This window comes from Dasypus novemcinctus, chromosome 5 (genome assembly GCF_030445035.2).
Source record: "Dasypus novemcinctus isolate mDasNov1 chromosome 5, mDasNov1.1.hap2, whole genome shotgun sequence".
Taxonomy (NCBI): domain Eukaryota; kingdom Metazoa; phylum Chordata; class Mammalia; order Cingulata; family Dasypodidae; genus Dasypus; species Dasypus novemcinctus.
This window is the reverse complement of record NC_080677.1, coordinates 66,349,122-67,502,554: the sequence shown is the minus strand read 5'-3', so window position 1 is coordinate 67,502,554 and position 1,153,433 is coordinate 66,349,122. Positions and strand designations below refer to the sequence as shown.

The following is a 1,153,433-nucleotide window of genomic DNA, read 5'->3' as shown; positions in this document are numbered from 1 at the left end:
TATACTTCAATAAAATATTTTTTAAAAAACAGATCTAATGGTGATAAAAAGCACAATGCTTATACCCTATAAAAAATTAACTCAAGATGTATCAAAGACTTAATATAAGAACAAAGACCATAAAGATCCTAGAATATAATGTAAGGAAGCATGTTTGAGATCTTATAATAGGAAATGGTCTCATAAACTTTACATAGAAAGTAGAAGCAATGAAGAAAAAATAAAGGGACCTCCTCAAAATTAAAAACTTTTGTGCTTCAAAGGAGTTTGTCAAAAAAAGTGGGAAAGCAGCCAATTCAATGGGAGAAAATATTTGGGAACCACTTTGATGAGGCCCTAATATCCAGCATACATAAAGAAATCCTATGTCTCAAAAATAAAAAGACAAACAACCCATTCATAAAATGGGCAAGCAATTTGAATAGACACTTTTCCAAGAGGAAATGTGAATGGATAAAAAGCAGACAAAGAAACAAGACGCAGCAAATAGACACCAAGAACAGACAACCAGGGGAGGGGGGGAAATTAAATAAATAAATAAATCTTTTATTTAAAAAAAAAAAAAGCACATGAAATGATGCTCAACATCACTAGCAACTAGACAATACAAATCAAAACTACAGTGAAATATTATCTTACAACTAGTAGTCTGTGGCTATTTAAAAAAACAGAGAACTTCAAGTGTTGGAGAGGCTGTGTAGTAATGGGAACACTCATCCACTGCTGGTGGGAATGTAGAATGGTACGGCCTTTGTGGAGGATTGTTTGGCAGTTCTGCTGGAAGTTAGCTATAGAATTGCCATATGATCTAGCAATCCCACTACTAGGTATATATACAGAAGAACTGAAAGCAGGGACACAAACAGATATATGCAAAACAATATTCATAGCAGTATTATTCACTATTGCCAAAAGTTGGAAGCAACCCAAATGTCCATCAACAGATGAATGAATAAGCAAAATGTGGTATATATATACAATGGAATATAATTCAGCTGTAAGAAGGAATAAAGTATTAACATGCAGGGCAACATGGGTGAATCTTGAAGACCTTATGTTGAGAGAAGTAAACCAGTCACTAAAGGACAAATATTGCATGGCCTCACTGATATGACCTAAGCATACTGAGCAGACTCACAAACCTCAAGTCTGGAAAACAGGTTACCAGGAGGCAGAAAGAGAGTAGAGAGTGGTGAGCCAATGCTCAATCTGGGCAGAACATATGGTAAGGTCATGGTTTGGCAGTGGATGGGGGTGATGGTGGTACAGGGATGTGAGTGGGGTCAATAGTGCTGGAGTGTGAGTTTGAGCAGAATTAGGGAGTGGGTTGACTATGCATGGAACTGGCAGGAGGTCTGGAGGAAGGAACAGGTAAACTCTGGAGAAGTGGAAAAATTCAATTGTGAGAAATGTTATTTTAGCAAATATGCCAGGAAGGGCCACTGGTGCAGAGTATCAGTGGTGGGAGGATGTGTGGGAAATGATGCACCCGGGACATGTCTACATGGAATATGAATGTGTTCATCTTGTCATGGAGTATTACCTCAGTGAGTAGACACCCACACAATAAACAACAAAATAAACTCTCATCCTGGGGAGTCCTACTACATTCTTAAACAGAGGAGCAAGAATCTCTTGAGTACATAGGCAGTGCCTAATAAAAGAAAACAGACCAATACATCAAGCTCTGTGGCTCTAAAACCATCCAGAGCAAAGCGCACAACCCCATGAATCAGTACCCCATTGGAGGACCTTACCTTGGAATATATGACAGCTTATTTCCCCAAGTAACAGAGTGAGAGTCATTTATAATTTCCCTACACATGATTCTTCTACCCTTTCATTTGAACCTCCCATTGGTTTTATACCCATTAAATATATATCTCAGAGACTTAAAGCTTCAGTCTGTTCATATGCCAGTTGAGCCCTGAATTTCAGAAAAGTTTTAGCCAATGCCTACTCTCTAGTTCATCAGACTTGCCCAGGACAACTACCAAAAAGATTGTGATGGACAACCCCCATCCCAAAAAAAAGATAATATCTACAACTATAAGCAAAACTGTTCCTTCCCTCTACCCCAAAAGGCCCCTCTCAATTTGAGGCAGAGCAGGCATCACCATCTCCAAATCCTCAAGATTAAGGAATGAACAATCATAAGGGAGGAATGCAACCATGACCAAAGTAAACATTTTAATATTAGAGTAATAGAACAACATGTAACATTTATACAAAGATAGTAGTTACCAGGGTTTCTGAGGGGTGGAGGAGAAAATAATAGATGGAACACAAGGCATTTTTAGGGCATTGGAGTTAAGTGTAAACCACAATATAAACTATGATCTTTGGTTAGTAGTGCTGCTTCAATATTTATTCATCAATTGTAACAAATATACCACACAATTGCAAGATATAAGATGTTATTAATAGGGAGGGTGTGGAACCAGAGTGTGTGGGGTAGATACTTTCCATGTAACTTTTCTATAATCTAAAACCTCTTTTAAAATAAAGTTTATTTTATTTTAGAAAGTGTGTGGCATTATTCACAATTGCTAAAAGATGGAAACAGCCCAACTGTCCATCAAGAGAAGAATGATTAATCAAAGTGTGTTATATACATACAATGGAATACTCTTCAGTTGTTATAAGAAATGAAATCAGGATGCATAAGGCAACATGGATGAAACTTGAGGACACTATGTTGAGTGAAATAAGCCAGATAGAAAAGGACAAATATTGCATGGTCTCACCCATATACAAAATGTACTAAATACAATGAGCAAACTCAAGGTGTTAAAATCTAGAGTACAAGTTTAGGAGATAGAAGGAGGGTTGAGAAGGGGAAGCTGATGCTTAGTGTATGTAGAGTTTTCTATAAGGTTGATTGTAAATGTTTAGAAATGGATAGAGTTGATGACAAAGTTTTATAATGTGTATAACTAGCCCTACTGGTTTATAAATGTGATAATGGTTGTAAGAAGTAGTCTAGGGACATAAATGTCAATTGAAAGAAGGCTAGAGGATACTTCAGGGACTGTATGACATAGTAAACTCAGTAGTGGATGAGGATTGTGTTTAGTAGTACAAATACAAGAATGTTCATCCATGTTAAAACAACTGAATATCTCTATTACAAGGTGTTGATATACTGATACATGAGAAAGATATGACTACTGTAACTTATGGACTATAGTTAATAGTAATATCGTAATATTCTTGCATCAATAGCAAAGAAGGCACTGTATCAATGCTAAGAGTGATAAACAGGGGTTATGAGGGGCTATGGGATTTTTATGTTTGGAGTAATGAAAAGGCTCTAAAATTGATGAAGGTGATAACAGCACAATTCTGATGAAACTGAGAGTTACTGCATGTACACTTTGTATGGACTGTACAGGCATGGGACTGTATATCACAGAGAACCCTGTGGCATGATGGATTGTGGTTAACAGTAAAAATATGAAAATGTTCTGTCATGAAATATAATAAATAAGATAACTTATGGCACATTTATAAAAACTTTTTATTGTAGTTAATTACTGATGAAATAGTATGTAAGTACTCCTGTTAAGCAACTGAAAAAATTTCACAGTTACAAAATAAACTATACACAAGGAGCTGCTAAGTTAAAATGCCAACTAAATTCCCAGATTGCTCCCTGAATTCTATATATCTCAAATAACCTCCCCAACTCTGTGACAGAACTGCTTGTAGTACAGAGTTGCTGTAGGAGTCAAAGATGCACACTCATAAATATAGCATATAAATTATGTAATATTCCTCTTATGGGACATTGTAGATTAAAGTATCTGTTAATTACCCCTTCTTAAACTGTGAGAATCCATTAGGATAAGTTAACATATTATCAATTATTGCTCTGAATTCTGTCTGTAAGGAGTGTAAACTAATCTGTAGTCAAAGAAATTATCTCAAGTTCCCTTTAATGAATTGCTTTGTCGATTGAATCCTACAGATGCTAGGCTAATAGCAGAATTTCAGAATGCATCATCATTTCAATTGATTTTCAAAAGCCAAAAGATTTTGACCATGTGTTCATGTATGTGCATGGAGGGGGTGTTCTTGGGCCCTTGTTTATGTGAATACATATGCAGAAAGATAGGGCTGTTGAAACTTCTGCTTGAAGAAAATAAACACTAGCATTTGAGGAAATAATTTTCTTATTGTGGAGTGCTTCAGTCATGAATTATTCTCAATTTTAAATGATAAGATAAAAAACATTCTTTCAGAGAAAATATTACTGTTAATACAAAGAGAACACAAATTAGCATACATATTAGCTTGAAGACATAAATCATGTACTCATTCTAAAGTAATGCAAAAAAAGAAAAATTATACATGAGTTATATTGATAATAATTTTCATATATTTATGCACTAAAAACAACAACAAAATGCCATAATTAGATAAACAGAGATGCTGTTGATACCAGAACTGAACTTCTATTATGAAACAAACTCACTTAGATCATGTGCAAAAAATAAATTTTACAATTTCTTTGTTCACTTTTACTTTTCCAATCTAAAAGTTCTTCCACTTTTTTTCCTTGAGTTGCTTTAACCTTGATGTGCTAGAACGTTCGTATTGAAAGCCTTGCTGTGGGAGCAGCAAGGAATAGGGAAGCATCAAGATACAGAGGGGAACCTAAGGTACAGAGCCAGGAGGGGCAGCGCCATTCCGTTCCGCCAGGAAGAAGCCTAAGGAATTCCATGTGTACAAAATCATAAGTCTTCAAACCAACAAGGACTCTGAGTTTTCTTGAAATCACCTCTAATCATGTGTTTGTTTGTGGACAAGGGGAAAGTTAAGGAAAAGTGGGACCCTTATTTTAACAGAACAACTGTGCTTTGAGCTATTTTGGCTTTCATACATGACTTAAATAGAAAAGTAGAGCAGAGGGTGATTTGGGAAACTTTGGTCCAAGTTATCTCTAAGGTCCTTTCTATCCCCATAATGCTATGGGTTGTGGGGGATGGGAATGTGTTCTATCATTGTCCAAATAAACAGCCATACTAGGGGAATTAATTATTCTTTTCTCCTCCCAATGATGTGGGCTATGGGTGGGAGGCTCTTTTTCTCTTTGGAGATAACCTTAACCTAAGCTGTCTGCCCTGACTTGTGGGTGTGGGATGGTAAGAGGCTGCAGCCCTGCCCTTGGTAACCATGGCAACGACTCAAGTCCCAGGAAACAGTTTATCAATGCAAACTCTATAAACTTTAAATATTCAGGGAAAATGCAAACCAAATGTGCTAAAAGCTTGTCTAGAATGTATGAAGTCCATGCTAAAAGCTTACCTAGGATACCGGAAGATACATATGTTAATTCAAACCTATTGAGCACTGAAACAAAGAATGATTTAGCCCTTTGTCTGTATAAAAATAACTCAAAACTCTTGTTTGGGGCTCAGGTTTGAAACAGAAAGCTCCCGAATCTGGCTGGCCGTCAATAAACCATTTTTCCTTCTCAAAATCATTCCTGAGTCCTGACCTTTCTATGAGCAAATAATTGAACCTCTATGACTGCTACAACACCAACACATCTGAAATATTTGACATCCATTTTAATAGTCTGGTCACCACCTGTACCCAAGCAAACTAATCACTGATTTCTAAATAAGGTACCCTAGGATGCTACTCCACCCTTAAAAACTCCTACTTATTCTACTCTGTTATCACGAAATACTATGTTTAGTTAAATTCAAGATTGTTTTGTTCTTAAAAGTAACTGCATCCATATAGTTTCTCTACTGAAAAGGCAGAATATTATAGATTGAACTTTCTATACCTTGAGAAGGTATTGCAATGAGTCATCAGGTAATATTATTAATATAATTTACTGGCCTCTATTCTCTGCTCTAGGACATAAAATGCGAATAAGACTTATTTGGGTTTTGTCTTGTTTGCTCTCTTTCTGTGTCTTTTGTAGTATATCTTCAAGCAAAAAATCAATTCAGTGATAGGTAATCTGGAACAACTATCTTGTCTTTCTGCCATTTTATTGTCTTTTCTGCTGATGGTCCTGAAGAAAATGGCAAGACAACTGATCGTAGCTGCCCTCCATTTACGAGATTCCCATTCTGTTCTGAGGATGAAGACTCTCTTCTCCCTAAATCTCCAGAATATAACTGATACCAGGCTGTGTTATCTAACAGAACATGCTGAAAGCTTGGAAACAACAGAAATAAAATGCAAAAAGTAACCCTAAATTTCAATTATGATTAATTTCTTTAGTACCCCAACTTGAGACATGACTTCAGACTTCCTTATGAGACCCAATCAGGCAGGCTGATGGCCTCACTAATGTTTATTCAATCAATTCTAAGCCTCCACAGGACTCAGAAACCAGAGTAAACTGTCTCTTCATCTCCTACTGTAAAATCCATTTCTTTCCTTCCTCCAGTCTAGCTGCTTCTCCCAGGAAACATTTATTCCCTTTGGAGGCCAGAGGAACCCAGGTTTCTGGACAGGCTGCCTAGTCTTGAGCATTTTAATAGCTAACAGGAAATATTCAAATTCTGGCTCGTTCAATTCTATGTAAATCAATGTAGGAAATTGGCCCAGAATGTGCTATAACAAGGCCAATTCAGTTCCTCTCACAGTGTTTTTTTTCTAGTGTGAGATAAGTGAGGCTTCCATATGTCTCCTTCCCTGAGGTTTATATTTTGTGCTACTGATCCCCTAGGAGCAATTACTAGCCTTAGAATTTTTAGCCCCATGCTATGCTTCCAGTTGTGTGATGATTATTGGGAAAAACTTACCTGCATCAATTATATTCCTGACTGCTCATTTCACTCTTGACAAGAAAAGCATAGCTCTGCCAATGATCTCTATCTGTATTATTAAATAGAATTTTTAACATCACAGTCTGAATCATCTGCCTTTGGATAACCTTTCTGAATCTAGAGCTTGAGAAAAATACACAAGTAACTTTCATATATTTACACAAATAAAAGGAAAGCTATCTATAAAAGTGTCTCCCCTCATAATAAAGAAAGGGTCTATCTCAGACAAAAATGCCAATATTCATCTCAGAAGTGTATAGCTGTCTGTAGCTCAACAACCAATATAAGTATTTCCGGATTCATAAAACCGTAATGTCCAGTTCCAAAGAACATTTTTGCCAATTAAATACAGACTCATATTTTAATTTAGAGATTAAAGTTGTATGGTGCTATTCTAAGACCTTTGCATTCAATATCTCAGTTAATCTACAACAACATTTTAATAGGTATTATCACTTCTGTCTTAGAGGCAAAGAAATGAGTTGAGGGAAATTCCCCAAGGCAGTAAGACTTGTGCTAGGACTCCATATTTGATTCCAAGAAAACATGGCTCTTTTAATCCAAGTGTGACATTACATATATGGAGTTTAAAATGCGTCTATGAGGGAAGCCGGCTTGGCGCAGTAGATAGGGCGTCCATCCCACCACACAGGAGGGCCACGGTTCAAACCCTGGGCCTCCGTGATCTGTGTGGAGCTGGCCCATGCACAGTGCTGATGCGCACAAGGAGTGCCGTGCCATGCAGGGTGTCCCCTGCGTAGGGGAGCCCCATGTGCAAGGAGTGCGCCCCGTAAAAAAAGCCGCACAGCACCAAGAAAGTTCAACCAGCCCAGGAATGGTGCCTCACACATGGAGAGCTGACACACAAGATGATGCAACAAAAAGAAACACAGATTCCCATGCCGCTGACAGCAACAGAAGCAGACAAAGAGGAACACGCAGCAAATGGACACAGAGAGCAGACAATAGAGGGGAGAGAAATTAGAAAAAAAATGCTTCTATGAGCACATAGAAAGGGAAGAAGAAACAAGTGCAGCTTCCTTATGTGATAATGCCTAGTCCATAATCTGCTGCTTTGAGAGCCCTATATCACAAAGGTCAAGATCTCAGACAGTGGAGATAGACTGACTGGATTTAAATCCCAGATTGCTTCCCTTGCTCTTTATTTGATCTTGAGGTATTTAATCAACCTTCATTGGTCTCAATTTTCCCATTTGTAGACTTGAAGAAAATTAGTACCTACCTTATAGGGCTGTTTTGAGGATTGAATTTTTAGGTTTCATTACTATTATCTCCCTGAAACATTTTATGAACATTTTCAGAAATGCTGCACTGGGCAGAATAATGGGGTAGGATGTTAGGAGATAGCCTACCTTTATGGTTATGAGAGGCTATGAGATGCAGACAACAAAAAGATGACTCAGATGGTTAACAATATTTTGTTTTAGAATATTTTATTTTTGAGCAGACAATGTCCTTTCAAAGAGAAAATTTTGAGTTAGTCTCCTAACAAAAGAAAATTGAGAAAAACACTTTGCAGCAGAGATAAATGAAAGAATGACACTACAGAAAGAAAAAAATGTGGTAGGACAAGCACAAATGACTAAACTAAGGGAATCACCATCGTTTCACTTCAAAATCAATGGGATTATGAACGAATGTGCACTTTTGAGAAATGTTTTAAAAATCTCCTTTTCTAAACAATCTTTTTCTTCAGGGTTGTCTTATGTTTAATTCAACCCAGCCAACTCACCTGTTGTACCTTAAAGCCTAGGTATTTCTGTTGAATGCAGAGAATGTTTAACAAGTAATGATACTGATGGAAGTGTTAGGCTTTTTTCAGGAACTATCACATAAATGAAACACAATAAGTGTCAAAAATCTTTCAGGTTTCAAATGGATGGGCAACCCAAAGGTGGAGAAAACTGAACTTTGGGGACAGTTCTAACTACATCATGGCTATTTGTGCAATCAGTGCACTACAGAATGCCAAGGTTAATGCATTCTGCAGCCCTCTTCATCAACACAAGGAGTGAACTTATTAACTTTGCTTCTCAAAATGAGGGATAATAGGATAATAGACCATTTTCACACACAAAAAAATGAGAGGCAGCAAAAATTATCAGAAATTGTTTTCGAGTGTTATGGCAGTTCGATATTATTTATGAATTCCAAAAAGGAGATATAGATTATATTTGTAAACTGGTCTTTTTCTCTGGGAGATTCAGCTGAGATGACTTTGATTAAATTATGTTAAGATTAGGGCTTTAATTCAGCCAGGTCATTAGAGTGCAACTAGGCATTGAGTCCCCTCCCCCCATGGTAGGCTATATAAACAGAAGCTCAATCAAGAACACACGGAAGTAGACACAATGAAAAAGACTCTGCAGAGGAGAGAACTTGGTTTTGATGCTGGAGCCCCAGTAAAGTTGGGCCATTCACCTGACAGTTACAGCTGACATTGTAAAGTGAAGAGAGCAGCTTAGCCCAGAAGAAGTAAGCCCCTGGAAAAGAGATAAGCCTTATGCCAGCCTACACCTGAGATATGAAGAAGCTGGACCCATGGAGCCTTAAGAGGGAAGAGGAAGGCTGAATCCTCACAGACATTGCCCACCATCTTGCATCAACACATGGCAACAGCCTTTGGGTGAGAAAGTACTTTTTATGGTACCTTCAGTTGGACTCTTTAGGGCCTCATAACTGTAAGCTTCTATCCTAAATAAATACCTAAATAAATACCCTATGTAAAAGTCAACAGATTTCTGGTACTTCGCATTAGCACCCCTTCTCTTTGACTGACTAATGCAAGTGTGGAGCAGATTTTTTATCTAGTATCTGAGGGATAAGCAATATGATATGCAAGAAAACAATCCAAACCTGAGGTTAGAAGATTTGAGTTTGAATCTTGCCTCTGTGATTTACCTGCAGAGAATTTTTTTATGCTGTGCAAGTGTTTCAAGCACAGCGCATGGCATTCAATAAACTTTAATGCCTTTCCTAAATTGGGTTGATAACTTGAAGATGTTGAGATCCAATCTACTTATACATAAAGAACAGATAAAATGATAGAACTTATATCCTGCATTCTATAATGTACCAGATATTTTGCAAGTATTATCTCATTTGGGATACAAAACTATCCTAAATATGTAGGAACTATTTTCTCCATTTTATTGATGCAGGAATTGAGGCTGAGAGACATATTACTTGTACAAAATCATGTAATTATATATAGCAAAGTCAAGATTCAAATAAATATGTGCCTTCCAATTCAATATTTTTAATAACTATTCTGCACTTTTTCTTATAGGCCCATGCATGCTATGACAGTTTAACTTTTTTTGTGAATCCCAGAAAAGATTGTTTCTGAATTAATCCATTCTTCAGGTGTGGGGTCCTTTGATTGCATTAAATTCAGTTAAGGGAGCTTTAATTAAATCACTTGATAGATAGCTTTAGGGCTTTTGATTGGACTACATCAGGGAGGTGTGACTCACAGTGCATCTTCACCATCTTGGTGGGTCTTATATAAACTGAGAACACATGAAGAAGACAGAGAAAGGGAGTGCTGCCATTTTGACCCAGCCTTGTGCGAGAGTGAACTACCCGTTCACCAAGAGCTGTAGAAATACAGAAAAGCCCCAAGAGGCTCAAGAAGAAATTCTTTTCTACATCTATTTTTGGGAAATGTTTTTAATCATCTTTTATTACAAGGTATTAATCACATTTCCCTTTAGTTTGCCCTTTTTTTGTTAATTGCTTCCTTTAAAATCAAGAGACTGTGTTTGGAAGTAGAAAGAGGGCAAATACTAAGCCAAAACAAGAGAAGGAGTAAATAATACAGAAACAACATGGACTATAAGAAAGTTTTGCATATCTTTTATTTAAAGAGTGAAAATATGGGTTATAAACCAGGAGAAGATATTTACAATGCACAAAACTGATAAGAAGTTGATATGAAAATTGTAAAAAAAATTTCTACATATTAATAAAAATAAACTATATCACCAATGATCTTTGCAAAATGATCTTTACAGAAAAAGAAGCATACTTGCTCAATTAACTTGTAAAGAGATACACTGATGCAACTGGTCAAAAGTGAACAATAGGGATATTGTTTACAAGATCAAAAATGTGGAAACCACATTTTTGTGGTTATCCATGAATGAATAACTGATAAATAAATTATGTAATAAGCATACAATAATATGCTAATAGTCAAAATGGAAAAAATTCACCCCACATGCAACACTCAAAAAATGGATAAAGCTGTCAATATGATATCATAACAAAGAGTAAGTTCCAAAAGGTTTTATAAATATAAAATATATAAAATAATTAAGATAAAAATATATACCTTTAGGAATATATATAGATTTTGCAATAAAACCATAAGCAAAAGCAAGGGGATGATCAACATGAAATGTTGAATGATGTTTGCTTTGGCAGAGTCTTAGGGTCTACCACATGGATAGATATATAGATTATGAATGAGGTATTAGTTTTATTTTAGAAAGTGGATCTATGTATCTATTAAATTAACTAATTAAAATTACTACTTAACTAAATCAAATTAGGCCATGATTGAAAAAAAATGCCAAGAAAACAAGCAGAAATTCAAATTTTGAGGATTATATATTATCTCCGAGGTCATCATCTGCATCATCTGAGTGGTAGAGTTAAGGAGGAAATAAGATGTTCTCGTCATATTATTGGGTCTTATGGCCTTAGATAATAATAATAGTCAAACAATAAATTGCCTTTATTAATTTTTTTATGTAATAAACTTAATTTGTAAAGAAGTTTTAGGTTACAGAAAAGTTACATAGAATGTATGAGGGATTTCTGTGTACTCCCTTCCCTCTTCTATATCATGCCCTAATTTTTTAATGTAGAAGTACAATTATTATGATGTATCTGTAAAATACACTTGTTAAAAAAATGTACATTTTTAAAATGACTTGTTTGTGGTAAGGACTAACTTACCTATATTAATAACCTAAAAAATAAAAAATCATTCTGACATTTATTAGTGCTTCACACATCTAACAAATGCTAAAGGATGGAGCTATGGTTGTTATAACTTCCTTAAAGCCAAAAATTTAGGCATAAATCAGAATTAAGAGAAACTTTAGAATGTTCACATTTGCATGCATTTTTGACTGAACTTTCAAAGATTCCATATATAACAATACCATGACTTGGAATCAAAAAGAACATTGAAAACATTTAAACCTTGTGACAAAAATATTCTACAGAAGCAAGGAAAACAGTAAATAGTAACAGCGGTATATTTCTAGAAGAGAAAGCAATCACTTATTTCCTTTATCATAAAACAAAAATAAATCAATGAGTCAACATTTTAATAACACTGACCAAGTTATTTGCTATTCAAGAATTTGCTTTTCAAGTTGTGTCTTTAAAATATATGCATGCATATATTTGGATTAAATTAAATTTATACATCAAAAACATTTTGCTCAGAATTCTAATCTTAAGCGTAGTCCAAACACTGTGCAATAATGCTACCATTTAGATTTATATGCTTCATCTGAAAAAACTTATCTTGCAAACAGGAGTTTTGCCCTGTTTCTCCAGAATAAACGTCCCTATGTCTAAAACTTTAAATGATTATTGAAAAAAACAGATTCAAATAATTCATGCAATGCGTTTTCCTTCATCAGGTTTTGATAAAAACAGAACCATCTAGTGTTGGAGCACCATCTTCCTTCTCAGTTAGTCTCTACAGTCCTAGAAGCAGACACAGTAACCATTGTTGTATTTGTTGAAGCTGTCTCCTGTTTCTCAGCAATAGCTACACATACTGTAACAATCTCATCACTTTCAATGCCATAGTCAGGAACTGACTCTAGTGAGAAATCTGTTACTTCTGCTGATGATTCACTCACTTTTTTTTTCCTTTCAGGCTGCAGCCCCCTTTCAGTATTGCAAATCTGGTCTTTTGGCAACATATTCTATCAGTTTTTGTTTGTCTCTGAAGACTTTGAACTCACCCTCATTTTTAAAGGACAGCTTTGCCAGAATCAGAATTCTTGGCTGGCAGTTTTTCTCTTTAAGTACCTTAAATACATCATATGGCTTTCTTCTTACCTCCATGGTTTCTGATGACTTTGGCTCTTAATCTTATCGAGTTTCCCTTGTATGTGATGCTTTGCTTTTCTCTTGCTGTTTTCAGAATCCTCTCTTTATCTCTGAAATTTGTGTCATTCTGAACATCAGGTGTCTCCAGGTAGGTCTATTTTTATTTATTCTATTTGGGGTGTGTTCTTGTATATTGATATTTATGTCCTTCATAAGGGATGGGAAGTTCTAGGTCATTATTTCCTCAAATATTCTTTCTGCCCCTTTTCCATTTTCTTCTCCTGGGACACCAAGAATGCAAATGTTTGTGCATTTTACATTGTCATTGTGCATTGTCATTAAGTTTCTTGAGACCCTCTTCCATTTTCCCATTGTCTTTCTGTTCTCCTGTCTTTTCCAGTTCAGATGTTGTCTTCAAAATCACTGATTTTGTCATCAAGCAATTCAAATCTACTCTTACGTGCTTCTAATGTACTTTTAATTTTTAAATTTTTTAAAGATTAATTTAATTAATTTATTTATTTCCCACCCCTTGTTGTTTGCACTTGCAGTGCCTTTGAGTATTCCTTGTTTCTTTAGAGTCACTGGGAGCCCACGCAAGGACTTCTGATGTGGGAGGGAGGTGCCTAATCGCTGTGTCTGCCCCACTCCCTGCTTCGTAGTGTCTCTCATTGTTGCACCTTTCCCCCATTTCAACTCTTCCTTCTGACACTGGGGAATTATAAACATAAAACATCCTACATTAATTTCTAATATACATTCAGATGGAGAAGTAACTAAAGCAATACCCTAAACCAACCCAAGAGTAACATCAACAAAAACCTCTTTTTTCTTCACTGCAAGTTTTGTTCAAACTCTAATAGTAATAGTTAAATTCAACATTTCAAGGGTTGCAGTTGTCAGGATAATGTTATTATCTCTGCCTGGAATTTGGGGAATCAAAGGACTGGGCAACAGGGGCTATATGAGGCAGGAGATAGCTGAGGAGCCTTGTTTTGTTTTTTATTTTTGTTTGTTTGTTTGTTTGTTTTCCCTTGCTCCTCTTGTGTGCAACTCCCAGCATGGGGGGAGTACCCAGCTCCTTCTCTCTCACTAGTCACCACAACTTAACTCTAGTTTTTGGCATCTCTCCGTTCCTGCATCCAGCATCCTATCCTCTGTAGAACTGGGTTCGTTGGTGACTTAAGTGACTATATCCAACAGAGCTATAAATATTTGACTCCTTCTCCTCTCTGAAGTTTGGTTATGTGTGTAGGACTTGGATCCCTCTTGAAAATAGGGAAAATTTGACCCCATTGTCAATCTTTAAAATAACTGAGGCCAGTGTAAAAAATGTAAAGAGATGAGAGGAAGAGGAAAAAGTGCTCATACCAGTGAGTATGGTGCCCCCAAAACCAAATCCTGGCTTCAGGGACTACCAGACCCTTTCTCATTCTGCCTAGAAAAGAGACCGACAAACCTCTACTGTTTCACTACATTCAAAACCCAATCCCAATGAGGCAGACTAGTTTAAGGAATAAGAGGAATCAGGGATCTGGCAGAAAATCTGCTTGAGAGAAAGAACCCCACCCCCACCCCCACCACCAAGAAGCTGCTGGAAGAACCTCATAAGAATCTTCCATTTGGAACAGGACCAAGGGAAAAGCCCTAGATATTCTCAAAGTGCTTTATTATCACCCCCTCTTGGGGGAATTGAGGAGTGAGGTAACCCAGTCGAAACAGTAAAGAGCTGGCACTCCTCCCCCAAACATTCACACAGGAAGGGGAAATTAGTGGTTTAAAAAGCAACCGCACCAGCCCTCTCACCCTCTCTCTGCTTCAACCAGGCTACATGTATACCTGGGGACTAGTAATCTGTTACTTTCTCCCATTTCTATTGTCTTCTCTTAGTTCCTTAATAAACTACTGGCCTAACTGAACTGTATGCTCTTAATTTCTTTTATGTAAGAAAGCCAAGTACCTAGAGGAATTTGGTTGCACCAGCATTGGACATTCCTGGACCCTTTGCCTACAATGTGGAGGAAAGGAAAAATCAAATTGGGTTGCTTGTTTTACCTTGCCTGACAGTACCTTGTGAACAAACCTCTTCCCAATCCTTCCTTTTTTAAAAAATTTATTTCCCTCCTCCATTGTTTGCACTCGCTGTCTGCTCTATGTGTCTGTTTGCTGTGTACTCACTGTGTCTGCTTGTCTTCTCTTTAGGAGGAACCAAGAGCAGAGCCTGGGATGTCCCATGTGGGAGAGAGGCACTCAATTGCTTGAGCCACCTTGGCTTCCTGCTTTGTTGGGTGTCTCATTGTCTTTCCTCTTTGTGTCTCTTCGTTGCATCATCTTGTTGTGTCAGGTTGCCGTGCCTGCACATCACACCAGCTTGCTGTCTTGCTTATCTTCTCTAGGAGGTTCTGGGAAGAGAAACTGGGGTTGCCCATGTGGTAGGCAGGAGCTCAATCACTTGAGACAGCCACTTACCCCAATACATCCTTAACAGGTAATAAAATGGAGGAAGTGCCAAACTTTGAAGGGTCTAATGTATGACCTTGCAGGTAGGCTAAAATGACTCTGGGTCAGAGAGTCAACTATTTATTTAGTCACAGAGCATTTTGTGTTGGTTCTGTGTCCCAGTTTCTCCACAAGGCAATGTGATGTGGGCAATATGTCCCTGCAGACACAGGGGTTTGAGCCACAGGAGGCGAACCTTGAAATTATAAAATTTTGAGCTTATATAGAAATTGCTGGTATGTCTGACCATCCTCTCCTCAGGAGAGAGAATGGTGTTTGCTCTAGAAAGGGTCAGGACATACCTTAGGGCATGCTTTAGTTTGCCTGATGTACTATCACAAATACCACATACTGGGTTGGCTTAAAAAATAGGAATTTATTGGCTCATGGTTTTTATGTTTGAAGAATTCAGAAATCAAGAAATCGGCGAGCCTTGCTTTCTCCCCAAAGACTGTAGCAACCTGGTGGTGGTTGCCTGCAATCCTTTGGATTTGTTGGCTTGCATTTCTGCTGAAATAACAATGCCTTTCTCACTTCTGCAGACTTCCAAGTTTTCTTTAGAAAGTCCCAACTAATCAAATTAAGACACATGTTCATCCTGGTTCCACAGAACTGAAAATAAGACCTTCAGGAGACCCTATTTACAATGAACTCTTGTCCACAGAGGTGTGGATTAAGAACTTATCTGAATTTGGGTACATATTTAGGTTTTTATTATCCTTTGTAATATAAGAAAATGTGTAAATATTTTCTGGAGAAATGAGCTATCATTAACTTCCAAAGCATGTTTACCATTCAATCATACTTGAACATAGGTTGTCAGTAATTTTTGTTGAGAAAACCCTAACTATGCAGAAACATGATAAGATTCAGAATATTGTCTCCAAACACTTAACTACTAGTGAGACTGAGCATCCTGTTGTATGTTATTGGTCATTTGTATTGCCTTTTCTAACACACCTCTCACATTTTATTCTTTCTCAATTTCTTTTTTCATTTTCTTTTGAGTGTCAATGTTACCCAATGATATCTTTTATATTAGTATAAAATAACATAAAATGTAGCATTCCTTTGTATTTATGATTGAATTAAATAGATTTGAGTTGACTAAGTTATGTAACCTATATTTGCTACATTGTATCAATAAAGTCTCAGTTTTCATCTTTTCTGTTAATACTGGGCATGATTTCCTCCTGGCAAAGTCCAATATCAGATAGAGAACTTAGCAAAATCTAGGGTATTATACATATAACTCCCATTTCCAAAATTAATAACGAGGCACATGTGTGAATATGGTCCCAGCATAAATATAATAGTAGAGAAAAAATATTTTACAATAATTTAAGCTTCCATTGAAGAGTTTTGTTCTTTATCTGGCTAATGACTACTGGCATGGGGTATGGTCATCTCATCAGTTTTACATGTACATGGTTTCTATAAAATCACATCCATCCTTTATTTCTGTTAGAGAATATCATTCAAATTAGAATGAAGAATATTCATGACCACCATTATATCATGTTCTTCAAATATGAAGTGATTTTTACTGCTCACCATTTATTATGAAGCTCTTCAAAACAGTTAAATAATCAATTAGTTGTGAGAATATGTGGCTTCATCATTTCACACACCTAATGTGAAAAGTGTACTGTTAAGATAGTCAGGGAAAGAAAATAAATTAATGGTTTGGAAAGTTGTATATTTGTCAAGTTCTCTTGTCAAGTATTTTAAAATTCAAGTTTTGAAAATTGTTATAATGTGAGTAGTAGTGGCGCTAGTGAGAACTAGCTCCAAATATCAGTAACATTAAGAACAGAGCACTTATTTGTTAGAAGCATCCCATGTACCAAGTTCTGTGGTAAGCATTTTACATGCATTATTTCCGTTATTTCTTGCAACAACCCTATTGGAAACATAAAATCTATCCAAATTTCACACATTAGGAAACCCATGCTGAGAAAGCCTTAATAAGTTTCCAAGATTACAGAAATAGTAAGTGATGGATTTGAGATTCAATCCCCAATCTCTCAAACGAGTGCTACATTGTTTGAAATCCTATTAACATATGACACATATTCCTCATTTCTAAAAGGCTGCAGTACTAAAGTATCTTTTCTGTAATGAAAAAACAAGTCACTTTCACATTCTTGTTGATTTGTTTATTTTTAATCCCAAAAGCAAACATATTTACAAATTGAAAACAAAATAACACATGTAGGAGTGATACATTCATTATTGATTTATTGATTTGATTGTGAAGAAACACTGTCCAGATTCAGTAGACAAGAACAAAAGTCATATACAATAAAAATTTTTACATGTTCTTGCCAATTAGTAATCAGAAATACTTAATCTATTCATCCACACAATTTTCATGAAAGAAAATCTAAGTAGGAATATTGCTAGTTCAGCTAACCTCAGAAATAAACTCCTTTCCTCTGTAAAATGTTCTCTTACTTTTCCCAATATGAAGAGTTATAGTATTAAAAATATTCTTAGAAAAAAATATAAAGAAAAATCTTAAATGCAATTTGATTTTAAAGTTGAAAGACTGCTATAATATTCCAAGCATTTGGTATTATCTCAAATATTTTTCTCCCTAAAATAACATCACTTTACCATATTTCAATAAAGCTAATTTTCAGTAATCATAAACACTTCTTCAAGTACATTTCTTGTCAGATCTGATAATCTCCTTGCCCTGAACAGTGAAAGTTATTTTTTAGAAATGTTAAGCATATATACATTGTCCCGGCAATGTCAATTTTAACTCCATTGTGTTGTATAATTTGTGCTTTTGTTCCTTTCAAAATCCAAAATCCTAGAGCAAAGTTTGTAGTTCATTGCAAGCAAGATCTTATAAGCAAACTGACTAGTGGACTAAGATCATATAGAAAGATAGGCAGAGCTGAACATAAGATAGTTTTCATTGTTCTTTTTGAGAACCACAAAACAACTTAGATTCTGTTGTTTTCATTGTATATAAAAGTCAATTCATTTTATTAATTGATTTTAATTTATACGTTAAATTAATTAAATGTATAAATTATATTTTAAAAACATCCTAATATTTCTTTTTAACTTTCTGTTTAGAAGAAAATTTAAAATCCAGCTGATGTAGAGTACTGTGATATTAATTTCATGTGTCAGCTTGACTAAGTTTTGATGCCAGTTGTTTGGTCAAGAAGCACTGGTCTGATAATTACCATTAGGGCATTTCATAGATAGATTAGCATCTATAGCCAGTTATTTCATCTACTAGTGATCACATCTTTAATAAACAAAGGAGATTGCTCTCAGCAATGAAGGGAGTCCCATCCAATCAGTTGGAGATCTTTATGCCAGAACTGAGGATTCCAGAAAGAAAAATTCTTGGCTCTGTTTGAGCTAGCCAGCTTCTCCTAGGAAATTCAACCTTGCCTTCATCAAGGTTTCCAACTTGAGGCCTTACCTAAAGAATTCAGACTTATCAGTCTCCAGGGGCAGGGGCACTTGAGCCAATTTCTGTAATAAATCTCTTAATATTTACATATTGATGTAAATTTACATACAAAATTTAGCCAATGTAGCACTTTGATATGGTTATGAAAATTCCAAAAATAGATATTGGATTATGTTTGTAATATGGTCTGTATCTGGGCATGATTAAGTTATGATTAGGGCTTTGATTGAGCCACATCATTAGGGCATTGAGTCTCCACACCTTGGTGTGTGGGGACTCACAGATAAAAGGCATGGCAAAGGACAGAGTTGAAGGTTTTTGATGTTGGCGTTTGATACTGAAGCCTTAAGCTGGAGCCCTGGGAAGTAAGCTTATAGAAGAAACAGAAGCAAGTCCCAGGAAGAGAGGAACTCTGAACCCAGGAAGAAGCAAGCCCTAGGAAGAGAGGAACCTGAGACCAGAGAGAAGCAAGACCCTGGAAAGGAGGAACCCAGGAAGTCTGAACCCTTGCAGACATCAGCAGCCACCTTGTTCTAACACAAGGAAATAGACTTTGGTGAGGGAAGTAACTAATGCTTTATAGCCTGGTGTCTGTAAACTCCCACCACAAATAAATACCCTTTATGAAACCCAACCAATTTCTAGTATTTTGCATCAACACCCCCTTGGTTGAGTAACACAGCTAGTTTATAGGTGGCTGCACTATTCACATATATACAGTCAGTTCTGTTCCCCAGAGAACCCTAACACAAATATCAGTTTGACTTCGAACTCAGGTCAACAAAATAGACAAAAGAAATGATTTCAGGCAGTATACAAAGGGGAAAGTAACCCCTTGAAGATAAGAAGCATATTAGGTGAATCCTAATATGGTCACCCCTGCTTTCTGCTGAATATACATTCCAGACCACTTCCCAGTTAAAAGAAAACAAAGAAAAGCATACCCTTCTCATTGAATTGAGAAGATGTATAGTGAATTGCTGGGTTGTGGAAACAGGCTCAGGCACAACAAAAGCTTTCAACAAATGGCCACTATATTACTCACACAGCACAAAGGGCCCAAAATAGCAAGGAAGAAAACTCAGTGTAGCTGATCTTCCAGGAAGGCCAAAGTGCTTGGGTCAGTGGATGGCAGCTCTCTGCACACAACTAGAGAGCACGCGGGGTTGCCACTCAGAGTTCCTACAGTGATAAGCAGCTGGGGCTGCCTGTTCCTGAGTTTAAGGTAAATTTGGGCCAATCCATTAGTACTACATGTCTGCCTGGAATGGAAACTTACTGAAACATCTGTACACTATAGAAAAGAGGAGCTGGGGACTAGAGAGGGCTGAGCGATAGTGGTTGCCTTGTTTAGTGACTTCCCCACAGGAGACCTATATCAGTGTCTGGGGAGTCTGATATGACAAAAATTATAAGGAGTACCAGAAAAGAGGGAGCTAGACAGACAAAGGGTTATGGAAAGCTGTTGGAGGAAAGTGAGGAGTTTGGGGGAGGGGTGATAGCTAAGGTGATGTGGGCTATGGGTGGGAGGCTCTTTCTCTCTTCAGAGATAACCTAAGCTGTTTGACTTGTGGGTGTGGAAGGGTAAGAGGCTGCAGTCCTGCCCTTAGTGACAATGGCAACGACTCCAGTCCCAGGAAACAGTTTAACAATGCAAGGTCTATAAACTTTAAGTATTTATGGGAAATGCAAACAAAATATGCTAAAAGCTTATCTAGAATGTCTGGAGTCCATGCTAAAAGCTTACCTAAGATGTGGAAGATATATATGCTAATTCAAGCCTATTGAGAACTGAAACAAAGGGACCACTTGGCCTTTCCTCTCTGTATAAAAGAAATTTGAAAACCTTGTTCCGGGCTTGGGATTCAAACAGAAAGCTCCCGAGTCCGGCCGGCCGTCAATAAACCATTTTTCCTTCTCAAAATCATTCCTGAGTCCTGGCCTCTCTATACACAAATAATTGAACCTCTCTCAAATTCTATGACAAAGGAATGTATGGTTTATTTTTTAATTGATTAAAGTGTTCTAAAATTGACTAGGTAACAGTTGCACATATCTTTGAATACACTGAAAATCAATGAGTTGTACACTTTAAATGGGTAAATTGTATAGTAAGGAAATTATATTTCAACAAAGGTAATTAATTAATCAAATGTTTAGATACAGAAATTTTGATAAGTGAGTTTTAGACTGTGTTAAAATGAAAAAGATCTCATCCAGGGAGTGTAAAAGCAAGATAAGTTATGGAGAAATAATTATCAATATGCATATTTGACAAAGACAGGTAACAAGAATACAAAATGAAGTACAAATCAGTAAGAAATTGGTGAACCCACTTTGAAAATTGTTTGACAATATTTACTAGAACTTAAAAAAGACCCTTTGGCCAACAATTCCATTCTTAGGCACTGTCCCAAATAAATGTATACATTTATTCATTCAAATAAATGTATAACATGTCTAGAGCTGCCTTCAATATTCATATAGTAAAACTGGAAATAAGACATATGTATATAGCAACAATGGAATAGACAATTCTGTTTTGTTATACTTACATAATGAAATACTGTGTCATAGTCAGTATAATAGTCAGTATAATAAAAACATAACACTGAGGAAACAAAAGGAAGTTTTTATTGCATATCCCCATCTACTGTGTACATCCACTTTTTTAAGGTGATATACAGATACAATTAAAAGCCATAATAGTGTTTATATTTAGTTAGATGTAATGACACACCTTGCTTGCTGGAAATATTCTATTTCTTGATCTGGAGTCTGGCAAATTGATGTATTCACACTGTAAAAATTAATCGGGGAAGTAGATGTGGCTCAAGCAGTTGGGCGCTTGCTTCCCACATGGGTCGTCCCAGGTTTGGTTCCTGGTGCTTTCTAAAAACAAAAAAGCAAAGGACAAGCAAACAAAAGAAAAAAACCAACTCAGGGGAGCCAATGTAGCTCAGTGAAGCACTAGCTTCCCACATAGAAGGTCCCAGGTACCTCACAGAAAAAAAAAAAAAAGAAGAAGAAAAATTAATTGGGATTTTTTTGCTTAGGCTCAGCTCACTTAATCTGTTATCCTTCAATAATTTCAAAAAAGGTATTTTGATTGTCTATGTGCATTGAATAAGAATTCTGAGTTTCTTAGTGAAAAGCAATATATGTTTACCATTATGACAAGTAAGTAGTACTAAATATCCCACAATTGAAATGATTTCAGAAATTTGGGAAACCCCACATTTCTAGGGATAAAGCAATACAATGATTCATAAAGCAGCTTGCACTGTGTTTGAAATATGCAGAGTATTTGTGGCAACCACTCACTTAATGGTAATATTTGACTTCAGGCAAAGTAACCAAAAATTTGAGTGTTGAATTAGCATATAAAATCATATGTGTGTGTTGTAAAATAAGTTTAACAATTAAAAACAACATGACAATAAAGACTCCTTAATCACCTATTGAAAGCTCACTTATGAAGTGTTAAATTAGATCCATCCTTGTGAAAGACACATCATTCAAATGTTGGGATTATTATACACAAGTGAACTTTTTCATGGACTAGTTTTATTTTAAAAAATCTAGATGTTTGCTTTTAGTGTTCATTTTCTTCAACTCACTAAAACTTCAATTTAGTATTAATATTTTCTGATTTTCACTACTGGGAGACATTAGAAAATCAACTAATGTCTTCTGCTTTAGTTTTAGCAATGACCTTACTCCTAGAAACCTTTACCTCTACCTGGCTGACTGACTTAAGATGTCTTAAAAAACCTGGTCCAGTTTCACGGTCTTTTATTGATTATTTCATACTCAACATTATCTTAACCAAGTAAGACTATGCTAAAACGGAAGTCTTCAGGAGAAGTAGATTTATAAAGGAAAATTATAAAAGAGACTGAAAGTTCAAAGAATCAAATTAGTAGGACATGACACTTGGTCAACATGAGAGCATCAAATGTATCAATTATACTAGAATAACAGAGTTCCAGGCCAGATATAATTAATTCATGTCACACTAAAAGATTGCGCCAAAACAAACAACATCCATCATTGTATAAAAATGTTGTTTTCAGGCTACCTAATGGCCATGAAATAATATTTTTAGCCCAACCAAAGACCAAATCAAGACTTTAAAGGCTTTTACCATTCATTCCTTTTCTTTAAATAAGTTCTCTTCCTTCATTTGTCACTGTTTAGGACCAGAATCCACACCTCTGCTTTACTAGAAATCTGAAAGAAAAACCAAAAGAACAATGCAAGTATGCTCTTTCTAGATGGCTTGTTAACTTATGTGCAGTGTTTGTAAGAGTGCAGTATCTTTGAAAACATTTATTTTCCCTAAAGGATAAGGAAACAAATTAAATCTCAATTGATTTTTAGCCCAACAGCAAAGGAAGACTCTCCCAATTGGTATTTTTATTCAAAATTCAATATTAAAACAGCTCCAGGCAAAGATAGTGATGATCAAAGGCAATGATTATGAAAACAGGGATTTGTTTATGAGGGAAAAGAAACTATTTTTGCCTTGCCATTAAAAATAAAAATGACACTAAAATACTCTCCATATGGACAGGCAAAATGTCCTGGTTGGCAAATGCTTGCATAAATCACCATAACAATATAGAAGGAGATAAACAAGGTAATCTCTCAGAAAATGCACTCATATCTTTCCATTCAGATTTAACCCTGCTTATACATTTATGCATAAAGTTAGGATTATTTATCATTTTATTAATTTATTCAGGAATAATTTATTAAATACCTACTAGGTGGTGGCCAGACCCTAGGAACCCAAAGATAAGTAGGATAAATCTTCATGTTGCTTAAAATTAATTATGTTAAAATAGAATCCTTGTTATGACTGTTCCAATTTCCAAATATTTGGTTATTTGCATTTTATTTTTGAAAATAAATGGAAAATCAAGAAATAGATATGATAAATTTTTACTAAAGCTTATTGTGCTCAACAATGTCCAGACATAGGGCATATTTCAAGGCATGATCCTAATGCTCTGTAGAATAGAGAATTTTTATCATCAGAAGCTATAGAGTACAGAAAGCACATGATCTTTAAGTAGCTGGAAGGAAAAAATTATCAACACAGAATTAAAAATGAAACAGAATTCAAAATGTCCTACAGGAATGAAGTCAACACAAAGACATTCTCAGAGGAAGAAAAATGCAGAATGTGTAACAAGCAAATCTGCTCTGAAGAAATTGTTAAAAGAAGTTCTTTAGACAGAATGAAAAGACTAGCAGAAGAAAATGTGGAACATCAGGAAGAAAGGAAGAGCAATGGATATGATAAATCTCTGGATAAATATATTAGACTGTTTTTTCTCATTTTTATTTATTTGTTTATTTTATTATTTATTTATCTTTATTTTTTTTAAATATTACATTAAAAAAATATGAGGTCCCCATATAGCCCTCAACCCCTCACCCCACTCCTCCCACATCAACAACCTCTTTCATCATCACGGTATATTCATTACATTTGGTGAATACATTTTGGAGCACTGCTGTACCACATGGATAGTGGTTTACATTGTAGTTTACAATCTCCTCCTGTCCACCCAGTGGGCCATGAAAGGATGTACGATGTCCAGCACCTGTCCCTGCAGTACCACCCAGGACAACTCCAAGACCTGAAAATGCCCCCACATCATATCTCTTCCCTCTCCCTACTCTCAGCAGCTACCATGGTCACTTTCTCCACATCAATGCTACATTTTCTTCCATTACTAATCACAATAGTTGAGAATAGAATATCGGTAAGTCCACTCTAATCCATACTCTAGTCCTCCATCCTGTGGACTCTGGGATGGTTATGTCCACTCCATCTCTATATCCAGAGGGGGCTTAGATTCCACATGGATGATGGATGCAATTCTTCTGCTTGCAGTTGTAGGCACTCTTGGCTCCATTAAAAGCAAAAATTATATCATCACCTGATGTGGTTCTCAATGAATGTACAATTAATATTTAAGAATACTATATCCTATAGGAGGAGGGCAAATGGTGGCATAGTTCCAGCATTCTACTTGAAGTGGCAAAATATTTAACTGTAGTAATTTGTGTTCTCTAGAAAAAGATTTCTTGGCATTATTGATGATTTATAACAGATAATTCTTTTTTGTGAATTTTAAGATGTTTAACAGTATCCTGGCCTCTACCTACTAGATCCCAATATCATTCACTTCTCCACATTGTGAGTAACCAAAATGGCACCAACCATCACCAAATGGCCACTGAAGGGCAAAATCTTTCCTGACTGAGAACCACTGCACTAGACTAACCAATAAAATGTATACAAATAGATTCAAATACAAACAACAACAAAAATTCATGTAACCCACAGTAAGTTAGTAAAGTGGAAAAAGAGACAAACAAAAATTATGGCAAATATGTATATTAATATAACAATAGTTATACTTATTAAAATGATCAAACATATGTATTAGAAGACAGATGTAGAAATTTCATAAAAGCATGAAAACATAAATCAAAAGGAAGCTCGGGTGGCTATATGAATATCAGATAAAGTACAAATCAGAACAAAGAAAATTACCTAGTGCAATGACAGACATTATATAACAGACCAGTTCATTAAGGAAAACATAAAAATATTAAATGTGTATGCACCAAACAAAAAGTTTCCAAAATACATGGAAAAAGAAATCTTATACAACTAAAAGGAGAAATAGGAAAATTCATATTTTTGCTTAGGGCTCTCAATAATTATTGGAACAACTCAACCAAAAATCAGGCTTGCTATAGATAATTGAGCAACACCACTGATGTACTATAAGAAAATTTTTATTAAGAATTGTGAATTCACAGACTTTCTGATCAATAGTCTACTGTTTTAGCCTAGAATTGTGAATGATTAGCTTGTCCTTTGGAATGTTGTAACACTGCTGTGCAGGCAAACCCCTCACCTATTGATAAAACTAAATGTTTAAGAAGAACTAAATCCCAGATGTGGCATTTGCATGTCCTGTTTGTATCCCCTGTAAAAGTAAAAGCTGAAAACCTTTATGTTCCTTTCAGTGTACATGAATAGAATAGAACAAAGATCCCTGAAGACACCATGTCTTTCCTATGGAGGGCTGACCACCCTTCCCAACCCTCCCCTGCCAAAAGGATTCAGTTACTTTTAATTATGTCATTCCTCATGAGTTGCACGACTCATTGGAGTTCTGAGGTTTGGAACCCCTTAAAAGGGATAGTCTTCAAGCTATTGGTTGAAGTCTCACCCAGAAGGGAACACTCTACCTGGGACCGTTTTTATGGTCAGGACTTTGATCAATTGCAAAGGAACTTCTCAGCCTTGTGAGAGATCAGATGTTATGTTTTCCCCTGATTTGCTGACTGGTTGTGTATACTTGTATTCTTTCCTTCATCATTTAATTGATTACTCTTCTTTCTTTGATAGCTCAACTGGTATAATCATTTGATATAACCTGAAACTCACTTGATTGTATAAAGCTCCCTTTGCATAGCATTTAGAATTTCTGCCTCTTTCTTAGCAAAACAACCATCAACCAAAAGAATATAATTAACATCATGGACCATTCCACCTAACATTAGCAGAGTATATATTTTTTCCATCATACATAGAACATTAACCAAAACTTACCCAAGAAGAAATAAGTTTAATTGTACACAAGTATTTAAAAAATAAATTTTCAGTTAAAAACTTTGCAAAAAATAAATTCTCCAAACATAGTTGGTTCATTGGTAAATTCTACCAAACATTTAAACAAGAAAATATAAGAGGAAGGAATACCACCTTAATCATTTTATAATGCCATAAATACCATAATATTAAAAGCAGCTAAGGAAAATAAAAAATAAGAAAACTGTAGACAAATATCTTTCATGAACATAAATTCAAATATCCTTTAAAAAATTAGCAAAGGAAATATGCAATATATAAAAATAATATTACAACATGACCAATAAGTATTCATTTCAGAAATGCAAGAATGATTTCAAAATTTATATTTGAAAACCAATCACAGTAATCCACCATATTAAATATCTAAAGAAGAAGAATAAATACCCCTCATGATCAAGTCATGATACAGAAACACATTTTGGTGAAATCCAACATCCAATCTTGATTTCTTTTTAAACTCAACAAGCTAGAGAATAGAAGGGACTTTTGGAATCTGGTAAAGAGCATCCAAAATAAATCTATAATTGACTCATTCTTAAAGAAAAAAGATTAAATGTTTATTGCCTAAGATCAGGAAGAAGGGAAGGATGTCCATATGTACTGCTTCTACTTAGCATAGTACTAGACATCTTAATCAATGAAATAAGGTAAGAAAAGAAAATAACTACAAAAAGATTGGAAAATAAGAAGAAAAACTGTACTTGGTTTCACAGGTTATGAATATACATACATAGAAAATATTAAGGAATCTCCAAAATCTTTCTAGAATTAATAAATGAATTTAGCATGGTAACAGGATGAAAGATAAACAAATGCAGCATTTTTATTTCTACGTACAAGCAATAAAAAATCAGAAACAATATTTTAAACACATAATAATTTATTATAGCTCCAAAACATGAAAAGCTTAGATAAACTCATCAAAACATATATAGGCTATATATGCTGAAAGCTACAAATGCTAATGAAAGAGATAAACTAAAACCAAAATAAATTAAGAAATGCATCATGTTAATGGGTTAGTAGACTCAACATAGTAAAGATATAAATCATGCTCAAGTTAATCTATAGGTTTATGCCAATTCCTGTCAAAATCATAGGAGAATTTTTTGTAGATATGGACAAGCTGATTGTAAAATTTATATCAGAAGGCAATGGAACTGGAACAGTTAAAACAATTTTGTAAAAGAAAAACGAAGTTGGAGGAATTCCACTACTGGATTCTAAGGCATATTAGAAACCTGCACAATCAAGACAATGTGTTACTGGTGTAAGGATAGACAGAACAATGGAAAACATTAAAGAATCAAGAAATAGACTCAATTGAGTACAACCAACTGATTTTTGTAAAGGTGTAGTTGCAAGGCAATGGAGAAAAGATAGACTTTTAAACAAATAATGTTGTAACAATTGAATATTTATAGGCAATAAAGTAGACCATGACAAAAATCCTACATTTTAAATAAATATTAACTTAAAATGGATAATAGATCTAAATGTAATATTAAAAAACTCTTAGATAAAAGCAGGAGAAAATCTTTGTAACCCTGGACTAAAAATATCTGAAACAATATGTAAAATAATTGTTACAAACTATGAAAGAGCATTGTCAAAATATTATTACTGGCTGTAGCTAATATTCTATATTTGTGTATTTTTCCTCCAACCCATCAAGTTATTGACACTATGTATTAGTATCACATTATTCAAGTTCTCTGTTTCCTTATTGATCCTTTGTCCATTTTATCCTTTGGCTTTCCATTGACCTATCACACTCTTACCTATCTTTATGCACTTTTTGTTACCCTTGTTAATAATCTTCATTTCTACACTCTTCTCCGGGCCTCTCTCTCCTGACTTTTTCTTTCAGGTTACAGCACTCCCTTTAGTATCTTTTGTAACTCTGGTCTCTTGGTGACATGCTTTTTTAGCTTTTGTTTATCTACAAAGACTAAATTCATCCTCAGTTTTGAGGAATATTTTTACCAGATAAAGGAAATCTTGGCAGGAAGTTTTCAGAACTTTTAACATATCCTCACACTGCCCTCTCACCTCCATGGTTTCTGATGAGAAATGAGTATTTAGTATTATTGAGGATAACTTAAATATGTGATGAATTATTTTCTTTTGCTCCTTTCAGAATTTTCTATTTCTGGCATTTGACATTCCGAATAATGGATGTCTTGGAGTAGGTCTATTCTGGTTTATTCTCTTTGGGGTACACTGTCCTTCTTTGATATTGATATTTATGTCTTTTATAAGCATTGAGAAATTTTCAGTAATTATTTCCTCAAATATTTTTCTGTCCCTTTTTCATTCTCCTCTCCTTCTTTGACACCTATATGCATATGGTTTTTAAAATAGGAAAATTAAACAGGTTTATAGTCCCATGGATATAGTCTAGGAGAAGGTAATATTTAATGATTTAGGAGAGAGCACAACTGCTGGAGTTATGTCTCTAAGTAAGGGAGAATTGATGGGGAATTATGCACATGTGCAGATTTTGGCAGTTAATCAATATATATCAATATATATCTCCTTTAGGAGACTGGGGGAGTGAAAAAAGTGATGATAATCTTTAGAATTGAAAAGGAGTATTAAGTTCCTAATTTGAAATTAGTGATCATGAATTTTAAGTAAGATAAGTTGGTTTTGTGTTTTCATTTTCCTTTAGCTAATTTGTCAGTGAGGATTTAGCAGGGATGATGTTTTGCTCAGGAAAGCAGACAAAGTGTAGGAAAGTTAACTAAGATTATTTTCCAGAGAGTTAAAATAATGATGGATGTTGGAGTCTAAGCTGGATAAGTAGGAAATCAAGGATTTTATAGCTTGAATGTTAGTGCAAAAGTTGTAGGATAAACAACCATTGCCACATTGTTTTCTCTGAGATGATCTCTTATACTGCTTTGTATATTCCCTTTTTGTCCATTTTAGAGTTACATTAGGATTGTGCCTATAAAATACACATAGAATTTCATATTTTTACATATATCACTGTGCTCCTGAAGCCAGGAAAATATGAAGTTCTTCTATAAGATATGACTTGGTGGGCTAATTTTTAAATTCCAATTGCACAGTTACAAAGCAAATTAAGATGATGCCTTTTCTACTCAAAAACCATCACTTGTATTTGGATCCTCTTTGGAAAAAATTAAATACTTCGTTATATATCCAAATTACAGTCTTGCAAAGAGCAATTTTTTACTGCCTTAATAACAAGTGGCAATTTCTAAAAGTATGGAAATAAATTTTTTCTGTGTTATCAATGCATTTCCTGCAAAGGAATAACCTAATTTAAAATACATGTAAATAATGTTAAATGTACTTTTTAATATTTTAATATATAGGCAGCTTTTATTGTTAGAGGTATTCCTTTATTATTTTGTGCCTAACATAATAAAACTTTTTTTTTCATTTCCAACACTTTCAGTAATCCTTTCAAATTTATTAATTAGGGAGTAGGAATTGTGTTTACATTGTGACCCAGCATCACACTTAGCTACTGCGAAAGAAACAGAAAAGAGTAATAAATAATTAACAGTTGTTCATTAAGAAATTCAATGACACATATTTGATATTTTATTAATTCCTGGTATTGCAGAAAATAACCACATCCCATGAATGATTTCCTCTTTTTTGATTAACATTAGGTTTCATAGCGTGGAAGATATTTCTGTTTCCCTTACTGACAAAGAAAGGCGTTAGGGAAAAAAATCACCTCTGCAGTTTCTTTGTGTGACATTTCTGTTTCATATCTTTACTCTCCACTGCATCAATACTGCCTTAGAATTTGCAACTTGGTCTTACAGAGTCTAAACCTAGGCATAAAATTCGTGCTTGCACAGCATGCATGCTTGCAAATTCCATAAGTAAGCCATTGACGTTTGGAGATGATGTGGTAATTGCTACCATACTACAGACCAAAAGGAAACCCTTATCTGAAAAGTACAGTAAATCCTATTTTGATATAAATAGTTCCTAATAGAGTCAGGTCTCTAATTACTATCTGCCTGTCTGCCTATCTACAAAGAAAACTTTTATCTAGGTCAGTATGAATTAGTACTAGTGGAAAAGGAGAAAACTACAACTCAGCAATCACCACCAAACACACACACACACACACACACAAAGAAAGAAAATAAATACATCATAAAAAGAATTACTTCTCAAAATTCAAGCTCAAGTAAACTAAAAACTTATTTTAGAAAATCTCCCTAACTGAGGAGCAGCAAGAAAATCACTTACAAAATTAAGAATATGTGGTTTGACTAATTACTCTTTCAGTAAAAGAAAAATATTTATGCAGATGAATTCCCTGAATTTAAGACCAAATACATCTTACCATAGATCTTACTCCATCTTAATTATATTCCTGGGAACCCTGATCATGGTTTCTGAGAACAGAGAAAAATAAGTTGGCATTCTCACAGAAAAAAAATGCCTGTTTTTTTGCACCATTCACAAATTGAAAGTCATGAGGCTGAGACTTGGGTTCGGCATTCAGTAGCTGTTTGATCTTGTTTGGTCATGGAGTAATAAATAACAAAACGTGCTAAGTCCTTCAGAAGATTGTGATTACAATCAATGAAGAACTAGGGCAGAATGGTGGCTCGCGAGGCTCCTGGAGACCACGCGGCGGTGGGCGGTGGGCGGTGGGCGGTGGGCGGGGAGCCGGGGAGCCAGAGAGGCGCAGCGGCGGGGCCTCGCGCGGGCGGGCCTGGGCTTGGGCCTCCCTGGCCAGCCCTGGGGCAGCAGCAGCAAAGGCGGGAGGGGCTGGCTCGTCCCTCTTCTCTCCCTTAGCCTGAACCCCGGGAAGGCCCGGCGACCCAGAAAACTGGATGGGGATCTGCTGCCCGAGAATGGGAATTCTCTTTACCAGGATATGGGGACTGTTCAATCACCAGGAGTACAGTTATCCTTGCTGGGCTGGAAAAATGCAGGGAAAACTCCCATCCATTATGAATTTTCAATAAATGAAGTTATTCATACATCACCTGTAATAGGAGGTAAGGTAGACGAGATAGTGATTAATAATACACTTTTAAAAATGTGGGATATTGGTGGCCAAGAATCTCTTTGTTCTTCCTGGATCACTTACTATACTAACACTGAGTTTGTGATAGTTGTTGTGGACAGTACAGAGAAAGGATTTCTGTACCTAGAGAAGAACTGTGTAAAATGCTAGCGCATGAGGACCTAAGAAAATGTGGTTGGCTAATTTTTGCTAATAAACAAGACTTTAAAAAATGTTTGACTGTAGTAGAAACGTCCCAGTTTTTGAAGCTAATTTCTGTTAGAGATCACTAACGGCATATCTAGGCAAACTGCGCTCTTACTGCAAGGGAATGTGCCAGTGAATGGATGGATGACGTCATGATTTAAGATGAGACGCTCTCGACTGACCTCTTATAGACTTTGTAGAAAAGAAATGCTGGACTTCACCTGAAAGCGGAAAAATTAATTGTTTAGAATATTTATAATAAACTGATTTAAACTTTTTCTATGAGAAGAAACATTAAGATCACTTATTTAAAAACAAAGATGAAATCTCACCTTCCGATTTGCTCGTTCATTAATTCCTTTCAAAGCAAAGGTCTTAGAGCTGTGACTGACTTTTTTTTTTCACAAGGACCCCTTACCGTGGTAATTATAAAGGGAGAGGAAGACACTTGACTTGAAGAGCTTTACTATCAGTATAACCCTCCCCAGCTGAATGTTCTTTTCTTGTTCTAAGTCAAAATGCAAATCAGCATAGACACTCTTTCCAATATTTTGAAGTGTTTTGTGACATATGAAAAGTATTTTACAGAAGGTCGTGTATGTATTGTGTATATACCTCAAGTTCAACTTAATGACTTTGATTTACATTCTAAAGAAAAGTGATGAATAACACAAAAATAGTAGATTACTGGCATTGATGTTAAGTGCCATTTTGTACTTTTCCCCTTAGGCTGTCTGTATTGTACTAACCAACCCCCAAATCACTGAACTGTTCTTAAAAAATAAAGAAAGGGAGAGACGAAGGGAAGAAGGGATAAAGGGAGGGGAAAAGGAGGAAATAAGAAAGAAAGGAAAAGGAAAAAAGCTTCACATTATGTTAATATTTTTTTGTTGATCAAATCACATATAAACATGTACCATAACTGAATGGAACAAATATCAGATTCTTGGCTTCCATATAACTAATGGGTAGAATTACACAGCAAATAATTATCAGGTCATTCCTTCTATAGGTCCATATGCCATCTATAGTCTGAATAAATTGTTGATTCACTAATCAGTCACTCATTAATTGTGATTAATATTATAAATAATTTTTTCAACATTAACTGAAAACTGTTGGTGAAATATGTCTATTCAGAGAAGTAACAGAATTATACATGAGCATAAATTTGAGAAGAAAAGTGAATCATATTTTCTAAACAACAACAGTGACTTCTTATTTTGGGAAAAGGAATAATTTGAGATTTTTAAATTTCTACTAGTTGTCTAGTATCTTCTTCTACCACATGAATACACTGTTTTGCAGTTAGAAGATGCAAAGGTTTTTTTAATGCTTTGAAGAATTTGATTTATGGATGTGCTGTATCTTTTACTAAGAAACAACTTGACCCATCTTACCTTTTATTTACCTAAGATAAATTTTTTCAGTATCTGAAACTTGAAGATATTTCTGTCATAGCTGTAAACAAATTTATCGTAACTATATTAAAACATATTCTGCATATTCTTATTTGCATATCTTTTTGGCCTGGAAACCTAAAGGCTAATTCTAACTGCCATGTTTTAAAAGATTCAAGAAATAAGAAATAACTACTTTTAATACCAGGTTTTGAATTTCCTGAAGATTTTAGTGAGAAATAATAGAACATACATCAGCAGTGACTAAATTTTGGAAGTTTATTTCAATAAAATAAAACATTTAAAGTCAAGTCACACTAGATATTAGTGTTTGACATTGGATGCTTTGTGTTTCAGATTTAAATTATAAAGTTTAAAGTGCATATGATGGATGTAGGATGACCAAATACCTGAAAGTAACTTGTTTCTCTCCCTGTTGTTAAGATATAAAGAAAATAATTGTATGTAAATCAGAAGGTAATAAAATGCAACCCTCTCTTTGGGCCAAATTCCGCTTTTAGTGGTCAAGAATATCTTGTTGAAGCAATGAAGTATGAAAACCAGCTTCAACCAGTTGGCCGGACGTGCGCAGAAGTAGCCCCTTGCTGTCTTCATTTCAACTTGTTTAATTAACATAGTAAAATTCCCACCCAGGTGTGGAGTTATCCGCCCCTTTCTTGATCATACTATGTATGTGTAAGCGTGATTTCCAGATCATGCTAATCATACAATTATATAACCAGCTATCTGTGTTCATCCATATGTATTAAAAACTAATGCATAATCAAAGCAAATGCTAAGTAGTAACTTGGGTATTTAAACAAGAGTGAAACTGCCGCACAGGGAGTCAGGTCTGAGTCCCTTTGGACTGGCCTTGGCTCCTTACCTCTGCAGACGTAATAAATGTGAGTTTGCCTAACTCTCGTGTTGAAGTTTTCTTCATGCTATCTCTGGTTATTCATAAAGGCCTTGCTGTGAGGCCTAACACACACATAACATTTTAATATTTGTCAATATACTTTTACAAAAGTAAATCCTAAATAACTAATATTTATTTACTAATGTTCTCAAAACTGTTTCCAATCACCAGAAGAAATTCCTTGTATATTAAAAATTCCCTTAAACCCCCACCTCCCAAAAAAGATCAATGGACAATAATCATAATCACTCACATAACACTAACACTTACATAGCACTTACTACACGGCATGCACTCCTTTAAATACTTTATATAAATTAACTAATTTACTCCTTACAACCAGATGAGACAGTATTGTCGTAAGTAACATTTTTCAGATGAGAACACTGAATTCTAGAAAGGTAAAATAATTTGCCCGAGATCACTCAAAGATCTTAACAACAGAGCTAAGGTTCAAACCCAAGTACATGTGGCTCTAGATTTGTACAAATTAATTTATAAATTATGATCATAAAAAGCCCTATTATCTTAATAATGTATAAGGTCATAGGAATTGTGTTGTCAATCAGAATGCTGTCAGTCACACAAAATCCCTTCCTTTCATTATTAAAAAACATTAGATACATTAGAAAGAATTATGGAGTGATGTTTCTACTGTACTCCAATGCTCTTGAGGCTCCAAACAAGGGAGGGGGTAAAAATGGGTTCTAGGTCATCCAGTATTTGGAACTATTTAGTAAACATTGAAACTCTGATTAAACAAAAAACCCAAATTGCCCCCATAAATTTTTATCCATTTATTCTTTAATGTATGTCTGTTTTCAGGGAACTGAAATCTCCACGTTTAATTTCATTTATCAAAATGTTTCCAAGGGCTATGAGCTATTGTAGAATATTTCTGATGTTTCTTTGAGAAAATAAAAGTATTGTGACTATTAAAAAAGCTGAATATCATAAGACTTGGTTTAAATGTCCTTGTGCAGAAAACCTCTATATTTGCAATTTGATCTCACAAACCAAATTAATAGCATTTTCACTTCTTAAACATTTATTGAGGAATAATTATTCTATTAAGACAGCATTCTTATTGAACACAAATCATGGGATGGAACCCATATTAATACTATATATAAGATTCTCAAGACCTTTTTTTTCTCTTTCGTATCCTCTTCAATTTGAATTGAGAGGGCCCTACAACTTACTTTGAGGTTATTATAGAAGTAGCAAATATTATAGTGAAGCAATTAATTTTGAAACTGAAATCATTACAATAGTTAAAGAAAAAAATCACTCAAAATATTAGTGGTATGATTAAACAGATAAAGGAAATAGTGCTTAAAGCTAAATTCTTTATATGTTTTTAGTGTGATATTAAACCAAAACATTCTCCCCTAAGTGAAGCAAAACCAATTGATTCTTTCTATTTAGTTACCCTTATTTTCAGGCCAACAGTATTCTTGTGTGATAAAAAATATGATCAAATAAGTAGAGTATATATGATCATCGAAGTATAACCAATCTGGTTGAAATAAAGGATTTACTCATTTACATATTAATTTATGTTTTTAGCTTTAAATAATCATTACTAATTATGGTCAAGCTATAAAGGCCACTAAGGAAACTGTTGTGAACAAAGCAGATGTCATAGCCTTCAAAACACTTCTACTGGAAAAATTAGATAATATTGAAGTTAAAATATTAACATAATTATATTTTATGATAAATGTTTTGGCTTTAAAGAGTAATGGTAATTGCCACTTTAATTGGTTTTGTGTGATAACTAGTCTCCAGAGATGCACTACACACCCCAGCATGAACCACTTGTTCTTGTGTTATATACATGAGAAAAAGGATGCTTCATAACTCTCAGGCTAGATTATTAGAAACATTACATCTTCTTTATGGGTTTCTTGGAACATTTGCTCTGATAAACCTAGTTTCTATGCTGTGAGAAGATCAAGTCACACAATGCTCTTTTCAGCAGCCCCAGCTGGGCATCCAGCCAATACGTATGGGCTTCTAACCATAGGAATACAGCCATCTTGGAAATCCAGCCCAATAGAGCCTTCAGATGACAAGAGTCCCAGCTGACATCTGACTGCAACTGTGCAAGAAACTCCAAAAGAAAACCAGCCCAGTCAACTGGGCTCAAATGAGCCCAGTAAATTCATTTAGTTATGAGTGATTATAATAAATTGTTGTCTTAGGCCACCAAGTTTTGGCATGCTTTGTTATACAGCACTGGAAAACTAAACTGTTGAGTACTTAGAGTATTATTTTTAATATAGTATTCTGTGAAGATATATAAAGCAAAATCATGAAATAGTGAAGTTTGTCTTTTTCATCTATCTTTGTGATACAATCTGGGACCTTTACTAGAACCACTGGAAACAGTGCAATAATCTGTGCAGGAATTGAAAAGCTGTTAGAATATTGCATGGTATAATGGTTAATTTTATGTGTCATCTTGGCTAAGTTCTAGTGTTCAGTTCTTTGGTCAATCACTGGCTTAAGGTATAGCCGGAAAAGTATTTTGTAGGTATGATTAGCATCTACAATCAGTTGACTTTAAGTAAAAGAGATGGCACTCTATAATATGGGTTGTCTCAACCAATCAGTTGGAGGTTTTAAGAGGAAAGAATTGAGGGTTCCAAAAGGAAGGAGGAATTCTACCTCAAGGCCAAGCACATCACCTCCCCTATGGATTTCTAGCCTGTCAGCCTCCTCTACAAATTTCAAGATCAAAACTGGAGCATCACCTTCACTGAAGTTTCCATGCAGAGGACCTGCTCTATGGATTGTGCCAGTTCCCCCACAATAACTTGAGCCAAGTCCTTAAAATATATCCTTATATATATCCTCTGGATTCTGTTGCTCTGGAGAACCTTGCCTGAAACACATGAATATACACAAAATATTTAGGACATACTTATAGTAAAAAAGTATTCATTATTTACGTGAAATTCTAACTGAAAGGCTTCCCTGTATTTCTATTTACTAAATCTGGAAACCCGACTGTATTAGTCAGCCAAAGGGGTGCTGATGCAAAATACCAGAAATTGGTTGGTTTTTATAAAGTGTATTTACTTGGGTTAGGAGCTTACAGATACCAGGTCATAAAGCATAAGTTAATTCCCTCACCAAAGTCTATTTTCATGTGTTGGAGCAAGATGGCTGCCAACTCTACAAGGGTTCAGGCTTCCTGCGTTCTTCTGGGCTCAGCTCCTTTGTTTTCTCCACAACGTCAGCTATAGACTATGAGGCTTTTTAGGCTTTGCCTCTCTCCACATGGTCAGCTGTAGACTATCAGGCAAAGGGAGCTATCTCTTTCCCCAAGGCTCCAGCTTAAGACTTCAGCATCAGACTCCAACATCAAAACTTCACCACTAAGAACCCCCAACTCTGTCCTTTGCCACAACTTTTATCTGTGAGTCCCCACCTACCAAGGGGCAGGGACTCAATGCCTTAATTACATGGCCCAATCAAAGCCTTAATCATAACTCAATCACACCCAGGTACAGACCAGATTACAAACATAATCCAATATCTAATTTTGGAATTCATAACCATATCAAACTGCTACACTGACCCAACAGATTATCTATATGATTAATTATTCTTTCTATATATGCTAACATGTATGTACTAAAGGGATGCTTATAAGTAAGATGAAAATAAACTGATTATAAAACAAATTTTATATGGCACAAATGATACTCCAAGTTCTAAGAATTATTTGAAGCTCTTTGCATGTAATAACATTTAATCTTAGAAAAACCTCGTGAATTACATAATTTTATTGTCCTAATTTTATAGATCAGGGAATTGGGCAGAGCTGTTAAATAATTTGTCCAATGTGATACAGCCTGTGTTCTATTTCTTGACCCTAGGAGTTTGCATATTCTATTTATTTCATGTAAGTGTGGTCATACAGTATTTGTCCTTTTGTGTCTGGCTTATTTCACTTGATGCCTTCATGTTTCATCCATGTAGTAGCCCACATCAGATCCAGTTAATTTTTCAATGGTGTCATCTCTACTGCATTCCAGCATCAGGATTAACAAGCCTTGTTAAAGAGGATGATGGCATTGTGTGGCAGATCACTCTAGGCAAGACCGAACTTTTACTTTTCTGTTTGTATTTTCAATTTTCTAGTCCTATACTTGCAAACAATATGAACGGTTCGATATACTTGAATTCCAAATATAATCATATATTTTATTAAATTAAGAAGACCCATTTGCCACATGGCAAAATCTTCAGTCTCTCTCTCATTTCCAAATTATCTCCCCAAAAGAGTGTAAATCTGGCTTCACCGCTAAGGATCTTGTCTTACCAAGCCTCAAGAGAATTAGCTACTTGCTGTTACCCTGTGCTGTCCAGGGGAAGACCAGTCCTTAAAACTGTGGCAGATGAGGCTTTTGAACTGCTGTAATTGGCACTTATTGTGGTTCTGCTTCCATGTACAGAACACAGAACCTCTTCAAGAGAAGAATTAAACTCAGCCATGGGTTGCCATGTTTAGGGTATGGGTCTTCAGTGTCTTAGCCAAAATATTTTTCTATCTCCCTAGGAAAAATCTGGCCTCCAAAGCCAACTTTCACTTTATAGACTAAAATACCCACAACCCTTTGAATTCTGAGAAATCCTATTCTTTTAGGTTGCGCTGCTTATCTCTTCCAGGTACTTATTTTATGGTAAACAATTCCAACATTACCCCTTATGTTATTTCATAATCAATAGTTGCATTTAGTAAGAAAGAAAAGGAAACTAAAATTGGTTGACTATCCCAATGCAGACACTCCCTTCGTCACTTTTCAAATCCTGGGTGTTCCGTAAATGTTGAGGATGAGAAATCTTTAAAGAAAATTTTATTATAACGACTTGATTCCGATTCTGGGCTCTCAGAGGAATATATTTTACTACTGCAGCTTAGTGGTCAACAGAATTTCAGTTAGAGGTCTTAAACTAGATTTATGAAGACATTTTTAAAATTTTCAAATAGAACTTGACATTTTTCTGGATGCTTAGCTACCATCAAAATATTCATAGATTCCTGGTTTATTTTCAACACACTGCCTGAAATATGTCATTTTAACATAAGTTTACTGTAACAAAATTATCTGATTAAAAAAATGTGCAACCTAGGTGGTCTTTTAGGGTCAATTAAGAAGCCAAATTCCCACATATGTACAAAAATAAAGATTTTTTAACCCATTCTATATAAATTTCTCAATAGTTCTTAGCAAGAGAAATTGGAGGGAAAATTCATACATTGCATGGGGTCATAAATCCTACCCTTCCCAACTCTCCTCCAAACACCAATATTAACTTTCTATCAGAGAGAGTTACCATAATCTAATGAAAAATACCTTTGTACAAAGATGTTCACATGGTTAGCAGAAGGTATTTATGCTTCCAAGACAGACAAAGTTTTAAAATAAATTTGCAACCAGCTACAGGTCATTGGTCTGGCTAGAGGGGAAAGACACACTGCTGTGTCTTATTGCCTCTCACTCCCTTCCTTCCTTAGCACTTGTGGCAGTTTGGTATTGTTTTTGCATTCCAAAAATACATGTTGGAATGTGTTTGTAAACTGGTCTGTTCCTCTGGCCATATTAAATTGTATTAAATTCAGAAGTTTCACTTTTACTTGATTAAATTATGAAAAGGACTTTGATTAGGCCACACCAGTAGGACGTTGAGTTCCTACCCTGGAAAGAGAGAGAACCTGACAGTCTACACCTGATCTTGTGGAGAGACCAGAGCAGCTGAGCCTGGGAAGAAATGAACCCTGGGGACAGAGACAAGTCTTCTACCTAGCCTACAGCTAGGACTGGAAGAAGCTGGGACCCCAGAGCCTGAACAGGAAGGCCTAACCCTCACAGAGACTGGCAGCCATCTTGCTTCAACACATGGCAACAGACTTTGGTGAGGGAAGTACCTACTCTTTATGGCCTTGTGACTGTAAACTTCTACTCCAAATAAATACCCTCTATTTTTTTATTTTTTAAGATTTATTTATTTAATTCCGCCCCCCCCCCCCCCCAGTTGTCTGTTCTCTGTGTCTATTTGCTGCGTCTTGTTTCTTTGTCCGCTTCTGTTGTCATCAGCGGCAAGGGAAGTGTGGGCGGCACCATTCCTGGGCAGGCTGCACTTTCTTTCGCGCTGGATGGCTCTCCTTACGGGGCTCACTCCTTGTGCGTGGGGCTCCCCTATACGGGGCACACCCCTGCGTGGCAGGGCACTCCTTGCACGCATCAGCACTGAGCATGGGCCAGCTCCACACGGGTCAAGGAGGCCCGGGATTTGAATCGTGGACCTCCCATGTGGTAGACGGACACCCTGACCACTGGGCCAAGTCCATTTCCCTAAATACCCTTTATAAATGCCAACAGAGTTCTGGTATTTTGCATCAGCACCCCTTCGGCTGGCTGACTAATACAGCACCTCAGCTGCTCCTGGTGTGGGTAGAACTTGTCTCAGTATGTATTAACCAAACTTTTCCATTAGGAAGGAAATCAAAGTTAGAGATCTGAGCTGCTACAGAAGTGGATGGAAGAAAAAACCTTTATGTATGGTTTCTTAAAGTCAAGTCCTTGGCCATTTTTATTTTGATCACTAGATTTCTTTGTTGAAAATATTTATTCTTTAGGATCACTGTAGGGTGGCACCGTGTGGGAGCGCGGCGACAGCAAGGGTCGGCTCGTCTCCAGGCGCCAGTGCGAGTTGGACCCGGGTGGCGGGAACGGGCGTTAAGGCCCTCCACTTGGGGTTCGGGCGTACTGCCCGCCCCTCTGCCCAGCTGCACCCGCTTCCCCCTCGGTGGCCTAACCCCGCCTCTCCCCCGAGGGCCACCGCCGCACCATGACAGCCCCGCCTCGCTGCCGCCGAGAACCCTGGCTACCCCGTCTTCTGCCCGCAACCAGTGATGCACCCCTGCACGAACCTATCAGCCATCTGCCGCCCCCGGCCACGCCCCCTGTCCCTCCCCCATCTTCACCCTATATTAACTGCTGTACTTCCTGAATAAATCAGACTTGCGCACAGATCCTGGTCTCCTCGGTAGTCTTCTTCCTACCGCGCATCCTCCGCACCTTGCCGGCCCCGGAGCGCCTTCTCGGAAGGCCCCTCCGTGTGTTGCAGCCCTCCGCCTGAGCCCACAACGCCCATGCAGCGGCCCTCCAGGTGAGCCCACACTGCGACATTTGGCGTCCAACGTGGGGGCAACAACTTCCCGGCCGGACCCCCACCCGCCTCGCCCGCAAGGTAAGGACCCCCGTCTTCGCTAGGCCCCGCCGTCGGCGCCATAGGCGGCCGTCTTTCCTCCCGCCAGGCACCTCAGGTTAGGGCCCCTGCCGGCCTTTTAGACACCAATCATATGAATGTCTCGGTAAAGCAGCTCCAAACGTACTGGAACCTTTTGCTGCCTTTCAACCCCTGGCTCTCCACTTGCCAGCTGTGGGACCCAGACACATACACTAACCTCATTGACCGCGTCATGGTGGCTATGGAGTATGAGAACAAGCGTTTTCCCCCCAGCCTTCTCCCCACGCTCATCGCCATTCGCTCGTGCCTCCAGGGCACCCCCGTCAATCGGGACCCTTTCCACTGCACCTGCAGTAAGAGCAAGGGAGAGGGGTCTCAGTCAGACAGTGATTCCAACACCGAGTCCTTGTCCAGCCACCTCAACAACGCCCTGGACTCTTGCCCGCCCAAACCGGACGCGCCTACCTCGCCCCAAGATGGTGAACTTCCGCCTTCTTCTTGGGAGGATAAAGGGAAGTCCCTCCCCCGATACCCGCCCCCTCCGGCCACGGCGCCATCTTGGCCCCCGCCGGAAGAGGAGCGGCCGCCATCTTACAAGCCGCCTACCCCCTGGGGAAGTCCGCCATCTTGTGCAGTGCCGCCATCTTGGGACGAGCCACGTTCTCGCCCCACCCCCTGGGCACCCCCCGCCGCGGATCCCTCATCCGCCAGAGGGCCCATGGGTACTTGGCCCCCGCGGGCAGAGGCCCCTGCACATCAGACGCCGCTCTTATACCCACTGAATGCCGCCCCCTCGCGGCCGACGAAATAAAAAACCTCCGCAAGGCTGTTAAAGAGGACGGCCTCAGTAGCCCGTACGCCCAACATTTGCTTGAGGAGCTTAGCACTCAGCTCGCGGTTCTGTATGACTGGGTTTCCCTCACTTGGGCCATTCTAACCCCCGGCCAATTCATCGACTGGCGTGCTCACTTTACATCAGAGGCAGAAAAGCAAGTGGCACACAACGCCCGTGTCGGGGCTCGCCATCCCCCGGACGCTTACACAGGCACGGGCCAATTCGCCAATCCCGCCCAATATCACAACGCCCCCCCGGAGTTCTGGCTCCAACTTCGCGAGCTGGCTTTACGCGCTTTCGCAGCTGCTCCGCCACCAGACCTGAGCCACTTGCCAAGCTAGTCCAACGAAAAGACGAAGACTTCGCTGACTTCGTATCCCGGGTTCAGGAGGCCTGCAAACGCAAGGTCCCTGGCGAGCGTGCGCAACAAGCCCTTGCCCGGGAACTCATTCTGGAAGAGGCCACCAATGCCTGCCGACAAGCCATCCTACCAATGAAGGAAAGGGGAGTACATGATTGGATCCTGGCCTGCTCCCACATAGACCTGCAGGCCACCACGCTGGCTCAGGCCATAGCCACGGCCATGTCCCTCTCCTCCGACTGCTTCAAATGCAGACAAACCGGACATTTTGCCCGCGAATGCCCTCATGCCGCCCGACCACGACCATCCACGAACACGCCTTGAGACACCGGAGGAGCCAGACCACGCGTGCCTCCCACCCCATGTCCCCGCTGCGGCAAAGGATACCATTGGGCCCGTGACTGCCGCACCACCAACAGCCAACGGCAGCCTTTAAACGCGAGAGGGGGCAGGCCTCAGCCCCGCCAGCAAGAGGCTGCTCATCCACGCCACCACCCCCTGCCGTAATGTGGACCGTTCCACTGGGACCCAAGAAACCAATAATGGAGTTAGAGGTTGAAGGCCAATGGTTCGAGGGAATCCTTGACACCGGGGCAGAAATATCCTGCTTCCCAGAAACAGCCGCACACACCTGGGGTGTGCTCCCTGGCCCCCGCGTCATTGGAGCCACCGGAACAGCTCCCTCATTCCAAACCAGCCGAGATCTTATTTAGAAGGACAAGGAAGGCCGCCAAGGCACCTTCCGCCCCCTTGTCCTGCCCGGCATCGACAATATCCTCTGGGGCCGGGATGTCCTCTCGAACTGCGGAGCCATTCTATCCACGGCTCCCCCCCAATGATATACGCCACTGCTCGCATTACACCTCCAGCACCCACTCCTCTTGAATGGGATACCGAGGAGCCCATTTGGGTGGAGCAGTGGCCCATCTCATCCCAGAAACTGTTAGTTCTCCGAGCTCTTGTCTATGACCAACTCAACGCAGGACACATTGAGCCATCCACCAGTCCGTACAACTCACCCGTCTTTGTCATTCAGAAGAAGTCAGGCAAGTACCGGCTCCTCCACGACCTGCGTGAGATCAACAAGCACATGCCCCACCCCACGGCTATACCTAGACACTGGTGCGCCGCCACCATTGACATCAAGGACTGTTTCTTCTCCATTCCACTGCACCCAAAAGACGGTCCAAAATTCGCCTTCACGCTCCTATGCACCAATCACCAAGAAGTAGCTGAGAGTTACCAATGGCGAGTCCTCCCTCAAGGAATGCGAAACAGCCCAGCCATCTGCCAGCTTTATGTCAATAAGGCAATTCAGCCTTTAAAGAACTTTGCATACATTGTTCATTACATGGACGACCTTCTCGTGGCGCATGAAACCCCCAGAGGCCTCCAAGCCATCGTCACGGCATTACTGCGCCATCTCAACGACCTTGGCCTACAAGTCCAACAAGATAAGGTACGCATGGAGCTCCCCTTCACCTTTCTAGGCTTCAACATCCACAACACCATCACGCCTGCGGCCCCCCAACTGGCCATTCCGCAGAAGCTATCTCTGACAGAGCTACAGCAAATCTGTGGGCACATCAATTGGCTCCGTTCGGCTCTCCCGATCACCACCGCTCAACTACAACCCCTCTTCGCCCTCCTGCAAACCGACCAAGACCCTCCGCAGGCCGTAACAAAGAAAATCGCTATTACCTCGGCTGCGCAGGAGGCCATCCGAGCTGTCAATGATGCCCTGCGAGAATGCCAACTGCAGCGTCACGACCCCAACCGAGCCATCTTGGCGCTGATCCTGCCTACCATGGGTACGCCCACCGGGCTCCTCTGGCAGAAGGGGCCCCTTCTCTGGCTCCATACCGCCAAAAGCAAGCTCAGAAAAATCGGCCCGCAAGTCACCCTCTGGATCTCCTTGGCCATTGACCTCATCTGGCAATGCACCCACACATATGGTACTCCCCCTGACACCATTGTGTGGCCGCTTGATGCCAAGAAAACCACCGCGCTGCTTCTGTCCAGTCCAGACATGCAAGTCCTTGCGGAACTCTTCCATGGTGAATTTGACAACCACTACCCCAGCCATCGGCTGCTTCAGGGCATCTCCCAGTTATCCTTCATCCCTCCGCTGCACCACACCTTCCCGTCTCGCCGCCCCTACCCACATGCCACCACCGCCTTCACTGACGCCTCCAAGCACAAGTTCGCAGCTGTCATCTACTTGCCTGGTACGTCAGAGCCTCAAATACTCATCCACATCAACGTGAACTCTGTCCAGGTAGGAGAGCTCCAAGCCGTCATCCTAGCTCTCCGCGCCTGTCCCGACAGACCCCTCAACATCTTCACCGACAGCCTGTACACCTTGCAAGTCTGCCAAGTCTTGGCTTTCGCCACGTTTTTTCCTGCCAAAAGGCCTATCGACCAAGCACTCCTAACTCTCCAGAGTCTCTTGGAAAACCGCACGGTGCCCTGGTACATCGCCCATGTGAGGAGCCATTCTGGCCTTCCTGGACCTATCGCCGCCGGCAATAACCTCACCGATCAAGCCGTCCAAGCCCTCCCAGCCTCAGTAGAGCGCTCGGGAGGCCGACCGCCCGCCCCTCCACCTGGCGACCTCCTCAACCAAGCCAAGCTACTCCACTCTCGATTTCACTTCTCTGCCAGGAGCCTTCACAAGTTGTTCCCGGAACTTTCCATCCAGGCCTTCAAGCACATCGTCAGATGCTGCCAAACCTGTGCACCCCTTCTGCCCCTTGGGCCGCTACAGCCGCAAGGAGTTAATCCACGCGGGCTACGCCCCAATGCCCGATGGCAAATGGACATCACCCACGTGCCCCAGTTCGGCAGGCTCAAGTATCTCCATGTGGCCATCGACACCTTCTCCCACCTGTGCTATGCCGTTCCCCTCCCAGGAGAAACAGCCAAGCACTGCATTCAGGCCCTCAGACAAGCCATCCTCTTCATGGGAGTCCCATGGGACCTGAAAACCGACAATGGACCAGCATATCGCAGCGCTTCCTTCGCCGCGTTCCTGAGGCTATACAACATCACTCATCACTTTGGAATTCCGTTCAACCCCCAAGGTCAAGGTATGGTTGAACGCACTCATCTCTTCCTCAAGCATCTTATTCAAAAGGAAAGGAGCAACCATCCCCACCACACACCTGGAGAAATTGTCACCTCTGCCTTAATCCACCACAACCTCCTCTGCTTTGATGAGGATGGCCTTTCCCCAGTACATGCTCATTGGGGCCCATCCTACCGGCCCACACAGGGCCCCCTTGTTCAGTGGAAAGACCCCAAGACTAATATCTGGTCAGGGCCTGCCCCCTCCTTGCCCAGGGAAGGGGTTTTGCTTGTGTCTTTCCAGATGACGCCGCCCAGCCCATCTGGATCCCAGGATGCCTCATCCAGCCCGCCACCACCGAACCGCCTGACCCGGAGAGAGAAACGTCGCCAGCGACACCTCGCCCCTCAGATGGCCATGATGACCCTGAATGCCGAGCCCGACCCTCTCCGCCAACAAGTTCTGCAGCTACTCCACCTAGCCCAAGTTGAAAGGGCCCGGCGGCCGCTGCCACCCACCTTCACCCCCCCCCAAGACAGGCTTCTCGAACGTGCTGCCTGGCGAGGCCCCCCCAACAAAATGAGCGCTGGCCCTTCCTCTTCCACCTTCTTCAGTGCTTAATAAAAGAAAAGGGGGAAATGTAGGGTGGCACCATGTGGGAGCGCGGCGACAGCAAGGGTCGGCTCGTCTCCAGGCGCCGGTGCGAGTCGGACCTGGGTGGCGGGAACGGGCGTTAAGGCCCTCCGCTTGGGGTTCGGGCGTACTGCCCGCCCCTCTGCCCAGCTGCACCCGCTTCCCCCTCGGTGACCTAACCCCGCCTCTCGCCCGAGGGCCACCGCCGCACCATGACAGCCCCGCCTCGCTGCCGCTGAGAACCCTGGCTACCCCATCTTCTGCCCGCAACCAGTGATGCACCCCTGCACGAACCTATCAGCCATCTGCCGCCCCCCGGCCACGCCCCCTGTCCCTCCCCCGTCTTCGCCCTATATTAACCACTGTACTTCCTGAATAAATCAGACTTGCGCACAGATCCTGGTCTCCTCGGTAGTCTTCTTCCTACCGTGCATCCTCCGCACCTTGCCGGCCCCGGAGCGCCTTCTTGGAAGGCCCCTCCATGTGTTGCAGCCCTCTGCCCGAGCCCACACCACCCCTGCAGCGGCCCTCTGGGTGGGCCCACACTGCGACAGATCACATCAGATCAACTGATCCAAATCTCTCTGGATGAGGCAAAAGAAATTACATTTTTTAAAAATTTAATGCAATCTTCTAAAAGTGAGGTATTTGCATACTTATGTGTGTCAGTGTTACAGAAGGCATAGAAAACTGTAGTATAAACTTGGCACATCATTCTAAAGGGTATGTTTGGGAGAAAAGCCTTATAATGGCATAATAAAAATTATATTTTGTGCTTTGTCATCCTGCAATGTTTAGTCATAAGTTGCCCTTTGAGGAGGCTCCCTAGTTAGCCCAGCCTTTGGAGAAACCACAACTAGCAGGGCCTGTTCCTCCATATGATTTAGAAGACAAGAGCTGCCCTTAGCTTTCCTGAATGGTCCCTGCCATTTCTGTTTTTTGCCCATATAGTATGAAACTTCAAATCTTCATGATCCATGGGAAAGCCCTATCCCTCCCCTCTGGGTCATAACAAAAGCAAGATCCCATGACCCACATGTGCTTCTCCCGCTCTCCTCCATGGAGTCTTGCAGAACCAAGGTTGGAGCACCTCTGCTGCCTTCATTCTCCTTTTCCACCTCTAGAGCCATTGATCCAAAAAAGGTGTCCTTTCATATTTTCTAAGCTGACTGGCTATCTATGGTTATGCCTCATCCTCCAAAGAACTTTCATATAACATCCAAAACATGCCTCTGGAGACAAAAAGGAATGGGTTCAATTCTGACCTGCCACCTCTAAGTTATGCATTACTTATCCTCTTTGAGTTACCTGAATTGTTGTGAGAATTCAATGAGAAAGTAAATGTAAAGCAAATTATTGGCAACCTTTTTTATTAAGGAAAAAAAAGGCATATCAAATAAAAATATTATTGAATAATATTCATAATATCATGGATTTCTTTTACAAAGCAAGAGATTTTAAAGACATTTCATTTGAAGCTGATTCTTTCTATGTCTCAATCTCTGTCATATTCACATTTTCTTGAGGATTTATGAAGTCCTGGTTTGAAACAAGAATGACTTTTACTAGTTTTCTTTTTTCTTTTTTAAAGGATTGCCATTAGCTAGTTCTTTCTTTGAAGACCTGCAATTGTAAAGGCTCAGGAGTGACCAGACCTGAAAAAATGACTGATACTAACTAAAATACAATTGAGACCAAGTTTGATACCAGAATGCCAAATCAATAAATTTAAATGGAAGAAACAAATGTCACAGGGATTGTGAACAAACACGCCTATTGGCATGACCAGCATATTCTTTCTCTTGGTCAATTTATAGAAAATGCAAAAATGTTAAAAGGATCGGTCTTGGATTCTAAATGAAAAATTATTGTCACAGAATTTTTTTAATTACCAGAAGCAAATTCTGTTCTATAGTCTGAATACATAGAAATCAGGTCATTAATAAGGGCAGTGACTCAGAAAAAAGGACTTCCATAAATCAGAAGCTAAATGACAGGAGGGAATGGTATAATTTAGTTACTGATTCTGGGATTCTCACCATCTATTGCTTAAAATTCCCATAGCGATCTCCACTCTGGATTCAGCTTTGTCATCAATACTGGAAAGTTTGAAATTCACTAGCTAAGACTTCTTTTCCTTTTTGTCAATTTTTCCTCTTTTTTTTTTCTTTTGAGTCTGCAAAATACACTTTACCCAATATGAACAAAGTCACTTTTTAGTTATGTTAATATATTAAACTATAAAGAGTGACCGCTTCATGTACCAGTCTATCTGACAGAATACTGTACATCTCTCCAGCTCAGTATATATATATATACATGTGTGTGTGTGTGTGTGTGTGTGTGTGCTTGGGGGACTCCTATGACAATTAACAACGTGTTTCCTTAGTTCCATCATTTTGTAGCCCTAAATTACGGCTTTACCATGACACAGATGCTAGAGCTTGTTTATATTACATATTATAATGCTAGGGTTTCTGGCTGCCTTTGCTACTACAGCTCAATGGATAGACCTAATCCAGAGGGTATCATATATTCTTATCAATTATGATTTTTCCTATAAAACAATTTACTAAAATAATGTTTTCATTAAATGCTAATGAGGGTAATATAAAAAAACAAATCACATTTTAAGGAATAGATATATGTTAACACCAAAACAGATATTTATTCATTTCTCTCTAATTTCAATTGCTTTCAAGGTGTTCACATCTTTCTACACTTGCAGTTATTCTCTAGCTAAGTATTAATTTTCATCAAGTCACCTTGAACATTTTCTTAGTGTCAGAATCATTGAATTGTTCTTTGCACCAGTGAGATTACTTTAGCTTCATTATGGGTGCTGGTTTTACATTGCAAGACTCGTTCTTAGCTTCATCAAATGTTTGTTCAATACTCACTATTGAGCATTTGCTATGCATCCATCTACATTACTGGACAATGGGAGTATAATGTTAAATAACCTATCTGTGTCCTCAAATACCTTATATTAGAAGTGGCCAGAGAGTCATGGAAACGTATGCTTAAATGTCACAGGTATTCTGACAGATACATAATGCAGCAGTTAAAAAATCTGGCTTTGACGTACCAGCATCACTATTTACTACCTGTGCAGTCATGTATAAGTTATGTAACTTTTGTAGGATCTATGTCTTCAGTTGTCAAATGGAGATGATCTTCTAATTAAAGTGGTGGTTGGGAGGATTAAGGAAAACATTGGGTACAAAATGCTTGGCAGAGTACCTTAGTAAATATTAGGTGTTTTGTACTGGGGTACAATTTCATTATTATTATAATTGCCAATTTGCTTAATTAAATATGCTAGCAGAATGGCAACATGCCAAGGGTAAATATTGTACATGCTGAAATCAAACTGGCACAAATTTTAGCTCAGCCATTTTTTAGTAAGAGGACGCATGACCACTTACTTAACTTGTACCTCAAAAATAGTACTTAATCCTTAGGATTGCTGTGAGGATTTTAACCAATATCTGCCATATGGTGAACTCGCAATACATATTAGACATTGTCATCATCATTCTTATTATATTTTGATGCAAATGAAAAATTGTTAACACTAATCTGGAAAGAATTCTCCAAATTGTGCCACTCAAATTCTAGTTTGTGAACAAGTAGCATCAAAATAATCTAATAGCTTATCAGAAATGCAAAATCTTGGGTGCTGCCCCTAGCACTGAAGAAAATTCCTGGGGATAGAGCCCAGGGAGAATGTGGGAGAGTGTGGGCTATGATGTGCACCACTGACCATGAGGTGCAGTGGTGCTCAGAGATGTATTCACCAAATGCAATGAATGTCTCATGATGATGGAGGAGATTGTTGTTATGGGGGGAGGAGTGGGGGGAGGGGGTGGGGGGTATATGGGAACCTCATATTTTTTTAAAGTAACATTAAAAAGAAATAAATAAAGACAAAAGGTAAAAAAAAACAGGTTCTATGATTTTTATACATGGTTAAGGTTGAAAAACACTAGTCCATGTGAACACAACTAATAAACTATTCTGAATTTCAATTTTATAAAACTTTTTTTCCATACTATCATTTTTGCATATTAAATCCCTTTAGCAATTCACAATCATTTTCAGAATTATATTTCTTAATCAATTTATGCCTTCTTTGCATGAAAATCTGCCATAACACCATTTATTTATACAAGAAAATATAAGATTACACTAGATTTATCAAGGAGTGTTTGTAAAAGAAAAGAAATTTTTAATTTTTAATTAATTCAAAATCATTTCCTTTTTCTTCATTCAATAAATATTTCAGTAGTGTGTTTTATGCAACAAGCACTCTTCTAAACATCAGGAGCATGGTTTTAAGTTTTGAGAGCAGAGTGAAAATGAGGGAGACAGGGGTAGAATATTAAGGTTGGAGTGTTAGGAAGTAACTAGACTATAAGGGCCTGCAAGCATAACAAGTTTGAATTTACAGCCATGTGAATCCATCAGATGGTTTTAAATAGGCACTGGGACAAGGTGATGGCCAGTACCTTAATGCAAAAATAACTCTTACTTCACCGAAAATAACTCTTTAGTCTCAAATTTTTTACCCATTTATTTATTTATTTGTTTATATTTCTAGGGTAGATCATATATATTAAAATTTCTTTGAAGATCATGGATGTTTGTTTCTTTGTTCGTGATGATTATTACAATGATTTTTGTTGAGAGTGACAAATTAGGACCAAAAAGGGGTGGGGAGAGAAAGAAAGAGAAACACAGGTGGGCAAGATAATGAATTTTTGCCTCAGAGACAATCTGAAACATTATTTTAGATTATCCTCTTATAGCTCAAGGAACTCTTTAGAATAAAATATTAAAATAATTATTCTTGTATTTAATTAGAAAATAATAAATAATAAAGCAAAATCCTAATTTAGTTCCCTCTCAATTCAGAATTTTTAACAATTCATAAAGGATGGGATTCCATTCAGTCTCACTTTGGCAAATTCATTCTTCACACATATGTTTTAAAATCACATGGAAAAAAATATAAAATATATCCCTAAAAAAAAAAGATTCTGAAACAGGCTTTTCAAATACTTTCTAATTCATGATATTGACCAACTTCAATACTTTTGCCTTGCAATTCCTTATTTCTGGAGGAAGTACAATTCTTAAAATCTATGAAGCTCATAGATAAGTTATTTGCTGAATCATTACTGAACAGGGAAATTAGAGTGCATGAGTATTTTTCCCCTCAAACCACAATGCTCCATCACACATGCTTGCATTATTGTTAAAAGCACATGATAATTCTTTTCTAAATATAAATTCTTAGAGAATCTGGACAAATTTACTTTTACCTGATGCCCCTTATATTAAAATATCTCCTCAATTCAGGCTCTTGGTATCATTCTTGGGAACTATTTAGTATTTGGCTGGTTGAAAGCATACAGACCTCAAAGTCTGGCTGAAAACAAGATGATAGGATTCTTATTATGGTGCCTTTATATTCACCCAAAATGGGTTCCCAAGTATTATAAAATCTTCATTTATGGATATCTCTTCCTAGTGATATGTACACCTTCATTTCCTACAATCAAGTACATGTTTGCCAAGTGCATTAATAAGGAATTTTTGACAATTAGATATTAGGAGTCTGCAGACTGGTTTAAAGTTGGAGTTAAGAGGAATTGTAGAATGATACAGAGCAGCATCCATACAGAGTCCAGGGGTAGGAATACAGCCTTATTACAGGAAAGCTTTACAGCAGAAACTGGAGACCAGGAAGGAGTACCTCTGATTCTCTTTGTTTCTTCCTCTTTTCTACCCTTTTCATTTATTCTTCTTTCCCTTGTAAATCCAGCTTTTCCTACTTCTCTGACCTTGTGAGTCCCACAAATCTCTCTTTACTTACTGAGTTTTAAAACACACAGAGATATATTGACTTCTTTTCTCTGAGTATCATAGTCTCTGTAAGTGTAAATCTGACTAGCTAACCTCTTGTATGAAGTCCTACCATCATCTAATCAGCTATAGCTGGTGATGGGAAGTTGACAGGGTTGCAGAGGGCCAGACCTGCAAATGGTAGAGCAGTCTCCACCCAAGAAAATAAGTCACTGGCTCATTAGTTAAAACTCTCCAAATGAGCATAAGTTTTTTTATTTCTTTAAAAAAAAAATATATATATATAATGATACTTAAATTACACAAAATGTTACACACAAAAAAATAAGGGATTCCCATACACCCATTCCCCACACCTCTCACTCTTCCCCGCATTAACAACTTTTTTCAGTAGTGTGGTATTAATACATTCGTTGGAATTGATGAACACATTTGGAGCATTGCCACTAAGCATGGATTATAGTTTTCATTGTAGTTTATAGTCTCTCCTACTCAATTCTGCAGGTTATGTCAGGATATATAATGGCCTGTATCTGTCATTGCAATGTCATTCAGGACAATTCCAAGTCCTGAAAATGCCCCCATATTACACCTCTTTTTCCTTCACCCTACCTTCAGCACCTCCAGTGGCCACTGTCTCCACATCAATAATATAACTTCTCCCATTGCTAGAATCACACTAAGTCTATAGTAGAATACCAGTAAGACCACTTTAGTCCATATTTTATTCCCCAATCCTGAGGATTGTGGGATGGTGATGCCCACTCCACCTCTAATTGAGAGGGGGCCTCAATCCCATATGACTGATGAATGGCACTCTCTTGCTTACAGGTGTAGATTCTCTCAGTTCCATGGTTTGATGGTTGCCCATCCTCACCTCCTCGTTCACTGTCCTGGGTGAGTCCAATGAACAAGAGAGTAGGTGTTGCAACTCAGCTGAGGCTAAGGGCCCAGCTGGCACACAGACAGTCCAAAGATTCAGGTCTTTTGGACATACACCTACCAACCCAAGCACCTACAATTGGTTCAAATAGAAGGGAAAATAAAGGCATGTGTAGAGAAGTCACAACTTGCCATAGTCGGGAGCACAAACTCCAAAGTAGGGACCAGTGGCAAGGCACCAAACTCTGAAGCTATCTGCCATGACCGTAGGATCTGGATGTCTCCAGAGCCCTCAGGAGCCCCACTATTTGTGGTAGTATCTACTTTGGCAGTCTATGAAATCCTGCTGAGACATGCATAATCGTTACCTCTGGGATGATCTCCTTACTCATGTTGAAGTGTCAGCCATATAAACTCATTTGTCTTTACCTTTTCCCCCTTTTATTCAAGGTCTTTTTCCAGTTGCACTGCTAGTTGGTGCTCGTTAGTAATCCCTCAGTGCCAGGGAGACTCATCCTTGGGAGTCATGTCCCACGCTGGAGGGAATGTAATGCATTTGTATGCTAAAGTTTGACTTAGAAAAAGTCCACATTTCAGCAGCCAGAAGAGTCTCAGAAGGTAACTTAGGCACCCCACAACACTAGGCTAAGTTGTAATTTCAAGAGCAATGCCTCATAAGTATAATCATCAATACCAAGGGTCCATCAATGAACCATCTTTCTTCACTAGTCATTGCCCCTATACTTGGGGGGTTGTTGCTCTTCCATTAGATAATTTGACAGAGCTCTCTAGAATGGGAATTCAATATTCTTTAGGTTATTGTGTGAATCTCCACCCACTTTGACAATGCCCCATGAAAATTTGAACACTTATATATATACCTTATATGTATGCCCAGGTGAACTTTCTCCCATATATTCATCATCACAGACACCCCACACAAGTCACCTTCTCTTGCCACAGTTGGATCCCTTCTGTGACCCAAAACTTCAAAAATGAAATCAAGGGTATCATCAAATACAATTTTTAGGAAAATGAAATAATAAGATTTAAACATAAGAAATAAAATATGTAATAATTAAAAAACTAAAACTAAAATAAAATTTTTAAAATTGGGATATTAAAAATATAATGAAAAATATTTTTAAAATTTTTTGATGTTTTGCCTTTCATCACTGTAATATCTGTTGTCCTTTATGTACAGTGACATTTTCTTCCATGTCTTCCCCATTATCTTACTTTTTTTCATTTTGTCTTCAAAGAAAGTTTAGGTCACAGTAAGGGCACATACAAAACCAGGAAACTCCCATATACTCACATCCACCCTTTTTTCCCCCTTCCCATGAAAATAACCTTTTTCTATGCAGGTGGTATATTTGTTATTTACAACTGATGTATAAATATTGAAACATAGCCACTAACCATGGTAAATGGTTTACATTTTGGTCTGCACTCTAGACCACACACTTTAAAAATTTTTTGATGAAATTCAACATGGCCTGTATCCATCATTGCATTAGCATGCAGAACATTTCCATTGTCCACTAAGTACGCTTTCTTCCATCTACTCTATCCTCCCTTCCCCTCCCCTCAGAGCCCATGGTGACCACCAGGCTTCACTCCTTGAAGGACAAGATTCATAGTTACTTACAATAACCCTGAGGGCTTGACACACTGGTCTGTCCTCCCCTATTAGGAATAGCCTATGCTCTTGAGAGATACCCACACTCTGTTTGAGAACATACCTGTCCTCCCCAGATGAGAGTCCAATTCCTTTTCATTCATTATGTGGATCTCCACTAACTGATACAACACACTATGAAAAAATGATCATTCACACATGCTCTAGAAGACTGCCCTAAACCAGTAACCCTTCTTTGTCATATTGCCATAAGAGCTTTACCAATATTGTGGTTTCAACCACATACCCATGGGTCGCCAGTGTTCACCTTCCTCCCCTAACCCTTCCCCCAGTTTCATGGATCATCCAAACTCACCCTACTCTCCCTACCCACCTGTCAAACTTGCAGTGCCCAACTCAATAGTATCAATACATCCCTGTCATATACCTTTGCTGTACAACTACTAACTTCCAATTAATCATAGATTTAGCCCATATGGTATTGATTCACAATCTTCTTCTCCCTTTCTATTTCTTGTAAATCTATCTTCCAGACAATAGCTCTCTGGGTCTACTTGTTTTGCTTAATTCCTATCAGTGAGGTCATGTAATATTTGTCCTTCAATGCCTGACTTGCTTTACTCAACAAAAGTTCCTCAAGATTCATCAAAGTTATCCTGTGTGTTAGCACTGTATTCCTTCTTACAACTAAGTAATATTCCATTGTATGTATGTGTCACATTTTGCTTATCAATTCATCTGTTGATGGGCATTTGGGTTGATTCCAACTTTTGGCAATAGTGAATAATGCAGCTATGAACATTGGTGTGCATATACCTGTTTGTGTACTTGCTTTAAGTTCTTCTGGGTATATACCCAGCAGTGGAATTGCTGGATCATATGGCAGATCTATAGTTAGTTTTTTGAGGAACTGCCAACCATTCTCCATAATGGCCACACCCTTCTACAATTCCACCGGCAGTGGATGAGTGTTCCTATTCCTCAACATCCTCTCCAACACTTGCAGTCCACTGTTTTTTTAATAGCTGCTAGTCTAATGGGTATAAGATGGTATCTCATTGTTGTTTTGATTTGCATTTCCCTAATAGCCAGCAATGTTGAGCATCTTTTCATGTACTTTTTAGAAATTTTTATTTGGTCCTTGGAGAAGTGTCTTTTCAAGTCACTTGTCCATTTATTAAATGGGTTGTTTGCTTTTTATTCTCAAGGTGTAGGATTTCTTTATATATGCTGGATATTAGGCTCCTATCAGATACATAGTTACCAAATACTTTCTTTCATTGGGTAGACTGCCTTTTTACTTTCTTGATAACCTCCTTTAAGGTGCAAAAGTTTAATTTTGAGGAGATCCCACTTATCTATTTTTTCTTTTGCTGCTCATGACTTGGGTGGGAAGTCCATGAAATCATTTCCTATTTCAGGGTTCTGTAGATGCTTCCCTACATTGTCTTCCAAAGTCTTTATGGTCTTGGCTCTTATATTTAGACCTTTGATCCATCTTGAGTTGATTTTTGGATAAGGTGTGAGATGATATTCCTCTCTCATTCTTCTGGATATGAATATCCATTTCTCCAAGAACCATTTGTTGAAGAGGTCATTCTCTCCCAGTTGAATGGGCTTGGTGAACTTGTTGAATATCAGATGACTATATACGAGAGGATCTATATCAGAACTATGTTTCATTCCATTGGTCGGTATGTCTATCCTTGTGCCAATACTATGCAGTTTTGACCACTGTAGCTTTGCAGCATGTTTTAGAGTCAGTTAAACTGATTCCTCCAATTTCATTTTTCTTTTTCAATATGTGTTTGGCTATTCAGGACATCTTATCCTTCCAAATAAATTTCATAGTTAGTTTTTCCAAGTTAGTAAAAATGTTGTTTTGCTTTTTATTGGGATTGCATTAAATCTTGAGATTAATTTGGGTAGGATAGACATCTTAATGATGCTTAGTCTTGCTATTCATGAACAGGGAGCATTCTTCCATTTAATTAAGTCTTCTTTGATTTACTTTAACAGTGTTGTGTAGTTTTCTGTGTATAAGTCATTTACATCTTTAAACTTATTCCTAGGTATTTGATTCTTTTAGTTACTATTGTAAATGGTATTTTTTAACTGATTTCCTCTTCAGATTGCTCATTATTGGTGTACAGAAATGCTACTATTTTTGTGCATTGACCTTATAACCTGTGACTTTGCTGAACTCATTTATAAGTTCTATAAGCCTTGTAGATTTCTCAGGGCTTTCTATGTATAGGATCATGTCATCTGCAAATAATGAAATTTTTACTTTTTCCTTTCCAATTTGGATGCCTTTTATATCTTTTTCTTGCCTCAGTGCTTGAGCAAGTACTTCTAACACAATGTTAGATAATAGTGCTGATGGTGGGCATCTTTGTCACGTCATTGTTCATAGAGGGAAAGCTTTTATGATTTCACTATTGTATATGATGTTAGCTGCAGGTTTTTCATAGATACCCTTTATCATATTCAGAAAATTCCCTTCTATTCCTATCTTTTGCAGTGTTTTTATCAGGAAAGGGTGCTGTATTTTGTTGAAAGCTTTTTCTGTGTCTATAGAGATGACCATGTGATTTTTTTCTTTGAATCTGTTTATGTGGTATATTACATTGATAGATTTTCTTATATTGAACTATTCTTGCTTACCCAGGATGAAACCCACTTTGTCATGGTGTACAATTCATCCGATATGTTGTTGAATAATATTAGCAAATATTTTGTTAAGAATTTTAACATCTAGTCTTCTTAGAGTGATTGGTTATTAATTTTCCTTTCTCGTGGTGTCCTTGTTTTGCTTTGGTATTAGGGTAATGTTGACATCATAGAATGAGTTAGATAATTTTCCTTCTACTTCTGTTTTTTGGAAGAGTTTAAGGGGGATAGATGTTAGTTCTTTCTGGAATGTTTGGTAGAATTCAACTGTGAAGCCATCTGGTGCTGGGCTCTTCTTATTTGGGAGGTTTTTGATGACTGATTCTATCTCTTTACTTGTGATTTGTCTGTTGAGTTCATCAGTTTCTTTTTTTGTCAATGTATGCTACTTGTGTGCTTCTAAGAATTTGTCTGTTTCCTCTAGATTATCCTTCTTGTTGGCATAAAATTTTTCAAAGTATCGTTTTATGATACTCTATTTCTGTGGGGTCTGTGGTGATATTTCTTATTTTGTATATTTGCATCTACTCTCTCTTTTTTTTATTTGTCTAGCTAAGGGTTTGTTAATTTTATTGATCTCAAAGAACCAGCTTTTGGTTTTGTTTATATTTTCTAGTACTTTCTTATTTTCTATGTCATTTAGTTCTGCTCTAATCTTTGTTATTTCCTTCTTTCTACTATCTTTGTGGTCAGTTTGTTGTTCTTTTTCTAATTCCGCCAGGTGTTCAGTTAGGTCTTCAATTTTAGCTCTTTCTTATTTTTAGATATTTGCATTTATGACTGTGAATTTCCCTACTCAGTATAGCTTTTATTGCATCCCATAGGTTTTGATATGTTGGTGTTGTCATTTTCATTCAATTCAAGGTAGTTACTGAATTCTTTTGAAATTTCCTCCTTGACCCACTGTTTGTCTAGAAATGTGTTGTTTAAATTCCATATCTTTATGCCTAATCTGGTTTTCTGGCCCTTACTGATTTCTGCCTCCATTCCATTGTGATCAGAGAAATTACTTTGTATAATTTCAATCTACCTGAATTCATTGAGAATTTTTCTGTGGCCTGGCAGGTGGTCTATATTGGAGAATGTTCCATGAGCATTCAAGAAGAATAGATATTCCACTTATTTGGGTGTAATATTCTGTGTCTGTCTATTAGGTCCATATCCTCTAATGTATTATTCAATGTCTTTGTTTCTTTATTGATTATCTGTTGAGATATTCTGTCTAATCATGATATTGTTGTATTAAAGTCCCCCATTATAATTGTAGATGCATCTCTTTTTCCACTTAGTTTTTCCAGTGTTTGCCCATGTATTTTGAGATGCCTTGGTTTGGTGCATAAATGTTTATTGTTCTTTCTTCATGAATAGTTACCTCTTTTATTAATATATGTGTCCATCTTTGTCTCTTACAATAGTTTTGCATTTAAAGCCTATTTTGTCCAATATTAGAATAACTACTCCCACCTTTTTTTGGTTGTTGTTTGCTTATAAAATTGTTTTCCTGTCATTCACTCTCAGCCTCCTTGAATCCCTGGGTCTAAGGTGGATTTCTTATAGACAGCATATAGAGGTGTTATATTTCTTTATCCATTCTGCCGATCTGTGTCTCTTGACTGGTGAGTTTAATCCATTAACATTCAGTGTTATTACTTTCAAGGAATTACTTGCACTAGACATATTTTCTTTGGGTTTATGTATGTAATATGTTTTTTTAATTTCACTTTTCATCTTTTTAGATGTTCTTACACTCTTCTCAACTCTCTTTCTCCTGTTTTTTCCTTTCAACCTGCAGAACTCCCTTTAGTATTTATTGAAGGTAGGTTTCTTATTGGCAGGCTCTCCTAATTTCTATTTATCTGTGAATATTTTGAACTCTCTATCATTTTTGAATGTCAGCTGTATTGGATAGAGACTTCTTAGTTGGAAGTTTTTTTCTTTTAGCACCTTAACTATGTAATGCCACTGCCTTCTTGCCTCCATGTTTTCAAATGAGAAATCAGCACTTAATCTTATTGAGCTTCCGTTGTATGTGGTGACTGTTTTTTCTTTTGCATTTTTCAGTATTTCCTTTGTCTAGAGCACTGGATGTTTGACTAGTACATACCTTGGACCAGTACTATTGGGATTTGTACTGTTTATTTATTCTGTTTGGGGTACACTGCACTTCCTGGACATGTACATCCATCTCCCTCAATAGATTAGGACATTTTCAGCTATTATTTCCTCCAACACTCCTTCTGTCCCTTTTCCCTTCTCTTCTCCCTCTGGGATGCCCATAATGTGTATATTTGTGCCTTTTGTATTGTCATTCATATTCCTAAGTCCCTGCTGAATTTTTTCTTTTTATCTATAAGTTCTACTATCTGATTGATTTTAGATGTACTGTCTTCCATATCACTAATTCTTTCCTCTGCCTGTTCATATTGCTGTTATGTGCTTCCAGTGTATTTTTGATTTCTTGGATTGTGCCATTCATCACAATCATATCCATTACCATTTTATGTATGTTTACAATTTCTTCAATATATGTTTACAAGTGTCTTTTTAATATCCTTAATCTATTCCTTCACTTCATTAAGTTGGTCTATGATATTTGTTTGGACAGTTTTGATTAGCTGTTTGGTGTTCCACATATCTTCATGGTTTTAGTTTGTTCATTGGAATGGGCCATGTCTTCCTGTTTCTTTGTATGATTTGTAATTTTTTGTTGTTTTCTGGGTCATTTCTTTATCTGTTGGGTTTATTCAATTGATTAGCTTCTCTCTCTAGGGTTTTATTTAGTTGCTGTTTGTGTGTGTGTGTTAAGTTTTCTCTTTGACACTTTGTTCCTTTTATTCTATTTCCTTGCTGTTGTCTATGTTCCCTTGAAAGAAAAATAGTAAAAGTTAGAAGAGGAACTTTATAAGCTCTATGAAAATGAATGTTTAACTCATTTAAGTAGTATAGAGTAATAGGAATAAAAAAGTGGAATATCAAGAATGAAATGGAAAACCAAATGGAGAAAAATATACACAATGATTTAAAAGGCCAGAATGATGAGGAAAGAGGGAAAGAGAAAAGAAAACACAAAAAGAAAAAAGTTAATAAAAGAAAGAAAGCAGAATAAATGAAATAGAAATAAAAACAAGAAAAACTGAGGACTAAACAATGAGGTTAATGTAAGAACAAAAACAGAAAGCAGAAGATGGAAAGATGAAGGAAGGAAAAGAGATGGCACTGGTAGACAAAATCATTATACAGAATCAAGAGTAAACACAGCAAACAAGAAACAAGCCAAGCACCTAAATTTTTAAAAATGGGGGAAGGGGGTAAAGAGAAAAGAAAAACAAAATAGCAAAAACAGTCAAGAAAGCAGTCAAACAAAAACTAAGGAAAAACAGCCTTCCCTTCTAGGCTCCTGAGGAGATTCTCAGGCTGCCAATGTCCATCAGTCAATTACCCTGCAGCCTGCCCTCTGCAGGTTTTGAAGCAGCTTTTAATGAGTAAGCCAAGTTAAATTTTTAAAAAGCAAACTTTTTTTTTTTTTAGGAAAAATAAGAGACCCAAGAGAAGCTAATACAAAAATAATGTCTACAGCAGTTTCCCTGTCCTAAAGTATCAGCTGGATGTTTGATATCCCAGTGAATTACTACTCTAAGAGGAGCCAGGAATCGAACCAGGGACTTTGTATATTCAAGGTGGAATCTTCCACTACTGAGCTTAACTTTCTTGTTGAATCAGTTAGCTCATCAGAAAGCTATTCCATCACTTTCCTTCAGGCAGTTTTGACTCTTTGCAGTTGGGTAGATTCCTGTTGATAAGTAGCCTATGTGTTCCTGCACCCTTTCTATTCTTATTACTTTCTCTCACAGGATGGCAGGACACAATAGCCTGTGTGAGCAGATTCCCCCTCACCTCTCCTGGCCAGTCTGAGTTCCCCTCTAAAATTCAAATGGGACTATGGTGACCAAATTCACTGCAGAAAAATGATTCTCAACCCTCTTCCAGACCTCCCCCTGCTCCCAGGGGATCCTAAATAGGCTCTTGGAAGCTTATTAAGTGCATCCTACTGCCTGCCTCCCTTAGGAGACTTGAAATTTTGATAGTTTCGACACAGAACTAGTCAATTGCCTGACTCCAACCTCTCCCAAGTTTCTCTATTCCAGGATGTTTAGGTAAATCAGGCTGCCTCAGCAGATTCACCTTTCCCCTCTTCCTGGTGCCACTCCAAGGCAACTGGTATACTCTGCAAAGTTCAAAGGGGGTCCAGGCAACCAAACCCACAGAAACTAAAACCCTCTCCACTCTTTGCCAGAACCCTCCCACTCTCAGAGAGCAGGGAGCCAGGGCTTGCTACAGCAGCTTTTTGCCTTGAAAGTAGGGCTTAGCTGTCCACTGTTTCCAGTCACTGAGAAACTCATGGTTTTACCTTGAGTAATTTATCTGCTTGTCCAGTTCCATGCCATGAATTTTCCTGTTCTGTGGAACTTGGGCAGGATCTTGCCCCTACTCAGACATTTTTGGCAAGAGAGATGGTGAGTGCCTAATTAAACTGAAGCCATTTTCCTGCCTTCACTCCAGTGTCTTCTTAATATTCTTAATCTCTTCCTTCACTTCGTTAAGTTGGTTCATGATATTTATTTGGATAGTTCTGATTAGTTATTCCATGTTCTGCATCTCCTCATGGTTTTTAGATTGTTCATTGGACTGGACAATGACTTCCTGTTTCTTAATATGATTTTATAATTTTTTTTAATATTTAGGACATCTCTTTATTTTGATAGGCTTATTCAGTTGTTATTATAGGGTTTTATTTAGTTGCTGTTTGTGTATGTTAAGTTTTCTCTTTGACAATTTGTTCCTCTTATTCTATTTCCTTGCTGTTGCCTATGCTCTCTTGAAAGAAAAAGATTAGGACCAGAGAAAGGGAAAGAGGTAAGAAGAGAAAAAGGATAATAGATATAGTATAATAAAAGGTAGAAGAGGAGCCCTGTAACACCTAGGAAAATGAATAATTAACTTATATAAGAAGTGCAGATGTATAAGAATAAAAAAGTCAGGTACAAACAAATGAAATGAAAAACCAAGTAGAGAAAAATATCTAGAATGATTTAAAAGGCCAGAAAAATAAGAAGAGAGGGGAAGAAAAAAGAAAAGACAATAAGGAAAATAGTTTAAAAAAAGAAAGAAAACAGAATAGAGGAGAAAGAAATAAAAACAAGAAAAAAAAAACAAGAAAAATTGAAGATTAAACAAAGGGGTGGAATGTAAGAACAAAAAAAGAAAACAGAAGATAGGAAGATGAAGGAAGGAAAAGAAATAGCATAAGTGACAAAATTGGTATACAAAAAAAAGGGGGGAAACAAAAGGAGGGGGAAAGAGCAAACAAGAAACAAGCAAGCAGCATGATTTCCCTTGGGTTCTTTATACAGTTCCCTCCAAATCTATGTCTTGAAGTCTCCTGCTCTGTGTGTTCCCAAAACAGCTCACCTAGACAGGATCTTGCCCCTTCTCAGCCATTTTTTTGTGAGAGAGCTGGTGAGTGCCCACTTAAACTGACGCCATCTTGCTGGATCTCTGAACATAGGTTTTTATCTTCTTTATTTTCTATTGCCTACAAAGATAACAGTGTAAAATAACCTAGGAGCTACATTTTGTAGTTTATTGAATATCAGAGAGATTCTATGAATTATTATAGAAGTTCATCTTCAAATAAAAATAAAGGAGTCATTTTTGTTATGTCATATAATTATGCCCTTGAGATTGTATTATAACATTTTTTCTCCAAGCCAAAGTTAATGATGCACTTATGAAAGGATATGTTATTAGTATGAAAACAATAAGGCATGAAGAGTATATAGCATAAGTTAATTTTGTGTAAAAAAAAAGAAAGAATAAAAATAAATACATATTTTTTTGTAATTGCAAAAAGAAATGGTAGAAGAATAACCATAAATATGATTACCTATGGGAAGAAGAAAACAAAAGGGGATAATCAAGTATTGAAATTAGTATTCTCTGAATATATCTGATTATATATTTTGAACTTGGGATCATGTAATGATTTACATATTTAAAAATAAAGCTAATCAAAAAGTTACTGAAATCTCTAAAAGTGAAATTAATTTGTATATCCAAATTATAACAGTTATAAATCAAACTGTTGCATACCCACGAAAGAATAAAGTAATTTTGAGTGACTTATAAATTTAATATTTTAAATGTACATCTAAAGTAGAATGCAAAGTACAAATAGATTTTAAAGAAATTTCAAACTTCATTCTGTATTTTTAGTGAAACATTGTTATTATTTTGAATCTAATATATATATGCCAAATGTTTTCAGTATAAAAGAAAATATATGTATATAACATTAAAGGATACTGTAATTATATATTGATTTGGAAATACCTGTATAAAGCAGTTTTTTTCTCATAGTAATCCATATCTGCTAGCTCTTTCTAAAAAAAGCCTAGAAGTAATATTAGTCCAATAGGAATAACTACCCCATTCCCAAGACTCCGAACTTCGAAATTCTATATCATCCAAAAGTTTCTATTGCACCTTAAAGGATTGGCTCATCCTATGACTGTTAAAAGAAGTACTCAGTGTGAGTCTGAAATATTTGTTTGAGAAAGTAATGATGCATTAAGTCTGATGATGTTATAACAAAATGACCTTGGGCCTAAAATGATGGGGTTCCCAGTGACCAAAGATGGGAAAATTTGTACAGGAAAAGTAAAATGACTTCAATTGATTAACATATATGGAGTATATATTTTTGAAAAAACTAGTCAATTATTGAGGATAGTTAGAGAAAAGATACAGTCAAGCAACAGTAAATAACAGAAGCCAAAACACTCTATTGACCACCTACATACCTAGGAATCTAGAAAACTGCTTTTTTACCCTGAAATTAGCAATTAAAGGAAAATTTAATATCTTGCCTGCCATTCCCATATTAACTGTATTTTAGTATAAACCAGTAGCCAGGGTAAAGATAAGAAGTGCTTTTAAAGAAGAATGTAGCTTACAAATGAGTAAGAAATACCAGAATTAGAACATTACAATTTTTTTTTCAATTTTTTTCCTCCCCCCACTCCTCCCCACCCTGCTGTTTGTGCTCTGTGTCCATTTGCTGTGTGATCTTCTATGTCTGTTTCTTCTTTTTTGTCTTCTCTTCTCATTTTCTCCTCTAGGCATCACTAGGATTTGATTCTGGGGAACTCCAATGTGGGAGAGAGGTACCTTGTTGCTTGAGCCACCTCAATTCCTGGTTACTGTGGCATCTCTCCTTGACTCTCCCCTGCGTCTGTCTTTGGTTATGTCATCATCTTGCTGCATTACTTGCCATACATCTCTTCCCAACAATGCAGTGATGTCATGTTGCTAACTTTTAATTAGCCAAAGGGGGGAGTATTTATATCACTACAATTGGCAAATACGAAAAATATTTACCAGCACACTATTGGTTTTATGATATATTGAGTTTGCAGTAGTTCTCAAGAAATAGCTTCTTTTCTTGCCCATATTAGCCTATAAATATCAAAAGCATTACCTTTATTATTGATGAAGTTGATTCTCAAGGAGTATAATTAATTGAGAGTCTGATAAGGTTACAACTGCCTATTCCCTTTCCTAGATCAGGAACAACCCACTTGAGGAAAACTTTCAAGAGACTTTCAAGAGAGTATAAATTAATCCCATTGTACCAGAATAAAAAGGAAAAGTTAAAAAAGAACAAATCTTCCAGGTTTATAATTTTGAGGTGATTATTCTAGTGAATTAGTAACATCAAACCAGAAAATGCGTGTCTGTAACTAACAAAGAAAGCATCTTTTTTCACCTTTGCTTCCATAATAGGTTATATAGATTTGGCAAGAAAACAGGAGTTTAAAAAACACACAAGCAAAAAACAATAAAATAACTTTCTCTTGAAACCAGATTGTTGATCATAGACTAAACATTTTTTTATTTTAAAATAATGAAACATATTCATCATTTAAAATGGTCCTCTATTTTATATTTACTTCCCAACATATAAACTCTTAAAGTGTTAGACAAGTATATATATGATATATGTATTTTACTTTTTGGGTGATTTGCTAATCTGAGATGAATAAAAGCATTAGATAGTATAGACTAGAACTGTTTGGTTCAATTTTTAATTATTTCAAATGAAACATGTTTGATTTTGTATTAATTATGCAGTTACTACTTTCCATTGCATGAGAAGCAAGGAGAGGATAAGAGTAATCCTTTTGAAATTTGTCCAGAAGCTTCTCCATAACAAGTGCCCAATCTCCAGTGAAAAAGACATTATCAAAACCTAGTCCAAAGTAGTAGGGTGAGGGCATTCTCACTCTAGGACCCTATAGCATTTATGTCTTGCCAAAATGGGGAAGGGCGTAGCTATGTAAGAAGAAACCATATGAAGGTCCTAGGCCCACAAAAAGAATGAGATTTAACTGGCGATCATAGAATGCTTACCCCCATACACACTTTATTAACGCACCAGGCTCCCGTATAACAATAGTGGATTAAAGCTGAAAGGGCAGCAGGACACACACTCTCTATGAGGGCTTAAGGAAGATCAAAAATTAAAAGGATCAAAACAGGAGACAAAAACAAGAAATATAAGGACTATGAAAACTCTTTAACACCTAAAGCTACAGCAAATTTAAGCAAAACCCAATACCTAACCAGGTAATGTAAATCTTTACACTAGAGACTTATTTACCAGTTACCTTTCCCTATTACCTCTGGCTTGCAACAAAGAATTAGGTGTGCCAAAAGGCAAGGAAAAACACTCTTAGAAGGAAAACACGAAGCATCAGAACCAGACTCAGATATGGCACAGATGTTGAAACTGAAAACAACTTATTCATAAGCTAATGGCTCCAACGTAAAAAGTAGAATAAATGGAAAATATAAGCATAGAAATGAAGTGGATATTCTAAAAAATAATCTAAAGAAAATGCTAAAATTAAAAAACAAACAAAAAACAATACAGGGAATCCAGCCAGGATGACTGTGGTACAAGTACTATTGTTCTGGGGTTTGTGGGATGCTATGGGAGTGTCAAATTGGCTGTCTTTATATGTGACTCTGTGATGAAGCTAGTCAATACACACCATGACATCAAACTGCACTCACACGACGCGCACTATGGGTCAGGCAGTGGGCAGCAGTCAGTGACAGGAGTAGTTACTGGAAGATACAAGGGAAAACTGTCACAGTATGTGAAAGGGGAACCCCCTCAAATGTGGCTAGTCCATCCAGCTGATGCACATCAGCACTAGCCGAAACCTCCAATGTCACCACTACACCTCATCTTTTTCTGAAAACCAGGAAGTGAGTGCTTTTGGTGAGGAAGTGAAGACAATTATCTGGATGACTGGAAAATTCTCTATAATGGGCCCTACTGTGTGAGGAATGGTGATATGTAGTTCAGACTTTCTTCCACTGAGGTGATGCTGTTTATCACAGGATAATAAGTATGCTTAACCCATCAGCATGGCATGGTCCAGCCAAGCCATACCAACTACTGAAAAGCTATGAAAGGCATCTTTATGAAGTCCAGTGAATTACTAAAGGCAGAAGACCCCCATGCAGAGTTATCATCACACAGTGTTCATAGACATCTGCTGCTAGAGTCTCTGACACAGGCTTGCTGGACAGTGTTGATATCAGCACTGAGATGAATATGCACAACAGAAAACAGTGGCTGTGATTGCACACTTTAGCCCTCACACTTGAGAGATTGGTTGTTCATCCAGAAATTATCAATCAGAATAAATACCAAAAAAAAAATTCTATACCTAGTTATATAATATTCAAACTGCAGAAAATCAAGACATTAAAAAATTTTTGAAACCAATTGGAAGGGGTCACTTTACCTATAAAAGCACAAAGATGAGTTTGTAGTGAATTACTTATTAGAGGTCTGACTGGATTGAAAATTTAAAATGTTTTTAAAAAACATACCTATATAGAATTCTATATGCAGAGAAATCATATTTTAAAAATTACAGATAAATACATTCTCAGGCAAACAATATCTGATGCAATTCATTGCAGTCTGTGTTTACCTGCAAAAAAATGTTAAAAGAATTTCTTCAGGAAAAAGAAAAATGGTATAGATCAGAAATTTTGATCTACATAAAGAAAAGAATAGCATCAGAAAAGAATAAAGGTGAAATAAAGTCTTTAATTTTTTTAATATAACTCATCTAAAGATAACTATTTAAAGAAATCATAGTAAAAATGTCCCAGGTGTTTGCATAGTATGGATAAGTGAAATGAATGACAGCAAGGGAAAGAGGGAGGAACTGGGAAAACTCATTTAAGGTACTTCTGCTAGGTGTAAAGCAGGTTAGGTTATTTGAAGCTGGATTTAGCTTAGCTAAATATGTACATTATAAGCTCAAGGGAAACCAATAACATTTTAAAAAATGAGTAGAATTGATATGCTAGGAGAAGAGATAAAATGGAATCATAAGAAATGCTAAATAAAACCAGAAAAGAATTGTGGGAAGATGGGGTTCGACTAGGTAGACAGGGTTCAAGTCTTTCACAAAAACAGAGAAAGAGCCAAAAGCTGTGTGAAGGACAACTCTCAGAAAGGTGAGGGTCAGAGAGACAAAGAAACCAAAACAACAATGTGAGTTACCAAACCCACATTACCCAGGGAAGGGCTCCCCTCCACCACCCCCAAGATTTTAAGCTGGAGTAAGACCCCTGATTCACAGCAGCTGATTGAGAGAGGAACAGATATCTTTCTCCCTGTTAGCTGATACAAGGGAAAAGGGAGGGGAAATCAGGGAACTTTACTACAATGAATTCAGCAGCTGAGCCCACTGTGACTCTCAACTTTGGTCAGAACAAAACACAGGAAAACAGAGATTGAAACACCCATATAGAAAGGTAGTTTGATAAATGCAATCTGCTGGCCCATCTGAAAATTGCATGGACAAAACATGGTTTTGGTTCCCTCTGTACCCTATTCCTAGGAGAAAAAAATCTGTGCTCCATTATTGAGTCCCTGCTCCAATTTTGATAACTTAAGCTGGACTATTTGAAAGATTTAGAATAAGTTGAACTAAATATCAATGAATAGTAGTTGTGATGATTAGACTATTGTGTCAATTTGGCCAGGTAATTGTGCCCAATTGTTTGGTCAAGCAAGAACTGGACTAACTGTAATACAAGGGCATTTATGGACTTTAGTCACCATTCACTTTACTGCAGTGGTAAATCATAGATAGCTGATTACAATTACATCAATCAGGGAGATTGCCATAAGCAATGAGTGATGCTTAACCCAATCAGCTGAATGCCTTAAAAGGGGAAGTGATTCCAGCATTGAGAGAGAAATTCCCAGCTCATCTTTGGACAGCCAACATCTCCCAGAACTCATCAAGAACTTTCACTGGACTTTCATTGGAGCCCCTGGTTGTGGCCTGCCTGCAGAACATGGACTTGTGCATCCCCATGGCTGTGTGAGAGACTCTTATAAAATCACATACTATTGATAGATCTCTTGTTGATTCTGTTTCCCTAGAGAACCCTGACTAATACAGTATGAAGAAAAAAAACAATAGGCAAGAGATAGAAGTTGGCCATTAGTGTAAATTCACCAACATATTCAGGTGCCTAGATATCAGCAAAAATTTACAGACCTTACTAGAAAACAGGAAGAGATGGACCAACCGAAAAAAAACAAATATACTGAAGAGATATAGGATTTAAGACAATTAATCAATGATAATCATACAACTCTCGTAACTAAATTCAAAGAATTGAAAGAAAATATGACTAGAGACATAAAAGGATATTAAGACACTGGGTGGACCTTAAGAACAATGTGAAAGCCTGCAAAGAAAAGTACAGAATTTATGAGAACGAAGGAAATGCTGGATTTGATTAAAATTACATTAGAGGCACATAACAGCAGATTTGAATTCCTTGAAAAGAGAATTAGTGGTTTCAAAGAAGAACATCTGAACTGGAAAAGACAGGAGAGCAGAAAGAGAAGGGAATGGAAAGAGGCAGAAATAATATTTGAGGAAATAATGACTGAAAATTTCCTAATCCTTATGAAAGACATATATATCAATATCCGAAAAGGAAAACACACCCTAAACAAAATTATGTATTTGGCAAAACTGTCCTACAAAAATGAGAGTGAATTCAGGCTTCAGAGACAAACAAAAACTGATAGAATATGTTACCAAAAGATGAGAATTACAAGAGATACTAAAGGGAGTGATACAGCCTGAAAGGAAAAAACAGTGGTGAGAGACTTGGAGAATAGTGTAGAAATGAAGATTATTAAGAAGGGTAAATTAAAGGGTAAAAAGACAGACAATAGTATGATATGACAACAGAAGGCCAAAGGACAAAATGGATTAAGTAAGTATTGTTTTACTATAATAACATTGAATGTTTGACAATCAAAAGAAATAGAATTATAGAATGGATTTTTAAAAAATGACCTATCTATATGTTGTCTACAAGAGACTCACCTCAGATGTAAGGACACAATTAGGTTAAAAGTTTAAGCTAAAAAAAGATATTCCATGCAAATAGTAATCAAAACTGAGCTGAAGTAGCAATACTATATCAGACAAAATAGATTTTAAATGAAAAACTGTTATAAAGGACAAAGAAGGTCATTATATATTAATAAAAGGGGCAATTTGCCAAGAAGAAATAAATATACTAAATATGTATGCACCTAACCTGAGTGCCCTAAGATATATGAGGCACACTTTGGCCAGGGAGAAATAGATGTCTCTACAATAATAGTTGGAGGCTTCAAAATAGCACTCTCAGTATTGGCTAAAACATCTAAACAGAGGACAAATAAAGAAACAGAAAGCTTGAATAATAATATAAATGAACTAGACCCTAAGGACATCTCTAAAGCAATGCACCCCAAAACAACAGGATACACATTCTTTTCAAGTGCTCATGGATCTTTCTTCAAGATAGACCATTTTGTGGGTGACAGGACAAGATCCAATTAATTTTAAAAGACTCAAATTATACAAAACGTTTACTCTGATCCCAAAAGAATGAACCTGGAAATCAGTAATGGAAGGAAAAGGGTAAAATTCAAAAATATATGAGATTTAACTACACACTCAAATAATCAATCTGTCAAAGAAGAAGTTGCAAGAGAATTCAGTAAGTATCTTGAGCCAAATGAGAATGAGAGCACAACATATCAAAACCTATGGGACACCAGAAAGGGAGTGCTGAGAGGGAAATTTCTAGCCCTCGATGCTTACCTTAAAAAAAGGGGGAAGAGCTAAAATTAAAGATCTAACTGCACACTGGGGGGTAATAGAAAAAGAACAGCAAACTAATCCCAAACCAAACTGAAGGAAAGAAATAGTAAAAACCAGAGAAGAATTTAATGAAATCAGGAACAACAAAAACAACAAAATAATAGAGAAAATCAACAAAACCAAAATTCTGTTCCCTGTGAAGATAACTAAATCAACAAACTCTTAGCTATACTGACAAAGAAAAAAGAGAAAACATGCAAATAAACAAAAGCAGAAATGAGAGGGGGTCATTACCACTGACCCCATAAATCATAAGAAGATACTATGAACAACTGTATGCCAAAAAACTAGACAATGTAGATGAGATGGGCAAATTCCTAGAAACACACGAAACATCTACACTCACCTCAGAAGAAATAGGACTCAGTAAACCAATCACAAGTGAAAAGATTGAAATAGTTATCAAAAAACTCCCAAAGACAAAAAGTCCAGAACTAGATGGCTTCATGGGTGAATTCTACCATTCAATGATCTAAAAAAAATCTTGCTCAAGTTCTTCCAAAAATTGAACAAGAAAGAACACTACCAAACTCATTCAATGAAGTCAACACCTCCCTATTACCAAAACCTATTAAAGATTCACCCTAATACCAAAACCTGCTAAAGATATTTTGATAAAAGAAAATTACAGACCCACATCTGTAATGAATATAGATGCAAAAATCCTCAACAAAATATTCACAAACTGAATCAAAAAGAACATTAAAAGAATTATACACCGCAATCAAATAGGTTTTATTCCAGGTATGCAAGAATGGCTCAACACAAGAAAATCAATTAGTGTTATAAAACACATTGATAAATTGAAGAAGAGAAATCAATCATATAATCCTCTCAATTGATGCAGAAAAAGCATTTGACAAAATACAGCATCCTTTCTTGATAAAAAATGACTCTAAAAGATAGGAGTAGAAGGAAACTTTCTCAATATGATAAAGTGCATATATGAAAAATGTTCAGCTAGTATTATACTCAATGGTGAAAGATGGATATATTTTCATTGAGATTAGGAACAAGACAAGGATATCCATTGTCACCATTGTTATTCAATATTGTGCTAGAAGTTCTAGCTAGAGCACTTAGGCTAGATAAAGAAATAAAAGACACCCAAAATGGAAAGGCAGAAGTAAAACTTTAACTGTTCTCTGATGATATGATCCTATAGCTATAAAATCCTGAAAAATCTGCAAAAAAAACTACTGGAATTAATAGATGAGTTAAGAAAATATCAGGATACAAGATTAATACATAAATCAATAGCTTTTCTATCCATACTGTTGTGCAATCTGAGGAGAAAATCAGAAAAAAAGTCCATTTACTATAGCGACTAAAAAGTTTATATAGGAATAAAATTAACCTAGGACATAAATGACTTTTATTCAGAAAACTACAAAATATTGCTAAAAGAAAGAGAAGACAAATAAATGGAGGGACATTCCATGTTCATGGATTGGAAGACTAAATATCTTTAAGACGTCAATTCTATCCAAACTGATCACAGATTCAACACAATCCCAATAAAAATACCAACTTGTTCATAGATATGTGTATATACGTGAGTTAATATATACACATATATCTCTTTTCTCTGTCAGCTGAGAGTGCTAAAAAGCAATGACATTCCAGTAGCTATGAGCTCACCTAACACCCAGATCTTTATTTCTCATACCATTATCCAATAAAATATACCATAAATCTTTGGAGAAATGGATGAATTTAGTACGGGGCAGGATATGTACAATGTGGACCTAGAGCATCTTTTAGTGCCAAAAGAAGTGCAAAAAAAGAAAAAAGACATGGATATGCCCCACAGATATAGGAGTCAAGGGAAAGATCTCTCAATGGCCAAAGCTAAAATAGTTTGAGTAATAAAATAAATAAATAGCATTGGATATTAACTCAAAGTGTAAAATAAATATTCATGAGTCCATGCTCAAATAAATGATTGAATTAAAAAAATGGGGAAGAATAGACAAATCTCCCATGCAGAAGAATTCCAAATACTTTCTATAGCTACTCAGTTCGTGTAGTGATGGATAATAAATAACCACTCCTTCAGTGTGTGTTGCACATAGTAATTTTCTTCCAAGGTAAATACCTTGGAAAGGGAGAAAAGAAAAAGAGTAACTTTACAGTGGTGAAACCTTTGAAGTGATAATTGATATTGATTGCATGTATCCTTGATATGATGTGATGAGAATGATACTCTACCTCTGTGATCTTTCTTGCCAAAACACATTACCCCAGTCGTGAAAAACATCAGACAAATCCCAAATTAGGTGTATTCTACAAAATACCTGACTGGTAATGCTTAACATTTCCAAAGTCATCAAAGAAAAAAAGTCTGAGAAAGTCTTAAAACTAAGGGAGCCTTCAGTACATATGACTACTAAATGCACGGTAGGCTGAATAATGGCCTCTTAAAAGATATCCATGCCTAATCCTCCCCAATATGTAAAAGTCACTCTATAAGAAAAAAAAACTTTGCAAATGAGACTAAGGATCTTGAGATTGGAAGATGATCCTGAGGGATTTGAGATGGGAAGATTATCCTGGATTATCAGGGAGGGTCCTAACTGCAATCACATACATCCTTATAAGAGGGAGGGAGGGGAAGATTAGACATAGACATTAGAAGAAAAGGCAATATGACCACAGAGGCAGAGATTGGAGTGATGTAGTCACAAGTCAAAGAATGCCTGCAGTCACCAGAAGCTGGTAAAATCAAGGATCAGGTTCTCCTCTCTATTCTTTGGAGGATGTATGACCCTGTAGATACCTTGATTATGGTCCAGTGAAACTGATTTCAGAATTCTGACCTCCAGAACTAAGAGTGTTTTAAGTCACTAAGTTTGTGATAATGTGTTACAGCATCCAAGGAAACAAATACAAAATGCAATGTGCCATTTTGGATAGGATTGTGGAATAGAAAAAGAACAATAGGGGAAAACTGAGAAACTCTAAATAAAGTAGGAACTTTGATTAATAATAATGTATCAATATTGAGTCATTAATTGTAGCATATGTACCATACTAGTGTAAAGTGTTAACGATGGGGCAACCTATGTATTAGACATATGAGCACTATCTGTACTCCCTCAATAATTCTGTATTGCTAAAACTATTCTAAAATTTAGTGTTTATTTAAATTAAGAGAATAACATCTTCTAATTTTGGTAAATTTCTATACAACCATAGCTATATTATGACATGCAATCTATTTCTCAGAAAACCCTAAGGAAATTTACATAAATCAACATGACACATTAATAAAAATTGGGGGAGCTCTTAGATATCTACTCTGAAATACTCCTGATATTTGTATAATTGCATTTAATATTATAATGTAGCCTCATTTTATTCATTGTTAAATTATCACTCTTGCTTTCACATTATTAGCACCTGACAACAGACTTATAGTGATGGTCCATCCCCATACTGGAGATTATTCTCAGAGTGCTATCCTCCTTTTACTATCTGGGTCAGAGAATAATCTAATTCAATGCAATCTTGAGATGACCTATAATTGCGAAGGAATTGGACAGATAACTTTGTGTATTTGCATTTTTTACAGTAGTTTGATCATATGGAGCATTTAGAGCATCATTGAAGTACAGAGATTAAAGAATCTTGAAGAACATTTATTTCTCATTTACAGAAAAAGGCACTGAGACCAATTTTCATGAAGTGATTAGAACCTGAGATTTGAAGACAAAGTATAGTTCTATAAGACAGGACTATTGAGTATCTTCCATATAAGACGAGACTATCGATTATCTTCCATACTAGCAGGGGAAAAAATCAAAACAATTGCCAAACTTTCTCACTGAAGCTTCATGCCACATGCAGAAAAAATATAGAGGATTTCAGACAAATTTTGCAACATATGAATGTGGCTTCATTTATAAATAAAATATTACATAATTAGGCCAATGAAATCTTTATGATATGTCCATATCAACACTCAAATATATTCACAAGTATAGGCGTCAATGTGACTCTGAATTTCAGAGCCTGAATAAAAAATTACACTTGTTTTGTAAAAGTCGTTTTAGGTATTTTCATCACTAGAACTGTCTGGAATTCAAACATAACATTCACACAGATACACGAGTGACTTTTTCTCTAACTGCCTTCAGATCCTTAATCAAATTTCATGCCCTCAGTGAGGTATTATACTCTAAAATAACACTCAACATTCCTCGCTATCTCTGCTTTTGCTTCATAACATTTTAGCTACCTGACTTTATATTACTTATATTTAAATATTTATTGTCTCTTTCTTCTCAAGTAGATTGTAAAGATTTATCAGTGCGGAGATTTTTGTACTTTTTCATTGCTATATCTCTAGGCTGTAGCTTTCGTAAGAGTCTGGTGCAGAATAAGAACTCAATACATTTTGTTGAAAGCATAATGATTATATATTATAATGATATTAAAAGTTTAAGACTTCAAAAGAGTTCTCTGTAAAGAGTAAGTGAGAAGTAAAATCATTCACAGAAATAAAATATTTTTCCTTCTTAAACTGGTATATGAAACTCAACACAGGGTCAGGTTTTCAGAGGAATGAAGCAAAAAGATGATATTAAGTATCTATTAAAATCAAGGGAATAAGAACCCATACCCTTTGATTCAGCAACCCCATTGCTAAGAATTTAAGTAACCCATAAGTGGGCAAATTTAAGCAAAAGAATGTCATTGCAGCAACCTTTCTAGTTAGTGAAAATTTACCCATCAGTCAGGGTTGTGTGACAAAATTAGAGAAAATCCATCATATAAGACACTGTAAACACTTTTAAAGAATCAGGTAGATCTATATGTTGTCCAAAATTGCAATGTGTTAAATACAAAACACCTATGGTTAAAAATAAATCTAAATGTATGTGTTCATATATGTGAGAAAATGTATAGAAAAGAAACACCCCAAAAACTGGTGAATTCTGGGAAGAAGTGAGATATGCAGCACAGAGGTCTTGAAAATGAAAGGGAGTTTCACATTTAATCTTTAAAAATGTATATGTTTTAAAGGTAGTATCTAGAGATTAGATAATTGTTAACAATTTCAACAAAAACAAAAATAACAAATGTACAAAAATATACCTTTCAAGAAAAACAAGAATGAATCAATTTCATACAATACAACAAAAATATATTAACCATAATAAGAAATGTACAAAAATGATTAGAAGATAAAAAATGAAAGAAAATGGCTTTCTGCCAAAAAATATCTTTGTGGTTCAGAGGACAAAATCTGGAAGTCAATGAGTCACAACAAGGTAAATTCAAACTCTGATATATATGATTTTTAAAAAAATGTAAATCCCTTGCTAAATTTAAAATCAGGACATATTACATGGAGCTCACTGTATAAGGCAAAGAATGTGATGATTTTGAGGCTGGAGCATTAAGCTGGTAAAAATGTATGATTCCTTCAACTTTTTAGTATATTTTGAAACCAGCAAATTTGTGTGGTCAAAATGTGTGCTTCTTTTACAAGACTGTTTTTACTATTCTGGGTCCCATGGATTTCCAAATGAGTTTTAGGATCAGCTTAACATTTTCTGTCAAAAAAAAAAAAAAGGAAACAGATTTTGACAGGGATTATGATGAATGTGTAGATCAAATTTGGGGAGTGTGGCCATGTTCTATATTAATTTTTTCCCATCTATGAACATAGGATGCCTTTCCCTTTATATAAGTCTTCTTTACTTTCATTGAACAATTTTGTATAGTTACAATTTTGTGTAGTTTACAATGTACAAGTCCTGCACTTTTTTCCTAACTTTTCCTGTTTTATTCTTTGCAATTCTTTTATAAATGGAATTCTTTTCTTAAATTAAACAATGTTCATTATAATTGTATCAAAACGCAGTAATATTTGTCTGTTGATCTTGTGTCCTGCCACATTATTGAAACCATTTATTAGGTTTAAAGATTTTTTAGCTGATTAGAATTAGAATTAGAATTTTCTATATCCAATGCTATTTCATCTGCCGATAGAAATAGTTTTCTCTTTTTCCATTGGATGCCTCTTACTTCTTTTTACCTAGTTGCCAAGGCAAGAACCACAAAAACAATGTTAAATAGAAGTAGAGAATGAGTGGGCATCCTTTTCTTGTTCCTGATCTTAAGGGTAAAGCATTCACTCTTTCACATAAAATAAAATGTTTTCTGTGTATTTTTTATAAAGCCCTTTATCACATTGAAAAAGTTCCTTTCCATTCCTATTTTTTTGAGTAAGTTTTTATCTGCATGTTATATGCCCAACACTACAATTATATATGTACTGTTCTATTCCATTGCTTTTTAAATTGACCAAGAAAGAAAAGAGAAGAAATATGAAATTATACTGTTTTCTGTAATGGTACTCTTTGCTTTTCCATGTGGCTTTGAAATATTGAAACACTATCTGGTGTTTTTACCTTCGATCTAAAAATTTCCTTTAGTATTTTTGTTACAGGTGTCAGATATAAATTCTCTTCATTTTCATCTGTGAATATCATTATTTGGTCTTAATTTTTTAGTTTTGCTATATAAAAAGTTCTTGGTTGGAGGTATTTTAATTAATATACGCTTTGAATATGTTTTCACACAGTCTTAAGGACTCCATTGTTTCTGAGAAGTCAGTTGTTAATTTTATTTAGATTCTCTTTTACATGGTGAATTATTTTTCATTTGCATCTTTCAAGATTTTTTCTTTGTCTTTCCACAATTTGACTATGAGTCATCTTGTAAATCTCTTTAAGTTTATTCTATTTGGTGTTTTTTGAGTTTCTTGGATGTAAAGAGTCATGATTTTCACCAAATTTGAGAAGTTTTCAGGCAGTATTTCTAAAAATTTGTCTTTCCATTCCTTTTCTCTCTTTCCTATCCTTCTAGTATTCCTTCTAGTATTAAGAATAGGTTAGTGTGCAAAAAATGGTGTCCCTCATTCCTCCAAGTCTTTGTACAGTGAGAGTACTTTCAACCTGTAGAACTTGGGGTGAGCAATAAATTTATTTAAGTAATATCTAAGATTTATCTAAGATATGTACCAGTGTAGAGATTAATATAAATTTTATGTCATATTTCAATGTGAAAATATCAAAACTAAAAAAAAACAGAAGAGGAAAAGAGAAAGCATAAGTTTAATATAAGTAAATATTATATATATATATATATGTGTGTATATATATATATGCTCAATGATTGCTGAAAGGTAATTGGTCATAGTCCAAGTATACCATTAAAAGTTGAAAAAACAAGAGTAGACGCTGATATGGAGAGTTCCAGTTGCTGCACATCCTCAAGAATATCTGCACTGTTTCTTTTAAGAGTATTTCATTGTGATCTTGGGATAACTGAAAAAGTATATAATTGTAGCAGTTTGATATTATTGATGGATTCTAAAAAGAAATATTGGATTATGTTTGAAAACTGATCTTTTCCTCTGGGCATATTAGATTATTCTGGATTCATAGATTTGCTTGATTACATAATTATGCCAGCTTGTGCCAGTATGGTGGAAGGAAAGTGGATGTGGCTCAAGTGACCTACCATTTTATTAGATTGTGTTTATTTTCTTATATGAGTTTTAAGAGGTCTTTATATACTATTCTTTCAAAGTCTTTGAAGTCAAAGAAGAATTTGTTTTTTTCCATTAACTGAGGGCCTTTGGTTCAAATGTTAACTGTACTTCCAAAGCAATGTTTTTCTTCCAGTATGAGCAGTGACACAACCCACAAAGTTTTGTGGCATTGGTATGCCATCACATTTCCTGTCAAGGGTATAGAACAAAAATATAGAAAGTTTCATTACCCTAGGATTGCCATATTTATCAAATGAAATTACAGGATACTTTGCTACATTCCTATGCCCAAACCATCCATGGCACAAGCATAAAAGAAACTGGAACCTCATTGTTGGTGTAGAACAGTTATAACCCAAGACCTGAAAGGAGTGAACAGGTGAATACAGGACAAAAAGTTCTCCTACAGAATGCTTCAATATATGTTCATTAGTTGTAGCAGATGTACCACACTGATGAGGGATGTTGTTGGTAGGGAGAGTGGGGAGAGGGGGTGTATGGGTATGCCCTATACTTTTTATGTAACATTTGTACAGTCTAAAGCTCATTTAAGAATAAAAAATAAAAAACTGGTGCTTGTATGAGGCAAGATATCATATCACAAAATGCTTGTATAAGGTACCAAAAGACTCACCCACACATACATACAATCCAGACACATATAAACATGCATACGCCCATGCACACCCAAAGGCAAAGATACAGCATGCCACTTTGGGTATAATTTATTCCAGTAATATGCTAGAATTCAGAGACTTTGGGACCATGATGGCATAATCCAGAATTAAATTTGTCTGAAATATAAAAATAAAGTTCTACTATATGTTTCTAATATATTTTCTTTCTATGTCAACTCTTCTACCTCCCAACATAACAATTCTCTCTCTCTTCCCCACTTCTATCCTTTTTTCTTTTCCTTCCTACCCTCCTCTTTCCCTCTCCTTCCCTCACTTTTCTTCCTTCCTTCATTTATTTGACATATCATTATGAGTATAGTCTATGGCAGGCATTATCCTTGTCCATGTAGAAAAATCAGTAGATAAAATCTCAACAAACTTCTCTTAGCCCACTACTTTTCTACACCATCTGCTGACTCTACTTGATAATTGAGTAAGACAAAAGAAGTCATTGTATGGGAAGGATTTATTCATTTTTCCATCCACCAGTATTTTCTTCCATATTCTTCCACTTTTCTTCTGTGATGATAGAACAAACATCCCTTTTATGTAAGGACAACTCCCCCACGTGTGCTCCAGACCCATGATTACCATGCATACATTTTCAAAGTCTTACTTCTTCTAGGTTCCTTCTTTCTCCTCCATCATCAATCCCTTCCTCCTTACTGGGTTGTTCCATCAGTGTACAAGCATATTATAATATTCCCCATTTTTAAAATACATTCTTCCTCAACAAATGCATCTTTTTCCAGCTACCACTCAATTTCTATACTATTTTAAAGCAAAACTTCTGTACAATACTGTTTATACATTCTTCCAGTGGCTCACTTCACATTTGTTCTTCAACCTACTCCAGTCTGGTTTGTGAACTACATATTCCATTGAAACTGCTTTTGTCAGCACGATTAACAACTTTTCTGTGCAAAATTTCAATGGGCATTTTTCTGTCCTCAGCCTAGTGAACATTTGATTATGCCTCTGACCACTGAATTCTTCCTAAAATACCTTCTCTCAGTTTCTGATGCCTCATTCTTTTTTTTTTTTTTTTCCCTTCTTAATTTCATACTCTTTCTCATTCTGTAATTACTGTTACCTCCTTCCAGGAGAGATTCTTCAGAATTTGTTTCTGGCCTCTATATTCCTCCTTGTTATACCCTCTTCCTTGGTGATATTATAAATTTGCATTTCTGTAGCTACCATCTATAAGATGGTATCTCATCTTGATATCTCTCTTTAACTATGGCCTAATGCAGCACATTAATTACTTGCTACTTCTACGCAGATGTCTCATAAGCATGACAAAATTAACAAAACAAGGCTCTTGATTTTCCTTTTTTCTGCTTTTCCAATAAAAAAATCAACCAGTTAGTACTACAATTAGTGGTAATAGTCTGATAATGTTCTTTCATAATCTGTAATAAATGTTTCACAAAAATGTAAGGTATTGGTATATGGATGATGTATGGGAATTCTGCACACTATGCATGATTGTTTTGTAAGCTCACAACTTCTCTAATAAGAAAATAAATTAATTTTAAAAGTCAACGAGCTAATAATCTTTTCTGTCCTCTAGTAATTCCCATCTCAGTGAATTCCTGGGGAAGTCACACAATTATTTCAATCTGAATTCCTCTCCTATCATCACCAATTATAAACATATATACACATGTACATAATATCACTTGTAAATTCTGTTGCTTCAACATTAGAATATATCACAAATTTTCGACTTCTCTTCAACTCCAATACTATCACCTTATTCTAATTAGTCATAATTTCTCATTTGGAATACTGCAATAACATCCTTTAAGGAGTGGCATGTAAAATATCAGTCTGATTATCCTGAGGAAAATCAGTTAGGGAGGCCAAGAGAGAAAAAAGGAAACCTTTCAGAAGCCTTATACTTTTTGTAGAATTATTAAGAACATGGACTTTATGTTGAGAGCTTATAATTTGCCTTATATAACTAAACTGTCAATGTAGTCAATAAATTTTTAATTCTTTAATAATTTAGTGGTGAAATGAAGATACACAACATGTGGAACCAGCTAAGTTCTTTACCCTTAGAATTGCAAATTGTTCCTCACATTAGACTAGTGTTCTTAATTATCACCTTGGGTTCAATTTGACCCTAATTTATTGTACAGACTTAACCTAAAACAAGAAATTTAAACATTTCTCATTCTTACATTATCATTACTGCTCATTATTCAAATCCAATGCCTTTTTTATTCTAACTGTTCAATTCAGAAGTTTGCTTAGATAAGTAACTGGCACATTACAAGGCATTGAAATATTTTTAAAAAATGATAAGATACAGTTTCTGCCCTTAATGAGCTCAGAGTCTCAAATTCCTTATTCCTGCTACTCAGTACTAGCCTTTTTTCCCCCAAGTCCCCATCCCTATCTGTCCATCCCATCCAAATACCTAGTTCATATCACAGTTCTTTAGCTTTGATTCCTGTTTCACTCTTCCTTTATGGAACCTGCCCAAAGGTAAGTCTACCTCATCACTGGGTTTGAAGTCCTTTGTTGTATTTTCGTTATTTTCCTAGGTTCAAGGGTCCTGCTACTACAACAGATCTAGTTCTAGACTCAGTTTCAACATGGCAATTAATGAACTGATGAAGCTTTTCCTTGAAATTCCCTACTTTCCTGTCTTTCTACTGTTTTCTAGAGCAGTAAGAGAAGTTACTGTTTTTCAAACCTCCCCAACAATTCCAAAAATACAATAAAGCAATGATTATTACAGAAATAATAATGTTACAAAACTGCTTATTTCATATACAAAATACCACGTTATGATATATTCAAGAGAAACTGAATAGATTGGAAATTATGCTCCCTAACAAATGAAAGGATCTATTTTACCTAAGTTTTTCCTAAAGAAAATCTCTCTGAGGAGATAATTAATGCCAATAATTTGCCAAGGTTTGTATTTCACTCTTCAGAGCAGTTTATAAACAATTCAATTTTAGGTGAAGGAATAGATATTTTAAAGTGAATATGTTTACAAGATCTACAAATTCAGAGTTGCTCATGAAATTATAAATTCAAATGAAGAACTTAGTCAATTGATATAAATTTGTGATTATAATGTCTCACAAAAAACATCATTCTAAAATAGTATAGTAAAAGAAAATGGGGGACAAATATTGGTTCCAGCTTGGAATCCAACATTTTTAACTTTATGACTGTATCAGTTTCCTATGGCTGCTGTAACAAATAACCATAAATGTGGTTTAAAACAACACAGTTATTCTCTTACAGTTCTGAACGTCAAAAGTCTGAAATTAATTTCACTGGGCCAAAATCATGGTGTCAGCAGGGCTGCACTCCCTTAGGAGGCTCTAGGGGTGTATCTGATTCCTTTCCTTTTACAGCTTCTAGATCTACATTCCTTGCAATATTTGGCCCATGGTCCCTTCTTCCATTTGGGCCAGCAGCATAATTTCTGCAATCTCTTTCTGCTCCATCTTCATTCACATCACCTTCTTCTCCAAAGCAGTGTGGTGGTTTAAAACTGTATGCACCCCAGGAAATGATCTTTGTGTGAGTGTGGACGTCTTGTAAATAGGCACTTTTCAGGAGGCTACTTCAATTAAGCTGTGGCCCACCTAATTCAGGGTGGGTCTTAATCTTCATCCCGGAGTCCTTTATAAAAGAATAAAATTCAAACAAAAGAGAGAAATTCTCACAAGCCAGAAGCTGAAAGTAACAAAACCCAGAAGAGAAGGGAGAGACCAGCAGACATTGCCATATGCCTTGCCACATGACAGAGAAGTCCAGGATTGCCAGCAGATGGTTGTCAGGAGGAAGCATTATCTTGATGATGCTTTGATTTGGGCATTTTCATGGCCTCAAAACCATAAGCTTGTAAGCTAATAAATACCCATGTTAAAAGTCAAGCCATTTAATGGTATTGCTTTCAGCACGTAGCAAACTAAAACAAGTAGTATAGTTTTACTCTGCCCCCTCTTATAAGAGCCCTTGTGATTACACTTATTGCCAACTAAACAATACAGAGTAATTTTCTCACTTCAACATCTTTAATTTAATCACATCTACAAAGTTCCTTTAGTCATGTAAGGTGTCCGAACCGGCAGGGGCGGATTCCAGGGGCTTGTGGGAAGTAGTGGGGGCAAGAGATGAGAAGAATGGAGGCAAGACAGGATTCTGATCAAGCCTCGTTTATTGGGGGTAGAGCATCAGAATATATACTGAGGGAAGGGAGCGTGTCCATAGGTGATAGGCTGGTCTTGCGGGTGGCAGACGTCCAAGGAGGGGATTGGCTGAAAATTCGCGCCGGGTCTGCAGAGTTTCGAGCCTTGCGCATGCTTATTGCTGTGGTCACCAGAGTTGTGGCGGGAAGGAGAGAACAAAGAAACAAAGAGGAAGAAGAAGAAGGAAATGGTGGGGCAGGGCTGTAGTAGTTATGAAATCCGCCATGTTGTTGGAGGCTGTAAACAGACCTCACAGTGGGTGGCTCCCCACAGTAAGGTATCAGGGATGCAGACCTAGATATCTGTTAGGGCTATTGTTCATTCTAACACAATGACCTTGGACAACTTGTTCAATCTCAGCTTTTTCTTCTACAAAATGGCATAATTTTGTTATTTTGAAAATTAAATGAAATAAAAATTTTAAAGCACTTAGATACTTTGTAATAGAAACAACAAATTAAAGTTTTCATATCACAGGAAATAATGTTTCTTAATATACATTTATTATTAGCTTTATTGTTTAATATGATAACCTCTTATTTACACTTGATATTATCATATTTCTAAGAGAGATTGTTGTTTAAAAAAAATAAATGAGTTTTCCACACTTGTACAGGGGCATCTAATTGCTGCTCAAAGCATCCTGCTTCTCTGGCTATTTTCAATTTGTTATTATAGGTTACTTAATGTTTTAGCATATCAAAAGAAGGGAATCAGTTGCCTTATTGCCTAGACATAATACCACAAAGGCAAGGGTCAGCATAACTATTAATGTTCTAAATAATTATTTTGAATAAATTGATGAGAATTATTTAGACTTTGCTGTTAGAATTGCAGACACATTTGTTTTATAATAAACATATCGTTCTACTCTTATCACTGCCATTATATGTAGACTCAGTGACAATAATACTTAGTTACAGAGTAAATTTAAGGGGAAACATGTCTTCTAATCAAGTCTAAATTATATATCTCAAGGTCTCTGAAAGTTATTGAGCCTGCTAAAGATTTTTCAATATGTCTGAAGTACAGAAACCTGTTAAATTGGTACAGACATTTGAGAGATAAGTTGCTCCCTAGAAAGAAGGCAGCACTGATTAAAGGCATATCAACTTAATCGTATCAGAGACCTAGACTGGGTCTTAGAGCAGTATATTCATATCACAAGTTTAGCTCTGATATAGATATCATCAGTTATGCCAAACTCGTGTTTATTTAATCACTTTGTTATAATACCATATTTTTTAAAAGCCTAGAATGTTTTCATATAAATAATGTTGATGTCTGAAAGTTTAGATTGTAAGAATCTTTCTATCACCAAATCCCTGGGAAGGTTGTTTATTTCTTGTGAAATAGATCCTGAGATCTAAAATCAAGTCCCCCAGATTTTGCATGTTTTACTACTTCTCATTATTCAAGTCTTAGTACAGATATCACCTCCTGGGGGGAGTCTTTCATGAACACTTAATGTAATTAGCAAATTCTACACAGTTATTTTCTGTAATATCACCCTATTTAATTTTCTGCATAGCATTTGTCTCCTTTTTATACTACCTGTTCATTGTTGTCTCTTTCCATAGCTTATAAGCTCCACAAAAATAGAGATCTCTCTACCTTAAAAGCTTAATGGAAAATCTAGTTCATTTAAGTGCTTACCAAAATCTTGTTGAATAAATAAAAAGCCACAACAATTTCATGGAGATTAAAATACTTTCTTCTATATTGAAATATTGTGATTTACATATGGACTGTCATAGTTTTTTCTCTAGGACTGGCCACCTCTCTAGTGATCTTCAATATTCTTGTCTCTTGGCAAGTTCAGAGTACATTAGAGATCTTGCTTCAAAAGGACCCTGGAATGCCTTTCAGGTATTGGTTGAAAAGAAGAGTTTCAGGGTCTGTTCTAAGAAGCATGACTTACCAAGCAAGAGCTCTGAAAGAGTCCTAACCTAGACAAATGTTCTTTTCTTTTTGTGATAGGAGAAGATAGAAGGGGAAGTTTACATTATTTTCCTTTTGAAATCTTCCTTGATAGAAAGATCATTAACTGACTAGAAGATAACTGCATAAAAGAGATTTTAATACATAAGCTGAAATTCTCTATTGTACCTCTAAAGATATAATGAAAAGATACAAATTGTTCATTTCTAGAATTTAAACCAGTGGAAATATTATATTTGGTGCCCTTTCCTAAATCAGTATTTCTCATTCCCTTTCAAACCAGTCCATCATGCAAAATGCTCTAAGGCTTCACCAATGTCAAAGGGAGTGCATGCTGGAACTCATGACTTTCATTTACGAATTTATTCACATATGAGTTGAATACTCCTAGCAACAAAAAGAGTAGGCTTATTCTAGGAGCTGTACTCATCCATCTTTAGGCTTGTTGGTCCCACTAATTTACTAGAAGCAGTAAGCTGAAAAAAGTGCCACATTAGTATAGAAATAACATAGTGGGAGTTGTTGCTTGGCCATATCCAATATTCACTCTTTTCCTTATTTAAAAAAAAAAAAAAAAAAAAGAACCACAATCCTCCCATTCTGAACCTATGCCTGGTGGTTAGGACTTGAATATATATTTTGGGGAAATACAATTCATTCCTTAGCAGCCATTATTAGTGGATTATCTTCCACATGCAACTAAAACATTATTAAAATACTCTGTGTTTTAGGTATGATACTATGAACTTTTCCAAGAAGACTATTCTTAGGACCAAGGGTGCAATTCAAGACTAGAACAAATGTTATATCAGGATTTTGGAAGAATCCAGGTGAAGTGAACACTAACTGCAAATCTTATTTATGGCTGGGGTTAGCCATAAGATCCTCCACTATAAGTTACATTACTTGAAATATTTAAATATGAGAAAAATATAAGACAAAGCTGTTACACAAACAAACATGCTTAGTAGCAAAGAGCAAGTATCTGGAGCATCTAAACAACAGATTGTGTTTTATTAAAGTTTTTTTAAAAAATCACATGATCAATTAGGGGAATATCTAAAATTATAGGATAGCAAGTCTTTGGCATTAACTCCTTAGGCTGAGACCAACATATTTTGGGAGCAGGAAATTCAATTAGTGAATAAATAGTCTGCCAATCCTTGACAGATTCCAGGCCCAGCACAAAGGGCTTTCTTGATCTATCCAAATATTCAAATAGGTATTTGAAAATTTCAGAATAGACTATATCGTTGACTATTATACCTCTTTGCAAGTATTCATTACCATCTGGAGCATCTCTTTTATGATAGTTGTGCTATTTGAGTATCCCCCCAGAAAGAGTAGAACTGTCTATTAAATAGTCATATAATCTGCATCCCACATCCCACATTCCTGAAATATGCCAAATAAATGATAAACGAAAATAAAAATCCCACAATCTCCCAATAGGAACAAAATTTACCAAATCTAATATAGCAATCTATTATTTTAATATTTAAACATAGATAATACTCATTTTCACATGCAACTTAATGCTGATGTTTTTCCTTTTGAAAACTTCTAAACAATGCTCATTTTCTGAAAGATAAGATCTTATATTTTAGATATAAGCCTGTATTTTACTAAGAAGCTAGCTCTTAGTAAAAGAGAGCTACAGTTCTCTTTCAGGAAATGAAATAACCTGAAAAAGAATATTACTGAAATATATAAAAAAGTTATCCCTCTGATTATGAATGCTTTTAAAACATAAGAAGAAAGTTGTTTGGAACTCTGAAGGCAGGACTAATTTGAGCACAGCAGAATTCAGAGTGCTCTTTTAACCTCAAGTTTTTTATTGCCAGGACATAGTCAAGGTAGCATCTAAAGGTTTCCAGAAAGTAATTTCCCTTAAAATGGAAAAAAAAAAAATCTTTTACACCTGCTGTAAACAATCCAACTCTCTGTTCTAGCCTAAGCAGAATTCATGTAAACTCTTCAAGCCATTCCTTTGTCCTAGACTTTAAAAGGCATAGGAAAAACTAAGGTTAATACAGTAAATTTCCAGTGATCTTAATTTTAATAGGAATTTTTATTTGTATAGCTCCCCAGAATGCATGAAGATATTCCCTACACTTTAATTTGAACTTCTAAGTATGCTTATGCTAGAGCCTCAAGAAGTATTTCCTTTGACCCTTTATAGGAAAATTATTCATTTTTCCAGAGTTTGTAAATACAATATTTAGGAAGCCTTTCACAGAAAGCTCTTTGGAGCACAAAACCCTTACCTATGGGAATGAATATCATGATTAATAGATATTATCAGCTCTCATGATGTGTGCCATATAGAGAAAAATGGCATTATTCATGTCATTCCTTATAAAAGATATCTACAGGAACAGTAGTATTTATGAAGGTATTTTTTGCTCTAATTACTATTTAATCAAATTCTTTTTCACCACTAGATCAGTTACCTAATACTGGAAATACACTAAAATTTAGTGGCTTAAAAACAATATTCAGTTATTTTGTTTACAAGTCTTCAGTTTGGTTAGGGCTTGGTGTGAACAGATTGCTTCTGCCTCGGCAGTGTCAGATGAGGTGGCTCAACTGGAATTTTGAGGAACACTCTTAGGATGACTCACTTACATAGCTGCCTAGGTTGGGACTGTTTGCTATTTAGAAATTCAGCCAGGGCTGCCAACCAAGGATGTCAGTTACTCTTCAGGTTGGCCTGTGTGGGCTCCCTCATGGTATGGTGGCTACTTTCAGAGAGCAAGAGTTCCAGGAAAACCAGGCAAAGCTACCTCAACTTTCGTGACCTAAGCTCAGCAATTATTAGCATCAAATCCTCTGTGGTGACGAGTCTGCCCACGATGAATGGGAGGGATCATGAAGTGATAGAATGAGATGTTGTGGCCATTTTAGAAAATAATATTACAAAAATTTTGTACTTAAGCACTTAACTTTCAGAAAGTTGATTTAGATACCATCATGCAGTTATGTTACATGACAACCTTTTAAGTAAAAATTTTGGTCTGGTGTTTGTCACAGTTTTTCTTAATTTTGCCTTTTGTTTGCTCTCTGCTGGCATTTTTGAAAACTGAAATTTTACCAACATAAAAATATCCTGGTTGATAGTTTTTAGTAAAAATAAAATACTGCATTCATGATGAGCCATAGCATTTTAACACTTTTTTACATGCTTCACTAATATCTGACTCTAGCTACTTAAAATGATATTGGTATTTGTAAAATTAGTTTGCCTAGCCAATGATGTCAGTCTTAATTAAATTGAATCAATTTGACTTCTTATGAATTTAGTTAATGATGACTTTTCATGTACATAAGAATTGAAAATCAAAACTAATTGTAGGAAAAATTTTTCAGTATTAACTTTAGCTCACTTTCCATTCTGGACCATTTGAAAATCAATTACCAAGACAGAATATTTTAGTTTGTAGTTCTTAAGAATAAGGACTGTCTCCTACATAACCAGCCTATCATCCCTAGGAATATTAACTAATATGTAGCCTATATGTGAATTTCCCTCAGTTGTACCAAGAAAGCATTTGTAGCTATTTTACATTTGGTTGTTATGCATTTTTGTCTCTCTTATCATAGAATAGACCTCCTACTCATTTATGATATTGAAAACTTTTTATAAGAGTAAGATTTCTAAGTTGTCATAGAAAGTTTCAAAACAACAGAATTTCCAATCTTAAAAAAAAATTATACCTTATCACATTTCCTTGTGACAATATTAAATGCTAGGGATTTTGAAAAGATGCTCTAAAGATTCTCTTTCTGCCATAGTTTAGATTTTAAAAAATCTATAGAAACCATTGACTTCAACCTGATTAGTTAAGAAAACAAAATAACTATAACCTTTCATTCACACATACACTTGATAATAAATTAAACAGTATCATGTACTATGATAGATATTTAAAAGATCATCAAGGTTTTATATCATTTCAGATTTGGTAAAGCATGACAAAACATTGCTTGGACTAAAATGAAATGGACCTATACAATATTGAGTATTGTGCTCTATGAATATTAATTAGATTAATACAGGTGGTAGTAAGTTTTCTAATCATGTATCTCTTTACTAATTAACTATAATTTTCTATCAATTGCAGAGAAAAATATGTTAAATGTATCCTAGTATGAGTGTGGAATTTTCTGTTTCCCTGTTTGTCAATTTTTGCTTCCTGTATTTTGAGGTTCTGTTTTTAACACATACACATTATGAATTGTCATGTCTTCCTTATAAATTGATCCATCTATCTTTATAAAACATACGTCTTTATCTCTAGAAATACTGTCTTGAAGACTACTTTATCTGATATTAATATAGCATTCTAACATTCTTATGCTTACTTTTGCATATTGTCATTTTCACCCATTACTTTGTATCTATATGTGTCTTGTCTTTATTTTTTTTAGCACCCCTGTTCTATCAGAACCCAGGCTTTTATACCAACACATTGTAGCTCTCCAGGTTACACATGCACCTAATTGCTTCCAGAGCCCTGGCTAAACTCATTTCCAATTATCTAAAAGTACCCAAGTTCCATTATCTTTAATATTTGATGTTAACATTATTTTAACTTCTGCTCCATGGTATGGGGCACATGGACTGTCTATATTTACTCAGAGGTCCACTTAGGACTTGGATTCAAGGAAATTAAAGAAGTTAGAGATTCTGTCATCACTAGGGATGCATGTTATGTTGATACCATTTCCCTGGCCTGTCACAATGCCCCTATTATATCCTGGAGTCAAAAATATAAAGATATTTCAGGATCTTTCAACCCTTGTCACACATCTCAAAGCCATTTGATGCACTAAATCTGCCCTTCTCATTGGTGTTTTTCTCTTTCCAGTCTGTTTGATACCTTGATTACATCTCATTATTTAAAAGAAGCCAGAGAAATAATCAGAAATCTCAGTTTTAAATATAGAACTTTAATATTAAACAGAAACAAAAGTTTCAGTGGGATTAATAATCCAAGTGTCTGGCCTCATCTTTTTGTTCTTCATTTCTTATTTATTTTCACATGATATGGCTCAATTAAGTAAAACAGCTTCATGCTTCCAAAAACAACCTATAATTGCCAACATCTAATTTTTTTTACCATATTGTTCCTAAAATATCTTTCCCTTACATCTATCAAAATTCCACCCATATCCAAGATATTAATAAAATATAATTTGTTTTGCACAACTGCTGTTTATATCTCCATTTTCTTAAATATTTATATCCTTAAAGGATATTTCTCTTGCAAGTTCCTTTATAATGTTCTTATTTTATTATGACTTTGTGCTTCCTCTACTTGATGTGAGCAGTTTGAAGACAAAAACCCTACCTTCTTCATTCTTCTAGACCTAGGGTTCCATCATGTATCCAATTAATGGTGCTGGGATACGTGGATCAATGAGTATTTATCAGGGTTCCCTGACAATTCACAAGATCCCCTTCCTAGAAACAAAAGGATATTGCCAATATTAACTTCCAGATAAAATAAGGCATAAGTATTTAAATTTATTACAAAAGAAACTGGAAGCCTCTTTTGAAGACAGAAACCATGCAAAACTAGGCAGGATGGCAGGTTAACCAAGCTGAGTCTTCTGCTTCCTTTAATTCACCCTGGCCATGACAAGATCTCATGGGCAAACAAAAGCAAAATAGAATTCTGACAACTAGGGCTTAAATCTGCTTCAGCACACATTATGGAAACCAAAACTGAAATTAATCTGTATGTAAGAAGATTCAAGGTAGTTATCTGAAAAAAGGAACACTAGACTAGACCCAGACTTTCCTTGGAGATTTTTATCATGTGTTTGCATGTGTGTTCGTTTGCTAGGCTGGTCAAAGCAGATACCATGGAATGAGTTGGCTTAAACGAGGGGAATTGATTAGATTATGGTTTGAGGCCAGAAAAATATCCAAATCAAGTCATTATCAGGGCAATGCTTTCTTCCTGAAGGTCAAAAAACAGGGATCCCTGACTCCCCTCTGCCACATAGCAAGACACAGGGCCGGATCTCCTGGTCTTACTGCCTTCTCTGCCAGTTTTTGTTGATTTCAACTTCTTGCTTACATGACTTTCTCTTATTCTCTCTGTATTCATCCCATTTATAAAGGACTCCAGTAGTAGGATTAAGACCCATCCTGAATGAAGTCGGTCACACCTTAACAGAAGTAACTTCATCACAAGGTCCTACTTATAATGGATCTATAACCACAGGAATGGATTAAACTTAAGAACATGTTCTTCTGGGGTATATAAAGCTTCAAACCACCACAGTTTCTGTTTGTTTTTTTTTTGTCTTTCTTCCCAAATAATGTGGGAGACAAAATTCTGGATGGGATAATAGTCTTGGGAGTAACTGCCAGTTGTACAAGTGAATAGGATTGGACAGAGGCCATGGGTATAGATTTTCTTAAAACATCAAATTAACAGAAATAAAGAAAAAAAGCATTCAACTGTGAAAGATTCACAGCAGAGAGCCATCAAGACAGCAGGTTCAGGTGGAGGATTCTAGTATATCTCTAAGGACAGTGGTAGATGGATATAAGGAGTTTTAATGATATGATGAGGACAGATATGAGACTAAGAAAACAGGTTCTAAGAGTACAAAATTAATACAGGAATTTGAAAGCTATTCAGATTCCAGTCACTAGTTTACATCTATATACCTAAGCCTAAAATCCATTTTAACTGTTTGAAAATTGTCTATAATAATACCAAACAGAGCTTTGAGATATTATGGTAAGTACATGTCCAAACATTCCATGAGTTTTTATCATGGGAGCACAGACATTTATAGACACCACTTAACAAAGACAAGGGTAAATAAGAAAGAAAGGAAAATAAACAACAGAGATGAAATGTATTTTCAATTTGCCATTAAGGATGCAAATGAATAAATTAATAGGATGCATTTAGACAATTTGATAAAGGGATAATTTAACCTATTTGTGTGTGTGTTTAAAACTTCTTAGTAATTGAGGAGACCTTTAAAGACATCTTGACCAACAATGCATTTTATATTTGATAAAGGCATTGAGTTGAGACTGACTGAAAATTTCCCAATAGATACTCTGTTCCCTGGGGGCAATCTATCTCATCTTTACACGACTCTGCTTCCTTGTATTATAAATATAAAGGCCATTATTCTGTGACATTCATGCAGTTATCCTAGTTCACTTTTATCCAAATAAATATTGAGAACCTACTACATTGCAGGCAGTATGCTGATTCAAGCACTAAGTTCCAAACATTTTAAAAATAATTCCTCTTACATATGAAACCCTTTCAAATATTTGAATTAATTTGTAAGAATTTCAGTGCAGACACAACCTTATAATAAAGATGCCAGGGAAGATAATGGAAACATTTAGTTTTTTTAAAACAAAATATTTGCATTTATTATTACTTTGTAGCTATTACGATTATAATGATGTGTGGGAAATTCAGTAGAGTTGATTTTTTGGAAACTATTTATCATCACAGTTTCTGTTAAATTATTGTAACTCTTAGAATTTAAGAATTGTCAGAAAAAATGAATTCCTTTTTTGTCTTGGATTCTTTGGCTAACACCTAAATTTAAATCAAGGTTCTATATGATATTTACATTATTAAACATATATATAAACACACATTGGAAAAATGTTAATATTTCATAGTAAAAAATACTGTGAAACTTTAGTAGTGACTAAAATAAGCAGTCTTGCCTTCTGCATTTGTTCTGGGTGCTGGTTGATTGCCCATATTTCTCAATTGCTGAATGACCTCCCACTATATTTAATTTGAATGCTGTTCTGACAGCTTTAATCAACCATAAAATGCAACCAGTAGATAACAGACTGAAAACTTCAGACAATTTTGCATAGCTATTCAACATTGTCATAAATAATAAGCTCTGTTTTCCAATGTTCACTCTTCCCCTACTTCTACCCCACTTGTGCTTTTCAAATAAAATTGTGCTACACAATACATAGCTTGCTTGAGTATGATTAATTAACATCCATTTTCCCCAACAATAGAGCTTCCTATTCAGAATGGGAAACAAGTGAGAAACATTCTTGCTGAACAAATTAAGCCAGGAAATCTCTTTCACTAAATAAAAAAGTATAAATATATGAATTTAGTATTCAGGTATTCACATGGAAAATATATACCCGTTGATATACTGCCTACCCAGACTGAAATCCTTACACAAAAGGGAAAGTAATGAAAGATGAAGCAAGAATCCCATGATGCTTTACTTCCATGAAGCCAGGCAGTTAGAAGTACTTGACACTGGTATGCTTGTGTGGGCTCTATCTCTACATACCAGGTAGTCAATTGTCATGGGTAGTTTACAGAAATCTGGCAGACTTCCAAATCACTCTGCCCTAGCAAGGAGTTTTTTGACCCTTACCTTTAAAAATGTGTTGTACTACCTCAATGGTAGCAGTGCATAACAGAAACTGTTGCCACACTCACAGCTATACAAAGAGAATTCTGAAATCTGCTCTGTTAATAGGTGATTGTCTTTGGTGTTTGGTGTAGAAGAAAAGGCATGCAGAGCCAGTAAGTGTTCAATTTCAGAGTAGGATAGGCAGGCCAGACATAAAAGGAAGGGCAGTTGATGTTTCACTGATCTGAGAGAGGACAGCTATCTTACACATTTTTGTACCAGGTATGGGCTTTTTATGTATACAGGAAACCATTCAGATGGGTGAACTTCAGTAATCACAGACCACTCCATGTATCTCCATATCACAAGCACAAATAATATTCCCAGCTTAATAAATTTCTTGTTCTTATTAAGACTTCCTATCAATATTAATATGACATTTAATTTAGAATAGGTTCACAATGCCTGAATCGTTTTCAGCTGTATATTACATATAAATCACTTGATATTTTTAGTTAGCATTTTTGTGAATTTAACTTTTTTTTAAAAGATTTATTTATTTATTTATTTCTCTCCCTTTCCCCTCCCCCACCCCGGTTGTCTGTTCTGTGTGTCTATTTGCTGCTTCTTCTTTGTCCACTTCTGTTGTTGTCAGTGGGCATGGGAATCTGTATTTCCTTTAGTTGCGTCATCTTATTGTGTCAGCTCTCCGTGTGTGTGCACCATTCTTAGGCAGGCTGCACTTTCTTTCATGCTGGGCAGCTCTCCTTATGGGGCGCACTCGTTGCGTGTGGGGCACCCCTAAATGGGGACACCCCTGCGTGGCATGGCACTCCTTGAGTTCATCAGCACTGTGCATGGACCAGCTCCACAAGGGTCAAGGAGGCCCGGGATTTGAACCGTGGACCTCCCATGTGGTAGACCATGTGGTAGGCCCTAACCACTGGGCCAAGTCCACCACCAGTGAATTTAACTTTTAAAAACTTTAATAGACTATTTTTCTGAGCAGTTTTTGTTCTAATTTAAGCAGTCAGTACAGAGTTCCTGGTTATCTCTTTACCTACACATAGTTTTTCCCTATTATTAATATCTTACAATAGGCTTGTAGCTTTGTTGCTATTGATGAACCAAAATTGATGCATTATTATTAGTCAAACCTTAGGATTCACTCTTTGTGTGGTACAGTCCCATGGGTTTTGACAAATGCAAAATGTCATGTATCCACTGTTATAGTATTATACAGAATTCTGCCACTGCCCTAAAATTTCCTGTGCTCCACCTATCCATTCCCTTTTCCAAATCCCCTGGCAACCACTGAAGGTTTACTGCCTTTACAGTTTTGCCATTTCCAGAATGTGATATAATGGGAATTATACAGTACGTAGACTTTGCATTTAATTTTCCTCCCTATTTTTTTGTGGCTCAATAACTCATTTCTTTTTTTATTAAACTTTTTATTGTGGTAATTTTATATCACTAAATACTATGATACTGTATAGAAGTACCATAGTTTATCTCATCACATTTTGAAGAATATTTTTGTTGCTCCAGTCTTGAGCATTTATGAATAAAGCTCCTAAAACATTTATATTTGGCTTTTGTGAGGACATAAGTTTTCAACTCATGTGGGTAAATACATGGGAGAACAATTGCTGGATTGTAGGGTAAAATGTTGTTTAGGTTTGTAGAAACAAATACTATGCCAAACTGTCTTCCAAAGTATCTGTGTCACTTTGCATTACTTCCAGCAGTGAATATACATACCTGCTGATCCCAATCTCCCAATCATGGTCAGCACTTATTTTTTGTCTGTTTTTTCTTGCTTTTGTTTTTTTTTAAGCCATTTTAATAGGTAGCAGTTGTGGCAGCTTGAGTCTTTTGTGGACCCCAGGAAATCTTGATCTTAAAGCTAATCCATTCCTGTGCCTGTAAAACTACTGTAAATGGGACCTTTTGATTAGAGTCAGTTAAGGGACCTACCATTTTTTCCTGCCATGTGTCTTATTGCTCCCAGCTGCAGCTCTGGGAAAAGTCTCTCCTGATGATGCCTTGATTTGGACACTTTCACAGCCTCAGAATTGTAGGCTTTTAACCTGATAAATTCAATCTTAAGAGTCAACCAATTTCTGGAATATTGCTCCCAGCAGTTTTCAGCAAACTGAAACAGTAGTGTTATCTTCTTGTTGCTTTAATTTGTAATTCTCTAATTATATATGAGATTGAAAATCTCTTCATATCCTTATTGCCATCTGTATATCTTCTTTGATGAGATATCTGTTCAGATTGTATTTTTAATTGAGTGGTTTGTTTTCTTATTGTTGAATTTTTTGAGTTCTTTGTACATTTGGATTCAAGTTGTTTACAAATATGTGTTTAATAAATATTTTCTTTGAGTCTGTGGTTTGTCTTTTTATCCCTGTAGCACTGTCTTTTACAAAGCAGAAGTTTTTAATTTTAATGAAACCCAATTCATCTATTCTTTCTTTTGTGGATTGTACATCTAGCATTGTTATCAAAAAATGTCATTGCCATATGCAAGTTACCTAGAATTTATTGGATCTTCTACTCTAAAATTTTTATCATTTTGTATTTTACCTTTAGGCCTATGATCCATTTTACCATTTTTAGTTGATGTAAGTTCAGAGTCTAGAATTTTTACATGTGAATATCCAGATGTTTCAGAATCACTTGCTGAAAAGCCTATCCTTTCTTCACTAAATTCAATTTACTCTTTTGTCAAAGATTAGATGCCTATATATTTATTTGGGTCTAATTCTGGGCTCTCTGTTCTGTGACACTGATCTATTTGTCTATTCTTTCACCAATACCCAACTGTCTGGACTATTGTAGCTTTATAATGTCTTGAAGATAGATAGTGTCAATCCTCTGACTTTGTACTTATTTAGTGTTGTGAACGTTGTTTTGGTTCTTTCATCTTTCCATATAAACTTAGAATAAGTTCATCAATATCCACAAAATAACATGCTGTGATTTTGACTTAGATTGGGTTGAATCTATAGATCAAATTGGAAAGAACTAATGTCTTAATGATATTGAGTCTTCCTAACCTTGAGCATGGAATAGTTTTCCACTTATTTAGCTCTTCTTTAATTCCTTTCATCAGTTTTATATTTTTCTTCATATAGATCTTATAAATACTTTACCAGATTTATTTCAAAGTACTTCCTTTTTTGGTGTGTTTTTACTTTCAAATCCCAATTTTTTATTGCTGGTGTATAGTAAAGTAATTGACTTTGTAAAATAGCCTTATTTTCAAACTTGCTATAATTGCATATTGGTTCCAGGCAATTTGCATAGACTGTTTTGGGTTTTTTACAGAGAAAGTCCTGTTATTAGTGAATACAGACAGTTTTATTTCATTATAGATTTTCTTTCATTTTCTTGTCTTATGGCACTAGCTAGGAATTTCAGTATAATGTTGAATAAGAGTGGTAAGAGGCAACCTACTTGCTTTTTTCACATTCTTAGTGGAAAGGTATAGTTTCTCAGCATTAAATATGGTGCTCTTTGTAAGTTTTTTTTTAGATGTTCTTACAAAGTTGAGGAAGTCCCCTCAATGTCCTAGTTTGTTGAGAATTTCTATCATTAAAGCGTGTTAGATTGTATCATAAGCATTTTCTGTATCTTTTTATATGATCACATGACTATTTTTAGCTTGTTGATGTGATGGGTTGCCTTAATTCTTTTTTTTTTAAGATTTATTTATGTTATTTATTTCTCTCCCCTTTCCTCCCACCCCAGTTGTCTGTTCTCTGTGTCTATTTGCTGCATCATCTTCTTTGTCTGCTTCTGTTGTCAGCGGCACGGGAATCTGTGTTTCTTTTTGTTGCGTCATCTTGTTGTGTCAGCTCTCTGTGTGGGCAGCACCATTCTTAGGCAGGCTGCACTTTCTTTTGCATTGGGTGGCTCTCCTTATGGGGTGTACTCCTTGCACATAGGACTCCCCTACACAGGGACACCCTTGTGTGGCATGGCACTCCCTGCGCACATCAGCACTGCACATGGGCTAGCTCCACACGGGTCAAGGAGACCCGGGGTTTGAACCACAGACCTCTCATGTGGTAGACAAATGCCCTAACCACTGGGCCTTGTCCACTTCCCTTAATTCATTTTTGAATGTTAAATTACTTTTGAATGCCTGCGTAAATTCTCTTGGTTGTGGTATATAATTATTTTCATACATTGTTGGTTTTGATTTGGTAATACTGTGTTGAGAATTTTGCCTCTAATTCTTGAGAGATATTGGTCTCTAGGTGTCCTTTCCTGTCTTTAGTGGATTTTGATATTAGGATACTGTTGACCTCATAGAATGAGTTGAGAAGTACACTCTCTGTTTCTATTTTCTGGAGGAGATAATGGAAAATTGGTGTCACTTTTTTTCCTTAAAAGTTTGGTAGAATTCATTAATGAAATCACCTTGGTCTGGTGATTTTTATTTTGGAATGTTACTAATTATTCATACTATTCCTTTAATAAGTATATACCTATTTCCCCTTCTGTAATTTTTGGTAAATTGTATCTTTCAAGTAATTGATCCATTTTATCTGTTATCAAATTTATGGGCATATAGTTTGGTAGTTCTTAATAATCCTTTACTTTCCTTTGCATGTCCATTGGGATCAGTAGTGATGGTCCTGCCTTTATTTCTAATATTAATAATTTGTCTCCTCTCTTTTATTCTGATTAGCCTGGCTAGAGGTTTAAAAATTTTACCAGTTTTTAGTTTCATTAATTTTCTATCTTGTTTTCCTGTTTTCTATTTCATTCATTTCTTTTCTCAATTTTATTGTTTATTTTCTTCTGGGTGCTTTACATTTCATTATATATATATGTGTATGTGTGTGTATATATATATAATATATGTGTTATATATATAATATTGCTCTTCTTTCTCCAATTTCCTAAGATGACTAGTGGCTTTAGATATTTATTTTGCAATATTGTTTTCAATACTATAAATTTCCCTATAAACAAAGATTTTCCTGCATCTTGTACTTTTTATCTTTTCTTTGTAATTTTTTTGCATCCCACACATTTTGATAAAGTTTTTTTTTCATTAATTCAAAATATTTTTAAAATTTCTCTCGAGATTTTCTTCTTTGACCCATGTGTTCATTATAAATGTGAAGTTTTATCTATGAATGTTTTGGTGTTTTCAGTTATTTTAATATTATTGATTTCTAATTGAATTCCATTTTGGTCTGAGAGCATATGTTGTTTGATTTCTATAATTTTCAAATTTGTTGAGACATATTTTATGGCTGAGGATATGGGCTATCTTGATGAATAGTTCATGGAAATTTGAGAAGAATGTATATTTTGTTATCACTGGATAAAGTATTCTAATAATATCAGTTAGGTCTACTTGGTTCTCTTCAGTTCAACAATATCCTTACCAATTTTTATGCTTGCTTATGTAGCAGTTTGATATGGTTATGAATTACAAAAATAGATATTGGATTCTGTTTGTAATCTGATCTGTACCTGGGCATGATTGAATTATGATTAGGACTTTGATTGGGTCATATCACTATGTGTTGAGTCCCCACCACATGGTAGGTGGGGACTCGCAGATAAAAGGCATGGCAAAGGGCAGAGTTGAGGGTTTTTGATGTTGGAGTTTAATGCTGAAGGCTTAAGCTGGAGGCCCAGGAAGTAAGCACACAGAGGAAACAGAAGTAAGCCCTAGGAAAAGAAGAACCTTGAACCCAAAGAGAAGCAAGACCCAGGAAGACTGAACCCTCTCAGACATCACTGGCTATCTTGCTCCAACACATGAAAATAGACTTTGGTGAGGGAAGTAACTTATGCTTTATGGCCTGATATCTGTAAGCTCCTACCCCAAATAAATACCTTTTATAAAACCAAACAACTTCTGGTATTTTGCATCAGCACTCCTTTGGCTGACTAATACACTGTATATGTCAATTACTGATAGAGGGATGTCTCCAGCTATTACAATAAATTCCTCTACTTCCCCTAACAGTTCTCTTAGCATAGCTAATGAACTTCCCTTAAAATATATCTTAAAATATATCCTAAAATTTGCAGTATACATTATATTTAATGCAGTATAAGTCCACATTCAAATAACACTACATATTTCATTGATGTGCAGGTAGCCATAATAGAAAAAGACCAATTTCTCTCTCCAATCTCTTATAATATTGATGTCATTAATTTCACTTATCCACATGCTCTAATCACCCAATACATTTTTCCTATTATTATTTTGAACAATCCTCTATTTGATCAATTAAAAATAAGAAAATTTAAAAGGTTTTATTTTACCTTCATTTTTTCATACTCTAAACCCCCTCTCTTTATTTAGATCTGAGTTTCTGAGCTATTTAATTTTCCTTATTTTTGAGAAACTTCTCTTTAATATTTATTTTTCAAGAGAAGTTCACTGGTGACAAATTCTCTAGGTGTTTAACTGAGAAATGTTTTTATTTTGAAGATAATTTCAGTGGATACAGAATTCCTAAGTTTGTGTTTTGGTTGTGGTTTTTTCTAGTCTTTTGTTGTTGTTGTTGTTTTCAATTTCACTACACTTTAAATATTTTATTCTGCTCTCTTTATATTTGCATGGTTTGTAAAGATAAATTCAATGCAATTCTTGTCCTTGTTCCTCTATTGTTAAGGTACTTCTCTTCCTCTGACTTCTTTCAAGATTTTCCCTTTGCCTTTCATTTTTTGCAGTTGGAATATGATATGCCTAGGTATAGATTTCTTTGATATTTGTCTTGCTTGGTGTTCTCTGAAATTTCTGGATCTGTGGTTTGGTATCTTTCATTAATTTTGCAAATTTTTCAATTCTTATTACTTAAAATAATTATTCTTTTTTTTTTCTCTCTTTCCCTTTACATGTATGTAACACCCTTTGTAATTTTTCACTTTCTTGAATGTTCTATTCCATTATTTACATTTGTTTTTTCTCTTTGCATTTCATTTTGGGATATTGATTTTGGCATCATTTCAAGCTTACTGATTCTTTCCTCAGTCATGTCCACTCTAATGGTCAGTGCATCAAAAGCGATCTTCATTTCTGTTAAGTTATTTTTTTAATTTCCTTTTGGTTCTTTCTTAGAACTTAAATCTCTCTGTTTATATTACTAATCTACTCTTGCCTGCTTTCTACTTTTGACCCTTAGAAGCTTAGCATATTAATCATAGTTATTTTAAATCTTGGTCTAATAGTTGCAGAATGTCTGTCTCATCTAAGTCTTGTTCTGTTGCTTGCTTTATCTTGTTAGACTCTATTTTTCCTTGTTTTTTTTTAAGCAAACCTTGGAATTTGTTTGAAAACTGAAAAATGTGTTAGGTAAAAGGAACTGAAATAAGGTAAAAGGAATTGAAGTAAGTCTTGTAGTGTGACCCAAGGCAGGCAGAAAGTAGAATGCTCTAGGCATATTGCAAAATGGTTTCCTTTTTGCCTGGAATTATTTCAGAATGGTTACTTTTTTCTCCTGTTGCTAGAAGCTTGAAGGTATTTTTCTCCAGTCTTCACCTAAGAACCTGGTAGAGGTTCTGGATATAAAATCCATAAAAGTGAGAATAACCCCTAAGATTGGCTTTGTAGAGAAATTGATAGATATAAGTTTAGTAAGTCAAAGCATGTAAAGTATATACACAGTGCAAGATATAGAATACGCGATACAGATCTCAACTACTGTTGCCATTCTATATTTTCTGTTTGGTAAGCAGATTTTTTCACTTAGCAACATGTCCTGATATTACTTCAGTTCAGTGAATATCTTTCAGAGACACTGTATTTAATGTTATAAAGCAGTCCATATGTCAATGCCCTAATTTTATACAACCATCTACCTAAATGGAAATTCTATGGGATATTAAAGAGCTAAAAGGACCCCATCAGTAGAAAAGGAGGAAAACCAGCAGAACAGTAAATAATCAAAGCTCATAATAGATGACAACAGATTTGAGAGTTGATTTACATCCAGATTTTACTTCCAATTGTGAGCTGTGAATTGGTAGAAACTTCCTATTTTGGTAAGTTCAGTTTTAATGATTTGTTTCAATGTTTGCTACAAATTTCCTAAATAAGACCTTCATAAATACTTATTATATCTACTTTCCTATTAATTTGCTAAAATGGTTTGAGAAAAATCACTTTAACCATTATGATTTTATACCACCAAAAGTAAAAATAAGGAAAAAATGCTTTGTTTTGTAGTATGGAGAAAGTTTTGCTACAGATTTAGTATTTATCATCATCTACAAAATATGAAAGAATTTTAAAAGCATGAATTGTACTCCTTCTTGGTTAAATACCCTTAACACAGAGTCCAAGAGCAGATATTACATTTTTTCATTATTTACCAAAAATTTCTTACGTAGTAAATGTAGGACAGCATTCTCCCTTTGATTCAACTTTTAATTTTAATTTTTACTGAATAAACGTTCCTGTGGCAAATTTATGCTTATATAATTTCATTTTTCACATTTTAATTTATTTAGAATAAATATTTGACTTAAATCTGCACATTAGATGTTTTCTCCCCTGTGCTAATCATGTTTTTAACTTTCCCTCCCATCAGAGAACCTCAAGATGCATCAACCATATTCTGCTGACCTTCACATCTCCATTCCTAAAACATCTTTTAAGTTTGGTTCCATATATACCCTAACACTTGTGCATCTTCCTTATATTCCTAGGCTTTCAATTCTGACTATGAAATAGTGAAAACCACAAAATGTATCATGGGAGATGTGGAATTGTCATTGATCAGTTTAACTTTTCTTGGAGCGGTGACTCTAAGTAAGGCACTGATAAACTAAGTTACCATGGTACTGTACCCGAGAGACTCATTTCTAGTGGAGTCCTTTTGAAAAGTAACATAAAAGTACTAAATTTAACTTTGATTGCCAACAAAAAACGAATTGACTTTCTTGTATGACATCACTGAAAATCTCGCTGTTGGGCTTTAGACTAGCATCCACCATTATTGAGGGATAATCTTCCATTTATAAACCATGCTCTCTTGCCATTAAAAGAAATATGAGCTGTACAAAATATGTACACATTCCATCTAATGCTGAAATATTATCCTGGAACATAAAACCTTCTCTTTGCCTTCAAAGTAATCTTTAGTCTCAAGTCCAACCCATTTTTGTTAAAATAAAAGAGCACCTTCCTGCTCGCAATGTATATTCTCCTCATCCTACAACCCAAAGTTAGCTTGATTAGCACTACAATCCTTAGCATATTAGAATTACTCCCTCAATTTGTTCTTTTATATCTAATAGTCCCAGCTCTAGTTTGATCTGTCAATCATTTCTTATTCAACACTCCTTTCTATTAACAAAGATATTGTGGAGAAAACAGAAATCTAAACTTAACTTGTGATTTCTTCCCCCATCAATTAGAAATTAAGTTGAATGAGAGCAAGCTTCTTGGCAAAAACACTTGACATTATGGACAAAATGCAAAATAAAAATGCATGTTTAAAAACATTATAGTAGTAAAGATTTGAAGGGCTGTGAACCTGAAGAGAAGAAATTCTTGAGGAGGTGAGTACTACATGAAACAGTGCTTTTCCTCTGGAGTAGGATGCTTCATCACAGTGCTATTGACAGTTCGGTCCAGATGATTCTTTGTTGTGGTAGGTAGTCCTATGCATTACAGTGTACTTAAAAGCATCCGTAGTCTCTACCCACTAGAGGCAAGTAGCATCAAGGCAGTTTGACAACCAAATATCTCTAGGTAGTGCAAATGTCCCTTTGGGTGCCAAAATCACCCCCAGCTGAAAGTTACTGCTTTAAATGCATTTGTTGATTCAAGAGAACCATCTAAGAAGATGGACAGATCTTATGTCTGTTTCATAGTGGTAGGGCACAAATTTTGCTGTTTAGGTCACTCGAAGATGAGCTATCAGGCTACACCCCTGTGGCAGTTTCATATTACTGATGAATTCCAAAGAGAAATGCTGATTATGTTTGTATACTGGTCTGTTCCTCCAGGTTTATGACAACCTTTTGACTGTATTAGATTCAGCTGAGATGTCTGATTAAATTAAGATAAGGGCTCTAAGAAAACCACATCATTAGAGTGTGACTCAGCATCAAGGGCCAGCCCCTTGGGCTTATGAAAAAGACTCTCACACAGAAGGAGACACACAAAGAGTTGGAATTTTTGATACTGGTACCTGGGGAGTAAATACACAGAAGATCACAGAGGAATAGAGAGAGCTCCCTACACACAGCAGAGACCCCACAAAGAGAATTAGCCTGATAGCCGAAAGCTACAGCTAAGCCCAGAAAGAAGTGAGCCTTGGGAGAGAGATGAGCCTTATACCAGCCTACAGCTAAGAGGAGAAGAAGCTGAGACCACGGAGCCTGAAGAAGAAGGCTGAACCCTTGCAGAGATTGGCAGCCATCTTGCTCCAATACGTGGCAATGTTTTTGGTGAGGGAATAATTTACTCATTATGGCCTGCCACTGTAAGCTTCTACCCCAAATAAATACCCTTTATAAAAGCCAACTCATTTCTGGTATTTTGCATCGGCACCCCTTTTTCTAAGTACTACAACTTCCAAAGAGTCAACATATATTTCTGGTATACCAGAAATAAATTCAATTAGGTGCAAAGCCCAACTTTGAATTAGCTTAATTCCAGATTCAATTAAGATCATCTATCATAACCATAATTGCCTAGCACAATCAAAGATTGATACTCTCTGGGAAAAATAATAGCCAGAGCATCAAACTATGGCAACAACTCTTGCATACAGTATCTAATCTTTGATTTTTTTTAAAAGGACATGAAAGAATGTAATAATTTCCCAAATGCTAAAAGTTTTAAAACAAACCAAACAAACTCACAAAATTTGTATGTATTGTCTTAACAGATACAAACACAAAAATCATGTATAAGAAATTTAATTACAGGATGGATAATAGAAGAGAACTGATGAAAAATGAAATTAAGAATGAAATATATGGATTTAACACCAGTTTAGACACTGTGGAAGTAAGTATTATTAAACTTGAAGACAAAGCAAAGACATACAAGTGAAGCACAGAGATAGGAGATAAAAATTTCAGAAAACAGCAAATTTCATATAGTTATGGTGAAAAAATATAATGCATATATAACTGTAGTACCAGCATCAGAGGAGAGAGAATTAAACAGAAACAGTATTTGAAGACATAATGACTTAGAATTTTCCAAAATTAATGAGAGGCATCAAAGTATAGACGTCAGAATCCTTAAAAGAGCAAAAGGACAAAAAGGAAGAAATCTACACCATATCTCTTCCTAGAATGCTGCTGAAAACCAAAGACAAAATTAAAACCTTAAAAACTAGAGAAAAGAAAAATTTGAAAAATGGACCACTAAAACAGGAAGCCAGTTTTCCAAGTTAAACAATGAAAGTTAGTAGGCAATGGAATGTTATTTTCTGCCACTTTCTAATTCTATATCCACTGAAAATATCCTTCAGATATGGAGGCAAAAATTTTTCAGATAAAAAATTCAAATATTTTTAATCTATATAATTGCACTGAAAGTGATATTTTCAGGTATTCATTAGGCAGAAAGTAATCCTTGATGGAACACTGGGAACTAAGGAAGAATATAGAACAATAGAAAGTATAAATATTTTTTTATTAAATCAAGATGAAATAACTGTATACAATAAGATAATAATTAACTTTGTTTGGTATTAAACAAATTTATAAATAAATTACAAGGCAACAATTTCCAAAAAGGCAAGAGGAAAGTCTAAATGTTGGGAGTGTTGCAAGGTTCTTATATTAGCTCAGAAATGTAAATGTATTAATTCATGCTACACATATGTTATAATCTGAAACTATTAAAGGAATAGTAAAAGAAAGTATTACTAAGAAATCAGTAGGGTCATAAAAAGGAAAAATAAAGCAGCAACTTATCAAAAAGAAGGCAAATAAAAGAGATAAAATATAAACCAAAAAAAGTCAGATTGCATAAATGAAAAATTAATGGTAAGAGAGTAGGGGTGCATTAAAAACATCAGTACTTACATTAAATATAAACTGACTTTGCCATTATTCAAAAACACTTATCAAGCACTTACTTCGTCACAGTTATTCTATGCTTATTAAGTGACAGTTATTCTCCTGGGTGACTATGTACTACAGAAAGGCATAAATTGTCCAGCTATGGCTATGTTGTAGGCATTGCAATAGAATTTAAGTAATTCCCTTAAGAGATCTCATTTAGAGATATAAGCATATTTTTTTTCTTCATTGCAATCTATTCATAAATTAGTCTTGACAGGTTTACCAACAATATCTTTTTATTATTATTATTAATTTAAAAGGAGATTTAGATTACATAAATATTACATAAAAAATACGGGGGATTCCCATAAACTTCAGTCTCCCCCTCCCCCGCCATTTCCCCATTAACAACTTCTTCCATTAGTACTGTACATTTGTTACAATTGATGAATACATGTTCAAGTACTGCTATTGACTATGGTCTATTGTTTACATTATGGTTTACACTTTGCTCTACACAATTTTAGAGGTTTTCACAAAAAGTATGATGGCTTGTTTCCATCATTGCAGTCATGCAGAACAATTCCAATACCTTTATATCAATGTTACTAGTTCTTCCATTACTAGAATAATAATGTCTATTTAATCTATAGTTGTAATTCCCCTTATGTTTGTTTATTCCTCGATCTATAGGATTTGGGGATGGTGATGTCCTGCTGCCGTTTGAGAGGGGGCTTAGATCTCATGGGACAGATGGATGAATTGTCTTACTTGCAATTGTAGATATGCTCTGTTTTTTGGAGTTGGGCATTGTCCATCAACGTTCTTTTGTTAGTTGTCCTGGGTGAGTCCTATGAATTGGGGGGTAGGTGTTGGCTGCAACTCTGCTGAGATTCAGAGCTCAACGGGCATATGAACAGCCAGAACATTTAAATCTTTTAGACATATTTAATGGGATATATTGCTAACTATAGGTTCAAATAAAAGGATCAGGAGAGCCATGTGTAGGGAAATTATAAATTAGTCCAACTCCAATATATTGGGGGCATAGGTTATCATATATTCCAAAGTAAGGCCCACTGATAAGATGCTGAATTTCTGGAGTTGTCTCCCCTGCCTATATTGTCCAGATGTTTCTAGGGCTTTCAGAATCCCCCCTGTTTACTGTGATACAGTTTACTTGGCAATCAGTGAAACTCTTAAGACCTGTGTAAGCATAACCTGTGGAATAACCTTCTGACTCACTTTGAAATCTCTTAGCCATAAAACTAATTTATATTTAATATTTCCCCCTTTTGGTCTAGGTCTTTTTCAAAAAGCATCACTAGTTGGCACTAGGCAATTTCTCAGTGCCAGGGAGACTTATTCCTGGGAGTCATGTCCCATGGTGAAGGGACGGTAGTCACTTTAAAAGATGAGTTTGGCTTAGAAAGAGGCCATATTTGAGCAAGAAGGAGGCTTTCAGGAGGTAACTCTTAGGCAATATATAATACTAGGCTAAGTTTCAATTTCAGAAGAACAAGGTTCATAACCCAAGCATCAATATCAAGGACCTGGTGTATTACTCTCTACTCCTTCAAGAGGCACTGCCTAGGTACTCTAGGGATTCTTGCCACTCTATTGGAGAATGTTACAGGACTACCTAGGATGGGAATTCAATATGCTTTCAGTTATTGTACCAAGACAACACCCAATGACCATATGAACACATTCATATTCCACAGAGGCTTGCCCCAGGTATACCTCTCCCCAAACATCCCCTCATCGCCGACACCCCACACCAGTGATCCTTCCTTGCCACAGTTACATCTCTCTTACAATCCAAAACCTCTCCAAAAACAAGCCTCCTAAAAAATAAATAAAAATAATATAAAATATTCCTATAAATTTTAAAATAAAAATTAAGAAAATAATATCTTGCATTCCTGTAAGATCTGTTAATTTTTATGTACAGTGACAATTTGTTCTATATGTTCCCCATGTCTTTTATTTTTTTTACTTCATTTTCAATGAAGCTTTAGGTAACAGAAAAGTCACATAGAAAATAAAATAAAGGGGGGAAGTGGATGTGGCTCAAGTGATGGGGCCTCTGCCTACCACATGGAAGGACCCTGATTTGACCCCAAGGCCTCCTGGTAAAAAAGAAGAGAAAGCATGCCTGTGCGGCAAGCCAGTGTCCACATGGTGAGCTGAGTGCCTGCATGGTGAACCAAGTGCCCACGAAGTGATCTGAGTGTCTGCATGGTGAGCCAAATGCCTATGTGAGTGTACTCATGGCAAGCCAAGTGCCCATGTAATGAGCTGAGTGCCTGCACGAGTGCCCACATGGCAATCTGTTGCCCGGGTAGTGATCCATGTGCCAGTGTGAATGCCCATGTAGTGAGCCAGTGCCTGTTCAGCAAGCCAGTGCCCACATGGCAAGCTGAGTGCCTGTGTAGCAAGCTGAATGTCCATGCAGTGAGCCAGTACCTGTGCAAGTGAATCATGCAGCAAGATGATGATGCAACAAAAGAGATGAAGGGGAGAGTTGAGGTGAAGTGCAGCAGACAGCAGGAACTGAGGTGGAACAATTGACATGGAACCTCTCTCCATATCAGAGGTACCCAGGATCAAATCCCAGTGAATCCTAGAGGAGAAAGATGAGAAGAGAAGACAAAAAGAGAAAATGATATAGAAGATCACATAGCAAATGGACACAGCAAAAACAGCAGGATGGGGGAGGGCAGGGACGGGAAAGAAAAGAAATAAAATTTTAAAAAATAAATTTTAAAAAAGGAAGTTTAAGAAAAAAGGAGGAATATAAAGGGGACTCTCATATACTGCAACCCCTCTCACATTCACATTTTCCCTGTTAATAATATCTTAGATGAGTATGATATATTTGCTATTTTTTTTTTTTAAGATTTATTTTTATTTATTTAATTCCCCTCCCCTCCCCCGGTTGTCTGTTTTCTGTGTCTTTTTGCTGCGTCTTGTTTCTTTGTCCGCTTCTGTTGTCGTCAGCGGCACGGGAAGTGTGGGTGGCGCCATTCCTGGGCAGGCTGCTCCCTCCTTCGCGCTGGGCGGCTCTCCTTACGGGTGCACTCCTTGCGTGTGGGGCTCCCCTACGCGGGGGACACCCCTGCGTGGCACTGGCACTCCTTGCGCGCATCAGCACTGCGCATGGGCCAGCTCCACAGGGGTCACGGGTCTACCCATGTGGTAGACGGACACCCTAACCACTGGGCCAAAGTCCATTTCCTTGTTATAATTGAAGAACATATATTGAAGCATTGCCACTAAACATGGTCATGGGCTTACATTATGGTTCACATTCTGTACTGTACACTTTTATAAGTTCTAACAAAATGCACAATGCCTTGTACCCATCCTTGTAAGATAATGCAGAACAATTCCAAAGTCCTAACAATGCCCATACTCTATCCATTTTTTTCCTTCCTCTCCCCTTATAATGCATGGTGACCACTAGGTTGCAATTTTTGAAGAATAACATTCATAGGTATATGCATTAATATTGAGGGCTTAGAGTAGTTGCTGAGGGCAGGGAGAGGGTAGAAGAGATGTGATGTGGGGGCATTTTGGGGATTTTGAGTTGTCCTAAATGATATTGCAGAGTCAGATGCTGACTTTATATATCCTGCCATAACCCACTGAATGTACTGGGGGAGAGTGCAAACTACAGGGTAAACTATTATCTGTGTAGTGCGGCAGTGCCCCAAAATGTGTTCACCATGTGCGATGAGTGTGCCACAATAATAAGGGAGGTTGTTGGTGTGGGAGGAGTGGGGTTGGGGGGTTGGGGGATATGCAGGAACCTCATAATTTTTAATGTAACTTTTTTATGTGTGATGTATATATCTTCAGAAAAATACAATTCACAAAAATGATGTGGTGGGGGTGGGGGTGGGTTATATGGGAACCAATGTTTTTTTTGTTTTTTTTCTGTTTTTTTAATGTAATATTACTTGTGATCTATTAAATTTAATTTTTTAAAAATATTGAGGACTTGACATATTGGCCCATCCTTTTATTAACCACTGCCTATGTTCTTGAGAGACTTTTGCCCATCTATTTAAGAAACTGCCAGGACTTCCCAAGATGTTATATGGTTCCCCACTGAGAACACCCTATGACAAGATGAACATTTTCATATTCCACAGAAGTATACCCTGGTATGCCCTCTCCCACATATACATCCACCCCTGATGCCTGGCACCAATAATCTTCCCCTGCTCTATTTACTAAAAGAACATTACCACCATTGTAGTTTTAACCAAAGGACTACAAGTTCCCAGAGTTCACTTTTTCCTTCCTCTGGCCTTCCATCCAGTTCTATGGATAGTTCAACCCAACTCCCCCTCCCTGCTCAACCTTACATTCCAGCGCCATTGACCCTATTCACATCTCTGCATCACTATCAACCCCCATCCACTGCCAAAACACCCACTTCCACCTTATCTTAGGTTTTGCCCATATTGATCAGCTCACCACATCTACTCCATTTCTGTCTCTTGATAACCTATCTTCCAGACTCTAGCTCTGTGAGTCTGCTCAATTTGCATAGGTCATATCAGTGAGGTCATGTAATATTTGCCCTTTAGTGACTGGCTTACTTCACTCAACACATGGTCTTGAGGATTCATCCATGTTGCCTATGTTTCAATACTTCTTTCCTTCTTATACCTGAGTAATATTCCATTGTGTGTATATACCACAATTTGCTTATCCATTCATCTGTTGTGGACACTTCGGTTGTGTCCAACTTTTGGCAATAGTGCATATATCTGTTTGTGTCCCTGCTTTCAATTCTTCTGAGTATATACCCACCAGTGAAATTGCTGGTCATACTGCAGTTCTATAGTTAGCTCCCTGAAGAACCAGCAAACTGTCCTCCATGATAGCTGCACCATTCTACATTCCCACCAGCAGTGGATGAGGGTTCCTTTACCTCCACATTCTCTCCAATACTTGTAATTCTTTTTTCTAGTAGCCACCAGATTAACAAGTGTAAAATGATATCTCATTGTAGTTTCAATTTGAATTTACCTAATAGCTAGTGATGCTGAGCCTCTTTTCAGGTGCTTTCTAGCCATTTGTATTTTCTCTTTGGTAAAGTGTCTATTCACATCTCTTGCAAAATTTTTAAGTGGATTTTTGCCTGTATTTTTCAGATGTGGGATTTCTTCATATTTGCTGGATATTAAGCCCTTATCGGGTAAATGGTTACCAAATATTTTCTCCCATTGAGTAGGCTTGTTTTCACTTTTTTTACAAACTCCATTGAAGCATAACAATTTTTAATTTGTGTAAGTCTTATTTATCTATTTTTTCTTTCATTGTTCGTGCTTTGGGTATAAAGTTTATGAAAGTCTTTCCTATTACAAGTCCCCATAGATGCTTCACTAGATTATCTTCAAGGAGTTTTGTGGTCTTAGCTCTTTTATTTAGACCTTTGATCCATCTTGAGTTGATTTTTGTATAGGGCATGAGATGGTGATCCTCTCTCATTCTTTTGGATATGGATATCCAGTTATCCCAGCACCATTTGTTGAAGAGGCCATTCTGTCCCAGTTGAGTGGGCTTGGTTTCTTGTTGAATATCAATTGACTGTATATGCAAGGATCTATACCAGAGCTCTCATTACAGTTCTATTGGTCAGTATGTCTCTCCCTGTGCCAATACCATGCAATTTTGATTACTGCAGCTTTGCAGAATGCTTAAAGTCAGGTAGTGTGATTACTCCAATTTTATTTTTCTTTTTCATTAAGTTTTTGGTTATTTGGGGCCTCTTGCCCTTACAAATAAATTTCATAATTAGCTTTTCCAATTCAGTAAAAACTGCTGCTGCTACTTTTATTGGGATTATGTTAAATCTATAAATCAATTTGAGTAGGATAGACATGTTAATGATTCCATGAACATGAAATATTCATTCATTTATTTGTCTTCTTTGATTTCCTTTAGCAATGTTGTGTTTTCTGTGAATAAGACCTTTACATCTTTATTTAAGTTTATTCCTAGATATTTGATTCTTTTAGTTGCTATTATAAATGGAATTTTTTTCTTGATTTTCTCCCTACATTGCTCAGTATTTGTGTCAGAAATGCTAGTGATTTTGCATATTAATCTTATCTCCTGCCATGTTATTGAAGTTGTTTATCAGTTCTAGGAGCTTTATTGTAGATTTTTCAGTACCTTCTATGTATAGGATCATGTCATCTGCAAATAGTGAAATTTTTACTTCTTCCTTTCCAATTTGGATAACTTTTATATCTTTTTCTTGCCTTAGTGCTTGAGCAAGTACTTCTGATACAATGTTTAAAAAAAGCAGTGACAATGGACATCTTTATCTTGTTTCAGATTTTAGAGTGAACATCTTTAGCATTTCACCATTGAACATGATGTTAGCTGTGGGGTTTTTCATATATACCTTCTATCATGTTGAGGAAGTTTCTCTTCTTGTCTTTTGAAGCATTTTTATCAAAAAAGAATACTGTATTTTGTCCATTTTTCTGCCTCAATAGGGATGATTGTGTGATTTTTTTCTTTTGATCAATTAATGTGGTATATTAAATTGATTGATTTTCTTATGTTGAACCATCCTTACATACCAGGTATGAACCCCACATGATAATGGTATATAATTTGTTTGATGTGTGGTTCAATACAATTAGCAAGTATTTTGTGAGGATTTTAGCATCCAGATTCATTAGAGAGATTGGTCTGTTGTTTTCTATTCTTGTGGCATCTTTATGTGGCTTTGGTATTAAGGTGATATTGGCATCATTGAATGAGTTAGGCAATGAGTTAGTGTTTTCTCCACTTCTATTTTTTGGAAGAGTGCAAGCAGATTTAGGGTTAGTTCTTACCAGAATGATTGGTAGAATACATCTGTGAAGCCATCTGCTCCTGGGCTCTTCTTAGTTGGGTGGTGTTTGGTGACTAATTTCAATCCTGTGATTGGTCTTTTGAGTGCATCAATTTCTTCTTTTATTAATTTAGACTGCTGGTGTGTTTCTAGAAATTTGTCCATTTCTCTACATTATCCACCTTGTTGAAATACAATTTTTCAAAGTATCCTCTTTTGAAAGTCTTTATTTCTGTGGGATCAGTGATGATATCCCTTCCTTTTTTTTTTATTTTATGTATTTGCATCTTCTCTTTTTTCTTTGTTAGTCTAGCTAAGGGTTTGTCAATCACATTAGTGTTCTTCAAGCACTAGCAAATTTTTCTAATCCTTTTTAAAAATTCTTAACTCCATGTAGTTCTGCTCTAATATTTTTTATTTCCTTCTTTCTGCTTGCTTTGGGATTTTTTTTTTTCTTTTTCTCATTCCTCCAGGTGTGCAGTTAGGTCTTTGATTTTTAACTCTTTCTTCTTTTTTAATGTAAGCATTCAGGGCTATAAATTTCCCTCACAACTCTCCTTTAGTTGCATCCCATAAGTTTCGATATGTTGTGTTCTCATTTTCATTTATTTCAAGGTAGTTACTGATTTCTTTTGCAATTTCTTCCTTGAACCACTAATTGTCTAAGAGTGTGATGTTTAACTTCCATATCTTTGTGCCTATTCTGGTTCTCTGTTCCCTATTAATTTCCAGCTTAATTCCATTGTGACCAGAGAAATTTCTTTGTACTATTTCAATCTCTCTGAATTTGATGAGAGTGGTTCTGTGACCTATGATGTGGTCTATCCTGGTGAAAGAGGAGTGGGAGAGGTGTGGGGTATATGGGAACCTCTTATATTTTTTAAGGCAACATTTTTTGTGATCTATATATCTTCAAAAAATACAGTTAAAAAATAAATTAAAAAAAAAAAAACTATAGGAGATTCCCATATGCTCTACTCCCAATACCCTCGACTTTTCCCACATCAACAATTTCTTTCATTAATGTGGAACATTCATTGCATTTAATGACTACATTCTGGATCACTGCTGCACAGCATGGATTATAGTTTACATTGCAGTTTACACTCTCTTCCAGTCCATTCAATGAGTTATGGCAGGATATATAATGTCCTGCATCTGTCCCTGCAATATCATTCAGGACAACTCCAAGTAGGAAAATGAGGCAGTATTTATATTAACCATTTTTAATTTAGTTTTATATATGCCATATTATGTTTCTATTTCTCGTTTTATCCTTTTCATTATTCTTACTAGTAATCTTCCTTCTACACTCTCCTCCAATCTTTTTCTCCTGTTTTTGACTTTCAACCTGCAAGAACTCTCTTTAATATTTCTTGAAAGATAAGTTTCTTGTTGACAAACTCTCTTAATGTCAGTTTATCTGTGAATAATTTGAACTCTCCCTCATTTTTTGAATGCCACCTTTGCTGTATACAGAATTCTTGAATGGCAGTTTTGTTTTGCTTTGTTTTCTTTCAGCACTTTAACTATGTCATACCACTGCCTTTTTTGCCATCATGGTTTCAGATGAGAAACAAGCATTTAACCTTATGGAGCTTCCCTAGTATATGGTAGATCTCTTTCCTTTTGCTGTTTTCAATATTCTCTCTTTATTTTGAGTGTTTGACAATTCCATAATATATGTCTTGGGTTAGGACTGTTAAGATTTATTCTGTTTGGAGTTTGCTGTGCTGTTTGGACATGTACATCCATTTCCCTCAAAAGAGTTGGGAAATTTTTAGGCTATATTTCCTTAAGCACTCCTTCTACCCCCTTTCCTTTCTCTTCTACCTCTGGGAGGTCTATAATACATGTTTGTGTGTTTCATGTTGTCATTCAATTCCCTGAGTCCCTGCTGAATTTTTTCTACCTTTTAATCTATCTGTTCTATCTGTCTGATTTCAGATGTCTTATTTTTGATGTCACTAATTATTTCCTCTGCCTGTTCAAACCTGCTGTTATGTGCTTTCAGCATATTTTTATTTCTTGCATTGTACCTTTCATCACCATCAGATTTGTTATCTTTTTGTGTTCATGATTTCTCCTATATGTTCCCCTAGTGCCTTCTTAATATCCCTCATCTCTTCCTTCACTTCTTTAACTTTTGTTGGTGTCTAGGCATCTGTTTATCTTGATGGGCTTGTTCAGTTGGTTATCTTCTCTTTCTACTCTAGGGTTTTATTTTGTTTTATTTTTGCACTATGGTGCCACTTCAACACTTCATTTCATTTATTCTATATCTTTGTATTAATAGTTATCTTTATTCTCTTGAAAAAATATTAAGACCATAGAGAAAGAAACAAGAGAAAAAGTATAATAGTAATATTTAAAAAAAAAGATAGGAAAGGAACCAAAAAAGAGGCAAAAAAAAATGATTGAAATATCATAAAAATACAAAGGAATAAGAATTACAGGAGTCAGACTTGGCCCAGTGGTTAGGGGGTCCGCCTGCCACATAGGAGGTCCACGGTTCAAACCCCGGACCTCCTTGACCCATGTGGAGCTGGACCATGCACAGTGCTGATGCACGCAAGGAGTGCCGTGCCACATAGGGGTGTTCCCTGCATGGGGGAGCTCTACATGCAAGGAGTGTGCCCCGAAAAGAGAGCCGCCCAGCGTGAAAAAAAGTACAGCCTGCCCAAGAATGGCACCACCCACATGGAAAGCTGACATCAATATGATGACGCAACAACAACAAAAAAAGAAGCACAGATTCCCAGGCAGCTGACAACAACAGAAGCAGATAAAGAAGACGAGGCAGCAAATACAGACAGAGAACCGACAACTGGGGTGGGGGTGGGGGGAAAGGGGAGAAAAATAAAATAAATAAATCTAAAAAAAAAATTACAAAGGTGGAATAAAAAAATGAAACAAGAAAAAATAGAATAAAAGACCAGAAATATGAGAGGAAATGAAGAAGACAAAAATGAAGACCAAACAACAGAAGGTGAAATGAAAGAAAAACAACAGAAGAGAGGAAAATGAAAGGAAAAAAAAGAAATAAAGAAACTAAGGAGAAAAAATAAGGAAAAGAAAAAAGGAAACAAAGAAACAGAAAAAAAAAGAAAGAAAAGACAGATAAACATGCTTCCCTCTTAGTCCGCTAGGAACCATTTTAAGCTCGTGGTGCTCATTAATCAATCACTCTGCAACCTGCCCTCCAAAGGTAAGGGACCCAGTTTTAGCAAACAAAATAAACAGAATAATAATAAAAAATATAATATAATAGATCAAAAACCCTAAAAGAAAAAAAATCTCAGTCTCTAAGTTCCCTGTCACAAGGTGCTGGCTGGTTGCCTGACAACCCACTGAATCACTCTCAGATCCCTTCTCTTAGTAGATACGCATTTCAAACTAGCATATGAGGCAAGCATTCCTCCACTGAGCTCCACCCATTCCACAGATTAGGTTTGCCTTCTAAAGCTTATCTTCCTCTCCCTGCCCTCTTTTCCCTCAGGTGAGTTGTGCTTCTAACAGCTTACTGGTGATCTCTCCTGACTTCCTTCTCCCCTGGGCTGGTTGGATGCCCATCCACCTACCCACACGATGACCTAGTTCCTTTCTCTCCCAGGGCAGTTGGGTGTGACAGCCTGCCTGATCCAATCCCCCCTCCCTCTCTCTGGGGCTGCTTTATGCTGGCTGGTGTCATTTTTGAGATTCAAAGGGAGATCAGTTGGCCAAACTCACTGAAGGGAAACCACTCTCTGCCCTCTGCCAGAACCCTCTTCCTTCCAGGGAGGAGGTCCTTCTTTCTCTACTCAGTTGGCTGCAGTGAGTAAGAGGTTTTATCAAGGCTATTTACCTTGAGGGTGGGACAGATGTGCCATTCTCAGCCACAAGGTTGAATAACTCAAGGTTTTTTGTTTGGCCTCTTTTTCTCTCTGTCCCTCTCTTCCTGGATAATGCATAGTATCCTCCTGGTCTGCAGATCCCCAAAGCAGCTCCCTCAGATAGCTTTTTGCCCTTCCTCCATTGTTTTAATGATAGAGTTGAGACCTGCTTAGCTACTCTGAAGCCATTTTTCTGGAAGTCCTCCCCAAGAATATCTTAAATAACATTAATGGCAGTGGCAATTAATCAAATCTGGCATGAATTCCACCATTATTACTTCAAACTATGCTTTTTTAATTCCATCCTTGACTCCTTCTCAAAATGTTCAGAGCTTTATTCTTTAAATTAATCTGTGTGCTCTACCTTTAAACTCTTCTCTAACAATAAAAGTCATATGCCTCATATTTTTTCTTCTGTCTTAAAGTTAATAAATATCTTTTATGGAAAAATACATATGAATGCTCAGGACCCACCTCAGACCAATTAAATCTAAATGTCAAGGACTAAGGCTCAAACATTGGCGATTTTTATGCTTGGAGACTGAGAGGTGCAAAAGGGAGCCTCCTATGGTATTGGAAATGTTCTATTCTTTCAAGTGGTTAATAGTTATACAGGGCAAGACATTTAAAAATACTCTCTAGGCTGTATTCTCAAGGGGCTGTGCTTTTTAACTTATTTAAGAAATAAATCAATATTTTTTAAAAATTAAAAACTCCCTGGATGATTCTGATGCATGTCCTTGCTTAAGAACCTCTGAGGTTGAGTAGAAAAAATGACTATGAATGTGGGTAGAAATGGAAAAAGATATAAAATATATGATATTATATATTAATAGAACTAGGCAATGATTGAAATCAAAAGTGAGGTTATAAAGAGAAGAGAAACATGCAAGTAATTAAAAATGGAGCATAGATTGGAAACAGGAAATGTAATGTGAAATGTAACTGATTTAGGAGCATTGTTGGAGATTACTGTTCTTGGAGTATACCAATGACTTTAGTTTCCACTAATTCTTCAAAGATCATAAAAATACACAAAAACATTCCCTGAGTATATTTTGAAAGAGTGACATTTGAATGTCAAGAGTTGAGTTTAAAGATGCAGATTTGTAAGTTTTTGAGTTTCAATTAAATGGTCTTTCCCAGATTGTTGATGTTGCCAGAGAACAGCAGATGTTTTAGTATTAAACCCAAGGGTCCCACCAGTATCAGCACCCTGGGAAAGAAGAATATTGAACTGAAGAGAGTAAGAGCAACATAGAGAAAGAAGAGAATCAGGACCCTCAGATTCATGGAACTGAAGATAAAAACAATTTTAGTCAGAAAAAGTAATGTGTCAAGGGATGCTGAGTAAACCAAAAGGAAACCGAATCATTTCAGAAAAATGTGACATAAAAGAAAATAGTTTTGTGATGTAAAAACAGCAAAAGACAAACCATGAACTATTTTGAAAGGAATCACGAGAAAATGAAGTTAATGTGAATTGGATAATTTTTTAAAGAAATTAGATATTATACATTTTAGGAAAGAAAAATAAATAAATATGGAAGGTAGTAATTATTCAAGTAATTATTCACAACCTGTGGATACATAAAGAACTTGAGAATTAGATGTTAAATGCATTTTAGCTTCTTGAATTTAATATGGCCACCCACACTAATTGCTTAATATGTGTGAACAAATAATTAATATAAATATTGGACATAAATAGGGAAAACTTATACATGCATTTCTATTATTTTCTGGGCATCCATTTTGCAATCCAGAGAAGATGAAAATCTCTTGATTCAATAAAAATATTTTCAAACTTTATTATTAAATACCATTTTATCTCAAGTTTTATTTGGGAATACTTAAATTCAAGAAAGACCTTTGGGTAAAGTTGCCAAAATTTTGCAAATGTAGCTTCATTTACTTTTTAAGTGTTCATTTATAGGAATAGAGTGGTCTTTTTTCACAATCTAATTTCTGCTCCCTTCAAAGAAGTCAATTTTATACTTAGAATCATTTGTTGGGAGCTTTGATAAACTGCCTTTTGGAACTAAAATCTATAAAAGAATTGCAAGACTCAATAACTCTCAAAGAGAATTTCTAAAAGGATACAATTTCAAAGGTAGAATTTGTTTAAAGTCAGAGATTTCCCAACCTAGTGAGTAAAGATGAATTAACACCCAAATATCCTTTCCCTTTCAAAAACTATCAGCTTTAACTTGACTTTATAAAGTATTAGACTTAGGGAAGCATTAAATGTATTTCTCTAGGAAGTCTGGATTGATCATATGAGTCTTGTTTGTCGTTAATCTATAAAAATCCACAGGTGGAAGTCAAGGTCTAGAAATTATTTTGAATTTAGAACTATTCTAAAGAAGGAAACAAGTGGGGTATGTGTGTGTCTTTAATTTGAAGCTTCCCATAAAGCAGACTTGTGTCTTTAAGTCAGTTCGGAATTTTTTAAAAAGTGTTCTTTTTCATTTTCTTTACTGAAACATCTCACATAACATCTCAAAATAGCCTGATTTACGTCCTCAAGGCAGGTCAGAATCAAAGAAACCTGAAGTAAAGTGGGGTGATGTCAAACCCTGAACACAAAGTTATATTCATATTCAGTAGTGCATCATGGTTAACTACAAATCTCTCCTAGTATTCTTAAAAATTTTAGGTAGGAAAGCAGTTGGATATTAAGTGATTTACCAACCATCTCCCAGCAAATTAGCAATGCAATATTCAGTTATTTTTACCACTCCATTCTTTAAATCAAATTGATTTCTAACTGTTTTTTGTTAAAGGCACAGGTATTTTTAGAAGAAAAATTTAAAAATACATTAAAGTACAAATAAGGAAATCTAAAATTAATCTAGCTCTCATTACCCACATATAATTACTATTTATATTTCCATTAATATTCCTTTAGTCTTTTATTCTTTGCATATAAAATCAATTCTCTTTGCTGTCTTTGTTCTTCCAAATACTTATCTATTCACTAAATAGTTTTGTGTTTTATTTTTATTTTAGGATTTACCAAAATATATTCTATTCCATATTGTTGGAAATTTTTACAATTTCCAAATTTTACTCCTTTAAATAACCCTGTATTAAAAACAAAAATATAAAAAAAGAACAGATAACAACTTAATTTTTTCCTTCAAAAAAGCTAGAACTAAAATTACCAGGACAGTGAATGTGAGCATTAATAATGTTCACTATATAAGTCACCATTCAGAAATGTTGTATCATTTCTCTTTTCTAGCTGATTACAGACACAGCCATTTCACTGTACCTTAGTTAATATGTAGTGTTTTTCTTAAAATCTTTTCTATTTTAGCTAGCAAAAATACAGTTATATTGGTATTTTAATAATAACTCTTTCATGATTTTAAGGAAAAATGTGTCCAGTGTGTATTAGTTATTTGTATTTCTTCTCACATGATTATCTGGACTTGTCTGTCTATAGGTCATATGACAATCTTAGTTTCCAAAGTTATGCATGTTTTCAATTAATTTTCTGTGTAGGGAGAATGATAGAGACTACAACAAGTTATGCTAACAAATGTCACTCTTAAACTGCTAAGCCTAGTAGCAGCAGAATGAGCAATTCAATTAGAAATAAAAATGAATTTTCAAGATGTGAATGAGTTTTGATATATTTAAATGCAAACATATGGCAGAATAATCTTCACTGGCTGTTTTTAAAAGGAGTAAATGGTTAAGTGGTTTTTCAATATTAGTGAATATTCAGGTACTTTTTAACTTCTATATGTTGTCATTCTCTGCAATAGCAGTCGCAACTGAGCATTTTCTAGTCCTCAGCTTCCATATTCATAAGATCTGAGCGATCATGTTGTTTTCTTCTCTTTTATAGCATCTTTGTTGGTATAAAATAAGATAATTTTGAATGATAAAGTTCTTAACAAATATAAAATATCGCCTTTGAATGTGTTACTTCCTTTAGTTTGCTTATGGTTAGCAAAAGACACACTTCACACAAACAAAATCAAGTAAAGTGGTTTTTAAGTAAAACAGTAGGGTTGTAAGATTATTATAAGGAAAGCAGTAAAGGGGACAGAATCACAATGACATCTGAAAATGGAAACTGATAAGTCTGGGACTTATCGAGACTTGAGCTAAGGATGATTCAGTTTGTATTGTGTTGCAGTAGTTTTCATTTTGATTTTAAAATGGGAGTAAAAGGCTTGGAATTTCCCACATTGTAACAGTCACTTTTGAACTATAGATCCTATCCTCCTTGGTCATCAGGATAAATCAGCCTGTTCTAACACACAATTCCTGCTCCAATTTCCCTACTGAGGGAACATAAGAGGCATGCATAATAATTATCAATTTTTTACATATTCCTTTATATTGTGTATTTTTAGTGTTAATAGAACTTACAGTGTTTACAGTTTTGTATACTGCCTTTTTACTAAATATTCTATCATCATTATTTTTATATTGTTAATATTATTTGGCATATATTATCAATGGTTGCATAATATTTTCTTTATATTTGTCCTGTTTGGTGTTCTCTGAGCTTCTTGGATGTGCATATTCATATCTTTTGTTAAGTTTGAGGAGTTCTGTCATTATTTCTCTGAATATTCTTTCTGCCCGTTTCTCCCTCCTTCTCTGAGTCTCATAATGCAAATACTGGTCTGCCTGATGGTGCCCCAGAGGTATTTTAGGCCATTTTTGCTTTAATATTTCTTATTTTCTTTCTGCTAATCAGTCTGACTCATTTCAAGCATCTTGTCTTCAAGTTCACTGCCTCATTTCTTGCCAGCTCCAATCTTCTTTTGAATCCTTCCTGGACATTGAGTTATTGTAGTGTTCAACTTCAGTATTTCTGTTTGGCACCTTCTTAAAAAAATTTTTGTCTATTTATTAAGATTCTCGTGTTGCTCAGTAAGCATTTTCCTGTATCCTTTGTTCTTTCTCTGTATTTTCCTTCATCTCCTTGAGTATTTGTAAGATCTTTTTTAAAAAAAAATCTTTGTTTGGTATTCCTATATTCTCATCTTGATTGTTGCTATTTTCTGGAATGTATCTTTTTCCTTTGGAGGGTCATCATTTCCTGTTTCTTTGTCTTATACTCTTTTGTTGCACACTGTACATTTTAACATTTTAAAATGTTATCTTTGGAATTTATTTCCTGAGATATCTATTTCTTGATTTTGTAACCAACTGGTGGTAAGATAGAGATTTCCTTGAGCATCAGCTCTCCTATTAGTAATGTCTGACCAAGGTGAATTCAATGTGTATGGCTTCCCCTATCTTTCTGGCCCTCTGTCTTGTCCTGGGTTTTTGCTTATGAGTTGTTTGGGAGTCCCCCTCTTTAAAGGAATTTGGTTGTCCCCTCTGTTTCTCAGGAGACAGAGTCCCTCTCTCAGGTGTTTGAAGCCAGCAGGCCTTTGTCCCAGACTGTCTGCTTCTACAGATTTTTATATTTCTCTCATTGTCTCATGCCATTTTTGCCTGGAAAGCAAATTGTAGGAAGAGAGGAAGACTGGAGAGGAATTTCCCAAGTCTGTCTTTCCCAATCCTACTCAAATAGGGCCAGAGCCCCAAGAAGAGAGTGCTGACAGCTCCATAGTGGCCTGGGGAATGGATCAGGGAGGGAGCCAAGAGTTTCTCCAATGACTCCCCAAAGCTGAGCTTTGCCGGCCCAACAAATGCTGTCCTTAAATTAACTGCCCTTTAACCCTAAGGAAGCCTAGTGTCTATAAGTCTCCAGTGCTACCACTCCTGTTCAGGCCTAGTTGAAACAACAAGTCCCACCACTCTTATCCAACAAAGCTTGAAACAATGGTTGCCAACATCTTTATCCAGGGCAGAGTTGAAACTAGTTGCCCTCAGAGCCTGACCCCCAGTGATCCAAATTCTCTAATCAAAAGCTGTGATCAGTGACTGGCCATGTCCACCCCTGTTTTTTGTGAAGAAGATTTTTATGTTCCTTTCCGTCACCAATGACCTAGCCAGGTCCTGGACATACAGCAGCCTGTCACTAGAATGGGTGATGGGAACTGGTAGCCACTGCTTGGAGAAAGCAATTTACTGTTCTTTACCATAATTTATCAGCCTCTTCCTTCTGCTCTTTCCTGGATTCTGTACAGTGTTCTTCTGGCCTCCAGAGTTTTAAAATAATTGCTTCAGACAGTATCTGCCTATTTGATAGCTGTTTTTGCAGAAGGACTGATTATTGGTGCTTACTACTCTGCTGTCTTCCCACAATTCTCCAAACAACTCTCACTAACTTTTTTAATTGTATGAAATAAAGTGGTTTTCACACAGTGGTTTTGACATGTATTTTATATGTCTTTTATATTTCAGTTACAATTTTGATATCTTTACTTAGCAAACCACATAAATATCAAAAACTATATCTCATATGTTTCAACCTTTAAATAGTCTCTGCTGGCAATTAACAATTCATTACTAAACCCATAAAGGAGTGTGTCTGTATATCTGCATGTATATGTGCCTGTTTGACTCCTAAGACCCTCATATAAGAATGACTTGGAATGCACACTGTAGAAGGACATTCAGCAATCTCTGGAAATACAGGGACAACATTTATTATATTTTTCATTTCAGATGCATTTTGACGCATGATTTTGAAGCTTTCCAAGTAAAGCCCAAGGTCATTTTCAAGAAAATAATGATTAATCTAGGAAATAAGGAGTTTTAAAAGTCCTGCACATCTATACAAGTTAAGTACCACTTTTGAAAGCAAGGAGAATTGCATTTGTCTAGACTGTAAGACCTAAGTTTTGATAAAGAATCCAGAAATGAAGCTGAAAAGCAGAGAAATAAAAGGAACAGGGTATTATTAATGCTTATCACTCCGAAGGTCTGTGGAGTTCAATGACAGTTTCAGAAGGATGTACTGATAAAGGATTTGTCTGTAGTTTGACACAGTATGTGGTTGTTCCAATAAGCCTGTTGCAGAACAAAGACAGTTAACACACTTCGAAAGTTTGAATAGATGAATGACAGCTCTGGCCAAGTGGCAGCCTTTCCTTCAAGCACTTGTTATAAATAAACACACACACGTGGGCACACATATGTATGTATGTATATATGTGTGTGTATATTTTTTTTTCACAACTTACTGTGGTAATACCAGAGCTGTAATCTAACTTACTTAGTTCCAGAAACATCCTAAGTGTTCAGGAAAATGTCATTGTTTTCACCTCATTAAAGATTTTAAATTTACTAAATCTTGCTAAACTGTATCAGTGAAGATAATACAATGTTAGTAGCAATGACACAAAATATGCCAGAAAATACAGACTATGTGGTTTTATTTATTCTAGCAAATTAAATATCTTTCAAAATTTAAAACAAATAATTCCAGCTAATGATAGATTATCATTTTGAATATATATGATCTGTTAAACAATAAATACAAATAGTTTAAAGCTGAATCAATATTTAACTCATTTGATTTACCTGATGATCAACTTATTTAGACACTTAATGATAAATATCCTTTATACAGGACTTACTCTGTAAATGACAGAAAATTTTTTTAAAAAATATGTCAAATTATCAATTTACTTCTTTTATCTTTATGGAAATTAAATAATACTTTGTTTATTCAGGTTTACTTCATATAATCTGGAAAACATTAACTATATATTTTCTATAATATATATTAAAAATATAACTACCATTAACATTATGATGCATTTAATATTATTCTTTTTTTCTGCAGATTCATAGTTGAAATCATTCATAATATATATTCTGAAACTTTATTTTTCACTTATATTATCATGAGCAAGAGTCCAGAAGTCATGAGAAAATGATTGGATATGCTCAAGGAAAATTTTCAGTAAGCCATTTCAGAAAATGTGTAAGAGGGGGAATAAAAGAACTTTTTAAATTAATTTCTTGATTTAAATATAATAAATGCAGCTGTTCAAACATTCACATATATTAAAAATATAGATGATGAAAATTAGAATTAGTTTTCCTCCTCTCTTCAGAACCACAGTAATTTACCTAAGAGGCAACCATTTTTATCAAATGCTTTTTTACCTTTCTAGAAATGTTGTATATTTAGCAAAAACTGTCTCCCTATCTCTCTATCTTGCTGCATGCTTGTATGCATGTATGTGTGTGTGCAAGTGTGTGTTTATAAACAAATGAACACAAACACACAAAATGTTTTAATAAAACATATAGAAACATATATGCAGTGTTCTGCACCTTGATTTCTCCATATTATAAAAATTAGTTACATTTCTATTTCTGCACATATGGATCAATTCATTAATTTTAACAGATTTAAGGGGATCCAAGGCACTAGCAAAAATGTTTTTAACTATTTACATTTTCAAAGCTATTTAAGTTGATTCAGTACAATTATTTTTAGAACAATGGTGCAAAGTCAGGATGCTAGTAACAATTATTCCATATAGCTACTGTGCAGATTATTTAAAACAGATTGTGTGAATGCTTAATATATCTTAATACAGTGGCAATCTATTAATATTATCACTTAAATATTATTCAAATATCAGTCTTAAATTGATCAATCTTAATGTTCAGACAATTTCTGTTCTTCAGGTTTTCTCTCAGATATCATTTGAAATAAAATGTGAAGCTATATAGCATATCTATGGAAAAATAGCTCATTTTAGACAAGGCCCAATGTCTGTCTGAACTAAATTTCTGAGCACAGCCTCCTAATGTAATAAGCAACTCAAGACTTGAGCACCAGCCTCTGTTCCTATCTCTTTAAGTTCCTGTCTTTCTTCCCAAGGAACAACATTACTTGACCATTTGCCCTTTTTTTAGATAATAGGTACAAAGATTCAAACATCAGAACAAAAAGTCTCTGGAAGAAAAATATTCTGAAAATGAAAAACAAAAAGTAAATATGAAAACTATTTCACTCATACAGAGTTTTTTGGTCTGTTTTTTTGTAACAACAATAGAATCTGGATTATTTCCCAATCTTTTACATTTCTGGCTTAAAATTTCTCTAAGGGGGATCACAAATAATTAAATTTATATCCTTAAGAAACATACTGAAATGACTGGACAGAATTAATTAGAAAGGTATCATTTAGTTTTTGAATGAATCTGCGTTTTCTGTAACTCATATGTTATATACCGTTCTTACTGAATATAATTAACCAAAATAGACTTATATGGATTTCATATAAAATCGAAAGATTCACAAAGACCCTATACAATGTATGGGTTCAAATTTATTTTTCTTCCTTAGGACCCAGTGTGGAATATTGTAAAAACATTTTTTCAATTTGTAACCCCATTCTACTTTTAAATCACTCTTATCTACTGTTCTCTGGAAATCTCATTAAGAAAGGAATAAACCTGGATTCTTTTCCATTTATTCTTTGATGATAATTTAGCTTCTAAAAAGTTATATTCGATTTCTATTTCACAATATGCCTGTCAAGAACCTTATTTAGTTAAGGTTATAAAGCAAAACAAGGCTTCAGAGAGTGAGCTTTATTTATTCATTTTTTTTCAAAATGGAAATGTATTCTTATTGTGCAAATTTGAATTTTCATATATTTATTAACCTTTTCTTTTGAAATAATTATAGAGTCACAGGAAGTTGCAAAGATAGTATAGAGAGGTCATGTGTACATTTTGCCAAGCTTCCCTTGTCTTAGATATTTCTAGTATAATGGCTAACCCAGGAAATTGACATTGATATATGGTGTGTGTATAGTTCTTGTCATTTTATCACACGTGTAGATTGGTATAATCTTTTCTGTAATCAAAATACAGAATTATTGCTTCACCACAAAAATTTACCTCATGCTGCCCCTTTATAATTCTACCCACCACCGTCCACCCACTGTCCATAACCTATGTAATGCATTCATTAATTCCATCTATTTTTGTCACTTCGAGGATGTTATATAAATAGTCACACAATATGTCACCTTTATGAGATTGGCTTTTTTCCACTCAATGTAATGACCTTGAGAGCCATCCAGATTGTTGAATGCATCAATAGTTTGTTCCTTTTTTATTGCTGAGTAGTATTTCATAGCACACATACATCATGATATATAACGTTTGTTTAACCATTCACCTCTTGTAGGATCTCTTAGTTGTTAAAGTTGAGGTTAGTACAAAGCTGCTGTGAATAACTGTACAGAGCTTTTTGTGAACATAAATTTTATTTATCTGGGACAATGTTCAGTTATGCAATTTCTAGTAAGTAAATGCTTAATTCTTTAAGAAACTGCCAGACTATTTTCCAGAGTAATTGTTCCATTTTACATTCCCATCAGCAATGTATCTCTGTATCCTAATCAGCATTTGGTATTGTCATCATTTTTTATTTTAGTTGTTCTAATAGGAGTAGTTTGATATCAAATTGTGGTATTAATCTGCATTTCCATAAAAGCAAGTAATGTTGAACCTCTTTTCAATGTTTTGCTGGTATCCATATATACTCTTTGGTGAAATATCTCTTCATGTATCTTGCTCATATTCCAATTAGATTGATACAAAAATGAAATTTCTAGAATATCTATGACCTAAGAATCTCTATATGCTTTTCTGGTTATAAAAATATAGTAGATATAAATATATATTTATAAGCAAAATACTACATTATTTTATAATAAGCATTTTTACCTCACATTTTCCATGATGATTGTTCTATATCAATGAGCCTATATGCATGACATATAAATTTTTTCGATGTCTTATATTGAAAAAAAATACACCAATTCATCCCTTTAAAAAAAGAAAAAGTCAATAAGCAATAAACTTGACTAAACCTTGTTTTGAGAATTTAACAAAACATCTTCAACCATTAGATTTTTTCTACACTGAATATATAAACTATTGTTTTCCCTTTTAGTCAAGCATTGATCTCTCAGCTAATATAATCTAAACTTTTCTTATAAACTATGTAATCCTTTTTAATGGAAATTTACATTTCCCCCATAAACTGGAGTGCTAGTCTTTTATCTATGCAAAACTAGAATTGTTTCATCAAATAGCATTAGCATATCACATTTTCACAAGATTTTTCTAACTGCTCCCAAGAAAAGTTGTATGAATGTACTCTTTACTAACAATTAACTGGTATGGGGAAGAGAATGCTGCACTGCACTTCCCAAATCCTCCTTTCAGGATCAAGGTAGTCATCCCCAGTTGCTGGGAATGTTAATTGCTGATAGCTCACAGCTGCTTGGTCCATATGACCTGCAGGAGCCTCAAGTACTCAGGATCTTTAAGGCAGGAAAAGACGTTATGTATCCGAAACGTATGACTCTGGAGCAAGTCCATGAAATCTATAGCAGATAAATATATATAATTCAAAAATTCCTATCATTCTAGTTGGTTATGATGAAAAGAAATATACTACCAGGTTACATCAAGTAGAACGAAATAAAAAACGCTCATCAAGAGATTGCTGTTAGACTCACAAAGTTAAAAGTTGTCCCACACTCTCAGATATACCTCCAATGTTGACCTGGTGCCTTCACCTCCGCTCACATCATGGTCTCAAGAGCTTGATAGCCATGGTAGCAGTGACAAAGTCTATGTGTGACTCCAACAGCATAAGCTCTTAACCACCAAGGCTGCTATTATCACTGAAAATTAAACCTGTCAGGCAGTGACCCCACCCGCCTAATATGTTGAATACATGGCATATGTTTTATAGTGGAAAGAGCAGTGAATCCTGTCAATTAGAATCAACATATATACTGGGTATTGTTCAACATTCCAATATTTAGAGCCTGTTAGCCAGCACCTCTGTCTAGGGTGTACAGAGTGTTGGAGTAACAAAACCAGTATACCACATATCAAATCAAACCAAGGAATCCACTTTAAAGCAAAGGAAGTGTAGCAGATCTTTGGAGAAACACTTGTTTGGTCATCTTGGAACTCTCTTGTGAACATGCAGCTGAGAAGACAGGACATACGAGATGCTTCCCTATGAAGATGGGCCACCATCCTCCAGGATGCTCTCTGTACTCTCAATAACCATTATTTTACCTACAAGCTACTTCCAATAAGTAGAATTCATGGTTCTGGAACCCAAAGATCAGAAGTAGAAGTGCCCTTCTTATGATTCCTTGTGACTTAATTGAGGAATTTGTGCTTTCTGCCCCTGGTTTCCAGTGGGAAAATACTTCCACCAAGGTTTCTGTTAAGTAAGTGTTCTTTACATTTTAAGTTGCGCCTGCTGTCTGGTTGCTTTAAGCTCTTCAAGCCAAGACAAGAAGTCAAGAAAAGGAGTCACCATTTGGAAAAAGTAGTTAACCCTGATCATCAGATAGAGGTTCTGTAACATGCTGGGGCAGGGAAGAATATATTCAGCATCCAATAATTAACCAGGATCTACGCTGTCTCTTGCATTTTCCCTGCCCAATTGTTACTTTGGAGAAGGCTGAAGACAGTCTTATTTTCAATCTTTTAAATAAAATATTTTCCTCCTGGGATACTCATGACAGTCTTCATTTTCTCTAACATTAAAAGAATTCCGAATATATTTCATTATGAGTCATTCTCAAATGACATTAAGGAATCTGAAGTGTGTTGACACCCTATTCTAATTTGCAAACTGGGTGATGCCAACCTCTAAAATGATAAAGAATAGTGGAAAAGCAGGTAAACAAGTACGTAATATTTATCATTTACTTTGACTTGAACAAAACCAACAGAGAAGCCCCATTTTAACACATAATCCCTTATTACTTTACTTACAATTACATTCTTCCCCTTATCATCCTTCTTAGTTTAGAAAATAACCCTTCCAAATCTTCCCCTAAGGTGGAAATTATTAGAACAGTCCTTCTCAGACTTTATTTGCACATGAATTACTGGGTCTATGAATCATATCTAAGGTCCCTGGAAATGTCAGTGCTACTGATCTACAAACCATACTTTGAGTAGCAATGTACCAAGCCTCATATAGCATGCCACTCATGTTTATTTCAATTGCATAAATTTTTCATTAATTTCTCATTTACATAATGAGAGACCATTTACCTGGGCAACTGTGATTTAAAAGGCACAAATGCTTTTAACTAAAATGCTTAAAATAACTTAGATTCATTCTGAATTTTTGGGTCTCCTCAGTTTATGCTTAAAACAATGCAAAACATCCCCAAGTTCTGGCTTTTTTTTCCTTTCCTTATTTTCATCCTTTTCCCTCAATGTCTGTTTTACCTGATTAAGTTTTTAATAATTTAGACATTTAAGTTTCTAATATAGTTTTGGTTTTCTTCCTACTAAATAATAAATGGCCACTTTTACCAACACTTCTGCATTAGCAGGGTGTCTTTTTGATCAGTAGATTGAGTTCTCCATTCATTATAATATAATCCACATATTTATATCTCTCATTTTTTATTTTCCCTTTGTTCTATTCTCTAATTTAAGTCCTGTAGCAGTTTGATATGGTTATGAATTCTAAAAATAGATATTGGATTATGTTTGTAATCTGGTCTGTACGTCTGTACCTGTGTATGATAAGTTATGATTAGGGTTTTGATTGGGCCATGTCATTAGGGTGTTGAGTCCCACCCCTTGGTGGGTGGAGACTCACAGGTAAAAGATATGGCAAAGGATAAAGTTGAGGGTTTTTTGTTGTTTTTTTAAATTTATTTTTATTTCTCTTCCCCCCTGCCCCGGTCATCTGTTCTCTGTGTCTATTTGCTGTGTCTTCTTATTTGTCTGCTTCTGTTGTTGTCAGCAGCACAGGAATCTGTGTTTCTTTTTGTTGCATCATCTTGTGTCAGCTCTCCATGTGTGCGGTGCCATTCCTGGGCAGGCTGCACTGTCTTTCATGCTGGGCAGCTATCCTTACGGGGCGCACTCCTTGCGCGTGGGGCTCCCTGCGTGGCAAGGTACTCCTTGCGCACATCAGCACTGCACATGGGCCAGCTCCGCACTGGTCAAGGAGGCCCAGGGTTTGAACCGCAGACCTCACATATGTTAGATTGATGCCCTAACCACTGGGCCAAGTCCGCTTCCCCAGTGGAGGGTTTTTGATGTTGGAGTTTGATCCTGAAGTCTTAAGCTGGAGCCCCAGGAAGTAAGCACACAGAGGAAAGAGAAGCAAGTCCTAGGAAGAAAGGAACCCTGAGCCCAGGAAGAAGCAAGCCCTGGGAAAAGAGGAACCCTGAACCCAGAGAGAAGCAAGGCCCTGGAAGAGAGGAACCCAGGATGTCTGAACTCTCACAGACATTGGCAGCCATCTTGTTCCAACACGTGAAAATAGACTTTGGTGAGGGAAGTAACTTATGCTTTATGGCCTGGTATCTGTAAGCTCCTACCCCAAATAAATACCCTCTATGAAACCAACCAATTTCTGGTATTTTTTATCAGTACCCATGTGACTAATACAAGTCCCAAGCTATCCATACATTGTTTTTTGTTATTTAGGCACTCCCCCCCCATATGTACACACATACGTATATATATATATATTCATTTGCTTTCAAACATTTTCTTTTCTTTCTTTCTCTCCATTCAATGGGATTTTCCTCCAGCCTCTATGTCATCAACCTAATTTATTTTCTAATGAATTTAATATTTCAGTTATCTTATTTAATTTTTTGTGCTTGTCTTTCATTTCTGAGCTATGCAATGTGCCTTTACTTCTTATCTCTCTCTTCTCTTAGCTTTCTCATGTCTTGTTTTATAACTCTTATGTTCTCAAAATTTTTCTTCTCCATTTGTCATATTGTTACATGTTATATATTTTTTGTTTAATCATTCTGAATACTAGCCTCTTTATGCTTTATATATACAACAAATATTATGCCTATATCCCCATTGATTTATTCTGATCTTATACTTCTACAATCTACCTAACATTCTTTCTGAAGTACTTTAGCTTGTCTGTTTTCTAACAGAAGGTGAGGAGGTATTGCGAATTTGAAAGAATCACAGTACCCAGAATTTAATGTCACTCATTTATATATTGCCCATTAAATTTCATAAGTAATAGTTTATTTAAAATTACATTTCTCATATAACAAGTAAACAAATATCTTCAGAAGTCATGTTTTACAAGTAAACTTGTATTTTTATTCCTTATTCCTATAGACATGTACAAATCCATTCTATAACCATAAGAATCTTATTGGCCAGAGAAAATACTACAGTTACTCTGATGTGATATTTTCAATTCCAAGAATTGTAAAATGGAGAAGACCCTTTAGTTTATTTTAAGTCCCATCTCATTTGTACTGGTTTTTATAGTATTAATAGATGAAAATTTGCTCTAACATTCTTATTGAATAATATACATTTAATTTTTGTGTGATTTTTTTAAAATTAAAGTTTAATTTTGAAATAATTGTAGATTCACATGCACTTGTATGAAATACAGAGAGAACCCTGGAATCTTTTACTCGATACCTTTAATGGTAGCATGTTAAAAACAATAATACAATGTGAAAACCAGGATATTGACATCAATAGTCAAAATACAGAACATTTTCATCACCATAAGGATTTATTGCATTGTTTTTTTTGTTTTTTATAGCCACACATGCTTCCCTCCCAACCTAGTCCCATTCTTAGCCCTTGGCAACCACTAATATGTTCTCCATTTCTATAATTTGGTCATTTCATGAATGTTATGTAAATGTAAACATACAATATATAATCTTTTCAGAATGGCTTTATTTTTTCACTCAGCATAATTCTCAGCAGACTCATCCAGGTTGTAGTATGTACCAATGGTTTCTCATTTTTTGCTGGGGAGTATTTCATGATATGGATTACTATAGCTTGTTTAATCATTCACCGATTGAAGGACATCTGTATGGTTTCCTGTTTGGGGCCATTATAAATTAAGTGACTATAAATATTCATGCATACGCTTTCATGTGAACATAAGCTTTTCTTTTCTCTGGGTTAAACTGCCGGGAGTGAGATTGCTGGGTCGTATGATAGTTGCATTTTCAGTTTATTTACAAAATAGCCAAATGGTTTGTCATATTACATTTCTACCAGCAATGTATGAGAGATTCAGTTTTTCCACATCCACCAGCATTTGGTGTACTATTTTATATTTTAGTCATCTTGATAGGTATGTGATAATAGCTCATGTCTCATGGTTTTAATTTGCATTTCTCTTAAGGCTAAGGATGTTTAAAGTTTTCATGTGCTTATTACCATTTTATATCCTCTTCCCTATAATGTCTCTTGATGTCTCTAGTCCATTCTTAAATTGGGCAGATTGCTCTTTTACTAAGGTTTGAGAATTATTTCTACATTCTAGATCTTAATATTTTGTTGGGTATGTGGATTTCAAATATTGTCTCCCAGTCTGTAGCTTGTCTGTTTATACTCATAATGGAGTCTTTTGTAGGACTAAAGTTTTTATTTTTGGTGAATATAATTTATTAATTTTTTTCCTTTCATGATTTGTGCTTTTTGGTGTTAGGAAGAACTCACTGCCAAACTCTAGATCTTGAGGAGTTTCTCCTACATATTTTTCTAAAGGTGATATAATTTTACATTTCATACTGAAGTCAATAACACGTTTTGAATTTATTTTTATATAAGGTGTGGGATTGAGATCAGGGTTCTTTTTTTCTTTTGCTGTGTATTTCCAATTGGTCCAATACCATTTGTTGAAATTCTGTCTTTTCTCCTCCGGATACCTTTTGTGCACCTTTGTCAAAAATCAGTTGGACGTAGTTGTATGGGTGTATTTCTGGGTCCTTTGTTCTATGCATCTATCCCTCTGTCAATAACATAGTATCTTGATTACCTTAGCTATATAAACTGCAAAAGTATATATACATGCTTTGCCCCACTTTATTATTTTTCAAAATTGTTTAGCTATTCTAGTTCCTTAAAATTCAAATATAAATTTTAGAATAATCTTGCTTACATCTACAGAAATATTACTGTAATTTTGAAAGCAAGTTTGTTGAAACTGTGTTTCAATTTGGCAATAATTGATTTCTTTATAATGTGGGGGTTTCAAGTCATTAATGTGTTTTTCCCTTTATTTAGTACTTTGATTTCTCTCATAAACTTTGTATAGTTTTCAGCATACAGTTTTGTACATGGTTTGTTAAATTTGCACCTAAGTATATCAGTTTAATTTTGAGCAATTATAAATGGTATTTTTAAATTCAATGTCCTTGCATTGATTGCTCATCTGTAGAAATACGATTGATTTTTATATATTTATCTTATATCCTGTGACCTTTATGAATTCACATGTTAGTTCTAAGTATTGTTTGTTGTTTTTTGTTGTTTTGTGGTAGATTCCTTGGATTATTGCAGCAGTCTAGGATTATTTATGAAGTCTGAACATATTGGATTTTGTTTGTAAAGTAGTCTGTCCCTCTAGGCATATTAGATAATATTGGATTCAGAGGTTTCCCTTTTAATTGATTAAATAATGGTTAAGACTTTGATTGGGCCACATCAATAGAACATTTCTCACAGAGAAATCACATCTCAGAGAAGGGAATTTTGATCCTGGAGCCCAGGAAGTAAACACACAGAGAAGCAGGTAATTGAGGAAAGAATGAAGGCTTGATTAGATAGGGCCAAGGCCACTGGAAGAGAGATGAGCCATTCGCTTGATAGTCTACAGTAGGCCTTGTGGAGAGACCCCAGAGAGAAACGAGCCCCAGTAAGAGAGAAACCCTGGAAACCTGAACCCTTGCAGACGTTGGCAACCATCTTGCTCCTACACATGGCAACAGACTTTGGCGAGGGAAGTAATTTGTGCTTTATGGCCTGGTAACTGTAAGCTTTTACCCCAAATAAATACCTTTTATAAAAACCAAAAGATTTTGGGTATTTTCCATTAGCACCCCTTTGGCTAATATAATTATCTAAATAGATACTACGTCATCTGAAAATAGAGCAGTTTTATTTCTTCATTTTGATATGTTTTATTTCCTTTTCCTACTTTATTGCAATTGACAAGAACTTCTAACACTATGTTGAAGAAAAATGGTGAAAGTGAACATCCTTGCCAAGTTCCAGATCTTTACAGGAAAAGCATTCAGTCTTACATTTTTAAGAATAATCTTTGCTGTAGTGTTCATTTGTACTCACATTAAGGAGGTTCCCCATTATTCCTATTTTTCTGAGTTTTTATCATGAATGAATGCTGAACTTGGTGAAGTGTTTTATGCATTGATTGATAAAATCTTATGATTTGTCTTATTTAGACCGTAAAATGGCAGATTTCATTGATCATTTTTCCATTTTTTTATTAGAGAAGTTTTGAGCTTACAAAACAATCATGCATAGTGTGCAAAATTTACAAACATCACCCCTCCATCAACACCTTATGTTGTGGAACATTTGTTATGGATTATAGAAGAACATGATCAGACTATTACCAGCAACTATGGTCCATAGCATGCCCTTGGTATATATTTGCCATACACCCCTTATTATTAACACTATGTATTAGTATTGTATTTGTTGTAGTTAATGAGAGAACACTCTCATATTTGTACTGTTAACCACAGTCCTTTTCCAACACAGGGTTCACTGTATTATACAATCACATGCCTTGTACAGTATCCAAAGTCTGCACTCATTGGCTCTCATTTTCATCAGAGTTATGTAGTCATTGCCCCAGTAAACCTTTGAACATTTAGCTTAGTCCAAAAGAAAAAATTCCATACCCTCCATCATTGTCCCTTAGAATTGATATAACAACTTCTTTGACATTGATGCAATAACATTACAATATTGCTATTAACTATAGAGCATAAGCTATATTAACTGTATATTTCTCATTCATCACTATATTCTTAACCACTTTGTAATAGTGATTTACATTTATTCTAGTTCATAGAAGAACATTTTTATATTTTTATTATTAACCACAATCTTCATCCACCTCTGGGTTCACTATGTTATTCAGTTCCTAGATTGTGCTCTACTTTCTTTCAATTGATATTTATATCCCTAGACTACACTTTTCAGCCATTATCCCATTTATAAACCAGTTGTGTAAGTTATACCCACTATAATGTGTTGCCTTCAACTCTATCCCTTTCCATACTTTTACAGTCAAGCTAATTGGAAATCCCTCATACATGAAGCATCAGTTGCCCTTCTCAGTCCTTTCCTATCTCCTAGTAACCCAAAGTCTAGATTTTAAATCCATGTCTTTATCCTTCGTATTTATTTCATATTAGTGGGACAATATTTGTCCCTTTGTGTCTGGTTTATTTCACTTATCATAATGTTCTCAAGATTCATCTATGTTTTCATACATGTATCAACTTCATTTCTTCTTAAAGAAATATGATATTCCATTGTATGTGTATACAACATTTTGTTTATGCATTATTTGGTCGTTGGACACTTGATTGTTTCCATCTTTTGGCAGTTGTGAATAATGCCACTATAAACATGTGCAAATGTCTGTTCATGTCACAGTTTTCAGATCTTCTAGATGTATTCCTAGTAAAGGGATTCCTGGATATACAGCAGTTCTATATTTACCTATCTGAGAAACCACCAAACTGTTTTCAACAGAAGCTATACCATTTCACATTCCCACCAACAGCGAAGGAGTGTTTCTGTTTCTCCACATCCTCTCCAGCACTTGTTGTTTTCTGTTTTTTAAGAAATGGCTATTTTATGAAGTGTGAGATGAGAGCTCACTGTAGTTTTGATTTGCAGTTCCATAATAGCTAGTGATATTGAATATTTTTTCATGTGCTTAATCCTCATTTGTATTTCTTCTTGGGAGAAATGTCTATTTAAGTCCTTCATGCATTTTTAAATTGTATTGCTTGATCTTTTATTGTTGAGTTGTATGATTTCTTTATATAGCATGAAAATCAAACCCTTATTGGATATGTGGTTTCCATATATTTTATGTGATTTCCATATATTTTATCCCAGTGGGTTGCCTTTTCACCTTCTTGAAAAAGCCCGTTGAAGCACAAAAATGTTTAAGTTTGAGGAGGCCCCATTGACCCATTTTTTTCTCTCATTGCTGGTGCTTTTGGTATAATGTTTAAGAAACCAACCATCACCTACCACCAGGTCTTGAAGAGGTTTCCCTACATTTTTTTTTCTAAGAGTTTTATGAGTCTTGCTTTTATATTTAGGTCTTTGATTCATTTTGAATTAATTTTGTATAAGGTGTGAGATAGGGATCCTCTTTCTTTCTTTTGGTTATGGATATCCAGTTCTCCCACCATTTGTTGAATAGACTGTGTGCTCGGGGGGGGGGGGGGGGGGCTGGGGTGGTGATGGCAGTTGACAGCCTTGTCAGAAATCATTTGACCATAGATGTAAGGGTCTGTTTCTGAACCATCAATTGTTCCATTGGTCTATATATCTATCTTTATGCCAGTACCATACTTTTTTACCACTGTAGTAAGGTAATATGATTTAAATGCTGGAAGTGAGAGTCCTCCAGCTTCATTCTTCATTTTTCAGATGTTTCTGGCTGTTCAGGACCTTTTACCCTTCCAAATAAATTTGATAATTAAGTTTTCAATTTCTGTGAAAGAAAAAGGCTTTTGGAACTTTTATTGAGATAGTATGGAATTTGTATATCAATTTAGGTAGAATTGACATCTTAATGATAGTCTTCCCCTCCATGAACATGGGATATTCTTCCATTTACTTAGGTTTTTGAATTATTTTAGCAATGCATTATAGTTTTCTAAAAGTGAATGCTTTCATCCTTGGTTAAGTTTATTTCTAAACATTTGATTATTTTCATTGCTATTGTAAATGGACTTTTTTCCCCTGACCTCCTCCTCAGATTGTTCATAACTAGTGTACTGAAATTCTATTGATTTTTTTGTATTAATCCTGCCACCCTACTGAATTTGCTTATTATCTCTAGCTATGGTTTTATCAATTTTTTTTTATCTTCTCAAAGAACCAACTTTTGTTTTGTTAATTCTCTTTTGTTTTTCTGCTCTCAATTTCATTTATTTCTGCTTTGATCTTCATTATTTCATTCCTTCTGCTTGCTTTGGACATAGTTTGCTGTTCTTTTTCTAGTTTCTCTGGCTGTGTAGTTAGGTCATTGACTTTATTTCTTTATTCTATTTTAATGTAAGTACTGACTGCTATAAATTTCACTCTTAGCACTGCATTTCACTATATCCCATAGTGTAGCAGTTTGATATTATTGATGAATTCCAAAAACAAATATTGGATTATGTTTGTAAACTGATCTTTTCCTCTGGGCATATTAGATTATATTGAATTCAGAGATTACTTGATTAAGTAATGAGGTAAACCTCTTATGCCAGTATGGCACTGAGCCCCCACTCTTGGTGGGTGGGGACTCACAGATAAAAGGTGTGGCAAAGGACAGAATTGGAAGATTTTTTGATGTTGGAATTTGATGCTGAAGCCTTAAGCTGGAGCCCCAGAAAGTAAGCTCACAGAGGACAAAGCAGCAAGTCACAGGAAGACAGGAGCCCTGAACTCAGAGAGAAGCAAGACCCTAGAAGAGAGGAACTCAGGAAGCTTGACCCTCACACACATCGGCAGCCATATTGCGCCAACACATGGAAATAGACTTTAGTAAGGTAAGTCACTTATGCTTCATGGCCTGATACCTGTAAGCTCCTATCCCAAATAAATACCCTTTATAAAATCCAACCAATTTCTGGTATTTTGCATCAGCACCCCTTTGGCTGACTAATACAGAATTTGGTACCAAGGAGTGGAGAAGTGCTTTTGCAATTACTGAAATGCTGGAATGGTTTTATAAATGGGTAAGGACTATTTTTTTTGGAAAAATTGTGAGATACTTGAAGAAAAGACCTACAGTGCTTTGAAGAAACCGTTGCTAGCAATATGGATGCTAAAGAGACTTTTTATGATGGCTTAGAAGTAAATGATGAAATTATTGTTGGAAACTTGAAGAGAGGTAATCCATGTTTTAAAGATGCAGAGAATTTAGTAAGATTAACTCCTGGTGTTTTATGAAAAGCAGAATTTGAAAATGTTGAGCCTGGGGATTTAGCTGAAGAAATCACCAAAGTAAATAAAGAGAATGCAGCCTGACTTCTGCTTGAAGCTTATAGCAAAATGCTAGATGAGAGAGAGATGCTGAGGACTGAACTGTTAGGAACAAAGAAAACAGAAACTGATTCTGGAAATTCCAAGCTTCTGGAAATCAAGCTCCCAGATGAAAGTGCTCCTTTGGAGGACTTAACTAGTTTGGAACTTGTAAATCAGGATTGAAGAAGCAGTTATGTCAGAAAGACTTGTGAAAAGTCTTACTGTCTGATGGCTTGGACCCCTGGTTCCTGCATGCTAAACCAACAGATTTTTTGAGAGAGCTGTATGGACAAAACCATGGATGGAATATGTATGTAATATAAGGGACATGGAAAAGAGAGATTAAAGGAGAAATGACTTCAAGAGGAAAACCATGGATGCTGAGATCTGAAATTAAGACATCACCTTGGGCCAAGAGAGGAATCCCACCCATGTGTACAGAAAGGGTGAATTTGTCCCAGCAGTTGAAGAGCGTGGATGTTCCTGTCTGATGTTCTGGAAGAGTTTTGCTGCCCCAGGCTATAGAGAGGGTGGAGCCTGTATGCCAAAGGTTAGGGAAGGTCAGGTAGTAAACTTATTGCTCAGAGAGGGTTGAGCCTTATGCCAAAGGTTAGAGGGAATGTTGTCTTCATGTCACTGTACTAGGAGGGGTTAAGACTCCAACCCAAAGATTAGATAAGGTATGGCAATCTCTCCAACATTCTTGGAGGAAGAGGTCTGGAGTTTGGTTGACACCAAGATAATTGATGAGGGTGGAACCAAGAAAATAGACATTGGGTAAGCCTGTGGAAAGGGTGGGCTCCCATAAGGCCCCCAGGAGAAGAAACCATCATCTTAAGAATGACTTTTGGGCGGCAGACTTGGTCCAGTGGTTAGGGCCGACCACATGGTCTACCACATGGGAGGTCCGCAGTTCAAACCCCGGGCCTCCTTGACCCATGTGGAGCTGGCCCATGCACAGTGCTGATGTGCACAAGGAGTGCCCTGCCATGCAGGGGTGTCCCCACGTAGGGGAGCCCCACACGCAAGGAGTATGCCCCATAAGGAGAGCCGCCCAGCATGAAAGAAAGTGCAGCCTGCCCAGGAATGGTGCGCACACACGGAGAGCTGACACAACAAGATGACTCAACAAAAAGAAATACAGATTCCCGTGTCACTGACAACAACAGAAGTGGACAAAGGAGACGCAGCAAATAGACACAGAGAACAGACAACTGGAGTGGGGTGGGGGAAGGGGAGAGAAATAAATAAATAAATCTTTAAAAAAAAATGACTCTCAACTTGAAATCAGATAGAGGATGACCTGCAGGTCTACTGAACTACAGAGAAACTGTGATGACTCATGTTTCCCTCCAAATTTCTCCTTATTGTAATGAAAATGCTTATCCTTTTTCTATCCATTTGTGTTTTGGAAGCAGATAAATTGTTTTGTAGTTTCAGAGGTCTATAGCAAGTGGACTTTGCCCCAAGACAAACTGTATTTCTTTAATTTGATTGTGATATGATTTAGTGCTTGCATCATTACTGATATAAGTTTTTTTTTTTTTTAATATTGTAATGTCTTCTTGGAACTCAGAGGGTGGAGTGTAGCAGTTTGATATTATTGATGAATTCCAAAAACAAATATTGGATTATGTTTGTAAACTGATCTTTTCCTCTGGGTATATTAGATTATATTGTGTTCAGAGGTTTACTTGATTAGATAATTAGGTAAACTTCTTGTGCCAGTAGGGCATTGAGCCCCATCCTTGGTGGGTAGGGACTCAACACATAAAAGGCATGGCAAAAGACAGAATTGGAGGATTTTTGAAGTTGAGTTTGATGCTGAAGCCTTAAGCTGGATCCCTGGGAAGTAAGCCCACAGAGGAAAGAGAAGCAAGTCCCAGGGAGACAGGAACCCTGAACCCAGAGAGAAGCAAGACCCTAGAAGAGACGAATCCAGAAAGTCTGAACCCTCACAGACATTGGCAGCCATCTTGCTCCAACATGTGGAAATAGACTTTGGTAAGTGAAGTAACTTATGCTTTATGACCTGGTATCTGTAAGCTCCTACCCCAAATAAATACCCTTTATAAAAACCAACTAATTTCTGGTATTTTGCATCAGCATCCCTGTGGCTGACTAATACACACAGGTTCTGATATGTTACATTCTTGTTTTTATTTGTCTTGAGATATTTATTGATTTCTCTTTAAGTTTCTTCTTTGACCCACTGATTATTTAAGACTGTATTGTTTAATCTCCATATATTTGTGATTTTTCCCTTTTTCTGCCTGTTGATTTCCAACTTTATTCCATTATGATCACAGAAAACACTTTGTACAATTTTGATCTTTTTAAATTTATTGCAGTCTGATTTGTGACCCAACATGTGTTCTTAGAGAAAGACCCATGAGCATTTGAGAAAAATGTATATCCTCCTGTTTTGAGATGCAATGTTCCATATCTGTCTACTAGGTTTAGTTCATTTAGCATATTATTAAACTTTCTGATGACATCCAAGGATGACAGTGATGTATTGAAGTCTTCAACTATTATAGTAAAGACATTTATTTCTCCCTTTGGTTTTTCCAGTGACTGCCTCATGTAATTTCATGCATACTGGTTAGGTACATATACATTTATAATTGTTATTTCCTCCTGGTGAATCGGCCTTTTTATAGTATATAATGATATTCCTTGTCTTCCTTGACCTTCCTTGTTCATCCAGTATGAGTATAACTAATTTTTGTTTTTGTTTTTGTTTTGTTTTTGATTACTTCATGCAAGGAATATCTTTTTCCATGCCTGCATGGACTATCTCTTTCACTTTCAATCAATTTGTATCTTTGGGTCTAAGAATGAGTCTCTTGTAGAAGCACATAGGTGACTTATATTTACATATCCATTTTGCCAGTCTCTGTCTTTTGACTGGGGGGTTCCATCCATTAACATTCACTGTTATTACTCTAAAGGCAGTTCTTACTGCACCCATTTTTATCTTTAGGTTTCATCTTTTATATCTTGTTTTCACCACTCTTTTTATAATTTTAGTTACTTTTACTGATACAATCTTAATTACTAGACTTTCTTCCACACCTCTCCTGTCTTTTCTTTTCAGACTGTAACATTCCCTTTAGTATTTCCTGCAAAGAGTATCCCTTGGTTAAAAATTCTCTCAGTTTCTGTTTATCTCTGGATACTGTAAACTCACTCTCAGTTTGGAAAGACATTCTTGCTAGATATAAGATTGTTGGCTAGTCATTTTTCTCTTTCAGTATCTTTAATATATCATACCACAGCCTCCTTGTATCCAAAGTTTCTGATGAGAAATCAGCATTTGATCTTATTGGGCATCCTCTGTATGTGATGAATCTCTTTTCTCTTACTGCTCTCAGGATTCTCTCTTTATTTTTGGAACTAGACATTACGATTAGTATGTGTCCCAGAGTGGATCTATTGAGATTTATTTGGATGGGAGTTTATTGTGCTTCTTGGACACAATATCTATGTCCTTAATTAGGGTTGGGAAATTTTCTACCATTATTTCCTTAAATATTCCTTTTGTCCCTTTTCCCTTCTCTTCCCCTTGAGATATATGTTTGCATGTCTCAGTATTGATTGCAATTTTTTGTTTGTGTCTTAGCATCTGATTTACTAGATATAATTTTTCTTGTTTCCTTTTCTTTCTTTAGTCTAAGGCTTTATATTTGATTGGCTTTGTGCTACAGCCCCTCCTTTGTACTTGATTCAACTTGATTTCAATCGTTATAATGGCTCATGTTTAACCAATCTAAATTTTTTCAGCTCTTTTCATCTGTTTCTTGCTCTTTCTCCCCTGCTAATTGTGGAATAGGAGCCTAGGATGCAGTTGGTACTGTATGTTGTGAAAGCTGAAGCAGGCCATGTTACCCTAGGAGTGATGAAGTTTCTTCCATCTTTTTTCCCTGCCAAGGGTAGGGACAGAGCCACAGCCATACAGGCTAAGACTGTCTATGGTTGCCTAGAAAGAATGATGAATCTCCATGTCTCTTTCTTCCCAGGTCGAGGCAGGGATCGATCTGTAGCACTATGCAGCAAACTAAGCCATGTGAGTGACCCCAGTTGACCAGGCAGACTGATGAAACACTGGCCTCCCTTCTCTCCTGTCAGGAGCAGGAATAGAGGCTCCAGTTTGCCCAGCAACCTGGTCCATGGAGGCCGAAAACAACTGCAGTTGCCCAAAGAGGGTAAGAAGGCACTGACCCTTCTGCTCTGTCAGGGGCAGGGATGGGTCCACAGGTTTGCCCACCAGTCTAGTCCATGCAGGTTAAAAGTGCCTACAGTTGCCTGGAGATGCTGGTGCAGGTAGCCCCAGTTTCCTTCCTGCTGGGAGTGAGGGTGGAGCCTAGGCAAGGGCTGCAATCCAACCAGGGTAGAATGAAGCCACTTCCTGTCATCATTGTGATTTTCAATCATTTCTGCTTCCCCTCATACCAGGTGCAGAGTTAAAATGGAGGCTACCAGTAGCAAGAATCCCTAGGGCACATAGGCAGGACCTAGCAAAGGAGAACAGACAAATATAGCAGGCTCTTGACATTGATGGTTGTACTTATGAACCTTGTTCTTATGAAATTGAAAATAAGCCCAGTATTATATTTTGCCTAAGTGTTACCTCCTGAAAACCTCATTGTTACTCAAATGTGGCCTCTCTCTAAGCCAAACTCAGCATTTAAAGTCACTACCCTTTTCTTGGCATGTGACATGACTCCTGGGCATGTGCCTCCCTGGCAAAAAGGAATTATTACCAAGAGCCGACCAGTGATGCATTTGGAAAAGACCTTGACCAAAAGGGGGAAGTATTTAATACAAATGGGTTTTTGTGGCTAAGAGATTTCCAAGTGAGTCAGGAGGTCATTCCAAAGGTTACCCTTGTGCACTTCTCAGGAGGATCTCATTGACTGCCTCAGTAAACAGTGCCTGAAGCAGGAGTGTTGATGAGGGCTTTAAAGATGTCTAGATACTACAGGTAAGAAAATCTCAGGAACTCAGCTCCTTGTCAGTGGGCCTTACCTTGGAATATATGTTCCCCAATGAAACAGAGTTAGTCTCATTTATAATTTCCCCATACATGGCTCTTCTGTTTCTTTTATTTGAACCTATAATTAACACTATACATATTAAATATATGTACCAGAGGCAAATCTTCAGTCTTTTCCTATGCCAATTGAGTCCTGAATCTCAACAGTATTGCAACACCGACTCTCCAGTACATCAGACTTGCCCAGGACAATTAACAAAATGATGATGATAGACAATGTGCATCCCAAAAATCAGAGTATCTACTACTGCAAGCAAGACAGCTCCATTCATCTGCCCCATGGGATCTAAGACCACCTCTCAATCAGAAACAGTGGGTATCACAATCCCCAAATCCTCAAGATTGAGGAATGAACAAACATAAGGTGGGAATGCAACAATGGACTGAAACAGACTTATTATTATGCTAGTAATTGAAGAACTAGTAACGGTGATATAAAGGCAGTGGTAACCAGAACTTCTGAGAGGAGGGAGAGGAAAGAACAGGTGTAACTTGGGACATATTAGGGACATTGGAATTGTTCTGAATGACAATGCAATGACAGATACAGGACATTATACATTTTGTCAAAACCTATAAAAATGTGCCATGCAAAGTATAAATTATAAGGTAAATTATTGACCACGGTTAGTAGCAATGCTTCAATATATGTCCATCAATTGTAACAAATGTACCACACTAATGAAAAATGTTGTTAATGAAGAGAAGTGTAGGAGGGGAAGGAGGTGGGGTATATGAGAATCCTCCTATACTTTTGATGTATCATTTATGGATCTAAAGTGTCTTTAAAAATTAAATTAAATTAAATTTTTTAAAATAGATGCAACCGGCCTCTTTCCACCATGGACGGATCAAACTTTAGCTGTACATGGGATTGGACTTTAGCCAGCTAAATTTGTTACTAATTTAATACTAATCAATAGCTGAAATTTGTGCCCAACTGTCTCTTTCTTCCCTGTTCTTGGGAAATGGAGCTTCCAACTCCAGCCAAGGAACAGCTTTGTAGGCAGAGGATGGGCACCAGCCTCTGCAGCATGACGTGCTCTACTCACAAATCTTCAGTGAAGAAGTGCAGTCTTATGCTTCTGTTCTTCCAAGGATGTTGCAGAATGCTCTTCTGGTCTTCTAGGCCCCCCAAACAGGTGATTTAGAAAGTTCTGGCTGATTACTAACTGCCCTGTAGAAAGATTTGACTCTTGTAGCACCTTACTCAGATGCCATCTTTCCCCTTTCTCATTGATTAATTTTTGAACACTAAACTAGTTTTGAATCTCTCAAATACATCCATTTGCTCATCGTCTACACTTTTTTATGTTATTGAAATCATCATACTTATATTTTATTAAGAATTTCTATATCTACATTCATGAAAAATATTGGACTTTATTTATTTTTTGTACTGTATCTGGATTTGATATCAAGCAATTATTACCTTTCTATAATGAATTGGGAAGTGTCCCTTTCTCTTCTATTTTCTGAAATATATTGTATAGAACTAATGTTAATTTTTCTTTAAATGTTGGTAAAATTCTCCAGTGAAACCCCTTCAGCCTGATATTTATTTTTGTGAGTTTTAAAATTATTAATTCAATTTCCTTTATAGTTATAAGCCTTTTCAAATTATCAATTTCTTACTGGTTTTGTTGTGCTGTTTGTGTTTTTAGAAGATTGTTCCATTTAATCTAAACTATGCGGATTTTCTGTGTAGTATTCTCATTATCATTTTGATATTCTAGGGTCTACAGGGATATCCCATTTTATTCTTGATATTGGTTTTGTGTCTGCTTTCTTTTTCCTTGTAAGTGTTGCTAGAAGTTTGCCAATTTTATTGATTCTTTCAAAGAATCAGTTGTTTCATTGGTTTTCTCTATTTTTCTGTTTTCAAGTTCATTGTTTTCTATTCTTATCATTTATTTCCTTCCTTCTACTTGTTTTGGGTGTATTTTGCTCTATTTTTTATAAATTCTTGAGGTGGAAGTTTAGATTAATTATTTGAGACTTTTCCTTTTTTTCTAATGTATTTATTTAGTGTTATAAATTTCCATCTCAGCTTTGGTTTTGGTGTTTCACAAATTTTGATATGCTGTATTCTCACTTTCATTCAATTCAATGTATTTTTTTTCCCTTGAGACTTCCTTTTTGACCTATAGGATTATTTAGATATGTGTTATATACTTATTCTCCTAGTGTATGGAGATTTGTCTGTTATCTCTCTGATATTGATTTATTGTTTGATTTATGTTCTCTGAAAATATACTCTATTATTTCAGTTATATTAAATTTATTGAGCTTTGTTTTATGGTTTAAGATATGGCTGATCTTCATATATATTCTATGATAAAAAATGTTTTATATTTGATAAAAATATGTTTTCTGCTGTTGTTGGATGATATATTCCATAAATGTCAATTAGATCCTAGAGATGGTGGAGTCCTTGATGATTTTCTAATTGTCTATCAATTGAGAGAGGTGTGTTAAAGCCTCCAACTATAATTGTGGACTTGTCTACTTCTTTCAGTTCTATTAGTTTTCCTTAAAATATTTTCCATTTCTGTTATTTCATTCATAGACATTCAGGATCACTATGTCTTCTTGGAGGGCAGAAACCTTTATGGTTATGTAATGTCCCCACCATATTTCTGGCATTTTTCTTTTCTCTGAAGTTCCTTTATCTAATATTAATATAGCCACACCTCTTTATTTCTGTTTATGTTTGCATAATAAATCTTTATAAATTCTTTTCATTTTACCCTGCCTGTATTGGTATATTCAAATTGACTTTCTTATAAAAAGCATTTATATGGGTTGTGATTTTAATCTACTCTGGTAATATCTGCCTTTTAATTGGTATATTTAATTACATTTAATATAACTTTTGATTTTGTTGTGGTTTAACTATTCCATTTTATTGATTTTGTTTTTTCTTTTCCATTTTCTTTTTATCCCCTGCCTTCCATGGGTGACTTGAACACTTGTCAAAATCTCATTTATCTATAATGTTTTTAGTGTATCTCTTTATGTAACTGTTTAGTGATCACTTTACATATTACATTATGTGTATATAAATTATCACACTTTACTGGGGATGTCATTTTACTAGTTTGAATGCAGTGTAGAAATTTTACTTCCCAGTATGCCCTACCCTCCTCCTTTATAATATAATTGTATTAAATAGTCCATATACATACATTTAGAACTACATCTGACAATGTAATAATTTTTTCTTTTACCATTAAAAAAGTTTAGAAAGTACAAGAACAGAAAGAAAGTTTGTTATGTTCATCCATATTTTCGTCTACTGTATTCTTTCTACCTGATGTTCTAAGCTTCCTTCACTTTTGCTTTCTTTCTTCTTAGAGAATTCTTTTAAATATTTCTTTTAGGGTGTGTCTGCTATCTACACATTCTCTTAGTTTTCCTTCTTTTGAAAATGCCCATACACTTTGGGAAAACAGGCCAGAGAACATTTGTTATGGCCTCATACTTAGAGTTTAATTAAACATATAGTTTAATATCCCTGCTGCTACAGTCTTTGAACTCTCTGCTTTACAACAATGAAATGCCTCTACATGCAGCAACCATCTTTTCCATTGTCTAGACCCCACACTTCCAAATTTGGGAATTTCAATATGGTTCTCTGAGATTTTAATTTCTATTTTGCATTCTTTCCTCAAAATTATCCTCATGTTACCTTTATCACCCTGATACTATCCTCAATATCAATTACAGAATTCCATGACTTATATGGCAAGGTCCCCTTAAATAATTTATACTTGCTAAAATTACTTGACTTAAAAAAAAACAGAAGGAAGATGCTGCCACCCTATTATTTCTGAAATTAGAGTTTTGAAAATTGCTTCTATACCTGTTTCCCTAGAAATATCTTGCTAATTTATTTTTAAAATATAAAATGAAAACTATATTGTAAACTATAAAACCACAATTTATGTAAATATCTCCATAAGGCAGAATATTGAGTGTTGATCAATGTGTTTCAGGATTTTTTCCAGTCAACATTATGAGAAAAGTTATTTTATTTGGAAATAATCCAGCTACGATAAAGTTCAAATAGTTGCACTTATTTTATTAGTGTATGGACAAATGTAGATAATGAATAGGAAATCTGTCCCAAACCTTCATATGCCAGGTAGTTAGTAAATTTTCTTAAATTTACATCATCTGCGTACTCATAATTCATGAGAATTCTACTCCTGATGCCTACTGCTACTACAAATATATATATATATTAGGTACTGGGGCCAGAGATTGAACCCGGGACCTTGTATGTGGGAAGGTGGGCCTCAATCACTAAGCCACATAGGTTTCCCTGATCGTTGTTTTTTTTTTTTTTCATTTGTTAGCTTGCTATTTGTTTCTTTTTGCTTTGAGGAGACACCAGGGACTACTCCCAGGGACCTCCCATATGGGAAGCAGGCACTTAAGCACTTGAGCCACATCACTCCCACTAGTGTACATGCATATACATATACATATACATATACATATATATATATATATATATATTAAGATTTATTTATTTCTCTCCCCTTTCCTCCTTCCCCCAAGTTGTCTGCTCTCTGTGTCCATTCTCTGTGTGTTCTTCTGTGACCACTTTTATCCTTATCAGCAGCACTGGGAATCTGTGTTTCTTTTTGTTGCATCATCTTGTTGTGTCAGCTCTCCGTGTGTGTGGTGCCATTCCTGGGCAGGCTGCATTTTCTTTCACGCTGGGCGACTCTCCTTACGGGGCGCACTCCTTGTGCGAGGGGCTCCCCTATGCCTGGGACACTCTTGTGTGGCAGGGCACTCCTTGAGCGCATCAGCACTGCACATGGGCCGGCTCCACACGGGTCAAGGAGGCCTGGGGTTTGAACTGCGGACCTCCCATGTGGTAGGTGGATGCCCTATCCTTTGGGACAAGTCCACTTCCCCTGTTAGTATATTTTTAAGTCAGGGTGCAGACTTAGGATACCTGCTGTAGAAATAGCAAATGTTTTCATAAACAATGCTTTTAGTTTTCATTTTGGCTTTTCAAGTCTCTAATTTCGCATTTTCTTATAGAAGTTTGTTGCTTGTGTATAGCCTAGCTATAAAGAACATTGGAAATTTAGTTAGAGGAATCTACCTAAAGGGAGAAGTTTTTTGCAGAAGATTTGGGGCATATTGTTTTACACTTCCTAATAACTAAACTTTCCAAAGATGTTTGTATACACACATGCACACAAATATACATACATACAAGTATTACTAATTCCCAAGCAATCCCTGTGAAGGAATGCCAAAATATAGTCCTATTTAATCAGGCATTTCCTGTGTGGTAAGGAATTGAAGTGACCTTTCTTAGCTCCCAGCAGGAGGGCACTCAGTTTGGGCACAGAATCATCTCCTAAACGGACCGTTTCTACATAGTATTCAGATCATGATCTTTCTTGTTCTGGGAAGTTGAAATCAATTACACAGGCTTTTCTGTTTAAATTCTACTAATGTCACACTCAAGTTAGACTTTCAGTACTAGCATAATCTCATTGCAAATGTGCTGAAGACCAATCCATATATAATATATAAGTAAATGTCTATAATAGACATTTACTTCAAGAGAATTCTTAATATTTCCACCTACAGTTGGCATGAAATCATAATAAAAGAAAGAAAGAAGTGATAAGAATTTCAGGTTATACCCTATTTATCAGGGAAGGAAGGAAAAGATTTAATGGCCTAAAATCAAGAAACAAACTGGAAAGCTTAACTGTGAGAATTAACCATGAAAGTAGACTTTAAAAGTAATCCCAATAAAGGGTATATCAATTTTCCTTTTCATTAAATTAGGGTTCTGCCCTAATGAATAAAAGGCAGATACTGATTTAGATGTTTTTGTTCCACAATTTCCAATGTGATTGAAAAGAATGCTGAGTATATTAAATCAATAGGATCAATTCCCTGTCCTGTCATACTCATCCCTGTTAGGGATCCAAGTATAGAGAACCAGATAAGCTCAGTTTTATTAGTTTCTACAGTCACAGTAAAAATAATAATATGAACAGAGTGTGCTTTTCTTAAAAACCACTCAGAGTTCTTGAAAATGCTCTCATACTTAGAGAGCCATTTAAATTCTTATCTTTAGAATTGATTTGGCAAATGCATTACACATGTAATACTCTGTTATGGTTTATCAGTCATCTTGTCACACTCACTACCCCCTGGAAGGAAATTCTCTCAATGCTGAGATTTTAATTGAATTGCTATTTGGAAAATTAATTTGGATTAATTTCTACTATTATTTGATATGTCTTAAAAATATTAAAAATTATTTTATTTTTGTGGATTTGTACTTCCATACTTTGATCCTCTCTTCCAATTTGTTTATCATTTCTTTGAGGGCAGAGATTTCTTTTCATTCTCTCAGCATCAGCAAAATGTCTTAAATACAGGTGAATATTGTTTAATTAAATACCTTGCTGATCTTTCATCTTACTGCTATAATGGTCTACTGTAGATATTTTTAGTTCAATTTAACATTTCCCTAGAAACAAGAATTACTACATCATAAGAAAAGACAAGGTCAGTTCTGCCCAGCAGAAAATTAATCCCCTGCTTATACAGAAGTCAAAGGAATTTTGGGAATATAATTAATGCAATACCAATTCCTCAGTTTTCCCTGCCTGACTCTGGATTGATAAAAGCCCAGGAATCACTTCAACTGTAATAGAGCATGAGTAATCTTATGGTCTCTGAAGGGAAGCATAAAGGCTGAACTAGACCATAAAAGGAGTTACAATTTAGAATTACTCTTTCTGGAAATGAGCCTTAAATTTCAGTGTACAAGCAATCAAAATGTGTGGCTCTATTACCAGAACAAAGAGAAATAGGATGAACTATATAAATTCAAGTTGCCATTGTGCATCTATAAGAATTCTATATAATTTGGCATAGTATTAATTTTAGAAAATTGTTTTTGAAAGATCTTAAAGGAATATTGGAAACAATGCAAAGTTTAATTTTCTCCCCAGGAATAATCAAGGCTGTCAGCAGTAATAAGAATTATGCAAATTAACAACATTAACAGATATAAAAATTAAAACGTTTTTTAGTAGTGAGGCTGCTCTACTAGTGAAAGGTAGCATAAATTCTATGAATTTATAATTGTGCTCAAATAAGCCCATTGCCACTACATGAAAGTTAGTCTTTTTAATAAGTAGTCATTATTTTTGCCAGTTTTTGTTTATTGATTTATACTTTATTTTATTTTTAGTACCCTGTCAAGGAATTGGACACGAGTTTTCTTAAGCCAATGAACAAAAGGAAACCTTGTAAATGACTCATATGACAGTGGGGTAGGTAGTGTCATTTTTGCTATTGAGATGTATTGAGGTAGTGAAAAATTACTTAGGTAAAAATCAGTGAGTTTAAGGCTCATAGAACTTTCTCCTTTAAAGTGTGTTAAGTCTTTCCAGTGTGTCAAGCCCTCAGTGTTATTGCAAATAACTGAATCTTGTCCTTCGAAGAGTGAAGCCAGGTGGTTGCCGTGGGCCCTGAGGGAAGAGGAAGGGAGGAATAGAATAGATGGAAGAGAGGGTATTCAGGGGGCAATGTTCTGCATGATCTTGCAATGATTGGATGCGGGCCATGTTAAATTTCATCAAAAATTACCCACTGAATGCACTGGGGGAGAGTGTAAACTACAATGTAAACTAATACCATGTGGTGCAGCAGTGCTCCAAAATGTATTTACCAGACGCAATGAATGTGCCACAGTGAGGAAAGAGGTTGTTAATGTGGAAGGAGTGGGGTGAGGGGGCAGGGTGGAGGGCATATGGGAACCTCTTATATTTTTTGAATGTAACATAAAAAAAAAAAAAAAAGATTGTAGAACCAAAAAAAAAAAATTCATAAAAGTGTATGGTCTAAAATGTAAACCATAATGTAAACCATTGACCATGGCTCATAGCTATGTTTCAATTTTGTATATAATTTTTAACAAATGTACCATCCACAAATAAAAAGGTTATTAATATGGGAATGAGGAAATGAGGGAGGATGTTGGGTATATGGGAGTCCCCTATATTATGTATGTGACTTCACAGTGACCTAAACTTCTTTAGAGACAAAATGAAAAAAAGCAAGACACTGGGGAAGAAATGAAAGAAAATGTCACTATACATACAGAACAACAATATTACAGTGATGAAAGGCAAAATGTCAAAAAAAATTTCTTTTAATATTTTTCATTATTTTTTATTATCCTAATTTTTTAAATTTTATTTTATTTTCATTTTTCTAAATTATTATGCATTTTATTTCTTATGTTTAAACCCATCATTACTATTATTTCATTTTCCAATATTCTTGGATTCATTTTTTAAGAAGTTTTGTGCAGCGGCTTGCTCGGTCGGTAGAGGTGGGGTCTGGCTGCGGACGAGGGGTCGGTCCAGCTCTGGACGAGGGGTCGGTCCCGCTTGGGACGAAGGGTCGGTCCCACCTGGGACGAGGGGTCGGTCCGGCAGCAGACGAGGGATCGGTCTCACAAGGGGTTGCGTGGTTCGGCTGACGGGGTCGCCCGGCGAAGCCGGCGACAAAGGGGTCGCCCGGCGAAGCCGGCGACGAACTGGGGACAAGGGAGGCCAGGCCCTTGTCGGGGGCTCTCAGGACTGGAGGGCGCACGGCAGAAGAACTACCGCGGAGACAAGGTAAACACGCAAGTCCACTTTACTGAGGGAGAGGCAACAGTTTTATAGGGGCTGGGGAAGGCTGATTGGTTGAAGCCACGCCCTGTTCTGATTGGTTGCCGGCGAAAGGTCAGTGGGCGGTACTGGACGGGGGAGGGGTGGTGGTTAGGGATTGGCTGTCGCTGTTGCTGGAGGAAGGGGCAGGGTTTAGGGATTGGTGGCTGCTGTTGCTGGGGTGGAGGGCAGACTTGAGTTTCCCGCCCACGTCTGGCTGTTGCTGCTGTCGGGGGAAGGGAAAAGGGCGGGCTGGATTTTTCTGCCCTGCGCCTGCGCAGGGAGAAGGAAGAAGAAGGGTGCCGCCCCACAAGGCATCGGGTGGCGCCATCCGGGAGGAGGGGCGGCCGCGGAAGCATGGCTGCTGAGAAGGGGAGACCCGAGGGCACTCTGCGCCCATGCCGAGCTTCCTTCAGGGGTGGCGGTGGGCCCGACCAACCACCCTATTAAGGGGGCAGCAGCTTGGCCTACCGTGGCCGCTCCCCTGCCAGGCCAGCAAACCACGCTTCAGCCCGAGGGGTGACCGCAGTTTTGGATCACAGAATGGTTACAACTGTGGCAGGGAAGGATCACTAGTGTGGGGTGTCAGTGTTGGGGGATATATGGGAGGAAGTTCACCTGGGCATACATATAAATTATATAAATGTGTTCAAATGCTCATGGAGCAGAAAATGGCTGAAGCTCAAGTGATTGAGCTTCCATCTACTATATAGGAGGACCTAGGTTCGATCTCTGGAGCCTCCTGGTAAAGGAACTTCCATGCAGTGAGCCAGGTCCACACACAGCAAGCCAGTGCCTGTGTGGCAACTTGAGCAGTAAGCCAGTGTCTATGCAACAAGCCAAGTGCCTGTGCAGTAAGCCAAGTGCCTGTGCGTGAGCACACAAAAAGAGAAGAAGGGGAGAGACAAAGCGAGATGGAACAGAAACCAGGAACTGAGGTGGCACAAGTGACAGGGAACCTCTCTCTCCACATCAGAGGTCCCCAGTATCTAATCCTGGTGAATCCTAGAGGAGAAAATGAGAAGAGAAGACAAAAAAGAGAAATAGACACAGAAGGTAACACAGCAAATGGGGGGCTCTGCCACATTCTCTAATGGAATAGCAACAATCCCCTAAGTACAGGGGCAATGACTAGTGATGAAGGATGGTCCACTGATGGGTCCTTGATATTGACAACTATGCTTATGAGCCTTTGCTCTTGAAATTGCAACTTAGCCTAGTGTTGTAGGAAAGGTGCCTAAGAGTTACCTCCTGAGGGCCTCCATGTTACTCAAATGTGGTTTCTGTCTAAGTCAAACTCAGCATACAAATGTATTACCTTCCCCACAGCATGGGACAAAACACCCGGGGATGAGCCTCCCTGGCACCGAGGGATTACTACCAAGCACCAACTAACAATGCAACTGGAAAAAGACCTTGAATAAGAGGAGGAAAAGATAAAGACAAGTGAATTTATATGGCTAAAAGACTTCAAAGTAAGTCAGGAGGCCATCCCAGACATAAAGCTTATCCAGCAGGATCTCAGTGACTTCTGAAGTGGATACTACCCTAAATAGTGGGGCTCCTGAGGGATCTGGAGACACCCAGGCCCTACGGTCATACAGGTAGCTCCAGAGTCTGGTGCTTGCCAGTGGACCCTACTTTGGAGTTTGTGCTCCCATGTATGACAGAGTTGAACTCAGTTGTGACTTCTCTACATATGCCTCTTCTGTCTCTTCTATTTGAACCTATAGTTAGTGCTGGAGTTGGTAGGTGTACATCCAAGAGACATGAATCTTTGGGTTGTCAATGTGCTGGGTTGGGCCCTGAGCCTCAGCAGAGTAGCAATACCTACTCTTTAGTTCATGGGACTCACCCAGGACAACTAACAAGGAGGTGAGGCTGGACAGCCATTATACCAAGGAACCAAAAGAGTTTAAAACTACAAGTAAAAGAGTCCAATCCATCAGCTATCTGAGATCAAAGCCCCCTCTCAATTCCTCAGGATTGGGGAATAAAATATGGAAAAGAAGGAACTTACTGGTATTCTACTCTAGACTAATTGTGATTCTAGAAATGGAAGAAATTATGTCACTGATATGGAGACAGTGGCCACTGGAGGTGCTGAAAGCAAGAAGGAGAAAAAAGAGGTATAATATGGGGGCATTTTTGGGACTTAGAATTGTCCTGAATAACATTGCAATGACAAATACAGGCCATTATATATTCTTCCATAACCTACAGAATTGAGTGGGAGAGAGTGTAAACTACAATGTAAACTATAATCCATGCTATAGTGGCAATGCTCCAAAATGTGTTCATCAATTGCAATGAAAGTACAACACTAATGAAAGAAGTTGTTAATGTGGGGAAAAGTGGGAAGTGGAGGAGTGGGGCATATGGGAATCCCTTATATTTTTTTACATATTTTATGTATCCTAAGCATCTCTTATAAAACTTTAAAAATATATTAAAAAATAAATAAAGTGTGTTAAGTCTTTAACAACAATTTCACTCTGAAAAGAGGGAATGAGAACTAGGAAATGCAGATGAATTAACTATGTTTTAGTAATTTTACCTGACATTAGGCTAGGATATATATTATAGATGGTTATAATAAGGAAGAAATATGTGGCATTCATCTATTCATTCTTTTCATTCATTAATTCATTTTTTTCACTCATTCTGCAAATATTCATTGAAGAGTTAATATATCAAAAGAACTGTTTTAGGTGCTGGAATGCCTCCCTTTGTGGAACTGACAGTCTAGTGGTACTACAAGAATTACTATGAATGCTGTGTTTTAGAATTAGATTAAATATCATTTTGTAAAATTTAATTGTAAGACAATACATAATCTGACCACTTCTTCCCTGCTTTACTACTCTCTTTCCAGTACAAGAAACTACCATCTCTTACCTAGACTGAACCTACAACATGGACCGCCTGCTATATTCACACAAATGCCAGAATGTGTTTTAAAAATGCAAGTCAAATATTTTCCCCCCTCTGCTCAATACCCTCCTATGATTTCCCCTATCACTGAGAGTTAATACATTTCTTAGCTTAATTTACCAGGATAAACTTTGCTATCCCTCTGATTTCATTTACCACCAATATCCTTTTGCTCACTCCAACCATTACAATGGATGCCTCGTTGTTACTCAAACACGCCAAACATGCTCCTACTTCAGGGCTTTTGCATTTATTTACTCTTACTTCTGTCTGAACATTTCTTCTCCAGGTATCCATATGACTCAACCCCTCATTTCCTCATAATCTCTAATCCAAAGTACTCATCAAGAAGTCATTCCTGATCACACTTTATGAAATAGCTTTCATCGCAATTATTCAACACCTCCTTTGCATTGCTAAATTTTTTTTGGCACTTAATACAAGCTAACATAAAAACACTTGTGTTTTTCGTCTTGGAGTTTCATACAGAGGATAATTAAACTAAGCATTAACATATATGTAATGATTATGAAAGCATTCTGATGTTAATATTTGGTTTCTCTTTTGAAGTCTAGTGAGATTCTTTTCCAGTATCAGTAAGGAACTATCACTCTTCTTGCCTCTGTGACCTTTTTACCTAGGTTCATCTAATCCTCTTCCTTGTCTCTTTTTCATAACATTCTTGTTTCTTACATTACATAATTTTATGATACTTTGTTTCTAGTCCTATATTGATACTCTGCAGAAATTTCTTTTTATATCTGCACCTATTTGAAATTCACATTCAGTACAGTATCAATTTATTTCTAGCAGTGTAATTTTCCAATAAATTATGCAAAATTCTGCTGCTTCTTAGTAAATTACAAGAAATATCTTTTACATGTCAGACACTGTTTAAACATTGCAAATACCTAGAATAGTACACACAGCTTGCAATCAAGGGAAAGGGAATATGAAGCGCTACCTCCTAAAAAAAAAATAGAGTATCAAAGAATTTGTGGATATGTTTTAAAACTCCCATCCAAACAGTCATATAAAAGAATAGCTGATCTCATCAAGAAGTAGAGGAACTCCTCTGTGGCCACACACACACACACACAAAACAGAAAAAGCTGAAAGCAAACAGGTAAAAGAGGGACTCTATCCAAGAGTAATCTGCCAGTTCCAGAAACCTAGCATAAACCATTCATAAATCATTACAATAAATATCTGTGAGTTCATTTCCTAGATGCTCTTGCAATAAGCTAAGCCTAATCAGGTGACTATTCTGACCCATAGACTATGGCATATTTTGCGTACCAAGATGAGTAACTATTTGGTATGTCCTACCAACTTTTCTCTCTTCTCTGTTTAGATGGCACCAAATACTTTCATAAAATGCCAGTCACATAATTGAAGAAGTCTGGATTTCTGAATCACTAATTGGAGGAGACCTACTCAGGAGTCCAACTAGTATTGGACTTTGCACTAGTGAAAATTATACTTTTATGGTGGCAAGCCCCTGAGATTTCAGGCTCCATCAGTTACACTAGAATGACCCAATCATTGTAAAAATCCAGAAAGTTATACTTTAAGGTGATCTTCTCTAATAAAACATAATTTACATGGTAAGGACTTAGACATGGGATCTGCAAACTTTTTTGGCAAGCAAACAAATTATAAATATTTGGGGCTTTAAAGACTATATGGTCTCTGTGCACTTAGCCATGAACAATGCATAAATGAGTAAGCATGGCTGTGTTCCAATATGTTGTTTACAAAAACAAGCTAGAAGCTGGATTTTGCCCACAGGCAGCAGTTTGCCAAACCATGGCTTAGACAGTGAAAAAGAAATAGATAGATGAAAAGTGGTATGTGGTGGCAAAACATTTTAACATCTTTTAACACAACAGTTGAATCTGTGATATTAAAGGCAGACCAAGAGCCCTCTAACTCAGTGATCCCCCAGATACGGTTTAGTGGTTAGCTCATAGTGTTTAAGATTAACAATGTTCTGAAAGAAAAGAGTTGAGCTAAAAAAGAAAGAGTCAGCAAGTAAAACTGAAAAGAATATCATGGACTTGAAGAAATGGAAAACACTGAGTATTTTCAGACCCCAAGAAAAAGATAAGATTTTAAATGACTTTGGGCAACAATGAGGTAGAAAATTTTCTCTGTTGCTAAAAGCAAATAAGAGATCACAAAGACTAGATTTAGAGTGTCATCTTCCCATTCACACCTCTAAGTTTTTAGGAGTCACCATTGGGTTGAGGGAAAGATAAATGGACCAAAAGCCAAAACTAAACTGAATGAAAACACACATATAAGATACTTAGGAAATTGAGAAGATCTTTATTACCAAAGAAATTACAAGTTAAAAAAAAAATCATTTGGAGAGATTTCAGGGTAGCTGCAGACAACATAGGCTGCTAATAAAAAAAACAAGACTGCCTGAATCCCTTCCTTGCTAAACCACAGGAAGTAATGGTGCATCTACGAAAAGGCTATGCAATATCCTCAAGACTTAAAGAGATAGGCACAGTTATCATGCTTCCCATTTTAAAGAGGCAAGCTAACTAGGCAAGCACATTTAAAAGAACAAGTATAAATTAAAGGGGACAGTATTCCAAATATAAAGCTTATGGGAGAGGAAAAAGGAGAAAAAGGAAGGAAAAGCCGCTCTAGCATTTAGATAACAAAATGGAAAACAAGAAAAAGTAGGAAATTAAGGGATCTGAGAAACAAAGAGATGCAACCCCTTCTCCACCACCAAAAGTAGCCAACCAAATAAACAAATAAACAAAACTCCTGCTGAATCAGAAATTCCAAAACTAACAATTGAAATTGACAAAAAACATGGGGAAATTATTTTTAAGAAGTTCATTGAAATCAGGAAAGAAATAGAAGAAAAAGACAAAATTATCTCAAAAATAAAAATAAATTATCAGGTGCCCAAGGGAGAGAGAATATGGCCATGTAAAAATGTAATAAAGCACATTGGGGAAATAAAAACAAACAGAAAAACAACAATTTAATGAGAATGACATAAAGAAAATATGAAAAGGGTCAGTGGTAAGATAGTGGAAATGGAAGACAGGCAAAATGGAATAAAATTCATATTATTAGGTTTCCTGAAGAATAAAAACAAAACAGATCTAATATTATGGTAACTTATAATTCAAGAATTCTTTTAGAATTAGAAAAATCTTGAATCTATGTATTGATGAGGACTACTGGGCATCTGGAAAAGTTAACCTAGAATGATAAACTCTTAGATATATCCTAACAACCATTAGATTTCGAAGAAAAAGATAAAATCCTCAAGGTTACCAGACAAAAATATCAAAATATGAAAAAGGCTAAAGAACTAGAATAAGCATCAGACATTTCAAAACCAACATACAAAGTAAAGTAAAAATGAAGCACCATTTAAATATATATATCAGTAGAAGAGAGTGTAAACCAAAGATTGCAAATCCAGCCAAACTGTTCTTCAAATATTAAAGCTAGACAAAAAAAAATTTTAGCACAGAAGAATGGTAGGAAATCTGCATACATCACACCTTCCTGAGCAATCTACTAGAGGTCAAGCTTTATCTAAACCATGTTAACTAGGAAATTTTCAGAAAACAGATAACATTTTAAAAATAAATGAAATACCTATAAGACTAAAATGAAGGTGAGGATGAGGGGAAGACTACTGAATAAATGTTATATATTGCAATAATTTAGAAATAGTGCAAATAAAAATGGGAGTGAAAAGAAGAGGAAAAGATGAAAATATAAAGGCTTATTGTTGCATAAGCAATAGGAGGATATTGAAGGCTGCCCTTCAAAACAAAACATAAACAAAATGATGAAGCAGATAGTAAAATTTTAATAAGGCAAGAGTGGACAAGGGCATTCAAAGAAGTATAAGTAGAAATGTAACCCCCCCCAAAATCCTTTCAACCTTACTAAATAGCCTTTGTTTTTAAAATGAAAGAGCAGAGAGTACACATTTTATAGATAAGAAAACAGAACAAATATAATAAAAAGACTCATAATTACAAACTATTATGATAGAACTGAAACTATTTTCAATTGTGCTCATATAGGAATATGCATATATACATATATGTATGTATCTGTATACATTAATGTATCTATATATACAATTTGTTTACAAGTCCAAATATATACACTGCCACACATTTTACAAAATTATTCCAAGAATTAAAAAGGCAAAAAATAAAGCTATAGAAAAAGGCATGCCAAACAAAGGGAAACTAAAAGAGAGCAGGGTTTGTGACCTCAATATTAGACAAATTAGAATTCAAATCCAAACACATTCAATGTGACAAAGAAAGTCATTTAAATGCTAAAAGCCATAATAGACAGTGATGTTTTATTGCATGATATAGTTATATACCAGCTGATACAGTCACAACCTTAATAAAAGCAAAATTAAATGAGATGGGGAAGTGGACATGACTGAAGCAATTGAGCACTTGCCTACTACATGGGAAGTCCTGGGTTCAATTGCCAGTGCCTCCTAAAGAACACGAGCAAGATAGTGACCTGGTGTGACAGGATGGCATGGCAAGCTGATGCAACAAAATGACACAACAAGAGACAAGGAAGAAAACATAACGAGAGATACAACAAAGCAGGGAGCAGAGGTTGCTCAAGAGATTAGGACCTCCCTCCCACATGGGAGGTCCCAGGTTTGGTTCCTGGTGTCTTATTAAAAAAAAAAAAAAAAGGAAGATGAGCATTCAATGAACAGATATAGTGAATGCAAACAATGAGGGGATGGGGATAAATAAGTAAATAAAATAAATCTTTAAAAAAATGAAATGAGATGCATGGAGGCATATATAATAAGGCACTTTTAATAGGAAACCTTAATATACCACTCTCATTACATGACAGATCAAGTTGCCAAAATAAATAAATAAATAAGTGAACATATAGACCATGTAAATAATATAATTAATAAAGTGGATCTTAGACAGATATCTAACTGAACATCCTCTTGATAGAGAATACAGATTCTTCTCCAAGTGCCAATAGCACTTCCACAAAACTTGATCATACAGGAGCTCAGAAATGAAGCATCACTAACTTCCATAAAGCAGAAATATTGCAAACAGTACTCTGATCACAGAGCAATAATACTAGAATTTATGAACAAAAACAAAAAGACAGAAAAGTTTCTCTATATTGAAATTATAAAACCACCAATGAACAAATCTTGGGTGAAAGGGAATTCAAACTAAAATTACAGAATTTAAAAATAATAATGAAATTGACAACATTGAATATCAGGATTTCTGGAATGAATTTAAAAAAGTAAATAGAAAAATTCATTGCACTGATTGCTTTTACCAGTAGAAACGGGAACAAAAATAAAATGAAATAAAATGAAATAAAATGGATTGCCACCTCAAAGAAAAGGGGGAAAAAACTAGAACAATAAAATATACTGTAAAGTAAAATTAACTGGCTACTGCATTGAAGTTGCCAGAAGTGACTCCCTTTCCGAGAAGCTGACAGGGACTTTTCAAACATCAAAGATAAAAGTTAGGGATTTGGGGAAAGAAAGAACATTCTCTGTAAAAGCTGCAGTTTAAGCAGCATTTGGAAATAAGCTTGTATCTGTCCAGTACAGATAACTTATCAGAAATAGACAAGTATGCTATAATAACCAATCTATAATTGCTCCCTGCTTTGTAAGGCATTCTTTTGTAATAAGGAACTTAAATGTCAACCAATTATTGTAACTTCCCCTTTGGAAATCCCCTAATTGCCTTTTTAAGCCAATGTAACCTGCTTGCCATTTTGACATTCTTACTTTGGTTTGCTATCTCCCAGCTTGAGTAGTTTCTCTCCCAATAAATCTGAAGCTTTGATTATATTGGTGAACTTGTTTCTTTTGGTGAAAACATTGTAAAGAAGAAGGAAGGAAATAATAAAGAAAAATGCAGAAATTAATAAGGAAGAGAATAAGAAAACTGTAAATCAAATTAGTAAGTAAAAATTATCTTTTCCTAAAGGTTAATGAAGTAGACAAGAAAAAAAAAAGAGAGAAAGCAGAAATATACACAATAAGACATGACAAATGGAAAATAACTGTTGAAAGAAAAGAAAATTTCAAAAAAAATCATGAGAATATTTGCAGACCTCTATGCAAAGAAATTGGTAAATCTAGATAAAACTGATAATTTTCTAAGAAAATACAGATTACCAAATTTGGCCACATTCAAGTTAACTTAAATAAAACTGATTTCCATATTAACAATAGAGAAAGTTATTAAGGAAATAGTCTATCAAAAAGCATCATGCCCTGATGGTTTCACACTGGAATTCTATCAAACTTTCCACCAGAGAATCCCAATGTTCTAAATTACACTGGAATTTTGAAAAGGAAGGCAATTTCTGATTTTATTTAGTAAGCAAGTGTATAACTGACACTAATACCAAATAATGACAAAGAAAGAAGACTACAGATCAATATAACTTATTAATATCTATGTAACATTCTAAACAAAATATTAATAAACAGAATCCATATTCTGTTTTATATTAGGAAAATAAATCACCGTGACCAAAGGACATCTATTCCAGAAATGTAAGGTTAGTTCAATATTAGGAAATCCATTAATATCATAAATCATATTACCAAATCTCAAGAAAAAAATAATATGATTATCTTTATAGACCTTGAGAAACTCTTTTACAAAATTCAAAACATTCTTGACAAAAACACTCAAGAAAATAGGAATTGATAGACTGTTAATTAACATGAATTCACACACGCATACCTCCATACACACATACCTTGGTCCTAAAGTTAGTATTTTATTTAATGGAGAAACTCTAGAAACATTTCCACAGAGACCAGGACCAAGGTAAGTGAGCCCCATATCTCTGGTCATATTTAAAATAGTATTAGAAATACTGAAAAAGAAAAACGAAATTGGAAGAATCACACTACCTGACTTCAAAACATACTACAAAGCTACAGTAGTGAAAACAGCATGGTATTGGCACAAGGAGAGACATACTGACCAAAGGAACCGAACTGAGAGTTCTGATATAGATCTTCATATATATAGTCATATAATATTCGATAAAGTCACCAAACCCTCTCAACTGGGAGAGAATGGCCTATTCAACAAATGGTGCCTGGAGAACTGGATATCCATAAGTAAAAAAATGAAAGAGGATTACCAACTCACACCTCATACAAAAATCAACTCAAGATGGATTAAAGACCTAAATATAAGAGCCAAAACCATAAAGACTTTGGAAAGCAGTGTAGGGGAGCATATACAAGACCTTGTAATAGGAAATGGCTTAATGAACTTCACACCAAAAACATGAGCAGCAAAAGAACAAATAGATAAATGGAACTTCCTCAAAATAAAAGCCTTTTGCACCTCAAAGGAGTTTGTCAAGAAAGGGAAAAGAGAGCCTACACAATGGGAGAAAATATTTGGTAACCATATATCTGATATGAAATTTATAACCTGCATATATAAAGAACTCCTATATCTTGAATATAAAAAGACAAACAACCCATTTAAAAAATGGGACAAAGATTTAAACAGACACTTCTCCAAAGAAGAAATACAAATGGCTAAAAAGCACATGAAAAAAAATGCTCCAAATCTTTAGCTATTAGGGAAATACAAATCAAAACTACAATGAGATACCATCTTACTCCCATAAAATTGGCAGCTATGAAAAAACAGAAGACTACAAATGCTGGAGAAGATGTGGAGGAATAGGAACACTCAGCCACTGCTAGTGGGAATGCAGAAGGATCCAGCCATTCTGGAGGACAGTTTGGTGGTTTCTCAAAAAACTAGCCATAGATTTGCCATATGACCCAGCAATTCCACTTCTAGGTATATACCCAGCAGAACTGAAAACAAGGACACAAACCAATATATGCACACCAATGTTCATAGCAGCATTGTTCACTATTGCCAAAAGTTGGAATCAACCCAAATGCCCATCAACAGATGAATGGATAAATAAAATGTGGTATATACATACAATGGGATACTACTCAGCTTTAAGAACGAATACACTACAAACACACGTGATAACATGGATGAATCTTGAGAACCTTAGGTTGAGTGAAGCAACCCAGTCATTGAAGGACAAATACTACATGACCTTAATGATATGAAATAAGTAAAACAAGCTGCCTCAGAGAGCTAAAGACTGGATGATAGGCTTAAAAGAAATTGGGGGGTAGAGGAAGGATGTAAGCTGGCACCTACCTGGGTGAAATCTATGATAAGCTAGAGGGAAGTATTTGTACAAGGAAGGGATAAAATAGGGGCATACAGTTACCTTTGGGTGGGGCTTTGTGGGCTTGGGGGGGACTAGGGATGGGAGGATGGGTAATATTGCCCAAGAAATTGGGGGGAGGATAAGGAAACATACGAACATAGAAGATTGTCAGGTATTTGGTTGAGACTGTAATGCTGAGAACTGAGAATACTTTTTCAAAAATATAATAAGGAAGGTTACCTGTGCAAGATGCTTAAAAGGGATAATCCGATGCAGGACAGGCTCCTAGGGACTCTGTGAATGCTCATCTTACCATAGTGGGTTATATCATTAGATAGAGACCCATATAATGAGAGTGAAGGTATACCCACATCCTGGGGAGGACTGATGTTCTCAAACAGAGGGAATTGTATCTCTCGAGAGAAGTGGAGGCTCCTAATCCATTAGGGCAGTTGAGCATGTCAAGCCCTCAACACTGTTGCAAGTATCTCTGAACATGACCCTTTAAGCAATGAAGATTGACTGCCACTGTGGGCCCAAAGGGGAGGGGGAAAGAGGTATTGAATAGATGGAATCAGTGTAACTGTGTGGGTAATAGAAGTGTTCCACAAGATTATGCAAGGATGGATTTAAGACATGTTAAATTAAACCAAAAATGTATAGGGGCCTATAGGCTAAAATTTAAATCATAATGTAAAACATAAGATAACTAAAAATTTACAAAATTGTATAGTCTAAAATAAAAACCACAATGTAAACCCAAATGTTACCTTGTTTGAAAGCTATTGTCTCAGTATTTGTACATCAGTTTCAGTAAATATAGTATGAATATGTAAAAAGATTATTCCTATGGAAGGGAAAAGGTTTTATGTTGGATATGTGGGAGTACTGTATATTGTATATATGAATTACTGTGATCTAAAATTTTTGTGAAGATAAGCTGAATAATTAGGAGAAAAATATATAAAGAAAAAGAAAGGATGCAGACACTGAGGAAAAGATGGAAGAAGTTGCCTTGCCAATTTGCATACAGGGCAACACTTATTGCAGTGATGGAAGGCAAAACATCAAAAACAAAGCTTTTGCATTTTTAAATTTTTTGATACCCCAATTTATTTTTACCTTAATTTTTCTAAATTAATATGCATTCTATATCTAACCTTTAAACTCATCACTATATTCCATTTTACTATTAATGGAACCTGGCAATATATTGGGCTTCATTTTTTAAGAAGTTTTGGATCATTCCATTTTACTATTAATGGAACCTGGCAATATATTGGGCTTCATTTTTTAAGAAGTTTTGGATAACAGAGAGGTTCGACAATGAATACAGGTGTGGGATGTTATTGACAGGGGACACATGTTTGGAAGGTGGTTCTCCAGGGCATATACCCAGGGTACATAAAAATGTTTGGATATTTTCAAAGTGGTTACAATTAAAAACAACTGAAGGAGTGCTGAGTTCCTAGCCAGGGACGTTCTATCACAGTCCCTAAAGGAACAACAACAATCCCCCAAGTGCAACAGCAAATACTGAAAAAGAAGGAAGGTCCAACAATGAGCCCTTGATACTAATGACTATGCATATAAGCCTGTGCACCTGAAATAAGAACAAGGCCTAGAGCTGCAGGGTGCCTAAGAGTTACCTCCTGAGAGCCTCCGTGTTGCTCAAATGTGGCCAGTCTCAAAGCCAAACTCAGCATGTAAATGTGTTGCCTTCCCCCCAGTGTCGGACATGACTCCCAGAGATGAGCCTCCCTGGCACCAAGGGATTACTACCCAGTACCTGCTGATGATGTAACTAGAAAATGACCTTGAATAAAAGGGTCAACTTGGACCAGCAGAATATCTCAGTCTACATATAATACCAGGAGTTAAAAATGCTTTTTGACCTGAATAAAGGGGGAAATGGAAAGGACAAATGAGTTTATATGGCTATGAGTCTCCAAAAAGAGCCGGGAAGTTATCAGAGTAGTTGCCCTTATGCACACCTCAGCAGAGTCCCAGAGACAGATAAAAGTAGATACAACCCCAGGTATTGGTTTCTGAGGGATATAGAGACCCACAGATTCTATGGTCATGGCAGATGGAGTTCAGTGCCATGTCAGTTGGCCCTGCTTTGGAGTTTGTGTTTCTGTGTGATGGAGCTGGACTCAGATGTGATCTTTGTCCACAAGCCTCTCCTGTTACTTTTACAGAACTGTAGTTGTTGCTGGGGTTTAACGTATACCCAGGGGACCTGAATCTCTGGACTGACCATGTGATAGCCAGGCCCTGGGCCTCAACAGACTTGCAACTCCTACACTCTGGTTTATTGTGCTTACCACACTCAGCTAACATGGAGGTGAAGAAGGTCAACCACCACACCAGGGAGCCAAGAGTGCCTACAACTGAAAGCAGGAGAAGTGCATCCAGCATCCATGTGGAATCTAAGCCCCCTCTTGATATAGATGTGGAATGGACACAACCATTCTAAGGTCCACATGATGGAGGAATAGAGTATGGATTAGAGTGGACTTACTGATATGCTATTCATGAACTATTGTGATTAGTAATCAAAGAAAATGTGGCACTGGTGTGGAGAAAGTGGCCATGGTGACTGCTGGAGGTAGGAAGTGGGAGGAAGAGATGTGATGTGGGGGCATTTTTGGGGGTTGGAGTTATCGTGGGTGGTGCTGCAGGGACAGTTACTGGACATTGTATGTCCTCCCGTGGCCCACTGGGTGGACTGTGGGAGAGTGTGGGCTATGGTATGAACCGTTGACCATGAGGTGCAGCAGTGCTCAGAGATGTATTCACCAAGTGCAATGAATGTCTCATGATGATGGAGGAGGTTGTTGTTATGGGGGAGGAGTGGGGTGAGGGGGTGGGGGATATATGGGGACCTCATATTTTTTTAATGTAACATTAAAAAAATAAAGACAAAAAAATAAATAAATAATTTTTAAAAACTCAAAATAAAGTACTAGAAATAATAGCCAACACAATTAGAAAAGAGAAAACAATTAGAGTCACAAAAATGGGTAAAGAAGACATAAAATTATCTCTTTTTGCAAATGATATTTTGTATATCTGGAAAACCACAAGGAATCAATGATAAAATTATTGTGAGCAGTAAAATAACACAGAGACATAGCAGCATACAAAACTCTGTAGTTTTTTCTACTTCAACAATGAACAGTTATAATGAAAAAACATAATGAGAAGACTCCATTTACGGAAGGATCAAAGATAAAATACTTAGGAATAAATGTAGTCAGCCATGTGCCAAACCTACATCAGAATGATTTTAACACACTTCTGAAAGACATAAAAAATATCTTGCACTAATGGCGAGACATTCTGTATATAAACAGAATTACTCAATATTATAAATTATGTCATTTCTTCCTAGGTTAATTGATAAATCCAATGCAATTTCAACAAAGATCCCAACAGCCAATTTTATGCATTTGACAAATTGATACTGAAGTTCATCTAGAAAAACAACTGTAGAAGAATAGCCAGGAAAATACTGAGAAAGAAAAACTAAGAGGGGAGATGGGTCCTATGATATGTTAAATCTTAGTATACACTTCTATAAATATTAGAGTACTGGCACATGAATAGACAAATAGACCAGTGACATGCAATAAAAAGTCTATAGTTATGCATAAATACATACAAAAGCTTACTTTTTGTAAAGGTGGCATCTCAAATGACTTCAGTAAAGATGGACTTTTGAATAAACAGCGCTGAGACAATTGTGTAAAAAAAGAGATAACATTAAATTCAATCTCAGACAATAGACAAAAATAAATCAAAATGAATTAGGGATCTACATGTGAAAAATAAAACCATATAAGTACTAAAAGAAAACATAGGTGAATTTCTCTTTATCCTTGGTGTAGGGAAATGATTTCTATATTTGACTAAAAATCCACAGGCAATAAAGAAAAATATAGGTAAATTTGACCACATAAAAGTTTTTAAATATATCTTTGCATATCAACCCTATAAACAAAATCAAAAGATAAATGACAAACTGAGAGAAAATATTTGCTGCATAAATCACACAGACTAGTATAGAAAGAACTCTTAAAACCTGAGGGATAAAAGACTCCCATTAAAAATTGGAAACTCAGTCAGGCTTGTTTTAGTTTGTTAAAGCTGCTGAAACAATATACCAGAAATGGGTTGGCTTTTACAATGGAGTATAATTGGCTTGCAGGCTTACTGTTGTGAGGTTGAGCAAAGTGTCCAAATCACAGCATCAACAGGTGACAGTCTCTCCCCAGAGACAAGCTACTGGCGAACCTGGACTTTCTCTGTCTCATGGGAAGGCAGGTGTTAGTCTCTTCCTTTTCCTCTAGGCTCCTTTGATTTGAATTTCTGGCTGCTCCATCTGTGACTTTCTCTCTCAGCTTCTATGGGTTTCTTTCTGAGTTCCTGTGTCTCTCTGTTTTCATCTTATTATGAAGGATTCCAATAAGGATTAAGACCCTCCCTTACTGAACTAATCTAATCAAAAGGCCCTTAACTGAAGTGACCTAATCAAAAGGCACCACCTAAAATAGGTTCACATCCACAGGAAGTATTATCTCTAAGGATATAATTTTCTGGGGTCCATCGAGTATCAAAACTTCATGAGGCTATTCACAAAAAAAGAGGTCAAAATAACCTTGAAAGATATGCAATTCTTTTTGCACTCACCTTGTAATTAAAGAAATTAAAATTAAAACAACACTGAGACATCCATCATTTATCATCAGACTGTCAAAAATTATATATATATGCACACATCACACTCACACATTCACATACACATGCAAACACATACATAAATATATATATATATATATATGATGACACATTATGTTGGCAGGCTGTAAGGAAACAGATACTCCCATGCATTGCAAGTGGGAATGCAAACTGGTAGAGCCCCTTCAGGAAGAAAATTTTGCAATGCCTAACAAAACTACATAAGCATTTCCCTTTTGATCCAGCAAATCCAATTATGTAAATCTTCCCTGAAGATATAAGTCCAACAATATAAAATGCATGAACACAAAGTCATTCACTGTAGCATTTTTTTGTAATTGGAAAATATTGGGAACAACCTAAACACCCACATATAGGAAAACCACACATAGGAGAATGCTTGAATAAACTATAGTATATGTAGAAAATGATTGCAGCTACAAAAAAGAAGTAAAGATGACTTTTATGAACTGACATGGAATGATTTCTAGGACATATTACCAAATTTAAATAAAACAAAACAAAGCACAAAAGAGTTTCTAGAGTATACTACTCTTTGTGTAAGAATGAAGGGGGTAAAAGGAAATACAGTTGTATGTGTTCATTGTGCAAAAGAAATCAGAAACTAAAGAAATCAGAAAGTCAGACTATTACTGCTTACTGTTATCTTTGTGTTTCTTTACATTTCCTATACTCCTTGGTATTAAGTTGGTCACACTATTATTTGTTACCCAAGGAATATGAGTGAAAATGATGAGTGATTTACAGGTCAAGTTTGTGCATTCACCATTTTCCCTTTCTTCTTTACCACATGGTTAGAAGCTAAGAATAGCCAGATGGCAGAGCTGCCCAACTGAAGGGGTCCAGGTTTTCTTAAAGGTGTCCCATTGAATTCATCTGAATTTAGCCTAGTGAGAAATAAAGGGTTACTTGGCAAGCAACTGAGTGTATGTGGGGTGGAGGGTAGGGGAGATGAGGTGAGAAGTAATTTTTATAACAGCTAGACCTAATTATCCTAACTAATACACACTAAAGATGGAGTGCAATATATAAGACTGTATAAGTTACAAACTCATAACTGTGACCCCTGCATAAAACTGGAATCCACAAGAATCATATTTTCAGTGAAATAATGAGCTAGAAAAATTCCATTTCCTAATAAAACTCTTTAGAAGGAAATGGTTGCCCTCACAAAGGTTTGGATTTAAATTTATACTGTCTGTGATATAGAAAACTTCCATCATAGAAATTAAAATGCTTCTGGTTTGTTGGTATTCCAGGGTACATGGAAGAAGACAAATTCAAACCAGATCTCTCAAATTTGCTACAGATTAAAAACAATCAAAATTACCAGACATAGAGGGAAATAAACCAATACGCTCAAGAGTCAGTAAAGTACTACACAGCAGGATTAGACCTGCCAAGAATCTCCAAAAAAGGAATGATCAAATATCAAATATGAAAAAAATATGGTTAAAATATTTACAGTACTAAAAGGTAGTATTGAAAAAGAAAGCAAAGCATATTAGGCTATCCAAATGCTGAGGTAAGTTTGAAAAAGAAGCTAATGAAACTCACAGAACCAAAAAAAAAAAAAAAGAGATCACTAAAATTTAAAACTAATGAAAATGGTTTTTAAGCATATAGGTAATCTGATTAAATAAATAAATAATTTGTAATTGATTTTGTTTCTAATGCAGGTAGTAGATAACAAGGTTTATTTGGGAAATTCAGATAATTTTGTGGATTTTAGTTTAAAAAAAAAAGTGTGAGAAATGAAATTGAAAAGTAACAGAGTAAGATCAATGATGTAAAATCAATGTGATGATTGTGGATTAAGACAAGAAGTAAAAAGGATAAGATAACATGGTAAAATACCCACTAGATAGAGTTCACATTTCAGAGGTAGAGCAGACTTTGTAATGATGGGTTCCAGGGTGTAGCCAGAGGCATGGGTGACTGAAATAGAAAGAAGGTGGCCACTAGAATTGAGCGAATCAAAAAAATGTGAGGCAACAGTGCTAGATGTGTTGTCTACCCGGTAATTAAAGTCACCCAGGATGGTGTTAGATCTGTGAACTTGATTCCTCAGTTAATGACATAAAGGATTTTACCAGAAGACTATTGAGTTAAATCAATAAACAGGAAGGAAATTGGTACAATCAGGTGGTGGTGGTGCTTGTTTACAAGTCAGGATGGCAGTGTACCCATTTGGAAGGAGTATGGATTATCATAAGGAGATGAATTCAGTCCTTGCCTCTACCCCAAATGTGCTCTGAAGCGCCTCTATAGAGGGAACAGCAGAAGTTGTGTACTCTGAAAGATCCAGAGTTTAATTAAGACCAAAAGATAAAAGCAGGATTGTAAGGATGCTTTTGGTATATTGTGGTATTTGTTTTGTCTGAGATCTAGAGGACTCAATGGAAAGGTCTGAGAGGAAGAGAAACATTGGCAATTTGGATCAGTGGAGAAAAAGCACTTAGATATATGGCAGGAGGAACCTGGAGAGCAATGGATAAGATGTACTTAACTTTGAAATAACAATGCCTTATGACAATCTCTTAAATCAACATTTTTTTTCAAAAACCCACAAGGCATTTTAGTTGCAACTCCTTAATCATAAAGTAATCAAGGAAACAATATAATAATCCATGTTCATTAGTATGGTATTGCTAATTCATCAGCATCTGTTTTCAGTTGAGCATTGGTATCTTTTGGGGAGATAAAAATAAAAATATTTTAATTTATTTAGAACTTGCTCATCTCATCTAAGACATGTGAAATTTAGCCTCCACACACGCATCCACCATCTCTTCTCTACCATGCCATCACAAATTTTTAATTTTTGTTCTTCACCCTAATCCAGTTAGTTGCATGTTTCCTTCCATCTTTCATTAAAATAATACAATAATTTAGCTTTCTTTCTCAGTGATGTCTGCGTCATGCTGGCATTGGTATTTTAATAATTCTCCTTTTTTATCTGAACTCTTAGAAAATATGGTCACAATTAGCATTATTTAAAAGTAAACTAGCAGTATCTCCACACAAAACCCAAGAGTTGATCCACAGACAAAGTCAAATATGGTCCATTAAAACAATGAAAACACACTAAATTTTACACTTAAATTCTGTTACTCAGAGAGATATAACAATAGACAATCATTTTTGGGACCACAAATCACGGTTTCCAACATCAGTCATCAGGTGAAAAAAAAACAAAAACAGAGGCAATGACTACAGAGATCCATAATTGAAGTTGTATCTACTTAAGAGCTTAAGGGTAAAATTAGTTGTTTTCAGCCTCATTTTTGGCCCACCATGTGGGTTTCATAGTTTACCCCAACCTTGTGCACACATCATAGAAAACTGGCCCTTTTTGCAGTCAGGGAATGTGTTTCCTGGAACACAGAACTTTCAGAGCTCAAAGCAAGACTTTCCCAGGTAAACTGGAACACTTGGTCAACCCACATAACATTTCCTGTACAACAGTCTTTAACAATCCCCTCACAACAGCAAGAGATTAGGGAAACTTCTTTAACCAATTCAAGGTCACATGTGCAGATTACACACAAATTCAGGTTATACACAATACAACAGCATATGTGAAAACTCACATAAGTATATGCATTATAGCAGTGGTCTCAGCTGGAGTCAATTTTAATTCTGACATAATGTAAGGGCATTCCAGGAAGTTTGATAGAGTCTGTTTGCCTGAAGTACTAAGAAGCTTCCTGCAAAAGAATATATTAAAGAAGAAAAACTAAATTAAAAATTATATATCTTACTTTTCCAGGCTGCTATGACAAATACCACACAGTGGGTTGGCTTAAACACCAGCAATTTATTGGTTCATGGGTTTTGAGGTTAGAGAAATCCAAAATCGAGGCATCAGCAAGGAAATACTTTCTCTCCAAAGTCTATATAAAAATCTGGTGCTGGCTGCTAGCAGTTCTTGGGATTCCTTGGCTTTCCTCTCATGTGGTAATGGCCTCTCTTTTTAGCTTCTGTGACATCCCATTTCACTTTATCAGCAATCCAGATTAAAACCCACCCTCATTCAGTTGGATCATACCGTAACTAAAAAACATGTTCAAATGGTCATATTTAAAAATAGTTCAAACTCACAGGAATGCTGATTAACACTGAAAACATGTCTGCTCCCCTAGGGTACAAAATTCAATCTACACACTATGTTAGGCAGATGAGTTTAGTTAAAAAAAAAAAAAAGTCTTGAGGGAGAACAGCTAACATCAGAACTAATGCAATGCAATAAGATGCTTGGCTCAGGCTTAGGCTTCCCACACTATTTTTTTAAGTTGGGCCAGGTTTTAGTTTGCTAAAAGCTGCTGGGAGCAATATACCAGAAATGGGTTGGCTTTTATAATGAGAATTTATTGGGTTAAAAGCTTAAAGTTCTAAGACCATGACAGTGTCCAAATCAAGGCATCATCAGAGATACTTTTTTCCCTAAGCAGCAGCTGTGGGCTGTCAGTCATATGGCAGCATTCACTAGTCTCTCCCCTGTCCTTTGGACCTCGCTGCTTTCAGATTTGGGTCCTCCAGCTTTGGCTTTTCTCCAGCAGTCATTAATTTCAACTTCTATAGGCTTCTCTCTGTCTCTGTAGCATTTTTCATAACTGCAGCATTTCTTTCCTGTGTTTACAAAGGACTCCTCCTGTAAGAGGATTAAGACTGACCCTCAAGCAATCTAATCAAAGGCCCTGAACTGAAGTAATTTCACCAAAGGTCCCACCTACACCAGGTTTACATGCACAGGAATGAATTAGCTTTAGGAGCAGGATTTTCTCGGATCCACAAAAGCTTCAAATTTGCACAGGCTACAAGAAAGGGAAAAAAATGGAAAAATCTTGTTCATAAATAACAATAACACCAGGAGATTTTGTAGCATAAAGACAAATTATATGTCCTCCTTTCATAGAATGTATTAATAACATGTGAAGAGAGTGAGGCATTCTCATTTTCTACAGAACACAGCACAGTACAGAAAAGTTGCTACATTACACAACTCCAGGGAATCTGAGCAGCTGCACATGGCAGCCCTGATTTATCAGGAATATAAAATTGCTCCATTCTTGATCCCCTCAAGAAGAGACAACAAGGTTCAGGATAGATGGTGGTGGCTGGCAGAGCTCATAGGAGCCCATCCAAACCTGTAGTGCCAAGCAAGTACCCTCAGTCTAGGTTAAAGTTATGTAACTATAATATGACAATTTGTCCAGATACTACTTCTGATTTTCAGTGGCTCATGAAATAAAATTGCTTTCTCTGGGCATTGATTAGTAACTCTCCCTGGCAAAAGGCTTCTTCAAGTTTATTCTGTTTTCCAAGTAAGTGGCAACAAATGGTAGAAGCAGCATGTAAAGAGTTGAGCAGGAGTTTTAAGTTCCTTTTGATGAAAGCCTAATGATACCCTGCAACCTAAGAGGAAATCAGTTACCTGTCAGTGGTATGGAATGAAATGTTTAACGAAACAGTCAATGTAGTAGCCAGAATGTGTATTCCTTCAGTGTGCTACCATCTTTCTTAGGCCCTAGGGATGATTCTTCTGAATTTTTCTGGACTCAAAGAGGTACAGTGTGTCTAATTAATTTTTTGTTAGTGTTAGAAATAGTGTTTATTGATATTTCTAGTGTTAGAAATAGTGTTTATTGATATGTGCATTTAATCTTGGGTATGTAAGATTACTGAGTTTAGAAAATTAATTCAACAAGTTACTTAATATATAGTAAAGATTAAAGGAGATCTGGAATGGGAAGTAGCTGGCATCATAAAAGTCTCCAAATTTATTCATAATAATATTGTATTATCTAAGTGTGCCTACATAATCTTTGATGGGGTATTCCTTTTATTAGCTGGGTATTCCTTTTATTAGCTGGCCATTATATTTGTATGTTAAAAGTTTTCATAAAATTTCCCATGCTTCTCTGAATAAACTTCAATTTCTGATTGTTACTTTAATATCCCTGACCTTAACAGTCAAATTCAATACAATTTATATACCTCCTTTGGAGGTACCTATTTCTTTTTCTTACAAAAAAAAAATCCCATGTAAAAGTACCTAATATAGGTTTTATAACTGGTATAAAAAAATTTTTTTTAATTTAAACCCACAAATAAGTGTTGAGTAAAAATATTTCTCACTAATTACTTTGATAAATATGGGCAGGATCTCCAGAAAAAAACAAAATGGAAAGACTGAATAAGGCAGGAACAGGAATATTGTAGGGCGAAGATATCTGTAGACCATTAAGACCTTTTAATTCTTTTATCTTATCACCCCTGCTTTACCCCAAATTATTTCATGAAGCATGTCATCCTTAACACTTCTAAAGGAAAATATTCAGTTGGTGAGCATTTGAATAGATACTTATTTCCTAAAAGTGAAACCTCAACTGTGTTAGTGTGTGTTCAAAGTCTTTGGGCTACTAATAACAACACACATCACTTCTGGGCAGCAGAAGTGAATGTTCATTAAGAGTGCGGACTGAAACCACCCTGCCAGACTTTGAATTCTGGCTCTGCAAGTTAAGTGAAAAATGCATTACCCTCTATTTACCTTTGTTTCCTTAATTTTAGATGGGGATAATAGTGCTTACCTTATAATATTGCTTTTAAGATTAATTAAGTCATTATACCTAAAACATCTCAAAGAATACCTGGTGCATAAGAAGCTTTAGCTTTTTTATGATTAAAACATAATTAATATGCAATAGAAGATTGCACAAGATCATTCCATCCCACCAAATTAGAAGGAGAATCAGCTTTCTAAAGGTGATTCAAGCAATAAGCAGTCTATTGATATATGATATTAATAAACTCTCAGAGGTTCTTTGTTAAAATCAGATGTAAGTGCCAACAGAATAGTGAATCTCTGGCTCATTCCCCAATTTTTTCAGCATTGCAGGGTATGATGTCTATAAATAACTATACATTTGGTTTTGTTTCCTTTATTTGGCTTTATTTGGAAAGTGACTTTCTTATATTCCCTTTATGTTCAAATAATTATATTATTATTCCAGGGATCAAGAAACCCTTAATAGGAGCCTGACATACTGATGATATATAAAGCATAGGTAACTTTTTCTGTAAAGCGCTAGGCTGAATACTTTAAGTACTATAAATATTGCATTAGGGACCTCTTCACTTACTTAGAGTGATGGAAGAGTAATGGAATTGGGAGAAAATTGGACAAGTTTTTAATGACATGGTAGAATTACAAATACCTCTGGAAATTTTCTTTTTCTTCCTGAATTGTGCCTAGACTAGGATGTGGCCTAACTCCCACAGCATATTAGATTTCGCAAGCCAATAGCATTTCCTTAGGTCATGCTTATTTAATGATCCTAACCCCAATTTGTATTCTTTTACAATATTCCTTGTATTCTTTGAACCTAGGGGTCTAAAGGTACATTTTATATAGATCCCAATAGCTGTAATACACTCAGAAATATATCGTTTATGAGAAAAGTTGTCCTATGCTTGCATCAGAATAGCATCATCATTCTCTCCCAAATAATCTTTCCTGTATATTTTAAGTATATATTTAAGTATATTTTAATGAATAATTTATTTAGCCTAGACATTTCCACAATCTTTAAATTTACTCTAATTAAAATGTAATATTCCTATAAATGTTAAGTGGCCATTTCAGATTAAATGTTCATTGACAACAACTTAAATAACCAGTTTACACATTAAAAATCAATTGTTTAGCACATGCAGGGGATAGAGAACTTTCAAGAATGAGCCAAAGGAAAATTCATCCAGATTAAAGCCAAAGAACAATAAACTGTAAGACACCAATATAAACATTCTAAATATTTTGCCTGAAGTTGCTTTTTTCTGGCCATTTATACAATCCAAACTGTAATCTAAATAGATAATTTAATGTTGATGTATTATTCATTGATGCATAGCAAGGTCTTACAAAGGACTTAGTTTATAGTAGGAACTGAATAAATATTAAAAGGTTAATAAGTGACTGAATAAAGAAATTAATAATCATAGAAAGTAGAACTGGTTGTTATAATTATTTCACTTGGACTCTGACTTGGACTGGGTTTAAAACGCCATTAGTTCTTCAAAATGCAGCCATCATATCCTTTATTAAGAAATCATTTTCTTGGTTCCAGTCAACAAAGATAGGGACATAAGACTCCAGGTGCTGCACATCCACAGAATCTTTGAACGACTAGTAAAAACTGGCAGAACACTCTTCCTCAAAATGCCAGAAAGCAGTAAAAGGTTGCAGTAACTGGGCCGGACTGAGTCAAGAAAGCATAGCTTTAAAAACAGTAGAAGCTCATGGTGCCCTCCTCCCTGGTGCTGTGTGGAATCAGCCTGTGCTTCCATTGTGGGTCTCTGGTCCTGTTCCAGAAGGAGCAGAGTAACCTCTATACACACACTGGGGTATGTGTATGTTCATACCAATATATTGGGTGGCCGTCTGAAAGACTGAACCAAAAAACTTCTCTTGGATTCACACACACCTTCCTCTCCCCCAGAACTTGCCCTACAGGCAGAAGCAACTTCTGGGCAGCAAAAGCAGTGAAAGAAACAAACCCAAGGAAAAGTACTACCTGCTTGAAGTCATAAAATAAGACACCCAGGAGAGGAAGAAAGTCTATTTCATAGGGAGTAGAAGGGGAATTCAAATTCCTATAAATGGGAGAATTCATAAAGCCATGAGAAAGCACAAGCCCAGAACAAGACACAGACTAAGAAAAATCAGAGGATCTTGCACTTTGCTTTTGCCTCACAGTGATCTTGATAGGATGGCCTACCTCTGAAGAAAAGCAATAGGCAACGCTGAGACAATTTGCAAAGAGTGTCAAAGATGTTTTTTGCATTGATTTGTTTATAAGTGGTGCCTCCTTACACTCAATAAAATCTAAATGGTATCACTAACTGAGGTAAACTAAGAAACAGACTACTCAGATACTAAAACCCAGAGTGTAACACTTTAATTTGTTAAAATGTACAGGATACTACAAAAGATTACTAGACAAAGGATCAGAAATGATGGTCCATCCAAAGAAACAAGATAAAAATACAAACACCATCAATGAAGAAGACCAGACTGTGGACATAACAAAAAAGATATTTAAAAAATAATGATCCTCAATATGCTCAAGAAGATGAAGGAAAACACAAAGAGCTAAAGGATGTCAGGCAAACAATGACTGAACAACAGGAGAATCACATTAAAGAGATAGAAACTGTAAGAAGGAACTGAACAGAAACACTGGCATTGAAGACCACAAGACTGAAATGAAAAATTACTTAGAGGGTTTCAACCACAGATTAGAGCTGGCAGAAGAAAGAATCAATGAACTCCAGGACAAGATAATTGAAATGATTCAGACTGAAGAGCAGAAAGAATTAATTTTTTAAAAGTGAGCAGAGCCTAGAGATCCATGAGACACTATCAAGCATATCAATATACATGGTATGTGAGTCCCAGAAGGAAAAGAAAGAGAAAAAGGAACAGAAGAATATTCAAAGAAATAATGGCATAAAACTTCCCAGATTAAACAAAAGACATGAATATGAATTTTCAAGAAGCCCTAAACAGGATAAACTTGTAAAGAAGCATGCCTAGATATGTAATTGTCAAACAGTTGAATGTTAAGACAAGGAGGCAGTTCTGACAACTGCAAGAGAAAAGAAAAGTGTTATACACAAGGATGTTCCAATAAGATTAAATGCTGATTTCTCATCGGAAACAACTGAGGCAAGAAGGCAGTGGGACAAAATATTTAAAGTACCACAAGAAAGCAATTGTAAACTGTGGCAGTCTAAGAATATTTTATGAATCCTAAAAAGAGAAAGATTATGTTTGTAAACTAATCTATTCCTCTGGATGTGTGATTATTAAATTCAGTTGAGGTGCCTTTGATTAAGGTTTCTTGATAACATCAGTTTGGGCCTTTTGATTGGGCTATTTCAGAGCGTGTGGCCCAGTTGAGTCTCCACTCCCTTGCTTCGGTCTGATATAAATGGACAGTCTCCAAGATAGACAGGGAGGAAAGAACACTGTCATTTTTTCATCCTGCCATATGACAAAAAGGAGAAGGCTCAAACAGCAAAGTCCCATTTTGCCTGATAGTTACAGCTGAGATTTGGGAAGAGAGCTGAGGCTGATATAGGAAGCCCAGAAAGAAATGAGCCCTAGGCCTGGAAAGAGAGAACTTCCCTTAAGCACAGAGCCTCAAGAGGCTGGGCCCATGGACCCTCAAAAGAAAGAGGAAGACAAAGAAAAGGAAGCCCAGAGGGAAAGGCAGAGACCAGCCAGAGACCAGCAGCCATCTTGCATCAACTTATGACACAACACATGGCAACTAACTTTAGTGAGAAAGCAACCTTGAGTTGGACTTTTTATGGCCTTGTAACTGTAAACCTTTACCTTAAATAAATATCCTTTATCAAAGCCAATAGATTTCTGGTACGTTGCACTGGCACCACTCTTGCAGATTAATACATGAACTAATAATTTTACATGACAAAATTGTCTTTGAAATATGAGGAAGAGATTAAAACATTTCTAGCTAATCAAAAGCTAAGGGAGTTCTCTACAAGCTATGTAAAAGGGAATTATTTGAACTGAAAGGAAAGAACAACAGACAGGGATTGAAGTGGCATAAGGAAATTAAGACCTCTGAAAAAGGTAACCATATGGATAATTTTTAAAGCCAGTACTATTTTTTATATTTTTGGTATGTAAAACTACTTTTTACTTCTTACAGTTTATTAATACAAATGCATAAAAAGTAATAAGAAATCTATGATTTTGGACATAAAATGTATAGAGATGTAATTTGTAACAAGTACACACAAGGGTGAGGAAAAGAGTCACATAAGAAGATTGCATAAGTATTAAAATTAAGCTGGTATCAAATCCAATGTTATTGGTATATGTCTATGATGTTAAATTTCAGCCCCATGGTAACCAAAAATAAAATACATGAAAAAAATATATACATATATATCCAGAAAGAAATGAAAATGAAGGAACTCAAAATGGCACACCACAACAAATCAAATGAATGTGAAAGTAGGCATTAATGGAAGAGTTGAGGGGGGAAAAAAGAGAATAAGAAAAAGACCAAATAGCAAAATAATAGAAGAAAGTCATGCATAGCAGTAGTTAAATTTAAATTGGATTAAATTCTCCAGTCAAAAGGCAGAGAATGGGAGAATGGATAAAAAATTAGTATGAACCAACTACATGCTATATGTAGTATTCTCACTTAAAATTCAAAGACACAAGTAGGTCGAAAATGATCAGATGAAGTAAAAATGCCATGTAAATAGTAACCAGAAGACAACTGAGCTAGCTCTACTAAATAGCAGGTAAAATAGACTTTAAGTCAGAAACTGTTATGGGGGACAAAGAAAGCATTATATACTGATAATGTGTCATTCAACAAGTACACCTATTATGAACATAATTTGCCTAATGGCAGAGCCCCGCAATATATGAAGCAAAGACTGACAAGAAGAGAAGCAGATGCCTCTATATTAATAGTAACTTCAATAAACCACTTTCAATAATGGATAGAACATCTACACAGAAAATGAACAGGGAAATAGATTTGAATGATAACATAACTAACTAGACCTAATAAACATATCCAACACTTCACCCAACACCAGAAGAATGCACATTCTTTTCTTGAGCACATGCATCATTCTCAACATAGACAATATATTAGGACACATAGCAAGTCTCAATAAGGTCAAATTGTTGAAATCATACAATGTTTCTTCCCCGACCACAATGGAATGAAAGGGAAAATTCACAAATGTATGGAAATCAAACAACACACTCATAAACAACCAATGTGTAACAGGAAATCACAAGGGAAATTGAGAAATATCTTGGGATCTTGAAACACCACATACTAAAACTTATGGGCTGCAGCAAGGACTGTAGGGAATGGGAAATTTATAGCTCTAAACATTTACAGTAAAAAATAAGAAATATCTCAAATCTAAAAACTACACTCACACTGAAGTATCTAGAAAAAAAAAAAGAGCAAGCAGAAAGAAGGAAATAACAAAGAATATAGAGGAAAATTAAAACCTTCCATCAACAACAACAAAACTCAGGACCAGATAGTTTCACTGGTGAATTTTCCAAGAAAAATTAAAATCTATCCTGCCCAAACTCTTCCAAAAAAGAAGAGGAGGGAACACTCCCTAACTCATCCTATGAGGACAATATCACAGTTATACAAAGCCAGATAAAGAAACCAGAAGAAAATTACAGACCAATATCCCTCATGAATATAGATGCAAATTTCTCCAAAACACCAGATCTAATACATATCAAAAGACTGTACACCATGATAAAGTGGAGTTATTCACAGGAGTACAAGGGTGATTCAATAAAAGAAAATCAATTAACATAATAGAACATATTAATGGGATAAATGAAAGAGAAACATTGTCTCAATTGATCAATTGATACAGAAAAGGCATTTGAGAAAATCCCACACCACTTTTGGATAAACAGGGAATAGAAAGAAACTTTCTCAACATAATAGAGGACATCTATGAGAAATCTACAACTATCAGCATTTCAATGGTGAAAGACTGAAAGGTTTCTCCTTAGGCTCAAGAACAAGATAAGGATGCCAAATGCCACCATGGATTATTCAACATTATACTGGAAGTTCTAGCCAGAACAATTAGATAAGAAAAAGAAATAAAAAGTGAAACTTTTCCTATTTGCCTATATATAGAAAATCTGAAAAATCCTCAAAAGGCTACTAGAACTAATAAATTATTTTAACTAAGTGGCAAGGTAAAAGATCAACATACAAAAATCAGAGATATTTCTATACAGTTGTAATGAAATTATGAAAAGAAAATCCATTATAATAGCAATGAAAAGAATCAAATATCTAGGAATACATTTAACCAAGAATGTATAGGATGTGTACATAGAAAACTACAAAACCATTGCTAAAAGATATAATGAAAATCTAAATAAATATAAAGAATTCCATTTTCATGGATTGGAAGAATAAATATTCTTAAGATATCAATTCTACCAAGAGTGATTTACAGATTCCAAGTAATACCAATCAAAATTCCTACAGCAGAAATGGAAAAGCCAAATATCAAGTTAAATGGAAGTGTAATTTGCCCTGAACACTCAAAATATTTTGAAAAAGAACAGAGTTGGAAGACTCACACTCCCATTTTAAAAAAATTATTACAAATCTACAGTAATCAAAACAACTTGGTATTGGCAGAAGGACAGACATATATGTCAATGGAATAAAATGGACTGTTCAGAAATAAATCCTCACTTCTATGGCTAGTTTATATATATATATATATATATATATATATATATATATATACATTATTTTTTTTTTTAAGGTGGCACTAGGGATTGAGCCCTGTACCTCGTACTTGGGAAGCAGTTCTCAACCACTGAACTACACCAACTCCCTGGCCAACTGATTTTTGACAAAGGTGTCAAGTCTGCTCAATTGGGAAATGATAGTCTCTTCAACAAATGGTGCTAGGGATACTGGATACCCATATGGAAAAACATGAAGGTGGGCCCCCATCTCAGACTACATACAAAAATTAACTCAAAATGGACCAAAGACTTAAGTATAAGAAACAAAGCTAAAAACTCCTAGAAGAAAAGTTTTGGAAACATCTTTAGGACACTGGGTTAGGCGATTGTTTCAAAAGCAACAATAGAAAAAATAGATGGGACTTCATTAAAATTAAAAACTTCTGTGCATCAAAAAACTTTCTCCCTGAGTTCAGCTGCAAGTTATTAAACATATGGAAAATCTCTCCCTGGGCCTCAGCTCTTTTACCCTCTCAGGGGCTTCTTCCGTTGCAGCTCAACTGTGGGTGAAACTGGAGTCCTTTCTCTCATATGAAAGGGTCAAATACTGCTGTTTCCTTTTTCCTGTGTCTCCATTTATATAAGATCCAGCAAAAGGGCAGAGACTCAACCTGAGTCATGCCTCCCTGGCATAGTCCAAAACATAATCCTTCTTTTTTGTGATACATAAAAGAATTTCAAACTGCCACATACCAGAAAGAATTGAAAGCAGGTACTCAAACAGATAATTGCTCCCTGGTGTTCATAGAGGCATTATTCAAAGTGGCCAAATGATAGAAGCAACCCAAATGTCCATCGACAGTTGAATGGATAATCAAAATGTGGTATATACAAACAATGGAGTATTATTCAGCAAGAAAAAGGAGTGAAGTTCTGATACATGCAACAACAACATGGATGAAGCTTGAAGACATTGTGTAGGGTAAAAGAAGCCAGGCACAAAAAGGATAATTTTATGATATCACAGATTGAAATAATTAGAATAAGCAAATACATAGAATCAGAAACTAAAACACAGGGGCTGGGGTTAGAGTGGGTATAGGGAATGGGGAGCTAATGTATAATTCGTAGAGAATTTATGGTAATTTTTTGGTAATGGATGGTGGTTATGGTAGCACAATATTGTGAATGTAATTGAAACCATTGAATTATATACTGGAATGTAAGAGGGGAAATTTTAGGTTATATAAATATCACCAGAATGAAAAATGTTAAAAATAAACTTTATGACTGTACAACATAAACTGTGTAAAAATTGACTCACTTTGAAAGTCACTGTTAAGAAAATAGAAGGACATGCAACACACTGGGTGGAAATATTTGAGACGCACTATCTTAGGAAGGTCTGGAATCCAAAATATTGCATTAAGGAACCCTCAGAACTCAGTAACAGTAAAGTAAACTTTTAAAATGTGCAAAAATGTGTACTAGGGCTTCATTAAAGATGAAATATGCATGACAAGCTCAAGAATAAGTGGCCCACGTAATTATTTATTAGAGAGTACAAATTAAAACCACACTGAGATAGTACACACCGTCTAGAATGGCAAAAATTTAAAAGCCTGACCATACCAAGTGTTATTGAGGATGTAGAGGAGTTAGGACTCTCATATACTCTTTGTGGGAATGTAAAGTAGTATTACCACTTTGGAAAACAATCTTGCAGTTTTCTTACAAGTTAAACATACACTTATCATATGATCCAGCTATTCCCTTCCTGGGAGTATACCTAAGGGAAAAGAAAATTGTATATTCCTACAAGCTCTTGTACATTCGTGTTCATAGCAGGTTATTTGTAACAGCCAGCACTAGTAATAATCCAAATATCTGTCAACAGATGAATTGATTTAAAAAATTGTTAAATAGTCACATTACTCATTGTAATAGTGTTATCTAGGGAAACAGAATCAACACAAGCTACCTATAAATAATATGAGATTTTATAAGAGTCTCTCATGTGACCATAGGGGTGCCCAAGTTTAGTTTCCACAAGCAGGCTGCAAACCAGGGGCTCTGATGAAAGTCAATGAAGGTCCTTGATGATTTCCTAGGAGATGTTAAATGTCCAAAGATGAGTGAGAAATTCTCTCCGAATGTTGAAATCACTTCCCCTTTTAAGGCATACAACTGATTGGATAAAGCATCACTCATTGCTGACACAATCTCCCTGGTTGACACAGATGTTATCAGCCATCTATACAGTGAACTCACTGATGAATAAAATCCATAAAAGTCCTTGTATTAAAATTAGCCCAGGGCTTGCTTGACCCAACAACTGGGCACAATTTCCTGGCCTAGTTGATATACTAGCCTAACCATCACACTCAGAATTTTTTTAAAAACTATTAGTACCTGCAACCACATGGATGCATCTCCAAATTATTATATTGAGTAAAAGGATCCAAGTAAAAAAATGCATACTATATTATAAAATTTATATAAATGTCCATGTGCAAACTAATCTATAGTGACAGAAAGCAAATAATCAGTTTCCTGTGAGGAGACAGGGGTGGGATGGAAGATCACCAAGAGGCACAAGTAGACTTTCAGAGTGATGGATATGTTTACTTATTAAATATGGTGATAGTTTCACAGATGTACACATATGTCAAAACTTACAAAATGATACTTTTTGATAGTAGTGTCTATTGTATGTCTATTACACCTCAATAAAGATTATGAAGTAAAAAATAAACAGGCTGAGAAGTAAGCAGAGAAAGAACTCTTTAAAATATGCTCCATGTAGCCACAAATTATTTTTACACAATTATATGCAATGGCCATTACCCATAACTAAGACTATTTGATTCTGTGAACACTTATTTTGTACATTATTCAGTGTTCCCTGAGTATAAGATGCTGCACTTGGAGTTGAGAGTTTAAAGAGGTCGTAGAATCCATTGTGGAATATTCCAGGATAGTGGTGAAGAGCATTGAATTTATGGCCATACTGACTGCACTCACCATCCGAACCACTCCGGCCCACTCAAAAAACCATAGGTGGAGCATTTAAATTATCTAATCTTTAGTTTCCACAAGTGTAAAGCAAGAGTAAATGAAATAACGCGTGTAATGTTTCAAATAATTCTTAGAGTATAGTATGTATTCAATAAATTATTACTCTTTTACTATTATTTTTTAAAGGTCCTCTTGAGAATACCATCAGAACTCTAGAGAAGTATTAGAGAAACTCATTTGGGGGGGCACTGGAAAGGTTTAAAATAGCTTAACTCCACTCACAGAAGGTATAATAATTTGATAGTCAAAAAATACACTTCTGAAAATCTTCTGCCTTTAATTTCCTATTCTTCAGTGGCTAAAAAAAAGATTTCCTTAAAATAGCAGAATGGTACACATGAAACCAACTAGAGCTGTCTCAGCAAACTGCAATTTAATTATCCTCATAATTGGAAAATAAAATTTCAGAACCCATTTTAAATTTAAGGCCTTCCATAAGCTGTAGCAAAGATCACCTGTTTGAAAGTTGTGACAGCCAAAACATCTAATATACTTTCAAAATGTCTCTTTTTTTTTTTTTTTTTACCTTTCAATTAATGTATAGAATGTCTTTACTGGAAATCCTCAGAGCTTTCTCAACAATGTCAAATATTTTTACCATAAAGCAAAGTTATTTCTGATCATCTCTTTTGGAATACAGGCAGGAAGGGTGAAGAAACAAGTGGAAAAAAAATGCAATGCTTCTTTAAAGTACATTTTTCCTTTGAGAACAGCCACAGGTAAAGACAATATAAGGTAGAACTTAGCCTTGTATTCAAAGCAGATTCCACTATCCTGATTTCAGAATTTCCAGGCTGAGCACTAATTTCAGTGGCCAAGAACAGACAATATTCAGAGGCAAAGGTACTTTATAAAATAAATGAATCCTACAAAATATCTGTGTAAGAGGACATTATGTTCCAGATCTCAAATCACTCTTCAAATCTAGTCGCATGCATCTTCCTCCAAATCTTGCAGGTACATATCAAATAGGTCTTGCATTTCCTTTGGGATATAGGCCCTTTCCTTCCTTATTGCATCCAGAGAGTACTCAGCTCATCTATCCTGTTACTTAAAGATAGGTATATTTAAGCAGAGAGGATTAGATTTGATTTGCTAATATTTTGTTAAGGATTTTTTGGTCTATACTTATCATAAATGGTACACTGTAGTTTTCATTTTTGGTAATGTTTTTGGTTTCATTACTAAGATAATGTTGACCTCACAAAAGAGTTGGGAAGTTTTCTCTCATTCAGTTTTCTGAAAAACTTGGTGTAGAATTGGTACTATTTCTTCCTTCACTTATGAATTCACTAGTGAAAACTTTCAGGCTGGGAGTTTTTTTGGGGGAGAGGGAGATTTTATTATGAATCCACTTATTTAACAGATATGTTTATATACAAAATTTTTATTGTTCTTGAAGCAGTTTTGATAACTGGAGTACCTCAAAACTGTTTTAATTTAATCTAAATTATGGAATTTATTGGCAAAACTTAATTCATAATATTTATGTATATTATACTTTTAATATTTATATGATCTATAAGATGCCCCTTTTATTTCTGTTACATAAATTTGTCTTTCTTCTTAGTCTAGTAATTGTTTTCAAATTTATTGAATTTTTAAAGAGCAGGATTTTTAATTGACTTTCTCTATTCTCTGCTTTTCTTTTATTCTCTTCTTTTTCTTTAGGTTTAATTTGATCTTCTGTTTTCTAGATTTAAGGTAGAATCTTTGATAAATGATTTTTAGATCTTTCTCCTTATCTAATATCTACATTTAAACAATTCTTTTCTTATAATCATTATTTAGCAACATCCCATAAATTATTATGTTGTGTTTTCATTTTCATCCTGACAAAATATTTTCTAATTCCTCTTGATAATCCTATTTTGATTCATGTACTAATTCAGAAGTATGTGTTATAATTTCAAATATTTGGAGATTTTTATGATATCTTTTTATTTTGAACTCCCTGGTGGTTTGGAGTTGTATGTATCTCATAAAAACATGTTTTTAAACTTAATCCATTCCTGTGAATGTGAAACCATTGTTAAGTAGGACTTTTTGATGAGGTTACTTCAATCAGAATGGGTCTTAATCCTATTATTGTTATTATTATATGTTATTAATCCTATTAATTATAAATGAAATGGTATTCCAACAGAGAGAACACCACAGGAAGCGGCCAGAAGCCGAAATTCAATTAAACTCAGAAAAGAACAGAGTAGCTGGAAGAAGTCACCATGTACATTGCCAGGTAACAGAGGAGCTAATGACCAAGAATCATTGGCAGTCAGCCCCAGAAAGCCAGTCTTAGAGAAGAAAGCCTCGCCTTGATGATGCCTTGATTATGAGTTTCTTTTAGCCTTAAAACTGTAAGTTAATAAATTCCCATTGTTTAAGTCAACTTATTGCATGGTATTGGTTGAGCAGCCAAGGAAACTAAAAAAAAAAACTGTGAGTCAAACAATGAAATCTTTATGAGTTCTACATTTGTATATTTCTATAGTCTTGTTTTGTGACCAAACACATGATGTATCTTGATGACTGATCCACATATTACTTGAACGGAAGGGCATTCTGTTGTTGAGTAGTGTTCTCTCAATGTCAGTTACATCAGGTTGCTTGATAATACAGTTTGTCATTTATTTATTGCTTACTATGTGCATTATGAATTACTGAGAGAAAATTAAACTCTCCAAATATAATTATAGATTTGCCTATTTTTCTTTCATTTCTCTCAGTTTTTACTTCATTTGTTTGGAAGTGCTGTTACTAGGCACACACACATTAAGATTTATTTTTTTTATGTCTTCTTGATGAATTGATTCCTTTATCATTATAAAAATTCCCTCTTTATCCTTGGTAATATTCCTTGTTCTGGAATTTACTTTTTCTAATATTAATATAGTTCTTTTCTCTTTTGATTAGTGTTTGCATGGAATATATGTTTTCATCTTTTTACTTTAACCTACATATGTCATGATTTCTTGGACACCATATGTTTGGATCTTTTGTATATAGTTTGGCAGTGTCCAGGTTTCAGTTGGGAAAGAGACAATTTTCAATTAATATAATTGCTTATATGCTTCTTTAAATTCTTAAAATATTCTTTAATTCTTTCGTTTTGCTTTTGTTTTCTATTTTCCACTTAGGTTTCTAGTGGTTATTATAGGGTTTAGAATGCATGTTTAACCATGTGGTGCATAAGGGACTGTGATTAAATATACAAATACGAGAGCATTCTCTCTTAAATATGACAAATGTGCAATACTAATAAATGGTGTTAATAATGGGGAGGGTATTTGGAAAAAATATACCAAATGTAAGCTAAGGACCATAGTTAGTAATATTTTGATGATGTTCTTTCATAATCTGTAACAAATGTTCCACAACTATGTGAGATGTTGATGGAGGAGTGATATGAGAATTCTACACTTTATGCATGATTGTTTTGTAAGCTCACAACTACTCATATATATATATATAAAATGCATGTTTAACTTAACACACTCTAACTTCAAATAGCATTATACCACTTTACATATAGTGCAGAAATCATGCTATCGTAGATTCCCATTTCCCCCTGATTTAGTCTACTAGACTGCCAAAAGCAATATACCAGAAATATTTGGCTTTTACTATGGGAGTTTATTAGCTTATAAGCTTTGAGTTCCAAGACTGAGAAAAATGTCCAAATCAAGGCATCATCAGGTGATTCTTTCTCCCCAAAGATTGGTTACCAGTAATCCTCGGCTTCTCTGTCATATGGCAAGGCACATTGTTGCATTTGCTGGTTTCTCCCTTCTGGATTTCCTTGCTTTCAGCTTCTGGCTTCTGTGGCTTTCTTCTCTCACTTCATCTGAATTTCATTCTCTCATAAAAAACTCCAGTAAGAGCATTAAGATCCATCCTGGGCCATGCCTTACTGAAATAACCTATCAAAAGGCCCCTAATCAAAAGGCCCCTCTAAGAAAAGGTTTACATCCACAGGAATGGATTACTTTTAAGAACATTATTTTCTGGGGTTCATCCAGCTTCATAGTGTCACAACCCCTTGCCTTTATTTTCCTATCATTGTGTGCATTTTATTTATAAAAATATTATAAATCCTCATGTTTTAGTTTGCTAAAGGCTGCTGAGGCAAAATACCAGAAATGGGTTGGTGTTGACAGTGGGGCTTTATTAACTTATAAGCATACCGGTTCAAGACTGAGAAAAAATGTCCAAATCAAGGCATGAGGTAACGCTCTCTCCCTGAAGACTGACCACCAGTGATTCTGCACTCCTACCATGTGGCACAGCACAATGGCAGTGTCTGCTGGTCCCTGCCTTCTCCTCCAGGCTCTGTTGCTTTCAGCTTCTGGATACTCTGTCTGTGGCTTTCTCTCTCAGCTTCTGTGCCCTCTCTTTGTGCCTCTATGCTCCACCAATTCCAACCCACAACCTCTGTAACCATCTCTCTCAGCCTCTGGGAATTTTACTCTGAACTCTTATGTTGCTACAACCCACTCTCTCTGTATTCATCCCTTTATAAAGAACTCCATTAAGAGGATTAAGACCCACCCTGAACCATGCCTTACTGAGGTAATCTAATCTAATGGTCCCATCTACAATAGGGTCATACCCACCTGAATGGACCAGTTTAAGTACATAATTTTCTGGGGTCCACAAAGGACTCAAACTACCACACCATAATTTATTATTTTTGCTTTAAATAATCAGTTTACTTTTAAAGGATTTTAAATTATCAACTATTAATACTGAGCCACATTTCTTTCGATCCAAGTTACCACCCTGATATCATTTACTTTCTTCCCCAGAGAAATTTTCTTTTACTACAGCTCTTCTGGCAAAGGATTCTCCGAAAAATGCTTTATTTAGCCCTCATTTCTAAGAGTATTTTTACTCGATAAAAGTCTAGCCTGGCAGTCCCTTCCCTTTACATATGAAAAATATTTCATTATTTTGGGGCTTGAATAGTTTCTGGCCAGATGTCTGCAATAATACTTCTTATTCTTCCAATGTAAATGATGTCTTGCATATGAGGTGCTCTTTAGATTTTCTATTTTTTACTGGCTTTCAGCAATTTAATTGTCATGTGACTGTGTTTTAAGCGTTTGTATGTGCATATTTTACTTAGGGTTTATAGAGCTTACTAGATGTGTAGATTTATAGTTTTAATCAAATTTGAAATTTTTTTTCATGTATTTTTATCCATTCTTCCTCCTCTCCTTGTAGAATTTCAGTTACATTAATGGTGTAATGCTTGATCTTGTCACACAGATTTTTGAAACTCTGTTAATATTTTTTTCTGATTTCTCCCTAAGTTATTCAGTTCAGAAAGATTCTATCACATCTTCGAATCCACAAATCTTTACTGCTGGTATCTGAACTCTTTTTCTTTTCAGTTATTATATTTTTACTTCTAGAGGCTTCATTTGGTTATCTTGCCGTTTCTCTCTCTTCCTTTCTGTTTATATATGTGTGTATTTATATATATTTTACCAATATCTTAATATTAAATTATTATTTCATTATGTTAGTTTTTCCTATAAATTCTTGATAACATTTATAGACTGTTTCAAAGACCTTGTTTTTATTTGTATCAGTTCTATTATTTCTGTCATTTCAAGATCAGTTTTGATAAATGTTCTGCTCTTGTTATAGTACATTTTCCTTTCTTTCACCCTTCCTATTAACTTTTTATTAAATTCTGGATACTGAAAGTTACATTGCTGAGGGTCTGAATTTGGTTCGTTTGTTTGTTTGTTTACTTTAAAGAGTTTTGCTTTATGGTTATATTACTTTTGAATCAATTTGTTACGTTTGAAGCCTGCTTGTAAGATTTGATGGGGTGAGTCTAGAGTATGCTTTATTCCCAGGATAATTCCATCCTACTGCTAAACTGGAAACTCTCCACTCTAGTTGGTCAAAGATTAAACTTTTGTCTATCCTGTGAGAACTCTGGGATTTATTCAACATACATCTAACTTCTTATTTCAATTGCCCATGAAGTTTCAGCCTATATATTCATAATATATATGAAGAGTCAAGGGGTGCCACCTTAGATATCTGGAGATCTTTTGTTCATGATTCCTTTCTCTCTGACGGTCTCACCCATAGCTTTCAGGTAACTCAGACTTCCCAAATGTAGATCTCTCTGACCTCAACTCATCTCCTGAACTCAGTGAAAGAGCTAGGGTTCCTTCTCCATGACCCCACATTCTAGACTTTGCCTCCACACAGGAATCCATGTTGATCATAGAACTCACTGCATTTTTTTTCCCCTTGATTTCCACTCAGAGATGATTCTACACTTTCTGTTGTACAATACCAGAAACCTATTGCTTCATATCTTGTACAGTTTTCTAGTTGTTTATGGTAAGAGAGTTAGTGAAGTCCTCATGACTCCATTAGGATCAGTAAATAAATACTACTTTTCTTTTTTTTTAATTTGAAAGCTAACACATTTTAACATTATGTGGATGAAACAATTTTGCAACCCAAATCTCACTGTCAATTATTAATATTTTATATGGGAAAGACATAATTGATTACCTATCCCAAAGCCCTACATCACTTATTCTTTTATAGCAGAGCCCTTATTTGTTTGGGATTTTAATCCTCAATGTATGTTCAAAAAATGTTAACCCTTCTCCTATTTCAGGAAGTAAACCATGATTAGTAGAAGACATTTGTGGTTTTGCTATTACCACACAACTGAACTGAATATCTTCCATTTGCCTCTATAGCCACATTCTTCACTTTCCCACCATATTCCATGCCTTAAGTTCTTGTTCTCTGAGGATTTTGCCCATATTTCCTTGCCCTCTGGCTTCCAATTGGGTTTGGTCAATGGGAAACAGTGACAGGAGATTGAAGGATGGAATGAGACTCCTTTCCTGCTGAGCTGTTGCGTGGTACTGGTTTTAATCCCTTTTCTACAATACAGTTTCTATCACATACACCCTCTTCTATAGCTCCATATTTCTCTAGGTTCTGGTAAATTCTCCTCCCTTCAGTCATGGGGTAAGGATTGTTGCTAGTTATTGGATACGTTACCATTTGTTCTCAGTTATCTTAATTATTCTAAAACCTTTGTACATATTTCTTCATTAAGTTTAGCTTAATTACATTTTTTATGGAGCCATTTGTGTCCTGCCATTATCCTAAAAGATATTTCATGTGACTGTGATTTGCACTGCACTATTATAATCATATAGAAATATATTAAGTACTTTTCAACTGCGACAAACAAAAAATAAGGAAAACTAATGAAGCAGCAGGATATACCTGGCAGTAAATTGTCAATGAAGTAGATTCTGTTACTAAAATCATAAGGTGGATAGTTGACCTGGATGACTCAAGTGTGAACAAGCTGGCAAATGGGTGAATCTTTAAAATTATTTCTTTAAGACTTACTTACACAAACAGGCTAACTTAGAATATCTAAAATTACATTCTAATCTAAATAAATCAAATAATTTAGTTTCTACCAATCTGAGACATTATAAGAATGATGTATAATACTTTTAAATAAATAATCATATTCCCATTTCAGTTTAGAACTAGGCAAAACTAAGTTCTGATATGTAATACTTTCATTGCAATCTAATCCTAACTATTTTTTAATTTTGAGTATTCTGCTAATATATCCATAAGTATATTTTAATTCCAAACACGGTATTTAACTAATTGCACAATTAAATTATTTTATAATTGTGATGTGGCAGACTCTGAGATGTGCTGCTCTGTCCCACTTAAAGAAATAACTCACTGTCCATCTGCACAGTTTATGGTTAGTTTGTAGCCTTCAAGCTGTTAGTTCCTTCAGGTTCTCTCTGAGCTTTTGAGTCACAGTACTAAATCATTACTGTTTATTAGGTACTCTTTGAAAGGGCTCTCAAAATCCCAATTTGTCTAACAGAAACAAAAAGTTGATGTAACATTCTGCTTCCTAGAGAATCCAACTAAGACATTTGATGAGAGATTTTGGTATATGAGAAAGAAATTGTTTTAAATTTTTGAGTCTCCCTTTGTGAATGAGAATGAGGTAAATTGTTAAAATATTCTAGGTATAGTTGAAAACAATGAGAATATATATTTTCAAAAATAAATTTTCTAATTCTGTGCACTCCAACTATCTCAAAGCAATGTTAGCCTTAGAGCAATGAGGAATCCTAATATTCAGAAGGTAATCTTAAATACGATTTCCCACTCAAAAAAATTATAGCTCCTTGGAAAATTGACTGATACCAGTTCTGATCTGGGAATGGTACAAGGTGACAGAAACCACAGAAGCTTTCAAAAATTCATATGGCCGTTCTAAAACAGTAAAAGGAATGAAGGACAATTATAATGGCCAGGGTCATGGACATTTAAACACTAAAGAATTTATGGTTCTAATCAAATTGAAATTTTTTGGATAAAAGAAACCCGTTATTCAGGATAAAGAAATTCCCCTTCTAGTGAAATTTTCTTTTCAGTTATGTACTTTTCAGCACCAAAATTTCCATTTGGCTGCTATAGCAGTTTGATATGGTTATGAACTCCAGAAATAGATATGGGATTATGTTTGTATCTGGTCTGTACCTGGGCATGATTAAGTTATGTTTAGAGCTTTGATTTGGCCATGTCATTAGGGCATTGAGTCCCCACCTCTTGATGGGTGGGGACTCACATATAAAAGACATGGCAAAGGACAGAATTGGAGGATTTTTGATGTTGAAGTTTTGATGTTGGAATTTGATGCTGAGGCCTCAAGCTGGAGCCCTGGGAAGTAAGCTCACAGAGGAAACAGAAGCAAGTCCCAGGAAGACAGGAACCCTGAACCCAGAGAGAGGCAAGACCCTGGAAGGGAGAAACACAGGAAGCCTGAACAGATGTCAGCAGCCATCTTGCTCCAACATGTGAAAATAGACTTTGGTGAGGGAAGTAACTTATACTTTATGGCCTGGTATCTGTAAGCTCCTACCTCAAATAAAAACTTTTTTAAAAAGCCAACCAATTTTGGTATTTTGTATTAGCACCTCTTTGGCTGACTAATATAGCTTCCATTTATATTTTCTGTATTTTTATTGACATTCTCATTTTGTTCATGCATTATTTTACTGATTTCCTTTTTCCTTCACCCCGTCTTTTTCTTTAACCATTTTTTTAAAGTCATTGTCTAGTAAGTCCAATGTCTGGATTTCCTGAGGAATGGTTTCAGTCACTATACTTTGTTCCTTTGAATGGTTCATCCTTTCCTGTTTCTTTGTATGCCTTTTGAATTTTGTTGAAAACTGGACATTTGAATATTATAATGTGATAACTGTAGAAATCAGGTTTTCCCCCCTTCCCAGTGGTTTGATGAATTTTTAAGTTCTTTTTCAAACTATTTTTACGAAGAACTGTATTCCTTGTGGTCTGTAGTAACGGAAGACTCTGTTCTTTTAGGTTATGTTCAACTAGTGTTTTAACAGCAATTCCTTTGAACTCCAGAATCTACAACAAACAAAAATAACAATGTTTCAGTCTTACTGATTGACTGTGTGCTGGTGGACTCCTTGAAAACTTATCCAGACTTGCCCTGAGTCAGAAAACAGCCTGAGATGCAAGCTTAGGTGTTTTCTGAGCATGAGTCTTTTCCAGGCTGTGGATATGATTTTCTAAATTCCCCTGTGTACATGGTACTTTTGAATGACCTAACTAGCCCCCCTCAAAAAAAAAAAAAAAAATTCTGCTTTTCCTGCCAGACATTAGATGGTGGATTCTATGTTTCGAGGAGTGTCTTTTGCCCCAGGTTGTTGTGAGTTGTTTTTGAGCAATGCCAATTCTTTTTCTGCCCTGATGGAGTTTCCAGTTAGGCAAAACAAAGATGAGTGCCTTGAATTAGTCCATCAGCTAGCCACTTGACAAGTTAGAACAGACATAAACAATATTTGCAAATAATGTCTGTTCTGTTTCTCCAGAACAAGGCACTAGGTTCCCACACTAAAAATAAGGTCTGCTGTCTTCAAGACTGCAGAGAGGAGGGTGGGGCAAAGGCAATTAAAAATGGCACAAATTTTCCTGCTATTTTTAAGTTGACTTTTTCTTGATTCAGCTTTTGCTTGTTTACTGTAAACCTTTAATGATTTCCCAGAGTTCTGACAAAGCTGATTCTGACAGTTTCTGCTTGTTTTTCAGTTTTTTTTCTGGGAAGACAGGAGCTTAGAATTGCCTACTCTCCTATCTTGCCATCATTACCAACTGCTAGTTTGGAGCCTTCTTTTGCCATCTAACTTTTTAAATATTTACTTATTTTCTGTCTTTTGAGAATTATGTAGCATTTTTAAAGTTCCCAGATGTTTGGAAAATATAAATTATATTTCCAGTCTATTCATACAAGACAAGCATTTGCATTTTAAGAGGCATACTTAATTATACACTATACTTTTTAGTCTAAAGTTATTAAAATATCTTCTCCCTCAACATAAAGATGTTAGAAACCTTACATCATCATTGAATATTCCCACTATTTTATTTTTCTTAGATTTAACTTTAATTTTTACAACAAATAGGGGTATTATTTTTATAGTCAAGAATAAATTTAAATTTACCAATTTATTTTGTTAATTATATCATCTTTGTCATTTTGTATATGCTATATCATATTCCATCTTCATTTTCCCTTTTACTGAAGTATATTTTTAACAGTTCTTTAACAAGTTTCTCTGCTTATTAAAATATCATTTTAATATCTGAATAAATCTTTGCTTTATCCTTGCTCTTGAATGATAATTTGGCTGGGTACAAATTTAAAGACTGACAGTTCTTTTTCCTCAGCACATGTAACATTATTTCGCTGTATTTCAGCATGTGTTGCTTGTAAAGTGAAATTTGTTCGATTTAACTCTCATTTACTGTTGATTTTCTGGCAGCTTTTGAAATATTCTCTTTAATCTTGATAGTGTGATAATCTACAATGATGTGTCCACATGATTTTTTGTTTGTTTGTTTTTAATATTTATATTTCCCAGGACTCTAAAAGATATAACAGATTGGAGACCTAACACTTTAATATTTCAAAATGCTTATCTATTGTCTCTTCATACATTGTTCATTTAACTTTTTCTCAGTTATCATTTTCTAGAACTCTTGGAGTCTCTCAAGATATCCAACATGAGTCTCATTTTTTGTTCATTTGCTTGTCTGTTTATATATCAGTGATGTGTTGGGATGAATCTTTTAGTAATATATTCTTATTTCCTATTTCCTATTTTATGTCCAGTTTAGAGCTTAACCTGTCTCTTGATTTTTTATTTTAATGAGTGTATTGCTTTATTTCTAATATGTTTATATCTCATGCCCACCTTTCCTTGTTTCTTTCTGCCTGTTTTGCTTTATAATTTATTTAATAGATATGATTTCTTCACTTATTTCTCAAATAGTCTAAGCGTGTTTATTTTACACTTCATTAGACTACTCTATTAATTGATTTTAGAGTTGATTTATCTTCAGCTTTTTTATTTTGCTTTTCTTAGCATGCTAGTTCTTCATTATTTTCCTTATGTTAATTTATCATTTAATATATTTTTGTTTATATGGTTAGATTTTTTGTCTTCATGAGTTTTTGAAATTTGGTTTGTAGAGGCTAAGAATGAAGCTTTTGTCTTCCTTCTTTCTTATCCCCTCTCCTCATTTCCTGTGCACCATTTTCTGTCTAGTAACTTCCCAATAATCCAAGTTAAGAAACTTGCTTTGAAATAGGAAGTTAAGGTGGTTTTTATAGAGTTTGAGTATATGGCACATCCATTCATGGAACCAAAACTTCTTTTAACAATAGTGTCTCTAGGCCTTACCACCTCACTAAACCCACATATCTATTAAAATGTAAGTCTGGAAAAGAATCACAGGATGTTTGTTTGCTTTCATTTCCTTTGAGGTGGGAGAAGGGAGTGGTCAAATTTCAGGTATTGGTTTCATGATGTGAGATGGTTTAGCCCCACATCTTGAGTGTTGTATTCTTCATGCTGTCTTAGTTTGCCACAGGGCTGCTGATGTAAACTATCAGAAATGGGTTGACTTTTTAATGGGGATTTTATTTGGGGTAAAAGCTTACAGTTCCAAAACCACACAATGTCCAAATCAAAGCACCATCAGAAATGCTTTCTCACCAAAGAGACCTATTATTGATCCTAGCATCCTGACGGCAGGTCTGAGGGTCTCTTACTACTTTCTACTTGAACTCAGCTATGACCAAACAATCATCATCCCCTGGGCCTCAGCTCCTTGAGTCTCTTGGGGCTTCTTTCTTTGAGTTCAGCTGTGGGTGAACCTGGAGTCTTTTCTCTCTCCTGGCAGGATCAAAATGGTAGCTTCCTTTTTCTCTGTCTCTCTGTTTATGTCAGACCCAACAAGAGGGCAGAGACCCAAGCTGCTCACTGATGTAGTCCATTCAAAAGGCCTCATACCCACTGGAATGGATTAGTTCAAAAATTTAATCTTTTTCGTTTTGGGATTCATGAAAGAACTTCAAATTTATTGCTGAACATGGAGCCTAGAAAGCCAACGTTTTCAGTTTTAATCATCACTTTTCTTTACTTTTTCTATTAAATAGTCCAGGATTCAGTTTATATGATTTTTTTTAAAATCAATAATTTTATTTCATTCTCAGTAATATTCATTTGTGGGGAAAATTAATTTCTATTTGTCAACATGGGTTTTTTAGATTATTTAAAAATAACCTTTAACCCAGTTACTAGAGAGACAATAGAAAGAGAAAGAGCACAAGAAGAAGATTTAATTCTGTGAACATTAAGAGATTTATCCTAGGTCTAATATGTCTTCTTGAGTTTCATAGCTAAGTAGGATGAGGAAAATTAGAAGTGACCCCACAAAAAGAAGAAACAGAGATTAGGAAAACTGACCCTATGAGTAAAACCTCCATAATCAAATGATTTAGACTAAAGATGAGCTAAGTGAAGAATTGTTTAAGGTGATTATCAGACAGAGTCAAATGTACATTTGACTTAAGACTATGATCAACAATTCAGTATCTATTCATGATAATAAATAGAGGTATAAATGCAAGGGAGGGAGGAAGAAAGGAGCAGGAAAGAGAAGGAGAAAGGAAGGAAGGGAGGATGAAGAATGGTCGGATGAAAGGGAGGAAGGGAATTTAGTTAACAAACACCCTGATTCTGGAGATTTTGAAGATATTAATGCAAAGTTTTACCCACTGGGGGTTATTTTAAAAATGAATACAGCTCTCTTCCTGAGTTAGTTTAAATATACTTAAATAACAGTGTTAGCTGGGGACTTAAGAAGTTTCTTTTAATTTAGGCATTCTATATCATGCCTTGGAGCTAGCTGTAGTACCTCTTAAAAGTTCTTTTAACTTCTGCATATTCTAGGCATGAAAGTTTGACGCAGTTTTGCTGAGATTCACACTTGAGTATTACTGAGCTAATTGGTTTGTGAACATATTTAAACCTTTGGATACTATTTGAACTACACTCTAGGGCTTCTGGGGTTGTCTGCTACTTAATTAGACCTTCTACATAGGAAAAGAGCAATGATCTGGTATCCCAGCTCCAACAGATGCCTGCACCAGATGTTAAGAAAAATGCGCACTCCGTTTCCTATAATTTTGTCTATTGTTCATCTTTATACTGTGTCAAAGAAGTATTCCTGAAAATATGTATAGAATTTACAATGAAAACAAATAGAATATAAACAGTAAAAGTGCTAACCTCCATTTCAATATTTTGCTACATATATTTTCTTATGAACAGTCTCTCTTTTCCATTGCTTACCCATAAACTCCTTTCCTCTTTTTTCTTTTTTGTAATTCTAAATTGGATTTAATTTGTACCAAAAAGGTCCTGATTATCTACAATAAGCTATGATGCCTGAAATTCCACAGTCAGGCATGAATCTGTCCACCTTAGGACTTTGATAAGAAGATGTGATGTTGAGGGCACTGGTATCTAGTGTTTTGGAGAAAGAGAGAAGAAAGAATGTTGCCGATAGAATGTGAAGATTTTGAATAAAAATAAAGCTAATGATAAGTTATATTCATTGTATTATTTTGCCCAAGGCAGTCTGTGTGAAGCTTCCCAGGAAGGCATTAATGAGAAGAAACCAAGAAGGAGAAAGACATCCAGTCAGGCAATAAGTCCCATTCATTTAGAAACACTACATAATATCATTTAAAAGAAAAACACACTAATATTGCTGTTTCTTTCTGATATTACATTTGATAAAAGAAAATATTAATGAAAATCTTCCTAGAATTAGTTGAGAATCTGTGTATTAGTCAGCCAAAAGGGTGCTGATGCAAAGTACCAGAAATCTATTGGTTTTTATAAAGAGTATTTATTTGGGGTAAAAGCTAACAGTTAGAAGGCCCTAAAGAGTCCAACTCAAAGTACCATAGGAGATATTTTCTCACCCAAAGTCTGTTGTCATGTGTTGACTCAAGATGGCAGGTGAATTCTATGAGGATTCCGCCTTTCTCTTTCCTCTTAAGGCTCTGTGATCCCAGCTCCTTCTGATCACAGCCATAGGCTGGAGGACTTGCTTCTTTCTGGGATCAGCTGCTCTGTTTTCTTCACAAGGTCACTGTAAACTATCAGGTGAATGACTCATCTCTCTTCCTGTAGCCACAGGATCCTCTTGCATGTCTATGGAGCTCCCTTTCTCTTTTCTCACATATCTGCTTCTTCTGTGTTCTTGATTGAGCATACATTTATATAGCCCACCAAGGGGGCAGGGACTCAACACTGCGTGCCCTAATGATGTGGTCAAATCAAAGCTCTAATTGTAACATAATTAATCAAAGCCATCGCAGCTGAATCTAATACAATCAAAGAGCATCATATCCAGAGGAACAGACCAGTTTACAAACATAATCAAATATCTTTTTCAAAATTCGTAAATTATATCAAACTGCTACAGTCTGTATTTAGGAACATAAGAAATCTGAAATTGCAGTCATATTCTTACCTTATATACTCGTGAATATAGAATGAGGCAGAGTAGAGGGAGCATAGGTTTGAAAGTAAATAATTCCACTCTATCAATTACTAGCTATGTTACCAGTATCTCTTCAACTTCCTTAACATGTCACATGAAGATTAATAACTGATAAAGAGTCATTGTTCAGTTCAAATGAGGAAAATATGTAAAGTATCTAGCACACTACTGAGTACCTAGTTGTTGCACAATATATATTAGTCTTCTGCCTACCCCTACCACCAAATGGCTCCTCAATGATTAATATTCTGTAGTATATGTCTGTTTATATAAGATGTACCAAAGATATCAGCTAAAGACACTCTTCTTTGGATATTTAGATAAAACTGCCTTCTACGTGAAATCCAGTTCCCTCTCTAAAATTCTGCAAATTCCCAAGAGCTTGCATGCATCATCAGGTCTGGCTCCTAGTTCTGCCCCAATGAATTCTCAAATTCCCTTACATCTCACCATCTGCTGCCATTCCTTTCTCTGTCGTCCATGCTAATCCATATGCAGAGCAAAGAATCTTTCCCTTGATTTCTAAAAAAACCCAATTACAAATATAAAAAGATTTTTAAAATAATCAAAATTTTAAAATAAATAAATAAATAAGAAAACCCATTTACATAAGCCACAAAGATGCATACATTGGTTATAAAAGGACTTAAAATTGAACAATAGCTACTCTTTTCCTTCACTTATCTTGGCTCTCCAGAAATGGAAATTTGTTATTTAACATCTTTTTCCTCAGGATTCTGCCTCTAGCCCCATTGTTTAGCCTCACCTTCTTTATCTCTTTTCCTCATTATTCTCTTTTGCTTTCTTCCATCACTGAATTTATGTTCATTTCTAAGTCTTTAGATATCTTTCCTACATTTTTCCAACCTGTTACCTCAAGAGATAACTGTTCACCTTCTATTAAAATAAGTTTCTCTACTGATATGAACACAGGCTCCACTTTTTAAAATTATGTTCTTCAATCACTTTAAATGTATGGAATACATATACTGAAAGTGAATGTTATTAATGGCAATTTTTTGTATTTATATATGATAAAAATATTGAAGTGAATAATCTTTTCCACAGATATCAACATAGGCTCTTTATCCTTTCTTTTTTTCCTTACTTTTTTTTTCCTATAGATGAACTGCTTTTAGCATCCATGGATTATTTGAGCCTTGAGTTTTCACTTTCACATTCTACCCTGAGTCTTTGTATAAGAATAATGAAACATAACTTAGCATGGTCAAAAGAAATTTGCTAACAAATAACTCTGAATATTAGAATGTTTCAATGTGCTCTATACCCACATAGGCAGCAAAGATCATGAGGGCAGCAACTACATTTTATTCACTGTTATATCTCTAGAATAATTCTCGGCATAGGAGGTACATAAAATATCTGTTAAAAGAAGGAATATCTTTGAATCATTCTTCATATTATTCTGCCCTTGGTAATACTAAGAGTAACATATTTTTTCTGATTATCTTTTGCTGCACAACCACCACCTCAGTAAACATAATGGCTTAGATTAACAGAATATCTGCTTGTTTTTCATGGTTTTGTGAATTACCTGTGCTCAGCTGAATACTTGCTTTGGGGTCTTTGATGCCATTGTACCATTCCAGAGAGAGGGATTGACACTGAAGTTATCTGAAGACTCAGCTGAGATGTCTGATAGGGGCCCTGCACTCACCTGTCTGGTCCTCCAGTACTTTTCAATGTGACCTCTCTCCAGGCAGATGTTTGGACTTATTTTAAGTTGGTTCAGAGCTCCAAGAGACTAAAGCAGAAGTTACTTGTGCTCCTAAAGGCTAGGTATGGAACTAGCATAGTATCACTTTTGCCATAGTCTAGTAGTCAGAAAAGTAGCATATGGGCTAGCCCTGATTCAAGGGGAAAGGAAAGAGACCCACTTCTTGATAGGAGAGTGAAACAATTTGTGTCCTCTTTCATAAGCCACACACACATTGAGCACTTAACTACGGATCATTTAATGCCCACAAGAATTCAGTAATGTAGATACTGTCATTGCTATAGATACACAGCCAGTGAGTTGTAGAGTGAGCAATTGATTCTTGTGGTCCAACTGGCTTTGATGTCCAGGTTGTTTTATCAAAAATGATATACAGGCTCTGATTTATCTCACCAAAAGATACCACTAGGAAGATTTATTAGCATCCATTTTCCAGTGCATGACCAGTCCAGATGATACCTTCATATATGGTTGAAAAGTCCATACAGTTGTATTTGCAAAGATAGCATGAGTTTGTGATTCAACCCACAATGGAAAAATTTTTATTTATTATTTATATAGTTCATTATCAAATGACTACATGAACCTACTGATAAGATTAGAAGTTTCAACTTGATCTTGGTTGCTTTTGAGGGACTAAAGGTCACCTCTATCTATTTCCTGTTTGTTTTTAAAATTTATAATAGACATGGGCTTGAAACTTTATTACAATTTTAAAGCAGGGCTCAGAGCCATCTTCTTGCCTAGGAGCTTCCCAGACTTAAATGTATGAGAAGTTATATTTGGTGCAGTAAACTAATACAATGGGGAAATATTATAGCTTTCTTTCTTTCATGAGAATCTTTCAAAGTAATCTAGAATAGTCTGTATGTGGTAAAATAATAGCATTATTCATTTTTGGCAGGAAATGTCTTCTTGACATTAAAGAGTGATTTATTTTTTTCATAACTGAAAAGAAACATTTCTATTAACTTTTTGTTCCTGTTTTATTTTCCTGGGCAACCCTGAACAAAAATATAAAGAAAGTAAGAAGAAGAAAAGAAAAGAAAAGCTTTTCAACCCTGTAGAAATTAATTATAATTGATTAGACCAAAATTTGTTTTTTAAAGCATTTTATTCCTTGTACTATACAAAATAGTCCCAAAATATACAATAAAACAATTTTATGTAGGTCATGAGAAAATTTTATAATATAAGCATAAGTAGTTTAATCCTTCATAAATATAAATGGTTTAATCTACTACATAGATATAAGAAGTTTAATCCTTCATTTTGATTAGAAACTAGTCTGACAAACTGATGGTCACAAAATCTGTGTAATTACTTGTCATTCTGAATCTCACCATTTCTATGATTTCTTGTAGTTTTACTGTATAGTTTGCCATCTGTCAGGAACCCATGTGCTTTGAATAACGTTTATGATTGATTATTCCCAACAGTCAATTCCAAGTGGATCTGCTTAATAATGAGAAAGAAATTATTAGGCACTCACATCAATCCTCTAAAATGTTTCCCCAAGTTTGTTTCAGTACATTGTGTTTTAGAAATGTAGATCTAGTAGTTCAAATTTCCCAAGTATGAGAACGAATTCAGTGATGGAGGAAACTCAAAGGAAAATGTGAACTTGCAGTTCAAACTTAAAAGAATATGAGAATTCGTGGCAATCAGTCTCATTTCTTTTCCCCATTCTCCAATCCTCTTTAGAGACTAAGAAAATGGAATGTGGCCCAGAATTATTATAGCCCTGAGCATAATCATATAATTAGGATACATAGTCTGATATCTTCAGTTCATTTTCTGGCTTGCCCCTAACTCATAGAAATATGTGGATGCCTGTGTGTATGCAAAACCTAAATACATCTTTTCTCTAAAAACGCAAAAGATGATGCCTTTATTCAATATTCTTTGAAAGCTTTAATTAAAATCTATAGTGTTGAAGGTGATGGCAACTATGTAAAACTTAGTCTAATATTAGATGAAGAATATAGGATTAGGTAAACCTTAGTAGAATTTCAGAATAAAATAAAACTTTTTATCTAGAGATTAAAATTAGCACCAAGAATAATTGCAAACTTTATAATGAAATCCTTTTCAAAGTGAAGTTATAATTTTCTATCCACACACCATAATCAAGATACCATCTTTGAATAATAATCAGCACTTTTTAAAGACGATTTTAAAATATGGTTTAAAATGTGAATGTTTGAGTTCCCTTTTGTCTCGGGTGACTTGACTAGTTCAAATTCTAAGCCATGCACAGGTGAATTGAATGAGTTATTCCATGTGAGAGAATGTGAAAACCAGTGACCAAAGTTGATGAATACTGGATTTAATAAAAACTAATTCCTCCCTCATGCATTGTTGGTGGGAATGTAAAATGATACAGCCATTGTGGAAAGTGACATGTCAGTTCCTCCAAAAGTTAAATATAGAATTACCGTATGACCCAGAAATTCTACTTCTAGGTATATTCTCAAAGAAACTAAAAATAAGAACTCAGACAGATGCTTCTACACAAATGTTCATAGCAGCATTAGTCACAATAGAAAAAAGGTGAAAACAACTTAAGTGCCCAAAAACAATGAATGAATAAACAAAATGTGGTACATACATGCAATGGGATATTATTCAGCTGTCAGAAGGAATGACATTCTAAAACATGTTGCAAGTTTGATGAACTTGAAAAAGTTATGTTGAGTGAAATAATCAAGGCACATAGGGACAAATATTGTATAACTTCACTTACATGAAATGTCTAGAAATAGAAAATTCCTAGAAATAGAAATTAGTTTAGAGGTTACCTAGAGATAGGAGAAGAGGGAAGAGGGAGTTGTTGCTCCATAGCTATAGAGTGGAAATTTTGGAAATTTTTAATAAAATCAATAATAATAAAACAATTTCCTCCTGTGAGGAAGAAAGAATGAAGAGCAGTTGCTTCTTAAATGAGCATTTATTGAAATGCCACAAATAGGCAACAAATAGTAAATATTGAAACACTGTCATTCTAAGCATAATAAAATGCAAATAAAATAAAATACAATGAAAGCCTAAAAGAAATTGCACTTTAGTATATAATTTAGACAGTTATGCAGACATTCCTATGAATCTATATGAAGAAACAGATAATCAATTCAAAATAGCCTACTTAGGGAAAATGAATGCCTTTCTTTCTAAGAAGAATGTAGAGGGGCAAATGAGGTGATAGGCAGGATAATAATAGGATAGAAAAGAGAATATAATACTAAAATCCCATTCTTCAATTTGTTCCCATTAAAAAGTATCATGTAGCACAGTGTCAAGAGCAAATCCAAGGCAATGTGGATGTGATATATTTGTGATATGGTTGCTTGTGGCTGGGATTGGCCTTGTATTATGTCAGGACCATTCTGCATTCCTTATTATCCAAAAATCAAGATAATACAGTTGTTATATTTGGATATGAAAGGTTAGCTGATGAATGTGAGCAATATACGTATCGAATCTGTTTCAGACCAGGGAGAACAGTTCTGCCTACTACTCAATTCAACTCTGATGATTCCTCAATTCTCTACATAACTTTAGCTTGGAATAGAATGTCATTTTATGCCCTCACTCTATGTTAAATTATAAAATTTTATGTGTATTTGTTTGAATTTAGATAAAAAGAGAACAAAGTTGAGATATAGCCAGGTAGCTCAAGCCACATTTAAAGATACAGAAATGCTAAATACTTATCATATCTTAAGACCTTGGAATACCCCTCTTTGTGCTAATACCTGCCATTAACATTATAAAATCTTTATTCATTGAGCTAAGGTATAGTTGAATAACAAACATAGTAGATGCCTGAAAGTGCATTGTATGATTTCAGATACTACTTTAAATTCCCTGTGATCATATCTTTTTCCAATTATTTAACTAGGATAGCAATTTAAAATTTCATGGGATATATGTATGATGTTTGCTTTTTAAGTTCACAACTTTTAATTATACACGTTGTTTTTGCATGTTCATGTATAAATGATATAAAAATAATAAGAGGGTGGGTTGGGGAAAAGTAGACCAAATGTAAGATACTTTACATTTAGTAGTAATATTTTGTTAGTAGTAATATTTTGATGATGCTCTTTCATCATTAGTTAAAAATGTTTTACAACAGTATTGGTGGTAGGGTGAGGTATGAGAATCCTGCATGATATTACGTATGTTTTATAAGTTCACAACTAGTACTATACACTTATTGTTTATGTATGTTTATATATGAGTGATATACTTCAATAAATTTTTAAAAATTTCATGGGGGATATTAAGTAAATATGTGGGGAAAACAATTGATATACTAAACAATTAATTGGAATATTGAAAAGGAGCATACCTTCTGTCTGCATTCACAGATCATCCAGAAATTTCTGAATCACCTTGATAAATAACATATATGGGTACATTTTAAATAATTTTGTGTCACTAAATAAATATGAGAGCAGTGGTTTACAGATGAAGTCTAAGCTTGAATTACGATTGTGAATATGTCAGAATGAAAAGGTATAGACTAACAAGATGGAAAGGTTTTTCCACAATGAAAATCTGAAAATTAGTCTTACAGTTTGAGCAAGAACCTTCATTCAAACAATGAGGAGAAGTAAAACTCAAGTGCTAAAAAAAAGAAAAATGAAAAAGAAAGTTGTTTAATTTGTGTTACAAAACCACAAAGAAGTGAGGACAGGAAAGAGATGGATTCCTCTAGGTTCTTGGGTAGGTTGAAACTAATGAATTTAAGAATATACCAGTTTAACTTTGGCCCAGTGGTTAGGGCGTCCGTCTACCATATGGGAGGTCCGCGGTTCAAACCCCGGGCCTCCTCGACCCGTGTGGAGCTGGCCATGCGCAGTGCTGATGCGCGCAAGGAGTGCCGTGCCACACAGGGGTGTCCCCCGCGTGGGGGAGCCCCACTTGCAAGGAGTGCGCCCGTGAGGAAAGCCGCCCAGCGTGAAAAGAAAGTGCAGCCTGCCCAGGAATGGCGCCGCCCACACTTCCTGTGCCGCTGACAACAACAGAAGCGGACAAAGAAACAAAAGCAGACAAAGAAACAAGACGCAACAAATAGACACCAAGAACAGACAACCAGGGGAGGGGGGGAAATTAAAATAAATAAATAAATCTTAAAAAAAAAAAAAAAAAAAAAAGAATATACCAGTTTATTTAGGCCAGTAAAAAGAATTTATTTGGGAAATGCGGGAAATAACAGAGTCTGCTGAGAAATGGTAAAGAAAGATGGAAATATACACCAAGATTTGTTGTAGACTAATCTAGGCAGAAAGAATGAGCTCTGCCTTGTGTGGCTACCTTTCAAACTGTTAATTATTCCTCCCCCTTGCTAATGCTAAGGAGATGGCCCTAGGTGTTGTTACCCTACCTATGGTGGGGGCCAATGGTGAGGCCTGTTTGGAATATCCAGGGCCAAGAGGAGGTCTTGGAAAGAGAAAGTCGTACCTTAAGGTTAAACTCAAGGTTTCAAGGAGGTCTTGTGGCCATGTTGTCTGTTGGCCATGTTGTGGCTCATCTTCTCATTTTCTTGGCTAACTTGGCTAACCTGCCTCAGAAGGACTTGCATGTTCCTGAAATTAAAGGGGACATTTATGTTCTACCTTTTTACACCATTATAAAGGTCCAGCTCTCAGAATGCAAATATTTAAGCTGATAACAAAAACACAGGTAACTCTATGTTAATTCATTCTTTTTACCACAATTTGTTTGCAATATAACTTTGCACAGAAGTGAAAAAATCATACTAGTATTCAATGACAACTTGCTTTGTCTGTTTTAATAGTTCAATTTAAAGAGAAGCAGCAGTTCAAAAATTAATCAATTAATCATTATATCTTCTCTGGAAAACATAAAACTTAACTTTTGAGGAGATGATTATCTTTGCCAGTCAGAATAGTCTGGGTGCTGCAGCTGAGAATACTCAACTGCTTAGTATGACAGAGTTTATTTTGTGTTCACTCAAGTAAATAGCAAAGCCATTGTTGGTGGGAGCAAGGTACTAGCTAAAATTGATATCCAGTATAACTAAAATAGAACTGGACAAAAATAACTTAGTATATGAAAGTTCTAGAAGGCATCCAGTGCAACACTCTACATTGTTTGGCATTAAAAAATCTCCTCAGATAGTAATTATTTTTTGGAGTCACTTCATCCAAAGGTTCAATAAATATTGCTGTCATGGTATATCTCCTGAGGGAAATTTTACTATTGCTTTTATATTTTCCACACTTTACTCCTTTTTACAGTTTTCGAACTCGGTTTAACCAGCTTTGAATTTAACAACTTTGGCACATGTATTCTGTTTTGTAAAGTTTTTGTAAGTCTTAGAAATTATTCATGTGAAGGCCTACTCATCCCATTGACAAGGTTTAAGCTCACATTTTTCCTAGACCCAGCATATCATCTCTATATTGAGAAGACAATATAAAAAGGTTTCTCGTCTGTACCATGTCCTAGCCACATGATCTGCAAGACAGCAATAGCCATTGCTACCTTCTTTGGTTTAAGAGAATGAACTGAATCATGCATATGAAAATTATTACACGTATTTTATTTTGATGTGCAAGAAAAAACATGCATTGTCTCAAATATCCATTTGGTAAAAAGAAAGAACAAAAACCCCTTTTTGAATAAAGTGAGATTCCCACTTGGGTTTTAAATTAAATCTATTGGAATCTTTTAAACTAGTTTTTACTTGGTGAGTAAAATAAATTCTTATGACAAAAATACTTATAATTTAGGTGTATCAATATTCCAGTGAAGGTCCCTCAAGAAATAATTATAGTTTTAAAATTTTAAGGCTAAAGTCATTCAAACTACTGCAAGAAACATTTTAATACTATTAGCAATCCTCTTTGCTCCTTTTATGTAAAAATACTTAGACAGATATTGAACTTAATAATGACTTGATCCAGATTAAGTACTGATTTAACTTAAAATTTACAATAACTTTTATAGTCAGTAATATTCTTTTTATCTAAAGAAAGGATACCTAAAGAGACAGTCAGAGTTTGATACTCTCTTAGCATGTAGACCTTTCCATTAATTGTCATTGAGACTTATGCCTTCTGATGTCAACTGTAATATTAATTACTGCTGATCCAAGATTCTTAAATTACGTTATTAGGTCAGCATTTGAGGTAATATTATATCACATTTTTATTAATGTTTTTAGGACCCTGAATTCAACCATGGACTCTCTTTTAAAGTTACATTGACATATTTATCTGTTACAGAGAAAGGTAGAATACATCTGTAATGGCTACATACTCCTTAGCAATCTAGGAGTCCTGTATCTATATACTATGATCAGATAACAGATTTGTTCTGATGCTATGGCTTGAAACTATGAAAGGGAACATGGTTCAAGGGCAAGGAGACCTAAAAAGAAATTCAATGATGAATACTCCTGAAAGTAGGGGAAAGAAGAAGTTAAAGAAGACAATGCCAACTTACAAGGAAACAAATTTCAAAAGTGAATCTATAGGAAATGCACAGAGTTATACATATCAGGACCGGGAACAAATAAAGAAGATGGCAACTAAATGCCTTCCAGGAAAGCTAATCTCTATGAGTTTCAGTGTTGAGATAAAGAAGACCTTTGTTTAATTCCAGAGTTTTCATTTACTTTAAGTCCCTGGACCTCTACTTCCAACATGATAAAGCAAAAGGATAATTTATTCAAAAAAAAAAAAGCCCTTAAGTTATTAAAAGATTGAACGATCAGCTCTTCAGTGAATGTTGTCATTTCTAACCATATATCCTCAGCTCTTTTCCAAAACTTCAAATGGTAGAGTTCCTTGGCCCTTCACTATTTCAATCATTCTTATTCTGTGCAGAGTATGTGAGTAATTTTACTTGTTTGTTTTAGCAAAGGGCCCAAAATAAACCTAAAGTTATAGACCTTGACTGAGCAGAACAGAACACATTGGTACTGTCTTATTTTAGAAAAGGTTTTTATTAATGTACCTCAGGCAATGTTACTTTATCTTTTCTGCTAACCAAATCAAACTATTGTGTTGTACTGAGATCTGAATTAATACAGGACATTAATTGCTTTTACTAGGTTCATAATTATTTTATCTACATTGCATTTGTGTATCCAAATATTTGGCAAATCCTGAAGCCTTCAACCTACCCCACTACAAGGCATGACACCTTTATGCGCCCAGTACTTTTTGTATGAATGATGGAATGATCACTGAGAAATTTAAAGATAAACTGAAAACACACAGACAGAGTCGACATTAACTTAATATATCACTCATTCACTTCATTAAATGCATAAAGTGTGTGGTTAAGAACTGTCTTCTTTAAGAATTCATATGTTCATTCCACTCATGATTTCTTCAAACTTTAAAAAATAATGGACGAGGGAAGCAGCTGTGGCTCAATCAGATGAGCACCCGTCTACCAAATGGGAAGCCTTCGGTTCACATCCTGGGGCCTCCTTGTGAAGGCAGGCTCGCCCGCATGCTACTGAGAGCCCCCGGCCCACAGACACTGTGGAAAGCTGACTCAGCAAGGTGAAGCAACAAAAAGAAGAGAGGCAAGCGTGAACACAGAAGAGCACGCAGCAAATGGACACAGAGAGCAGACAGCAAGCAAAAAGCCACAAGGGGGGGAAGGGTCTAAAAAATAATGGACAAAATCAAACGTGATTTAGTAATAAGTCCATTGGTAGGTAAAGAAAGAACTTCTTTCTCCCCAACACTTACATGTGATTTTGTTTTTTCCAAATATATCTTCACATCATGTTCCTGATATTTTTAAAAAATAAGACCCCCCATTATCCAGTTTCTCATTTTGATTTTAAAAGTAACTGAAAAAAAAACCAAAATTAGTACTTTTTTAAGGTCATCCAAATGACTATCGAAGGTTGAAAAGAAAAAAATAATGTCATGCAGAATGAAGTAATAATTGTGGCTCTGAATTCAGAACCAGGATTAGAATATGAATTTTTCCTTTAGTTCTGGCATTGAACTTGCTCTAAGAAATTAAAATTAAGGAATTTGATTATTTCTCAAAAAATTAATCTAGTTAATAATATAACTTGAATTATCTTGTGATTCTAGGAACATATACACAGATGAGAGACCACAAGTTTTGATAGGATGAAGTGATTAAATATCACTTTTATCACCATTAATCATATGACCTTTGGGTGGCTATTTACTCCCTGCCTGAATTCTACTGGTAATCTTGAATATAAATATTCTTCATAACTTAGAGGATCAAGTAAAAACTTCTTCCATCTTTGTTTCAACATTTTATTCTTTTAACTCTGCTTAGTTAATAGTATTGACTTTTATTATGTTAATTTTCATCTAACCGCTGATGAAACCTAGATAAATATATCCAACAGAGAGTTTCCCTTTAAATTTCATAAGTGTTTATATAACTCCTTGCTAGAGATTTCTATCTTTGCAGCATAGGCTTCAAACTCATCTTAACCCACCTGAGCTCACAATCATCCTCCTTTTACTTTGTTTTTATCCTTCTCCCTCCCTAGGTATTATCACTGGCTTTCACTTGACCGATTACAGTACCTCCTGACTGACATTTCCACTGCCATATTTGTCCTCCTGCACTTCAGCTGCAAGAGTGATTTCTCTAAGATGGTAATTTAAACTTGCCATTCTCTTGCTTACACACTTTTGTGAATCCCAATAGCTTACAAGTTATATTCCAAATTCTATAATACTATCTTCCAGGACCACTAAACAGTAAACCTTTCTACCTCTCTAGTTTCCGCTTTCACCATCCTGAATCTCTTTTTATTATGCAGAATTGCTTGTAGTTCTCCACAAACATCATGACATTTCCAATTACTCTGCCTTTCATCATGCTTCTTAATGCATTTATATTTTTCTTCTCTCTCCATCTAATTAACATCATCTCTTAAGACACAGTTCAGGTATAATCTCTTGCAGAAAACAAAACAAAACAAAACTCAACAAAATTCTTCTGTAATTCCTTTTCTTCCCTCCTCTTAACTATGTGTTATAAAAAGCAGTAATGATTTTATTGTTACATTTCCAGGTTATTTTTTGAATTGTTTGTTGCATTTTTTCTTTTCTATGGGTCTCAATCAGTTGACTCCTAACCGTACAGGAAAGATTCAATGTAGTCCCAGAGAATGAATGAATATATAAATGATATGTGAGTTAAGCCTTAAAAGATAGGCAAATGATGACTTCCAGGAACATGGAGGATTAGAGAAGCAGAAAGATCACTTCTTTCCCAGAAAATAAATAGCTCGTGGACCAGTGGAGACTGTCTAGAGGACTGCTCTAAGATCTAGGATACCACATAAGAGATGGGGAGGAAGGAAAGAAGCATTGGCTTGCCAGAAAAATCCCATGAGTAAAGCTGCAGGACCAGCTGGCACCCATCCTTCACCCTTGGAACAAACAGCAATCTAGGGACTAAAGCAGCTGCAATTTAAGGAGGTTTCAGGGATCCTCTTCTCCAAAAGAAGGGAGAGGGAAGGGCAGAGCCTATAAAAAATTCATATTTTGGCCAGAGAGCTTGGTCTGCTGCATTAGAGGGTTCTCACACTTCCACGCTAGGTGGAGCCATGACATTGTTTACCCTGAGAGCAAAAGATAATTTGCCATCTCAAACATCTTCCCTACTGTTGTTGACTGGTTTCTGAGGAGGCAAAAGGAGGGAGGGTGCCACTGGTCAAGAAAGAACAGTTTCTGAGAAAGTTTGTTTGTAAGGCTTGGCCCAACCTGAGGACATTACTTCTGCACCACCCATCTGCTGTGGAGTTACAATGAATGCATTTTCCCCTAGGGCCTGTGGTCAGCCATCTCCTCGAAGATCAGAAAAGTTCATGAAGAGAAGGGGGAAATATAAATAAATAAATAAATAAATAAATAAATAAATAAATAAATAAGAGGAAATCATGTGCCTTTATTGCATCCTTCTCCAAGACCCTTGGAAACTGACCTATACCCCATTACTCAATCCTTAGCCCTGGTCTGAGCAGTTAAATAAGGGCAATCCTAAAAATCTAGAACAAGTTGAAGCAAGAGTCAAAGAACAGTGGTAGTATACAGCTACTAATGATAAATCCCTAGGCAAGAGAGAGAAACTGAACATCAGAATAAACTCAGCATTATGATCAGATGCCTAGACATCAGCAAAAAATTACAATTTATGCTAAGAAAAAGTAAGATATGACTCAGGAAAAGGATTAAATCAAAGCTCCAGATGAGACAAAGAACCTGAAACAACTAATCAATTAGGTTCACACAAATCTTCTAAATCAAACCATGGAGTTGAAGGAAAGCATAGCTAAAGAAATAAAAGACATTAAGAAGACACTGGGTGAGCACAAAGAAAAAGTTGAAAACTTGGATGGAAAAATAACAGCACTTATGGGAATGAAAGACACAATAAGTGAGATTAAAAATACAATAGAGGCATACAACAGCAGATTTGAAATCATGGAAGAAAAGGATCAGTGACAAAGAGGACAGAAAATCTGACACTGAAAAGAGAGAACAGAGAAGAGAAAAGAATAAAAATAATTGAAAAGGGGCTCAGGGAGTTGAATGATAACTTGAAGTACACCAACATATATGGTGTGGGAGTTCCAAAAGAAGAGAAGGGAAAAGGTAAACAGAAAGAATTTTTTGAAGAAATAGTGGCCAAAAATTTCTTAGTGCTCTTGAAAGACATGAATATAGGTGTCCAGGAAGCACAGCATACTCCAATTAGAATAAATCCAAATAGACCTACTCCATGACACACAAAAATTCAGAATACCAAATTGCAAAAAATAAGGAGAAAATTCTGAAAACAGCAAGGGAGAAGTGAAACATCACATATATGGGATGCCAAATAAGACTTAATGTGAATTTCTCTTCAGAAACAATAGAGACAAGAAGGCAGTGGTATGCTATAATTAAGGTATTGTAAGAGAAAGACTGCCAGCCGAGAATGATGAGTTTAAAATATCCACATTTGAAGAGAAACCAAGAGAGTTTGCAAACAAAAATCCAACTCTGCAGGAAACACTAAAGGGAGTTCTGCAACCAGAAAAGAAAAGACAAGAGAGAAAGGCTTGGAGGAGAGTAGAGATGATCGAAAGGGGTAACCAAAAGGGTAAAAAGCAGACAAAAATAAGATATGACATATGAAAGCCAAGGTATCAAATAATTGAAGTATGTGATGCCTTTACAGTAATAACTTTCAATGTTAATTAGTTTAACTCCCCAATCAAAAGACATAGGCTGATAGAATGAATAAGAAAACATGATCCATCCATATGCTGTCTGCAGGAGACTCACCTTAGACCCAAGTGTGCAAATAGACTGAAACTGAAAGATTGGAAAAAAGACATATCATGCAAACAGTAATCAAATGAGAGCAAGAATAGGTATTTTGGTGTCATGAAAAAGCAGATTTTAAATGCAAAAACAGTAATGAGATGCTAAAGGCCCTTACATATTAATAAAAGCAACATTTCACCAAGAAGGAATAGCAGTCATAAATATCTATGCACCCAATCAGGGTACTACAAAATTCATGAGGCAAACTCTGGCAAAACAGAAAGGAGAAACAGACATCTCTCAAATAATCATTGGGAACTTCAATGTGACATTCACATCAATAGATAGAACAACTGGACAGAAGATCAACAAGGAAACAGAGAAAATGAACAATCTGATAAATGAACTGGACCTGACAGACATCTACCAAACATTGCAATTGAAATTAGTGGGTTATACATTCTTCTCAAGTGCTCATGGATCTTTCTTCAGGAGAACATGTTGGGCCACAAAACAGGTCTCAAAAAATTTAAGATTAATATCATACCTAACTGAAAACCTGGAGAAACTAGAAAAAGAAGAGCAAACAAGTCCAAAAGCATGCATAACGAAAGAAATAGCAATATTAGAGTAGAAATAACTGAAATTGAGAACAAATAAATAAAGATAATCAACAAAACCAAAAGCTGGTTCTTTGAGAAGATTAATAAAATGTACAAACTCTTATGTAGACTAACAAAGAAAAAAAGATAGAAGCTGCAGATACAGGAATGAAAGGGGGAACATTACAAATGACCCTAAAGAAGTGAAAAGGGGGAAACGGACTTGGCACAGTGGTTAGGGCGTCTGTCTACCACATGGGAGGTCCGCGGTTCAAACCCCGGGCCTCCTTGACCCATGTGGATCTGGCCCATGTGCAGTGCTGATGCACGCAAGGAGTGCCGTGCCACAGCTGGGGTGTCCCCCACGTAGGGGAACCCCATGCACAAGGAGTGCACCCCTTAAGGAGAGCTGCCCAGCACGAAACAAAGTGCAGCCTGCCCAGGAATGGCTCCGCACACACAGAGAGCTGACGCAACAAAAAGAGACAGAGACTCCCGTGCTGCTGACAACAACAGAAGCGGACAAAGAAACAAGACGCAGCAAATAGACACAGAAAACAGACAACCAAGGTGGGGGGAGGGGGCGAGAAATAAATAAATAAATCTTAAAAAAAAAAAAAGAAGTAAAAAGGATCATAAGAGGACATTATGAGAAACTGTATGCAAACAAATTAGATAATCTAGATCAGGGATTCTTAACCTTTTTTGTTCCATAGACACCTTTGCAGTCAGGTGTAAACCATGGACCCCTTACTAAGTCCACACAATACTGTGTTAATGTAATAAATATATCACACCCATACCAACATGTCTCCACAAGAATGTTGTGTTTTTTTCATATTTCAATTCAAGTTCATGGGACCCTTGTTAAGAATCCCTGATCTAAATGAAAAGAACAAATTTTTAGAAATGCACAAACAAACAACAAATACAGGAACTCAAAACCAATCACAAGTAAAGAGATTGAATCAGTCATCAAAAATCTTCTAAAAGTGGGCAGATGTGACTCAAGTGGTTGAGCACCCATGTCCCACATGGGAGGTCCTGTGGTCAGTTCCCAGTGCCTCATGAAAAAATAAAAAGAAACAAGCAAAGCAAATGAAAAAAACAACTAAGGGAAGCCAATGTGGCTCAGTGGTTGAGTGCCAGCTTCCCACATATGAAGTCCAGGGCTCAATCCCCAGCCCTGGTACCTGGGGAAAAAAAATCTTCCAACAAAGAAAAGTCCAGGACCAGATGGCTTCACAGGTGAATTCTACCAAACATTTCAAGTACTATTAATACCAATCCTGTTTAAACTTTTACAAGAAGTTGAAAAGGAGGGAAAATGATCCAACGTATTCTATGAAATTAACATCACTCTAATAGCAAAGCCAGATAAAGATATTAGAAGAAAAGAAAATTACAGACCAATCTCTCTAATGACCATAGATGCAAAATTTCTCAACAAAATACATATGCAACAGCATATTAAAAGAATTATATACAACAATGAAGTGGGATTTATTCCTGGCATGCAGGGTAGTTCAACATAAGAAAATCAATTAATGTTATATACCACATTAACAAATTAAAGGGAAAAAAAATCATCCACAATAAAAAAGTTTAAATGTCAAGAAAAAATAGGCAGTTACTGCCACATAGGACTAGATTAAGGGACTAATCCTTCCCTCCCATGAAAACTCTTCCTTATGTGTAAACAAGGAAATTAGTGGAGAAATTAAATTTGCTTTGCAAAAACAAGTCTTATGTGACCAACTCTACTGGAACCCATTTATTACATGAAACGAAGAGTGATTGAAAAATGGTTTTTGTGCATAATTAAGTCATGATTTTGAAAAATGTTCTCTCTCTTCCAATACTGCTTGTGGCCCATCAGTCTCCTCTTTATTTAATTGTTCTGACTTTTATAATGGCCTGTGAAATAATGGTGTGTCTCTTGAAAACCTCACTTCAGAATGAAGGGAGTTTTTGTTGAAATAAAAAGATGCTTTGGAAATTAAAAAAAAAGGGGGGGGGGGGAGGGAATCACATGAACATCTCAAAGGATGCAGAAAAGGCACTTGACAAATTCCACCATCCTTTCTTGATAAAAAACACTTCAAAAAATAAGAGCACATATTAAAATCCCACAGCCAACATCATACTCCATGGGGAGAAGCTGAAAGTTTTTCCTATAAGATCATGAATAAGACAGATACCCTGTGTCACCACTGTTATTCAACATTGTGCTAGATGGTCTAGCTAGAGCAATTAGGCAAGAAAAAGAAATAAACGTTCTAAAAAAGGAAGTAAGACTCTCACTGTTCACAGATGACATGATCCTTTATTTAGAAAATCCCAAAATATCAACAGCAAAGCTAATAGATCAGTTCAGCAAAGTGGCAGGATACAAGATCAACATTCAAATTAGTAAACATTACTAATCAAAATTAATAATGTTTCTGTACAATAGTAATAAGCAAAACTGAGGACAAAATCAAGAAAAAAAATTCCATTCAAGAGTAAAAAAAAGACTCAAATATGTAGGAATTAATTTAACCAGGAAGGTAAAGGATCTGTATTAAGAAAACTACAAAACACTGTTAAAAGAAATCAAAGAAGATATAAGCAAATAGAAGGAAATTCTGTGTTCATGAATTGTAAGACAAAACATCATGAAGATGTCAGTTCTACCCATATTGATTTATAGATTCAATGCAATACCAATTGAAATTCCAAGAGCCTCTTACAGTAATAAAAAAGTCAATTACCAAAATTATTTGGAAGAGAAAGGGGTCCCAAATAGCCTAAACAAAAAGAGGAAAGCCAGAGGACTCACACTTCCTGACCTAGAAATGTATTTTAAAGTACAATGGTTAAAACAGCATCGTGTTGGCATGAAGATAGGCAAATTGATCAATGGAATCACCTCACCTCTATATTCCAGTGATTTTTATAAGTCTACCAAGACTACTTTTCTGGAGCAAAACAGTCTCTTCAACAAATGATGCTGAGAAAACTGGATATCCACAACCAAAAGAATGAAAGAGGACCCCATATCACTCCCTATTCAAGAATCAACTCAAAATAAATCAAAGATCTAAACAGAAAAGTCAGAACCATAAAACTCCTAGTACATAAAGTAAGGAAATACGTAAAAGACTTTGTAGTAGGTGCAGGTCTTTAAACCTTACATCAAAAGCATGAGCAACAAAAGAAAAAAAATTAATCAATGGGACCTCCTCAAAATTAAACATGTTTATATCTCAAAGGCCTTTGTGAGGAAGGTAAAAAATAGCTTACTCTATGGGAAAAGATATTCAGAAATAACACATCTGACAAGGGTCTAAGATCCATGATATACAGAGAGATCCTACAACTCAAAAGTAAGACAACAAAGGACCCAAATTTTAAAAATGGGCAAAAGACCTGAATAGATATTTTTCTAAAGAAGAAATACAAATGATGAAAAAAAGCACATGAAAAAATGTTCAACATCACTGGCTATTAGGGAAATGCAAATCAAAGCTACAATGAGATAACGTTTCTCACCTATTAGAAGGGCTACTACTAACAAAAGAGAAACTTACAAATGTTAGAGAAGATGTGGAAAGATAGAAATACTTAGTCACTGTTGGTGTGAATGTAGAATTGTACAGCCACTATGGAAGTCTATTTGGTGGTTTTTAAGAAAGTTAGAGATCTACCATGCAAACCAGCAATACTTCCACTAGGTATGTACACAGAAGATCTGAGAGCAGTAATGCGAACAGACATCTGCACACTGATGTTCGTAGTGGCAGTATTCGCAGTTGCCAAAAGATGGAAACAACCCAGGTGTCCATCAACTGACAAATGGATAAACAAGGTGGTATATTCACATGATGGAATGTTATTCAGCTGCAAGAAGATATGAAGTCATGAAGCATATGATGAACCTCAAGGACATTATGTTGAGTGAAGCTAGCCAGGCACAAAAGGGCAAATATGGTATGATTTTGCTATTATGAACTTAATATAATGAGCCAACTCATGGAGTTAATAGCTAGAAAATAAATCACCAGAGAATATTATTTGTGCTGAGATTTAATCTGTGCAGAATTTGGTAAAAATTTGTTTGTAGGGAATCAGCTGTGGCTCAATTAGGTGGGCTCCTGTCTACCATATGGGAGGCCCTGGGTTCATGTCCCGGGGCCTTCTTGTGAAAGCAAGCTCACCCACACGCTGGCCAGCCGACAAGCTCTGCAGAGTGCCACCTGGCCCACAGACGTCACGGTGTGTCACCCAGCCCACAAACGCCATGGTAGGTGACTCAGCAAGGTAACACAACAAAAAAAGGGAGACAAGCAAAAACATAGAAAAGCACACAGCAAATGGACACAGAGAGCAGACAGCAAGCAAGCTGCAAGGGGGGAGGGTAAATAAACACAGACACAGAAGAATGCACAGCGAATGGACACAGAGAGCAGACAACAAGCAAAAAGCCACAGAGGGGGGAATAAAATTTAATTAATTAATTAATTAAAATAAAAAATTTGTGAATATTTGGAAACGAATAGAAATGTTGAAGTACATCATAGGATTTGTAATTAGTAGCACTAACATATGAGTATGATAGTGGATTGTTTTTTGTTTTTTAGGTTTTTTTTGGAGTAATAAAAATGCTCTAATATTTATTGAAGTGATGAATGCACAACTCTGATTATGCCAAATGCCATTGATTGTACACTTTAAATAAATTGTATGGCTTATGAACAAAAAATATATATAGGGTCGGTTTGGGGAAAAATACACCAAATGTAAGATAAGCACTAAAGTTAGTAGTAATTCTTTGACAATTCTCTTCATAATTTCTTACAAATGTTTCACAACAATACAAGGCATTTGTTGTACAGTGATGTATCAGAGTCCTGTATGATGTTATGCATATTTGTTTTGTAAGTCCACAACTTTTATGTATGTTCATATCTGAATAATATACTTCAATAATTTTTTAATAGAAAGTAGGCAAGAGACTTGTACAAATGGCAGAAAGATTGTTTCAAGCAATGACACAGACTCAGTAGAAGCATGAGGAGGAAAGCTGGGAGCATGTGCAAATTAAGACATATCTAGTCAAAAATGAAGATAGTTAAGATGACATGGTGCCATTGCTACCACCAAAATGGCTTTGCCATCCCCAGGCACTAGAAATTGAAGAGCCTATAAAATCCAAGTATCCCTTTTTACCTCAGCACTTTGTAGAAATAGCAAATGTATTGCAAATGGTTGAATTCATACTACATAATAAGTACCATATTAAGTCAACAAAGCATAATTTCATACATCATAGAGAAAATATACTAGAGTTCTCTGTATTTCCCATTTCCAATTCTCACAAGACCAGTCATTGATGGAAGCCTTGTTAATGATTATACCTAAGAGAATACTCTCTGGTCTAGGCTGTGGTGCTCTCTCACATTTTTCTCATGCCTCAAACTTCTATGCTGAGTGTCTTCATCCTTGTGTCACAGGTTTTCTTCAGTCTTTGCTTTAAGGTCACCTTAAGTACATTTTTTTAAAAATCAAAGTGATTGCTAATCTAATTTTGTTTCTCTACAACTATGCTGCAAAAATATCTGGCCTTCATTACTTACTACTTTGGACTGACTTCTTTCTATTTGGGGGCACCTCAAGTGTTCTGCCTCTAATCTTAGGACACTGTTCCATTGCCATCTGTTCCTAGGTTCTGCCTACACAGTGGAGATGGAATAAAATATTTTATACCTTATTTTGTTGGGAAGAGTAACTTCCTGATGGAGTTTGGATTTATAGGTAACCCCCACTGCATAGGAATGTATAGGTCCTGATATTTCAGGAGTGATACAAGTAACCCCACCACAAAACCAGAAACTCAGTTTATCCTGAGATCACATTAAACCCAATGCCATGAAAACATCAAAGGGAATATTTTTTGCAGGAAAATTGAGTTTCTGAAGTTACTATTTTTGAAAAGTCAAATGAAGTAAAAATCACAGAGGGTCTTAAATAAAGGGCAGCATATACAGACTAAATGAATAAAGGAGTGGAAAAAAGGCAATTTTATGACCTTAATAACATCAAAATAAGGATATTTCTCACAATAAAGAGAACAAAATAAATTATGTTCTTACTTTTTATATTGAGAACCTTATGTGGGATGCAAGTATATGTACATTAATTTGGCCTAAATAGGCTTTTTAAATATTAGTTAGAATTTTCCATTAAAAGATGGGACCTTTACTCATAACTAACAATAAATAATAGGGTTTTTTAACAATAATAATAGGGTTTTTTTAAATACTAAAAACAAATTGCTCCTCAACACCCATGAATTTATACCAAGATAGTATGCACCATATTTATTGCTAAAAGACAGCAAAACCTGCTGAACATATATAAAAATTGGTCTCTATTTACTCCTGGAAATTGAATATTCTTAGTGATATATGTTATTTTTGATAGCAAATATTACTTGGAAGAATTAACTAATGACTGTCAATCAATATCAAAGATATACATTTAAACACATCACAGTAAAAGTTAGGTTGACACCTTAAAAATTGAGTGAGTACATAATACTAAACAGATTCATCCAAGTTTACTTAGACTCATTTTAATCAAGTTTGAGCTTTTTTAGACAAATGTTATATCTACAATTTTAATATAGTATGTTTAGCATTTAGTCAGTTTATTCACTGAAATATTTCAGCTGTTGTGGCACTTTAATATGTATTTTTAAGTTTTTATTTTTTATTTTTTGCTATTTCTCAGTTCCTCATATGGTGCACACACTCCCATCTAAAATCTGAAGGAAAATGGACACTAGGTCTTAAACTATAAGACATTAGATAAATCACATATTTTAATAAAATTAATATGATATTTTAAGTGTTTACCTACCTTTTCTATAATATAATTAGTATGTCTGTTTTTAAACAATGTTACTAGACACTATCACAAATGTTTGAATAGTACATAGAAATAACTAAACCATATTAATAGTTTGTTATTTTCAGTTTTCTATATATAAAATTTTGTTACCTCAATATTTCGATGTTCCTTGATATCAAAACCTCATGAGACGTTGAGAACAATGTATATGAATGTTTTCTTTTTTTTTAAAATAGAAGCATAATGAGGAAATATAAAACCAATTTCAAATTTAAAGTCATGAGAGGTTGACGGGCTCAATATTAGAGGGAGCATTTGCTCCCACTTATGATTTGGTAAAAAAATAAAGTAAAAAGCTACTGAATATGTCAAAATCTCAATATGAATGGATATCTCCAGCACTGTATAGATACTTTGGTATGTCATCCTGATCTTTCCTTTAGGGCTGAGGAAGCCAGTCTACCAAGATCACAGACAAGCCCCTCTTCGGGAATTGCTCTCTGTTATAAGGGAGCTATCTCATCCAAGGTTACATATTCTCCCCAGGGATACCCGATATCCCAGGACTATTAAATGGGAGCATAGGCATCCAGACTTCCTGTCCCAATGCGGAAAACATCCGAAGGACTGTTCCAGCTCAGAGCTCCATTCAGCCCTCTGCTGAATATATACTATTTATCAAATTCTCTCTCTGCCCACTTCTGCTTCCCTCACTCCCTTACCTGCATGCAAATGTCCATCTAGGCATCTATTTCCTGTGGAAATTGACCTATGAAAATTGGTGTTAGAAGTGGTTCCAGGAATCAGGCTCTAAAAATGAGATTTTGGAACTGCTTCACTTACTGTCCAGCTTGCAAATGAGATGCCATCATTGATGGTGGATGAGGCACTGATAGATCCTGGCATGCCTCAATGGTTAAACTCTTTCCCCATTGGTGAGCTGGGAGAAGATACCAGTGGAAGGGAATGAACTGGTGAGCATATCTCCAATATTTGAGAGCTTCAGGAAAGCAACAGTTGTAAGTAGAATAGAATCAAATGGCTTTTGCTAGGTGCTATTGAAGCATTAGATTTTTTTAAGGCAGAAGGGTGATTAATTACCAATTAAAGGCAAAGGATGAAAGCCACAACACCTCTTTGGGGAAAATTTTATTTTCTGTAGCCTGAAGGTAGAAAAAGCTGAGGATCAGGCCTAGGACTTGAAAAGATAGAGGAGTTTTAGAGAAGATTGATTTCTCAACCCTGTCAAGTTTACTATGCCAAGATAAGATCCATGATTGAGAGGGAGTGAGAGTCTATAATTAAGAACTAAACTAAAATATATTCTATCCCCAGATGCCCCAGAACCCTCTGGCTCTGCAACAGTGGCTCACTGCTCTCTCTTAATTGCTATTACTCGCCACACTTGCTTGAACATGAAGTTAGAATTTATTGATTTGAAGAAAATACTCATGATTCAATTATTTTTAAAATCTAGCAAGGACTTCAGTAAACAAGTGCTAACAGTAATGGTGCACCCTCTGTAAAGTAAAAATTATGAAAATGCTATGGAGGATAGGAGAAGGGTTCATACGGCTCAGAGAAGTGGATATGGTAGAGTACATATACTATGTAGGCCGGAAAACCCTACAGACACTCTTTTCTACGGAGAGGGCCTGGAAGGGTCTCTGTTTGCTAATGCGATAAGAAATGAATTTCTGATAAGGAACCAGCATCATTGAGCTCAGACATGGCTGTCCCTTGTAGGGCAGGGCACTGTAGTCCCTGAGAGCAGTGAGGATGATGACATACCAAAATAACTAGACCATATGGCATTACTTACCTGTCAGCAGAAAAGTTGGAGTGATTATCTTAATAAGCAGCAAGACTGGACTGGCAGCAAAGGCGACATGACTAATGGAGAACCTTGGAAATTGTTAAGAGAACACATTGTACCTAGGGACAGGACAGATAGACAGCCAAGAGGGGTAATACTCAATACATATGAACAAAAACAAAAATAGGGAAATCAAGGATGGCAAGAAATATTCATGATTTCTTGCCAAGTATCCCAGGCATGAGCCAGTTTTAAGACCCAGAACTCTTTGACTGAAGGACAGGCTAAGTTCCCAGGAGGAAAGACCCTGTTCCTCAGCTGTAAGGGTATTAGCGGAACTCTCTGGGTTCTGGGTTTCTAGGTTCTTGGCTGTGAATTTAAGAATATGCAATAGAGTAGGCAAGGAAGTAAAGAGTTTATTAAGAAATGAGAAAAAGAAAAAATATACACCAAAGACATGGGTGCAGGCCATGCTACAGTGTAAGCTGTGCACCTGGGACCCCAGGGTAAGCCTTTTAAAGGCCTTTCCTTCTCCCCCTTTACCATATTAGGAGGGATCTCAGCTATTTGCTGTCTTCTTTTCGTTTTGTTTTTTTTAAGATTTATTTATTTATTTCTCCCCTTCACCCCTACCCCCATTGTCTGCTGTGTCCATTCACTATGCGTTCTTCTGTGCGTCTGCTTATCTTGTCTTTAGGTGGCACTGGAAACTGATCCTGGGACTTTCCGGAGTGGGACAGAAGTGCTCAATCTCTTGCGCCACCTCAGCTCCCTGGTCTGCTGCATCTCTTATTGTCTCTCCTCTGTGTCTCTTTTTGTTGCATTATCCTGCTGCACCAGCTTTCTGTGTGGACCAGCACTCCTGTGCAGGTCAGCTCGCCTTTACCAGGAGCCCTGGGAATTGAACCCTGGACCTCCTATATGGGAGATGGGAGCCCAATCACTTGAGCCACATCTGTTTCCCTATTTGCTGTCTTGATTAGTTGCCTTTCTACCTTCACTTGTTATGTTTAAGGAAACCAACAGGCAGGCCTTTCTATTTGGAATTAGCTGGGGCTTCTTTTGAATCCTGGAGTTTTATTAATAAATGGGACTTCATGGCCAGGGTCTTCGGCAGGCTTTTTGGCTGTAACAGTTATTGCTTTGTTCTCAATCAGCTGCCTCCACTTAGGGAGTTACCAGGCAGGGTCTCATAGCTTTGTTCAGACCAGCAGCCTTCCCTGTTTCCTATACTGATCTGCCTCAAGGGTATATAATAAAACTTGCTCCAGCACTTTCCCAAAGTGTTCATTTGCCATTTACTTAGGTAACTTTATTTTAGAAAAGGAGGAATAAGGGCATTTTTATGACTATTGGACAGAGTGTCTGCATTGACATTGATACCCAGAAAACTGAAATGTTAACAAGCCTACCTCCATCCTTGCCTTATTAGCATGAGGAAACATAAAGGTTAGGTAATAAATCGAGTCCTGACCTAGGTCTGGTGTCAGTGGGTCTATTGAGTCCACAGACTTCTCCTATGGTAGTTCCCCAGGTCCTTGAATATATAATTAGGATGATGTATATTGGAATTGTCAGAACGCACACAGTGGTTCCATAGTATATGAGGTATGAGCTTTCATAGTGGGGAAAGTCATGTGGAAACCTTCCAAACTACCTGTACCCCCAGCCAAGGTATTAAATTACAATCCATATTGAAATTTTAGGATTAATTTTTAGGATTAATCATGTAAATATCGAAAGGTAAAGAGCTAGTTATCCCCATCATATCCTCATTTATTTTTCTCTGCTAGCCCTCACACAAACTAGACCTTTAAGGATAACATTGAACTACTGCAAACTCAACCAAGTTGTAGCCCCACTTGAAAGTGCTGGGCCAGATGTGCCAATTTTGTTAAAAAAGGTCAACAGCCTCAGGGATACTGTCATTGATTTGGAGTATGTTTTATTTTTCAAACCTATCAAGAATCAGTTGCATTCAAGTGGAAATAAAAACAGTACACGTTTTGAATATTGCCCCAGGGCCAGGTTTGCTCACCTGAATTCTGTTATGATATGACCTTAAAGTATGGGTTCTTAACAAGAGGTCCATTAGCTTGAATTGAAATTCAAATAAATATTATTCTTGTGGAGACATATTGGTGCAAGTATGATATATTTGTTAAATGATACACAGTATAATATGGACTTAGTAAGGGGTCCATGGTTTTTACCTGACTGGCAAAGTGGTCCATGGAACAAAAAAAGGTTAAGAACCCCTGCCTTAAAGGGACCTATAATATCCAGATAGTCTGCAGAATATCACATTGGCACAGACATCGATGGTAGCATGTTAATCAAACCAAGTAAGCAAGAAGTTCAAAATTTGTTGCCAGGCTTCAGAAGAACATGTACTCTAGGGGAAGGAAGATAAATCCCATGATGCTCTACACCAATGAACTTTTATGTGACCATTGGTCTGGGCCATCCCATAAAATGTTTTTTGTAAAGGACAAATTATTGTATCACATATCTCCCATTGCTAAGGAAACAACACGATACCTGACTAGACTCTTCAAAATGCAGTGACAGTATAATCCAGACTTGGAAATATTGCTTCAACATACTTATTGAGTTACATGAAAGACTGCCAGCTCTGAGTGTGATACAGCAAAGAGAAGAGGTCTATAGCAAGTCCAAGTTTTAATACAAGCATTCCTGCCACTTGGGTAATAGAACCCAACAGACCCTATCTTTTTAGAGCAGGGTTTCTTAACAAGGGGTCAATGTGCTTGAATTTAAATGCAAAAAAAACATTATTCTTGTGGGGACATGTTGGGGCAGGTGTGATATAGTTATTAAATAATGCACAGTATGGTGTGGACTTAGTAGGGAGTTCATAGTTTTCACCTGACTGGCAAAGGGGTCTGTAGAACAAAAAAGACTAAGAACCCCTGTTTTAGAGGGATGTGTGGTAGAGAAAAATGCAATGTGGAAAATTATCAGGCAGAAAAATCACAACATAAATTCCTAGGGTTCTTGGATCAAGACCATGCCATTTCAGCAGAAAAGTAATTATTTGAAAAATAGCTTATGCTGTCCTTCTAGACCTAGGTGGCGCAGAGTGTCTGATATGTTAAATGAAGAGTGCCCCGTCATGAACTATGCTTGTCCTAATACAGGGTGAACACGACAACAAGTCTTCATAAATTGGAAGCAGAATATACAGGAGTGAGCTCAAGCAGGAAGAGAGGGCATAATTAGATTCCACAAATAGATGACACAGATTTGGGGTGCTTCATCCTCATCTTACAACTATGGCTGCATATGAGGTAGGATCCCTTATGAACAGATGATGGAGGAGAAAAAAGGTTGACTTTGGATCACAGATGAGTCAGTTCACTATGTGAGTGACAGAAAAACTGACATTGGCTGCCTATCATTTTCATTCAGGGGTTGCCATGAAAGTCATTCATTAGGGAAATCCTCACTATGGACAATGCTTCAGACAAAATAGGTCATCTATGTTTGGTGGGGAAAAATCAGCAGAAATAAGAAGATGTACAGCCTCATGGTTGGTAGTAAAAGACTTGGTGGTTAGACCAGGGACTTGGAAAGAGAAAGATGGAAAGATCATGTAGGGAAACAGACTTGGCCCAGTGGTTAGGGCATCTGTCTACCACATAGGAGGTCCGCGGTTCAAACCCCGGGCCTCCTTGACCCGTGTGGAGCTGGCCCATGCGCAGTGCTGATGCGCGCAAGGAGTGCCCTGCCACGCAGGGGTGTCCCTCGCGTAGGGGAGCCCCACGCACAAGGAGTGCGCCCCGCAAGGAGAGCTGCCCAGTGCGAAAGAAAGTGCAGCCTGCCCAGGAATGGCGCCGCCCACACTTCCCGTGCCGCTGACGACAACAGAAGCGGACAAAGAAACAAGACGCAGCAAATAGACACAGAGAACAGACAACCGGGGGAAGTGGGGGAGTTAAATAAATAAATAAATCTTAAAACAAAAAAGTTCTCCTTTAAAAAAAAAAAAAGAAAAGAAAGATCATGTAACCAGGAGGTGGGGGCAGAGGGGAGTGTGTAGATAGATCTATGGGAATAAGAACAAATCTTGATGATCTTTGAACATCTTTGAACAAATCAAGAGAATCTACCACAGAAGTGGCGCTAAGGTCAGAAGAGACATAATGAATGCATTTGACATCAGACTCTGTCACTGAGTAGGCATGACAGGGATGGATCCAATACATGGATCCAACAGCATGGGCTCCCACTCACTAAGGCTGATTTACCTTCTGACAATTCTGAAAATCCAAATTTTCAGAGAGTGACCAAATTAAAGCTCCCATAATGCAGCAGAATGCTAGTAAATGTTTAACAACTGATTATACAGGGGGAAAAAGCCCTGATATGAAGCATTTGCTAATTTCTGTATTAATACTCCTGGCATATGATTTTTTTTCCCCAGCATATGATTTTTTAAGTTGACAAGCTGACATCACTGAATGGAGAGCTGTGGAGAGATGCACAAAATCAGACCTCAAGAGCCAATTCAAATCTGTTCTAGCATATAATTACCAATATGACACCATCTCTTCAGGAGGCCAACCAGGCTTTTAGTGGCAAATTGATTATGTTGGACCCTTTCTATCTCTGGAATGGGCAATGAATCATCTTAACTGGAATCAACATGTATTCCAAGAATGGCTACTTTCCCCACCACAGAGCTTTAGCTAGCATTACTATTTGAGATTTAGCAGAATACTTGATTGCCTGTCATAGAATTCTATAACATCATATTGGATGAAACAGAGATTCTTTCCTGCGAAGAAAGTGTGGTTATGAGCATATATTTAGGGGATACAGCAGTGTTATCACCTATCACACCATCTGGAAACTGCAGGCCTGATAAAGCAAGCAATTAAATGGTCTTTTGAAGGTGCGGGTACCTCCTTGGAAATTATTTTCTTGAAGGAAGTTAGATCATCTTTCAGGACTTAGAATATAACCAAAATCGGTGATTGTTATATGTGTCCTTACTAGGAAACCAGGAAGGAGTAAGTAGAAGAGATCATATTTTCTAGGGTCCTAGTTTCTTGTTAGGAAAATTTATGCTTCCATTTCCTGAAACTCTAGATTCAGCAGTTCTAAATGCCTTACATAGAAATAAGGGGATTTAGCAAGAACCCCATTTAACTGCAGGCTCTAATTCTCCAGCTACAGGGCCTTTTGTGTGATCAAAGTCAATAGCTGAATTGCCCTCTGAGGAAGAATATTGCCTCACCCAAGTTTACACCCCCTTCCCAGTCAAATGACATCCAATGTCCTCCACCCAACCTCAGTTTGTCATACCTCTGAAGGACCATCCTGATCCAGAGCTCCACTTGTGTCAGATGAGGACTCTGTTGCCATTCTGCCAGCATTTGATTTCTTCCTCTGCCCAATCCTGCTTCCCTCCTTCACAGGTGCTGGTCGCCAAGAGCACTTCTTATCAAATGAATTGTATGGGATTCTCAATTTTAGCATCTATTTCCAGGGAAACCCTGAATTTTATTTTAGTTTTGATTCATTCTTCCTCCCTCTTAACATTATTTTAAATACTGGAAGCTGTATTCATTCAATCTGGCATTCAATTTTTGGTTTGCCTTTATATGCACTAAAAAATGACGATTTTCTCAGGAGCAAATATCCAATGCTGAAACAAATTTCTCCATTTCCCTGCCACCTCACCATAGATAGAATACAATCTGACTTCTCTATAGACCTGAGTGTCACCAACAGGAAGCAAAACAAGCATAAAAGTACTGTTCAATTTAAAATAAAACCATACACTTTTAGCCAAGTCCCACAAGTCATCTTTTGGTCTATAATTGCATTACTATAAATGCCAGTTTCTGTTTTCCTCTAAAATTGTTCCAAAGGTCAATGTATATATTTTCCTATAATTTTAACAAATTTGTAGTTAGCAAGGCCTTCCTCTCTACCAGTGGTGAAAATAGTTTTTGTGGATTATGAAGGTTATTTGGCTTTTTATTAATGAGCTGTCTATATGTGTCTAACACATCATTAAGTCTTCACGTACTTTTAGAACTTTCTGAAAAATCAACTCACTTTTTAAATCCATTCAGGATATAAGCACTGTTAAAATAAATAGGGCATTAAAGAAAACTTCTAACTAGGCCATTATATAGGTGAGATAAACAGCATTTCCAGGTAAAATTTCTATTGTTAAATTTGTCTTCATTTCCCAAACCTCCTACTTTTTTCTCTTAAAGTTATCTAGTGTCATGCAAATTCACAGATATCAGGTACTGGTTTAATTATCTTTTCATTTCTCCCAGTTTTTCAGAAGGATTTCATCCAGAGCAAAGAGGAAATGTGTGGTTAGCTCCTAAAAGTACATTTTAAAGAAATTGGGAAAACCTGAAACGGATAATGACACAAATTTGTCTCTCTGTATGTTGAAGAAATTATAAGAAATCTAAGGTTTTTCTTGGCACATCAATACGTGATATGGGGGCAAGACATATTAGCAAGATATCAATTTCACTGCAAATGACACATCACGATATCAGTATCCTGAATCAATCTCTAACCCCATCTTCCTTCCCATCTTATCCTTAAAGTCTCTCATCTCTAGTGATCATTTAATCCTGAAGTCAGATAAATTCTAGAACTCAACTCCCATTTTTTGTCCATTATTATATATTATTCCTACCACAGATGTAATTGCTATGCTATTTTTCAGATGTGTAAATAACTTTACAGTATAGTAGATTAATCATATTATAATTGGCTTTAAGGTAAAATCAACACTTAAAACATGCTGAATTTAAGACAGGAAACATTCTTTACACTTTTAGAAAGCTATTTTATAATTTGCAATTCATGACATCTAATTAATACACCATTTAATGCATATTTAAGGAAATTTAATTAAAGAAAGATAAATATTTTATTATCTGTTTCTTAGCCCTCCCCCATCCATGTGATGTTTCTTTTAAAACTTCAAACATATAGCACTGCACAATTCCTACAGAAGCCTTTTAACAGGAAATTACTGATTGATTAAATCTAAAATTGACTGAATTTAAAATAAGTTTCAACAATAAATCTGAATCAGCAGAAAGGCAAACCTATTACCCAAACATGATTAATAAACGCACAAACTGCATTACATGACTATATTTAAAATGAAAATATTTAAGAGGCTTACAAAATAATATGTAAAAATAAATCTCATTCTAATTTTCCTGAGTTCTTTTGAACTGAAGGATATCTTTCAACAAGATAAGATGAGTTTGGAAAAAGCTTTCATACTTTTGCTTTTGTGAGTTGAAATTCACATAATTTCACATTAGTAGTATATTTTCTCATATTTAAAGAAAGATTAAACTGATACTATAAGACATACAATTTAAAATATATAGTCCCCAACATTAAAGCCAACTCATGGAAATTGAAGAATATCTATTCACTCAGACATTCACTGTCCAACAAAACATCTCTGGAATCTGGGCAGACTGAGTGGAACTAGCAAAGCAATAAATGAAAAGTCCTGAAGCCTTTAAAAGTGAAATCCACAAGTAACACCAAACTGAACACTGTAATAGCTTTCTTACAGTGCATGACAGGAGGAAGTATCTTTTACACAAGAATCAGTATGGTTGACTAGGAATTTAAAACCTTGGTATGATTTTATGAGATTAAGGAATTCAACTAGACTTTATTCAGTTCACTAAGTGAGCAAATCACTTCTTTCCTTGCTTGGGTTACCTCCTTTATATTTTGGTAATAACCCTATCTTGCCTATCTTGCCATGACAGATGTCATGAGGTTTAATGGGGGAAAAAAAATGCAGGGGAGTGAGGGGGAAGTCTATAAAAAACACAAAATGTTTCTCCTAGAGTGAATTTCATTTTTAGGGACCATTTAGGATAGTTGCAGTTGTGTTTGAAATCTATTGCATGTGTGTCACATACCCTGGGGTTTTCTTACTGTCATTTATTTTTCTGCCTTTTTTTTTACTTTAAACATAAAAGAATACTGAATAATTTAGGAGACTTCTGACAAAAGACTCAGCCTTTAGCCTTACACTGTTTTTATCCTTCCTGGACAACTTCCTAGGAAAAAAGACACCTAAAAACTACCTGTATTTAGAGGAACAATTGACTGATTCATTCATTTATCTACCAGACAGTCTTTAAATATCTAGTATGCATCAAGCCTACTTTTAGACTTTGGAAATACAAAAATCAATATAATATAGTCCCTACTAAGGGCACTAAGGTCTCGGTCTCACAACCCCCAGGGTACAGATTCCTATAGGACTTGACTGCAGGCCTCTTGAGAAGGCCACCAATTTCTCACCCAAAGCCATTCACTCTGAGAAGCACCAGCCTTAACAAGAGGCCCATTCATTGACCTTTATCTTTTTCCTGTCAGATTCTCTTAGCCTCTGTACACTAGCACACAATTCAGTTTAATATCATAGTGAAATGGATACAATGCGGCTCTACCAAACATATCTAAACGTCGGCTGTTTCATTTACTGTGTGTGCTTCAGGCAAGGGTTAAGTCTATTATGCTTAATTTTCTTCATGAAAAATTGGGATAAAATACCAAGGGCTGTTAGGAGGATTAATGAGTTACTATACATAGAGCATTTAGAATGCCGCCGGGCATACAGTAAGGACTCCATGAGCGTCACTGTCATCATTGCTGTCATCATAGTCATCATCACCATCGTAGTCACTGTATACCATGGATGAAATTAGAGATGGTTGGTAAATGCTTAAGACTGAAGAGTCTGTTCCTGAAGGCCAATGACCCAGTTAGGTTAATATAGCCTCAAAATACTTTCTTTATTAAAACAAACGAAGCATGGTATATTAGGGTTTCCCAGACAAACAGAACCAACAGGATATATATTAAGAGATTTCTTATAGTAACCGGCTCATGCCACTTAGAGGGATTGGCAAATCAGAATTCTGTAGGACAAGCTGCAAGCTGGAAACTCCAGTGAAAGTAAAGTTGAATTTCCCAGAAGTTGGCTAGCATATGTGGAAGCAGAAATTCTTCTTTCTGACTTCTGAAATCCTACGTTCTGACTTTTAAGACCTTCAGTTGATTGAATGAGGAGATTCCTCACATTGATGAGGGCAATATCCTTCGCTGAATACAAGAAGACAAAAACACAGTCAGCTGATTACAGATCAAACTCCATCTCTGATATACAGTCACAGTAACAATCAGGCCAATACTTGCTTCACCAAACAAGTGGACATTACAACCTCGTCAAGTTGACACATGAACTTAGCCATAACATATGGTTAAATTGATATTAGAAAAAAGAATTCCATAATAAATTAATCAGATTTCCTAAGACTCACAAAACTGGATGTTTTATAAAAGGGAGAGGAAGTTTCTGAATCACCCTTCTGAGTTTAAAGGAACTTGTACTTACCAAAGGCCAATGCTTATGATAGTAATGTCTTTGTATATAACATATGCAAAGTTAAAATCTTTTCTCAGAAACCCAGTCCACCTTCAACATTCCTTCTGAGCAAATGGTCACTCTGACCCATAGGATTTCATAAACAAGGAACCTGGCAGCCATCATTGATCCATCCCTCCCAGAACTTGACTTTCCACATCTATCTAATCAGAGTCCATTGAGTTCTATCTTTAGGATATCTGTGGAATCTGTGCATATATTTCCTTTTCTATTCCCAATCTCCATGATCCTTTTCCTGAATGAAGGCAAGTGATAACAAGTCTATTTCTCTCTAATACATACTTCTTACCCCACCAGAATAATCTATCAAATCTTTTCATAGATCTATTAAATAATCTCTTTTTTAAAAACTAAATTTCTCACCCCTGTCCTTTCAAAAAGTTTTCACAGCTCCTGGAAGGAAATCCAAAATCATTAACATGAAATACAAGGCTTTGCAGGATCTGGTGTAACCAGATCTGGTTTAACTCAAGCCACTAAACATCTGCCCCAGGCTTCTCTCAAAGATGTTCTTTTTTCAAATCCTCTGGGTTTATCTTCTTTCTTCACCCCCACGCTTGCTATTCCTTCAGCCGGCAAATCTCCTCAGCCCACACCCACCCCATTCATGCCAATTCACAATCTTACCTTTTAGATCACTTTCTCAAAGAAACCTAACTAGGGCAAATGCTCTTACCTGACACCTACCACTAATATAATTCAATTTTTAACAGTATAATTAATTGCATAATACATTTTTTCCAGTTAGAATGCAAGTTCCATGGTGGGGCAGGGATGTAGTATCTTTTATTCTCAGCAGATTCCCATATAGCCTCAATATTTTTATATGAAAATAAATATTTAAATCCTGCATTATATTCTCTTAAGATTCAGAAGAGTTACCCAAAGACCATTTAATGTTTCAGAAAGTCTGAATTTCCAAAAATCTAAAACTTGGTTCCTAATTCCACATTCAATAAGGCAGAATCACCCCCACTACCTATTGCTTCACTGTTCCTTTATTAAGAGCAAATTCAGATCTCTCAGTCCTGGAAAATTGCCCAACCCTTCACAATAGAAAAATGATTAGTACTTTAGTCACCTGCTAAAGAAATGAACACCATATTTTGCACAAAAAAGAAGATATAATAAATTCCCCTCCCTCTGAGGGAGCTGCTCAATCATTTTGCCTGAAATGGAACGCAGTTCCAAGGTCTTCAACAGAGTATGAGAAATCTGATACTAATTTCAGATTTTCTAGGAAAACATGTTCTAACTATGAAATTAGGGAGAGATTTAAAAATTATTTTTACCTTTATTTGAGAGTATATCCAAGCCCAGGATATATGCATTCTCTTTGATTTACGTTTGCCTGTGGCAATGCATCTTCCAGAGTAATCTTGTTGCAAGAAATCTTTAGGATAATAATAAATTTCAGCAAATGTAAAATTGATGTATAATTTTTAAAGTCACTAATTAATTTAGAAAGGAAATATTGCTTCCTATCTTTATTTCAGGGAAAACACTTCATTTGAATGTTCTACTTTTATTTTTGACCACTCATTTCAGTTTTCTTGACATGTGTTCCTTTTACAAGAGCTCCATAAGTGTTTATGTTCTCTAGGGTTCTGACTTGGCAATCACGGTAGATTTCACTATTGTTTGCCAAATATCTGTTTTCCTTCCCTAGGAAAGGATTATACTTTCCCACCCCCTCAGAAGTCAGTTTTGACCTTGTTACTTGCTTTGACCAAAGAATTACGAGAAGTTTTGTGTGTCACTTCCAGGCACAAGCTGTAAGAATACATTCAAGCTTCATCACATTCTCTTTTCTGTATATTCCATATAGAAGATATACAGGATGGCTTGCTCAGAAATAAGAGCAGAGTCAAATCCACCTACAATAAACAGGTTGCAAATGTGAGAAGTAAATTTTAGTTATTGAAAATCATTGAGGTTTGGAGATGGTTTGTTATTTGAAGTATAACCAAACTTATTCTGATTGATAATGCTATCTTCTTTTATGTTTCTATTCCAGATCTCTGTAATCATGACTTTAGTTGCCACCTATATGTGAATGATTTCTCCAAATAAATGTTAATCTCCACCAGGAACATTCACCTAAAGACTGTAATCATTTTCTGCATGCTTCTGGGACAGTCAAAACTGAATATACCATATTTTAAAATGTGATACAATTTCCCCTATTCCAATATTACTCACTTGTGCATGTCTTCCTCAACTTCTCTCTCTTGACTGCACCCCAAATCTAATTGCCTGTCAAGTCCTGTCAATTCTGCAACTCAGATATCTATTGAATCTATTCCATTCTCATTATCTTCATTGTCAATGTTTTGATTTAGACATTCATCATTAATATTCTATAATTTAAAAATAACCCACCAAGTTGTCTCTACTCCCAGTCTTTCACCATTTCAATACATTCTCCCAATTGTCACCTGTATGATATATATGAAATTCAAATCTGTCTTCATCGCTACATAGACTGGAATCTGCAAATGGCACTCCAAACATCCTGGCAGAAGTTCAAACTCTTGTTATGACATTTGAGATTCTTTATGGTCTGACTCCAACCAACATCTTTAGCTGATATATACCCATGTTCGTTCATTTTCCAATTTGCCAAACTATTTCCCTCTGTTACTTTTTAAAAACTTTTGTTCAATCAGTATTGCTCTGCTCCCATTATTGGTCTGGCTAACTCACCTTCTCCTTGTGAGCCAAGGTCACAATTCTGGAAATCACCAAAAATAGTAAGGAGATATAGATGAACCCTTCTGGACCCTATACAACTCATGTATATAGGATGGTCAGAGAGATACAATGACGAGAACCAGGAGTCTGACAGGTCATAAATCAAATGAATTGTACAATCTTCCAAAGGAAGGACAAATCAAAAGAATGAATGTAGAAAGTTCCAGTTAGATAAGAACAAAGAATTTTCTATTGGATTTATCTATTTGATGGGATGGTGGGTGCAGAAGCCAGTTTGCAGTAAGTTAAGGAGCAGAGCAGGAGGTGGAATAAGGAGAATTAAATGCAAACATCTCACCTAACTAGTGTGGATCAGCCAAGAAGGAGAGAAGTAGTGAAGAAACTAAAGGAGACAAAATAGGAGAGTTTTCTCAAGATGGAATATCAGAAGTGGATTTGGAGACAAGTTGCTTTGAGTTGCTAGAGGGGAATTATAGTCAATAGTACTGATTTTTGAGGCTGGGGTTCTGAGAAAGTGGAATGACTGATAAAAGCGAAAAAGTTGAGAAACATGTTATTTTATCAGAAGTAAGAATATAGGAAAGAAGTTTGGGCTTAATCATGTTGAATTTGAAGTGAGAGCAGAGCAGTGAAGTAGAAATACCCTATTGATTTGAAAATACTGCTGCGATAGTAGGTGAAAAGTCACAACTGACCTTTTGAAAATCATATACATTGATTTCCTAGAATATTGTGCTCAGAGGGATGAAGCACAAAGTTGCATTTATCATGCTGCAACCTATTTTCAAAACAGGTTTAATAAACAGGTTTAATATTACTTTAATAAATTTTCACCAAGAATCTTTAACAAAACTTTGACAACATTAAAATTAATTTATGCCTTTAAAATAGTGAATAATATTCAAAACCATGTTTTGAATGATGTAAAAAGCTAGACAATATGTCAACCTTAAGAGAGAGAGAGACTATAATAAATCCTTGAAAGGGGGTAGAGGAAGGAATGGAGGGAAGGAAGGAAGAAGGAAGAGAAAGGAAGGTAAAGGGAAGAAAGGAAGCCATTTGTCAGCTGAAAAACAGCCTTATTTTGTGGTGTAGAACCATCTTTCCATCTTTTCTTCCTAGTGCCATTTTATTATTTCTCCTTTACTAAACAATTTTGGGACATCATCCTCAATTCTTATAGATATTTTGAAGATTAATTAGATGTTGCTTATGAAGCAAAGAGTCACCTTAACTAAAGGTTTACTCTTTGTAAAAAATAATGAATTTATATGCACACATACAGGCATAGACAGGCAGAATTAAATGCTAGCTATAATAGATAGCATGGGGGGAGTAATATTTGTAAGAATTCAGCATTATTTCTAATTAAAACTATAGTTTATGAAACCAAATATCTAGAGATTCTGTAGATTTCTTTTGCCTAAAAAAATGTTTTTAAATCTGCATGTTGGCAGAGTGGCTCTCACCTTTATCTTTTAAATTGGAGTATGTTTTTGTTACAAATGCTTAAGGTTGCTATTATACATATTTGAAATACTTTATTCTATTGAATTTTTCTATACAATTTTGACTATTTTCTTAGAGATATAATAAAAGTGGACGTGGACAATTACATAGCCCATTGCTCTATCAACATTTCTGCATATATTATCATTAAAAACTGTGTTCATATGTTTTTAAAACGTCCAGACACCATAAAATATATGAATGCTGCAAGGATTTCCACAAACAGGTGATTAAACACAGCACTTTCTTTTACTTTTTAATTCATTGAAAATTTTTATATAATAAAAACATAATGTAGCTCTGCTATTAGGAGAAAGGGGGGAGGGGAAGCAGAAAATAACTTTTTTTATGCTTTGGTTAATAATCAAGGCATTTTATTTCAAACATTGAATACATAGTTTCTGATTATTTTAACTTCTAGCTTTTATGGCCTTTTATAAGCTCTTTGGTTTCCTTTTTATTCATGCTGTCGTCACTCCAATTTACCCTCATTACTAAATTCCAGAAGCAAATCAAACGGCTTTGGACTTGCAGGGGCCATCTGACCAATTATGAGTTGGCAGAGAGGGAAAGCACTTACACAGAGCTCTCTAGTGGCCTATGTGACACACTTCAGTAACCTCAGTCTAGATTAGTGAGTAAATGTCCACCTCAGGAAAATACACCAACGCAATCGATACTAATGAGTCTCAGAGGAATTTAACTTGAATGAGAAAGTTTCAGTTCAATGTCTTTTATCGCATGTAGTCACAACACTGTGCTACATTTTCTCTGTAAAATATCCTGGGTCATGCCATCCTAACTTTACCTATTGTGAAAATTATAAGCTGTTTCTTGCAGTAATTAACATGGGTAGAGACCAGCTGGCCATTATAGGATGAGAACTTTTATTCCATTCTCTTTAACTTCTTTGCCAGTGTCCTTGTTTAGACATTCAGCATTAATTTCCTATAATTTAAAAATATCTCACCAAGGTGTCTATACTCCAATGTAAGGAGGGTATGTTATAGATCAGAAAGTCATTTTTAAACATGAACTGGGGCCAGAAAAAACTGTCATTGCAGAATGATGAAAAAAAAAGTTATCACCTTATGACAGACCATATTGGTTCAAGAATATTTCTGTTGAAGGAGCAGGAGGAGAGGAGTATTTATCCTTATTGGAAATCATGCTATTTATTATTACATATTTTTCAACTTGGTGATTATCTGTCTCTCCTCCCTTCAATAATGTAAGCTTAATGAGAACAGAGATCACATCAGTCTTTTTTTTCATTTTAAAAACAATGTTTCAAAGTATATCATTCATACATAAACATACATAAACAATAAGTGTATAATAAAAGTTGTGAATTTACAGAATAAACATGCATAACTTCATACAGAGCTCTGATTCATCAGCCCACCACAAATACCTTGCATTGTTGTGAAACATTTGTAACAAATTATGAATATCATCTAAGTATTACTACTAACTATAGTCCATGTCTTGCATTTGGTATATTTCCCCCCACCCACCCTATTATTATTTTTGTTCATAAACCATATAATTTATCAAAAGTGTAGAATCCATGTCATTGATATAATCACCAAGTTGCACAATCATCACTTCAATTAATATTATAGAATTTTCACCACACAAAAATACAACCACTATATCACCATATGTTAGCATTACTAATTACATGCCCTATGATGTGCTTTCATCATTTCTATTCATTTACAAACATTTACAGACAACATTTTGCCAAATTCTGCACAGATTAAACCTCAGCTTTCCATTCTCTAACCACATTCTATTATCTGCCTACTTATAGTACAGCTATTAACTACATGAGTTTTCTCATTATATTTAGTTTTTTTTTAAAGATTTATTTTATTTCTTTATTTCTCCCCCCTCTCATTGTTCTAATTAGTTCTTTTTTGTTTGTTTGTTATACTTAGTCCTTAATAGTAAAATCATACAATATTTGTCCTTTGGTGCTTGGCTTATGTAAAACATAATGTTTTACAGGTTCATCCATGTTTGCATATGCTTCATGACTTCATTTCTTCTTACAGCTGAATAATATTTCATCCTGTGTATATTCCACAATTATCCATTCATCAGTAGATGGACACCTAGATTGTTTCCATCTTTTGGCAATTGTGAATAATGTTGCTATGAACATGGGTGTGCAGATGTCTGTTCCTGTCACTGCTCTTGGTTCTTCTGGGTATATACTTAGTAGTGGTATTGCCAGGTCACATGGTAGATCTCTATCTATCATCCTTAGGAACCATGAAACAGACTTCCACAGTGGCTGTACAATTCCACATTCATACCAACAGTGAAAAAGCATTCCTATCTCTCCACATATAGTTTTCTGTTTTGTTTTTTTTTAGTAGCAGCCATTCTAGTAGGTGAGAAATGCTATCTCATTGTAGCTTTGATTTGCATTTCCCTAACAGCCAGTGATGCTGAACATTTTTTCATGTGTTTTTTTCATCATTTGTTATTTCTTCTTTAGAAAAATATCTATTCAGGTCTTTTGCCCATTTTTTAATTGGGCCATTTGTCTTTTTATTGTTGAGTTACAGGATCTTTTATATATCATGGATTGTAGACCCTTGTCAGATGTGTAATTTCCAAATATTTTCCCCCAGAGACTGGTATATCTTTTCACCCTCTTCACAAAGTCCTTTGTGGAATAGAAATGTTTAATTTTGAGGAGGTCCCATTCATCTACTTTTCCTTTTGTTGCTTTTGCTTTGGGTGTAAGATTTAAGAGACCCCCACTTACTACAAAGTCTTTTAGATATTTACTTACTTTATCTTCTAGGAGTTTTAAGATTCTGACTTTTCTGTTTAGATCACTGACCTATTTTGAGTTGATTCTTGTATAGGGAGTGAGATGGGATACTCTTTCATTCTTTTGGTTATGGATATCCAGTTTTCCTAGCACCCTGTATTGAAGAGATGTTTTGTCCCAGAAAAGTAGTCTTGGGAGACTTATAAAAAACTCTGTGGAGTATGGAAGTGAGGGTCTATTTCTGAACTCTCAGTTTGATTCCACTCTTCAATGTGTCTATCTTTATGCCAATACCATGTTGTTTTGACTACTGTAGCTTTATTATACACACATGTACCCCAGCCCCTATAATAGGGTCTGCCACATGGGAGATGTTCACATCTTTGTAGAATGAATGATAATATATAAAGTAACAGTTGGTTATTTCCATAGAAGTTTACTAACTTGGGGTTTCAATTTTTTTAATTTATAAATTTCAATTGCATTGGAATAACTTACTTTCTCCCTCCAAATTATAATAACTGAAATAAAGAAAAATGCACAAATATATAACTTTCTCATCCCAATAAAATATTCCTTTTATTTTCATTCTTATAATGTCTCTAAGTTAACGCAAGGCACACAGCCTCTGCTTTTGATATGTATTTGGGGATGTTGGGGGAGGGTATTACTGTCTGGCATTGGCACCATTGGAGAGGTTAGCTTCTCCAATACTTGATATTATCTTAAAATGTTAGAGCAAATCTGCTATAGTAAATACCTTTACAACAGCTGACCTGGAAGAACTCATAGCAAATGGAAAACATTAGTATTGATGAAGTGTCTACTTGAGCACCTTAGAATCTAGTGATGTAGAAGTGTTAGGTCTTGTGTTACTCATTTCTGTGTGTAGCTTGTCTTAGTGACTTTCTTCAATTTAAATAAAATTTAGCACTATGAATTTTAAGTTTTGTCAAATATGTAATTGAGGTCATAAACATATTTAAGTCAAAAAAAGAAAAAAATTTAATGTACATGATATTATTTATAGTGTCAATGTAATACATAAATTCCCAAATATGGCCAATGGATTTATCTTCAGGATAACCTCTGGAGACACCTGGCCTCACATTCAGTTGCTCACCTTTTCATGGGAAAGAAAAAAAAAAGAAACAAAGAGGGAAGGGAAAGTAGAAATGGAGATTGCAATTTATTCAGCACTCTAAAACCAGCCACAAAGCACAAACAGGTTGAAGTCATTATTGCATTTCTTGGGTGGTTTCATAGAAGGCCATGATCCACTATATTGCTATCACACCAATTCTTCTAATATGCAGATTGATAATCGTATTTCCATTCTTATTACCATAAATTTACATTTCCTGTTAATAATAGTAATAAATACACTTAGAGGAATTGTAATATTACTGTGATTAATTAACCTTATTTATGGAAAAGGGAAGAACATATAAAAAATTGAAAGAGTTGTGAGACTCAAAAGAACATTTCATCCATTCACAAAATGACAGCTTGTACGCTCCTCTCCTTTTCTCTGTCAAACAAGGAAGAAAATTCTAGGAATGTTTTTGGTTTTTTGCTTATTTTTATCTCTACTACATTCAGATCTGATTTAAATAATGATAAATAGACAGTTAATAGATATACAGATATGTAGATCTATACATACATAGATACATAGATAAATGTAAATATATAGAGAGAATCTAGTCAAATCATGACTAGAAACTTGTCACCTGTGGCATCTTTCCAAAGTCCTCTTGTCTTATTTTGTCCTTTCTTTTCACCTTTTCGCCTCAACCCAAACCCCTGGGGTCAGGAACCACCTAACAGACTATCTACCTTGTGCAATGTATCTTTCAGAAAATGGAACCAATATTTTTAGTAGTTATTATAAGCAGGTATTTTATATTTACTCTATTGTGTAATCCTCACAACAAATTTCTGAGTTATTATACCTATTTCACACATAAGAAAACTAAGGTTTAGCAATTTGTTCATTTTCACCTAGTTTATTAGTGATAGATCTGGATTCCGGTCCTGTTTATCTGACTTTAAACCCTGTGTCTTTTCAATGTACTTCAACTGCTTCATCCTCTTTCCCCAGACTTATACTAAGTTGCTCAACAATTGGGTTGAATTAACTAGTTTCATCAGAATCTAAAAATTAAGTGAGACTTAATATGCTCTCTCTCCAAGGAGTGCACCTCTCCAAATGGGAAAAATCCTTAAACTACTTAATGAAGGATTTCCTGTGGAAAGTGGGTTAAGCCTCACTTTTCTGGTGGAATGACTTTGGGGTTGAATGCCCTACTTGCTTAATTCAGCAGGTCATAGCTATCAAATAGTCAGATACATTTAGTCCAAACAGCCAGCTAAGCAGTATATGGCACAGTATATTTTTTTTCAGTTACTGTTACTGGCCCGCTTTGAAGCAGTTGCTGTAACATTTGAGAGAACATTGTTTGCTGTGGGATTTTGATTCCTTTCTTAATAAACACATTTGTCATGTTTTTAATTTTCCTTCTATATGTTTTAAACGCTGAATTTTCAAGACTTAAGTCAAGATAACATCAGCTTGACGTTATTATTTTCTCTTTTGTCTCCTATAGGATATCTTGGGAAAGAGAACAGCAACAGGAATACCTAGCAGTAACAGACTTTCCCAAAAGTACAATGCATCACGTTCAATGGTCATTTGAACTTCTTTAGTCAAGTGAAAGGAAGTAATATATTAATCTCACTTTGTAGTTACCTTCTTATCTATAAAATGGTGTTCATATTAGCACCTCATGGACAGCTGTCTAGAGCAATCAGGTTCACATATATATATCATATATATATCATATATCATATATATCATATAGTAGAAACGTCGAGATTGAATACAGTATACCTGCTTCATTGCTCATATGGTTATATGTGTGATGCATACTAAGCATAAAAACATTGACAGATACATTGTGTTAGCTATGTGTGAAATTGCTTTGTAACTCACTTAGCATTTCTCAAATACGTGCTGTTACTGTGTTGCATCATCTGTTACAAGAGAGGATTCATTGTCACCTTTTCAGGATATGAGGAATCAGGATTTATATGAGGTTAGTAGAGCCATGTGGCTTGACATTGCCTTAATACCTGTGTAACAAGGCAGGTAGTGGCCACCAATTGCATAAAGTTAGAGACTGGAAAAAAGAGGAGGCTGGGACACTGAACAAAGCATAAAAATTTAAGTAACCACTTCTCAGAACCAAAGAGGATAATGTCCCAAGAGACCTTACAGAAGAAAATCAAACTAGAAAAAAATGCTAAATGGAAAATCACATTTCCATTTGGGACACAATGGTAAAAAATAAAATAAAAATCTAGAAGTTGACTGAAGAGCAAGGGTTATTAAGGCAATTATTAAGGCAATTATCACGAGTTATTATGGCCAAAAATAACATGGTTCAGGATATTGGCTCTGATTTATATTAGTTTAACAGCACTAATACAGTGGTTAAAGCACAACTTGAAGTCCCAAACTAGACTTTGTAACGGACCCTGTCTTCAGATTTGTGTATTGTACACTCTCTTATTTGCAATGAAGAGAGATTCGTTCACTGAGAGACTGGGATGAGGTCTGCGGAAAGCAGAGGAAGGGAGTAGAATAGGAGATAAGGAAATGCCAGAGAGAAGTTTATCTGTATGCAAAAAATGTCTTTCACTAGCAATATTCCACCTGCCACCAATCTCCAGAGTATCTGCCATGGATTGTTGCATGTAAACACTCAAAGAAACATTCAAACCAAACATTTCTCAGAACCAAAAAGCACTTCCTTCTAAATGACTTTTAACAAATCTCTGTGTTTGAAAATGTAAAAAGGTAAGAATAGATAAAAATCAGGAACATCCCAGGAGATTGGACCATTAGTGAAGAAAGAACCTCATTCAGGGACTGCCTACAAGTTTGCCATCTAACCCAAAAAATTTTCCCATGTGACACAATATAATATACCATCTGAATGTCCTCAATTAGAAATTTATTTGAGATATTAAACATCTTCTAAAAATGAAAATGCCTCTGGGAAGTGAAGAAATTTGCCTCCTAAACATTTAGAATAGATTAACTGCCCTGAAGAATTGGAATATTCATCAAAGCAGAGTTGAAGCAAGTAACTTAGAGGGAGGGAAAATTTAGGAAGAAAGTCAGACCTCATTATGGGTTTGCCATAGGGCAATAGAATATCCCCCACTGTGTGTCTAGGAAAGTAAAAGCAAACAGCAGAAAGGGAAATAGGGAAGCACGAGAGTTAAATTTTGTCTTAATTTTAACTTTTCCTTTAGACTATGCTTGTCTCAGAAAAACAAAGAAACTCTCTTCCTTTGGTATTTCCTTCTAAATGGCATGGCCCTCAGAATTTGGATTAAATTTTAACATTAATATTTTATTTCAGTTATATTCATTGTTGTTTAATAGGCTTCTAGCACTGGTTTTAAACCGTAATATGGAGACTTCTCTGGGAATGTGTACTCTATGTGTCAAACAATAGACACTGTCTTAGATGATTCCTGAAAAGCAAAACTTCTGGAAAAGACTACACTCAAAACTGTAGGATTAAGGGTTAAAAACTAAGAACTAATTTAAAAACTTTAAGAGTAATGAGCCCGTGGATTCTGTACCATGGAACAGATACTAAGAAAGTACAGAAGATAGCAATTAATAAAATCAAGATGATGGAAATTGGGAGAATTCCCAGTAAAGATGGTGGCATGAAGTAGTCATCAAAACTTTTCTCAGATATCAATGACAGAATCTGAAGAAAATGTAAACAATAAAAAAGGAAAATTAAAATCACTAGAAAATATTAAAAAATCAGACAGAAGCTAGAGAATAGCTTACTCTTAACAAACTGCAACTAAAATGGAGAAAAAAGGAACATAGACCCAGGAAATTGTGGATAAATGCCTTTAGGACCAGGTGTTTCCACAAAGGAAAAAGGGAGATGGCAGGACTCCTCAACCTATGCAGCTATAGAGCAGCAGGTGTGAAAGTCTCAGCCTTACCAGTTCTAGGTGCCAGAGAAGAGATTTCAGAGTAGGCAGGACAGCTTGAAATTTTTTTTAAATTACCCAACCCCCACCCCCGCCTTGTTTGTGCTCTCTACCTGTTCTCCATGTCCATTTGTTGTGTGCTCTCTGTGTCTGCTCATTCTTCTCTTTTAGGAGGCACTGGGAACCAAACCTGGGACCTCTCAGGTGGGAGGGAGGGGCTCAATTGTTAAGCCACCTGACCTCCCTGTTTTGTTGTGTCTTTCACTGTCTTTCCTCTTGTGTCTTTTTGTTGCATCATCTTGTTGCATCAGCAAGCTGCACCTGCTCATCGTGCCAGCTCAATGTCTTGGTTGTCTTCTCCATGAGGCACTGGGAGCCAAACCTGGGGTAGATAGGAGCTCAATCACATCCGCTTCCCACAGCTTCCCACAGCTTGAAATTTAAAGAAGAAATCCTTGCAGCAAGAGAATTGAAGGGATGAGATACAAAATTTGATATAAACTCTGCCTAAATACCTGATGGCAGCAAAATTACTCATGCATAAGTAAGAATTCAAGAATCATGGCAAAAATTTAGACAGAGACCAGAGAGGAATCTACTACTGTGAGTTTGATGCATTTGTAATTCAGTACATTACTAACATCTGCAGCTCAGAAAGCAGAAAACTGCAGCTAGTTTGTGAAGTCAAGAGGAGAGAATTTGAGACTAGAAGGGTCACTGGAAGCTAGGGAAGAATTGTTTAAAGCAAGAGGTGTGATATGGGGGCATTTTCACGACTTGGAGTTGTCCTGAATGATATTGCAGGGACAGATGCCGGACATTATATATCCTGCCATAACCCACTGAATGGACTGGGGGAATATGTAAACCACAATGTAAACTATAATCCATGTGGTGTAGCAGTGCTCCAAAATGTATTCATCAAATGCAATGAATGTGCCACACTGATGAAAGAGGTTGTTGATGTGGGAGGAGTGGGGGAGGGTGGAGGTGGTGTATATGGGAACCTTTTATATATTTTTTTTATTTTTTTATTTTTATTTAATTGTCTTGAACATGCCCTCTTTTTGTCACACTCTCTCCAGATCGATGTCCAGAAACCTTCTGCTTTGTGTGTTCCCAAAGCAGCTCAGTTGGCCAGGATTCTGTCCCCACTCAGCTGTTTTTTTGCAGGAGAGATGACACGGGTACACTCAACTAGACGCCATCTTGCTGCCTCCCTCTTATATTTGATAATGTAACATTTTGTGTGATCCATGTATCTTTAAAAAAAGACAATAAAACATTTTGTTTAAAGAAAAAAAGAGAGAGAGAGAATTACAAAGGGGTGAACCCCAAAAATCTGAATGCAATCTATGCCAAATCCTTGAGTAAGTGCCAGATTAGGACAGATTAGGAAGGTGTAGGACAGAAAAAGGGCCAGGTTACAATAGCAATACCTAGAAGCTGATAAAATAAACCAAAATATTAGTGCTGCATTCTCCAGGGAGACAAAGTCCATATTTTTTGTATCTAGAGTCTAGGCAAGGTAACAACAGTTCCCTAGAGCAACACAACAGAATCCAGAGTTGTAAAACATAATTATCTTCAATATCTCATTTTCAGTGATGAGTTAATAGACATGCAAAGAAACAGGAACATGAGACCCATAGTCAGGAAAAAGACATTTAATAGAAACTGATTCTGAGTGGGCACAGACTGTTGGGTTTAACAGATAAGAACTTAGTAATAGCTATTTAAAAATGCCCAAAGACTTAAAATAATTATACTATTGAGTAAATATATAAGGAATCTCAACAGAGAAAGATAAACTAAATATATATATATATGTTTTCACCATCACTAAAATGAAAATTTTAACTTAAAATGATCCAGGAGCACATTGGAAATGCAGAAGAATCAGTGAATGTGAATATAGATCAATATATATTAGCTGGGGAGTGGATGTGGTTTAAGCCATTGAGCACCTGCTTCCCACATGGGAAGTCCTGGGTTCAGTTCCTGGTGCCTCCTAAAAACAAACCAAAATATGAAAAACCAACTTAGGGGAGCCAATATGGCTCAGTGGTTTAGCACCAGATTCTCATATAAGAGGTCCAGGGATTGAACCCTGGTACCTCAAAAAAAAAAAAGTTTGAAAAAGTATATATATATAAGCCAATGAAAACAAAAGACAGAATAAAGAGAAAAATGAACATAGACTCAGGGAACTTTGGGGAAATGTCTAAAGGTTCAAATACAAAGGCAAGGAATAAATAAAGGCATACAGATATATTGGAAGAAGTAAAATTTCCTTTATTCACAAATGTCATGTCTATGCCATAGAAAATCCCAATGAATCTACAAATAAAAGTGATTAGAACTAATAAGTAAATTCAACAAAGTTACCAGATACACAATTAATATATAAAATTAATTGTATTTTGTATAGCAAACAAATTATAAATGAACTAAGAATTACAATGCAATTTAAAATATAATCCAAAAACAGTATATATTTAGAACTAAATTGAACTAAGTACATATAGGACATGTACACTGAAAATCACAAAGCAATGCTGAGAAAAATTAAAGATAATATAAAGAAATGAAATATTTATTTATTTATGGGTTGGAAAACTCCATATCGTTAAGATATAACGTTTCCCCAAATTCATCTATAAATTCAATGGAATTCCAAACAGAATTCCAGGAGGCTTTTATTGGTAACATAGACAAATTGATTCTAAAACCCATGAAGAAAAGTGAAGGACCTCGGTAGAAAAAATTTTGAAAAACAGAAACATTCACACTCTCTGATTTCAAGACTCATTATAAAGCTACAGGAGTCAAGAGAGTTTGGTATTGTCCTAAAAATATACATTTAACTTATTGGAAAAATAATAGAGTGTGAAGAAATATATCCATACAAATATCAATTGAATTTTAACAAAGATACCAAGGTAATTCAATTGAAAAAGGATAGTATTTTCAAGAACTGGTGCTGAAACTTTTGGACATTCATACACAAGGAAAATGAATCATACTCCTTGCTATAAACAAAATTCAATTTGAAAGAAATTTTAGGCCTAAATTTAAATCCTAAAACTAAAAAGCTTAAGAAGAAAACAGGGAACTAAAACTTTGTGACTTTGGGTTTCCTTTTTATTTTTTTAAACAAATCAATTTTATTGACGCATATTAATAAAGCATAACTCCATCCAAAGCATACAATCAATGGTATTTGGTATACTTGCATAGCTATACTTTCATTCACTCCAATCATTTTCAAAACATTTTCATTATTCCAGTAATAATAATAATAATAATAACAAACCAAACAAAATTCATGACCTCTCAGTCTCTCTATGCTTCCCCTGCTGTACATAGCTTCTATTCTGTTTCTTTCTCTCTAGTTTTTTTGTAGTTATATTTTGTAAAAAACAGTCTTATATAAGGACTATAATCCATATTCCTATTTTACATGAGGTTTCCCTATGTTTATACAGTCCCAAGTTACCTTTTTTAGCTTTTCTTCTAGTAATATAAATGTCCTTATACTTTCACTTTCAAACACTCACATACGCAAATAATAGCTCTGCTAGTCACAAACAGTATGATGTGCTCTCACCATTTCCACTCATTTCCAAAGATTTACAAACAACCTTTAACCAATTCTGCGCATATTAACCATCAGCTTTCCATTCTCTACCCACATTCTATTTTCTGGTGACCTATGATGTAATTATTAATTCCATGAGTTTACATAATATATTCAGTTCATAATAGCTCACTCATAATCTATTTGTCCCCTTTTTGTCTGGCTTGTTTCATTTAACATAATGTCCTCCAGGTTCATCCATATTGTCATATGCTTCACAACTTCATTTCTTCATACCACTGCATAATATTCCATCATGTGTATACACAATTTGTTTATCCATTCATCAGTCGACAGACACCTGGGTTGTTTCCAACTTTTGGCTATTGTAAATGATAACACTGTGAACATCAGTGTGCAGATGACTATTCATGTCACTGCTTTCAGTTCTTCGGGGTATATACCTAGCAATGGTATTAGTGGTCACACGGCAAGTCTATATTCAACTTAGGAACTACCAGTCAATCCACACAGTGGCAGTACCATTCATTCTATATTCCCACCAACAGAGAATAAGCATTCCTATCTCTCCATATCCTCTCCAACATTTACAGTTTTCTGACTTTTTAACAGTGGCCAGTCTAGTAGATATGGAATGATTTCTCATTGTAATTTTGATTTGCATTTCCTTAATTGCTACTGGAGTTGAAATTTTTTTCATGTATTTCTTTGCCATTTGTATTTATTCTTTGGACAAGTGTCTTTTCAAATGTTTTGCTCATTTTTTAATTGAGTAGTTTGTCTTTTTATTGTTGAGTTGTATAATCTTTTTATAGATCATGGATACTAAACCTTTATTGGATATATAACTGCCAAATATTTTCTCTCACTGAGTTAGCTGCCTTTTTGTCTTTTTGACAAAGTCCTTTAAGGTGTAAAAGTTTTGAATTTTGAGAAGGTCCCATTTATTTTTTCTTTTGTTGCTCATGCTTTGGGAGTAAGATTTAGGAAACAATTGTCTATGAAAATATCTTGAAGATATTTTCCTAAAATATCTTCTAGGAGTTTTATGGTTGCCACTTTGATATTTAGGCCTTGATCCATTTTGAGTTAATTTTTCTATAAGGTGTGAGATAATGGCCCTCTTCCTTTCTTTTAGATATGGCTATCCAGTTCTCCCAGCACCACCACCAATTGTTGAATAGATTGTTCTGGCCCAGCCCGGTGGGGTTAACAGCCTGGCTGAAAATCACTTGACTGTAGAAGTGAGGGTCTATTTCTGAGTTCTTGATTCAGTTCCATTCGTCAATCTGCTTGTCTTCATGCCAGTACCATGGTGTTTTTACCATGGTAGTTAAGTAATATGATTTAAAGACAGGAAGTGAGAGTATTCCAAAGTCATTTTTCTTTTAATTATTGACTTCTCAATTTCTGCAAAAAAAAAAAAGACTATTGGGTTTATTTTTATGGCGATTGTGTTGAATCTGTGAATCAATTTTGGTAGATTCAACATCTCAACAATATTTAGTCTTCCAATCCATGAACACAGAGTGTCCTTCCATTTATTTAAGTCTTCTTCACTTTCTTTTAGCAATGTTTGTAATTTTCTGATTACAAGTCCTTTATGTCCTTGGTTGAGTTTAATCCTAGCTTTTGATTGTTTTATTTGCTATTAAAAATGGAATTTTTTTCTGATTTCCTTCTCAGATTGCATGAGTAGTGTATAGAAACACTATTGATTTTTAGCATATTGATCTTGTATCTTGCCACTTTGCTTAACTCATCTATTAATTCTAGTAGCTTTGTTGTGAATTTTTCAGGATTTTCTAGATATAGGACCATATCAGTGAATAGTGAACATTTAACTTCTTTTCTATTTGGGTGCCTTTCATGTCTTTTCTGGCTTAATTGCTCTATCTAGAACCTCTAGCAAAATATTGAATGACAATGGTGACAGTGGGCATCCTTGCATTTTCCTGATCTCAGCAGGAAAGCTTTCAATATTTCACCTTTGAGTACAATGCTAGCTGTAGGTTTTTCATATTTGAACTTTACTATATTGCGAATTCTTCCTTCTATTCCTATCTTTGAAAGGTGCCTTATTTTGTCAAATGCCAGTTCTGCATCAATAGACAGGATCATATGATTTTTCTTCTTCAGTTTGTCAATGTAGTTTATTACACTAATTGATTTTCTTATGTTGAACCACCCTTGCATAACTGGAATAAAAGCCACTTGATCATGATATATAATTCTTTTAATATTCTTTTGGATTCAGTTTGCAAGTATTTTGTTGAAGATTTTTACATCTACATTGATTGGAGATATTGGTCTGTAATTTTCTGTTTTGTAGTATCCTTTATCTAGTTTTGATAGTGTTCTCAAATTGTTCTTTATGCTCACCCAGTGTCTTCTTAACATCCTTTATTTCTTTAGTCATATTTTCTTTCAATTCTTTAAATTGATTTAGGAGAACTGTATGATTGCCATTGATTGTCTTAAATCCTGCATCTCTTCAGAATATTTGGTTTGTTCCTTTGGCTAGGCCATCTCTTCCTGTTTCCTAGTATTGCTTGTAATTGTTTGCTGCTATCTAGTCATCTTAATATATTGGTGCATTTACTTTCATGGCCAATTTCTCTCTCTTGCCTACTATTTTTGTTTGTTTGGTTGCTTGTTTCCCAGCTCTTCTTTGATATTAGGTCCAACTTATTCTAAGTCTTTAAAATTGTCCAGCTTAAGTTATCAACATCATGCCTGGGATTCACTAATGGGACACAGATTTTTTACTAGGAGTTAGAGGTACAAAGAGAACCAAAAGTATTTGTCCATGCACTTTCCAGATTGGGCAGCAGAGGATGCTCGTTGGTGCATTTCTCCATGGAGGTGTTTCTTTCAATCTCTGTTTCCCTGTGTTTTGGTCTGTCCAGACCCAAGATTCGAAGCAGACTCTGAAAGCCAAATTCACTGAAGAAATGCTCCCCAATCCCCCCTCTTTTCTCTTCTAACAGCTGACAAGGAGGAAGATGTCCGTTCCTCTCTCAGTCAGCACATTTTTACCCCAACTTAATATCTTGGGAATGGGGGAGGGGAACCCTTCCCAGCCACGGTGGGGGTTTGGTAACTCACATTTGTGTTGTGGGTACTTCGTCTCTCTGTCCCTCATTGGTTCTGTGAAGTACTGTCCTGGTTGGCTGACCCCCAAAGCAGGTCACTCAGACAGTTTTTCACTCTTTCTCCATTGTTTTAGCAAGAGAGTTTTGCCCTGCCTGCCTAATCCAATGCCATCTTCCCACAATTCTTGGGTTTTCTTAATAGGACACAAAAAGTACTAATCATAAGAGAAAAAAATATTGAGAAATTGGACTTCATTAAAAAAAAAAAGTGCTCTTCAAAAGGCAACATTAACAAAACAAAAATAAAGCCACATAGTAAGATAAATATTTGCAATACAAAGGACTTGCTTCCAGAAAATAGAACAAACCTTTATGATTTAATGATGGGTCAAACAACCCAATAAGAAAGTAGAAAAATAATTTGGACAAACACTTTGCAAAAAGAGATGTTCATATAGACAATAAGCACACAACACCCACACACACAATGCTCAACCCCAGTAGTCATCAGGCAAATGTAAAGTAAAACAATAATGAGATACTACCACTTGTTAATTAGAATGGCTGAAAGTAAGAAGACTGATGATTCCACAGATTGGTAAGAATGTAGAGAAACTAAAACTCTCATACATAATTGATGGAAATGTAAATTTTGTATAACCACTTTGGAAAAGAGTTTGACATCATCTCAAATTCAAATGTGCACTTACTGTGTGCCCTAGCAATCACACTCATAGACATTTACCTAATAAAAATGAAAATATTTGTCCACACAAAGACCTGTAGATGGACTTAAAAGGGTAATTGGAGAAACTTTGGGAAGTAATGGAAATTTTCTGTGTCATGAGTGAAGTGGTGGTTATAGAGCTGTACACATTTGTAAAAATACAGCTAACTACACCTTAAACTGGGACAAACCTTACATAGACTATACTTCACTATAGTTAATATAAAAATAGTAGCTGACAACTTGTAATTCATAGAAGTGATTCAAAAGTAATTCTTCATATGCCTTTAACCAACTCTTTATATAATCTAGTTCTTTATAAAAATAGCAATTCAGTGATACTTGTGACTAGAAATCAGAAATGCAGCCTATACTATTTATTTGATATTTGAACATTCCTTGCTTTCTCCATTTCTCCATTATTGGTTTGTACAACATTCCCCTTGCTCCCACTACTTCTACTTTCTCCTTATACTTCTGACACTAGAAATGCTTATCATTGAAAGTTATTTGAACAGTTTAAAAGTTCATTTTATAAAACCTTGGGGTCTCCAGAAGAAAACCTTTTACAGTGAATAAAGGAATTATTAGGGATAGGGGGAATAAGTGAGGTAAAGCCTGTTTGTTTTTATTTTGATGTAAAAGGGATGTTATAAATCATATCATTCCCTGTGGCAAAGTCTGTTAGTTCCATTTTCCCCTTCTTTTTTATTAAAAGAATAATAATTTTGGTTTGGTATGGCATTGAGCTCAGATGAAAATCCCCCAAACAAACCAACAAAATACTTCCACTTCATTTTCCTGCCTCCATGATAAGTAGGGGTGCCCACATGAGACGGTTTTGGTCAGTGAGTTATAAGCAGAATGACTGTGCAGAACTTATGGAATCTCTTAATATGGGTTGATGCAACTTGGATAAGATTTTTATTCTATGCTCCCTTTCTTTTTCTTAAATATAGACACAGTGCTGGAGTGACAGCAGCCATCTTGCAAGTTCCAGGATAGATACATAAGAACAAAAATGATACCCTAAGTTCATGGAGCAGAAAGTTAGGTAGAGCCTGAGTCCTGATGACATCCTGAAGTTAGGAAACCAGCTCTGTGTTTTCTAGATCTGAACTCTTCCTTATGTGGGGTTAAAAAACAAAAGAACTGACAGTGACCAGGCCATGTCAGTTGAATCTTCTATGTACAGCTGAACCCATCCCTAAATTACAGCTGCATCCCCTCCACAGCATTTAGGTTTACAAATAATAAATTGGAAGCAAAGGAGATTAAGTGGTTTCCTTCACTAAATTTCTGGGGTTTTTTTAGTTAATTACCCCCAATTCTACAATCTATGTTTCTTGACTCTCAATAACATAAGAGTTATTCCAATATATGAAAAAGGTAATAGAAGAAAAACAGATAAGGCAAATTCTTTTCTTTAATCATACAAGTTTAGAAAAGCTAAAAGGCACAATATTAAAGGCTAACACCTTGAACTCCAGATACTTTAAAAGGATCTTCAATATATATTAAGAGTAGTTAGAATTTGGAGTGGAAAAGAGAAAAGAGGTGTTAAAAACACCAAAAATTCAAATATGTATACTTCTGACATAAAACTAGATTATGAAAATAGACTTAAAATATATTATGACCTTGGATAGGAGACTCAACACTACTAAAATACCTGTTCTTCCTGATTTCATTTAAAACCCCCGTAAGAATAAATATCAAAAGCTAGATCAGCAGAGCGGGTGTAGCTCAGTGGTTGAGTACCTGCTGCACAGCTAGTATTTCTTTTAGTAATGTATACTTTTAGAGTCCACATTGTTAGTTCCTTACTGGTCATAAAGTTATTGTGTGTATTATACTTAAAGTGGATGGCCTTTGTGTGTGTATGTGTGTGTTTCTATGCGTGTGTAACCTGAATAGTTTCTATATAAACTAGTAGAGTTTGGAGAGAGTCTAAAAGCCTTTCCTCACACAAAAGTGTAAAGATAGTACAGCTCTTGCAGAATTTGTGGTTTAAAAAGAAAAAACTAAATTTAAAATACTAACATATGATTATTTCTCACTAAAGAACATTTAAATCTCCTAACTTTATGCCTGCACACACGTGACAATAAGATTGCATTCCCTTAATCCCCTTCCGATGCTGAAAATACCTATATAAGTGTCCTGTAGTTTAGATGTAAAACTATTTTGACTATTACATGGGATGGCAAGATATTAATTACCTCTTTTTTTAATATATTTTTATTTATTTTTAAAAGATATTTAGATTACATAAAATGTTACATAAAAAATATAAGCGATTCCATATCCCCCACTCCCCACACCTCCCATTTCCCCACATTAACAACTTCTTTCATTAGTGTGGTACATTCGTTGCAATTGATGAACACATTTTGGAGCATTTCCACACGGCATGGATTATACTTTACATTGCAGTTTACACTTTCTCCCACTCCATTCTGGAGATAATGGCAGGATATATAAGGGCCTGCAATGTCATTCAGGACAATTCCAAGTCCCAAAAATACTTCCATATTAATTACCTCTTTAGAGTATGTATTACCTCTTCATTGATAGTTAATATAAAACCAGGTTAAGATCATGCTATAGGGAAACGGACTTTGGCCCAGTGGTTAGGGCGTCGGTCTACCACATGGGAGGTCCGCGGTTCAAGCCCCGGGCCTCCTTGACCCGTGTGGAGCTGGCCCATGCGCAGTGCTGATGCGCGCAAGGAGTGCCAGTGCCACGCAGGGGTGTCCCCCGCGTAGGGGAGCCCCACGCACAAGGAGTGCACCCATAAGGAGAGCCGCCCAGCGCGAAGGAGGGAGCAGCCTGCCGAGGAATGGCGCCGCCCACACTTCCCGTGCCGCTGACGACAACAGAAGCAGACAAAGAAACAAGACGCAGCAAAAAGACACAGAAAATAGACAACCGGGGAAGGGGAGGGGAATTAAATAAATAAAAATAAATCTTTAAAAAAAAAAAGCCTTGAGTAACTCAACATAGTAGACTCTAAGATAAAAAATATTAAAAAAAAAAAAGATCATGCTATATTACCAAAGGAACATGCTCATGGCACAATTACTCATATTAAGTTTGATTAGTGGATTTAATGGACAAATTAATTTAAGTAATGCACAATTAAATAAACAGACCATCCATAACTAACTGTTGCCTAAAACTAGAGGCTGCCTAAAGTTAGACACTTGTTTTCATTATTTTGGAGAGAAACTTTGAAATATATGGAATTTTCAACCTGTTCTAAATATTTTCCCATTCTAAGTCAGCAATTCTGAAATTATATCAGAAGTCATGAATTTTATATGCTCTTTAAAATAGGAACAACAAAAAAGTAGTGAAATATATCTACTAATGAAAAAACAGAAGCACACCATAACAATCCAGTTAGTAACTTAGGAAAATTAATGAATTACTGGAGTTTGCTAACAGAATATCATTAGACTCCATGTTTTCTGCTTCACTGATGGGCCATATGGTGATGCATTTATTCTATATTGGCAGGAGGAAATTTTTATGGAAGAGAAATTAATTGGCATTTTATTTTTGCACTCTGCTAAGTTTAGTTATGAGCTAATTATATATTGAAATATGGTGTGTGTTGACGTATGTCCTTTGAGATTTTAATCAAAGAAATAATTTAAAATATATTTCTGTGTGGCACACATCCATTCACTGATAACCACTGGAGTGGATGAAAAAGGATAGAGCTAGAGAGCATAGGGGGTCGGAGACGCACGTTGTCTGCATTTGTAGAAGCTCTCTTTTATTTGCTGTTCAATCTCCAGCAAACCTTCTGGACTATGTTAGACTCCTAGCATCAGTCTGGGGTCAACCTGGCATTGAATAAAGTAGGATGAAGTTGCCAAGGATGAGTTGCCTTTGGTCCTGGCCATAGAATATGGTACAGTTCTGCCACCTAGTGGTTACTTTCTCACACGTGACTTGCAGAGGTGCACTTGTATATATTATGTCTGCATCAGCAAGCAAAACAGTGATGTTTAGAATGACTGGTAAAAGCTTGGCAAATCACTTTCTATCACGTTAAAAGAGAAATGCTATAGGTTTTAACTAAGATAAAGACAAATGCTCCTACATTTAACATACAAGACAGTTGAGACCCTTCACAATATGGTCTCTTTCTGCCCACTGCCCATCACTCATCATTTAACTCAATAAAAAATACTTACATTATCCAAATGCACTGTATTCTGTCATTTGAGTGCAGATGGGTGCATCTTTGCTGCACTGAACATTGCAACATCTTTTAATTTGAGAACTACCACTCCATGAAGCCCGCATGACACCTAGGCAATTTGCCCCATGGGACTTTGCCATATAACTGATACCATTCAAATTGTCCTTTTACATGTCTGCCTTGCCTTTTTGAAGGTAAGTTATTTGAAGGCATGGATTTTATTTATACATCTTTGAATTACCTTAGCACTTAACACCGTACCTCATGCCTATAAATACTTATTGTACATATTGATGTATGTATCACTTTGTAAGAGGTATTTAATTCCAGAACAATCGTTGTTATATAAATTAAAACATACTATTTGTTAGACATGGTTTTCTAATGCTTTCTAAACCAGATTTCTCAGTATTTTCACATGATTTAAGCACATTCATCTCAAATACATGGCCAATTTAGATCCTTGGTAGTAAGTGCAAGGAATGTAATCTTGACTAGTGCTGGGATTTGTTTTCTTTTTAAGATTGATTGGAAAAGAGAATCTAAAGAAATTGTAGCAACTTTTCAAGCTTCATCCTTCCTGAATGGATGAAATTTAAAATAAAATAAAGTATGTATTCTTTATTTGAAAAATAAGATCTTTTGGATTTCTTCAATATGAGCAAAAATTTTTCATCTTAAATGTGTAATATAAGATGTCATGCTTGTCAGAAAAGTAATTAAGTAAAAATCACCAATTTTATTTAATTTAGCTCAATCCTGTCTTATCTACAAGCCACACCTGCTTGCTGTATTGACCAAAATAAACATTTACTCCTCACCAGATTGCATAACTGAAATAGTTATGAAAGAGCCAGCTTAGATTTATTTTCATTATCTGCTTACCTTACAGGTAAATCTTGGTTTAGAATTTTTATTTTCCAAAGATATACTATGAAAGCTAAAGCTAGATGATGAAGTTGTGATATAGTATTTACAGAACTATTGGTTATGGAAAGAAAGGACTAGTGCAAGTATATGGGACATTTGATATGGAGATGTATAAATAGCAAAGGTTTAAAAGGCTATGATGGGAAACGGACTTGGACCAGTGGTTAGGGCGTCCATCTACCACATGGGAAGTCCGCAGTTCAAATCCCGGGCCTCCTTGACCCGTGTGGAGCTGGTCTATGCGCAGTGCTGATGTGCGCAAGGAGTGCCCTGCCACGCAGGGGTGTCCCCCGCAAAGGGGAGCCCCACGTGTAAGGAGTGCACCCGTAAGGAGAGCTGCCCAGAGTGAAAGAAAGTGCAGCCTGCCCAGGAATGGCACCGCCCACACTTCCCGTGCCGCTGACGACAACAGAAGCGGACAAAGAAACAAGACGCAGCAAATAGACACAGAGAACAGACAACCGGAGGAGGGAGGGGAATTAAAAATAAATAAATAAATCTTTAAAAAAATAAAATAAAATAAAAGGCCATGATAAGTGATTACGGACAACACTCTTTACAAGCAAATGGGTTTAATCCATCATCAAAATGCTCTTATGTGAGTGTTCACCTGCCTCATTTCTCATGTCTTACATGACTGTATTGCAGATAGCTTTGATAAATTTAGAATAAGAGAAATATCTTCTGTGACAACTTTTGTCCAGTAAGTTTTAAAAGAGATAAAGGTAAAGAATATGAATTATCAAAAGTATCATGTATATCACAAATTATAGTGAGATTTTAGTTTATTGGGTCTACTCACTTTTTTGGGGGGGAGGGGTCTATTGACTTTTAAGGACATGTAAAACTCAAAGCAATATCATCTTTTGAAAGGGAATTGATGTTAAATATAAATGTCATGTTGGCTTAATTTAGACAAAATAACTAATATTTCCCTAAATAGGAATTAGCTCAATTATTTCTCTCTGACTTTACATCAGAGGGATGTTTTATTATTTTCTTATTGTTAGGTTATTCTGAATTTTCAAACCTAGAAAAGGTCTATGTGACTACATACAAACACAACAAGCCTTAGCTCTATATAAAGAAGTAGTTTCTAGGGGAGTGAGTGCAGATCAGTGGTTGAGCACCCGCTTCCCAGGTTCAATTTCTGGTACATCCTTAAAAATATAGTCGTTTCTAAACCTTGTTTATTAGGATAGTACAGGACATTTAAAAGTACATAGATGCTTCACTTTAGCCAAGATGTACAAAAGCAGAAACTCTAGGGGGTAAGTCTTGGAATCTGTATTTTCAAAGGCTTTCTAGGCAATTATCATATAGTTTTGAGCAATGAGTAAGCTGGTATTTGAGAACAATTGGTTCTCAAAGTGTGGTCTTCAGAACAGCAATGTCAGCATCATCTGGTTTAGAAAAATAAATTGAAAATGGATGGTTCTTTTTTTTTGATATATTTTTATTAGAGAAAATGTGAACTTACAAAATAGTCATGCACATGTGTGAACTTCCCATCCATTACCCTTCCACCAACAGACCACATTGTTGTGGGACATTTGTTACCAACTATGACATAATATCATCAATTACCACTAACTATGGTATATAGCATACATTTGGTATATTTTTTCACACCCCCCTATTATTAACACAGTATACTTTTGGCACTGATGCAAGAGTATTAAGTATTACTGTTAACTATAGTACATAAATTACATTAATTGTATTTTTCGTATGCTTCTCCACATTCTTACCACCTTGCAATAGTGATATACACTAGTATTTGTATTATTAACCACAATTCTCATCTTCCTCTTAGTACTATATTATTCAGTCCATAGATTATTTTCTAGTTTTCTTTCAATTGACATCTACATCCCTAGACTATCATTTTCAGCCACAATCCCATTTATAACCCATCTGTGTTAGTTCTACTCACTATAATGTGCTACCATCAACTCTATCCATTTCCACACTTTTACAGTCAATTTAATTAAAACCTCTACATACATTAAGCATCGGTACCCCTTCTCAGCCCTCCTCCTATCTCCTAAAAACCTATACTCGAGGTTGTAACTCCATGCATTTATTCTTTTTTTCCCTTAAAGATTTATTTTATTTCCCCAACCCCCATTGTCTACTCTCTGTGTCCATTCACTATGTGTTCTTCTGCATCTGCTTGCATTGTCAGGCAGCACCAGGAAACTGCATCTCTTTTTGTTGCGTCAATTGCTGTGTCAGCTCTCCGTGTGTGCAGTGCCAGTCCTGGGCAGGCTGCACTTTTTTCATGCAGGGCTTCTCTCCTTGTGAGGCACACTCCTTGCATGTGGGGCACCCCTACTTGGGGACACCCCTGCGTGGCACGGCACTCTTTGCACATGGCAGCACTGCACATGGGCCAGCTTACCACACAGGTCAGGAGGCCCTGGGTATTGAACCCTGGACCCTCCATGTGGTAGGTGGATGCTGTATCAGTTGAGCCATCTCCACTTCCCCAAGCATTTATTCTTCATATTTAGTTCATATTAGTTAGACCATGCAATATTTGTCCTTTTGTGTGTAGCTTACTTCACTTAGCATAATGTCTTCAAGATTCATCCATGTTACCATATGTGTTCCAATTTCATTTCTTCTTACAGCAACATAGTATCTCATTTTGTTTATCCATTCATTAGTTGAAGGACTTTTGGGTTGTTTCCATCTTTTGGCAATTGTGGATAAGACTGCTAAGAATATCAATGTGCAAATGTTTGTTTGTGTCACAGTTTTCAGTTCTTCTATATATATTCCTAGAAAAGGAATTGCTAGATCATATGGCAGTTCTATATTCAGCTTCCTAACAAATCACCAAACTGTCTTCCACAAAGGCGACACCTTTTTACACTTCCACCAACATTGAAGGAGTGCTCCTATTTCTGCACATCCTCTCCAGCACTTATTGTTTTCTATATTTCTTAATAATGGCCATTCCATGTGGTGTGAGATGATAACTCATTGTGGTTTTGATTGGCACATCCCTAATTATTATATAGAACATTTTTTCATGTCTTTTTGGTCATTCATATTACCTCACTGGAGAAATATCTAAGTCTTTTGTCTATTTTTAAATGGATTGCTTACTCTTTTATTGTTAAGTTGTATGATGTCTATATAGTATGGAAATCAAACACTTACTGGATATGTGGTTTCCAAATATTTTCTCCTATTGAGTGGGCTGCCTTTTCAACTTCTGGAAAAAGTCCTTTGAAGCACAAAAGTGTTTTAAGTTTGAGGTGGTCCCAATGATCCATATTTTCTTTCATTGCTCGTGCTTTTGATGGAAGGTTTAAGAAACCACTGTCTACCACCATGACTTAAAGCTGCTTCCCTACTTTTTCTTCTAGGAGCTTTATGGTTCTAGCTTTTACATTTAGTTCTTTGATCCATTTTGAGTTAATTTTTGTATAAGGTGTGAGATAGGGGTCCTCTTTCTTTCTTTTGGATATGGATATCCAGTTCTCCCAGCACACCTGGGAGACTGGAATAGACTGTTTTGACCCAACTGGGTGGGTTTGATAGCCTTGTCAAAATTCACTTGACCATAAACATGAGAGACTGTTTCTGAACTGTCAGTTTGATTCCAGTGGTCTATGTGTCTATCTTTGTGCCAGTGTCATGCTATTTTTACCACTGTAGACAGGTAATTTAAAGTCCAGAAGTGAGTGTTCTCCAATTTTACTCTTCATTTGTAAGATGTTTCTGGTTATTCAGGACTCCTTACATGTCCAAATAAATTTGATAATTGTGCTTTCCATTTCTTTAAAAAATGCTGGTTGAACTTTTATCGGAATTACTCTGACACTTCATATAAATTTGGGTAGAACTGACATTTTAACAATATTTATTCTTCTAATACATGAGCATGGAATGTTCTTCCATTTATTTTGGTCTTTTTAAAATTTCTTTTAGCAATGCATTTCAGTTTTCTCAGTACAAATGCTTTACATCATATGTGAATCTTTTAGTCTCTATTGCAAATGGAATTTTTTTCCTAAATTCCGCCTCAGATTGCACTTTACTAGAGTACAGAAACACTACTCTCTTTTTTTGCATATCAATCTTTTTAATTTATTTATTTATTAATTTATTTATTTTTACACAGGTTCACCCCACATTAATGGATTAAGTTTAATTGTCTTTTTTTTAAGATACATAGATCACAAAAAAAGTTACATTAAAAAATATAAGAGGTTCACATATACCTCACCCTCCCCACTCTGCTAAATCATTTATTAGCTCTAGCAACTTTGTTGCAGATTTTTCAGGACTTTCCAGGTAAAGAATCACATCATCTGTGAATAGGGTAAATTTTATTTCTTCCTTTCCTATTTGGATACCTTTTTTTTTCCTCACTTGATGGCTTTAGCTGGAACCTCTAGCATTGTATTGAACAACAGTGGTGTCAGTATCCTTTTCTTGTTCCCAGTCTCGACAGAAAAGCTGTCACCACTGACAACAAGGTTATCTGTGGGTTTTTCATATATGGCCTTTATCATGTTGAGAAAATTTCCTTCAATTCCCATCTTTTGTAGTAATTTTACCAAGAAAGGATGCCATATTTTGTCAAATAACTTTTCTGTATCAATCAATAGACTCATGTAATGTTTGTTCTTTGATTTATTAATATGGTGTTTTACATTAATTTATTTTCTTCTGTTGAAACATCCTTGCATGCCTGGTATAAAACCACCTTGATCACGATGAATAACTATTTTAATGTGTTGTTGCATTTGATTAGTAAGTATTTTGCTGAGGATTTTTACGTCGACATTCATTAAGGAAATGGGTCTGTAATTTTGTTTTTTCATAATATCATCTGGTTTGGGTATTAGAGCAATATTGGCTTCATAAGTTGAATTTGGCACTCTTTCTTTTGCTCAGGTTTCGGAAGAGTTTAAGTAAGATTGGTATTAAATTTTCTTTGAATTCGTTGTAGAACTCACCAGTGAAGTCATCTGGTCTCAGGCTTTTCCCTTCAGGGAGTTGTTTGATGACTGTTTCAATCTCTTTACTTGTGATTGGTTTGCTGATGTCTTCTATTACTACTAGTTTCAGTGTAGGTCATTTATACATTCCTAGGAATTTTTCAATTTCATCTGCATTGTCTAGTTTGTTGACACACAACTGTTCATAGTATCCTCTTATGATCTCTTCATTTCTGTGGGATCAGCAGTAATGTCCCCATTTTCAATTTTTATTTTATTTATTTGAATCTTTTCTTTTTTTCTTTGTCAGTTAGTTAATTAAGAGTTGGTCAATTTTGTTAATCTTGAAGAACCAACTTTTGGTTTTGTTAATTCTATTTTTTTTGGGTTCTCAATTTCATTTATTTCTGTTCTGATCTTCATATTTCATTCCTTCTGTTTGCCTTGGGAATAATTTCCTGTTCTTTTTATAGTTCCTTTGGCTGTGTAGTTAGGTCATTGATTTTATCTCTTTCTTCATTTTTAATGTAAACATTGAGAGCTATAAATTTCCTTCTCAGCACTGCCTTCACTGCATCCCACAGGTTCTGATATGTTGTGTTCTTGTTTTCATTCTCCTCGAGATGTTTATTGATTTATCTTACAATTTCTTCTTTGACCTACTGATTATTTGAGTGTGTTGTTTAATGTCCAGATATTTGTAAATTTTCCCTTTTTCCAAGTTGTTGGTTTCCAACTTTATTCCATTATGATCAGAGAAAGTGTTGTGTGTAATTTTGATCTTGTTAATTTATTGAAATCTACTTTGTGACCCAACATATGGTCTATACTGGAGGATAATCCATGAGCACTTGAGAAGAATGTATATCCTGTTGTTTTGGGAGTGCAATGTTCTGTATGTGTGTATTAAGTTTAGTCTATTTATCATATTATTCAAGCTCTCTGTTTCTTTATTGATCCTCTGCCATGATGTTCTATGCAATGCTAAGAGAAGCATAATGAAGTCTCCTAATATATTGTAGAGACATCTATTTCTCCCTTCAGTTTTGCCAGTGTTTGCCTCATGTAATGGATGGTTCTTTTCAATTAAAAAAAAAAGCATGTATGAAATGCTTGCTATTTGAGAAAATATAAACAAATGAGATAGGATCCCTAACCTTATTGGATGTCAAAGTATTATCAATTCTACTATGTCATTATTTTGATCAGTTTTGTGACTTTTTATTTTCATATTTAATATCTTTATTGCAATATCATTCACATTACATAAAATTAACTTGTTTTGCATTGTGATTTTAAAAGTTAATTTATTTGTTAATCTCCTCATTCATGACCACGACTTATTGTCTCTAGATTACTATTACATATCTCATATACAATAGGTTAATGTTACTCAATTTTATTGAAAGGACTATATCTCCTGAATAAAATGTTCTCAGATATATCCCATTTGTTAATTTTGCAAGACTCTTATTTTGTGGGAATCACAGTATTAGATGGGCTGGTAAAGGTGGTACTTTTTTCTCATTTTTAGACTATAGAAATAATAAGCTAAAATACACTTTGAAAATGGAGCAGAAAGTCTTCATATGATAACAAGAAAAAAACCCTTACACAGATTTCCCATATAGTCTCTTTTTTCTCATTTATTTGTGAGATAGGCATTACTGCTATAACCACACAAATGGAAGTGAAGTTAAATGACATTTTTGTGGACAATCATCTGGTAAGTATTTGAGCTAAGACTATAAAACCATATGCTGTAAATTCAAATCCCATACTCTTTTACGATAGATCCCACTATCTGTCCCATTGCATGCATAGTAGGCACTCTCTATATAGTTGTGTAAAATGTACTGAAAAGACAGTCCCATTTCTAAGATGAGAGAAAGCCAGTCATTGGGTTTCTATTCTATTAAAGTAGACCCATTGGAAAGGAGCATTTTAAGAAATAGCGTTTTGAATTTACAGTCATGAGTATAAAATAAGAAAGGTAATTCATCTGCATTGAGATATGCTTTATGGTAGTTCACAAATGAACTAAAATTGGAAAGAATTCAGTTTTGTATCAGGACAATATACAGGTTTAACTGTTTTCCAGAATCAGAAAGTGTGAATTCACTATTCTTCAGGCTATAAAACAAATGAGTGCTACTGAAATTTCAATTTCTCATGTTTTTAAATACCCCATCAACATTTACAATGAACCATTTATTTTTCTAGATACCTGAGTTCAACTGAACTACAAATTACTTTGAATTTTTTGTGGGTAATTAGTGTGAATTGCTCCACAACATCAAAATGACAGATACCTAACATTTCTTTATTTTTCTCATTTAATTCATAACTGGATCCTAGCCACCAATCATTATAGTTAACAAATCCAATATCAATCAGTTTTCAAGTCTTGTTCTCCACTGTTAATCAGACAAGAACACTGAAGCTTACACAGTTCAGAAAAATAGAGCTCTGCTCCTTCATGCTCCTTCATGTTGGTCCTTCCCTGAGGGATGATTAGAGAATAGCCAACTTTTCATTCTTCCAATCAGTTCCAGATCAAGTCATGTGGCCTATTCAAAGGTCCCTAAATTGTGGTTCTCAACACACGTCTCCTTAGGGACCCATATAGTCCTCTTTATTGATTCAAGTATTAATACTTAAAATTTCAGAATGTGCCATTACCTCCTGATTTACCAATCTCAGGCATTTCAAGTCTTTGTGATTGGCTTTTCACAAGCAGTTCTTCCTTTCAAACTTTAAAGCACAAAGGCATTTCTCTTCTGGGTTTCTTAAAATGCAATTAATTTGCTAAACAAGCCAATACTTCACACCTTCAAAACAAAAGAATATATGGATTAGGTATCTGAAGGCAGGCTTCATTTTTCTTCTCACATTATATGAAAACTTTCCTCTCTCCCTGTCTCTCATTAAGATGGGAAGCTTTTCAGTAAAAAGATCTTAAAATTGTAGTGAGTTTAGTTTCAGACATGGAATTTAAAGTGCCTTTGAGACAGGCATGTTACCTGGGGAACTTTCAAATGGATGTTTCCAATAGAAAACTATACAAGTTTGGAACTCAGGCAAGAGCTCTGAGCCTTAATGCTCCAGCTTCATACAAAGACTTTCTTTTACAGGCATTAGAAACTTTAAATGGCCTTTTAATTTTAATTATTTAATCATATTATTACTAAAATCTTATCTGTCTCAGCATCCTGCTAATCTCCAGAATTTAAATTCCTACACAGTCTTTTACAGAAGAGAACTAACGTTGGATACAACTTCTTTCTTTTAGATGGGAAAAAAACTTCTTTTGAAAACTAATGCTGAGAATTTTTTAAGTTTTAAATAAAATCCCAGAGACCCACAGTCCTTTGATTAGAAGAAAATTGAAAAGTAAAATATTCTCTGGCTTTTGTGGTCTTATCAAAATTCCAGGGATTCAGAGACCAATTATTTTATGGGGCTAATAGGCAAATACGATGATGATACACTTGATACAATAGTGTAAATAAGTCAGCTTTGAGTCACAGGGATGGTTTAATCTTGATACGTTGTCACCTCACTCATTGTTGCCCCCAGTTTTCTTCAATGAAGGAAATCACTATGTAACCAGTCTATTCAAATCAGAAAACTCCTTCCTTAACCACTAAAGTGGTTTGAGTCTCTCTCTACTTCTCCAAATTCATCCCCTTCTCTATAAACATGCTCTTACTGCTCTAGTTGGATTTCAGTGTTTAATGAATAGCCATCAAGGTCTTCCTACCTAGAGTTTAGAGCAGACGATTTGTTTTGAATCCTTGCTTCTTTTACTATCCCCCACTTCAACCTCCATCCTACATATTACTAGCTGGGAAACCTTTGTCAAATTATTTAGCTGCTCTGAGGATCCATTTCTTTACATGTAAAATAGGTGTTATAATCTCTTTTTTATGGGGTTGTGAAGATTAACTCATGCTGTACATTAAGACACTTTGCATAATGGACGGCACAAGATAAACACTGAAACATGATTTTTGTTCCTTTCTTCTCTTTTGCCCTTTTTTTCCTCTTTCTGCCCCTTTTGCATTCCCTTGTTTCTTTTCTCAGCTATGCATTTTTCCCTTTTTCCTTTCTTCTTCTCATCATCCCTCCTTCCTTGCCTTTCTAATCCTTCCTTTGCAGTTCTGACAGGTATTTTTATACAAAAAGTTCTGGTCATAACCTCCTAGTTGGAATTTTTCAAATTCTCTCCAGTGAAATGAAGAACAATCTCCTTCAGTCTCAGTTCTTAATCTAACACTCCTGGAGTATGGTAAATGCAGTAATAATATCAATGAACCTACATGTACTGTGCAGCTACTGTGCTCTAATCATGGAGCCACGTAATAGAGATATTCATTCCTAATTCTTATAACAATCTTGCGAGGAAGATATTATTACTCTTACTTATAAATAAGGAACTGGAAGGTCAAGGAAAATAGCCAAGTTGCCCCAAAACAACTTCTACTCTCTAATCTACAACTATCTTTCTGCTGGCACAATGTCACCACTTGTGTGAAGCTTTTTTGTGTTGCCTAAGGCAGAGATGATAGGAGCTTTGTCTTCCCTAAGCCCAGGGCACATTCTATATAACTGTCTATATAACTATATCAATTAAATAATCAGTAAACTGCGAAATCATCAAGGGCAGAAGCTCTTTTATTCATCATTGTATCACAGTACCTAGCACAGTGCCTAGTATATATTAGGGTTTCAATAAATCTTTCAAAGTCTTACACAATGTCTCATTTCCACTATTTCATGGATCCCTCCATAACTACTTACCTGTAAATGTTATCATGCTCCAGAGCTCAGTCCTCTGATGACTTTCCTTTCATTTACATACTTGCTTCCTGGATGATTTCAACCAGTCTCCTCATTCCATATACTATGTAAATGCTAAAGATGCCCATATTTATTTCTTCAGCCTAGACCTCTCTCCTGAACTTCACATTCATCTCTTTAATTATGATTTAACACCTCCACTTTATTTAACATTGTATCTCATGCTTCAAGTGCCTAAAACTAAGCTTAATCTTCCCCAGAACATGTTCTTCCCACAGCCATACCCAACTATATTAACATCAACTTCATCCTTCCAATTGTGGTCTTGGAGTCATCCTTGATACCTCACTTTCTCTTGCACCCTATGTATAAACCATCAGAAAACCCTATTTAAAATGTAAAATATATCCATAATCTTACTGTTGCTTCCTTTTCAATTACTACTACTTTGATCATGTAGTCACCATGGTTACATCTGTTTTCTTCTATCCTTACTCCACAGAAGATTATTCTCTACATGGCAGGAAGCCTGGTCTCTGTAAAATATAAGACAGATCACCTCTTTGAGTAAAATACTCTAATGGCTTAATATTTCATTCAGAATCAAATTCAGAGTATATACATGGACTACCAGTGCCAATAAGATCCTCACCCACTTCCCACCTGATTTCATCTCTCACTCTTCTCCCCATATCCCATCCCTCTACTCTGGCCTCCTTAATTTTCTTACACAAAATTTTCCCATTTTAGTGTCTGTGTACTTTCTGCTTCCTTCAGAACTACACCTGCCTTATAGGCTTTATTTTTCTTGGCACTTATTACAAGATGGCATAATGTTTATCTACTTGATTATTTGTTCATTATCTGTTTTTCCACTGAATATAAGATCCATGAAAGATGGAACATTTTTTTGGTTCATTGCTTGTCCTCATTGCTAGGACAGTGCTGAACTAATAGTAATGCTCAAAAAATATTTATCAAAATAATGAAAGGTTAATAACTTATACAATGATATAATGAAACTTAATAATGCAGTATTGACTAAAGCCACATCTCCCAATTTTTTGCCCAATTTTATTTTGAAGTTCACAATTCCTCTATCCCTCACATTGTAGTATAAAGTGCAGTGAAATATCACAGGGAAGTAACTACTTGACACTCATACCCTGAATCAAATCCCATGATGCTTTAGAATACATGGAACACTGAACAAATGGATTGGTTCCCATTTGTTCAACCAGAAATTCAACTTTGAACATTGGCTATTTTCTATACAGGGAATACTGATGGGGCCCTCCATAAGGAGAAACCAAATTCAGTCTAGAGCACCTGGAATTCACCCCAAATAAAGACAATGACAAGTTGAGTGGGGGGAAAATGGGTTGAAGAAGGGATTTATCAAGAACTTAACAGAGAGCTGTTCAGAAATATGTTCTCCCCAGGCTTTCTTTAGATTAAGTTTAGTGAAAAGACCTAGAGGTAAATCGCATCTAAATCATCCTGGTGCCAGTTTCAAGAGGTAATCAAGACATATAAGTGTTCTTGAGTAAAGGCCAAGGAATGTTTGAAATCTTTTAAAGTGAAATGAATTATCTTCCATCAGATAATATAATATAATATAATATAATATAATATAATATAATATAATATAATATAATAAATGTTGGCCTAACTTCATAAAAAGTAAATACCCCAAAGAGGTAGAAATCTTAGCTTAAGTTCTATGCCAGCATAATTTTTAGGTCCCTAGAAACTCTTTATGCCCAGTTTATTATCTAAGCAATTTCTTTGGAGTATAGAGCTATTAAAAACCAGCAGTGCATGGCAAAAAAAAAAAAAAAAAAAAAAAAAAATTACCCATATAATAGAGTCTTTCTGCTTTAATAAGTGAATATAAATTAGAAGTTACTCATTAAAACTTCTTACTCAAGGGAAATATTAACTTAAAATTAAGCCTGCTCTAGAACATTTTAATCACTGGAAGTGTATAGCCACAGAAAAACTCTTGGAACAAAAGCATGATCACATCATGTACAGGCACCAGAAAATCTAGGACCTTACTGTTGAGGTCAAATGGTTCCAATTTTTTTCTACAGGTTCATGCTCTCAACGAATTAAGCCGTTAGAGGAACAGGCCATAGATGTCCATTGAAAACAAAAAACTCACAAGATTCCTGAAATGAGACTATTTTAGAACTAAAATTATTAGATTGATTCTTGGTGGCTTCAACTAAACCTGTTAGCAGAAAGGAGACATCAAGATACAGATGAACATAACCTTTGCATGAAAAAAACAGCCTCGATTCAATTCAATAAATATGCACACATTTCTCATTTTGTAATCTTTACAGTTCTTCCCTCATGGAAGAATAGAAAGGAGAATAAGAACCAAACTCTACTTTTAGGGCCCATATAAATGGATAGGTCTGTAGGCTTTGGCTACTACAACAAAAATCAGGAGATTGTATGTGCCTTTAGATGTGTGTCAAGAGCTTTGGGGATGTAACATTGGGAAGATCCCATCTGGCTGAAGTATTCAAGGAAAAATTCACATAAAGAAATTTTAATTGAGGCTTGAGGAAGGTCTTTCAGAAAGAAGAAAACCCTTAGACAGTAATTTAAACAAAGCCAAGCCAGGGATATATTTAGGGAATAGATGATGGTCCATGTGACAGGCAGCTTTCAAGGTGGCCCTCAATGATTCCTACCTTCTGGTGTTCTCACTATTGTGTCGTCACTTCCCCTTGAGTGTGAGGTGGTTCCTGTAACTTACCTATTCTGAATAGAATAATGCAAAAATAACAGAATATCATTTCCTTGATCAGATTGCAAAAGACTTTCATTTCCAACTTGCTGCAATCTCTCTATTGCCTCTTGGCTTGCATGCTTTGAAGAAGCAAGAAGCAATATTAGAGAGACTCACATACCAAGAAATGAGGGGCGACCTCTGGCAAATAGTAAAGAAATGAGACCCTCAGTCCAACAACTCACGAGGAACTGAATCCTGTTCAGTGTGAGCAAGCTTGGAAGCAGATCTTTTCTGAACTTAGCTTTCAAAGCAGATCTTTTCCGAGTTTAGCATTTAGATTATTACAGTCCCAGCTGGCACCTTTATTGCAAACTGTGAGAGACCCTGAAGCAGAAGACTTAGTTAAGCCGTGCTCAGATTTCTAACCTAAGAAACTGTGAGATAACTGTTATTGTTTCAAGGCACTAACATGTTTTTCAGTAATTTGTTATACAGCAATAGATAACTTTTTCAGTCCAGATTGACCACAGATTATTGCATGAAATAATAATTTACATGGTGACTATTTTCAAAGTACTTCCTATACATTTTCACTGATTTTTCACAATCCTCTGAGGTAGACAAAGCAAGTACAATACTCATTTTATAGATCAGAAAAAATTGCTCTGGAGTTACAGTTTATACTCAGTGTCACACAACCAGCTAGTATTTTGCCTTTAGTCCAATGATATTTTCATTATAACATACAGAGGGATAGAACATTCAAAATTTGAAGGATTTAAGATAAACTAGGATTATAGTCTTTAATATGGATGAACAGGAATTGCTAGTACCTGAACACAAGAGAATTGGTTTTTGCTATTTATCTTTGCCTTCTTAACTTTTAAAATTTGAATGTGTTGTAAATGAATCTTCCACTGTATTTTATAGCTTTGTTTTTATGTCTTTGTGCTTCTCACAAGCATGTCACCAAAATGTCAAAATGCATTGACATTTCAGTTGAATTTTTCTGGAAACTTATGGCCTGCCTGTTAAATTCTCAGACAATTGAAGTTTATCTCTCACACTACTTATATTAATTTATTTATATTATGAGGAAATAATAAATTTATACTTCCTTTGTCCTTTCTTGAATGAAGTATACAGAACAAAAATTAAACTTTCTTGATAAATTGATTATTAAGATGAATTCAATTCCACTCTAATATAATAATACCTCAACAGTGCTAAATGATGAGGCATTTAGTAACATTTACACTAAAAAGTGCTCATACTTGCGTGACTTTTAAACTTTGAGGGATTTTTATAGTCTTTATTCTTAAACTAGGGTTTACTACCTTCAATGTTTTTAATTCCACTGGCACTTTTCATTCCCAATTTACTACTTTTTCTGAGAAAAAGGTGCTCAGAAAACCATTGATACTTTAGTGGTGATGTTAAAAATAGGACTAAATACAGGCTCTATGCAAGAGCCTAAGTCAGCATGATGGTGCTGATAGGAGCTGGTCTGCCTGGGTGTGAAGCCTGCCACTTAATAACATTGGACACTTCCTTAAAAAAAACTCCGTTTTTTATAACAGTAAATCTACCTTATAAAGTTGATATGGAAATTAAGTAAGCTAGCTGTTTAACTTTTTATTTTAAAAAATTTTCAAACTTACAGAATAGTTGCAAAAATAATACAAAATGCATACTGAGAATTCCAACATATCCCATCCCTCCAGACATCCAGATCTACCAATTTGAACATTTTGCCGCAATTGCCATATTATTTTATCTATAAATCATCTGGCTAGCTAGCTAGCTATTTTTTGAATATTTAAGAGAGGTGGCATGCAGTGCACTCCCTGAACACAAAATACTTCCATGTGCATCTACTACGAACAAGGAAATTCACTTATGTAATCGCCTAAATACAGTTATAGAGTTCAAGATATTTAACATTGATATAAACCTTACATTCCATATTCCTTTTTTTTATACCTCAATAATGTCCTTTTACTGTACACAAGTCCTTTTTATCCCTGGTTAGATTTCTTCCTAGATAATTTATTCTTTTTTTGGTATTGTAAAAGGAATTTTTTTCTTTCGATTGTTCATTACTAGCGTATAGAAACACTATTGATTTCTGGGCATTGACCTTGTACCCTTTCACTTCAATGAATTCATTTATTAGCTCTAGTTGCTTTGTTGAAGATTTTTCAGAATTTTCTGTATATGGGACCCGTCATCTGCAAATAAGGGGAGTTTTACTTCTTCCTTTCTGATTTCAATGCAAATAGAGGGAGTTTTACTTCTTCCTTTCTGATTGCAATGCTTTTTATTTCTTTTTATTATGTAATTGCACTGGCTGAAACTTCAAGTACACTGCTGAAAAACTGGTGAGAGTAGGCATCCTTGCCTTGCTCCTAATTTTAAAGGCAAAACTTTCAGGCTTTCACCATTAAGTATGACAGTAGTGGTAGGTTTTACATATATGACATTTAACATGTTGAGGAAGTCTCCTTCTATTCCTAGCTTTCTATGTGTTTTTATCAAGAAGGGGTGCTAAATTTTGTCACTTGCCTTTTATCCACCAAATTGAGATAATCATGTGTTTTTTCCCTGGTATTTATTTATTAATGTTCTGTCTAGGTATTCTATCCATTATTGAATATGGTGTATTAAATCTACTATTAATGTAGATCCATCTATTTCACCATTCAAATTTCCTTCATATCTGTCAATATTTGCTTTAAATATTTGGGAGCTCTGTTATTAGGTGCATATATATTTTAACTGTTATGTCTTCTTATTGAATTGACACCTGTATCATTATATATGACATCTTTGTCCCTGATAACAGTTTTTGACATAGAGTCTATTTTATCTGATATTAGTATATCTACTTTGGCTTTCTTTTGGATACTATTTGCATGGTTATTTTTGTCAGCCTTTCACATTCAACCTTCTCAGGTCCTTGAATTTAAGGTGAGTGTTTTATAAACAGCCTATAGTTGGGCCATGCTTTCTTTTAATTGACTCTATTAATTTCTGCCTTTTAACTGGAGAGTTTAATCTATTTGCATTCATAGTACCTATGATAATGCAGGACTTTTTTGTGCCATTTTTCCATTTAGTCTTTATAAGTCTTATACTTTTTTGTCCCTCAATACTTCCATTAATTTCTACTGTCATATTTATTTGATATTTTGGATTATACCATATATAGTCTCTTATTTCTTTCTGAATATATTTTGCATATGTTTTCTTTGTGTTTACCATGGAGCTAAAATTTAATATCCTAAATCTATAACAATCATATTTTATTTGGTACAAACTTGACTTCAAAAGCATACTCATGTACTCCTTCTATATCATTCTGTTTACCACCTATTTTGTATTTGTTACAAATTATTCCTTTAAGCATTGTATATCCAAAAGCATAGATTTATCATGACTTTTTATGCATTTGAATTTTAGTAACTCTAAGAAGTAAGAAGTTGAATTACATACCAAAACATACTATACAATATTACTGGACTTTATAATTACACATATGGTTACCTTTGCAGAAATTTTTATTTCTTTATGCTGATTTTAACCACTGTCTAATGTCCTTGATTTCCATCTAAAGAACTCCCTTTAGCATTTCTTGTAGGGCAAGTCTAATGATAATGAACAACTTCAGCTTTTTCTTATCTAGGAATGTCTTGACTCCCTCATTTTTGAAAGAAAATTTTACTGGATATAAATTTCTTGGTTGACAATTGTTTTCTTAGCACTTTAAATATTTCAATTCACTGCCATTTTGATTTTATGGTTTCTGATGAGAAACTGGCATTTAATCTAAATGGTACTCCCTTGTATATACTATGTTGCTTTTTTATTTTTTATTTTTTTGTAGTTTTTGGCACTATCTTCTTATATTTTACAATCGAAAGTTTGGCTGTAGTCATAGATGTGCATATTCACATCTTTTGCTAAGTTTGGGAAGTTATCTGTTATTCATTATTTGAATATTCCTTCTGCTCTTTTCTCACTGCTTCTTCTGGGACTTCCAAAATGTATATATATTGATATGCTTGATTGGATGACAGGTCTCTTAAGCTATTTTCCCTTTTTTTTCTTTCTGCTTCTCAGCTTGACTCATTTTAGTTGTCCTGTCATTAAGTTATCATGGTCTTTAACTCTAGTATTTCTGTTTGGAGCCTACTTAAATTTCTATCTCTTTATTGAGAGTCCCATGTTGTTCATTCATGATTTTCCTGATATCCTTTAGTTCTTTCTTTGTATTTTCCTTTATCTCCTTGAGCATATTGAATCTCAACTTCTTAAAAACAGCTTTGCCCAGTGTGTTCACAGACTAACATTCTTTGTTGATGCTTTCTGGATTTTCATCCTCTTCCTTTGTGTTGACCATCATTTCCTGTCTCTCTGCTTGTCTTACAATCTTTTGTTGTACACTGTATATTTTAATACTTTAAAATGTTAACTCTGGGGTTTAATCCCTGAGATGTCTGTATCTTGAATTTGCATTCAGCTAGTGATATGGCAGAAATTTTCTTGAGTGTTAGGTGCTAACAAAACCAAATAAACCTAAGCAAAAAATACCTTTCACACCTTTCACAAATTGGCTTTGTGTTGGCTGGTGCTTTCCTTCAGTGTTCAGCCCTCCTATCAAAAAGGTGAGCCCAAGGCAAACACAAAGTGTAGGTCCAGTCTGCCTTTCCTGGACTTGTGTTTTGTCCTGGGTTTGTGCTCACTAGTGGCCTTTGGAGTTCCTCTATTTACAGGCATTTGAATGCCCCACTGCATCCCAAGAAACAGACATTCTCCCTCTCAAGGGCATTACATGGCAAATCTTAAAGCAGGCAAGTCTTTGCCCCAGGTCACCTAAGTGAATTCTTTCTATATCTGCTTTTGTTTACTGTTTTTCTTATCCTTCTTGGACTCCCACAATGTGTATATTGGCAAACTTGATGGTATCCCACAGGTTTCTCAGGCTATTTACACTTTTCTTCAATTTTTCCTCTTTCCACTCCTCAAACTGGATGATTTAGGTTGTCTTATCTTCATGTTCATTGATTCTTTCCTCTGTTAGCTCCAATTTTTTCGTGAACCCCTCTAAGGAATTTTGAATTTCTTTCCTATGGTCTTCAGATCTGTTTGGGTCTATTCATAATTTCCATCTCTCTATTGATATTCTCTTTATGTCCATTTATCCTCTTCCTGATGTCCTTTACTTCTTTGTCCATATTTTACTTTACATCTTTGATCATTCTTAGGAGCAGTTTTTAAAAGTCATTGCCTGGAATATCCTAGGTCTAGTCTTCCTCATTAATGATTTCTAATGCTTTAATCTTCTCCTTTTCCTGGGCCATCTTATCCAGCTTTTTTATGGGTTTTGTAACATTTTTTTGAAACTTAGACATTTTGATATTTTAGTGTTACCACTAGAATATAGACCCTGAGGCATCCATTCCTTAAGCTTGTATTCAGCTGGTGTTATGACAGTGCTTTCCTTGATGACAGGAGCTAGCAAATGAATAAATGAATAAAAGAAGGGAAAAAAATATTCCTTTCCCTGTCTTTTCAGATTGACTTGTGCAAGTGCTCTCCCTCAAAGTTTATCCATATGATGAGTTAGGAGAATAGCTCTAAGCCAAAGTGTAGAGGCCTCCCTGATCCTTTCTGCACATGTCTTGTCTTGGGCATACATTTATCCCTGGGAATTCCCCCTTTTACATGGATATGAATTTACCCTGTTCCCTAGGAAACAGTTTCCTTACAGTACCAGGTATTACCCTGTATGTTCTACAACCAGCAATCTCTTGCCCTAGGCATCCATTTGACTGCTTTCCCATAGCATTCTACAGAGAGCTCTGTGAGCTGCTTTACACACATAGAGCAAGTTCTGGGATAGCATATCCCTTAGGCCACTGTTGCCTATACACTATTGTCAGATAATCTTCTAAGTTCAACTCCAATTATATTACTTCCTTGGTTTACAACAACAACAACAACAACAAAACACCTGCACAAATACATACACACAGGAATGGATTCAGGTTTTTAAAAATGTTGAAAACTGAGTGACATCTGCAGTCTAGTTAACAATAAGGTACAATGTCAGTTTTCTTGTTTTGATATTGTACTATAGCTATGTAAGATCTCATCATCAGGGGAAGATGGGAGAAGGGTATATGATACTCTTTTTATTATGTTCTTTCTAAGAGTCAATAATAACTTCAGAATAAAATAAATGATTAAAATAAAATCCATTAAATGGTTTTCTGTGAATTTTCAAAATAAGCACAAAACACATTTTGCTGTATTTTAGCATACTTTATGAAACAGAACCACTTAAACTTTCTTAAGTATATTTTATGTTTATTAAGATACTTTAGTCTTGACCCTTCAATGTCTTTCTTTCACTTGTTTTGGCTTTTCAGTGCTTACTCTTTTTCAAGATGCACCTAGCCAGCTACAAATGTTATTACTCTCTTCAAGAATTGTCTGACCCTCTTTAGCTTAATATAATCTCTCCCACCCAAGAGCCCTAGTACCTTTTCCCTTTTGACACATATATTATTCAAGTTGGGGAGTTATTTTCAGCCCCCCAAAATTTGTAAGCTCTTAGAAAACAGAGTTTGTCCCTCACTTACCTTTTCAGTCTCCACAGTTTCCTTTATAGTATTTTGTTCAGTACTTATTGAAGCGAATTGCATTGAAAGTGGAAGTCAGCTTTTATCAACTAATTAATTGAAAATTTTAAACACATTAAGGAGTAAAATAAATGGTATTTTAATGTAATGTAATCTTCCATGTTTCAGATATAATATTCTTTGGCACCAAATATAAAGGTTTAGTTAATTTTTTAATTTGTTTTAGAAGGTGCCAGGGATTGAACCTGGGACTTTGTACATGTGAAGCATGTGCTCAACCACTGAGTTACACCAGCTCCAGCTTTAGTTATTTATGGTTGCAAGACAAAGTGGAAAATGATGATGTTATTCAGAAAAAAAAAAATTGATATTTGCTCTGTAGTAAAACTTGAACAATATATTCTGGAACTTCGATGTATGCAACATTAAGGCATTAAGGCATACCCTATGTTACTGCATAGAAGTTTCATACCAATTAAAAAGAAATATGAAATTAGCAGGGTCTCTTAAACTGTACTTCAGTTTAATCATTCCATAAATTATTTTGTTCTCTCAATATAAATTCATTTCTATTAGTCTGTTTCCTTTATCATCTCATTATTTCTCTCCACTGCTCAATAAAAGGGTCCAGCAAACTCCTCCAGTGTCCCTGAGTTGTAGTTCTTACCAAATAAGCTCTGCGATGATCTCAATCTGAGATTTCTTTGACATTTCAAGGTGGTCTCCCAATCCTGAAGCTCAAATAATTAATTCGTCAGCACATAGCTTGACACTACATTATTAATCCCACAGCCATTTTGATGAAAGAATATGTAAGCAAATAGCAGCAACATAATAATTTCATAAGAAGCTCAATTTTTAAAATATGTGCATATCCATTAGCTTAATGTGAGTCACTGCATCTAGCTTCCAAAGTTATTTTTTTTAAAAACCTATACAATCCACTAATAAAAATGACATTTTATTTGAACATTGTTTTCTATCTTGAACTGTTTTTTCTATAAGATTATTAAGCCACTGACATTCTATAATGTCTTCTCATTCAATAGCACTTATGGAGTGCCTCCTAAATGGCAGGAACTGTGTTAACCACTGAAGGTACTTCATTTGTTTTTTAAGTCTTTGTGATGAATTTGAACACGGTAAACATTCCTTCCAACTACAGTCAGTGTCTCTATGATGGTTAGGTTCCTGTGTCAACTTGGCCAGGTTATGGTGCCTAGTTGTTTAGTTAAGTAAACACTGGCCTGATTGTTACTGTGAGGATGCTTCAAGGACTTAAATCATCAGTCAGTTGATGGCATCTATGGCTGGTTACATCAACTGAGGAGATTGCCTTCAATGACGAGAAAGGTCTCATCCAATCTTTTGAAGCCTTTAACAGACGTAACGATTTCAGCAATTAGAAGAGAAAATTTCCATTTCTACTTCAGCAAGCTAACTTATTCTGGGAAATTCATCAAAAACCTTCATCAGAGTTCTGAGCTTGCAGTCTTTCCTACAGAATTTGGACATGTTCATCCCCCAGCCACATAAGACAATTTTATAAAATTGCATAATATTTACATATATCTCCTGTCAGTTCTATTTCCCTAGAGAACCTTGACTAATACAGTCTCCTTATTAATACAAGTGTTTTAATCAGTTAACTGAAGTTTGTGGCAACATCTATGGTTTGTGCAGCTCACTGTTGTTATGTTATATTAAACCAGGATCTTACCTTCATAGCACCAACATCTGATGAATTTCAACTGGTTGGAGCCAGGAAATTACTTCTTTTTTTTATTAACCATATATCCCCTAAAAATTTATCAGTTGACAATGTCCTAAAGGGTAGCTTAAAATTTGCTTATCTACAATTGATCTTTGGCCGAGATCATCTCTTTAATCATGGAACTTTAGAAATAAACCATTCAAACTACAACTTCCTCACCACTTCTACTGAATAATTTCTTTCAGGATTTGCAAAGTCAAAGAGGAGAATATGTTTACCAAGAAAAGTGACTTGCAAATAAATGTTTAATAATTAATTTAAGCTCAAAACCATGGTAACTTTATGCAATGTAGTACAGATAGAGTCAGTCTGACACAGTTTTTCATTTGGATGCATGGTTCTGAATTAACTGATCTCCAGGCATTGAAAAATTCAGAAAAGCACTGTAAAATCTGTATATTTTAATTCTGTGACCTTATAGGGAGATAAACTTATATTAGTTATCTTTGCAAAGATTGAGGTTTCTGATGTCATTACTCTGAGTATCTTCAAAATCATAATCAGAAGTCAGAAATAAAAAAAAAAAATCTAGTCCCCCATAGACCTCTCATAAGGGGATAAGTAGAAAATATTTATAGATCTGGAATTTAGGGTAAAATTATATAATTTTGTATCATCTAAGAAAGCATTGATGGAAGTAAAGAAAACAAGCATTTGATTATTTCAAAGTCAAAAAACAATCTTGATGCAGAGTATATTAAATCAGGGTTGTGTTGAGCAAATGAGTATTAACCTTGAGAATTTAATGAAATCATTTGAGAACACAATGACATCAAAGCAGTTAGGCTTTCAGCATTATTGCTTCCATTATGTGTGTAGCAGAATGAACATAATGAAAGAAATATTAACATTGTATTTTTGCCCTTAGAGAGCTCTCAAGATGGACCAAATTCCAAAATTTATTCATAGTAAATATTGAGCATATTGAAGAAGAGTAATAAAAGAGAAATTGGGATGTGAGGTGAAACGTAGAATATGTATGATGTGTACCCATACCAATAAAATAAAATTTGTACCAGTGGAAAAGAGGAGAGAGAAAAGATATTTCATGCGAAAGGAGGAACATGGGCAAAGATAATGACGGTGAGGAAATCAGTCAACAAAAACCTAAGTATTTGTGATTGTAATGTTAGGTAACAATTATGAGAGTACCATACTTCAGGAAGATAAATTCTATAATTAATATAGAGTTAATAATTCACAGAGCTTTTAAGTAGAAGAACTCCATGGTTGTCCTAGCAGTGAGGCCTCATATAATCTATACAGTATTTCAATGAGAAAACTCACATATAGATTAACTTAATAGTAATTAGAATCAGAAAAATTAGTCTCTTAATTGGTGGAAAATCTGCCAAGAAATCTTTGTGTATCTCTTCAAAAGGTCTGAGAAAATGACTGGAAAGAATTTGAATTAAAAAGCATAAAAATTGAACTTGCATGTGCTCGTCTTCTGGTTCTTGAACATATCTATTGTTTCTTCCATCAGTTTGCTTAAAAACAGCACCAAATGTCAATGGGACATTCACTTACATTGCCTTTCATCCTCCCATCCTTTGCTGCTTGGAAGATGCTGGGCTAGGAGATGATGGGTCTCATTGACCAAAATTCAGTTAGGGAATTATAGCAACTGTAAGTCTGTGGCTTAGCTCAGTAGTTCCCAAAGTTGTCAGCACATTTAAATTTCCTAGAAAATTTTTTAAACACTGATGCCTGATTCTATCCCTAGCAATTCTAGTTTTCTTGATGAAAGGTAAGACCTGGGAATCTGAATTTTAAAATGCAACTAAGGTGATTGTCATGCACAGCCAATGCTTATAATGACTATTTGGGAATTTTCTCTTTGCCCTTTTCTATTGTCCAGTGTATTGAACCCTCTCTGAAAGGAGAGTGAGAATTCATGGGAGTAGAATTAAGAGTCAACACTGGTAATAAATTAATTATTAACTGGAATAATTAATACTGATTCAACACATTCATTTGTGTTTATGATGTACCAGGCATTGTTCTGGCATCTTGGATTACACCAGTGAACAAAACAAAGATCCTTTCCTTTGTGGATAGTACCTTAGCCAGGAGGGATACAATAAATATTAAAAATAATAAATGAATTGATTTCTTAGTGCATTAAAAATAATAAAGTGTTAGGAAAAACAAAAGGAAAACTAGAGCAATGAAAAGGGGATTAAAAGTACTGGGAGAGGTGAAGGATTTATAATTTTAAATACGGTCTCCAGACAGAACTTGCACATCACCTTTGTTATATACTTTATATGTAATGTTTCATTAATTTTTCCCTTACATCCTTTGGGTATTATTACCTCAGTATACAGATAATTAACTGATGCTCAAAGAAGTGACATAACCTGCTCAAAACCACAGTAATTAAGTAGGTAGTAAAGGCATGAATAAAACTCAGGTTTGTATGAATTCAAAGCTAATTCTCTTCACTTCACATGATTCCATTTTAAAGGCTCTTTCTTTGCAGTCATATTTTTATTCATCAAATTAGTGTATTTGTTTGTTTTCCCTCCATTTACACATCATATATTCCTTCCTGGATTGTCAGTCTGAATTAGTGTTCCCAAGAGATCATCTGAATGTAGTGTAAGCGCAGCTGCAGGCCCTTGGGCAATGATGTCACATTAAAAAGATAAAAAATCTACAGGCAAGGCTTTAACAAGTTCCAAAAGGCCATATGTACGATTTTTTTTCACAAATCTAAGTTGCTCTAGAGGTATGATGTTTTCAATGACTATCAGAAGTTGAAACCACAATTTCCAGTTTGCCAGTGTTTACTAAGTGATTTCAAACTTTCAGAGTCAAGGATAGAATGACTGAACTCTATTGGGAGAAACTGTTGCATATCTTAGCAGAAAGTTCAGGATCCCAGATATCACTCATTGCTCCATTCCCCATTGCACTGCATCTAGATTACTCCTTTTTTATCACATCAATTCAAGGCAGAATTAATTTGCTCCAACAAGCCATCTTTCTCTTGAAGCTGCACAGCTCTCTGTGACTATGGAGATTACAGAACTTTCTGAAAACTGCCGAAATGCCTGTGGTGATGCTTCCATTCCTAAATATGCAGTCAATATAAAAGATGATGTGTGTGTATGTGTGTTTATAAAATTATTTCTTTCCTGTTGCAACATTTTCACGCTACCATAATATAAGGGACTAAATGTAATATGCATGCATTGACATATATGGTCTTAAGTTAAAATTTTTTGGTTCATTTGTCTCTGTCCTGCTTAAGTCACTGATTATATAAAAAAGATTTATTTGAGATTTAAACAATCTTTGTTTCCAAGGTAATATTTTAGACATTAAAAAACGAACATACTTCATGCTATACTTACAGCATCTAAAGAGAATAGTTAAGTGAATCAGTATATGAAAAGTGAATAGTCAATTTTATTCTACCTTTCAAATTTATCTTCAGTATATCTGTTCTCAAATTCATTCAACCTTTTAACTTCCATCACCAAGGAGTTTATGTACATCCCCCCAAAATATTCATTATTGCCCAAAGAATAAAATCAAGAATCCTACTTGACCCACCAGTCAGTCATAGTCTGGCTCCTATTACCTCCTCAACTTCATCTTATAAAATTATCCACCCTGCTCACTACACTCAACCACAAAGGCCCTCTTTCTTTTCTTTGAACATGTCCAGGCATTCCTTACCTTAAGGCTTTGTACATGTTCCCTCTCCTTCCAAATGTTCCTCTCACTTGTTCATTCTTTTCCTTTAGGTATCACCTCAAATGCCCTGCAATTTAGTAGACATATATTTAGCTATTAAAAATCTAACTTAGAATCCACAATCATTATATTTTCCTATTATTTTCAATGTACCACTTAAGACTCTCATCCTATCTTGTTATTTATTTGTTTTCTTGGTTATTTTTTCTCTCACCCGCTAAAAAATAAATTTCCAGAGTGCAGAGACCTTATCAATCTTATTCATCATTTTATCCAAAGCAACTAAAACCCTGCTGTTAATAAATATTTGTTGAATCAAATAATGAAGAAATATCTGGGTAATTGCTGATGGACATTAAGTACTGATGCACCTTAGCCACAATGTATATGAAATAAAGAGAAAAATCAAGAAAAAATGTCCAATACCACATGCATATTCTGTGCAGTCTATGTATGTGAGAGGGTGTGGTCTGATCTATCATGGAAAGCACAGAGATGCAGTTTTAAATGTGAATTGTTTCAATATTTCATTAACTCTTTATAGTTAAAATCAATTATAAAATAATTTTATGTATATTTTATATATAAGTACCTTACATTAACTTTTGAGACAGTTACTAGCAAATGGACACATTTGCACTTCTCCTTTGTAATCCAATAATAAACATTACTAGATTACTCACTACTTATTTATAATAAATATGAGGGAGTAACAATATGTAATAACAAGGCATTCAAATATGCAAAGGAAAAACGGCATTTGACAGCTTTATGCTACTTATAGTTAGAAAATTCAGACTACAACCTATATAGTTCTATATTAAATGATACCTATTTAAGAGGGCTGAAAGAAATACAGAAAGAATAAAAGAATCTCTGTTTTTCTTAAGTTGGCTTCCAATGCTAAACCAGTAGATGAGTATGGTGGTTTGAAACTGTCTGTAATCCTGAAAAACTTATTTTTAAATTTATTCCATTACTGTGGGCATGGATCCTTGCAAGTAGAGTCATTTCATAAGGCTACTTCAGTTAAGGTGTGATCCACCTAATTCAGGATGGGCTTCCATCCTATTACTGGAGATCTTTATAAGAGAATGAAATTCAGACAAAGAAAGAGAAAGCCATGGAAGCAAGAAGCTAAAATCAATGAACCCTGGAAGAGAAGGAAGAAACCAGCAGATTACCCCATGTGCCTTGCCATGTGGCAGGGGAGCCAAGGATCTCCAGTAGCAGTATTCAGGAAAAAAGCATTGCCCTGATGATGACTTGATGTGGACATTTACATGGCCTTCTGAACTGAAAGCTAATAAATTCCCATTGTTTCATGGTACTTGCCTAGGAAACTAAAACAATGAAAGAAATTTGATATTTAAGTAAACATTATTCTATCGAAAGAAGGATATCTGGGATGGCACTGCAATGCTGCAAGGTTTACATCCACCTCCCTAGGAAATATGTGAATTTATTGTGAAAAAGTAATATGAGAGAAAATTAAGAAAGCATTTTCTTTGATTGAATGACAGAGAAATAGTTCATTTGAAAATCCCACCAACTGCTTTTGATGCTTGGTTGCAGATCTCAGCTATCCTTTGATCAGTCAAATATATCAGAAACATATGATGACACAAACTGGAGATAATGAGACAGACTTTCTGCATTTATAATTTCTCCATCTCATGTTATCCTTATTTCTGGAGTCCTTTGTCACCAAGCTGTATGAAATCCTATGGCTTGTGAAAATTCCCTTTTAAAAATTTATCCTTATTTTATGGATTTTTTTTCTTTTCTCATCCAAGATATTAATATTATTCAAGTGCTTCAAAGATATATTGCTTGCACTTTGCAGACAATATTGGGTATTTCCTCTGGTTAAGCCTTTATGAAAAAGCCGATTTTTCTATAGAAGAAAAAACTTGTATAGCCAGACAAAAAAAGACTTTTACATTGCATTCCTAAATCTATATACACCCGCTGGATTGATAAGAAAACTCAAGACAGAATTAAAGTATTTCTTAAGCTTGCTTCTCAGGAGGACCCCTGAGCTATATAATTCACTTTCCCAGATAAGAGGAAAGGAACAAGAAACTCCAATGTATGTATTTATATTACAGATTTGTGAAGGAAAAAACAGTGTTTCTCTCGGAGGAGGAGTGGCCATGAGGTTTTCCATATAGAAATCCCTTGAAGAGTTTTGACAGATAGAAATCTAAGCAACAAGCCTTCAATTTCTTTAATTTAAAAAAAGGCATCTGGACAGATGTTTCATTCTTAAGTTATTTCAAATATTGGTGCTATTTCAGATTTCTAGGTGTCAAAATCATGATTTCTAGTAAGATGTTATTAATAGGCAGAAATGTAAGAAGGGAAGGGGTGAGGTATATGGGAATACCCTATTTTTTCAGTGTAACCTTTCTGTAATCTACAACTTCTTAGAAATAAAATTCAAAAAAGATAAGTAAATATTTCTGAAAATATTCTCCCAAAAATATGGGAATATTGTGTTTAGATTATTTTAGAGTTTTATTAAATATTTAGTAAATCTTAATTAATACTTATGAATACTACAGATAATCATGCTTTTATGACTATAGGATAAATATTTGTACAGTCATCCCATCTCCAGTCTTTCCTAGAGAAACATTTCCTAACTTTTTTATAACCAAGCTGACCCTTCCCCAGTCAGCTAAATCATTCCAGTAAATTCAATTACATTAAAGCACTAACTAAAAGTAATTTGACATTTTACCCTGAGGAAGTTTTCTTTAAACAAAGGACAATGAGAACGGAAAGTTTTAATGCAAAGGAATAATTCTCAAATGGCAAAATTATAGGCATTTCTTGCCATTTGCATACAATTATAGAAATCTGGTCCTCTACAATTATGTCACAAAACTTATTACTGCTTTGCCCACATAAGCGTTCATACCCGCAATAAGGCAGTGGTTCTCCAATATAATAACACATCCCAATCACCTGGAAGACTTCATAAAAGTTTTTCTTAGATCTGATTCCATAGGTATGAGTGGAACCAAAGAATGTGGATCTCTAATTATCCCCAATAGTGCTAAATGATGTCCACACTTTAAGACTGATACAGTAACTCATCATTGTCTGGAGTAACTAGAGAGCTTTAAAAATTCCAATACCTGGGTTCCATCAATAGAGACTCTGATGTCCTGATGTCATCGTATGCTGTAAGACCTAGACATTAGTCTTTTTTAAAACATTCCTATAAGTGATTCTAATGTACAACAAAGCTTTTGGATCTACTACCCAAGTACAGAAATGGTAATAATACTAAAAATGTGACACCCAACAATACTGCTCTTATATACTGCCAATCTTAACCTAATAATACCCAATATATGTTCATAAAACTCCTATCATGTATATTAGGTGCTAGGGTTACCCTGGCCTAAAGTCCTCTGTGACCATGATGATCTAACCCCTGGAAATCCCTGATTTCATCTCCTAATATTCTCTGATATATAGATAATAGAGATACAGATAGAGATTAAAGATACAGATAGACATGGAGATAGAGATAGAGCTAGAGATGGATAGAGATAGAGATAGAGACAGAGATAGAGATAGAGATAGAGACAGAGATGATAGAGATAGTTAAATATCACACCACTCTGCTACAGTCTTGTTGCCCTTTCAGTACATCAGTGTACTCCCAACTCCAGGCCTTTACACTCACTATCTCTTCCTCTAGGAACACTCTATTGCCATGACTTCCTCCCTTCCTTCCTTTAGTTTTAAGCTCAAGTGTCACCTCTTCAAAGAAGCCTTCTAGACCTCATTACTTATAAGAGTACCCCTTTCCCTCGAATCTACTCTCTTTCATCCCCTTATCTTGATTTATTTTTCTTCATAGCATTTAGTACTATCTGACTTAGTATTAATTTATTTATAGATTATCTACTCCACTCAGACATAATCTCCATGAAAAGAAAGAGTCTATGTTTTGTTCACTGCTATATTGTCAGCACCTAGAAATCTGTTTGGCATATAATAGATACTAAATACATATTGTTAAGCAGATGAGGATTCAAAGTTACAATGACAAGATGAACATGCCTTCTGGTCTCATGCAGTTTACCGTTCAATGGGATTCAGGGTTTTTAAAAAAATTGGTACTAATGGATATAAGAATAGTCCAGGTTGCTAGGGAGCACAGAGTGGAGGAAAGGGGCAAGAAAACCAACCTGAAGTGGTCGGAGAAGACTTCCCAGAGGAAATGGCATTTAAACTGAGAATTAAATAATTAGTATACATCATACAGGGCAGGGGCTGTGGAAGGTACACAGAGTACAGCACATTGAGTGAATTGAAAGATGTTTAACAGATTATTCAACTTGGATCTGCTAAATTTCCACTAAGAAGCAAGTGCTGTCAATGAGCTATAACATGTGCAAAGGTGATTTAGATTGAAATCCAAGAGCATGAGATGAGATACTGGAAGGTAGGTAGGGAGTCAGACTGATGATTTTTCCCCCTACTTATCTCTAGCAGATTATTACTGTATTTGGCATATAGTAGGCTCTATTAGCATTTTGATGGATGAATAAGTATATAAATGAATTAATTGCAAGGCATGAGATGGCAGGAATCACATTTTATATTTCCACAATGCCTAACATGCAGTAGGGACTCAAAAAATAATTATTAATTGATGACCACCTGAGATGAATGTTATCACACTCTACCCAAATTCCAAATTATAGGACTCATCCTACATAAATATTAATTAGAAATTATTGCATCTTCAGAAGGAAAGGAAACAAGCCACCATATATGTGACAATGTTTCCAGCATTGATTTTATGCTAAACTTTCTTCACAAAAATGTTTCAGTAAAGTATTTGGTACAAAATTCCTCTTATTAGCCATAGGATTGACAGAACTATTTTTAAACTTGTCATCCTCACAGAATAGTACACAGGTGTTTTTTGGTATTCTTCTTATCCTATTTTTAATCTTGAGATAGTTGACAAATTCTGGCATTATTTCATTTTGGCAATAGTTATAAATGGCACTGCAGGGAACACTAGACTTAATTCTCTGACACTCTAGTTTTAGAAGTAATTGTTAGATTTAATATACATAAACTCCTTTGTCTCTAAGCTCCTATATTAGAACTCTGTAGATATCAAAAATGCAATTCAGGCAAACTGAACCAGTATCTAACTAATCCATCACAAATGTGATAAGCAGACTCTAAGATGCTCCCCAGTGATCCCTGACTGCTGGTATAGTAGTTCTTGTGTAGTCCCATTTCCTTAACTGTAGGTTTTACTTATTAACCCACTTCTAAGAAATGAAATATGCAAAAGTGATGGAAAACCACTCCCAATAGTTACAAAGGAGTGTGGTTTTCAACTTTGGTACAGTTTAGCTCTACCTCATTTAAAGTGCCTCACAGAGAGTGTTCTGTGCTCGATTTCAGTTCTCCTTTTCTCCTCTATGATTTACCTCCCTTTACCTTACTTCCCCCTCTCTTTAAGCTTTCTTTTCAAGAAATACTTATTGAATGCCTACTACTTGCAAGACATTCTACAAGACAATAGGTGTATAAGATTAAAGAACAGATGAGCTTCACCTTCTTGTGACCTCTAATTCTTTCCCCTCCTCCTATTGTTCTATTTCTACCATCCTTCCATTCCTCCCTATATTTCTAAAGCTTCATTACCTTGATTAGTTTATCATTAAACCTATTCTAATTAAATTCAAATTTTTAAAGAAATACTTTATATTTTAATTACTGACTTGAAATTCTGTTCACCTCATTTTAAAATCTATTCACTTTCTTGAACACAAGCCCATATGGCTACATTTATAAAAATAAATACTATTCTTAAAAAAAAAAGTAATTTTACTGATACATAATAATAAAGCATACGATTCCTCCAATGTGTACAATCAATGGCATTTGGTATAATCACATAGTTATGCATTCATCACTCCAATCATTATTAGAGAATTTTCATTATTTCAATAATAAAAAGAGACAAACGAATTCCTCAAATCTCAATCTCTGTATTCCTCCCCAACTGTAAACAGCTTGGGTTTTTTGGCTATTCAATCCAAAGTGTATAATCAATGGCTTTTAGTATAAAGATAATGTTGTACATGAATCATCTCAAACATTTTTCATAACTCCAAAAGGAAAGACTCCTCACCCCCTAGCCTTCCTTCCATATGTCTACAAAACCACTAATCTCATTTCATCTTTATAAATTGATTTGTATTTACATTTCACATAAATGGAATCATACAATATGTAGTTCTCTGTGTCTGGTCGTCTTCACTTAGTATAATGTGGGGATTTTTTCATCAGCAATGGTATTGACAGGTCCCATGGCAAGTCTATATTCAACTTCCTTAGGAACTGCCAAACTATCTGTATCAGTCAGCAAAAGGGTGATGATGCAAAATACCAGAGATCTATTGGTTTTTATAAAGGGTATTTATTTGGGAGTAGAAGCTTACAGTTACCAGGCCATAGAGCATAGGTTATTTCCATTTTGGAACAAGATGGAGCAAGATGTCTGCAAGGGCCCAGGCTTCTTCTTCCTCTTAAAGCTCCATGGTCCCAGCTTCTTCCAATGTAGGCTAGGATAAGTCTCATCTCTCCCAGGACTCATTTCTCTCCAGGCTCAGCTGCTCTACTCTCTCCACAAGGCCAGCTAAAAACTCTCAGGCAAACAGCTCATCTCTCGTCCTGGGGCCTCTGCCATGTCTATTGGAGCCTTCTTTCTTTCCTCATGTATCTGCTTCTCTCTGTATTTACTTCCCAGGGTTCCAGCATCCAAACTTTATCTCCCCCCTCTGCCATGTAGTTTTCGTCTTTGGTGGGTAGGAACTCAACATCCTGCTAAAATGGCCCAATTAAAGCCCTAACCATAATTTAATCAAGAAAAAGTATACAATCTAATATACCCAGAGGAACAGACCAATTTAGAAACATAATCCAATATCTATTTTTGGAATTCATAAATAATAACAAACTGCTATACCATCCTCCACATTCCCACCAACAGTGAATAAGCATTTCTATCTCTCCACATCCTCTCCAACACTTACAGTTTTCTGAATTTTTAGTAGTGACAAGACTAATAGGTATGAAATTATATCTCATTGTACTTTTGATTTGCATTTCCCTAATCACCAGTGATGCTGAACATTTTTTCATGTGTTCCTTCACCATTTGTATTTCTTCTTTGGACAGTTGACTTTACAAAACTTTTGCCCAATTTTTAAGTGGATATTTTGTCTTTTTATTGTTGAGATGTATAATCTCCTTACATATCATAGATATTAAACCCTTATCAAATATGTAATTGCCAAATATTTTTTCCCTTTGAGTTGGTTGTCTCTTCTCCCTTTTGACAAAGTCCTTTGAGGTACAGAAGAGTTGAAGTGTGAAGAGGTCTCATTTATCTATTTTTTCTTTTGTTGCATGTGTTTTGGGTGTAAGGTTTAAGAAACTACCACTTACCACAAAATCTTGAAGATAATTTCTTATCTTTTCTTCTACTAGTTTTATGGTTATTGTTTTTATAAGTAAGTCCTTGATCCATTTTGAGTTGATTTTTGTATAAAGTAAGAGATAGAGGTCTTCTTTCTTTCTTTTGGATATGGCTATCCAGTTCTCCCAGCACCAACTGTTGAATAGACTGTTCTGGCCAAGCTGGGTGGGCTTAACAACCTTGTCAAAAATCACTTGTGAGGATCAATTTCTGAGCTCTTGATTCAGTTCCATTGATCAACCTGTCTGTCCTTATGACAGTACTTTGCTGTTTTACCACTATAACTAAGTAATATGCTTCATTTATTTTTTTGAAGACAGATGTTTTTATTGTAAAATGTATATCACATAAAATTCGCCTTTTAAGTCATTTTTAATGTACAATTCAGTGGAATTACATTCACAATGTTGTGCTACTGTCCCAACTATCCATTATCAGAACTCTTTTTAATTTTTAATTATCTTTTTTTAAAGTTAATGGATCACACAAAATGTTACATTAAAAAACATAAGAGGGTCCCATATACCCCATAAGAGGTTCCCATATACCCCACTCTCCCCACCCCATCATTTTTTATTGTAGAGTTTTAAAGATACATAGATAACAAAAAAAGTTACATTAAAAAATGTAAGAGGTCCCCTTATACCCCCCAACCCCCCACCCCACTCCTCCCACATCAACGTCTGTCATCATTGTGGAAAATTCATTGCATTTGGTGAATATATTTTGGAGCACTGCTGCACCACATGGATAAGAGTTTACATTATAGTTTACTGTACTCTCCCCCAGTCTATTCAGTGGATTATGGCAGATATATAATGTCCAGCATCTGTCCCTGCAATATCATTCAGACAACTCCAAGTCCCAAAAATGCCCCACATCACACTTCTTTCCTCTTCCTGCCCTCAGCAACTACCAAGGACAGGAAGCAAGAGACTTCCAACTTTGTTTTTCTTTTTTAAGTCATTTTTGGCTATTTGGGGCCCCTTGTCCTTCCAAATAAATTTTATTATTGGCTTTTCTACTTCTGCAAAAAAAGACTGTTTGAATTTTAATTGGGATTGTATTCAATCTGTAAATCAATATGGGTAGAACTGACATCTTAACAATATTTAGTCTTCCAATCCATGAACATGCATGTCCTTTCATTTATTTAAGTCCTCTTTCTTTCTTTTAACAATGTTTTGTAGTTTTCTGAATACAGATCCTTTATGTCCTTGGTTAAGTTTATTCCTAAACATTTGATTGTTTTAGTCACTATTATAAATGGGAATTTTTTTCTGATTTCCTCCTCAGATTGAACATCAGTAGTGTATAGAATGTTATTGATTTTTGTGTATTAACTTGTATTCCACTACATTGCTTAAGTCATCTATTAATTCTGGTAGCATTGTTGGGGATTTTTCTGGATTTTCTGGATATAGGATCATGTAATCAGCAAATAGTGAAAATTTTACCTCTACCTTTCCTATTTGGGTGCCTTTTATTTCTTTGTCTAGCCTAACTGCTCTAGCTAGAACTTCTAGGACAATATTGAATAATAATGGTGACAGTGGACATCCTTGTATTGTTTCTGATCTCAGCAAGAAAGCTTTCAATCTTTCACCATTGAGCACAATGCTAACTGTGGGTCTTTCATATATACACTTTACTATATTGAGAAAGTTTCCTTCTATAGCTATCTTTTGGAGTGTTTTTATCAAGAAAGGTTGCTGTATCTTTCAAATGCCTTTTCTGCATCAATGGAGAGGATCATGTGATTTTTCTTCTTCAACTTATCAATGTAGTTTATTCCACTAATTGATTTTCTTGTGTGGTACCACCACTGCATACCTGGAATAAAACCCACTTGATTATGGTACATAATTCTTTTAATGTAGTTTTGGATTCTGTTTGCAAGAGTTTTGTTGAGGAGTTTTGTGTCTATATTTATTAGAGAGATACTGGCCTGTAATTTTCTTTTTTTGTAGTATGTTTATCTGGTTTTGGTATTACAGTGATGTTGGTTTCCAAGAATGAAATTGTTAGCATCCTTTCCTATACAAATTTTTGGAAAACTTGGGCAAGATTGGTATTTGTTCATCTTTGAATCATTTGTAGAATTCACCTGTGAAGCCATCTGCTCTTGGGCTTTTCATCTTTAGGAGGTTTCTGATGACTATTTCAATCACTTCACTTGTGATTGGCTTGTTGAGGTCTTCTATTTCTTCTAAAGTCAGTGTAGGTGGTTCATATGTTTCTAGGAATTTGCCCATTTCTTCTACATTTTCTAGTTTTTTTGGCATACAGTTGTTCATAGTCTCCTCTTATGATCTCTCTTATTTCTGTGAGGTCAGTGGTAATGTCCCTCTTCTCATTTCTGATTTTCTTTATTTGTGTCTTCTCTCTTTTTTTCTTTGTTAGTCTAGCTAAGGGTTTCTTGATTTTGTTGATCTCAAAGAATCAGTTTTTGGTTTTGATGATTATTTCTATCATTTTTTGTTGTTGTTGTTCTCAACTTCATTTATTTCTGCTCATATCTTTACTATTTCTTCCCTTAGGCTTGATTTGGGATTACTTTGCTATTCTTTTTCTCGTTCTTCCAGGTGTGCAGTTAAATCAACAGTTTTAGCTCTTGCTTTTTAATGTGCACATTGGAGGCTATAAATTTCTCTCTCAGCACTGCCTTTGCAGTGTCCCATAGGTTTTGATATGTTGTGTTCTCATTTTCATTCACCTCAATATATTTGCTGATTTCTCTTGCAATTTCTTCTTTGATCCACTGATTAAGAGTATATTGTTTAATCTCCTTATATTTATGAATTTTCCCTTTTTCCATCCAGTATTGATTTCCAGCTTTATTCTGTTTGACCAGGTAAAGTGTTTTGTATAATTTAAATCTTTTTAAATTTATTGAGACTGTCTTTGACCCAACATATGGTCTACCTTGAAGAATGATCCATGAGCACTTGAAAAGAAAGTATAACCTGCTGTTTTGGGATGCAATGCTCCATAGATCTCTGATAGGTCTAGTTCATTTATCATGTTATCATGCTCTCTGTTTATTTAGCCTTTGTGTAAATGTGCTATCCACTACTGAGAGCTGTGTATTAAAGTCTCCAATTATTATTATAGAAATATCTATTTCTATTCTAATTGTAAAGGTATTACTTACTTCATTGATTTTTACATTCGACTTTCTCTTGTCATATCGTACTCTAGATATTTTTACCCTTTCTAATAATCTTCATACCTACATTTTCTCCAAGTCTCTCATCCTTGTTTTTTCCTTTCTAGCTGCAGCACTCCCTTTAATATCTCTTGTAATTCTGGTCTTTTGGTAACATATTTTATCAGTTTTTGCTTGTCTCTGAAGACTTTTAACTCCCCTTCATTTTTAAAGAACAGCTTTGCCAGATACAGAATTCTTGGCTGGCAGTTTTTCTTTCAATAATTCAAATACCTCATACCCACTTTCTTCTCTCCTCCATGGTTTCTGATAAGAGGTCAGTATTTAACCTTATTGAGGTTCCCTTGTATGTGATGCTCTCCTTTTCTCTTGCTGCTTTCAATATCTTCTCTGATATTTGTCATTCTGAATAATAGGTATCTTGGGGTAGGTCTATTCATACTTATTCTGTTTGAGGTGCATTGTCCTTCTTGGATATTGATATTTATGTCTTTCATAAGGGTAGGAAAGTTTTCAGTCATTATTTCCTCAAATATTCTCTTGGCCACTTTTCCATTTTCTTCTGCTTCTGGGACACTGATAATGCATATGTTTTTGTGTTTTGCATTGTAACTCAATTCCCTGAGACCCTGTTCCATTTTTTTCCATTTTCTTCCCTTTCTGTTCTTGTGTCTTTTCCACTTTAGATAGTCTTCAAAATCACTAATTCTGTCTTCAAGCAATTAAAATCTACTATTATGTGCCTCTAATCTATTTTAAATCTCATTGTGTCCTTCATTCCCATAAGGTCTGTTACTTTTCTTTGCAAACTTTCAAATTGTTCTTCATGCTCACCCAGTGTCTTCTTAATATCCTTTATCTCTTTAGTCATATTTTCTTTCAATTCTTAAAAGTGACCTTGGGGAGATATGTGATTATCATTGATTAATTGTCTTAAATCCTGAATCTCTTCAAGATATTTAGTTCATTCCTTTGGCTGGGCCATCACTTCCTGTTTCCTAGTATGGCTTATAATTTTTTGCTAATGTCTAGTCATCTGATATGTTGGTGAATTTACTCTCATAGCCAATTTTTCTCTCTTGTCTAATGTTATTATTTTTATAGCTCTTCTTTGATATTTGGTTCAACTTATCCAAAGTCTTTAAAATTGCCCACTTTAAGTTATCAAAGTCATTCCAGGGACTCACTAATGGGCTGCAGACTTTCTCCCAGAGGTGGGATAAAGAGAGGTCTAAAAGTTACTTAAGTGTGACCACTCTAAGCCAAACTCAGCATGTAAATGCATTACCTTCTCCCCAGCATGGGACATGACTCCTGGGAATGAACCTCCTTGTCACTGAGGGATTACTACTATCATCAGCTGGTGATGCAACTAGAAAAAGACATTGAATAAAAGAGGGAAATGGTAAAGATAAATGAGCTTATGTGACTAAGAGACTTCAAAATGAGTCAGGAGGTCATCAGAGGGGTCATGCTTATGCACGTCTCAGCAGGATCCCAGAGACAGCCAAAGTAGATACAACCCCAAGTACTGGTGCTCTTGAGGGCTATGAAGACACACAGGTTCTACAGCCATGAAAGATGGCTCTGGAGCTTATTGACTTGCCAGTGCGCCCTACTTTGGAATTTGTGCCCCTGATTGTGATGGAGATGGACTCAGAAGTGACCTCTCTACACATGCCTCTTCTGTCATTTTACTGCACCTGTGATTGGCACTAGGATTTGTGTATGCTCAGGGGAATTGAATCTCTGGACTGTTCATATGCCAACTGGACCCTGAGCTGAGCAGAGTTGAAATACCTACTTTCCGGTTCATTGGACATACCCAAGTCAGCTGACAGGGAGAGGAGAATGGTCAACCACCACACCAGGGAACTGAGAGTATCTACAGCTGCAAGCAGGAGAATCACATTCATCAGCCATGTGGGATCTAAGCCCCTGTCGACTCAGCGGTGGAGTGGTATCACCATCCCAGGGTTCACAAGATGGAGGAATAATATGGATTGGAGTGGACTTGCTGGTATTCTACTATAGAACTGTTGTGACTCTAGCAATGGAAGAAATTGTATCATTGATATGGAGATAGTAACTACAGGAGTTACTGAGGGCTGGGAAAGGGAAGAAGAGGTGTAATATGGGGCATTTGCAGGACTTGGAGTTGTCCTAAACAATATTGTAGGGACAGATGCAGAACATTGTTTAACCTGCCATAACCCACTGAATGGACTGAGGGATAGTGTGTAATACAATATAAACTATGGTCCATGCAGTGTGTCAGTGCTACAGGGTATATGCACCAAACACAATGAATGTGTCTCACTGATGAAGGGGGATGTTGATATGGGAGAAATGAGGGGTGGTGGGGAGTGGGAAATATGGAAACCTCATGTTTTTTAATGTAACATTTTGTGTGATCTATTTATCTTTAAAAAAACAATTAAAAAATAAATAAGTAAATAAAAGCAGTTTTGTCCGTGTAATTTCCAGACCAGTCAGCAGATGTCTCTTGTTGGCACACATTTCCACCAAGGTATATCTGTCTCAGTTTTTCCTTTGTTTTTGTCTGGCCAGAGCCGTGATTCAAAGTGGGCTCCACTGACTGAATTCACTGAAGTAAAGTTCCCTGACTCCCCTTCCTTTTTCCCTTGTAACAACTGACAGGGAGTAAGAAGTCTGCTCTTGATTCAATCTGCTGAAATGAGCCAGGGGTTTTAACCCTGCAAATATCTCAGGGGTCAGGGAGGGGTGCCCTTCCTGACAGTTGGGACATTTAGTAACTCACAGTGTTCTTTTGACTTCTTCGTCTCTCTGTCCCTCACTCTCCTGGGAGTTGTGAAGCACTGTTCTGGTCTGTTGATCTTCAAAGCAGGTCCCTTGGGCAATTTTTGGCTTTTTCTCCATTGATTTTGTGAGAGATCAGAGCATTATCTGCCTAATCTGTTGCCTTCTTCCCACAATCCCCCTACTATCCTTTAATAACTTTTAAGTTTCTTTATGGTTTTATATCCATTATACTAGTTAAAATGGAAAAAAAATTACTGTTTTTTTTCCACAGAGATTTAAGCAATTTCAAGATATTGAAATATACTCCTAAGAATTGTTCAATGATTCTTCCACACCAAGCTGAAAATTTTTACTAACTTAGAACATCATGAGAGCATGACTGAGTGCTTAAGAGTACAAACCCTGGGAGTCAGGCTGTTCCTATTCTTAGTCTTTAGTAGGTGTGTCACTCTTGTCATTCATTTCACCACTCTTGCCTGTTTTCTTATCTGTGAAATATGGGTAGCAATGGTATCTGCTAGGGTTTTTATAAGGATTAAATAAATTAGTATCTGCAAATTGCTTAGAATCTGCACATAATAAATGTCAAATAAGTTTTTGTTAAGTAAAACTGAAATAAAGAGTTAGGTGAATTCTATGAGATGGAATTTTTTAAATAAATCAAACCATAAAAGACAAGAGCTTCTTGATAATCCTAAGTACTTCAATCTCCATGCCCAATAGGAAGTAACTTACTTTATTTCAAATATCACATACTCTTCCAAGAATATCTATATTCAGGAGATACAGTGGGGACTACAGGATTGCTGAGGAGACAACAGTAGTTGAATCAAGTGGATAAATAAATAAATGATGTGAATAATTTGAAATCAAGCCTACTATGCTCTAAATACATTCATTTGGATGCAAGTGGATTGTATAAAGGGAAACTTCACTTTAATTCAGGATTTCTGGCCAATAAGAAATAATATTTGAAATGATAATGCATTTGTACCTTTTTCATTAATTTGGCAACTATTGAGGACCAAATTCTTGAGAAATGAAGATGAATATTTGCTGGCTTCAAGATGCTTACTGTAGAGAGAGTACAAATATCCATAAAAATACACTGTGGTGTATGCTTTAATGAAGACATATAGCAGACGTAATGACAATGTGATGATAGGAGAACCAAAATATCAATGGGATAATAAACACAGACCTTTCAAAAAAAGTAAAAACATAGAGATAGAAATGCGATCGACAGCTAAAGTAGGGTGCATTCTATGTCAGGCTCTGCAAAAGAGTGGACAGACACAAGAGTTTGGCATATCTTGGAAATTAAAAGAAGCTCCTTATTGCTGTTTGTGTATATGAGAAACTGGTTAAAAAGGGCACAGATATATAGGAACTGGAGGAAGTCTTGAAGGGCTTCTGTGCCATGGTAAGGAATGCATAGTTCTTAGAGAAATGCTTCATAAAGATATATCTCTGTTCTCATAAGCTTGGGAAGTACTGAATAGCATATCCCCACGAAGGGTACATTACATATAAATGCTCTAAGAAATCACAAAGAAAATAAACTACTTTTCAAATGCAATGCCATTTTCCTAGAAATAAGTGTTCCTGGAAAAACAGTTCAGAAAATAATATCATAGGCAATGGTAGGTCAGTTTGCTTTTGCTATAGAAGCAGAAGTGAGAAGTAAAAAGACTCCATCAGGGAAACCAGGTTGACTAAATGCTGAGTGAGGAAATGGTAGTGGGGATGTCAGTAATAAAATCATTAGGAGGCAGAAGCAACAAGACACAGAGACTGAATGAAAAGTGGGAAAAAAGCGAGAGAAAGGGGTTTGTTTAAAGTGACCTGAAGAATTTATCATTAAACATAAAAATTAAAAATAAAAAACAAGTAATTGCTAGCTGCCCCTTATGTGTCTAACACACACAAAAAGAAGTTCTGAAAAAAGTCAAAGAATTTTAAGGATACAACCCATCCTCAAGGACTTATAGACAGGCCGACTGCTAAACCAAAACCAGAGCAAATTTTTTTGACAGATATGGCTTCTTCGATGTTTAAAGAATGCTTGCAGAACCATTGTCCCTATCCCTCCATTTGGCCTACTGAAAATCATTTTCAGATAAGGGTCCATTCATTTACATCTATGTGTGAATTTAAATAGATGCATTTTTCTCTTAGGTACTCCTAATATAAACCTAGCCCTAATACCCATTAAAATCTTTCCCCTTTGGACATGAAGTCCAAAGCAATTTAAGGAAGAAGTGAAGATAGGTGGGGGGAAAATGAAAAGTTGGCTTGCTCTATAGAGCATAGGGCACAGGTGGCCTAGCTTTTGCTAAGGATAACTCAGGACATGCAAAAGAAAAAAAAACATAAGCAACATCCAATGTTCCCTCCAAACATTTGTGAAGTATACTTCTCAGCATCTTCTTCCCATCCCATCTGATAATAAGGACAATGAAGTAAGTATTACCCCAAGTCTGAGGTGCTATTATTTACGTCAGAATAGACAGAGAAGCTTGCTTAAAATATGCAGATTCCTGGATTCCATCCCTAGAAAGCTCTAGAGTTGGAGCCCAGGAATCTGAACTTTTTAACCAACACCCGTTAATGATTCTTTATAAACACTAATATTTGAGAAATTTTGACTAAATCATGTTAGTTGGAAGATTCAATATAAAATATATGCAGACAACATTTTGTGAATTAGATTTGGGGCTATTTTTCCTGGCAGTGAGAGAACAGAAAGAAAGTAAATTTCCTTCTGAACTTGTTTAAGTTAATTAAAGAGGGATTTACAAGTATTTCTCAAAATAGATTTAGAATGATTTTAGAACAGATTTATTATCTTGATTTAAGACAGGATTTAATATAAGTCAACCCAATTTTTATAGCTAGCTGATTTAATAAAAATTTTTTACCAGAAAGGCATTTAATTATTTCTATTCTTTCTATTGTTTGCAACTTTGAAATAAATGGAGATCTTTTTGTGCAAGATAGAAATGAGAAATGTAAATTTTAAAACAGTAATATTGGAATACTTCTAAAAATACATCACAAAATAGAGTGGTGAATTGATTATTTTGTTTGCCATAGATTTATAAATCTGAGATTCTGTGAGGTCGACAATCTCCATTATAAATATACAGATTTATTTTTTAATATGAAAAACAAATCACTTCCACTTTGGATTTTTCCATCATTAAGAAAGATACTAACAAACTTGCAATATTGTAATGGCATAAGCTTTCAGGTTAAATTTAAACTCTTCTAGTCACAAATGTATTGTGTTTGTTTTAAATGTTGCATAGATGATCTATGCTGAGGTGATATGAGAAATTTAAAATATACGTTAGCCCTGTTAATTAAATTTATGGTATTCCTTTTATTTATTCTCTGATGAAAAAAAGAAAAACTAGATTTTCCTTCTCAAAATGCAATTGTGCTATTTGGTTTCTATTTAAGCTATGTTTCTTATCCATCACTGAACATAAAAATCCTCTAGGAAAATTTTTAAAACAAGTCATGGCTTAGGCTCCACTACAGACCAGTTTAGGGGATGGGACTGGACCTTAACCATCAAGTGTTTTAAAAACTCACAGGGCAATTCTAAAGTCTGCGTGAGGCTGAGATACCTAGATAATAGGAAAGAGTCATGTGCAGAAGACTATTGTTAGAACTGGTTTATCACGTGGATAACTTCAGTCTAGCTGTTTAAGGGACACACGTCATTGGTTTTCTGTGTGGGTGTATGTATCGTGGATGTTGGGTTTTGTTTGCTTGCTTGCTTTTACCATAGCAATAAACATAAATTTCTGAATGTTTCACTCTTTGCACCAATTCATCTTAGGCAAGGTTAAATGCCACATCAAAGTAAAATTTCCCCTTACATGTATAGATTATTGCTGCCACCAAATATTGGTGAGAAAATGAACTGAAGAAAACTCATGACATGTTGTTATTAATAGAATTCATCCTAAATGATTTTGAATATATTGTCAGAAATGCCTTAAAATTTGGGCAGAACACACTTTATTTTTATTTGTTTTAAGATTTATTTTATTTATTTCTCTCCCCATTCTCCCCTTCCATTGTCTGCTCTCTGTGTCCATTCACTGTGTGTTCTTCTGTGTCCACTTGTATTACCAGGTGGCACTGGGAAATTGTGCCTCTTTTTTGTTGCATCATCTTGCTGCATCAGCTCTCAGTGTGTGCGGTGCCACTCCTGGGCTGGCCGTGCTTTCTTCACACAGGGTGGCTCTCCTTGAGGGGTGCACTCCTTGCACGTGGGGCTCCCCTACAAGGGGTGCCCCTGCATGGCACAGCGCTCCTTGTGCACGGCAGCACTGCACATGGGCCAGCTCATCACACAGGTCAGGAGGCCCTGGGTATGGAATCCTGGACCCTCCATATGGCAGATGCTCTTATCAGTTGAGCCACATCCACTTCCCAGAACACACTTAAAAATAGAGAACATTTCAGGCTAACGAATTTGGATTTTAATATATCAAATCAAAATAATTTTAAATGATACAGAAGACTAATGATAAAACTGCAAGAATATATTTGAAATAGTATACTTTGAGGCAAAAGTACAAAATTCAAGTTCAAAAATATGTATGGTACAATCCCAGCTTTATAGAGGGGGGCAGGGAATGTACACCTGTAGGTAGAAAAGACAAGCATATAAAAACTGTTAATATTGCTTACTTCTAGATAATGACCTTGCAGATTATTTTACTTTCTGCATTTTCCAAATCTTCCCAATGAAAAATATATTAATAAGAAAACAGATTAATTGCAAAAGCCTTTACTAAAAGTCTGCATATCAGACTTGTTTTCTAAAACTACACTATGTGTGTGATTTTTGTTTAAAATTAATTTAAAACTATTTAATTCCTACTGTTCTAATTATTGAATTCTTAAAATAATGAAGGTATGATCTTGCCTATTTTTACATTAAGAAAAGTGATGTAAATTGAGTTGATTTGGCTCATGCTTCTTGGTTGGATTCACACATTTATAGAACACAGGAAGACATATGTTCAAGAAGATGTAGCAAAACATCCACATGTGCCAACTTGCATTTTGTCTATCTGTTTTCTAATTTACTCATCTATTTATTTTTCTTTATGTTCTTCTTTTATTTTTAAACACGTTTACAAAATTTTATAAATTGAACATTGTATTTTTAAATGCTATTAGCTAAGCATAGGAAATATGCCAAGTTCCTAACAAATATGTATATGAAATAATAGTGTGTAGTTCTTCTTTTTCCAGAGCCCATAAACCAGACAAAAATTAAGCATTTTTTAAACTCTGATGATTTCTTTGCTTTTGTAGAGTAATAGAAAAGATCTGTTGTCCAATAATTATCCTTGATTAACCTCATAATTAAAGAAATCTGCTTAATAATATGTAATATAACAAAAATTTAGAATAAAAATATATCAAGTATTTGATTTTTGAGAAAGCTGTGGACAATGTCAAGGAGATTTAAAGGTGAGAAAAGGAATAAAACTGATGATGTAAATGAAGTAAAAAGAATTAGAGGGTGTTGGACATTTCATCAGAGACATCCTGCATGGTTCAGAGATGACATAAGTTTTCTCTCCTACATATCTCTTTTTCTAATTATATCTATCTTAGTTAGTTGTGAGAATGTTGGTTATTGAGCAGCCATCATCTCTTCATTCTTCTGGATAATTGGTATTTATATATAAATAGCAAAACCTTATTGCTTAGAAAATCTTGTCATTAATAATTGTGAATTAAACATAACATATGTTCAGAAGATATTTAAATGGCATGTAATAATACACATAATATAATAACTGAAAAGACTGGGATTCAAACTTATAAATAAGGTGAGAAAGCAACTACTTGAAAATAAACGTATATGCCTAAGAAAACACAGAGAAGAGACATATACCAGTATTAATGTTGCCAATAGTTATTTCTGAGTGCATTATTTCCTTTTTTATAAAATGCTTATTACAAAAAAGAAACTGTTTATTAAAATGTAGTAGGAACACAAGCATATACATTTTGGTATGTAAAATTAACTAAAATAATTTGAAATGAGGAAAATTTAAGCTAAGAGTAATGGACCAACCAATCAAAAAAAGACTTAGGCCGGCTGAACTTAAATATTAAGAAACAAATACTGTTTAAAGACAGAGGAGAAGTCGAAAGGTCTTACCTGAATTTAAGAGAGATACTTTCTTCACTTTCTTAATTAAGCATCTTTTCACAGATTCTGTCAGTTGCATGATGTGAGGGTGTGGGCCGTAGAGTTTGTGAGATCGCAATCCAAACACATAGTTATGCAACATGTACAAGCACCACTTTTCAAAATTTAGGTGAAGACATGCTTGTTCTAATTGATCCTTAATGATTCAAGGAAGCCCTGATTGAGACACTTAGTTAGTCAAATAACCCCTGTTGACTTGACAAATGATTTAGATACTAAAAGAATCTTCAGGATGAAAGGTTTGGAGGATTGTTTTCAAGACCACTTCCCTCTCTTTTTAGGTATGTCTCTACTTAACCACTTCCTCACAAGCCAGCCTATTGAGTGGAAATGTCTTTCTACATCCACATTCTTCCTAATGACTTCTTTTTTTTAATTTTTTTTTTATTTTTTATTGACTTTGTAATAATATTACATTAAAAATATATATATGAGGTCCCATTCAACCCCACCCCCCCACCCCACCTCTCCCCCCCCCCCCCCCCCCCCCCGCAACACTCGTTCCCATCATCATGACACATCCATTGCATTTGGTAAGTACATCTTTGGGCACCTCTGCACCTCATGGTCAATGGTCCACACCATGGCCCATAGGATGCACAAATTTAGCCAAAGCTTTCATCTACAAAACAGGTCTTCAACTATTTCATGGGAGTTATTGTGAGCACAGCCAGACAAGTCGTTTTTAGGCTTTCTTTTTTCATGTCTGGCTTGTTGGGTTTTTTTTCTTAAAATCTGGCACCAAAAACTAATAACTACTTCATATAAGGTGTTACTAGAAGGAACGCTTGCACAGGAAATGGATGCCTCCTAGATCTCCACAGTCAGACAAAGACATAAATTTAACTTTATCATTATCACAATAAAATTCTCAATGCATTATTAGGTATACACACATACACATCAACCTTGGAAAAAGAAACAAAGCATGGCAGGTTGTAAGAACAATAAGCATTTCAGAATTAGCTAGAAGACAGCATTCAGAAAGAAAGGCCCAGTAATGTAGAATGACAACACTGAGTCCAATCACTCTGCAAGAGCCAAACCACAAAGGGCCCAGTGGGCTGTGCTCAGGCATGCTGACTCTGTTGGGAAGGCTATAGGGAGCAAATAAAGAATTTTACCCAGTGGAATATCAGGATATATTGGTATATATAAGCATCATTCTTGTAGCTAGGAAAAATATGGTTTGAATGGTAGCAAATCAAGAGGTAGGAAGAATTTGGGGGAGACTGTTAGAATCCCTTTTGTGTAAAATGATGTTAGGGAGATAAGGCATCAAGGATTACACCAGGCTTCTCACTTCAACTGCGTTGATGGTGATAACATTTTGTAAGAGAGTGAATCAATACCTTCAGGAACAGATATCCAATAGGCTACTAGATATATGGCCCAGGATTTTGGAGGAAAATCTTCACTAAAATTGCATTCAGGGCTCCTAAAATTAGGTAAACTGAAAGTTGAAGTTCAATGATCTTCTAATATCTGAAGGTGGACAGCTTCCTAGGAAGTCCAATTGATGCAGTTTGATGCCTCTATCATATGCTTTCTCCTTGGCATTATTTGCAATGATCAGATTTCTATTCCTTAGAGCATACCTATTTCATTAAAACTTTACCCACATTTGAATATTCCAAAGATTACTATCTTTGTCTATTATAATTTTGAAAATGACTTGGTCACTTTCTTTCAAACTTGCAGCCATTACTGCTCCACAAACTTCCTGTAGGCCAAAATTGAGCACATAACCACAAATTCCTTCTTTTCTTTCTCATTACATTCCCAGGAAGAAAATCATAATGGCAGTTTGCTTTTCTATGGTTCACAAAATACCCATACAGCCTTAGCTTACAAAAATCATCTACATTTTCATTAAACCTGCAAAAGTAGTTCCAAAAATTCATTGTACAGTCAAAATTCTCTGTAATTATCCAAGTATGAAGCAACTATATGCTCAGTTGTCCATGAAGTCCACCACCACATATCTAGAACATTTTCATATGAACCTGTATTATGGAGGGCCCTGTTTTTACCATCCATGGTGAGAAACTGCCTTCTTTGCGGGGACAAGTTTGTAGTATGAGTCTTTCAAATTTCATTTAAAAATGCCATTGGATAAACCCTTATACAAACTTATGCTCTCCAATATGCAGCATGCTTAGGATTACAGGTATAGTAAGTAATTTGATAAGGTGGCTAAGGGCATAGCATCTGGAACCAGACTGCCTGTGTTCAAATACCAGCTATGCCACCTTTGAGCTTTGTGATCTCGGGCAAGTGATTTTATTCCCTGTACTTCAACATCTGTAAAGTGGACATATTCATAGTATGTACTTCTTGGTGTTGTCATAAGGAGTATATGAGTTGAGACATGGAAAGTGCTAAAACATGGGACTTGGCCCAATGGATAGGGCATCAGCCTACCACATGGGAGGTCTGAGGTTCAAACCCCGGGCCTCCTTGACCCGTGTGGAGCTGACCCATGCACAGTGCTGATGCGCACAAGGAGTGCCCTGCCACGCAGGGGTGTCCCCTGCGTAGGGGAGCCTCACACACAAGGAGTGCGCCCCTTAAGGAGAGCCACGCAGCGCGAAAGAAAGTGCAGCCTGCCCAAGAATGGTGCCGCACACACAGAGAGCTGACTCAACAAGATGACACAACAAAAGAAACACAATTCCCAGTGCTGCTGATAAGGATAGAAGTGGTCACAGAAAAACACACAGAGAACAGACAACTGGGTTGGGGGGGAAGAGAAGAGAAATAAATAAATAAATCTTTTTTTAAAAAAAGGAAGGTGCTAAAACACTGCCTGTTCATAATAAGTGTCACATAAGTGTTAGTTATTATTTTTACTTATTTTTGTTAGCATTATTTCACCTAACCATCAACCTTTATATAGAATTACAGACATCTGGTAAGATACTGTTAAAAGAAATGAAAATATACAGTTTATTAATATTTTCTATATCAATTTTTATGAGAAAAAAACATGGATGAAACTTTTCTATTTAACTCTTGTCAATAGAAAAAAAGGCTCCATTTTAGTTCTTACATGCTGCCTATACATTTGCACCATCAATCAATAATTTAATGATAATAAATATTTTATCGGTTATAGCTGTGGTAAATCACTAATAATTTGTAGATATATGTAACTTCAATAAATATTTAATATCTTTAGCCAAAGATGATCCTGGTGGGAGGAAAATAGCTTTAGCATATAGAAGTATAGTTTATTCTCAGATGAAAAACTCTTCATATATCCTGGAGATTTAGCCAGTAAATATCAAAAGGTAATCAATTTTAAATTACAGTAGGACCACCATACATATGGTTCTGTCAACATTGTCATTACCAGGTGTTCATTGATGACGGTGTTCACTTGTGCAGCAGCCTCCAATTCTCATGGCACATAGCCACCAGTTCATCTTTAAAGTCACTGGCAGAGGTTCTGGGTGCTGGTGGGGAGAGGAGTTATCAAATGCATTTCCTTGCCTTAAACACTACATGGTTCTTTCAATGACTTGAAGACTTTTTCACCGTATAATGACAATTTTTGTTGCCAGTAACAGAAAATACATATTGTCTTACACATGCTTTGATACTTGTAACTGAAACAGGGTTAGGGCAAGCTTCAGTTGTGTTTTATCACACCTTGGTCTCCAGCCTCATCTATGTACATTTCACTCTCTGTCTGATGTCTATCATGGTAGCAAATTGTCCAAGTACAAGACCCCACTAGCCACACATCACACCTTCTAAAAGAAGAGAAGTAGCTTCTCTTCCACAAACATAAATCAAAAGGTCTAAGCTTTACTCAGTTTGGGTCAACTTAAATGTCACATGCCAGATCACTTACCCCGCAATAGGGATCTGATTTTCCTGAGGGTACTACATGGTAGGGTAAAGGCAGAATGGAGACAACCAACCATAAGCATTGCACTCATCAGTTTAATTGTTTTTTCCAAGAATGGGGCAATTCCTATAATTTAATAGGATTTATACTTCTGTGGCCTAAAGAACATGACGTATTTTAGGTCTTTTGTGATTGCTAATCACTGCGATTAAATAGCAGTGCCAAAATGTTATGTTTTCGTTTTTCTCCATTGATCAATGTAAAGGATCATTTCAATATTGCTATTTCAGTTAATCATTATTATGGAATCCAGACTGAGATTCCTATTCATAGCAAAAGTTTTATGCCCTTGTATTTCACATGGGGAAATAGACAGCTAAACTATATCAATAGGATAAACAAAGGAGTATTGTTTTTACAAATGTCATTAAGGCTAAAATTGAGCCAGCCATTGAAGCTAACCTCTCTTGTAAATGAATGTAAGTTACACCAGAAAAAGTTCTCTTATCAAGTATTATTTGGATTAGTACTTGTGCAGATAACACAAACTGCTGGTTGAAATGACATATTAAAAAAGGTGTATGTTATTTCAACTCAATATTTATTTAATATAAAATGTGTTTAATTATGTTCATTATTTTAAATTCTTTAGAAAAAGGAATACACTTTTTTCATGACTTTCCAATACTTTATCAGAATATCATTGACTCATTTAGTTGTAAGTCAATATAAGATATAATCACATCTATGATTTTTTGAATAATACATTAGCAATTTTGGGTACTGGATTTGATTTTACAACTTCTTTATATTTAACTCTATTTTTTCTGTCAATTTATGTAGAAATTCTGCATTTTCAACAATTTCATTTTCCAAATCATTCATAAAACCTCTTTGTTTTTATATGCTGTACTCCTGTAAATCATAGGAATCTTTAATTAGTCTAAAATCATTTGGTACTCTACAGACTTTATTATTTTTTTCAGCTCAGGGTTTACTTTAGCACTCTCACTCTCAGGTGATAGTTTGCACACATATTTAGCAAAAACTAAAATAAGAATTTAATGCCATAAGAATACTACACTCTAAAAATCTTTGCTTATGTATGCCAATGATTCTATATCACATATTTTGTGTTTTTCCCCAAAATAGGTAAAGTTTGCTTGCATCACCTCTTAAAAACATTCTAGAACTCCTTAATCTATATCTATAACAAGAATGTAACATGAAAGAGAAAAAAAGTATTTTGGAGCCATCTTTTAATTTCTCACATTGAGTTGTGCAAGTGTATTATCTACAAAGAATTTAACTTTACATGTAGGGTTTTTTTGTTTTTTGTTTTTTGTTTTTTTTTTTGTTTTAGCCTCTTCCTTTAAATAATTCAGAATCTATCCATGGTGATTTTTTTTTTTTTGAGGTGCACTAAACTAGTAAGGGTAAAAGATTTACGTCTCTGTAAGCTCTAAGATTTTTTATTTTTAAAAAATTAGCAATTTTGAATACAAGCTGCATTGCTGAAAGTAGTTGCTGATTTGTTATTTGGATTTCTGAATCTATATACTGCATGTTCAGTTTTTATGCCATTAAAAAATCCTCCATGTTTCTTTTATTTTATAGAGTTGTTCTCTAATCCAATTTTCTATATGAAAAAATGACTTTAACTTTCTGTAAAACTCTGAGTAGCATGCATATCACAGGTAATTTCTCCCAGTTAGTGTTCAATATGTGGATCCCATGAATATTTTTTCCAATATCCACACTAATGTCAATTTGTTAAAAAAACATTTGGACTATTCATAGTTTTGAAGAAATGATGGGGCTTTTTTAAGCATGGCTGATGAAATTTCTGCATTGTATTTGTTACATAAGTCACAACCATAATGGATCAGTCATAATTTATAATTCTATTATGAATTTCCCTAAAGTAGGACACTCAAGAAAAAAGCGAAATTAGACACTCATAAAAAAATTAATATGCAGAATTATAGATTGTCATTGGTTTTATAGTGATCTAGCCCATATATAATTTGAAAACATTTTATTTAGAAGCTATCTTTATCATGTCTTTACAAAGCATATAATGCTTTTTATGACAAAAACTCTCTTTATTTGCATATATCATTGGTTTTCATTATTAATTAATCCACGTGATTAAAATGTCATAATAACATGTATGTAATATTGTGGCAGATAGATTCTAAGATGCCCAAAATGATCTCTGCCTCGCAGTGTTCATACTGTTGTGCAAACCGTACTTTTTTCATATTATCTATTTAGTGACTTACTTCTAACCAACAGAATATGGCAAAGGAGAGGGATGGCACTTCCATAATTCCACGTTAGCCTACTTAAAGTTATATGTCCTTTCTGGCTATCAGATTCTATTACCTTCTTGACTTACATGCTTTGATGAAGAAATCTGCCTGTTAGGGAGTCCAGCATTGAAAGGAACTAATGGTGCCTCCAGCCAATAGCCAACTGGGAACTGTGGCTTTCAGTTCAACCACCCTCAAGGAACTAATTTCTGCCAACAAACACATGAGTTTGGAAGCACATCCTTCCCCAGTCAAGTCTTCAGATAAGACCACTCCCCTGTCTAATGCCATGATTGCAGCCTTGTAAGAGAACCTGAAGTACAGGTTCCAGCTAAGATGAGCCTGGACTTCTGACCCACTGAAATGATAAGATAATAAATGAGTGTTGTTTTAAATTCCTAAGTTTGTGGTGATTTCTTACACTGCAATAAAAAAAAGATACATTTCTTATAAACAATTTGGAAAAAAAATCTGAAATGATTCTAGATAAATTCAACTAGTAAGAGCAGAGTAGTCAGATGTACTAAGGACTATTCCACTATTGTGATATATTTTTTTTATGGAGGAGTTGTACAGAACAGTATTCTGGTAACTCAGAAAAGATAAAGGCAAATTTAAACACTTTCACAATGTAGTACAGCATCTTCATCTGTCACTTGACCATAATTTCATAAAAATGATTTTCTTAATCTGAGGCAAATGAGAAGAATAGTTTGGCCAAGTTTAGCATTAGAGATATTTATGATATAAGAAAGCTTCTGTATGTCTCAAAATGAAAATTATAAAAATATTTGCACCTATTGACTTTTCTCAAGTTTAATGAAAACCTCAATGAGCAGGGAAATTCAGTTTTCTAATGCTTACTTCATCACGTTGAATTCAGTTCTCTGTAATTCAGTCAGTTATCTGATTATACAATATAGTATATACAATGAGTATATAGATTAATTTCCTGTCAATTTATCTATTCATTATATTATTACCAGAAAACAATAAACCAGATTATACCAAGGCAGAGTTCAAATTTCAGATAGTTTGCCTTAAATGTATGTACTACTACACAGAAATAATACTTTGGGAAACTCTAGAGGGCACCTCAAAAGACAGCAGTCATTTTCCAGAGCAGATGACTAGTGTGAGGTGCCAAGAAGATAATTAGAGATATAGATATTTGATACTCTTCAATGAATAGTTAATATAAATGAGAATACTACTTTTTGCATTTATCACAATTATTAATATTGTTTTCACTAAAAGGCCTAAAGTAGAGAGCTAGGCAACTAAAAGCTTGGAGCAACTCTAGAAGATATCTTCAACTCTTTTTTAACAATCCCAGATCTGAATTCATGATGTGGAAACAAACTTTTCAGGCAAGTTGAAGGAGATGTTGGTCCCTGACTCAGAAGATTTCTCTAGCATTTTCTTTTTTATAATATTTGTCTCCCAAGTATCGCCAACATAAAGGTTAAACCTATGGTTACATTAATGCCTACTCATTCTGATAGGAACTCCAATCCCTCTCTTAAGGATCACTATTACTAAGAGTGTTGATGGAATATTTCATATGTGCTCATGTTCTCTTGACTACCTTATGGTTCCCACCATTTTCCTTTTACTTAATCAACATGCTAAAATAAATCAATATAACCCACCATATCAACAGACTAAGGAAAATCTCATGATTATAGTCTTTATGCAGAAAAAATCCTTGACAAGATTTAATACTAATTTATGATTAAAGCTGTCAGGAAACAAGGAATAGAGGGAACTCCCTCAACTTGATAAAGAATATTTACAAAAAGCTTACAGCTAAATTCAGGCTTACGGTTATGAGGTATTTTACTCCTAAGATCAGAAACATGGCAAAGATGTTCTCTTTAACCATTCCTATTGAGCTTCATATTGGAATTCCTAACTGTTGCAATATGAAAAAGAAATAAAAAGTATATAATTTGGAAGGCAAAAAAAGAAAACTGTCTTTCTTTGAAGATGACATGAGTGTCTATGTAGAAAAGCTCAATGAATAAACAAACAGATAAAACCTCCTGCAACTAATAAGAGAATATAGAATAATTGCAGTTTTATAAGATCAACACAGAAAAGTCAATAATTGCTTTTCCATATACCAGAAAGAAACAATTCGAATTTTAAATTTAAGATATATATATACACACACACACATATATACCATTTATAGTAACACCCAAAGAATGAAGTACTGAAGTACAAATCTAATAAAATATGCACAGAATCTGTATTTAGTAAGTTACAAAACTCTGGTTAAAGAAATTTACAAAAAAGATTTAATAAATGGAGAGATACTCCATGTTCATGGATAGGATGACTCAATATTGTGACATTTCAATTCTTCCCAATGTGATCAATAGATTCAATGTAATATAAAACAATATCCTAGTAAACTACTTTGTCAGTGACAACAAACTCTTTCTAAAGTTTGTATTGTAAGGCAAATACTTTAAAAATACTTAAGTAGGAGCAAAAAGCTGAAGGACTCATACTTCTGTATTTCTAGACTTATTATAGCTACAGTAATTAAAATAGCATAGTAATAGTGAAAGAATAGACACACAGATCAGAACAGAATAGAGAGCCCAGACTTTTAGCCACATAAATTTAGTCAGTCTTTGACAGAGGGGCAAAGACAATTCAATAGATAAATGGTGTTAGAAAAACTAGATATACACACACACACAAAAATGAAGCTGACACCCTATATCTTTCATAAAATTAATCTAAAAAATGGATCATAAACCTAAATATAAAATGTGAAATTATAAAACTTCTAAAAGAAAATATAGGAGGAAATCTGCATGACCTTGGGTTTGGTTTTGAGTTTTTAGAACCAAAGCCAAAACCACAATCCATGAAAGAAAAAAAAAAGATAAAGGTTGCATTTATTAAAAAATTTTAAACTCTGTGCTATTAAGACAATGAAAAAGACAAGCTGTGGACTTGGAGGAAATATTTTCAAGACACTTATCTGATAGATATAAACTCTTAAGAACTCTTAAAATTCAACAATAATCAAATGACAATCAAAAAATAGGCAAAAAATAGGCACCTAACAACAAAAAATGGCAAAAAAAGTATATGAAGAGATGCATAATATCACATTTCATTAGAAAAATTCAAATTAAAACAAAAATGAGAAACCACTACACATATCTTTGAATGGTAAAATCCAAAAACTGACAATACCAATTGCTGGCAAGCATATAAAGCAATGGGAGCTCTCTTTCATTGTTAGTGGGAATGAAAAAAGGCAAAAACACTGGAAGAAAATTTGGTAGTTTCTTACAAACATAGTATCACCATATGACCAAGCCATCAAGCTCCTAAGTATTTGCCTAATTGACTTAAAAACTTATGTCCACACAAAAACCTTCACACTAATATTTACATCAGTTTTATTCATAATTGCTGAAATCTAGAAGTTAATATGATGTTTTCAATAGGTGAATGGATATACTAATTGTGGAATATCCATGGAATGGAATACTATTTAGCAATTAAAAGGAATGAACTGTGAATCCATCCAATACATGTATGAATTTCAATGCATATTTCCAAGTATAAATCAGTCTAAAAATGCTATTAACTTTATGATTCTGTTTATATGAAATTCCAGAAGAAAAAAAGCTACAGTGATGGTAAATATATTAGTGATTGCCAAGTTGACCAAGGAAGAGAGCAAGAGTTAATAATGAAGCACAGAGGAATTTTAGGATAGTGAAACTACAGATGATGCTATAATGGTGGATACATAACATGTGCTTGTTAAATTTTACAAGAACAGTGAAACTTATTTTTAAAAATACATATACATATATATATCTATATATATATGGTCAGGGGATGCCAGGATAGAATGCAGTCTGTGACCAATCAAACTTTATTACAAAGTTATGAAATAACCTCACTGAAGGAGTGTAGGAGAAAGTTCCTCACTGAAGTAACTTTGAAAATCTGTGGAGTCTATAAGGTTAAAGACAGGAAGCTGTACGTGAACAGCATACCTAGTAATTTTTTCACATGGGGGTGCAGGTTCACAATTCTGAAACCACTATACATGCACTGGAATTGGACAATTAAGTAAATGGATGATAGAAGCCATATTTCCTACTGTGAGAATGGAAAATTATTGATAAGCAAGGGGAAGCAGCTAGAATGATCCATGTGGTAAATGATTACAGTTGGAGAATTCAGTATGAATTCATGTCTGCCTTAATATAGACACAGAGGAATACACACATAAATATTTATAAATACATGAATAGACACAGATTTATATGCACACATACATTTACTTGCTTTGTCAGTTGAGAGGCCCTAAAAACAATAACACCCCAGTAGCAACCTAGACATCTAATATTCAGAACTTCATTTCTAATACCATTCTCCTTTAAGAAGATGTAGAGTTCCTTGGAGAAATGTGTGATGCCAGGCCTGGGGCAGGGTATATACAAGCTGAGCCTAGAGCACCTTGTAGTGTCTGAAAGGAAGGAAGTGTTAAAAAAAAAAAAATTGGCAATGATTGGATATGTTAAAGGGACAAAGAACCAACTGAAAGAGTGCCCTATAGCCAAAACTAGAAGAATTTGAGCAACAAAATAAATAAGGTGTACTGAATCAAAAGTATTAAATAAATATTCATGGCATCATACTGAATTAATGACTGAATAAATAAACAAATGGGAAAGAATGGACAAATCTCCCATGTAGTAGAATTTTAAATAATTTATGTAATATTCAGCCCTCAAGAAAGTATAGCATAATTTCCCATTCCTTAAGTATGGACTTCACATAGTTACCTACTTCAAAACAGAGCACCATATGAAAGGGGGTTGGGAAGTAATCTTACCGTGGAGAAATCTGACAAGCACTTCCTTCTCCAGGTGATCTAGGTAAACACTGACAGTGATCGGGCATGTTCATATGATGTGATGAAAATGGCCTTGTACCTCTGTGGTCCTCCTTCCAAAAATCCTAATCTAACCATGAGGAAAATATCAGAAAAACACCCACTGAGAGATATTCTAGAAATTACCTGAGGAGTACTTCTCAAAAATGTCAGTCACCAAAAATAAGGAACGTCTGGAAAACCGTCATAGTTAAAGGCTGCCTAAAGGGACAGGACAACTAAGAAATTTTAAATTATTTCAAGATGGACCACCAACCTAAATGTGAAAGGTAAAGCAGTAAGTATTCTAAATATCTCCTTGACCTTGTAATGCAAATATTATTTAATAGAATACCAAATATAACTGGTTAATCTATTTATATAGTTTATGAGCATGAGATGATAATCAATTTGCTGTTTCTTGTTATTTAAATTATAATAAATCAATGTAATGTATAACTAACTAAATATACTGTTATTTATGAAATGAGTTTGATCAGAATATATGTTATTCCTTTACTAACCTTGCTTGTGTGGAACCCTGTCTTTTGCAATTACTTAAGTAGAATCAAGAATAAATATCAGAAATAACTCCATTAGCTTTTTCAGACATCATTCAGCTTACATTTTTAAGACTATTAAGAATTGAAAACTATTAGTTATATTCAAATATATGCAAAATGCCTTTCATCATTTTTGTTATTGTTCTTTTTGCTTTGCTCCAAAGTTAGGCATTTTTGACAACAGTCAAGAGATGAAAGAGGCAAAATTGCTAATAAAAATTTTTCATACTCTTCACTATCCCACTCGACCATATATCTGAATTCAGCCACACCTTGGTCCAATACATCGTTTTTAAAGTTATGCTTTACATTTAACAAAAATATATATGCCAGAAAAAGATAAGTTTAAGGAAATTATTTCCTTGGTTTGGTGTTCTGTTTAAGACTCTGAACAAAGTCCATTAGCAAGATTCAGGGTAAATGAGGGATTTGCCCATATTCTATAAAACGGGAAAAAACAACCATTAAATACAGTTGCTTTTTCAGGCAACTTTTACATCAACTTTGTAAAAAAATACATAGGGAAATTCAAGTCTGGTAGTTGGAAAGTTTGTGTATATAATCAATCAAAATATGTTTAGAGCAATAGAATTTTGTAAACTTATGTCTTGAAAATTCTTTAAAAATTAAGATGGTATGATGGGAATAATTCACCAGTGAATTCTCTTAGATTGTAGAAAATCAGATGTTAAGATAAAGTAGAAATATTTTTCCATTTCTAAATTCAAAAATTGGTTCATACTAATGCATGCAAATTCAAAAATATATATTATTTGAGTGACTAAATATTACTATACATTGTGAATGAGATCAATGTTTTCTCAGTGTTTTAAATAACATTTAATAAAGATAACTGAAATGTAATTTGTATAATATTGCACTAGGTTTTTCTGGGAGTATTTTAATTATAAAGAAAGTCTTTAATTCCTTCATATTTGAAGATGGTTTTAGCACCAACCTCTACAGGGATTAAAAAAAAATTGTAGCTGACTTAAGGTTTGTATTTCAATATGCCGATTTTGAGCCAGTTCAATTTAATATATTTTCACTAAACATTTCTTTACAAAAAGGAAACATTTTGAATTGGAAAATGAAATATACCCAACATTTCTTTCCCTGGTTGATTCTCTAACTGATAGTTTTGCTTAGTTGAATAGCTCTTGCCGAGGAACACAAAGCAATTTCAAAATGCCTCCAGGAAGATATTCTCGACCTCTTGTGATGCATCTTTTGATAGGAATGAAGTGTTTTATTGTGTCTCATCCCCCCTGTGAAATCTATCGGGCTGTCAGAGAAGTCTGTGTTCCTACAGTCTTATCACTTAAAAGTACCAAAATGACAAAAATCCTTCTTCCTGAATCCCATATTTTTTTTCTTTTTTTTAAATAGCCTTGTACAATATCCATAAAATGTGCTGACAACCATAATCCAAGCTAAATATCAGGAGATTTTCTTCAGGATTTCACTGTTGAAGAAATAAAGGCCCTGAAGTATTTACTACTTCTTTGAAAACTAATATTTAACTGATAATCTAAAATAAGAAGTCCTCCTTCCAGAACAGTACACTTTGTGGACCTATGAGGACCTATGCATTTCAGCAGTTATAGTCACATCCCTTCCTATCTAAATTACAGAGACATGTTTTGAAACTATGCCACTTATTTCAGGATTTAAACTTAGCACCTCCCACTCTGCCCTGATTTCAGCCCCCATCCCACACCCTACTTTCCAACAACTTCCCACTCTGTCCTAAATTTTATCCTTTGCCTCTATTATAGCACATAGTAATTCATTCAATAAATGTTACATAAGTATATACTGTGTCCAAGAATTTCTTGAATACTGGAGATAAAGACATCAATCATTGAAGCAAAGATCTTTCCTCTTTTGGAGGTTACATTCTGTGGTGAGGGAATGTGAGGAAATAGATAATTACAAGACTGAATAATGGAATTATATTACAAAGAAGAAAAAAATACAGAGCAGGACAAGGGAAATGAGTAGAGATTGCAGTTTTAAGTAAGGTGGTCAGGATAGGCCAGGTTGAAAAAGAGACATTTAAGTAAACCTTAAAAGAGGTGATTACATGGGGTAAGCACATGCCAGAGGCACACCAGTGCAGAGGTCTTATGGCAGGAATAAAGTTATCATGCTCCAGGAAGTTTAAGAAGGTCTATAACCCTCGATCAGAGTGTGCAAGGAGGGAAAGCAAAGAGATGAAGTCACAGAAGTAAATCAGATTATATGGACCTGAGAGGCCATTATGAGGACTGTCACTTTTTCCTGTGAAAAAGTGGGAGCCATTGAAGAAAAGATTGACTTGATCCATCCTCAGTTTTAAAATGATACACTGGTTACCATCATAAAATAGAAACAGAAGCAGAAACTACTAACAAATGGTTGTTGCACCAATCCAGGGGGAAAATATTGGTGACTCACACCAAGGACACTAATTTAATATAGGTGATGAGACATGGTCATAAAATGAAGATAGTTTGAAATGCGACCCAAAAGGATTTCCTGTCCAGGTAACTGTGGGTTGTGAGAGATCTGGAAGGTCTGGCAAATTATTCAGTCTATTTATCAACCATCATTACAAGTCAAAGGAAGAATGGGAGGAAGGGAGGAAGGGAGGTGGGAGGGAGAGAAGAAGAGATAGAGAGAAAGAGAGAAGGAGGAGGAGGAGGAAGGAAGGATGAAAAGAAAATTAGATGAAAAAATTAAATGTCAAATTAGACATTTTTATTACTGGGTTGTGGGTGATATAAGTGGAAAAGAATGAACTGACTGATTACTAGTTCTTCCATTTATTGAACAAGTTCATTTTATCTTCCTGACTGGACTCTCAGTCTACCTATCTCTAAAGTGTGTATTATTTGTTTCATTAAGCCATTGTTACAAGAGTTTAACAAGTTAATATAAAATGCCTGGCATATTTTCTCCCTTCCTTTACATTCTTATATCCTTTACAAAATAAAATAAACTGAGGTAATTTAAAGAGCAAATTAGGAAAACAATATAGGAAATAGGAAAACAATATAAACAGGCTCCTTGTGTCAATGAATCATCTCAGAAGTCTTAAGCATATTTTTCATATGTCATTAAATCTCTATCAACCTTCCTATGTTTATAGTCTTTCCATTTTCTCTCCTTATTTAAAACTCCTCAAAAATTCATCTAAAATGATTATTTCTTTTTCTTGAAAGTGATGAGTTATGTAGCAATTTCACATTAATCTATTACCATTGAGAACTGAACCCTGTTATTTTTCCCTAGTGGAAACCAAAACAGCATTTACAGTACCAACAAGCAAAAGAAAAAATAAACAGTACTACAGTTAGCTCTTGAATTGATAACTGTACCATGTAAATTCAAGTAGACATTTTTTAAAAACATTTATTTATTTTCCCCCTCCCCCTCCTCCCACCAAACTGTTTTTGCTGTTTGCATTGTCTTCTCTTCTCATTTTTTCTTCTCTAGAATTCACTGAGATTAGATCCTGGAGACTGCTGATGTGGAGAGAGGTTCTATGTCAATTGCATCACCTCAGTACCTGTTTTCTGCTGTGCTTCACCTTGACTCTCCCTTGTCTCTCTTTTTTTTAAAATTATTTTTATTATTATTTTCTAAATTTGTCTTTATTTTTTTAATGTTACATTAAAAAAATATGAGGTCCCCATATACTCCCCACCCCCCTCACCCCACTCCTCCCATAACAACAACCTCCTCCAACATCTTGGGACATTCATTGCACTTGGTGAATACATCTCTGAGCACTGCTGCACCACATGGTCAATGGTCCACACTATAGTTTACACTCTTCCCCCAGTCCACCCAGTGGGCCATGGGAGGACATACAATGTCCAATAACTGTCCCTGCAGTACCACCCAGGACAACTCCAAATCCTGAAAATGCCCCCACTCTCTTTTGATGCATCATCATCTTCCTGCATGACTGACTTGAGCCAGCACTGGCTCACCACGTGGGCACTCATGCAGGCAGTGGCTCACCATGCAGGTGTGCTTTCTCTTCTTCTTTTTCACCAGGAGGCCCCAGGGATCGAACCCAGGTCCCGCCATATGGTAGGCAGACGCTCTATCACTTGAGTCACATCCACTTTGCTCAAGCAGACATTTTACTAGGCATTGAAATGGAATGAATATCTCTTCTCAGTAGATGTGGGATTTTTTTTTTTGAGATTTTTTAAAACTTTATTATTTAAATCTATTCAACAAGCTTAAACTAAATCCAATAAAATATTATCTTTCTAGAAAGTTTACATATCATATTTTAGACCATATAGTGAATGAATTTCTACCTCACAAACAAAATACAGCTTGTTGATCAATTTGTTCCTACATTATAAATCTAATTTCATACATAAAAAGCTCTGGTAGAATACTAGTAAGCTATTAAATGATTGCAGATAATTGTTAGCACATCGCATGTCAACCAAAAAAAATTTTAGTAGTAAATAAAGGTTGTATTTTTCTAACTGAATAAAAGTTTGAAATTAGAGAATGAGGATTTAATGAGGGGACCAGAAATTAAAGGAAGTGTTCAAAAAGAGGAAAATTGATGGCATATGAAAATTTGGTTCTGGAAAAGAAATAACAAGAAACAGAATGATGAAAATGTATGAGGATCCTTTTGTGGTTCATAAGCATTATGAATGGCTATTCAGGATTTTTGTGAGATATGCTACCCTCAGACATTGTTATGACATCAGCACATTACCCATCTGATATGAAAAAATAAATAGATAAATAGATAAATAAAAAAGGTATATGTGAATATAAAAACCATATCTCATCTTTAATTTCTTAGAAGTAATTGAATATAGGAAAAAAAACAAAAGTGTATTATGGAATTTATACCTTATATAGAATTAAAACTATGACTGCTATAACTCAAAAGACAGAATGGAAAAATAGAAGTAGACTGTTATAAGTTTCTTATATGTGAAGTGTCATAATACTATTTGTAAGTAGGCTGTGATAAATTTAACATTCATACTGTAAACTCTAGTTTAACCACTAAGATATTAAATAAAGATAAAATGAAATATGAAAAAATACAAAATCCAAAAAAAAGGAAAAAAAAGAAAAAGTGGAATAAATAACAGACAGGAAAATGTAAGACAAATAGCAAGCTTATAGATTTAAACACAACCACATCAATAATAACATGAAATATAAATGGTCTACATGCTAATTAAAAGGCAGAAATTTTCAAATTGCATAAAAAGGTAATATTCAACTATATTCTTGTCTATAAAAATCCCACTTTAAAATTAAAGAAACCAGTGAAAAATAATAGAATGGAAAAAGACATACCATACAAACCCTAACCATAAGAAAGATAGAGTGGCTATATCAATATTAAAAAGTATACCTTGGAACAAAAATATTACCAGGGATAAAGAGATACATTAATAATGGTAAAAGGGTCAATTCTTCAAGAAAGCATAAAATGCCTAAATGTGTATGAAACTAAGAGAGCTTCACAATATATGAAGCTAGAACTGAGACAAATTAAAGGGAATTAGACAAATACAAAACTATAAGTTAGGGTTTTTCTTTTTTTTTAAATAAGCATATTAAAATATATATTTAAATTAATGAAAGCTAGATTATCTTTACAGTTAAACTGTTTTGGCATCAAAGGAAATATTTAAAAAGGATAAAACATAAAATCCAGGAATAAGATACATGAAAGATATTAACAATATGAAATAAAATAATCACATTTCTCTTATCAAATATTTTAATTCAAAATTTTATAGCAGTATTTAACATTTAAATTTGGTAAGTCTACTAAAATGATTATAATCACTGTCCATATGATAAATAATTTAGTCCTAATTTGATTTTTCCTCTGGCTTTCTGTAGTTACACTTTCCAACACATTTTTTTTATTATTCATTTTTTCAAAAATATTGCATTCAAAAAATATGAGGTCCCCATCCACCCCCACCGCTCCCACCCCACCACTCCCCCCACAGCAACACTCTCTGCCATCATCATGACACATCCATTGCATTTGGTGAGTATATCTCTGGGCATCGCTGCACCTCATGGTCAATGGTTTACATAATAGCCCATACTCTCCCACGTTCCATCCAGTGGGCCATGGGAGGATATAAAATGTCCGGTAATTGTCCCTGCAGCACCACCCAGGACAACTCCAAGTCCCAAAAATGCCTCCACATCTCATCTCTTCCTCCCATTCCCTGCACCCAGCAGCCACCATGGCCACTTTTTCCACACCAATGCCACATTTTCTCGATTACTAACCACAATAGTTCATGAATAGAATATCATTAAGTCCACTCTAATCCTTACTGTATTCCTCCTTCCTGTGGACCTTGGCTTGGTTGTGTCCATTCCACATCTATGTCAAGAGGGGGCTTAGATTCCACATGGATACTGGATGGAATCCTCCTACTTTCAGTTGTAGGCACTCTAGGCTCCATGGTGTGGTGGTTGACATTCTTCAACTCCATGTTAGCTGAGTGGAGTAAGTCCAATAAACCAGAGTGTAGGAGCTGAAGTCTGTTGAGGCTCAGGGCCTGGCTATTATCTTGTCAGTCCAGAGATTCAGATCCCCTAGATATATCTTAAACCCCAGCACCAACTACAATTCCAGTAAAGTAGCAGGAAAGACTTGTGAAAAGAGATAACATCTGAGTCCAGCTCTATCATGCAGAAACAACAACTCCAGAAAAGGGCCAACTGACATAGCAGTGAACTCCAGCTGCCATGACCATAAAACCTGTGGGTCTCTTTAGCCCTCAAAAGAACCAATACCTGGGGTTGTATCTACTTTATCTGTCTCTGAGACTCTGTTCAGGTGTGCATAAGGACAATCCTTCTGACAACCTCCAGACTCTTTTTTTAGAGACTCATAGCCATATAAACTCATTTGTCTTTTCCCTTTCCCCCTTAATTTAGGTCAAAAAGTATTTTTAACTCCTGTTATTATATGTAGACAGGGATATTCTGTTGGTCCATGCTGAACCTTTAATTCAAGGTCATTTTCTAGTTACGTCATCAGCTGGTACTTGGTAGTGATCCCTCGGCACCAGGGAGGCTCATCCCCGGGTGTCATGTCTCATGCTAGGGGGAAGGCAGTGCATTTACATGCTGAGATTGGCTTCGAGACTGGCCACATTTGAGTAACATGGAGGCTGTCAGGAGGGAACTCCTAGGCACAGTGCTGCTCTAGGCCTTGTTCTTATTTCAGGTGTACAGGCTCACAAGCATAGTCATTAGTATCAGGAGCTCACTGTTGGACCCTCATTCCTTCCTGGTCCTTGCCGTTGGACCCAGGAGACTGCCACTGCTCCCCTAGGGACCATGACAGAGCCCTCCTGGCCAGGAACCCAGTACCCCCCCCCCAGCTGTTGTTTTTAATTGTTTCCACTATGAGTATATCCAAACATCCCCATGCACCCTGTACACATGCCCTGTATAACTCCCTGTCACCCATATGTCCCCTGTCAATAATATCCCATACCAGTATTCCTCCACTGCCATTGTTGAACCAGTCCGTGATCCAAAACTTCCTGAAAAGTGAAGCCCAAAATAATGCCAGGTTCCCTTAATAGTAAAATGGAATATAGTGATGCATTTAAAGGTTAGATATAGAATACATATTGATTTGGAAAAATTCTACATCCTATCTTTTTTTCTTTTTTCCTAATTATTGAGCTTCTCTTCACAAGAGCTATGGATCACAGTAATTCATATATACAATATACAGTACTCCCACATATCCAATATAAAACCTTTTCCCTTCCACAGTGATAATCTTTTAACCTATTCATATCATATTTACTGAAACTGATGTACAGATATTGAGACAATAGCTTTCAAACAAGGTAACATTTGGGTTTACATTGTGATTTATACTTTAGGCTATACAGTTTTCTAAATTTTTAGTTATCCTATGTTTTACATTATGGTTTACATGATTAGTCTGTCAGCCCCTATATGTTTTTGGTTTAATATTACATGCTTTATATCCATCCTTGTGTACTCTTGTGAAACACTTCTATTGCCCTCACAGTTATGTTGGTTCCATCTATTCAATATCTATTTCCCCCTCCCCTTGGAGCCCACAGTGACAGTCAATCTTCATTTCTTGAGGAGCCATGTTCAGAGATACTTGCAACAGTGTTGAGGGCTTGACTTGATCAACTACCCTAATGCCCTAATGGGAGCCACCATTTCTCTTGAGAGATATAGTTCCCTCTATTGATGACATTAGTCCTCCCCAGGATGTGGGTATACCTTCACTCTCATTATATGGGTCTCTACCCAATGGTATAACCCACTATGGCAAAATGAGCATTCACATACTCCCTAGGAATCTGTCCTACATCAGATTATCCCCTTTAAGTATCTTAAACAGGTATCTTTTCTAATTATATTTTGAAAAGGTTTTCTCAGCATTATACTCTCAACCAACACCTGACAATCTCCTATGTTCGTATGTTGCCCCACCCTCCCCCCAACTTCTTGGGCAATATTACCCATCCACGCATCCCTAGCCCCCCTCAATCCTACGAAGCTCCACTCAAAGGTAACCCTATGCCCCCATTTTATCCCTTCCTTGTACATATACTTACCTCCAGCTTATCATAGATTTCACAAATGTAGATGTCAGCTTACATCCTTCCTCTACCCCCCGATTTCCTGTAAGCCTATCTTCCAGTCTCTAGCTCTCTGAGGCTTGGTTTACTTATTTCATATCATTGAGGTCATGTAGTATTTGTCCTTCAATGCCTGGGTTGCTTCACTCAACATAAGGTTCTCAAGATTCATCCATGTTATCACGTGTGTTTGTAGTGTATTTGTTCTTAAAGCTGAGTAGCATTCCATTGTATGTATATACCACATTTTTTGATCCACTCATCTGTTAATGGGCATTTGGGTTGATTCCAACTTTTGGCGATAGTGAACAATGCTGCTATGAACATTGGTGTGCATATATTGGTTTGTGTCCTTGTTTTCAGTTCTGCTGGGTATATACCTAGAAGTGGAATTGCTGGGTCATATGGCAAATCTGTGGTTAGTATTTTGAGAAACCGCCAAACTGTCCTCCAGAATGGTTGGATCCTTCTGCATTCCCACCAGCAGTGGATGAGTGCTCCCATTTCTTCACATCCTCTCCAGCATTTGTATTCTTCTGTTTTTTTCATAGCTGCCAATCTTATGGGAGTAAGATGGTATCTCATTGTAGTTTTGATTTGGATTTCCCTGATAGCTAAAGATTTGGAGCATTTTTTCATGTGCTTTTTAGCCATTTGTATTTCTTCTTTGGAGAAGTGTCTGTTTAAATCTTTTTCCCATTTTTTAAATGGGTTGTTTATCTTTATATTTTCAAGATATAGGAGTTCTTTACATATGCAAGTTATAAGTCTCTTATCAGATATATGGTTGCCAAATATTTTCTCCCATTGTGTAGGCTCCCTTTTTACTTTCTTGACAAACTCCTTTGAGGTGCAGAAGGCTTTAATTTTGAGGAAGTCCCATTTATCTATTTGTTCTTTTGCCTCTTGTGCTTTGGTGTGATGTTCATGAAGCCATTTCCTATTACAAGGTCTTGTAGATGTTTCTCTACACTGCTTTCCAAAGTCTTTATTGTCTTGGCTCTTATATTTAGGTCTTTGATCCATCTTGAGTTGATCTTTGTATAAAGTGTGAGATGGTAATCCTCTTTGATTCTTTTACATATGGATATCCAGTTCTCCAGGCACCATTTGTTGAATAGGCCATTCTCTCCCAGTTGAGAGGGTTTGGTGGCTTTATCGAATATTATATGGCTATATATATGAGGTTCTATATCAGAACTTTCAATTCGATTCCATTGGTCTGTGTGTCTCTCCTTAAGCCAATACCATGCTGTTTTCACTACTGTAGCTTTGTAGTATGTTTTGAAGTCAGGTAGTGTGATTCCTCCAATTTCATTTTTCTTTTTCAATATGTCTTTGGCTATTCGGGGCCTCTTTCCTTTCCAAATAAATTTCATAGTTAGTTTTTCTAGTTCCTTAAAGAAGGCTGTGTTGATTTTTATTGGGATTGCATTGAATGTATAGATCAGTTTTGGTAGGATAGACATCTTAATAATATTTGTCTTCCTATCCATGAACAGGGAATATTCTTCCATTTATTTAGGTCTTCTTTGATTTCCTTGAACAGTCTTGTATAGTTCTTGGTGTATGAGTTTTTACATCTTTAGTTAAATTTATTCCTAAATATTTGATTTTTTTAATTACTATTGTAAATGTATTTGTTTCTTGATTTCCTCCTGATCTTCCTCATTATTGGTGTACAGAAATGCTACTGATTTTTGTGCATTGATCTTATAACCTGCGACTTTACTAAACTTATTTATGAGTTCTAGAAGCTTTGTTGTAGACCTCTCAGGGTTTTCTATGTATAGGATCATGTCATCTGCAAATAATGAAATTTTGACTTCTTCCTTTCCAATCTGAATGCCTTTTATATCTGGTTCTTGCCTCAGTGCTCGAGCAAGTACTTCTAAGACAATGTTAAATAGAAGGGGAGAGAGTGGGCATCCTTGTCTTGTTCCTGACTTTAGAGGGAAGGATTTTAGGATTTCTCCATTGTAAACGATGTTGGCTGTGGGTTTTTCATATATACTCTTTATCATGTTCAAAAAATTTCCTTGTATTCTGACCTTTTGAGTGTTTTTATCAAGAAAGAGGCTGTATTTTGTCAAATGTTTTCTGCATCTATAGATATAATCATGTGATTTTTTCCTTCAATCTGTTTATATGGTGTATTACATTGATTGATTTTCTTATGTTGAACCATCCTTGCATACCTGCAATGAATCCCACTTGGTCGTGGTGTATAATTCGTTTAATGTGTTGTTGCATACAATTAGCAAGTATTTTATTGAGTATTTTTGCGTCTAGGTTCATTAGAGAAATTGATCTGTAATTTTCCTTTCTTGTGTTGTCTTTGTTTGGCTTTGGTACTAGGGTAAGGTTGGCATCATAGAATGAGTTAGGCAATGTTCCTTCTGTTTCAATTTTCTGGAAGAGTTTCAGCAGGATTGGTGTTAGTTCTTTCTGGAATGTTTTGTAGAATTCACCTGTGAAGCCATCTGGCCCTGGGCTCTTCTTAGTTGGGAGGTTTTTAATGATTGATTCTATCTCTTTATTTGTGATTGGTTTGTTGAGATCATCAATTTCTTCTTTCGTAAATATAGGCTGCTTATGTGTTCCTAGGAATTTGTCCATTTCCTCTGAATTGTCATTTTTGTTGGAATATAGTTTTTCAAAGTATCCTCTTATGATAGTCTTTATTTCTGTGGGGTCAGTGGTGATATCTCCTTTCTCATTCCTTATTTTGTGTATTTGCATCGTCTCTCTTTTTTTCTTTGTTAGTCTCACTAAGGGTTTGTCAATTTTATTGATCTCCTCAAAGAATCAGCTCTTGGTCTTGTTTATCTTTTCAAGAGCTTTCTTATTTTCTATTTCATTTAGTTCTGCTCTTATCTTTGTTATTTCTTTCTTTCTTCTTCCAGCCACTTCTTTGCAGGAGAGACTATAAGGTGCACTCACTCAGACACCATCTTGCCCCGCCCCTCTAAGTTAGGGTTTTTCAAACTCCACTCTCAGTAACATATAGTACAAGTAGATAGAAATTCAGCAAGGATAAATAAGACTTGAAAAAATATTGACAACCAGTTTGACCTAATTTACATTTATAGAACACTCCAGAATACAGATTCTTTGGACGTGAACACAGAGGAATCACCAAAACAGAACACTTGTTGGACCATAAAACAAGTTTCAATAATTTTAAAAGAATTAAATCTGACCACAATGTAATTAAAGTAGAGATCACTAACAGAGAGAAAATCATCAAATATTTGAATCTAAGCTACACTCTTATATATATGTATATTTAACTTCTTATATTGAGATAATTTTAAACTTACAGTATGGTTGCAAAAATAATACAATATTCATAGTGAGAATATTAACATACCAACATTCCCTCCCACCTCAGATTCCCAGAACCACCAATTTTATACATTTTGCCATGTTTGCACCATTATTATATTATCCTAGCTATCAGTCTGTTTTTTGAACACTTGAGAGCATGTTGCACACCTCATACTCCTTGAACATATACTTCCATGAACATTTCCTACATACAATGATATTCACTTTTGTAATCACTTAAGTGCAGTTCTCAAACCCAAGAAATTTAACATTGATATAAGGCTACATTCTATGTTCCAATTTTTTTCAAGTCCCAATAATGTCCTTTTGAACTTTTTTGCCTCCTTTCTTATATCCCTTCTAGTATTATGCATTGCATTTAAATGTCATTATCTTTTTAGTTCCTTTTTCTTTTTCTTTTTAATTGTGGAGAATATACAACATAAATCTTCCATCCCAACCTCTCCCAAGCATGCCATTCAGTGGAATTAATCACATTCCCCATGTTGCAGTACCCTCACCACCATCCATTACCAGAGCTTTCACTTCACCCATACAAAAACCAATACTCATTTTGCATTAACTCCCAGCCTCAGACCCCCACCCCTGGGATCCAGTACTCTACTTTCTGTCTCTATACGCTTGCCTATTCTCTGATTTTTTTGTTTGTTTATAGTTACCTTGGGGTTTAAATTTAACATCCTGAATCTGTAGCAATGTCCTTTGCTTTGATACCAACTTAAAAAGCTCAATAGTATACATAAACTATGTTCCTATACCCCTCTATCCCCCATATTTACATAATTCTTGTCACAAATTACATATTTATGCATAATGAGTTCAAAACCATTGATTTATCATTACATTTTATGAGATTTCCTTTTAGTACTGTAGGAAATATGAAGTAGAGTTGCAAATCAAAAATACAATGATATTGGTATTAATATTTTCCATGACATTATCTTCATGAGAGACATTCATTATGTGGTTTCAATCAATTTTCTACTGTCTTTTTCTTTCAATCTGCAGAACTCCCTTTAGCATTTCTTGTAGGGCTGATCTGGTGGTGATGAAATCCCTCAGTTTTTCTTTACCTGGGAATGTGTCAATTCCACCTCCATTTTTGAAAGACAGTTTTGCAGGGAACAGAAATTGTGGTTGGCTTTTTTTGCTTCTTTCTTTGTTTTTTGTTTTCAACACCTTAAATATGTCTTCCCAATGCCTTCTTGACTTTCATGGTTTCTGATTAGAAATCAGCACTTACTTTTTGAGGCTTCCTTGTATATGGTGTATGGCCTTCTCTCTTATGACTTTCAGAATTCTCCCTTTATCTTTGGCATTCAACAGTTTAATTATAACTGCACAGCAGAAATCTATTTGGCTATTCCTTCTTTGGAGTTTGCCAGGCATCCTGGATGAGTATATTGCATTTTGTAAAATTTGTGAAGTTATCAGTTATTCTCTCTGAATATTCTTTCTGCTCCATTGTCTTTCTTCTCCTCCTGGAACTCCCACAACACATATATTGATATGCTTGATGGTGTCCCACAAGTTCCTCAGGCTGTTCACGTTTCTTCATTCTTTCTTCTTTCTGCTCTCCAGACTGGATGATTTTAATTTTCTTATCTTTAAGTTCATGGAGTCTTTCTTCTACTAACTATAATCTGCTGTTTAACCCCTGTAGGGAATTTTGAATTTCTGTTACTAAGGTCTTCAACACTGCTTGGTTCTTTTTCATAGTTTCCACCTATCTACCGATATTCTCTTTGTGTTCCTCTATTGTTTTCTTGATTTCCTTTAGTCTTTGACTATGTTTTACCTTAGCTTTTTGAGCATATTTAGGAATAGATTTTTTAGTTTTGGCTGGAATGTCCCAGGTGTGATCCTTCTCATTAATGGTTTTTAATACTTTAATCTTCTTTGTCTGGGTCTTCACCTCCTGTTTCTATGTTTTATAATCTGTTTTATTTTCCTAGGCTGCCAAAGCAAATACCATGAAATGGGTTGTGTTAAACAATGAGAATTAATTTGCTCACAGTTTTGAGGCAAAGAAAATGTCCAAATTGAGGCATTATCAAAGTGGTACTTTTTCCCTAAAGACTGTGGCATTCTGGGGCTGACTGCTCATGATCTTTAGTTCCTTTGTCACATGGCAAGTCATATGGTAGTGTACCTTCTCATCAGGCTCTGTTTCAGCTTCTTACTTCCTGTGGCTTTCTCTTGTGTGTCTGAATTTCATTCTCTTTTAAGATAATCCAATAATAGGATTAATACCTACCCTGATTAGGCTGGGCCACACACACCTAAACTGAAGGAACCTCATCAAAAGGTTCTACTTCTAATGGTTATACTCACAGAAATGGATTAAATTTAAGAATACGCTTTTCTGAGGTATATACATCATCAAACCACAACATAATCTTTTGTTGAAACTTGGGCATTTTGATATTTCAAAGTGTTATCACTGGAATTTAGACTCTAGAGCATCTATTCCTGAAGTCTCTAACCACCAAGTGTTATGACAAAGCTTTTCTTGAATGCCAGGAGCTAGCAATGAAAAAAATGAAGAAGGAAAAAATAGAAAACACCTCTGTCTTTCAGATAGACCTGTTCCAGTGATGTCCTTCAGAGCTTATCCATATAGTGAGTTTGAAGAAAACTCTAGACCAATGTGTAGGGGCCTCCCTAGTACCTTCTGTGCATGCCTCTTACCTTGGGCACATGAGTGTGGCCCTAGGAATTCCCCCTTTGCAGGAATGTGAATGTTCTCTTTTCCCAAAGAAACAGTTTTCTCACAGTCCCAAGCACTGCACAGTGTATCCTACAGCCAGGTGTCCCTTTGCTCCAAGCAGCATGACTTGATTGCTCTCCAGCAGTCTGCAGGAGAGCTTGGTGAACTGCCTTCTAGTCATACAACAAGTTCTGGGACAATGAGTCCCTCAGGTCACCCCTAGATAGATTAAGTCAGACATATAAGCTCCCAGTATGTGCACAAAGATTACTCTGCTCCCTCTGGAACTAGGACCAGAGATCAGATTGGAAGCATAGGCCAGCTCTACCCTGAATCACTGAAGGAATTGGGGAAGGGGCAACCAGGCAACAAGATCCTACAGCTTTTTACTGGACTTTTTCTTGATTTAGCACTTCCCCTGTTACTGCAGTCCTTTAACTGCTTGATGGAGTTTTTGGAAAGATGTTTCTGCCAGTTCTTGCTGCTTGTCCAAAGCTTCTTTAGGTGAATAGACCCCTAAAACATCTCATCCACAATCTTAATCAGAGTCCTCCAAACCACACACTTTTAGATACCACTGAGTCTAAAAAGAAGTCATAGAAGAAAATCCGTAAATATACTGAATCAAATGATAATGGTAACACAGTATGTCAGTATTTGTATAATGCAGCTAGAATAGTACTCACTGGGCTTACTTAACTGATGGCTTCTACCAAACATTTAAGGAAAAGATAATGCCAATTCTACAAAAATATCTCATAAAACATTTGAGTATAAAAACCTTCACAACTCATTTTGTGAGGCCAGAATTACCCTGAAATCAAAAACAGACAAAGTTATTGCAAGATCAGAAACTTACAGACAAGTAGTATTATATGAATTGATTCCAGGAACAGAAAGAAACATTATATTCTTTACCATAGAATAGAAATAAAGAAGATACCATAAATATAAAGAAACTTCTTCAACCTGTTAGGACATCTATAAAAAAAACCTAACCATGAAAGACAATGTTTTTCCCTTAGGATAAGGAAAAAGTATAGGATGTCCACCCTCAAAATTCACACTTCATCAAAGTAAAACCTTGTGCCCTTTGAAAGTCACCATTAAAATGGGGGGGAAAAATCCACAGATGGGAAGAAAAATATATTTGCAATATCTATACTTAATAAAGAGCTTACATCCAGAATATATTTTTAAAAGTCTTGTAACTCATTGGGGACTGAATCATGCCCCCCACAAAAGGCATGTTCAGGTACCAACCCATGGTCCTGTGGGTAAATAGAATCAATTTGTAAATAGAACCCATTTGTAAAGAGGACCTTTGAAGATGTTAATAGTTAAGGTGTGCCCAAACTGAATGGGCCTGGGCCTAATCCAATATGGATGAAATACTTATAGCCAAAACAAATTGTAAGTGGGAGAAGCCATGGGGAGCAGCCAGAAATTGGAAGTCAATGGAACCTGGAATAGAAATGAAAAGGTGCTACAATGTGCATTGCCATGAAACAGAAAAGTCAAGGACCAAGGATCCCTGTCAGCCAGCCCCATAATGCCAGTTTTTGGAAGAAATCATCATCTTGCAGATGCCTAGATTGTGGACTTTTCCTAGCCTCAAAACCATAAGACAATAATTTCCCATTGTTTAAGCCAACCTATTGTATGCTATTTGTTTTAGCAGCCAAAAAAACTAAAACACTCAATATGAGAATCAACAAAATATAATTTGACACACATTTGAGAATACAGTTCATAAGAGTAGATATATAAAGACCCATAAGCACATGAAAAGGTGTTCAATATCATTAGATCAAAGATATGCAAATTAAATACAAATTAAATAAAAACTGAGATCCACATTGAATGGATAAAAGGTAAAAGACAAAAACAGTTGGATAAATATGTGGAGCAACTGGAATTCTCATGCTTTGCTTCTTGGAATGCAATATGGTGCAACCATTTTGGAAAAGAGTTGAGCAGTCTCCTAAAAAGTTAAACATACACTTCCCATACACACCCAGACACTCCACTTTCAGGTATTTCATCCACAAAAGTGAAAACAAATGTCTAAACAAATATTTTGTGCAAAAATGTTCATAGAAGTTTTATTCATTTTTTTCCATACTGGATTACTACCTAAATGACCATCAACAAGTGAATGGATAAACAAATTGTGGCATACTGATCCAGTGGAATATTACTCAGGAATGAAAATAAACTATTGATATATACATATGGATCTTGAAAAATTATGCTGACAGGGAGAAGCCAGAAAAAAAAGAGTCCACACTATATGATTTTATTTATATGTAATTCAAGAACATGTGTATCCTCTAGTGTCAAAAAACTGTAAGTGATTGCCTAGGGCTCAGATCGGGAGAAGGGTTACCTACAAGGAAGCAAGAGAGAACTTTCTAGGGTAATGGAAATTTTCAGTATCTTGAAACTGAAATGGGTTCCAGGAAAGTAAATAAAATCAATACCTAGTAACCTGTGATCAAACCAACCTTTGTTGCATAATATATTTCCTCTTTGAGACCTCCCTGAATTATTTTCCCTATATGGTCATGAAATATCATAGTTTCTAGCCCAGGGTAGATATTCAAAAAATATTAGTTGACTTCTATCAGTAATATTAAAGTACATGTAAAGAAATATTTATTTTTACATCTAGAATATACTCTGTCTATATTTAGGAATTGTCTATTATGCACTATGAATAAGGAAGCTGTACCACCTTTACCTTTTCTTTTAGCATATGGTACTCTCTTCAATCCTTCAAATAAACGCCAGAGGAATTTTTTTTGCAGCTTAATTAAACTATTCAATTTAATATGCTATATCATGCTGCCAAACAGCAACATTTCAAAATCCATATTTCAACATGCTCTGCCATATTCTTTTTGCTTCTACAAACATAGGTGGTGGAGCATAAGCCGTACAAAAAGTAAAATGAACAGTACTTTGAGGCTACAAAGATAGACAAGATACGAATCTTTTGATCTTGATGAGCATACTCATGTGTGTCATTGCATTATTCCAGTTTCCCCCTGCAACTGTGGAAAGGAGAGCTACTGATTAATTAAGGAAGGTTAAAAAACTGAGGGCACTCAGAGTTTCCACTAAACATCTAGAGTTTGCAAATTATAAGAAATAGAAAAATGTGGCACTAAAATATTTTTATACATTTAAAGATCTCAAGTACATAAGCAAAGAAAAATTGCATTTACAATAGGAAACCTGTCACCTCTTTTCAGGCATGGATATTCTACAAATATATTAGAGGCTTATTTTAGTAGAATATACATTTCCCTGTGTGACATAAGTCACTACAGTTACTAAAACCACCTTATGTTATAGTGAGTTTCCAATCCATTGTTTACCAAAGTAAGTTAATATAGTGTGTATCTATCCAATGTCAAGGAAACCTTCACTTCAGAATGAAATAATCTAATCCTTCAATTTGTTCTACACAGGCAACTCAGGAATCAACATCTCAAGAGAGGATATATAAAACATAAAACAAAATGGAAAGCTAAGAAAAACATAACTGATGGTTCACTTCCATTTATCTCAGTTTAAGGTAAATTTTATAGTCATCAAATTATTTTTATATTCATTGCACTATGCTTGATGCAGAGCACTCAGAGATGAATAAAAGATAGTCCTTATCAACAAGAAACTCAGACTAATGGAGGATTTTAGAGATATTATTACATGTAAAGTTAGTTGTTCTTTTTTCCCCTATTCATTTTGTTAAAACATAAAAGGCAATTTAGAAGATGCTGAATTGGTTTTACATCTGGTAATTTATTGGTCCTTTATTTGAAGTTTCCTCCTTTCCTGCATATTCTTTCCTTCCATTCAGTAAAAGCAAAGACCTATTAAAGTTTTCATATTAATCTTTCATATGATGTAAATTTTCTAAACAATGAGATTAATGTACATTTCTACAATATTCAAAAGAGAATAAAAAATAGAAGATCCCCCTTCACACTATTTAGGGACAAGATCATTTTTTTAATTAGTTTTACTAAATAATTACACACTTTATCACTATTTATGGTGACTATATTACTTAGCTCACTAACATATTGAAACTCCTTATACAAAGAAACTGCCATATATATCGCAAACTCCTTATAAAAAGAAACTGTTTTATGTTTATTTGTACTACGGTACCTAGTTAATGTTAAAAACATAGGAAGAAGCTAAAACAAAATTGAAAAAAAAAAACTTTGTAGGAGTGCAATGAATACTTCATGGTTGGTATGTTGATTAAAATATTTAGGATTATTTTTAGAAATAATAATCTTTCTTCAGTAGCCCATATTTTAAGTTTTACTTCCTCATAGACCATACTTAAATCTGCAGTTGTTTCATTAGAAATATGATTCCTTTGGGGTAAACTTATTAATTTCAAAGCAAAATTTTCAGAGCAAAATAGCATTTCTGGCATCCAGTTTTAATCATGTTACTACTCAGTTTAGGCTTGGTGTATTAGGCATTACAAGAACAGTAGATGTGGGCATGAAAATCAATAAACCCAGATTCTAACGTCAGTTTCTAGCTTCTAACTTTCCTCTTTCATAAAAGTAATGATAAGATCACTGTCCTAACCAATCAACAGGACAATGTGAGAATTCACAATAACATTTTCTTGTGGCTTAGTTCTTCTGGGAAAAGTGCCATGTAAAGAATACTTCTTATGCATCATTGTCACCTCTGATTTTCAGCACATAATAATGAACTATATGTCATATCTTATTCTAAGATATATGATGACAGACAATATACCACCAATGCTTTGCCAGTACAAAAAAAATTTTTTAATTGTCGATATGCTTCTAAAAGTCCACCAGGAATTCTAATTCCTAGTTTAGACAATAGCATTCATTGCAGTTTTAAAAAGAAGAGTGGCTCCCCCATGCTATTTCTTTATGACTGTAAAGTTCTGCTACATAAAATTAACCCAAGGAAATAATATGAAACAAATGCAGATCTTAGGCCACTGGTTTCCAAATTTTGTTGCACAATGTGATAACCTGAAGATCTTTAAAATACTGATGCCCAATATCACCTCCAGGTATTCTGATTTAATTGGTATGGGACACAAGCTGGATATTTAGATTGTTTTAAAAATTCCCAGGTGACTTTAATGTGCAACCAAGTTTGAGAACCACTATCCTAAGCAGTGACCCAATTCCATTTAATTTTCTTTCTCAACTGCCCCTTAGCGTCTGAAATTTTTCCACTGAAGTTCTGCTCCTCTTAATAAGAATTTTAACTTTATGAAAAAATTATTTTATTTATAAATTGAAAGTATCTGCTTTATGCATAAACTTTCAAACGATGATGTGTCAAAGTCTTAACAATCAGCTCTAATTGTTTTGTGATACAGTAAGTGTCCACTAATTCCAGGTGAACTTCATTATTTTCTCTGAACAAATTTGCATTTTCAGTCATTTTATAAAGTTCAAAAGAAAATCTTCTCTTTAGTTTTCCCCTTTATCTAAAAATATTTTGTTCAAAAGAGTCCCTCTTATACAATGTCAAAGAGACATCACCCTAATGAATGTATCACCTAGTTCTCTTTTCGTCAAAGTGCAATATGGTACAGCTCTGCATTGCATTGCATCCCATTTCCTCAGAGCACCAAACCAATTCTAATGGATTAATCTGTTGTAAGGCATCAGTTGGACAAATCTCACTTCCATGCTTTTGCTCAAGCTGTGCACTTTCCTTGGAATAAACTTCCCATTCTTTCGCCTGCTTTTTGGACTGTTGAACATAGTTCCTGTTTCAATGCTCAGCTTAGACATCACATCTACCATGAGGTCTGAACCACTTTTCCAGGGAGGATTGAGCACTCCTTTCTTTGGGCACTAACTGGGCAACTGATGCTCCTATCACAGACCATAAAGCTTTCTTACATGATCAGTTTATCTGCTGGCTCTGTAAGATACTATTAATCACTCAAAGTTAGGAAACATATCTTACTTATATCCCAGTTCTCCATCAACATACCTGAAAGTGCTGTACTTGCTATGCTTTTATCCAGAGAATAAAATTGATTTCTTAATGATAACAGTTTGGAGAGTGGAGTCAGATATAGGTGAAAATATCAACCCTGTTTCTACCAGTATGTTTTTGGAAAAATTATATAAATTGTCTAATCCTGAGTGACCCCACTCACAAAATGTGACTTATAAAAGCTGTCTTCTTGGAGAGCTGTGATGATTATAAAAGATGATATTATACGCATAAAACATCTCTTACAGTACATTCTTCATCTCTGGCAAACTAATCCCAGTTGAATTAATTCAAAGTCAAGTATGTCTTTTCTACTTTCCAAAGCCCTTCCCAAGATTATAACTTTACAAATACCATTTCTCCACACTGGAACCATATATTGCCTGTCTTAAACAATTTAAGTAATAATTGGGCAACCTCCTTCCTTATTCTGTGATGTTCTTAAATGATATTGAGCACTGGTTTCTAAATATTGAAAGATAGAATTTGTTCTTATCAAAGTGTAAATAACACAAGGGAAAACATATATTACTAAAATTATGCCATCAGGTCATGAAGTCAATCCAATATCTGACAATTGCCAAGGAAATGCTACTGATGGCAAGAGCAGCAAAAGAGAATTACATGGCAGCTGGTTGTTTCCATCTTCTAATCCTATTTGCAGTCATCCTAAATTAGAATATGCAAAATCTAATATGTCGGAGGAAAAAAATAAGACCCTTTCCCTTTGCCCCTATCTCCCCTTGCCACACTCCTAAATGAAAACAGTTATTATAACTAGTTCAAACTTCAGATTGATTTGTGGCACTGTTTGTGAGGTTGTTATCAATTGTTTATTAAACACTGGTAAAGATTTGACAATTGGCCAATTTTATAGATGACATTGAAGGAAAAAGAGAAGAAACTGCCACCTTAACACTTTTCCTGAAGAGGAATGAGCAAGCAATGTTGCGTTGTATTACATTTGTTCTAAAATGTACTAGAAATATACATAATAAATACCTCTTGATGATGAGTATAAGAATCCCATGTTTGAAAATAAACCATGTAAAAGGCCCAATCCATTTTAAAAATAAACAATACTTTTGGAAAACAAATAAATTCTTTAATGATTTGCTTAAATACAACAGTGCATTCTATAAGTCTACATTAATTTGTTGTAAAATGACAAAAGCTAGGCAGTTCAAAACCTTCCAACTTCATTAAGAAATTCTAGCCCCATTGCTAAGTTGTTTTACTGATTGTATATTAAAGAAATTAGTATCATTCACTATGGATTTTGTCTATGTTCACTATACCTAGCTAATTCTGATTTAGCCTGTGGGTTTCAACTAATAAAATTACTTTCCATTTTTTTAAAAAAAAAAAAAAGAAAAGAAAAAGAATAAAAAGAAAAAGAAAAAAAGACCAGAACTGGTCAGGAGCATTTTCTCTGTATTCTAGCATTATTGATTATTTGTCTTAATGACAGAACTTATTACAGGACATTGCAATTGCTTCTTTGCTTAGATGTATCCCCAACTAAACCTCAAACTTCTTAGCTAAGTTGTTTTTGTTGATATATAGAGCCTTGTACATAATAAATGTTCAGTAATCATTTCTCCCTAAATAAATTTTAAAAATTGGACTCATTGGTGGAGAGATGAGCAATAAAGTACAAATTTAAAAACGCAAATAAAAAAATACATTTGCAATTTCCCAACCTGCAACTGAGGATATTGAGCATCTTATGACCAGGTCCCTGCTCCAAATTACTATTTCAAAACATAAGGCCTGCAGGGAGTCCCACCTCTGTTTAGGATGAAACAAGCCAAAAGACAACATTACTCCCATATTAGCAATGAGAAAAAGTCAGATAAAAGACAAATTCATGACTTTTCTCAACTCCTTCAGAAAGCTAAAATTACAAGGGAACAACATAGAATGAATTACAAAATGGCAAGGCCCTCTGAGGAGAGGTAGAACACATGAACGGTTTCAATTTTGCAAAGCAAAAGCAAGAGATGGTGTCCCAACAAAAGTGAACAAAATTAGAAAGAAACTTGCTAAACTAGAAAAGCAAAATCTTAAAAATAAATGTATAACAGAAGTCCACAATGATAAAAGAGGTTGTTGATGTGGGAGGAGTGTGGGGGGTGGTATGTGGGAACCTCTTATATTTGTTAATATAACATTTTCTGTGATATATGTATCTTCAAAAAAATACAATTTAAAAAAATGATGGAGTTGGGGTTGGAGAGTGGGGTATATGGGAACCTCTTATGTTTTTTAATGTAACATTTTTTGTGATCTATTAACTTTTAAAAAGATAATTAAAAATAAAATAATAAAAATAATTTTAAAAAAAATTAATATGAATACTTAATGTATAAAATTCCTGGAAATTTATCAATGTTTCAGCGTAATATTAAATAAAAGTACAATATTGTTAATCATGATTGTAATTATTTAATAGTATGTGTCACAGAAACAACCTCTTATCATAAATTAAAGTAACACCGCTGCTGTATGCAACAGTCCCCTAAAAAAATTTTAGAATAACTGAGAAATCCAAATTAAAGGGCATTTACACTGACTTACAAACTCTTTTCTAGGGGCCTTCTCCAGAGGATCACAACAAAAATTAGGGGCAATACAGGGGACTGCAGAAAGCCCTCCACAGCAGCACAGCTGTTCAGGTAGTGATTTCCTGCCACTGTCAGGCATGAAAGACTTCCTATTTCGGTAGGTCCTTCTCTCAAAAGACAATGAGGGAATATCAGCTAACTTTCCCATTCCCAGAGCCCGAGTAAAGAGCTACTGATTTAGGGAGATAAAAGAAAGAGCTATCTAACACTGGGAAAGAACAGGACATTGTCTTGGGAAAGGATCTTGTGTCCATACAAAGCAAGATCTGCTACAAGTGAGAATGTCCAGACATTTTTTGCTCCAAACGCACCACAGAAACAAGGCAAAGTTTCACTGGTGCACATGAGGAGGGGTAGGAATGATGTAAACAAGGTGCACAGATGCTAAGACAAAAGTTGGATCAAAAGAAGAGGAAAACACCCACCAGCACACCATAAGCCAAAACTGGTTAGTAACAACCAAACAGCAATCAACTGCTAGAGTGTAGATAGAGACCATTCTGTGAAGCAAATGAGAAAGGCTTCCTGAAACTTGGAGGATGGGAAAGATGGAACAATGTGAAAAGCTGGAGGAATTTTAATTTTGTGGTGACCTTAATGATAAAAGGAATAAACACACTAAATCCTATACATACTAACAGCCTGACAGAAAACAGCTAGTGATCTTTTCTGGGTGTAAATACTATTTACCTGATACACACAACAAAAAATTATGAGGCATGCAAAAAAAATTAGGAAAAATAAAGGTTCTTTGTTCACAAACAAAGCAATAAGTAGAGCCAAGCTTTATATATCACATAGGGTATCATACAGAATCTTCAGGTATCATACAGCACTTTAAAATAACTATAATTCATATGCAAATTATACAGAAAAATATAGACAATATACATGGAGAATTTCAGCAGAAAGATGGAAATTATAACAAGGGTTCTAGCAGAAATAGTATGTGTGATACCAGAGATGAAAAATTCTTTTGACAGGCTTATCATCAGATTGCACAAGAATCAATGAACTGTATGACAGATCAATAGAAATTTTCCAAACTGCAACATAATAGGAGAAAAAGTGCTAAAAAAATAACAGAAGAGAAACAACCAGCAAGATGGCTGCCGAGTAAGGATCTCCTAGAGTCAGTTCCTGCTACAGGGCAGTTAATAAACACCCAGAGCTATCTGGAGCTAGCTGAAGCTCCTGTTTGGGGACTCCAGGAGACCAGAAGAACATCCTGCCATATCCTTAAAGGAATGGAAGGAGGAGACTGCCCATCTGCAGAGAAGACTCATAAGTACAGTGCCACAGAAGTTGGCGCCCATCCTCCACTGGAGGCACAAACCACCTCAAGAACTGTTACATGACTGGAATTGAAAGCTACACTTCTCAAAAACAGGGGAGCAAGAGACTGTTGGGCACCAACTTTGGCTACTGAGAAGTAAATGCAGCAGGCTGAAGTATAATCCTGAAAACGAAGTTTGAAACTGTCCAAGTCAGAAATAGGCCATAGCCACCATCTTAACTTTGTGACTGACACAAGGGGAAGTGGGCAAAATGAAAATCACAGTGCTGATAGAGACCAGCTTCTTTCCATCCAGATCAGACTGCAGGTCTGGCCTAAGCCCCAGCCCCACCTCTGGGAGGAAGGAAGTTGGGGGGACCTGTACCAGCCTCTCCAGGAAATTACCAGCCAAGTCAAGGAGGCCAGTTATTGTCCTACTTTGGCAGCACAAACTGCCCCAGGAGGTATTATGTGACTGGAATTGGAAGCTCCATTTTGTAAAAACAGGGGAAGAGGAGACAGTTGGCCACTGATTTTGGCTATGGATTAGTTGACTCTGCTGGCTAAGGTATAACCCTAGGAACAGCTAGGTTGTGAATATGTCCAAGTCAGAAAGAGACCAGTAGCCACCATTTTGACTCCACCCCCAACCTGAGGGGAAGCCAGGACCAAAAATCACAGCGGTGGTAGGAACCAGTTTCTTTAAACCAGATTGGCCTACAGTCCTAGACCAGGCTTCAGCCACACCTCCAGCAGGGAGGAGGGTGAAGGCCCCTGCAACAGCCTATCCAGGTAACTGCAGGTACCTTAGGCTGGCACAGTTGCCCACTGGGGCAACTGGGGCCATCTTGGACTTACACTGCATAGATTGTTGCCCATATCTGTAGCTCCATCCCCACCCCAGGTAGGTGAGAAAGGGGTGTGAAGCTTCATCAACTCTCTGGCAACTACAGTCTAGGCCTGCACACTTGCATTATCCCACACAGCTGTGACTCTGTCCTACCCCTGGCAAAGGAGAAAGTTAGGAGAAGCTTCATCAGTTCCTGAGTCAATGAGGGCAGCTTGAGCCTCCACAGCTTGTAGCACCAACCACACCCTTGGCTCCTACTGCACAAACAGCAAGGGAGAAAGGGCAGGAAAACCTAAACTAAAGAAAAAAACTGCACCCAGAATAAATACTCTAGTACACCAGATGCCAAGACTCCAACAAAATTTACAATCCACTCCAAGAAACAGAAAGATATGACTCAGTTAAAGGAACAAGATAAACTTCTAAATGACATAAAGGAGATGAGATAACTAATCATAGGTGTTCAAACAAATCTTAATAAATTCAATGAGATTGCTAAAGAGATTAAGGATATTAAGAAGACATTGGATGAGCACAAAGAAGAATTTGAAAGCATACATAGAAAAATAGCAGATCTTATCAGAGTGAAAGGCACAATACATGAAACTAAAAATACACTGGAATCATTTAATAGCAGATTTGAGGAGGCAGAAGAAAGGATTGGTGAGCTTGAAAAAAGTGGCCTTTGAAAGCAAACATACAAAAAACAGATGAAGAAAAGAATGGAAAAAGTTGAACAAGGTCTCAGGGAACTTAAGCATAGCAAAAGACATGCAAATATACATGTCATGGGTGTCCTAGAAGGAGAAGAGAAGGGAAAAGGGGCAGCAGGAATATTTAAAGAAATAATGGTAGAAAATTTCTCAACCATATGAAGGATAATAGATATCCAAATCCAAGAAGCACAATGTACTCCCATCCAAAAAAATCCAAATAGACTAGCACTGTGACACATACTAATCAGAATGTCAAATACCAAAGACAAATAGAAAATTCTGAGAATGATTAAAAAAAAAGCAATGCATAACATATAAGGGTTACCCAATAAGATTAAATGCTGATTTCTCACCAGAAAAAATGGAGGCAATAAGACAGTGGTATGATATATTTAAGATACTACAAGAGAAAAACTTACAGCCAAGAATCTTACATCCAGCAAGATTGTCTTCCAAAAATGAGGGTGACATTTGAATATTCACAGATAAACAGAAACTGAGAGAATTTCTAAGCAAGAGACCAGAGTTTCAGGAAATACTAATGGGTGTGCTAGAGCCTGAAAAGAAAAGACAGGAGAGAGTCTTGGAAAAGAGTCTAGAAATGAAGACTATATCAATAAAAGTAACCAAAAGCATCAAAAGAGTGGGGAAAATAAAATATCACAAAAATAAACTCATATAGGAATAAATTTAACCAATGATGTAAAGCACTTGTATTCAGAAAACTGCAACTCAATGTTAAAAGAAATCAAAAAATGCCTAAACAACTGGAAGAAATTTCCATGTTCATGGATTGGAAGACTAAATATCATAAAGATGTTAATTCTACTCAAATTGATATACAGATCCAAGCAATCCCAATAAAAATTCCACCAGCATTTTTCTTTTTAATTGAAAACACAATTATCAAATTTATTTGAAAGGGTAATGGGTCCTGAATAGCTAGAAACATCTTAAAAAGGAAAAGCAAATTCTCGTCTACAGACTTTAAATTATATTACCTAGCTATAGTGGTAAAAACAGCATGGTACTGGCATAAAGATAGACAAATATATCAATGGTATCAAATTTATGATTCAGCAACAGAACCTCACATGTATGGTTAAGTGATTTTTTTACTAGCCTGTCAAATTCGTGCAGCTTGGGCAGAACAATCCATTCAACAAATGGTGCTGAAAGAAATGAACATCCATAGCCAAAAGAAGGAAAGAGGACCCCTATCTCACATCTTTCCAAAAATTAATTCAAAATGGATCAAAAATCTAAATATAAAAGCAAGAACAATAAAGCTTCTAGAAGAAATTGTAGGAAAATATCTTTAAGCCCTGGTGGTGGGTGGTGGACTCTCAAAGGAGGTAAGAGGAGGGCTGAGATGGAGTACTGATGTTTAATGTAGAAGTTTTAATTACCTTTAATGTAAAAGTGTGGAAGTGTATAGAGTGGATGGTAACACATAGTGAGTAACAGCTAGTTTATAAATGGGGATGTGGCTGAAAATGGTAGTCTAGGGATGTAAATGCCAATTGACAGACTGGTAGAGAATAATCTAGGAACTGAATAGCACAGTAAACCAAGAGGTGGATGAAAATTGTGGTTGATGGTACAGACTCAAGAGTGTCCTTTGTAAATTAGAGCAAATGTACATCACTACTGCAGTGTGGTGGGCATGTGCAGAAGTATGGGAAAAATAAAACTGGAGTGACCTATGGACTGTGATTAGCAGTAGTAATGTAATGTGTTTGCATCTATACCAAAGATGTACTGTGTTGATAATGGGGCAGTATGGAGAATGTGTGCTAAGTGTACACTATGGATATGGTAACAATCAGATATTATTTTACCTGTGACAAATGTTCCACGACAGTGTGGTGTGTTATAAGAGGATGCTATTTGGGTATTCTGCATATGTACATGACTGTTTTATAAGTTTACAACTTCTGTTATAAAAAAATATATTTAGAAAATAATAATAAGGTAGATTGGTGGAAAAATACACCAAATGTAAGACTAAAATTAGTAGTAAGATTTTGACAATATTCTTTCCTAATCTGTAACAAATGTCTCATGGCAATGCAAGGTGTTGGTGGAGCATTGATGTATAGGACCCCTGTATAATGTTATGCATGTTTGCTTTGTAAGTCCACAACTCTTACTATACACTTATTATGTATGTTCATATATAAATGATACAAAGATAATAATAATAGGGTGGGTTGGGGGAAAATACTTTGGTTAGTAGTAATATTTTGACAATGCTCTTTATTCATTAGTTTAAAGTGTTTCACAACAATGCAAGGTATTGGTGGTAGGATGAATTATGAGAGTCCTGTATGATGCTATGTATGTTTGTTTTGTAAATCCACAACTATTACTATACACTTATTGTTTATGTATGTTTATGTGTGAGTGATATACTTCAATAAATTTTTTAAAAAATAACAGAAGATCCAAGAACTGGGGCAAAGTAAAATCATTTAATAGATGGATAATTGGAGCTCCAGGAGGCAAAATGAGAGAACAGGAAATAATTGTTTGAAGATGATGATTCAGAATTTTCCAAAATTAATGAAAGACAACAAACTACAGATCCAAAAAGCTGAGAGAACCCAAACAGAATAAGCACAATACACAAAACAACAAAGTCACCATGCTGGATAGCAAAGATAAGAAAAAATTTTAAAGAGAGTCAGAAGGGAAAATTAGAGAGAAACATGGAGAAGTATTAATCAGACATCCTGCTAGAAACTATAAAATTCAAAACACAATAGAAAAATATTTTTAAATAAATAAAGAATAAATTTTCAACCCATAATTAAATATCCACTGAAAATAGCTTTAAAAAAAATGATGGTGAAATAAAGACACTGTTTCTGACCAAAAAAATAATCAGAAATGATTAATTGTCAGTAAACATACACTCTCAAAAATTTAAAAGGAAGCTGTTCTAGCAGAAGATGGAAATTTGGATCTACACAAAGACAGGAATTGGAAAGGGCAAAAAATAAAGTTAAATATAAAAGATTTTATTTTAATTCCTTTAAAAGATATGTCTAAAGTAAAAAGTTGTAACAATGCATTGCAAATGCTATGAAATACACAAAAGTATAATATACAACAATTGTTGCAGAAAGGATAAAAGGGAGCAAATGGAAACATAATGTTATGGTGTTCTTGCATTTTACGTGAATGGTATCATTTTTTGAAGACAGACTATGATATTAAAGATATATATTGTAAAGGACCCCAAAATAAGAGGTGTAATCAATAAACTAATAGTGGAGATAAAATTCAATCATAAAAATTTAGACAATCTAAATAAAGAAGAAAAGAAGAAACGTTTCTAAAAAAATTTTAAAGTATTTTTTTAAAGGACTAGCACAATGGCCTATTTAAATGCAGATACATAATCATATTAAAAGTACCTAATTTAAAAACATCAATTAAAAAACAGATAATCATGTTGAATTTTAAAATATTCAATTCCTTGTTGTCTACAAGAAACCCACACTAATGATAAATAGGTTAAAATGTTTTAAATAGAAAAGATATAGCATTCAAAAACTAATTAAAAGAAAGTTGAAATGCCTAAAATATGATAAGGTAGATTTCATAACAAATGTTACCAGGCATAAGTGCAACATTACATAATGATAAAACAGTCAATTCATCAGGAAAACATATATATCCTAAATGTGTATGCAATCAGTGCCTGCAGGTATATAAAATAAAATGCATAAAACAGAAAATGATACAAATTAAATAGAGAAACCCACAATTATACTTGCAGGCTTCAGTATTTCTCTATTAATAATTTATACTTCAATATTTCTCTATTTATAATTTAGATAAAAATTCCATAAGGATCTAAAGTCCTGAACAAAACTAGTAACCAAATTGATAAAATTGGTATTTAAAGGATACTCCATCCAACAACAGAGGAGATATTCATTTCAAGTACACATGGAACATTCACCAATATAGACTAAATATTGGACAATAATAAAATCTAAACAAATACTAAAAGACTGAAATTATACAAAAATATTTTACAAAATGAAATACAACTACAAATCAATGAAGGAAACTTTCTGGAAATTTACCACATATTTGAAAATTAAACAACACACTTTAAATACTCCTTGTGTCAAATATGAGACCACAAGAAATACTATAAATATTCTTGAATTGAATGAAAATAAATATACATCATATTATAGTTTGTAAGAGAGAGCAGAAGCAATAACTATAAGAACATTCATAATATTAAAATTCTTATAAGCATTTCAAATCAATAATATTGTCTTCAACTTTAAGAAACTGTGAAGAGTGAATTATATCCTAAATAATCAGAAGGAAGAAAAAATGAAGCTAAGAACAGATCAATGAAATTTTTAAAATAAATAATTAAAATAGGAAAAATACCAATGAAATCAAAAGTTAGTTCTTTGAAAGGCCAATATTATTGATTAATATCTAGCCATACTGGTCAGGGGAATAAAAGGAAGACACTAAATACCAATAAGAATGAAGAGGAGGTATCACTACAGATCTTACAGAATTTTAAGAAATGTAAGGAAATAATATATTTTACATGCATAGATTTGATAAAATACTTACAGAAGACAAATTCCTTGAAAAAAACAAACTCACAAAGATAAAATATGTAATTTGAGTAGATCTATTGTTAAAATATCAACTTCAACCATATTGATCTAAAGATTTATTGCAATTACAATTAAGTTTCCAGCAGAATTTTCTGTAGAAATTGACAAACTAACTTTAAAATTTATATGAAAAAGTGAATGACCTCAAATAGCTAAAACAATCTACAGAAAGAATGAAATTTGGTGACTGACATTATCTCATTTCAAGACATAAGATGACATTAATCTATACAGTTTTCATTTGCATCACTAAAATAGAATAGTTCAGAAATTGACCAATATATTTAAACTCAATTGTTCTTTCAAAAAATGTCAAAGCATTTCAATGGAGAGTAGATAGTAATTTCAACAACTGATTCTGGGACAAATGAATAATCATATGCAAAACAAACCAAAACAGAAAAAATGAGCCTTGATCCCCACCTCATATTTGGAAAATTAACTTGAAATGGACCATAGAATGTAATTACAACATAAACTCAGAAACTTCTAGAAAAATTTTGATGTAGACTGGACAAATTTTCTCTTAAATAGGCCACAAAATGCATAAAAAGAAAGAAGCATAAAAAATCAATAGTTGGAGCCTACTAAAATTTCACCTACTCTCCAGTTCATTGGACTCACCCAGGACAACTAACAAAGAGATGTTAAAGGACAACGACCATCTCAAGGAACGGAGAGAGTTTTCAGCTGCAAGCAAGATAGTCCCATCCTTCTGCCCCATGGGATCTAAGCCCCCTCTCAATTAGAGGCAGAGCACTTATCACCATTCCAGAATGCTGAAGATTGGGGAATGAATGTTGGGCTAGAGTAGATTTACTGTTATTCTACTATAGATTTATTGTGATTCTAGCAATGGAAGAACTTCTGTTCATTGATGTGGAGGCAGTGGCCACTGGAGGTTCTGAGGAGAGGGAGAGGGAAAAATAGCTGTAATCTGGGGACATTTTCAGGACTTGGGAATTGTCCTGAACAACATTGTAATGACAGATATGGGCCATTATATATCTTGTCATAACTTTTAAAATGTGCAGTAGAGAGTATAAACTGCAATGTAAATGATAATCCATGTTTCGTGACAATGCTGCAAAATATGTTCATCAATTGTAACAAATGTATCACACTAATGAAAGATATTGTTAATGTGGGAAAATGATGGAAGGCTGGGGAGCAAGGCATATTGGAATCCCCTATATATTTTTTTAACATTTTTGTAACCTAAGTATCTTTTTAAAAATAAAATTAAAAAAGGATATTAAAAAAGAAACTTGTCCTTCAGAGGCACTGTTGAGACAATGAAAAGATAAAACACAAATTGGAAGACTATATTAGTCAAACACATATCTGATGAAGACTGTGTATACAGAATATGATTTTTTCTTTTTAAAATATTTTTAACAAATCAATTTTATTGTTACATATTAATAAAGCATAAATCTATGCAAAGAGTAAAATCAGTGGTATTCATTCTAATCACTGAGTATTCCCAGAGCACTTTCATTATTCCAATAATAATAATAAACAAAAAACAAATGAACAAACAACACTCATCACCTCTCTATCTCTCTATGCCTCACCTGCCATACATAGCTGCTATTCTTTCTCCTTTTTAGTATATTTGTATTTATATTTTGCAAAAACAGTCTTATACAAGCAGCATCCCCCATATTCATATTTTACATGAGGTTTTACTATCGTATACAGTCCGAGGTAGCTGTCCTTCTAGTAATACACATGACCTTAGACTTTTCTTTTCAACCACTCATACACTATGTCACACTCATACAATAGCACTGCTCATTACAAACACTGTGATATGATGTTTGACCTTTGTTAAAAGGGTGAAAAGGCAGCCAAGTCAATGGGAGAAAATATTTGGCAATCACAAAGCCAATAAGTGTTTAAAATCCATGATATACAAAGATATCATACAACTCAACAATAAAGACAAACTACCTGATTAAAAAATGGGCAAAATACTTGAGAAGACAATTGTCCAAAGAAGAAATACAAATGGTGAAGAAACACCTGAAAAATGTTCAACATCACTAGTGATTAGGGAAATGCAAACCAAAACTACAAAGAGATATCATTAGACTGGCCACTATTAAATGTCGGAAAATTGTAAATGTTGGAGAGGATATGGAGAGATAGGAAGTCTTATTCACAGTTGGGGGGAATGTAGAATGGTACAGGCACTGTGGAGGATTATTTGGCAGCTCCTAAGGAAGTTGAATATAGACTTGCCATGTGAGCTAGCAATACCAGACTAGGTATATATCTAGAGAGCAGTGACATGAACAGACATCTGCACACTAATGTTCATAGTGGCATTATTCATGATTATCAAAATTTGGAAACCATCCAGGTGCCTATCAACTGATGATTGGATAAAGAAACTGTGGTGGATACACACAATGAAATATTATGCAGTGGTAAGAAGAAATGAAGTCATGAAGTTGTTGTGACAACATGGATGAAACTGGAGGACATTATGTTGAGTGAAGAAAGCCAGACACAAAAGGACAAATACTGTATAATTATGCTATTTTGAACTAAATATATTGTGTAAACTTGTGGAGTTAACAAGCAGAATACACGTCACCCAAAAATAGAAGGATGGTTGAGAATGGAAAGATAAAGGCTAATCTGTGAAGAATTGATAAAAAGGTTGTTTGTAAATCTTTGGAAATGAACAGAAATTTTAAAAATAACTAAATAACAGAACAAAATAAAAATGGAAAATATGTCACACTCAGCAAGGATGATATACAGATAGCAAAAAAAAACACATGTAATGATGCTTTACATTATTAGTCATTAGGGAAATGGCAAAACTACAATGACGTACAACTATATACTTACAAAAGTAGTGAAAACAAATATTAGTGGCAATCCCATATTCTGTGAGGATGTTGAGCAACTAGAACTCTTATATATTACTGGTAGGAATGCAACTGGGGCGGCGGACTTGGCCCAGTGGTTAGGGCGTCCATCTACCACATGGGAGGTCTGCGGTTCAAACCCCAGACCTCCTCGACCCGCGTGGAGCTGGTCCATGTGCAGTGCTGATGCACGCAAGGAGTGCCGTGCCACCCAGGGGTGTCCCCCGCGTAGGGGAGCCCCATGCGCAAGGAGTACACCTGTGAGGAGAGCCGCCCAGCGCGAAAGAGAGTGCAGCCTGCCCAGGAATGGCGCCGCCCACACTGCCCATGCCGCTGACGACAACAGAAGCGGACAAAGAAACAAGACGCAGCAAAATAGACACAGAGAACAGACAACCGGGGGAGGGGGGGAATTAAATAAATAAATAAATCTTTAAAAAAAAAAAAAAAGGAATGCAACTGGAGTACAAACAGACACTTTAAAAAACAGTTTGTTGGGTGTTTATAAACCAAAACATATACTTACCATTTAACCCAGTATTCCCTCTCCTGAGTATTTACATATGAGAAATGAAAACTTGTGTTAACACAAAAAAATTCCTATGTGGACATTTATTGCAGTTTTATTCATAATAACCACCAACTGGAAACAATCTAAATATCTTTGAAATGGTGAATGGGTAAACAAACCAGTACAGAAAATGAAGTATTACTTGATAATGTTAGAAACAAATTACTGATTCACACAATAGCATGGATTAGTTAAAAATACGTTCAGCTAAGTGAAAGATTATTGTCTCAAAAAACTCCATACAAATGATTCATTTATATGATAGTTGAAGTTGGCAAAACTAAAGGAACTTCACTCATATTAGTGGTTGCCAATTGCTGGGTCTGGGCAAGGGGTTGAATAAAAAGAGATACAAATGCTTAGGGACAACAAAACTCTTCTATGTCTTGATCGCTGTGGTGGTAACATGATTCCATACATTTATCAAAAGCCATCCAAGTGTACACTTTTGAAAAAGGTGATTTTTAAAATATGTAAATTTTACCTCAATAAAACTGAATTCAAAAAATACATTTGATTTTGAACTAAATATACTGAGTGTATTAGTCAGCCAAAGGGATACCGATGCAAAATACCGGAAATCTATTGGCTATTATAAAGGATGTTTATTTACAGTAGAAGCTTACAATTACCATGCCATAAAGTATAAGTTACTTTGGTCACCAAAGTCTACTGCCATGTGTTGGAGCAAGATGGCTGCTGACATCTGCCAAGAATTCAGGCTTCTTGGGTTCCTCTCTTCCTGGGGACTCCTTTTCTCTCCAGGCTCAGCTGTTGTGCTCTCTCCACAGGGCCAGCTATAGACTAACAGGTAAATGGCTCTGTCTCTCTTCCCAGGGCTTCTGCTGTGTCTAAGGAGCCATCTCTATTCCTCTGTGTTCTCCTATGTGTTCACTTTCTGGGGTCCAGCTCAAAACTCCCAACTCCATCCTTTGCCATTTATTTTCTCTGTGAGTTTCCACACACCAAAGGGCAGAGACTCAATGCCCTACTGACATGACCCAATCAAAGTCCTAATCATAATTTAATCAATTAAAAGTGATACCTTTGGCAGACCAGTTTACAAACATAATCCAACAACTAATTTTGGAATTCATAAAAAATGCAAAACTGCTACACTGAGTAAACTTATGGAATTAATAATTAGAATATATGTCCTCCCTACTCTGCAACACACTTGAATCAGAGTACAGTCACTTTTGAGTTGGAGGAAAAGTGTTTAGCTAAACTCATCAAAACACATTTATGTGACCCCACTCCATAACACAAAGCATTGAACCATTCTCTCTATCTCATCTTTACATTATTACCAAATATGCACTGAATTCCAGAAAGATGCACAATGTTGTCTGGATATGAAGGGGCTCCTGAAGCTAATTTACATATATCTTATTCCAAAGTAACTTGTAATGCAATACTTATGCTTCAAAGCTAATTGGCCAATTCTGCTCTGCTGTAGGAAGCAGATTTGTAAATCATCAATGATCTCAGTATGCCCAAACTTAATAATCAGAAAGCTCAGGTCAAAAAAATTGTGAGATGACCAGCTCACCTTGTGTTAATGCAAATTAAATTGACTGATAGATAATATGGAAGATGGAAGCATATAGAAATATCAGAACTGTTCTAATACCAATTTACTCTCCTTTACTTTTTGCCTGGTCCTCTTGACAACAGAGGTAGAATACACATAAGTCTTTGGGAGTTGAGCTCATCATCAGAAACACCTGGAGATTTCCACGATGGGCCGTGGCAATTCTATTTCAGCAGGGCTGAGGAGAGTCATGCACAAGATTAATCCACATGATTCTGGTGATTTGCCAAATTTGGGAAATATTGCTGCTATTGGTTACCATTTCTGAGAACTCCATGTCAGAGGAAAAGGAACTAGCATTACATAAAAGCATTGCACAGGTATTTCACACACATTTGAAACATCTATTAGATGGTTACATCTCAGTTGGTTATATATCATTTACATTACCTGAGGAGGTACTTAATTCTATATATTAAGAGAATAAAATCCCAAATTATGACTGCATAGAAGTTTGAGCCATATACATTATACAATGCAATTTACTTAAGCATGATTCAATTTGCTTCTCAAAAAATAAATCAAAACTTCAGATTTAACTTCTGATCTTCCCTTACTCAAAAATCATCATGTCCTCCATCTCTCTTCTCTCTCTCTCCCCATTCCCCTGCATTCTGAGCTGTTTTTCTCTGAGCAGTGCTATAACCAAGGCAGATGTCTGTTTCACATTCCAAACTAAGGAACTATTTCAAGATACAGAATAGTATAGAGATAAAACCATAGGCTTTGCAGTAAGGTGCAAACTAATTTTGAATTCTAACTCTTTCAGTAACTGGTTGTATGGCTTAAGACAAATCAAATAATAAGTAAATAAGAACCTTAATCTTCCAGGCAGCTATAACAAATAGCACACAATGGATTAGCTTAAACAACAGGAATTTATTGACTCACAGTTTGGAGGTTAAGGAAAGTCAAAAATGGAGGTATCAGGAAGGTGATGCTTTTCCCCCAAGGTCTATAACATTCTGGTGCTGGCTGCTTGTGGTCTTTGGTGTTCTGTGGCTTGTGTCTCTGCCTCATGTCATATGCCTTCTCCTTTCTCTTCTAGGTTCTATTGACTTCTGGATCCTGCCCATCATAGATTTCCCTTACCATGTGTGAATTTCTTCTGCTTGTAAAGATTTTCAGTAATCCAGATAAAGTCCCAACCTCATTCAGTTGGGTCACACTTTAAGTAAAATAACGTCTTCAAGAGGTCCTATTTATAATGGTTCATACCCAAGGGGACTCAGATCAAGACAGATAACATGATCCATTCTTCCTTCCACAGATATTAATAGAACATTATTATCTCACCCTTGTTGACCTCACCAATCTCATCGTCTCACCAACCTCACCCTCAATCCCTTCACCAATTAAGTTACTCATCTAACTTAGATAAAGAATTAAACTCCAGTTTCTACAAGTGCCAGTAACTCTCTCAGCTCCAGAATTTTGCACATGCTTTGTTTAATTTTCTATAATACTTTCACCAACACCAACTCCAACTTGGCTAGCTCTTACTATAAAATAATCATCAGAAATCATTTTGCAATGCAATGGATAAATTAAAATTAACATCTGATTCTGGAATCTAAAAAGGCTTAGCAGAGGAGATACATCTCAAAGGATGGCTAAGATAGTGAGCAAATTGAGAAAAGAAATCCACATAGGAAAAAATAACCTCAGTCAAGCAATGGGGATGAGCAGGGAAGGTGAGGAGGAAAGTAAGAAAAGTTGGAGAAAAATTTAGTAGTACAGTATGACTTAAGGGAAAGGCACTTTTTTAGCAGGATAATAATATCCCTGGGCAGCAATTCTCTTGACTACACAGAAGTCATAGGCCAACTATAAAACATATTTGGCTAGGTTCCAAGATTCAGAAAACTTCTTCAATAAAGATATACCTCCCAGCCCCTGTGTCTTCTATGCTGTATTTCAAATCTCCAATTTACACAATTAGAACATTATGCAAGCTCTTTGGATTGATGACTCTGCTGCAGGATTAGCCTAGTTTTGAACTGTGGTATTACCCACAAATATAGCTCACATCTTATGCTCAAAATCATACACTACTGCCTGTGCTAAAATTAACTCACTCTCACACTTTGTCCAATTCCAAGTTGACAAACCAGCAAACCAGAACTAGTTAGAGGCCCAGGACCCCTCTTAACAGAGATGGGAATGAGATGATTCCAATGATACAGTTATGTATCAGTTTGAAACTCCAAGTTTAAATTAGAAACCAATTCTAATAACATTTATTTTAAAAATATGTATATACACATACTGTAATTATTAGCTACCAGTGTATAACTCACAGAATCAGACAAATCCCTGGACAACCAAGTCTAAGCTCTTACGCAGAGAAACCAAAGGAGATTCTGCCATGAGAATGACTCCATCTTCACTCTTGTTTGTGGGTTACTCTGCACAAGAGTCAAAGTCCCAGGAGTAGACTGAGCTAGATTGGATCACATATCGTTTCTTGGAAAAATGGGAGCCAGAAGGTGAGGGGATGGGGAAGTGAAGGGGAATTGCAGTGCATATGACTGACATTTGCCTCATGACTCAAGAAATACATATGTATATATACACACATATATATACACACATATATATATATATATATGTATGAAACTGTTACCAGAAGTAAGCATAAACGAATGACAGGTAAAATCAAAAAGATATCCTGTAAATTTGTTTGCCTCTTACAGATAAATTTGGCCATGAGCATGCAAAAAGTATGAAGGTATATTCCTAGTGAGTATTTCTCCATTTCAATCACCTCCAAGTGATTGTGGGTTTGCAAACCCTGTTGTGAATTTAAAAGCCACAGTGAAGTCTTAGGCAGGAAGGAGGCCAAATGTATTCCATTTACCAAGTGAACAATTAGCCCAGCATCCTGCCACACCCCAGCCTTGTGACTTCAAGACGGTGCCTTACTCTTACTCCTCAACTCTGCTCTTTTATTCTTCAAAAAGTATTAGTTGATGCTGGTGATTGTAGCATAACCTTATGAATATAATTAATAGCACAGAAATATATATATCTTAATGTGGTTTAAAGGGAAAATATTGAGTTGTATACATGACAAGTGACACATAAAACTTGGTCTGGAATATGGCCTCAGGGTGGGCAACAGGTCTTTCCTGGGGTTGCACATGATCAACAACACTTACCTATCAAGGGTGTTTGTGTTGTTTGTAGGAAAATGTAAGTTATATGACTTAATCTTTGTTTGTTGAATCAAGGTTAATATAAAGCTACAGTGGAAAGTTTTTTCCAAACTTCTTTTCTTGTGCTAAGCTTAAAGAGACATTAAGAGGAACTAGCGACCCAGGGGAAATCGTGAACTGGGTGGAGTGTTTAACATCCTTCTACCTCAAACCCTCCTTCTGTATCTGATTCTTATCTGATGGGCTCTTAAACTCCACCTTCCTCTAACCTCCCTATATAGCTAACACCAGTTCTCAGACGGGGTCTGATGTCAGTCATTTGCCCCTTAGTTTAAATTTAGTTTGAAAACTAATTGGAATGAAATGCTTTGTTCCCTACTGCAGGAACTTAAAGTACTAATATCTCCAGAAATGTTTGGGGGTCAAAGAACCTTTTCAGGACTGCTGAAATTAAATTCCATGAGCAGTTAATCATCTTATTTATAAATAAAGACATCATTATAATTATAAACCTGTAACTTCTCTAATAAAGAGGGGAAAAAGTAATTTCTCTGAGATTTCAATCCCTTAGAAATTTGTTCAAACTGCATCTTTAATCAACTAATTTATTGCAAGAGTAAATTTGAGAGTAACAATCAGAAAAAAAAAACTGAAATGGCATGTATGGCCAAAAATCATTTTAAAATGACAGAATACCAAGTGATAGCAACTTTTCACTTTTGAAAAATCATCCTCTGTTAAAATCTGAACTGCCCACATATCCAAAGATTATTAATGGTGTTTATCAAGTCTCATAAGAAATTCCTCCCCTGAAAATTAAATTAGGATTATGAAAGCAGTCCTAAATCATTTTTAGGATAAAATGAACTAATTTTAAAGGAAAACTGAAGACAAGGAAAGATAAATAGAATTTTCCAAAAGTTTTCTGTCAGTTTTTTCTTTGATAGTGTATTTTTCTATTACACAAGTAATATACACCCGTTGTATTAAAATTAGAAATACAAACATTCACCTCCAAACCCCCCATCCAGAAATGATTTCTATTGGCCCTTTGGTATTTAATATATTGTTATCTTCCTCTGTCAATAAACAAAAATTTAAAACGTATTAAGGTCCTCTGGGAATTCCAATATATGAACATAATGTGTTAGTATTTATTCAACTAATTTCTTATTGTTGGACATTTTAGTTGTTTTGAAATTTTTCTGTTGTTTATATGATGAACCTGTAAATATTTCTGAATAGGAAACATTCCATTCATTACCTATGCTTGTATACTAGCATGCAGCAATAATTTATCTATGTGAAAGCTACTTGTCAAGTAACCTCAAAAACATGAAAATATATTTAAACTTAAATAAGTCAAATGTTTTCTAAATATATGTTCTTTGACCATGAAAGAAATCACAGTCCTTTACTCCTAATTATGATTTTTTTGAATACACAATTAGAACATATCTGTTTACTATTCTCAGAAAAATAGAAGACAAAGTGTGAAAGTGTTATTAGATGTAATTGCACTAAAAGGAAAAGGCATTTTGACTGTTACCTCATTTTGCTTAGCAAAACACTCAGAGATAATAAGTACCGCAAGTTGAACATAGGTTTCAGTTCATTGGGTATTTTCTATATGTTCAGGGCTGTTCTAAGTCGTTTTATCCCATTTAACCCTGTGAGTTAGATGTTAATATTATCCTCATTTAATAAATGGGAAAATTTCTGCAAAAAGCAGATGAGTACTTGTGTTCTTAGGAAATAAGTCCATAGAGTACACATAATTTGACAATGATGAAACCACAGTGTATACAATGTATATACACAATACAATGACTTACATATGTGTAGGTCAAAGATCAATGATCTTAATTATCAAAAAGATTTAAGACAAGATGTTATGCAACATATTTAAACATTTCAATCTAAATAATTTTAAAAGTTCAGTATTAAATAAACTTCAGTTTTCTAAAAAATGCTATTGAGTATAAATGTGCTATTAGTACAGCTTACATGTGCTTATGGAGCATTTGAAAGGTAGGTCCTATGACTGAGAAAAGGAATGTTTAATTGTATTTCATGTTAACTAATATAATTTAAATTTTAAAACCGAAGCAATATAAATTTTTTTCAATTTAATACAATTCTATTGTTTTCATAGGACCACATTTCACTTAATCATTTCATAGCACAAGGTAAAATTGTTGTATTGCAATTCACATACAAGGGAACATATATTGTTTCATATACAATATATAAACACACCATTCATCTAGTTGGCACCAAACTGCAAGAAAACTTGGAAGAATTTATTGTTAATGTTGATAAATTTAGGGTTCCTTTTTAATTTTTCTAATACTCCTTGGAATTTAATAAGACTGATTTGACACAAGAGTTAGCAAATTTACTTAATTTGGAAAGATGTACTTTTGATGATATACTTTCACTTCAAAGTTGAATCAATCTGGGGGAGAGTATGGGCCATGATGTGGACCATTGACCATGAGGTGCAGAGGTGCCCAGAGATGTACTTACCAAATGCAGTGGATGTGTCATGATGATGGGAATGAGTGTTGCTGGGCGGGGGGGAGTGGTGGGGTGGGGGTGGTGGGGTTGAATGGGTCCTCATATATATTTTTTTAATGTAATATTTTTACAAAATCAATTGAAAAAAAAACCTACTTGAAAGAGAGAGAGAAAAAAAAGAAACTTTGGTGATATTCTTCATTCAAAATATTGGTATTTCTGTAAGAGATTTTCTATACCCAAAAATAAAATAAATCAAATCATGTAAAAAAAAAATGATTAACCAGTAGTATCAATGTGGATGTGAATTTTGAAGGAAAATTATTTTTTGGTACTCAATTCATTATTTGAAAATGTTTAAATATGTTTGGAACAACTTGGGTGGGTGAATTTACATTTTCAATGATAAATTTTATGAAATATAAATGTAGACCATGTATTTCCAGTGAAAAATATAGATTGAATAGAGATGTGATAGAAGTATAAAAGGACACACCATCAAAGATACTACAAAGTAAAATATCTCATTAACAATTTTATATGATTATATTTTAGATGTTAAAATTATAACATTTGATATACCTTGCTAAATAACTTACATTTTTAAAAATCAATTATACTTCTTTCCTTTTCATTTTTTACTGTGGCTACTAGAAAGTTTAAGACTATGTATTTGGCTCTCATTACATCTCTGATGGATAGGTCAGGTCTGTAATCATTCATTCTATCTAATCTCCAGATACAAAATGCTCTAGATGCTGTCTTTAAGTTCTTAGAATGCATAAATTCTAGGGATAATTCTAGTATCTCCCTTTCCCTCACCATCTCCCTCTCCCTCTCTTTATATCTATAAGAATAAAAACAGAATACCATTTTTTTTTTCAAAATGTATTTGAGTCAGTGAAAAGAAATGAAAAGCAATAGAAGATTGGAGAAACTACACCTTTTGGGGATTTAATGATTAATAGAAAGATATTCAATTCTTCTTTCCCTGGAGTTGGCTAAAAGCTTTATTTCCCTGGGTTTTGCCTCTAGACTTCCAGAAGTAACATATCTTAGTAGGTTGTGAGATGTTGTTCTATTTAAGTCCTTTGCAAACTCTTTACAGAGAAAAGGCTTAAAGGTAAATAATTTAAACAAACTTGTACACTATTAGGTCTTTGGAAGAATGATTAGGGTCTTTGAATTGAGTAAATCATAAAATCCTGTACTAATATTTCATAGGTATTTCAAGTAATCATTTAAAACATGGACTCTTTCTCACTATCATATTGTCAGCTATTGATAGAATATGAATGAAAAACTTCTCTATATGTAGAGCAGCAGCCTATGAGCCTTTGAAGTCTGTCCTTTTCATTCATTCATCAAACATTATATACAAGCTATTGAAATAAAGGTCATTTCAGGCAACTTTTTTTTTTTAAACATTCCTTGAAATTTTTTTTTAAATTTTATTTTATTTTTTATTTCTCTCCCATTCCCCTCCCTCTTCCCTCAGGTGTCTGTACTCTGTGCCCATTCACTGTGTGTTCTGCTGTAACCACTTCTATCCTTATCAGCGGTACCGGGAATCTGTGTTTCTTTTTGTTGGGTCACCTTGTTGTGTCAGCTCTCCATGTGTGCGGCACCATTCTTGGGCAGGCTACACTTTCGCGCTGGGAGGCTCTCCTTACGCGGCGCACTCCCTGCGTGTGGAGCTCTCCTACGCAGGGGACACCCCTGCGTGGCGGGGCACTCCTTGTGGGCATCAGCACTGCACATGGGCCAGCTCCACTCGAGTCAAAGAGGCCCAGGGTTTGAACCACGGACCTCCCATGTGGTAGACGGACGACGCCCTAACCACTGGGCCAAGTCCACTTCCACATTTCAGGCAACTCTTTTAGTCACTTTGTAAATAGACCAGAACACTTAATATTGTGTATGTGTATATAATTTTATCAAAGAGAAACCCCATAATACATTTCTGCTTATTTTTGTAAAGGTTAGATCAGAAGGTAAACTTTAGGGTGTATTTCTCAATGGTACACACAAACACACATAATTTATATAAATCCATCCTTGATGTGATATGAAAAATAAAAGTTCGAAATTTGCATGAGTTGACAGTGAGCAATTTAAATTCAAACCCCCATGTCAAGTCCCAATTGGAAAATCAGAAACCTAAAAATAAAGGCTCATTAGTTAACAATCCACATGTAATAACACTCATTCCTATACTAAAAGCCTGTGCCACAAGATACATCAGAAAATGCATTGCTAGTTGACATTAGCAGTAAAAGCTTGAAACAGCTTGAAACATCACTTAGAAGATTATTCACCTTATGGAAATTATCAACCAGCCAAATACATTTTCCCATTGTTCTCCCTCCATTCCATTCATAAAAGCAAAATATCCCTAAAGTATATGAGTTTTCAGATTTAATATATATATCTATACAAAAAAATACACTTGCTTTCACTATTTATTCTATAGACTAAACCAGAGTCACAGATTTCATAAAGATTTTAACATCTCCAAGGAATGTTATTTGTCCTGGATCAAAGCACTAAATTGCCGATCTTTCTCATACCTTTGGTAATATCGCTAACATAATTACAAGCCAATAATAACATGACTCTAGATCTTATATGTTTAAGTAATGTTGTGGTAGATCTGTAACTATTAATAGTAAGAAATTTAACAGTTTTCCTTGAAGTTCTTTGTTTTGTTGTTTAAACATGATTAATTTAATATATTTCACCTGAGTAATCCTTAGTATAGAAGATATTAACTTTTCAATATTTTGAATTAAAAGTTTGTTTCCATGGCCTTTTCCCTCTACTTATTGCTTGGCTTGTTGCATTAACAAGAAGTGATAAAGTTTAATTACTTTTATGAAAATAAACTTAAAAGTATTATTATTTTACTCAAATTCTAATAGCAATACCAATTTAGAATGAGCAACAAAAGTTTACTAAGTGAGTCATAGCACTTCAACATGAAAATATAAAGGAATTCTTATTTAATAGAACAGCATTTGCCTTTCATGTTACAGAAAATTGATTATCCTTTCCTGACTTTTTTTTTTTTATGCTCTATGGGACCATTACATTGCTTTTATATAATTTTATAACTTTTTATTTCCCGCTAGCAATACTACAGCAATTACTTTCTTAGATGGCACATTATGGTAGCTTAAAATATAATCAAATAATGGAACTTATATCATTTAAACTCCCAGAATACAGGCTTTTTATCTAAAGAAAAGTGCTGTGCATTAAATTTCAAAAATACAGGAGAAGCGATTTCCTTTGCTTAATTTGTGTGCGTGCATTGTTAGGGAGATTGAGGGAGAGGGCAAGAAGGTAAGGAATTTAGATTTGTTCGACTTTGTAATACTTTTTCTTTCTCCCTTACCTAATCTGTAGATTCCTCTTATTTGTAAAGAAAATTTATGGCAAAATTGGCATGACCACACCCCATGGTTTTAGGAAGGGAAAGAAGATACCTCACAAAGCTTGAGTTCAATTCAGACAGGTATGGATATAAAATTTAGCTTAAATACTTAACAGCTATGTGACCTTGGGAAAGTTACTTATCTCTCGCCCTTTTTTTTATTTTATTTTTTCATAAAAGTATCATATGATTTTTGTAAAGATTATGAGATAAAATGCATATAAGGAACTTAGCACAGAACAGAGTTAATAGGTGTTCAATAGGTGATAGTTTTCATCATTATTAGAAACATTGTTATTATTGATGTTACTAATTGGTCCTTCTCTCAAGCATGATATAAGCAGAGTGGATTCAATCCTGTCCATTCCTATCATCCTTCCAATGAGGACATTAATTCACTCTCAGTTTATAATTTTTATTCATTTATCATGGAGAACACCAACTCTATTTACAGCACATGTGGTAGGTGTAGTGGGAACACAGAGGAAGTACTAGGAACAAATATTAATAAGATTCTGAGTCCATGAGGCAAAGACTTCTGATGATAAAAAAAAGAAAGAGAACTTCTGCTTCACTCCTTCACAGCTTTTAAACTAGCTTAAACATACTTAAATTAGGTGAAGGAGAGCCAATCCTGTTCTACATACTATCAGAATGAAAATGCACATAATAATATGTTTCCCAGCCTCAACTTACAGCTGATTTATTTTTTAAATATTAACTTATTACCGTTGAATTGAAATAAAAACAATTGTTAAACATTTTCAATCTTTTAAACAATATCACTGTATTTTAAACTACTGAAATTATTCCTTAAAGTTTTAAATATTTTTAAAATCTGTAAAAAAAATTTTACCTAAATATTACAAATTATACCATTTCAATTCAACTGGTGTTTGTGTGCTTATTTGTTTAATTAACACTATTGCTTTTAAAAGCTGAATTTTGAATAGATGCTACTTTATGGACTATCTTATTATATTCAGAAATTACAATTTCAATTATAGGTATCTAAGGCTAACATGGTCATTAAGTTTTGCATTTTTTCATAGTTCTTTTTTTTCAATTTAAAGAAAATTTTATTGAGGTATATCATTCATATATGAACAATAAGTGTACAGAAAAAGTTATGAACTTGGGAAGCAGCTATGGTTCGACCAGTTGGGCACCTGCATACCACATGGGAGGTCCCAGGTACAGGTCCTGTTATCTCCTAAAAGAAGACAAGCAGACACTGCCCCCACTGCAATGAGCAAATACCACAACCAGCAGAGGCAGCAGCCCACAGGAAATGGATGTGGCAGTTGGGCACTCCTGTCTCATGTGGGAGGTACCAAGTTGGGTTCCCAGTGCCTCTTGGAGAAGACAAGCAAACAATGAAAGACAAGAGAAGCATCTGGGAAAGCGGGGAAATAAAATTAAGTAAATAAATAAATCTTTTTTTCAAAGTTGTGAACTTATTAAACAAACATGCATTATCATCATATAGGGTGCCCATATATCAACCCACCACCAAAACCTTTCATTGTTATGAAACATTTAAATTATGAAAGAGCATCATCAAATTATTACTACTAACTATAGCCAATATAATACATTGTAGCTGATTTATTTTTTAATAATTTGGAAAAACATAATACCAAAACTTGGTCTGTAGTGGCTAAGACCATCCCTAGAATGCATTATTATCTTAAGAGTAATCCTACAAAATGAAAAAAAGCAAAGAACAAAGAATATTATCTCAAGATAAAATAGGATTTGCCTATAGTATCCTTAAAAATAAATAGAAAAAGAGAAAGATATCTTTAAGGAATACATTTGTAATTCCTTTTCTCTTTCTAGGGCTCACAGATGTGTACTTTATAAAATTTGCTAAATAATTTATCACCATATGTTTGAGTATCAATTCAAAATGTTTATTATCTGAAATAATTAGACTTTATAATTAAAAACATAGAAAAAGGGAAGTGGATGTGGCTTAAGCTATTGGGCTCCCATCTACCATTGGGAGGTCCAGAGTTCGATTCCTGGGGCCTCCTGGTAAAGGCAAGCTGACCGGCATGGTGAATTGGCCTGAGCAGAGAGCTGGCCCATTTGGAGTGCTGACCCACACATAGTGCTAGCCCCCACGGAAAACCAGCACAACAAGATGATACAACAAAAAGAGGCACAGGGGAGGGACAAAAAGAGATGCAGCAGACCAGAGAGCTGAGGTGGAGCAAGCTAGTGAGTGCCTCTCTCCCACTCTGGAAGGCCCCAGGATCAGTTCCCGGTGCCGCCTAAAAAGAAGATAAGCAGAAACAGAAGAACACACAGTGAATGAACTCGGAGAGCAGACAGCAAGCACCAAAAAATGATGGGGGAGAAAAATAAATAAATAAACACAGAGAAAAGAATAAGAACAGAAAAAATGAGGTTGTTGAAATGAAGGTTTATTTTTTTACCATTTTCCTTCCCTTATTTCTTGAGTCATCCAAAAGGATGGATGATGTCTGTTAATATTGGTAAGGAGTGAAATATTAACTGATGTGTAACACGGAAGGAAAAGGAAAGAGAAAGCAAAGCAACCGTGCAAAGCAAAAGAAAAGGGGAAAGTAGAGTACAGAAAGAGAAAAATGAGAAGTTAGACATTTCAAAGAGCTCTAAAATCAAACAACCTAACAACAGTACCAAGAACAAAGGGAATGGCACAAATAGAAAATGTGTACCATGAAATAAAGGAGAGTGGAATACATTCTCAGGAAAAATGAAAAACTAGAACTGAAAACTTCTACAATTTGAAACAATAAAACCAAAGCGAAGGAACAGAATGACAACAACAAACTCCAACCAGAAAAGCAATGCCAAAAGACTACGAGAAACCAAGCAAATTTAGAACATATTTCCCTTAAAATGGATTTTAATAAAAGTGCATACTAAAATTACAAACAGTAAAAATGCTTTAAATAAAAATTAGGGTTAGAAAAGGATATAGTCAAGGGAGGAAAGTGAAGTCCAGTTACAGGTCATTGGCACTTGTTAAAATGTGCTTTGACTATTTCGTGAATGCTGACTGGCAAACCACTGAATAGATAACAGGGGGCACTGGGTGTTATCTGTTAGAATTTTTGTGCAACAATACAGCACAAGACAAAAGATGTTCTAGATTCATCAGCGGGTCAAAGAAACCAAATCTTTCTCTTTGGCCTCAAAAAGGGATGACTGTGAAGTCATTCAAATGATAACAAAAACATGGTATTATGTCTTTGAAGAATGAAAGATAAAAGGGGGAAACATAAATAAAATATTATTTTAGGTGAAAGATTTAGAGTTGGGGGGAAAACACTGTCAAATGCTTTAGAGAGAGAGACTCTCAGGGGAGGTAGAGAGTAGCAGTTAAGCATAATGCTTATGTTAGAATTACGATTCTATCATTTACTAGATGACTGAAATTGAGTAAGAAGCGTCATCACTCTGTGCGTCAGTTTACTCATATGTTAAATGTTAAGTGGAAATTATAAAACTGTTCTGAAGTAAGATACTGAATATACAGCACTTACACAGTGCTTGATACATAATCTGTGCTCAACTGCTGTTTTTGTTATAGATAAAGCAGACCAAAGTTTAAAAAGACAATTTAGCAATAATTTTAAGATGAATGACAACTTTTATTGGACTTTTAAAATCTCTCATAAATGTAATATATTTATGTCTTAGAAAACACCCCGTTACACAACCATGTTGATATAACATAATGAAATACTCTTTGAAAAATTACTCCATGTTGTGCTTTTCATTTTTAGCACTCTTAGGTAGTCAATTCTGTGTGAAAACAATAGTTCGAAGACAAGGAACATAAATTAATGACATTGTAATAGCATAAACAAAGTAAATACTTAAAAATAAAACTGTAGGGTGTGATAGAATACAATTGAGGAAATGTGAAAGCACCCTTAGGCAGGGATCCCTTCTTTTTTTCCTTTACTCTCTTTTTCTTTTTTTTTTTTTTCCAGCTTTTATGAAAGGTATTTATTTGCGATAGAAGCTTACAGTTATCAGGCCATAAAGTTTAAGTTACTTCCCTTGCCAAAGTCTATGGCCACATGTTCAGGCAAGATGGCTGCCAGACATCAGCCAGGGTTGAGGCTTCTTGGGTTCCTCTCTTCCTGGGGCTCTGTTCTCTCTGGGCTCAGCTGCTCGTTCCACAAGACCAACTGTAGACTATCAGGTGAATGGCTCTGTTTGTCTCCCAGGGGTTTCTGCTGTGTGTAAAGAGCCATCTCTATTCCACTGTGTTCTTGTCCTGTGGGTTTACTTCTCGACTCCAAGATCAAAAACTCCCCTCCCTTCTTAATAAAGGAAGGATGAAAGGAAAGAGAGATTGGACTCCTACCTTCTAAATTCTATGGAGAAATAGTAATGTACTTTTCTGCTGAAAGACTGTCAGGGTCCACCAGATTTAAAAGAACAACTTATTTCTAAGTCAATCAATAATAAACTAACATACAAACCAAAATGTTTTTGATTTTAAAATCAGAGTCCTGGGAAGTGGGCTTGGCCCAATGGATAGGGAGTCTGCCTTCCACATAGGAGGTCCACAGTTCAAACCCCGGGCCTCCTTGACCCATGTGGAGCTGGCCCATGCACAGTATTAATGTGTGCAAGGAGTGCCCTGCCACACAGGGGTGCCCCCGCGTAGGGGAGCCCCATGCACAAGGAGTGCGCCCCGAAAGGAGAGCCGCCTAGCGTGAAAGAAAGTACAGCCTGCCTAAGAATGGCGCCACAACATGGAGAGCTGACACAACAAGATGACGCAACTGAAAGAAACACAGATTCCCGTGCCACTGACAACAACAGAAGCGGACAAAAAGAAGAACACGCAACAAAATGGACACAGAGAACAGACAACTGGGGCGGGGGGGAGGGGAGAGAAACAAAAATTTTTTTTAATTTTAAAAAATAAAATAAAATAAAATCAGAGTCCTAAATAATAAAATGTAAGCTATTTTGTGAAGAAATTCTGTGACAGCAAAATCTTTTCTTTCTCATTTCTGCAAATACAAATTTAGTCTTTACTTATATGGGTCTGAAGGGTACCATTTCTTGGATTCTTTGCCCAGTGCAGAGAATTGGAGTTGACACCAAGGTTTGATCACACACAAGAGAAAAAATGTTTTATTAAGCCAGCAGAGGTGAGAAGACAAAGTCTCAGACCTCCCTCCCTGAACAAAGGATGTTAGGGTTTTTGGATAGGGATGCCATTAGTTGAGTCCACATGAAACCAGGTTCTGCAAAGCGGGCATCAGAGGAGGGGGGAAGGGGTGAGCTCATGGCCATTTCTTAGAACATCCTTGGTCTCAGGCTTTTCCATCCATTGTATGTTTTATTAAGTTTTAGATGGGGTGGGAGGGTGGGGGAAAAAAACAGGAGCTTGTTAGGGAGCCAAAAACAGGAATTTGCTAGAGACTGGAAAAGCAGGAACTTGCTTTATGATTAAAGACATTTTTCATTAATAATTAACAATGCACAGCTACATGCTATGAATTACAAGAATGAGAATACACAGAAATAAAATATCACTCATTAGCTATATCTAAAAATTAAAGCTGTGGTGTAACGTATATCATATGACTACTTTTAGTCTCTTTCAAGTCATTCCTGCACCATAATTAAATTTCAAAATATAATGCCAATGTTTAATAACATGCATTTGGATGTCTACAATATAACACATATTAGACAATATAAATTTAATAGGTTATATGACCCATATTCAGTAAAAATCACCACCCAGATAATTTTAGTTCTACCATTTCCCTATTTTCAAATTCAGTAGTTCCTGCTATTTTCAATTCTAATAAGAATTTCTTAAATATACTCTATTGTTCTTTTTCTATTTTATTTACATAAATGTTTAATACATTCATTTTTTTTCTGTTTCCTATTTGATAATATAAGACTTTAAGACAACAAATTTTCCCCTGAGCACAACTTTAGCTGTAATGCATAGTTCTGATTAGTAGTGTTTTATTTTTATTTATTTACTTATATATTCTGAAATCTTGGCTAAGTTGTTGTACACTTGAACTTAATTATAAAATCCAGAGGGCAAGCACATCTTTCTGTTTTATTCACCACTTTTTTTTCAAAAGTAGGATAATGCCATGTCCTAGTAGGTAACAAATAATTAGCAGTTCATTAAAAAATTATAATTAGTATTTTTTCATGTTAAAAAACAAATGTCATTATGAATAACTAAAAAAGACATTTTTCAGTCACTTAAGGTTATTTAATATAACATAGAAGAAGAATAGAAAAAAAAATTGGTAACCTGGGATTTAGAAGTGTCAGGTTTTCAGTACTGTACCTTACACCTAACTTACTATATTCATCTGTAAGCCTCTAGACCAATTTCCTAACTGTAAAACAGAAGAATCCTTTTTTAGATGGTGTCTGAGATCTCCCTATATATCTGTCCATATGATTCAAGCTAATGTTTCAAAGACAGATGATAGATAGATGATAGAATTAAAATATGCATTCTATATACAAATATTTACACATATACATGTGTATATATTTTCATCTTAACTGTTTAATCACACAAAGTAAATTATAACTTCTGCTTCTATCAATAAGAAGAATACACATTATCTAATTTAACAACCGAAGAGATGACTAAATTTCCTCAGTAAAAATATCTGCCAAAAATCCATGGATCTTATTACTATAACATTCTAATTACAGGGAATTCATCACAACCTGAATTAGCCAGTCCTTCTCTGAAATACTAACTTTATAAAATGTTGTTTTGGGCTTTTTTTACCTTATATGCTGTCAAAATTTGTTTTTCTATAACTTCCTGCCATATGTTCTGATTATTTTAATTGAGTCATAGCAAATAAAGTTAAGCAAAATCATATTCATATGTCACTGATGTTCAGTCAGTGTCAAACTGCAGGAACATAACTCAATTTCACAAAGATATGATATAGTAACAATAATGGTCATAATGATTATATTATATGTAATTATTATATTTATTAATTTATTATTTTTTATTTATATTAATTGATTTCTCATAATATTTTCTAATTATTAAATGAAGACTTCTCTTCATGCTACAATTTTGCCACCAATCTGCTTATTATTGGAGTATGTCATTGTGAATTATAGGCCAACTTTCATCTCAAACTCTTTTCTCTTTCCAAATTCCTGAGCATGTTACCTTTTCTGTCAGCCAGAGAAATATTCTCTTCAGCTCTCACAAAAAATCTCCCTTCCCCTCTTCCTCATTTAATTGGTTGCTTTTTAGAATGGCTCAGAGCAAGGCTCAAAGGCTCTGAATTTCCCAGATGGGCATTGAAAAAAAAAAAAAAATGAGTGAAACCACACAGGTACAGCCTGTGGTCACAGTTGAGCTCATGCCTCCTATAGAAAGATCAGCTGCTACTTACCTCTAGCCTGTGGTTCTACATGGGTTGTGTTCTCAGAATTGCCAGAACCTCTTAAGGGAAACCTCCTAATTTTTATATGTTGGCAACTATTTCAAATTTTTCAAAGATAATGTAATCTCTAAGAAAGAGAACAAATATATCTGTGGATTGAGTTTGATCCAAACTAATAGTTTAAGGATTCTGGCCCAGGGTTTTGATGTAGCAGGATTGTCTTCGCAGTGACCAGCCTGACAAGCTCTCCTTCCTGGCTGTTAACTCTTTCCTGAGGTAATGAGAACTTAGATTTTAGGAACAAAAGCCTTGTACATTCCTAGGCAGAATATGGGAGCACTAATAGGGGATGGTAAAGAAGCTGAGTCAAGGAAATACATTTTTTTTCTTCCTAAGGCATCCACAGAAAACAGAAGCAAGTCACAAGTAAATTTCTCAATAGATTATCCTGTTACATTACATTCTCAATATCTACCAGATACAGAATTTTCTAAATGTGAGGACTTAGGGATTTAGTTAAGAAAACTTATTATCTTAAAATCATAACCATCAATATTGAAGTTAACATTTTTCAGGAGTTAAAACTATTTTTCAGATGATAGAACAATGGCATTTCATGGAAGTAGTTAATTAAATAGGTCACAACAAGGCCTCTCTCTAAGCTAGACTAAGCAAATAAATGCACTACCTTTCCCTCAGGCATGGGACATGACTCCCAGGGATGAGCCTCCCTGGCAACGAGGGATTAATACTAAGCACCAACCAGTGATACATATGGAAAACAGTCATGACCAAAAAGGGAAAGCATCAAACACAAAAGAGTTTTTATGACTTAAAGATTTAAATATTAATCAGGTGTTCATTCCAGAGGTTAAACTTATGCATGTCTCAGACAGATCTAACTGCCACTGTGAACAAAGCCTTTAATAGTCTATAATTAGCACTTTGCCCATTAGACATATCTTCAGTCTGTTCATAGTCCAGTTGAGCCCTGAATATCAGAAGAGTTGCAGCCAATACCTACATTCCAGATCATTGGATTCATCCAGGACAACTAACAAAATGATGATAGACAACCCCCATCCCAAAAAACAGAGAATATCTACAACTGCAAGCAAAACAGTTCCTTCCTTTTGCCCCATTAGATCTAAGCTCCTCTCAATCTGAAACAAAGCAGGCATTACCATCCCAAAATCCTCAGTGTTGAGGAATGAACAAACATAAGGGAGGAATGTAACCATGGACAAAGTAAGCTTACTAATATTGTAGTAATGGAAGAAAATGTAACATTGTTATAAAGATAGTGGTTACCAGAGGTTCTGAGGGGGGTTAGGGAATAAAGGTGGGACATGGGACATTTTTAGGACATTGGAATGAAGTGTAAACCACAATGTAAACTATAGACTCTGGTTAGTAACAATGCTTCAATATTTTATTCATTAATTGTAACAAATGTACCATACAATTGTAAGATGTTATTAATAGGGGAAAATGTGGGAGGAGAGGATACCTGGGGATCCCTTATACTTTCATTATCACTTTTCTGTAATCTAAAATTTCTTTAAAATAAAGTTTATATATTTTTAAAAATTAGGTCACTATGAAACTACAAACAACTTTAGAATAAGGAGGACACTGCTACCCTATGTCAGTTTATAATTCCTACCTTGTCCTCCAGCAACTTTTACTTTAAATGCTATTTTATTAATTTTCGATTTCTTTTTACCAGGATGGAAATAATTATATCTACAATCTAGAACAAGAATTAGCAAACAATTCAGTGAAGGACTATAAAAATATTTTAGTAAATATTTTAGGCTTCGTGGGTCACTCTATTACTTGTTGCATGTTGTACTCTCTTGCAACAACTCAAATCTGCCATTGTAGCACCAAAACAGCAAAAACAATACGTAAACAAATGGACTTAACTCTCTTCCAATAAGACTTTATTTACTGAAATTTGAATTTCACATAAGTTTCATGAGTCACAAAATAATCTAATTTAGATTTTTTTCAAACTTTTAAAAATGTAATAATTATCTCAGCTTGTAAGCCATACAATGTGATGGATCAGATTTGGCCCACAGACCCAGTTTGCTATCCTCTGATTTGGAGAGTATTTTTCCTACTATAAAGACATCCTGAAGACCAAATCACTTAAAGATCCTTAATAATTTAAAATTTATGTTGCCAAATTATGAAGAAATGGCTTAGCAAGCAGAGAATAGAACAAAGAGAAGTCAGTTATTTGAAGGATACTACCTAATATTATTTAGCCCATGACTAGGTAGATTCTGGAGAATTATCCACAGCCCACCAAAAAAAAGTATATCTAATGGAAACTACTAAGTAAGTATCTCATTGCCCTCTCGTGAGGTTTCATCCTTTTCCAAATCCATTAGAGAACTTAAATTTCCAGTGGAGATAAACAGTGCTCCTAATGGTTTTGCCAGCTCCTACTTGGTCAATCATCCTTGAAGATACTATATCTGACCATCTTATCTCCTAGTAACATAACATACTAGAGGCAGCTAAGGGACAGGATTTGTAAGACCAATCCCTATAATACTGGCAATACTTGGGGTGGATGAATTAGTCCATATATTTTTCTTGGTATTTTCTTTAAAATATATTCCAAGGAAAACTTGGAATAATTTATTAAATTTCAGGTGGTTTTCTTTTTTCAATTTCATTAGAAAATAATCATTATCACTTATTTTCTTACAGGAATTAAAAACCACAGTAAATTTATTTGGGACAATTCTTGGAGGGTTATTTATATCACCAAGACATTATAAAACCATTTACTATACTTTCTTTTGCTGTATATAGCTCTATTTTATGTACTAAACATGATGTTTCCTTTTGCAATGGTTGTGTGTTCAGAATAAATAAACCTCTGGGAGGAATTTGAAAGGAACTCAGATAATCTAACACAATAATAACTAGTACTTTAATCATTTCCAATTGTTTTCCTTCACAGACTGTAGACATTATATTTGTCCTGAAAAATATATAAAATGAAGACTGTCACACCAAAAGTTCTTTTGAAAATGTCTCCTTGGCTAACAATGTCAAGAGCAAGGACTCAGCATTACATACTTAGAATTATTTCATGTCTTAAGGAATAGATAAGATTTAGAGTTAAGCTTCCTTTCTAACTTTAAAAACAGTGATAGATGGATGTCTGTTTTGTTTCAGAAAACAAAATTCTACATGCCCCATTATGTTCTATTGAAATCCTGAGATAAAGATATGACTAAATATTTCTAATGTAAATTTTAGGAAAGTTCTATTTTTGTGTTAGTTGTTAAAGTTACCATTTTTTTCTCTAAACTCTAAGAAGAATTTTGTTTTACTTTCTTAAGAATTTACAGATTATATGTTTATAACTGGATGTCCTGGTGTTTTGTTTTTATTTTTTGTGTGTGTGATAAATCTCATAAGATTTCACGTTTAGGAATTAAGGGGCCCATAAAATGTCATCATTGCATTTTTTGTTGTTGTGGTGGTTGTTATTGTTTTGAGTGTTTTTCCATGTCTTTTGCCTCCATAGCTGTTTGTTTAGACATACAACTTACAGAAGAGATGTCATCTCAAATGGGACAATTTTTAATAGGAAAACAAAGTGGTGCAATTCTTCACACACACTCTAAAAGTTTCCATCCAAATTATTATTGATCCTTAGATTAATCAGCTGTAAACATGTAAATATTTTTATCAGTGCTTGAATGAAAAATAGATAATCTGTATCATGGAATCCCCATGATATAGTATCTAATTATTATTTTTTAAAATAGGTCCCTTTTTATCTTCACTTTCTTTTTTAATTACTTAGACTTATCTTTTAAGTAATATTTTCTAGAACTTCACCTGAGATCTGAAACTTTTTTGTATCTAGTACTTACTGTATTCTCCCACCATGAGAAAACACACACTTTTTGGACAAGTAACACAAACTGGACAAGTAAAACAAATTGAATATCAGCCACATTATAAAAATGATAATGAACCCAGCTCCTGTCTATCTAGCCTTAAAGCTAACAAAAATTCAAGTTGCAAGTGCACTCTATGAATATTAAGTCAATGTAAGGGAGAAAACTCTATTCTAGAAATCAAGAGGAAGGATTTTAATGCTGACTCTGAGACTAATTGCCTATATACACTACATTAAATGAATCTTTAAAATCTTTGTGTCCTCATCTATAAAATGGGATTAACAAGGTCTGGCCAACAGAATGAGCTATTTTTCATTTTAAAGATGCTAATGCACATAGAAATCTTTTGAAACTGATAAAATATTCTAAAATTTTAGTCTATTTATATTAAAGCAATTCTCCTCATATGTATTTATTATGCTAACCTATTTTACTCAAATTTCTCTTTCCCTTTCTGTTATAATTCAAGTTCAGTGATTTCAACCAATGAATTTGAGATAGGGGCAGGATTAGGGCCATAGATCAAACAGAATGAATCTGATATTTTGGGGAAATCTAGATTTCTTCCGCCATGCTCCATAGTCTTCAATGTCTGTGTTAGTGTGTATCATGTGTGTGTGCATAATCTTTGTGTTGCTGAGGTTCATTGAGAAGTTCCCACCCAAGGATCTACTTAAATCCCTCTTGAACATGCTGGTACAGGTAAAGGTAGTGGATGGAGATCATGAAGTATTATGAATCACTTTACTCACAACTCTATCACCAACTCAATCACAACAACCAGAAGCAATTAATTAGGTCAAGAGATGCAAGTTGTATTTCCTTGTCATCTGGCTGGCTAAAGCAATTTTTTTTGTTTAAAATAAAACTTAGATTGTATTACCCAAAGCAAGACACTCAGTAGTCTAACACATACTCCCACATTCACGAAGGTTAGAATACAAGCCAATGACATATACATTGCTAGTGAACTGAAATTCAATTAGGATGGTACTACCAAGAATGTAAATGATGTTGTATTTAGAGGCTTACTCATGTAGCACTGATGTTGCATTCACTACTGCTTTGTGCATGAGTAATTGTCTGTGTATATGAAAAACATTAATCTAATACTAAAGCATATTTTTAAGGTGAAAATGTACCTCAAAGACCAAAGAATTCTCAGTACATTTCAGCAGCCCTTGCCAGATTGTTTCTCTTAAGAAATCATAATCTACACTTGCTTCCAAGGTTACCCAGTACCTAATAAAATAACTGGTCACCCACTGACAAATATGTCAAATCTCCTTTGACCCAGGTTAAAACTCATAATGGTCCTAAAATCCTTTGCAAATGTGACCTCTGAAAATGTGGGCTGCTTGTTGCTGCAATTATCTGTAATATCTATTCAAAAGGGGGAAAAAGTCTCTTAAATAACACCTTTTGACTCCTAAGAAAGAAAATGACCTATGCATAGCAGCATCAGCTCTTTATTAATTACTCACTCACGAGGCATAGAAGCGTAGAGCAGATAATAAAGGAGGAAAATTTAGATACTGTTCTCCAGTGTCACTGAATTCAGAAGTAAAACAATGAACAGGAAAATTTCCTCTGACCAAATCCAGATGGGGTTACCCAAGGCTGCAAATCAGAAACAAAATGCTTCCAGTTTCACAACTATATAGTGTGAAAGAAAGAAGGTTACCTATTGAAGGAATGATTTTTTATATCTTAATATAATCAACTTTTACTTTTCACAGTAAGTACTTACTGGGTTGCTGTGATGGTAGTGTTAGTATGACCCAAATGCTCTACTTTCAGACTGGGTGACCAGATGGTTGGGTTAAATGTGTAAATACCCAGAACACTCAAAATATATACTACATAGTTGGATGTGTGATCAGAAACCAATATTATTCTTCAACATTCTCTCCCATGTGTTATTACTGTTTCTTCCAATGTAAACATCTTGAAAGTGAAATCTATGTCTTATACTTTTGTATTGCTAATCTAACATCGCCCCAAGTACATACAAGGCAAGTATTAAATATTTTTTTCTGATTGAATGTTGTTGATTGGTGGAATCAAACAGCATACTAATCTAGTGTAGTAACATCAGAATAGTTCCTTCCAGAAGCTTAGAAAAAACTGGACTCCTGCCAAAGGCTTAATAATAAAGCAATCCTTTTTTATGAATATTAGTAATTCTGGCAAAGATAGCAGTTCTATTTTTCACCTACCACTAAAATACTGGTAATTCTGAGGTCTGAAAGAGTACCCAAATTATTTCAAATTCTAATTTACAAACTGAAAATTTTAATAATGAAATTTCATTTTGATCATATTTTCTTTTTAAAGTTACAAATCAGTAATATTTTCAGAAAACACAAATTGTCAAGAAGTGTTTGTGTATCTTCAATACCTAAATAACAAGAACTAATGGAGAAAATCTAGTACATCAGGCATAATTGCCAGGCTACTTACAAGAACTCATCAAATTGAGATCATAATTATAGTACTATTTCAAGGTGTAGCTTTGGCATTGTTAAAAAGGTGTATATTTTAAATGATGACATTTATTACTTATTTTCATGTAGATATAAATGTTTATGATGTCTCAAGATTTTAAGCATTGGAAATGTTATATCTTTTAAAATGTTCTCTCTCTCTCTCTTAATTGGAGAAAAAGAAGAGAACTTTCTTTGCTGAAGGCAGAGTCTAATTAAATTCAGGTAACATCTAGGAATTGCCATGTTTCTTAAATTTATATAGGTAGTTCTCTTCCTTTTTAATTGATTCCTGAAAAGCAAATTAACACAAATATATGTAGTGAAGAAAAAGTTTCTACAGAATATAATCAGTCCTGATTTATTAGCAATTTTCTTATCATTGATAAGAAAGTTTAAGTTATTGTACCTGGGGTGCTTTATACTGACTTTTTCATCCTCTTTACATATTTACGCATATTTATAGGTAATACAACTCTTAACTCCTTTGCAGAAAATTTTACATAAATAGCTGTAGTCTTAGTGTATTTTAAGACTATATTGTCAAAGAAAGGGCTACCCTTTTTTATAGAAAGAGAAAATAGCATTTATCTACACATTACCCCAAAAAATCATTTTAAAACTGAAAAACATTTCTTGCTGAATTGGTATTTTAAAAGATTATTTCTGTATATAAAGTTGCTCTATTTAAAATACCAAGTTACGATATTTAAATACTGGATAGATTCTCATCTACTTGGAAGAGTTTCAGATGGCTCCACTTAATAGCACTTGTGTTAAATAAATGAAATGAAATTTATTTACCAGCTGTGATGGTTGGGTTATTGTGTCAACTTGGCCAGGCAACTGTGCCCAGTTGTTTGGTCGAATAAGCACTGGGCTAACAGTAACAGGAGGGCATTTATGGACACTGCAGTGGTAAACTATAGATAATTACATCAATGAGGGAGATTGCCATCAGCAATGAGTGATGCTTAACCCAGTCAGTCGAATACCTCAAAAGGGGTAGTGATTCCAGCATTGAGAGAATTTCCCTGCTCATCTTTGTACAGCAACATCTCCCAGGAATCATCAAGAATCTTCACTGGACTTTCATCAGAGCTCCTGGTTGCAGCCTATGGAACCTGGACTTATGCATCCCCACAACTGCATGAAAGACTGATAAATCTCTTCGTATCGACAGATATCCCTTGTGGATTCTGTTTCCCTAGAAAACCCTGACTAACACCCTGGCTTTGTCTCAAAGAAACGGTGTTGGGAAATACCTTCTGAGCCTTGTTCTCTGTTGGCTATATAATAAACTTTCACTTAGATTATCTCATCTAAGCCTCTAATGACCCACACTACAGCACTGAAATTACCCACATTTTTCAGACTAGAAAAATGGTATCCAGAAAGGCCAGTAATTTCCTTAAGGTAATTTTTATTCTTGCCATTGTTGTTGTTGCAATTGTCATATATACTAATATATTCCAACAAACAATATATCTCATAAGGATGTATAAATATGGCAAGCTAAAATAAATTTAGAGTGAGTGTGGGGACCTAGGCCCACCTAAAGTCCCCAGCACATAGTCACCTGCATGATCTAGATATAAGTTAAAGGTTAACTACCCTCCTCAGAGGGGAGTTAATGTATAGATGGTATAGTAAACTATAGTCTTCCCAAAGCAGTAAACGTCCTTGGTAAATATCCTTCCTAAGAGCTAGTAGAAACATCACCCCATATGTATGCTTCACATGACCCTAGCAGAAACTCTGTTCTCATACCCTATGGAATTTTCTTGTTCTGAAACCTCTTATAAATCACCTCTCATTTTCTCATCTCTTTGTGAAGCACAAGCTTCATTCATTCTTTGACCAGTGTGATCAAATAATCTCTCCTGTTCATAAGCCCCAATAAAGCCTATGCCTGACTAAATGCCAGTTATAGTCTTTGGTCTCATGGCCTCACCAACTTCTGCCCTTCAGGAGTTGGGTTGTAACAGTGAGTTTGAGGTAAATGAAAACTAAGTAAACTTTATATATACAGAGGCCTTTAGAGATAGGTTGCTATTTTATTTAAGGCTTCTAACAGGCAAGATTTAAAATATAGTCATTTATATGACACACAGTATACACAAGTTTTTAAAAAAGCAGTTGCTCATAAAATCACATCTATTCAGACACTAAAGAGAGCACTGTCACTTAGGGAGTTTCATAAAACTATTTTTATTATGATCCTATCATAGAGCCTTATGATAGTATACTGTCTTGGGACAGAGTTGATAATTCATCAGCAAGCCATTGGTTTGATGGAGAAAGGAGACACTTTGCCTTTAAGGGGAATCCTTTTTAATCATTGAAATTAATTCTTTTGAAAACTATTTATTGCTATAGGTAAAGGTTGCAATACAATACTAAATGGCAAAAAATATATAGATAATAATATATTTACAATATTTGAGTTTTCCTGCAAATTCCTTACCAGATTTGCATAAGTGCTTCTAATTTGTTCCTAATTGGAACAGTGGTAATACCATTAACTTAGTGGTGATTGTGGCATTCCTCTTCCACTCACAGCCATCAGGCTAAGTAACATTTTAATATTATTCTAAAATATTGAAATACATTAAGATAAGTACTCTTTAAAATCTCTCCATTTTCTACTTCTGAGAGAATAGAGTCCTAATGTACCTATTGTCATAGTATCTAAATTCAAATTTGCTATAATACCACATGACCTTAAAATGCACAATAGCTCACTCCTTTTTAAAGTATTGCATATGTGCAGGGATAAAAATAGAAATTGAAGTGTTAGGACAGGACAACTAGCTTGAGGCCAAAATAATTCATTTTGGGCTAGCAGGCTAACAATTTCTAGTTCCTAAATCACTAGTAAAAATAATGATAACACTTTCCAGAAAACAGAAAATACTGCCTTCATAAACATTTCACAAACATGCAATAAACCAACCTCTTCATTACTACTGTAAAATTTAACACTTCTACTTATAATTGGATTATTTATTCAAGATTACTGAGTTATGTCCTTTTCAACTTAACTTTTTTACCTTTGCCACAGCTCATTAGGCAGAGAAAATAAAAGGTATGAAATGCAAATTAAATAGTTTCATTGTTGGTCCTTTAGGCAAGATATACATCTATGCCCCTAGAGAAGTAACCGAACTCCAAAGGTCAGAAGGAGTTCTTTCTTAGTTATTTTCTATTCTACAGTATATTTAAAATTTCCTATCATCCTTGATAATTTTTTCTTAAATAAATATTATGGGACTTTTCCCTAGTTACATATTAAGGGCAGACAAGTTGGCAAACCTACACACATATACACATACACACACAAAAAAAAAAATAACAAAAAAATTATTGCTAATATTTGATGTATCTTTTCTCTATGCATGGAAAACATTTTTTTAATTTATTTTATATGATACCTACAGTTTTTCAGCTTTGTCTCAACTCTGGCAATATATTCTGCAATATAAATTTTTATAGCTAAATATTATTCTATTATGTAGGTGTATTTTTATTTATTTAAATAAATTTTAAGTTTTTTCCTATTTGCTTTTTCCTATTAAACATAAAGCTGGAGAGGGCATCCTTGTATATATATATATATATATCTGTGCACATGTATGAATTGTCTTATAAAGTCCAAGAAATATAATATTTAAGTCAAAGCATAAAATATTTTAAATTTTACTGCCAAAACACAATTTTATATAGTTCTACTGATGTCTACTCCTTTTGTATTCTGAAAATACATACTTCCAGTAAGTATACATAACAACAGATTTTTTAACTTTTTCCAGTTTCATTGGTAAAAAATGACATCTTATAAAACCATTATCAGAGAGTGAAAACCTGAAAGAATTCATCTCCATTGCAAAAAAGACTAGGTAAAAATAGTTACATAGGCTGAAGGAAAATGATATCAGATAGAAACCTGGTTTTATAAGAAGGCATGAAGAGCACTAGAAAGAGTAAATAGGTAAGTAATATTTGGCAGCTTTGAAATGACTGTTCCTATATTTACATGTATATTTACTTAAGACTCCTTATGCTATTTAAAGTAAAAATAGTTTAAAAAATCATTGGTCTTACAGAATATTTTGAAATAAAATAAATGAGATCAATAACAAACTTTGGAAATTAACTATTGGAAAATATTGTTTAAATGTCTTAAATTGTTCATGAAGTAATAGACTATTTTTAGTATAAAGTGAAAAATTACACATGCGTATTTTATTATCCAAAGAAATATTTTAAAATGCACAAAGAAGAATAACTAAAATATCCTAAGAGGAGATAAAATTGAAACTAAAAATATATTTAATTCTCCCAAGAAAAGAGACAAAAAAGGAAAGAAAAGAGGAACAATAAACAAATTGAACAAAAAACAAATCAAATTAATATGGTAGTCTTAAATCCAAGCATGTCAAAATTACATAAAAATTTTAAAAACAAACATTTCACTTAAAACCCAGAAACTGAGAGGTTACGTTTCAAAAGGAAGACTCAGTTGTGGTTACTTACAAAAAAAAAAAAAAAAACACTTTAAACATAAAGGTACAAGAAGTTTAGTTAAGGTAAGTGTAAAAAAATTTAGCATGCAAATATTAAGCATACAAAAAAAGTATATAACTATACTAATATCATCCAAAATAGATGTATGAATAATATTACCAAGAAATTAGAAAATGTGTCCAATTGTATTATAATAAAAACACAAAATATTAAAATGTGTAGGATGCAGCTAATTCAGTCCTTCAAGAAAATGCACAGAATTTAAATGCTATGCTAGTAAAATAGAAAGGTGTAGAAGCAATGACTTCTGTTTCCAGGTTTATAATCTAGAAAAGGGAAAAACTGAACCTAGCATAAGTAGAAGAAACAAAATAATTTAATAATAAAAATTCAAGTAGAAAGCAAAGAAACAGAAAACAACAAAACTATAAAGTTAACAAAACCAGAAGTTAGCTCTTTGAAAACACTAATGAAAATTAATAAAACCCTAGCATGATTATTCAAGAAAAAAAGAGAAAAGTCATATTACAACATCAGGAATGAAAAAGGGGGCCTGCCTCACTAGAGATAAAACTGATATTAAACTTTTAATGATGGAATGTTATGAGCAACTTTATGCCAATATTTTAACAACTTAGATTAAATGGACAAATTTTTGAAAGATACAAATTGCCAAAATTGACCCAAGAAGTTCAAAGTATAAAGAGCCCTCTAAAAATTGAATTTGTTATTTAATAACCTTACACACACACACGGACTACTTTAGTCCAAGGTTTCATCACCAATGCATTCCAAGAAACATTTAAATAAAAACCACTACTATTCCTATACAAACTCTTTCAGAAAATAGAGGAGGAAGGAACAGTTACCAAATTATTTTATGAAGTTAGTAATACTCATTGCCTAAACCAGACAATAATATTATTAATATTAATATTATTACAAATCAAATCCTTCAAGAAAATATATTTAAAAATCCTTTAAACCTATTAGGAAATCAAATCCAACAATGTATAGATTGTATATTATACATATCATGATCAAGATGGGTATGTCCCAGAATTCAAACTTGTTTTGATACAGGAAAATCTGTCAATGTAATTCTCCACTTGAATAGTTGAATGAAAAAAAAAAAAAAAAGCATATGATTATTTCAATAGATAGAGAAAAAGAAATAAAAAACAAGAATTTTGATTAATAAATAAACTAGGAACAGAAGAAAATTTCTCAATCTGAAGGCAAGAAAGATCATGAAAAAAGTACAACTAATGTCATACTTAACAGTGAAAAAGTAAGTATAATTAAGTATTTTCCTTCTAAGATGAGATATAAAGGAAAGTTGTCTGACCTAACCACATCAATTAAACATTGTATTGTAGTTCTAGCCAGTTAAAAAGGCAAGAAAAAAAAAAAAAGAGGTGTTAAAGAAATGAGACTGGCATCATTCACCGCTGACATGGTTGTGTATGCAGAAAATCCTAAGGACTCTAATGAAGTGAAAAGGGGGAGGGCGAAAACTACTAAGATAAGAATAATGTTGCAGGATCTCAGTAGGCATATAACAGTTGTATTTTTAATATACTAGCAATGACTATATAAAGAATAAAACTTTAAAATAACATCAAAATTATTTAGGAGTAATTTTTTTAGAGATATACAATGCCTATCTATTAAAATTATGAAACACTGCTAAGAGAATTTGAAGATACCTAAATAAATGGAGACATAAACCATGTTCATGGGTCAGAAGAAAAAAACATTGTTAAGATGCCAATTCTCCCAAAATTGCTCTATAGAATCCATGTAATTTCCATTAAAATCCCAACATGTATTTCCCATAAATTGACAAGATAATTTAAATTTATGTTTGAAAAAGCAAAGGACCAAGGATCACTAAAAATATCTTGAAAAAGAGACCAAAGTTTGAGGATTTACTCTTTGACTTCAAAAATTTCAACTAACTTGGAGGTTTTATGGCTAAACATGGTTAAAAAGTATTTTAGTGTTTGTTTTATCAGCTAAAAAAATAGAAATAATTATCATTCTACCAAGCTTTAAACTATATACATTAAAGATATTCATTTCAATATTGGCTATAATTATAAGCCCTAGAAATAACCCAAAGGCCATTCAGTGTCTAGTTAAATTCTGATGAAAGCAATACAGCAGAATATTTGTACCCTTTGTAAAAATAAATTACATGTATGCCTTTAGCCAAGATGGACTGAGAACAAATCTATATCCCCAACAAACTGAAAAAAAAAAAAAAAAACAGACAAAATACATGTAACAAGGGTTCTTAAAATATCAGATACCAGGCAATGAAGTTAAAGATCTTAGGGAAACAGGAAACAAATGACTAAGCCTTATGATTACCCCAGCTTACTTTCTGCCTAGATATAGTTTCCATGCAGCAGCTCAAGGAGGAAATATTCCAGGCAGTGTTTGGCATTGTCTCTGACGTGAGATAAAGATGGGGGTCCAGAGAAGCCAACATATCTCAAGTTTGCAGATCAGGGTACTAGAGAGGAGAGAGTTACACAGATAGAGAACTGTAATCTGTGCAGAGGATCTGCCATCAAATATTGAGTAGTCATCAGTACATGTGTCTGAGATGACTATCCATGACTAAGGGGTGCAGGAGAAAATACTTAAAAAGACTCAGGGAACAGTGTCTGGAGTTCACACAGGGCTAAAAATAATGCTGCTTCTCAACAGCCAGGGAGAAAATCTCATAATTCACAGGCCATTTAGTACTAACACAGGTCTTGCTTCAGTAGTGTGGAAAAAATAACTCCACACTAAACATTACTGTGGTTCCACCAAAGTTTAAAAACCAAGACACATAAGTTTGCAAATAACTATATGCTGAAACAATACTTTGGAAATACAAAAGTACCCAAGAAAGGTAGATTCCACAAGATCTGACATCCACTGGAAAATTGACAGGCATGCAAAGAATGGAGAAAATCCCATAATGAGGATCTATTAGTCCACGGAAAGGGTGCTGATACAAAATACCAGAAATTGGTTGGTTTTTATAAAGGGTATTTATTTGAGGTAGAAGCTTACAGTTATGGGCCATAAAGCATAAGTTGCTTCCCTCACCAAAGTCTGTTGCCACATGGTGGAGCAAGATGGCTTCAACATCTCACTGGATTCAGGCTTCCTGGATTCATCTCTTCCTGGAGCCCCCTTCTCTCCAGACTCAGGGTTCCTCTCTTCCCTGGGCTTGCTTCTCTTTCCTCACAACCAAGCTCCTCTGTGTGTTTACTTCCCGGGGCTCTAGCTCAAGACTCCAGCATCAAAACTCCACCCTCAAAATTTCAGCATCAAAAAGTCCAGCATCAAAATCCAGCATCAAAGCTCCAACTCTGTCCATTGCCATGTCTTTTACCTGTGAATCCTCACCTACCAAGGGGCAGGGCTCAACACCTTACTGACATGGCCCAATCAAAGCCTTATCATTATTTAATCAAACAAAAGCAAAACCTCTGAATTCAAAACACTCTAATATTCCCAGAGGTAAAGACCAGTTTACAAACACAAGCCAGTATCTATTTTTGGAATTCATAATTATATCAAACTGTTACAGAGGAGAATAATCAATTACTTGAAACTGACCCAGAAATAACACTGGTATTAGAATTAGTAGACCAGGATATAAAAGCAGTTATTAGAATCCATTCATTTCTTCAGAAAGCTTGAGGAAAGAGTGAATATCTTTCCTCAAGTATAATATAGGCAGTATATGAAAAGAACCAAATTGAGATTCTAGAGATAGAAAACCAGAATGTCTGAGATGAAAATACACTGGATGGGTTTAATATCAGTCTTAGAGGTTCCCTTTTACAAGGCTCACAATATATGACTAACAGACTGGGACATAAAGAAAAGCAGACTATGTGAGAGAATGCAATCAACTATCTCCTCACAAAAACAAAGGACCGGAAAGAACCAGCAAGATGGTGGTGGAGTAAGCAACTCCTAGAGTCAGCCCCTGCTACAGCAAACACCCAGAGCTCTCTGGAGCTAGCTGAAGCACCTGTTTGGGGGCTCCAGAAGACCAGAAGAGCATCCTGCAACACACTTGAAGGAGTGGAAGGAGAAGACTGCCCATCTGCAGAGAACACTCATAAGTAAAGTGCTCCAAGCCCTGGAGGTGGGTGCCCATCTTCCACTGGAGGCACAAGCTGCCTTGGGAGTTGTTCCATAGCTGGAATTGAAAGCTCCACTTCCCCAAAATGGGGGAGGAAGAAACGGTTGGGCACCAATTTCACAACTGATGAGTAAATTCAGCAGGTTAAAGTATAATCCTGAGAACAGCTAAAGTTTGAGACTGTACAATTCAAAAAGAGGCTGGGAGCCACCATCTTAACTCAGCGCCTGGCACAAGGGGAAGGGGGGCGGACTGAAAATCCCAGTGCTGGTGGGGACTAGCCTCATTCCATCCAGATCATATGGTAGCTCTAGCCTAGGCACCAGTGCCACCTCCAGCATGGAGGAAGCTGTAGGCCCCTGCTCCAACCTCTCTGGGAAATTGCCTTCGAAGCCACAGAGGCCAGTGATTATCCTACTCTGGTGGCATGAGCCAACCCAGGAGTTAGTCTGTGGCTGGAATTGGAAGCTCAATTTTCCACAAACAGGGAGGGAGGAGACGGTTGCCTGCTGATTTCAGCTACTGATTGGTAGACTTGGCTGGCTAAGAGATAACCCTGGGAACAGCTGGGGTGAGAACCAGCCCTAGTCAGAAAGAGGACAGTAGCCACCATTCTGACTCAACCCCCAGCCTGACGGGAAGCTGGGCTGACTAAAACTCAGTGTCAGCAGGAACCAGTTTCTTTCACGCAGATCAGCCTGCAGCCCCCCTAGGCTTCAGGCCTGCCTCTGGCAGGGAGGAGGCTGAGGAGCCCTGCACCAGCCTATACAGGTAACTGCAGGGAACTGTGGCTGCAATAGACTAAAAATCAGAAGTCTACCAGGGCAACTGCGGTCATCTTGGATGCGCACTGCATAGATTGCTGCCTACACCTGCAGCTCCATCCCCACCCCAGGTAGGGGAGAAAAGGATGTGAAGCTTCATCAGGCTCTCTGGGTAACTACAGTCTAGGCCTGCACATGGATTATTCCACACAGCTGTGACTCTGTCCCTACGCCTGGCAAAGGAGAAAGTTGGAAGACGTTTCATTGGTGCTTGGTGCAATAAGGGCAGCTTGAGCCTCCACAGCTTACAGCACCAATTATATACTTGGTTCCTACTGCATAACCAGCAGGGGAGAAACGATAGGAAACCCTAAACTAAAGAGAAAAACTGCACCCAGAATATATACTCTAGTAAGCCAGAAGCGAAGAGACCAACAAAAAATTACAATCCACACCAAGAAACAGAAAGCTATGGCCCAATTAAGGGAACAAATAAGCCTCCAGATGACATAAAGGAGTTGAGACAACTAATTATAGATGTTCAAACAAATCTCCTTAATAAATTCAATGAGATAGCTAAAGAGATTAAGGGTATTAAGAAGACATTGGATGAGCACAAAGAAGAATTTGAAAGCATACATAGAAAAATAGCAGATCTTAGGGGAATGAAAGGTGCAATCAATGAAATTAAAAAACATTGGAATCATATAATAGCAGATTTGAGGAGGCAGAAGAAAGGATTGGTAAGCTTGAAGAAATGGCCTCTGAAAGTGAACATACAAAAGAAGAGATAAAGAAAAGAATGGAAAAAATTAAACAAGGTCTCAGGGAACTAAATGACAGCAAAAGGCATGCAAACATATATGTCATGGGAGTCCCAGAGAGAAGAGAAGGGAAAAGGGGCAGAAGGAATATATAAAGAAATAATGGTAGAAAGCTTCCCAACCCTATTGAAGGACATAGATATCCCAGTCCAAGAAGCATAATGTACTCCCATCCAAAAATACCCAAATAGACCAACTCTGAGACACATACTCATCAGATTGTCAAAGGCCAAAGACAAAGAGAGAATTCTGAGAGCAGCAAGAGAAAAGCAATGCGTAACATATAAAGGATATCCAAAAAGATTAAGTGCTGATTTCTCACCAGAGACCATGGAGGCAAGAAGACAGCAGTCTGATATAATTAAGATACTACAAGAGAAAAACTTCAAGCCAAGAATCTTATGTCCAGCAAGACTGTCTTTCAAAAATGAGGGTGAAATTATAATATTCACAGATAAACAGAAACTGAGAGAATTTCTAAGCAAGTATTTTCAGGAAATACTAAAGGGTGTGCTAGAGCCTGAAGAAAAGATAAGAGAGGGGTCTGAAAGGGAGTCTAGAAATGAAGATTATATCAATAAAAGTAACTAAAAGTGCCAAAAGAATGGTGAAAATAATATGTGACAGATAAAATTCAAATAGTCAGGAATAAACTTAACCTTGTATTCAGAAAACTGCAACTCAATGTTAAAACAAATCAAAAAAGCCCTAAATAATTGAATTGGAAGACTAAATATCATTAAGATGTCAATTCTACTCAAATTGAAGTCTACCAGGGAAACTGTGGTCACCTTGGACCCACACTGCACACATTGCTGCCCATACCTGCAGCTCCATCCCCACCCCAGGCAGGAGAGGAAGGAATGTGAAGCTTCATCAGTCCCTCTGGGCAACTACAGTCTAGGCCTGCACTTGGATTATTTGACATAGCTGTGACTCTGTCCCTACCCCTGGCAAAGGAGAAAGTTGGAAGAAGCTTCATTGGTCCCTGGCACAATGAAGGCAGCTTGAGCCTCCACAGATTACACCATGAACTACATACTTGGCACAACCAGCAAGGGAGAAAGGATAGGAAGCCCTAAACTAAAGAGAAAAACTGCACCCAGAAAAAATACTGTAGTAAGCCAGAAGTGAAGACACCAACAAAAAATTACAATCTACACCAAGAAACAGGAAGCTATGACCCAGTTAAAGGAACAAGATAAGCCTCCAGATGACATAAAGGAGATGTTCAAATAAATCTCCTTAATAAATTTAAGGATATTAAGAAGACATTGGATGAACACAAAGAAGAATTTGAAAGCATACATAAAAAAATAACAGATCTTATGGGGATAAAATTTCCAATAAGTGAAATTAAAAAAACATTGGAATCATGTAACAGCAGATTTGAGGAGGCAGAAGAAAGGATTGCTGAGCTTGAAGAAATGGCCTCTGAAAGTGAACATACAAAAGAACAGATGAAGAAAAGAATGGAAAAATTGAACAAGATCTCACGGAACTAAATGACACCAAAAGTTGTGCAAACATATGTGTCATGGGTGTTCCAGAAGGAGAAGGGAAAAGGGGCAGAAGGAATATTTTAAGAAATAATGGTAGAAAATTTCCCAACCCTATTAAAGAACATGGATACCCCGATCAAGAAGCACAACATACTCCCATCTGAAAAAATCCTAATAGACCACCTTCAAGACACATACTCATCAGAATGTCAAAAGCCAAAGACAAAGAGAGAATTCTGAGAGTAGCAAGAGAAAAGCAATGCAAAACATATAAGGATATCCAATAAGATTAAGTGCTGATATCTCACAAGAAACCATGGAGGCAATAAGACAGTGGCCTGATATATTTAAGATACTACAAGAGAAAAACTTCCAGCTGAGAAACTTACATCCAGCAAGACAGTCTTTCAAAAATGAGGGCAAAATTAGAATATTCACAGATAAACAGAAACTGGGAGAATTTCTAAGCAAGAGACCAGATTTTCAGGAAATACTAAAGGGTATGTTAGAGCCTGAAAAGAAAAGACAGGAGAGAGGGGCCTAGAAAAGAGTCTAGAAATGAAGATTATATCAATAGAAGTAACAAAGTGTCAAGAGAGGTGAAAATAAAATATGACAGATAAAACTCAAATGGTCAGGAATAAACTTAACCAATGATGTAAAGTACTTGTATTCAGAAAACTGCAACTCAATGTTAAAAGAAATCAGAGAAGCCCTAAGTAACAGAAAGAACATTCCATGTTCATGGATTGGAAAACTAAATATCATTAAGATGTCAATTCTACTCAAATTGATATACAGATTTAATGCAATCCTGATAAAAAAATTCTACCAGCATTAAAGAAAAAAATTGAAAAAATGATCATTAAATTTTTTTGGAAGGGTAAGGAGTCCTGAAGAGCCAGAAACATCGTAAAAAGGAAAAGTGAACCCTCATCTCCAGACATTAAATCATAATACCTACCTATAGTTGTGGAAACAGCATGGTACTGGCCTAAAGACAGACACAGTAGACCAATGGAGCCAAATGTATGGTCCAAAATAGACCCTCACAGGTATGGTCAAGTGATTTTTGACCAGCCTGTCAAACTCACACAGCTTGGGTAGAACAACCCATTCAACAAATGGTGCTGAAAGAATTGGATATCCATAGCTGAAAGAAGGAAAGAGGATCCCTATCTCACACCTTATCCAAAAATTAATTCAAAATAGATCAAAAATCTAAATATAAATGCAAGAACAATAAAGCTTCTGGAAGAAATTGTAGGAATATATCTTAAAACCATGGTGGTAGGTGGTGGACTCTTAAAGGAGATAAGAGAAGGACTAAGTGGCCTACTGATGCTTAATGTATGTAGAAGTTTTAATTAGCTTTACTGTAAAAGTATGGAAATGTATAGAGTGGATGGTAACACAGTAACAGCTAGTTTATATATAGGGATGTGCCTGAAAATGGTAGTCTAGTTATTTAAATGCCAATTGATAGAATGCAGGAGAATAATCTAGGACTGGATAGCACAGCAAACCAAGAGGTAGATGAGAATTGTGGTTGACAGTACAGATGCAAGAGTGTCCTTCATTAGCTAGAGCAAATGTATATCACTACTGCAGGGTGTTGGGAATGTGGAGAAGCATGGCAAAAATACAGCTGGAGTGACCTATGGACTGTGGCTAGTAGTAACAATAAAATATTCTTGCATCTATGTGAAAGATGTACTGTGTTGATAGCGAGGCAATATGGAAAATGTGAGCCAAAGGTACACTATGGACATGGTAACAATAAGATGATATTATTTTATCTGTAGCAAATGGCACACCACATTGTGGTATGTTGAAGGAGGGGTATTGTTTGGGAATTCTGCACATGTGCATGATTGTTTTATAAGTTTACAACTTCTGTTATAAAAAATATATTTTAAAAATGATAATAGAATGAGTTGGGGGGAAAATACACCAAATGTAAGATAAGGACTATGATTAGTAGTGTGATTTTTACAATATTCTTTCATAATTTGTAACAAACTTCTCATAACAATGCAAGATGTTGGTGGAGGGTTAATGTATGGGACCCGTGTATGATGGTATGCATGTTTGCTGTGTAAGTTCACAACTTTTACTATACACTTATTGTTTACATATGTTCATATATAAATGTATAAAGATAACAATAATAGGGTTGGTTGGAGGAAAAAGACTTTGTTTAGTAGTAATATTTTGACAATGCTCTTTAATCATTAAAAAGGTTTAACAACCATGCAAGTTATTGGTGGTAGGGTGAGTTATAAGAATCCTGTATGATGTTATACATGTTTGTTTTGTAAGTTCACAACTACTATTATACACTTATTGTTTGTGTATGTTTATGTATGAGTAATCTACTTCAATAATTTTTTTTTTTTTAAAATAAAAAAAATTTTAAAAAGGAACCACATGGCAATGGAGCAGAATGAGATTAGGGCCTCCACTCCCTCCTGACCAGGGTTTTGCCAGCCACTCTTGAATTCCAAAATTACCCTACCTTCTAGCCCACTATCCCCTAGCCATACAAGAGAAGGAATTTGCTTTTACAGCCCCTTACTGACCCCCAGGCTGTACCCAGAACCTAGCCCCCTCCCCACAAACTAATGTTTTTCATGTACTGTATAAATTTATATCTGCATCTTCCAGGGTTGGGCTGAAATCTCTCTTCAGACTCCTGCCATGCTGGTGGGGGGGCTGAAGTCTATTCTTCAGACCCCCTCCATTGGGAGAACTTCTCAATAAACTTCCTCCTGCAATCATCAGCCTCTGCATCCCAGTGAGTACTGTTTCTTTAACAATCAGATTAGACATTGCAGAAGAAAAGATTAGTCAACTCATAAACACAGTAATAAAATTTTCTAAAATGAAACACAGAAAAAATATGAAATATGAAAATTGAAATATGAAAAGAGCAACTGAAATGTAGGACAATTTTAAGCAACCAAATATTTGTACAATTGGACTCTCCAAAAATTATTTGAAAAAATAATGGCCCAAACTTTTCCAAATGTAATAAAAGCTATAAACACACAGATAAAAGAATCTCAGCAAGTGTAAAAAACATGAAAAAACTACATGAAGACATATTATAGTCAAACGACTTCATCCAGTCATAAAGAAAATCTCTTAAAAGAAACCATATTCTCCAATTTATTGGACTCGCCCAGGACAACTAACAAGAGATGATGATGGACAACTACCATCCCAAGGAATAGAGTGAGTCTACAACTGAAAGCAAGAGATCCTCATCCATTTGCCCCATTGGATCTAAGTCCCCTCTCAATTGGAGAGAAAGTAGGTATCACCATCCCAGAATCCTCAGGAATGGGGAATGAATGATGGACTAGTAGACTTGTTATTCTACTATAGACTTATTGTGAGTCTAGCAATGGAAGAACTTTTGTCATTGATGTGAAGGCAGTGGACACTGGACGTTCAGGAGGGATAGAGAGGGAAAAATAGGAATTACATAGGGGCATTTTCGGGACTTGGAAATCATTATGAACAACATTGCAAAGACAGATACAAGCCATTGTATATCTTGCCATAATTTACAAAATTGTGCAGGAAAGAGTATAAACTACAAGGTAATCTATAATTCACGCTTAGTGGCAACACTCCAAAATTTTTCTTCAATTGTAACAAAAGTACCACACTAATGAAGGATGTTGTTATAGTGGAAAAGTGTGGAAGGGAGAGGGAGCAGGGCATATGGGAATCCCCTATATTTTTTATGTAACATTTTTGTAACTAAGTCTCTTAAGAAAAAAAAGAAGTCAGAGCAAACGACATATTACATATAGAAAAACAAAGATAAAGATGAAAGAAAATTCTCTTCAGAAACAATGCAAACTAGAATACAATGGAGTAACATCTTTAAAGCACTAAAAGACAGGGGGGAAAAGTCACTCCATAATTCTTAAACCAAAGAAAATATCTTTTACAAATAAAGGTAAAATAAAGACTCATTCAGACAGAAGTTGAAAGCATTCTTCACCAGCAGAACTGAATCGCAAAAAATATTTTTAAAATTTCTTCAAGCAGGAAAGAAATATTAAATTTTAAACTTTGGCTCTACACAAATGAAGGAAGACCACAAGAAATGGTAACCATATACGAATAAAATGTAATGTCTTATTTATATTTATATAAATATTAAAAAGACTGATTTCTGTAAGATGATTATTTTTAAATGATAAAGAGATAGTTCATCAAGAGAACAGAACAATCCGAAATATTGATACACTTCATAAAAGAACTTCACAATTTATGAAATGAATGGTAGGAGATTTTAACAACCCTCTCTCAAAAATTGATGAAATAATTACACAAAAATCAGTAAGCCCTTATATATTCTCTGTAACATTTATGTAATCAAAGCATCTTTTAAAAAATAAAAAAGTCAAAAAAGATCAGTAAGAATATAGAATATGTAAGCATCATTTTTTACTAGTCTGGCCTAATTAACAATTACAGAACACTCCAGCCAAAAAGAGCAGAATAAGCATTCTTTGCAAGTGCATAAGGAACATATATCAAGGTTGACCATATTCTAGATCATAAAACAAGTCTCAATAAATTTAAAGTGATCCAAATCATACAATGCTCTCTGACCCCAATGAAGTAAAACTAGAAAGCATTAACACAAAGATTTCTGCATAATCTTCAAACTTTTGGGACTGAATGAAAATTAAAGCATAATACATCAAAATTTGCAGTATATGGCTAAAGAGTAAGTCAAATGAAAATAAAGATCCAAATCAATGGCCTCATTTCCCATCTTAAGAAACTAGAGGGGGAAAGAAAATGAAAACCTAAGAAGAAAGGAAATTATAAAAATCAGAATAGAAATCAATGAAATGGAAAATTATAGGAAAAAAATCAATTAGACCAAAAGCTGTTTCTTTGAGAAGATCAACAAAACTGATAATCCTCTAGTTAGACTGATCAGCAAAAAAGAAAAAAAAAAATCACAAAATCTAATGCCAGAAATGAGAGATGTGACATTACTACAGATTTTATGGATTTTTTAAAAAGAATACCAGGGAATATTTTTTAACAACTCATGGCAATAAATTCAACATTTGATGACATGTAGAAATTCCTTGAATGACAATTTCCAAAGCTCATCAAGAAGGAATAAATAACTTATAAACCAAGTGGCCCTATTGCAAGTAAAGCAATTGAAATTGTAGTTAAAAATCTTCCCACAAAGAAACTTTCAAGTTTCAGTTCTCACTGGTGAATTCTACTAAAAATTTATGGAATAAATAATACCAATTCTAAAACTGAAAATTGAAGACAAGGAAATATTTCCAACTCATTCTGTGATCCAGGATTATTCTCATTCCAAACCTGAAATACACTAGAAAATAAATTTGCATGAGAATATCCCTCATTAACATAGATGCCAAAATTCTTAACAATAATTTAACAAATTGAATTAAACATTATGTAAAAAAAAAGAAAAGTCAGGTTAACATTTGAAAATTAATCAATGCAATTTGCCAAATTAACAAATTTAAAATCAAAATCCATGTAATCACCTCAATAAATGAAGAGAAAACTTTTGGCGAAATCTAACATACCATCCTGATAAAACTCTCAGCAAACTAGAAGAAGGAAACTTCCTCAAACTTATAAAGTACATATGTAAAAAACCTATTGCTTCCATCATGCTTAATTTTGAAGATTAAACATTTTCCCTCTAAGATTATATGCATAACAAGGATACACACTGGTTCTAACCAGGGCAAAGAGTCAAGGAAAAAAATTAAAATCATATGCAGTGATGAAGAAAAACTGTCCACATAAGCAGGTGACAAAATCATCTATGTAGAAAATTCTATGCAATCTACTAAAAACAAAACAAACAAAAAAATGCTATTAGAACTAATAAGTGGGTTTAGCAACTGTGCAGAATTAAAGGTTATTATATAAATGATCAAGAGTATTTCTATAAACTAGTTAAAAAATTTGGAAATTGTAATTTTTTATATTTACATCGAAAATATGACAGATATATCTGAAAAAAAGACATGTAAGGCTTTCCAGTGAAATCTACAAAACATTGTTGTGAGAAATTAAGACCTAAACATTGATTGGAAGACAAAACATTGTTAATATCTACTCACCTTAAATTGACCTATAGATTCATTACCACCCTAATCAAATCCTCAGCAAGATTTTTTTGTAGAAATTGACAAGCTGATTCTGAAGTTCTTAAAGAAATGCAAGGAATGCAGAATACAAAAAAGCAATTTTTAAAAAATGGGTAAAAGATTTGAATATACCGTTTATCAAAGAAATTAAATGATGGCAAATAAGCACATGAAAAGGTGCTTAACATCATTAGTGATTAGGGAAATAAAATTAAAACCCAAATGAAATACTGCTACCCACTTATTAAGGATGTGAAGGAAGTGGAACTTTCATACACTGCTGGTGGGAATATAAAATGATATCACCACTTTTGAAAACAATTTGGTAGCTTCTTTGAAGTTTACATATTCACCCACCACATGACCCAGCCATTCTACTTCTATGTTTTGACCTAAGAAAAAAATGAAACCATATGTTCATACCAAGACTTGAACCAAACATTCATAGCTCCTTTACCTATAATCACAAAATCCTGGAAATAATCCAAGGTCCATGGATAAGCGAATGGATAAACAAATCATATTATAACTGTACAATACAGCACTACTGATTAATAAAAAGGAATGGCAAAGGAATAAAAAGGAATGATATTGATACACAAATCAAATTTATGAATGTTAAAATAATTATGCTGACTCAAAAAGTCAGACAGAAAAAGAATATGTACTGCATGATTCCATTTATTTAAAGTTCTAAAAAATGCAAAATAATCTATTACGTCAAAAAGCTGTTGGTTGGTTGTCTGAGGTCTTCATTGTGGGCCATCTGAGTGGGAGGGATCACAAAACTTTGTGAAATAACTTTTGGATGAATAAAATGTTCATTTTCTTCATTGTAGTAATGCTTTCATAAGAATACAAAAATGCCACAACTTACCAATTTATACACTACAAACTTGTGCATTGAGTTTTATTGCATGTCAGTTATATCTCATTAAAGCCGTAAACTAAAAATTAGATATATACTAATATGAGATGATTTTTAAGGTACAGGAAGAAAAAAACGTCCATGGAACAATGTGTATATTTCATCTTAATTTTGTACCAAAATTTTAGATAAATGAATACATGTTTACAGAGGGCTAAAATGTATCTGTAAATATAAATTTATGTTAACAGTGCAGTACATAAGAGAAGTAGAAAAAGATTAGGGAATAGAAGTATATGAGCGTACTTTTTGCTTATACATGTCACATTTACACAAACATAATTTTACATTTAATTTATGTAATATAGAACCTTAAAAGAATTAGTCTCATAAATATGTTTTAACTCTTTCCTTCTCATTCTTAATTTATATTTCACCTAATAATAATGATTACGTTTTAGTCTATGCTTAGTAGCAATGAGACAAACATTTTGCTTTGCTAAGATTCCTCTTTAATTTTTCTAGTTCAGTCTTTGCTACTCTAATATACATATACCTTTACATAGAAGAAACCCTCTGCAGACCAGGTAAATAAAACTGAATGTAAAAACAATTATAAACTGAACCTGCTTAGCAATCTAGTTTTTTTCATTTTATCTAGTAGTAAACTTTAAAATTGGTTAAGTATTTAGACGCTAGTATACATACAGATGGATTCTCTGTGTGAGTGAAATCTGAAATAAACAGAACAATATAACTAAAACAGCTGAAGTAGCAAATTTAGGGCTCAGAAATCTGGTTGCCTTTAGGATATAATTGCATTTCTTTGCAGGGAGCCTCACACCTTTAATAAATCAGAACATTTGGGTATTTTTTTTTAAACTTTATCTCCATTTAGGTAACAGACAAAATATATATATATATATATATATATATAAAGGAACTACAAAAAATGGTTCCATGAATCTTCATGAATAACAATCTTAGATTGAACTTTTTAGTATATAGGTCAACTTAAGGACACAACCAAGTCCTTATATTTAAATGGCCAACATTTCAAATGCTTAAAGCCTGACAATGTTATATAATTCTCATAATGTAATAATGAGTTTTAAAGGGCAAAACCCCCTATGGGAAATAAAAGGAATCTATGATTTCTACCTAGACAGGCTGTTACAGAAATCATTTTACATCTAGAAAAACTTTACAATGAGGACAATTGCTAAATTAACAAATGGATTGTGACAAATAGATTTTATTCTACAAGTTTATTTTCAAATATTATTTGGAAATTGGAATACATTTTTTCCTCTGGTTATAAAGCAATGTTAGGTTTAGTTCCAGGCATACCACTTAAAGACTATTCAGAGACTAATGTAAAATATATATTGTCAGAGTGCTAAGGAATACAAACATCTTTTTTAAATATTGATTTCATACATACATACATTCATATATACATACATACATAAATGACAGGGTTCTAACCTGGGACATAGAAATGTGTCATCTCCTGTTAAAGTGCTAGCTAGGATTGTATATTCTCCCTAATACTAAGCAGAAACAATATACAAGACTATAAAATGCCTTTATACAGCAAAGTAGACTTCTTATTCAAGATGAAAATGAAATACATTTACTTATTTCATTTGCTTTCATAGACCCATTAAATTAAATTAAAAAAAGAGCATTGGCTCTGCAATAATCAAGACATTTCAACAAAATTCTGGGAAACAGGAAGAGGTTTGAAAGATATCAAGCACAGCAGAAGAAACATAGACTGAAATGCATATAGTAGGGACTTCTGTGGAAGTGGGATTCAAACTTCCTACCAAAACTCTGGATAACCTCTGGAGATGGTGATAGGGAGCAAAAAGTAGAATTGAAACAGATTATGTAAAGCTCCATATACCAACAGCCAACTCACACACACAAAGCGATCCTTTTACTTCAAGCGAAAATGCAAGGAATTCTTTGTTGTATAAAGATGGAGTAAACTTGCAGCTAGACAAAGGGAGCTCTACAAATATCTCCATAATGCCTATCCATGGGATATAAAGACCCATCAGTTAACTTGTGTTCTAGCTACTCTGAAATGAAGACACCCTGCACATATCTTGATGATTCATAATGTGAAGGCAAAGTACATATTGTACAACTGAGGAAAGATCCCAATTGGCTGTACCTGTTAGTCTCAGACCTCTTGATAATTGCCTATACTTTGTTTCTACGGTATATTTTATTTAAGCCTTACATGACTATAAACTGTAAAGTCTTGAGAGTCTTTTCCAGTTTCTGACTGTGCAAATGTTCATTTGCTAAATAAATGAAATGAACTGTGTGGACAGAAATACTTGAACATTACTAGGGCTGTGACACCCAAAATAATGCCATCCCAAATTTAGTGCTTATGAGTCTCTTAAATTAATATACACTCACCCTATCACCCTAAAGTAAAATCTACCAGTCAACAAATCCTCCTCACTTATACAGTACTTACGATTCTCTCACCCTTAAATGAATGAGCAATAAAGAATCTCCAAATATTTGGGGGGAGGGGGGGGGGGGGGAGTAACAGGAAAGAAGAAGAACAAGATAAACAAGCAGAAAAACTGACCATGAAGAAAACAGATATAATCAAGGGAAAAGGTGAGCTCTGTTTTTGTAAATCCCAGAAAAGATTGTATCCTTAAAACTACCCATTCCTATAAGTGTGAGACCATTAATTGCATCGGATTCAGTTAAGGGACCTTTAATTAGATTACATTTGATTAGATCATTTTAAAGCCTTTGACTGGACTATGCCAGGGAAGTGTGAACCAGGTGAGGTCACTGTCCTATTGCCGGGGTCCTACGTAAGTGGAGAACTTAAAACTCTTTCACACAGAAAGAGAGAGGCCATTTTGATTCTGCCCTGTGAGAGAGAGGACTCCAGAGATGGGCCACCATCTTGCCTTGCCATGTGACAAGACTTCAGGATCCCCTAGCAGCCGACCTTTGGTGAGAAAACATCTCTGATGATGCCTTATTTGGACATCTTTGTTGCCTTGGAACTGTAAGCTTTTACCCTAATAAATCGCCTTATGAAAGCCAGACCACTTCTTCTATTTTTTCATTGGTGGCTTTGGCCAGCTAAACGCTAAATGAGACTCAAAAAAAATGAATGATAAATCAAATAATGATACTTTGAAATGGAGTCAAATGTTTGAAAATTAAAGTTATGATCAATAAAATAATTTTTTTCAATAGGAAAACTGAAATATAGTCAAGGACTTCTCCCAAAATACAAAGCAAAATATAAAAATGAAGAAACATGAGAGAATTTAAAGGAGATCTAGAAATTTAATCCAGGAGTCCTATTATCCAATTAATACAGCTTCCAGAAAGAGAGGACAAAACTAAAAGCTTGAGAAAATTTAAAAAAAAAAAAACTTTTAGAACTAAGGGGAGATGAGAATCTTCAAGATATAAATTATGTCTAAGTTCCAACTAGCATGGATTTTTTAAAGCCCCCAAAATAAGTACATCATTTGAATTTTCAGAACATCAAGGATAACTAAAAGTTTCAGAAGGAAATAACAATCAAAAAGAATGTAAACTGTAGTCCATGGTTAGTAGCAATATTTCAATACATGTTCATCAATTGTAATAAATGTACCACATTAATGAAAGATATTAATGTGGGAAAGTGTGGGAACGAGACATATAGGAATCCCCTATATTTTTTATGTAATATTTAGGTAATCCAAACCTTCTTTAAAAATAAAAAAAAAAATTGAAAAAAAAAAGAATAGATCATCTGCAAAGAATGGATCACCTACAAAAATACAGAATTAGGCGTCAGAATTCTCACCAACACTAAAGGTTAGAAGACAAATTATAGAAATACTTTCAAAGGTCTGTGGGAAAATAATTTTCAATCTAGAATTCCAGCCATATTTATTAATTAAATAATTTTTATAACTGAAAATGAGCAGAATGTTTATCTTCCATGTAGTCCTTACCTTCTTAGGAATTATGGTATATTGACTCATGTACCCCAACAAAAGACATGTTGTTAATCTTAATCTGCATTCATGTGGATGTGACCCCATTTCTAAACAGGACCCTTTGGAAATGTATAATCAGCTAAATCAAGGACTTTTTTGTGAATGGTATCTTCTAAGATCTTATTTAGGTGTGGCCCAACAGAATCAGGATGGGTCTAATTCCATATTACTGGAGACTTTATAATGGGAAATCCACAGAGAGGAGAAAGGCAGAAGTCAGCAGAAACCAAAGAGAAACACAGGAAGAAACCAAGGGCTTTGCCATAATGGAGGAATGCTACAGACTTCAGGGAGAAAGCAAGGCCTGTCACAACCTTGATTTTGTACATTTAACCTCTGAAACTGTGAGCCAATAAATTCCTGTTTTTAAGACAAACAATGTGGTATTTGTCATAATGGCCCTGACTAACTAAGGTAGGAGTTTACATGAGGATATACTGGCAATATTAGGTTATAAAAAAAGAGAAAATCATGGAATCTAGGAAACTGTCAACCAAACCGTAAGAACAGTGAACTGGCAACCCGGAATAGTAGGTCTAACCCACCTTGGATCAAAACCAGTCCAGACTGGAGTAGAAAGAATACAGTTCTAACTTTTTTGGAAGCAGTTCTCCAGAAAAGAAAAGGGAAAAAAACAAAGGAAGGGGTGATGAGGAATAAATTTAGAGAATCAATATTGACAGTTAAAGTGGGAAATGAAGCTATAAAAAGACACAAAGTGAATTAAATAATTTTCTGGAAAGCGATTAGAAACTCCAGAAGCCACAGTTCAAGTATAAGGCAGTGGCTTCAAGTTAGATTAAGAAGTCAGTGGTCTTCAAGAAAATTAGAATACACTCCAATACACAGACAAAATGATTCAAAGGCTGGAAGATCACAAGGAAAAAACAATGAAGACATATATTGGTTTTCCCAACAAGAAAATAAAAAGGCAATCACGAACTCCTCCAGGAGATAAAAACTGTATAAGATTACCTTTACAATAAGATGCAAGCTAAATTATGGCATGGTTTTGAACAATTGGAGAATTTCAGAAAGGAAGAATCCATTTGAATTTGAATTTGATATTGAACATGGAGCTCTACCATTGGAATTCTAGAAGACAGAATATAACAAATTTGCATAACCATAATACAAATTGGTTTTATTAGTTTGAAACTTTTGTAATTAACCTTTTGACAAATATTCTGTTTAAAAAATAAGCAGCTTCCAAATGTTATTAACGTTTGACAATATAAAAGTAAACATATGTCTGGCAAAGTATGGAAAGTAGAAGTTGGGGAAGAGACAGTCAAAAATCAAAAGAACAGGGTAACTAATAGCCTTATGATAAAAAATACAGAATCAAGAATACTGTCTATAGTTGATAGAATAAGATATATATTCAGAAGTTGCAACAGGAAAGAAACTAGAAAATGATGATATAACTATGCAGGAGAGTTGGCAAGTAGAGAGTAATAGAAATGAGCTAAATCCTTTTCTACCATAATAGGAAGGAAATAGGACATTTGTAAAATTGATAAATCAATAAAGGCCCAAAACAATACATTACTTTGAGATATTAGAAGACCAAACAAGGAAGCAATTAAAAGTTGTTGTTCTACTAAGCAGCATGAGTGATAAGTGAGCTATATTTTATTATAGGTGTTTTTGTCCCATTTGATTTTTTTTAACTATTTGCATACAATATTTTGATTATTTTGAAGTTTCATGTGATAAAGGTGTAGAGCACATATATCCTAAGTAACATAAGGAAAGTCACAAGTAGAGAGGCTTGGTTTGGAAACACAGGACTCATAGTCCCTTAAGTACAAAGACCCTTGGAGTTTAAAGTACTTAAATTGTCTTCTGTCCAGTTATATGCAGAGGAGCCAGTCCTCATTGATGACATAGGCATCGTTTTAAGTGTTCACCCGCAATTTGTGGGATAGACAATTTATCGTAGCTCAAAGACACAAGCAGTTAGTCAAAAACAATCCCTGCCATAAGAGTATGCTCACTGGTAAACTATGTCTCTGTGAAGTACTCTGAGAAGTCGTTCTAAGCACTTTCACCTATGAAAACAGGCTTTGCTTCAGAGATGAAATTAATGTGCTCTGTCAAGTTCTCTCAAAATGTCTCTACTTTCAGATTTTATAGATATATTCTTTAATGATTAGAACAAAATGATGAAAAGATCAGGATGTAAAATATCTGTATTTTTATTTGTAAATTGACACCATGGTATTTAAGATGTTCATTACATTCAAACTACATTTATGGCTCTAATTATATATATTGTAGTATTAAAATATGTTTTAAAAGTTTTTCCAGAAATCACATTTGGTGAGAAAATAAACTGCAACATAATCATTTGGTACACTAGTATTTTTTAATATATATACCTGGGCCTTTGAACTGTCCAATTGAAAACAGAAGGCAAAAAGTAGAAGGAAAGTACAATTATTTGAAAGAACAAACCCACAGATACTGTCCATTGAGTAAAGTCAAGATCAGAGAATATTAAAAAAAAACCTTGGGTTTATTTACTAATTTAATATTGAAAGAGAACTACAACTTCCCATGGTCTCAATTAAAAATGCAAGTATTTTAATATGAATAAACCCATCTCTATAAAAATGAGGGAAAAAATTAATCTATCAAATTATTGACTTTCATATTAAAAGGTAGTATAAATAAACTTTTATCCAAAGAAAATTACTTCTGGAATCTTTCTATTTCTAGCTTGTCAAAGCCAAATTCTCAAAGTGTAAATTAATTCTTTTCAAATAAATTTTAATGAATTCTACTTTTGTTTGGGATAAGGATCGGAGTGAGCTTTACTATACTTCTCAAAAGTTATAGTAATTTCATAGTTTCAATAACTAATAGTCTTCAGAAGTACATTACATTTTTGGTGGTTTAAAATGGCAATTAATGGCTTAACTGTCACACATATCTGAATACCTATAAACTTACAAACAGAGGTTTAATGAGGGACAAAAAGATGAGATATAAGAAGTTCAGTGAAGTGTAGGTAAAAAGGTCTGCCTCAGCTCTTAAAGCAGTTATTATCTAGATTAGGATAGAAGACAGATACTCAGGCAAATATAACTAACAATATTGAAACTAGAAACAAAATATCAAGTCTAACTGATTAGTGAAGACAGCAAATGGCTTAAGAGTTTGGAAGCTAAAGAAAACTCTTTACAGACTGCTACATTTTTTAAAGTGCCTGGAGCTGACACATATACTTTATATATTAAAAAAAAAAAAAAGAACAAGTAGGAAAAGAGAGAATAAGTTTTCCTTTAAAATCCAGGTACTGTATAAGAGCACGGTGTTTGGTATGTGGTAAATTTTTAATAGATATAGGCTGAATTAATGAAATTGAACTCTGCTCTTCCTGGTGTTTGGTACGTGGTAAATTTTTAACAGATATAGGCTGAATTAATGAAATTGAACTCTGCTCTTCCTGGTAGCTATATGTGTAAAAATGATGGTTGAATTGACAAAAGACTAAGGAAGGGCAAATTGCCAAGTGCCTGAAGTTACTCCTCATGATGCCCTTTCATTTAGCAACCACAACTTGCAATATTTACAAAGCAGTCCTAGACCTGGCATGAATGATACAGAAGTCACATGTCCTGAGATTGGGTTTTTCTCCCAAAATGTGCCCCTTCTCTAGATGAACAGAGGAGCCATTCAGCTGGGAGCTGGACCTAGCAAGATGCAGCATTCAGGGACTGGGATGATTCTCATGCTACCCCTAATTTCCACACTGACCAGCTTTGATGTTCATTGATCACCTCAGACCCCATATCTGGGAATTGAATGCCTGTAACAGCATTGGCAACCATGGGGGTTAAACTTTCTCACTCCAGCTGGGCTCCGAATCATTTGCTCTGCATCCCACCCCAGTCTGCAGTGTATTTTTGCCAGGGACATTCACTGACTCCTTCCTTCCTGGGCCCCAAGCCAACATGGAGCTCTCCTGTTGGATCTGTGCTCTGCTGTTCCTCCTCACAGTTTTTTGTTGCTCCAATCTCTCTCTTATGGCCAGGACATGGTAATAACCTAATAGTCTCTAAGAAACTTTCCACTTGGATCTCTCCACTTCTCCCAAGTATTTTCTTCTTAACTTCCTCCCAGTATTGTATGGCCACCTATCAGTTATTCCATAGGGAATTTCTCCCTGTCCTGGAGTTGACTTCCTGGAACTTCCATTCTATTGGGTGACAAAGACAAGAAGATGAATGAAAGTGAACCTGGCAATCCAGTGTTTGGCTTCCCTCTAGTTCACATGTTGGGTAGCGCCAGCTCTACTTTCTGCAACAAACTAAGATGATGAACCTGCTGAGCTTGGGAGAATTTGGTACCATGATCATTACGCGTGTTTCTAACACTCCAATATCTGTACATAGGTTCTAAAGTCCACTCCCTGATAAATAACACTTCCAGCAATAGGATGCATATGCAAATTCATTGACCTCTGTTTATAAGGCAGGCAGCTCTTTTAGAATTATATACTAGAATAAAGCCTTACACAAGTTTCTGATTGATGGGTTAAATACCTCTGCACACATTTATCTTGGTATTGATGCAAAATGATATATAAAAACAAATATATTTATATAAACTTTTCAAATATTCAATGTATATGTATTGAGTGGCTATTGTATATTAAGCACTATTTTAAGCAGCAAATATACCAGTGAACAAACAAACTCCCTGACTACCTGGAATTTCCATTCTACTGGGTGATAAAAATCAACAAGATGAATAAATATACTATATGTATTTAGATAGTGAGAAGTATTAAGGAGGAAAGTGAGTTCATTGGACTCACCCAGGACAACTAACAAGAGATGGTGATGGACAACGCCCATACCAAGGAACAAAGAGTGTTTGTAACTGCAAGCAAAATAGCTCCATCCATCTGCCCTATGGATCTAAGCCCTCTCTCAATTAGAAGCAAAGTGGACATCGCCATCCCAAAACCCTCAAGATTAAAGAATGAAAAATGGACTAAAGTAGACTTACTATTATTCTCCTATAGTGTTATTATTATTCTAGCAATGGAAGAACTTTTATCTTTGATGTAAAGGCAATGCCTTCAGACATTCTGAGGGATGGGAAAGGGAAGAATTGGCGTACTATGGGGGAATTTTGGGGACATTGCATCACATTGCCGCGATGGATATAGGCCATTGTATATTTTGTCATAACTTACAAAATTGTGCTGACAGAGTGTAAACTGTAATGTAAACTGCAGTCTGTGGTTAGTAGCAATAATTCAATGTGGGGTCATCAACTGCAACAAATGTACCACACTAATGAAGGATGTTGTTAATGTGGAAAAGTGTGGGATGGGGAGGAAGTGGGGCATATGGGAATCCCTTATATTTTTTATGTAACATTTATGTACTCTAAAGCTAATTTAAACATAAAAATAATTAATTAAAAAAAGAAGAGGAGGAGGAAGAAACATTTATCCATTGGCAAAATGTTTATCTCTATGCTTAAAAAAAAAAAAAGCAGGGGATAGGGATAATGGTTTCACATTTTTGATAGTGTGCCCAGGAAGTTTCATGTAAAGTCTTGAAGAAAATAAAATTGAGGGGAAAGCATCCATGACAAAGGGAATAACAGGCACAAATACCCTGCGGAGAGAACATGCCTGGGGGGTCCAATATGGCTGGAATGGAATAGTGCAGAGAGGAGGGAACATGTAGGTATATTTTGTAATCAAGTCAGATAGTTCACATGGGGGGGGGGCAGAATTGTGCCTGGGAGATGGAAGCATCATAAAGAGTGTTGCAGGTCATGGTCAAGACTTGAATTTAATAATAGAAGAAACAATGGAAATTTTGAGCAGAATGACGTAAGATTGCATTGGCCACTGGGCTGACATGTTCTGAAAACAGGAAAAATCAGAAGCAGAGAGAGCAGTGGTGGTGATGAGAAGAGTTTAAATACTTTTTTTGCTCTGAACATAGAGTTAGCAGGAGAGAAAGAGATGAGTCAAGAACTAAACCAAAACTTTGAGAATAAAAACTAGAAGAAAGGAACTACTGTTTACTGAGAGATGGAAGACTCGAGAAGAAAAAGTCAACAGTTTTGAAATATCTAACTAGAACCATTCTTTTTGATAAAAATAAACCATATTCATATTTTCACTATGGCAAAAACCTGAACGAAGCAAAGTATTCTTCTCTTTTTGGTAAATGTCAACAAGACCATTTTGAGATACCTGAGGTTACTAATAGTATCAATTTTTAGAGTTGTTTACTACATTCACATCCAGAATGCTCCTCTCTTGTCACAAATATTTATTACCAGAGAATCTACCTGACAGCAATTAAGCATGTGAATGAGCAGCTCATTTATTTTGGCCCGTGGAAAATAACATTAATCAAATTTATGAATGCAACGAAATCACTTCTTCCATTTTTATTAAAAGTCATTATGAAAATGTTATCTTGTGTTCAACTGACAGTTTTAAACTTAATGTGGCTTTTAATCAGTGGCAACAAAATTAATTATGTAGCACTGGGCACCTTAAGGTATATTACCACCAGTCAAAAAGATATATTTCTCTTAGATTCGCATCTTTCATTTAAAAAAAATTAACTAAAATCTTATTTTACCTAAATATAGTACTTTCAGTGGAAAGTGCCCTCGCTTAGAAGAAAAAAAGCAAGGTTGTGGTCCATGATCTTACTAGCAGTACAATCTTGGAAAAGTACAATCTTGGATTTTATTGAGCAGTCAATTTTCATTCTTTAGAATACCTTCATATAGTGTTATTGTGTAATATAAAGGTAAAATTATGTTGTTAATCTTATGCTACATTTAAATGTTTATAAAAACATTTTCATTTTTATCACAGAAATCATTTGTTTATTCATTCAAATATTCATTACTTACTGCCAATGAATGTGTGGATGAAAGCTTGAAGTAAAGTTGTTCATTTGCTTGGAGGGGATAAACTATGTGTTCAAGACAAGTAAAGGATGGTTGGATGATGAATTGTCTAAGAGATGAATCAATCAAATAATTGCATGCATGTATGCATGAAAGTCCTTCATAAAATTTAAAGTGCTATTCCAATGTTGATTTTGAGTATTCAGATGAAGTAATCAGCAGCCTTTATAATATGCTTTTTTCCTCTACAATAATGGTTAAACTTTAGAATGACATCTAAAATGTGTCCTGACAAGGCATTAATTAAATTAAATTAAAGCCACACTACCACATTATAGGGAAAACTGGTAGACTTTTCTATTCCCCATCCTAAATGATATCCAGCCATAGTGTTCAGTACTTAAAAGAAGACCTACAATATGATTGCGTGACAACATTAAGAATCTCCAGGCTGCGGACTTGGCCCAGTGGTTAGGGCGTCCGTCTACCACATGGGAGGTCCGACGTTCAAACCCTGGGCCTCCTTGACCCGTGTGGAGCTGGCCCATACGCAATGCTGATTTGCACAAGGAGTGCCTGCCACTCAGGGGTGTCCGCCGCGTAGGGGAGCCCCACACGCAAGGAGTGTGCCCCATAAGGAGAGCCAACCAGCGCGAAATAAAGTGCAGCCTGCCCAGGAATGGCGCTGCACACACGGAGAGCTGACACAAGATGACACAACAAAAAGAAACACAGATTCCCGTGTCGCTGACAACAATAGAAGCAGACAAAGAAGACGCAGCAAATCAACACAGAGAACAGACAACTGGGGTGGGGGAGGAAGGGGAGAGAAATAAATAAATAAATGAACAAATAAATCTTAAAAAAAAAAAAAAAAAAAAAAGAATCTCCAGCATTCAGAATGAAGGGATAAATGATCTTGCATTGCAGAGAGTGTGGACATTCTCTATACCAAAGACTCAGGCTTTGTGATACTTGATGAACGGAGCCCCAGGAGGAACAAGAAGAGTTTTAACAATCTGGACTAACAGAACAACATCTGAATTCTTCACTCAAAATCATGTGCTTAACCATAAAATACTCCTTTTATTATTCTTAAAGGATTCACAGTTTCCTTTTCATAAGGAAAAAGTACCTAAGTGCATTTTGCAGAAATTTCATTCCTTTATCATTAAGTGTGAGTTAGGAGCCTTTACCTTGTAGCAGAGCAGTATTACCATCTAGTTGGTTCACCTAGGGAACAAAGATGCTGACCCTTGGGGCTCACCACGTGGTTGCTGGAAACCCTGGTTGCTGGAGGTGTTTTCATGTAATAGGTTGAAGTGGAGACCTCAGTAGGGAAATAGAGAGACTAAATTGAATTTTAAGCTAATGTGAAATCTTGGCAAATAATGGTTTAATAAATACTTGTAAAGTATTTAAAATATGCTTCCACATTTCAAAATATAAAATGTAACATGGCAGATTTTATGAGTTTGATATTGTGTTTAGGATGGAGGAGTCAGACCTTGTAACCTTTGGAAGCTGCTGATCACAAGGCTTTGAAGGGTTTCTTGAATCCTTGTAGCTCTAGACATTGGTCCAAAAGAAAATTTGCCCTGTAAAGCCATTTGGTACCACAGACCAATTGCATCCCTGCTAGGGAAAAAAAAAAAAAGCAACAAGTATTGTTGCCTGGATGAATAAAGGGTGTGTTTCAACCCTGAGATATTTGAGTTAAAGAGTTGGATTTTCATTGAGCTTTCCTGTAATGATTTTCCAATTATCCCCCAAATTTCTGTATATTACATTTTGGGGGGAAATGAAGTATGTCCAGTATTTTAATCTAATAACTACTTTTGGGGTCTTGCCCACATCTCTGGGATTGGAATGGGGGTTGGGGTTGTGTCCCATTTTACTGTCTTTTAAGTCTACATTTAACTTCTCTTCTCTGCTGCCCTTGCTCACTAAGGGCTCCTTTTGTCTCCTTCAAGTTTGCTGCTTAGAGTATAAATACAGCAGGCAGGTATTCATGCTGGGAGTTCTTTCTGGACCACTGGCAAAGGGAGTGTTCAGTGAATGCCACCTCTACCTTGGATCTGCAAGGCTGGTGTGTTTTCGTTCCTGCTGTTCACAGCTCTCCACTGCTATCAGAATGCCCTGGCAGTGCACTAATCTCTTTGGAGATAAATTCATTAGCATATTACTAAATATTAATTTTCTTTTGCAGAAAATACAGTACCATTACTGATTTAATTATTAATAGTTATAATATTTCATTCCTTAACTTTTCCTCATTTGCTTTTGCCCATAGCCTATTCAGTTCTTATGTTTCACAGAATTCTGCAAAATTTGGGTCACCTACTACTGAGACTGTTTAGCCCCTGATGTGCTTGTATTGATTTGTTCTTGGTGGTAGCTTGTCTTAAAATGTTTTTCAGAAACAGATGGGTGTTTTTGTTTTGCTTTGTTTTCAGGATTTATTTCTTTCTCCCCACCCCCTCATTGTTTTGCGTTTGCTGTCAGTCTCTGTGTCCATTCCCTGAGTGCTCCTCCGTATCTGCTTGTCCTCTCTCCAGACAACACTGAACTGACCCTGGGACCCTCCAGAGTGGGAGAGAGGTGCCTGATCTCTTGTGCCACCCTGGCTCCCTGGTCTGCTGCATCTCCCATTGTCTGTTCTCTGCGTCTACTCTTGCTGTGCCATCCTGCTGCACCAGCTCTCCGTCAGGGCCAGCCTGCTGCACGGGCCAGCAGTCCTGTGCAGGCCAGCACTCCTGCGTGGGAAAGAACTCCACATGGGCCAGCGCGCCATGTGGGCCAGCCTGCCCCCTCCCCCCAGGAGGCCCCAGGAACTGAACCTGGGACCTCCCATATGGTAGAGAGTGGCCCAATCGCTTGAGGACCATCCACTTCCCAGAAGCAGGTGTTCTACAATAAAATTTTTGTGTAGTGCATGCTTTGTGTGGAATTCAGAAGAAAACCCAGATTTGGTCATTAACAATGCCAAAAAAATGCAAGTAACTAGTCATTGTTCAGATGGCAGTGGTGCTATTTCTCTTAAGTGGCCTTTTAGACTTTTGTTGACCTAAAATTCCATTTTATTGGGAACCCATTTTCCACCTGGTCTTTCTTGACATGTTTTTTTTTTTCCTACTTTAAACAGTTTCTAAATAAAATTCCGTATTGAAAAAAAAAATCTCCAACTGTAAAATAGAAATAGAGATATGCCCCAAATCTGAATATAACCCTAATTAAAATTTCTTAGGGAGAAAGGAAGAAGTAAAACTTTCAATATTCACAAATGATATGATCCTATACCTAGAAAGTCCTGAAAAGTCTACAACAAAGTTACTAGAGCTAATAACAAGTTCAGCAGAGTGGCAGATAAAAGATTAACATGTAAAATTCAGTAGCATTTCTTTACACTAGTAATGAGTAATCTGAGGAGTAATTTTAAAAAATTCCATTTATGTTAGCAATCGAAAAAATAAAATATTTATAAATAAATTTAACCAAGGACACTAAGCACTTGTATTCAGGAAACTACAATGAATTGCTAAAAGAAATCAAAGAAGACCTAAATAAATAGAAGAACATTCTGTGTTCATGGATTGGAAGACTAAATATTACCAAGATATCAATTCTACCCAAATTGATATACAGAGACAATGCAATCCCAACCAAAAAACCAACACCCTCTCTTAAAGAAATGGAAAACCAATTATCAAATTTATTTAGAAGGGTAAGTGTCCCCAATTACCAAAAACTTCTTAAAAAGGAAGAACAAAGTTGGAGGACCCTCGCTTTCAGACTTTTAGCTTCAGTGGTAAAAACAGCATGGTACTGGCATAAAGATAGACATAAAAACCAATGCAACTGAACTGATGGCTCAGAAACAGACCTTCACATTTATGGTCAAGTAATTTTTGACAAAGCTGGCAAACCCACCAAGCTGAAGCAGAACAGTCTATTCAACAACTGGATATCCATAGTCAAAAGAAAGAAGAGGACTCCATCTCACACATTATACAAAAATTATCTCAAAATGGACCAGACTTAAATATAAAAGCTATAATCATGAAAGTCCTAGAAGAAAATGTAGGGAAACATCTTCAAGACCTAGTGGTAGGAGGTGGTCTCTTAAACCTTACACAGAAAGCAAGAACAATAAAAGAAAAAAAAATAGATAAAGGGAGACCTCCTCAAGCTTAAAAACACTTTTGTGATTCAAAAGGCTTTGCCAAGAAGGTGAAAAAGCATCCCACTCAATGGGAAAAAATATTTGGAAACAACATAGTAGAAAAGGGTTTGATTTTCATGCTATATAAGGAGATCACACAATTCAACAATAAAAGAGCAAGAAATCCAATTTAAAAATGGGCAAAAGACTTAAAGAGATATTTCTTCAAAGAGGAAATACAAATGACGAGAAAGCACATGAAAAATGTTCAATATCACTAGCTATTCTGGAAAATGCATATCAAAACTACGAGATATCATCTCACTTCACAGAATGGTCATTATTTAAAAAAACAAACAAAAACAGGAAACAAGTGCTGGAGAGGATGTGGAGAAATAGGAGCAATCTTTCACTGTGAGAATGTACAATGGTGCAGCCTCTGTGGAATACAGTTTGGTAGTTGCTCAGGAAGGTAAATACAAAACTTCTGTATAATCCAGCAATCCATCTACCTGGAATATATTCAGAAGAACTGAACACTGTTACATGCACAGACATTTGCACTCTGATGTTCATAGCTACATTATTCATAATTGCCAAAAGATGGAAACAACCAAAGTGTCCATCAACTGATGAATGGATAAACAAAATGTAGTATAAACATACGATGGAATACTATGCTGCTGTAAGAAGAAATGAAATAGGGACACATAATGATAACATGTATGAACCTTGAGGACATTTTGCTGAGTAAAATAAACTAGACACAAAAGGACAAATATTGTATGGTCTCACTAATATGAATTAAATATGAAGAATAAAGACATGGAGTTAAAACCTACACTACAGTTATGTATGTTTATTTTGTGAGTTCACAATCTTTACACTTATTATTTATGAATATTCATATATGAATGATATACTTCAATAAAAATATATTTTAGAAAAGCCCTAGACTACAGATTACTAGGAGATAGGATAAGGGCTAAGAAGGGTGCTGATGTTTAATGTATATAGAATTTTTAATTAGCTTACTGTAAAAGTGTGGAAATGAATAGAGTTAATGGTAACACATTATGGTGAGTATAAATAACATGGTTGGGTTATAAATAGGATTGAAACAGGAAGGGGTAGTCTAGGAATATAAATGTCAATTCAAAGAAAACTAGTGAATAATCTAGGGACTGAACAACATAGTGAACCCAGAGGTGGATGAGGACTGTGATTAATAGTACAAATACAAGAATGTTTTTCTATGAACTAGAACAAATGTATGTCACTATTACAAGATGATAAGAATACAATAATTCATGGGAAAATATCATTAATGTAAATTATGTGCTTATATTAACAGCAATGTTATAATAGTCTTGCATCGATGTCAAAGAAGGTATATCAACACTAAGAGTCAACAATGGGGGGGTATGGGTTTTTTTTCTTTTAAAATAAGAAATACATTTAAAAATTTACTGAGTCTATGACTGCCCAGCTCTGTGATGAAAGTGAGAGCCACTGACTGTATAGAATGTATAAGGCATGGGACTTTGTAACCCAGTGGTAGAAGATGAGCTGTGGTTAACAGTACAAATATAAATTGTAACAAATGTGCGATAATAATACAAGGTGTTAATAATAAGGTTGTATGGAAAAAACATTCCAAATGTAAGTTATGGCCTCTGGTGGTAAGTCTGATGATGTTATTTCATAATCTATAACAAATGTTCCACAACAATGTAAAGTATTGGTGAAGGGGTGATGTATGGGAATTCTGTACAGTATGCATGATTGTTTTTTAAGCTCACAATTTCTCTAATAATATATATGTATATTTTTAAATTTCTTAAGAAATTGCAGTACAAAAATATAATCTTGTAATTCACAGTCAAAAGAAAGTAAATCCTATTGCCCTTGTGAAATAAAGCTCCTAAGAAAATAGCCCACAATGAATCTTCCCCAATTTCTTATTCCTCTGAGTCTCAACATGGTGGATCCTCAGTGCTGGGTGGAAGCAACCTTCAGCAGTTCCAACCTCAGGAATTCTTTTGGGAATTCAGAACTAAGTACATTTATCACCAGTGTCTCATGAACGGTACTTTCAAAGGGTCCAAAAGTTAATGGGTGGTATAAGATTATCACAGTATTTGTTCTATAGTTATGAAACTGAGAAAATGAAACATCATCCAGCTCCTAAAAGTTATCAAAGACAAAATTATGTTTTCAAATTCAGTATTCAATCAATAATTCCAAATATGACTATTTTTACCTTCCTATGTTCCATAATCCCAAACAGTAGAACATCTCTCCTTCAACTGTCATATAGCCAGTGATCTGGTAATCTGTCTCACCTTTTCTGTGTCTTCCTATAGAACCCAAATTCCATTCATTTCTCAAGAATGTTCCCTCAGGATAATGGCAAGACATTAAGCTCTGCTAGAGTTAACTATCATTTTGAAACTCACCAACAAATGGCTTAAATGTTCTTAGCTGATGTTCCTCATTTTCCCCTTTTAAATGTGTCCAAATTTCCATGTACCTATTTGGCAGTAGTCCTAATCTTCCAGGTTATATTTAATAAATTATTCTTACAAGACATGCTTTAGCTTCAGCTTTAAAAAGTTAATTTCCATAGTCTTTTGGACTAGTTTCCTCCAGAGCAGTTATCCAATCTTTCTCTCTGAGACCCTGATATTCATTCTCTTTCAGAATTCTTTGAGGCTCAGTAATCCTTTCTGTTCTAGTTATAGCTGAACCAATATCCCCCCTGAATTAATGTCTTCTTTAGAGCAGTTTGGTCTAGGGTCAACTCCATTTCCTTTTATATATGACTCTTTAGTCTTTTGGATCTTATTATCCTCTTCATATTTGTCTAATCTGTCAGATAAGATCTCAAATTTTCTCATAAGTTACTCTCTCCAGCTTAATTAACAGTCTTCCTTTATTCCTTTTTGAAATAATCATTCCATTTGCTTTTCAACTGCCTGAAAATACTTGCTTCCTAGAGTTCAAAGGTAAAAGCTTTTTTAATTGCCTGCTTAGACTGTAGGTTTACAAAATATTACCTTTGACCTGTATCTTTACCTCATAGAGGGTAAATTATTCTGTTCACAATCAGGACTTCCAATTTTTTTTTTTTTTGAAGTACTAGGGATTGCATGGGAAGCAGGCACTCAACCACTTGAGCTACATCTGCTCCTTCTCCTCTTTTTAAATTTTTCAATAATAAAAAACTACCACCCACCTCTTGGAAAACCCACAATTTGGGTCTCTGAAATTGGGACCCAGAGTCAAAGTTTAAGCAGTTAGAAAATAACAAGTCATCTTGGGACCATGCAGTTTATTCATTCCTCATTTCTCTCTCGTGGCCTTGAAGGCAGGTGGCAAGCATAAAAGGGGAACAGAATGTGGGGCAGCTGGTCTGGCATTGCCTACACAGACCTGCCACTGAAAATGCAAAGTTAGAATCTCATAATTGCTCATGAACATGAAAAACTCCATTGAATTGCCATTCAAAACCAACAAATATTCCCTTCCAATAACTAAAAGGACCAATCTCAACTTACCTTCACCTGAAATACTAGGCCAAACTGTGTCTATGAATTTCTAGTTCTCTTTGCTGCCTTCTCACCTGAAGGCATCTCCATCCAAGAATACTCATGTGTTCCTATACAGCTAGAGTTTGTCAAAGGCACAGGTGCTTGCAGCCTTGCCCGAATAAAAATGGTCATTTTCCTGGAACAAAGTTATTATATGCTTCAGTGACCCATCAAAGTCAAAATCCCACCTGGCCAATTTAATGGAGCCTGGGGCCTAATGCCACCTACCCAGGGTGCAAGAGTTAAAACCTATAATAAAATTGAAAAAGCAGTCATGTGACATGCTATGGAGAGTTGCCACTTATCAAGGTCAAAATCTCATGACTTCTACCTCTACTACTGCTTGTTAAACCAAAACCCAAATCCACCATCTTGGGCCAATTAGGGTCCTGCTTTAAGCAAGATGCCTTGACCTCCACAGTTCTGTTTATCCCCAAATTCTATCCCTTCCTTTTGTCAAGGTCTCTGAACCAATGAATAAGATTTGGAGATTTGGAGATTTAAAATACAACATTCTTCTCTCCCCAAGGAAGTTCAGAATCAGCTGCGCACTGGCCAAACAAAACAGGAGAGTGAAGACACCAGTTGAATTACTGAGGAAACTGTTGGGGTGATAGTTTAGATATGTAGCTACATGCGATTTTTATCCTGAACCCTAATCAGCCTATCATATATTAGAAAGCAAAGGAGAATACCATAGTTCATCTAATAAAAGACACCAGATTTGTAAGGTGCACCAGGATTTTATGCAACGCTAAGAAAGAAATGAACCTGCCTGTAATTTAAATTAGGACCAGCCATTAATTTTAAGATGTATATTTATTCAGAGACATAAAGATGTCAAAAAAATATGTCCAAGAATTGATGAAATATGACATAACGGTCTCCTCAAATGTTATACTAAATCCTGAGTGCTTGGAAATATGAAGTAAAGAGAAAAGAGAATCCCCAACTGAATAAAAAATTAAAGTATTTTCAAAATTTTACAGAACAGAAGATGATTTCAAAAGTAATCTCTAAAACTTTTAATATTGAAAAAACCTGGCCTTCATAGATGAAAAATTCTGTAGGAAAAAATCCTAAATACTAAAGTAATATTTGGGGGAATAAGTTATTTTATTTACTTATTTATTTTTAATGAAGTTTTAGATTACAGTAAAGTTATATCAAAAATATAAGGAGTTCCCATATACTCTACCCCCTTCCCCCTCACATTTTCCCCTATTAATAATATCTTACATTAGTGTGGCACATCTGTTACAACTGATGAACAAATATTGAAGCATTGCTACTAATCATGGTCTGTACTTTACATTATAGTTTACACTTTGCAATTTTATAGGTTTAGACAAAACGTATAATGGCCTGTATCTATCACTGCAATATCATGTAGAACAATTCCAATGCCCTAAATAGGCTCCATTTTCCATCTATTCTTCCATCCTCCTCCCCCCACAAACTCTGGTAACCACTATCTTTATATCACTGTTCGACTTCTTCTGTTACTACAATGATAATGTCTACTTTGGTCCATGGTTGCATTACCCCCTTATGTTTGTTCATTCCTCAATCTTGAGGATTTGGGGATGGTGATGACTGCTCTGCTTCAGACTGAGATGGGACTTAGATCTTATGGGGTAGATGGAAGGACCTATTTGCTTGCAGTTGTAGATACTCTTTGTTTTTTGGGATAGGGGTTGTCCATCATCACTATTTTGTTAGTTGTCCTGGGCGAGTCTGATGAACTAGAGAGTAGCTGTTGGCTGCAACTCTTGTAAAATTCAGGGCTCAAATGGCATATGAATAGACCAAAGGTTTATGTCTCTGGGACATATTTTTTACGGGTAGAGTGCTAATTATAGCTTCAAATTAAAGGGGTAGAAGAATCAAGTGTACGGAAATTACAAATAAGCCTAACTCTGTTACAGTGGGGAAATAGGTTATCATGTATTTCAAGATAAGGCCCACCAATGGAGAGCTGATTTCATGGGATTGTGTGCCTTGCCTATAGTATCAAGATGTCTCTAGCATACTCAGAAGCACCTGTTTGAGCTTTTGTTTACCTGTGGCAGTTATCGGGATCTGCCTGAGAAGCATTTGATAGTAACCTCTGGAATGAACTCACCACTCACTTTGAACTCTCTTAGCCATAAAAAACTCTTTTGTATTTAATTTTCCCACCTTTTGGTCAAGGTCTTTTTCCAAATGCATCACTGGTTGGCACTTGGAAATAATCCCTCAGTATCAGGAAAACTCATCCCCGAAAGTCAAGTCCCACACAGAGGGGATAGGGAGTTTATTTGCTGAGTTTGGCTTAGAAAGAGGCCATGATTGTATAACCAGGAGATTTACAGAGGTAGAAGATAGACTACCAAGAGATGAAAGCAAGTAGAAAATGGTGAGCTAATGCTCAGGCTGGGTAGACTGTAGGATAAGGTGGTTGGGGGGAGGTTTGGCAGTGGATAGGGGTGATGTTACAGCAATGTGAATGGTATCGATGATGCAGGAGCGTGAGTGTGAGCAGGGTTGGGGGCGGTTAATTGAACTACTAGAGCTGGGGAAAGGGCTGAAGGAAGGAACAGGTGAACTCTGAGGAGGTAGAGGGCTGTACTGTGGTTGAGTATACAATTGTGGGAGTAATTGTAGACAAGGGAGGGTTACTATAGCAGGGTGTTGGTGGGGGGGGGGGTGTTGGTGAAGGGTGCACCTGGGGCGTGCCTCTATGGAATAGGCATGTGGTAATAGGGTGTTATCCCAGTGGATGGAGACCCACACAATAACCAACAAAATATCAAATTCACAACCTGGGGAGTCCTGGTATGCTTTTTAATAGAGTGGCAAGAATCTCTAGAGTATATAGGCAGTGCTAATAAAACAAATATTTAAAGATTGGAAACTATAGAACTAAATGTAAATTTCCACGGTAAGAGAATAATTACAGCATACAGTAAACATTTTGAGACTTATTTATAATATTCAAACAGTGAACCAATATTTTATATAGTCAATGGAAATTGGATCCAGAAATTGATTTTATCAGAACAACACAATTTTACCTTTGGTAACAAGTTTAATGTCTTAACTATTTGTTTATCTGAATGGCCTCATGTTAACTTTCTTTGTAAATGAGAGAGATTACAGTCTTAGTCTCTATGACTAAGAGCAGAGTGTTCGTTTTCACTTTGCATTGACTAACAGCATACTGTACTTCCTTAGCATTGTGGAGAAAAGGACATTCAGGGGTCTGGTATTAATGACAGTGAAGAGCAAAGTAGTAACACATGATGGAGCCTGAGGATTCAGATGTGTTCTACAAAGACAATAAAGGACAGTTACCAAGGGTATCATCTTTGGAGTCAGACTTGAGCCCTAATCAGGACCCCAATGCTTACTAAGTGGGCAAGCTACTTAAATGTACTTCACTTCAGTTTCTTCTTTGATATGGAGGTAATAATAATAATAATAATAATAATATATCCTTCCCAGGCTGTTGTATGAATTAATGAGTTAATATATGTAAGCCACTAGCACAATGCCTGACTCACAGAATATGTTCAAAAAATAGAAATTCTCATTTTTATTATGGGAAAAGTTTGCCAGGAAATGAATACTGTTTTATAATTGTGATGGTCATTAGTGCTGTTCAAAGGGTATTTTAGGCTCTTTGCCTTATGGGCATGGAGTGGGTGGGTGGGTAGAGATGGGGGTGGGGGAAGTATTGCATTTCTGGACCCCTCATGGTTGCTGAGATTAGTTCTGCCCAATGAGTTGTAAACAGAAGTGATGTGCTGTCTCTTCTTGGACAAAGTATATAAATGAAGATGTGAACTCCAGATCTTTTCTTTCCTTTTGCCATAACTGACAATGTTTCACATAGGGGCTGCTTCATTGGCCAAGTCCTAGAGTAAGGATAAAATAAAGCAGAGCTTGTGGCCAGCCCTCAAATGACATGTAATACAATTTCTAGTTTAAATCACAGAGTTCATGGGATTATTTATTACTAAAGCATAATTTAGTCAATCCTGAGAGATACATTTATTTAATTTCATCTCTAAGAAGCAGGTGACTTCATAATTATAACATACCATTTACACCACAAACTTTATATGATATGTATTTTCCTTCTATGACTATAATTGAGCAATTTGATAGCAATATGGTTGAAATTCACTCATTCAACAAATATGTTCTGGACATTGCCCTAAGTTCCAGGCAAATAACAATGGACAAGCAGACATGATGCTTTTCCTTATAGTTTATGATAAAGTTGATTGGACCACAGAGGCAGGAGGGGAGTGTAAATATTAATTAAAAATACATGCAAAATTTTGGCTTACTTATTTAATTTTAGACCATTTAGTGACCTACCACTATCATAATCATTACATTTACAGTGGGGTTATAATTCCATTGCTTTCTGAGGTATGTGAAATTTCTAATGATTTCATTTCTTAAATCTAAAATTTACCTGGAAGAGCTAATCATTACCTGGTTAAGTCCTTAATAGGGTTGCGTTTATTTCATTACACTTTTTATACACTTTTTAATACTTTTTCACACCTTTAAGCACTTTTTTTGAAGATGTTATATCTTAAAGTTGCTGAAGATTAAAGCAAAAGATATTCTCGAGCAGAATTTGAGGAGCGAAGATTGGGCTGTGAGACACAACCTAAATGTAGAGTATCCCTTGGCACACAGCAGTTTGGGGCAGGAAGAGGTACAACAGGAAGGCATTGTCCAATAAATAGGGAACAATGAGAGGAAGGGCAGGATATCAAAACCCACAAGAGACTAAAAGCCAACTAGCTTGAAATCAAGTTCTGGCTTTATTAATCATTTGCTATATGGCCTTGAATAAATCACTTGTCTTTTCTTAGCTCTAGTGTCCTCATCAAGAAAATATGGAAAAGGACGGTGGACTTGGCCCAGTGGTTAGGGCATCCGTCTACCACATGGGAGGTCCGCGGTTCAAACCCCAGGCCTTCTTGACCCGTGTGCAGCTTGCCCATGCGCAGTGCTGATGTGCGCAAGGAGTGCCATGCCACACAGGGGTGTCCCCCGCATAAGGGAGCCCCATGCACAAGGAGTGTGCCCCATAAAGAGAGTCACCCAGCACCAAAGAAAATGCAGCCTGCCCAGGAATGGAGCCACACACATGGAGAGCTGACACAACAAGGTGATGCAACCAAAAGAGACATTGATTCCCGAGCTGCTGACAACAACAGAAGCAGACAAAGAAGACACAGCAAATAAACACAGAAAACAGACAACCGGGGGGGAGGGGGGAAGGGGAGAGAAATAAATAAATAAATAACTCCTTTTAAAAATATATGAAAAATAAGATTTTCTTTTTAATTCAAAGGGTTGTGGTAAATCTAGAAGTGACAGTATTTTGAAAATTCAAAAGTGCTATTCAAAGGAAGGCCATTAAGAATGTAAATTTGAAGGGGCCTCTGAAGAAGACTTCCTGGACTTCACAAATTTATCAGAGCTATTTCTGCATAAAGATAAATAATAGAAAAAATCAGCAATTCCTATCCTATAATAAAGTGACAAAGATCTTGAATGTTTTACTTTGCCTGAATGTTTTACTTTCTATATAAATTAGTGGGGATACAAGGGTGTTCCTCGAGTAAAGTTATTCTTCCTCACCTCCATTTCAATATCTTCCTACAACTGACTACAGAATGCAGAATAACCCTGGACACACCTTTGAGAAAGAATACCAACTGGAACATCACCTGACATAGGCCCTGGGAAGAAAGAATGTTTGAGAAGCATTGGACTAGTTTCTCTATGAGCCTTTCATTATTCTTATTCTGCAATTCTCAATTCTCTAATCTCTTTATGTTCTTTGAGCATCAGTTGAAGAAATCATAACTTTCCTTAGAGTCAGATGAGCAAAAGAATCTGTTATTGGAGGAGTAAACTGAGGAACAAAAATAGTTCACTGAAGAGTAGAAAAGGTGATTTGTGCTTTCTTTCCTGCACACCATAAGAAAGACTTGCCTCTCATTACACTGGAACTAATACAATTAATAAGAGCACATTTATTCTAAAACTTTTGGAGTCAAAATAATTACACATCAGGAAAAATAATGGATCAGCGAACTAAAGATTTGTGACTAGGATTTAACTTTAATAAACTTTTTCCAGCACTTTAATTCAGTTCTTCTTTTCAATCTGAGATATTCTCATCTGAACTGTGTAGACTTTTTCAATTCAGCTGAGGTGGTAAGCACTGCCATAGGTCATTGCTAATTTGCCATTATGTCAAATCAAAGTTGCATGCTCTCAATGACTGAATCTCCAATACTAAACTAAACCAGAGAACAGAAACAATCACCTAATTAAAGTTTTTCCTTCCTTAGATAATTCAAGCAAAGCTTATTTTTGCTTGAATAAAATACTTTCCTGAAATCTTGAATTTATTTTCTTAAATTCTGGTCTAGATAGCATAGCAAATCTTAATATCTCATTTTTACATTTGTTTAATATCTCCACCGAGAATCTTTCCTCTATTATATATTCTTTATTATAAAGAATAAAGAAAAATATATTCTTTATTATTCAGGTCCCTGATTTTCCTTATAGCCAATGTTTCCTTTGTAGGTATACTGCTCTTAAACCATAAAACAGGTTAGTTGGTGACCAGGAATATTCTTCAACTGTATGAAGAGTTAATGAAGAAATGCAGAGGTGGGAAATGGAAAGTTTTTTGTCTGTTTTTGTTTCTAATGGAAAGAACATTTCCAATGTAGTAACATAAATTAACTTAAAAAACAGAAAATTGTGAATTAGAGTAAAAAAATCTGAAATGCAATACTGAGTACTTGTTACACAATCACGAAGGCTATGGTTAAACATTCCTAAAAATAAAGTTTAATATTGATTGAAAGCATTTCTTTGCCTATATGCTCCATGACACCAAAAGCTATATTGAACTCATATCTTGCATACCCAGCATATAGTACATTGCCTGTCACAAAGTAGTCCCTCAATAAATATTATTTCATGAATCCCCAGGAGCAAAGCGTGAAACATTCATGTTTCAGGTGTCAATACCTAAATTATGAGGTGTGAAACTACTTCCAGAATAGAAAAGATTTCAGAAGATGGAAGCAGTGTGATTATTCCCTGCATTATACACTGTCTGGCTGATCAAATAGCCAATCCCATTCACCCCCTATCTTGCAATAAAGAAGCTGGAATAGCTAATTACACATTTTTCCAACTTAATTTGTAGCTAGGAGCAGTCATATGAACAGATCTGGCTAATGAGCCATAAACGGTCTATGGCGTACAGTTTTGAAAAGATTGTACATTCTTTATACAAAGGGCAAATACAGGTGACACTGACTATCTTGCTTATTCCTGCTTTAAGTCGAGTATGTGATCGCTAGAGCTGCAGCAGCAAAATTGTAAGATGAAGGAAAAGAGAGATATTTGCCCTAACAACACTAAGCTACTGAACCCTTAAAGCTGCCTACTTCCATAGCCTTGATATGTGTAAATAAATAAACAAGTAAATTAGTTAAGCCATTATTTGTTGGATTATATGCTACTTGCAGCCAAAAAGTATTTCTAACTGATATACTCGCTTTTCTCACACATACATATTTCAGAGTATAAGTATGAAGCAGAACATTCATGGAGCAGCAGACTCCTGGCCTGGGTCATCATGTCCAAGGCCATTTGGACTTTTAGCTTGAGCAGTGTATAATGTTCGTTTCTGCTAGGTAACTCTTCTTTCTAAAAGAGCTCTCTTACATATTCCATCATGTTGCATTTCTGCTCACCATTACAGGAGAGAACTCCTCAAGGGTAGGGCTTACATCTTAATATCCTTGGTGTCTTTGGTACTAGGCACAGTGTTTGGCACATAATAAAGTCTGATGAATGTCACTTAAATATATACATACATATATAACAAATCAGGTCTTACTCTGATTGAATGACTGACCTAAGGTGACCCAATCAGTGTCCCAGTACTTCTAGATATGGAAAATAGATTTGAGATGTCAGGAAGGAAATAATCAATATAAAAGCAACATAACATCAATATATGTGATATCTAAAATTACAATATAAACTTCTGTCAAAATCTCTGAGAATAAATGTATAGGTAGAAAAGCACACTCAGTTGCCAGAAACTGAATTCCTTCAGTGTTTGTAAGTCTGCATCATTTATTTAGACTGGAGTCAAAAGTCTAGGGTGACAGCAGTAAATCTCAATGCAGTGGCTGTGCCAAGAAGCTTAAACTCCCCTATAATATATTTTTTAAAAACTAAAACTAGTTTGCTTGTTATGAAAATAAATAATTGCATCAAAATCCCTAGGAAGGCCTTCAGTCATCAGATAACTTTTAAGTTTTATACCACGCAGGCACTGTTTTAGTCTCTTGAGATCAGTGGAATCCGCAAGGATACCTCCCCTCATGAAGCTTGCCATTTTGTGGACCAGATTACACTTCCAAAATCCTCCTACACAGAAATGCAGGCCTCCATGCTATGCCCAAAACCCAATTTATGCTACTATAAAATTTAAATCAAGATGATCTTTAAATCTTAGTTCATTCCACAAATGTCTGTTGAGTAAGCCTCCACCCCACACAAACACTCCCATTTCCATAAGTAACAGGGATTTAAAAGTAAACATCACAGGCAGAGTGCCTGCCCTCATGAAGCTTCCAGTCTAATGGGAAAGACAAGCATTTCAACTACTTGTGATGAATATTTTTAAAAAGTCTACTAGTTTTATTAATACTTATGTTATTTACTTTTATTAATATTTATAAATGATTGAAACTTAAAATGTTCTAAAGCACCCATCTATGGATGGTAGGTTCTTTAACGTTTGAATATTCAGATTTACAAACAACCCTAAGTCAGGTATCGGCTTTGCAATATTCAGGGCAAACGCCAAAACAGATTGTAAATAGTGTAAATTTTCCTTTTTCTCCTGGTGAGAATCAGGGGAAAATGCAAAAGAATCCGAAGTATGGATAAGAAGATTTATACCTACCAAGTGAGGATCATAGAGCACCACAAATTTTATCCTTTTGTCACCATTGCCCCTGCATATGCTGCCTATGAGACTTGTTTGTCCCCATCCTCTTGAATGAAAACCAAGGCGGGTTCCTTGACTTTTTAGATTGTTACCACATAAAGTCCCTTCATTTACATTAGTAAAAAAGACTCAGGGAGAATTAGTTTCAATCAGTATAATAATCAAAACCCCAACACTTGCGTTAAAGCTTTTCCTCTCCTCCATCCTTGGAAGGCAGCAGGAAAGAAACCTGCAAAGAGACCTGGCAGCAGTTTCTCTGCTCAGCCATCTCCTCATCCTGAACCTTCCTCCACCTCAAACAGCAGCGGGAGATTTTGAACCCTCAGGAAGCTAGAAGGTATGAAGGGGCAAGAAATTTCTTATGTGTCCAGTATTTATTTGGCACTGCTTTTCCTGGGATGGACGGGGTGTTCAAAACTGAGTTTCCTATTTGCAATTCAGTCCGTTCTTTGAAGACCCTCGAACTCTGGCGATCTCTCGCTGCAGAATCTCACCTGATTCTGGTGATGCACTTACGTAAACCACTTACTATCCTTCCCCAGACCCCAGTTATATGCACTTCAACTTCTGGCCTCCTCTGGAAACCTTTACGTGAGTTACAAAAAGAATACCTCCCATCTCTCCAAGAAAACACGTGTCCTGCCCTTGTGTTCACTCTCCTCACATACAGGAAATCCCCCTTCTACCTGTGACAGGTGGGACCATAGTTCCTAGCCAAGTTCAATCCTCTTTTCTTACAGCCGTCTGGGAGGTAAATCTAGGCACAGCCTCTTGCCTTTTTTATTTCTCTCCTCTGAATCAAAAAGCAGTCCACTACATCACCCTTTCTCCAGGGAAACAGAGCAGCAGTCTTCCTGAAGCAGCACTTCTCCTTAGAGTTGAGAGGAGGGTAAAACCCTCATAACCTCATTGTGTTTAAAGAATGACCCACTCAGAGCCAGGAACAGCGAGGGGGGGGGGGGGGTTGGCAATTCTCCTTTGGGAATATGGAATAATTGTCACCTCTTTCACCAACCCAAGACTGGAATACTCTTATATTGTGTAACAGTAATTAAAATTAGATTTACAGATGATACTAGGAGAAATGTATTTTGAAAAAAGTTGTAAAATAAATGAGGGCTACTTGAAAGCAAATTAAAGATATACTTTATAGTTTTTATTGCATAATGTACATTTACAAAGACTTGTGTATTAGGTTTCCAGAACTAATCACTCCTGTGATGGAAATGGAGTTATAGAGAAGAATTTAACAGCCACAGAGCAGAAGAAGCATGTAAAGCCTCAGGTAAGAAGTGATTAGAGGGTTGATGTAGCCCTATTGTTCCTCATCCAAACCTGACACTTTAGAGAAATAAAATAAGCACTATGAATATATCAGACAATAGATGTAAACCAGAACTATCCCAGACAAACTGGACACCTGATCATCCAGGTGTAATCAAAATAACTGTACACAGCTGATGGCTTGTGAAAACCAGCAATGAAATTGATTTTCAGCAACTGGATTGAGCCAATAGAGATTTGCTCCAAAGTATATGCTAGTGAGAGTAAATGCTAGATCAGAATGGGGACATGAAATGCTTTTTATTTGTAATTAATGATGATAGCACATCAATTCACAGTGTTATTTCTGCATAGAAGATGGTTACTTTACGGACTACATTGAAAAGATACTGTACCAGAAATCAGGGTGTTAACTGTAAAGAATCCTAGGAAGAAATATTATCATGGTCAATATATGGTTAATCATTCAAACAAATACAGAAGGACTAATAAAGTTTAAACAAACAAATAATATGAACTAGAAAGAGTAGTCTAGATGCCCAAACACACGTGTCTAACCTGAAAAAGATTTGATAAAGATAAACATGCTATATCAAAAGTACTTCGAGGAGGGAACTAGAATATTTTATAAATGGAGCCCAGCTAGAATATCTAGAGGAGGTGAAGATAGGGAGAGATGTAATTTTCAAATTGATGAATCAATTAGCCAGAGGTCATTATTTAGCTCTGTCCCTTCAGGCTTTTAAAAGCAACTTGAATACACACACTAAATAAAAATTAAAATTTAAAGCTATGTTTCCAATCAATGATGAATTTAAATAGAAATGGAAGAATTAAAGTCCAAGACTAATTCCCTTCAATTACATATTATATTAATATATGGTTCAACAATTAAAATAGCATTAGTTAACTATTGAGACTAATAATCATATCTAATACTTATATGCTGTTTACACGTTCTTACTAATCCTCAAAATAATTCTGAGGGTTGAACAATAATCATTCTAATTTTACAGATGAGGAAACCAAGAAGTAGTGAGATTAAGAAATTTGCCTAAGGTCACACAGGAAGTGAGGGAAATTCAGGATTCTCCCACCATGCTAAAGAGCCCTTACATGTATCATTTCTTTGTGAATGCATGTGGGATAGGGAAGAGAGGCAGATTGCCCCATAAAACCAGATCTGATAGATAACTGATTGATAATTTGCTTCAAAATTTTAGTCTCTGTACATTACAAGCATGATGTGTTAGACAACCTTGTTTTCTTTTTGTGCAAACAAAGTTTCTTTTTATTTAATGAGATGAAATAATCAGATCTCTTCTACTTCTAATTCCAGCTGATTCTGATAAGACTTTGGAAGTTCATAAAGGCATCTTCTGGAACATTCTTAAAGAGACCAAAAGCTTCAAACGTGCCTTCATGAAAATCTGAAGGTTTTGTCCTGTGTATCTTTATCTTCCGGGTGTTCATGTCACTACTCCTTGATGTACAGATGTCTATTGTTTGTTCTTCCAGCAGGTATTGTGAAGGTTCTCTCTTTTGAAGGTCTAAAATGCTTGTGTTGAATGGTAGTTGTTAGGTAATAGTAATGAAACCCAGAGGAAGAGTGGTTTTGATTTATTTTGGTAATGCTATTGGTTTTGAATGGTTTTTGAAAGGGAGCTCCTAAGATTTTTAGCGTTTCCTTAATAACATTTTAATTTTTAATATATTCGAGTTCATGATTTTAGTGAAGCTCACAATGAAATATATAAGCACACATGTCTTCTAAAGGTCTTTGGCTCTCTAAAAGATTTGTAGTAAAATTATTTCTCCAGTTTAAATGTTCTGGCAAGGTTACAAAAGACAGCAGTTGTTAACATTAAATATTAAAGAATAAAGGTGGCTTTTATAGCATTAAGTTTAATTGTCTCTGGCTTTGCATATAACTCAGTCAGTCCGTGGTTAACTGAAATTTAGTATATTATGGTGGAAAAATTAATGACAGTGTAGTTTCAATCTTAAAATTAAACACAATGTGTTTCTAAACATAGAATAGTCCCTGGAATTTTACCTTTAGCATTTTATCTGTAGCTCGGGGTCTATTAAAGCTATTTCCGCGGGGCTTTTCTTCTTTTTTGTCTACGTCACCGATTTAAGGTTTTTATTTTTTTTATTTAATTTTAAGAAGAAAGAAGAGGTTCTGTAGAGAACATTGACTGGGTCTGCGGAAGGTGGAGGGAGGGTAGCTGCAAGGAGGTGGTATGGTAGCAGAGGAGAAGATAATTCAGCACTCCCCTGTAATCTGATTCCACCCAAGAAATTTGGGAGACTTCGAGAAAGCAGCAACCCCGCAATCTTGAAGGGGCGTGGCTTCCCTGCAGGGGCTGTCCAATCGAATTCCATCAGAGGGACCTCCCGAAACGATTGATGAGGGTTGCTAGGAAACAGGAGTGTCACCCTCCCGCCTGACCTAGAGATTGCTCCACACAAGCCCTCTCCCGGGGCTCGCACCGCGCCGCGGGGCAGCGTGCGGGGCCGAGCTGCACTCCGGCCTCCCGGGCCCGCCGGCCCCTCTTGCGCTCCCTCCCTTTCTCCTACAGACTGCGGTCAGGCCGTAGCTCCCAGACCAGAGGAGACTTCTTCCAAGGACTGACTGTTAGTCCTGCTCTCCCGAGGCCGGAGAGCTATAATAGAGCTTCAAAGTTGGAGCCGCCGCCCTGCCTGCCGTCCCACACCCCTTTACCGTCCCCTCCTCCCCCCAAATTCCCCAACCTTCGCAGGCACTACCTAGGATTTCAAACAGAGTCAAGTGCAACAGCCAGCAAAACCGCCCTGGCTTTCCTTATCGTCCTCCTCTCTTTTGGGTACCCTGGCTCGCTGAAGCCTCTGCAGATACACCCCTATAAAAGGAGGGAGGAAGGGGGAGAAGGAAGAGGGAGGAAAGGAAAAAGAATAAAAGGAGAAAATGCCAGGAGGTTCCTGCCTCTGCCGAGAGTTCCAATATTAAGAGCCACGGTTTGAGCCTGGGCAAGGTGAAGGAAAGTTGCTTCCGCGCGGGGGTAGTGGGTTTGCCTGGCACGAGGAGGAGGAGGGAGACGCGACTAGCCTTCCTTTCGGCGAAAGACCACTGGGTCTCCCCTTTCTCCAATCCCCTCTCTCCCGTGCCTGCCCACCCCTCCTCTTCCCACTCCCCACTGCCTGGGAGCCGGGCTGCTCGGCCGCCGGGCAGCGGTTCAGCGCGCAGCCGGGCGGGGGCGGGGGCAGGGGGCACCGTGACAGGAAGCGGCGCGCACAAGTTGGCCATTTCGGGGACAAAATAAGTTCTCCCATGAATTCGGAAAGGACAAAGCCCTCAAGCTACCTCTTTTGTGTCGGATGAGGAGGACCGACCATGAGCCGGAACCCGGGTGCAGGCTCAGCCGCCGCCGCCGCCACCGCGGTCAGCTCCAGTCCCCACCAGGAGTTGCCGGCTCGAGGTAAGGGGTCCGGAGGGGGACTCGGCCCCTGGAGGACGCCCGGCCAGGGCGCGGGGCTTCGGCGACCGCGTGGGGCAGTCGCCGCTGGGAAAGTTAAGGCAGAGCACCGAGCAGTCCCCGCGGTTCTGCCGGGAGCGGGGAGGCTGGGGCAGAGGCGATGTGGGTGTGCGTGAGTTAGTTGGTGTGTGTGCGCGCACGGCCGTATCTCGGCGACGGATGGAGATTTCGGGGCAGAGATCTACGACCAGGGCGCGGGAGGGTGGGGGGGGGGCGTTGACTGGCGCTCGCGGACCCCCAGAGAGACCAGTTTCATCAACCCACCACCTCCAGCTCTGCTGTGGGGTCGGGATTCGTTTCCTTTCGGGGGTTCGTGGGGCTTTGTCCGCGGGAAACAGTGAGGTAACTGGCTGGCACCTGCCGTTTCATGTGGGTGTGGAGGTTGGCTGCCGAGGCGGGCAGCGCGCAGCGGGACGTGGCGGGTGCTGCAGCCCGGAGAAGCTCTGCAGCCAGAGGCGGCCAGCGGTTCACCCTCCCGCAGGCAGCCTGGAGAGGAGCCCTAACTTGCTGCCCTTTGCTCTTTTTGGCTTGAGCGAAAAATCTTAAAGCCAGACTCGGGGCACCTTTCTTCATCGATTCTGTTCCATTTTCTTATCTGACAGTGAGATAACTCAGAGAGGGCGGGAGATCTGTGATCTAAAAATAGGCTAGGTAGTATATCCAATAAGCTTGTTTCTTAAGGATTTCATTTAGATTTCCTTCCAGTCCCTTCCTTGGATGGAAGATTTCCAAAGGCATATCATTTATAGGTAGATGGGAGGAGGGGGGAGGGATATGTCTCTGCTTTTTAAGTATTTTAGAGCATTGTAAAATTTGAAAACAAATAAAACTGTGCCCTTCTAAGACCTGTGGTCAAGTACTCAGCTAATTTGCTAATAAAATATTTCTACTATTATTTGAACAGCAAGAGATATGTTTAGGGCATAAAATAATTATGGTCTGTTCAAAGTTGAGGTTAGTGCAACTTAAGGACCTTGGCAATAGTTCTTTGCTTTGCTGGAATTTCTGTGTGTCATCTGCTCTTAGACCTGTTCAGTAGAGCTATAATTGTGTTTCATGGGGGGAAATTAAGCATCCACTTGGAGACAATCACCATTCATTTACCTAAGTGTAGATCGGCTTTGGTTTATCTGTTCACACATTTTAAGCCTTTTTACCTGAACTCTGTTTTCCTAAGTATATTTAATAGAGGCATAACTAAAAAACATCTAGAATGGCCATCACACTAAATTCCTACGGATAACACAGTTCTTACCAAAGATGGTTTAGGGCATTCTAATTATCAGTTAATGATTCTGTAGTGCTAAATGCCTTTCTCTAAAAACAGCCCAATAGAATCTGAATAGATTTGGCAGCTAACGTACATGAGACATTAATAAAATGATTTTTTCCTTTCAAAATTGTAATGTCTTACACTTGCAAAGATTTCCCTCATCTGCAGGTTTCAGCTGTCCACCCTTCAGGGTTCTGGTCGCTGGCAGGAGTACGAGGATATTTTGACTAGATATGGCCCAAAGCTGGCTTGATTTATATTCAGAATAACACAGGTGCTCAGGATGGAAAATGAGGAAAGGAAGTCTTAAAACACTCTCCCCAGAAAAAACAATGAAATATCTAGAACTGTCACTGCAATTAAAACTGGCAAGTGGAATAAATGCAAATATAGCATTAAGGTTTAGTGGTCCCTATTTTTATTTAAATTTAAATTAATGGTTTTTGAAGTAAAGAACTGGCATAGTTGTCAAAGGCTCACCTCTTTTCCTTCTCTATTTTAAGCAATCAGAACTACAAAAGATTGAAGATGGTTTTATTTTAAAAGATTCCCAACCATACATTGTTATAACCGCCCTGAGTACCTTCTCACTATGAAACCATCCTTAAGAGAGAAATAGCTTTTATTTCATGGCAAACTCTTTTTTTCAAATTCAGTCATTTTTCCTTTCTTGTCTAATGGTGATCAATCACAAAATGAAACATGATCTTTTTCCAACGCTCTAACTACCTCCCACCAAAATGTAGCCCACCTATTGGCTTGGGGTTGAAATGTTTCCATTTAAATAGAAGCCATTTAAAAAAGAATGTAATGCCTCATCTCCTTTGGAAAAAACAAACAAACAGGCATTTAGCATGTTCATGCATGGTGAAATATGACCAGATTTCCATGGTGAAAAATGTCTTCTCCAGAGATAACTCCCAGAAAAAGAGTAGGTATTTACTATTGGTTGCTTTGTTATTTTACACTGAGTTTACTGTGCATTTTTCACCTATCCTGAGAGTCTACTAAATGCATTCAATTCTGCATCAGATGAATTTGTAGAAATTGCTCCCAAAAAGATGGGGCAAAATTAAAACACCAAGACAGAACGCATAAATCAAGACGATCATAGTAATCAGAGACTGAGATGGGTAGAAACTATTAGGTCACCCCCCCTTCCATCCACTTGAATTGTAGGCTTTGTCCCCATAGTATACTGTATTTTGGAGTACTCCAGTCGAATCTGATTTTAAATGGCTCAAGTAATGACTTCTTACAGTGCCTTTGAAAGACTATTTCACAGTCTAATGGTTCTCCCTATTAAGAACTTCATTGTGATATTCAGCCTAATTTTCCCCTGGTTCTATTTCCCAACTAAAACCCCTCTGGATCAGTCCATTCTCTTCCCTGGGCAGTACTTATAGAATACAGAATAGAGAAGTTTTGCCCAGTTACAATAGAGGACACAAAGGTGACAGCTCTAGATCCAGACATCTTTGCTAAATAGTAAAGACGTATCTTTTAAGTCATTGATAGGTGTATGTATAATTATATATTCCTCATAACTCATTTTACTAATATAAGAGTGAGGAAGTGCCTTGCCTGACACTAAGGACTTATGTGCATATTGAGATGATCCCTTATGATTAATGTTCTATGTGGATGCACATTTATGAGACATTTTCAATGCAAATTTGATGTCAACAGAACCCTTTCAACACCCACACTCCAAGGGGGAATTCTTTGACATGCTGGTCTGATGCTCCACTGAGTCTCTGAAGCTGTTGTCATGTAAATTCCACTATTGAAATGAAAATTATTTCCATAATTAATAGAATGTGCTAGGAATATAAGAGTGTATGAGTTTAGATACGTACATTAACGCAACATAGAAATTCTGTTAGAACTTTCAGTGGCTCCTTCATTCTGAAACAGTGTTGAAAAAGCCAGTAGGAATAAAGGCAAATTCTCCACTGTGCTGTATCATGAAAAGTGAGTTTAAGCCATGCATATACCAATATGGAATGCTATTATAATCAGATTTATATGTAGGTACCATATGTGAAGGTTACTTTAAAAATAGTAAAGCCTGAAATAACCACAGGAGAGAAACAGGTTTTCATTTTGTTCACTTAAATTCTGCTACCAAGACATCCATGTGTAGGCTTCAAGATTCTTAAGCAACTATCTGTGGCAGACTTCGCATCCCACTCAGCTGTTTTTCTGTGTCCCAGGCATTGATCTGCAAGTTCTGTTAGATAGCAGAAGAGTAAATGATAAATCAGGACTTAAGTTGCTGGGTTGCACTTGGCAAGTCCAGAAAATATGGGACGAACAGTGAGGAGAATCAGCAGCTAAAAACACAATTTGGTACTATCTTCTTTATCAGTTGTTGAACATGGTACATAGAACATTCACGTGGATTACTGAGGAAACATTTAAGGAGAAGTGCCATTCCAAAACCGTAACTAATTTTAAGAGAATAAAATTAGACTGCATGGAATGAATAATTTTATACCAGTATTCTCTCTCCTGGAGTCCCAAAGTGTTTTTATAGTGCCATTCATCGCAAAGTGGTGAGTACCCTCAAAATGATTTTCCTTAGAAACAAAGGGGAAATCAATTTCCTTGGTATAAGAAAAACAGACCATTAATATACTTATGACTTCTCCCTGAGACAAAGAGGCACTCTAAAAGGACTTTGTCTACACAGAACATAATCTTTCCTCATCAAAAAACAACCCTTTTATGGAACTGAAAAACATGTACACTGTATTTTAAAAACAGGACAGAGAAATAAACTTGAAAAACATTCAGATATATTCTATATGAGCATAGAATAAAATATCATGTTTAAAAATAAAGTCCTCTGTTGAGAAGGTATCTCCACAGAAAGCTCGTGGTAGCTATTGTTTTTAATTCCTTGTCAGAATTTACTTTACTGTCAGTACCTGGGTCTGCACACACATAGTTTGACTAAATTCTATTGGGAGGATATGAACATCCATCAAAAGTTAGAGATTCTGACAAACATGATACAAGATACCTAGTTTGAAAAAATGCAATTTTTATAATGTGGCATGGGAGGAATAAAAAATATGACGATTTGAAGACACTCCCCTAAGAAAAAGACTGTCTGAGGAAAGAGAGGGCACTAATACAGAAACAGTCAGTCAATAAATATTTGTTAAATACTTGTTATTAACAGAACAAGACCTGGGACACTCAGGAGGACACAACAAAATCTTAAAACACACACAAAATTTCACAAACATGTACAAAATTCAAGGCATTCCCAAAATCAAAATTGAAATTCCACAGTAGAGAAGAGGTTACCAAAATTTTAACCAAAATGAAAATCTGTTCCTTCATTTAACAAGTTTTTTATTCAGGTTTACAATTTTAAATATAATATTCTGACACTCTGCTATGTAGAAAACTCTTGCTAGATGTTGTGTGGTTACAAAAGTAGCTATAATAAATGACAATTATTGATTAATTGCCATGTGCTAAGTATTCTACTAAAACATTGCATGAATATTATTTCATACTCAAAAGAACCCTATAAGGTAGTTACTATCATCCCCATTTTATAGAGAATGAAATGGCGGCCCCAAGAGATTATTTAACCTGTCCAAGTTCAGGTGCTAACAAGGCAAGAGCTGAAATGCAAAATTTACTTTCTCACTCCAATACCTGCTTCTTTTACTACTAAACTATATTGCCTCCAATTTATGTTCTATGCAAGAAAACATAAAATAGAGCATGTGGCATCAGACAGATACCAAGAAACTTTGTTTTTCTGAATAAGGAAGATATATGTTCCACTGAGAAAAATACGTTAAATTATCAGAAAGTATTCAAGGTGAGCCTGATTTCATTCAACACCTATTTTCTGGGCTCCAAGAATAGGATGTTACTTTGGTAGAGAAGGGGAGAAATATTTAGTAAAATAGAACCTGGACTGGAATAGTACAGTCTCAGCTTCATTCACCCTGAGATAAATACAATCTCTTCTGAGGGGCAGAGAAATGCAAATGGCAAAAATGAACTTAAAAATCATTTATAGTTGACTAGAACTATAAGAAAAAAATATTGAGAGACAGAAAAGTCTACAAAAAATGATAACTTGTTAACAAACTGAGAAGTAAACACCAGGTATGAAAATGTGAGGGAAATATATTTCCTGGAGCCCAATTTGAATGAACATTGCAACCTGCAAAAACTAAACAGTGGCAAGAATATAGTCTTTCAAATGGCCAGTCATGGAAGGAAATAGCTTTTTTATTATTATTATTAAGGCTGATGTTTCTCTGTTATTACCTAACTACTTCCCACCAGGAAAATGAGCTGGTAAAAATGTTTTGTAGGCTTGCGACATTTTGAAATTTTTTTACCCGGATAAGAAAGTTTATGTAAGAAAGTCTCAATATTTTATTCATTTGGGCATTTATCCACAATACAGACACCAGCAAGAAACAGGAGGGTGCTTAGGGACTGCTAATTTTAAACACACTGTAACATAGAAACAAAGTGAACTGTTGGTGATTCCAAATACTGAGTCAGTAGGGCTTCTCTGGGAAAACCCGTATCTCTTGATTCTCTGACTTGGACATTTTCCTACCATCAGAAACATGCTGTCTTGAGTACATGAACTGATACTTCTTTTCACACACAAAGAGTTGAAACATGAAATCAGGGGCTTTTTTCTGATTTCTGATTTGTGCTGGAGTACTTACTTCATGAACATAAAAAAGGAGTACATATCACAGATCTTTCTTTCCATCTGGTAGAGGCTTTTTCTTTTGATTGTTAATACTACATAGCAGATAGATTATTAGTAATATTTTGTATTTTGCTTAACAGTCTCAATGTGCCATGTGTTGATGAATACAACATAATGGAAAGTGCTTTCACAAAATATGTCAAAATACATGCTAATTTGGGAGATTGCGCTACAAGGTCAGAAACAATTAGAATTTGTATCTGCCTCAAGGAGCAAATGCGATCTGGAGAATAAAATTAACTTTCCATTTGGAAGCAATTTTTCCCTTAAACAAAGCAAAGACCCTCTACATCCTGATGCTGTAACCCCAATGATTTCTATCAAGTTCCCCTATGATGGTGATCAACCTACACCTAACTACAGAACTCAAGACCAGGGACTTAGATTCCTAACACTTCTCTTCCTTAAACATTGATTTTTCTTGTAAGTTTCTAAATTTGTGTTTGCTGGTGTGTGAGGTAGGCAGGGAATCTGGTAGCTTCAGGTATGTTCTTCAGATGGAAATGATTGGAATTTTTACCAGGAAGAGTGAGAATGTTAAAGGACAAAGTCCAAGAAGCTCTGTTCTCCACTTCCTTCCCACCCTCCCTCTAATTACACAAACAATAATCATCTGCTTGCTCTCTGTAGTAAACAGTGGTTGTCAAATTATGTGGCCAAAAGAGCCTGCATCGCAATCACTTTGACGTTTACTTCAAATGCAGACCACTGAGGCAGATACTCCTGAGACTAACTGAAGCCAAATCTATTTAGGTTGAGGTTCAGGAACACAAGCATTTAATAAGCTTCTACAATATTCATTTGCACACTTAGATGTGAGAGCCGTTACACATAGAATTATGGTCATACAGAGAAAATCCAGTGAACCACTTGCACAAAATTATTCCCCCAAGCAAATCCACCCTAATTAGATTAAGCAATTGACTAAAATATTTTCTGTAACTATCCTGGGTATGAACAGATAGGTATAAAAATAAATATATAGATAGATATTATATAGACAGATAAATAAATAATCTCATAAAGTATGATTCTGGGTAGTAATAAATTCATTTTCTAGAAACTACATACCTTATTAATTACAAAGGAATTTTTATTTTATTACCTAGAGTAAACTCCAATCAGATACGCAAACACATACTATATATATTTTAGATATTCTCTTTATGATACTTTATCATTTTTCTCTTTTTGTTCTGTATTTTATAATTGTGATATTGAGATATTAGAAAGAGAAGTTACTGGTGTTTGGTGAGTATCATTAATGAAAACATTATTACTGTTTCTAGATTGAGATAATTGCAAAATGTAAACTCAAATTGATTTATAGCTCTATCCTTACGAGTGAGGGGATGTGGGGAAACATTGTTTTATCACAATTCTCTCCTCTGCCCTCTGGATCTACAGAGCAGGAAAAAAAATCCTCATTTGGCAACTTCGTACACCTTATTCACTTATTCACTACTACTCTGTTCAAGTGAAGGGTTGCTAGGCTGAAGCTGGCAATATCCACAAATCCTGCCAAACATAGATGCTAAGCTGTGTTCAGAACCAGTAGGGAAAATGCTGAAGAGGGAATGAGGGATGGGCAGCCAGGGCAGAGGAAGGCTAAACCTGAACACCAGATTGACACTTAAGTGGTCTATGCTGTCTCCATATATTCATTTGTTTTTCCATGATCAATAACTGAATGAAGAGAAAAGCAGGAACATATTAGGCCAGATTCTGACTCCACCGAACATTAAAACCTCATATTACATTTTAAGCTTTTAAGTTTGAATTTTTAAAACTCACTCTGTTGCAGGAACAAAAATGTTAAATTGTTGAAAATTACACTGCATTTCCTGCAGAACCGCTATGATGGTTGCAGTGTTTATATCTGTTAATGTTTCTTCCATTTGACTCTCCTGCTGACACACTATCTCAATATATCTAAATCCATCACCATCCCAAACCAGATCCTTCGTCCTAATTCCAGATTCTTAGAGAGACCATCATTCCCCCTAGGAAATAGTTCAAACGCTGGGAATGGGCAACGACTTGACATTTTCATTCACTCCTCTGTCAAACCCTCCTTCATAAACACACCTCACATCTTCCAACTTCCAAGACTGTAGACCAAGTTTTCATCACTTTTCTCCCAGTCATCTTTGATAGTTTATCCCCTCCAGTCTCTCCCTCTTTATTCACTTATTTACCACCAGATATTTAATAAGCACCTTCTGGGTGTCAGACACTGTTCTAGAGAATTTATAGCTGTGAACAACAATAACAACAACCAAAATTAAATAAATAAGAAGGATGCCTACTCTCATTCAGCTAATATTATATAGGGAGAGTTAGAGAATAAATAAAAGAACTAACATACTATGGTGAAAATATAGCCATAAGAAATAAAAAGGAAAGCTGGAAAAGGCACATCACTACCAGATTAATCTTGATGAAAAACTGACTTTTTCATTTCATTCCTAGGTTTAAAATATTAAAGGAAACTCATCACTTAAAAGTGAAATTTGAAATCCCTAGCTTGGCTATCAAAGCCTTTTATAATCAGGCTCTCAGTGTATCTTTTCAATCTTTCTTCCTAAATACAAACCTCTGCTCTACCCAGACCTTTCTGTTTGCACCCAAAATAGACCTTGAGAATCTTTGTATTCATAACTTCATTTAGGACACATTTTATTCTTCCTTTCTGTAATGCTATATTTTAAGACCAATTTCAGAGTCTCATCTCATCAAGTCCATTTTCATATGTCCTACAAAAGCAATTTTTATCCAAAACATTCCTTGAATAGTAAAATATTGCTTTGATGTTAGCAATAGTTAGGTAGAACAATAACTTGTTGAATAAAATTGGAAAGCAAATATATTTTCATTTCTTACTGTCCCTTTAAACACATTCAGTTAGATATATTACACTCTGAAGACAATAATATTGCCTACACAGTCTTCTTTCAAAAATTAGTATGTCTACACCAATGTGACATTTAAAACTTTGAACTTTAAAGCTGCATCTTTTCTGCCACCAGCAAGAGTCTACTTCAGGTCTGATACTAAAAAAGGAAGTGTGAATGCTCCTAAGCTTCTCTTTTGCCCTCTTTTTAACTCAAGTTCTATCTCTTAAGTTGGGAGTGGAATGATGGGCATAAGCAGGAGAGTTCTAGGAAGCAAGAAGTTTTTAGCTGTTTCTTAGCCTCACACTCTATGCACCCCCTGATTTTAAAAACTGACTCTTTTAACGTGTGTGTGTGTTGAGGCTTCTTGGCGATTGCTTGTTGTCTATTACTTCAGTTCCCTTGAGACAGGTGTCCACACCACTTCAGTTCCTGTTATTTCAGCAGTGCATTCCACATGCACTCTCACTTTTGGCATCCCATTGCTGCTTCATACCTTTCTCTTGGCCTGGCTCCCTCTTAAAATGGCCCACCTTTGATCTCCAGGAAACATGCGCACATTGTGGCAGGAGAAGTCCTAGGTGTGAGGACCAATTCCAGAGCAACAACATCTCTTTGCTGCTCCACTGCAAACGCATCTAAGCAAAGTGGCTCTTTTCTTGTTTTTGATATTTTCCAGCCTGGAGTCAGAGCTAGCCAGCCCATTTTGTGATGCTGTGTACTTTGGCACACATAGCATTTCCTGATACCTTGTGGTCTCTCTCTACCCTGCATCAACTTGGGTCATTGGACCTAATGGAATATAATCCATTCACTTAGCTGTGTGACATTTCCTACCTGACTGTGAATATCAGGATTTAACAAAGTGCTTAAGAACCAGTTGATACTAATAAGTGATTTTTGAATGTATGATTGAACTAATGCTATCTAAGAAAAAAGATTGTGACTTTTTTGTAATCCAAAAAAATTCTCCTGTATGATACACCTGCATAAAGACCTACAGAAATCAATGCCCATGAACTAATTTAAGATGTGGTTAGAGCATTCATCTGTCTCCCTGAATAGAATTAGTTCCAAAAGATAAAGATCGTGTCTGTCTCTTTCACCGAATCTATAATAATGTATAAAACATGCAGTAGTACTTAATACATATTTAATGAATAAAGGAACTCTATATTAAGTTTTATATTTACTCAGCAGGTAACTTCTATGCTGAAATATTAACTTTAATTTCCCCCCTTTATATGTTGCAACTTTAAAAATAAGAATTATCATTACATTTTTTATTTTAATGCATAAGTTATCTCATTTTCATACAGGCATTTGGATTACAAACAAAGTAACTTCATGTAAATTTTTAAAATTTTGCAGGAAAAGAGGTATCAATTCAATTTTTTAAATTCTTATTAAAAGTCCACTATTTTCAAGGCACTGGACAAGGGTTCTGAGGAGAATAGAGAGAAGAAGAAGGCACTGTTCCTGCCCTAAGAAGCTACACCGTCATAGCAGAGATAAAATGTGTATATGTAACCACAGTAACAGGAAAACTCAGGAGCTCTGCTGTGAGACTCTTGAATGGATTGTAGTTCTTTCTGGTATAAGTGTAGAAGGCATCAGAGAGAATGTTATTTCTGTTCTGGACCCTAAAAAAATGGGTACGATTTTAGAAAGTCAAGAAAAGCATTCCATATCTATGCAAAGAAAGAGAGAATGTATGGTATTTGTTTGGGAAACAGTTTGTGATCTGGTTTAGTTTAAGAGTAGGATGTATGGGGTTCGGGTAGAAGATAAACGTATAAGAATATATGAAAAACTTTGAAATTTATCCAGGAGACAGAGGGAAACCTGTGAAGGCATTTGATCAGGGAAATCTGAGAGCACAATGTGAAGATAAATATGAGGAAATAAAGGTTTGGGAGGCAGGGAAATGAGTTGGCAGATTATGGCAACAGTCCAGGTGAGAGGTAATGATGGCCCGAACTAGGACAGTGGCAATGGGAATAGAAAGCACATAATGAATTAGACATAAAGATGAATAGTGCCTAGTAGGTAGGAATTAGCTGTTGGGTGAAAAACATCAGCCAAAACCAATTAAGCTAATCATTTTCCTTCTAAAAAAAAAATAAGCTACAACAAATCCATTGTTTAATAAAGGAAAAAGGGGGTTTAAAAAAAGCCATTTTTCGTAAATTTGGTTCAAAGGAAAATGAAACAATCACATACTATAAAAGCAAGACTTAGAAATGAAATCAGTATTTTCTATGTGGTTATGCTTTGATAGCACTTATTTACAAAGAGTAGATTAAGTCACCACAATCTCTCACCAGGGTTCTGCAAGGCTTCCCCCCATTGGGCTCCATGACTCTTATCTTACTACTATGAATCTTCCACCTTGATGTAGCCAGAATTATCTTAATAAAATACAAATCTTAGCATGTTACCACCCTGCTTAAAACTCTGCTAAGGAACAGGGCTGAGAAGCACCAAAGATGAATGCCAGAGGACCTGGATCTCAGCTAAAAGACAACATTCCCATTACTGAGCATTCAGCAAGTGGCCCTTTTGAAAGTCAAGATCTTCTTCAAAAAGGTTTTCCTAGTGAGAAGAATGAACTTTGGTCCTGTCACCCTCTCAAATTATCAGAAAATAATTTTCAGCTCAACCAATATATTAATAAAATTATTTTTTCCACACTGAGAAACATCCAGGGTCTCTTTGCTCCATTAAAATTACAGATGGAATTCAAGGCAGTGCAGTCCGCTCAGCAACTTCCATTTCTTCAGAGCTCAAACCTTTCACTGATAGTTTGAGAGGTAATGATGAGATTATTGGATTTGGAGGTATTCTTAATGATCCATCACAAAGGGAAACAAGGGGAGAACCATACTTGATGGTTCAATACAAACTTGGTTTACTGTAATCTGTTGTGCTGTTAATGAAAATAGAGTGACTGCATCCTGCTTATAGTTGTCTTCTTACTATAATTTGATGAACACTAAATTAAAAGTACTGACACATGAGGAAAAAAACTCTACAAAGATCTTTCATTGCTTTTGGGATAGTCAAAAAATGGTTTCCCAGGTCCACACTGATCTGTGTAAGCATCCAGCTTATATCTCATCTCTCTCCCCTCATGTTGAACAGTTTTTGCACTCCTTGCCCTCTCTCTCTCTGGACCTTCCCACAGCACTTGCTTACTCCACTTGCCTCTATCAGAACACAAATTCTATGCCACTTCTGCTTAAGGCCTTTCCTGACCTCCTGAAGTAGGAAAGTTCTTCCAGCTATGTACTCCTGAAGTCACCTGTTTGTCCCTACATCACACTTTATTATTTTCCATCTCCCAGCTAGTCTGTTGTTAAAAAGACCATGCCTGCTCACTCACAGCTGTGTCTCTATTACAGTAGAGTTAATAGCACATACGTAGTAGAAGATCACTAAATATTTATTGAATAATTAATTAAACCACTCTAGAGCTCATTTTCCTCATCTTTAAAATTAGGGTATTGATCTTTAAGATTCCTTTAGCCATAGAATTTCTATGAGGAACTTTGTCAATAAATAAGACAGAACTCAGCATTCCAGGTCAAAATTTGTCTTCTTTTAACACTCAAAAAACTATTGGTCTTATTTATAAATTTAAATATTGTCATATAAATAGCAAAATCATTGATGACCATTTTAGGAATTTGGTTCCTTATTCTTCAACCTGTCCTCATTCTGCAAACATTTTACCTGATCACTTCACCTTAAGCAATGAAATATGAATAACAAAAGGAAATAGGGGGAAATGATCATAAATACTAAGAACTGAGTAAAATCTCAAATAACTTTGCTTTTCCTCCCTGGAATTCCCATGAATGGAAAAACATTTCAGACATTTCCATTGAAGAGGGTTCCAAATCTCATTTGATAATGGTAATTCCCACCAGATCCAGTTAATAATATTCTAAGATGTCCCATGTAATGCAAACTCTGCTGTAATATTCCTCAAAATGAAATAAATATGGATCATGCACAGATTATATACAGAATTTTTAGGAGAATGAGAAGGATATTGTGAATAAAACTTCTGTTGAGTTCTTACTATATACAAAGCACTGTCTTATTTGCTTTACCTACATTAAGTCACCTATTCTTCACAATAGCCTTATGAAATAGGTTCCATTAATATCCCCATTTACAGAGAAGGAAACTGAGGTACAAACACAAGCTTAATAGTAAGGGTACTATAGACCCAGCAGTTTGGCTCCAGAGCTCATGCACTTAACCAGTTTACTCTATTGTCTCTCTTATGAAATCATCCCTAAACAAGAAGGTTTACTATGCAAAACACATTTGGATATCTTAAATTCCTGGGCTTTAAAATGAAAAACAGCACAAAATCTAGTGATATTCTGAGCTCTTTGATGAAAATAAAAATATATAGCATAGTCAAATATTGGCTCATTTAGCTACATACATTATTAGGCAAATATTCAACTACTTATGGTTCTTATTTTCAGTTAAAGCCTTCTAACTCCAATGGCTTGAGAGTCAGCTCCCGCTAAAAGAACTACATTCTAGGGCCTCATTTTTTACAGTCAATTTGCTTGTTGATCTCCAGAGCTTGACCAGTGCTTTTAATCTTTATATTAAATAGAGTGAGTGAAAGAGAGAGAGAGAGAAAATTTGTAGTTTAAAAAAAAATTTATTTCCTTTTTTTTCTGGGGGGAAATGTCTCAGATTCCTTTGTGTAAAACAAAAACAATTGATACATTAGTGAAGAAAGGAAACTGTCCTACTTTATTCCTTTTCCTGTCCATCTTGCCATCGGAACAGGTATATTTACATGTTTCTAATCCATGAATCGATTCATAAAGCTGAGTTTACAAGTTAAGAAGGAAAAGGTGCTGAAGAGATAATTATAGGAATACAAATCAGCAGAGACAACTTTGAAAGAATAGTAATTTTGCCTCTTGAAACTGACCTTAAATCCCTAGGAGAAGAACAGAACAGCTTAAAGCAACCTTTTCTCTCTATTCAGAAGTGATCGTGAATTAATTGTGCAGTTTAGCTGAACTTTGCTTTTCTTAGTATCCTAGGAGAAGATCTCTGACAGACTGGGAATTTTTGCTTGTTTGTAATGTAAACTCAATATCGAGAGATAGTGCTGAACACCACATGAGCTCGTTGGAAAGCCTTAATTCCCAAGTCAAACAAAGAGGAAAAGGTGAACAAAATAATCCGTCAACTAAAGGAAAACAGAAAGTAGAATGTTTTGAGAATCTTTATTTTGACATTTTGATGTTAAATAATCCCTATGAAAAATCCTTGACAACATCAGAATTCTGTGAAATCCAAATGTGTTCATCAATGAAAACGTATGAGGCTTGTGGTTTACATGGTTTCATTAACTATTATGATTATAAAAGCACTTAGTGAAAATTATATCTATTTTTATATATCAACTAGTCTATGCAGTTCTAACAAAAAGGTTTGAGCATTCACTGATTAACTGCAGTCCTGCTGAGAATTTTTATAGTAAAAATTAAAACATGAGAATTCTGAGTCACTCAAATTGGTTATTTCCATGCATGCACATGCCATTTCAGTTAGCTACTTAATATCGACCTTATGATGCTAATTCTATAGTTTTCTTCATTTAATCGTGCATTTTTTTTATTCCTCCATTAAACAGACACTAATTAAGCACTTAAATTGAAATTGGTACTATGCTCGGCATTGGTATATAATGGTAGGCAAAAACTGGTCCCTGTCCTCAAAGATCTTATTTACAATTATAAAACTCTACAAATTAAGATTAGAAAAAAATATAAATGACATCATATTCCTTCATATATTATTTCAGACAGAAATTAGTCAATAGAGTCTGCAGTAGAGTGGATCAGCTATATTGGACTTCCCTAAAACAATGGTCAGAGGTCTGAGTGTCCCCCTAAACAAACTACCTTTCCTTATTTTCACAATAACTAGATTTTGCTGAATAACTTAAAAGAAAAATGCAAGGCAATGTAAGACATTAACAGTGCCTGCTGAAGGAATGCTATGGGGATAGAGTCCTTAATATCTTAGTACATGTAAAACACCTCTATTTACTTTCCTTTAGTATGTTTTGGCATTTTTCATCTATTCTTCCCAGAAACATTTGTTAAGCATTATCCGTGTATGTCAGATCCTTCCATAGGTGCTGGGAATCTGTAGATGTATTCTCAAGTAGCTCATTCTCGTATTGTGAATAACTTATAGAGCCCAAGACATGCAAGCAATATTTAATTTATTAATGACCATGTGCTCAGGATTTTTAAAATTCAAGAAGTCAATGGAACGTTGACTCTAAGAAGCATATTATTAATGTTATTTTCCTAAAGTTAGAAGGAATTTAGTGTAATTATGGAGGCAAAGTTTTCTTGAGGCAAATTAAAAAGCAGAGTAATCTGAAACAAACAGTACTGAAAAATGTAGATGAACCCAGTCCAAATTTTTCAGAATAAGAAGCATTTTTTGCTACCGATGTTGTTCTGAAATTAATTGCAAGATGTGTTTTTAAGTGACTTATTAAAAATCATTCAACCAGTCAATAATTTAACGAAGGTTAGAAACTACCACCAGCTAGTAAATTGATTTATTATCTATTACAATTCCTCCATAAAGTAGAGTAGGCACTTTTCTTTCAGAGTTTAATGTTTCTGGAATTGATATGTAAGTCAATTTATTGCACATTTTATGCAGTACTATATATTTTTTCAAAAAGCTGGTTGAATATTCATGGTCAGCCTTACAATCAATGGAATCAGTTAAGGAAATATATTAGTTTCAAGCCACACTAACTGCCTATCTTATAAACTATATGTCCCGAAAATAATTGCAAATATCTTAACCAAATTTGCTTTTAAATGCTTTATACTTTGCTACAAACAGAATGACAAGCTCTCTTCTTACACATACTTTCAAAATCCTAGCCAGTACAAACACCTCCTCGATAATCACTGTATCTCTCCAATAACATCAATTATCCCTGCTTAAGAATAAGGACTGTATCTTGAGCTCTATATACTTCTTGCAGGAAAAGCCATGTCCTAGTCATTTCTGTATCCCTGGAATCGAGAATAATGCCTTAAAATAGTAAATGTTTGTTGAATGAATAAATAAAACAATGAATGAAGGAATGGAGGAATAAAGACCTTCAATACAATGAGTCTTCAACAAACATTTGTTAAATTGCAATGAGATATTCATTTGATTGACAGGGTATATTACCATAGTTTCCTGATAAAGTTTTTAATATCTTTCTATAGGGTTTGCCTTTGTAACACTGAAGGGAAACTAATAAATGCTAATGATAAAAAAAAACTTACTTTAATATTTAACTTCATGTATATCTATGGCCTATGTATTTAAAAGAATCTTGGTATGTCAGTCTTTTGTGAAAACATTTGTGTCACCTACCCACATATTTTTATGATACAGTCTGTTAGAAAATATGTCCTGAGTAGAAAACTATTTGGGAGAGACTACGGAGAAAATGGAATTGAAGAAATGGGATCACACATAGTGACTATTTTAGGTTATATGCAGTAAAGTGTCAAGGAAATGGAATGATGGAGGAGAACATGGGTCAACAGAGAATCTATAAATGTTTTTTAAATGTGAATGAATTTTATCTTATGCTTACTTTTAGATGAGATTGCAGAAGTAGGTAGTCTTGGGGTCAGATCAAAAGATTTTATAAAGCTTATTAAGAATTTTGTCTGTAAGGTTTTAGGCTCAGAGTTATAGTGAGCTATTGAAGACCCTACCTATGTAGAGCTTATTATCTAGTCGGGAAGACATGAGATTAGTTCAATGTATCAAAGATATGTAAAATTGCAACTGTGATATATGTAAAAATAAGAAATATAAGGTATTGTGGGAACATAAAATAAGACAGTTTGATATCACAAAGTCAGGCTTCCATGAAAAATGACAACTGAGGTGACAACTGGAGGATTACTAAGAGTTTACCAAATAAAGAGAGGAGGAAATCAAGTTGTATTCAGTGGGATGATCATGAGCATAGAGCTTGTGGAAGGAGAGTGAACGGTGCCTGTGAGGAACTGAAACATCAATGTGGCTTGTACACTGAGAATAGTAGGAGCTTTGTATACATTAGAGGTTATCCCTTTAAGAACAATGGGAAATTATAGTAGTGGTGGTATTCATTCTTTTTTTTTTTCCAAAGAAAGAAGAAGAAAAATCTCTCACTGGATTGTGGAGAATGGATTGGAGAGTGTCAGAATCTGAGATGCAGATTAACCATTCATGGGACTATTGCAAGTGGCAGAACATAGGGCATGATTTAAAGAAATTTTTAGGAGTTAAAAATTGGCAGAATTTGATGATATATGGGTTATGTATATTAAATACTATTTTGATGATTACACATTTGTTAAGAATATCCACAATTAATCAGTCAATAAGCATTTATTGAGTGCTTACTATGACATCAACATAACCCTCCATTTATGGAAAGTTCAAATTATTTATGCATTAGAATTAGAGATAAGATTCTAGATATTGTTTATCTCAATTGTTTTTGACACGTAAAAAGAAACAAGCCATTGTTGATAAATGTCCATTGTGTCCTAGTGATTTTGGAACAAAAGGTTCATTGAGAAGATACATTGGGCTCATCCAAAAAGGATGACAAAGTCATCTCTACCCAGTACAGCCTGAATAACTCTGGTGCAAGCAGATGAAAATTGCAATTCACTGAGAAGCCCATATAGGTGATTCATCAAAACAACCACAGGATTCAACTACAACATGCTCGCCATCCTCCTGACACACGCGTGCTAGTAAACCCAAAGTCATATATATTATTAAATTCACTCCTAATTGACTCTCTTAGGAAGAGAGGCAGTGACAGCCTTATCCTTGGGGAAGCCTGGCCATCATCAGTCAAGCACCAATGAAAATGACTGCTTCAAAAATATTATAAAGATGAGCTTTTTTGTTTCTCTTTTTCCACTTTCTGGGAAAAATAGCTAAGACTTCAAAATAAGTCTCATGCAAGTGTTAGAATACATGAGTTTTATTCTCGGTATCATTTTTGGTTGTGGTAGCTGTGAAAGTCTGCCTCAAAAAACACTTTTTTCATCAAACTATTATCTGATACATGGGGAAATCTATTTTTGACTTCTGTTTTCTTCCATTGCTATCAATGAATACATTTGCGAGAGAAATCATGGCAAGGTAGAAGAGCATCACACTTGGTGTTGGAAGAGCATGCTATGAATTCAGTTCTATCACTTATAAGCTGTATTCTCTTGAAAATTGTATTAAATTTCTCTAAACCTTATATACCATCTATCTCACAACATTGTTCAGATCAAGGAAAATAACAAACATAAAAATACCTATTACAGTCTGGTACTTTGTATATGGTCTTTGAATGTTAACTGAATTCTTAGTAGGTACACATTAAATGTTATTATAAATCTAAACCAAGTAATAAGTCTGTACCTAGAGTAATATCCACTGAAATAAGTTGCTTATTCTTCACTCTAACAGTAATAATACCCCATTATCAGTGCACAATAAATCGACTCTTTTTACTACCCCATATTAATATTAATTATTTTGGGTTCATTAATCAAATGCTGTCTTCTTATCTTCATGGACTTTTCTTTATCGATCCCACTATGAATTTTATAATCTTCTCTATAAAACATGTATTATATTTTCTTATATTTATGAAGATTTTTATGTGTGATCTAAAATTTTTAATATGAAGGGTATCATATAAATTATCATTTGGTGAAGGAAGCAAAATAATGCAGAAAATGTACTGGCTCCTTTCATGCTCAACTGCTGTAGCTTAAATAACTTCTGCACTGCAGTGATTATGAAACAAATGCGTATTTTTAAATGTTAACTCAGAGTGTCAGACGGTTTACTTATATTCGGCAAAATCTTTGGAAGAGCAAGTTTGAGGACTACACAATAACGTGGGCTGTTAGACATGTATTCTGTCATTCACATTTTATGTATATTCTTACTTGTTAATCTTTTTATCTAAATTATATTGTAATCTTAATTTTCTGAAAGTCTGGAAGTTTGAAATAAGAATGTGATGTTAACGTTAATTATAGGAAAAAGGTGAAATACATTTTTAACAAAGACATGAGATATTGAAAGTCAAACAATCCCTTAGAGATTTTAAGCTCCGCTTAATAGGCAGAGGAATCAAGTGCAAAATTTGAGGAATAACCCATTTTAGAGAAAGAAAGGATTGTGCCACTCACACCACAGCAAATGATCTAATTAGCTTTCCTTTTGTCTACATTAACTCTAAAAATGCCTTGCTCATAGAAGCAAATGGAGACATGCTTCAAGAAATCATACTGCTTCTTTAATGCCAAAAGTATGACTCCACTCACAAAATGTCATCTTTCTCAGGTATAACATACTTAACTGTTAAGAAAATCAAAACAGTTCCTTTAGATCTAATATGTGTAATCATGAATATGATTGTGGTATTTTTTAATCTAAAACCTCAGCATTGTTACATGAGAGTTTTATATTTAGAAGTAGATATCCCTCTCTGGGAGTTACATGAGACAGAGTTTGATCTTTGGAGCCAGTTTCTTTTCATACTCACATTCCCCAAACAGCCCATCAAGTTCCACAGCTGCCTTGCTTTTTTGTTTTTGTTTTTGCTTTTAAATGAATTTAGTATCCAAACCAGCTCTAAAATAGAGAGAGAAAAAAATGGCTTGCTCATCTTACTGAAAAGATAGATTAAAGGACTGATGAGTTCAATGATATTTATCAGGGCAAATCAGGAAAGAATTCAGAGATGCAGTCCCCTAGTGATCAGGCAATTATCTATTTTCATTACTTCTGTCATTCCGTATGGATACCTGTTTTGGGCAAGTTATTTGGTCAGTGAATTTCTTGCCAAAACTCTTATCAGATATTTTGTTGTATAACTTAAATACCCAGAATAAATCCTTGACATTAAGGTTGTCATAGGAGACTATAAAATAATATGAGTAGGAATATTTATATAAAGCATATTTCTTTCCAGAAGTTTGATCTCATTTTTAAGCTCAGTAGCTCTGACAGGAGGAAGGCAGCAGGAAGCAACTTATCAAACCAAAGCCTTATGGATCTTCTCTACTCCAAGTGTCAAATTCCCTCAAAATTATTTTTGTGAAATGACTGATACTCTACATATACTAGGTAACTAACAATGCCACACTTTCACATCTCACTTGAATAGTAGAGTTGCCTGGCTGACCCAGATTGTTACCGAATTAAGGGTGTAGACTAGTCAATTATTCAACAAGGTCCCTACAACAGAGAGAGGAGAAATATCTGTAGTTTGAGAAATATTTCAAGTAGTGATTGCTTTGAATTTAGTTAAGGATTACCAGTTCATACCACAGTAAGAATTCCAATTTACCCTTTACTATTTTCCTTGGCCTGCTATTCCAATAGGCTTTTCTGGTTTCATCAAGTAGAGGTAGTTTTCTTTTCCAATAAACACTAGGCAGAGCTTTAGCCTACTAGTATTATCTCAATGTGACCAGTTTTTCAATATAGTTGCAGCATAAGATTTCAGCTGCTCTTAGGGAGAGTGGAGGATCACATTACCTTATTCAGAGGCATCTGGGATAAGGGTGGACAGCAGAAGCAAACTAATTCCAAGCAACGGGTTGCCAAAAATTCATGTATCTTGGGCCCCAAACTTTTATATTAAAATTGCCTCTGCTTGGACCCAAACCTCCAGGAAACTGAAGAATCTTTTTGGCTCCTCAAGTGCTCTGCTTCTGAGGGATGCCAGTTGGTGCATAAAGACATGAAGTCCAGTAGTACCAACCAGAATTTCTTTTGCTTTTGCGTTGCAAGCTGTAAAAATTACCCAGCAAGTCTTCCTGTCACTTTCACCCAATCAATAAACAACAGGCTCTTTAAGCCGACACTGGAGGGAGCCAAATTGTTGGCCTGAAGGGAAATTTTGGTAGCTAATCAGTCTTTTGTTTTTGTGCTTACTTTTTTTTTTCATTTGGTGGGAAACTTTTGCAAATTAAAAGTGAGTGCCTTCATTAGATTTTTAACTCAGGTTTGCTTACCTTATTTGTTGCTGATCTGTTTTTGCATGACTTTTTGTTATTTTTATTGTCCACCCTGCCAGTAACAGTAACAGTAACATATTACATAATACAATGTTTCAGGTATTCTCTTGACAAGATTTTTTGTTTTGTTTTTTGTTTTTTTGTGGCGGGGGGGGGGGGGGGGGTCCCTGCTGCTTCTTCTTTAGGATTCTTTGATTTCCAGAGAACAGCTGAAATGTCAAAGTGTGTTTTAAATTTTGTTTTTATTATTTAGTCCATCAATTATTAGCAAATTTGGGTTATCTGCTAGCTTGTACTTACATGAAAATATACACACCTTCACTCACAGGCAGGCTAAGACACTATAAGGAAAACAATTCTCCTTTCATTCAGGTTGGCTTTAAAGTGATTTAAATTAATTCTAACCACTCCCTCCCCACCCCATTGGATTGGTTTAACACCCTTTGATGGTGTTGTTTGGGCTTTTCTCTCACATGCTAATGAGGCATTCACTTTAGCTGCCACTACTTCATATAATCCTTGGGCAATTCTCACACTTTCTAATGACTGCTTCTTTAGAGAGCAGCAAATCCTGGAGAGGAGAAGGAAGGGAAGTGAATTACTAGCTTAGGATAGACTTTCCCCGAAAATATATTCTGCAAATAGATGTTATGTAGCTAACTGCTTCTAAATGGAAGAGCAACTATTGCTGGGAAAGAGATTCATTCCTACCTACCATTCACAACCTGTTTTGAACCCAGAGCAAACCACTGTTGTTTTTCTGCAACCAAGTTGACTACAAGTAGTGGTTTCAGAAAGAAAAATATATCTGTTGGGAGCCTCAACTGATACATTAAGTTTTCCTTAAGCATGAATTTGCAAGTGTGCAAATATTCTTTACAAATGTCCAAAGAATGACGTACTACTATTTCCTGATTCCTCACAGCTATGGGTGAAAAACTTGGATTATGTTGGATAAAAGGAAAAATATGGGAAAAATTCTTGTTTTTCCACCCCAAGCAAATGAACATTTCTCCATGGACACTCAAGAGTTTGGTTAGCAACCGTACCTTCTTAAGGACCTTATAGAAAGCAGCTGGAGGAATATATTATCTCCAGTGGAGAAATTGAAGCCCAAGGATCTTAAGTAAACAATGACTGCACATTAGAATTACATTTAAAAATTCCTCCATGCCCAAACCCCATCCCAGAATAATTAAATCAGAATAGCCAGGCCTAAGGTCCAGGCATTGGTATTTTTTAAACCTCCCCATGTGATTCCAATGGACAGCTAAGGCTGAGAAACACTGCATTAAGAACCAGGGAAAGAACAGTTATTGAGGAGTAAAAACCCTGAGATACAACAATTACCTTCGACTGCTGAGTGTACTTCTGCTCAGCATTGTCTGTGATCACATCTTGTAGGAGCACTTCATCCAAATACAGAGCTGGAAAATTTTCACACTTGGCTACTCTTCTTTATACAAATATGCTTTTCAATGTTATCTTATGCCCCAACAGTGGATTCTTATTAGACTTAGCTTGGACATGCTGTTGTCAGTGTGGAATAAGTATTGCTTTGTCTCCCGAAAGTGCAATCATTGCTAGCAGTAACATCGAACAGGGGGGAAAAATAATTGTGATTTCTTAATGACTATCCATTTTCTCTTCTATCTCTGCCTCCTCCATCTTGATTGATTCCATCCTTTCTGCCTAAAATCATGTCCCATATTTTTAAAATTGTATTAAAAAATCCTCCCAAGGCTGAATATTGCTTCAAGTTGCTGCTCCTTCCTTTTACTTTCATGACAAGATGAGAGTATATTTAGTTTCTCCACTTAGTAGCTCTACTTAGTCACAACACTGTTACTTTTAAGTCCTCTGCATTTTGACTTCTGTCCTCACCATTCTACCAAAATGATTGATTCCTTGATCAACAATGTACTTCTAACACCAAATCCAAAAGCATCTCCTAAGTTTTCAGACTCTTGAAACACTCTGCAGCACTCATATTGGAAAGCACTTTTTAAAAATCCTTGTCCACCAGCTACATTTTTTATCACTGTGTCTTTTCCTCATTCTGTCCCTTTAGCAGAAGTATGTTAGAGTTTTCTCCTCAAATCTCTTTTAACACCAGGAGATCTTTAATACCAATAGACTATGGTCTGTTTGTACATTTTTCTGGCAAGGAGATGCATAGCTTTTATGATAGTCTCAAAGGATTCCATAACTCATATAAAGTAAAGAGCTTACAATAAACTCAGTCAGGAATCTTACCCACTCCTGTGACTACAACCCTCAACTTCTAAACAGATAACTTCTAGTACTTTATCTCTAATCTCCCTCCTAAACTCCAGATGAGCATTTCCAAATGCTGTCAGAGAATTTTTTGGGATGTTCAATTAGCCCCTCAAATTAACCACATCCTACCTCCTCAACTAGCACTTCTTCATGATTTTCTTATATATTTTAACAGGTTCCTCATATTCTTGTACATCCAATTATCTGGACTTGGAAACCCACAAGAATTTCTCCTTCTTCTCCCCAAAATTAAGTCAACAAATCTATTTGGTTCTAATTTTAAATGGCCTCATCAATCCATTCCTCTTTTCCACCCCCACATTCACCATCATGCTTCATGCCTTTATGTTCTCCTAAGTATCCTAATATTAGAGCCTCTAACTTGACTGATTCCTTTTAGTCTTTCTCACTGTAGGAATCCTATAAATGTCTGCTAAACATCTTTCTAAATTTCCACTCCAGTCCTGTCGTCCCCCTCGTCACCCCCCCCGCCCCACCCCCCCGCTTAAAACCTTCAATGACTCCTAATTTTCTACAGAATTATCCAGACATTCAAGCTCCTTTACTAGATGGTCCTAATTTACATTTCAATGCTCACCTGCTTTTTCCCTGACCATCTTCTAAAGTACAAACTGTATGCCACTCCATTCTCATAGTTAGTCTATGTTTCCCTGACCTCTAGATGTTGCTTACATTATAAACAGGATGGTATATATTCTTCTATCACTTCCTTCAAAAATCCTGCACAAGGTTTATCTCAAATGCAGCCTTCATTCCCTAACTTAAATATGAAATATCTTTCCTCTTTTATTTCTTGACCAAAAATAAATAAATAAACCCAAAACTTATTCAGTGCAAGATACATTTTATTTTACTCCCTAAGCTATGTAGATGCTTCCTTCCATATGTTCTTGCAACCCTTTTCAATTAAATGTACTTATATACTGTGGCAGTTTGATATTATTGATGAATTCCAAAAAGAACAACTGACTATGTTTATAAACTGTTCAGTTCCTCTGGGCATATTAGATTATATTGGATTCAGAGATTTCACTTTTACATGATTAAATAATGATTAAGGCTTTGATTGTGCCACATCAGTACAACATTGAGTCCCTGCCCCCTTGGTGGGTGGGGTCCCACAGAAAAATCACACTGCAGAGAAGGGAGGTTGGGATTTTAATGCTGGAGTCCTGGGAAGTAAACACACAAAGCAGTGGATATGTGAGGAAAGAGAGAAGACTCCATTAGACATGGAAAAGACCCCTCAGGAAGAAAGTCAAGCCATTCGCCTGATAATTTACAGCTGGCCTTGTGGAAAGAGCAGACAGCTGAACCCAGAGAGAAATGAGCTCCGGGAGAGAGACTTATCCCAGCCTATGCTGATATTGGAAGAAGCTGGGACTACGGAGCCTTAAGAGGAAGAGGAAGCCTGAACCCTTGCAGACGTTGGCAGCCATCTTGCTCCAACCCATAGCAACAGACTTTGGTGAGGGAAGTAAATTACACTTTATAGCCATGTGACTGTAAGGCTTCTACCCCAAATAAATACCCTTATAAAAGCCAACTGGTTTCTGGTATTTTGCATCAGCACACTTTTGTCTAATACATATACTAATAACTTTGTATGGTAATTATGCATACCTATGTATACCTCCCTCACCAGATTTTCAAAGCTAAAGAATAAATAGCATTTCTATTTCATTTTTTACCTCCTGAAGTTAGCACATAGTGAATGCACAATTAATATCAAAAGCCTCTCAATGATGTGATCTTACCAAATTCTGTACCCATAATACCTTTTTTCCAATCAAGCTAATATTCATATTTTCTGAAGTCTTCCCCTCTATGCTCTTACAAGTTATTTGAAAGTACACTCAATCTTATTCACCATATCCTCAATAGTATTTGTTGAAACAAATGGAATAACTTAGGTTATTTGAGAAACCTTAGGATGTGCCAACAATGGGAATTACTCAAATCTAGAGGTCCAACAACTTTCTTTCTGACTATAGCCTCCAGTCCTTCTAATACTCTTTCTGGTTCCCACAGCAGTTGCACATCAACTTTTTGGAAATTCCAATCCCTGATTCACTTCTCTTAACCTATTAGTTTTGCCTCAACTTACCACCTTTCCTTTTTACCTAAGCAGCATTTTATGGCTAATCATCTGAAACCTTCTTATATTGACACCATTAATTTCCATATATCCTCACCCATTTACTGATTTCACCAGAAAAAAAATGTCCCAAATGGACATCCAGGCAACTTAGTACTACTGTACTACTGTAACAACAACAAGCAAAAAACCCCGCAACTCTTTATTAAATAAATTTGACTCAGAAATAAACCTTAGTTTCCCACTTCTGTCAAATCTCTTGGGGTTTTGGTTTATTTTGGTTGGTTTTATTTTGTTTTCTCTACCCCTGGATAAAATCTCAGCCAGCATAGATTTTCTGGTCAATCTTAGGTAATAAAAAGTCTAGTACATTTTAAAGAATATCCAGCCCAAACCAGTTTGACTCAATTAGACAAATACATTTCATTACAATAACTGTATCCTATTATAATAGCTTTTGTATATTTTCTTTATACCACTAGGCTGTAAGCTCTTTGGAGGCAAATCTTATTTATCTTGAATCTCTACATAACGCTAATATTAGCTGCTATACTAGACATTTCCCACAATCTAAGTATATACATATCCTCCAATCTTCAATGGCATACATTTAGTTCTCGATTCTTATTGAACCAAGAGTACAATCAGTGGCTGGATAGATAATCTGTGGTGGTATCTTTCTGGAAAGACATTAGATTTTTCAAGCAAGATTTATGGACATGGTCACTTTCCGGAGCAGGCTGTAGCCCTACTTCGAGAGTATTCTGCGTTTGCCTGAGTTGGCAGCCTCAAGTCAACTAAAAGTTAAAACCCAGGTAATCTCAGGCTGAAAACCAGCAAATGGAATTAGTGAGAGCTAATATTCTACCAGCACTAACAACACAGAGTAAGGCTCCCAGCTCTATATCCAGATGGCTTTATAAATGGGCTTAGGAATGAAGGTAGACTATCATGAAAAGTGCCACCCTAAGTAGAATAAACATTACATTGATTTCTAGTCAAATTTGGTTTCCCCATTTTTTTGGTAGTGACTTCCACCTATAAAAAATATGAGGAAACCAAGATTCTTATTAGTAAAGAAGAAATACTATATTTACTTAAAATCCATTCATTGATTCAGATGTCTTCCTGTGTTTTCTCTGAAATATGTTCAGGGAATAAAGATATCAAAAGAATCTTCAATACAGACTTTTAAAAATCATGAAATTTAAATTCTCATTAGTTTCAAAATTATTTCTTTTCTGTTAATTCTTTCAAGTGTGGAATGATAAGAGATAGGCATTGAGAATCAGAAGGAAGAGCAATAAATAAGGCCTCAAATATCAAAAGAAGTGATTGTATTGGGTACTGTATCATCCCATTAGGAAAGAGAAAAAACAAACAAACAAACAAACAAAACTCTTAAAGCTTAGGCTCTTTTTTTTCCAAGATAAAAATCTAAGCCAAAGTTACATGAATTTCATCAATATATTTATATGACTTGAAGCCAAGAAATTCTATAAGGAGTTACCAGAGTATCTGATGTAGTTTCTGGCACAGGATGAAGCACATCTCACAAGGACGTGAAAAAAGCGTCTGTTAGAAGAGTTGCTGATCTGATCAAAAATTTAGATTGAAATCTGAAGCGAGGGAAAATATCATGATAAAAGTGTAAGACTAAATATCATGGAAAACAACGGATATAATAGCACAGGAAAACTGGTAACAAAGAGGAAATCTCAAACAGTTATCTATTAAGAAAACCCAGAGTTGGGATAGGAATGAAAAAAATGCATCCTCATCAATATATCAAAGCAGACAGAATAACTCTAATAAATAAACATAATAAATTTTGCATTTAAGACAAATGTAATTTAATAAGTGTAAATCAAAATATGTAAATGAAAAGCTATACCTTGTTTAAAAAATAAAAATGGATTAGGGATTAGCTTCTCTTTGAATAAAATGCAGAGAATCACTAAAATCACAGATTTAAAGATTTTGTCACTAAACCTATATAAGACACATCACTCAGCTTTTAATTTGCTCTTTTAGAACACCATGGAAAAAATAGTGCTTATCTGAAAACAAGGGTAACATAAAAAAAATTGCTAATATCTTTATCAACTATAAAGCCTTATTAGTCTGTAATTTTAAGTCAGCTGAGAAGGAGACACTGACTGAGGAATTTATAGATGGCTGCATGAAGGTAAATGTGTCATCTTAGCCAGATAAATACACTCTACTGTAGAAAAGAAGGTTTCTAAAATTTCAGAGGAATACCAAGGAGACTTTCATTTTAGATGAAAACATGGCTCACAAGGGACAAGAAACTCTAAAATTATATTATGACTACAATTTTAAATGCTTATATAAGAAAAAATAAAAATCATCTAAATGAATTACTGTGACTGGGTAGGAAACTGTCAGTTAAGGTGAAATTTTTAAAGCATAGATATATTCAGCACAGTTTGTTTGTAAGAGTAAAAAATTAGAAGGACCTAAATTTCCCAAAAAGGAGACTGGTAAGTGAATTCTAATGTATATAACAAAATATTTTGTAACAATTAAAATTACATCATATATGGATACTGTATGGCATAGAAAAGGCTTACAAGTTAAAAAAGCAGTGCAGAAATATGAATATGATGCTAACTTTAAAAAACATACCTACAATGACATACATGAAAATATGAATAATTATTATTTCCAACGTGGTAGAATTACAGTGGATTTTTATTTTATTTTTTCCACTTGTCTCTGGACTTCAACTTTTTCAGTAAAGATAACATTTATAAACAGTAAAAAAAATTTAAAGGTCATGTAGAAAAGGTGGAAGAAGTACCACAAAACAAAGAATGGAATACAAAGGAATGGTACAAACCTTTCAATACAGTATCAGGAATGCAAAAGCAATAACTCAGTTCTACGAATAATGCTAAGAAAGATGAAAAGAATTTTAAAATTTGTGCTTAAAGCAAGAAGGAAAAATAGCCTAAACCCACTCCTCAAAGCAGAGGGTCATGTTAACAGTCCTTCTGTTTCCTTGTCAAAGCGAATCATCACTCGAGAAAGATAGCCTAGGGTTAGCGGGGAGTTCCAGCATCGCTAAGGACATTATAGGCGAGCAGGTAAGTTAAATTATTTCATGTCCCCAAACGCAAGGAATTTATATTCCAAGGCCTGGAAATAATTTACAAATATAATTATTACATCCCAGACATCATCTTTGAGCAATCATAGCAGTGAGGAGAGGTGAGAAAATTCTAGAAATGGGCAAATATTTATTCACTTTTCCTACAAGGGAATAAAGAGATGTGTGCTTAAAAAACTGTTATGTAGTAATTTTAACTTTATTTCCCAGGAAACAATTCTAGATTGGATCTTTAAGTAGATTTTGATCCCTTAAGAGGTGAGAAGAGGCTCAAAAGTCAGAAACCGTGCAGTGTAAGGCATTTCTGTTTTGAGATAAGGTTAAGAGTTAGTAGACCAATATTTTCTCCAAGGTGAGAAGGATATGGCACATGATTCCTAAGCTCCTTTCTAAATCTGAAATTCCATGATAAACAATGTTTTTCTTGATATCAGGTGGCATTTGAAAAAGTCTCTTATAACTGCCATGGGCAAAATGGACCAGTGTGGACCAGAGAATAATAGGCAAGAAGTACATTGTTAATGGTTAGGTAAACGGCCTATACCATGTTAATTAGCATGTCTTGTAATCCTTGATTCATCTCACTTTCTGTAGTGATTTGCCATAAGGCTCTAATCTCTTCCCTGACCATTTCATCCATGACCAGGATGAGGAATACGTATATAATAATCATTATCATAACTATAGATGTTATCAACGTGTTAGAAGGAAAATATTTAAATAAACAAATGAATTTATATTCTAAAAGATTTCAATAAATGCTGTGACAAAACTAAGAGTTTTATGTCTCAACATACACATATACACACATAAATATTGTGATTAAGAACTGCTCCTTTTAAAAAAAATGTTCAACAAATGCAGTATAAAATAACTCACTTGTTAGCATTTCTGAGGATTTCAGTTAGCTGTAAGTTCAGTACAGCCCAAAGTATGGCCAGTTGTTCTGGAGGATCACACTGAGCAACCCGGAGGAAGTAGGAGAGGAGGGAAGGTGGGAGCCACAGAGCCAAATCCTCGCTCACCTACATAGGCAAATAAAATTGAGCACACTAACCAATTTTTTTTTTAAGAAGAGAGATCTCTTTATTATGTGCAGCAGATGGAGAAGTATAAGGAAGTAATGATATGGGCATCAGTTTCACACTCCCAATTCCTACCCCTGCCCTCCTTCTCTCTCCCTCAACCATCCCACTGATCTTCTCCTTAGAAACTAGGTCTTCTCCCTTGGTCCTCTTTCCCATGGCTAATACTTCATTGACTCATTACTCCCAAAACCTGCCCAGAGACATTCAGAGCTAATTGTACAGCCGACTTACTTTGCTAAAGAAGATACAGTTACCTAAAAATAGGAGTCAAGCTATTTTTGCGCCCAGATCAGGTTAGCCAATGCAGATAAGTTTATCTACAATTTATTTACTCAAAGCCATACATTTAAAACAAAAGATGTTCGGCAGTGACCTTTTCTTTCCTTCTCTTTTCTCACAGGGTAAAGATAATCTTAATATTCTTTAGGAAATTCTCTAGATGCCAACTGAAGAAAAAAGTATCAAAATATGTATTTGTGCTTCACTAATGGAAATAGTGCTTACAGAACAAGGAAGACGATGATCCCATTGTCTTCTGCATAGCTCAGCTACAGTATTGAGAAGTTTTGTGTTTTGAAAGGTGTATTGATATGTAAGCAGTTCTAGAAAAAAAGCAATCATGATAATAAAGCACATAATGTGGACCATTGTCTATGAGGTGCAGAGGTGCCCAAAGATGTACTTACCAAATCCAATGGATGTGTCATGATGATGGGAACGAGTGTTGTTGGGGGGGGAGAAGGGGGGTGGGGGGGTGGGGTTGAATGGGACCTCACATATATATATATTTTTAATGTAATATTATTACAAAGTCAATAAAAAATAAAAATAAAAATAAAAATAAAAATAAAAAAAAATAAAGCACATAAGAACTATAAAGCAGGAGGATTGCTAAAAGAACTGTGGTCACTTTAGGTGAAAAGATTTAAGAGAAATATCATAATTGGCATAACATACTTTAAGACTCATCATGCACATTGCTACTAGCTTTAATCAGGATATCTCCAGAAGGATGAATTGGTATTAAGGTACAAACCTTACAGAAAACTTATAAAGAACAACCTGAGTGTAGGAGTTGCAAGCCTGTTGAGGCTCAGGGCCTGGCTATCACATGATCAGTCCAGAGATTCAGGTCCCCTGGGTGTACATTAAACCCCAGCACCAACTACAGTTCCAGTAAAAGTAAAAGGAGAGACTTGTGGACAAAGATCACATTTAAGTCCAGCTCCATTGCACAGAAACACAAACTCCAAAGTAGGGCCAACTGAGATGGCACTGAGCACCAACTGCCATGACCGTAGAACCTGTGGGTCTCTGTAGCTCTCAGCAGAACCAATACCTGGGGTTGTATCTATTTTATCTGGAACTCTGCTCAGCTGTGCATAAGGGCAACCCCTCTGATAAGCTTCCAGCTCTTTTTGGAGACTCATAGCCATATAAACTCATTTGTCCTTTCCATTTCCCCCTTTCCTTCAGGTCAAAAAGCATTTTTAACTCCTGGTATTATATGTAGGCTGAGATATTTGGCTGGTCCAAGTTGACCCTTTCATTTAAGGTCATTTTCTAGTTACATCATCAACTGGTACTTGGTAGTAATCCCTCAGCGCCAGGGAGGCTCATCCCCGGGAGTTGTGTCCCATGCTGGGGGGAAGGCAACACATTTACATGCTGTGGAGGTGAAGAAGGTCAACCACCACACCAGGGAGCCAAGACTGCCTGCAACTGAAAGCAGGAGAATTGCATCCAGCAACCATCTGGCATCTAAGCCCCCTCTTGATATAGATGTGTAGCAAACACAACCATTCTAAGGTCCACAGGATGGAGGAATAGAGTATGGATTAGAGTGGACTTACTGATATTCTATTCATGAACTACTGTGATTAGTAATCGAAGAAAATATGGCATTGGTGTGGAGAAAGTGGCCATGGTGGCTGCTGTAGGGAGTGGGAGGAAGAGATGTGATGTAGGGGCATTTTCAGGAGTTGGAGTAGTGCTGGGTGGTGCTGTAGGGACAGTTACCAGACATTACATGTCCTCCCATGGCTCACTGGGTGGACTGTGGGAGAGTGTGAGCTATGGTGTGGACCATTGACCATGAGGTGCAGTGATGCTCAGAGATGTATTCACCAAGTGCAATGAATGTCTCATGATGATGGAGGAGGTTGTTGTTATGGGGGGAGTAGTGGGGTGGGGGGGAGTAGTGGGATGGGGGGTGGGGGGGAGTAGTGGGATGGGGGGTGGGGGGTGTATGGGAACCTCATATTTTTTTAATGTAACATTAAAAAAAAAAAGAAGGAAGGTCCAACAATGAGCCCTTGATACTAATGACTATGCATATAAGCCTGTGCACCTGAAATAAGAACAAGGCCTAGAGCTGCAGGGTGCCTAAGAGTTACCTCCTGAGAGCCTCCATGTTGCTCAAATGTGGCCAGTCTCAAAGCCAAACTCAGCATGTAAATGTGTTGTCTTCCCCCAGTGTCGGACATGACTCCCAGGGATGAGCCTCCCTGGCACCAAGGGATTACTACCCAGTACCTGCTGATGATGTAACTAGAAAATGACCTTGAATAAAAGGGTCAACTTGGACCAGCAGAATATCTCAGTCTACATATAATACCAGGAGTTAAAAATGCTTTTTGACCTGAATAAAAGGGGGAAATGGAAAGGACAAATGAGTTTATATGGCTATGAGTCTCCAAAAAGAGCCGGGAAGTTATCAGAGGAGTTGCCCTTATGCACACCTCAGCAGAGTCCCAGAGACAGATAAAAGTAGATACAACCCCAGGTATTGGTTTCTGAGGGATATAGAGACCCACAGATTCTATGGTCATGGCAGATGGAGTTCAGTGCCATGTCAGTTGGCCCTGCTTTGGAGTTAGTGTTTCTGTGTGATGGAGCTGGACTCAGATGTGATCTTTGTCCACAAGCCTCTCCTGTTACTTTTACAGAACTGTAGTTGTTGCTGGGGTTTAACGTATACCCAGGGGACCTGAATCTCTGGACTGACCATGTGATAGCCAGGCCCTGGGCCTCAACAGACTTGCAACTCCTACACTCTGGTTTATTGTGCTTACCACACTCAGCTAACATGGAGGTGAAGAAGGTCAACCACCACACCAGGGAGCCAAGAGTGCCTACAATTGAAAGCAGGAGAAGTGCATCCAGCATCCATGTGGAATCTAAGCCCCCTCTTGATATAGATGTGGAGTGGACACAACCATTCTAAGGTCCACAGGATGGAGGAATAGAGTATGGATTAGAGTGGATTTACTGATAGTCTCTTCATGAACTACTGTGATTAGTAATCAAAGAAAATGTGGCATTGGTGTGGAGAAAGTGGCCATGGTGGCTACTGGGGGTAGGGAGTGGGAGGAAGAGATGAGCTGTGGGGGCATTTTCGGGACTTGGGGTTGTTCTGGGTGGTGCTGCAGGGACAGTTACCAGACATTGTATGTCCTCCCATGGCCCTTGGGTGGAATGTAGAAGAGTGTGGGCTATGATGTGGACCATTGACCATGAGGTGCAGCAGTGCTCAGAGATATATTCACCAAATGCAATGAATGTCTCATGACGATGGAGGAGATTGTTGTTATGGGGGGAAGAGTGGGGTGAGGGGGGTGGGGGGTATATCAGGACCTCATATTTTTTAATGTAATATTTAAAAAATAAAGACAAAAGGAAAGAAAAGAAAAAAAGAAAGAACAACCTATAGGCAATATGACCTATTTCAACAATATAAAGCCCAAACCTTCAAGATTTAGTCCTAAAAGGACACATTTTTTTGGAGGATGAGTCAACTAATGGAGCATATTGACACTATCCTTCTAAGTTTCCCCTACTCCTAAAAGTTCTTTACTAATTTGATTCCAGCTGCCTCCACCATACAGGTTCATTTGGGTGAGCACTTCCCATTTTGATACATCCCACTTAAACACACAAGAACAGACAAAATCCTTTACCTTAGTACCCTATAGTATAACTTGGATTAAAAGTTTAAGTAAGACTTTTCAAAGTATTATGTGATTGCTGAGGAAGGATGATCACAGAGAGTACAAGAGCTAAATAAATAAGAAGTACATACCACGGCCCACATAGTCAGCCTGTTCTCAGGGCTCTCAGCCCCCTCCCATTCCACATGCTCTTAGGAATTAGTTATAGTTTAGGCACTGAGGACAAACACAATTTCAGAGGACCCCTGGCAATTCCTAAATCCTGACCTGTCCATATGTGTTGGGCACTACCCCTTTGCAGCCCAGATCAAGAGAAACTTATTTTCACCTCTCTCCCTAGGGTGCATCTTCTCATTGTGCACAAACACAAGGCTCCAATTCGCAATTCGGCTTCAACATTACTGTAACTTAAGGCAACACAATTACCATAACATTCATTTAGGCAGGAATGACACACCCACACAATAAACAGGATGATTTTTTTCTTCACACTATCTTCCAACAATTAGAGCTATAACATAATTGAGATAGCAACCTCCAAATTAGGGGAAGTTTTTTGGCAGAAGAGACTGGACCACATTTCTGTATAGGAAGGAATTCCTGCACTGGGAAAGAGGGTTGAACCATCTAGATTACTTCTCATATCTTATCAATACCTAAGATTAAAAGATGCTATGTCTCACTTTCATTTCATTTCTTTTTTCTTCTCTGAACATTTTCTATATCTTGTCACATTAATGGAATAAAGAACACGGCATCCAGGTGTCTTACCATCAATTAAGAATGAATGTTTTCTTTTTTATGCGTTCACATTATTTATAAATGGCTCTACTTTAAATTTTTTAAGTTTTTGGTGGCCAGAGGATAGGGTGGGGAATCCCTGCCGATGGCAGCTGGCAAGCGTGAGCAAATGGAGCAATGGCCCAAAATCTAACATAATCCTGGAAAAATGTTAGAAAACCTATGGATTTTCCTGGTTTAAGCTCTATCCCCTCTTCCTGCTATTACATTTCATCTCTGTGATTTCAACAAGCACAGAAACACTGACAAGGTGGAACTAAATGTAGAACGACCCCTGCATTGAAAAGAAATAATAACCCACTTAAAAGCATAAACTTAGGTTGTATTGCTGAGAAGAAAAGTTCTTGTGATAAGTGGGTGTGTGTAACATTCACATTCCTGTGTCAGAAGTGAAGAATCACAGGTACTGAAGTAAGTTATGTAGATCAGTAATGCTGCCTAAAGCTTACACCCCATACCACTGAGCCCACAGCCTCAGTTGTTAGTTCGTTAACTTAAACATGGAAGTCCAGTGTTTTTTGAAAGAAAACAATTTCTGCATTTTTAAAACTACACTGAATGTTCAAAGAATTTTCACTCTGAAATAGTGCATGTGCAGAAAAACGAGTATAATACTAACTGACATACATACTTCAAGCAAATTTTTCATAAAATGACCTAGTTATTTTTTTTTAGTTGATTATTTGCATACTGTGTCTCTCACAAAGGATCACAAGTATGTAAAGTGAAAATGTCGATAGAACAGTATTTGGTGTTACAAAAAACACAAATATATAATAGAAGTAAAATATAGTGCACGCCATACACATGTACATATAGCCCAAGTATTTTATGTAACTATAATATCATCACAATATTAAATAATCCAGATGTTCCCAAGAATATATACCCAGTTAGCTAAAGTAAATTGTAAAGAAAATGATGACCATTGGGTTCAAGTTAGTGCATTATCATCCTTGGTTTTGCTTAGTTTTTCAGTCTACATTTGGGTTATTTTTTTGTTTGGGAGGAATTCTTTTGGCAGAGTGATAAGTATTAAGAAATAGAAAACACATTACACCAAAGTAGGAAATCATATGGCATGCCCCAAAACCAAACCACCTTCAGTTTTCACCTAAGGGGTAAATTCTTTATTCTCAGACTGTACTTTTAGTTACCCATCAAGTATTCTTTTTTTTTTTTAAGATTTATTTTTATTTCTTTCTCTCCCCCTTGCCCCAGTTGTCTGCTCTCTGTATCCATTCACTGTGTGTTCTTCTGTGACAGCTTCTATCCTTATCAGCGGCACCAGGAATCTGTGTTTCTTTTTGTTGCATCATCCTGTGTGTCAGTGTACAGGGCCACTCTTGGGTAGGCTGCACTTTCTTTCACGCTGGGCAGCCAAGTCCACTTCTTCATCAAGCATTCTTTATATTCATTCAGCATTATTTATTGAGTTCTTACATTGTACAAGAGAAATGAATTGGTCATTGTGGTACAAAGATAGAAGGCAAGTTCCCTTCCATCAAAATACAAAAAAATGCAAGAACAGGGATGTGTGTGTGTATGTGTGTGTGTGTGTGTGCATGTGTGTGGTATGTAAAAATTATGCCCCAATATGATAAGAAATAGGGTAAAGCTAATTCCAGAGTGCTATTCCAGCAAATATGAGGAACACCTAATCCAGACTGGAGGGAATGTCTTCCTGCAGGAGATGACTTTAAGTTGATTATTGAAAGTTGAATTGGTGAAGCAAAGGATAGTAACATTCTAGATGGAATTAGGAGCTAGTGTGCCAAGGAGCAGAGACAAGCAGTTCATTTTGACTAGAATATAGGTTTGAAGTGGAGACAAGCAAGAAATAAAATAGAGTTGTCCCTCCTTGCCATGATAAGGGGTTTGATTCTTATCCCCTGAAGAGGTACTGAAGAACCAAGATTTTAAATAGGATGGTGTTTTCAGATTTGCGTTTAAAAAAATCATTCCTGCAGCACTTTGAAAATTAAAGAAAAGGATTATAAGTAGGCAAGACTGAATTCAAGGAGACACTGAACTAATCTAGATAAGAAATGAAGAGGTTTGAATTTAGGCAATGGCCATGGAGATTCACTGAAGCAAAAGATTGAAGAAACATCTCCTCAACCATGCCCTAAACTTCATGACTGAGTAGATGTAGATAAGCAGGGAGAGGAGACATGAGGAAGGAGTTAAGTGACCTGGGTGCTTGGATGGCCCTGCCATTGACATTCACTGAGGTGGGCATCTAGGAAGAGGTAGATGTCAGGAGGAAGGGTAGATGATGTGCTCAGTTTTAAACATAGTGCAATTGCGGTGCCTGTGAGAGATTCAGATGATAGATGCATGTGGCGCAGTTGTATAAACCAAACTGGAGCTCAGGAGAAAAGTCACTGGAGATGTAGATTTTGGAGGCAGCAGCACGGTTGGGCAATTGCTGAAGTTATGAGATTGCATGTAGTCCTTCGGCAAGGACTGTAAGCAGGTGCTGTGTGAGAGGCAGATGCCCAGAGAATGAACACTGAGGACACCATTTTCTCTCTATAAGAGCCTGAGGAGGGTATCGAGAAATAGAAAGTCAGGAGATGTGACTGCCACCAAGGGAGAAGGGATTTTGAAAAGCACCTGATATGTCTCAGGAATCGTGCCAGACACTGTGGAGGTCGACTAATGAATAAGACTGTCTCTGCCTTCAAGGGGTCATGGAGAAGGCAAATGCTTATATAATCACGGTAAGAGAAAGTGGCAGGACCTTTGAAAAGATTCAGTTCAAGTGCTTAGGAGCTCAGAAGAAGGATCAGCCACTGCAGTCAAGCACAGCATAGATATTATATTGACTATTGTATAAACACATGCTCATGCTTTGTAGTTTATAGGGCATCCTCTATGTTTCTGTTTAAATAACCACTTTTTTCCAGAACATCTCTTTAATTATCACAGCTGAAGTAATCTCTCATTCCTTTGAAGACCTAAATACTGCATCTCAAAAATGATATAAACTGCATCCATTTTACTATTAGATTTATATATGTTGTGCATTTCTTTAATCTCTCCTACTAGATTGTAAAGTTCCTCGTAGTCCTGAACTACGTTTTATCCCTCCTGGAACCATCACTCCCTTCCACCAATATCTGGACCAGCACTATGTGACATTACTGCTCTTAGAATCATTCAGCACTGGGCTCAAAGTCCATCCTAGTCACTTGCACAGCCATTAACTTCCTGACAATGCACAAATTATTAATGTTCACTAAGCCATGGTTTTCTCAACTGAAAGGCAGAATAATGATATATTCCACAGAGGGCTGTTGTATTAAACGCAATAATGTTTGTAAAATATCTAGTGCATAATTTGGCACATGGTAAATATTCAATAACAGTTATCTTTCACTGCACAGAGTGCATAATAAATAAATGTTTGCAGAATGAATGAATGAAACATCTGATGGCATCAGCCTGTGTTTCTGATAACAGTTTTCAGATGCTTTTATAATTCTTGGAACTTTCACAAATAAATAGCTAGTATTTTTCCATGTCCATAATTGCCCTCTTCTCCTTCAAAATTTTACTTAAAATTCCTTAAAAAAATTTGCCTTCTTTCAGTAACCACCTTTTTTCCTTAGCATTACCTAAGGATATATTATGATGAGAATTAATTTATTTAGTGAAATTTCTAACTAGTATTGAAATAAAAATATGGTAATGTGCTTAATGTAATCACATAATTTATTAACCATAATACCCTACTATTTAAGGGTTCAGGTTAATCAAGATTTTATTAAATACTTGTATTTCTATAGAATATATCAATGATTAAGAGGCTAAAGCTGGGTTTTAAAACCCATTTCCTTCAATTATTAGCTTTGTTTGGCAATTTATTTGACATCTCTATGTTTTCATTTCTCCTCTATTAAATGGGGATAACATGAGAACCTATACCAGAGAATCAGTATAAGGATTAAATATGTAAAATGTTTAACCCAGTACCTGGCACAAAGGGAGTACTGTATAGATATTATCTCTATTATTTCCTATATAGTTATTAAGACTTTGGCATTTATATTAGAAAATATTGCTAGGCTCTAATTTTCATTATTTAAAACACTCAAATTGCTTGTACTTGAATCATATCTTCTAGTCACAATTAATTAGCTGCAGAAAACAAAACTGAAAGTGTTTTAAAATCTATAAATTTATCTGAAGATTTCTCAAGTAACATTTTAAGCAGCAAAAAATGTATACATTGTTTCTCAAAAGTATTCTTATTTATTTAAGAGAACCTAATAAATAAGCTTTTCTTATTTTCTTGCTGCTGTTTCATATTGTCAGTAAAAATTACAGAATTGTTTGGGTCATCATAGTATCTAACCAAAAGTAAACTGTCTCTAGATATAAGGCATCGTTTGTCATAAAAATGGTTAAATAAATGCTCGAGTTGTTAATAATGACCAAAACAAGCTCTAGCTTTCTTTTATCATAAAATCCCATTTTACTTAAGATAAAGCAATGTCTTGCCACCTCCATATCAGACAGATCTAAATTCACCACTCTCTATGTTATCTGGGCTAGATAATTATCCTTTTGAAACCTCAGTTCCCTTCCCTCTAAAAGTGAGTATAACTGACTACTTCATAAGACCACTGTGAGGAGTAAATGAGATAATACCATTTATTTATTTATTTATTTTTAAATGAGCTATGGGACTAGAACCCATAGGTAATCTGACAACTATTTTTTTATTTTTATTTATTTATTTATTTTTTAAAGATTTGTTTATTTAATTCCCCCCCCCCCCCCCCCCCCGTTGTCTGTTCTTGGTGTCTATTTGCTGCGTCTTGTTTCTCTGTCCGCTTCTGTTGTCGTCAGCGGCACGGGAAGTGTGGGCGGCGCCATTCCTGGGCAGGCTGCTCTTTCTTTTCACGCTGGGCGGCTTTCCTCACGGGCGCACTCCTTGCGCGTGGGGCTCCCCCACGCGGGGGACACCCTTGCGTGGCAAGGCATTCCTTGCGGGCATCAGCACTGCGCATGGCCAGCTCCACACGGGTCAAGGAGGCCCGGGGTTTGAACCTCGGACCTCCCATATGGTAGACGGCGCCCTAACCACTGGGCCAAAGTCCGTTTCCCAGATAATACCATTTAAAATCCCTGAAAACTATATTTGGAAAATAGTGAATATTTAATATAATATTAAAAATAATTCCTTTCCATTTCAATAATGAGCAAGATAGATGAGATGTGTCAGACTAACTTTTATACCATAAACAAATTTTTTTTTAAGATTTATTTTATTTATTGATTTCTCCCCCTCCCCCCGTAGTTAGTACTCACTGTCTCCTCTCTTGGTCTGTTCATTGTGTGCTCATCTTCTTTTTTTCTTTTTTAGGAGGCACCGGGAATCCAGGACCTCTCATGAGGGAGGGAAGGGTGAGGGGGCCCAATGGTTTGAGCCACTTCTGCTCCTACTGTTTCTTATTGTGTTTTCTCATTGTGTCTCTTTATTGAGTCATCTTGTTGCATCACCTTGTCACATCAGCTCACTGTGCACCTTGTCTTCTATAGGAGACACTGGGTACTGAACCCAGGACCTCCCATGAGGTTGGTGGGTGCCCAACGGCTTGAGCCAAATCAGCTTCCCACAAATATTTTTAAAAATCTGTTTGAAGTCACTGAAGAACAACTAAAGCAGGAAGGAACATGAGGGACTATAAAACGTGAAAGCAAGAGAAGCTCTTGGGGTGTTACATTCACCTTAGTTTTTTTCTCTAAAGGGACTCTCCAGCTTCTACTGGCATGGGAAAATAGGGCTGAATCAGCAAAAGGGGTTCTGTTTCAATAGAGAGACAAATATCAGAGCTTCGGGCTGCCAGAAAAGCTGGAAATTAAGAGTCAAAATCTAAGAAAGGAAGGAACCATGGGAGGGGGGGCGAGTGCACAAAATATGCTTCCAAAATTTTCTCAGGTGGTGCATAATCCAGAACTCCAAGAAACCCAACACAAAGAAGCAGTTAGGAGTCTAAAGAACAGAGTGGATATTTCAGAGTTATAAGTGTTAGAAAAATGAAGATTGGAATTCAAGTCCCTGGAAACTAGAGGTGTTTGATTAAAAAAAACTCAAGCTTTGAGTTTAAATTCCATAAAGGTTCACCCTTGAAGTAAGGGAAAATCATATGTTTAGTTTGCTAAAGGCTATCAGTGTAAAATACCATAAATGCGTTGTTTTTATAATGGGGATTTATTAGGGTAAAAGCTTACAGTTCCTAGACTGTAAAAATGTCCAAATCAAGGCATCATCGAGATAGTTTCTCACCAAACGTTGTCTATTGGATGGCTCATTGTCTCCTGCCACATGGCAAGGCAAAATGGGAGCTCTGTCTGGGTCTCTCTGCCTTATCCTCCAGGCTGCTTTCTCTGGGAGCTGAGCTGTTGGTGATCAAGCACCTGACGGGGCTTATCTCTTCAGCCTTGCACTGCTCCACAGGCCATGCATTTTGGGGGCTTCTATCCATCCCTCTGTCATCCACTGATTTCAGCCTCTGGCCTCCAGGACCTCTTTCCAATCCCTCAGGGCTTCTTTGTCTTTTTGCACCTGCAGGGGATCCTGAAGTTGTCTCTCTTATATGGCAGAGTCAAAATGGCAGCTGTCTTTCTATGTGTTTCTGTTTCTAATTCACAGTTTATATAAGATGCTAGCAAGAGGGCAGAGACCCACCCTGGGCTAAACCTCACTGATGTAGTTCAATCAAAGGCTCTAAAGCAATCTAATCAAATGATCTATTAAAAGGTCCATTAATGCAATCAAAAGGCCCCACAGCCATAGGAATGGACTAATTTAAGAGCATGATCTTTTCTTGGATTCACAAAGGAACTTCAAACTGAGGCATCAGATACAGCCCAGCACTAATGAAAAGTAAAAGCAACCTGTAAGGTATCAAGTAACCTAAAACTACTCTATCTGATGGCAAAAGACAACTTAAGTAACTTAATTTAACTGAAACCCATAGTGTTCAGCATCTATTCAAAGCATACAAGGCATGCTAAAAGAGAAAGAACTTGCTGGAGTCCAAAAGAAACACAAAAGGTGTTGCCAGTACTAAAGCTATCAGGCGGAGACTTTAAATAATCATGATTAATATATTCAAGAAAATGGAAGAAAGGATGGGGAATTTAAGCAGAAACCTGAAATCCATAAATAAAGAGTCAAAGTGAAATTCTACAACTGTAAAAATAAAAACTGAAATTACAAATTCAGTAGATGGGTTCATAACAGATTAGAAACAACAGAATAAACGATTAATGAACTGAAAGTAATATTGATAAAAAGTATCTTGGGAAGGGGATGTGGCTCAAGTGATTAGTTCCTGCATACCACATGGGAGGTCCATAGTTCAGTTCCCAGTGCATCCCTAAAGAAGACAGCGAGCTGCTGCGATGGGCAGATACGGCAAGCTGACACAACAAGATGATGCAATAAGAGACACAGACACAACAAAGCAGGAAGCAGAGGTTTCTGGTGCCTCCTAAAGAAAATGAGCAAGATAGCCAGCTGATGTGATGGGACGCACAGCAAGATGATGCAACAAGATGGTGCAACAAGGGATACAGGAGAAAAATACAATGAGAGACATGACAAAGCAGGGAATGGAGGTGTCTCAAGCAACTAGATGCCTCACTCCCACATCAAAGGTCCTTGGTTCAGTTCCTGGTGCCTCCTAAAGAGACACAAAAGATGAAAAGACAGCAAGTGCAAACAATGAGGGGGTGGGGAGAAATAAATAAATAAAATAAATCTTTAAAAAAAAGTATCTAGATTAATTCCTATAAAAGAAAAAAGGATGGGAAATATAGAAAAAATGATGTAAAAATATATAGGATATAGAAAGAAGGGCTAACATATATGTACTCAGAGTACAAGGAGTAGAGGAGACAGAATGGTACAAAATAAATATTTGAAAAATACTAGTTAGGAATTTTCCAAAATTGTTGAAAATATCAAACTTCAGATATAAAAAATATGTATGTCCAGCAAGCATGATAAGTATGAAAAAAAGCCATACAGGCACATTATAATAAAACCACTAAAACTCAAAGCAAAGAGAAGATATTAAAAGTATGGGGCTGGGAGCAGATGTGGCTCAAACAGTTGAGGGCCCACCTCTCACATGGGAGGTCCCAAGTTCACTTCCCGGTGCCTCCTGAAAAAAAAACAAAAACAAACAAGTGAAAGAAATGAGAAAAAATCAACTTGGGGGAGCCAATGTGGCTGAGCACTGGCTTCCCACATACAAGGTCCCCGGCTCATTTGTCAGCCCCCGGACCTGAAAAAATAAAAAAAAAAGAAAGAAAGTATGGGGCTATGGAGGGCATTTTAGGCATTTTATCATCAGTAAAAACTCAAAACTAAAATGACAGCTGACTAGTGAAAACAAAGCATAATGGACATAATCTTTAAAGTGATGAAAGAAAAAATACTGCTAACCTAGAATAATGTACCTAGTAAAAATATTTTTAAAAATAGAATAAAAATGATGACAGAAAAACAAAAGCTGAAAGCTTTTTGCAGTCAGATCTGTACAAGAAATACCGAGGGACTTTTTAAGATTTATTTTACTTTTTTTAATCCCCCTTCCCCCAGATGATTCTCGTGTCTGTATGCTCATTGTTTGCTCCTCTTCTCCAGGAGGCACTGGGAACCAAACCCAGGACCTCCCACATGAGAAATGAGTGCCCAATGGTCTGAGTCACGTCTGCTCCCCATGGGCTGCAGCACCTGCTGGCTTGTGGCATCTGCTTCTTTAGGCATCTACGAATTGGGGTGAGTGCAGCATATAGCTGATATTCTTTAGGAGGCACTGGGACCCAAACCTGGGACTTCCATGTGGTAGGCAGGTGGCCAACTGGCTGAGCCACATTTGCTTCCCCTGAGGGTGAAAGAAATTATCTCATATTGACACACTACTTCAGGGAAACATATAAGTGAAAGGATAAATTTGTGAATGAACATAAGTACACATTGATTATTAAACCAAACATATAATGTCTTATAGAAGTAAATTTAGGAAGTATATAGAAGAGAAATATACATTAAGAATACGTTGGGAAGTGGAAGTGGCTCAACTGATAGAGCATCCACCTACCATATGGAGGGTACAGGGTTCGATCCCTAGGGCCTCCTGACCAGTGTGGCAAGCTGGCCCATGCACAGTGCTGCTGTGTGCAAGGAGTGTTGTGACACACAGGGGGGCCCTCAGCATAGGGGTGCCCCATGTGCAAGGAGTGCACCCTGCAAGGAGAAAAAAGCACAGCCCACCCAGGAGTGGCATCACACACATAGAGGGCTGATGCAGCAAGATGATACAACAAAAAAGAGACTCAGTTTCCCTGTGCTGCCTGACAATGCAAGTGGACGCAGAAGAACACACAGCAAATGGACACAGAAAGCAGACAATGGGGGAGGGGGAAAGGGAGAGAAATAAATAAAGCAAATCTTAAAAAAAAAAGAATAGGTCAAATCTGGAGGGGAGAAATAGAGATCAATTGTCATACATTGTGCATTGTCCAGGAAATGCTAAAAATAACATTGTAATCAATAATGTAACCACTAAAAGAGCAATAATAGAATGTCTAAAAAAAGGGCTAAAGGAGAATTTTGAGGAAATAATTTTTTAAAAAAAGGAAGTGTGATGAATGCAAAGAAAGCCAATAAAGGAGAAATAAAGAAAAAAGAACTGGTACGATTAATATTAAGCAGTTAGCAAGATAAAATACTTAAAGGAGCTATATCAGTGTTTTCATTAATTGAAATGGACTCAGGTCGTCAATTAAAAGACAATTTGTCAGACTAGGTTTAAAAAGATGACAACTATATTCTGTTTACAAAAGGAATAGTTTAATAGATAGACATATACTGAATGAAGGTAAAAAGATGACAATAGATCTACCATGTTAAATTAAACAAAAGAAAAAATGAAATATCTATATTAACATTGGACAAAGTAGAGTTTAAAGCAGGAAGAATTGTATGTTTTTAAAATGTACTTTCAAATTAATAAAGGATTAAGTCCATAGGAAGCAATACAGTCATAAATTTGTAAATACCTAGCATATATGTCAAATATATAAAGCAAAATTTGACAGAATTAAAAGGGGTAAAAACAAATCCACATTCATAAAGGATACTAACACACTTCTTTCAATAACTAATAGAATAAACAGATGAAAAATCAACCAAGGATATAGAAGTTTACAATGATATTAATTATTTTTCTCTAATTTGGTTTATAGGATACTAAACTCAACAACTACAGAGTACATGTCCTCAAGTATACATGTAATGTCAGAAATAAATAGACCACATTCTGAGCCATAAAGGTATACTCAAAGAACTGAAGCCTCACTTTGTATATTTGTTGACTACATTGAAGTTAAACCAGAAATCAGTTTAAAAGAGAGAGCGAGAAAAAACTTAAATGTTTGGAAATTAGGCAACATACTTCTAAATAATCCACACTTCAAAAAAGAAATCACCGTGGAAATTAGAACATAGTTTGGACTGAAATGTAATAAAAATATAGCATTTTAAAACCTGTATGATACAGCTAAACCAGTGCTTAGAGTAAAATTTATGGCATTACATGAATATATGAGAAAAGACAAATGTTTTAATAGCAATTATCTTAGCTTCCATCTCAAGAATCTAGAAAAAGGAGAGCAAAGCAAATTTTAAAAAGTATAAGGAAGGAAATTAGAAGAACAGAAATCAATGAAATAGCATAAATACAAAAAAAAAAAAATCAACACACCCAAAAAATGGGTTTCTGGAACAAGTAACAAAGCTGATAAAACCCTAGAAACACACATCAATAAAAAAGGAGAGAAAACACAAATTATCAATATCAGGAATAAAAAAAGGGATATCAGCATAGATTCAGCAAGCTTCAAAATGTTACTGCATATATTATAAACAATGTTATGCCAATAAATTACATAACTTAGAAGAAATGGGCATAACCTTGCAAAATACATTTTTTAAAAAAATTTCTTTTATTTATTTATCACACACATACACACCCTCATTGCTTGAGGTCGCTGTCTGCTTTCTGTGTCCATTTGCTGTGTGTTCTCTGTGCCTGCTCATTTCCTCTTTAGGAGGCACGGGAACCCAACCCAGTACCCCCATGTGGAAGAGAGGTACTCTATCACCTGAGCCACCTCAGCTCCCTGATTTGTTGTGTCTCTCACTGTCTTTCCTCTTTGTATATCTTTTGTTGCATCATCTTGTTGCATCATTTCGTGCCACCTGCCTGCTACTCCAGCTCTCCTTCTCCAGGAGGCACCAGGAACCAAACCCAGGACTCCCATGTGGTAGGCAGAATCCCAATTGCTTGACCCACATGGGCTTCCCACAAAATACCTTTTAACAAAACTGAACAAGATGAAATAGGAAAGTGGATAGTTCTATACGTACTAAACGAATTCAAGCTGTAATTAACAACTTTCCCACAGAGGAAACTACTGATTTAAATTACTTCACTGGTAAAACTCTCTAATAGTTATATGAGAAACAATATCAAAGTTGGTAAACTCTTAAAAATAATAGGAAAAGAGAGAATATTTAACAATTAACTTTATGAAGATAGTAAAGTTCTAATACAAAAATCTGAAAAGGGCATTACAAGAAAGGAAATTTACAAGCCAACATATACATATATATAAATATTTAAATGTATTTAAATACATTTAATTATTTATTTAAATAAAATTTTATAAAATTGAACCTAGCAACATATAAAAATGAAAATATATCAAGAGTAAAGGAGCTTTATTGAAAGGGTTTAGTACTTGAAAATCAGTTAATATAATATTCACAGAATAAATAAGAAAATCCAAAAATCCATATGATCATCTCGAAAGATATAAAAAGTAACTTGATAAAATTCAACATTCATTCATAATAATGAACAAATTCAGTGAATTCTCAGTAAACTTAATAGAAAATAACTTCCTTAATTTGATATAGGATATCTTTTAAAATCTATAGCTTCATTTTCAAATGAAGTATTAAATATTTTCTTACTGAGTTCAGGAGCAAGACAAGATTGTCCACTATCATCACTTTCTTTCAACAGTCTTTTGGAAATCTTATCCAGGGCAATATAACAAGAAAAAGGAAAAAAATGTACTTTTGTAAAGGAAGAAGTTAAATTATCTTTATACACAGATGGCAGATTGTACTCATAAATTCAAAAAAACTGTTAAAATAAATAAGTGAGTTTAGCAAGGGCACTGTGCAAAAGGTCAATACAACAATTAGAAAAAATGTATATATATATTTAAATCAGCATGTTTGACAATAGCATAACAAAACTTCAAACACCTAAAATTAAATCTTACAAAGAAACCTGAAAAGCATGGCTGAGAGAAATCAAAGATCTAAATAATGATGCATACAAAACTTATAAAGAATACTTACAGATCAATTTTTCTAAACGATAGGCAATGCAACTTTTTAAAAGTGTGCATAATACTTGAATAGGAGCTTTATAAAAGAAGATATAGAAATGACAAACATTCTGAAAAGGTGCTCAAAGTCATTCATCAGGGAAATGTAAATTAAATGTATAATGATATACCACCTCACACTCCAAAGTGACTAAAATTCAACAAATAGAAATATCAAGTACTGGTAAAGAACTCTAATACTTTGCTGGTGGGAGCATAAATTGGTACAACCCTTTTGAGAAGAGTATTTGGCAATAGCAAGGAAAGATAAGTATACACCTGTACTATGACCCCACAATTCTACTCCCAAGAAAAATGAGCACATATGTTCATAAACAGACATTGCCCAGAATGTTCTTAGCAGCTTTATTTGTAGTAGACAACACTGGAAACAACCCGGATGTTCACCAACAAGTGAATAAATACACATATTGTGGTATATTCATTCAATAGAATGCTACCTAAAGAAGAACAAACCACTATAACAATATGTGTGTACTTCACAGATATAATATTCAGCAAAAGAAGCTAGACATAAAGCATATGTTCTATATAATTTCATTTATATGAAGTACAAAAACGGGCAAATTTATCCATGGATAATTTTATCACTATCCTGATAAAAGTCAGGATAGTGGGTGACCCAGGGTGAAGGCCAGGTATTTTGACTATGAATAGATAAATATAAGCTTTGTGGGGTGTTTATCTGGGTTTTGGTTACCCAAATATATGCATATGTAAACATTATTTGTTCTGTACATTTCACCCCTTTACTGTATATATAATTTTAAAAGACAATTTTTTCAGTTTAAAAAAGGTCTCTCATTCTTATATGTTCACAAAATGTTAAGATATAAAAAGAAAGCTATCACTATTTTCAAGGTCCTGGTGTCCCAAGATGCAGTCATAATCAATAAATTGATTCATTTGCATAATTATTAAAAACCATGAATTCTTAGGAAATATTTCTGAGTTATTTCTATTTTCCTGATCCCAACAGAGTATACCACATAGAGAGTTACCAAAACTATTAATTTTCTGAGATTAAAAAAAAGGGGGGCTATCAATGGATAACTCATTTATTCTAAACTTAGTCCCATTTTTACATAAATCCTATCTTATTATAAGATTGAATAAGTTAGTGAAATGTAGCAGAAAAAACAATCACAAATAATAAGAGCCTAAGGATAAATTTATAATTGAAAAGGGGATAAGTTCTTTCTTTTATCTAAAGAAAATAGTTGTTTTCCACATAATTTTGCCTTTAAACATTTTGGATCAGGGGACGGACTTGGCCCAGTGGTTAGGGCATCTGTCTATCACATGGGAGGTCCGCGGTTCAAACCCCGGGCCTCCTTGACCCGTGTGGAGCTGGCCCATGCGCAGTGCTGATGCGGGCAAGGAGTGCCCTGCCACGCAGGGGTGTCCCTGTGTGGGGGAGCCCCATGCACAAGGAGTGCGCCCCGTAAGGAGAGCCACCCAGCGTGAAAGAAAGTGAAGCCTGCCCAGGATTGGCGCCGCACACATGGAGAACTAATGCAGCAAGATGACTCAACTAAAAGAGACACAGATTCCCATGCCGCTGACAACAACAGAAGCGGACAAAAAAGAACACACAGCAAATGGACACAGAACAGACAACCGGGGTGGGGGGGGGGGAGAAGGGGAGAGAAAGAAATAAAAAATAAATCTTTAAAAAAAACCATTTTGGATCAAAATAACTCTTATAGAAGAGGATACTGTTAATATTTTACAGTAATATTAATATTTATTAATTTACAGTAATATTAATATTTAGAGAAGAACATTTATGACAAATGTAACTTTGTATAAATAGAAGTTGATGAAGATATATACATAAATCTGGCCAATGAGTGTCAATGAATAACTAAACTATGTAACTTCTGAAATTAAAAGGAAAGATTCTAATAGAAAAATAATAGCAGTGAGAATTCATCTTTTTGGCAGTCTCTTGAACTGAACATTACAATAAAAATTAGGAATTTAAAAAATAAACTTATTGCACTTTATCAGATCCATCTTTGGGCTGTTTTATCAAGCTTATTAAGAACTTTTATAAAAGTCTTTAATTTTTGCTTATGAATAGATCATTTTCAAAATATTTTCTTGGATGATATTTTGTTCATTCATTCATTCATTCAACAATTATTCTTTAAGTATCTTCTACATTCCAGGACTGAGCTAAGCACTGGAGGTAAATTTATGAACCAGAAATACTATGCCTTCATAGAATTTATATTTGAATGGGGAAGACACTAGTAAAGTGAAGGAAAGGGAAAAAACAAAGATGACCCTATAAATTTCTGGTTTCAGTGTCTGGGTGGAGAGTGGTACCATTAAGGAATTATGGAAATCTGATGAAGGGAAAAAAGATGATTCTGAAACACTAACAATGGCAGTCAAGGGACACGTTCTAGATAAGTGGAATCATAGCAGGCTCCTCTGAGGAGGTGAGATTTAGGTAAGAAGAAAGGAGAATGTTCCAAACAAAGGGAATAGTTTGAAAGTCAGGAAAGAAATTAAAGTGCTAAGGAAATGAAAGAAGGCCTGTGAAATTGGAGAATGTTGAATAAGGGGAGGAAGCAAGTGACTGAATTTGAGAGGAAGGTAGGGTTTTGATGCCAGGCTGAGTTTAGATTTTACTTTAAGTACAATGGGTAGTAATTTAAATGCTTTAAGACATCAGATATTACTCAATTTACATTTTAAAAATTCTCTTAGTGGTAAGTAAAGAACACATTTACAAGAGACTACAGATGAAATGGGGAGACCAGTAAGAAGGGAAGAGATAAAAATAATACTTGCCGGGACTGGAGTGAGTCATCACCATGTGTTTTCGTTTTCTGGATGCTAAAACAAATACCATGTAATGGGTTGGGCTTAAACAACAGGAATTTATCGGCATGTGGTTTTGAGAGAAGAAGTCCAAAACGGAGGTTTCAGTAAGGTGAAGTTTTCTTGCTGAAGACTGTGGCATCCTAGGGCAGGCTTGCTGGCAAATCTTGATCCTTGGCTTTTGTGTCACATGGCAGTGCACATGGTGGCCTCTTCTGGTTTCTAAATTCTGTTGCCTTTAGGCTTCTGACGGCTCCCTCAGGCTTAACTCTCTGAGACCTTTCCTAAGAGGACTTCAGTAACAGGATTAAGATCCATTCTGATTTAGCTGAGCCACACCTTAACTGAAGAAACCTTGTCAAAGGGTCCTATTAACTACGGATTCACACCCGCAGGAATGGATTACATTGCTCCAAGCCAACACACATGGAAAATAAACAAAGACAGACTCAAATATATATATAGTAGTCAAACAAAATCTGCCTTACTGATATATAAAGAGGCAAGGAAAGGGAGAAAACAAAGATGACCCTATAAATTCCTGACTTCAGTATCTGGGTAGAGAGTGGTACCATTAACTGAGACTGAGAAGGCGGGGGTGGGAGGAACAGAAGGAAGGACAGCTTTCAGCATGGGAGTCAAGAGTCTTACTTTGGACATATTAAGCTTAAAAATTTCCATGAGAGATATTAAATTTTAAAATGAGGAGGTTTGGTCAGGGAACAAGGAAACGGTATTAAACCTCTTCCATGAGTAGAGGCCACCTTTACCCAAGAGAAGGGATAAAACATTAAGAGAAAGGATGAAAACAGGCTGAAAAATGTACCTGGTATATATGCCTCACTTTCATTTGAAAATTAAAAGACATGGACAGTATACGCAAATTCAAAGAACTGCATCGTGTAAATACACTTTATTGGCATATCAGCATATATTTGAGGGCTTTTTTTCCATTATTCATTCCTTCAAAAGTGTCAAATGGTCTCCCCTGAAATTCTAATGTTTAAAAATTACTATAAAGATGAGACTTCCCAGGAGAGGCTGTTTTTACCTGATTTTATACTAATCTGCAATATTCCTATTGTTGGATGATTATGGTCTTTTCTTAAATCTTTAAGGGTTTTGGCATCTTTCCCATCTGAAAACTCTGAAACAAAGAACTCAAAGTAAGAATGTATTAGTTTCCCAGATGCTAAAACAAATACCAGAAGTGAGGTGGCTTAAAAACAAGAATTTATTGACTCACAGTTTCAGAGGCCAGAGGGTTTGCTGCTTCCCCAGAGTCAGTATCTTCTGGCTGCCCAGCAATCTTAGTGGTCCCTTGGCTTTTCCAGCATGTGGCAATGCACGTGGCATCTTCTCCTTCCAGATTCTATTAACTCCCAGCTTCCAGCTTCTCTCTGTGGCTTCCTCTCTCTATGACCACTTTCTTTTGCTTATAAGGACTTCACCCTATTGGATTAAGGCCCACCCTTACTCAGTTTAGGCATTTCTTAAATAAGAACATCTTCAAAGGTCCTATTTATGAATAGGTTTACACCTACAAGACCAGGGGTTGTGATCTGAACATGCCTTTTGTGGAGGATATGATTCAGTTCTCAACAGAGGACAAATTCTTTCTAAAGTACTTTATTCTTAACAGTTGATCAGCTGGAGGTGAAGATAAAAATAAAATACTAACTCAAGTATCATTCCAATATATAAGTTGATTTTCATAAATATAAATATAAAAATTCCTATCATTTTTCTGGATCAACAAAAATCATACATACATTTCATATAGTGTTTCACACTAAGGTTTATTATGTGATTTTTTTGTTTGTTTTTATATTCATTTTGCTAAATTTCTTAATATGTAATTTTCATGGATTCAAGTAGCGATTTCTACAATAATAATGATTACAATAATGGTAGCTTAAAAGGTAATTTCTTGAGTAATTACTACATACCAGAAGTCTGTTCTACAGACTTTCACATATATAGGTTTATCTGATCCTCACAACACTTATATTAGGTATTGTTATTAACCACACTTTACGAATGGGATAGAGAATGACAGCTTCTAAGTGAGTTGCACAAGAGTAAATTACAATAAGCAGCTGTCTCTCTATGAACCAAGAATACTTTGGAGTTACTTAATTAGACTGTGGACATTACATTTTCAGGATACTAAATATAATTTTAACATATGCCTCATAAAAAAATAAGATGAATTTTCTGTGTAAATATTTATTGTAAATAGCGTGTAGCCAAATCGAATTATTTCCATGTTTGGCTATTTAAGATTGCAGAGTTCTTCGACTCATAGGAAGTCTCATTCATTCCTTCATTTAACAAATTTTTGAGCATCTACTATATATCGGACAGTATACTAGGCACTTAGCATACTTCAGTAGGTGAGAGACAAAGATCCCTAGCTTCAGGTAGCTTATATTCTAGTGGGGGGAAAATAATAAACATAATAATCAAATAATCAGAAAATGAAAATAACAGGATAATTGCCAGGGAAAAAGAAAAATAATAGCTCATAGGAAGGGTATCAGGACTGCTAGGGTGTGGGGAAGTGTGATGGGCTGCAATTTAAATAAGGTGGTCAAGGTAGGCCTCACTAACAGGCTCAAAAATAAAACAATTTTCAGCAAAGTTTTCCCCATGGCGTAATACATAATTGTATTCTGTATATCTTGAGTGCCTTCCATTTTCATTTCTTTTGTTTGTCTGAATGGACATGAATGTGTTTGAATGAAATGGAACAGAGATTGGGAAATTTTTGGCTGATAAAGGAAGATTCAGTAAATTTAAGGGACTTGGTATTTCTTTTTTTTAAAGCATTTTTCAATAATTGAGTACTGAGTTGTAATATAGAGTAAAAGATTTTTAAAGTCAGAATGGACTTTAAACTTCATGAAATAATTTGATCCAACTAAGGTTTGAAAATAATTTTATAATTTTTGAGAATGGGAGTATTTTCACCAATTCCATGGACTATTAGGCCAAGTATTATTTATGTATACATATGTTTATATATATACATAAATATATTCAAGCATCAAATAGATAGTATATATGTGTTTATAAGTGTATATGTATGTGTGTATAAAGAGAATAAACATAGTTATGAACATTTGTTAAAACTAAGTTTAACTGATTATTGCAAAAATGTAGATACCTTTACATAAGAAAATTTGCCAGTGGTATAGAAAATATCTCAAATTTACAAATCTAAAACAGATCTCTTAATTTCCAAAATCTCCTTTTCCTCCATCAACATTTCCCTATTGACTAAGAGAAAATCCTAGGTATTATCCTTGATTCCTCTTTTATCTTATACCCCATAAAATCTTCTTAGCAATTCTTGTCTCTACTTCCAAATCACCTGTCAAATTCAATCAATTCTCACCATCTCCACCACTACAACTCCTCAGGCTATCTTGATTGCTGTCTATTACCATCATCCTTATTTTAATTCCTGCTTTAACTCTTAACCCACTCCCCCCACCAATCCCTCCACATACCATTCTCCATTCATCAGCCAGAGTGAACTTTTTTAACATGTCAAAATACATCATTTTCAAAAAGCTAAAAACATAATTGTCATATAAATATAGAAAAAAACACATCAGAGATTTTTAACCCAGTAATGAGAGAACAAGGAGATTATATATCGTGGTCAAAGGAAAAATAGAAAAATGGACCATATAGGGACAACCAGCAAGATGGCGGCAGAGTAAGGGACTCCTAGAGTCAGCCCCTGCTACAGGGCAGTTAGTAAACACTCGGAGCTACTGGAGCAAGCTGAAGTACCTGTTTAGGGGCTCTAGGAGGCCAGAAGATCATCCTGCAACATATTTGAAGGAATGGAAGGAGGAAACTACCCATCTGCAGAGAAGATTCCTAAGTAGAGCACTCCACGCCACAGAGGCCAGTGCCCATTCTTCACAAGAGGCACAAGCCACCTCATGAGCTATACCATGGCTGGAATTGAAAACTCCACTTCCCAAAAAACAGGAAAGGAATAAATGGTTGGGCACCAACTTCAGTTACTGAAGAGTAAATTCAGTGGGCTAAAGTATAATACTGAGAATAGCTAAAGTTTGAGCCTCTCCAAGTCAGAAATAGGCCAGTAGCCACCATCTGAACACTGCGCCTGGCACAAGGGGAAGCAGGGCAGGATGAAAATCACAGAGCTGGTAGAGACCAGCTTCTTTCCATCCAGATCAGATTGCAGCTCTAGCCTAGGCCCCAGCCCCACCTCCAGCAGGGAGGAAACTGGGGAGACCTGCACCAGCCTTTCTAGGAAATTATCAGCCCAACCATGGAGGCCATTAATTAGCCTACTCTGGAGATGCAGGCCACCCCAGGAGCTATTCTGTGACTGGAATTGGAAGCTCCATTTCCCAAAAACAGGGGAGGAGGAGATCCTTGGCCACCGATTTCGCTACTTATTAGTAGACTCGATTGACTAAGGTATAACCCTAAGAACAGCTGGGGTGTGACTCTGGCCAAGTAGGAAAGAGGCCGGTGGCCTCCATTTTGACTTCACCTTAGCCTGAGGGGAAGCTGGGCTGTCAGAAAATCAAAGCGACAATAGGAACTGGTTTCTTACACACAGATTGGCCTGCAGCCCTAGGCTAGGCTTCAGCCCCACCTCTTGCAGGGAGGAGGCTGGTGGGCCCTGTACCAGCCTATCCAGATAACTTCAGGTATATTTGGATGGAACAGACTGAACAATCGGAAGTTACCGGGGCAACTGTGGTCTTCTTGGACCTGCAGTACATAGATTTCTGCCCACACCTGCAGCTCCATCCCCACCCCAGGCAGGGGAGAAAGGGGTTTGAAGCTTCATCCATCTCTCTGGACAACTACCGTCTAAGCCTGCACAACTTGGATTATTCCACCCAGCTGTGATTCTGTTCCTACCCCTAGCAAGGGAGAAAGTTGGGAGAAGCTTCATCGGTCCCTGGGGCAATGAGGGCAGCTTGAACCTCCACAGCATATAGCACGAACTACATCCTTGGCTCCTATTGTACAACCAGCAAGGGAGAAAGGGCAGGAAGCCCTAAACTAAAGAGAGAAACTATACCCAGAATAAATACTCTAGAAATCCAGATGCCAAGACACCAACAAAAATTACAATCCACACCAAGAAACAGGAGCTATGGCCCAGTTAAAGGAACAAGATAACGCTCCAGATGACATAAGGAGTTGACACAACTAATCATAGTTGTTCAAACAAATCTCCTTAATAAATTCAATGAGATGGCTAAAGAAATTAAGGATATTAAGAAGACATTGGATGAACACAAAGAAGAATTTCAAAGCATACATAGAAAAATAACAGATCTTATGGGGATAAAAGTTCCAATAAGTGAAATTAAAAAAACATTGGAATCATATAACAGCAGATTTGAGGAGGCAGAAGAAAGGATTGGATTTGGTGAGCTTGAAGAAATGGCCTCTGAAAGTGAATATACAAAAGAAGAGATGAAGAAAAGAATGGAAAAAATTGAACAAGGACTCAGGGAATGAAAGGACAGCAAAAAGTATGCAAACATATGTGTCATGGGTGTTCCCAGAAGAGAAAAGGGGCAGAAGGAATATTTGAAAAAATAATGGTAGAAAATTTTCCAACCCTATTGAAGAATACAGATATCTTTGTCCAAGAAGCACAATATACTCCCATCCAAAAAAATCCTAATAGACCAACTCTGAGACACACACTAATCAGAATGTCAAATGCCAAAAACAAAAAGAGAATTCTGAGCATAACAAGAGAAAAGCAATGCATAACCTATCAGGGATACCCAATAAAATTAAGTGCTGATTTCTCACTGGAAACCATGAAGGCAAGAAAACAGTGGTATGATATATTTAAGATACTGCAAGAGAAAAACTTCCAGCCAAAATCTTATATCCAGCAAAACTGTCTTTCAAAAATGAGGGCAAGATTAGAATATTCACAGGTAAACAGAAACTGAGAGAATTTCTAAGCAAGAGGCCAGGTTTTCAGGAACTACTAAAGGGTGTGCTAGAGCCTGAAAAGAGAGGAGAGAGAGGCCTGGAAGAGAGTCTAGAAATGAAGATTATATCAATAAAAGTAACTAAAAGTGTCAAAAGAGTGGTGAAAATAAAATATGATAGATAAAACTCAAATAGTCAGGAATAAACTTAACCAATGATCAAAGCAATTGTAGTCAGAAAACTGCAACTCAATGTTAAAAGAAATCAAAAAAGCCCTAAATAATTGGAAGAACGTTCCATGCTCATGTATTGGAAGACTAATTATCATTAAGATGTCAGTTCTACTCAAATTGATATACAGATTCAATGCAATCCTGATAAAAAGAAATTGAAAACATGATTATCAAATTTATTTGGAAGGGTAAGGGGTCCTGAATAGCCAGAAACATCATAAAAAGGAAAAGCGAACCCTCATCTCCAGACTTTAAATCATATTACCTAGCTATAGTGGTAAAACAGCATGGTACTGGCATATAGACAGACACATAGACCAATGGAACCAAACTGATGATTCAGAAACAGACCCTCACATGTATGGTCAAGTGATTTTTGACTAGCCTGTCAAACCCACACAGCTTGGACAGAACTGTCCATTCAACAAATGGTGCTGAAAGAACTGGCTATCCATAGCTGAGAGAGAACCCCTATCTCACACCTTTTCCAAAAATTAACTCAAAATGGATCAAAATCCAAAAAATAAAAGCAAGAACCATAAAGCTTCTAGAAGAAATTGTAGGAAAATATCTTCAAGACCTGATGGTAGGTGGTAGATTCTTAAAGGATATAAGAGGAGGACTGAGATAGACTACTAATGTTTAATGTATGTAGAAGTTTTAATTAACTTTACTCTAAAAGTGTGGAAATGTATAGAGTGGATGGTAACACATAGTGATTAACAGCTATTTTATAAATGGGGATGTGGCTGAAAATGGTATATAAATACCAATTGACCGAATGCTAGAAAATAATCTAAGAACTGAATAGCACAGTAAACCAAGAGGTGGATGAGAACTGTGGTTGATGGTACAGATGCAAGAGTGTCCTTTTTGAGCTATAGTAAATGTACATCATTACTTCAGGGTGGTGGAAATGTGGTGAAGCATGAGAAAAATAAAACTGGAGTGAGCTATGGACTGTGGTTAGCAGTAATAATGTAATATACTTGCGTCTTTGCCAAAGATGTACTGTGTTGATAATGGGGCAGTATGGAAAAAGTGAGCCAAATATACACTATGGACATGGTAACAATCAGGTGATATTATCTTATCTGTAACAAATGTTCCACCACAGTGTGGTGTGTTGATAAAGAGGTGTTGTTTGGGAATTCTGCACATGTGCATGATTGTTTTGTGGGTTTACAAGTCCTGTCGTAAAAATATATTTAAAAAATAATAATAGGGTGGGTGGGGGGAAAACACACCAAATGTAAGATAAGGACTATAATTAGTAGTAAGATTTTTACAATATCCTTTCATAATTTGTAACAAACATCTCACAACAATGCAGGGTGCTGGTGGAGGGTTGATGTATGGGACCCCTGTATGATGTTATGCATGTTTGCTTTGTAAGTTCACAACTTTTACTATACACTTATTGCTTATGTATGTTCATATATAAATGATATAGAGATAATAATAATAACAGGTTAGGTTAGGGGAAAAATACTTTGGTTAGTAGTTAATATTTTGACAATGCTCTTAAATCATTAGTTAAAAATGTTTAACAACAATGCAAGGTATTGGTGGCAGGGTGAGTTATGAGAGTCCTGTAAGATGTTACATATGTTTGTTTTGTAAGTTTACAACTAATACTATACACTTATTGTCTATGTATGTTTATGTATGAGTGATATACTTCAGTAAATTTAAAAAAAATTTTTAAAAGACCATATAGGAAAGGCATACAGAAATAAGTTTTCTCAGTTACACACACACATAGTAGGAAATATGAGCTCAAGTAGAAAGGCTTTACCATGGAAATTGTCTTAGTTTGCCACACAATGGTTGGCTTAAACAATAGGAATTCATTGCTCACGGTTTTGAGGCTAGGACATGTCCAAATGGAGTTGTCAACAAGGTGACACTTTCTGCCCAAAGTCTGTAACTTCCTGGTACTAGCTGGCCAGGCCCTTGGAGTTCCTGGCCTGCAGCTCCACCTGAGCCAGGAGGCAGGTACTCTATTTTCTCTTCTGGTTCCATTGACTTCCAGCTTTGGACATTTCCCCTGTCTTTCTCTCTCTGACTGAATTTCTTCTGCTTATCCAAGGACTCCAGTTTTCAGGATTAAGACCCAACCTTATTTAGTTGGGCCACACCTTAATTTAAAAAAAAATCTTCAAGAGATCCTATTCACACCCTCAGAAATGCCCATTAAGATTAAGAACTTGTCTAAATTGGGATACCTAATTCACTCTACCCTAGGGAAGTACAACTACAGATTAAAGAAACACAGACACATGGACTAAGATTCAAAAAGAGAATTCAGTGAAACTCGGTGATTGGAAGGAACAAAGCAGGAGCCTAGTTGCAGAACTTTTCAGGGTCAGGATAAATGCCTGAGTCTTAATTTAGGAAGAGAGGATCCTAAATTCCAGAATGGGTACTAACAGTAAGTACTCACTAACAGAAACCAATGAATAATGTTAGGTAGAATCTTCTGGAAGCTGGCATGCAGTTCCATTTAGAATTCTTGAAATCCACTAAAGCATGATCAAGAATGGCCCCTATAGGATACAGCTCATGGCATACCCAACAGGGAACACATAAATTATCTCAGAAAGACACGACTCAAGAAAAGAGCCTATCTGTTACAGAAATTCAGTTCATTGTAAAGGATATTTATTGAGCACCTACTCATTATAGAATATTGTGCTGGACCTGATGCTCTCAAGAAGTAAAACATATCTCTTCTGCATCTTTTTAGCCACAGTCAAGGTCTGAACTTGAAGAGCATGTCATTTAATAATTACACTGCCCTTTTTCAAGTCATCACACAGACATGAAAGATAATCTTCTTTTCACTACAACTCCGCTGTTTCACATAGGTAGCTCTGTATTAAATTCATAAATCATTTTCACACTCTGAGTTTCAGAGTTTTTCATTAATACTCGGTTATATTATAGAAGACAACCAAATGATGATAAAGGTTGTTAAAACAATATTGATTTTGCAGAATGGAAATTAATTCCATTTAGATTGGCACAAGTACTGTTTCCCTTACCTGAATGCTTATAGTTTTAAGAATTAAAATGCGATTTATCTTTAACAACTATGCAAACAATTCTTTCACAAGTAGTGTACAAACTCATCCTTAAAATCATTTTCTCTTCATAAAATTCTTTATTTAGACCAACCTCAAAAATGACAAGGAGAAACAAAAGTGAGACTAGTTTTGCCTACCCTTAACTATTTAAAAAGAAAAAAGAAAAAATGACAATGAATGAAATAAAGGAATGAAGCAATCATATAAAAATGTTAAATACTGTTTAATGGTACAATTATTTTAAAATATCTGGTTTCATTTAAGGAGAAGTGATTTCCTTATTTAGCTGTGAAAGCAAGGTCATGCTTTAGGTGCCAATATTTTCCTAAGGAAAATTGCTAATCCCAAGACAGTACTTATTGTTTGGGGAGCTATACAATGAGTGGTCTGCTAGATAGACATTCTATCAATTGAAGGGTAAATAACTGGTATCTCCACTTCCTCATACATTATGTTTGTTCATGGGCTGCTTTCATGTTAATTCTTTTCAGAGTGCTTGTGTTGGGTAATGAAGGAAGATCAAGGGTTTCCTTTCATGACTACAAAGTTAATTACTGCAATCAGAGCGCATTTGCAGTAGTGGTTTATACCAATGCTTATCAAGTCCTTAAAAGTATTCATTTGCTTGATTCCTGGACAAATCATCTAAAATAAAGGAGTCCATAAATGTACTTCAATTACTTTGCTAATTTATTTATCCCATTTTTTCCCCAGCAAAAGTTCATTGAACTGTAGATAAGAAAAGACAATGAACTTGGTGGTAGATTAAAAATAGGTAAGTTGTCATGGAAAATGATCCATTTCCTTCTTCTATAAATAGATGCAAGATTTTGGAAAGGTGTTCATTATAAAGAGAATATCTGATTTGATAGCTGCATGAGCAGATTTTGTTTCAATTCTGAAAATTAAAGTTACATAAGGTCTGGAATTAAAATCTTTCCATTCTGTTCAGTTCATAATATGTTTTTCATGTCTAATAAAGTAACACCTGGCTAACTCTGAAAAACATGTACAAAGGAGAAAGAACATAAGACCCAAACCTTCCTTTCGAGCATCATAGGTAAATTTTACAATTAAAAGCAATAAAACGAGGTGTTCTCTGTAGAGAACTCTCTTAAATATAATATCCTGAATTTGTAGTAAAAACAATAAAAAGCTATTTAAAGAAGGGTCTCAATATAAGGCATGGGACAAAAGACCTAAATGCCGCCTCTGCTCTTATTTACTAGCAACTTAATCTGGAACAGGTGAATTTAATTATACACCCTGTGAAGGTAATACCTTACAGCAGGGGTTCTTAACCTTTTTTGTTCCATGGACCCCTTTGACAGTCAGGTGAAAACAATGGACCCCTTACTATGTCCACACTACACTGTGTATTATTTAATAAATATATCACACCTGCACTAACATGTCCCCACAAGAATGTTTATTTGCATTTCAATTCAAGTTCATGGGTCCCTTGTTAAGAACCCCTGCCTTAAAGGAGTGGAAAACGGAGCTGAAGCGTTAGATACAGCTTGGGATCAAATCTTGAACCGCTACTTCCTTGTGATACTGTGAGCAGGTTACTTAAGTTTTCTAAATTCAGTTTTCTTAGCAGAAGCATGGGGTAATAATACCCACTTCAAATAACTGTGGACGAATTTACATAGATAATTCACCGGCATGTTCAAAAAGAAGTGGTTCTATTCAGCCAGGACACAAATATCTGAATCTAAATCAGGGACCATTGAGAGAACCATGGTGACTTTACAAGTAGAAAAAAAAGCAATAGTGAAACTTCTCCAAGATGCAACTAAGAGAAACACTGATACCACCCATGGTGGATAAAGCTTTTCATACAAAAATGTATTTGTCTAGGGAAGCGGCTGTGGCTCAATCAGTTGGGCTCCCGTCTACCATATAGGAGGCCCTGGGTTCGCATCCTGGGGCCTCCTTGTGAAGGCAGGCTCGCCCGCACACTGCGGAAAGCCACCTGTCCAGGCACCACAGAGTGCCACCTGGCCTGCAAGTGCTGCAGAGAGCCGACTCAGCAAGGTGATGCAACAAAAAGGGAGACAAGCAAATAAAAAAAACAAAAAATGCAGAAGAGCGTACAGCACACAGACACAGAGAGCAGACAGCAAAACAAGCTGCAAGGGGAGGGGGGGAATAAATAAAATAAATACAGACACAGAAGAATGCACAGCGAATGGACACAGAGAGCAAACAGCACACAAAAAGCTGCAAGGGGGAAACGGACTTGGCCCAGTGGTTAGGGCGTCCGTCTACCACATGGGGGGTCCGCGGTTCAAACCCCGGGCCTCCTTGACCCGTGTGGAGCTGGCCCATGCGCGGTGCTGATGCGCGCAAGGAGTGCCCTGCCACGCAGGGGTGTCCCCCGCGTAGGGGAGCCCCACGCGCAAGGAGTGCGCCCCTAGGGAGAGCCGCCCAGCGTGAAAGAAAGTGCAGCCTGCCCAGGAATGGCGCCGCCCACACTTCCCGCCCACACTTCCCGTGCTGCTGACAACAACAGAAGCGGACAAAGAAACGCAGCAAATAGACACAGAGAACAGACAACAGGGGGAGGGGGGCAGGAATTAAATAAATAAATAAATCTTTAAAAAAAAAAAAGCTGCAAGGGTAGGGGGGATTAAAAAAATGCTATTTTTGTCTAGAAAAGTACATATTAACCTTACTCCTTCTCTTAAATAACAAATAGATCTATTGGCATAGGAATCAATTTTACCATCAGCCAAAGCTTATTTACCAATTCTATCTGTAAACACTTGCTCCTCTTCTGCATAAAAGGCACATTGCCTCCTGGCTTTCTTTTGCTTCCTTGGCACTGTCTGCTTCCTTTGCTCCAAATTGCTCAGTCTGTCTTTTGTAGACTGAATCATGCCCCCATCCTCAAAGATGCCCACATCCTCTTCCCTAGAGCCTGTGAATGTTGCTTTATATGCAGATGTGATTAAATTATGAGTTGGTGATGGGGAGATTATCCTGGAATATCTGGGTGGGCCTGACCCAATTATAAGGACCCTTATAAAAGAGACACAGGAAGGTCGGAGGGAAAAGAGGGCAAAATGGTGTCAGAAACAGAGATTAGAGTGCTGTGGCTATATTCTAAGGAATGCTAGCAACATCTAGAAGCTGGAAGACAAGGAATGGCTTCTCTCCCTGGAGCCTCCAGAACAGTCATCCCTGCCAGCACCTCGATTTTAGCCTTGTACAACTCATTTCAGACTTCTGATCTCCAGAACTGTACGAGAACAAATTTGTATTGTTTTAAACCACTAAATTTGTGGTAATTTGTTACAGAGGCAATAGGACAATAATACACCATCAGTACATACCTATGCTATCATTTCTTCATGTTTTGTAGAGTTGAAACACATTCCTTACTTTTGGTTTTTCTGTGGTAGTAATAGTAATAATAATAATAATAATGGCAACCACAATTGGTATCTGTAGCACTCTTACGTGCCAGGCACTGAACAAAACATCTTATCCACAGAGTCTCATTACATACCCACAGCAACTCTATGCTATGAGAGAGCCACTATTAGCCCCATTTTAAAGATGAGACAACTAAGACGAGGCTTCCAGTCCAGAATTACCTGATGCCAGCCCGTTATCATAACCACTGTGTTGTTCTGGCTCTCTTGCCTCTATTATGTCTTTTCTCCCTTGCTCTCAGATCCCCTTCGCATGAAGAGAGATGGAATAAATGAGGCCTTTTTCTTAGAGTTTTCTTTAATAGAAGGTTTCTTAAAGAAAAAAGACCTTGACCTATAATTACATGTAGACAATAAAGCTCTTGTTAAGGAAGTACATACATAGAGAAAGGGAAGGTGGGAAGGGGAGGAAAGATGAGGAGGGAAAAGGAGAGGAAAAATCAATACCCAAATAAATTCATCTCTTCACACACACCTTGGACAAATGAAGAGAAGTAAAGGTGCTCATAGTATAGGATTAAGCATAAGCAAAAAAAAAATTAAATGATAAAAAGTAGACTTGGTTGGTAGACAAAACCAACAGGAAGACAACCCTGACCCAGGCAGCACATTTGAATGAGGAAGCAGCAGAAAATGTAGACACAGGTAAGATGTGGCCAATTTATCAGAGAGGCTTCACTGCAGGAGGAGTTTAGACCTTATTTGTCAGAGGAAGGAAAGCCTTTGTTCATTCTTAAGACTGGGCTGGAGAAAATGAATTATTTTGTTTCATTTTTTAAATTTTGCTTTTCTTCATGTGATTATCCTCCTGAAAATTTAAGTTCAGTATTAATATCGAAATGAATATTTAGAAAAAATAATAACTATTTCAAATTCAAACAAATAAAATAATAGAAAAAGACAGGTCAGGAAATTATGGAAGCATTACTTCTAAAAAGGGCATAATTATTGATAGGAAGATAATTTTGAGAAATGTTTACATTAATCCAATAACTATACCTGATTTTTTATTTTATTTTATTTTTTTCTGAGGTACCAGGCCAGGGATTGAAACTGGGACCTCATGTGAGGGAAATTAACACTTAGTCATTGAGCTGCAGTGGATCCCCTGAATTCTTTTCTTTTTCTTTTTTAAAAGACTTATTTTTATTTATTTCTCTCCCTTTCCCCCCATTGTCTGCTCTCTGTGTCCACTCGCTGTGTGTTCTGCATCTGCTTGCATTATCAGGCGGTACCTTTTTTGTTGCATCATCTTGCTGTGTCAGCTCTCCGTGTGTGCGGCACCACTGTTGGGCAGGCTGTGCTTTTTTTTCAGGCAGGGCGGCTCTCCTTGCGGAGCGCACTCCTTGTGCATGGGGCACCCTTACACGGGGGCACCCCTGCATGGCACAGCACAGCACTCTTTGCATGTGGCAGCACTGCACATGGGCCAACCCACCACATGGGTCAGGAGGCCCTGGGGATCAAAACCTGAACGTTCCATATGGTAGACTGATGCTCTGTCAGTTGAGCCATGTCTGCTTCCCCTGAGTTGTTTTCTTCATTTCTTTGCTGTTTGTTTTTGTTTTGTTTTGTTTTTAGGAGCCAGCAGGAACTGAACCCAGGTCCTCCCATGTGGGAAGCAGGTGCTCAACTGCTTGAGCCACATCTGCATCCCTGATTTTTGTTTTATTTTAAGGTATTGAAAGGTAATAAACATCACTTAATTTTGAAATAATTTCCCTACTAACAAATTGAATTCTCTTTGCAAATTTACTTTCACAGACTGTGTTCAGTACATTACATGATATTTATTCAGCTCTAAGTGGCAATAATCTCACCATAGAATTCTAAAGTTCTTCCAAGACACCAACTTTCATCTCTAGTTTAGGAAATGTTTGGAAACAGAAAAGCAAGAGAACTGATGTAAACTCTACTATCTATGTCTTTTCATTAATCTTTACAGTGCTACCATATAATATTACCTCCATCTTACAGATAAAGAATTCATCAAAGTCTCAAAGAATTTAAGTAGCCTGCCCAGTGATATAGATGTTAATAACAAAACTGAACATGAAATAAAAATGTATCTATTTAGTGTCAGGGAATCAAACTGGAACAGACGTTTTAGCTGCAATTTCCTATTCTCCATCCATTACCTGTAGTAACAAGCATTTCCATGATTTAGAAACAATTTATGGCCCCAACATCCTGAACCAAGTATTGACACATTCCTATGACAAGGAACCACTGTCCCTCAACTACAACCCACTATTAACAAGTTGAGAGTTAGGGTCCCTCAAAACGTCCTTTCAGAGAAAATGATGAAGCAAGTCCCCTTCTCTTGTGCAGCCTCTTTACCTGGCATGGAAGCCCTTTGCCTAAAACTTCTTGTTTATGTATTTATTTATTTTAATTTTAAAATAACTGGAAAACTATTTTCTAATCAAAAACTGGAAAAAATGATGACTCCCTGCTGAAGTGTTAATTAGTAGCTGATGAAGACAAAACCAAACTGGTTACCCCTCCAAACCCAAATAGCCTAAGGAGCGCTAGTCCAGGATGAGTCACAGGGCAGTATTTACAGCACTGCGTATCCTGCGTAACTAAGACAGACAGGTCCATTTTACATTCTGGTCTGTCTTTCCTGTTAAACCACATAGCTGATTTGAGGTTCAGGAAACACAGCTCCCCTAAAGGTCCTTTAACTAGGAAGCTGTTCAGATACGTAAATGTGTGGAGATGGTAACTCAGAGTGGGGACACTAATGAATTCTCTGTGAGTTTCTGAAGATATAAACAAAACCAGAGATTTAAATCAAAAATGAAAAATTAACCATAAAAGAGAAATATAAGGAGAGAAAGCCATTAAACTGCTTCAGAAAGTGACCCTTGAGTTGTGACTTGCTTATTAATTAGGAGAGACTGAGATTCGGAAAGAAAATTCACTGTTAAGATCTGCTACCTTAATAGGATATATGAAATTTTATATCAATTCACTTGATTAGTAGAGGTTAACCTACTACTTATAACCATCCAGCTTATACAGAATAATCAGAAACAATACCAATTAGTCAGAAATTTTCAGTTCTATATCCATTATTTTCAGTTCTCTGTCCATTATTTTTGAGTTATAGATCCAGCCTAAAGCAAACTCTGGATGGTTTCCAGGCTGTTTTTTCTGTTGGTTTAATAATTGAGCCACTATTATATTCCTTAAACACCATCTTCCTACCTAAATTCATTGTCTCCCATTGAATGGTAAAGCATATCAATAAAAAACATTAAATTTAACACCAGTCAAGAAAAACTAGCAAACAGAAGAAGAGGAAGAAGAAGAGAAAGGAGGAGGAAGAGGAGGAGGAGAAGGAGGAGAAAAACAAGTACCCACAGGTGGTGATATTATGAGGAATTTATATTTTCTTTTCACTTTCCTTTTTTTCAAGTTTTGCATGTATATTAGTTATTTAATCAGAAAGGAAGTTATTGTTTAACGTGAATATAAATTACCCATTCTGCATGCTGGAATAGAAACCATCAGATCTGAGTATAAGTTTCAATTCAGTCTGATTTTGGAGGAAATTTGGTTGAGGGAAAATTTCAGTATGAAGAAATTTTGTGTCATGAGATGAGAAGAACCACAATTTCCCTGGTGGTAAAGGGCAGGGGGAGGGGGGGAGAGAATTACACTTCTTACTATCATGATCACTATTTGGAGAAATAAATAAATAAATAAAGCTTGGCCTGTATCCAGGTTAATATCTAATTTTTGGAAAGTTCCCAATTAATGTCTGTTTAGAAAGGTCTTATTGATGGGTGATTGGGAGTAGAGGCAGCAGGTTAAGCCATGCAAAGCTTCACAGCATATTCTTCAAGAACTTGGTGAATTTACCACAGTCCAGAGACAAGCCATATACACCAGGTATTTCCAACACATTTTGAATGGATCCATCTGTCAGTGGGTTTCCACTAACCAAACTGAGGAGACTGAAGTATATAATTCAGGATGTCATTTTATTAATTATTAATTTTATTAATGCGCAATAAGTAATAATGATCTTGGAGACAGGAATACCTAAATCTGCATGAATAGCCCAACTGCTGATTTTAGACAGACCTAAACTGGACGTCAGTTCCTAATCAGCTGATAATTTGAGAAGTGTGATGGATTAAATCGTGGACCCCACTTTGGTCATGTTCTTGGTGTTAGTCTGCATTCTTGTGGGAGTGGACTCATTTTAAATAGGATATCTTCAAGATGTTACCTCACTTAAAGTGTGGCCCAATGGTGATAATGACCCTGATCCCACACAACTGAATCAGGTTGGGCTTTAATCTGGATTAATGAAGTCTTTTATAAGCAGAAAGAAAGATAAAAAGAGAAGACTTGGGTAGCATCCACAAGCCAGAAGTCAACAGAAACTGGAGGAGATAGAAGAAAACTCTACCATGTGTATTGCCATGTGATGGAAAAGCCAAAGAACCCCCAAAGTTGCCAGCCAGCCAGCAGAGATCGACCCCAACCCTGAGAGGAAGCAAGCTTCTGGAACTGTGAGCCAATAAATTCCTGTTGTTAGGCCAGGTCCTTGTTAGGTATTTGTTTTAGCAGTCAGGAAAATAAAACAAGAGGCATGAAGTCATAAAACTAAGGTAATTCATTAGAAGAACAATTTTTCAACTGCTCTCCAAAGTCTATTGTTTCTGCTGAAGTGGTTAACTTGAGATTTCTGCTCTGATCTTTTATGCGTGAATTCTGAAATTAAACTACCAGCCTCCAATCTTACTTTCAAATTCTTAAGAGAAGCATCATGCCAGTCTCCAACTACTAACCATGACTTCAGTTTTTCACTCTAATTTGCACTGTGTTTTAATTAACAACCCTCCAACTCCCTTGAAATGTGTTTTCTACCTTTCTCAGTCTGAGCAAAGATCTCCTCACACTATTCAATGAAGCCAGACAGTTATCTTATTTATGGCCCAATATCTTGACACAGAATGCAATTAAGAAAGTGAGAAAGAAGTGCACTGTGCAATACTGAGATCATTTTCCTGATGTTTTCCAGAGAATACTGGGCACTTTGAGACAAATGCAATGTGACTGGAGTCGCTCAGAAGAAATTATTTTTTCTGCTGTCATATGTTCTACTTGGTTGCTAGAAAAAATAAATAGTAATGTGCTGAGATATACAAACTCAAAAGCATTCAATTTATTGTTAAATAACATTAGCCCATTAATTCATCTTCTACTAATTTGGAATATATTATTTCAATCTGAGATTAATTTAAATTAACCATAAATGTAATAAAATGGCTTTTAAACTTAAATGTTATAAATTTTTAAATTTTCTTAACCTAAACCTATCCATATTAGCAAAACTTTATTACTCTTCAAACCATGATTGCACTGTTACCCAGAACTCAGCTGCAAAACTCAGATTTTCTTAACAATAATCTGAGGCCTAGAAATAAAATATGATCAAAGAAAGATAGAATTTTTAAAATGTCATACAAGGTAATTAGTAGCTGGAATATTATATAACCAAAACATCCATTTGCTGCCCATATTTGGGTAAAAGAAACTTTGCTATAATTGAGAAGTGATTCAGGGGCCTCAGAACTCAAAGTGCAGGTTAAAGTCTAAATTATTTTTTATAGAATAAGACAAATTCCTATTGGCAGAGATATTGATAATGAAAAAGTTGTGGAAATCTTTCTATAACTATTTTAGGCTAAGGCAGTTTAGATTTGGTTTTGCTGCTCACTATTTTGCCTTTATTTTCTGCATGATATGTTTCCTTTGTTTTAAATTAGATAGAAATAATCTTGAAATGCCTAAAAATTTTCAGTGTAGCCATTTTTAATCTTCTTACACTTTTTGTTAAATTCAGTTTATTCAAAGAGGGAAAGATGTCCAACCATATCAAACTTATTCACTGGCATTCAAATTTTTTACTTAAAAGGAAACTCTTACAGAATAAAAATCTATACTATAAATGTTACAGTTTCAATAATAATAACCATTTGTTTTTGGCATACTCGGACTGAAGCTAAGGCTAAGGTGTCCTCCCTGAATTAAAAATAATTACGCATTTTACCTCCCCCCTCCCCCCTCCCTCTCTCCCCTCCCCTCTTCCCTTCTCCATCCTCCTCCCTTCCTTTTCCTTCCCTTCCCTTCTTTTGTAGCATTTTGGTCCTGGAAATTACATGAGTACCTGGCAGCTCTAGCAACCTGAACACATTTCCCCAAACCAAAGAGAAATTTTACAAAGCCAGATTCAACATTGAGGCTTTATGTCAAAATATAGCTGACAACTGGGACATTAAACACTCTTTAAGGGAGAAATCAGTCAGAACAAACATAAGAAAGAACAACAATCCATTTCAAGTCCTAAGAGATAATTTCCCACAAGCTGTATAAACTTTCCTTAGTTAAACAAATAATCTTGGAGATGAACTTTTGTTTTCATATTTTGGGGCCACATAATAGTGAGTACCTGTGGTTTTCTCACTGAGAACCCTCACAAGACAACATGTGTTTTTTATTTTCCCAGCTGAATGTCATAAATAGATATTTCTGGAACCAGCCTTTCCTATGTCAATGATACTTAAAAACTTAGTCTAAATTTGTAAACAGCAGATCTAACTTTATTTCCATTCCCAAATCATTGATTCATTCCCCAGAAATTCTACCTAGAGACAGACAATACTTTTTGTTAAGGACCACTTCATAATATCCTATTCACCAAGTCCTCTTAATAGCTCACTCCTTTGAAGAGATGGGAGAATCATCCCTGTATTAAATAGCAGTGCAAGAGTTTTATGGAAATCTCAACATATTATGGGAATTTTTTCTAAGGGATCACTTTTAAATCAATCTAAAGGAGCAGAGAGATTGAGCAGATAGAAGAGAAAGGATGTGACTAAGTGTCCTCGAAGAAGCAGCTTGCAAGCAGAAATAATTGAAACAAATCAGAAGAATGTATCAGTGGCTAATACTTTAGTCCTAAATCCATATGGAGCTGTAACTGGAAAAGCTCCAGTCACTGGAGAGATCCAGGTTCAAGCAGTTAGCTGGAATTTGCTCTGTTTAACTCCATAATCATCCATGAAAAAGACCCTTGACAAGTTTATTCCAGATATCTCAACTCTTCCCACGCCTCTACAGAGTTCTAGTCTCTTCTCACATATGATAGATCTGAAAAGGCTTACCTCAAAACTGTAACTTTAATATGAAACAGGGAGCTACTTGTCCCTTAAAGATAAAATGATTTCATAAAAACCTCATTTGAGAAGGGCAAGACCTACCTGCTTCACACCTCTGCTGCAAGGAGTGAAATTTTATCTGGGGCCTATGTCATACCCATATCCTGCATTGCAATTGCCAGAAGAATCTAAGAAGGAAACTTTTCACTTTGTTCTCTAGGAACGTGGATTCACTGTTCATCCCAATTCCATTTTGACAATATCAAGTTTCAGGCAAGCTGAATGATTCATCAGGAGACACACGGAAAGTTGGTGTCTTAGTCAGAAAAATCACAATTCTATTCCATGCTTTCCATTGACACACATGACTTTAGCATCAGTAAAATATGTTTATTTTTGCCTGGCTCAGATTTCTCATGGCAGCCTCATTTAAACTGATCAAACAAATATTTTCATACTGCATATTAATAAAAGTACTAGTAATTTTGTAATTTCTTCATGGGTATTGAAGCACATTTTAAAATTAAGTATCTCTTCTTATAGTTAAAGATAAGAGGAATAAAGTATGGTTTATTTTTAGGTTTTGACTACTTTTCAGCATAACTAGAACAGTATTCTAGAAATAATTTATATGAACACATTAATAACCATCAATGATATAGCAACACAGTATTGTTCCATTATCACCTGCATAATTTTCTTTAAAGATGCAAAATATAATACTGGATCTCAAAAAATAATCAATTTCACTATAAACCAGAACATATTTAACTTCTTTCTTTCAAGTCCAAGTATAGATAAAAATCTTTAAATATTGCTCACAAACATGCCAAAGGGCACTATCGAGCACTTGGATTTGTACTACACCAAACAAATGAATGGTGACTTATTCTACTTTAATCAGCTCAATATTAATTTCATGAATTTTAAACCTAGAGATTCTGATTGCTATAGCTTTTACCATGAATAAATTTTTACTCTTGAAAACTGATAATTAATTCTTACACCTTGAAAGACTGAAAAGCCTAGACCTCTGAATACATTTACATGGAAATTAACATTCTTTTCTCCTGTTTCTTTGAAATTTCTTTAGAGATTATCTTTCTTATTTTAGTTCAGCCTGTATCAAACATCCATTAAAACAGTTGCTTTTTCTCTAGATTCTCAAAGGCTTTGGGTTTTCAGAAATCTCAAGTGTGCAATAGTCTAGAAAGTAAGGACAATTCAACCAATGTTGAAAATGAACTAATTCCTTTCATCTTAAGAATGGTATTAAATAGACTACTAGGCTAAATAAGGCATAGGCATCTATTTCCTAATCCATAGAGGACCTCTCTCCATACATGCATCATTTTCCTGAAAGGATAAAAAGAAATTCAATAAAGGAGCTTAAGTATGACATAAATGGTTTTGATATGAACATGGAAGCTGTAGACAATGCTAAAATATGAGTGAATGTTACAAGGCCAATCCAATGTGATATTCATTACTCTCTTCATTCTTTCCTTTTTCCTTCTTTCTTTTAAATTGCCTTGCCTTTTCCTTTCAATGTCATTTATTTTTCAATCCTTGGACCATTTGTTTTCCTATTAAAGTGAAACACAAAGAATGGCTTTCATTACATCTTAGAGAAGTGAAATGCTGGTTGATTGGCACCAACATATAGGTTCCCTCTTTGGAGAACTGAGAGAGCCATCTCTATTTCCCACCTTTGAGACAGACTGTTCACAATGGATAAGAGGTTTTGAAAATCGAATGGTCTTTTTGTTGGAGGAGGCTAAGGCTGGACTGGCAGCATGGTTTGAGTCATCTATATGCTGTGTTGAGAACAAGTAGTCAAAGCTCCAGAAATTAAAGCAAATGAATAAACATTTTTAAAAAAGGGACATTAAAATTACTTACCTATGTATGAATACTTACATTATCAAATCTGGCAACAAAAAAAAAAGCACCAGGGTCTTTTCCTTTGTTTTGCAAGTTTTGTTTGGACAAAATGCTGAAAACAAAAGGAAAAGATTTTAAAAAGTAATCAATAGAAATTGTTTAGTCAAATTTCTTCTTTTCATTCTTAGGCTCCCTAATAAGCTTGTACCACTGGGTTTACAATGCATAGCAGTAATCTGATCCATCTCATCTCTCTTTTTGGAAAAAAACTTGTCTCTAAATCATGAATTTCAATACCATTATTAAAGATCACAAGGCAATATTATGTTGATGAAATTTATTAAAATACAAAATTGGAAAGAGACTCCACAGAAAACTGAAGCAAACACAAAGTGTCAAAACACCATAAACAGGGACGCAGATATGGCTCAAGCGAATGGGCTCCTGTCTACCATATGGGGGTGCCAGGGTTCAATTTCCAGGGCCTCCTGCTGAAGGCGAGCTGGCGGAGCAGAGTGCTGGCCTACATGGAGAGCTGGCGTGAGCAGAGTGCTGGCCTGCGCATTGCCTGCACAGGAGTGCTGGGCCACAGGACGAGTTGGCGGGAGCAGAGAGCTGGCGCAGCAAGATAGTGCAATGAAAAGAACCACAGAGGAGAAACAATAAGAGACGCAGTAGACCAGGGAGGTGAGGTGGCACAAGAGATTGAGTGCCTCTCTCCCACTCCGGAAGGTCCCAGGGCCAGTCCCTGGTGCCACCTAAAGAGAAGACAAGCAGACACAGAAGAACACACAGCATATAGACACAGAGAGCAGATGACGGTGTAGGGGAAGGGGGCAGAATAAATAAGTCTTTAAGAAAAAACAGTACTGTAGATGCTGTATCAGACTTGTAGCCATCTGAAGGTAATCTATTTAGGATGATAAAACTCACGCTTTGTTTATAAAAATCCATAGACTATTTAAACAAAAATTTTATACACTCTATTTCTAATTCTAAGGATAAAGGAAAAGTTACTAAGAGACCCAATTTTCAATGAATTCCTTAAAATGTTACAACATTTTCAATTCTGACATTCTTACATTTTTAATATTCCCTTATCTGCCAAGGTGAAGACACAATGTAGTGCTGGAAATACTCCTCAGGGTTTATAATAAGTTGAACAGAGTTCCTCCTTTTTCATAACTCATTGTTTACCACCAACAACAAAGCTAAATTGAGAATTTCCTCTGCACTGTGTAAGGAACTGTACAAGATACACAGAAGAGTTACGTAGAGTATGATCTCAAGAAGCTTAACAATATAAAAAGATAAGATGAACACACAGTTAGCATGAATGGGTATAGGGGGCCACATGTGTCAAATGGCAGCTACAGATAAGAAATCAAAAGTTCAGAATCCATCCCAGTTGGTGTTGGCCAACAAAGGCTTTATGAAAAGGCTTTATGGAGGGCAGTAAGCAGGTATGCAAATGTTAAAATGTAGGACTCTACAAGTCAAGTAAATGACACCAATGAAAATGTAGAGTCAAAGAAGTATAAGGTCTGCATGGGGGTATATGTCTCTAGTACACACTACTTAAAGAAGAGACAGATTTAGAGGTTACTCTAATTGAACTAGGGAAAGTGACCATAGGTCTATATTGGTAATATGGGCTGATTTCTAAAAATACTACTTTTGAATTATCAAAACTGATATTAAAAGAAATACATTTTGTAATTCACAATTTTGCTGTCCTAACAAACATGTATTTTTATTCCTTTGTATTCCCTTCCAGGGATTTGTCCATATGGCTGAATATTTTTACCTAGATGTTGACATATAATTTTGCAGTCAGATTTTTTTCACTGAGCATCGTAACATCAAACATATCTTTGCTGCTTTTTAAAATGTTCTTTGAGGAATTCACTTCCCTAAAAGATAGGATTAGACCTAAGCAGCAATTTAGGAGATTAAAAGTATACACTGGGAATACCTTAGCAAGGGTAGTTAAATACAGAAATTATTTCTTATACATTTACTTCTTCCTTAAGCATATGACACGTGCTCCACCTCTTGAGTTTCCCTGGTAACAAATATTTTCTTGTATTGTTATTGTTCTGCCTGCTTTCAGTGTACTCAGACTTAACAGATTTTCTTGATTTCACTTGTTCTTATTATATATATTTTTATCAAATTGGCTTATATTCAGGTATTCCCCATTAACTCATAATGTCAATTCAGGCAGCTTGCTTAACCTTTCTAAACCTTAGTTTGGTGCTCTGTAAAATGAGGATAATGAAAATAACTACCCATAAGATCTCAGTGATGAATTAAGGAGGGGCACCAGAAGAAGTATCTATCTTCCTTAAGAGCACAGACTCTCGAACCATTCTGTCTGAATTCAGAATCTTGTTCTACTTCTGGCTGTGGGACCTTGAGAAGATCACATAACATCTTCAAGCCTTGATTTCTTTGTCAGTACAATGGGGATGATAATTTTAATGGCCCTATTCCTGTCAAGATTGTGAGGAACAAAGGAGTAAAGCAGATAAAGTGGCTTGGAATCTTGCCTGGCACATGTAAGTTCCATGTAAGTTTTCATTATTATCACATAAAATGGTTGGCATAGAATCTAGATCATGGTAAACAGTCAATAAATAGAAACTATAGATTTTACCTTCTGGCATTCAAATACTTTAATCATTTGTAGTAATCAATGTTTGTTTTCATTCCACTAATACTGGGGACATAAACCTAGTTTATTCAATAAACATTATATAATATTGCACTGTTGCAAGCACTTTACAAATAGCAGTTCATTTAATTTCAAAACAGTCCCATGGTATGGGTACTGCATTATTCCCATTTTACTGATGAGAAAGTGAAGCAGATGGAGATTATATAATTATCCCAGTCTCACTGATAGACTCCCTATCAATTAATCCATCTCAATGCTAGTAGTTGATAGAGTGGAGAATCTAACCCAGAATCTCTAGGTCTAAAGCTTGGGCTGTTAACCAAGACACTGTGAGGCTTCAAGGAAAGGAAAACATTCACCAAATAGGCCCTATTCTCATGTAATCTTCTGGGCTACATGCCAAACACCATAAGCCACCTCTTTGATACTTGGAGGTCTAGGGGAACAAGATCTGTACACGTTCAGGTTCCATGCCCAGTGACCACCACCTTCTCCCATATTCCTCCCAGTGGCCACACACAGAAGCCTAACAGTTCAAGAAATGTCTGGGAAATTCCAAAACCAGAAGGCAGATGAGAAGCAGAAGGAAGTTTTACCCATGAATGTCTTCACACAAAAATCTAAATACTTATTGAGGGCACGTTGCCCTCAATTGAGGAGAGACCAGCTCCTGCTGGCAGGAAACTCAGCATTGACAACACCACTGAAAAGGAGGTGGAGAGCTTTGCCAGCTGGGGATAGACATCTGGCACAGGATCAGAGGGACACCATGTCAACTAATCCAACTCAGCTCTGTCAGCTCTGGAATTAACAACCCTCCCCTCCCCCCCAGTGCTATGCAAGAGTTGGCTGAGTCCACTACTGGAAGAATAGAGCTAAAGAAATTCACCCAGAAAAAAATCATTTTCTTGAGGTAGTGAGGGCATCATTAGGAAGGTCTCTTGACAAGAGCATAACTGAGGCTGGCCAGAATGCATTCTGAGCATACCTTTAGAGTTTAAAAGATTGCTCTTCTTGATTTAATTTAATATTTTTGTCTCCATTTAAGCAAACCATAGGAAAGTTCATGACAATTAGCATGAACAGTAGCTCAAATCTCCCTCTGTCTCTCTCTCAATTTCACACACTTGCACATGTGTGTTAATTTTACATCTTATAAAAAATGACAAACATTATTTCACTTCAAAACCAGATTTATAACCTAAATTATATATCCAAGGTCTTTTCTTTCATTCTTATATTTTCTATGTGCTATAGTTTGAGTGCATTTAAGTAGTAATGGTAACTGAACTTGGCCCTACACTCATAGTGCCATACGCTGAGATCTCCTCTCAGTTGTACTTTACATTATGAAGTCTCTCAGCAGCTCCAATTCTCTGCCTTCACCTTATCCCTACAACTGCAGTGAGTCCCTTCCAGTCACTCATTCCCACCACACAGTCCCAAAACTTGCCAGACAACTGGTCTCCCCATCGCTCTTAATCCCCCTCTCAGGCCATCTAATCCCTGATCCTATGAGAGAGAGCTCCTGGGCCTTGGTCTGGTGACATGTGTGAAATTTTTTTTTTCAGATTTAATTTTTTTTTGTCTTTATTTTTTTTAATGCCAAGCTTCCCATTTGATTGCAAATTTTGTGTGGCCCCATAATTTTAATATTTTCTCAATTCCAGGTGAGAAACTCCCTTTATATCAGCCCCATTCCTGGGGAACTTTTACAGGTGAGCCAGAGTCCTGTCTCCTCCCAATCACCATCCTGGAAGGGAACCTCAGACTCTCTATATAATCAACTAAGACCTGTCAGTTAACTAAGTTTTCTATTTTTCTGAAAGGTTACTTTAGACCTTAAAAAGGTATCATATCAGTAGGTACCAAAGTAATATTAGTCCTATAAATCTAGAAATGCTGAGATTTTCAAAATTAGGATATAGAACTAAGTTTTTCCATAAATGGCCTTAACTAAAAAACATAACAAAAAGGATATCCTCAACATGATAAAGTCCATTTATGAAAAAACCGTAGGTAACATCATACTTAATAGTGAAAGATTTAAAACTCTTCCTCACATCAGGATTAGAAACAAAATGAGAATGCCTGTTTTGACCACTGCTAGTCAACATTGTACTGGAAGTTCTGGCCAGGGCAATTAGGCAAGAAAAAGAAGGAAAAGCATCCAATTGGCATCTCTATTCACAGATGGCATAATTATATATGTAGAAAATCCAAACGAACATACAAGAAAGTTACAAGAGCTAATAAACTAATTCAGCAAATTAGCATAGTAAAGATAAAAACACAAAAATCAATTTTGTTTCCATATACTAGCAATGAACAATCTGAAGAAGAAATTAAGAAAACTATGCCATTTAAAATAACATCCATTCTTTTTCTTTTTTTTTCCTAATTATTAAGCTTATCTTCACAAAAGTTTTAGATCACAGTAATTCATATATACAATATACAGTATTCCCACATATCCAACATAAAACCCTTTTCCCTTCCACAGCAATAATCTTTTTACATGTTCATACTGTATTTACTGAAACTGATATACAGATATTGAGACAATAGCTTCCAAACAAGGTAACATTTGGGTTTACATTGTGGTTTATATTTTAGACTACACAATTTTCTAAATTTTTAGTTATCTTATGTTTTACATTATGATTTACATTTTAGCCTATCAGCCCCTATACATTTTTGGTGTAATTTAACATGTCTTATATCCATCCTTGCGTAATCTTGTGGAACACTTCTATTGCCCACACAGTTACATTGATTCCATCTATTTAATACCTCTTTCCCCCTCCCCTCAGGGCCCACAGTGACCGTCAAACTTAATTGCTTGAAGGGCCATGTTCAGAGATACTTGCAACAGTGTCGAGGGCTTGACATGCTCAACTGCCCTAATGCATGAAAAGACGGAAGAAGTTACCTTGCCAATTTGCATACAGGGCAACACTTATTGCAGTAATGGAAGGCAAAACATCAAAAACAAAGCTTTTGCATTTTTAAATTTTTTGATACTCTAATTTATTTTTACCTTAATTTGTCTAAATTAATATGTATTCTATATCTAACCTTTAAACTCATCACTATATTCCATTTTACTATTTTTTTTAAAGATTTATTTATTTCCCACCCCCACCCCCACCCTGGTTGTCTGTTCTCGTTGTCTATTTGCTGCGTCTTGTTTCTTTGCCCTCTTCTGTTGTTGAAAGCGGCATGGGAATCTGTATCTCTTTTTTGTTGTGTCATCTTGTGTCAGCTCTCTGTGGGCAGCGCCATTCTTAGGCAGGCTGCACTTTCTTTCGCACTGGACGGCTCTCCTTATGGGACGCACTCTTTGCACATGGGGTTCCCCTACGCTGGGGACACCCCTGTGTGGCAGGGCATTCCTTGCGCGCATCAGCACTGCACATAGGTCAGCTCCACACAGGTCAAGGAGGCCTGGGGTTTGAACCATGGACCTCCCATGCGGCAGACGGATGCCCTAACCACTGGGCCAAGTCCGTTTCCCCCATTTTACTATTAATGAAACCTGACCATATATTGGGCTTTTGAAGAAGTTTTGGATCACAGAGAGGTTCAACAATGGCAGGGGAGGAATATGGTATGGGATGTTACTGACAGGGGACACATGATTGGCAGGGAGTTCTCCAGGACATATATCCAGGGTACATAAAAATGTTTGGATAATTTCATAGTGGTTACAATTAAAAACAACAACTGAGGGAGTGCTGAGTTCCTAGCCAGGGGAGCTCTATCACAGTCCCTAAAGGAAGAGCAACAATCCCCTAAGTGCAACGGCGGAGACCAAAAAAGAAGGAAGGTCCAACAATGAGTCCTTGATACTAATGACTATGCTTGAAAGCCTGTGCACCTGAAATAAGAACAAGGCCTAGAGCTGCAGGGTGCCTAAGTGTTAACTCCTGAGAGCCTCCATGTTGCTCAAATATGGCCAGTCTCGAAGCCAAACTCAGCATGTAAATGTGTCACCTTCCCCCCACCATGGGACATGACTCCCGGGGACGAGCCTCCTTGGTGCTGAGGGATTACTACCAAGTACCAGCTGATGATGTGACTAGAAAATGACCCTTTTTGACCTTGAATAAAAGGATCAACTCAGACCAGCAGAATATCTCACCCTACATATAATACCAGGAGTTAAAAATGCTTTTTGACCTGAAGAAAAGGGGGAAATGGAAAGGACAAATGAGTTTATATGGCTATGAGTCTCCAAAAAGAGCCTGGAGGTTATCAGAGGGGTCGCCCTTATGCACACCTCAGCAGAATCCCAGACACAGATAAAGTAGATACAGCTCCAGGTATTGGTTCTTCTGAGGGCTACAGAGGCCCACAGGTTCTATGGTCATGGCAGATGGAGTTCAATGCCATGTCAGTTGGCCCTACTTTGGAGTTTGTGTTTCCGTGTGATGGGGCTGGACTAAAATGTGATCTTTGTCCACAAGCTTCTCCTGTTACTTTTACCAGATCTGTAGTTGGCACTGGTGTTTAGTGATTACCCAGGGGACCTGAATCTCTGGACTGACAATGTGATAGCCAGGCCCTGAGCCTCAACAGACTTGCAACTCCTACACTCTGGTTTATTGGATTTACCCCACTCAGTTAACATGGAGGTGAAGAAGGTCAACCACCACACCAGGGAGCTAAGACTGCCTGCAACTGAATGCAGGAGAATTGCATCCAGCATCCATCTGGCATCTAAGCCCCCTCTTGATATAGATGTGTAGCAAACACAACCATTCTAAGGTCCACAGGATGGAGGAATAGAGTATGGATTAGAGTGGACTTACTGATATTCTATTCATGAACTACTGTGATTAGTAATCAAAGAAAATGTGGCACTGGTGTGGAGAAAGTGGCCATGGTGGCTGCTGTAGGGAGTGGGAGGAAGAGATGTGAGGTAGGGGCATTTTCAGGAGTTGGAGTAGTCCTGGGTGGTGCTGTAGGGACAGTTACCAGACATTACATGTCCTCCCATGGCCCACTGGGTGGACTGCGGGAGAGTGTGGGCTATGGTGTGGACCATTGACCATGAGGTGCAGTGATGCTCAGAGATGTATTCACCAAGTGCAATGAATGTCTCATAATGATGGAGGAGGTTGTTGTTATGGGGGGAGTAGTGGGGTGGGGGGTGGGGGGTGTATGGGAACCTCATATTTTTTTAATGTAACATTAAAAAAAAAAAGAAAAAAAAAAGAGTAAAAATTGAAAAATAAATAAATAAATAAATAAAATAACATCCAAAAGAATAAAATAGGGAAGCGGATTTGGCCCAATGGATAGGGTTTCTGCCTACCACATGGGAGGTCCAAGGTTCATATCCAGGGCCTCCTGACTCATGTGGTAAGCTGGCCCATGTGCAGTGCTGATGCGCACTAGGAGTGCTATGCCACGCAGGGGTGTCCCCCATGTAGGGGTGCCCCATGCACAAGGAGTGTGCCCTGTAAGGAGAGCTGCCCCACGAAAAAAGTGCAGCCTGTCCAGGAATGGCACCACATGCATGGAGAGCTGACGCAGCAAGAAGATGCAACAAAATGAGACACAGAATCCGGGTGCCGCTGACAAGAATACAAGCAGGCACAGAAGAGCACACAGCGAATTGACACAGAGAGCAAACAACTGGGGGGGGGGGGGCGCAAGGAAGGGGAGAGAAATAAATAAATAATAAATCTTAAAAAAAAAAGTAATATGTAACTAAAGTTATTTTTAAAAAAAGAATAAAATATCTAAGAATAAATTTAACCAAGGACATGAAAGACTTGTACACTGAAAACTACAGAACAGTGCTGGAAAAGATTTAAAAAGATCTAAATAAATGGCAAGTCATCTGAGGTTAATGGATTGGAATACAATATTTTTAAGAAGTGCTACCCAAAATGGTCTATGGATTCAATGCAATTCCTCCCAAATTATAGCAGATGTTTTGCAAAAATGGAAAAGCCTATCTTAAAATTCTATGGGATTGCAATAGCTGAATCAATTTTGAACAAGAAGAACAAAGTTGGAGGACTCACAGTCTCCAATTTCAAAATCTAGAGTGATCAAAACAGTGTGGTACTGCATAAGAAGAGACATGTATATCAATGGAATATAATTCCCACTCAATTATGGTCAAATTTCAATAAGGGTGCTAAGCACATGAAATGGGGAAAAAGCAGTCTCTTCCACAAGTGGTTCTAGGAAAACTGGATTTACACATAGCATGAAGTTGAACCTTACCTCAAACTATATGAAAAGAATAACTCAAAATTGACAAGGTCCTAAATATAAAAGTTAAAACCATAAAACTTTCAGAAAATAACAGGAACAAATCTTTATTAGCTTAGATTTGGCAATGAATTCTTAAATATGACAAAAAGCATGAGCAACAAAAGAAATAATGGATAAATTTAATTTCATCAAAATTAAAAATATTTGTGCATCAAAGGACATTATCAAGAAAGTGAAAATACAATCTATAGGATATGAGAAAATAGGTGCTTAATATTGAGAATACTTAAGGAGTTCCTGCAACTAAATAACAAAAAGACAAACAATCCATTTAGAAGTGGGCAAAGGACTTGAATAGACTTCGTTTCCAAAGAAGATATACAAATGACCAATATATGAAAAGATGCTCAACATCATTAGCCATTGGGGAAATGTAAATCAAAGCCAGAATGAGGCGGCAGACTTGACCTAGTGGTTAGGGCGTCTGTCTACCACAGAAGGTCTGCGGTTCAAACTCAGGGCCTCCTTGACCGGTGTGGAGCTGGCCCGTGCATAGTGCTGATGCGCGCAAGGAGTGCCGTGCCATGCAGGGGAGCCCCACGCGCATGGAGTGCACCCCACAAGGAGAGCCGCCCAGCGTGAAACAGAGTGCAGCCTGCCCAGGAATGGTTCTGCACACACGGACGGCTGACACAAGATGACGCAACAAAAAGAGACACAGATTCCCATGCTGCTGACAACAACAGAAGTGGACAAAGAAGACAGCAAATGGACACAGAGACCAGACAACTGGGGTGGGGCGCGGGGAAGGGGCGAGAAATAAATAAATAAATAAATAAATCTTAAAAAAAAAACCAGAATGAGATAATTCACCCATAAGGAGTGCTAATACTAAAAAAAAGAAAAAGAAAAGGAAAATAAGTATTGGAGAAGATGTGGAGAAATTAGACCTTCATGCATTGCTGGTGAGAATGTAAAATGGTTCATCCACAGTGGGAGGCACTATGGTGGTTCTTCAAATGGTTAAATATAGAATTATCACCAGACCCAGAAATTCCACTCATAGGTATATATCTGAAGGAATTGAAAACAGGGACTGCTGAGTGAAATACTGTATAATTCCACTTATATGAAATATCTAGAAATAAATTCATAGAGACAGAAAGATTAGAGATTACCATGGCTAAGGGGTGAGGGAAAAGAGGAACTGTTACTTGGTGGTAACAGGACTTTGGTAAATTTTTGGAATTTTGGAATTTTGGAATTTCAAACTTAAAAAAATAAAACCCTCCAAAAAATTGAGAAAAAGGAAAGATGAAGAAGATCCTCTTAAGATCTGTTAGAAGTGGAGGTACAAAGAGAAGACATCAAGTATGACTCATCTTTGAATGGCTTTGGGCAAACATTTGTCCTCTTTTAGGTTAATTGCATATACAAGCAAAGAGAATAGCAGTTCAAGGAACCAACATCTTAGTGTACCTTGTTATTTAAAAATGGAACCAGTTTTTCATATTATCCTGCAATTAAAAATGAGCATTTTCTTCTATCTCAAGCACAGTTTTGAGTATGGCTTTGTATTCAGAGTCATACAATAATCTAAGAGAGACTGTTCATGATAAGGAAAATAGTTTCTGAATTTAGATTCTATTTTCTTTTATTACTTGGGTGATATAATCTACTTTTTCATTTTTTTGCATAATGCTAATTCAACCAATTAAAATATAAGTAATATAAACTACATTTTTTTTCTTGAACTCCCCAATTTTGAATGAATCGGTCAGTTGTTCTTAAAAATGTCTACTTTCTTAGTCTAACTCTGGCATTCATATACTCTCTTTTTTGCCATTCTAAGTGTTTACTCCTCTCCATATATTTTTCTAAATCCTCAAGTACAAATGGACTACTGTTCTGAAATTTCACATTTGGGTAGAGCATATCTGATGTTTTTATTTACTAGGAAAACAGATATCCCAGGAAACCTTATAAAGAGTGTATAAAACTATAGAGAACTAAGAAGGGCATTATGTATTTTGTGAATCATATCCAAATTTAAGCTATTGCAGCTATGTGTATATGTATATGTATTTCAACAACCTGGGGAGAAGGGGCTAAAAATACATCCCAAATTTGCAGTGCAGTGGAGAAAATGTAGGACCTTACTCTACACAATAAGTGCATTTACCATATGCCAAACACATAAACAGTAACCCCAGAAAGTAGATGCTATATTTTCTATGTTTTACTCTTGAGAAAATTCACATGCCGAGAGCCTCAGTACTATGCCAAAAGTCACAGAACTAGAAAGTGCTAGAGCTGTGTTGTCTGGCTCCATTAACCAATTTTCTGTGTCATGTCACTTGACTTTTAATCCTGGTTTGACAATTTTGTTGCGGTGTGACCTCAGGCAAGTAAACTCTCTAGATCTCACTTTCTCATCTATTAAGTGGGGATATAACTGAATATTACCTTATATAGTCAGTGCTCAACAAATATTAATTACTTTTAATTCTTGAATTTAAAAGTTGATATGGACCAAATATCTGTAAAATGCATATTAAGCATCTTTGGGGAACGTATTTAACAATGATGAAAAAATTTGCTGAGCAAATCCTGATGCAATGTAACCTGGTATATATACTTATAAATGCATACACACATAAATATGCACACATTAGGCCATATTTTTAAGTTGTTTCAGCAAAATATTTCAGTGCACTATTTGTTGGCAACATGTTAAATGTACTACTTTTCCATCATTCCCTATACTTTTCAACGAAACGTTCCTTTGCCTTTTTCATTTCAGTTTTTCTCCAGTTTTTGCAGTCCCTGCTCTACTCCACCATTCCACCAAATTACCTGCTTAATGGTCACCAATATCCTTTAACTACCAAATATATCAGCCTCTATTAGTCTTCATCTATATTAACTTTGCAGAAAAGAAGACCTGACACATAGTAGGTACTCAATAATCATTTGCCGTCCTTACTAACTTATAGGTAATTTACTGTGATAAGCCCTGCACTTTCTGAAGTTCTTTTCACTTTTTTTATTCTTTGTTTTCTATCAACCTCCATTATATATGTCATTAAATATCTTCTGTCCTTAGTCTTCTTTTGCTTTCCTTTTTTTGATTTACTCCTGAGGGATCAGATCCATCACTTGGACCATCCCTTCCATTATGATACACTCTTCAACCTGGTCTAATCTGGAATTATAGAGATTCAGGTCCAAACTTCATCCAGGTATTTCATAAGTATGTTGAACAAAATCCTGAAACTCAAAATATCAAAGTAGCATAATACTTTCAGATCTTCAAGATGAAAACTTCAGAGCTAGTCTCAACATCTCTCTCTCTCTTTCTCTGTCTTTCTCCCCAATCTAGTCTTTATTTTTAAATGCCTTTTAACCTACTTTCTATACCTGCTTTTCCCTAGAATTGGTTCTAGCAACTTTTCTTCTGAATGATTCTTATCATCTCTTAAGAAGCCATCTCCCTGCCTTCTGACATATCATTTTCCACTATATTCTTCCTAAACCTCTGTCCTAAGACCCAAATGTGACTATCTCACTCCTCTACTTAAAACTTCAATTATTCTTAATTTAAAATAAAGTTTAGCCTCATATTCAAAGCACTCCATAATTTGGCCCTAGATTCCTTTTGTAATCATGCCTAAATCAACTAATGTCTATGTTAACAACCACCCTCACACACATAACCAGATGCTCCCTGTAACCGTTTCCCCGAAATGATCCCCATATCACTTGCCCACTTCATACCTCTTCTCATGTTGTATTCTCAGTCTCACATGACTTCCCACCAATCCCCTCTCAAATCTTATCCATGCTTCAAAGCAAAACTAAATGCAGAACATGCTCCCCATCCCTGGATTCCCTCATTTTTAAGTCTCATTTGGCCTATAATAAAGACTGCCCCATGCTCTATATCTGAGCTCTCAGTGCATAACTTTCTACTAAGTGGTGAACTCTTTGGGGGTCAAGGGGGTAAAAATTTTCTTGAAGATCTTTGTGTCTCCCACAACATCTAGAAAATTGCCATGTACTTAGAAAATATTCAGATATTGAGTTATTGAATTAATTCCTGTAGCAGCAATGAGAATAGGCATCATGGAACTACAATTATAGGAATTAAAATTGACCAAAGGCCCCTACTATTGAGTTCTGAACTCTGTGTTGCATTTATGCTAAAGCCATGTATCCCAGGGCTCCTCTCAAGCAATAACTGAATGAGGCAGGGATACTAAGATCCATTCCTGAGAGAAATGGATCTTCTCTGGCAGCTAACCTTTGCTCAAGAACTCCCTGACAGCCTTATATCATACAGGTGTCTACAGTATATCCACCTAAACTTCCTTCTCTATTACTTTCACTGTGGATCAGACTGGCATCATGGACTGGTCTCCCAGTCATGCCCAGTTCTCTCCCTATTTTTCTCACATAGACATTTTCCCTAAGAAAATTTTTACACAGTTCAACCCATTTTGGCCTCTGCCTCTTAGAGGATTTGGTCTGACACAAGTTCATATCTGACAAGAATGCACATTTTTCCTGAGCTTTCACTTGCTGTGGAACCTTCTCTTTGTCCTAACTTTTAACAACCAGCTCAAATAATAACAACTAAAATAACAGCATCAACAACAAACATGGTTCGCATTTATACTGAACATGCATTCTCTCATTCAACCACATAACAATTCTATGAGGAAAAGATGCTTATTATTATTATTCTACAAGATGAGAAAAGACACTTAGAAGTTAAATAAGTTGTCCAAATACTAAGTTAATAAAAACTAAAACCATGATTTGCACCCTCAAAATCTAAGTCCAGAATACATGCTTTTTAACAACATGGTACTGCTACTAAGAAATTAGCTGCCCAAGTCAAATGCATTGATATAAGTTTGACATTTTGGCACCTCCTAAAATATTAGAAAAAAAAATTTATCCTTTACTGTAGGTCCAAAATGTCCCCAAATTCTAAGTAGTATAGAATGAAGATGGTCATTGCACTATAATTTCAGGTATATATTTTTGCTGCTGCAGCCATCCATTCATTTATTCATTTGTGAAATACATTGTGAGGGCAATTGTCTGCCAGGCACTCTGCTGCACATAATAAAGATCACTGTTATCTCTTTGAAGAAGTGAAATAATAAAAAGAGGAGATATGTTTAAGCCAAGATTCTACTGCAAAAGGATTCTAAACTCTAACTGCCATGTTGTGTAATCAATTAATGCCTTTTGGTCTAGAAAATGGACATTAATTTTAGACTCTTCACATGAAAATTCACATGGGTGACCTCCCAGACCAAATCTGCCTTCAGCCATGATTCATAAAAACAATTCCAAAAAATATTGAGACTAATTCCAAAATTGTTCCTTACTCTAAAAGGTCAGTGCACATATGTTTAAAAATACAAAGAGAAATTTTTATCTGTCACTTTGCAGTGGCATTTAAACATGAAAGGCCTGAAAAGTAGGGAGAGGAAAATGGCAATGGGAAAGCTAAGGAGATTATAAGGAAAGGAGCAAATACATGAAAGCACTGATGATTTCATCTTTTAAAAAGAGTTCATTCAAAGCACAGATTAATAACTAATAGTAGCAAGCAGTTTACATGGTGCTTTTCATCTTCAAAGCTCAGAACCAACCATTAATATACTGCCTTTGTTTGCAAATGAGGTATATAAATGCCATTTGGCAGGTGGGTAAGTGGAATAAGAGACCCTCAAATATGTTCCCAATGTTGTAGAGGAAATGCAGTGACAAAGTCAAGATGAGAGGGAAGGACATCTTTTCATAAGGCTGGATTTTCTATAATCATAAGATGATGTAAAGAAATGACAAATTCAGTGATACGTATAAGAGAGGGAAGTGAGAGAGGGAAGAAAGATAGAAGAGATAAAGAGGGAAAAAAAACAGGGAGAAAAGAGAACGTCTACTGAGTACTTAACATTAGTAAGAACAGTGTATGTATTATTTCATTTAATCCTCAAAGTCCTTGCTTTGTATATTACTATGAAAAAACTAAGGCTGAGAAATGTTAAGAAACTTGTCCAAAATCAAATATCTAGTAAGTAAAAATGTTGGGATTTAAACGGAGTTTTATCTGACTCTAGCATCCAAGCTCTCCCAGGAGCCTTGTCCACAAGGTATTCACAGGTCTTTAGAGGCACCTAATGTTAGGCAGGTGTAAGCGCATGCGTGGGCATGTGCTCCTCTGAGTCACCTGCCATCACAAAAGGGAAACATCTCGGACTGTAATACAATTGGCCACTGTTCCAGCTACTGTATGCAAAAATAATTTCTGTTTATCTGCCTAATCTTAGGCTTAAAATTTGCATAAGGTAATCAGAAAAAAATCTCCAATTTCCCTGTTGAGAGAGTTTAAGTCAGGGGTTCTTAACCAGGGATCCATGGAAAAATTTTGGGTGTCCATGATCTTGAATTGAAAATTTAAAATAAGCATTATTCTTGTGGGGACTTATTGCTGAGGGTGTGATATATTTTTTAAATAATGCACAGTGTAGTGTAGAATTAGCATGATTTTTATTTTGATGTTGCATATTCTGATTGCAGTGGATAACTGCCTGCAAAAAGATTGGTAAGGATGGTGGAGATGGTTTTATGACACCATGGGAAAAGTCGAATTTCTAAATGTTTGCTGAAAATGACAGTTTGAAAAGGTGTTGAAACGTGTTAGGTTATCAGGTATTGCAATTATTGGAAAGTTGTAAAACATAATTTTGAATAATCCTAAAATTTAATTTAAAGACATGCCAACGTTGAATGTCATAAAACTATCTGGCACTACATTTTGAGAAGGGGTTCGTGCTTTTACCTACTGGTAAAGGGGTCCGCGAGACAAAAAAGTTTAAGAACCCTGGTTTAAGCTATCCCAGATAGAGAAAATGAAACATTTGATTTCACCTTAGTGTCCCACCAGATTTATATATTGAAGATGAATTTTTCTTGTATGAGTAGGCATCAGAGCATAGAAATCTGGAGTTGGACTACCTGAGTTAAATTTTGTTTTTCCAATTATTAACTTTGGATCTCTTAGTCTAGTTATTTGATATTTCCTGCCTCATTATACTCATCTATAAAATGGGGGATAATAGTAGCTCATTTCTCAGCAGGTGATAATGAAGATTAAATGAGTCAATATATTTTGAAATATACAGTAAGTGCAAAATACACATTAGCTATTAGTCTTACTTAATTACATAGACTTGCTTAGTTTTAATTCTAGTGCTCTTATCACTGGGTTGTGTTAACTTCTCATGTAGACTTGTTACCCACCACAGAACAGACAGAACTCATTTTAGTTGTGATCAAAAATTGATGTCATTGTCAAAGAAATGAACTTGATTGCTTTTAAATGCCATGTCTTTCCACAGTGAAATATACCAAACAGCTCCCTCTTATTTCCATTCAAGTATGTATGAGCAATGACTTTTATTTAAATTCATAATGGCATTTCCTACCTACAAGGTGATAGAAAGAGACAGATAGCAGAATAATAATCAGCAAGTGGCTCTCATTTCATCGTGTTTTAGTCTTCTCTTCACTTTTCTTCATCAATCTCTCCTTACAAAGGAGAACCTGATAAAAATTTATGAAAAATTTATGAAACTATTACAAAGGTACTTTGATGTTTTTATTGTTCATTTAAAATAATATCAATAAAACAAAAAGCATCATGTTTTCTAAATAAAATAGGTATACTGCTGTAAGTTAAGCCATTTTTTTTTTTAATGCTTCACCTTCTGTAGGCAAATCAGAGCAGCGTGAAATCCTTCATGTTACTTGAAGACACGGATGTAAAGTTTTACTACATTCTGAATGTAAACAGACAGGCATGGAAGAAAGAGCTATTAAAACATTAAAGGACAGGTGAAGTTCTGTACCACTATTGAAAAGCACAAAGGGAATATTCAGAACAGGAAGACAACACCGAAAAGTCAGTGTAAAACATTACACCTACCATTTTCACTGTCAGTGATTGTAAGTAGAAAATATGAGATCAGCTTCTTTTTAAAAAAAACTGCCTCACTAAGGATATTTTATTGATGTGCATTCATTTGCTAGAGGTTTCTAAATTCTCATGGGTCCCCAAAACTGTCAGAAAGCCTACAAGTGCAAACAATGTTGTATAAGCAAAATTAATGTCTTCATTACTTCGGGCAATAATTCAGGAGCTAAATGTGTCTTATTAGCAGGGTTTTATAAAAATGAAAATGGAAATGGAACTCTATTACTATTTAGAATATTTCGCCTACCTGACCTTCAAACATTATTTGAGTCTGGCATTTATTTTGGTGTTGTAAAGCCAGCATTCTCCATCCATGCAGGAATTCTCCATCACAATTTATACTAACCACATTGAGAAACAAACAGGTCACTGTTTGCTTTCAGATTTATTACAATCTGACCCTTTGAATAGGAATGATACGTTGTATGTTTGTGGGTGAGAGAGAGGAAGAGAGAGAAGGAAGAGAAGAAAGGAGGGAAGAGGAGGGGAGATGAAAAGGAGTATTTAAAAGGACACACCTGCATTTCCTTGGTAAATCTCGGACACAGTTCTACTAGGAACAGTCAGTTTTGTTTCCAAACAATTAAGACTAATTGCTGGTTTGCTAGGAGAGAATGGGATATTATTTCCAGCCACACTGGCATTGCAGTGCACTGTTACAACATTCTCTCACCACCCAGCTCTATAAAGGCAAGTCTACATAATAGAAAAAATGGTGTAGAGAAAAGAACTTTGAATCAGAAATCACAGCCCCTGGGTGTCAGTGGCATTAATGCTATTAATTAGTTTGTGGCCAAAGGCCACTCAGCCCCTCAAGGCCTTGATCTCCTATACTAAATACAAGAAGTCTAAATAAACTTTCTCAAAGGAACTGTACAATTCTAAACTTCTGCAATTAGTCAAGGTCCTTTTGTTCACAAAAAAATTGAGGCTCATCTCTGCTCTATAAATGAGAACAGAACTGAGCCACTGCTGTGTTTGAGCTCTGAATGGAACTGGAAGGCTGGCAAAGTGGAATTTGCCCAACACATTTGGAAAGGAAATTATTTTATTATCCTGGACCTTTGAACAATATCCTTAATAACCAAGACCGTTCTAATTTGATTTAACCCAGGAAAACTCCAGAAAAGTGTTCACCTATATAAATAAGGTTCTGATCCAAGAAATTCTGAGGGAGGGAATATAGTGGAAGTACATTCATGTTCCTTATTTAAGGTAATCCGAGTCTGTAGAAAAGACTGGATTTCAAGGTATAAGAAACTGAGGATAAGAACTACTTTCATCATTTAATGTGATATAAAATAGCCCCTCAAAATTTTCAGTATGTGGAAAAGTGAGAAACCAGTAAACTAAACACAAAAGTTCCATCCACTCTCCATTCTTAGGGAAATTCTTTCATTCTTTCATCTAGAGCGTGGGTTCTTAAGCTTTTTTTGTTCCACGAAGCCCTTTGCCAGATGAAAATCACAGACCCCTTACAAGTCCACAATACACTCTGTATTATTTAATAAATATATCACACCCACAGCAACACTACCCCACAAGAATAATGTTTTTTTGAGTTTTCAATTCTAGCTCACTTACGTGTTGTTAAGAACCCCTTATCTAGAGCATCTCTGATATTGTTGACACTGCACCCAGCGTAAAAAGATAAATACAACATGGGCCTACTCTCAAGGACAAATAATTGTCATATTGCATGTACAAAATGCAATGAAACACAACAGATGGTTCCAGTTGGACTTATTGAGTATAGAATTCCCTCAAAGTGTGACATTTTACAAACTCAGGGAAAGATAATTGTGGGATGAAAGAGAAAGGAAGTTTACTTTTTCTGTCAACATCATATAGCATTTACTATGTGTCAAGCACTGGAGCTGACACCCTGGTGAGGAAGACAAATGCTGTGTAAGTAATTATAAATGTGATGATTAATACTAAAGGGGAAGTATGAAATGCTTTAAGAGCATCTAAAAGGACAATCTAACTAGACTGGGGGAACAGAGACAGGTAGTCTGCAGAAACCCTTCAAGCTAGCTTGTACTAGAATGGTAGAAATGAGGTCAGAAAGAAGACAGACTGGAAGTGGGGAATAAGGAAAAAGGAGGATATTAGGAAGACTCCAGGATTTCTTCTTTGAACTGGCTGGACACAGAGATACTAGAAGAAAAATGTGAATGGGGAGAAGGCAGATTGAGAGGACCACATTGAGCATATTGTATCTGAGGTGTCAGTGAGGCATCAAAATGAGGGTATCATTGAGCAGTTGGTTGAAACATGTTTAAGCATTGTGATGGTTTGAAGCTGTATGCACCCCAGAAAGTATGTGCTTCAAGCTAACCCACTCCTGTGGATATAAACCTATTGTATGCAGGGCCTTTTGATTAGGTTACTTCAGTTAATGTGTGGCCCAGGATGGATCTTAATCTTCTTACTGGAGTCCTTTATAAATGGACTGAATACAAAGAGAGAAATAAAGGAAGCAAGAAGCTGAAAGCAACGAAACCTGGAAGAGAAAAAGAGTCCAACCAACACTGCAATGTGCCTTGCCATGCGGCAGAGGAGTCCAGGATTGCCAGCACCCAATCTTCGGGAAAGAAGAACTGCCTTGATGATGCCTTGATTAGGATATTTCCACAGTCTCAGAACAGTAGGCTTATAAACTAATAAATCCCCATTGTAAAAGCCAACCCATTTCTGGTATATTGCATTTTTGGCAGCTTAGAGAACTAGAACAAGCATCAAAAGAGATAAAGGATTAGAGATAATGATTGATGCCATGGGAATGAATAACAGTGGGACTTGAATACTGACAATCTAAAACAAATACTCAGAGAGAGAAAGAGATAGAATACCAAGGAAATAAGAAAAGGTTAGAAAGGCAATAGTCTGGATGTTGTGGTCATGCCCTGTGAAGTATATAATAGAGCCCAGACCCTCCTTCTGAGGTCTTCATCTACTCTGCATCCTTGCTATCTCATCACAAATATTTAGTGCCTAAAATGACACATCCATATATTAGGATTTTTGTGAAAGTCTTCATTCATTCATTCACTCAAAAATATTTATTGAGTACCTACTATATGGCAAGCACTGAAGTGAGCAAAACTCTAACTTTTAGAGTTCATACTGTGGTAGAAATCATCGGACAAACATAATCAAATAAACAAGCTCTGTGTACTATGAGAGAAATAAACAAGGTGACAGGAACAGGGAGGGAGCTGCATTAGGAAGTTTGGTCAAGCTATTGCTCTCTTCAGGCCCTAATAGGAAGGTAATGCTCTACCATGTCAGCTGTCTAGGTCACTGCTACACACCTTGTTTATGCACTCACATTCTGGATCACTGGCTATGAAGACAGCTGTCCTCTCAAGAATCCCCATTGCTCAGGACCAAATCAGTAGCAAATTAATCTACCAAGCAGAAGAAAAGTTCAAAAGGGTTTACACAGGAATGTAGTATTTAACAGATGAATGCTTCCAGCATCCCAGCCTTCATGCTGGTTTGTTGATGAGTTTTTAATTTCTTCCTCATGGCTTCTTGGATGAAATACTAAGTAAGGAAAAAATCTAGGAGGCATTCGTTTGACCCCTAAAAACCTAGATATGTCTGCTCTTTCCTAATTCAAATAAATAGAAATATAATCAAATAATACCTAATTTTCCTACATAGCCCAGATTCTCCTTTATGAAGAGTAGCTTTTTATTTTATAATAGATAATTTGCGTTATTGTTCTGAAATTCCAGTTTGACAATTGAGATCATAAACTTAGACTACTGGATCAAACCTAAATTAAGCACAAAAAATACATAGGTGCATGTGCCACACAATAAGGTTTGAAAAAGAACCATATAATATCTTCTACCAGTGGGACAAAGGGCCAAAAGTCTACCATTCAACATTTAGTTTAGTGTTATCATCCCCAAAATACTGCTATTAAAGTTTATTTGTTATCTTGTCAAGGGGATGACACCCAGGACAAATACATTCTGAGACAAAAGAGCAGCAGTAAGAGGTACTCTATGGGAAGAACAGACCCAATTGATAAAAAAACACAGAGGAAGACCTGAGGAGCCACATGACAATTGAGGTCATTGGGTACCTTGGGGAAGGGGCACTATCTTACTTTGTTAAAGGCTGTCACTGCAAAACACCAGAGATGGGTTGATTTTTATAATAGGAACTTATCAGGGTAAAAGCTTAGTTCTGAGGCTATGAAAATGTCCAAATCAAGGCATCATCTGAGATGCTGTCTCACCAAAGGTCAGCTGCTGGAGATCCTGGACTCCTACCACATGGCAAGGCACAATGGTGACAGGTATCTGCCAAGGTCTCTGTCTTCCTCTTCATGCTCATTTTCTCCCCGAGCTCAGCTATGGGGGTTTTGGCACATGGTAGGGTATAATGGCACCTCTGCTGGTTTCTGGAACTCAACTCTGGGTGGTTAGACATATGGCTTATCTCTTACCCTGTCCTCTGGGTCTCATCTCTTTCAGCCTGTTGGGGGCCTCTTTCTGTGCCTTTATGCTCCTTTGATTCCAGCCACTATGAGTTTCTTTGTGCCGCTTTTCTCTGTGTGTCTCTGCTTGCAGTCCTCTGTTTACAAAGGACTCCTGCAAGAGGGCCAAGATACCCGCCTGCCCTCAGGGTCACACCTCACTGAAGTAATTCAATCAAAGGCATACCAATGGAATCCTATCCAATCAAAGGGTCTCACACCCACAGGAATGGGCTACTCCAAGAAAATCATCCTTTCTGGGATCCCCCCCAAAAAAGCCTCAAATTGTTATAAGCACAGTTGGGAGACACAGAAGATGTCAGGAGAAATCTGGGAAAACGGGTTGTTTGAATTGCAAGGACCTTCTAAACCAGCAAGTTGAGACTCCTCATTGTGGAAAACTGGACTCCAGGAAGAAAAGGTGTCTTAGAATTAGAAGCTGAAAGTTAGAAGAGATATTTTTCTACATTCACTCAATTATAAGAACCCTTCAAGAGGTGTAAGAAAAATACATATTCTCAGGCACTTCCCCTCCTCACTACCAGCAATTTTAATTCATAGCTTGGGTTATACTCAAAAAGCTCTATTTCAAAAATGATTTACATCATCTAGCAAATTTGAGTAACCCTCTTCTTTATGATATATAAATTCTGTCTGGTGGAGCCCTTATACATCATGTAGTCTTTGCTTGAAATCATGGTCTAGTTGCCAGACTTTTCAACATCTAGTTAATAAGTTCATTACTCTTCTCTTAAAAGCATTTCTGAGAACCTGATACGTGTCGAGGACTGTATGTGAAGTTAGAAGGATGGCTAGGATGCAATCCCTACTTCTAGGACCTGGCTCTAGGCAGTCTCTAGCTTGTCCAGGATGCTAGTGAAGTGATTCATACACAAAATACTCAAAGTATGAGCTATCCAAGGCAGGCAGATCACAATGAACTTTTATTAGCATTGGGATATGTTTTTGGCAGTCTAGTTCGAAGGTCACAGAGTTCATTAAATACAGTCAGGACTCATCCTTAATTCAACATATTTCTACTACATTGCTGCTCACTAATTTCATAAATTTACATATAGAGTTGACCATTCTTAGTGTTATCCCATAGCCCCAGCTGGTAACTATTAAAACTATTCATGCTATGAAACTTAATTTTATATCTTTTACAAGTTATTTCTACCAATGGCAATAAAAATCCACATATACTATAGACATTGTGTTTGTAGAATGAATTCAAAGGAGGTTGTCATCTCCTTGTTCTCTATAAGGGCAGAGCATTATGCAATATGACAGCCCCTGTAAAAAGTAAAATAAAATAATGTGAGGAATATGTTTCTGATGATAACTATAATGATGATTAAAAGGAAGGCAAATGGCACCTATGTGAAAAGGTGTAAAAGAAAAAAGGATTTAGTCTAGAGAAATGAGGAGACAGTGATGATATTCTTCTAGTACATGAGGCTATCTTATACAAATTATACATAGAATGATGGCTAGCTGAGCCCCATCTGTTTTGAAAGAAAGAAAGAAAAAGAAAGGAAAATGGGTGCAAGTCTTCATTCCTTTCTTGAGCTAACCTTAAAAGGGAGCTAAATTGATGCTACGTAAACAAAGCATCTTATTACCCTAAAGGTAAAGGGTAGGGTAAACAAAACTTTCACTGAAGGGCTTTTTTAAGCTCAAATATATTTGCATCACATTGTGATGATGTATGGAATTCTTAAAGAAAGGGTGAATACCCTTGATCAAGGTGATTGGAAAATGTTATTTAATTTAGCAAAAAAAAAAAAAAATTCTCTCCTGCCAATTCCAGTCTTCACCTTGTTCCCCACCAGCTTTGCCTTTACATGCATGTGAATGGCTGGAGGCACTGAACTATAGTAGTTTCTTCAACCCTCATGGCTAATGCATAATTCAAGATTTGCGTCAAAGAGAATGTGTGTGTGGTAACGAATGGATTTTATTTTATTTTATTTTTATTTTTTTAAGACTAGTCAAGTGAAGCAGTGGAAGTGGAGAATGAACAAAGTAATCTGTAACTGATTGTAGTCAATTAGTTGTAACTTGCACTGTGCTCAGACCAGCCACAAATGGATTTTAAATCATGCACGTTACACAGATCAGCACTGCAGGCTCATTGATTATAAATGAGGTAGGTCTATTAAGAACATTAACTTTTTTTCTAGACTTCCTCAAAGAAATGTTTTGGTCACCATTTCACAGACTTTGGAGCTATGACTTAAAAGATGAAAATGGAATCACTCTCATTTCAGTAATGTTTTTCCAACAACATAAGCAGCTAGACATTATTTTTTAAATCATTTGTATACACTGACTCTATCAATGAGAAGTTACATAGATAAATAGATTAAAAAGACCCTTCTGTTCTGCTTGAAATTATCAGGACGGTTGTTGATTCTTCTTACCAATTCTGCATATATAAAACTGCTTGCTTCCTGAGGGATTGCTCTGTAGAAATGTCTGGGAAAAAGCTAGGAAATAATGTTCCAGGCAAGGCACTAATGGCAGAATTTAGTTTTCATTAGTACAAAATATAACCACAAAGTTTCAGAGCTCATATATCTCTATGGTTTCCAAAAGGACTGACTTGAAGACACAATTTCCATGTTTTAAAATCATTTTCCTGGGAACTCTTTAGTTCTTTCACTGTAACATACTGGCGAAATCAGTTGCAAACTACTTGACTACCCCATTGCTAGGAAGTTTCCCTAAATGAATACCATAATCACTTAAATCAGTGTCCTCAAATTCTAATGTGCATTTGAAACACCTGGGGATATTCTTGAAAGTGCTGATTCTGATTCTGATTCAGTAGGTCTGGGATGGGACCTAAGAGTCTGAAATTCTAGCAAGATCCTAGTTAATGTCTCTGCAGCAAATACATGGACGACATTCTTGATTGAGGAGATAGATCATTTGCCAAAGCCATTTCAGTTTATCCTTCAGTTAAGGGCATTTATTCTAATAGTATTCACAGAATTTAGTTCAGTTCATGTAATGGCCTATAATAGTATTACCAAATTTCCTCTTTAATTAAAATAAATCCCTTAAGGTATTTGCTTAAAGGGATTTGGTGGAATCAAGATGGGGCCTAGACATTAGCATTCACCAAGTGATTCTTATCATGAGACTAGTAACACTTATTAACATTAGCAATGTTGGAAATCACTGTAGTTGGAAAGGTTACAGGCATCAGAGGTGAATAGACCTTGATGAATCCTGGCTCTTCCACTTAGTAATTTTGAGAGACTTTCTTAACTTCTCTCAGACTTAATTTTCTTACCTAGAAAACTGAGGTTACAATACTAATCTTTAAGGACTGGTATGAGAACTATATGAAATAATCTATGTAAAAGGCTAAGCACAGTACCTGGCACACAGTAGATGTTCCAGTTACTCTTCGGTGCATAACAAACCACCCCAATCTTAATGGCATAAATCAACCAGGATTACATTATGCTCATGGATTCTGTAGGCTGGGAATTTTGGAAAAGGCAGGGTAGCCTCAGGATAGTCAGATTTTGACATGGCTCAGGACTCCTAGCACTAGTGTAATAATGAACCAGGCAGACCTAGCCTCAACTGTCAGGGAGCATTACTTCTGCCACAGTCTGCCGGTTACAAGAGAATCACAAGCCCTCCCCTATTCAAGGCTCCCCTGTTCTCATCTATTGATAAGAAGGTGATAAAGCCTCATTGTAGAAGAGCATGGGGAATGGCCATCTTTGGAAAATTAAATCTGCCACAGTAGACAAACAATTTTTGCCCTCCTTCTTGTGGACTAGAAACCAACAAGTAGTTCCATTATAGTGACAGCTACCAATCTATCTGAGACTGGCAAAAAAAACACTATCTGCCCTGGGTCCTCCAGAGGTTATTGTCTGACCTCCTACTAACTGCATCTGAGTCTAGTTCTTAGTCCAGGAACATCTCCAGCATCCGCAGTTAACAGGCATGACAAAGTATATACAGAAAGGTGTTGGCCTCACCCCAAAGTGCAGACAACAATTATCTCCTTCAGTCAAGGACCCTTCAAGTTATCTCAGAGCCCTTCCAATACCAAAGACCTCTCTTCCTTATTGGTTCCACCTAAAGATAGCCTCATATTTCTGGGTGAGGAGATTGCATCCAGTCTCCTTCATGGCAAGTGCCATATCTAACATGGGATTACATTTCAGTGCATTGGTTAGAGTTAGCACTCAATAATGTTGCATGAAATTAATTGTACACAACTCCTTTAATCTCTAGATTATTTTCTATATCTAGTTCACCATCATTAAACTGTCCTCCAGATTTCTCACACACTTTTCACCCTCCTTCCTTATCTCAAGCAAAGTTAATTTCCAAACACATGATTAAAAATGAAAGCACTGAGGGGGAGCCAAAATGGCAGCAGAGTAAGAAGTTCCTGGAGTAAACTCATGAAACAGGGCAGTTGGTGGTCACCCAGAGCTACCTAAAGCACCTGCATGGAGGACCCAGGAGACCTTAGGAGTATCCTGCAACATCCTTGACAGTGTGGAAGGAGGAGACTACCCATCTGCATACAGGAATCATGAGTAGAGCACTCCACACCATGGAGGCCAGTGCCCATGGCGTACAAGCCACCTTGGGAGCTATTCTGTGGTTGGAATTGAAAGTTCCATTTCCCCCAATAAAAACAGGAGGAAAACACGGTGTGGCACCTACTTCAGCTACAGATTAGTGGATTCGGCAGGCTGAGGTAGAATCCTAGGAACAACTAAACTTTGAGCCTGTCCAGGTCACAGGAAAGCCTGGGGCCGCCATTTTTACTCCACCCCAGGAATAAGTGGAAGCAGCGCTGACTGAAAATCATAGTACTTGTAAGGACCAGCTTCTTTCCACCAGGTTGGATTGCAGGTCTAGCCTAAACTCCAGTCCCACCTCCAGCAGGGAGGAAGCTGGGGGGACCTGCACCACCTCTCTGAAAGCTGCAAGCCACGTCACAGAGGCTGGTGCCCATCGAACTTTAGAGGCACAAGCTGCCTCAGGAGCTATTCCGTGGCTGGAGTTGGAAGCTCCATTTCCCATAAACAGTGGAGAAAGAGACGGATGTCTGCTGACCTCAGCTACTCATTGGTGAAGTCGGCTGGCTAAAGTATAATCTTAGAGACAAGTATAAGCTTAGAGACAGCTTAGGGTCTCAGTGTGTCCAAGCAGGAAAGAGTCCAGTAGCTGCCATTTTGACTCTGCCCCCAGCATGAGTGGAAGCCTGGCTGACTAAAATCCAGTGAAGTTAGGAACTGGTTTCTTTCCACCATGATTGGGCTGCAGCCCTAGTCTTGGCTCCAGCCCCACCTCCAGCAAAGAGGTAGCTAGTGGGACCTGCACCAGGCTCTCCAGGCAACTGCAAGTGCTTTCTGCTGGCACAGACTGAATAGTTATACACCTGGAGCTGCATCCCCAGACACCAAGAGAATAGGAGAGGAGCTGGATATCCTTGGCCTATCTGGGCAATAGCAGAAGTTTTCAGCCAATACAAACAAGTTTGTTGAGTGCCTTTGAGCCCATCTCCACCTCTGCCCCCCCATAGGATAGGTGGCGCTGGTGTTACCTCAACCTCTCAGGGCAACTTAAGACAGTTTTGGGCTGCACAGTCCTGACTGTTAGGCATCTGAGACTCCACATCCATCCCCAATAGGACAGGAGATGGACTGTGTTTGCCCAGCCTCTCTGGGCAACTGCAGGTGCTTTAGACCCACCCAACCTGGACTGGTGGGTACTTGTGGGCCCACCCTCACCCCCCAATAGGAAAGAAGGGGGCTGATCTTTCCACAGCCTTTTTGGGCAATGGCGGACCTTCAGCCTGTATGGACTGGACTATTATGAATCCACCCCCACCCCCAGTAGGAATGGAGGGGTCTAGTGTCTCCACAGCCTCTCTGGACAACAGTGGGTATTTTCAGCCAACAGGGACTGAACTGTCAGGTGCCTGTGGATCCAACCCCATACCTTAAGAGGATAGAAGGGGGTTGGTGTTTCCTCAGCCTCTCCAGGCAACAGCAGGTATTCTCGGCCTAAAGGGACTGAATTGTTGTGCACCTATAGAACCACCCCCACCAACCAATAGGATAGGAGGGGGCTGGTGCTTCCTCAGCCTCTCTGGGCAAAAGTGGGTACTTTCAGCCTACAGGACTGAGCTGTTGAGCATTTGTGGTTCTGTTTCAACCCCCAAAAGGACAGAAGGGACAGTACTCCCTCAGCTTGCAACTGCAGGCATATTTGGCCCACAGAGATTAGACTGTTGGGCACTCCAGAGGGTCCATTCCCACCCCCAGCAGGGAAAGTCTGGTACTACATCAGTTTACCTGAGCAACTATGGTCATTTTGGACCCACACGGCATAGATTCCTGACCAAAACTATAGCTTCATCCCTGCCTAAGCTAGGAAAGGAAAGGGTGTGAAGCTTCATCAGTGTCTTCAGGTGACTACAGACAGTCATGTTGTGCTCAACTTGGATTATTATATACAGCAGCAGCTCTGTTCCTACCCCTGACAGAGGAGAAAGGTGGGAGAAGCTTCATCACTTCCTGGGGCAATGAAGGCATCTTCAACCTCCATAGCTTACAGCACCAACTACATCCTTGGCTCCTACTATACAACCAGCAAGGGAGAAAAGATTAGAGATTCCTAAACAAAAGGAAGAAACTGCACCCAGAATAGATACATCTAGCAAGCCAGATACAGAAATATCAACAAAAAATTACAATCCATACCAAAAAACAGAAAGAGATGGCCCAATTAAAGGAACAAGATAAGCCTGCAGATTGCATAAAGGAGTTGAGACAACTAATCTTAGATGTTCAAACAAATCTCCTTAATAAATTCAATGAGATGGGTAGATTAAGGATATTAAGAAGACATGGAGTGAGCACAAAGAAGAATTTGAAAGCATACATAGAAAAACAGCAGACCTTATGAGAATGAAAATTGCAATAAATGAAATTAAAAATGCACTGGAGGCATATAACAGCAGATTTGAGGAAGCAGTAGAAAGGATTGGCAAGCTCAAAGACATGGCCTCTGAAAGTGAACAAACAAAAGAACAAATGAAGAAAAGAATGGAAAAATTGAACAGGGTCTCAGGGAACTAAAAGACAGCAAGAGACATGCAGACATACATGTCATGGGTGTCCCAGAAGGAGAAGAGAAGGGAAAAGGGGCAGAAAGAATATTTGAAGAAACAATGGTGGAAAATTTCCCAACCCTATTGAAGGACATAGATATCCATGTCCAAGAAGCACAATGTACTCCCATCCAAATAAATCCAAACAGACCAACTCTGAGACACATACTAATCAGAATGTCAAATGCCAGAGAGAAAGAGAGAATTCTGAGAGCAGCAAGAGAAAAGCAATGCATAACATATAAGGGATACCCAATAAGATTAAGTGCCAATTTCTCATCAGAAACCATGGAGACAAAAAGGCAGTGGTATGATATATTTAAGATACTGCAGAAGAAAAACTGCCAGCCAAGAATTTTATACACAGCAAGGTTATATTTTAAAAATGAGGGTGAGATTAGAATATTCACAGATAAACAGAAACTGAGAGAGTTTATAACAAAAGACGAGCTTTGCAGGAAATACTAAGAGGAATGTTGCAGCCTGTAAAGAAAAGACAGAAGAGAGAGGCATGGAAGAGAGTCTAGAAATGACAACTGTATCAGTAACAGTAACTAAAATTGTCAAATATAAAATGACAGATAAAATGTGAAGATCAAAATTGATGAAATAAAAACTGCCTTTACAATAATGACATTGAATGTTAATGGATTAAACTCCTCAATCTAAAGACATAGATTGGCAAAATGGATAAGAAAATAAAAGCCATCTATATGTTGTGTGCAAGAGACTCACCTTAGACCCACTGATACCAATAAATTGAAAGTGAAAGGCTGGAAAAAGATATTCCATGCATGCAGTAACAAAAAACAAACAAACAAAAAAAAAACTGAGGTAGGGTAGCTATACTTGTATCGGATGATATAGATTTTAAAAGCAAAACTGTTATTAGAGAAAAGGAAGGACATTACAGATTAATAAAAGGGATGATTCACCAGGAAGAAATAATAATCATAAAATATATGCATGTAACCAGGATGCTCCAAGATACATGAGGCAAACACTGGCAAAACCGAAGGGAGAAATAGACATCTCTACAATAATAGTTGGAGACTTCAATACACCACTCTCATCATTAGATAGAACATCTGGGCAGAAGATCAATAAAGAAACAGAGAGCTTGAATAATATGATAAATGGGCTAAACCTAATAGACATATACAGAACGTTGCACCCCAAAATAGGAGGATATACATTCTTTTCAAGTGTTCATGGCTGTTACTCAATGATAGACCATATGTTGGGTCACAAAGCAGATCACAATAAATTCAACAAAATCGAAATTATACAAAGCACTTTCTCTGATCATAATGGAATAAAGTTGGAAATCGACAAGCAACAAATAAAGGGAAAATTCACATATATATGGAGATTAGTCCACACACTCTTAAATAATCAGTGGGTCAAAGGAGAAATTTCAAGAGAAATCATTAAATATCTCAAGATGAATGACAACGAGAATACAACATATCAGAACCTATGGGATGCTGTGAAGGCAGTGTTGAGAGGAAAATTTAGAGCCCTCAATGCTTACATTAAAAAGAAGAAAAACATAAAATCAATGACCCAACTGCACAGCTGGAGGAACTAGAAAAAGAACAGCAAGCTAATCCCGAAGCCAGTAGAAGAAATGAAATAACAAAGATCAGAGCAGAAATAAATGAAATTGAGAATGACAACAACAACAACAACAAAAAAAAAAACAATAGAGAAAATTAACAAAACCAAAAGTTGGTTCTTTGAGAAGATTAGCAAAATCAACAAACACTTAGCTAGACTGACTAAGAAAAAAAGAGAGAAGATGCAAATAAATGACATAAAAAATGAAAAGGGGAACCTTGCTACTGACCCCACAGAAATAAGAGTGTTCATAAAAGGATACTATGAACAATTTATGCTAAAAAGCTAGACAATGATGATGAAATGGAAAAATTCCTAGGAATGTACAATCTACACTGATGCTAGAAGAAATAGAAGACCTCAACAAACCAATCACAAGTAAAGAGTTTGAAACAGTCATCAAACAACTCCCTAAAATGAAAAGCCCAAGACCAGATGGTTTCACAGGTGAGTTCTACCAAGCATTCAAAGAAGATTTAATACAAACCTTTCTTAAGCTCTTCTAAAAAATTGAACAAGAAGGAGTGCTACCAAACTCATTCTATGAAGCCAATATCTCCCTAAAACCAAAGCCAGATAAAGATATTACAAAAAAAGAAAATTACAGACCCATTTCTCTAATGAATACAGATGCAAAAATCCTCAATAAAATACTTGATAATCAAATCCAACAACACATTAAAAGAACTATCCGTCATGATCAAGTGGGTTTTATACCAGGCATGCAAGGCTGGTTCAACACAAGAAAATCAATCAGCATAATACACCACATTAATAAATCAAAGAAGAAAAACCACGTGATCTTATCAATTGATGCAGAAAAGGTACTTGACAAAATACAGCATCCTTTCTTGATAAAAAATACTACAAAAAGTAGGAATTGAAGGAAACTTTCTCAACATGATAAAGGCCATATATGAAAAACCCACAGCTAACATTATATTCAATGGTGAAAGACTGAAAGCTTTCCTGTTGAGATCAGGGAGAAGACAAGGATTCCCACTGTCACCACTGTTATTCAATATAGTGCTAGATGTTCTTGCTAGAGCAATCGGGCAAGAAAAAGAAATAAAAGGCATCCAAATTGGAAAAGAAGAAGTAAAACTTTCACTATTCACAGATGATATGATTGTATATCTAAAAGCTACAAGAAAGCTGCTAGAGCTAATAAATAATTTCAGTAGAATGTCAGGATACCAGATCAATATGCAAAAATCAGTAGTGCTTCTATACACTAATAATGCACAATCTGATGAGGAAGTCAGGGGATAAAATCCATTTACAATAGCAACTAAAAGAATCAAATATTTAGGAATAAACTTAACCAAAGATGCAAATCACTTGTATTCAGAAAACTATAATGCGTTGCTAAAAGAAATCAAGAAAGACCTAAATAATTGGAAGAATATTTCATGCTCATGGATTGGAAGACTAAATATCATTAAGATGTCAATTCTACCCAAATTGATATACAGATTCAATGCAATCCCGATAAAAATTCCACCAGCATTTTTTAAACAAATGGAAAACACAATTATCAAATTTATTTGGAAGAGTAAGAGACCCCGAATAGCCAGAAATATTTAAAAAGGAAAAGTGCAGTTGGTGGACTCTCACTTTCAGACTTTAAATCATATTACGTAGCTACAGAGGTAAAAACAGCATGGTATTAGCATAAAGATAGACACATAGACCAAATTGGAACCAAATTGATGGTTCAGAAACAGACCCTCACATCTACGGCCAAGTGATTTTTGACAAGCCTGTCAAGCCTTCCCAGTTAGGGCAGAAGAGTTTATTCAACAAATGGTGTTAGGAGAACTGGATATCCATCGCCAAAAGGAAGAAAGAAGACCCCTATCTCACACTTTATACAAAACTTATCTCAAAATGGATGAAAGCCCTAAATATAAAAGAAAGTACAATAAATCTCCTAGAAGAAAATGTAAAGAAACATCTTCAAGATCTGGTGGTAGGTGGTGGATTCTTAAAACTTACACCAAAAGCACGAGCAATGAAAGAAAACATGGATAAATGGGACCTCCTCAAACTTAAACATTTCTGTGATTCAAAGAACTTCATCAAGAAGGTGTAAAGGTAGCTCAGTCAATGGGACAAAATATTTGGAAACCACTTATCCTATAAGGGTTTGATTTCCATTCTATATAAAGAGATCACACAACTCAACAATAATAGAGCAAGCAATCCAATTTCAAAATGGGCAAAAAGATTTAAATAGATGTTTCTCCAAAGAGGAAATACAAATGGCTGAAAAGCAAATGAAAAAAAGGTTTCATATCACTAGCTTTTAGAGAAACGCAAATTAAAGCAATGAGATATCATCTAACACCATATAGAATGGCCATTAATTTTTAAAAAAGACAACAGTAAATGCTGGAGAGGATGTGGAGAAATAGGAACACTCCTTCATGTTGGTGGGAGTGTAAAATGGTGCAGCCTCTGTGGAAGACAGTTTGGTGGTTCCTCAGGAAGCTAAATATAGAATTGCCATATGACCCAGCAAATCCTCTACTAGGAATATATGCAGAAGAGCTAAAAATTATGACACAAACAGACAGCTGCACACCAATGTTTATAGCAGCATTGTTCACAATTGCCAAAAAATGAAAACAACCCAAGTGTCCATCCACCAATGAATGGATAAACAAAATATGGTATATACATATAATGGAATACTATGCTGCAGTAAGAAGAAATGAAATTGGGACATACGTGATCTCACAGATGAGTCTTGAAGACATTATACTAAGTGAAGTAAGCCAGACACAAAAGGACAAATATTGAATGGTCTCATTAATATGAACTAAATACAAATAATAAACACATGGAGTAGTGATGTGGAGAGGATGGCCATGGTGGCTGCTGATGGTAGGGAGACAGAAGAAGAGATAAGGTGTGGGAGCATTTTCAGGATTTGGAGTTGTCCTGGGTGGTGCTGCAGGGATGGATGCTGGACATTGTGTGTCCCGCTGTGGCCCACTGGATGGACAGGGTGAGAATGTGGACTACAATGTGCACCACTGTCCATGTGGTGCAGCAGTGCTCCAGAACGTATTCGCCAGGTGCAGTGATTGTGCTGCAATGATGGAAGAGGTTGTAGATGTGGGTGGGGTGGGGGGTATATGGGGACCTCATATTTTTTCAATGTAATATTTAAAAGAAATAAAAAAGGAAAAAAACCCTAGTGTATAGGTTATTAGGAGATAAGAGGAGGGTTAAGAAGAACTATGGATGCTTAATGTATGTAGAAGTTTTAATTAACTTGACCAAAAACGTGGAGATAGAGTTGATAGTAACACATCATAATGAGTAGCAACTAATTTATAAATGAGATTGTGGATGAAAAAGGTAGCCTGGGGAAGTAAAAGTCAATAGAAAGAAAGCTAAAGAATAATCTAGGGACTGTATAGCACAGTGAACCCAGAGGCAGTTGAGAATTGTGGTTAAGGGTACAAATGCAAAGGAGTCCTTCTATGAGCTAGAGTAGATGTATATCACTATTGCAGGGTGATTGATGGATATATGGAGAAGCATGGGAAAAATTGGTGTGATCCAAAGACTGTGGTTAACAGCAATACTATAATAATATAATATTCTTGCATCAATGCCAAAGCTTTACTGTTGATAATGGAGGTATATGGAAAAAGTGTGCCAAATGTACGCTATGGACCACGACTGGTGGTAATACACATCTTGTACGATTGTTTTTCAATTTCACAATATCTGTAACAAAAATATATTTTAAAAAAATAGTACGGGTTGGGGGGGAAACACACCAAATGTAAGATAAGGACTATAGTTCGTAGTAACATTTTGACAATGCTCTTGCATAGTTTGTAACAAATGTTTCACAACAATGCAGATTTGGTGGAGGGGTGATGTATGAGACCCCTGTGTGATGTTATGTATGTTTACTTTGTAAGTTCAAAATCTTTACTATACACTTATTGTTTATGTGTGTTCATGTATGAATGATATACTTCAATAAAAAATGTTTCATTAAAAAAAAAAGAAAGCACTAAGAACTCTTTTAAAACCAAAGCTCAGAATTCCTATTCCAGATAATTGTATTTACATTCTCTATAATTAGTACAGTCATTTTGTCATGCAACACTTTTATTATGGGAACTGGTCACTCTCCATCATTCAAGAGTCATAACTATGTATCAGGAGCCAGATTTGAGTACTGGAAAGAAGAAACAAAATCTGAAATAGTCTTTAGAGTTGCAGCCAGGTTGGAGGAAGGAGGAATCAAACATAAAAAGTAATAAACAAGGTCGCAAGACCTACCCAGGGATAGAACCTATGGTTTCTAAGAGAAGACAAAATAGGGTAGGCCAGAGCCCTATTTTCCAGGGAGATTAAATAAAATAGGCAGGGGGAAGACAAGTACAAGATATCTATAACACAAGGCAGAAAGTGATACACAGCACAAGAAAGGCACAAATAGAGTCACAGAAAATTTATGGAAGAAATTTCATTTTAACAAAACAAACTATCCATTAGGAAAAAAATCCAGTTCTTTCAGAAAAAAAATGCAAAGTTCATGATGCTTAAATATGAATGAGAATCTGAATCCAGATCAGAAGTCAGATCAGAGTAAGAAACATTTTGAAAGATCCAGTGAGAAGTTACTATTTTTCAGGAACTATATGTATGTAAATGAATGTGTGTATGAACTAAAGCAAAGATCGACAAACTTCAACCCATGGACCAAATCTGCTTCACCACCTGTTTTTGTACATAAAGTTTTATTGAAACACAGCTACGCCATTTGGTTGTATATTATGGATGGCAGTTTTCACATCCAGAGTTGAGTTGTTGCAAGAGAGACCATATGGCCTGCAAAGTCTAAAATATTTGCTATGTGCTCCTTTATAGAAAATGTTTTATGACCCATGATCTAAAAGTCAAGATGTGCAATATTCAGAATGATAAAGTGTAATGTTTCAAAATATCCTTGAAACAATTTAGATTGGCTCAAACACAGTTCATGCTTTTCTACGAAAATTCCTCTATGTACTTCTTAACTACTTTTTGTTTACCACATTTCTATTGAAACCCTTCTCCACATCTGTCACGCTCTTGCTTAGTCAACCTATTATAATAGAAACTGTAACACAGCATGAACAAAGGAACTAGACTCATCCCTCTAGGAACTTAGAATTAAGTAAAAAAGCATAAGTAGTAGGAGAATTAGTAGATCCTCTGCTTCCTGCAAAATACTCAGACTATCAAGGAAGGAGTATACGTGACAAAGAGGCATTTTCCATAGAGTATGTATAAAAACACAAATGAAAGTCAAATATATTTTTAACGATTCAGAGTTTTGTCCTATCATTTTCTCAGCCTACATGTGGAAAGTTTGAACAAATTTATCTGTCTTGAGAACTTGGGAAACCATATTTTTCTGAAGTTCATCCCCTCCTCCTCCAGACAGAGGGGTTGTTGAATAAATCAGTGAATTAAAGTAGGTATATCACTTGTCGGATTTGAAGTCTTCCAAAGTCCTGGCTCCTGCCCCCTGCCCCACTACTGAGCCAATAGTCCTTCACATCATCTTCTTCCTTCCTCTCAGCAGGCTTCTGCTTGTCCTATCTCTTTTGAGTACTCAGGTGTGGTTTTCCCCATATGCTTACTGTCCTTCATTTGCTACACACAGAGTAGGGGCAACCATGTCCACATCTGTTCTATTGGTTGGGATTTTATTATTTACCTAATGAGCAGACAATGAAATTGGTAAAGTAACTGCAATTAACTCCAAGCTCCCACAGTGAAATGGAGGGGTGGAGATAGACAATTATCATTGTAGGGTTTGTGGTGATACACAGATTCCAAAGAAACTCAATTCCTTCATTTCCAGGGAAGATTTTGTTAGTATACTTTCCATAAGAAGTTTTCAGTTGTCATGGACAATTTATTCCCCAAAAATATGGCATGCTTTCATTTACTCTGATTCTATCTTGATAAAGTAAATCCAGAGAGTCACATAGAATTACCTCTGTTTAGCTTACTCTTGTGAGATCATTTCAAAGCAGATTGGTTAACTAAAGAATGCTGAAGACCTTTAGAAGTCACATAGCTTCATGGTAAAGAACACAGACCTTCTGAGCCAGACTACCTGGGCTCTAATCCCAACTCTACTACTAATTTCTAGCAAAGTAATCCCTGATAGTTCTGTGCTTCAGTTTTCCCAACAGCAAAATAATGATAATAGTGCTTACTACATGGGACTGTTGTAAGGATGAAATGAGTATAAATATATATGATAATCAGAACAGTGTCTAGGGTATAATGTGTGCCATTAATGTTATTTCTCATTCTAGATTGACCTATTCTTTTCTGGAGAATATTCTGGTACTTCATATTGTTCAGCACATAAGTGACCCCAAAACTAGAATTGCATCCTATTCTGTTCCATTAATGGCAGGAAAAAAATGGTTTTAAACAAAACATTGCTTTTTATTTCTGATTCCAACCACATTCTTTTTTTTTTAGATTTATTTTTATTTATTTAATTCCCCTCCCCTCCCCCGGTTGTCTGTTTTCTGTGTCTTTTTGCTGTGTCTTGTTTCTTGTTTCTTTGTCCGCTTCTGTTGTCGTCAGCGGCACAGGAAGTGTGGGCGGCACCATTCCTGGGCAGGCTGCTCCCTCCTTCGCGCTGGGCGGCTCTCCTTATGGGTGCACTCCTTGCGCGTGGGGGCTCCCCTACGCGGGGGACACCCTGCGTGGAGCGGCACTCCCTGCGCGCATCAGCACTGGGCATGGGCCAGCTCCACACGGGTCAAGGAGGCCCGGGGCTTGAACCATGGGCCTCCCATGTGGTAGACGGACGCCCTAACCACTGGGCCAAAGTCCGTTTCCCCACATTCTTTTCTTTCAAGGAGAAAAATTAAGATATCTAAACTGTTAACTTTATCTTTATTCATTAGCAAAGGAAGAAAGCCCTTTGACTCAAATATTGATTGAAATATAAAGGAAAACTGTAATTTTATATACGAAATTAAGAATTTTTCAAGTTTTTTAATAGAATCTGCACATGCTCTTTGCTTATGTGTTACTCTAAAATAAAAAAAATAATTTCATGAGCCACATTGAAAAAATCTGTCTCATTTTGTTTCCCCTCATTGCTTTTATCATATAAGATCAACTCCATTCTTTCAAATAACCCAGCATATCCAAATTACTACAAAAACCAATATAACTTGTTTCCACATTGGAAAGCTATTAAAAATATGAGGTGCTTCACCTGAAATGTAAGACCCAGCATTCAGCTCTCCTAGGAGTTCATTTTTCTAGCATTGCACTTGTTAACTCCATTTCATTTATTTTGTGCACTCTCATAAGGAAAAGTAGCTTTTGGGAAATCATACTATATTTCTCCAGTTAATAACTTTAGATACACCATATAATTTCCACCAAATTGGACAGAAAGGTCATAACATTGAATATTTCCTGAGCCTTCATATACCTTTACATAAAAAGAGACACTCCTAAAAGAACTCTAACAATAATCAAATAAGTATTGGTTAGGCCAAGTTCCAAAAGTTTTAGACTCCTATATCTCAAAAAGTGGCCAAGTTAGCATGGCAACCTATAATCCATTCTTTTAATTTGTTATCATTTGTTCTCTAAATCTTGACATTCTATCTTCCACTAGAAATATTATACTGAACAAGGTCTTTGAGAGTTATTTGTGGCATCCTAATTGTCAAATACTCACAAAATAGCCTTTTCTTTACCATTGTCTTTAAAGAATCTGCAAAAGCATTTTGATAAGGTAAGTCATCACATTAACTTGCCAAATTTGGCTTCTGTAATAACACTTTTCTGAATGTCCGTGCTCTGTCTTCTAGCCTGACTCTACTTTTTTCACATTTCCCTCAAATCTAGGCATTTTTAAGTTTCCGTCTTTGGCCAATAAGCTCATTTAATGTTATGATTTCCTTCATCTCCTTTACAATCTTGACTCTCTCCTCCAACTTCCCTAGAACTGTAATCCATATTTCCAGCTTCCTATAGGATATCTATGATTAATTAATTGATTGATTGTTTGGAAACTGTCTATTTATATTCTAAAACTAAATCATCATGTTACCATTCCTCTCCCAAACAAGGTCCTCCTTCAACTTTCCACTTTGTGCTTGAAATTCCACCTTTCTTTAGTCACTTGTGTTTGGAACCTGGGAATCATCACTGATTCTTTACTTTCCCTATTCACTACACAAAATCAGTTAACAAATTCTATTCATTCTTACCATGAATGAACCTTGATTTTATCCTTTCTTTCCAGTTTCTAGGACCACCACCATGAACTCAACTCTGTATTTCTGAACTTGATTTCTACCAAGCTTTCCCCCCTCCAGTGTTTCTCCAGACAGACCTATTTGTGCACTTGCATATGCATGTTCAATCATGTGTGCATTCATACCAACACCCTTCATGGCTCAGGGCTTTTCTATTGTTAGTCCAGTACTAGAAATTTCAGTGGGTCTCCAGGAGCTAGCAAATAACATGCAAGCTTTTCTTCTTCAGACCATTTTTCAAGACCTTCCACAACTTGGATCTAATTTTTCCACCTTTTCATTCCCTAAAATTTAACAAAATTGTCTACTCAAAATTCCTCAGATAAAGCTTGAGAATTTCTGCCAAAAGGCTTATTTACCTTAACTTACTTGATTGCCCTCTTCCATTAAAATTATATCAATTTCCTATGTCCAGATTACATTCTATGTAAAGATTTCATGTCTTTCTTGATATTACATACACCCATTTATATTTGATTGAACAATATGAAGCTAACAATATTTAATCAGTTTTGATGTACTAAAATGTCAGTTTTACATTTAACCTACTTTGCTGCCTGATTTTTTGTTTTATAGAGATCTGCCTTCTAGTCCTGACTGTTCTATTTACATGTTATATGATCTTAGGCAACTCATTTAATCTCTCTTCATTTCCTTATCTGAAAATATGGCTTAACAGGGTTTGCTATACATATCTCATAGGATTTTTGAATGAGCAGAAAATAGGTTTGTAAATATTGAGGAGTAACAATATTATGTGTGGTAGAACATGAGCAACTTGAGCAATTTGATGGTGAATCTCTGTGTCATGTTGCAGAAATTATTTTTCAATTTCCTCCTTAGCAATATAGGAAGAGTTCAAATAGCTATTGATGACTGAGTGACTGAATGAATACATCTAAGAATTTGAATCCATGTGTTTATTCTTTTTTATCTTATATGGTCAAGGACAATGGCTGAATCTTGCTCCATTTGTTATCCTCTGAGCCTAATACTGTGACTGGCCTAGAACAGGTTATCAATATGCCTTAGTTGAACTTAGTTTAACATCATTTTTCTAAGGTATTGAGGACTGATGATTTGAAAGTACTTAATAAACCTGGAATTAGAAATATCAATCCTTGTTTCTAATAGCTACTTTGACTTGAAATTTAGAGAGGTTACATTTTAAGACAACATTATTATATTCTGTTTGGACTGTCATTCAATTACTCAAATATGTGTATTGAGAGATTTCCACATATAAGACATATTAGGAGACACAAAAATGTAAATGATAAGGTCCCTGCCCTTCCTACAAGTTAGAAGAAGGGAAAAAATGAATATGTTAGGGTTTAAGGCAATGTGTGGTATGTGCTTATAGAACAGAAACACTGAACTCCAATAATGTCAGAACACAAGCACACTCGAGTATGAGGGATTTCTAAGCTAGAGGGGGAAAAAAAGGAAAATCTCAGACAGATCAGAATGAGGGCTGGGGAAATGAACATGACTACAAAGGCAGTTGTTAATGTCCAGAAAGCATGGTAAGGGAAGTGAATGTGGCTCAATCAACTGGGCTCCTGTCTACCATATGGGTGATAGACAAGCTGGCCCATGCTGTAGAGAACTGATGGCCTGCACCCGCAGAGAGCTGGCACAGCAAGATGACACAACAAAAAGGAGACAAGCAGACACAGAAGAACACACAGTGAATGGACACAGAGAGCAGACAGCAAGCAAGCGGTAAGGGGCAGGGGATTAAAAAAGAAAAAAAAAAGCATGGCAACTTCAGTTGTGATTCAAGCAGGAATTTTTAGTTCAGAGACTATAGCTCAACAGATATGACAACTGAATAATGATATTCAGAACAGAAACAATAATAATTAACACTTTTGAGCATTACCTATATGGCAAGCAATGTCTTAAGGATTAAGAAATTTCATCCCCACAACATTTCTATGAAGTAGATACTATTATCCCAATTTCCAAATGTGGAAAATAAGCCTTAAAAGAATTAAATAACTTTCCAATAGCTACACAGCTAGCAAATGGAGGAGTAGGTCATAGCTAGAGCCTATGGAATTAAGTGCCACGTGAAAATAGATGCAATATTATTCTGGGTGATCGTTCGTCTCACAGAACAGAGAGGTAGACAAAGTAAAAAGCAAGCTCCACATTGTACAAGAGTAGGGCACAGATATGATTGAAAACAGCTCTGTGAACTTCAACTTTAGTGTTGGGATCCAAATCCAGCAGGAAACTGAAATGCTAGGCAGTAATAGTAATACTAAGGCAGGAGAGTATATATATATATGTGTGTGTGTGTGTGTGTATATATATATATATATATACACATGAGCAAAATTGCCATAGGGGATGGGAAGGTGGGATGGAGAGAGAGACAGTAAAGGCTGAGAATTAGAAGCTTACAACCTAGAACACACTAGTTTCCCTCGGGGTTTGGATGTGGTAAGGAATGAGCTTAAGCCTAGGAAAAGGAGGACTTGACACTCTTGTCATTCTTTCTTACTGAAAGTACCAGGTAGGACTGAGCCTAATGATGGGGAGCATCTGTAACTCCAGAAGGCATGGGCTAACATCCAAAATTTAGGAGTGGACAAACATTGGCTTATGAGAGTGCCTCATGGAGAAGAGTTGATTTGTATCTTCAAGAAACAGAAGTACTTATAAAGACTGGGAAAAAGGAGGGATTTCTGATGAAGAAACATGCAGCATGAAAATAAGAAAATAGTTGAATGGGCCCTGGATCTCATCAGAATTGCAACATCTACTCTCCAATTCATTGGTCTCACCAAGGGCAACTAAAATAGAGGTGATGCTGGACAACTACCACACCAAGTAACTGAGAGAGTCTACAACTGCAAGCAAGAGAGTCTCATCCATCAGCCCTATGGGATCATAGGCCCCTTTCAATTAGAGGTGGAGTGAACATTATCATCCCAGAATCCTCAGAACTGGGGACTGAACTATGGACTAAAGTAGACTTATTGGTATTCTACTATAGACTTATTATGATTCTAGTAATGGAAGAAATCATATCACTGATGCGGAGACACTGGCCACTGGAGGTTCTGATGGTAGGGAGAAGGAAAAACAGGAGTAATACAGAGGCAATTTTTGAGACTTGAGGATTGTCCTGAAAGGCATTGCAATGACAGAAACAAGCCATCATAAATCTTGTCATAACCTACAGAATTGTGTGGAAGAGAGTGTAAACTACAGTGTAAACTTTAATCCATGCTTAGTGGCAATGCTCCAAAATGTGTTCATCAATCACAGTGAATGTACCTCACTAATGAAGGAAGTTGTTAATCTGGGAAAATGTGGGAGGTGTGGGGAGTGGGGCATATGGGAACTCCCTATATTTTTACATGACATTTGTATAATCTAAGTATCTTTCAAAAAATTAATTAAATTTTTTAAAAAAGACAATAGCTGAAGAGAAAAGTAGGAAAGAAGAATGTCAGATTGGGGCCTTTACACAGCATCTGGTAGGCTATAAAGAGCATATATAGTCTTGTGAGAGAGAGTGAGGAGGCATTTTCCTCTACCTCTTACTGCTAATTGTCCAAGATGAGAAAAGGGTTGGTTGGAAATTCTAGCCTTCATTTAAAAATGTGTAAAATTCTAAGCCCTTTGGTTCCTTCATCTTCCCTATTGATCACTGACTTTGGCTATTTTCACTATTGAATTACAATCTTTTCTTGGAGATATGCCAGGCAGATAGGATGCAAAATTCATTCTCTCATTTCTGCTGCTGATGATTATTTCTGGATTCCATTTCTTTCTCCTATTTCTGCCCATCAATGATGTAGAATTAGTCATAAAGCATATATCTCTTCACTGACATGTTATGGTTAGATATCTCAAATATTTACTTTTAAGGAAAAATAACCATCCTATTCCCAAATATGTCACACAAAAAGTCTCTCAGCACACAGCCTCCTTCCAGAACGAAGCCCTCTATAACAACACAAATGTTCTTCACAGACAAACATATACATGGGCAAATGTATTTCCACCCTATGCCACTTCGTGTACCTGGCAAAATTCTTCTCATTGCACTTTTTATATTTTTTCCTCACCTATCATTTTTATTCATATTTCCACTTCAATACCTCCCTCCTCACTCTTCTCTTCCTTCTCCCTTTTCTCTCTCCCAGCAACACACATACTAGCTCAGCTGCATGGAGTCACAATTCTTTCTTTTGTACATGTACTTTATTTTCTTACCAAAGTATACTAGAGAATTATATGTGAATATTTTAAAAGCTTTTCTCAAATTTAAAATGTGTGAAGGTTTATCATTATTACTATTGAAAAGGTCTCACATACACATTTTGCTAAAATGGTTGAAGGGAGGGAATAAATGGGGCAGGAAGGAGAGTCATTTCTTTTTATGTATATGTAACTGGATAATAGTTTAAAATGAAATTTAAGCTTTATAGACAAAAGATCTCTTTTTCATGCGTCAGTCCTCACCTAAGCAATGACAAATCACCTGGCTGTAAATAACCATCCTCTTTATGCAAAACATATGTTCTCATTGACGTCCCATATAATTAGAAATTTTGTATGTCAGAATCTCACTTGTTGGCACTGTAATTTCTAAGATGCTTCATCTGACCTCTAATAGACTAATTTCTAATTCTTCAATATTAAGTTTGTCTGCTTCCTTATATCCATAGCTAAATATTTGTTGATCTGCATGCAAATAGTTACAAATGTTGGAAAGATCTAACCGGCAGCAAATAAATTAACACACTAATTATATTTTACATCTCTCAATGTGCAAGCCTTCATTTGGTTCTCACAACAATTCTGCAAGGTATAATTATTATCCAAACTTGACAGATAATAAAACCAAGTCATGGGGCTATTGGTTCAATGAATTACTAGATCATACAACTAGTAAGCAATGGACATAAGATTTTTTTTTAATCGCTACCAATTTATTTCAATACTCCACACTGCCTTCCACAAATGAAGAATAAAGAAGTCTTTTGTAATAGATTAAACAATTATCATTTTACTGTAAAAACTCCAATGGATATATTATTATCTTCTATAAATTATAGTTATAATACTCAGCATAGCACTTTCTAATTCCTTAAAAACACTCTTGTAATCTATAATGTCATCTCAAAGTATCTCAAGGAGAGAAGCAGTACAGCAATTAGTTATCAATTGAATTTTACAAATGAGGAAACTGAGTTTAAGGGAAATATGACTTTTGCAGGGTAGCGTGGTCATTATTCAGCAGAACCAGAACTAATGCCCAGGTCTTCCCAGCTTAAACTCTTCACAGTGTTAGGAGAGGCCAACTTTAAAAGTGCTGAGCTGAATGAAGTTTCAAGCTTGGGTGAATTGTTCTGAAGGATATTATGTGGTACTAAAGAACACCAATATGGTCCTGAAAAGCACTGGGGTTGGGGAGAAAAGCTGGAGGATACATGCCAATTCTTATGGAAGCCATGTGAAGATCCTCATGAGACAGCAGACTGACAAAGAAGGAGGAGACTCAAGGCAATCTCTGGAGACCGTGTGCTGGTTCATTCTGCCTTAACTCATCAAGAGAGGGGAGGAAAGCAAGTAACTCTTCTTCAACTAAAAGACCATCTGATTGGCATGCCTGTTAAAGTTTGTGAATCATTTCTGTATTAATTTGATGTAACAAACAAATCCCCCAAAGTGAGTAATGTCCTAACATGAAAGTTATATTTTGCAAGTAAATCTCACTTGGGTATTCCTGATGCACAGGTGACAATTCTCCAGGCGTGATCCAGACAGACACAGGTACTTTCCACCTGTGGCTCTGCTGTCTGCTACATGCAGCTTGCAAGGTCCCCATGCTTGTCTTCAATCCAGCCAGGAAGGAAAAGAAGAATGGAGACTGCCCCCAGGGGAGGTTGACATGAGCCATATTCCACTCATATTCCACTGGCAGAACTCAGTCATGTGGCCATACCAAATTACAAAGGCGACTCAGAAATATAGTTTATGGATACACTCAAGAAGGAGAGAAACCAGAGTTGATGAATATCTAACCCACTCAACAACAACTCTACTATACCATATTGTTCTCTTTTGTAAATAAGATCTGCATCTGTGTGTTTCCTTAATATTGAACATGTCTAATGAAATATTCCACAATAAGCTCATCAGAAAAAGGCTTATATGTTACCATTGTGATAGAAGTCCTCAAATCACTGTTACTGGAGTTCATAGAGAATAGAAATTATTGAATTCCACTTAGAAATGATAATTACTACAGTTCCTTCAGAAATAGCCAAACATACCTGCTAGATTAGATAGTAATTCAGCATGAAAACAAAACAAGCATGGTCTTGGGCTTTGGAGGATAGACTTTGGAGATAGAAAGCTCCAGGTTTGCATCCTGACTGTGTGATTATTGGTGATAACTGGTGGTTAATAAATGTCTTCTAAAGGCCAAGCAGGTATTTAGTACTTCACGTGAATCATCATAGCTATACTTTAAGAGTAGATATTTTGGATGACAAAACAGGCTTGGAGAGGGTGCTTACCTTGCCTAAGTATACAATAAGTAAGGTACAGAACTAGGCTCAGATTTATGTCTGAGAGTCTCCAATGCTGCTCATGTTCTGCCACTTTCTTAACCTCTCTGAACACAGACTATGTCATTTGTAAAACAGGAATAGTGCCTACCTTAAAGATTTGTCATGAACAGTAAATGAAAACAAGTATGAAAACACACAATACAGTGCCAGTTGTTCAATAATTGTTTACTCAGTTTGAGCTTCATTCTACTAGATAAATTTTTTCACCTTCCAAAAATATCTATAAGGAATCTAATAAAAACATTCTTTATGACACATCTATTTTGGACACAGAGATCTCCAGAAATTTATCAAGGGACAGTTTTGCCAGTAGTTAATAAGAGTTCAAACAGCCTCTGCAAGAGCAGGCCATAGTACAAAATAATTGTGATCTCTAAAGCAACTAAAGAAGAAAGAGAATGAAATATAATGGTAAATCCATAATGGAATAGTCAGGACCAGCCAACCTATCAATCTATAAGCTGGCTGATAAGAGGGATGAATATTCTTATTATGACTTCCATATACCCCACTTCTTTATGAAATCTATGTGCAGATTTTCCCCTATTTAGAGGCTTCCTTGCCAGGTTTCACATGAGAACATTTCCCAGATCTAGAACTTTTGTTCTGTTGGAAACACTTTGTAGGCAGCAGTGCAGCAGCTAGCGTCCCTGGTTGAATGTTGAGGAGCTTAGGGCAGGATGGAGCCATATTTATTTTTTCAGGCTGCTCAGTGCCCAGGGCTGGACAAAGGGTAGAAGTTCAGCAACTAGTGATTGTGTGATTTTGCACTGACTCTGTATCTGCAATCATTCCTTTTCCTCATCTGATTCTTCTGCTCCAAGAAAGAGCAGAAATAGAACTAGATCTGAAGAAGTCAAATCCATACATTTTGGCTCAACAAGTAAATTTCATGTATACTCTTGATCAAAGTGAAAAGAAACAGACTGGTATGATCATGGGACTATTGGAAACCAGTCTGACTGTGGCAGAGGTCACTTTCTGGGATATGTGATACAAAACTGAATCCATTGTGAAGGCCAGATAAGACAGAGCTTTAAAGTCAGACAGAAATCCAGGCACTATGCATATAAATCCACTATCTCACCCAACTTTATTTTAATTATCACAAGTTCCCTGTAAAGCAGATATTCTTTCCCCTACTTTACAGATGAAGAAACTGGGGCTCAGAGAAGTTAAGTGCCTAGCCCAAATCACACACTTACTAAGCATCAATTCCGAGATTTAAGCTCAAATCATTTTTACTCTGAATTCAGTTACCTGCTGTCATAGGCACTGGGGTGCCTCTGATGGCTTTTGAACTTGTATTGACTTAATGGAAGGCAGGACTCATTGTAAATTAAAAATGAAATTGAGGTTTTAATCCCAGTGATTAGTTAATAGACCTTGTGTAGAGCACAAGAGTCCTAATAGATGATCTCTAAAGCTAGTTCAAATGTCTTTTAATTGCATGATCCCCTTTACTAAGAGCAGCCTGGAACACCATGTACTTCCTCAGAATTACAGAATGCACCTAAATTTAAATTACATCACCATTTCCTGACCCCACCTTTATGGAGAGTGTGGTGGAGTTGTAGGTGAAGGGCCATAATGAGAGATACATCTGGGCCTTTTCATTCTGAGATGCCCCTTGGGAATCTTTGCCTACTTTATAACACTGCTGCTCCTCTTCCCCATCTGCCACGTAGTTGAAACTTCCATCATCCTTCATATCTTTCTGGAGTACTTAACATAATAAATCATTCAACCGATGTCAATTCAAGGTTCTAGCTACATATCCAGTATAATAGTGAGGCAAGAATAGCTGTTTCTAATGAAAACAGACATCAAAAATGATAATAGTCAATGAACTGAGAAGAAAGAACAGAAAGGCTTTAATAAATTATCACATCCTAGCAAAATAGCAAAATCAGACCCAGGTTACCCATAAATGTCTGCCATAACTAAGGGCTGTAATGAAAGAACTAGAAGATGGCTAAAGCTACAGAATAGCAGCCTGTAGTTTCAGAACCATTAGGATTAGACGTTTCCCTTGAAGTGAGGGACTGCTGATTGTTGTGCCCAACCACAGAAGTGAGAAAATCAATACTCCCAGTCTCAGAGAGCATGCTCTTGTGGCCCAATTCAGCCAAAGGCACTGCTTGAACTTGAAAAGCAGCTTTATCAAGGCTGACACCACAGCAGTCATTGGAAAGCGAAAAGACAAATTATAAATCATGCATGATTCTCTCCCTAGGAGGCAAAGAAAAAGAATCCCTTAATTGATTGATAAGTTGATTGATGAGTTAATTGTATACATATATTTTTTCTACTTTGCTAATCTAAGTCCTCATTAGTGTATACATGTTCCTCCTTCCCCTCCTTCAGTTATTCCTGTTTCTCCTCTCCTTTCCTCCCTTTCCCTACTAAAATACCCATGTGCAAAATATCTATTTTCACAATGTAGAAGCCAAGGAATATCAACCATTTCCCCATACAGCAAGTTCAAGAAATAATTGAAAATATGGAAGTCAAGCTATGGCAGAGGCAAGCTAAGAGGTGATTTCTGGGAAGCAAGACCCTCAAAACTTTGGGGGTTACTTCAAAAACCAATTGAATAACTGGCTGAAGATGGAGAAAAGCAGAAAGTGGTCCATTGCAAGGACTTCTAATTTACTGACTTCATGTCATCCAGAATCTACCTTAGCTGTTCTGTCATCTTCCCTCCAGAGCAGTGGAAATGATTTTCATTTTTTCCCTGAGCTGCTCTATTCTCCAGCACATGGTGGAGCATGCCAGCTGAAGATGTACAGATCTATCAGTGCAGTTCATGTCTAATTCAACCTGTGCAGGCAAATGAAGGAGGAGACGTATGCATATGTTTGGATTAACCTTGGTTGTCAGATGAAAACAGTCACCTCTATGCTACCATTTCTCCCCTCCTACAATGTTTTCCTGAGCCCTCTCTACCCCAGATAATGAAAGTTTGAAACATTTCAGTCACTTAAAAAAACAGAGTCTGTGATATGGGCAGAGTTACTATGTTCCCTGGAGTTACTCTAAAGTACAGGTGGTACAGGAAGTAAATTAATATTCCTGGTCAACTATGTTGAGTTATCTAAAGAGTAGTGGTTTAGAAGATGAGCCAGTGTGAGACAGAAGAGTTGAGCCCAGTCTCAGCTCTGCTTAAAGGCTTAATACAAGTTAATTCTTGCCTCAGGACTATTTCAATATCTTTAACGTTAAAAGAGAAAACTATTTAAGTGTTTCCCTAACCTCAACCCTTTCCTGTGACCAGGGAAAAATTGGCAGGCTGGAAATGTTTGTTTTTAGAACTTTTATGGCAATCATTTACCCCTAGGTGACTAAACTGTCCTTTAATGATTGAAAAAAAAAAGTTTGTGGTATTACTCTTTCCAGTGGAATTTATATCCTAGTAAGAGACTCATGGGTCTAAAGAATACATTTAGCAATAGGATTGTAGGCCTGATGAAAGGCTGGGATCTAGAATGGAAGGCTTAGCTTCTCCTTCAAACCCATCATACAGGCAACTCTATGTGCTAATTATTCCAAATTTATTAATTTGGATTAATATCTGAACCATTTTATATAATTTATATACTTCCTCAAGAAGGTATCTGGATGAAATTTGAGAGTAAGATAATATACCATATTTTTTTTATTATTTAAAAAGCATAGTCATAAGCATTATTTCATTTAAATTCACAAACTCTGAGGTAGACACTCTGTGTCATCTTACAAATGAAAAAACTGAGACACAAACAGTTGCTTAAGATCATAAAGCCAACTGGCAATGACAGATCTCTGATGTAGCTCTTCTCCCTACAAGTCTACTACAAAAAGTTTCCCTCTTCTGGGTGCTGCCTCCATGTACCTCACTAGCAGCACAACTCACATCCCTGCTAAAATGATGCTTGAGGTGGTCCTAAGTACCATATTAGAGAATGCTAAAGCTTTTCTTTAAAGGGTGCAGTTGAAGACATGAGGTGCCAGAAACTCTTGCCCCCAGCAGCAGCCTAGTATATGATTGGTGTCTCTCTCCAAATATTCTGGGTCCCTAAAAGAATTGCAGAAATATGTTGTTGATTCTACTCTACAATGGACATGATGAAGAACTTATGACTGCAAGGCCCCACCAAGAGGAAATAAGTTGCCCACAGGAAATATGAGGCTCTGAGGCAGGAATAGCAAAGATCCTCAACAGGCCACTTGTGGTAAGTCTACACTAGGGAAGCAGAGAGATTGCCAACCTGCTATTTCTGTCCCCACAACATAAGGCTCATGTAGATGAGCACCTCCATCTCAGAGGTAAGAGCCAAGCTCCTACTAGCATCAGGCACCGTATCAGAATTTTGGTGCATGGACAGAAGGATAAGAACTGAATACCCTCTTAAGGAACTTGCATGAGCTCCAGCTTGGTGATGAGAACAAGTGCAGAGATAGATTTCCTACCGCATGGAATGTGATGTGCCATATAAAAGGTACAAGAAAAGCACTCTTGGAAGTGCACTGAATTGTGCCCAGCAGAAACAGAAATGTACCCTACTTTATTTCTCATGCTCAGGCCCTGGACTCCTAGCCACCTCCCACTGGCTCCCTTCATTGCAAGGTGAAGTCTGGGTGCACGGGTTGTCTTGGTGTTTCATGGCCAAGTGTGATAAGTGGCTGATTTATGATAACAAGGAAAGTCCAGCTTTCTCATTTGCACATTTCACCTTATAGAAATTTCCTTTGCTTTCATAACTCTTCTAGTGCTGGCATAGGGGATCATTTTCTTCTCCAGTTGGCTTTGTTCAACAGTAGCAAAATGTCTAGGTGTCTGGCCACATCAGAGGGGCGGGCATTGCCTGACTGAGATAAAGTCTATTTAAATTGGCAGGTGTGTCTGAAGCCCATGAGGGCAGAGGGAGGTGTGCTTTACCCAATTACTCACAGCTGTACTGCTGAGGTGAACTGTGGCATTGGCCCAGAGAAAAAGAGAAAGGCCTTTCTCATCTCAGCACTTTCCCACGTGGGAGAAGACAGACCCAGGTTTAGAACACCACCCTCCAAAACTGGAAACTAGGGCACTAGAAAATCTGACTAAACAGCCAAGAAGATGAAAACAATATAACTGGAAATCTTTCCCAGACACCTGCAGACACCTTGGATCCAGGGCTCTCTGCCACCTCACTCTTTGACTTTGGAGAAGTTACATGACCTCACTATGCTATGCCTCCAATTCCAAACAGGTAATCATGATGTGAATGCTTTCTAGAGAGCTGCTCTCTAAGATGTTAGGAAGCTAAGAAACTGGACAAATGTGAGTGGGATTTTTTGGATGGAATATGCTTATCATTACAGTAAAATGTATACATATCTAATTTTTTGTCATTCATGACCAGGAGAAAATCATTAAAAGAAAGGGGACATTTCCAGAGCTTTCTAAAAGAAATCTTTAGTTTTATGAAAAGCATAGGAACTTCTCCTTCTGTGTAAAATTAAGGATAAAATACTATAGCTGTCTCATTCATCTCTGCATCTTGAGTGCCTAGCATGTTAGAACACTGATTAATATTTGTTTAAATGAATGAATGACTGAAAGAACTGGATTAGAACTACAGTAATATATCCAGCACCAAGCCTCAAAAAAGGCCGGCCCCAATTAATATTTCCTTCTTCCTTTTTTCCTTCCTTCCTTTCCTTCCAACTTTGGCAGAGATACAAAACGTCTTTCCAATAGGCATTAACCATTAAAGTCATTCAATAGGTATTGTGTTCCCGGGCATATTCTCTAATGCTCCCCTCCTTCTAGCTCTCCAATCCTTATTTTGTGACTAATTTGTTTTAATTGCGTTGAGTCTTTGGAGAGCCAGGTAGAGAAAAAGTGGCAAATATATAGGTCAAATATATCCCTACCATTGGGAAACCAAACCACATATATGATTAGTGGTAGTAGCAGTAGGTCAGCCATGTTTAAAAAATAGTTTTCCCTAATCACTTCGTTAGAAATGTAAGCTGGGTTTGAGAGAATAGAGGAGTCTAGTGAAATTAAACAGTGAGAGAATTACAGAAATTTATTTGTCCACAAAAAAACTTAGAATGGAAAAAAACTTGTAAGTTAGAATGGAAAAAACTTGCAAGAGATCATTCAGCCCAACCTCTTTATTTTACATTTTGGAAAACCAAAGCGCAGAGACTGTGCAAGGCCACATACCTCAGGCGTGGCCTTCAGCTTCTCTGTCTCACAGCATGAACACCTAGCCTGATGCATTTGATAATGTCCAAATCGGAAAGCTGATTTCACAGGGCTTATATCACATACTCACAAGGAATACTGCACAGAGATCCAGTGGTATTTTTATTTTGATTCTTGGGTAGGGCAGACCATTTGGAATAAAATACTTCGAATAATAGGGCTGGCAAACATCACACAATGTTGGCCTGAGATAAACAGAATGGAGCCAAGTGCCTCATACTGGCTTCAGATTTTATTATCAACTTTATATTAATTTTGCAGCTCAGGTGTAACAAAGGCCATTGACACCCTTGCAGACATGTTCCAAAGAGGACTTTGGAGTCATCAACTTGGTTCTAGTCTTGACTTGGATATCAAGATATTTAATAATGTAGACAAGGCCATTCACCTCCCCAGGCCTCCAGAGGACTTAGAAGAAACATTTTATAAGTTACTTTCCACATGTAAGTAAGTGCCCATGATTTCATTATGTATCCAATAATCCTGTGAAAAATTTGAACAGGGAGATACCTTTGAGCCATGTGATAAAAGGTTACCTGTCACATCAGCTTATCAAAATTAAACATGTTTTATCCAGAAAATGTCCTGACCACTTAATGAGTATCTAAACGCTCATTAAAATGTATCAAAACAGAAATAAAAATGGGCCTTCTAATATCTTAGGAAGCAAAAAGGATTTCAAAGCCATTATTTTAGGACAAAATTGGCAGGGGATTTGTTTTTTTATATTTGGACCATATTTCTATGAGGCCCTATTAATTTATAAAAAGGCTATCATATGAGCATGTTGTGATATTTAGTATCTTTGCTGTTTTACATAAATCAAAGCCTCTGTTCTCCTTACAGATTTGAAATCTTTGCCGAGCTCCCACTCATTTGTCTACATCATGTAGATATTGAAGAATTTTAGCCTAAACCCCCTTTAACAGAGTCTGGGTATAATCTCACTAGATGTGCACAAACAGATAAATAAAAATGTCTATTGCACTATCTTAGTACTATCAGCTCTGAGTGCCATTTCAACTTTACCTATTTCCTACTTCCATATCCCACACAGGTAAACATCCCAAATAGTTAAGATCTAAAATACCAATACAGTCAGCACAACTATAATCAACTGTTTTTATTAATGTTTTGTTCAAGAACATATCACAGTTCAATAAACATGGAGTTGTTCAGTGTGGTTGTTCTAAAAGCAGCTAATAGCAGGATATAATTTGAAGCAGCTTCGGCTCACTTACAAAACCCTTGCTCTGTTAATTGTGATTTTACACCCCACTAAACAGCACAGCCTGGAGCTAGCATTTGTGCAAGGGAAGAGTTAGTGTTCTGTAGCTGAGTCCTCCCCACTGTTGTTTTATCTGTCGCCCTGTGGTTAACTTGAGTTTTTCAAAAGCTCAGTAGACAGAAGTAATTGCCTTCCTTAAGGAAACATTCTTTTTTTTTTTTTTTTACCTCCTGGCAGGAAATAGCCCCTGGATTCACCTATTCTCCTATTATTTTGCTTTTTGCTTTTGTTTTAAGCTTTCACTTGTTCACCATTGTTCTTGGAGCAGCAGCATGTGGCCAATACCCATTTTGTTTCTTACAGCTGGCTGCCAGCAATCCCTGTTTTAAACAGGGATTTTTTTATGCCTTGGCTCACCCACACCAGTATCCCTGATTCTTTCTTTAGCTAACTGGCCCCTTGGGAAGGGATAATATTATCTATGGAAAGGAAAATGTAGGCAAGAAAAACGAATCATTTGGGGGATATTAACAGGTCTCTGGCTAAAAGAGGAATATATATTTGAAGAACCAAGCTTAGCACATCACATCCACAGATTTCCCAGTATATGGACAATGTGCAGACTAGATTTCATCCAGGACAAGGCCCCTGAATAATTTTTAAAGCAACATCCTGAAAAAGGGGGATTAAATACTCCCCTTACCTACTGGGACTCAGATTTTTCACATGACTATTGAGAGGATAAAGTTTCTGGCTGGATGATTTCCAAGGCTTTCCTACTAAAACATTCTATGAACTATAAATATTCAGATTTTCAAAATAAGAACAAAGGTTTATGTGGTGCTGGGGATGGTGATTGCTTGGGGGAAAAGAGGAAATGATCAAGTGCACTGAGGTACACTATGAGATTTTCCATGGAATTAGGCTACTTTTCTCTTGTTCACTGATTGTCATAAAATCACCTTAAACCTCAAAAAGAACACTTATTCTCTTCTATGGCTCATCCATGTCAAATATAGTGTAAGTATCCTTGATGTACTATATGTCAAACCCACACAGCTCTAATAATACATTCCACAAGAGTGGTCTATATCAAATGTTTAAAAAATTTTTAGATCAATACACAAAGATCATTTAACACACTCAGATACTAACGTTCTAGGAAAGTCCATGCAACATCAACAATATTTGAAGAAATCCATATGTTTATTTTTGTGTGTCTTTAAATAAAATACAAGGTGATATTTTACATCCAAAAAAAAATCATAGCCTAGTTCCAATTCTTACTATCATTATACTTTTTTATCCTCATAAATAAATAAGGTTTTTAAACAAAATCAGCTTTCTCCTTGGTATTCCTTTTTCCTCTTGATGTCATGATATACCATCCTCTGTGTGGCATCTTGGTGCCCCACCACAGATGACATGGCATGCCCTCCCATTATGAAATAGGTTGCAGTTAGGCTGTGGAGGGGGCTGCTTGGCTAGTTTAGCATCCACACCACTGGGATATGTTGCCTACAATTTCACAGGAATTGTTGTGCAGGGTTTTTGAGATTCCCTAAGGTTATTACTCTATATGAATGATAAACCATGAGGTACAAATGTCTTGTTCTAAGCCATAAATTAAAAAATCATCTCGACAGTGGATGGATTTTGCTCCAAAGGTGCACTTTCTGAGAAGGCTAATGGATGCCAAGCAGTGGAAACATTCATGTTCCCAGGTCCCCTCCCAAGTCAGTATCATCAACAGGTGTCATGGCCTAGAAGAAAAGTTCTCCTGAGACTAAACTGAAGACATATAGACTTGAGAGGATATACATTTGAGTCAATAACACTGCTGGAACTCAATTGAAACCTATGCTAATGTGCTTAAAGGTAAAAAAGCATCCAAAAGATAAATAAGTCCTAAATGTTTCTGACATGTCATGCTCTTCCCAATTGGCTTTCAGTCTCCTCTGGGGTGTTAGGACATACTCTCAGAGGCAGTAAGTTCCACTGCTGACCTGAATAAATTGTTCTTAAGTTTTCCTCTAAGCCAGTTTACACCCCTTGCTATTCGTAACAGAGTTTTCTGAAAGAGTAAATGAGCATATATAAAGCAACATGCATATGAGTTCAAAGAAGTGTTAGTTACTTTTCTCTTTCAGAAATCAAGGATCTAGGAAAAAAGAAAACAGGGATTTATTGTTAAGTGTGAAACAAGGGGAGAAAATATCTTTCATTTGTTGAATTAAAAAAAAATTTGTTGTGTATCTGCAATGTGCCTGGTAATGCATTGTCCACCACAAGAAAAGAACACACTAATCGTCAGAGATCTTTTGGAACTCACGGGTTTAGCTCTGATAACTGATTTTTGGAGAGCCTGACAGGCAACTGATACCACAGTTTACTTTATGAATAATAGCACACTTTTTTTTTAATTTATTGAAATATAGCACTCATACATAAACATACATAAACAATAAATGTATAATAGTTGTGAACTTACAAATAAACATATATAACACTGTACAAACATATATAACATCTCAACCTACCACCAATAACTTGCATTGTTTCTAAACCTTTCTAACTAATGATTAAAGAGCATTGTCAAAATATTACTACTAAGCAAAGTATTTTTCCCCTAACCAATCCAATTACTATTATCTTTATATCATTTATATAAAAACATACATAAACAATTAAGTGTATAGTAAAAGTTGTGAACTTAGAAAGAAAACATTCATAACATTATACAGGGGTCCCATACATCAACCCTCCACTAACACCTTGCATTGTTAGGAGACGTTTTTTACAAACTATGAAAGAACACTGTCAAAATCTTACTACAAATAATAGTTCTTATCTTACATTTGGTGTGTTTTTCCCCCAACCTACTCTATTATTATTTTTTTAAAATATTTTTTATGACAGAAGTTGTAAACTTAAAAACAATCACACACATGTGCAGAATTCCCAAAAAACACACCTCCATCAACACACCACAATGTGGTGTGTCATTTGCTACAGATAAAATAATATCATCTGATTATTGCCATGTCCATAGTGTACATTTGGCTCACTTTTTCCATACTGCTTCAGTATCAACACAGTACATCTTTTGCATAGATGCAAGAATATTATATTATTACTACTAATCACACTCCATAGGTCACTCCAGCTGTATTTTTCCCAAGTTTCTCCACATTCCTAGTACCCTGCAGTAGTGATATACATTTGTTCTAGCTAACAAAGGACACTCTTGCATCTGTACCATCAACCACAATTCTCACCCACCTCTTGGTTTACTGTGCTATCCAGTTCCTAGATTATTCTCAAGCATCTGTCAATTGGCATTTACTTAATTAGACTACCATTTTCAGTCACATCCCCTTTTATAAACTAGCTATTACTCACTGTGTGTTACCATTCACTCTATACATTTCCCCAATTTTACAGTAATGCTAGTTAAAACTTCTACATACATTAAGCATGAGTAGTCCACTCAGTCCTTCTCTTATCTCCTTTAAGAATCCACCACCTACCACCAGGTCTTGAAGACATTTTCCAATAATTTCTTCTAGTAGTTTTATGATTCTTGCTTTTATCTTTATTTTTTTTTTATTCATTTTGAGTTAATTTTTGGATAAGGTGTGAGATAGGGGTCCTCTTTCCTTTCTTCAGCTGTAGATGTCCAATTCTTTCCACACCATTGTTGAATAGATTGTTCTGCCCAAGCTGTGTGCTTTGACAGGCTAGTCAAAAATCACTTGACCATACTTGTGAGGGTTTGTTTCTGAACCATAAATTTGGTTCCATTGGTCTATTGTGTCTGTCTTTAGGCCAGTACCATGCTGTTTTAAAAGTAGGTATTATGATTTAAAGTCTGGAGATGAGGGTTCACTTCCCTTTTTATGATGTTTCTGGCTATTCAGGACCCCTTATCCTTCCAAATAAATTTAATGATCATGTTTTCAATTTTTTTTTTAATGCTGGTGGAATTTTTATCAGGATTGCATTAAATATGTATATCAATTTGAGTAGAATTGACATCTTAATGATATTTAGTCTTCCAATCCATGAGCATGGAATGTTCTCCCAATTATTTAGGGGTTTTTTGATTTGTTTTAACATTGAGTTGCAGTTTTCTGAATACAAGGGCTTTACATTGTTGGTTAAATTTATTCCTGACTATTTGAGTTTTATCTGTCACATATTATTTTCACCATTCTTTTGGCACTTTTAGTTACTTTTATTGATATAATCTTCATTTCTAGACTCTCTTCCAGGCCCCTCTCTCCTATCTTTTCTTCAGGCTCTAGCACACCCTTTTCCTGAAAATACTTGCTTAGAAATTCTCTCAGTTTCTGTTTATCTTTGAATATTATAATTTCACCCTCATTTTTGAAAGACAGTCTTGCTGAATATAAGATTCTTGGCTTGAAGTTTTTCTCTTGTAGTATCTTAATTATATCAGACTGCTGTCTTCTTGCCTCCATGGTCTCTGGTGAGAAATCAGCACTTAATCTTTTTGGATATCCTTTATATGTTACGCATTGCTTTTCTCTTGCTGCTCTCAGAATTCTCTCTTTGTCTTTGGCCTTTGACAATCTGATGAGTATGTGTCTCAGAGTTGGTCTATTTGGGTATTTTTGGATGGGAGTACATTGTGCTTCTTGGACTGGGATATCTATGTCCTTCGATAAGGTTGGGAAGCTTTCTACCATTATTTTTTATATATTCCTTCTGCTCCTTTTCCCTTCTCTTCTCTCTGGGACTCCCATGACATATAAGTTTGCATGCCTTTTGCCTGTCATTTAGTTCCCTGAGCCCTTGTTCAATTTTTTCCATTCTTTTCTTCATCTGTTCTTTTGTATGTTCACTTTCAGAGGTCATTTCTTCAAGCTCACCAATCCTTTCTTCTGCCTCCTCAAATCTATTATATGATTCCAATGTTTTTAAATTTCATTGATTGCATCTTTCATTTCCATAAGATTTGCTATTTTTCTATGTATGCTTTCAAATTCTTCTTTGTGCTCATACAATGTCTTCTTAATATCCTTAATCTCTTTAGCCATCTCATTGAATTTATTAAGGAGATTTGTTTGAACATATATAATTAGTTGTCTCAACTCCTTTATGTCATCTGGAGGCTTATCTTGTTCCTTTAATTGGGCCATAGCTTCCTGTTTCTTGGTGTGGATTGTAATTTTTTGTTGGTCTCTTCGCTTCTGGCTTACTAGAGTATATATTCTGGGTGCAGTTTTTCTCTTTAGTTTAGGGTTTCCCATCGTTTCTCCCCTACTGGTTATGCATTAGGAACCAAGTATATAATTGGTGCTGTAAGCTGTGGAGGCTAAGCTGCCCTCAGTGCACCAAGCACCAATGAAACTTCTTCCAACATTCTCCCCAGGCATAGGGACAGAGTCACAGCTGTGTGGAATAATCCAAGTGCAGGCTAGACTGTAGTTGCCCAGAGAGCCTGATGAAGCTTCACATTCCTTTTCCCCCTGCCTGGGGTGGGGATGGAGCAGCAGGTGTGGGCAGCAACCTATGCAGTACGCATCCAAGATGACCGCAGTTGCCCTGGTAAACTTCTGATTTTTAGTCTATTGCAGCCAAAGTTCCCTGCAGTTAGGCAGGCCTGAAGCCTAGGGGGGCTGCGGGCTGATGTTCGTGAAAGAAACTGGTTCCTGCTGACACTGAGAGTTTCAGTCAGCCCAGCTTCCCCTCAGGCTGGGCGCAGAGTCAGAATGGTGGCTACTGGCCCCTTTCTGACTTGTGCTGGTTCTCACCCCAGCTGTTCCCAGGGTTATCTCCTAGCCAGCCCAGTCTACTAATCAGTAGCCGAAATCGGCAGCCAACTGTCTCCTCCTCCCCAGTTTCTGGGAAATGGAGCTTCCAATTCTTGTCACAGAGCAGCTCCTGGGAAGGCTCATGCCGCCAGAGCAGGACAATCACTGGCCTCCGTGGCTTGGCTGGTATTTTTCTAGAGAGGCTGGCGCAGGTCCCCACAGCTTCCTCCCTACTGGAGGTGAGACTAGGGCCTAGGCTAGACCTGCAATATGATCTGGATGGGAAGAAGCCAGTCCCCACCAGCACTGGGGTTTTCAGTCCATCCCACTTTAACTCATGCCAGGCGTGAAGTTAAGATGGCGGCTTCTGGCCTCTTTCTGATTTGGACAGGCTCCAAATTTAGCTTTTCTCAGGATTATACTTTAGCCCACTGAATTTCCTCATCAGTAGCTGAAATTGGTGTCCAACCATCTCTTCCTCCTCCATTTTGGGGAAATGGAGCTTTCAATTCCAGCCGTGGAACAGCTCCCCAGGTGGCTTGTGCCTCCAGTGGAGGATGGGTACCGGCCTCCCGGGCGTGGAGCGCTCTACTTAAGAGTCTTCTCTGCAGATGGGCAGTCTCCTCCTTCCACTCCCCCAAGGACGTTGCAGGATGCTCTTCTGGCCTCCTGGAGCCCCCAAACAGGTGCTTCAGCTAGCTCCAGAGAGCTCTGGGTGTTTGCTAACTGCCCGGTAGCAGGAGCTGACTCTAGGAACTCCCTACTCCACCACCATCTTGCTGGTTCTCTTTAATAGCACTCTTTTAAGGTACAGATTATGACCAAGTGTATTCCACAAGTTTGTTCTAGAATAATCCAACTTAGATAAATCAAATAACATGGTTTTACTACTCCCATTTCACAGGAGCCAAAGAAAATGGGATATAAAAGAAAAGAAGTGAATGAGTAAAGTGATTGAAATTGAGGGTGCTGGGACTAAATTTAGAGTAACAGGAGATACTTGAATTGGTCTAGTGGCAACAGTACCAAATACACGTTTATGGCAGTACCTCAAACAGACTGAAATGGAAGAAAGGTGGTGTATGAAAATCAAATAAAAAGAGGCTATAGATAGTCAGAAACAAAGATCAGTAAAAGGTTGATGCTATCTAACAGCAGAGCAAAAAGAAAAAGCCAAATTTGGAACTACTGTCAGTAAAATAGCAGCCAGGACTTCGTGAAAGCTTGAGTATACAGAAAAGAATGCACATAAAAGATTGGGGCAAGAAAGACAATTTTTAAAACTTTTTTGTGCAATTACTTGTCGAGATATGAAGGTCCAGTAAAACTAAAAACATAAATCATAAGCAAAATAGTAGAGGCACCAATTGGGATATGTTCTCAATACTACTACCCATTGACATTTTGAACTTGAGCCAGTGAATTAACTTCTGTGGGCATCCATTTCATGGTCTTATAAATGGCTTCAGGCATCACAGAGGGTAGGATTGTCACACTCACAGGTTAACCACATCTGAAAGGAGTAGTAGTAGCCTGCAGCCCAGGTATCTTGGTTTTCTGGGGCTGCTGTAACAAAGTACCCCAAAAAGGGTTTTAAAACAACAAAAGTTTATTGTCTCACAATTTTGGAGCCTAGAAGTCTATCTTAGTTTGCAGGCTGCTCTGATGAATACCACACAATGGGTTGGCTTAAGTAGCAAGCATTTATTTTCTCATGATTTTGGAGGCTAGGAGTCCAAAATCAAGGAGGCAGCAAGGTTCTGCTTTCTGCCCAAACGCTATAGTGCTCTGGTGTGCCTTGCTGCCATCCTTAGGATTCTTGGTTTGCATCTCTTCCTCTCGTCACACGGCCATCTCTCTCTCCTTGTGTCGACTCTTCTGTTTTTTCCTGACTTCCAGATTCTTCCTGGGTGGCTTTCTCTGACTAACTGTGTCTGAATTTCTTTTGCTTTTAACCGACTCCAGGAATATGCACCAAAGCCCATCCTGATTCGGTTGGGGTCACACCTTAATGAAAAATAACATCTTTAAAAGGTCTATTTACAGAGGAGTTCACACCCACAAGAATGCAGATTAAGAACATGTCTTTCATCGGGGTACAAAATTCAAGCAACCACAAAGTCCATGTCAAAGTGTCAGCAGGGCCATGCTTCTTCGAAAGTCTGTAGGGTTCTGGCAGCAGTTTGCATACAATTTGTGGCATTTCTTGGGCTTCTGGAATAACTCAGTCTCTACCTCTGCCACACGACTGTCTTCTCTGTCTGTCTGTGCCCCTTATAAGGAAACTAGTCATTTTCGATTAAGGCCTCATGTTAACTAAAAACTTCTTCCAAGGTCCTATTTACAAATATGATCACATTCACGAGACCAGTGGTTGGACTTGAATATGTCTTTTTGGAGGACAATTTCAATGCACATACCTTCATACTCTGCCAAGACAATCTGCCACTCCTACCTCGCAATGGTAATCTGTTCCAATATGTGTGGTAAAATCAACAAATTATTGCAATGAAAAGAGGAGTCTCTCAGCCTTCATCAGTTCATCACATCAGAGTCCTCTGCTAAGATAAATTTGCATTACATTTTGTATTTAGCTGTTAGTAGTTATCAGAGTCCCAAGAAACCATTTTTTACTGGAGTTAGCAGGGATGCTATCCCATTCAACCTTGCAGCCTTTGAAACTCTCATGGGGTCAGGCATCTTACAGGTACAATGAGTGAGTGCATGTATATATATATACACACACACACACACACATATGTATATAAATTTCTGAACAGAATTTCTTGAACACTATAACATAATAAAGCCAATAAATAATTCTGTTTACTTTTCAGAAATCTGACTGTGAAGCAATAGTTGTCTCACTTCAGAATGGGCCTGAGATTAGGCTCTTGTGATTGGAACTTGCTCTTCACCTTTCTACTCTCATCCAGCTTGAACTGTTAAATTGCAAGTACCAATTGTCAGACTGTACGTGACTGGTGTTTTAGTCATTTACACTCAGATTCCTGGTTTCTGCTTAAATACAGGAAGGAAAACAAAGTGACTGACTTCCTATAATAACGAAGGCGGCCTCTGCTTGGCTTTCACGCACTCATTCTAAGGTGAGACCCCTCATTTCACAGCAGGGCTTCTCTCCAGGTTCTCAGGGATTTTCTCAGGGATAGTGTCATCCATGAGCCCACAGTTGTAAGTTCATATCAATACCTCTGTTCTGTGTCCAATTGGTCAAATAAAACCATTTTAAAAATACACAGCCATTTTAACCATTCTTTTTCACTTTGGTGCTGCTATTTCAATTTTAATTTTTAATTGAAGTATAATACACATACAGAAAAATGCATGCATGGTAATTGTACAGCTGAATGAATTTTCACACATGAAACACACCTCATGAAACCAGAACTCAAATCTAGAAAAAGAGTCATCTGCACTCAAGATCCCCTCTCATGCTTCCTTGCAGTCACTAACACCACCCTCCGTTTCCCAAAGAATAAAGTCTATCCTGACTTCTGACATCCAAGACTGCTTGTGCTTGTTTTGGCCTTTTTATCAAGGATTCATGGTACGCACTCCTTTGTGTCAAGCCTGCCTTTATTGCCTAGGGAAATGGGCCTTGGTGTAACATAGGAGTGCCATAACGTCATGCCAATAACTTGGGTGGAATACAAGGAAAGGAAAATCAACCTTAAGGCTATGTTATATGAGGTCTCTGTGTTACACTCTGTCTTTTTTAAAGCACGTAGTCAGAAACAGAGTAAAAGTTCAAGCTATACTAGAGACCTTGTTTGCTAAAAATCTATGTCTCAAATTATAGCTATACCTTGGTGGCCTCCCGCATTTGTACAGACAAGAGGAATCAGTTTTCCCTGAAACACATGCAGGCAGTGGATAAGAGGGTAGAAGGCAGCCCGGACTTATTGGCCCGGTCACGGTATTGCCATGAAATTTAAAGACATATAATTGTTACATCCATGAGAGACCCAACCCTCTATAGCTGAGGCCCTTAGGATCTTGGGATAATGAAAACTGAGGCAGAGACTATTTGACTGGCAGAATTTTAGGGGATATTCTGCTCTTGGCTTAGTCTTCTAATCCAAATTGGCTAAGAACCGGAGGTTTCCTTGTGTCCAGTCCCCTCTCAACAAAACTCAGTATGATAGGAAAGGCTCAAGAGAGCACAGAGAGAAACATTTCCTGAAGAAAGAGAATAAATTAACTTGCTGTGAACACCTTCCAGCTTTTTCTTTGATAATCACTTCCTATCTTAACCTGGAGTGTTCAGTTTTCAGCACCTGTAAACACTGAACAATTTGGAATTTTTGGACGTCTTGAACCTTAGGTCCCTCCCTGCATCATTCAGACAGTCAGCAATTCTCCAAGATCACATAGCCCTAAATATCATACAGAGGAAAGGCAGGAAACTAGAATACTGTCACCAGTTGGTTCTGTTCAGTAAATGAAGAAACAGAGTCTAAGTAATTAAAGTTAATCCTGAAACAACAATGGCTTTGGACTCTAGGTCCTTCAATTTGTTGATGCTGGAGCTTTGAACAAATTACCCTCACTACCAACAATATTAATAGTAGTTTGTTATTGAACAAATATTATGTATTATCTCATTTAATCCTAAAAACAACCACATGAAATAGTACTATTATTGCTCAATTTTACACATACATAAAATTAGTCACAGAGACGTGGTCATATACTGAAGCCACGGAGTAAATTCAAATATTTATTTTACCTACAGAGCCCACATTCTAAAACCATAGTTTTCCGTTTTTGCGTTTTTTTTAACCATAGCACACCAAACATGCGAAAACACACACTCATACGCATATGTATAAACATCAAGCTAAAGTTTTAGGAAAGAAAACCCCTTTACTACAAGAAAACCTTTGATATTTTATTATATTCTAAATTCTTCTAATTTCAATTTTCAGTGTCTGTTGCAATTCACAAATTGACACATGAACGTGTTGTAACCTGCACTTAAAAGAAACACTAACTTAAGGCACTGTGCTCTCTCACTGCATTGACTCTCTAGGAATGGATTTTAAGATGACATTTGTTAAACTTACTACCAGTGGTGTGCTGGCAAATGGTTAACAGATCTTGGGGGTGGGCTATGGTTGTGGAACTGATCTGTAGCATTTGCTGATATCTGTTGTGTAAATATTCCCACCATGGCCAATTTCAGGCTACCAATGTTATGTCACTATATACAGACTTGGGAAGAGATATTAATAATTGACTCTTGAGAGCTCATTTGCAGCTGACTATAGCACACTAATATTTTCCCTTGAATTTTTCAACGAGTGACAGAAAAATCATGTTTTAAGGTCACTTCATGACCAGCAGATCTCCATATGCCTAAGATAACTTGTCAATAACACTTAATTGCCTATTTGATGAGGTCAGGACTATTATAAGCCCCAAATCTCAGTGTCTGATATGCACAATTTGGCATTTATTTGAGTATGGTTTTCATAAGTGCTGTAAACTTGAAGAACATCATTTGAGCTCTGATGCTTAATTATCTGTACACTGAAGCACCTAAAATGCCATGATATAAAGTGTTTCTTTTTTTTTTTAAGCCAATGTTTTGGCCCATTTAAAATTTCAACCATCCCTAAAGGGGTAACAAATGATCTTACATTGAAATGCTAAAAACTGATGGCTTAATATATTAGATGATTTAATTTGTAATAAGTGAGAGAATAGAACAAATGGGAATTCTGATAGGAATCTGGAGGGAGAGAAGATTTTGGAATAGTTGCATTTCTGGAAAGACACCTTAATGGGAGCCATCATGAAGTCTGATGCCATCTGAGATTCAGGACAGCACCAGGCACTTGTGGATGGGTGTAAATGGATAGGGAGGAGGTTTATTATCTAAATAAAATAATTGATGCAGAACATTAAACATAATTTCTGGCACATATTAGGTGTGTAGTGGTAAAAGGTAATGAACAGAGACATGCTATTCAGGAATCATTTAGTAGTGCATGACACAAAATAGATTTCACATTTAAACAAAAAGAGAAATTGTGTTGTCTGACATAACTGGGAAATATTAGCTGGATTGAGGGAAACATAAAATATTGTCAGTGTTTTCTACGACTCCATCTCTCGGCTCTGCATTCTTCTGTGTTTATTCTCAGACAAGCTCTTGTCTTGCTTCATCATGGTGGCAAGATGGCCACCAGCTTGTATCCACTCCTCTAAATCACTCCACAAAAAAGGGAGGTTTTTTTTTCCTGGTAGTTTTTAAAAATGTCCTGGAATTAACCTTATTTGGCAATAATTCTATCATAGGTTCATCCCAGAAGCAATTACTGTGGCCAGGGAGAGGCATTTGATACTCTAGTTATCAGGAATTGTCACAAGCCACTGTTAAACCACAGGTGCATTCTCTTCACCTTAGGAATACATGTGTTGGTTCCCAAGGAAAATTGAGGAGGAGTTACCAGAAAAATTGAAAATGAATATTAATTAGTCAAACTTCCAGGAAAATATAAGTTTTAGTTAATGTTTTAGCTGATGAGGATTTGGCTTGATCTTAAAAATTTTGAAGAAGTTTCCCACATCTCTAAAATCTTATTTAACAAGTTTGCTTAATACTTTTTGTCCAGTTTTTTAGTTATTTTCAACAGAAGAGTAAGGCAATACCAGTTACCATGGCATGGCCAGAAAATAGGCACAAATGGTATTGATTTCAAACATTTTTTATCAGTTATGAACTTGAGAAAATTTGAAAGATGGAGGTGATTTTTTTTTTGTGGAAACATGATATGTGTTCTCTTGTAAGACTTGCTAAACATCCTAAATCCTTTATTTACTTTTGACCACTACGTGAACAATTTGCTTTACGTATGTTCTCTCTCTCATTCTTTTTTCCTCTCTCTCTCTCTCTCAAGTAATAAATAATGTAATTCTTTCCCTTCAGGAAGCAATAAGATTCCTACTGTATAAAACACTTTGAAATTATACAAGAGAAAATACTACATATACACAGGGCACTATTAATAAAAGCCACTCGATGGACCATATTGCCAACAGGTAAAAATGTTCTTCTGTGAGCAGGATTCCTCCATTTCCTCCTCTTCACCATTTAAGATCTACAGAGGAAGCTTTTGACAAGCCCAGTTTCTGTACCCTCTGTTCCTGCTGACAAACCTGTAACTTCTATTAGACTTGGCAGCCTCTAAAAGGAAAAGGACAAAGGTAGACTGCAGGGAGTTTGGGAATGCTCCAAATCAGAGGCTTTGTAATGAGGTTAGGAGATTGAGGATGAAAAAAAAGCTGAAATGAAATGCACACAATCACACATACCACAACACTGTATGCTTCAGTGTTTTGAAAACTAAAGATTTACTTTGAAGAGAAGTGAATGATTCTTTCATATATTCTATATTGAATGACCAGAGTAAGTTAATATTATTGATTGGAAATAAATTACCAGCAATTACCCTAAGAATCAAAGTTTAGTACAATGTGTAAGTCTGTTTGCCTACCATATAAAATCCTCACACTTAATTCACTATCCTCTAAATTCAGAAGAGATGGGAAATAGGAGATGTGATTTTTTTTTCTTTCTCTACAGTCAAACAGCAGAATGGTTATTTCTCCTGTATGCATCGTCATCATCCCCTTCTGGCTGCATATTCCCCTTGGCAGTATCCTCCTTCTCAGTGTCATCACCTAGGGTTCTTGGGCTTCTTCATCTTCTCTATGAATAAAACAAACTCATAGGAAAGGGTCTGATCAATTAATTCCCGATAATTGACTTAATTTTTTGGTTATCTGAAATTTTATAGACATTGAGGGATTTCAAATAGCTTAAGTAGAGAGGATGGAGGGAAAGCAGAACTCTCCTCTCTAACATCCAGAAAGGCCTGATTCTCAGTCTGCATCCTGTCATTCATGCTTTCAAGGAACTTAACCTGTCACTTTATGTGCTTCTTTCTGTTCCTCCTAATCTTTTTAATTACTCCAAACGCTCTCAACTTTTCCAGTTTAAATTTATACTTCCTTTCCTCATAACCAAGGAACATTTAAAGTCCAAGGAAAGAAGAGGGCTATTTGGCCAAATTTCTCTAGTGCCAGAATTGACCCACTAGAATATCATTTTGAAAAAGACAAATCTTTTCAGTGATCTTTTTCAAATTTTGAGTAGAATCTCCAAATAATTTTTCAAATCTCCAGTTCAATCTCTCAAAAATTACATGCTACTTGAAATTTTTCATTTCCTCCAAACTTTGACAACTATTCATGAGGCACGATGGAAAGCACATCAATATCGAAAACATTGTCCTTGCTAGCCAGTAGTTTACAATCTAATGAGGAAGAAAGATCATTTTTCAATAAGAAATGTATGCAAATAAATTATCAAGCAAAGTATAATCATTATGATAAACACAGCACAAAGCTTGAGAGTTTAGCAAATGGAAGAATCCTTTACAGCTGGAATAATGTGGAAGGCTTCAAGAATGAGAAATTTTAAAGCAAGACCTGCTAAGAACGACTGGATTTTAAATAGTCAGATCCTTATAATGGTTTCTAAAAGGATTCTGGAAAAAATAACTGTTCCCTTTCCAGGAGTAAAGGAGTGACAATTACGCAATGATATGATCTGCTATTAAAAATGGCAGCATAGCAATAGCCTCTTTTTACCCAGTTATAAATGGCAGTGTAAAAACAAGGTTATTTCCTTTGTTGCCTATAATTCTGGCAGCTGAAAAATAAAGTCATAGCCAAACTGCATAGGCTAATGCTAACCCTAAGTTTGCTCCAAATTGGTTGAGTGTACCGGCTTTGAGCACTCCCGGGAGCCCTTCAGCAACTTAAAGCTTTATTTCTGCAAAAGGCTGAGGGTGGTTTCTGGCTTTATATTTCCCTTTCCTTCACCTGAATAAGCTACTAATTCATTGTGTCAAACCAGATTTTTTATTTCCAAACCAAGGCCCTGCACAAAGTCAAAAGAGGTGGGAAAATACTTATTAGTATATGCAGGTTATAGAAATGCATTCTGCCCACCTGTACCTGGGGTTTTATTCACAGCAAACCTCTGAGAGTCTAGTAATGCACCAATTAATAAAACATTGATGAGGAGGTTGCCTATTGAGCAGCTTACACATGCTTGTTTATAGTTGACACATCACTCATCATTCCTTGAATGGAAAACTCTGACTGCCGAGCTGCAATTCTCTAGCTGCATATGAATGTGGCTGCAGTAGGGAGCCTGTTTATCTGGGGAATGTGCTGCTGGCTGGTTTATAATGAAAAGAACTTGAAAAGAAGTGGTTGGTGCCGTTCCCCACAATCCGATAAGCTGTTACACAGAGATAAACAGTTGCATTGAATTTAGCATGCTTGTCTATTTTTCAATGTTAAATTTTAATTTCCTCTTCTCCCAGTTGCTTAGGGCTTCATTTTAAATAATGCTAAATGTTTCTAAATTATGCATGGCCCTACAGTCATAATAACTATAAATTATGCTTAAAGAAAAAGATAAATAAAAAAAATATTGATAGTGTATTTAAACATGACCCTAATTAATTTCTAATTTCTAAGTCTCTAACACCATATTAAATGTTACTTAAAAATGCCTTGTCAGAGGGTATAAAGGACAAAATAACATGACATTGTTATCAGTCAACTTGTTTTTAAGGTGTACACATCTAATTTTTAAATGTGTAGAATATATGTAGTTTGGATTGGATTGTTTTTTGAGCCAAATATGTAATAACGAATTACTGTATTAAAGGAAACTCCTGGTATGCTCATTTTTTAAAGTTTTTCACCGACAACAGAGATGAAAGAAACAGAGGTGAATACTGGTCCATCATTCCCAATATAAAAATGTTTAAGCAATTGAAAGTTATTGGATAACAGGATTAATGCCCATTTGTTTACAAAGTATCTACCCTCAATATTCAGCTCACTGCCTGGCACATATGTAGTAGGTCTTCAATAAATATTTGATGAGTGAATGCATCTCTGAAGTTTTGAAGGAGGATAAGCATGTTCCTTATTTAATGTTACCCTGACCAAACACTTAAGAAGTAAATCTTAAGAGACCTCGTCTAGCTTCATAGTGACCAACCTTGGCAGCAACTTCCAAATATAAAGGCAGCGTATTCTCCTGCATACATACCAAGGAAACCTGTAGGCAGTCTGATCATCAAAGAACATAATAGGGTAACAGCTCTTGGGGTCATTAGGAAGGTAATGAAATCAAAACAACCCATTTCTCTACTTTAATTCCCATTTCTTTCCCACGCCATGAATAAAATCAAGTCATTTGTAAATATGGTTGCTGTGAATGTCAATATACCTTCAAGAAACATTTGTTGAGTATCTTCTGGATTACAGACAGTATTCCAGGCCCTGAAATTGTAAGGATAAATAATACACAGCCTCTACCTCTGAGACAGGTAATCTATACTATTACTTTTGGTGTAATGTGACATTTCATTTAAAGCTTTCTTTGGTTAAGAGCATTTCTCCAACAGAGAATTAAACTTTCATAGAATCTAAGTTCCTTTCTCTTTGAGTAGTCAAACTTTCTTCACATTCAAGTAATATCTATATTTTTAAATAAAGATATACAGTGAGCCTGTGTTCATGACCTTCTTTTAGTTAACTATTCTCTTTTACTAGGCACATAAAACAATTATTTTATAAAGTGATTTATCATTAGCAATAATGATCACAGTCTTTCCTCTGCCTTCCATGGCAGAGTTTGCTTCAAAGGGAATTGCACATAAAGATAAAAAAGAGACCAGAAATTGATATGAAGCACCCCCCAAAATTCTACTACAGTATTTAACTTTTTAAAAAATATATTATTACTAGACTTCCTGGAGCCTTGAGTCAGATCTCCTAGAGGATCTGAGTTAACACAGAACATGCCAATGAATCTGCTGCCATTATTGCCAGGGTTCTCACCAAAATAAATGAACAAAACAAAACCCAGCCAACCCATGTATCCTCAAGAAAACTGCCCATCCCTTGCGTTACCAGAAGGAACAAAAAGCAAGTAGAAAGCCTTGTTCTAAAGGGCACCACTAACAGGAGAAGGGAGAAGTGTCAAAAATGTGAAAGTAAACATTGGACTGATTCCTGTCTTAATTTTTTTTTACTGAGATTGTTTTCTCTTAGTATCTTCAAATTCCTAAATGCTGTGCCATCTCATATATTCCAAAGAGCACACACAGAAACAAATATCAGTTATAATAGCAATAGCAAATATTTCTTGAACAAACCACAGTGGGAATATAAAGTAAGAAGTGTACCGTTTGACAGTTGAGCAAAGATGGGGAAGAATTTTTAGCCTTTCCTGGGAAAGACTGTTGAGTCTGAGAAGATAAGTGGGTGTTTGCCAGACAAATGGGTCTGGAAGGGCATTCTTGGCACAGGTGAAATGAGCAGAAGCATTGGGTCCTTAACATCCTACACAGTCCCAGAAATTCATACATTTCAATATGGCAGGAGTATAAAATTTGGAGGAAGAGGTGGAACAGAATTGATGGGCATGATGAGCATTAAGGCTTGACCCCTAGCCAGGGACATGAGCATGGAGCACTTGAGAAGAGCTACACAAAATGAAGTCCACTCTTCATCTTGTAGACAACCAAAGTAGTAATAACTTTTTATTTGGAAAGTTTTAATGAGCTTTTAATGGTTTTTTTTAATTTTTTTTTTAGTTTTAAGGAAGCTTTAGATTACATAAATGCTACATCAAAAATATGGGGGATTCCCATATATGCCCCACCCCAGTGAGTCAGGAGGTTATTCCAGAGGTTACCCTTTGTGTCTCTCAGCAGGATCTGCCACAGTAAGTAGTAATAACTTTTAAACAAAGGGAAAATGTGCTCACAATCATGTTATAGATGATGATGTGGACAAATTCATAGGAGATGGGCCATTCTGCACATGAATCAGATTGCGCATTAAAAATGGGGCACCATTCAGATTGTTAACATATGATAACTTACCTAAGAGCACCTGGTGGCTGTGGCTTTCAGACAATCTGACTGAGTCAAGGAACGTCCAGGAGAGCCCTCTCCTTTGTGCAACTCCACCAACACACAATCATGCACAGCCACACTCTCACCCCCACACACAGGGGCATGCAGCTGCACCCTGCCAGGAGCTCCAAGAGTCCCCCGTGGTCACTCCTCTCACCTGACTCTGAAAATGGTAAGCTCACCTCATCTGAGAGTGGCGGTGGGGGGAAGCAGAGTGAGTGTGCTGACCTAGTGCTAGGGAGCTGGGTGCCAAGAATACAACAGGAAGTCCTTGGATTCATGAGTGCACACAACCAGGCTGCTCCATACCAGAACTTTGGAAAGCAATTTGGTAAGGCCCTAGTCTACTTTGGAAATGTGATCCTCTTCACAGGGCTTTGCCTAATTCTTAATGCATTCATATGTTCTAGCCTATGATAGAAAAAGAAGCTTGATTTATGGAACTGTCATAAACTATAATCTACTGAGCAAATCCCAGCATTTGCACTCACTGCCCTCCTTTAAATGTGAAGGTCATGTCAGGAGTTGCCAAACAATGGCTGTAGAGGCAGCCACTTGTAATCACACTTACTACAGGTTTTACCATAATAAATTTAAATATTTTATATTTGGAGAAAGGGCATATTTTCCTGAATCACAAAATGTTGGTGGTTCGGAAGTTAGCAGCAGCTCTATAGACACCTACTGTCATGGTCCTGCAAGAGCTAACAAGAGCTTGGTACAGGGGCGATAGAGGAGGTGGCTATGTGAAAAGTTAATCAGGTAGACCCTGAAAGTCTTGTCGGCTAAGTGGGAGTGAAATGTGGAAGGGTCTAGCATTCAGATTTCTTGGCTTGACAGACTGGGTAGAGAGAGGATCCATTCACCTGAGATAGGGAAGATTTTATGTATGATATATAGAACTTTGAGATGCCTGAAGATGTTGTGAGTAGGGCTGTTTAGCAGGTAATTGACCTGGAGGTCTGGAACTCATGCAAGTGGTAGTTGAAACCATGAAAATGGATGACCTTGCCCAGGAATGGGGATGAGGGAAAGTGGAGAGAAGGGTAATTCAGGAATGGAAATTTAGATGTGGCCAGAAATGAAGAACAAGAACAGAAACCAAAGAAGATTTAACAGGTAGATAATAGTAAAGATTTCAAGTAAGGGCAAGCAAAATTAAGGACTACAGTAGGTTTATTAGATTTAGTAACTACTAGATTAGTAGTAGCTTTGTGCAGAGCTATTTCAATAGCTCTGCAAAGGCAAAATTGTGATTGCAGTGGGCTTTGAGTATTCAGGATGAGAAGTGAGGACAATGCTGCAGACAAATCTTTTAAAGAGCTCATCTGTGAAGGGAAGGACAGGATGGGTGGTATGAATTTAAAAATGGTGGCAGGGTTACAACTGTGTTTTGTTTTGTTTCCAAATGGAAAGGGGAAGAATTGATAAAGAGGTAGTTTACAAATGTAGCTGAAAGAAAGGGGATAAAGCAATTTTCAAGTTCCTGCCCTACCAAGTAAATTACTCAGAGTACTGCATTTATCATTAGAAAAGTTGGAATCTGAACCTACCTCCTTTCTAAGTAGACTTTGTTGTGTCACTTCAGCTCTTTAGTCCTGTTTATTTCTGTAAAATGGGACAACTAATATCTTCATTACAGTGCATTTTGCAAGGACTGAGTGAGAATACCTGTGAAAGAGTGCTTGTTGCAGGTTGTGCTTAGTAAATGGTGATTTGAGTCATTATCCCTTCAAAGGTCTAATTGGGGACCATCAATCTAATCACTATTGCTTCCTTTACCATTTTTGTTCATGTAATTTTTATCTCTTTAGGAATTTGGTGACAGGCTCTGGTTAGTCTGTTCCTCCCTTATTTGAAGGACAGGCCAAAGATCCAGTTTGGAAATGAGAGAGGAGGACTAGTGGGCATCATTGGCTCCATCCATTGATATCTCCTGGAGGTACAGAAACAGGATTCATGAAGATGTTGACCAGACTCCAAGTTCTTACCTTAGCTTTGTTTTCAAAGGGAATTTTACTCTCTCTAGGGGACCATAACTTTCTGAGGAGGGAAATTAAAATAGAAGGCGACCTTGTTTTAGGGGGCCTATTTCCTATTAATGAAAAAGGCACTGGAACTGAAGAATGTGGGCGGATCAACGAAGACCGTGGAATCCAACGTCTGGAAGCCATGCTGTTCGCTATTGATGAAATCAACAGAGACAATTACTTACTACCAGGAGTGAAGTTGGGTGTTCATATATTGGATACATGTTCAAGAGATACCTATGCATTAGAGCAATCACTGGAGTTTGTCAGGGCGTCTTTGACTAAAGTGGATGAGGCGGAATATATGTGTCCTGATGGATCCTATGCCATTCAAGAAAATATCCCTCTGCTCATTGCAGGGGTCATTGGTGGCTCTTACAGCAGTGTTTCAATACAGGTAAGATTTGCCAATGCTATCTTTAAAATGCTGTGTCTCTTTGTTTTCCTATCTGGAGGGAGCAAAAGTAGAGTGTCTTAACTTCATCAATGTATCAGTTAATTTCTATGACTATTTAATAATATATGCTTGTAGTCAGAACATTTCTCAAGCAATGAAAATTGTTTGGAAGCATATGAGGTACCTATTTCAACATAAAAAAACTACACCAAAACTCAGAGGCTTAAAATACAATTATTCATTATTATAGTTACAAGTCTGAAGATCAGCTGGAATGGGCTGATTGAGACAGAGTTCTGCTGTGGGCATTGTGGGGTGGGGTTGCTCTGCTCCAGATTTTCTCTTATCCTCCTCCTGGAATCATCAATGGACTAGGCCAGGCGTGTTCTTCTCAGTGTGATGGCAGAGGTGCAAGAGAGTGCAAAGTCAACCACACAAGCCCCTTCCAAGTTTCTGCTTGCATCACCTCTGCTAACATCCCATCGGCCGAAGTATCACACGGGGGTCAGTCTAGAGTTGAGAAGCAGGAAAGTATGTACTCCTTGCCCAAATTACCACTGCTGCGAAATTAAATGGCAAAGAGTATGGATATAAAGTGGAATGCCTATTTGAATCCATAGAGGCAATCATCCTCATGTAGGTACTAAGTCACTGAGCTCTATTTTGTTATATGTCATTTTTATTACGACATCTTTTGTTCAGACATAAACTGTAAACAATTTCTCATGGTATAAACCTGAAAATATATGCAGAGAAGGCAGATAATTAAAACAAAACAAAACAAAAAAATAGGAATCATTTAACATGCAACTTATGTAAAAAGCAGATAATTGACTCTCATATTGTTAGGGAAAGGAGGAATGGATTATTCAAACTCTGGAAATTCTCACTTACAGGGTCACAGGATTTTAGAGATGGCAACGACATAAGCAATCATGTAGTTCAACCCATTCCTTTTACCTGAGCCCCAGTAAGGATGGTTTCATGAAAAATCCGTTAGCCCAAGAATTAGAACTCACATAGGTTTTTTGTGCACTTTCAACTATCCCATACAATTTCTATATGTTACTAAGAGTACAAAATTTGTTTCTGCTGTGAACACTAATGTCATAGTAATAAAAGTACATGACTGTAAGAGTCATATGCTTTGCCTCCTTATAAACTACTATTATAAAAGTCCCAAGCACTAAAGAAAGCCATATGGCCCTTCTATTGTCTTTATATGTCTCAAAACCACTTAAATTTATTCTATTTGTATCAAATAACCTTATTTCTCTATCACAGATTTATGACATTTAAAATCCTATGTAATATGTGCTATTCTAACTGTGCTATTTCAAATTTCTTTCCTTCCTCAAAACATACACTCATATTAGGAGTAATTAGGATAACTAGTTTTTCATAAACACCCTTTAACTTCATTAGATAGATAGAAAATATTGTATATCTTAAAGCATGTCATGTTAATTATGTTACTATTTCTATGCTTGGATCAGGAGAGATGGAATTTGCTATTTGAGAAGTGACAATTAAAAATATCCTTATGTCATACCTCAATAATAATTCTACCAGATGAATGCCAGTCATTTTGTAAATTTATAGTATACCCAATACTATCAATAATAAAGGATTACCTATATGCCTTTTCTGACCGTAGGCTCTTCTGGTATAGTAAATGGCACTCTATAGCAGCTATATACATATCTATTTATACAAAGTAATTAACATAACAAACTATACCAGGAAAATAAATTTTTAACCTTTTATTTTGAAATACTTTCAAATTTACAAGACAATTACAAAAAAATAATACAAATCCCATACAAACTACTCCTGTACCAGATACCCATATCACCAATTTTAACTTTCTGCCACATTTGCTGTATCATTCCATCTATCTACCTACTTACCTATGTATGTATTAATACATTTTTTTAACTTTTAAAAAATGTTGTAATACTTTCAAACTTACATAACAGTTACAAACCCCGTATAGAGAACTCCAACATACTCCTATTCCATCCCCCTCCCCAGACACCCATATCCACCAATTTTAACATTTTCAGGCAAACAGACTTTTAAAATATAATTTTATATTTTACTCCATATGTATTCCTCAGAAAAAGTCAGTCGAGGTAAAAAAAAAAATGTGGGTTATTAAAACCCTGTACTCGTTCATAAGGGAAGAACCAACTTCTTAACCAAAGGTCCTGCTTATTATTTCATTTATCTGGCTAACATCACCGAATGCTGATATGGTTTATTTCTCCACAGTATAAATAAAGAAACTGAAAAACTATAATGCTTTAATGGAAAAGGTACAATTTTTGGCATTGGAAAGACCTGGAATTGAATTCCAATTCCTGTACTTCCTACCTTGTCTGTAAAATGAGGAAAATAGTATTTACCACAAAGAATTGTTGAAAGAATAAATTGAGAGTATCTCTGTGGAAAATGCCTCACCAAAGAACTAATAGGTTCAATAAATGATAAATATTATTAGAGCAAAAGTGAGTAGAAGAGCCACTTCTAAAATTAACTGCATGGATTTCCCAGTAGCCAAGTGATTCCATGAATTCACTGATGGTCCCCCAAGAGCTTAAGTCAGCAAGTCAACCTGTATGTAGTGCCTATTGTATACTGCACTGTGACAGGTGTTAGAGAGGACTAAATTAATACAGCACACAGTCTTGACCTCAAGGAGCTTAAATTCCAGTTGTCCGTCCAATGGTACTGTGAAATAAAAAACAATGACAGTTCAGGATTTGCTCAAGTGGTTCATGCAGAAAGAAGTAACCCTTAGAAATTTTGAGGATGACTGAGAGAATGAGAGTTGCTATAGAGGAAGGCTAACTGGGTCTAAAGAAGAGAGTTGCTAAGACCAAAGAAACCCACTAGAAAGTGGTGGCAGATGTTCATGTGCAAGGGGACAAGGACAGAAGTAAGGTAGTGAGCTGAAAAAGGACATAGCAGGAATGATGGCGTTCATTTCCTCCTCCAGGGCTGCTAGCTTTCCTAACTGCTCAAGCTCTGATTAAGTCACACACCATCCCATGCCAAGCTAAAATTGGGAGTCTTATACATTGACCTCCATGCATACTTCCAAGAACCCATTCCCCATAGGCCCTTGCTTTCAGCGAGGTTTCATGAGAAAAAAAAAAGTCTTAGGGGCCTCTTATAGAATGAAGGTGTGTCATCTATTCAAAACACATTTGTCTTTTGATAGGATTTCTAAATACATTCTTTTAAAATTTAAAAAAAATTCTAAAAACAATCCAAAGAAATTCCTAATGATGATTTTAAGGTACTTTTCCTAAAAATATTTTAGGAAAAGGACTTTTCTTGGTACATCTCAAACCTACTATTCCTGCTCCTGAGTGATTTTGGTCCTACACCCTGGTGTCCGGTAGCCATGGTGACTGAGTATAGCTGATAGCTGCAAAGATCCTTGCAAGACTGTCAGCACTGCCATCCATTTTTAACTACCTTTGACTTCCTGAATATTTGCTGGAAAGTAGTTTTACTTGAAATGGGGGACGGGTGGGGGGGGGGTGGAAAGAGGGTGAAGCTGGAGAAGGAAAGTACTAATGGGAATCTACTGCATAATTTAAAAAATCCTTACCTCTTATTGTAGCATTCAGTCCCAAATCATGGTGTTTTCAGAAAAAAATTGCCTGCTGAGAGAGAGAACTTCAGAGAATGATAATATTTGTGTATCTTCCATTTTGTGGTTGGGTCAGTTTAGATTTTATAATCTCCCCATTTTGGCCTGTATTGCTTTATTAGCCCAATTGCTTCACCGGGCTCTTTCTCTCTCTGTTTCTTTCCTCTTCTTTCATTATCCTCCCACTGAAGGAAAATACTCCAGGAAGTCAGCAGAGGAGATCTCCCCTGCTGTGTTAATACAAACAATAGGCAGTATTTGCAGGTTGTGAAAACTACATGGGATAGGAAATCCTTAATCATTTGCTGCATTAAGCTTCATCGCCACTGATGACGACCTGGGTAATTATTTTCCTAATGCTCTTATTAAATAAGACAAACCACTCTGTGGTGGTCCCTTTTATAAAACAACAGTATTGATTTCTTAATTCAGTAATCAATGAAAGCTGCCATCAAAATCCTACTTTATTAGCAAATATACGGGAGTTCTCTTCATCCCCTCTGATGACTAAATTTCTTTTCAAAGCATTTTTAAGCCTGAATTCTGCTCTTCTCTATAAGCCTACCATCTACCCATTTCAGGAAAATATTAAGTATTTAATAGAGAAGACAGTTAAGTCAATTGCCTTTTGCTGGATAATTGTCTACATGATATTTATTTTGAAGTAGTGTTTATGCTTGTACTTTTCAAATAGACTGTATTTAGATCTCCTGAGTTGTCCAGCCCAAAATGTTCCTTGATACCTCTGTTCAGAGGATGTATCATTTCCTCAGGCTTTCTTCCCTAGCTGGAGCAAATTTTACTTGGACTATGCGAGACGTGAGTCAACCCACTTATTGTTTGGCTACTGAGTGTTACAATGACCTCAGCAACAAAAAGGAACTTAGATGAGATGATATCTAAAAGTCAGGCTCATAGAAAGGGCAGAAGAGGCACTTAGGAAGATCTTACTACTTCTTTCCAATCCCTGGAATAACTGAATCCTTTTCTAGCAATATCCACATCCCATGATGTCTCCAAGTCTGGGAGACCAGTCATTATAACATAGTTTATCATGACATGGATTTCATCATGTGATGCATTGTTCATGTCATGTTCTTGAGAAGAATAACTCCTTAAACTAGATCCCTTGCTGTAAATTACACTGATTTTATTTATACGGTATGAGGAGAAAAGCACATAAAAACTCCAGTCCATTATACATTATGTAACTTCCTTCCAAATTCCAAAGTGCTAAACTGGACCACCACTGGTTAATTTAAACATTACCCTCCCTCAATGAGTGACTTTATCGATTCATCCTTTAAATGTAAATACCTTTGATGTGGGTCACATGTTAATTCTTTAGAGGCATTGGAAAGGTAGTTGAAGGACTTGGGAGGGCAAAAACCTGCATATAGTTAGCAGTCTTTAAGTATCTGATGGACTGCTGAATGAAAAAATTCTTTTTCTTTAGATAAATAGGTTGAACCTAGAGAAGTTTCTCAAACACAGCACTTTTGACATTTTGGGCCATAGTTCTTTTTTTGTGGGAGGCTATCCTGTGCATTGTAGGGTGTTTAGCAGCATCTTAGGTTTCTACCCTCAAACGCCAATGTCTCCATAAATGGCCAAATTACTCCTCTCCCCCTGATAGGAACCACTGGTCTAGAGCAAGGCATATTTAAGGCCAACATAAGGAAGAGTTCTTTAAAATGAAATAGGTAACTTGGAAAGAGGCAGATGGTAAGAGTGAGCCCTTTGCCACTGGAAGTATTCAAGCAAAAGCTGATCTAAATTTTAACAGAAATATTATTGAGGAGATTGAAGCAATATATTAGTATTTGAATTTTATGACCTTTAAAGGTTTTTCATAATTTTATAATTATATGTTGCTCAAGCAAAATATTCTAGTAGAGTATGAGCCCTTACAAAGGAAGTATCTAAAGCATGAAACAAAATAAATAACTGGGTCTTTTCTATCAGGATTCTTTTAAAGCAGAAGTCCAGCCAATTGTTATTTCACTTGATTCTTGTAGTAATTATGCTAATTTGGTGAATCAAGGGGCTCTATTACCTTCATATTACAACTTGGGCACTCATGATAACATCCTTTTTCAGTCAGAAAATAAGCATTTATCAAAAACATGTATCTTAAGTATAACAAGAACACTGTTGTGTAGGGTACAGGTGACCAGACTGTAAAATAGAATTTAAAAGTGGTAGACATCTTTCCAACCCCTGTGGCATGTATGAGAAATTAAGAAATACTAAATCTATACATAAAACTGGTACAAGTGTGAGAGTCAAGTACCAATTGACTACATAATACTAAACCATAAAGATTAACAAAATGAGCAGAAAGGAATGGAGTTAAATAGGAAATAGACTTTTAGCTCTGTATAAATGCTAAATGTATTTAAAGTTTCACTGAAAAGTTGCTTTTTCATACTATATGGGATGTTACCTGCACAGTCTTTCATAAAAGACAAAACATAGTGTTTTCCCCATCTGGAATGTATTGTCCTTTTTCTGTCTTTCTGCCTTGCCAACTCCTTCTCAGCTCCAAACCCTATCTCTGTTGAGAAGGCTTTCCCAGGCTTCCACTGCATAAACACATACCTCTATTACTGCTTTAACATTTACCCAAGGCCAATGCAAAGTACCAGAAATGTTTTGGTTTTTATAAAGGATATTTATTTGGGGTAAAAGCTTACAGTTCCAAGGCTGTGAAAAGTCCAAGTCAAGGCACCCCAAAGAGGTGCTCTGTCACCCAAGTCAGCTGCCAAATATTGAAGCAAGATCTCTGTTGGGTCTCTAACTTCCTGTGCAGAATCTATTGTCTCTTGAGCCTAAGCTATGAGCAACCAGGCATGGGGCTTGTCTCTTTCCGGCCTCCTTTTCTGTCTCAGCTGTTCTGCCCTCTTCCCAAGTTCAGCTGTAAGCTGTGAGGCATATAGCAGGGTTGGTCTTCTGTGGGCCCAACCTCTCTGAGCATCTCAGGGGCTTGTGTTTTCCTACAGTCCTCTCTCTCATATTGCAGAATCAAATATGCCTGCTTCCTTTGTTTTTCTGTCTGTGTCTCTGTTTATATCAGACCCAGCAAGAGAGCAGAGACTCAGCCTGAGTCATGCCTCATTAACATAGTCTGATCCAAAACCCTAAAGCAATCTCATTAAGTAATCTAATTAAAGTAACTGAATTCAGTGCATTCAAAGGGTATCACACCCAGAGGAACAAAGTAGTTTACAAACATAATCTGTCTATTTTGGGGATTCATAAAATAATTTCAAACTGCCACAAATACTATCATAAAAATATAATTGTTCATTTGCCTATGTATTTTCTCACCAGGTTTAAGTTCCTGATAAGTTCAGGAGCCACATCTTTTTGTCTTTGTGATATTAGCACCAAGAATAATGCCTCTACCATATTGAGAGTAAACAGTGTTTGAATGAATTGAAAGAATTAGCAAGGTGAAAATCTGCTGCATGTCCAGAAGGCTGAAATTGCCTAAATGGAGCTTGGATGCAGGGTTACACTATGACCTACCTATTCCAGAGCAATCTGGATGCTCATAAATGAGAAATAAACATTTCCCTGAAAACTGGGTTTCACACAAAAGACACATGAAGTTACAAGGTGAGCATGTGGAACCAAGGTCTCGCCATCCTTCCCACAAACCTAAGACATGTGCCATAAAAGATCTAGCTTTTGGGGTTTTTCAATATCTCTGTTAAAATATATTTATCCTTAGACTGCAATAGTTCTAAGGACCCCCAAATCAACTATCCCCAAAAAGACTATCCAAGACAGAACACATCTGGGCACTTAAGGCCCTTCCAGATAAGTTTAGAGCCCCATCCTTTCTCTAGTCTAGCTCTTCAAAGCCTCCATACAGAAAGAAATATGCAGAGTGCTTGGAGCTAACACAAATGGGAATGAATTATCATACTGTTCTCAAGGAAAGCACAGTGACAACTGAAATCCATTTACTACTCTTTGTATCACTAGTGTCTCTATTACTAGAAGAGTTGAAATGATAGCTGTATTTAGTGAGATTACCTTTGCAAATACAATAATCAGAGCAGGGATAAATTACAAGTTCTTAGTGCATCTTGAAAAAATTTAGCTCAGTGGTTAAAAAGTCTGGGTTCAGACTGACTAGGATTTACTTAACCCTATCAATGCCCCTTTCTTCATTTCTAAAATGAAGATATTAAAAGTATCTCTCTCACTGGGTTGTTGTGGGAATTAAGTTAGAAAACACACAAAAAGCATTAAAATAATGCTTCACACATACTAAGCATCCAACATTTAAAAGATATTATCTGTTGGCTTCCTCTTTCTTATTTACCTAGTAATTTTACTGTCAGCATCTCCGGTCTAATTGGAACATAGAGATAAAGTACCAAGTTCAAGTTTCTATCAATTTACAAACAGTAGAATCAGCATCAGAATTCAGTTAGCTTGCCCCACATATTGCAGTCTTGATTACCCCGGCATGTAGTCCAAGCTTTAGAAAAAACCTGACTCAAAAGTTATCTCAGATAGAATCTTTTTATTTATTTCCTTCCCAGACTTTTCATTCTAAAGCAATCTCACAAAGCTGATTGTCTTGAAGTCTCCCTGCAATGCTCCTACCTCCCCTCCTCCATGAGAGGGCAATAATGTTCAAGGACGTTTATGGCAGGGAGGAGGGCACCAGTAAGAACAGTTAAATGCTTCTGCTAATATTCATTGCAGAAATTTCTTACCAGAGGTAATTATTTAAGATGCACTGTTCTTTCCTCCTTTACTTTGAGGTTAATTAGCTCCTTAAATCATTCGCTTTCTGCCATGCATTTATTTCACTACTACTCTTGTGAAAGACAAGAAGCTACCATCAGGACCACTGTTCACAGAGCAATGAAATGGTCTGGTAACCAGGCTTGTATTGCCAATTATGGAGTGAGTTTGCTACAACAGTGTATCCTGGGAACAGAGGTTCGGGGCATAACAGAAACTTTTGGCAAAAGAGCCCTTTATTCCTTGCACAAAAATAAAGAATCCAGAACAGGCAAATAAACTCCTTGTCACACAGCACAAAGAGTCCAAAAGAGAAGGGGAAGAGGTCCAATCACAGTCGGTCTGAGGTGGCCAAAACTGCTCCAGATTGGGATCTATATATGGCAGCTCCATATGCCCCACTTCACATTGGAAATAGAGACAAATCTATACTGTTTGAGTGTGGCTTTTTTAATCCACCATTGGGGTTGGAGGACCCTGCTACAGAGAATTCCTGCTTTGATTAACATCTCGGCTGCTTGTTCCTGGTTTCCATTTTCCAGTCTGGCCAGACTTTTTCATTAGACTATTTCTCCAGGCTGCAGAATGGCATACAGTAGAAAAGGAGGTGGATGGAGGCCTTTCATGACTTCCCCAGAGAAGGAGGTGGGGGTAGGTAAGGCCTGGGCAATGGCCACTCAGCAGGTACCTGTGATATCTCTAGCACAAGTCACACAGCTATGATGGAGGTCATGGAATGAGAAGCAAGGAATATAGACATACTTGAGATATCAGCGAGTTTTTTATACCTTAATTACACATTTAATAGGTAAACTAATTGAAATAAGACCCTGACATGTTTAGTTAAGCTTAAAATAATATTTTGCCTTAATGACACAATGTTCTGTTTTCAAATCACCATTAAATACGACCCCTTTTAAAGGATCAGTAAGTACAAGGCTCAGTATTTCAATATGGAAAGAGTTTGCTCTTAGGAGTATGTAATAATGAAATCCATTGGTATAATGTGGTAGAAGTGCTTTTACTGGTCTACAAATAATGCAGCTGAACACTTAACAGAGTATTTTTTTAATTAGCAGACATTGGAAATTTAAGAATAGTGACACCAAAGCACCTGCAGTTACACTCTACGCAAACAGTGATACTCCAGGCTGTATATCAGTGGGACTTTGAACACCGAAATTATGGTGTTGCTATTTTTTACATCACCACCTGGTATATTATGGAAATCCCTCTGTTCTAGCAACAAAGCCTTGCTTCTTGCCAGCGATTTAGCTTTATATTCCCATACAGTGATGTGCAACACAGGGAGGAACACAAGAGAAGCAACATCTTCAAACATTTTTTCCCAAACATAGACCAGATTTCCATGCCAACTGGTCATTAATTCATTCTGAATGGCAAAACATCCTGAGACATTTGCCATCACTTAATAGGGCTGAATTTTCAGGGCATGCATTCCAGGGACTAGTTGGTTCTTCCCAGGCACCAGACCTCCAATTTGGGTAGCTGCCATCAGGTTCACAATGAAGCCTCATGGAATATAAACCAGGCAATTAAGCCCTGTGGACATGAAAAACAGATGTGATTGAACATATAATCTACAATTTGTTCAAAAATTTTTTATATAAAAAAGTAACTTTCCATTGAAATAAAAAAATACACATATGCAATAAGTTCATATTACCTATGTTTCCATAGTAGTTTAAAAGAATATCATTTATTCAAGATTTAAAGAAATGCAGCAGTAAACACAGTTTGGTGGCACCCAGAGAAATCAACTATTAACAATAGCTCTTTAATTGACCCTCAGCTTTTATTTCTATATTTTAAAAAGTCATTATGTTATCTTTGCTGTGATGCTTCCAGGAATTTAAAAGTTCTTAGCATTTCTACAGTCTCCAGCAACCATTTTTATTTATGGTCTGCTTCCTTCCAAGAAGGATGGATTCAAGGTGACCTTGAATAATACAAATAGGAAAAAAAGTAAAACATAAATACCTGAATAATTTCAAATAAAATAGTTTTTAAGTAAGCTCACATTTCTTTTTCTTTAAGTCCCCAATCTTGGTATTTCCTAGTATTACTTATTCAGTGTTGTTATGGTTACATTGCCCTGGTCTTGAAGAACTCACAGGTGAGAATGAGCATTTTCTCCACCTGCTTATCCTTCCCTGGATGTCATCCACTGTAGTCTTTTTAAAACATAACTTTGGTTATGTCATTCTTTAATTAAAAATCTTTAATGATTTTTTAATCTCCTAAAGTTCAAAATCTTTTGGAGAGCCTATAAAATACTTTACAGACTAGCCATAGTCCTTCTCTTCTGCCTTACTTTCTACTACTCTACAAGGTACCCTTGGTAATACTGAACTGTCTGATAGTAGCAAATGTGCACTCTCACATCTCTACGTTTTTTGTCCTAACTTCTCCCTAAAATCTTCTTTCCACTCTTCTCTGCCTGGCAAACTTCCATTTATCATTCATGGTCAAACCTAAACCTTTCCTCTCCATGGGAGCCTGCCATGACTTACCTGAGTATTTGTATAAGTGTATGTGAGTGTGTGTATCTCAAAATTTTATCCTTGATTCTCTTTCTTTGTCCTCCACAAAAATTTCTGGAGGACTTAGGGGTTACATTGCTTATCTTTGTAAATCTACATTTTAAAATAGTGCCTTGTATATAATTGGCATCAATAAAAGTTTACTGAATGAATGGCTGCTAAATTAGACACCATCTCTATCATTTTTTGAGCGTTTACTACGTACCAGCCAGTAAGTTAAGTGCTTCACATGTGTTACCATTTAATCCTTACATAACTTTACAACCTAGGACTACTATTATACTCTTTTTACAGATGAAGAAACCAAAGCTTAGGGAGTTTAAATAACTTGCCTCAGGTCACACAGCTAGACAAAGACGGAGCTGGCCTGTCTGATTCCAACTCTGTACTCAAAACCACTAAAATATTTGCCTCTTTGATGCCTGTTTGACAGCTCTGAGGAAATAATGAGCAGTTAACAAGTAAACCATGAGGGACACAGTTCTGTTTGCTACAAATCATACTGTGTATTCCTTTCTACCCTAAATTATTGCCACAGGACCTCAGAAATAGATAACAGTCATTTGAAATAGCAATCTTAGACTTAAGCACTCTGCTCCCTCAGGCATATTCAACACATTTTGGTGTTTAGTTGGCAACCAACCAGAGTAGGAATGCTTTTGTTTATTGATAAAACTATATTTGCCATCTCTTTGTTATACGAGTATCTCTGGGGACCACAGAAAATGTGGCTTAACTTGTGGCTCTGTTAAATCCTCAAGAGTCAATGTCAAAAATCAATAGCTAAGGCATTTAGAGGAGACGTTTCTAACAGCTCTGCTGGTGCCAAGTCGCTCTGAGAGTTTTGGCTTTCACAGGTATTGCCTGCAAACACAAATGCATTGTGGAACATATATGTCACAGAACTTTTGATTTCATTGTTCATGACTGGAACCCAAACCAGTTCAGTTCCATGACTTCTCTTGGAAATTAACTAATGAGGGGAAAGGGAGCAAAGAGCAAATGCAGACAGATTCATGAGCAAAATACCTTCTTGTTAGTCTTGTACCTAAGTCTAGGTGGAAACAATCAAAGTTGTTTCTGAGAAAGTCCTTGTTAGGAAGGCAATAAGATAGATACCTGTTGAATGTGGTGTGGCATTTTTATGAAGAGTAACCTGACATGTCTTATAATGCCAGTCTCCTGAAATAATGTGATTCAAGGAATATTTTGTGGTCTATCATTTCAGCCTCAATGATGAGCTATGAGAATGCCCAAATGGATAATTTTCATACTAATAAATTTCTTAGTCTCACATAAAGAAAACAGAATTGTCTGATAATCTGGTTTACAAACCACACATCCTGAATGGAGCGATTTCAGGAGAGATTTGGGAGAGAAACAGGATTACTTCAAGCTATATTTTGAAGGTTTCTGCCATGATTAAGGAGTCCTTTGTCAGATTATCCATGCAAAAATCAGCACTGAATCATGCTATTGAATGGGAACTGCAATATGGATCTTTGACCAGAGATTTTTTGGGTCCATGGCGTGTGGTGCTTTTACAGATGAACTGATGATACTGAGTGAACTGTCATGGAGTACACTCCATCATATGATTTTCCAAATCAAGATTAATCCCTGCCCTTCACACTGGGGCTCCTGTCACTGTTGTCATGCAAAATGTGCCCAGATGTGCTGCACGTAGGGTGGCCAGCAACAAAAAATAAATGATTAATGCTTTCTGCAATAAGAATATGATTGGCATCTGTTATGGAAAGATAATTCATGTGATGTGAACAGCTTGAATTCCTCAGGCAGTTTCTCAACTACATACCAACTCCAGTTCCAGTTTAAAATACAAGCCAAACTGGGATTTTGCACAGATAATAGCCGAAATGTGCTCAATCTGAATAGGAAGGTCACTGAGGTCTCAACATCAAAACTTCTAGAACTTACTTTATGTAACAACTGGGGCTCTGAGGTAGCAGATGGTTCAAAGTGCAAGCCTTCGGTAGTTTTCCTACAGACTTTTATATAAGCATTTAATTAAAAGAACTAAACAAAACATTCAGCAATGCAAGTATGATAAAATTAAAGGTGTAAGCTTATTCTTAGAAAAAGAGCCCCAAAGAGATATGGACAGCACAGAACAACCAGGCAAGTCATAAAATAATTATCAAGTCCCCTAATTCCCAGGACAACAGCCATGGCTTATTTTTCAAATGTCTAAAGTTCTGCTCTGTAGATAGCATTGCTCTTGGAAAGTAAACATTTGGTGATTCTTTGCCATCTGGAATTTCTGTAGCTAAGCTTAGATCCATTAAAAAAACAGTTATTGTTGTTCATTTTAATGTTATAGCACAGACTCAGAAGTCAATAATTATGAAAGTTTTAAAAATAATCCTGATGAAGGAGAATCACTTTAGTGGGAAACTTATTTCTAGTAGACTCTAAACTTGCATAGTTCTTTTTGTCTTCTCTTGAAAAACTGATTTGACATTGTGTCACCACAGAAGGTACAAAGCTTATGTTTTGAAATGGATTTTCTGTTTGAAAATTGCCATCAATAAATGAGGACAGTTTGGCTACCTGCTGTAGCATCACTCCAGAATTGGCTATTGATTGTGGGAAAGGTAAAGTTTTACAGACATTGTCAAAGAACCACTAACAAGGGAGAAACTAATGGTGCGCTCAGAATGTCTGGCTACTTGTATACCTTGCATATAGTCCATGTGTTGCCAGAAAGCCTTACTTCATGAGCAGACCCTAGTACTAGTTCATTTGGTGAAGCCCACCTTAGGTATATCTTTATAAGCAGTTTCAGAACTAATGGCTCATGGACAAGTCCTTTATTTTCCTTAAAACAAAAAAGCAATTGTCTAGCCTTAAGGGAATTGCTGCAATGACCAGATCCAGCTGCTTTAATACTGACTTCCTTTTGTGCACGCCAGGTTATGCAGAGATAATTTGAAGAAACTGGCATTAATCATATGAAATACTTGACAGACAATTCCTAGAAGTCTAAATCAATTCCTTGTTTTATGTGTTATCTTATTTTCATGAAAATTTGAATAATATTAGTAAAAAATCCACATTGCACAGAAAATTGTTTATCAGTAGTATTTGAAAGCAGCTTTACATTGCCAGGCCATCTTTTGGTTTTGTACAAAATCCTCTCCTTGGAATTATAAAAGGTTATGAGTAGAGAAGGAAAATACCAATTCATCCACTCATTTACTTAACAAACATTATAGAACACCTTCTACTCTGCTAGGGATGGAAGACAAAGAGATTAATAAACTCCCAGACCTTAAGAGTTCTCACTCCAGTAGAAGAAAGACTGAATAATCTAGAAGTCATTACATACTTTGGTTAGTGCCATGGTAGAAATATGTAAAGGAGAGAAAGAAGCTCAGAGAATGGCTACACAACTCACCCTGAAGTGAGTGGGCAAGAAAAGTCTCTCAGACAAGAGCCCTTGAATGTATTAGCTCAGTAAGCAAGTGGTGAAGGTCTTTCTAGGCCTAAAGAACAAAATGTGCAAAAGCATTTGGATGTGAGAACATGATAAATGTGGGGAACTATAGAGTTGAGTTCATTCAGTGGGAAAATATTGAGTAAACGGGCAGTCATTCAATAAATAATACCATTGGTTTGTTGGACAACTACTGTAGGTTAAATCTATCACTAAATCACTTCAACTTATAATTACAAAAATACTAATTTTAGACCACAGCATCTGCTGAAAAACATAATGGTACCTGGCCAAGTCTAGCATCCAAAGCATCTCTCCTCAAGCCAAACAATTCAATATACTTGTGACTTCATAGGTTTGAAAATATTGCAGACAGTAGTACACATTACATGTGGAGGGATCTTCTACTAATTGTCATTTACCTTTAATTAAGTCTCTCAGGATCTAGGAAATAACGGACTCTGTTATAAGGTAATCATTGTATTTCTCACATAAATCATAAAGCCAAACCTGATCATCATTTTTAAAGCTTGAAGTTTTCATCTTCCCAGTGGAAATTTCCCAGTTGATTCTTAAATAAATTTTGTTATTGCTGCAGACGATCAGTTAGTAAAAAAATGTTAATGAAGCAACCAAAAAGTTAGACTGACAAATGAAAATGTTTATTTTTTATAACAAGGAATGATTGTTCATAGTCCTCAAATCATGGAGTTCATACCTTCAGAAATAAAGATAGACAAATATGTTATTACTAGAAATATACCATGACAACATGACAGAGAGAAGAACTGCACATGGCAGAGGTTATGAATTAGGTTTGCAGAATGGATTGAGTACAACTGGGAAGATTTGGCGTAGATGTGGGTGTCAGACTACTTGGGCTCTAATCCTAACTCCACCAACCTATGGATTCTTCAGCAAGATCCTTAGGTACTCTGTCTCAGATGTCCAAAATATGAAAATGGGATAATGGTAGTATCTACCTCATAAGATGGTTGTGAGGATTAAAGTAGTTAAAATATCTACAACACGTAGAACAACTGCTGGGGCGGGGGGGGGGGGGGGGGGGGAGGGATATTTAGAATGTTAGAAATCTTTAAAAGATTTTTAAAAGGCTTTCCAAAGAGGATAGTCTGAAGACAGTAATTTAGAATAGGAAGACTGTGAGATAGCTCTTCCCTATTATAATCAGAACTTTATCTAAAAAGAAGAAACAACTTAATAACCCCCCTTTGATGTTAGCCACCCTTGGATTTCTGGTGCACGCAAAACTGCAAACTTCAACATTGAATTTGTAGCTCATATTTCCTAGTTTTCTCCTTTCTTCATTTGTGTAGTTTAACTTAAACCCAGAAACTTTTACCACTGCCTATGTAATATCTTATTTCCAAAGCAACAGCCTGATCCTTCAGGAAAATCAAGATTGGGCTCTAATCTTTGAGCCTCAATTTCCTCACCTAAAAACAAAAGGCTGATTATCATCAAGGTTCCTTCCAGTTTTAAAATGAAATGACCTTGTAGCTCATTTGCATTTTTTCCAAAATCATTGATGAAACTTTAATCTTAATTGACCTACATATAGACTTTCTTCCAAGCTGCTGTTTGAATATATTTAATTTTACTGTCATCCAACTCTGATCACCTTCACCTTTTCCACAAGAGCCCAAGTAATGTTGCCAATGCCTTGTTTTGTTTTTAAAGATTTATTTTATTTATTTATCTCCCCCCGCCCCCATTGTCTGCTCTCTGTATCCATTTGGTGTGTGTTCTTCTGCGTCTGCTTGTATTATCAGGCGGCACTGGGAATCTGCATCTCTTGTTGCGTCATTTTGCTGCATCAGCTCTCCATGTATGCAGCGCCATTCCTGGGCGGGTAGCACTTTTTTGACGAAGGGTGGCTCTCCTTGTGGGGCACACACCCTGTGCATGGGGCACGGCACTCCTTGCATGCAGCAGCACTGTGCGTGGGCCAGCTTACCACATGGGTCAGGAGGCCCTGGGGATCCCTGGACCCTCCATAGAGTAGATGGATGCTCTTATCAGTTGGGCCACGTCTGCTTCCCTGCCAGTGCCTTGTTGAAGTCAAAGTCCTGCATGGCTACAACTCTTCTCTAAATGGTTCAACTAATACTGAAACGATGGTCTCCTAGTAAATTTCACTTTCAATGAACCTGTGATGTTTCTTAGTAATCATTTTATTAATTTCTAAATTCTCTTATGCTGTTAGAAAACTGTTTTTCTGATAGAAAACTCTGTTCTAGAAAGTTACCAAAACTCCACATCATGCTTATTGCTTTATTTTTCCTCTTCATTTATATTTCCTGAATTTTCCCTTCTTCCTTCCTTTTCATCCTCTGAAAGTCCTCTCATTATTGATTTCTCAGATTAGTGATAATAATTTCATAATTTAATATACAATTTCTTTCAGAACTCAGAACTGGAAGCAAAATCAATTAATATGATTATAAGTATGCTTTCAGTCTTATCTCCTATTTTGGTGCGAGATAACCTTTTCATGTTATTTGCATTACCATTTCCAGATTAGCAAACATTCTCACTGGGGAGAATGAAGTAGCAAGAGGAAATAAGTACTGGTTTTCTCTTTCTCACTGGGAACCACTTCTCAATTCAGTGATTCTATTTCTTCCTGTTATATCTTCTCCCAAAACATCATTTAAAAACAAAATAGTAACAACTAACTCCAATACCACTACTTTGCTCCATTTTCATATTGTGTGCTTTAGTCTCCCTAATTCTATTTTCACAGTTTCATTCCAATTTTTAATTGCCCTTAGGGATGCCCCCCACCAAACCCACAACATCTATCTCTTGCCACAGGTTCTTCTTTTCTTTTTAATTTTATTGAAGCATATCATTCATACATGAATATACATAAACAATAAGTGTATAGTAGAAGTTGTGAACTTACAAAACAAATATGCATATCATCATACAGGGATCCCATACATCAACTCACCCCAATGTCTTGAAGTGTTGTGAAACATTGTTACAAATTATAAAAGAATATGGTCAAAATCTTACTAGTAACTATAGTCCATGTCATACATTTGGTATATTTTCAGCCAACTCATCCTATTATTCTTTAAAATATATTTTTATTACAGAAGTTGTGAACTTACAATCGTGTACATGTGTAAAATTCCCATACAATAACCTTTCACCAATGTACGACACCATGGTGGAACATTTTTTACAGATTATGACATAATATCATCCGACTATTACAACCAACCGCGGTCCATAGACTACATTTGGCATGCTTTTTCCATTGTCTCCCATTATCAACACAGTACATCTTTGGCACAGATGCATGAATTTTACAGTATTGTTTACCACAGTCTATAAGTTACACCAATTGTATTTTTCCCATGCTTCTCCATATTCCCATGACCCCACAATAGTGACATACATCTGCTCTAGCTCACAGTAGTGTACTCTTGCATCTGTACCATTGACCATAATTCTCAACCACCTCTGGGTTTACGGTGTTATTCAGTCCCTAGATTATTCTCTAGTTTTCCTTCATTTGACATTTATATCCCTAGACTACCCTTACCAGTCACATTCCCACTCATAAACCAGCTGTACTTACTATAATGTGTTATCATCCATTTCCACACTTTAACAGTAAAGTTAATTAAAACTTGTATATACATTAAGCATCAGTAGTCCTTCTCAGCCCTTCTCCTATCTCCTAATAACCTATATTCTAGTTATAACTCCATGCATTTATTCTTTGTATTTAGTTCATATTAATGAGACCACGCACTCTTTGTCCTTTTGTGTCTAGCTTACCTCATTCAGCATATTATCTTCAAGATTCATCTATGCTATCATATGTGTCCCAATTCCATTTCTTCTTACTGCAGCATAGTATTCCATTGTATGTATATACCACATTTTGCTTATCCATCCATTGGTTGATGGACACATGGGTTGTTTCCATCTTTTGGCAATTGTGAATAATGCTGCTATGAACATCAGTGTGCAGATGGCTGTTCATGTCATAGTTTTTAGTTCTTGTGGATATATTCCTAGAAGAGGAATTACTGGATCATAAGGCAGTTCTATATTTAGCTTACTTTGGAACCACCAAACTATCTTCCACAGAGGCTGCACCATTTTACAATCTCACCAACAGTATAGTAATGTTCCTATTTCTCTACATCCTCTCCAACACTTACTGTTTTCTGTGTTGTTTTTTATTAAGAATGGCTTTTCTATGCAGTGTGAGATGATATCTCATTGTCATTTTGATTAACTAGTGAAATGAAACACTTTTTCATGTGCTTTTGGACCATTCATATTCCCTCTTTGGAGAAATGTCTATTTAAATCTTTTGCCTATTTTTAAGTTGGATTGATTTCTCTTTTATTGTTGATCTCTTTATACAGAATGGAAACCAAACCCTTATCAGATAGACAGTTTCCAAATATTTTCTCCCATTGAGTGGGCTGCCTTTTCACCTTCTTAATGAAGTCATTTTACACACAAAAGTGTTTAAATTTGAGGAGTTTTCATTTATCCATGTTTTCTTTCATGACTCTTGCTTTTGATGTAAGATTTAAGAATCCCCCATCTACCGTCAGGGTGCCACACACCTTTTAACAGCCAATTCCCCCTTGCAGCCCAGCAACTCAGTGGTTTCTCTGGACTTCTTATCTTTTCTATCTTGCTGGACTTGTTCTGTATTGTCTGAACTTTATTTCTTAAGTCTTCCTGTTTCTTTTAAGCTATAACTCTTTTTAGAATCTCTACCCAGGAGAAGTATATCTAATTTTGAAAGGTTTTCTTCTAAAGTACATATAACTAGATCCTGTTTCTCCTTCCTCCACCCCTACTAATGATAATAAAATGAGGTAATCTGCTTCCAAAATTTCACATTACTCCCTCATCCTAAAATGGTTCCCCTTTATCAGTCAAAATTATATACAATGTAGGAGTTGCCCTCATTTCCTCATCCATTCTCAGGCAAATTATCTGGCCTCTTAGCAAGACAGGAATGTCTCAGGTGTCCAACTTTTACCTAAATTAGCAGGAGATATCCAGCTGACACACATCTGAATATCCCCCCAAACCTAGTTTTAAACTTTGTGGTAAAAAGGAACCTCCTACCAATAGCAACTAGGTAATTGATGGTGTATACCATAACATTGTATCTGTTCTCTTCTCTTGTTCATCCTACTTGGATGCTTTTCTGTGCTTAAAACCTCAGCTTTATGTCACATAGTGGAGGGTAGAGAGGAAATTATGAGGGGATAGCCATGGTTCTCGAAGTCAAAGACCTAGTTTTAAATCCGTATTCTAGTCTCACTTTCTAACCACACAATCATGAACAAGTTTCTTCACCCAGCAGAACTCAGTTTCTGTTCCTCTAAAATGGAGATGATAACAGCCACCATAAAAGGTTGCTGTGAATATCAAAGGAGAAAATATAAAGTCATCAAGTTCATTGGCAACTGGTTTTACAAAAGTACAAATACATTTTAAAATATATAAATCAAATTATGATTATTGTTCTTTTCTAGAAATTAAGTTGGGGTGGGTTGGGTGTGGAAGGAAATGACATTTTTAACCTAATGACTTGTAATGTACAGTTTTTACGTAAGTATTTTTACTCTTATAATCTAAAGAAACTAATTTTAAAAGGAACAGCTCGCCATAATAAAAGTACTTCAATGCATAGCTCTATCATTCACTTGTATTACACATGTTTCTGATATAACTTTGAATATAACTTTTAACTGTATTATTGCCCCATACTATTCAATATAGGTGATACAACTGAAATTATACTTACTCCATTACTAGTGTAGAATTCTCATGTTTCCAAATACAAAACAAGTTCTTTTCCTAAAGTCTCCTCATTAAATATACTCACATACACATACTCTATACAGAACTATCATTAAAAGACTGGCAGTAACCCCTGTTTTATTCTAGCCTACCACCTTCCCGAAAAGGCTACAGCTCATTGTGCACCTTCCCAGTGCAGAGAACCTTTTTCCATATTCCTATTATTCTATGACTAGTTCCTTCTCTTGTATAGCCTGCTTGTTTGTAAATTGTCTTCAGATGTCCTGGAGAGGTAGACATGAAGTCACAGGATCCTATCCGTCAAAAGACAAGAACTTTAATCTTAAGCAGCTTCTTATTACTCCTTCCCCACTAGGAGAAGAAAGTTTCTGCAGTTTAGGATCCTTTCACCGTGGTTCCTGGCTCCCAGAAAATAATGTCTCTGGACATTTTTCAGATGCTTTCATTCTCTATCCCCTTGAGGGTTTTGGGTTGTGATGTGCATAACTTGAAGATAAGAAAACTGTAACATCAAAGAAAGATGGCCTCCCTGGTGCCACTCAGATACTCCCACAATCAAGCCAAGCCTATGTACAGACAGGGCTCTTACCACCAAGCCTACCACAGGGGTACATAAATCCAACAGAGGTCAGGTACTCATTCTAGAAGTATTGGCAGTATCAGCTCCATGTCAACTGCCATTTCTTTCACGTTAAGTAAACAGGCAAAATGCCTATGTTCAAACGACTCAGTACAGGCCATTTTGACCAGGGTCTCTTGGTCCTGAGAAAAGAAGTAACTGATATACTAGTGTTCATCCACCTGCCACCCCACACCCACTTCCCAACTTTACCCATATCCTAGGTTATTTTTCACTGAATGTAAGAAAGAATTGGGCTTTAAATTTGCATTATATTGCACATTAAATGTCAGATTTCCTAGCTGTTCCATTAGTGGCCAAGAGACAACAAGATTTAAAAGATAGGGAAAAAAAACATTTTTGATAACTCGGGGCTATATCAAGTGTTCGTTTTAATAGCAGGCCAGATCTCCAAGAACATGCTGTGTGACTGTGTATGAACTTGGCTTTTGGTTTCCCTTGCCAGATGAAATGATGATTAATCGGGACTCAGATGTCAGTTGTATTATGTTGCTTGTGCTCTTTGCTAACAGCTGCCTATTTCAAGCTGTGCTCCTACATGTCAAATATAAACCTAAAACCACAATTTCCAGAAAGAAAATCTCTAAATATTCCAATATATTCCAAAGAGTATATAGAAAGATTCAATGTAGTTTCTGATTAAAGCCCACTTAGTTCATTATATGATAGTAGAGATAGAAGCTTTCAGAATAATTGAAGTAGCCAAGAAAAATAAAAACAAACTTATTATTAAATGCACATATAATCTATTTAGATATTTGCAAATATTCATTTATATAAATATTCTAATTATACATAAAATTCTCCTTTAAAAGCTGGCACCACTGTCCTCTCTTTATCCTGCAACAAATAAAAACAGTGAAATACTGGCAGGTGAATTATAAAAAAATTTTAAATTTTGAGTCAGAATAAACTTTAAACATATTGAAATAGGTGGTTCTTACTGGAAAGGTTTTCAGTAGTTCTCTGATTTTTAATCAACAATACCATAAGAATAACATTTGTAGATTTTCTTTCAGGTAGCCAAAGGAAATAGAAACCAATTTTAATAAGAAAAAAGAAAATAAAGAAAATGTTAGCCAAGAATTTCAAGAGTTTAGACAAATCTGTCCCTAAAATTTTGGATGACCAAATAGAATTTCAGTTGATTTCTTTTGGCTTAACCTAGACAATAAATGCCTAATTTGGATTTTCCATGTGGCATACAGTTCCCAAATTAAACTCTTTCAGAGATTGTCATTTTTAGCAAAAGAGGGGGAAATGAGAACTAGACAACATCCGGGCTCTTTCTATACAACTGCAGCCAAATGGTCTGAAATTTGAGTTTGGCCAATTCCCTGTAGTTCATTATTTGACTGAGTTTTAGCAGGACCCCAGAAACTTACTAGCAAAATAGTCCCATGGAGGATACTTGAAGAGGAGTTATCCTAGTTCAGGGCCTAATATAAAGGGAGCCTTTCTCATTCCTCTATTATGCCCTTTCTCAAAGCATACACTACCTGCTACGAAGCTCTCCCTAACATCCAAAATAGAGTGTGCAGGAAGTATCTGACATTCATCTCAAAAACTATCAAGAGAACTGTAGCAATTCAGAGGAGAAATGGGTGTTGGGTAAAAGGTACGTGATACTCACTTTCCCTGTCCTGTCATTTACTTTCGGTTTCTAAATTTTTACTCCCCCTTTCTCCTTCCACCAGGTGGCGAACCTGCTCCGGCTCTTTCAGATCCCTCAGATAAGCTATGCCTCCACCAGCGCGAAACTCAGCGACAAGTCACGCTACGATTACTTTGCGAGGACTGTGCCCCCCGATTTCTACCAGGCCAAAGCCATGGCTGAGATCTTGCGCTTTTTCAACTGGACTTACGTGTCCACCGTGGCCTCCGAGGGGGACTACGGGGAGACGGGGATCGAGGCCTTCGAGCAGGAAGCTCGAGTCCGCAACATCTGCATCGCCACCGCCGAGAAGGTGGGCCGCTCCAACATCCGCAAGTCCTACGACAGCGTGATCCGCGAGCTGCTGCAGAAGCCCAACGCCCGCGTGGTGGTCCTGTTCATGCGCGGGGACGACTCCCGCGAGCTCATCGCGGCTGCCAGCCGCGCCAACGCCTCCTTCACCTGGGTGGCCAGCGACGGCTGGGGCGCGCAGGAGAGCATCGTCAAGGGCAGCGAGCACGTGGCCTACGGCGCCATCACGCTGGAGCTCGCCTCGCAGCGCGTCCGCCAGTTCGACCGCTACTTCCAGAGCCTCAACCCCTACAACAACCACCGCAACCCCTGGTTCCGGGACTTCTGGGAACAGAAGTTCCAGTGCAGCCTCCAGAATAAGCGCAACCACAGGCGCGCCTGCGACAAGCACCTGGCCATCGACAGCAGCAACTACGAGCAGGAGTCCAAGATCATGTTTGTGGTGAATGCAGTCTACGCCATGGCGCATGCCCTGCACAAAATGCAGCGCACCCTCTGCCCCAACACCACCAAGCTCTGCGATGCTATGAAGATCCTGGACGGGAAGAAGTTGTACAAGGATTACCTGCTGAAAATCAACTTCACAGGTAAGCAAGCAGCCTTTATCTTCTATGGTGCAAAGGGGTGCAGATTGATATAGTTGAAAGATTACGTGTGTGTACGGCAACAATATCAAATACCTCTCTTCCCAACCCATAAATTTTTGTTTCTGAGTCACGAAAAGAGTTCAAGCTGTTAAAGAAATGGCCCAAGAGGCAATATGAGGCTCTTTGACGTACTTATTTTTGAGTTAATATCTTGGCCGGTTCACCATCTGACAATGAAAGGCCTCTGAGAGTGGACTTTTCATCCCACTGTAGTAGCTGCCTAAATACAAGGCAGGGTACATTTGCTCCCTTTCTTGGGTTTAAGCTACCAGATATAACATGTGTGACATGCACATTTAATTTTCTTTAGCAAAACTGGTGACTCTCTAAGGAACATGAACTTCCAAGCCTTCCCTGTGGGTAGTTTGAGTAAAAAAATCTCCTAACTTTCACAGTGGGATGAGGAAAAAAAAGTCACTGCTTTCCCTGGGCCTAATTAGGGATGAAAAGGTAAAGATAGCAGACCAGAGTGGTTCCAGGCATTCCAGTTTATTTTGTGTACTGTACAGGAATATTTCCATATGGATATAAAGAGTTGCGGGTTTTCTTAAATTATCTTATAAAAAGAGATTCTTTTTGATTGCTGTGAGCCTGAGTAGAAACGAGTTGGAAGATTGATGGAAGTCCTTCTGATACAGTAGTGAACATGCAAAGATGCATTCCAAGTGACTTTGCTTCAATTATTTCTAAATATTTTCTAAATGTTTCTAAGTATATTATTGTATAATAATGCATTACTAATTTATAAAAATGTAAAATCTTGAGGATTTGCATTCTCTACTAAGGAACGTGTCATATCAACTCATTAAGATAATGGTTCTGGAAACTTTAGCTTAATCCCAAATATTAAAAGGGTAAATACTGTTATTGGGCACAAAAGATTTTTGATGTCAAAACGTTGCAGTGATAAAATGCTTTCATTTGCCAACATTGCTAATAATCTCCCATGCCCCTAGGGCATCATTTTTGTCTGCACTGTCTGTTTCAATTGACTTCTCATGCAAGACCTAAAGGTTTGTGTGCTCATCATGCTATCATTGGAGCAAGTGGCAGTTGTCTCAATGCCCTTGCAAGTGGCCACTCAGAAGTCAAATGGCCTGCAAAATGACTGGAAGTACTCAGAGAGGACCTTGTCTTCTATTCCAAATTCTGACCCCTACACCAGCTTTGCAAATAAATAAAAATATTACCAGCTTGCCATTTGTGCGTCTTCTTTTCTTCATCCTCCCCTGAGGGGGCCAAAAGTAGTAGAAATCAACTATGTCACTCTTCTCTCCTACACACCTAATGGATCTCACTTCTTACCATTAGATTGATTACTGAAAGTGGTAAAGATTAAATATTTTGTGCTCTGTGTCCCTGCAGGAGTATTCCAAATAGAAATAGTAAATATATATATATATATAAAATAATAGCAAATAAGCATTCATCTCAGAATTCCAGATCAGTTCCTACTGACATCTCCAGAAAATAAGAATGGAAACTAGAATCAGTAAAAAAGAATTGTTAAAGTATTTCTGAGTTCTATTGAATAGGTTTACTCTAAAAATAAAAAGGGAACTCTCAGGTATCCATAAATAACTTCTACAATGTACTTAATTCTTAAAGAAGAATATGATATTTCAGCAGTCCTTTCCCCTTCGGGCAACTGTAATCATTTAGCTTTATTCACAGCACGTGTTAATCTAGTTCATTTCTTACTCCTTAATATACAAATATGCAAGTATATCAGCAGCCAAAATCTAGGGGACTATTCGATTTCAGAGGGCTCTTTAAAAAGTGTTTTTTGTAGCCAAAATATTTTCCTTCATTCCACTGACTTTTTGGGTTTTAAATGGAAAAGGAAAGTGAAGAAATAAGGCCATTATTTGGATAAATAAAACAAAAGTATCTTCATTTTGTCTGCCTTGTTCGATTACTGGATTCAGTTCTATAATTCTGTTTGGCTATGTGGACCTGACCACACTGTGCTATTTTAGTCTTCTCAATTTGTCAGACATTATAGCCATTCTCCATTTCTGAAGAGCTGAGAGGATAAAAAACAGACTTAAACTACAGAAATGAGGGGAAATTTAGACCAGTCAAAAGGTAAATATTCTTAGCAGAAAGAATTGGAGAAGAAAATTCATTACTGTGGGAGGATACCAAGATGCTAAATTAGCTAAATATGTACATAAATAATAAATGGAAGAATTGACTATAAGAATCTTGCACTCTACTGGGAGAGAGTAAATACAAATATGAGTCTATATAAATGGATAAATAGAATAGAATGTAAATTTGAGTTTATATTAATCTGTTATATGATTTAGTACCTATATATTTTTAATTTAGGAATAGGCTGAATATTATAAGCATGTATGCCATATTACTGCCTTAAGATTGAAAAATACTGTAGAATTTAAAAAATCAAGTTAGCTATTGAAAGCAGGTATGTTTTATACTTTTTTTCTGAAACAGTATCTGTTTTTCTAACTTTAATATTGCGGTAGTGTACTAGGCACAATAGTAAACATTTAGCAGACACTGAAACAATCTTTGCTTAATTGGATTGAAACAGACCTCCTCCAGCAATTTGCTTATATTCAGTGAATTTATCCCAAGATTCATTTAACAAAAGATAGCTTTAACTGGTTCCCTAAGAGCTCTATTCCCAACAAGATGAGAATTTTAACCACATTGGTTAAAATAATGCTTAGCTACTCAGTGTATTCCTAGGATTAGCCAACACAGATCTTGCTCAAAGTTAACCCAGTTTGAATATTCCTTTTGCAAAACAGATTGTACAGAATTATGCCTTGTTAATGACTCTTCTAAATAGTAAATTCTCCTGGCATAGGATCTGACCACCACTTTTGTTTCTAGACTTGCATCCTGCCCTACACCCACATACACCCTTCCTTCTATGGAGACTACTTGCAGTTCCTCAAACACAACATGCCTTTATTTTTACCTCTGCAACCTCTGCACATGCTTTTTCCTCCATCTAGAACATTCTCAACCATCTATCACCCTCACTAATTTCTTTAAGACTCTACTTAGTTGATACCTGCTTTAAGAAGCATTCCTTGGACTTGCCAAAATAAGATAAGTGCCCTCCTCTTTTTCACCTATCACCCTGGCATTTTGCTTTCCTTCACACCTTACATCCAAGCCACCAGAAAACTCTAGTTGGCTCTACCTTCCAATTGGATCCAGAATCTGACCACTTCTTACCTTCTCTACTTCTTCCACCCTGGTCTAAGCCACCAGCATCTCTAGCCTACATTTCTGTAATGGCCTCCTAACTGATTTACTCTCATGCATGCCCAAGCTAGCACCCACAATCTATTCTCTGTAATGGCTTCCCTTTTCAGACCTAAGTCAGAACAAATCACTCTTCTGCTCAAAATCCCCTAGAAGATTCTCCCATTCCACTCACAGTAAGAGTCAAAATCCTCACAATGTCCTCCAAGACTCTACTGATCTTCTGCCCTCCCCCTATCCTTTACTGCTCTCCTATCATCATCTTTATTCTCCTGGCTGCTCATTTACTCCCGCTACCCTGCTTCCAACCTTAGAGCCTTTTCACTGCCAGTTCTCTTTGCCTGTGATGCTTTCTCCACATACCCTGATGAGTAATTCCTTTACTTCCTTTGAACTTTTACTTCAATGTTACTTTCCTAATGAGACCCACCCTGGTAATTCTTTGTACAATTTTGACACACTCCTTGCCCTCCCATACTCACCACAGGATGTCCCATTTCCTCTTAACCTATTCAACTTTTTTTTAACTCCACGATTTTTGTCATACTTTATCATTTATTATTTTTATGTTTCTGCTCTATGTTTAATCTTCACACTAGAATAAAAGCTTCACGAAGGCAGAAATCATCATTGATTTTGTTCTGTGATATATCCCAAACATAATAGGGGCTGAGTAAATATTTGTTGAATAATGAATAGCACTTAACCCAGATTCATGTTTCTTTCCCTAACTCCTTTACTAGATTTTGAATATTTGTTCAAACATTTGTTTCATCTCTGATCCCAAATATCCAACATAATTTCTGGCACAGAGAGGGCATTATATAAATGTTTATTGAAGGAATAAGAAATAAGAAAAATGATCGATCAGATTTATAATATGATTCTTTTGTGAAAATTTAATGCATATGTATATGACTTCACAATGGCTTGCTTTTACCTGAGCATTCTCATTTAGTTACGTTTTATCATTGCATTTGAGATAAATTTAAAACCAAATGCCATTAGACCTGGAAAAGATCCATCACTGTTTAATAGTTGAATTGATTAGGACCCCAAAACTGTAAGCAATTTTCCTAACATCATTTATCTGCTTAGTGGCAGGGACCAAGACTAAAATCCCAGGTCTCCCAATGCCAAGCTTCTTTTGTAAATCAAAATGACAAGGACAACCTCCAGAAACTTGAAGTCAAACACAGTTTTTGGCACATACTAGGAATCACAGAAATGTTTGTTAAAGGAATTAAAGAAACAATCAATAAATAGATTTAAAAATATATTTCCTTTTGTACTCCCTTTTGTGCTCCTGGGCTTCCTTCTCTCTTAATTGGTGCTAAGGTGGCTCATGAAACTTTGAAGCTGAGCCTTAGATTCCAAACCTTATGATACTAAAATTAATTTCAAAGTCTTTTTTTATTCATTAAAATTTTTTCATGTAAAAGAGCATTATCAACTGGGATTATAAATTAAATATTTAAATGAGAATCATATTTGGTGTCACATGACTTTTCCATATCACTTTGAATAAAATTCCATGCGATAGTCATGTACAAGGAAAACTTAAATTACCCAAGACAGTTACGAAGAGAGGAAATCCCAGAGCTAGCTAAGCTCCTTCACTGGGACTCATCTTTGCCCAAGGACGGCCAGATCCACTTTTAATACTGATGGCATCGAACCTGTCTTAAAGCCACAGCAAATTTAACATTGTAGGGCTGAAATAGCAATTATGTACAGCAGGGTAAGACTAGAGAGATTGAGAGGTGAGGAATTTTCTTGTTTGTTTTTTGTTTATTATTATTGAAATAATGGAAATGCTCTAATGATAATTGAAGGAATGAATGCATAACTTATTTTGTACCAAATACCATTGATTGTACACTTTGGATAAATTGTATGCTTTATTAATATGTATCAGTAAAATTGATTTGTCTAAAAACAAATAAACGAAAGAACAAGGGAAATTGAAAAGGCTATTAAACATTTAAAGAAATGCAATATTGCTGTTATGTATATTCAAAATACAGTACAATCTTTTCAGTTTTTATTCTGAGACTAGTTCCAAAAAGTAGAGTAAAATCATTGAGTTGCAGAAGGCCTTTCTCAAAGATGAGCTTGCCCCTACTCCTCATTTGACAGAGGTGGAAATTCAGGATGTCAGGTTTATTATCTTCATTTACTGAAGCAACTGTTAGAGTGAAGTGGTAACCAGAGTATATACCCATTTTGAAAGAAAAAAAGAAACAGCTGTCACTTACTCAACATGCTGCCAGAGTTACGCCAAGACACATCTAGTGTTGAATTGGCATTGTCTCAGAAATAACATCCATAACATTCCCCTGTGTAGTTTGCAGGAGTGGGTTACATTATTTGAGAAAAGAGAAATTGATAAATTGGCAAAACCGGAAACATCCCAGATCATATAATGAATACGTGACAGAGCAAAGTAGTAAGGTCTTGATTTAGTCATTCGTTCCACAGATACATTTAGCCTTTGGGACCCAAGAGTAAATAAGACAGATGCAGCCCTTGCTTCATGGAGCATACACCAGTGTTCAGTCCCCAAAACAACCCCAAAATAGAAGAAGGATTACTGGGGCTTGTAATATTAGAATCTTACCCTAGGTTTTTTTGTTCATTTTGGTTTTTAATTTTTGTTCTGAATTGGAAAGTATTGTGTATCTTAAACCATAAGAGATTTAAACTCACTGAACAAATCTTACTCCCAGGGCTTGACTTACAAACTGTTGGGCTGATGGTCATACTATGGCTGGATAGGAAATACCGCTGTGATAATTTTTTGTTTGTTGGTTGGCTCTTCAGTTTATTTAGCTGTTTGGTTAGTTGGCTGGTTTTGCTTTGCTTTGCTTTGTTTGCACACTCATCCCTTGATAATAGAAAAAGGGACAGTCTACTGAGATCAGAGCCCCAGAACCTGGTGGCGATGGTCCAACCATGTTCTTTTGTTCACAGTTCTTCACGCCTGGAGAGGAGCAGAGGCAGAAAATGGGTAGTCCAGCCTGACTGCTCCACTCACCTCTGTGTCTGATTTATCCAGTAGGTACAAGGATCACCCCTGGTTGGGATTGTAATCACAGAGCACAGGCCAGGGAGGGCAGGTTTTCTGGGACACTGCCCTCTGAGGGATATGTTTTAGCTGGCCCCAACCCAGCAAGGCTCTCCTCTTGAAAAGTCCATGGTCATCTAAGGCACAGCAAGGGAGCCAAAATGGTAATAGCCACATCTTTAGATGAATGGGCTTTGAAGTTCCTGAAAGAGCAAACTGCTCTTGATCTTGCTTCCTCCCCTGGAACATTTGTAGTTCCCACAAAAGCAGAGAAACTTGTTCCAGCTTTGCTGATCAAAAGCATTTCCAAAACATAAAGATAAATATCCTGTACTTCTTTCTTCTCCTTTCTCTGGTAGCCTTCCTGGGGTCACAGGAAAAGATTTAAACCACCAAAGGGCACCACTAATGCGGTTATTTATTTGTTTATGCACCAAGCATCTGTACTTTGGTGTCTTGAAGCTTGAGAAATGATTCTGATTTTAAGGTCACACAATAGAGAACAGCAGCCTCTAGGAAATCTAATTTTCTACTTTGGCCTATGCTTTCTGCTGCTACTGCTGCTTGTTATTATTACTATTATCATAATAGTTATAATAATAATTACTATTATAATTATTTCATAATCTTTAATTTTCTTGTTTCATTTGAAGAACCACCCTGTCAGGAAAAATTAATTCCCCAATGAAGAAGAAAAGAAATGGATTCTACTATCCTGCTACCCTTAAAAAACTATTAGATACAAACACATACATATAATTTCTTCTATGTTTCCAGACTTTTTGGACACTTGTATATTTACAAGAACCTCACTTGCAAAGGAGACAAATATTTTGAGAATAGTTTAAATAGAATTAACATACCATTTAAAAATAAATTAAACTAAAAAAATAAGTTTAGTGTACATTCCTGACTTTTTGGGTACCCTGTATAATGCCACAACTTCCAAAGTTTCCTAATCTCTAAACACTTTGTTACAGTTGAATTGAAAACATGTTTTCCCACTTTCATATACTTTCGTTCTGCTACTAATCCTAAAGCAGACACTAAAAAACCAATATAAAGAAAAGGAAGTATTTTCAGTGGGTTCAGAAAGAATTTCCTGACTAGGACGGCATTCACATGCTGAAATGGGGGAATGTTCTCTCAGTAATTTTTAAAGATTAGATTGTTTTCTAAGAAAGCAGCAAAGTAAGGGCAGTCCTTCCCAATATTTGATTCAGAAAGCCTGCGTAGGAACCTAGCAGAATTCTCATAATGCCTGAGCAGCTTCTGAAGATTAAGGATGTTGTATGTTATAGCCTGAGGAGTAGGCATTGAGAAGGATGGCTAAAGAACTTGATGACTAGACACCATTTTCATCTCCTTTTCACCTTAAATATTTGTGTGTATCCTGAGTACTCTCTGGGCATGATATGTGACATCAGCAGGAAAGGTTACCTAGTCATCCTTCTTATTTTTTCCCTAAAGATCTAACACTGTACCTGGAGCAATGCATGTATTCCATTTGTGTCTAGTTCATTTTAAAACTACGATAGTCAAATAATTCATTTCAACTTAGATTAGAATTTGTTTAGTTGACAGAGCCCCCAGAAGTTACAGTACTAATCAAGCAACATTTCAGATTATTAAAAAAAAATTCATTTCATCAAAAATCTATAAATGATTTTACTGGCAGAGAGTTAACAGTATATTAAATTTTCAAAACAACATCCCAACTATAAAATTATGCCCATATACACTCTAAGCTACTGAACCAAGTATGACTGGATATTCTAAAACTAACCATTAATATTATCCTGCTACCTGTTCATTCATTCAGTCATTCATTCATCCCAGCAGGTAAATAGTAAATTAACAAAAGTTTTAAATATATAGTAGAAAAGCTCAATACAAGGCAATACAGTGTATTACTTTAATTAGTCACCCAGTTAGGAAAAGATGATTATTGTGTTTTAACTACAGAATGAGTTAATCACATAGAACTCAAGTATAGGAAAATAGTTTGAGAGCTATTGATATAAGTTATTTATATCCCTTTCTGAGACAAGATTGCACATTCTATCCCTTTAATAAACGAGCTGGCTTACAAGGGCTCATGTTTCAACATAGCATATCGCCTTCTTCATGATAAAGGAAAGAAGGAATTGGTAATTGATTGTTACAAATTTAGTGTTGCTAGAGAAAAAAAAAATTTTTTTATATGGAGAGACTTTAGTGATGATGTTGACATATACACATAGTAAAGATAACATATAATGTTATATTTATGTAATTTCTCAGAGAATCTTTAGTAATCATTATAAGTGTCGTATACTACAAAAGAGAAAAAAAAGGCAAAAAAAAAAAAAAGTTTCTGCCCTCTTGTAGCTTAGCAACCTGAAAGAGCAATAAGAGAACATAACTTTTACACTCACAGCCGTTCTTATTGGCATCGTAAGAAAGGTAAAAGCAGCAGAGTACATAGGTACAAAGGTGAGTTCACGGTGAGCAAGGGGGTAAGAAAAGACTTCCTAAATGATATAGCCCTGAATATGACTAAGATTTCATTAAAATTGGGCAGGGAGGTGAAGGTTTTCTGGGCAAAGAAATCATCCAACCCAAGCATGTTCATAACTTCTCAAATGCTTCATTTTTGTTTAAGCTGCATCAAAATTCAAAGTGCTTTTGGAGACTGAAACTAAACTGAAATTAAATTCAATTAAAATTAAATTAAATGAATAAAATTGTTCTGATTTTATACATTAAATATGACCTATACATGTCCAATTCCCTTGTATAAAAATGTATAAATTTTTCCAAAATCACATTGTCTGTGATCACTAATCCATTATCCTCACCCTGGACTTCAGGTAAAACCAATAAAGTTCTGATCTGAAAAAAGGGAAAAATTTTTAAAAAAGAAGCTCACATTTATTGATTTCTACCTGCTTGATGATAGTCTTTTATACTTTTTTATTAATTCTCACAAAAATCCTGTCAGGTAGCTAGACATTATTTTGCCTTATTTTATAAATTTAAATCATGTTCAAAGAGTTAAATGACTTCTTAAAGGTGCAAGCCTATAAGGATCTCCAAAATCACCCCAAGTCTGGTTCCTAAACACATTTTCCATTATTGCTTCCCAAGGAGAATACTTAGGTTTGTAACTAGAAAAGGGTGCAGTTCCATTATCATCTGACTCAGTTTACCAGATGCTGTTACAGTCATGATTAATGATTGCCCCACAATGTTCATTATCCAAAAAGGTATTTGTTAATTCTTTCATTAATTGCCATAATGGTGTCTTCAATAAGGAATGACTCATAGCAAAGGCCACCAATTATACACTTTACTCCTTCCACTGAGAACACCATATTGTATTAGGTCAATATTTGCAAAATCATATTGTTATTTCTGAGAATCAATAGTAAATTGCAAGTAATAATAATAGTAATCAGAGTATAGGTAACCATGTCTTGGATGCTGTTGAAGACTATATTTTTCCTACCACCTTATTCTCTAATTCTAATTATAAACCTGCAGACTTAATTAAAAGTAAATAAATAAAAGAAAAGGGAAAAACACTGGGTCTGACTCCTACAGAATTTCCATCCAAGACAATAATGGTTTTGTAGATTTATTTCTTTGGTGTGATTGACAGTTTCTCATTGTGTTCATGTTGTTAGGTGGTGGTAGTAGTTTTATAGCACACATCACAAATCCAGTTTTATTTCTTAAAAAAAAAAGTAAAATGCCATTGGTACTTTCATTAACTAGAATTTCTTCAGGATTTTCTATCAGAAAATTTTGTTTATAGACTTAAATCACCAGTAACCACAAGGTAGTACTAGCCCAGTTTCTTGGGGGTACTTGAAAAAAGATACCTTCCTTGTCCCTAAATTGCTTATAGTCTAAAAAAACTTTAAACCCCGGTTATCTCAATTTTCATAAAGATAGAAAACAAAGAGAATTTATCATTCACAAACCATTAAGAAGCAAGCCTTTGAATAATGCAAATATTTTTATCCTCTTTGTTTTTATTCATTAAGAGCACTGTGTCATCTTTGGCAATATTTTAAACAGAAAAAAAATGTGAATACAACATTTAGAAAAGGAAACCAAGAGCACTGACTTCTAGAACTGGATTCCTTTGCCACTTTCACCTACCCAAGTTCTCCCCCAAGAGGGTATCCCATGGATAATCTTTCCACAGTTTAATATCCCTTTTCAGTGGGGAAATAGATAAATAAGTTCCTTTTCTGCCTTTTGCCTTGCAAGGGTTTGTGCTGCTGAATTAATCCAGTGGTTAAACATTGTGGAAAAGGAGGGGAAAGCATACATTGTTTTCTTTTTCCTGGGACTATTACATAGTAATTTTATTATTTAAAATATTGTAGCAATATTTAGGATTCTGCTAGACACTTTTAGATGTGAAGTAAGACTAATCAATTTTGCAACAAACTGAGAAAACAAGATGTAGTATTCAGCCTTCCACCTCTTTTTCCTGGTGTTCTACAGTTTAAATTTAGTCATCCAAGCTACTAGACTGGAGATGGAATTAATTAGTATGATTCTCTGAGTGTGCAGGCTCTTCCCTTTTCACCATATCTCAAGCCACAGTGTAGCAAGGGCTTCATGTCTGATGGCCTTTAAAAAAGCTCACGCAGTCAAAAGACTAAAAGGGAAAAATTGCCAAAATTTCAGAGCCCTAAAATCCTAGTCATAGTTGTGAAGAAGTATATTCACTTAGCATTGTATCCTTTAAAAATAGCTTTCAAACACACTGTCATCGAATCCTTATCACAGTCCTGTGAACCTTTAAATAAGGTTGGGTAGTTGTTATTATTTGTCATTTTACAGATGAGAAAATTGAGGATGAGAGTGATGGAGTCACTCACCCAAGGTCGCAGAAACAGAATTCCTCCCAGATGAGAGCTCAGTTTCTTTGATAATTAGTCAGTGATCATATCCCCTCAGCTTCCAAGGTAACAGGCAGTATAGTGATTCCTGTTTAATAAAGAAAAAAAAGTGGCTGGAGGCAAACTAGCCCAGATATGGTTGTTGTTGGAGAATTTCAAGAGAATATTGGCACTAATCAAAGAAAGAGACACCAAATCAGCAAAGTTCACATTCATTCTAGATCTACTCATGGTTCTATAGCTTTGGACAAATCACATAACCGCTCATGACCTCCTCTGTTAATATTTTAGAAATGCTACAGATATGCTGAGTGTCAAACTGAACTGGCAGAAATGACATACTTGTTTTTATCTTTCATGATCTCCTTTTTACTTTATTAGAAATGTTTTGGGTTTACAGAACAGTTATGTGTATAATGTCCTTATCTTTTACATGACTAAAATGTTCCTGTTTCTGGGAGGATTAGAATTGCTGGTTTTATTTTTTAAACATATTTTTTTATGACAGAAGTTGTAAACTTAAAAAACAATCATGCACATGGGCAGAATTCCCAAACAACACCACTCCATCAACACACCACAATGTGGTGTGTCATTTGCTACAGATAAAACAATCTCATCTGATTACTACCATGTCCATAGTGTACATTTGGCTCACATTTTCCATACTGTCTCAGTATCAGCACAGCACATCTTTTGCATAGATGCAAGAATATTATATCATTACTACTAAACAGAGTGCATAGGTCACTCCAGTTGTATTTTTCCCAAGCTTCTCCACATTCCCAACACCCTGCAGTAGTGATATACATTTGTTCTAGCTAACAAAGGACACTCTTGCATCTGTACCATCAACCACAATTCTCATCTCCCTCTTGGTTCACTATGCCATCCAGTTCCTAGATTATTCTCAAGCATTATGTCAATTGGCATTTACGTAACTAGACTACCGTTTTCAGTCACATCCCCATTTATAAGCTAGCTGTAACTCACTGTGTTTTACCATCCACTCTATACATTTCCACAATTTTACAGTAAAGCTAATTAAAACTTCTACATACATTAAACATCAGTAGTCCACTCAGTCCTCCTCTTCTCTCCTTTAAGAATCCACCACCTATCACCAGGTCTTGAAGATATTTTCCAATAATTTCTTCTAGAAGTTTTATGGTTCTTGCCTTTATTTTTAGTTTTTTTGATCCATTTTGAGCTAATTTTTGGATAAGGTGTGAGATAGGGGTCCTCTTTCCTTCTTTCAGCTGTGGATGTCCAATTCTTTCAGCACCTTTTGTTGAATGGACTGTTCTGCCCGAGCTATGTGACTTTGACAGGCTAGTCAAAGCTCACTTGACCATACCTGTAAGAGTCTGTTTCTGAACCATAAATTTGGTTCCATTGGTCTATTGTGTCTGTCTTTAGGCCAGTACCATGCTGTTTTTACCACTATAGATAGATACTATGATTTAAAGCTGGAGATGAGGGTTCACTTTCCCTTTTTATGATGTTTCTGGCTATTCAGGACTCCTTACTCTTCCAAATAAATTTAATCATCATGTTTTCAATTTTTTTCTTTAATGCTGGTGGAATTTTTATCAGAATTGCATTAAATCTGTATATCAATTTGAGTAGAATTGATGTCTTAATAATATTTAGTCTTCCAATCCATGAGCAGGGAATGTTCTTCCAGTTATTTAGGGCTTTTTTTATTTGTTTTAACATTGAGTTGCAGTTTTCTGAATACAAGTGCTTTACATCATTGGTTGAGTTTATTCCTATTTGAATTTTATCTGTCATATTTTATTTTCACCACTCTTTTGACACTTTCAGTTACTTTCATTGATATAATCTTCCTTTTCTATACTCACATCCAGGCCCCTCTTTCCTGTCTTTTCAGGCTCTAGCACACCCTTTAGTATTTCCTGAAATTCTGGTCTCTTGCTTAGTAATTCCCTCAGTTTCTGTTTATCTGTGAATATTCTAATTTCTCCCTCATTTTTGAAAGACAGTCTTACTGGATATAAGGTTCTTGGCTAGAAGTTTTTCTCTTGTAGTATCTTAAATATATCAGACCACTGTCTTCTTGCCTCCATGGTTTCTGGTGAGAAATCAGCACTTAATCTTATTGGGTATCCCTTATATATTATGCATTGTTTTTCTCTTGCTGCTCTCAGAATTCTCTCTTTGTCTTTGGCCTTAGACATTCTGATGAGTATGTATCTTGGAGTTCGTCTATTTGGATTTTTTTGGATGGGAGTATGAGGGATGAAACGGGGTCCCTGTTATGGGATGAGCGGGGTCCCTGTTGCTGGACGAGCGGGGTCCCTGTTGCGGGACGAGCGGGGTCCCTGTTAAGGGACGAGTGGGGTCCCGTTGTGGGACGAGAGGGGTCCCTGGCGTGGGGAAGAAAGCCTCGTACGGCCGCTGAGGCTTCCCTCGGGGGCTCCGAAGGCGTGGAGGGCGTACGACCCAGGAAGGAGTCGCGGAGACAGGCTGATGGCACAAGTCTGGTTTATTCTGGAAGGGTACACACTTTTATAGGGCTTAGGGTGGCGTAGAGGGTTCTGATTGGCTTAAGCTAAAGGCGACTTGTGGTTGGTTGCCATAAGCAGTTACTAGGGACGGGGGCAGATATCAGGTTAGCTCTGCTATCTATAGGGACGGGGATTGGTTGGGGACTGCATGGAGAGATTTGATAGGTGCAGGCGGGTACTGCTTCCTGATAGGTGGTTGTAAGCAGTTGCTAGGCAGAGGGCAGGCGGAGAGGTTAGGAATGGGGGAGGGGAAAGGGGAAGTGAGAGCCGACCAGATGTTAGGCTAGGCGGGAGATAGCGGGAGGCGACCGTTATTGATGTATCTTGCCCAGGTAGGCTGAGGGCGCTTCGCCCGTACCAGGCTGAGGGCGTGGTCGCCCGTTCCAGCCACCCTGAACTGCGGCTTCAGGCTGTGCACACGCCTGTTGCCGGGTCGGCTTAGCAACGCGTTGTGGCTCGCACTCCCACAGGAGTATGTTGTGCTTCTTGGACAGGGATATCTATGTCCTTCAATAGGATTTGGAAATTTTCTACCATTATTTCTTTAACTATTCCTTCTGCCCCTTGTCCCTTCTCTTCTCCTTCTGGGACTCCTATGACATGTATGTTTGCATGCCTTTTGCTATCATTTAGTTCCTTGAGACCTTATTCAATTCTTTCCATCCTTTTCTTCATCTGTTCTTTTGTATGTTCACTTTCAGAGGCCATTTCTTCAAGCTCACCAATCCTTTCTTCTGCCTCCTCAAATCTGCTATTATATGATTCCAATGTTTTTTAATTTCATTGATTGCACCTTTCATTCCCATAAGATCTGCTATTTTTCTATGTATGCTTTCAAATTCTTCTTTGTGCTCATCCAATATCTTCTTAATATCCTTAATCTCTTTAGCCATCTCATTGAATTTATTAAGGAGATTTGTTTGAACATCTATAATTAGTTGTCTTAACTCCTTTATGTCATCTGTAGGCTTATCTTGTTCCTTTAACTGGGCCATAGCTTCCTGTTTCTTGGTATGGATTATAGTTTTTTGTTGGTCTCTTTGCTTCTGGCTTACTAGAGCATTTATTCTGGGTGCAGTTTTTCTCTTTAGTTTAGGGTTTCCCATCGTTTCTCCCCTGTTGGTTATGCAGTAGGAACCAAGTATATAATTGGTGCTGTAAGCTCTGGAGGCTTGAGCTGCCCTCATTGCACCAGGCACCAATGAAACTTCTTCCAACTTTCTCCTTTGCCAGGCATAGGGACAGAGTCACAGCTGTGTGGAATAATCCATGTGCAGGCCTAGACTGTAGTTACCCAGAGAGCCTGATGAAGCTTCACATCCCTTTCTCCCCTGCCTGGGGTGGGGATGGAGCTGCAGGTGTGGGCAGCAACCTATGCATTGTGGGTCCAAGATGACCACAGTTGCCCTGGCAGATTCTGATTTTCAGTCTATTGCAGCCAAAGTTCCCTGCAGTTACCTGTATAGGCTGGTACAGGGCTCCTCAGCCTCTTCCCCGCCAGATGAAGCCTATGCAGGCTGCAGGCTGATCTTCATGAAAGAAATGTTCCGGCTGACACTGAGAGTTTCAGTCAGCCCGGCTTCCCCTCAGGCTGGGGGTGGAGTCAGAATGGTGGCTACTGGCCTCTTTCTGACTTGTGCTGGTTCTCACCCTAGCAGTTCCTGGGGTTATCTCTTAGCCAACCAAGTCTCCCATTCATTAGCTGAAATTGACAGCCAACCATCTCCTTCTCCCCTGTTTCTGGGAAAGGGAGCTTCCAATTCCCTTCACAGAACAGCTCCTGGGGTGGCTCGTGCAGCCAGATTAGGATGATCACTGGCCTCTGTGGTTTGGCTGGTAATTTCCCAGAGCAACTGGCTCAGGTCCCCACAGCTTCCTCCCTGCTGGAGGTGGCACTGGGACCTTGGCTAGACCTGCAATATGATCTGAATGGAAAGAAGCTGGGCCCCACCAGCACTGGGATTTTCAGTCCGCCCTGCTTCCCCTTGTGCCAGATACAGATTTAAGATGGCGGCTCCTGGCCTCTTTCTGATTTGAACACGCTCAAACTTTAGCTGTTCTCAGGATTATACTATAGCCCACAGTGAATTTCCTCATCATAGCTGAAATTGGTGCCCAACCGTCTCTTCCTCCCATTTTGGGGAAGTGGAACTTTCAATTCCAGCCGCGGAACAGCTCCTGAAGCGACTTGTGCCTCCAGTGGAGGATGGGCACTGGCCTCCGGGGCGTGGAGCACTCTTTTTACGAGTCTTCTCTGCAGATGCTCAGTCTTCCCCTTCCACTCCTTCAAGAATGCTGCAGGATGCTCTTCTGGTCTTCTGGAACCCCAAACAGGTGCTTCAGCTAGCTCCAGAGAGCTCTAGGTGTTTGCTAACTGCCCTGTAGCAGGAGCTACTCTAGGAGCTCCTTAGTCCACCGCCATTTTGCTGGTTCTTTCTGCTGGTTTTATTTTGAATGATGGAAATTAGCATTTCACCCACTCTGAAGTTTCTGGAGGGAATGGGATTAGGGGTGGACTTAGAGGAACTGTGAAAATTTCATCTAGGCATTCAGTGTTTATTCCATGTCTTCTCAACATCAGGCCCTGCTCCAAGCCCTGGAAACCCAGCAGTGAAACCTAGCATAACTCCACCTTCATAGAGCTTACATGCCATATGTGAGTTAATGAATATAGAGGATGTGACATGGTGATATATGTCATGGAGAAAAATATAGCAGGGTCAACAGAGTAAGGAGCCTCAGGTATATGTGTGTGTATGTGTGTGTATGGGGGGAAGGATTCTGTTTAAATAAGGTGGTCAACACACCAAGGAGCCAAGAGTGCCTGCAACTGAAAGCAGGAGGATTGCAGCCAGCATCCATGTGGAATCTAAGCCCCCTCTTGATATAGATGTGGAGTGGACACAACCATTCCAAGGTCCACAGGATGGAGGAATAGAGAATGGATTAGAGTGAATTTACTGATATTCTATTCATGAACTATTGTGATTAGTAATCGAAGAAAATGTGGCATTGGTGTGGAGTGACCATGGAGGCTGCTGAGGGTAGGGAGTGGGAGGAAGAGATGTGATGTGGGAGCATTTTCTGGGGTTGGAGTTGTCCTGGGTGGTGCTGCAGGGACAGTTACCGGACATTGTAGGTCCTCCCATGGCCCACTGGGTGGACTGTGGGAGAGTGTGTGCTATGATGTGGACCATTGACCAGGAGGTGCAGCGGTGCTCAGAGATGTATTCACCAAATGCAGTGAATGTCTCATGATGACTGAGGAGGTGGTTGTTATGGGGAAAGGAAGGTGAGGGGGGTGGGGGGTATATAGGGAGCTCATATTTTTTTAATGTAACATTAAAAAAATAATGATAAAAAAAAAAGGCAAAAAAAAATTAAGGTGTTCAGGGTAAACTTCACTGACAAATTTGACATACGAGTGCAAATATGGGGAAGGACATTTCCAACAAGGGAAGAGCAAGGATTGAGGTCAGAGCCTGCCTGATATCTTTGAGGAGAAGAGCACAGACGCCAGGGTGACTGGATGTAAGGTGAGAGAGGTGATGCGGTCTAGATCTTGTAGGGCCTTGTAAGGATTTTGGGTTTTACTTTGAGTGAGATTGGAAGCCATTAGGAGGCTCTGAGCAGAGAACTGACAGGAACACCATAAAGATTTAGAATAGAGCACATTTTAAAATTATGGCCACACATCAAAACAGCTAAAAAAGAAATCTAAAAGGCTTATCAACATTGAAATCTGTTTTATTTCCTTGGCTGTTCAAGCAAATACCATGCAATGGATTAGTTTAAACAATGAGAATGATTAGCTCATGATTTTAAGGCTAGGAGAAAAATCCAAATCAAGGCATCATCAAGGCGATGCTTTCTCCCTGAAGACTGTGGCGTTGTGGGGCTGGCTGCCAGTGATCCTGGGGCCTGGGCTCCTCTGTCACATGGCAATGTACTTGGCAGTCTTTCCTGGCCTCTCCCTTACCTCATGGGTTTCCACTGACCTTCAGCTTCTTGCCTCCCATGACTCTCTCTCTGTCTAAATTTCATTCAGTTTATAAAGGACTCCAGTGACAGGATTAAGACTCCTTAACTGAAGCAACCTCATCAAAAGGTCCTGCTTACAATGGATTCACATTCATAGGAATGGTCTAACTTTAAGAAACTGTTTTTTCTGGGGTACAGGGCTCCAAATCACCATAACACCCTAATACATATCTTCTATAAATCCTGAGGATTCTTTTTTTTTTTTTATTGATTTTGTAATAATATTACATTAAAAATATATATGTGAGGTCCCATTCAACCCCACCCCCCCACCCCACCTCTCCCCCCCCCCCCCCCCCCAGCAACACTCGTTCCCATCATCATGACACATCCATTGGATTTGGTAAGTACATCTTTGGTCACCTCTGCACCTCATAGTCAATGGTCCACATCATGGCCCATACTCTCCTCCATTCCATCCAGTGGGCCCTGTGAGGATTTACAATGTCCGGTGATTGCCTCTGAAGCACCATCCAGGGCAGCTCCATGTCCCAAAGACGCCTCCACCTCTCATGATCCTGAGGATTCTTAATCACATTCATTTCCAGAGAGCAAGCCTTTTTTAAAAAATCTCTAAGATACTCAACTAGAACCAGAATCATTTCACTCTATTGTACAATACCAAGCAAACACAAATGAATTTACTTTCATATTAAATTTAATTTTCATACTCAAGACTCAAAACTGGACATGAGTACTTTAAACAAAACAACACTGTGTTTCTTTAGAATTCTGTATACTCTACTTCCAGACATCCTACCATTCAAGTTGATCATGTGTACCCAAAGGGAAAAAAAAGACATATACTTGCTTAGCCCCAAATGTTGAGTGATAATAGTATATTCTCTGAGTAAGCCTGTCTTACCCACATCAGAACACCCCTAATCTAATTATGTTACCTCAGGCAATACTTAGGTTATTCTGCCCTCTTGTACTTCCTGTGCTCAATAGGTATGGCAAGGTACTACTTTTATCTCCATAGCAATTTTTTATTAATGATATGACCATATAAAATGTTATCAGCTCCATTGATCAAAGTGTTAAGTCATTTCTGTAACAATTATTGAAGCATCTTTCTTATGCCAGACACTGGAGTGGGGTCAAAGAAAAAGATGTGACTGCTCCCCTCTAACAACTGCTAGTTTCCTGAGAGAGGCAAGCATCCACCTTGAAATATGACATGAAGCAGGATGCAGTAAATGCTTTAACAAGTGCATGGGCAATAAAATCATCTATTTTGGGTGCTTTACATTGAAAAGAAATACTTTCACATTGAGTATCTCATTTGTTTTTTCTGATGAAGTTTTTTTCCTATAATAAACTTTATTTTTAAAGAAGTTTTAGATTTCAAAGAAGTAACATTGAAAGTATAGGGGGTTTCCATATACCCCACCCCTACCCCTCTCACATTTTCCCCTATTAATAAAATCTTAATTAATGTGGTCATTTGTCACAATTGATGGACAAATCTTGAAGCATAGCCACAATTCTATAGACCTAATGAAGGTCTATAGCTTCAATTACGGTTTATACTTTGCACCATGCAATTTTATAGGTTTTGACAAAATGTATAATGACCTGTATCTGTCATTGCAAAGGGCATTGGAATTGTTCTCATTTGGTTATTATACCATTCTCAAACAAATTACTTCTTAAACATAATTGAAAGTAATGCAGATTCCAACTGGGGATTGAGGAAGGGGCAAGTGTAGATCAAGGCAGGACTCTTGAGAGGAACTTAATGAATAAACCATTTTTAAATTGAGTAAATAGTTGCATAAGTATGGCATTTGCATAAAGTGTAAGACACAATTAATGATCCCCAAAACTAGCTCCATTGTTTTGTCACCCAAAAGTGAGATCTCTTAGTTTGTGATGACCTTGGATTTTTCTACTATAGGGAAAACTGACTAAATACTGGTTTGTGGTGGTTTACTTAGTCTCATCACTTTTCCAAAAATGGCCAAGAAACAGGAAACTTCTATGCAGTGTTCCTTAAGAAAGGGAACACTGAAACCATTGAATATATTGTGGTCATTATTAACACTTGGGAACCCAGAAAGCACAAACTTTGTTTTCAAGAATAACCCGTGTATGGTCTAAATGAAAAGATGACATGTTATCAATTTATTAATATTGAATTCAGAAAGTTTGTTCTGAAGAAACACAATTTTGATGTATTCCATGTCATCTGAAGGTTCATAGTTGGGTATTCCACGTCACTGAGGTAATCTTCCTTGGCTCTGACAAATTGGAAACCACTTCACATATTGTATTGACTAAAAATATTCCCTCTATAAGTTTGGAAATGTCTTCTTCTGTGAGGCCATTTGTTGCCTAATGACTTTGGCAAAGAAGATAACTAAGTTAAGGCAATTTGCATTCAACCAAGTAGTGTGGTATAAATGAAATACACGAGGCAGAGAATTGGGAGATATGAGGTTTTCCCCACATCGTGGCATTAACTAGATCTGTGGCCTTCAGGAAGTCACTTAAGCTTTCTGGGCCTCAGGTATGTCATATATCACATGAAATAATCTTTCTTAAAAAGGACCTTTTTTTTTCTTGGAAGTTTTGAATTAAACCCCTCATTTGTGATAGACACATCTACATATACATACATTGCATACAAATATACCCATTGGAATAAGTTCCTATCTTTTTTCACAAAATCACCATGGAATAGTTTCTTCAATTTATCCTTCAGGATTACTAAAACAGTGGATCATTTTTCCCACTTCATCAAAATTTCTTCTCGTCAATACTGTTTCTTGACCTGCAGGATTACCTTCAATCGACATGGGCTAGAGTGTCATTTTCCTATTTGTTTGGAGTTCATAACGAAATTACCCAGAACTTCTATTTTCATGGGAATTTACCCATAAGGAAACATCAGGTAAAAAGTAGGAAAGGGAGAGCCAGATATGACAACTCATTTCAGCCACAAATTTTTTGTTACACCACATGAGGCACACCATCCAATTATTTCATAAGCCTTCATTAGAGTAAAATTCATAATAAGGGATGACAATAAAAGCTTGTTGAAGGGCTAAAAATATTAGCTTTAGGACTTTTCAAAATTTTTTCATATCATTAATATGAAAAATCAACTTTTGCACTTTAAGTCATTTTCAGGCCAATCCCAAAAGAAGCAATAAAAGTAACTGAGTCATTCCATGAACTGTTTCTGCTTCTTATCGTAGATGCAAGATATTCCCTTCCTACAATGTTTCTACTCCCCAAGAAGTATCATCTCTGGGGATCATTCAGGTCGGTGACTTTAGTCAGCAGTTTGGATGATATTGTTACCTACCTGATGCTTTCATGACATCCTCTTTGATGCTACCTCATATCCATCCATCTGATCTCAAATGCTAAGAAGTTTCCAAAGAGTTTCTCATTGAGTGGATCCTTTTGACAAAACTAGAAGGTAGCTCCTAGATCACTTAGTAGAAATTTTACAAGCATTTTTTTAAGTAGCTAATAGTTCTTAAAAAATCGTGTACAAAAGTTTGCTGGATGAGGAAACCAGAGGTATATATTTATCTATACTTATATAATAGAAGTTTTCTTGCTTACAGACTTTTAAAGTACTAGTTTTTACTCAGGTTAACAAATCTATGATCTAGAATAAAAACTCTACTCCAACCAAAAGAGGGTATTAGCAATTGTATGAGTCCATTGTGTACTTGGCTATTGCAGTTTACTAGTTGGAAGTGTTTATGAAAATTATTTACCACTTTGAAAGGTAAAGTAGTGAGAATGTTAAAAGTGCTAATAAGATCATAAAAGAAAAGAGGCAAGATAATTAAATGTTGAGAAAATTGACCAGTTTTGCAATGCACACATGAAATGAAGCATTGGAGAGTTGTTGACTCTTAATGATAGAGAGTGACCCATAATGTGGACAAGACTGAGAAGCATATACAATTGAGAAAATGGGGAAATTATGAAATGTGTGGCTAGAGACTCAGTATTTACCTTTGATATCTGTTAGCCTTGTGTTACTTTAAGAGGTTAGTATTATGTGAAAAAATGTAAAAGCTACACTCAGTGAAAGTGTTACTTCTGAAGCTTTTATTCCAAGCCACAGATGGTTCCATGGTCTCAAAGCCCTTTCGAATCTTAACTAACTCTAAGGATGCATCAAGGTTGTAGAGGAGAATATAGCTGTTGAGAGATGTTCGGCCAATGCAGGGATTATCAAGGTAATCCCATCTCAGCAGACTTTTGATGTGGAAAAGTTGATCTAACTGAGAAGAGAAGAATATGCCCATTTTACCACTTCATATGTTTGGTGGAAATGATGGTAGTTGTGAACTCCTCTCCATCACTTTGGGCCTAGGAGCAAAGGGACTTGGGAACAGCCAGTTCATTCATGTGTAGAAAACCAGTTTGCTCTATATAGTACACAACTTAACTCCCAGTAATACCCGAAGTCTCTTATCTTGAAACAATTGGTCTATTTGAAGGGCTGTATATTTAAATGTTTATTTTCCTTTGGAGATATAATTTAGTTGAGAGAATGATGTCTAATCACAGTACCCTCATTATTGTCAGGATTTCTAGAATTACTTCAGAGACCAAGATTATTTTTTGGTTTTGTTTTTTCTTAATTTAAAAAGTGTGACATAAAAATAAATTGTATTGTACTTCAAGTAATAAAATCTGTATTCATCAGCTTAATGTGCAATGCTCTTCCTATAAAACTAATTAACTAGATAAAAGGTCCATTTCAGGCTCTAAGCAGCTCCTGTCTCTAAGGGCCTAACTCGGTAATTAATTATGTTTCTGAGAACACTTTTCCAGCTTCATGGGTCTTTAGAAGTGAAACATCTTGGACATGATCCAAAATATCTTAATCTCTCAATCTGTTTAAGTCAAGTTCCTATGAGGAAACAGAGTTATCTGTAAAATGAGGTCTATCTATCCTCATCACTTAATCAGTTACTTACCTCATGGTGCAGATAACACCAGTTGAATTTTTAATCAACCTCATTTTTAAATCATTTTTAACATTTGAGTGACCATTTCTTTGCGGTCAGCTTAACATATTTGCTTGATTGAAATCAAAGATATTATTAAGGCATGAGCTAAATTTGAAGGAAGCTTTATAGCAAAACTGTACAGAGAAGCGGACTTAGCCCAGTGGTTAGGGCGTCCGTTTACCACATGGGAGGTCCACGGTTCAAACCCCGGACCTCCTTGACCCATGTGGAGCTGGCCCACATGCAGCGCTGATGCATGCAAGGAGTGCCGTGCCACACAGGGGTGTCCCTGCACAGGGGAGCCCCACGTGCAAGGAGTGTGCACCCCATAAGGAGAGCCGCCCAGTGGGAAGCAAATTGCAGCCTGCCCAGGAATGGCGCCACACACACGGAGAGCTGACACAACAAGATGACACAACAAAAAGAAACACAGATTCCTGTGCCACTTACAACAACAGAAGTGGACAAAGAAGAACACACAGCAAATAGACACAGAGAACAGACAACTGGGGTGGGGTGGGGTGGGGTGGGGTGGGGTAGGGGGGTGGGGGGGAGGGGAGAGAAATAAAATAAATAAATCTTAAAAAATAAAAAAATAAAAAAGAAAGTGTACAGTGCTAAACATAATGTGTTGTTTAACAGGCCACCCCTTGGTGCCTATTAAGTTCCAGATGTTAGGTAGGATGTGCATTGTCAGGCCATGGTGGCCAGGACTCTTTGGTCAAGTTATTAGCAGCATTGTCTGTCACACCATTATTTATCTCCAGTTCTCCATTGAGGAAAAGGCCTTGGCAATTCAAGCCCTCCCAAGAGATCTGACCTTTTAACAGGTAGGACCCTAGTTGAGCAGGAGCTGCTGAGAACAAGATCCTGAAGGAATGCACTTGGAGAGTGGGTCTAGAGGAATTGACAGGCAGGAGGGAGGAGAAAGGTTACAATTATCTTACCTAGCCCCTATCATGGGATTTCCCCAAAATCTATACTAGATGGCTTTAAAAATTCCTCAGGGAAAACGAGATTATAATCTATCCAAACATGATCAAAACCTGTGCACAGATAAGGGTGATTCTCTATAAAGTCTATAGCTTGGAGTTAGCACCCAAATTATATGACTGTGTCATTGTCACAGTCTGAATGTACTTGCCTCCTCTATATTCACATATATCCAGTGATAGATATAAAAATCCTTCAGGTTATTCTCAAAAAGGAAGAGTATTTAAAATTCAAAAAGCAATAGTAGAAGACAGGTAGGCAATATCAGAAGAAGTCTGGCCTCTTGAAGTTTCACTCACCCTACCCACCTCAAGACTGCTTGAAATGAAGTTTTCTTCCTTCTTCCTTGGAATCTAATAGTGTCACCCTGACAAAGCTGTAGAGGGTCAAAATTTTAATTACAGATTTTCTTTAAGTATAGGCTCTCTTGCTATGTTTACCAAACAGCTAGTAGCCCTGAGGGTGGAGTTGGGCTGTTTAATGTCATGTTTTAATCTCCTTTGTAATTGCAATTAGATTTCTGTTATAAAGTAACTAGTAGGCGTGCTACCTTCAGTGCCAGCCATTTCCCAGAGTGCCTAATTTTAAATGAAAAGGCTGATATCCATCCGAAAATTTCCCAGAATGTTTCATGGGCTTATTGAATTATGCATTAAACAGAATTCTTTAAAAGAAGGCAAGAGGTCCCTTTGATGTCAGCTGGAATTTTTCATCATATTAGGGACAATGAATTTCTAGACTCTTAGAGGTGGTTTCTGGAAACCTATGTTCAATTTAGACTCATTACTGATCTTTTTCTAATCCTTATATTTTATTTAACAGCTTCATATATTACCCTGAATATGGCAAGTTCTACCAGAAATCTGGTGCTTACTTTCTTGCAGTTGAGTGAGGGGGTGGGTGAGAAGAAAAGAACAATTTGCTGCAAACTCACCATCTGCTGGACAGAACATGTATGTGCCTATAGAAGCTTGCCCTCACATTAGGAAAATGTGTCAGAAGCCTCATGAGGACTAAAAATTTTTAATTTGACAAGACCCATTAGGGAGATGAGATGTTAATGGAAACTTATCCATGGCACATTCCTAGACCACATCAAAATGCCAGGTGCCCCCTTTGGTGAATGTGCACACCCTGCAAGAGATGACCTTTGATTGGTATGTTTGATTTTGTGCTTTGTTCTCTACCCAAATGTAACATGGCAAGTTGTCAATAAGCAGAATTGATCCTAAGGAAATGAAACAGTCTTCCCTAAGCAAAAGAAAATAAGAGCAGTCAACTTTCCATCATCATATGCAAATGCAAGTTCTGAGGAAAATTATTTACATTATACACAATTGAACCTTACTATTCTCTTTTCTTTCAGGACACAGGCAGTTTGAAAATTGCCAATGGCTGTGCTTTACTACACCTTTTTAGATGTTTGGTGAACATGTAATTTATGACCCAACCCAGAATACTTCTAGAGTGAATGGAAACACTATGAATAATTGTGTCAAAACAGCATGCGTAAACTGAAACTGTCCAGGGCTATAAGATCCCTCTATTTATAAGTAGTCAGATTTCTTCACAAACAGAAACCACCTCTAAGTCTATATGGACTGACACCTCATTTCAGAGAAGAACAAACATAAAAAGCTGAAATGATCTGCTGTAGTGAAGAGATTCCAAAGTGGGGCAGTGAGAATAGAGATGGGCATTCATCACAGATCTACTCAGTACTGAGATTACTCAATTCCCTTATTCATATATTAATTCATTCATGGTTAAGGACCATAAGAAAAGTCAAATAAAGTTTCAAAAGTACCCAGAAGAGGGATGAGTCCCTTCTGACTGGAAGAATATATGGTTTCATAGAGAAGGCCACATTTAAATTGAGCATTGAAAGAAAAGTAAAATTTTGGGAGTGGGCACCCCAGCAAAGGCAGAAGCTTTCAGTAACTAAGTGGGCAGACAAAAGAAAGTATAGTGTTGCCTCATTGTATTAGTCAGGTTCTCTAGGGATACAGAACAGACAGGAAATATCTGTAAATGATATGATATTTTATAAAATTGTCTCATGTGACCATGAGGATGCACAAGTCAAAATGCCATAGAGCAAACTGAAAACCAAGGGTCCTTGATGAGGTCCTTCCTGGATGAGGTTTCCATCATAGTCCATTCCCTGTCAACTTGGCAGCCATATACATCATCTTAAGTCATACTTAATCTCCAAATAAAAAACAATAACAGCCAAATTTTTTTCCTAACAATAATCAGCTACCCCGTGTACAACCAGAAACACATTAAATCTCTCCAGAACAGAGTATAAATCCTTAGGTAATATTCACTCTTACACTTGATATCTTATAACTTAAATGCTATGATATGAAACTAATACAAATTATGTCATATTTGTATTAGATAAAGGGAAAACATGGGGAGGAAAATAAAGATATTTATGTTATGTATATATACGAACATACTCATAACAAAACAAGGAAGAAATATTCATGACCATTACAGTTCTTGTTTGCTCAATTGCTCACATGGTCACAGTTGGTATTTAACACTACTTTCTTCCATAACCCAGTCCCTGTTTCCTTTACCCTCAGCAAGCAACTCAGCTGGCTGTGGTTCTTTGCCTGGTGGGGTAAAGCAGACTTTCATTCCTGAAGATTCTTGGCCTTCGTTAGTCTTGCCTGGATAGGGTTGTTGCAATTTCCATTGACTTTAGTCACAGGGCATGTTAGTACTGGGAGACACCCTAGGGGATCTCTTGTATTCCAAGCAAACTACTATTTATCTCCATTGTTCAGGTGCATTCCTATTTCCCTTTGATAGTCAAGATCAATCCCCCCAGCCAGTATAGTAATTCCCTTCTTTGCCTGTTAATTCAGAGGCATGAGGACCCAAAATGGCCAAGTAGCTGTCTTAACTTCTAGTTCAATGGAATTATTGTTCTGTTCCCTGGTGGAAGAACTCCTCCTTTTGGTACTAAGACCTATAAACCAACAGAGTTTAAGGTTGCAGGGACAGGAAGCAAAAATTTTCCTAGTGGATCATTAAGCTTTATAGTGAGTGGTTCCTCTCCCATTTCTACCCCTTGATTCCTGGAACCATGAATCCTCACTATGAGAGAAACAGGAGCATAGAGTGGGTGCTGATTTAGAGCATACACAGCCTCCTAAAGAACACTGCCCCAGCCCTGCAAGATATTGTCACCTAGTTGGTGCCCAATTAAGTCTTCAAAAGACCATTCCAGCTTTAATACAGCTGCTTCAGAATGATGGGGAACATGGTAAAACCATTGAATTCCATGAGCATGTGCCATGTCCACACATCATTTTCTGTGAAGTGAGTTCCTTGATGAGTAGCAGTGCTGTGTGGAATAACATGGCAATGGATGAGACATTTGTTAAGTCCCCAGATGGCAGTTTTGGAAGAAGCATTGTATGTAGGGAAGGCAAACCCATATCTATTCCAATCCTCAGGGTTCTACTCCTTTCCAATCAATGCCCTCATTTTAACAGCAGACACCCTGCACGGTTGAGATTTTAGTTTTTGTTGTAACTCTGCTACTTGCACAATGAGACTCTGAGTCTGGTTTTCAGAGATCTCAAGTCTGTGTCTGCACAAAGCAAGATTTTCTTTCAGAGCACACACAGAAACTTTCAGCTCATTAACAAGGCACTTAAGTTCAAATTTGAAGCCTCCACCTCATCCCTTTCTTCTGTAACTGTATCCAGCATATATAGGAACAACCAGCCGACATCACTGTATCTTTTAATTCCACAAGGCTCAGTTAAGGTGTTAAAGACACTCTCACCCAGATCCTTGCCTCATAAGCATGGAGGTATTCATATCAAGTGGTGATATTTTGCATCTCTATTGCCAACTCATGCCATGGACTGTCAGTGGCCTCTTGATTATTGGAAACAGAATCATTAGTTCCCTTGAATCTAATCAGAGTAGAGAGCCAATTGCAAAAATCCCAGAACCAATTCAAAAACCTCATTTTTTAAGATTCTGCTTCTCAAGAGCCCATACAAAGCTGTATCAGTCAGGGTTCTCTAGGGAAACAGAACCAACAGGGGATATCTATAAATAGTATGAGATTTTATAAAATTGTCTCACATGACTGTAGGGATGCATAAGTCAATATTCCATAGAGCAGGCTGCAAACCAGGGCCTCCAATGAAGGCTTTGATGAGTCACCAGGGGACACTGGCTGTCTGAAGCAGAAATGGTAATTCTCTCTCTGAATGTGGAAATCACTTTTCTTTTTAAGGCCTGGTTGGATAAGATGTCACGCATTGCTGACAGCAATCTCCTTAGTTGGTTGTAGATGTAACTAGCTATCTATGCAATCAACTCACTGAGGATTAAAGTTCATGAAATGCCCTTGTATTACGATTATCCCATTGCTTGTTTGACCATAGAGCTGGGCACCATTACGTGGCTGAGTTGACACATTATCCTAACCATCACACTCATCACTGTTGCTATTATTGTCTAACAAACGTTTCTTGAGGCTTACTTAGTATCAAGCACTGTTTGGTACACTGATGGGTAAAACACACACCACTTCCAACCTTCAAAAATGTACAGTCTAGTAAGCAGTAGGATTAGAGCGTCTTTATTTCAAAGGCCACTTCTGAGTTAGAGATAAATTTGGGTATCATCAGCTATTTAAACTGACAGAAAATAGATGAGGTCACTTAGGGAAAAGATGTAGAGAGGGAAGAGAAAAAAGACAGAATTTGACCAAGTTATTCCAATATTCAGAGATAGGATGAAGTTCAAAGCGATTGGGGAAAAATAGCTGATGAAGATTAAATCCAAAAGAAAAAAAATGATTTTTTTTTTTACAATTTGGAAATATGGGCAGAGCTGAGAAGAAATGAAGCTTGTCAAGGTATAGATCAGATGTAACTTCAAGCTCCTCAGTATCCAGTGATGATCACAATAATTTTTATTCATTCCTTTCTCCAAGATGCTTATATGTATGTGTTCCTTCTAATGTATCTCCCTAAGACTGTCATTACATTATATTAACAAAATGACACCTCATTGAAACTTAGGCAAAAATACTATTACTATCTATCTATACTATATTCAATTTTAGATTTACTATGGGGAAATACTCAGCTCTCCTTTTTCATTTTCAATGAAGTGAAATCATAGCATAGCTACAATTTCAATCTATTTATGAATATGAAATTAAAACAAAACATAGCTCAGTCATTGTTCTCAGTTCCCTCATGTATACTGTATTCCATCATGCTGTCCATCAGCTTTAAAGGAATGTTTTTCAATGAGCTGTTTGGGGCCTGCTTTTAATCACTTTATATGTTAACCATTATAGAAAGTTTAAAGTACACCTTAGGCTAGAGGTCAGTGCAGGAAATGTTCTCAGACTTGTGGGGCTCAGAGTAATAATTATACCCACCCCATGGAGTTGCTGTGAAAAGTAAAAGAATTAACAGATGTGAATCAGGAAAAAGGAAAAAGATGTGTATCAGCAACTCTCTGGTTTGCAGACTACAGTCAGAAAGGGAAATTGAGTCTATGGATACATACACACATACACACACACCACACCACACCACACCACACCACACCACACCACACCACACCACACCACACCACACCATGCCATACTCACATGCATACACAACCTGAGCCTGCCTCCTTGCACATGATATCATATTTTAGACCAGCGCATTCTGTGTAGTCTGGATCACTGCTTTCCATGGTGTCAACAAAAAAATATGTATCAATTCCTTCTTAAACAGCTCATTTATAGAAATCCTCAATTCATGTGGTGAAGGTGTTTGTCAATTTTGCCTGGAATTAATACCAGTCCAGTTTATCATTTCTAATCATTCATTCACCAAGAAATTACTGAAATGCTTACTATGTGCCCCTCACTGTGTAATATATTAAGACAATTAAGACATGGTCCCTGCCCTCCAGACAACTAAAAAGTATGAGATAAAGACTATAGTAGAAGAACCTACTTATTGTTTATGGCAGCACCATGAACAAATATGGATCTAAGAATCAGAGTAGGGTATAATGGAGCAGACCATAGTTAAAAACACAAGTTCTGGAGTCACACAGACCTAGGTTTGATTCTGTGACTTTAACTTACTATAGTAGTTAAATGACTCAACCTCTTTCACACTCAGTTCCCTCATTTGTTAAAGTTAGATAATGAATCATTTTATTTGGTTAAATTAAACGAGATGATGTATGTAAAGAACAATGGCTACTCAAATAGGTAGGTACTCAAAGAGACACATATACAATTGTAAGCGTAGAGTCTCCAGGAAGAACCTTGAGAGGGTACCTGGTGAACTAAAAAGTAAAGAGAGTAAAAAAGGAGTGCATACATAACAAATGCCTTAATGTCCAGCAGATGCCTGCAGCCTTAATCACTTCCCAGCAGTGCCTAAAATTCTAGAAACTAAATACAGCAACTGGCAATGAAAGAGGTAGAACTGACCTAGTAATGCCACGTGATATGGGTCAACTTCCTTGACATGCAGATGTATACTGTTGACCATAAATTCCTCTTCTGGACACTGAATCCTTATCTCATTGATCAGACTTCTGACTAGAACTGGGCAAAGAAACTTTAGGGATCGCCCCCACCCTTACACAGTGACCCCCAATTATATGTCTCTGACTTCTTTATGTATCCTTTTGCAAAATGTATCCCTGTGAAGCCTCTTGAACAGCTTCAATCATGCCACTTAAGAGTATTTCTCTTTACCTTGCAGCTATCATAGCAAGAGATGCTTGAGGCCATTTGCTGAATTCATAGGATAAAATGAGAGAAATGGATGCCATTTTTCAAATGTCTTTGTGCACATGTGGGGAGCCACAAATTAAGAAAAAAAATTAGTTTTTCACTTTATCCCTTTATCCTGAAACAAAGTTTTTTGGACAAATTTCTTCATTCTCAAATCATAGATTATTAAGCCTTTGGAAAAAAATAAATCAAATGGGAATAAAAAGTAGATATGTAAGGATGGTGTCTGCCAAATTCTAGCTGAACCTGGAGTTGGGAAAGATAGCCTGCTGCCCTCAAAAACATTCATTCCACCCTTCCAAAAGTTATCTGTTCCCAAACCACCATATTTAATTCCATTAACTAGAACAAAGCCTTCATTTTCTACATTATGAATTCAGATTTTTATGAGCAAGTTCAGTGATTTCAATTTATATACTAGTCTTTATAACCACTAGTAACATCCTTTTCTGTGGGTGAGTACTGATGTGGAAAGGGCATTTGACAAGGGGGAAAATGTTGTGTAAAGGTGTCTGGGTAGTCAAAACTCAAACTCTAATGAGATAGGTAGAAATAGCCATTGATGTGGCTACACCAGACTTGCATGACAGGGTGTACTTCATGACATATCATTGTGGCTACCATGGTACTTGAATGCAGAGGTGAGGGGGTGCTACTGTCATCTCTAAGTCATTATTTTAAACTAAATAACAGAAATGAATACTTTAAATTGGAATTTTGGAATAAATTTAGCAGGGAGTATGAGTTTAATATACTATATAACCAATCTACTTCAGTTCCAAACATTTTTCAGAATTCAGAGGAAAGCTTTAAAGTATTAGCCCCAAATACACCAGATTCCTTTAGAGGGCTATGACCATATATATGGCACCATGTAGTGATGCACTATTACCTTCTTTGTTTATAGAAAATTTTACCTACCTACCATATCACCTGATGTTTGGGGAGTTCCTTGCTCTCTTTGCCTCTTATTTCATTCATTCATTCTTGCCCTGATTCCTTTATGTATTTTTTCCAGCACACATTTATTATGTGCTAAACACTAGGGCTACACCAACTAAGTCAAAATCCCTGTTCTGAAAAACCTTATAGGTTTCCCAGAGGTAAAAGAACAGGGATATGAAACTATGTCCATACTTCTACAGACCAGATACTTCATAATTTAGAGAATGACCAAACTCTGCAAATCAAATGCTTTTAATTTCCAAGCTCTTTCCCTTTCAACGTCCCCCAATGCCCACCTCCAGCTAGGTTGTCCCTAATGGTATAGATGGACAAAATTACAGGATTTTCCTCCAGTATTCCCACAACCAAAATTATGTCCTGCAGACAAAATCCAACATTTCTTTGCTACCTTTAGCTCTTTACTTGTTTTGCTTTGCTTTTTTACATCCAGCTCTGGCAGAGGTAGAAAGGCAAGACTAGGGGTTAGGGTGGAGCCCAGTTAATTCATAGGTAATTTGCCAAAGCTGGAGAAGATGACATCATTACAGATAATATAGTCCATGGAAACCAACTGAATAAAGAGCAAAGATTTTTTAACCAGAAAGAAAAAGATTATGTCATAAATGTGTGGGTGGTTTTGGTCCAATTTCAGTAAATGAAGCCTGTAATCTAAAGAACTGCTATTGTTCACAAAAAAAATTATATGAACAGACCTAAGCCATTTAACAAAGGCTCAGAAAACCAGACAGCTAACATGATAGGGGCTAAAGGTGGCAGTTAATGATTCACTCATTCATTCATTCAACATTTACCAAATACCTACCAGATGAGAGGAACTGTAACAATAGTTGTGGAGCTATATGCTAAGCACTGTCAATTTAATGTTCCCAGGAGCCCTATGGGTTAATCAGGTACAAATTAGTACAGTGACCAGTAAGTAGTGAAGCTGAGATTCGAACCCAGGCAGTCAGACTACAGGTGATGCATGAGAGATCCCCAGTCCTCAAGGAACTCACAGTTTAGATCGGAACCCAGAGTGTGTCAATAATTTATAGAGGGTGAATCATATCTGATAGAGATGTACACACAAGGATTGGAACCCCAGAAGAAAGGTCTTATGCTCAAACATAGCTTATTTGCTTGCATTCTCTTTTACCACCCTTCCTTAATTTATTCCCTCTCATCTCATTTTGAAAAGAAACCCAGATTTTAACATCTTTCCCTATATAATTTTCTTCCTGACCTGTCAGATTATTTTTTTCTCCCCCTTGATAGTTGAGGTAGTTATACCTGACTTAAAACAACTGTTTTTCAAGGACCTATTCTGTCAAAAAGATTGTTTATAGGAGTGGAAAATTCAAATATGTCATCAAGTGGCTGGCCTGCTCCAAGTGGGACCTAGGCAAACTGGAACTCCCACCATCTGTGACTGTGTTAAATAAAGGCCCAGTGTCAGCAGATATTTCTGTGTTTCAAGAGAAAAGGAAATCTAAAGGTTTCCTTTAGCATTTTAATAAAGGACAACAATTTGAATATTTTTAAATTACAGTGAAAAAAATACTACACAAAATATTGTGTAGGCCAAAGAAAACGTTTCTGCAGTTGAATTAACCTATAAGTCTCTGGTTACAGGGAAACCTCACAACATAACGATGTAAGATGGTAATGGTAAGAGATACAGGGGGAAAAAAAACCTATAATGCAGGAAAAGTTGATGATTGCTTTTTAAAAAAAAACCCACATAACATTATATATAGTATCATAGAGAGGAATTTGCACTTTTAGCTGAGATAGAGCAAGGGCAGAAAAAGTAACATTTGCACTGACCTTTGAGGATGTGAACAAATTTACAGACATTAAGGGAAAGCAAGGGCCAACGAAGCATAGGAAAAGAGATGAGTAAAGTTGTATGGGTGGAAAAATGGAGATTACATGAGCAAAGAGGAAGGCTACAATTAGGTTTCATCATGGATTGTGAAAGAACAGAGTAGTTGTGAAGGGTAGGGTGGGTCAGATTTTGTGTAAAATTCATGGTGATACTTTATTCTGCTAGGGTGTAGTTCAGTGATACACCAATACAAGAAATGTTAGACAGCCTTAAGTAAAGTAAATAACATTTTTAAAAATTTGGTAATCCAAAATTTGGGGAAAGGCTGTATACCATATCAGTCTCTGGATGATTCACAAACACATTCACAAATCAGATTCTCTAAGAGCCAACCCCCACATCCAGTAAGGAAACCTCTTATTTATTAATCTAGCTTATTTGATCAGAGAACCTCTTTTTTCTTTAGAACATCTATTTTTACCCTAAGAACAGATGTTTTGGTCAACATTGCTGGATGCAACAGAAAAGCCATGTATGCTGTCTTGCAGTGGAGTGATGGGATGCTAACAATAGTGGTACCTTGAAGACTAGAAAGAAGGGGAGAGAGCAGATACAAAAAGTCAGCTAGGAGACTATCAGAATAGTCCATAGTAAGGATAATGGCTTTCTATGGCATAGCACTTCCTATATGCCCCAACATCATTTGAGGTGCTTTTCACATAATACATATTGTAATAAGACCTAGGATAAAGCAGCAATCAATATCCATTTGAGCAGCAAAGATGAGTCAACCAACATTCACCAGCTCCTCCCTTTACCCAGTTTCCTCTTCCATTTTTCCCCCTTCTCTTTTTTACTGCCCCTACCTTATTTTTCTAGTACTGGTGGATATTCCCCATTACTCCAACTTGAAAGAAAACAAACTTGAAATTTGAATGCTGCTATTAAATCATTTTTCAAATAACCGAGTTTCATTTCCCTCTCCTTACTGCACACAGTCCAATTCTTTAAGATATCATGTTAGCTAGAACTAACAGGAAAAGTAGGTGGTTAACTGTGTGGATGTTTTTAGGGTTGCAGGATGGGACTTAGTGCCTAAATCTTAATTTCTCTTTCTTTCCTGGGTGCTAAGCACACAGGGATCAATAGCCAAGAGGAAATAAATACAGCTTTGTCAATAACGGAGCAAGTGTTTGATATTCCTTTTAACCGTCTTCTCCCACTTAAGTCAGAGCCAAAAAGGCAATCATTTTCCCCAACTTCTATCTAAATATCTGGATAGTTAGGGTATAGTCTAAGCCTACTTACACAAATGTCCATATATGTATGAGTGAATGGCAGGTCTTCCTTTCCCACCAGTTGGAGATAGAACAGAGACCTGGAGGAGGGTCAGAGCTCCTGAGGCAAGTCCCACCAGGTTGGTACAGCCTGAAAATTAGAAATGCAAAGGTGGGCACAAAGATGGCCAAGGCCAGCCCTGAGAACTAGACCCCTTTTTCTATCAGACACTGGAGGCAAAAACCTACTCACAGATGCCCATATCTTTTAATTACAGTCATCCTACCCATTAAGGAAAGACAGCTCAGTGAATGTTAGAGTTCACCAGTCAGATATGCAGCTTCTCCTCCCTAGAGTAGGAAGATAAGATGGTAGAAAGGGATGGAAACTAGTGAGCAGAAATTCTTAGGGCTTTTCTTAAGGCTGAGGCTAAAACATGATCACAAAAGCATTCCTCCCTTCCCCAAAGAACATGATTTTTGAAAAGCCTGGTAAACCTCCTGCCTCAAATTATTTCTCCACTGAGTATCAGATTCCATCACTAATAATTTATCTATAATGTCCTTTGACATTGTTCATTGACTATGATCTTTTTTTGGTATGATTATCCCTTATTGGGAGAATGTATACAGTATCTGGTAATTTGATGGGAATGGGTTTTACTTAGGCCTGCATAGGAGGCTTGGGTTTTAGGAACAAGAAGGTGTTGAGAAAGAAAGGGGACAGGAAAAAAGGAACTGAAGGATAATTGTGTCTACTTCATAATCACACACCTGTTTGGATTCTGATATGCAAATATCATCATTTTCACCTGCTCTACTAACTACTAACTACTAATGTTCTCCATGGATTTCAAGGATGACTATGGGTGAAAACCTGGATGGTAACAATGTCCCATCCCCTCGCTTTTCAGTAAAAATACCATATGGGAAATGTGGGAGTTTGTGCAATAAAATAATTAAGATATATATAATTGTTAGGCCTGTGGGATATTTTCTTAATTTGATGGGGCTGCTGTAGCAAAGTACCACCACCTTCAAACAACAGAAAGCTATTGTCTTCTATCTCTGGAGACTGCAAGTCCAAAATCAGGGTATTGACTGGGCTATGCATCCTTTGATCTTTAGGGAGAAATCTGTTCCAAGACTCTGGTTTCTGGCTGTGGTCTTCTCTGCCTCAGTTGTCCCCTGAAATTCTTCCTTATGTCTGTCTCTGTGTGTCCAAGTTTCCTTTTCTTATAAGGGTACCAGTTATTTTGGACTAAGGGCCCACCATTGTCCAGTAAGACCTGATTTTAACTTGCCTACTTCCATCTATAATGACTATATTTCCAAATAAGGTCATATTTTGAGTAATTGGGGATTAGAACTTCAACATATCTTTTAGGGGATAAAATTTAATCCATAAAAGATATGTTCAGGTTCTATAACCAAGTTAAATTTATCTTATTAATTTCCCACCTGTAGGGAGGAGTGGAAGTAAGACTCATATAAGTTAAACTGATCCATGGGGTTGATCAATTCTCAGGAATATTTTCTAAAAAGGGACAAAATAACCAGATTAACAATACTCTTACTGCTATTATTTTTAGAATAATTCAAAATAGAAATTGTCACCAAAAAAAAGGAGAAAAATTTTAAAGCTATTACTTTCTTTTTTGTCACATTAATTATTTCTGGGGGACAGAAGCTCTTTCAGGACAATGTAGGATTGGAATTTCTTAACAATGTGCAGATGCACTTGATGACCTTACAAAGTCATATGAAATCATGTGGCTCAATAATACAGCCTCTTCCCCCTTTGCAAAAACAGGAGCCTAGGCTATGCTATATTGGTTTAGGAAAAACATGACAACCTAACAATAGACCAGCATGCAGGGAGGAGAACTAATTATTTTCCCTTGCATTCTCTTTACACGATACTACACAGAGAGTCAAATACCTGTCCATGCATGCATAAGGCAAGAGAATAGAAATTCATTTGCTTTACCCTTACAAGTTTCAGTTACTGCAGGCTAAGCTTTGTGCTTTCTTTGGAAAGTTCAGCTTTGCAGACTGAATCTATTTCTGTTGCTCTGCTTTTTAAAAAGATAAAGAATTATATTATTTGCTTAAAAATAAAAAAGCTCATTTTATTATATATTCTTGTTACTGTGATTAGCTCTAGAAAATTAGCTCTGCTAGCATTTTTCCCATGCATTTTTTATAGTTTGCACTGTTGACTTATTAGAACTTCTCTGAATGAATTTTCTTATCCATTTTCATCTCCTATGTCAAGTTTCAGTCTTCTGCAGCATTTAGATCTGTAGCCCAGCAGGTGAAGTGATTTGAGGACAGGAGAGCTTATACTTTATTTTTTTAAAAGTCAAGAATATATATTTCTATCCAGTCTTATTTGGGGGGGATGACTTTTCCCAATGTTATTTCTATGCTCTTTTACTTTACATAGTCACATTGAAAACCATGAGGACAGGTAATATTTGTCCTCAGAATTTGTTATTTCTTTTCACAAAATTGAAAACCTTTGGTAAGTGCTGCAGAGTCATACAGTAGTCTCGGGTCCTTGGACTTGTTCTGGGAACCTCAAATTAAACAGGAGAAAATTCCCACAGAGATCCCACTAAACTCTCTTCACTAACAATTATTTCTTGCTGTGAGTCTGCTCTAAGAACACGATATGTTGCCATTCCTGCTAAAGACAAGCATTTGCTTCTTTCCTAGGAAGTGACTGACAGAAAGGAGACATCCAGCTGGGTTGAAAGCTTTTACAAAAGGGGAAAAAAGGGAAACCAGGATGTTAGAAATTGAATCAGGTCTTCAACTAAAGGCATGTCCTGTGTGTGTGGACCCACTGTAAATCAGATCTCTTTAAGATGTTACTGATGTTACTTCAGTTAAGGTATGACCCAACTGAATCAGATTGGGCTTTAATATGCTAAATATCCTTTCTGAGAAAGCTTCCAACTGCAGTGCAGGGACAGGGAACCCAGATGGAGCCTGATGGTCTCCCTGAGTTGAGGAGACAAAACTCGGAGAACGGGGAGACTAAAATGGTGTGGTAAATTGAGTTATGTACCCCAATTTAGACACATTCTTAATCGTAATCCACCTCCCTGTAGGTGGGAGCCTCTTGTAAAATAGGACCTTTAGAAGATGTTATTTTTAGTTAAGGCAAGGCTAACTGAACAGGGGCGGGCCTTAATCCAGAGTACTGGAGGCTTATAGAGAGAAAGCCACAGGGTGGCGCAAGAAGCAGGAAGTCAGCAGGAAATGAGAAGGGAAAGGAGAAGACACCTCCATGTGGTAGTAAGCAAAGGAACCCCAAGGATCGCTGGTAAGCAGCATCAGAATGCCACAGTCTTCGAGGAAATGTCTTAACTTTGGACTTCTAGCTTCTGAACCTATGAGCCAATAAATGTTTGTTGTTTAAGCTAATCCACTGGTATTTGTGATGGCACCTCAGGCAAACTAAAACAAATGGCTAGCATTTACATAGCAGGGTACCAAATAGGAGAGCCTGCACAGAGAGCAAACTATACAATGTCCCTTTGGGTCTTCAGATGAGCACTAACCCACACATAGGTGTTAGGAAACCATCTGATGCTGCAGAGAAAAACCAACTGAAGGGATTTAGGAAACAATCTCAAAAGCTCACATATAGCTGGGAAAAGTTCCTGTTCCTATAGCCATAATGGAAAATCTCTTAATTCATGGAGCATTAGTGAAGGAAAGAGCAAAATTAGTCCAAGTCTAATGCTTATCTGGCACTGCCTAACAAAGCAAGTTTCAAAAGGATAAAACTGCCTCCAAGTAACAACTTCATTTTATAATAAATCTAAATGATATTAATAGGAATACAAAAATATCTAGCACACAACTTAAATTCACAATGCCTGGCTTCCAATCAAAAATTGCCACACATACAAAAAAGCAGAAAAATGCAACCCCTAATGAGGAGAAAAATGAATCAATAGAAGCAGAACTAGAAATGACAGAGATGACAAATTAGTAGACAAGAACATATTCGAGTATGAGAAGATATTAGTAATACCAATCCTGTTTTTATTTAAACTTCTGATGTTTTCTTATAGTGGCATTTTGCATTAATTTTTATTTTTTAATATTGCATTAAAATAACATTTATCTTGATTGTCTCACTTTTTGGCACCCCCTTAATTTTTGAACACAAGGTACCCGCACTTGCCTCATGCTGGTCTCTGTCCTACAAATTAACTGAGAAAGTAAGCACAAGGAAAGAAAGAAATAGAGTGAAAATAAATTAAATAGAAAACAGAAAAACAATATAGCAAAGTTAGTGAAACCAAAAGCTAATTATTTGATCAAGTCAGTAGAGTTGATAAATCTCTAGCCAAACCGATTTAATTGGGATAAAAAGAAGACAGAAATTGCCAATATTAGAAGTGAAGCAGGTGGCACCACTATAGATAATAAAGAAATGTGTTTATATTGGAATACATGAATAATTTCATGCCAACATATTTGACAACTTAGATGAGATGGATATTATTGAAAGATACAAACTACAAAGTTCCCTTAAGAAGAAACAGATGACCTGAAATTTTTAAATAATTGCAACATTAAGGATGTGAAGCAAGTAGAACTCATATACATTGCAATTTTGCCACTATAGTCATATAGACATATATACACGCACACATGCATAATAGAAGTACATATATTTGTACACCAAAAGATATGTACCAGAATATTCACAGCAGCATGTAGGAGATGCTGTCAGTGCTATACCCATATCTGCTTCTTATTCACTATTCTCAGACATGCTAACGAATTCTTTTTTTTTTTAAAGATTTATTTATTTCTCTCCCCTCCCCCCCTACCCCAGTTGTCTGTTCTCTGTGTCTATTCGCTGCATCTTCTTTGTCTGCTTCTGTTGTTGCCGGTGGCATGGGAATCTGTGTCTCTTTTTGTTGCCTCATCTTGTTGTGTCAGCTCTCTGTGTGGGTGGCACCAGTCTTAGGCAGGCTGCACTTTCTTTTGCTCTGGGCGGCTCTCCTTACAGGGCGCACTCCTTGCGCGTGGGGCTCCCCTACACGGTGGACACCCCTGCGTGGCACGGCACTCCTTGCGCGCATCAGCACTGCGCATGGGCCAGCTCCACATGGGTCTAGGAGGCCCGGGGTTTGAACCGCGGACCTCCCATATGGTAGATGGTTGCCCTAAGCACTGGGCCAAGTCTGCGCCCCTAACAAATTCTTAATGTAAGCATCTATGACTTTGCCTGGAGTTTCCTCTGGCCACAGGAGCATGTACTTCCTCCAACCAGAGCCGGCCAAAAGGTGTTACTGCTAGTGGAGTAGCCTTCAGCCAACAACAAATAAGAGGTGTCCCTTCCAAGGAGTGAGAAAGGCATTGTGCCCCAGTTCATATTCTACGCTGTCTTCCAAAGGACCTTAGTGAGACTAAGACCCCCTTGCCCTCCACAATAACTGGCTCATCGATGCAACCTGCTTTGGATTCATCCCTGACTATGTCTTAATTCTGCAGTCCCCTGTAAACTCCCAAACCCACTACTAGAACTCAAATATAGTCTCAACATTTGCTTCTGGGATAACTCAGTTAAGGGCAACATTGTTCACATAAGGCAAAACCTGAAAGAAAAAAATAAGAAAAGTCCATCAAAAGGAGATTGGATAAATAAATTGTGGCATGTTCATGTAATATTAGCAATCTAAATGAACCAACCATAACTTATCGCCACTACATGAATGACTCTCATTTTGAGCAAAAGACGTTAGAACAAAATAATAAATATTTTATGATGCATTATTAAAATGTTTAAATTCAAACAAAACTAACCCATGATATTAAAAGGTATATGTGTTCACTTTGTGATAATTCACTTATTTTATACTTTTTTCTGTACATATGCTATAATTCAATTTTTAAAAATTTTAATTAGTACATTCATTTAATGGGATGAGAATTGTATAGTTTGATACAGTTCATTAATTCCAAAAAATAGATATTGGATTATCCTTGTAAACTGGTCTGTAGCTGAGCTGATTAAATTATCATTAGGGCTTTGATTAGGCCACATCAATAGGGTGTTGATTCCCCACTCCTTGGTAGGTGGAGATTCCCAGATAAAAGACATGGCAAAGAAAAGGTAGGTGGAGACACACAGATAAAAGACATGGCAAAGAAAAGAGTTAGAGAATTTTGATGCTGAAGTCTTGAGCTGGAGCCCCAGGAAGTAAGCACACAGAGGAGCATGGTTGCGAGGAAAGAGAGAAGCCCCGGGAAAAGAAACAAGGCATTCACCTAATAGTCTACAGCTGATCTTGTGGAGAGAGGCAAAGTCTAGAGAGCTGATAGTCTACACCTGACCTTGTGGAGAAAATAGAGGAGCTGAGCCCAGAGAGAAATGAACCTCAGGAAGAGAGGAGCCCAGGAACCTGAACCCTGGCAGATGTTGGCAGCCATCTTGCTGTAATACATGGCAAAATACTTTGGTGAGGAAAGTAACTTATGCTTTATGGCCTGGTAACTGCAAGCTTCTACCCCAAATAAATACCCTGCGTAAAAACCAACCGATTTCTGGTATTTTGCATCAGCACCCCTTTGGCTAATACAAGAATAAAGCAGTAAAGTATGTGATAAGGTGTTGGGGAGAAGAGGGTAGGCAAAAACATAATAGTAGCATTTCTCACCTTAAAGAGGGTCTCTAACCAATGATTCATTGATGATCTTGAAGCTTCCAGCTAAAATAAATAAAATTAACAAGGTGTGGTGAGCCATGATCCCCGAATTAAGAATGAGGGGTAGGTTGGAATGTCACTCATTTCAACTCCCTGCTATTTTCTCTGTGACTTGCCTCCTCATTCTTCATTCTTAGCCTGAGTAGAGTGTCCCTTTCTGAGTTTCCTTGAGTTCCAAATACTTAAGCAATAATAATGTGGAATCTAGACAGGGAAAACTGGTACAAAATATAATGAAGTATTAATCATATTAACTTTGGGGAAGAACTAACTGAACTGAAAGATGTCCTTTTCCAAAGTCATACCACTCTTACAAAACAATATTCTTTTAATCTTTGCTCACTCACTTTTACCAAGCATCTTAGGTCCTTATTGAACATTTTTCATACGTGAGGCTGAGCACCTAGCACATCTAAGTGGTGCTTCATTCTAGCTGTTACAATCAGTTGATTAACTGTTGAGATTTTGTTCCTAATCAGTAGGTAAATTAATAACTGACAACATGGGATTCATTTTTACTCTTTCCTATATTCTTGCTGCATAATGTTTGTAAAAGATTTTCTTTTCTCTAGCCAAAGGATTTTGGATTCTTGACCTCTTGACTTCCAACAAGTCTTTCAAGACCACATTTTCTCTCTTCTCACCTATGTCTTTATTCCAATTCATCAAATTAATTCACAAAAACTTTAGCAAGGCCCCAGTTATAAAATTGGAGCCATGACGCTGCTAGTAGATTTTCCAATCTTCACAAGTATTTACGAATGTGAATCCAGGCAGTGGCGGTAATATCCCATTAACTGAAGGCCTGTTAAGAGCCACATTATGGTCTTACCTTAATTTAACTTCTGTCTGAGAGGGAAAAAATAAAAGCCTATTTAATTTTCCCTTGCCATTGGCCTATCATATTTTTAAGGCCTAGACACTTTCTCATCTCTACCAAACGCGTCCTGGGAGGGCTGGTAACTTTGGTATTCAACCTTTCTAATAAATCCATTCGAAACTGGGGTCAGAACTAAGTGGATAATGAGCTAAACTCAGAAGTCATTCTCCTGGCACAAGACCAACTCAGACTCCTTCTGAAAATGAGGACCAGTTTTTACGGCACAAAGGTGATGAGGGGCTTGAAATTGAAGGTTGTAAGACTTAAAAAAAAAGATGCTGCCACCTTTTCAGTAGCTCTTTTCTATCCCCACCCCCAGCGCTTTTTGTTTCGGTTCTTTACACGCTGTTGCAACACCAACAGATGGTGGGAGTGATTCCTTTTGCCAGTTTGAATGGTGCTTGTTCCATCGGTGAGAGAGAGACTCAACTTGACAAATAGGAAATTCCCGAGAGTTTACTCACTTTAAAGAACTATCCAACCAATCTCCCAAGACCCACGGATCCTGCTCCCTGGACTTTATTTCCCAAGTCAGTCAGCTCTAAATGCATCAGAATCCATTAAGATCAATACATTCGAGCTTTAAGCTGCTCTATCCCTTGGAGTCACTCCAGAGCACACTGGAAGAGTCTGGTTTTCTTACCTGCCTCCTCATACTCAGGTTAGCTTTGTGTTTGGTATAATCATTCAAAAACAGAATTTTTTCACATGTGGAATATTTGGCAGATATGATACAACTAACTTCTAGGCGCTCCTTTCATTTGTTCTCATTCTAGGGTAGACAGCAACCCTTTATTCCAAATTAAAGGTCCAGACCCTTCTTTGACAACAAATTTTTGTTTAGAACTTGTAACGCATTCATTTGAAGTGCTTTAATGGGATTTATATATTTAAAGGATTTAAACACTAAGCCATATTTTACATATTTAAATATAATTACATTCATATTTAACAAATTTAATAAATGAATTTAGTAAAACGTATACATATTAAAATACTAAATTCTTCCCAAAGTACTACTCATTTACCACTGGTTGTTGCATATTTGCAGTATCATTTTCATAATTTATTTTGCAAGTTTTCTGTTTGACCTTGCTTAGGTATTTATACATTTTATCTTTATAATTTAAAATTTTTTAAAAAAATAATACATAAACATAATTTTTACATGACACTACAGATTTATAAAAAAGAACAACAATCTCCTGCCTCACCCTTCCCTATGCCAAATCCCCTTCCTGGAAGAACTCTGACTCTTTTGATAATTCCTCCCCTTTATTTTCTCTGTTCTCTCTTTCTGGAACTCTTGTTGGTGCAATGTTGAAATTCCACACAACAATCTTATAATATTCCAATGTTTTATTTTGTACTTTGCATCGCCACATTTTTTTGTCAGACTTTGAGAGTTTTCTCAAGTTTATTTTCTAATCCTTAAGTTAAATTTTTATTTCTGCTTTTCATTTTCAAAAGCTCATTCTTGTTCTGTGAATGTTCCTTTTTGAGGATATCATAGATACACTATTTTAATTTATCTTTTGAGCCTATTAGTGTTTTAAATCTTTCTTCTTTGGCTTTATTCATTGTCTCTATTTCCTCCAATTTCCTTTTTGTCTGTTTCTGTGTCTCTCTTTCAGGTTAGAGGGCTACTTGAATGTCTGCTTATCCTTGGTTGACAGTTTAAATTTTCAGGTTTTTTTTATTCAATTTTTAAATAGGTAATACATTCACATGTTTCAAAACTCAAAAATTGCAGAGCAGGTGTGGCTCAGTGATTGAGCTTTGCATGTACAAGGTCCCGAGTTCAATCCCTGGTACTTCCTAAAAAAAAAAAAGCAAAAATTACAAAATTGTACTAAGTAAAAAAATCTCTCTCTCTTCCTTGCCACCCATCTGTCCATTTCTCATTTCTTGCCTAAGGGTCACCACTATTCTTTGGTATCTTCCAGAGTTCTTTTATGCATATACAAGAAAATATGTATTGATTCTTCTAATTTCCTCATCCTGCACAAAAAAAAAAAATAGCTTAGTAAATGTCCTGTATTCCACCTAGCCCTTTTTTTACACATAGCAATATCTCTTTTAGATTTTTTTAATCTCCATAATATGTAGTACACATAATAATTCCTCATTTCCTTTCTTAGTTGCATAGTATTTATTTTATTCACTATTAATGAATCCTATTGATGAGCACCTGGATTTCTAATTTTGGACTATTAGAAAAGTCCTGCAGTAAACAACATTGTAAAAAACATTATTTCACATATATGCAAGTATATCTATAGAATGCATTCCCAAAATTGAGATTGCTAAGTCAAAAGTTATATGTATTGTAATTTTGAAAAATTTTGTCAAATTTCCCTCCATTGGAGGTTTACCAGTTTATATTGTCACAAGCAGTATATCAACGTTCTTGCTTCCCTACAGCTTCACTAACAGAGTATTCATTACAAACACAAAATATTTTTTATTTGCATATTAGTTTCCTATTGCTGCTGTAACACATTTAATGTTACACAAGTTTGTGGTATAAAGCAACACAAATCTATGATCGTAGGGTTCTAGAGGTTAAAAGTCCAAAATGAGTCACACTGAGCTAAAAATGAAGATGTCAGCAGGGCTACATTCCTTCCTGGATGCTAGAGTAAAGGTACGTTTGCTTGCCTTTTTCACTTCTCTGCATTCCCTGGCTTCTGAGTCCCTGTCATTCTCAAAGCCTGCAATAGGCAGTCTTGTCTTTCTCATATCCCATCACTCTCATACTGACTCTCTACCTCCCTCTTTCACTTTTAAGGACCTTTGTCTGTACACTGGGCCCACCCAGATAATCCAGAAAATCTCCTTATTTTAAAGTAAAGTGATTAGCAATCTTAATTCCATCTGCACTTTTATTTCCCTTTTGCCATGTAACATAACTGATTCATAGATTTTGGGGATTAGGACATGGACAATTTTTTTTTTTGGTTATTTATTTTTTGTCTTTATTCTTTTTAAATGTTACATTCAAAAAATATGAGGTCCCCATATACCTCCCACCCCCCTCACCCCACTCCTCCCATAACGACAGCCTTCTCCATCATCATGGGACATTCATATTCATTGCACTTGGTGAATACATCTCTAAGCACTGCTGCACCACATGGTCAATGGTCCACATTATAGTTTACACCCTCCCCCAGTTCACCCAGTGGGCCAAGGGAGGACATACAATGTCCAGTAACTAGGACATGGACATTTTTGAGGGGCCATTATGCTGCTACCACAATTTGTATCTATCTTTATTTTAAGATTATTGAGCATATTTTCATGTTTATGATCCATTAATTTTTACTTTTCTGTGAACTACTTGTTCATATCTCTGATAATTTTTCTATTGTGTTATTAGGATTCTTTATAAATTAGGTAATACTCCATTGTCTGTAATATAAGTTGCAAATATTATTTCCTAACATGTCTTTGGTCTTCTGTGTTACTTATGTTTGTTGGTATTCAGAGTTTTTTTAAAATTTGGTATAACTATATTTAATAATATTTTGTTTGTGGTTTTTGGATGTTCAGTACTGGTTTAAAAGGCCTTGCCCAACTCCAGTGTCAAAGTAATTCATCCTTTTATTTTCTTTCTAGAATTCTTTTGGCTTCATTTTTCATGTATGAAACCTTGACCATTTTAGAAATTATTTCTGTGTAAGTTATGAGATATAGAACCAAATTTATTTTCTCCAGTTGGCTACACTGGAGAAAATAAATTTCATTGAGTATCTTTAGTCATTTGTTTGAGATGCCACCTTTATCATATGTAAAATTCCAGTATGTATTGTATCTATTTATGGGTATCTTATTGTATTCCATTGGTAGCTCCGCGTATTCATCATGAACCAGTGTAACACTGTATTAACATAATATTGATATTATAAGATGTTTTAAAATCTGGTAGTACTAGTGCTCCCTCATTACTTTTTTTTAACAAATCAATTAACTTTACTGATAAATATTAATAAAGCATACAATCCAAGATTAATTAATACATTTTATTTCTGTTTGAAATAGTTATAGTCTCCAAAGTTAAGTTTTAAATATTTAGGTTAATACCAAATTTATTCTCCAAACTACTGTGTATGAGTTCCCTTTGCTCTCCTTCAGGGGTGTGCAAACTTTTTCCAGAAAGGGTCAGAGAGTGTATGGCTTTGTGGGTCATACACTCTCTAGTGCAATGGTGCAACTCTGCCATTGTAGTGAAAAAGCAACCACAAATAATACATAAATGAATGTGGCTGTTCTCCAGTAACTTTTTTTTATGAAACAGCTAGCAGGCAGAATTTGACCCACAAGCCATAGTTTTCCAACCCCTCCTCTACATCTTCTACTTCACATTTTTATAATTTTTAATAGCAAATATCTTCACAAAACAAACCAATAAAAGACAAAGTGAAAAAAGAAATGTGACAAAATGTTAACAGTAGGTTTATCTAGATGGTTTCAATATAATGATGTCCATTATGTTGCTCCTTTATCATGTTTGTTGACTTGAAATTTTTCAGAATTAAAAGGTAGATAGGAAGTGGATGTAGCTCAAATGGTTAAGAGCCTGCTTCCCAAGTAGGAGGTTCGGGGTTTGAGCCCCAGTACCTCTTAAAAACAAAACAAAACAAAAACAAACAAATGAAAAACCAATTCTCATTGGGGAATGGATATAGCTCAGTGAATGGGCACCTCTTTCCTATGTACAAGGCCCTGGGTTCAATCCCTGGTACATCCAAAAAAAAAAATGTAGGGAGAAAAAAATCTGATGCAAGTAGAAATATAGACTGTCCCTCGGTTTTGAAATAGCCTCATGAAAAATGTCAGCAACATTATGTAAAAGTCGGAACTAAAGTCCTTATTTAGATTCTTTTAAAAATTTGCTAATGCTCAGCATTTTCAACTAATTAAGAAAGATGGGAATTGAAACATTATCACATTTTCAGGCTAGAATCAATATCAGAATTCTTGGGTTACATAAAACTGTTTATTCTGTGCTTCAGAAAAAAATCAGTAAAAATCTTGGGAATTCCTTTCATATGTTACAATTAAGTAAAATGTTTAATACTTTAACCCATTTTACAACAGGTCAAAGAAATTCAGATGTTATTTTTCAACTAGGCAACCAATTTCCAGTTCCAGAAAAATATTTGAAAAGGAATAGGTTTTAAATATTTAATGTTAATATTATTAACTCATATGCCAACAAGCCTATCAATAACCTTTCCCAACTCAGAAAACACACAACAGTTTCTCAGCTGTAAACATATTGATTTTAAGAAACTTTGTAATTACAACAGCAAAACTGTGAGTTAAAAGCTGTGGCTACTACTGCTGACACCCTTCTCCACACTAAAGACACTTTTGACTTCTCAGGCCTCTGGGCCAGCTATAGACAAAGGGGGCCCCAGGGATTCACCACCCCAGGAAAGAGGAGAGAGAGGGCACAGCCTAAGGCTGACTCAGCTTTTGATGCACAAATTTGGTCTGCTGTGTCCAACAAGCACTTCCAGGCCAGGAAGGGCCTCACCATTGTTTGCCTGGGAGCCAGCTTGGAACTAAAGAGATCCAACCCTCTCAATCTCCCTCTCTACTAACTGGGACTGATTGTCAAGGACACAGAGGGGAGTGGAATTTTTCCTACCTGGGAAAAGGGGGGGGGTTTGCCATCAAAGGCTGGAGAACTGTCTCTGAGAAAGTTTGAATTACAGGGCTTTTAGCCGCCAGGCAGGAGCCTGTATCACATTGATTAGGTCTGTATTGCAGCAAACATGCTCTGATCTGGCATTGTACCCACCGAGAGGGCTACCAAAGCATGCCATCAGCTGGCAGAACAAGGAAGTGCATGTGCGGATATTAAAAGTAAATAAGAGAGGCTTTTTCTGGCCTTTATAGCCTCCCTCCCCAGGGCCCTAAGAAGTGGGTCTGCACTGGGCCCAGAGCCCAGTTTTGATCAACTTACAGGGACAATCCTAACAATCCAGGTTGAATCAAGAATCAAAGAGCAGCAGTAACATACAGCCTCCTGCCACTAAATCCCTATGTAAGAGAAATTGAGCATCTGAGTAAACCACCATCCTAATCAGATGCCTAGACATCAGCAAAAAATTATGAGCCATACTAAGAAAATGGAAGGAATGGCCCAAGAAAGGGAATATATCAATGCCCCAGAAGAGACACAGGATTTGATATAACTAATCAAGATGCACACAAATACCCAAAATCAAATTAATGAATGGAAAGACAATATGGCTGAAGAGATAAACAACATCAAGAAGACATTGAATTTGAAATCCTGAATAGAAAAGTAGCAGAGCTTATGGGAAGGAAAGACACAATAAGTGAAATAAAAAACACATTAGAGGCATACAACAGCAGACTTAGAATGATAGAAGAAAGAATAAGTGATACCAAAGACAGAACAGCTAAAATTGAAAGGAGAAAAGAAGAGAGATAAAAGAATGGAAAAAAATTGAGCAGGGGCTCAGGGAGTTGAATGATAACACAAAACACAACAACATATGTGCAATGGGAATTCCAGAAGGAGAAGGGAAAAGGGGCAGAAAGAGTATTTAAGGAAATAATTGCTGAAAATTTCCCAACTCTCACGAAAGAAATGACCTTATATATTCAAGAAGTGCACCATATCCCAGTCAGAATAAATTCAAATAGATGTACTACAAGACACATACTACCCAGAATGTCAAGTGTCAAAGATAAAGAAAAAATTCTGACAGCAATAAGAGAGAAGCAAACCATCACATACAAGAGATGCCCAGTAAGACTTAGTGTGGATTTCTCATCAAAAACCATATAGGCGAGAAGACAGTAGTATGATACAATTAGGAGACAGAAAGAGAAAAACTGCCAGCCAAGAATTCTTTATCCAGCAAAATTGTCCTTCAGATATGAAGGTGAGTATAAAATAGTCTCACACACACACACACACACACACAAAACCAGAAACTAAGAGCATCCTGAAAAAGAAACCCACCTTTGCAGGAAATATTAAAGGAAGCCTTAGAACATGAAAGAAAAAGACAGGAGAGAGGCTTGGAGGAGAGTATAGAAGAAAGGATAGCCAAAAGAGTAAAAGGATGGATGAAAATATCATATGACATATGAAAACCAAAGAATAAAATGGTTGGGAAAAAAGTGCATTTACAGTAATGTCATTCAATGTTAATGGATTAAAATCCCCAATCAAAAGACATAGGCTGACAAAATTGATTGGAAAAAAACAAAAACAAAACATGGACTATCCATATGCTGCTTACACGAGACATCTTAGACCCAAGGATACAAACCAACTAAAAACAAAAGGCTGGAAAAATATACTCCATGCAAATAGTAACCAAAAAAGAGCAGGGGTAGCTATACTAATATAGGATAAAACAGACATTAAATGCAAAAAATTTTAAGAGATACAGGAGGCCATTATATATTAATAAAAGGGACAATTCACCTGAAAGATATAACGGTCATAAATATCTATGCACTTAACCAGGGTGCTCCAAAATATATAAGACAAACCCTGGCAAAACTGAAGGGAGAAATAGACATCCTTACAATCATTGTTCAAGATTTCAACACACCACTTGCATCATTAGATAGATAGAACAACTAGACAGAAGATCAACAAGGAAACTGAGAATTTGAACAATATGATCGAGTTAGACCTAACAGACATATACAGAATGTTGCATCCCAAATCAGCAGGTTATACATTTTTCTCAAGTGCCCATAGGTCTTTCTCCAGGATAAACCACATGTTAGGTCACAATGCAATTCTTAATAAATATAAAAAATTAATTATACAAAGTACCTTCTCAGATCTAATGGAATGAAACTGGAAATCAATAATAGGAACGAAATGCAAAAATCAGTCATGATTTTGGAACAATCTGAGGAGTAAATCAGGGAAAAAATTCCATTTACAATAGCAACAAAAAGACCCAAATACCTCGGAATAAATTTAATCGAAGTACAGGACCTATATGCAGAAAACTAGAAAACAATGCTAAAAGAAATCAACAAAGACCTAAATAAATGGAAAGACATTCCATGTTCATAGATTGGGAATTGTGAAGATGTCACTTCTACCCAAACTGATTTATAGATTCAATGCAATGCCAATCAAAATTCCAACAGCCTATTTTACAGAAATAGAAAAGGGAATTACCAAATTCATTTGGAAGGGAAAGTGCATCTGAATAGCCAAAAGCATTCTAAAAAAAAGGAGTGACATGGGAGGAATGTCACTGCCTGACCTTCAAACATATTACAGAGCTACAGTAGTCAAAACAGTATGGTACTCCCATAAAGATAGACCCATCAATCAGTGGAATAGAATTGAGAGCCCAGAAATAAACCCTCACCTCTACAGCCAACTGGTTTTTGACAACCTTACCAAGTCCATGTTAATAAGACAAAACAGTCTCTTCAACAAATGGTCCTGGGAGAACTGTTTATCTATAACCAAGAGAATGAAAGAGGAACCCTATCTCACACCCTATACAAGAATCAACTCAAAATGGATCAAAGACCTAAATATAAAAGTCAGGACCATAAAACTACTAGAAGAAAATGTAGGAAAACATCTTAAAGACCTTGTGATAGGTGGTGGTTGCTTGGACCTTACACCCAAAGCATGCATAACAAAAGAAAAAATAGATAAATGGGACCTCCTCAAAATTAATCTCTTTTGCACCTCAGAGGACTTGGTAAGAGGATGAAAAGGCAGCCGACTCAATGGGAGAAAATATTTGGAAATCACATGTCTGATAAGGGTTTAATATCTAGGATATATAAAGAGATGTTACAACTCAACAATAAAAAGACAAAGTATCTGATTTAAAAAATGGGCAGAAAACTCAATAGACATTTGTCCAAAGATATACAAATGGCAAAAAAAAAACACATGAAAATAATGGTCAACATCACTAATGATTAGGGAAATGCAAATAAAAACTACAGTGAGACATCATTTCATACCTATCAGAATGGCCACTATTAAAAAGACAAAGAATTACAAATGTTGGAAAGGATGTGGAGAGATAGGAACACTTATTCACTGTTGGTAGGAATGGAGAATGGTACAACCACTGTGGAGGACTGTTTGGCAGCTCCTAAAGAAGTTGAATATAGATTTGTCACATAACCCTGCAATACCACTACTGGCTATATATCCAGAAGAACTGAAGAGCAGTGACACGAACAGACATCCTAACACTGATGTTTGTAGTGGCACTATTCACAATTGCCAAAAGTTGGAAACAACCTAAGTGTCCATCAACTGAAGAATGGATAAACATTCTGTGGTGTATACACACAACGGACTATTACGCAGCTGTAAGAAGAAATGAAAGTCATGACAACATGGATAAGCCTAGAGGACCTTATGGTGAGAGAGGCAAGCCAGACACAAAAGGAAAAATATTGTGTCACTATTATGAACTAAATATATTGTGTAACATATTGTATGATTCTATTTATATAAAATGTAAATATAAATCAATTTATAAAGATGAAATTTGATTACTGGTTATGTAGGGCTAGGGAAGGCATTCTAAGGTGTGTGGAGTTTTTCTTTTTGGTGTAATGAAATAGTTCTAAAAATTTTTGCGATGTTGAATGCACAATGTGGTAATTGTACTAAAAGCCTTTAGGTAGATCATATGGTATGTGAATATATCTCAATAAAACTGCATAATAAATAATTGTGAAAGAAAAGCTAGAAATAGCAGCTATTTACAGCAGGGGAACATAGCTTGAGAGGTGAAGAATTTTCTTTTTGTTTGGCTGCTTTTTGTTTATTATTACTGAAATAATGAAAATGCTCTAATAATAATTGAAGTGATGAATGTACAACTATGTGATTATACCAGAAGCCCTTGATTGTACACTTTAGATGAACTGTATGCTTTATTAATATATATCAATAAAATTGATTTGTTAAAAAAAAGAAATTTTTTCTTTTTTTTTCAAAACATAGCTGCAAAAATAGTGAAATAATTACATTAAAAATTTACAATAAATAAATATTTATAAATCTGTTCTGGAAATCTCCTAATAATGACAATAATGTTTCAAAGTCCTAAATTCACTTGTCCCAAACAGATTTGTGGTAATTGTAAAAAGACCATATTAATGTAGAAAAAAGATATCAAAAGAAACAATGAAGAGCATGGAGATTGAGTATCATGAGATTTAATATATGGCAAGAGTTATGACTCAGTGGAAATGATAAATTATTTTATTTAGTAATTTATTACTTTATAATTATGATCTTTGTTATAAATTACTGTGCAATATTAGAATATGTATTATATTTATAATTCATTTTTTAGTGTTTAAATTAAATTACTAGCCATTTGAGGAAAAGTAAATTTGAATCCTACCTCACACTAAAATAAATTTGAAATGCATTAACAGTTTAATATCAAAATGAAAACCATCATTTATCTAAGAAATTTTGGATATTTTCATAATCTTGAAGTAGGGAAGGATTTTCCAGGCTGATAGGTAAACTAGAAATTACAAAGGAAAGATTGATAGAATAATTTACATAAGATTTTTAGAATCCCGCCTGGAAAACATCATAAGCAATGTTTTAAAAATAAATAAAAATAGAAGAAGAATATTTCCAACATGTGTGAGAAAGGGTTAATATCGTTAATCCATACATATTACATATTTTATGCTATACATATATTAATAAGAAAGCATTAACACCCCCACAGAAAATAGAGTGCATGAACCAGCAATTAACAAAATAAATACATATAACTTTTTAAACCAATCAATTTTATTGATACATATTAAAAAAGCATACAGGTTATCCAAAGTGTACAGTCAATGCTATTTTGTATAATCACATAATTGTGTATTCATTACTTCATTATTAGAGCATTTTCATTATTTGAATAATAATAATAATAAAAAACAGACAAACACAAGAAAATTCTTCACTTCTCAATCTCTCTACGCTTCCCCTGCCATACATAGCTGCTATTTCTGGCTGTTGCAACACATTTATTTGTTTTTAAGCAGTTTGGTTGTGATATATTCAGATACCACATGATCTATCCAGAGTGTAAAATCAGTGGCTTTTAGTATAATCACAATGTTGTGCATCCATCATCACAAAAGATTTTAGAACAATTTCATTACTCCAAAAAGAAAAACTCCACACCACTTAGTAGTCACCTCTCAATCCCTCTATGCATATAACTTTTAAAATATGAAAATATAGTCAGCTTTTCTAAAAGTCAAAGAAATGCAAATTAAAATGAGATCTCATTTTTGGGTAACATTTGGTCAATGTTTAAAAGATCAATAATATCCAGTGTTGGTGAGATGGTGGAGAATGGGCATTCTGTACAATATTCATGGAGGTATAGGTAAAAACCCTTTTCTGGATGGCAACTTGGTACTATATCATTAAATTTTAAAAGTACTTTGCTAATATTTTGATGTTCTTTAATCAATTGTAACAAATATTCCAAATCAAGGCAAGGTGTTGGTGGTGGGGTGGTGTATGGGAATCCTGTATGTTATGCATGATGGTTTTGTAAACTCACAACTTCTCTAATAAAAATAAAAAGTACATAAACCCAGCAATTTTACTTCTATGAATTTTCTCTAAGAAAATGACTAGATAATGAAGTTTACAATGGCAAAACTTTGGAAACAACCTATTTGTTAAACTATAGGGAAAGCTTAAGTAGCTTGAAACTTTAGTAGTAGTATACAGCCATTGAAAATAATTATAAAGATATATCTTAATTGAAATAGAAAAAATATCCATAATACCTTGTTAAGTAAAAAACACATTACCAAACAATAGGTAAGTATAATCATGTTTACTAATGAAAATGTGGGGGATGAGATGGAGAAGTAGGGTCCTTATTGGTTCAGAAGTGAAGGTTGGATAAAGCAATAGATAGAATTGGATAACATCTGCTTCCTCCCATCCTCCCACTCCCTGTCATGCAGTATATCTCACTTTTTTAAGCAACTCTTCTCTTCATGAAGTTATTTTAACTTATCATTGTTATTATCATTATTGTTATTGCTAATATTTATTAAGTACTTACTATTTACCAGTCATTGTGCTTAGCATGTTATATGCCTTGTTTTATCAAATCTTCAAAACAGTTCTAATTTCCCTATATGCAGGTGAGGAAAAAGAATTGGAAAGGTTAACTTGTCCAAGGACACAAAACTATTTTTATAAAAAGATGAGAATGACCCCAGAAATCTAACATCAAAGTTGTGTATGTGTCCACTACATCATCCTGTCTCACTATGAACTTGAAAACTGGAGAAAAGATACACCAACATGTGTGATGATGGGTGGAATGTGGCTTAAAGAGGTGGAGGCTGGTGAAGTCAAATTACAGGATGAGGTAACAAAACCACTGAGAAAAAAAATTGCAATAAGTTTTTAGGAATAAATTTGGCATATTGGGCTTCATTTGCTAATAGCCTTTACATGTAGTTTGAGGCTTTAATGTGACCCTTAAAAGCCATTCTTTTATGGGAATCTCAGTGCCAGGAGACGGCCAAATAAGAAAATGTGAGGTTTCCTTTAGCAAGTATCAAAGTAACTCATTGAGGGATCTTTTTCCTGCATAAAATATCTGGACCCAAGAAGAATAAGATGTTTCACCATAGGCTAGAACAACATGAGCTCCAGTGAAAGTGGAATGGAGCTCAACTAGGAGGCAAACAAAACACACAAGGTCAGAGACTGCAGTGTCCTCCAAATCCCACTCTAATTCGATGGTAGGGTTGTAGCTGGGCACATTAGCTAGGATAAATTTCCCAGTCTCTCTTGAAGTTGAGTGTGGCCATGTGACTAATTTCTTATCAATGAAATGTGAATGAAAATGCGCCATTTCCAAGTTTATACTTTTAAGAAGCAGGTGTATCTTCTCCACACTCTCTTTCTCCTTCTATTAAATGGATGCTGACTGAAGAGTCCCTAGAAATTGGCACAGCTTCAAGGTGGGAGGAATCCTGTTTTCTGAATCATCATGTGGAAGAAGGACACTCACCAACCAAAAACACCCTCCTTAGACTGCTACAAGAGGGGTGTAGCAGCAGCTGGAAGCGAGGAAGTGCAGAGGCTCACAGAGACACTGCTGCACCTGTCGACTCACAGACAACATAAGAAGACCAGGGTCAGGCCATTTGGCTGAAAGCTACTGACCCAGAACACTTAGGCACAAACTTTAAAGCATACTTAGATTCTACAAACTGTTGGGGTCGTCAGATTTTCAGGTCATACATATTTGCGTGGAGAAGAGCATGCTCTGCAGAGACATGTACATATATTTAGTCAGAATGCATTTATTCCAAAACACTAGACTTGAAGGATCAAGGGAGGGTTTCATGTTTTTCTTCCTGTATTATCTGAACTGTTTGAAAGAAGCATACCTTACATTTATAATGTGAAAAACTGTCCTCATTTTAAAAAGGAAAATTCATCTTAATTACATACATGAAAATAATTACATTTTCATGAAAATGTTTAAGACAGGAAATTTTTTGGTGGCTATACATAGATACACTTCCCATAACGCTTATTAGACCCAAAGTTTTGTCCCATTCCTTTCATTGTTGTGAAAGTTTAAAAAAAAAACAATATTTACACACCATGAAGAATTATGACTATATGTTAGCCAGTCCCCATTGCATAGTAAGGTGTTTGAAGGCAGGTACTTTATCATATTCATGATTATCGCTAACATTGGACAATCAATAATGTTGAATGAATTTATGAATGCGTGAATACTCTGGTAATTTTGGATGTGTAACTTTCAATAGTAACTGATAAATTGTTTCAGACTTGGATTCCGTAGTGTCTGTTATTTCAGGTTTTGTAAGTATGTGACAAAGTCATTGACCAATCACACCTAAGACTCCTAAACAGAGCTCTTTTTTTTTCTTTCACTTTACATGCAACAGCTCCCTTCAACCCAAATAAAGGTGCAGATAGCATCGTCAAGTTTGACACTTTTGGAGATGGAATGGGCCGATACAACGTGTTCAATTTCCAGTATGTGGGTGGCAAGTATTCCTACCTGAAGGTTGGTCACTGGGCAGAAACCTTATTCCTAGATGTCGACTCTATCCACTGGTCCCGGAACTCGATTCCCACCTCCCAGTGCAGTGATCCCTGTGCCCTCAATGAAATGAAGAACATGCAACCAGGGGACGTCTGCTGTTGGATCTGTATCCCCTGCGAACCCTACGAATACCTGGCTGATGAGTTTACCTGTATGGATTGTGGGCCTGGGCAGTGGCCCACTGCAGACCTATCTGGCTGCTTTGACCTCCCTGAGGACTACATAAAGTGGGAAGATGCCTGGGCTATCGGTCCAGTCACCATCGCCTGCCTGGGTTTTGCATGTACCTGCATGGTTGTGACTGTTTTTATCAAGCACAACAACACTCCCTTGGTCAAAGCATCAGGCCGGGAGCTCTGCTACATCTTGTTGTTTGGAGTGGGCCTGTCTTATTGCATGACATTCTTCTTCATTGCCAAGCCGTCACCAGTTGTCTGTGCATTGCGCCGACTAGGGCTGGGCACTTCCTTCGCTGTCTGTTACTCAGCCCTTCTGACCAAGACAAACTGCATTGCCCGCATCTTCGATGGGGTTAAGAATGGCGCTCAGAGGCCAAAATTCATCAGCCCCAGTTCTCAGGTTTTCATCTGCCTGGGTCTGATACTGGTGCAAATTGTGGTCGTGTCTGTATGGCTCATCCTGGAGGCTCCAGGCACCAGGAGGTACACCCTTCTGGAGAAACGGGAAACGGTGATCTTAAAATGCAATGTCAAAGATTCCAGCATGTTGATCTCTCTTACCTATGATGTGATCCTGGTGATATTATGCACTGTGTATGCCTTCAAAACGCGGAAGTGCCCAGAAAATTTCAACGAAGCCAAGTTCATTGGTTTCACCATGTACACCACATGCATCATCTGGCTGGCCTTCCTCCCTATCTTTTATGTGACATCTAGTGACTACAGAGTAAGTCTTTGAATAGTTTCCTGTTTTCTTATCATTCTATCCTGCCAATGTTTTGTAGTCAAGGATTTAAAATAGATGCCTTTTAGTTTACTTTAGCAGTCAGTTGAGTAATTACAGTTGCCTTGATTAATCTCCATATTATAGGTAGAAATTAATTTAATTTGTCTTAAATGCATTTGTTTAGTGCCTAGCACATGTGCTTGCACAGAGGGCAAGATAAATGTAAACAAATGTAAATGTCTGGTCATTCAAGCAATTTATAATCTACTGGGAAAGAAATCACGATAGATAAATGAGAGATAGATGATAGATAGGTAGATAGGTAAATAGATAGAAGGAGATAGTTAAGTAGAGACAGAGAGATCACTTTTAATTAAATTTAAAAAGTGAGTTACAAGACTATAATACTTAAACCACTAAGAACCTAATGAGAATACTTCAAATTAGACACAAGAAGATCTGTCTACAACAGATCGATCTGTAGATTAAAGTACACTTGCAACACTAAGCCAGGATCAGTATAGGGATCTAAAACTTTCACTCAATGTTCAAATAAACGTCATTACTCCTCTAAAACAGATTAAAATAGAATGTTAATTTGTGGTACATTTTCTATAACATTAGTTCTTTTAGGTAAATGTTATATAATAAGAGAGAAAGAGAGAATCCTGTAGCTAAAAGTTTTACTGTAGATATGATATAGTGTGATTTATATATGGTTCAAATTTCTCAGCTTCAACATAATTACCTTGCCTTCTGAAAGGACTTCAACATTCCATCATAATGTCTCAAATTGTTGAAACCATTCATCAGTTGCCACTGCATTTATAATTCTGATTTTAGTATCTTCCAGTGAGTGACTTTAAGACATTTTTTCTCTTGAGTCAATTAGTTTTTTTGTTTCTTTTAACAAATCAATTTTATTGTTCATAGTAATAAAGCATAAATCCATCCAAAGAGTACAATCAATGGTATTCAGTATAATCACATTTTGTGCATTCATCACCCCAATCATTCCCAGAGTGCTTTCATTATTCTGATAATAATAATAAACAACAAACAAATGAAACTTACCATCTCTCAAGCTCTCTAAGAAATAAAGATATAAAAAGTTATATAAAGATAGTTCATATCTTTATATAAGGATAAAAAGACAAAAAACTAATTGAGTCCATTGGTTTTTATCCTCTATATCTTTAGTGCACATAGATTAGAATTTACCAGAGACATGGTGGTTTCCTCATTATATTATGGTTATACAAAATGAAGAGCCAACACAGGTTGTAATAGTCCACAAATTCTGTTTATTGGAAATTCCTACATTGTGAAAATATTGAAAATTTCAGCTCAAAGAGAAGACAAATATATTTAAAGTAGGAAATCCGGAGACTGACAAAGTTTAATGTATCTAGTTTATAAAATTATTCACAGTCATATGACTGAGCCCTATGAACTACATAAAAGAATAAAAATGAAAACTGTAAGTTCAATATTGGGGTAATGGTCAGGCTTTCTAAGTCTATGTATTAAAAGGCTATAAATCTGTAAGAAGTGATAAAAGGCTATAAATCTGTAAGAAGTGATAACATCAAAACTAGTCATCAGAAATCAAAGATGAGTTTATATAACCACAAGGGAGTTTGAACCTTTAGAGTTTGAGGATTAAAATAGAGAAGTATAATATTTTAGTGGCCCCTCTCTATTATTTGTTATTATATAGACTTTCACTCCTACAGAGCTGTAAGGATTGATTTTTAAGGAGTTCTTGGGAAGCCACCCTACCAGACATGACTTGGGGTATTGCAACTGCAAAATACTTACTATGGTAATTACTTTGTCCTAGACATATGACTTTAAACTATTCTCTCTCTAAAGAGCTCTTTAAAAATAGAACATAAAATACTGTTGTAAAAAACATAAATAACATTATAAAAATTAAGTTTCATCGGGTGAATTAGCATCTATTTCTAAAACAGGCAAAAATAAGTTGACTTTCTTCTTTGAACATGATAACAATAGAGCGGTACTGATTGGATACAACTACTTGAAGGTATCAGAGGTGTCACCACATGGCAGAAGTTGTCAGGCAGATGAGGTAGAGGTCATGGGATTGAGTTTTTTTAATGAACACATTAGGCATCCAAACTACTGATCATCTGAAGTCTCACTTACTCCATACACATAATGCCAATTCTATTTTTTTACAAAAGGAATGAGAAAGGTAGCCTGAAGTCTCCAATACTGGTGTTCAATTTTGGCTGCACATTCAACTGGGGAGCTTTAAAAACTATTCAACCCTGGGTCACACCCCCAGAAATTTTTATTTAACTGACCTGGGCTGCTACCTGGACATCAGGACTTTTCAAAGTTCTGTAGGTGATTCTAATTTGCAACCAATGTTGAAAATCACTATTCTAATGAGTAACATGCCCTTTTTATTCCACAGACATGTTTAGTTTGACTTGCACTGTACTGAATTTAATATATATATATATATATATTTGTCAAAGTTAGAAAACTGAGATATTTTGTATAAACCTCCAAGATCTTATCTTTCCTTAATAAAGTAAAACCCATGAACACAAATCCTGCGTGCAATAATTAACTGGGCCCAACTAGTGACTGTCCCACCAGACAAGGCACTCTCTCCTCTTCTCCACAGCCCCTGCTACGCCCTGAATTATTATACCAGATTCCCTTCACTTATTAACTTGTTTGGTCCCTATAAACATTTAACTTGGGATCCTTGTTCTATATCCAAAACAAGTCTGGGATTTAAAATTTTCCAAAGGGAAACCATATAGCACAAACAGAATCAGTAGCAATAGAAAAGTATCCCATAATTCAAGGGCAACTAGAAGGAATTTGGGCATCAAATAGTCAACAAAATTTATGGCTGAGTACTTTGCCACCCATTGTGAGTTATAAATAAACACAAAGCACTATTCCAGTCTTCAAGAAGCTTATATCCCAGCTGGGGAAAACTATGCCAAGCATGAAACAATTTAAGATCAACACAGGATAGTTTATAATTAAATTGGTGATACAGATTCTAAATGCCTAAGATTTCAAAGAAAAGTTGGATCAGTAAGAGCTTGGTCTTTCCACAAACGCTCCTGAAGAGATGGGATTTAACCGTGGGTAGACATTGATGGGCAGGTACAATTAAGACAACTAGAGAATAAAGACTAGGGCATTTGAGGCAACAGGGATTATTCCTGATATGAGACAGGAAAAAGACAATGATACTCGTTTGACTGAAGTGGAAGATGGGGTGCAGGTGTCTATTGAGTAATTAATGGCAATTGGTGACTAGGCTAGATCATTCACAATCTTACTACCAGGCAAGGTAATTCATTTAGATAATGTATAAAGGCTTTGAGATCTGGAGATTTTTTGGTTCCTTTTCTTTTTTTCTTTTGGTTGCTTGCTGAAGCAAAAAGTGACATGACGAAAGGTAAGAGGGAAAGAAAGAAACTAACTGTTCTTGATCAACCTCTCTGACAGCTTACTCTGCTAGATGTTTTCCTTACATGATCTCGCTTATCTTCATTAACACCCTGGAAGATAGATATTATCGATTGGAGAGTTAAGTAAACAGACCCAGAGATAATTAACTCCCCAGGCGACATATTTGAGAAATATGAGGATAAGTTTTTCTGATCCAAACCCATACCCTTCATATGATACCACAAACTTACCTATCCTTGATCTGAAGAATGGATTTGATGGAGAGCCTAGAACAAGGAAGACTAATCACAGCTATTGCAGGCATCCAAGACAAAATAAGAAAAAACTGAGCCAGTATATGAAAACTCAAAGGATTTTTGAGAAATTATCCAGGATGCCTCCTGCTATATTGCAACTAAACCATCACAGATAGTTTAAGAGTCAAACACTGAGTTATCAGGGATCAAATACATAGTTTAAAGTTTATAAATAAAAAAACTAAAATGTGTTTGTGTAGCATGTCATCTATAAAACAAAAAGGAATTAATGTTTATTACTGACAGGGGTTTGTTCATTCAAGTCTTCCAAAATATTTGAGTATTTATATGGGCCTTATGGATACAGCTATCAACATAGACAAGTCCCTGCTCTTTTGTAACTTACAGTCTAGTGAGGGAGTGAGAGGAAGATGGAGATGGAGAATAAATAATGAACAAATGAAAGTACCAGGCATTTTCAGGTAGTGGTAAGTGCTGTGAAGGAAGGAAATGAGGCATTATAATACTACAGTGTTCCTTAAATTTTAATATGCATACAATCACCTGGGGATCTTGTTAAAATAAAAATTCTGATTCAGTAAGAAGGGAGTTGGCCCAAGATTCTGGATTTCTATAAAACTCCCACCTGCCAGAGATGCTGCTAGCTCAAGGACCATACCTTTACTATCAAGATGCTAGATATTTAATGGGGTTGGGACAGACAAGTCTATTTTGCCTACAGTAAGCAGAGACTTTGAAGATGACTCGAGAATTTTTACAACAACCAAATAATTCCGAAGAAATTCTTACATTCCCATGTTGACTATTTTGGAGCTTTAAGAAATTTATCAAATATCACTCTTTTTTTTTTTCAACAAATGGATACCACCCCTTCTTTGCTAGTGCCTATCTCGTAGTATTCCACTGAAGGACGGGAAGAAGCCAGCCATTGGAATTCTGCATGCTAGTGAGAAGAAACAGCAAGGACACACATCCCAAATGAGAAATGTCATAATAAAGAAAGGCATATATGGCTCTAGTTTAATGAGTAGATAGAAGAGTGATTTGATAAGGTAGGTAGGTAGCTTAGATCATACAGGAATTTGTAGGCCATAGTAAATAGGGTAGATTTTATTCTAAATAGAAAAGGAAACCTTTGAAAGATTTTTAGTAGAGAAGCTTATGATCTCACATTTTAGGAAAAACAAGGTTACTGTGGAAGTCTATGAGTCTATAATAAATAGGCAAAGAGGGAGGAATGTGAAGACTGGCTAGGTGGCTACAGTAGGAGTTTCCATCAGATTTGATGATGGCTATGGTAGGATGTCAACAATGAAGATGCTTAAGTGGAGATAGAGTCTGTCAAGAACCTTAGAGGGTTTTTGCCCTACTTGCACCCTAAGAGATTAACCTTTCATGGTTTGAGAGATGCTGGCAGAAGATAGGAGACTCCTGATTCACATACAAAGAACTTTTATCACTTACAGCCATAGCAGTAGTCATAAGCCAACATTTGTTCCCCAAGTCTTAATTTCTGCAGGACAATTTAAAATGGGCCAGGTGACACCTACACAAGCAGGTATTCACGACAGGATCAGTATTCATGATTTTTTCCTTTTGTTTCAGGCTCAAATGTCCCAACACAACATTTTTACTAATCCTATCTTTATTTAAAATTTCAATATTTTGCCTATCATTGATTTTTGCATTAATTTTTATTATTTTAAAATATTGCATTAAAATATTATTTGTCCTGATTACTGAGTTTGAGGTGCCCCCTCATATCTGCACCTGCGACAAGTGCCTCACTTACCTCACCGTAGTCCCAGCCCTGCCTTCTCCCCAACAGGACTGGATGGGGTGTGACTTGGATGTCTGTCACCAACAGTGCATAACAATTTGAGTTCCTTCCTACCCAAAGTTCCCTAGCATACCTGGTTGTGTGATTACAGACTCCAACTGTCATGGAGATGGGGAGACCTTGGTCCTGCCCTTTAGTATCTTCCTCCTTAAAGCAGCAAAAGTTGGGCAGTGGGGAGACAGAGTAGCTACATGACAGTAAACATTTACTTTTAGTTTTAAACTGCACAGCAGCTACTTGTGGCTCAACTATATGAACTTCCAATGTGTTCAGTCCACCCAAAACCCTAAATTAGACAACAAGATCATTACTGTCACCATTTATTTCAGTTATGGGGACCCTTTGACTCAGAAGCCACAGCCATAATTCTTTCTGGATGAGGCGCCTGGAATGTGTGTCCTTTAGCTAACTCTACCTTGCCTCGCACGGCGGCAAATTTTAAGGAGTCCATCTTAATCCAGGGTATTTGCTGACCTGTCCTGATAGCATCTCCTAAGGTCTTCCTGGTTTTAACATAAGGACTAGGACAGTTTCTGAGGCTGTAGCTGATTACAAGAATTTATCGAGATTTCTTTGTATCAATTTCTCATTCTTTAGTGTAATGTCTTTGTCAGCATTATAAACTCAATCCAGGTCAATGCAAATCCAAATACTAGTGAATGTGAGCCAAAATACTGGTCAATGCCTCACCTGTAGTTTCCCAGGGAATTTTCTGTCAAACAGAATTCTCACAAAGAGGGACAAATCTCCTTTATTGCATCCAGGTTCCACTTGGGAAACAAACAAACAAACAACAAACACGAAAACCCTCTGAGATCTTTAATCGTCCTCTTGGAATGGATCTAAGTTTGGCGTGACAGAGACTACAGTAGGAGTTGAACTATAAGACAGCACAACTGTTGCCATTCTTTCTTCATAAGCATCATGTGTCTGGTCCCTCAACTCCCAAGAGAATCAGCCCAAGTTGAAATGATTGCTCTGGTTTCTGCTGTAGTGGTTGTGAATGTCCTTTTCATGTTATGCATGTCTCTGTCATTATTTTGTGAAAGGGAGTGGAACATTCTGCTCACCCAGTACAAAATTTAGTAGTAATTATTACAGTCTGGTGGACCTGAATCAAACTGGGGAGGAAATCCACCCCACTCCACCCCAAACCCAGGAGGAGACATGGCAATACTCAGAGTACTTCCTGGTACTCAACCTGCAACCATGTCCCCAAACCCTCTTCATTAATAGGCATTAATGTGGCACAGCATTTATTGCCTAGTTAACTATACAATTTAGTCAATATGTTTGCTACCAATTCCATGGACTTCCCTCAAATCCTGTTACCCTAAATGTGCATACCTGCTCTTTGAGAAAGCCTCGTCTCTGTCAGCACTGGAGCCTCATTGCTAAAAGTGTAGAGTCTGAGATTTTACTCTGTTAACAAGTTATCCTGCCACAGTTTTATTGATGCTAACATAAAGGACTTTATGACTCACAGCAATACCAGCAGCCAGAGTGTCAGCATTTGCACTGGCTCCTGGAGCTCCAATTCAAAGTGGGCAAGGTGACCCCTGCACAAGCAGTGGGGTGCCTTGTAAGAGAGGTACCCTGAGTTTAGGGAACCTGAACCTTTTATTCTGGACAGTATGCTGGCTCTGTGCTCCAGAGGAAGAAACTATAGGCTGTGAGCAAATCTGCCCTATGCTCCAGAAGGAGACACCATCCCTATCTTCTAAGATTTAGAGCCTAAGCTCTTTGCTATACAGATAGCTTTAAAAAGAAATTCCAGAACAAAGGCAATCAGTGCTTTTGCTTGCAAGACATGCAGAAACATTAAGAAATGGTTTGTTTCCTAAGCTGCTGAAAGCAGATACCATGAAATGTGTTGGTTTAAACAATGGGAATTTATTCACTTACAATTTTAGGGCCGAGAAAATGTCCAATCAAGGCATCATCAAGGCAGTGCTTTCTTCCTGAAGCCTAGCTGCCAGTCTTCCTTGGCTCCTCTGCCACATGGCAAGGCATATGGTGGCACTGCTGGTCTCTCCCTTCTCTTCCAGGTTTCAGTGCTTTCAGCTTCTTGCTTCTGTGACTTGCACATGCTCGCGTGTGCTCTCTCTTTCTCCTTTTCTCTCTTTCTCTCCCTTTCTCTCTCTCTCCCTTTCCCTCCCTCCATCCCTCCTCCTCTGTATTTATTACAATTATAAAGGACTCCAGTAATAAGATTAAACCCACCCTGAAAGATATGGGTTACACCTTAACCAAAGTAGCCTCATCAAAAGATGCTACATACAATGGGTTTATACCTACAGGAATGGATTAAATTTAAGAACATGTTTTTCTGGAGTACATACAGCTTCAAACCACCACAGAGAGTCACACAAAATTGTCTGCCAACAGAGTCAACAAAACTTGCTGTTAAGTTAGATATATGGGTATAAGGAAAAGGACAAAATTGAGGGTGACTCTCAGGTTATTGCCTTGCCTGATTGGGTGGCAGTTGGTGCCATTTGCTCAAATTAGGACACTTAGGAGAAGGGATCAAGTTTTGCTTATACATTAGTCTGAGATGCCTATTACATATCAAGGTGGGAGTTGAATGTATGTCTAGAAGTCCAGAGAACAGGTCAGAATTGGCAATATTTGGACACTGTCAACAGTAGGAAGTATTTAAAATCATGACACTCAATGAGATGATGAAGAGAGAGAGTCCAAACCTGAGGAATGGGGTACTGCAGCACTTAAAGTCAGGAAGAAGTGGGAAAGTCTGCAAAGATAACTCAAAGAAGGAACAGCCAAGGAGGAAGAATGTGTTGAGGAAGCCAAAAAGAAAGTGCCTAATGTTGCTGGGAATTTGAGAAAGACAGAAACAGAGAAATATGGACTGTTACTGTATGGAGAGTCAGATTTGTAAGTAAATACATACTTTTAATAATGTGACTTAATGAAGGAACTGGACAGTTGAAAATATTAGGCAGACACTTGGGCTTTGTAAAAAAAGAAAAAAGGAAGGTTTCAAAATTATAATAGGTTGAATAAATATGGCTTATAAACTATGACCAAAATGCAACTTTAGCTCTGCCTCCCATTGTTCCTTTAAATTGTATTTACTGAGAGCAATCATCACCCTACCTTTGAATGAAAATTCCAGTGGGCACACCCAAATACTTACTGAGTATTTGCTATGATGGTAGTCACCATTCTGGTGCTGGAGACAGAGCAAAGTGTGCAAACACTGGTGACTTTGGTGGACCCTTGAGTTTTCGTTATTTATCTTTTTTTTTTTTTTCCCTTGAATTTTTGTTCTTACTCTTAGGTAACGTACAGACCATCAACATTTTCAGTTAAAAACAATCTTTATCAAGAAATTTAAATTCTCAGACATATGTAATTATCAAAACCATGTCTTGTTTTAACATTAAATTTCATTTCCTCTTGAGGTCTGGCCTATGTTGGGTTGGGAGCCACCAATGGTTGATTTCTCATTTTTCGTTGCTTACTTTCCCAACCTACCAGTTGCTATTTCCCTCTCAGCCATGGTTAAAGAGTAATGAGGAAGAAATAGGGCAGTTCTTATGTAGCTGGATGCCTTATGATCTATACCTACAAGTAGCTAAAGAGAACATCCCCAGGCTGGCTGGAAGATCATTAAACCTGGCTCTGAAATGGCATTTTCATGGAATTGTCAGAAGTCTCCTGCTAGCCTTTTTCTCCTGCAAATCCTTGAGTAGGTTGGCTGGTAATTCTCTATTCTAAGTTGTCTTTTGTGAAACCATACTCAGCCCTGGGCATCTAGCTATCCACTTCCAGCTCTTTCTGCAAAGGTCTCTGGGCTACTCCAGATAGACACAAGACTATCCAGGATGCCCTTTTATAATGTGGTCCATTTTTTCCATGCATATCACTCCGATATTCTTGGCTTTGACAAATTATTGGAGGAAAAATCTATTTCAATACAGTAGCAAGTCTTTGGGCTCGCCACTAAAGCAATTAACCTTCCCTCACTTTTTAGATTTCCAAATCAGACCCCAGCCAAGACATCCTCCTCCTGACAAAAGACCTCAAGCCTTCTGAGAATGGCCACATTGAAGCTTTTCTCACTAGGCTTGAAGCAATGGGATAGCATAACCCTCCATATTGGATGAAAGGTATGAAACTCAGAACACAGCATGTTCCAAGATAATCTCTTCATAAAAACCTCTTCTCTTTCCTTTCTACATAATAGCTTAAAGTGTTTGAGGAGTTTCAGGGGTCAGGAGTAGTAGAAATGTTTCTAGAAAGGACTTCTTAGAAAGTTTGTACATTTGAATTGTCTCACCCTCACTACAATATCTGATACTTCTCGTACTGACTCCACTTCAAAACTGAGGCAGGAAGAGTACAGTTCCATCAGTTGGACTTATTATAAATAGGAATTGGATTTACTATAAATAATACTCATAATTTATCAAGGCTTTTACATTATAGAATTAGGTGGCAGTTTCTTATCCAAGCTGACCAAAGGAAACAGAGCCTGTAATTTGAGGCCCCAAGAAGCAATGTAAGTAATTAATTAAGACAGACAAGAGTTTTTAAAGAGTGAGAATGGATTATGCTTTCAGCACAAGTAAAACTAGGGACTGAAAATTATACTACAAATGTAGCCTAATTTTTAAAAATCAAAACAAACAGCAACAAAACAAACAAAAGAATGAAGCAAAGCTTTGTAAAATTACAGGAATTCTCCAGTTAGCTGTTCAGTCTTCCACTTTCCTTGATTAGAGAGGAAGGTCAAAGACTTAGGTTACTGGAAATTATGTTATTTGGTAATACCATGGCATGGGGAAAATAAATCTAATATTACTCAAGGATTCCAAGGGCCTCTGAGTAGCTATGACAAATGTTCACAAAACTGTTAGAAGAAGTAATTTTCACTTTTCATTATTTGGGATTTTCCAGCAAATCTATGGGAATTGAAGCCAGGACAATTGATGAGATAAGAAAATATGGAGGAAAAAAGCAAGAGAATGAGAAGAGATGTTAAAACCTAGTTCAAAGTATACTTTCAGGGGAAGCATAGAGGGTAAAAGTGAAATTTTTTTCAAGGATAGGTATATAGAACTGTAGAGAATAAAAAGACTGAACAATGAATATCCAACTTCCATAGAGATGCCAATGAAATAAATAAAAGAGATGGTACCCCAGAAAAAAGTTAGTTGACAGTGCCCCCCAAAAATGAGTAGGGAAACCATTAGCTGTTTGGCAGGCAGAGCTCCCAGTAGGAAAGGGAAATGGAGAAATTTTGGAAAAGGCCCACATTTGTTCAAAATATAGTGACTCTTAACCCAACCTCACTGATGGAAACCACTTCAATCTGGCTACTGAATAATTGAATATTTAGGTTTCCCTATTTAGGATTCTGACTTCAGTGGTTCTGAAAACATCTCTTAACATAAAGAAGAAGAAATACAAAACAAGAAAATACATGTGAAGTCTTGGCAAGCACTCAGGAGCACCCCACACAAATGTTTGCTTACAAATCCTAAGCAGTGTTTCCATGAACATCATGAACTCAAATGACCCCATACAATTATTATATTGGCTTGGCTGCAAAGAGAACAAACCTGTGGATGATCTCAGGTTTTTCAGGGTTTAGTCTTTTCCATGTTCTCTTTAGTTGGTCACTTTCTAGAATTTATAACCAGATACTTACTAGGCAACCTTTTCTTGTAGGTGCAGACGACAACCATGTGCATCTCCGTCAGCCTGAGCGGCTTCGTGGTCCTAGGCTGCTTGTTTGCGCCCAAGGTGCATATTATCCTGTTCCAACCCCAGAAGAACGTGGTCACTCACAGACTGCACCTCAACAGGTTCAGTGTCAGTGGAACTGGGACCACATATTCTCAGTGTAAGTATGGAACTTGCACATTGACTCCTTCGTAGGTAACATAGTAGAGACCAGGCTATGGGAGGAAGCAGCGGGCACTGTCAGGAACAGGCAACACACATCCCTATAAACAGCCTCAATTCATTGTTTTTTTTATTAGAGAAACTGTGGATTTACAGAAAAATCATGCATAAAATACAGGGTTGCCATATACCACCCTATTATTAACAGCTTGTGTTGGTGTGGTTCATTTGTTACAATTGATGAAAGCACATTTTTGTAATTGTACTATTAACTAGATTCCATGGTTTAATTTAGGGTTCTGTCAGTGTAGTAAAGTTCCATGGACTTTTTAAAGAACTTTTTTCTAATAACATATATACAACCTAAAATTTCCCCTTTTCGCTACATTCAAATATATAATTAAGTGCTGTTAATTACATTCATGGTGCTGTATTACTATTACCAAAACTTTTCCATCATCCCAAATAGGAACTCTGTACCATTTAAGCATTAGCTCCCCATTCCCTACCTCCACCCTGGACCCTGGTATACTATATTCTAGTTTCTGATTCTGAGTTTGCGTAATCTAATTATTTTATATCAGTTAGATCATTCAATATCTGTCCTTTTGCATCTGGCTTATTTCACTCAACATGTCTTCAAGGTTCATCCATATTGTTTTATGAATCAAAATTTCATTTCTTTTTATAGCTAAATAATATTCCATTGTATGTATATACCACATTTGTTTATCAGTTCATTAGCTAATGGACACTTGAGTTTCTTCCCTTTTTTGGCAATTGGGAATAATGCTGTTATGAACATCAGCATGCAAATATATGTCTGAGTCCCTGCTTTCAATTCTTTTGGATATATGCCTAGACATGGGATTACCAGGTCATATAGTAATATAGATTTCTGAGGAACTGAAAATTTGAGCAGGAATGGCATTAATTCTTCTTTGAATGTTTATAAGAATTCCCCTCTCAAGCCATCTGGTCACAGGCTTTTCTTTGTTGGGAGGTTTTTGATTACTGACTCAGTCTTTTTAGTAGTTATTGATTTGTTGAGATCTTTTTCTTCTTGAGTCATTGCTGGTAATTTGTGTGTTTATAGAAATTTGTCCTTTTCATCTAGATTATCTAATTTATGGGTGCACAGTTTTTCATAGTATCCTCTTGTAATCTTTGTCTATGGGGTCAGTAGTAATGTCTCCATTTTCATGTATGATTTTAGTAATTTGCATCCTCTTATTCTTTCTCAATCTAGCTAAAGTTTTGTCGATTTTATTGATCTTTTTAAATAACCAACTTTTGGTTTTGTTGATTCTATTGTTTTTATTTTTTTATTCTCTATTTTAGTTATCTCTATTATAATCTTTGTTATTTCCTTCCTTCTGTTTGCTTTGGGTTTACTTTGCTCTTCTTTTTCTAAATCCTCCAGTTATGAGGTAGGCCTCCGATTTGAAATCTTTCTTCTTTTTCAAAGTTAGCATTCAGAGCTATAAATTTCCCTTTTGACACTTCATGTGCTGCATCATACATGTTTTGGTATGTTGTGTTTTCATTTTCATTCACTTCAAGATATTTCCTAATTTCCCTTGTGATTTCTTCTTTAACCCATTTGTTGTTTCACAGTATATTGTTTAATTCCCACATATTTGTGAATTTTCCATTTTTCCTCTGGTATTGAATTCTAGCATAATTACATTGTGGTGGGAGATGATACATTGTATGGTTTTAATATTTTTAAATAAAACTTTATTGAAGTATATCATTCATGTGAACATACATAACAATAAATGTGTAGTAAAATGTGCAAATTTACAAAGCAAACTTATATCATCATAAAAGGCTCCTATACATCTCCCCGCCACTAACACCTTGCTTTGTTGTGAAACATTTTTTTTACAAATTATGAAAGAGAATTGTCAAAATACTACTACCTATATCTTATATTTGATGTATTCTCCCAATCCACCCAATTATTAACACCCTATATTAGTATTATATATTTGTTTATCATTCAGGAAAAAACATTCTGATATTTGTCCTGTTAACTACAGTCCATCATCCATTAGTTTCAGTATTTTTAAATTTATTTGGATTTGTTTTGTGACCTAACATATGGTCCATCCTGGAGAATGACCCATGTGCACTCGAGAAGAATATGTCTTCTGCTGTTTTAGGGTAAAGTGTTCTATATATGTATGTAAGGTTTAGTTGGATTAGAGTATCATTCATTTCTTTATTTCTTTATTGATCTTCTATCTAGATGGTCTGTCCATTTTTGAAAGTGATATATTGATGTTTCCTACTATTAATGTAGAACTATCCATTTCCCCTTCAAGTTTGTTAATATTCACTTCCTATTTGGGAGCTCTGCTATTAGGTGCATACATAACTGTTACATCTTCCTGTTGAATTGACCCTTTCTCAGTATATAATGACTGTCTTTGTCCCTTGTAAGATTTTTGACTTACAGTCTATTTTATCTGATAACACAGCTACCCCAGCTCTCTTTTGGGTACCACTTGCTTGGTATTTTTTCCATCTTTTAAACTTTTAACCTACATATATCTTTGAATTTAAAGTGGGTCTTGTAAACAGCATATAGTCCTGTCATGCTTTTTGGTCCATTTTGCCAATCACTGCCTTTGTCTGGAGAATTCAATCCATTTTCATTTAAAGAAACCACTGGTAATGCAGGACTTTCTTTGGTCATTTAGCTATTTTGTCTCTAAATTCTTATAACTTTTTTGAACCTCTATTCTTCCAGTAATATCTACTTTCATATTTATTTGTTTCTGTATTTTGCTATTTTGATTCCCTGCTCATTTCTTTCTGAATACATTTTTCTGATATTTTCATTGTGGTTAGCATGAGGTTAAAATTTAACATCCTATATCTATAACAGTCATATTTGATTTGATACCAATATGACTTAATAGCGTTCACATACACTCTTCCTATACCTTTCTGCCCCCCTCACCTTTTGTTGTACATGTTACAAATCATATCTTTGTACACTGTATGTCAGAAACCATAGATTTATCATTAATTTTATACATTTGCATAAGTAAGAAGTATGCACATGTAAGAAGCAAGACGTGGAGTTACATACCAAAACCATATAATATGATAGTACTGACATTTATAATTACCCATATGGTTGCTCTTAGGACAGGTCTAGTGATGATGAACTCCCTCACTTTTGTTTACCTGGGAATGTATTACTCTCTCATTTTTTAAAGAAAGTCTACCCAGATATAAAATTCTTGGTTGGAAATTTTTTTTTCAGCACTTAAGTATTTAATACCACTGTCTTCTTTTCTCCTTTTTTTCTATGAGAAACCAGCATTTACTTTTATTAGGATTCCCTTGTACATGTTGCTTTTCTCTTGCAGCTTTCAGAACTCTTTCTTTGGCCTTGAATTCAAATACCATGGTATACCATTCAAATACCATGAAATGGGTTGGCTTAAGGAATAATTTATTAGCTTATGGTTTTGATGCTAAAAGAAAGTCCAAATCAAAGCAATGCTTTATCTCCAAAGACTTTGGCACTCTGGGACTTGCTGTCAGCAACCCTTGGCTCATAACAAGGCATATGGCATTGTCTCCTGGTCTCTCCCTTCTCTTCTGGGTTAGCTGTGACTTTCTCTCCTGCTGAATTTCATTTCACTCTAATATGGGAATTAAATCCATACTGATTGAATGAAGTAGCCTTATCAAATGGTCCTACTTATACTAAGTTCATACCCACAGGAATGGATTAAATTTAAGGACATGTTTCAGGGTACACACAGCTTCAAACCACCACAATTACTATATATCATGGTATGGTTCTCTGTGAGGTTATCCTGTTCAGGTTTTGTTGGGTTCCATCAATGTGCATATTCATGTCTTTCATTAAATTTGGAAAGTTTTCTGTGATTATTTCTTTGAATATTCCTTCTATCCTTTCTCTCTTCTTCTGTAGCTACCATAATGCATATGTTGATATGCTTGAGGGTGTCCCACAGGTCTCTCATTCATTTTATTAATCTTTTTTTCATTTTGCTCCTCAGCCTGAATCATTTCAATTGTCTTGTCTTTGAAATCACTGATTCTTTCTTCTGCCACCTCCAGTTTTTTCTTGAAACCCTCTAGGGAACTTCTCATTTCAGTTACTGTATTCTTCAACTCCAGTATTTCTGTTTGGTTCCTATGGAGAGCCTCAAAAAGATTCCCATATTCTTCATTCATTGTTTCCTCATCTTTTTAAATTCCTTCTCTGTTTGCCATTTTCTTCTTGAGCATAATGAAGATCAGATTTTTTTTCCAAGTCTTTGTCCAGTAAGCCCAAAGTCCAGTACTCTTCATTGATGGTTTTGGGATTTTTGTCTTGCTCCTTTGGATGGGCTATCATTTCCTGAACTGTTTATCTTGTAATCCTTTGTTGTACACTGTACATTTTAATATTTTAAAATGTCAACTCTGATGTTTAGTCCCTGAGCTATCTATTCCTTACGTTTGTATCCAATTAGTTATATGAAAGAAATTTTCTTGAATGTCAGAAGCTAATCAAAACAAGCAAACCAAAGCAAAAAGCACCTTTCATAGCCTTTGCAAATTGTCTTTGCTTTGGCTAGTGGTCTCCTTCAGAGTTTTGCCCATCTATCAAGAAGGTCAGCCCAAGTCAAATGGGAAGAGCAGAGTGTTTCCTTTCTTACTGAGCCTGGGAAGAACCATGGGGCCTGGTTCTTTTCTGGGCTTGTGTTTGCTGGCCACCTTAGGAATCCCCCCATTTACAGTTTATAGAAGTTTGAGTGAATGCCCCTTCTACTCCCTTGAAATAGACTTTCACCCCTCCAGGGTGCTCTGCTGTGTGACCTTATGCAGGTAGTCCTTTGCCCCCAGCCACTTTGATTTATTATTTCTCACACTGTCCCAGCTGTCTGCCACTTTCTCTGTCCTCAGGAAAAACTCTGGGAGGGCAAACCTGACACAATTTTCCTGGCTCAGTCCCTCAGACTTTCATGGGACAGATTTGCACTGACACACATGCACCCCAGTATACACACTGGGGTCACTTTGCTCCCTCTGGACCAAGGCCAGGACCCCACAATGGGAACAAAAGCTGGTGTCACCCTGCATTGTGAAGCAGTTAGGGGAGGCACAGGCAAGGGCACCAGGAGCTTCTTCTGTGGTTTTTAAGGCTGTGTTCCCTTGTGTATGAACTTGCCCAGTTAATGCAGTCTTTTAACATTTTCCATAGTTTTGAGGAAGATTACTGCCTGAAAGGGGTTGGAACAATGGCCACCTTCAGAGCTGGTCCTCAGTGATCTAATGTAGGCAACCAAAAATAGAGTTCAGGAAATCAAATCATACAATGGAGTTTGGAGGACTCAGGCTTTACATCCCACCCTGGCACCAGCAAGCTAGGCCAGGAGCCCAAACTGCCGTCCCCTTTGCTGCCTGCCATGACCTGGGGGATGGGAGATTGTAGCCTCCTCAGGGAGAGTGAAATTTACTGGTGTTTGCCACAAATTACTAGACTCTTCAATGCACTCCTCCCTGGATGCTGCTCAGTCCTCCACTGCAATCTAGAGTTTCAAAATAGTTTAATAGTGCTTGCCATTTCAATAGTTGTTTTGGTGGAGTGGATGATTCCTGGAGCTTCTTACTCCACCATCTTCCCACAGTCTTTTCTTGATTTTAATAAATACTTATTCAGCCTTTGTGTGCCAAGTACTCTGCTAGGTGCTAGAGATACAGGGTGAGCAGAAGAGTCAAAATTTTGGTTTTGGGAGTCCACATAATACATAGCCATTTAATACATGACTGCAATTAGGATTTTCCACCATGTGATGGAGTCAGAGAACCTGGTTTGTAGTCCTGACTCTGCAGTCAGTACAATAGGTCACCTTGAGCAAGTCACTCAATTGCTCCCTGCCTTAGTTTACTCATTGACCTAGAGGGCTGGACTAGATTGGTGCTCTGTAAAGCATGTTCTATGTCACACAGGTGCTGAAGGTGCTTCATGAAAAACTAAAAGGGAAAGATAATCACATGACAAGGAAAATGCTATATCCTAAATACCTCCTTGGAAATTCCTAGCACCGATAACATGTTGAAGGTTTTAAGAATCTCTACGGCAAGGAAATGTGTTGGACTTTGATATTTCCAATATTTTTCAAAAGGTTTTGATCACATTAAAACAAACCAACATTCCACAGAATAGTTCTTGGAAGATGCTGGAATAGATCCTCCTACTTCGATGGCCCAGTGTTTTTTCAGCTGATAAGGCAGTGTGAACTGAAGCTAATCAGGATAAGTCCCCACTCCACAATTCTCTCTCCTACTGGCTTGCAAATGTCTGAAGCACTATTCTTAGAGAATCATTGATTTAATTCTTTAGAGTCCTCTAAAGCATAAATGTACCTGGAGGGGACAACATCTTAAGCTATTTTCAGCTTATCTTTGGTATGGAGTTGGAGAAATTCACTGACAGAAGGAATGAGGGGGGAGGAAAGAAAGCAGAACACACAAGGGGCGAGGAGGGCTAGGAGTGACAGAGACAAATGACTACTTCACGATTTTCCCTCCAGTCATTAAGAAAGGATACTTCAAAATAGCTCAGCATCATAGGGTGAGCAATTGTATTAATGCCCCAATTTCTCCAACCAACTACAACATATACAGGGTAACCTTCCCCCAGCAAACAGAGGAAGGCTGACTGGCTGAGAGCACGTGTTCAGTGCTGCAATATATACACTGCTTCTCATTGGGGAATTGATGTAGGAGCTGGGACATTACGGTCCTTCCAGGTAAATCCCCAGGTGCCACAATAGTCAAGTACCAGTGTCTGGTAAGAACTATGAAATAGTTTTCCTTGGCTGTTAGAGAATCATGCATGCTTATTTCTTGAGTACCCTTGTCTGCAGCCCAATGGTAAAAGCTAACTAGTCCAGACAAGAAAGAACTGGCCATAATTAATAAAAACAACAATAACAATAGCTAACAAGACCTGTCATTTATTGAGTGTTTTCTATGCCCTGGGCATTGTGCTAAATACTTTATACATATATATGTTTGTGGGTATGCGAGTGTATATATGTATATATATATACTGTATCTTATTTTATGATCACAACTCTTTGAGGCAAAGAAACCCACCAGGGTCACACTTTAAAGTGAACCAGAATTTAGAGCCAGTTCCTCTGATTTCAAATGCAGTGCATCTAACCCTTGCCTATCCCAGAATGCAAGCTGGGAAAGTTCCCATGATGCCTCATACTAGGCAGGCTTTACAGAAGCAACAGATCATTAGGGTAGTTAAGAAGGAAGGGTACCCTCAGGCTGTGTGGCAAGATTAACCTCTGGGCAAAAATAATACCATTGATAGTGCAGAGCTCTTGGTTGTTATTGGAACAATTTAGTAAGGACAATGTCTCTAAGTCTTCAACAACATTGTACAAAATCTTATGTCCAGAACTCAATAATGTAGAAATGGTGATATTTTTTATTCCTGAATAAGGAACTAATAAATTCCTGAAGGGAAATGAGGGCATTTCACTCTTCAGAATTTCGGAAATATCCACTTACAAAAACAACATATTTTATCTGCAAGAGACCTGCTTAAACTGGTGTTCAATATCCTAGTCTACTAGTGGCCAGTTAATACTTTCAGGTAGGCATATACCCTGCCCAACATTTCTGCAGTATGGTGTTACTAAATGAAATTTTAAGGAAATTCTCTTTCATTCAAAAGTTCTAAATTGCTTCAGAAATTTCCCCCCTATATTCCAATTTCATGATGTTATCTAACAAAGAATGTATGACATCTCTAGACATTTCAAAGTGTACAAATAAATATGTTCATCTGTTATTTATATTTATATTTTTTATTCAAAGCAGTTTTATATTTGTGGGCTCATTTTATCCTCATGATAATGCTATATGGTAGAGAGTACCAGATATTAATATCACAAAGTTCCATTTTAAAGGTAAGAAATTGGAGAATTGAAGTTTCTTACTCAAAGACCTACAATTATTCAAGAGTCAAGCATTAACCCTGGATTTCCTGGCTTAAACAATGAATATCCTTCTCATTTTAATACCTTGGAACACCCATCATGATGTTCATCCATTCATTAAATGCCTGAGTACCTTCTATACACCAGAAACTCCTAAGCACTTTGTACACTGAATATGACAGAGCTGTTAGCCCCAGAAAGTTTAAAGTCTAGGACAGTGTTTTTCAAACTGTAGATTGCAACTCATTAATGGGTCATGAAGTCAATTTAGTATGTTTTGACCAGCATTTATAGCAGGAAAATAGATTAGAACATATTAGAATGTTTCGCATATAATAAAGGTAAATAATATTTCATGAAACTTGTTCCAGAGCTATACATATCTGTGTAAAATGTATTTATTACTGTGAAGGCAGTCCAAGAGGTTTGAAAGCCACTGGTTGATGGGATCTGGTTTTATACATGAAAATGTTACCAACCGACTGTGGTGAGAATTTAAAGCAACTCATTTAATATACCAGTGTCTGTTTCTCCCATTATATATAAATGGATATAAATTGAGCTGTATATACAGTTCAATTTGTATCTATTTACACTCTAAGTAATGAGATTTATGTTGTTTTGTAAATCAAGAAAAGCCCTTAAAATGCTCTTAGTTTATCAGGTAAAGCATATGTTGTATTTAGGTTGAACATAATTTATTTCCTTCTCAACTAAGTGTTATGCAGGAATTTTATTCCACTACGTGGTTGTTATTGATACTGCTGCTAGTTTTCTAATATTTGCTGCTTTCCAGAAGTAAAAACAAACTCTTATGTATAGATGAGAGTAGGTTATTATAGTACCAGGTTACACTCCACTTAGTTATCCATTCCTGTGTAAAAAGACTTCCCCAAAACTTAGTGACTTAAAACAACACCTTCTCTGTCATGATTTTGTGGACCAAGAATTCAGGCAGGGCTTAGTTGACTTGTTCTGCTCCACAAGGGGTTGGCTGGAATCATTCTGTGATATTCAGCTGAGCCTGGGCTGATCTGGAGGGTCCACGATGTGGAGGGTCCGCTCTTACACTTGGTGCCTTGAAGGGAAGCCTCTCCCTATGGGTTTCCAGGTAGCATGTTCCACAGCAGAGGAGATAGAAGCTAGCCTGGCCAGGAAAAGGTACACTGACACCTCCATACACTGTACCAGGACCACTCTACAGAATCACTGGTGCTATACTTATTGATCAAAACTTGACACAGCCTGCCCATATCAAGCAGACAGACATAGACACCAGTTCTCAAAGAATTTATAGCCATTGTTACTATGCCATCTTCTTTGAGTCCCAAATATTCCAGTACTCTTCTCAGGGATTACAATAACTCAACACCCTCGGTCCTATGCAATGGCGAGGAGTCACCCAGACTGGAAGGTGCAGCCACATTAATTCCCAGTTAATTCTCTGGCAAGAGAGTAGATAAATATCACATCACTTTGGATCCAGGTGGGCCTCCTGGTGACAAGTGAGGTAGCTGATAGTAGAAAGAGTATTGATACTAGGTTTTTAAAGCTGAGTAGTTCCTCCAGATAGATAGGAAAGCATGATCAAAACACAGAAGCAGACAAGAGAGAAATAACATGGATAATTCATCCTTGAGAAATGCTTATATATCACTATGTGCAAAAGAGAACTACTTAAGTGTGTCTGAATATACTCAATGGAAGTCAGAATAATAAAACTAAACAAAACATTAACTTTTCTCTTATTAAGTATACACATAGGCCAGTAGTACCCAAATATTTGTGTGAAAAAAAATAACCTCCTTGAAATGGAAATTCCCACAATTCACCCATAGATATTCTGAATCAAGTGGACAGGAACAAAGGCCAGAAATTTAATTTGAAACAGATACCCTAGATGGTTCATGGAAGTGATTCAAGTAAAACATGTCAAAACACTCTACATAATCATCATCTACTTCAGCCACTGGTACCAGTATACTGCACAGAGGTCCTCTTAGGAACCCCCAAAGAGGAAGCAGGCACTGGGTTCAGAAAGGGAGCAGCTTTCTGAATGAATCACATTTGTCTCACGATGCCAGTGGCCACACTGCCATATAGTTATTTTCCCAGCTCCTTCTGGAATCCTCCAGATTAAGTATTTCCAGCACCTAAGTACCTTGCTTGTCTTTGGCTACTCAGAAATGATTTACTGAAGGTGGGAATGCTCCTTCCAATGCAGTGTAACTCAGAGACTTTGAAATCCTAGACTCATACTGTGATGCTACTGCCATACCCACGCACATAAGCAAACAGCCTTTGTATTAGGATGAGGAAAAAAGAGGCCATTTCATTCTTCTGTTCAGCTTTAGAAGCAAAGGGGCTCCTCAGAGCTACTTCCCAAGAATAGATAATCAGAACTTAAGCTGGGAATGTAAGGGAAAAGGCATAATTTTGAAGGAGACACTGGATATGCATGTGAGGTTATGCAACATAAAACTCCACAGGATCCATGCAGGTCAGAATGCTTGGGGCATGACTATGATTCTGTATCAGCTTAGAGTAGGGAGAGAGGTGAGAAATGGAGTGTGTCCAATGGTCTTCAGAGCAATTATGTACCCAGACTTGGTCCTAGGGGGATGTTTGTTTCTCTTGCTGATGGTGATCATTCAAATGTATGTATGTCATTACCATTAAAATCAGCCAAGAGGCTTCTGCTAACTAATGATGCCAGGATTTGGGTCCCCGAGGAGCTGAAGGCATATGGAGATTGATTTTCTCTGCCAAAACCTTATTCAGAAAGTCACTTGTCTAGGTGGTAATGTGTGAATTGCTCAGTTATTAGGATTATTCTTTACTGCAAGGTATTTTCTTCATATAAAAAGAAAACAGTCTTCCAGAGTAAGAGAAAACATAATTTTCCACAGAGCAGCAGGATAAGAAAGCAAGTCCATGAGGACCAGATTGCAGCTACCATTGGCCAAGACCTTGGAGATACCCCACTTATCAGAATAGTGTTGAAGTCTGAGTGTTGACTTTATAAAAGAAAAAGATGTCACATAATGCCCAAATTTCTTCTCTACAGTGCAAGTCCAGAAAAAACAGCATAATATGCTTACACTGGAAGTTCAGGCGGTCCCATAACAATACTCTGTACTGGCCTAGCCAGGAAAATTAACAAGTTATTTGGCAACATAGATTGAATTGATGGTCTTCCTCGCCACAGGCAAAATTATATTATAAACATAAATCCTCACTGGACAATGCAGGAGGAACCTAGAGTATTCAGCAAGTTAAGCCATCTGCTTCCAGGCAGAATACACCTAATGCATCCAAATCAGACAGATATCAATCCCTTTGAAAAAGAAAATTCCCCTTGGAAAAGAAAATCCCCTTAGGAAAAGAAAATCCACACATTCCTACGAACCCCATTCCATTCGCTTTCACTCCCTCCCTTGCTGCAGATGGGAGATGAGCAAGGAAGTCTCTAGCAGTAATAGGTAACCATACATACACTAGAGAATTGGTGCTTAATTCCTCTTCTTTCTTCTATTTTAACATTTCCATTGTATTTGTCTCACAACTGCTCTTTTCCAACCCTTGAATCCTTTTCTCTTTATCTCCAATATTTCCCTGTGTTTTCCCCAACTAAAATATATATAGATAGCCCCCCTATCTTTAATAACAGTCACCACAAAGACTGGAGCTGGAAGGGACCCTAAGGATTATTTATTCTAATAGCCTTATTTTTTTAAATAAATCAATTTTACTGATACATATACAATAAAGCAGAAATCCTTACTTTTAGGTGAAAGAAATTGGGACTCTATTAGATACCGTAAAGAATTTGGTAACTGAAGTCATAGATTAAATTCCAAAAGCTGCTATATGGCACCTCTGGCCTCTCTGGGTTTTCTGCCTCAGCTCAGTTACAGTATTCATCTCAGAGACTTTTCTGACAGTGAGAAACTTAGCATCTGCAAATTCAGTGATTTTAGTCCCTCACCAGACAGCATCTTCTATCAGCATGGGTGCAGATTTTTATTCCTCTCAAATTCCTTATGTCAGGGAGTTCAACATCAATCATGCCTCTCTGACACTCTAGTGGTCCACATGACTGAGCTGCACATGGGGAAGGCATGATCTTCCACTGCGACTACCCAAAAGTGCTCTGAGAAAAAGTGATTTAGTGAGGACAAATAAAGGAATATTGTTAGTGGTAACTGGCTAAATGTTTATATCAAAAACAACTGCTCTCATCTAAATGGTGCTTTAAAACAATATCACTTTCTTGAATTAAATTACTTTGTATAGTCATTCCCCACCCCTGCTCTATACATTTGAATGGAATGTAAACTTAATTAGCCCAGAAAGAGTTCTTAAACCAAAGAGTACAACACTGTATGAAAGATACCTTTACTTATATGTATTTTCATGTAACCCCAAATGTATTAAATGCCTGTGGTAACAGGATACTGTGCTCAGAATTACTGTAAATATGTGGGTTTTTTTAAATTCAATAGGTATGAAATCAATTACTGGCCAGACATTGGTTTCAGATGACTAATACCTTAAAACAAAGTAAGAATCAAAAATAAATTTATTATATTCTATTATATTTCTATTATCGACTTCTCTTTCACTTTGTTTAAGGCAAATTCTATGGGGAACATCTGTAAATGGAAAGATTTATGTGCCTTTAGAAGGAAGGTTCCTACCCATATGCAAAAAAGAAAGAAAAAAAAAGGTACCTTCCATAATTTCAGAGGCTTTGGCAGAGGGCCCCAATACCAGGTAAAAGTGACCAATTTAATGTGTAATTCACTCATTCACTGAAGAAACTTTTGAGCCAAGACTCAACTCTAGGCACTGGAGTTGTAGTAATGAGCAAAACAAACCTTGCTTTCATGGTGTTTGGATCTGAATGGGAGGCAGGGAGTACCCAACAAACCAATAACATATATCAGTGGTGATTAGTAACATAGAGAAAATAATGTGGGGCACAGACAAATAAGGTGTACTAGGGATAGAGAGAGTTACTCTTCTCTACAGAGTAGCCAGAGAAGTCCTCTCTACTAAGGTGGTATTTGAGCAGAGACCTGAAGGAAACAAGTGAGCAAGCCTTGCTGATGCTGAGGAAAGCCAGCTGATCCAGAGGACTGAAGCTAGGAGAACAGCAAAGAGACAATGTGGCTGAATGGAAATGAACACAAGTGAAAGTGGGAGGAATCAGAGACAAAGAGGGAGCAGATAGTGTAGGACTTTGGAGGTCTTGCACAGACTTTTGCTTTTGTCATAGGGAAATGGGAAATCACTGGAAGGTTTTCAGTAAAGGGGTGGCATGACCTGACTTTAGGAGCATCATTTGACTGTGTTGGAGAAGACAACCTAGATAGCAGGCAGAGACCATTCAGGAGGCTATTGCATGGTCCAGATGTTATGGCTTAGCCCAGGGCCATAGCAGTGGAAGTTGGTAAAGTGTTCAGATGCTGTATACAATTTGAAAGTGAAGCTAAAATCATTTGCTCCACTGGAGAGGAAGACTAATGCTTGACACTTTTAATCCTCAGCATAGTTTCACGTACAGCTAATATTAGTGGTTTGAGCCTTGGGATGAATTCGTTTCTGATTCTTGCCTCAAAACATATTTGGATAGAAAAGAAGAGAAACCAGAGATGTTGGGCAACTAAGAGAAAGCAAGAAGAATGCTGAATGAGTAAAATAGGCAAAATTATTCAATCTTTTCATTTACCAGTCTACGTTTGTAACTCCTGAGCAAGGGAAGAGAGAAAGAATGATTGAAAAGATAGTATGAAGTGACAGAAATAGAAAGATAATTAGTTGAAGACCAAGTAGAATTTCTACTAATAAGGTAATTAAGTTGTATTATGGGTTATAAAGGGGTACATAACAGATTGTCTTTTCTCTTTCCATGAATCTTGTCTCAGAAGAAATGAATCAATGAATGAAGGGGTCTTTGCTTTCATACTTTCATTACTTCACCTATGGAACCAAATCTTTGGTTTATACATTTTATCACACATTATAGTGAATATGATTCCACCTTAAATCTACTATTAACAGTCTGAGAATATTACTTGAGTCAGAAAGGAGAAACACCCCCTTAGAATCTCATCCTTACTTCTTATAATCAACTTTCTGTTTTCCACTGTGAAATCCTGGACATATCCTAGCTACCAAATCAGTGACTAGTAGTGTCAACATCTGCCCATATGACATATAGTAATCAACAGATGAACTTAGAATAGGAGCAAGGGGCACTAGCACTAGTAAAATTAAGGTAATATTAAGAAAATGGATTCAATGACAAAGCAGGAGGATAAGGCAGCAAACAGCTGGTGGAAACAGGATTCCATGATCATAGCTTTAAAATATCTAAATAAGCAGACATCCTGGGAAAAATTATTTGGGGACACCAGGAGCAAGGAAGTGGAACAGATGGGGGCAAATTGAAATGTCTGTTCTGTTTAATATTTGTTTTATTTTTTCCTTGAGTTGGATATATTACACAGTTAATAGTAATATACTGATTCTCAGGAACAAAGTCTCAGCCACTAAATCGACTAATAGCCTTGGCATCCATAAAAATCTATTAAATGAATATAGTTAGCATTGATTGAGAGCCCCTATTATCTGAAGCAATAGAGTCATTTCTACAAAGCCTGGCCAGCCTATGCATTACTGGTAAAAGAGAAGTGGATTTCACAGAGAGAGATAAAGCTGCCACTTGACGGCATTGATCGCCAATGCTTCATTTATTTTTTAAGCAAAACAGGCCTTTTGATGGGTGTGAACTGTCCTTTTGTGATCAGTGGTGGAGGATGTTTGGTCTTTTTTAGCTAGCTTCAGTTTTCACTGTGAATGACAAAAACACTACCTTAGCTTAGGGTAACTAATAGCTGCTACTCACCTAAACTCCCAGGAAAACTAAAAATAAGCCTGCATGCCTCTTAATTCTGACGGGAAGATTACAGAAATCTGCTTAACCACATGTAAAGAAAATGAGCTAGATTCACACCATTAAAAATCTCATGAGAATTTCATCAGAATGATAGCAAAAGCTCTTCACAAACACAAAAAAATGATAGTACTTTGCTCTTCCACACAGTTTATTACCCTGGGGAATAACAGATGGGCTAGTAGGGAGGCATATGTAAAATATTTATGAAAGGAAAAGTAATTGAGATTGCAAACTCATAAAACAATAATTTCTACTATATTCAGCAGCATTGCAAAAATGAGAATACTTTTTTACATAATAAAGTGTATTGGCAAAAGTACAGATGAAATAGTAAAAGAGAAGCAGAAAATACTAGTTAAAGTATCCTTCAACCCATTTTTTCCATGTTCATGGAAAAAACAGCTGTAGAAATAGTCTTGCCGTTATTCTTTATAAGACCTTGAATTTGTATTATCTTCCTCCCCAAGAGTTCAGGTATCTGACAGAGGGTATTCCCTTTAATGTCCCTATGAAGCAGGTAGATGACTCAGAGCTCTTCTGTAAATATCCATAATGTTATTCATGGGGTGTATAGAAGATTATTTTAAACTAGAACTTGAGGATTTTCCATGCAGCTATCCTTTGTAATCTTATAGTTCTCTTTACATAGCTAGTCAAAATACATAGAATTTTTAAAGAAATCAAAATGCAGAGTGTAAGAACACACTTCAAGGAACAGCGTTACATCAAGTTCCACAAGAGCATGGGGGAACATCTGGGAAGTTGAGACAATCCTAAGGAATGCTGGTAGACTAGTCCAAGGGAGGCAGAAAGGGGCATTAGCACCTCAATTCCTCATTCTCCTAGACTTACTCCCATGACACATCCCTTCTCTTCAATCTCTGAAAATGAAGAAACTGCACAGAAATAATAAAACTTGATCCTGAAAAAGATAAAGAGATTAGTCAAAATGCCAAAGGCAGAATGCCTGCCACAGGGCTCTAGCAGCCTGGGCCAGTTCTCTGCGGGAGCAACCAATGGTCATTACCACAGTGTGGCTTGAGAAGTAGAAAGGTTCACCTGCCCCAAAACAAGGCTGCCGACAGGTCACATTGCTCATCATTTCTTCAGGTTAAAAGACTGCCCTCTTGAAACTTCCATTGGTTCCCACTTTCTTTGAAATGCAAACATTTATACAGCCATCCAGGAATTATTCATAGAGGGCTTTTTCCATGACTATCACTAGGAATAAAATAATGAAAAAGACTAGCAAAGCATGGGCATTTTTCTAGTCAAGAGTGAAAATGACACTCAATAATCAAAAAACAAAATAGGAAGAAATAATCAGGCAGTAACAATTGGGATCGACTTTAAATTGGGTGACAAAGTAGAGTAACTGGCAACTACTTTAGATTAGGTGGCCTGATGACACCCTTTCTGAGGAGATAACATTTTAGATGTGGATGACAAGGAGCCAGCCACATGACGATCAGGGGGAAGAATATTCCTGGCAAAGGCAATGGCTACTGCAAAGGCCTGAATTTCAGAAGTAGATTTGTTATGAATGAGGACAAAAGCAAAAATGGGGGAGAAGAAAATGTGGAATTAGGTGGATGCAGAAAGATAGACATGGGATTTATAAACCAGAGTAAGGAGTTAGAGCTCAAAGGAAAGCCTTTGAAGGCTTGAAGTAGGTGAACGACACAATCTGACTTACATTTTAACAGTTATTCTCATTGCTGTCTACAGAATGTATTGCAGGGAAGCAGGAATGGAAACAGTGATACCAGGGCCATGGCTATAGCATTGTTCAGGAGAAAGATAATAGTGGTTTAGCCTAGGGTGGTAGATGAAGAGAGGAAAGTTGTTGGATATAGAGATAGAGTTGGTAAGTCCAATCAACTCTATGTCTACATCCAACTATTTTGGAATGTCTATTAAACATCCATACGAAGAAAGGGCTGTGGAAAGAGCACAAACTGGAAAACCTGGGCGTCTCTCCTAGGTTTCCAGTGAAATATGACTTGAACTTCATCTTATTCTTTCTCCTACCTTAACTACCTTTGATGAAACAGGGGATCAGACAAAGTATATGAAGATATTTGGAAAGAATAATATCTTCGCATATGGAGTTACCACTATCACTATCCACCAATATTTATCTGGCACATACTGTGTTAATATTACTTCATTGTAGAAGTTTCAAGAAATGTAGATTATACAATTCCAGCATTCAAATATATTATAGCTCTTAACGGGCTCAAATTGTAAAGAAAATTGATCCTGACTTTAAAAAGGAAAAAAGGAAAAAAAAAAATCTCCCAAAGAGTAAAATTGTCAGGACTCCACTGTACCAGTAGGCAGTCACACAGACTTGATTGTTTTATGGGTTTTCTCACATACCTAGACAAATAATCCATGCATAATTCAGGGGGTGCATCACACCTAATAGTGGGTCTGCTGCAAGACTTCAGTGCCCCAAAGATGGTCAATGCTTCCTCACTGAATGCCATGAAATCTTAAATTTCATAATTAGTTATTCTTTAATGTTTAAATAAATTTGATGCAGAATATAAATTTATAGGGCAAGACTATATCCATTATCAGGCATGAACACATCAGCATGAAATTAAAGAATGGGACAGCTGGCTGTCAGTTTGACTGGGGCTGTGGTCAGGTAACCCAGAGAATCAGCTCGTCCTGGGCAGGGTATGTCCAGATGGACGGCCAAGGGGTGGGTTGCAGAGAACCCTAAAAGGCAATGTAAGGCCACTGCTTTTAATAATTCTCTTGGCTATATGTTTTCGTCCTATGGAGAATGAGTTGGGCTTCCTGCTTTTGTCATCATTCAGTGAAGAGAAAAAACATTAAAAGTGAAAGAGATAGGTTATCTTTACCCAGATTTCTCAAAAAGCAAAAACTTAAAAACATGTTAAGATGAGACTGATTGTGGGAAGATAACGGAGTAGGAAGCTCCAGAAACCGGTCCCTCTACCAGAACAACTACTAAATAGGATGGAACTGTCTGAATCCACTATTTTGAAAATCTGGAGTCCAGTAGAACACTATACATCATCCAGGAAGAGTGGGAGGAAGAGGCTGGTAAATTACAGTAAATAAATAGTACAGTTAATTACTCTCTCTACATGGCAGTTACCATCACTCATCCCCCACTCTCACAGAAAGCAGGAGTGGGATCCAACCCCTAGTGGAGCTTGATGGTGCCAAAAAGGGACATAAAAATCCAGTTCCCCAAGATCCTGGGTGGGAGAGTAGGATAAAAGGCAGTCGAATCATGGATCGTAGCTTTTGATTAGCTACTTCAGGCTGGGGGCCCAGCTCTGAGGATGACGACTGTTCCACTACACCCCAACAAAGGTGACAGAAGAGATTTAAAGATGGCAGAGGAGAATTAAAGATGGATACTTCCTCATAACTGTGGAGGAAGATTGAAGAGCTGCATATGCTGGGCAGGTGCTTAGGAAGAAAGCCAGCTCCTTCCTGGCCCTTTTCTCATTCCCTCCCAGGGTAGTCTGGAGGCTATGTACTCCCTTTGTGGGTCATTAGAATTTTTCCAGCAGGAGAAGACTGACTTGGGAAACTCTTCTTTGGCAAGTCCCCTCTCCCAGAATTTGTCCTCCAGGCAAAAGCCCCTTGAAACAATGAAAGCAGTATAAGAAACAGCAGAGGCTGAAAGCCTGGGGCAAAGGCATAGTGCTCTAAGTCCTGCAGTGAAATACTGTGGAGAGTGAGAAGTACTTACAAACTCTTGTAAATAGGGGAATTTTCTAAGGCCACTACTAAGCACAAGCATAGGACAGGACACAGGCCCAGAAAAGACAAGGAAATCACTGTACTTTTCATTCACCTTGGGCTGACCTTTCTGATAGAAGGGTTAAACTCTGATGGAGAGCACCAGCAAACGCAAAGCCAATTTGCAAAGATGGTGAAAGGGGTTTTTCCTAAGATTTACTGGGTTTTGTTAGGTCATGACATTCAAGAAAATCTCTGTCATTTCCCTAGCTGGATACAAACTCAAGAAACAGACATCTCAGGGTATAAGTCCCAGAGTTAACATTTTAAAACATTAAAATGTATCACAAACCAAAAAACAGGAAATAATGGCTAATCCAAGGGAAGAGAATGAAAAGTCCTAAACTATCAATGAATAAGACCAGATTGTGGACATAATGGACAAAGACTTTTTAAATAATTATCTTTAGTAAGCTCAAGGAAATGAAAGAAAATACAAAGAAAAAACTAATAGATATCAGGAAAACAATGAAGGAACTATATGAGAGTTCAATAAAGAGGAATTTTTAAAAGGAACTATACAGAACTACTGCAATGAATACCACAACTGATAGGAAAAATTCCCAGGAGGGTTTCAAAAGCAGATTGGAACTGGCAGAAGAAAGACAACTAAAAAAATGCTGAGGAGCAGAAAGAAAAAAAAAAGATTTATAAAAAGCAATAAATAGCCTAAGAGACCACAGAGATACCATAAAGCATACCAATATATGCATTATGGAATCCAGGAAGGGGAAGAAAGAGAGAAAAGGGCAGTAGGAATATTCAAAGAAATAGAACACTTCTCAAGCTTCAAAGAGACATGAATATGCACATCCAAGTAGTTCAGAAGGAAAAAGTTGAAGAAAAATATGCTCCATCACATACTGATGTGCAAGAAAGCTGCAAAGAAAAGCAACATGTTATGTACAAGGGAGTCCAATTATATTAAGTACCAGTTTCTCATCAGAAACCCTGGAGGTAAGAAGAGAGTAGGTTAAAATATTTAAAGTGCTGACAGAAAACAAAAGCCAACCAAGAATTTTATATTTGGGAAGACTTTCTTTTAAAAATGAGTACAAGATTAACACATTCCCAAATAAACAAAAGCTGGGAATTCATTACCACTAGACCTGCCTTACAGGCAATGCTAACGGGAATTCTTCAGAATGAAAGGGAGGGAAAATAGACAGTGGATCAAAGCAGCATAAAGAAATAAAGACCTACAATTAAGGTGACCATATGGACAATTACAAATTCCAGTAATTTGTATTGCATTTTTTATATATAACTCTACTTAATATTTCCAATGGTGTTAAAATGAAAAACCATGAAAAATAATGAAAAATCTATGGTTTGGGACATATAATGTTCAAACTATATAAAGTGTAACAGGTAGAAAACATGGAGGGAGGGTGGAGAGGTACAGTGGATGCATATGCAATTGAAGTCAAGTTGGCATCAAATTGATACAATTGTTAAAGATTTGGGATGTTAAATTTTAATCCCTTGGTAACCACAAAGAAAATATATGAAAAATACATCCAGGGAAATGAGAAGGGACTCAATATGGTACAATAAAAACAAATAAATATGAAAGTAGGGATTAATGGAAGACTTGAAGGATAAAACAGTATAAGACTTACCAAGCCTAAATAGCAAAATAGGAGAAGAAAGTATTGCATTATAAGTAGTAACCTGATATTTAAATAGATTAAACTCTCCAATCAAAAGGGAGAGATTAACAGAATGGATAAAAAAAGCACAGGCTTTTTTATGCTATTTACAAGAGGCTCACCTTAAATTCAAAGGCATAAATAGGTTGCAAGTTTCAAAAGATGGGAAAAAATATACATACAAGTAGTAACCAATAAAGAGCTGGTAGCTATACTAACATCAGATAAAACAGACTTTAAGTAAAAAAGTTATGAGGGACAAAGTTGGTCATTATGTATTGATAAAGGGGTCAGTTCAGCAGGAAAATTACAAATATATATGCATTCAACAGCAGAGCCCTAAAATATATGAAACAAAAACTGACAGCTTTGAAGGAAGAAATAGATAATTCTGCACTAATAGGAGACTTTTTTTTGCTTTTGTTTTTGTTTGTTTGTTTTTTCTTCTTTATTTTCTTTTAAAACGTGAGGTCCCCATATACCCTCCAACCCCACCCACGCCACCCCTCCCACATCAACAAACTCTTCCATCATTGTGGCACATCCACTGTACCCAGTGAATACATTCTGGAGAACCGCTGCAGCACATGGACAGTGGTCCACATTGTAGTCCACACTCTCCCCCAGTCCACCCAGTGGGCCACAACATGACACACAACATCCAGCATCCATCCCTGCAGCACCACCTAGGACAACTCCAAATCTTGAAAATGCCCCCACACCATATCTCTTCTTCCCTCTCCCAACCATCAGCAGCCACTGTGGCCACCCTCTCCATATCACTACTACAATTTCTTCCCTTACTAATCACAATAGTTCCCCAGCAGAACACCAGTTAGGTCACTCTAATTGATACTCTGTTCCTCCATCTTGTGGACCTGGGATGGCTATGTCCAGTCCCCCTCTCCATCAAGAGGGGATTTAGATTCCATATGGATGATGGATGCAATTCTAAAAGGATACTTTAATACACTGCTTGCAATGATGGATAGAACATCTAGACAAAAGATCAATAAGGAAATTGAAGACTGGAATATATTCAAACTAGATAACCTAAAAGACATATTTAGAATACTTCACCCAACAACAACAGAATACACATTCTACTCAAGTGCACATGGATCATCCTCCAGGATAGACCATATGTCTAACAAGTCTCAATAAATTCAAAAATATTGAAACCAAACAATATTTGTCTGATTGCAATGCAATTAAGTTAGAAATCAGTAATAGAGGGAAAAATGGAAAATTCACACATGTGGAAATTAAGCAATGTACTCAAATTACCAATGAATTAAAAAAAAATGATGGAAGCAGATGTGGCTCGAGTGATTGGGCTTCCACCTACCATATGGGAAGACCTGGGTTCAATCCCTGGGGCCTCCTGGTTCAAAAAAAAGGAAAAAGAAGTGTACCCACATGGCAAGCCAGTGCCCACAGCAAATCACACAGCAACATGATGATGCAACAAAAGAGAGACGAAGGGGACAGTCAAAGCAAGATGCAACAGAAACCAGGAACTGAGGTGGCACAAGTGACAGGGAACCTCTCTCCACATTGGAAGTCCCCAGGATCGAATTCTGGTGAATCCTAGAAGGAGAACACAAGAAGAGAATACAGAAAAAGAAAAAGACACAGAAGATCACACAGCAAATGGACACAGATAGCAAAAACAGCAGTGTGGTGGTAGGGGGAATAAATTGCAAGGGAAATTAGGAAATATCTTGAGGGTAATAAAAATGAAAATAGAACATGCCAAAACTTATGGGATACAGCAAAGGCAGTAATGAGAGGGAAATTTATAACTCTAGATGCTTACATTTAAAAAGTAGAAAGATTTCAAATCAGAAACCTAATATCAAAAGAATGGGAAAGAATGGGAGCAGATGTGGCTCAAACAGTTGAGCTCCCACCTCCCACATGGGAGGTCCTGGGTTCAGTTTCTAGTGCCTCCTGAACAACAAGCAAAACAAATGAAAAAATGAACACAGGGAAACCAACGTGGCTCAGTGACTGAGTACCAGCCTCCCACACACAAGGTCCAGGTTCAATCCCCAGCCCCCAGTACCTCAAAAAACAATTTTTTTTGAAAGAACTAGTTAATAAAAGATCAAACTAAACCCAAAATAAACAGAAGAGAAGGAAGTAATAACAAAGATTAGAGTAAGGATAAATGAAATAGAGAATAAACAAACAATGGACAGTGAAGTGGGTGTAACTCAGTAGTTGAGTGCTTGCTTTGCATGTATGAAGTCCCAGTACCCCTCAAAAAAAAAAAAAAAAAAAAAGATAAGAAAAAAACAATGGAGACATTCAAGAAGAAACCAAAACTTGGTTCTTTGAAAAGATCAATAAAATTAACAAAACTTTAATTAGACTGACAAAGAAAAAAGAGAGGCTACACAAAACTAAAATCAGAAATGAAAAGGGGGATATTACTACCGAATTACTGAAATAAAAAGAACGATGAGAGGATACAATGTGTTGTGTGCCAACAAACTGGGTAACTTAGAGGAAATGGACAAATTCCTGGAAACACACAAACTACCCACACTAACTCAAGAAGAAATAGGAGATCTCAAAAACCAATAACTGCTAAAGAAATTGAATCAGTCATCAAAAATCTCCCAACAAAGAAAAGCCTATGAAGACTTGGCTTCAAAGGGAAATTTTAGCCAATATTCCAAGAAGAATGAACACCAATCCTACTCAAACTCTTCCAAAAAATTAAAAAAGAGGGAGCATTCACTACTTCATTTTACAAGGCCAAAATATTCTCATACCAAAGCAAGATAAAGAAAATTACAGATTAAAATCCTTCCTGAATATAAATGCAAAAATCCTCAAAAAATACTAGGAAACCAAGTCCAGCTGTATATGAAAAGAATTATACGCTATGACCAAGTGGGATTTCTCTCAGGTATGCAAGGGTGGTTCAACATAAGAAAATTAATTAATGTAATACATCACATTATCAGAATGAAGGGAAAAAAACACATCATCTTCTCAATTTACACTAGAAAGACATTTGACAATACCCAGCACTCTTCTTGATAAAAACAATTAGAAATGTAGGAATAGAAGGAAACTCCCCCAACATAATAAAGGGCATATATGAAAAACCCAGTTAACCATCATTCTTAATGGTGAAAGACCAAAAGCTTTCCCTCTAAGATCAGGAATGAGAAAAGGATACCCACTGTCACCACTGTTATTCAACAATTTACTGAAAGTTCTTGCCAAAGTAATTAGGCAAGGAAAAGAAATAAAAGGTATGCAAATTGGAAAAGAAGAAGTAAAATTTCCCTATTTGCAGATGGCATGATACTTTATACAGAAATTCTGAAACTCATAATAAAGCTCCTAGAGATAATAAATGAGTTCAGAAAAGTGATGGGCTACAAGACCAATATCCGAAAACCAGTAGTGTTTCTATACACTAGTAATGAACAATCAGAAGAAGAAATCAAGAAATAGCTTCCATTTACAATAGTAACTAAAACTCTCTTGGAATAAATCTAACAAAGAATGTAAAAAACTTATACACAGAAAACTAAAAAACATGGCTAAAAGGAATGAAAGAAGACCCAAATAAATGAAAGGGCATTCCTTGATCAAGAATTGGAAGAGTAGATTTTATTAAGATGTCAATTCCAGCCAAAACAATTTACTAATTCAACACAATTCCAGTCAATAATCCAACAGCCTTCTCTGCAGAAATGAAAAAGCCGATCATCAAATATATGTGGAAGAGCAAAAGGCAACAAATAGCCAAAGCCATCTTGAAAAAGTAGAACAAAATTGAAGTACTCTCACCTCCCAATCTTAAAACTTATTACAAAGCCACAGTAATCAAAACAACATGGTATTGGCACAAGGACAGACATTAACTAATGGAGTTAAATTGAGAATTCAGAAATAAATGCTCACTTCTTTGTCCAATTATTTTTGGCAATGGTGCCAAGTCCACTCAATGGGGAAAGAATAGTCTCTTCAACAAATGGTTCTGGGAAAACTGAATATTCACATGCCAATGAATGAAAGTAGACCCTTACCTCACACCATATAAAAAAATCAAATCAAAATGGATCAAAGACCTAAATATAAGAGCTAGAACTGTCAAAGTCCTAGAAGAAAATGTAGGGAAATATCTTCAGGACCTTTTCTTAGGCAATGGTTTCTTATACTTTATACATAAACACAAGGAGCAACAGTAAAATACAGATTAAATTGCACCTTATCACAATTTAAAACTTTTGAATATCAATGGTCTTTGTCATGAAAATATAAAGAAAACCTACACTATGGGAGAAAATATTTGGAAACCACATATCCAATAAGTGTTTAATATCCAGAATATATAAAGAAGTCTCTCAACTCAACAACAAAAAACAAACAGCCCAACTGAAAAAAGGTCAAAAGATTTGAGTAGAGAGAAACGGACTTTGGCCCAGTGGTTAGGGCGTCCGTCTACCATATGGGAGGTCCGCGGTTCAAACCCCGGGCCTCCTTGACCCGTGTGGAGCTGGCCATGCGCAGCGCTGATGCGCACAATGAGTGCCGTGCCACGCAAGGGTGTCCCCCGCATGGGGGAGCCCCACGCGCAAGGAGTGCGCCCATGAGGAAAGCCGCCCAGCGTGAAAAGAAAGAGCAGCCTGCCCAGGAATGGCGCCGCCCACACTTCCCGTGCCGCTGACGACAACAGAAGCGGACAAAGAAACAAGACGCAGCAAACAGACACCAAGAACAGACAACCAGGGGAGGGGGGGAAATTAAATAAATAAATAAATCTTTAAAAAAAAAAAAAAGATTTGAGTAGAGATTTCCCCAAAGAAGATATAAAAATGGCCAAAAAGCAAATTTTAAAAATGCTCAACATCATTAGCCATTAGGGAAATGCAAATCAAAACCACAATAACATACCTTTTCACACCCACTAGAATGGCTACTATTAAAAAAAGAAAATAAATTACAAGTGTTGGAGAGAATGTGGAAAACTAGGTGTTCTCATTCACCACTGTTGGGAATGTAAATAGTGCCACCACTGTCAAAGTTAAGAACAGAATTATCATATGACCTGGCAATTCCACATCTAGGTATATATCCAAAAGAACTGAAATCAGGAGCTTGAATAGATGTTTGCAGACTGATGTTCACACAGCATTAGTCACAGTTTCCAAAAGACAGAGCAACCCAAGGGTTGCTGGTTTATATACACTATGGAATATTATTCAGCCATAAAAATGATTGAAGTTCTGATACATGCAACAAATGGATGAACATCATGTTGCCTGAAATCAGTCAAACACAAAAGGACAAATATTGTATGATCTCACTTGTATGTAATAATTAGAATAATCAAATTCATAGAGTCAGAATCTAGAATATAGGTTACCAGGGGTTAGTGTAGTGGTAGGGAATAGGGAGTTAATCCTTATAGTTAGTGTACAGTGTTTCTACTTGATGCAATGGAAAAGTTTTCATAATGGATGGTGGTAATGGTAGCACAACATTGTGAACATAGTACTGAAATATATATATCTGAAGGTGGTTAAAAGGAAAGATGTTAGGTTGAACAAATGGTAACAAAATAAAACATTTTTTTAAAACCTACTGAAGTACACAACACAAACAGTGACCCCTAAGTTAAACCATGGACTAAATAGTTAATAGTACAATTATAAAAATATGCTTTCATCAATTGTAACATGTGTACTGTAACAATGAAAGGTATTAAAAATATGGTGGGATATGGGTATATTTTATGCATGAATTTTCTGTAAACCCACAACCTCCCTAATAAAAAAAGACCCCATCAGACATCATCACACACCTATAAATCATCTAAAATAAAGCACTAGTGACAGTACAAAACAAACAAAAATCAATTTAAAAGCTAAGAATTGAGGGGGGGGGAGCTAAGTAATAGGAAATGAATATGCATAGCCATATTATACTTATGCTATGACACTCTTGTCACTAACAAGGGCATCATCCATTTGGAATTTCTTCTTTTGTAGGAACTGCTAAGAAATTGAAGCTCTCAGCACCCCAGCTCTCCCAAATGTTTTGACTGAGGTTATTCATTTGAACAATGAAAATATATCAAATCATTCTCTAAGACAGTGGAGTTCACATATGACTCATACTACATAAGTCATCCCTGACCATAGAGAACAAAACTAATTAATATATGGAATAGTAATTAATTTAACAATCTATAGGAAAACTGCAGTGAGCATTCACTTTTGCACATTGTATTTTAACTAGTTTATAGATTACCAAAGCTAATTTGAAACCCTTAAGTAACTACTTTCAATGATGATTATATTTACAAACTCCCTCTCCAAGAGGTATGACATTAGTTGTGGTATGTTCTGAGATGCAAACACAACACATTTTGAAAGTTGATATAATCACACAGCGTTTTCCAAAGCCAAATTAAAATGACTTTTTAACTTAATTTTAACTGTCTGGTATTATCCATGCCATTACCTATGTGGCCCACATGACTAACTGAGTTTTCTGTCTCACTGTGTTTTCCAGCCTCTGCAAGCACTTATGTTCCAACGGTGTGCAACGGGCGGGAAGTCCTTGACTCCACCACCTCATCTCTGTGATTGTGAATTGAAGTTCAGTTCTCGTGTTTTTAGACTGTTAGGAAAAAAAAAGTGCTCATGTGCAGCTCCAGAATACGGAAACAGAGCAAAAGAACAACCCTAGTACCTTTTTTTAGAAACAGTACAATAAATTATTTTTGAGGACTATACAGTATATAGTGGTGTGATAGAACTTTTTAGGCTGATTTTAGTACCCCTATTATTAATAATTCCCCAGTACATGGAAATAACCAGTGTTTACACAGCTGAGCAGTGGTGACACGGTCTGACAGGGTCAGTCTACTAAAAATATGGTGGCAATATTAGGTAACTCTTTTTCCTATAATGTTTTTTGTAGGTCCTTGTTGTAACTAATTTAGGATGAGTTTCTATGTTGTATATTAAAGTTACATTATGTGTAACAGATTGTTTTTCTCAGTACAAAATAAAAAGCATCTGTATTAATGTAAAGATATTGTCTATGGAGCGATCAAGGTTTTCCAGTGTGGTGGATAATGGTTTGTTCTTTTTGAATCCCTAAAGGTAATTTGAATATGTTGAGGTCAAATCATTTCCACAGTTCTACTTTCAATGTTGGAAGAAATTGTCTGTTCTTCTCTTCACATATAAACATAGTTTGAACCCAATTAGTTACCGTGCCAGATTGTTGTGACCAGATCTAGACTTCTTCCAGGTCACAATGATCAGAGATTGACTGGAAGCACCATAAATAGCAATCCATCTCTGTGACCAGATGACATTACAGATTACTGGTTGTTCTAAGCCATGTCTGGATGACAGTCCAGAATTTCCTAAGTAGGACTCTGAGGCAAGAAGCATAGGGTTGCTACATCCTGAATGCACAGACTGCAGCCTGTTGGGGAGGATTTGAAGATACAACCTTAATTACTATGAGGGCCACTGGGAAAGTGTCTTGCCATCCCACTGGAAAATCACTCTCACCATTCATAGTTGATAAAATGCAGGATATTTTATTTCCAATGCTTTTCCAAAGCACCAGTAACAATGCTCAGGCAAACACTCAGGCCTGTCACTAAACTTGAATATACCAACCTAAATAAAGGAGTGAATAGGGAAAGAATGGATAAGTAAAGTCATGGCTTATTCTTAGTAACACTGTCCTATCTCTCCCATTAGTCACAAATTTTTATTAATGTAATAAAATTTACTGAGTACCTAACTAACTGCAGATCCTGTGCCAGGTACCTTGGATAGAGAATGTAGCAATTTCTTGTGGCTGCTGTAACAAATGACCACAAACTGGGTGGCTTAAAACAGAACCTTATTCTCTCATTTTTCTGGATACCAGAAGTCCAAATCAAGGTGTTGGCAGGGCCACACCCCTTCCAAAGGCTCCAGGAAGGAAGCTGTTCCATGCCTCCTCTAGCTCTGGTGCTGCCAGCCTCCTTGGCTTGTTACACATTATTCCAATCTCCGCCTTCCCATGGCCTTCTCTTCTGTGTCTGTCTTTTCCTCTGTGTGTCTCTTATAAGGGCACTTTACCATTGGCTTTAGGGTCTACCCAGATAACCCAAGATGATGCCCTCATCTCAAAGTTCTTAATTACATCTGCAAAGTCTCTTTTTCCAAATAAAGTAACATTCACAGATTCCAGGGATTAAGTGAACATATCTTTTTGAAGGCTACCACACACAGCAGAAAGGGAAAAAAAATTAGACGCCAACCCTTCCTTTAAGAAGCATACAGGGCAGAAAGATTCTAATTAAGTAACTGTGGCTGAGGAAGAGAATAAGAGAAAGAAAGAGGAGACTCAATGTTACAGGGAAACCCACAGCCTGAATAACAAGTGCCTGGATAATCAAGACATACTGATCGTATTTTTAAAACTTCCAAATATAATGAACATGTACACAAAAGTCAACAGGGCCAGCCCTGAAGAATATATAGTGAGGGAGTCAGGTCTTAGAAATTATTTTCTTCTTTCTGGATGCATTTAAGTCAGAAAACTAATCGTTCACTCCTAACCCACCAGATGCTCAAAGATAACAGTGCTCACCATCTCCTAATTTTAATATTCAAATAAGAACTTGGAATTTGGCGAATGGGTACTGTAGATTGGGTAATAGATTTAACAGTACTAGATGAGCAAAAGGAATTCTGCTCTAACTGAAACTGGCAGGAGTGCTAGCTAAATGTGCTCAGAATGAGCATCTGCTCAGGATAAAAGCTGAGGCAAGGCTGATGAGAGAGAAAATAAATTCAACCCACTGATGGTATGTGACAATTTGGAGAAGGCAATATCAGATGAGTTGCTTCAGAGACAAAGTTGATGCCTCAAACAATCAAATTGATCATGGATCTTTTTAAAACAGCAATTAGGTTTGTGTATGAATCTTGAAAAAATTGTATTCTTGAGAACTGGGTTTTGATCGATGGCCACTGTATTTCATGCCCTGCCAGTATACTGAAAATATATAAACTGGCAGCTCTCATCATTTTCTCCTTTCTTGCCACAAGCCTTGTTTCTGATTTTAAAGTACATCCCCTAAAATGTGATCTCTAGAAATAATTTTTAAAAAACATTCAGAGTATATATGGAAAATAACAGCTATAAAACCTTTTTTACATAAGCTATTTCAAACAGATAGGTTTTTGGTTGATTTTTATTTTAACTCCAATAACAACATTTCATCTTTTCAGAATATAAAATGGACTGAACCTATTCATCTTTGCAAACACTTCTGAAGCTACAGAACCCAACTAGAATAAAATATCCTATGCATAAAGAAGCAAATCAGAGCCTAATGAGTTGCTCTGTTATCATTAGTTTTCTAGTTGTTTACAGGGACTGAAGCATCCTGTGTCCATTCTAGTCTAAATATTACTAGATTCTCTTGCCCAATCAGATTTTTCATGGTAATAAAATGGTCTCCATTTTCAAGCTGTGGGATAAACTGGCTTGCAGACTAAGCAAAGGACATATTAAAAGAGTGACTGGGAATGCAGACGTAAGTCAACCAGTCTTCAACACCAAACTTTCTCTCAACTAGTCCCTGACTTACTCACTTGCCTGTCAAGACTGCTTTGGGCCCCAGAGCTCTTCAGCAAAAGGCCGTAAGAGTGGGAAAGCTAAGAAGTAAGGTTGCAGGAAGATAGACCATGGATATGTCCTCCACAGCCCTGATGGCAAAGGCTCAACACACAAATAAGGCAATTAGCACTCCTACTATGAGACAGAAGGTTTAGATTGCATAATTCCCATTAGCTTATTTCTTTTATCCAAAACCCAATCAATGGTAATTTGAAATTAGTCTGAGTTAAAAAAGAATTGGCCCCTTTCATCCAAAATTTTCAATATTCACAAGGTATTTTAGACCTCTTCTTCCAGGATCAATTAATTAGATGAGAAAATTTTGGCAAATTAAAAGGCTTACATGTTCAAGGAAACTAGAAATCTGTTTCTTGAACCACCAGTCATTAAAGGAACTATGTCTTCTGCAGTTCAATAAGTCTTAAAATAGGATTTGATAAATACCTGACATGTAAATGAGCCAAGTGACCCTCTCCAGTGTCTAGGTTCAAGAATCTATACTGAAGCAATTTTTATGCAGCAATATTCCATACTTCCATATGGTTATTTTAAATGGTTCTGGATATAAGATTGACTATTAGCCCCCAATCCAGTTATCTTAGCAATAAATGTTATATAAGCTCCAATGAAAAAATAAGGCTTTTAAATCAATCTAATTTACCATTTGAGTCAATTCACTGGGTTGAGTTTTATCATTTACCAATCAATCTCCATACATGAGTCCCAGAACTGTAAGAGGAACTCAGAGGAGTTCCTGGCTTTGTGCTGGGTAGATAATTAAAAGATCAAGGGCAAGTGATTGGTTATCCTCTTCTTTCAATTTTTATTTTCTTTTTATAAATAAAAAATTCTTTTTAATTTTATTCTCCAAAGGCTTAATAAACTTTTAAGATGGTAAGTTCCTAAAGGACATAGAACCTGTAGATAAAAAAATTCCTTTGAATGACTTTGCTTGCAGTGGGTTGCCATGATCTAAACCAGGAGTCGGCAAACCACAGCCCATAGGCCAAATCAAGCCAGCCTTCTGTTTTCCTAAGGCCTATAAGCTAAGAATGTTTTTACATTTTTAAATCATCGGAAAAATATCAAAAGAAGAATATTTTATGAAATATGAAATTTAAATGAAATTCAAATTTTAGTGTTCATCAATAAAAATTTTACTGGAACACAGCCACACTCATTAATTTACACATTGTCCATGACTGTTTCATGCTACAATGGCAGAGATGTTTTATAAATCTGAAATACTTATTATTGGACTCTTTATAGAAAAAGTCTTATGGCCTCTGATCTAACCAATTGCAATATTAATGCCAATTAATATCATTTGTAGTAATATTAATTACTTATCTTTTCAATTTGTCATTCCCTACCCAAAGTTGTACTTTCATTTATGATCCTAAAATGGACTCATCTGAAAATGTGAAGCCAAAAGAAAGAAAATCCAGCAATAAAAGCTCTGACCAGTTACTATGAAGGTGAACTCCATATTTTTGCTTTCAAGGAATCAATCAGGTGTTGAGGTTTGTTTTTTGTTTTTTTGGTGTTTTTCTTTTTTGTTTGTTTTTTAAGTTTTTAAGTTCCCTTAGGAACCTTTCCATAAAGTAACCTTAATTTAGGACTTGGGGCTATAAACCTGGAATAATATAGTTCTATAAAATAGATGTGAAGGTATTTTAGGTCCTCCAAAGATTTGTCCTATGTATCTTTAGTGTAAAAAGATAAATATGAAGAATATACCTACTTTAAATTTGGTCAATGGAGTCATCTGCCCACTTCAACACTCAGAAATTTATTTTCAGATGAAGAGAGAAACAATTTGCACATTAGCCTCTCAACTAGAAATGACTGTGAACTATAGGAAGTAGATCTATCAATAGATGTCAAATGTCAGTCAGCCAGATCAGTCTGGAAAAAGCACAAACATGGAGAATCCTGTTGGTAAATGACTGGACCCAAGAAATTCTTCCACATGACTAATTTAAAACACCTTTTCTCCTTGGGGAGAAAATAATGACAAAAGTCTATACAAAAATATTATGAAATATTTTAATCCTAGAAAGGACTTGATTACTAGTAACCAAAGGAGGGAAAAATCCACAATAATAAAAATTCAGTCTTTTTAATCAAGTGAACAAGTATCAAAATGTTCAACATTGTTAAATGGCATGATATAATTTATCCATAGAAGACATGCCCTCATCCAGTGGAAAACTGGCTTAATTATGTTTGACAGAGAGCTAGGATGTGTTATAGGCAACAGTTGATTTACTGAAATATTTAAGGCTTCAAAACTGTGCCTTTCAGGAAAAACAACAAATAACCTCTTCTTCCACTTAGGGGGAGAAAGAAACAACAAAAGTCAATTTCAAGTCACAGAAACATGATTAATTTGTTTATGTCTTTCAAATTCCGTTGAGCTTTGTAAAGGCCAGGCATAAAACTAAACCGAATTTTATAGCCTGGATTGGTCTGAATATTGTCCTCATAATCTTCTTTTTGTCATACTTTTTCAGTGCTTGGAATAAAAATAAGAAACCACTGGACTCCAAAGACAAAAGCCAGCTCCTTTCCAAAGATGGGACTAAGCTGACAAAATCAATTCAATACCTAAAATTAGAAATAAAATAAATTCTTCGATATCAAGTACATTTTAAGAGAATTCATAAAAAATTTAAGGCATTTTTGACATGTCAGAGATTTTAGCCCAGTGACAGGAGAAGCAAGAAACTACCTGGGAGCAAATTCTAATTATCTCTATGGCTTGGAACATAAATGTTGAACTCAGCTAAAGATGAAGCAAGCAGTGCCAGGTTGACTATGCAGAAGCTTTCTGTCTCTGTCCAGTCTTGCACAACTTTATCCTCTGAAAGGTTGCATTTCAAATGTATTTTCTTTTGTCTTTTTAAATTTTGATCAAGATGGGGAAAAGCTCATCAACGTGCTATTAGCAGGATAGAAAACAACAATGCCAAAATATTTCCTTCTTTATAAATAGACTCAAGAAAGTAAATTCCAAAAACATTTATGCTCAGTGACACTGTCCCTGAATTTCATAACTATCAAATAATGGCAACCTCAAACCATACTCATGTATGCAAAAGCAGGAATGTACACAAAACAAAGACACTTGTTAATTAATGTTCATTCAATAATAACAGAATGGTCAAGCATTTCACCCACCAGCCAAATAAACAATTATTTATTTTTCTCCCATTTTCCACGAAAATAAAGACATCACCTGGTGAATATGAAAAGTTACAACTCATATCTCATTGAAAATTTTGAGGCAAAATATTCAACAAAATCTGCCCATATACCCTGCCTCTGTCAGCCAGTCACCAATCCTTTTCGAAATCTGGATTAAGATATATAAAAAGTACTGTTTATTGCAAACAAATCAGAGCACATTAGCTCAGTGATGGCCAGGAAACTGCCTTCTTTACTATTCCTAAAACAATTACATTTATACAAAATTGGTCAGATCCAACTTCATTCAAATTTCTTTCAACAAATAGCATCTAAGTCATGCTAAAACTAATAACCGATAGGAAATATTGCAATTATCTGGTTTCACTTTTGAACAAGAACAGCAATACTTACTTCATAACTGCTTATAGTACAAACACATTCTGATTATAAATACAATTATATGCAGTTTTTTCAAAATTGAAATTCCGCCTCATTGACAAAAAAAAAAAAACTTCCAAGGAAGTAATATCCTCAAATCCTGTGGCAGAAAAATAAGCATATAACCTTTGAAAATGATCCTTGAAGTAGGACAAATGTCCCTCTGCCATTTTCTGTAGACCACAAAATTATGCCAATACCTTTTTACAATTATCTGTACTTATAAACAAGCCATCCCACTTTCTTCCTCATATTTTTCATGTTTGATAAACAAAACATTCCACTTATTTTCAATTATATTTAAAGCACTACATAAACTGTTTTAAACCATTTGACTTCTATCATAGTGCCCTGGTTGTATGTATTAATGGAAAGTCAAGGATTTTCTTTGCCTATTTTTCTAAAATTCATTCAATACTTCTAGTCAAGTCCTTACCAGTTCCAACAAGGATGGAATTCCAAATATGATTATAAATTTAGCTAACTCAAGCACATGCTAGTTCTTCTTTTAAAATTACTGATAACTTAGGCTCCTGAAATCAAGAGAAGATTTCCTATGAAAAAATTAAAAATTACTGCTTTTCATTGCTCACCATTCTTAATAGAAAAAGATGTTGTAAGATCTGTCAGGAAAATAAAAAATAGGGAAAAGAACTATACTTATAAATTTTTTTCAAATCTTTCCCAAAAATAGAAAAGACATTAATGGGATCACAATGTATATATGCTCAGCTCTGCCCTCCAAAGCACACTTTTTAATGTAGAAGTTATAAAGAATAAAAGTTACCCATTACTTTTATGGCATGCATCAGCAGTGCACTGGTGGGTTTAAACTTGATTTTCAGTTATATGTATATACAGATAAATCTCTTCCTGAGTTGAGCTTCCTCTTCAGGGGAGACCCAAACCATTTGCTTTCCCTTTTTTGCAAGGAATTTGACCATTGTGATAAGGCAATCAAACATTTTAACCTCATTTCCTTTTCAGCAGCTTGCCCCTCCTCTCAGGGATCATTAACGTGACAGGTGCCAGCTCTAAAATATAGTCCTGTGAAACTAGAGAGCAGGTTTCTTTGTTCATTAGTCTGAAGGCTACAGAACTGTCTCTTTATATATTTGGGGATCTTGAGGATTTCAGTTGAACAGATTCGAAATGGTCTTCTTTTTCCTATGAGGAAAAAAAAAATCAACTCACTAAAATTCCAATAAGATTTTAGGTTCTTACATGTCCAGAAGGGAAGTTTCAGAAATTATTTTCATCTATGTATCTGACACGGGTAATTAGGATTTTACATTGAAGGGAGGTGGCAGACGTAAAACAGAGAGGATATCTACCCTGAAGGGTGCTTTTGATGTCCAGGAGATAAGACAGACAAATCCAAAATAGAAGCGAACACTTGATCACAATTGATACCAAAAGATGTAGCTGTGATTGTTGTGAAGAAATCACTGTGACACTTCATAAAGCTACATATGACCTGTGTGCTGAAATAAGTGACCTTGACATGCTAATTGTGGATGAAACAGGACAGAAACTAAATACTCTCAAGATAACATACTCTGAATTATAAGAAAAATGACAACAGAAATAAATAAGGAGAACAACGTATAACACATAGTATCATTTGGGTTCACTGATATGTTTTAGGAGAATATATTGGGTACATGCTTACTAAAGATATTAGATGTCATCTTAGATAATAAATTTAAAATTTAAAATGTTTTATTGCTGGGGTTTGGTAAATAATACATTCAAAATGTAACCTATTAAATTATTCTACTTTAACAGGAGAAGAGAGAAATAAGAGGTGGATTTCACACAACTTTATCATTGTGAGAGTTAGAAAAGCTTTTGAAAGCTGCTGGAATAAGGGGGGATGCTCTTGGAGGAAATAAATATGAAGAGAATTAGAATTATTAAGTCTTAAAGAAAAATAAAGGAAAAGGAAGCAGGTGACTGTCAGGTGTGGATGGATGCATGTCTCAAGTAGATAAGTAAAATGAGAAAATAATAGGAAGCTGTCGTTAAGCAGCTGTCAGGAAGAATAAGTTTGATTTTGTATTTTCTCTCATTTGAGTGGAGAAGTCCAAGACATTAGATTTTGCTTAAGGGCTATATGGACAGGACTACAGAAAAATATCACAGTGTGAACACCAACATATCACTTCTTCCCTGCTCTGGATGAAATGACAAGCCTTGGGAGAGCAAAGTGTGATCTCTTTAGCACTCTAGCTGACTGGCTCTGTAAGAACTTGCCTGAAGTTTCAAGTTTATCTGCCTTAAAATTGTTTCAAAAGAACCATTTATAATTAAAGTATTTATTAAGCAAGCTGGACTTTAGGGATAAAAAAATGAATACGAAATAAAGTCTGCCCTCAAGAGCTCACTGTCTATTACAGAAAAGGGCTCCAGATTATCAGCCATGAACTAGAAAAAGATTCCGAGATTTTTAATGGCCTTTCCTTGAGAAGATTTGTTTCAAAACATTCCTAGAGGATTGCGGTGGAAGACTGGGGTGGGTGAGAAGGAGCAATGACCTGGGGGGTTGGGGACCTGTTTGATATTTTAAAGGTAATCAAAATAAAACAATAAAAATCCTTCATAAAATCATGTTGGGTTCACGGGGCTTTAAACCACATGTCTTGTGTTCACACAGGATTTTGCACCTACCACTGAAATGGTGGGATATATTAGCTGCACTAATTTACTGGGGCTTGATGGCAGGAACTGCATCTCATTCATTCTTTAGTTCCCAAGACATTTTACAGGGTCCAGCTCATGGTAGGATCTCAATCAATGGTTATGAAAATCTGTCAAAATGCCATATTGTAGAAGGAAAAATACTAGACTGGAACAAGGAACTCCTAATTGCTAATACATCCCACCCTTGGCCATGTAAACTGAGCCTCTCTTTGCATTAAATAAGAATGCCACATAAGATGATCTACCTCAAATTCAAGGATCTACTCAAAACTCAACTTCTCCCAAAAGCTTCTTTTAGCTTGTATTTTAACGCCCTGGCTGCTAAAACAAATTCCACACAATGGGTTAAACAAGCAACAGGAATATATTAGCTCATGGTTTCAGTCACTAGAAAAGCTTGCTTCCTCCCAGGGTCGGTATCTTCTGGCTGGTCCACAATTTGCGGGATTTCTTGGCTTTTCCATTACATAGCAATAGATGGATGGCATCTTCTCCTTTCTCTTCCAGTTTCCACTGACCCCCAGCTTCTGGCTACCGCTCATGGATTCTCTTACTATTCCAATTTTGTTTGCTTATAAGGACTACAGCCATTTTGGATTAAGGCAGACAGTCATTCAGTTTGGGCACACCCTAATTAATAACATCTTCAAAGGTCTTATTTAAAAATGAGTTCATGCCCACAGGGCCAGGGGTTGGGACCTAACATGCCTTCTTTGATTTGATTCAATGATTCTATCCCCAACAGTCTGTCTTCTGAATCCCAAAAAGATAGGTTCTCCCAATATGCAAAATACATTCACTCCATCACAACATCCCATAAGCTTTAAACCATTTTGAACTGTGCTAGGTTCAAAGTCTTATGGAAATCAGTTATGCGTGTGGTTCATCCTAGGGAAAAATCCTGTCTTATGAACCTGTGAAATCTAGAAAATGAAGTTATCTGCTTCCAATATACAATGGAGGGACAGGCATAAGGTAAACATTCCCATTTCAGAAGAGAAAAACTGGAAACAAGATGCAGCAGGGCAAACTCCATTAGATTTCAAGGTCAAAATCCATATTTTGTCCTATAGGCCTGATGGAGCTGCAGTCCTATCCCTTCCAAGCACTGGTACAGCATGTCCATGCTCTCCCTCAACTGTGATAAAGGCCCCACCTTTTCCAAGTATCCAAATGGCAGCCAAACTTTCCACAAACAGAAACACCAGGGTACAGTCCTCACTGTCTCCCAGCACTGGGGTGGTAGCACTCTCCCCAAACAACGGGATAAGATAGAGAATATATAAAAACACTGGAGAGAATAAACAAAACAAAAGTTGGTTCATTGAAAAGATAATAAAAGTGACAAATCTTAAGCTATATAAACAAAGAAAAACAGAAAGACACAAAAACTTAAGTCAGAAATAAAAAGAGATCATTACTACTTATCCCATTGAAATAAACAGGACTAGTAAGAGAACTGTGAACAACTGTGCGCCAACAAATTAGATAATTGAGATGAAGTGGACAATTATTAGAAATGCACAAACTACACTAAGTTAAAAAGAAATTGAAGAACAACCAGCAAGATGGTGGCAGAGTAAGGAGCTCCTAGAGTCAGCTTGTGCTACAGGGCAGTTAGTAAAAACCCAGAGCTATCTAAAGCACCTGTTTGGGGGCTCCAAGACCAGAAGACCACCTTGTAGCATCCTTGAAAGAATGGAAGGAGACTGCCCATCTGCTGAGAAGATTCCTAAGTAGAGCACTCCACACCCCAGAGGCCAGTACCCATCCTCCACTGGCGGCAAAAGCTGCCTCAGAAGCTATTCTGCAACTGGAATTGGAAGCTCCACTTTCCAAAAATGGGGAAGGAAGAGATAGATGGTTGGGCACCAACTTCAGCTACTGATTAGTAAATTCAGTGTGCTAAAATAAAATCCCAAGAACAGGTAAAGTTTGAAACTGTCCAAGTCAGAAAGAGGCCAGTAGCCACCATTTTAACTCAACCCCTGGCACAAGGGGAAGAATGGCTGAGTGATAATCACAGTGTTAGTAGGGACCAGTTTCTTTCCATCCAGATCACATTGCAACTCTACCATAAGGCCCAGTCCCTACCTCCAGCAGGGAGGAAGCTGGGGGGACCTGAACCAGCCTCTCCAGGAAAATACAGACCACACCATTAGGCTGCTGATCATCCCACTTTGGAAGTGCAAACTACCTCAGGAGCTATACTGTGCCTGGACTTGAAAGCTCCATTTCTCAAAAACAGGGAAGGAAAAGATGATTGGCTACCAATTTCAGCTACTGATTAGTAAATTCAGCTGACTAAATACAACCCCAGGAACCTGTCCAAAGTATGAACCTAAAGTATGAACCTGTCCAAGTCAGAAAGAAGCTGACAGCTGTCATTTTGACTCCACCCCCAGCATGAGGGGAAGCTGAGCTGACTGAAAATCATAGTGAAAGTAGAGACTGATTTCTTTCAGCCAGATCGGCCTGCAGGCCTAGCCTAGGCTTCAGCCCACCTCTAGCAAGGATGAAGCTCACAGGTCCTGCATCACCCTCTCTGGGTAACTGCAGGTCATTCACCTGGCACAGACTGAATAGTTGGAGGACTACCCGGGCAAATGCAGTCATTTTGGACCTGCAAGGCATTGATTGCTGCCCACACCTGCAGCTCGATCCCCACACCAGGCAGGGGAGAAAGGGGCATAAAGCTTCATCAGTCTCTCTGGGCAACTACATTCTAGGCTGCACAACTTGGATTACTACACATGACTGTGGCTCTGTCCCTACCCCTGGCAAAGGAGAAAGTTGGGAGAAGCTTCACAGATAAGCAAAAACCAAGAGTTTGTAACCAAGAGATCAGTTTTGCAGGAAATACTAAAGGGTTTTCTAGAGCCTGAAAAGACAGGAGAGAGAGGCCTGGAAGAAGTCTAGAAATGATGATTATATCAATAAAAGTAATTGAAAGTGTCAAAAGAGTGATGAAAATAAAATATGATAGAAAAACCCAAAAATTCAGGAGTAAACTTAACCAACAATACAAAGCACTTATATTCAGAAAGTTACAACTCACTGTTAAAAGAAATTTAAAAAGACCTAAATAATTGGAAGAACATTCCATGCTCACAGACTGGAGGACCAAATATCATTAAGATGTCAATTCTACTCAAATTGATACACAGATTCAATGTAATCCCAATAAAAATTCTACCAGCATATTTTAAATAAATGGAAAACATGATTATTAAATTTATTTGGAAGAGTAAGGGGTCCTGAATACCCAGAAACATCTTAAAAAGGAAAAGCAAAGTAGAAGGACTCTCATTTCCAGACTTTATACCATTTTACCTAGCTACAGTGGTAAAAACAGCATGGTAATGGCATAAAGACAGACACACAGATCAGTGGAACCAAAGTGATGGTTTAGAAACAGACCCTCACATCTATGGTAAAGTGATTTTGGACTAGCCTTTCAAACCCACCCAGGTCAGGCAGAACAGTCCATTCAACAAATGGTGCTGAGAGAACTGGATATCCATAGCCAAAGAAGGAAAGAGGACCATTATCTCACACCTTATATAAAAACTAACTCAAAATGGATCAAAAAACTAAATATAAAAGCAAGAACCAAAAAGCTTCTAAAAGAAAATGTCAGAAAATATTTCTTAAAGGAGGTAAGTGGAAGGTTGAGATGGACTACTCTTGTTTAAGGTGTGCAGAAGTTTTTATTAACTTTACTGTAAAAAATGTGGAAATGTACAGAGTTGATGGCAATACATTATATCTAGTAATGGCTGGTATATAAATGGGAATGAGGCTGAAAATGGTAGTCTAGGGATGTAAATACCAATTAACTGAAAGCTAGAGAATAATCAAGGGACTGATTAGCACAGTAAACCCACAGGGGGATGAGAATTGTGACTGATGGTACAGGTGCAAGAGTGTCTTTGGTGAACTAGGGCAGATGTACATCACTATTGCAGGGTGGTGGGAATGTGGAGAAGCGTGGGAAAAATACAACTGTAGTGATCCATGGACTGTGGTTAACAGTAATAATGCAACAATCATGCATCAATGCAAAACTTGTACTATGTTAATAATTGGGGAATATGGAAAAAGTTTGCCAAATATATGCTATGGACCCGGTAATAATGTGATATTATCTCATAATCTTAACAAATGTTCCACCATGGTGTGGAATGTTGATAGAGGGGCATTGTTTGGGAATTCTGCACATGTGCATGATTGTTTCATGAGTTTACAATTGCTGTCATAAAAATATCTTTAAAAGATAATAATAGGGTGGGTTTGGGAGAAAATACACCAAATGTAAGATAAGGGCTATATTTAGTAGTAAGATTCTGACAATATTCTTTTGTAATTTATAAAAAATATCTCACAACAATGCAAGGAGTTGATGGTGGGTTGATGGATGGGACCCCTGTATGCATGTTTGCTTTGTAAGTTTACAACTTTTACTATACACTTATTGTTTATGTATGTTCATGTAAAATGATGATGATAATAATAATAGGGTGGGTTGGGGAAAAATACTTTGGCTAGTAGTAACACTTTGAAGATGCTCTTTAATCATTAGTTAAAAATGTTTCACAACAATGTAAGGTATTGGTTGTAGTGTGAGGTGTGAGAGCCCTGTATAAAGTTGTGTAAATTTGTTTGGTAAGTTCACAACTATTACTATATGCTTATTGTTTATATATGAGTGATATACTTTAATAAATTTTTTAAAAAGAAACTTAATATCTCCACAAACCAATAACTGGTAAAGATACTGAATCAGTAACCAAAAACCTCCCAACAAAGAAAAGCCCAGGACCAAGTAGTGTCATAGAGGAATTGTACCAAACATGTGAAGAAGAATTAACATTAATTCTGCTTAAACGCTTCCCAAATATTGAAGATAAGGGCACACTTCAAATTCACTCTACAAAGCCAAATCGCCCTCATACCAAAGACAGATAAAGATACTGCATGTGAAAATAATTACAGACCAATATCACCTATGAATATATATGCAAAAATCCTTAAGAAAATATTAATAAACAGAATCTAACAGCATATCAAATGATTAAGTGTACTTATCCCAGATATTCAAGGGGATTCAACATAAAATCAAAAAGTAACACAACACATTAACAGAACAAAGGGGGAAAAAACACATGGTCATTTCCATTGATGCAGAAAAGGCACTTGACAAAATCCAGCATGCTTCTTGATAAAAACATACTTAGAACATGAGGAATAAAAGGAAACTTCCTCAACATGATAAAAGGCATGTATGAAAAATCCACAGATAACATCACATTCAATGGTGATAGAAAGAGAGCATTCCATCTAAGGCAGGGGTTCTTAAGAAGGGGTCCATGAGCTTGAATTGAAATTCAGAAAACATTATTCTTGTGGGGATTGTTGGCACAGGTATGATATATTTACTAAATAATACACAGTATAGTGTGGACTTAGTAAGGGGTTTGTGGTTTTCACCTGACTGGCAAGGGGTCCATGGAACAAAAATGTTAAGAACCACTGATATAAGGAACTGATCTAAGGGAATGAAATTTCCAGGAATAAATCTAACCAAAAATGTAAAGGACATGTATATAGAAAACTACAAGACATTCCTAAAAGAAATCAAAGAAGACAAATGGAAAGACATTCCATTTTCATGGATTGAAAGACTAAATAATGTTATGATGGCAAGTCTACCCAAAGCAATTTACAGACTTAACACAATCCCTATCAAAATTCCAACAGCCTTCTACACAGAAATGGAAAAGCCAATCATCAAATTCATTTGCAAGGGTAAGAAGCCTAGAATAGTCAAAGTCATCTTGAAAAAGAAGAAAATTGGAAGACTGAAGACTCACATTTCCTGATTTTATAATGTATTACAAAGCTACAGTAATCAAAGCAGCATGGTACTGGCATGAGGACAGACATATAGACCAAAGGAAATGAACTGAGAGTTCAGAAATCAACCCTCACATTTATGGCCAATTGACTTTAGATAAGGTGCCAAGTCCACTCAATGGGAAAAGAATCATCTTTTCAAGAAATGGTGCAGGGAAAACTGGACATACATGTGCAAAAGAAAGAAGGTAGAACCCCCTATCTAAACATCATAAACAAAAATAAAATCAACATGGATTGAAGATCTAAATATAGGAACCAGAAATATAAAACTCAGAAAAAAATGTAGGGAAGCAACTTCAGGACCTTGTGTTAAGCAATGATTTCTTAGACTTCACATCTAAAGCACAAGCAACAAAAGAAAAAGAACATATAAATGTCACCTATCAAAATTAAAAACTTCTTCACATCAAAAGGCTTCATCATTGTTGAACTGCCATTTTCTGTTCTTTTATTTTTGGGAATTTGAAATAGTTAACTGATTTTTTTACAGAAGGACTTTACTTCTCTCTGTCTAGAGGAGCCTGCATCCAATCTCCGTGCATATTTCCATCTTTCTCTCCCATTTCTCAGCAAGCTCTGTTCTTTTCTCACATTTCCCAACAAATTATTTTTACTGGTCTAACAAAAAACAAAAACAAAAGGACTTCATCATGAAAGTAAAATGATAACTTGATAACCTACATGAGAGAATGTATTTTGAACCCACATATCCAATAAGGTTTAATATTCTTTGAAAAATTAACAAAAAGACAAACAGCCCAACAAAAAATATGGGCAAAAGGCTTGAAAAGATATTTTCCTAAACAAGATACACAAAAGTCCAAAAAGCACAAGAAAAGATGCTCAAGATCACTAACCATTAGGGAAATGCAATTAAAAACCACAATAAGATATCATTTCATACACAACAGGATGGCTACTATTTTTAAAAAATGGAAAATACAAGTGTTGGAGAGGATGTGAAGAAATGAAACAATCATTGTTGGTGGGAATGTAAAACAGAATAGCTGCTGTGGAAGACAATTTGGCAGTTCTTCAGAAAATTAAGAATAGAATTACCATATGACCTGGCAGTCCCACTTCTAGTTGTATTCCCAAAAGAATTGAAAGCAGGGACAAATAGATATTGGCATACCAATATTCATAGCAGTATTATTCAAAATTGCCAAAAGATGGAAACAATCCAAGTGAATCCAAGTGAATCCAAGTGAATCCAAGTGAATGGATAAAGAAATTGTGGCAAAATACATACAATGAAATACTATTCAGCCATAAAAAGAAATGAAGTTCTGATAATGTGACAATATGAAGGTAACATGTTGAGTGTAATAAGCCAGGTACAACAGCACAGTTATTTTGTGATCTCAGTGATACGAAATAATTAGAATAAGCAAAATCTTAGAGTCAGAAAATAAAATTTCAAGTGCCAGGGGTCAGGGTAGGGAGAGGGAATGGGATGTTAATACTTGAATTACACAGAGTTTCTCTTTGGGTAAACCATAAAGTTTTGATGTTGGATGATGGTGGTGGTGACACAAAATTTTGAACATAATTAACAGCACTGAATTATACATTTGAATATGGTTAAAAAGGGAAATGTTAAGTTGTATATGTATTACCAGAAAAAATAAAAACAAAGATAGGACTGTACAAAACAGTGTACCCTATTGTAAAATATAGACTATAGATAATAGGGCAATGTTTTTTTTTTCAGAATTGTAACAAATGTTACCACACTAATGCAAGTTTCTAATAATACGGTGGTATATGGGAAGTTTGTATTATATGAATGATTTTTCTGTAAACCTACAACTTTTCTAATTTAAAAAGACAGAAAAAAAAAATGGACATGGAAGGATAAGGGGCCCCAAATAACAAAACCATCTTGAAAAAGAACATATTTGGGGGTGTGACAATTTGATATTATTGATGAATTCCAAAAAGAAACACTGATTATATTTGTAAACTGGTCTGTTCCTCTGGGCTAGTGATACCCTTAGAGTGTACTGAATTCAGAGGTTTCACCTTTACTTGATTAAATTATGACTATGGCTTTGACTGGGCCATGTCAGTAGGACATCGAGTCCCTATCCCCTTGGTGAGCAGGGACTCACAGAGAAAATGATAGGGCAAAAGAGAAACTTGGAGTTTTAAAATGCTGGGGCACTGGGAAGTAAACACAGGAGAAGATTGCAGAAGAGTAGAGATGGCTCCATAGAACATGACAGAGGCCCCTGGAAGAGACAGAGCCTGATAGTCTATAGCTGACCTTATTCAAGAGAATAGAGCAGCTGAGCCTGGAGGGAAATGAGCCCCAGGAGAGACAAGACTTATCCCAGCTTACCGCTGATACTGGAAGAAGCTGGGACCACAGGGCCTTATGAGGAAGATGAAGCCTGGACCCTTGCAGATGAAGGCAGTCATCTTGCTCCAACATGTGGCAACAGACTTTGGTGAGGGAAGTAACTTAGACTTTATGGCCTGGTAACTATAAGCTTCTACCTCAAATAAATAACCTTTATAAAACCCGACATATTTCTGGTACTTTGCATTAGCACCCTTTTGGCTGACTAATACAGGGAGATTCACACTTACTGATTTTTAAAATTATTACAGAGCTACAGAAATCAAAACAGCGTGGTCCTGACACGGGACAGACATACAGACCACTGAAATCTAATTGAGAGTTCCAAGTGAACTCTCTGCACCTGGGGCATACCTCTATATAATATGAATGTGTTCATGTAGTCATATCTCAGTGGGTGGAGACCACTGGCAAGAATCTCTAGAGTACATAGGCAGTGCCTAATAAAAGACAGCAGGCCACTATGCTAAGCCTTCGATATTAATGCTTGTAATTACGAACCTTATTCTTGTAAAACTGAAACTTAGCCTAATAATATACATTGCCTAAGAGTTACCTCCTGAAAACCACCTTGTTATTCAAATATGATCTCTCTCTAAGTCAAACTCAGCAAATAAACTCACTACCTTCCCTGGTGTGGGAAATGACTCCCAGGGATGGGCCTCCCGAGTATCTAAGGATTACAACCAAGTGCCAACCAGCAAAGCATTTGGAATAAGACCTTGAACAAAGGGAGCAAACATTAAATACAAAAGAGTTTTTATGACCAAGAGATTTCAAAGTGAGTCAGGAGGTCATTCCAGAGGTTATGCTAATGCCTGTCTCAGGCAGATCTCACTAACTGCCAGAGTAAGGGGTGCTTACTCCAATAGGGTGTTCCCAAGGACTCTAGAGATATCTGGACACTATAGGCAAGGCACACAAGCACATGAAATCAGCACCCCATGGGTGGGCCTTACCTTGGAATATGTGATAACCTATTTCTCCAATGTAATAGAGTTAAAGTTGTTTACAATTTCCCTACACATGATTCCTCTATTCCTTTTATTTGAACCTATAAATGGCACTGTACCCATTAAATGCATGTCCCAGAGACTTAAATCTTCAGTCTATTCAGATACTGGTTGAGGCCTGAAACTCAGCAGAGTTGCATCCAACACCTACTCTCCAGTTCATCAGACTCACCTAGGACAACTAACAAAATGATGATTATGGACAACCCCATACCAAAAACAAAGAGTATCCACAACTATAAGCAAAAAGGTTCATTCCATCTGTCCCATAATATCTAAGTCCCTTCTAATTTTGAAACAGAGTGGGCATCACCATCCCTAAATCCTCAAGATTGAGGAATGAACAAACCTAAGAGGGGGGAATGCAACCATGAACCAATGCAGACTTATTATTTTTGTAGTAATGGAAGAACTTGTAACATTGATGTAAAGATAGTGGTTACCAAGGTTCTGAGGGGAGGAGGGAAGAACAGGTGGAACATAGGGCATTTTTAGGGCACTGGAATGGTTCTGTGTGATAGTGTAGTGATGGATTCAGGCCATTATACATTTTGTCAAGGCCTATAAAATTGTATGGTGCAAAGTGTAAACCATAATATAGACTACAGACTTTGGTCAGTATCTATACTTCAATATTTGTTCAGTTGTAACAAATGCACCACACTAATGTAAGATATAATGTAGGAGAAAATGTGGGATGGGGAGGAGATGAGGTATATGGGAATTCCTATACTTTCAATGTAACTTTTCTGTAATCTAAAATTTCTTTAAAAATAAAGATTATATGAAAAAAAATTTTTAATCTATTTTGTCCTACAGAAAAAAAAGCAAATCAACCCTCATTTTTATTGCCAAATAATTTTTGACAAAGGTGCCAAGTCCACTCAGTGGGGAAAGAATAGTTTCTTCAACAAATGGTGCAGGAAAACTGAATATCCTTACACAAAAGAAAGAAAGTAGAGCCCCTACCTCACACAATATTCCAAAAGGAACACAAAATTGATCAAAGACTTACATAAAGAACCAGAACTATAAAAGTCCTAGAACACAGAGGAGCATCTTCAGGACCTTGTATATTAGGCATTAGTTTCTCAGATTTGATATCAAAACATGAGCAATGAAAGAAAAAATAAATAAATAGAACTCAATCAAAATTTTAAAATTTTTATTTTAATAAAATTAAAAAAGGATTTTACCATGAAAGTAAAAAGACAATCTAAATAATGGTAGAAAATATTTGGATATCATGTATCTAATGACTGTTTATTATCCAGAATATGTATTTATTATCCTACATCTCAACAATGAAATGGCAAATAGTCAAATTTAAAAATGGGCAAAAGACTTAAATAGATATTTCTCCAAAGATGATATACATAGACCAGAAAGCACATGAAAAGATGCTCAAGATCATTAGCCATTAGGGAAATGCAAATCAAAACCACAAAGAGATACCATTTCACACCCAATAGAATGGCTACTATTTAAAAAAAGAAAAGAAAAAACAGGAATATAAGTACTGGAGAGGATGTAGAGAAATAGAAACTTTCATTCATGGTTGGTCAGAATGTAAAATGGTGCCAGCACTATGGAAGACCGTTTGGTAGTTCCTCTGAAAGTTAAGTATAGAGTTAGCAAAAATCCCAGCAATCCACTTCTAGGTATATATCCAAAAGAACTGAAAGCAGGGATTCAAACAGATATTTGAACACTGATGTTTACAGTGGCATTATTCACAATCGCCAAAAGATGGAAGCACCCAAGTGTCCTTCAGCCAATGAATGGATAAACAAAATGCTGGTTATAACAGTATGGAATATTATTCAACTGTATAAAGGAATGAAGTTATGATACATGTGTCAACATAGATGAACATCATGTTTAGTGAAATCAACCAGGCACAAAAGGACAAATACTATATGACCTTATTGATATGAAATAATTAGAATAAATCATTTCATAGAGTCAGAAACTATAATACAGGTTTCCAGGTGCCAGGGTAGGGATAGAGAATGGGAAATTAATGCACAATTGCTACAGAGTTTCTGTTTGATTTGAAAGAAAAATTTGGTAAAGGATGGTGGTAATAGCATGACATTGTGAATGTAATTAACACCACCAAATTATATATTGAATGTGGTTAAAAAGAGAAATTTTAGGATGCATATATGTTACTCAAGAATAAAACGTTTTTAAAAACCATAGTACTGAACAGTGAACCCTACTATAAATTATGGACTATACTTATAGCTAATAGTATAATTATATTGTTTTATTAGTTGTAACAAAGGGACCACACTAATGCAAAGTGTTAATAATTGGGAAACTGCATGTTTGAGGGGTATATATGGGAACTCCACACTTTCTGCATGACTTTTCTGTAAACCTGTATCTTCTCTAAAAACTATTGAAAGAAAAGGACATGAGGGTATTTTCAGGGGTGATGCTAATATTCTATATCTTGATAGGCTTTCATGCTATAAGGTTAATGCATTTCTTAAAACCCATCAAAGGGTATACTTGTGAATTGTGCATTTTTCTGTATGCAAAACTTTTACAAAAAAAAAAAAACATAAAATATTGAATTCTCATCAATGACTTGTATCCCTAATAGTTTACACGTGAAGGTAAGTGAAACTGCAACTTACTTTGAATGCATTAAAAGGTAGATTGATAAGCGATAGAAGGATGAATGAGGATGAATGAAGGATAATAATAAAGTAACTATGGGAAAGCTTAGATGGTGGACACTGTACAATTTTTTCAACTTTTCCATAATATTTCAATATTCCATTTTAAAAAGTAAAAAAAAAAAAAGATCATGCAGACTAAAATTTCTACTCAAAACTAAAGGAGCTACACTAAATCTTCTCAGAGAGAAAAGCTATCCTCTATCATGTCTCCTGTGATTACCATAAAGAACTTTTCAAGCTTTAAATTCTCTACAATATAAGAACAGAGTAGGTACTGCCATAGTGGGAACACTTAAATGTTTATGTAATGCTTTAACCTACAACCTTGCCTGCAAATAATTCTCATTTTACTCTTTAAATTTTAGCTTAGAGATCACTTTCTCATAAAAATCTTCCCTGACACCTAAACACTTCCTTCACTACAATGGGGAGTCATGGAATCAAACCAGGCAAGTGAGGTCTGAGCAAATCACTGCCGTAGCTAATTCTCTGTGGGACTCTTATGTTTCTGCATGTCTTGTGAGGAAGACACTGAGTACCCTTTGGTCTAGAAAATTTTCTGAAAAACATTTTGTATAATAAAAAGCCTTAGATGATAGAAGCAGTGCTAGTGTCTCCCTCTGGAGCATGCTGACTGTCCAGTATAAGAAAGGTACCATCAACATCTGGAGAAAAATGGCCAACAGGGCTACTGACTATTATAAAATACTCCGGTTATCCAAGCTAAAGGTTCCACTTCTGTAACGCAACCCACTGTGTGCAGATTTTCCCAAGACTAATTCCTACTGGAAATCTTATTGTACCAGATTGAGTTTGCAATGCTTGTGAATGATGAAGTTCATTGGAGATTAAGAAACTGATCCAAACGATACTAGATAAATTGGTATGGTCTGCCCCACCCTGGAAATTTCTCCCACTGCTTATGTTAAAACCAGGCATTAACTTGGTTGCTCTCATGACAATGAAGCAAGAAATGCTCTGGATTAATGGGGATAAAAGGCTCCACTATGTGATTCAAGCCCAACTAAGCAAAAGGACACAAAACCTGCTACCTCAGCCAGAAAGTAGTGTGACTGTGACTTCTGAATCAAGGGCTACCTAAAGTTGAAATAGATGATGTCAGTTGAACCTTATGGTTCAACATAGGATTTTGGATGGACCAAAAATTCATTAGTTTGTTTGGCTGGATCATGAGCAGCTGCCATGCTGCTTAAAAATAAAAGCAAGTGCAAAGTCTTGCTTACTATCACAGCGATTCTTTTTCCCTCTGCACCCCCTATCCTCCCCTCTCCATCTACTGTGACTTCAGCTGCTTTAAGGAAAAAGACCAGTAGGGAAGGAACCAAAATTCTCCTGTCACCAAGAGGGACCAAAGACTGTATACACCCATCTGAAGCTGCTGGGGAACATTAGAGAGGGGAAGGAACAAGACATTTATGACTCCATCACCATCCTACCTGAATTCGTGGGAGGATGCAGGCACCCAAATTTAATTGATAGGATTAAGACAAGCATTGTACTGGGGAGAAAGACCACGTGACCTTGCGTGGGGGTTCTATATGCAAATTCAAGATATTGTTGTTTTTGCTTCTACATCTGAATATAAATATTCAGCAGGAATTGGTGTTACATGTTTATACTTCTGCAGCTAATAAGTGCCAAAGGAGTGACTCCTGTCTGAGAAAAGTCACATTTAAAGAAGGGGAGCAGGCACTCCAGGGATGCCTAACTCCTCTGCCTTTTGTAACAAATGAGTCAGGATTTCACACAAATGCCTCTACCTCCTGGTGCCCAAATCTTTCATTATAAAATGAAGTCCTGTTGTTGGCTGTGGGGAGCCACCCACTGTGAGGTCTGTTTACAGCCTCCCACAACATGGCGGAGTTCACAAATCTGCCCTGTCATTTCCTTATTCTTTTCCTCCCTGCTTCTTTGTTCTCCCCCTCCCGCCACTACTCAGGTGACCACAGCAATACGCATGCGCAAGGTGCGAAACTCCGCAGACCCGGTGCAAACTGTGGGCCAATCCCCTCCTTGGACGTCTGCCACCACAAGACCAGCCTATCACCTATGTACACGTTCCCTTCCCTCTCTATATATCCCCGTGTTTTACCCCCAGTAAACGAGGCTTGATCAGAACCTTGTCTTGCCTCCATTCTTCTCTCAACTCCTGCCCCACCCTGCTTCTTCCCACAGGTCCCTGGACTCGCCCCCACTGGCCCGGGCAGTTGGCAAGTCAGAAGCTTCACAAGCTTTGCCTGTGTTGTCATACTTCTGCCAACAGAAGTGAGACTGATAAATTTCCATAAAATTCAGGAGCCTGCTCACTAAGTAAAGTTACTTGGGACTTCTTAGGCAGATTTGCAGTACTGAATGTATCTGGCATTGTGCCCAGGACCCTATCAAACTCTTCACTATTATAGGCAGAATGGGCCTCGATTGGGCATTCTTCTTGCCCCTTTACATCAACTAACTAGCAAAGCAGCATCCTTTGAATTGGACCCAAACCAACAGGCTATATTAGACGTTATCCAGCAAGCTGTGGCACACTCTCTACCCCTGGGGCCCCACAACTCTGATGACCACTTTGAACTACAATGCTCTTTGTCAAATATAAATGGTACATTCAAGAATGTAACTGGCCTTGTCCCAGTGGTATCTCAGCTTCACATGAAGAAGTGGTAGCCTTCCCTTTGAGGGAAACTTAGCCCCCATTTTACCACCTAAAAAAGGAACTGGCTCAGTGCAGCTTTCAATTCACCAAGGTTCTCCCAAAGGTCTGGGCCTGGTTCACAGAGTGTTTGGCTAAGCTGAAGCCCAGTGGCATCCATTGGGCTGCTGCAGCTGTTCGTTGTCAGCACCAGATATGCATAACTAAAAATAGACGAGATCACTGGAGTCAGTGGGCAGAATTAAAGTGCATTCTCATAGCTCTGGCCAGAATATCCTTCCATGAAACTTGAATTTTCACTGTCTCTTGGGTTGTTGCCAGTGGCCCAGCTGTTTGGTCTTCTACTTGGTAAACTATAGACTGGCAGAGTAAAGATACCCCTCTTTGAGTCACAAACTGTGAAAACAAATCTTTGATCAAATTATCTAGTCACTCATGTAAATGCCCACAGTAACCATTCTCTAAAAAGCCCAATTGAACCAAGCTGCTAACAGAGATTGCACCAAACAGCCTGCCACAAAAACGGCATGGATTCATCATCCTGCAATGCAATGCACCTGCCATCATAGACTAAGCACAAAATAAAGGATTCAACTTTTCTGATGCCAGACTTGGGACTCATACCAAAAGCTGACCAGTTGGTCCCTGGCAAATGGGTTACATCATATGTTTGACCCATTCTTTGTGCTATTAATGAAACCAAACCACTGCTGGTAATTTTTCAATTTATTGTGCTGCTGTTCTAGTCCCATCAGCTAACTCCAATCATATCATTATGGCTCTTAAAACAAATCCATGCCATATTTGTGGCTTTATGTACCATTTGCTTTTTCACTGTGATGCATGTTTTATCCCCAAAGCTATCCAGAATTGGACTGAGAATAGAAGTATTTGAAGGACCTTCCATGCTTCCTACTTTCCAAAGCCATCTGGCATCAATAAGTAGTAAAACAGCCTCCTCAAAAATTGACTCAACAGATTTCTGACTGTGGCCCCCTCACGCCCTCCTACACATCTTGGTAGGGCAGTATGGCTGCCACCAGAAAGGGATCATTTCTTCTCGGCGATTTCATTGGTAATGATCAGGAAGAAAGGAATGGGCAGTTACATAGATTTATCTGAAAATTTAGGATTCTGCCTTGACCATTCCTGTGCATGATGTGTTCATGTTTCATGTTTGTTTTGTTTTATTTTGTTTACATCAACAGCAACACCTGGTTTGCCTAAGTACACCCTCTGAGTGGTAACCCATTCAGAGGGGTCCTAGGATATTCAAATATAATTTTAGTCTAGCTGCCTAAATTGTTTTATTGGACCATCACGATTTTAGGTCAAATGTATAATGACCAGTTGGTTGTGTACCCTGCTCACTGAGTCCCCCTACCATGGCCCATGTGGATAAAAGCAGGAAACCTTATGGGTCTCTGTAAGTTCAAAAAAAATGCTCTTGTCCTCTTTGTACCTGAATATTATGGGGGGGAAGAGGTGTGAGTGACAGTATGGGATGACTGGAAATAGGTGAAATTATAGCTTTTGGGATTAGACAAAATTATTTTCTGGCAGTGGAGGAAGAGAAGTTTAATAATGATGTACCTGAGACCCTAGGAGGTACAAAGGGGAAAGGGACATTAATGATGTTTCCCCATGCAATCTCACTGAAAAAAAAGTCTAGACTCAATTATTTGAGGTGAATTAGGAACCCTAAGATTTACTAGCCAACAAGGACATTTCATTGGAGGTATTTTCAACCTGTGCTGTCTGAGGAAGATCCCACATGGGGGAGCATAACAACTGTTAATAATACTTTATTTCCAGAGGCAGTATGTATACTTCGAGGACAGTAATTTTGTGTGGTAGTCAGAGATTAACTTGCCTCACTCCTTTAAAATATGTTGGCTTGAATCCTAGGTATGGTTAAATGAGCCCTTTAACTGTTTATGGAAAAAACATCAATAGATAAAGTGGCTCTAAGACAACTGCAAGGATCTTTCCAAATAAGGCCCTACTTGGTTACTCTGAGGAGGTTCCTAGAGGGATACCTGACTCATCATTCATGAACATCCTGCAGACAGTTATCCCTATGATGGGAGTCATCTGATTAGAAAAGGTGATGTGAACTAACTTTAGCTGAAGCAATCAATGGTATTGATCAGCATTAACTCACTGCCCATAGAATGTTGTGAGCAATATAATTGCCCTCTACTTCCTCCCTGAGGACTAAGGCAAAGTCTGTATAATTGCTAATACATCCTGCTATATGTGGATTGATGTAGCTGGATTGTCTTGGCCCTAGATCAAAAGGATAATGACCAGATGGTTGAATGCTCTGCTCACCAAGTCCCCTTGCCATGGCCCACATGGACAAAAGTAGGGGACATGCTGACACTTACCAAATTTTTAAAATGCCCTTATCACTCACTCATGCACCTGAAAGTTTCTGGATGAAAGGTACGAAGCCAATGAAAAGGCTTCAGGCCAAGAGGAAAGAGCAGTAAAAAACTTAAGAAGTAAGCCACCTGACTTTGTAAGTTAGGCCCTGGTGGCTTATGAGATTTGTTCAATTGGTTGGGGTAGGACCATGGACCTCGACAGAGATCGACACTGCATGTTGGCCTCATCTTGCTGCTAGGAGGGCTGTTGGTAGCAACTTTACTTAAATTAACCGGATTTGGTCCCAGCCTTTATCAGTCTTAATCATAGTGGTTGATTAAGTGACATATGAATGGGAAAATTCACCTGAAGCCAAGATGGTATATAGAAAGGAGGGCTGGATATTGTTAAGAGACAATTCTCCATGGTTATCTTGCATCTCTGTACACCTTGTGAGCTACACACTAATTGACCTTTGTTCCAGAATATGTCTTCAAAGAGCAAAGAGCAAAGGGCAAGTATGCTAACAGTCTTGGAAACAGTGTCTCCCTCTGAGCAAAGCAGAAGCTTGCTAACGGTCCAGCATAATAAAGATAATATCTCCCTTTGGAGCAAAGGACAGGCATGCCTACTGCCTATTCAGAAACATTCAGGTTCCCAAAGCTTTGGGACCCTTTCCTCTGATGCAACCCACTTTACATACAAGTGGCATCTGGTTCTCTTCACATCACCCTGTGAGAACTGGGGCTTTGGGAACTGGTACAAATGTCGATACTCTGTCTAAAGCTGTAAGTAATACTCTGTTTTGTCTCTGAGTCAGGAGTCTCATTTCTTCTAAAATGTCCACGAAACCATGGCCAACTAACTTACAGCTTGCAAGCAGAATAAAACCCCAACTTATTCCATGGCAATAGTACCTCTCCTAAACTCTCAAATCTGTGAAGACTTAAATAACCATTAGTAGAAGAGGAAGATGGCTTATCCATTTTCTTTTCAAATAATCCCCGTAATATACTTATGTGCCTAAATCAAAACAGTAAAAGGAAATGGTTACTAAAACACTGTCAATAAATGTAATTTTTGCCGTTGTCCTTCCTGCTATAAATCATTTGAAATGCATTTTCTTTCTTCTGTTTCATCTATTTTTAATCTTGGGAGCATAAACTGGTAGTTTCCAATCTTTTAAGTCAATGGTAAAGGATATTAAAAAATGTGTTCTCAAACAATATTTAAGCCTTTGTGTTATCTATTTGGATATAATACTCATTCCAGAGCTGACCAGTATATCCTGATGGTACTTTTAACTGTTAGTAGTTTATATATCTCTTTGCTTTAACTATATGGAACAATCTTGTTATAAAATAAAAACAACAAAGAAAAGTAGAATGAATATGAGATCTTTTATTAAACCAAAACTTTTCCATTTTTTAGAATTATAAAATAATACATTATCTTTGTGAAAAATTCAAATATTACAAACAGTGGGCTAAAGATTGTCAGAGGCTAAAGATTGTCTGGAGTTCACTATTTTCCAAAAGCAACTACTATTAACAGTTTGTTGCATATTCTCCCAGATTTTAGCTATGCATATACTAACAAATGTTTATTTAATATAACTGTGATAGTCTACATGCTATTTTCATATTTATCTTGGATACACTGGCATACCAATACAGTGCACATAGGTATCTTAAGTATCTAAATCTTTAATCAGTTGCTGAGTTGCACAGTATTCCACTATTTTCATATACAAAAACTTCTTATCTGTTTATTGCTGGTGTTTAAGATTGCTTCTACTTTGTTAACTAGTTAGAACAATGTGGCAGTGAATATTCATGTTATTACATCACTATGTACTTCTAAAAGAATTTCTGTTGGATAAATATCTACTGAGATAAAGCCATGTTGAATCAAAGGGCTTGCATGTATGTGACTATGGCCCCTAAGCTAAGATGGCCCCAAATTTATAAATGCACAGTAATACCATGTTAAAATTCAGCTCTCACCTTTGTTGCCAAGGATTTGAGTTTTCCCAGTAGTGACTTTTTATTGGAATATACAACTTCCTCTTCATTATCTTCTCCTTCCATGATAGCACAACTGTCTGCAGCTGGGAGTTCACAATCTTTCGAGTTAGCTGTCATTACTAATTTGGAATATTTGTACTCCAGTCTAAGCAGTGGAAAAGGAAGGAAGGAAGGGAAAAAGGATAGAGGGACAGAGAAGATTGGGAGTGGGGGAGAGGCAGTTTATTTTAATATAAATTAATGATTATTTTAGGTCTTCGTACTCTAGCTCATACTCCATCTCATTAAATCACATTTATCCCACCAGTACAGTTATCCCACCAAAATAGCTCCCCTCACCTATCATCATAGTACACTATGTTCATTCATTTATCCACCATCTACATGCAAACCTTTCCCAGGAATTCAGATTCAAATCAATACTGTTAACTCTACCACTTATTTTGCATTGACTGAATTGTCCAATTATGAAGAACTTTTGGGAAAAAAAGAGAAATCCTGAGGTCTGAATGCATTTTCTTAATTTAAGGATATTTGGAAACTAATTCACTATAAGTTTTTCAAATGTTTAGTTTATAAAGATGAGAATGTCAAACAGGCAAGTGATTTGGTCTTTCTGGTTTCTCTAATTTTTTTTAATCTTAGATTTTTTTAAATTAGAAAAGTTGTAGGTTTATAGGAAAATCATGCAGAAAATACAGAATTCCTATACATCCCCCCTATTATTAGCATCTTGCATTAGTGTAGTGAATTTTTTATTAGAATTTTTTTATAAAAGGACATAGGACTGTACAACACAGTGAATTCTAATGTAATCCATAGACCGGAGTTAGTAAAAATATAATATTCTTTCATCAATTATAATCAATATTCCACACTAATGTAAGAACTCTAATCAATTATTCATTTTTATTCACCACTCAGATATTACAATTGTCCCCTCAGTGTTACAATACAGAATGTTCACAGCCCCTTTGACATGTAAGTCATTTTAAAAGATTCACATCATGCAACAGATCAATACACATTCAGGGATTAGACTCAATATTCAACTCCAGGTTCTTGGAGTCCTGGGGTAAATAAAGGTGACATTTGCCTACACACTTAGTCTGTTTCTTTGTAAATATCTTCCCACAAGAAATTGAAAAAGAAAAGGTGGAGCAAAAAGACAACATGATGTCATGAATAAAACAAAAAACACAGGGAGAAACTGTTTGCTAATCTTAGCTGTGTTACCATATACCTAAGTAACCGAGGGGCTCTGTGTTTCTTGGTCGATGTAATAAATGTGTCTAATTTGATGATCTCTAATGTTCTGAGAGCTTTCTAGTATCAGAATAACAAGAGGCTCCTCTGCTTACTTTCGTAAAGGCTTCTCCTATAATTTTCTCACTAGGAGAAAGTTCTTGTGTCTAGGAAAGAATCCTTTTGACGTAATGATTAAGTCAAATTTTCACAGCATAACACCTCTTGTACTTACATGGTTCATTCCATGAGGTTACTTACTTTTGATTCTTTTTCCAGAAGTAGCACGTTAAAGCCACCAGCAAAACGGCTGTGAAAGCTCCCACACCTGCTCCCACTTTTAGCCAGAAGTCAACTGTTTCGCAGGTTGACAACTTTTTCTCAGGCAAAGAAATTCCTTTAATGCACCATTTAGGCTCATTCCATACATACAGAGTTTCCTTAAAAATAACAGAACCATAGATCAGAAATAAGATTCTGATGCAATTGTGAAAGCTACACGTGTTACAAGGTCAATTTCCCATATAGGAAGAAAAAGCATCTTGCTTTTTTCCATAGTAGATACAGAGGTCTATTCCACAAAATTCTAAATCCATCTAACAGGAGGTCCAGAAGAGGAGAAAAGATTTATAGATGAGAGTGAATAAAGAAACAATGAATGAAAATTCAACAAAACCAAATAAAGGCATGGGTTTTCAGATCAGAAGGGCTCAGTATATGCTGAGGATGTTGGGGGGAGGGAGACAACTCCATCTTGACACATCTTTGGGGTCTTTTCCTCAAATTTCTGATGATCCCTGATTCTGTAATCATATTTTTTAATGAAAGCTTACATTAGTTAATATAGTTAGCTGGCATGGGTTTCACCTGCTCGACATTTGGGTCCATTTCCCAATAGGCTTCTGCCCTGAGAAGAAGAGCAGAGCCTGGGCCCTGGGCATGTGGGTGCAGAAGGACCGGCAGCCGTTGTGACTGGTATGCAGGCAGCACACATCTACAACCCTCCCTCATATAAAATAAAGAGGGCATTTTGGGGGTCATCAATACCCTTACCACCTACTCTCATCCCCCCAAAGTAGATGACTCAATTTTTTAGGGCATGTTTTCAAACTGCATGTTGCAACTAAATAGTGGATAATAAAATCAATATAGTGGGTCTCAATCAGCAACTTTTAAGAATAAACAGATATAGTATGACAGACCAGAAAAGAAAACCAGAGTAGAGTGCATGGGTCTTTATATATTTCAACAGGTACAGCAACCAGCAGCATTTTGCATCATGACTATACCCACTACCGAAAAACAGCATTAAATCTTTCATTCATCATTAGATTTTCTGGTGTTTGACATCCCTTTGATCAACACCCTAACAGAAGGATAACACCATAATGTTTAATTTTATGTTCCTATAATTTATGGTTAGTCATGAAGTGATATGCAGGAAAATCATTTTTACCTTGAGCAAAGGTTTCAACCAAGGTTTGGATAAGAATTTTCAACATGTTTTTTAGAAAGGACATTAGTGATTCAATTTTTTTTTAGCACATGACAATTATAATATTTTCACCTAAAGTGGACTGCATTATTTTTATAAGTAAAAATAATGAAGAGGTGAAAAATTCAGAGGCATGTTCAAGTTCAACTGTGCATTTGTAAAGTGTAAATAATGAAAATACTGAGAAAAATGTTGACCCTAGTTAGCTAACTTTGGACTCCACTTGAACTCTTTTTTTTAATTAATTAATTTATTTATTTAACGTTACATTAAAAAAATATGAGGTCCTCATATACCCCCACACCCCCCTCACCCCACTCCTCCCATAACAAAAACCTCTTCCATCATCATGGGACATTCGTTACACTTGGTAAATATATCTCTAAGCACTGCTGCACCACATGGTCAATGGTCCACATTATAGTTTACACTCTCCCCCAGTCCACCCAGTGGGCCATGGGAGGACATACCATGTCCAGTAATTGTCCCTTCTGATAAGAAAAAAGTCTGTGCAAGAATTTGTATGATTTATCAAATGTACATACAGCACTCAATGAAAATGGCAGGCACTAATATCTAATGACAGTCTTATGAACAAAATCTTACAAGTTCAAAATTACAAAAGCATTTGTAACTCAGAATATTTAACTTTTCAGTAAGCTCCTCAAATATTATCAAAGAAAAAAGACCAAATGACTGGCAAAATTTCTTATATCATTCTATAATTGTTAAATAGAAGGCCTTATCACTTTATTCAATCATGTATCATTGCCAAGTTAGAAAATGGCTGACACTGCAGCAGGAAAGTATATTCTTACAGCATGTGGAAATATTGCATGTCTAGGGTGAGATAAATTTGATGATAAATTAAAAACATTCCTCTTAGTGATAAAACAGTATCTCTTCAAATCTTTTCTACTGCATGACATTTAGAAGTAATGCTTAATACAAACTTACAACCTGGTATAGATTTTTAAGATCCAATTTGATAAGAGCACTGATATCACAAGTGGTGAAGCTCTTTTAGTTTATTATGGCTGCTCTGAAGGTCCTATTGGATAAATTTAACTTTATACACAACTGGATTATATATATTTATGGAATGGGGGAAGTGTACCATCAGTCAATATAAAACTAAAATAGGACTGAAACACGGAGTTATTTAAAAAATTAAAAGTGCTCAACAACATTTTGTAATCAGTTTTTTTCAATCATAAAACTTTGGCATTCAAAAAATCCACCTTTGTTCCCCTGTGGAAAACACAGTGAAAGTTTTCATTTCTATTATACAAAGCTCACTGAGGAGCTAATATTTTGAAATATTTCCTTGACAGATTAGAGGCTACTCATGGCATCATACTAAAGTTTACTTTTTGCTGCAGTGGCATACACTAATGTGTATGAAATCAAATGAAATTTATATTTTTTTTAGTTGGAATGCAATCTCATTTGGCAAATATTTTCAAAATTTATATCTGAGTATAACAAAAGGGCATATTTAACTGAATTTTTTGGTGTTTCTCAAATTAAATTTGGAACTAAGGGGGGGAAATAATATATTTTAACTTGACAAATGCATCAAAATGGCCCAAAAGATATAATTTTTGAGTCAAAAATTAAAACACATAAAAAGAATCACCTAGCAACTATCTGTTCCCAAAGATTTTATTGAGAACTTGCTCAATGAAGACAGTTGAACAAAATAAAATTAGCGGACTTATTGTGATTTTACTTTCTTAAACTTCTAATCATCCTCCAGAAGAGAAATATTGAACATTGAAGAATATTCCTAGTAAAGGTTATTTGTGTTTTCAAAACCCTTGAGTTCAAGGTGCCCAAAGAAGGGAATACAGCTTGGTTTTTCATTTACTCCAAAAATTACTATAAGATATTGTTTATCATAATTTTAAGTAAGGATAAAGACGAACTGCCACTGCAAAGCAGAAAAAAAGACATCATTAGTTTTATGAGGATTAACAAAAAATCATTTTTGGGAACCTGGAATTTTCAACCTTGACCCATTTAAAAATGTTTAAAATATTTTTAAACTGACTCAACAGAGCACTGGATGTCTAAGCAGCAGCAGCATGCCTCTGTGCTTTTGTGCTCTGAGCTAAAATCAACTCATCTGTAGGTGAACACAATTGAAGAAATAGATAAAACATTTCCTTCTTTTAAAAGTGCTGGCTATTGGGGGATTTTTCCTATTTTGTATTCAAATATTAACAAAGACATTTTATATTAACTTTATGCTAGTACTTTTTCATGTACTATAAAATAATTGTCATGAAATAATTTTTAGGTATACTGCTGCGTTTCTGAGTTTGCATTGTGTAGTGTGTTTAATGCACAATGTATTTCTTACTGCAGGGTCATTGCCATTAAAGTTTGATAAACACCAATTTAAAGAAGAGTTCTCTACATTTTTTCACTTTGGGTGAATATCACTGCTACCAGCTACTCTGTAGGCATGGGACTGGGTGGGGGCACCCTGATTTCTTTCCCTCTCTTGCACTCATGCATTTGACCTGCCAACTTCAAGATTCCTGGGCAGAATGGATCTTCCCTCCACTACGTGAACTCTTGTGAGCACTCTAGCATGCAGCCCCCTCCATCCACCTCTAGCCCTCAGAAATCCCATCAACATCTCTTTCTCTGATGCCCTTCTCCACTAGGGTTCCCAGAATGAGTACTAAATTTATTTTCATCTGTGCTTCTTTATTGTCATTTCAATGGACTTTGAGGAGTGAGAGGTGGTAAGCAGGTATTTCTGCAGCAAGCAAAATTGTTTCTTGATATGATACTACTCAAAGCTGGTGTAGTGAAGGACGCTTTCTCAAACATCACTGACAGAAATGCAAATTAATACAGCCAAAGCATTTTGGTACTACTGATCAAGGATCTTAAAAATTTCCATCCCCTCAGATCTAATTAGTCTCTCTCTAGTAAAAACTCTAAAAAATAATACATTTTCAACATGGATGCTCATCACAGAGTTATTTGCAAAAAAACAGTTTTAATAGTCCAACAGCAGGGGACATTGACCTTAGACTATCTGACTTGAATCTTTGTTCTTAACCTTTATATCAGCTGCCTCCCAATAACTCATCTTTCTCCCAACCCTCCTGGTCACTGGCTTTACAATTTGTTCTTTCTTTATCTTTCAAACCTGACTCTCAGTTGGCTTTCTGGCTACATTTTTGTCTCCTCCCAACTCTAAATCCCAGCCATTTGAGAATACCTCTGTTGGAGTGAGCTAGCTCCAGGACATCACTTCATGGGTAGCTGTCCCAATGGCCTCACTGTGGTTCAAGGGTGTGGCCTCAATTTTGTTGTGTGCATGTGTTTTCTACTAGGCTAGCCAAATAAAATTATTGCATGCTCTAGACCATAATCTCCTTGATGCATGCTTTATTTTTTAGACACATTTCTTGTGGAGTTAGTTATACCATCTCCATCTTAAATATAACTGCATTCTATAAACCACATCTTGGTTTAATGATATCATTGTATTATAATCCAAGTAAATTGCCAAATCCCACAACTTTCTTGACAGAAATCATTTTCCCCAATCCTCAGTACACATGGGAGTTTAGCAGACTTCATCTTAAATGCTTATTAATGTCACATTAATTATAAGATTTACCTATGGCTCTGAACCTGAGTTTCTATATGATTCCAAATGAACCATTGTACCTTTAATGACAAATTTCTACATAGAAAGCTTTGCCCCTTACCTGAAATCCTCTCTTACACGCCCCCTCGATCTCATGGAAGTCATGTTCCGTGCACAGAGGGCAAGCTTCAGCACTCTCCCACAGGAAATAGAATGTACACCCATCACAGGTACCTGCTGGGCACTTGCTAACAAAAACAACAACAACAAAAACAATAGCTTTTGGGGCATATTCAGTCCAGTCCCACTCATATTTGAGCTCCTGTTTGATAATGGGGAGCACTATATGATATACTGGGGATGCACATGTGAAAAAAACAGTCTAAAGGTGAGACATACACAGATAATGACAAACACACTTCTGGGAGAACTTGTGGGTTGAAGACGATGTCTAAGCTGGGTTAGAATTTTCAGTAGGAGTTAGCAAGAAGAGGGGAAAAGAAAGTAAGGATGTCCCTGCCAGATGGGATAAAATGGTATGATGAAATGCAAAGAAATTACAAGTGGCTCATTGTTGCTCGATCTTTTAAGAGTAACTCAGTGACTGAATGCAGAGCATACAGGCAGGCATTTGGTGGCAAAGGGCCTCCTATCTCATAAATTAAGGAGGCTGTGATTTCTACTTGGTAATGTACTTAAGCGAGGGGCACTTAGGGAAAAGAATGATGCACAGGATCATGGTCTCTGGGGGTGAGGGTTACATATGATAAGGAAATTGTCTAAAGTGAAAAAAAAAATATAAAACCATCAGGTCAGCACATGGGTCAGTGATGCAAATGATCATGATTTTCTTTGGCTTGAGGATGACTTGGCAAGGCCTTTACCATCCCAACTCTGCAGATGATGGGTTAGGCACAGGTGCAGGATCCCACTCAGCCACCCATCAGTCAGGGCCTGCATGGAGACGTTTTAAAACTGCTTTTTGATGGGTGGGTCCACTATATCAACTTGCCTCTTTCATTTTAGGCACAGATAAACATGGCATGGCTCAAAATTAACCTATTATCGTGTACAGAACCCTTACTGATTGAAGCAAAAAGCTATTTGCGAAAGATTCTAATGGGAATAACTGTTTTGTTCATGAATTCATTAAACCTAGGAAAATATGAATCTCTTAATTTGACTATCACATTTCCAACTCCCTTAAGTCAAGTCACACAATTGCTTTTTGTTTTCAAACAACTTAGATTTAATCATCAGAAGCATAAACCTCTTTCAGATCTTTCTGGAGTACAGGTATCCTGAAATACCAATAGTAAATAAGTAGACACAAAAATAGGTAGAATCCACAAAAACAAATTTGTGGGTTACAGAAAAATCAGCATCAAATACAGGATTCCCTCATACCACCCTATTATTAATACCTTGCCTTGGTGTGGAACATCTGTCACAACTGATGACAGCACTCCTTTATTACTGCACTATTAACTATAGCCCATGGATTAACTTAGGCTTCCCTGTGCAGTGTAGTTCCATGGATGTTTAGATACATGCATATTCTCTTACCATACATACAATCAAACAGCTCCCCTTTTGATCACATTCAGATATATATTTCAGTGCTGTTAATTACATTCACAATGTTGTGCTACCATCACCAACACCTATGATGAAAGCATTTCCATCATTCCAAATAGGAACCCTATACAGTTGAAGCCTTAACTTCCCACTCTCAAATACCTTTCTGATTATATGCAGTTCGAAACTATAATTTTTATCCTACCAGCAAACTAAAATACCATACTCTTACTTAACAATATTCTAACTCACCCTAGTTTATGAACACTAAAAAAACGACATGCCTAAAATGGACTGCATCTTTATACATATCTCTTTCCAAAGTGTCAGTGTGATGTAGACCAAGTAAATATTGGTGGGATATAAAAGAAATGTACTTTATAGCATGCTTCAGAAACACAGGTCCAGCATTATTTGTCAGCGCTAAGAACAATGGTGAACTGGGTGAGCCTACGGAAAATGACAACTTTTATCTGTCTTAATTTCTCTGTTTGTGAAAAGGGAATCATGAATATGTTCTGAATAAGAAAGAAGGAGAGGCTTTTTAAAAAGGTAAGTACATACAGATAAAAACCATGGCCACATAAAAAATCACCCCTACTTTCTACCTTCCAGGTCTGTAAAAGCAACTCAGAATTGCTCTTTTTAAAATACTAGGGTAATCAATTAGAAAAATTCTTCAAGGATACAATTCTTATTTACATAACAACTTTATTTACCAATGTAAATAATGCTTATTTACATTGGCAACTTTAAAAGTAATTACACATTTCTGATCATTTAGCAAAAATTGCCAATATGTTTTCCTGCTCAAATCTCTCCTCCTTAAAATTTGCATAAAGCTCCAGAGAGGAAACTAGGATTACAATTCCAACTGATTGTGTTTTTCTGCACACGTGACTCCACTCCACCTGGCCTCATTTTTGTAATTTGTCAAGAGCAGAATGTTTGCTATACTTCCTTTGCAGGGTGGTTATAAAGGATGAAAACGAGTGAACAATTTTGGAAACTTTAAAGCACTGTAAAAATACAAAAGACTCTTAACAATGCACATCACTTTCTAAAGATTTGGTAGAATTACAGGATCTGAAAAAAAAATCAAAGAAGACACTGATGTAATGTATAAAGCTGCCATTAGGTGTCAAAACACTGCAGTGATTTAGGGCCTTTTCCTTGGCAGACTTCAGTTTTAAAAAGATACTCTCAGGTTAAAAGTATTTTAGTTTGAAATCAATTCTTTAATTCTTTTAAGCCAATGAATCATTTAAGATGTGAAACATCCAAATTTGATCCTTTGTTATAAACCTAAGTGTCACAGTTTGAATCAGGCCTTCCCTGAGAAGCAAGGATGAACGCAGCAATGATAAATTCAAAAGCACTTATGTATAAATGAAAATGGGTGAAAAACGCAAGAACAACATAAGAAAAGATAAAATGCATAAATGCTTTAGCTGCCAAATATTTGAAGTACTTTCCCTTTGATTACCTGCACCACCGCCATCTCCACACCCCCACCACTTTACCCCAGCTTTTTAAAGCTAGAATGCAAAGTTGCCCCTACCTGTGCTTTTTTTCTAACCTGGGTTTATGTGATCACCATAGAAACCAGTGAGTAAAAATGTCTAAGGAACTAGAAATTGATCATGCATAGCTGGGGCTTGCAGGGCTAGACTCCTACAGAATTACCCAGATGCACTGTGAATTCAAAAGACTACCAGATGGACCTCGGTGTCATTCTACTGGTAAATGATGAACAAACTAGCATCCTTACTTTGCTTTGGGGACTGCCTTATGAATTGCGATGGCTTTGGGAATGTGTAAGAAACATGAATTTCTTTTCCTGGGGGTTCTAAAATGGGATACACTTCCTGGGAAAATAACTGGCCTGAGTTATTAGAGCCTTCTTTTAAATGAATCACTTAAAACGTGATCTACTTGGGACACATTATGGTTTCATGGAAAAGAACCTGTTTTATTTATGACCTATTATGAGCTAATGCTCAAACTATTAATTGTTTGGATTTTGCCAAAACTTCACCCAAAGTCCAAAGTTATCAGTCCACTTCGGATTCTTCCGGAGTTAATCTCAGGGGATTAGGAGGAAAGCCTCGGTCTCATGGGCATAGAGCACTTCTCACTGGGTGTCAGGGCTCTACTGCTGCTGGGCTTCCCTCCTGGAAGGCTTCGTGGGGCTCTCGGGGTTTCCCCCACCCCCGGGCTCTCCGACTGGCATCTTCTGGCATGGCCTGGGCTGTCTCTGACTCCCTCAGCTTTGGCCTCTCAGGATGCTCAGACTTTCTCTGCTGAGATTGCCTTGTCTTTGGTAGGCAGCCCTCTTGAGTGGGATCCAAATCCTCCACGGTCCCTTTCTCTGATTTTGTTTTCTCTAAAACTAGAGGGCATAAACAGCTTATGACTGAGTTTGAATATAAGATGTATTGGCCCATCGCTCTTAGATCCATGGATTTAAAATCCAAAAATCTCTCCAAAACCTCCTCTCCAAAGAGTCTACCCTGGATTAAGTACCAAAATCAGCCTCTGATCAAGACCTGGACAAACTAAATTAACTGACGCTCCCTAATCTCTTTTATCTATAGCCTCTACCTCTTCCGAGAAAAAAATTTATCAAAACTTTATCACCCTTATTTCAAAATTGATCCTAAAACTTTCTGAATGTTTTGTGATATTTTGGATTATAACTTAAGATATTCACTGGTGACTGAATTGTACCATTTTAGCAATTCTGTACGAGATTTTTCCAATTCTTGATCTTAATGACTTTTAGTTGTTTCCACTTTGGCTCATACTGCTTTTATATGTCTTCCCACTTTTTAATGTTCTAAGATCTTATTTGACTTTAATCCTTTGAATTCTATTGCCTTTGTAATTTAACTTATATAGTTTATATTTCTATTACCTCTCCAGAAATGGTTCATAGGGGGGAAAAAAAACAAGGAAGTAATTCAACCAGTCATTTTTCACTGGTTCTTAACAACTTAAAATTGATAGACTTTTTGGTTTTGCTAGTTCTGCCCCAAAGACCAAAGAAAACACTGCATTGGCATCCAATAGATCCAGTGACTTTGATACAGAGACTCTATATCGGAGCCTGGAGAATAAACCCCTGGGGTGTTCAGTTCCTGAACACTATCAGTTCCTGAACACTATCAGTATAGACCGTGACTCAGCCCCTTCTGCAAGAGAGAATATTCCCAGAGCCTACACTGATAATGAAGATGAATTTTGATTTTGAAGGAGGTTTTGGCCAAACAACTTTTAGACTGATTTACAAGCTACCTAAGTAGTTAAATACAGTCAAAAGTTAAAAGAGAAAGAAAGAGAGAGATGATTTTCTTCTAAGACCCTTTTTTGGGCAAATGACTCATTTAAAAAAGGGCACCAATAACTCTTAGCTCAGTTGAGTTATCCCCTGGGATCAATGTGATATTTGCCTTTTTCGCTTAGTGTGCTTCTTTGCAAATTTCTGCCTTCTGACGAATTTGAGGGGAAAAAATGGCAAACTGAAAGCATGATGATGTGAAAATCTTATCAGGAAATCTTTATTCCATCTCAACAGTGCCATGCTACAGCTATGCAAACTCAGTGTTTCTTCATTTGTAAAATAAGTGGGATTGACTTAAGGATCTCTAATGGGATTTGCCATCTCTATTATCATAATAAAAACTATTATTCCCTCTGCCTATTTTCTAATAAGGCCTTCTCTGTAACCTTTTTAGTAACAGAAATTTCTTGTATTTTGAGAGATTCCTGTGGACATATGCTCAGGTCTAAATTTTTCCTAATGAATGCAAAGCCTCCAATTCTTCTGTGCACCTAGGATCATGATTTGGAAAGGCTTTTGTGAGGGGACTCTATTTAGGGATATTAGTGGTTTATTACATTAGCAGCTTATTCTCTGCTCAGGATAGAAACTGTACTAGATAACCTCAAAAGTCCACTCCAGATCCCAGATTTCATCAACCCAGACCCCATACTCTTGACTTTTTATCCAAAATGCCTCACACCCTCCAGACACTTTGTGGAACTAGAAAGAGATGACATTTGACCAACCAAACATACAGGCTGAGGATCTAATTACAGATCATTTATCATTCCAGATAATTTGCTGCTCCCTCTAAATTTCACCTGAGATACATAGAAAACACACATGCCCTTTTCTCTTTCCTGGTTCACTTTCTGTATAGACTTCATTTTCCCAGGACTGGGACCTTGTGACATTTTCCCAGGTCACCAAGATACAAAGCCCCAAACAAAGTTACTCTTGCTAAAGTAGCCTTGGCATAGTTTTCCAAGATTCTTGGCCTTCTGAACACCCAATATCTCCCTTCAGATATTTTGCCATCAAAGTGTGAGATGCTTCTCAAATCAACTTCCTTATTGCCTCTCTCTCAAGATCTTAAAGCCAAAAAAAAAAAAAAAGTAATCCACTTCAAAATTAGCCTGAGAATGCTTACTTAACTTTTCTTTAGTGTTAGTAGGAAATCTTCATTCAGCCCTACAGCTAAAAAATTCCAGTTATTTCAGGACAGGCTGCTGTCATGCTCTGGTCCCTCAGCGCCCTCTCGTGGTCAAACGGAAAATTGCAACAAGAAAGAACCGAAAGTCAGCATAGCAGTTGCCTAAAGTCAGCGTGGTCCTCAAAATCTGCTGTCCATCAAACTTGTAAATAAAGTTTAACTGGAAATATGGGTGAAGGATGCCACCATGCAGACACAGAAAATTAAAATTCAGAATAAAGTATGAGACTCTGTCTCAGAAAAAAAACAAGCCAGAACTCCAAAATATGGGTTAAGACTAATGTTCCTTAAATTTGTATATGTGTCAGAATTGCCTTCTGGATTTTTTTCATTAATATTCCTTGGCTTAACATCAGATATTTTTATACATTTTACAGAAGACCCAGAAAACAGTTTTTCAAAGGGACACCTCAAGATACTCTGCTGCAGGTGGTCTTGAGAAATCCTGACAGAGTTAAGTTTCCATAAGTGGCAAAGATCTTTGGAAGTTAGAGGAGGAATTTACCTTTTTCTCTCCTTACAAAGATAAACAGTGTTTCTAGATGCCATCATTTAGGAGCATGGAAATATTTTCTTTATCACATTTGAAAACATCAGAAACCACCTTGGAGATTTAGAAAGAGTGACACATTTTCTAAAGGGCAGACCTAGTTTTTATGAGCATCATCTGCTTGAATCAGAGAGTGTTAGACCTGGAGCGGCTTCAGAAGTCATCCAGGTTGAGATTCCTAGAGGCTAAACACAGACGGGTTAATTGCTAGGTCCAAAAAGGGACCTCAGAATTGCTACAGTGAAAAGAACAAGGAAGTGAGCTCAAAGCTGTATGGCTGGAATATAGGGGGACAATGAAAGACAGAGGCTTTTACTGCTGGAAATTCCAAATGCAACTTTTCTCAAACTATCCTTTGCTGGCTTGACTATAGCTCAGAGGAATCTTTCACCATTCAATGCCCTTGGGCATTAGTCTCCCTCTGTTTCTTTGACTGAGGTCTATTACCTTTTATTTTGTAATCCTCTCATTTACTTCTCTCACCTTTAGTAGGTGAAAAGAACAAATAATTCATAGATCTAATTTATAGTCAGATCTAAACTGGGAAGAGCTGCTGCCTCAACACCAATCAGTATTATGTATTCTTTAGATCAGACTCTCCCCTTGGAGATTCCACCACCATTCATCAGAAAACTAAAGAAATGGAAATGGATCATACGGTTATCCTTCCCTTATAGAGAAAGAAACTATGACTCATAGGGTAAATTATTTAGACTATATTGCCAGCTAGATAATTGTAGATCCAGTACTGAATCCCAGGAAAGTTCCTAATCCAGCTCTCAAAGAAATGGAGGCTAGACAAATAGAATAAATCCAAGGAAAAAGACAATTATAATTAATTGGATATTAAGTTAATTTTCAAGAGAATTCAAAATTCCAGGCAAACAGGACTTGAAAATGCCCCTAAAGAGGATGGGAAGTATTGAAATGGGCTGAGAGCTCTTCCCCTTAATAGGACCTTAGCATATCCCCACAACAAAAACCTACAGCTTCTTCTATTCTCCCTCTGATAACATCCATAACGAATATGTTTCAAAACAGGAAGATTGTAGAGAACATTGCTTTCTCACAATCAATAGAAAGAAGAATACCTGGGGACCAAAATCACTCCTGCTCCAGGTTTAGTAGGATTACACCTCATTTTCACAGCAGTTGATCGGCCAGTAGCACAGGATGTTGTAGTTGTGGAAGTTCTATTATAAGGGAAATAATATTTTACAAAATAGAGACGGCACAGATTACAGAGGCAAAAATATAATTATAAAAAATAATCATAGTTATACCTATGCTCTATGAACCAATGGAAATGAAATATTTATTAAAGTTCACTAATTTATAATTTTAATTCGGATTGAACTCACTTTCACTGCCTATAAAAAGCTCACTATTTTCCCAGGTACAATGATAAAATGTCATCAATGTTCATTATAATGAAAAAACATTTGAAACTTAACAGAGGTCATATCTTAGGTTGATGTTTTGCTATGAGAAGTATAAATAATTACTGCCTAGACAATGAAGTCTTATTTATTGTCAAATTTAAAATAGTATATATTTGAGAGAAATTATATAAGATTTTCAAAATATTACACTTTTCCTACTTTTTACTGTCTTTTAAGAACCAATTACTGATTATCTATCTATTTGGTATAAGCTACCATGCAAGGCACCCTGAGATGATGTAATATACCATGCCTACCACTAGGAAGTTACAATCCAAAATGGGAAATAAAATCCACTTATATATGAGCTCCTTTTGATTAAAAAATAGATAATCAAGGGAGGCAGGATCTACACTTACTTATAAAAGAAATGCACATCTGGTATTTGGCTTGGTGAAACTGGGAACATATCTTCCTTTATATTGATATTATACAATGTGGTTTCAACTGTCACTCCTGGATGACAATAATAAAGAAACAATTAAGCAATATGGAAAAACTAGGCTTATTTAGTCTTTGTATATCTGAACAGAAAATAGCTTTACTTTGAAGAATGTCATTTTACCAGAAAAACTGTATTAAATTCATTCATTCATGATACAAATAAGAAACTTTCCGAAGTCCCCAGAATGAAAGAGAAAATTCCCTAGCTTTGTAATTTTGCTTGTCACTTCACTTCCCTGGGTCTTATTTCATGAATCTATAAAATATCTGCAGTAATTTAAATATTCTCCAAAATCTCTTCCAGTTCTAACATTACAAAATCAATGAGCTGGCTATTTTGCTAATGCAGCTTTCTGCTCGGGTTCAATGTAGACATATCGGACAACACAAAAATGTTTGGAGTCTAATAATTTCCAGAAACTAACTCCAAACTTTGCTTAATCTAAATAAACAGAAAGTAAAGCATTTTCTGTCTCTTGTCGGCAAAATGGTGGGAGAGTCAAAATGCAAGCAATAACAGCAAACTTTATTTCAGAAACCAGTTGTTTTTTTCTATTTTTTTTAAATGTTATATTCAAAAAATATGAGGTCCCCATATACGCACCATCTCCCTCACACCACTCCTCCCACATCATCAACCTCTTTCATCATCATTGGATATTCACTGCATTTGGTAAATACATTTTGGAGCATTGCTGCACCACATGGATAATGGTTTATGTTGTAGTTCACATCTCCTCCAGTCCACCCCGTGGGCCATGGCAGGACATACAATGTCCAGCATCTGTGCCTGTGTACCACCCAGGACAACTCCAAGTCCTGAAAATGCCCCCACATCCTATTTCTTCTCCCCTCTCCCTACCCACAGCAGCTACAATGGCCACTTTCTCCACCCTGTAACCAACCTTGGTGCTGAAAGTTCACCCTAAATACCTCTGGAGTGTACACTGGTTCTGAAATCTGGCTGCACATAAGAATCATTGCCACAGACTCCTAATCTTGACTCCGGAAATGCTAATGATTTTGATCCCTAAGAAATCTAGTTAGGAACTTTGATTCTTCCTAAACCTTTCCTACACGTTTCAGGACCAAAGACACAGAGGGGGAAGACAGGGAATAGAACTCAGAATTCTCAGCTTTGCTACTTGTCACCAACTGACTTCTGGTATGAGAAAAGATGGTTAAAACCGGTGACTGACATTATTTAGATTTGTACTGTGTTTGCTTACTGTTCTGATTCTTTAGTTGTTTTTTTTTTTAAGATTTCTTTTTATTTATTTCTCTCCCTTTCCCCTCCCCCCCCCCAGTTGTCTGTTCTCTGTGTCCATTTGCTGTGTGTTCTTCTTTGTCTGCTTCTGTCGTTGTCAGTGGAATGGGAATCTGTGTTTCTTTTTGTTGCGTCATCTTGCTGCATCAGCTCTCCATGTGTGCAGCACCATTCCTGGGCAGGCTGAATTTTCTTTTGCGCTGGGTGGCTCTCCTTACGGGGTGCACTCCTTGTGCGTGGGGCTTCCCTACATGGGGGACACCCCTGCATGGCAGGGCACTCCTTGCACGCATCAGCACTGCCCATGGGCCAGCTCCACACAGGTCAAGGAGGTGCGGGGTTTGAACCGTGGACCTCCCATATGGTAGACAAACGCCCTATCCATTAGGCCAAGTCTGCTTCCCTGATTCTTTAGTTTTGACTTTTAAAACTTAGCCTCCTAAATTCTTAGACTATCTGATGAAAGGCTAGATCCTCTCTTCAGAAAAAATTATATCATAAATAAGTTAATACATAAATTCAGAAAGTTCCTTACTCACTGAAATTTATCAATGGACCCTACTTGGAGGATCCTTTTTAACCATGTCACAAAATCACAATTTAGAACTACCTGTGGGCCTTAATCATCTATGGCAAACTCCAAAATAAGGGCAAGTTACCAGTACCAAACACTGGAATAAATTAATGCATATACATGAATACATATATGAGCCAAAGGAAGCTTACCTAAAAATGTATCCGCCAGAATGATGGATTGTGATGATAAGGCTGCTCGAAAACCCTTACTTTCAGAAGGAATAATAGTTGACTGACACACAAAAGCTCCTACCAAATTCGTGTAATCATCTGAACCTCCTACCATTTCCTTTACTGTAAAGTCTGTTATATTGTTGGTACAGACAGCCGTCTTCTTTCCCTAGGAAACAAAGTTATAAAGGAGAGATTTTAAAGAAAGTTAGTCTCTAAACTGAATCTCAACTAGCTAGTGACTCTAGAAGAGCAGGGACTGTCACCTCACTCAGAGATTCTGACTTAACTGCTTCAATGTGAGTCCCATGCACAGGATTTTTTAAAAGCTCCCCAGGCAATTCCAATGTTCAGGAGGGATTGAAAGCCACTCAGTTATAACGAATAGGATAACTCAAGGCTGCACTGCTTCTCCCATCACAAGCATGAGATACACTGAATGAAAGTCATCTGATTTATGGAAATAAAAATCACCCTGAAACCCTCAGTTCAAAGAATAATAATGCCTACAAAGAGACCAGAAAACTGCTGGTGACGGTTTTAATGCCAAGGGAAAAGATTTGCTCTTCCTTCTCTTTTATAGGCATATGTGTGGCAGAAAGGTAATTTGAAGGCTTAAGGAAAAGCCATTCTGCAGCAAAATCCTAGGACAACATGTGAATTCTACACATTTGGTCACTACAGGTCTTCATGCATCTACTCACAGATTCAATGATATGTATCTGTTCAACTATATAAAATGTTCAAAGGAAAATAGGGGTTTACTCTTTTGATCCTTTGGAGGGTACCTGGAAGTTATAATTTATAAAAATAGGAAGACTGCTACATATGGTATGTTTAAATATTCTGCAGTCCCACTGCAAAGGACTATAGCCTGCTTGATAGTTTCTAAGAAGAAATATAAACTGAAATTAGGAACAATATTTTACTCATCTTTAATGTAAGAGTTAAAACAGATGGGAATAAAGAAAGGATAAATAATTCTCTTCTTAATGCCTCTAGCAATCCTAACTTATAAAATTCTCTCCCTTTGCAGATTTTCCAACCACAATACAAGTGCAGTATACTTTTACTAATCTGAAAATAAAATGTTGAAGCCAGGAACAGAAAAACAATGAAAAATAACAGAGAAATTACTGAGGAAAGTGAGAGGAAAAAAATAGAGAATAAAAGGAAATGACAGAGAAGAAAAAGGAAAGAAAGAAAGAAATGAGAAGAAAGACAGAAGGGAGGTGGAGAGAAGCCATAAGAAGAGACACTGGTAATATGGCAATAAGACTGAGAAGAAGTGTGATATATAATAAAATTAATCATATTGACTGCTTCACACATATGTGGCACATAACAGATATTCAATAAATATTTATTTGTTGAATGAACTGAGTGACTGACTAATCAAGTGAATGCATTGAATCACCCCATGCAAAATCAGGACAGGACAAATATAACACCATGCAAAATTTAAAGACCTTTTTGTTTGAAAGCTTCTGTTGTCATCAGATCTCTTTTTATTTCCTTTGCACAAAGTTTGTTTGGCACAGCATCTCATAATGAAGACAATTGGAGGTACAGGAGTTATTTTAGAAGACATGGATGAAATGCCTTATTTGTTCTCACCTTTGCTAATGGCATATAGGTACTTCCCAAGCCCATCCTCATATGACCCTAAAAACATTACTAGCATCATTTATGCTTCTGATTCTTCACACAGAAAATAAAATACCATTATTTATAGTGTTTTACTAACAGAGGCTACTTGATTGACTGATACTTATCACCTGTATACCTCCTTTTATTTTTGGGCAAACTTGCTCTTGAAAACACAAAATTTATAAAACTGACAATACGAGCAAGAGAAAAGCTTCCTCAAACTATGGCTGCTTGCCTAAAACATAGCTGGGATTGACAAAGCTGCACCACTTTTACAAAAATGAAAGCTCCTCAAAGCACTCACACCATACCTCTAAGCTCTAGGGTTCAACTGACTGGAAAAATGCTTTAATGAGCTGAGAAACAGACAAAATAGCTGTTGGTGGGGAAAGCCGCCAACCTTCTAGGAGGCAACAGAAGGTTTAAGCATTCAAAGCTCAGTTTCTGACACTTGATTGTTTCCATAGAAATTTTATTGGTCCATCAAGACAAGAAAATATCAGCTCAATCAGAGCTGAAAAATAGCTCCATCTCACCTTGACAGCCAGAACTCACCTCATGCCCACATAAACTGATATTGAAGAAATGGAAGTATTTTGTTCCCTTGGAGGTGAAGCTGGGGCCGTTCATTAATGAGCCAACACTGCTGAGGTTGCTAAAGTCATAGTGCAAACTCTGGTTTTCTTTTTCATGGTAGAAAAAGCAGTCACTATAGCAAACCGAGTGGTCCTTTGATCAAAGATGAAACAATGCAAAGAAACAAGATAGTGGGAAATAAAGTCACAGCTGCTACTAAAACAGTGTACTTACATTATATTTTACCATACTCACAGAGAGAATTCCCAAACTCTAGCTCAATTTTTCTAAGCAAAGTTCAAAAGGTTCACATTTTTTAAGAAGTCAGAGTAAAATTATTCTAATATTAGTTTCTTGTAGAAAGGCAAATTAAGAAAGAGTAAAAAATTGCCTGTTATGGGTACCTATTTGAAATGATGGAAATGCTTTGGTAATAGATGGTGGTGAGGGTAGCACAACCTTGCAAACACAATTAACAACACTGAAATATATATCTGAATGTGGTTAAGAGGGAATGTTAGATTGTATATATGGTAATAAATTTTTTTTAAAATGTTTTAAGCCATGAAACTATACCACACACAGTGAATCCTAAGTTAAGCCATGGACTATAGTGAAATAATAGTACAATTATAAAAATGTGCTATCATCAAATTGTAACAAGTGTTCCACACCAATGCAAGGTGTTAATAATGGGGTGGTATATGGGAATCCTGCATTTTATATGATTCTTCTATAAACCCACTTCTCTAATAAAAAAGGGGGAAAATATCCTGTTATACCAGTTTAAATAAACAATAAAACTACTACTACTCCTTCATCTATAATATATCCTCCATTTGCCCTTCAAATTTTATAAAATGTACTTGTTCCAAACCAGATCCTTCTGCAGCCAGTCTATAGACATAGTGTACTTGCTCTATTCTTAACAGGATACACATGAAATCAGTTTTCAGATTTTTGGAAAGCATTCTGATTTGGAGACTTATCCTAATATTTTATATGCCCAGTAATTACCACTTGCTTGGTGTACATTAAATGCTCTATTAATGTAAAGAGAAAGGAACAGAAAGGGGAATGAAAAAGTATTTTTTCCAACATAAATAGCAACCTGCTATGTGCTTTCATGGGGCTATCTGAAATGCACATCCACTTACCTGAGTGCTCTTACTCCCAGGCCCACAAGGAACACAAGCCTCCTTGCCATAGACCTGATGTATGGATAGGAAGGTGTCAGGGGGACACTCCTTGCACTGGTTAGTTTCTTTCTCAATGTAGTGGCCTGGGGGGCAGGGGACACACGATGAGCCCGACTGTTCAGAACCAAGGGCGCAGGCACGGCATGAGGATGCCACCCCATCAACGGCATTAGTGGTTGTGATAGAATAAATCTTCACCAGGTCATTGATGAACCGTCTATTCTAAAAAGAGAGCAGAAAGTAATGACTTCTGCTTGGGACTTAGTTCTAAAACCAGATTATATGTTATGTTACATCACCAAAATAACTAAGCAGAGGGCTCCAGCTCTGAGACTGTAACTGACAAGAGGTTAATATCCAATTTGGTTCTTTAAAAAAAAAAAAAAACTCTTAAATTTTGATTCTGGAAAATCATTTCCACTGTAGCAAAGTTTCAGGAGTTTTGCCACAACTACCATGAAATATGGCTTAATTGGTATAAATGCAGAAATATTTTTGGATTTTATGACTGGAAGAAAAGATATAGTTTAATAGAAAAGTAACTTTACCTCCTATCATTGCTTTTTAAAATATAAGCACAAATCTACTGAAACAATTGGATGTTGACAGTATAGCAGAGTCAAAAGAGCCTTGGACTAAAGAGTAGATATATTTTGGAAGACTCAGACCCTGGCTTTCACACAAATACTGTGTAACATTGATGCAATCGCATCACTGCTTTGGGCCTTGCTTTGCCTTTAGTACTTTCCCTAACCAATGTACCCTGATTGTTACTGAAAGGATGAGCAAGGAGAGCAAGAAACTGGGCTTTACTATATTTTTCCTTCCTGTGACACTGGGTCAATTAAAGGTCATTTTTCATCAAGTGGTGGGCATCACTCCATAAACAAAGGTATATTTAATCAGTAGAGAACAGTGTTACACTTTTTGTTGTCTGGAGCAAAGATAAAAGGAAGGCAAGGAAGAGGTGGAGTTCTATATAGTATATTCATGTCCCACATGAGAGTGATCTGGAACCTCCTAAAGAACAAAAGAAGTCAAGTAAACCTGAGGAAGGGGTTCCCCACTGAAACTGAAGAGAAAAAGAGACAATGCTCCCCATTGGCCACTACCGCATTAGGATTGCTTCTGAAGAAGTGGTTTGCCTTGTTCTCACCCGGGGAAGATCAGTTCTATGGAGATCCACAAATATCTATACCAAGAAAATAACAGGTAGATTCCACCCAGGGGAATCTACCCAGGGGAGGTCTATTCTAGCAGAGAAAGTAACAGGGAGCAATTGATTCTGCGTGTTGACCCAATTGTGTGTACATACACTCTTCAGGCTGTAAAAGAAGACATTACAGGAATGAAACTATAAAGCAACACCACTTAATGCTCCTGGACTGTGGTGGGTTGAATAGTGGCCTCTGAAAAGACGTATCCATGTTCTAATCCCCACAACCTCTGAACATGAACTTATTCGGTCGGAGAGCCTTCGCTCTCATCTTGAGATGAGAGTCTCCCTACAGGAGAAACACGAAGGAGAGACACACACAGAGAAGAGGAGAAGGCCATGTGGATACAAAGACAGGAAATGGAAATACGTAGTCACAAGCCCAGAAAGTCTGGGGCCACCCGAAGCTGTATGGAAGCAAGGAGAGGGATATCCCCCAAAGCCTGGCCCTCCGACACCTTGATTTCAGACTTCTGGCCTCCACCAAGTTTGTGGTCATTTGTTACAGCAGCAAGAGAAAACTAACACAAAAACAAATGCAGGATCATTCAGATGAGGATGAAGAAAGTTGCTAGCCTTCTCAAAGCCTTGGAAAGCGTTAAAAATAGGGTTCTTAATGACAAAATCATATTTTTTCACTTAAGCATCAAGCAACTGTATTCATTCAAAGTACAGAACAATTCAAAGATACACTGCATTATTCCATTCTTACCCTGAAAGATTAACAGAAAATTTATCATTTCTATAGCAAGTCACTCCATATCAGATGATTGATTTCACATAAATAAAACCTAAGTCTTTTCCTCCAGCAGGTCTGAGTGACCACTTTGTATGTATCCCCACAAAGGGGCATCATCTTTAAGGGGGAAAAAAGTGCATGGAACTTACATCTTGGCCCTGATTAGTTCTCTGGAATGCCCACGTAAAGGTAAATGTTGCGTTCTTGAAGATGATGTGAGTGTAAGCTTGTTTTTCTTTGGTTCCACCCCATGATTCCACCACATTGGTACTTTTTTTATTAATATCCTAAACAGTGAAATAAATACAAATAAGACACAAACTGTATTAATATAAAATGTATATATGCAGAGTATGCAAACCTAGAATTCCCAAAACTTCTCTTCATATCTGTACCAGAAGGTTATTCACTCAGCAATCACAATATGTCAACCACATTGCCACACTGTAACTTAAAGGGATCTCAAATCATAGTATGTTCAAGGTTATTTCATGTCTCCAGTTTAGGAAATACACTTAGAAGGGGAAACATAATTCCTCAAACTCTCACAGCAAACTTCCCTAGGATCCACATAGAATATAAAGGTTTTCCATTTTTTTATTTTTTCTTAAAGAATTCTAATATATGTAACTCCTATATAGGAATTGTAAATTCCCTCTGAATTATACAAGCAACTCCCAGGCTTACCCAATTGTAGGTTTACTAAGATATTACATGTACACAGTCATAACTAAAATGTTCATGAAATATTCTCTGACTTATACTTGAATTTCAAAAACCTTGTATATTTCATTTCTGATTTCCTCAGCTACATTCAAGATTTTGAATAATAATACAAATTTGTGATATCCCAACCACTATGCATTCGTTAACAAGGATAGAAAGCAAATATAACAAGTCAACCAAATATACATCTATTCTTTTTTGAAATGAAAACCAAGGCTAACTTTGAATGTTCTAATTAGTCTTCAATGAGAAAACAATGATAGATAACTTAAGAATTTGATTGGGTTTTGGTAAGTTATTTGGGATGTTGGCAATAGGCTGGCATGACCTCAAGATATGTTTCTTTATTGTCTTCCTTTAATATAAACATACAAATAAAACATATTATAAAGTAATCAAATATGCTATAAAGAGACACATATTAGTTCACAAATAATGCAATATTTTGTCATATATTACAGAAATCTCTACATTACCAAACTACCTAATCACCACACATGCTGTTCAATGTTCTGCATTAAACACCAGCTTTCTGGGTCATAACAAATGGAATTTTACTGCAAAAAATCACCTTACATTTGTAAAGTACTACATGATTTTCAAGTACTTTTATATGGTATTTAATTTGGTATCTCTGAAATTCCTATAAGGAGACCAAATCACACAGACAGAGACAAAAAGTAGCAGATTCTACTATAAACTAAAATTTCTGGGATTGACATACCAGAATAAATAATGTGTGATCCCTACCCTCAGGAGAGCCTGGTGAAGTGAGAGAGAAAAAATATAAAAGCAATTATCATAATTACAATTGTTTTCTTTTTCCCCCAAAACATTTTAGGAGTACACTGGAGAGTGTAGTTAACTTGAAGGAAAACGAGAAAACATCCCAAAAGAGGGTGAAATTTGAGCATGCCTTAAAGTACGACAAAAAAGCAAAAGGAAGAAAGTCATTCTAGCTTAGAGTGTCAAGGCACAAGAATATAGGACAGGGTATTCTGCCCATACTAACAAATTCAGGTGGACTGGAGAGGGATGGGTAGTGAAAAGGAGATACGGTAACAAAGGCAGAGGAAAAAATGCAAAGTCATATGGATGCCATGCTAAGGAAATTGAAGAATCTTCCATGCTAGTAGCTCTCAAACTTCACTGTGCACCAGAATCACCCTCAAGGCTTGTTAAATACAGATTGCTGAACACTATCCTGAGGTTTCTGACTCAGTAAATCTAGGGTAGAGATCAGAAATTAGGATTTCTAACGAGTTCCCAGGTAATGCTGGTGCTGCTGATTCCAGATCCACATGTTGAAAATCAGTGCATTAGGCAATAAAAAGTCACCAGGAAGGTGGATTTGTTGTTGATGTATCTTGTTTATAAAGATAATTTTGACAGCATCATGGGTGAGAGAGTAGAGATGAGAAGAATGGATAGGAAATTACTGAATATTCTAGTTGATAGAAAATGGAATTTCAGCAATGGCACTTGGTATGCTGAGGAGCTACCATTTAAAAAATAAGGAAGCAGAGTTTTAAGAATTGAAGGCTTAATGGTTATTTGTGTAGAAATAGACAAACGTGTTGAAGGTTATCTATGATCATCTTTCATTGTCACAAAGTCAGTACTCTTTACGAACAGATAGGCTACCATCATTTAAGATATTAGTAAACGTAAAAATTGTTTAAATCTCCACATATTTTATACAGAGAGAGGAACCTGCTAAATAACTATGAAAGAGTCACTGGAAAACAAAAAGAAAACAACAAGCATGTTTATGAAGTCAGTACTTAACTGCAGTGCTAAAATTTTAGCCAACAACCTTCTAACACCACATGAAGCCTTGGTAAACTTTGTGTTGCTACTTCTCTCAAGCTAAGATTGGAGACCCATATGACATCTGGTAAAATAAATGGGCAAAATTATGGCATATATCTCTAGAGCCCTTTGAGTTTATTAAATTTAATGAAGAGCTTTCTTTCTTCCCAATACACTACACCTCCATTATTTTCTGCCCTCATTTATTAATATGCTTTTGTTTCCCTCCTGATAGTTTGAATTGCTGAGTGACTCCTGCAGGAGAATTTTCATTCCCCTGGTAATATTTTTATTAAGGGATTTTCTCCTAGAGGAACATTCCCTGGCCTGTGTGAGGTGTCCAGGCCCCGTTTACTCAGTCCTCCCATTAGAAATGAACATATGTAGCCCATTCCCTTTCTTGGTGGACTTTATTGCATAACTCTTAGTGACTTCTTTAGACATTTTTTAATGTTTTTGGAAGATCCCAAGAACGGCAAGAGAAATGGAATCTTTATACCAACTTGCATAAATAAATTTGCACTTAAAAAAAATGTTAAGGTTAGAGACCTGCCTTCAAAAACTGCACTTTCACTTACCACCATGAAGTACAGAACACAGTCAGCTGAACAGAGGGTTTCAAAGACAAAGGTTATTCTTCCTAGTTCAGAACCCGTGGCTCCCGTCATCGATGTCGGTGGTCTATTTAACAGAGTAGAACATCAATAGTTACAGCATGCTCTAAATATAATTTGGAGCAAGATTAAACTATTTTAAAATTAAACTGAAAGCCAAGCGCTTCTCTTCCTCTAATCTACTGCTTCCCCCCACCACAGACCCTTCCTCACTCAATCTCTGCACGCCCACATACTTTGTTCTAAAATGGAGTCTAAAAACCCATGAAAATATGCTTAATTCCCTTACTGCAAATGCTACCACCCCTCCTAAAGCAAGAAAAAGGCTCATACTGGGAAATTTCAAATATGGGAAACTAAAACAAAGGGGATTAAGGAATTTATAACACATTGCTTTGATACAGTACAGAACTGAGAGAAAAATTAAAAAACCAAAAGATACTATTGCAAACAAGGACTAAGACCTCTTGTGATAAAGCATCCAAGAATCATCGTTAATGTAGCATTGTCAGATTTATCAAAGTGATATATCACTAATATTTATAGTTTCCCAATGACTAATTCTACAGGTATTCTTAAATAATGAATTGCCCTATGACAGATTGTTATTTGCTAATTACTTTATAATATTAACATATTTTATAAAGGCAGTCCTATTTCATCTATTTCTATGTGAAACCCTGTTGAGGATTCTTACAGAAGAGAATCAGAATTAGTTTTCCTTACTTAAATCCTGGGATATGCAAATTTAAGATCAGGTAATCATTATCAGAACCTCCAGCCCCACTCTGGATATGATCTCCAGCCACCTCCCAACCTGGAAATGATAAAAGTCATTTTTATTAATAAAAATTCCACTAATGTTTTCCGACAGTGTTTTCAAATATGGTCAAAAGAAGCATGGGCATTTATGTTCAAAGTTAGAAATACACCCAAAAGAATACCCTTTTTTTTAAAGTTCAGTTGCAAATGTATACAGAGTTAGACTCCTTGGTCCAATAAAGACTTTCCATATGATTTCCCAGAAGGAACCAAGCAATACATTATTATCCATATACGTTATTTAACAGGAGAACTAACAATAATTTTCTAGGTGAGTCATGACTTATAAAAACTAAAACAAAGGTCTTTATCCATTCTAATACACTGAGATGGAAAATACTAGCTTTCATTTAATCAGAGGGAAATAGAAACTTCATATTACCTAATGAAGAAGATTTGGGATCTGGCATTCTTTCTTACAAAATATATTTTGTTATATTCTTGTTATTTAACCCCTGTTCCCATGCAGTCATTCACTTATTTATTCATTCATCTAGCATTAATTGCGTGTCAAGCACTGTGTAGACTCTGGGGATAGAGAGATAAGGCAGGGTCCACCCTCTTTGAGGAGTCATAATTGTATGAGAGATGAGACATATGCTAGCTGCCAACAGTAGGGGGGACAGAGCAGTGCACAGAAGTGAGGCTGTCCCCAGCACTGAAACAGTACCCCATAGGTTGAACAGCCACAATAAAATGAGGATAGGAGCAGCATTTCTCCACACCCTGTCAAAAAGGTTACTAATTAATGGCAATGCCTTAGCATTGACACTTCTGTCTTCAAAAAAAAAAACGTCAACCATCTGCTACTTCAAAGACCTACAAGAGAGGAACTGAGGTAGAGATTAGTATCTGTGCTCTATTGGTAATTTGGCAATTTGGTGATTTGTGACATGTTATAATCAGCACTTTATAGGAAGGAGGTGTGTTGAATACACAGAAAACAAGCTAGTCCTAAAAACAGTATGTACCAATCTATTACTTACAAAAGAAATGCCAATTGCTCTGCTGTGTAGAGGTTCACGTGGTTGATAAGGGGGAGAAGCAGGTATGGACCCCTAGTGCTAAGAGTTGAACAGCTCTGAAACAGTCTGACCCAGATGGAAAATAGGTGCTTGGCAGTGTCAGTAATGAGAAAGGCATTTAGCTTCAGAAAAACCCTACAACCCTGAGGAGGGTTTGAGAGAGGAGGGAATATTCCTATCTGGGGGATTTTTAAATTAAGTGAGGGAGGGCTTTTCAAACACTTCTCTAAGAACACCTACCTGGTGTTCAAAATGCCATTATAGAGAATGCCAAAGAGAAGGAAACAGTGTACGGATAGTAAAAAGTGTTAAGTTTGAAGCAAAATAATACTCCTGCAAGAAGAAACAATCATTTCTCAGATTTTAAAATTGCCTGTAATCCTCCTAGCAACAGACATAGCCAGTGGAGATAATAATGGAACCCAATGCTTTGCAACTCCAGACTTGGAACTACTTCAGATTTCCAAAGAGAGGAGAGCTGTAAGTGGAAGGACACACACAGGATAATGAGTTTGACAGGAAAAGCAGGTGGATAATGGCCTTTAAAGGACAGGTTAGTATTAATCTAAGTAATCTATATTAAGATATAGGCAGTGCTGTTCAAGAGAAAGATAAGTCACAAATATAAGCCACATGTGAAACTGTAAATGTGCTAATAGCCACATTAAAGATGGTAAAAGCAGGTGAAATTAATTTAATTTAACCCAATATATCCAAAATATTATCATGTCAACAAGTAATCAATATAAATATTATTAATTAGATATTCTACTTTTACATACTAAATCTTTGGATATATCAGGGTGTACTTTACACTTTCAATATGTCTCAATTAGGACTTAGCCACATTTCAAGTGGTCTCAATAGCTTCATGTCATTAAAGGACCCTGTATTGGATATCTCCAAAGAAAATTAAAGCAGAACTCTGAATGCAAGGCATACTAAAGTTAGTAGAAACCTAGAAAATACTTTTTTAAAACATGTATCCACCTCTCCCCCCTCCCCCAGATGATTCTTATCTGTCTGCTCATTGTTTGCTCACCTTTTACAGGAGGCAGCAGGAACTGAACCAAGGACCTCCCACATGGGAGGCAAGTGCCAAACCGCCTGAGCCACATCTGCTCTCCATGGGCTATGGCATCTACAGGCTTGTGGCATCTGCTCGTTTAGCATCTGCTCATTTGTGACAGTGTGGCACCTAGCTCATTGCGGTGGGTGTGGCATCTGCTCATCTTCTTTAGGAGGCACTGGGACCTGAACCTGAGACCTCCCATGTGGTAGGGGGGCACTCAACTGGTTGAGCCACATCCACTTCCCAGAAATACTCTAACTGTATCCTAGTGTCATTTTCCTCTATTCTCAATCATAAAAACTATTAAGATTAGTGTCAATATCTCCATTCTTAATCACAAAAACTATATAGATTAGCGCCAGTAAAAACATTGATTTAAAACCAAATTATTTCTAACGTGATATTTTTCTATATTTTCTTCTTAGACTTTGTCCACATGCACTGTTTTACAAATGCATGTGCTATTTTGTATTTTACTTTTCACCTCAGATTGAATCCCACATCTTTTCTATGTTTCTATCATGTATTTTAAGACTTTTTATTTGTGATTTTAGAAGTAATACATATATTATAAAACTTTGTAATCTAAAGAAAAATTTAAAGATGAAAACTAAAATTATTTATACTCTTACCTACAAAAATAGACATTGCTAACATTTTCACTATTTTTATGCATATGTGTGTTTATATAACTAAGATCTAATTTATATAACATATTGTATCAGTTTTACAAATTAACATTGCATAAGCATTTTTTCACTTACACATATTCATCAAAATGTTAATGACTAAATATTTCATCATATATAGATATAATTAATTTACATAATTTATCAAATCACTCACACTGCAGGGTTTACTTTCTGTTGACCACACTTGTATTTTAACTATTGGATTGCTTTTACCTTTTATCTAATACAAACGACACTCTAATGAACATAATTTTGAAAAGCTTTTCTATATTTCAGACTATGTCCCGAGAAAAGAATCCCAGTAACAGAACTATTAGGTCAAATGAATAAATATTTTTGAGCTAATAATTGGTACTTTTATTCTGATTTTGAAAGTAATATGTGTCCATGATGAATATTTATCAAAGAAAAAATCAAATAATTCCTACTTCATAGCATAATCTCCCTCCCCAAATATAACTTCTTAACATCTAAGTGTATTTCAAGTTTTTTTCTAGAGCATACTTTCAAATATATATATAGTTTAGGTTTCACTGTATAATCTACTTTGTCTTCTCTTTTTCATTTAGCATGGCTTTCTGATTTTTCTAACTATTTTATCAAAAACATGTCCTAATTAAAAGTTCTTTTGACATCTAATTTTAATGACAATAATGTTAAATGGTTCCATCACAATTTTATTTAATCATACCTCCATTGTTAAAAATGTAGATTGTTTTGTCTTATTTTTCACTCTTATAAGTAACAGTAAAATTAACATCCTTGTGTATAATTTCCTTCTCTAGATCACTTCCTTAGTATAAGGAAGTAAAATTATTGGGTTGGAGGAATAAATGTTCAAGATTCTTGATATATATTGCCAAACTTTTCCATATTGCTGCCATTTTTAATGACTATATTGTATAAGAAAACTTTTGTAAACATCCTACTGCTGAATATTTGAATTATTTCAATTTTTTGTTATTATAGATTATGATCAATAAACACCTTCATGAATATACAGTAATGTGTCTTCAACTTTGAATTCTTCTTAAGCAAAATTCCAGTACATGAAGATTTACTCCTCATACTTGTTCTGAAACTGTGCAAAATTTAGACTGAGAATATGCAAATCTTGAAGCATGCCAAATCATGAGATCACATCCCGTCAGTGTGTCCACTTTGACTCCATGACTGTGGGTTACTATCTCATGAGATTGGCTGGTTTGTGGGCCTCCCACTTGGACCCTTGTTCTTTTGAGCACAGCTCCTCACAGGATTGTTTACTAAACCATCGAGCCACAAAAATAAATCACTTTTTATCTTTACATTTTTCACATTCTTGTTTGGTATTTAAATATCACATACTAATATTGTGGGGATGTATACTTTTTAAGATAATAATTAGAACTTTTCTGAAAATTAGCAAAAAATTAAAATATAGCCATTTGAAGCTTTATGGACCCAAGAAAAGTATGTTCTTTACGTTAATCCATTCTTGTCAATGTGAACCTATGGTAGGTGGCACCTTTGGATTAGGTTACTTCAGTTAAAGACCATTTGATTAGGTTACTTAATTAAGGCATGCCCCAGGGTGAGTCTTAATCCTCTTACTGGAGTCTTTTATAAGAGAATGAAATTCAGATAAAAGAGAGAAAGCCACAGAAGCTGAGAAAGTCATGGAAGCCAGTATCCATCATTGCAAGATCATGCAGAACACTTCTAATGCCTTAAAAATTCCTTGTTCCATCTATTCTATTTTTCCCTCCCCTCCCCTTGAAACATATGGTAACCACTAAGTTTCAATTTTTGAAGAATAAGATACATAGTTACATGCAATAATATTGAGAACTTGCCATATTGTTCTGTTCTCTTCATTAGCCACTGCCTATATTCTCAAGAGATTCTTGCCCCTCTAATTGAGAACATAGCAGGACTCCCCAGGATGGAAATTTAATATTTTCTTGTTTATTGTGTGGGTCTCCTCCCACTGAGATAACACACTCTGACAAGATGAACACTTAAATATTCCATAGAGGCATGTCCCAGGTAAACCCTATCCCGATATCCCCCATCTTTCAATGCCATGAACCAGTAACCCTCCCCTGCTATATCTGTTAAAAGAACATTCCCACCATTGTAGTTTTGTTTTTGTTTTTGTTTTTTCAAATTCTACTCAATTTATTCATTTTTTTAAAAGATATTACATTAAAAAAAAATGAGGTCCCCATTCGCCCCCACCGCCCCCACCCCACCATTCCCCCCAATAACACTCTCCCCCATCATCATGTCACATCCATTGCATCTGGTGAGTACATCTTTGGGCATCGCTGCACCCCATGTCCCGTGTTCCACACCATAGCCCACACTTTCCCACGTTCCATCCAGTGGGCCATGGGAGGACATACAACATCCGGCAATTGTCCCTGGGGCACCACCCAGGACAACTCCAAGTCCCCAGACCTGTGAATCCCTAGATTTCACCTGCTCCTTCCTCCAACCCTCCCCTACTTCCATGGATAGTCCAACCTTACCTCCCCCACCCTACTCTTGCTCACATTCTTGGAAAATCCTGCTACATTCTCTAATATAATGGCAAGAATCCCCTGAGTACATGGGCAGTATCTAGAGAAGGAGGACAAACCATTACACCAGGCCCTTATCATAGATGTCTGTACTTAGGAAACTTTTCTTGTGAAATTGAAACTTAGCCTAGTATTATATATTGCCTAAGAGTTAACTACTGAAAGCCTCCTTGTTACTCAAATGTAACCTTCCCCCACCCCCAGTGTGGGATATGACTCCCAGGGATGAGCTTCCCTGGCACCAAGGGATTATTACCAAGTGCCAACTAGTGATGCATCTGGAAAAAGACCTTGATCAAAAGGGAGAAATATTAAATACAAATGAGTTTTTATGGCTGAGTGCCCGAGCCGGTGGGGGCGAGTCCAGGGACCTGTGGGAAGAAGCAGAGTGGGGCAGGGGACGAGAAGAATGGAGACAAGACAGGATCCTGATCAAGTCTCGTTTATTGGGGGTAAAACACAGGGATTTATAGTGAGGGAAGGGAACGTGTACATAGGTGATAGGCTGGTCTTGTGGGTGGCAGACGTCCAAGGAGGGGATTGGCCGACAGTTCGCACCGGGTCTGCGGAGTTTCGCGCCTTGCACATATGTATTGTTATGGTCACCTGAGTAGTGGCGGGAGGAGGAGAACAAAGAAGCAGGGAGGAGAAGAATAAGGAAATGACAGGGCAGATTTGTGAACTCCGCCATGTTGTGAGATCCGCCATGTTGTAGGAGGCTGTAGATAGGTCTCACAGCGGGTGGCTCCCTACAGCTGAGATTTCAAAGTGAGTCGGGAGGTTATTCGAGAGGTTACACTTATGCATCTCTCAGCAGGATCTCATTGATTGTCACAGTAAGCAATGCCTCAAACACTGGAGCTCCTGAGGGCACTAGAAACATGTACACAGTATAGGCAAGACAGACAATCCTAGGAATTTGGCACCCTGCCAGTGAGTCTTTGGAATATATGCTCCCCAAGGTAACAGAGTTAGATTAATTTATAATTTCCCTATACATGGCTCTTCTGTCCCTTTTATTTGAACCTATAATTAGCACTATACTTGTTAAATATGTGTCCCAGATATTTATATCTTTGGTCTGTTCATATGCTGGTTAAGCCCTGTACCCCAGCAGAGAGTTAACAACACTTACTAGTCAGGTCATTGTACTCACCGAGGACAACTAACAAAAGGATGATGATGGGCAATGCCCATCCCCCAAAAACAGAGAATATCTACAACTGCAAGCAAAAACAGCTCCTTCCATCTTCAGTGTGGGATCTAAGCCCCTTCTCAATCAGAAACAGAGTGGACATCACCATCCCCAAATCCTCAAGACTGAGGAATGAACAAACCTAAGTGGGGAATGCAACTATGGACTAAAGTAGACTTATTATTATTCTAGCAAAGGAAGAACTTGTATCATTGCTATTGAGGCAGTGGTCACCAGAGATTCTGAGGGGAGGAAGAGGGAAGAATAGGTGTAACATGGGGGCATTTTTGGGACATCAGAATTTTTCTGCATGACACTGCAATGATGGATACAGACCATTATACATTTTGTCAAAACCTATACAATTGTGAGGGACAAAGTAAAAACTATAATGTAGCAATGCTTTGATATTTGTTCATCAATTGTAACAAATGTACCACATTAATGAAAGATGTTGTTGATGTGGGAAAGTATGTGAGGGGAAGAGGTGGGGTAAATGGGAATCCCCTATATTTCTGATATACCATTTATGCTATCTAAAGCTTCTTTAAAAATAAAAATTTAAATGAAAATAAAAGAGTGAAACCTAAAATAAACCATGGACTATAGTTAAGAGCATAATTACACTATTGTTTAATCAATTGTAATAAAGGTACTGCACTAATGTAAAATGTTATTAATATGAAAAAATGCTTGTGCAAAGGGATATAATTGAACTCTATACTTTCTGCAGGATACTTCTATAAATCTATAATTACTGTAATAAAAAAGAAAAAGAAAAAAGATGCAATTAAAAAGCATTTTTTAGAATAATCAAATAAACAATGAAAGACTGAAAGCTTTCCCACTGAGATCAGGAACAAGACAAAGATTCCCACTGTCACCACTGTTATTCACTATTGGGCTAGAAGTTCTAGATAGAGCAATTAAGCTAGATAAAGAAATAAAAGGGGCAGCGGACTTGGCCCAGTGGTTAGGGTGTCCGTCTACCACATGGGAGGTCCCCGGTTCAAACCCCGGCCTCCTTGACCCGTGTGGAGCTAGCCCATGCACAGTGCTGATGCACGCAAGGAGTGCCGTGCCGCGCAGGGGTGTCCCACATGTAGGGGAGCCCCACGCGCAAGGATTGCACCCCGTAAGGAGAGCCACCCAGCGCGAAAGAAAGTGCAGCTTGCCCAGGAATGGTACCGCACACACGGAGAGCTGACATAACATGATGACACAACAAAAAAAGAAACACAGATTCCCGTGCCACTGACAACAACAGAAGCGGACAAAGAACACACAGCAAATAGACACAGAGAACAGACAACCGGGGTGGGGAAGGGAAGAGGAGAGAAATAAATAAATAAATACATCTTAAAAATAAATATATAAATAAATAAAAGGCACTTCAAAGGGAAAGGTAGAAGTAAAACTTGCACCATTTGTTGATGATATGATCCTACACCTAGAAAATTCTGAAATATCCACAACACTACTAGAACTAACAGACAAGTTCAGCAAAGTGGCAGGATACAAGATAAATATGCATACACTACTGATAAGCAATCTGAGCAGGAAATCATTTAAAAGATTCCATTTATAATAGTGACTAAAGCAATCAAATTTTTAGGAATAAACTTAACTGAGGACATAAAGGACCTATATTCAGAAAACTACAAAACACTGCTAAAAAAAAAAAAAAGAAGACTTATAAATGGACGATATTCTGTGTTCATGGATTGGAAGACTATCATTAAGATGTCATTTCTACCCAAACTGATTTATAGATTCAATGCATTCCCAATAAATATCTTCATAGCATTTTTTGCAGAAATGGAAAAGCCAATTTTCAAATACATTTAGAAGGGTAAGGTGCCCCACATAGCCAAAATGTCTTTAAAAAGTACAAAGTTGTAGGACTCTCGCTTCCTGACTTTAGAGCAAATTACTTAGCAACAGTGGTTAAAAAACAAAACAAAACAAAAAAACAGCATGGTACTAGCATAAAGACAGACAGATTGACCAATGGAACCAAATCAAGAACTCAGAAATAGACCCTCACATATATAGTCAAGTGATTTCTGACAGGCTGTCAAGCCATCCCAGTTGGGCCAGAACATTCTATTCAACAAATGGTGCTGGGAAAACTGGATAGTCATATCCAAAAGAGAGAAAGAAGACTACTCTCTCACACTTATACAAAAATTAACTCAATATGGATCAAGCACCTAAATATAAAAGTGACAACCATAAAACTCCTAGAAAAAAATGTGGGAAAACATCTTCAAGATCTTGTGGTAGTTCTTAAACCTTACACCCAAGGCACGAGCATCAAAATAAAAAATAGATAAATGGGACTTCCTCAAAATTCAACACTTTTGTACCTCAAAGGACTTTGTCAAAAGGATGAAAAGTCAGCCAAATCAATAGGAGAAAATATTTGGCAATCACATATCCAATAAGGGTCTAATATCCATGATATATAAAGAGGTATTAAAACTCAACAATAAAAAGGCAAACTACCTGATTAAAAAATGGGCAAAATTGAAGAGACAATTATCCAAAGAAGAAATACAAATGGTAAAGAAACCCATGAAAAAATATTCAACATCACTAGCAATTAGGAAAACGCAAATCAAAACAACGAGATTCCATTTCCTACCTATTAGACTGCCCACTAATAAAAAGTTGGAAAACTGTAAATGTTAGAGAGGATGTGGAGATATAGGAATGCTTATTCATTTCTGGTGGGAATTTCAGGTGGTACAGCCTGTGGAGGACTATTTGGCAGTTCCTAAGGAAGTTGAATATAGACTTGCCATGTGTCCCAGCAATACCATTACTAGGTATATACCAAGAAGAACTGACACAAATAGACATCTGCATACTGATGTTCATAACAGCATTATTGATAATTGCCAAAAGCTGCAAACAACCCAGATGTCCATCAACTGAAGAGTGGATAAACAAATTGTGGTGCATACACACGATGGAATAGTATGCAGCAGTAAGAAGAAAAGAAGTCATGAAGCATATGACAATATGGATATACCTGGAGGACATTATGTTGAGTGAAGCAAGCCAGACACAAAAGGACAAATACTGTATGATTGTGCTACTATGAACTAAATGTATCGTGTAAACTCATGAAATTTCTAGAATATGGAATGAATAGAAATACTGTAACCAGCAGAGCTATTAAGTGAGTATGACAGTGGTTGAAAGAGTAAGTCAAAGGTCATGTATATTATTAGAAGGAAAGCCAAAAAATTTAACATGAAACTGTGTAACAGTGAAACCTCATGTAAAATATGAATATAGGTGATACTGCATGTATGACCGTTTTACAAAATGTAAGTACAAATATACTAGAGAGAAGGAAACAGAATAGCAGCTATGTGTGGAAAGGGAAGCACAGAGATTGAGATGTGATGTGTTTGGTTTGTTTACTATTATTATTGGAATAATGAAAATGCTCTAAAAATGATGGGAGTGATGAATGCATAACCATGTGATTATACCAAATATCGCTGATGGATGTATACTTCATTAATATGTATCAATAGAATGTATTTGCTAAAAAAACTAGCAGTTTATATTCTTTTTGGAAATCCATCTAGCTGTAACACCACATTTACTATTTTTATGTGAGGGTTAGAGATGGGGCAAGTAACCATATGATGAGAATGAAGTTTCCTTGTACCATGTACAGTGTTGCTTTAGGGAGCTGAGCCTGAGGGACGTTGTCTCTGCTGCTAGAATGCACTGAGCAGGCTGATTCTGAACTCACCATTCATCCCATCACACTTGGAATTTCCAACATTGAAGCAGGAAGTTTTCATATTGCCAGGAAGGACATTCCACCACTTATATTCAAACCCTAGTGCAGGCTCCGTTCCGGCAGGACATGGTCTACATTCTACAGGAGATAAGTGGAGGAAACAATTACAATTACACTGCCACTGGACGACCTCCACCTCTCTTCCAGACACCACTTAACTCCCTGAATTAGCAGAGAGGGAAGTAGAAGGAGAGGGATTTGACTACCAATTCCCTTAGGAACTGATAATCTTGAAAGAAAAAATCCTGACCAATATGAAATAAATAAAACAATAGGGAATGTTTTAAAATGAATTTTCCTCTGTTTCTCATGGTAACTGTTAACAATGAATTCCCCTCCACAGTAATATTAATTCCGAAACAAATTCAAGTTGTTCTACATGTAATCTTACAATCAGTTCCCTCCATCTCATAAATAAGGAAATATTTCACCTTTTTTACTGGTTATCAAACATATCAGAATGTTAATACCATATAATTATGGAATAATGAAGTTTAAAATATTGACTGTGTTGAAAAATGGTGCTAGAAGTTGAGGAGTTTGGTGACTAGAAAGAGTTAAGTTTATAAATAAGCCTCGTTTAGATTAACATCAACAATTTTTAAATGGAAAGAACTTTTCCAACTACTTTTAGATTTAGCCAAGATGCTGCATCTTTGTGTTAGTAAAAGAAGCAGTAGGGAGAGAAAATGCTTATTGGGAAAGTACTTTCTGGTGCCAAAACACTACAGGAAATATTATCATTTAACCTGCTCATTGATGATGAGCTAGATGCATTTATCCCCAATTTTATAGACAAGACAAGTGAAGCTCAGAGGGTTTTAATAACTTCACGAAATCCAACTATTAGTAGCAAGCGGGACCTGTATTTAATTAGACTCCAGAATCCTTTTAATACAATATCCCAAAGGCTATGGATATTAAGTGTATGTGGCTATATTCAAGTAAGACACATGCAAGTAAAACATATTTGTAATCTTGCTCTACTCAAATTGAAACAAATTATGTAACCATATTTTCTTATTATTTGATAAATACTAAAATTTTTCCAGCTGCATACTTATTAAAAATCTACTTAGGGACTATTTTAATTGCCATACGCTCAAAATGAGAAATTTTGCTATTATCATGGCAAAAAAAATGTGACTCATTATTCCAAAACTAAATTAAAGAGATGATATTTTATACTTGCATAAATATATGTGCATTTTTACACACACATTGGGAAAGAGAAATGCTTATTCTTAAGTGGAATTTTCTCCAAAGGCAGAGTCATCCTATTAAGCAGGTGTTAAACAAAATGTTGTTAAAAAGCTATCTTCCTTCTATGTTAAATAAGTCATTGCAGTCTCACAATTCCATTATCATTTTTCTCAACTTTATTTTCAGTAGCTATGAGATAAGAAAATTGTGTGTTTTAAAGAATTCTTCCTTAAAAACAATCTAGGACAAAGTCATTGTAATACATGATTATTTTGTAAAAAGTCTAATTCTTGAACCAATTGACTTCCTCCTACCCTTTGTTCCATCTGAAAACGTTCCAGGAGGGCAGGGATGACAAGAAGATGCTCCATTATTATAAAATCCAGGGTTGCATGGTGGACAATCCCTCTTCTCTCCAGAAGGGGGCAACCTAATAGCATCTGCTAGATCCTCCCGGCAGATTTTGGGCTCTATCCATTTGTACATGATCTGTGTCTGCAGGAAAAAAAAGGGCGTGCAAGTCATATGACATGCTTTATTTACTTTAGTCATCCAATAATAAAAATGTTTAGCTGAAAGTCTAGGAAAAGTCCAGAATCTACAACATTAGTGACAAAATGAGAGAAACAGAAAACTTTGGGAGGGAAATGAGCATTACTCCCAAATGTTTTTACCTTAAGCTACAGGCCCCCTTACCTCTTACATATCATGTTCCTCATTATTTCATGTCTCCATTTAAAATATAGATAAAATGGTTATAGCATTTTCCTATCAACTCATTTACTTTATTACATAATCAATTGTAAGTTTCCAAGAAGATGCTATGCCATTTTCATTTTGGGACATCCACTCTGTGGACGTGCACTATGTGCTTTCCCCTACCCACAGCACATGTCACCATACTTTGCATGCAACACCCACATGTCCCCCTAAAAAGTTTATTTTTTATAAACGAATATATCAAGCTTCATATTAAATCCTGCTATTTCATAAGTATCAGTAGTTGTTCTCTGAGACTTTTTTTATAATCCAGTATTATACTACAAGAGCTGTAGCTAAAGTATTTTCCCTAAAGGCTTTTAGGCCTATCCCAAGTGCTCAGAATATGGAGTTCCAACAGCCTCTGCCTTCAAGGAACAGAAAATCTTTTAAATTTGACCCTTTATTTTCTTTCACATTCATATTCCTCCATACAAACAAAGTATAAGAAACTAGCTGTCATCTCAGCCAAATCCAGAAAGTTGTTGCTAACATAGAACACTAGTTATTCTCTTTTCAAAATCATAAATACTAATTGGACTAGCCATTTCAAAACAAAATTGATATGCTTAGCGAAGAAAAATATTCTAAATGCGAAGAGGAAAAAAAATCCACTTTTTTTATAATATCAATTTTTAAAAAGACTAAAAGTTCCTGTCACTAGAAATATAATCTGCTAAAAGTATTCTTTCCTCTTAAAAACAATTTCAGAAATACTGAATCTAACACTGAAGCTGGAGAACCAAAATTAAAGGCAATACTTGATAGTTATTTCCAGTTAATAGAAAATCATACACAGTAAGCTCTTTAGACCACTCAGTTTCAATCTCAATTATCGTTTTATGAAATAGTAAATTCACTTTATCTGAAAAAGGATGCTTAAGAAAATTATTCAAAAGGTAGATGCCTCAACAGAATTATAAACAACATTTTTTTTTCCTTTTAAAACTCTCTTTTCTACATTCATTTCATGGCCTATGTCATGGTAGAGTTTAACCAGCCACTTCACCCATCTGCTTCTTTTACCATCTGTAAAATAATGGCCACTCCTGCTGGGCTTTCTTAAGCAGCTAAAAAAATAAATTAGATTCTGTATCCATCAGGGGTTCTCAGTTCCCCTGAGAAAAAGCAATGTAAAGTTCAGAGAATCTAACAAAACAAAACATTATATTTGAGAGACTGTCTTTTAAATACTCTATATTAACGAATGAAGAAAACAAATTTCAAATTCAAGTCAGTTTACTAGTACGCTGATTTATTTGAGCATGAGTTAAAAGTATACCGGGTCACATGCCAACTACTGTGTTGCTAGGAATCAGCGGTTCCACATGGGATTTGAGGGCAGAGCTAAAGCTGAGCACTCTACACTGAGCCTGGGGGTTTACCGTGTAGCCCTCTAAACTCCTCTGGGAGACATATATCATTATCCGGATTAGGACTGTTAAACAACTTGCCCAAAAGTCAGACCCAGCTAGTAAATGGTAAAGCCACCAGTCAAGCAAAGTCAGTTTGGTCAAGTTTTTGTAAAAATAAAAGAATGTGCAAATACAGTCGGATAAGGAAGCTAACCACAGGACTTTTGATCCAATCAAACTAATTTTTAAGAAATTAGAAAATGGCCACCACCTTTAACTGTTTAAACCCTTAGAAGTCAAATTTCAAATGCTCTGTAGTAAAAGTTTATTTACAAAGCTTTTTGCTTCACATGACCGAATGATTCTCTGACTCTTTCTAATGGGGACAGACAGATGCTCTCAAGTCTGGCTAACCGAAAAAAGGTAGTAATTAATATTAATGATACTTCATGCCAGATGGCTCACAATGCAGGTGAAAAACCAACAATCAAATCATTTCTTGGCAAGGTGAGATAAAATTATGAAATGTTTTACAAAACCAAAACTCAAATAGACAAAACCTAACTAGATTAAAAGTAAGATTACAGCAGAGCTATGGTATCAACATACATTTATATTAAGCATAAGTTAAATACATTTCTTTTAAACACACGAAGAAATTATGTGAAAAGCTATTTCTCACATCAAAGTATAATTCAGACTGGGAGGAACAAAATCTTGACAAATTTTGAGACCGAACTTGTTCGTGGTTGCCTCCTTTCTTCCTTCAAATGCCCGTGTCCAAGTTGCACTAAAGTTTGTAGACGGCTTGATTCATCAGAGTTAAAGTATATGTACTTCAAAAGGGTCTCCCAATAGCCACCCCACCTAATTACCTTGTTTCCCTTGAGGTTCTGGCTCAGATGGTCCCAGTCAGGTGAGCTATTGCTTATCTCTACTCTTCCCAAACCTTGATCCTTTCTAGTTGAAAGCCACTGGGCACTCATTTGTCTCTCCCAGAATTATCCATACCTTTCTGCCAACTGGTGTGTGAACCCTCCTTCATATACATCCCTAAGCATGTCCTCACCCCACCAGTCCATAAATCAGCATCTACTTGGGTTCCTGTTCTGTAAAGCCTTTGCTGTTCTTCCTGTTTTTCCTTGTGGTTACTGCCTTAACCTCCTTCTAAATGCCCAGGAGCCTGAGGCATCCTTCTTTTTTTATGTAGAAGATGTTATATGGATTTAACATTGAACTGGAGGTTCTAGTCAAGGCACTTAGGCAAGAAAATGTCCTAAAATTAGATAGCAGTGATAGTTAAACAATCCTGCAAATATATCAGAAGCACTGAATTGGACTCTTCAAATGTATTAGTTATAGTATGGGAATTTTATCTCAATAAAGCTGTTTTCAAAAAGATTTTTTTAAAGACTATGAGGAAATTTTTACTTTAAACAAATTCAGAAATCCCTAGTTGCTGAGAAATGCCATGCCTTTTTTCCCATCACCCTAATTAAGAAATGTAGAGCTCAAGTATGTTTGTCTTGCTTAAATCACATAATAAAGGCAAATCTAAAATCAATACTCCTTTATACTCTATATTTGTATGTCCCCTATGTCTCACTCCTGCTATATAATTCAGAAGTACTTTGTTATAGGCATTGAGCATTTGGAATAATTTGTAATATTGAAGATAAATAAAGAGCAAAGAAAGTAGAGGACAATCTGTTACCAAAACACCACCAAACCCTCTTAATGTCCACCATGAATTCCTTAGACTCAGAGATGAACAAGCCCACTCTAATGTCTTCTTTCAAGAAGGATCCCTTCTAAAACATCCTTCTCTGTCTGGCACTCTTCTAGCCTTGGCAGAAAGTTTCCTATTTGACAAAATATGCCATTCCCGGACTGGGCAGCTCAGCTTGTTAGAATAACATTCCATCCAACTGGGATTTACCTCATGTAAGTTGCTGACTCCCTAACAAAAACATCTATATCCTCCCCCAACATTTGCAATGTTGATCTACAGAAATGAGATAACCTTTGTTGGTATGATGATTAAGTGAGAAACTTTATGTTTGTTAACCTTGAATAGCTTAAGTGAAAACTAAATATCTGTAATGGGTTGAATGGTTCTCCCATCCCCCAAAAGATATGTCTAAGACCTAATGTCCAGTACTTGTGAATGTGACCTTATTTGGAAATAGGGTCTTCGTGACATAATTAAGGACATCCAGATGGGGTCACTCTGGATTTGGGTAGGTCTAAATCCAGTGACAGGTATTTTAATTTGCTGGGCTGCTGAAAGAAATTATACCAGAAATGGGTTAACTTTTTACAATGGAGATTAGTTTACAAGATTACATTTCTGAGGCCATAAAAATGTCCAAATCAAGGTATCATCAGGTGATGCCATCTCCCTGAAGACAAGTACCAGCAATCCTGAACTTCTCTGTCACATGGCAAGGCACATGACGGTGTCTGCTGGTCTCTCCCTTCTCTTCCAGGTTTTGTTGCTTTCAGCCTCTTGCTCCCATGGCTTTCTCTTTCTCATTTTCTAAATTTCATTCTCTTATAAAGGACTCCAGTAAGAGGACTAAGACCGGCACTGGGTCACAACTTACTAAAGTAACCTAATCAAAAGGCCCTTAACTGAAGTAACCTAATCAAAAAGACCCACCTACAATGCATCCACACCCGCAGGAATGGATTAGCTTTAAGAACATAATTTTTGGGGGTCCATTCAGCTTCAAACCATCACAACATAAGAGAAGAGAAAGGCAGAAGGAGATAAAAATCACAGACAGGAAAGAGAGAAGGCCACATGAAAACTGAAGCAGAGATTGGATTACGCAGTTACAAGTCAAGGAACACCAAGAAGTGTTAGCAGTCACCAAAAGTTTGGATGAAAGCATAGAACAGATTCCCCCTCTGAGCCTCCAGAAGGACTTAAAAGACTTAAATCCTTGCATCTCTTCTACTCACTTCAATTTGGTTTCCATGTTTTAAAAATGTCTCTCATAAAGACACTATTTTCTTTAGTATTGCTAAATCTAATGGATGCTTTCTGTCCTCATGTAGGTTGACCCCCAGCAGCATCAGCCTTCTTAATCACTCCCTGCTTCTTTCATAGTCACATCATGCAGCTTCTTGGATATTACATTCTATTGGATTTCCTCTCACTTCTCCTGCCATTTTTCCCAGTCACCATCCCTGCTCATCTTTCCTAGCATTGGCTCAGTCCTCCACCACTCTACAGTCTCTCCCTGCAAGTTTTCTCCCAATCCCAAAGCTCAAGTTAACATCTATTTGCAGATGGCTGGCAACCATATTTGACTCAATTTAGTCCAAATTTATACTCAGGATCTCTCCTTGTCAAATCTGCTCTCAAACTCAATAAGATCTCCACCTACTCATCTTTAACACTTTCCTCTCTCACCCTCCAGAACTAATCAATCACTGCATCCTATTAATTTTACTTCCTACTTAATTTCTCCATTCTAACCCCTTCTCTCTATTCCCTTTGCCACCACCTGCTTTCTTCTCTCATCCAGAGAAGGACACCATCAGCCTCTTAAGTGGTTGTTCATATCCTCTCTCAACTTCATATAATCTTTTTCTTCTTCTTCTTCTTTATTTTCTTTTAACTGTTACATTAAAAAAATATGAGGTCCCCATATACCCCCCACCCACCCTACCCCACTCCTCCCACATCAACAACCTCTTCTATCATCATGGCACACTCACTGCACCTGGTGAATACACTTTGGAGCACCGCCACACCACAAAGACAGTGGTCCACATTGTAATCTACACTCTCCCCAGTCCACCCAGTGGGCCATGGAAGGACATACAATGTTCAGCATCTCTCCCTGCAGCACCACCCAGGACAACTCCAAATCCTGAAAACACCCCCCCATCACACCTCTTCTTCCCTCTTCCAACCACCAGCAGCTACCGTGGCCACTTTATCCACATCAATGCTACAATTTCTACCCTTACTAATCACAATAGTGTCGCAGCAGAACACCAGTAAATCCACTCTAATCCATACTTCATTCCTCCATCCTGTGGACCATGGGATGGTTAAGTCCAGTCCCCCTCTACCCCAAGAGGGGGCTTAGATTCCACATGGATGATGGATGCAATTCTCCTGCTTGCAGTTGTATGCACTCTTGGCTCCCTAGTGTGGTGGTTGACCTTCTTCACCTCCCTGTTAGCTGGCTGGGTAAGTCCAATAAACCAGAAAGTAGGAGTTGCAAGTCTGCTGAGGCTCGGAGCCTTGCTGTCACATGGACAGTCCAGAGATTCAGGTTTCCTGAGTATACACCAACCCAAACACCAACCACGGGTCCGGTAAAAGTAACAGAAGAGGCATGTGTAGAAAGGTCATATCTGAGTCCAACTCCATCACACTCAGGAACACAAACTCCAAAGTAGGGCCAACTGACATGGCCCTGAACTCCAGAGCTATCTTCCATGACCATAGAACCTGTGGGGCTCTGTAGCCCTCAGAAGAACCAGTACCTAGGTTTCTTTCTACTTTGGCTGTCTTGGGTACCCTGCTGAGGTGTGCATAAGCATCACCCCTCTGATGACCTTCCAACTCTTTTTTGAAGACTCATAGCCATATAAACTCATTTTTCCTTTCCATTTCCCCTTTTACCCAAAGTCAAAAAGCAGTTTTTAACACCTGATATTACATGTAGGCTGAGATATTCTGCTGGTCTGAGTTGATTCTTTTATTAAAGGTCTTTTTCTAGTTACATCATCAGTTGGTGCTAGGTCGTAATCCCTCAGCACCAGGAAGGCTCATCCCTGGGAGTCATGTCCCATGCTGGGGGGAAGGTAATGCCTTTACATGCTGAGTTTGGCTTAGAGAGTGGCCACATTTGAGCAACATCAAGGCTCTCAAGAGGTAACTCTTAGGCACCCTGCAGCTCTAGGCCTAGTTCATGTTTCAGGCACACAGGCTCATAATTGGAGCCATCAGTATCAAGGGCTCACTGTTGAACCATCTATCTTTATTGGTTTTTGCCATTGCACTTGGGGGATTGTTACTATTCCACTGGGGAATGTGATAGAGCTCACCTGGTTAGGAACTCAGTATTCCCTTAGCTGTCGTTTCCAACTGAAACCACTACGAAAATATCCAACCATTTTTATGTACTCTGTATACATGCCCCAGAGAACTCCCTCCCAATTCTCAAGCAGAGGGAATTGTATCTCTCGAGAGAAGTGGTGGCTCCCAATGGTTTAGGGCAGTCGAGTATGTCAAGCCCTCAACGTTGTTGCAAGTATCTCTGAATATGGTCCTTCAAGTAATGAAGATTGATTGTCCTGATGGGCCCTGAGGGGAGGGGGAAAGATGTGTTGAATGGATGGAATCAGTGTAGCTGTGGGGCAATGAAAGTGTTCCACAAGATCATGCAATGATGGATATAGGACATAGTTAAATTACACCGAAAATGTACAAAAGTCTATAGGCTAAAACGTAAGCCATAATGTAAAGCATAAGATAACTAAAAATTTAGAAAATTGTGTAGTCTAAAATATAAACCATGGTATAAACCCAAATGGAACCATGTTTGATGGTTTCAATATCTGTACATCAGCTGCAGTAAATGTGATATGAACATGTAAAAAGATCACTGCTGAGGAAGGGACAAAGGGTTTGATGTTGGATATGTGGGAGTACCAGGTATTTTATATGCGAATTACTGTGATCTAAAACTTATGTGAAGACAACTTAATAATTAGAAAAAAAAAGGGAAGGAATGTAGACACTGGGGAAGGGATGGAAGAGGTTGCCTTGCCACTGTACATACAGGGCAACACCTATAGCAGTGATGAAAGGCAAAATGGCAAAAACAAAGCTTTTTCATTTTTTCATTTTTTGATACCCCAATTTATTTTTCCTTTATTTAATTTTTCTAAATTACTATGTATTCTATATCTAACCTTTAAACCCATCACTATATTCCATTTTACTATTAATGGGACCTGGCAATATGTTAGGCTTCCTTTTTGAGGAAGTTTTGGACTACGGAGGGGTTCAGCTGGGGCGGGGGAGGAATGGTGGTGTGGGGTGTCATTGATGGGGGGCACATAGTTGGGAGGGAGTTCTCCGGGACATGTATACAGGGTACATATAATCTGATTTTCAAAATGCAGCCAAGGGAATTTGTAAAAAGTATAAATCCAATCATATCACATCACTCTAGTGCCAAGAAGCTCTCAGCAATTTCCCAATGCTCTCAGGATAAAGATGAAATTCCAAATATGATCTATAGAATCATGCCTATTCTAGCACTAGCCTATGCCATTAGCTGCATCTAATGCAATCTCCACCCCATCCCCGCATTCCAGTCACACACACATTCTTTGAGTTCTTTCAGACACACCAAGCTCCCCTCATATCAGGTGTTCCCACACTGCTCCCTCCACCAGATGTGCTTTCTTCCCATGCCCTTGCCTTGTTTTCATGAAGCTCTGAAGTCTTCCCAGACTAGGTCAGATTCACTGACTGCCTGCCTATCTCTTTCTCAAGAGTTTAGACCAGCAGTTCTCAAAGTGCTGAGATCCTGGACCTGCAAAATCAGAATGACCTGGAAATCTCTTAGAAACGAAAATTCTCAGTCTCTGCCCCAGTCCTAAAGAATCATAAACTCAGGGGAGGGGCCTTCCAGGTGATTCTGATGCACCCTAAAGTTTGACAACTATTACTCCCTGTCTATAAAGACATTATGTCTTACTTCTGTCTATGCTTGGCTCTGCCCTTACCATCACTCATTACTCTGCATATAACTAGAGCTCAGTACAGATTAATCTGATGAATAAACGAATGGTTAATCCATACTTTTCAAAAGATAAATGAGAATCTCTTAATCAGGATTAGAAAATTTCTAATTACTAATTTAAATTTTCTTTTTAAAAAAAACTTCCTCCACAGGCAAGAAGCTATCAGATAACTAAGATTCAAAATAAACACAGAAATTTGTAACATTTCTATGTAAAATAAATTATACATTCAGAGTCTATAAAGTATCTTCTATAAATACCTCAAATGCTGCTTTCCTTGTTAATTAACTTGATAATTTCTCTAAGTAAAGGGGAAATAAGAGCAAAGAGAACATGATAGGACAGAGAGCCAAAAGCAGAAATGGAATAACCTGGGAAACAACATTAAACCACTGGGAAATCATCATGCTATTCTAAGCAAGAATGAAATAAATTTTTAAAAAATGAAATCAGAACAACAAAAACTTGGAATCAAATAATAAAAACAGGAAAATCTCAAATCACTTATGCAAACCAAAATTCTTAACTATACATGATATTGCATTAAGTCCTTTAAGCTCAGATCAACTAGGTATTGTCAATGTAATAAAAACCTGGCTTTTATATATTTTTATTATATCCTAACCAAGATCCCTTAGTATACTAGATGCAATTCATTTAAGCATTAGAAATGCTGAATTACCACCAGGGTCCTTAGACTCATTCATTTAAAAAAAAAAAAAGAAGAGAAGAGGAGAGAGGAGAGGAAAAAGAGAGGAAGAGAGGAGAAGAGAGGAGGGGAAGAGGAGGGGGAGAAGAGGGGGAGGGAAGGGGTAGAGGAGAGAAAACTGCAAAACCTCCACTGCCTGCTGGGGCAGGGCTACCTAGGTCCTTAAACTCATTTGTAAAAAAAAGAAAAAGAAAAGAAATGCTGGGTTAATGATTATCACATAGAATAAACGAATTTACCTTACTTTTTGTAAGACAAGATTAGCCAAGAAAAGTTTAGCTAAAGAAATAATCCAAATTACTTTTCAACCCACTTTAGCACTATCTCTCTACATTTATTTTTAAAACAGAAATAGGGATAAGCCTTCCTGGCACCAAGGCATTAATACCAAACACCAACCAATAATGCATTTGGAAAAAGACCTTGACCGAAGGAGGAAACATTAAATATAAAAGAGTTTTTATAGCTAAGGGATTTCAAAGTGAGTCGGGAGGGCTTTTCAGAGGTTACACACATGCACTTCTCAGACAGAGGTCACTGACTGCCACAGTAAACAAAATCAAAACCAGTGCTCCTGAGGGCTGTAGAGGTCAGGCAACCAACACCATGAAATCAGCACCCTTTTGGTGGGCCTTACCTGGGAATAGAAGATAATCTATTTCCCCAGTGTAACAGAGTCAGATAAATTTATAATTTTCCTACTCATGATTCTTCTACCCCTTTTACTTGAACCTACAATTAGCACCATACCCATTAAATATATGCCCAGAGACTTAAATCTTTGATCTCTTCACATGCCAGTTGAGCCCTGAATCTCAGCAGATTTGCAGCCAACAACTAGTCTCCAGTTCATCAGACTCCCCCAGGACAACTAACAAAAGGATGATGATGAACGACCTCTATTCTAAAAAGCAAAGAGTATCTGCAACTACAAGCAAACAGTTTCTTCCACCTGCCCCATAACATCTAAGTCTCTTCTCAGTCTGTAGCAGAGCAGGCATCACCATCCCCAAATTCTTAAGATTGAGGAATGAACAAACATATGGGTGGAATATAGCCATGGACCGAAGGAGACTTACTATTGTTGTAATGGAAGAACTTCTAATATTGATATAAAGAGAGTGGTTACCAAAGGTTCTGTGGGGAAGGGAAAGAAATAATAGGTGGAACATAGGGCATTTTAGGGCATTGAAATTGTTCTGCATGATATTGCAAAAACGGATACAGGCCATTATACATTGTCGAATCCTATAAAGCTATAAAGTCACAAGTGTAAACCATAATGAAAACTATAGACCTTGGTTAGTAGCAATGTTTCAATATTTGTTCAAGTGTAAAAAAATGTCCCACAATAGTGTAACATGTTATTAATAGGGGAAAATATGAGAGGGAGAGAAGGTGGGGTATATGGGAATCCCCTATACTTTCGATGAAACTTTTACGTAATCTAAAACATCTCTATAAATAAAGTTTATATGGAAAAAAATAGAAATGGTCCTTATTTGGCCATTATTGTAAGACCATTAGGGTCTTATTTACAGCTTGTTGCCAGTTAACAGCTGTTAGTTTGAGTGACTGTTCTTAATAAAGTAATAGTTGTGCTTCTTATCATTGATATTTTTCACTAATCTGCCATAACTGAATTAGTCTATGGCTATATAACTTTTATTGATGAAAGCTACTGAATAACCAAATAATTAAAGCACAGTCACAGGATGGAGTCATGGAATACACATAAAGGCTGTTCCTGATATCATTACTTCTAAAAATACATACCTGTCAAAAAGAGCAGTAATTTACTGATCAGTCATTATGTGCTTAGCACTGTGCTGGGAACTTTCCATTGAATATCTCCCATATTCTCATGGCAGCATTATGAAATAGGCAATGATATTATTATCCCCATTTTCCAGATGGAAACACAGCCACTTAGCGACACCCAGCACTAATAAGCAGTAGAACTGAGATTCAAAGCCAGCCAGGCAGGTTCCAGAACCTAAACTCTTTAACTTCTAGTGCTACCTTATCTATGTGTGTTACAAATCAGCTAATTTAACTCTTTCATGGATAATTACAGTCTGCTCAAATTGGGGGGAAAGGTTGGATAATTTGGAGTGGAGCTAACTAAACATTATCTGCATATATACCTTTCCTTCTTCATCACATGGAGTATGGATCTGGAAATAGTCTTTTGTGGTGCAGGGAGGGCGTTCCATACATTCACTGGATCCTTCCTCTGCAACATAAAAATGTGTTTCAGGAAAGGGTTGATTTCTTTGCAAATCTAAGAAAAAGAAAAATCAAAACAAAAACAAACAAAAAAAAAAAGGAAACAACTGAAAAGAGAAAATAATCTTACCAGAGGAATTTAAGGAAAATTAGCTAGGCCTAAATAAAAACTTCAATTTTTATTTTCCATAGAGCAATAAAATTTTCTATGATACATAGAAAATGTTCTATGAAACATACAGCATTTCTAAAAAGACATTATATTTCTTCCATTATCACTGAACATTGGAGATCTGCAACAAATTCAAAGTTACTGAGCACAACTCTATGCCAACTAATCATCTAAATGTACAATATGAATTTTTAAAACTAGTATAAACCTATCCATACCAGTAAACTGTGAGATATGAAATAGGAAAAAGCCTATAGACAAAAGGGAAATTCATGCAGAATGGGAAAAAAGGAAGTCATAAATTTTATCCGTCAACATTGATTCACTTCAGCAGTTTGGTATCCGGTCCACCATTCATATCACACTTAATGTGTGACATCTGGTATATGAATGTATACTCTACAAATATAAATTTAGAAAGAGAAGAACCAAGTGTAAATTGGCAAAGACTAGTCCTACCTGAAAATTGGGACTCCTCTTTACACTTTATGCATTCTTTGGCTCCTTTTTCAGAATAGGTGTTTCTGGGGCACACTTGGCAGTTGAACGAACCTGGTTCACTGCTGAACGTGCCTGGCTTGCATGGAAAGCATTCTGATGTGTATGCCACCCCTGTGTGATAAGGACAAACAGGGCATGGGAAGGAAGTCCCAATACCAGCAAGCAACCCAGCAACTCACTCCTGCCCACAGATGAAAGGGAAATATTAACCTAAAGATCAACCCAAATACATTATCTCACTTATTAATTCAATGCTGAGAGGACATTTACTGTGTTCAAGGAGGTGGATAGATACTGAATTAAACACAAGTGGAGCAAACACTTAAACAAGAGATTGAGATTTGATAGAGGTTAAGTTAATGTAAGAACTAAGGGCTGTGATGCTTAGAAGCCTACTTCACTAACATAAAAATGGGATAAACTCTCAGACCCCTCCAATTTTTAAGCCAACTAGTCTCTGATCTTTGTGGCTATCAGTTTCTGTTTTTTCCACCTTTTGCTCATTAAGTCATATTAAGACCTAACAGATATTAGAAATGGTTGCTTTTTCTTCTTCTTTGTAATTCCTGCCTTTGCCAGCAGATGCCCCTCTGACTAATGAATTAGCATCACAAGAACAAGTACTCTAAGAATATATTACAAGATCAACCAACTTGAATAAAAGAGAATCACTGCTTTAATTAAAAGTAGTCCCAATTGAGTATGAACCACACCAGGATTTAGCGGTCACTCCCCTAGGCCACTGGGCCCCCTGGATCAGAAACACATAAGACATTCAAGAGACAAAGTCAGTCCAAGATGGTTATTTCACAGTTTTTTTAATGGATATATCAATGATCAGACTTTCAGTTCCTTGGGCAAACTCAGTGATTGGCACAAAAGATATTTCTTGAATGAATGAGAGGCTCTGATTAACACAGATACTTTCATTTTATTTAAATGTACCTGAAGTCATCATGTTTACTTTTTCATGCAGATTTAATAATTCAGTTTGAAGGTCCAAAAAGAAGTAGTCAACTTTCCAGGAAAAAAAAATGTTCCTTTCTTATGCCAAACATATTAATTCCTCTACCTCCTTGTCTATAAACCCATGAGGTAACCAAACTAACAATTTATTAAATATTTAATTGACTATGACTTATGATAGGTAACTCCTGAAAGTAGGTTGCTGTGAAATACCTTCAATTGTGATATTTTTTACCAACACAGGCTTGACCGCCTTAGACCCCATAAGGATGCCTGTAGTTCTCCAATATAGTATGTTTGTGCCTGATTTCAGCATCACCTGTAAAGAGGAACATGAGACACTCAGATCAGATAAACCATATTTTTCAACTATACCCAAAAGTTTCTACTCCCTTACATTCTTTTTAAAGTGTTATAATGAAATACCATTTAAACACCATAAATTTAAGTCTACTGTTAATTTAGATCTAAACTCTGCTGAAGTTCACATTTTCATATTTTCAGCTTGCCAAACAAAATAAGTTATTATAGAATTTTGTTTAATGTAGAAGGAGAAAAATTTCATCAAATCCAAATAAAAAGTTAAGATTTTCAAATCATTTGTATAAATTATTTTGGCTTATATTTACAAAGAGCTCATTTTAGAGAGTAAAAGTCATTCAGCCCACTTATATATGCACAGGTTGTCACTATTCCTAAGTAGATATTTAAGCTCTGAAGATGAGAAGGCAACAGAATGAGTGCAATTCTTTTTAAAATTATTGAATAAATAATACTGCAAGAGCAACAAGAGGGTCATTCTTATAGAGTGAGCTGTGTGCAGATTTCTGACTCCAGAACTTAGAAGATAACATATCTAATATTTACTTCCTTTGTCATTGGAACATTTTTCTAATTATAAATCAAACTAATTTTCTGAAAAATTTCATGCAGTTTCAGGCAAGAGAACCAGTTTTACAGGTTTCTTTCTTTCTCACCTGCCTTCCTTATTTTATGAAATCTCTAGCTGGTCATACTCAAGTTGTATAAAATTAAAACTAACCCAACCACCTCAACCATCAGAGATTCAGAGAAGTAGTACATTATGTACTTTCTCCTTGTATTAAGTGTTTGTAGGGTTTCTTGGCATATTTGTTGCCAAGGGTTAGTTGTAACTTCAAAGCCCACCAGTCAGCAGTCTATTTAGGTGAAGAGATCTTAAGTGATCCTCATACAACCTCTAGGGCTACAGCTCAAAATGCACACTGAAAGAACACATTGTCCTAATCATCCAAGGATGAGTCACCTTTGACAATGACAAAGGCAAGGATACATGGTCGCTTATTGAAACAGAGCCCAATTGGAGGCACTACACTAGGCCCTTCCCACATATCATCTCACTTAATCCTCACAACAATACTGCAAGATGGTTCCCATTTCTCAAATATAAAACCAGATTCAAAATGAGAAGGTTAATTTGCCTATAATCCAGAGCTAGAATTTAAATCCAAGTCTCACTCCAAAAAGACAATGCATCAAATAAAAATAGATTCACCACATCACATTATCTGATCATTGCCTTCAAGCCTTTGAAGAGTCACCTTGTGGAATTAGATAGCTACTTTACTCAATATGACCAGAGAGGGTTAAACTTTGACTAAAGGGTAGTATATATGTAGAAAGCAGGCTGAAGTCCAAACATAGTTGAATTTTACAATAATCAGAGCTGTCCAACAATGGAGACAGCTCAATTTTCAAGAGACAAGCTTCAAAAATCACTTGTTGGAGAGACTATAGAGAGTGTTGGATGAAAGGAATTCAAAGATCCTTTCAATGCCCAGAGCCACTGATTTTATAACATTTGGCAGGCATATCCATAAACCTATATACTCAGAGGTTTTGTACATCAGTTTTGAATAGCCTTATTCCTTCTGAATGCCACTATGAAAGAGAGGAGAGCTAGAACATGAGGGGAAGTGACTAGAAAGAAATCAGAGGAAAAAGAGAAAAGTGGAAAAATAAGACCTACAAAGGACCTGAGTCCACAAAAATGGGGACAGTTTCTCCTCTAACCAGAAATTATCTAAGTTTTCAATTTTGATCCTATTTTCTTAAAAAAAAAAAAAAGAAAAGCTTTTAAAAAGGTTGGGAGAAGGAAGGAGAAGAGTGGGGTTGGTGGAAGAGAAGAAAGAACAAAGACTTACAGAATGAGAGCCCCATTCTCCATTGTCTGTGAGTTTTACCCATTTGTCCGTGGTGGTGTCCATCTCCTGGCACTGATCATTTTGAATCTGTGGATTAAATACAAGGGCTCCAGTAAAGCTTCTAGAACAATGGTTTTAATTAAATTCTGCACCCAGAACAGAACAGGCCACAAGAATTTCTTTCAATACAATGAAAGAAACAATGGTCATGAATAATTCTAAACAAGTGAACACTCCAAGACCTCTGGCACCTAATTTACAACTGTATATGAGTGAGTGAGTGGTTCTAAATAAACCATCCTCATAAATGTAACAAAAAGCCTAGCCCACTAATAAGGGGATGTGGGGGGTAAGGACTTGAGGAAGACAGGGAGGGATAGAGGAAAGAGTTTACATACATGAAGAAGGAAAATGTCATTACAAATAATCTACTGAGCCTACCAAAATATTTTAACAGCTTGCATTAATCATATAGGACCAATAGTATAAAAATAAAGTTAAAAAAAAATTGGGGGCAATAAAAAGTTAAATAAATAAACTCTGTTTTGTGTTCAGTTCCCCAGGACTTAACCTAAGTATGTAGGTAACTGGCTACAGCCAAAGTCAAAATCCCAAGTTAATTTCTGGGGAAAACATTAACTTTTGCCACATCAACACAAATGACCTACAACAAATATATTGAGCACCAAACACATCATGCTCCCCTGATAATTCTTCTAAATGCCTATACATTGGGAGCATTACCTGTCCAGGTCTACAAATATAGAAACATCAAGAAGTTACACCATCGTTCCAGGATTGCACAATTGTCAGTAACAAAGCAGGGTTAAAAGAGATTGCAATACCAACACTTCAGCCAAGTGGCTATTTCTTCTCTACATCATTTGCCACTTCACTCATCCTCCTGATCAATTTATAAACAACATAAAATTGTTCTCTGAAAGAGATATTTCCTAAATACTTTCAAACTGGGAAATAGATCCTTTTACCATCCAAAGAGATGAATAACAGATACTGAGGGCATATGTATTAGTTACAGTTGTGTCATTTTTTTTTAAAGATTTATTTTATTTATTTCTTCCCACCCACCATTGTTTGCACTTGCTGTGTCTGTTCACCTTCCTTGTTTCTTTTTTAGGAGGCACTGGGAACCTCTGATAGGGGAGGGAGGCACCTAATTTCTTGGGCCACCTCCGTTCTCTGCTTTACTGATCTCTCATTATGTTTTTCTTCTTGTGCCTCTTGTTATGCCATCATGTTGCACCAGCTTGCTGTGCCTGCCTATTGCGTCACTCACTGTCTTACTCATCTTCTTTTATGAGACACTGGTAATCTCTGCTCTCTGCTTTGTTGGATCTCTCACTATGTTTTTTCTTCTTGTGTCTCTTGTTGTGTTATCTTGTTGCATCAACCTGCTGTGCCTGCCCATCATGCCAGCTTGCTGTATTCTTTAGGAGGCACTGGGAAGCAAACCAGGGACCTACCATGTAGCAGGCAGGAGCTCAATCACTTGAGTCACATCCGCTTCCCAGTTGTGTCATTTTTATATTATCAACATAATGGCCATTTTAATGCAAGTATTGAGATCCTTAAAAGCAAATATGGATCTAAATGTACCTTTGAGGGCCAATGTTGGATTAGCTATGCTTTTTTTCATCTAAAAGCAGACATCATGTTTTACAGTGACATTTTCTTGCATTTTAGAGACCTGAGTTTCATTGTAAAATAAAAAGAAGGGAGATTGACTGTCCCATATGGTTCTAAAATTAAATATTTTATTGCTCTAAATTATGTCATATCCACACACGTGTATAGGATTTAGAGTACAACTCGTATTTTTCACTGTCTTCAGACATTTCTTTTCCATTAACCATAAGCATGATGACTGTGAAGTGTTAACACTCATAGTCCGTAAATTGTAGCCTATAAAGCTGAAACATTAATAAAAGGAGGAAAATTGAAGCAAGTAAACTTGTCACTCCTTTTCAAACTATAACCAGAAGAATAAAAGCATCACTGAAAGGAAACTTTATTCCTTCATAGTACCTTTTAAAGACAGATACAATAGGATTTACTAGGCAATACAAACCTAAATGCTTACTCCAACAATGAGATAACTGCCTCACTTCTTAGTTTTAATTTTAAAAATATTGCCAAGACATCTCATGAAATAGGGAATCATTCACTCTGAGAAGTGTATTGCAAACAATACGTAGCTCAAAAAGTAAATGTGTTTGAATCCTGCTTGGCACTAAACTCCTCAAAGGATATGAGGTTAGGATGCTCCTCAAACTGAAGGGAATGCTGAGAGCCAGAACATTAACTTAATTGCCCCAAATCATATTGCTAGCAATTGTAGAGTTGATCCAAAGCCAAATTCTCTTGACTTCAAATCCAGGGGTCAAACTTTCATGGAAAATAGCTCTTGCTAGCAAACATTTGGTTTAGAAATTTCCATTTTTCATGAGCAATGAAAATTTGTTTTAGAATTGTTAGGTCATTGGTCCTCCAAATCTGGACCATGGAACCTTTTACAAGATATTTTCTCCAATTACTTGAAAAACACATAATTTGCTACACAAAGTCAATATGAAACATTTTTTCAAGCATTTAAATCCCTGACACAACAAATATTTGTTGGATTGATACAGCTTACATAAAATCATTAAATAATTTTAGTAGTAACAGTCTATTCTGTTAGTCTATTATTTTTATCCTATATTCTGTAATGTTATTTACTTTCTTACTAGGGACATCAATTATCCTATCCAATGATTCATTTAGAATCAGAATCATACAGTCATATAGTCTACTACACTTAAATAATTCTAATTAGTAAAAAAATTTGAAACTGCAAAGAGAAAAACCTTTGAAATGAAAACTAAAATTGGCAAAACCATATTTTTGACAAAAACAGCATCCACAGCTATAAAAGCAATTAAAATTAAAGTGAATCTGGGAGACAATATTTGTCACACAACAAGTCTAAACAAAATAGTCATCTAATGGTCACAACAAATATTAAAATAAGCCCTATGTTCTCCACAAGGTGAGAGCCCAAAGGTAAAGAAATATTAACCAGAATACAAAATGTTATTTTAAAAATTTAAGTCTTCTCTAAGTATCAAAAGTTTCAATAAATATAAAAAAAATAGGAGAAACATAAAATGGAATAGGAATAATTAAATGGAAATTTTACATAAATAATCCTTAAAAAGCAAATTCCAGAAAATAAAAGTCCTTACAAAGAACTCAAAGAAGATGTTGTTGTCGACATACTGGTACTCAAAGAAGACATAACCCGGTTTCTTAAGGTGCACAGCATAGATCAAAGATACCGTGCAGTCATCACGGTTAGACTCTAGGTAATTTCCACGAGGGATCCAGGAAGAGCTGTGGAAACAAAACCAAGAGGCATCAGTGTTTGGAAACCTCTTCTCTTCATAGTGTTATGCAATCCAGTTTCAAAAGTGGTTCCATGACAAAAACAGAGAAGATCAGAAGCTTCTCCAGAACACAAAGGTCAGCCCTATTTCAGAGAAGAGATTAATTTCTAATGAAATCTGACTTCCTGGATCTTGGTAAAGTTATGTAATCAATTTGCTGGGAAATTTGATCACCAATTTGGTGACCACTAATTTTAGTATCTTAGGTGGAATTACTATTTCAAGCAATATCTAAAGTTTTATTTGTATACACAAACATGAACAAATACATACACATACACCAACGCACTATCGGGGAGTGGGATCCTTGCTATGAGAAATTAAATAGCCCTAGGAAAAAACATTTGAAGTGAATCTACATAAAATACCATTTACAGTTTCATAGTGCATAGAAGGGATAAAAGTTTGATTGGGATATTATCATCAAAAACAATCTAAAAATTAAGAAATTACATTTATTTTATCCTACAGTTAACAAAATTTGGTTATAATTGCAATGGTTCTTAGAATTAAATCATAAGCATATGTTGTCTTTTGTGAAAAAAACTTCTAACCAGACTAAATGATAATACAATGATAGCACGACTTCAAACTTCACCTCCTTCCCTTCAGTTTTATCTTTTTATCTGGATAATACAAGTGATACGTTGGCAGCTTTTCTTTTTTTCTAACTGAAAAGAATCTGAGTAAAAGACTAAGACTTTCACTTCTGAACATGACTGGATTTTTACTTTAACAATTTATTAAACTAAAGAAAATACATGAATCCTATTCAGACATTGACAATAGGCAGTGCAGGGCTAAGAATCCTAAAAGCAGGAAAGCTCATGAGGTAAAGCCCAAATTCACCGTGGCTTTCTTCCTTGGGACATTTTCTAAACTGTGGCATAAAGAGATAGTGCCCAAGTAGAGCAGAGTGGTCTCACTGAGCAGAGGAACAGAGATCAGTGTTTGGTCAGCTGAAATGGTTAGAATTCGTAGGACAGAGAATGAGAGGGAAAAAAAACAACAACAGGGCTTCCAGAAGTCTGAATGGAGTTTGCCTACAAGTCCTGGGCGTAGGGCTGGACTGCGCACATTGGAAAGACGTTAGAGACTCCAGTACTGCTACGCTTTAGGAGGAAGGACTATGCCCTAAAGTAGGTGACAGCAAACTTTTTCATAAAGGGCAGGAGAATAAATACTTGTGGACCTTCTCATTTCTTGCACCTATTTAACTCTGCTGCTGGAGTTAAAAAGCAGTCATAGACAAAACGTAAATGAATGGGTGCAGCTGTGTCCCAATAAAACTTCATTTACAAAAACAGATGGCAGGTAGCATAATTTGCTGATCTCCTAGAATAAAGGTCATGACTTAGAACCAAGTGTAAAACCAATATAGATTCCGCTTTAAAAAAATAATAAAATAAGGTCTGATGAGGTCAAAGTAATCTCTGAGTAAATAAACGTAAATAAACTACCTGCAAGAATAAAATTCAATACACTTTAAATGAAGAGAACATAATCCACATTTGCAACATCTGAACAATCATAATGCCCAGGATACTATCAAAATTCACTAGACATGCAAGGAAATTAGAGAATATGAATTTTGAGGAAAAAAGGCAGGAAGCAGAAACAAACAAGTACTTACAAATATAATCAAGAATATTAAATAAAAGATGAATGTAATGAGTGAAGAGATAGGAAATCTCAATTACTTTAAGAGAAATTAAAACTATTAAAAATTAACTGGATATTATAAAACTGAATATCATAATAAATGAAATAATTCATTAACTGGGCCAACAAGAAGTTGGAGACTATGGAAAAGGAGGTGGGCAGGGTGGGGGGTGGGCAGTCACAGCAAACTTACAGAAATAGAAAGTATATAATTTGAAGTACAGAAATTTTAAAAGAAACCAGGAAAATACAGCCTTAGTGACATTGGGGACAATGTAAAGTAGTCTAATATACATGCAACTGGAGGCACAGAGGGAGAGAAAAAGGAAGAAGAGCATTTTTGATGGAATTATGGCTAAGACATCCCAAATTTAGTGACAAATAACCCACAAATCCAAGAAGCTCAATGAGCCTGAAATGAGTAAATCTAAAGAAAACCCATTCTAGGCACATCATAGTCAAATTGTTGAACAGTAAAAATATAAAGAATGTGGTACAAACAGCCAAAGACATAGACACATTATACACAGGGGAAATAATTATACAAATAATGGTCAACTTTTCATCACAATCCAGGAAATTCAGGAAATAATGCAGCAATATCTTTAAAGTACAGAAAGAAAAAAAAGTGAAAATACAGAATTCTATATCCAACAAAATATGCAAAATAAGGATGAAATAAAGACATTTAGAGATAAACAAAAGCTGAGACAATTTGTGACCAGCACACTTGCATGACAAGAAATCATAAAGGAAATTTCATAGGCTGAAGGGAGATAAAAATAGACACTCAGATCTATAAAAAAAAGAGACAAGTGGTATGTAGATAAACACAAAAAATATGTGAATATACATAAAAAGTATGTGGATAAACATAAAAGCTATATTTTTCTTCTCATGTTCTTTGAAAGACAACTCATTAAAACATCATTGTGGACTTTATAACATGTATCTAAATAGAATATATAATAATAGCACAAAGATAAGGGTATAAATGCAACTCTACTGCTGTAAGGTTTTTACATATTAGGTAATGATAATTTTAGCTATCCTATGATAAGATGAAGCATCATTTATAGCCTAGAGCAACAACTAAAAATGATAACAATCTAAGAGAAACTGCTAAAAAAGAAAAGTAACTGAAGAAATAAACTAGAATTCTAAAAAAATTAAAATAATCCAAAATAAGTCAGGCAAGGAGAAATGTGGGAGAAAATAGATATGACAAATAGACAAATAGATCTTGACTAAACACAACCATATCAGTAATTATATTAAATTTAAACAGACTAAACATCCCAATTAAAAAAGAGATTGTCAAATTGAATAAAAGCAAAATCTAACAACATGCTGTTTATGAGAGACTTCTTTAAATAGAAAGGCACAAATAGTTGAAAATGAAATGATGGAAAAAGATATACCAAGTAAACAGTAAACATGAGAATGGTATATTAATATCAGACAAAGTAGATTTCAAGAAAGGGGTATTATCAGAGAAAAACTGGAACATTTAATAACAATAAAATAACCAGTCCATCAGGAAGACATAACAGTCCTAAATGTGTATGCTCCAAACATGTTGTAAAAACTGATAGAGACAAAGGAAAAAATAGACAAATCTACAAACATATATGGAGATTTTAACCCCCTTTGTTCAATAATTGACAGATAAAATAGACAAAAAGCATCAGTATGAATATACAAGTTACTTAAACAGTACTATCAACCAACTTGATGTAGTTGATATTTATAGAATACTACACATCAAACAACTGCAGAGTACATATTCTTTTCAAGAGCACATTTAACATTAACCAGGACAGATCATATGCTGAGCCAGAAAACAAACCTCATGAACTACTGAAATATTGAAGTCTGAAATTAACCATAAGCTATCTAGAAAAACCCCAAGCGTTTGAAAATTAAGCAACATAATTTTAAATACACATGAGTTAGAAATGATATCACAAGGGTAATCAGAAAATATTCTCAATTAAATAAAAATGAAAATTCAACATCATATTTTGTGGCATATTGCTAAAACTATGCTTAACAGAAATTTTGTACATTTTAATGCTTACATTTGAAAAGAAAACAAAATGCTTAAAATTAGCCATCTATGTTTCTATCTTAAAGTGCAAGGAAAAGAAGAGCAAAGAAACTGAAAAATAAAGGCAAAAAGGAATTATAAGCATAAGAGGATAAATGAATTAAATAGAAAACAGAGTAGCAAAAATTAATAAAGCCAAATATTGCTTCTTTGAAAAGATTAATAAAATTGATAAACCCCTAGCAAGGTTGATCATAAGAGGGAAACACAAATTACTGAGAATGAAAAGGGGAATATCGCTACAGACCTTACAAACATTAAAAGGAAAATAAGAAAATATTAACAACTTTACACCAATAAATTGGACTACTTAGGAAAAAATGGGCAAATCCCTTGAAAAACAACTAAACCAGAAAGAAACAGAAAACCTGAATAGTTCTAAATCTATTTTACAAATTGAATTGGTAGTTCAAATATTTCCCCCACCACCAAAAAAATTCCAGGCCCTCTTGATTTCCTTGGTGTATTTTACCAAACATTTAACGAAGACATAATACCAATCTTACAAAAATGAGTCAAAAAAATTTTTTTTAATAAAATGAATATGGAAATCCAAAGGATCTAGAGCAGCCAAGTCAATTTTGAAAAAGAAGAAATTTTGAAAATTTACCATATCTGATTTAAAATATTATTATAAAGCTAAAGCAATCAAGACAGAGTGATATTGGTATAATGAAAGATGAAGAGATTATTGGAGCTGAATAGAAAGTCCAGAAAGGGTTGTGCATGCAGACTATCAATTTATTTTCAGCAAGCATACCAAAGCAATTGAACAGGTAAAGGAAAGTCATTTCAATAAATGGTATTGGAACAACTGATATCCATATGGAAAACAATGAACTTTCACTCAAATTGTACTTTAAAAGTAACTCAAAATCAATCATACTTTTAAATGCAAAAGCTAAAATTATAAAGCTTCTAGAAGTAAACATAAATGATATCTTTGCAACCCAGGGTTAGGCAAAGATATTTTAGGATACAAAAAGCACTAGCCATAACAGAAAAAAAAATAGGAAACGATATATTGTATTTTTTCAAACTCGAATCTTTTGCTTATCAAGGGATACATTTTAAAAATGAAAAGGCAAACCACAGAGTGGGAGGAAACACTCTATTATGTCTGTATGTGTATGTAATATATGTTAAATACTACATAAATATATACATGACAAAGACTTGCATCCAGAATATAAAAAAAGCTCCTATAGCCCAGTCATAAAATGAGAAAAAAATAGGAAATAGGCAAAAGACCTGAACAGAAACCTTACAAAAAGATATACAGATGGCCAATGAGCAAATGATAAGTGTTCTACATTACACAGTAGAGAAATGCAAATTAAAACTACAAGGGTATATAATTTTATATACACACTAGAATGGCTAAAATTTTAGAAAAACTGACAATACAAATGTTGGTAAACACATAAAATAAACAGAATAATACACCACCAGTGAGAATGTACATAAATAGTTACAATGATTTTGGAAAAGTGTTTTGCTGTTTCCTATAAAGCTCTACATATATCTTCATCTGATTAAAAAGAAATAAAAACATGTACAAGATTGGATGAGAGGAAGAAAGAAAGGAGTGAAGGAAGGAAGATAATCAGAGCAATATAAAGCCAAAATTTACATTGAGAAGATACTGCTAGAAGATATTGCATTGAAAAACATTCTGGTTTTAATTCAATTTCTTTGATGAATAAAGTATTCTCAGCAGGGAAAAAAAAAAAAGCCATGTCAATATCCTCTGCTCATCAAAAAAGAAAGATCTGAGATCCCATAAGATCCTTCTAGCTTCTTCATTTAAGGAATTCTTACCTTTTAAAAAATTCAAAATTAGAGGAATGATGATTTTTTTAAATGATCTCTAATGCTACAATTCTATATAATGAAATGTCTATTATCTGGGCAGTAAAATAAGAGCAATCAGGATGAGTCTGCAGAGAGCAAAGGAGAAGTAAGAGAGAGAGAGAGAAGAAAAGGAGGGAGGGAAAAGGAGAATGGAGAGAGGAAAGAAACAAAACACACCTTTTAGCATTGCTAAACAATGCCCTGTTCTCCTGAGCTTATGGTAAAAATTTTGGATTTCTAAGTGGCCACTCTAGTCAGAAGGAAGCCTTAGGCCTAAGTTTAACTCTCCCAAACTCAGCCATGTGGAGGGAAATGTTACCTAATCAATACCAGAGAGCAGGATGGGGTACATCCCCTCCCTGTTTTTTTCATTTTATTTTATTTTTAAGACAGTTTAACATTCCTCCAGTGCTGTTACAGGCAAAGCTAATAATAATATGCTATAAGAGGCAAAATTAGTGGGCAAAGGTGTATTCCACCTTACATGCTTGGCCCACTCTTTCTTACCCAAGATAATCAAGTGTTTAAAGGTAGGTTACCTCCTACTCCTATCAGAGGAAGAGAGAAAAAAAAGTTATCTGAAATTATCTGCTAAAAATGAGAGAAGGATTTGTAGAAACAGCACTGGTGTGAGTGTAGCTATAAATACATTAGTAAATTGTTTTTCTAAAGCTTTATTGCATCTTTGTACACAGTGACTGGTACACTCTGAGACTATTAATTTTAAACTCAGCTCCAGTACTTGTAGTGACTATCCAAAAGACAAGATGACTCCTTGCAGTTAGTTTGTCTATAATACCAGTTAGCACCAAGATTATGCTCAACAGTCAGTCAAGATCCAAGGCTCTCTTGGTTGCTTACTTGTTACAGCCGTCTGGCCTGCTGTCAGAAGGGCCCACCACAGTGTCCATGAAGGTCGCAACGTTGGAAAAGCCTGCCGGCAATTCATCCCATTCATCAAATTTGATGCCACTGCCCAAGGAGTAGGTGCCTTCACCACACTTACTGCATACCTGGTTCTTCATTTCTAGATACTCTCCAGAAGCACAGGAGAAAGCTGGAAGGCAGAAAAATGCACAGCCCATTTGCCACTGTGTCTCCATCAATTTTCTTCCCTTCTCACTCTCACCAGTCTCTGATCATGTCACACTCTAATTAAAACCTTCCAATGACTCCCTTGTCGCTGCTTGCATGTGGCAACCTGGCTTCAACCAATTTCCCCCATCTCATCCTTTGCCTCACCTCTCTCTATCATTCCCCAAATATTTCATCTTCTTCCTTGCTGTGTTCTTCTTTCTCTGGAGACCTTGGCCAACTCATCTCTACCTCAAAATCTCCAGTTCCTAACTCAAAACGACCCCATTAGTTAATATCTCCATTAAAGCAATTAAGTTATAACCACTTACCAATTGATTTGAGACCCTGAGCTCCTACAAAACAAGGGTCGTTATTTTTCGGACCGCTAACTGTATTTGTCATATACTAAGTCCAAATAAATTTTTTTGGATCCTGTGAGTGAGAACTAAGTATTAGAGGCTAACAGGAGGGTAGTATTTCAGGAGCAATAGCTAAACAAGTATATCTTAACTCTAAAACTATGAGCCCACTTTTTTAATGTTCACAACCTAACCTCAACCTAGTCATCTCGAAAGCCTACCTCTTATTACTGATGTCACATTCGCTGCTAATTCTGAGAACTGTGCCCAGGGACAGCAGGGATGGACAATGTGAAGGATAGTCAACAGTTACAGCAAAGAAGGCAATTCTTCTGCTGTTATTATTCATTCAGACAAATGCAAATCAATGCCCCCCAAGTGTGTGGCTCTTGTGTTAGTGCAAGGGCTTTTTAATCCTTTAATCGTGACATTAAAGAAAAAAAAACAAAATAAAACCTCCAAATTACCCGATGAAAAACAAATCTCCCAGCAGAGAGCAAAGCAGCAAAGCCTCACATTTAGGTACACTCCTCTTCCAGAATACATTTTTAAACTTCACCAGAAATAAAAACAGGCTAATTTTGAAAAACTAATTAAGGAATTAAAGCTAAAACCCACACTCATCTACATACTTATCCACTGAATTAATGTTTTTCCTCAGGAAAGCTTAAGATGCTTTACAATGAACGTTTAACTCTCAACATTCCATAATTATTTAAATATCAGAAGACAAGAAAAGGTAAGGCAAAGAATACTGCTTGCTAGCTAGAAGGTCAAAACCATCCTGGGACCAGGTTGTGCCACTTAGTAATTCCGCAACTTTGAGTTAATTACTTCCCCTCCCTAAAGCTTGGTTCCTGCTTCTTAAAAGTGAGATAATAATCACAGTAACTACCTGATAAGGTTATACTGAGCAAATAAAGTATGGTATGAATCATTAGCCCAGTGCCTTGCATATAGCAAATGCTTACCACCTGTTATTTTTATGAGTACCTGAATAGTAGAGAACACAATAATGGAAGAATTTTTATTTTACTTTCAATAGTTGATGGGTCTTTTACAAAGTTGGAATCAGATAATATTTCCCTAACATGACAACTAATATCATAAACCATAAGCCAACATTACACTGAATTGGGATTTAATAAACTATAGCTCACAGGCCAAATCCAGCCCACTGTGTGCTTTTGTAAATAAAGCTTTATTGAAATGAAACATAGCCATAATCATTGTTAATGTATTGCCTATTTGTACCACAATGGCAGAGTTGAAGACTTGGGATACAGATCACATGATCTTTAAAGCTAAAACTATTTACTTTCTGATAAAATAAAGTTATCTTGGAAGATAGGTTAGTCCAAAGTCTGAAATATAACCTTTAACTCAATTAATAATTTAATAAGCAGTAATATTTTATAAGTCATTATAAGAGACTCTAGAAAAGAGCAGAAACCAGTCTTCTGAGTACAATGATGCCTTTTCAGAGTTGTCTTCCCTGTTAAAATCATGACAAATATCCCCAACTCTTTGAAAGGTGTTTCCTTGTCTAAGGCCAGAAGGAAAAGTGGGAGAGAAGATTGACAGTTAATCCACTGAATGTTGTGCTATACTTGATACTTTATAAATATTTATAATAGACCTGTGAAGGGAGAAAGCATTAACCCTACTTAACAGATGAGGAAACTGAGGCACAGTGCATTTAAGTAACTGATTAAAGATATCCAGTTAACAAGTGTCAAAGCAGATATTCAAATTTGGATCTGATTCCAAAGCTAATGGCCCAAAGAAAGGTCAATTCAGACAATTACTATAACTAATGCAAAAAGGACAGCAAATGCAACTGAATTCATTACTATACTTGATTTCATTCTTCATTTCCTGTCTTGAACTATTAAGCAATGTTCATGTACATTATAAAACAATAACCATTTCACATCCTCAGATTTCTTATGGAATTTTTAATGTACCATAACTAAAATACACATTCAAAAAACATTTTAGCAAGTTATTAACCTTCATACATTTCAATTCCTTTCCTGTAAAAGGAGGACAGAAATGATACCTAGCTCAAAAAGTGTTGTGGGAATAAATGAGATAATCTAGCAATGTGCCTGGTATAAATATACAATTAACACTAGCTACAATTATTAATAATGTAATTTGGAGATCTGGAATATACCTGTCAATAAGAACTCTGACACTGCCTTGATGATTTTATATCTCTTCAGAATAATTACGTAGTCAAAATTACTTAAATGGATATAGAAGCAAGCTCTTGAACCATGTCAATGGAAGAGAAGAGCCACCCTTTCTCATTTAACACAATTTACTCTATAATGTTATGTCAACACAGGACTACAGATCTCTTTTGGCAGACACCAAAATGACCCACTTTTCTTTTCTGATATCTTCAATCATGGCTTCATTCACTTTCTTTTCAATTCTGCTTTCTCAGTCCTTGGTACTTAATTGGATTATAAACTTTCTTATTTTAGGGACCACACCCTTTTCATTCAAATGTCTTTTAGTGTCCTCTGTTTCACAACTTGTAGGATGATAGTTGTAAACAGCAGTCCTATGAGTTGGTCATATTTCATTTGAATAAGTAGTCATTTCTAAAATATTATTTTTTCTTCTTTAAGAACCTAGAACTCCTAGAGTAATTGAATTCATTAAAGATAAGGAAACTCCGTGTTTCTGATATGAGAACAGAAAGCTTAAATTCACACATCACTTAACAACAATAGGCTAAATCTGGAATTTCACAATATTTTACCTAAAAGCCCAGTGGAACAGTGCTGTTTAAAAAGTCAACCTCTTGAAGTCTAAACTAACTGTCATGTGCTGCTCTCACTGTGGTTTTTTTCAGCCTCTTCTTTTCTGACACCTATGTCTGCTACTAGTGAATTTGTAAGGGTTCAAATACGCAGGTGGTGAAGAATTGGATATGAAAAAACAAGCATTTGTATTAGTCTGTTACCAACTAGCAAATAGCTTGAGATCTTACTTAAACCCTCTATGCATTCACTCACTTTCCAAGAACACCAGTTTCTCTTTGTCCCTCATAAGATTGCCTTTGAGGATTCAATGACAGAAAGTGAAACCACACTGAGAGTAAAAAATGATATGAAAATTCAAGGCATTACTACAATCATGCAACCACCCAGCACAAAGTACCATAATAAATGGTTTTTGAGGAAGCGGACTTGGCCCAGTGGTTAGGGTGCCAGTCTACCACATGGGAGGTCCGCGGATCAAACCCGGAGCCTTCTTGACCCGTGTGGAGCTGGCCCATGTGCAGTGCTGATGCGCGCAAGGAATGCCCTGCCACGCAGGGGTGTCCCCGCATAGGGGAGCCCCACGCGCAAGGAGTGTGCCCCATAAGGAGAGCCACCCAGCGTGAAAGAAAGTGCAGTCTGCCCAAGAATGGCACCGCACACACAGAGAGTTGACACAACAAGATGACAGCAAAGAAAAGAAACACGGATTCCCCTGCCACTGACAACAACAAAAGTGGACAAAAAAAGAACACGCAGTGAATAGACACAGAGAACAGACAACTGGGGTGGGAGGAAAGGGGAGAGAAATAAATAAAAATAAATAAATCTTTAAAAAGATAAAAAAATAAATGGTTATTGAATTGAATCATTTACATGCTAATTATCATCTCTGAGTTATGCCTAACAATAAAAAACATCTATTTTTAATCATTTCACTACAAGGGCCTCTTAGTTTTGCTTTTCTTCCTCCAAATACTTCGTGCTTTCAAAGACTATGGGCTATCAATTACATTTATTCATAATTCATTCACTTTTGCTATTTTTATTAAGTTATTTATTACTAACATTTGCTTTATAAATAGCAACAATAAGTAGAAATAAAAGAAGTTTAATTCTACTTGTTTAATAAGATGTAAATGACATAGTGAGCCTAGGCAATCTTATTGTAGGTAAACATCTGGGACCCACATATTGCAAACCACTATATTAGATTTACTCCCTCAACACATTCAACAAGTATTTCTTGAGTATCTACCATATAGAGGCAAACAAACCCTACACTGGGGATATTTTGATAATAAGATAGAAACCATCTTTACTCTCATGGAACTTATAGTTTAGAGACTTATCTACCTCAAAATAGATCAGTTTTCATCTTACGAAATTTAAGTCCTTTGGTAGAATCATTCTTACTTGCCATCCCAAGAGTTCAACATTCATCAGCTATGTATATTAAAAGGAAAATGACTGAATAAATTCCAGGATCCAGAAGTGTCAATATGTCTATTTTTCTTCAGTTGAGTAGTCTTGTTTATATAAGTAAAATAAGGTTAAAGTTGCAGGCATTGTACTGTTGACCACATAAGAAGCACACTCTGGCAGCTATTCCTACGTTTCACTGCTCTTATGGACAGTACAAACCAGGGAAAATAAAGCATAGTGTGTGGACCTCAAAAGTGATGATAACTTTTACCTTTCTCACTCACTTCACTAATAAAGCATCATTATCAAAAAATTAACTTTGTCTTCCAGGTCTCTAAGAAAGCAAGAATCAGCATGTAAGAGAAATTGAACATCATACTGAACCTAGCAAATCTCAGCTCCTCTTCTTCCTGCCTCAGTGCCAGTGATGAGAACATTTAAGCACTGTCTTTTTAAGTTCTTACTTGTGAAATCCTTGGGCAGAAAAGAAAAAATAATTTTTATTTCTCATTTTACAAAACTGTAAATGAGCAAGAACACACAAAAAAAGTCCATTAAACATTTCCTGCTATGGTTCTCTGATTCATATTAAGTCTGTTTTGTTTTATTTTTTTCCCTTTGGCTGAAGGGAATCCTTGTTCCCTTTTATTGGGAAGATTTTTATTATTTGTCATAAGAGGGTGTTTTTCTTGTCAAAATATACAAGGCAGCAATGAAGGCTGGTCATGAGTACGTCAACTGTCTGCCATATTCAATTTAAGGCTGAAGAGAATAATGGAAGGTAACACTGTTCAAATTCTAATAGTAGCAGACAATGCAATATTTCTATCAGTGATAAATATTCATGAGCATTAGGAAGATATATTAGAACTCTAATTCACAAGTTAAAGGGTGTGAGGGATGCATGCGGAGCATGATTTGATTATAGAATGAATAAATCTGTGATATTTAATCTTAACATTAAAATTGTCAGAATGACCATTAGTGACTTTTGAGGTTATCTGGTCCAAACCCTTCCAACAGAGGGACCTAGATTTTTCATCATTTGTATATGTTGGGCAAGTTAATTTAACATTTCTGCAGTCACTAATGGCAGAGCTATAGCTCATGACTATCTAATAGGCTCCCCAGTCCCATGCAGCTAGAAGATTATTATTGTGTTTAAGCTGAGGAAAATCCACTGCCCTCATCTGAAGTGAAAATATAATAATATTGAAATGAGAAGTTGAAAGACGTAAGTTCTAGTTCTAGCAGGTGTCAGTCATGTGATGAGCATCTACAATATTTTTAAGACAATCAAATGGAGTAACATACACAAACTTGATTTTTAAACTTGAAAGTATACAATAAAATTATTAGAAGTGAATTCTTTTTTTAAATAAAGATTTATTTTTTTATTTCTCTCCCTTTCCCCCCCACACCAGTTGTCTGTTCTCTGTGTTTATTTGCTGCGTCGTCTTCTTTGTTCGCTTCTATTGTTGTCAGCAGCACAGGAATCTGTGTTTCTTTTTGTTGCATCATCTTATTGTGTCAGCTTTCCATGTGGGTGGTGCCATTCTTAGGCAGGCTGCACTTTCTTTCGCGCTGGGTGTTTCTCCTTATGGTGCGCACTCCTTGTGCATGGGGCTCCCCTACGTGGGGGACACCCCTGCGTGGCACGGCACTCCTTGTGTGCATCAGTACTGCACATGGGCCAGCTCCACACGGGTCAAGGAGGCCCAGGGTTTGAACCGCGGACCTCCCATGTGGTAGGCGGACACCCTATCTACTGGGCCAAGTCCGCTTCCCAGAAGTGAATTCTTAAAGCCCAGTTCTATCAATAATTTCTTTAAAATTTTCATCAGGAGCTGGGGATGAACACGTAGGTCACAGAAATAAAATTTTTAATTTATTATGTGTGAAAGTCTTAGATGGAGAAGGAATTTAATTTTTTAATTCCTGTATTACAAAAATGGAAGTGAGACAGGATAACACAAAAGGGTACATTAAAACAAACCATTTCCTGCTAAAATTCTCTAATTCACTGTTCTCTGGAAGAATATTTACTGAAAGGATTGCCTGTACACCTCTGAAAACTGATTCTCACTAACATCAATCCCAGTGGATCTTCACAGAGCCCTACCAGATAAAACTGTAAAATTATCACTTCATTTCTTAGAGAGGACTGATGAGCCAGAGCAATCCCCTACCCTAATCACCTCCCACCAGAAAAATTAAAACAAAGACCCAATTACTGGGAGGGAAACTGATTCATTTAACATCAAAGATAACAATCTGCATTAAATTAGCAGAACCTAGATTAAACATTTCCATTTTTTAATAAGCAAATCTAACTAAGGTAGTTTTCATTTTTAAAGAAAGAATACAAATGTACATCACTATAGTTTCTTGACTTCAATATTTGGTCAGAGAGCAAATAAATCCCAGTTCATCTGGCATAGGATAATACAAAGTTTATAGAAAAAGGACAACAGTGAAGGTCAGGGGAAGGAAAAACACTCAGAGTAGTTGATGAGGTCACGTAAGGGGACAGAACAATGTATTGTGAAATCAGTTTTCCCAACTTCCAATTATACCCTAACACTTTAATTCTTACCATACTGAACTTTAGAAACTGTCAGTCACCCTCTATTTCTTAATATTCTCTCTGACCTTGATTCTACAGTTTTGGGGGTGGGGGATGAATTTCTCTCCTCCTCATAAAACACTTTTTGTCAGAGAAGCCCCCTCAAGTCATAGATCCCATCAAACACTACAATTGATCTAAGTTTAAGCTGTTCTCAAAATTTTATCTCTTCTCTTAATAATCTTATTCATTTCTGCCTTACCACTACCACTTGGGGGCTGCTAAGTAAATCTAACAAATACTGCCCACAAGAAATGTGACTCATCAACTAAGCCTAATGGGGACAAAATGCTCTCTGTCCTTTTACATACAGAATAATCTTTTACAGATCTGATTAGAGCTGTGTTTCAGCTACAGAAATGAAATACTAATGTCAGACTCTAACTTGATGAGTTACTCAATCCACAAATATTCCAGTATTCCAGAGCTTTGTTAGGAATCATGAGAAAATTCGTAGCTCTTGTCCTTGAGTTTATTCTCCTCTTGGGAAGGAAGAAATGGGCCTCTATTCTAAACTAAGTATTTCTATGATTGAAAAAGTGTCAAATTTTTCTAATATATGTTAAATAATGAAATTATACTGCATGTATCATGCACCAATGATATTCTAGGCACTGCAAAAAACATCAGCTAACCAATTTATTATTGTTCATTTCGATATAACTACAGAAGTATCCTGAAGTCTAACCGCTATTCTCTTATCTTTCAGAAAAATATACGAAATCAGAATAAAACTAGCACAGAGATCATTAAGCAATTAAGATGACACACAAAACAATACACCTGAGCCTTTAAGAGGCAATCTTTTTAAAAATCTGTTTACCTATCCTCAATGCTAATTTGTACAGGGTTTCTGTCAGCGTAGGAATTCTGAAAGTATTAGGAGAGCACAGACACTCCAGGAAAGAGATTAACACATAAGGATATACTGTAGTGTATTCCAAAAAAGCAGTATACCATATGGGTTAAAAATGTGGACCCAGATAAAGACCACCTGGTTGCAAATCCCAGTTCTGCTTTTGATCTCTGTATGATGGTGGACTATGCCTATGCCTCAGTTTCAGTTTACTCATCTGTTTAAAAAAAAAAAAAAAAGGTGGGGGGCAGGGCTTGGAAGAAATGAAATATCTATTTCACAAGTTTGTTGTCATGATTAAATGAATTTGGGTGAACACACAAAGTAAAGCATTTACAACTGTTTCTGATATATAACAAAGAGTAGCTATTATTACAAATATTGTTATACGTTACAATATAATTACCATTACTGTTATTTTCCATTATATGTATCAACTTATTTAACCCCCTCAACCACTTGTGAATGCCTGTCTCTAGGCCAAAGTCCAGAATCCATAAAAAGACAAACAGGAGCCAACGTAATTTCCTGAACCTCCGGCCCCTCCCACATATTTCCTGTGAGCCAGGCACCCAGATCTCACAGAGGACCAGGAAAACCTAATCCTGCACCCATCCTGTAACTCTGCCCATGTTTCCCACACCTAGAATGCACTATGCCTCATCAAATTACAGAACTTCCCTCAGGACTCACTTTAACTGTCTCAGAGAATTAACCTGTGTGGCCCCTTAAATTGGTCATTTAATCCCTGTCTCAAATCTAAATTATGACACAGTTTTGCACAAGAACTTTCCAGGCCTCAGAAAATTGTCTGAGGTTATTCAGTTGACTACTGGGTGGGTCAGAAATTCAAACATGCATCTGCCTCTCTGCAAGGCCCTCTTGACTCCCTCTAAGCAGAATCAATCCCCTCCTCACTGATGAGATCATTCTAGGTATGTAAACTTATTACACACTTTACCCCTATACTTCAGTTAATTTTCTTTCCCATCTTCTCCCTTATTAGAATGACAAGGTCCTGAAAGACAGGAATCTTTTTCATTTATGTTGATCCCTACTGTCAAGCACATAGGATATGCACAATAAATATTTGTTAAGTGAATGAATTAAATTTCAATAAATATCAATAAATAGATGTGCAATAAAATATTTTGCCTGCGGACATACAAGTCAGCTGCAGAAATAAGGTTTCACCCCAAGTATATGTTACATCTGACCAGTGGCTGTATGAGATTTTCAACAGAACGCCAATGCAGTAATGCTCTAATTGAACCTTGTAGAGCAAAAAACATTACATGAAATTAATTAAATCACAGTATAAGTAACATCATATATAATTAGTAAATTAGTCAGGCATGTGTGCTTAAATCTACATTTTCCAAAAATAATATTCTGCAGGAAATTAGCCTGCAGAATCCTAATACACTTTAGATAAACAAGTCCTATAATCAAATACATTTGGGAAACTTTGGGTAAAACAAAATGTTGCAGAACACCTAGTACACAATAAATGGTCTACAATCACTAGGTTTATTAAGTTTCTCAGAGACTTTAATATGAAAGTCCTTCCATGAGGGGTATACAGCATTCATCATTTTCTCAATTTACCAGTATTTCATCACAGAAAACCCCAACACATTTTTGTTATTGTTGTTTACATGAAGAATTTCTTTGGGGATAGTATTGCAATGAACAGAGCAGGACATCCAATAGTCATTCAGTGCCAGGATACTCAATTGCACATTTCTCCATTTGCATTCACTGTTGCTACCATAACTACTCTAACCACAACTGAAATAGACTATTTTGTGAATCCTGGGGAAAAGTACACACTTGAATGAGCTATCATACCAGGAAGTAGATTTTTACAAATCCCACTCAGAAGGCAAAACCAACTCTTTTTCCATGAGAGTTTTCCCTCATTTCTCACTTACAAACTAGAATAAATAGCTGTTGACAGAAACTGTCACAATTTACTCTGCTTACTCGCATTAAAAGTGCAAGATCTGAGAGAAAGAAAGGAGGGAAAAATAAAATAATAATATATTTAAAATAATTTTTACTAATTTGAACACAGTATTTTTTGATCCAAGAAAACCAAATGTTAGAAGTTGATTTGAAGGTAAAATACCTAATAGAGTTATATATACCTTAGTTAATTTCAATTAGAAAATGATGTGTTTAGGGTTGTGAAAGATTGAACTCCAGTTTTTCTGTGTTGTTCCTTTTAAAATATCTATCTCTTTATTAAGATTCTTATATTGTTCATTCATTGTTTTCATGATATCCTTTAGTATTTTCTGTGTTTTCCTTCCTCTTCTCATCTTCTTGAGCATATTGAGGACTTTCTTTGACTTGCAATCTTCTATTGCATATTTTACATTTTATTTTTGAAAGTGTTAAGCTGTCTATTCCTTAAGTTTGAATCCACCTAGTGTACCCCAGAAAAAGAAAATGGTCTTGGTCTTGGTCCTTTCCTTCAAGTGTGAACCCATTTTGAGGATGTTGTTTTTGGTTGGGGTATGACCAGTTGAAAAGGGCTGTACTTTAACTCAGATAACTGGAGTCCTTTATGAGCAGAGTAAATTTCAGACATAGAGAGTGCCACAAGAGGAACAGAGACTGGAAGCCAGCAAAGCCCAGAAGAGAAAGGAGAAGACACCACCATGTGCACTGCCATGTGACAGAAAAGTCACCAAAGCAAGAATCTTTGGCAGCCAGCCACAGAATACCACAGTTTAAGCCAACCTATTGTATGGTATTTTGTTTTAGTAAATGACAAACTAAGACAAGGGTATACTTGAAGTTGTGGACCTGGAAATATCTGAAGGAGTAGGCAATAGAAGATATATATTCCCAAAGTAAATGTGAGAATCTAAAAGAAATACCTTGTTATGTTCTTTTCTTCCTTAGTGCTCTAAGCTTATCTGAAAATATGTAAAGGAAGTCTCTCCCCATTCATATCCTAAAGATAGTCATGCCTTTATTTATAAGATTTGGTTTGGAAGAAAAGAACCCTACCCCTAGACCGAGAGTGAGAAAGTGAGAGAGTGAGAGAATGAGAGAGAGAAATCATACAGTGTATCTTCTCCAACCGCAGTAGTGTGAAATTAGATATCAATAACAGAGGAAGAACTGGAAATTCACAAATATGTGGAAATTAAACAACACATTCACAATGAATTGGTCAAAGAAGAAATCACAAAGGAAATTAGGAAATACGCTGAGGCAAAGGAAAAGGAAAACACAGTATTTCAAAACTTATGGAATGCAGCAAAGGCAATGCTGAGAGTGAAATTTTTGGCTCTAAATGCTAACATGAAAAGAGAAGGATCTCAAGTCAGAGACCTAATCTTATAATTAGAGGATCTAGAAAAGAAGAGTAAACTAAGTCCAAAGTGAGAAGAAGGAATAAAACAAAGATTAAAGCAGAGATAAATGAAATAGAGATTTAAAAAACAGTAGAGTGAATTAAGGAACCCAAAAGTTGGTTCTTTGAAAAGATCAACAAAATCAATAAAACTTTAGCTAGACAAAAATAGAGAAAGGATACAAATAACTCAGATCAGAAATGAAAGCGAGGGCAGTACTACCTACCCCACAGAAATAAAAAGGATTATCAGAGGATGCTATAAAAAGTGTAAGCCAACAAATTAGATAACCTAGATGAAATGGACAAATTCCTAGAGACACAAGCTACCTACACTGACTCAAGAAGAAAGAAATGATCTCAACAAACCAATAATACGTAAAGCAATTGAATCAGTAACCCAAAACCTCCCAATAGAGAAAAGCCTAGGGCCAGATAGTGTCATAAGTGAATTTTAACAAACAATCCAAGAAGAATTAACACCAATCCTGCGCACACTCCTCCAAAACATTTGAAGAGGAGGGAATACTACATAACTCCTTCTATGGTGCCAAAATTAGGGACCTCATATTTTTTTAATGTAAATTTAAAAAAAATACAAAAATAAATAAAATAAATGCTCTTCCTAAGCTTTCAAAAAAAAAAATTATCCTAATACCAAAGCGAGATAAGGATACCACAAGAAAATTATACACTGATATCCCTTATGATGACAGATGCAAAAATCTTCAACAACTTACTAGCAAACCAAATCCAACAGGTACACAAAGTTGGTATAATATAAGAAAATCTATTAAGGCAATATTTCACATTAATAGAACAAAGGAACAACAAAAAATTCCACATGATCATCTGAATTGACACAGAACATGCATTTTACAAAATCCAGCACCCCTTCTTGATATAAAACACTTTAGGAACAGAAAGAAATTCCCTCAACCATGGTAAAGGGCATATATGAAAAATCCACAGATAACATTACACTCCTGGTATAAGACTGAAAGCCTTCTCCCTAAAGTCAGGAAAAAAGACAAGGATACCCACCGTCACCAGTGTTATTCAACAAGGTACTAGAAGTTCTATCCAGAGAAATTAGGCAAGAAAAAGAAATAAAATATATCCAAATAGGAAAGGAAGAAATAAAAATTTCCCTCTTTGCAGCTGACATGATCCTATATACAGAAAATCCTGAAAAATCCACAAAAAAGATACTCAAGCTAATAAATGAATTCAGCAGAGTGGTGGGGTACAAGGTCAATAAGCAAAATTCAGTAGTTCCAAACACTAAGAAGGAAATCAAGGAAAAATCAATTTATAATAGCAACTAAAAGAATCACATATTTTAAAATAAAATTAACCAAAGAAAAAAAGGACTTATACAAAGAAAATTATAAAACATTGCTAAAGAAATCAAAGAAGATCTAAATGGAAGCACATTCCATGTTCATGGACTGGAAGAATAAATATTGTTAAGATGCCAATTATACCCAAAGCAATATAAAGATTCAACATAATCCCAATCAAGTTACCAAAAGCCTTTCCTTTCCAGAAATGGAAAAGTCAATCACCCATTTTATACAGAAGGGTAAGGGACTTTGAATAGTCAAAAACATTTTGAAGACAATGAACACAAAGTTGGAGGACTCACACTACCCAATTTTCAAACATATTACAAAACTACAGTAATCAAAACAAAGCATAGTTCTTGCCACAAGATAAGATGTACAGACCAACAGAATCAAATGTAGACATCAGAAATAAGCCCTCACATCTATGGCCAAGTGATTTTTGACAAGGTTGCCAAATCCATTCAATAAGAAAAGAAAAGTAGAAATCCGTATGCAAAAAAGTAGGTGTGGATCCCTACCTCACACATATACTAAAATTTATACATAATGGATCAAAGACCTAAATATAAAAACCAAACTTCAAAACTCTTAGGGAAAAAAACATAGGGAAGCATCTCCAGGACCTCATGTCAGAAAAAAATTTTTTTTTTACTTTACACCAAAAGCATAAGCAAAAAAAGAAAAAATAGTAAATGAGATCTTATCAAAATTTAAAAGTGTGGGGGAAGCGGACCTGGCCCAGAGGTTAGGGCGTCCATCTACCACATGGGAGGTCCAAGGTTCAAACCCCGGGCCTCCTTGACCCATGTGCAGCTGGCCCACACACAGTGCTGATGTGCACAAGGAGTGCCCTGCCACGCAGGGGTGTCCCCCGCGTAGGGAAGCCCCACGCGCAAGGAGTGCACCCCGTAAGGAGAGCCGCCCAGTGTGAAAGAAAGTGCAGCCTGCCCAGGAATGGCGCCGAACACATGGAGAGCTGACACAACAAGATGACACAACAAAAAAAGAAACACAGATTCTTGTGCCACTGATAACAGAAGCGCACAAAGAACACGCAGCAAATAGACACAGAGAACAGACAACTGGGGTGGGGGGAGGGGAGAGAAATAAATAAATAAAAATAAATCTTAAAAAAAATTTTTTAAAGTGTGCCCATCATCATTAAAATGAAAAGACAACCTACAGAATGGGAGAAAGTATTTGGAAACCACACATCTGATAAGAGTTTAATATCCAGAATATATAAAGAAACCCTACAACTCATCAACAAAGAGTAAAACAACCCAATTAAAAAGTTGGTGAGGTTGTAGGTGGAACTCTTCCCCCTCGGGCTGGCAGTCCAGCTGCGGTGATCCCTGAAATCTTTGTTGTGCTATGGTGTTCCCAAACCCTAAGCGGGTTGTTTCAGGGGCTTGCAGGGCAGGAGGTGTCTGGATGCCGATTTGGTGAGACAGTGACAGAAGAGATTCTTATGACAGGTGGAATTTTGGGTTTCTGACACAGAGGTCAGAAGTTGTGAGCAGGACCCCTCCCCCTAGGGCTGGCAGCCCAGCCACTGCGATCCCTGAAATCTTAGTTGTGCTGTGGTTTTCCCAAATCCCATGTTTACTGGATGCATGGTTCCCCCTAAACCCTGTCTGTATCCCCTAAACCCTGGTAGTCCATGCTCCAGAGACTCACATACATTGAGTCTGCAATATCATGGACTTCCCATTCCCAAATCTGCCATGCCCTGAGGTCTCTCTGAGGTCCTTGATTACCCTAGCCCTTTGCGGGTTTTGTTTTTTGCTTTTTTTTTTTTTTCTTCTCCTTGAGCTTGGAGGAGTGTACCAGCTGACTTGGGGAGAGTCTAGGAAGAAAAGAGAGGCAAATCTGCTAAGAAAGCCCAATTTACCTAAATGTCCTGGGATAGGAAACTTTGTCTGGAAGAAGGTGGAGTCAGAAAATCAATTAGTCCTCCCCTAGCACACCTAAGGGAGAGGGACTGTAGGACATGCTATCCAAGCTTCCAATAGCATATTTGGGATTTTTGTGAGATGTAGGTGCTCTCATGCTGGAAATAAAGAGTCATTGTCTTCTGTGTTGAGTTGGTTCAACAAGGACCCACTTGAATCTCCTACCGGACCTCTCAGGCAGCTTTCCTGCTGCCCTGGGAGAGAGATAAATGAGGAAGGGAGAACAGGGGAATGTCAGATCCCTAAGCATTTTATTTAACTGCAAAGAGAATTCCTAGTCTGAAACGTTGGTTCTTTTTTTTTGTCATGGTTGCTACTATTGCATTGTCTCCTAGTCTTTTCTCCTGTTTTATCCCCTAAGGTCCTTTTACATTTTACATTTATTTATATTTTTTCTCTTTTTCTTTTTCTTGCTTTTCCCTCCCCCCTTTTCTTTGCCCCCTCCTTTTTTTCTCTCTTTTTCTTCTTTTTAATTTTATTATCTTTATATAATAGGGGCTGCAGGGATCGCTTCACATTTGCTGTGTTTCCTCTTCCTCCATTACCTCTTTTCTGTGTGTATTAATTTTGGCCACCTACACTATCCCCTTTCCCCTATGTCTTTCTATCCTCCATCATATACTGTTTCTCTTACATTCCACCTCCCTTTCTTTGGCCCCAAATTGTCTGACTTTTTATTTCTAATACCTTCGTCCTGTTTTCTGTCTTTTATCCACGCTTGATATTATTGTCTTTCTTTTCTCTTTCCCTCTCTCATGAAAACACTGGCCTTTTAATTCATACTATATTCCTCCCCATATTCAGTTGACTGACTCATTATAGGTACTCTACTTACTGCTACAACTCTACACAACTTACATGAGTCTAATATCCATTCTCCTAGATCTCACATTGTTGCTCTATTAATATTTATTACCAATAATACTTTATACATTTTCTTTTCTTACTCATTTTGCTTTCCCTGGCCCTAATTTTTCCTTCAAAGTGAACTTAGCCAGCAACAAGACAATAGAGTAAGAAGAACAAAGTGACAAAAAGAAGATATAACACTTATGCACGAACAACTAATTAATCCCCAAGACTAGACAAAGAAGCTAAGGAACTGATTAAATCCATCAAGATAAAATGATGACCAGACAGCAACAAAAAACTACAAACCAAACCAATAATCAGGAAAACATGGCCAAATCCAATGAACAAAGTAAAAACCAGGAAGAGGAGCAGAACATCCGATAAGTAATTAAAGATTGCAAAACATATATTAGAGACCAACTTAATGAAGTAAAGGAAGAGATTAAAAATATGAAGAAAACACTTGGAGAGAATACAGAAGAAACTGCAGTCATACACAAAAAGATAACAAATATGATGGTGATGAACACCACAGTTCAAGAAATCAAAAATACACTCTCAGCAAATAGCAGCAGATTAGAAGTGGCAGAGGAAAGAATTAGTGATGTGGAAGACAGTACATCTGAAATCAAACAGATAGTAGAACTGATCAATGAAAAGATAGAAAAAATCCAGCTGGGACTGAGGGACCTGAATGACGATGCAAAATGCACAAACATACGTATTATAGGCATCCCAGAATGAGAAGAGAAGGGAAGGTGGACAAAAGGGGTGTTGGAGGAAATAATGGCTGAAAACTTCCCAAATCTACGGAGGGAGTTGGATGTACACATCAAGGAAGCACAACACACCCCAAATACCATAAATCAAACAGGTCTACCCCAAGACATATACTTGTCAAATTATCCAATGCTCATGACAAAGAGAAAATTCTAAAAGCAGCAAGAGAAAAGAGAACCATCACATACAAGGGAAGCTCCATAAGATTAAGTGCTGATTTCTCATCTGATACCACAGAGGCAAGAAGGCAGTGGTATGATATGGTCAAGGTACTAAAAGAAAAAAATTTCCAACTGAGAATACTCTACCTGGCTAAACTAGCATTCAAAAATGATGGAGAGTTCAAAATATTCACAGATAAACAGAAATTGAAAGAGTATGCCAACAAGAACCCTGCCCTTCAAGAAATAGTAAAGGGAGTTCTGCAGGAAGAAAAAAAAAAACAGGAGAGGCAGAGTTGGAGGAGAGTGTAAGAGCAACAAAAAAGACAAAAAGAGAAGGAAAAAACAAAATATGACAAACACAAGTCTAAACAAAATATTGCTAACATAAATAATTCCTTGAAAGTAATAACACTGAATGTCAATGGATTAAACTCACCTGTCAAAAGATTCAGACTGGAAGACTGGATAAGGAAATATGACCCATATATATGCTGTCTACAAGAAACACATCTTACCCAGGGATTCAAGGAGGCTGAAAGTGCATGGCTGGAAAACAATCTTACGAGCAAACAATAACCAAAAAAAGGCAGGAGTAGCTAAATTAATTTCAGACAAAAATCAACTCAGGATGGATCAAAGACCTAAATATAAGAGCCAAGACTAGAAAGACTTTGGAAAGCAGTGTAGGGAAGAATCTACAGGACCTTTTAATAGGAAATCGCTTCATGAACTTCACACCAAAAGCATGAGCAGCAAAAGAACAAATAGATAAATGGGACTTCCTCAGAATTAAAGCCTTCTGCTCCTCAGAGGAGTCTGTCAAGAAAGTGAAAAGAGAGCCTACACAATGGGAGAAAATATTTGGTAACCATGTATCTGATAGGAGACCTATAACCTGCATATATAAAGAACTCCTATATCTTGAAAATAAAAAAGACAACCCATTTTAAAAATGGGGAAAAGATTTAAACAGACACTTCTCCAAAGAAGAAATACAAATGGCTAAAAAGCACATGAAAAAATGCTCAAAATCTCTAGCTATTACAGAAATGCAAATTAAAGCTTCAATGAGATATCATCTTACTTTCATAAGATCGGCAGCTACGAAAAAAACAGAAGACTACAAATGCTGGAAAGGATGTGGAGGAATGAGAACACTCATCCACTGCTGGTGGGAATGCAGAAGGATCCAGTCATTCTGGAGGACATTTGGCGGTTTCTCAAAAAACTAGCTATAGATTTGCCATATGACCCAGCAATTCCACTGCTGGGCATATACCCAGTAGAACTGAAAACAAGGACACAAACCGATATATGCACACCAATGTTCATAGCAGCATTGTTCACTATTGCTAAAAGTTGGAATCAACCCAAATGCCCATCAACAGATGAATGGATAAATAAAATGTGGTATATACATACAATGGAATACTACTCAGCTTTAAGAACGAATATACTACAAACACATGAAGCAACCCAGGCATTGAAGGACAAATACTACATGACCTCAATGATATGAAATAAGTAAACCAAGCTGCCTCAGAGAGCTAGAGACTGGATGATAGGCTTAAAGGAAATTGGGGGGTAAAGGAAGGATGTAAGCTGACACCTACATGAGTGAAATCTCTGATAAGCTGGAAGTAAGTATTTGTACAGGGAAGGGATAAAATGGGGGCATAGGGTAAACTTTGGGTAGGGCTTTGTGGGCTTGAGGGGGGCTAGGGACAGGAGGATGGGTAATATTGCCCAAGAAATTGGGGGGAGGATGGGGGACCATATGAACATAGGAGATTGTCAAATATTTGGTTGAGAGTATAATGCTGAGAAAACTTTTTGAAAAATATAATAAGGAAGGTTACCTGTTTAAGATGCTTAAAGGGGATAATCTGACACAGGACAGGCTTCTAGGGAGTGTGTGAGTGCTCATGGTTGGCAGGGAGTCCTACAGGGCATATATCTAGGGTACATAAAAATGTTTGGATATTTTCATAGTAGTTACAATTAAAAACAACAACTGAGGAAGTGCTGAGTTCCTAGCCAGGGGAGCTCTATCACAGTCCCTAAAGGAACAACAACAATCCCCCAAGTCCAATGGCAAAGACCAAAAAAGAAGAAAGGTCCAACAATGAGCCCTTGATACTAATCACTATGCTTATGAGCCTGTGCACCTGAAATAAGAACAAGACCTAGAGCTGCAGGGTGCCTAAGAGTTACCTCCTGAGAGCCTCCGTGTTGCTCAAATGTGGCCAGTCTCGAAGCCAAACTCAGCATGTAAATGCATTGCCTTCCCCCCCAGCATGGAACATGACTCTCGGGGATGAGCCTCCCTGGCACCAAGGTATTACTACCAAGTACCAGCTGATGATGTAACTTGTTGGAAACTGAGGCACAGTGGCCTCTCAAGGAGAGATGTGCTGTCTTCATGCTAGTGCTGTCTCCATGACTACGCTTGCAACCTAAGGAATGTGGTGATTGGGAGTTGCCGGCAAATGGGCTGAAGCTGTTAAAGCTGAATGAAGAGATGAGCTTATACCTTTTGTAATGAATAGAACACTTAGACTTTGTACCTTGAGATAAGATTTTTTGCTAAAATTCCTTAAACTATAGGTAATGCTGATAGTTAATATGTGTTGCTCCTTAATGTCACATATGCTATGTTAATGCTAATGTTTATGATTAATGGCATGTAAGCTACTGTGGACCTGTGTATAGGCACGTACACTGGGGTATATAAGACCCCCTTGTAAACAATAAAGTTGTCTGAGGAGTCATTACTCACAGACCCCCTGATCCCAGCTCTCTCATTCTTTCTCGTTGTTTCCTCTCCCTTTTCTCTTTCTTTCATTCCCGATACCCTTCAGGTCCAAATCTCCAGCAGTAACTAGAAAATGACCTTGAATAAAAGGATCAACTTGGACCAGCAGAATATCTCAGTCTACATATAATACCAGGAGTTAAAAATGCTTTTTGACCTGAATGAAAGGGGGAAATCGAAAAGACAAATGAGTTTATATGGCTATGAGTCTCCAAAAAGAGCCAGGAGGTTATCAGAGAATCATCCTTATTCACACCTCAGCAGAGTCCCAGAGACAGATAAAGTAGACACAACCTCAGGTATTGGTTCTTCTGAGGGCTACAGAGACCCACAGGTTCTATGGTCATGGCAGATGGAGTTCAGTGCCATGTCAGTTGGCCCTACTTTGGAGTTTGTGTTTCTGTGTGATGGAGCTGGACTCAGATGGGATCTTTGTTCACAAGCCTCTCCTGTTAACTTTTACCGGGTCTGTAGTTGGTGCTGGGGTTTAGTGTATACCCATGGGACCTAAATCTCTGGACTGACCAGGTGATAGCCCTGAGCCTCAACAAACTAGCAACTCCTGTACTCTGGTTTATTGGACTTACCCTACTCAGCTAACATGGAGGTGAAGAAGGTCAGCCACCACACCAGAGAGCCAAGAGTGCCTACAACTGAAAGCAGGAGAATTACATCCAGCATCCATGTGGAATCTAAGCCCCCGCTTGATATAGATGTGGAGTGGACACAACCATTCCAGGGTCCACAGGATGGAGGAATAGAGTATGGATTAGAGTGGATTTACTGATATTCTTTTCATGTACTATTGTGATTAGTAATTGAAGAAAATGTAGCATTGATTTGGAGAAAGTGGCCATACTGGCTGCTGGGGGTAGGGAGTGGGAGGAAGAGATGTATGTGGGGGCATTTTTCAGGACTTGGAGTTGTCCTGGGTGGTGCTGTGGGGACAGTTACCAGACACTGTATGTCCTCCCATGGCCTACTGGGAGAGTGTGGGCTATGGTGTGGACCTTTGGCCATGAGGTGCAGCAGTTCTCAGAGATGAATTCACCAAGTGCAATGAATGTCTCATGATGCTGGAGGAGGTTGTTGTTATGGGGGGAGAAGGGGGGTGGGGGTATATTTTTTTACTGTAACATTAAAAAAATAAAGACAAAAAAATTTCCACATTAATTAGTGACTAAATCAAATTACCTACATTTTGTGTGAATGTTTTTAATGTCTTAAAACCATATTCGTTTATAAAAAGTGTATAACGAAAGAAATCAGATTTAAATTTATTTTTTTCATCTTAGATTAGTGCTTATTAGGTGAACTTTATAATTCAGCTGTGTATAATATAAATCTGTTTATTTCACTTAACGAAAATAACATAGTGTAAGAGAGATTATCATTTACTACCACACCTTTCAAAGGAAGCATCTATGGACTTAACATTCCAGTGTTGGTGTTTATAGGAAATTGCAAAGAGACACGTTTTCATCACTTTTTAAAACTTTTCTATTTATAGAAATGTGTATCTTTTAGGATAAGATTACATATATATGTATATTTGCATGTGTATATACACACACACATAAATATACACACAAGTTTTATGTAAGGACATGTAATTCTGGTTTGAATTCTCTGTGCATCATATGAATCTTCTACTGTAGTTAAAAATAAAACCACTTTGAAAAATGTAAAAAAAAAAAAAGTTGGAGAAATTCTTGAATAGACATTTCTCAGAGAAGATATGCAAACGGCCAATAAGCACATGAAACGATATGCAACATCATTAGCCATTAGAGAAATGCAAATCAAAACCACAATGTGGTACTACTTCACACCAACTAGCATGGCTACTATATAAAAACAATAGAACATAAGAAGTATTGGAAAGGATGTAGAGAAATAGGAGCACTTGTTCATGGTTGGTGGAAACGTAAAATGGTGCGGCTGCTGTGGAAGACAGTTTAGCAGTTTGTCAGAAAGTTAAGTATAGAATTACCATATAATCTGGCAATCCAATCTCTAGGAATATACCTAAAAGAATTGAAACAGTGACGCAAACAGATACATGCACACCAATATTCATAGCTGCATTATTTACAATTGCCAAATGATGAATGCAATCTAAGTGTCAACAGATGAATGAATTAACAAAATGTGGTATATGCATACAATGGAATATTATTCAGCCATTAAAAAAATGATGTTTTAATACATGCTACAACATGGATGAACTCTGAAGACATCATATTGCATGAAATAAGCCAGGCATAAAAGACAAAAACTGTATGATCTCACTGATACGAAATATTAGAACATGCAATTTCATAAAATAAGAAACTAGAATAGAGCTTACCAGGGGCTGGTTGGGGTGTTAACACTTAAATGGGGAGAAGCAGATGTGGCTCAACTGATAGAGCATCCGCCTACCATATAGGAGGTCCAGGGTTTGGTACCCAGGGCCCCCTGGCCCATGCGCAGTGCTGCCACGGGCAAGGAGTGCCATGCCACACAGGGGTGTCTCCCACTTAGGGGTACCCCATACACAAGGGGTGCACCCCACAAGGAGAGCCAACCCACACAAAAAACCACAGTCTGCCCAGGAGTGGCACTGCACACACGGAGAGCTGACACAGCAAGATGACACAACAAAAAATAGACACAGATTCCCAGTGCCACCTGACAAGAATGCAAGCAGACAGAAGAACACACAGCAAATAGACACAGAAAGCAGACAACGGGGTGGGGCGGGGGGAGGAGGTGAGGGGAAGGGGGGAAATAAATAAAAATAAATCTTCTTTTAAAAAAAGCTTAAATGGGGAAAGTAGATGTGGCTCAAGCAGTTAGGCGTCCATCTACCACATGGGAGATCCCAGGTTGGATTCCCAGTGCCTCCTAAAGAAGACAAGCAAGACAGCGAGGTGACACAATAGGCTGGTACAGCAAACTGATGCAACAAGATGAGCCAGCGAGATGACTCAATGAGGAGACACAACAAGGAAACACAACAACAGACACAACAAGCAAGGAGTAGAGGTGACTCAAGCCATTGGGCACCTCCTTCCCCCATGGGAGGTCTGAGATTCAGTTTCCAGTACCTCCTAAAAAGAAGACAAGCAAGCACAGAAAGCACACAATGAACAGACAGAGAAAGCAGACAGTGAGTGCAAACAACAAGGGCAGGGGGAGAAATAATAAATAAAATATGCCTTTAAAAAAACAAATAAATAAGCTTATATAGTATAGAGTTTCTGGTTGGAGAGATGGAAAAGTTTTGGTAATAGATGGTGGTGATGGTAGCACATCATTGTAAATGTAATTAATAGCATTTATATATTTAAATGTGGTTAAAAGGGGAAATTTTAGGCTGAATATATTATTAGAACAATTTTTTTTTTAAATCATAGGACTGTACAACACAATGAACCCTTATGAAAACTGTGTTATAGTTAATAGTATAATTATAATAATCGTTCCTCAATATCAACAAAGGCACCACACTAATGCAAGCTTTTTGGGTTTTTCTGTTTTTTTGCTTTTTGTTTTTTTGGGGTACCAGGGGCCAGGGATTGAATCCAAGTCTTCATATGTGGGAAGCCGGCACTCAACCACCGAGCCACATTGGTTTTTTACATTTGTTTTGCTTGTCTTACTTGTAGTTTGTCTGTATTTTTTGTGTGGTGATTTTTGGTTGTTTTTTTTTTCTTAAGGATGCACTAGGAACCAAGCCCAGGACCTCCCAGGTAGGAAGCAGCACTCAACCACTTGAGCCACATGTGCTCACCGCAAATATTAATAATAGGGAAAACTGCATGTGTGAGAGGGGTATATTGGGACTATGTATTTTCTGCATGATTTTTCTGTAAACCTCCAGTTGAAAACATAAGTAAATAAAGATATTAATATCTTGCCCAAAACATTCCCTGAAAAAAATTACAACTTTTATATGACATTGCTATATTCGATTTTCCATGGAAAGGGCCTTTCTAATGTTTCTTTATGAGAAAGAGGGAAGAGTTATCCCATTACATTCTAAAGAATCTATAACAATTTTAACAGAGGTAAATTCTAGGTTTGATTTCATTTAGAGACATTAGGATCTAGGAAACCATTTCCCAAACAACTATGTCTTAAATATTCTTCAATGACTTGAAATTGCCACTTTCTACTTTTTGCCCCTTTTTCTGTATGGCCCAAATGCTGGTCCCATCAACAGAGCTTTATATCCCAGAGAGGGTCCTGGAAGCTTTTCCAGGTTGCCATCTTCAAGTGGCAGGTATAACCCAGTGGGTAAGAGACAGGGCTCTGCAATCAAGCATGTCTACATTGAAAGGGATCTGCCACATCCAAGGCATATGACCTTAGGTAAGTTACTTCACCAACTTCAGTCTGAGTTTTCTCATCTGTAAAATGGAAACACTGATACTATCCAACTCAGAGGGCTGTTGTCAATAGAACAACAGCATGAATCAATTGAGGAGTCAATAAAATTAAACAGCATAAATCTATAAGCACAATGTCTGGTACATAATCAGTATTTGATAAATGGTAGCTTTTATTAGCAATAGAAAATTTAAATCACTGAAGAAATAGAGTTATTACCACAACTGCTTTCAGCTGAACACTAATAACTGGTAATGTAGTAAGCACCATGCTTAATCTTACAAATTAACTTTACTTCTAAGTTACCTAGATCTATTTAGATCTTATTTGTGAATTTTAAAATTTCTTACCATATAAAGAAAAAGTCATATATATAAGGCCAGACTAAGACCTTCCAGGGCAGATGTAAGTAAATCATTCAGGAATACTCGGAAATTCAGCTTTCAGAAATAAATCCAAGACAAAAAAAATGGCCCAGACATCACATAAAATCAGACTATGCAGCATCATTTTTAATGTAAGTAATAAGTAATAGTGATTTGATTATTAGAGTTTTTAGAAAAGTTCCTGCTGGATGTCAGATTCAAAATGTTACCTGTAGAAGATTATAGTAAATATAGAAAAAAAATATCTCTAACAACATTCAAAAGAAATAATTCTAATTCAGGCATCAATTCTGTAACAGATTTTTGAATCCTAGGCCAATTAATTTAATCAGAAGTGAGCCCCTTGCTTTGTAATGTATGCTGATTTTCATGGTGTAAATAGTCCCATCATGATCAATTTTAAGCTAATGTGTGACAACATGTGTACAATTGGGTCTGAAAGTCAGTATCAGCCAATACCAGCACATCACGCAGTCAGAGTTAGTATTCATGATGTTTACATAGTCCACTTGAATAGGAGTGTTTACAAGGATTTTAGAAAACAAGAAGTTAGCAAATGAATAAAAAGTTAGGTTAGATAAATGATATCCAATTTTCTAAGAAGGTGATGAAAGCACATTTATAGTGAGCTCCTTATATACGTATTATTCAGGCTGTTACTCTTTGAGCTACAATATTCCCTCACTGATAGCTGATCCTTGCTCTGCCCAGGTGACTGCTTACACCCCAACCCTGCATCATCCTCTTCTACTCCAACTCCATTGTCTCCCATCTTTTTTTTTTCATTTCTCTCCCCTTCACCCTCCCCCGCAAGTTGTCTGTTCTCTGTGTCCATTTGCTGTGTGTTCCTGGTTTTTTGTCCGCTTCTGTTGCTGTCAGTGGCACGGGAATCTATGTCTCTTTCTGTTGCGCCATCTTGCTGTGTCAACTCTCCATGTGTGCAGTGCCATTCTTGGGCAGGCTGCACTTTCTTTCGTGCTGGGCAGCTCTCCTTACAGGGTGCACTCTTTGCGCATGGGGCTCCCCTATGCGGGGGACACCCCTGTGTGGCAGGGCACTCCTTGCACGCATCAGCACTGCACAAGGGCCAGCTCCACACGGGTCAAGGAGGCCCGGAGTTTAAACTGTGGACTCCCATGTGGTAGGCAGACGCCCTAACCACTGGGCCAAGTCCACTTCCCTCCTATCTCTTGTTGGACAGAAGTCTTCACCTGGCTACAGGGGTTCTCTTTGTGTTCATTCAATATCGTTCACCAAGAAACATGAGTTTTCTTGCCTAAATTTCCTCAGAAGACTATTGCTGCCTCCCTTTTATTGGTAAACCACCATCTATTGTAAAACTCCTACCTCTGGTTATAGAGATAAGTTCTCCAAAAACAGGAAGAATTAACTATCCATTTAATAATTTGTTTACCTGCCCTTTTACCTGGGAACAAAAGAACCAGACTTCTAGGAGCAGCATTTGGAAGATTACAGGAAAGCCAAAGTAAATTCTCTTTGTCTTATTCCATTGTGGAGCTGAGATGACCCCTACAACTAATTCACTGCAGAAGCCCCTTACTCATAGGGCTGCCTGCGATCCTAAAGGTCAAATGATCAGAGACAGGCTTCCACCCTTTGTTTTTCTCACTATGTGTAGGATGCTTATATCCTCAATTCACACCTAAATTAAAGGATTAAAAATGTAGAATTATAACTGAAAATCAATCTAATAACATTTCTATTTTAATTCATAACATTGCTCTTCAAACCTATTTGCCAAAAGACAAGCTTTTATAAGATACTGAGCAATTCCACCATCTCTCTATAGGTTACAATAAAATTATTGTATGGTTATTTCTATGGTTAAAAAAGAAGAAATCAGTCAAAAACAAATTCTGCTACTCTATCCTCCAGGGTTTCAAGTAAGAGAGTAAACCAGATTTAAAAAGACAACAATGACAACATCCGCTGATATTGCTTGTGTTCTTATTACAGACGCAAGACATAAGGATGTCAAGTGTTGAAAAAAGATGCATAATATTTATTCTGCTAGACATCAATGCTACATGTTCATTTTTGCAAAGGTCTTTTATATTCATTATCCTTAACATCTAGGGCTAATAGGAAGGGGTTATGATTTAATCAGAAAAACAAATGATCAAGGAGTCAAAACATACTGCATTCTTTGCCTCTCACAGGGTCAGGCAGGCCAGAGCAGTCCGCTGCAGAATTAGGAATGGCAACTCTCCACCTGGAGCCGCTGCTATCACATTCTGTGTACTCAAAGTGGTAATCTTTCTGCAAACAATCACAAAAATAAGCCTTTGTTAGAGCCAATTCTAACGATCATCAAACCTTCCTGCAAGCCTGTTTCCCCTCTGCTTGACTCTAGTCCTCCTACCCCATTCACACCAAGCAATTTATTGATCAAAATGTATTATGCCAGGCCCTAAGGATATGATGGGGCCTGGACAGGCATCATTCTCAAGCTATGACCATTTGTCCATTAGTCCTACCCACCAAAAAGGTACAGCACACCTCCCTCTCTCATTTGCAGGTTTCTTTAAGCTCTAAATAATTTATGGATATGAGTATTTAAGAAAAAAGAGCAAAATAACATTAGGAAATTGACTGTTGTCAGTGTCCCAAGTTTTCTGAGGAAATAAATAAAAGAGTCGTTTCCATTAACCTAATTGTCACTGCTTAATATTTAACAGAAGGCAAAATAATTAATCATTCAAATGCTACTCGAACTCTACAAGCTTCTTAATCAGCTCTCCCAGGCTCAATACACACCCACCACAGACTATTAAAATAGATGATTTATTGCAATTGCCAAATTAAGATCAACCCACTTGACTCTGGCCCCTGTAGCTTTACAAATTTCAGTATCTCCCTTGATCAAAGCACATTATACACAAGTGATGCCAGAACTGAGAGGAACCAGCACAGATTATCATTAGAGCATTTTAAGAATGAGAGAAGGTTCTAAATCTACCCCAAAAATATTTTCAGTGCACTACCCTATTAATTCAATTCAACACACTGGATGTTGCTATCTTGCTTTGTCCACTTTTGTTTTGCCTCTCTTGCTTTATCAGTGACAGGAAATAATAGAGATACCAAGCCACATCGCAACCAGGAAATCCGGAGTTGAAGGTGGGGAGGAATGTATGTGCATGTGCGAGCTCTCACATAAAAAATGCTCTAGTTACAGGCTCTGTAATCACAGATATAGGTTTAAATTCCTACCCCAATTATCCATATACAAGCAGTTGTGATATTGGGCAGGTTATTTTACCTTTCAAAGCATCTGGGGTTTTTTTTCCATTGGTAAAATCATAATAATAATATTTCTTATCTTATGTGCTTGCTGTGGAAATTAACTGAGATAACTGCATGTAAAAATGTTAAGCATTGTGCTAACTACACCAAGTAGAATTATTATCCTTTTAAAGACAACAGCAATAGAGAGGATGAAATAGTGGAATGAGATGTGGGTAAGACAGTAAGGCACAAACTTCCCCTGACTCAATCTCTGTATATAATTAAGATAAAATGATGAACCTGATTACTGCTGGACTTGGTAGGTGTACATCCAAGAGACCTGAGTCTTTGGGATGTCTGTGTGCCAGATGGGCCCTGAACCTCAACACCTACTCTCCAGTTCAGTGGACTCACCCAGGACAACTAACCAGGAGGAGATGACAGACAAACAACATGCCAAGGAACCAAGAGTGCCTACAACTGCAAGCAAGAGAGTCCCATCTATCGAATGTATGGGATCAAAGTCCCCTCAATTGATGGTGGAATGTGCATCACCATCCAAGAGTCCTCAAGATTGGGAAATGAACTAAGGACTAAAATGAACTGTCTAGTATTCTACTACGGACTTACTGCAATTCTGACAATGGAAGACATTGTTGTGGAGGCAGTGACTCACAGATGTTCTGGGGTTTGGGAGAGGGAAAAACAGGTATGGTGGGGACGATTTCTGGGACTTGGAAATCATCCTGAATGACACTGCAACAACAGATACAGGCCATTGTATACTCTGTATGACCTACAAAGTCGAATGAGAGAGACTAAAACTACAATGTAAATTATAATCCATGCTTAGTGGCTCTAGATGTGTTTATCAATTGTAATGAATGTACCACACTGAAGATGTTGCTAATGAGGGAAAATGTGGGAGGTGTGGGGAGCAGGGAATATGGGAATCCCCTCTATATTCTCTGTAACATTTATGTAATCGAAGTATCTTTTTAAAAAAATTTTAAAGTAAAGAAAAAAACAGATAAAATGGAAAGAAGTGTGAATTAGAGAAGGTGGAATCATCAGGCTGGGAGTACATGTCTTTATGTTGCATTCAGACTCACCCCTAGAAATAAAACGTAGTGTATCCTTCAGACGATCATCTCTGAATATTATTTTTTCTATCCGAAATGTTTTAACAAATCAATTTTACTGATACATATTAATACAGCATAAATCCACCCAAAGTGTACAATCAATGGTATGTGGTATAATCACATAGTTGTACATTCATCACTGCAAACATTAGTAGAGGATTTTCATTATTCCAATAATAATAATAATAAAACACTGACAACAGACAATATGAGACTGAGTTGACAAGAGGCTAGATTCCAAATATGCTTTGCTGCCAATTAAAGGCAAATCTGCATATGTAAATGATCAATCAAACAGCCAAAGGGGAAAGATTTTTCTGAGGGGAAGAGAGGAAAGGAGGAAGTGAACTGGGAAGGGGAAATAAAGGGTGTGGAGGGAGGAAAGAACAGAGGGAGGGAGGAAACCAGGACTGAAAGACAGACAACCAACAAGAAAAGTTCAGTAGATTTACTACTCGCAAATGTTAAACATTGGTACTTCAAAAGTCACCATAATAAAAGTAAAAGGGAAACAGCAAACTGGTGAAGAAACAGTATACAAAAAGGTTAATAACAATAATACTGGGTTTCTAAAAATCAGAAGGGAAAAGGACAGGCACTTCTTTTGAAAACTAGTCAAAGAAGAGACACAAGTCATTTAAGGACAATAAAAATGGCCAAGAAACATGAGAAAATGTTACATGTTAATGTGTTAATCAGAGAAACACAATATTTTTCATCAAGTTGGCAAAACATTTAAAATATTTTTTTAACTCTTACTAAAACAAAAGTGTGCTAAATGAACACTTGTGTCAATAATAAAGTAAATTGATATGAACTTTCTGGAGAGCAATATATCAATATATATCAAAAGTTTCAGAGTGTTCAAAACTTTTTACCCCAAAATCTCACTTCTAGAATCTCATCTAAGAGAGAAATTTTTTTAAAGTGGTCATTGGTTTATGTGCAAAAAAAATCATAATTTTATATGTTGGAAGGCGCATAATTGATAGTTGAGCATTGTAGAATCTTACATTATTAATCTTGTAGTTTTCACATGTATTTATACCATTAAGACCTCACCACAAATGCATGGATTAGGTACAACAGTTAATATTATTCCCACTGTTTTAGTGAAACCCAGATCAGATAAGTGATTTAACCAGAGATACACCCAGCTAGTAAGCAGCATAGCCAAGAGAAATGAAACCTTCTGTTTATTTGCTAATGCTTTCAGTTTATACAATGCCATTACACTTAAAATGGAAGGCTATGGTTGAAAAGTAGTGAAAAGTTCTTTTTTTTGTTGTTGTTTTTTTAAAGATTTATTTTATTTCTTTCTCCCCACCTCCCCCGTTTCCCGCATTGTCTGCTCTCTGTATCCGTTCGCTGCATGTTCTTCTGTGTCTGCTTGTATTCTCACTAGGCAGCTCTAGGCACCAATCCAGGGACCTTCCAGAGTGGGAGAGAGGTGATTACTCCTTTGCGCCACCTCAGCTCCCTGTTCTGCTATGTCTTCTTATTTTCTCTCCTCTGTGTCTCTTGTTGCATGATCTTGCCGCGCCAGCTCTCCACGTCGGCTGGCACTCCTGCAGTGGGGCCGCATTCCTGCATGGGCCAGTACTCCACATGGGCCAGTTTGCCACATGGCCCAGCTTGCCCTCATCAGGAGGCCCTGGGTATTGAACCCTGGACCTCCTATATGGTAGATGGGAGCCCAACTGGTTGAGCCACATCCATTTCCCAGTATGAAAAGCTTTTACTTTAAAGGCCTGATGTTTACAGAAGTCTATAGGAATCATAAGGAGGTTTAATATTCAAACAGAATATTAATATTAATATTACAGAGACAAGCAGGAAACATTTTAATCCCCTTTATCCCTGTATTAGCTTCTGATAGCTGCTATAACAAATGACACAAATTGAGCTGCATCCAAACAACACATTTCTGGAGGCTAAACTTAAAGTGTTGGTCAGGCCACACTCCCTCTGAAGGTTCTAGGGGTGAATCTATGCCAGCATCTTCTAGCTTCTGGTTGCTGTCACGTCAGTATTCGTTGGTTTATGACCGCCTAGTTCAAGTTTCTGCCTGCATTGTCACATTGCCTTCTCTTCAATCTGTAATTTCTCCCTGCCTCTCTTTCAAAAGGATACTTGTGATTACATTCAGTGCCCACCTGGATAACCCAAGATAATTGCCCCATCTCAAGATTCTTAGTTCATTCACATCAGCAAAGTCCATTTTTTGCTATAGAAGGTAACACAGAGTCTAGGGATTAAGACGTGGGCATCTTTTGAGGGGCCATTACTCAGCCTACCACAATCCCTCCTTCAACTACCATGCACCTACATGGTTTTTTCCATTCTTCTTGGTACCAGTTGTGTTAGGATCCATATCCCACCAAGAGGAATCTGGTCCCCATCATGGAAAATGCAGGTAAACTGTTATTATCCAAGCAAAATAATGATGCTGAGAAGGTCTAGTGGGAATGTCCAGTGATGCTAGGCTTCTGGTGCTAGGTAAGCTCAGAAAACTCTGTTCTACCACTGCCTCTATATCATTCAGGTTGTCAGCTGTAAGATGAGAATAGCAATAAGAATATGGAAAGTATTGTGTTTTCTGGCTATCATGCTGGATGTCGTATTCCAATTAATTTTCCTAAGACTTTTTTTATTCTTTCTGCCTCCTCCAGAGTCTCTCTGGACTATAAAGGATCACAGTTATTATTGTTAACAAAGTCTTAAGATTCCAGAAGGTAGCTTTAATATATTTATTTATAATTTAAAAGTACTGAAAGAAAATCCTATCTCATGTGGAGGGCAGTACTTCAGGTCAGGAATTTAGATTATAGCTCAAGCCAGTTGGATTTTACTTTAAATTATTTAATAGACTATTTCATTGGGGCTGGTTACAAATAATTTTAAAAATCTGTTTCTGTACATAACCCCTAAATCCTTAAAGACCTACAAAACAGACGGTTTGGAGAAGTAACATCACTGAAGATGCAATATACACCCAACATATTTTGAGTGGAATTCAGGGTACTGAAGAAAGAAAATTACAGCCCATACACTTTCATATTTATAGATAACCCCTAAACCCTGACATAGACCCAAGTAAATATTGAATGCTTAAGCTGACAACTCAGACATTGGAATTTTCAGGGTGTTAAAGGGAAATATTAAAAGAGGAGGTAAAATCATAACTCATACAAATATAAAATCAATACATATTAAAGATTATATTTAAGTCATTAATTAGTAAATGAATTAATAATATGTTACCATCAGTTTAAAGGAAAACTCAAAGAGCACATACCAATAGACAATCAGGAATGTGAAATGAATTTACAAATAGGCACAAAACTAGTAAATGTCCTGAGGATATCAATGAGCTGTTTTCCAAAAGACAAATTTTATTTTCATTTCTATGGGCAAGAATCATTTCTATTACTACTAGTTTCTAACAACTCACCGTGTTGTAAAGTAGTTCAAAAACAATGAAAGGTGTAACCCCCTATAAAAATGGATAGTTCAGACAGGTACATTAAACAGGGCAGCCAATAATCTTTCTGCCTAGATCATAGTTCTTCAAGATTTTTCCTGACAAGGGGAAGATACATTTCAGGACTCCTGACAGTTCGGCCCCAAACACATTGATATGACTCAGCACATACTCTGAAATAAGAAAATATCAGTTCACAAGCCACACCTTCCAAATTATAAACAAGAGGAAGTGCCCAGACACACTCTACACAAAGATTGGCAGTTATTTAGACGTGGCCGTAAATCACAAAATGCTGGTATTTCCCATGAACTTCGCATTGTAAATAGTTGGGAACCAGGAAAAAACTCAAAAGGAATACTGAGAGCATAGAATGACTCCTAATTACAAAATATGTAAGGGAAGATTATCCCTCAATTAAAAATCACCGTGTACCATTCTCACACTTATACACACATGTATACACACACACTCACACAAATTCACAAATCAAAGCAAAGGCACAAACTCTTAAAACAAAAATTTTATTATTATTATCCTACATTCAAAACAAAATGGTAGGAAACACCCAAATAAACACTGGATACTCACAGTATCCCACAAACACCAAATGTCCCCTCTACTAAGAAAGCCTCATAGCACTCAACTATAAATCTTGCAGTACATACCATGTTTCAATTCTGACGACATCTGTTAGAGTTTATCTATACACATGTTAGATAATAGTTTGTTTCAAAGAATCACACAGTACAAAAATAATTGTATATCTCACATATAATAGTGTATAGTATTATAAATAATTTTATCTATGATATATAAAGATTTGTGCCTAAATCATATAGTTTTATATATTAATATGTGTAATTCATTATTACCTGGCACTTAATTATTAAGTAGATACTATGGCCTGAGTCCAATGGGGAGTTTTAAAAGAAATACAAGACAAAATCCCTGTACTCAAGAAGTTTATGATTTTGTTAGAGCAGGGAATACACACACTCACCCCATAATTGTATAAGAAAGTACAAAGATTAAAGGCCCCAAATGAAAGAGCAGTATCACAAGTCAGTATGCAAGTAAAACTCAACTGGGTCAAAATTACCAAAAGTAGTCCCTTAGATCTTCCATAAAGTACAATGTTGTACTGATTCATCACAGCCAATTTTCCCTTGAGCACTCTATCTAATATCTATTTCTTAACACCAGATGCCTTATATTTTAGGGGCCAAGTTTTATAGAAAAATAAGGATCTTTAAAGATTAGAATCACATTGGGCAGAGCATGTGTATTAGTGTTACGCATAATATATCCCACTGTATTACAATTTCAGAGTCAGAAGAAACTCCTGTTAGCTGAAACCCTTAAAAGGTTTTTAGGAGGAAACCCTGAAAGAGTAGGATTTGTACCTATTCCAGTGCTGATCAGGTCCTTCATAAATAGCTAGTTTGATAAAGTGTGATAAGCAGTGAGGTCAAGCCTGAAGATAACATGCTTAAAGATATGCAGTGAAACATATTAGCCTAAGGATAAGCGGAGTAGGGAGGGAGGGAGAAACTGTCTGATCTTCGAATAAGCTTTGTGATGCTCTCTGCCTATTCTCTGTGATCAGTTAAGAGTTGATCACTGTTAATTTTAAACCTACAGCAGGTGAACACAATCCTGTAACTACTCAAAAGCAGCAGAGGTAGTAGAAGGCTCTGGCTTCAAAGAAGAGACAGCTGATACCTAGGAGAATACACACAAAGGGAAGGGACCAAAAGAAGTAAATAAAACTCTTTTTTTTTTTTTTCATTTTATTTTCTTCATGTAAAGTTCCTTCTCTTTTTTAAAAAAAAAAGATTTATTTACTTTATTTATTTTCTTTATCTCCCTCTCCCCCAAATGGCTCTCTCATTTGTCTGCTCATTGTTTGCTCGCCTTCTCCAGGAGGCACCAGGAACTGAACCCTCACACATGGGAGGCAAGCACCTAACAGCCTGAGCCACATCCATTCCCTGCAGGCTGCAGGGTCTGCTGGCTTGTGGCATCTGCTCATTTAGGTATCTGTTTGTTGCAGTGGATACAGCACCTAGCTCATTGCTGTGGTGCAGCCTCTAGCTCTTGCAGTGAGTGCAGCATCTGCTTGTCTTCTTTAAGAGGTACCAGGACCCAAACCATGTAGTACGCAGGTGCCCAACTAGTCGAGCCACATTCACGTCCCCCTTCTCTTTTAATTTTTTATTGTTTGCATGTGAAATGCTGAAAATAGCATAGCCTTGCTATGAGACTGCAACTCCTCTGGGAGAAAGAGCTCTGAATTTCAAGTGCTCAGCAAAGCACTTGGCACACTTAGTTTGAAAGAGCAAGAGGGAGAGAGAAAGAGACTGTAGTGCATGGTAGAGATGTTTCCCTTCCAATTCCAATGCATGAACATACTTAATCTACTGCGTGGGAAGGTCAAAACCACGAGAATACTTAATGCAGACAACATGCAAATTATGATAAAAGCTCCCTTAACCTACTTTATCAAGTACATGAACAGAGTAGCACTGTGTAGAAATATTTATATTCAGTTTTCTTTTATAAAAGGAACATAAGGTTACCATAGGAACCTACTGCTAAGTAAAGTAATATGTATCTGATCTATTTATGACACATCCTTTTCTCTTCATTTGGAGAACACTATTGCTTTTTAGAAGTTATTTTGAAATGTTCATCTTTTTAACCTTAAGTTCAATGTCCACCTTTGAGTACAAGGTCTCACAGATGCTCAAGTCATTTTTTAATTCTAGGTATTTATTGAGCACCTCCCATATGCCATTGTTGTAAGCACTGGGATAGAGCAGTGAACAAAATAGCCAAGTCCCTGCTCTCACAGGGCTTACATTTTAGTGTGAATGAGAACACACTTTCTTAGAAAGACCCAGTTTAGACTATTTTCCTTCTTTTGCTCTTAATCTAATTCTGTAAAGTCGGGGAACCAACTGGGAGAAGACATGGAACCCAATCTTATCTCTGCCAGTGCCTAATGTAGGACCCTGAGCAATTTAATTAACCCAGCTAAATCTCTGGGTCTTGGGTTCCTCTTCATCTTTGAAAGAAAAGTCTATGCTTCTAGTATAACAGTCTGTGTCCCATATTTTTTCTGTTCTTGAAAAAGGGAAACCAATCACATCCTGCAATCGTATACTGCCAGGGGAGTTTCAAAATAAGAACACTCTAAAACAAGTCTATAATCTGTGATAATATAAATAAATAATAAAACAATCTATAATCTGTGATAATATAAATATCAGAAAACATCAAATAAAACACTCATAGCAGATACTGAGGAATGTATGCTCTTGTATTTTAAAGTCTTCAAACACATGCAGTCATTATTTTATTATCTGATTACACTTAAACTTGCTGAATTAAATACACATTGCTTTCTGCCCCGCCCTACCCCCAACCAGCAAAGGAGTGGAGTTTCTAAAGGGTGCAGAGAGTAAAGAAATAAAAATACCATAAGCCCACAAAAATGAAGAGAACAGAAGTGAAAATGACCATAGATACAAGTGTCAACAATTTTTTAGGAGATGGAAAGCTTAAGGTGAGTTATAACTGACTTATGAAAACAAGAAAAGCTGAAAGCCAAGGGCTGCATAGATGGATGACACGAAGAAGCCTGGGTTGAGCAGAAACTATAGAAACACTCAGAATTGAAGACACAATATACTTCAGAAAGCAGAGGCAAAGAACAGATATGGAAGCAGAAAAATAGGTTGAAAGTCTGTTTGAAAATGTAGACCTTAGATTTCCTCCCTCAACATGGTTAAGAGAAAATAATTATTTCCTCTGGAATTTTGACCTAAGGATGTTACAGGTTCAGGCTCGTCAAGGATATCAAAAGGAGCAAAAGGCACCTTACCGATGTTGGGGGGTGATGTGAGTAGCTACATGACGAGGGATGAGAGTCACAGCCCTAATCCCGCACTTGCCTCCCACGTTTATAACATACACACACACACAGAGAGGCAGGAGATAGGAGGATTCTTCTCCGAAGAACCATCCAAACCAAGAGATAGCCATCTGAAGGTCCCTTCTACAAAAACGTTAACATTCTCCCCACCCTGTTACACAACAGTAAAGACCACCTGCTGATGAGATAGCCAAACAACAGAGTTTTTAATCAGCTTTTTAAGGGCTTTGCCTACATGTAAATGGACAGCACAGGTTATCAAACATAATATACGGAAAACCTCCAACACAATAAAGACAAAGACCAAAACAAGGCAATGGAAAAAAGTAACTGAAGGAAAGGACAAGGCAGAGAACAAGGAAAATTTCTGAGTAAATATCTTACTTTCCATAGACAGAATAAAAGATATTGCATAAAACAACAGAAACTGAATTTTTAAAATATGAAGAATAAGCAATTTAAAATGTGATAACCAAAATTTAAAACTTCAATAGAAGGGTAGAGAAATAGGTTGAGGAATTTTCCCAGAAAGTAGAACAAAAAGGTAAAGAGATGAGGAAAAAAGATAAAAGTTGAAAATTAAGAATTAGAAACTCAATCTGGGAGATAAAATATCCAACCAAAGGAACTTCCAAAAATAATACAGAAAAAAAAGAGGAAAGATACAAAAGATAAAATAAAAAAGATAGAAGAAAATTTCCAAGAACCTAAGTTTCCATATAACAAATGCTTATGAAATGCACAGAGCAGTTTCACTAGAGGGGGAATAAAAAGAAGATACTAAAACCAGATTTCATACACAGTTTGGGATCAAAATGGTAACAGGCTTCTCAGCAGCCTCCAAGGAAGTCAAAACATAACAGAATAATGTATTTAAAATTTTGAGGGAGAATCATTTAAACCAATCTATATAGAACCACCACACATGGAATTTTGAGAAAGTATTCACAGTCTGAACCTAGTCAGGTTGACTGTTTATTAAAATAAACAAAGAAACAAACAAGAAATTCTCAATATTTCACAATTTTAAAAAGACCCAGGCTTAAAATATATCTAAAATTTCTAGAATTCCAAATTATTTGACATACAAATAACCAGAAAAATCTCACCAATACTCAAGAAAAAAGACAATCAACTTAAGACAACCCCCAAATATCACAGATACTAGAATATCCACCAAGATTTTAATTTCTACTGCAAGTATCCCCAATATTCAGTTTTGTCTCTTTTCCTCATATGCTGGTTTTAATGTAATATTGAATGCTTTCTTTTCTGGTTACAAAGCAGTAAGTTTCAGTGTAAAAAGTTTAGAAAAATGGAAATGCACAAAGACTATAAATATCTCCCATAATCCCATCAAACAGAAATAACCATTATTAGGATGTCATTTTTCTAAGTACATTTATTTTTAATCAATTTTATTGATACATATTAATAAAACATACCATACAAAGTGTACAATCAATGGTATTCAATGTAATCACATATTTTGGCATTCATCATTTCAATCACTCTTACAGCATTTTCATTATTCCAATAATAATAATAATAAACAAAAAACAAACTCCTCATCTCTCAATCTATGTTTCCCCTGCCATACACAGCTATTTTTTCCTTTGCTCTAGTATATTTGTGTTTATATTTTGTAAAAACAGTCTTATATATCCAATATCACCCATATTCATGTTTTACATAAGGTTTTACTACCTTTTGCAATCCCGTTACAGTTTTTGGATTTCCTTCTCGTAATATACATGACCTTAGACTTTCCTTTTCAACCACTGTCATACCCATATAACAGCTCTGCTAGTTACAAACACCATGATATGCTTTCGCCATTTCTATTCATTTCCAAAGATTTATAACCTTTTTTTGATTAATTCTGCTCAGCTTTCCAGTCCCTACCCTCTTTCTATTTTCTGGTTATCTATAGTCTAATGATTAAAATTAGTTTACATAATATATTTAGTTCATAACAGAGCAATCATACAGCATTTGTCCTTTTGTGTCTTGCTTGCATCACTCAACATAATGCCCTCCAGGTTCATCCATGTTGTCAGATGCTTCAAGACTTCATTTCTTCTTACTGCTGCATAATATTCCACCATGTGTACACACCACAATTTGTTGATCCATCCATCAGTTGATGGACACCTGAGGTGTTTCCACCTTTTGGCAATCATGAATAATGCCACTATGAACATCGGTGTGCAGATGTCTGTTTGTGTCTTACTCTCAGTTCTTCTGGGTATATACCTAGTAATGGCATTACCAGGTCACAAGGCAAGTCTATATTCAACTTCCTTAGTTACTGCCAAATAGTCCTCCACAGTGGCTGTACCATTCTACATTCCCAGCAAAGTGAATATGCATTCCTCTCTCTCCACATCTTCTCCACATTTACAGTTTTCCAAATTTTTAATAGTGGTCAGTCTAATAGGTGTGAAATGATATCTCACTGTAGTTTCGATATGCATTTGCCTAATTGCTAGTGATGTTGAAACACATTTTTTCATGTGTTTCTTTGCCATTTGTATTTTTAATTTGAACAACTATCTTTTCAAGTCTTTTGCCCATTTTTTAATTGGGTAGTTTGTCTTTTTATTGTTGAGCTATATAATCTCTTTGTATGTCATGGATATTAAACCCTTATTGGATATGTGACTGCCAAATATTTATCCCATTGAGTTGGCTCCCCTTTCACCATTTTGACTAAGTTCTTTGAAGTGCTAAAGAGTTTAATTTTGAGGAGGTCCCATCTACCTATTTTTTCTTTTGTTGTTCGAGCTTTGAGTGTAAGGTCTAAGAAATTAACACCTACCACAAGATCTTGAAGATGTTTTCCTGCATTTTCTTCTAGGAGTTTTATGGTTGTCACTTTTATATTTAGGTTCTTGATCCATTTTGAGTTAATATTTGCATAAGGTGTGACACAGGGGCCCCCTTTCTTTCTTTTGGATATGGATATACAGTTCTCCCAACACCATTTATTGAATAGACTGTTCTGGTCCATCTGGGAAAGCTTGACATCAAGCTTGTCAAAAATCAATGGACTGTAGACATGGGGGTCTATTTCTGAGTTCTCAGTGTGGTTCCATTGGTCAATGTATCTGTTTGTATGCCAGTACCATGCTACTTTTATCACTGTAGCTAAGTAATATGCTTTAACATCCAGAAGTGAGAGTCCTCCAAATCTTCTTTCTTAGGACATTTTTGTCTATTCGGAGACTCTTACCCTTCCAAATAAATTTGATAATTGGTTTTTCCATTTCTGCAAAAAAAAAAAAAAGGCTATCAGGATTTTTATTGAGATTGCATTGAATCAGTAAATCAGTTTGGGTGGAATTGACATCTTAATGATATTTAGTCTTCCAATCCATGAACACAGACTATCTCTCCATTTATTTAAGTCTTCTTCAGTTTCCTTTAGCAATGTTTTGTAGTTTTCTAAATACAGGCCCTTCATGTCCTTGGTTAAGTTTAAGTTTATTCCTAAATATTTTATTGTTTTAATTGCTATTATAAATGGAATTGTTTTTCTGATTTCCTCATCAGATTGCATATCAGTAGTGTACAGAAACACTACTGATTTTTGCATATTAATCTTGTATCCCGCCAGAAACACTACTGATTTTTGCATATTAATCTTGTATCCCGACACTTTGTTGAACTCTTCTATTAGTTGTGGCAGCATTGTTGTTGATTTTTCAGTATCATCAGTGAATAGTGAAAGTTTTACTTCTTCCTCTCCTATTTGGGTGCCTTTTATTTCTTTATCTAGTCTAATTGCTCTAGCTAGAACCTCTAGCACAATATTGAATAACAATGGTTACAATGGGCATCCTTGTCTTGTTCCTGATCTCAGCAGGAAAGCTTTCAGTCTTTCAACATTGATTACAATGCTAGCAGTAGGTTGTTCATATATGCACTTTACCATACTGAGAAAGTTTCCTTCTATTCCTATCTTTTGGAGTGTTTTTATGAAGAATGGGTGCTGTATTTTGTTAAATGCCTTTTCTGCTTCAATCAAGAGAATCAAGTGATTTTTCTTCTTTAATTTATAGGTTTATTACACTAATTGATTTTCTTTTCTTTTTATTTTTTTTACTTATTTAATTTATTAAAACTAATGAATCCTTTATGCAATAATACATTAATACATTGATTTTGTGCAAAATGTATTCATTTCTAAAATCTGGTTTGCAAGGAAAGAACTGGAATTTCCTATCTCTTTCTTCATTCATACTATGAAGAAAATACGGCTTGATGCAGACATATTGCTAAAAATGGGAAGTATTTAACTTTTTATTTTTTATTTTATTTTTTTTCAAATGCAACTTTATTTTTTTTATGATCATGTGCATATATTTATTTTTTTTGTTTTGTTTTGTTTTATTTTTTTATTGACTTTGTAATAATATTACATTAAAAATATATATATATATGAGGTCCCATTCAACCCCACCACCCTTGATTTTCTTTTATTGAACCACCCTTGCATACCTGGGAAATACACTTTTTTAAAAATTGAGATTTATCATATGTCAAGGTTTTATTATGCATATAATAAATATTTACTCTAAAAAAATTAGAAAATACAAATAGGGATTGTATTCTTTACCACATCTTCTCTTGATCCAGATTTTTTAAAGTAATATATCACATGACCACTTAAAATAAGAAAAATAAACACATATTTTCATGAAATACAATATACATCTCTGAACCTAGAAATGAACTAAGACAAAAAATATGAAACACACTGGTTGCAAATTTTAAAGGATATTTGCCTTACTCATTTCCTGCAATATTTACGGATGCCTTTTCTTTGTGGGAAATACAAAGAAGTAATATATTTCTGTGATCCCTACTCAGTGCTCTCTCTCACCCTCCTCTATACAAAAGATAGATTATTGATAGTGTAAGAAGGAAACTGAAAAAAAACTACAAAACAATGCTGAAAGAAATCAAAGAACATTTAAATAAATAGCAAGATATCCAATGTTATTGGGAGACAATATTAAGATGCCATTACTACCCAAAGCAAACTGCAGATTCAAACAAAATACCTAGCAAAATCCCAGCAGCCATTTTTTAATAAATAGGAAAGTCAATCCCTCAAATTCATATGGAATAGCCATAGCCCCAAATAGCCAAATCAGTATTGCAAAAGAACAGCAAAGTTGGAAGTATCATACTTCCCAAGTTCAAAACATTCCTAAAAGCCACAGTAATCAAAACAGTGTGGTACTGGCATAAAAACAGACAAACATATCAACTAATGAACTAGAATTGAGAGTTCAGAAATAAATCCATCTATATACAACTAGCTGATTTTTGACAAGGGTTCCCAGTACATTCTTTGGGGAAAGAATGGTCTCTTCAACAAATAGCGCTGGAAAATAATTTATCCACTTGCAAAAAATAAAGTTGGACCTCTATTTCACACCATATTAAAAATTAACTCTAAATGGGTAAGGACCTAAACATAAGAGCTAAAACCATAAAAAAAATTGGGGGGGAAATCCCCCACTCCCCAAAAAATGGGGAAAATCTTCATGACTTTGTATTAGAGGATAGATTGTTGGATATGACACCAAAAGCAGGAGTAGCAAAAGAAAAAATAGATAAACTGAAATTCTACAAAATTTTAGAAATTTGTAGGTCAAATGACACTATCAAGAAAATGAAAAGATAAACTGCAGAGTAGGGGAAGATATTAATAATTGCTAACCGTCTATGAAATCATAATATCCAGAATATCTAAAGAAAGCTACAACTCAACAACAAAGACAATAAACCCAATTAAAAAGTGAGTAAATGACTTGAATAAACATTTCCTCAAAGAATATATACAATAAGCCAATAAGCACATGGAAAGATATTCAACATCACTGGTTGAATTGGTCATCAAGGAAATACATATCAATACCACAATGAGATACTACTTCACACCCACTATTATGTCTATTATTAAAAGGAAAAACAAAATGAGTGTTGGATAGGAAGTGGAGAAATTGAAATTCTCATATATTATTGGTGGCACTGTAAAATGGTTCAGACACTGTGGAAATCAGTTTGACAGTTTCTCAGAGAGGTGAACATAGAATTACCATATAAGGTGGCAATCCCACTTCTTGGTATATACCAAAAGAACTGAAAGCAGGGTTTCAAACAGATATTTGTATACCAATGCTTATAGCATCATTATTCACATTAATCAAAAAGCAGGAACAATCCAAGTGTCCATCAACAGATAAATGGAACAAAATGTGGTATAGACACAAAATAGAATATTATTCACCCGTAAAAAGAATGACATTCTAATACATGCTGCAATGTAGATGATGCTTAAAGACATCATGTTGAGTAACATAAGCCAGACACAAAAAGATAGATATTGTATGAGCTCACTTATACAAGATATCTAACATAAGAATATTCACAGACATAGAGAATAGATTATAGGTTACTGGGACTGGGGAGTAGGTAATGAAGGGGAATTATTGCTCAAGAGATGCAGAAACTGTGTTTGAGGTGATAAAAAGCTGGAATAATGGATGTTGGTGATGATAGCATAATATTGTAAATGTAATTAATACCATATTGTACAATTTAATATGGTTAAAATGAGAAATTTTGCCTTGTTGTATATTGTGAGTGAGCTGCAGGCGCCACTCTTTAAAGATGGCGCTGAGCCTCGCAGTAAACAACTGTAAGCCACTCCCATTTCTTCCCTGGTCCTCAGCAACAAGATCCCATGAGCCAGCCAGCCTTGCTGAATTACCATAACCTATCAGGTACTTGCACGCCACCTAACTTCCCCTTAGATGCCCATAAAAGCTGTTGCATTTCCTCAATAAACCAGACTTGCGCCACCAGCCTGCGTCTCCAGAGCGGTTACTGTGTGTTGTCTTGCTCTGCTCATCCTTACCTCTTCGGGAGCGGAGCCGCTGGATGGCACCGCAATATCTGGCGCCCAACGTGGGGCCTGAAAACCCTGGAGACAATATCAGCAAGCTATCAAGTGCAGCTTGGCATTGCAGTCGGTAAGTGACCCTTGGAATGGGTAATCTCTCCTCCTCTGAGAAGGCTCTGCAAGTGCACGCCCTACATGCCCTTTTGGCAAATAGGTGCATCAAAATTTCTGAAAAGGAACTTAATCAATATTGGGACCTTGTTGTTCATTTTAACCCCTGGCTCTCCACAGCCGCCCTATGGGATCACGCCACATGGGCGAAGCTGCTTAAGCACATGCACTCTGCTGAAGTCCATGAGGGTAAGACCTTTCCCCTTGGTCTTATTCCTGCCCTTTTAGCTGTCCATGCCTGTCTTACTGGCACCCCTCTAGAAGAACCTTCCCCCATTCCTCTCGAAGATGTAGCCTCTTCTTCTCCCTCTACTCCTGCCCCGCCATATGAACCTCCTCTTCTTGAACCTCTATATCCTCCGTTTGTTAATCCAGCTTCCAATACCAATTTCCCCTCTTCTCCGTCTCCTGCCGCTCCCCCTTTACGGTCTCCCCTCTCCTCCCCATAGGCCCTCTTCAACCCGAAGGAGTAAATCCTCGTGGTCTCCATCCAAACACTATTTGGCAAATGGATGTTACTCATGCTCCTACTTTTGGCCACGATAAATTTCTTCATGTCATTGTGGACACCTTTTCCAAATTCACCTTCGCCACTGCCCTTACAGGAGAAAAAGCAAAACATGTCATTACTGCCTGTCTTCAGGCTATTAATCAAATGGGTGTACCATGGACCATAAAAACTGATAACAGACCTTGCTATTCTTCCAAAATTTTCCAAGATTTCTGTGCCTCATGGCGCATCACACACAAAACAGATATCCCATACAATTCCCAAGGCCAAGCTATCATAGAATGCACTCATTCCACACTCAAACAAAGTAAAAAATTAAAGGAAGAATATCCCCAAGACACTCCCCGAGATATACTAAACAAAGCCTTAATTACTATAAATTTTCTCACGTTTGACAGTGAACACTGCACCCCAGCCATCCGACACTGGGGAGGACTAAGAAATGTCCCCACCCCCTTACCATCAGCTAGATGGAAAGATCTACTTACAAATACCTGGAAGGGACCTCATCCCCTATTAACCCAAGGACGAGGATATGCTTGTGTCTTTCCAGAAACTGCAGAACAGCCAATCTGGGTCCCTAGCCGACTCATGTGACCAGCGGAGAAGAAAGATGTCACCTCATAATGACCAGGCACCTCGAGACAGAACCGAACCACACCTCTCCTGTTTCCGGAGTGCAGCTAAACCCCTATTTTTCTTTTTTTATTTCATTTTACAGCTCCATGGTACCTGCAGTGCAGAGCTTTGGGCCGCTATCAGAAACTCCCCTCTCATTATGCCACTGATTCGTTTGCTGATTCATTTCAATTTCCTGCCATTCTTACCAATAACTGCACTATTGGACTCCCCTGCATAGAAACAGAGGTCCTCCAAACCAACTGGAGTTCTAATGTTAATGTCACGAGTCCCAAAACTCTTATATTTACCACCCTAAATATCTCTGTGGCATCCTATCCCCAGGGAACAAACACCACTTGTAATTCCTCTGACTTCCCACAACATGATCAATTACTTCACTAAGAAACTGGCGACTTCTATCAAAAAAAGTCTAGTAACAATTCTTATTGCCTTTAGAGTACCCTGTGATATAAACTATCCATACATCTGTGTCACTCCCATCAATGAAACTAACACATTTAACAATATTACCACAGCCAGATCAGTGTTATGGCAAAAACTGCTTGGACATTGGAACTCTGATTTCTTAAACTTCACCACTCTATTTTCAAAAATTATTTCAAAACTAACTTCTCTTTTCTCTCCCCAAAATCTAATCATTTATGCATTTGTTGGAGTGCTGTTTCTGCTCTGTCTTTGCATCCTGAAGTGCATGTATCACAAAGTGCAGTACCTCTGGAAGGATGTAAAAAACTTAGTTCTTATACTGCAGGCTATGGTAAATGCTCTGGACATAAGAGAGGACAATGTAGAAGCTCTGCAGCGTGCCGCAAATACCTTCAGTCTTGCAGTATTGCGCAACATGCGTGATTAATTAGTAGCATCAGTGTGCTTGATTGGTAGTCAATGACGGGTAAGATCTTCAGAGGGAGACAACCTAAGACAGGCACAGTCACCTTGGTGCTCATTCAACCACTGCCTAATGCTTCTTAAAAAACAAAAACAGGGGAATTGTGAGTGAGTTGCAAGCGCCACTCTTTAAAGATGGCGCCGAGCCTCGCAGTAAACAACTGTAAGCCACTCCCGTTTCTTCCCTGGTTCTCAGCAACAAGATCCCATGAGCCAACCAGCCTCGCTGAATTACCATAACCTATCAGGTACTTGCACACCGCCTAACTTCCCCTTAGATGCCCATAAAAGCTGTTGCATTTCCTCAATAAACCAGACCTGCACCACCAGCCTGCGTCTCCAGAGCGATTACTGTGTGTTGTTGCTTTGTTCATCCTTACCTCTTTGGGAGCAGAGCCGCTGGATGGCACTGCAACAGTATATATGTTTCTAAAACAAACTTTTTTAAAATGCCAGACACTAACAGAAAAAACAAAGGATTCTCCTTCAGAGGTTTCAGAGGTTTTAGATTTCTAGCCTCCAGGAAAAAACAAAAGAATCAGCATACATAAAAATAAATAAAAAATAAAATGAACACTTGAGGGTTAACCAGTCATCTATTATTTTCATTTCATAATTAGCGAACCACCAGATTGTAGATATTTTTAAAAGACACAATTTTCATCAGTGTTGACTTAATTTCCCTTTTAAAATATGCAGGATATATGCTCTGTGCTTCAAAAAATCTTTCTCCCTGGCTATAATTAAGAGAGCAAATTATGCATATACAAAATCTGTGCATATTTAGAGATAGGAGATTCTCACACATTGGCTTTTGACTATCTTGGCTCACAATTGGGGAGAGTCTGTAACAGGCTGGCCAGCAGCAAATAAGCATGCTGAGGCACAATGAGCTATGGGCTGCTATTTCATATCAAAATATTCTGAAGAACTGTAAACAAGCACACAAGAATAGAAAGCCCTATTTTAAAAGTAAGATATGCACATATTTTTGTCCATTATGTATTTTTAAAATAAATCCTTAACACTGCCAGCATTACAGAAAAGAAACTAGACAAGCCAGAGTTGATTTTCATTTTTAGCCTATACTTTATCCCTACATGACAGTTCTAACCACCATTTCTGATGCCTGCTATTGTTTGTGGTTTGCTCTTTTGCCTCCAGGTTCAAGTAGAATACTCTTACTGAACCCTGTTCTATAAAAGGAGATCCCAGGGATCAGAAAATTAACAAATATTGAAATATAAAGAAAATGATACATCCTTATTATTACAGAACAAAATTATTTATAAAACCCAAGGACTTTGATTAGCCTTGAATAAAATTAAAAGACAAACTTTAAGTCTAAATAGTACTTTTAAGAGATGTCATATGAAGAAATGTCATAAATATTAGTTTTTTAAGAATTCAAAGAACTGAGCTAGCTGTTACTCTTCTCATGAAGATAAAGAAGAGGTTAGAGATCGTTCATTTTCTGGAGTCCACTAGAGCACACCAAGCAAAGACCAAACTGAGAGAACTAGGATGGTGTACCAACGGTCTTACTTAATTTTAAATCTATACAGTCTGTGCCCCTCTTTATACAAAATTTGGTTCTTCAGAGGAGCAGCAATAAAATTCTCAAGATATTTAACTGTCAACTATAAAGATTTTATATAATTTCCCTGGAATAATACCTTTAACCTCAAAGCATATTATGGCCACAAAGCTTGGAAAACATTTTCTTCAAGGACTGTGCTTATTCCTTTAATCTAAAGAATAGGTTTGCCATAAAAAATTGAATGTATTCATCTGATATGTAAATGAACTCACCAGCAGTGGTTTAATAAACATATATAGAAAAATTTGCTTACAAGTTTATGTACAAATGGATCATATTTAGATCTGTCATATCATAATAGCAGGCAATATGCACTATAGGTAAGAACAGAGGTAAGTGCTATGAGAGTCCCAAAGTCTAGCAAAGTGACTGGCAGAGAGCTGGCAGAGAATAAGCAATGGCAAGTGAGTATATTAGGTGATTGGGTACATGACAATGATTCATTTCAAAGCTGAGTAAACTAGAGTGCTCATGTTATTTAATAATCATGTGATTAAATGCTACTCAATGTTCAGTGACAGAACCAGGGCAAACATTCCAAGTTACCTTACTCCCAGGCTGATGTTTTGTCTAGTACATCACTCAACCTCTCTTACTAGGAATATGAGGTTCTCACCTCCAGAATGCCTTGTTTCCAGTGAGATTATCATATATGGGGTCAGAAATGTTTGAAAATTCTTGGATTGAATTTATGTTCTTCTACTTTTAAAATACTTGCCTGATTTTCCAGATTATAAAGTAAGGGCAGAGTTATTGTTGATAGTTGGGAAAATCTGTTTCAGTTTTACTATGCAAAGATTTATTCTATAAGGTAAATAGTAAGCCAGAAACAGCAATCTAGAGCTAGTTTGGAGGCCACATGAAGTCATGAGGCTCCTTCTTTCTACTTTATTCCCCATGGCTTCCATCATCAAGGTCATCTCATAATTCAAGAAGGCTGCTGAAACGCCAGCCATTACAGTCAGCAAGACAAAAGAAAAGAACACAGAAAGAGCATGTGCCTTCTCGTTTAAGAATCCTACCTGAAATATCTGTTTCTATTTCATATGCCAAAACTTGGTTCATGGCCACAGACTTCAAAGGAGTCTGGGAAAGGATCATTTAACTGGGCATATTACCCAGGTTTCTGTCACTAAGGTAGGAAGTGATAAATGATGTTGCGAGGGGAGTACCTCCTATGTTTTCTCCAATTTCTAAATAAAAATAGTGTCATTGATGAAGCAAGGGGAAGCAAACTGACACTATAACAGAAAGCTGATTTTAAAAAACATACACATACACACACAAATTCTCTTGAAAAAGGAATTTCTTAAATCTCATATTTCTAGATTTTACTCAAGAATCTTCAGTCAGAACCAAATCCGAGCCAAATATAATAGATGGAGATTTACTATAAGCTTATAGTAAGAGAATTAGACCCACATTATTTCCTAAGCTATAAACATATGGAAAATTTGGCAACCATTATTTTAACCAAGCCCTTAAACATGCTGTCTTTTCTAGCAGTCTTCTCTTTTTTTAAAGATTTATTTTATTTATTTATCCCCCCGCCCCCACCACATTGTTTGGGTTCACTATCTACTCTCTACGTCCATTCACTTTGTGCTCTTTATGTCTGCTTGTCTTCTCTTCAGGAGGCACCAGGGCCCTCCCACGTGGAAGAGAGGCACTTAATCACTTAAGCCACCTCAGCTACCTGCTTTGTTGTGTCTCTCATTGTCTTTTCTCTTTGTGTCTCATTGTTGCGTCATCTTGTTGTGTCAGCTTGCCGCACCTGCCCATCGTGCCAGCTTGCCATTTGCTGGTCTCTCCAGAAGACACTGGGAACTGAACCCAGGACCTCCGATGTGGAGGCAGCCACCCAATCACTGGAGTCAGATTTGCTTCCTTTCCAGCACAGTCCTTTTAATCACATTAAATGAAAGATAAAATTCCTCCTATTTATGCTATTCTGGGTACAAAACTACATTATTCCAAAAAGAAGTGTATCTAATGTCTTCACTGATGTTTTAATCCAGAATTGAGTTCACTTCAACCATCATGAAGTGATACCCTCCCATGCAATAAGCACTGAGACTGTAAAACTGAATGATACCTGTCACTGTTCTCTAGAGCAAATGGAGAAATTCAAGAGATGATGAGTTATTTCGACCCTCTTGAAGGGAGAAAGACTTGAAAGAAAGCTCTAAAAAAAAAAAAAGCTTAAAGCTTAAACTAGAGATAATCAGAGCCACAAGGCTTAAGAGTCACCATACAAAGACTGAAGGACAACCCTTCTCTGGAGACCCATATCAGCACAACTGCTGTCCTCAATTCATGAGGCAAAGAAAAAGAATTCAAACTCCATGCATCTTTATGTCCTTGGTCTCTTTACCAAGTATGGTAGGCAGAAGTTTTTTTAAATGGCCCTTCAAAGATGTCTTGCCCTAATCTGCAAAACCAAGAAATATGGTATCAATCCTATGATCATGTTGTATTATAAGGCACAACTGGTCTTAATTTAGGGAGATTTTATGAATGGATCCAGCATAATCATGTGAGCCCTTAAAAGAAGAAAGCTTTCTCAAGGTGGCAGCAGAAAAGGAAGACAGAGAGATTGGAGAAGGAGAAGAAGTCAACGTGCTATTACTGGCTTGAAGATAGAGAGTGCTACGTGACAGGGAACACAGAGCCTCCAGAAGCTGAGAGCTGCCTGGCTAATAGCCAGAAAGAAATTGGGAGCTTCAGTCCTCTATACCCTCAAGGAACTGAATTCTGTCAATAACAGGAATAAGCTTGGACAAGGCCCCTGAGTTTCTCAGATGAGAACACAACTGGCCAACACCATGATTTCAGCCTAACCTAAGAACCAGACAAGCCATGGTAGACATCTGACTTACAGAGCTGTGAGCTAATAAATACGAGCTGTGTTAAGCCACTATGTTTTCGGCAATTTGTTACAGAAGAAATAGAATACGAATACACAGAGACAAGAAGAGAAGAGGAAGGAAGGCAAGACTGCTTCTTTGGTAAAATTGCACTCTCTCTGGAATAGAAGCATTAACAAGTCACACCCTAGCAGTTATTCTCAACAAATTGCATTTCTCCGAGTCCAGCAGAGTGAAATGCATCCTCAGTGTTTCTCCATACACCTCTTTTCAAGTCATCAGGAAACAAGATGGGAAATAGGTGCCAAAGTTGCTAATGAACTGGCAGAGTTGATGCAATTTTATTACTCAATGGGTGAAGTCCTTCACCACAATCCAAAAGATTTATTCACAAGTTCATTTACTATCACTGAATCTTTTATCCCGGAATTTGCACCCCAATGGGCTAAGTAATGGGAGAATTGCCTTATTTTCCTGTGCACTGCATCACCCCCAGTGCCTAGCACAATATCTTGCACAATAGAAGCATTTAGATAGTCACTTGTTAGTTGCTCATTTCACAGGAAAATCCAGTCTATCATGTCCCTGAAAGGTTATCAACAAACACAACCTTTAGCATATCTGGGGATAAGCAAACCAAATCACTTCTAAATTCCCTAACTTGAAAAATTCTTTCTTAGAGTGAACTAAAATTTATCTCTAAATACAAACTAGGAGGCACACAAGTTCATTCTAATTTCTCTTTCACAAGAATCTTACAAATATTTATAGGACAGCTAATTAGTCACTGATTCTAATAGATCTTTCAGGTTAATAACCATATTTTTATATTAAATCAGAATTATACCATCACCTCTCATTCCCTCTTACCAAAGACAATCATGGATTTAAGATTATAATAGACAAAGCCCAGATTACTTGTCCATAATCCCAAATCCTCTTAATCTAGCCTCCAAAGCTTCTCAAAATCCATACTCTACTCAGTACCAACACTACAACCCAGCTGGTCTAGTGAATATTCTCTAACTATGCCATGTGTTTATTTTATCTGTTTCCTCTATTATGAACAACATTCCCCTACTCATTACAGACAAACACATATCATTCAGCTAAACTATTTTCTTACAAACCCATTTGATACCCTTCATCAATGGAATCTATCCCTAATCAAAATCTCTCTTTGATTTCTTTTAGTTTTTTCACAATTGTCACTGACATGATTCCTCAGATTTGCTTTCATACTATAAATCTTATATTCCTGGCCAAATTTTAATCTCTTGTGGAAACACAACATAAGTCATATCTCTTTGTATTAACTGATCCTAGTAGCAAAGATGTTCAATGAATATGGATAATTTTGGTAATTACCAATCACATCTCTTTACTCTGTGCAGAGGGAAAAGGGTAGGAGAATAACCTTGGAAATGAAATGCCCACTTGGAAAATGAGGAAACCACATGCAACTTAGCTTTCTTCCAAACACACAGAAAGTTGCTAGGATAAGCTTAAAACATTCTCTTGAACTGAGAAGTGTGAAAATGAGTTTGCTTTTTAAAGTCATTTATCAGGTATTTTGAAATTTGCAGATAAAAGCTGTCAAATTAGTGTAATGTTCTCATCAGTCGTCTTAGATGCTTAAATGATCAAAAATGAATAAAATGCATATCCTTGAGCAACAGTCCCACTAACACATAAACTTTCAAAAATTGAATTGATTAAACAAAGCTACTCAATTATCTAAAATACAATGAAGTTTCCTTTTAGCATTGTCTTACAGCTTATAACAGGAAAGCCATTTCTATGATATAGAAAAATTAAGGAACTGCCCCAGTTACTGAGCTTGGGTGATGGTGGGGGAAGGGAAGAGTTTCACTGTTAAAACTGTAAATAAATAAGTAAATAAACTAATTGGTATCATAGAAAGTGGATGGGAGAAAAGAGAGGTAAGAAAAAGTTGACTTTTCAGCTGGTACAAAAAAGAAATCATAGTTTTATAGCCACATATAAGAGTCAGCCCATAAATCAACCCCTCCCTGACCAAAATTAAGAGAGACAAGGCTGTACTTCCTGCCCCTTACTTCATTCATTAAATATATTGTGTTCTAATGCATCCATTAGAATACCTTGGGCTGCAATTAACAGTAAATGCCTACTCAAATAGCTCAAAAAAACTGAATTTTATATGGAGTCATCTAGGCAGGGGAATTTTCAAAGTTGACTAATTCAATGACGCAACGATTTCCTGTAGGACCCAGGTTCTATCTCCTTCTCCTTTCTGTCAGAGTTGGCGTCATCCTTAAGAAGGGGACAAGATGGCTCAAAGAATTCCAAGTATCACCTCTAAACAATACAACAGCCAGAGACAAAATAAAGAACATCTTTTTCAATTTATTTTTCTTACAATCAAGGAAACTTCCCCTTACTTCTCACTGGCCAGGACAGGGTCATATGCTCACTTTTAAACCAATCACTAACAAGGTAAAGATCACCATGATTGCCTTAGACTAGTCCACAGCAAACTACTTAGCGTTGCTATTGTGGCAGGAATAGACAATACATATGTGACTAAGTTGTGGTTGTGTGCCAACCTCCTTTACAAAATCAGGTAGAGGGCTAGATTTCACCCTCGACAGTTTGCTGACTCCTGGTTTAAACTAACAGAAGAAGTTGGATAAAAGTTATTTTTGCAGAAGGACATAAAAGACTCCTAAACAAAACTGCAGTTAGTAAAGAAGCTAGAAGTGGGCAAATGAGTGTAGCTACCAACTAGGTCTGCTACACCTGGCTTTGTGCACTATGCCTGTTATCCTTTCATGATTTTGCTTCCTCTTTCAATGATTATAATTAAAATATAAACTGCTTGCCTCAGGGGACTGGGAAGGGGAATAAAAAGTAAGTGAAATTAAAATTCAAAGAAAGGAAAGGAACTAGGAGTGAAAAGTAAAATTCAAGGAAAGGAAAGTAGCAAATAACCTTGAAAGACAGAAGAGGAATCATTAAAGGAAATTCTCCTTAGTAGTCTATTTTTTGTAGATTAATTCATTTTTTAGCACATAATTCTTAATTATGTATTATATTACCAGTTAAGATTGACTGGGCACTTATTAAAGTGCTAAGACTGGTGCCAAATACTTTACATGCATTATCAAATTTAATTTTCACAATTCTATGAGACAGATTCCCCCTTGCTATAGAAGATGAAACACAAGGAGCAAGGTCACAATGATAGCAAGTAGGAAAACCAGGCCATCTGCCTCTCAGAGCCAAACGCTTAATCACAATAAAACCACTCACTGAGCTAAACATGAGTGCAGCAGTTTGATATAATTAATGAATTCCAAAAAGAAATATTGCATTATGTTTGTAAACTGGTCTGTACCTGGGCATGATTAAATTACGATTAGGACTTTGATTGGGCCACATCAGTAGAGTGCTGAGTTCCCACCCCCTGGTAGGTGGGGACTCACAGATAAAAGACATGGCAAAGGACAGATTTGGAGTTTTCACGCAGGAGTTTTCATGCTGGAGTTTGATGTTAGACTTTTTTAGCTGAAGTCCCAGGAAGTAATCATACAGAGGAGCTTGGTTGTGAGAAAAGGGAAGCAAACCCCAGGAAGAGAAGAACCTTGAGCCCGGAGAAAGGCAAGCCCTGGGAAGAGAGGAACCCAGGAAGCCTGAACCTTGGCAGATGTTGGCAGCCATTTCGCTCCAACACATAGCAAAAGACTTTGATGAGGGAAGTAACTTATGCTTTATGGCCTGGTAACTGTAAGCTCCTACTCCAAATAAAAACCCTTTATAAAAACCAACAGATTTCTGATATATTGCATCAGCACCCCTTTAGCTGACTATTATACAGTGAGGGACTGAAGAAGATTAAGGCAGACAAGTTCCTTGCTTTTGAAGAATTTACATTCTAGTTAAAGAGGCCAAAAATCAACAACTACAATAATATATCATTAAGGTTATAAGAAAAAATGGGTGTTTTGAAAAAAAAATAGCAGTAGTCCCCTACTTTTAGATAGAGTGCTTGAGGAGGGTGGCATTTATGATGTGACCTGAAGGATGAGATGGAGCCACAGGAAGAGCGTCCCCTGCAGAGAGACCAGCAGCTTCACAAGCCCAGAAGAATGGACAGCGAGGGGAAGTTTGAGAACAAAATGGATGCCAAGCTGACTACAGCTTTTGGGAGCCAAAAGAGTGGCATGAAATGAGAGGTTAGGCAAGGGATAAAGATGGAGTGGCCCACTTTAAAAGATTCCAAATGTATTCTAACTTTATATGCATATATATATGTGTGTATACATACATACATAGATAAAATTCACATATAACATAATTCACATATAATAAAATTTACCACTTGAAAGTATACAATTTGGTGGGTTTTAGGATATTAGCATATTCACAAGGTTGTATAACCATTACCACTACCAAATTTTCATCACTCCAAAAAGAAATCCCATACCTCTGTGCACTTACTACCTAATTCCTCCTCCCTTCCTCCCCTTATTAGATTAATAGACACTAAACTTTCTCCCAGACATTTTTTGAAGGTACAACAGACACGAGACTGGGACAAACACTCTAACTCAGAGTTTTGATTGACTATGTCCTGAAACATTTTGAATGCTTAGTGTGATATTAAATGTATTACTATTCAAGCAAAGTTGAAAATTTAATTATATTCAGTATTTACTGATATAAGTCTTTCTAAAATCATGATATACTTTACATAGTTGTCTCTGAAACGTCATTAATTTGTCCAAATAGCTATCAATCCCTATAGTCAAAATAATAAACAGGAGGAAAAGAAGGAACTTGGATTTTGGGCATGCTTTATGATTTATGTGGGTGTTTTAGGATTTAGAATAAAGTATCTGGAGGGGAGGGGAGGGGAAAGAGATTTGAAAAGGAGTTTCCAAATGAAAGAGGCTGGTAAGTAACCTAAATTCATTTAAAATAATATCCTGCCTGCCTGAGTGGGTGGTATTCATATATAAACTGAAATGAAAGCAGATACCTATCACAAAGAGAGGACACTATAGTCCTTCAGGGATTTATCATATAAGCACTAAATCTGATTTCAACTTAAAAGAAGAGATCAGAAACTGCCAGGCTCCCCTTCTGCCATTCCTTTATCCCCAAAGGAGCTCTTCCTCTGACTCTTACAAAGGACTACAAGACTTAAATAGTTACAGGAATGATTTTGATGTTGAACATCAAAAGCTCTAACTTTATGTTAGCTTTACTCACCTATTTCTCCATACTTTTGGAAACTTTAGGTAGAAGTATTTCAAATGCATGAGAAGACATTGTACCAGCCTGTGATGCTGACAGGCTTTCATATCAAGTCAAGAAATTCAGGTCCTCTCCAGAACTGATCACACTCCTTAACTTGATTTGAGAACCACCATGAGCTTCCCTCCCCAATAGGGTCTCCCATAGTATTTCCAGGTCTGTTCCAAATCACATGTGAATCCAGATTGCCACGGTCATGGAATTATTTCTTAATCAAGTATTCATCTAGCCAGTGGTACCACAAAGTCATTTGCTCTAGAAATACAACATACATATACATATTTAACAAAAATGTACTCTTCCCTTATATACGTGGCATAGTACATGAGGTTATAAAAGAAATGTTAAGTATACAGCTTATCATTTAAAAGGCCATTATAACAAAAATTCTGAATTAATCAAGAGAAGAGGGTATTCTGCCTGAACTTTATGATATAAAAACACTCAAATTTGCTTTATTATATTATCACAAGATTTGTACACATCCTTTCTCTTTATAAAGTATTTTAACACCTATTTGTTCACATTATGGCTAAAAACTAGTGGGTGAAGAAGCATTATCTTCATTTCTACAAAGACAGTAAGACTTAGAGAAGTCAAGTACTCTACTCTAATGTCGGATGGTTATTTAGCAGGGTAGTTAGAATTCAAATCCAGGACTTCCTACCTGTAAGTTTAGTACAGGGCTTCACTCAAAGTAGCACTATTAACATTTTGGGCTGAATAATTCTTTTCTGTCAGAAACTGCCTGGGGAACACAGGATGTTAGAAGAATCCCTGGCCTCTTCCCACCAAATGCCAGTAGTACAACCATCCACAGCCCTAACAATCAAAAATGTCTTCGCACTAAACTGTGGGATTGTGGGAAGATGGCCGAGTAGGACGCTCCAGGATTCAGTCCTTCTATCAGAACAACTACTAAACAGGCAGGAACTGTGGAAAACAACTATTTCAAAATGCCAGAGTCCAGTAGAACACAGTACATCATCCAGGGAAGAGCATGAGGAAAAGGCTGGTAAATCATGGGAAATACCAGTAAATTGTTCTCTCTATGCAACAGTTAAAGATGTCTGTGCCCCACTCTCACAGCAGGCCACCATGGGTTCTGGCAGGCTTACTGGTGACGGAAAGGATGCAAAAATCCTCTTCCCCAAGATCAGAGGTGGGTACAGGTAATTGCTGATCAAGGCTTTTGATTAGCAACTTTGGATCCCTGGGGGCCCAGCTCAGAGGGTGCCATTGACCAATACACCCCAGACAAGGCAGATGAGGAGACTTAAAGATGCTATGCTTCCTCAGAGCTGCAGGGGGACAGTTCAAGGACTGTCTGCTTGGCAAGACAAAAAAAAGCTTAGCGTGGGGGGCTGTGGAAGAAGCTCCTGCCACTCTCCTGATCCCCTCCCCAGGGCAGTTTGGAGCTGGTCTTAACCTATTTGTGGGTCCCTGGTCTATTTATGGCTGGGAAGATTGATGTGGGAAATTCTTCTTTGACATGTCCCTCCTCCCAGAATTTGCCCCCCAGGAGAAAGCAACTTGAGATGAAAATAAAAGCAGTATAAGAAACTCTTGAGGCAAATGGACTGGGACAAATTAGAAGAAGAAGGTCTATCTCCTGGGAAACAGAGGAAACATTCTAACTCCTGTAAACAGGGGAACTCCAAAGTAACTAAAAATCATAAGCGTAGGAAAAGACACAAGCCCAGAAAAGACAGAGAGGACCCTGCGCTTTGCATTCACCTTCGGCAATCCTTCCTGATAGGATGGCTGACACTCAAGAAAAACTCTTGACATCACCAGCTGATTACTAAATCAAGAAACAGACACCTCAGGGAATATACCCCAGAGTTACTATTTTAAAATGTTAAAATGTACAATGTACAAGAGGAGTACAAGACAAAGAAACAGGAAACAGTGGCCCATCCAAAGAAAGAGGATAAAAATCCAGGAAACACTAATGAAGAAGAACAAACTGTGGACATAATGAAGAAAGACTTTTGAAAACTGATCTTAAAAATGCTCAAGGAGATAAAGGAAAATACAGAGAAAGAACTAAAGGATATCAGGAAAACAATGAATAAGCAATTTGAGAACTTTAGTAAAGAGACAAATTTTAAAAAGGAACCAAGCAGAACTACTGGAGTTGAAGACCACAATAACTGAAATGAAAAATGCCCAGAAGGGTTTCAACACAGATTGGACCTGACAGAAGAAAGAATCAGCAAATGTGAAGACAAAACAATTGAAATGAGTCTGGCTAAGGAACAGAAGGAAAAGGAATTATAAAGTGAAAATAGCCATAGAGACCTTTGGGACACTACCAACCGTACCAATATACACCTTACGAGAATCCCAGATGGAGAAGAAAGAGAAAAAAGGGCAGAAGGAATATTCAAAGAAATAATACAGAAACTTACCAAACTTAGTAAAAACATGAATATGCATATCCAAGAAGCTCAGAGAACACTAAACAGGATAAACATGGAAAAAAAAGCCACACCATGTCATATTCGATCAAACTACTGAATTCACAGCACAAGATAAAAGTTCTGAAAGCTGCAAGAAAAAAGGAGCATACTAAGTACAAAGGAGTCCCAAGTAGACTGAGTGCCAATTTCATATCAGAAACCATGGAGGCAGGAGGGCAATGGGTTGAAATACTTAAAGTGCTGAAAGAAAATAATCCCCAGTCAAGAATTTTATATTTGACTAGAGACTTTCTTTTAGAAATGAGGGGACAATAAGGACATTCCCAAATAAAAAAAAGCTGAGGGGGTTCATCAATACTATACCTGCCCTACAAGCAATGCTAAAGGGAATTCTTCAGACTGAAAGGAAAAGACACTGGACAGTGGCATAAAGAAATAAAGACGTCCAGTAAAAGTACCCATTTTGTTAATTCTTAATACTACTATTGTATTGTATTCTTTGGTATGTAACTACACTTCTTACTTCATACAGGAGCTAAAATGCAAATGCATAAAATGTAATGGTAAATCTATGGTTCGGGGCATACAATGCACAAAGGTATAAATGGTAACAAACACAAAAAAGGTGGGCAAATGGAGGGGTGTAGAAAAAGTGCATGTGGGAGGCAGACTTGGCCCAGTGGTTAGGGCATCAGTCTACAAGTGGGAGGTCCGCGATTCAAACCCCAGGCCTCCTTGATCCGTGTGCAGCTGGCCCACACGCAGTGCTGATGCACACAAGGAGTGCCGTGCCATGCAGGGGTGTTCCCGCATAGGGGAGCCCCACGCGCAAGGAGTGCGCCCCATAAGGAGAGCCGCCCAGCGCAAAAGAAAGTGCAGCCTGCCCAGGAATGGTGCCGCCCACATGGAGAACTGACACAACAAGATGATGCAACAAAAAGAAACACAGATTCCCATGCCACTGACAACAACAGAAGAGGACAAAGAAGACACAGCAAATAGATACAGAGAGCAGACAACTGGGGTGAGGGGGAAGGGGAGAGAAATAAATAAATCTTTAAAAGAAAAAGTGCATATGTATGCTATTGAAGTCAAATTGGTATCAAACTAAATGTGATTGTTGCATGTTTAGGAAGTTAAATTTTAATGTCATTGTAACCACAAGTAAAATATATGAAGAATACACTCAGATAGAAATGAAAAGGTACTTAATGTTGTATAATGCAAAAAAAATCCAATAAATATAAAAGTGGACCTTAATGGAAAATTGAGCGACAAATTGTATAAGACTTGCAAAGACTCAATGCAAAATGGCAGAAGAAAATCCCCCATCATCGGTACTTTAAAATTTAAATGGGTTAAACTTAAAAAGTTTAAACCAACTCTTTGCTAACAAATTAGACAATGTAGATGAAGGGAAAAAAATTCTTAGGAACATATAAACAACCTACACTGACTTAAGAAGAAATAGAAGATTTCAGTAAACCAATAACTAGTAAAAAGATTGAACTCATAATCAAAAATCTCACAACAAAGAAAAGCCCAGGACCAGATGACCTCTTAGGGGAATTTTACCAAACATTCCAAAAATAATTAACACATATCCTACTCAAATTCCTTAAAAAATTTAATAGGAGGGAAAATTCCCTAACTCATACTATGAAGCCAACATCACCATCATACCAAAGCCAGATACAGATACCACAAGTAAAGAAAATTACAGACCAATATCCCTTATGAATATAGATGGAAAAACCCTCAACAAAACACTAACAAGACAAATCCAACAGTACTCTGAATGAATTATACACCATGACCAACTGGGATTTATCCTTGGTATAAAAAGGTCATTCAACATAAGAAAATCAATTAATGTAATACATCACAGTCACAGAATAAAGGAAAAATCATATGATTATTACAATTGCAGAAAAAGCATTTGACAAAATCTATCACTTCTTGATAAAAACATTTAGAACCCTAGGAATAGAAGGAAACTTCCACAACATGATAAAGGGAATATATGAAAAACCCACAGCTACCATCATACTTAATGATAAAAAACTGAAAGCTTTCCCTTGAAGATTAGGAACAAGACAAGGATGCCCACTGTCACCACTGTTATTCAACATTGTACTGGAAGTTCTTGCCAGAGCAATCAGGAAAAAAAGGCATCCAAATTGGAAAGGAAGAAGTAAAACTTTCCCTATTTGCAAATGGTATTATCCTGTATACAGAAAATCCTGAGAAATCCACAACGAAGCTCCTAGAGATCAAAGTAGAAGGATACAAAATCAACACCAATAAAACGGTAACCTTTCTACACACAAGCAATGAACAATAGGAAGAAGAAATTAAGAAAAATTCCCACTTACCATAACAATAAAATAAGCAAATATCTAGGAATAAATCTAACCAAGGATTTAAAGGATGTGTATACAGAAAACTATAAATATTGCTAAAGAAATCAAAGAAGACCTAAATAAGTGAAAGGACATTTCACATTCATGGATTAGAAGACTGAATACTGTTACAATGAATATTCTAACCAAAGTAATTTATAGATTCAATACAGTCCCAATCAAAACTCCAATATCCTTCTCTGTAAAAATGGCAAAGCCAATTATCAAAATTATATGGAAGGGGAAATGCTTGTGGCTCAATCCACTGGGCTCCCATCTGCCATTGTGAAGGCAAGCTGGCCCACGCCCATGGATAGCCGATGGCCACACCCACAGAGAGCTGGCGCAGCAAGATGACCCAACAAAGGGAGACAGACACAGAAGAACATGTAGCAAATAGACACAGAGAGCAGACAGCAAGCAAGCTGCAAGGGGGGGGGGGGGGGGGCGGGAATAAATAAATAAATAATCTTTTTAAAAAAATTATATGGAAGGGTAAGGGGCCCCCAAACCATCTCATAAAAGAGAATAAAGGTAAAGAACTCCCAATTCCCAATTCTGAAACTTCTTATAAAGCAACAGTAATCAAAAGAGCATGGGGAAGCAGACTTGGTCCAGTGGTTAAGGCGTCCATCTACCACATGGGAGGTCTGCAGTTCAAACCCCGGACCTCCTTGACCCGTGTGGAGCTGCCCCATGTGCAGTGCTGATGCATGCAAGGAGTGCGGTGCCACGCAGGGGTGTCCCCCGCGCACAAGAAGTGCACTCCCTAAGTAGAGCCGCCCAGTGCGAAAGAAAGTGCAGCCTGCCTAAGAATGGCGCTGCCCACATGGAGAACTGACACAACAAGATGACGCAACAAAAAAAAGAAATACAGATTCCCATGCCACTGACAAAAACAGAAGCGGACAAGAAGAAGAAGCAGCAAATAGACCCAGAGAACAGACAACCGGGGCAGGGAGTGGGGGGGAAGGGGAGAGAAATAAATAAATAAATAAATCTTTTAAAAAAAAAAACAGCATGGTACTCACATAAGAAGAGGCATTTAGACCAACAGAATTTATCTAAGAACTCAGAAACCAACCCTCACATTTATGGCAAAATGATTTTTACAAGGAGGCAAAGACCACTCAATTGGTAAAGAATAATCTCTTCAATAAATGGTGCTGGGAAATCTGGATCTCCATTTAAAAATCAATGAAAGCGGGAAGTGGCTGTGACTCAATCAGATGAGCTCCCATCTACCATATGGGAGGCCCTCGGTTCACATCCTGGGCCTCCTTGTGAAGGCAGGCTTGCCCACATACCACGGAGCACCACCCGGCCCACAGGTACTACAGAGAGCCAACTCAGCAAGGTGATGCAAAAAAAGAAGAGAGACAAGCAAGAACACAGAAGAGCCCGCAGCAAATGGACACAGAGAGCAGACAGCAAGCAAGCCACAAGCAAGGAGGGGAAATAAAATAAATAAATACAGACATAGAAGAATATACAGCAAACGGACACAGAGAGCAGACAGCACACAAAAAGCCACAAGGGGAGGATAAAAAAATAAAATAAAAGAAGGTCCCTAACTTATACCTATACAAAATTCAACACAAAATAGACCAAAGACATAAATGTAACAGCCAGAACTACAAAATTCCTAATGAAAATGTAGGCATGCATCTTCAGGTCCTTGGGGTAGGCTATGATTTCTTAGCCTTTATACCCAAACCATCAGCAACAAAAGAAAAATAAATGGGACTTCATCAAAATTAAAAATTTTTGTGCCTGAAAGGACTTTATAATAAAAGTAACATGATAATCTACACAAGTAGAGAAAATATTTGGAAACACCACATCCAATAAAAGTTTAATATCCAGAATATACAATGAAATTCTCTAACCTAACAACAAAAGGACAAACAACCCAATTTTTTTAAAAATGGGCAAAAGACTTGAATGGACATCTATCCAAAGATAGATTTCCAAATAGCGATGCAAATCAAATCCACAATGACATAGTATTTCACACCCACTAAAATAGCTACTATTAAAAAAAACACACATAGACAATTACAACTGTTAGAGAGGATACAGAGAACCAGAAACACTCATTCATTGCTGATGGCAATGTAAAATGGTGCAGCTGCTATGGAAGACAGTTTGGTGGTAAGTACAGAATTATGATATTACCCAACAATCTACTTCTAGTTGGATACCCAAAAGATTTGAAAACAGGCACTCAAACAAATAAATACACACCAATGTTTATAACAGCATTATTCACAAGTGTCAAAAGACAGAAGCAATCTAAATGTCCATCAACTCAATGAGTGGATAAACAAAACACAGTATATACATACAACGGAATATCATTTGACAGGAAAAAGGAATGAAGTCCTGATACTTGCAACAACATGGATGAACCTTGAAGACTTCATGCTGAGTAAAATAAATCAGACAAAAAAGGACAAACATTGTATGATCTCACTGCTATGAAATAATTAGAAGAAGCAAAGTCAAAGTGTCAGAATTTAGAACATAGTTACCAGGGAATGGGGTGAGAGTAGGGAGTAGGGAGTTAATGCTTAAAATGCACAGAGCTCCTATGCAGAATGACAGAAATCTTTTGGTAATAGATGGTGGTGATGGTAGCACAACATTGTGAACATAATTAACAATCCTGAAATATATGGCTGAATATGGTTAAAGGGGGAAATGTTAGATTGTATACATGGTAATAGAATTAAAAAAATTTTTTAATCCATGAAACTACACTACACTAACAGCAAACCATGGATTACAGTTAAGAGTACAACTATAAAAATGTGCTTTCCTCACCTATAAAAAATGTACCACAGCAAAACAAGGTGTTAATAATAGGGTGGTATTATATATAGGAATCCTGTATTTTGTGCATGATTGTTCTGTAAACCCAAACTTCTCTAGTAGATGTGTGTGTGTGTGTGTGAATCATTAAAAAATGTCTCAAGACATTGCCAGTTATCCGCTGGAAAGTAAATTCAGTGTTGCCCCCCACCTCCCAGTGAGAACCACTCATCTAGTCCATTTTCAACAGCTCCAGGCTACTTTATATTCAGATTGTGAATACTGCAATTTTGTTTATTAGATTCTCAATTTTCCATAAAGCAACTGTAAAAATACCAATAAAATAATCTATTTTACCACATAGTTTCAAGATTCATAGTTTGTGGGTTTTTTCAAAGAACCCGAGGGAAATGTAATTCCTCATGATCAACAGGAACATGAAATTATAGATGTAGGAACATTCCAGTTAACAAAAATCTGGTGCTCTCATGGTTTAAAAAATATTTTCTTAAAATTGTTTGTAGCTTGGTAATGTAAAATAAAGTACTAAACTGATCACATCTCCACCCCCTCTCTTCCCACTTTTGATATTATCCATATTTTACAGCTATGGAAGGGAGGCAAAACAATCACCCAGCTAAATACCCAGTCAATATCAGCCAAGGAATAACAGCTGACAAAGCTCCCACTTGGGCACCAATAGCCTTTACTTGGCATTTCCCAACGTGGCCACTTAAGAACACCTTGCATGTAATCCTACTTGATTCATACCGAGTACTCAGTATTTTAATTTTCTAGCATTTTTGAGACAGTTTTTTAAATCACTGTATCATGTGTGTTGCTCTGCAAGAGGAATAAATCTCACCTACCGAAGTCCTAGAGGGGAAAACAGTAAAATGAAAAATGTATACCTATATCAGTAAATTCTTTAGGACAATTTGCAAGTAATTTTAATAAATGAAATAATCCAACAATTACCATCTTGATTATTCAAATATAAAAATCAATTGAGTATATAAAATGCAGAGTAAAGAATATAAATGGATTTGGAAATATAGCTTGAAATAGAAAATTAGGTCAGCTCCCATAACCATATACTCTAGATTTGCTTTCTGCTTCTGTTTATTAGCATTATGCAATGGCTTCGGGAGACAGCATCCCCAGCTTTATCAACAACACCTACTAAAGCTCCAAGATTCCCCAGGGAAAAAGTAGCAATAATTAACTCTGGCCCTGGTAGCAACATTTAGTACAGTTTCACACCATACTTAGCCTGTATTTTAACAAGCTGAATCTAGAACAATTTCTATTCCTCCATGCGAGCTCCTCTGTGGTCTGGAGTAATTTGATGGTCTAAAACACTAAGGATATACACTCCGCATTTTCACAACAAAGATCCATACACATAAGGTGCTTCTCATTCATATTTCATCTGTTTTTAAAACAGACTAATTTCAGGTCTTTACATAGTAAAGATGATGCAAGAATAAAAACAGTGCCATATGGAACTTCCAGAATTTGATTAAAAAACACATCCAAAAGAGCCAGATTAACCTCACAGAGAACACATTATTGACCATATGCAAGACAAAATGATGCACAGTCCACGTAAAGCTAAATGTTACATTTGACAACCATCCCTGCAAGCCATCACACCACCCCTGTGAAACTGTCGTGGTTAATACTCATCAACAAAGGTCAGGCTCTCTCTTAGGAAGCCACATCTTTTTAAAAAAAAGAAAGAGAGATGTAAATACAAGCTGAGCAGCCAAAGTGGCACATCCTGGGTAATTGCAGCCTTAAGAGGTGGTTATTTAGAAGCCAAAGGCAAGTACCAACCACAGGCAAGAGTTTAAACCTTCTCCCTGGACAGTTTTCTAAGCCAGGAAATAGTCCCTGAAACACTTTCTCAGTACATATTAAGGTATTGTGTCAATACATTTCATGCCAGACATGCCTGATGGAGTCTAGAAAAGAAAAGCATCCTGGATTCATTCACTGACCCAGCCTCCAAGTCTGACTCAGCCCTGCAATGTCACTGACTTGCCAGGGGTTCTGAGCCATCCATTTATTTTCCTGCTGCTTGTTTTCATCACTCTGCCTTTGCAATTACCCTACGCAAGTACCAACCACATTCTACATACTGTTCTGAATATACAGTTGGAGATGAACCCCACCTGCTGACTTCACATCACAGACTTCAGCTTTGCTAATTAAAAACGTAAGAAAAGCACTATCTCTTAAGTGTTTTCAATCATGAGAACAGAACACCGTCCACCAACCCAAATCAAAAAGTAGCTGCATCGCTGAATTTCTGGCAAAGTTGTTTTTCCCTGAAAAGAACCTGATCTTGAATAGCAGCACATTCTGGCAAGGAAAATAGTGGGCAGCATACAGGTGTGAGGAGTTTAAATCTCAGTTCTGTCTATTACTGAATGTATGACCTTGGGGATCTCCTTGACTTCTCCCAGCCGCATCTCTAAAGGTTTCTCCATTTATTAACTGAAATATTGTTACTCATAGCTATTGGGAGGATTAAATGAGATAACATATAACAGGGATAATAATGTTATTGTTTATTCTTTTCTTCCATAAAATTGACTACCTGGAAACCATAAAGAAGACATGACATTAAAAAAAACTTTGACCCAACAGGAAGAAGTAAAAAGCTCATGACATTAGGCGCCCAACTGACTGTTTTGCCCAATCCAATTCAAAACTAGGGTGTCCTTCCCTTCTACCACAGGTTACACTTGTTACTAGGAGCTGCTTGTGATAGAAGGGTGTGACCTGCTCTCCTTCCTGCCTGCCTTGTGAGCTGGCTCCACTGAAGAAGCAAGGAGAAAGTAAGAGCATAGAAAGAAGATTAGGTGGAGTGTGCTTATGCACAACTGGCCAGGGCTACTACTCGATCTGATGCCAGTAAAAAATTATTGCTCCCATCTGCATGGCTTGTTCACCCTATACAGGAAGAAATACTGAATCCTGCCTCCCAAGAATCCTCAGTATAGGCAATGGATGCCAACAGGCATTGTTTCCTCCACTCTGCCTGCAAGGCATGCAAGAGTCTGGAAGGGGAGTCTGGCATCCCTTCTAGACACGCTCCCCCCACTGAGTGTGCGTGCCACCTTACTTAACTCAGGTAGATCTCCCAGGACAGCTCACCAATGCCTCCCACTCAACCAACTGCTGTATCCTTAACACTGGGGACTACAGGAATCTTCGGGGTACCCCTTTTGGGATTTCACGAAGCTTTTGCACAGGGAACTAGTGGATCCCATCCTCTCCTACTTAAGTGCCCTGTCCCTCAGCTCTTCACCCCAGCCTAGCACAGGGCACTTCTGTGAGTTGCCAGCCAGCAAACAGTAACTCCAGGTGAGAAATGAACCACACTCCTTCAAAACCACACCTGCTAAAAAGGAAATGGAAAACCTCACATGCTAGATTGTAAGGCCTCCTCTTGCCTTCTGGGCTTGATTTGGACAGGGAAAACATGACTAGTGCCCCTCGTAAGAGGAGAGGTTAATTTAACTATAACATCACAACCTTGCTCTCCCCAGATGAGCAGACGTAGCTAGCTATGCAGGTTCTACAGGTATGCCCTCTCTCTGCAAGTCTTGCTGTGTGGAAACGGTTAATGCAGAGGACATTTCTCTGATCAAAAATATAAGGGATGCAGCTCCTTAAGCTCTCAACTATGAGCTGTCTCCAGAGCAAAGAGGAATGGAGAGGGCATCTCAGAGTGATATTAAACACCCTGTGACACCCTTAGTATCAGGAGCCAGAAACTTGGGTTCTCAGGCCCAGCTTTAGCATGTACCAACCAGCAGGGTGATCATTGTTTGGACAGTCATCTAACCTCTCAGAGAACGCGGTTTACACACCTCAAAAAAGAATAATACCATCTGTCCAGCCAATCCCATAGGATTGCTATAGATTAATGAAGGCACTTTTAAAACCATAAAGTTGCAAAAGAAAAACAAAAAAGAACACACGTTAGTAGGGCAAGAGAAAAATATCACTGTTTATTTTCAAAGAAGGATATGGAAGAAATGGGATGTTTGAAGGCTCTGGCCTACATTTTGACAAAGACAAACAGACTAACAGTGCCGGGACCAGCTGCACCTACCCATCTTTTTCCAAGGCAATAACATACAAGGTACCAGCCAAGGGCCCCTCTTTCCTTGGATCCTGGAGCTACTGAGATTATGGCTGCATAATTCTCAGAACCTCAATATTCTTCAAAGAATCTAAATTTAGAGCTCAAAAGTACCTGGAAAATCATCGTGTTCCAAATACATTGTTTTAAGAAGACGCGGGGACTCTGGAGTATAGCATTCGCCCAGAGTGTGAGCTGCACTACACTAGAGCAGAGAGCTGGGGTTTTTCCCAATAATGGCAAAGGTCAGCGCAAAGGAACCATGACAGGATCACAGTGCTGAGAAAGTATGCACTTAGTTCAGCTGGGATGAGATTTGAACACAGATCTGAGGAAGTATGTGCGCTCCCAGGCTTCTCCCTTTACTTTAAAGGGACTTATCTACAAAGCCATTAAAAGAGCTAAGTGTGAAGTGCTGGTTGTGCCATAAGCTCACTAATTAGAACGTATTACCAGCATTGAGTCATTTTATCCTTTCAAAAGAGAGAGAGCCAAGGCAGGCCTCCAGCAGCACAGAAGATAATTAAGTAAAACTGTTTCTCACAGTTAAATAATGGATATGACAACAGCTGCCCCCCTCTACTGGATGGGTGGGGACAACAAAGAAAGAGGAATGTGCTTGTTTGCAACAAGAATGCAAAATAGCTGCAGGCTGAAGATCAGTTCCTGCTTGAGCACCAAGGCAGAAAACAAGTCTGGCCTCTGTGCCCCAGTACGAAACAAAAATCAATGTTTCTACACACATTACTGATTTCATTATGTACTTTCACTTTGCCTTATAAAAGAAGCTAATACAAATTCAATACATGTCTTCATTCCAAACATAATGCTGCTGCCTTAGCCATGTGGAACTCCCACCACAAGTATCTTTGACAGGCTGTTGTACACAGGATGCTGCAGAAAGCAACTCTTTGTGGGAGCCTTGAGCCTGTCTGCCCTGTCATCTGCCTTATTCTTGCTCAGCTGCGGTGGATTAGAGATAACAATGCCCACCCAAAACATTGTTTCCTAACACTTACACACTGTCAAGGTTGCATCTGGTGGCTACTGGAGGCACACCATCAGCTGCCCGCCAATTGCCAGGCATGCATTCATACAACGAAAGCCATAAGGACATATTAAAGGGGGAAAGAAGTGTTAAACTGCCATGCAAAAAAAGGTCTAAAAATATAGAAAAATGAGGCAATTTTAAATATCTCCCTCCAAAGGATATTAGACCACAAAAGAAAATTGTTAACCTTGGTAAAATGAATCTTATGCAGCAAATGGTAGGAAGGAGAGTTATGAGCCCTTTGCAATAGCCCAGAGCTACTAGTAATGAGATCTCCAAGACAGTTACTTAATTCTTCCAAGGGATGGGAGAAGTGTGCATGTGCACATTTAGGGGCTGAGGCAGGTACCTAGTATGGCAAATTTCCACCCAGGCTATGCAGTAAAAGGCTAGCAAAGGTTTATGAAATGTCATTATCACAATAAGTCAACTGCCACTCATCCTATAGGCACACAGTGAGGTACCTCATAATAAAAGCCATATGTATGTATGTATATGCACACACATACATTCACTAGACAAAAAAAAGGAAAAAATGAAAAGCATGTCAATTGCCTTTACTGTATTTATTATAAGGATCATGGCACATGATGCTTTCATAAAAATGAGGGACTGATTTACTACATTATTAGTCTATCATTCCTAATTAGGATGAGGAAGAAACCTCATCTATATTGGCAGGAAGTCTATATTGGCCAAAGGAGGTTGGGAGAGGAAATAGTACAAGTGCTGGATCCCAATGATAGATTTCATCCCAAGGCAAAACTTACACCAATATATTCTAGCATTTGAAGGGTGACCAAATCACAACATACTTTCCTTAGGTAAAAGTTAAGTGTAAGTATTTATGAAAGCTGCTTGAAATACAAAGTAACAGCTCAAAAAAAAAAAAATCTAAGCCAGGTTAGCGATTGTTCAGGGAACTCACACTTAAATGGGCAATTGATTTTCCAAAAGGTGCTAAAGTAATTCAACAGAGAAAGAAGGACATTTTAACGAATGATGCTGGCACTTCAGAATGTCCATATGGGAAAATAAACAAACCTTAACCCCTACCCTCATACCCACAAGCAAAAAATTCAGTCAAAATAGATCATAGACCTAAATGTTAAAGTTAAAACTATAAAGTTTTAAGAGGTAAACAGAAGGGTATCTTTCTGATCAAGGGTAAGTAAAGGTTTCTTAGATAATATACAGAATGCAATAACCATAAAAGAAGAAGACATATTAAACTTTATCGAAATTTTAAATTTCTGCTCAACCACAAAAAAAAATGACATTAAGAAAAAAGAATAGGCAAGCCATAGGCCAGGAAAAAAGCAGACTCTGGCAAAGAACTCATGTCCAGAATCTATAAAGAACTCCTGCAACACAATAATAAAAAGGAAACCCAAATTTTAAATCAGCAAAAGGCTTAAGAGAAACTTCACAAAGATATGAAAATGACCAAAAACATTTAAAAAGTGCTTCTCTCATTGGTCACCAGGAAAATGCAAATAAAATATACACACCCACCAGATGGTCTACAATTCAAAAGTGAACACACAAAATGTTGGCAAGAATGTGAAGTCACTGGGATGCTCATATCTTGCAGATGGGAGTGCAAAGTGGTACACCTGGAGAAGACTGTATGTACCTCATACCCACAAAAGTAAACAAATATTGAACTCTACCTAGAATTCTAGCTAGAGCTTCTGCAATGGTTTGGGCTAGGAATTCTAAAACTATTTTTTGTGTATTCTAGACTTAAGAAAATAAATAAACACATTGAATATAACTGAAATCAGACTTCTCACTATTGGAGAAGGGAGTTATAAATAGAGAAAGAATAGAGATTAGAATGCACCCTGTAGTGTTGGGCAAGAATTGAAGTTTTCAACATGTACTTGTGGTTTTTAAAACAGATAAACAGATCTAGAATGAAAATAAGATTATATGTGGATGTGTATATACACACATAAACACATATTCTGTAGCTCTGTCTATTCAGAAAATCTGGATAAAATGACACCCCCATAGAGCAAATATACTTGGCACCCAGATCTTAGTTTTCATTAAAGTAATCAGAGTTCCTTGGAGAAAATGCTAATTAAAGAGCTGGGCAGAAAAAGTATATGAAGAGCCCCAAACATCTTGTTGTGCCAGAAAGTAACAAAATGCTCAAATAATCAATAAGACATGTGAAAGTGACACAGGTGCTAGCTTGAAGGAAGTTACATTGGCCAAATCTTGGACAATTTGAACATCAAAATAAATAATTAAAATTATTGAATGAAATAGGAATTCATCAGCTCATAGCAAAATAAATAAATGAATAAATAAACAAATGTGGAAGGAGGGAAGGTCAACTAATAAACAGATGGAATGGTGAGTTGGAAAACTATTACTGCTTGCTAAAACTAGTGGGTGAAAGTTTGATGAGGAACAAGATATTTACATGTTCTAAAAGTATCTCTCCACAAATAAATGATTTAAAAAAATAAAAACAAAAACAGTCATTTTACAGTGGAAAGTCTTGGTAGACTTAACCAAATAGAGTTAACATCACCCATGTTGGTACCTCCTTACATAATGCACCAGGAAAGACACAACATTACTTCTGTGGTATTTGTGTCAAAAATGCATATAAAATATCTAGAATAAGCAAACCTGTAGAGATAAAAAGTAGATTATAGCTTACCAGGGGCCAGGGGGAGTGAAGAATGGATAGTTTTTTGCTTAATAGGTATAGAGTTTCTATTTGGGTTCATGAAAAGGTCTTGGTATTGGATAGTGGTGATGGTAGCACAACATTGTGAATATAATTAATAGCACTGAAGAGTACACTTAGAAACAGTAAAATAGGAAACTTTATGTCATATATATATACATATATATATATATATATATGTTACCACAATAAATAATAAAATAGAAAATTTAAAGCATACCCTTACTCAAACAATGAAGAAACATCCCACAAACTCAACTTGAGGGACAGTCTACAAAATTGGCCCATACTCTTGGGAAATATAAAGGTCAAAAAAAGGTAAGGGAACTCAGCTTATAAATGCAATAGCTTCCCCCAAGCATGGGACATGACTCCCGGGAATGAGCCTCCCTGGCACCAAGGAATTGCTACCAAGTACCAACAAGTAATGCAACCGGAGCAAAAAGGAAAGGCTTTGACCAAAAGGGGGAAACGGTAAAGACAAATGAGTTTATATGGTTAAGAGACTTCAAAGTGAGTTGGGAGGTCATTCCAGAGATAACACTTATGCACATTCAACAGGATCTCATTGGCAATCAAAGTAGAAACTGCCCTAAATAGAGGGGCTCCTGAGGGTGATGGAGACATCGAGAAACTATAGTCAGGGCAGATAGCTCAGGAGTTTGGTCCCTTGCCAGTGGGCCCTAATTTGGAATTTATGCTCTCCAGGGTGACAGAGTTGGACTCAGCTGTAGTTTCCCTAAACATGGCTCTTGTGTCTTTCTATTTGAACCTATTATTAGTACTAGAGATGGTAGGTGTACATCTCAGAGACTTAAATATTTGGGCTGTCCATATACCAGCTGAGTCCTGAATCTGAAAAGAGTTGCAATACCTACTCTCCAGTTCATTGTTCTCACCTAAGATGACTAGCAAGGAGGAGACAGTGGACAAAGACCATACCAAGGAACTGAGAGTGAATACAACTGCAAGCAAGAGAGTCCCATCCATCGGTTATATAGGATTGAAGTTCCCCTCAATTAAAGGTGGAGTTGGCATCACCATCACAGAGTCCTCAGATTAGGGTATGAACTATGGACTAAAGTGGACTTACTAGTATTCTACTGTAGATTTACTGTGATTCTAGCAAGGGAAGAAAAATCATTGATGTGAAGGCAATGGCCACTGGAGGTTCTGGGGATAGGGAGAGGGAAAAACAGGTGTAATACAGGGGCATTTTGGGGACTTGTGAACTGTCCTGAATGATATTACAATGACAGATACAGGCCATTATATATCCTGCCATAACAACCTACATTGTTGAGTGGAAGAGAGTGTAAACCACAATGTAAACTATAATCTATGTTTAGTGGCAGTGCTCCAAAATGTGTCTATTAATTGCAATGAATGTACCACACTTATAAAGGATGTTGTTAATATGGGAAAATGTGGGAGGCGTGAGGAGTGGGGCAGATGGGAATCTCCTATATAGTCTATGTAACATCTATGTAATCTAAGTATCTTTTTTAAAAAAAATTTTTAATTATAAATACATAAATAAAAAGGATGCTAAAAAAAAAAAAAAAGGCAAGGTTGAGGAAAGATTCCAGATTGAAGAAGACTAAGACAAGACAATGAGATGCACTGTGGGATCCTAAAGTGGATCCTGCAACTGGGGAAAAATAGCTATAAAGGCAACTGACAAAATTTAATTATGGACTGTGGATTAGATAGGAATCATGTGCCAATACAAAATATCCTAATTTTGATCATTGTACTATGGCTGAGTCAGAGAATAACCTTGCTCTAAGGAAATACACACTGAAAAAATACTTACTGATAGGGATATGTCTCCAAGTTACTCTCAAATGGTTGAAAAAAATTTAAACACATACATGTGCAGGGAGGTGGGGATTGGGAAAAAAGGAGAGAAAATAATAAGAATATTAAGAATAATAAAACAATTGAAAAGTAAACACTTAGTGCATCTGGATAAAAAGAATACAGGAGTACTTTGTAGTATCTTCACAACTTTTCTGAAAGTTTAATAACAAAATAATATTTTACCACAAAAAAGTAATCAGTGAGTGATGACGTGAGAGAGCCATTTAAAAAAAAAACTATTTTAAAAATGGAAAACAAACGAAAACAAGTAGTACTATACAAAATTCAGGATAATTTGGAAGAAAGAACTTCTGAATTCACTGATTCATGAATTCAAATAATATTTGGGTCCTTACTTTTTTTAACCTATGCTAGGTTAAAAAACCTTTTAAGACATTAGCATTATCTTCATCACAGAATAGATAAAAAATGAATTGTGATAATAACTACAATAATGTTACAAAGTTTAATGATCAAGCAGAGGGCACATTTGCCTCTGACCAGGAGAACCCAGATGGCTTTGTAGAGCAATAGAGCTTTAATCTATGGGTAGTTTTTCAACATACAGAAAACAGGGAGAGAAGTGAGAAGGTATTCCAGGCAAAAGGTACATTATGAAAAAAAAAGACACTGTGGAGACAAGTTTGGGACTTGTACAAATTGTGAGGAGACAGTTCCTCTTGGGAGTAGAGAATATGAGGAGTAATAGGAAAAACGACTAGAAAAATCATTTTCAGGGAAGATCATATAATGATCACTGAATGCCAGAGGTTTATGAACTTAATTTCATAGTGGAATGCCCTGGTGCTTTAGTAAAACGATTCAAAGAACAGTGTATGTAGTGTAGTTTTGGAATAGGAAAAGTAGGGAAAGGATGGAAATTTCACACATTTATTCAAGTAAGAACTAATACAAATGCCCTGAAAAGTAGGAATGAGGGACTTTACCAAGAGGAAGCAGAAAAGCCTGGTATTCCTCACTCTTTCTCTGGTCTCTCACCTTGAGCCATAAAAAGGCTCAAGATAACTACTAGGTTGTCAAGCAGGCTAACCAGCAAGAAGTGGGCTCAGAGACCATTTTATAAGGCTCATCTTTTTAAAAGTCAACATTCACCACAATGGAATGAAAAGATATTTTTACTTATAGTTTTATTACCTATTCTCTTTTCTTCAAATAAACCTAGAAAACCGTAAAAGAGCACCCTTTATAAACTTTTTTATAAATATTACTCTTGAAACTTATTTCTATGTAAAAATCTTTAAAGAAAAAAAAAAATGCCCAACTTCAAAGCATTTCATTTACCCAAAATCTCTTTTTCCAGATTCAGAAATCTGCTGTGGCTACTGTCAAACTTCACAGTGAAAGTTAACATTTTCTATATAACATCATTCTACAATTAGCTTTAGTTCTTACAAATAAATACATTCTTTCAGAGGGGAGTGAGGAAAGCTCAAGACAAATTTCTTGATTCTCTTGATTCTTCCTATCCTGGCTAATATGTCAGCTTTCCAGGTGGAAATCTTTGAAATTAGGCTTCAAGTAGTGCTAAACTGATCTGACAGGTTTGAATGGAGTCAAATAAAGCTCCAAAGAAGAAAATGGATTCGTACTATCAGAATTACTATCCATGATTTTAATCTGCATTTGTCATCTAGAACTAAAATCAAAGGCCACGTGGGGGAGGGTTAAGCATGCTCTGACATTTGTTTGAGAAAACCTAACAATAAATTACTACAATAAATTTGTTGAAGGGCTGCCAAGAACTTTTTAAACATGAGTTTTTGCTAAGAATTTCTGTTTTTAGGTGACATCAGGAGAGATGAAAATTATAGGAGAAGAGCCTCGTTCTGCTAGTCTTAAATCTTTCTCTAAGAAAACTATTAAATCACAAACCATAGTTTTTACATAGGTGCTATCAGAGTTTATAAATATAAAGCCAGTAACAATTCTATACAGAAGGTACCTAAAATTTCTTTGAATTGTCAAATGCAAGGAAACATGAAGAATCAAATAGATTTATTTCATTTATAACTTTGTAAACAACAGTATCCATTCCATCACTGTGGACTGACTAGTTTTACTTCTCTAAACTTCTGCCTATAAAGCTGGGAGATCACAGATAAGAGAACAGGCTTAGAGCTAACCAAATCTGGGCATGACTCTCCACTCGGCCATTTACCAGCAATGCCACACTGTGCAAGTTACTTGTCCTATTAGAACTTCAGTTTCGTCATCTCAGGAAATAAAAATTAGTACTAATGAAAAATAAATGCCTCTAATAAACAATTGAAGTTGGGCTTACTGTTTGGGTGAATGTGAAATGTTTGGAAGATTAAATTAATTTATGTAAGATATGCCACACAGTGCTTGGCACATCAGAAGCACAGGAACTTCACACAAGGCTGTGGGGTTTATACACGAAAAAGGCATCCTACTGAGGGGAATGAGAGTCTTGAGATCCAGCCTGCACTATACTGATGAAGTCATGTGCCTTGGTGAAAGCTATATCCACACAGAAGACACCTCTCCCTCTTTTTTAATTTACCCAAAGGCACAGTTTAGGGTAGCTATCCCAGTAAGCATCCAATAAATGTATGTTAATTTTAAACATGATTAGACAATGAGTGGGACCAGAAGAACTCAGAAATCACTTATCTTCAAGAATATCCTCTAGCTTAAAAACTGTTTTTTTTGTTTGTTTGTTTGTTTTAGGCCAGTAAAAAGTATTTATTTAGGAAATGGGGGAAAGAACAGAGCTTGCTGAGAAATAGGAGAAAAAGTTGGAAATACATCAAGATTTGGTGCAGGCTCCTCCAGACAGACAGCCTGAGTTCTGTTTTGTTTTTTTTAATGCAAGGAATAAGCATGAACTTTCTAACTAATAAATGTAGATATCCAGAACTTGTGAAAAAGTTTTGAAAGAATAAACATTTCCTGTAGCAGATATTAGGGGGAAAGGAACACTAGTAAAATCAAGTTACTAAACCAAAAAAAAGAAAATTGGCAGAATTTACCATTTTTCAAGTTCTCTGTTCCATGAAATTTTGCTCCTTTATATGCAAAAAAAAAAAAAAAGGAAGCAAGCCACATAAGTGATTAAGGACTCACTGAGTTAGACCTCAATTCTAGTTCACCATTCTTACCTGGAGACATTTCAAAGAATGTTGATCTATCCTAGAGAAAAATGATCCGAGGTGACTGTGATGTACAAGAAATCAAATTATAGATTATTTTGTAACAAGTCACTTTTTCACCTAGTAAAATAAATAAATCAGAGACCAATTTCCAACAAGGGAAATCCAAAGATGACTCCTTAGTAAAATGAATTCAGAAGAAATAATAGAAGTTGAAGTAGATCTTTGAGGAGAGCTTCACAAACAGCACAGTCATTACCACTAAGTCAACATTATATTCTTTGATTCCCTTTGTATTTGTATGCAATTTCATGAACCTATATATTTTTAAATTACTAAACATTTTCCCTTCCACCACGTTGTACCAAACATTAAATTCAAAAGAAACTACTAAAGATCAATTTCCACTGCTGCCTAAAGATCCTTATGCATGTCCAATTTTGTCTGCTAAAATGCCACCAGGATACTATACATAATATATTAGATATAGTTTCATTTGTGATAGACATTATATTATAATCATATATATACATAATTTTGCATTGTCCAAATTTCTACAAGCAAAATGTTTTTATAATAAAACCTTTAAATTAAAAAATTTAAATTAAATTAAAAATCACCACCACTAAACAGGTATGTAAATGAAGAGTGGGCTTGAGACTATACCAAACAAAGTAATGGACAGAATATTTCCAGAAATTAATCTACTGCTATATACTTGAAAATAGCTTCTGGCTTTTAAAATCTTAGGATAGAGCCAAATACCCAGTTCATATTCAGTTCTTATAGACTGATGGCAACAAATATCAAGAGAGCCTATACTTGAACAGGAATTGCTGATGATTAAACTCCTTTTAGTTCAAATTTTGTACTTCTCTGTTTCAGTGAGTTCTCAAAATTGCCATTTGACTTAACTTTGTTACATAGAAAATATGGCCTCATTATCCAGCTTTTACTAATTTGGTTTCTTGGGAGTTGTCACAGGAAGACATAACAACTACCCATAATGAGAGGCATGGCAAATAGGAAAATTATGTCAGAGACTAGAACAGGGAGTTGATTATTGATTAAGCTTATCATATTTCTTTACTTTCTACCCAACAGGACAACAGTATGGGTGTACTTATAGGAGGAGAAGAAAGATGAGAGAAGGAAACAAGATACCAGGTTAATGTACTTTTTAAACATCCAGCATAATATTGATACAACTATGATCTGATGGAAATATAATAAGCCACAAATGTGACTCAAATACATCATTTTAAATTTTATAGTAGCTATATTAAACATAAGAAAGGGAAAAATTAATTGTAATAATACTGTTATTGAACCTAATATCATTTTGGCATGTAATCAAGATGAAAGTATTAATGAGAAACTTTGCATTTATTTATACTATGTCTTACATATAAGCACATCTCAATTGGGAATAGTCACATTTTACATGGTCATTAGCCACAATGTAGCTAGTGGCTACTGTATTAGAGAGTTTAAACTTATAATTTCTATGTGCAATCAGTAAATTTTAATTAAATTAGGTCATGTCTATCCTGAACTAGCGCTCATTTTGAATTTATAACATTTTTGTTTTCATAACACTCTAAACAGATACTACATTGCAAGAAAAATATGATAGGAGCTAAATCTATAAATATAGGCCAGGCTTAAAATCACACTCTAACAGAAATGAACAAAATATAACAAAAGTCGTATTTGAAATGGGGTCCTTTGGCAGAAGGTAGCTTTAAATCTTTAACTGTTCTAAGAAGTAATAGTCTATGCCATACTGAATAGACCAGTGAGATAAGGGAATAGACTAAAATTCAAGAAATCTAATGAATAGCAATTTCTCTGGAAAGTTGACTATAAAAAATTTAAAGATGACCTGAATAGAAGGGAGGAAAAAAGCACAAAATTATGTAAATATGGTAAATGCCATCAGAGTACAAAGAAGTACTTGGCAAGCTTTCTCATCAACTCCATTACTCTAAGTTATTGATGTTACTGAGCTCCTATTTCTGGACCTCAGGCTCCAATCTTATAAAATGAAGATAACTTGCCTAAAAGTGAGAATATATGCTAAGATGACCAAGAGTCTGCTTTATAGCACAGTTCATATTCAATTTCAAAGAAAAAAAGCTCATGGTATTAACCTGAGCTTGAGTAATCATCCCCACAGGATGAGCAAAAACTCTGGCATCCTACATCATCTCATGCATCATGGAAAACACAATGTAAAAATACAAAAGGTCTGAGTCAGAGGAAAATAACTGTCACAAAAGTAATAGACTAGATTCCCTCTCTCACCCTCATATTAAACCTTCCCAAGGAAAACTATTCTTAATCATTTTAGGTCCATGGTTTTCTGCTTTCTTCTAAAATCTCCAGGTTTTCCAAAGTTTTAGGAAAAGCAAGAAAAGGAAGTGGGGGGTGATTGAGAAGTCCCGACTAGGATGGACTGAGAAAAAAGCAGATGGGATAGAAGAAAATGGTGAACAACTAGGGAAATGGGTGCAGAGGCAAATACACTGGGAAGAGTAATGAGAGACTCAGTAAATGTCAGATTCTCTGGTATTCATAATTTTGCACCTACCTCATCAAGAAAAGTTCAAATTATATTCAATTCTATTTCATTTTACAAAACATTTCCCCAAAAAAACAGCTGTATGATAAAAGTTTTCATGCTTAAATAAGTGACATTTCCAGATAATTATCTAGTAATGCTGCCTCTAGATAAGATGTAGCTATAATAAGCTAAAAGTAATGGCTGAATACACAGGTTTATTTCTAGAATTTCAAGCACACCAACATCACACTATTCTATTTATAAATACAGTTGACTCTCACTCAAATAATGTGAAAATTAAAGCAATAACTAAAATTCATTTTGCTGGAGTAAGTGAAGCAAATATGGGTGTATGTTTTTAAATGTTAAATTTGATTCATGCAAATGAACCATTTAATAAGTAATTAGCAAACTCTCATAATTGGAAAACTCTTGGTTTCTATAATACAAAATTATATTGACATGAGAAAATACTAAAACAATGCATATAAACTAAACATTCTTTGATTCACTTCAGAAAGTAACTACTACAACTATAAACTATCATCATATTAATAATTGTATTAGCAATATTAATACAAAGACAGATCTCTATTAACAGGAAATAACCATTTAGTATATTATAAAGTATATTTTATATTTTTGTAAGTATATTTGCAAGATATATGTAAAAAGTGACTATTTTGACTTAAATATTTTATCTAAACTGTATCAAAATTCCCTATGAAAATTCCCAATCAAAACCTGGGACCAAAAATAAAACTGATAAATTAGTTGTGAACTAGGACACTATATTTGAAGGTCACCTTTCCATTATACGCAAAGAGTCTATCGTATTATTAGTTATCTGACACCAATTTTAATCCCAGCTCTTCCTTATTCCTTACCTAGATTAGTCAAGGTTCTCTAGGGAAATAGAATCAACAAGAGATATCTGTTAATAGTTAGAGATTTTACCAGAGTTTATAAACATAATCCAATATCTATTTTTGGAATTCGTAAGTATATCAAACTGTTTGACTTCACCCTCTGAATTCCAAAAAGACATTACAATATTAAAACAAATCTTAGATCAGTAACAATGCAAGTAATAAATCACATCACAATCAATTTAAAGACAGTTTGTCTTGGGGCAAAGTCAGGTCTGCTATAGACTTCTGAAACTTACAAAACAATTTATCTGCTTTCAATATACAAATGGATAAACATTTTCATTCCAATAAGGAGAAATCAGGAGGAAAACATGAGTTATGGGTTTAGAAAAGTTCAGTAAACCTGCAGGGCATCCTCCATTCAAGTACTGAGAGTTATTCTTAAGATGATGGTTTCTTCTCCTTGGTACCTCATGAGGACCCACCCTTTCAACAGGCTTGCCCAATGGCTATTTTCTTGGTTCCACCCTCATCAAGCATGTGGGTCTTGACCAAGTTCTAAACCTCATCCTCCCAAAGTGTTGGGATGGTTGCCACACTTTACCCAATCTTTGGGTTAGAGACTTAACCTCCCTAATACAGTGAGGTGAAACCAACATCCTCCCTAACCTTTGGCATACAGACTCAGCCCTCTCAGAGCAACGAGTTGACCACCTGGCCTTTCCTAATCCATGAGGGAGAGGCAAATCCCTTTCAGGCCTATGGGGCATCGACCTCAACCTCCCTAATCCTTGAGGAATGTGCTTCACTCTTCCTGTATCCTGGGGCAGCAGAACTCTTTCCAAACATCAGGTACACCCTCCCTCTTTAACTGCTGAGGCAAACTCACCCTCTCTATACAGATGGGTGGGGTTCGTCTCTAGGCCCAAGGTGATGTTTTAATTCCACATCTCAGCTTCCATGTTTTTTTTCTTGAAGTCATTTTCCTTTCAATCTCTCCATTCCATGGCTGAACAGTGGATTTGTTCATACAACTCTCTCAAAAACTCTGTTGGTTTAGCATGCAGGAAGCAGGGGTCCAAGCCATCAGACAGTAAGACTTTCCACAAGTCTTTCTGATATAATTGTCTCTTCAATCCTGATTTACAAGTTTCAAATCTAGTTATGTCCTCAAATGTGGCACTTTCTTCTGGGGACTTGATTTTCAGAATCAGTTTCTGTTTTCTTTGTGCCCAATAGTTCAGTGCTCAGCATATTTCTCTCGTTTAGCATTTCATGACAAGCTGCAAGAGGAAGCCACATTGCATTCTCCAGGTTTACTTTGGAAAGTTCTTCACCTAAACACCAGGCTTGCCATTTTCAAATTCTTCCTTGGATAAAACATCAGGAGTTAATATTGCTAAGTTTTCTGCAACTTTAAAGTATGGCTCGCCTTTCCTCCAGGTTTCAATAAGAATTTTATCATTTACTTCTAAGGCATCATAAAAAGTTTCTTTAGCATGGTATATGCTATCTCTTCAAAGTGATCTAGGCCTCTTCCATCAAGCATATCACAGTTTTTCCAAAAAATACTCCTTACCTATTTATAAAACCATTCTAGCATTTTGGTTATTGCAAAAGCACTACCCCACTCCTGATACCAAATTCTGTATTAGTCAGGGTTCTCTAGGAAAACAGAATCAACAAGAGATATCTGTTAATAGTAAGAGATTTTTGTCAGAGTTTTTCATGCAATTGTGGGGATGCATAAGTTTAGGTTGAGCAAGCAGGCTCCAGTCAGGGTTCAGGCTTCCTGGGTTCCTCTCTTCCTGGGGCTTGCTTCTCTCTGGTCTCAGGGTTCCTCTCTTCCCAGGGCTTGCTTCTCTTTCCTCACAACCAAGCTCTTCTGTGTGCTTATTTCCCGTGGCTCCAGCTCAAGACTCCAGCATCTAAACTCCAACAGTAAATCTTCAACTTCAAAATCTCCAATGCTGTCCTTTGCCATGTTTTTTATCTGTGAGTCCGCACCCACCAAGGGGTAGGGATCAACATCCTACTGATGTGGCCCAATCAAAGCCTTAATCATAATTTAATCATGCCCAGGTACAGATCAGTTTATAAACATAATCAAATATCTATTTTTCGAATTCATAACTATATCAAACAGCTATATTGCCTGAAGTTTTTTCAAAGGATATTAACTATTTTCAACTTCTCATTACCAAAACTATACAACCCCTTTAAAGACCCCTGTAACAAAACTTTCAAAAATGAAAAATGTTTGCAATTAGAATGAATATCCCTCATTTCATGTTTCAGATTGGGCTTTTTACACAACAGATTTTCTTAAAGTGAGTTGTTAGTTGATATGCCCCCATGGGCCAGTTTCTTAATTAAAATACTGGAAATAGCAGCAACTATTTCCTCTTCAGGTAACAAATATCTCCCAGAAGGTGTGGTTACCTTCACATATTGTCTTCCCTAAATTAAAAGTTGTATTCTTTTTTTTTTATTTCAAGAAACAAATATTTCAATCTTACAAAACTTACGCCAGAGGATAGAATAAGTAGGACCACTTTCCAATTCACTTTTTTATTTCTCTTTTATCAATTTTTTGAAACATATCTGTAAACCATATATTCCATCTATAAGGTACAATGGCATTTGTTAGAAAATTGAAGAATTGTACATTCATCACTTCAATCAATATGAGAGCATTTTCAAGACTCAATGTAAAACACACACACACACACACAAATAAAAACCCTACCCCTTAGCAGTCACCTCCCTATCTCTCTATCCTTCTGTTGCCATAGATAACTGCTGATCTATTTCTGTCTCCATAATTGATTGGTATTTACATTCTGTATAGATGGAGTTAAACAATATTTAGTATTTTTGGTCTCATTTCTTTCACTTAGCATGCTCCCTTTTTTTACCATTGATGGAAAGTTATTAATATGTTATTATACACTACTGTCCACAGTTTGCTTTGGTTGTACTCTTTTCTGTGTTGGATGCGTCACTCTGAATGCTTCACTCAAACACATAAAACCTAAGACAAATCTAAATACATGAAAGTATACAGGTAGGAAATGCTTTCTTAATTTCCAAAAAGTAGCAAGATGGGTCATCATCTTTCACTTTTAGAAAAATGTAACTATTCAATGATTTAGTATTTATATGTGTAAAGATTTTTTTAGCCCAAACTTTTGTTTTCAAAATGAAATTATTCATCACTGATAAAAGTAAAAAGTTCTAGGTTAGAAAGATTTAAGACTTGCAAAGAAGAGGCACAAGATGATTAAAAACTATAGAAAAAAGGGAAATGCCCAAATAACTTATAGGTAATATTCTAATTGCTTTGTCATATAAGAATCCATCCTATTGAAGTGTTTTCAGATTTCATGACTATCCTGAGACACTGCACCTGTCTTCTTTAATCTTCCCTTTATCTTCCCCAGTGACTGAACATGGTGGGCTCTTAACATCCATGGAAAAGGAAAAGGTTGAAGTTAATAACAAGGTTAGTAATCATCAGCAAACTGTCACACCAACAGTAAAAATGAAAGAAGAATGAAACCTCCATTCCAAAAACTTGCTCTCAAAAATTAACTTCCATCTCTGAATTTCATTCTCTTAACCACCAGAATAAAGAAAAAAAGCAAATCTTCTAAGATTCTTGTTCAACTGACTCAGTCACATTTTTTCACAGTTGGGAAAATAAATTAGAATGGAAGATGAATTGCTACAGAGAGAAAAAGAAAGATAAGCAACAACTTTACATTGAAGGGGGAATTTTTTTATTTGATTTCATGTATTAAATTTGAAAAGACACCCAATCTAGAGCTTTTAAAATTCCTAATGATTTCATTTCTACCAAAAAACCTATAAGATTTTGAAATAGGGGGATTTATCATAAGGAAATAGCTAAAGATGTACGCAAAGACTGAGCGATAACAATGCTAACTGCTTGGCTATAATATCAAAATGTAGAAAGCAAAGTTATTAATAACGGGGAACTGCTACAATATATTTTGATACAGCCACAGAGTGGAATTCTGTACACCTTTTACAAACTGTATACTTCTACCACCAACATGGCAAGACACCCATGATGTGATAAATATACCAAGATATATTTTTTATAAAAGGTGTATATATGAAGGGGAAGCTGAGGTGGATATATACATGCCTATTAACAGTAATCACCTTAGCATGTTTGGCTTGCGTATATTTCCTGGTTTCTTTTATAGTAGACATATATTATTTTTGTGCTAAGAAAACAGAAAAAAATCATTCAGAAGTATAAAAACAAGCAAATAAATACTAAATGACTTGTCCTTAACATCCTTAGCCTGAATTAAACAGATGTTCTATTTCATACCACTGAAAACATCACTTGCAATCAAGACATTTAATTCAAGAAAAGAAAAATGCTAGATACTTATTTAGGTTAGTATCACTTCATATAATTTATTTCCTTAAGATGTAAGAATATTTTACCTATGTACAATATAAAGACAAATGAATTGGAATGTCTAAGAAATGAGATATTCTAGCTAAATGATGTTTAATGGGTAAAAACAACTTCATTCAAAAATGAACAGTTCAATTTCCTGTACAAATAAATGGAGTACAAATGAACAAAATTCAATCTTTCTTTGATGAATGAGGATCTGAGTGCCTCAAAGGTCAATAAAAGTTTTCAGGCTCTGGACAAACAGAAAGTATGACATTAAGACTAAGTGAATGCATTCTGACTCCCAATGCATTCATGACATCCATAGAAATGGATTCCCTAAATAAATCCCAGAAACACCCTTGTTTCCTAGTGATGCATTGATCTCTAAAGGACAGCACAGAAGACCCAAGAATGAGGGTTCAAGTAGGTTTTAATTAATTGCAGTTTTTCTAAGTCACTAGAGAAAATGATTTTTTTTAGAAACTATACTTCTTAAAAAAAAAAAAAGATTTATTTATTTATTTCTCTCCCCCTCTCCCTCCCACCCCAGTTGTCTGTTCTCTGTGTCTATTTGTTGCATCTTCTGTCTTCTCTGTCTGCTTCTGCTGCTGTCAGCGGCACGGGAATCTTGTGTTTCTTTTTGTTGTGTCATCTTGTTGTGTCAACTCTCTGTGTGGGCGGCGCCATTCTTAGGCAGGCTGCACTTTCTTTCGCACTGGGCGGTTCTTATGGGGTGCACTCCTTGCACATGGGGCTCCCCTATGCCGGGACACCCCTGTGTGGCACGGCACTCCTTGCGCACATCAGCACTGCAAATGGGCCAGCTCCACACGGGTCAAGGAGGCCCGGGGTTTGAACGGCAAACCTCCCATGTGGTAGGCGGACGCCCTAACCACTGGGCCAAGTCTGCTTCCCTAGAGAAAATTATTATACATAAAAATAATTACTGAGACAAGAAGCCTTTAAGAACATCATGAAAGTCTTAAACCACGTTTAAATAAGACAATATGAGTATTTTGGGTCATTATCGAACACATATAGCAATCATCTAGTTTTAATTTCCTTGACCACTCAAACAAGTAAGTTTATTTGTTCATGATTTTCGTGCTAACAGAAAGTCAAAATCTAGGTGTCATCAGCGCAATGCTTTCTTCCTGAGACTGGCTCTCTGGGACTGGCTGCCAGTTATCTGTGATCACATGACAAGGCCCATGGTGGTGCCTCCTTCTCTTCCAGGTTCTGTTGACGGTCAGCTTCTTGCTTCCCATGGCTTTCCTCTCTCTGTCTGAATTTCATTCTCTTATAAAAGACTCCAGTGATAGGATTAAGACCCATCCTGACTGAGGTGGACCACATTATAAGTCACCTCATCCAAAGGTCCTATTTAAAATGGGTTTACACCCCCAAGACTGGATTCGATTTAAAAATATATTTCTCTGGGGTACATACAACAACTTCAAATCACCACATTTAGGGAAGAATTAGAGAAACACTTGAGCAACAGCTAAAACAAAAATGCAAAGGAGGATAGAATTCACTAGATAAAAACTGAGAACTCCCCTGTAACCAAAACACCATATACAAAATGATAAGACAAATAGCAAGCTAGGAAAAAAAATATTTGCAACAGGTGGCCAAAATATACATCCTTATAAAACTAAAAATAAAAAGTTTAATACTAAGGGAAAGACAAAACTCATTAATGAAGCACACAAATATACAAAATAAGAAATGAAAAAGGGGATATCACCACTGACCCCACTGAAATAAAGACTATCATAAGAGGATACTTCAAAAAATTATATTCCAACAAGAACAACAATTTAAAGGAAATGGACAAATTCCCAGAAACACATAAGCAGCCCACATTGATGAAAGAAGAAGTGGGTGATCTCAACAAACCAATCACAAGTAAAGAGATAGAATCAGTCATTAAAAAACTCCCAACTAAGAACAGCCCTGGGCCAGATGGCTTCACAGGTGAATTCTACCAAACATTCTAGAAAGAACTAATGCCAATCTTGCTTAAACTCTTCCAAAAAATCAAAATAGAAGGAACATTGCCTAACTCATTTTATGATGCCAACATTACCCTAATACCAAAGCCAAACAAAGATACAACAAGAAAGAAAAATTACAGACCAATCACTAATGAACTTAGATGTGAAAATCCTCAACAAAATACTTGCTAATCATATTCAACAACACATTAAACCAATTACACACCACGACCAAGTCGATTTCATTCCTGGTATGCAAGGATGGTTCAACATAAGAAAATCAATTAATATAATACACCACATAAATAGATTGAAGGGAAAAAATCACACGATCGTATCTATAGATGCAGAAAAAGCATTTGACAAAATACAGCACCCTTTCTTGATAAAAACACTGCAAACAACAAGGATAGAAGGAAACTTTCTGAACATGATAAAGGATATATATGAAAACCCACAGCTAACATCATTTACAATGGTGAAATCCTAAAATCTTTCCCTCTAAGAACAGGAACAAGGATGCCCACTATCACTCCTTCCATTTAACATTGTGTTAGAAGTACTTGTTCGAGCACTGAGGCAAGACCCAGATATAAAAGGTATCGAATAGGAAAGGAAGAAGTCAAAATTTCGCTATTCACTGATGACAAGATCCTATACATAGAAAGCCCTGAGAAGTCTACAACAAAGCTTCCAGAACTTATAAATGAGTTCAGTAAAGTCAAAGGGTATAAGCTCAATGCACAAAAATCAGTACCATTCCTATACACCGATGATGAGCAATCTGAAGGAAATCAAGAAACAAATACCATTTACAATAGTAAATTTAAAAAATCAAATACCTAGGAATAAATTTAACTAAAGATGGAAAAGACTTTTACACAGAAAACTACACAACACTGTTCAAGGAAATCAAAGAAGACCTAAATAAATGGAAGAATATTCCCTATTCATGGATAGGAAGACTAAATACTATTAAGATGTCTATCCTACCAAAACTGATCTACACATTCAATGCAATACCAATAAAAATCAACACAGCATTTTTTATAATGAACTAGAAAAACTAACTATGAAATATATTTGGAAAGGAAAGAGGCTCCGAATAGCCAAAGACATATTGAAAAAGAAAAATGAAATTGGAGGAATCACACTACCTGACTTCAAAACATACTACAAAGCTACAGTAGTGAAAACAGCATGATACTGGCACAAGGATAGATGCACTGACCAATGGAATGGAATTGAGTGTTCTGATATAGATCCTCATATATGCACTCATCTGATATTTGCCAAGGTCACCAAGCCCACTCAACTGGGAGAGAATGGCCTCTTCAACAAATGGTGTCTAGAGAACTGGATATCCATATGCAAAAGAAGGAAAGAGGATTACCATCTCACACTTCATATAAAAATCAACTCAAGATGGATGAAGGACCTAAATGTAAGAGCCAAGACCATAAAGACCTTGGAAAACAATGTAGGGAAGCATCTACAGGACCTTGTGATAGGAAATGGCTTCATGAACTTCATACCCAAAGCACGAGCAGCAAAAGAACAAATAGATAAATGGGACGTCCTCAAAATTAAAGCCTTTTGCACCTCAAAGGAGTTTGTCCAAAAAGTGAAGACAGCCTACCCAATGGGAGAAAATATTTGGTAACCATATATCTGAAAGGAAGCTAATATCCTGCATATGTAAAGAACTTCCATATCTCGAATATAAAAAGACAAACAACCCATTTTAAAAATGGGAAAAAGAGTTGAACAGACACTTCTCCAAAGAAGAAATACTAATGGCTAAAAAGCACATGAAAAAATGCTCAAAATCTCTAGCTATTAGGGAAATGCAAATCAAAACTACAATGAGATATCATCTTACTCCCATAAGACTGGCAGCTATCAAAAAAGCAGAAGACTACATGTGCTGGAGAGGATATGGAGGAATGGGAACACTCATCCACTGCTGGTGGGAATGCAGAATGATCCAGCCATTCTGGAGGACAGTTAGGAAGTTTCTCAAAAAGTTAGCTATAGGGAAACAGACTTGGCCCAGTGGTTGGGGCATCCATCTACCACATGGGAGGTCTGCGGTTCAACCCCGGGCCTCCTTGACCCGTGTGGAGCTGGCCCATGCACAGTGATGATGCGCGCAGGGAGTGCCGTGCCATGCAGGGGTGTTCCCCGCATGGGGGGGCCCCATGCGCAAGGAGTACGCCCGCCCGTAGGGAGAGCCGCCCAGCGCGAAGGAGAGTGCAGCCTGCCCAGAAATGGTGCCGCCCACACTTCCCCTGCCGCTGACGACAGCAGAAGCGGACAAAAGAAACAAGACGCAGCAGTTAGACACAGAGAACAGACAACTGGGGGAGGGGGGGGAATTAAGTAAATAAATAAGTCTTTAAAAAAAAAAAAAAGTTAGCTATAGATTTGCCATATGACCCAACAATTCCACTCCTGGGTATATACCCAGAAGAACTGAAAATAAGGACACAAACGAATATATGCATACAAATGTTTATAGCAGCATTATTCACTATTGCCAAAAGTTGGAATCAACCCAAATGCCCATTAACAGATGAATGGATAAATAAAATGTGGCATATATATACAATGGAATACTACTCAGCTATAAGAAGGAATACAGTACAAACACATGTGATAACATGGAGAATCTTGAGGATTTTATGTTGAGTGAAGCAAGCCAGGCATTGAAAGATAAATACTACATGACCTCTCTGATATGAAATAAGCAAACCAAGCTGTCTCAGAGAGCTATAGACTGGAAGATAGGCTTAAAGGAATTTGGGGGGGAAAGGAAGGTTGTGAGCTGATGCCTACATGGGTGAATTCCACAATAAGCTGGAGGTCAGCTAACAGGGAGATGAAGATGGTCAACCACCACACCAAGGAATCAAGAGTGCCTACAACTGCAAGCAAAAGAACTGTATCCATCATCCATGTGGAATCTAAGCCCCCTCTTGATCTAGAGGTGGAGTGGACATCACCATCCCAGGATCCACAGGATGGAGGAATAAAATATGGATTAGAGTGGACTTACTAATATTCCACCATAAAAATATTGTGACTAGTAATAGAAGAAATTATAGCATTGAGGTGGAGAAAGTGGCCAGAGTAGTTGCTGAGGGCAGGGAAAGGGAAGAAGAGATGTGATGTGGGAGCATTTTTGAGACTTTGAGTTGTCCTAAATAATATTGCAGGGTCAGATGCTGGACTTTATATATCCTGCCATAACTCACTGAATGTACTGGGGGAGAGTGTGAACTACAGGGTAAACTATTATCCATGTGGGGCAGCAGTGCTCCAAAATATGTTCACCAAGTGCGATGAGTGTGCGACAGTGATGGAGGAGGTTGTTGGTGTGGGAGGAGTGGGGTGGGGAGGTGGGGATATATGGGAACCTCTTATGTTTTCTAATGTAACATTTTTTTAGATGTATATATCTTCAAAAAAATACAATTTACAAAAATGATGGGGTGGGTTATATGGGAACCTCTTATGATTTTTAATGTAATGTTCTTTGTGATCTATTAACTTTAATAAAAACAAGTTTTTAAAATTCATAATAAAAAATAAAGAAAGAAAATGAAGCAGGTATTCACAAAAGGAAGAAAACAATAAACATTTGGTAAAATGTTCATATGAATGGAAATTAAAAATATATACTGTATAATTATCTGACATTTTTATTTAAAATGTTGAAGATTATGAATAAAATTATATGAGCAAATAGAGAAAACAGATAGTTAAATACTGCTGTAGGAATGTAAATCAGTGTAACATTTCTATAGGGAACTTTGGGAGGTAAAAAGCCTTAAAAGTATGTGCTCTTTGACACAATTCTATACCTAGGATTTTATCCTTGGAAAATAATTAAGCAATGTTTTAAATAAAAGAATGTTCATCACAACATTACTTAAAATAGGGGTCAAAAGCTAAACTTTGATCAATAGAGATAGGCAAATTAAATTCTGATTATAACTATAAGATGAAATACTATGTAATCATTAAAAATCATGATGCACCAAATTACTTACAAACACCAGAAAATAAAAAATGTTAGATGGTAAATAGTGCCATAGAAGAGCATGTATAGTATGATTCCAATTCTTCTCTTTGAAGAAATTATGTTTGTGTATATAACGGTGTTTACACAATGTGTATGCATAAAGGAAAAAAAAGACTGAAACTAACTACACCAAAATATAAATTGTGGATATTTATATTCTAATATTTTCTAAATTTTCTATGATAAATCTACCACTTTTGTTAACAGAAAAAAAAACTATTATTTGGTAAAAGTAACCATCTAATCATCAGATTGCTTTTTAAAGTTTACCAAATCATTTCAATGGCTTAATACTTCAAGAGAATCTCTACCATTGGATTCTAGGTATTCTAGTGGCTAAGTGTCATGCTTGGAATGCTGTAAGACAAAGCACAAGCTAGGAAAAAAATATTTGTAAGTTCCCCATAGGTGTTTATTTATTACACAGGCAACATTATAATAGCATATCTGTCTGTCTCTCATTACTATTACATAAATAATAATAAAACTAATATGGTACGTAATAAATTCTGAAGAGTCCACAAATGTATTGAAATCTCAAACTCAATGAGTATTTATTAGTAGTATTATTAGTGTTATTGTTATTATTATTCCTATTTTACAGATGAGAAAGAGAAGCACAGAGAAACAGAATGACTTGCTCAAGATTTCACAGCTAGTAAGTATATCAGGGTTGGAATTTAAACTCAGCCAGACTGGCTTCAGAGTACTAAGCTCTCAGTTGCTTCAACTCTTATGCACCAGTTCCTCTCAAAGAATCCATGTTCTTTGTAGAAAACTTAGTAACCAAGGTATACTGTAAAGTTGAGAGGAAACCACATATAATCCTGCTACCCAGGGATAACTACTGTTAACAATTGGTCACACATTTTTCCAAATAGATACACACATCTATATATCTACACCAATGTTTTCACATTTTTTTAAAGATTTTATTTATTTATCTCCCCCTTTTTGTTTGCACTCACTGTCTGCTATGTGTCCATTCACTGTGTGTTCTCTGAGTCTGCTTGTCTTCTCTTCTCATTTTCTCTTTAGGAGGCACCAGGAATCGACCCTGGGACCTCCAATGTGGGAGAGAGGCACTCAATTGCTCTAGCCACCTCAGCTCCCTGGTTTGTTGTGTCTCTCTTTGTCTCTTTGGTTGCACCAGCTCACCACATGGGTCAGCTCACCTTCACCAGGAGGCTCCAGAAAACAAACCTGAGACTTCTCATATGGTAGATGGGAGCCCAATTACTTGAGTCATATCTGCTTCCACACAACATGTTTTATGATACACTTACCATACTGTAAGCCTTTTTCCATGTAAATAAATACACTGCTATATCATCACAATTAATGGATCCGTGGTATTTCATTTAATAGAAAAAATCATTTATTAAACTAGTCACCTATTAGAAATTTGGTCATTTATGAATAACATTGAGATGAACAACCTTATAGGTACACCATTGTTCAGTTAACCAATTTACTTAGGATAAATATAGAAGTACACATAGAATGCTTGCTGAAAAGCCCTAGACTTATATAACCCAGCTGTTTCTAGAATGACTGCTATAATTTACACTTCTTTTTCAGAGTTGTTTCCACCTGGTCTATCTTATAAATCTCAGGATCATTTTCTTCCCAACTCCCACTTATCTCCAACAGACACATCCTCCTAAGGTGGAAAAATTATGTTTGGAGTTTGGGAAATTCTGTTAAATGTATAGATTAAGTTGGGGAGTACTGATATCTTACAATGTTGAGCCTTTCAGTCTAGTAGTGTATTACATATCTACTCAGGAATAATTCTTCTTATAAAACATCCCTTACAGGACAAAGTCAGAACTAGTTCTCAATAATTAAAGGCAGGCCATAAGTTCAGCTAATAAACTGAAGAAGATTAAAACAAAAAGCAAGGAAGCAGATGTGGCTCAGGCAATTGGGCTTCCACCTATCACATGGGAAGTCCCAGGTTTGGTTCAAGGTGCCTCCTGGAGAAGGTGAGCTGGCAAGGCGGGCAGGTATGGTGGGCAGGTGCAGCAAGGTGATAAAACAAGATGATGCAACAAAAGAGACACAAAGAGGAAAAACAATGAGAAACACAACAAACCAGGGAACTGAGGTGGCCCAGGTGATTAAGCACCTCTCTCCCACATGGGAGATCCCAGATTCAGTTTCTAGTGCCTTCTAAAGAAAAGACGAGCAGACACAGAGGGCACACAGCAAATGGACACAAAGAGCACACAACAAAAGAACACAGAGAACAAATGGCAACTTCAAACAATGAGGGGAACGGGGATAAATAAATAAATCTTTTAAAAAATAAGTGAATAAAACAAAATTAAATTAAATTAAAAGCAACTTCCACCCCAGTCAGCTTCAAATCACCAAGCTATGATTCTTTCCCTACAGAAGAAAATCATAGGATGGCTGTCATGGATGTAATTTACCACTAAAATGATGAGCCCTTCTTATTCTAGGTCATATGATAAGCCAAGGCAGAATTACAGAAGGCTGAAACCTAAATCCCAAAACACTGTCCTGAGGAATACTAAGTCTCTCATGCTAAATATCCAAACTCAATTGATATGGAAGATTCAATGAAATTATAGAACCAGTCATCTGCTGGCAAAAAAATGTAAGGAGGGAAGGGTGCAACACAAAAATGGCAAAGGCCACGTTCACTAAACTTTCTTGTTGACTCTGCAACCAATGTTTGCCTTCTAGAAACTATAAGCTACCTCTCTCTACCTAATGTAACCATACTTGACACAAAACATTCCCATTCAATAAAAGTATGTAAAAAGAAGCAAATAATCCTGTTTCCCTAGCAATATAAAACTGGGAAAAATAGAAGCATGCAATGTCAAGCTTGGAAAGAATTTTACAGATTATCTAACAATCTCTTTCTTTCCCAAATGAATATGCAGAGTCTGAGAAAAAAAACAAGGCAACAAGTTCACACAGCCAATTAACAAGAAAAGTCCTGTAACTAGGTTTCTTGACTCCCAAGCCAATGCTCTTGATCCCAGCACACTCTGGTGCATATATATCTGATCAGACATTATCTCACTATCAATTCATTTCCCCCAAAAAAAATGGCAATAAAAATCTAGTTTTTCTTCTAAATAATTTGGCCAAAGCAAAAATAAAAAATAAGACACTAGGGGAACATACCAAAGAAATTGTCACTGTGCATAAAAGATAACAGATCTTACAGTGATGAAAGACACATGCTTTTTAAGCTGTTGCAAGTTAGGCCAATTTTGTATAAAATATTTAAGAAGCATTAAATGTCTAACTTTTAAAAATTTAAATAAGTTAAAAACATTTAATTTTAAACAAAATTCATCAATTTTTAGCAAAATTCTTCAAAAGTCCTCAGCACTCCTCAAATATAGATGTTAGAAATATATTGCATTTCTGAGGAGCGAACTTATTCCCTGGGGGAAAAAAGGGTCAATTGGAAATTTCTGTCAACTAGAATAAAAATAAAGGTATACATTTCTAGCAGGCCAGGCTAGGAAAGAGAGAAAGTAGCAGTTGGCACAAAGAAAAACCTTAAACAAACATGTTCTCCTGTTGTATTTGCTTGAATAAACCAGTCTGCCAAAACGTAAAATTAAGACCTACACATATATCTGCTTCCATATGCTCTTTTGGAGTTCCATCAGAACAGTCAGTGAGAAAGAATCAAGGAAAACATGGCTTTTAAGGGCCATTGTACATGAGGACGTAAGGGAGGAAACTCAAAGAGTTGTGATTTCAGGAATGCAGAGAAATATCAAATTCAGCTTTCAGTGAGTCAGGGTCATCAATGAGGTAAACCATGGAGCCAGGACAAGAATCCACTATAACAAATGGTCTCCTTGGTTAGTATCTGAACTAGCACCCCGTTCAATCTACTGAGAAAACACTAAGAATATTTTTGCTGCTATTTTACACTACAGAAGAAGAATTAAAGTTTCTTATTCAGTTTTTTTTTCAATAAAGTTAAATGACTTGAATTTTGTTATTTATTATTTAAACAAAATATACAAAGTTAAAAATATCACAACTCTCTCCAAGAGATTCAGGAGCAATTTTAGGGCAATGCTAAAGATTAGGTTTCCAATCAAAAGGTAATTAGAAAATATTCAAATAAGAATTCCATTTAATATTAATTTTCACCACAAATGATTTAAGAATTGTACCCTACCTTAAGAACATAAAGTGATAAGTTAACGAAAATATTTTCTATTCCACAAGTATATTTACATATCTTCCTTGTTGCACAAAGAATTTAAAGCTAATGGGTCCATGTGCTGACAACATTAATCATTAGTTACGATCTGTATTTAACAGTTTCTAAATAAAATCTATTCCAGTCACAAACTCTTTTATAAAGATATACTCTAGTGGCCTATAGTTCAACTAAAAACTGATGCTAGAAAAGAAGCAACTCTTTAGAGAGCACAAGACGGCTAAAAATTTACTGAAAACATTTCTTTGGATGATACACCTATGTAAACAAATATGAGCCCATTGCTTTAATATTTTTTTGGTTTCACAAAAACTCTTATAATAAACCACTTAATTTCTCTCTGTAACAATGGCAACATAGTGGGTGTCAGACCTTGGCCTTTATTTAGAACTGGGCTCTGCTGCCATCCTGATAAGATCAGGGAATTGTGCATAAATTATAGTGCTTTTTAAGGTTTTTTTCCAAGTAGGCACTTTGCTTTATCACTTCTTCCCAAGGTTGAGAAAGTTTCTATCTACTAGCTTGCTTGTTCTATTATTTTAGACATGAGACTAAATGAGAAGTCTAAGAAAAGTCTGGCCTCGTGCTCAGAGAAGGTATTAAGAAGTCACATTTCTAATTCATTTTAAGAACTGTCCAAAAGGCTGTTCATCACTAAAGATCTAATTCAGCAAGTGTTCATATTACATCAAGAAACCTACCTCCAGCCCCAGTTCCAGTCAAATGACACTTAACGTAACCAAGAAAACTGATGCCAGAATACCATGCTGTAGAAAAAATTAAAATACTATTTAAATAAACCTTCAAATAAAGCCTATAGGAAAATAAAGGATAACCCCAATTAGGAAAGAAAGAGGGACAGCCATGTGATCTACAGAAAACAGGTGATCCTGAAAATGTCTGAAATGAAACATGATAGAAAATTTAAGAAACTCTTAAAAATATATTATAAATATAAAATAAAACTAGGGTCACTATTCCTAGAATAAATTCTTGCATTGGCAAGGAACTTTATAGTTCATTCAGCATCACTCACACCAAACAACTCTTTGCAATCCAGCTCCAGCTACTGACACTTTTCTCTCCTCCCCTTCCTAGTAAAGTTCCTCAGAAACGATTGTTCTCCAGCGTCTGACTCTTTTTCTTACCATTCTCTCCTTAACCCACTCCAATCAGGTTCTTGCCTCTACCACTTAACCAAAACTGCTCTTTCCAAAATCATTAATGACCTCTACCTTGCCAAATCCAAATATCAATTCCCAACATTCCTCTCTCACTAGATCTAACAATGGTGTTTAATTCAGTCCATCACCCTCTTATTTTTCTTCTTAATACTGATCACCACCTGTCATATATTTGTGTAATTATGTATAGCTTTCTAGCATTATATAAAGTCCATAAGAGCAAGAACTCTCTATTTTGTTCACTGATGTATTCCAGGAATGTACACCAGTGACAATCACAAAATAGAGGCTGAGTAAATATCTGTTGAAAGAACAAATGGCCACTACATGGTCTTGCGTAGAGTAGGTGTTCAATAAATGGCACTCTGAAAATAACCACTAGATAAATGGTTCGTCGCCCTGACTGGATATTAGAATCTAGTCTTGAACCCCATCCCCAGAGAGATTCCTAAATTGGAAATAAATTATTGGTGTGTGGTTCTAATATGCAGCCTGGTTACGAACCACTATATTATCCGATGAGTATCCTAAAAAGATCATGATTTTTTTTCATCATTGTACCTCCTTCCCAGGGCAGTGATTGGCAAAATGATTAATAATGTTGATTAAATGAATGAATCCTTGAGAGATGGTCATTTATTCTTGTGTACTTTACTTCTGTTGATGAAGAGCCAACTGGTTTATAAAGTAAGTCTTTTCCAGAGCTGCACATTTTTAAAGGTTAAAAAGTTCTTCCTAAGATGAGGAAAGATCTCCCTTACTGCAATTTTACTCAGGGGTCCCAGGTCTGCTATGGAAAATAAATATGAAATTCACTCTCTCTCTAAAAGTAGCTCTTCATAAATTTAAAAATAGTCATGATGAGCCCTTTCTGTCAGGATAAATCAAAGCAAATATAGGGGTTGTTATGTCTCAGATTTATTCTTTCTGGGTAGGAGATATCTCAGTCACAAATAAGTACATTGAATCTAGAACCCTGAATAGCAATTAGAAGTTACCTGTACTAGGAGACAGAGGAAATGGATTTTCAGACATGGACGTCATGAAGTATGCAGAGATGAAGTACAGAGCATCTCTGGAAATAAGGAACTGTGGTTAGATTGCTAAGTAAGAAGAAGGGGTAAGATGGAAGGGAGTGAGGGATTTATAGAACAGTATACAGAAAAAGCTAAAAAGTGATGTAAGACCAGATGATAAAAGGCCTGTATACAGCGTTGAATTTATTTATTTTATGATTGATTGGGCGTGGGGTTTAGAGAAGACAAAAATGATACCAAAGCAACCATTATTAGCCAATCGCAAAAGGATGAAAGAAGAAAAACTACTTTCAAGTAAACGCAAAGATACTGAATTTGATTTGCAGTGTGTTTAATCTGAAGCAGTCCAGGACATCCTCACTGGATGTGTCTTTCAAGGACGTATAAATGTGATTTTGGAACTTTATGGAGAACTAAGTATGAGAGGTCAGATTTAGGAGTCATTTTTAAAGGCTATAAGTAAAACAAGAAGTTGGATGAAAAATTTTAACAATGGTTCTCCATAGGTGGGACTGCAGGTGATTTTCATCTTTTTTGTTTGTTCAAATTATTCACTGTTCATATGCATATTCTGTACCTCTATGTACAGAAAAATATGAATGAAAAAAGGAAAATATGGATAAGATCACACAGAGCAGAAACATACAATACAAAGGTAAACCAAAAGCAGAAACCTAGGATTCCCAACATTTAAAAAGGAGCAGCAGAAGAGTAGTCAGCTAAAGAGATGGGGATATAAAACTGAGAGAGACAGTGTATCAGGTAGCAAGAGAGGAGCATCCTGGAAAGAGGGTCAAATATGACTGAGTAGGGTGGGTTTTAAAGGAAGCACTGGATTTGGTAATTAAAAGATCATTACTAGTCATAAAATGAGATTCAGGAAAATGGGACAAGAGTTAGGATACAGTGAGTTGAAAAGAGAGTAAAGAATTGAGGAAATAAAAGCACAGAGTCTGGACTTGAAGGGAAGACCAGAAAAAAAGTAATTGGTTAAGAAAGTTCAGGCTAAGGACTGGCCTAACTTCATCTGCATCATCATAGAGAACGCAGAACCAGCTACTCTGAAACACAGCGAGTCACATTCATTTTCCCAGTTCTTTCAAGGTCATTACCAACTGCTACAGAGGGTGGGCTCTAGGAACAGATAAACCTATTTGTTCAGGTAAATACATTTTGTCTTCCTAGAAGAAGAAAAGCCTAAGGGTCCCTAAAACTTACAAAACCATCACTATTCTAAAAGAATTCTTACTTTGATCTCAATACAAACTGTTATTCAGCCAAATTCCCTTTACTTCACACACACACACAAACTAAACTTGCAGGATTTACACAAATATAATTTTAACTAATAATAAACATTTAATTTTCCTTATAACTGAACACAAAGTCAGCTCTCATTATCCAGAAAGGACACAAATGCTCACCACCACCAACTAAACAAAGTCTTCATTTTAACCTCTGAATGAGGAATGAGGCCACTACCTTCCTCACCTGAACTCTGAGAGACTCCGGTACTTACATGATCTAAGGCAGACAGGCAGGCAAGTGGAAGTAGTTCCAACACCAGGCTTGTCTGGTGGACTAGCTGAATGATTAGCTCTTGAAAAATCAAGACTTGTCTTATAACACTAAATAGTGAGTGAGGCAGAAAACTAAATTACTTCCTAGAATATCTCAAAATGCCAAGAGCCTCTTAAAGCTTACATTTACATTTCAGGCTGCTGCTGTTAAACCTGATAAACAATGTAGTTAGAGTACTCACTAATTAGTCTTCATGTTCATAGATTACATTATACTATTGTAGATTAAGAATATCAAGTACTATGATTAGACTATATTTAATGTTAAAAACAGATAGGCATATGAACAAACAAATTGTAGTATATCAACAATTTGGAACACTAGTCAGCAATAAAAAGGGACAAATTATTGATATATACCACAATGTCAATGAATCTCAAAATCATTCTGAGTGAAGGACACCAAGCAAAAAAAGAACACAAACCATATGATTCCACATATAGAAAACTTTAGAAAATGAATTGAATCTATAGTAATAGAAAGCACATCAGTGACTGCCTGGAGACAGGGTGGAGAAAGGGGTGAATTACAAAGAGGCAGCAGATGTCTTTCTGGGGGCGTCAGAAATGTTTGCTATTTAGTAATGGTAATAATGGATTGACAAGCATCAAAACTGATCAAATTTTATACTTCAAATATATTAAGTTCAGTATATCTCAGTTTACTAGGATAAAGGTTTTATTTTAACTATAAGGCAGTAGTTAATTACCTTCCCTAAAAAACTTGAATAACACACTTTTTTTTTTAAGGTTTATTTATCTCTCCTCCCGCCCCCACCCCCAGTTGTCTGCTCTCTGTGTCCATTTGCTGTGTTCTTCTGTGACGACTTCTATCCTTATCAGCAGCACCGGGAAGCTATGTTTCTTTTTGTTGCGTCATCTTGTTGTGTCAGTTCTCCATGTGTGCAGCGCCATTCTTGGCAGGCTGCACTTTTTCACGCTGGGCGGCTCTCCTTACGGAGCGCACTCCTTGCGCGTGGGGCTCCCCTACGCGGGGGACACCCCTGCGTGGCACGGCACTCCTTGCGTGCATCAGCACTGCGCATGGGCCAGCTCCACACGGGTCAAGGAGGCCCGGGATTTGAACCGCGGACCTCCCATGTGGTAGGACTTGACATTGGGCCAAGTCCACTTCCCTGGATAACACACTTTAAAGCAATATCTTTCACATATGAACAGTGAATGAACTAATTTAAAAAAAGATTGTTACTAAATGGGTTAATGTGTATAAAACATTTAGAACAATGTCTGATCCATAATTAATACTATATAATTCTGTTAAAAAGTGTTAGGCATAAGGAAGAAAAAAATTAAAACAGCTATCATAAGTGATATTTTATTTTTGAAGCTCTTACAGGCTTCTGGTTTAAAATGACATCAGACTAACACCTCTTAGCCCCACTTACCTTTTTGTCTCCATCCTTTATTCCCAGAACAGTACAAGTTAAGTAAGAGGCAGAAAATGCCCTAGGTCTAGGGCCTGCCATTTGCTGCTTCCTGTGCAAGAACTACAGATTGCTTTGCTTCTTTAAACCAAATTCTCCTAATCAAGAATCTAGTAATGATAGAATGAGATCCTCTCAGTTCATCAACATAGCATAGAAAGGAAGTTTGCCAGACACCAGAAACGGGACAAGGGATTCTACACAGGAAATCCATCCTCACAAAAGAAGAACCAATGGCGACCCACACACCCTGTACATTGGTAAAACACAGGAGTACATAGGGCTCTCCTTGTTGAAAGGTGTATGAAACAATTATCCTGCAGGAGGTAAAAGATTTTGGAAACACATGAGAAAGAGATTACCACTGTGAAAAAAATAATAATAATATAAAAGTGATTGTCCAGTGGGGGGGACAAACTGTAATTAAAGGCTTTGCATATTTAGTAAGATGCAATATATAGCCTGTGAAAATCAGTTGGGGGAAGCTCTATGTATAGACCAGTTCAGTGTAGCAGAGTGGGAGGCATTGGGGCTTGGTGGAAACAGAGGTCTCTGGAGACAGATATATCCCAGCTTTATGGCTCATTAGCTTTGTCATTTTTTTGTACATTATTAAATGTACTTGAGCTTCAGTCTGCTCATCTTTGAAAACATATATGGACTGCTGGGAAGATTACTGTTAATATAAATAAAGTGACCATGTTTAGCTGCTCAATAAATGATATTTGTTATCAAAGACAACTGACAAAGTATTAGAATTAGCAAGACAGCTCTGTAAGAGATTAAGTATATAATAATTTTTGAAAAACAATGATTCTTCAAATGTCAGGAAAAAATTGATTAAAAAGTGGAATATTGGGAGGGAAACTGTCAGGTAAAATAATAATATGAAATACTTAGGAAAATGTAAAAATTATAAAAATATATGGACCTAAGAGCAGAGCCCCAAAATATATGAAGCAAATACTGACAGATTTGAAGGAAGAATTAGACAGGTCAACATTAATAATAGCAGTCTATAATATAGCACTTTAAATAATGGAGAGAACATCTAGACAGAAGATCAATACAGAAATAGAAGATTTGAACAATACTCTAAACAAACTAGACATAATAGACACATATAGAACACTTCACTCAACAACAGAATACACATTCTTCTCTAGTGCACATGGATCATTCTTGAAGATAGAACATAGCTTAGGTCAAAACCAAGTTTCGATAAATTCAAAAATGTTTAAATCATATAATGTATCTTCTCTGATCACAATGGAATGAAGCTAGAAATCAATAACAGAGGAAGAAATGGAAAATTCACAAATATGTGAAAATTAAACAACACACTATTAAACAACCAATGGGTTAAAAAAGAAATCACAAGGGAAATAATGAAATATCTCGAGGCAAATGAAAATGACAATACAACATACCAAGACTCATGAGTTGCAGCAAAGGCAGAGTTGAGAGGGAAATTTATAGCTATAAATGCTTACATTTAAAAAGAAGAGAAGAAATATCTCAAATCAAAAACCTAACCTCAAAACTGGAAGAACAGACACTATATGCAGGGCAGACAAGCTCAGGAATTCAACACCCTGTCCGTAGTTTTACTTTGGAATATATGCTCCCCAGTGTACAGAGTTAGACTCATTTATAGTTTCCCTACATATGGCTCTTCTGTCCCTTTTATTTGAACCTATAATTAGCACATATACTTGTTAAATATATGTCCCAGAGACTTAAATCTTTGGTCAGTTCATGTGCTGGTTGAGTCCTGAATCTCAGCAGAGTTGCAACATCTACTCTCCAGTTCACTGGACTCACCCAGGACAACTAACAAGGAGATGATGATGGACAATGCCCATCCTAAGGAAAAGAAATTATCTGCAACTGCAAGCAAGAAAGTTCCATCCATCTGCCCGAGGGGCTCTAAGCCCCCTTTCATTTAGAAGCACAGTGGGCATTACCATCCCAAAATCTTCAAAATTCTGGAATGAACAATGGACTAAAGTTGACTTATTGCTATTCTATTATAGACAATATTATTATAGCAAAGGAAGAACTTTTACCATTGATAATATCAGCAGTGGCTACCAGAGGTTCTGAGGGGAAGGAGAGGGAAGAATAGGTGTAAAATGGGGGCATTTTCGAGACATCGGAATTGTCCTGCATGATATAGCAGTGATGAACACAGACCATTATATATTTTGTCATAACCTATTAAATTGTGTGGGGCAGAGTGTAAACTATAATGTAAACTATAGTCCACGCTCAGTAGCAATTCTTCAATATGTGTTCATCAGTTGTAACAAATGTGCCACACTAATGAAAGATGTTGTTAATGTGGGAAAGTGTGGGAAGGGGAGGGTAGGGATATGGGAATTCCCTATATATTTTATATAATATTTACATAATCTAAAGCTTCTTTTAAAAATTTTTTTAAAATAATAAACATTTTAAAAACTGGAAGAACTAGAAAAAGGAAAGCAAAGTGAATCTAAAGAAAGCAGAACAGGGAAACGGACTTGGCCCAGTGGTTAGGGCATCCATCTACCACATGGGAGGTCCGCGGTTCAAACCCTGGGCCTCCTTGACCCTTGTGGAGCTGGCCCATGCGCAGTGCTGATGCTCGCAAGGAGTGCCGTGCCATGCAGCAGTGCCCCCACGTAGGGGAGCCCCACGCGCAAGGAGTGCGCCCGTAGGGAGAGCTGCCCAGCGCAAAAGAAAGAGCAGCCTGCCAGGAATGGCGCCGCCCACACTTCCTGTGCCGCTGACGACAAAAGAAACGGACAAAGAAACAAGACAACAAGATGCAGCAAAATAGACACAGAGAACAGACAACCGGGGGGAATTAAATAAATAAATAAAATCTTTAAAAAAAAAAAAAAGAAAGCAGAACAAAGATTGGAGCAGAGACAAATGAAATAGAGAACAAGAAAAACAAAAGAGGAAAATCAACAAAACAAAAGATGGCTATTTGAGAAGATCGATAAAACTGAAAAATCTTTAGCTAGACTAATGGAAAGAAAGAGAGAGCACATGCAAATAACTAAAATCTGAAAAGAACAGGTGGTCTTTACTACTGACCCCAAAGAAATAAATAGGACTATAAGAGAATACTATGACCAACTGTACACAAACAAATTAGATAACCAAATCGAAATGGATAAATTCCCAAAAACATACAAACCACCTACACTGACTCAAGAAGGAATAGATCTCAAAAAATCAATAACCATTAAAGAGATTAAATCAGCAATCAAAAACCTCCCACTGAAGAAAAGCCCAGGATCAGATGGCTTCACAGAGGAATTTTACTGAACATTCCAAGAAGAATTAACAACAATCCTGCTCAGACTATTCAAAAAAAAAGAAGAGGAGGGAATATTCCCTAATTCATTCTACAAAGCCAACATCAGCATCATACCAAAGTCAGTTAAAGATACTGAAACCGCCATTTACCAACTCCCTTGAACCACCACTACTTACTAACCCACTTTTCAGAGTAGCCCCTCCCTTACTGATTTGTATAAGTTTCTAGAGGTTTCTATTTCCCTTTTGTTCAAATGCCTATATCCTTATGTTTATTCATAGGAGGCTTGTTGTCTCACAAGGTAAGTTACTGTTTCTTCTCCCCCTTGCATCACCTGCTGAATCTGGCTCTAACCCTTTCTAGTCACTAAGCGTGCTAAACCTTCATTTAAATACCAAGAACAATTTGCAACAGAGCATGCTCTGTTTAACCCCATCTTTCCCAAACTAGATTGGCCTGTGTATCTCACCCCATCCTTAGCCACGCCCTCAAGCCTATCATCCCCAGATGGTAGAAAACCCCAGTGCCCATATGGTTCTGGAAGACAGAACTAAGGCTTGCCTCTGATCTCCTTGATGGTTGACTATGCAATAAACCTTTAATTTTGCAATCCAGTGACTCAGTATTGTCTTTTGTGCACATCATGCTAACAAGCACATATTGGGCAATAACAATACCACAAGTAGAGAAAATTACTGATCAATGTCTTTTAGGAATATAGATGCAAAAGTCCTCAACAAAATACTAGCAAACTAAATTCAATAGCACATTAACATCCCATGATGAAGTGGGATTTAACCCAGATATGTAAGGAGAGTTCAACATAAAAAAATCAATTAGTGTTATATACCACATTAACAGTGTAGAGTAAAAACCACAGGATCATTTCAATTGGTACAGAAAAGGTATCTGCAAAATTCAGCACCCCTTCCTGATAATACTTAGAAAGATAGGAATAGAAGGAAACTTACTCAACATGATAAAGGGCATATATGAAAAGCCCACAGCTAACATCATAATAGTGAAAGACTGAAACATTTCCCTCTAAAATCAGAAAGAAGAAAAGGATGTCCACTGTCACCATTGTTTTTCAATATTGCACTAGAAGTTCAAGCCAGAACAATTAGGCAAGAAAAAGAAATACTGGGGATCCAAATGGAAAGGAAGAAGTAAAACATTCCTTATTTTCAGATGACATGATCCTATAACAGAAAATGCTGGGAAGAAAACCACAACAAAGCTGCTAAAGCTAATAAAAGTGGCAGGGTACAAGATGAACACCCAAAAATCAGTACTGTTTCTACACGCTATTTTTTTTTTTTATTTTTAACACATTTTTAAATTAAAGTTAATAGATCACACAGAATGTTACATTAAAAAAATAAGAGGTTCTCATATAACCCACTCCCCACCCCCCACCCCCATCATTTTTGTAAATTGTACTTTTTTGAAAACACATATATCACAAAAAAATGTTACATTAAAAAAACCTAAGAGGCAGCAGACTTGGCCCAGTGGTTAGGGCATCCGTCTACCACATGGGAGGTCCACGATTCAAACCCCGGGCCTCCTTGACCTGTGTGGAGCTGGCCCATGCACAGTGCTAATGCGCGCAAGGAGTGCCCTGCCACACAGGGGTGTCCCCTGCATAGGGGAGTCCCACACGCAAGGAGTGCGCCCTGTAAGGAGAGCCACCCAGCACAAAAGAAAGTGCAGCCTGCTCAGAAATGGCACTGCTCACACGGAGAGCTGACACAACAAGATGACACAACAAAAAGAAACACAGATTCCCGTGCCGCTGACAACAACAGAAGCAGACAAAGAAGACATAGCAAACAGACACAGAGAACAGACAACTGGGGGTGGAGGGGAGAAAAATAAATAAATAAATCTTAAAAAAAAAAAGAGTTTCCCGTATATCCCCCACACTCCCACCCCACTCCTCCCACACCAACAACCTCCCCCATCACTGGGGCACACTCATCGCACTCAGCGAACACATTTTGGAGCACTGCTGCACCACACGGATAATAGTTTTTTATCCTGTAGTTCTCACTCTCTCCCAGGACATTCAGTGGGTTATGGCAGGGTATATAATGTTCAGCCTCTGACCCTGCAATATCATTTAGGACAACTCCAAGTCCCGAAAATGTCCCACTATTAATGAACAATCTGAAGAAGAAATCAAGAAAAAAAAATTCTATTTGTAATAGCAACTAAAAGAAAATCTAGGAATAAATCTAACCAAGGATATAAAGGACTGGACTACAAAACATTGCTTAAAGAAATCAAAGAAGACCTAAATAAATGGAAGGATATTCCATGTTCACAGACTGGAAGATTAAATATTGTTAAGATGTCAATTCTGCCCAAGTCCATTTATATATTCAACACAGTCCAATCAAAATTCCAACAATCTTAATTGCAGAAATGGAAAAGCCCATCATCAAATTCATATGTAAGGATAAGGGGCCCCAAATAGCCAAATCTATCTAGAAAAAGAAGAATTAAGTTGGAAGACTCACGTTTTCTAAAATTAAAACTTATTACAAAGCCACAGTTATCAAAACAGCATGGGACAGGAACAAGAAAACACATATAGAAAACCAGCAAGATGGCAGCAGAATAAGGAGCACCTAGAGTCAGCTCCTGCTACAGGGCAATTAGTAATCACCCAGAGCTATCTAAAGCACCTAATTGGGGCCTCCAAGAGACCAGAAAAGCATCCTACAATATCCTTGAAAGAATGGATGGAGGAGCTTGCCCATCTGCACAGAAGATTAGTAAGAAGAACATTACAAACCAAGAGGCCAGTGCCCATCCTCTACTGGAGGCACAAGCTGCCTCAGGAGCTATTCCACAGCTGGAATAGGAAGCTCCACAAAAATGGGAGGAACAGACAGTTGGACACCAACTTCAGCTACTGATGAGTAAGTTCAGTGGGCTAAAGCACAATCCTAAAAACAGCTAAATTTTGAACCTGTCCAAGTCAGAAAGAGGCTGGTAGCTGCCATCTTAACTCCATGCCTGGCATGAGGGGAAGCGGGACAGACTGAAAATCACAGTGTTGGTAGGGACCAGCTTCTTTCCATCCAGATCAAATTGCAGCTCTAACATAAGCCCAGCCACTTCTCTGGCAGAAAGGAAGATTGGCGGGACCTGCACCAGTCTCTCCAGTGATCATCCTACTTCGGCAGCACATGCGGCCCCAGGGGCTATTTTGTGGCCAGAATCGGAAGCTCCATATCCCAAAAACAGGGAAGAGACAGTTGGCCACCAATTTCAGTTACTGATTATTAAGTTCAGCTGACTAAAGTATAACCCAAAGAACAGCTAGTTTGCACTTGTCCATGTCAGAAAGTAGTCAGTAGTTGCCATTTTGACTCTGACCCCAGCATGAAGGGAAGCCAGGCTGACCAAAAATCACAGTGACAGTAAAGGCCAGTTTCTTTCACCCAGATTGGCCTGCAGGCCTAGCCTAGGCTTCAGCCCCATATCTGGCAGGGAGGAAGCTGGCGGACCCTGCAATCCTGATAAACATCCCACAAGCATATTTTAAATAAATGGAAAACATAATTATCAAATTTATTTGAAAGGGTAAGGGGTCCTGAATAGCCAAAAACATCTTAAAAAGGGAAAGCGAAGTAGGAGGACTCTCATTTCCAGACTTTAAATATTATCTAACTACAGTGGTAAAAACAGCATGGTACTGGCATAAAGACAGACACACAGACCAATGGAACTGAATTGAAGGTTCAGAAACAGACCCTCACTTGTCTGGTCAAGTGATTTTTTGACTAGCCTGTCAGACCCACCCTGCTTGGGCAGAGCAGTTCATTCAACAAATGGTGCCAAGGGAACTGAACATCCAGTTCTTTGGATATCCATAGACAAAAGAAGGAAAGAGAGCTGATATCTCCTACCTTATCCAAAAATTAACTCAAAATGGACCAAAAAACCTAAATATAAAAGCAAGAACCATAAAGCTTCTAGAAGAAAATGTAGGAAAATATCTTCATGACCTGGTGGTAGGTGGTGGATTCTTAAAGGAGGACTGAGATGGACTACTCTTGTTTAATGTATGTAGAAGTTTTAATTAGCTTTACTATAAAAGTATGGAAATGTACAGAGTAGATGGTAACACACTATAGTGAGTAACAGTTGATATAAATAGGGGTGTGCCTGAAAATGGTAGTCTAGGAATGTAAATGCCAATCGACAGAATGCTAGAGAATAATCTAGGGACCAGTAAACAAAGAGGCAGATGAGAATTGTGGTTGATGGTACAGATGCAAGAGTGTCCTTTGTGAGCTAAAGCAAATGTACATCACTATTGCAGAGGGTGAGAATGTGGAGAAGCATGGGAAAAATACAACTGGGGTGACCTAGGGACTGTGGTTAGCAGTAAAAATATAATATTCTTGCATTGATGCCAAAGATGTACTGTGTTGATAATGGGGGAGTATGGAAAATGTGTGCCAAATGCACACATGGACCTGGTAATAATCAGATGATATTATCTCATAATCTGTAACAAATGTTTCACCACAGGGTGCTGTGTTGGTAGCAGGATGTTGTTTGGGAATTCTGAACATGTGCATGATTGTTTTCTAAGTTTACAACTTCTGTCATAAAAATATATTTTAAAAATAATAAAAGTGTAGGTCGGGGGAATAATACGCCAAATATAAGGACTAAAATTAGTAGTAAGATTTTGACAATATTCTTTCATAATTTGTACAAATATCTCACAACAATGCAAGGTGTTGGTGGAGGGTTGATGTATAGGACCCATATATGATCTTATGCATGTTTGCTTTGTAAGTTCGCAACTTTTACTATACACTTATTGTTTATGTATGTACATGTATAAATTTTATAAAAATAACAATAATAGGATATGTTGGTGGAAAATACTTTGGTTAGTAGTAATATTTTGATGACGGTCTTTAATTATTAGTTAAAAATGTTTAACAACAATACAAGGTATTGGTGGTAGGGTAAGGTATGAGAGCCCTGCATGATATTATATGTGTTTGTTTTGTAAGTTCACAACTATTACTATAAACTATATTGTTTATGTATTTCATGTGTGAATGATACACTTCAATAAATGAAAAAACAAACATATAGACAAAGGCTATAGAAATGAGAGTTCAGAAATCAACCCTTATATGTTTGACCAACTGATTTTTTACAAAGTTGTAAAGACCACCAATTGGAAAAGAATATTCTCTTCAACTAACAGTGCTTGGAAAACTGGATATACAGTTGCAAAAGAATGAAGGTGGACCCCTACCTCATACCATATACAAAAATCAACTAACATGGAACAAACACCCAAATATGACAGCAGAAACTATAAAATGCCAGAAGAAAACATACGAAAGCATTTTATGAGTTGGTGTTAGACAATGGTTTCTTAGACTTTATATCCAAAGCAAAAGCAACAAAAGAAAAAATAGTTAAATGGGATCTCATCAAAATAAAAAACATTTGTATATCAAAGGACTTTATCACAAAAGTAAAGCAACAAACTATACAATAAGAGAAAATATTTGGAAACAACATATCTGATAAGGGTTTAATATCCAGAATAAATAAATAAATTCTTCACCTCAACAAAAAAGCAACCCAATTTAAAAATTGGCAGACTTGAATAGATATTTCTCTAAAGAAAATATACTAATGGCCAAAAAGGACATGAAAAGATGCTCACCATCATTAACCACTAGGGAAATGCAAATCAAAACCACAAAGAGATACCATTTCCCATTCTTGAGAATGGTTACTAATAAAAAAAAAAAAAACAGAAAATTAAAAATGTTGAAAGGGATATGGAGAAATGCAAACACATTCATTGCTGATCAGAATGTGAAATATTTCAGCTGCTGTAGAAGACAGTTTGACTGTTCCTCAGAAAATTATGTATAAAATTATCATATGACTTGGCAATCCCACTTCTAGTTATTTACCCAGAAGAATTGAAAGCAGGGAATCAAACAGGTATTTGTACACCAATGTTCCTAGAGGCCATTAATAACAACTGCCAAAAGATGGAAGCAACCCAAGGGTCTATCAATCAATGAATGAATAAACAAAATGTGATATACACACATGGCAGAAAATTATTCAGTTGTAAAAAGAAATGACATTCTGATTCACGAAACAACATGGATGAACCCTGAAGACATCATTTTGAGTGAAATAAGACAGAGACAAAAAGGCAAATGTTGTATAATCTCACTGATATCAAACTATTAGAATAATCAAACTCACAGAGTCAAAATCTAGAATACAGGTTACCAGGGGATGAGGTGGGTGTAGAGAACAGGAAACTAAGCTTAAAATACAGTTTCTACTTGGGAAGATGGAAATGTTTTGGTAATGGCTGGTGGTGATGGTAGCACCATGTTGCAAATTTAACAGCACTAAATTATAATTGAATGTAATTAAGGGGAGAAATTTTAGGTTGTATATATGTTGCTAGAATAAAAACTTTAAAAAAACTATCCATGCGACATCCCAATACAAACAGTGAACCCTAAGTTAAACAACAGACTTGTGGTTAGCAGTACAATCATAAAAAATGTGCTTTCATCAATTGTAACAAATGTTCCATGCCAATGCAAGATGTGGTATAAGGGAACCTTGACTTTTATGCATGATTTTTCTGTAAATCACAACTTCTCTAATGAAATAGAAGAAAAATTACTTAGGAATAAAGAGACTGTTAGTGAGTAATACAGAATGCCTAAAAAAATGCTGACACGAATGATGTCTTTAAATGTGAAGATAATTTTATAAAAATGACATCTTTTCCAAATAATTGAAGAGATTTAACAGAATTCAAGAGGAAATTCCAGTGAGATTTTAAAGAAATATCTCAAAATCATTCTGAAGTTAAATTAGACTAAATGTGTAAGAACAAATATTTGGGAAGGAAAAAAAATGAGACACATTATATAAAAACATACAATAAAACATAGTGTGCAGTCTTGGTACAAAAAAATCAATAAAAAAGTCAACAGTACAAAATAAATAGGTCAAAAATAGATAAATATTAGTGTATATATATTATAATATATATTATATATACAACAATAGAATATAAAGAAACTATACATACATACAATAGATGGTATAAAAAGAAAATGAATGGAGTAAGGATGAATTATGCAGTGTTAAAAATACTATTTGGAAAACTGGCTATTCTGAGAACAAATTCAGAGACTTACCTTATATCAAATAGTGAATAAAATTATAGATGAGTCAAATAAGTTTGGGAATAAGTTTACAGCATATGGTTAAATTTTTTTAAAAGCAGATTGTCAAACTAAGTGCAGAATATTTACATTTTGTAAAGACATGGGTATAATCAAAACGAAACATGCAAAGGACATTTGACATGTATAATAAAGGCAGCATACTGTGATGGTTAGGAGTATGAGCTCTGGGGCAAGCAACCCGGGCTCACAAGTAATGTAACTCTACTAGAAAGCAGTAGGACTGAGCTCATTAGCTTTTGGGGGAAGAGTAAGTTAATATTACACATGAAATGCACTTAAAACTGCATCTGACTATTTTTCTTATTATTTATTATCCTATTACAAATGCTAAGATGCTAAGAGTGGTATGTACATTTGGTGAGATTATGGGTGTTTTACTGCTTCAGTTTTTAAGAACACACATATATTGCTTTTAATTTTTAAAAGTGGCAAATGTAAAAAATGAAACCATAAAAAAATTAAAGACATTGATGTTAAGATTTACCTGCCTTTGGATAGGGAAGCATTTCTCTAGCATAAAGGCTTAGATATGTTTAAGCATCAATTATTATTTTGGTTCAACTTCTCCTAGCATGTATTATTTATATGCCTGATATTTATCAAATAGAATTCTGTATTAAACTTATACTTCAGTTGGTCAATTCTTTCAGTTTTCAATTTTAAGATGTTAGATTAAACACCAAAGGCCAATGCTTTATGTTTACATTGTGGCAATCTCAGAATAAAGTACTCGGTATGATAGTCTAAGAAAGAGTATATACTAGGACTAAAAAGCACCACAGATAATTTATCTTTCCATCTGTTACAGTAGGAACGTTTGAAACCTTGAGCAGTCATTGAGCTCCCTTCAAATCCACTATGATAACACAGGCACGGGTAGTAAACTCATGGTGTCTATAGATGTGACCTACCATCAGCAGACCCAAGCAGGAACCCTGCAAATTTCAGAGTACAAAGCAGCAGCTAATGGCTCCACAGAACACCTTCTTACACTTACCAAATTCTGCCTTCCTCTGCCTACTACCAATTGTAATCTTGTCGTCTAAATGAGCATCATACTTAATGCCTCTTATTCCTGACTGCATGAAATATATTTGAAGTTCACTATGCTATGTCTTCTACAAGTTAAACATCCTCTGTTACCTTGACCAATGCTCATGTGATATAATTTCTTAAATAATTCATTCTTCTAATTCACACCTCAAACCATGTCAAGGTCCCTCTTCAAATATCACATCTAAGTTGAATCACTGACTTAAAATGCCTACCTTTCAGGAGTCAAGTACTCTGTCCATATTACCAGATCTGTTAGTAGCCACATGACCTCTGTGGCTTCAAAGGAACTTTTAAGCAAGACCTCCCCATCCTATGCTTGAACATCTCATTTTCAGAATCTAAAAACAGTCTACTTTAAACCAATTGTATTTATTACCCATTATTCGAGGCTCTCAAAATCATTTTCAATCCCAGTTCTGCTTTTCAACTCATTAGGCATTCTTCCCAGCTTTCTAACTTTACAAAATTTGGTTAAGCTGCCTCAAAATCAAGATATCAGTTAAAGCAGTAGGGGGATTGAGTGTAGCTCAATGGTTGAGCACCTGCTTCTCATGTACAAGGTCCCAGGTTCAATCACTGGTACCTCCTAAAATAAAAAATAATTACTTTGAGCTTCTTTAGGGAGTGAATGTGGCTCAAGCAGTTGAATGCCTGCTTTCCACACAGGAGGTCCCGGGTTCAGTTTCTGGTGCCTCCTAACAAACAAAAAACAACCACAAGCGGCACGGGAGGTCTGCGATTCAAACCCCGGGCCTCCTTGACCTATGTGGAGCTGGCCCATGCGCAGTGCTGATGCGTGCAAGGAGTGTGTGCCACTCAGGGTGTCCCCCACATAGGGGAGCCCCACACACAAGTAGTGTGCCCCGTAAGAATTGCCGCCCAGCGCGAAAGAAAGTGCAGCCTGCCCAGGAATGGTGCCACCCACACGGAGAGCTGACACAACAAGATGATGCAGCAAAAAGAAACACAGATTCCCATGCCGCTGACAACAAAAGCGGACAAAGAAGGCGCAGCATATAGATACAGAGAACAGACAACCGGGGTGGGGAGGAAGGGGAGAAAAATAAATAAATAAATAAATAAATAAATCTTAGAAAAAAAAACCACAAACAATAAGCAAAACAAATTGGGGGGGGGGGGTGGAATTAACTTAAGGGAACTGATGTGGCTCAGCAATTCAGCACTTTCTTCCTACCTTCGAGGTCCTGGGTTCAATCCCCAGGCCCTGGTACCTCAATAAAAACAAAAATTTAGGAATAGTAAATATTATCAGGAAAGAGATTGGATATAGTCTTATAGTTTTTCAGGGCTGCTATGCAAAGTACCACAGATTGGTTGGGTAAACAACAGGAATTTATTGTCTCTCAGGTTTGGAGGCTAGAAGTCCAAAATCAAAGTATCAACAGGGCCATGCTTTCTCTGATGTCTGTACCATTCTGGTCGTGGCTTGCCAGCAATCCATAACTTAATTTCTGCTTCTGTCACATGAGCATCTCTCTCCTTCTCTGTGTCCTCCTGAGTATGCCCAAATTTCCTAAACTTATAAGGATTTCAGTTGTGTCAGATTAAAGCCCATCCTGATTCAGTTTGGCCTCACCTTAACTGATAGAATCTTCAAAGATCCTAGTTACAAATGAGTTCATTTTCACAGGACTGAGGGTTGGGACTTGAATATGTCTTTCTGGAGCACATGATTCAATCCATAAAAGTTACTAAGCCCAAAGGTATTATACTGGAGACATTTATCCAGCATACCATCAGGTCCTTAAATTAATAACCTTGGTGTACATTTGTTCAAATATACAAGAATCTGCTAGCTGTACCACCATTTAGCATATTTAGCATATACTTGTCCACAAGGATATGACAATTCAGATGATTTGCTGAACATCAAGAATCACGCCATCTATGTCATACACCAGAATGCTGGTCTCCTAACCCCATCAACCCACAGTCAGTCTCTGTGGTAACACTCTTTATGGGCTGTGCTTTCTTAGTTTCATTCTCAACACTTCTCACCCTGTTTGCTTCTTAAATGCTGGTCTTTCCCTACACACTCTCCTTAGCATACTGCTGTGGCTATAAATACTCAGAGCCCAGGAGGCAGTTTGATATTACTTACAAATTCCAAATATATATATTAGATTATGTTTGTAAACTGGTCTGTTCCCCTGGGGGTGATGCCCTTTGATTGTTTTAGATTCAGCTGAGGTGTCTTTGATCAAATTATGTTATGGTTACAGCTTTCATTAGACCACGTCATTAGGGGCATGCAGGGTCAAGTCCCCTACCCCCTTGGTGGCTGATAAAACAGACCCTCACATGAAAGTAGATACATAGAGAAGCAGAAACAGAAAAGGAGAGAGAGAAAGCTCCATTAGACATGGCAGAGGCCGGGGAAGAGAGATGAGCCTGATAGTCTACAGCTGACTTGTGAAATGAGCAGAGCAACTGAGCCCGGAAAGAAACAAGCCCCAGGAAGACAGACAAGCACTATACCTGCCTACAGGTGAGATCAGAAGGAGCTGGGACCACGGAGCCTTAAGAAGAAGGAAGGCTGAACCCTCACATACATCGTCCACCATCTTGCTCCAACACATGGCAAATGACTTTGGGTGAGCAAGTACCTCTTATGGTACCTTGAGTTGGACTGTTTAGGGCTTTGTGACTGTAAGCTTCTAACCCAAATAAATACCCTTTACAAAAGCCAACAGATATCTGGTACTTTGCATCAGCACCCCTTTTGGCTGACGAATATACCTCATTAATACCAATGGCTTCAATTACCATGTATGTATTCATGGCTCCAAAATTGTCTCTCAGCTACAATTCCATACATCTAACTGTCTCCAGGAGATCAATGCTTGGATGTCCCTCAGGCTCCTTAAACTCAGGTGTCCAATATTGGACTCATCCTCATCTCCCCAGCTGCCTTTTCCCTCTGAATTCTCAATCTCAATAAAAAGCAATAGTATCTACCCAGCCCCTCCAGGAGAAACCTAGAAGTTACTAGAGGCTACTGCCTCTACTTCAGTCACCAATTCCTGAAAATAGGATCTCTTTAATAGCTGTCAAATCCATCGCCTCCCTCCCCCTTCATTTTCTAAGCTCTGTTTTATTTCTCCCTGTGAGAGAGGTCTTCCTGTCTCCAATCTGATACTCCTTTTATCTTTCTCCACTAGCAAACAGAACAATCTTTCTAATCTGTCAATGGATCCCCATAGCTTTCCTCACCAGGCTCTCTGTCTCTGCCTTCATAATCTGGTCATCTGCCACTCCTAAATATGTGCCCTTCAGTGTATCCCTGAAATGGTCAAATTATTTCATTCCTCTGTGCCACTGCACATGCTATATTCTTTGAGATATGTTCGACTCTATACAGCCTATAAAGCACTTACAGAAATCTTCCTAGTGTCAGCTCAAACATCACTTCTTCTGAGACCACGGCTCCTGAGTCTGATTTAATTTCCCCTTCTCTGTGCTTTTATATACCCTGTGCAAGTCTCCATCACAGCACTTAAGCCATCTGTATTACAGTCAATACAGTAAGTCACATACTTATGAGTTTCCCTATGGGAGAAATATGTGATAGGAACTCATCAAATAACAGATGAACAAATAGAGACATGAATAGCCACAGAAAAAGAAGTAACAGATAATGAAGTAGCATTCTCCTGAAATGTCAAAAAGACATTCTTAAAACAAAAAAAAAGTCAATCCCAGCCTAAGAATTCTTGATGACATGGCAGTTGCTTCAAGATTTTTTTCTCAAACACATGAATAGGCTTCATATATTGTAAGAATTTAATAAGGTATTATGTACCAAATACCAAATAAAGTAAAATTTACTCCTTTGTGATATAAGAGAAGGAATTCCATAAGCGTTTTTGTCTAAATACTTGCATTCTCTCAAAATATAAATCAAATTATAAAGTCTCTCAAATGATAAATCTCTCATATTTACTCAAAACACATAAACAGGAAAAAACCTAGGGAATTATATTTTCAATATGTATAATATGCTATACTTACTATAGTAAGAGCTCGCATATGTAAGAAAAACAATAGTCTAAAGCATAAATGAAAACACCTCAACAGAAAATTCACAAATGGCAAAATATTAAGTTAGTAACATGAAAAATTGGCCCACATCAGCAATCAATGAAATATAAATTACAGGGAAACGGACTTTGGCCCACTGGTTAGGGCGTCCGTCTACCACATGGGAGGCCCGCGGTTCAAGCCCCGGGCCTCCCTGACCCGTGTGGAGCTGGCCCATGCGCAGTGCTGATGCGCGCAAGGAGTGCCGTGCCACACAGGGGTGTCCCCCGCATAGGGGAGCCCCACGCGAAAGGAGTGCACCCATAAGGAGAGCCGCCCAGCACGAAGGAGGGAGCAGCCTGCCGAGGAATGGCGCCGCCCACACTTCCCGTGCAGCTGACGACAACAGAAGCGGACAAAGAAACAAGACGCAGCAAATAGACACAGAAAACAGACAACCGGGGTAGGGGAGGGGAATTAAATAAATAAAAATAAATCTAAAAAAAAAAAAAAAAGAAATATAAATTACAATGAGATAGTGTTTTTCACTATCAAATTAGTAATTATTAATAAATAACAATTTTCAAAGTTTACCAAGGTATAGTTCATATCCTTCAACCTAAGATTTCTGGTGCAAGTAATTTATTTAATGAAATAATTAGAAATTCAGCCAATGTTTTGCACTATTGTTTATTATAACATTTATACTACAAAGCGCTAAAAACAAACTAAATGCCCCTAATTAAATTTACTTATTAATTCAACATGCATTTATTGAGCATCACTATGTGCCAAGCACTGTTTGAGGTGCTAGGGATATACTAATTTTTTAAAAAAAGGGAGAGGAAAAAATCTTGTCTTTATGGAGCTTACAATGTATTTGGTGGAGTCATACATACAAAATAATTAAAATATATATTATGATAGATGCTGAAAAGTGCTATAGAGAAAATTAAAAGCATGAAACATAGATGGAAAGGAGGGGGTAGCAATTTTAAATAAGTTATAAGGGAAGGCCTTGCTGAGAAAATGACAATTCAATAGAAAGCTGAAGGACATGAGAAAGAAAGCCAAGCAAATACCTGAAAGAAGTGTTCCAGGCAGAGAGAAGAGCTATATGGATGCCATGAAGAAGGAGTCTGCATAACATATTCTGGCTAAAGCAGAATGGAAAATGAGAATTACAAGAGATGATATCACAGGCTTAAGGGGGAGGGGGGACGGAGAGTACAGATCGCATTGGACCTTGTAGTTCTCCATCAGAGCTTTGGTTCTCGTTCTAAGTGAAGTCTTAGAAGGATTTAGAGCAGAAGAATGACAGTTTTTGATTCATGTTTTAATGTGATCTTTCTGACTGCTCTGAGATTTCAAACTAATGGAGATCAAGATGGAAAGTTAGAGCAATAATCCAGACAAGAGGCAAGATAGGATGGTGGCATGGTCCAGGCAGATAGAGGTAAAGTGGTCTTAGTTTTCCAGAGCTGCTATGACAAATACCACACAATGGGTTACCTTAAACAACAGCAATTATTGGCTCATGACTTTGAGGCTAGAAGTCCAAAATCAAGGCAACAACAGAGCAACGCTTTCTCGCAAAAGTGCGATGTTCCAGTGCAGACTACAGGCAACCCTTGGGTTTTTTTTATTTTATTTTTTGACTTGTATCCCTGCCTGTGTCACATGGCAACATCTTTTTTCTGATCCAAGTTCTGTTGACTTCCTCCCCTGGTTTTCTACTTTACAAGGTTTCTAAGTATTTGGGGTTAAGACCCACCCTGGTTCAGTTTGCCACAATGTAAATAAAAATGACATCCTCAAAGGGTTCTAATTGCAATGCATTCACACCCATAGGAATGTGGATTAAGATTAAAGGCATGTCTAAACTGGGGTACCTAATTAAATCTACCACACCCTGACTCCAGCTATACTGAAGCAGAGACAAGAGGGTTTGCTGATAGATTGCACGTGGGATGTGGAGACACCAAAGTTTTAGGCATGAGCAACTGGAAGGATGGGAATGCATTGAGTGAAATGGGAAAGATAACAGAAGGAGTAGCTGTGGGGCAAGTGTGAAAAGCTGAATTTGGGTCATGTCAGGTTGAGGAACCTATCCAAGAGGCAATGTCAAGGCTATGCTTTTTGGGCATCCAGGTGACTGGTCCACACAGGAGATGTAAATTTGGGAGCTGTCCACATAGAGATGTATTTAAAGCCAAGAGCATGAGGACAGACAGAAGAGATAGGAGGGCCAAGGATTAAGCCCTGGAACACGCCAGTAAAAGAGGTAAGGAAGATGGACTAAGAAGGATCACAGTGGGGTAGAAAGAAAACCAGGAAAGTGTGGTGTGCTAGAGGCCAAGTCAAAGATTCAGTGTTGACAGAGCAATCAACTGGGCCCAATATTTCTAATAAATCAGGTAAAGATGAGGAATGACAGCTAGATTTAGCAAAAATGAGGACACTATTGACCTAGGAAAGACATTTTTCAGTGAAATGGTGAGGCTCATAAGTAAACAATGGTGGGCATTTAAATGATGTTACATTTTACACTACATTGCATATTAGCATATTTTATACATAAAAAACAAAAAATATGTATAAAGAGGTGTTAAAATCATTTTGAAATGTTTATAACAAGAGAGGAAAAGGTAAAACTTCAACATCCAATATGAGCTCACTCATGGGGCTGAAAAAGGAAAAACAGATAGATAAATATACTAAAACATTAATACTGGATATCCCCAAACAGAAGGATTAGAGTCAACACTTCTTTCTTATACCTTCCTTTTCTTTACAATATTTTCAAAATGCACAACTTCCATAATTAGAAAAAACACTTTTATAAGACACTTTTGCAAGTAAAGTTTTCCTTTACCACATCCAGTCCTTTTGCACTTCAGTCCCTTAGAAAGAGTTCTTCACTTGTATGAAAATAACGAACATTGCCATTGAATTAAAATTTACAAAGCACTTCCAAATGCATTAGCTTAATCCTCACAGCAACTCTGATTTGGATAAAGCAGGTGTTACTATCTTTCATTTTCAGACAAAGACAGATTCAAAAAGGTTGATTTGTTCAAGGTCACCTAAACCAGTAGCAGGGCTCAGATTTTTTAAAGTTCTTTGACTACCGTTCATATTACTTGTACTATAACAAGAAGATGCTTTGCAGGTGGAACAAAACATAAACATTCCCCATAAATAGCAAACACTGGAAAATATTTACCAAGAAAGCTGGCCATAATCTCTTAATATTACCATGTTTTTCTACTCCAAAGTCTATCTCAGATAGAGGTACTTATTAATTTCCACATTTGTCTCTTCTATCAGGCTATGAGCTCCTCGAGAGAGATACTAATATCCTCTTCATCCTGTTTTATCACCAGCATCTTTCACAGTACCTGGTGTTTAGAAGATAATCGAGAAATGCTTGCTGATGCACGTCATGCTAATGGGAAGATCTCAAGCTCCATTTGATGTGATTATTTTAGGAGTTTCTAAGATGCCCTGCAGAAGCAGGAAGCAGCTAGTCTAACACTTTTAGTAATTTTAGCAATGAAACAAGTCCCATTGTTTCAAGCAACTTAACTGAATTCCTTTCTTTATTCCTAGAATCATTCTCACACTTAAGTGTGCATCCTAATTCGCTCAAAGGACCGACTGTAACAGAGATAGCTGGGCCTCAACCTCAGAGTTTCTGATTCTACAGAACGCATGAGGCTCAAGAACTTGCATTTCCAACAAGTTCCTAGGTGATGCTGACACTACTGGTCCCAGGGCCACACTTTGAGAATCACTGATCTGAATAAAAGAATCAACAAAAGTTTAGAATTGAATAAGGGTAATATATGGTATCTTAAACTCCAGAGCTGCAGCTGAGTTGAGAATAAACTTCTGAATATTCTGATCACCAGGTTTTTATTTCAGATCTTTAAATCTGGTACACCTGAGAGGATTAAATGCACTATGAAGATCAATTCTTTTTTATAACTGAAAAAGTAGAAGCCACCCACTTTGCTATATTTTTAAGGCAGTGATTAGTACTCCCAAAGAAGAGAACCTACATCTTATGCAATTTAAAAACACCAAGGTGCCTTAAACAAAAAGATATTTAGTCACTGTTTACTGAATAATGATGCAATTCTTGCTCTCAACAAGCATATCATATACACATGGGGAGAAACTAAGTATGTGTGTGCAGAGCCTCTGGTAAGGCATATGACATCTTGGTGTGATTTAGAACATGAGGCCTCTTCTGGGCATATGAACTGGAAAAAGGTACCCCTTCCTCCCGATGGATGCAGACCTCTGCCAGGGCAGACAGCTGGACATACTGAGCACCTGATGAATTCTAGCTGTTAACTGCCCCCTCAACTGGGATGCATGGGACACAACTCACCCAACCACACAGGACAGTCCTGTGTGTGTAAAACATGTATAGGACAGCATACGTGTGCCAGAGAGCAAACAATAAGCTGGCACTAGAAATTCAGAGAAGAGAAAGGATCCTTTATCAGTAGCAGTCCAGTAAGGTTAAGAAATTATCTTTCTGGGAAGCATATTTGGCCCAACGGATAGGGCGTCCACCTACCACATGGGAGGTCCAAGGTTCAAACCCCAGGCCTCCTTGACCCGTGTGGAGCTGGCCCACACACAGTGCTGATGCACGCAAGGAGTGCCGTGCCATGCAGGGGTGTCCCCCGGGTAGTGGAGCACCATGCGCCAAGGAGTGCACCCCATAAGGAGAGCCACCCAGAGCAAAAAAAGTGCAACCTGCCCAAGAATAGTGCCACACACACGGAGAGCTGACACAACAAGATGATGCAACAAAAAAAAACAAGACACAGATTCTGGGCGCCGCTGACAAGAAAACAAGTAGACACAGAAGAGCACACAGCAAATGGACAGAGAGAGCAGACAACTGGGGGTAGGGGGGGAAGGGGCGGGGAAGGGAAGGGAAATAAATCTTAAAAAAAGAAAAGGATCTTTCTTCCTCTGCCTAAGATGTTCTATCACTACCATCTATGTCCATCACCCAACAAATTTCTACTCACCCTTTGGTCTTAGCTTAATTGTCCTTTCCTCAGGAATCTCTCCCCTTCCTATAGGACATGTTATTAGGATAACTACACAATCTCACTGGACATCAACATTTTCCATCATAGTACATACTGATAATGAAATTATAAGATGTATGGTTTTGTTTTGAATCTTCTCTGACTATATTATAAAGCCCCATGTAGGCAGGGACGAAATGTTTAGTTCATCATTTTACTACCAGTACCTGGTACATAAATATACAATAACTATGCATTGAATACTGAAATATATAATTTAGGTTAAGAAATGTAAAAGGGTAAGAGAATTGTTCTTAGTCTCTACAAGGGGAAGAAAAAGGCAACCAAAATCTGATGGGGTGCTTTCTGACAATAGTTACTATAAGATCCAAGGCACTGTTAAAGAATACACTATGGTAGAAAAATGTGCCACTCTATACTGTGCTCTGCTATTTCTATCCTTTGACACTTCACAGATCTGTCAACTCTTAGTTTTACATTGTAAATATTGATGGTGTGAATACTTGCTCACATTTGCCTAAAACATGAAAAATGGTTCTGAGCGTAAGAACTTGAAATGGAAAATTCACCTCCACAGACATAACAGGCAAGATTAATTATGTTAACTGCTTGAAAACAGAAGCTGAGTCCCAACTCCTTCAATGACAGTGTAATTTTCTATCCCTGGCATCTCCATTCAAACCCATGACCTTCAGAGACTTCATGCCCAAAGGATATTTCTCAGCTGTTCCCTTCAAAATCTGAGGCAGAAGGTACAGCCACTTACAAGTCTTCTGATTTATTAGAGCGTGGAAGACACAAGAGTTTACCAAATCTAGGGAGTCTGTGTTACAAAATTCTACATTCTATCACCATTGCCTCAATCTCAGTTAATAATCCACCCATCCCACCACTCCACAGAAACCATTCTAGCATTGATCACCAAGGGCCTAATTGACAAATCTAATCTTTTGTTTGTCTTCATTTCATTTGTATTGCTTTGGAAAAGTGACACCACAATGAACAACCCCATTATTTTTAAAAGGCTTTTCTCCTTTTTCATATAACTCCATACTGTTTCATTTCTCCTATACTTAAAATAACTGATGTATCTTCTTTGTTCAGTTCTTTACGCCTGCCTCCCTCGAATGTTGGTGAAATCCAAGTCCTATCTTTGACCCTCTTTATTTTCACTACCTGGATGATCTCATCCACTTCAGCAGTGAGCCATCCTTTTATTCTAGGGACTCCTAAACTCTCTTGCCTGCCCTGATCATGCCCTTGGGACACAGGGCCTGATTATCTACCTACATGCCTACTGACCAATTCAAAGTCAATCTCTCCAGAACCAAACTCACTATCTCATTTTCCTCACATTCCCGCTTATGGAGGTTAAATGTTCCAACTTCTAATCAAGTCAGACCCTTTCATTCCCTCATATGGCCCTTCCATATTCATTTACTAAAAATTCTCTCTTCTAACATGGTGCCCTCTTTTCCGTCTTCACTCCTATTCCTTAATTGGGGCTATTCCTATTCCTTAATTGGGGTTGTCATCCTGGACTATTACAATAGCATCCTAACAGGATTCACTTCCTTCTATTCTCCACCCTTTTTATGTAGCCTCTATTTTGTTGCCAGACAAAAGCATATTTATTACTCCTGGTTTTTTTCCATGTTGCCATTGCTCCTCATCACCCCCAAATGCTACCTTGCCTGTCAGGCTCATTCCTCACAAAGCTCCTCAATATACCCTATACTCCAATTATAACAAATTGTAACACAATGCTGTTTTGTGTTTCTGCCTTTTTCCAAACTGCACTTTATACCTAAAATGTCTTCTGCCCACCCTATATCCAACTCTTCCCTCCACTCACATCTCAATGCTACTCTGGTTGGCAAATTCGCAATCATCTTTTATGGCTCACCCACTTCCTCTATAGACCTTTTCTGATCCTCCCCAGCAGATTTTACTGCCTCTTTCTTCTCTCATGCCACCAAATCACTTATTGCAATTGTTTGTTTGCATATCTATCTCATCCTTACCCAATTAGATTATATCAGTTTATCTGTAACTCCATCTGACATTTTATGTGGCACATAATATAAACTTAATAAATGTTTGTGGAATAAAAACTGCGGGCCAAAAAACAAAACTCATCATTGAATAAAGATTCAGAAACCAGTAAATTCTCATTATGCAGGATTTTACAACAGAGAACTAAGAATCAAGCTCTTTAGTGATTTAACTTGCCAAATTTAAATAATGCACACATAATCCACTTAGTTCTGTTCTTTTTACTCTCATGCACTCTATCTTTTAATACCTTACTCCAACTCTGAATCATCTACTGGCCTTTTCTTTTTTTCCTCTGGCTGCCCCATTTAGTCCAATTACTAAATGAGTCAAAAATTCCATTCCAATTCTTGGGCAGACTTATCCAATGAACCTCTGAAGTCTCACTGTAGACTTTTCCTGAAAAATCAGTATCTAGGTCTTAGTATTCTAGCAATAATCAACTCATATTTACATCCATTTTTCTCTTAAACTTATATTAGTTTCATCATATCTTCACAATAAAGATAAGTAGGTCAGTTTTTATTACTATCATTTTACAAGCAAAAAACTGATGCCAAGAAACACATCCAACACTTAACTTAGCCTTTATAAATTCCCCATACAAAAGCCTGAGGAATATTTAACTCTGTGCTGATGTCCAATCTTCCTTTTTTTAATTTAGACACCATTTACCAAAGTCACATCCTATTCATGGAAATCAACCTTGTCCATCTGCTGACATGTTGGCTTTACTTTTATTTCTGTCCTCCAGAACTGTGGCCTTCCTGTTTGTGCTTCTGCTTCCACCCTGCTGATGTGATCACCAGCTGAACATTACAAAGCAATCATTAGTCTCCCTTCTTTGACTACATAATCCAAAGATTTTGACAAAACAAGCTGTATTTTATGAGTCCAATCCTCTGCAAAAATCTAAGTGAAACTTTTACCTATACCCCAGTTTTCTTTCTGAAGGGCCTTCTTTCTAAACTCAGGCAACCATAATTAGACTACTCCTATGTCAATTATCTGTACTTCTCTTCCTTTTTCTCTCATTGCTTTCCTCTAAGTCAAGGTAAGGAAAATAAAAGCCAGTAGGGGAGCCAGTATAGCTCACTGGTTGAGCACTTGTTTCCCATATACAGGGTCCCAAGTTCCATCCCTGGTACTACCTTAAAAAAAAAAAAAAGGTCTATGAAACTTAGCTAAACATGACTATTTCTATAAAAATCCTGATAAATGAGGGTGAAACTCAAACAACTGGGGGTATGAGGTTAAGGGTTACCTAAGGATTTCATGTTACCACACTCTTCAACTTTCTTTCACATTATGAAGGGTCGGCTTTAGTTTCCAGCCTCAGATCCCCTCATTTTACCTGCTCTCATTCCCCTTCCCTGTACATCGTGCTGTACTTTACTTGTGACGTTCACCTCTTCACGTGTTAATAAAGAAGAGTAGAAAGAGAACCAGCAGGAGCAGACCCAGAATAGTCATTGTCTGCATCTGCTCAGGCGTTTGACCCACAGTACCTTAGCTATTTCTCAGAGGAAGGGGCTAAACCTAAAGCACAAGCAGGCCTTGACCCCCAAAGCCTGGGAAATATCTGCCCTTCCAGATTTCCCCTTAAAAACATCAAAGAGAGACAATGATCAATTCTATAAATTAGTTCGGCTATTTAGACCCAATGCCAAGGAGCAGATTCATTCCCTGGGGAGGCCACTTGGCCTCTCCTATTCCAAAGGAACCTCTAACGCCCAGTCAATCATCTTACAACTGTTTGTCAGTCATCAGGAAGAATAGAAACGGATCTATGTATCACCACTTCTAAAAATGCAACTAGACACAGCAGGCTCGGTAGCATCTTTCTATATATTTTATTTATTCCCATTTTCAGAGGGAAAAAATCAAACTTTAATACTCAAGGGATTGAATCACATGCAATTTCCAAAACCCATGCAATAAGGAGCTGGGATTAATTGAACACAGTCATCCTGAACCTTCTGCTGTCATCTCCCCAATGATGATGTCATCTTCCCTCCTTTCAATGTTTTTATCTTAGGTTGCAGACTCTTAGTCTGTTCTCTCTAGGCATGTATGTGTAGAACATGTGCTCATTTAACAGAACAGTCTAGTAGTTGTGACCCAAAACATCATCCCCACCCCTGCCGTCCCTGACCATCAGCCATTTCATTCAGCCCATTCAACAAGCAAATTCTTCATCTCTAAGAAGTAGTGCTACAAGAGACTTCAGACTTTCACACTTTAGAAAGGAAATACACTCTGCCTATTTGGGTTGGGGGAGCTAGAGGAATGGTTTAAGGTTTGTCCTGTCACAACTATTCAATCTGAAGATGGCCAAGAAGCAGCTTTCTGTGGAAACCTGGAATGGATTATTCTCAGATGATGGGTAAAAATGGAGAATACTGATTAAATAACTAATTATACTCATAAGCTTTGAAATTAAACACAGCTGTTTGCTGAGTGCCTCCCCTGATTTCCCCAACTACAGCACTGCTGTGTTCACACACACACGCCTTTGGTCTTTTTCCCTTTCATTTCAGTCTGTCCTGGGACTACGGGAGAGGAAGATGAAAATCCATGCTGATGTTTAGAACTCCGATACACTATATAATTTAAGCCCAGGTAAAATTCAAAAGTTAAAGCAATACTCATAAAGGGACAGAATCTGGCCTTTCTTCCCAGAGGAGATACTGGCTAATCTATTTTTGCTGTAGAAATTAAAATGACCAATCACTCTGACTCACAGCAATCTTCCTAAAAACAGCATCTACTCCTCCAATCCCCTCCAATATAATGACTCAAAGTAGGTCACAAATGTTGTTTCCTTCCCCTCATTGATTTTCATTAAGAGGATGCACTTTCTGGAACACTAAGGGAAAGATAAACACCCAATACAAGTACCAATGACATCCCCTGTAAATTCTTGGCACAAAAAGTCCTGCTGCCCTGAAAGCAGGAGAAAAACTCATAATCCATAATTTATCCTTCTTGGCTGTAAACCAACATTAATCTCAAACGAAGAAATACACCGTGGCAAGGGCTTTGGCCAGGTGATTAAGCACCTCCCAAAAGGGACATAGTCACTCTGTCTTTTTTCATTTTCCAGATCACCAACCTGCCTCTTCCCTAAGTACACACTGTTTTTTTTGCCTTCCTAATTCATATTCACAAATTGCCACAAGAATACCAAGTGACACCACACACTGGTTTAGCAAACTCCCAGGGCTTACCAGGAAGCCTAGTGCAGGGGAGTGGAAAGAAAGGAGTTGTAGAGAAGAGCAAGTGGAGAAAGTGAGGAGGAAGCTGGGGGCAGGTAGCGGGAAACACTCTTGGGTTAGTATCTAGCTCTTTGGACCAAGAGCTCTCAGGAAAAACTGTGGTGAGATGGTTTTCTAATCCCACCGTCGGGGTTTCCTTCAGTCTCCTCCCCTTGCTGAAATTTCTCCCTCAGCCTCAGGACATCGAGCTTGACACTCCAAAGAGGACGCCGCAAAGTCCTCCAGAACCCCCAAAACACACGCGCGCGAACAGAAAGCATCACCCGAGAGACAGCAAAGCCACACATTCTCGCGTGGCCGGCCACCCGGGGCGGGCAACTTCACCGCTCGAAACAAACCAAAGTCCCTATCCTGCACGGCAGAAAGAAGGTGAGGGCCAACGACGAGAAATAAACAGGCACCACGCTCGCCCTCGCCCTCGCCCTCGCCCTCCCCCCGCCCGCCCAACTCCAGGTGAAGGACCAGGTGCAGCTCACCTCCCGGCAAGGAGGAAGCGGGCGGCCGGAGGAGGACGGCAGGTCCCCCGCCCAGGCGGCCTGACAGCCGGCGAGCGCCCAGCAGCAGATCCAGGCGGAGCTCCAGGGCGCCGAGCGCCCGCCGCGGGGAGCCCCGGCCCGCCGCCCCCGGCCCCTGCCGCGCGTCGGCCCCGGGGCGAGGAGCAGCATCTCGGCCCACTGCGGCCGGCGGGCGGCAGGAAGACAGCCTCCTCGGGTGGGGCCGCGGCGCCGCCTCCGGGGCTGCAGGGGCTGCGCGCTCCGCTCGCCGCTCGCCGCCCCGCGCCCGCAGCTCGGCTGCGCTCGCGGCCCGGGCAGCCGGCGCCGGTGCTCCCGTCACGCCGGAGGGAGGGCTCGCGGGCCGCGGGCGCGGCGCGGGGGCGGGACGCGGGGCGGGGACACGGGGAGTCGGGGAGTCGGGGAGCAGGTGGCGCGGGTGGGGACTGAGGCCCAGCCGAGCTCGTCCAGGGGGCTGCGCCGCGGGCGGGGGCCTCGCTACGCGTCAGGAGCCGCGTTAGGCCGCGTCCCTCCGCGATGTCCCCTTTCCTCGTGGCCGGGCGGCCCACCAGGAGGGGCGCTCCAGGGTTGAACCCGCAGCACACACCGGACACCGTTTCCCCGGCATCCCGCACCACGCACAAACACACAGATGCAAGCTAGGAGCATCCCTTCCTAAGGGTCCAGGTTCTAGCGTCAGATCTCATTTCTGGATTAGTATTTGCGTGAAATGGAGACAACAGAGGGGGCTAAGGTAGAGATGCAATTTGTGATTAAGTATTCTCACCTTTTACTAAAAATAATAACATTTCCTACTTCCATCGGGTTGTAAATATTAAATGAGTTGATAACCCAATAAGCACTTAGAAGAGCTCCTGGCACGCAGTAGGTGTTGGTAGTAGTAGTAACAGTAATTATTGCTGCTGTTCATCTTATTTCAAGGGGATGTGTAACCTTGGGCAAGTAAACTCTTGTTTCTGTGGGAAGCAGTTTCCGCCTCTTTAAAATGACTGATATGGTCTTTTTTTTTTTTCCTTTCATTCGCATATACTAAAGTAGGTGTTGGGGACCAAGTGGTGACCAAGGTAGATTTGATGCCTTCTTCGGGGTTAGGGATATCAAGGGTCCATTCTTGGTCTCAAATTCTGTGTTCTCCTATTGGTCAATAGGAACACACTAATTTCTAATTGAGTGCCTAGAGAAATCTACCTGGAAGATATAAAATAAGTTGACCTGAATGTATCTGTGGCACTGCCTATAGTGTCCTTTAAATAAATGTTTGCACATGAACTGTGAGCCTTTTATGATCTCTCTCCCTCTCTCTCAACATATATACAAAATACACACGTGTGTGTTCTGGTTATAACAGTAATGCATGCTCCTTGCAGACATTTTGGAAATTATTGGTGTGACAGGAAGAATATAAAAATCACCGGGGATCCCACCACCCAGAAATGACAATGATAGCCATGTTAACATTTTGAGGAATTTCCTTCCTAGTCTTTTAACTATGTGTGTATAGCAAAACAGGAATAATACTTTGTATCCTGCTTTCATTTTTTTTCTTAACATGAGTATTTTCTGAGGTCATTAAACAGTCACTGATGACACAACTTTAATAATTGTAATATCTTTTACTCTTTGGATATATGTAATTTACTATTAGATATTAGACATTGTTTCTCAATTTTTCGATGTTATAGATAATTCTAGAATGAATGTCCCTGGAACATAATGTGTGTACATGTCTCACTTTTTAAAATTTATTTTTATTACAGAAGTTGTGAACTTACAAAACAATCATGCACATGTGTAGAATTCCCATACACCTTTCACCAACACACCACACTATTGTGGAACATTTGTTACAGATTATGAGATAATATCAGACTATTACCACGAACTATGGTTCATAGCATACATTTAGCATATTTTTTCCATTCCCCCTATTATTAACGCAGTACATCTTTCTCACTGATGGAAGAATATTACAGTCTTGCTGTTAACTATAGGCCTAGGTTACATTAATTGTATTTTCCTCATGCTTCTCCACATTCCCACCACATTGCAATAGTGATGAACATCCATTCTAGTTAATAAAAGGCCTTTCCTGCATTTGTACTATTAACCACAATTCTTATCCACTTCTGGGTTCACTGTGTTATTCAGTCCCTAGGGCTGAAAATGTCAATTCAAATGACATTTTCATCCCTACACTACCCTTTCAGCCACAATCCCATTTATAAACTAGGTGCTACTCACTATAATGTGTTACCATCAACTCTATCCATTTCTACACATTTACAGTCAAGTTAATTAAAATTTCTACATGCCTTAAGCATCAGTACTCCTTCGCAGCCCTCATCTTTTCTCCTAATAACTTATACTCTAGGGTGTATCTCCATGTGAGTATTCTTCATATTTAGTTCATATGAGGGAGACCATGCAATATTTGTCCTTTTGTGTCTGGCTTATTTCATTTAGCATAATGTCTTCAAGATTCATCCATGTTATCATATGTGTCCTAATTCCATTGCTTTTTACTGTAGCATAGTATTCCATCATATGTATACACCACATTCTGTGTATCCATTCATTGGTTGATGGACACTTGGGTTGTTTCCATCTTTCTGTCAATTGTAAACAATGCTGCTTTGAACATTGGTATGTAGAAGTTTGTTCATATCACAGTTTTCAGTTCTTCTGGATATATTCCTTATAGAGGAATTGCTGGATCATATGGCAGCTCTATATTTAGCTTCCTAAGGAAACACCAAACTGTCTTCCACAGTGGCTGCACCATTTTACAATCCCACCAACAGTGAAGGAGTGTTCCTATTTCTCCACATCTTCTCCAGCACTTATTGTTTTCTGTTTTTTAAATAATGCCATTCTATTCAATGTGAGATGATATGTTATTGTCATTTTGATTTGCATTTCCCTAATAGCTAATGATATTGAATATTTTTTCTTGTTCTTTTTAGCCATTTGTATTTCCTCTTTGAAGAAATGTCTATTTAAGTCTTTTTCCCAAGTGGATTGCTTGCTCTTTTACTGTGGAGTTGTATGATCTCTTTATATAGAATGGAAATCAAACCCTTATCAGATAAGTGGTTTCCAAATATTTTCTGCCTTTGAGTGGGCTACCTTTTCACCTTGATGAAGTCCTTTGAATCACAACAGTATTTAAGTTTGAGGAGATCCCATTTATCCATGTTTTCTTTCATTATTCATGCTTTCGGTACAAAGTTTAAGAACCACCTACCACTGGGATTTGAAGATATTTTCCTAAATTTTCTTCTAGGACCTTTATGGTTCCAACTTTTATATTTAGGTCTTTGACCCATTTTGGGATAATTTTTGTATAAGGAGTGAGATAGGGTTTTCCTTCTATCTTTTGGCTGTGGATATCCAGTTTTCCCACCATGATTTGTTGCATAGACTGTTCTTAACCAGCTGGGTGGGTTTGAGAGGCTTGTCAAAAATCACTTGACCATAGATGTGAGGGGCTGTTTCTGAACCATCAATTTGGCTCCATTGGTCTATGTGTCTATCTTCATTCCAGTATCATGCTGTTTTCATCACTATAGCTAGGTAATATGATTTAAAGTCCTGAACTGAAAGTCTTCCAATTTCACTTTCCCTAAGACACTTCTGACTATTCAGGGCCCATTACCCTTCCAAATAAATTTGATAATTGTGTTTTCCATTTGTTTTAAAATGCTAGTAGTACTTTTATTTGGATTAAATTGAATCTGTATATTAGTTTGGGTAAAATTAATATTTTAATGATATTTAGACTTCCAATCCATGAGTATGGAATGTTCTTCTAATTATTTAGATCTTTTTAAATTTCTTAGCAATGTATTGTAGTTTTCTGAATACAAGTGCTTTACCTCATTGGTTAAGTTTACTCCTAAATATTTGATTATTTTAGTCATTATTGTAAATGGAAATTTTCCTGCTTTCCTCCTCAGATTACACATTACAAGTGTATAGACACACTACTGATTTATGCATATAGTGTTTGTATCTTGACCCTCTACTGAAATTACTGAAATCGTTCACTGGCTCTAGCAGCTTTGGTGTAGATTTTTCAGGACTTTCTAGGCATAGGATCATATCATCAACAAATAGAAAAGTTTTACTTCTTCCTTTCTGATTTGAATGCCTTTTATTTCTTTTTCTTGCCTGGTTGCTCTAGCTAGAACCTCTAGCAGTATATTGAAAAACAGTGATGATAGTAGGCATCCTTGTCTTGTTCCTGCTCAACGGGAAAGCTTTTATCTTTTGCCATTGAGTAAAATGCTAGCTGTTGGTTTTTTGTATATGGCCTTTATTATGTTGAGAAAGTTTCCTTCAGTTTCTAACTCTTGTAATATTTTCATCATGAAAGGATGTTATATTTTTCTCAAATGCCCTTTCTGTGTCAATTGGTAGGATCAGGTGATTTCTCTTCTTTGATTTATTAATGTGGTGTATTATGCTGATTGATTTTTCTTATGTTGAACTACCCTTGCATGCCTATTATAAAACCAACTTATCATGATGAATAATTCTTTTAATGTGTTATTGGGTTCAATTAGTAAGTATTTTTTGAGGATTTTTCATCCATACTCATTAGGGAAATAGGTCTGTAATTTTCTTTTTCCGTAATATCTTTATCTGGCTTTGGTATTAGAATGATATTGGCTTTATAGACTAAGTTTGGTAGTGTTCCTTCTTGTTCAATTTTCTGGAAGAGCTTGAATAAGACTGATATTAAATCTTCTTTGAATGCTTGGTAGAACTCACCAGTGAAACCATCTTGTCTTGGGCTTTTCATTTTGGGTAGTTGTTTGATGGCTTTTTCAATCTCTTTAGTGAGATTGGTTTATCAAGGTCTTCTATTTCTCTAAGGATGAGTGTAGGTTTTTTGTACTTTCCTAGGAATTTTTCCATTTCATCTACATTGTCTAATTTGTTGGCTTACATTATTCATAGCATTCTCTTATGACCACTTATTTTTGTGGAGCCATGAGTAATGTCCCCATTGTCATTTTTTATTTTCTGTATTTATAGCTTCTCTCCTTTTTTCTTTGTCAATCTAGTTAAGGTTTGTCAATTTTGTTAATCTTCTCAAAGAACCAACTTATAGTTTTGTTAATTCTTTCTATTGTTTGTTTGTTCTCAATTTCATTTATTTCTGCTCTGATCTTTGTTATTTCATTCCTTTTACCTGCTTTGGAAATAGTTCGCTGTTCTTTTTCTATTTCCTCCAGCTGTGTAGTTAGGTCACTGATTTTAGCTCTTTCTTCTTTTTTAATGTAAGCATTGCAGACTATAAATTTCCCTCTCAGCACTTTCTTTGATGCATCCCACAGGTTCTGATATGTTATGTTTGCATTTTCTTTTATCTCAAGATACTTTTTGATTTCTTCTTTGACCCACAGATTAATTGAGTGTGTTTAATTTCCATATATTTGTGAATTTTCCCTTTTTCTGCCTCTTGTTGATTTCCAACTTATTCCATTATGTCCAGAGAAAGTGCTCTGCATAATTTCAATCTTGTTGAATGCATTGACATCTGATTTGTGACTCAAAATATGGTCTATCCTGGAGAAAGATCCATGAGCACTTGAAAAGAATATATCCTGCTGGAACAAAAAAATTTAAGAACCCCTGGTCTAAGATGCATCTTTCATAAACAGCTTACAGATGGTTCATATTTTCTTATCCATTATGCCAATCTGTGTCTTTTGATTGGGGAGTTTAATCCATTAACATTCAATGTTAAAACTGTAAAGGCAGTTCTTATTTCACCCATTTTGATGTTTGGGTTTTATCTGTCATATTTTATTTTTGCCACTCTTTTTACACTCTTAGTTACTTTTACTGATAGAATGTTCATTTCTAGACACTCATCCAAACCTCTCTCTCCCCTTCTTTTCTTTTCAATCTGTGGCACTCTCTTTAGCATTTCCTACAAATCTGGTCTCCTCGTTATAAACTCTCTAAGTTTCTTTTTATCTGTGAATATTCTAAACCTGCCCACAGTCTTTCCAGATATAAGATTCTTGGCTGGCAATTTTCTCCTGTAATATCTTAAATATATCATACCATTGCCTTCTTGCCTCCATGTTTTCTGATGAGAAATCGGTGCTTAATCTTATTGGGTATCCTTTATGTGTTATGCATCGCTATTAGTTAATATTCTAAGTAGATGCGTCCTGGAGTTGGACCAATCAGAGGGACTATGTTCTGCTTCCTGGACATGGTTATCTATATCCTTCAATAGGGTTGGGAAATTTTCTACAATTATTTCTTCAAATATTTCTTTTGCCCCTTTTCTCTTCTCTTGTCCTCCTGGGGTACCCATGACATGTATATTTGCACATCTCTTACTGTCATTTATTTCCCTGAGAGCCTGTTCAATTTTTTCCATTCTTTTCTTCATCTGTTCTTTTGTATATTTGCTTTCAGAAAGGATGTCTTCAAGCTCATTGATCCTTCTGCCTCCTCAAATCTGCTGTTATATGCCTCCAGTGTATTTTTTTACTTCATTTATTGTGCCTTTCATTCCCATAGGGTCTGCTATTTTTCTATGTATGCTTTCAAATTCTTCTTTGTGCTCACCCAGTGTCTTCTTAATATCCTTAATCTCTTTAGCCATCTAATTGAATTTATTAAGGAAATTTGTTTGAACATCTATCATTAGTTGTCTCAACTTCTTTATGTCGTCTCGAGGCTTATCTTGTTCCTTTGACTGAGCTATAGGTTCCTGTTTATTGCCATGGATTGTAATTTTTTATTGGAGTCTTGGCATCTGGCATACTAGATGTATTTATTCTGGGTATAGTTTCATTCTTTAGTTTGGGCTTTCTTGCCCTTGCTCCCTTGCTGGCTGTGTAGTAGGAGCCAAGGATGTAGTTGATGTTGTAAGGTGTGGAGGCAAAACTGCCTGCATTGCCTGAGGGACCAGTGAATTTTCTCCCACCTTTCTCTTCTGCCAGGGGTAGGGACAGAGCTACAGCCATGTGTAATAATCCAAGTTGTGCAGGTCAAGGCCATCTGTATTTGCCCAGAGAGATGGAAGAAGCTACACCCCTTCCTCACCTGATTGGGGTGGGGATGGAGCTGCAGGTGTGGGCAACCATCTATGTAGTGTGGGTCCAAAATGACTGCATTGTCCAGGGAGACTGATGTTGTTGCTGCCCCCAACTCCAAGTCAGGGTCAGGGATGGACTCTCTTGAAAGCCCGACAATCTAATCTGTGTTGGCCGAATGCACATGGAGTTGCCCCGAGAGGCTGAGAGATTACTGTCCCATCTGCCCTTTAGGGAGTGGTTTTGGAACCACAGGAATGCAACAGTTCAGTCCTGTAGGCCAGAAGTGCCTGCCATTGCCCTAAGAGGCTGAGGAAACACCAGCCCACTCCTATCCTATTGAGAGGTGGGGGTAGATCCACAAGTATCCACCAGTCTAGTTCATCCAGTCCAAAAGTGCCTGTCATTACCCAGAAAGTCTGAGGAACACAGCTCCCTGCCCCATCATACTTGGGGTCAGGGATGGAGCTAACAGAATCTGACTATTCAGTCTGTGTGGGCAAAAAGCACCTGCAATTACCCAGAAAGGTTGAGGAAACATTGCCCTCCCCCCATCCTATCATGGGTAGGGGTGGACCCACAGGCATTTAACAGTCAAGTTGGTGCAGGACAAAAGCACCTGCAGTTACCCAGATAGGCTGAGGAAACACCAGCCCCCTCCTATCCTATTGGGGGGCCTGGATGGCACTATAGGTATCCAAGTATCCAGTCCGTATGGGCCAAAATTGTCTGCAGTTGCCCAGAGAAGCTGAAGAAACACCAGTCCCCTCCCATTCTATGGGGGTGGGATGGTGGAGATGGAATCAGAAGTGCTCAACAAACCAGTTTGTGTGGACCAAAAGCATCTGCAGTTTCCCAGAGTGGCCTAGGAAACACAGGTCCTCTCCTATCCTATTGGGGTGCAGGGTTGGAGGCCCAGGTGTCCAACTATTCAGTCTGTGCCAGCTGAAAGCGCTTGCAGTTACCTGGAGAGGCTGGTGCAGGTCCCACTAGCTTCTCCCTGCTGGAGATGGGGGTTGGCGCCTAAGCTAGGTCTGCAGTCTGACCTGGGTGGAAAAAAGCCTGTCCCTACTATCACTGTGATTTTCAGTCATCCCTATATCCCCTCAAGCCAAGGGCAGAGTTAAAATGGTGGCCACCAGCCTATTTCTGACTTGGCCAAACTATAATTGTTCTTAAGATTATACTTTACCCAGCTGAATTTACTGATCAGTAGCTGGAGTTGGTGACCAACTGTCTCTTCCTCCCCCGTTTTTGGAAATGGAGCTTCCAACTCCGGCCACAGGATAGCTCTCAAGGTGACTTGCATTGCCAGTAGAGAATGGGCACCAGCGCTCCACTGCATGGAATGCTTTACTCATGAATCTTCACTGTGGATAGGCATTCTCCTCTTACCATTCTTTCAAGGATGTTGCAGGATGCCCTTTTGGTCTCCTGGGTTCCCAAACAGTTGCTTTAGATAGCTCTGGGTATTACTAAATGCACTGTAGGATGACCTGACTCTTGGAGCTCCTTACTCAGCTAAGGAGCTTGTCCCCCCTGTGTACATCTCTTTTTAACTTTCTATGATATCTTTCGGAATAGAAATCTTTGGATCAAATAATATGTGCATTTTTTAAAAATTTTGGATAAACAGTACACAAATTCTCTCCAAAATTTTTAATATAAATTTTTTACCAGCACTTTATGGATATTTATTTTACACCACCTAGATTATAATTATTCAGATATTTGCCATTTGGTAGGAGACCAAAAAAATGCAAATTATTAGTAGTTTTGAAATTTATTCTTACAGTGAGCTTGAATAATTTTTCATATATAGTTAATAATTATTTGTATACTCCATTCTGTTGTTAGAGTGTGTAAATTTTCTCCTGGCCATTTCTCTTTGGCTTTTTCTCTTTTAAATTCCATCTTTTTTTAGTGATTTATAAGCAATTATATAGGTTTTGACAAAATATACAGTAGACTGTATCTACCATTGCAATATCATGGAGAACAATTACAATGTCCTAAAAATGCCCCATGCTCCACCTATTCTTCTCTCCTCTGCCCGCCCCCCCCCCCCCAAGACCTTCTGGTAACCATGGTCTTTATATCAATTTTGCAAGTTCTTCCATTACTACAATATTAATAAGTCTACTTTTGTCCATTGTTGTGTTCCCCCCTTATGTTTGTTCACTCCTCAACCTTGAGGATTTGGGGATGGTGATGCCCTCTCTCCTTTAGTTTGAGAGGGTGCTTAGATTTTATGGGGCAGATGGAAGGAACTGTTTTGCTTGCAGTTGTAGGCACTCTCTGTCTTTTGGGGGTGGGAGTTGTCCTGGGAAAGTTTGATGAACTGGAGAATGGGTATTGGCCACAATTCTGCTGAGATTCAGGGCTCAAATGGCTAAAGATTTAAGTCTCCAGGACATATATTTAATGGGTATAGTGCTGATTATAGGTTCAAATAAAAGAGGTAGAAGAATCATGACTAGGGAAATTACAAATGAGTCTAACTCTATTATATTGGGGAAACAGATTAACATATATTCCAGGGTGAGACCCATTGATAGGATGCTAATTTCATGAGGCTGTGTGCCTTTCCTATAGTGTCCAGGTGTTTCTAGAGCCCTCAAGAGCTACCCATGTGAGGTTTTGTTTACTGTGACAGTTAGTGGAATCTGTCTAAGACAAGGATAAGCATAACCTCTGAAATGACCTCCCAACTCACTTTGAAATCTCTTAGCCAGAAAAACTCTTTTGTATTTGATGTTTCCCCCTTTTAATCAAAGTCTTTTTCCAAATGCATCACTAGTTAGTGCTTGGTAGTAATCCCACAGTGCCAGGCAGGCTCATCCCTGGGAGTTATGCCCCACATCAAGGAGAAGGAAGTGAGTTTATTTGCTGAGTTTGGCTTAGAGAGAGGCCACATTTGAGTAACAGGTTTTCATGAGGTAACTCTTAGTCATTATTTGTTATTAGTCTAAATTTCACTTTTACAAGAATAAGGTTCATAAATACAACCTTTAATGTCTAAGGCTTGGCATATCTGTTTTCTTTTATTAGACACTACCTATATATTCCAGAGATTTTAGCCCCTCTATTTGAGATAGTAGCAAGACTTCCAGGATGGGAGTTTAATATTTTGCTTGTTATTGTGTGTCTCCACCTACCAAGGAAACACCTTATGACAATATAAATGCATTCATTTTCCATAGCAGCATGGACCAGATGAACCCCTCCCCACACTTCCCCCACCACTGAACCCTTGCACCAGTGACCCTCCCCTGCCATAGTTGCCAAAAGAACACTCCCACCATTGTATTCTCCACAATATTCCTCAGCTTCCCCAGAGTTCACCAAGCCACACATTCATATGTTCTTTTATCCAGTCCTCCTCCAAGTTCCATGGATTTTCCAACCCACCCCCACTTCCCAATGACACTCACATTCCAACACCATTGACCCCCTCATAATGCTGTACCCCCTCACCCCCGTCTATTCCCAAACCACTACCATTCATCTTTTCATAGATTCATCCTTTGTTTTATGCTCAGAAGGGCCCAAAACTCTGTGAGATCATATAAATGACTATATCTTTTCATCTTGTTATTTTTTCCTTTTTATGTATTTTTATTCTTTAATACATTTGAAATTTATATGAGTAAAGTTATAGTAATATTTTTGTCCTCTGAGTAAGACCTAACAACATGACTAACAGAATGAGAACAACTTCTTCTTTTGAAAATAAACGTCATCCCAGGACAAACAGCAATATGGGGTGGGAGAGTAAGGAATCCCAGAGTCAGTTCATGCTGCAAGGCAGTTAGTAATCACCCAGAAATATCTAAAGCACCTGTTTGGGGGCTCCAGGAGACCAGAAGACACCCTGAAACATCCTTGAAAGAATGGAAGGAGACTGCCCATCTGCAGAGAAGATTCATAAGTAGAGCTCTCTGTGACCTGGAGGCCAGTGCCCATCCTCCACTGGAGGCACAAGCCACCTCAGGACTATTCTACAGCTGGAATTGGAAGCCCCACTTCCCCAAAATGGGGGAGGAAGAGATGATTGGGCACCAGCTTCAGCTACTGATTAGTAAATTCAGCAGGCTAAAGCATAATCCTAAGAACAGCTAAAGTTTGAACCTGTCCACGTTAGAAAGAGGCTTGTAGCCACCATTTTAACTCTGTCCCTGGCACAAGGGGAAGCAGAAGGACTGAAAACTACAGTCCTGGTAGGGAATGGCTTTTTTTCCATCCAGATCAGATTTAACATTATCCCAGCACTGCCTCTGGCAGAGAGGAAGCTGGAGGAACCTGCCCCAGCCTCTACCGGAAAATACAGGCCACACCACAGAGGATGGTGATCAACCAACTCTAGTGGCACCCCAGGAAATATTTTGTGGCTGAAACTAGAAGTTCCATTTTCCAAAAACAGGGGAAGAAGAGATGGTTGGCCACCAATTTCAGCTACTGATTAGTAAGTTCAACTGACTAAAGTATAACCCTAAGAAAATCTAAAGTTTGAAAGTGTCCAAGTCAGAAAGAGATCATTAGCTGCCATTTTGACTCCAACCCCAGCCTGTGGGGAAGCCAGGCTGACTGAAAATCACAGTGATGGTAGAGACTGGCTTCTTACACCCAGATTGACCTGTAGCCCTAGCCCAGGCTTCTAGCAGGGAGAAAGCTGGCATTTCTAGCAGGGAGGAAGCTGGTAGACCCTGCACCAGCCTCTCTGGATAACTGCAGGTACATTCAGCAGTCACAGACTGAATTGTAGGAACCCACCAGGGTAACTGCAGTCATTTTGGACCCAAATGGCATAGATTGCTGCCCACACCTGCAGCTCCATTCCTGCCCTAAACAGGGAAGAAAGAGGCTTCAAGCTTTATCACACATTTGGCACACATTTCTGTCTGAGCAACTACAGTCAAGGTCTGTACAACTTGGATTGAATACACATGGCTGTGGCTCTGTCCTTACCCCTGGTAAAGGAGAAAGTTGGGAAAAGCTTTATCAGTCCTGGGGAAATAAGGGAGAAAGTTGGGAAAAGCTTCATCAGTCCTGGGGAAATAAGGGCAGCTTGAGCCTCCATAGCTTACAACACCAACTACATCCTTGACTCCTACTACACAACCAGCAAGAGAGAAAGGGCAAGAAAATCCTAAGCTAAAGAGAGAAACTGCACCCAGAATAAATACATCTAGTAAGCCAGATGCCAAGATACCAACAAAAAATTACAATCCATACAAGAAACAGGAAGATATGGCCCAGTTAAAGGAACAAGATAAGCCTCCAGATGACAAAGATTTGAGACAACCAATCAAAGATGTTCAAACAAATCTTAATAAATTCAATGCGATGACTAAAGAGATTAAGGAGACATTAGAAGAGCACAAATAAAAATTTGAAAGCATGCATAGAAAAATAGCAGATCATGGGAATGAAAGGCACAATAAATGAAATGAAAAATACATTGGAATCATATAATAGCAGATTTGAGGAGGCAGAAGAAAGCATTGGTGAACTTGAAGAAATGGCCTCTGAAAGTGAATATATGAAAGAATAGATGGAGAAAAGAATGGAAAGAATTGAATGAGGTCTCTGGGAACTAAATGATAGCCAGAGATGTGCAAACATACATGTCATGGGTGTCCCAGAAGGAGAAGAGAAGGGAAGTGGAGCAGAAGGAATATTTGAAGAAACAATGGTAGAAAATTTCCCAACCCTATTGAAGGACTTGGATATCCATATCCAAGAAGCACAATGTACTCCCATCCGAATAAATCTGAATAGACCAACTCTGAGACACGTACTAATCAGAATGTCAAAAGACAAAGACAAAGAGAGAATTCTGAGAGCAGCAAGAGAAAAGCAATTCATAACATATAAGGGATACCCAATAAGATTAAATGCTGATTTAGCATAAGAAACCATGGAGGTAAGAAGACAGTGGTATGATATATTAAAGATATTACAAGAGAAAAACTGCCAACCAAGAATCTTATATCTGGCAAGATTGTCTTTAAAAAATGAGGGCAAGTTTAGAATATTCACAGAAAAAACAGAAACTGAGAGAGTTTGTAACCAAGAGACTGGATTTGTAGGAAATACTAAAGGGTGTGCTATAGTCTGAAAAAGAAGACAGCATGGTACTGGCATAAAGACAGACATACAGAACAATGGAACTGAATTAATGGTTCAGAAACAGACCCTCAAGTTTAGGGACACGTGATTTTTTTACAAGTCTGTGGTACCAATACAAGAGTGTCCTTTGTGACCTAAAGATGTATATCACTGTTACAGGGTGGTGGAAATGTGGAGAAGCATGTGAAAAACACAACTGAAGTGATCCATGGTCTGTGGTTAACAGTAATAATGTAATATTCGTGCATGTATGCCAAAGATGTACTGTGTTGATAATGGTGGGGAACAGAAAATGTGTGCCAAATGTATGCTATGGATCTTGTCATAATATGATAAGATTATCTCATAATCTGTAACAAGTGTTCCACCAAAGTGTGGGATGTTGATGGAGGGGTGTTGTATGGGAATTCTGCACATGTGCATGATTGTTTTGTAAGTTTACAACTTCCATCATAAAAATATATTTAAAATATAATAATAGTGTAAGTTGGGGGGAAATGTACGATAAGGACTATAGTTAATGGTAAGATTTTTGGCAATATTCTTTCATAATTTGTAACAAATGTCTTACTATAATGCAAGATATTGGTGGTGGGTTGATGTATGGGGCCCCTGTATGATGTTATGCATGCTTTATTTGTAAGTTCATAACTTTTACTAGATACTTATTATTTATGTATGTTCATGTATAAATTGTAATAATAATAATAGGGTGGGTTAAGGGAAAAATACACCAAATGTAAAACTTTTTAAAAATTAAATAAAGGTCATCCCAGTCAATGCTCCTAGGTTAAATGGTAATTACAGATTTTCTCAAGTGGAACAATTTACCACTGTCAAACAATTTTCTCATTGTAATCTTACTTATAGAATAGATCTTGACCTTGGATAATTGAAAACAGCAAGCAGGCTGACAGAAAAAGGAAATTCCAAGGAATCTCAAAAGTTTCTCTTATACTGTTATTTTAGAATCTAACAGCATCATTCAAATAGTTTGTGATTATCTGATCAATAACTTTACTCTAAAAAAATATAGTTTTTAAAAGAATGACTAATGAAAAATTCCTAATGGAAATTTTGGTGGAAGGTCTCAACCATGAATACTTGAATAGCTTAAAGTCACTAGCTGATCACCATATGTCCACTTTATTTTGTTCAGTGTACATTTGAAAATTAAATTGAACTTTATTATCAACAAAAAGCCATAGCTATATCCAAGTGATGTAAAAAGTCTAGACTTGTTTAATCTTTTGTTTTATTTTAACTTAAAGCAGATTGGGGTAAAAGGGAGAAAGCATCGCTTTGACAACACTTTGATTTAGGACTTCTATCCTCAAAATCATAAGCCATTAATTCCCACTGTTTAAGCCAACCCACCACAGAGTATTTATTTCAGCAGCCATGGAACTAAAACACACATGTTAGAAAAAAATCTAAATGTATTCAAGTAGCAACTTTTTAAAAAAAACAAGTCAACTTTAAACAGTCCAATGAAAACTTTAATGGAAAAGTGTTTTCTTGTAAATTAGCCAAGACAGTAATTCTGGCAAATGTATGTTGAGGCTTACAGGTATTTCTGGACATAAGTTTGACTGTGTGTACTAAAGACCATTAATATGTTTATGCAATAACTCAGTTATTTTTACTTCCAGGACTCAAATTTAAGGAACTAATAAGTGAGAAGTACACTTGTGTATAAGAATACAAACTTCTATTTAAAATAATTAAAAATGAAATAACCTGATTGCCCAAAAATAGGGGAATGACTAAATAAATTATGGTACCATCCATGGTGGAATTATGTAGACATTAAAAATCATGTTTTCCAGAGAATACTAAATGAATTGAGGAAATGTGATGATATAATGTTAAGTCCAAAAAAGCTGGAAACAAATCTTAAGAAACAGTATATCCCTTAGTATGCTGTATGTGTGTGAGAGAGAAAGAAAGAGTATGTGTGTTTGAGTGTTCATTATGGAAGGAATATAACTAGAAGGAAATAAACCAAACTGTTTACAGGAATTATCTCCTAGAGGTAGCATAACAGATGTTTTCCCTTTCATTTTATAGACTCTATATTTTTAATTTTCCAATAAAGATCATACATTACTATTATAATCATTACAAATTACATAAAATGTTTCTGCTTTCTGATGCCAATCAAACCTTTCTGAAGAAATCATCAAATACGTATAAAAAATGTAAGGACAAAAATGTTTGCCAGTGTTTTGTAAAACAAGTGAAACTTACATATCCAATACTAGGGAAACAGTTAAGTAAGTAATGATATTCAGTGCTATATTATCCCAACACAAAGAATTATTTTATGAAAATCCTCTAAGACAGGGAAATGCTTGAAAAAGTCATTTCAGTTAAGTGAGGGAAAAATCAAGATACAAAATTATACACAATCGATAAAATATACCAATTTTAAGATAGTGATTAGTTGGAGAGAAGAAAAGAGAATGGGATTGAGGAGAAGTGTAAAAGGGACAGATATGTACCTCTTATACTTTATTTCTGAAAAGAAAGAAGGGTAAAAGGGCAGGAGAAAAGAAGGAAGGAAATATCTGAAGCAAATATGACAACATGTGAATTTTTGTTGTTTGTGTTCTGGCAGTTATTATAACAGCTAACACTCATTAGGCACTTACTAGATATCAGCATTGTTTTAAAAGCTTTGCAAGTACTACATTTAATCCTCAAAACAACTCTGTTTGGTAGGTACTTTTATTATCCCCATCTTCCAGATGAGGAAATAGAAGCATAAGTTTCTCAGTAAGAGGCAGGATGGGGTTTCAAACCCAGGCGATCTGACTCTAGTGCTCACCATCTAGGGGCTTGATTTGATTACCCTCTCTTCTTTTCTGTATTTTCAAAATATTTAATAAGAAATTATTACGTAGAATGTAGTTGTAACTAGGTTTAAGAATTCATATTAAAAAGAACAAAGGTATAGACCAAATGACTTACAGTGGTTTGTTTGTATTTCTGGATGGTATGATTATGGGTGATTTTTTGTATTACTTTATACTTTTCCACATTTCCAAATTTTCTACAGAAAAAATTCATTAATTCTATTTTTCAAATCCACAAGATATTAAAAAGGAGTGTGCTGCCTAAGCCATTCTATCATCCTTTTGGTCACCATATTTTAAATAACCTTTAGGGAAAGAGGAATAGACAATAAGGAAGATAAATGGAGAGGATTCTAAAAGGAACAAAAGAGATGATTCAAAAAGTGAAAAAGAGGTCATAAGAGGAAAGACTAAAATGTCTTGATTTTTTCCCTCTATGTCCATGAAAGGCTTTCACCAGTGGGATATATCTCCCTTCCTTTCTATTTCCTTCAAGGACCAAAATAAAATCATTTGTAGTTAAAGAAGAAAAAGTTTCACTTGGATGTATAGTTGAACTTGCTATCAGAGGATGTGGAAATCTTCAAGAAGAATGTAAGGTCAGATTAACCTGTATTTTAAATTGAAACACCTCCACATTCTAGCTGTGTGATCTTGGGGACATTATTTAATCTTCCTTTGCCTCAGTTCTTCACCCGTAAATTAGAGCCAACAATAGCTGACATTGTAGATATAATGAGTTATTGTACATTATGAATGGATATATATAAGCCATCTGCCATGTGCACTAGTATACTGTAGAGGGTTTTCCCCAATATCTTTTTAGGAAATCAGTAGATTTCTCTCAGAATTTTTATATTTTGTGTTTGCAGAATTTCTTGGAGGGCCAGTGAAACAAGCTTGGTTGCTACACAGCCAGACAAAACACAACTATGAGTGATGCCGCACCACCCCACAAAGCTCGGAGTATTGGAAACCCCACTGCTGACTTCATGTATTACTCAGTCCCTATGATATGAGGGCTAAACCTTCAAACCTCTGCAACCATAGGAGCAACCAAAATGCCCCTGTTGTCATACTTGCTAGAAAAATTAACCTATGTCCATGCAGCTCTTGTCTCATATTGCTCACTTACTCTTTCACCTCACGTGGGTACATTTTCTTGCAAAAACTTGGTTTCAATTTAGAGTCTAGCTGCGAGGAAGACTTAGAAATAGTATTTTAGCTATCTTACATCTTTGTTCCAGGAAAGCACACTAAAAGTGGGATGGATGGTGTAGTGGCTTAGAGCTATAAACCCCAGAAAAACATGTTCTTAAATGTAATCCATTCCTGTAGGTGTGAATTCTTGCAAATAGAACCCATTGATGAAGTTCCTTCAGCACAGCTGAATCAGTGTGGTTCTTAATTCTACTACTAAAGGCCTTGTAGGGAAGGTCACAGAAACAGAGAAAATCTGGATGGGGCAGCCAAAGCTGAAAGTCAGTGCGACCCAGAAGAGAAAAGCCAAGAGAGGTCACCATGTTCATTGTCTCGTGACAGAAAAGCCAAGGAACAAGGGTGATCAAGCCAGCTCCAGAACGCCATAGTCTTCTGGCAGGAAGCATTGCCTTGATGATGCTGGTTTTGTACTTCTAGACTCAAAACTGTAAGCCAATGAATTTTCATTGTTTAAACCAACCCATTGCGTGGTGTTTGCTTTGGCATCCAGGAAAACTAAAATAGATGGATATAAGTAAATTAAAATGCAGTTTCTGCTGCAATCTAGCCATTTGCCACTCAATAGCCATAAATACTCATTTCTACATTAAAACTTCCATTTCTGGTTGGGATTCATCCATCTAGTTCAGTAAAAATGTCATCTTCATATCCTGAAATCTATGAGTAAATTATAAATTTAAATACACCAATCCACCATATTTTAAAAAGTAGGGGATTACTAGTCAGCAATAAAAAGCAATGAAATGAAGAGTAGATGAGGCTCAGCCAAGACCACATGGGAGGTCCTGGGATTGGTTCCCAGTGCCTCCTAAATATAAACAGATAATGAGCAGATAACAGCAAAAACAAACAAACAACAACAACAAAAAAAAAAACAACCAGCAGACAACCCACAAACAATAAGCAAAAACAATGAGCAGACAAGGGAGACATCTGGGGTGTGGAAACAATAAACTATTGACACGCCCAACTTGGATAAATCTCAAAGTCATATGCTTGTGGAAAGAAGTCAGTTCCCAAAAGGTACATACTGTATGATTCCATCTATATGATATTTTCAAGAATACAAAACTGTAGTGAGAGAAATCAGATCAGTTTTTACAAGTTGGTCATTGAGGGAAAGGTGTGACTTCAAAGGGAGAGTGCAAGGGAAATTTTTGGAGGTGAAGGAACCTTTCTGTAACTTAATCATATGTCCTGATCATGGTGGTGGTTACACAAATCTAAATGTGTTAAACTTCATAGAACTGTACCCCAAAAATCCGGTTGTGGTTTATGTTAATTTTTAAATAATTTTAAAAAGGAATGGAATCTAATGAATACTAAAATTATCAATCATAAAGTTGATAATATGTTAGGTTTGTAGATATTCAATTAAATATTTATTAATCTTGAAGAAAATTAGTGGAATAAGAAATGAAAACAATATGTATAGAAGAACAAGAAAGGAAATATGGGCAGCTATGAAAATTTTCATTTCCGCAATTGCTTCTGAGACTATCTTTGTATTAAGAACTTCCTTCCTCCATTACCCATTCCATGTTCCCTTTCCTTAAATAGCACCTCAGCTGGTCATAGTTCTTTATCTGTGGGGGGTTCCAAGCCTAATTCCTGAGTTTTCTGAGCCCTGATGGTCCTAACCATCAGGTCGTATAGTCTTCTATTAACTGTTATCACTGACTGTTACAATACTAGGAGAAAACTCTACCTCCAGACATATACTTCCTTCTTCCCATTATGGGAAAGCATTCTTATATGCTTTTTTTTTTTTAATTTATTGAAATATATCACTCATACATAAACATGCATAAACAATAAACGTATAATAGTTGTGAACTTACAAAACAGACATATATAACATCTCACCCTACCACCAATAACTTGCATTGTTTTAAACCTTTTTAACTAATGATCAAAGAGCATTGTCAAAATATTACTACTAAACAAAGTATTTTCCCCTAATCAATCTGATTATTATTATCTTTATATCATTTATATATGAACATAAATAAACAATTAAGTGTACAGTTAAAGTTGTGAACTTACAAAGCAAATATGCATACCATCATACAGGGTCCCTTAATAAGTCAACAAGTAAACTTTTATTTTTCTGCTTCTTCATCTACCAGCAGGAGGCACCCTATAAGATCTAGTGGCTGACCCGACCCACAGATCAGTCGAACCAGGACCTGAGGGAGGGAGTGGGAATGAAAGGGGACAAGAGACACGAAGAATGGAGACAAGACAGGATTCTGATCAAGTCTCGTTTATTGAAGTTCAATCAGGGGTATTTATAGCCAGGGATGAATGAGGTTTCGCGCCACAGATCTGATTGGGCCACAACACGAAGTCTTTTCGCAGATGTTTCAAAACAACCGTCTGAGTGGCATGAGGATAGAAACTTAATTACTACATCAAGGGTGGGGAAACGGAAACTTAACCAGGTTAGTATCTAAAAATAGCACTTAGCAACAAGATTGCCAATACAACACCAGTGCCAGAGGCAGCTTCCCACAGGTCCCCCTTTTCTTTAATATTTTTAGCAGAAAAGGAAGACTGACAAAATGGCCCATTCTGGGGGGACTGTGCCTGTCTTAGGTCAGGGCTGGCAAACAGACGATCGCATTAGACCTTACCCGTCATTGAGAATCGAGGCAGCAAAAGGTCACATCTCTGTCTTAGGTGGTTGCTATTGTGAGAATGCCTTGCCCAGTTGCCCGTCATTGACTAACCGGTCCAGCGCCTCAGAAGATACTGATGAGATATTCATGGTCTGGGATCAGGCCTATCGGCTGGATCCATTTGCAAGTAATGGTCAGACCCCTCGTCGTAGTCGGCCATGTCCAGTCTATGATAATGGACCTGGATGGGCTGCATTTTTATGGCATCTAGTTGTTGCTTTAAAAAGGCCATAATCTTGTTAAAGAGAATAGGTCCTAGTGATAGAAGTATTAGTAAACCAAACAGAGGTCCCAAGAAAGGGAGTAGATAGGGCAATAGTCCATTCATCCCACTCCACAGGGGGTTGTCAGCCAGCTCCTTTCTTCTTTTCTCCAGGTCTTCTTGAAGCTTCTTAACTTTATCTCGAACAATGCCAGGCTTGTTGGCATAAAAGCAGCACTGTTCAAAGAAATAAAAGTAGAAGGGATCTGTCCAGCGTGGTCCAGTCACTCAGAGTGCCGGCGTATAACAGAAGGGCTCCGATGATGGTGACGAAGCTGCATAGGAGGATTCCAGGGGGGCTGCACAGCTGCATTGGTTTTAGCATTGGTTACTTTCCTGCAAGAAAACAGTATTCATCTCAGGGAGAGTCCTCTACCCTGGATAGATTGTTATTATTCATTTGTTTAACCAGTCGTTCTGGCAGCCACCTGACTGCATCTAATTCTTTTGAATAGACGCAAACTGATCCTCTGCCCCATATTAGGATGGGATCGGGTCCATGCCAGGTATTATCCATTGGGTCTTTCCACAGAACTGTGGCATGGTTAGTGCCAGGGTTAGAGTGCCAGAAGCGCTCAGCTGCAGAGTGTCCCTTTTGGTCTAAGCTTAAAAAATTTAAAATAAAAAGAGAGTGGGATAATAAAGTTTGGGGGTATCCTCTGACAGGATACCACTCCCCCTTTTTTATTTTTTCGATAGTATTTTTTAGAGACAGATGCGCTCTTTCGACTATACCTTGCCCTTGGGGGTTATATGGAATACTTGTGATGTGTTTTATGCCTAAATGCTGGCAAAATGTGGCGAATGCATGGCCAGTATATCTGGGGCCATTGTCCATTTTTATTTGTTGTGGAGTTCCCAGTACTGCCATGGTTGCCAATACATGCGCTATGACATTCTTTCCTGCTTCTCCCGTTTGTGGGGTAGCAAAGATAAATCTGCTAAAGGTATCAACTGTAATGTGCACATATTTCAGATTACCAAATTCAGGAATATGAGTTACATCCATTTGCCAGAGGGCATTGGGTATCAGACCGCGGGGGTTTACTCCTAAATGAGGTGTAGGTAAAAAGGTTACACAGGAAGGGCATCCTTTAACAATCTGACGAGCTTGTTCTCGGGTAATTTTGAACATAAGCCTTAAAGTATGTGCATTAATATGATGTAACTGGTGGGCTTTAACAGCTTTGTTAAGGTTATTTGAGTTGTCATGCATGCCCTGGTTAACATAGCACAGTAGCCGAGTGGCCTGATCAGCCAAATGGTTTCCTTGAGTGAGGGGACCCGGAAGATTGGAATGAGCTCTGAGGTGACCAATAAAAAAGGGGTGATTCCTTTTATGAATAAGAGATTGCAGTTGAGTGAACGAAATAGCCGCCTCCGAGACGTTTTTTATTTGAGTGGCCGTTTCAAGTAAAGGGAATGACTGAGCTATATAAGCGCTATCCTTGAAGAGGTTAAAAGAGGCACTTCGGAATGCAGAGAACACAGCTATGACAGCTCATAGTTCTGTAAGCTGTGCAGATTTTGAATTAGTTTGAAACTGGACAGTTTTGTCATTAAAGACATAAGCAGTCATTCCCGAGGAGGACCCGTCAGTAAATACTAACAGGGCATTAGCAATGGGTTGCATAGATGTTCTTGTAGGGAATACAAAATCATGGGTACTTAAAAAATGAAGAAGCTTGTCAGTGGGGTAATGGTTGTCTATTTGCCCTGTGTATGACACACAGGCGATGGGCCAACAGTCAGTGGTTTGGAAAAGCCAATTGACCTGGTGCTTAGTATATGGCTGGATAATAGTATCAGGTTCTTTGCCAAAGTAGCATTTACTTTGATCCCTACTTAGTATAATAATGTCTGCAATCGCCTGATAATAGGGGTAGATTATTTTGGCAGGCAGTGCGTGTAGGTGAACCCACATTATGGGAGCAGTTTGCCAGAACACTGCAGTGGGTGTTAAGGACGTTTGACATATGACTAGAAGCAGGGGCTGATCATAGTTTATGGCAGTGATGAATTATGATTGAATAACCTGTTCCACTATTTTTGAGGGCTTGACGTCCATCTGGGGTAATATTTCTTGGGGAGTTAGGGTTTGGATCTCCCTGTAGGATGTTAAATAATGGTTTTAGATCTCCCGTAGTTAATTTTAAATATGGGCGGAGCCAATTTATGTCTCCCAGGAGCCTTTGAAAATCATTAAGGGTTTTTAATTTATCTAGTCTAAGCTCTACCTTTTGATTTGTAATTCTGTTCCCCGATATTTGGAATCCCAAGTAAGTATAGAGATCTGCCAGCTGTACCTTATCAGGGGCAATTTGAAGCCCATGTGCTTTCAAAGTTACCTCCATATCATGGTAGCACTTCAGGACATCCTGCCCGTCTCTGCCAGCCATCAGAATGTCATCCATATAATGTATGATATAAAGATTTTTCCATTTAGTCCTAACATTTCATATGGCTATGTCTACAAACTTTTGGCATAAGGTGGGGCTATTGGCCATGCCCTGAGGTAAAACTCTCCACTGGAATCTTTTCATAGGCTCCTTAAAATTGATAGAGGGAAGGCTAAACACGAAATGTTTCTGATCACTTGGGTGTAATGGGATGGTAAAGAAGCAATCCTTCAGATCTATAATGATTTTTTAATAGCCAAAAGGAATAGCAACAGGAGATGGAAGACCAGGTTGCAGAGTTCCCATATGTACCATGGTTTTGTTCACTGCCCGTCAGCCCTGCAATAAACGCCATTTTCCAGATTTTTTCTTAATGACAAAGATAGGTGTGTTCCAGGGTGAATTACTCTCTAAAATATGTCCTGCCGCCAGCTGTTCCTGTACTAACTGCTGTGCGGCTTGTAATTTTTCAAAAGATAAAGGCCATTGATCGACCCATACAGGTTCATCTGAAAGCCAGGTGATTTGATCTGCATGGGGTACGGGAAGATCAACGACCCCTAGGCTAATTTCCCAGGCCCCTTTTGCTATTTTGTCTCTTTATAGATAGGGATTGAGCAATGCCTGATTCGGATTTTCCTAAACCTTTTCCCGGTTTAAACCCTTGCAAGAGCATTTGAGCTGTGACTGTATCATTGGGACTGCACATGAGAAGCCCTATTTGAGAAAGCAAATCCCTTCCCCAAAGATTAATGGGGAGTCCCGATATCACATAGGGTTGTATATAGTTCCTTGATTTCCTTCTTTATCCTTCCAGGTTAGTAATTTTGAGCTTTTTTCAGGATTTTTACTCTGGCCTATGCCCCTTAAATTAGTTAACATGGGAGAGAGAGGCCAATTAAGTGGCCAGTCCTCTCTTTTTAAGATGGTAACATCTGCTCCGGTGTCTACAAGCCCGTTAAATTCCTTACCGTCCAACCATAAGGCCATCATAGGTTTACTGGCGGAAATAGCTTGTGCCCAATATGCATCAGAGGAACCAAATCCTTTTGAGCCGCGCTTAAAACCTTTCACTCTATTATCTGTGCCTATTAATGGGAGTAGTAATAGTTGGGCAATTCTTTGTCCTGTGGAAATAGTGGAAATATTTTGTGGAGAGGATGCCATAATTTTTATTTCTCCAGTATAATCATTATCGATAACACCAGGAGAAATTTGAAGCCCATCAACTGTGGAGCTACTACATCCAATTATTATTCCAAAGGTGTCTGGTGGTAGCGGGCCAAATATGCCAGTTGCTAACGTTTGTACCCCCATTTGAGGTGTTAATACTGTGCGGGTGGTGGCATGGAGGTCCAGTCCTGCGCTCCCTGGGGTGGCTCTACAGAGGTCTGAAATGGATTGTTGCTGGCTGGAACAAAGTTGATTGCCCCATAAACTTGTTTGGGTCTGGGGGCCTGGGGCTGGCCCCGATTCCCGTTTCCCTGGAGGGAAGGTAAAGGCTGACCTTGAGCGTCCGTTTTTGACTTACATTTGTTAGCCCAATGCTTTCCCCGTTGGCATCTAGGACATAACCTAGGGGTAGTGCCCTTCCCTTTTGTAACCGGTTGGCCCTTGCAGTTCCTGGCAAAGTGGCCTTCTTCCCGCAGGTGAAGCATTTCCCCTTATTCTGTTGGCCTGGTATTGTTTAACTATAAACCCTTGTAGGGCAGCCGCCATGGCTAAACCTTGTTGATATGCGGCTCCTATGTCTAAACATAATCTAATGTAGCCAGACAAATCCGTCTTTTTTCTGTATGGACGGATTGCAGCTTGGCAAGCAGCATTTGCATTTTCATAAGCTAATTGTTTTACAAATTCAGTGCCCACTTCTGCATTTCCAAATATCCTCCCACAGCGGTTATGAGCCGATGCACAAAGTCTGCAAAAGGCTCATCCGGTCCTTGTTTTATGCTAGTAAGAGAGGAACTAAGGTCCCCTTTGGCAGGCAATTTTCTCCAGGCTCTAGTGCCTGCAGTTTGAATTTGCGCAAATAAGCCTGCATCATACTGCATTTGATCTTCATTAGTGGTATACTTTTCTTCACCTATAAGCATATCCAGGATCCACCCATTGCCCGCTTGCACATTGCACCTGGCCGTGTCTTTGCAAAGCTCAACATATTCCAATTTCCATAACAAATAATCTCCTCTGGACAAAGTAGCGTGGGCAATAGTGTGCCAATCGATAGGAGTGAGCCAATTTTCTGCTATAGCCTCGAGGATGGCCATGGTATAAGGAGCAGTAGCTCCATATTGCGCAACAGCGGTTTTCATTTCTTTGATAACCTTAAAGTAAAAACCATGGTGGTGCCTCCAAGTTTGATTCTGATTGTCTTTGGTTTCTGTTACAGGAAACGCTTCTGGCTCTCCTAGATCAACCAGAGTGTTAGAAGCTGGAGTATTTTTTAAAATCGCTCCTCGTCTAAGTGGTCTAACAGAGGGCTCGGGAGTTTTATTAGCGTTACCAGTTTTTCCGGTCTTTAAGCTTTCTATCTGAGATATAAGTTCCTGATGTTGTTCTTCTAATTGGATTTGTTCTTTTAGTTTCTCTATTTTTTCTAATAACTCCTTCCTTGGGTCAACTACCAGCATAACTATAGGTGGGGCTGCGGGATAAGGAACATATGATGGAGGTCAAGACTTTACCGTCTCCTCCTCAGATTCACCCGATTCTATATTAGAAGATTAATCATCAGTTTCCACTTTTAATTTTCTATGGGTTCCTACTAGATGTGGCTTTAGTGTTTCCTTTATTTTTATCCTCCTTACAGGATCTTTTGTTTGCATGGGTTAACGGCTGCTTTGGCTTGGTGGTAGGCTTCCTGTCCTTGCTATCTAGTGAGATCAAGTCCTCCTCTGGACCGGACACTCCGGATGCATTAGGCGGGTTGGGCTTTGGGCAGTCTGCTGGTTTCTTAGGATTGGTGGCTAGAGCCTCCAGCCCCTGCCCTTCTTGTAAAATTTCCTCACCCTTCTTAATAACATTTGCCACCACCGTGTCCCTATGGCAAATACTTAAAATATCATTAATGAGATTCCAATATGAGAATGTGGTTACTGGGATTCTTTCAGGGCCAAAAGTTTTGTAAAAGTCCTGTAAAGCATCCCCTAGTCTTTTCCATCTTCTCTCATCAATAGTTCCTTCTTGAGGAAACCTGGACATACTTCCTTCAAAAACTCAAAAAACCTCAATAACTGTTTTACTTTCACCTTTACTCCTCGTGTCTTTAATGCCTCTTGGAGACCCTCTACAAATGTCTCATGCTGGCTCATTTCTTGCCCCATGATCGCCGATCACTTACCGAGGCTCCAACAGAGAGGCAGGTTCCCTCGTGATGTCCTCCGATTCTCGAGTCCTGGCCGGCTCCTCGATTGGTGGTTCTCACTTTATCCCTCATACTCTGGTCCCTGTTCGGGCGCCACTTGACCCAACCCATGGATCAGTCAAACCAGGACCTGAGGGAGGGAGTGAGAATGAAAGGGGACAAGAGACACGAAGAATGGAGACAAGACAGGATTTTGATCAAGTCTTGTTTATTGAGGGTCAATCAGGGGTATTTATAGCCAGGGATGAATGAGGTTTTGCCCCACAGATCTGATTGGTCCACGTCACGGAGCCTTTTTGCGGACATTTCAAAATAACCATCTGAGTGGCATGAGGATAGAAACTTAATTACTACAACGAGGGTGGGGAAACAGAAACTTAACAGGGTTAGTATCTAAAAATAGCGCTTAGCAACAAGATTGCCAATACAACACCAGTGCCAGAGGCAGCTTCCCACAAGTGGCAATCTCAAATTTCAGTTCAATTGTGTTCTCAGAGACTAAGATTCCACTAGCAAAATCTAAAGTCACAGACTTGGAAAGCAAAAATTGTATACATTGGTCATTCAGTATAATAATGAGAAATACCACTTCCACTCTACCCCTCAGTTTCTGGGCCAGTATATTCTGGCTTTGAGGAAAACCAGCATCATACATTAGTCACTAGTTCAGGGAATGTACTTTATCCTGAAGGACACTATCTTAATACAAAAAGATATTGTTTTTCAGCTGACTCAGTAAATGAGCCTTGCTTAGATCCTTATGCTATGCTATACCAGCTACTTCTGGGTGAAGGGTCCAGGGAAATCCCAGTGAACCCTAAAGGCAATGGCCATAATTATTTTGCTGTAAAATTATTTCCTTGATTAAAAGCAATATTGTGTGAAAAACTGTATTTAAATAAAATATTCAAAAAGTTAATAGAAGTGGCATGGTGGCCAAGGAAGGGAAACCATATCCAGATTCCATACTTATTCCAATAGGATAAAACACTATTTACTCCATAATGGTGGTACCCAATATAATCAACCAGGAGGCAGGCTGATCCCTTTGTATCATACATACCAAAGACTCACATTGCTCTCTACCTCTGGAAGACTGGGCATTTTAGCCATAGTAGTAATTTTTTTTTTTTAAAGATTTATTTATTTATTTAATTCACCCCCCCCTCCCCTGGTTGTCTGTTCTTGGTGTCTATTTGCTGCGTCTTGTTTCTTTGTCCGCTTCTGTTGTCATCAGTGGCACAGGAAGTGTGGGCGGCGCCATTCCTGGGCAGGCTGCTCTTTCTTTTCACGCTGGGCGGCTTTCCTCACGGGCGCACTCCTTGCGCGTGGGGCTCCCCCACGCGGGGGACACCCTTGCGTGGCACGGCACTCCTTGCGCGCATCAGCGCTGCGCATGGCCAGCTCCACACAGGTCAAGGAGGCCCAGGGTTTGAACCACGGACCTCCCATATGGTAGACGGACGCCCTAACCACTGGGCCAAAGTCCGTTTCCCAGTAGTAATTTTTTAATGAGCCTGTTGCAGTCTTCATCCCTGTTGTGATGGGCCATTGTTCATGAGCCCATTGGCATAGTGGAGTCACTGGGGAAAGAAGTTGGCTGACCTTAGGGTGGGACATGTGGCTCACCTGATTACTTAACATTAGGTGAAAATTCTCATGGGACATTAATATTCTCACATGCTGGGCCCATTTCAAGAAGTTAATTCACAAAGTTCTTCCCCTATCCTCCTTATCAGCAATCCTCCTAGTCTTTTCCTTTCAACTCCTTCACCATTTGGCCAAACCTTTAGCTACATTCAACCCTGAAGTGGTATTAAGTCTGACCTCATGTCATCTTCTTCCAGGTAAAGTGTACCTTGAGATTGTAACCATTGGAAAGAATTCCTTTCTCTATTGTCCATCCAGGCCACTCATAGTTTTTTTGTTGATCTATATAAAAGCACAGGGCAGATCCTTGGCTTTACAAGACATAATTCTAAGACCAGGAAGCTTGAACCGAAGAGCAAAGAAAAATTAAAACCTATGGAAGCAGAATGTCATGCTGAATGAGACAGTATAGTGACTGTAAATGTCAATACAATTCTTTCCTGTGAGAGACATTATTCAAAGAATGACCTGCAATAAAAAGTTTGTGAACACCGTATACCCAACATTTGCACATCTGTCCCTTAATATTGACATTGCCTGAGGCAGGAGCGTTGCAAATTATTAAAGCTGAGTCATCAGAAATCCTGTGATCCTAAATTCCTTAACCATTTTATCACCTCCCTATTTTAAAAGAAACACAAATATGACTGACATGTACAGATTCGGCAAATTCATTTACCCATATATCTTAGGGAAGAGTAGTAAAGGAAATAACTATGAGCTCTTAAAGGTCAAGGACATGCAATTCTAATTTAATGTGGGAAGCTCCAGTCAAATAATCTGAAAGAAAAGATGACTAGGTGACTGGCCACAGGTTTTCAAAAATGATTTAAATTGTAAACACTAAAAGGAAGTCAATGGCTACAGAACCATAGCACTTTTAAAGATCACTGAGCCAAATCCCATCTCAAATCTCTGTATCCTCTCTGCGACTCTTCCTCAAATTATTTTTTGGCCTTAAAAAAGAATTGGTGACTGACAAATCACTAACTTCTGAGGCAGCCTTGCTACCTTTGGACAGCTCTCCCAATAAGAAAGTCTTTCTTTAGGAGCCCAAATCTGTCTCCTTGTTATCCTAATTCTAACTCTGCTGTCCACACAGAGCAAGCCTCATTCCTCTTTCAATGACAGTCCTTCAGATAGTATCCTCCCTTCTTAGTCTTCTCTTCTCCAAGATAAACATCCCCAGTTTCTTCGATCATTTTTCATATACGTTGGTTTTATGTGCCTCTCAGTTCCTCTCAAAAGTATACATTTAAACTGAAAGTAATGGCAAGGGCTTAGTTGTAATAGGGCAGAAATATAATTTCCCATATTCTAGAGAGGGCATAGTCCTATTTTTCCAGTTTAATGTCAAGGTAAATTTTCTGAAAGTCACACTAATTTTTATTGTAATTGCTTGTATTCATTTGGAGCTCACCATGAGTCAAACACTTTAAAGTGTTTGACATGCATCAACTCATTTAATACTTAAAGCAACCAGCTATGAGGTTGGTACTTTTTATTCACATTTTCAAATAAGGAAAATGAAGTTTAAAAAGAATAAGTGCCTTACCCAAAATCAAATAGCCCATAAGTGTCAGAAATTGGACTCTATCCCAGGATTTCTGGAAAAGGAGAGCTACTACCTAAGTGAACACTTACCGTGTGCCAGTTTTGTGCTAAATTATTATAGACCATTTCATATTATTCTCAAAATATTCTCAAAATAGCCTAAAAACTTTTACGTAACTAATATTATTCCCATTTTTTACAAGTAGAAAACTTGAGACTTAGAAGGATATAGAAATATGGTTAGAAATTAAGAACTAGGTTATTTGAACAAGTTGACTTTATACACCCAGGTTTAAGAAATTATATTTACTTCTTATAAAATTTATCTTACTGGATTCAGTTCATCATGCCACCATCTTTATCATCTAAAGCATTTTTTATTCCTAACTTTTTTTGGGGGGGAAGGGTCTAGTATACCCATTTTATTATTTTTTAATATATTTTTCTACAGAAATTGTGAACTTACAAAACAATCATGCACATGTGAAGAATTCCCATGCACTAACCGTTCACCAACATACCACATGTCGTGGAAAATTTGTTGCAGATTATGCAACAGTATCTACAGGCTATTACCACTATGTTCCATAGCATACATTTGGCATATTTTTTCCATACCCCTCCATTAGTAACACTGTACATCTTTGACATTGATGCAAGGATATTACACAATTGCTGTTAACTATAATCCATAGGTTACATTAATTGTATTTTTCCCATATTTCTCCACATTTCCACTTCCCCACAATAGTGACATACATCCCTTCTAGTTCACAGAAGGATAGTCTTGCACATTGTGCCATCAACCACATTTTCATCCACCTCTGGGTTAACTATGGTATTCTGTCTCCAGATTTCTTTCAATTGACATTTTCATCCTTAGACTACCCTTTTCAGCCTCAGTCTTATTTATAAACCAGCTGCTACTCACTATAATGTGCTGCCATTAACTCTATCCATTTCCACATTTTTACAGTCAAGTTAATTAAAACTTCTAAATACATTAAATATCAGTATTCTTTCAGAGCCATCTTCTTATCTCCTCATAACCTATACTCTAGGTTGTAATTCCATGCATTTATTCTTTGTATTGAGTTCTTATTAGTGAGACCATGCAATATTTGTCCTTTTGTGTCTGGCTTATTTCACTTAGCATAATGTTTTCAAGATTCATACATGTTATCATATGTGTCCTAATTTCATTGCTTTTTTCTGCAGCATAATATTCCATCGTATACATACCACATTTTGTTTATCCATTCATTGGTTGATGGGCACTTGGGTTGTTTCCATCTTTTGGCAATTGTGAATAAAGTCGCTTTGAACATTGGTGTGCAGATGTCTGTTTGAATCACAATTTTCAGTTCTTCTGGATATATTCCTAGTAGAATTGCTAGATCATATGGCAGTTCTATATTTAGCCTCCTGAGGAACCACCAAACTGTCTTCCATAGAGGCTGTACTATTTTACATTCCCACCAACAGTGAAGGAGTATTTCATCTTTCTCCACATCTCTACAGCACTTACTGTTTTCTGTTTTTTTAATAACAACCATTCTATGCGCTGTGAGATGGTATCTCATTGTCTATTTCCCTAATAGCTAGTGAAATTGAACATTTTTTCTTGTGCTGTTTGACCACTTGTATTTCCTCTATGGAGAAATGTCTATTTAAGTCTTCTGCCCACTTTTAATTGGATTGCTTGCTCTTTTATTGTTGCACTGTATGATCTTTTTATATAGAATGGAAATCATACTCTTATTGGATATGTGTTTTCCAAATATTTTCTCCCGTTGATTGGGCTGCCTGTTCTCCTCCTTGACAAAGTCCTTTGAGTCACAAAAGTGTTAAGTTTCAGGAGATCCCAATTATCCATGTTTTCTTTCATTTCTCATGCTTTGGGTGTAAGGTTTAAGAATGCACCACCTATCATCAGTTCTTGAAGATGTTTTCCTGCATTTTCTTCTAGGAGCTTTATGGTTTTGACTTTTATATTTAGGTTTTTGATCTACTTTGATTTTTGTATAAAGTGTGAAATAGGGGTTCTCTTTTGTTCTTTAGGCTATGAATATCCAGTTCTCCCAGTACCATTTTTTGAATAGACTGTTCTGCTGGAGCTAAGTGAGTTTGACAGTCTTGTCAAAAGTCAGTCGACCATAGATGTGAGGGTCTGTTTCTGAACCATCAATTTGGTTCCATTGGTTTTTATGTCTATCTTTATGCCAGGACCATGCTGTTTTCACTACTTTATCTAGGCAATATGATTTAAAGTCCAAAAGTGAAAGTCCTCCAACTTTCCTTTCCCACTCCCACCTCCCTCCAAGATGTCTCCCTCATCTGTTTGCTCATTGTTTTGGGGGTTTTTTGCACACTGCTTTTTCTCATCTGCTTGTTGTTTTTTGCTTTTTGTCTTCTCATTTTGTTTTGTTTTTCCTCAATGTCTGGTTCTTGTTTTGTTTTGTCTTCTTTAGGATGCACTGGGAACTGAAACCAGGACCTTCCATGTGGGAGGCAGACACCCAACTGATGGAGCCACATCCACTCCCAAGCTTTTCAATTTTAAGATATTTCTGGCTATTCCAGACCCCTTACCCTTCCAAATAAATTTGATAATTGTGTTTTCCTTTGTTTTAAAAATGCTGGTGGAATTTTTTTTTATCAGCATTGCATTGAATCTGTATTTCAATTTGGGTAGAATTGACATCTTAATGATATTTAGTCTTCCAATCCATGAGCATGGAATATTCTTCTAATTATTTATGCCTTGTTTTTATTTCTTTAAGCAGTGCATTGTAGTTTTCTGAATATAATTGCTTTACATCCTTGGTTAAGTTTATTCCTAAATATTTGATTCTTTTAGTTGCTATTGTAAATGAAATTTTTTCCTGACTTCCTCCTCAGATTGCTCATTACTAGTGCTTAGAAACATCATTGATTTTTGCATATTGATCTTGTATCATGACACTCTACTGAAATTGTTTATTAGTTCTATCAGCTTTGTTGTAGATTTTTCAGGACTTTCTAGGTGTAAGATTACATTATCTGTGAAGAGCAAAAGTTTTACTTCTTTCTTTCTGATCTGGATGCCTTCTTTTACTTTTTCTTGCCTGATTGCTCTAGCTAGAACCTCTAGCATTATATTGAACAACAGTGGTGACAGTGGGTATCCTTGTCTTGTTACTGATCTCAGTGAGAAAGCTTTCAGTCTTTCAACATTGAGTACAATGTTAGCTATGGGTTTTTTATATATGACCTTTATCATATTGTGACAGTTTCCTTCAATTCCTTTCTTCTGTAGTATTTTCATCAAGAAAGGATGCTGTTTTCAGTCAAATGTCTTTTCTGTGTCAGTCAATAGCATCATATGATTTTTCTTTTTTGATTTATTAATGTTGTGTATAATGCTGATTGATTTTCTTTTGTTGAACTATACTTACCCTTGCATGCCTGTTATACAACCCACTTGATCATGATAAATAAATTCTTTTAATATGTTGTTGAGTTTGATTAGCAAGTATTTTGTTGAGGATTTTGCTTCCACATTTCTTAGGGAAATGTGACTGTAATTTTCTGTTCTTTATTTTTGCAATATCTTTACCTAGCTTTGGTATTAGGGTGATAGTGGCTTCATAGAGTGAATTTGGTAGGGTTCCTTCTTGTTCAGTTTTTTGGAAGAGCTTGAGTATGATTGGTATTAAATTTCCTTTGACTGTTTGGTAGAACTCTCCTGTGAAACCATTTGATCCCAAGGAACAGATTGGGGAGTCATTTGATGACCGTTTCAATTCCTTTACTTGTGATTGGTTTATTGAGGTTTTCTGTTTCTTCTAGTGTCTGTGTAGGTTGTGTGTACATTTCTAGGAATTCTTCCATTTTGTCTACATTGTCTAGTTTTTGGGTTTTTTTAAAATTTCTCTCCCCTTCCCTCCCTCCCAGTTGTCTGTTCTCTGTGTCTATTTGCTGCATGTTCTTCTTTGCTTCTGTTTTTGTCAGTGGCACAGGAATCTGTGTTTCTTTTTGTTGCATCATCTTGCTGCGTCAGCTCTCTGTGTGTGCTGCACCACTCCTGGGCAGGCTGCACTTTCTTTTGCACTGGGCGGCTCTCCTTACCGGGTGCACTCCTTGCGCATGGGGCTCCCCTACGCGGGGACAGCCCTGTGTGGCACGGCACTCCTTGTGCACATCAGCACTGCATGTGGGCTAGCTCCACACAGGTCAAGGAGGCCCGGGGTTTGAACTGTGGACCTCCCATGTGGTAGATGGATGCCCTAACCACTGGACCAAGTCCACTTCCCAACATTGTCTAGTTTTTTGGTATATGGTTGTTCATAGGATCTTCTTATGATCTCTTTTATTTCTGTGGGGTCAGTAGTAATGTGCCATTTTGATTTTTTATTTCATTTATTTGCATCTTCTTTATTTTTTTTTTTGTCAGTCTAACTAAGGGTTTGTCAATTTTGTCAATCTTCTCAAAGAACCAACTTTTGGTTTTGTTAATTCTATTTTGTTTTTTTGCTCTCAATTTCATTTACTTCTGCTCTGACTTTTTATTACTTCATTCCTCCCACTTGCTTTGGGATTAGTTTGCTGTTGTTTTTCTAGTTCCTCCAGCTGTATAGTTAGGTCATTGATTTTAGCTCTTTTTTTTTTTTTTTAATGTAAGCCTTAAGGGTTATAAATTTCCCTCTCAGCACTGCCTTTGCTTCATCCCATAGGTGGAGATATGTTGTGTTCTTGTGTTTATTCCTCTCTAGAAATTATTGATTTCTCTTGCAATTTCTTCTTTGACCCACTGATTAAGAGTGTGTTGTTTAATCTCCATGTATTTGCAAATTTTCCCTTGTTCTGCCTCTCATTGATTTTCAACTTTATTCCATTGTGATCAGAGAAAGTACTTTAAATAATTTTGATATTGTTGAATTTATTGAGATCTGCTTTGTAATCCATCATATGGTCTATCCTGGAGAAAGATCCTTGAGCACTTGAGAAAAATGTATATCCTGTTGTTGCTGGGGTACAGTGTTCGTATATGTCTGTTAGGTTTAGTCCATTTATCATATTATTCAACATCTCTGTTTCTTTATTGATCCTCTGTCAGATGTTCTAGCCAATGCTCAGAGTGGTCTACTGACATCTCCAATGATTATTGTAGAGATATCTATTTCTCCCTTAAGTTTTGCCGGTGTTTACCTCATGTATCTTGGGGCATCCTGGTTAGATGCATATACATTTGTGATTTGTTATTTCTTCCTGGTGAATTGCCCTTATCCCTATTGCTTATTAAAGCTGCACCTCTCATAAGAAGTCTTCCATGTGTTCGAATTATTGACAAGTTATACTGAATAGAAGAAAGGCTAGGTGTGGCAGTTCAAGATTATTTTATGAATCTCAAAAAGAGAAAGATTATGCTTGAGCTAATCTCTTCCTGTTGGTGTGAGATGCTTTTGAGTGGACTCTGTCAGTGAGGTGTGGCTTATTAAGTGTGAGCCCTCCTGCTGGGTCTGATAAAAACACAGACACAGGAAAAGGAAGCTGCCATTTTAGATCATTTCCATGTGAGACAGGACTAAAGGGTGGTTTAAGCCTGAAACCACCCAAAGGCTGGGCTCATGGAGCAGCTCAAGAGGAGACCAACCCTGCTATATGCCTGATAGATTACAGCTTAATTTGGGAAGAAAGCAAAGCTACCCAGACTGATAAAGGAGGCCCAGGAAGAGACAAGCCCTATGCCTGGTTTCTCACAGCTGAGCTCTGGGAGCTGAGCTCTGGGAGCTGGGCTCTGAGAAACAGTGGACCTGGAAGGGAAAGCTGAGACCTCAGCAGAGATCAGTGGCCATCTTGCTTTGCCACATACCCAGATAACAGGATCAACATTAGCTGACTCTGGAAAGAAAGCACCTTTTATGGTGCCTTGATTTGGACTTTTCATGGCCTTGGAATGGTAAGCTTTTATCCCAATTAAGTCCCCTTTATAAAAGCCAACCCATTTCTGATACTTTGCATTGGCAGCCTTTGGCAAACTAAAACACTAAGAAAGAGTTATCAGGAAACACTAGAAACCTCACTTCAGACTGGCACCAATCCAGTCATCGGACCCTATCAGGACAGTGATTCTGTTTCTTAGTTTTGCCCAGGAAGATACCATGATTTTGTTAAATGTCTTACTGAAATATAGATTTATTTCAGATCAAACATAGTAATCCTATTAAATAATAAAATCATATTAGTGTAACTAATTTAGGGATAGTAAATCCATCTTGGATCTCAGTGGTTATTATTTCTTCCAAGTATTTATTATGTTTTCTGGAAAAAATCCACTAAATTATATATGCCTTATATTTTTTCATATTCATGATTCTCATTTATCTAAGTAATTATATATAGCACTTGCTGCAGGATCAAAAACAAATTTGAGATTTGAAACTTAGGACCAAGATGGTACCGTAAGATGCTCCTGGGGCCTTTCCCCCACAGAATCTCTGAACAAAAGCAAAAATTGGACAGCCATGTCCTTCAAAGCTCCAGAAAACAGTTAAAGGGTTGCAGTAACTGCGTAAATACCAAATAAAAAAAATGCAGCTTTAAAAATAGAAGAAACTCCTGATGCATGTGATGGTAATTCCTCCACCCTCTTACAGTGTGGAGCTAGCTTGCATTCACACTGTGGGTCCCTGACCCTGTTCTGGAGGGAGCAGGAGAGTAACCCATGTGCACATACTGGGTGCCTGTATGTCAGTGCAAGGAGGCAGCCTGAAAGATTGGACCAGGAAACTCAGCTCTGGCTTGCCCTCCATGACTTGCCATGCAGGTAGAAGAAGCTTGCTGACACAAAAAGCATTGTAAGAAACAATAAATCAAAACTATCTGGGGCAAAGGATTATGTACTTTTACCCAGAAGGGACAGAGAGTCTATTTCCCAGAGAGGTAGGGGGGTATTTCCTCAACAGGGAATACCTAAGGCCGTAAGAAAATACAAGTCTGGGAAGTGGGATTTGGCTCAATGGATAGAGCATTCACCTACCACATGGGAGGCCCAGGGTTCAAACCCCAGGAATCCTGACCCATGTGATGAGCTGACCCACTTGCAGTGCTGATATGCACAAGGAGTGCCATACCACACAGGGGTGTCTCCCACGTAGGGGAGCCCCACACACAAGGAGTGTGCCCATCAGAAGAGCTGCCCTGCACAAAGAAAGCACAGCCTGCACAGGTGTGGCACTGCACACATGGAGAGCTGATGCCACAAGATGAAGCAACAAAAAGAGACACAGTTTCCCAGTGCCGCTGACAAGAATCCAATCAGACACAGAAGAACATACAGTGAATGAACTAGAGAGCAGACGACTGGGTGGAGGGGAGAAATTTTAAAAAAAGAAAGAAAGAAAGAAAACACAAGTCCAAGAAAAGGCACAAGCTCAGAAATGACAGTGGTGACTCTACACTGCAATTCACCTCAAGTTGATATTCTTGATGGGGGCAGTAGATAAACTTTGAAGGAAGCCACCAACCAATGCAGAGCCAGTTTGCATAGACTATGAAGGTGGTTTATCTTGTTTTGTTTGTTTGTTTAAATTTGCTCCTGGCATTGGGCAATATCACCATTATATCACTATCTGGATGCAAACTTAGACAGTTCAGAGAATAAATTCCAGAATTAACATGTTAAAATGTTAATATGTACAATATGCAACAAAAGATTACAAGTCAAAGAAACATGAAGTGAACGACCAATCCAAAGGAGCAACATAAAAATCCAGAAACCATCAAGAAAGTGGACTAGCCTTTGGACTTACCAGACAAAGACTTTAAAAAAGGATCCTCAATATGCACAAGGAGATAAAGGAAAACAATGAAAAAAGAGAAGGATTTTAGGAAATAATGCATAAACAATGAGAATCTCAGTAAAGAGCTAGAAAATTTAAAAAGGAACCAAGCAAAAATACTGGAGTTAAACATCATAACATAAAGAAAAATCTCCTAGAGGGTTTCAATAACAGATTGCTGCTGACATAAAAAAAGAATCAGTGAACTCAAATAAAAAATAGTTGAAGTGATTCTGGCTGAAGAACAGAAACAAAAAAGAATTTAAAAAGCAAACAGAACCAAAGAGACTGTGGAACACAATTAAGAGTACCAATATATATATTACAGGAGACCCAGGAGAAGAAAATAAAGAGAAAGGGGCAGAAGAAATATTTAAAGAAACAATGGTAGAACATTTCACAAAATTAATTAACAACATCAAAATGTACATTCACAAGGCCCCATAAATCTCAAACAACATAAATTTGAAAAGAACCATGACCAGACATATAGAAGTCAATCTGTCGAATGCCACAGACAAGAAGAGACTTCAGAAAGCTGCAAGACAAAAGCAATATGCTATTTACAAAGGAGTCCCAATAAGATTAGGTGCTGACTTCACATCAGAAGCCAAGAAAGCAAGAAGGCAGTGCAATGCAATACTTAAAGCGTGGAAAGAAAACAATTGTCATTCAAGAAATTTATATTCAGTGAGATTGTATTTAAAAATGAGGAAGAGACTAAGACATTCCCAGAAAAGCAGAAGTTAAGAGAGTTCCTCAACACTAGACCTGCCCTACAAGCAATGCTTAAGGGAGTTCTTATGAAGAAAAAGAAAGGACACTAGATAACAGATCTAAGTGGCATAAAGAAATAAAGACCTCCAATAAGTGCAATCATACGGGTAATTTTAAATGTCAGCTCAATTATATTGTAATTTTTGGTATGTAACTCCATTTCATACTTGTGATAAATGCTAAAATGCAAATGCATAAAAAGTAATAAATCTATCATGCATACATTAGATGTATAAAGATACACTTTGTAGGGAAACGGACTTTGGCCCAGTGGTTAGGGCGTCCGTCTACCACATGGGAGGCCCGCGGTTCAAACCCCGGGCCTCCTTGACCCGTGTGGAGCTGGCCATGCGCAGTGCTGATGCGCGCAAGGAGTGCCGTGCCACGCAAGGGAGTCTCCCGCGTGGGGGAGCCCCACGCGCAAGGAGTGCGCCCGTGAGGAAAGCCGCCCAGCGTGAAAGAAAGTGCAGCCTGCCGAGGAATGGCGCCGCCCACACTTCCCGTGCCGCTGACGACAACAGAAGCGGACAAAGAAACAAGACGCAGCAAATAGACACCAAGAACAGACAACCAGGGGCGGGGGGGTGGGTGGGTGGGAATTAAATAAATAAATAAATCTTTAAAAAAAAAAAAAAAGATACACTTTGTAAAAAGAACAACCAAAAGTGAGAGGACAGAGGTTTATAGGAACAGTGTTTGTGTATGCTATTGAAGTTAAGTTGATATCAAATCAAATGTGATTTTATAGATATAGGATGATAAATTTAACTGCTATGATAACAGTAAAGAAAATATTTGAAAAATACATCAGAAAAATATGAAAAGGGACTTAAAATGGTAAAATTTAAAAATCATGTAAGTATGAGGGAAGAGGATGCGGCTCAAGTGGTTGAGTGCCTGCTTCCCACATGGGAGGGCCCAGGTTCAGTTCCTGGTTCCTCCTAAAAACAAACAAAAAAACAGTGGACATAGGGGGTAGAGTTTCAATTGGCATAGGGGATAGTTTCACACAACACCTGAGGTAGTGCTGAGTTCCCATTCCAGGAAACACTGTTGCACTCCCCAATGAAGCAGCAACAATCCCCGAAGTACAAGAGCAAAGACAGTGATGAAGGAAGATCCAATGATGGTACCTTGTTACCGATAACTATGCTTATGAGCCTGTGTGCTTGAAATTTCAACTAGGCCTAGATCTGCAGGATGCCTAAGAGTAAAGCTCCTGAGAGCCTCCATGTTGCTTAAATGTGGTGACTAAGCCAAACTCAGCATGTAAATGCATGTCCCAGCATGTCCTGGGGTGAGCCTCCCTGGCACGGAGGGATTACTACCAAGTACCAGCTAGTGATGCAACTAGAAAAAGACCTTGAATAAAAGGGGGAAATGGTAAAGACAAATGAGTTTATATGGCTAAGATACTTCAAAATGAGTCAGGAGGTCATCAGAGGGGTCATGCTTATGCACATCTCAGCAGGGTCTCAGAGACAAAGTAGATATAACCCCAGGTAGTGATGCCCCTGAGGACTATAGAGACACCCAGGCCCTACAGTCATGACAGATGGCTCTGGAGTTCAGTGCCTTGCCAGTGGGCCCTACTTTGGAATTCATGCTCCTGAATGTGATGAAGTGGGACTCAGATGTGACCTCTCTACGCATGCCTCTTCTGTCACTTTTATTGAACCTGTGGTTGGTGCTGGGGTTGGTATATGCTCAGGAGACTTGACTCTTTGGACTGTCTATGTGCCAGCTGAGCCCTGAGCCTCAGCAGAATTGTAATACCAACTCTCCAGTTCATTGGACTTACCCAGGTCAGCTAACAGGGAAGTAAGGATGGTCAACCACCACACCAGGGAATCAAGAGTGCCTACAACTGCAAGCAGGAGAATTCCATCCATCAGCCATGTGGGATCTAAGCCCATTCTTGATTTAGAGGTGGTGTGGACATCTCCATCCCAGTGTCTTCAGGATGGAGGAATAAAATACGGATTAGAGTGGACTTACTGTATATAGTAGTATAGTATTCTATTATAGAAACATCATGACTCTAGCAATGGAAGAGATTATATCATTAATGTGGAGACAGTGGCCCTGGGAGTTGAAGACAGGGAGAGGGAAAAAGAGGTGTGATATTGGGGCATTTTCGGGACTTGGAGTTGTACTCAACAATACTGCAGGGACAGATGCAGGCCATTATATATCCTGCCATAACCCACTGAATGAACTGGGAGAGAGTGTAAACTACAACATGAACTATAATCCATGCTGTGGAGCACTGCTCCAAAATGTACCCATCAAATGCAATGAATCGACCACACAAATGAAAGAAGTTGTCTATGTGGGAGGAGTGGGGTATATGGGAACCTCTTATATTTTTTAATGTAACATTTTGTGTAATCAAAGTATCTTTTTTAAAACAGATAATAATAAAAAAATAAAAATAAACAAGCAAATAAATGAAAAAAAACAACTCAGGGGACCCAATGTGGCTCATTGGCTGAGCACCAGACTTCTCACTTATAAGATCCCAGGTTCAATCCCTGGTCCCAACACCTCAAAAAATTATAGATAGATAGATAGATAGATAAATAGATACATACATACATACATACATACATACATAAGAAAGTATGCATTAACAGATGAATTGAGGGGCAAAAAAGGTACAGAATATAAAAAGACCAACTAGCAAAAGGGCAGAAGAAAATCTTATATTATTAGTAGTTACTTCAAATGTAAATGGCTTAAACTCTATGGTCAAAAGGCCTAGATTGGCAGCATGCATTAAAATCCATGACCAAATTATGCTGTTCCAATAGAATTAACTTACATTCAAAAACACAGGTAGGTTGAAAGTGAAATGATAGAAAAATATACCATGCAAATAGTAATGAAAAAAGAACCAAGATAGCTATATTAACATCAGATATAAATCACTTTCAACACAAAAACTGTTACACAGAACAAAGAAAGTCATTATATACTGATAAAGGAGTCAATTAAACAAGAAGACATAACAATTATAAATGTATATTCTTCTAACATTAGGGCCCCAAAATGCATGAAGCAGTTATTAACAGATTTGAAGGAAGAAACAGAAAGTTCTATATTAATAGTAGAAGGATTCAATGTACCACTTTAAATAATGGACAGAACATCTAGACAGAAGACCAATAAGGTAATAGAAGGTTTGAAAGATACTCTAAATCAGTTACTCTAAATCAGAGTTTCTTAACCAGAGGTTAAGATTTCAGGGGGTCTATGGGCTTGAATTGAAAATATTCAGGGAAGCAGACTTAGCCCAGTGGTTAGGGCATCCGTCTACCACATGGGAGGTCCACGGTTCAAACCCCAGGCCTCCTTGACCCGTGTGGAGCTGGTCCACACACAGTGCTGATGCACGCAAGGAGTGCCATGCCACACAGGGATGTCCCCACGCAGGGGACCCGCACATGCAAGGAGTGCACCCCATACGGAGAGCCGCCCAGAGCGAAACAAAAATTCAGCCTGCCCAGGAATGGCACCGCACATACGGAGAGCTGACACAAGATGATGCAACAAAAAGAAACACAGATTCCCATGCCACTGATGACAACAGAAGTGGACAAAGAACACGCAGCAAATAGACACAGAGAACAGACAACTGGGGCAGGGGGAGAAGGAGAGAGAAATAAATAAATAAATAAATCTTTTTTTAAAAAAAAGAAAATATTCAAAGAAACATTATTCTTGTGGGGAGATATTGATTTGGGTGTGATATATTTTTTAAATAATACACAGTATAGTGTGGACTCAGCATGATTTTTATTTTGATGAAGTATGTTCTGAGTACAGTGGATAACTGCCTGCAAAAATATTGGTAAGGATGGCAGAGATGGTTTTATGATGCTGTGGGAAAACTTGAATTTCTAAATGTTTGCTAAAAATGACCATTTGAACAGATGTTGAAGATGTTAGGTTATCAGGTTCTGGAATTATGGAATAGTTGTAAAACATAATTTTGAACAATCCTAAAATTTAATTTAAAGACTTGCTGATGTTGAGTGCCATAAAACTATCTGCTGCTACATTCTGAGGAGGGGTCCATGGTTTTCATCCAATTGGCACAGGGTCCATGAAACAAAAACAGTTAAGAACCCCTGCTCTAAATTAACTACATCTAAAAGACATATCTAGAACACTTGTCCCAAAGCATCAGAATGCACATTTTTCTCCAAGGCACATAGATCATTCTCCTAGATAGACCATATATTGGGTAACAAAACAGCTCCAATAATATAAAAAAAAAATTGAAATCACACAATGTATCTTTCCTGACTACAGTGGAATGAAGTTGGAATTCAATAACAGATAGAGAAATGGAAAATTCATGAATATATGGCGATTAAACAACACACTCAGAATGAATTGAATTGGTCAAAGAAGAAACCACAAGGGAAATTAGGAAATACCTTGAGACGAATGAAGATGAAACACAGTATGCCAAAATTTATGGGATGCTGTAAAGGCAGTTCTGCAAAAGAACTTCCAGAGCTAAATGCTTACATTAAAAAAAACTAAAAATAAAAATTCATTAAAGTCTATGGTCCAAAATGTAATGTAAATCATTGACCATGGTTGGTACCTATGTTTCAATATTTGTACATCAGCTGTAACAAACGTTCCTTCCACATATAAAATATTATTAATAGGAGAAGGAGGAAGGGGGGGAGGTTGTTGGATACATGGGAGTCCCCTGTATTCAGTGACCTAAAATATCTTTGAAGACTCAATGGAAAAAGTATGACGCTGGTGAAATAAACTGAAGAAAATGTCACTGTACATATAAGACAACAGATCTTACAGTGATGAAAGGCAAAGTGTCAAAACAAATTTTTAAAATATTTTTCATCAGTTTCTATTATCCCAAATCTTTTAAAAAAATTGTTTTGTATTTTATTTCTTATTTTTAAAACTATCATTATTTCATTTTCTTATTAATTGTATTTGGCTATTTTATTGGCATCATTTTTTAAAAAGTTTTGGATCACAGACAGGTTACAACTGTGGGAGGGGAGGATCATTGGTGTGGGGTATCATTGATGGGGGGTACACAGGAGGAGGCTCACCAGGGAATACATATAAGACATACGAATGTGTTCAAATGCTGTTGAGTCAATTGTCATTGTGATTGGAGATCCACATAATAACCTATGGAAAATCAAATTCCCATCCTGGGAAGTTCTGTCACATTCTCTAATGGAACATCAAGAATCTCCCAAGTACAGGGGCAATGAATAGTGAAGGAAGATGGCCCACTGATGGGCCCTTGATATTGATGACTGTGCTTATGAACCTTTACTCTTGAAATGGAAATTACAGGGTGCCTAAGAGTTGCCTCCTGGGAGCCTTTTTGTTGCTTAATTGTGGCTTCTCTCTAAGTTGAACTCAGCATATAAATACATTACATTTTTCCCAGCACATAACATGACCCCCGGGGATGAGCCTCCCAAGCATCAAGTAGCAGAGCAAATGAAAAAAGACCTTGACCAAAGGGTAGAAAAGGTAAAGACAAATGAGTTTATATAGCTAAGAGACTTCAAAGTGAGTGGGGAGGTCACTCCAGAAGTTACATTATGCACGTCTCAGCAGGATCTCATTGACTGACAAAGTAGATACAATCCCAAATAGTGGGGCTCCTGAAGGCTCTGGAGACATCCAGACACTATAGTCAGGGTGGATAGCTCAGGAGTTTGGTGCCTTGCCAGTGGAACCTACTTTGGAATTTATGCTCCCCAGGATGACAGAGTTGGACTCAGTTGTGGTTTCCCTACACATGGTTCTTCTGTTCTTCTATTTGAACCTACAATTACTACTAGAGTTGGTAGGTGTACGTCTAAGAGACTTAAATCTTTGGGCTGTCCATGTGTCAGCTGGGCCTCGAATCTCAATGGAGTTGCAACACATACTCTCCATTTCATTGTTCTCACCTAGGACAACTAACAAGGAGGTAATGATGGACAACTACCATACCAAGGAACCAAGAAAGACCACAACTGCAAGCAAGAGAGTCCCATCCATCAGCTCTAATGGACCGCAGCCCCCTCTCCATTAGAGGCAGAGTGGAAATCACCTTCCCAGAATCCTTAGAATTGGGGAGAAACTATGGACTAAAGTAGACTCAATGGTATTTTCCTATAGACTTATTTTGATTCTAGCAATGGAAGAAATTATATCATCCATGTGGAGGCAGTGGCCACTGGAGGCTCTGAAGGCAGGAAGAGGGAAAAACAGGTATAATGCAGGGGCATTTTCTGGACTTGGGAATTGTCCTGAATGACACTGCAACAACAGATACAGGCCTTTATTTGCCTAGGCATAATCTCTAGAATTCAGTGGGAGAGAATGTAAACTACAATGCAAACTTTAATCCATGCTTAGTGGAAATGCTCCAAAATGTGTTCATCAATTGCAATGAATGTACTCCTCTAATGAAGGATATTGTTAACGGGGGGAAACGTGGGAAGTGTGGGGAATGGGGCATATGGGAATCTCCTATGTATTTTTTCTAACATTTATGTAACCTAAGTATCTTTTAAAAAAATAAGTGTAATGTGGTAGCATTTTCGTGACATTGGAATTGTCCTGAATGATGTTGCAGTGATAGATACAGACCATTATATATCTTGTCATAACTTTAAAAGTGTGTGGTAGTGAATTTAAATTATGATGTAAACTATAATCCACACTTAGTGGCAAAGTTCAAATATGTATTCATCAATTGTAAAAAGGGTACCACACTAATGAAGGATGTTGTTAATGTGGGAAAATGTGGGAGGGCTAAGGAATGAAGTATATGGGAAACCCCTACATTTTTTTATGTAGCATTTATGTAATCTAAGTATCTTTAAATATATATATTTATATATATATATATATAAGCATAGCACTCAGAAAAAAAAAAAGAAAAGATCTCAAACCAGAGACCTAACCTCACAACTGGAGGAGCTAGAAAAAGAGAAACAAATTAAACCCACAGTAAACAGCTGGAAGAAAATAAAGATTAGAGTGGAAATAAATAAAACAGAAAAGAAAAACAATAGAGAGAATCAATGAATGTAACATGATTCTTTGAAAAGAGCAATAAAATCTACGTAATTTACTAAAACAATCAAAGAAAAGGAGAAAGAGGGCACAAATAATTAAAATCAGAAATGAAAGGGAAGATAATGCTACAGACCACAAAGAAAGAAAAGAATTGTAAGAGGATGCTATAAACAATTGTACACCAAAAAATTAGAATACCTTTATGAAATGAACATATTCCTAGAAACACACAATCATGTACTGACTCAAGAAGAAATAGAAGATCTCAGCAAACCAATAACTAGTAAAGAGATTGAATTGATAATCAAAAATCTCCCAACAAAGAGAAGCCTCTTAGGGGACTTTTACCAAATATTCCAAAAATAATTAACACCTATCCTGCTCAAACTTCTCAAAAAATTTAATAGGAGGCAAACTACCTAACTCATTCTAAAAGACCAATATCATCCTCATACCAAATCCAGATTAAGATACCACAAAAAAAGAAAATTACAGACCAAAATGTCTTATAAAAATAGATGCAAAAGTCCACAACAAAATACAAGCAAACAAAAATCCAACAGAACATTAAAAGAGTTATACATTATGGTCAGGTTGGATTATCCCAGGTATGTATGGTGGTTCAACATAAGAAAATCAGTTAATGCAATACACCACATTAGTAGAATGAGGGGGTAAAAAAACCCCAGATAATCATCTTAATTCATGCAGAAAATGCATTTGACAAAATCCAGCAGCACTTCTTGATAAGAACATTTATAAAACTAGGAATAGAAGCAGACTTCCTCAACATGATAAAGGGAATATATGAAAAACCTGCAGGTAACATCAAACAGTGGTGAAAGACTGAAAGTTTTTCCTCTAAGGCCAGGAACAGTACAAGGATGCCCACTGTCACCACTGTTTTTCAACATTGTACCTGAAGTTTTGGCCAGAGCAATTAGGCAAAAATTAAAATTAAAAAATTAAATGAATTCAAATTGGAAAGGACCAGTAAAATTTTCCCAATTGAGGAGTGGGTATAGCTCGGTGGTTTAGCACCTGCTTCCCGTGTACAAGGTCCTGGGTTCAAGTCTCAGTATCTCCTTAAAAAAAAAAACTTTCCCAATTTGCAGATGATCTTATACACAGAAAATCCTGAAAAATCCACAACTAGCACTTTATTAGCACTACTAGCACTAATAATAAACAATTTAAGCAAAGTGATGGGGTACAAGGTCAACATGCAAAGAAACTTTCACATCTGTAGCTAACTGATATTTTATAAGGGTGCCAAGTTTACTCGGTGAGGAAAGAATAGGCTCTTCAACAACTTGTGCTGGGAAAACTGGATAGCCATATGCAAAAGGATGAAGGTGGACCCCTACCTCACACAATATACAAAAAGTAACTCAAATGGATCAAAGATCTAAATATGATAACCAAAAGTACAAAACTCCTAGAAGAAAACACAGGGAAGAGTCTTCAAGACCTTGTGTTAATCAATAGTTTCTTAGACTTTACATCCAAAGCATAAGCAATGAAAGAAAATAATAAATGGGACATCATCAAAAGTAAAATTTTGCCCATCAAAGGACTTCATTATGAAAATAAAAAGGCAATCATCAGAATGAGAGAAAATATTAGGAAACCACATATTTGAAAGGGTTTAATATTCAGAATACACAAAGAAATCCTACAACTCAACAATAAAAGACAAGCAATCCAATTTAAAAATGGGCAAAAGATTTGAATAGATATTTCTCCATAGAAGATAAACAATGGCCAAAGTCACATGAAAAGATGTTCAACATCATTAACCATTAGGGAAATGCAAGTCAAACCACACTGAGATATCATTTCATACTCACTATAACGGCTACTGTTAAGAAAATGGAAAATAGAGAGTGTTGGAGAGGATGTGGAGAAAACAGAATATTCATTCATTGCTGATGGAAATAGATAATGTTGAAGTCACTGTGGAAAACAGTTCGTGGTTCTTCAATATTATCATATGACCTGGCAATCCCCCTTCTAGGTAAATACCCAAAAGAACTGAAAGTAGGGAAACAGACATTTGCACACCCATGTTCATAGTGGCATTATTCACAATTGCCACAAGATGGAAGCAACTCAAGTGTCCAACAGATGATTGGATAAACAAAATATGGTATATACATACACTGGATTATTATTCAGCCATAAAAGGGAATGAAGTTCTGATACATGCAACATGGATGAACCTTGAAGACATCATGTTGAACCAGACATAAAAAGACAAATATTGTGTGATCTCACTAACATAAAATATTTAGAATATGCAAATTTGTATACTCAGAAACTAGAATATAGGTTACCAGAGGGCAGGGTGGGGGTAGGAAATGGGGAGTTAATACTTAATTGTTACAGTTTCTTTTCGTGGTGATGGAAATGTTGTGGTAATGGATGGTGATGATGTTAACGCATTATGAATATCTAACACCACTGAATTACCCATTTAAATGTGCTTAAAACAGAAGTTTTAGATTGTATATATATAATTTGAATAAAAATTGAAAATAAACCATAGGACTCTATACCACAAACAGTGAGCCCTATTGTAAACTAGACTACAGGTAATAGTATAACTATAATAACAGTGTTTCAACAATGAACAAAAGTACCACATTAATGCAAACTGTTAAAATAAGGAAAACTGTCTGGGGGAGGTGTATACAGGAACTGTATTTCTGTGTGATTTTTCTGTAAACTTACAACTTCTCCAATAAAAACAAATTATGAAAAAAATGAGGGGAATGGATATAGCTCGAGTGGTTGACCACCCGCTTCACATATGTGAGGTCCTGGGCTCGAAACATGGTACTTTCTAAAAACAAACAAAAATCAAATCTCATTGGGGATGTAACTCAGTGGATGTAAGTCATACATCTAAATCTAATAATATGAAACACTTATTTTAAACCATTTTATTTTTTTAACTGAATACCAAATTTCCCCATTTTTTAAACTGAATACCAAATTTCCCCATTTCCTCCCATGTATGAGGTCCTGGGTTCAATCCCCAGTACCTCCTTGAAAAATGTAATAATAATAATAACAACAATAATAATAAAAGCATTTGAACTGTTAGAAAGAAATTGAGTTTCAGTGCCTTCCCATGTAATTCTTAAAGTCTTCTGAATTGATTTTTTTCAGACAGCCTGACAACATGTTGCTTTTTGTAATCCATCCATGTGATTTTGATCTTCGGGTATCTTTAATATTGACAGCATAATTTTAATATTTGTTTGCCTTTCCTTTTCATTTAAGCGGATATTTTCAATATTTCTCAATTGAATTATTATACATCACTATAAGTGAAATGCTTTCTCTTGCAAGTCATCCAGAAGCTCTTGACAGAGAGATGCTTGGCACCTCAGTAATAATCCTTTAAGCCCAAGAATCTGTCACACAATATTTCCTGGTTTTGAAAATGCCATAACGTATTCAATAGATTTGGTCATTTTTCTACTAGCTTTGATTTCATTGCTTGGCATTTAATAGGCCTTCTTTATATAAAATAACATTTCTTCTCTGTTTTGCATTACAGTGCCCCTCTTTTTAAAACCTTTAAAGCAGCATTAAGTAACTCAAACTTAAGTTCAAGTTGAATTTTTTATCTAATTTAACTGACTGGTACAGCATATGACTATTATCGCCCACAAAGACAATGACCATTAAACTGGGAAATGTTTCTTTTGACATTGTTTTTTATTAAACCCACAAATTTCAAGTAAATTGAATTGTGTAAAATATGTATCTCTGAAAATTAAAGAGAAACTGTAGCTATGTTATTTACTGAGGAGTTTAGATCACAATATGCCCATATTTCAAAGCAATAAAAGTTGAGAATTTTCAACAATATATATTTGTCCTCCATTTCCCACCTAGACCTAAAACAGAAAAAAAAGCTGTTTGACTAAGAAGAAATAGAAGTCATACATCTAAATCTAATAATATGAAACACTTATTTTAAATCATTTATTTTTTTAACTGACTACCAAATTTCCCCATGTATTTTTATAAATCTGGGACTGCTCGTACTGTGCTGTCCCAATAGTTTTATTTTAAATATATTCATAGTGCTATTATCCCTCTGAGAGATACAAAAGGTCACTTTGCTTTTCTAAAACACAGAATTATTCAACAGAGCACAATAACTGCACTGCTAATGTAATTCTTACTATACCTCTGAGAGAAAATGGTCCTTGAGATAGATTCAGACCAAGTTTCATTTGTAATGTTAATGTATTTTTCCTAAGACTCAGCTGTGTCACTTCCCCAATTTTGGCCAGCTCCTAATGAGGTTTTACTAATAGAGTGGAGAAAGACACACAGTCATTTTTCATCTCAGCTCAGAAATAAAAATTACATTAGCCCTTGTTAGTATGCCTGCTAGTGTTCCTTTGAAAATTTTCTGATCTTTAGCATTATAAAGTAGACTTTGAATTTTGATACCTCACATTCCGATTGACGTTTAGTGATCTTATTATTGGCAAAATGAGGTGGCCTAAGAAATTGATAGCTGTGCCCTGTTAATTTAATATCATAACCTAAAATAAATAAAATGATTAAAACTCTGTGACCAAGAATCAGCCCAGTTCTTTCTCTTTAAAATGAAAACAAGAAAAAAATGGGATTCTAAATGTTGTGTCCTCAGGGTTACAACTTGGGCTTTAATCTTACTCATGGAAAGAAATCTTGAGATGTGGTTTCAAACCTATGTAGAAAAAAATACGTAATACAATACAAGCATACACACACACATAAAAATTTCTTATTAATGGAAGAGAGTCATTATACAAGCAATGTCATTCTGTCATCAGAAATGGTGATTATTAACATCAAAAACCCTGAATAAAAACTGGTATTTTGCACATTTCACACTCCCAAGTCCCCACTCGTTTTTTACCCCTGTTTATAATTGCTAAAGTTTAACTGAATGAGTCTTATTCTACTATCAGCCTCCCACAAGTTATTTGTTTTAGACTGCATAAAATCAGTAAGTTTATACATTCATTAATAACTCAATTCCCTACTAATTTAATTTCAAATTTTTTAGCCTGGAATTCATGATGCTTCATGCTTGGGGAAACAAGCCACTTTGTATGATAGATAGTAGAAATAATAGCAAAATTAGATGCATAACGTCTTCAGGTATTGGTATTACAAGACAAAGAATAAATATTAAATTTAAAAAGTGTCCTGAAAATGTAAGGGAAATAAAATAAAAGTGTCCTGAAAATATAAAGGAAAAATAAAAGAATGTATGAAAAAAAACAACTAGGACTTGAATAGACATATTTCCAAAGAAGATATACAAATGGCCAATAAGCACATGAAAAGATGTTCAAAATCCTTGGTCATTAGGGAAATGCAAATCAAAACCAAGAGTAGGGAAACGGACTTTGGCCCAGTGGTTAGGGCGTCCGTCTACCACATGGGAGGCCCGCGGTTCAAGCCCCGGGCCTCCTTGACCCGTGTGGAGCTGGCCATGCGCAGTGCTGATGCGCGCAAGGAGTGCCGCACCACGCAGGGTGTCCCCCGCGTAGGGGAGCCTCACGCGCAAGGAGTGCACCCATAAGGAGAGCCGCCCAGCACGAAGGAGGGAGCAGCCTGCCCAGGAATGGCGCCGCCCACACTTCCCGTGCCGCTGACGACAACAGAAGCGGACAAAGAAACAAGAAACAAGAAACAAGACGCAGCAAAAAGACACAGAAAACAGACAACCGGGGGAGGGGAGGGGAATTAAAGAAATAAAAATAAATCTTAAAAAAAAAAAAAAAAAACCAAGAGTAACCATTTCATATCCACTAGAATAGTGATTATGAAATTTAAAAAGCAGAAAATTACAATGGTTGGAGAGCATGAGGATGTAGAGAAATTGGAACCTTTGTGCATTTGGTGGGAATGTACAATGATGGTGCATGCAGGCACTGTGGAAAACAGTTTTGTTTTTCCTCAGAAAGTTGAACATAGAAATTTCATATCACCCCAGAAATCCCATTTCTAGGTATATACCCAGAAGAACTGAAAGCAGGACTCAAACAGATATTTACGCAGCAATGTTTATAGCAGCATTATTCACAGTTACCAAAAGATGGAAGCAACCCATGTGTCCATCAACTGATGAAGGGATAAAACAATGTGGTATATACTTAAACAATAAAATATTATTCAACTGTAAAAAGGCACAGAGTCCTGATGCATGCAAAAACATGAATGAACCTTAAGGGCATTATATTGAGTGAAATAAGCCAGACACAAAAGGACAAATATTGTATGATTTCACTGTTATGTACTAGTTATCATAAGTAAATGCATAGAGTTAGAATCTAGAATATAATTACCAGGAGATTGGGGTTAGAGAATGGGGAGTTGATGCTTTACTTGTCCAGAATTTCTATTTAGGCTGATGACAAAGATTTAGAAATGGATTGCGGTGATGGTAGCACATTATTGTGAGTATAGGCAACAGCAGTGAACTCTATTGGTGAATGTGGTTAAAAGAGGAAATACTAGAATGTATATATAACTAGATTAAAATCAAAAGATAAAACATAAGACAGTAGAACACAGTGATCCCTATTGTAGATGACGGATTATAGTTAATAGTACAAGTATAACAATGTCCTTTCATGAATTATAACAAATGTATGATACTAATGCAAGAGGGTAATAATAGTTTGGTATATGGGAAAAATACACTGAATGTAAATAATGGGTGATAGAAATACTTTAATAATATCTCAATAATAATAGTACAATTACTTTTAAAAGTGCTATCATCAATAGTAACAAATGTGGGAAGTGGACTTGGTCCAATGGATAGGGCATCTGCCTACCACATGGGAGGTCCACAGCTCAAATCCCAGGCCTCCTTGACCTGTGTGGAGCTGCCCCATGCACAGTGCTGATGCACACAAGGAGTGCCGTGCCATGCAGGGTTGTTCCCCACATAGAGGAGCCCCATGTGCAAGGAGTGCACCCCATAAGGAGAGCCGCCCAGTGCGAAAGGAAGTGCAGCCTGCTCAAGAATGGCACCATACACACGGAGAGCTGACACAACAAGATGACGTAACAAAAAGAAACACAGATTCCCAGTGCTGCCAACAAGGATAGAAGCAGTCACAGAAGAATGCACAGTGAATGGGCACAGAGAGCAGACAACTGGGTGGAGGGAAAGGGGAGAGAAATAAACAAATAAAAATCTTAAAAAAAAAAAAAGTAACAAATGTTCCACACCAATGCAAGTTGCTGGTGGCGGGGTGGTGTACAGGAATCCTATTTTTTAAGCATGATTTTTTTGTAAACTCACAACTACTCTAATTTTTAAAAAATTTTAGAAACAGTGATGATAGTTGCACAATGCTGTGACTGTAATTTTAAAAAATTTAAAGAGACAAAACTGGTTTTAAAAGAAAGTAGGAGGAAAGTGGATGTGACTTAGAATCTATCTACCACATAGGAGATCCCAGATTCAGTTCCAGGTGCCTCCTAAAGATGGTGAGCTGACACAACAAGATGATGCAAAGAGGAGACACAATGAGGAAACACAATGAGAGACAGAGTAAGCAGGGAGCAGATGTGGCTCAAGTAATTGGGTACTTCCATCCAACATGGGAGGTCCTGGGTTGAGTTCCTGGTGCCTCCTAAAAAAAAGTAGGAAAAAGAAAAGACAGAAAAGAGTTACATAGAACATTTAGAAATTTAAAAATGTAATAATTAGAATTAAAACCTCAATAGGCCCAATGAAGATGGCAAAGTAAAAAGCTTTAGAACTTCATCTCCCCACAGCAGTTACAAACATACAGCAAGAACTAGCAGAAACAACTTTCTCAAAACTCCTCAAAACAGTTAAAGGATTGCAGTACCAAGGTAAGTACCAAATCAAGGAAAAGGCAACCTGAAAGTGTAGGATCTCATGGTGCCCTAGGTGGTCCCTCTCCCAAACCCCTTTCCAGCTCAGCAAGCTGGCACTCCCAATTCAGGTCCGTGGCCCAGGTTCTAAAGAAAGCAGAGAAACCCTTTTGCACATACTGGGAGCATATATAACTGACCCAATATCTCTGGTGGTAGCATAAAGAACCAAACCAGGACACTTATTGTAGACTCACCACCTCAGAAATTGTCCTGCATGTAAAAGGCAGCTTATGAAATTCTGAAGATCACTGTGGGAGAGTGATAAAGTCCTGGCTGCCTGAAGCAAGGGATTTCTGCCTGTAGGACATACATGCAGTGTCCAGGGCCATGAGGAAACTGCTCCCCAGGGAAAGGGGGATATTCACATTAGTGTAAATGGGTGTGAGGAATTCCTAGGGCTTCATGTGCATGCCCAAAGACAAAACTCATGTGGAGAAAGGATCAGGGTTGCCCCTAAACTTTAACCTTAAGTTATTATCTAAACTCATTGTATAGATGAGCCCTGAAGCAGAGCACTCCCACACACCAATTTGCAATGACTGAGAAAAGGGTTTTTCTTTTTCCTTTTTATTTTTATAGCTCCTGGCATTCAAGGAAAGTGCTATCATAGCATTAGTTGAGCACAAGATTAAGGAACACATGTGCCAAGAGTCTAAATTCTGGTGACAATACATTTAAACATCAAAATGTCCAAGTTTCAAAAAAAGTTTACAAAACATACAAAGAAACAGGAAGTGATGGCCCAGGCCCTCAATGAAGAGGACCAGAACTGGGACATACCAGACAAAGACTTTTTTAAAAAGTCCTAAATATGATGAAAGAGCTAAAGGAAAACAAGAACAAAGGATGAAAGGAAATCAGAAAGAGGGTACATGAACACAAAGATATCAATAGAGAGATGGAAATTATGAGAAAGAACCAAACAAAGCTGAAGACTCAGTGACAGAAATTAAAATTTCCCTAGAGGGGTTCAAAAGCACATTGGAGTTGATAGAAGAAAGAATCGATGAACTCAAAGACAAGGCAGTTGAAATGAGTCAGACTGCAGAGTAGAAAGAAAAATTATAAAAAGAAATAAATAGCCCAAGAGACCTCAGGGGCACCACCAAGCATACCAATATACACATCATGGGAGTCCCAAAAGGAGAAGAATATTCGAAGAAATAATGGCAGAAAATTTCCTAAATTTAATGAAAGAAATTTAAGAAATCCAATATACATTCAAAATGCTCAATGAATTCTAGACAGGATAAAACCAAATAGACACATACTGCAGCATATTTTAATCAAATTGTCAAATGCCAAAGATAGAATTATGAAAGCCAAAGGAGAGAGACAACATGTCACATACGAGAGCATCTCAATAAGACTAAGCACCAACTTCTCACATAAAACAATGGAGGCAAATGGGATGACATACTTAAAGAACTGAAAGCAAAAAATTGCCAACCAAAAATTCTATATCTGATAAAGAGATCATACAATTCAACAATAAAAAGACAAGCTATCAGATTTTAAAATGGGCAAAATATTGGAAAGATAATTGTCCAAGAAGAAATAAAAATGGTAAAGAGACACATGAAAAAATGTTCATCATCACTAGAGATCAGGGAAATGCAAATCTGCAATGAGATATCATTTCACACCTATTAGACTGGCCACTATTAAAAAAATTTTTAATTATAAATGTTGGAATGGATGTGGAGAGATAGGAATGCTTATACATTGTTGGTGGGAATGTAGAACAGCACAGCCACTGTGAAGGACTGTTTGGCAATTCCTAAGGAAGTTGAAGATAGACTTGCCATGTGACCTGGAAATACTATAACTAGGTATATACTCAGAATAACTGAGAGCAGTGACACAAATAGACATCTGCACACTAATGTTCATAGAAGCATTATTCACAATAACCAAAAGTTGAAAACACTCCAGGTGTCCAACAAATGATGAAAGGGTAAACAATTTGTGGTGTATCACACACAATGGAATAGTATGCAGCTGTAAGAAGAAATGAAGTTGTGAAGCTTATGACAACAGGGATAGACCTGGAGGACATTATGTTGAGTGAAGCAAGCCAGACACAAGAAGACAAATATTGTATGGCTGTGCTGTTATGAACTAAATATATTGTGTACACTTATGGAGTTCATAATTAAAATACGGGTCACCAGAAAATAGAATGAGTGTAGAAAATGGGAAGCTGATGGTTTTCTGTACAGAACTGGGTAAAAAGTTGTTTGCAAATCTTTGGAAATGAATGTAAGTTGTGAGAGCCCATCATGCTGTTTGTGACTAGCAGACCTATTATATGGGTACGACAGTGGTTGAAAGGGAAAGCCTAAGGACATTTATATTACTATAAGGAAAGTTTAAAAATGTAACATGGGACTGTATGACATAGTGAAATCTCATGTGAAATAGGAATATGGGTGATTTCACACACACACTCACACTCTCACACACACACACACAATTTTATATCCAGCAAAACTGGATGTTAAAGAGAGTTCTGTGGGTTGAAAGTAAAGGGCAATAGAAAATAGATCAAAGCCACGTGAAGAAATATAGGGCAAAAATATGGGTAAATATGGATGCCCGTACAATTGGATTTTTGGTTTTTTTTTAACTTCCTATAGAATTTAAAAGGCAAATGCATGAAATGTAATGGTAAATCAATAGTTTTGAACTCATAAACATGTGATCTATGAAAAAAAGTACATAAGGGGAGTGGAAGGATATAGGAACATAGTCTGTGTATATTACTGAAGTAATATCAAAGTTACTGAGACTTTTATAGATTGAAGATGTCCAATGTAAGTCCCATGGTAACTACAAAGAAAATATCAGAGAATATGCAAATCCATAGAGATAGAAATTATTCCCAAGGAAGGGAATCAAGGGATTGAGGAGTTTAGTGCCTAATGGGTGTAAGGTTTCCATTTGGAGAGATGAGAAAGTTTTAATAATGGAAGTCTGTAACAGTGATACCAAGCAAAATCAGTGTTCTTTTCTGCCTGATGCACTTCAAAGACCATGTCCCGATACAGAGAGAAACAGGTTATTGACAGTTTCAAAGAGAGAATGTTTATTGTCAGCATATAACACAAAGGTCAGTGTCTAAGTGGCCTAAAATCTGTCTCCCCAACCTGCAGTAATTCTGATAATTTTATCATATCCTGGTTTAGCAGGTTTGTGCTAGTGAGTAACTGGGGTGGGGCTGGCTCAGTTTTCTTCATTAATAAACATTAAGGGACTATCTAGTAATCATAAACCTTCAAAGTTGTAAAACAAGGTAGGGAATGGGTACAAAACAGGGGCCAGTCACAAAATCTTTACAATTACAAGATAAAGGTTATATTGTTTTACAAACATTATCAGTGATCAAGGCATCTGGATTCTAGTTTACAAGTATCATCAATTTCAGGTACTTACTTTTACAAAATACTAGAAAGTAAGAAGACATCTATGAAATGACTCAGTAATTATAATTATTTGTTAATTCTTAACCCTTGGTTACAATAGTACCACAGTATTGTGAACGTAATAAACTCCACCTTATGGTATACTAGGGGTAGTTGAAATGGGAAAGTTTATATTGTATGTTTGTTCCCACAATTAAAAAAAGAAAGAAAGAGCAATTAAAGACATGGCAATTAAATGCAATACATGATCCTGGACAGGATCTAACAATGGAGAAGAAAAGGCTCAAAAGGTACATATGGAACATATGATAAAATTGGATTATGGACTTACGGATTTAGATAAGTTTAAATTGCTTGAACTTGATAACTGCGTTTAAGGTGGCTGCATAAGTGAATGTCCTTGTTCTTAGGAAATTTACACGGCAGTAATAAGGATCCAAAGAGCATGATAGATACAACCTACACTCAAGTGATCATAAAATGATTGGAAAGACAGAGAGAGACAGAGTGATAGATAGATAGATAGATAGATAGATAGATAGATAGATAGATAGATAGATAGATAGATAGATGATAGATAGATAGGTAACTAGGTAGGTAGATAGGTAGATAGGTAGATAGACAGACAGATGGCAAATGTGGCAAGATGTGAAAATTGGTAGATCTGGTATCTGGGGGTAACAGCATATTAGAGTTTTCTGTGTGGGATTTTGTATTATTTTTGTTACTGTCCTCTGTGTTTGAATGTATTTCAAAATGAAGGGGAAAAAAAACCCAAAAACCTCAGTACATTACTTTGACATCCCCGTTCCCTTCCCCTTGATAAAGGCTAAGGATTTAGCCTGAGCAACACCCATTCAAGATTTTTTAATTAGCAAAATTCCTTAACCTGATACAAAGTTTCTACAAAACACCTTTCACTAAGCATCATACCTAATGGTAAAAAACAGTCCTTTGGAGATCAGGAAAATGATCAGTATGCCCATATTTGTCATCCTTATACTGAAGTCTCCAGCCAGTAAAAAAGGCAATAAAAGGAAATAAACAGTAGAAGGAACAGAAGGGGAGAAATTAAAATATCACAATTTGCAAGTGATATGATTTTATATAAGGAAAATCCAACAGAATCTACAGATAATTTCTAGAATTAAAAATAGAGTTCAGTAAATTTGTAAAGTATGAAATCAATGTATAAAAATCTATTGTCTTTTTATACATCCACAGTAGGGAGTCAAAATGAAATTTTGAAATAAAAATTTTAAATTTGGAATACCTAGGAATAAACGTAATAAAAATGTGCAAAGTAATTATGGGAAAAATATGAAACTATATACATTAGATTTAAATAAATCTCTTTTTTTGTGAACCGAAGATTTAATATCATAATGATGCCAGTTCTATAATTGACACATAAATTCAACCTGTTGGAGGGATGTTTTTAGCAACTTTTGTTGGCTTCTTATCCTGTTCCATTCTTATTGTTTTATGGGAATTTTTCATATATTCTAATACTAATCCTTCTCCTAAAAATATTCTCTCTCAATTTTTCTTTCTTATAACTATTTTATTGTGACTTTTGTAAAACCAAAGTTCTTAATTTCTATGTAGTCAGGTTTTTATCATTTTCATTATGTTTATGGATTTTATTTAAGATATTTTCTCCTACATTGAGGTTGTGAAAATACTTTTCTATATTGTATTCCAATTATAGTTTTAATATATATAGATATTTAATCCAACTGAAACTATTTTTTATGGTATGAGGTAGAGATATAATAATTTTCCCTTTATGAGTAGTCAATTAACATATCATCTACTGATAAGTCCATTTATCTCTAACCAATTTTCAATACCACTTTGGTCACATCATTTAATGATATATGTATGGTTCTTTATGCCATTCCGTTTCTCTAATTGTCAATCTTGAGAGTCAACACCACTTGATTTTAAGTTCTATGTATTTAAAACAAATTTTGATATCTCCTAGGGCAAGTCCTCTAACCTATATTTCTTCTCCTCCAATAGAATAGCATCTTGATATATTTTTACCTTTAAACCTCAATATATACTTTAGAGTCATAGGGATCTGTGAGCTTGGATTGAAATACAAAAAACATTATTCTTGTGGGACATGTCGGTGCAGGTGTAATATATTTATTAAATAATTAACAGTATAGTGTAGACTAAGTAAAGGGTCTGTGGTTTTCTTCTGACTGGCAAAGGAGTCCGTGGAACAAAAAAGGTTAAGAACACCTGATTTAGGGTAAGAAAAGGGTTTCTCAACCAAGACACAGGAAGTACAAACTAGATAGGAAAAGATGATAATTTGACTACATTACTTGCATTTCTTTTAAAATTCCATTTAAGAAATGAAAAGATATATCATAAACTGAAAGAAAAAATATTTTTTTTCAGGAGGTAGCAGGGATTGAACCCAGGACCTCGTACATGTGAAACATTCACTCAGCCACTGAGCTACACCCATTCTACACAGAAGGAAAATATTTACAGTACAAATTACTGTCAGAGGACTAGTATTAAGTCTTATGTTTAAAAATACAAATAAAAACATTTGCCCAAATGGATGATAAAACTACAAATAATCCAATGGAAAGGTATTGAAAAGGGACAGAAGTGGAAACATGAATGACCAAAAAAACCATAAGAAAAGATGTTTAATTTCATTAGTTCTCGGTGTCATGCAAATTAAAACTACAATGTGCTACCAAATTGGCAAAAGTTAAAAAGTGAAAATATCAAGTGTAGAATGTGGTTGTGAAACAAATGAAAATTTTTACATGACAGTCAGGAGTGTAAATTGAGAGAACCCTCTGGAAAAACACCATGGCATTATCTAATAAAGTTACTGCATTTACCCTGTGACTCAGCAATTGCACTCCTAAGAATATATGACCCCAACAGAAACATTTGCATATGTGCACCAGACTACTTGTAATAATTAAAAAAAAAAAGTTTATGATGGCATTGTTTCTTATAGCAAAAAACTGTCCATCAATATTACAAATGATAAATTGTATATACAATGGAATTTCATACACTGCAGTGAAAATTAAAGAACCACTGATACACAAACAACATGGATAATATCAAGAACATAGTATCAATCAAAGAAAGGAAGTCATATAAAATTCATATAATATGATATTATTTATATAAAGCACAAAAAATGTACTACCTACAGGGATTTATTTATTAGTACTGTTAATTCTTGAATAATCTGAAGACAGGCAATCTATTTAGTGAGAAATTTAAAAAGAATTTTTACTACATTATGATTTCTTAGGAGTCAATCAAGGAGTTTCCATCAATACTTTCTCAGAAATTGATATGAATTAGAATGGATAGAAAAGGGAATGAGAGCATGGACAGGAGAGTGAGAAAATTACACATTTTTCTTTTATCAATACACTTCAACATTCAATATTTCATCTTTCTTTCTTTTACCTTTTTTTTTTCAGAGTTTAAGGAAGCAGTTTTTTATTCCACCTTACATTGCTTCTCTGGTGGTTTGGAATTTTATGTACCCCCTATAAAACTTGTTCTTAAACTGAAGCCATTCCTGTGTATAGGAATCCATTATAAGTAGGACCTTTTGATGAGGTTACTTCAGTTAAAGTGTGGCCCAGGATGAGTCTTAAATTATTACTGGGGTCCTTAATAAGCAGAATAAAATTCAGACAGAAAGGGAGAAAGCCACAGGAAGCAAGAAGCTGAAGGTCAGTGGAACTCAGAAGAGAAGAGAGAAGCCAGGAGAGGATGCCATGGGCATTGCCATGTGATAAAGGAGCTAAGGACCAAGGATATCCAGCCCCAGAATGCCAGTCTTTGAGAAGAAAGCATCACCTTGATGTCGCCTTGGTTCGCACTTTTTTCTAGCCTCAAAAATGTAAGCTAATAATTTCTTGCTAAAACAACTCATCGAATGGCATTTGCTTGACCAGTCAAGGAAACTGAAACAGCTTTGTAAAATGTTCAAAATATTTACCAGAGAATACAATAATCAATTATATTAATATCAGCATTGCAAGGTAAAGCAAGAAACCATGTCTGAAGACCTGCTTTCTGATCTCAGTTCCACAATTAGTCATGTGTTGTTGTATTTTGAAATATTAATGGCCTTGAATCTTAAAAACGTGTAAATATACTGACCACAAATAGAATGTGAACAATTTGAGAAAAACATGTTTTGCAATAAGTGATGACTGGATATTTGTGCAAAAAAAAAATGATATAGACTGACCTAATGTCAGCCAGATGGGCACTTCTTATAATAATCCAGGGTAGAACCTGCTTCACTGAGCATCAGATCGAGGCAAATTGAAACCAGTCACTCTGACTCCCAGCTTCAATGCCTCTGTTGTGCTGCAAAGACACTGAGTCAGACCTGGCTCCAAGGTTAAGGGTAATCACCTGCAGTCCTTCAGTTCTTGGGCCAATGGATTTTAAAGTCTCTGTATCCTCTACCTTTAAATGTGTTGTGTGTTCCTGACCTGGTTATTATGCATTGGTCATGTTGGTAGTTTATGATTAAGTAAACAAAAAAATTGCATTGAGTTTTCAAACCCTAGACAGGGTGGACTTGCTTTCAAGTGCTTAGGTTTACTTTCTATTTCAATCTGCTTTTGGTTCAAAACAACAACAACATCTTCATGATGTGTCTTTTATCAAGTCAAGCAATTTCACTGGGCCTTAGTTTCTTCTTCTGTTAAAAACAGGATAATTATGCCTGCCTCAGAGCATCCTTGTGAGAATTAAAGAGTAAACATTTTTTTAAAAAGTCAGTTTGGTACTCAACATATGATAAGTGTTCAACAAACACAAGTCTCCTACTACGATCAATGTGCTATTTTATCATCTAGGTCATTTAAAAATAAACATTAAGGGCAAAATTGAACCTCAGAAGCCACTAATTTGCTTTCATGTGTTCCATAATAATAAGGTCACCAAGTCTGCTAAAAATATTTATTTATAAGTCTGTTGCAAAAAAAAAAAAAAAGAGGTCATGGTAATTCTAATTTATGTGTTCTTTTCCTTAACTATTCATGTCACTTCGTATTCAGTCATCACACTAGCTCATATCCCCCTTATTTTATACAACAGTCCTTCACCTATTTGATGACAACCATCATGCCCTGTCACAGGCCTCCTGTTCTTTTATGTAGTTTTCAATGACCAGATCGCAATCTCCCAATTCCATCCTCCTTTAGTTTACCACTGACTGCTTAATCTGCAGTATCTGTTTTCAAGCTGTTACTGCTATACCCAATTTCCTATACGACGTTGGCCCAGTTTTTTTTCTGTTGCTTCATCTGTTGAATGTGGAGGACTGTCTGCAACTGCTACAGGGGATCTGGGCCACTAAAGTTGGAGTCCAGAAGCATGTTATCTGATACATACACTGTCTTAATTTCCCAGGTGCTATGACAAATACCACGCAATGAGTTAGTTTAAGCAACAGGAACTTATGGACTCGCGGTTTCAGGGACCAGAAGTCTAAAAGGGTGTGGCTTCTCCCCAGGTTGCTAGCGTTCTGACTGGCCTGCAATCCTTGGGGTTCCCATGGTCACATGGTGATGTCCTCTCTTTTCTCTTTTAGGATCCATTGACTTCTAGTGTCCAACCCCTCCCCATGGCTTTCTCTCACTATAGATTCTGATTTCTTTCTCTTTACAAAGTCTCCAGTAATTCAGATTCAGACCCAACCTCAATTAGTTGAGCTACACCTTAACCAAAAGTAGCTCCAAGAGATCCTATTTAGAAAGAATAAACATCTACAGAAATGCATATCAAGACTACGAATATGTCTAAATTGGTAACATAATTTAATTAACCATGCATACCATAATTTCTACATTATTTCTTGGGGTTAACATGCCTCTAACTTCCAAATAACTAATTCACAAAGGAGTTTTGGACTCAACCTATGGCTAAATGACTTAAACAGAGTGAGTAAAAAAGACTATTTAATCCATTTTCTGCATCTTGGCATGGGAACTTTCGACACCCCTTGTATTTTCACAATGCCTAAATACAATGATATGCACCAAACTGAGTGTAATAAATGTTATTGACTGACAGATTCTAATTAAATAATGTATATAGACATTAGGAAACCTGCATTTCTCCACCCTTTGCATCTAGATTGGGTTATATGACTAGTTTTGGCCAACAAAATGTGGGTAGAATTCATAAACCCCAATTCTAGGCCTGACCCCTAAAACATTCCACGTGATCCTCCACACTCTATGATGGTCAGATGGCCAAATGCAGGGCACCCAGTGAAGGAATCTGGAGGCCCTTCTGGAGAGCAGAAGCATCAGAAGGAAGGAACCTGAGTCCCTGGCTCCACACTGGAGGAGACAGCCCCTAGGAGAGCCATCTGAACTTCTTTGGTCTGTGACATGAATAAGAAATTATTTTTTTTTAATTAAGCCACTGAAACCTGTGGGTTCTTTGTAATACGATGAACTGCCTTGCTGTCCAACTGTTTACATGTCAAAATAAATCACAAAATAAAGCTGTGAGATCTTTGAACAAGTAATTTTGTCAATTCAGGTAAATACAGCCTTTTTAAGATAGAATTAATCAGATCCTCTATTCAAAATGCCTTTTTTATGTTAGCACTTTCAACTTTAGCTATTGAAGGCACAAACAAATATAATTCCTCTATCTTTATTAAAATGACCTTCTTTCCAATAAACCTAAACTTATACCCTTGAGAATATTTTCTCCTATTTTCTGGCTCTGACCTGTCAAATTTTGATTGTGATTATTCTAGTCAGGTCCATGTCTATTACAAACATCATGTAATTGTGACCTTCCTGAGTATTAAATAATAAGAAAGGTATAAGAAAGTAAAATCCATAGATAATTGGGACAATATTGGGAGGATATCAAACCAATTCATTTCATCCTTAATAATCTCTAGTTGCTAGTCATCTCAAAGCTGTAATAATAGCTAAACCTAAAAGACTCTGACCATAGTTTTTTCCATAATGTAAAAAGAATACCCTTTCCACCTTTAAGGTTAAATTATGGAACCTGGTACCTTTGGGGAAAAGGATAATTGTATCAAGACCATTTCCATGGGTCTGTTGTGTTTCTTCACATCTTGGGATCATAGGCAATTGACAGCCTTTTATTCTGGACTATCTTTTCAAGTATGTCTGTATAGAAAACAGTCTCAGAAGACAGAGATAGTATCTCCCTCTGGAGCACAGGGCAGGTTAGTTTGTTTTCACTAAAATAAAAATTATGTCTCCCTCTGATTCAAAGTTTGGGCAGGTTTGGGGTTTCCTAAGCTTAGGATTCCTCAGCCCTGACATAAACCCACTGCTTGCACAGCATCCATCTAAGACTATCTATGTTGCTCCTTTGGGATTTGGGGGACTAGGGAAACTGACACTAAAATGAAGCAAATGCTGCCTGATGTGGTATGAATAATAAAACCCTTAGTCTCTGAGCCAGGAATCACGTGTCTTCTGCCTGTATCCATGAAACGGTGGCAAGTTCACTTGTTAACCTTCAAGCAGGATAAAATCTCAGGCCCTTCACAATTCTTTACAACGTGATGTAGGAGAAGTCCATTCTAGAGAGGATGAGGACAGACAAAGTCTACCCCTTACTGTTCAGATAGAATATAAGAAATAGAAATAGTGAGGAAATAGAGAAAGGAGATCAGAGGATTGCAGAGTTGGGGGAATGGAGACCTAGTAGGAATATCCAGAAGGGTATTCCAAGAATGTTAATTGGGAGTCAGGAAGGCTAAAGGCATGCTTCCCCAGTTCCTCCCTTGACTGAGGAACTCCTGGCTGCTGGGAGTGTTAATGTCTGACAGTTTGCAGCTGTATACTTCTCAAGGAATTGTCCTGAGATGAAGAAAGCCACATTGTCCAAGGTCACTCCTCCTTTGGGAAGCAGCAACTTTTACCCAACGGCTGGTCAATATAGAGTTATAAAGGCCCAATTCACTTGTCTTAATTTGGGGCAATTTTATGTTCCATTCCAGCTTCTGAGCATCCCCATTGGATAGGCTGAGGCCTTTGCTACATTGCATCACAGTTTAGTCCTGCAGTCCTCAATTCCCCCAAGGGTGTAGACTCTGAGAGACCTCATCAATAAACTCTTGCTTGCAAATCCCTGTCTCAGAGTCTGTCTCCCAGGTAATGTTGCCTTCAACATCCAGCCATACTCAGAAGACTGTATGACCCTAGAAGTGCCACATGTGACTTCATCCGGCATGATACAGAAGCAATAATGCTGCATCAGTGGAGGAAGATGTCTGTATACAGTAGTCCACACAAGAGATCTGGGAGATCCAAATGTTCCCTTATGTCCTGATAAAACAGGCACAAGGTGCTGAGAAAGCTTGAGGACAGCAAAATCCTATAGTTGGGATGTTGAGGCAACAATATATGGAGACTTCACTTCCAGAAATGGATGACTAGAACCAGGGCATATGCCAGCATAAGGTCCAAATGACCACACAGGTCCTTGTACACTTCACTGGCCACTAGTCTGGGAAGATAACCGTGGGAAGCAGATGTGGCTCAACTGATAGAGTGTCTGCCCTCCATATGAAGGGTCCAGGGTTTGATACTCAGGGCCTCCTGACCCATGTAGTAAGCTGGCCCATGTGCAGTGCTGCCACACGCAAGGAGTGCCATGCTATACAAGGGCGCCCCCGCATAGGGGTGCCCCATGTGCAAGGAGTATGCCCTGCAAGGAGAGCCGGCCCATGCGGAAAAAGGGCAGCCCACCTAGGTAGTGGCGCAGCACACACAGAGAGCTGACACAGCAAGATGACGCAACAAAAAAAGAGATGCAGTTTCCCGGTGCAACCTACCAACACAAGCAAAAGCAGAAGAACACACAGCTAATGGACAGAGAGAGCAGACAACAGGGCAGGGAGGGGAGAGAAATAAATTTTTAAAAATAAATCTTAAAAAAAAAAAAAGAAAGAAAACCATAAAAGCCACTCCACAACCAAGACCAGCTAAAATCCAGAGATCTCTGTATCCTTCTAACATCATGTGATCACTTAAACTCACCTCTAAATACACTCAGATGCCATTTTGGAAAGGTAGATATGGAAGGGAAAGAAATTCAAAATCCAACAACTCTATGAATCTGAGTCTTTCAAAAGAGAGAAGACTATGCTATTGTATACTACCAAGTTTAAAGTTTATCTCTGTTTCATTCCTTCCTCCTCTATTTCTGCTCCCAGAAGGTATAAGAAACCTTAAAGCTACATTTTATTAGCAGACCACTTGAGTAAATTTGCAACCACTGGTCTACAGCTAAAACATGCCTTTAACCTTCCTGACTCCCAATTAACATTCTTGGGATACCCTTCTGGATATTCCTACTAGGTCTCCATTCCCCCAACTCTGCAAAGTCTAAAGTCTAAAGAAAAACTAGTTTTTATATGCTTTTATCTGTAAATGATAGCATAGTTTCAAAGGACTAGAACTTGTCTAACACATGAACAGAAACAAGTAGGACTCTCTTGGGCGGTTTGAAAGGCCTCTGATCCAATAACAAAAGTTCTAAGTTGAGCAGATGTCACTTCCTTGAGGATGACATTTGGGCTTCATTTTTCTTTTGAATCACTGCCAGTATAGTATGTAATAAATAAATGTTTGAATATAATTTACTGCCATCCCATTACTGGACATTTTAGAAATTAGAGTGCCATTCTGTGTCTTTCAGCCTTTTGATTTTAAAAGCCTTTTGATAATAAGCAAATGTTCTTAGGAGAGTCATTTCATCAGCTCCTATTACCACATATCTTATCAGGATTAGCCAAAAATTGGGAGTAAAGAGACAAGAGCAGAATTCTGGAAATAAGAAACAGGAATGTACAGGGAATTTTTTACCAACTAAAACAAATTTCTGCTCCACAATTTTGCCTTAGGCCTTGAAAAAGTGTTCAACAATAGCAATTTTACACATGAAAAGTATTTTGTCACTACAACAGCTAAAGCAGTAAACTAACATGATTGCAAGCAGAAAGCATTATCTCCCCAATGACTGCCCTATTTCAAACATTATCACTCTTTTAAATTAAAGCATTTATGGGAGGGAAGCGGACTTGGCCCAATGGATAGGGCACCCGCCTACCACATGGGAGGTCTGCGGTTCAAACCCCAGGCCTCCTTGACCCGTGTGGAGCTGGCCCACTCGCAGTGCTGATGCGCGCAAGGAGTGCCCTGCCATGCAGGGGTGTCCCCCATGTAGAGGAGCCCCACATGCAAGGAGTGCGCCCATAAGGAGAGCTGCCCAGCGCGAAAGAAAGTGCAGCCTGCCCAGGAAATGGCACCGCACACATGGAGAGCTGATGCAGCAAAATGATGCAACAAAAAGAGACACAGATTCCCATGCCGCTGACAACAACAGAAGCATACAAAAGAACATGCAGCAAATGAACACAGAGAACAGACACATGGGGCTAGGGTGGGGGAAAGGGGAGAGAAATAAATAAAAATAAATCTTTAAAATAAATAAATAAAGCATTTATGGTAGACAGAATAAAGTTCCCCAAAGATGCCCATGTCCCAATCCCCAGAACCTTTGAATATATTTCCTTACATAGCAACGTTGCAGATATGATTAAATTAAGGACCTTGACATGGAGTGATTAACCTGGATTGTTCAGGGGGCCCCATGTAATCAAAAGGGTCCTTAAATGTGGAAGAGGGAGGCAGAAGCATCAGTATCAAGGGGATGCAATGTGAAAATGACTCGGTAGGCCATCACTGGCTTAGAAGTTGGAAAGGGGCCATGAGCCAAGGAATGTGGAGACCCCTTTAAACCAGAAAAGGCAGGAAAATGGAGTCTTCCCTAGAGCAGGCAGGAAGAAATGCAGTCTTGCCAACTCCTTGAGTATAACCCAGTGAGACTCATTTCAGACTTGTGAGCTCCAAAACTAGAAGATAACAAATTTGAGTTGTTTTAAAGCACTAAATTTGAGGTAATTTATTATGGCATTAATAGGAAATTAATACAGTGTTCACTGAGTAGACCTCTTTTAAAATATAAGTATAATCTTGAGGGGCGGGGAGCAAGGCTAAAGTAAGAATTAAATCATTATCGAGGCAACATATTTGCTTAATCACTTGAAAAGAGGCTTTTGAAATACATCTTAAGACTGGTAAATTTTCAGGAAATATTTCAACATGGAGTTCTCTCCAGAGGACAAATCTGAGGGAGAAGCCGCTGTGGAGTTCCTTCAGGAAAACAAGAGGCAAGACAAGGGCTCTGGTTGACTGAGGCTCTGAAATGGAAAAGGATCCTAGGAGTTTTTTACATTTGTTTCTCTAAGAGATTTTTTTAAATGCAAATAGTGAATAGGGAACACAGCAGTAAATTTTCGTGGAATAACAAAAAAAATTAATCGTCTCAAAACAACTTCATCTCCAGGATGACTTTGGTAATTTAGAAAAAATGATCTGTCCTCGAAATGAGTGTTTCTTGACTTTTGGGACATAAATGAAATCTTGCATTTCACACACACAAAAAAGAGGCAGGTGACAAATAATTATTTTATTTTGGTAAGATTTATTTATTTATTTATTTATTTATTTATTTATTTATTTATTCCCACCCTGCTGTTTTTGCTGTCTGTGTCCATTTACTGTGTGATCTTCTGAATCTATTTCTCTTTTTGTCTTCTCTTCTAGTCTTTCTCCTCTAGAATTCAATGGGATTCAGTCCTCAGGACCTCTGATGTGGAGAGAGATTCTCTGTCAATTGTGCCAGCTCAGTTCCTGGTCTCTGCTGCACTTCACCTTGACTCTCCCCTTCATCTCTCTTTTGTTGCATAATCATCTTGCTGCATGACTCACTTGTGCAGGCACTGGCTCGCCGCGTGGGCACCGGCTTACCGTGCAGGCACTCACGTGAGCACTCAGATCACCATGTGAGCACTGGCTCGCCATGCAGGCATGCTTTCTCCTCTTCTTTTTCACCAGGAGGCCCCAGGGATCAAACATGGGTCCTCCCATATGGTAGGTGGAGGTCTTATCGCTTGAGCCACACCCACTTCCCCGCAAATAATTAACTGGCTAAATATTCTATAACTATTATATTTAAAGATAAGCTAGAAACTATTGAAAAGAAATTAATGCATCAGGTTTTTTTCTTTTCATTTATTTAGTGTTTTTAAATTAAAATAAATGCTAATAAAAAAACAAATTAACAATGACTACCTTTAGGTGATATGTTTAAAATGACAATTTCTTCTCCGTTTTACCCTTTTACATATTTGTTCAATTTTCTCTAATGAAAATAAAAATTAACAGACCTTAAGAATGAGTGAGGGAATAGCTATTGTTTATTATCACTGTTATTAACAGTGACAAAGTAAAGTTACCTCTTAGCTAATCACCAAGAGGCAATTTTGCAGCCCATCAGTGACATGTAAAAGTTCACTGCACTAATTACCTTTTGAAAACACATCCATGAGCAGTGAGGCCAAGTGGCCTGCCTTCTTTGGGTAACGGTCAATCTGATCTGTCTTCTGAGAAATTTGCCCATCCTCCCTAGCAACCAGAGAAATGATAGATGATTTAAATCTACAACTAATATACACACATGAAAACATAATACTATCAAATTTATCCTGACAAAAAAAGCTAATCAAAAGGAACTTCAGCTTTATCTGCAATGTTTTATTTTAGAAGAGGGGTGAGCAAACTTTTTCTGTAAAGAACCAGATAGTATATATTTTAAACTTTGCAGGTCACAAGAGCCTTGTCACAACTACTCGCTTCTACCACTGGAGCTCAAAGGCAGCAAAAACATGCATGCAGTCGTTACTAAAATGGAATACAGTTTTCATTTTTGCATAATGTAGGATCATCTTATTATTTATATCCATGATTCATATGTGAGAGACAAATAAGTGAAGCATGCATGAATATAAATGTGTAGAATCAAAGTGGTCTTAAGTCTTGAAATACAGACCAAAGCAATCTGGTGACTTTAGACCTAAGTGTATTTTAATGAAGGAGTCTGAGACAGGAAGTCAGGAGATATGCATCCTAGTTCTATTTCTACTCCTAAGAAACTTAATTTTGGGAGCCTCAGTGTCTCCTCTGTGAAGTGAGTCAAAGCATTCTAACTCTACTTTATGGCTTCTGCCAGTTGAAGTAATTGTGCCCCCTTATCTCTTCCTGCTACCTGCCTCTGATGCCATCATCCCCACCATCATCCTTAACCTCCAGAGAAGAGTTATCAACCACAATCATTTTTATAGAGGCTGGAGATCCTCTCACTAATATATTTCTCAGTGCCTTAGTGAAGGAAATGATCACTGGGCTGACTCTTGTATTATATTGGGGGGGCAGGGGGCGGGGTTGGAGGAGTGTAAAATTTCATGTGATTAATTCAGTCCTTGTTCCCACCTCCCAAACTTTTGGATTCCTTCCTCATAATCATGCCTGGAAGGTCTAACATCTCAATACCATTGAGTTCAGGTTTCAGTTAGGCAACCAAGCCAACTGTTAGACCTACTTCTAACTGCTCAAGCTAAGGCGTTAAATTCAGACTCTCTGTGTAGTCAAATCAATAGACTCAGCTAATCCAATGCTGTATTCCATTCAACTTTGTCTAACACCCATAAAATCCATTCCTACACCAATTCCTCAGGTTTCTACCAATAATTATTAGAAAATTTTTCAATTATTTTGAGTATAAGCTATACCATCCTGAGCCATGCCCTGTACCTGTTCTGACTCAAGTTATGGGTCTAAAGGCCATGAGCAATGGCACCAGTAGGTCTTGAGGAGACTAACTAAGCATCCTTTTTATGGAAACTGCTGTCAGTGAGATTATTACAGATCCTTCAAGTAAGGAAGGTCACTCTCCTCATATACAAAATGAGCTGCTAATTCTGCTGGCAAGGGAGGCTCAGAAAAACTCAGGAGTTTAACACCCTCAGCTTTGTCTACCCAGAAACCCCTTTCCAAGTCACAGTTCTTTTCAATCAATTTCTTAACTTTCAAGTAAGAGATTGGTAAGTCTATGAAGCCAACTTGTATTGTATTTCTGCAAACTATACAAGTAATTCTGGAGTAACCTCCAACAAAGTCAGCTTAGTGGCTACACAAGATAAAGAGTTTCTAGGGGAACGGATGTAGCTCAGGTGGTTGAACGGCTGTTCCCCACGCACAAGGTCATGGCTTCAATTCCCGGTACCTCCTTCGAAAATAATAATAATAGTTTCTTTTGGGGCTGCTATAGAAACTGTCAGACAGTGTGTTTAGCTGGAAGTTTAAAGGTCTGAACTTTCAATTTCACTAGCTCACCAGTGCAGTCCAAAGCAGTTAGCCTACCTTACAGTACATTTAGTCTTAATTATTAACAAACACACATGCTCATAGTCTCCAAGACATTTACTTCAGTAAACACTTCATCACAGTCAATCACAAAAGATCATTTAATTAATCAGGATACCACCGCATGTCCTGGATTATTAGTAATTCATGTTTTTACTGGCAAGAAGTTGAACAGTGCATTTAAGGCCAAGAACATAATTGATCCAATTTCAGAAATCAATATTTTAGGATCTGTTTCTTAGGGCCTTTCCTATTACTGAGTATGAGGACCTAGTCAGGAAAACTGACACCAGAGTAAGTATTACAACAGAGGAAATAAAATACAGGGAATTTGGTCACACAGGTGTTGGTCGGCTCAAGATCAAAATAGAAACACTCAGGTAACCCAGAGATAATCGCAGCTACCTCCCTTTAGGCCAGGGTAATAAAAGAAAAGGGTTTAAATTGTTAGAACCCAGAAGCTCAGAAGAATTGGGACCAAGCTGCTCCAAGAACCTTTGAGCAGACAAACCAGGCTAATTCTGAAAGTACCAAAAGAAGCTGGATCCTGGAACAAAATGCTGAGTTGGGCCTCACTGACAAGAATAGCAAACAAGCAGGAAGAAAATCCCTTCTCTCCTCCCCCAAACTTCTAATCTCCCTGAATTGTCTTCTACTGACAGAAGGCAAAGAGTTTGAAGAAATGTAGACTGCAGGGTCTCAGCTACAGCATCATAGAAGATAGAAAGTTCAATCTGGAGTCAATTGACAATAGCTAAGTAATTGAAACACCACCAAAGATATTTCCCCTTATATCCATTGGCCAGAAGCTACAAAGAAGGCTGAGAAACACTGTCTTAAATCTGAGTAGTCATGTGCCCTGTCATCAAAGAAAGGGGGGAATGAATATTGGGGATAACTTGCCATCCCTTGTCACGAAAGGGATAGTGTGTCAATGGCGGGTAGATATATTCTGTCATAATTGGACAGAAGAACTAGGTTATTAGAAGTCCTTAAAATTATCCACTTTCCAGGGGAGGATGATTGGTGCAGGGTATCAGGGATGGGGGACACATGGGAGGAAGCTCACCTGGGCATACATGCAAGGGATATAAATGTGTTCAAATGTTCATGGGGCATTGTCACGCTAGGTGGAGATTCACACAATAACCAAAAGAATATCAAATTCCCATTCTGAGAGGCTCTGCCACATCCTCTAAAGGAATGTGAAGAATCCCGTAAACACAGGGGCAATGACTAGTGGAGGAGGATGGTCCATTGAAGGGCCCTTGATATTGATGACTGTGCTTATGAACCTTCACTCTTGAAATGAAAACTTGTTCTAGTATTATAGACTGCCTAAGAGCTGCCTCCTGGGAGCCTCCTTGTTGCTCAAATGTGGCCTCTCTCTAAGCCAAACTCAGCATATAAATATATTACCTTCCCCCCTGCATGGGACATGAACCCCAGGGATGAGCTACCTGGCACCAAGGGATTACTACCAAACACCAACCAACAATGCAACTTGAAAAAGACCTTGACCAAAAGGGGGAAAAGGTAAAGAAAAATGACTTTATATGGCTAAGAGACTTCAAAGTGCATCGGGAGGTCACTCCAGAAGTTATATTATGCACGTCTCAGCAGGATCTCATTGACTGCCAAAGTAGGTACTACCCCAAATAGCGGGGCTTTTGAGGGCTCTGGAGACATCCAGACACTATAGTCAGGGCAGATAGCTCAGGAGTTTGGTACCTTGCCTGTAGGTTCTACTTTGGAATTTATGTTCCCCAGGGAACAGAGTTAGACTCAATTGTGGTTTCGCTACTCATGACTCTTCTCTCTAGTTGAACCTATAGTTGGTGCTGGAGTTGGTAGGTGTATATCCAAGAGACTTAAATTTTTGGACTATCCATGTGCCAGCTAGGCCTTGAATCTCCACGTAGTTGCAACACCTACTCTCTGGTTTATTGGTCTCACCCAGGACAACTAACAAGGAGGTGATGATGGACAACTACCATACCAAGGAACGAGAGGTTCTACAACCGCAAGAAAGAGAGTCCCATCCATCGGCCCTAATGGAATCTAGTCTCCTTTCAATTAAAGGAGGAGTGGACAACGCCATCCCAGAATCCTCAGAATTGAGGAATGAACTATGGACTAAAGTAAAGTAACTGGTACTGTACTATAGACATATTGTGATTCTAGCAAAGGAAGAAATTATATCATTGATGTGGAGGCAGTGGCCACTGGAGGCTCTGAGGGCAGGGAGAGGGAAAAACAGGTGTAATGCAGGGGCATTTTCTGGACTTGCAAATTGTCCTGAATGACATTGCAACAACAGATACATGGCATTATATATCGCCATAACCTACAGAATTGGGTGGGAGAAAGTATAAACTACAAGGTAAACTTTAATCCATGCTTAGTGGTAATGCACCAAAATATGTTCATCAATTACAATGAATGTACAACAGTAATGAAGGACATTGTTAATGTGGGAAAATGTGGGAGGTGTGGGGAGCAGTGCATATGGGAGTCCCCTTTAATTTTTACGTTACCTAAGCATCTTTAAATAAATATATATGTGTGTGTGTAATATGGTGGCATTTTCAGGACATTAGAATTGTCCTGAATGATATTGCAGTGACTGTTACAGGCCATTACACATCTTGACATAATTTACAAAAATGGGTGGGAGAGAGTTTAAACTATGATGTAAACTATAATCCACATTTAGTGGCAGTGCTACAATATGTATTCATCAATTGTAACAAATGTACCACACTAATGAAGGATGTTGTTAATGTAGGAAAGTGTGGGAGGGCTAGAGAGTGGGGCATATGAGAATTCCCTATATTTTTTATGTAACATTTATGTAATCTAAGTATTTTTAAAAAATTAAATTAAATTAAAAAAATTTTTTAAATTATCTACATTCATACCTGAATATAAGTGATGATTTCTACCACTTAACAAATCTGAGTTTTCTAGGCTCAGCCTCTAGTTATTCCATCCCAGACTTTATTCCAAAGATTGTGATCACTGCCTGGTAAGGAAAGATGTGTGGATTTTCTATATAAACTAAATGGTTATATTAAAATAACTAACAGTTTCTAATAGAGTTAAACATGTACCTATACTATGACCCAAAAATACCTCCTCTAGGTAATTATGAAAAAGAAATGAAAGCATATGTTCACAAAAAGAGTTTTACATGAATATAAAGAGCAACTTTATTAATAATAGCTAAAAACTGAAAACAAATCAAATGTCAAAAGGAGAATGGATAAACATATCATGGTTATATTAGTGTGGAATACTACTCAGCAATAAACAAGAATGAACTACTGATACATGCAACATTATATGTTTAACAATATATTGAGCAAAACATACATGTCCCAGTGCATACTGTATGGCTCCATTCAAGAACCTTAGACTCTCTCCTTCATATTTAACAGTAAGAAAATCATTTCCCAAACCACATGCTTAACTAGTCAGGACTCTTTCTGGTTACAAATGGCAGAAGCCCAACTCCAACTGGCTAGAAAAAAAAATAGAATTCATTAGATCATGTACCTCAAAGTTAATATGTATATAGCAGGTACACCGGGATTCAGTTGCTAAGCCAGAGAGTGTAGGAGATTTACTGAAAAAGTCTTCCTTATTGTTCTTGACTTCAGGTGCCTGCACTGAATGCTTAGTAATCTGCCTAGAACTTTATAAGAAGGGGGGGTGTGCTGGTTAAATTCACAGCTCAAGGGCCAGATTATGGTGTCCAATCAGGTCAAGCACTGACCTGATTGTTACTGTGAGAATGTTCTGTACATTGAAAGCATCGCTAAATTTACTATTTCTGTGGCTGATTGCATTTACAATCAAAGAAAGAGACTGACTTCAACAATGAGAGAAGTCTCATCCAATCAATTACAGGTCTTAAAAGAAAAACCGATGATTTCAGCAGTCAGAAGGGAGAATTTTTATTATCCGTTCAACTAGTCAACTTCTCCTGGGGAATATATTTAAAGCCTTCATCGGAGTTCCCAGCTGTGACCTGCCCTACATAATTCCAACTTGCCCATTTCCATGGTCATGTGGGCCAATTCATATGCTAATATAATATTTACAGTATAAATATGTATCCTGTTGGTTCTGTCTCCCTGCAGAATCCTGACTAACACAGAGGGAATCTACCTTCTCTCTGCTCCAGTGACCTCCTCATTCACCTGTGCCCAAAGGAAATATACATCTACCAAGGAAATATACATCCCCAAGGATGGTTTAAGTAAGTCTTTATTCCATGGTTCAGGTGAAAATCATCAATCAGAGAGCAGGAGTGTGGAGGGCCATAGGAGGCAGGAGGCCAAGCACAGAGAATGTCTTCTTCTATTCTCCTCTCTCCAGGAATTCTAACAGTCCTTTCCTCTTTTTACCCCTCCTCCCTATTGATGTCACTGCTTTCCTTGTTTACGTATTCTCAAAAGATATTTCTCTTCCATCCTTATTTTATAGATGTTTTGTTGAATAAAAAAGCTTTTCTCCACTAGGTTTTCTAGATTCTGCTGGGGGAGGGGTGAGCACAAGTCTTAGCGTCTCTTGACTCCCTTGGAATGGATGTATTGGGTAGAGAGAAGCTTGGAAATTGGTGGGAGGGTTTCTAAAGCTTAAATTCATGGAAAAATAATAATTGCCAACATTTATATAGTATATACTATGGGTCAGGCACTGTTACGAATACATGACAAATTTCAATTCACTTAATCCATACATGACAGTCACTTAATCCACACAAAAATTTAGACACTTCTTACACTGTTGCTCCAGCCGGCGGGGGCAAATCCAGGGACCTGTGGAAAGAAGCAGGGTGGGGCAGGAGTTGAGAGAAGAATGGAGACAAGACAGGGTTCTGATCAAGCCTCGTTTATTGAGGGTAAAACATGGGAATTTATAGGGAGGGAAGGGAACATGTACATAGGTGAGAGGCTGGTATTGTGGGTGGCAGATGTCCAAGGAGGGGATTGGCTGACAGTTCGCGTCGGGTCTGCGGAGTCTCACGCCTTGTGCATGTGTATTGCTGTGGTCGCCAGAGTTGCGGGAAGGGGAGAACAAGGAAGCAGGGAGGAAGAAGAATAAGGAAATGACAGGGCAGATTTGTGAACTCCGCCATGTTGTGAGATCCGCCATGTTGTGCCAGGCTGTAAATAGGTCTCACAGCGGGTGGCTCCCCACACACTGTCCAGATCAATTTTCTTTCTAAACCCTGCACTTAGTCCATATGAAAGTTTCTTATGACTTCCACAGAGTCCCATATTTTTCATGGAATTTTATTGTTCTTTACTGGAAATCAACCACAACCCACTAATCAGGGGTATTGCAAGGGTCAGGGGTCTTCTCAGGGACACTAGCACCAAAGATCTTCTTGATTCTCTCTAACTCTTTGCTCTCCAGTCCAAGGAATGTTTTCCTTGCATTATTTCTCTCCAGTCTTTACCTTTCTCCCTAAGTTCTTCCCTCTTTCCCCAAACGCCTAAACCCTTGAAACTTTTACATTGTTGGTGTGAATGGAAAATGGTGCCACCACTGTTGGAAAACAATTTGATGGCTTCTCAGAAAATTAAACATAGAATTACCATATGACCCAGCAATTCTTCTCCTAGGTAAATGTCCAAAAGAAATGAAAGCAGGGACTCAGTCAGATACTTGTACACTAATATTCAAAGCAGCATTATTCACAATGGCCAAAAGGTATCTATCAATAGATAAATGGGTGAACAAAATGTGATATATTTGAATAATGGAATAGCCATAAAAAGAAGAGAAATTCTGAGACATGCTATAACATGAATGAACCCTGAGAACATTATGTTGAGTAAAATAAGGCAGACACAAAAAGGCAAATATTGCAGCTTCCATTCAGATAAAATGTCTAAAGCAAATTCATAGAGACAGAGTAGAGGTTACCAGAGGAGGCATGAATGGGGAGTTACTGCTTAATGGGTACAGAGTTTCTATTTGGGGTGATAAAGTCTTGGTAGTGAATAGTTGTGATAGCACAAAATTATTAATGTAATTAATGGCACTGAAGTGTACATTTAAAATGGTTAAAATGGGAAATTTTGTTTTATGTTACCACAATTAAAAAAAATAAATAAAAGAATCTTTTTATCTCTGCTATATACCTTTTTCCTGAGGAAAGGAGCGCAAAACAAAGATCCTTCCTACTTAAACTGCAGTCCTCAGACCAGTGGTATATGTCTCACCTGGATGTTTGTTAGACATCAGCAAATGTAAAAAAGCTAATCGAAGAAATAGAACAATATTAGTTTGGGATTCTTGAAAAAATTAACTAACTGTAATCAATTAAAGTTAAAAATTGAGCAGGGAAAAAGTTTGCTTTGAATTCATATCTAAATTCGAAAAAGGATTCTTCCTGGTGAGAAGTTGCAGAGTACTACTCAGTAAAAGCCACCATCTTAAAGCCTCTTAAATGCCTACTCTTAAATGGCTAAGATTGCACCAGTCTGCACTAAATACCTAACTAGCTCTCATTTATTTATAGATTTCCTTCTTTGAAAACAAGCAGAACTGGAGATTTGTTTTGTTTTTAATTGATTGCTGATTCTTACAACTTAATTCTATTCATATGTGTAGATTCCTGCAATTCTATCTTATTTAATGTCTCTTAACGCAGACAAAATCATGGTTATTGAAAATCAGAATCTTCTTTAGAGTCCTTCATTGTCATTCTCAGTGAAATTTAGAGTTTTCAACTGTGCTCTAATACTTTTCTCAATTGTTACTGTACCAATGACACAAAAAATTATTGGTTTACTTACTTACATTCCAGAAAAGTTCTCCATTTGTTTTCAGTAATTTCATGTGTGTTTATTTTCAGGATAGAAATCCTGAGAGAATGATAACAAACAGAACAAACTAATTTTATTCCTCGTTGGTGTCTTTCAAATTATTTTGTTTCCAGTTTTAAGAACCAAAAGAAATATTAGTTGGAGAATCTACCTCAGGAAATATACCAATACCTCTATAGATACTATACAGAAAAGTTTCTCACTCATTCATTGATTGAGCAAATATTTGTTTAACTCATCGGGCAGTATACCAGGCCAGGCACTAAAAAGATACCACTAAGTACTGGTCCACTGTCCTTTAACTACAATTTCAATTTTTCCCTTAAATTTGTTGCCAAAATCCATTTGGCTACCAAAACTTGATCTCAACTAATATGCAGCTACTTATCTTTATATTTTCCACTTACAGTGAATTTTTATATATTATGCTATCAAGGTGTTTGTGTATTTGATTGCAGAGGGATTGGAAGACCCACTGGGGTGTTTCCTGTTAATGGTATGTACACCATTTCACCTATCCAAAATGTGGGAGAAAAAAATCTGAATTCTGAAATACTTCTAATTCAAAGCTTTTCAAATAAGGATTATAGGTCTGCTCCCGAGGAATTTATAGACCTATGCATATTAGAATCACCTGATCATCTATTTTAAAAGTGATTATTCTGGCTCCCAGAATCTATTAAAACAGAATTCCTGGAGGTGAAGTTAGTATTTTTAAAAGCTCTTCAGGTGATTCTTATTTACATCCAGATTTGAGGATCTCTGTTATTGACTGTATGAAATAAGATACTGATTAGGTCACTGTGGAAGTGCTTGCAGAAGTTTAAAATACCATCCTTGAAGGGAGATGCTGGAAAAGTGGAGTATCTTGAGAAGGGAGTGGCCAGGAGAGTGGGGGAGTGGAAATTATGACATAAGAAATCATGATATGAGAATATAATTCAAGTAATTGGAAATATTTAATTTGGAGAAGAGAACTAAAGCTGAATAGATATAATATTAGCCTATAGGATTTGATTTCATCTGCATGGCTCTGGAGATGTCAAATTTCAATTCCACAAATATTTATTGAACACTCCGAATTCTAAGATTTGTCAGGTACTTGCATATATGTCCCTAATTAATTCTCATTTAAAGTTATTAGCATAATATTATGAGGTATGCATTATTATCCCTATTTTATAGATGAGAAAACAAACCCCAGCAGACCTAGAACATTTTGCCCAAGATCACGAAATTATTGGGTAGTGTGTCAAGACTCAAAACCACTTTTTCTAGACCCCATACTTACTGTCCTTTCCACAATTCCCTCTAAGAGCAAAAGATAGAAGAAGACAGATTTGAGGACTTAGAATAAGAACTTTTCTAATCATTAGTACTTCACTGAGAACAGCATGGTCAATAACAGAATATATTTGGTTCTCCATATTGGAGGTTATCGAACAAAAAGTAAAGAACTACTGAGCAAGAATATTGCAGAAGGGTTTCAATATCAGAACACATTGGATGACAGATATCTTGAGTTTCTTCCAACTCTGGAACTCTGAAATTTAGGATTTCAAATGCAAAAATAGAATGTTAAACAAGTCATCATACAACTAATACCCAATTTATAAGTAATATTGGGATCTTAAAAAAATGAGAGGGCTCTGTGAACAGACTGCTGCAGAAATGATTTCCCAGAGATGCCTTAAAGAAAGGTTTGAATTTGGACAGGGTATTTTGGGGTGTTTCAGGAATTTGCACAGAGGCAAGAAGGCATGTTTGTGGGGATAGTGATTATATTAGCCCATCTTGAAGAGAAAGCACCTGTAGAGAGTAGATTGGAAAACTAGGTTTAGGTAGAGGGCTCTGAGGATTACTATGTGTTGCTTGTTTGTTTTTAACATGGAGCATCTTTAGAAAGTTTTTGTTCAAAAGATAAAATGAGTGTTTAAAATTAAAACAGAACAGAAGACTAAATAGGGGATAGCTATAATCATACTGGGCCCAAAAGAGGTTAGGAAGAGAATTAGAAAGAAAGGGGTGGGAAGCAGATGTGACTCAAGCAATTAAGCTCCCACCTACCACATGGGAGGTCCATATTTCTGTTCCTGGTGTCTCCTAGAGAAGACAAATAAGACAGTGAACTGGTACAATGGTCAGGAATGGCAAGCTGATGCAACAAGATGATGCAACAAAGAGACACAAAGAGGAAAGACAATGAGAAATACAAAAACCTGGGAGCTGAGGTGGCTCAAGTGATTGAGCACCTCTCTCCCACATGGGAGGTCCCAAATTCAGTTTCCAGTGCCTCCTAAAGAGAAGATGAGCAGACAGAGAGCACACAACAAATGGACACAGAGACCAGATAGTGAGCACAAGCAACAAGGCAGGATGTATTAGTCAGCCAAAGAGGTACTGATGCAAAATAGCAGAAATCTGTTGACTTTTATATTTATTTATTTGGGGTAGAAGCTTACACTTACCAGGTTATAAAGCATAAATTACTTCCCTCACCAAAGTCTGTTGCCATGTGTTGGGGCAGAATGGCTGCCAACATCTGCCAAGAGTTCAGGCTTCTTGGGTTCCTCTTTTCCCAGGCTCTTTTTTCTCTCCAGGCTCGGCTGCTGTGCTCTCTCCACAAGGCCAGCTATAGATTATCAGGTGACTGTCTCTATCTCTCTCCCTTGGGCTCAATTCTCTCCAGGCTTAGCTGCTTTGCCCTCTGTGTGCTTACTTTCTGGGCTCCAGCTCAAAACTCCCAACTCTTGTCCCTTGCCATGTTTTTCTCTGTGAGTTGCCACCCACCAAGGGTGCAGGGATGCAACATCCTACTGACTACTGATGTGGCCCAATCAAAGCCTTATTCATTATTTAAAAAGTGAAACCTCTGAATCCAATATAATCTAATATGCCCAGAGCGACAGACCAGTTTACAAACATACTCCAATACCTATTTTTTGAATTCATAAACAATATCAAACTGCCTCAAGGGGGGAATACATAAATAAAATAAATCTTAAAAAAAGAAAGTAAAGAAAGAAAGGAGCAGGAAGAGTCATTAGAACATTTGCACCTACATAAATTTTAAATGGATTAAAATTGTACTAATAAAAAAATGAAACAAAATTAAAAATAAGAAAGAGAAAAATAATAAAATAAAAAGCAAAAAGTAAACAAAAATAAAAATAAAAACAAAAAAGATTAAAAATAAGAAATGTAAACTGTACTTATGAAATTAAACTATGAAAATACTAAAAACTTTTAGGTAAATATTTGTATAATCTTGAGGTAAAGAGGGATTTTCTAAGCATGATTCCATAGCAAGAAATAAAGGAAGATATTAGGAGATTTGATTACATAAAACTTAACATTTCAGGTTTGGTAAAAATATAACAAAGTTAAAAGATAACTGACAAACTAGGGAAAATACTACTGATATATACAACATTACTAAAAGTTAATGTCCAGACAATATGCTTAATATAAGCACTCTATAAAAATCACTTTGAAATAGATGAACAATACAAAAGAGAAAACATATAAAAGATATAAATAGGGAATTCACAAAATAAGGCAAGTATCTAAAAGATTAAAAGATATCTAGGAGAAAGAGTCACTTCCTTCAGGCAATGGGGAAAGCAAAATTTTGTTAATTTAGCACTAACTATTGTCATAAAATGTATACATCCTTTGACCCAATAATTTTATACTTCTAATTACTTAGCTTAAGGATATCATCAGATGTGTGCATGTATAAAGATGTTCATTGTGGAGTTGCTCATAGTAGTAAAAAAGTAGGTATAAGCTTCATGTCCTACAAGAGGAGATTGATTAAACACATTGAGTATATCCATTTATTTAGATGCTATGAAAATTATCTTGTAAGTCTAGATTTATTAACAATAAGTGTTTATAACTTATTGTTAATAAGAGATTACCATGTAGCATTAAAAGGACAATCTTATTTTTTAAAATTTATTTTTAACTACAAATGCATAGTTAAGTGTTTAGAAGAATACATACTACAACATTGAGAGTATCTCTGAATGCTGAAATCATTGATTTTTTTTACTCTTTTCTTTGCACCCACTAAAATGTCAGAAATTTTATACCATAATATATTCTTTAATACTTATTTTACAAAAAGACAAGGTCCTTTTTACTTAATGACTAAGGAAAGAATTAGCATGGCTTGACAACCAGATATAAGTATAAATACAGAAAGCAGAGTTAATAATGACACTGAAGTTTTGGTCCAGCATAAATGGGAGAATAATACTGCAACTGAAGAAAAGGTGACAGCAAGGAAGTCACTTTAGAGTTTCATGTTAATCCTTGCTGTGTTTGAGATGGAGATGATGACAAAGTAGCCAAGTGGAGGTATCTAGCAACACTCTCTCTTCATTATTTTGGCCAAGAATGAAATGATGGGCATGTCAACCACACAGATTACAGGATACAGTGTGTTGAAATTAGGATCCTAGCCTGACTAGAAGGTTTAAAGGCAGGGCCAATTGCAGACTCTCTCTTTTCCTTGGGATGGGCGTTATCCATCATCATTTCCTTGTTAGTTGTCCTGGATGAGTCCCACGAACTGGAGAGTAGGTATTGCAATGCTGTTGAGATTCAGGGCCCAATTGGCACATGGAAAGTCCAAAGATTTAAGTCTCTTGGACATATACCCATCAACTCTAGTACTAATTATATGTTCAAATAGAAGCGGCAGAAGAGCCATGTGTAGGAAAACCACAACTGAGTCCAACTCTTAGTCCCTTCTCAATTAGAAGTGGAGTGGGCATCACCATCTCAAAATCCTCAGGATTGGAAAATGAACCATGAACTAGAGTAAACTTACTGTTATTCTACTGTAGACTTATTGTGATTCTAGCAATGGAAGAACAGTTACTGATATGGAGACAGTGGCCACTAGAGGTTCTGAAGGGAAGGAGAGGGAAAAATAGGTGTAATTACGGGGGCATTCTCAGAATTTTGGAATTGTCCTGAATGACATTGCAATGACAGATACAGGCCATTATGTATCTTGCCATAACTTACAAAATTGTGCTGGAGAAAGTATAAACTACAATGTAAACTATAATTCATGTGTAGTTACAATGCTCCAAAATGTGTTCATGAATTGTAACAAATGTACCACACTAACGAAGGATGTTGTTAATAGGGGAAAATGTGTGAGGAGTAGGGAGTGAGGCATATGAGAATCCCCCATATTTTTAATTTAATTTAAGTTTTTAATGTAATTTAAGTTTCTTTTTTTTAATTTAAAAGAATATTATTAAAAAATAAAATAAATAAAATTGAATGATGGAAAACGAAAAATAAATAAATAAAGGCAAGGCCAGGACTAGTTGAGGTAAGTGGGGCACTTACCTCAGGTAAAAAAATTTAAGGGATCTAAAAATCTCAGTAATCAAAATAAATAATATTTTAATGCAATTATTTTAAGAAATCAAAATAATGCAAAAACTCCATGATGAAAAATATCAAAAGTTTTTGATATGGCAGATTGAATTATATATCCCAGCCAAGACATGTTCTTAAACTTAATCCACATTTCTGTAGGTGTGAATATGTTAAGGTGAGTTAGGCTGTGGACTCACTTGTGAATAGGGTCTTCAAAAATCCTATTTACATGGATGGACCTTAATTTGGACCTTATTCCATATAACTAGAGGCCTTATACAGAGAAAGACATACAGAGAATAGTCAGAAGCCAGAAGTCAGCAGAAACCAGAAGAGCAGACACAGAAGGAGAGATGCCTGTGTGATGCGAGGCAGGAACACATGCCAAAGAAGCCCAAGGATTGCAGTACGTCAGCACCAGAATGCAACAGACTTCGGAGAAAAAGCATTTCCTTACCAATGCCTTAATTTTGGACTTCTAGTCTCCAAAACCATGAGCCAATAAATTCTTGTTGTTTAAGCCAACCCACTGTGTTGTATTCGTCAGAGCAGGCTGGTAAACTACAAGACAGGATCCACATTACTGCGTTTTCTTTCCTTTAGCCCCATGCTCCAATAAGATCAGTACAAAGCCATTACTTTTTTTTTTTCTTTTTTTTTTTTTATTTATTCACTTTTTAAAAAATATTACATTAAAAAAATATGAGGTCCCCATTCACCCCCACCTCCCCCACCCCACCACTCCCCCCCACCACACTCTCCCCCATCATTATGACACATCCATTGCATCTGGTGAGTACATCTCAGCATCGCTGCACCCCATGGCTTGTGGTGCACACCATAGCCCACACTCTCCCACGTTCCATCCAGTGGGCCATGGGAGGACATACAATGTCCAGCAATTGTCCCTGGAGCACCATCCAGGCCAACTCTAAGTCCCAAAGGGCGCCTCCACATCTCATCTCTTCCTGCCATTCCCCACACCCATCAGCCACCATGTCCACTTTTCCCACTCCAATGCCACCTTTTCTCTGTGGACTTTGGATTGGTTGTGTTCGTTGCACCTCTATGTCAAGAGGAGGCTCAGATTCCACATGGATACTGGATGCAATCCTCCTGCTTTCAGTTGTAGGCACTCTAGGCTCCATGGTGTGGTGGTTGTCCTTCTTCAACTCCATCTTAGCTGAGTGAGGTGAGTCCAATAAATCAGATTGTAGGAGCTAAAGTCTGTTGAGGCTCAGGGCCTGGCTATCATATTGTCAGTCCAGAGATTCAACTCCTCTAAATATATCTTAAACCCCAACACCAACTACAATTCCAGTAAAGTAGCATGAAAGTCTTATGAAAAGAGATCCCATCTGAGTCCAGTTTCATCACAGAGAAACACCAGCTCCAAAGAAGGGCCATCTGACATGGCAGTGAACCCCATCTGCCATGACCATAGAACCCGTGGGTCTCTTTAGCCCTCAAAGGAACCAATACCTGGGGTTGTATCTACTTTATCTGTCTCTTAGACTCTGCTCAGTTGTGCATAAGGGCAATCCTTCTGACAGCCTCCAGACTCTTTTTTAGAGACTCGTAGCCATATAAACTCATTTCTCCTTTCCATTTCCCCCTTACATTAGGTCAAACAGCATTTTAAAGTCATGTTATTATATGTAGACAGGGATATTCTGCTGATCCGCATTGAACCTTCAATTCAAGGTCATTTTCCAGTTGCATCATCAGTTGGTATTTGATAGTGATCCCTCGGTGCCAGGGAGGCTCATCCCCGGGTGTCATGTCCCACGCTGCGGGGAAGGCATTGCATTTACATGCTGAGTTTGGCTTCGAGACTGGCCACATTTGAGTAACATGAAGGCTGTCAGGAGGAAATTCCCAGGCCCAGTGCTGCTCTAGGCCTTGTTCTTATTTCAGGCATATAGGCTCACAAGCATAGTCATTAGTATCATGCTCTCACTGTTGGACCCTCATTCCTTCCTGGTCCTTACCGTTGCACCTGGGGGACTGCCGCTGGTCCCCTAGGGACCACAACAGAGCACCCCCGGCCAGGAACCCAGTACCCCCACAGCTGTAGTTTTTAATTGTTGCCACTATGAGTATATCCAAACATTACCATGCACCCTGGACATATGCCCTGTCAGCCATATATCACCTGTCAATAGTATCCTATACCAGTATTCCTCCGCTGCCATTGTTGAACCACTCTGTGATCCAAAACTTCCTGAAAATTGAAGCCCAATATAATGTCAGGATCCCTTACTAGTAAAATGGCATATAGCGCTGGGTTTAAAGGTTAGAATCAGAATACGTGTTGACTTGGAAAAATTCTACATCCTATCTTTTTCTTTTTTTTTTTTTCCCCTAATTATTGAACTTCTCTTCACAAGAGCCCTAGACCACAGTAATTCATATATACAATATACAGTACTCCCACACATCTACCATAAAACCTTTTCCCTTCCACAGCGATATTCTTATAACTTATTCATATCATATTTACTTAAAGTGATGTAGAGACTCTGAGACAATAGCTTTCAAACAAGGTGACATCTGTGCTTACATTGTGGTCCATATTTTAGGATATACAGTTTTCTAAATTTTTAGTTATCCTATGTTTTACATTATGGTTTACATTATTAGTCTGTTGTCCCCTATATGTTTATGGTGTAATATTACATGTTTTATATCCACCCTTGTGTACTCTCACGAAACTCCTCTCTTACCCCACATTTACCTTGGTTCCACACATTTAACATCCATTTTCCCATCCCCTTGGTACCCACAGTGACAGCCAACCTCCATTTCCTGAGGAGCCACATCCAGAGATACTTGCAACAGTGTTCAGGACCTAACTTGCTCAACTGCCCCAGTGCCCTGGGAGCCACCCTTTCTCTCGAGAGATACAGTTCCCTCTATTTGATGGCATTAGTCCTCCCCAGGATGTGAGTCCACCCCCACTCTCACTACTTGGGTCTCTACCCAATGGTACCACCCACTCTGGCAAAATGAGCATTCAGACATTCCCCAGGAGCCCATCCCGCATCAGACCATCCCCTCCGAGCATCCTAAACAGGTAACCCTCTTAATTATATTTTGATACGATTTTCTCAGCATTTTACTCTCAACCAACACCTGACACTCTCCTATGTTGGTATGCTACCCCTCCCTCCCCCCACTTTTTGGGCAATATTACCCATCCGCCCATCCCCAGCCCCCCTCAAACCCTCAAAGCCCCCCCAAAGGCAACCCCTTGCCCCCATTTTATCTCTTCACAAAGCCATTACTGATCCTGTTTATTTTAAATTGCTATCTTGTTTGCCATGAGTTTTTTGCATTCATTTTTATTTTTAAAAATATCTCATTAAAATACTATTTGTGTTGATTCCTGAAGTTTTCTTTCACCCTCTTAAATTTTTGTGTTCAAGGCAAATGCCTAACTCACCTCACCCTGGTCTCAGCTGTAGTTAAGAGAAATCAAGATGACATTACCCATGTTTAGCAAATTTTCTATTTGCTTTAGTCTAGTATGCTTTAGAAGTTTGAACACAGTTTATCCAGAATTTCTGCTCTGAATTCAGTAATGAGAAGGGTTGACCTTATAGCCTTTGACCTCCTTTTGACTGCAATTAATTTTATATCCACCCCAGAAGTCAATAGCTTATAGCCTGGGACATGAACTCACCTGAGTATCTCCCACTTACCAATCCATTATTTCTGACTCTTACAGTTCAGACTCTGGAGATAAAGGAAGCAAAGAAGAGTTGAAGATATGCCACCAAGTAACAGGACCTCTAGGAGATAAGGGAAATTGTAGGAGATGCTCCCTACTCTCTCCTAGTCACACACTTGTCTTCCAATCCTTACCACTCATTCCCAGTCATTAGGAAAGAATGGAAGCCACCATGATTTGCATTTTCACCTTCACCCTGTCACTGAAGTAACAATGACCAGCCTTAATTAAGTGTCTTTACAGACACAATTTAATTTAACCTTATGGCAACTCTAAGAAGTAGCAGACCCAGGGCTTACATGCAGATCTCTCTGATGTTAGAGCCCAAACCCCCAAAACTCCACGTGAAGAATATAGACCTCTGGGACTCTAACAGACCAGGACAGGCTGATTATTACACAGAAGAGGACCCTTCTAACTAGACTCATTTCCACCTCTTCTGCCACCCACATGCTGACCTCCCTCCTGCTGGGGAAGTCATGGACACACCAACTGGCTATCACTGAGCCCTCACCTACTGTCCCCCCCACCCAGTTTTTCTATTGTGTGCAGATGTTTCAAAATGTTTCCATTCTGTGGCCTAGGAGAGACATTAAGTCTAATAAAAAGACCTGACTGTTGGAGAAAATACAGTGCTTACTGGGACACAGAGACTGAAATGACTATAGACAAAGAAAGATTTATTGAGAAGCTCTCCCAATGGAGGGGGTCTGAAGAACATACTTCAGCCCCCCCCCCCCCACCAGCGTGGTGGGGTTCTAAAGAGAGACTTCAGCCGGCTCCTGGAAGGGGAGGACTTGAACTTATACAGAACTTTCCTAGGCGGCGGAATGATAGTTGGTGGGAGGGGTTGAGGGTCCGAGTAAAGTGCAGGGGCCAATAGGAAGCTCTAGAGGTGAAAACTTTCCCTGACAGTGACTAGAAGTTAGTGGGTTAGGAAACATTCTTGGAATGCTGCAGGAGCAGATCTTTCTTTGTTTTGTAGGAATTTTATCTCCCTCTGATATGTATGTAGGGAAGGTTTCCATTTCCCTTTACTCCCGTCTCTATGTGGTTTATTTAACCGGTAGGGAAGCACCATGCCCTTGGACATGTAGGCTTATGGGGGATGAGGTAGACTTTCCCCAGTGCATATCAGGGGAAACTGAGCTACAGCTTGTTAATTATTGCAAACCTCTAACACTGACCTTATCTTAAACCCAGAAACCTACTTTCAGGGCAGGAACTCTCTGGGCAGAGTCCCCTCCTGCTAAGTTACATAAATATCCATCCCCTGACAGCACAGATTTGTCTCTCCTCTCCTACACAAAGTTGGCTTGCAGAACTGCCAACCACTGATTGTGATTTAGCAATTGACCTTTCCAGGAGACTAGTTATGATGGAATCTCAACCATTGCTCTCTTGGATGCTTTATGCTTTAAAAGTGATGGAGCTGGACTTAGATGTGATCTTTGTCCACAAGTCTCTCCTGCTACTTTCACCAGAACTGTAGTTGTTGCTGGGGTTTAATGTATACCCAGGGGACCTGAATCTCTGGACTGACCATGTGATAGCCAGGCCCTGAGCCTCAACAGACTTGCAACTCCTACTCTCTGGTTTATTGGACTTACCCCACTCATCTAACATGGAGGTGAAGAAGGTCAACCACCACACCAGGGAGCCAAGACTGCCTGCAACTGAAAGCAGGAGAATTGCATCCAGCATCCATCTGACATCTAAGCCCCCTCTTGATATAGATGTGGAGTGGACACAACCATTCTAAGGTCCACAGGATGGAGGAATAGAGTATGGATTCGAGTGGACTTACTGATATTCTATTCATGAACTATTGTGATTAGTAATCGAAGAAAATGTGGCATTGGTGTGGAGAAAGTGGCCATGGTGGTTGCTGGGGGTAGGGAGTAGGAGGAAGAGATGTGATGTGGGGCATTTTCAGGACTTGGAGTTGTCCTGCGTGGTGCTGCAGGGATAGTTACCGGACATTGTAGGTCCTCCCATGGCCCACTGCGTGGACTGTGGGAGAGTGTGGGCTATGATGTGGACCATTGACCAGGAGGTGCAGCAGTGCTCAGAGATGTATTCACCAAATGCAATGAATGTCTCTTGATGATTGAGGAGGTTGTTAGTGGGGAGGAGTGGGGTGAAGGGGGTGGGGGGGGTACATGGGGACCTCATATTTTTTGAATGTAACATTAAAAAAATAAATAAAGACAAAAAAAAAAAAAAAGAAAGTTCTAAAGCTGTCATTTGTTGAAAAGTTCTGTTGTACCTGAGCCTGTGTTCCCATGATGCACCATAGAGCACCTCGTTCTATACCTCCCTCCTTCCAGTTACCTGGAGTATTAGTTTGGAGCCATTTGTAGCTGCCCTTCAGCTGAGTTCTGTAACTTTCTAACAGAGAAGCTACAACATAAATGCATCAAAAGGAAACTATCATATGTCCCCTGGTCATTGTGAACATGGTTGTCTTAAAGGTCATGGCAGTGGAGCTCTGGCTGTAATCTCACCCAAATTATATCTATTTTTTTAATTAATTTTGTTATTTTTGAAGTAGCTTTAAATTACATAAATGTTACACAAAAAATGTAAGGCAGGAAATGGATGCAACCTAAGCGTTAGGCTCCTATCTACCATATAAGAGGTACAGGGTTTGATGCCCAAGGCCTCCTGGTGAGAGCAAGCTGGCCCATGCAGTGAGCTGTCCCATGCCATGTGCCAGCCCAAGCAGGAATGCCACTCCGTGAAGGAGTGCCAGCCAATGCCAGGAGCTGGAGCAGTAAGATGATGCAACAAGAGGCACAGAGGAGAGACATTAAGAAGATGTAGCTGAGGTGGCACAAGAGAGTAATCACCTTTCTCCCACTCTGGAAGGTCCCAGGATCCGTTCCCAGAGCAAGGAATGAGAATACAAGCAGACACAGAAGAACATACAGCAAATGGACACAGAGAGCAGACAGCGGGGGCAGAGGTGGAGGAGAAGTAAATAAATAAATCCAAAAAAAGAAATGTAAGGGATTCCTATATGCCCTACTTCCTCCTCCTCCCACACTTTCCCACATCAACACATCCCTCATTAGTGTGGTATATTTGTTACAATTGATTGTTGAAGCATTGCTACTATTAATAACTATGGATTACAGTTCACATTATAGTTTATACCCTATCCTGCACAATTTTGTAGGTAATGACAAAATATACAATTGTATTCATCACTGTAATATCATGCAAGACAACTCCAATGTCCCAAAATGGCCCCATAATTCACCCATTCTTCCCTCTCTCATCCCTCAGAATCTCTGGTTGCCACTGTCTTTATATCAATGATAAGAGTTCTTCCATTGCTATAATAATAATAAATCTATAGTTGAAAAGTAATAAGTCTAATTTAGACCAAGGCCCATCTCCAAAATTGAGGATTTTAGGATGGTGATGCCCACTCTGTTTCTAATTGAGCGGGAGCTAAGATCCCATGGGGCAGGTAGATGGAACTATCTTTCTTGCAATTGTAGACACTCTCTGTTCCTTGAAATGGAACATCAGCATCTCCTTGTTAGTTGTCCTGGGTGAGTCCAATGAACTGGAGAGTAGGTTTTGCAACTCTGCTTATATTCAGGGCTCAACTGGAATATGGACTGATCAAAGATTTAAGTCTATGGGACATATATTTATCAAGCACAGTGCTAATTATAGGTTCAAGTAAAAGCAGCAGAAAAGCCAGGTGTAGAGAACTTATAAATGAGTCTAACTCTGTAACACTGGGGAGCATAGATTCCAAAGTAAGGCCCACTGACAGGGTGCCGAGTTCCTGAGCCATCTGTCCTGCATTATAGTTTCTGGATGTCTCTAGAGCCCTCAGGAGCCCTGCTATTTGAGGCACTGTTTGCAGTGGCTGTGAATGAGAGCCTGCTGAGACTTGCATAAGTGTAACCTCTGGAATGACCTCCCAACTCACTTTGAAGCCTCTTAGCCATAAAAACTCATTTGTATTTCATCAAAAACCTATAAAAGTGTATGATCCAGGGAAGCAGATGTGGCTCAAGCAACTAAGCTCCCACCTACAACATGGGAGGTCCCGGGTTCAGTTCCCAGTGCCTCCTGGAGAAGTCAGGCAAGACAGCGAGCTGGTGTGATGGGCAGGCACAGTGAGTTGACACAACAAGGAGACACAAAGAGTAAAGACAATGAGAGATATAACAAAGCAGAGAGCTGAGATGGTTCAAGCAATTGAGTGTCTCTCTCCCACATAGGAGGTCCCAGGTTCGGTTCCCAGTGCCTACTAAAGAGAAGATGAGCAGACACAGAAAGCACAAAGCAAATAAATGGACACAGAGAGCAGATAGCAAACACAAACAACAATGGGGGGGAGTAAATAAATAAATAACATTTTTTTTAAAAAAGCATGTAATCCAAAATGCACACCATAATGTAAAGCATTGACCATGGTTAGTAGCAATGCTTCAATATTTGTATATCAATTGTAATAAGTGTACCATCCACATATAAAATGTTTTTAATAGTGAAGACGGGAAAGAGGGGAGGTCACTGGGTATATGGGAATTCCCTATATTCTCTATGTGAATTTTCTGTATCCTAAAGCTTCTTTGAAAAGAAAATGAAAAAATAAGACACTGGGGGAATATATGGAAGAAAATGTCACTGTACATCCAGAGCAACAGGTCTAACAGTTATGAAAGACATAATGTCTGAAAAAATTTTTTCAATTATTTTATTATTTCAAAAAAATTAAAAATTTTGTGTATTTTATTGGGTTTTCAAAAAATTATTATTACATTTTCTTATAATTTATTTGGTTATTTTGGAGAGGTTTTAGATCACAGAAGGGTCACAACAGTGCAGGGGAGGACCACTGGTGTAGAGTGTCAGTGATAGGGGGATGGGATGTGTAGGGAGGGGTTCACCTGGGGTACGCCTCTAAGGTGTATGAATATGTTCAAGTGTGCATGGGGCAATGTCTTGGTGGGTGGAGATCCACACAATAACGAAAAGAATATTGAATTTCCTTCCTGGGGAGTTCTGCTACATTCTCTAATAGGACAGCAAGAATCCCACGAGTGCAAGGGCAATGTCTAGTGAAGGAAGACAAACCATTATGCCAGGCCCTTGACATTGATGATTGTACTTATAAATCTTTTCTTGTGAAATTGAAACTTAGCCTAGTATTACATACTGCCTAAGAATTACCTCCTAAAAGCCTCCTTGTTGATCAAATATGGCCTCTCTCTAAGCCAAACTCACCATAAAAATGCACTACCCTCCCCCCAGCATGGGACCACGACTCCCAGGGATGAGCCTCCCTGAAACTGAGGGACTATTACCAAGTGCCAACTAGCAATGTATCTGGAAAAAGACCATAACTAAATTATATTTAAAAAGTAAAAGAATTTTTTGGGAGTCAACAATTATAGACTATAGGGTCCCACAACCATCTTTTGCCAGAGGCCATATACTATAGGCTTTTCTTCACTTCCCTCATCAAGATCTTCACACAGATGGTTGTTCAGAAAGAGAATTTGTGAGGATGGTATATAAATGAGCAGAACTCACAAATGTTTTCATGCCCTGATGTACTCCAATATTTTAATGAAACCATTTGATGTGCAACAGACAACAGAACTTATGCCCATATAACCCATGATACTTAATTCAAGGGGTAAAACAACTAGAGCATTAAATAATGTTGTCCCAGAGTTGAACAAAAGGGAAAAAGAAGAATGGGAGAAAGAACATTAAGTCTGAAATACCTCAAACCATGATGTGGCACCACTTATTTTTGAGGTGACTTGCAGGAAAAGGAACAAAATAAATAAGGAATAATAAATGGGCCTATTTCCTTGTATTATTTGTCTGTTGCCATCTTTTCATGACAACATGAATTTGGACATAGTAGCCCTCAGGAGAACTTTGACTTTAGTCTTCCCATGATGTACAACAAGCTTTTTAAATCCTTTTGTCAAGTATAATTTTAGAGTCATTTAGGAGATTTGAATTAAAGCATAGAACCAAAAGTTGGCCATGAAAATATGTAGTTGATTAAAAATTTAATTCCAGTAGAGAAGCTATCTGTTTAATATATATTGTGCCTATCTTTGTTTATCATATTATTGCTGATGGGATATATGCAACAAGACTCAAGAAATAACTTCTCTTGGAATATATCTTTCAACTATATTCATTTCAACTATATGTATATACGATACGTACAAGGAAGATCATATAACTTAATCTACTCCTATTTCCTACAATTCCTACCTCTTTACTTCCTTCTTTCTGGGATAAAATAGATGTGATTATCAATTTCATCAATTTCCAAGGTGGAACCTACTCAATAAGAAATTATAAGTGTACCTAACTTAAAAAAAAAAAACTTGAAACAATAAAATGGAAGTTTATACACAACAAAATAATTCACCTCAGGTTTTGAATTATGATTCAACCTACAAAATTACATTTATAAAAAATTTCTATTATTATTATTAGAAAGAATGTATATGAAATCACAGCAGCAAGGTTGTGGGACATTTAGACTCTGCCTCTTGTCCCATCAGCAGCAAGCATAGTAATTAGTGGCCTATGAATAACCAACAATAATACAGGTATACCTTGCTTTATTGCATTTTGCTTTATTGTACTTCTCAGATATTGGATTTTTTACAAATTGAGGGTTTATAGCAACCCTATGTTGAGCAAATCTATTGGTTCCATTTTTTCAACAGCATGTGTTCACTTCATGTCTCTGTGTCATATTTTGGTAAATCTTGTAATATTTCAAGATTTTTCATTATTATGTCTATTATGGTGGTCTGAGATCTTTGATTTTACTATTGAAATCATTTGGAGGCAACACAAACTGTGCCTATATAAGACAATGAACTTAATGGATAAATATTGTGAGTGTCCTGACTGTACCTCTGACCAATCACTTCCCCATCTTCTTCCCTCTTCTCAGGTTTCTCTATCCCCTGAGTGACAACAATATTGAAATTAGGACAATTAATAATCCTACAATGACCTCTAAGTATTCAAGTAAGATGAAGATTTGTAAGTCTCTCAGTTTAGATCAAAAGCTGGACAAGATTAAGCTTAGTGAGGAATCATGGCTAAAGCCAAAATAGGCCAAAAGCTATCTTGTGCAAAAATTAGCCAAGTTGTGAATGCAAAGTAAAAGTTCTTGAAGGAGATGAAACATGCTACCCAGTAAACACATGAATGACAATGCATAACAGCATTATTCCTGAGGTGGAGAAAGTTTTAGTGGTCTGGATAGAAGATCAAACCAGTAACAATATTCCCTTAAGCCAAATTCTAATCCAGAATAAGGCCCTAATTCTCTTCAATTCTAGGAAGACTGAGAGACGGAAGCTGCAGAAGAAAATTTGGGAGCTAGCAGAGAATGGCTCGTGAGTTTTAAGGAAAGAAGCCATCTCTATAACACAAAAGTGCAAGGTTAAGCAGCAAGTGCTAATGGAGAAGCTGCAGTAAGTTATCCAGAAGTTCTAGCTAAGATAATTGATGAAGGTGGCTACACTAAACAGATTTTCAATGTAAAAGACACAGCTTTCTATTGGAAGAAGATGCCATCTCGGACTTCCACAGCTAGATAGGAAAAGTCAATGCCTGGCTTCAAAGCTTCAAAGGACAGACTGTCTCTCTGTTAGGGGCTAATGCAGCTAATTGGCAGCTAAGTTGAAGCCAGAGCTCATTTACCATTTTGAAAATCCTAGGGCCCTTAAGAATGATGCTAAATCTATTCTGCCTTTGTACAATGAATAGAACAACAAAGCCTAGATAATAGCACATCTGTTTACAAGATTTACAGAATATTTTAAGCCCACTATTGAGACCTATTGCTCAGCAAAAAAGATTCCTTTCAAAATATGACTGTTCATTGACAATGCACCTGGCCACCAAAGAGGTCTGATGGAGATGTTCAATGAAATAACTGTTTTCATGCCTGCTAACACAACATCTATTCCACAGCCTGTGGATAAAGGAGTCATTTCAAATTTCAAGTCTTATTTAAGAAATACATTTCTTAAGGCTATAGCTGGCATAGACAGTGATTCCTCTGACCAATCTGGGCAAATCAATTGAAAACCTTTTGAAAAGGATTTACCATTTCTACATGCCATTAAGAACATTCATGATTCATGGGAAGAGGTCAAAACATCAGCATTAACAGAAGTTTGGAAGAAATTAATTCCATTCCTCATGGATGATTTTGAGGGGAACGGAATTAATTTCTTCCAAACTTCAAGACTTCAATGGAAAAAGTTACTGCAGATGTGGTGGACATAATAAGAGGGCTAGAATTAGAAATGAAGCCTGAAGATATGCCCGAAATGTTGCAAGGTCATGATAAAACTTTAATGGGTGAGGAGTTGTTTCTTATGTATGAGAAAAGAAAGTGGTTCCTTGAATTGGAATCTACTCCTGGTGAAGATGCTATAAACCTCGTTGAAATGAAAACAAAGTATTTAGAACATTATATCAATTTATTTGATAAAGCAGTAGCAGGATTTGAGAGGACTGACCAATTTTAAAAGAAGTTCTACTGTGGGTAAAATGGTATGAAATAGCATCACATGCTACAGAGAAGTATTTCGTGAAAGGAAAAGTTCATCAATGCATGTTTAGGGCCACGTGAGTTGGCCCTACTTTGGAGTTTGTGTTCCTGAGTGTGATGGAGTTGGACTCAGATATGACCTTTCTACACATGCCTCTTCTGTTACTTTTACTGGACCTGTGGTTGGCGTTTGGGTTGGTGTATACTGAGGAAACCTGAATCTCTGTACTGCCCATGTGACAGCCAGGTCCTGAGCCTCAGCAGACTTGCAACTCCTACTCTCTGCTTTATTGGACTTACCCAGCCAGCTAACAGGGAGGTGAAGAACCACCACACCAGGGAGCCAAGAGTGCCTACAACTGCAAGCAGGAGAATTGCATCCATCATCCATGTGGAATCTAAACCCCTTCTCGATATAGAGGTGGAGTGGGCATAACCATCCCAGGGTCCACAGGATGGAGGAATTGAGTATGGATTACAATGGACTTACAGATATTCTACTATGGAACTATTGTGATTAGTAGTGAAAGAAATTGTAGCATTGGAGAAAGTGGCCACAGTAGCTGCTGAGGGTAGGGAGAGGGAAGAACAGATATGATGTGGGGGCATTTTCAAGACTTGGAGTTGTCCTGGGTGGGTGGTACTGCAGGGACAGATGCTGGACATTGTATGTCCTGCCATGGCCCACTGGGTGCACTGGGGGAAAGTGTAAACTACAATGTAAACTATTATCCATGTGGTACAGCAGTGCTCCAAAATGTATCCACCAAATGCAATGAATGTGCCATGATGATGAAAGATGTTGTTGATATGGGTGGGGTAAGGGGGGTGGGGGGTATATGGGGACCTCTTATATTTTTTGAATGTAACATTTAAAAGAAATAAAGAGAAAAAATTTTTTAAAAAAAGATTATGACTCATTGAAGGCTCAGACGATGGTTAGCATTTTTTAGCTATAAAGTATTTTTAATTAAAGTATGTACATTGTTTTTTAGACTTAATGCTATAGCACACTTAATAGACTACAGTATGGCATAAACATAACTTTTTTTCTGTAATAAAAGTTTGTTTATAAAAATAGTAACGTGGTGGGTTCAGGGAAAATACACCAAATGGAAGATATAGACTGTAGTTAATAGTAAGGTTTTGACAATGTTCCATCATGAACATATTTGGTGTATTTAAAATAGAAAAACAATTTTTAAAATACCTGGTAAATTACAAACTTTTAAAGTAAGAGTTAAATATCTATTATCATTTTCATATAAATTATTAGCTAAGAGTGAAAGCATTGCTCAAAATATAACATCATTATTACTTGAAAGTGAAAGTTTTTAGCTCTTTTTAAAAGAACAGCCTTTTTAATAGTTTTTTTTAAAGCTACATAGATCATACAAAATATTACATTAGAAAATGTAAGAGGATCCCATATAACCCCACCCCCCCACTCCTCCTATTTTTTTTTAAAGATACATAGATCATACAAAATATTACATTCAAAAATGTAAAAGGATCCCATATAACCCCACCCCTCCACTCCTCCCACATCACCTGCGGGCAGCGGCGGGCCTCCGGGAGGGTCGGCGGTTGGCTGGGCGGGCTCTCCGGACGGGGGCTGCCTCGCGGTCGAAGGAGAGGAGGGGGTTCGGCACGAAGCCGTTGGGCCCTCGCTCTCTCCGCTCAGGCATGGGGGACGCGCGGTGCAAGCAAGAACACCACGGAGACAAGGTCTAGGCACAAGTCTACTTTATTGTTGAAGGGGACATGGTTTTATAGGGTCTAGGGATACGTAAAGGGACTTGATTGGTGCCAGCAGGTGCTGTTGCTTGCGTAGGCGGTTACTGGACAGTAGGCGGTTACTGGACAGTAGGCGGTTACTGGACAGTAAGCTGGCTAAGAGGTTAGGAGCAAGGGAGGGGAAGGGGAAAGTGTGGGCTGTCTAGATAACGGCTAGGCGGAAGACGGAGAAGGGGAGAAGGAGGGGCAGCGCCGGCTGCCAATACTTGGCGGGAAGGAGATGGGGACAATCACCAAAGTGTGGCACATTCATTGCATTTGATGAGTACATTTTGGAACACTGCTACACAGCATAGATTATAGTTTACATTGTAGTTTACACTCTCTCCCAGTCCATTCAGTGGGTTATGGCAGGATATATGGCGTCCTGCATCTGTCACTGCAATATCATTCAGGACAACTCCAAGTCCTGAAAATGCCCCCATATCACACCTCTTCTTCCCTCTCGCTGCCCTCAGCAACTCCCGTGGCCACTGTCTCCACATCAATGGTACAATTTCTTCCATTGCTAGAGTCACAACAATTCTTCAGCAGAATAAACCACAAAATTCATGTGGCTCACTTTACCGGGGTATATGGAACTGAATCCACAATATCTCCAAGGTATGCCTGTAGGTCTTTCAGGAAAAATTCTACTCTTTTCCTGCTTAGCTTGAAGGAGAAACAAGTTAACTGCATTATCATTCAATGAGTGAGTGCCATTTTTAGAAAAAAATTAACAAATATCTTGGTGAAATAATGGTAATTTCCCCAAATAGAAAATGAGCAATACCTATGGTTACCACTAGCAGAACAGGCCCTCTCAGCCTTTAGGATCAAATCTTTCCAGAGTCTTCTGGAATACAACATTCAGATAAACAAGAATATAGTGGGGAGAATCTCTGAAAATATTATGCAATTCAATCTAACTACTAGCATCACAGAAAAAAGTAATGAGATTCCTCAAGCCCAGCTGAAAGGCAAACATTCTAGTAAAGGTTCATAGATAAGTTAAGAACTTGTCCATATTTCATTATTTCCTCAAAGTTTAATCCTATACATATCACCATTAAGACTTGGGCTGATGGATATTTAAGTAGATATGGGAGGATAAAAGTCTTACAGTGTAATTTTCATCTGCAATTCCGAGATGTTTACCTTGTTGGGAAGGGGTCTCAGCCAGCAATCTCCTCTTCTTTCTGTGTTGTGCAGGCATCTCATGGCATCTTAACCATTACTAGTGGGGGGGGGAGGGGGAAGCCCAGATAGATTTAAACACTCCTGACATATTATTACTGGGGAGATTACTTAAACCTGTAAGTAGCTTTTCTAAGATCCGATAAAAGAAACATAATGAGTACCAAAATTACATAAAACTTACAAATCAAAGTAAAAGTGACTCTATTTCTCTGACAATAGAAATGTTATAAAATTTAAGGCAAGAATCACCAGATGGCCTTTCCATAGCTGAAGGAATGCAGGAGGTTAGAGGTATTTAGAGACAGTACAGAAAGACAAAAAGGGAGAGGAATAAAGCAAGGTAGGTTCAAAATATCTCCTAGCTTCAGATTTCTGTTCCTTAAATTGAGGTCTAGTATTTCTACTTGAAAAATCTCCCTTTTTAAACTTAATCCAGATATAGAGGAGAACAGATATCTGCCACTCTGTTTGCCCACCTTATGCTAACCCCCTTCTTTTTCTCCCTGAAGGAAGAGAAATTGCCAACCGAATTGATAAGGCTCAAAATACTCATTTGGCCACACTTATAAGTATGAGAATTCACCTGTGCATTTAAAGTGTGCAAGCCATATGCAGATGCTCTCTTGGCCCTCCTTTCTTCTTGGAGCTGGGTGTGAATGTAATCTTGGAGCTGCCACCAAGGAAAAGCAGGACCTGCCAACTTTAAGGGGGCTGGTCCTTGTTCTCACTCCTGTACCTTGTGACTCCCCAGAGAGTGGTAATGTAAGAAGATATAGATTGGTCTTGGGAGCAGCAAGTAGGAAGCCAAGCTCAGGTTTATGCAAGATGCTTCCACATAAAAGAAGCACTGATAAACTGAAGTGTGTCCAGGAGAAAGTAACACTTTGAGAAACACTATTTGAGAATACATGAATCAGATAAACTTCCCTGGGCAGCTTTGTCTTCCCCTTCCCCTTTCTTCTTGTTGAAAAATGAACAAAAACTCAAGGAAGCAACCATTTGAGTGGGGCCAGCATTGGCTCTGCTGGCTAGTCAGATTTGAGCTTTATATGTGAGCACTCAGTCCATAAAAGAACATTCTTATTCCTGTCTACAAAGCTCAACAGGAGGAACAGCTTCTCTCCCACTTCCTTGCACCATCCTCTAGCCCTAGCCCTTTTTTTTTAATCACCAAAAGAATATTTAATTATACATATACCAGTGTCCATGTTCTAGAAAACCTAGGAAAATATATCAGTAGAAGTAATGAGCAAATCTTTCATGAGGCTATGCCGCATCTGCCTTCTCTACATCAGAAACATCTTGGGGGTTTGCTAGGGAAATTGACTTCTTGTTTGTTACATTTCCCCCTGGGTATAATCAAAGCTGTGGATCCCTGCATTGTTTTATATCAACACTCTTCCATCTGTTTCAGACTCTATAAATTTGCTGAAATTATTTGCCATTTGGTGGCTCCCTCTATTCTCAATGTACACTGATTGACATAGCTCATGACCTTTAGAGAACAGTTCCTCATGCAATGAGCCCATTACCAGCTTATTAATTGACTCCCACTGACCTGTAGTCATCCCTTTGTAGAGACCAGCCCAAAGCAGATACTGCCCAGGGGTGGACATGGAAGCAAAATCTGAGCTTGGCAGACAAATTGACACATATGATATGTAGAATTATTTTTTGGATATTTTTCACAAATGAAAGAAACTGTTCTCAATTCTGTATTATTATATTTGAAAAATTTAAAATGAGATCAAGCTAAATAGAGAGGGATGAAAGAGAAAAAAGAGAGGAAAGCAGAATTTTTAGTTATTCCACTGAAAGCTAAAAAAAAAAAAAACAACCTTTTGACAGTGTCCCAGAATTTTCTCTAGAACACCAGCAGATTCTCTGCCAATTAACTTTAGTTTTGAAGAAATGTTCCTCGTTGTCTTTATAGAAAATTTCTCTGCTGGCAGAGATAATATGTAAATAACCCAGATAGCCTATTCTACTCTAATTGTAATAAAGTTTTGAACTCAGTACAAGAACTTGACAGGGGTGAGAAGATACCCTTGGCAAACATGTCCTGGAAGGCTGGGCCATCTTGAGAGGCTGGAAAGTCACTGTCACACTCATTAAGGGCCTTCCGCTCCCCAAGCAAAGACCTGGGCACAAGCAGGGACATCAGAAGCACATGACAGGAGGAGAACAGAAGACCCAGGAAGGCAGTAGCAGCATTTGAAGAGAGGAATGAGTATGAGAGGCTCCTGAAAAGTCAGGGCCTGAAAAATGTTTGTTCTCATAGTGTCGCTGTCACAATCAAAGCTCTCCACTCCACAGCACTCTGAAAATACCTGTATTTTTAAGGAAGTAGTTTCACATCAGTGGACTGCTCAGTTGATTTCTCTACTATTTTCTCAGGACTCAATGATTAGGAGTTGCAATCAAACTGATGCAAATAGCCTTTTCAGTATAGGGTTTAACTTTTCAACAGGAGACAAAAAGAAAAAAATAATAAGAGTCATTGATTTAGGATGAGAATTTTTCCTGGTAAAAGTCTAAATTATTAGCATTGGGGCTTCCTCTGCTTGTAGAAAACCTACATGTAGTTCCATTCAATAATCCTTGGCAAACTTGTCCATAACGTTTGCTTAATAAAAGGAATTTCTTTTCATCAATTTGAAAATGTGTAGAGCAGAGATTGCTTGGCTCAGGTGCACATAAAGTTAGTGGCAGATAAATGGCCTTAAAAATGCTTCTACCACATGATTTCCTAAGAAGCTTTTTCTCTAATGGTTCTCGATTCCTAAATTATGCCCTGTCATTGTGGGCCAACCAAGTTGGTAACCATTTCCAGGCTAGGCCAGAAAGGAATGTGGCAAGGTGCTGATAACTTTCTCCTAGTTTGCTTGTATCTATGATGAAAATCTCACTCCAGAGCCAATGTTTGTGCATGCCCAGTTACCCTAGCTCTTTTAGAATCTCTTAACCAATAAGATTGCCTATGCTCCTGAGATCTGATATCACCAAATTAATGAGACTGGCAAGAAGAGGAGACACACAATGTGATTTTCCCCATGCTCTGTACCCCACAACCCTATACAAGGAGTGACCCACTTCCTAGAACTAACTCAAAATAGTATGATCAATAATGCACTAGGCAGCCTTTTGAAATTCCTCATGGGTCAGCAAGCATGGGCCCTGCTGAATATTATACTTTAGAAGTTAACAAATCTTGATTTTTTTTTTTTTAAGATTTATATTTATTTTTAATTCCCCACCCCCTCCCCCGGTTGTCTGTTCTCTGTGTCTATTTGCTGCGTCTTGTTTCTTTGTCCGCTTGTGTTGTCGTCAGCTGCACGGGAAGTGTGGGCGGCGCCATTCCTGGGCAGGCTGCACTTTCTTTCACGCTGGGCAGCTCTCCTCAAGGGTGCACTTCTTGCGCGTGGGGCTCCCCTACGCGGGGGACTACAAATCTTGATTTTATTTCAAGTTAGATAGTAAGGAAAATTCTTCTTTCACTTACAATAATATCACTTACAGTAAGTCTGGATTCAAGTAATGAAAAGCAATGCTTTTTTTTACCTAATAATCATCCTACTGATTTTTTAAAAAATCAAATATTAATTTTAATTTATACTAGTACCTCCCTCCCACTGGTATTAACAGTTACATAACATGGTTATTCTGATAAAATGTAGCTGAAATATGTATGCATCCAAAATATAAAAATTTTTAAAGTGAGAAAGAAATAAAAGCACATAAAGACACTTGAATAAGGATATTCATTGCTACATTTTTGAAATGGCAAGCACATTGAATCAAACAAAATTTCCATCAGTGGGAGCATACTTAAATCACAGTACATTCACACAATGGTATTATATTCTATACTTTGCTTTTTTTTTTTTAGTATATTTTTAATACAGAAGTTTTGAACTTACGAAACAATCATGCACATGTGTAGAATTCCCATACAACACCCCTTCACCAACACACCACACCTCTGTGGAACATTTGTTACAGATTACAGATAATATCATCAGACTACTACCACTAATATGATCCACAGCGTTCACTTGGCATATTTTTCCATACCCCTCATTATTAACACTATACATATTTGGCATTGATGCAGGAATATTGCAGTATTGCTGTTAACTACAGTCCATAGGTTACATTAATTATATTTTTCCCATGCTTCCCCACATTCCCACCACTCTGCAATAGTGATATACATCCCCTCTAGCTCACGGAAGGACATTCTTGCATTTGTACCATCAACCGCAATTCTCATCCACCTCTCTGTTCACTGTCATATTCAATCCCTAGATTATTCTCTGGCTTTCTTTCAGTTGACATTTTCATCCCTAGACTACCCTTTTCAGCCACAATCCCATTTATAAACCAGCTGCTATTCACCATAATTCGTTGCCATCAATGCTATCCATTTCCACATGCTTACAGTCAGGTTTACTAAAACTTCTACATAAATTAAGCACCAGTACTCCTTCTCAGTCCTCATCTAATCTCCTAATAACCTGTATTCTAGGTTTTAGCGCAATGTGTTTATTCTTCGTATTTGGTTCATATTGGTGAAATCATGCAATGTTTGTCCTTTTGTGTCGGGCTTATTTTGCTTAGCATAATGTCTTAAAGACTCATCCATGTTATCATATGTGTCCCAATTTCATTTCATCTTACTGCAGCATAGTATTTCATTGTAAGTATATAACACATTTTGTTTATCCATTCATTGGTTGATGGACACTTGGGTTTCTATCTTTTGTCAATTGTGAGCAACACTACTATGAACATCAGTGTGCAGATGTCTGTTCGTGTCAGAGTTTTCAGTTCTTCTAAATACATTCCCAGTAGAGGAATTGCTAGATCATATGGCAATTGTATATTTAGTTTCCAGAGGACCTGCCAAACTGTCTTCCACAGAGGCTACACCATTTTACAATCCACCAATAGTGAAGGAGTGTTCCTATTACTTCACTTCCTCTCCAGCGCTTACTGTTTTCTGGTTTTATAAGTAATGGCCGTTCTATACAGTGTGAGATGATATCTCATTGTCATTTTGATTTACATTTCCCTAATAGCTGGTGATGTGGAACATTTTTTCATGTGCTTTTTGACCATATGTATTCCCTCTGTAGAGAAATGTGTATTTAAGTTTTTGCCCATTTTTAAATTGCATTGCTTGCTCTTTTATTGCTGAGTTGTATGGTCTCTTTATGTAGCATGGAAATCAAACCCTTATCAGATTTGCAGTTTCCAAATATTTTCTTCTGTTGAGTGGGCTCCCTTTTCACCTTCTTGAGGAAGTCATTTTTATCACGAAAGAATTTTTACATTTGAGGAGGTCCCATTTTTCCCTGTTTTCCTTCATTTTTCATGCTTTCCATGTAAGGTTTAAGAATGCACCACTTACCACCAGGTCTTGAAGATGTTTTCCTATGTTTTCTTCTAGGAGCTTTATGGTTATAGCTTTTATATTTAGGTCTTTGATTCATTTTCGTTAATTTTTGTATAAGGTGTGAGATAGGGGTCCTCTTTCTTTCTTTTGGCTATGACTATCTAGTTCTCCCAGTTCCATTTGTTGAAGAGACAGTTCTCACCCAGTTGGGTGGGATTGACAGGCTTGTTAAAACACTTGACCATAGATGTGAGGGTCTGTTTCTGAACCATCAATTTGTTCCATTTGTCTGTGTGTCTGTCCTTAAGCCACTGTGCCATGCTGCTTTTTCCACTGTTTCTAGGTAATATGATTTAAAGTCTAGAAGTGAGAGTCCTCCGACTTTACTTTTCCTTTTTAAGATGTTTCTAGCTATTTGGGGTCCCTTACCCTTCCAAATAAATTTGGTAATTTTGTTTTCCATTTGTTTAAAAATGCTGGTGAACTTTTTAATGGAATTGCACTGAATCTGTATATCAATTTGTATAGAATTGACATCTTAATGATATTTAGTCTTCCAATCTATTAGCATGGAATGTTCTTCCAATTATTCAGGTCTTTTTAAATTTCCTTTAGCAATGAATTATAGTTTTCTGAATAAAAGTGCTTTATATCCTCAGTTAAGTTTATTCCTAAATATTTGATTCTTTCAGTTACTATCGTAAGGGAAATGTTTGTCCTGACTTCCATGCAGATTGTGCATTACTAGTGCATAGAAATACCACTGATTTTTGCATATTGATCTTGTATCCTGACACTACTGAATCGTTTATTAGCTCTAGCAGCTTTGCTGTAGATTTTTTGGACTTTCTAAGTATATGATCATAACTGTGAAGAGCAAAAGTTTTACTTCTTCCTTTCTGATTTGGATGCCTTTTTTTTTTTTTTTGCCTGATTGCTCTAGCTAGTGCCTCTAGCACTATATTGAACAACAGTGGTGACAGCAGAAGTCCTTGTCTTGTTCTTGATCTCAACAGGAAAGCTTTCAGTCTTTCACCATTGAGTACAATGTTAGCTGTTGGATTTTAATACATGGCCTTTATCATATTGTGAAAGTTTCCTTCAATTCCTATCTTTTGTAGAATATTTACCAAGAAAGGATGGTGTTTTTTGTCAAGTGGCTTTTCTGCATCAATCAATAGGATCGTATGATTTTTCGTCTTTGATTTAATAATGTGGGGTATTACGCTGATTGATTTTCTTTTTTTTTTTTTCAAAGAATTATTTATTTATTTATTTCTCTATCCTTCCTCTCCCCCACCCCAGTTGTCTGTTCTGTGTCTATTTGCTGCAACTTCTTTGTCTGCTTCTGTTGTTAGCGGCACAGGAATATGTGTTTCTTTTTGTTGTGTCATCTTGTTGCGTCAGCTCTCCATATGTGCAGTGCCACTCCTGGGCAGGCTGCACTTTCTTTTGCACTGGGCAGCTCTCCTTACGGGGCATACTCCTTGCGTGTGGGGCTCCCCTACGTGGGGGACACCCCTGCGTGGCAGGGCACTCCTTGCGCGCATCAGCACTGCGCATGGGCCAGCTCCACACAGGTCAAGGAGGCCCGGGGTTTAAACCGCAGACCTCCCACATGGTAGACAGATGCCCTAACCACTGGGCCAAGTCCACCGCCTGATCATTTTCTTGTATCAAACCTCCCTTGAATGCCTGGTCTAAAACCCACTTGATCATAATGAATAATTCTTTTAATGTGTTGTTGGATTTGATTAGCAAGTGTTTTTTAGATTTTTTTTATTTGTAAAGAAACTTAGATCACATAAATGTTACATAAAAATTACAGGGGATTCCAATATGTCCCACCCCCTGCTCCTCCTTCACTTTCCCATATTAACAACATCTTTCATTAGTGTGGTAAATTTGTTACAATTGATGCACACATATTGAAGCATTGCTACTAACCGTGGTCTATAGTTTACATTATAGCTTACACTCTGCCCCCACACAATTTTATAGGTTATGACAAAATGTATAATGGCCTGTGTCTGTCACTGCAATGTCATGCAGGACAATTCCAATGTCCAGAAAATGCCCCCATGTTACAAATATTCTTCCCTCTCCCTCCCCTCAGAACTGAAGCAGACTAGTAAGATAGGAAATCAATAAATGGATCTGGAACCTGGCAAGAAGTCCACGTGGACACATCAGCATCCCCAAGATGGCTGCTGGAAGACCCCTACGCCCAAGATTCTGCTATCCAGAACAAAGACTTCTTCTGGAAGTAAGGAAAAGCCCCGGATATTCCCCAAGGACTTTAGCATTGGGTCCTAACCGGGGGTTTGATAGGTGGGGTGATCAATCAAAACAGCAAACAGCTGGAACCCCTCCCCTGCTATTAGCGATGGGGTAGAATAATTAGCAGTTTAAAAGCCAGGCACAGGCCTGCGTGCACACGCTCCGCTCTCTTGCCTCTGAACCCGTTCCTGCCCTCTGTGCACCTCTCTCGCCATTTTTCCTCTGCCATGTGGCCACGCAAGTAAAACCTGGGCATTTACAACCTATAATGGGGAACTGTAGTCTGTAAATCAATCCTCTTTATCCGTTTTCACCCCCTTCCTCTCTACCTGGGACCCCTGCTCTGTTATTTTCTCCCATTTCTCTTCCTTCCCTACCTGAATAAATTTCTGGCCTAACTCACCTGGCCAGTTCTTGAAATTCATTTCTGCAACATAGCCAAAAACCTAAATAAAATCTGGTAACAGAACATCTGATGGCCACTGCCCTTATATCAGTGATAAAATTTCTTGCTTTGTTAAAATAAGTCTATAATGGAATAATAATAAGTCTATTTTAGTCTGTTATTCATTCCCCCAAATTGAAGATTTGGGGATGGTGATGCCCACTCTGTTTCTGAGAGGGAGCTTAGATCCCATGGGGCAGATGGATGGGACTATCTTGCTTACAGTTGCAGGCATTCTGTGTTCCTTGGGATGGGTGTTGTCCATCTACATCTCCTTGTTAGTTGTCTTGGGTGAGCTCAATGAATTGGAGAGTAGGTGTCACAGCTCTGCTGATAATCAGGGCTCAACCAGCACATGAACAGACTAAGATTTAAGTCTCTGGGACATATATTTAACAAGTATAGTGCTAATTATAGGTTCAAATAAAAGGGGCAGAAGAGACAAGTATAGGGAAACAATAAACAAGTCTAACTCTCCTACCCAGAGAGCATAAATTCCATAGCAAGGCCCACTGACAAGGTGTCAAATTCCTGAGCTTATCTGCCCTGTTTATGGTATGTGGATGTCTTTAGAGCTCTCAGGAGCCCCACTGTTTGAGGCACTGTTTGCAGTGGCAGTCAGTGAGATCCTGCTGAGACTTGCTTAAGTGTAATCTCTGGAATAACCTCCTGACTCCCTTCAAAATGTCTTAGCCATAAAAACTCATTTGTATATAATAGTTGGCACTTGGTAATAATCCCTATGTGTCAGGGAGGCTCATCCCCAGGAGTCATGTCCTATGCCAGGAGGTGGGGTGCAGGAGGGGTGGTATATAGTGTGTTTATATGCTGAATTTTGCTAAGGGAGAGGTCACTTTTGAGCAGCAAGGAAGCTTTTGGGAGGTAACTCTTAGGCAATATATAATATTAGGCTAAAGTTGCAATTTCACAAGAAAAGGTTCATAAGTACCATCCTCAATATCAAGGGCCTAGTGTAATGGTCTGTCTTCCTTTGCTAAGCACTGCCCATGTACTCAGGGGATTCTTGCCGTCTATTGAAGAATGTAGCAGACCTCCCCAGGATGGGAATTTAATATTCCTTCGGTTATTTTGTGAGTCTCCACCCACTGAGACAATGGCCCATGAGCACTTGAACATATTCATATGTCTTAGGGGCATGCCCCAGGTGCACCCCTCCTCACACATGCCCCCATCTACTGACAAAGTTGTGACCCTGCTGTGATTCAAAAGTTCTCAAAAAAAATTAATAAAGTAATAATAAAATAATAATAATTTCTAAAATAATAAATTAAATATAAAAAGTAAAATATTTTAAATTTTGAAACAAAATAAATTTTTTATACATTGTCTTTCATCACTGTAAGATCTGTTATCTTGTATGTACAGTGGCAATTTCTTCTGTATATTCTCCCAGTGTCTTATTTTTTTCATTTTATCTTCAAAGAAGCTTTAGGAAACAGAAAAGTCACATAGTTACTTACCAAATCCAATGGATGTGTCATGATGATGGGAACGAGTGTTGTTGGGGGGGGGGGGAGAGGGGGGGTGGGGGGGTGGGGTTGAATGGGACCTCACATATATATTTTTAATGTAATATTATTACAAAGTCAATAAAAAATTAAAAAATTAAAAAAAAAAAAAAAAAAAAAAAAAAAAGAAAAGTCACATAGAAAATACAGGGGCTTCCCTTATACCTAACGTCCTCCCCCTTTTCCATGTTCCCTTATTCATAACATTTTACATATGGTTGGTACATTTGTTACAATTGATATAGAAATATTGAAGCATTGCTACTAACCATGGTCAATGGTCTACATTATGGTGTATATTTTGCATCATACACTTTTATAGGTTTTGATGAAATTTTAAATGGCTTGTAACATTATTGCAAGATCATGCAGGACAATTCTAATGCCCTAAAAATGCCCTGTGTTCCATCTATCCTATTCTTCCCTCCCCTTTCCCTCAGAACCTATGGTAACACTAAGTTTCAATTTTTGAAGAATAAGATTCATAGTTATTTGCAATAATAATGAGGGCTTGACATATTAGTCTGCTTTCTTTTATTAGGCACTATGTTCTTGAGAGATTCTTGTCCCTCCAGTTGACAACTCCCCAGATGGAGTTTAGTATTTTCATGTTTATTGTGTGGGTCTCCACCCATTGAAATAACACACTATGAGAAGATGAACATTTATATATTCCATAAGGCATGCTCCAGGTGCTCCCTCTCCTGCATATCCCTCTACACTAGAAGCCCTATACCAGTAACCCTCCACAGTTATATTTGCCAAAAGAACATTCCCACTATTGTAGTTTTAACCACACCTGCAAATTCCTAGAATTCACCTGCCCCTTCCTCCAACCTTTCCCCCAGTTCCATGGATAGTCCAACCCAAACCCCCCATCGTATTCCCCCCCTCCACAGACCAGGACCACCAAACCGAATCATGTCGCTGCACCACTCTTACGCCCATCCACTGCCCAACCACACCCTTCCAGCTTATCATAGATTTTGCCCATGTGGTCATTGGCTCACCACACTCTACTCCCTTTCTGTCTCCTGTTAATCTGTTTTCCAGACTCTAGTTCTAAGAGTCTGCTCAATTTGCTTAAGTCACATAAGTGAAGTCATGTAATATTTGTCCTTCAGTGACTGGCTTACTTCATACAACATAAAGTCTTCAAGAGTTTTCCACATTATCCTGTGTGTTAATACTGCATCTCTCCTTACAGCTGCATAATATTTCATTATATATATACCACAATTTGCTTATCCATTCATCTGTTGATGCACATTTGGGTTGCTGACAACTTTTGGCAATAATGAATAATACTGCTATGAACATTGGTGTGCATATATTTAACTGTTCACATCCCTGCTTTCATTTCTTCTGGGTATATATCCAATAGTGGGGTTGATGGATCATATGGCAGTTTGATAGTGACTTTCCTGAGTAACTACCAAACCTCCACAATGGCTGCACCATTCTACATTCCCACCAGCAGTGGATAAATGTTTCCTTTCCTCCACATCCTCTCTAACACTTGTAGATTAGCAAGTATTTTGTTGAGATTTTTGCATCCGTATTCATTAGAGAAATGGGTCTGTAATTTTCTTTTTTCATAATATCCTTATCTGGCTTTGGTATTAGGATGATATTGGCTTCAGAGAATGAGTGTGGTAGCATTCCTTCTTGTTCAATTTTTGGAAGAACTTGAGTAAGACTGGTATTAAATCTTCTTTGAATGCTTGGTAGAACTCACCTGTGAAACCATCTTGTCCAGGGCTTTTCATTTTGGGGAGTTATTTGATGACTGTTTCAATCTCTTTACTTGTGATTGGTTTGTCGAAGTCTATTTCTTCTTAGGTTGTTTGTACGTTCCTAGAAATTTTTCCAAATTTCATCTACATTGTTTAGTCTAGTTTTTTGGGGTATACTTGCTCATAGTATCTTCTTATGATCTCTTTTATTTCATGGGGTCAGTAATATTATCCATGTTTTCATTTTTTCTTTCACTTATTTGCATCTTCTCTCTTTTTTCTTTGCCAATCTAGCTAAATGTCTGTCAATTTTGTTAATCTTCTGGAAGAAGAGCCAACTTTCGGTTTTATTAATTCTCTCTATTTGTTGTTGTTGTTCTTAATTTTATTTATTTCTTCTCTGATCTTTATTATTTCATTCCTTCTACTTGCCTTAGGATTAGTTTGTTGTTGTTCTTATAATTTCTCCAGCTGTGTAGTTAGGTCATTGATTTTAGTGCTCTCTTCTTTTTCAATGTAAACATTGAGGTCTGTAATTTTCCTTCTCAGCACTGCCTTTGCTGCATCCCATAGGTTCTGATAAGTTGTTTCTCACTTTCATTTGTCACAAGATTTTTTTTATTTCTCTCACAATTGCTTCTTTGGCCCACTGATTATTTAAAAGTGTATTGTTTAATCTCCATATATTAGTGAATTTTCTCTTTTCAGCCTCTTGTTGATTTCCAACTTTCTTCCATTATGATCAGAGAAAGTATTTTGTATAATTTCAATCTTATTGAATTTATTGACATCAGCTTTGTGACCTAACATATGGTCTATCCTAGAGAAAGATACCTGAGCACTTGAAAAGAATGTATATCCTGCTATTTTGAGGTGCATTATTTTGTTTATATCTATTAGGTTTAGTCCATTTATCATATTATTCAAGCTCTCTGTTTCTTTATTGATCCTCTGCCCAGATGTTCTAGCCAATGCTGAGAGTGGTGTATTGAAGTCTCCAACCATTATTGTAGAGATATCTATTGGTCCTTTCATTTTTGCCAGTGTTTACCTCATATATCTTAGGACTGCTTTTTATTTTTAACTACATTTTTATTTTTTATATCTTTCCAGATCAACAAAGCCATAAAAAAATGTGGTATATCTGTACCTGTTTTTCTTGGAAAATCTGTAAGATATATGATTATTTTTTACAAGGAAGCACTATCCTTTTGGTGCAAATGTGTGTGTGTTTCCCCTCATGAAGTATATTCATTCATTCAACAAATACATATTATCCTTATGTACCAGACACAGTTCTGATATACATAAATATCTCATGAAGTTTATTTATGAGTAGAGGAGAAAGACAATAAATAAGCAAATTAGATAATTTCAGATATCTATCATAGCTATAAAGAAAATAAAACAGATTGATGAGTTTATTAGTCTGTCAAAGGAGTGCTGTTACAAGGTACCAGGAATCTGTTGGGTTTTATAAAGGGTATTTATTTGGGGTAAAAACTTACAGTCCCAAGACCATGGAAAGTCAAGCTCAAAGCACCATAAGAGGTACATGTTGAAGCAAGATGGCAAGCTATCTCTGACTGGCCTCTCTTTCCCTCCTGGGCTTCCTCTGGCCCAGCTGCTTGAGGCTTTGTGCTCAGTGGTCCCATAACTCCTCTCTCTCCTGGCATAGGTCTTGTTTCTTCCTGGGTCTTCTATATCAGTTTCAGTTCTGCTCTCTTCCTGATTTCAGCTGTAAGCTACCAGGCAAAATGGCTCATCTCTGCCCAGGGCCTCAGCTGTTTGAGTCATCTTCTTTATGTCACACAGCAGGATCAAAAATGACAAAGCTCTCTCTTCTTGTATGTCTTTGTGAGTGTCCATTTATATCAGACCCAGCAAGGGGGTGGAGACACAACCTGTGTTACATCTTACTGATGTAGTCAAATCAAAAGCCCTAAAAGTAATTGTATTTTTTTAGGCCATTAAAAACAATTTTTTGGAAAATGGAGGTAAAAGAACAGAGTTTGCTGAGAAATGGGAGAGAAGGATGGAAATACATACCGACATTTGATGTGAGCTCCTCTAGGCAGAAAGAGCAGACTTTGGCCCTAAAAACAATCTTAGCAGGTAATATAATCAAAGATCTCTCAACTGAATTTAATACAATCAAAGGGTATCACACCCAGAGGAGAAGATTGTTTACAATATTTCTTTTATGGGGATTCATAAAATAATCTCAAACTGCCATAATGAAGGAATCGAGTAAGGGTGAGCTAAGGCTTAAAAAACTGTTCTAAAAGGTGCATAAATTCTCCCCCAGGATAGACTAGAAAAAGCTAGTATTGTTCTAAATTTTCTTACTAAGTGCATATAATATTTGAATTTTTAATGGAAAAAAAAGTCATATGAAGAGTATAGCAATAGTGTTGTCAATGTGGGGTTATAGCTTTGAGCTAAGATATAAGATAGCAAAGTAATCCTAAGAATCCTTGTTTATTTGTTTGTTCAACATGCAATATTTTCTTCTAAGTACATTTGAAATGTCATTAGTTCTTCCCAGTCTGGCAAGAATAATGTTCTATTAGCATTAATGAAGAACTCCGAGTTTCCAAACTTTCCACCAAATTAAGCAGAAATTATTATTATTAATTTTTTAGGAGTTACCAGGGATTGAACCTGGGACCTCATAAATATGAAGTGTGACCTCAACCACTAAGCTACAACTGCTCCACAGAAGTTACATTTTTATATCTCCCACCTCTCCTCCAACCCAATTTGACCCATTACTTAACCTCCCTGATCCCTAATTTGGATATCTGTAAAGGGAAAATATCTACATCAGAAGTAATGAGTCAATATATTTGTTCTCAAACTTGGGGGTATATTGGAATCATCTGGAAAGTTAACAAATATAGAGTCTCAATAAAATAGGATAGGACCTGGGCATCTGCATTTATTCAAAATTCTCAGGTGATTCTTATATATACCAAGATTGATAGCCACTGAGTTAATGTTTTACCCAATATGGTGCAATTCCTGACACATGGAAAACCATGACAAAAAAAGATTTGCTCTTCACCCTTTTCTCTTCTGAACTGAACATAGACTAGCTGACTTCCTTCCTATTATTCATCTTAGCAACTCCTGAACAAACTTACAAAGTATGGTGGTTTGGAGCTAAGCATCCCAGAAAAACGTGGTCTTAAGCTTAATACATTCTTATAAATAAGACCTTTTGGTGAGGTTGCTTCAGTTAACATGTGGACTAGCTGAATCAGCATGGGTCTCCTACCGAAGGCCTTATAGGGAAGGTCACAGAGAGAAAGTGCAAGGAAGCAGCCAGAGTCTGAAAGTCAGTGGAACCCAGAAAAGAAATCAAAGCCAGGAGAAGACTCCATGTGCATTGCCATGTGACAGAAAAGCCACAGACCAAGGATCACCAGCAGCCAGCTCCAAAATGCCACTGCCTTCTGGGAGAAAGCACTGCCTTGATGAGGCCTTGATTTTGGACTTCTCTTAGCTTCAAAACCACGAGTCAATAAATTTCCATTGTTTAAGCCAACTCCTTTCATGGTATTTGTTTTGGCAACCAAGCTGGTCCACATCGGCAGAGAGCTGACGACCCGCACCCGCAGAGAGCTGGCGCAGCAAGATGACGCAACAAAGGGAGACAAGCGGACACAGAAGAATGCACAGCAAATGGACACAGAGAGCAGACAGTGAGCAAGCTGCAAAGGGGTAGAGATAAATAAAATAAATCCTTAAAAAAAAAACAAAACAAAGCAAGAAGGACTGAGGGAAGATGATGAAGTAGGAAGACCCAGGAATCAGCCCCTGCAACAAAACAGCTATTGAATTGGCAGGAACTGTCTGAATCAACTATTCTGAAACTCCAGAATATAGAGAAACATGATGCAGCATCAAGGAGGAGCAGGTAAATTGTTATAAACACTGGTGAATTTCACCCTTCTTACAGCAGTTAAACCCCTCATCCCCCAGCCTAGTGGCAGGCAGCAGTGGGAACTGTAGCTTGGGCTCCTAGCACAAGTTCCTGGTGCCAAGATGAAACACAAAGACCTAGTCCTCCCATCCTAGACTATGGTCTGATCATTGATCACTGCTTTAGAGAGAGGCCATTGTTCAGCCCACCTTGAGCAAAGGTGGCAGAGGAGTCTTAAAGTAACCTTCCATGGGAAGTGGATGTAGCTCAAGTGATTGAGCTTCCACCTACCATATGGGAGGACCTGGTTCAATGCCTGGGGCCTCCTGGTGAAAAAGAAGAAAAGCATGCTCATGTGGCAAGCCAGTGCCTGCCTGAGTGCCTGCACGAGTGCCCATGTGATGAGCCAGTGTCCCACGCAAGTGAGTCACACAGCAAGATGATGATGCATCAAAGGAGAGACAAGGGAAGAGTCAAGGTGAAGTGCAGCAGGAACCATGAACTGAGGTGGCACAATTGACAGGGAACCTCTCTCCCCATCAGAGGTCTCCAGGATCAAATCCTGGTGAATCCTAGAGGAGAGAAGATGAGAAGAGAAGACAACACAGACAGCAAAAACAGCAGGGTAGGAGCAGGGGAAGGGGGGAAAAGCAATCAATCAATCTTTAAAAAAAAAGTAACCTTCTTCAAAACTACAGAAAATTGTTAAAAGTTTTCATTAACTGAGAAATTACTGGCTCAAAGAAACATACTTCAAAAGCCATAGAAGTTCTTGGCACCCGTTGGCTACTCACCCAACCCCTCCACAAGGTGGGGTGGAACCAGCTTGCATTTCAATGTGGGTGCCTGGCCCTGCTCCAGAGGAAGGAGAGTGGCCACTGTGTGTATCCTGGATTGCATCTGTATCAGAGAAAGTCTAAGGGATTGAACCAGGGAATCTTGGCTTGCCCTCTCAGAATTTGTCTGAAGGCAGAGAAGCAGTTTGCAGACAGCTGGGACAGGTGAGAAACAATTAAGTCAAAGCGGTTTGGGACAAAGCACTACCTGCCTTAAATCACACAAGAAAGCAACCAGAAGGGAGTAAAAGTATATTTCAAAGACTGTAGAAGGATATTCACTCAAACTCATGTAAAATGTAAATGGAGGAATTCCTAAGGCCACTAGGAAGCACAAGCCCAGGAAAAGAAACCCCCAAATATATGAGGCAAATATTCATAGATTTGAAGGGAGAAATGGATGGCTCTACATTAATAGCAGAATATTACAATACACCACTTTCAATAATCAATAGACCATCTAGACAGGTGATCAATAAGGAAATTCAAGACTTCAACAATACTCTAAACCGACTAGACCTAAAAGATATATACAGAACACATCATTCAACAGCAGCAGAATACCCATTCTTCTCTAGTTAACATGGATCATTCTCCTGCATAGACCATGTGTCAGGCCTCAAAACAAGTCTCAATAAATTAAAAAATATTGAAATCATACAATGTATCTTCTCCAGCTACAATGGAATGAAGCTATAATAAGTAAGGAAAGAAAAATGGAGAATTCACAAATATGTGAAACTTAAGCAATGTACTCTTAAACAACCAATTGGTCAGAGAACTCAAAAGGGAAATGAGGAAATATATTGAAATGTTTGAAAATGAATATAATGTGGTCCATTGACCATAAGGTGCAGCAGTACTCAGAGATGTATTCACCAAATGCAATGAATGTCTCATGATGATGGAGGAGATTGTTGCTATGGGGGGAGGAAGGGGGTGAGGGGGTGGGGCGTATATGGGGACCTCATATTTTTTTAATGTAATATTAAAAAAATAAATAAAGACAAAAAAAAAAAGAAAATGAATACCAAAATTTACAGAATGCACAGAGGCAGTGCTAAAAGGGAAGTTTATAGCTCTACATGCCTACATTTTAAAAAAAGAAAGCTCTCAAATACAGGACCTAACCAAAAACTGGAGGATCTAGAAAAAGAAGAGCAAACTAAACCCAAGGTAAGCAGAAGGAAATAAAGATTAGAGCAGAGATAAATGAAATAGAGAATAAAAAACAATGGAGAGAACCAACAAAGCAAAGATTGATTCTTTGAAAAGATCAATAAAATTGAAAACCTTTAGGTAACAAAGAAACAAAAAGAGAAGATATAAATAACTAAAATCAGAAATGAAAAAGTAGGTTATTACTACTGACCCCACTGAAAAAAAAGACTGAAAGAGGATACTAATAACAACTGTATGCCAACAAATTAGATATCCAGAATAAAATGAACAAATTCCTAGAAACATACAAACTACCTGGACTGACTTAAGAGGAAATAAATGATCTTAACAAACCAATAACCGAAAAATAAATTGAATTAGTAATCAAAAAAACCTTCCAAAAAAGAAAGGTCCAGGACCAGATTGCTTAACATTTGCATTTTACCAAACATTTCAAGAAAAATTAACACCACTCCTGCTCAAACTCTTCCATGAAATTGAGGAGGAGAGGACACTCACTAATTCAATCTACAAGGCCTACATCACACTCATAACAAATCCAGATAAAGATAAAACAAGAAAAGGAAATTACAGATCAATATCTCCTATGATTACAGATGCAAAAATCCTCAACAAAATACTAGCAAACCAAATCCAAAAGCACATTAGAAGAATTATACACTATAATTAAGTGGGATTTATTCCAGGTATGCAATGATGGTTCAGCATAAGAAAATCAATTAATATAATACAGCACATTAAAAAAACAAAGGGAAAAAAGTTCATGGTCATCTTAATTGATGCAGAAAAGGCATTTGAAAAAAATCCAGCACCCCTTCTTAATAAAAACCCTTACAAAACTAGTCAGAAACTAGAATATAGATTACCAGGGGTTAGGTTGGGGCTAGGGAATGGGGAGTTAATGCTTAATTGTTATAGAATTTCTATTTGGGTGATGGAAATGTTTTGGTAATGAAAAGTGGTGATGGTAGTACAACAATGTGATTGTAATTAGCACTGAGTTATATATTTGAGTGTGATTGAAAGGGGAAATTTTAGGTTGTAAATATATTACTAGAATAAAAATAGAAAATAAAAATAAACCACAGTACTGTACAACACAAATTTGAACCCTAATATAAACCATGGACTATAGTTAATAGTATATTTATAAAAATGTTCTGTCATCAATTGTAACAAATGTATCACACTAATGAAATGTTATTAATAATAGGGGGGTATAAGGGAACTATTTTATGCATGATTTTTTTGTAAACTTATAATTTCTCTTTTAAAAAAGGACTCAAGTCAGAGATTGGTTCCTCCTGGAAACCCACAATGACTTTCCAGCGTCCCTCCTGTTTTGTATGTGCATATGTGAAATTAATTAACTAGTATCTACTACAACATAAGATGAAGGGCCAAGGCTACATTTTATTCATTTTGTCATCTCACTAACATGGTGTCTGGTGCATGGTGTGGGTTTAATTAAAACTTATCTAATGGAAAAAAGTTTATCAAAGTGCAAGTCAGGGATAAAATGTAAGATGCTGCACAAGTCAAAAACTAATAGTTACGCATGCTTATATTAAAAAACATGTGCCCTACCATTATTGCTACTTTTAAGTTTGCATATGCTTGCGACTGTGTGGCAATTTTATGAGACCAGATGCTTTCAAAGAGTGACACTCGTGGAACTGTGTCTGTTCCAGCTTCCCTGTTGTTCCCTCACAAGGGACAGTGATGTACTTGCGCCAGGACCCATCCACACTGTTAGCACATCTCCCAGCACCACTGGCTGACTAAACCTCCCTGCAAGTAAGGATCAGGCTCTGGCATGGCTGCCACTTCATTCACTATGAGACAGCAACAGCAGCTCCTGTGCCTCAGCCAAACCTGACCACACCTGCTGAAACTCTGACTCCTTCCACCACTTCAACTCAAAAGAAAAGCTGCATTGAATCCAGACCCCTCATGGAATTACATATGACTCATAAATTTGGAGGTAACATCTTGTGAGAGACGAGAGACAGAAGGAGCAGAGAGAGATATTCCTTGTCCTTCTGGGTCTGCCCCCTTCTCCCCTCACGCCCAACCCCCTCCCCCATCACTGGGTTGATGGTTTCATGAAAGAGTAGTTTCTATAACATGGGCTCTTCTATGAATCAGCCCTGTTTCTTGGGAAATTGTGGCCAGCTGGGTAATGCTTTGTTTTTCTTCTGTCAATACCCTCCCCCAAAAACCACCAGGGACACACCTGTAGTTGAACAAGTTGTGTTTATTGCTGTTGCAGTAAGGAAGAATGCATCCACAGGGATCTGTCAGGTGTCTCAGTAAGAGGATGTTCCAAAGAACAGGTTTGGGGATTGGGCCTTATGTTTTTGTACATGTTTATAGATAGGATTGTGTTGTATATTTGTTTATGTATAAGATTGGAGCTTCAGTGATTTTGAATAGGGTTTAGAGAAGTGAGGCTTTGTTCTCCACTGGTGCTGTCAGAAAGGAGAGGCAATTCTATGACTGGGTATCTTAATCAATCTTAAATATAAGGTGAGAGGAATGAAATGAGGCTAAAGCTGTAAAGAAGTAGAAATCACTCATGTTAGTCAGGATAGGCAGATGGATGGTCAATTCTGTGATTCAGAAAATGTTCGTGTTTTTGTCCGTGCTCGGGCATGATTACAGAGTGGTCTAGTTTTTTGTCTTGATCCATCATGGTCAGAGTTACCTTTTCTGATGTCGATCTTCTATAAAATAGTTTATGTTCAACAAGAGATCACCAAGGCTTAGAACTGAATGTCAGGCCAGCTTCCAGATATCAGAGGCTGTTTTTCTCTTATGAATAAAGTGTTAGCAATAACATTTGCATAGACTGTTTTCCCCTAAGGGAACTTGGCTATGAAGAAATGCTCAAAAATAAAATTATATTAGTCAGGTTAAGTTTGAGTTTTTCCCAACAAAATACATATCCTTTTTTGTCAAGAAAGAATTGACAAAGAAACTCAAACCTCGCTGATAAAACGTGCCCATGCCCCCATACAAACTAGAAGTGGGCTATTAAGACTTTACCCATCATTATGAAATATAACAGACAAGGAGGATCCCCCACCCTCACCCAAGGAAGACTCAGGGACTATGAAAGGTAACCAATAAGAGAAATTCTCCCAGAAAATAGAAAAAGGCTTGCTAAATTGGCAGCAACTTCCTTGACAAGCAGCGAGTTCTTGCCAGTCCTGCTATGTTTCTTACTCAAGCTCTTTCCAAATGGAAGCATATTTTGAGTTTTCCTATTACTTCTTTTTTATTTTATTTTATTTTTAAAGAAGCTTTAGATTACGTAAATGTTACATCGAAAATATAGGAGACTCCCATATGCCCCAACCCCACACACACACCTTTCTCCATCAACGACATCATTTACCAGTGTGGTACATCCCTTACGATTGATGAACACACTGAAGCATCGCTACTAACTATGATCCATAGTCCACATTATAGTTTACACTTTGCACTGCACAACTTCAAAGATTTTGACAAAATGTATAGTGGCCTGCATCTATCACTGCAATGTTTTCCAGAGCAATTCCAATGTCCCCCAAATGCCCCATGTTATACCCATTCTTCCCTCTCCCTTTGCTCAGACACCCCAGTGACCACTGCTTTTATATCAATGTTACAAGTTCCTCCGTTACTACAATAATAAGACTACTTTAGTAGTCCACTATTGCATTCCGCCCTTATATTTGCTCATTCCTCATTCTTGAGGATTTGGGAATGGTGATGCCTACTCTGCTTCTGATTGAGAGAGGTCTTAGATTCCATGACAGATGGTTGGAACTGTTACACTTGCAGATACTCTCTGTGTTTTGGGATGGACGTTGTCCATCATCATCCTTTAGTTTCTTAATCGTTGCAGGTGATTGTGTTAGGAACCTACAATTTATATTTAAATTTATATGTCACCTGACCCTGAGGAAACACAAGGAGGCCAGGTAGAGAGGAATGAACATCACCCAGAAAACTTGTAATTTGAGAACATGGTGAGAGAGGGTTATATGAATGGGAATAAAAAATGTGCATAGATATTGAATACCAAAGAGGTAGGGTATAGAAATTCACACTTCTATTGACAGGATATGAGTATACTTTTGGTTCTTGTATCACTCCTTGAAATAGTTGTTGTATCTTTCCACCCCTCCATACTGAAAGGTATAAAGCAATATATCAATGTTAGTTTAGTTTGCATTTCCTGACTACTTGTGCATTAGAGCATCTATTAATCTATTTATTGGCTGTTTGGATTGTTCTTTTGTGAGCTGCATATTCATTTCCTGTACTCAATTTTTCATTGAGTCATTTATATTTTTGCCAATTTGCAATAGTTCTTTGTGTGTTAAATTTATTAACCCTTTTTTTGCTCCATCATCTGCTTTGCAAATATTTTTTCCAAATCTAATGATTGTCTGTAAGCATTGCTTATAGTTTCATTTTCCATGCAAAACTTATTAATATTCATATATTCAGATATATCAACTTTTTCCTAAAAAGCTTCTAAAAGTCTTTTTCATTTAATTAAATTCTTTCTCTCCTCTAGATTGTATATGTTGTCTCCAAGATTTTTTTTCTAAAATTCTTATTGTAGTTTTTATGCTTAGGTATTTTAACTAGAATTCACTCTTATATATATGAGATGTAAAGTCCAGTTTATTTTCTTATATTTGGACAGTAATTTATGCCAGCACCAATTATCAAATCTTTTCTCCCTGAATTGAAATACTCTTGCTATATGTTAAAATTTCATATTTCCTGGTCTATGTGTGAATACATTATTGGTCTATTCCTACACAAGTTCCTTATTACTTGGGTTGCAATGGCTTTATACTTATGTACCCATATCTGGCAAGTCTATTTTTTAGATACATTTCTTAGCTATCTGTAAGTGATTTTTCTTCCAACCAGCCTTTAAGACCATTATAACCAGTTCCAAAAATCAAATCCAAGTTGGAATTCTAGTTGGAATTGCATAGAATGTATAAATTTATTTAGAAATAGTTATTTTTTTTAATATTTAAATCTTCTCATCTAAGAGCATGATATGGTATACCTTTCCATTTATTCAAACTTTGATTTTATGTTGAAAATCCTATAGTTTTCTTCATATAGATTCTTTATTTGTTTCATTAACTTGTGGGACAAGTTGATTACATAAATGGCACCATTAAGAAAGATGGTATTTCCCCACACCTTGTAACTTGATTTGGCCAAAAGAATGGGCCAAAAGTGACAGCATGCTAGTTCTAAGCCTAGACCTCAATATCCCCAGCTTTTTTTTTTCCTCTTATAACTTTGCCATAGCCATGAAAAGAACTTCCCCTGTTTTAGTTTGCCAAAGGGCTACTAAAGTAATACACCAGAAATTTGTTGGCTTTTTAAATTTATTTGAGGTAAAATCTTACAGTTCCACAGCCATGAAATATTCAAATTAAGGCACCATCAGAAATGCTGTCTTACCAAAGGTCAGCTGCTGGCAGATCCTGAAGTCCTGCCATGTGGCAAAGCAAGATGGCAGCTCATCTCTGCCCTTCCTTAAGTCCTCTCTCTCACATGGCAGGGTCAAAATGGCAGCTTCTTTTCACCGTGGGTTTCTGCTTCCAGTTCTCAGTTTATATAAGGTCCAAGCAAGAGGGCAAAGACTCAACCTAGGTTATGCCGCACTCACATAGTTCAATCAAAGGTCCTAAAGTGGTCTAATCCTAATCAAGTGATCTAATTAAAGGTCCCTTAACTGAATCTAATCAAAGGCCCCTTTTACACTATGTTTACAGGTACAGGAATGGAATGGATGAGCTTAAATTGTCTGGGGTCCACAAAAGACAAACTGGGACATCCCCATCCATACCTACTGCCCCTTTAATCTTGAGACAGATCCTGAAGCAGATTCATTCAGCCCAGCCCAGCCACCATCAGTCAACCCCTAGGTGCTTTGCAGCAATGTGAGCATTTCAGCTGAGAATAACACAGCTGCTACAACCTACTCTCAGACTTCTAAGAAATAAGCCTTATTGTTGTATGCTACAAATTTATTCCTCAACATTTTACAATATTTGCCACTACTGTGAATGAAATTCATTTTTCTTATTCCCATTTATGGGCATTTATTGCTTCTAAGAGTTTATGACATTTAATCTTGTATTCATCTACCTTCCCAAATTCTCTTATTTGTTTTAAAGATGTATTTATTTATTTACTTCTTCTACCCCACCCCTCATTGTTTTGTGATTGCTGTATGATCTCTGTGCCCATTCAGTGTGTGTTCTTCTATGTCTGCTTGTCTTCTTCTCTTTAGGCAGCACCAGGAACCAATCATGGGACTTTCCAGAGTGGGAGAGAGGTATTCAATCTCTTGTGCCACCTCAGCTCCCTGGTCTGCTGCATCTCTCATTGTCTCTCCTTTGTGTCTCTTTTTGTTGCATCATCTTGCTGCACCAGCTCTCTGCATGAGTCAGCACTCCTGTGTGGGCCAGCTCTCTGCATGGCCAGCTCTCCACTTGGGCCAGCTTGCTTTCACCAAGAAGCCTTGGGAATCGAACCCTGGACCTCCAATATGATAGCTGGGAGCCCAACCACTTGGGCTACATCTGCTTCCCCAAATTCTCTTATTAATTCTAATTTTTATTTACTAGAAGCGTGTCAATCAAAGGGGAAATTGATACACATATAAATAGTGCCAAGTGATGTAGCTATAAAATAAGTCTTACTGGAGGAAAAATTTATAGGAAGGATGTAATATAAAATATTCGCCTTTCCATTGTTTCCTAGGTAGTTAGTTTATACTTTCAGTTCTCATTTCTTTGGATTCAAGGGTTATAGGGAATTAAATTTCTTACTTTCCAAATAATTCATAATAATTAATAACAGTCATTGCTCATTATTTCTAATTTTATAGAAATACAGTCAGAGAGTGAAAGCCCTGAAATATCTATTTTGAAAAACCTTTAAATAATTTATTCCAGCAATATAATTGATTTTGTTAAGAGTTTCACAATCATTATAGAAAGTATATATCAATATTCAGGAATTTAAGACTCCATAACCAATCGTATTTATTATCTTTTTCAATTTTTCTAGGTCCTTATTTGGGAATTCTGAAAGAAGTATATTGAAATCAAGTAAAATTTTATTTTTATCAAGCTCTTCTTGGATTTCTTGACTCTTTTCTACTTTTTATTAAAAAGAGAAGAATCACACACAAACAGGAAAATGTGCAAAACATAAAGAGCACAACTCTGTGAATTAACACGAAAGGAAATCCTATATAACCATGGCCCTGTTTGTGGAATAGAACATTATCATTATCCCAGAAAGCCTTAGCCTCACTTTTAAGAAGATAGTATTGTCTGTTTTAAATTTTTATATAAATAGAAGCCTTCAGAACACACTTGTGATAGTTTGAGGCTTTTATGCACTCCAGAAAATTATGTTTTAAATTATTCCATTTCTGTGGGTGTGAACCTGTTGTAGGTGGGAACTTTTGATTAAATTACTTCAGTTAAGGGCCTTTGTTTAGATTACTTCAGTAAGGCGTGACCTAGCATGAGCTTTAGTCCTCTCACTAGAGTTCTTTATAAATGAGAGAGCAGCAGAGGCAGGGAGAAACCTCTCAGAAGCTGAGAGAGAAAGTCCTGGAAGCCAGAAGCTGAAATCAATGGAACCCAGGAGAGAGAAAACCCCAGGAAAAGAAAGAAAACTGGAGGAAGCCAGAAGCTGAAGGCAACAGGACCAAAGAAGAAGCGAGAGGCCGCAGATGCCGCCATTGTTCCCTGTCATGTGGCAGGAGTTCAGGATCGCTATGTCAATTACAGGACTGATACAAAGGCAGTGGCTACCAGAGGTTCTGAGGGAGAGGGAAGAATAGATGTAACATGGGGACATTTTTGAGACATTAGAATTGTCCTCCATGACATTGCAATGATGGATACAGGCCATTAAACATTTTGTCAAAATGCATAAAATTGTGTAGGGCAGGTTTTGGCAATTTATTAAAAATTAATATGCTATGAACATTCTTGAACATGTCTCTTGGGGCAAAGGTGCGTGCATTTCTATCGGATTCATATTATACTTAGGAGTGGAAATTCTTGGTCTTATACTTTTTTCAACTTTAGTACAAAATGACAATTACTAATATTTTCCAAAGTATTTGCATCAGTTAACACTCCACCAGCAGCATATGAAAGTTCCTATTGTGCCACATTCCCACTAACCCTTGGTATTGCCAGTCTTTTTAATTTCAGTTATTCTAGTCAGTGCAAAGTGAGATGTCATTATGGACTTAATTTACACCTCCCTGGTGAGCAATTTTCTTATTTATTAACCATCTGTGAAGTTTCTATTCAAGTCTCTTGCCCATTTTTCTATTAGTTTTTGTTTTGTTTTGTTTTTTGTTTCTGTCTCTTTCTCTTTGACTTATCAAAGAGAAATTTATAGGATGTGTGACATTTTCTTGGTTATATGTTTTGCAGATATCTCCCTTTTTTTTTTTTTTTTTTTTTGGCCTTGCTCTTTCTTAGAGCATCTTAGAGGGGGCAACCCCCCTCTAAGATGGCCCTCAAATTATGCTCTACTCCTGGTATTCATGCTCCATGGAGTCCCTCCCATATTGAACAGTGCTGACTTGTATGAGCAGTAGGATGCAGAAGTAGCAGTATGTTAGGCTAGAATATTAACGACATTACTGCTTCCACCTTGCACTCTCTTAAATTGCTCGCTCTGAAGGAAGCCAACCACCATGTCATGGGGGCAACTCAAGTAGCTTATGCGAAAGAACTGAGCCTCTAACCAAACAACCAGCACCAACTTTTCAAACCCTGAATCTTTGCAGGGCTTATCATTCATCCTCATGAGCACATGTATCTAACTGCAGCCTCAAACATATTTTCCACTTCTTGCTCAAGAGCAAATTTCAAGAATTTGACTAATATGATTTCATCAGTAGAGTGAGCCAATATGATATCTGCTGGATGTTCAAATTGTTTAAGTCCCTTAGAAAGAAAATGAAATAACTCTGGGACAAAACTGTGAATGTATATTGTTTTCTTTGCTAGGTGAATGTGGCTTTCTCCAATTTCTGGTAAGTATCAAAAGAATCATATTCACCAGATCAATAGCTGCATACCACAAACCAAAGTTTGTATTATTCTGCTGTAGTAAATTACCACATCCAGCACAGCAGCTACACTTGGGGTTATTAAATGATAAAGTTACCTGTCGTCTACTATCTCTGCCACAATCCACCTGGTTTTTGTAGAGGGTAGACTGGTGAATAAAATGGGGAGATGAGGATGTCATGGGTACTATGCCACCGAAAGCCCCCATTCAGGAATGAGGCATTCATTACCCAGCTGCTGGGAGTGTTGGCTGCTGCCAGCTCGCACCTGTGTCTCTCTGTAGGAATTGCCCTCAGCAAAAGGGTGTTACCTCTCCCAAAGTTACATTCCCTCCCTCAGGTAGCCATATCCAATGAATGACTAATACAGAGATACAAAGGTCTAGCCTTACCCCACCTTTTCAATTCGGGGCAATTATAAAGGCCCAGGCCAGCTCCAGAACTCCTTTCGGGGTTATCTGTGAGCTCTGTTGCATTCCAATTAACTTTTCCCTTTGCTCAGTCTTTTTTTTCCTCCCTTGCTCTTGAGGTATAGATCTAACCCAAAGATCCTGGAATCCAATTTTTCACTATAATCCCATGAGGCTCTCAAAGGTTCTGTATCCTTCCAAACCTTTCATTCACCTCTTTAAAAATTGTCTGATCTATTTAGAAAGAAGTTAGGCCTCCCTCTAATCTTGGCCCTTGACCCTCTGTTTTTTCTCTGCCTTGTTAGTGCTCTGATGATTTTAAACAGATAATTTTTTATAAATTTTATCTTTTTAATTGTGCTTAGCCATAGGGTTGAGCCAAATTACTTTGCCTATCATTGCCATAAGCAGAAAAGTTTCCTTGGATGTCTTATCTTCCACCTTGTATTTACTACCTCTTGTATTTTTTATCTGTGCTTTGAGTTATTATTTCTAGTTGATCTCTTAGGCCACCAATTTGGGTTCCAAAAGTGACCATCTTCTTTAATTAATCTACTGATTGTGTTCAAAATTCATATGTTCAGTTCATTATTTTCCCTTCTGTGTTGTCTATACACCATATTATGTACTGTTTTGCTGTTTTCATTCAGTATGTCTTTTGTCTCTTCCAGCAGCTCTGGTTTGTTCCAAGCCTGTTCTCAGAGTTTTATTTGTTCCTTTCCTCCCTGGATACTGAGCCCTTTAAGTTGTGTTTTTTTCTTTGATCACTGGGGCTTTGATCCATACCTCTTAGGGTAGGTTATAGTGATCAGTCACAGGAATAATGGAAAGTACAAATGTTTTGGATCCTATGGATAAGAGGAGTAGCAGCACCTGGTGCTCAGCTCAAAGTTGAGAGTCAATAAGAAGCTTCATGGTTTTGTGGTTTCCCTGCACTCTCCTGCCGTCAGGGCCAAGGTGATCCAGTCCACACGTTCTGCTGCTCCCCAGATTCTCTAAGGCCAAAGCACATTGACAATAAAGTCGATTTTCCAAATAAGAATCGGTAGATCTCACCAGGTCAAGTGTTGCCCTCATCTACCTCATCACTAAGAGTCCCTTAGACACTGATTTCCAGGGCCTCGTACACCTCAGGGTCAATAAAATCCTACACCACCAACAGGACTGCAGGCAGCCTCGCTTGCACCCAGCTCCCTGCAAGCAAAATAACAGCTTTTTGCTTGTGAAAGAGAAATAGTTGGGGGGTGGAACTGGAAGAGGAGGGAGGCAGATTGCATTCAAGTGGCCATTTTCTCAGAATCCCTTGCTCAAGCACCACATTTTTAAATGAATAGGAGCAAACTGAAATGCAGGCAGCCACCAGGAGAGTAAGAGGTTTTAAAATTCCACTCTATGAGGAGTACTGAATGAGGTTGAAATAAAAGAAAAAGATTCAGAGGAAGCATAATTGTTGCTATTTCCTAACAACTGAAGAGCAGTCATTTGGAGGTGAAATGAGACTTGTTCTGTGAGGCCTCAAAAATAGGTCTTTGGGTGGCGGACTTGGTCCTGTGGTTAGGGCGTCTGTCTACCACATGGAAGGTCCGCGGTTCAAACCCCGGGCCTCCTTGACCTGTGTGCAGCTGGTCCATGTGCAGTGCTGATGGGCGCAAGGAGTGCCCTGCCACGCAGGGGTGTCCCCCACGTAGGGGAGCCCAACGCGCAAGGAGAGCGCCCCGTAAGGAGAGCCGCCCAGTGCGAAAGAAAGTGCAGCCTGCCCGGAATGGTGCCGCACACACGGAGAGCTGACACAACAAGATGATGCAACAAAAAGAAATACAGATGCCCGTGGCGCTGGCAACAGAAACGGACAAAGAAGACGCAGCAAAATAGACACAGAGAACAGACAACCAGGGTGGAGGGGGAAGGGGAGAAAAACAAATAAATAAATCTTAAAAAAAAAAAAATAGGTCTATGACCATTAAGAGAAGAATAAATTCTTCATGTACAGAAGAAGTTTAAAATAACATATTTGCCTTAAAGAAAAGTGAATTGCCTGGGAATGAGTTTCCTAAATGTGTGAGGCCAAATAATGTACCACCACCTCCCCCAGGTGGCCACATCCTAATCCCCAGAATCTGTAAATATGTTACCTTACGTGATAAGGTAATTTGTAGTTTGGACTTTGTGGCTGTGATTAAATTGAGGATTTTGAGGTAGGAAGATTATTCTGGATTATCTGGGAGGGCACAATATAATTACAATAGTCCTTATAAGAGAGAAAGAAGAGGATCAGAGTCAGAAAGGGAAATGCGACAGAAGCAGAGGTTGTAGTGATGTGGCCCCGAACCAAGGACGGTGGCAGCCTCTAGAAGCTGAAAAAGGCGAGGAATAGATTCTCCCCTTGAGACTCCCAAAGGAACACAGCCTTGTTGACACTGTGATTTTAACCTAGTGAACCCGATTTTGGATTTCTGAGCTCCAGAACCTTAGGAAAATAAATACGTGTTATTTTAAGCCACTACATTTTTGGTATCTTTTTTTTTTTTTTTTTTTTACAGCAGCTCTGGGAAACTCACACACCAGAAACGTTGGGTTATAGATGGAAATACATCATGGGATTTGTGAAAACACCACGTGGGATCGTTCATGTGAAAGTCCAATTTGCTATCTCCATAGTACTTTTGGGAAGAAAGCCACTTTCTGCCACCTCTGCCTGAAGTTGCTGTGACTCATACCCATAGTCTTCAAGTAAAACCAACCCTGCTAGCAAAAGGAGCTAGATATTGTTGCCTAAAAGTTGACATGACAAATCCAATGTTAGGAAGGCAGATTCCTTTGAGAAACTGGAGTGAAACCCTGCTCAATAGGGATGCTCTACATCAGATGATAACTCCTTAACACCTCTTGTTAAGGATGAAGTCATATGTGCACAGAAGTGGGTCCTACAACCATTGCATCATAAACAGTCACTCCATTTCTCCATGTAGCTTGCTCACATGTCTGTCTTAGAAATGCTGGCTATTTTCTTTGTGTTTGGCCTATGAGTGTCAAGAAATCTCTGCTTTCTAACCTTTTATTTTTCAACAAAAATCATGTACCCCACAAAAGATATATTCTTAATCTTATTCTGCATCCCTGTGGATATAAACCCATTTGTAAATAGGACCTTTTGAAGATGTTATTGTGAGTTAAGGTGTGGCCAAATTGCATCAGGGTGGGTCTTAATCTGTATTATGGAAGCCTTATAAAAATGGAAAACACAAATGCAATCAGAGTAACCAGAAGATGTAGAAGTCAGAAGTCAGAGAAAGTCCCAGGAGAGAGTGAAGAGATGGCCATGTGGTGGGAGACAGACCTCATCAGCATGCTACCAACTTCAAGGAAAGCAAGGCTTTGCTGACATTTTAATTTGGGACTTCTAGCCTCTAAAACCATTAAACAATAAATCTTTGTTACTTAAGCCTATCCATTGTGTGGTATTTGCCATAGCAGCTCTGGCAAACTAATGCAAAATGTAACTGTCATTTTTTACTATTTACTACATAATAACAAAAATAATACTAAAGATACCCAGTATTTCATGACATTTGCATGTCTTATTTTATTAAATCCTAATAAACAAACTTCTGAGACAATTATTATTGTTCCCTTTTTATTATTTTATTTATTTTTATTTATTTCTCTTCCCCCCCACCTCAGTTGTCTGCTCTCTGTGTCCATTCACTGTGTGTTCTTCTGTGACCGCTTCTATCCTTATCAGTGGCACCAAGAATCTGTGTTTCTTTCTTTTTGTTGCATCATCTTGCTGTGTCAGCTCTCCATGTGTGTGGTGCCATTCTTGGGCAGGCTGCACTTTCTTTCGCGCTGGGTGACTCTCCTTCCGGGGCACACTCCTTGCGCATGGGGCTCCCATACGCAGGGGACACCCCTGAGAGGCACAGCACTCCTTGCACACATCAACACTGTGCATGGACCAGCTCCACACGGGTCAAGGAGGCCTGGGGTTTGAACCATGAACCTCCCATGTGGTAGGTAGACGCCCTATTCATTGGGCCAAGTCTGCTTCCCATTGTTCCCTTTTTAAAGGTGAGAAAAATTGAGGTTTTGAGAGGTAAAATAATGAGTTCAGTGTCACATAACTTGGTAAACAGGAGAACTGGGATAAAAAACTGTATCTGTTTGGCCCTAAGGTTGGTCCTCTATGCCTCTATAAGAGTGGTTCTCAAAGTGTGGCCCCCAGACCAACAACATTAGCATCACTAGGAACTTGTTAGAAATGCAAATTCTGGAACCCTACATAGACCTACTGAATCAGAAACTTTGATGGGGAATTCCAGGAGTCTGGATTTTAACATGTCTTGCTGGTGATTCTAATCACTGCTCAAGTTTGAGAACCACTGAATCATCCTATATTACCTCTATGTAATAATTTTAAAGGAAGAAAAAATTCTGTGAGAAAAAATGATCTGAAAGACTTCCTGAAAAAGGTGTGCTATAAGCTGAGCCTTGGAAGATGAAAAGATACAAGTGGGTATCAACAGCAGATGGCACTGTTTCTAACATTTCCTCCTGTTTTCTACATTGTATTATGACTCTTTGAAGGAAGCAACAGTGTTAGCTCAGTACTAGGACACATTATAGATACTCGATAAAATTTGCTTAATAAATAAAATTTTGACAAGGGACACAGTGTGATGAAATATATATCTTGTTCTAGGATTTACATGAGGTGATTTTTGCACTTCTGCATTTCTAGGCACACACAATTGTGATGTTTAGGCTAACATGTCAACTCTACCAGGTATTGGTGCCCAGTTGTTTGGTCAAGCAAACACTGGGCTAATTGCACTACAAAGGCATTTAATGGACTTTAATCATCAATGAACTGATTGCCTAGAATGACTGATGACATCAACAATCAACTGAGGAGATTGCCATCAGCTGAGTGACATCTCATCCAACAGCTGAAGGCTTTAAAAGGGAAAGTGATTTCAGCATTCAGAGAGAGAATTCCCATCTTTACTTCAGCTAGGCAGTGTCTCCTGGGAAACTATTGAGGACATTCATCAGCATCTCTGGCTTGAAGCCTGACCTATGGAATTTAGACTTGTGCATCCCCACAATCACATGAGACAAGTTGATAAAATCTCATATCATTTACAGATATCTCCTATTGGTTCTATTTCCCTAGAGAACTCTGACTAATACAGCAATGATAAAGGAGACTGGTAAGATCCACAGCTTGGCACTTGGCATGGCAGAATAGACAGACCACCAAATTAGGCTGGGAAGGAAAAGAGACTTTATTAGCCAGTGAAGGACAGGAGATCTAACCCATCTCAAATCTGCCTCCCTGTCCAGGCTTTATTTTTTGTTTTACAGTTTATATACAGGTTTGAAACACAGAGAATTAATCATAGACATGATTTGAAACAAAGGAAAATTAATCATAGACTCGACATCTTTGGGAAGGGGTTTGGGGAGCTTTTTTAGTTTTTCTGCTTTGGCTAACATTTAAGATACATATTGTACCTTGTGCCTCTAACTATCATGGTCTCAACAATAGTGAACGAGTGTAGCATTACAAGGACACACCTTACATTTTCTTTATAAGGAAAGAGAAGTAAAATGTCTGGTTAATATTAAACTCGACAGGCCTATGTGCTTTTCTGGGACTCTATGCCTGTTCAAAGGTGCTTGCTACATTACACGTACAATTTGTTTTGTTCATGCTACAATGATATTTCAACTGTCTTACGTTTAGAATTTATCTCTGGACTCTTAAACCAATCAGCACAAAATGTTTTTGCCCTCATCTCACGTGGCTCTCAACATGTGCCATGTGCTCCCACAGCACTATGATGATAATATGGTTGATAATGTTCAATTAGGTTTAGCAGCATTACCTGGCAGAGGAAGGACGATGCTCCAAATTTAGTCTTGCTAAGCTGAGAACTTTTGAAATTTAGAGAAAAAATAAATACATTATATGAAGAAGCAAAATAATACATTTTGTAGGATATGAGATATACTTAACTCATTAAAATCTGAAGTGGGCCCAAATGAAACAAGTAGAAGATTTTAAGTAGTATTCCATTCTAATTTATACAATGCTGAAATGCAAAGATTTCTGATTCTCTTCTATTAGAGGTAATCCTATTGATGCAGGTCACAGTACTAGAAATGGAACATATTCATTTTCTATGGCCACAATACATTGCCATGATTTTGATAAGCACATTGTGGATATGCATTAACACATACATAATAGGATTTCAAATTTATAGAGTTCTTGGAGAAAGAATGCAATGTCCTAAAAATTATAATCAAAGTGACCCTTTGTGATAAAAGATTTCCCATTGTGGCAAAATGTCCCTTTTTCTCAAAATTAATTAGGAAATGAGAAGCAACAATCCAAAAAGAGACAGACGAGGCATGTCTTAGTGAAATATAAATATGTCGTCTTATATATTTTACATACTTTTTGAAAAACAGTGGAGACTTCTTTGGGAAGAAAATTATTTTTGTTAACATATAAATGTGTATCATGTTTCCTGAAGGACTTTATAAAAAGAGTATATAGTTTCATTGAACTTACCCTATTGGAAAAGATGTTGCTCAGAACTAGGAATATAAACAAATTAAAAAGAAAACAGTAAATATCAAAGATATTGAGGATACTTTCAATCAGCATGGAAAGGTTGTGGACAAAGAAGCCCTGTTTATAACAAGTAAGAGATGCACTGATGCAGGCAGCCCATGTTTAAGGAAGAACGTACCTAAAGGAAGTGAGAACAAAGGACACAGAGAGCTGTAGAGAATACAGAGAATATTTAGGAGCATATTCCTAGTGGATGCTAGTTGAATTGGGGATAATGATTAACATAAAGACAGTAGCTTTGACCAGAAATCTAAAAGTGGAGATTGTAGCCAGTTGCCAAAACTCCTACTTCCCAGTATTTATTCCTTTGTGCAATCCCTTCCTCTTGTGTGTTGGCTGGACCTAGTTACTTGCTTCTAACAAACAATGGCAAAAGTGGTACATCAATTCTGAGATTTTGGTTACAAAAAGTCTATGGCTTCCATGTGAATGCCATCACACACTCCAGGCCCTTGTACTCACTCTCCTGTTTACTCACTCTCAGGGACACCAGTTGTCATATTGAGAGCAGCCCTCTGGAGAGGCTCATACAGCAAGGAACCAAAAGGTCTCCAGCCAACAGTCAGTGAGGAACTATTGCCCTCAATCCAACAACCAGAGAGGAACTGAAGCCTGCCAACAGCTACATGACTGAACTTAGAAATGGATCTTTCCCTATTTGAGACTCTGATGAGACTATAGTACCCCTCCCTTTACTGGTTAACTTGCATCCTCATGAGACACTTTGAGCCAGAAGCACCTAGTATAGTTGCACCCACATTCCTGACCCACACACACACAAAATGAGAAAATAAATGTTTGTTATTATGGGTCACTAAATTTTCAATTAATTTGCAAAGAAATGACAGGTAACTAAAAAGGGGTGGTTGGAACTCTGAAGAGAAAGTATCTTGCTACTCAAAAAGCAAAAAGAGGGGCCCAGGCTCTTGGTTGACCAAGAAGGGAGCATAAGACACTCCAGGGTACATTTCCTCCAAAGAATTTTTAAACAACTAACAAAAACTGGCAGACCCATCTTCCTCAAAATCCCCAGAAACTAATTAAAGAGAGAGTCCTGAAAAAAGAAAATGCAGCTTTAAAATGGGAAGAGAATCTCATGGCATACTTGCTGGCTACTCCCCAAACTGGGAGCTCTGTGAAGCAAGCCAGCACTCCCATTAGGGGTACCTGGCCCTGCCTTCAGGGAGAAGAGTAAACCCTACGAAGCATACTGAGGTTTCTGTATGTCAATGCCAATCTATCAGGTGGTAGCCTGAATGACTAGACCAGGAATTCCTCTCAGATTCACCCTTCCAGAACTTGCCCTGCAGGCAGAAGTAGCTTTCAGACAGCTAAAGCTAAGTAAGAAGCAATTAAGCCAAAGCAGCCTGGGTCAAAGGCCACAAGTAAACACAAGCCCTAGACAAGAGAGGGAAGAAGAGATTTGGTTTGGGGGCATTTTCAGGATTTGGAGTTGTCCTAGGTGGTGCTGCAGGGACAGATGCTGGATATGGTGTGTCCTATCATGGCCCACTGGGTGGACTGGGGGAGAGTGTGGACTACAATGTGGACCACTGTCCATGTGCTACAGCAGTTCTCCAGAATGTATTCGCCAGGTGCAGTGGATGTGCCACAATGATGGAAGAGTTTGTTGATGTGGGAGGGGTGGCATGGGTGGGGTTGGGGGTATTCGGGGACCTCATATTTTTTTAATGTAACATTTAAAAGAAAATAAAGAAGAAGAAGAAAAAAAAGAAAAGATGGGGAGGCCACTGAACTGCACATTGACCTTACAGTGGTCTTCTTGATAGAGAAGATATGCTTAAGGAAAGCACTAGTCAATTTAGAGGCAGTTTGGAAAAACAGTGAAAGATGGGTTTTGCATTGGTTTGTTTGGTAACTCCTAGCACTCAAGGAAATTTCTGTCATATAACTACCTAGAAACAAATTTAAGGAACAGAGAGCTAGGGGGTTAAATCCAGAGTTAATAATTTAAAATATTAAAATGTACAAAGTGCAATAAAAGATTACAAGACAAACAAAGAAACAAGACATGATGGCTGATATAGAGGAACAAGATAAAAATCCAGAAACAATGAAAGAAGAAGACTAGACTGTGGACATAACATACAAAGAGTTTTTTTAAATGATGCTCAGTATGCTTAAGGAGATAAAGGAAAACATAGAGAAAGAACTAAAGATATCAGGAAGCAATGAATGAAAAATGTGAGCATCTCAGTAAAAAGAGAAACATTTTTAAAAGAAACCAAACAGAAATACTGGAGTTAAAGACCACAATAACACAAGTGAAAACTTCCCTAGAGTGTTTCAAGAGCAGATTGGAGAGTTAAGGAGAAAGAATCACTGAACATGAAGACAAGACAATTGAAATGATTCAGGAATGAGGAACAGAAAGAAAAAGGAATTTTAAAAGTGAGCAAATCTGAAGAGACCTGTAGAACATCATCAAGTGTACCAATAGATACATATGGGAGTCCCAGGAGAAGAGAAAGCAGCAAAGGAATATTCAAAAAAAATTGCAACAGAAAAATTCCAAAACTTAACAAAAGGCATGAATATGCACTTTCAAGAATTCCAAGGAACTCCAGGCAAGATAAACTGAAAGACAACTACACCCAGACACATAGTAGTCAAACTGTTGAATGCCAAGGACAAGGAGAAGCTTCTAAAAGCTGGAAAAGAAAAGGAGCGTGTTATATACAAGGGAGTCCAAGAAGATTAATTGCCTATTTCTCATCAGAAATCAGGGAGGCAAGAAGGCAATGGGAAGAAATACTTAAGGTGCTGAAAGAAAACAAATGCTAACCAAGAATTTTATATCAGGTAAGACCATCTTTCAAAAATAGGCAAAATATTTTAATAGACATTTGTCCAAAAAAGATATACAAATGACCAAAATCACATGAAAAGATGGTCAGCATCATTAGCCATTAGGAAAATGCAACTCAAACCACATTTCACATTCACTAGAATGGCTGCTATTTAAAATACAATAAGGAACAAGCATTGGAGAGGATGTAGAAAAATAGAAGCACTCATTCACTGTTAAGAATATAATATGGTGCTGCCACTATGCAAAACTGTTTGTGAGTAATCCCAATTCTATATAAAACCAAAAGAATTGAAAGCAGGAACTCAAGCAGATATTTACACACCAATATTCATAGTGGCATTATTCACAATTGCCAAAAGGTGGAAGCAATGTAGTATCCATAAACAGATAAGTGGTTAATCAAAATATGATATATAAATACAGTAGAATATTACATAAAAAGGAATGAACTTCTGATACTTGCAATAACATGAATGAGCCCTGACTACCTTGGGTTGACTGAAACAAGTCAAACACAAATGACAAATATCGTACGACCCAAATGATATAAAAATATAAGAACAATAAAATCTTTAGAATCAGAAATTAAATACAAGTTACCAGAGGCCAAGGTGGGGTGAGACAATAGGGAATTAACACTTAATTAGTACAGAGTTTCTATTTGGGGTGATGAAGGAAAAATTTTTGTAGTAGATGGTGGTGATGGTTTCACAACATTGTGAACATAATTAGCAGCACTGAATTATATATTTGAATGTAATTAAAAGTGGGAGACTTTAGGTTGTATATATATTACTAGAAAAAAATTTAAATATATAGTACTGTACAAATAAACTACAAATCCTAAAGTAAACTATGCACTATAATTAATAGTATATAGTTACAATAATATTTTGTCATCAACTGCAACAAAGTTACCACATTAGTGCAATGTTAACAATAGGCAAAACTCCATGTATGAGTACATAGATAGGAATTCTGTATCTTCTGCATGATTTTTCTGTAAACCTACAAATTCTCTCATAAAATTTTCTTAAAAGGAGCAAATGAGTTCAGCTATGGCATAGCATTGGATCAAAAGTTGAAAGGAAAAAGTGTGTAATTCAAAGGACAAATCCATGAAGAAGAGAAAAGATCTTCTGGCCAAGAGGTAATTAAGGTATAGAGAAAAAAGTGGGTCCAGGTTATAAATCCCTTTCAAGTAACTCAGTAATTCAGTATTTCCTGAAATATATACCTTGAAATTTCTTTGTGAAATAGAAACATTTAGTTGTCTCTAGAAATAACTCTTCTGGACTATGTTAAAGGAAAAGACAGGTAAATGGAGAACTATCACAGAATAATGAAGACCAAGGAGAAACCATTTCCAAACATCTTAGCATTTGAAAGAGCAAGTTACCTATTTGTCTTTGACCAAAAAAAACCCAAGATCCACTATAGAACTTACTTGTACTGCAAGTATTGAATTATTAATCTTCCTTCTGTATAGACATTCAGAAACTGGGTAGAAATTGGACCTTATTTATGTATGTGTCCCAACACATTTCTCAGGGTATAGAATATAGTAGGCATTCAAGTATTTAGTGATTAAATAAATAAATGAAACAGGAATTTTAATGGATATGGGTTCCTTATATCATGATGTCACAATGAATTTATAAGACCATGCAGAAATGGAATATCACAATTTAAGAGAAACCTAAAAATTTTCTGGTTCCATTTGAGATGGAAGAAGTCCACTATACTCTTATCTTTCTAACTAATTACATGAATCCTCTACAAAATACTGTATACCTTGGAGATATTGTGGGTTCAGTTCCAAACTACCAGAATAAAGCAAATTTTTCAATAAAGTGAGTCACAAGATTTTTTTTGTTTCCCCATGAATTTAGAAGTTATTTTATACTATATTATAGTGCATTAAGTGTACAATAGCTTTATGTCTAACAAAACAATATAATACCTTAATTAAAAATACTTTATTGCTAAAAATGTTAACCATCATCTGAGCCTTCAGCAAATAATAATCTTTTTCCTGTTGGAGGGTCTTTTCTCCATGTTGATGGCTGTTAAACAATCAGGGTAGTGGCTGCTACCTGGTTGGAGTGACTGAGGCAATTTCTTAAACAAGGTAACAATGCAGTTGGTTGCATCAACTGACTCTTCCTTTCATGAAAGATTTCTCTGTAGTATGTGATGTGTATGTATGTAGTATGTGATGGCATTTTACCTACAGGAGAACTTCTTTCAAAATTGAAGTCAATCCTCTCAAAACCTGTCACTGCTTTATCAATGAAATTCATGTTGTTTTCATTTCAACAATGTTCACAGCATCTTCACCAGGAGTAGATTCCAGTTCAAGGAGCCACTTTCTTTGCTCATCCATAAGAAAGAACTCCTCACCCATTAAAGTTTTATCAGGACATTGCAGCAGTTCAGATGCATCTTCAGGCTCCACTTCTAATTCTAGCTCTCTTACTATGTCTGCCACATCAGCAGTCACTTCCTCCACTGAAGTCTTGAACCCCTTAAAATCATCCAGAAGGGTTCTTCCAAACTCCTGTTAATAGTGATATTTTGACTTCCTCCCATGAATCATAAATGTTTTTAATGGCATCTAGAATAGTGAATCCTTTCCAGAAGGTTTTCAATTGATTTGCCCAGATACATCAGAGGAATCACTATCTATGGTAGCATATAGCTTTATGAAATGTATGTCTTCAATAATAAGACTTGAAAGTCTAAATGGCTCCTTGATCCATGGGCTATAGAAGGGATGTTGTGTAAGCAAGCATAAAAACAACATAATTTTATTGTACAGCTCCATCAGGGCTTTTTTCTTGGGTGACCAGGTGCATTGTCAATGAGCTGTTCATACTTTGAAATGCATCTTTTTGAGTAGTAGATACCAATAGTGGACTTAAAATATTCAGTAAACCATGTTTTAAACAGATCCAGGCTTTGTTGTTCCATATATAGAGCACAGGGAGAATAGATTTAGCATCATTCTTAAGGGCCCCAGGATTTTTAAATAGCAAATGAGCATTGGCTTCAACTTAAAGACACTGGCTAGCTGCATTACCTCCTAACAGAGTCAGCCTGTTCTTTGAAGCTTCTAATCCAGGCATTATTTCCTCTCTAAGTGTGAAAATCTTAGATGGCATCTTCTTCCAATAGATGACTACTTTGTCTACATTGAAAATCTATTATTTAGAGTAGCTAGCTCTATCAATTATCTTAGCTAGATTTTCTGGATAACTTGCTACAGCTTTTCTATCAGCACTTGCTGCTTCACCTTGCACTTTTGTGTTATGGAGACAGCTTCTTTCCTTAAAGTTCATGTATCAATCTCTGCTAACTTCCAGTACTTCTTCTGCAGCTTCCTCACCTCTCTCAGCCTTCCTAGAATTGAAGAGAGTTAGAGTTTGGATTAGAATTTGGCTTAAGGGAATGTTGTGGCTGGTTTGATCTTCTATCCAGGCCACTAAAACCTCCCCCCAGTCCCCACCCCCCCCCTCAGCAATAAGGTTGTTTCGCTTTCTTATCATTCATGTGTTCACTGGAGTAGCACTTTTCATTTCCTTCAAGAACTTTTCCTTTTCATTCATAACTTGGCTAAATATTGCACAAGAGCCAAACTTTTGGCCTATCTTGGCTTTTGGTTTGTCTTCCTCAATAAGCATAATCATTTTTAGCTTTTGATTTAAAGGAAGAGACATCAGACTCTTCCTTTCATTTGAACACTTAGAGGACATTGTAGGTTTATTAATTGGCCTAATTTCAATATTGTGTCTCAGGAAATAGGGAGGCCCAAGGAGAGGGAGAGAGTCTGGGAATGGCTTGGTGGAGAAGTCAAAATACACACAACATTTATCAATTAAGTTTGCCACTTTATTATGGGCATGGTTCGTGAGACCCCAAAACAGTCACAATACTAACATCAAAGATCACTATAACAGACTTAATAACAATAAGAGTTTGAAATATTGTGAGAATTACCAAAATGTTACATAGACACCAATTGAGCATGTGCAGTTGGAGAAATGTTACCAATAGACTTATTTGATGCAAGACTTCCACAAACCAACAATTTATAAAAAATACAATATCTGCAAGTGCAATGAAACAAAATGCAATAAAGCAAGGTTTGCCTGAAAAAAAAAAAAAGCAGCTATCTCAGTGCTCTGAAAATAAATAAAAACAGGCAAATTGGGAAAGGAAACCAAAACAAAGAATTACCTATTTGGCGATGAATTTTGCAGCTTAGACTTGAGGGCAGCCCAAATCCTGGAACTGTGCAGAAAGAACTCCAGGAGAACCATTCTTTTTCTGTTCAAAGGACTGGGCAGAGACAAGCCAGAGAGTATGAGAGAAATCTCCCTCTCTCATATTTTAACTTTATATTTAAAGAAGTTTTAGATTACAGAAAAGTTACATCAAAAATATAAGGAGGGGAACAGATGCAACTCAGTGGCTGAGTGCCTGCTTCACATGTATGAGGTCCCAGGTTCAACCCCCAGTAACTCAAAACAAAACAAAAAATATATATATATACGTATATATGGGATTTGTATTTTGTTTATACCCATATACCCACCATTCCCCCTCTTACATTTTCCCCTAAAAATAACATCTTACATTAGTGCGGTACATTTGTTACAATCGATGAACAAATGTTGAAGCATTGCTACTAACCTTGCTCTATAGTTTACATTATGGTTTCTATGTGGCACTGTATAATTTTATAGGAGTTGACAAAATGTATATGTTCTGCAGAACAATTCCAATGTCCTAAAATTGCCCTATGTTCTACTTATTCCTTTCTCCCCTCCCTTCAGAAGATGTTAACCACTATCTTTATGTCAGTGTTGCAAGTTTTTCCATTACTGAAATAATTATAAGTCTACATTGGTCCATAGTTGTATTTCCCCATATATTTGTTCATTCCTCGGTCTTGAGGATTTGAGGATGGTGATGCCCACTCTGCTTCAGACTGAGAGGGGCTTAGATCTTATGAGGCAGATGTAAAGAGCTGTTTTGCTTGCAGTTGTAGATACTCATTGCTTTTTGAGATGGGTGTTGTCGTTCTTTATCATTTTATTACTTGTCCTGGGTGACTCCAATGAACTGGAGGTTAGATGTTGGTTACAACTAAGCTGAAGTTCAGGGCTCAACTGGAATATGAACAGAATGAAGATTTAAGTCTCTGGGACAAATATTTAATGGGTATACTGCTAATTGCAGTTCAAAGAAAGGGGGTGAAAGAATCATTTATAAGAAATTTCTTATAATTTATAAGAAATTATAATTGAGTCTAACTATTACAGTGGAGAAATAGGTTATCATACATTCCAGGAAAAATCAGCCTCCTGATGGGGTGCTAATTTCATGAGGTTGTATGCTTTGTCTGTAGTGTCCAGGAGCCCTCAGGAGCACACCTGTTGAGGCTTCATTTATTGTAATCTCTAGAATGACCTCCCAACTCACTTTGAAATCTCTTAGCCATAAAAACTCTTTTCTATTTAATGTTTCCCCCTTTGGGTCAAGGTCTATTTCCAAAAGCATCACTGGTTGGTGCTTGGTAATAATCCTTCGGTGCCAGGGAGGCCCATATCTGGAAGTCATGCCCCATGCCAGGGGAAAGATAATGAATTTATTTGCTGAGTTTGGCTTAAAGAGAAGTCACATTTGAGGTTTCCAGGAGGTAATTCTTAGGCAATAGACATTACTAGACTAAGTTTCAATTTTTATAAGAATAAGGTTCATAAATACAAGTGTTAATATCAAGTCCTTGGTGTACTGGTCTGTTTTCTTTTATTAGGCACTGCTTATGTACTCTAGAGATTCTTGTCACTCTATTAGAGAATGCAGCAGGACTCCCCAAGAAAGGAATTTAATATTTTGTTGGTTATTGTTTGGATTTCCACCCACTGAGATAGCACCGCATAACCACATGAGCACATTCATATTCCATAAAGGTATGCCCCATGTGGACCCTTTGCCACACATCCCCCCACTACTAACTCCCTTACCCTGTGACCCTCCCCTGCCATTGCTGGAAAAGAACACTCCCCAAACGGTGTTCTCAACCACAGCCCTCTACCTCTCAAGAGTTCCTTCCACCAGCCCCTCCATCAGCTGTGTGGATAGCCCAACACTGCCCTCCCCCCAACCTTGCTCACACTCATACTCCAGCACCGTGGACCCAATTCTCGTCACTGCACCACCATCACCCCCATCCACTGTCAAACCTCCCCCATCCACCTTATCATAGATTCTGTCCAGATTGTGCATTGGTTCAGCACCCTCTACTCCCTTTCTATCTCCTAATAAGTTATCTTCCAGACTCTACCTCTGTGAATTTGCTCAATATATCTTTAGTTCATTCCAGTGAGATCATGGAATATTTGTTGTTTAGTGACTGGCTAACTTCACTCAACATAAGGTCTATGAGATTCATCCGAGTTTTTGCATTCCTTCATTCCTTCTTATAGCTGAATAATAGTCCATCAGAGGTATTTACCACATTTTGTTTATCCATTCATCTGTTGATGGATACTTGGGTTCGTTCCAACTTTTGGTAATTGTGAATAATACCATGATGAACATTTGTGTGAATATATCTGCTCATGTCTCTGCTTTCAAATTTTCTCTGCATATTCCTAGTAGTGGAATTGCTGGACATGTGACAATTTTATACTTAACTTCCTGAGGAACTGCCAAATCGTCCCACCAGTAGTGGATGAGTGTTCTTATTCCTCTACATCCTCCTTTACATCCTCTCCTCCAACACTTGCAGTTTTCTCTTTTTTTAATAGCAGCCAGTCTAATAAGTTTAATATGATATCTCATTATAGTTTTGTTTTTGTGTTTTCCTAATAGCTAGTGATGTTGAACATCTTCTCATATGCTTTTTAGCCATTTGTATTTCCTCTTTGGAAAAGTGTCTATTCAAATATCTTGCCCATATTTTAAATGGTTTGTTTGACTTTTTTTTTTTTTTTGAGATATAAGATTTCTTTATATAACAGATATTAGGCTCTTATCAGATAGGTGGTTCCCAAATATTTTCTCCCATTGTGTAGGCTGCCTCATCACTTCCTTGACAAGCTCCTCTGAAGCACAAAAGTTTTTAATTTCGAGGAGGTCCCATTATCTATTTTTCCCATCATTTCTCATGTTTTGGGTGCAAAGTTTATTTACAAAACTATTTCCTACTATCAGATCTCATAGATGCTTCCCTACATTAACTTCTAGGAGCTTTATGGTCTTGGCTCTTATATTTAGGTTTTTGATCCATCTTGAGTTAATTTTTGTATAGAATGTATTCTTTTGAATATGGATATCCAGTGCTCCAAGCACCATTTGTTGAAGATAATATTATGCCCCAGTTGAGGGCTTGGTGGCCTTGTCAAATAACAGATCTGTATCTGAACTCTCAGTTCAGTTTCATTGGTGAGGATATCTATCCTTGTGCCAAGAACATGCAGTTTTGATCACTGTAGCTTTGCAGTATGCTTTAAAGTCAGGTAGCTTGGTTCCTCCAATTTTGCTTTTTTTTTCCAAGATGTTTTTCACTATCCAAGGCCCTTTCCTTCCAAATAAATTTGATAATTGGCTTTTCCAGTTCAGTAAAAAAGAATGCTATTGGAACTTTTATTGTGTTGAATCTTTAAATCAATTGGTATGGAATAGATATCTTAATGATATTTAGTCTTCTAATCTATGAACATGGAATATTCTTCCATTTACTTAGATGTTCTTTGATTTCCTTTAGCAATGTTGTGTAGTTTTCTGTGTACAAGTCCTGGATATTTGATTATTTTCGTTGCTATTGTAAATGGAATATTTTTCTTGATTTTCTCTTCAGATTGCTCAATATTAGTGTACAGAAATGCTACTGATTGATCTTATATACTGTTGATCTTATACACTGCCACTTCACCGAACTTGTTTATCAGCTCTAGAAACTTTATTGTAGATTTTTGTGGACTTTCTACATATGAGATCATGTTATCTACAAATAGTGAAAGTTTTACTTCTTCCTTTCCAATTCGGAAGTCTTTTATTTCTTTTTCTTATTTAAGTGCTCAAGCAAGTACTTCTAATACAATGTTAAATAAGAGTGGTTACAGTGGGCATCCTTGTCTTTTTCCACATCTTAACAGGAAAGCTTTTAGCCTTTCACCATTGAATATGATATTAGCTGTGGGTTTTTCACATGTGCCTTTTATCATGGTGAGGAAGTTTCCTTCTAGCCTGATCTTTTGAAGTGTTTTTATTTTAAAAACTGTGCTATATTTTGTCAAATGGCTTTTCTGCATTTATAGAAGTGGTCATGTGAATTTTTCCTTCAATCCATTAATTTTGTGTATTATGTTAATTGATTTTCATATTTTGAACCATACTTGAATACATGGGATAAAACCCACTTAAGCATGGTATATAATTCAATTGGTATGTTTTTGGATTTGATTAGCAAGTATTTTGTTTAGGATTTTTGCATCTAACTTCATAAGAGACATTGATCTGTAGTTTTATTTTCTTGCAGCATTTTTATGTGGCTTTGGTATTAGAGTGATTTTGGCATCAGAGAATGAATTATGTAATGTTCCCTCCTCTTCAATTTTTTGGAAAAGTTTGAGCAGGATTGGTATTAGTTCTTTCTGGAATGATTGGTAGAATTCACCTCTGAAGCCATCTGGTCCTGAGCCAGGGCCAGAAGCCATCTGGTTGGGTGGTTTTTGAAAACTACTTCAATCTCACTACTTGTGATTGGCCTGTTGAGTTCTTCTCTCATCAGTGTACTTTGCTTTTGTGTTTCTAGAAATTCATCCGTTTCATCTAAATTGTCCATCTTGTAGGCATACAAATTTTCAAAGTTTCCACTTATAATACTCTATTTCTGTGGGGTCAGTGGTGATATCCCTCTCTTATTTCTGATTTTACCTATTTGCATCTTCTTTCTTTTTCCTTGTTAATTTAGCTAAGGCTTTGTCAGATTTATTAATCTTCACAAAGAACTACCTTTGGATTTGTTAATTCTTTCTAAGGATTTTTATTCTCAATTTGGTTTCATTCTGCTCTAATCTTTGTTATTTCCTTTCTTCTACTTGCTTTGGGATTAGTTGTTGTTCTTTTTTCTAGGTCCTCCAGGTGAGCAATTAAGTCTTTGAGTTTAACTCTTTCTTTTTAAGTGCAAGCATTTAGGACTATAAATTTCCTTTAGCTGCATCCTGTAAATTTTGATATGTTATACTCTCATTTTCATTCACTTCGAGGTAGTTACTGATTTCTCTAGTAATTTCCTCCTTGACCCACTGATTAAAAGTGTGTTGTTTAGCTTCCATATATCTGTGTCTATTCCAGTTCTCCATCCTTTATTGATTTCCAGGTTCGTTCCTTTGTTGTAAAGAAAATGCTTAGTATAATTTCAATCTTTCTTATTTCTCTTTCTGCTTTCAGGATTCTATCCTGGAGAATGATCCATGAGCACTTGAAAAGATTGTATATCCTGCTGTTTTGGGGTGTAAAGTTCTGTATAAGTCCATTAGGTCTAGTTCCTCTAAGATGTTGCTCAAGGTCTCCATTTCTTTATTAAGCATCTGTCAAGATGTCTGTCTCATGGTGATAATGATGTATAGAAGTCCCCCACTATGATTGTTGAGGCATCTAATTCTCCCCTTAGTTTTGCAGTATTTTCCTCAAGTACTTTGGGATTCCCTCATTAAGTGAATAAATGTTTGTGGTTGTTCTTCTTGGTATAGTACCCTTTTATTAATGTATAGTGTCCTTCTTTGTCTCTTACAATGGTTTTTCATTAAAGTCTACTTTGTCTGATATTAGTGTAGCTACTCCTGGCCTTTTTTGTTACTCTTTGTGTGTAAAATTGTTTTCCAAGTTTTCACTTGCAATCTGGTTATGTCCCTGGGTCTAAAGTGAGCTTCTTGTAGACAGCATATAGATGGGTCGTATTTCCTTATCCATTCTGCCAATCTGTGTCTCTTGATTGGAGAGTTTAATCCATTAACATTCAGTGCTGTAAAGGCACTACTTACTTTAGCCTTGTTTTCTTTAGACTTATATATGCCATATTTTATCTTCATTTCTCTTTCATCCTTTCAGATACTCTTCCCAATAATCTTCCTTTCTATACTCTCCTCCAACCCTTTCTCTCCTGTTTTTTCTTTTCAATCTGCAGAACCCTTTGGTATTTCTTGAAGGGCAGGTTTCTTGTTGACAAACTGTCTTAATTTCTGTTTATCTGTGAATATTTTGAACTCTCCCTCATTTTTGAATGCCAGTTTTGCTGGATACAAAATTCTTGGCTGGCATTTTTTTTGTTGTTTTGTTTTGTTTTTAATTTCAGCATCTTAACTATATCATCCCATTGCCTTCTTGCTTACATCGTTTCATGAAAAATCAGTACTTAATCTTATCAAGTTTCCCTTATACATAATGGGTCTTATTTCTCTTTCTGCTTTCAGGATTCTATCTTTGTCTTGAGCTCTTGATAATCTCAAAAGTATGTGTCTTGGGTAGATCTGCTAGGACTTATTGTGCTTGGAGTACACTGCACTTCCTGTACATGCATTTCTATGTTCCTCATGAGAATTGGGAAACTTTCGACCATTAATTCCTCAAACACTCTTACCTCTCCCTTTCCCTTCTCTTCTCCCACTGGGATCCCCATAATTTTCATGTTCTTGCAGTTCATGTTGTCAATTAATTCCCTGAGTCCCTGCTGAATTTTTGCCTTTCTTTTCTTTGGTCTATCTGTTCTACTCTCTGTGTGATTTCAGATGTCCTATTTTCAATGTCACTAATTCTTTTCTCTGCCTGTTCAAATCTGCTGTTGTGTGCTTCTAGTGTATTTTTAAATTCTTGCATTGTGCCTTTCATCACTGTAAGATCTGTTATCTTGTTATGTATGTTTACAATTTCTTCTGTATGTTTCTCCAGTGTCCCCTTGATTTCCTTTATCTCTTCCTTCATTGAGTTGAATTGATTAAGGTCATCCTTGGTTAGTTGTTCCATATTGTGTATTTCTGCCCACTTTTTAGTTTGTTCATTAGATTGGGCCATGAATTCCTGTTTCTTATTATGGCTTGTAATTTTTTGCTGATGTTTAGTTACCATTTATCTTTATGAGCTTATTCAGGTAATTTCTCTTTCTAGTCTAGAGTTTATTTTTGTTTGGTTTTGTGTTGGGAGTCCTCTTTATCATTTGGTTATACTTATTTAATATCCTTGTAGTTGCTTGTGTTCAACAGAAAATTACATGCACAAAAAAAGGAAAGAAAAAAGAATATAAAAAAGAAAAGAAAAAAATTAAAAAGAAGGAAGGAAAAAGAACAAAAAAGATACAGAAAAAATAAATAATAAAAGGGAAAATAATAGTAAACAGTAATAAATATTTAAAAGTTGAAAAAAGAAACAGGAAAAATAAAATACCAGATGAGTAAGAAGAGAAGAAAGAAAGACAAAACAAGGAAAGGCAGAAAGAAAGGAAGAAAAGATGAAAAAAATGAAAGAGAAAGAAAAAATAAAATGAGGTAGGAAAGAGAAAAAGAGGGTAAAATAATAAATAAGAGATTAAAAGGGAGAATAAAAGAAAAAGGAAGAATTTAAGACAAGAGAAATGGGAAAGGGAGAAAGAAAAGAATAAACAAGACAAGAAGGAAAGAAAATAAGGAAGAGAAGGAAAAAATACAAACAAGCAAAAGAAAACAAAAATCTGGGTTTCCCTCTTAGACCACCAGGACTGGCTAGGCACCTCCTCTCAGGCTGCCTGTTTTGGCCAATCAATCAACCCACAATCCTGCTCTCTGTAGGTATCTGGGTGAAAAGAGAGAGAGACAGAGAGAGAGAGAGAAACAGGCCTCCCTCTCAGACTACCAGTGACTATTCTCCAGCTGTTTGAACCTGCCAATCAATTACTCCACAGCCAGCTTCCCTGCCAATACCTGGATGAAGAAGAAAAAAAAAAAGAAAATAGGGGGAAAAAAGAGAGGGGGAAAAAACTCTGGCTAAGTTCTCTCAGCTCCCCCTCTCCCAGGGCCAGCTGGGTGGTTTTCCTCTCCTCTTGGGCCTGCTGGTACACTCCCTTCTCCTCCAGGCCAGTTGGAAGCCTCCCCTTTTCCCCAGTGCCCAGCTGGGACCCCTTCCTGTCCAGCCACCCTTCCTATTGTCCTTGCTACACCCTGTCTTCCCTAATGCCTAGCAACTGCCTACCTTCCCAAAGTTTCTAGAGAAAGAGTGCAGCCTGCTGTTCCCTACTGTGACACCTTGGCTGTCCCTCTCTTTTTATTTCTCATCTAACCCTCTCCCAAAGAAAACCCCAGTGTGAGAGCAGTGATGTGGTGGACATATAGGCTCAAAAATCCCTGAGAGAAAATCCTCCTGTCCAGCCAGAGGACTGAGGAAAAGGCCCTCTTCCCATCCCAAAAAGTGTAGGAAACCCAGGTTATTTCTTCCTCTCTCTTTTCTCTTTTCACTATGCCCTAATGAAGACATACTTGCAGGAAGCGCACAACAGCGTAGAGAGACTAAGAGCAATTACAGCTTTCTAGCCAAAGAATTGAGATGAGGGATGCCTGGAAGCTAGGGAAAAAACACAGAGGAGGGAGCTGAAAAAAAAAGATTCTCTAAATCTGTGTATCTGTGCATGAACTAACACAAACCTCAGGCTCACCCCCAAACCATGCATGTGCAGGACAGATCCAAAGCAGCATAGTGAAGTCTTTAGAACTGAACTACAGTATAGATGACCACCCAGGTCCCAAACATGGGATGGATCCAAATAGCAGCAAAGGCTTTCAAAACTGAACTACTGGGGAGCAAGTATAGTTCAGTGTTTGAACCCTGCTTTCCATGTAGGAGGTCCCAGGTTCAATCCCTATTACCTCCTCAAAACAAAACAAAACAAAACAAACCTTAACTACTGCCCACAGTCAGTACTTGAAATCTGAACCTAACTCTGTTAATTGCCTTTTTAAAAAACTCAACAATTATCAGAGGTTTTTAATAGGACCCCAAGGCTCATAATACAATATAATATAATATATAATATTATAATATAATATTAAAAATCTTCAAGATGAAGTCCAAAATTACTTGGCATACAGCGAACCAGGAAAATCTAAACAGCTTCCAAGAAAAATGGCAATCAATAGACACAAGCAAGATAATTCAGATGTTGGAATGTTTAGACAAAGATTTTAATGTAGTTATTTTAATCTTGCTCCAAGAAGTAAGGCAGATGTAAGAGCTAGAGCTTACCATACTATATAGCTACTGCTATTTCTACAAGTAATAAACTATTTTTTATTACTTTGTCATGTTTTCTGCCAGTGTCTGTGAAACTGTGACAGGCTAAAACTGTTAGGTTGCAAAGTAGGGTAAAATCTCAGACCCTTCACAGTTTCTGACTTTATGGTTTAAAAAACATCAGGAAGGAAAGGAGATGTCACTATAGATCCCACAGATATTAAAAAGATAAGGAAGTACTATGAACAACTATATGCCCATTGATTCAAAAATCTATATGAAATGGGCCAAACCCTTGTGTATTTTCACACAAATTGAATTCAACCATATATTAAAAGGACAATATATCCACAATCAAGTATGATTTATCATAGGAATGCATGAAGGTTATAAAATTTTAAAATCAATCAATATAATTCACCATATCAACAGAATACAGAAGAAAATTTATAGGATCATCTCAATACATAATGAAAAAGCAGTTTTCAGAAAGTAAACCCACATTCAGGATAAAATCTCTCTGCAAATTAGTTATAGAAGAAAACTTCCTTAACTAGAAAGATTATCTACAGAAAACCTCAGCTAACATTCTTACTGGTAAAGACTGAATACTTTCTCCCTGAAATTGGAAACATGGCAATGATAACCATTCACACTAGAAGTCCTAGTCAGTGCAAAATAAAAGAAATAAAACACACATAAGTAGGAGAAAAAAGAACATAAACTGTGTCTATTCTCATACATCATTGTCTATGTAGAATCCCAAGGGAACTACAAAAGCCTAGACCAATACCTGACTTCAGCAAGGTCATAGGATACAATAACATAAGTAAAGCAATCATATTTCTATATACTAGAAATGAACAACTCAAAACTGAATTTAAGTCAGTACCATTTATGAAAATTACAAAAATATGAAATATTTAGATATAAATCTGACAAAATAAGCATGGAATTGATGCATTTTTATATCTATATTTATTTATTTTATCCAAACATGAAACACAAGGTTTCTGGCTCAGAGATCAGACCAATTATTTACTCGTGATAATAACAGTGTCAGTCTCCCACACTTGAATCCTACACAGAGTGACTACGATAAGGGCCAAATTACTATGTATAACAGTCCTGTACCACAAAGAGGACTCCAAAATTATGAATTTCAGAGTGTATATAGGAATTTCTGGCACAACCACTCCTCCTTCCTTTTGGAGAGAGAAAGAGCAATCTTTGTTCTCTAATGTCAGCCAATCCTCTTTGAAGAGAGGAGAGGAAGGCCCCTAGGTTTTTACAAGCTTTTGGAATGTAAGTATTTGACTATGGAGTAGGAAGAGATAAGAAAAATTTTATTTCCCATTGCATGAGATCAAATGGCTTTGGGTAATACACAATAACTGCCAAGCCTATGTTCTATTTAGGTATCATTTAATCTGGGTTGCCAGTTTTCCCTGTTCCATAAGCCCTGACCATGCAGAAACACGAAACTATTCATGTAGCCTTGTTTGCCAACAAGAATCTGTCACAAAACGCTGATGAAATTAAGATTTTAAAAGACCCAAATAAATGGATATATTTTTCATGTTAATGAATTGGAATACTCAGTATTGTTAATATGTCAATTCTCCCCAACTGGTCTATAGATTTAACACAATCAGCAGGATTTTTACTAAAAAAATACCAACATATATCAAATATGTTGATTTTTTTCCTAAAAGCTGATTCTAAAATTTATGTGGAAAAACAAAGGAATTAGAATAGCTAAAATAATTTTTAAAAGAAGTACAAAGGGAAGCAGCTGTGGGTCAATCAGATGAGCTCCCATCTACCATATGGGAGGCCCTGGTTCGCAACCCAGGGCCTCCTTGTGAAGGCAGGCTCGCCCGCACACTGCAGAGTGCTGTCCGGCCTGCAGACACTGTGAAGAGCTGACGCAGCAAGGTGACGGAACAAAAAGAAGGGAGACAAACAAGAACACAGAGGAGCCCACAGCAAATGGACACAGAAAGCAGAGAGCAAGCAAGCTGCAAGGGGGGGAGGGGAAATAAATATATACAGACACAGAGGAACGCACAGCAAATGAACACAGAGAGCAGAGAGCACACAAAAAGCCACAAGGGGGGGGTATAAAAAAAAAAGTACAAAGATTTAAGAGTCATATTGCCTGATCTCAAGATTTATACCAAAGCCATAATGAAAACAATATGGTATTGGTGAAAGGATAGAGACAATGATCAATAGAACACAAAAGAGTCCAGAAATAGACCCACACAAATCTGGTCAATTGATTTTTAACAAAGATGCAAAGGAAATTCAGTGGAGAAAGGATAGATAGTTTTTCAATAAATAACGCTGAAACAATTGGATACCTATGTTCAAACTAATAAACCTCAACATGTATTTTACATTTTATACAATAATTAACTCAAAATAGGTCATTGACATAAATGTAAAACAAAAAACTATAAAACTTTTAAAACATGTGAGAAAATCTTCCTGGCCTTAGGTTAGGCAAAGAGTTTTAGGTATGCCATCAACAGCATAATCCATAAAAGAAAATCTTGACAAACTGGATTTCACTCTACTAAAGATACTGTTAAAAGAATGAAAAGAAACAGTACAGGGTTGGAGAAACCTTTAAAATTATATATTTGCAAAGAACTTGTATCCAGAATTATAAAAAGCTATCAAACATTAAGACACAATTTGTCCAATTTTTAAAATGGACAAAAGTCACCAAAGAGGATATGCAGATGACAAATAGGACATGAAAATATCTTCAGCATCATTAGTCATTAGAAAAATATGCTAATTAAAACCGCAATGATACCACAACACATATTAGAATGACGAAATTTTTTAAAATGACAATACAAAGTGTTGAGAAAGATTGGAATGCAAAAAATTATAACAACATTGGAAAACCATCTGGAAGTTTCTTTAAAAGTTAAATATATACCTACTTTATGACTCGGATATTTCCCTCCTAGGTATTTACCCTAAAGACATGAAAACTTGTGTTCACACAAAAACTTCTATGAAAATGTTTATTACAGGGCTTGGCAAACTATGATCCCAAAGGCCAAATCCATCCCATAGACTATTTTTGTATGGCCCCCAAGATAAGAGTGTGTTTACATTTTAAGATTGTTTTTTAAAAAGGAAGAAAAAAAGATTCTTTCAAGAGGGGCAAGGTAGCATGAGCTCCAAAGAGTCGGCTTGTCCTACAATGCAGTTAGTAATCACCCAGAACTATCAAAGCACCTGTTTGGCGGGTCCAGAAAACCAGAAAAATATCCTGCAACATCTTTGGAAGAGCAGAAGGAGGAGACTGCCCATCTTCGGTGAAGATTCATGAGTAAAGCACTCCACATCACGGAAGCCAGTACCCATCCTCCACAGGCTGCACAAGCTGCTTTAGGAGCTAGTCTGTGGCTGGAGTTAGAAGCTCTATTTCCCAAAAATCGGGAAGGATGAGACAGTTGGTCACAACTTCAGCTACTGATTAGTAAATTTGGATGGCTAAAGTATAATCCTAAGAGTAGCAAAAGTTTGAACCTGTCCAAGTTGGAAAGTGGCTCCATTTTAACTCTGCTCTCAGCTTGAGGGGAAGCAGGGCTGATTGAACATCACAGTGATAGTAGGGACTGGTTTCTTTCCACCCAGGTCAGATTGCAGCCCTGGCTTAGGCTCAGCCTGGCCTCCAGCAGGGGGGAAGTTGTGGGGACCTGCACCAGCCTCTCCTGGCAACTGTAGCTGCTTTCGGCCCACACAGACTAGATTATTGGGCACCTGTGACTGTATCCCCACCCCCATAGGATAAAAGGGTGCAGTATTTCCTTAACCTCTCTAGGCAACTGCAGGCACTTTCAGCCTACATGTAATAGACTGCTTGATATATCTCTGACTCTATCCCTATCCCTGACAGGGCGGGAGAGGGACAGTGTACCCTCAGGCTTTCCAGGCAACTGCAGCTGCTTTTGACCCACACAAAACCACATTCGTGGTTCCATCCATGCCCCCTTGAGAGGAGGAGTGATATCTACCAATGAATAGATAAACAAAATGTGGTGTATATATATATATATATATATATATATATATATATATATATATATATATATATATATATATATATATATGATGGAATACTATGTTACTGTAAGAAGAAATGACATTGGGACACATGATAATATGAATGAACTTTGAAGATATTATGCTGAGTAAAATGTCAGACACAAAAGAACAAATACTGTATGGTCTCACTAGTATGAAATAAAGGTGAAGGATAAACATATGGAATTAAAATTTTGTGGGTTTCTGGGATATGGGGTGAGTTCTGGGAAGTGGTGCTGATGCTAATGTATATAGAAATTTTAATTAGCTTGACTGTGAAAGTGTGGAAATGGATAGAGATGAAGATTACACATGAAAGTGAGTATAACTAACACAGGTGCTTTATAAGTGGAATTGTGACTGAAAGGGGTTAGTCTAGGGATGTAAATGTCTTGAAAGAAAGACTGAATAACATAGTGAAAGTGGAGGTAGATAAGGATTGTGGTTAATAATACAAATACAAGAAAGTTCTTCTATGAACTAGAACAAATGTATATTACTATTAAGGTCTTAAGAATATGGTGATGCACAGGAAAAATATAATTAATATTGTAATATTAATGCAACAATGTCAAAGAAGGTACTATATCAGTGCTTGGGGTCAATGATAAAGGTTATGGGATTTTTTCTTTTGGACTAAGGAAAACCTTCAAAAATTTACTGAAGTGATGACTGCATAACTCTGTGATGAAAGTGAGAGCCACTGAATGTACACTTAATATATATTGTACAAGGCATGGGACTGTATAACACAGTGAAATGTGGTGGAAGGTGGGCTGTAATTAACAGTAAAAATATGAGTGTTCTCTCATGAACTATAACAAATGTACAATACTAATACCTGGTATTAATAATAAGGGGTATAGAAAAAATATACCAAATGTATGCTATGGACCATAATGGTAACAGTCTCATGATGTTCTTTCATAATGTGTAACAAATATTCCACAACAATGTAAGGTGTTTGTAGAGGGATGCTATAAGGGAATTCCATACATTATACATAAAGTTTTGTAAGTTCACAACTTCTATGATAAAAATAATAATAATAATATTTTATGCATGGAATTGGCACATAAATAAAAATAATTTTTAGTTTCCTAATTAAATCAGGAGGTCTAAAGTTTGCCATTATTTCCTAAGCTTTTCTTATTTAATATTGGAGTAATTTCAGGAATGTTTGGATTTTTAAAACTCCAACCCATTTCAAGGTATCTACTTTTAGCAGCCTAACAAACTAAAACATGTAGTGTGTAAATTTAAAAATAAAATTAAAGAAAGTGCAGTAAGTATCTTAGAAGACAACAAGAAGAGTAAGGTGATTTCAATTGCTAGAAAAATGGAAACCGTGATCAAAGGCCCAAAGAACTGTGACAAAAGTGTGTTATCCCTCAACTAGAGTTTTCAGGAGCTAATATATCAGAGCTTGAGAACAGCACTTCTCCACCTTTACTGGGGGGAGTTTTTTTACTGCAACAAGAGTGATTTGGTTCAGCAATTTTTCCACTGTTAGACTTGTGGGTCATCAAAAGGGGGCTAGTAGTGTCAGGGAAAATTTCTTCTTCCCTAGATATCTCTAAGATTGCAAAAGATTCCCACCATCTAGAATCATAAAAGTTTGCTTTGAAGCAATGTAAATTTATTTGATTTTACAAACAATTTCACAGACCAAGAACCATGAGGTTACTTATTTTGGATAAGAAAGCCTCTGGGCAAAAAGTAGGAACCCTTACAGACCAGTATAACCTGAAGTGGGAGTGGGCTCTGGATACACTCACCGCCCATAGTCGCGGACAGCAGAGGACAGTCGTTAACAACAGATTCTGGAGCTGGCCAACTGAGGTCCACCCTGGCTACAGCATTTGTCCATTTGCCAACTTTGTAATCTTGGGGAAGTTACTCTTAAGTAACTTCTTGGTGCCAGTTTATTAATTTTTCAAAATAGAGATGATAATTCCTACCTTATAGGATTGTTGGAGGATTAAGGGAGTCAAAATATGTAAAGTACTTGGAGCCGGCTAGGATCATCAACCCATTTCCTCTTTCCTTAATGTCTAGCTCCCTTTGGGGGATTTGGGGACATTCTTGGCAGCTTTCTTCAGTCAGGACCAATGCAATCCATTAGAGAGGTTCCAACAACATTGGACCTCAAAAGATAAAGGTTTCCTTCTGAAAGCCTCTGTCTTGCTCAAATGTGGTCTCTCTCTAAGCCAAACTCAGCATATAAATGCATTTATCTTACCCTCAGCATAGGACATGACTCCTGGGAATGAGCCTCCCTGGAACTGAGGATTTACTACCAAGCACCAGTGGGTGATGAAACTGGAAAAAGACCTTGAACAAAAGGGAGAAAAGGTAAAGACAAATGAGTTTATATGGCTAAGAGACTTCAAAGTGAGTTAGGAGGTCATCAGAGAGGTAATGCTTATGCGCATCTCACAGAATCTCATAGACTGCCAAAGTAGATATTACCCCAAATAGTGGCACTCCTGAGGGCTCTGGAGACACCCAGGTCCTACAGTCATGGCAGATAGCTCTGGAGTTTGGTGCCTTGCCAGTGGATCCTACTTTGGAGTTTGTCCTCCCAAGTGTGACAGAATTGGACTCAGATGTGACTTCTCTACACAAGTCTCTTCTGTCCTTTTTATTTGAACCTATGGTTGATGCTGGGGTTTGTAGATGTATGTCCAAGAGATTTGAATCTCTGGGCTGTCCATGTGCCAGCTGGGCCCTGAGCCTCAGCAGAGATACAACATTTACTCTCCAGTTCATTGGACTCATTCAGGACAACTAACAAGGAGGAAAGGACAGACAACAACCACACCAAGGAACCAAGAGAGTCTACAACTTCAAGCAAGAGAGAGCCATCCATCAGCCATGTGGGTTCAAAGCCCCTTCTCAGTTAAAGGGGGAGTGGGCATCACTATCCCAGAATCGTCAAGATTGAGGAATAAAGTATGGACTAGAGTGGAATTGCTGATATTCTACTATAGACTTACTGTGACTCTAGCAATGGAAGAAATTATATCATTGCTGTGGAGACAGTGGCCACTGGAGGCGCTGAAGTCAAGGAGAGGCAAAAAGAGGTGTAACATGGGGGCATTTTCAGGACTTGGAATTGTTCTGAATGACATTGCAATGACAGATACAGGCCATTTTATATCCTGCCATAACCTACAGAGTTGAGTGGGAGAGAGTATAAACTACAATGTAAACTGTAATTCATGCTTAGTGGCAATACTCCAAAATGTGTTCATCAATTGCAATGAATGTACCACACTAATGAAAGATGTTGTTAATGTGGGGAAAAGTGGGAGGTGTGAAGAGTGGGGCATATAGGAATCCCTTATATTTTTTATGTAATTGACACTGACATTAATTTTATGTAATCTAAATATCTTTAAAAATAAATTTAAAATACATTTTTTTAAAAGATAAGGGTTTGATATTTCAATCTCTAAATCTCTGTTCTTCCAGGATGTGTCTCTTCTCCTGTATAAATTACCCACCTCAGAGGCCAGCTCTGCATACCAAGGAGTCATGGGAGAGAGAATCTTTGTGTAGCAACATTTCCTCCAAAGGAATAGGTTTATCTTTTCATAACTAGTACTCTGAACAAAAGTTAAAGGCCTATGTTTCAATCCAAAGGAAAACAGGTATGTTCATTCTTAACCTTTCTTAAAACATAACAAATAGAGAAAAGTGGACTAATCATACATGCACAGCTAGATAAATTTTCACAAAGTGAACACACTTTGTAGCTAGCATCCAAATCAAGGTACAGAACATGACCACTATCCCAGAACCCCTCACATGCTCCTGGTTAGCTGCTTAACCCCTGTTCACCAAAACTAATCACTATTAATATGTCTTCTAACACCAAAGACTGGTTTTGCCTGGACTGACTGTATAGCTAGAATCATACAGTTTCTACTCTTCTCTGCCCAGCTACTGTAGCGCAACATTATATTGTTTTATGTAGCTATAGTTCCTTTCATTCTTTTGTTTATATTGTAAAAGGGAAAAATAACTGGGAGGGTTTATGTACAATTTCACTTAGAGAAATAAGTAGGATGGAATTTCAAGTTATATAACGTTCTTTGAAAGTTGTAACAGTTTGATTCGAGTATTGCAGAAACATTATAGAGAGATGATAATGAGTGTAACTCAGTCTGTACAGAACTTTACATGAATTGTTTTATTTAAGCCTTACCACTTTATGTGTGTTGTTTTATAAATGAAGAAATTGAGGCTTTAGAGAGGTTATTATAGTTGCCTGAGGTCACAGAGCTATTACATATTATAGCTGGAAAATGAATCCATAAAATGGATGCTGTGTGTTTATTCTGGAAAACATATCTACTAAGGCTTTCGTTACATGGAACATTCATGGCTAATACTCTTCTCCTTTATGCCCTCACACTTCTATTCTCATCTATTGAGTTGGGATGTCACCAAGAGTCAGCTGGATTTGCTCAAACTGTTTATTCCAGTTGAGCTTATTATTGCAAATACAGAATTCGAATAAATATCACAAAGATCAATGAAATGTAAGTGAAAAAAGTTGTTTCACTAAAACTAAGTTTAATGTTTTAAAAGTATGATAAGCTATGGAATCATACTGTCTCTTATTCACTTTAGTGACTCAATGTTGAATTTCTTTTTTTTTTTTTTTAAGATTTATTTATTTTAATTCCCCTCCCCCCCCCAGTTGTCTATTCTCTGTGTCTATTTGCTGCATCTTGTTTCTTTGTCCGCTTCTGTTGTCATCAGCAGCACCGGAAGTGTGAGCTGCGCCATTCCTGGGCAGGCTGCACTTTCTTTCGCGCTGGGTGGCTCTCCTTATGGGTGCACTCCTTGCGTGTGGGGCTCCCCTACATGGGGGACACCCCTGCGTGGCGCAGCACTCCTTGTGCGCATCAGCACTGTGCACAGGCCAGCTGCACATGGGTCAAGGAGGCCCGGGGTTTGAATCGCGGACCTCCCATGTGGTAGACGGATGCCCTAACCACTGGGCCAAGTCCGTTTCCCAAAGTTGAATTTCTAAGAACTATTACGATTGAATTAGGATTTGGCCAAGAACTTGCAAAGGTAAAAAAAATTACTAAAACATATGCCTTAAACATTCCATTCTATTCTAAAGAGAAAAAACTAAAAAGCATAGACTGATGCAAAAGAAAAGGTTTTAACTTTATTTCCAAAATTGGACAAATAAACATACATTTTATATGATAAATTTTAATTCAGTATTTAATATATGTAATTTTAAAAGATTCTCAGCAAAAAAAGAAAAGGCAACATTTTTTAGAAAAGATTCTAGGTTTTAGCCACATTGATGATTAACCAACAAATAAGTATATTTCTAACATTGTTCAAAACAAAATAAAGTTATGGAGTATACCTGTGTCCCCACTTAGTTTCTTAGACCCAAAACATGATACGGCAACAAAGTAGATTATTACAAATAAATTCAATCTTATCATGGAAATGATGATGGCTCATAAAGCCATACTGTCTCATATTATGCCTAAAAACAGGTATAATATCTGTCTCATATTGAATGATCAAAAAATTGTTGTTAAAAAATCTTTTTCCTGGAAGTATGCTGTTTTTTTTGAAGACTGCCATTAAGCAGGTGGACATCACTAAATCATTAGGACAAGTCATTCTCAATATGCTCTAATGGGTCTGAGGTTTTTCCCTACCACTTTTTTTAAAAACTATCTAGAGTACAAGATTATGCCAATGAAAATTGCTTAATTCACTTCTTTACTGCGTTCAGTCTCTTTTTTAGTCATTTAGCTTACCCTGATAGAAACTTTCTAATGAACAATTGTTCTAATGTACTAAAGGTTTTAGTTTCAGTATAATCGTCTTACTTTATACTTAATCTTAATACAAATTGATTTGTCTGTATTTCCAGGAAGGTTTCATTTAATTCATTTTTATATTACTCTGAAAGGTAAGGCTATATTTAGTTAATGCTACCTTTACCACTGTGTAAAAATTGCTAAAAAAAGAACACTTTTTCTTTCTTGTTTTTAATCACCTATTATATTTATTTACTTTTCCAATTGACTTAAATACCTTAGCAGAATACTTGAGTTAAATGTTAAAGTTGTAGGATGAGTAATTTTCAAAGTAACTAACACCATAGACTAGAATGTGAAAGAAATGCATTTCCTTTTAGAGTAATGGTATAACTGCTATTCCTGTTAACATTTTTAATTGATGTCTAGAGTTATAAATATACTCAGACTTCATTTTTATGACTGTATCTTTAAAGTTTATATTTTTCAGTAGATTTATCTATAGATTTGTTTCCACCTCCCATACACATTTCTCAATCCCCTAAATCTGGTTTCTGCCCCACCATCAAGATTACCAATTAGCTCCATGTCACTAAATTCAATTGATATTTCTCAATCCTCAGCTTATATTGACCCCCTTCAAGAATTGACTCACCATTTAGCTGCATGGAATGTAGCAAGCTGACAACCTTCTACTGTTGACTGGATCAGGATCCATCTCAGATTTCAAGATAATGTCATGCTATTCTGGGAATGGCTCCCAGGCAATGATGGAGCAAGGTAGTGAGGGTGCAAAGGGCCAGCCATGCCCACCCAGTACAGATCTTCTCTAATAAGCAATCTCAGCTCCATATTATCATTTGGGCTGAAAGAGACTTTGTCAGTTCTGTATCATAGTCTGATGGTTCTCCCTGCCCAATCCACCTTTTTACATAGATGTTACTCCCCAAAAAACTTTTTAAACTAACTCCATCTCAGACAACCCAATATTTTATACCAGGAGTGGTCCAATAAAGCATATGTGGATGGACTATGGGTGAAGACCTTTGTAGCACATATTAACACCCACCACAAAGTATCCACTATGGGAGAGGCATGAAACCTATATAAAATGAATTGACGGGTTGATGTTAGCCTGGATTCCTCACTAGCCACTGCTTACTAGCCAATAGGTATAAGAACAAAGTAGTAAATTAGTAGAAATGGTAGCCATGCATGACCACTACAGCAGACTCCCACTGATGCTTCTGAATGCCCAACCTGCCAGGAAGAGAGAACAATGCTGAGCTGCTAGTATAGTGCTATTCTTTAAGAAAACCAATTGGCTATTTGGTAGCAATCTGACTAAATTGGATTCATCCCATCCTGGAAGGGCCAGCAATTCTTTCTCATAAAAATAGATACCTTTCCTGAGTATAGAGTATGGATTTGCTTTTTCTGCCCTCAAAAATGTAGCCAGCACCACTGTGACTAATATATAAGGATGGAATCTCATGCAGCATAGCATCTGACCAGGGAGCCTACTTTACAGCAAAGGAGGTATAGTAGCAGGGTCGTAAATGTGGGATATACTGGTCATACCACACACTCAGCCCAAAAGCAGTCAATTTACTTTGTGTTTATGAATGTGCAAGAGCTATAAGCATAAGGAGTTGATGCATAGTTTTATAATTGTATTCATATAGTAACCTTTTTCACCACTGGAGGTCTATGGAAATTGGTTTCTTTAAAAGGGAGTTGTTCATAAATTATTGAGGTTTGAGAAACACTATGCAAAATTAGTACTTGAGTGACTGGTTAGGGCTCTTAAATTCTCTCTGAATCAGAATAGAGTCAGCTTGAAGCCTGGACTGAACCAGCTCTCCAGCGGAGATAACCCAGTTCTGGGGACAGCCGATAGAATGCAAAAAAAGGAACACTGGGCAGGTCCTAACCCAGTTCTGCCCTAGTCAGCTTTCCAGAACCTAGGATAACAAGAAATTATCTGTGACAATTTGTTACCACTGAATGATTATTGCTCAAGACGGAAAGGTTAACTTTTCAACAAGAACAAAATTAGAAGTAGCTCTATTCTTGCAGCCATCCTATAGGGACATTTTTTACTCAAACTAATGTTTAAGGGTTTTGTTATGGTCAAAAACTATTATGAGCCCCAGAAAAATATGTTCTTAAAGTTAATCCATTCCTGTGGTTGTGGATGCATTGCAAACAGGCTCTTTTGATGACTAGGATCTTAACTTAAGATGTGACCCACCTCATTCAGGGTGGTCTTAATTCTCTTAGTGGAGTCCTTTGTAAGAGAATGAAACCCAGACAAAGAGACAAAAAGCCATGGAAGCAAGAAGCTGGAAGCAACAAAACCTGGAAGAGAAGGGAGGGACCAACAGGTGCCGCCATGTGCCTTGCCGTGTGACAGAAGAGTTCAGAATTGGCAGCAGCCAGTCTTCAGGAAGAAGGTGTCATCTTGATGATGCCTCGATTTGGAAATTTTCATGGCTTCAGAACAGTAAACTCCCATTGTAAAATCCAATTCATTTCTAGTATATTGCTTTTGGCAGCTTAGCAAACTAGAACAAATTTCATTTTAACTCTTTTCTGACAGTAAATCTAAGTGCATTCTCCCTTATGAGTCAGAATGTAGTACCTCAAAAATCCAAGGAATACTATAATCGTTAATGGATTAATCCATCAGCTACCCTATTTTGCTTTTAGACTGTGGGAAACTGAAACCTCAACAATTTTCATTATGGTTATAAAATATTACTAAATAGCACTGCCAACACAGCTGAGCTAATTATTTTGGCAATCCAAAAACAGTACAGATTATGACTGAAGAAATTGGATGGTGATCTACATCAAAACAAGACAGTTGCAGAGATTGCAACAGTTGTACTTTAATTCAGATGTTTCCATGGAGAAAGAATGGCAAAAAGAAAACCACATAGGTTCTGTTTTCAATGTGCTATCAGGAATTCAGCAAAATAACACTAAACTGGAAGAATGTCTCCTGTAATACCTTTGGGTTTAGTAACTCTTATGGATTGAATCATGTTCCCCACAAAGATATGTTCAAGTCCTAACCTCTAGTACTGTGAATGTGCAATTGTTTGTAAATAGGATCTTTGAAGATGTTATTACTTAAGATGAAGCCAAATTGGATTAGCGTAGGCCTTAATCCAATATGATTGGTGTCCATATAAGGACAGGAAATTTGGACACTGACAGAGAGACAGAGAGACAACCATATGTCAGAAGCAGAGATTAAGTTATGCCACCATAAACCAAGGAAGGCATGGAATGCCAGCCATCCACCAGAAGCCAGGGGGGAGGCATGGAATGGATTCTCCACTTTAAAAGTAAGCATGGTCTTGCTGACACTTTGGTTTTAGACTTCTAGTTTTCATAACTGTGAGAGAAATAAGCTTCTGTCATTTAAGCCAATTAAGCTCTGGTGTTTTCTTAAAACAGCCCTGGCAAACTAAGACAGAGGGTCAGGAACAAGGAAAGTCAAAGAAACTAAAGGTGAAGGACAAAATAGGCAGGACAGAAGATGTTTTACCACTGCACTAAGAGAACTTTAAAAATTAAAATACTCTCTGTCTAGTTGGGAAATGTCTATAATTCTGTCAAGATAGAAAACATTCTTTAAGTATGACTGGTCTATGACAGACAGCAAATTGAAGCAAGCTATATACCCTGCTGAAATGAGCAGGTAGGTGGTGAAGAAGGCAAATCCCAGTAAGAAGTGTTGTTTACAGTTAGAATTTCATTCCAAATTTCACATTTGTTCTAGGACAATGTTTCCAAATATATATTCTGATCCAGCCTGATAGACCATTGACAAAAGTCTTCTGTAGCCAAGAATGTTTGAGAAATGAGCAGAATATGTTCTCCTAGTGGGAATTTACCATGTCTACCTGCATCTAGAAGGCTAACCTAGTTTATTTGCATGTGGAACACTTGTTTTGGTAACATAAACTTTCTGTGGAACACACTTTAGGAAGAAGCAATTTCTGACAGGTGAGGTTACTGCTTAATTCTCCTACATATGGTTGATAGAACATTTAACTTTAGAAATACTGCACTCCTAATTCAGAAAAGAGACACAAAGAGATCAGAGGAGGAGGAAGTATATCAGTTGGGAATGATTTGGGTTGCTAGAATGGAGACTCAATTACAATGGCTTAAACTCATTAGGGTCTCTCTTACACACACACACACACACACACACACACACACACAGATTAATTCTGGAGATAAGCAGTTAAAGAATGCTAGAGTGGGCCTCCAAAGTTATGAAGAATTTGCTCTTTATTCCACCATCCTTATCTCATGACTTTCATCCTCAAAGTTATGTGGTGGCTGCCAGAAGGAAAGGGCAAGGTGAGGAACAAAAGCCTCTCCTTCAAGCTGAGTCTGCCCACTCCTTTTGTATTTTTAGTAGGATTCAATTTTACTTAGAGTGAAATGCACAAATTTTGCAAGTGCAATTCAATTGCTATACTGTCTAAATATACCACAGCCCAGAGATAAAACATTTCTGTGACTGCAGGGCGATACTATATGCCCCTTTCCACTCAATTCCCACCCCCTCTGTAGGTAGACACTGTTCTGAATCTACATAATGATTTCAAGATTTATCCGTGTGTTAGCATATATTGTTTGTTCTTTGTTTCTTCTCTCTCTTTCTCTCTCTCTCTCTCTCTTCTCTGCTAAATAGTACTCTAGTGTATGTATATGCCACAATTTTTGTATCGTTGATGGACATTTGTGTTGTTTCTAGCTTTGAGTTTTTATGAAGAAAGCTGAATAACGATTTTTGCATGTCTCTTCATGAAGGTATGTGTAAAGTCTGTCCACTAAGAGTGCCTGGGAATAGCAACGTTCCATCGGTAAGACCACTCCTAGTACTCAGTTCTTGGTATCTAAATCATTCTTGACTAAAAGGGAGCTAGGTTTCCTTAAAGAAATGATGATTCTTTTATATATTTATTTTTAAATTTTATATATATATATTTACTTTTTTTTTTAATGTTATAAAGATTTTAAATTTAATTTAGAATCCATAAAAACTCATGAGTCTATGCTGAAATAAATACATATATACATACATATGTACAATGAAAATTTGATGAGAAATGGCATATTTACGTAGTCCCAAAGAATTTTCTCATAACAGTTATCCGTTGCAGTGGGGGGTGGGGGTAACTCTGCAGTGGAAAAAACAGGCAGGCACCATCTTCATTAAGTGAGCAAAGTGAACATTACCAAAAATGGGTGTGGTAGGCCAAATAATGCCCCACCACCAAATTTTCCATGTCCTACTCCCCAGAGCCTGTGAATATGTTACCTTACAAGAAAAGAAGGGACTTAGCATATGTAAGTACATTAAGGCTTGAGATATGAAGTTTATTCTGGATTATCCAAGTGGACCCAGTGTAATCACAAGGATCCTTAAAAGTAGAAAAGGAAAACAGAAGAGGGTGTCAGAGAAGGAGATGTGATGATGGAAGAAGAGTTTGAAGTGATACAATTTCTATTACTATTATTGACTTTGAAGATAGAAGGCGACCACAAGCCAAGGAATGCTAGTAGCCCCTCAAAGATGGAAAGGCAAGTGAAGGGATTCTCCCTTAGACTTTCCAGAAGGAATGTAGTCCTGCCCATACTTTGATGTTAGCCCAGTGAGACCCATTTTGGGCTTCTGACCTCCAAAACATTAAGGTAATAGATTTGTATTGTTTTCAACCACTAAGATTGTGTTTATTTGATACAGCAGCCACAGGAAATGAATACAATGAGATAAATTGAAATCTTGTGCCACCTGCAGGATATAATGAGAGGGACCTGGTATTACTTACATGATTTTTCTGACAAAGGTACAGAACCTGAGTTTAGTAATGAGGACACATTAGAAAACTCAAATGGAAGGACACTTTATGAAATAACTGGTCTACAATCTTCCTAAGTGTCAAAATCTTGAAAGTCAAGGAAAGATCAAAGAACTGTTCCACACTGAAGATTAAAGGAATGTGACAACTAAATGCAACACATAATTCTGGGCTGGATGCTTTCTCTGTGAAAGACATATTGGCACAACAAATGAAATTTGATTAAGATGTTAGAATTAGATGGAAGTAATTCATTGGTTACAGTTGCACAAAAAATGTCATTAATTGTAGGAAATACATACCAATGAATTCACAGGAGATAGTGCTTCATGTCAACAATTTACTCTTAAATGAATGACTGAGAGGGAAAGAAATTAATTATACTGTTCTTGTAACTAATCTGTAAGTTCAAAATTGATAGTTTTTTAATTTTATTTTATTTTATTTTGGTTATAAACAACATATAATTTGCCATTTTAACCCTTTTAAGTGTACAATTTAACCCTTTTAAGTGCACTAATTACATTCACAATGTTGTGCAACCATCACTACCATCCATAACCAAAACTTTTTTATCATTCAAAACAAAAACCCTGAACCCATTAAACAGTAACTCCCCACCCACTCCTATACCCAGCCCCTCATAACCTCTGATAGATTTTGTGTCTCTGTGAATTTGAATTTGCCTAGTCTAGATATTTCATACACATGGAATTATACAGTGTTGTCCTTTTGTGTCTGGCTTATTTCATTTAGCAAGTTTTCAAGGTTCATGCATGTTATAGCATGTTTCAAAACCTCATTCCTTTATTTGACTAAATAACACTCCATTGTAGGTACATAAAACATTTTATTCAGCGAGTCATTTGTTGATGGACAATTGAGCTGTTTTCACTTTTTGACTATTATGAAAAGCCAAATGCTACAAATATTGGTTTACAAGGATCTTCTTTGGTCTCTGTTCTCAATTCTTTGAATATATACCTAAGAGTGGGATTGCTGCATCATTTGGTAATTCTATATTTAACTTTTTGAGAAATCACCCAACCGTTTTCCACAGTTTGCACCATTTTACATTCCCACCAGCAATGTGAGAGGGTATCAATTTCTCCACACCTCACCAAGTTTATTTTCATCCTTAAATAATAACTATTCCAGTGGATGTAGAGATTCACTCTAATTTGAACAAATAAAATAAACCAACACCAGGAGAAAGGATGGGAATCTGTATACAGGTGCCTGCATTTATTCATTTAGAAGGATATACTCTGATCGTATCTACAGTACCTATTTTTTTGGAGGAGCTGGTTAGGGACAAAGAAAAGAGGCCACACTTACCTTTATCATTTGAGAAATTTCTTTACTCTTTTAATTCTTCAAAATGGATTTGTACTACTCTTATAAATTTTTTAAAGGGAAAAAAGAATAAGTAAAATTGATCACTTAATATTGTATAGATAATATTGCCCATTTGTTCCCCAACTGTCTTTCAACTAAAACTCCTCCTTTAGAGTCATTGGGCAGAGGGAGGGAGGGTGTCTTGAAGTGTCCAAACATTTTGTATCAAAATGCAAATACTCCTAGGAAAAAAATCACTTTAAGTAACCTATGGGTATTTGTCAGCTAGTTAAGAGCACTGGATTGTAGGAATGTCAGGAACCAAGTGAAAGTTAGGGAATAAGGGAAATAATGAAGATAAGGATTCAGATAGGATCCCATTCAAAATGGTAGAGAATTCTGCCAAATGGACAGAGTTCAGATGGGGCTCCACAATTACATAAGATCAAGGTTTCATTGCCTGGAGAGATGAACCAGAAGGAAAGGTAGGACTCCAGATCTCCAGGTCCCTGGAGCTGAGACTAAGACAGAAGACCAAGATTAAAGACCAGTACTATGCATGGTTCTTCCCATACCTGGCAATACATCAAGATAATTAACTCACTTATTTTAAAATATTGCTTATTATGTGTCAGAAAATGCTCTAGGCACAAGGTTAATTTAATATCAGTGAACAAAAGAGGTTTACAAAATGTCTGCCCTCATGAAAATTACATTCTAGATGGCCTGAGAAGCCTGTTAAAAGTATAGATTCCTGGACACTAACCGAATGAATCCAAATCATAAGGTAGTCCCAGGAATTTGTACTTTTTGCAAAGTTCCCAAATATCTGGGAAGACAGTAACTCAATTCTAGTCTGTGGACAGACATTTGAAACCAGTAAACTAGTACTGAAGGAGTCATGAATTCAGGCCAAGAAATTTGATTATCAATAAAGAGACATTCCATAGGAGAGGAGTTATAACTGTGAGCAGAACATAGCTTACTTATACTATAGTTTGAGTCAAGGTTATCAGAGCGCAATTTGGGACCCACAGATCAACAGAAAAACACCAGGCCCATGGTTAGCCCAATGAGAATGTAGCTGATCTGGCTTAATTGTCATTAATTATTAATAATTAACATTTTTTAACCATTTATTATGTGACAGGCACCTACAAAGCACTTACATAGATTATATTTAAATCTTCAGAACCCTATGAATAAGGAAACTGACTTTGAAACGTGAATTAACTTGTCCAAGCACATGTAATTGATAAATGATACAATAAAACTATATAACAGACTTGAACCTTCTAGCCCACATGTATAAAGATTTTTCCCTTCAAGAGACAATTCTGATACAGTGTAATTTTGGATAATTTAAAATTGTACCATTCTTCATCTCAAAAATGTCAGATGTTTCTGTCTTCAAAGTTGAATTTAAATCTAGTTTCTGGTTCTATTCACCCTATGCTGCTCAGAGCAGGCACATGGAGATCTTTTATCTTTTTGTTCCCCAGTGGTGATGGGGGGCAGTCGGAGGGTGAGAGAGGAGAAGTTAAAAGAGGATATTCTTTTTCTCCATTTTAATTTCATCTGCTTTTCAGAGCATTCTTCCCACCTTCTGTTCTCTATCATTCTCCCCAAATGAAAACTCAAGGTCAGGGATGGGTAACAAAATGTTTTGGGAATGTGAATACTATTAAGGCTCCACTAATCTAAAAAGCTATACAAACATAGCTCATATTTCATTTATAAACTTTTTCACATATTGTTAAAAAGTAACTCATATGTGGAATTTTTTCTAGGGGGGGGGGAGAGGGGGATTTTTTTACTTGAATATTTAAAGTGCCTATTTCCAGTATGCCTTGAGTGCATTCTGCAAGATCTTCGTTCTAATTTAATATCTTTCCATTTTTGTCAACAGCTCCTGTAAGTGCTAGTAGCTCAAACAAGCAACATATGCTCTTCATTCATTATTGTCTCAAACAATTATTTGGTCAAACAATTATTAGTTACTATTTGATGTTTGTCAGAAGATATTTTTATTAAACTACCAAATCCCTAGTCTGGGGCTTAAACTGAAATATGTTAACTTCCTATAAGCACCCTTTTGATTAATGGAATGAAATCTCCACCATTCTTCCTCCCTCTTTCACAATCTATTCCTGCCAACTCTTAAACTAGCTTCTTCCATGGCATTCTATTGCATCTCTGTTCACCTGTAAAAACTCTGCATCTAGATGTGTTCCTTTACTTACAATAACATAGTAGAAATCTGGCTTTTTCCTGATGGCATCTTTAACCTTGAAACAAGCTATAAGGGAATATTCTTATTTCTCCAATTCGTGTGACAAGAACTGTTAAACCTTTTCCCTGCTTCCCACTGCCTGTTAGCTATCTTTATGCAACTTCCCCTTTTTGCCTTCAATGCCACTGACTTATGCCATCTGCTCCTTATCCATGAGCAGCCTGGCTTTCTAGGATACATCAGCCTACAGTTAAAAAACAATGTCACAATAACTCTTGGTATGTCCAAATTATAATAGTTTGACCACAGCTAGCTTGATTACTGGATTTAATTTCCCCTTTGCATAGTGTTCCCAGTTATTTCATTTGTGACTTCCATCCACCTTGTTTTCTATAGCTACCACACGATGTCTTCTTCTATTTTCCTTCTCTATTTTTCTCCAGGTAATATCCACTGCCTTTGGAGCTGCCTAAAGTAACATTTTCCCCCCATTTCCAGCCATGAAGCTTCTAGAAGAAAAATTATAGGGTCCAAGAGACAATCAGGGCACTTTATTACTGTCCTACCTTCAATGGTTACTTTAGCACAAGGTTTAGATTCTTCTTTCTACATCTGACACTATTATCCTTTGGACTTCAACATCTATCGTAACTTACTTAACGCTACGGACTCATATCTTGACATCCAAAAATGACTCCACTTCTATCTATCAGAACAATCATATCATTAACCCTGCCTTTGAGTGGAATTTGTCCATTGTTAAGATCTCAAATGTTGAGTTTCATCTTACTGCCCCTTATCTCCTACTTTTCCCATCCTCTTCCTATTGTCTGCACCCTAACGGACTCTCTGTTTAATTATAACTTATACTGATAGATGAAGAGGCTCCAGGTTCAAGACTAAATGATTTCACTCTTGCTTGAATTTGTCTACCTGAGTGAGATCTGCAAGGAGAAAATCTATGCATTTTATTATTTATCTTTAAATCCATCCTTTGCTCCTTGAATAATAATTAGCACATACTATACATAAATAAATATCTATTCTTGAGTGGTCATTCTTGAATTTAAAATATTGGGCATTGTTGATAGGCTTATCAGATAACCAATACAAAGATATTGAGCAACCAGTAGAATTGGAGGAGCAGAGAGTAACAAACTTCTTCTGCAAAAATGTTCCCAATTTCCCCATTATTTTAATTTGCAAACTGCTGAAAGCAGTATACCAGAAATGGGTAGATTTTTACAATGGGGGCCAATAAAATTTATTCACAATTGCTAAAACATGGAATCAGTCCAAGTGTCCATCAACCGATGAATGGATAAACAAAATGTGATATATACACACAATGAAATATTATTCACTTGTAAGAAGAAACGAAATATCAGGATGCATGTGACAACATGAATGAACCTAGAGGATACTATGTTGAATGAAATAAGCCAGGCACAAAAGGACAAATATTGTATGGTCTCACTAATATGAACTAAATACATTGAGTAAACTCACAGATGTAAACTCTAGAATATAGGTTACCAGGAAATAGAATGTGAGTTGAGAAGTGGGAGAGAATAATGATGCTTAATGTGTACTGCATTATTATTAAGATTAATTGCAAAAGTGTAAAAAGGAATAGAGTTTAGAGTAACGTATTATAATGAGTGTAACTAACACTGCTGATATATGAATGTGATTGTGGCTGAAAAGGGTAGTGTGGAAGTAAATGTCATTTGAAAGGAAACTAGAGAATAATCTAAGAAATATATAACTGATTTTGGTGATGGATGATGACTACGGTTAAGAGTATAAGAATGCTCTTCTTTTACAAAGTGCTAAAAACATGCAGGGAAATTACAACTAATAGAGCTTATCAACATTAGTTAACAAAAATATTGTAATATTTTGCAGCAATGGCAAGAGGATATTTTTCAACACTAAGAGACAACAATAGGAGATTTTCCCTTTTGGAGTGTAATGAAAATGTTCTAAAATTGACTGAGGTTATTACAGCACAACTCTGTGATGACATGAGAGCCACTGAGTGTACTCTTTGAATGGATTACACAAAGCATGGGACTGTATAACACAGGGAATCCAGTAGTGAATGATGGTTAACAGGATAAATATGAGAACAGTTTCTCCTAAATGATAACAAGTATGCAATACCAACTGTGGCAGTCTGGCATTGTTTATGAATTCAAAAAATAGATATTGGATTGTGTTTGGAACTGGTCTGTTCCTCTGGGCATGATTAAATTATGATTGAGGCATATCAGTAGGATGTTGAGTCCCCACCCACCAAGGGGACAGGGACTCACAGAGAAACCAAACACCAGAGAAGGGAGGTTGGAGTTTTGATCCTGGGACCCAGAACATAAGCACATAGAGGAGCTTGATTGTTAGGAAAGATAGAAGGCTCCATTAGATACAGCAAAGGCCTTGCACAGAGAGCCATTTACCTGAAAGTTCACAGTGGCCTTGTGGAAAGAGTAAAGTAGCTGAGCCTGGAGAGAATCAAACCCCAGAAGAGAGATGAGACTTATCCCAGCCTACAGCTGATATTGGAAGAAGCTGGGACCATGGAGCCTTAAGGGAAGAGGAAGGCTGAACATCAACAGCCATCTTGCTCCAACATGTGGCAATAGACTTTGGTGAGGGAAGTAAATTATGCTGTATGACCTGGTAACTATAAGCTTCTACCCTAAATAAATACCCTTTATAAAAGCCGACAGATTTCTGGTATTTTGCCTCAGCACCCCTTTGGTTGACTAATACACTAATATATGGTATTATGTTAGGGGGATTATGGGAAATATACACCAAATTTAAGATATGGGTTAGGGAAGCGGATGTGGCTCAAGTGATAGGGTTTCTGCCTACCATATGGGAGGACCTGGGTTTGATCCCTGGGGCCTCCTGGTGAAAAAGAAGAAGAGAAAGTATGCCTGCATGGCGAACCAGTGCCTGCATGGCCAGCCAAGTGCCCGTGCAGTGAGCCAGTGCCCAAGCAAGTGAGTCATGCAGCAAGATGATGACGCAACAAAAGAAAGATGAACGGGAGAGTCAAGGTGAAGCACAGTAGAAACGAGGAACTGAGGACCACATCAGAGGTCCCCAGGATCAAATCCAGGTGAATCCTAGAGAAGAAAAAGTGAAAAAGAGAAGATTAAAAAGAAATAGATACAGAGAGAGACAACTAGCAAGATGGTGGCGGACTAAGGAGCTCCGAGAGTCAGCTCCTGTTACAGAGCAGTTAATAAACACCCAGAGCTATCAGGAGCTAGATGAAACACCTGTCTGGGGACTCCAGGAGGCCATAAGAGCATTCTGCCACATCCTTGAAGAAAAGGAAGGAGGAGACTGCCCATCTGCCAAGAAGACTCATAAATAGAGCGCTCCACTCCAGGAAGCCAGTGCCCATCCTCCCATCAAGCCACCTTGGGAGTTGTTCCGCAGCTGGAATTGAAAGCTCCACTTCCCAAAAATGGGGGAAGAAGAGACAGTTGGACACCAGCTTTAGGTACTAATGAATAAATTCAGTGTCCTACAGTATAATCCTGGGAACACTAAAGTTTGAGCCTGTCCAAGTCAGAAAAGCCACCATCTTAACTCTGCACCTGACATGAAGGGAAGTGGGGCAGGTTGAAAATCACAGTGCTGGTGGGAACTGGCTTCTTTCCATCCAGATCAGATTGCAGCTCTAGCCAAAGCCCCCAAGCCAACCTACAGCAGGGAGGAAGCTGCAGGGACCTATGCCAGTCTCTCCAGGAAATTACTGGCCAAGCCATGGAGGCCAGTGATGATCCTACTCTGGTGGCATAAGCTACCCCAGGAGCATTTTGTGGCTGGAATTGGAAGCTCCATGTCCCAAAAATCAGGGGAGGAGAAGATGGTTGGCTGCCAAATTCAGTTATTGATCGGTAGACTCAGCTGGCTAAGATACAACCCTGGGAAGAGCTGGGGTGTTAATCTGCCCAAGCTGGAAAGAGGCTGGTGGCCACCATTTTGACTCTGCCCCAAGCATGAGGGGAAGCCAGGACTGAAAATCACAGTAGGAACCAGTTTCTTTAACTGGCAGCCCTGGCAAAGGCTTCAGCCCTGCTTCTGGCAGGGAGGAGGCTGGTGGGCCCTGCACCAGCCTATCCAGGTAACGGCAGGTACCCTTGGTTGGCACTGACTGAAAATCAGAAGGGGTAACTGTAATCATCTTGGAACCACATTGCATAGATTGCTGCCCACACCTGCAGTTCCATCCCCACCCCAGGCAGGGGAGAAAGGGGCATGAAGCTTCATCAGTCACTCTGGGCAACTACACTCTAGGCTGCAAGACTTGGACTATTCCACACAGCTGTGACTCTGTCCCACCCCTGGCAAAAGAGAAAGGTGGGAGAGCTCCATCAATCCCTGAGGTGGGGGGTGGGGAAGGGGAGAGAAATAAATTAAAAAAAAAAAAAAAGATATGGGGTAGAGTTAGTAGTAATATATATTTTTTTATCCCCCCACCACCTCCCCATGGCTTTTCCGTGTGCTGCCTGCTCTCTCTGTACATTTGCTGTGCATTCTTCTGTGTCTGTATTTTATTTTATTTATTCCCCTCCCCCCTTGCAGCTTGCTTGCTCTCTGATCTCTGTGTCCATTGCTGTGTGCTTCTGCATTTTTTGCTTGTCTCCCTTTTTGTCATGTCACCCCCCTGCATTGGCTCTCCCCAGCACTTGCAGGCTAGGAGGCTCTCTGCAGCATGCAGGTGAGCCTGCCTTCACAAGGAGGCCCCAACTCAGGGCCTCCCATATGGCAGACAGGAGCCCAACTGATTGAGCCACAGCTGCTTCCCAGTAGTAATATTTTGATGATGCTTTCATAGTAGGTCACAAATGTTTCACAACAATGCAAGGTGTTGGTGGTAGGGAGATGTATGGGAACCTTGTATGATATGCATTTTATTTTGTAAATTCAGATATTTTATTACACATTTATTGTTTATGTCTGCTTACTTATGAATAATATACTTCAATAAAATTTTATTTTTAAAATGAGAGAAAAATAACAACACTCTAGGATTTGGAAAATATTATCACCAGACACATCACTGAGGAAATATAAATGGTCACTGAATATAGTTTTCTTTCTGGAATTAGTTGAAATCTTTGGTCAAAATAGGAAGTTCTTTCTTTTCAATATATTTTTATTACAGAACTTGTGAACTTACAAAATTATCATGCATATGTGTGCAATTTCCATACTATGACCTTTGACCAACACACCACACCATTGTGGAACATCTGTTACAGATTATGAGAGAATATTATCAGATTATTACCACTAATTATGATCCATAGTGTACATTTGGCATATTTTTCCATTAACTCCCCTTTATTAACACAGTACATCTTTGGCAATGATATAAGAATATTACAATATTGCTGTTAACTACAGTCCATATGTTACATTAATTGTACTTTTCCCATGCTAATAAGAAGGGTTTTGGGGGCTACATCTATAATTAGTCTCTAAGTATGAGCCCTACCTTCCCCACTCCTTACAAAATATAACTTCAAATTTCTTACCTAGTATCCAAGAACCTGGCAGATTTCAAAAAATGATGGCCACTAATATTTGCTATTATTTCTATCAAGAAGTAGTCTTGGAAAGCAGATTTGGCTCAACTATAGAGCGTCCATCTACCATATGGAGGGTCCAGGGTTCAAACCCAGGGCCTCCTGACCTGTGTGGTGAGCTGGCACATGCACAGTGCTGATGTGCGTAAGGAGTGCCGTGTCAAGCAGGGGTGTCCCCCGCATAGGGAGCCCCATGCACAAGGAGTGAGCACCTGCAAGGAGAGTCACCCTGTGTGAAAAAAGCGCAACCTGCCCAGGAGTGGTGCCGTACACATGGAAAGCTGATACAGCAAGATGAAGCAACAAAAAGAGACAGGGATTCCCAGTGCCACTGACAAGAATGCAAGCAGACACAGAAGAACACACACAGTGAATAGATAAAGAGAGCAGACAACTGGGAGGGGAGGGGAGAAAAATACATTAAAAAAAATAAATCTTAAAAAAAACAAGTAGTCTTTTTCTCCAATTCATTAACCTGGGCTTAGTCAAATATTATTAGCTTATAACATATAAAGTTGTCAAAATCCTAATGTTTTAATCCCTTCATTTCCTGGGAGAGATCTCAAAATTTTTGCATTATGTCCTATTACCACTTGTGGTCTTGCCTTTCCATCACTGGAAAGGATACTCCACTTCCAGCTCTTTTAAATGCAACGGTATTTCTATAATCTCTGGAACACCCTCAGCTGTGTTGTTTGTTTCCTAAAACTGCTGATTATTTCCAGATACATGTTTCCTCCAATCTCCTTTTCCTATGATACAATGCTATAAATTGAAATTTCAGTCCTGAGTATCCATTCCATGTCTCCAAAATCTATCACAAGCAAAAAAGTGAAAGATAGTAAATTGCAACATGTACACATACTTTGGCAAAGTTTCATTATCTATGCAAAACCAAATACCACTGGATATAAATGCTCTGTGTCAAATGTTCCTTTTGCGTGATATTTTGAGTCATTAATTGATGGCTCTTCCTTCCTATACTTTCTTATACTTGTTACCCTTCCATTACCATAAAGGCATCGTTGATAGTTTTCTATATTTTTCTACATACTGCCTCAAAGGAAGGACATATATACAGGTTAGAACAAATAAGTAAATTAAAATTTTTGAATGATTTTTTATAAATTTATTTGAGACAGTAATTTTGAAATCCAGAGCTTCTGATCTTTAAGAACCAGGAACTTGGGAGAAAAAATGGGATTTGAGATTATACAACCTTCCATTTAAAAATTAGAGCGTGGAGTAGATGTGGCTCAAGCAGTTGAGTGCTCACCTCCTTCTGGGTTTGGATCCCAATGCCTCCTGAAAAAACAAACAAGCAAAAAAACTCAGGGAAAGCCAACTCAGGGAAGAAGCCAAGGTGGCTCGTTAGTTGAGCTCCAGCTTCCCACAAATGAGGCCCTAGGTTCAATCCCTGGGCCCTGGAACCTTAAAAAACAAACATACAAACAATAACAACAACAACAAACCTGAGAGAAGGGCCAAGCCCACTTAGATTGGAGTTTATATCACTAATATGAAAGCAGGGGAGAATGTTAATACACAAGAGCAGTTTTCCCAACCAAAAAGAAATGAAAAATTTGACAAGTTAACAAGTGCTAGTAGATTACTGAAAGGGATCCATAAACACTGTTTCTTTCATGGGGTCAAAATCCTAAGGCAGAGAGAGAGAAAGGAGACATTAATAGAATCCCCAGATAAGCTTGTGTGGACCCAAGAGAAGGGACTATTTTCAGGATTTTCATGGTGTAGTCAAGGAGAATCCACATTCTGGTTACCTATTGCTTCAAACCAAATCACTTCAAATTATAGAGGCTTTAAACAACATTCATTTTACTACTGCTTATAGTTTCTGTGAATCAGGATTTTGGGATGGTTCAGACCAGCAGTTATGGCTTATGGGTCTCTCATGCTTTGCAGTCAAATGATGGCTGGAGCTCTAACAGTGGATGGGGTACAGAAATCCTTTCCAATGGTGAGTCCCATCTCTCTATCCTCTTGGGTATAGTCTGGCCTTAATGACTCACTTCCAGTGAATAGAATAAAGCAGAAGTGCCTCTGAATCTAGTCATAAAAGGCATTGCAGCTTCCTCCTTGTTCTCAGTCTTGATCATTTGCTTTTGAGGAAGCCAGCTGCCACATTATGAGGACACTTAAGTAACCCTGTGGAGAGGAGTACATGCAGTGAGGAACAGGGGCCTCCTGCCAATAGCCATGTGAGTGAACTAACTTAGACTTGGATGCTTCGGTCTCAGTCAAGCCTTCAGAAGACTACATCCCAGGATGACATTTGATTGTAACCTCATGAGAGTTCCTAAGCCAGAATCACTCAGCAATGGCACTCCTGATTTCCTGACTCACAAAAAGAGGGAAACAAATGCTTGCTCTTTTAAGTCACTACATTTTGGAGGTAGTTTGTTATGCAGCAATAGATAACTGATATAGGGAAATGGACTTGGCCCAGTGGTTAGGGCGTCCGTCTACCATATGGGAGGTCCGCGGTTCAAACCCTGGGACTCCTTGACCCATGTGGAGCTGGCCCATGCGCAGTGCTGATGCGCACAAGGAGTGCCCTGCCCCGCAGGGGTGTCCCCCGCATAGGGGAGCCCCACACGCAAGGAGTGCGCCCCGTAAGGAGAGCCGCCCAGCACGAAAAAAAAAGTGCAGCCTGCCCAAGAATGGCACCACCCACAGTTCCTGAGCCACTGAGGACAACAGAAGCGGACAAAGAAACAAGACGCAGCAAACAGACACAGAGAACAGACAACCGGGGGAGGGGGGCGGAATTAAATAAATAAATAAATCTTAAAAAAAAAAATAGATAACTGATATAGAGGAGAAGCCTGGAGCTGCTGGGAGCTCTCTGGCCATCTTTCTTTTCATATGGCCTGAGGGTCTCTCTGTGTGGTTTGCTGCATGGGCTAGTTTGAGCTTCCTCACTCCATGCCAGCCAGACTTTTTACATGGTGCCTGCTAATGGCATCCAGTAAACCACTGAACAAGGCATCACCTTTTATGATCTATTTTTAAAAATCACATAGTGCCACTTCTTGCATACTCTATTGGTTAAAATCATCAAAAAAGTCTGTCTAGTTTCAAGGGGAGAGGTATACACTCCCCCATTTCTCCATGGGAGGAGTGACAAAGTCACATTGTATTAACAGCATATAGGATGGGAAATGCAGTTGAAGCCATCTTTGGAAAATACAAACTTCTACATTGTAAGCCTCATACAACAGTGCCATGTCCAACAGGGCATTTGAAAAGTAGAATAGCAGAGTTATAAATTTAGGAGTCATCAGTAAATAAAGGGCAATTGAAACCGCTGGAGTGGAAGATATCACTTAAAGAGAAAGGACAGAATGTGAAAGAGACATAGTCCTAGGAGGTTACCCTAAGGACTCTGAAATTTAAAAGCCAGTCCAGAAAGGAGTGTTTAGGAATTCTAAGCTATTAAAGTCAAGGAAGAAGGTATTCAAAGAAGAAAGCAATAGACATTTAAATAGCAAATGCTGCTGACAGATTAAGTGAAATGAAGATAGAAAAATATTCAATGGAGCTGCAATGTGCGGGTCATTAATGAGCTTAATGAGAGCTGTTTCAGTGGTATGTTGGGGCCAGAAACCAGACTGTGGTGGTTTGAAACAAAGACAAGGGAATAAGCATAGTCCTGGGTAAAGACAGATCAAAAGCACAGAGGAAGGGATTAGCCTGAGTAAGAAAATAAACATTTCTAGGATTGGAAGGAAGGAGTTTAAGATGAGTACAGATGAGTGGCTTTATGTTTTAAAGCCTCTATAAAGGTCAGTTGTTGACAGAAAGAAAAAAGAAATAGTCATCAGGGTCTGAGGAGCACTGGGAGTGCTTAATACAGAGGGAATGACAATATATTCTGTTCTGGGCTGCTGGGCTGCTGAAAGCAACATACCAGAAATGGATTGGCTTTTACAATGGGAATTTATTAGTTTATGAGCTTATAGTTTCAAGGCTGAGAAAAATGTCCAAAGCAAGGCAACATCAGGCAATGCTTTCTCCCCGAAGACCAGCCACTGGCAATCCTGAACTTCTCTGTCACATGGCAAGGCACATGGCAGCATCTGCTGGTCTCTCCCTTCTCTTCCGAGTTTTATTGCTTTCAGCTTCTTCTTCCATGGATTTCTCTCTCTCTGTCTGAATTTCATTCTCTTATGAAGGACTCCAGTAAAAAGAATTAAGACCCACCCTGGGCCTTTCTTAACTGAAGTAACCTAATCAAAAAGCAGGGTTTACACCCACAGGAACGGATTTGCTATAAGAACATACTTTTCTGGGGTCCATATAGCTTCAAACCATTACATATTCCTTGCAAACCTGCAGTGTATGATACATGACATTTAGACTTCATTGGGATTTAATTTCACATTTTATTGTTTCAGCAACAAGTGAATATGGGAATGGTAGGAAAATGCCAATGACTTGTTTCATCCTACCGTCAGTTTTGAGCCACTTATTCTGGAGAAATCTTATTATTTAATCTTTCATTCATTGTACTTATCAGAATGTGGTTGTGGTAAAGAGAGAGGTAGGAAAGGCCTAAAAGTAAAAGGCTTCAGATTTATTTTATTTTTTATCCATTATGGGAGACAAATTTCTTATAGAAATTTCTTATAGAAATGTCTGCATATACTATGATCTTTTCAAGTAACATAGTTATTTATAACATTATGGATGAAACATAATTGTTTCATGTATTTCTCCTGGAATTGATCTGAAATGGTAAAATAGCATGGGTTCCTTCTCAGAGGATATTCCTGAGAACATTTATTACAGGTTCAAGATCAAGAGTGCTCTCAGTAGAGAATGACTCCATGGGTGATAGCTCTTTGGCAAAGGGAAAAAAAGAAAAGATTGCCCTATCATATGAAAGTGGGCCCCTGTTCAACAGAAGTAGAGCTTATCCAATTATAATGGAAATACAGAAAGGAATTTCACCTTATTCAGACAATGACTGTGATATTTTATGTCTTTCTATACCACATTGAACCAGCACAGACCAAAGTTCAGCATAAATATAAACTTCTAGTAAGAAACATAAACAGACACAGGAAAAATGGCATTAGTGGTACTGTGACCACTGGAGTCATCTATCTTCCTTCCCCTAGGTTTGCTAATATAGATGTAATACTGGTGCAGTAGCCACAATCATAAAACGTGATTACATGTAACAATGCTATTCTCAAGTCTGAACAGACAGCCCACAGAAACTCTGCTTTCCTAATCCTGTTTGTCCTATTTTATTAAAGTAAATATTATATATCACATCTTCACCAGTTCTACCCACTTAAGATATAATCATCTTAACAAAGGTATTATGCTCCAGAACTTAATTTGGTGCAAGTATATTTAACACAATGCAGAGAAGATATTCTTAATTGGGTAGGTATTACAAGATTGATACATTTGATACTTCAGGTAAGTTTTGGGGAAGAAGAGCACGTTTGATAAACACATTTTCCATTAGGTTTAGATTTTAATTCTAATAAGTTCAGGTTGTGGCAGTTTGGCATGGTTTATGAATTCCAAAAATAGATAATGGACTATGTTTGTAACCTGGTCTGTTCCTCTGTGATTAAATTATAATTAGGGCTTTGATTGGGCCATGTCAGCAGGACATTGAGAAACCACACCACAGAGAAGGGAGGTTGGAATTTTGAGCTAGAGCTCAGGAAGTAAACACACAGAAGAGAGCAGAGCAGGCAAACCCAGAGAGAATTGAGCCCCAGGAAGAGAGACAAAGCCTAGAGAGCCTGATAATCTACAGCTGACCTCATGGAGAGAACAGAACAGCTGAGCCCAGAGAGAAATTAGCTCCCAGCCTACATTTGGGACCACAGAGCCTTAAGAGAAGAGGAAGACTCAACATTGGCAGCCATCTTGTTCCAACACATAATGTCAGACTAAGTCAATAAATGGGACTTCCAGAAAAGTTATTTTCTGGCTAGCATGGGCAAAGTCTATTGCCTTACCATTTGACTTTGGTGAGGGAAATAACTTATACTTTATGGCCTGGTAACTGTAAGCTTCTATCTCAAATAAATACCCTTTACAAAAGCCAACAGATTTCTGGTATTTTACATCAGCACCACTTTTGCTAATACACAGGTCAAGAAAGATTTTATTGCATGTGTTTATATGCATCTGTTGCATGTATATTAAAGGTATCCTATGAACCCCAGTCAAAGGGGAATCAAGTTAGAGGCCATACCTCCTTCTCTAGTGCATAAAAATCTTTGCCCAGAAACATGAAAACAGGACAATTTTCAAGAAGTTTCAGAGAAACAAAGAATATTTCAATCAAAGGAACTTATCCCCCTTTATAACCACCAGCAATAGACTGCCATTTTGAAAAGCAGTTGAAAATAAGTTCAAAAGGTATCTAGAGGGAAGTGGACATGACTCAACTGAAAGACCGTCCATCCACCATATGGAGGGTCCAGGGTTTGATCCCCAGAGCCTCCTGACGTGTGTGGTGAGCTGGCCCAAATGCAGTGCTGCTGTGCACAAGGAGTGCCGTGCCATGCAGGGGCACCCCCACATAGGGGTGCCCCACGCACAAGGTATGCACCCCTCAAGGAGAGCTGCCCTGCATGAGAAAAGTGCAACCCGCCCAGGAGTGGCGCTGCACACACGGAGAGCTGACGCAACAAAAAAGAGATACAGTTTCCCAGTGCCGCCTGATAATGCAAGTGGGCACATAAGAACACAAAGTGAATGGACACAGAGAGCAGACAACAGGGAGGAAGGGGAGAGAAATAAATAAATCTTAAAAAAAAAAGATGGCTAGAGACAGAAGGCCTGCTTGCTATTGTTAATTCAATACAAATCAAAGAAATTTTGATATCCCCATCCTCTTCACTGAAATGGAATTTCAAATCCTACAGAACAGTCAAGAAACACAACAGCTCTCTTTTTCTACTAATCATTCTTTGTTGTTAAAGATAAACATTAAGTCTAATATCTTTGAAAACTTATCATTTGCTGGAAACTGTTCAAAGTGGCTTGCATGTATCTTTGACTATGCAAGAGCAATGACTTTGGCCCAGCTTTCCTAATATTTGAGATGTAGCTTAATCTGATGATATTGAGTGATTTATCTTATATTTTGTCCTTATCTGTCATTAAGTTATTAATCATATATGTTTTATAGACAGTTACCAGTAAGTAAGTTGGTACTTTAACTAAAAAAGTTTAGTACAAAGACACGTTGAAAATACGACTAGAATTTAAGTTCCTCCACTAGAATTTATGCTCCTGGTGGGCAGGGATCTTGTCTCTCTTGGCCTCCACCATAACTCCTGTGCACAGGAGGTGCTCAGAAAGATCTACTGAATGAAACTAAGTACATCACAAATGTGCAAACACTTGGAAACTGTAACGGTTACAGGATGCTTTGTTTTTCTCTTCTAGATAGCCTGTTCAAGGGAATTTTTGGATGTACACTGAGTAGAATAGAAGGGGATTAATCTATGACAAGTCTTTAAATGCTAGGAAGCCCTTTCATATCTGGATTTCAAGCATTTAATACCTTTAGTTTATTATTTTTAAGCTTGTCCTTGGTCTATAATAGGATTCCACTAGCCAATTCAAGCCCTGAGAGAATTTCCATCTTCTGTTGAAGCTTACTCCTCTGGAAAAGAAAAATAAAATCTTGCTGAATAGGGACATCTTCTGGTTAAAATGAAACACTTCTATCCTTAAAATAATGAAATTTGGGTAATAAGGTTTAAAGTAACACCTATTATATGTCATCCTGTTAAAACAACCTTCTTATAGCTGAATAGTAATAAAAGGTAACATTTGATTGCCCAGTGTTTATTTTATTCCAGAGTTTCCCAAGTAGTGACACTACTGTAAAAGGACTGTGAGCTCTCTTGCAGTCAGTGGCCATGGTCGAAGAAAAGAAATTACTCTCTGATCTCCTGACTAGACAATTATCTTCAATATCATCAAAGTGTCTACTAAGTTAGACTACTAAGTTAGACAAAGTATCTACTAAGTGTCTACTAAGTTAAGGTACTATGCTGTATGCTAGCAAAGTGATGTTGTAGGACATGGCAAAGGCGGCATTTGTCTCATTTTCACTCTCCCTGGGGGCATGCTAAGCTCCCATCTCAGAGTAGCACGAGTTAACCTCAGTAAATGTCTGTGAAGAACTGAGCCTACCATTTGCTAGGGCTGTGTTCTCACCATTTTACAATCATTCAGGCTGATTGCTTTCTACAAACAATGTCTTCCCTATGCTACCATCTCCCACCACCTTCTACTATCATTTCTTCTTACCCTTCCAGTCTCTACTTAAATGTCTTCTCAGAAAGGTCTACTCTGAACTCCCTATGTAAAGTTCACTTTCAGAGCAACCAATTTATGTCCTTCTTACAACTTACAAAATCGGCAATTACTGATTTACTAATATATTGTCCCTCCCTCTTCCACACTAGACCATAACCATCAAAAGGGAAAAGAACAGGTTTTTAATCTGGGTTCAGCCATTCTCCCAATTTTAATAAGATAATTTAAATATTTTGTTTTATTTTGTACCCCAAAATTTCAAGGATGGAATGAAAACCTTTATCCTTACTTCCTGGGAATATCTGAAGCGTTAAGGTCCCCATTCGCCTAACCAGAAAGAAGAACCAATTTTTGCTAATATACCATTAATAGACTTCAATAAAGATCTATTGCAGAAGAATAAGACATGAAGAAGGTTACGAAGAGGTGGTGACACACTTGGAGATGATACACTGAAACAAGATGAGGCCTGGAAAAGAATTAAAAGTGGAGTACCATAAACCCCAGTGGAAAGCCTAGAAGAGAGATCTGATGGGAGAAGGCCTGCAGTAGTCTGGTGTGTGGGCCTTACTAGCAGCCATTTATTCACTCTCATTAGCAAAGGAATCTCCATCAGTGGTCCAGAAGGTCTGGAAGGCCTTCCAGTATAGACCCATCAACTGTATTAACAGGACTCAGAGACTATGTAGAAAGAAAAGAAAGGCCTATTCAGTGATTGTACTTTTCTTTTACTTAGAACAAAAGCTTTTGCAAACATAACTATTTCTTCTTGACGGAAGAATTGGCCCAGTGGTTAGGGCGTCCGTCTACCACATGGGAGGTCCACGGTTCAAACCCCGGGCCTCCTTGACCCATGTGGAGCTGGCCCATGCGCAGTGCTGATGCGTGCAAGGAGTGCCCTGCCATGCAGGGGTGTCCCCCGCGTAGGGGAGCCCCACGCACAAGGAGCACGCCCCGTAAGGAGAGCCGCCCACCGTGAAAGAAAGTGCAGCCTGCCCAGGAATGGTGCTGCACACATGGAGAGCTGACACAATAAGATGACACAACAAAAAGAAACATAGACTCCCGTGCCGCTGACAACAACACAAGCGGACAAAGAAGACGCAGCAAATAGACACAGAGAACAGACAACCAGGGTGGAGGGGGAAGGGGAGAGAAATAAATAAATAAATAAATCTTTAAAAAAAAAAAAACTATTTCTCCTGAATCATACTATCCAGGGCATGATATCATGAAGCAACAGAACCTGCTTCTCAGTATTCGAAACACTTTTATATTAATATATCAACCTTCCATTATGAAAGCCAATTTCATCAATATTCAATCACTGATGAGGTTCATGAAAATGTTATAAAAGATCTGGAGTCCAAGAAAGTAAATCATAGTCAATGCCTCAAATATTTGCATATAACTTTATTTGGGACAGAAATATTTCTCATGATTTTTCTGCAAAATATTTCATTCCTAATTAGGTAAATTCTAGGATAATTTAAAAACTATTATGCAGGGAAGTGGATTTGGCTCAACAGATAGAGAGTCCTCCTACCACATGGGAGGTCCACGGTTCAAACTCAGGGCCTCCTGGCCAGTATGGTGAGCTGGCCTATGCACAGTGCTGAGGCACACAAAGAGTGCCCTGCCATACAGGGGTGTCCCCCGCATAGGGGAGCCCCACGCGCAAGGAGTGTGCCCCATAAGGAGAGCTGCCCAAGGGCGAAAAAAGTACAGCATGTCCAGGTATGGCGCTGCATACACGGAGAGTTGATGCAGTAAGAACACAACAAAAAGACACAGATTCCCAGTGTCGCTGACAAGAATACAAGGGGTCACATAAGAACGCACATGGACACAGACAGCAGACAACTGGGGTAGGGGGGTGGGTGGGGAAGGGGAGAGAAATAAATGAAAAAAAATTAAAAAGCTATCATGCATTCCTTGGGTACACACTGACTAATTAGTGAGGTAGGGATAAACTAGAAGCATAACTGCTGAAAATTGCTCTAGGATTCAAATCAGATAAACAATATATTGATTGAGTTAAAGGCGTGCACGTTTTAGTATAATAATTTATTTCCTCAATTATGTATTGAGCTAATGCTAAAAAACATTGGTCTTCCCCAAGTAAATAGCAGAATTTTATGAGAATGCACCTGACTTTTTTAGAGTTAACAGCAGAGTGCAGGCTGATGTAAGATTTTGCAGAGAATGGGTGGCCAGACTATAATTTTTTTTTTTAAAGATTTATTTTGTCTTTATTTCTCTCCTCCGCCCCCCCCCCCCCCCCCCCGCCCCAGTTGTCTGTTCTCTGTGTCTATTTGCTGCGCATTCTTCTTTGTCCGCTTCTGTTGTTGTCAGCGGCACGGGAATCTATGTTTCTTTTTGTTGCATCATCTTGTGTGTCAGCTCTCCATGTGTGCAGCGCCATTCCTGGGCAGGCTGCACTTTCTTTCACACTAGGAGGCTCTCCTTACGGGCGCATTCCTAGCGCATGGGGCTCCCCTATGCAGGGGACACCCCTCTGTGGCAGGGCACTCCTTGCGAGCATCAGCACTGCGCATGGGCCAGCTCCACACGGGTTAAGGAGACCCAGGGTTTGAACTGTGGACCTCCCATGTGGTCGGCAGATGCCCTATCCATTGAACGAAGTCCGCCTCCCAGACTATAATTTAGATAACACCATTTTACGCCTTAGTGAAAAGGATCCTATATGGTTATGTTTCATGAAAAATAAGTCTAATTAGGACCCAACCTCCTTGTAAATGTTAATGTTTTGATCAACAATTTTGCATATGTAATATTCCATTAGAGCTGCTCTTTGAGTAGCTTAATTGCTATTCTGGTTCAGGGATTTATTAGTTTCTATTTTTAATGCTTACTATAAATGCCAGACTCCATGCAAAGTATTTTGCCTACATTACTATGTGAGGTGGATTTTATTATCCTCATTTTTCTAAGGTAAGTGAAGCTTAGAGAAGCAAAGTACCATACTCAAAGCTATTCCACTTTTTTGTGATGGAACCACGGTTCATACTCAGGTTTGACCCCAAAGACCATTCCACAATACTATCCTGACTTGCTTACCTCAATATTACCTATTTATTCACTAAAAAAATTTAATATGCCATCAATTCCAATAGGATACAAAGTACCACAAATTAACACAATAAAATGTTGCTTGTGGCATTTACTTGAAAATTGGCCAAATCTGTCCATGTTCCAGTTAAGCATCTATAAACTGGTTGTAATCATTTGTTTTCATTACAAGACTATTGTCAACGTTTATTTTGTAAGCAGCAGCAGGGTAGTTCAGAGCAAAGGCTCTGGAGCCCAGGTTTCAATTGTCTCTACCATTTACTAGCTGTTCCTTCATTTCCTGTGGTTCTTGTGTAAAACGTGAGTCATTTAGCCATAGAGCCCTTTAAAAGAGTTTACTATGTTCAATGCATTTAAGAGGCACATAGTGAGCATTCAATTAAAAAAAAAATGTTGGCTCATAACTTTTGGCTTATTTTATTTAGCTCTATTGTATTTTTAATTTTTGTGAATGTAATGTGTTTGAGTATGAAAATTACCCCAAAGAATAATATGGTAATGGGAACTACTAGCAAAAACTGGACGTTTGGCTTAAAACTTAAAACATTCATTTTCCTAAACCCATTTCAGTGTGCGATTTGCTTATTTCGTCCCCAGGGTTTCCTTAATGAAGTAAGAGTCATTTCCACTTGTCTTCCAACTTCACTTTGTATTCAAAGAAAACCAAGGCTGCACAGAACAATCGAAATTATTGAAATGACAAAGGAAATCATTAAATATTAACATCATTTGTTACTTACAGCTAATTTAGGATGTACCTACATATTGATTACCCTCGTTTGACTGATAACGATGTTTACTACATTCCTATTGTGACAACGTATTTCAAGTCTCAACATAATTACTGGATGCAAGAATATTAGCAAGTTTAACTTCTAAACTTGTCATCCCAATTGAGTATAAAACTAGTTTATAAACAAGGAAAATGAGATTGGCATCATAAAAGTAATTTTAATAGTTAAAATGAGATTGGAATCATAAAAGTAATTGTAACAAGAGTTCAGAACACTAAATATTCCGATTTTCAAGCCTGCAACTCTTTACAAATAAAAATAAATAAATAAAACTTCTGAAAGATTGGTCTGAGAACGGAACGGGGCATGGGTCTTTGCTAAATTCCCTAGGTAATTGAAAAGCGGCCACCGTATTAAACCAGTGCGTTAAGACAGGATGCATATCAGAATTGCAGTTAACTGGTATACCACACTCTAAGTTGTACAATATATACTAGAATAACGTATTGATTGAGCGTACAAAGTATCCTAGCACACTATCCTATCCTAGCACACTACCTAGTATATTACACTCAGAATTGCATCGCACACTCAAATAGGTACCACCTCATTTTAAGCGGTTTCGGCAAAAGAGACCTAGTGTGTGGAGAGCCAGAATCGAAGTACATACTTCCCGCTTTCTTCTGCACTCAGAAGCCCCGTTCAAGCCCTTCCATTCCACACTGCTGCTCCCTCCGCTCCGAGATACTGAGAACTATGAAACGCAGCCTGCGGAGCCTATCTCGAATTGAGTATTCAGTTGCGCGAAAGGAGGAAGGGTCGCATTTTTAGCATCAACAAAATGACATTCGGTAGCGGGATTTTCTAGTCTTGAGAGAGGAAGAAGGCTGTAAACAATGCCCGCCACACAGCATTCCCATTGCACAGAACCCTCAACAACCTAAAACGCTCATTCTCACTCCGACTGCCCGGAAGTGACGCCAGCAGACGGTGCGCGGGGCCGCCTCAGGAGAGAGTTGGACGGGAGGGGGAGCGGGTGGGGGTTGGGGGCGGGGCGAGGCCGCGGCTCCGTTTCCGGTGGCTCGTCGCGCTCGCTCACTCCAGCTGCAGCCACTCTCGACCGTGGCTGCTTCCTCCATCCTGGTATTTTTTGGAGCCTCCATCCTGGTTCTTCCAAAGTGCCCGGACCCAAAACAGGAAGTAAGTGCAATGGAACCTTCAGGTCCCAACTGCCGCCAGGGCCGCTCCGCCCAGTGCAGCCTGCCCAGCCCCCTCGCCGCCAGTCTGCTCCCGCCGGTCGGCGCCAGCTGCCTGCGCCCGGGCACCGCGGGCGGGGTCGGAGATGGGCCTTCGTGACGCTGAGGCTGCGGTCCCCGCACGCCCAGGCCAGGGCCTTCCTGCCGGGAGCGGCGGCTCAGACTGCAGAGAAAGGGAGCGTGCGACCGCAGAGGCGCAGCAGCGATACGGCGGGGGCGGAAAATGGCGGCTTCAGAGGATCTAAATGGCGCCGGGACCCCTGGGGGGTGGGGTGCGCCGGGAAAAAGGGAGAGTAAGGAAGCCTTGCTTGCTTTCTTGTTTTGTGTTTGTTGTTGCTACCTTTTCTGGCCTTATTGTATGGTCGGGTGAAGGAGTGGTGGAATTGAGGGAGCGGGGCTGGTCTCCCCCGACCCCACCTTTTTTGTTTGTTTACCTAGTTTACGTCTCAGAGTCTTCTCCCCAAATTTTGGGTTTGTTCTCGGGGATTTTTGGCAAAGGAGATCGGGGGTTGCTGGCCGAATTGTCAGTCTGAGGAAAAGGAGAGATTGGTTGGGGTCCTCGGAGAGTTCCATCGAGCAGAAAGCAGTAAAGTGCCTCTGAAAAGAAATATTACCATATTTTGTAGAGTTCTGAGGAAGTTTTTTTTTTTTTGGTTTGGTTTTGGTTTGGTTTTTTTAATCTTTTGTGTCCTTTAAATTGGACTTTGGCTTGAAAAGCTCTGGAGACTTGGTCTACCCTCATCTTCAGGTATTAGAGGAGTGACCGGGTACTGTTCTATGCATTTGGATGATACAGCAAGTGTTTTTACTGTGAAAGTATTCGCTTTAGATGAGGAGATAATTCCATGAAATGTAAACTAGGACTCCCTCCCATGTATTAAAGTGACTGAGTTTGTATGGTGGTATTTTCCCTCTTCGTTGTGTACCTCCTTCCTGACATTAAGAGAGGCCACTTGTTGGGACATAACGAAAAGTCCATATTTTATGAGATTATTCTCTAATATTCAGTGTCTTAAAAGCTTTAAGAAGTACCTTTTCGAAATTTTTTTTTTATTCGTGGAAGACAATTCTTACTAGCTTTTAAGATCCAGTTCAAGTAAAAAATTCTTCCATTGTGTTGAGAAGTTTTACAAACAAAATCCATTTTTTTCTCAGTTAAGGAGTGAAGATTTTTCAAGTTTCTGTTACCTCACATACTTTCTTGGTTTTAAGTTTGTGTTGCAAGTAACGGATTGGTGTATTTATTTTACTTTTTTTTTTTTTTTAGTAATTTACACCACTTTAATCTTTAAAAACTCTAACCTTGGTGGTAATACACCAAAAACTTAGGTTTTTATGACGGTGTGTGTAGTAATAAGGTTTCATTTATTTGGTTGAGATCTAGATATTTAAGTTTAAAGGAAATAAGATGAAAGATTAAATTTGCATACTTTAACATAACAAAAATTGTTTTGTTTAAAAGAATAAAATTTGGGGTGAGAGTAAAGGTTTTTATTCTTCGATTCACAAGGAACAAAAACCACCTTGATCCTGTCTGAAAACATATTGTTACAGTTATGAAGAATAAATACATTTCATGATCTGTGATTGTTTTATCTCATTATTTTAACTCCTAAATACTAGCTGTTTCTTGTGTACCACCAAATAAGCTAGTTTTTATTTTAGTTGGTAGGGTCACCCCAAAATAAACTTTTTGGGATTTATCCAGATGTCAATATTTTATTGAAGCTAAATGGTTGCAGTTGAGCTAGATGGAACCAAAATGCTGATGCCCTGGCTTCATCACCATCAGTCATGTACTGGACATTGGTAAGTCTATGCTTTTAGAAGTTATATGAATAAATCTGTATTAAGCATTTTTCTCTGGGTGTTCAGGTTTAGAAGTATTTTGAGATAAAGCAATCACACACAATAATTTGGAATTAGGATTTAAGCAGCAGAGTAGGAGCTGGTTCTTTACGTAGAAAATCATATCCAAAGTAGTAGATACGTGTCCTCTAGGCTGTTTTTGTTTAAGTTGCCTTCTTTTTACAGGGCTTTATAAAGATGGATAATGGTTTTTAGCTCATTTTAGCCCAAGAGTAGTTTGACTTCTGGGAAGAAAAGAAAAGCTTATTTGTAAGCTTATTTAGATATTACTAGACAGTAGTTAACCAACAAACCTAGCTTACACTTTCCCTTCATCCTTGTCTTGCTATTCATTTCATTTTTCCAACATCTACATACTCTAATATTTATTAAACTAATTTATTTTAATAAAATCTCATTGTTGTAAGCAATTGCTTTTGTCATGTTCCATTTAATACACGTTTAACTTAAACACCTGTGAGGATAAATAAGATAATGTAAAACAAGTGTCCCTTTGGATTTACAGGCTTTCTCATAGATGTTAAAATATTGAGAGACTGAGAAATGTTTTTGAAAGTAATAAGGTGAGGTTCTAAGAGCTCTTTTATTAACTAACTGCATATATCTTTTCAAAGACATCAAAACTTTTTGGCAACTGGGGAAGGTTCTACTTTTTCTATTATATATTGAGGCTGCCTGTTTAATCCTGAGATAGTTCCTGATTTCTCAAAATGGAGTTCATTGCAGTTATTGTTGTGCTTTTTAAGTTTCCTCATCATTTTTAGCACACTTTATACTGCTTTGCAGTTTACACTCCAAAGCCTTTATCTTCCTCCGGATAATTAAGTGATAAAGCTATTGCCAAATATTAAATATAAAATACAGATAGTTGTCAAATATGTGGCCTTTGTTTGCTTTCATATCATTTCCTTTTTTTTTTTTCCTCATGTAAAGATTCTTATAATGAATCTTGTGAAGATTCAAATAGGCTTTGCCTTTTGCTTTGATTCCGTAAAGGTAAATGATAAATTTAAATGAAGGGAACAGCCTGTTTATCACGTGTTTTTTTCCAAGTTTGTGGAAAGATAGTCTATTCCATGATTGAATACAAGGAAGAGTGATCAGGAAAAAGCACATTGGAGAGCCCTTTATGTATGGTTTAATTGTTTCTCTCTTTTTTTTTCTTCCTTCCTTAATCCCATATTTTAAAATATCATTTTGGGTATGTACACTGTTGTCAGGCCATTCTTCCAAGCCGGTTCTCAAGGCTAATGTATTTGACTTACTAATGGGTGTTATGTAGGAGGGGAAAAAAAAGCAATAAACTCATTAGGTTTATTCACAGTCCATGTCTGTTTTAGTACCTGCTTAAGGAAGTATGCTTTAAAAATCAATCTCTGTAAATAGAACTTTAGGATAATTTGATGTCTTTCTCCTTAAAGAGATTCTGATAGTGCCTTGCATGAAGTGCTTAGTTTTGAATGGGAGAAAGTTTTAAATGAGCAGTTTGATTTTATTGCCAAGCCAGGTATGGTATCAAATATGGCAACTTAAAATGAACTATACCACCAAATACTGCCCTTTAATTAAATATAATGGCATTGTTTTCATAATTCTTAATTGAAATCAACATATTAAGCAGTGAAAGCCTATTAGGCTTTATAAACTGCTTTATTGACATTTTATGGTATATAATTGTAGTTTACCATCTTAAAACCACACCATAATAAACACTTGGTTATCTTATTTCAGAATGCTTTATATTTAGCTCTGCTTCTCAAACTTTTACACAAAATATGCAGAGGAGCAAATGTCTCAGGGCCTGAGACCACAGTCCAAAGCATTCTACCTCAAATGGAAAGTGTTGTTCTTCCTGTCTAGAATAAAATTAGTATCCCATAAAATCTTTTTTCTCTCTCTGACATATCTCTCTGTATCCGTGTTCACAGGAATTTGTTATGTTCCACTAAGATTTTCTATTTAGCATAGTTTCATTCTTTCAAAATAAAAATATTTTAAAACATATCTTTCATGGAGGAGGTTGTTGTGGAAGGGGTGGGGTGAGGGCGGTGGGGGGTATATGGGGACCTCATTTTTTTAATGTAACATTAAAAAAAAGACAAAAAAAACCCCATATCTTTCAGATTCTTAATTATGTTACTAGGAAAACCCCCTTTTAAGCATTTCCAGGAGCATTAGTTACTTAACAGTGCTCAATGTGGAGTTGTTGTTATAACAACAAAGTTCAGTAATAAGTTAATGATTAGATAAATTTAGATGAAATACCATGAACTCATTAAAAATGGTGGGTACACATAAGTAATAAAAATGAGAAATGTTCCATATACCATAAGTACAAAAGAAAGATGTGACAATATCATTTCAATATTGTAAAAATAAGAGATAGGTGTGTTGATACATGGATAAATCATAAAAAAGTTGAAGAGGAATATAGATAATTATTGTATTAGATCAGAGAAAAATGACTTATGTGAAAACTAGATATGTTCTTACTACCTCCTTAGTTGAAGCATGCCAGAAACTACCTCTCAGTCTTGAATTTGATAATATTGTGGTGCTATATGTTCTGTAGCTTGCTTTATTTTCACTAATAAGAGTATTTTATAATACTGAAGGCTTTTCAAATTGTATAGTCTGCCCATCTTCTAATTTGGAATCACCGCTCTAAATATTAGGGTCAGCAAATGTGGGCTCCTGTGCCTTTCACACTCTCCACTAATAGCATCTACCCTACCCCTCTTTTACAGGCACTGTGCTTGAGAACTAATATAAATTTTTTTATAGAATTAGCCCCAAAAAGCTAGGAAAAAGTCCTTTTAAGTTAAGCATGCCACTTTTTTCTTGGATTATTCTGGGTTTTGGAAAATATTTGACAATTTCCCCCCAAAATCTAGACGATGACATAGATTCAGTTTGCTGGAAGTACCCGACTAAAAGAATCCATTGAAGAAGAACTTCCACAGCTATACTGGAATGGAGAGTAGGGGAAGGGCTCATTTCTTTAAACTCAACATTAACTAACAATTTGTTTCAAGACAGTTATCTCTTTATGCTTATCAACCTTTAGTTCTACCAGGTTATTGTGTTTTAAATAGAGCCATCTTAATTCACTGAGAGCTGTGAAGTTAAAGCTTATATGTATCATTTAAATGTGAAGATGTATAATACAGGAGTTTCTATATAAGTGTTTTATACCACATTTCAGATACTCTTCTTGAATATATTAGGATGTAGTGGCTGCTTAAGATATCTGCCAAATGATGGAAACCTGCCAAATTCCATTTCTTTAGTTAAAATGGCTGTAATTTTTTTAACTTCCATGACGTCTTCTCATTTTAATGTAAAAATAGTATATTTGGCATAATCTGTTTAAAAAATGAAGGCGGAAAGATCAAAATGGACTGATGCTGTTGTATTTATTTGCCCCAAAGTGGACCAAAAAGTTGAAGGTAGAATTGGGAATCTCCCTGATAATGTTTTCCTGATAAACCAAATTGGAGGTGTGGGGGATGGGTTCAGAAAGGAATAATTTGATGTTGGAATAGAGACATTAAAACACAAACGTGCTGTTCAAATTGAGCTGTCTTGACCCATTGTAGCTAGTGCCCCCTCACTCTAAACTTCAAAGCTAAACCTTGTAAAAGGTGTCTGTAGTTGATTTTTCTTCCCTAGGTCCAGTTATCTCTGTGTATTGTGTTTTCCAGTCAGTTTTTTGTTACCCAAACTGCTTTTTTGTCAAAGTGGCGAGTAGTCTCCTTGTTGCCAGAACAAATAGTCACTTCTCTATTATCTTATCTTCTCAGCAGTGTTTAACACAGTTGAATACTTAATACTCCTTGAAAAACGTTCTTTCTGTGCCTCCTTACCTCTTAAGTTTTTTTCCTGTGTCACTTGCTGGTCTTTTTTTTTTTCCTTGTTTTCTCTTCTGCTGGACTTCTGTTAGAGTGCTCTAAACCTGGAATCTGAGACTCTTTTCTAACCTGTCTAGGTGATCTTACTTTAAAAACAATTTGTTTGCCACTAACTCAAATATATAGATTTTGTCTTGACCTGTTGCGCTCCAGCTTATAAATCCAACTATCAATTTGATATCTTTGTTTGGATACCATATAAATATTTTATATTTAAGTATGTGAAAACTCAGCTATTCAAGCCAAAAGCCTAAGATAACTCCCCTTCTGTTAATTTCCTTCATCTTTTCCATCAGCAAATCCTATTGGTGCTACCACCAAAATATATCCTTTGTCCAGCTGCCTTTCTGTCATTGCTGCCAACTATTCCAAACCACAATCACCTCTTAGACAACATTTCTTTTTAATAACTTCCTCCCTTATTATCCATTTACCATACCGTATTTTGGGAAATCTTTTTGCGAAATCTTTTTAAAATGTAAATTACCTTACCCAGCTTAAAACTCCAGGGTTTCTGAAGCCCTACCAGATCTGACCCTATGTCTGTCTTCAACCTCAACTTTAGTATCCCTCTTGCTTAAAAGGCTCTGCCATGTTGGCTGCTTTTTTTTTTTTTTTAACTCCCAACATGCCAGATTAGGTCCCACCTCAGGGCCTGTGCTCTGATGAATCGGTTTGCTGGCTTGCAGTCACAGACTTGCAGTGGCATTTCATCATCTTTGCTGATGAGGCAGTGAGGCAAGGTAAAGCGGCCATTAGTACAGATCAGTATTTGTAGTATGATACTGCCTTTGTAAAAAGGGAATGTGTAGTGGGGAGGGATATATAGATATAGTGGCTTATATATTAAAAAAATAACTTGAAAGAAGCTTGCGAATAACATTGCCTCCAGAGAGGTGAACTGGATAACTAGGGAACTAGATTGGGAAGGAGACTTTTCATTGTGTAGCCTTTTTTACCTTTTAAAACGTGAACTGTGTGAATGTGTTACCAATTAAAAATAAATTCAAAACCAAATAAGTCAATTTCATAAATACTAATAAATATATTGGTCATTTAGCTCTAACTACAGGGGGAGGAAGCATCAGGAAAGTACAGTGAGAGCACATATATGGATGGAGTCTTTTTTAAAAAGCTACTATACCTGCAGTGCCTAGACTGTATGGTGCATAGTAAACGTAATGTATGTTGTCGTTTGAACAGATGTGCTTGTAATTTGTAAAGCAGCATAGAACTGTTTACTACAATCTCTAACATGAGTTGCAGAACTTTAAAAATTATGATCCAAAATTCCTGGTTTAAAGCTAAATACAGGGAAGCAGACTTGGCCCTGTGGATAGGGCTTCTTCCGCCTACCACATGGGAGGTCGGTGGTTGAAACCCTGGACCCCTTGCCTGGTGTGGCAGCTGGCCCATGCACAGTGCTGATGCACACAAGGAGTGCTCTGCCATGCAGGGGTGTCGCCCGCATAGGGGAGCCCCACATGCAAGGAGTGCGCCCCGTAAGGAGAGCCGCCCAGCGCAAAAGAAGGTGTAGTCCAAGAATGGCGCCGCACACACGGAGAGCTGACACAGCAAGATGACGCAGCAAAAAAGAAACACAGATTCCCGGTGCTGCTGATAAGGATAGAAGTGGTCACAGAAGAACACACAGCGAATGGACACAGAGCAGACAAGTGGGGGCGGGGGTAGGGGGTAGGGAGAGAAATAAAAATAAATCTTTAAAAAAAAAAACCAAACTACACTGCATGGGATTACCTCTAAAACCAATAGATTTCCTCATACTAGTAAATATTTTATCATGTTCTCAAATTCACTTTTTTTTTCTCCCCTTATTTCCAAAGTTTTAGATTAACTTGGGGTTCTGAGTTAACACTCAATAAAATGATAAAACAGTACCATTTTTCACCTAACAAATGAGGTGTGCTGTTTTTTGTTTTGAGGTTTCTTTTTTAGATGAAGAAACTGGCAAGGATACCTGGAGTAGAATATATTTCTCACTGGTTGGGATATAGACTTGCAAAACCTTTCTGGAAAATAATTTGCAGTATAATTTAAGAATTATATCCTTTGACCTAATAATTTTCACTTACTAATGTAGTTTAAGGAAATAGATTTTAAAACGATGTTTCCTGCCATGTGGTTTGAAGAAATGAAGAATTGGGAAGAACATAAATGTCCAATGACAGGGAAATTCTTAAATAGGGCCACATCTTTTATGCAGTGTAAGTTTTAAATGATAGCAAAAACTTTTGCTAAATCCCTAGTTTTTTAATGTCCTTCATGCAGTGACTTTTCGATATGAAAACTCTTAAAAAGCAGGATGTAAAAATCATATGTACACTTTAGTCTCATACACACAACTCCCTAAAGGATAAGATTGGAAGGAACGATACCAAAAAGTTAAGAGTAGTAGTATTTGGCAAATTTTTTGCTTTTGTTTTTTTGGGGCACGCATTTCACTTCCCTATTTTCTGCAGTAGGCATTAATTACTAAGAAATCAGGTTTTTGATGTATTCAGAAATGAAAACAACTTCATGAAATCTAATAGCTGCCTGGGAGGTTTCTCTTAGAGGAGCTATAACTTCTCTACACCAATTATTTATATACAGTAATTATCAGATATAACCATTTTGGAGAGGAGTTTTAATTAGAATGTTGCAAAAGTGGGAATTTTGATCTTTAGTGTTTGTTGGAACATCCCCTTGTATATCATAGAAATCATTTCAGATTCTATAAGGTTTCACATGGCTTTCAAGGGGTTATCTGTAATTTACCTTTTCTGGCTTGCTCCCCCCCCACCCCCCTTCCACAGATCCCTAAATTTGTATAATGTTTACCTGAATGAGTAGATAGTACATATTTTTAGTAGTAGTTTAAAATGAAATTTGGTTATCTAGAGAGAGAGGTGTTAATTATTATTTTAAAATAAAGTGATATTTATGAAACTGTATTGGTTGATTAATACTGTCATGTTAATAATAGTACCAAGATCTGCAATTTATAGAATGACTACTACAGTTGAACTGGGTTATTTTTTCAGAGAATGTTTAACTGCCTGATAAGACAACTTGGGTTGAAGAACTGCCTATAAACTTACTTAGGTATAAGGTTTCATTATTTATGCCCTTTCTTTATTGGGCAGTACTTTTAGAGACTAATTTCCAAAAAGAATTCTTTTTTGTCATTCCTCTTCTAGTTGAGATTTCAGAGGCTTCAGGCTAGAGGGTCATCAGCATACTGCCAACACTCACTTGTTTATTCTTATTAACGTAATTCTGTAATGCCCTTACTTTTTCAGAGTGCTGTAATGGTAGAAGCATGAGGTTGAAACAATCTGGATAACATGAAAGTGATGCTGGTGGCTAAGGGAAGGCGACCTGATTCTTCGGGAAGGGCTATAGCTGATCCATCCGTTGTCTAGGTAAGCCTGCCTTTGTTCCAAGGACCTGCTAATTTGCGAATTTGTTATATAACAAAATAATTTCCATTTATCTTTAATTTGATTATAGCATTATTTTTATTAAATGAATCATGTTCTTATAAATTAGTAATTTTTCAGTAAAACTAGCATTAACTGCTGAATCTTTGCCTTATAAATTTTAATATAATATAATATATATGTTTTCTTGCTGATGGAAGATGCATTTGCCTAAATGGTAAATACATGAACAGGCCAATATCTTGTGTGTAAGAGTCAAATGAAATATTGAGTGATTGTTTAATTGAATACACAAGGTGTATGTCCTCTATGTTATTTAGTTCATAAAAAGTATGTAAACAAGACCAAATTTGAATCTTGAGACAAGAATTTCATTGAGCATAACAAGGTGGACCTGAAAACTTCAGCCAAGCCATTGATTAGAATTCAGTACCCTTCCCGTTGCCAACCAAAAGAAATAGACTTTCTGAACATTCAGTCTGACTGAACAAGTGGAAAATAATTGTACAATAGCAGGTAAAGGCACTTAAACAATATAATAATAAGATTTCTTTATTTCACAAGAATGCCTAACTTCATATCTATTAGAAAAGCAATTTGGCTCGATGATGGATGTATGTACTTTAATGTTATGGGAAAAACAGCAAGAAAAATTATTTAATGTTATGCCTATTTTTCCGATAATGCTAGAGCTTAATTACCTTTAAAAAGCATTTTGGAAAAGTCATTCTTAGAACAATATAGAAGCTTTGATGAATCTTATGCCAAAGAATCATGTTAAACACCTATTCGAATATGTCACAGAATTGCAGTAAAAAAAAGTAACCAAGAAGTGGTGAGAGTTTTCCTGGTATGATGGATAACTTTGAACAGATGATCTCTTTCACTGGATAAAATAAAAGCACCTTTTTTGAAAAAGTAAATGCTATGGGTTCTAAATTATTCGTAGAAGTCAGATTGTTGCAAATTATTACATCTAATTCTACATGATGGCATAAACTTGTGAAATCTAAACTGTTGTAATTTCTCATGAAGAAAACTGTAGGCAGATATCCAAATAAATTTGTTTTGAGGGAGGGAGCAGGAAACTGCTTTTTGTTCACACTGAGAGATCATTTTATAAATGCTAATCTGGAACCTATTCTTGTACAGATTTGAGTATGAGCACAGTTGAAGAGGATTCTGACACACTAACAGTAGAAACTGTGAACTCTGTGACTTTGACTCAGGACACAGAAGGGAACCTCATTCTTCATTGTCCTCAGAATGGTAGGGGAACTTGCTGGCATATAACTGAATATTTTTGGATTTGTGAATTCCATGTCACCTTTGACCTCTATTACCCAAATAGACAGTGTAGACTAGTACAGTAGAATAGGTTGTCTCTTTGGATTGTGAATTATTCTTAATTATGTATTTCTTTATATTGTTTAATTTACCATACATTTTAACTTTCATCAATCTCATAGCTATTTTATAAGTAAAATCTGATCCTCAAAGATGGTGATGAAATAACTAATACATTTACTCTTTTATACCTTTTGGTGCCAGAGTACATTAGAAAACCTAGAAGTAGTCCTGGCCTGCCAATTTGAAGATAAACTTTTATTTATTTTTTTCTTTTTCATTCTCATTGTTTTTTCCTAACACAGTAATTAGTTTTATTCATTTCCAAAGGGCCTTCTATTTATTTTTACTTTATTTTTTTATAAACCCCTTCCCCAAGATGGTTCTCTCATCTGTCTGCTCATTGTTTGCTTGCCTTCTCCAGGAGGCACTGAGAACTGAACCTGGGACCTCCCACATGGAAGGCTAGTGCCCAACAGCCTGAGTCACATCCACTCCCTGTGGCTGTGGCGTCTGCCGGCTTATGGCATCTGCTTGTTTAGGTGTCTAGCTCAGTGTGGCATCTAGTTCATTGTGGTAGGTGTGGCATCTGTTCCTCTATTTTAGGAGGCACTGGGACCCAAACCCAGGACCTCCCATGTGGTAGGTCTGCACCCAACTGGTGAAGCCACATCCACTTCCCAGTAATTATATTTTTATTTATTTATTTTTAGGAAGTACCAGGGACTGAACCCAGGTCCTCATACATGAGAAACGGGCTGAAACCACTGAGCTACACCCACTCCCCAACAAACTATTTTTTGTTGTTAGAACCTATGTTAGAGAATTTTCCATGACTATTTAAATACAATTTAATATGATCGTCTGTAATGAATTAAGATTGTATTTATTTTTGCGTTTAACTTCATCTTTGCTCAACCTAGGTTTTGTCTTCTCTTTTCGTACTACACATAATCCCCAGGTTATGTCTTTCTGACTTAAGATGACTTCTGTCATTTTTCTGTTTCTCTGAGCTTCTCCTAGGTACCTTAAATTTAACATGTCCAAAACTGAATTCTCCCTTCAAATTCTTTCCATACCTCGTTCTTTTATTCTTTCCATTCTCAATTTCATTACTCAATATCCCAGATCACAAACGTGGTTAAGAATATACTCTTTCTTATCTCCCAGATCTATTCCATCATAAAGTCTTGTTGATGGTATTATGTTTCTTGAATCCATTCCTTTTCTTAGACCCAAGTTCTCCTTTCTTAGCTAGGAGCCTCATTTCTTACTGGGTAGCTCTAACAGCCTTTTAACCAGTTTCCTACCTCTGATCATCTTTCAGGCTGCTGATGGAATTGGTCCTGGTATTTGGTGGCTCAAGAAGAGTCTTCTAAAATGTCCCATGGTGTCTTCTATTGTTCTCTTTTTGGCACTCAGCACATAGTATTGCTTTCAGTAAATATTTGTGAATGAATTAACAAACCATATATTAAAATAACCAGCCCTAATCTTTACCTGAAAAGCCAGATAGTTGACAATGCAAAAGTATAATGCTTTAAAAGGTGACACCTTTGTTTATAGTCCCTTGTCATAAGAATAGGAGCTGAGGAACCACACAGTATATAGAGAAGGCTATGTCCCTTGAGTCCTGCTTGCACAACTGGGTTTAGTTAACTGTGCAAATGGGTAAGAGTATTGTTTCTGAGTCATTTCTAGTTGTAGACTTTGTTTTTTACCTCATTGGTTTAAAGTTTTTGAGATTTTTGTTTGGTGTCTCCCCACCCCAGAAGCTGATGAAATAGACTCAGAAGATAGTACTGAACCTCCACCTAAAAGGCTTTGTTTGTCCTCTGAGGATGATCAGAGTATTGATGATTCTACTCCTTGCATATCAGTTGTTGCACTTCCACGTAAGTCGCTGTGTATTAAAAATATGGAGTTTCCTTTGGAAATCAAATTTTTGCTTGTAAGAGATTCAGTTAGCATTTTATTTCTTATCAAGTGCTTATTATGTTTCAGGCATTACTGAGTGCTTTTACGTATGTTGCCTAATTTATCTTAACAACAACCCTAAAGGGCAGTGTTTTATGTATAATAAGTATTTTTTTTAAGATTTATTTATTTTTATTTATTTCAATAAGTATATTCTTGATTTGGAATTATTGTAAAGAGAGTAATTTTTTTTCACCTTCCCCCACCAAGAACCAACGTTTACCCTTGTTGAGAAAACAGTGTTCTACGGGGTTATTATCATCTCAATTTTATAAATGAGAAAACTGAGACACAGAAAGGTATAATAGCTTATCTTAGATCATATCCAGGCAGTCTATTTCGCTTTAATTGCTTATTGAACAGAAAATAAGCTGCTTTGAATCAGTTAACTTTGAGACTTTATTGAAAGGCAGTTTTAGTATTAATATTGTTTCTAGTTAATGACATAAACAAACATTGTATATTTCTAATAAAAAGATCTTTCCTCCTAAATATGATGCATGTTTGTTTTAAAAACTCTTCCCTAATTTGACTGTCATTTTGTAGTGATGCAATTTTAGAACTTGATTGGCCTATCTGTACAGATGAAACCCTATATAGCATTTTCTGAGTTAGAGTTTTTGAGTGATTGTTTGGCTGTAAATTATGACTAGTTAATTCATTGGGTTAAAGTAGAGTGCCTTACTCATGATCATCGGTTCAAACTACACTTGATATTTTGTTCTAATTATGGTGAATATATGGAGACTGACTCATACCGTCATTCACTTTACTGGATAAGATAATATGGATGCAGACAGCACATGAGCTGCTTCATGTTGGATCATATCATAGTCACATATGGAAGAAATTCTGGAGCCTGATGTTTAGAAAGTAATGCTAAATTTATAAAAGGTGGATTTTGAAGTATTTTCATGTTCCCTGAATTTATAAAAAGTTATGTTGATAAAATGAACTTGGGTAAGTTTCTACAGTAATTAAGAAAAAAAGTCATGTAAAAGCCTATATATATGTCACAGTCATCTGGAACTGATTTCCTTACTCTAATCCAAAGGTCAGGTTCCTTATTTGCTGGACTTCATGGAGATGAGTATTATTATATGAATAGTTACATGAAATTTAAATTTAATTTCAGTATTCAGGTTTTCTTTACATACTTATAAAACCTGACCTAATTATCTCTGGGCCTTAAAAGTCCACTTTACTGACCCCTTCTTTTTACAGTCATCTATCACCACTTTTATCTTATCCCCTATTCATGGTTATATATTGATGATTATGGTATTAATTTCCCCTTTTTTTTTTTTTTTTACTGCCTTTATTCTCTACACTACCTCATTTATGACTTCTATGATCATTCTTACCATTACTAGAGTCCATTTGTGGTCTATTTCAGACTTGATGTTTTCCTACCTCTGCTTGCATCTTTCTAGCTCTCTTCCTCCAGTACTCTTAACTCCTGTAGTCCTTTGCTCTACTGGGACTTATAATTAATTTCCCCTTCCATCCTTTCTTTCCTCCTTAAGCAGTTTTAATTTTGTGGTTAATCATTATCATCACTATCTTGCATTTACCTTCAAATCCTTTTTCCTTGTCTTATTTCATTATTCTTTGGTGAAACCAAAGCCCTGGTTAAATCTGTCTTTGCCTATTTATGTTTATACTAGTGCAGGTAACTGAGAGGGATTAGGGAAAAACAGCACAAGCAAACTGACTGCTACCACTTTTAAATTCATGATCATTAACCTGAAGTGGGCTTGTACCATTTGCCCACTAGTCACACCATATTTCTCAACTGTTTCTCCCTTTCCGAGATGACTTGTTTCATAAGCTGCTGAAACCTCCAACACATCTTCCACATTGCTTCCTATCAATTGATAACTTCACTACCTACTTCACTGAGAAAATTGAAGTAACCAGAAAATAATTTCTTCAAGTTCCCACCACCACAAATACCTACTACCTGCATCTGTAACCATATATTCTATCTATAATCTTAGCTGAAGCTAGTCCTTCTAATTCATTAGATCCCACCCCGTTTGCCTACTCAAGGATACTACTCCAGCAATTCTTTCCTGTCCCTTCTGAATTATTCCCCATTATTCCCTATTATTAATAGGTCATTCCCATCAGCCTTCTAAACATACTGTTATTTCTTCTTTTAAAATAAAATGTCCCTTGAACTCACTTAAGGCTTACTTTCCTTTTAGTGCAGAATACTTTGAAAGAAGTGCCTATACTTGCCTCCATTTCTTCTACCATTCTTTCTTTCTTTTTTTTTAAAGATTTATTTTTTATTTCTCTCCCTTCTCCCCCTCTCAGTTGTCTGCTTTCTGTGTCCATTCGCTGTGAGTTCTTCTGTGACCGCTTCTATCCTTACCAGCGACACCGGGAAACTGTGTTTCTTTTTGTTGTGTCATCTTGTGTCAGCTCTCCGTGTGTGTGACGCTGTTCTTGGGCAGGCTGCACTTTATTTCATACTGGGCGGCTCTCCTTATGGGGCACACTCCTTGCATGTGGGGCTCCCCTACGCAGGGGACACCCCTGCATGTCACAACACTCCTTGCGCGCATCAGCACTGCGCATGGGCCAGCTCCACAAGGGTCAAGGAGACCTGGGGTTTGAACTGTGGACCTCCCGTGTAGTAGGTGGACGCCCTATCCATTGGTCCAAGTCCACTTCCCTACCATTCTTTATTAAATCCATTCTAATCAAGCTTTGAATCCATCGTTTCATTAAAACTCTTATTTCCAGATCTTAGGAAACTTTCATATTGCTAAATCCAATGATCTTTTTTTTTTTTAAAGTCTTTCTCTTCCTTGATTAATCAGCACCTTTTGACAATATTTATCACACCATTCTCCTTGAAATATTTTTTCATTTGCTTTCCAAGAAACACATTCCTCTGATTTTCTTCCTACCTTCCTGCCCATTTTCTTTCTCTTACTGGTTTGTCTGGTATCCAAGGATCCAGTCTTTAGACTGCTGTTTGTTTGTTTTCTGTTTTTAATTCATTCCCTAGGTGATCTCAATTCATAGTTTTAAAAACTATTCCTATGGTGATGACTTCCAGATTAATTCCAGCCCATACTTCTATTAAACTCCAGATATCTCTAGTATGTATCTCAAAGTAAGGTGTTTAAAACTGAACCCCTTAAACTTTCTAAGTTCTTAAATTGGCTTCTTTCCTATCTTGCTAATGGCAGGTCAGGTTAGAAGATAATTCTCTTCCACTCAATACCTTCCTGTGGTTTCCTGTCTCAGTCAAAAGCCAAAGTCTTTACAATGGGCTGCAGGCCCCACACTGTTCTTGTTCAGTCTGCTGTAGCCACACTGGCCTCCTTGGCTATTGCCATGAACATTCAAAACATGCCTGTATCTCAGAGCCTTTGTACTTGGACTTCTTTCTTCCTAAAATGATTCACCCCAAGATCCTGCATGGCTAGCTCTATTCTTGATGTTGTTCCAAGTCATGGCTACTTTCTCGGCCTTCTCTCTACACCTTCAGACATCCTCCCCATTACACATTCCTTTCCTGCTTTATTTTTTTCTCCTTAGTGCTTATCACATCTAACATGATATCTTGCTCATTGTGTGTTCCCCTTTAGAATATAAGCTCCATGAAGGCAGGATTTTTTTTTTCTTTTGTTCACTGGTATTTCCCAGCCAGCACCCAGAACAATGCCTAGTACATAGTAGGTAAATAAATGTATACATATATATTTATATGGGGATGTATTGGCAAAGAATGTGTTAGGAAATTAGATGAACACATGTTTTTCAATGGGTATTTTTAGATAAATAATTAGAACCTGCCATTATTATTTAGGAGATAACCTGTTTGTTTTCTTGGAAGTTTCAGAAAATGACCAGAGCTTTGAGGTGACCATGACCGCAACCACAGAGGTGGCAGATGATGAGATTACCGAGGGAACTGTGACGCAGATCCAGGTATAGTAATTTTTTTTAACCAGGCTCAGGAGGATTATCATTAACATAGCTTAGGTGATAATAACAAGAACACATTTTGTCTGACAAAATAGCAACCAGAAGATTGAGGTAGGATTGACTCAGGTTGCTAGTTGAGGTAGGATTGACTCAGGTTGCTAGTTTCCACATACATAAGAATCTCAAGATTGTAAGCAAAGATAAGATGTTTTAAAAATTTATTCCCTGTAGAATGTTTCAAATTTGAAACTAGAAATGACTTGTGTGCATTACTTATCTGTTTGTTGTTTATCTTTTACTGATTGTGCCTTTCTTTATTAGTAACTGGTCCTTTTACTTCAATAAAATATTTTTTAGCAGACAGTAAAGACATTGTACCATTCTTTTTCTTTTGTGAAGTATACATACTTTTTTCCTTCAGTTAGTGTAATGGTGGGAGCAGATGTGACTCAAGCAGTTGAGTGCCTGCTTCCCACATGGAAGGTTCTGGGTTACATTCTGGGTGCCTCTTAAAAACAAATCAAATGGGAAAACCAACTCAGGGAAGCTGGATGTGGATCAGTGGTTGAGCACTGCTTTTCCCATATACAAGGTCCCACGTTCAATCCCAGGCCCTGGTACCTGGGGGAAAAAAAGTATAATAGTGACAACTTTGACTTTTTACAATAAGGAGCAGCAAAGTGGTTCCAGAATTACAGGATTTCCGCAGGAGTGCATTTCTTTATATAGTTCACATATCTTTGAGCCAGACTGAAGTGCTTTATAATCTTCCCTTTCAGGTTTCAGGGGGAGTTCTTTCTCCGAAGCCCCCCTGAAGCAGTAGAATGTATCCTTCCTTTAAAATGGGGCTTGTCCACTTCATTCCAGATTTAGAGATGAGGTAGTCTCACTTCTGCTTATCGTTGTTCAGCACAGCAAAAATAACTATATGTGTGTGTGTGATGTAGTTTACAACCTAATTTAAAATTGAGCAGTGGTGATTTAGTCATTATAAGACAAATTATAAGATTGTGCTCTTTTGGTTATTGCCAAAGAGTTAATATATTATTATTTTTTACTTAGCTTGTTAGTTTGTTATTACCATTTTAGTGAACAAAAATATTTAATAATAATTTCTAATATTTGTTTTTTAAGAAGATCGTTAGGTTATGAATGAAAATCAATACACTTTAAGATTCACAGAGTCTGCTGCTTGCGGTATCCTTGGATGTCAAACCAGCTACAGCTATTTGACTAAATTTTGTGGTTAATGTACCATGTCTCTTTCCAGTGGTGCGTTCTAGCTTGAAAAATAATTAGAACCTAAAAGAACTTCCCAATATACACAGGATGTTGTGGATGAATATTTGTTTTTAGATTTCCAAGCCTATGTATTATTACAAACATAAAACCCTGCAGCCAACTCTCAAAGTTTTCTTTTAAAAAGCAAAAGCATCCTAATTAAGGCATTATAATTTTTAAAGCTGTATTCATAAAGGAGTGAAAAATGGCAGTAAACTACTGTAAAACTTATTAATATCTACATATTAAGAATAGGTAAGTGCCCTTTAAGTACGTAAAGTCTTCTACTATACATAAACTCATTTCTTATTAACAGTATTGAATGGCTGCCATTTAATAATTATTTGCTTCATTTGATGGTTGTTTACATGTTTAACATTATATGATTTAAGTAATAATTGTAATTTTTCATTAGGAAAATTTAAGCATAAGGCATTAAGTGTTTGCCCAAATAATAGCAATTAATCAACATGACATATTTTTTCCTAAGCTTCATGGAGTGGGCTTTGCTTCATATTTAGCCTCGGTTTGGGAAATGGTGATGTGGTTCTCTTAACCAAGTGACTGATTTAAGAGCAGGTCATCTAAGAAGAGCTTTTTTTTTTACATCACAGTTCCTAAAAGTTGGTATTACATGTATCAAGAACTTTCCCTAGCTCCCTGCTATCACCCTTTATTGATTTAGAGCACAAAGCTTCAGTGGTTTTCAAGTGGCTCTCTTAGGAATTCAAATCTTACAGAATTGTGATCTTTAGAATACAGTGGGGTCTTCAGACATCATCTAGTCTGTCTCAATTCTCAGATTTATATAGGCATCCTGATCTTTAAAAGAAATAAAAGTTTGGATCATAGAATTTAGGTTTAAACCTTTCCATTGATTTAGTGTTAAAGCAATTTCTAGCTTTTCGCGCATGGATTTCTAAAAGTAACTTTGGGATATCAGCAATATATTTATTGCCACCAGATATACAAATAAAGTAGATGACAGTAGAGATAAGGCATTTCTCCTCACTGTCCTTTGGCTATTCACTAGATAGCTTGACTTTTACCAGATGAGGTGGGTTTGGATTCCTCTTGAAGTTGGACTTTGAACTTCTGCCTATTCAAGAGATAGTGCAGTCTTTCTTAGGACCCTCCAGCCCATGACATAGCTTAAGAGTTGTCTAATTCCAGAGACCAAACTGAGTTGAGTGGTCACTAGGCATGGGTTTCCCTATCTTATGATAAGCTCATACCTAAGATGGTAGCACTGTTGCTGGATCTTCCTCATTTACCCCAGTTGCTGTCTTTGGGCCAAAACTGTTAAAAGCTGCTTGTTCCTGCAAAATTTGTTAGGTGAAGTGTTTCTGTAATTGAAACTCTTTTTAAGTACCTGTGATGATTGCACAAATGTGAGTATACTAAAAGCCACTGACTTGCAAACTTTAAAAGAATGAATTTTATGTTATGTGAATTATATCTCAATAAAGCTGTTATTTAACTATTCATTTCTCAATAAAGACTGCTTTAGCTCCACTAATAATAATGGTAGTAGTAATGATAAGTAACATATAACATAGTTCTTTCTGAAGAAGGTACAGGAAGCAGCTTTAAAGGGGTGCTAAAACAAAGTTATCCAGTAAACAATAAGCAAACCACGATTTTGCAATATCGTCGTTTGGTTTACCCTGTTAATCCTTTTTGTTTAACAAGGAATTACATTATAGATGATTCTGTATTCAGGAAACTACCTTAATCACAGTACTGAACCATTTTCCTACCTGGAACTGATTACAATTGTATGAGTTCATTTTATGTATCTAAATAATACACAAATGGTTTTGGATATCCTATATTGATTTAAATATTTAGTGGAATCTTTTAGCCAATATTTTGTAAAAATTGAAGGCATGAGGACAAAGTTGCTTGCTTAAATGGAGGTCATATTTTGTTAATGCTGAAAATTCTGTTTTCATACTGCCGTATAAAAAAGCAAGAAAATGTTTCTCTGTAAATTGAATATACTTGACTATATATAAAGCAAATGAATTCCATATTACTGCATTAGAGTTTTTAATGCTTAACATTACAGCAAAGGTAAATTAGGTTATGTATTAAATCAAGCTGGTACTTTTTTTCTTTTTACCTTTTCAAGATTTTACAAAATGAGCAACTAGATGAAATATCTCCTTTGGGTAATGAAGAAGTTTCAGCAGTTAGCCAAGCATGGTTTACAACTAAAGAAGATAAAGATTCTCTGACTAATAAAGGTAAGATATGCTGTGAACTTTAGTGTCCAGTGGAGAAAATTTAAGGACAATGTAGTTGGCTGCTTATAGGAGCAGGAAGTGAAGTGACTGAAACCTCTTCAAGAGGCTGTTAACTTAGATCTGATTAAGTGGCTTAGAGGTTTAAAGTAACATAGTGTTTATAGTGCTACTCTGCTCATAAAAATTGCTGTGGAAGCTGCTGTAAAAAAGTGTGAGTTGCATACATGCCACTCAAAGAAAACAATCAGAAGTAAGTTAATTGACTTTTTTCAACTACTGTTCAGTAGAATATTCTTAAGATATTCTTTTAGTATCTAGTATATTGTTTATGTTACCCTAGAAACTTGTACGTGTTCTTTTGCCTATAATAGTTTTTCATGGGTGAAATTTTTTATAAAGTGTGATTTGGCTTTTCTAATTATAAGTCTCTCTTTAGCAATTCTATAGTTGAAAGGATAAGAGAAGTAACTGAGAGAAAGTAATATTATTTTAATCTTTTAGTTACTATTAATTTAGTAAGTCCAAATTATTCTTAAAAATCAGAGGTAAAAAGCAGTTTTACCTGGGAGTGTTTTTTCTTGTTTTAGTTTACTGAGAAATTAAATTAGCTAAAATTTATTCCCAAAGATAATTTATTTAATCACAAAACAAATTTTTAGTATTGTATTCCTCTTAAGAAATACTAATTGTTTTCTTTCAAAGGACATAAATGGAAGCAGGGGATGTGGTCAAAGGAAGAAATTGATATTTTGATGAACAATATTGAACGCTATCTCAAGGTATCTTATGGCATATTTTTGTGTTTTGCTAGTCTTCACTACCAATTGTAAAAATATTGAAGCAGTACATTGTATATACTTACATTTAGGAGCTTTTTGTTAATTTTTTTAATGATAGATGGGCTAATATATTGTAGCTTAATAATTCTAAAGTGTATGACTGATTTAATAATATTGTAAAACAAATTTTGAATTTTCTATCTGAAATAACTTTTTTGCTTCAGTTACCTCCCCGAAATTTAGACAAAACCTTAATAGCCTTTCAGAATCTAAAAGACATGTTGTTTCAAGCAGCCTCTAAATTAGAGTTTAAATTTATATTATCTCAAATCAAAGGTATACATCTTCTTCCTTGAATGAATTAATGAGGTCATACTAGTACTTTCCTTTAAAATAAAAATTGACTATTTTAGTTCATTTTCACATTCAGAGTTATTTACTGTTAGCTTAGTCCTCTTTATTAAATGTCTGTTGAACCCAATATTTTTGAGTCACTGAAGATATTAAGTTGCCTTAACACAGTATTTGCTTTTGAAAAGCCAGCATTGCATCTGGGAAGGCTGAAAACAGTTAAAGAATCACACAAGACTTTGTACCATATGAGTGATGCAGACTGAGTTCTGCTTGACATCAGAGAAGGAAGAATTAGAACAATTATGGAAAAATTTGTAGAAAAGCAAGGATTTGAGCTGAGTCTTAAAGAAGGGATAGAATTTCGGTAGAGTAATAGAGGGAAGAGCATATGTTTTTCAAAAACATAAGTAAAGGCAGAGAGGCAAGGATGCAGAGATCAACCCCAGGATTCATTAAAGTAACCCCCTTTAACTTAAACCAAGATAAATTTGGAGAGACTAACTTCTGAAGACTGGGTTTCAAAGTTCAGGCCAAAGAATTAGAATTTATCCTATGGGAAATGAGAAGCAATTGAAAATTTTTTTTAAAACTTCACAGTTTAATAAAGTGAGAATACTAGGATGGATCTGTCCGCTTCTTAAGGAAATCTTTTCAGAGACTTGCTGATCATTCCTTTAGTGGAGTTAGACTCAAATAGTGCATGTTTGAAATGTAGACCATCAGAGTTGTGTTTGGACACCTCATTCCTTACAACTCCAAGGGTTTCAGTATCTTTTAGAGTGAATCTTATGCCATTTTCTGCTGCCATGATGACACACATTTTGTTTCATTTATTACATCTTACATTATGCAAATCTATTTTTCTGCAAATTAAGTTTTTTAAGCAAGGTTTAAATGCATAACCAGTGTTTTAATTGTTTTGGGCTTGCCAAATTTCATGATTTCCTGAAATGAGAGAACATAACCCAAACTTCATCAACAAAAGAACCCATTTACAAATGTGCGCAGATCTGGGTTAAGACCTTCCACATAAAAGCATGTTTAACTGGAAGTTTATAGCCCACTTTGTATGTCAAGAAGTTACACAAGCATGTTGCGGAAATATGTAAATTATAGTTGAGTAAAGACACTGCCAAGTTTTCTCTATACAAAAGTCAGCTTTTTCTCAAAATTTTAAAATTGACACTTCAGCCTTTGCCTTCAGAAGGCCTTCACTCTAGCATGAGATCTTTTACTGTTTATAGATCTAGTTTTTACAGTGAGTCAAGAAGTAGAATAAATAATCCAGCATAGCCTTTCTTTTCCTTTTTGCTCTTCTTTGAAGTGTGAGTTGAGTTCTTATTTCAGGATTATTACATGGCTCTTTTCCTGTTACATTATGCATTCATAAAAATCATTGCTGTGAGATGGTATTCCATAGACCTTCCCTAAGGCAGTTTTTCCTTTGCTGAATTTGTATAAACAATTGTACATAAAGAAAAAAAATTTAACCATTCTCTGTAGTTTGATATTTAGGTTGTTTCCAGTTGTTGACTACTATAAATATTATGCTACCAAGAAAGACTATTAAGTTTAATTTTAAGCTGTACCCTTCCCAGACTAGGCTTTGTAAACTATAAGTAATTAAAAGCTTTAATTCTTTGTTAATGAATAAAGATTCTTCCCATCAAGCTAATTGTTTTAAGAGAAACAAATATAGTAACCATTATTCAGATATGTTTTAAAGTTGTCCATTTGTCATATACATTAATGAAAACTGGAAAAATGCTATGGGTTTAAGAAAAGGCAGTAATAAGTGGTAAGTGCACCAAACTTGGGGATTTAGAAACTGGATTCTTGTCTAGGAAATTGGAGTAGTTGGTTTCCAAGGACCCTTCCAACTTCATGATTAGAGCAGGAAAGTTTAGGAGGTTTGGAGAGGAGTCTTTTCAGATGACTAGTTTGAATTGAAAAGGTGAGAGGTGCTAAGGACTTGAACTGCAGTGGTAGTAATAGAATTGGCAATGAAAGGGAAGATAAAGTAGTCTTTAATGAAACCTGGTGACTAGATGTTGGGAAAGAAAGAAAAGAGTTTTTATTTGGGGTAATTAGGAGAAATGTCCAGAAGGTGTGCTAATTTTGGTTTGATTTTTGGCCATGGTTTTTATTATGTGGTGTCCTCTAAATGCTTTAAAGCCATTTTATTTTTTAAAGATTTACTTGTTTTACTTCATTTTTATCTCTCCCCTCCCCCTATTGTTTGCACTTGCTGTCAGCTCTCTGCAGCGGCGCAGGCCAGCTTGCCTTCACCAGGAAACCCAGGAATCAAACCCAGGGCCTCCCATATGGTACACCTGAGCCACATCCGCCTCATTTTAAACCTTTTTTTTTTTAAATTATCTTCTTGCAGAGTTAATAGATCACATAAAACATTACATTAAAAAACATAAGAGGTTCCCATATACCCTACTCCCCACCCCCCCCAAAGCCATTTTTAAACTTAGTAAACTTCATTTAATTCATGTCATATATTCTATATTTTGAGTAAAAGGGTAAATAAAAGTAACTGCGATGATTCTCCCCCCCCCCAAAAAAAAGGCAGAATCTTTCATCTTATGTGGTCATCCTGCAAATGTCTTACATTTAGGTGCTTAGTAAATAATTAAGGTTTAATTATTTACAGACTTGGAACTGCATAAACAAGAAGAATGTTAAAAAAGATTCTAAACTTATGAAACTTTTTGTGAAGAAGTATATAAAATTCTAAAGTCTATAAAATACATACCAGTGTATTTTGCCTGTTTTTGGAATGTATCTGAATAGATTCTTTCCCTGGGTGTTCTTTGTTTTTGTTTTTGTTTTTTTATTTGTTCCTCAACTTTATGGTTTTGAGATCCATCCTCTCTGTTGATTTATCTGTACTTCACTGTGCAAGTATATCATAAGTTAAGTCATTCCACAATGGTCATTTGGGGTTTTTTTTTGTTTTGTTTTTGTTTTTGTTTTTGTTTTTGTTTTTTGTGGTACTGGGGCAAGGAATTGAATCCAGGACCTCCCATGTGGGAAGCAAGCACTCAGGCATTTGAACTAGATTAGCTCCCTCTTTTTATTGTTTTTGCTGTTAACTTGTACCGATCTAGTGAGTGTGAAATTGTATCTCATTATGGTTTAATCTATATTTCTCTGATTATATATTTTTAATATGCTTATTAGTCATTTATGTTTCCTGTTTGAAATTCCTGTCTTGTGTCTTTTACCAGATTCTCTGTGGGATTGTCGTTTCTTAAAAATTTTATAGACGTTTATAATGTATGTTGTTTATTAATGGTTGAATTTTCACTTGTGTTACAAATATATTTTCCCAATTTAGTAGCTTGTCTTTCCTTCCCTTTAGCCCTTAGGGGTTTATCAACAAAAATTCTTAATTTTAATAGAAAATTTACCATCTTTTTACTTTCATGTTTTGCACACGTTTAGGAAATCCTCTCCTGCCCCACGGGCTTGAAGATAATTCTCATATATTGTCCTATAAAAATGTTAGGCTTTGCCTTTCATACCAATATTTTTTCTAAAGGGTGTGAAATAGGGTTTCAATTATGTTTTTTTCCTATATGGGTAAAAATTAACAATTGCCTTGGCATCATTTATGAAATGTCTATCTTTTCCTCAGTCTACAATGTCTATTCTCTCCTAAATAAGTTTTGTTCTTGAATTTCTAATTTGTTCACAGATTCTATTTCTTGATCCCTTTAGCAGTATTCACTGTCTTCAGAAATCCCATTGCCTAATGGGACAAACATCTCCATGAATATTTTGGCTGTTCTTGGTCCTTTGCTCTTCCATTATATAGTTAGGATTAGCTTGCAGAGGATGAAAAACCCCATTGGGAATTTTTTTTTTTTAATCTCTCAAAAGATTTTTTTTTCTTTCTTTTTTTTAATGTTACATTCAAAAAATATAAGAGGTTCCCATATATACCCCCCAACCCCTCCCATATCAAAAACCTCTTTCAATATCATGGTAGTCATTGCATTTGGGTAATACATTTTGGAGCACTGCTGCACTGCATGGTTTACATTGTAGTATACACTCTCCCCCAGTCCACCCAGTGGGCTATGGCAGGACATACAATGTCTAGCATCTGTCCAAAAAATATGGAACGCTTCACAAATTTGTGTGTCATCCTTGCGCAGAGGCCATGCTATTCTTCTCTGTATCATTCCAATTTTAGTATATATGCTGCCGAAGCGAGCACCCATTGGGATTTTGATTGGGAGTACATTAATTCTGTACGTCAATTTGGAAAGAATTAACATCTTTACAATATTTTGTCCTGCTCATTAAAAAGAATGTGATATAGTTCTCCATTTTAGTTAGTTCCTCAATAAAGAAATTGTGTGACTTGCCTAGGATTTATTCCTAATGCTTTTTTAATTTTGGTGCTATTATAAATAACTTAACATGACATTTTATGGGTTTTGTCTAGAAATGCAAATGACTATATTGATTTTATATCCAGCAACCTTGCTAAATGCTCTTTTTATCAGATAAAACCTGATCAAAATCAGTTTTATAATGTATGATATACTGAATTTTATGAATGTTTTTTCCACATCTAAGATTTTACAATTTTCTCCACAAATCTAGATGTGGGTTTAATTGCATTACTCATTTTTAAAAAATTACCATCAACTGATATCCCTGGAATAAACCCACTTTTTTGTAATATATATTTTTTTAATACATTGCTGAGTTCAGTACACTAAAATGTTTTTAGGATTTTTTTTCATCTATGTTAATGAATGGGTTTAGTTTAAAAATTCCTTTCTGAAACTGTCCACGTCTGGTTTTACTACTGAGGTTATGCTAGCCTGGTAAAATGAGTAGTGAAGTATCCCTGCTTTTTCTTTCCACTAGAATAATTTACAATCCAGAACTATGTGTCTCTTGACTGTTTCGTGGGTCACTGCTTTTTCCTTACCCTAGAATAGTTAACCATTAGATTTATGTCTCTCTTGACTGTTAAATAGGACTTACCTGTAAATCATCTCTCCCTGATGTTTTCTTTGTGGGAAAATTCTTAGTAACTGATTTAATTTTCTTAATGGTCTTTCTATCTTTTCCTGAGTCAGTTTTGGTAAGTTGACGTTTTATAGGAATTTATTTCAGTTTTCAAATTTATTGCCAAAAATTTATTCATAATATTTTATTAACTGTTTAATCTCTGCAGCATCTCTAGTTATGCCCCATTTTTCCTTTCTAATATTGCCTTTGGGGGGTTTGTTTGTTCACCGGGGCTTATCTTTTCAAATTTTGTTAGCCTTAATGGATCTTTTCAAAGGTAGATTCTTGATTCCATTAATTTGGTTTTTGTTTTTTTCTTTTGATTTTTAAAATTTACAAACACACACACACACACACACTCTCACACACACACACACACACACACACACACCACCCCCACCCCCGAGATGGCTCTCTTGTGTCTACTCTTCTTCTTTAGGAAGCATCAGGAACCGAACCTGGGACCTCCCACTTGGGAGGCAGGAGCCCATCTGCTTGAGCCATACCCATCCCTGCATTACTTTAGTTATGATTTTTTTTCCTTCTATTTCCTTTAGAGTTATTTTTTAAATTTTTTTATAATTTTAAAAGGGCCTGACAGCTGGAGCTTGTTGAATTTGATAGAGCTTACTTTTAGAACTTTTAAATATCACTTTACCTCCTGCAACATTTTGAAGTTTATATTTATTTGACTTTTATTAATGAATTAGCAACACATTTTTTAAATGCCATTAATAACTTTTAAAATAAAAATAAAACTTTTAAAAACATTATATCCATATGAATTTTATCAGAAATCCCTAAATCAAAGAAATGTAACCCATTTAGGCACGCGGAATAAAAGATGCCACAGAAATCATCTTTGAGATGTCAAAAGATGAAAGAAAAGATTTCTACAGGACTATAGCATGGGGTCTGAACCGGCCTTTGTTTGCAGTTTATAGAAGAGTGCTTCGCATGTATGATGACAGAAACCATGTGGGAAAGTATGAAAACTTATAATACTGCATGTTTTCATGTAATTAGGGGGAATGTTTAAGGAATTATCTCTTTTTTAATGGAGTTATGATCAAAACCTTAATTCAAGTAACTCAAGACAACTATGAATTACTGTTATGTTAATATTTTTATCCTTCAGGCTGATGTTGTGAATCTGGTGAAACCTCACTACAAGACCTCTTTTAGAATTTAGAATCTAAAACTCCTTCTAAAGCTACCTAGTTTACTTAAGATGTCGAAGTCTGCTTTGTAGTAAATTAACATTATAGAAAGTATAGTGATAGCACTTACAGATTTAGGAATTGTGAAAAGAACTTTAAATTAACTGGTAATGTTTTCCGTATTCATTTTTATAGGATAGCATTTGCTAAATAGCTACCTTTTTTTTTTTTAATAAAACGAGTGGAAAACTACATTTCTGGAACTAATTCATGGATTTTTGTTACGTGTAGCATTTATGGGAAGGCATCATTAAAATTCTGCCATGCAGTGATTATATAGTAGTATTGGCATATTCTTAATTCCTTCTTGGAAATTTTAGGTGTTAATATTATGGCTAAGAGATTGCCAAGCTACTGCTGCTGCTTTTCCTGTCACTATTCTGCAGCCTGCTAATGAGAGCACATTTGAAAGCTGAAGGGAATTAAATTATGTTTTTATGACAATAGAAAAAAGTGGAATCAATGAACAAAGTGAAATCTGAATAAATTATTCATCAGACTTCCGTTCATACAGGTTACAAAGTGAGCAGCCTTTCAAAATTATTAAATGGGCATTTTTGAAGAAAATCTCTTTGAGTATTGAGTACTTGAAAAAACAGAGCTTTTACTAAAGTCGGAGGAAGAATGCATGGGTAGAGGAAGAGTACAGAGAGCTTTAAAATTTTCAGTGCCTCAAGAGACTTTACTGTAGGATATTTTCTTTTTAACTCTAGTTTATAATGTTATTCATAAGTTTTTAGGAATAGCTGTGATTTCAGAGTGCGTAAACCTAACTTTGAAATGAAGGAAGAGATAGGCAGCATAGAAGCAAATTCATTTTTGTTTTAAATGTTGACTTTTCCTAGAGAAAATTGTATGATGTTTACCTTCCTAGTAAATAAAAGTATTTGATGTTTACTTTTAACTAATTTTTATTAGTTTACTTTAAAATTACATTGGTTATTTTTAAAATATTATGCTAAATGACTTAGTATTTGGCTCCCAAAATGAAATGGTGATTTTATTAATGTTTTTAGCATGCCTTGTTCTAATCTTTTTTTTAAAATTTCTCTAAATTTCTAGGTACACACCTGAAGAAATTGAAAAGCTCAAGGAGTAAGTTTTAAATTTTTTCATTGTTGTAATATATATTTTTAATACCTTGTGGTTTTTTTAAAATTTTATTTTGAAAATTTCAAGAAATTTTTTGGCAGACTGGTATAATTTAATCCTACTATTAAGCATGCTTGCCTTTCTATCATAAAAGAAGCTTATCAGATTCTTACCTGCACAGAATAGCCATGTCCATGGCACATATATTTAGTCTCCTCCTGATTTAGTCACCAGACTCTTCTTCACCACTAGTAAAGGTCCCAGAAGAGATTAAATGGCTATTCTTAAAAGCCTGAAGACAAAATTTGGGAACTTACATACCAGGATCAGAGCCAGGATTGTGTTTCCATGACTTAGATTTAAATGGCGATTTGGTAAATAATTTGCTGAATATCTGGGCTGATTCTGCTTCCTTGTAAACCCTGATGAGTCTTAGGTGACCTAGTTTTGTCTCATTGAGCTAGGGCCATAAAGTTTTAGGATTATATGGATCATTTTAAAAATTGAAGATCAGATCTTGTTATGATGGTAAGGACCTGTGAGACCTTTTTCAGATATCTGAAATATGGCTTATTGGGAGTATGCTCAAAAGGGAAAAATTGGGGGCTTGCCTGGGAGATTGTGTCATTAACCTGAGGGTAAATTTGGTCTTTTTTGAACACATATCCAAGTTACTTATTTCTTCTCTGACCCAGGAAAAAGGCAATTGCTGCCTGTTTTTTTTTCACCCACAGACAACTGTGGACCCCAAAAAAGGCCACACTTTCAAACTTTGGCTCTCAAACTATTGCTGCCCACATCTTCCAAACCAGTCAAATGGGAAGAAGAAGAATGAAGAATAATTGATGAAATTAAAAGGGAGAAAACAGTTGAACCAAATGCTGATTGGCAGACTCTTGTTTTAGGCTCCGGATAAAGCATGGCAATGACTGGGCAACAATAGGGGCGGCGCTAGGAAGAAGTGCGTCTTCTGTCAAAGATCGGTGTCGACTGATGAAGGATACTTGCAACACAGGTACTGTGAGTGCTGCTGGTGGTGTTTTCTTATCAACATTTGAACCCTCCTGCCCATTGGGACACTACCATCTCTTCTGTTCTTGAAAGAAATCCATGTTTCTCACCTTAGTTCAGACTTTTATTTTGTTTTCTAGTCTTTTCTTCAAGCTTAATAAACCCAACTAATCTTTTAACTTTGTTTTGTGCTTTTGTGTAAGGTGACATTGTTCATATGGACACACCATCTCCTTGGTTTCACAAGGATTTAGGTCTAGCATATTTCAGGTTTGTAGCAGTTCAAAACTTTATCATTTGGGAAAGTACGTATTTCTAAAGCACTCAGGAAGTAATTTTAATTTAGGCCCATCTAACTAATGAACTTCCTTTATCAACTCATGTTTATGAAAACTTTGGTTCTAAACAGATCCTAACTTAAGAAGAAGCTGTGTTTCCAAAGATTATATATATTTTCAGTATATTTTTCCATAGAAAAAAAGTGTTTTTGTCCCCAGACTGCAAATGCCTTTTTAACACTTAGCATGTACCCATGTACTATGATACTCTTAAACCTAACCTTTGTGACCAACAACTGCCCTTTCTGGGCCTCAGTTTCCTCTGTGGAATGAAGAGGTTAGAATAGATCATGACATAGTTCCCTTTTAGCTTTGTGAAGCATTCATAATCTGTGCTCAGTCTTTCAATAAGTAAAATAATTCTCAAATTTAGCTTGTGCCTCTAGGGAATACATTTTCTATTCCCACCCCCCTACTCCACTAAAGTGGAATTGAGAATATGTCCTGCTTAACCCATCCACCATCATCATTATAGGAACATAAATTCTACTAGACTCCATCATTCTGTGGCATGGTCAGCTTAATGAACGAAGCAGATATGAGAGCTTTAGATGTAAAATATAAGATGCTGTGAGTACAGAACACCTCCTGGTAGCATAATTTGGAGGGATATTGTTTGTCTGCTTAAGCTCCCTCAGAAAAAGACGAAGAACATTTGATGGTATTTGTAGGTTTATGGGTTCAGAAAGACCTGGAATTAAAATATGCATGAGTACCAGTCTCAGACTTAACTGATTTTTCACTACAGTAACTTGGAGTGGGAATACTGAGAAAAGGAGATGGTATAAACCTAGGTTTATATATATATATATAAAGGCCTTAGTGAAGTTTGAGAGTACATGATTCTTTGTGGTTATGTTTTAGAGAGGTTATCTTTCCTTAAAGAATCAGTCAATACTTTCCATAAGGATTTTGTATTTTGTTTTGTGCTAAGTACCTTACTGGGCTAGTATAATGCAGCTCTCTTTAGCAGGTATGTGTGGTTTCCCAGCAACGGGCTGGTTCAGAAATAAACTTTTAGAAAACTGCACTTCCCATCAGTCCTTAGAAATGGAGGCTGAATATGATTTGGAAAAGGAGAAGGTAGCAGTGGTAGTCTGGATGATTTCCTTTTTTCAGGGAAGTGGACAGAAGAAGAAGAAAAGAGACTTGCAGAGGTTGTTCATGAATTGACAAGCACTGAGCCAGGTGACATAGTCACACAGGGTGTGTCTTGGGCAGCTGTGGCTGAACGAGTGGGTACCCGCTCAGAAAAGCAATGTCGTTCTAAGTGGCTCAACTACCTGAACTGGAAACAGAGTGGGGGCACTGAGTGGACCAAGGAAGATGAAATCAATCTCATCCTCAGGTTTGTATTCTAAATCTTTAAAGACAAAAGTTGCTTAATTGCTGTGAATGTCTTGATTGACTTTCCTCTTGGTATCCCTAGATGACTAATGTCTGAAAAGCATCCTTCCCATAGAAAGTCATTGTTTAAGATCCTAAGAATTTCATATTGAGCTCTTTTTTTTGTTTTGTGTTTGTTCCTTTTTAGTGGATTTAGTGTTCGTGCAAAGTACCAGATTGAAGGCGTGGAGACTGAAGTCCTCTCTATATCCACAGAACAGGTATGGCACAGGCAGCGGCAGTGCAGCTTTTTCCACTGTCCCACCAATGTGCCTCAGTCCTGGATTAGGGGGAATATATTTAGGGTAAGAGGGCTATTCAGTCTCCATGCCCTTCAGTCCTTGGCTACTTTGCTAAGATTCTCAAGAAGGGCACCCAGTTTACAGTAACTCTACCCTTTCAAACTGACCAAATCAAATGCTTCCATTTAATACAAATCCAAAAATAGCTTTATGATAATCCAAACTTATTTTTTAATTAGATGACTTAACCATTAAGACTCAGTGACTCAATTAATGCAAAAATACCAGCAAGAAGATATATTTAAGACACTGAAGTAATAGAAGTTGTCATTGTGGCTACTTCCTACTGAAAATCAGAGTCATGACAGATAAGGTCAGAAAATGAATAGACTTTTAAAACTCCAAGTGTAGTTGTACTGTTGTGTTGTTGGTTTTGATTGCCGCTAGAGTATGGTTTTTGCTTTTTATCATAGGTTTGGGTTTTGTTTTTAAGATTTTCTTAAACTAGTCATCTTTATAAACAGAAAATTTCTAAATATTTTTGTTCATGTTACAAATGGAAAAGCATCGATCCAAGAATAACTGACTTAGTAAAGGCCACAGTGGAACACTGCAGAAAAGACTATACACCTTAACCTGTTACTCTCATGTTCTAACCTTCAGCTCTCTTTTTCTTTACAGTGCTTCATCTGGTTCTAACCATTTACAGTTCAACCCATTAGTTGTACATTTTAACAAAAGGCTAAAAGGTTATTGGTAGTGATATATCTCTAGCTCTTTAGCTCTGAAAATGAGTTGGCATTAACTCCAAGAATCTCCTCCCATTACAACTTAACAGTAGCATCTCAGTGGCATAACCTACCATTCCCTTTATTGCCGGTGACATCACCTGTAGTTATGAAATAACATCTAACAGATGTTTATTTTGTAACCTGTAGGATAGCAGAGCTTGGTGTAGCTGATGAAAATGACATAAACTGGGATCTCTTAGCTGAGGGATGGAGCAGTGTCCGTTCACCACAATGGCTTCGAAGTAAATGGTGGACCATCAAAAGGCAGATCGCAAACCATAAGGATGTTTCATTCCCTGGTAATGTATTTGCTTTTTAAGTCCTTTACTTCTCTTGCCATATTTACCCCACAGGACTTAGATATTGGGAGTTCTTTGCCAGCAAAAGAGATTGTCATAGTAGATTTTCCCTTAAATGTTACCCTGTTTCTTTAGGGAAAGTTAGTCTTTTCTCCCCTAGAGAAGAATTGATGTGATTTATAATTCCCAAAGCACCTAAGATGAAAATAAACAGTCTCACTTTATCACAGAAACTATGAAGGAGAAATAAATTTTACATAATCTATTTATATTCTGTACAAAGGTGTATTTCTGAAAACTTAAAGTTTAAATCAATTTTTTATGAGTTCAGTAACTTCAAATGTTTTACTTGGGTTTGTTATTTAAAGAAATCCTGTGTTTATTTTGTAAAGACTGTAAATTCCCAGATTGATTTGTAAAGCAAGAGATCTTAAATTGGGCTTACCTGCTATATACTTTAAACTAATAATGCTCCAAGTTCTATTTTTTTCCAAAGGAAAATTAAACACTGGAACTTTGGCTTGATCAAAGTGTGATTTTAAAAATGAAACATCCAGTTTTGAATTTATAAATTTGACATTCATCAAAACCAGAAGAGAATGAATGAATACTAATGTAACATGAACCTGGCCAGATTTGCAGCATCAAGAGAGGATGGATGCGTGCAGCTTATTATGAACAGTATAGGAAAGCAAAGTCTAGAGTTAGCCTCCCTATGCGAGGGATGTGGTTGCATATTATGGTTTGGAAAAGATCATCTGGAGTTGTGAGTAGACTCAAAACCAACTCCTTACACTCATGCAGTAGCTAATACAGTCAAGTGCCCCTGAGTCCTTGTAAAAAGAAAAAAAATGCATTACACACAAACACTTATTCATTTAAAAATGAAAATAAGCCACTTAGCATAACCAATATTCTTCCTAAATAATAATAATTTTATTAAGAAGCCCTAGGACAATAGAATAATGTTTTATTTTCATGTTCCTCACAGTGTCCTTTTTCTCTAATGCATTATAAACCCTAGCTATTAAGAAAAATATTATGAATTCCTAAAAACTCATGATAGGTAATGTCTACAAAAATGTCAGGATATGTTGTGGTTTCAAATATTTTTTAGTTATTTTTATAAGATTTCACATCCATTACACAATTATTTATTCCAAATACTTTCCCTCCTTACTCCCCACCTCCCTTGCTGCTTAGATGGTGGTGTCGGAGAATCAATGTTCTTTTTGTCTGCCCATCTCCCTTCAGTCCTAATAAAAGGTCTTAAACAGTTACATGAGAACCAAAAAAACAACCCATCGTTTCTGGAGAATAAATCAGGATCTGGAGTTCCAAACGGTAATTCCAGTTCCAGTGTACAGCATGTTCAGATCAGAGTCGCCCACTTGGAAGAAAATACAGCCATCTCTCCGAGCCCCATGACAGCACTGCAGATTCCTGTCCAGATCACCCATGTTTGTAAGTGTTGGCACCTCAAGACTTCTTTGATATTTATTGATATAAAACCTATAAATTTTTTTAAAAGCCCTGACACTTTCTGGTCTTCTAGAATGTTGATGCAGATTTACCCAAGTTGATGAGTTAAATGAAATCTAAGGTATTTTATTTTAGCTCAATTAATATTTGCACAAAAGATGAATGTGTGACAAGAAGGACTCATAACCACAACTGCCCAGCCATGCTAAACCATCTTAGACCATCTTTTCTAGTTTTCATAAAGAATTAATGCTTACTAGAAAGCTACCAAAAGTAGTCAATCAAGGAAAAAGTTCCAAAGAGTGATTGGTCAAGGGAGCAGATGTAGCTCAGTGGTTGAGTTCCTCTCTCCCATGTTGAGGTCCCAGGATGTTTTAATCAGGATTCTCTAGGGAAACAGAATCAGCAGAAGATATCTGTTGATAGTCTGCGATTTTATCGGCGTCACAAGTCCATAATCCACAGCTCCAGTGAAAGTCCAAATGAAGGTTCTTGATGAGTTTTGCGAGACATGGGCTGTCCAAAGATGAGCTGGGAAATTCTCACTCAATGCTGGAATCACTTCCTCTTTTAAGGCATTCAACTGATTGGATAAAGCATCACTCATTGCTGACAGCAGTCTCCCTGATTGATATAATTGTAATCAGCTAACTATGATTTACCACTGCGGTAAAGTTAATGTGATTAAAGTCCATAAATACCCTTGTATGACAGTTAGCCTAGTGCTTGCTTGACCAAACTGAGCACAGTTACTTGGCCAAGTTGATACAATAGCCTAACAATCACACAGGTGCAATCCCCAGTTTCTCCTAAAAAAAAAAGAAAGAAAGAAAAAGTGACAAGTCGTGATTCACTGAAAGATTCAAACCTTGGGAATCTATATGAAGTGGTGTGTAAAGGAAATGGGTTTTGATGAGTTTGAGCAAGATTTTCTTCAGGGATTAAAGGGCCAGCTTCCTATGGAGAACCATTTTAGTAACTGTTTTGGTTTGCCTGTTTGGCATTTTGGGTCTTATAAGGTTATGGAACCCAGCACTTGTTAAAAGGAGCAGTTTTCTTTTTCCTAAGATCTAAACCAAGCTGATCTTTCTTTCCATCAGTCTTATAGTGACAAAAAAGGAACAAGAGAATGAAATTCTGAGATCCCTATTATTCTTCCCTTTTGTCTTCACGTTTTTTTCTGTCTATATGTTATTTCCCTATCCTATATTGCTGTTTATTTACCAATCATTGTGTGTTACTTTCAGCCAGGAGTGTTACTGGCATTTGGGGTGGGTGCCAGTTGTGCTTTCTAACATTTTGACAGCCAGAAACGCCCCAGGCATTTCCCAGTGCTCTCTATGACCTGGTACTGCCCCTGCTTGTAAAGCATTGAACCATCAATTGATACAATTGGAAGTATATATCTGTATATACAATGACTCTTAAAGTACTCTAGAAAATTTTAACTTAATCATGAGTGTCTCATTCTTAGAGTTCTAATTCAAAAAGAACTCCTTTTAATTTTTGCAAATTGATGGTCATGGGAGACTTAGTTTCCCTTGGCTATTGAGAAGACATCTGACTTTGTAACTGCTACCTTAATATTCATGTGTAGCATCGGTCATTTCATTATTTAGAGTAACTGTGTTTCTTCAAGAAGCAAGAAACAGGAGATTGAACCTACCCATCATTTTTAGTATTCCAGCTAAAACTAAAACCTCTTGTTTTTTCTCTTAGGTTAGGGGTCAAGGATCAACAAACTTTTCCTGTAAAGAGCCAGAGAGTAAATAGGAATATTTTAGGCTTTACAGGCCACATAGGTCTCTATAGGATATTCTTTGTGTTTGTGTGTTCTTATATTAAAAAAAATGTAAAAATCATTCTTAGCCTTGACACATTTGTCCCCAACCATAGACTCTTCGCCCTTGATTTAGGTTTTCTGGAATCACTTCAAATTACTGTTAAGTTTGATAGTAAAAATCCATCAAATAGTAAGAGAAAATAACATGAATCATATGCATTCCTCTCAAACTAAGATGTCTTGTAGTCAGAATATAATAAACTAAATAACAACAAACACTAGGCATTAAAAGTCAAATACAAAACATTTTTCACATGGATTTACCTACAGGTGCCACTGAAAACACCAAAGAATCTCATTTCTTTTAGTCTTAGTTCTATATAACTTTAAACAGACATTGATCAAGTCTGAGCCTCAGTGGACTTATTAATAAAAAATTTATTATCTGATCTCCTAAGTGCTGTTCAGTCCCCTTAGATGTAGTCTTCTGAAATAATCTTAAATTGATTTCATGTTTTTAAGAACACTTCTGGTCCTCACAACAAATATATGAGTTAGGTAGGGCAGGACAGAAAAACATAAATTATTTGCCCAGGTTTACAGGTTTACTAGGAGGTGATATAGGTAGAAGTAAAGAAAAAGAAACAACCAGGGTGTCAGCGAACCTTTTCTTTGAGGGGCCAATTTATTAAATATTTTAGGCTTTGTGGGCCCCTTTGGTGTCTGTCACAACTACTCCAACTCTACCATTTTGGTGCAAAAGCAATCATGGAAAATATATACACAAATGGATAGGATTGTATTCCAGTAATACTTCGTAAAGACAGGCAACAGGCTGGATTTGCATGTGGGACCATAGTTTGGTGACCTCTGATCTATACCATCCCCCACAAATCCATTAGCTTTCTCATCTCTCTGTGGCAAGAAAGAAGTTTAAATGACTTCAAGATTCCAGTCAAATTATTCGAGATTGCCTTTATGGTAGTCTTTATTTAATTGAAGTACATTGGAGAAACATAAATTTACAAAGCTTTTTTTATTGTCCTTGTTCTTACCACAGCTTCAACAGAATCCCCTGCTGCTACAGTTGAGTCTGAAACAATAACACTAAACAGTGGAACACTACAGACCTTTGAGATTCTTCCAGTGAGTAATTATATAAAGTAGATGTTGGCCATTCTTATGCATAAGAAGGATCAATTGGTATAGTTCTTAGAAGTGGTATCATATCATAAAAGCAAATGAAATTTTAAAATTGGCACATTGGCATTAAGTGAAGCTACTTCCCTGATTTTCAGGCCAGATAGTTAAAAGACTAGACACAAATCAGACTTGTAGACTTTTAATCTCCTTTCTTCTTCTTCATATATTATGCAATAATATGCTTTTTTGTATATGAAAATGTTAGTGCTGGTGAGTAGGTTGCATACACTGAATTTGTACTGGGTTTTATAAACACATTACAACCAAAAAGTACACATTGATTACTTGAGAAAAAAATTGTGGACAAACTTCACATGAGTTTAACAACAGTCATTCAGTAAACACCATACTAAACCATTGGGGGTTCAAACTTTAAAATTCCCATTCCTCAATGGTTCAGCAGCTTTGGAAAATATTCCGGCAGTTCCTCAAAAGGTTAAGCATAAAATTATCATATGATGTGGCAGTTCCAATCCCAGGTATATATACCCAAGAGAAATGAAGACATATGTCCACATAAAATCACAGACATGAATATTCACAGTAGCATTTCTCATAATAGCCAAAAAGTGGAAACAAGTCAAATATATATCAAATGATGAGTTGAAAAAGAAAATGTAGCATAACCATACAAATACAATTCAGCAATAAAAAGAAATGTACTGTTATAGTCTACAAAATGGATGAACCTTAAAAACATGCTAAGTGACAGCATCCAGACACAAAAACCACATATATGATGCTTTTATATGAAATGTCCAGAATAGACAGAACTACAGAGACAGACAGTAGATTAGTTGTTGCCTATGGCTGAAGGGAGAAATGGGGAGTGGCTGCTAATAAGTATGGGGTCTTTTGAGAGCAATAAAAAAAAACTTAAAAGTCTAAGTCCTTCCTGCTTTTTAAAATGCTAAATTAGAATTAGCTCACTTGTCATTAAGGAAACAAAAAAAGTAAATTTTATTTAAATTATGTCAAGATTTGCTGTGAAGAACATATGGAATATTAGCATGAGTTTGTCCTCTCCTAAGCCAAATGCCAGGAGGTTGGCAACGTAGCAAAATGTTCCCAACCTTGGAACTCTTCCCAGCAGCTTATTTAACCTAAGCCTCAGTTTCCTAATCCAGTGTTGCCCAAAATAGGAATGTACAAGAAAGTCTGTCACTATGATGCAGAAAGAAAATAGAATTTCATTTCACACTTGTTTTTTTAAACCATGTCCCAAAATAAACAATGTATTTATATTTTGGGGATATGTGCTAAGGTTTTTTTACGGGGTCACAATTCAGTACCTAGAGACTTCTGTCAACTTCTTAATAAGGGATGATAGTACCTCAGTTTCAGAAAATTTTGAGAATTAAGTGTATTTAAGTATGTTGAATAAAATACATATATATATACACAAAGTATTTATTATAATACTGATCATTTTTGGTTAATAAATAACCTTTAGGAAAATAATCCACTTTCACATTTATGGAGAGGAAGGAAAGATGTTGAGTCCCCACTAAGTGCTCTGCACTTTCATATTTATCATCTAATCCTCACAACCCTTCTATGGAAGTTACTATCACTTTATCAATAAGAAAACCAATATTCAGTGATTCAAGTCCACAGGAAAAGGCTATATAATCGATTTTACCTCCAAGCCCTATTGAAGTGCAAATACTTTTCTTTTAGGCTGTTAGGATAAAGCTTAACTCAGTTATTCTATAGGTTTATGACATCAAAAATCTCAGACGATAAATGTATTACCAGTTAGCCAACTTTGCAATTAAGAATCTTCTTTTCCCATCAGCAGAACATTGCTATTTATTGCTGTGAATTTCCCAATGTAAAAAAAAAATTCCTCAAGTTACATATTTTGAAAAATCTGTTCAAGTAAGTGAACACTGCTGTTACACCGTTTAGGAATGTGAAGGGTTTTTGTTTTGTTTTTTTTTACACTGGGTAGATGGCTAGTCTTTATGTGTTACAAAGATAGGGTGTGCTGGGTTACTGTACTAAAAGCAGACAAGCTGAGACCAGACCACAGAATACAGGTGAGTGAAGAGCAGGATCAGTGCCTTCCCTCTCTGTTAAAACTTCTAGGCTGAATAATGACTTATGGCTGATATATAGTAAAAATACTATACCATTCATTAAGTACATTTGTGGCTAATAATTTATATATAGTCCTTGTTTGGGGGTGTATAGCTTATCAGCAGTCTGCTGTACCTGTGTTGAACTTTCTTATTTTCTTTTTTCCTTTAGTCTTTCCATTTACAGCCCACTGGGACTCCAGGCACCTATCTACTTCAAACAAACGCAAGCCAAGGCCTTCCCCTAACTCTGACTGCTAGTCCCACAGTAACCCTGACAGCTGCTGCTCCTGCTTCTCCTGAACAGATCATTGTTCATGCTTTATCTGTATGTTGCATTACATAAACTCCTTTATTTCCTAATTTATATAAAGACTGGTTAACTATTAAGTGTTACTAGAGGTAATGGGATGTTTTTCTAGTGTTAATACTAAAGAACCATGGTGCCTTCAATTCAACAGCATCTCTGGGAGAAAAAAATTAAGAGTTCAAGTATTTTGAGTATCTGTCAGGTACCAGGATTAGTTGATAGGAAAAATGTCATACAGTTATTTAAATACCTCTTCCCATTGTCTCAGGAACAAAGTTTCACACATCACTTATTTCTTCACTGGGTTATAGCCCCATCTCCTGTGTCTCCTTGTTTGAGATGGACTTAAATTAGGAGAAAAGGGACATCAGGAGAGCAAGGGCTCTGGTGGCTGAAGAACAGGGGTTCAAGAAAAAGTGACAAGAGCTATCAGTGCAGTTTCAGAGGTGAGGGGCATGTGTAGGGAAGGACAGGGTACCACCCATAAATGTGATTTGTTGCCTGTAACAAATATAGCATGTAACTTTTTTTTTGCCAGTTATAGAGTTCTCTAATCGTTTATCATTTTACAGCCAGAACATTTGCTGAACACAAGCGACAATGTCACACTGCAGTGTCACACACCAAGAGTCATCATTCAGACTGTTGCCACAGAGGACATCACTTCTTCCATATCCCATGCAGAACTGACAGTAGATAGTGATATTCAGCCAGCTGATTTTCCTGAGCCTCCAGATGCCCTAGAAGCAGACACTTTCCCAGATGTAATTCATCAGCCTAAGATGATTGTGGAGCCATCATTTAATGATGTTCATGTATCCAAATTCAGTGACCAAAATAGCACAGAACTGATGAATAGTATTATGGTCAAAACAGAAGAGGAAATCCCTGACATTGACCTTAAACAAGAGGAGGAATCACCCTCTGATTTAGCCAGTGCTTACGTTACTGAGGTAAGTCACACTTTAGGGGACAGCCTAGTAGTAGGTTCCTGTCCTGTGCCTCAAACCAGTAGTTTGGAAAGAACGTAGAAATAATTCAGGGGGATATCCTGTTTTTCCATGGTTTCTCACTAAAACCTATTCATTCTCCACCTCCAGAAGATTGAGAAATCCTGTGGTAAGGAGTTATATAAGTAGGTCCTTGTGGTTCAGCCTAGGGATCTCATCCCAGTGTAACAGCAGTGCTGCTTCTATGTTAAGTGACTATAAATGGTTTAAGTTCCTTTGTTATTAAGAGTACTACTATCCATTTTTTTACTCTAATTTTAACTTTTTATTTCTCATTTAAAACTGGGATGCTGTTTGCAAGTTAATAAGTCCTGCCAAACCTAGAAGTGCTTGAATTCTTAAGGAATGAGTCAGAATCTCATCTTTTTTAATATTATCTAGGATTTAGAGTCTCCTACTATAGAGGAACAAGTTGATCAAACAATTGATGATGAAACAATACTTATCGTTCCTTCACCACATGGCTTTATCCAGACATCGGATGTTATAGATACTGAATCTGTCTTGCCTTTCACAACACTAACAGGTACTGTAGCACAACTCCATGTGCCTGATAAATCTTAAGGGAAGAATCAGGTAGTCAGACATTTAATTCACTAGTTTTAGTCTTTCTTGATCCAATAAGGATACTAGTCTTCGTGTTAGTTAAGTCCTTTACTTTCATAGAGTGCTTACCCTAAATTCCTGATACAGAATAAATATATTAAAAACTGACTTGTAATTTAACTCATTACAGATCCCATACTCCAACATCATCGAGAAGAATCACGTATCATTGGATCATCATTGGGCAGTCCTGTTTCTGAAGACTCAAAGGATGTTGAGGATTTAGTAAACTGTCATTAGGTAATTTTTTAAAACAGGGTAGTTCCAGCAAAGCATTCACACTGTTAATTACATCTCCAAAGACATAGGAGCAACCCCAAGAGGCTTAATTCACTATTCCTCTGGCATTTAAATAGCTACATTGCTAAAGCCATGCACACTGTTGCTGCTATGACATATTACCTCCTTTAAATATATCATCTGAGGTCCAGATTCATGACAGTGTGTAGTTGAGTAGAGTGTGGGATTTAGATCTGTGTTGTCAGCAGGCATTTCATGGACTTCAGCTACTGAGAAAAGTTTAAAATCACCAAAGCTTAAAAACTGATTTTAAAGCAGTAGTATTCATCTCTGAATGTCAGGCATGGCTCTCCACCCAGTCTCAAGTAGGCTTGCCTTGTTATATTTCAGAGAAGTCACATCAACATGGTCTAGCGCCTATCAAGTTGCCTTCTTTAAACAGGTTAGGTATCATTAATTTGAGACTTGACCAGCATACAAGTACAAAAATCTAGGAGGTGATTGTGTGGCTGTTATTTTGTGGCTTACCCATTGCTGGCAGTGGGAGCTGATTTAGGCAGGATAAATAGGAAAGCATTAAAAGGCTTTTAAAAAAATTCACTACAAGTTTATTACTTTTAAAGGGAATGTGGATGAGAATATAACAAAACCCACTTACTGGAAGCTAAGTAAGCAGCACTCTTACCCCTTCAGAAAGCACTGTTGTCAGTTTCCAAGTTATAGCACTTTGAAGTAAATTTAAACTAAATGGGGAAGATGGTAATGTTGCTTACCCTTGATACCATAATGGTTTATTACATATTTTGTTATATAAATTACCCAGAAAATAGCTGAGGGATTCCTAGAATTTGTCATTCATTTAGTGCATTAGCTGGTGGGAGTACAATATAACTTCTCCCTCTCTGGCAATTTAAAAACAAAATTAGCTTCTGTAAGGAAAGGAAACAAATCAAGAGTCATTCCTATGCTAGAGAAGGTTTAGCCAAAACTAGCCTCTAGGGCTTTTATGGATATGACCCCTATAGAAAAGTCACAAAAAACCTTGTATAAATTATTTTATTTATTCTTGTAATTACACCACAATCAAGGTTGTCTTTTCACTGTGTTTTGTTAATGTGAAATTAAGTTGTAGTTATAAGCAAAAGTTGGTTGCATAGGGAACAATAATTGTATATTCGGTTTAAGAGAAATAAAATAATATTTGTCTTAAAATCCAAGATTGTTTGTTACATAGCCTCTTCGCCATGCATTTACGTTATAAAATTTTTTCAGTTTTCAAGTCAAAATACTTGTGCTGTTGAGCTTTAAGAGTTGGAATGTTTAAGTGCAACATTATCAACATCAGCTCCTTACAGAAAAAATCAAAGTCATCTATGATGTCTCCCCTGCAAAAGGGAATTTAGATTTACAATTAACATGAAAATCATGTATTAGACTCCTAGTCCTGCAAGAGATTCTTCAGGATACCTTATCTAACTTTTCTTCACAGTCCTAACATATAGCTTTGAAGAGTCCTGGTAAGTATTTCTCCTTGGCAGCCTCATTTTCCCACATCATGGAAGTACAAGTTTGCACATATGCATAACATGATGATAGAAAATAAGATATAGTAAATTAGATTTCTAAATTTCGGTTCTAAGTCTCCTTGTCGATACCAGTAGATCTAAAAGAAGAAGAATTAAATAACAGTATAAGTAATAGCATCTTGGTCAAGAATTAACAAATAAAATGCAATTCTTTTTCCACTGTAACCTGTTCAATCAGTATATGTTTTTTTTCTTAAATGAGATATTCTTCATAATAATCTACAGTCTTCAGACCATTCTTTTTAATCCAGATAGTACCAACTGAATTTCCACATCCAATTCTGCTTTCTCAGTTTACTTTGTTCTGTATATAAATTTGTAAAATACCTGCCCACCAATCATCTGGCAGGCTCCCAGGAAGGTAAACCTTCTGAACATATGACTTCAAGTAATCATAAATGGTATTTACAAATGAGAACATAGCCAGTACAAAATTTAGCTTATATAATGCCTATATTTGGTTTAGAATAGCTCACTGTTAGTCATTTAAGGATTAGGGGGGTAAGGGAAGAAGTCTGTCTTCTAGCTTTGCTCTAAAGGCTCCTAAAGAATGGGCCAGTTAAGAGTGCACAGTTTTCAATCTTTCTGCCTTTCTTCATGGGGAATGAAAAACAGCCAACTGTGAAGAATGGTCTGAACACTTGGCAAATATCCAAGTGAGAATCAATCACCATCTTTGTTTCTTTACCAAAGGCCTCTATGTAGTAAAACTGAACATTCTTGTGACAAGGGCTATAACTGAAGCTTTAGGCTTCCTAGGAGATTTTGGTGTTAATTACCTCCATTTTAGGAAATAAGCACAGAGATGAATAGACTAATTTTGTAATTATTAGAAGGAAGTCCAGTGAGCTCTCTCTCTTCCCTTAAGAGCATTATCAGCATTTCCCAGAGCTTACTGGGGCCCTATATATAGTACTTGAACTATAAATTATATCAAATCTTTGGTCACCTAAAGTCTTAAAAATTTTCTTTTCATTTTAGCTATCAACACAACCCTTTAGGGTTATATAACTGGGATTTAGGAGAGAAAAAGGAAATTTATCCAGGTTCAAATATATACACACACACATATATATATATATATATATATACGTAATTAATACTAGTTGAGAATTCTGACACCTTTGAGAGGGCTTAAAGATACCCCTTTATAGGGGTATCTGGATTGGGAATCTGTCCTTAGCACATGCAACATAGGATACTCACAAGTATGCAGGCAGTAATACTGCTCAGAGAGATGCAGACGGCAAAAAATATATTCAGTGGTTTTGGAGGTAGTTGAGGGAAAACAAAAGCACTGATCAGTGTTACCTGTATCAAGAGAAATTATGTAAGGCCTTATTACAAGACTTAAAATGGAGTCTGAATGGTGTCTAGGCAATGTAATACTATAAAATGCTTCCTATCATAAAACTACATCTACCACCAGGTTTGCCTTCATTTAAAAGATTTAATATTTTTAAATATATGTTCAATTAATATTTTAGTACTTCCTTTCTATCTAAGCTTTCCTCCATTTATGAAAGGAAACATATCATAAAGCAGTAAAACTAGCTAACCTTAAAATAAACCTTCACTAAACCAAGATGAGAAATCCTTTACACCTCCCTTACCAGGATCAGTGATTACAGTGGGGAAAAAAAAATTCTGAACATCTTATTTTGAATACTTCTACCAAAAATGAATATAATCAAAGCTAATTTTGCTTATTAACTTGAAAAATACTGAAAGATGGGCTTCCTATAACCTACAGTTCTCTTTTTCTATCAGAGAGAGAACATTATATCCCTTTTATTAAAAAGCCAAGTATGGTGGTTTGGTATTGTTTATGAATTCCAAAAACATATACTGGATTGTGTATGTAAACTGGTCTGTTCCTCTGGGCATTTCAGATTGCTAGACTCAGAGATTTCATTTTTACTTGATTAAATGATTAGGGCTTTCATTCAGCCACATTAGTAGGGCAAGAAAAACAGCAAAGGAAAGAGTTTTTAGTTTCGATGCCTGGGCACCAGAAACAGAACACCACCAAGGAAGAGGGATAGCTCATTAGACTGCAGAGGACCTGGGAAAGAAAAAAGCTTAATAGTCTACAGCTGCCGCTGAGCCCATCAGGGGAGAGACGAGCCCTCCAGCCTATAGCTGGGATTGGAAGAAGCCAGGACCACTGAGCCTTAGGAGGGAAAGGAAGGCTGAACACTCAGACTGGCAGCCATCTTGCTCCAACACACGGCAAAAAACTTTTTGGTGAGGGAGGTAACTTACTCTTACAGCCTTGTGACTGTAAGCATCTACCCCAAATATAAATACCCTTTATAAAAGCCAAAAGATTTCTGATATTTTGCATTAGCACCCCCTTTGGCTGAGTAATATACCGTGGAAGCAAACGTTATTAAAATTCTCAAAGTGAAAGAAAAAGTACCACTGAAATTCTTGGTGGGAAATAAGGTTTGGTGGGGGTTTTTTTGGTTTTTTTTTTTTTTTGATAGCACACAATGAAAAATTGCTATACATTGACCAAATACCTTGCCCAAGGAGTAATGAATATTCTTCAGAAACAAAACTTTTAAGCTATAAGCAGAAATGGAGTGGTGGATAACAGAAGGAAGCTACTGATAAATTTAATAGACAAGCAAATAGCCAACTCAGTCATCTGAAAACCAAGTTTTCTGACTTGTACTATCTGAGGGCAGGGGGAAGAGGGGAGTCAATCAAATTAGCTGTTCCAAGTGCCAATTCCAATTTTAAGTGGTAATAAAATGAGAAGCATTAATTTAAATACGATTCAAACACTTCACATACTAGCCCCTTGAAATATCTGCATTTTACCGAATACCGGAGTTTTCACAACTTTGGCTAAGAGCCTAAGGGAAGCAAAAATAAAGGTACTTACTAGAAGCAATAAAGATGTTAAGCTTCCAACAACTAAATTGATGATACGATCCTGAAAGAGAAGAAAGTATTTAAGCCATATGTCTTAGATCCACAGCACTTTCCAAACAGTACAATGCTAGGCACTGGGGTGACTTTGACTGACGGAACAGTCAAAGCTGCAGGTTTACTGAAAAACTGCTCAAGCAGGACGACCTGAAACAGGGACAGTTGGAATAAGAGTCCCTATATCCATCTGGTCACAGCCAAAATTATAAAGGCATTTAGAGAGTTTCCAAGTAGAAAGTTACAACAATTAGTTATTTAAATTTCCTAATAGGACAGTCTTACCCAATGGGGTATAAATGCACACTGTATAGTATGACATTTCTGATACACTATCTCTACTGGACAAAAACTAGCTGACAACTAAGTGCCTAAGTGTTGCTCAAACTAACTTTACTGGAAGTGTTCTGTCCTTGAAAGGTCCCATCCCTGTGAACAACTATTTTGTCTTTTGGAAGTCCCTGTCATTTTTCAGAAAGGGGTCTCTCCTGGCAATCCCCAATGCAGATAGCTCTTTTATTTTTAACAAAACCAAGATCCTGCCCCTCTCTGAGCTTTACACATAACTGCCAGACAAGGCAAAAGTAGACTGAGGAACAAAAGCAGCAAAGGTACTTTGGACGGCAGAGGGACAACTGGGAAAGGCTTCTTGAAGTGATAAGATGTTTGTATTACACTCTTAAAGAATGGGTAGGAATTGATGGGGAAAGGAGGCTTACAAATAATCATCTGCTGCTGGGAATAGTAAGAGCAGAAGCAGGGGGTAAGCACCACTGCTTATGGGACAGAGAGGCTGAGATGAGCTAGGCCTTGGTGGAAAAATACCAGGACCCAGATCACAGTGGGCAGAGCACTATGATGAGCATGGTTTCTTTGTCTTAATGTAATCTAAAAGTAGATGCTACTGCTAGAAGGTATCACAATCTGCTAAAGGTGGAAGCAACCTATAAAACCATCTAGTAAGGTGGTTTTCCAACTTACTTAATAGCAAAAACCTGATATATTAAAAAAAGAAAAATCTGATGAAAGGAGACAGAGTTCCTACCCGCTGAGCTTTCTCATCACTCCCAACCCCACCCCAACCAAGTCCACAGAATGGTTTGAAAAACTTATGATTTAATACAGTCCTAATTTTATGGATTAAGATAAATATAGGCCCAGTGTGATAAATTATTTGCCTAAATCTGTACAAGTTAGAAACAACTAAGATTCCTAAATCCAGGTCACTGATTAGATGTAGTTTCAAGTATAAGGACTAAAATGTCAAAATGATAAGAGTTTGGTAGAAGTTATCTATTTACAGACCTCGGAGAATAAAGGGTTTAAGACCTAATTAGGAAACACTTTAAGAGAATGCCAAGTAGGCTGGTTGCTTTTTTTTTTTTTAAGGTACCTGGGGATGGGGATTGAACCCAGGACCATGTATATTTATATTACACCCTTAAAGAATGAGTAGCCTGCACTCACCCATCTGCTCAACCATCCACCAAGCCACATCAGCTTCCCTGAATTGGTTTTGTCGTTTGTTATGCTTGCTTGTTTTTTTTTTTCAGGAGGCACCAGGAACCTAACCTGGGACCTCCCATGTGGGAGGCAGGCATTCAACTGCTTGAGCCACATCTGCTCCCACCAAGTAGGTTTATTTCTGAGAAGTCAAAGCTGGGTTTTGGGTTTGTTTTTTTTTTACCATTTCACACTTATCAGACAAGCCACTGTTAAAAAGTCAGAAGACTGTAAATCTTGTAAACAATGTAGAAAGATAGAAACACTTACAATGTTGGTGGGAATGTAGAATGGTACAGCCACTGTGGAGGACTGTTTGGCAGTTCCTAAGGAAGTTAAATGTGCCATGGGACCTAGCAATACCATTGCTAGGTATACACCCAGAAGAACTGAAAGCAGTGACACGAAGAGATATCTGCACACTGATGTTCATAGCAGTGTTATTCATGATAGTCAAGAGTTGGAAACAATCCAAATGCCCATCAAGTAATGAATGGATAAACAAATTGTAAAAGATACACGCAATGGGATATTATGCAGCGGTAAGAAGAAATGAAGTCATGAAACATGACAACATGGATGAACCTGGAGGACATGTTGAGTGAAGTAAGCCAGACACAAAAGTTCATAATAGGACAATCTGTCCTATTATGTCCTATTATGAACTAGATAAATTATGTGAAAATACATATTAAATATGAATATGGGTATAATTGCATATGTGACCATTTTTCTATGAAGCTGAGCAAATATAAGTCAATAATATAAAACATTACTATCAGACAAAAAAACAAACACAATATATTAAGTGAAGACCAGACACAGTACTACATATTATATGATTCCATTTATATTAGATGTAAATATAAATCAATTTATAAAGAAGAAAGGTGATTAGTGGTTATGTAGGGTTGGGGATGGAATGTTAAGGGGCATAGAGTCTTTCTTTTTGTAATGAAATTGTTCTAAATTTTTGGAGATGATGAATGTACAGCATTGTAATGATACTAAAACAAATAATTATACACTTTGGATATAACAGCCAGAAACAGCAGCTATGTACAGTGGGGAAAGCAGAGAGGAATTGAGAGGTGAGGAATTTTGTTTGTTTTATGTTTACTATTATTGAAATAATGAAAATAATAGTGACTGAAGTGATGAACGTACAACTATTAATATGTGATTATAACAAATAACATTGATTGTACATTCTGGAAACAATGCAAAAAAATTGATGGCAAAATTTCAAAATTTTACGTAAAAACATTGCACTTGCAAAAAAAAAAGCTGGGTCTTTAATCAGTAGTCTTGAAATTGAAATATTATTTTAGTAATATCTGGGTAGAGAATAGCAGGAGATGGAAAGGGCACAGAGCAGCAGCTTGGCCCTCATTTCTACATTGTCTGCTTTTAAGGATAAGAATCCAAAGTTGTCAGGCAGAGCTGGGAGGGAAAAATAGAGGAAAGGCAAGTGTCATACTGGGTGTGCCTTATCTAACCAAGGACAAGGACAGTCTCCACACCAAGGCTACTGCAATCCAAAGGAAAAAGGAAACCACTCCAGCAACAACCTTACTAAACTTAGGTGATTCTGAACAGATCTTATTACCACTCCAGCTAAAGACACCTATAGAGCATAGAGGAATCTGAAGTTAGTATCATTTGTTAAGAGAGGACAGATCAGGGATCACTGTTAACTTACTCTCACCCACATGAGTGAGTGAGTGAGTGTGTGTGTGTGTGTGTTTTGTGGTACCAAAACTGGGGATTGCATTCAGGACCTCGTATGCCAGAAGCTGCTGCTTAACCACATCAGCTCCTCTGTTTTTTCTTTTTCTTTTTTTTTTTTTTTAAAGATACTTAGATTACATAAATGTTACATAAATAATATAGGGGATTCCCATATGCCACACTCCCTACCCCTCCCACACTTTCCCACATTAACAACATGCTTCAATACTGTGGTACAGTTGTTACAATTGACGAACAAATATTACAGCATTGCCACTAAGTATGGATTATAGTTCACATTACAGTTTAAAATCTCTCCCACACAATTTTGAAAGTTAAGACGAGATATATAAATGGCCATATCTGACATTACAACATCATTCAGGACAATTCCAATGTCCTGAAAATGCCCCCATATTATACCTATTTTTCCCCTCTTTCCCCTCAGAACTTCTGGTGGCCACTGTCTCAACATAAATGACAACAGTTCTACCATTGCTAGAATAACAGTAAGTTTATAGTAGAATAACAGTAAGTCTACTCTAGTGTTTTGTTTTTCTCTTGTTTGCTTGCTGTGTTTTTTGTGTGTTTTGTTTTTGTTGTTTTGGCTTTTTTTGTCTTTAGGAGGTACTGGGATGAACCTCGGACTTCCCATGTGGGAAGCAGTCACTCAACCACTTCAGTCACATCTGCTCCCCTGTGTGTGTGTTTTAGCATAAAATGTGTATATAGACAAAATCTATGGAAGCCCCAGTATCTTTGCCTTGTGAAAAGGGCTCAACTAAACTGAGCTCCCATCTCTCTCAGCTTCAGGGATTTGCAAAAGTTTACAAAAGTCTGCATACCTCTCAACAGCCCTCCAGCCAATAGAAACCAGGGAGAAGATTCAGGTAAGAGGTAGCTGAAATGAGTCATTAGTCTCCAAAAAGCATAGCAAGTTGTCCACCAGGATCAAAGTGGGGGCTAGAGGGAGAAAATCATGATGGAGGGATAGTAACTATACCAATAACACACATTGAGAACTTGCCCATGGTCTCACAATAAAAAACAGAAAGGGCTCAAAGACCGACGTAAAACTTCTAAAGGAGCCTGGGAGATACAAAGGAGTAAAATAACACACCAAAAAAGTAGGCTAAAGAAAACTTTGCTGACTTTTAAAATCAAACTATGATTCTGGCAGCCAAAAGGGAAATACAATGGAGTTTCAAAGTTCTCACAAATAAAAGTAAACACACTCGATGGTTAGAAGAGGCAAACTTTTCCTGGATCTAAGAAGAATTTGCTCCATGGGCCTGTTCAAATATAGGGAGAAAATGCAGGCATTTTATACATAGTCATTTTTTTATTGGCCAAGAAGAAAAGCTGGCAGCACAGTGTTAAGTCATAGTTCTGAATTAGAGATGTAGGGCAGGACATTCATCACTTGAGATAGCCGAAATGCTACTCCCAGTCTGACTACCCATCCTTCAGAGTTCAACTCAAACATCTCCACAGTAAATGGGTTTGGGGCACCATCCCCAGTTAGTCTCCTAAGGAGGTTAACTGCTCCTCTCTCAGTGCTCCCAGATGAAATGCCTAGACTTAATACTGACTTCATCATAGTAAAATGTGTTGGCTGTCTTCTCCACTGGCAGTTACTTGAGCGCAAGGAAGACAGCCTATTTTTTTCTTTCCCTAGATTTGCCACACCACTGATGCCCTTTAAATGTTAGCTAAATATAAGAATCACAAAGCAGTGGTGGCAGAAGCATTTTCCTAGGTGTCTCTCACCAGAAAGGACCTACTCATCTCTCACCTGGGGCCTGACCTGTCAAAAATTTCAGATTCCAGTCAGAACCGAGTCTGGTGCAGGATGGACATGCACTAGCACAGCAGAAGCTGCAGTCTGAAGTCACGTTTTTGCCAGCCACAAAAAGACAACGCCCTAACAATGTCTTCTAACCCAGGATCCACTGAATCCAAGGAAATAGCAATAGCAAAGAATCTCTACAGCCCAGGTTTTCCTAAGCTAAGAACACACCCAGTTACACCATCACTGAGCTCATTTTCTTCTAGGACAGGACAAAGTACTGATTTCAGATCATAGAGGTATTGCAGCAACTCCAGCTGAGGCATTCATCCTGCAGCAGCGCTCCTCAGTACTCCCAGGAAGGAGCAAAGCAAAACAGAAAAAAAAACTTGCAGAGAAGAAAGGTCCTGGATGGACAAGGCCACAAGGACATTCCCTTCCACACTCTGGAGTGAGAAGATGGGGAAGGGGTTTAGGAGATTGCTCTGTTTTTGGTGTTAGAAATTTCTATCTTTTTGTGTAACTTCACTAAAGTCCTTTTCAGTATCACAGTAAATCATAAAGACCCTACCTCAGCCCTATCCAGGCTAGTCTACCTGCCAGTCTCTTTCTCTAGCAGCCATCCCACCCCCTGAAACCTGTCTCATGGAAGCAAACTGGACTACTCAGGGAGTTCTACCATGGCCTGGCCTTCCTTTGCTGCCACTGTCTCTGTACATTCTCCCCAACAGAGCCTGTGACTCCTACATATTCAAGCCAGGGCTCACTGGGCAGAGTGGGGTGGGAAGAAATGGGAAAAGGCAAGGAATTGTCCTGCTCCCCAGAGCCAGTTTTGAGACAATTTCAGTAATATCCTCTTTTTAAAATTTATGTCGTGGGCAGCCTCATGCCAACCTCTCCCTACCTCTCCTCAGTTACCTCAATTATTTCAGCACCTGCTTTGCCAAATCTTTCTTCCTCCATTCTTTCTTCCATGTTTTCCCCTCCCCTCATTGCCCCTGAATCTGGTTTACACCCACACCTATTGACTGGAACATTCCCAATCACATGGTAATGCATATGGTAGCATCTTCTCCTTTCTCCTCTGGGGTCGGTTGACTTCTAGCTTCTGGTGCTCCCAATGGCTTCTCTTCTGTGTCCAATCCCTTTGCTTATAAGGACTTCGGCCTTACTGGATTAAGGTCCACCCTCACTCAGTTTGGGTACACCACAAAAACATCTTCAAAGGTCCTGTTTATAAATGGTTCCACACCCACAGGACCAGGGGTTGAGACCTGAACATGCCTTTTGTGGTGGACATGATTCAATCCCCAAGTGTTCTCAATCCCATCTTCTATTCAGTACTTACTCTCCCCTCCTCATAAATTTTTAAGTTCATTCCACAGATATCAAATCCCAAGAAAATGTGACCTCCTACTATTGTTTTCCTGAACCGAATGAGTCAGGCCTTGAGTCACATCCTACAATTCTACCAAGTTCTGCACTTCTCAAAGTTAAGGGTTCTAATACTGTAAGTAAAATCTCAATTCTCAGAAATAGCTTTCCTTTTCTTCTACCAAATCTCAAGTGGAAAACTTCTTATCATAAGAGCTCTCAAACTGCCCCAGTCAGAAGCCTAAGGGGATAAACAGTAAGAGGATGTGAAAGGTAGGAGAAGGTTCCAGATGGAGCAAGAAACCCTTAGCCCTGCCTGTGGGTTTGGTTTGGTTCCCCCAGAGCTGTATGGCTTTGTCAAAGCAGGAATCCCCCCTCACACTGTCACCAGAGACAACTATCAGGAAAGCATCCCCGCTCCCACCCCCATGGATGGAAAGGGAGGAGCTGTCTTGCCTCACTGGCTAACTCTAGGGCATGGTGAACTCTGACCACAGTTACTACTGTTCTGAGACTTGCCAAAGAAACACTGGATTTTGACCTGTTACCAAGAGCAGATGATTCATGAGAGGGGTTTATGAGAATGCAGGCAACACCTGGTGTTATATAACTCTCCACTCTGAATTCTCTCAAACACACTCAGTCCACTGCTACAGGTAGCTCTGAATACCAAAATTTCCTTCATTTCTCTCTAGAAAAAGTAAATTTATAGACATTTTAAGTTTTTTCCCTTATTCCACAGATTCGTATTTTGAAACATCTCTCAGCTTTGACAATTTTTGTACACCCATCCTATCCAATTCTTATCACAAATATAGGTACCTGAAATACACTTTTTAATTAAAACACCATTTATGAAAAACATCACAGTAAAAAGAGAGAACAAACCATTATGCACATTGGGGGAGGGAGGGTGACCTCTAGAGTTAGACCCACAGAAAGTACCCTAACTTTATGTGGTCCAAGCTACAAAATGGGCAGCATAGTGCAAAGCCTGAGACCAAGAGCCCAAAAGACCTGATTTAGATGTATCCTCCTGCCATATACCTGTCTTCTGGCCTTGGGTAAGTTACAATTTTTAAGACTTAGTTTAAGCCTTCGTTTCCATTTTTGTACAATGGCTCTAATATGTGGGTTGCTGTAAGGACTGGGAGATAATACATACAGAACAGAGTACCTGGCATTGAGTAGAGGGTTGGTAAATGGTAGCTAATATGATAGTAGTATGATTTCTACCATGTTAAATGGGAATCTTACCAATGATGCTCCTTAGAGCTGAATGGGAGCTGGGCTGGCCCCATGTCCCTCCTGGGTGATCATATGGCCAATATCTAGGGCAGGTCTCATTTCAAATACATTGCTTCATTCCTGTAGAAACACTCAGTCTGTCAACCCACATGCTCCTATGGCAGCTCAGAAAATATGGTCACTATCCCTATACCTGGTCATGTGAAATGACCACAGGAAAAAATTATTTAATTCAGTACACCCAGCCTATCACTACAGACACAAAACTACCTCTACAGAGTGGAAAACCCACCAGACCATCAGCTTCTGAGAGGCCAGGCCTCAGTTTAAGTTGTTTTATATTACCCATTTACAAATGGCCTCCTGACTGTAGCTCACAGCTATAGAGTAATGACTGAGTACCACTTGCTGTTATGCTATGCAGTACTACTCCAGGTTTCTGAACACCAGACCCTGCTTTCCACTATCAGTTCAGAATTACCCAAAAACATAAGATTATTTTAGGGGGATGCTCAATTCTCACTTCACTAAAATTAACACACAAAAATCAAGAACTGGGTAAGGCACTGTGCCCTGTGCTAAGAATGCTACAAAAATGAGGAAGCAGACTCCTACCCTCAGGAGCCTGAAATCTGGTTGGGGAGGCAAGACCTACACAAACCCCTTATAGCACCAGGAGCCTGTAAATGTCAGGGGGACTTCTCTGATAGCTGACGCTTGCACGACAGAAGCGTAGATACAAAATGCACTGTGAAGAAAAAGTTACAAGGGAAGGAACTAGACTGAGCAGGATTCAGATTTCTGGAGAGAAGTGGGGACTTCAGAAAAAATAAAATAAAAAGGATTGCAAAGGGCAGGGAGGCCGCGAAATGAAAGGCGTCAGTGGAGAGGAGCAAACCTGGCCTGGGCAAGCACAGAGTGCTGGTAAGACCAGCCCATCTCAAAGCTCCCTCAGCATCCCCCATCCCCAGAGGTTTTCTAAAAGTACAAATGCCTGAGCCACCCCTGGTCTGGGGGTGGGGGAGAAAGAACTTACTATAATAGAAAAGAAAAAATTTCAAGGTATTTATGTATTTTCAATTGCTTCTCCAGCACAAAAAAAAAAAAAAAGGGTAAGACAAACTGGCCAGGCAAGCTGGGTGAGAAGAGAAGGCAACTGTTTCCAGTCCCTTAGGTGAGAGGCTACTTTCCTTTGAGGGAGCCAGAGCTGTGCTCAGAGCACCATCTAGCTCTGTCAAGAGAGAAGGTAGAAGCCTGCACTCCTTGGGGGACAGCCTTTTGGGTTCCCAGGCAGGGGGCGGGCATAGGCAGCAATCTAAACCACAGCTTTGTTCTTAATTAAGCAGCAAAAGCCCCAAAAAAGCATTAAGTAGCACTCCATAATCTTACACACCACTTGCTGAATCCAAAAGCTCCAAGCTGAATTGCCTGAATTGGATACAGATCATGAAATCTTGTTTTTCAATGTTTTTGTTTGCTTGCGTGCTTGCTTTGGGGGGCGGAGAGGTGGGGGCAGGGAGAATGGGAGACTACAGGAAGAATGCCTACATGGAAATTCTTCTTAGGAACAGAAGACCAGAGCCTCAAGGCCCATTAACTCGTCTTCTATACAGACAATGCCACCGCTGGGGATTTCTGGGTTTTTTTGCCTTTCCCAAAGCCTCTCATTTTTCTTATATCTAGAAAGGAATAAAGGGACAGGAATTGTCACCACCCTTCTTGGGGAAGAATTACTTATTTTATGATCAGTGCAAATCAGTAGAGTAGGCGGTTCTAGAAACCAGTTACCCTAGTTCCGCGGCGTGACCACGGCTGCTCTTCCTGTTTGCATTAGGTTATGGTACACCAGTTGGTATTCTCCCACTCAGAGAACCAGCTCTCCTTTCCCTTCTAGGTTGACCAAACTAGATTGTCTGAAACTGATGTCAGATGATCCTTGGCCAGCTAGCAACTCAAGATTTACTCACAACCCTGAAGATCTCTTAAATGTCCCTCCCCTTATGTAGACAGAGAGCTAGAAGGACTGTCCAAACTGTGCTCTTAAAGCAAACTTTCAAGGGGATCTGGGAAGAAAATCTTTCATTCAGGAGGGGGCGGGGGGAGGATGCAGGAGAAAAGATTCCTACAGCAGTATTTCCCAGAGTGTTCTATATAAACTTATGAATGCCTCTGTGGAGGAGGGGGGCATTCCACCACCAGATTCATTCAAGAAGTACTACCCAGCCTCTCAACTAGAGTCACAATGAAAATTAGCATTTTAGCAAATTAAAAATTCTGAGAAATCCCACAGTAAAGAAAAATGTTTCACAAACATGACTATAGAACCTGTATAACTCATGGTTCATGGGCCCATGCTTTAGAACAGTGCTGTCCAATACAATAGCCAGAGCAATGAGTAGGTACTGAGTACTTGAAGTGTGGTTAGTCTGAAGTGAGATGGTGTAAGTGTAAGATACAGACTGGATTTTGAAAACTTAAAACAAAAATGAATGTAAAAGTATCTCTTTTTTTTGCATTGATTACATACTGAAATAGCAGTACTTTGGATATATATGGTTAAATAAAATATATTATTAAAATTAATCTCACCTGTCTCTATTTAATTAATAGGCCATTAGAAAACTTTAAATTACATATATTTCTATTAGATAATTCTCCTGTAGAAAATGTTAAGCTACAACATTGACTTAGAAACCTCAATAACAATACCTTATTATTCCTGGCATCTGTACCACATTTGTTATTCACCTGATAGATATACCACATCACAGAACTTGGGAAAGGATGAGAACAGATGAAAAAAAGCATCTAGACAATCTGACCAGGACCTACATTCTTCCTATAACAGCCCACCCAGCAGATGTAATCCCCAAGGCATCAAGGAATGATAAATACATTCCTTTCCTTTTTGTCTACTCCTTTCAGTATTTACTCTAACAGGAGAGTACTGTTTCACTTTGCCCTTCAATTCCTGTCTCTACCTGTAAAATTATTCCTAAATATCATGCCAAATATTAAACAAATTTGAGGTTGCGGTAACTAAAATCAACACGTGCACCTGGCACAGGTGAAGATAGATGCTCCTTGAGGGATTGCCTTGAGGATGCTGTTGAAGGCCCTCTGGGATGCACATTTACTGTTCCAGTGTCTTTTACTCACTACATAACTTTGGGCAAACTATATCGCCTCCTAATTCCTGTGAAAAGGTAGTAGGTACATGACTAACAAGTATGCTTTTAGAATCACTGTAGCCTAAAATGCACTTTAAGTTACTATTTACCATACTACTCAACTCAGAACAAAACATTACCAGATAAGTGTATTACTGAACAAGTAACTCTCTTTGAGCTCTGCTTCCTTAAGTTGTAGAATAGGAATAACAACATCCATCTTACAAAGGAGTTCAATGATCAACCATGAGAAAGCTGAATGCCTAGCATGTTGCCTGGCACTGAGAAAACACAAATCTCCCTCCAGACTCTTCTGATCCCCACTTATGGTACTCTTTGGGCCTCAATGGACTTTGCTTTAAAGGTAGGGCTTGGAACCTAAGCTCAGGTCCTTCTAGAAATGTTACATACTGTATTGTCAGTTGTTATGAGGCAAACAAGATTAACTAAACACTCAAAGTTTATCACGACAGGAAGTAGATTGTCCCACCTCCTGGATTTTCTTCTCTGAAATGGCAGTTCACCAATATAAACTTTTCACTGCAAAGAGGCTATTGTGTCCAGTTTCCTGGCATCAGAAAGAAAGCAAAAGAGAACACATGCACACAGGGGCCAGTGAGGACTTCTCAGTGTCCAAGGAATCCGCCCTCCTCTGTGCAATTGGCTCCTCTGCAATGTGTCCATTATTGAAACCCCAATTCTTACACATTCCCCACCTCACACCCTCAATTAAATCTTTGCATTCAAAGACCAGAAATTAGGATGACTCTCCCCCTCCAGATCTGGCCCCTCACTTTAAAAGAGACATAATACTTTCTCCCACTCCAAACCAGATGTTTCTCTTCTTTCTCCATTCTGTGGAATTTCTCTTGGTCCAGTCATCCTGACAGCCTCACAGCAAGAACTAGAGTGAGCAATTTTGAGAGATCTGAAATTATACATTATTCTTCACTTTTTTCCTTTGAGTAGCTCAATCTACAATTACAATGCCCTAAAGTTGCCTAAGTAAACCCCTGAGCTATGTACTCTTGGACTAAACTAAAAATTCAGTAAAAAGAGATACTTTTGGAATAGAAAATTCTAAGATGGATTTCAAATAGATCACAGGCAATAGGGAACTTAAAAGTCATGGGGGGGGGGCGGAGTGGACATGGCTGAGCAATGGGGCTCCCATCTACCATATGGGAGGCCCAGGGTTCGATTTCTGGGGCCTCCTGGTGAAGGCAAGCTGGCCTGTGTGACAAGCTGGCACAGCAAGATGACACAACAAAAAGAGACACAGAGTCGAGACAGTAAGAGATGCAGCAGACCAGGGAGCTGAGGTGGAGCAAGAGATTGAGCACCTCAGGAAGGCCCTCCAGGATTGGTTCCCAGTGTCGCCTGAAAAGAAGACAAGCAGACACAAAAGAACACACAGCAGACCGGGGTGGGGGGTGGGGGGGGGGAAGGGGGGTGTTGTTAATAAATCAATAAAAAAAAGATATTGAGCATTTGACTCAAGCTATTCTGAAAACATCAATATTTCTTATTGTCTACAAAAACCTTGTGGCAGGCTGGCAGCTTCCAAATTCACGGCTAATCCTGGGACTGCCAGGTGTACAAGTGCCCTAGCCTTTCTGTAAGAAGGTTCCTGCAGAAGCTGAGAAATTCAAAAATTGGTCTATGACCTACTTTTTGATCACCAAACGGACTCGGGGAAAAAAGAGGCTAAACTTGTCTCAAACTACTCAGTAAGTTAATGCTGAGACTAGGAAAAGAGCTCTTTTCAAATTGTTGGCCCGGGACATTACAAAATTAAAACTTTTTAAAGGGGGCAATACTTTTAAATGCCTAGTATGATGTATTATGACTTGTTTGGGCCTAGAGACCCTTTGACCACTTCCCGGAAAGGGGCTCCACCATCAAATAAACCCCTCAATTCGCATCCCACCCCGCATCCCGCACTTTCTCAGCAGGGAACTCTTATAGCTGTGTGCAAACAAAATCAGGAGCACCTCTCTCCTGCTGCTTCTAACAAAGGCCCTAGGCGCAACTTGTAGAGGCCCTCCAGGGTCCTCAGGAAGGTAACTCTCCAACTGGGCGTTTGTTATGCAAACATCATCCTTCCTTCCGAGAGGGGTTTCCGTAAGCCCCTAGAAGAGCCTCCTAGAGCCCAGAACTTTCTGAACTTTTCTCCTTTCCCAGCGTTCAAGGCTCTTGGCCAATCCGGACCCACTGAAAGCAAACACCTTGAGAGGGAAAGCCTTTTTAAAGGGCCAGCTTCTTACTCCCGCAAGTCCCTTCACCCAGCTGGCGGGCAGACCCACACAAACACACACACGCCTGGAGCCACCGACCCCCGCTCACCTTGGCCGACGTCTCTCCGAACAGAGGTCTGTTGTCCAGGCCACTGGTGCCATAGTTCCTGGCAGAAAAGTCCTCCATTTTTGGATGTCTTCAGTCTCCCCACGCCACTCAAAACCGAGCAAGCATTACCTCCTGGTCTCGGGCCGACAACTTCAAACGCCTCCTATTTACCGAGCACTCATAGCCGGAACCCCAGGTCAGGTCGGGGAAAGTCCCAACGGCGGGTGGGCGCTCAGGCCCGGGGAGCGAGGCCGCTGCGCCCAAGCCCCGTTCTCCTCCACATCGTGAGCAGCTGCCGCAGGAAGTGAAAGGAAACAAACCCCGCGTGGCCGACTGTCCCCGGGCCCCGCCCGTCCCACCGACCGCAAAGCTCCCACTTCCCCAAAACTCAGCCCTCAGCGCCGGGGGCGCTGCCCCGGCACCTGGCAAAGCGACCGGTTACCCCGGGCCGCCGGGGCTACACGTGATTCCAACTCCTCGGCTCCCCACTCCCTCTCCCCACTCTTTAAGACAATAATTCCCCAGACTTTCCACATTCTCTACAGTGAGTATCTGTACCATCGTGCTCAGAGAGGGAAAAAAAGTTTTAACGGAAGAACTGATTACAAGCTCCTCTCCAAGCTCTCGCCAATTTCCCACTCCCTCAATTCCCGAGTGCCGGGAGAAGTGAAGTTGCCTGAGCAGGACCAAGCGCTCGGCAAACGCTTCCCACAGCGCCGCGGGTTCAGGGCGCAGCAATGGCCGTGCCAGGCTACTTGGATCCCCGCTCATTTGTTGGATCTGCCCGAGCGCCGGCCAGGCTTTCCGCATCTCTCCCCGCACTCTGCAGAAACCGCGGCAGGTGCAGCGGCCTGGGCAGAGCGAGCGGAAGAGAGAATCCCGGCTCGGCGCTGCACAGATCAGCCGTCCTCCCGGGGAACGCCCCGCGCCCGCCCGGCTCCAGCCCCAATCCCACAGGCCAAACCTCGGCGTTGCCCGCCGCGCACACTCGGGCGAGTCCTGGCTGCGCGGACTTCCGGGTGCAGAGGCTCAGGGGAGCGCGCAAGACGCGCAGAGAAGGCAGAGACCTCCGGCGGCGGAGAGCTGGCGCACGGGCTGGACGCGGCGCAGCAAGACCCCTCCCGATTCCCTGGCCCCGACCCGCGGTCACTGTCGCAAACCCTCCCCCAGGCCACGTCACGGCCAAAGACTGCCAATCCCACGAGCCGAGGTGCTGCATTGGCTGCGGAGCTTTATTTCTAGAGGTGCCTGTTTATTCCCCGTGGGGGGCGAATCTCAGCTCCTGCACGTTTCTCAGCCTTTTCGTAATTAGCGATGCACGTGGGGAAAGTACGTTTCTGAATCTCCCTGCTTTAGCCATCCCAGGCTTTGCACCTAGAATGGGACTGGGGTCATTGGTAATTCTGGTTTGGGATTGTGTCTATGTTTGCCTTGTTTTGTTCTGTGATAGAGCTCCTAGTTTGTTTCCAAAGACAGTCGGGAGGTTGAACATAGTAGGACTTCTTTGCTTGTCCACTCATCCTGCTGGTGATGGTGCTGACTAAGCATGTTCGCAGCCACGGAAGCACCTCGTGTCTCAACCTCTTCTAGGGGTTTTGGCCTTAGAGAACTGGAGGTGGTCAGGCCATCGAAGGTAACAGGGTCAATTCTCTTCATTGGGGTCATTTATAAGTATTCTGAAAGGGGAAAAAATGCAGTCACGCTGGATTTTCAGGACACTACAGTGCCTAAATTGGAGAGATCTCTGAAGATGTTTGCTTGCTGGGAGACAGTCTGGTTAACAACGTAGTAGCCATTTTGAACCAAGCAGTGATTCCAGGTCGCCCCTCAACAGTTTAGGAAAGGGATGCACCAGAGCCTCAAAGGTGTAGCTTTGAGTAAAATCAGGTATGGTGCATATCTGATAACAATGCTAAATGAAACTAATATTTCACTTCAACCATTTTTTATGCATTTATCTATATAGTGAATATAAAAAGCACATAGCAAATAGTATTCAAATGGTGATTTTCATGAATGGTGACCAGTGCTAAGAACTAGAGAGTTTAGGGTACTATGGAGATACATGGGAGGGATACCCACTGACTTCAGGAGGCAGGGAAGACTTCCAAGTCAAGACCCCAAAGAAGAGTATGAGTTAGCAAGATGAGGAGGCAAGTCAGGAATGGAGGCCAGAGAGGTCAGATGTGTCCATTCCCAAGTGCAGCGTGTATTTGAGGAGGAAGATTGAGTCAGGGATAAAGACCCTCTGGCTCTAGAGCTGCTTTTTTCTAGTCTCATCAATTTTCTGTGTCTCTTCTCCATTTCTGTTTAAAAAAAAAAAAAGCCAGCTTCCTTTGCTTTTTCATGATTACTACTCTCCCAAAACTTCAACTTGCATATGGTTTTAGTTTGTTTTGGTGCTAAACTAGGGGGAAATGGCTCTTACAGGTCCAGTGTCCACCACTGCTTGACAAATATTTTTTTTTTAAGTTCAGCCTCACAGCTGGGTAAAAATGCAGAATTTCAAGCCTCACCCCAGACTACTGAATCAGAATCTGCCTTTTAATGAGATCCCAAGGGATTCATATGCACATAAGAGTTTGGAAAGCACTGCTTTACTATTCAGCTATTTTCACAAATTGAGCCAATGGCATACAGAGGACCCTCCCAATACCATGGTTTCCCAACTCTTGACCTTCACTCTGCTTCAACCACACCCATTGCACATCCCTTTCCTAGACTCTGTCAACAACCAGAATTGCAGTTTGTCTGAAAGAAGTTCAGACAGACCATTCTTCTAGGTCTCTCAGTTATTGTCAATATATCATCAGTCCTTTGGCCACTTGAGCACCTCTGATCCTTTGGTCCCTTGACTTTTTCCAGTGGATTTAATCTTGCTGACTTCACTTCCTTCCAATTTAGTTTGTTAAGTTCCTTTGCTCCATTTATCCTGCACACACCTGTGCAGGAAGTTCCATGAGGTAATAACCCTTCTGCCTTCTCAACACCTATGGCTAGGTATCAAGTGCAGCTAGAGAAAAATAACATATATGCCCCTGTATTAGCCAGCCCAAGGGGTGCTGATGCAAAGTACCAGAAGTCTGTTGGCTTTTATAAAAGGTATTTGGGATAGAAGCTTACAGTTACCTGGCCCTAAAGAATCCAACTCAAGGCACCATAAGAGGTATTTTTTCACCAAACGTCTGTTGCCACATGTTGGCACAAGGTGGTGGGCAATGTCTGCAAGGGTTCAGCCTTCCTTCTTCCCCTAAGGTTCCATGGTCCCAGCTTCTTCCAATCTCAGCTATAGGCTGGCATAAGGCTCATCTCTCTCCCTGGTGCTTGTTTCTTTCTGGGCTCAGCTGCTCTGGTCTTTCTACAAGGTCAGCTGTAGACTATCAGGCTCATCTCTCTTCCTGGGGCAGTGTCAGTGGAGCCCTGTCTCCTCCTGCTTATCTGCTTCTGTTTTCCCTCTCTGTGTATTTACTCCCCGGTCTTTGATTGAGCATCCATGTATATAGCCTGCAGCTGTAGGCTAGCTGGAGGAGGGAACTCAAACTGAGTCGCTCTAATGATGTCAAATAAAAGCCCTAATCTTGATTTAATAAAGTAAAAGTGAAACTTCTGAGTATAATACAATCAAATACGCCCAGAGGAATAGACCTGTTTACAAACACAATCAAATTTCTATTTTTGGAATTAATAAACAATACCAAACTGCCACAGTCCTCCACTGGAATTCATTTTAAATTCAGGGAACCCAACCTCAACTGAGCCCTTAAAACCATGCAGAAATCCTATGTTGCCTGACCAGCTCTCTTTTGTTGTCTTCTTTCTTCAGAC

General features: G+C 36.9%; 4 protein-coding genes, 2 non-coding genes and 2 pseudogenes across 19 annotated transcripts; 5 read left to right on the top strand and 3 right to left on the bottom strand.

Annotated features, from left to right (window-relative positions):
* The first annotated feature begins 31,334 nt into the window (after positions 1-31,334).
* LOC101422685 (ADP-ribosylation factor-like protein 5A pseudogene) lies at positions 31,335-31,909 on the top strand (annotated as a pseudogene).
* A 34,397-nt stretch (positions 31,910-66,306) lies between these two features.
* Positions 66,307-66,983, top strand: LOC101422244 (stromal cell-derived factor 2 pseudogene; annotated as a pseudogene).
* Positions 66,984-317,473: 250,490 nt separating this feature from the next.
* LOC111767317 (small nucleolar RNA U13) lies at positions 317,474-317,576 on the top strand. The gene has a single exon (XR_002799168.1). It is a non-coding gene; the product is annotated as a small nucleolar RNA U13 (small nucleolar RNA).
* A 104,336-nt stretch (positions 317,577-421,912) lies between these two features.
* GRM3 (glutamate metabotropic receptor 3) lies at positions 421,913-687,356 on the top strand. Of its 2 annotated transcripts, XM_058297090.2 has the most exons (6): positions 422,055-423,078; positions 566,986-567,598; positions 590,226-591,081; positions 647,367-648,433; positions 659,702-659,876; positions 686,833-687,356. In XM_058297090.2, the coding sequence occupies exons 2-6, from the start codon at positions 567,131-567,133 to the stop codon at positions 686,904-686,906; spliced, it is 2,640 nt and encodes an 879-aa protein (XP_058153073.1). In that variant the 5' UTR covers positions 422,055-423,078; positions 566,986-567,130; the 3' UTR covers positions 686,907-687,356. The 2 variants fall into 2 exon arrangements, with proteins under 2 accessions (XP_071071289.1, XP_058153073.1); XM_071215188.1 differs by lacking the exon at positions 566,986-567,598 and having other exon boundaries at positions 421,913-423,078.
* A 5,788-nt stretch (positions 687,357-693,144) lies between these two features.
* Positions 693,145-904,709, bottom strand: ELAPOR2 (endosome-lysosome associated apoptosis and autophagy regulator family member 2). Its single transcript, XM_004478108.5, has 22 exons — positions 904,408-904,709; positions 805,259-805,379; positions 778,793-778,988; positions 772,105-772,252; positions 768,860-768,946; positions 766,890-766,995; positions 765,669-765,821; positions 764,956-765,044; positions 753,517-753,697; positions 751,949-752,077; positions 741,530-741,620; positions 740,768-740,870; positions 737,801-737,938; positions 735,655-735,918; positions 734,477-734,650; positions 732,251-732,440; positions 730,173-730,269; positions 729,463-729,564; positions 721,827-721,953; positions 716,856-717,034; positions 715,329-715,494; positions 693,145-694,755 (listed from the first exon to the last, which is right to left on the bottom strand). The coding sequence occupies exons 1-22, from the start codon at positions 904,594-904,596 to the stop codon at positions 694,696-694,698; spliced, it is 3,090 nt and encodes a 1,029-aa protein (XP_004478165.2). The 5' UTR covers positions 904,597-904,709; the 3' UTR covers positions 693,145-694,695.
* Positions 904,710-1,090,380: 185,671 nt separating this feature from the next.
* Positions 1,090,381-1,133,136, top strand: DMTF1 (cyclin D binding myb like transcription factor 1). 12 transcript variants are annotated; one of them, XM_058297081.2, is made up of 19 exons: positions 1,090,408-1,090,573; positions 1,092,338-1,092,438; positions 1,099,712-1,099,834; positions 1,101,005-1,101,121; positions 1,102,972-1,103,094; positions 1,107,033-1,107,127; positions 1,110,540-1,110,654; positions 1,111,357-1,111,433; positions 1,117,659-1,117,816; positions 1,119,113-1,119,145; positions 1,120,048-1,120,157; positions 1,121,611-1,121,839; positions 1,123,058-1,123,209; positions 1,124,464-1,124,673; positions 1,127,535-1,127,620; positions 1,129,931-1,130,086; positions 1,130,641-1,131,021; positions 1,131,460-1,131,604; positions 1,131,815-1,133,136. In XM_058297081.2, exons 4-19 carry the CDS (start codon positions 1,101,013-1,101,015, stop codon positions 1,131,922-1,131,924), a joined length of 2,289 nt encoding a protein of 762 aa, XP_058153064.1. In that variant the 5' UTR covers positions 1,090,408-1,090,573; positions 1,092,338-1,092,438; positions 1,099,712-1,099,834; positions 1,101,005-1,101,012; the 3' UTR covers positions 1,131,925-1,133,136. The 12 variants fall into 12 exon arrangements, with proteins under 12 accessions (XP_058153065.1, XP_004478155.1, XP_058153068.1 ...); XM_023584541.3 differs by having other exon boundaries at positions 1,090,444-1,090,573; positions 1,124,413-1,124,673; XM_058297084.1 differs by having other exon boundaries at positions 1,090,569-1,090,922; positions 1,092,358-1,092,438.
* LOC111760439 (U6 spliceosomal RNA) lies at positions 1,115,915-1,116,021 on the bottom strand. The gene has a single exon (XR_002794125.1). It is a non-coding gene; the product is annotated as a U6 spliceosomal RNA (small nuclear RNA).
* Positions 1,125,361-1,150,799, bottom strand: TMEM243 (transmembrane protein 243). Of its 2 annotated transcripts, none has more exons than XM_071215187.1 (5): positions 1,150,573-1,150,777; positions 1,149,609-1,149,900; positions 1,136,404-1,136,454; positions 1,134,717-1,134,821; positions 1,125,361-1,125,500 (listed from the first exon to the last, which is right to left on the bottom strand). In XM_071215187.1, exons 2-5 carry the CDS (start codon positions 1,149,684-1,149,686, stop codon positions 1,125,474-1,125,476), a joined length of 261 nt encoding a protein of 86 aa, XP_071071288.1. In that variant the 5' UTR covers positions 1,149,687-1,149,900; positions 1,150,573-1,150,777; the 3' UTR covers positions 1,125,361-1,125,473. The 2 variants fall into 2 exon arrangements, with proteins under 2 accessions (XP_071071288.1, XP_004478164.1); XM_004478107.5 differs by lacking the exon at positions 1,125,361-1,125,500 and adding an exon at positions 1,127,438-1,133,587 and having other exon boundaries at positions 1,150,573-1,150,799.
* Positions 1,150,800-1,153,433: the final 2,634 nt, after the last annotated feature.

Coding starts and splice junctions, on each gene's coding strand:
- GRM3 (XM_058297090.2), top strand. CDS start 567,131: ATGAAGATGTTGACCAGACTCCAAGTTCTTACCTTAGCTTTGTTTTCA. Junction 567,599..590,225: donor ACAGCAGTGTTTCAATACAG/GTAAGATTTGCC, acceptor TCCTTCCACCAG/GTGGCGAACCTGCTCCGGCT. Junction 648,434..659,701: donor TGACATCTAGTGACTACAGA/GTAAGTCTTTGA, acceptor CTTTTCTTGTAG/GTGCAGACGACAACCATGTG.
- ELAPOR2 (XM_004478108.5), bottom strand. CDS start 904,596: ATGCTGCTCCTCGCCCCGGGGCCGACGCGCGGCAGGGGCCGGGGGCGG. Junction 737,939..740,767: donor GTGTTCTGTACTTCATGGTG/GTAAGTGAAAGT, acceptor TTCACTGTTTAG/GATATTAATAAAAAAAGTAC. Junction 735,919..737,800: donor GAACTAATCAGGGCCAAGAT/GTAAGTTCCATG, acceptor CTCTCTTTTTAG/AATAGACGGTTCATCAATGA.
- DMTF1 (XM_004478098.4), top strand. CDS start 1,101,013: ATGAGCACAGTTGAAGAGGATTCTGACACACTAACAGTAGAAACTGTG. Junction 1,119,146..1,120,047: donor GAAATTGAAAAGCTCAAGGA/GTAAGTTTTAAA, acceptor CTCTTGTTTTAG/GCTCCGGATAAAGCATGGCA. Junction 1,127,621..1,129,930: donor AGACCTTTGAGATTCTTCCA/GTGAGTAATTAT, acceptor TTTTTCCTTTAG/TCTTTCCATTTACAGCCCAC.
- TMEM243 (XM_004478107.5), bottom strand. CDS start 1,149,686: ATGGAGGACTTTTCTGCCAGGAACTATGGCACCAGTGGCCTGGACAAC. Junction 1,134,822..1,136,403: donor TAACATCTTTATTGCTTCTA/GTAAGTACCTTT, acceptor CTCTTGATACAG/GTAACACTGATCAGTGCTTT. Junction 1,133,588..1,134,716: donor GTATTACTGCCTGCATACTT/GTGAGTATCCTA, acceptor TTCTTCTTTTAG/ATCTACTGGTATCGACAAGG.